General features: G+C 39.9%; 5 protein-coding genes across 20 annotated transcripts; 2 read left to right on the top strand and 3 right to left on the bottom strand.

The window, feature by feature from the left end:
* The first annotated feature begins 18834 nt into the window (after positions 1 to 18834).
* rbl2 (retinoblastoma-like 2 (p130)) lies at positions 18835 to 131802 on the top strand. 3 transcript variants are annotated; one of them, XM_087995902.1, is made up of 19 exons: positions 18835 to 18931; positions 50527 to 50655; positions 81467 to 81627; positions 82568 to 82632; positions 83444 to 83630; positions 91925 to 92091; positions 96488 to 96600; positions 99763 to 99866; positions 101822 to 101959; positions 102750 to 102914; positions 110952 to 111063; positions 111532 to 111798; positions 112345 to 112604; positions 112878 to 113054; positions 114025 to 114096; positions 125507 to 125609; positions 126887 to 127101; positions 129259 to 129423; positions 130497 to 131802. In XM_087995902.1, the coding sequence occupies exons 1-19, from the start codon at positions 18850 to 18852 to the stop codon at positions 130665 to 130667; spliced, it is 2853 nt and encodes a 950-aa protein (XP_087852028.1). In that variant the 5' UTR covers positions 18835 to 18849; the 3' UTR covers positions 130668 to 131802. The 3 variants fall into 3 exon arrangements, with proteins under 3 accessions (XP_087852028.1, XP_087852029.1, XP_087852030.1); XM_087995903.1 differs by lacking the exon at positions 18835 to 18931 and adding an exon at positions 24380 to 24955; XM_087995904.1 differs by lacking the exon at positions 18835 to 18931 and adding an exon at positions 38861 to 39117.
* A 5551-nt stretch (positions 131803 to 137353) lies between these two features.
* aktip (akt interacting protein) lies at positions 137354 to 181802 on the bottom strand. Of its 3 annotated transcripts, none has more exons than XM_043706982.2 (10): positions 181744 to 181802; positions 157794 to 157901; positions 156818 to 157026; positions 156271 to 156335; positions 156082 to 156182; positions 154312 to 154400; positions 153136 to 153234; positions 141617 to 141724; positions 139490 to 139550; positions 137354 to 138365 (listed from the first exon to the last, which is right to left on the bottom strand). In XM_043706982.2, exons 2-10 carry the CDS (start codon positions 157833 to 157835, stop codon positions 138255 to 138257), a joined length of 885 nt encoding a protein of 294 aa, XP_043562917.1. In that variant the 5' UTR covers positions 157836 to 157901; positions 181744 to 181802; the 3' UTR covers positions 137354 to 138254. The 3 variants fall into 3 exon arrangements, with proteins under 3 accessions (XP_043562917.1, XP_043562918.1, XP_043562919.1); XM_043706983.2 differs by having other exon boundaries at positions 181757 to 181777; XM_043706984.2 differs by lacking the exon at positions 181744 to 181802 and adding an exon at positions 175209 to 175323.
* A 62306-nt stretch (positions 181803 to 244108) lies between these two features.
* rpgrip1l (RPGRIP1 like) lies at positions 244109 to 469918 on the bottom strand. 5 transcript variants are annotated; one of them, XM_043706986.2, is made up of 27 exons: positions 469885 to 469918; positions 437113 to 437200; positions 431757 to 431901; positions 424943 to 425241; positions 416518 to 416623; positions 408058 to 408201; positions 398619 to 398724; positions 397504 to 397650; positions 396805 to 396878; positions 388117 to 388256; positions 382362 to 382468; positions 382050 to 382100; positions 372638 to 372817; positions 362087 to 362204; positions 358626 to 359078; positions 352989 to 353140; positions 347250 to 347598; positions 344655 to 344860; positions 343064 to 343138; positions 337810 to 337911; positions 322630 to 322768; positions 319866 to 319945; positions 288660 to 288846; positions 279679 to 279763; positions 270322 to 270455; positions 266250 to 266294; positions 244109 to 244653 (listed from the first exon to the last, which is right to left on the bottom strand). In XM_043706986.2, exons 1-27 carry the CDS (start codon positions 469903 to 469905, stop codon positions 244556 to 244558), a joined length of 3831 nt encoding a protein of 1276 aa, XP_043562921.2. In that variant the 5' UTR covers positions 469906 to 469918; the 3' UTR covers positions 244109 to 244555. The 5 variants fall into 5 exon arrangements, with proteins under 5 accessions (XP_043562921.2, XP_043562922.2, XP_087852034.1 ...); XM_043706987.2 differs by having other exon boundaries at positions 469848 to 469907; XM_087995908.1 differs by lacking the exon at positions 469885 to 469918 and adding an exon at positions 466406 to 466538.
* A 492-nt stretch (positions 469919 to 470410) lies between these two features.
* On the top strand, positions 470411 to 891254 carry fto (FTO alpha-ketoglutarate dependent dioxygenase). Of its 8 annotated transcripts, none has more exons than XM_043706995.2 (11): positions 470413 to 470526; positions 560563 to 560640; positions 566431 to 567076; positions 568545 to 568694; positions 585450 to 585529; positions 596386 to 596529; positions 619259 to 619378; positions 647425 to 647549; positions 759684 to 759739; positions 869296 to 869441; positions 891121 to 891254. In XM_043706995.2, the coding sequence occupies exons 1-10, from the start codon at positions 470485 to 470487 to the stop codon at positions 869418 to 869420; spliced, it is 1566 nt and encodes a 521-aa protein (XP_043562930.2). In that variant the 5' UTR covers positions 470413 to 470484; the 3' UTR covers positions 869421 to 869441; positions 891121 to 891254. The 8 variants fall into 8 exon arrangements, 7 of the variants coding, with proteins under 7 accessions (XP_087852038.1, XP_087852037.1, XP_087852036.1 ...); XM_043706999.2 differs by having other exon boundaries at positions 470449 to 470521; XM_087995912.1 differs by lacking the exon at positions 596386 to 596529 and having other exon boundaries at positions 470411 to 470526.
* A 110232-nt stretch (positions 891255 to 1001486) lies between these two features.
* Positions 1001487 to 1005889, bottom strand: irx3a (iroquois homeobox 3a). The gene is made up of 4 exons (XM_043707003.2): positions 1004470 to 1005889; positions 1002854 to 1003886; positions 1002102 to 1002168; positions 1001487 to 1001885 (listed from the first exon to the last, which is right to left on the bottom strand). The coding sequence occupies exons 1-4, from the start codon at positions 1004680 to 1004682 to the stop codon at positions 1001831 to 1001833; spliced, it is 1368 nt and encodes a 455-aa protein (XP_043562938.2). The 5' UTR covers positions 1004683 to 1005889; the 3' UTR covers positions 1001487 to 1001830.
* Positions 1005890 to 1015000: the final 9111 nt, after the last annotated feature.

Consider the following 1015000-nt stretch of genomic DNA (forward strand, 5'->3'; position numbering starts at 1 on the left):
AATGCAAGCTAATTTTCTTTGTTGCTCTTCCTCCTTTACACCGTCAACCCACAAAAAAAGAAAGAAACTATTCCTGTGCAGCTGTAATTACAAAATGCTTTTCAAAGAAATTGTGCATCAATAGTAAGTGATTTCATCAAAGCAAATGAAATGCTGTAATTTTATAGCTGGTCTTCTCCACCTATAACAGATACATGTTTTTGTGACTTTATTTTGAAGTGTTTGAATTGCTTCTATCAGAGTTAGTATAAAAATGATGGATCCATATCAATAGTCAGTGTTAGCATCATACACAGTCTTGCAGCACAGGATAGCTTCTCAGTAATTGACTTTAACTTGTTTTACTTGTCTGAAATTTGACAACCAAAAAAGCAAGGATTTGGTTGCCGATACCTGTGCATATTATAATCTAGTGCATAGATGTTTGAAAACAAAAACTTAGTGACCTTCCCAGTGAAGGTAGTGCAAGCGGAAAGGTTCACCCCATTATTTGTTCTCTGCTCAACTCCTACTAGTGATGTAGTGGAAAGAGATTCATCTAATCTATGATGTAACTGATTGGTGACTTAGTTCTTATTGAAGGCAGAACTATGCAATCTACAATAAACATGTGAAGAGTGAGGTCTGGGATCATTGAAACATTAGACTCCCTACAGTGTGGAAGCAGGCCATTCAGCCCATCAAATTCACACAGACACTCCAAAAGAGCACGCCTCCTAGACCTACCCCTCTCCACATCCCTGTAACCCTGCATTTCCCATGGCTAACCCATCTAGCCTGCACATCCCTGGATGCTATGAGCAATCCACCTAGTCTGCATATCTTTTGGATTGAGGGAGGAAATGGGGGCACCTAGAAAAGCCCATACAGACACTGGGAGAATGTGCAAACTCCACACAGACAGTCACCCAAGGGTGGAATTGAGACCCGGTCCCTGAGCTATGAGGCAGCAGTGCTAATCACTGAGCCACCCTGCTGTACATATATAAATAAATGAGCATTACTATACTGTAGGAGTTGAAGAGCCTAACTTGGAGATAAGGAGCAAGCAGCCTCTGGGACAGGAAATGTGCAGTCACCCACAGCCCAAGATACTCCAGACTGTTATCTCAATGTGCAGGTGACCGTATTGGTTGAAAGCACATGAGAAAGTACCAGTTGTATAACTGTAATGTGACTCAAACTAAAATTCACAAACTGCAGTGATGCAGCAAGGTAGGTGTTAATCTTTTTTAAATATATTTTTATAGAAAAATGGATTTTTGACATTACTACAAATGCAAAACAATATAATTCAAAAAAGTACAAAGAACTAAAAAAACCTGCACTCATGCACAAATATATATATATATATATATAATATTTGTTTTATATATAGATTTTATTTATATATCTCTAATAACTAACCACTAACTAATAAATAACAATGATAACATGGCTCAGTGAGTCAAAACACTAGCTCTGAACTATCGAGAGCGTTAATTTACACACATTCATATGTTCGCAGTTCGCCCTCTGGATATTAGACTCGTAAAACACAATCGTTACAGCTATATAAAAGCCCTTATTAGTGCCCCAGACAGACCTGTGTCCTGATGGTCCAAAAAGGGCAGCCATGTCTTATAAACATTCTCGGTTGTATGGTGCACCATACTTATAAGAAAATCCAAAGAGATATGTTCCGTAACAATCTTATGCCACCCTGACAACCTAACAGCATATTCTTCGATGCGCAAAAGAAAGGATGTTGAAAGCTTTATCTTATGTTCATCTACGGGGCATACACTGGGCAGGCCAAGAAGAGGAGAAATCGGGTCTATCTTCACACTTATTCCCAAGACCCTCTCAGCACTCCAGTATTTTCGAGCAGGACCAGAGGCAATGCGTGAGAGTGCCTGTACTCACTTTGTTCTTGGGACATGTTTAAGATATACCTGGTTAAAGGTTTGATCTAGGCCAAGTGGACCCTGTCGAGAATCTTCAACAGTAAAGCATGGGTCCTATTGCAAATCAAGATCTTGCTCACATTTTTGTATCTTTCCATGTCTCTGAGGAGATCGCAACACCCAACTCTCTCTCCCACATCCTGCAACGCTGTTTGATCTCATCTGCGGGGTGAGCGGCCCCCATCCACACGCGCCCACCACCACCATCTCCACACACACTGGTGATAAAGCATGCTGACAGAAAGTGTGTTCTTAGCACTGACCCTTCTCTATGTCGGATCCATAGGGATTGGTTAAAAGTGTAGTCCTTTTTTTTTTTGAATGAAATCTGTAATTTGAAAAAAAACGAAAGGGGTCCCTGCTAGATAGCTCATACGTCCAAGCTAACTGGTCAAAGGACACCATTGTATCCCCCTTAAATAAAATCATTCATGCAAAACACACACCTAGCTGCCCAACGTTTAAATCCTTAGTCCATCGAGCCTGGCTGAAAACCCACCATACCAACTATAGGTGTGAAAAAAGATGGTTTGGCAATATTTGCTTTGCTGCATTGCCCTCCATACTTTAACAGTATTGATAAATATTGGGTTGTGGTAAAATTCCTTAACTGTTGTTATTTTGTCCAGAAATTGCAAACTAATAAGGGGGCACCTTGACTGAGAGGTTTCAATATCTAACTATATTGAAAGAGTGTCCCCAAAGCCCAATCACTCACATAAGATAGAAACAAACTTAGTTTTTTTTTTAATGTCCAGGAGATGCACACACCACATTTCCCCCCCCCCCCCCCCACATTAAAATATTCATTTTTATGAGGGATGTCCGACCTAACGAAGATACCAGAAGGGTCTCCCATCTTTTAAAGGTCTTGTTTGATTTTTGTCAAATAAATGAACAAAATTAGCTTTAAACAACCGATCGAAAACTGGAGTAATGAATATACCCAAATACAGGAAGCCCTGCTGTGACCACTTAAAAGGGAATCAAGATTCACCCTCAAAACGTAGTGCTTTCATAAGACCACCCATAGGCACAGCCTGTGATTATGCAAAACTGATCTTGTAACCCTTAAAGGTGCCGAGTGAATTTGTACATTGTATCAAACGAGGCACTGAAACTGCTGGGTTTGACAAAAAGATGAGACATCGTCCGCGCACAATGAAATCTTATGTGATTTTGACCCACTTTTAGAACCGATTATACTAGGATCACTACGAATGGCCTCTGCCAGCAGCTCTGTCACCAATGTAAAAGTAGTGGTGAAAGGGGACAGCCCTGTTAATTGCCCCTAAAAATATTGAAATTGCTTGATCGCACAACATTGGTGAGAACCGTGGCGAGAGGTCACGAGAGAGAACTTTTACCTATCTTATAAAGGCTTTGCCCAAGCCAAACCATTCTACAATACAAAGAAAGTCTGGCCACTCAACCCGATCAAATGCCTTTTCTGCATCTACAGAGATCACCAGTTCCTGTACAGACTGTTGTTGACATACCTAAGTTATGTGAAGCAATCTCCTAACATTATTGGAAGATCTGCGGCCCTTCATAAAAACCCATCTGATCATCTTTAATAATTGAGGGCAACACAGTTTCCAGCCTTAATGCCAGAGTCTAAGGACGGATTTTAAAATCAACATTAAAAAGTGAAATGGGCCTATAGGAACCACAATCCTCCAGGGGCTTCCTTTTCTTAAGAATAAGAGAGATATTCGCCTCTCTTAGAGATGGTGGGAGACGATCATGACTGTATTAGTCACTCAACATGTTGAGCATTGGGCCTGACAATGTGCTTATAAATTCCTTAAAATTCAGTGGGGAGTCCATCAGGACCAGGCACCTTTCCGCTCTGAAGCTGCTTCACAGCCTCCTGCACCTCTTGCTCTGACAGGGAGACATTGAGAAAAGACTCTTGTTCAGTGGTTATACCCGAAAGCTCCAGATTCTTGAAAAAAGACTCCAACCTAGCCAGTCCACCCTCAAAACCTTCAGACTGGCATAATTCAGAGTAAGGTCTCTGAAATGCCGCATTAAGCTTTTTAAAATCACAGGTTAGGTTTCCAGCACCTTCCCTGATCGATGTAATGGTTTGAGGGCACTTTTTTTTTTCTGGGCAAGATACGCTAAATACATGCCTGGTTTGTCACCAATGCTCAAACAGCCTTTGCTTTGCAAAAGTAAGCTCCTTCTTTGTCTGCATGAGCATGGAATTCAATGTAGACCGCAGCGCTGTAATCCTTTGTAGCTTAGCCACGGTGGGCCTGTCAAAGTAAGCCTTCTTGGCTGCCTTCAACCGTGCTCTAAGGAGACGTTGTTTCTCGCCCTTCTGCCACTTCCTACTGACGGAATAGGAGACAATTAAACCTCTTGCATAAGCTTTAGCAGTTTCCAAAGGACAGACGGACTACTAGCCGAACCTGAGTTGTGTCTAAAAACGCTCTGAATTCATTAGAGAAATACTCCACTAACTTATTATCCTTGAGGATAAAGGGATCCATTCGCCAGTGTTTCGGACCTGCTACAGTGTCCTTAATCTTAACCAACAAGTTCACTGGCGCGTGATCGGAGATGGCAATATTACCAATCGTGCCAAGTCCAAGGATGCCACGGGGGTCAAAAGAAAAATCGATCCTAGTGTGGCACCTGTGCGGATTGGGAGAAAATATAAAATCCTTATCTGTAGGGTGGAGATCCCTCCAGACGTCCACCGACTCTAACTCCACACGCAAATTCACTAATTGCTTAGTTTGTAAAGAAGTTATCGGGGTTGGGGGGGGCTATTGGGCATTCTGTTTACGCGAGATCCATAAGACCATTAAGATCTTCCCCCTATGATGATATGCTGAGATTCAAGGCTAATCAATTTAGAGAACACATCTACCAGAAATTTGAGGGAATGGGTTGGGGGAACAGTAGACATTTAAATCCCATATTCTTCCCCATTTATCAAGGCTTTAAGGATTACGAACCTCCCCTGTGTGTCTTTAACACACTGTAATAACTTAAATGGGAGATTCCTCCTAAACAATATGGCCAATTCCCTACTCCTAATATTAAAATATGAAAAGTAAACCTGATCAAAGCCATTCTGCTGCAATTCCATATGTTCCCTATCATCCAACTGGGTCTCCTGCAATAAAGCAATATCCACCTTTTCCTTTTTAAGACTCGAGAGTACCTTTTTCCTCTTAATTGGTGAGTGACTCCCCTTGATGTTCCAGGTACACTCTTTAAAAGAGTTATTAGCCACACCTTTCTGCAGTAACATTTACACTCCAGATAGGAAGAACTTGAATTACAAATCACTGAGCCTTAATAAAAGAAAATCCACAGAACATAAGAACTATACAAGCTAGAGTTGACAAACCTAGTCAATGATCAAAGACTACAGAGTAACTTCGATTATCCGAATATCAATTATCCAAATTTTGGATAATCCGAAGAAGATCTCCGGGTCCTGATAGCAACATTATATCAAAGGGGTGTTTCAACACTGATCGTGTCTTTTGTTTACAATGATCAAAAATGAACTCGGTTAACTGAAATGCTGCTGAGAACAGTCCTCGCATCAATAGGACATCTCCAAATGACTGACCACCTACCCTCTCTTTCTTCCCGCATTCTCCCTGGAGTTCTACACTGGGTGTACACTAAACCACCTTCCCCAGATAATCTCTCCAACATTGTCCCTACAGGGCAAATGTGGAACTTGTCAAAAGGTTACAGTAAAACATTGTGTGTGTGTGTGTTATTTGAGACTCACTGCCACCACTTTTTTTTCCCCCCTTGTCCCCCCCCCCCAAAAGAAAACGACAGCAGCAGACTTGCTGTTGGCATCCAGTCTGGCTGCTGGGGGGAGGGAGGTGCGTGGAGTGGTGGACGGGGATGGGCTTGGAAAGAGCTGGGGGTGGGGGCAGACGGAGGGGTGGGGGCTCGCATACAGAGTGCTGCTGCCTAGTCTCCTGAACAGGGGAGCGGACTTAGCAAGGGCTTGCTGTGTCAATCCCATTGAACTGATTGAGGTGGGGGGGGGGTCCTTCAGCAATACTGCAGGTCCCTTACACACAAGTGTGTGTCTGCTCAGAAACCAACCCTGAGATAGAGGGAGGGAGCAAGGCAGACAAAGCGAGAGAAAAAAGAAATTTCAGAAAACTGAGCCCCAGAGGAGAGGCATTGAAGCAATTAATTGAATAATCAATTATCCGAATGAAATAGTGCCCACCCTTCTCATTCAGATAATCGAGGTTCCTCTGTCTCTACAACAAAAACCAAAACAAAACCATATATAAAGCACCAATAGCACAAGATAGGGGAGTTCAACCTGCACACCCCAAAACCCAACTTCTTGCCCTGCTGCCAATACAGCAACCATGGCATTTAAATGCCTGAACCAGTCTGAAACTGCCCGTAAATAGCGTCTAGCCATCCCAACTATTTTCTCTCTTGGCTAGAGCCGCACGGCAAACACAAGCAACCATAAAAATACAAGAAAGAATAACAATGTGAAGAAAGAATTTAATAATGAATAGTAAGTAAGTACCCCACCCATCCCCTGATAAAGCTTAACTTCAATTCCTGAGCATCATTTAACCCAAATTATTGCCAAAAAGAAAAGGGAAAAGAAAAGCCAACATGACTTCCTTTTCTAAAAGAAAGACTTATTCAAATAACGTTATTCTCTGTACATATTAAATCATTCAGACTAAGTTAGCTTGTCCACAAAATCTCTTGTCTTCTCTGATGAGTCAAAGAAGTGTACAAATCCATTGAAGGTAATCCGAAGCACCGCTGGGTATCTTAGAGAGTACTGGATCCCAAGTCCTCTCAGTATTTCCTTAATGCCATAATCAGATTTCCTCTTCCAGATCACCACTGCTGAGAAGTCCTGGAAAAATATGATCCCAGAGCCCTTGTACACGAAGGCCGTTGGATCCTTCCCCTGGATTCTGGAAGCTTCCATGATTCTCTGCTTGTCTCTATAATTGTCGAACCGCACCAGGATAGGGCGAGGATGTTGGTCCAGACCCCGCCTCCATGCCATGACCCAGTGAGCCCTCTCAATCTTCAGTCTTCCCATTCCAGACTCCAAGCTAAGGAACTTCGGCAGCCAATCCTCAATAAATTCCACTAGTCGCTCACCTTCCTTTCCCTCCAGCAAACCAATGATCTGAATACTTTTCCTCCTGCCGCTGTTAGTGAGATCATCAACTTGGTCAAGCAAATTACGGACCTGCGTCTTCATGGCCTGGATCCTAACCTTGAAGGAATTGGTCTCCGCTTCCACCACTGTGACCCTGTGTTTGACCTTGTCTGACCTTTTCCCGAGGTCTCCCAGCTGCAGCACGATTGAGATCGGGCCAGCTTCTCTTCAATTTGCTTCCCGGGCATCTCGCGAGATTTCGTGAGCTCCGATACCAGGGTCTGGTAAGAAATAGAGCCCGAGGAGTCTGCAGCTTCAGGCCTCGGGTGAGCCTGCTGCCTTCTTCGGTATCCCTGGACAGCGGAAATGCAGGTCAGTGCCGCCTTCGACCTTTCTAGGACTCTACAACCTTTTCAGAGTCCTAGAATACAGCAACGACCTGGGTAAGGTGGGTTAGGGCTTTGTCTGCCCGTGATACAGTGTGGAACTCTGCAAAGCAATCTTCCCATATTGGATCCCCTGTTAATCTTCTTTTGAGCGAAAAAAACCCATCATATTGATCAGGACCTACACAGTAATTGATTTTTATTGTCATATGTTCCAAGGTTCAGTGAAAAGCTTTGTTTATGGGCAGTACAAGCAGATCATAGCAAGGATGTATAGATCAAAAAGATTGAGACATTTACACTGCACAGGGTGTCCGCTAGGCGAGAACAGCATTATTTCAGGCTAGAGAGTCAACTCATTAGTCCAATAACAGCCAGGAAGAAGCTGTTCCTGAACTTGCTCGTGCATTCAGGCTTCTGTAATTGGTAGGGCCCTGGGAAGTGTTGTCAAACAGAGAGATCTAGGTGTTCAGGTAGATAATTCATTGAAAGTTTCATCAAAGGTAAACAGAGTGATAAAGAAGATTTTTGGAACCCTTGCCTTCATTGCTCAGACCACTGAGTTGGGATGTCATGTGCAGTTATCCAGGATGTTGGTGAGGCCACTTTTGGAGTACTGTGTGGATAAGGTGAAAAGGTCACTTTTCTTTTTCTCTCGGGTAGGGGGGTTCAAAACTAGAGGGTATTATTATGAGGTGAGAGGAGAAAGGTTTAAAAGGAACCTGAGGGGCAACTTTTACACACAAAGTAGTTCGTATGTGGAATGAGCTGCAAGTGGAAATAGTAGATGAAGGTACAATTATGACATTTAAAAGACATCTGGATAGGTGCGTGAAAAGGAAAGATTTAATACAATGTGGGCCAAGTGCAGACAAATGGGACTAATTTAGCTTGGGAAACTTGGTCAATATAGACAAGTTGAAACAAAGGGGCTGTCCTGGTACTGTATGACTCTATCTGTTCTCTTGCCAATTAGATAAGTGTAGCTGTGACTGAGAAAGCACGTTGATAAAGCTGTTACACGGACTTTCTCAGATAGCAGATGCTCGATTTACTGCAATTCCTTAAGGTACATTGATGCAATGCCCACAATATGTAGCGCCATGTGAACGAAGAGCGAGTTGAATTGTGCCCTTTTACCAACCAGGTTGAGAACAGCCACATAGCTCTACACAGGAAGAGGTGTTCAACTCCTTCCAAAGGTACCAATTCATGCTGCACAGTAGATGTTAGCGAGTTACCCATTATTACAAATAACATTTAAGAAACTGATGTTAAGAAAGTGGTGTGCTGGAAATTCTGGGAAGCATCAAGATACATAAGTCCCCAGGGCCAGACCAGATATATCCAAGGTTACTAGGGGAACCAAGGAATGAGATTGTTGTGCCCCTGGCGATATTTTTTGCATCCTCATCCTCCACGGGATTAGTACCGGATGATTGGAGGGAGGCAAATGTTGTTCCTCTGTTCAAGAAAGGGAATAGGGAAATACCCCAGTCAGTCTTACATCTGTGGTAAGCAAGGTACTGGAAAGGATTCTGAGAGATTGTTTTTCCAAATAGTCATAAATCCTTAGTTCAATTAAAGATAGTCAACATGGCTTTGTGAGGGCAGGTCATGCCTCATAAGCCTTATTGAATTCTTTGAGGATGTGATGAGACAAGTTGACAAAGATCAAGCAGTGGATGTGGTGTATATAGATTTCAGTAAAGTAGATTAGATTAGATTAGATTCCCTACAGTGTGGAAACAGGCCCTTTTGCCCAACCAGTCCACACCACTCCTCCGAAGAGTAACCCACCCAGACCCATTTCCTTCTGACTAATGCATCTAACACTTCGGGCAATTTAGCATAGCCAATTCACCTGGCCTGCACATCTTTGGACTGTGGGGGGGAAACTGGAGCACCCGGAGGAAACCCACGCAGACACGGGGAGAATGTGCAAACTCCACACAGACAGTCGTCCAAGGCTGGAATGGAACCTGGGACCCTGGTGCTGTGAGGCAGCAGTGCTGACCACTGAGGCACCGTGAGGCTAAGGTTCCCACAGTAAGCTCATTCAGAAAGTTAGGAGGTATGGGATACAGGGAAATTTGGCTGTCTGATACAGAATTGGCTAGCCGAAAGAAGACAGCGAGTGGCAGTGGTTGGAAAGCATTCTGCCTGGTGGTCGGTGACCAGTGGTGGCCTGTAGGGATCTGTTTTTGGCTTCTGCTGTTTGTAGCTTTTATAAATGACTTGGATGAAGAAGTGGAAGGTTGGGTTAGTAAGTTTACCAATGGCACAAAGATCGGTGGTGTTGTATATAGTGTCGAGGGCTGTTGCAGGCTACAACAAGATATTGACAGGATGCAGAGCTGGGCTGAGAAATGGCAGATGGAGTTCAACCTGGATAAATGCGAAGTGGTTCATTGGAAGGTCGAATTTGAATGCTGAATGCAGGGTTAAAGACAGGATTCTTGGCTGTTTGAAGGAACAGGGGGATGTTGGAGTCCACGTACATAGATCCCTCAAAGTTGCCACCCAAGTTAATAGGGTTGTTAAGAAGACGTATGATATTTTGGCTTAAGAGCTACAAGGTTTTCCTGCAGCACAATAAAACCCTGGTTAGACCACACTTGGAATATTGTGTTCAGTTCTGGTCGCCTCATTATAGGAAGAATGTAGATGCTTTAGAATGTAGAATGTGGGTGCAGTGGAGTTTATCAGGATGCTACCTGGATTAGAGGGCTTCCCTTATGAAGAGAGATTGAGTGAGCTAGGGCTTTTCACATTGGAGAAGGAAGAGATGTGACTTGATAGAGGTGAACAAGGTAATGTGAAGCATGGATAGAGTAGATAGCCAGAGACTTTTCCCCAGGGCAGAAATGGCTGTCATGAAGGGTCATAATTTTCAGGTGATTGGAGGAAGGTATAGAGGAGATGTCAGAAGTAGGTTCTTTACGCAGAGGGTGGTGGGTGCATGAAATGCACTGCCAGCAGTGGTAGTAGAGCCAGAGACAAGCACATGGTAAATTGAGGGGTGTGTAGGTTAGGTTGTTTTTAGATTCGGATAAATGCGCAACACAGCATTGTGGGCCGAAGGATCTGTACTGTGCTGTACTGTTCTATGACACTCCACTTTAAAATAGCACTTTGCGCTTAGTTTTCCAAATATCATTTAAAATTTCACACGTTAATCACATATTAATGTGGTTCCCTGCCTGTTTAGTGCTCAGGTCCTAAACTGTTCTATGTTTACTAGAAATGATCCCAATGTAAACCAAATGGTTTTTCTAATTCGGAAGATTCCAAAAGCAAACTCAACAATATTTTTTTGAAATTCTAAAAGCATGTGAAGATGAGATATTAGTTCAAAGGTTTACTGAGCATTTAGATCCAACTGAAAGAAATTAAAAAACTTTCATTCTTGGGTCATGAACAGCAACGTCAACAGGATATAGTAAAAATGATAGCAAGAGAAACTGGTAACTGGGTAACGATAGGTAGTTAGCTTGATAAATTATTGAATATTATACGGAGAAGATTTAAAAATATTGTACTTGATCCACACAAGCTATTCCTGTTTACACATATATGAAGGAAATATGGTGGATCTGACTTGTATGGGTTTTCAAAAAACCTTCCAGGGTCCGCATGGGCAACCATAAGAGATCTGTGGGGCTGGGGTGACAAATTGTATTGAAATCGTGAGAAGGAAGGACACAGTAGGATTTAATGGCAGTTACGTAGTTGCTAGCCCAGGTCCCACATTGTTCTGACCAAGGGATGGCTCTTGACCCTGTGAACAATCAGTGATACGTCTTACGGTCTTATACGCAGAGTCCTAGTAGATATTTGAGGCTGAAATCGACAGATAATCATTAGGAGAAGCACGGGTTATGGGGTAAAGGAACAAATATGAATGTGAGGAACATTGGATCAGCCATGATCTTATTGAATAGTGGATCAGGCTAAAGGGGATGAATAGCCTATTGTTCCTATTTCTAATGATCTTATAAGATATTGGAATGATTGAAGAAGTGACAAGTGAAATTTAATATCAGCTAGTACAAAGTGACGTATTTACTTTAATTATATATTGAGAGATATTAAATGATGTGGTAAAGGAACTTGGAGGTTAATGTTTAAAAGCAGCATCTTGAATGGAGATAAATATAAAAAGCCTATAAATTGAGTGAACTCATGCCGCAAGAGGAAAACCACAGTGAAAACATGATGTGGGCATGGCTAAGGAATGGGAAATTCTGTTGTCGAGTTGGATGACTATTCTGGATACAAAGCGAACAGATTTACAAGGAGGCATTCTCTCCATCTGGGAAGAGGATGAGAACAGCTGTCTATCCTGACATTGGTGAAGCTCTGCTAATATGGTTCAAGGCAACTCCAGCAGAGAATGTTCCCGTCTCTGAACAATCCTGCTGGAAAGGGGAATCGCCCTGCAAAGATGGCTGAACCAATTCAGGACAAGGCACAGCATTCTCTTCCATACAGATAGTGTGACTGCAGCAGTTATGCCAAGCAACAACAGATAATTTGACTGCTAATTATTTTAGTCCACATCCTGAATGAATGTGTACTGAACCATGTTTATCACAGACAAAAGTAGGCAGTTATTCTGTTTTACGAGATTGCTGTTTACCTGTTCCACCTTTTAACATTAACGGTGGAGAGTGAAGTAGGAAGTGTCATTGCTATGAACTGCAGCAACATGGATGGCACCCAGAAGTTGTTGCTTCTTGTGATGAGGAAGCTTAAGAAGTTATGTTGTGCGAATGTTGTGACACTACACTTAGTGTGAGGCTACCAAAATTACCTGAATGATCTCCAGCATTTTAAAGAGCAGAAGAGGAAAGTGAATAAAATGTATCAACAGAAATGATAATTAACAAAGAACTCCCTCGTGTACCCCAGCAATGTTCTTGGCTCCCAACACCATGACCAAACTTCCAGCAAATGGACCAGGAGATGAGTAGGAATCTAAAAACAAACTACTCACGTCAGCTGATCTCTCCAGTCAGAAAAGCCATTGATTAAGAAGCTTGAACACTACCAACTGTTCTAGAAGCCAACCTCATAATGGAGGTGGTCTGGAAGATTTGTGATGGAAGCCATGCCAGGTTCCAGTGGGCTACGAAAGGCAGATGGGGTTCTGAGAAGGAGACGGTTCAGGCCAACTACCTGATAACGAGCTTCTTTTTACTTACCTGTGGGATGCCAGCACAGAAATTTCAGCAGAGACAAATTTGGAAATCTATTCCGAGGTGGACAGTGCTGTATGCTCTATGATGAAACTGATAGATGAGGCAGTCGTAGTTGTAGAACATTATTTAACCAAGGAAGCTGATGGCCCTGAAGAGTTCGATGATTTCTTGCTCACACACTTGCCTGTATCTTTACTAAAGCCACGAAGGATGTGGAGTTGATCTGGGATTTCACACTGAAGCACAAAACCATGGAAAACATGTTTAATGTGTCACTGACCTAGTTGACTGTATCACATGCTTCCAAAGACAATACAAAGCAGTAAAAAATTAGAGCTTCTCTATTCCTAACTCCCAATGGAGAAAGTGAGGCGTGCAGATGCTGGAGATCAGATTCAAAACGTGTGGTGCTGGAAAAACACAGCAGGTCAGGCAACATCTGAGGAGCAGGAGAGCCCTTTGTGATGAAGGGCTTATGATGAAGGGAAACGTCTACTCTCCTGCTCCTCGGATGCTGCCGAACTGCTGTGTTTTTCCAGTGCCACACTTGTTGACTCCCAATGCCTTATACTATGCAAGTCAGGTCATTGTAAGATAGACATGTTTCATATTTAGTGTATCACTGTTCCATTTTCTTTGGTCTTCGAGTATGTTTGTAGGCAAATTGAGTTACGTTGGGATCTCCTTGGCTATCTTGAAGCTTCAGTTGACACAAAGTTGTGCATGAACCCCCTGCGATTTGACTATATTCTCTCAAAGGAGAAACACAGGGCAAGCAAATCTAGAGCTTCCTTTGGATGTAAAGTTTAAATTAAGAAGGAAAACCCTGACATATAGTAAATGCCAGGAGGATAACAGATTTTAAGAATCAGGTTGTATATCTAAAGTTCAGAGGGGAATTGGCAGGGGGTGGGGGGGAAGGATGAGAAGCGAATCGCTAGATTGAGAAGATACTAACAGCTAATAGGGAATCAGATCTTGTATATGGATGGTAAAAAGAGAAGTAGGATCGATGAGGAACCAAAGGGGTGATTACACAATGAGGTAGGCATGATTTGTCTTTACCAAGAACAATGCTGTACATACCATCGTGAGTGTTGAAGGAGGTGGCTATGGTGATCATTTTTGTATAGGTGATTATCTTCCAAAATGCTACAGATTATAAAATGATTCCTGCAGATTGGATGATAGCAAATGTCACCCTGCTATTTTACAAGGGAGCAAGAGAAAAGACTGAGCACTCAGACCTGTTAGTAGGAAATTGCTAAAACCCATTATAAAGGATGGACTTAAATAGACACCTAATCAGTAATGACCTGACTTGCAAATTAATGCTATGCCCAATGAGCAATTGTGTTTGATTTGTTGGCATTTTTTTCAAGATATTACATTCAACATTGATACTGGAGAGCTGATTGGCATTGGATACTTGTGATTTTCAGAAGGCTCTTGGTAAAATTCCCCGCAGAATATTAGTTAGAAAACACGTGGGAAGGGAAGTAACGTTTTGGCATGGATTAATGATTGGCTAACAGATAGAAAACTGAGTAGGATTAAATGGGCCACTCTTGAGTTGGCAGGCCTATGAGGCACCGCAAGGATCAGTACTTGGGGCCTCCCATCGTCCACAATAATTTGGAGTTAGGGACAAAGTAGAATATTTCCACACTTGTGGCTGATATGAAGCTAAGTGGGAATGTGTGCTATGAGGAAGATGTAAAGTGAGTTCAGGATATTTTGGACAGGCTTGTGCATGAGCAAGAAAATGGCAGATGGAATATAATGTGAGAAAATGTAAAGTTATCCACTTTGAAACAGATGTGCAGAATATTTCTTCAAGGTATGAGGTGGAAAATCCAGATATAGATGTATTTAGAGGGCTACAAAGATAGGACTGGAGAATAGAACTAGCAGGGTAGCTCTTTATGGGAGTCTGTACAGAGACAATGGGTCCAATAGCCTCCTGTCCTGTAAATTCAATGATTCTTGTTATAATAGAGGTGTGGGGCACAAAAGGAGGGAAGATGATCTGTTAAATTTGTAGAAAGCACTGGTTCAGCTGTGACTGTAATATTTATCCAGTTTTGAACAGAATCTTCAGGAACAATGTGAGGAAGAGGGCACGCAAAGAATTGACAGGAATGGCTGCAGGAACAAAGAGCTTCAATTACTGTATTTTGTTTCAGAGAAGAAACAGTTGAGAGAAGAGATTTGTATACAATGTTATGAAGGGTTTGGATAGAGAAGAGAGGGTGAAACTGATCCCATTAGTACAAGATTGAAAGTCAGAGGGAAACGGATTTAAGGAAATTTAAGCAAAGAAAGAACGGTGGCGTGAGGAAAACCATATTCCCACAGTGAGTATTTGGGCTCTGGAATGCTGTGCCTGAGAGTGTGGTGGAAGCAGCTGCGTTCAAGCGGGACCTGGATTGTTATCTGAAAGGGCAGATCGTGCAGGGATAGAGATGCTGGCAGGGGAATAGCAAGTGGTGACTTTGCTCCTTCAAAGAACCGGTGCAGACAAAGCGGACTGAGTAACCGGCTTCTGTCCCCTAATCATTCTGTGAAACTGATGGATTTCCTACATTGAGACACTGTCGCACCTAATTTCCTGTAAAACACATTGGGACGTCCTGAGGTTTTGAAAGACAATGCAAGTCTTCACTTTTTCCTCACGTTGTGTATCGTAATGTGCTGATAGCTTTTCCAGTAAAAACAGACTTCTCTGTTGGTCACAAAATGAAAGTACCAAGAGCACTGTTGCATTGTTACAAGCTGCAAAGGATCAGGGGGAGAAAAAAAAAAACTGCCAGGTAAGTATCTGGAGAGATAAGGCAAACAGTGTAGATTTTGAACAGATCTGGCAATTTAAAATGGGTGTCTAGACTGTGCAATGGGGTATCAGCAGCAGAAGAATTGTTTCAACTTTAATAATGTGTAACCTCCTGGTTCAGTTTACCCCATTACAACCAAGCTAGGGATGAACCTTGGTTCAACAAAGTGTGCAGGAGGGTATGCCAGGAGCAGCACTGGGCATACCTAAAAATGAGGTGTTGATACAGGACTACTGGCAAACACCAGAAGCAGCATACAAGAGATGGGGCTCTAAGCCTACATCCTGTCACATCCAGTTGTGAATGGTGATGGATATTAAAAAATTAGTAGGATCAGGAGGCTCTACAAATATTATCATCCCCAATGAAAGGGGAACCTAGCACAATACTGCAAAAAATGAGCCTGAAGAATTTTCAATCAGCCAGAATTGTCAAATGGGTAATCCAATTCCTGCTCCTCTTGAGGAGCATCATCTTCAGCCAATCCAAATCATTCCATGTGATATCCGCAGAAGAGCATCTAACACCTCAAGCCTGGTCCACCATTCAGTATGACCACAGCTGACCACCTCCGTTTTTATGGTCCCCTAAGGCCAAAGGCATTGGAGAAAAGGTAGACCATTTTCGCTCCTCCAGTCTGCTTAGCCATTCATTGAGATCATGGCTGATCTTGTCCCTCAGCCTTTGATTCCCTTAATGATTAAAAATCTATCTGCTTCAGCCTTGAACATACTTAATGATCCAGCCTTGACAGCTCCCAGCAATACAGAATTTCACAGATTCACTAGCCTTTGAAAGAAGAAATTCCTCCTCATAGAATAGAAGAACCTTTTATTTCACTGTACTTCCACACATGTGATAAAGTGTACGACATTGCCCCATATGGCGCCATTTTAAGTGCAACGTACCAAGGCACAGATCTTAGATACAAAATATAGAAATAAAAGGGAAAAAGACAGGAGAAAAAAAGTTACATTACTTACAGTTGTTAATAGTATAGATTAGAAAAATGAGTAAGTTAAAAAGATAATATAGTCTTTCAGTAGGTCAGCGCAGGAGCTTCCACACATGGTGTGCCTGGGCTTGCCAGCTGCTGACTGCCCACATTGGTCCCCAGTCTGACAACCATCACTCTGCTTGGGGCCCCCAGCCCGCTCTGCTTCATGTTGCCAGCTCGCTGTACCTTAGGAGAGCACCCCAAGAGGGGGACAAAGGGGAAATAAGTGAAGAAAACTAGAAATAAACAGAGCGGAGGAGCTCCTACTCTGCTGCCATCTTGGCAGTCGTCTCCATCTTAAACATGCCCCTTTACTCTAGATATGCTATGTAGTACCACAAGGGGAAACCACTTTCTGCCTCTATCCTGTCAAGCCCCCTATGAATCCTGTATGTTTTTATAAGGGCGCCTGTCATTTTTCTATATCGAACCTTATTAATTCCCTGAGATCAAAATCTATGCATCTCAGCCTTGGATATATTCGACAACATGTAATCCAGTACAGAATTCTTAAGAATCAGTGTTTTGAGTAAATAAATTGCTTCTCATCGCTGTCCTAAATGAGTGATCCTTATCCTGTGACCACAGGTTTTTGATTTGTTAGCCAGGGGAAACTTACTGTGTGACAACACTGTCAATCTTCTTCAGAATCTGATTTGTTTTAATGAGATCACGGATCATTCTTCTAAACTGCAAGGACATAGGCGCATATTTGTTCAGCATTATGCCTAGGGCAGTCCTCTCGTCCTCGGAACCTTTTGATGCACTATCTTCAGTGGAAGTTCATTTTTTTTTAAAATATGGAAACCAGAACTGTGCACAACACGCTAGGTGTCGTCTCTCCAAAGCCTACAAGATTTTTTTTGCAAGTTTCTTATTCTTGCATTTCCTTGCAACGAAGGCCGATGTGCACTTTGCCTTCCTGCATGCTTGCTGTACCTGAATGCTAACTTTGTGTTCCTTGTTTGAGCACACGCCAGTCTCTGAGCATCAGCATTTTAAAAAAAAAATCACACTTTAATCATTTGATACAAGAGCATGTTTCCTAATTTTGTTCAGTGTGGATAAACGGTCAGTGATAGTTGGTTAATTTGTTCCAACTTTGCTACTTATTCTTTCTGTATTGATACCTCTTTTAATTGGACAGTACAGGAGACATCCACTAAGGTCGCTTTAATGTTATCGAATGTAGGTTCTGGCAGAAGTGGCCCTGTTATTGAGAAGATGGCAATGAATAAAACCCTGTTCATAACAAAGGCAAAGGAAACTCAACAATTTAATTACTAATGTTTCTGTCTGTGTCCAATATAGACTCCTGTTCCTGTGATGCTCACCAATCATGGAAGATCTCCTCCTCTGCCAGCAGATTCCATGTTCTATCACTTGTCCCAAACAATCCTTGATCCCACTCTGCTTTGTTATGCCTTGCTGCCTTTTTATTCCTCTTGACTTTTACTTTCTTCTGTTATTCACCTCCATTCGTCTCTGACCGTTCCACTCTGCATTCGCACTCTGTCAGTCCCTTTTTCTGATTCTTGCTGCTAGGATGGTTTTTACCACCCCACAGAATTCATGTTTGGACTGTACTGAGAAATTGCTGTCAGTTCTTACATTAGCCAAGTGCTTTGGTGTTGTTTGGACGATGTATTATTAATTCATGGAAAGCTGAGTAATTCTAATTTCTGCAAGGAGCTGTACTACAGATTGCTGCAACATTTCTGATCACTGCTGTTAGAAATTAATAGTAATCAAATGCAGTCAACCTCAAAATCATCAGTGAACTTGTTGGGTTCAATTTTAAACTCACGTAAAGCCCATTTGCTTTGAGATTAAATCAGGCCCAACTGTTGTCTTAGAAGTATAAGGGATCAATTCTTCCTTGGCTTTTCAAAAGTACAGTGGTTTTCAAAGGGTCAAGAACAGTTGTTATATTAATTTTAAGTCTCACAAACCTATGAAGCCAACAACTCCTAAGTTATGAAAATACTTTATCTGTGGATAAGCAGACATGAGTGGAAAATACTTAACATATAGGTAGACATTTTTTTGAATTGAACGATATGTCCATAGTCACAAATATTTGTGACAAATAACCAGTTTGATGACTTTGACCAGTTTTTATGTCTGTGTTGCCAGGAAAGGACTTTTTGTTCTTCTGTCCATTTCACGCTGAATTTAAGAAAACTTGTAAATATTTATGGTGAAATGAACAAATTATTGGATTTAAACAAAAATCAATCAAAAAAGCAATTTTCTAAAATGATCTGCTCAAAGAATGCTGGTCACTGCTGTGCGTTCTTTTGATGCATAGTAAATTATATAACAAGTACTGATTTTAAATGTTCTTTCTCAACAGACGACAGCCTTGTACAGTTTCTGAAGTGTTCAACTTCTGCTGGGTGCTGTTTGTTCAGACCAAAGGTAAGTAGGCAAATCATTGTGAGTATCTAGTGCAAAAATAATTCAGAATAATTTAGAAACAAATGGTAAAACATTTTCTTATAATTATTGTGTAAATAATTCAAAGCATGTTAACTTGGATATCTTAAAGCCATGGTTTCAAAGATAGTTCATGAGCTTTGTAATACATCAGGTGTGCTTCAATATGTAACTTTTTTTATTTCATGTCAGGATTTGCAAACAGATGTTTATTGAATTTGAAAGCTGCTATATGGTTGTTTTGCTGACATATCTTCAAAATATTGACCTTTCTCAATAGTCAGGTTACGTGCTGAATCTACAGTTTCTTAAATTCCAACAATTATTTTAAGCTATTGTAATCTCTTCCGTTTGATTTTCATATTACAATTGTTCTTAATTTAAAACACACCATCAAACGTTGTTTCCATTGCATATAGTGTGTTGATCCAGCAAATTTTATGTGGTGGCTTGTTTTTGATTTGATTTATTATTGTTATATGTACCTTGCTCGTGAAAAGTTTTTTGCTTTGCCTGCAATACAGGCAGATCATACGATACAAAGTGTATTGGTGTAATAAAATGGAGTGAAGAATACAATGTTACGGCTGCAGAGAAGGCGCACAAAGAGCGAGATCAACATAAAGTTTGAGTGATCCATTCTGAAGTCTAAATACAGCAAGGAAGAAGCTGTTTGGGCTGCCTGTGGTTACTGTTTTCATTACTAACTTTAGTTCTGTGGCTTTTTGCTGCCCATTGGATTTGTTTTGGCTACAATATAACAATCAAACTACATATCCTTGCCATAGTTCCCAAAATTATATTAAGCTTTTGCATCACACTAAAGCCTTTATGGGATTTAATCCAATTAAACCTCTCCATCTGATTTTCTTTCCAGTCTTTCCTTAATAAAGCACCTGTCACGAACACATGAATGCTTCTAAGATGGCTGTAGTCAGTATTGTGGTAAAGGAAACAAGGCAGTAAATTTGTGTACTGAAAAATCCCACAAAAACGGCAATGTGATGATAATCAGTTCTGTTCTTGAGAAATAAATGTTGGTCAGGACGTTGAGAGAAATTCTTTTTATTTTTCTTCAAACTAGATATTTTCCATACACCTGAGAAGCACTCCCATTTAACATCTCATTCAAAAGACCACTCCTCTGACAGTGCAGAGCTCCCTCAATGTTATTGTGGTGTATAAGCCTACTTTTGTCCTCAAATCTCTGGAATAAGACTTCAACCCTGACAGTGGCAAGAGTGATAAGTCACATAGTGCTGACATTGTACTTCAGGACATTATCTACATTTATGCTTAGGAAGGGATTGCTGACACTAATGGTTCATGTAGATGTTCTCCCATGACCATCTATGTTTGGTTCTGCCAGTGTGCACCTCCACTCCATACCTGTTGAAATAAATTTAATTGCCCATTCACTAATCAGTATGCCTTAGAATCTTGCTATATGTAAGCCCCCCCCCCCCCTCCCATTTTCTCACATTAAAGCAATCACTGTATTTTGAAATAATTCGTTGCACGTGAAGTTTTGTGCCTTATTTCTGAGGGAAGGGATAAACTGGTACCAAAAGATGAGCCTTTTTTGTAATTATTTCACAAAAGATCTTTCCAAACATCTTGCTAAATCTGATCAGACTGTAAAACTGAAATTGTGACTTCATTGTGAATAACGTTGAAAATTGAAAAGACTCCATCATCATAGTTGGTGGGTGGCATAGTGGTTAGCACTGCTGCCTCACAGCGCCAGAGACCCAGGTTCAATTCCCGCCTCAGGCGACTGTGTGGAGTTTGCACATTCTCCCCGTGTCTGCGTAGGTTTCCTCCAGGTGCTCCGGTTTCCTCCCACAGTCCAAAAATGTGCAGGTTAGGTGAATTGGCCATGCTAAATTGCCCGCAGTGTTAGGTGAAGGGGTAAATGGAGGGGAATGGATCTGGATGGGTTGCGCTTTGGCGGGTTGGTGTGGACTTGTTGGGTCGATGGGCCTGTTTCCACGTTGTAAGTAATCCAATCTAGTTTCCATGTTTAAGCATGTCCTATTTCTGACTTGTGGAAAAAAAATCGTTTTGTTTGTGAACCATCTGCCTCACATTACTGAGGTGATGAAACCTGTATCTCGTGTTGAAAATGACAGTAACAGGATTTGGATATAGTCTATTTGGTTTTACTAAAGAAAAAATAAATAAGTGAGATATTTTTCTGAACCCTTTTCAGGTAGATTTTACATGGCTGAAATCTGGGGACTAATTTGAAACCTAAATGGTGTATGTTTCTTTAAGTTACATTTTTCTCTTTTCTACTATAACTGTGATACTCTTTGTTTAAAATATTTTTTGTACTGAACTGTACTAACTATTTTTGATAATCAAATGAGCTGGTTATGGATTCAATTAAAGGGATGTTTGGGTACATTTTAAACCACTGATTTAAAAAGCTGCTGGTTTTGATGCTAAATTGTGCAATTAATGTTTCACATACTCTTATCTCTCACTAAAGCAATCCAAGCTCACTCATTTATATTTTGCAATGGCAGTTGCTCAGTTTATTTATAAGAAAACATAAAGCCGGTTTTGGAATTTAATTTGCTACTGCAGTTATTGTCAGTCATTTCCTAACTGCACAGAAATGTGTAATGTGTAGTGGAGTGTGAAGGTCACACACACCACCTCTCATTACCAACTGCAATAAACAAGAACCCCTTCCTGCTTCCAATACTGCTTGTGGACATTTTGTGGACATCACTGTTAGTGATCCTAGTTCATTTCTCTCCTTTATCAATCGACGCCCTCCCCATGAATATCACTGTTTGGAAGATCTTTTTGTCTTAATCAGAATTTGAGACAAACACATAACAATAAAATCTGAAGTTTTTATGCCAAAGTTAGCTTCTGAAATTGCTAAATATTGTTAAAGGATAAATTGCATTTTCCAGGTTGACACAATTCGTTGGTGCTTCAGTGTACCGTACCCAGATAAATAGGAAATAAGATGATGTGCATGGTGAGTTCCTAGTATACTCCATGTGCTGAGCTGAGGCCTGGTTTCCATAATGACAGAAAAGGAAAACTGTTACACTAGCTTCATCAACCTGACTGCCTCCCTTCTAGTGGGAGGTCTACTGTCAGAGAAAGTTTGCAGCGTAGAAAGGCTCCAGATGAAAAGGACAAAGTGAATGACTATCAATTGCAGAGGGATGTGGGTCATATTTTTGGCTGTGACTGAGCGTGAGTGAATGAAAATTTGGCTTTTTTATTTATAAAAGTAACACTTTTTCTAGTTTTGAACTAACTGGTAACTAACTATAATTGCCTGAAAATTGGACAATTGTAAAATTCCAGATTATGTATGCGGCCATTTTGTCAGTGTGTCAAAACCTGATGTGCAACATTATTGGCTACAGACAATACTTCGGGCAATATCCTTTGCTACAAGTGCTCATGGGTACTAACTGAAGGCAGTTTTCTCACCTTTTCTGTTTCAGTCCATCTGCTCAGCGTCAGACAAATTTTGTCTGGTGACCTTGTTACTAAAACATTTTAGGATATTATTAACTATCCCTTCATGTCCAGCATCAATAATGTTTACATATATTGGCAAGGCTGTCAGGGTTGAGTGGGGTTTGCATCAGTTTTCATCTTTATTTCAGTTTGTTGGTATTCTGTGATTAGTTTTCCAGGAGCAATGATGATGGTCACTCCAGGTCATTGTGTCCACTCAATAACTTGCTTGATGTTACTGTTTTTCTTGGCCCTGTCAATAGTATATTTTGCCAGTCCCTTTCTGTGACACTTGTTCTGAACTTCTGTGATATCCTGATCACAAAGTTGATTGTTTACTCCTGTCCTGCATTTCCTCCACGTCTTCCCTCTCTTGCTTCTGCTTCTGCTTCTCTTTCTTCTTGTCATCAGGTACACAGGGAGAAGCTGACAAAGGCTGAGTCCTCCTCATAGTGACATTGTGTTCTGCTGTATCCTGCACAACAAATAGTGTGCTGCACTCTGAACAGTAACAGGAAAGCTTCTCCAGAGTGGTCCAGGTGGTGGAAGTGTTGGCAGGCACCTCTGGGTCTGCTTGATGGCCTTTTTATATGTGAGTTGTGCACTGAATCATGAGCCACGTGATCGATGGTTAGCTCTGGTCACTAAGCAGCACACCTCTGATTTCTCATGGCTGAAAATCTGTTAGTAATATGGACTATTACAGAGTGAAGGCATCATGATCCCTGCTAGAATGCTAGACATTGATCTGCATGATGTGCTATCCATGGTCTCATACCAGTTGGACATTAAGGGAATCGAGCAGTCTGCAATTGCTCCCAAACCCACAAAGTAATGCGTGTAATCAGTATTACCCTGCACCTTGGGGAAGCCATCGTGATGCAATCTTTATCCCTTGTTTTGCATATTCTCTTATTCAGCAGTCTATGTTGAACTAAGAGAGTTTGGAAACATTGCTTGCTCCATCCTGCCAAGTCACAATGGTCATTTGGCAGTGGCAAAACTATCTCCTACTGCTTCTGAAGCTGCATGTCTTTCTGAAACAAGTGGCAGATCACAGTGAGCGAGTCCTGACAGAAACAGAGACACCGACCAGCTTTGACAAAGGGTCAGTTAGACTCGAAACATCAGCTCTTTTCTCTCCCTACAGATGCTGCCAGACCTGCTGAGATTTTCCAGCATTTTTTCTCTTTGGGTACACCAACCACAATGTTTCTTGCTGAGATGGAGATGAGAAAATCACTCCCTCGAGACTCTGGGGCTAACATTGGGGAAATAGGTGGTCATTGGTATGCCTGGGTTGCACTGTTAGAAAGAATTGAGCAGGCTTGATTTGGCTAGCTGGTCTTTTCCTGTTCTAAGTTTATAAATGCTCAATAGGAATAAAGGGGCAACGTACAATATGAAAATACATTGCTTTCATTTATACCATTTGGCATGAAGCAAGCAGGCTTCAGGAGGCTCTTATTCCCTTGCACCACCTGTAATAAATGCACTTCCTAATTACAATGAATCAATATATTGTTCTAGAATGGATCTTAAATGTGATTTTACAAGGTTGTTTGTCAATCTGATCCTGGATTAGGTACTTGGCATTTCTAGTATCTTTCTGAGAGGGGGTCGTTTAGCTCAGTTGGCCAGTTTATGATGCCAACAGCATGGATTCAGTTCCTGAACCAGTTGAGGTTACCATGAAGGACTCATCTTCTCAACACCTACCCCTTGCCTGGGGTGTGGTGATCCTCCGGTTAAACTACTACCAATCATCTCTCTCTAATGACAAAGAATGCAAAGTTCCTATGGGACAATGATGACTTCATTTTTACTTTCCCAAAGATTGTAGAACATTTTTATTAAGAGGATGTTTAACAAGAAGGAATACATTTTGCACAATCACAGCAATAAATCAACCATACATCATTGTACACTTGGTTATTACGCGTATCAGTGAGGCGTTGTGCTGCTGAGATGTTGGTACCTTATTCAGAATAATCCATCTGGTTTCTCTGTAATGAACTCTTCTGGAAAATTGTTTGCCATCTGATCAGCATGGTTACAGAGATCAGAATGTCACTGTTTTGTTGACTTTGGATCGGGAATTTGCTTTTGGCTGAATACACAGCTAAAGACTTAATTGTACGATGACCTTTCAATACCGTTTGCCAGGTAATTTGCTTCAGCCTTCGCAGATTCCAGCTGGGACTCTCTGAGCATAAGCAATGTTTGGTCATGCTGGAACTTGGATGGAGTCAGCAGTGATGGCTAATTGTATTTACAGAGATTTGTTTCAACTTGTGCAGACCTGTTCGTTTCTGCCACAGGGTTCAACCCAGTTGTAGTCGGCGCTGAAAGCTTGAGCTACTCTTTTTAGCTTTTTCCACTTCACAGTTGATTCACTAATGCTCTTCCAGTATCTGGCCTCAAAGAAAGGTTCAAGCTGTAAACCTGAGTTCATTACTTTTAATATTCTGCAGGGGATGCAAACAGCTCTGACTGCTCTTCATTGCTGAGGTAAGGAAACTGTATTTTCAGGCTTGCAGAAAGCATCGTTCACCAAACCACCTTGAACATAACTCAACTATTAGCAATGAAACGGATGAGCAGCGGTTGCTTAATATCGCTTTTATAATGCTAATGATTCAAATACTTTTGAAAGAATCCTATGCATTTTGAGGAATTTGAAGAGAATGTTGTTCTTTTCATGCTTGGGCTTGCAAAGTAAAATCTTGCTATGTAGAAAGTCTTTTTTTTTGCAACTTTGGTTTTGCAATGAGTAGATTTGATGGGAGCTTTTAGTAGACTCATTGCTTCATGTATATAATTTGTTGGAGGTGAAGCAGGTACAGTTAACTGTAATAAAGGGAAATAAATGAGAATTAAATTTTCTTGCTGCAACTAAAGAGAATAAATCAAGTAGTAAGTAACATCTTTGAAAATAATTTGCCTGGGGAATCATTTGGGGGAAATAGAACTCTAATGCTGGAATTCCTATTGATTTAAACAGGAAATTGAATGTAAATGATGTCTATTCATTTTTGATTTTTATGAAAACCACAAGATAGTGCCAAGGCTTTAGATTAAACATTTGTACATTATCATAAAATTCAATGTTTGGCTCTGCAGAACAACAGCTGTGAAAACATTCACCTCAAAACTTTGTTTTTTCAATCTCCAATAGCTCGACCTGAACTTCAGCTGGAACTGTACTAATTTTCTCTAAGACCTGAAAACTTGTCGAGGAAGAGAATAAACTCCTATTTATTTATTTATATTTTTTTTTGTTGTAAAAAGGATTGCAACGTGAAAGTGATTCACTATCTTTAATGCAAACTATTTTGGTTCAGGAGTTGAGAAATGTTAAATTGGTGAAAGGTTGTTGTTGGATTGCTTGACAAAGTCATGGACAAAAGAGCTGAATGTTCAATACATGAACTCAGAGCGACTGTGTATGGCATCAAGGAGGCATAACAAAGAAAGTCATTGGGAGGCTTGGAGAAGCACTCCACTGGTTGGAGTTGTACTGAGCATAAACAAAGATGGCAGTGGTTATTGGAATTTTACACAAGGACATTGTTAGAGAAATACCCCCGTCTAGTGTCCAAGACCGAAACACTATATCAATCGCTTCCTTAATGATCCTCCCTCCGTTGTGAGGTCAGAACTGAAGATATTTTTTGATAATATTGACTACCATTTGCAACTTGCCCAATCTGGAGGCAGTCCGTTTCCATTTGCAGCAAGACCTGGACAATACTCAGGCTTGGACTGATAAGTAGGAAGTTACATTCATACTGCAATGCCTGGCAATGATCAATTCCAACAAGACAGAATCTAACCATCTCCCCTTGAAATTCCATGGCATTACCAATACTGAATTGTTTATTATACATATTCTAGGGTTTCTATTGATCAGAAACTGAACTGGACCAGCCTTATAAACATTGTGACGACATAAGCAGGTCAGAGGCTAGGAGTTGTGCAGTCAGTAACTCCCCAATGTCCACCATCTATAAGATACAGGTCAGGAATGTTTTGGAATACTCACCATTTGCCTGGATGATTGCAACTCCCACAACACTCAAGAAATTTGATGCCATCCAAGAAGAAATGACCTGATTATTTGATTGACTCGCCATCCATAATTTTAAATATTCCCTCCCTCCACCATGGCAAAGTTGAGGACCAACTTTTAAGATGCATTTCAGCAACTGACCAGAGCTTATTTGGCATCATCTTTCAAACCCAACCTCCATGACCGAGCAGGACATGAGCAGCAAATACGTTGGAAACACTATCCTTCATAAGATCCCCCATAAGCCACACATCATCCTAACTTGGAACCAGATCATCATTTCTTTAAGGTCATTGGGTTAAAACCCTGGAACTCTCTTCTTAACAGCTTGAGGGTTAATCTGTGACCACCATTGAGTACAGCAGTAGAAGAAGGCAGTTCTGCCATTTTCTCGAACAGTACAAGATACGCGACAATGCTGGCCTAGCCAGTGATGTCTACATCATGTAAAATAATTAAAAAATAAGACTGAAGTCTATCTAATGCAACTAATGAAGTTGGGGACTAATGATAGCAAGGAGTCACACATGACAACTCAGGGACCCATACATTCTTCTCTCCTTTTTGAGAATACGGGTTGCTTACTTTAACATTGTCACAGCATCACATATCCTGGATAGGCACATGCTGGGAAACACTCAGTGACACAAGTTCCACCTTAAGTATGTCTTTTAAATTTGCTGATTCAGCGCTCTTCAATAAATAGCTCAATACATACTAGTAAAATAAATTCTCCAACCAGATAGAAATGAATTAAAGAAAGAGTGTTCTCCACATTGAAAGCACTTCTCCAGTAATTTAAAGGATAATTGTAGAATCTAATTCACCTTTTTACTTGTTTCTCTGCCAATTTTAATGGCATGTTTCCTCCCTGCTGTCTCGAGTGTATCAGCTGCACTTGAGTGGGCAGCCACACGACTTCAATCCAATATCATTTGGAATTAGCACTTAGTAAGTTTCTTCTGTAAATAAGCAACCATATGAAATTAATTAATGAACTATTTAACAAATCGTGTACTTAAAAATTGATACTTTGAATACAAACTGAAAGAATGAAGAATTTTGTCGAATATGTGAATGGGGTGCAGAAATAAATTTCCTGATTGGTTTCCCTCCTAAATCTCTCAGCTCTGACATCTCCTTACAACCTGCCTAAGGGTGGGAATAGAGTGCAGTGGAGGCTTTGAAATCATTTCAATAGTTATATCCCTTGAAGTAGGGTTTATCATGCTCATAATTCCTTGATACATGAATGTTTTCCCTGTAAGCTGACAGACTTAATGCCGGTATATGGAGTAAATCATTTACCACTGAGAGCATTGTAAGCTACTTTGTGTAATTAATGACATGTTCCTGACTGCTGCATTATTAACCATAAAATAAATTAACCCACACTTGGGGGTATTGCATGGCTAACTGAAATATCTGAATTCCACTCAAACCATCAAGTGATGACCTTCAAGACCAAATCAAACTAGTCTTTGGTAGATATTTAAGTACACAGAACTAAAGGTGATACTTAAATATGTACACAAAATGCTTTTTACGTTTGCCATTTGATAGAGAACCTGTTGGCTGATGGAAATTTCTCTCAAGAGAAAGTGAGGACTGCAAATGCTGGAGATCAGAGTCAAGAGTGGGGTACTGGAACAGCACAGCAGGTCAGGCAGCATCCGAGGAGCAGGAGAATCGACATTTCTGGCAAGAGCCTATCATCAGTAATGAGGCTTATGAGCCAAGGGGATGGAGAGATAAATGAGAGGGAGGTTGGGGCTTGGGGGAAAGGTAGCTGAGAGTGCGATAGGTAGACAGAGATGGGGGCAATGGTGATAGATTGGAGAGGAGGTTGGAGCGGATAGGTGGGAAAGAAGATGGACAGGTCATGGGGGCGAACTGGGATAAGGTGGGGGGAGGGGAAATGAGGAAATTGGTGAAATCCACATTAATGCCATGTGGTTGGAGGGTCCCAATCTTTCAAAATTAGACTCTGGCACTCACCTGTGGAAATTAAAATCTTTTATATCTGTCTTTGTTATAATAGATTTCTGAAGTGTGCTGGACTGTGTGTAGAAGCTGCAGAAATAGGCCAGATAGCCCACTGAGTCTGCTCCATTGTTCGATTATGGCTGACACGTTTCCCATTCCCATTCTCCTGCATTTTCCCTGTAACCTTTGATCCCATTACCAAACAAGAACCCATCTCTTTCTGTCTTAAATAAACTCAGTGACTTGGCCACCACAGTCTTCTGTGGTAAAGAGTTCCACAGATTTACCACTGTCTAGCTGAAAGTTTTCCTCATCTCAGATTTGAAGTGTCAACCTTTTAATCTGATGCTGTACCCTTTTGGTCCTAATCGCTCCTGCTAGTGGAGGCATCTTCTCCACACCCACTATATATGCATCTCCATTTCAGTAAGATCCCGCATTGTTCTTCTGAACTCCATTGAGCCCTTCATCTCCAGGTTAAAAATCACACAACACCAGGTGATAGTCCAACAAGTTTATTTGGAAGCACTAGCTTTCAGAGCGCTGCTCTTTCATCAGGTGGTTGTAGAGTATAAGATCGTAAGACACAGAATTTATAGCAAAGGTTTACAGTGTGATGTAACTGAAATTATATATTGAAAAAGACCTGGATTGTTTTTTAAGTCTCTCATCTTTGAGAATGACCATGTTGGTTTCAGTTCTTTCGTATGTAAATCCCAGAACTTCTTTAAAAGTTACATTCTCAAGTGAACTTTAACAATTGGTGTCATGTCGGCCCAGATAATGCATTGAAGGTGTGAGGTGCCCTGTGTGAGACTGTCTGTGCCACAATGGTCAGACCGATTCTAATCTAAGAAATGGATTTACAGAATCTTGCATGGCTTCATGCAATTTTTGAGCAAGATAAAATGAAATTCTGCAAATACAAGTTCACTGCACAAACTTATGTGTGTGTGTGTGTGTGTCGGGGTTGGGGAGGGTGGTGTTGCGAGTGTCTGTGAAGTGCATGACCCCACACTTCCCCACCTTGTATTCCATTTGCCAATTCTTTGCCTACTCTCTGAGCCTGTTCAAGTCCTCTTCTGCAGCCTCTAACCTCCTCAACGCTACCTGTCCCTCCATCTATCTTTGTGTTAACTACAAACTTGACAACAATGCTCTCCATTCCTTCGTCCAGATTATTAATGTATGATGTGAATAGTTGTGGTCCCAACACTGACCCCTGCGGAACTTCCTTAGTCACCAGTTACTATCCTGTAAAAACCCACTTTATCCCCACTCTCTACCTTCTGTCAGTCAGCCAATCCTCTATCTATCCCTGTGCCTTGCCCAACACCATTACTTAATTTAATAGCCCTCTGAGCAGCACCTTGTCAAAGAACTTCTAGAAATCCAAATTGATCACGCTCATAGGCTCTTCTTCGTCTAATTTGCTTGTTACATTCTCAAAGAATTCTAATAGATTTGTTGAAGCTGTTCTGACTCCACCCTATTTTAACCCTGCACTTCCAAGTACTCTGCAATCTCATCCTTAATAATGTACTCTCAAATCTTATCAGTGACTGAGGTCAGGCTAACCAGCCTATAGTTTCCTGTCTTTTGCCTCCCTCCCTTATTAAACAGAAATGTTACATTAGCAATTTCCCAGTCATCTGGGACCCTCCCTGAATCCAGTGATTCCTGAAAGATTACCACCAATGCCTCTACAATCTCCTCAGCTGTCTCCTTCAGAACTCCAGTGTGTTGTCCACCCAGTTTGGGTGATGTATCCGCCTCAGATTTTTCAGCTTCCCCAGAACCTTCCCCTCAGTGATAGCCACTGTGGAGAAAGTGAGGACTGCAGATGCTGGAGATCCGAGCTGAAAAATGTGTTGCAGGAAAAGCGCAGCAGGTCAGGCAGCATCCAAGGAGCAGGAGAATCGACGTTTCTGGCATAAGCTCTTCTTCAGATGTTCACCAGGAAGTTCTGGTGTTTTGCACTATGACGAATATGCAAAATATCTATTCAGTTCCCCTGCTGTTCCTTTGTTTCCTATTTTTATTATTACTACTTCAGCCTCGTTTTCCACAGTCCAATGTCCACTCTCATCTCTCTGAAGAAGGGCTTATGCCCGAAACGTCGATTCACCTGCTCCTTGGATGCTGCCTGACCTGCTGCGCTTTTCCAGCAACACCTTTTTCAGCTCTGATAGCCACTGTACTCACCTCTGCCTCCTGACTCTCTTGAAGTTCTGGTATTTTGCACTATGACGAATATGCAAAATATCTATTCAGTTCCCCTGCCGTTCCTTTGTTTATTATTATTATTATTATTTTTATTATTATTATTACTCCAACCTCGTTTTCCACAGTCCAATGTCCACTCTAATCTCTCTCTCTCTAACCTTAACTTTTTCTTACATATATAATATATATCCCGATTATATAATATCTTGCAAAACTCTTGCAATTTTATTTTACTATCTAGCTTACCCTCCTATTTCATCTTCTCCTCCCCATGCCACTTACTTTCTTTAGTTGACCTCTGCTAGTTTCTAAAGGTTTCTCAATCCTCTGTCTTCTGACTAATTTTCACCATAGCGAATGCTTTTTTTTGCTTCCCTGGTCAGCTCTGTTTGCCTCATCTCCAACTCCCCCCGGATGTTTCTTGTTCATTGGGATTAATTTCTCTTGAATTACCCTCCGAAGCCCCTGCAATTGCCATCCACTGACGTTGCTTCCGGTCAACTCTGGCCAACTATTCCCCTCAAGATTTTGGAATTCCCTTCACTCATTACATCGGATTCAGTCTTCCTCCTCTCAAATTGCAGGATGGAATCTATGATATTATGGTCACTGCCCCCTAGCGATTCCTTCACCTTCAGCTCCCTAATCAATTCTGCCTCATTACACACTACCAAATCCAGAAACGCCTGTTCCACAGTGGGCTGTACCACAAACTGGTCCAAAACACCATCTTGTAGACATTCCACAAATTCCTTTTCTTGGGATCCACTCCCAACCTGATTTCCCTATTCCACCTGAATATTGAAGTCCCCCATGATTATAGTGCCTTTCTTACATGCCTTTTCTATCTCCTAATTTATTTTCTTTCCACGTGCTGACTACTACCAAAAGGCCTGTACATAACTCCCATTGTTTTTTTTTTCCCCTTTGTGAATCCTCAACTCTATCTACATGAAGATTTTAAGCATTATGGCCCTATACTGAGGAACCTTGATTATCCGAGTGAGATCCGAGGCACTATTTCATTTGGATAATTGATTATTCAGTTAATTGATTTCCTCTGGGTCTCCGCTTTCTGTGAAGTCTGCTCCCCATTCAGGAGACTAGGCAGCAGCACACCGCCTACGAGCCTCCTCCCCCAACCCTGCACCCCTGTCAACCCCCACCCACCGTCCAACCCCCGTCCGCCACCACTGGGGCGGCCAGACTAGATACCAACAGTAAGACTGCTGCTGCCTTTGTGGGGTAAGTCTCCAAATAGCGCACGCACACGCGTACACACTCACAACTTTATACTGCAACGTTTTGACAGGTTCCACCTTTGCCCTGTACAGGACATTGCTGGAGAGATTACGTGGGGAAGGGGAGGGAGGGGGAGGGGTTTAGGGTTTAGAATTCAGGGTTCACCCCTACGTAGAACTCCAGGGAAAGTGGTGGGGCAGAGAGGGTAGGAGGTCAGTCAATTAGCGACGGTGCCTGGACTGCCAAGGATTGTGCTCGGCAGCATTTCAGTGAGCTAAGTTCATTTTTAATCATTGTACCTGTAAACAATGATGCGATCAGCGTTGAAACAGCTCTTTGACGTAATATTTCTATCGGAACCTTGAGATCCCCTTCGGATAATCCAATATTCAGATTATCCCCTACAGATAATCGAGGTTCCTCTGTATTCCTTCTTTCAATCAATTAAATTTCATTTCTTATTAACAAGCCAACTTGCTCCCTCTGCCCATCTGCCTCACCTTTCTTAAGGATCGATATCTTTTGAAGGATAATTTCCAGTCTGAACCCACTATATGTGATGCTCACAACATCATACCCATCTGTTTCAAACTCTGCTACAAGCTCATTTACTTCATTTTGTATACTGCGCTCATTTACATATTAAAGTACAGCACACTTGGGACTGAGTTGACCTACACCCCCCCCCCCCACCCACCTTCCCTTCTCATAGTTGACCCTTATCTGCTATGCCTGAAGTTAGATTCCTTACCTCTTTCATTCTGTCTGTCCGAATTATTTATTCTGCAACCTTAATAAAACCTCCCTGAGCCCTTTTCCCTTTGAACGTTTTCTGTAATGTTCCATGCAACTGCCCCCACCCCCATTATTTAGTTTAAAGCCCTATCCATAGACCCGGGTATGCAATTTACCAGGACCCTGGTTCCACCACGACTCTGGTGCAGCCCATCCCATGGGAACAGCTCCCTCCTTCCCCAGTGCTGGTCCAAATGTCCCATGAATTTGAACCCATTTCTCCCACACTAATCTTTAAGTCACATGTTTTCCTTTTCAATCTTGTTGACCATGTGCCAATTAGTTCATGGCTCAGGTAGAAATCTGGAAATAATTACCTCCTTGGTTTTGCTTTTTAATATAGCCCCTAGCTGCTTACATTCCCTTAGCAGAACCTCTTTGCTCTTTTTACCTATACCATTGGTACCTGTGTGGACCACGACATCAGGAAATTGCCCCTCCCACTCAGAGTTCCTCTGCAGCCCAGATGAACCTGGGCACTAAGCAGGCAACACAGCCTTTTGGCCAGAGGGAGCCATTTATTCCCCTGACTATATTCACCATAATTATGACTACATTTCCCTTTTCTGTCCGCTCACCAAGGTGTTATAGACAGTTTACTCATCCTCCCTATAACCCCACTCTTATCTGCACGGGAGCAAGAATCTCCAATCTGTTGGATAGCTTGAGGGCTGAGGCTCCTTCAGCACTACTTCTTGGGACCCTCTACCTGCCTCACTTGGAGTCACACCCTCTTGTCCCTGACCAAATTTGAGGTAGTTACTCTAAAGGATATGACAACTTCCTAAAACATATCATCCAGGTAACTCTTTTTTTCCACCCCCCCCCCCCCCCCCCCCCCCGGTCCCCAATTAAATAGCACATGGTCCTGCCATTTTGTACCTTTACTTTCGAAGCACTGCTAAGTTTCCTGAATTAACATCACTGGTTGTCACAATCAGTTTTTCTTTTTGAACCATTGCACAGTTTACCGATGAGCTCAGTATGTTTGGTGCGAGCTCAGTGTGCTTGGTGCAACCTTTAGGAATTGTAGTTCATTGTTTAAATTCAGAAATGAATATGTTGTTTCAATTGGTAGTTTTGCTTAATTATTGAATGGTACAGTTCTTTGGCTGCTAGGTTCAGTGGTTCAAACTGGAAAGCAAGACAAACTATATATGCCTGGAGGGAGCAGGTTGTCTTTAACTACCATCCCATTGTGAGTCATTTATATGTAATTCCAATCTTTAATCCTGTGGTTGTTGGTGATCATCGGTGTTCTAATTTTATACCTTTTATTAGAAAGCAAGCAGCCTCTGGTTTCTATGTTACTTGTAAAATCTCAAAGAAAAAAGGTGCCTTCCTTCTATCTAATGAACAAACTAAATAGATATAAAACAGACCTTGAGGCAATCAACTCCCTTTACCTTCGATCATCTATTTTAAACATTGCTGGTATGGATTTCAACCCATAGCAATTTTCTTTTTGACCACATGCACCCTACCACCCTGCTCACAGAGGCAAATTTAGAGCAAACTGTGTCATTGGAGAAGCAGGGAGTAGAACAATCCTTAATTTATGGTATTTTCCAGTAATATTGCCATTCTATCAAGTGCTTGACCAATAACTTTGTATAGAAGTGAAACTGCAAACACAGAAATGATTCACTAAGTCATTTTCAAAGACCGCAGCATTCATTCACTGTATTATATTCTGTTTATGGTGAAGGCGACCGTGTGCATCATCTATATGCTTCTGGTGGGTATGTAACTGAGTGCCAAGGCCTGGATGGCTCTTCTGGAAATAGGACAAGAGATGGCAGATAACTGAGGTTTAGATTTGAGATTTCCTCCCCTTGTGCCTTCCCTCTGCCTCTGACATGCACTTGCTTTGAAAAAGCCATACCCTTTTTAATTTGTGTCAGGTACAGCAATGCCACGTGAGATTCCCCCAGTTTTGGATCAATAATTCCGAAGTGATACTTTCAGATTTGTCTTTTATTGCCTTCTCTGACAGCCATGAGAGCACATCCCTGAGTCAACTCTCTGCAGAAGATTTGTTTTGGCAAGCGAGTATCTGGCATTCTGGCCACCTGACTATTCAAGTTGTGACTGTCATGGTATGGTGTGAATGCTTGGCATGTCAGCTCATGTGGACACCTCAGTGTCTGGTGTTTTGCATTCATCACCTGATCTTCAGAAGCTTCTGAAGGCAAACTGAGTGAGTGTAGTTAAGTTTCTTGGCGTGAGGCCAGAAAACTGTCTCCTGTGTACTGCAGCTTGGGTGGGACTATTGTGCTGATGCTGTCCCTTTTAACAAGGTTATTTTGCCCTTGGCACTTATTTTGAGAGAGAGAAATCGTAAAGGCTGAACTGGCTACTTTAACAATGGCTAACAGATACTGTCTAAGTCAACAATCAGAGGTGGCCTTTAGGGTTTTTTTAAAACAGTTATACAATGAAAGGTGAGTGGTCAGTTCTCCCAGTTCGGGGATTTTTCTAGTTTGATTTAGTTTTAGCAGGGGACCCCAAGAAGCTACTGGGAAAAAATGAGGTTCCATGTTTCGGCCAATGATCACTGGCTGATCCTCTCTCCAATCTCTCTCTCTTGTAAGAACCTGTGTTTGTTGTTACCTTCTCGCAAAGGGGTATGTTTATGGGATGTTGCAGGAAATTGGAACAGTTCTTTGTTAAGTTGCAGGGGGTATTGTGTCAGTAGGAAATTGTTCTAAATTCTATTTTCTTTTGCTTGTGTTTCATTCGGTAGTCTATAAATATATTCTGTTTTGTTTGAAACTGAGTGGTTTGACCAGCTGCATCATTCCTGGAATATCCACCTTACAGCTAGAAAAGTCCGGGTCTGGGTTACCTTCTTGAAATGTTTTGAGGGAGTCTGGCCTGGTCCATGCCACTATTGTTTGATAGAATTTCAGTTTCATAGGTCTGTTTCTGTCACTTTTGTTTCCACACTGATGTTCAAAGTTTATTGAAGACTACATTTTGCTTTGGTAATCTTGCATGTGTCTAATTGTCCATGTAGACAGACAGTTTAAGACAGCATGTTGCAGAGAGAAGCGAAATTGTCCACTGCTGGCTATTTTTGGCCATGGACTGAAGACTTGGACTCGACAGGACCTTTCTGGAGCATTGCTTCAAGCTTTCTTGATGTTGATCATGAGGCTAAAGTGGTTGCATGCATCGGAGAACAACTCCATGCTACATTGCATGTCCAACTCTGCATCAGCAGCTGGTACAAAGTTATTGGTAACAAAATCTTGCAATATGCCTTTTGGCGAACTTGATTTTAATTTAGTTCGAGTTGTCTCAGATTGAGCAGCTTCTCATTCACGTGGAATTGGTAATCTTGGTATGGCAAGCATCAGAGGGTATGACTGAGAATGGGCCAGAATACTCAGTCTTCAGGAAACTGTTGAACTACTGTGATGAATTTCTCAGGGCAACCAGACTTGCCATTGCCTTCCAAAGGCTCTCCTGACTGGTCAGAGAAACAAATATGGCATGGAGGTCCGTGTTCTGTTCTTGGCATCAGGTGAAGGGTCACTGGACTCGCAACTCTGCCTTCTCCCCACAGATGCCACCAGGCCTGCTGTGTTTCTGCAGCAAGTTCTGTTTTTGACCCAGGAGTATAGGTTGTCAGGACCTGATTTCCATCAGTATTATAATGTCAGCTTTTCAATGTTAGCCCCATCATTTATTACCACAAAGCAAGCTAAGCACTAATCCCGGAGTAACAAAGGGACCATACCACACCAGCAGACCTTTGAATGTAGCCAATGTACTTTGTTTTGAATTTAGGACCTCGTCTGTTTCTTTGAGGGTATCCCTGTTTTTAAAATGTCTCTCTGAAAGCTTTACTGAAATAATTAACATGCTGTTTGGCAAACTATATCCGTAGGTCAGAACTTTCATGAGAGTTTGTGAAGTGCATGCAGAGGTCAAACATAGAAAATCTTGGGTAGGATGTTGTGATTTCCTGTTGTGTTCAGTGGTGGCAGAACTTCACATTGTTAATGGTAATTATCCTTTGGGCTCATAATGGTTTCCTTTCTAATCTGGAGCAATGTCCTCTGGCTTTGTGCAGGACACATTATTCCATTCATCTCAGAAATTTGTGATTGTTTTTACGAAACTTAACTGTTTTTGTCCCTGTTTTGATTTATGGATGTAGCATTACCAGCAATACCATCATTTATTGTCCATTAATTGCCATTCCGAGGTTATTTCAGAGGGCAGTTAAAAGTCAACCACACTGCTGTAGATCTGACGTTACATGCAGGCCAGATTGAGTCAGAATGGAAGGTATCTTTCCTTAAGGGACAAAGGAGTCTTAGTCTTTTTTTTTAACAACAATCTGGTAGTTTCATGGTCATTACTAATGAGTCTAATATTTCATTGAAGATTTATTAATTATTTGGATTTGCCTTCACTGTTTTGGTGAGATTGCCTAGAGTATTAAGCCAGGGCATTGTGGCTGCATTATCGTTATGTTACCACCTCTACTGCATCTTTTTTAATCTTTTCAGTTGTATCTCTATTTTAAGTTTTTAGTCCATGAAGTCTCATAATTCTTTATAAAGTCACCATAATATTTCTTTGAATTTGTAGGGCAGAGTGTTGCTGGAAAGGAGCCTCTCACAGTATGCTTAGGCTACACTTGAGTCATTGCCTTTCACTTCAAAAATAGTTATGCCATAAATCGCTGGAAATGTAGATATTTCTTATCAACCTGTTCAGACTTGATAATATACACTTTTAGAGCAAGTGGGAATTTAACCCAGGCCTCCTGACACAAAGATAGGGATGCTACCACTATGCTGCAAGAACCTAGTGCTGGAAATAGAAGCTGATAATGGTGTGATGGGAGCACCTTTCCATCCAAATTGTTGGTGTATTCATCTGTTCCTCAGCCAGTGACATTTTAAACAAACACAGAAAATCCTGGAGAAACTCAGTTCTGAAGAAGTGTCATCCTGTACCTGAATTGTAACTCTGTTTCCTCTCCACAGATGCTGTGAGACCTGCTGAGCTTCTGCAGCACTGTGTGCGTTTATTTTGGGTTTCCAGCATCCGCAGTATTTTTCTTTTATTTCAGTAACATTTTTGAGGTTTGAGGAAAACCAAATAAAGGGATCGGCTGAGAAGAAAGAGAATTCTAAATGTGTACACAAAGGGGGAAACAGAATCAGTTTGGAGAAAGAGGAAACCCAATAAGGCACCAGGGAAAAGTAAGAAAAGCATCTAACAAAACTGACATTAATAAAATTTCGAAGTACGATTTAGCATTTGAAGAAATATTTAATTTCTAGACCAGAGAGGTTGATTGGTCTTGAATTAACCATCAGCCTAATTCTAAAAATGTCCTTCTGTTAATCACCAAACCTAACTACTGTAGGATTTTTGTTTGGCAATTAATTTAAAATAAACTCAATACTTTTTTAAAAAAAAAGACTACGGGCAAGATGCTGTTTGTTGAAAGCAAACAGTGAAGCAGCATAAATTGACCAATAAATCCCAGAAATTTGCAACTCATGGTGTGACTTTTTAATCCCGTACAATGCTTCAACAATGTCTAACCATGCAGACAGCACATTTTGTTTGTTTTTGCCACGTCATTGCGGGTGTGATAATCGAGATTGATTTGTCCCAATTGTACCACAATGTAGACAGGAAAGCAGATTTTCATTCCTTGTCACCAAGTTTATGAGAAAAGATGAGGGACGAACTTACTTTTTGTCGTATTCTCAGTATGTTTCATTTTATTTGTTTGAGCAATCCCAATTACTGCCAAGTAGGAATTCCTTAGGTTGCTAACACACCATGTGTTCTCCTAATTGTACTTTTTTACAACTTCTTTTTATTGGGTAAGAATTAGTGAATAATTAATTAAACTACTTTTTTGATGTCTGTACTGGTTGGGGGTGAAGCGCTGGACTGTTCTTTTCAGCTCTTATTGACGTAAGTTGTTGTCAACTGCAATCATTTCTGACATTTGTTGTTGATTAATGTTAGAGAGTCAGCAGAGGACTAGTGGCAATTTGTGCAGGCTTTTAAATTTATTTCTTGCTTCAGTAAAAATGTTAAGCATGATCAGTAGTTGCATTCTCTTGACCTTTTTTTAGACTATTTCCCAGTGATGATTTGACAATGAGGTCTGCGTTACGTGTGGTAGTATGAATAGTTTCCTGTTTCTATTCCACCGGCCTTTTCTGAATCTTATCATCTAACAACACCACGTACTCAACAAGTCCAGACTTGTCTGCAGGATTCTCTCTGTAACTTGAAGCCTGCTGGTTATAACTTGATTTTTATTGAAATCGGCACTGTACCACAGCTAGATCTTTCAAAGTCATGTGTAAGTATATTTGGTAGTTCATTTTGCAATACTTTTAGCCTTTGTGGATTTCTGCCCCCAAAATAGCTGCTGAGAAATGGATGTTGATATGTTACTAATGGTATTTAGTTGTCGATGCAATGGTAGCTGTGGATTTCCTCTATGTTAGACCATAATACCATGAGATATAGGAGCGGAATTAGGCTATTCACAATGCATTGAGTCAGCTCTGCCATTCAATTGTGGTTGATATGTTTCCAACCCATTCTCCTGACTTCTCCATGTAACCCTTGATCGACCTATCTAATCTATCACTATCTTAAAGGCACTTAATGACTTGGCCTCATCAGCCTACTCTGGCAAAGAGTTCCACAGATTCACCACTCTCTGGCTGAAGGAACTCCTTCTCTTCTCAGTTCTAAAAAGTCATCTCTTCACTCAGAGGCTGTGCCCTCCGGTTCTAATCTTTCCTACTAGTGGAAGCATCTTACCCACATTCACTCCATTCAGGCCTCTTGGTATTCTCTAAGTTTCAATTGGATACCCTCTCATCCTTCTAAACTTAGAGTACAAAAAAAAGGACAGTACTCAACCTCTCCTCCTATAACAATCCATTCATCCCTGGGATCATTCTTGTAAATCTCCTGTGGACACCCTCCAAGGCCGGCCACATTCATCCTTCGATGCAGGGCCCAAAACTGCTCAGAATATTCCAAATACAGTCTGACCAAAGCCTTATGCAGCCTCAGCACTACAACCCTGCTCTTGTATTCTAGCCCTTTCAAAATGAATGCTAATGTTGCATTTGTCTTCCTAACTGCCAACTGAATCTGCATACTGTGTCAATTCCCAATGAGGAAAATGGTGACAAAGTGCTGAGGGAACTCAGCAAGGTTTGCAACAGTAAGGCCTCTTCTGGAATACTGTGTCCTGTAGGAAGGTTATTGTTAAACTACAGAGGGTTCAGAAAAGACTTACAAGGATGTTGCTGGGAATGGAAGGTTTGAGTTGTAAAAATAGGCTGGGGCGTCTTTCACTGGAGAGCAAGAGGTTGAGAGGTGACTTTATTAAAATCAAGAGGGGTTTGGGTACGGTGAATGGCAGGTGTCTTTTTTCCTTAGGTGGGATATTTCCAGATTGCGGGCACATTTTTAAGACAAGAGGCGAAAGACTTAAAAAGGGCATGATGGGCAACGTTTTTACGCAGTGGTTCATATGTGGACTGAAATTGCCAGAGGAAATGGTGAAGCAGGTACAATTATAATATTTAAGAGACACTTAAATGCACAGGAATAAGAAGAGTTTAGACTGATATGTGTCAAGCGCAGGCAGGAGAGACTAGTTTAGTTTGGGATTATGGTTGATATGGACTGATTGGACCACAGTGTCTGCTTCCATGCTGTATGACTTCATCTGTGAAGATGGAGATAAAGTTAAAGCTTTGAGTCTGATACAGCTCTTTGGAACTATTAGATGAGGTTTTATGGACTCATTTCTGTTGTTACTACTGGTGCTGCTGCAGTGGTCCAATGTAGGAATATTCTTTGCTTGGTCATTCTCACATTTTATCAATGGTGTATCTAAATGGAGGAATGGACCAAGAAATCAGGTGGTGGAATTTGCATCTGAAATCTATTGTCATGGATTGGAGGGTCTAAGTGGTCCTGGATTTGGATTTTCAGAATGTGCTTGATAAGATGTTAAACATTCAACTCCTTTAGAGAAGAGCTCATGATGGTGCCAGTAGTAAAATAGCATGGATACATGATTGTCTTCTACTCGTCAACCAGAGTGTTGGGGTAAGGGACATTATTAGTCTGGCTAGCTGAAACTAGCAGATTCCCACGAAGATCAATGATGGTCCGCAATTAGTTGAAATGTAGATTAATGACTTGGATGAGGAAAGTGAATGTACTCTAGCCAGGTTTGTGGATGAGACAAAAATAGGTGTGAAGGCAATTGGTGAGGATGATCAAGTCGGCAGAGAGATAGACACAGGTTAGATAAGTGAGCAAAATGAAATAGCAGACGAAATATAAAGTGGGGAAATGGGAAGTTATATACTTTTGGCAGGGGGCATAAAGAGGCTGAATATTATTTAAATGGAGAAAGACTGCAGAAAACTAAGAACAGCAGGATTTAGGTATCTTCATGCATGGATCACAAAGAAAATTAGCCAGGTTTAATGGGTAATAGGCAAGATAAATGGAATGCCAGCCTTTATTTCAATTGGAATGAAGTTGGGAGGTTTTGCTAAAATTATAAAAGGCATAAATCCGAGCACATCTGGAATACTGTGGACTGTTATAGGCTCCTTTATCTAAGGAAAGATATACTGGCATTGGAGCAGCTGATAGAAAGCTCACTGGGCTGATACCAGGAGTGGAGGGCCTGTAAAATACGGAGAGGTTGAGTTGATTGAGCCTGTACTAATTGGAATATTGAAAAGAGAGAGGCAATATTTATTGAAAGGTGTATGATTCTTGGAAGAATTGTCAGGGTGGGCATGAAGGTTGTTTTGCCTTGTGTGAGAGCCTGGTAGCAGAGGGCATAATCTTAAACTAAGGGATAGCACATTTAAAACAGATGATGATTTATCTTCTGAGGGTGGTGAATCCATGGAATTCTTTGCTGCAGAAGGCTGTTGAGACAGGGTCATTAAGTATATTCAAGTATTAAGTAGACATTTTTAATCACATAATGAATTGAGGGGGTGGGGGAAAAGGCACTGAAGATTATCAGATAATTCATTGGTAAAGCAAATGCAGTGAGCTGAAAGGCTTCCCTCTGCTCCTGATTCTTTTATAAGAACAACAGCCTTCTTATATTCTGCATTTGTCAGGCAGCCAATGGGAACTTAGAAAATAATTTCTTGAATTCTTGTGATGGGTTGTGATCATATCACTGTAGTTTAATATTACTTATAGATGTGGCCAAGTGATGTTTTAGAAGGCTAGTTTTTGTTTTTGTATAACAAATTAGTTCATTCAGAAGATTTCTTCTTTAATATGTATTGGTAGAACCAGTATTATTATCCTAAGTTATAATATCAGGAACATTTGAATAAGTGATGTGTGTGTTGCTTCAAGGCTATAAAATCTCATTGCTGTTCCAGATGCAAAGGCACATATGGAGCTCAGTCAAAAGACATTCTTGTTGCAGTAAGTTGTGTTCATGGAGAATGTATTTTTCTCTCTCTTTCTTATTGTGCGATATACACTCAATAATAGGGACCTGGCGAGTGTTGTCAAACAAAGATACCTTGGAGTGCAGCTTCATATTTCCTTGAAAGTGCAGTCGCAGGTAGACAAAGTAATGAAGATGATGTTTGATAGGCTTGTCTGTATTGGTCAGTGCATTGAGCATAAGAGTTGGGAGGTCACATTGTGGCTGTACACGATGTTGGTAAGGCCACTCCCGGAATGCTGTGTTTAATTCTGGTCTCCCTGCTATAAGAAAGATGTTGTGAAACTTGAAAGGGTTCAGAAAAGACTTAAAAGGATGTTGCCAGGGTTGGAGGATTTAAGCTACAGGGAGAGGCTGAACTGGCTGGGGCTGTTTTCCCTGGAAAGTTGGAGGCTGAGGGGTGACCTTCATGGGGGGGCATGGGTAGGGTAAATAGTAAAAAATCTTTTCCCCAGGGTAGGGAGTCCAAAAATAGAGGGCGTAGATTTAAAGTGAGAGGAGAAAGATGTAAAAGGGACCTAAGGGGCAACCTTTTCGCATAAAGGGTAATGTGTGTATGGAATGAGCTGCCAAAAGAAGTGGTGGAGGCTGGTACAGTTACAACATTTAAAAGGTATCTGGATGGGGATATGAAGAGGGATATGGGGCAAATGCTGGCAAATGGGATTAGATTTATATAGGCTATATGGTCAGCATGGATGAGTTGGACTGAGGGGTCCAACATTTTTCCTTGCCACACTCAGTTTTTTTTAAAATGTTTTTTCTCTTTGGCTACTAGAATTTGCATGTGGAACAATCTATTTTATTGATTTTACATTTGCCAAGGGTGTGTTTATGGAATGTTACTATATTGGAACAGTTAATTAGTAATAATTACTGTATCTATTGTTTTGTTAAGCATTTCAATTGTTGCATCTAAGCCATTTTAATTTTTTTCTTGTATTTTAACAATAGTGTATGAATATATTATGTTTTGCTTAACTTCTTTGTGTAGTATGACCAAGCAAATTGCATCTGTAACACAACCCCTTACATTTACCTATAAAATGTTAGGGCCTAGACCCTAACTTCTGAATATTTTGAGGAGGGGTTGGTCCATAACAATTATTTTCTTCAAAAGTGTGATAATATTGAACATAATTGTTGAGATGTGCCAGGAAAATATGACAGGAATACGAACTGGAGAAATCAATTTTATAATGAAAATGGCTAACTTGCTGTGCTGTTCCTGTTGATGATTTTGTAAGAACAATATAGGTGAAGTAAATATTATTTGTGAAACTGAAGAATTACTTGGGTGATGGCTTTGGAATGTGGGACTGGTGGAAAGGAAGCCAAAAGTCTGTCAATGGTGGAGTGGTGCCTCAGGGTTTACAATTATTTTTGAGGTAATTTAAGGATCAGTGAGCCAAGGAGATGCCAAGAATAAAAAAAAGGTTGTTTCAGTCTTTCACCCTTTTGACTTGGAGAGCAGCTTAACATAAAACCCAAACTGCAGGACCTCCTTTGGGCCATTAGGCACTTCCCAACATGTTTTCACCATTCATCCGCCTCTCTCAAAATATATGTAACACTTCTGAACCATCTGTCATCCCCATAATATTTTTATCCATCATCAGCAATGCTTAACCCTCAAAGCTCCTATGTTTAAGCACTAAGTGTTGATATTTGTTAATTTTACACAGACATCATTAAAATCATAAATTTATTTCCACAAACAATGGAAGAGCAATCAAAAGTACTTTGTTCAGTTTTCAGGTTGAATATGTTTGGGTCCCCACATTTTTTTTAGATTAGATTAGATTACATTACAGTGTGGAAACAGGCCCTTCGGCCCAACAAGTCCACACCAACCCGCCGAAGCGAAACCCACCCATACCCCTACATTTACCCCTTACCTAACACTACGGGCAATTTAGTATGGCCAATTCACCTGACCCTGCACATCTTTGGATGGTGGGAGGAAACCGGAGCACCCGGAGGAAACCCACGCAGACACGGGGAGAACGTGCAAACTCCACACAGTCAGTCGCCTGAGGCGGGAATTGAACCCGGATCTCTGGCGCTGTGAAGCAGCAGTGCTAACCACTGTGCCACCGTGCCGCCCACAAAATATATGTAAAAATATATATATATTGGTTTGCTGATTTTTTTTTTTCACAGAACAAAGGGTGCAAAAGCTGATTAGACCTTAATGTGAATGTACCGACTTATGCTGCAGTATAATTTTGCGCTTGTTGCTTCCAGTGTGAGCTAAGCAAATTTTGTGATCCTTGCTCACATTACAAAATGAACTGTTGAGAGACTCTGCATGAGAAAAGCAGGAAGCAAATCATGAAGTTAATCAAGAGTTAAAGAGAGCAAAGTGAAGATCCGTGATGTCACACATACCACTTCACATGGCTGAATTGACTTGTTATATGGTAGCTTCAAAAAAAAACTTCATTGCACTTAGGTTGGTTGAAAAATATAGCACTCACCAAACAGTTTCTTTCCCTGTACTGAAGTAAGAGCCAGCAATGGAAGGCATTAGTCAGCATCATCTAGAAGTAGCAAGTGAGGTGAGGAACTGAGACAGGTAGTTAGCATTACTAGAGAAGGGAGCAGTCTGCGAACTTCTGAACAGTGCAAGAAGGAAGTTAAAGAACAGTACAACACCAGAACAGGCCCTTCGGCCCACCACACCTGTGTCAACACACTACCCCTTTCTGCACTGGGAACCACCTCCTGCAGTTAAAGGAATAAGTTAACTCAGTAGAAAAGTTTTTAACGAGGTAAAAACAATGACTGCAGATGCTGGAAACCAGATTCTGGATTAGTGGTGCTGGAAGAGCACAGCAGTTCAGGCAGCGTCCAAGGAGCTTCGAAATCGACGTTTCGGGCAAAATCCCTTCATCAGGAATAAAGCTTTATTCCTGGTGAAGGGCTTTTGCCCGAAACGTTGATTTCGAAGCTCCTTCGATGCTGCCTGAACTGCTGTGCTCTTCCAGCACCACTAATCCAGAAAAGTTTTTAGTTTGTTTAGTTTCCAAGCCAGGAATGCTTGGTTAGATATCTGCAGTTTGTTAGAAGCTGAGGAAATTTTCAGCTCTCAGTTTTGTGAGTATTCATGTAAGACATCAAATCAGTTCAGAGGAAACCAAATGGAAAGAATCAGTCAAGTACAACTAAAACATTTATAGGGAGCAATAATTTCTCTGGTTTTGAATCTCTCTAATACTGTTAGGAAAGAAACAACCATTGCTTTGCTGTGTTTTTAACTGTATTCTATGTCTGGTATGCTAATCAAGATGTGCCTTTATTTGTTTTAATCTTTTGTGTAATAAAGTTCTGTTCTATTTAAGAAAGTCTGCAGTATTGTGTGATTGTTTCAGTGACTCAGCATCATGTCAACTAATTTCAAAACAAAACCTATCATTCCGGATCTCATTCTGGGATCTAACTTTTCCAGTAGTACCATCAGTGGGATCATTACAATGGCAACATGTAAAATGGATGCTATGAAAATGTGCAAAAGGGACGACAACTTTTGTATGAAATATGGGATGGTTTGATAAATTTTGTTAGTATATTTGTTTTGTGTTGATTTTATTTTAGCACTGTTGTCACCTCAGAATGTTCAGTAAACTAAGGAAGTGAAGGTCTGGTGCTATAGGTGATGGGAATTTGGATTGAATCCATTGGTACAATGATCAAATTCACTCAACACCGGTAGCTTAGCCAGAAGTGAATTGTTATGATTGCCTCCTCTTGATTTAATATCATTCATCCCTTCCTCCACTGATTACTATGGTGGAATCACCACATGGCCTCTGGTGAGCTGTGTAATAGAATAGGGTGATGAGTGTGGTAAGGCCCATCCTGATGTTGAGACCATCTCATATCATCCTCGATGCTTTTTAGAAGCGACATGGTGAGATTCTCACTCGACAGCAGTAAGACACTGGGAATTAAAGATTATTAATGGCAGAAGCCGCCTCGTTAATCTTTAGACTTCCACCTTAACAGACATGCGACACAAACTAAATGTCGGGAAACTTGACGAGGAAAGCAGTGCATATACCTGGTAATGTTAGCTCACCACGTTATCCAACCTACCTTCCATGTTGGAATTTAGTCACCAATCCTTCAGGTTCTGCACCACGGGCTCAGCCCTGTTCACCCCATGGGCATGGATGTCGGCTTCCGGCATTTGCTAGCCCCTCTGAGCCCTCATGGCATAGCTCCCATTCATATACTGTATGCTTCTACACTTTAATGCTGCGCAGGTAACTATTATTGAAATACAACTGCAAGGACACTGTGTGGCCAGGGATATGCATCCGCTTGACAGGACCAGACTGTATCTCTGGGCACTTTGCTCGCTATGACAGTATGCTTTGACTCTACCCAGATGCTCGCTGCAGTGTCTTGCCTTTTTGCACTTTGCCCCCTCAACCAAGAATACCATGTTCATATCACCATTGTCTTGCTATGCTGTTTAGCACAGAAAGCAAGTCATCAAGCTTGTCATGGCTATCATCAGACCTTCGCTCAAGATGGCCCAGCACAATAAGTGGAAGGCAGTTTCTCAAGTCAGATCAAGCCCTGTCAGCCTGTCTTGACTCTTTCTGCCCTAATGTGCTTTGTTTACTCTTTAATGAGAGAGAAGTAGATAGAGTTTGTCCTGGTGCTTAGGGACTTTTCAAGATGATGGATGGGATGTGAGTGAATTCTGGGATATCTGCTAAGTAGCAAATTGGTTTTGGGAATGGTGTGCGCGAAAGATGAATGGAAATGGGATGAGAGAGACTCCAGCAGACATCATAGGCCACTAATGGGCCGGGTATGGTAAGATGTGGTGAGAAATCTGGTACACCTCGCAGTGACAAACCCTTCAAAACCACCAACACAACTCAAACTTAGCTTAAAGTAAACCTAAACCCATATTACCAAATGGCAAAGACTGTTCCTTCATGATGGTGAGGTTCTACACCAGGCAGCAACCACATGCACTGTCCAGTACAACAGTGTTCCTCCAAGGTAGTCCAAGGAGCTGAAATGTTTTCCAAGGACACCAGTAGTTGGTTTGATCATGTTTTGTGTGGCAATATGGCTTTCATTATCTGTGCACAGGATATGCATCAGAGTCATGAGCCATGTAAGTCAATGGATAGACTTGTCACCCAGTAGCCATCTCCGCATTTCTCATAGTGATGCTTAAATAGATGGTACTGGGACAAACTAAAGGTATCGTGACTTTTGTAAGGATACTGGGCATTTTAGTCTAATTTTTAAAATTTTATGTCCCCTTGTATCTAATTGTTCATGGAAAATTGTCCATCACTGACACCACAGTCCTGAACTAATTACCCCCTAATCCCAGTTTCAATGTTGACAGCCCTACCTTGTCTTGCTGTTCCCTATCTAGTTTTAGCAGAGTGGAAATTTTTCACCTCTATGTAGGTAATGGCTGGTTTTATGTCAAATGCACTGTTCCAGGGTTGGTGCCAGTATATTGTGGGAATGCTTGTGGTCTTGAGAAAAACATTTTCACTCTGCAGTCTTTATGGATGGTTTAGTTTTCTCCATTCTGCAGTGGAATTTTTAATCTGTTCAGATTCAGTAAATAGTGTATAAAAGGCACATGCTTGGTACAATCTAAATGTGAACATACATAATTTATTCAGTGCATTTGTCGAAACTCTCCAATCACTCAAACAGCTGCTGTCTCTTTTAGGAAGTTTGCTCATGAGTGAGTAAAATTCGGTAGATGAGTTGCGTTGAGTGTTTTATCTGTTAAATGATGTTTTGTGTAGCAGGAAGGTTTCAAATTTTATATTTTATAAAACCAAACATTAAAAATAAAGGTATCCCATGTCATTGTTTGCAGTAAGACATAGGATATCCAGTTGCATGCCTCTAACCAAGCCACATATACTGAGGTAGATGTTTGTGTGTTCACTATCTGTTAGTGTCATTAGTTACTATTTTAATAGTCTAATATTTGAGCCAATGTGTATTTATCAGCTGAACTGTACTGGCACCGATTTTGAATTAATCTGGGGTCTGGTCTACTGTTGTGTGGCCTGTGCTCTTTTAAGACATGGTATTGTGGTCTAAGACTTTTGCACATCTACTCCCTATAGAAGGTAAGGATCAGGTAAAGAAATCTAGATAGCTAAATCAGCTTGTAAACTCAAGTCCTTCAGGAGTACTTTGTAACAGGAATAGATTTCAAGGTCAAGAAACTGACTAGTTTTCTCTTCTTTTGTTTTCTGGTTGTAACAATGGGCAGCATCTCAAATATAAGCAACACATATAAGATACAAACCTGAGAGATAGCTTAGTTCAATGTGTTATATGTTAAGGGTTCTCATGCAAATCGTGATATGCTAAATACCCTTTATATACAGGTTAAAAGAAATTTGTTACACATCAGTAACCATTTTGGAAAATCTTTTCTTTCTTCTACTTTTACTTTGAGTGCAGTTTTTAACTTGGCTCATCAAAGCTCCATGCCCATATATACGCGCTCATACATGAGCTCATTGTGTAGAATGCAAAATAGTTTTACTCAAGTCAATGTTGATGTGTCCCCATCCCATAATTTCTGCTCCAGTAGTTGGCTGAGTCACAATAAGACACAAGTATGGCTAAGGGCCATTTACTCACCATTTTTCTCCTCCCTTTTTGTGGTGAGTTCTTGTGCCATATTTCTTTCTGTTCACGATAAGCACACAATCCTGCCACCTCGACGCATGATCCAATGCAGTATTTACATTTCTGCAATGGAAAAATGCTGCAAGAGAAATAGACAAAGTCTTTTTCCTGGGATCGGGGAGTCCAGAACTAGAGGGCATAGGTTTAGGGTGAGACGGGAAAGATATATAAAAGAGACCTAAGGGGCATCTTTTTCACACAGAGGGTGGTACGTGTATGGAATGAGCTGCCAGAGGAAGTGGTGGAGGCTGGTACAATTGCAACATTTAAGAGGCATTTGGATGGGTATATGAATAGGAAGGGTTTGGAGGGATATGGGCCGGGTGCTGGCAGGTGAGACTAGATTGGGTTGGGATATCTGGTCAGTGTGGACAGGTTGGACCGAAGGGTCTGTTTCCATGCTGTACATCTCTATGACTCTATGACACTAAATGAATTGGATTCATTTATTTGTCAAAGGAGATTGAATTGGCAGTTGGAGGGGCTGAGGAGCATAGTGTGTTTTCTGGCCATAGCATTCTGTCATTAGAGTGAATTCATTAGGAATATGAAGGAAAAAAATAGCAAGGAAAAGTCATCAGGTTTCTTCAGTTAGTAAATGGACAGCCAAGTCTCAAACTGAATCAAAGTGTTTGGGAAGGTTGTGCTGCAAAAAATTGTTGCGGTAATGACAAACATTTAACAACCCTTTTCAATCGCTACTGAATGGCATCTCATGACTGCTAGGAAGGGACATAAGATGTGGACAAGAGTGGCTATGGCAATTGATATCTTCCCACCATCAGACATGAACATAATTGCCAGCAAGCATTGTCAAATGAGTAAAGAATGGCCACAATGTGAATGAAGAAGTCAATTATTTGTGGAAGTGTTGCCAGCAAGTAGTACGAGAGAGGTGAGCAACAATTAACCCGGCAACAAAACATCCATATTTCAGAAGGACAATGAGCCATTTGTTTCAGTTGAAACATTAGTTCACAGATGGTGGAACTTGATAAGTGTCTTTGTTACCGTGGTGATATTCAAGATAATGTCATTGCAATTCGGAGATGTATCAATGTTTAAAAGATTTACTTTTCTCTTTGGGGGCCGAATAATGTTATCAGTGTTGCTGTCTATTTTACCCTCAGTCAGAAAGCTGAAGCTGTTGTCACACTTGCTCCAGTCCCATTGCTGGGTATTATTTAAAAGTGAAATTGCACTTGTTGAGAAATGTTAAATTTGACCATAGCCAGCCAGAATTGGGAATTACAAAACTCAAAACCTTCTGCCCATGAAGTCATTACTATCACGATGGGGATACTGAGATTCATCATCTATTGCGTAAATGTATTTAGTTTGCCTAAAGGTTATTTTCTAATCCAGAAATATAGAATAGTTTGTCTGAATCTTCAAATAAGAAATTACATGATTTAATAGTTCATGAAAGCATTCACACAGCAAAAAAGCTAACAAGTTTGGTACAGATTTATAAAGACCCAATAATGTAGATAGTTGTGCTTATAATGGGTGTTAACAGGTTTTGTTTTTTTCTTTCAATAGGAAATTTCCCTATGATCAGTGATGATCTTGTTAACTCCTATCATCTTCTGCTTTGTGCACTTGATCTGGTATATGGGAGTGCACTATTCTGTGCTCATCGTAAAGACTTACTGAATCCCAGTTTCAAAGGTGAGTCCTTTCAGATGCTACGATCTTCAAGTCAATTAATAATTTGAGCCAAAAAATGAAGATTCTTATGCATAGAGTCCTTTTCTTAAGATTACAATATTACTTCTTTGGGAAATCTATATACAATGTAACTATAGTCTCTCAAAAAGTGTATGCACAGTTTGGTTCTGTAGCATCAGGGGATTTGATGTTTTAGGAAGAGCAAGTTTAAAGAAACGACGGGGGGAGGCTGGCCACTCCCAATCACTTCAAGTAGGCTCTGTGCCGACCATGTGTTTTAAAGGGTGATGACATGGGGATCCTGTTCTAGTGCAGGAAACATACAGTCTGAGATCAGTGAGTAGATAACCTTGATTTAATGCTTAGCTTGCCAATTGGGACCCTGCAGGACCAGTTGAAATTCTTTTAACTTGATGGGGGAATGGTTTATCCACCTGCTGTTAAATTTCTGAATTGAGGTTAATTGTGTAAACAAGAAACAACAGTCTTGATTCCTGAGATAGCCCATTCAGTCCTCTTTCACCCATTTAAAATAACTCCCACTTATGAATGCTCATAAGTTGACTGTGTTGTACCAGTTAGAAATTACTGCTTGCCTTCAGAATCTGTGTGTGCTCCACCAACATCTGAGTGGCACCATGAACTTAATAGCACTGCTGATCTAATTAGTAGGCAAGTGAATGAAGGTACTGAGCATGGTCTGCAGACATCTATAACTCTATGACTCTGACCTCCCTTCCTTTTTTTTGTGAAGTTGGTATAAGGGACTAGTATAAATGGAAATGTTATTTCAGATATCCAAATATTCCACATTGAGCTGTATAGTAATGTAGCTTCATGTGCCCCAGATAAGCACTCAGCAAGTGAAATCCCTGCCTATCCAGAAGGATGTTCTGATATACTGACATGTGCAATCAGTTGCACCTAGAAGCATGCTGGCATTTAGTAAAAGTTTCCTTTACTGGAAAGATGATGTGGCAGATCCTCTTGAAGATGTTGAACAGTGTGACTGACACAAATAATGCAGTTGTCATATACTTTACACATTGGTGGACAGCTGACTGACTGACTGGCTGGTGTTTCACACAGCTACTGAGCGTATTGGATTGAAGATAACTGTGGAGAGGTGCTTTGTTTTAGGTGGAGCTTGGCTCCAGGTGTGATGCAAGCTGTACCTTTAACTCCATGTGAGAAGAGCTTCTGATATGTTGTCTGTTGGAGTGTTTGGGAGAGAAACTGTGTTCTGGGGGCCAGATTTTTGCAGAATCACAAAATCTCCATGAACCTTTAAAATAATGGTTAGGAATTTCTTCCACCATTTGACAGCTGCCATCTTAATCAGCAGGCGAAAGGTGGCAGAGTTTGATTCCCATGTGAAGGAATCTAACAGTTAACAGCAACTTGACCCTATGTCCACCTTAATAAGGGCCTTCACCTCTAGTATGGGAGTCACAACTCTGTAAGGTAGGTGTGAATGCTCATTGAAGGGTACATGCGATCTGTAGAACTGTCATGATGTGAAGGTATTTAAATCCCACCCTTTTCTTCAAATAAAAATAAGCTTGCTCTGGACAATAAGAGTTGGAATCTGTTTCTCTTTTGGGCAGTAATTATTCCAATACTAATATGTGGATGCTTTCCATGACCTATAATTGTCTCAATAGAAGTGTCCCAAGTTCATGGTTTGATTTGACAGTTATGAATACAAGTCTGTTTGGTTTTATAAGGAATTAGGATTTTAAAGGATTTGAAAGTTCCGACTGATCTTTTCATGAATGTGAGTTTTTATTGCTGTAAAGCCTGCAATAGATATTTAGATTTTGACATCATGTCAGCATGGCTTGTGATATCCAACCATGGTTGACGCTGGGTGAGTTGGTGTAGAGCCAAGGATGAGTAACAGGTTGGCATCAAGTTATCATGGAGAATGAAGGTAGCATGGGAATAGGTGGGAGGGATGAGGGATAGAGTGCCTAAAATTTAACAAAGTGACCGCGACAAAGTTCCAGTCAACCAGAGCAGGTTTCTAAACATCCTGCCTGTGCATTCAGCAACCCTTATGGCTGATTCTGCGGGCCTTGAATCTGTCCTACAGCCTCCGACAGGAAACCAAACAAAAGAAGGACACTGTCTCTGAGTCAGGAAAGTCAGGCAGTGAAGCAGGTAAAATAAAACAGACAAAAACATTTCAACTAATCTGCAAAGCCTAGAATCTCTAAACTGATAATTCAACTATTTACATTCCATTACCTACACTTCATGAATGATCCAGAGACTGATCTCACTTCTCATCTTTGGCCCACAATGTTGTGCAGACCTGTGGAACCAATCTGAAACCCATCTAACCTACACTATTCCATTCTTGTCTCTATGTCTATCCACTGACCATTTAAATGTCCATAAAGTTAGTGAGTCAACAACTGTTGCAGGCAGTGCGTTCCACGCCCCTAGTTCTCTCTGAGTAAAGAAACTACCTCTGACATCTGTCCTATATCTACCACCCTCAATTTGAAGCTATGCCCCCTCATGCTAGCTATCACTATTCTTGGAAAAAGGCTGTCACTGTCCACAAGATCTAACCCTCTGATTATCTTATGTCTCAATTAAGTCACCACTCAACCTTCTTCTCTCTAACGAAAACAGCCTCAATTCCCTTGACCTTTCCTTGTAAGACTTTCCCTCCATTCTAGGCAACGTCCTAGTAAATCTCCTATGAATTCTTTCCAAAGCCTCCACATTCTTCCTATAATGTGGTGACCAGAATTGCACACAGTACTCCAAGTGCAGCCACACTAGAGTTTTATACAGCTGCAGCAGGACCTCATGCTTCCAACACTCAATTCCTCTACTAATAAAAGCTAACACACCATATGCCTTCTTAACAACCCTATCAATCTGGTTGGCAAGTTTGAGGGATCTGTGTACGTGGACACTGACATCTCTCTGCTCATCTACATTACCAAGAATCTTACCCTTCGCCCAATACTCTGCATTCCTGTTGCTCCTTCCAAAGTGAATCACCTCCTCATACTTTTCTGCATTAAACTTCATTTGCCATCTCTCAGCCCAGCTCTGCAGCTTATCCATGTCCCTGTGTAACCTGCAACATCCTTCAGCACTATCCACAACTGTAGTGACCTTAGTGTCATCTGCAGATTTACTAACACATCCTTCTATGCCCTCATCCAGGTCATTTATAAAAATGACCAACAGCAGTGGACCCAAAACAGATCCTTGCGTTGCACCACTAGTAACTGAACTCCAGGATGAGCATTTCCCATCAACTACCACCCTCTGCTTTCTTTCAGCGAGCCAATTTCTGATCCAAACAGCTAAATCACCCTCAATCCCATGCCACTGTATTTTGTGCAGTAGCGTCCCATGCGAACCTTATAAAACGCCTTCCTGAAATCCATATACACCACATCAATCACTTTACCCTCATTCACCTGTTTGGTCACCTTCTCAAAGAACTCAGTAAGGTTTGTGAGGCATAACCTACCCTTCACAAAACCATGTTGACTATCTCTAATCAACTTATTCCTCTCTGGATGATTATAAATCCTATCTCTTATATCCCTTTCCAACACTTTACCCACAACCCAAGTGAGGCTCACTGGTCTATAATTACCAGGGTTGTCTCTACCCGCCTTGAACAAGGAAACAACATTTGCTATCCTCCAATCTTCTGGTACTATTCCTGTAGACAAGGATGACATAAAAATCAAAGCCAAAGGCTTGGCAATCTCCTGAGTTGAAAAATGTGGTGCTGGAAAAACACAGCAGGCCAGGCAGCATCTGAGGAGCAGGAGAATCAACGTTTCGGGCATAAGCACTTCTTCAGGAATGAGGCTGGTGTGCCAAGCGGGCTGAGATAAAAGGTAGGGGGGAGGAAATTTGGGGGAGGGGAGCTGGGAATACGATAGGTGGAAGGAGGTGAGGGTGATAGGCCGGAGAGGTCGGGAAGAAGATTGCAGGTCAAGAGGATGGTGCTGAATCCGAGGGTTGGAACTGAGATGAGGTGGGGGGAGGGGAAATGAGGAAGCTGGAGAAATCCACATTCATCCCGTGTGGTTGGAGGGTTCCTAGGTGGAAGATGAGGCGCTCTTCCTCCAGGCATCGTGTGGCCAGGGTCTGGCGATGGAGGAGGCCAAGGACCTGCATGTCATTGGCGGAGTGGGACGGGGAGCTAAAGTGTTCAGCCACGGGGCGGTTGGGTTGGTTGATGCGGGTGTCCCAGAGGTGTTCCCTGAAACGTTCCGTAAGTATGCGGCCTATCTCCCCAATGTAGAGGAGACCTCACTCTTAACAACTTCTCTTTCCAATCCTCCCACTTCCTCCAAACCAAAGGAGTAGCCATGGGCACCCACATGGGCCCCAGCTATGCCTGCCTCTTCGTCGGATATGTGGAACAGTCCATCTTCCACAGCTACACTGGCACCACCCCCCCACCTTTTCTTCCGCTACATCGATGATTGTATTGGAGCTACCTCATGCTCCCACGAGGAGGTTGAACAGTTCATCCACTTTACTACCACCTTCCACCCCGACCTCAAATTTACCTGGACCATCTCAGACTCCTCTCTCCCCTTCTTAGACCTCTCCATTTCTATCTCGGGCGACTGACTCAACACAGACATTTACTACAAACCGACCGACTCCCACAGCTACCTAGATTACACCTCCTCCCACCCTGCTCCCAGTAAAAATGCCATCCCATATTCCCAATTCCTTTGCCTCCGCCGCATCTGCTCCCAGGAGGACCAATTCCACTACCGAACGACTCAAATGGCCTCCTTCTTCAAAGACCGCAATTTCCCTTCCGGCGTGGTCGACGATGCTCTCCACCGCATCTCCTCCACTTCCCGCACCTCCGCCCTTGAACCCCGCCCCTCCAATCGCCACCAGGACAGAACCCCACTGGTCCTCACCTTCTACCCCACCAACCACCGGATACATCGTATCATCGTCCATCATTTCCGCCACCTCCAGACAGACCCCACCACCAGGGATATATTTCCCTCTCCACCCCTATCAGCATTCAGGAGAGACCACTCCCTCCGCGACTCCCTCGTCAGGTCCACACCCCCCACCAACCCAATCTCCACTCCCGGTACCTTCCCCTGCAACCGCAAGAAGTGCAAACCTCCCCCCTCACCTCCCTCCAAGGCCCCAATAGATCCTTCTATATCCGTCGCAAATTCACCTGCACCTCCACACACATCATTTACTGTATCTGCTGCACCCGATGTGGTCCCCTCTACATTGGGGAGACAGGCCGCCTACTTGCGGAACGTTTCAGAGAACACCTCTGGGACACCCGCACCAACCAACTCAACCGCCCCGTGGCTGAAAACTTTAACTCCCCCTCCCACTCCGCCAATGACATGCAGGTCCTTGGCCTCCTCCATCGCCAGACCCTGGCCACACGACGCCTGGAGGAAGAGCGCCTCATCTTCTGCCTAGGAACCCTCCAACCACATGGGATGAATGTAGATTTCTCCAGCTTCCTTATTTCCTCTCCCCCCACCTTATCTCAGTCCCAACCCTCGGATTCAGCACCGCGCTCTTGACCTGCAATCTTCTTCCCGACCTGTCCACCCCCACCCCCTCTCTGGCCTATCACCCTCACCCTCACCTTCACCTATCTTATTCCCAGTGCCCCTCCCCCAAATTTCCTCCCCCCTACCTTTTATCTCAGCCCGCTTGGCACACCAGCCTCATTCCTGAAGAAGGGCTTATGCCCGAAACGTCGATTCTCCTGCTCCTCAGATGCTGCCTGGCCTGCTGTGTTTTTCCAGCACCACATTTTTCAACTCTGGTACTCCAACATCTGCAGTCCTCACTTTCTCCTAGCTTGGCAATCTCCTCCCTGGCTTCCCAGAGAATCCTAGCCTAAATCCCATCCAGCCCAGGGGATATATCTATTTTCACACTTTCCAGAATTTCTAACACCTCAATCCCATCTAGTCTTGTAGCCTGTTTCTCAGTATTCTCCTTGACAACATTGTCTTTTTCCAGTGTGAATACTGACAAAAAATATTCATTTAGCGCTGTCCCTATATCCTCTGACTCTGCACAACTTCCCGCTACTGTCCTTGATTGGCCTGAATCTTACTCTAATCATTCTTTTATCCCTATATACCTGTAGAAAGCTTTAGGGTTTTCCCTGTTCATATCCACCAATAACTTCTCATGTCCCCTCCCCCCTCTTCTTAGCTCTCTCTTTAGGTCTTTACTGGCTAGTTTGTAACTCTCAATCACCCTAACTGAGCCTTCACATTCTCATCCTAGCATAAGCCTTCTTCTTCCTCTTGACAAGAGATTCAACTTCCTTAGTAAACCACGGCTCCTGCGCTCGACAGCTTCCTCCCTGTCTGATAGTAGCTGTTCCTTGAATAAGTTCCACATTTCTAGTGTGCCCATCTCCTGTAGTTTCCTTCCCCATTCTGTGCATCCTAAATCTCGTCTAATCGCATCGTAATTGCCTTGCCCCAGCTATAACTCTTGCCCTTTCCATCACTAAACATAACTGAAAGGTGGTCACGATAACCAAAGTGTTCACTTACTTCCAAATCTAACACCTGCCCGGGTTCATTACCCAGTACCAAATCTAATGTGGCCTCACCCCTTGTTAGCCTGTCTACATACTGTGTCAGAAAATCCTCCTGCATACAATGGACAAAAACTGACCCATCTAAAGTACTTGAAGTATAGTATTCCCAGTCAATATTTAGGAAGTTGAAGTACCCCATAAACAACTACCCTGCCACACTCACTCCTATTGAGAATCATCTTTGCTATCCTTTTCTCTAAATCTCTGAAACTGTTCGGAGGCCTATAGATAACTGTTCGGAGGCCCAAAAGGGTGACCTCTCCTTTCCTGTTTCTACTCTCATACTACCTTGGTGGATGAGGTAGAGACCCTAATCTATGTATGTGTTGAGTTATTATTTCCTCTTTTATTTAGAACGAATAAGCTCTCTTTCAAGAACTCAACAAGGTAAAATTGGCTCCTTTTTTTAAGCATCAATTTATTTGGTTTGGGGGGAAAGGTATTCTCAAGGAGAGGATCCTATTTTAATTAATCTTGTTGTGACCAGTCAACCAAGGGGTCAAGTAGCTAAAGAAAGGGAGCTAGTTCATCCCTCCCCACAGAGGAGTTTGGCAATCTGGATATTCCATCTGGGATTGTAGAAAATTGGGGAGTTTCACCCTAGGTGTGGTCGTAACAACTCCATTTGTGCAGTATGCCATCGTCTGGTTTTCCATTCAGTCTGCGGCACTTCCTACTATCTGCATTGCGTTTTATCTGCCAGTGTCCGGGTCATTCACAAATATGGGTGCACTGCTTTGAAAGTTGTGCTTTTTAGCGGTTTTTTTTTAGTTTTTGTTTCAATGCTGTTTTATTTCTGGGTTCCATTTCCTTTTTGAAAGTTATGGACTCCAGTTTAAAGGAGTTTTAAAGCACTTCTGGGTTTGCACATACATCGGAGCCCAGCATTGGCACAATTTTGTCGTATTGAGGGAACATTGCTTGCAGGTATAATGAGTCTTTGACTGTGAATTTTCATTTAGAGATTCTTTGAGTTGGTTTTTCCACACCACAGGTGCAGTCGAGAGCAGGAGCTGATTTTGCTGCTGGGCTGCTGCTTTTACTGCACAAAGGTGAGGAGTGATTTTAGAGTCTGTTGGAGAGGCAGAGAACAATTTTAAAATTCCTTATTTGAGATTTGTGCTGCGGTCCCTTTTCAACATGAGCCTTAAACGCCCAGAAAATGGGAGCAGTGAGACTGCTGCTGCAAGGAGATCAAGAAAAACCATTTGCCTTGCAGTAAAACAATGTTTTAAGGTGGCTGTAAGTGAGAGCGAGTTGGGGGGGGGGGGGAGAGAGAGCAATCAAAGGGGTAGCCCTTAACACTGGTGAGAACTATCCGTGATGCTGCAGCAAAACGTCAGTCGACCTGGAGCCAACATCGGGGGGAGCGTAGGAGAACTCTTGGCCACCTGGATCAAAACCAGAACCAGTGGCTGATGTCTCTTATTTTGACAGCGATTCAAGAAAACGTGAGAAGCCTGTCTCAGCACATACAGAATGACTAGGGTAGGAGTTCACAGTCAGAATTTTCTTGCTAGTGGTAGGTGATTCTACTATTTTCCTGAAGCACAACATAAGAATGTCTGTCTGGTGAGCCAGCTACTGTTGATACAGGAGGTGCTGATGAATTCCCTACCCACTTGGAGAGGCATTGAACTTGGTGAAACATGTTTCTAGTGTTCGTGGGAATGGGGTGATTTTGGAGATGCGAAGGCACTTTTTGCAAGAGGAGAAGACAGTGCCAGGATTCAAAGCTGACTAGATCACCTGGCTATTTTGCTTGGTGGGAATGCTGCAAGAGATTTTAAGCCCATGGTTTTAGTGGTGTGCCAGTCCAAGACACCATGTGCATTGGGGAGGGTTATTCCAAGGAGCATTTGTGTGTTACTTAGCACCAGAAAAAAGCCTGAATGGTAGGAGCACTCTTTCACTAATGGTTCTCTCTATATGCCATCCCTGCCCAGAGGGCATTTAGTGCCAGAGCACATATTGCCATTGCAATTGTGGTTTCATTGGATAATTGTCCATTTGCCTCGATGAATGCTCTGAAAATATGAAAGTGCTTTTCCTACCACCCAACATAAAGTTGTCGATACAGCTCATGGATCAGGGTGTAGTAGCAACATTCAGGGCCTCATCTATAGCTTCTCCCAACTCATCAATACAATAGATGGTGAGAATGTGCCTATCAGGCAAGTTATTTCAACCTAGTTACAAACTTTCCAAGGGTGTCAGTAATACCTCTGATGCTTGGGATGAAGTTATGACAATGTGTCTGAACAGCATGTGGCAGCAGTGGTGGCCCGAGTGTGTCTGTGGCTGAGAAGAATCGTGTACTACTCTCCTGAAGGTCCATGTAAAGTTTTGTCCTTTTGAGAGGCAGGCTGGCTTTGTTAAAGTGGATGATGCTGACGTGGAATTGCTTACATCCTATGGGAAAGAATTGTCTAATGATGACTATAATACTGAGACAGACAGTCAACAAACTAATGAGATACTGCACCCACTCAAGTGTTGTCAAGGAAACATCTGGCAAGAATTTTTCAATTTCTGGATGAGGTAATGGGAAATCCTTTATTAATTAGGATGATCCAAACAGAGTGGAGTGTCAGATTGTTCAATGATGCTATTAGCTGTTACGGGACATGTACTAGGAAAAGTAAAAGTGAACTGTTCATCAGTCCTTGGATACATTTTTCAAAGCTATTGGTAATCCTGACCCCTCCTCTCTCAAACTTCACCAGAACCTTACATGCCTTCAATTCAAAACCAACAGTGTTTTCAAAAGGTTCTCAAATTCCAATGGCAAGAAACATGGTGGAATAGTATGGGCATCCCCAAGCCAAAATATCCAGCATTGAGTGATTTGGAGAGCTTCAAAGTCAGTTCCACTCGAATGCCTTGTGAATGTCCTCAGGTAATTCTGAAGATATTAAACACCCCAGCAACCCTTTAAGACCAACCAAAATGCAAGAAGGTTCATTTCAAAGAGCACCAACAAAAAAAAACATTGCCTTCCAAGCCACATCTGTCTACTGATTGCGTAATAAGTCCATTGCGCATTTCCACATCCACAAGCCAGAGCAAAACAAATCCTTCTCAAACAGGTGATTTTGTTTCCGAGAGACTAAGGAGAGTTGTCTAATTTGGGTTTACCCTTGTTATTTTTGATGATTTTTGTTTTTATTTTGTAAGTTATGTTAGCTTAAAAATAGCTCACCACTGCAGGACTGTATTTCACATTCTATATTGGCTTGCCTGGGTAATAATTGTACTTTGGAACCTAACTCCGTCTTTAAGATTATGAAATGTGGTCACCCAAAGTAAACAAAGTGTTTTTACTTGGAGTTGTGACTTTCAGGAATGCAACCCTGACTTTAACTGAGGATACCCTCTGTTCAACCCTTTTGTGCTTTTTAAAAATTTGCATATTTAATTCTAGCTCTTACCTCCTAATATGAAATCATCCATACGTTTAACTAGTTTATCTGTTTTTCCGTAATTTCCTGCTTGGATCTTTCCAAACAGGTTTCCACTTCGCCCATAGCACTGAAATAACCTGAATTAGGTTCAGAAATGTCATCCTGTGAACGTTTGACTTCGTTTAATCCAAATTCAGTCTCACTTCAGCTTTTGATATGTTTGCCACATCCGTTATTATGGCTTGGACATTTTCACCAATAGCTTCTGTTCCTGTCCAACTTTGTACTTAAGAGGTCCTTCATCTCTCTCTCTCCACTTGGCACCTCCTCTTCCTGATCCATATAAGGCCCTAGTCTTCCTTTCACCTTCTCCAAACATTAATTCAACCATCTGCTGAAATCAACAATGGGTTTCATTGGGTGTTCATTTGGAGGCTGTCTTACATAAAGTTGCTCCATCTTGTCCTTGATGTCAAGGATAAGTTCTGGATCTGCATATGATGCTGGCAGATCCTTTGGAAAAGTATCATCTCTTAGTGCAGTACTTTTCTCTCCATTAACTTCAGTGCATCAAAACTCTGTTTTCCCTTCCTTATTCTGCCACATGCCATGTTGATTCTGTTCTTGTTGATCTGAATTGATTTTCAGTGTTGTGTTAGATTTCTTTCAGGATCTTTTTCCCTGCATATCTCTGTAAACCACAATTACTCTTCTCCTCTGTTTCTGTGACTTGAGTCTACACATCATCACACACTCTCCCCAGTATAGGTTCCTGTGACTTTTGTTGCTTAGACCTCCTCCTTTTATTGTGATGCTTTAAACCACAAATTCTGCCAATACTTTGGTTTTACTCCAGGGTTGGTTCGCTCAGTTGGCTGGATGGCTGGTTTGCAGTGCAGAGTGATGCCAACAGTGCAGGTTCAATTCCCGTACTGGCTGAGGTTACGGTGAAAGACCATCCTTTTCAATTTCTCCCTTTTACTAAGACACGGTTATGCTCCACTTAAATCACCACCAGTTGTCTCTCTCTAATGAGAGAGCAGTCCTCTCAGACTATGACAGCTTTACCGTTTACAATTTTTATTATGGCTCAACACCCACATTTTCCTTGCAATTCTACGTAGTATTTTTTGGACAATTTATCTACTTTCAAGACAGGAAGTAATGCAAGTTTTTGAAATTTGTGTAGGTCATTTATGTACATTAGAAACAATTGTAGTCCCTGAGGGACTCCAGTCAGTACTTTCCATACCCCCCCCCCCAATTCGGAAATAACTGCTGTAAACAGTGCTTATCATTTCATGAACTTGAATCAGTTTGCTATCTATTTCCTGGGTTTATTGTAAACCTTCACAGATTTATCATGCATCATTTTACAATCAATGTTCTTTGTTTTGAGGTGGGCATTAACTCACGGGTCATGGAAATGTTGAACAGGCAATTTGACACCAACCTTCCTGCACTGTTTTCTAAATGGCTGTTTTAGGTGGGATGAAAATTCAGCTTCCCATGCGACTGTGGTAATGGACCTGTTGATTGATTGTAGCACTAGGGACCAGACCATTTTAGGACCCTTCTCAGGTGTGATCTAATTCACTACTGTCCATTCAGAAACGATATCAGTTTAAAGCCACTTCAACACACCACTGTGTTCCCTGGCCAATATCTCTGTCTCAGGCTTGCTGTAGTGCTCCAGTGCAGCTCAGTGCAAACTGAAAGAACGTCACTTCATTTTCCACTTGGGAACTCTACACCCTTCTGGACTCCATAATGAGTTCAACAATTTTAGGGCTTGAGACACCTTCTCCCACATCCTTACCCCAACCCCCCAACACCAGGCCTTGTTATCACATGGTCTGCTATTACACATAATGCATTGTTAGCCAGTAATTGTCCTCATTAGTAGCCATTCTTTCTCCTGGGTGACAGTAATCCATTCCTCCTTCAGTCCAAATGTTCTGCTGACTCTTTGGGCTCTATCTCTTCCTATTGTTTACTCCTTGCCCCATCTCCCAACTCTATTTCTGGCATTAAAAAAATCTTTTCCTAGCTACCATCAGTTTGGAGGAATGGTCACGACTCGAAACGTTAACTCTGATTCTCTCCATAGATGCTGCCAGATGTGCTGAGCTTTTCCAGCAATTTCTGTTTTGCTTCTGATTTCCAGCATCCGCAGTTCTTTCAGTTTTCGTGTCAGTATAAATATTGTACGCAGCCGGAAAAGATTGTCCTATCAATGCTCCAACCTGTTGAACTAAGCTATCCTAGGCTGATGATATCTCTGCATCAAGAACGTGTGATAATTGTTTTGAATTTCCACATGTGTTTTCTGATAATATTTCAACAGTGCATCTGGTAAAATGCTTTTAGTCATTTATATTGTTTTTTTAAGGACTTCTTTTGATCCGTTATCTCAGTTGTGCAAGAAGCTCAGGAGATGCTTGTCAGGGTTAATTTTTTTCATTTATTTTATTCTCCAAGTCTGTCTCAAAGCATGCTGAATGTGAGAAGAAACCCATAATGATTGCTTTTACACTTGCCAAACAATGCATCTTCCATTAAAACTAATCCATCCAGGCTGATTATTGAATTGTCTCCTAAAACTGCATGTCTGAAAAGAATGGCCTGTTGCCTAAGTGGAATGTTATTTATGGTAACTTCAGCAGGGAATTACAGAAACTCCGCATTTCACATTGACCTGCATAACATTATTTCATTTTAACATTGAGTGTTCTTTGGGGCTTCTGTTTCTTCATTTTGCATCACCACTTTTGTTTTAGCATTGTTTGTGAGCATTGTAGGCAACTGTCCCCATCACAAATCAGTAGCTAGTACTGTCCTGTCTGCATCCCAGACACTGTTTTATTCTGGCCCAAGATAATGGATCTTGCCTCCAACATGGCCTTGCTGTCTCAACCTTGTCGCAGCTTACTCCCCTAGATCTTGTTTCCCGGGTTCTCCCCCATTGGGCCTTGCTGTCTGTGTTGGCCACCCCACTTCCAGCACCTCACGAATTATGCAACCTGCCCCCCAAAAATATCCCAGGCCGCCTCCTGCCAGTATTGCCTTGCCCCAGGCTGTATTTCTCTTTTAGGCTCTATGTCTGATCTTCCCTTCACTATTAGCTATGCTGTAATGACAACCACCTGATGAAGGAGCAGCGCTCCGAAAGCTAGTGCTTCCAATTAAACCTGTTGGACTATAACCTGAGGTTGTGTGATTTTTAACTTTGTTCATCCCAGTCCAACACTGGCATCTCCAAATCAAAACTAATGATAGATGTTCATGTTGGTACTGCAGCTGCACAGACCAAACTCTGCCACTGGAGGGACCATGATCATTCTGAGAGTATCATTGAATTTTATTTTTCTTCCTTGTCAATTTATTGAACAGTTATTTCATTTGCCAGGTAAGAACTTGAAGGACAAGTGGTGCTACATTTCACTTTAAAGTACAGGTATAATATTTTAGTTTATATTTCTTTGCTAAGGAAGGGGCTACAAACCAAACTCTGATTTTAACATTCATTTCTATGGAAATCGATGCTTAACTTAAAGTCTTTTCATTTAAAGATGTGAGTCTTTCAGGAATGCAGCACCAAATGTTTAGGTGAGGAACCCTATGTGACCTTTCTACAATTCAGTGTCCATGTTGAGATGTGGTATTAACATAAATTGGTCAGTTCTGTGCAAAATCTGTGTCCGTGTGTGATTAATATTGAACTTCTAAATTCAATACTTCTGCAATCTGTGACCTAATAGCTCTCAATTGTTTTTCATCGGAACATTTAGACTATTGGTGCAATTTTAGTGCATGATTTCTGCATGCATGGTACCAAGGAGTTTTAATTAATTTATGTTCTGTGAACTTTTGTTTTTACTGATATAGACCAGATGTCCAACACTGCAAGGTGGGGTATTGCTGGTTACCCTCAAATTAACCCCAGTTTGATGGCTGCCCCTCCTGTGGCACATTATTCAGTCATTTGCCATGATGCTGCAATCCTTTGAGAAGTGCAGCAAATCAAACAAGTTACCCACCCTCCAGGTTAGCAAAGTTAGATCACATGAGATTCAGACCTTGTCAAATGGATGCAATATTGGCTTGACGGTAGGAGACAGAGGGTGGTGAGGGAGGTTTGTTTTTCAGACTGGAGGCCCGTTACTAGCAGTGTTCCACAAGGATCAGTACTAGATCCACTTTTATTTGTCATTTACATAAATGATTTGAATGACATATGGACGGCATGGTTAGTAAGTTTGTGGATGACACCAAAATTGGTGGTATAGTGGACAGTGAGGAAGGTTATCTAAGATTACAAAGAGATCTTGATCAGTTGGGTCAGTGGGCTGAGGAGTGGCAGATGGACTTTAAATTAGATAAATGTGAGGTATTACATTTTGGTAAAAACAAACAAGGGCAGGACTTGTACAATTAAAGGTAAGGTCTTGGACAGGGAGACCTGGGGGTTCAGGTACGTTATTCTTTTGAAATTTGCATCACATGTAGGCAAGGTGGTTAAGAAGCTGTTTAGCTTTGCCTTCATTGCTCACACCATTTGAATTATAGGAGTTGGGACGTCATGTTGAGGTTGTACGGGACATTTGTGAGGCCTCTTCAGAGTATTGTGCCCAGTTCTGGTTTCCCTGTTGTAGGAAAGAGACTATTACGTTGGAGAGGGTTCATAAAAGATTCACCAGGATGTTGCTGGGAATGGAGGGTTTGATTTCTAAGGAAAGGCTGGATAGGTTGGGACTTTCACTGGAGTGTAGAAGGTTGAGGAGTGACCTTTATAGAAAGTTATAAAATCGTGAAGGGCATAGATAAGGTGAATGGCAGGTGGCTTTTCCCTAGAGTGGGGAGATTTGAAGACCGGGGACATATTTTTAAGGTGTGAGGAGAAAAATTTTAAAAAAGACATGAGGAGCAACTTTTTCTTTTACACAGACTGGTGCATGTGTGCAGTGAACTTCTAGAGAAAGTGGTAGATGCCGGTACAATTACAACAATTAAAAGACAATTGGATAAGTACATGAATAGGAAATGTTTGGAGAGACATGGGCCAAATGCAGGCAGGTGGGGCTCGTTTAGTTTGGGATTACAGTCAGCATGGACTGATTGGGCCAAAAGGTCTTTATGACTCTATGACACTCAACACCACTTGAAATTATACAGACTGGCAACACATGCATATCTTTCAACATTGCACTTTGAAAACGAAATTGAGTTCACAGGTAGCTACAGATACCTCTTGGAAAAACCTGATACGAGACTTTCATTTTCTGCAAACCCCAAACCACATCTATACAAATCTTTTAAAATGTGCATAATTGACTCAGTGAAAATTAAAATTCTCCCTTGTGCAACTGTTTACCCAGAAGAGGTGAGGGAACACCTAATGAATCAACATAAAAGAAATATAATAAATATGCATTCTATACTATACAGTTTATCATCAACCATATGAAAAGAAAAATAGGGGATTTGTAATGTCAATAGAATCATATCCCAGTGTGAGTTATCAGCTATAGAAATGGGAGAGAATTGACAATGTTTCCAGTACCATAGAAAACCAAAATCATGGTGTGCAGGATAGAGAGGCTGTTGCTAACTGAACTTGAAAGTTGAATGTATTTCTCCTGATATAAAAAGGGCCAAACATATGGTGTTCAGGAAATGAGTTAGGGCTGTAAGCAATAAAATTCAATCCTATCCTCACCCACTGCACGCACTCCCCAGCAGGATAGCAATCTGAAGCACCATCTCTGTTTGACTTGCTCTTCCTTAGCCCTGAGACACTGCGTTGGTGAAAGTGCCCCTACTACATTCCCACTCAAGTCAGTAAATACACTGCAGGTCATTTAGCTCAATGTGGATCAGGCGTTAAAATTGGGATTTCCCTTATCAATGTGCACTCATCTACTGGGCCTATTGGCAGCGTCCATTGTTTTTCTGAAACTCATGCTCAACAGGGCAGGAATCCAACCATCTGTTTCCACATTGGTTGGGAACATTGTGCTTGAGAAAGAATATTTTATTTTCTGGCCTGCACTTCACTACTGGGTCAGATTTCGTTACCCTTGCTTGGAGTAACTCCCCTTGGAGTGTGTCTAGATTTTGCCAAGGGATTTCAATTTTTCAATATTGTCAAAAGGCAAATAATCACCGCTCTTGTGGTAACTTTATAAAACTGATTTATAAATGTGTTATACTTTCATTAGGCAGAATCTTATCTCCACTGTGCCGAATGAAATACATAATTCTGTTATATTTTACAAGATTTAAATTGCATTCACTCTACAATTCTTTGTACCTGGTCCATGCTGCTATTGTTATTCAGATCGACAGAGGAGAAATTTGAGAGTGCATAAAGACTCTCCAAAGGCATGTCCACCATCTACAAGGCATAAGTCAGGCACAGTGACAGAATGCTATCCGCTTGCCTGGTTGAGTGCAGCTCCAAGAACATGTGAAGTATAGGCCCATCCAGGACAGAACAGACACTTGAGTGGCAACACATCCACAAACTTTCCTTCCCTGCACCACTAGTGCTCAGCAGTAGCAGTGTATACCATCTTCAAGATGCGCTGCAGAAATCCACCAAGGCTCCTACAGACAGCACCCTTCCAAATCTATGACTGCCATCATCTAGAATGGCAAGCCAGCAAATACAGGGGAACGCCATCAATTTCAAGACTCACTTCCTCCAAGTAAATTTTTGAAAATGTTGCTGTTCCTTCAGTATCATTGGGTCAGAATACTGGAATTCCAACCTTAATGGGATGTGGGTCAATTTATAGCACATGGACAGCAGCAGTTCAAGAAAGCAACTCACCATCACCTTCTCAAGCAACAAGGGATGGGCAATAAATCCTGGCTCAGCCAGTGAGACTCGCATCTCTTGAAACAACTGTTTTGAAAAAAAAACCTCTCAAATCCTGCTTAACTTGGGGAAGTGAGTTTGTGTCATTGCATTTCCACAATGCATTCATTAGCAGAAGAGTGAAGCTTGGAGTTAAGGTTCTCAACTCTTCTGGTTTTTGCAAGAGTCTGCTGTTATCAACACTTTCTATCGTAAGATCTGCCTTTTGCAACACAGGGGGAATGTTTATTTGGAATTGAGTCATCACTTGCTGTAAATTCTTTCATTTAGATTAAGAACTCCTGCAGTTGTCAAATTATCTTCCGACATGCAGGCTTAGATAACCTTCAACTCCTTCTAATCTAACATTGACAAGTTTGAAACCATTGCCTTTGAATTGTGTACTGTATTCACTGACCTATCACATTTCTGTGTGATAAAGATTGCCCATTCCCACCTCGGAGATTTCTTTCCTCCAGTGTTACTTCAACCATCATGCTGCTGAAATTAATGCAGGGCTGTTTCAGTGAAGGCTAGCCACCCCAAAGGTCTGCGACAGGTTGCCGTCTTTAATGTTTTGAGTTCTTCTTGTTAATTATTGTTTGAAGGAGCTTGGCTGATTTGAAGCAACTAACTGGTTGTGCTGTGTGCGTGTGTCTGGAGAATCCCGCTGTGTGGTCTGACTGCTGTACCACTCTGAATGCTAATGGTGACGGCAGTGATATTTCATTTTATCCTCTGAGCCAAGCTTCACTCTGGTTCATGAGCAATATTAGGAAATGGCTGTAATTTTCAATGGATAATATTGACCCTTTAACTCAATAGCTTTTAAAGAGCTTTTTCTTTTAGAAAGCATACTGTCATACTTATGACAACTGGTATAGGATAATCCCAGATATTGAAATTGGTTTCATAAACTCAATGAATTCGCAGTTGAATGCACATTATGTCATCAGTGATTTTCCATTAAGTATGACGGGCTAAAAGCCATTACCATGCATGGCAGTGTGCAAGCTTTTAAAAGATATGATGTTGCAGTTTCATGTTGCATGTTGCAGTTGTATAGGACTCTGGTGCGGCCACATCTGGAGTATTGTGTGCAGTTTTGGTCGCCATACTATAGGAAGGATGTGGAGGCACTGGAACGGGTGCAGAGGAGGTTTACCAGGATGTTGCCTGGTATGGTAGAAAGATCGTATGAGGAAAGGCTGAGGCATTTGGGGTTGTTTTCATTGGAGAAAAGAAGGTTTAGGGGTGACTTGATAGAGGTGTATAAGATGATTAGGGGTTTAGATAGGGTCGACAGTGAGAATCTTTTTCCACGTATGGAGTCAGCTATTACAAGGGGGCATAGCTTTAAATTAAGGGGGGGTAGGTATAGGACAGATGTTAGGGGTAGGTTCTTTACTCAGCGAGTCGTGAGTTCATGGAATGCCCTGCCAGTAGCAGTGGTGGACTCTCCCTCATTATGGGCATTTAAGCGGGCATTGGATAGGCATATGGAGGATAGTGGGCTAGTGTAGGTTAGGTGGGCTTGGATCGGCGCAACATCGAGGGCCGAAGGGCCTGTACTGCGCTGTATTCTTCTATGTTCTATATGTTCTATGTTCTATGTTCTATGATAAAATCAAAAATAAACATTTAGGGGCAAAACTAGGGAAAGTCTTGTGACAGCAGCAGAGATAGGAGAAAGAGGTGATCCATCATTAGTTACTTAAATCAAAACCGTGGTAAGAGTAGTTTAAAAAGATTCTACCAGATAGAGAAATTGCTAAAAGATACATCTTGTGAACACAAAACCAGGGGTTAAAAAATGTTTTAGTTCTGAAATCACAGACACTTTTAATTCTCCATTTGAACGAATGCCTCAAATAAGGGAAATTAAAGTTTTTTTCTTTAGGATTTTTTAAGGACATAAGGGGTTACACATGGCTTACTTTATTCCTTCATGATAATGATGAGGAAAATGATTCCACTGCTACATACCCAGCAAGCATTCTGGAAGAGAATGGCTGTATAAACCTTTTCATCCTGTTGTGTTTTTAAAGTGTATAACAAAAAAGGCACTGTCTCTATTCATTTTCAATTTTGGAGAAACTGACATGACCGATGGTAATATTTCCTGATGCATTCCAAAAGCTGCTGTGCAATGATACCTCCTACAGAGTTACATTTTGCGATGAATGGTCTTCCTTCTCTATTCCAGAGTAGAAAAGAGAACAACTTCTTATGACCATCAGCTCAGACTGTGTTACACAATAGGTAGTGTTCATGTTCCCTGCAAAGGTGAGCTAGGAAGTTGCAGGGAGCCATATAATTGGGTGGCCATGTGTTGGGTGGAGATCCTAAAGTGTTCCTGACTTCCCCTGATTAAGTTCAGGGCAAGAAAGCTTGAGAAAATCTGTCCCACCCAATAGACCATTGAGGTCCTTAAGTGGACATTTAAGGGTGTGATCCTATTGCCACTGGTTCTCCAGCAGTGGATAGATGGCACATCATGGGCAAAGTGCCAGGTAAGCTGTGGTCAGTGTGTCTGTGGACTACAGTTTTGAGGTCATCCCTTCTATTTGGGCAGCCCATGCTCAACAATGATGGCAAGGACAGATAGCAGGAAGGCACTCACCTGCCCCTTTTAAACTGACTTCCCTTACTACAGCTTCCTGGTGATCCCACCTCACCTACATTTCTTCCAGCAATGATCTTCAGCCTGGACCTACTGCAGTACCAGCTGTAGCCAGTGCTCTTTGTGGCACTGTTGACCTCTTGAAGCAGGATATCAGCTCTGTGGGCCTATCACCAACCTGATAAATGCCTGATTGCTGTTGAACTCAGCTGTAAGGACAGGAAGTGTGGTGGTGGCGGGTGGTTTGAACAGCCATTGAGAGATTGATGTTGACTCTCAAGCCGATGGTTGGGCTCACTGCCACAATCATTAAATTCTACTTAATGTTTCTGTATTGAAAATGAGGAAGCAGGTAAGAGTCCTTCAAGTTGCATTATATACGTTTATAAAGTGGTATGCTTTAGAGACATCTGCTTTCAAACAAATATCAGTCCTGTCCTTAAACAATGAAGAGAATAAATCTGATATTGAGAAGATGTCGAGAGTGTGGTGCTGGAAAAGCACAGCAGGTCAGGCAGCATCCGAGAGGCAGGAGAGTCGACATTTTGGGCATAAGTCCTTCAACAGGAAGGGCTCTTTTCCTGATGAAGGGCTTCTGCTCAAAGTCGATTCTCTTGCTCCTCAGATCCTGCTTGACCTGCTGTGCTTTTCAAGCACCACACTCCTGAATCTGATCGCCAGCATCTGCAGTCCTCACTTTCTCCTCCCTAATATTGAGAAGCTGTCTGAATTGGATTTTGACAACTATATGATGCATGCAGCATTTAAAGCAAATTAGAAAATATTATTTCTAAGGAGGAAAGGAAGATGGATTTTTTCAGACTATGTGAATACAGCCCAATATTTAAACCTGCAGCCTTTGCACGTTCAATCCCAGTGTCAAAATGCAAGCTCCATTAGGAGTTTCAAGTTTGAAGCAAAGAAAGAAAGCCGTTATGTGAAAGTCTTGTGAAAGCTGTATGTAAAAGTGCTGCTGAAACCAAATGTACTATGCATTTTTATGCATGTCAAAACATTTTCCAGGTTGTTGAAGTTAGTAAGGAACCACCAGGTTTTAGAAGAAAGAAATACTCTCTGTAGTTCAATATCTTTGTTCTACTGTTTAATTAGTATTTATAAGATGTGGCAACGGTACTGGCAAACCTAGACGAAGGTGATCTCATTCACCAAAGTTAAATCAATCATGGTTAATGAAACGAGTTGAAGATTGCATTGGGTTAAAGGAAGTAGATTTTACTATGGGGTTCCAGAAGATTCAGTGCTAGGTCCACAACGGTTCACAATCTATAAATTATTTGAATGTTGGGATCAACCACAATATTTCCATATTAGCTGATGATACCAAACAGTGTGGGAATGTAAATTTATGAGGAGGTTTCAAAAGGACATGGATGGGCTAAATGAATAGGCTGGGACATGGTGGATGGAATATAATGAAGATAAGGGTGATCTTTTTCACTTTTGTAGAAAGGTAGAATATGTTTTAAACGGTGTGAGGTTTGACATTATCTTTTGACTATTTCTCTTTACCAAATATAAAAGTTGTGAAAATGGGTGAGGGAAAAAGCTGTTTAGTGGATAGTCAAGCATCATCCAATTGGGTACTGAGTGATTTTGCTTTCCAGTGGGCATAGCAGTGTGTCACAAGGATGGGTGTTTTTATTGTTTGCTGACTGAAGCTTGAGTACATATCACATGCTGTGAATATCACATGCTGGGAATCAACTTGATCTCAGTTGGTAACCCTATTTGATGCTTTAGGCATTAGGTGAAAGCCTCCTCTTCATCCTGAATGAGTAATCCGTCTAGATGTCCATTCCCCATTAGAATGGTCTAAAGGCTCTCCATGCCTTTCTTGAAAGGAAGTCTCGATCCACCACCACCTTCCTTTGCCTGGTTGAACATGTTTTCATTTTGGACAGCTTTTTCTTTTAACTTCTCTCAATTTCTCCAAATCAGAGGTGTGACCATGGGTACTCAAAAAGTCCTAGCTATGCCAGTCTATTTTATGTATGTGGAGCTTTCTTTGTTCCAAATCTACTCAAACCCCATTCTTAACTTTCTCTGATACATCGACATGCTTCTTGCTGTCTCCCTCTCTCTCTCTGTCTGTCTCTCTCTCTCTCTCTTCAGAATTGGAAAAATTAATCAATTTGCTTCCAATTTTAACCTTCCTTCACCTTTCACCTGGTCCATCTCTGACTCTTTCCTTCTCTTCCTTTTCTGCTCTGTTGCCATTTCAAAGGATAGGCTGCCCATTGATAGCCATTACAAGCCCACCAACTCCCACAATTACCTCAACCATGCTTCTTCACACCTTGCTTCCTGCAAGGATTGCACTCCCATCTCCCACTTTCTCCATCTGTTGTCTGTTCCGATGATGCCACCTTCCATTGGGGTACCTCAAACAGGACCATTTTCCTCAACTGATGATTTCCCCCACCCTGCCTCCCAATTGTGTTTTACAGGACCCTCAGCCTCCAACCCACTGCTCACAGTTCTGTGCTAATCCATTCCCATCCTTCCCAGAAGAGTGATAGTGTTCCACTTGTCCTCACTTGCCATCCTTCTCTTCACATTCAAAGGATTATCCACTATTTCCAGCAGGATGCCTCCACAAAATGCATCTTCCTGTCCCCTCCACTTATTGGCATACTACAGGGACGTTCCCCTGCGTGACACCCCAGGCTCCCTTTATCACTATCACTTCTTTACTGTCCGGTGGCACCTTCCCATACACTCACAGGAAATGTGTAACACTTGACCATTCATCTCCTCCCTCTTCACTGTCCAAAGCTTTAAACCCACATTCCAAGGAAAGCAGAACTTCTTTCAGTCCTGTCTTTTGTATTGTGTGGACCTGATTGGGCTGAATGGCCTGCTTCCACACTGCAGGGATTCTATGACCTTCTATTCAATGCTCAAAATGCAATCCTCTCTGCATTGGCAAAACCAAATGCAGACTGGGTGACCGTTTTGTGGAACATCTCCACTCTGTCTTTAAACAAGCCTGATCTCTCAGTTGCTTGCTCTTTCAATAAATCACCTTGCTGTCGGGCTAACATTTCTGTCCTGAGCCTGCTACAATGTTCTGAGAAAACAAAACACAAGCTTGAGAAGCAACGCCTCATTTTCTGCTGAGGCACTTTTACGGGTTCAAGAACCCAATATTCAATTCCACTTCAGAACCTAACCTCATGACATCAATCCTCCATTCTTCTTACATTCTCTCTGTCTCCCTCTCTGTCTCTGTCTCCCTCTCTGTCTCTGTCTCCCTCTCTGTCTCTGTCTCCCTCTCTGTCTCTGTCTCCCTGTCTGTCTCTGTCTCCCTGTCTGTCTCTCACACTCTCTCACACTCTCTCACACTCTCTCACACTCTCTCACACTCTCTCACACACACACACACACAAGATTCCCTCCCCACCCCACAACCACACACGCGGGATTGTCTTGGTTACTTGGCTTTAAACTGTAAATGTCTTCATTTACACCCATTTTACATCTGTCTTTCTCTTTCACCCCATTAACAATTTGTCACTTGCACTAAGCCGACACACCATCTCTCCTTCTTGGCCTCGGTCAAAAGTATTACAAAAAAAACCACCATTTTTCAACCCTTTTCAGTTTGAAAAGACAGATTGGACTTGAAATTTGAACAATTTTTTCTCTGTCCAGCTGCTGCCAAGTCTGCTGCATTTCTCCAGCATTTTATGCTTGTTTTAGATTTTCAGATTTGTTGTATATTTCTTGTATGTGATTGGGGATTGCTCTCACCTTGTAGCCCTGTCTGTTCTGCTTCAAATATTCATCCAACTTTACCTTTAAAAGACAAAATGGAATATACCTTGAGTACTTCATCTGACAAAATTCTTAGCTCCAAGGAGCATCAGTGTTAAGACATTTCTCCTAACCTCTCTTCCTACTGCCTCAGTAAGAAATTTGAATTGACTGAGAGGAAATGACCTATTAAAGTAGTTAATTAATAATATTGAAAGCCACTATTAAGTTTACTCTTACCATAATTTTGCTGTTAGGATGTAGGAACCTATCAATAGGAGTAGGTTATTCAACAAATTCAGCATGCTCTGCCATTCAGTCTAATTGTGACTGATCACACCTTCACTGTCCTTTTTTCGCAAACTATCTCCCATCCTTTTGCGTCATTGATATTTAGAAATTTGTATGCTCTATTTTAACCATTCGTAATGAGTGGGTTTTCCACAGCATTCCAGCAGTAGAGAATTCCAAAGATTCAAAACCCTCGAGTAAAAAAGAATTCTCCTGAACTCTGTGCTCTGGATTTCCCCTTACTTTGAGATTATGTCCCTTGATTTTTACACCCCTCGATCAAGGGAAACATTTTACCTGCATCTACAAAATATATTCCTTTTAAGTATTTTGTAGGTTTCAGCGCAATCATTTCTCTGAGCGGAGTAGTCCCAGTATCCCCAGTCTCTCCCATAATGATAGTTTCCCACCTCTGGCATCATCACAATATTTGTTACTTAATTGAAGCTGTGCCGCATACTAATCTCATGCTGATTGATCAAACAATTCTGCAGTTGCTTCTATTTTCATTTTCATGTGTGCTACAAGAACAGACACAATGAAATGAATTATGTTCACTAGAAAATGCAAGCTCCAATGAATGTTTCCAGTGTAGCAGGATACCATAAGTTGTTTAGCCTCTTCATAATCCAAAGATAAACACTTTAAAAAACTGAGTCTCAAAGCAGGATGGCGTGACAGTATGATAAACTGGTTAGTTATAAATCTTACTTGAACCACAGAGTGGCAGGCAGCCAGTGCAACAGTCAGTTCTCTTGAGTTTGTATGGAAGAAATCTGTGGACTGACCTGATAAAGGCATGTGCAAATAATTAGTGTGCAATAAATCTCCATTGAGTCAGCAGTGTAAATTTTAGCTGTTTTCAACTGATCCCTAACTGTTAGCAGAGCATTACGATTTAAAGTTTCAGAATGATCTCCGAGTAGTTCCAAAATGCCTCCAGTTTGAACACGAAGAAGTATTCTCTGTTGTGTGCTGCTTCTTTCAATCTTCATTCAGAAGATTGTGAGGTCAGTAGAATGTGCAGTTTGTAAGTTTGCTGTTTGTTTGTTATACTGGTTTTCAGCTAAAGTTTTAGTTTTATTGAACCTTTGCATGATGTTTTATCAAGGACATTTTGTCAATAGAAAATGTTGGACATTTGTAACAAAAGTGTATTTTCTGACATTTGACATTTAAGGTGGCAAAATTTGGCTCTGTTGGTGATCAGATGTTCGTTGATACAAGTGGCCATTTAGATATTAAAATAGCATGTGAAACACATGCGTAAACCTCTGGTGCGAGATGTGCTATTAAACATTTTGATGCAAGTATTAGCGTGCATGAGCACATGGAGTGTCCTATGGAAGGATGCAAAATAAGCAGATTGTGATGTCAATCCGCATGTAGCTCCAGCTAATCTCTAAAACATAGGCAACTGAATGTGTCTTGAGCAGGTGAAGGGTCTCCCCAGCTGTTTAAAGGAATCAACAACTGCCTTCAGGTTAGCTGCTGACTGATTTCTACTGGCTGGTGTTGCAGATATAGAAGTGTTTAATGATTTTTAGACTTATGGGAATCTTCAGGTAGTGGCGTGGCATTGCCCTGTCTTCAAGGATTCTGCAATGATCCTGGTACCAGACCTGAGCCCAGGTAGATTGCATCTCCTTTCAACTACTATATAAAAGTAACATTGTCAAAGTCAACACAGAGCAGAAAAAGCTGTGCTAGAGAACCTCCGAGAGAAGAGTTTTTAGCAGGAAACACTTCTGTCCCAGACTGTTCACAGGATCAATCTCAGACTGCAACAATGTGCCAGGTGTCTCTGTCTTGTTAAGGCTATCCTGTTAGGCAAGGATGGTACTCCCAGTGGTTGTAAGAGTGACTGTGTGATCAAGAGCTTGTATACATTTGTTCCTTAAATCCGGAGTTATTTTTAACTTCTCCCAGTTTACTGTTATATAAGGGAGGTCACTGATGCTATCTCTGTATTCCATGAGATCCGGTTATATTTCATTTCCCAAAAACTTGGCATCACAATAGCAGCAAAATGGTGTAGATAGTGGAAATCTGAAACAAACACACAGAACACTAAAGAAACTCATCTACAGAGAAAGAAACAGAGTTAATGTTTTGAGTCTGGTCTGACTCCTTTTCAGAACTGCCATGCTATCACAAGGATCACAGGCTGCCCCAGTTGTAGATGGTGCAACTGGTTGTTCATACATTGTTTTACAGGTGCCACAGCTATCTATATCCAATACCTTTCTCAGAACCTGTCTGGAGAGTCTCCTGGTCATCTGTGCTTGGTGCAGTTCTCGTCCCCTTTTCACCAGGGAGTCGGATGCAGCATCATAGAGCATTGGGGTATCACCTCTTCCCCTACTGTATCATATTTCAGTCCTCTAATGTGTTCATGATCCTTTTATTAAGCAGTTTGAGCAACTGCTCCAAGCTGAGTGTACCTGGCCTTTAATTAGCACAGGCCAGTTTTAACTGGTGTTAGCCCTACACTAACTTGAGGCCCCTGCTGGGGTAGGCAGCTGTTCAATGGTGAATTTCCGATTGGCTGCATGCAGCAATCATGTAAATGAGCAAGGTCGGTGTGGTCCAGACATCAGAAACATTGGTTGTGAGTCAGATGAGCATTGGGGTCTCCAGCCCTGTTTTCAGTCACTCACTTGTACAATGGACTATCTAACTTCTTTTAAATTTTCCTAAAATGTTACAAACCAAATTGTCCATGCATTGCTTTCCATATTCTAATTATATGTTCTGCTTTACATATTTATAGATTGTCATGTTTTAATTTTTCTAATAAACTTTTCTCATTGGATTCCTTTCTTTATAACCCAGTATTTCCATATTTAGGGTTCTGAATTGAATAGAATGGAAACAGGGCATTTGGCCCAACAAGTCCACACCGACCCTCAGAGGAGGAGTAACCCAACCAGACTCATTCACCTACCCTCTTACTGTACATTTACCCCTGACTAATACACCTAACCTACACATCCCTGAACACTATGGGCAATTCAACATGGCCAGTTCACCTAACCTGCACATCTTTGGACAGTGGGAGGAAACCAGAGCACCTGGAGGAAACCCACACAGACACGGGGGGAATGTGCAGACTCCACACAGACAGTCACCCGAGGCTGGACTCGAACTCAGGTCCCTGGCGCTGTGAGGCAGCAGTGCTAACCACTGATCCACTGTGCCATGGTTATCAGGAATAGTGTTCCCTGCCATCTTTGCTCTGACTGTATGCTAGGAGATATCTGAGAGCATCTTTAAGTGACCGACCATTTCATTCTGACATCCTGATCTTTCTTTGACACTTATCCTGGGCCCAATTTATTGACTTGTTCTTGGATTGCATCAGGACAAAGTAGGATTCCAAAATCGCATCTGTAGTTTCTCCAGCAGCCACCAAATGGACTTGTGAAATGGGGTCCATCTCGCAGCAAGAAGTGAAGCTAAAAGGGACAATTTAACTAAGGCTAATCTTCACTTGGCTCATTTTTGAAAGAAACTTACCAGCTTCAAACTCTAGTTCCTGGAATATCAGGTTGTTTCTCTTCAACTCTGGTCTCTCCAAATGATCTAACCTTCAGGCTAAGCGATAACAATGACTTCAGTGGTGGTCTTTATTGTAATATTAAGCCATAGTGGAAATTAGTTAAAAATGACATAAATTGCTGTGAACACCTATTAGCCGCTGTTAAATGCAGCATGTTTTTTTTTTAAAATGTCTTCTTAAAATTGTGATATTATAATTAGGACTACCTTTGTGGTTTTCCAAATGTCATATTGCTATATTTTAGTGGGAATGTTATGATAAATTAAAATTATTGCTGATTCAATTTTCCTTGCTCCCCTCAAACCACCTAGCCTTTAAAATCCAAATCCTCCTTCTCCCTCTTTGGTAGCTGTCTTTAGCATTTTGACCAAACATTTGATCACTGCTCCTAATACTCTATTCTTTTGACTACCATTTCCCACACGCTTTTTGAAACGCCTTGAGATATGTTTTGTAAAATACATAAATGTCTGTTATTTGGTTTGTATTTAATTTTATGCTTTTGTTCTATTTGCAGTTTTTAAAGAGAGACTTTTCATGATTAGTTAGTTTTGGAATAAAACAGCAGCTGCACACTCAGTTCTGTGCATTTCTCTCATTTTCTTTTGAATAAGAGTTGATAATAATGTAAAAACAAAGTTTCCAATATTTAGACAAATCAAGTGGAGGTAACATTGATTAATTAAAGCATTTATGTCGGATATGAATTATTCATATTACTGCCTTTTTAATTTCATTATTGGAAACAGAACAAAATATAATCTTGAGACATTGGGTCAGATTTTCTCTTACCTATGCCGAGCTATATAAGATTTTATCATGTACATAACCCTACGAGATCCTATCTATGCAATTTTTTCCATTTGCTATGCCAATCTAATTCAGTCCAGTCCAGTTTAGGAACAGAAGATCAAACTCAGCGTCATTAGGTAGAGAAATGTTCGGAAGTTTCCATTTATGGCACCCTGCAAAGAAGCAGCATCAGATTCATTTAAATTATTTTAAATTCGGTTTATGCAGAAAAGGTGCATTCAACAATTTCTAAACTCCGTTTACTACAGGTGTCAACTCGGCTTATTTGATACCATTTAGAATACCGTCTGGTTCCATTATGGTCATGGAATACTACCTAGGTTATTTTATTGCAGTACAGAGGGATGGCTGCTGTCAGAGATGCTGCTGGTCAGCTTATATTTAGTTAGCACCTCATCATATCCTGAAGTTATTGGTAAAGTGCAGTCATTATTTTTGTCAAAGGAAAACATGGCATTAGTGGATTGATTTCAGTGGAGAAAAGTATGGAGGGGTATGTAAAATGGAGCAGCTGGTTTGCTATCATTGATTTTTCACTGCAACCCTCGACCAATTTACCCAAGCTGTCTTTCAGGCGAGATGTTAAACTGGGACCTTAATTTTCACTTATTTACACAGCACAGAAACATACCCTTCGGTCTCCCTCTAAACCCTTCCTTTTCATGTACCCATCCGGTTGCCTTCTAAATGTTGTAATTATACTGAATCATACCAACACTTCCTCTGGTAGCTTATTCCATACACTCCCCACCCTCTGCATGAAAAAAAATTGCCCCTCAGGTGCCTTTTAAATCTTTCCCTTCTCATCTGTGACCTCTAGTTTTGGACTCCCCCACCCTGTGAAAAGACCTTGGATATTCACCCTATCCATGTCCCCTTTGCAGGTCAGATGCACAGAGACCAGACATTTCCTACCTCAGCAAACTAGTCCAGGATTACAATGATTAGGAAAATTGGATTTTCATTCTCTGGTGGGTTTCCTGGCCGGTGAGCTGGGCAACCTTAAAGTGAGAGCTTAGTTTGTTGGCTATGGATGCAGACTGGGTGCAAGATCTGTGTCTGTGCACCAGTATTATGTGGAAGATCAATCAAGAACTAATAAAACCAAAAACAACCTTTCAGTCCTTGTCTCTCATTTCTTACCATCCCTTATGTCCTCCCCATAATATCTCCCACCTATCATGCAACCCCATGTCCTAGCCTCTATGCCACCTAATGCCCTGCACAAAACTCTCAGTGCATCCCCACATAGTCCATGCCATCCTATACCTACCCCAGGTCCTTTATAGCCCTTATGCCAATAAACGCTAACTTATGCCCTTACTTAACATCCTTCATGCCTTTGCCTACCATGGCAACTCATTTAGTATCCACCATAGGCAGACCTCAGGATCTATGCAAAAATGTGAAAAAGTACATTCTATTGAATAAATTTAAATGTATTGTAAACTTCAATGCATTGAAAAAGTCTCTGATTCATAAAAACTCTACTACATTTCATAAACTTGATAAACTTTTCAATAGGCATTAGCACCTTATAATGTCCTCAGATCAGTGGATTATTATCAAAGAGAAATATTTGCAATTTCATAAGTAAACACAGCAGGCAATTTGCACATTGCAAGGTCCCAAAAACAGCAAGTGGGCAACACAAAAATCTGTTTTTGTTGGATTGAAGACCGAATATTGTCCAGGGTACAAAAGAAATTACTGTTTTTCATATGGTATCATGGGACCATCCATATCCATCTGAGCTGTTAGACAGCTATATTGGCCTGGATTTTCACCAGGATGGTGTAGAGCCTCCCCATTGTGGTGAGAAGGGTGGAAGCTAAAATTCAGAAATCCTCCTCAAACACAGCTCTTCCATTTCTACAGGACAGGAGTGGAATTGGGCCAGGTTTTCCACATCTGTTTTTTGCTTCAGAGTCCAAAACCATTGTAGCTGTCAATCAAACAATGAAATGGAAGACACCCAGCTGGAGTAATGGATCTTTATGAAATCAGTTATGGAATTCCTCAGACTAATAATATCAGACAGATTGAATTAGAAAGCAATTTTGAACTCTCCAGACTTGTTTAAAGGTTAAAAAGCTTGGAGCTTTAAATGTCTTGACAGGTCCTTTTGGCTGCTTGAAGTTCTTTGGACAACATTGACAGCTTGGCATTTCCAATGAGCTTGTTCACTTTTAGACACCTTCATGCCCACTTTTAGCAATCGTAAAGGATACCTAGTCCCGTGTCTGTAAAAGGTACCCGATTCACCCACCTGCACAACAGGGTAGCTGATCCTAGATCCAGCGTGCACATTCTGAGTTTCAAGTAACAGAAATGCTAAAATCCCATTTCATTTTAAGCAGCTGATAAGTGAAGAAGCAGCTGCTTTTGTAACAAACACTTGGCCTGATTCCACTCCTATCCCTTGAAAATAGAAGAGCTGTGTGTGGGGAGGATTCCTGAATTTTGGCCACTTCTACCCTCACCATGATGGGGAGGTCTCCATCATTCTGGTAGAAATATGGGGCAATACATCTGCCTACCAGTTCAAGTGGAAGGAACTGTTATACCATGTGAAAAAGAGTACATTCTTTTCGTGCCCTGAACATTATTCTTCTTTCAATCCACTACAAACCTGTTTGCTGTTTGTGGGACCTAGCAGACTGCAGATTGGCTGCTGTGATTACCTACGAAATTGCAAATATTATTTTCTGTTAGTAATCCACTGATTTGAAGACATGATGTGGTGCTAATTGAATGCAAGCTCTCTTTTTATGAGGGCCAACATTATGGAAAAAAAAGTATAGGTTTTACTGATGGTGATTTATGGTGTAATCTAACAGTTGCACTGTTCTATTTATTCTAGGTTTACCAGAAGATTTCCACAACAAAGATTACAAACCACCTTCAGAGCCTCCATGTATTATTGACAAGTTATGTTCCGTACATGACGGATTGGAATTGGAGGCAAAGGGTATTAAAGAACATTACTGGAAGCCGTACATCAGGAAACTTTTTGAGAGAAAGGTTTGACAAGTGAATTGCATTCTTCAGAGAACTAGCACTTATACATCATAGTGTTTATCCTTTATATTAAATTCAGACTACAATCTGTAAACCAGCATGCTGAGGTCAGAATTCACATAGCTGCTACTACTGCACTGCCAACCTTTTGTGTTGCATGTATTGACGCCAGAACTGGTGTTAATGCAGATATGTCATGGTACTGAGTGTGGGAAGCTATTCTTATTGTGTTCACTGCCGGTATAAAGTACTGCAGAATCTAGTGTGAAATTGTTTGATGCAGAGTAAAACTTGATGTACTGTACCAACAGTGCTACTCCATTTCAACTTCAAATATGAACCCTGTGCTGTGCCATTAAAACACTTGTTTGTTTAATGCAGCAACCTTGCCACTCTGGAACTGGTTAGTTCTAAATCAGAGGTAGCAATTAGTTTTCTGTGCATAAGATATGGAACAAGGATTACCTAATTACTGAAACTATAGAGGTCTTACAGAGAGTAGGCCAGAGACTCTTATTATAGGCTGTATTTGAACAGATGCAAGAGATAGTAAAATAAAACAAAGAACCACAGATGCTGGAAATCTGCAACAAAAACACAAATTGCTGGAGAATCTCAGAAGATGTGGGAGCATCTAATCTAATCTGTGGAGAGAAAGTTGAGTTAACATTCAGAGCCCTGAAGAAGGGTCACTGGACTCCTTACTAACTCTGCTTTCTCTCTATAGATATTGCCAGACTTGCTGAGTTTCTCCAGCAGTTTCTGTTTTATCAGAGAGAAGGTAGGTTAATGCCAACCCCACTTCATCGATCATTTGTCAAATTTCACACTCTAGAAGAAATCCTAATTACCCAATTCAGAATGGGCAACTTGTAAGATTATGAATTATTTAACATTTCTTGACATATGTTTCTGAAAATTGTGCATTTCTGATTGATCATAGATCCTAAAGGGAAAAGCAGAAACTCTAACTGGCTTTCTGGACCCTGGGAACTTTACGGAAAGTGTGTAAGTCATGAAGATATTCCATCTCTCAGGCTTCAAAGAATTTCTTTCCCATTTAAATTCAAAGGATTTATTATGTGAGAAGCAGGAAACCCTACTGGTTTGGAGTTGGGACTCCATGAAGTTTCTGATGAACAAAATTTCCAAATTCTTTTGATTACACCTTCACTTGGAATTGCAAATCAGACTTAACAGCTACGAAAGTTGATACAGCTGAAAAATTGACACACAGATCATGATTCTGAATAATCCATAGTTTTAAAAATATTCGTACTTAGGCTGTGTTGCTGGTAAACGCTAAAATACTGAAAGCATTTTTGGGTAGCAACACACTTTTGGACAGCAGTTGTAAGATTAAGTATATGCAACAATATTAAAACACTTTGCAAAGTGCTTTGTCATCATCACCTTGTCATTTGCTTATTGAAGAACACTTTATGCTTCATTTGGGTGTAGGTTGAGGGAAAGGTTTATTGAGCTTTTTATGATTTTTGGAAAATCTGCTAGTCATAATTTTGAGGAGCTCTAGTTTAATATCCCAGAGTCTTGGCCAACATTTATCCCTCGACCAACATCACTAAAATACGTTATCTGATCAATTATCATATTGCTGAATGTCGAACCTCATTGTGCACAAATAGTTGGTGTTTCTTTATATTTAAATTTTTGATTGCACTTGGAATATACTTCTTTGTGTGAGGCACTTTGTGACACCTTGAGGGCATGAAAGTATCTGTAACAATGAAAAATATCTGAATAATGAATGTCTGCATATGTTAGAGTATCTTGTTATCTTTTCTTTCTTTTGTTACAGAAAAGCTATTAACAAGGCCTATGAAGAATATGTGTTAACTGTGGGAAACATTGATGAAAGGATTTTTTTGGGAGACGATGCAAATGAAGAGATAGGAACCCCAAACAGGTTTCTGAGCAACATGTCAAATGCAGAAACCACTGAAAGGATGCAAGTGGAGCACAGTCTTCAACAACATTTTGACAATGTAGGTATTGAGCTTTCTAGTTGAATGTTGTCACATTGGAAACATATAGTTAATGATTTTGGAAAATGAAATTGGATGGCATCCACTGGTATTCTCCAGTGTTGACATTTCCGGACTTTGCAGGGTCAGTTGAAGGACATCTCATGTGTATGAAACAAATGGATCCCCCATTATGACAGGCACATCTTGTGTGCCCAGGATTTGGACCAGAACCTAATAAAGTCTCCTTCATTGTAAGAAGGAGATGGATGTTTGTTTTTATTAAAAAAAACAATCCTTGATGGTCCAAGTTTCTTAATTGTTCATGTCTGAATTCTGCTATTCTGGTGATTACTGCACTAACTTACTCAGCATACCGACTTCTAATTTTATGCTGGGCTCCTTGTGAAAGCAGGCACCCTCCGAATAGGGAGTCCAGCTTCCGGCTCTGTTCTCTCTGACATTGGTTGCCTGTTAGGCACAGGATTTCCTCACTAAGGCTGGGAGTGGCAGTAATTGTGCCCCAGACCCCTCTCAGAATTCTCTTGAATACTGCAGCAATAGTTGTGAATGTGCAACAGCACTGTTTCATTCCGTGTAGTCTATGTATTTGAATTATTTGATTTGAGCTACTTTAGTTTGAATGTACTATTTTAATTACTTTCATTATCTGAGGTCAAAGGACCAAACAAACTCCTTTTAGGTTGAAATTATGCTGTACACTATCAATGAGACACTTCAGTGTGCACTATGAAAATATAAGATGAGCCAGAATTATATAATGAAACGTGATTGAAAGGATACACGTTTATTGATTGGTGGCTGAGTATCTCAATCATGAAAATAGGTCCCTGTGTCTGGACTACATTAGTTGGCGACAATTGCATGGCGAGACATTAGCAACTTTTATGTATTCAGATGAAATTCCATTCTGTACATATTAATGTGAATTGTTATAAGCCATATAAATTAACTTAATTTAAGTAGCAGGCAAATGCATTTAATCTAACTTAATACATTTTCTATTCTATTTATATAAATCATTTTTGAAGATCAAGATTCTGAAAAACCTAGCAATGGCTTTTAATTATTTGAGATCATTATGCATTTTACACTTTCTGTATGGGAAACTGAAGCATTTGGTGGGCGGCACGGTGGCACAGTGGTTAGCACTACTGCCTCTCAGCGCCAGAGACCCGGGTTCATTTCCCGCCTCAGGCGACTGACTGTGTGGAGTTTGCACGTTCTCCCCGTGTCTGCGTGGGTTTCCAGCGGGTGCTCCGGTTTCCTCCCACAGTCCAAAGATGTGCAGGGTCAGGTGAATTGGCCATACTACATTGCCCGTAGTGTTAGGTAAGGGGTAAATGTGGGGGTATGGGTGGGTTTCGCTTCGGCGGGTCGGTGTGGACGTGTTGGGCCGAAGGGCCTGTTTCCACACTGTAATGTAATCTAATCTAATTTATAAAAAGAATAAATTCCTGCTGAGAGTTCTTGGCAGCAGCTGGCACACACATCATGAAGTTACATATCCTTGCCTTGGATTTCCTGTCAAAAATGAGAAGCTTGAATTTCAATGGCATTCAGTTTGACGCAGCATGACCAGACTGTCGAGAAAGAACATAGGTACATAAGAAATTGAACCAGATATAGATGGTACAATACTTCATCTCTTCAATTAAGTCTTAGTAAAATTTGTAACTCTTGAGGCCTCGGCACTGACCCTTATGGCACTCCATTTGCCAATTGGAAAGTGCTCTGCTTATTCTTAATCTCTGCCTCCTGTCAGTTATTGTACGGAGGTGCTGGCATTGCACTGGGGTGGACAAAGTCAGAAGTCACACGACACCAGATTATAGTCTAACAGGTTTATTTGAAGTCACTAGCTTTCGGAGCGCTGCTCCTTCATCAGGTGAAGTGCTAACAAAGGAGCAGTGCTCTGAAAACTTGTGATTTCAAATAAACCTGTTGGACCATTACCTGGTGACTTTTGATCCTGTCAGTTAGACAGTTCTCTGCCTGTTTTAATGTACACCTTCAACTTCCTGAACCTTTATCTTCAGAGATTTTATGTGGTTCCTTATTAAAGGCTTTTAGAAATATTGGTATAATACATCTACTGATACTCCTTTATCTAATTAGCCAGTTACATCCTCAAAAAAAACTGATAAATTTGTCAAATGCAATTTCTCTTCCATAAAACCATGTTGACTTTATCTGACCATGCAAAGTTTTCTAAGTGCACAGTTAAGATTTCCATAATAATAGATTCCAGCATTTTCTTGACAACTTGTGTCTGGCTGATTGGTCTATGTTGTCTTTGTCTTTCCATTCTCGAATACCAGTGTTACATTTCCTAACTTTCAATGCTGCTGGGACTGTTCTTGACTTGAGGTCATTTTGGGAGATTATTACAACACATTTACTATTTCTCCTATCTGGAACCCTGGGATATAGTCGTCACATCTTGGAAACATTTTGGACTTTATTCCCTTTAGTTGCTAAAAAGAAATTCTGCCAATATTGATTATCATAAGCTCTCACTATTATTAACTCTTGGTTGTTCGCTATTCCTAGTATGTAATGTGTGTCTTCAACTGTGAAAATCAATACAATATTTGTACAATGTCTCTACCATTTTCTCGGCTCTGATGACTTCTCCCATTTGTGTCTCTAATAAATCAACAATTAGCTATTCTGCTTTTTATATACTTCCATAAGCTCTTACAATCTGCTTTTATATTTTTGGATACTTTATTCCCATATTCTATTTTTCCCCTTTGTATAAACATTTTGGTGACCCTTTGCTGGTATCTAGAACACTGACAATCACCAAGTTTATAAGTATTCTTTCCAACATTCTAAACTGCATTTTTAAATTTAATACTATTTTTAACTTTCTTAGCAGGCCACAGATAACTATTTCTTGCTGAGTTTTTGATTTTAGTGGAGTGTAATTTGTTGAACATTTTAAAATTGTTTATTTAAATGTTACCCCATTATTTATTTATCACCATACCTTCAGTCTGTTGTAATGATGCTGAGACTATAAACATGATAAAAGGAAATTTAGACTCCCAGTTATTCACTGAAAGAAATACACTACATGGTTTTATGTTTTAAATAAAAGTATTTTACGCTGCGAAAATTAAACAAAGCAATTTTGTAAGCCCTCATTCTTTAAACCTGAAAATATTGACAGACCACTTTCCATTAATTTTGAATTCCACCCAACAGTTCCCATATCTTTACAGAATCTTGAAGGTTCTTTCATTTCTTCTGGACCAAAGCAAAATGTGCCATATCTTTCAAGAAATCACTTTGACCCTCCTCCCTTTTCCAGTCTTCTACAGCTACCTCTCTCTGAGGATTACACCTCTGAACTTTTACACTACATTTGCCAGGCAGATCCGACAATTTGAATTCATCATGACTTTGGACTTCTCATGCCAAGCAAGGGCCCCCACACACGATTTCTACTTAGTGACTCTAACTAAGGACCATTGCTGGCTTCTGATAACCTCTATGCACCTGGTTGTGGCTGCTGGCAGATACATGGCTGCCAAGCTAAGTGTATCTATGTGAAAGCAGACAGACAAACCTAAAGCAAAAAACTGCAGCATGTCTCTGTGACAGAGTGGCACACCTGGGTTAATCCACTTAAAGATTCATCCAGCACCCACAATTCCCAAACTGGTGCTATGATTTGAAACAGCAATGGATAGTTTAAGAACTTGCCTTATTTCTCAGATGTTTTTCAATCTTCCTTTGATCTAAATGAATATATGAATAATTCATACAACACCAAGCCATTCAGATATGCTATCTTTTGGTTCACACCTAGATAGAGTCATAGAGATGTACAGCATGGAAACAGACCCTTCGGTCTAACCCGTCTATGCCGACCAGATATCCCAACCCAATCTAGTCCCACCTGCCAGCACCCGGCCCATATCCTTCCAAACCCTTCCTATTCATATACCCATCCAAAACCTCTTAAATGTTGCAATTGTACCAGCCTCTACCAAATCCTCTGGTAGCTCATTCCATATGTACCACCCTCTGCATGAAAAAGTTGCCCCTTAGGTCTCTTTTATGTGTTTTCCCTCTCACCCTAAACCTATGCCCTCTAATTCTGGACTCCCTCACCCCAGGGAAAAGACTTTGTCTATTTATCCTATCCATGCCCCTCATAATTTTGTAAACCTCTATAAGGTCACCCCTCAGCCTCTGACGCTCCAGGGAAAACAGCCCCAGCCTGTTCAGCCTCTCCCTATAGCTCAAATCCTCCAACCCTGGCAACATCCTTGTAAATCTTTTCTGAACCCTTTCAAGTTTCACAATATCTTTCCGATGGGAAGGAGACCAGAATTGCATGCAATATTCCAACAGTAGCCTAACCAATGTCCTGTACAGCTGCAACATGACCTCCCAACTCCTGTACTCAATACTCTGACCAATAAAGGAAAGCAGACTAAACGCCTTCTTCACTATCCTATCTACCTGTGACTCCACTTTCAAGGAGCTATGAACCTGCACTCCAAGGTCTCTTTGTTCAGCAACACTCCCTAGGACCTTACCATTAAGTGTATACGTCCTGTTAAGATTTGCTTTCCCAAAATGCAGCACCTGGCATTTATCTGAATTAAACTCCATCTGCCACTTCTCAGCCCATTGGCCCAGCTGGTTCAGATTCTGTTGTAATCTGAGGTAACCTTCTTCACTGTCTACTACACCTCCAATTTTGGTGTCATCTGCAAACTTACTAGCTGTACTTCTTACGCTCGCATCCAAATCATTTATGTAAATGACAAAAAGTAGAGGACCCAGCACCAATCCTTGTGGCACTCCACTGGTCACAGGCCTCCAGTCTGAAAAACAGCCCTCCACCACCACCCTCTCTCTTCTACCTTTGAGCCAGTTCTGTATCCAAATGGCTAGTTCTCCCTGTATTCCATGGGCACTACCTGCTTTCAAACTTAATACGGAATTCAGTTGTCTTATGAGCTCTTCTTCTCAGTGAGTCTTTCACTTTGAGATTACTAATCTGCTCTGCCTTCTTACTCAGTACTGGCTCTAAAGTAGCTTTATCTCTAGTTGATTCCCCATTATTTCAGGAAACTACGTGAAAGCATCAATAGACTTATTCTTTAGACCACCTCTGCCAGTTTGATTGGTCCAATATATATGACGATTGAAGTCCTTACAATTTTTAACGAAAGTGTTATTGTTACAACCTGAAGTCACTTTGTGCGTAATGCTCTGCCCTACAACATAACTACAGTTAAGGGACCCGTAAAATACTTTCACTGGCATTTTCTAAACTTTGTTGTTGCTAATTTCTGTTTACATGGAATCGATTTCTGATTTTTATATTTTTGCTGCGTTCCTTTCTCACTACTGTCTTTGTTATTCTTCATTATTAGAGTTTCTCCAGTGATGGTAAACACTATTTCCTCCGTTCAGGGTGAGAACATGTAGCTATGCTTGGTCAGTGATGGCCAGGTGCTGTTGCCTGTATTTGTATCCTGCAAGAGAGAGGGAAGTGAAACAAAAACAGAAATTGCTGGTGAAACTCAGCAAGTCTGGCAGCATCTGTGGAAAGAAAGCAGAGTTAATGTTTTAAATCTGGTGACTCTTCATCCAATTCTGGTGAAACCATGTGTCTCAGACAAACACAAATGCAGGAAGTGTCAGCTGCTGCATAAGCTTGAGCTCCAAGTTTTGGAACTAGAGCAGTGGCTGGAGTCACTGTTATGTACTGTGAGGCCATGGACTATGTGGATAGCACCTATGGGGAGGTAGTCACTCCTCAATTTAGAAGGGTGCAGGCAGAGAGGTAATGGGTGATTATCAGGCAGTCTAAGAAAACCAGGTAGGGTAATGCAGGATCTCCCCCACCACCTCTTTTAAACTATTGCGCTTGCTATAATTGGAATTGATTTTGGAAATTGGTGAGGGTGATGGTTCCTCTGGCTAGTGGAGCCAGAGTCAAGCCCATAGGTGGCTCAGTTGTACAGGGGAGGAGGAAGAAGAAAGGAAGAAAGAAAGAGCAATAATTATAGCAGATTTCATAGTCAGGAAATCAGATGGGTGTTTTTGTGGCAATAAACTCCAGGATGGTGCAATGCCTCCCTGGTGCCAGAGTCATGATGTCACAGAATACATCTTTCTGGTACAGGGGAGTCAGCCAGAAACCATGGTCCCATTGGTAACAACGACATTGGGAGGAAGAGTTATAAGGTTCTGAAGACTTACTTCAGGGAATTATGAAGGCAACTAAAAAGCAGTACCTCAAGAGTAATCTCATGATTACTTCCAGGATCACGTGCCAGTGAACACAAGAAGGATTAATCGACTAAATATATGGTTGTAGAGCTGGTGTAGGAGGGAGGGCATCAGATTTCTGAGAAACTGGGACTGGTTCTGGGGCAGGTGAGACTCCTCCAAGCTGGATGTGTTTCACCTTAATTGGAATGGACTGATATCCTTTCAGTGAGATCTGCTAATGCTGTTGGGGTGGATTTAAACAAGATTGTCAGGAAGATGGGAACCTGTGGCGAAACCCAAGTTGGAAGAAAGTAAAGTTAAGAATAGAATGTCAAAAAGATACTAGCGAGACTAGAAGCCAAGAGAAACAAAGTTGAGCATCGAGAAAGCTTTGAAAGCAGAATGATGTTAAAAAGACAAAGTTAGATTAGATTACATTACATTACATTACAGTGTGGAAACAGGCCCTTCGGCCCAATAAGTCCACACCGACCCGCCGAAGCGCAACCCACCCATACCCCTACATTTACCCCTTACCTAACACTACGGGCAATTTAGCGTGGCCAATTCACCTAACCTGCACATTTTTGGACTGTGGGAGGAAACCAGAGCACCCGGAGGAAACCCATGCAGACACGGGGAGAACGTACAAACTCCACACAGTCAGTCGCCTGAGGCGGGAATTGAACCCAGGTCTCAGGCGCTGTGAGGCAGCAGTGCTAACCACTGTGCCGCCCGTAAGTGTGCACTACCTGAACACACACAGTATTCAAAACTAGGGAGATGATCTGAAGACACAGACAGGTACACAGCCATGATCTAATTGTTATCTCAGAAGAATAGACATGTGATGACCAGGACTGGGAAATGAATATTTAAAGATATTAACATTTAGGAAGACTAGACAGGAGGAAATGGAGGTGAATTTGCACTAATGGTGGGATGTGAGGGAGTATTTTGGATCAGAAGAACAATGTGGAATCTGTTTGGGTGGAATTAAGAAACAGCAAGAGGCATTAGATATTGGTTGGGGTTATTTATAGGTCACCAAATAGTATTTCTAGTGTGGGGCATGGTATTAATCAGGAATTGAGGGAAACATGTCACATGGGCAACACAGTTATCCAGGGTGACTTCAATTTGCGTGTGTATTGGGTGAAATCAATTGAACACAAAAGCTATGGATGGGTTTCTGGAGTGACTTAGAAATGACTTTCTAGAGCATTTTATGAAGGAGACAAATCGAGGACAGGCTAATTTAGATCTAGTATTATGTGATGAAAAAGACCTAATTAGCAATTCTGACCACAATAATAATGTTACATTATGTTTGAAAATTAGGTAATTAATTCTGAAAGAATTAAATTTGAGTAAGGAGTTTATGATGATATGGGGCCAAAACTGAAGTGGTTTGGGCAAGTGCATTAAAAGGTATCAAGTACATAGGAAATGGATAGCCTATAAGAAGTATCACGTGACTTGCAGCAACTATACATTCCTTCAACATCCGAAAACTCAAAAAGGATCGGTCAACTATGGCTGACAAAGGAACTTCAGGATTGTACAGGATTAAAAGAAAAAAGACCTATGAAATTACTAGAAATAGCAGTAATTCTAAAAGTTGGGAAGTTTCGAAAATACAGCAAAGGAGGGCTGAGAAATGAATAAAGAAAGTGAGAATAGAATATGAATAAAATTTAGCCACAAAACACAAAAATGGACTATTAAAGCTTCTACAGATAAAATGAATGTAGATCCATTGCAGGCAGTGTCAGAATAATTTATAATGGAGAATAACGAAATGGCAAAGAAGCTAAATATTATCTCTGTGTCTGTTTTCACTGAGGAAGGCACCAGAAAACTCCCAGAACTAGAGATCAAAGTGGCATGGGAAAGTGAGGAGTTGAGGGAACTTACCATCAATTAGAATATAGTACTGGAGAAATTAAAGGGAGATTAATTTTCAATCTCTTGAGTTTGGAACAAGCTTGAAATAAATTACATTGAAAGATTGTGAATATCTTAATATTATTAATATTCTTCACCAGTCCAAGGCACTCTCAGTTTCAACACCACTTACTGGTCGCAAGTACATGAAGGAAGGCAACCTCTGTGTGACACCGGTATCCTCTGCAACACAGTGTGTCAACCGTCTTCATGCTATACTAACCGGGCTGAAAAATACCCCAAGTGAGAAATTATTACAGATTTTCAGGTAAGCTATATATGTTGAGGTGGGGGTTGTATTCTTAAGGTAGCAATTAGAGTGATATCCCCAAGTAATAGCCTTATTATTAAATGTTTACTTAAAATGTTTACAATTTGGTGGTGGGGTTTCTGTAATTGCTGCTGAAGAAATCGCCACAAAGCCCACCCACAATGCAATGGGTGTCTGTTTAACAGGACATTTAGCAGCTCAGCATGCCCCCATCTGGGGAGGGTGTCCTGCCTCTGTGAGCTCTCTAGTCCCAGCAGTGCCACCTGGAGCAGTGAACACTGCTGGGACTGCATTCAGTCCCAAAGGAGAAGATGACAGGTAAACTTGGGGAGAGATGGGGTGGGTTGGGGTGCGGGGGGGTGGGTTTCTCAGTAGAGCCAAGAGAAGGGGCTCTGGGGTCAGGAGGACAAAGATTGCAGAATCTGGTTTAACAACCTAAGCCTGATGGGAGAGGAAACCTGGGCAGGAGGCCTCTGATCCGGGGTAGAAAAGGGCCCTGGAAGGAGACATTTACCAACATCCCTCGTGAGATGAAGTCACTTTATTTGACAAAGGAGCAGCACTCCAAAAGCTGGTGATTTCACATAGGCCTGTTGGACCATAACCTGATGTTGTGTGACTTCTGACTTTGTCCATATCAGTCCAACATTGGCATCTCCACATCATGGCTACCATTGAATAAGTGAAGGCTCTTTGGTTATTGCCAGAACACCATCTAACATTGTGGCCAATCTATGTGCTAAATTCAGTTGAGATGAGTGGAATCTTACAGGGATCTGAATGATATAGGCTATGGCGAGATTTGTGGTGCAATTGAAAGGGAAGTCCACGGAGGACCATCTTGAAGTCAGGAGTATTTATCTCCATATTTTATGCTTTTTGCTGAATGATGTGGCAAGTTTTAACTAGGCTGTGGTGAGCTGCCAATTAAGGAGGATTATCTTTACATGCCTGTGGCACAGTGAGGTTGTGCTTCCACACCAAACATTTACATCAAGGTGTCAGTGTTGGGGGCTTCAGGAGGCAGCCATGCAGATGCTTGCTCTGAAGCCTCTGTACTCTTTTCCTCAGGTGGCTTCGGGGGGAGCCAGATATTTCTCCTGAGGGTCGTGGTGATGCTGAATGTACCTCCAAGGCACGAGAAAGACAGCATCATGACCAGTGGTTAGACATGGTGTGGATTAGAGTGGTGCTGGAAAAGCACAGCAGTTCAGGCAGCATCCGAGGAGCAGGAAAATCAACGTTTCGGGCAAAAGCCCTTCATCAGGAATGCAGGCAGAGTGCCTGAAGGGTGGAGAGATAAATGAGAGGAGGGTGGGGGTGGGGAGAAAGTAGCATAGAGTACAATAGGTGAATGGGGGTGGGGATGAAAGTGATAGGTCAGGGAGCAGGGTGGGGGAAGGTAGCAAAGAGTACAATGGGTGGATGTGGGTCGGATGAAGGTGATAGGTCAGAGAGGAGGGTGGAGTGGATAGGTGGAAAGGAAGATAGGCAGGGAGAACAAGTCATGGGGACAGTGCTGAGCTGGAAGTTTGGAACGGGGGTGAGGTGGGGGAAGGGGAAATGAGGAAACTGTTGAAGTCCACATTGATGCCCTGGGGTTGAAGTGTTCCGAGGCGGAAGATGAGGCGTTCTTCCTCCAGGCGTCAGGTGGTGAGGGAGCGGCGGTGAAGGAGGCCCAGGATCTCCATGTCCTCGGCTGAGTGGGAAGGAGAGTTGAAATGTTGGGCCACAGAGCGGTGTGGTTGATTGGTGTAAGTGTCCCAGAGATGTTCCCTAAAGCGCTCTGCTAGGAGGCGTCCAGTCTCCCATTGTAGAGGATACCGCATCGGTAGCAACGGATATAATAAATGATATTGGTGGATGTGCGTGTAAAACTTTGATGAATGTGGAAAGCTCCTTTGGGGCCTTGGATGGAGTTGAGGGAGGTGGTGTGCAATGAACGAGAGTGGGAGTGGGGTTAATGGGAGAGTGGCAAAGGAATTCATTGTTTGGTGGGACATGGCTGACTCTGCTCCCCCATAGCAGCAGGTCCTTTTTCCCCAGTGAGGGCAAGGATTCTCTCCGAGGAGGGGGAGAAGGGCCAAGTGTCAGGCAGTGCCCTCCCCCCCCACCCACCCATAGGCCATCACTCTGCTTTGTTATGTATGGACAGTCGCCCATGTACTGACAGAAAAGCGGGGGGTTGGGAAATGAGTGAGATAACAGTAGACAGCATAGCTGTTAGTGCTGGTGCACGGGAGGGGAGATATTGAGGTGTTCCAAGGGATTAAGGAAGTAGCAGGCAGGTATGGAATGTGAGCATTGTCGCAGAAAACAAAAATAGAAACTGTTGGAGAACCTCAGCACGTCTGGCAGCATCTGTGGAGAGAAAGCAGATTAACGTTTTGGATCCAGTGACCGTTCAGAATTTTTCCAGAACTGGGTCACTGGACCCGAAACATTAACTCTGCTCTGTCTCCATGGACGCTGCCCGAGCTGCTGAGTTTCTCCAGTAATTTCTGTTTTTGTCTCAGACCTCCATCATCCACAGGTCTTTGTTTCTTCGTTAGTTATTCTTGGCTTTTGTTTTAGTGTTGTGAGAGGTTGGGGAGTTATGAGAGTGAGTGTGAGAAGGTATTGCAGACAATAGTGAGAGTGGCAGAGCCTCTGCCTTGGAGGGAGATGGATGATGGATGCATTAGCAGAGATAGAGTGAGTGTGAGGTGGCAGAGAGCGGAGTGTAGCGTTTACCCTGGCAGCACAGAGAAGGGCATTAACCATGTTTTTACACCTTGTTTTGCTGGTTAGTGCTTGCACTCTGGGGATGGCACTGATCCAGTTGGCAACCTTGGAGCAGGGTGCCAGGGTCTGGTGGCAGACCCTCCTCTGCCAGTCCCCTGGGAAGAGGATTCCTCTCCTTTGCAATACCCCTTATACCACTGCCTCCAGGTCCCTGTTGGAGAATCATGGTGCCATCTTACCCTGCTCCGATGCCAGTGCTCATCAGGTACACCGTGACCTGTTAAAGATGGCACAGACACAAAGGATGCCAGTCTTTCTGCAGATATCTGCTGACCTGTGAGTTATTCTAGGAAAGGTACATGGTAAGATGGGGTGGAAAGTGGATGGATGTGACAGATGCCATTGGGGTGAGGTAGGTAATTAAAACACAGATTTGTTCAGATACGGTGAGAGAACTTGCTGGATGTTACGGCAAAACCTTGGGTGGATGCTGGGAAATTGTTTCCGTCAGGCAGTGATACTAGGACTCATGGGCACAGCCTTAGAATTAGAGTGGGTCAATTTAGAATGGAAATAAACAGACATTTCTTCAGCCAGAGAGTGATGGGCCTGTGGGATTCACTGCCACGGAGCGCAGTGGAGGCTGGGACATGAAATGTCTTCAAGGCAGTTATTGATAAATTCTTAATCTCGCAAGGAATTAAGGATATGGGGAGAGTGTGGGTAAATGGCATTAAAATGCCCATCAGCCATGATTGAATTGTAGAGTGGACTCAATGGGTCGAATGGCCTTACTTCCACTCCTATTTCTTATGGTCTTATGATCTTAAGAAAGTGGGAATAAGGATGGAATTAAATGTTGCTTAGGGGCCAAATCCAGAAACAAATCTTGAGATATATTCTTAATGAAAACTATTAAAGAGCAGTGAACCAGTCAAAAATACAGGACATTATAGAGATTCTTAATAATTATTTATCAAAGACTAAATAATATTTGCAACTGATATAATATTTCAGAAGAAATTGGAGAGTAACCGCTTTTCCAGAAAGTGAGAGCAGATCCTTGACATTATAGTGACATTATGGACTGGTCTGAACACAAAAATGAAGCAATCATCGGTCAAGACAATGTGTGCAGTATATATCACATAAAACAATTTTTGCTAATTTTGATTTTGGACAACAGTGTATGATGGAGGACAGCAAATTGACAAAATGTTTGAGTCAGGTTTGAAAGTAGATACTGGAGAATTACTAAAATCAGCACCAGTAAAAGTTGTCGCAGACATGTCTGTCAGAATTTCCCAGAGAAACACAACATGGTGTGAAATTAAGGGAATGGCATGATGAAAAATTGACATAATTGACACTGCTCCATTTTACACTGTCATTAAGTTATATGACCTGGTGATTGGTTTTTTTTCTTTTACTTCTTGCACACTTGTAATTTTAAGACACAAGTGAGGTGATCGTTTTAAGTAAAATAGAGAAGATCTCTATTCTACTTCACAATTAACAGCCTGCTAACAAAGCTGCAGATTCCCTGCAATTTAGTTCACATGTAATTTATTATGCTGAAAAATTCCTGACACAGGAATCCAACCCTGGAAAAATCAGTTTTTATTCACAGTTGTTAAGATGCATAACAAACTGTTTACCTTTCTGTCAGGTCTTGCTCCAGAGATCCCACGCAGTCTGTCCTTAATAGAGTCAAAGAGATGGGTGAAATATTTTGTCATCATTACACACAGTCTACCAAGGATCACTCTGGCTTCTCAATAGGTTAGTGCAAATGATGTTAAACACAATTAAGACTATTAGTTACTGAGAAAATCACTACTGGAGTGTAAGAGGAATAATGGCTGCATGATTATCCGTGGTCAATGATGGAGTTACCAATGACAAGAAAGTTAATTATCCCAGTCACATAAACCCAAGAGCTGATCAGAGGCTGAGTACCATATGATGAATAACTCACCTTTGATTTCCAAAATTCTCCTACTACTCCAGAAGTGCAAGCTGAGTGTAAGGAATGACTCTCCACTTGCCCAGATGAGTCCAGGTTTAGCAACACTCAAGGTGCTTGACACCACGCAGGACAAAATGGTTCATTTGATTGGCATACCATTCAGACCTTTAAATATTTGCTACTTGCACCACTGACTCACAGTGGCAGAGTATACTGACTACAAAATGCACCTGCAACAATTTGTCAAGCCACCTTCAGCAACACCTTCCAAACCCAGAATCTTTACCACGAGAAGAGCTAACGCAGGGCAATGTCACCAACTGCAAATTTCCCTGAAAGTTGCACACTATTCTATCTTAGATATTTTTAAAATTCTTTCACTGAGTGTTTCCCATCCCTAATTGCCATTGAGAAGGTAATAATAAGCGGTCTTCCTGAACTGGTGCCGTCCATGTGGTGTAGGTACCACCCACTGTGCTGTTAGGAAGGGAGCTCCAGGATTTTGATCCAGCAACTTTGATAAAGCAGTGATGTAGTTCCAAGTTGAGATGATGTGTGGCTCAGAACAGAACTTAGAGGTGACGGTGTTCGCTTTGATATCATGAATTGTATCATGTTTCTGTTTTGTTGCTGAGTCAAAATTCTAGAACTCCTTTCCCAACTGCACTACATGAACTGCAGTACATCCATCAGATGTTGGGCAACAAATTATGGCCTTTTCAGCAATGCTTACTACCCTGGATATGCAAAAGAGCTATTATTCTTTTGTGTATTATATTATGTTATATTGCTATGAAGGACTCTCCTTTACAATCTCTCCCCTCTCCTGAGGCATGGTGATCTTCAGGTTAAATCACCACCAGTTGCCCCTGTCCAGTGAGTCCTATAGGCCATGGCGCGTTTACCTTTACCTGTGTATTAATGATGCATTTTTCCACACAAAAATGAACATGAAGTTTGTATTTGAGAAAGTAATACTGGAGACATGACTGGAAGAGGTTCTTGTCAGAACCTGTTTGAAAATTCCATTTGTCATGAAGGTGATGATTCTTGTCTGACCTCCCAACTCCTGTACTCCATACTCTGATCAATAAAAGAAAGCATACCAAACACCTTCTTGTTGGGCCGAAGGGTCTGTTTCCACACTGTAAGTAATTTAATCTAATCTAATTTTCACTATCCTATCTACCTGCAACTCCACTTTCAAGGAGCTATGAACCTGCACTCCAAGCTTTCTTTGTTCAGCAATGCTCCCTAGACCTTACCATTCAGTGTATGTGACCTGCTAAGATTTGCTTTCCCAAAATGCACCTTGCATTTATCTAAATTAAAGCCCATCTGCCACTTCTCAGCCCATTGGCCCATCTGATCAAGATTCTTTTGTAATTTGAGGTAACCTTCTTTGCTGTTCACTACACCTCCAATTTTGGTGACATCTGCAAACTAAGTAACTATACCTCTTATGCTCACTTCCAAATCATTTATATAAATGATGAAAAATAGTGGACCCAACACCAATCGTTGTGGCACTCCACTGGTCACAGGCCTCCAGTCTGAAAAACAACCCTCCACCATCACCCTCTGTCTTCTACCTTTTGAGCCAGTTCTGTATCCAAATGGCTGGTTCTCCCTGTATTCCATGAGGTCTAACCTTGCTAAACAGTCTCCCATGGGGAACCTTGTCGAACACCTTACTGAAGGTGTTCATATAGATCACGTCTACCGCTCTGCCCTCATCAATCCTTTCAAAAATCTCAATCAAGTTTGAGAGACATAATTTCCCATGCACAAAGCCATGTTGACTATCCCTAATCAGTCCTTGCCTTTCCAAATAAATGTATATCATGTCCCTCAGGATTCTCTCCAACAACTTGCCCACCACAGACATCAGGCTCACTGATCTATACACAGGCCTTCAGTCCAAAAAAACAACTCTCCATCATCACCCTCTGTCTCCTACTGCCAAGCCAATTTTGTATCTAATTAGCAACCTCTGAATCCCTTGTGATGTGGCTTTACTAATCAGTGTACCATGTGGAACCTTGTCAAAGGTTTTACTAATGTCCATTAGACTATCTATCATTCCGCCCTCATCATTGCTTTTGGTTTTGTCTACAATAAACTCAGTCAAGTTTGTGAGACATGATTACTCACATACAAAGCCATGCTGACTATCCTTAATCAATCCTTGCCTCTCTAAATACATGTCAATCCTATCTCTCAGAATCTCCTACAACAACTTACCCACCAATGATGTCAGACTCACCAGTCTATAGTTCCCAGGCTTCTCTTTACAACCTTGCTTAAATAAAGGCACAACTTTAGCCACCTTCCAGTCCTCTGATACCTCACTTGTGGCTGTACATGATACAAATATATCTGGTAGGGGCCCCACAATTTCTTCCCTAACTTCCCACAATGCCCTGAGATACACTTGATCACCTCCTGGAGATTTATCCATCTTTGTTTTTTAAGAGCTCCAGCACCGTCTCTACTGTAATGTGGACTGTTTTTAAGACATCAGTGTTTATTTCCCTGAACTTCCTAGCCTCCATGTCTTTCTGCACAGTAAAAACTGACGCAAAACATTTGTTTAGTATCTCTCCCACCTCTTGTGGTTCCACACATCGATCATCTTGTTGATCTTTAAGGGGTCCTATTTTCTCCCTAGTTGCTTTTTTGCTCTTAATGTACTTGGATCTTCAGATTCTCCTAAACTTTATCTGCCAAGGCTATCTCATTGTCCCTTTTTACTCTCCTGTTTTCTCTTTTAAGAATGCTCCCACACCCTTTATATTCTTCAAGAGATTCACTTGATCCCAGTTGTCTATACATAATATATTGACTCCTTCTTATTCCTGATCTCTGGTTGTAAATTGTTTCTTTGAAAGCATGTAATGAATAATGCTTTTGTTGTGAAAAGTGTGCCTGCTAATATGGTTGGTTTTTAATGCTTTATTTCCCATGGCCGACAGACAGTACTATCAGGCGCCTTCGACTTGCAGAAGTTCTTTACTATAAAGTCCTGGAGACAGTTATTGAGCAAGAAAAGAGGAGGTTAGGAGATATAGATCTGACTGTAAGTACAAATTAAAATGTTTTAAAAAACATAAAACTTAGAAGTTGTGGATTGTAATGTTGACAGTAACTTTTAATGCACGAACGTAACAGAAGAGTAACTCTAGTTTGAGCTTTTGTATTAACTGTGTAATATTTGTATTAACTCAGCACTAGCAATATGTCAAAGGTAAAACGTTTTCTATCTGTATTTTTTTCATGTATTATCCCTTGTTGCTCACAGTACTTGTAATATTACACATGAATCTTTAATTGCTGGTGGCTGGTTTCATAATTCTCTTAGATTGTTGTCAAGGACTTTGATTTTAAAAGTTGTGGCTATGGAGGAATGAATTCCTTTGAGCTATGCTTGTTGTTTGATGCCATCAGTTCTCCACCAATCCTTCAGTGTAGTTGTTTGCATTACTACCTGATGACTTTCCTGGAACTGGGGGGAATATAGTCAGAGATACAACATGAAAGTTTGGTAGTGTTTAAAGTTTAGAAAGTTTAATAGGTTCCTTTGTGTTAAAAATAGCCTTAGTGAAATGGTAAGGCTCCCAATAAACAGCCCATTGCACTGGATTTGAAATATATTGAATGTCGGATGGACAAACATGGATTAAGGAAAGTTAGCATATATTTATTAAAGGCAAATTATGTTTAACTTGACTGTGTTTTTGATGAGGTATTACACATGGTTGATGAGGATGACATAGTTGATGTGGTATATGTAAACTTTCATTTAGCTTGTGAGAAAAGTTGTAGTCCATGGAATAAAAGTCAAAAAGATGGAATGGATACAAATTAGACCAAGTGATGGGAAGCAGAGTAGTGGTAAATAGTTATTTTTCAGACTGGGGCAAGATATACAGTGATGTTCTCCAGGGGTTGATTTTGGGACCAATGTTTTTCTTGATCTGTATGAATAACCTAGACTGGTGTACAGGGTGTAATTTCAAAATGTAGGGACATGAATAAACTGGTAGAATGGGCAATCACATGATGTATAATGAAGTGAAATGTAAAGAGTTACATTTCTACAAGAAGAATGAGGAGGAAATATAAAATTTTAAAGGGGTACAGGAACAGAGGCCTGGGGTTTTGTATGCACTAATTCTTAGATGGTGGTCGGGCAAGTTAAAAAATGATTAATAAAGCATACATTATGCTGGGCTTGATAAATACGATACAGAGGGTAAAAGAAAGGAACCTTTATTATCTGGGTCAGTGTGGTGTATTGTCCAATTGTGGACACCTGGCTTTAGTGAGCATGGGCAGTCATTATAGAGGGTGCAGAAGAGATACACAACAAGGTTTTCCAGGGATTCAGTTATCTCTTTATCTCTTTAAATTGGAGAAGCTGGAATTGTTCTCCTTAGAGAAGAGGAAGTTAAGAGGTGGAAGTGTTCAAAATAATGAAGAGTCTAAACAGTGGAGATGGGGAGAAATTGTTTCCATTACTGGGACAGGAGAGAGCCAGAGGTTTGGATTTAAGGCAAAAGAACAGCATCAATTTAAGGAAAAGTGCCTTTTTCAAAGTGAGTGGTTAGGATGTCCTCACTACTAGTGGGTGGAGGCATATGGAATCAGTTGGGAGTTGGATAAGCACCTGAAGAAAGAAATGAAGGAATGTAAGAAAGAGCAGGGGAGCGCTAGGTGAGTGGCTCTTGCACAGAATCTGCACGAAAAGCTGAATGGCATTTAAGCTATGCTATAACTATTCTACAATCCTATTTTACTTCACATTTTAAGCGGTTTTGATATTTTTTTGTCACAATTGATTTTGTCCCTGTGAAAATAATGTGAACGACATGTGAACAAATGGCCATGGGAAATAAAGCATTAGCATGTGTTGTCACGATGGCCAGTTAGAACTGCAGATTAGCAAATTTATTAGATATTGTTTTATGATAAAGGATCAATTAATCAAATGAATGCTTGAAGCTTTTATTTTGTATTCTGTTTCCTATGTAGGGTATATTGGAACAAGATATATTTCACCGATCTCTTCTGGCTTGCTGCCTTGAAATAGTTATCTTTTCTTATAAACCTCCAGGGGACTATTCATGGATCATTGACATCTATGACCTTCCACCCTATCACTTTTACAAGGTAAACAATGCACAGCATACTAATTCACCTTCTATGAGCCCTTTTAAATTATTACTCTAAAATGATGCCTCACAGGGTTATCTTCTCCATGAGTAGTTGCTTGAAGAAAGATTCTGACTTTATTTTGCTGGTAATTACTTTGAATTGTTATTATTATCATTGACATTGTAGTCTTATTTCACATTTGCGGTCATCAGTTTTTAAAAATGTTTCAGCATTTTCAATGAGAAAACCTTATTTTCCTTCAGTGCCCCCCCCCCCCAACAATAAGCAAAGACTTGTCATCATATCAGTGGCTGAGCCTCAAATCACTGAGAATTCAGTGATCCTGCTGCAGATGTTGACTACTTCCCAGTAAAATGAGTGCAGGTTTGTTTCTACCTAAAGGCATGGACCTTAATAATTTTGTTTAAATCAAATCCAGGCTATATTTTTCAAACAAACTGTTCAGGAGAGATCCATTGTTTTCCAATTGGTCTGTGAATAAATTTGACAGACTGTTTCCCAATCTGGAAGTGCACTGCAATGACATTTTTTAAACTCTAAATCAATCCATATGCTGATCCCTAATGTAAACCTGTTCAGTGCAATGCAAAATGAGGCACCAATCTGAAATTGTTCCTGGTTGTCAGAAAGCACTATCTGAAATTATTCCACCTTGGGGGAAAAGAGCTTTGTCATTAAATTCTGGTATGTTAAGGTGGTGGCAGCAACTGGAAATTCTTTTGATGGATTTTATATACAGTATATTTTGAAATGAGATTTCTAAAGTTGATTGCCTCCTTTGCAGGTGATAGAAGTACTTATAAGAGCAGAGGATGGTCTCTTCAGGGAGGTAGTGAAACACCTAAATCATATTGAGGAAACAATTCTGGAAAATATGGCATGGAAACAAGAATCACCCCTTTGGGATGGAATTAAAGATGCAGAAAACAAGGTTCCAACATGTGAGGAGGCAAGTGTCCATCTTAAATTGATTGTTCAATTTTTTCATTTACATTAGTTACATCGTAAACTATCACCATCATTCTGATTTTTGGAGGAAATAAATTCTATTTATAAAGGATAAAGAAGGAAGTTAACATGGTGACTTGGTGGTGGATAAAAACACATTCAGTAGTGCTTCTGGATATATACATTTTTAAAACTCACAAGGAAATGGCTCTTGTCATGCAGTGGTAGTATCCCTACCTCTGAGCTAGGATGCTTGGGTTCAAGTCCTACCTGCTCCAGTGTGTAATAAATTGTTTGAACAAGTTGATTAGAAAATATATTAGAAAACTCAAGAGGTCTGCAGTGCATTTACCTACGCCTCAAAAAGTCATTTTGATTTAGCCCCCTTTGTGTTCCCTCGTTTTGGTTTTTTAGTTGTTGATTTTTAGTTGATGTCACCTTATTCTAGTGTATGTTATTTGTTTTTTTGCAGTTTGGTTTATTTAAAATAGAGCTGAAATCTTGGTGTACACGTTTCCTTTCTCCCATCATATTCTGATTTAGCTCCCTTCAGTTCTCCCGTTTTGGTTTTGGGTTTTCATTACGCTGCCTCTGGTTCTTGTTTTTAGATTTTTGTTTTATTTGAGTTCAGAAAAGAGCTGAGATCTTCCCTAGTGGCGTACTGATCCAAAGGGGATAAGTTTATCCTAAACTATAGATTTACAGTAAAGTCGCTAATAAATCTCTGATATGTTTTTGCTTCCTAATGCAACATACAGATTTCAGGATTTGGAATTCTGCTGGTCTCGGCTTGTGCTGAGATGGTGACCGGTAGTATGCTGTGAAATATGGTCAGGTCCTCACATCGAGGACTGAGTCTTGAATGAGGAAATCCTCAAAGTGCTCCTTCCCACAAGTTGTCACTGTCTTGTGCCACTCTGCTGTTGCCTCTCAATGAGGTCGGTCCTTAGATTCCTGGGCCGTAGGTAGTCTGGACTGCAGTGAAGAATCCACATATGCCACAGTTGTCAGCAACTCGCTGCATCTTCTGTGCTGTTTCTGCTAATCATCTGTTCTTCAGATCACTTTTTTTGTTGGATCTTGGCTTTCACTTGTCTGCAGCCCTGCTCTCTTTCTCTTAAGTTTTGGTGCTATTTACCCCAACAAATAAATGAGCAAGGGATAGTTATAGGTAACATTCATTCTCTAATGTATCTTTCCACTCTAGAACAGGGCATCTCATACTTGGTAATGAATAATATTAATACAGAATCATAGAATCATCTTGACGTAGAAGGCTATGCAGCCTATCATCTGAACCGGCTGTCTGAGCATTTTGACTTAGTGCCAAGCCCTTGCCTTTTCCCCATAGCCCCAATTGTCAAGTTCAGGAACACCGTCTGCTTGCAGTTTAATAGCTCCTAGATCTCCTCGTCATTCTTTGAAAATAACCTTATCATTGTCATAGGAGAGAAAGCTAAGAGTCCAGAAACAAATTTTGTTAATTAACACATAAAAGAGCAAAAAGAGAAACTTGGCCCTCCTTGTCAGAGTGAACTTAAGCCTCTTAAGGTGGCAATTGAAAGGTCCAGGTGCCCAGGTGTTTGATGGGTGTGGGTCATATGAGCTGAACAGCTATCTCTTTACCACATGGTTATTTCTGAACCTAAGTCTCCCTGGAGAGGGAGAATGCTATGACCACCAGAATACTTAAGGCCTTTTGCCATTGGTGAGTGCCTCAGGGTTTAAAGTGCATTGTCAAGCCCCAAAACAATATTTTAAGAGGTGATCAGTTTCTTTTCCTAAATTTTATTTTTTGTTACAATATCCTGAAAGAGCCTCTTCAAGGGGTTGATTTGCTTATTTGTTCATCTGTTGAGTTCATTTATCGAAATGGTATAAAGAGAGACTTCTGGATGTTGGCTAGGGATGAAGTTGACTTATGTAACATTGCATTCTGTAAATAAATCTAGTGTGAAGTAAGAGACTCGCACCTGGTTTCCTCCTTCACTATCTGGTTTTAGAAGGAGTTAACAAATTGGACTTAAGCTCTGTACCTCTGTGCAACGTGGCCAACATTATTTTAACATAGAACATAGAACATAGAACATAGAAGAATACAGCGCAGTACAGGCCCTTTGGCCCTCGATGTTGCGCCGATCCAAGCCCACCTAACCTATACTAACCCACTATCCTCCATATACCTATCCAATGCCCGCTTAAATGCCCATAAAGAGGGAGAGTCCACCACTGCTACTGGCAGGGCATTCCATGAACTTACGACTCGCTGAGTGAAGAACCTACCCCTAACTTCAGTCCTATATCTACCCCCCCTTAATTTAAAGCTATGCCCCCTTGTAATACCCGACACCATACGCGGGAAAAGGTTCACACTGTCAACCCTATCTAATCCCCTAATCATCTTGTACACCTCAATCAAGTCACCCCTAAACCTTCTTTTCTCTAATGAAAACAGCCCCAAGTGTCTCAGTCTTTCCTCATACGATCTTCCTTCCATACCAGGCAACATCCTGGTAAACCTCCTCTGCACCCGTTCCAGTGCCTCCACATCCTTCCTATAGTATGGCGACCAAAACTGCACACAATATTCCAGATGCGGCCGCACCAGAGTCTTATACAACTGCATCATGACCTCAGGACTCCGGAACTCAATTCCTCTACCAATAAAAGCCAGTACGCCATATGCCTTCCTCACCGCACTATTTACCTGGGTGGCAACTTTCAGAGATCTGTGTACATGGACACCAAGATCCCTCTGCTCATCCACACTACCAAGTATCCGACCATTAGCCCAGTACCCCATCTTTTTGTTATTCTTCCCAAAGTGAATCACCTCACACTTAGCTACATTGAATTCCATTTGCCACCTTTCTGCCCAGCTCTGCAACTTCTCTATATCCTGCTGTAACCTGCCACATCCTTCCTCACTGTCAACAACTCCTCCGACTTTCGTATCATCCGCAAACTTGCTCACCCAACCTTCTAACCCCTCTTCCAGGTCATTTATAAAAATGACAAACAGCAATGGTCCCAAAACAGATCCTTGCGGAACACCGCTAGTGACGGAACTCCATGAAGAAACTTTGCCATCGACTACTACCCTCTGTCTTCTTCCATCCAGCCAATTCCTAATCCAAACCTCCAACTCACCCTCAATGCCATATCTCCGTATTTTCTGCAGTAGCCTACCATGGGGAACTTTATCAAACGCCTTACTAAAATCCATATATACCACATCTACCGTTTTTCCCACATCAACCTCCTTCGTCACCTTTTCAAAGAATTCAATAAGGTTTGTGAGGCACGACCTGCCCTTCACAAAACCATGCTGACTATCCTTGATCACATTATTCCTATCCAGATGTGCATAAATCCTATCCCTTACAATTCTCTCTAAGACTTTGCCCACAACAGATGTGAGACTCACCGGCCTATAGTTACTAGGGTTATCCCTACTCCCCTTTTTGAACAAGGGAACCACATTTGCTATCCTCCAGTCTTTTGGCACTACTCCTGTAGACAAAGAGGACATAAAAATCAAGGCCAATGGCTCTGCAATCTCCTCCCTTGCTTCCCAGAGAATCCTAGGATAAATGCCATCAGGCCCAGGGGACTTATCTATTTTCACCTTTTCCAGGATTTCCAACACCTCTTCTCTACATACCTCAAAGCCATCCATTCTACTTATTTGTGACTCAGTATTCACATCGACGACAATGCCCTGTTCCTGAGTAAATACTGAAGAAAAGTATTCATTCAGTGTCTCCCCAATCTCTTCCGCCTCCACACGCAACTTCCCACTACTATCCTTGACTGGACCTATTCCTACCCTAGTCATTCTTTTATTCCTAACATACCTATAGAAAGCCTTAGGGTTTTCCCTAATCCTACCGACTAAGGACCTTTCATGTCCCCTCCTTGCTGCTCTTAGCTCTCTCTTCAGGTCCTTCCTGGCTACCCTATAACTCTCAATCGCCCCAATTGAACCTTCACGTCTCATCTTGAGATAGGCCGCCCTCTTCCATTTAACAAGGGATTCCAATTCCTTATTAAACCACGGCTCCCTCGCACGACCCTTTCCTCCCTGCCTGACAGGTACAAATTTTGCTAAATTTTCCCGAAACAGTAAATGAGCAAGGCATAGGTATAGGGTAACATTCGGTCTCCAAAGTATCTTTCCATTCTAGAACAGGGTACATGGTACTTGGCAATGAATAAACTGTCTTGATATAGAAGGCCATTCAGCCTATCATATCAAACTAGCTCTCTGAGCATTTTGACTTAATGCCAAGCTCCTGCCTTTTCCCCATAGCCCTGTCGTTTCTGTTTAAATAATCATCCAATGTCTTCTTGAATGCCTAAGTTGAATTTGCCTTTGCCTCGTTTTGAGACAGTATATTCCAAACCCAGACCATACACTCTGTGAAAAGGATTTTTCTCACCTCACATTTGCAAAGTACTTTAAAACCATGCCTTCCGTTTCTTGTTCCTTTTACAAGTAAATACAGTTTCTCCATATCTAGACCCCTGGTGATTTTGAAACACCTTTCAAATCTCTCCTCAGTATTCTCCTGTATATACACACAGAAATGAGTGCTCCTGCACTTACTTTAGAACAGTGCCCTTCAATTTTTACTGTGTTCTTTGTATTAAAATATAATACATCTTCCTTCTCTGCATTGAACTTCTCCTACCACCTATCCACTCACCACCAATTTGTCAATGTCTTTATGAAGTTCTACACTGGTAGTTATCACCATTTTAAGCACAATGACCTCTGTGACTGCATATTATCTGCCTGTCTTGAAGTTTGGGTTAAGTCTGCTGGTTACATATAGTCTGTCAAATAGTTATTTGTGTAATGGATGCAATACTTGGATTTGATTATCTTCATTTGAAACAATCCTGACTCTCAGATGTATGTGGAGCCAAAGTAAGCTTCCACTTTAAAAACACAGGATTGGGTAGTTTTATTTGTTTGCGAGGCCCCAGTTATTGCTGTCCCTTGACCTGACTTTCAGCTCAATATCATTTTGCATTATAATTATCTCTATACCAACTCCACTACTCTGTGAATCAAATACCTGATAGACTTTGGTACCCAACTTGAAGGAATGGATTTGAGATATATGTGATGATCTGTTCCACCACATTTAATTCCTGAAATCGCCTGCTGAATTCATCAGTTAACTTCCTCAGCTATGCACAGAAGTTTCCTGGGTGGGACCAATTTTCTTTGTCTTTGATTTTTTTTCTCCAGACAGTGTTGTGGTGTTTTATTTTCAATTGGGAGGACCACAGACCCAGCATGACCACCAAACTTACCTTGACCTGCAATGATTGTCCATTTGGACCAGATTGAAACCTGATAAAACAAGCTAGCAAAACCTATTAAGAGCATGCACTTTTCCCTTGCTGCTCTGCTTCTGGAAGTGGAATTCACACAGATGTGTGATGATTGATGTATTGCAAAGAGGCAACATGGATGTGTGATGAGATGAACTGTCAGAGACTCGATGATCAACCAGTCGATCACAATTTACATGTTGGAGACTGTGATTCTCTTCTCTCTTCACAGTTTATAGTTCTGTGCCATCTGCAAGCTTTGAACGTGTTCTTTGCATGCAAGATCTGCATAATTTATATATTTTCAAGAGAAAGAAGGGTTCTTTGCTTCAAACTTCAACTTCAGCTTCAAAGAAAAATCTACAGGAAAAGATGATGTCATGTATCACCGTTTATTATAGATACAAGTTACTTGTACAAAATCAGGACAAATGAAAAAGTAGTGAACACAAATGAATACATTAAGTAGGTTTTATTTTGTTAACATCACATCAACCCCTGGGGACCTCCACTAAAAACCTTATCCCAGTCCTAAAACTACCTATTCCCATACCGCTTCCTATTCTTCAGCCAATTTTATGTTCATGTAGCTACCGTCTCTTTTGTTCCATGACATATCACTTTCCCACAGGTCTATTGCATGTCATGGTATTGAACACCCTTTGGGAGTCCATGCACAACACAATAGTCTTGCCCTTGTCACAACTAGGAGGCCTTATACACTTATTGGTAAGGTCCGAGGGAGTGTGGCTGAACAAAGCGACCTTGGAGTGCAGGTTCATGGCTCCTTGAAAATAGAATTGCAGGTAGATAGGCCAGTGAAGAAGGTGTTTGGTATGCTTTCCTTTATTGGTCAGAGTATTAAGTACAGGAGTTGGGAGTTCATGTTGCGGCTGTACTTTTGGAATACTGCGTGCAATTCTGGTCTCCTTCCTACCGGAAGAATGTTGTGAAACTTGAAAGGGTTCAGAAAAGATTTACAAGGATGTTGTCAGGGTTGGAGGATTTGAGCTATAGGGAGAGGCTGAACAGGCTTGGGTTGTTTTCCCTCAGGCGTCGGAGGCTGAGGGGTGACCTTATAGAGGTTTACAAAATCATATGGGGCATTGATAGAATAAATAGACAAAGTCTTTTCCCTGGGGTGGGGGAGTCCAGAACTAGAGGGCATGGGATTAGGGTGAGAGGGGAAAGATATAAAAGGGACCTAAGGGGCAGAGGGTGGTGCGTGTATGGGATGAGCTGCCAGAGGAAGTGATGGAAGCTTGTACAATTGCAACGTTTAATAGGCATCTGGATGTGTGTATGAATAGGAAGGGTTTGGAGGGATATGGGCCGGGTGCTGGCAGGTGGAACTAGATTGGGTTGGGATATCTGGCCGGCATGGATGGGTTGGACCAAAGGGTCTGTTTCTGTGCTGTACATCTCTATGACTCTATCTCTCTGTTACCTCTGGAAAATGCCAGCAAGTTAGTTAGAACATTCTTTTCCCTTAACAAAACTGCACCATCTCTTAAGCTACATTTTTCCATGTAACTATTAATTTATCCCAAAAACCTTTTCCAGAGGTTTTCCACTTCTGAAGTTAAATTGACTGATCTGTAATTGCTGGTCCAATTTTTACAACCTTCCTTGAACAAGACCCACAATGTTTGCAATTGTCCAGACTTCCAGCACCTACTCTGAACCTAAAACTGGTTAAAAGATTATTGCTATGAAAGAACCTGAAGATTGCCAAGCAGAACTTACAGTGCCTTTCCCACAATGTGAATTCTGCAGACATTGGTACAGATATTGTACAGCCTAACCAGCAGTCTTTATAAAGACCGGATACAAACCACACTGAAAGTGCAGCTAGAGATGTTATGATTAGATTAGATTAGATTAGATTAGATTACTTACAGTGTGGAAACAGGCCCTTCGGCCCAACAAGTCCACACCGACCCGCCGAAGCGTAACCCACCCATACCCCTACATTTACCCCTTTACCTAACACTACGGGCAATTTAGCATGGCCAATTCACCTGACTTGCACATCTTTGGACTGTGGGAGGAAACCGGAGCCCCCGGAGGAAACCCACGCAGACACTGGGAGAACGTGCAAACTCCACACAGTCAGTCGCCTGAGTCGGGAATTGAACCCGGGTCTCTGGCGCTGCGAGGCAGCAGTGCTAACCACTGTGCCACCGTGCCGCTGTTTATTTTTCTGGGATGTTTGCATCCCAGTAAATTGAAAAAAGCATAGCAGAAATTTACTGAAGTCTGGGAACACTTAATTTTTTAACACAATGAGCTGGAGGTAGCTTCACTAGACTTTAATTTTAAATGATTAATGTCTTTAAAACAATATGGCAGTTAGATTCCACTAATGTTCATTACAGTTAATTGAAGTCCAGAAATGTATCCTTCCTTTATTGCTGTACGGATGTTTGGCATTCCTCTGTTAACTGATGGGTTAATAACCTTTTTCAAAATAATCATCTTAGAATTAAATATGGGAATGTTTAAGACAGTTAGAGCTTTACACAATAGTTCAGCAGAAAAAGAGGATGAAGTGCAATGTAATGTATTCTTTTCGCAAATAATTTAATACTTCTTCTGACTAACAGAAAATAATTAGAAGTAACTGGGTAAAGTTTGAAGTAGTGACATTTTGGAACTATAGAATCAATTTAGAATTTGTACATTCTTCCAGGTGATGCCACCACATTACTTTGAAAATCTGGAAAACACAGGAAGCAGTGAGATGTATTCTCCCATTACCCCTACACGACTTAAGGAGGTTCACCCTGAGAGTGGCAAGAAAGGTATGATGAATTCACACCCCATTCCCTTAGCTCTATTGCTGCACAGCATCCTGCCCAGGAAGCGCATTTTAGGAATTTGGGTGTTAACACTGCCACCCTTCAATCCTAATTGATACATTAATTGCATTTTCTGTTGCCCCTGCATACTGAGTGCTAAAGACTTACAATTTACAGCTGCTTGGTTCCCTGACATTGGTCCTTCGTCTTAGTTTAATAGGCAGGTGTGTCAAATGATGCAATTCTGAGCCAGAGAAACCCCCATTAAGATGTGAGGGTGTAGTGTTTTCTGAATTGTGTGATTTTGGGCAAGAGGGTTTACAATTACAGTTTCCAAAATACTAACATGAAAATCCTAATCTTTTTCTCAGAAAAGGTTTCTCTTTATAAAACCACTAGATTGCTGTCAGAAGAAACTCTTCTGTTTTCTCAACAATTATTACTCGGGTGTTTCCCTGCTGTTCTTTCTAGAAACCATTGCATCGCCCACCACATTGCATGATCGATACAGCTCTCCAACAGCAAGTAATGCAAGGAGGAGACTCTTCATGGACAGTGACAACAGTCCTGACCCTTCAAGCAACTCCCTCAGAAATTCCCAGCAACAAACTGTACCAGTCCAGAATGTGGCTAGTGAGACTGTTTCTATTGCACATGTCCCTGGTCAGACTTTAGTAACCATGGCAACTGCGACTGTTACAGCTACCAATGGACAAACTGTTACTATACCAGTTCAAGGTAAATGATTTTTACATAAAATTGTATTATTTCTTCCTGTCTTCCCTACTTTTATGATGAATATTTAACCTTGACCCCAGGACTATAGGTAATTTAATAAGTGGATCTTACAGGATTTTCAAATATGAATCTTTTTACCTTCACTATTATGAACTAAGGATAGGATGAGATTTCCAGGAAATAGTTGGTGTTTATTTAGGTTTTAAAACCAGGACAAAATGATTACTAGCTCAGAAAATTCAATTGGGAACCATATTTGGAATATTTGAAATTTTCTTTATGTACATTCTATTACATTTCAATTGAAGTGTTCCAATTGCAGGAAAAAAATGTTTATTTGGATTTAAGTTGGAAATTCTGGGCTAACAAAGAGCAAATCATCCTTTCTGCTCTTTCAGCTAGTTTGCTAAGTCCCGATCTCAAATAGCTAAGGTCATTTCTGAGGCTCTTTACTGTGATTAATTGCTTAACAATAATACGTCAATGTTAAAAGGCACTTGTTTCTTGCTTTGTTTTCAGCAAACTGCTTTTTTTTTTAATTCAAAGGTATCGCAAATGAAAATGGAGGAATTACTTTCATCCCAGTTCAACTCAGTGTTACAGGACAGGCCCAGTCTGTGACAAACTCCATTCAACCCCTTACTGCTCAGACTCTTGCCAGTAGTCACCAGTTACCCGGAACTACAGTGCAGATTGCTGGACAGGTATCAATGCAGCAATCCCCAGGACAGAGACAAAATCAATGCCAAATAGCAATGAGCAGCAAACCCAAAAAGACCGGCTCAGTAGCTCTGTTCTTTAGAAAGGTATGTTTCTTTATAGTTATGAGAGTGAATGTTTCAAACAGCAATCAGGTTTTGTACTGTGCTTTTTCTCTTCAGATGAGCAACATTTGTCACAAATTAAATGGTAAATTATCCTGAATTAAAATTGGACAACAGCTATTTGTCATAGGTGCAGGTCATTAGTGTAGTCTGGGGAGGCGGAGGCTAGATATAGTGTGATGTTGTTGAGGGAGGGAATTTGATACTATTTTCATAATATCTCAGATTATTCTGTTTCTGCTGTTGTTAAACTAGGTTTATCATTTGGCAAGTATTCGTCTGCGTGATCTCTGTGCAAAACTGGATATTACTGATGATTTGAGGAGGAAAATCTGGACATGTTTTGAATATTCTTTGGTCAACTGCACTGATCTGATGGTTGATAGGCACTTAGATCAGCTGCTGATGTGTGCTGTTTACATAATGTCCAAGGTAAAATCTGCATTGAATGTGACACAATGAAAAGTTAGAATAAATAGCATACATGGAGATTTATGTTTTAAGGTTCCTTTATTAATTAAAAAATCTTTAAACATGTTATTTTAATGACCTATTATCTATATGTTTTCAATAAAGGATGTAATATTTCTGAAAAACATTCTACAACATCCTATAATCGTTGCATTTCTGATATAGCAAGAGTATGCTATTTTTTTAAACATTGTTAACTAACTTTACAACTGCAATATGAAGCCTGCTTCAACTGATCTATTGATCCTCTCTCCAACACATGGGCCTACTGTCCTTGTATGAGACAAAAATGTAGTTACTAACCTTGTAGACTCTGTTGAGTACGTATGCCCTAATCCCTCCAATTTAGCATTGAAATAAGATGGTGTCACAAAATATGACAAAGTCCAAGCTTCAAGTCTGTTCAAACATACATACCTTCCTGCCAATATTTGTGATTTTAAAAAAAATTCCATAAACAATCAGGGCCTGAGGCAAGTGCCAAACATTCAGTATATATTGCTCTTTAATATGAAAGTTAAGAGTTTTACATAATCCAACTATCATTCATGCACTCTTAAGTAAAGAGATACACTCTGAGCAGAAATCAAAACGTGGCCTAACAAGTCAGTTTTGTTTGAGGGTTATACACTAAGGTACAATGCATCCAAATGGCTTTAATGTTTTTTCCATTGCATTTTCATCCTTCTGCCCAAACACATTTCAGTAATATTAATAGCTCTTTTCCCAAATTACTGAACCTTATTTGCAGGTTCTCTGCAATTGCTCAGCATGGTGGCAGGAGTTAAGTTTTGACTTTGTAAAGAGGGGTCTTGGCAAATTGTCAACCAGTTTTCCATCTCTACTTCTATTTCCGTTGATTTTCATATGTTAGAAAAACAGTAATGTGCACTGTGCTTTGAGTCAATATAAAACAACACTTTATTTTTAGGTAACAAAAGAGGATAGATCCTTCCAGAACATTATGCGTAGCTATCGAACACAACCGCAGGCCAGCAGCAATGTAAGTATTGTTATTAAAGTTTTGGGATACATTATAGGAGTAATTTGAGAAGTTATGGTGGGCGGCACGTTGGCACAGTGGTTAGCACTGCTACCTCACAGCGCCAGAGACCCGGGTTCAATTCCTGCCTCAGGCAACTGTCTGTGTGGAGTTTGCACATTCTCCCCGTGTGCTCCTCTGTTTCCACAATCCAAAAATGTGCAGGTTAGGTGAATTGGCTATGCTAAATTGCTCGTAGTATTAGGTGAAGGGGTAAATGTAGGGGATTGGGTCTGGGTGGGTTGCTCTTCAGAGGGTTGGTGTGGACTTGTTGGGCCGAAGGGCCTGTTTCCACACTGTAAATAATCTCATCTCATCTAATCTGTGTTAAGTATAGCACACATGAAAGGATAAAGATGACTTTGAACCAATGATCACCACATGGATATTGTTCTTTGTGTTATTTCTGGATATGCTGCATGCTGAAATGATTGTGAAGCTCAGTCTACAGTTCCATTACCTTTTGTATCATGCAGCTGTTGCGAACAAGATGAAACTAGTTTGGCTTAGTTTAGCAATTCCCATCTTCTGTTTCATTGAACCATTGGGTGTTTATTTAACTTGTGTTGGTTATTCCTGGGAATTCTTGAGTAATCTGTGTCTATTGAGAAAACCTAGAAGAAGGTTGTGGAAGCAGGACCATCTCTGGACGGTCACTAAACTTTTAATGTTAATGAAACAAACCTGTGTGGTCTTTACTAATGGTGAAAATCTCATGGATGATTAATGACTACAAGCAGCGCTCTGCATAAAGATTTACATATTACAAATGATGCTCTAAACATTACTGTGCTGACAATGGAATGTTTAACAGTGAGTGGACAAACCTGTTTACATTATGTTAAAGGCAGATGCCACTGCTGAACAGTGTCACAGCGACATGAATTTCTGAAACAACCATCTCTTTCAGAATGACTTAATCCATACTCAAAATAAACAAATGTGGATCCATAGATGTTATAAAATCTTCGTTTTAAACAAACTCTCTCAAGCTGATGCCTCTAAATCAGCGTGATAACTCTTTCTTACAAAACTGTTTCCAACTTGCATGAGCTATTCCACATGGTCAGTATCACACTGCTTCTGTCACTTTTCAACATTCACACTCCCTAACTGGAAATCAGCAAATGTCAGTGCACAGTCTGCATTGTTTGCAGGCAAGGAAATGACATTTAGCCAGGGGCATCACTGGTCAGGAAGAAGTATTTGGGGCAAATGTGTGTGTGTGTGTGTGTGTGTGTGGCGGGGCGGGTTATGGCTGGGGGCGGGGGGTCGGGGGTCAGGGGTCAATCAGCTTAATTGTTATCCAGGAGTAGCACTAGGTTTTTGATTGTTTCCTAGGAAATTCACATTGCTAGGACTGGAGGGTTTGAGTTATAGGATCAGGCTAATTCTATAAATTTAGTAGCCAGTGGGAAATGGATCCAATCTAACCAGGAGTTGGCAGTTAATGTCTTCATTGAGATTAAGTTTTGTTTGGATATGTTTATAATTCTTTTAAGCGTTAATTTTTTTTCTGATTATTAACCCATAACATGATGCTTGCAGGATTTAAAAAAACACATTAGAGAGAGGCAGTAAAGTCAAATTCAATCAGGAATAGTAGTTCAAAGCAGGAAGTTTTAATTAATTAAAATCAATTAAATTTAATTACTCACCTGTAATGCAATTTACTCAGTTTCTGGTTCCATTGACTTCAAAAAACTGAATATCATGCCAAGTGTATAATTGGTGTACAGAGTGATATCACTCAGAGGCATTTCTATCCCTATAACTCTTCAGAGGAACCCCAGCCTTTACCAAGTAAAAAAAACACACACCAGGTTATAGTCCAACAGGTTTATTCAAAAGTACTAGCTTTTGGAGCACTGCTGTTTCATCAGGTAGTGATACAGCAAAGGTTTTGGACTCCAACACTCTGGGGAAAAAACCTTGGCTGTTCATCCTACCCATGCCCGTCACCATTTTGAAAACCTCTCTCCAAGGTCACCCCTCAGCTTCCGATGCTCCAGAGAAAACAGCCTCAATCTATTCAGAATCAAATCCTCCAGTCTCAGTAACAACCTTCTAAATTCTTGGGATGGCACAATGGCTCAGTGGTTACCACTGCTACCTCACAGCACCAGGGTCCCAGCTTCGATTCGAGCCTCGGGTGACTGTCTGTGTGGAGTTTGCTCATTCTCCCAGTGTCTGCGTGGGTTTCCTCCAGGTACTCTGGTTTGCTCCCACAGTCACAAACATGTGCAGGTCAGGTGAATTGGCCATGCTAAATTGCCCATAGTGTTGGTATTAGTCAGAGGGAAATGGGTCTGGGTGGGTTACTCTTCGGAGGGTCGGTGTGGACTGGTTGGGCTGAAGGGCCAGTTTCCACACTGTAGGGAATCTAATCTAATCTTCCTTGCCTTAGTGTGACAAACCTGTCCAGCCATATCAGCAAGTGCTCCCTAAACAACCTCCATATTTCTATCGTGCATTTTCCTGAGAACATCTGTTCCCAATTTAGGCACCCCAGTTCCTACCTAATAGCATTTTAATTCTCCCTCCCCCAATTAAATCCTTTCCTATATTGTCTGCTCCTATCCCTCTCCATGAGTATAGTAAAGGTCAGGGAATTGTAATCACTATCACTGCTATGCTCTCCCACTGAGAGATTGGACATGGTTCGTTGCCAAGCATCAGATCCAATGTAGCCTGCCCTCTAGTCAGCTTATCTACATATTGAGTCAGGAACCCTTCCTGGACACAACTGACAAAAGCTGCTCCATCCAAACTATTTAAACTAAGGCAGTTCCAGTCAATATTAGGGAAGCTAAAGTCACCCATGACAACAACCCTGTTACTTCTGCACCTTTCCAAAATCTGCCTCCCAATCTGCTCCTCCATTTCTCTGTTGCTATTGGGGGGTCTGGGCTGATAAGTGTCAGATGGAGTTCAACCTGTAAAAGTGTGAAGTGATTCATTTTGCAAGGTCAAATTTGAATGTAGAATACAGGGTTAAAGGCAGGATTCTTGGTAGTGTGGAGGAACAGAGGGATCTTTGGGTCCATGTCCAGAGATCCCTCAAAGCTGCCATCCAAGTTGATAGAGTTGTTAAGAAGGCGTATGGTGTGTTGGCTTTCATTAGCTAGGGAATTGAGTTTAAGTGCCGTGAGGTTATGCTGCAGCTCTGTTGAGCCCTAGTTAGACCATACTTGGAGTGTTGTGTTCAAGTCTGTTCGACTCATTAGAGGAAGGATGTGGAAGCTTTAGGGAGGGTGCAAAAGAGGTTTACCAGGTTGCTGTCTAGACTGGAGGGTATATCTTAAGAAGAGTGGTTGAAAGAGCTAGGGCTTTTCGCATTGGAGTGAAGAAGGATGAAAGGTGACTTGATAGAGGTGTATAAGATGATGAGAGGTATAGATAGATAGATAGCCAGAGACTTTTTCCCATGGTGGAAATGGCTATCACGAGGATGATTGAAGAAAGATTTTGGGGTGATGTCAGAGGTAGGTTGCTTGGAATGCACTGCCAGCATTGGTAGTCGAGTCAAAGATACATTAGGGACATTTAAGCGGCTCTTGGATAGGCAAATGGAAGATGGAGAAAGTGAGGACTGCAGATGCTGGAGATCAGAGCTGAAAATGTGTTGCTGGAAAAGCGCAGCAGGTCAGGCAGCATCCAAGGAGCAGGAGAATCGACGTTTCGGGCATGAACCCTTCTTCAGGAATGAGGAAAGTGTGCCAAGCAGGCTAAGATAAAAGGGCTTGGGGGAGGGGCGTTGGAAATGTGATAGGTGGAAGGAGGTTAAGGTGAGGGTGATAGGCTGGAGTGGGGGTGGGGCAGAGAGATCAGGAAGAAGATTGCAGGTTAGGAAGGCGGTGCTGAGTTCGAGGGTTGGGACTGAGACAAGGTGGGGAGAGGGGAAGTGAGGAAACTGGAGAAATCTGAGTTCATTCCTTGTAGTTGGAGGGTTCCTAGGCAGAAGATGAGGCGCTCTTCCTCCAGCCGTCGTGTTGCTATGGTTTGGCGATTGTGGAGTCCAAGGACCTGCATGTCCTTGGTGGAGTGGGAGGGGGAGTTGAAGTGTTGAGCCACGGGGTGATTGGGTTGGTTGGTCTGGGTGTCCCAGAGGTGTTCTCTGAAACGTTCCGCAAGTAGGCGGCCTGTCTCCCCAATATAGAGGAGGCCACATCGGGTGCAGCGGATGCAGTAAATGATGTGTGTGGAGGTGCAGGTGAATTTGTGGCAGATATGGAAGGATCCCTTGGGGCCTTGGAGGGAAGTAAGGGGGGAGGTGTGGGCGCAAGTTTTGCATTTCTTGCGGTTGCAGGGGAAGGTGCCGGGAGTGGAGGTTGGGTTGGTGGGGGGTGTGGACCTGACTAGGGAGTCACGGAGGGAGTGGAATGAATGGTATGTCGGTTAGTTTGATCTTCAAGTAGGATAAGAAGTCGGCACAACATTGAGAGCCAAAGGGCCTGTACTGTTCTATGTTCTAATTATAAGTATACAATTACACTTCGCGACAATACTTGGTGAGATGCGAGGAGGGTAATTTGTCTGCAGTGATCTACTACTTATATGGATGAATTCATAATTAACTTTTTTGCTCTTTTCAAAATTGAAAGATACACAGTATTCTATTTCCTTAGGGTTATATTGCTTTGTAGTCAGTATGACTTATAAAATTTAGTATCTGTTGTGAGTTAATTTGAACAATGCATTGCACAAATCTTTGGGTGCTACATAGTCAGTCAACACTTCAAAATGAGGTCCATAAACTGATTTCTAATAGGAAATACATGAAACCTCACCTTGTTCAAGAGATTTATGTGCCAGATCTCGTAAGCACCAACAAGATGCAATGCAAAACGATTATGATGTAGCTCAGTCAACTCCACAGCTAAATACAATATTAAAAGTGCTAGTGCCAACACTACTAAGAGGGATCATGATCTGCTTAAAGGGTTTTACTGCATTAGTTCCCCTGGCTGTTGAAACATTTGTATGTGTTTCTTGCGCATTAAGTAATATGTTGAATTGTCTTTTTTTATTCATTCATGGGACTTAGGCATTGCTTGCTAAGCCAGCTTCTGTTACCCATCCCTAATTGCCATGGAGAAGATGATGTTGAACTGTCCTCTTGAACCTGTACAGCCCTGGAGTGTGCACTTATGCACCAAGTGGTTCCAGGATTTTGATCCAGCCACAGTGGAGGAATAGCAATGTGGTTCCAAGTCAGGATGGTGAGTGGCTTGGATAGGAACTTGCAGGTCATGATATTCCTATTTGTCTTCAGTTTTTGTCCTTCTACTTGGTAGCGGTTGTGGATATGGAAGGTGCTGTCAAAGGAGGCTTGGTGAGTTAGCGCAGTACATCTTGTGAATGGTAAACACTGCCCCCTATGTGTCAGTGGTGAAGGGAGTGAATGTTGAAGGTGGTGGTTGGGCTCCTTTTTGTCCAGGATGGTGTGAAGCTTCATGAATGTTGTTGGAGCTGCATTCATCCAGGTAATGAAGAGTATCCCATTACATTCTGGCTTGCATCTTGTAGATGGTGAACAGGAGTGAGTTACTCACCACAGAACTCTCAGCCTCTGACCTGGTGTTGTAGACACAATATTTATTTGGTTAGTCCAGTTCAGGTTCTGGTCAATGGTAACTACCAGGTCCTTGATGGTGGTGGATTTGATGGTGATAATTCTATTGAACATCAACAGGAAATTCTCATCTGTTGCAGATGGTTATTACTCAGCCCTTTGTGTAGCATGAATATTATTTGTCATTTAGCATATTGTTGTCCAGATCTTCCTCCATCAGGTCTGCTTCAGAATCGCAGGAGTCACAAATGGTATTGAGCATTGTGCAATCAATGAACAATCCCACTTCTGACTTTATGATGGAGAAATCATTCATGAAGCAGCTGAAGATAGTTGAGTTTAGCATATGATCCTGAGGAACTCCTTCAGAGATGTCTTGGGGTGGAGATGTTTGACGTCCATCCACCACAGCCACCTTCCTTTCTGCCAGGTATGTCTCCAACATACACTGCAGTTTTGCAAGGAATCCCTGGTACTACACTCTGGAGTTAAGCTCTTTTGTCTGTGTTTGAACCACGTGATCTCAGAAACTGGCCTTGATGGAACCCAAACTGAGGGTCAGTGAGCAGGTACTTGAAAGTATTGTCGACAACCCTTTCCATATTACTGATAATGAAGTTTACACTGATAGCACGGTAATTGGTCAGCTTGGTTTTGACCTGCTTGCTTGTTGTGCATAGGACATAGTGCAAGAAAGACCTACCATCCCACCAGTCTCCACATTGTGTATTGTCCTTACACACTTCGGCCAACTCCAATTAGACCCCACTGCCAAGAACATCTTCCCCTCCCCATCCTTCTCTGCCTTTCCCAATCCTTGGTTTGTGCCATTCTCCCCACCGGTAGCTTTCCCCGGCACTGTAAAATAATCAAAAGCTGCTGCATACCACCCCTCCCCTCCAGTGAGGGCCCCAAACAATCCTGCCTCTCCTCCAACTTAGCTCATTGTATCCAGTGCTCCTGATGTGATCTTCTCTACACCGGGGAGACCAAATGTAAATTCAGGGCACGTTTCGGCGAGCATCTCAGCCAGACCCACAGGGGCTGACCTGACCTCCCAGTCGCCACTCATTTTAATTCCCCTTCCCTCTCCCTTTCCGACATGACCATCCTTGAATCAAACTGCAAATTGGAGGAACACCTCATCTCCTGCCTGGGTAGCCTATAGCCTAGAGGACTCAACATTGAGTTCTCCAATTTCAATTAACCTCCCTTCTCATGCCCAGACTCCCTTCCCAGCCCCTCCCTCTCCCTTCCATTCCTCTGAATCTGGTTGGTAGGTGGAAGGGTCATTCCTCCCATTGACCAACAAGGTCATACCCTCTACCCGTGTTCACCTATCCCTACCTCTCCTCTTTTTCCCCCCACCCAATCCTGAAGGAGGGTTACACTTGAAACATTGACTTCTCCTCCACGTGCTGCTGCCTGACTTGCTGTGTTCTTCCAGCCTTCTGTTTGTCTACATAGGACATAGTTTTAATGTAGAACATTGCCCAGCTAAGTATTGTAGATACTGGATAGCTAAAATAAAAGCTGGAAGTGAGAAACATCTACAGATGCTACCAGTCCTGTTGAGTTTCTCCAGCAGTTTGGTTATCTACCCAACAATGTGGAACGTTGAAATTAAAAGTGTTGCAGCTTGGCAAAGGGTATGGCCTAATTCTCTAACAGATGACTTCAGGACTGATTTCACAATATTTTTAAGGCCTTAGCAGTACCTAGTGCCTTCAGCCACCTATAGATATCATTTCAAGTGAATTGAATTGGTTGATGAATGGCATATGATACTGGGGACCTCAGGAGGTGGCCAAGATGGATCATCCACTTGACTGTTCTGGCTGAAGATAGATCCAGACCTTTATCACTATTGCTCTCAGCTCCCCCTTCATTGAAGTTAAGATATTTGTAGTGCCTTCACAGCTATTAGTTTTTCTTTAAATTATCCACCACTATTTACAATTGTATGTCATAGAACTGTACATTTAGAACTAATCATTTGTGTAGAGAATGTTTAGACCTGTCTATTGCAGGGTGTTCGGTGTGTAAGTAGTCCTGTGTTGTAGCTGCACCAGCTTCACGCCTCATTTTTAGGTATGCCTGCTCCTGTCATCCCCTCCAGCCAACTAGTTTTGAAGTAATTCTAGCAGGGCTTTATCTGAGAATTGAATTCAATTGGGACAAAAAAAGAAGACACAAAGCAAGACAATTTTCTCAGTGGTTGGCTAAAGCTGCCAAGGATTTTAAAAGACTAATATATTCCAAGGGCCTTATATTAATTTTCCTTGCCCTGAACAAGCTCTGAAAATTTTTCCCAGAGCATGGAATTGTAATCCAAGTTACTTTCTTCACTGTCCACTACAATGGAATCTTGATCAGACAGCCCCATGGCCTCAGGAGTGGCAAATAGAGTTTAATTCAGATAACGGTGAGGTGCTGCATTTTGGGAAAGCAAATCTTAACAGGACTTGTACACTTAATGGTAAGGTCCTTGGCCTTGTTGCTGAACAAAGAGAGCTTGGAGTGCAAGTTCATTACCCCTCAGCCTCTGACACTCCGGGGAAACCTTAGAGGCTTACAAAAACATGAGGGGCATGGATAGGATAAATAGACAAAGTATTTTCCCTGGGGTTGTGGAGTCCAGAACTAGAGGGCATAGGTTTAGGGTGAGGGGGGTAAGATATAAAAAAAGAGATCAAAGGGGTAACTTGTTCACAGAGAATGGTATGTGTATGGAATGAGCTGCCAGAGGAAGTGGTGGAGGCTAGTACAATTGCAACATTTAAAAGGTATCTAGATGGATATATGATTAGGAAGGGTTTGGAGGGATATGGGCCAGGTGCTGGCAGGTGGGACTAGATTGGGTTGGGTATAGGTCAGCATGGACGAGTTGGACTGAAGGGTCTGTTTCCATGCTGTACGTCTGACTATGAGCATGCTTGTACCTTAAACAGATTTATTTTGTACTCTGCTAAAATTGATTCAATCTAAAAATTATTTGAAGGTTCATAAATTATGTTCCTCATATTTAAATGCAATGCCCCACACCTCTCATTGCTATTTTCTAGGATTACAAGTAATGCATTCATTGAATTACTGTTCTTGCTGACACAAACATCCCTTGGCAAGTTGCAACAAGAGTACCTTCCCCTAATTCAATTTTTGATTAATTTCCAGAATAGACACTAGAGAAATAAGTCTCCTTTTGAAGTTAGCTAAATTACTCTAAAGCACTGGTCCCAGGTCAGTGTGACACAACCAGAGTGTGATACTGTACTGTTCATGCAGAGGCTTGTGGGGATTACATTAAATTATCAGTCTGACTGGTGAGCTCCAACACTGAAAAACTCAATAAGAAAGTCTTTAAAAAAAGGGGGAGGGAGAAATCAAGAGGGAAAACAAAATTAAAAGATGTGGATTTTATTTTTTAAAATCCAACCTGATTATTTGTACTAGGTTATAATCTTGACCAATAAGATTAAATCAGCATAAAATTGTGTTTGTTGAATTGAATTAGATTCCAATCTCTTGCTTTGCTACTTCAGGTAAAACCATGGATGTTTTAAACTTAAATTTGATTGAAAATAATGATTTACCAGTTGCACTGCAATTCTGCTATTTAACTGTAGAAGTATTAAGTCAATTTTTTTTCGTGAAAGTCACTATTAATGCAATCCTGAACTAGTAACTTCAGAAACAATGTTCTAAATCATGTTTAATGAATCTTATAAAATAAGCCTTGTGAAAATGCTTGTATATTTTGAAAGGACAGCAAGATACTTTATACATCATGAATTTGAGCCTTTGGGGGAATTATTTCAGTTCATATGGTGAACTGAAGGTTTCACATTTCTGGAAACAGTTTATTTTGGCTCTTTTATTTCTTATAACAAGCACAAAAGACTGACACCTGGGAAAATAATATTTAAAATCACTGGCAGTACATTTACATTCTTTCCATGTTAGTTCATGTGTTCTAGATGTAGCTGAAACAGATTAAGCATAAACTATAAATTGATAGATACTGCTTACAAACATACAATGACTTTTATAATAACCAACAAGGTTATTTTTAAATGCAATTGATGCTACATGGTATAATTTGTCAAGGTGTTATTAAAAACTTAAGCATTTCTTGCATTTTTAAATACACATGAACCTGTACCACAAACTTCAGCTGAGAAGCTAGGAAGTTTGACACACCTTTGCTAGTGATACTATATATGGCATCAGGGACTACATGAAAATGGACCCAAATTTAAACTTTGGTTTGCTGATCGGCCTTCACAGAAAAACTCCATGTCCAATCTATGGGCTGTTCACTTAGAAAAATACAGAAATCTAACTCCCAGCCCAAGTCAGTTAGTTTATAATTAAAGCATCAACATTGCATTAGTAATTATCATTAAACCAGACAATGCATAAATGCACTGTATGTACAGCAAAGCAAATCTGATCACTAGCCTGTATTAAGTCAAGTGATTTCAGTTGGGACACAATTAGTTTTATTGGCTCAGTATCTTCTCAAAACAACAAAAGGGAAAACAATCTAGGATTCCAAACCTGATCTCTATCTATTTATCCCTGTGGGGAATATGCATGCATGAACATTGAATGAGAACAGAATTAGCCTCAGCTGTGCTCTTCCTTCCAGCTAACCAGCATTAAGGTCTAAAAGAAAACAGCCATTTCAGTGAAGCATTGGGACACTGCTCATACCTGTGAAACAGTAGCCATTTATAAACAATTGCCTATTGGAGTGTAGAAATAGGGAGCAATTTATCTTCTACTCAAAAGTAAAGAGATTCACTTTGATGGATCATGATTTACATTAATGACCAACTTCCTAACACAACATTATTGAAGAGAGACTATAAGTGGGATAAGCCTTGGGTCTGACTAGTATGCAGGGGTCAGGAACATTTGATTTTAGATTAAAATAGCTCACCATTATGCTTTAATGGATGAAGACCATTTCCTGACAGCTATTGTACCTTATTTGTGACATCTGCAAGATAGTTGTGTAACATTTTTTCATACTTTTTACTAAGATGTCATAATCAGCCACATCTTTAACTAAGACTCTACTGCCAATATTTAAGACTTAAGATTAAGAAAAGCAGAAAATATGCCAGATCTATTTACTTTTCTTCAGCAATCTGTTATTTTACCTTCCGCGCCAGTGTGTTTTGCTTTTATGGAACTAGTTTAATTATGACCAAATAAAAAAAGAACAGGAATTAACAAATTCATGTTCCATGCTCTTTAACAGCTTGTCAATTATTGCAGTGTAATGACAAATGGAGAAATTCCTAGTTGTGGAACTTAAAGAATGAACAAGACAATATATTGCATCTTTTGTTTTGAAGTCTGGTATTAAGAGAACAGGATAAAGACTGGAGTAATTGCAGTTTAAATTGGAACAGTGAAGTTTGAAGGGCACTGACCATGCTGATCCTGATGTTAAAAGCTACACAATATACATGGAAAATAAAAGCATTTTCTTGCAAGAGGAATCAGAGGTGTTAGAACAGTAGTCAGACCTTCTAGGTACAGTACAAAGGGAATTGTTTGTCATCATATGCAGTGATGCTTCATATTTGATTGAAATCACCTTCCTTACCACTAAATCCTACCCATCTAGCCATTGGTGAATAACCAAAGCCTTTCAAGGGTGAAAATAATGTTCACTTTTACATTACTGCAATCCAAAATGTAATAAACTGGTTTTTGTGTTAAGTTGTTGCACGTAACAACACACAGTAAGCCTTTAAACAGGTTATAAAATTGTGCCTGTAGATTTACAGAAGTGTGCTGCTAAAAGCTCGAAGACGACGGACCTCAGGTAGCAGTGACAGTAGTGGTCGCCAGGGCTCGCCAACTGAGACTAGCAGAGACAGGAGTAAGTATTTCAAACATGTGTCCTTATCATAAGTACGATTGTTTCTACATTGGGGCACATATGGTTTCAGAATTTTTTATTTTAAACTTGCTATAAACCAAGACAGGGTTTATATAAATATGCCCATTTAAATATTGTTCTGCCTTTGGTGCAGATCTGTACACATGTTCTGAAAACTTTAGGGTATCATGGTTTGGAAATCACTGGTTTGCTGTCTCCTGGGATACATTTTAGTTAGTCACAACGTGAAGAGTAGAATTCAGAACCTGCACTTGTAATCATACGAAGTTAGCTGAAATTAGTTTCAGGAATGAGCTTACATAGTTTTGTTTAAAAGACATGAACTGATGTAGCTTCCAAGAACCTTGATTAACAAAGTCATTCGAAGTATTAGCCCCAGTTGCAGTTGATTCATTTCATCAGTATCCTGTATATTGCACAGGAGGTATTCCCCGATTGTCATTTGAGTACATATTATCTCTCACACACACACACACAAGACTGGAGAAAATTAAGCAATTTTCCATTTGAGCTCAAATTTATCATCCTTCCCACTGCCTCAAATCATTTCTTTCACCTATTCCTGCACAATGTTTTTTCTAAACTCTCCATTCTTGAAGGCAGCGGGCTAAGTGTCAATTTTGAGTTAAGTTTCATTGAAAAGGTTCTTTGCAAATTTGTTTTTTCTCCTGTATATACCCTGCCCCCATGGTGCCCTTCACCTATTCTAGCCCTGTTCTACCATTCACTATACCTGGAACGACTTGACTGGTTGAATATCCCAAAATGGAATGATATTCCCATTGGCTGAAGGCTGTTGTGAACCTGGACAAGCATTGCCAGGCTGGAACTGCCTCCTACTGTTTCCTGACATTTGCTGCATTACCACTAACCCCGAATCCCTCTGAAATCAGCAACATGCCATATCATAGTCAGAACCTCACCTTGATACCCAGCATATTTAAAATGATACAGCCAGTTGTTCCTGACATCAATTTAATCTTGCTGGCCTCATGTAATTTTGCATATTCATTATAGCCAATGCCATACAGGCCCTGAAAAGATAGTACGCAACATTTTCTGCCTGAAGATGCAGATACCATTCGCATTATACCCCAATGAAAGCACATTTTTCTCTTTCCACAAAATCCTCTTTTCCCTCATCTAGTATCTCTCCCCCTCCCCCCATCATGCTACTGATATTAGTACCATGTAACTAGTGTGTTTTGAAAGTTAAAATTTCTTTGGTCATTTTTGTTGCAAATTGTTTTATACAGCTAGCAGAGACTCTAGCCCAAACATGAGGTCTAGCAGTACACTTCCTGTGCCTCAACCTAGCAGTGCACCACCTACACCAACGCGACTAGCTGGAGCAAACAGTGATATGGAAGAGGAGGAGAGGGGTGATCTCATTCAATTCTACAATAATATCTACATCAGAAGAGTCAAAGCATTTGCATTGAAATATTCCTCATCAAATATAGAGAATGGGGTAAGATGTAGCTTGTACAAGTGGAGGTTTTAACTTAAAATGGTGTGGTATTGTACTTTTTTGTACAATTATGACAGCAGTTTTATTTCTGAGTTGAAAGTTTGTCCATTCAAATTCCAACCCAAGGAATGATCACAAAAATCCAGGTGGACATTCCATTCCAGAATGAAGGTGCACTATGAGAAAGTGAGGACTGCAGATGCTGGAGATCGGAGTTGAAAAGTGTGGTGCTGGAAAAGTGCAGCAGGTCAGGCAGCATCCGAGGAGCAGGAGAATGTAGGTTAAGATCAACTAGGAGAAAGTGAGGACTGCAGATGCTGGAGTTTTTGTTGCGAGGACTGCAGATTCCTGAAGGGCTTATGCCCAAAACGTCGATTCTCCTGCTCCTCAGATGCTGCCTGGCCTGCTGCACTTTTCCAGCACCACACTTTTCAACTCTGAAGGTGCACTGTGTCTTTCTTAGAAATGTTAAATTAAAGCTTGGTCTGCATGAGCAGGTGAATGTGGAGGAAAATACTATTCTTGATTGAAGAAAAATACCAGCCAAATAGCTAGCATAAGAAAAAAGCTAACTGTCCTACGACTCAATAGCATTTGTTTCACAAATGTACAATTCCACACCCATTCAAATGTAATGATAATAATATGTACCTAACTTGATGCAGAGCTGTGGGAAGCATTCACATTTCTGAAACTAATAGAGGAGTTTCAGGTGCTGGGTTCTTTATTCCAAGTTAGATCCTTATGTAAACTTTTTGGCACTACTGTGACATTTTTTTCCATGCTCATACTAGGCAGCAGATCAAGAACAGCAATAACGTATCACAATTTATCCTGTGTTTGGCAACTTGTACATTCCTGTATTTGGTTAAATTGTATGGTGTAGTTCTCAGATTGTACCAGCAGAGAGCATTGAAACATGTATAATTCGTGGTAGGAAATGTTATAAAAACACATGTGCTAAATGGAATCTTAACAGAACCAAAACTTTCACTTTGTACCAATGATGTCTTCCTCCAGATTTTGAGCACTTAAATGATATCCATGGGGTAGATAAGTAGATGATCTCACTAACAGATGTGACATTACAGATTCTTCTCTTGTCCCAACCAAAAAAAAAGCCCAATTACAGAAAAATACTCCAACTGTACCAATGTGAACTCATTTCATCAAGTGTCTTCATAACATTTTATAGACTATGGATAACAAAGAGACACCGCTTTAGATAGTTCTGCTGTTTTGGAATGGAATTTTTTTTCTTTGAGACCCAGCCCCAGTTTAGAAGTCAGCTGAGGATGTCTGAATAGTCTGAAAGTTTCCTTAGTAACCAATCTACAATTTGGAGTCAAACCCAGATTTCTGAATTAAGTCATGAACATTTCAACCATTACTTTGGATTCTCCACAGCATGCATTTTGTTTAAAAATAGTATAGTCATACTCTTAAAAGCCTAATTTGTATCCACTTAAATATTTAAAGTTCCTACAGTTTATAAATAAACTGATTTTTGTTTTAATGCCTACATATTTAGTATTGCTTACAATGTGCATTTACATGTTTTGCAAATGTAAAACATCATTTTGAAGTGGTTCCATTACTGCATTTCTGGCTAATTAGTAGCCATATTAATTAAAACAAGTGCCACAAACAAATTTATCAACATTGTTCAAAGACCACAAATTATTTTAGATAAATTTGTCTACTTGAGAAGGATACGAATTAAAATAATCTGTGAATAATAGTTTGTGTTTATACAGGTGGGCACATTACAACATTTGTTTGCAGCAGTTATAGTTCAGAATTTAGTTAATTAAAATTTACCTTGATGTGGCTCGCTGAACAGAGTATTAGATGTAGTCATTACGCAGAGTAGACCTCACAAAGTTTGATCCTCCTCAAACTGTAGATGTTTTGGAAGTGACAGAGGAGACAACTGGAATTTCCATTATATCACTGAATTATTGCAGATATCCAATTCCAGTTGCACATTTTCTGAAAACTACTCATAACATGATAGCATTATTGCTGTTGTTTCATAGTAATTAAGTTGAAGGAAAAGTTACAAATGGTGTGAAATCAAGGATACCAAATATTTAAGTATTTAGAGGGTGATAAAGGAAAAACAAAACTAATGTAATTATGTGCTTGTTTGTATAGAATGAAGCTCCAACTTTATCACCCTTCCCATCTGTAAGGACAGGATCACCACGCAGAGTCTTACTATCTCAGCATCACTCCATTTATATATCACCTCACAAGAACGGAGGTTCACTCTCACCAAGAGAAAAAATGTTTTACTGTTTTAGCAAAAGTCCATCAAAGGTAAGCTACAGTAATGAACTTTCCATATTACACTTACATTGTGTGTTATAATATTTGTTACAATCCTTTAGTTTGCGATCACAAATGTTAGAGTTTATTTCATGAAAGAATGTAAGCAAGGTCTTAAATTGGTAGTATGCAAATAGACATACGAAACACATTCTGGTTCTAGCATGCAACATGGCTTAAACTAGCACAAATTAAACTTCCCTAGAAATCCTAAAAAGGTGCACTTGAAGATTTAGCACTCTAGTAGATACAACTCTCCTCACGACACACCTACCTCCAGTGAAGGCATGAAATGGATAAAAGCAAATTACTGCGGATGCTGGAATCTGAAACCAAAAGAGAAAATGCTGGAAAATCTCAACAGGTCTGGCAGCATCTGTAAGGAGAGAAAAGAGCTGATGTTTCGAGTCTAACTGACCCTTTATCAAAGGCATGAAGTGGATTGTTTGACATTTCTTGAGCCACCCTGAATGGTTGAGTAAGAGGGCACTCAGGCTCTTGGACACAACACTGGGAAAATCCTAGGTGGAGGTGACCAAGGGAAGAAGTGTCAAGAAGACTCCAGCTTGTCCTATAGAAGCTGGCACAGCTCTACCAAGCCACAACGCCTAACTGTGAAGGATTCTCAGAGTGTGCTAGAGAACTTCACTATTGTAACAGTTATTCTAAATATCTTGGCAAAAACGACCCAGAAAGTTCCCCAGTGCTTCAGAAGTCTTCTTCAAACTTCGAGTAGCAAAATGAATTTAAAATGTAAACAAAAACACAGGTGCCAAATGCTTTTATCAACAGAAGTTGGTTAAGTAGACTTAAATATCAAAGTTCGAAACAAGTAATCCTTGGGCACATTTTAGAAATAAGTTGGTCTTGCAATAGCTATTGGAATAATTACTTTGGCCCAATAAATCTGTGCCATTGTTTAGTTACTTACACTCAGTAATTATTCCCTCCATTAATAGTTTATAGCAAATATCTTGACACTTAGAAAATTTGGCTCATCTAAGAAAAAAAAACTATTTATTGCACCCTAAAAATAATGTTCTTTAAATTCTGTTTATCTTCAGAGACTGAGAGACATCAACAGCATGATTAAGTCTGGTGAATCACCAACCAAGAAGCGTGGCTTATCATTGGATGACAGCAATGAATTGCCAGCTAAGCGGATTTGTCAGGAAAACCACACTGCATTGTATAGGCGTTTGCAGGATGTAGCCAATGACAGAGGATCTCACTGATCCAGTGTGAGGTGTCAACCTCAGTTGCTGTGAATAGTTTCCTTTCCTTAATCTTAACCTGGAAAGCAAACCACAAAAAGATTACAGCTGAGCTTAAAGCTTTGTGAAGGTTATACAGGCAATGAACACAGCATAGGAAATCACAAATTGCAAGTGACCAAGATTTTGATCCTTTGAACACACCAATCTCTTGCTTTGACAAGCTATTTGTGCTTTTTTTAAAAAAAAGATCTGACATTTGAAGGCAGAGTGAATTTTTAGGTTGAGAAAGATTGCTGAAGCATTAAAAATGTTTCCAATTGATTTAAAAGCTTTTAAAGCAGGTTTTGGACAGCATACACATCATACCAAATTTAATTATAGCATTAACTTTCATGTTGAAAATTAAATTTTAACTGGGTATTTGAAAACAAACTATAAAAATCTGTCAAATCAAAAAAAATGTTCCAGTGTTGTACTTTTGTTACACTGGAAGAAACTCTTGGAGGTAAATTTTCATCTCCACACAGCATTCCAAAACAAGGCCATGTATTATGTATACACATAGATGGTGCACTAATGTATAGTTATGATTACTATTATGGTGTGCACAGAATTGGCAGCTATCTTGCATACAATTAGTCTGGAAGATTAGTATATGTAGGAGTAGTATGTTATTGATGCACTAAGTGCTGAAAGATCCTTACAGCAAATACATAAGATGTATAGTGAACATTAAGCAGTAGACTAAATATTCAAGGGAATATCCTTATAGCTACATGGCATTTTATCATATTGTAAAAAAGGTCCTAGTCATTCCTTATGAATCAGTGTACTTTCATCAATTGAATATCGAAGTAAATAGAAGCAAGACTTCAGTAGAGCAGAAGGAATTATTCTAACTTAATAGGATACATTGTGATGTTTTCATCTTCATCAAATGGGTTGAATATAAACCAAGTGAATATAATCATTTGGAAATAGGAACAGTGTGTAGGTTTAAACACCATTGGTTCTCTTCAACAGTGCCAATCCACAGATCAGGACTTCAATTCAAAACTATACAAGAGAATATAAACTGTCGAAAAATTCTAAATTTGCATTAGACCCAGATAGTGACATGCATAACTTGTAATTCAATAAAGAATAAAATCTGGATATCCAGACTTGGTTTTAATTTCAGCAATTAATAAAACACTGGTTTGTCAGTTATGGTTTATAAAAGTGATCAAATTGATTTAAAAAATTTCTCCATCCTCAGAGAATCCTTTACCTATTTTGCCTTGCACATGAGAAAATGTAGCTTGCTGACTGTAGCGATGTGACAATGCGGAAGCTCAAAATTCCAAAATTTTACATGAAAAGCTCCACGAGTTATTCTCCACTTCAGCAAATGTGTTGACACATTTACTGCAGTCTCATGAATCATAGCTGCTCTGAAATTGCCCGGGCTAGTCCACTAGCCAAAATATACCATCACTAGCTCCAGCCCAGCAGTTGTAGACTTGCACATGGGATGTCCAGGGTCACCTAGCCCATTGCTTAGCTGAAGCAGTCATATACAGCAGGATGTTCACCTCACCCTTAGTTTGTCTGGCCTCAATCACTCCCGTGAACATGAACTAGACTTGAACCATTTACAAACCGTAAAAGACATGAGTAGCCGAGAATATGTTTCAGTATACCTCTAAACCTGTCTTTCTCCAGTCGTTTAGATGGGAATTCAACTATATCTCCTCTGGTCCCACTCTGGTTACTATCCAATACACATTCATTATGTTGGGCAGAATAAACAAGTTTCTCAAGTTCAGTCATAGCAGTCAGCAGTCCCATCGGCACAAACAATCCCTCAAACATGGTCACATTCATAACAATTACTCTGTTCACCACGTGGAGGCAGTTTCTGACAACTAATTTTTATCCATCATTATTGTGGTTCTGTTTGCCAAGCTGGGATTTTGTGTTGCAGACATCTCACCCCCTGTCTAGGTGACATCCTCAGTGCTTGGGAGCCTCCTGTGAAGCACTTCTGTGATCTTTGCTCTAGCATTTGTAGTGGTTTGAATCTGCCGCTTCCGATTGTCAGTTGCAGTGGTCGGTATATTGGGTCCAGGTCGATGTGGTTATTGATTGAATCTGTGGATGAGTGCCATGCCTCTAGGAATTCCCTGGCTGTTCTGTTTGGCTTGTCCTATAATAGTGTTGTCCCAGTCAAATTCATGTTGCTTGTCATCTGCGTGTGTGGCTACTAAGGCCTCATAACAGCACACAAACCAACAGCCACACTCAGACAACTCACCAGAACAAAGGACCCAATACCCAGCATGAGCAAAACCAATGTAGTGTACAAAATCCCATGCAAGGACTGCACAAAACACTATATAGGACAAACAGGAAGACAGCTAACAATCCGCATCCATGGACACCAACTAGCCACAAAACGACACAACCAGCTATCCTTAGTAGCCACACATGCAGATGACAAGCAATATGAATTCGACTGGGACAACACTACTATTATAGGACAAGCCAAACAGAACAGCCAGGGAATTCCTAGAGGCATGGCACTCATCCACAGATTCAATCAATAAGCACATCGACCTGGACCCAATATACCGACCACTGCAGCGGACTGCTGGAACTGACAACCGGAAGCGGCAGATTCAAACCACTACAAATGCCGGAGGAAAGATCACAGAAACGCTTCACAGGAGGCTCCCAAGCACTGAGGATGTCACCTAGACAGGGGACGAAACGTCTACAACACAAATTCCCAGCTCGGCGAACAGAACCACAACAACGAGCACCCGAGCTACCATCATGCAAGTGAACACGACAGAATCTGCAGATAGTAGTGTAATAATTTGATGGCTACCAACTATTCAAAGTGTCATGCACATTTTTCCCCAACAAGAATTCCACAGAATTCAGAGAGAGAACAAGCACAATTACAGTGCAACCAGAAAGTCCACTCACCAAACCAGTAGGTATTAATATGCCCATGCATTTTGAAATTACATCAGGTGTACTATTAAGAAAAATAAACAGTTCAGGCAGTTGAATAAATATTGACGATGTGCAAACAAACCAATGATGCCCACTGCTATCAGCAGATCAAAAAACTGGAAGTAGAAATATCTGGGTTCAGATTGGAAACATTTTAGCACTAAATTTTTAAAGCACGCCTAATTGACAAAAGCTGTTGAAAACAACACTAATCAGCAAACTAAAAAAAGTAGAATTTAGGTACAGGCATAGTTTACCAATGTTTCAACCAACTACAGGCTACAATCCAGCTGTTCAGCCCTAATAGCACAAGATGAGGAAAAATCATATACAATAACAGGAAATCAAATCAAATATTTAATATCTGATTGAAATATCTGATTGAAATATCTGACAGCCAGTCCATCATAGATTAACGCAAACCAGATGTGAAGCAATAATTACCATGCTGGAATTTCTGATTTCCTTCCATTACTTCAGAATGAACAACACAAATAATGAAAGCATGGACTTTAGTTTCCACAGCCATGATGGTGGGAAACCAGGAAGCCATAAGTAAAATTGTATCAAAGATCTTTTAATGTTTGAAACATGTTTAAGTATGAATCTGCCTCTAATGTAAACTACGTTTCACAGCCAAAACATTTTTAAATAAAATGAGGTTGAGCAAGCCTCTTTGTTAAAAAGTTTGGTTTTACTGACTGCAGCTATACATCCTATTCCCAGATCTTTGCCTGTAATACTTCAGTTTTGTTGCTAGGAAATTCACAAAAATAAATTCTCTTTTCCATAAGAAGTTGACAATTCAAAATGTTCAACCAATGCTCAACCTAATACAAATTTTATTTATTTAGTGTGGAAGTAGTGGGACAGGGGAGCAAAGTTGGGGAGGGACTCATGTTCACAGTCATACATACAATGACCCTTCCAAATATACAGCTTTTTGATTAAAGAACTAATTTTGGGCTTGGGTGACTCAACGGAGTGTTCCTATCTCTGCATCAGGAGGTCCTCATTCCAAGGCTCACCTGCCCCAGATATAATGTCACATGTCTGAACAGCTTGTAGATTTTTTAAAATTCAAATCACAATCACAACACTGCATAAACAATTGAGACAACCATTAATACACACAATGCAACCTCACAATCACAAATGAAAGTGTTTTGCCACACTTAACATTCTGTAAATTTGGTGTTCAAATTAATGCAAAAATTAAAAATTTTTATTGATGTGGTTACATATTCAATGTGAATGCGAGAAACCATTTTCAAGTTGTAAAAAGAATTCAGCATCGCATTTTACAAAATTGCAAGGAGTGTTTAAAAAATTAGGATGCATAATCTCTTCAGTTAATTGTACTACAAATGATTAATTGAACCCAAAAATATGGGAATTACTGCAATATGGCTGGTTACCATTTAGATAGGTATCCATCAAACCTCTAAAACTTGCTTCAAAAATTAAATACCTACTGCAGCTTAATTTATGCTCATTATAACTGATTCACTTTAAATGTCTACTTGTCATTGTGTTGTACCACTTTGTAAAGGTGAAAACTTGAAATATGAAATTTGATTTCTAAAAATATATTTTGTGTCAGTGCTCATTTAGTTTGTCAAAAAAGTTTTTTTAAAAAAAGTGTTAGGATTAATCGAAAACTATACATTGAGTCAAAATGGCTACAGTTTACAAGTTATGCATTTCTGAAACATGAAGACCATTTCTGCATCTCAGTTTGTGCATCACAAAAATTCATTTTAGTATTTCATGTGACAATTACAAAATTGCTCAATTAAGAAAACATTTCCAGTTATAATTATGAATGAAAACAGTATTAAAGTGTACAATTAAACTTCGATGCAGGTTTGGAAAAAGTGAATAAAATTGCAGAAGTAACTGATCAAATTTATTAAAATGGTATTAAATTGAGTAAATAATAGTTGATGCAAAATTTCAAAAAGCTAGAAGTAGCAGCAGCTAATCAGCAGAAGGGAAAATATTTTGGGCGTAGGACAAGTCGATAATTTATGAAGCCTAGGGTGCAGAGTGAGTTTTAATCTTCAGATAAAAAAAACTCACCTGCTGAGCTGCTAAACATTTAAAAAAAAACAGAGCTTTATGCAATAAAGTAGAAAAAGAACATTGCATTTGCCATGACTAATTTAAATCTAAATTTTGCTTCGCTGGAAACAGGGCAATGCTGAGCAGCATTTCAGAGAAAGGAAATTACCTATTGAAAATGTAAGAGCACAAGAAGTTAAGGAAAAATTCTGGATTTGGAATTAGAGGTTTTAAGCCTATATTCACTATGCATTTTTGTTCACTGTAGAGATCGGAATAGTTACCTGTAGGCTTAGCAAGGTGCAGTTTCCTTATTGGACAGGCAGTCTTTTCCCTATGCATCCTGACAAACGATTGAAAAAATAGAAAGTGCATTGCTGCACAACTGAATCTTGCTGTTTTAACCACATTATGATCCTGCTACAGGTTGCAAATTTAAGGCAAAAAGGAAATAATGCTGCTGTTTTGAGATTTTTATAAAATACAGATGCAAATGCTTATGAGTCATGTGTTAGCAACATTAGCTCTGATGAAAGATTGATTTTACGTAAAAAGTTGTCAAGAATTAGTTCTGGGTCAAAAACTTGCATAAATATTTTGTGGAATTTGGCCTTCATTGAGTGATCTCAAAACTTTTGCCATCTGGTTTTGTTTTATCAGAATCACTTTGAGAGACTGCCAGAGTAACCCATCTCTGGGCATTTGCACATGGGATTATATAATAGTCCAATCGCTTCTGATAAAATGGAGTATAAATGAAGTTAATACAATCAGAGCAAAAGACGATTCCAGCAATAAAGGCTACAAGAGACTAAAAGAAAGGCAAGAGTAAAGTGGAGGTAGCAAAGTCAGAAATTGTAGCAGGGTCTGGTGAGGAGTAGGGGAGAAAAAAAACAAAACAAAACGAAGACGACACAAACAAGTAAACAGTGGTTTAACCTCATGAGAATATTACCATCTTATTTTTAAAAGATAAGGGCATTCCACAGACAAACCTACGTTACTAATTTTGCACAAGTGGAGCATCAGTGTTGGTTTTTGAAAGAAGCTACCAGCCATCAGAGATGGCAGCAGTGGGGAGGGTAAGGGTGACTTCACTCACCAAGAGTTGGGCCAAGGATGGGGAGAAAGCAAGCCTTCAACAAAAGCTAAAAATACTTTAAATTAACACAAATCAAGAACTTACTTGAAGAGCTCACTTACCTGAGAAACAAAAATGAAAAGATTGTTTTGGAGCTGAAGCCAATGCACCGGAGGAGTTAGCACACACACAACTACAGCAATCAGCATACAGGTAGGTCTTCTATAACAGTGGTTGCATTCTTGTGCAACCCCACATTATAGAAAACTCATGTTTTAGAAACAGTACTTAATGTCAGCGATGTAATTGCGTTACAGCCAATGCATATGTTAAAAGTTCGCATGTTAGAAATTGTCCCCAGTTCATCAATTGCGAATTCACATTAATGAAATGCGCGTTTTGTACAGAATGGCCTGTACTACAAAACAAAACACTGGAACAATCTTCATAATAGGATTATCAATGTGTTCAAGACCAAAGGGCTTCGTAGGTTCTTTTAACAATGTGACATGACATATCAAAAATATGCACAGACAAATGGCAAAAACATTGTTGGTACAATTTTAGCTTGTCTTTATTTTAAGGGTTAAGCCTTTATGACATCACTTGCTAGGACAGCAGCTATTTCCCCTCACAATTCATCCCAATTTTGGTATCCAATGTGACAAAGCAGCATTTTATGCATTACCTGCTGTTGTACTGCACAATTATAAAACATGAAAATGTTTTAACATTGGAAGAGAAGACTTCTTTGAATTACTTTATACATTCATACAGTATATAAAGACTGAAGTTACAAAACTTGGGGCTCACTGTACCAAGTTGGTTACTTTGGCACAGATCAGCCTGTCCAAAATGTATGCCAGCAGACTAATATTACTTTTAGCACAATTTTCACCTCAAAAGTGCTAATTGTAAGGTCAAACAAGCTATTTACAAAATTTATACACCAACATATTTACAATAGAAAACTCAAATGACTTATGAAAGCTGCTAAATAGTCATACACAATGTAAAATAGTTTTGAATGAATCACTGAATGCCTAAACTCACCTGAATCCCTACAGACCAGCCCAAAACACGAAAACATTTCTACACCATAATATTACAAAATGGTGTCACATTTATGACATACCATTCAATTCAGTTAACCACCCCAACATAATTGATAATAGTTGTATTGCCAAGATTGCCTAGGTTGTATAGACAGAGGTCTTCAAAATGCAAGTTTTATAAACCTGGAATTAAAAGTTGAATTTGAACACTAGATTAAAATGTTGTAATCTACACAAAAGAACCCGATCTTTCAGCAGTTCTAACTTTATATATAACTTTGTTTTTACATTCACTGCTAAAATAAAGTCCAACATGTGCACCAACAGGAAACTTGTTATATTCCAATTGACCTGATCTGTGATTCAGTTAGAAAGTGCCTTGTGTGGTATTGATAGGGCATCTTAGGTTTGCATGGTGTTGTTTTCATCTTTGCTGAAAGGTTGTGTGGAACCAGGCTTTACCCAGGAAAGGCCAGCCATATGCACACTTTTGTTCTGATCATCAGGTTTCCTCTAGACAAAACAAAAATTAAAATTTATTAGAATTTGCATATAAAAAATGTACAAAGTAGTAATTTGTGAGGTACAATACTGCAAAACACAAAGTTTGAAAGTCACCCTTCATGCAACAGAAATGTTCTGAAGCACTTATGACTGTACACAAGAAGTTTGGAAAAAATTGAAAAAGATAAAATCAGTTGGAGTAAACCCTAAATTGGGAGAAATAAACTATAGTCGGCCTGAAAGAGAAGATACTGATGCATGCAATATCAGTAACTTGTATTTGTTTAGCATTTCAGAAATCTGAAGTGTCACAAGAAAATTATAAAGCAAATTTTGTGAAGGAAATAAGTGAACAGGTGGCTATATTTGATGAGGTAGACTTTAACAAAGGTCTCAAAGCTGAAAGATATATAGAAACTTTAGGAGGGAAATTCAAGAGTTGAGATCTAGACATAAGAACAGTTGAGGGTCACAGTACGTTCATTGCTTTGGCCAGGAACTAAGCATCTTGAAAAAAGGGAGGAATAAGTCCATGAAGTTAAGATTTGTTTCCACCTGTGCTGTCAATACACCCTCTGATAGACAAGGTGGGTGAAGTTATAATATCAAAATTGCTGCTTCCCTGGTTAAAAAAATAACAAAGGATGCAGAATGTTCAGCAGGACAAGGAAGTAACCCAGAGGTTACAGGACAAAAAGTATTAGGTACTCAACAGAGAAGGGCAGATCACAGATTTTCAGATCTATGGTAGCCAATGTGGTGGAAAAATCTTTAGGAACAGTCAAGGAAAATAAAAACAAGAACTTGGAGCAATGAGACCAGCTGACTTTCATGCTCAGCTAACAGAGTTTGTGCAGAAGGTTAGCTTTTTGTTTTGACTTCCAGTTATGAAATACTCAAGCTCAAAACATCAAAAAAATGCTACAGACAGTTAACCAGTCAGCTTCCCATTGAATAACATCAAGTTAAATACACAAGACTCTAAGATCAGAAGAGTCTGACTTGAAGGTCTGTTCAAGTTACTTGCCATGGGAAAATGGTAAACCTGGCTTTAAAAAAAGTGATAGCTAGGCATGTAGTGGAGAGAAAAAAGATTTTTCATCACTGTTGCAAAAAAAATTAAACAAATTTACCTTTGGAGTCAACATCTTCTCTCTGGCTTCTTCATGTATTGCTGGATTCCATGGTGAAAAGCTTTGGAAGAAAAACCAGTACATTTCCATGAGAAGATACAATCCAGTTTATCTACCATTTATACAAGAGTTAGAATTTCAATTTTGAATTCATGGAGTAGGTTTTTACACAACATCCTTGAAAAGTTGTCGTGAGCACCCATGTTTCAATACCCTGATTTGTGGCTGCACCTTCAGTTCCTGAGACCCCAAGCTCTCTAAATGCCTTACAAAAATCATTTGTCCTTCAAGACACTGCTGGAAAGAAAAACAAAGTTTGTCCAAGTTTCATGTCATCTGACCTAATGTTATACAGTTTGATTTCACACTTTGCTTTATTATGCTGTTATGAAATGTCTTTGCACATTTCATAGTGTTAAAAGGCACCATATAAATAACTTGTTTCAATTCATGCATGGAATGTAAGAATTACTGACAAAGCTAGCATTTAATAGTCACTCAAGGCCCACAAGAGGGTGGTGGTGAGCCACATTTTTGAAACAAGTTGTCATCAAGTACGTACACTAAGTTAAGTTGGCTAACTGCAAAGGGAATGACAATATGCTTTAGTCAGGACAGTGTGTAAACACTGCTGAGTGAGGTCCATTTGCTGCCTGTCATTCTACAGGTGGTAGACATTAAGTGTTGTGTTTGGAAAGCTTGTCACAGGTGAGTTGTGGAGCACAGCTTGCAGATGGGTCATAGTGGTGGCATGAACACATGATAGTGAATGAATTTCAAGGCAATAAATGGCATGGCAGATTAACAAAATAGCTTCACCCTGGATGGAATTAGGCTATTTTGTTTTTAACTACAATTATCTAGGCAAGTGAACCACATTCAATCATACTCCCAATTTGCCGCTTTATAAATAGTGGAAGAGTTTTGGGGAGTCAGGAGAGCTGCTCACCAGTGTTCCCTGTCCTGATTCTGTAGCCAGTGTACACATAGCTGGTTCAGTTAATTTTCTGGTCAATGAACAAAAGGATACTTAAAAGTTGGGGGGGCTTCACAGAGGGCATGTTTAGTATCAAGAGGTGACAGTCGTCTCTGCTTCGAAATGGTCACTGCATAGCACAAATGATCAGCCCAAGTCAGAGTCAGATGTACAGCATGGAAACAAACCCTTCGGTCCAACCTGCCCATGCCGACCAGATATCCCAACGCAATCTAGTCCCACCTGCCGGCACCTGGTCCATATCCCTCCAAACCCTTCCTATTCACATACCTATGAAATGTTTTCCTTGTCTTGCTACACGTGGGCATATAACTCAAGAGTTACAACTGTGACTGAACACAACTCATGAGCTAACATGCCCATTCCTGATCACGTGCATTAAAAAGAGATTAATCATCAAATGAAGCAGTTGAATATGGTTGGGCCAAGGACATTGTCCTCAGGAGCTCCTGCAGCACTCGAGATATTTTAGCTGCTCAAAGCCAAAACCAATCCACCCTCCTTTGTGCTCGGTATGTCTACAGTTATTGGAAACTGTTGCTAGATTCTTAGCCTACAATTTTCTAGGGCTCCAGAATGCCATACTCCTGTCAGTCAAAGACTATTCTTGATGTCAAGAGCAGTCACTCGACCCTGGAATTTGGCTGTGTCAGTTTGGACTAAGCCAGTAATTAGATCTGGAGCCAAGTGGAGCTGGTATTTACCAAACATTTAGGTGTCAGGATTATTTAATAAGTGATTTGAAAACCTAGTTCATTAATTTTTTTTATTAATTATGTTTAAAACTTCACTCTAAATGGCAATTTCCCCACTGTTTGCCTTAAAGAAAAATTAAAATCTTGTTATAGGTTTACGCAGCTGTTTTAAACTTAAAATGGAATAGAGTGTGCAAAAAACAAATTTTTGCAGTAATGAAATACTAAGCCAAGTAACAAGCTTCTGACTATACTTTAATGCTAGAACAGAATACTATTCAAGCAAAATCCCAAAATCCCTCCATTTAAACAGGTAAAGTAGTTCCAAATATTATAATTATGAAGCCAGAAGCCAAACCACTAAATGTTTTGAAAAGCAGTTGACATAAAACATCTTGTTATGGTGTTATCCCAAAGAAGCTCAGTGCATCTTACCTAATTGCATAAGGGTCATCCATTTTAGGTTGATCGAAAAGTCGACTGTTGCATAGTTTAACGCTATCAACTACTTTGCTTTTGAACAAGTGAATATCTTTTTCATATCTGGAAATAAATTTATTTAAAGTTCAGTTTGGCAGTGGTTTTGCTCAAAAAACCCCACAAGATGAAGTAGCAAGACATTCAGCCTATTGAGCTGAAAGTGTTGCTGGAAAAGCGCAGCAGGTCAGGCAGCATCCAGGGAACAGGAGAATCGACATTTCGGGCATAAGCCCTTCTTCGATTCTCCTGTTCCCTGGATGCTGCCTGACCTGCTGCGCTTTTCCAGCAACACATTTTCAGCTCTGATCTCCAGCATCTGCAGACCTCACTTTCTCCATTCAGCCTATTGAGTCTATTTCTCCATTCAATGAGATCCTGGCTGATTGGATAATACTCAACACCTCAAGCTTTTGCTCCTGTAACATTGTTAATGTACGATTAAAAATCTACCACAGCCTAGACTATACTTTAGCCAGCCTCAACAGCCCTCTGCAGAAGAGGATTCCACACATTCATTACTATCAAAATAAATTCCTCATCAGTCTTAAACAGGTGACTTTATTGCTGGAACAGCACAGCAGGTCAGGCAGCATCCAGGGAACAGGAGATTCGACGTTTCGGGCACAGGCCCTTCTTCAGGAATGAGCAGAGAGTGTTCAGCAGGAGAAGATAAAAGGTAGGGAGGAGGGACTTGGAGGAGGGGCGTTGGAAATGTGATAGGTGGAAAGAGGTCAAGGTGAGGGTGATAGGTCGGAGTAGGATGGAGGCGGAGAGGTCAAGAAGACGACTGCAGGTCAGGAAGGCGGTGCCGGGCTGGAGGGATCCGGCTGAGACAAGGTGGGGGGGAGGGGGGGGGATGAAGAAACTGGTGAAGTCCAAGTTCATCCCCTGCGGTTGGAGGGTTCCCAGTCGGAAGATAAGACGCTGCTCCTCCGACCGTCGGGTTGTTGTGGTTTGGCGGTGGATGAGTCCAATGACCTGCATATCCTCGGTGGAGTGGGAGGGGGAGTTGAAATGCTGTGCTACAGGTTGGTTGGGTTGGTTCGTCCGGGTGGCCCAGAGGTGCTCTCTGAATCGCTCCGCAAGTAGGCGGCCTGTTTCCCCAATATAGAGGAGGCCACACGGCTGCAGCAGATGCAGTAGATGATGTGGGTGGAGGTGCAGGTGAATCTGTGGCGGATATGGAAGTTTCCTTTGGGGCCTTGGAGAGAAGTGAGGGGGGAGGTGTGGGCGCAAGTGTTGCACCTCCTGCGGTTGCAAGGGAAGGTGCCGGGAGTGGAGGTTGGGTCGGTGGGGGGTGTGGATCTGACAAGGGAGTCGCGGAGGGAGTGGTCTCTACGGAAAGCTGATAGGGGAGGGGAGGGAAATATATCCTTGGTGCTGGGGTCTGTTTGGAGGTGGCGGAAGTGACGGCGGATGATGCGCTGTACATGGAGATTGGTGGGGTGGTAGGTGAGGACCAGTGGGGTTCTGTCCTGGTGGCGGTTGGAGGGGCGGGGCTCAAGGGCGGAGGAGCGGGAAGTGGAGGAGATGCGGTGGAGGGCACCGTCGACCACGTCGGGGGGGAAATTGCGGTCCTTGAAGAAGGAGGCCATCTGTGTTGTACGTATTTTGAACTGGTCCTCCTGGGAGCAGATGCGGCGGAGACGAAGGAATTGGGAGAATGGGATGGCGTTTTTACAGGGGGCAGGATGGGAGGAGGTGTAGTCCAGGTAGCTGTGGGAGTCGGTTGGTTTGTAGTAGATGTCCGTGTTGATTCGGTCGCCTGAGATAGAAACAGAAAGGTCTTCCGACCAACACAATTTGGACCCACCCAGGACTACCAGTACCTGCAACAAATCCGCAGCCTCCAGCAACGGACCTCCCTCCGGATCCTCCACTCCACGCTTGCAGCCATGCGCCGGTACCTACATTCCCTGCAACTCGACCTACCCCAGCTCAGGACAACTCTCACAGACCTGTAAAGGACCTCTACTGTTCTTCATTTACAGAAGAATCCATAGACTGAACAAACAGTTCTTTCTAGCCATATCGGAAATTAAAGGAAGTACCAAAAACATTCATGCACTTACCCCCAAACTCCGGATTCCTCAACCGTTCCAGAAACTTCCATCGGCCTCCGAAACCAGTCCGGCGCCATTACACACGCGGCCGCTACAGCGCCCGCGGCAATAGCCGCAGACGCCGCCGATGACGTCACTTCCGCCCCCACCGACCTCGCAACCTTCATGATCGCGGCCCAAACAACCGCCTCCGGGATCGCCGCACAGACAACCTGCTCTGCGATCGTCATGAAGACAATCACCAACAGATTGGCGACCTCCGCGGCTATGGGGAAGAACTCTGTCTGCGTGGTCGCCGCAGCTACTTCCGTCCCCAGTGACGTCAGCAACCTACATTTGGACCACATCGCCGCATGTGTCTCCGCCCCCCCGCCGCGTTCCGTCACCACGCCTAACCCCGCCCCCCCGCCGCGTTCCGTCACCACGCCTAACCCCGCCCCCCCGCCGCGTTCCGTCACCGCGCCTAACCCCGCCCCCACGCCGCGTTCCGTCACCGCGCCTAACCCCGCCCCCCCGCCGGTCTCCATCACCATGTCCAACTCCGCCCCCACGCCGACCTCTGTCCCCGCCCCCATGCCTAACCCCGCCCCCGCATCCAGCTCCAGTTCCACACCAGGTCCTAGCTCCCCGCCCTGCCGTGTGTTCACCATCCCTCCAGACTTGCCCCTCTCTGAGGATGAAAGATCAGTCCTCAGCAGAGGTCTCACCTTCGTTCCCACACGTTCTCGGGTCAATGAATTCAATACACGGAGTGACACCGAACAATTCTTCCGCCGCCTTCGCCTCAGTGCCTTCTTCTTCAATCAAGACTCTCGCCCACCCTCTGACGACCCCTTCTCCCACCTCCAACACACCCCGTCCACCTGGACACCCCGTGCTGGCCTCCTACCTGCCCTCGACCTCTTCATAGCAAACTGCCGCCGCGATATTAACCGCTACCTGAACTCCCCCACCCCTCCCACCCACTCCAACCTCTCACCCTCGGAACGCGCAGCCCTCCACTCCCTCCGTTCCAACCCCAACCTCACCATCAAACCAGCTGACAAGGGAGGCGCAGTAGTAGTTTGGCGCACTGACCTTTACACCGCTGAGGCCAAACGCCAGCTCGCAGATACCTCCTCCTACCGTCCCCTTGACCATGACCCCACCCCCCACCACCAAACCATCATCTCCCAGACCATCCATAACCTCATCACCTCAGGGGACCTCCCATCCACCGCCACCAACCTCATAGTCCCACAACCCCGCACCGCCCGTTTCTACCTCCTGCCCAAAATCCACAAACCTGACTGCCCCGGACGACCCATCGTCTCAGCCTGCTCCTGCCCAACCGAACTCATCTCGGCATACCTCGACACGGTCCTGTCCCCATTAGTCCAAGAACTCCCCATATACTTTCGTGACACCACCCACGCCCTCCACCTCCTCCAGGATTTCCGCTTCCCCGGTCCCCAACGCCTCATCTTCACCATGGACATCCAGTCCCTGTACACCTCCATCCCCCATCACGAAGGACTCAAAGCACTCCGCTTCTTCCTTTCCCGCCATACCACCCAGTACCCTTCCACCGACACCCTCCTTCGACTGACCGAACTGGTCCTCACCCTGAACAACTTTTCTTTCCAATCCTCCCACTTTCTCCAAACAAAAGGAGTAGCCATGGGCACCCGCATGGGCCCCAGCTATGCCTGCCTCTTCGTAGGGTATGTGGAACAATCCATCTTCCGCAACTACACTGGCCCCACCCCCCATCTTTTCCTTCGCTACATTGATGACTGTATCGGCGCTACCTCGTGCTCCCACGAGGAGGTTGAACAGTTCATCCACTACACTAACACCTTCCACCCCGACCTCAAATTCACCTGGACAGAGTCTCGGACTCCTCCCTCCCCTTCCTAGACCTTTCTGTTTCTATCTCAGGCGACCGAATCAACACGGACATCTACTACAAACCAACCGACTCCCACAGCTACCTGGACTACACCTCCTCCCATCCTGCCCCCTGTAAAAACGCCATCCCATTCTCCCAATTCCTTCGTCTCCGCCGCATCTGCTCCCAGGAGGACCAGTTCAAAATACGTACAACACAGATGGCCTCCTTCTTCAAGGACCGCAATTTCCCCCCCGACGTGGTCGACGGTGCCCTCCACCGCATCTCCTCCACTTCCCGCTCCTCCGCCCTTGAGCCCCGCCCCTCCAACCGCCACCAGGACAGAACCCCACTGGTCCTCACCTACCACCCCACCAATCTCCATGTACAGCGCATCATCCGCCGTCACTTCCGCCACCTCCAAACAGACCCCAGCACCAAGGATATATTTCCCTCCCCTCCCCTATCAGCTTTCCGTAGAGACCACTCCCTCCGCGACTCCCTTGTCAGATCCACACCCCCCACCGACCCAACCTCCACTCCCGGCACCTTCCCTTGCAACCGCAGGAGGTGCAACACTTGCGCCCACACCTCCCCCCTCACTTCTCTCCAAGGCCCCAAAGGAAACTTCCATATCCGCCACAGATTCACCTGCACCTCCACCCACATCATCTACTGCATCCGCTGCAGCCGGTGTGGCCTCCTCTATATTGGGGAAACAGGCCGACTACTTGCGGAGTGATTCAGAGAGCACCTCTGTGCCACCCGGACGAACCAACCCAACCAACCTGTAGCACAGCATTTCAACTCCCCCTCCCACTCCACCGAGGATATGCAGGTCATTGGACTCATCCACCGCCAAACCACAACAACGCGACGGTCAGAGGAGCAGCGTCTTATCTTCCGACTGGGAACCCTCCAACCACAGGGGATGAACTTGGACTTCACCAGTTTCTTCATCCCCCCTCCCCCCACCTTGTCTCAGCCGGATCCCTCCAGCCCGGCACCGCCTTCCTGACCTGCAGTCTTCTTCTTGACCTCTCCGCCTCCATCCTACTCCGACCCATCACCCTCACCTTGACCTCTTTCCACCTATCACATTTCCAACGCCCCTCCTCCAAGTCCCTCCTCCCTACCTTTTATCTTCTCCTGCTGAACACTCTCTGCTCATTCCTGAAGAAGGGCCTGTGCCCGAAACGTCGAATCTCCTGTTCCCTGGATGCTGCCTGACCTGCTGTGCTGTTCCAGCAATAAAGTTTCAACTTTGATCTCCAGCATCTGCAGACCTCACTTTCTCCTTAACAGGTGACCCCTTCCTCAAAACTATGCTCACTGGTCCTACACTCCCCACAAAGGGAGAACAATCACTCATCAGGTTCCCTAAGAATCTTGAAACGTTTCAATATGATCACACTATCACTTTCTGAACTTCAATAAAGTACAGCCCAATCTATTCAATCTCTCCTCATAAGAGGAGTTCATTTTTTCTGGCTACCTTCAATGCCAATACACGTTTTCTTAGAAAAGGGGACCAAAGGTGGTCACAGCATTCTAGGTGTGGTTTAACTAATATCTTTTATATATAGTTTTAAAAAGATTCCTATTTTTTAATACTTTAGTCCCTTCAAAATAAAGGCCAACATTCCACATCTCTTCCTTATTACCTATTAAACCTGTTGGTAGGCTAGTTTTAAGAGAGAGAATAATACATAAGTATCCCCAAATCCTTGTGCTGCAGCTTTTTGCAAAACTCACTGCACTTTCAAGAATCGAGAAATACAGAAAAGTTGGTAGTGTCTACCTTTGACCGTTACTTTTTCATGCTCACAATAGATTTCCCAGCTTTAAAAGAATCTTCTGAGCCTTACTTAGATAAAGATAAAAATATTCTGCATTCAACTAACAACCTGACTCAAGTGAAATTGCACTTTCCATGGAACTCAATATAAACAGTGCATCCCCATTTACCAACTTGCTGGCATAGTAGCTCCCAACTTCTAAGAAGTTGCATTATATCATAACATCCCAAGAAAATTAAGTCAACATCCATAGTGGAGGCAAATTTTGGTAGTTTTAAGATTAAATTTGTTAATTTCATGCCTAGGGTTTATTCAACAATGTTGTGAAATTAAGTATTCATAATAATTAGCAATATTTTTCTAACTTACTACTTTTGAAAAGTACAGTCCAAATACCTGACACTACAGAAATTGTTATGCAAGCTTCATTTCAAACAATGAAATTATTCTTAAATATAGCTGCTAAAGTAGTTACACAGGGAGGAATTTTTCCATCAGAGATGACATGAATGATGGTGAGGATGCTTTAGATTAAAAAAAAGCCAGAGTTCTCAGTTCTTAGATGCAATAAGCATATATTGTCACTGCATTATGTGCCCAACCTGCCACTTTCACCTTTCCTTTCCACAAAGGAAAAGTCAATGGCACAAAAACTTGACTCGCAACAAACAGCAGGTACCTGGCAACTTAGCCATTCTGCAAGAGAATGAGATGTGTTGGCCATCTATCTTCTCTTAGAATAATTTTTTCTGAACAAGGTGACTTCAGAGTCAACAAGCAGATTCCTCCTGGATTCTTCAAATACATAACAATATTAAACCACCAGCAGCATGCCAATGTGTTTGGTCTCAGCCCAACTTGGAAGTGACTTCAAGGTTGAAAATGTGTTGCTGGAAAAGCGCAGGTGGTCAGGCAGCATCCAAGGAACAGAAGAATCGACATTTCGGGCATAAGCCCTTCTTCAGAATTCCTGAAGGGCTTATGCCCGAAACGTCGATTCTCCTGTTCCTTGGATGCTGCCTGACCTGCTGCACTTTTCCAGCAACACATTTTCAACTCTGATCTCCAGCATCTGCAGTCCTCACTTTCTCCTCAGTGACTTCAAGGTGTCTGCTTTGGAGGGGAGGCGCCCCAATAGGACTTGCATGCTCCACTAGCTCCGAAAACTTGCACTTCCAAATAAACCTGTTGGACTATAATCTGGGAGTTGCGATTTTTAACTTGGTCCACGCCAGTCCAACACCAGCACCTCCGAGGAAGTCACAACGACTGATCTGCAGTTTCACACCATTACCTTTTCCTTCATGACTGTCCTTTACCCTCTTTTCTATTTATCTAGATGCTGCCCTTGACATGAAATCCAGCTTTATCTCACCATCACTCCTCTCAAATTTTTCACTGTTTGACTTGTCAGACCCTGTTGATGTCCAACTTGATTTACCAAGTTTTCTTACAACTACATATTGACAAGACCAAAGCAATGGACTTCAGTCCCCACTACGGACCTTATTCTTTAGTTACCGGAGCAGCAGGGCAGCTAGCACTACTGTCTCAGTCCCAGGGACACTGGTTCGATTCCACCTTCAGGCAACCAAGCAAACTCTCATACTGAATCTCTCAAAGTCTGTGGGGGCCTCCTCCAGGTGCTTTGATTTCCTCCCAAAGATGGGCAAATTGGCCATACTAAATTGTTGTGTCCATGGACATGTAGGTTAGGTGGGCTAGCATGAGAAATGCAGCGATATGGTGAGATGCTCTTCAGCAGAGTGGTGAGGACTCGATGGGGCCAAATGGCCTGTTTCCACGTTGTTGGGATTCCATCATAGTCAGACAAACTTGCATACCTACACAGGATAATAAATGCTTGCATGCAGCCAGGCATAGTGTGTGTCATACTGCCTTTTAATACCAGGTTAGAAATAGGCCACCACTGGTTCTTTTTGTACAGAAGCAAGGCATCCAACAGTGGTGAAAAGTACCCAGGAGCAAAGTGTATTGGAAGGACAGACATATCACTATTTGGCACAGAGCCATGTTAACAGAGGTACAGCATATGCAGTTTTTTGCAACAAACACATTGCACATGCTAAGACTAAATGCCAGTGTGAGAAAGCCAAAGGGAAGGACTGTTATGGACCAGAAAGTGGACTCCAGTTAGTCCTGCAGTACTGTCACACAGCCAGTTATGGGGCTAGTCAGATTAGTCCAGAGGGCTGGCCACAGTTAATTCTGCAGACCAAATGCAATCAGTCTGGAAATTACATGCAGGTCAGTCAAGGTGCTGTTAAGAAATCCATCTGGGATGAAGGGGTGCAGCTAATGGGAGTTTGACTACCCTGACAAGTTAGTTCATAGATGTGGGCCACAGTTAAGGGGATTGGTCACTAATGATTAGTGAGGGGTGTGAGAAGTGGAAAACAAATCAAATCAGACAGATCAACTCAGGGAAGGCACTTCAACATACTAGGTCACAGAACAGTGATAGTAATCACTGGCAAATTACAAATCCTATGAATGGGGCCTTAGTAAGTGGGAAGGGACAGCAAACTCAGTGGGGTTTGAGCAGACCTGTATTATACATGGGTGAGTTGGGGCCAGCAAGGGTGCAAGAACTTCCAGAGTAATAGTGTGACAAGGACGGCAACCATCACTAGCATCTACCTGATCATGTGGAAAAAAACTTCCCTGGTATGCCCTGCACACAAAAACCAAGACAAATCCAACATAGGGTAGTAATTGGCTCAGTGATGGAAGGTGTCATGAACAATGTTGTTATCAAGCAGTACTTGCTTAGCAATAACCTGCTCACTAATGCGGAGTTTGGGTTCAGCCAGGGCTATTCTCACATCCTGGCCTCAGAGCCTTCGTTCAATCTTGGACGGAACAGCTGAATTTCAGGAGGTGGAGTGAATAGAGATGCATTTGTCTTAAACAAAAAGAGAAATTGCTGGCAAATTTAGTGTTCTTACAGATACTGCCAGAACCATGTTTCAAGTCCAGTCACTGATATCAGCTATATTTAACCAGTCACCTCCCCCTTCACCCCACAGCAATCCAAGTCATACTGGGGTGGGGGCGGGACACTCTAACATTATTGGGCTCAATGTCAGGTTCCAGAGGCTGAAGGCCCTCAAGTGGAAAAAGGAGATGCTGTTCTTTGAGCTAACTGGAACACTGCAGTACAAATAATGACGTAGGAACAGTGGTGTGTTGAAGTGGCAGTTGGCTGAAAACTCTTGGTCATTTTTACAGACAAAGCATAGTCGTCTGTAAAGTGGTAAGCCAGTGTTAAGTCTCTCTAATGTAAAGGAGACTATACGGGATAGCAAATGAAGCATTGATAAATCGCTGCTTCACCTGGAAGATTTGACTGGGGCCTTATTTGGCAATGAGGGAGGAAGTAATCACACAGGTTACACTTTCTGCAATTAAGTGGGAAGGTGCTTGGGGATGGAGAAGTGCACCACGGTGTCTCAGAAGGAATGGTCCCTACAGAATGCCAAAGAAGAAGAAGGGAATGAGTCTGGTTGTGGCATCCCAATAGAGGCAACAGAAATTGCATCTTAGTCCTTTGACAGCTGTTAGGGTGGCAAATGAGGACCACGAGACTATATTGTTCTTGCGGGAAGGAAAAAGGGCAAGGGCAGAAAGTGAGCCAAACATGGCTAAAGGGGCCTGTCAACCACTGTAGCAGGGAATCCTCAGTTGATGAGATGGATATTTTTGAGGCGCTGCTGCAGAAGATGGCATCACCAGACCAGATGTAAAACTGCCCAGTTTCTTCATTGCCATTGCAGGAAGCAGGGAGAGAGAATTTGTAGTCAAGTTAACCATAGAGCCAATGGATTTATGGTGTATAATCAGTGGCTTGCTTATCCCCAGAAATGGAAACCGATGTGGGGGAAGGGAAGAGCTGGAGATGGGTGAATGTGAGGGCAGGGTGGAAATTGGAAGTGAACTGGAAAAACATACCCTATTTCAGATTGAGGGGAAGCAGTATTGATGATGTAATTATTGTAGAGGAGAAAGAGGCCCCAAGTAAGATTGGAACAAAAAAAAAATTAGTGTTTCATGTACTCCACAAAGAGACAGGATTAACTGGGGCCCATGCAGGCACTTACTTTTGACCTGAAGAAAGTGAAAAGAGTTAAAAAGAATTCTTCGAAGTAAGGATGAGCTTCAACAGGTGGAGAAGTGGTGTTGAAGGACAGGGTCAGCTCAGGCTTTTTTAAAAAAGCAAGGAAGCAGAGAGCCTCGAGACTATCCTCATATCAGAGTGCCCACCTCCCCAAAGTTATTCTTGAAGGAAGTTGTGAGAGGCCTCCCCCATATGCAGGGTGCTACGGATTATACAAATGTTTATACAGCTCCCTACCACCAGCCAAGGACATTTGAGAACAGGAAAAGGAGTCCACTCTCAAATGTTCAAATAATCTGTGACCAAAGTCACATTTGGGGATCAGCATCAGATATACTGGAGGTGTCATAACTCATTTGTACTGCAGCACTCACAGGTGTCAGTTTCTGTCCAAGGTCTTCTGCCCCCACACGGATATTTGCTGGGAGAAGTTTCCTTTTCAAACTTGACATCCTTGAGATGCATGAAGATGATCCTCATCGCATCCAGGTCATACTACATCAGGTTCTTTAGCAAAGCGAATAGTACAGCAGACATAATATTGCAACTGAAAAATATATTAGAATGATGGCTTATTTCCCACAATGTAGCATCTGTGCCACATGTGTGCCTTAGGTACACTTTATCCTCTCCCACCTAGGTGCAACCCAATTTCCAGAGTTCGATGATGGGATCTGGACCTACTTAGACAAAAGACTTGGTGGCTATCCCAGCTGCCTTTCAGCCTAGAAAGCCCAGGCTTGCCCTCCAAGGTCACCCTCCATGGTTTGAACTGCTGCAGGCTTCATGCTCATATGTGGATGCCCAAGGTTAGTCACTCTCGCTCCCTATGGGTGCCTGTCATCATCACCATCCTCATCCTGCTTCTGAGAGGGAGGGGCACCAGGATCGAGATCAAAAAGTCCCTCACTCCTCCTTACGGATGCTAAACCAGGAATAAAGCGATGGCATTGAGGTTCAACTGTCAAATCTTTTCCTGGAGACGGCAAGATACTTGTATGGCAGAGCCACCACAGTACTAAATATTGTAGGCTTCTACCATCTTTCATTCTAATCGGAGTACATCTGCCACACCTTTCCAATGTTACTCTGCCTATCTCTGCAGGATGAGCATATCACTTATGGCTGAGAACAGAGGCACATCTTCTGCAATGAACTGATCAGGTGCTTGGTCTTCAGCAATCCTGAATTCCAGAGACCTCCGGTGTTTCTTTCTTCATTGGCTGTGGAGACCGGTCAATGGTATACACACCAGATTACGTACCCAAGTCTAACAGAGAATTGAACCTCGGTTGAATTCTACACTGTGGAGGTGGCAGGTGAATGCTTTGTCAGTGCACCCTAAAAAGATTGGTTGGTTTCCTCAAAAAAAAAAATGCAACTGACAGCAGTTCAGATTTTTCTCACCTCACAACATGCCTAAAATCAGCTGTATAGATAGCGTGATGAGGGGTCAGATAATTCACCCTGGGCCACATTGGAAGTGACAAAAATGAAACTTGCTCACCACCATTCTTTCAACTTCAAATGAAAAAAGCCCAGCTATAAACAAACATTCTTTTAGAAGATCCTAGATAACGTTTGAAGTTCTTTTTGTTACTCACAGTACTGCAGCTTCAGGGTTCAAGGGATTAACTGTATCAATCTTGTAAAACACTCGACGAGCATACATCAGTACCTGCCAGATGTGATTATGATTCCGTCTATGGGAAGAACAGTATCATAGTAAGAAAGCATTAAGACAGATGATTTGTGCAGTCACCAAGTTCTTTACATTTGCCGCTAAAACGATTTTCTCCTAGATTCCTTCAGGTATTTTCATGCATACATGTTGCATAGCATTGCAAGTGTATAACTTAGATTGATCTACTTGTGGGAGTGATAAGAAATTACATAGTTTTTTTAAAATGAAAAAATCTACAGCGAACTTCAAGATTTGCACGAAATAGAAACAAACATATGGCCCTGCAAATGAAGCCAATCTCTAGTCAGTGTGACAGACTTAAAAGAAATCAGTACACAATGCTAAAATTTCTTTTTAAAATTTGCTTTGTGGATGTAGGTTTGCTCGCTGAGCTGGGAAGTTCATTTCCAGACGTTTCAACACTGTACTAGGTAACATCTTTAGTGAGCCTCAGGTGAAGCAGTTTACATGATTCCTGCTTTCTGTTTATATGTTTAGGTTTCTTTGGGTTGGTGATGTTATTGGTGCACCACAGGGAATAACATCAACCCAAAGAAACCCAAACATATAAAGAGAAAGCAAGAATCATGTACACTGCTTCGCCTGAGGCCCACTGAAGATTGGCAAACCAAAAACTATCCCATTTTAGTTTAACAATAAAAAGATTAGTCAGCATCTCAAACCAATTATAAAGTTTAACTTTTACTTATACCTCACCTTTAAATGGAAAAAAAAAACAAAGTACCAAGGTACTTCACAGGAGCATCATAAAGCAAAATTTAATACTAATCTATAGCAGGCTATAGAAGGCTAACACCCAAAATCTTGGTCATTGATTCACTTCTACGGAGCAGAAGCAAGTCAAAAGTCAGAGCTGTAAAATGTCAAAATTAAATAAGCACATCTGGTAGGATTGAGGAATGGAGGGAGATTACACAGATGTTGGAGCAGCATGGGAAGTCCGGAATGTATTAGATTAGTCAAGTCTAGAGATGAAGGCATGGAGGGTTTTTAAGCATAGCCAAGCAATGTTAGAAGGTGGAGGTATACAATCTTCGTGATGGTTGTGGTACTCAGATGCTCATCTCAGACTAACCTCCACTTTGTGAATGCTCTTTTTACATCCAATTCTCCTGTTGTTGGATCTACTAGTGGGTGGAAGACTGGCATATCAAACATCAAGCGCTAAAAGAATGCAAAATAAAAGGTAAACATCCAAATTAGTCATTTCATTGTTTCAAACTCCTTCTGCCAAGTTAGTGGCTCTTCTGCTTGGAAGTTTTTCCTCCCCCCAACATTTAAGTTTCACATTGCAGTTACTGATTTGAGACTGATAAGTGTTAAAACTCTCAAAACCTAAGAGTTAGAACAATAATAAAATAATGAAAATTAGTGATGTTAACTTGGCTCAGGTCGGCAGAAGTGGTGTATATTTAATGCTTGTGAATATATTGAATGTTTCGATTCTGCACTGGCTGCTGCAATCAGATAGCCACCTGTTTTTTTTGGTTGCACCCGAGTGTGTTTCACTGTTTGAATTCAGACTGGATTTATTGTTACACCAATAGTTTTCACATTTTAAAAAATCATACGGAATAGTTGGTTTCAGCAGACAACCTTTGAACTCTATGTTTTTAAAAAATCTGCATTCTTCCCTTTATGTACCAGAATGCCAAAAAATTTTAAAACCCAGTTGAGATGTTAATTGAAATTTCTTGTCAATTACAGACGCTATAGTTTCCACTATAGTAGCCAAGATCATTTGCAACATTTTGATCAAACACACATTTAAACTTTTAGATGCGACATTGACTCCTCGACAATATCAATACACCACAAAGCTGGGAGCATAAAATTACTTCATCATGGAGGATTGTATTCACATGGCTCTGCACAAGGTGCCATACAGCGCATTCAACATGAAGCTCAAATATGAAAAGGTTCCCAGATAGTACAACTGAAAAGCAGTCACTTTAAGCTTAAACTGTTTTGAGATCAGACCCAAACAGCATAGCCAATCACTCAAATTGCATATATTTCAGAACACAGCAGACAGTCCTCTGCAGATACTAAGATAGCTTTAACTTCATAAGGTGGAATTGAAGTAGCATCAACATGATTTGAAATCAGTACGAACCAACTGGACTTTGGCATAATGCACTCTAAGCCCTGAAGCAGAAAGTATTTCACTTACCAGCTTTTCGCTGCCTCCCTTATTACATAAGCCATTGTAGAAAGGACTCCAAGGCAGTAGTAATTAGACTCTAGACTAGTTGGATAGGACCAAAAACAGATTTCTCTCCACAAATGCTGACAGACTTGCTGAGCTTTTCCAGCAATTGTGTTTTTGTTTCTGATTTACAGCATCCACAGTTCTTTCAGTTTTTAATTTGGCTGGATAGGACAACTAGTTTTCTTGGTTTAGAGTAGCAGCAAACCAAGATCAACATGACCACATTACAACTAACACAAGACTACTCTGGTTAAGACGAGACTGCACCTTATGCACTGGAAAGATGAGACAAGACTTCATCCCAAGAACTTCAAGGGGAAGGGGCAAGGAGAGAAACAAACAACAAAATTGGATGAGGAGGAAGAATCGACTTTATTCCTGAATAGCTGCAGTCTTAGTTTTGAAATTGGTATAGTGTACTTAGACAAGTTAACCTCCTTACTTTAGCTGACCCTGAAGAGCGAATTAAAACAAAGTCAGCTGACCAGTGTACTTTTCAAATAAAGCCATTTCAAAAATAACACTGCATTGTAACCTACTGCATAAATTGCTCTTGGGCTTCCAGTGCACCTGTTGTGGGTCTAATGTGAAAAATACGTTGAGAAAATGAAGTGGAAAAAATTCATTACTTACAGGACAGTCACCATCTGGGTAGTTGTCAGGGATATAAATAGTAAACTTAAATACGCCATCCTGATATAAGCCATGTCTTATAAAGATCACCCCAAACCACACTGAAAACAGATGCGAAATAATTAGTTTCACAAAATTGCAAAGCAAAATACATAAGAAACAAAACCAATAACAGATTATGCGACTCACTTAAAGCAGATCCATAGGAGGGTTGTACATAGACTCCAGGCAGTTTCTGCTTTACCACCAAGGTACTGTAATTTCAAGCACAAATTACTTTCATTATCAAAATCAAAAGAAACTCCATTAACCCCCAAAATTCTCATTAAGTAAATCTTCAACTCTAATGCACCAATTATACAGCTTATTGTAACCCACGTTCAGGTTTTCCTTGAAAAGTTGGGATTTCAGGGCTACTCTGAAGATTTGGCCAAGGCTTAGAACTCTGTTTAAATGGACCATGAATAAATTTGCTATGAGTCAATACACAACTTTCTCAACTGAATCTTTGCTAGCTCATTTCAAATGGGAGTATCAGATTAAAAACTCCACAGATTTCCCTCCACAGATGCTGCCAGTTTTGAAGTTCTCCAGCACTTTGTTTTTGGTTTCAGGTCTCCAATATCTGCAGTTTTTTTTTTAAATCTTGTAAAGCTGGACACAGTATACTATCATACAATAATGCACTCCTCTGCACACTAGGAAGCACAAAGAAGATATAAGAGGTGCTACTTACAATTCAGCAAGAAGAGAATATTCTAGATAAAAGGGACCATAGGAAGCATGCGTCCCATTCGTTGACTGCGTAGATGTGACAGGAGAAATGGGTTTCGTCACAGGAACAGCATTTTTTGGTATAGAAGGCAACTGTTTCTTAGCTGAAGAAGAACGTGGAGGGCTGGTCTTCTGTTCTCCAGACAAACCTCTTTCTTCACTGTCTGATTTCTGTACATCAATCATGAAAAAGGCAGATTTTAAAATTCAGTGCTCTACATCACTCACAGGTGTTAATGTAAAAATAATGCTACATAATATTCATGCATAATATTGTAAATAAAACTAGCTTTGCAGATTGGACAAACATTACAGAGCATTCACTTTAGAATGCCTCATCATCACTCATCTGAGCATTGAGCAGGAAATAAGCATATTCCTGGAGGTCAGCAGGAATGGAATAACCCTCATCTTTTTTCATTTAACTAGTAGCAAAACATGGAAATCTCAAAGCAGGCCATCATTAAAAAACTTTAATGGCAAAGTTAGGTGCCCTTCATACATTAACCCGACTAACCAAAAATGTACTTATCATTCAGTACACCTGTTCAAATCTGAAAGACCAGTTTTCATAGCAGGGAAGAGAAATGAAATTAGATGAATTTTAGTCAGGTCATACAGCACTGGATGTGATCACTGTGCAGTTGTCAGTGACTTACTACCAGTGTCCTGCAAATTACTGCAACTCTAGGTCTAAAAATATCATCCATTGCTAATGGTTAATTTCAGAAAGAGTACTTTATTTACAATTCAGCTTCAATATCTAGTAAAATGGATAAATAATTAAGCTTTAAATGCAGAATACTTTGCACAAGATAAGTTTTTAACTGATATTTTTAACACTTAGCCTGATTTTGTGCATGCCTTACTTTCATCCAACACCTGTCGTTTTGGAGCACCATTTTATTCCACCATTTTTGTGACAAATATTCTATTACCTTTCGAGCAGAACTTGTAGACATGCTCCAGAAAGGGTTCATTACTTGTACCAGCTTCACAACCAAGTCAACTGTAACCCTACTCGAACCTTTTGTCCACTTTATATTCTGGAAAAGATTTTAAAACATTAAGTTGATAAAACATCGGTACCTCGGGCAAGAATTTCAGGATACAGTTGTTTCTCCACACAGCAGATAAGTCTAGGAATCCGTAAAGAAGCTGCTTTGGAATGGTTCTTGTGGAGGTGGACAGAACTCATTCCTGGTAACCATTACATTTCACTAAGGTAGCATTGAAAACCAAGCCTTGCTATTCCCAGTTGTCAGAACAGTGAAAGACTCAAACGTAGGCAGAATTCCTCAATTTATGTGTCTTTTAGAACAATATTGACAAGAGAGGTTGGTTTGGGCTTTGATGGTCAACTATTTACACATATAGACTAGAGCTAATGGGAAGAAATCATGAATCAATGGCATACAACTCTACAGAAAAACTTCTAGCCCTTTAAATTCCATTATAGAGGCACATACAGATCAAACAAACATGATGTTAGAGGGAGAGAGAAAGACAAGGAAAACAATTTTTGGGTTCCTGTTCACAAGCCAAGACCTGCAGAGGTGATTTTTGTCCTGATCAGAACAGATTCGCTGTATTCCTTTAGGAACTTTCATTGGTTTATAGGAGGTACAGGCGACTGGTTCACCGTGAGTCAGACAACTTTTTAGACATCACAGCAATTGGAGAAAAAAAGTTTCTCCAAATTTAGAGGCTTTTAGCACAGTGAACAGAGTTCTTAAACTTAGAGATGTACAGCATGGAAATAGATCCTTCAATCCAACTTGTCCATGCTGACCAGATATCTTAAATAAATCTAGTCCCATTTGCCAGTACTTGGCCCATTTTTCTCTAAGGAGAAAGTGAGGTCTGCAGATGCTGGAGATCAGAGCTGAAAATGTGTTGCTGGAAAAGCGCAGGTCAGGCAGCATCCAGGGAACAGGAGAATCGACGTTTCGGGCATAAGCCCTTCTTCAGGAATTCCTGAAGAAGGGCTTATGCCCAAAACGTCGATTCTCCTGTTCCCTGGATGCTGCCTGACCTGCTGCGCTTTTCCAGCAACACATTTTCAGCCCATTTTTCTCTAAACCCTTCCTATTCATACTCCCATCCAGATGCCTTTTAAATGCTGTAATTGTACCAGCCTCCACCACTTCCTCTGGCAGCTCATTCAATACACTTACCAGCCTCTGCGTGAAAAAGTTGCCCCTTAGGACATTTTTAAATCTTGCCTCTCATCCCTTAAACCTATTCCCTCTAGTTTTGGGCTCCCCCAACCCTTGGAAAATGTTGTCTATTTACCCTATCCATGCCCCTCATGATTTTATAAACCTCTATAAAAGGTCACCCCTCAGCCTCTGGTGCTCTAGGGAAAACAGCCCCAGCCAATCAGCCTCTCCCTATAGCTCAAACCCTCCAACCCTGGCAACATCCTTGAAAAAGTTCAGAAAAGATTTACAAAGGATCACCACATCCTCCCTATAGCAGGGAGACCAGAATTCCACACAATAGGCAGCCAGGCAGGTTCACTTCTCAGCTGAAAATGTGTTGCTGGAAAAGCGCAGCAGGTCAGGCAGCATCCAGGAAACAGGAGAATCGACGTTTCGGGCATAAGCCCTTCTTCAGGAATTCCTGAAGAAGGGCTTATGCCCGAAACGTCGATTCTCCTGTTCCCTGGATGCTGCCTGACCTGCTGCGCTTTTCCAGCAACACATTTTCAGCTCTGATCTCCAGCATCTGCAGACCTCACTTTCTCCTCAAAGGTTCACTTCTCAGTTTGTTTCACTTCCCACGTGGTCACCGATTTGTCTCTTCATCCTTTTTAAAAAACCGTTTTGCTCTCTTTTCCTTCTAAAGTGCCAAAACAATGCAACAGCTTATAAATGCAGTAATTACTGTTCCTAGAATTCAAGGAAATCAGTTTCAACACTGAAAATACCTTAAAGAAAACAGTTCGAAGAGTTAACAAGGTTTTCCTGTCCTCCATCTTGGACAGAAATCTGATGGCTTTTCCCCAGCTTGTTTACAAGCCCAAGCTGTTCAGCTATCTGGGAACAATCACATGGTTGCTGGCAAGCAGAAGGCCTTTGTCAACAATACCTGGACCACAACCATGTGGAGTGCCTACTAGGATCGTCAGGCCACCTGTTTTCAAAAACGTGCAGTAATCCTTCAGTAAACGTTGGCTTAGAACACAGTTCTTTTCCCATTTCAGTCCACAATTAAAATTACAGAAACATGAGAGACATGGTCCTTACAACTTATGAAATTGTTCATCTAAATCAGTAGTAACATTTAAATCATGGTAGTAGTTTTATGGCATGTTAAATTCAAATTTTTAAACTGTGTAAGGTGGACATTAAATAACTAATTCTAAATATTTCAGAATCTATAGAACATCATTTTCTGGCTATTAAACATTACAAGTTACATCACTTGCGCTCTCAAGAGGCTTCATCTGAATTAGGAAAATCTTTTCTCTTCGAAGGACAGCTGCAATTAGATACAATGCATCTGTAAATTTTCTTCCTAACTCAATTCCTTTAAAAAGGATTTCCTTCCAGACGAACTGTAATTGGGTAGCAAAGTGAGGAGGCAAAGATCAAAGAATACTTGCATAGAGTAAGCATTCTATTGCTGCTATAGTCAGTCAACCACCAGGATCAGAGTCTCTTTCATAATGGCTAGCCATTTTTCATGCTGGAAACACCCTTTACATCTTGAGCAACATGTCAACATGCATTGCATGGTTTTTAAGTTGTTTACGAGTTGCCTTGGAAAGTCATGTACTAACAGTTACAAACAAATATGAATCAGTTTGCAGAAGGTTTGCAAGGTCACACAGAATTAGGACCAGGTAATGTTACATTGGTATTGGTAGAGCTAAATATTGGTCAGGACACTTCCACCAGAGGAAATATCTATTCCCTGTTCGACAGAAGGGCAGTCCGGAACCCTAAAGTTGCATCTTGAAAATGGCACCTCTGAATGCAGTATCTCCTCAGTACAATATTGAAGTATCAGCCTAGGTTGTGCTCAAAAATTTGGAATGGGGCTTAAACCCACAACTCCGGTCAAAGTGCTACTATTGGATCAAGATCAACACAGCTGCTCAAATGAGAACACTGAAAATATTCATGATTAGGAATTGAACTTAGTGCCTTAGAGGAGAAAAAAACAACTTTGGTGGCAGTAGTTAATAGAATTGATCTATCAAATCAGATGCACACACTGAAAACTATTGTGCTGGATCACAATGTTGTCATAGTGGCTCAAAATATATTTTTACAAATGAAAGAACACATCAGGAAATTAACATGACACATAAATAAACAATATTGCATTAGAGTCCTTCCTTAGGCCATACTAGTCTTTAAAAACCCAATCGGATTTGATCTCCAAAGCTAAGCAGACTGAGGCATGGTTAGTACTTGGATGGGAGACCACCTGGCTATAATCAAGTGCAGTAGCTTTCTGGAGCCCTCTTGTGGGTAGCATTCCTACCCTTGAACTATGAGGCTTAGGTTTAAATCCTACCTCCTCCAGAAGTGTGTAATGACATCTTTAAACACGTTGATAGGGGAAAAAAAAAGGTTAAAATTGAAAAAACTGAGTTGTGAAGTCACTATACAGCCATTATGTCTGGTCAGGCTGATTTGCTGCTCCTCCCTGGAAGTGTTGTCAACTTCAAAAACTCTTACTCAGGAAGCAAATACTTTTGACAACTTCTGGCAGTTAGAAATATTCTCTCAGCCACACAGAATTTGCCAAAAATGTCTGGTAGCCTATTAAATATCTCATTTAATTTTGTATCCAGCAAGCATTTTTAAACAACTTTTTTTAAAACTTTAGGGTTTCAAATTTTATGACCAAAATAATTTTTAAAAACTTCCTTTCGTACAGTTTATGCTCATTTTCAAGTTTAAGTGCTACTGATCAGACTAAACAGGGGGAGGAGGGCAATGAGGAAACTGATGAAATCCACATTAATCCCATGGGGTCAATGGCTGGAGGAAGAACGCCTCATCTTCCACCTTGGGACCCTGTAACCTCACGGGATTAATGTGGATTTCTCCAAAACTACGTTTAAGATGCAAGGGGAAAGGTTTAATGAGACCAGAGGGGTGGCATTTTCATGCAGAAGGCTGATACAGTTACAACATTTAAAAGACATCTGGATAGGTATATGAATAGGAAGGGTTGAGGGGGATATGGGCCAAATGTTGGCAAATGGGACTAGATTTAAGATATCTGGTCGGCATGGACGAGTTAGACTGAAGGGTCTGTTTCCATGCCATACAGCTGTATGAGCTCTTAAATAATGCAAACTCAGCACTATTTTATTACACACCTGCAAGTATTCCACAATCTCATCCTTAACATTGGACTCTCAAATCTTACCAACACCAAGATCGAGGTCAGGCTAACACACCCCTAATTTCCCATCTTGTGGGGCCCTTCCTGTCCCCAGTGATTCCTGAAAGATCAGCACCAATGCTTCCACAATCTCCCCAGCCACCTCCTTTCATCCAGTCTGCATGACCTATCCATCTTCAGACCTTTTCAGCCTCCCAGCACCTTTTTTAAAAAAGTGATGGCCACTACACTTACCTCTGCCCAATTCAAGTTCTGGTTGTTACTGGTGTCTTCCACCATGAAGACTGATGCAGAATACCTTCTGCTGCACTTTTTACATTCTCCATTATTACTTCTCCAGCCTCACTTTCCAACTGTCAAATTTCCCAATCCTTGCTTCTAATCTTTTAGATGACAACTCTCTTGCAATTTTTAAGAAAAATATGACTAGCTAGATTACTCTTTCTCCTCCCCCCCCCCCCTTTGCTTTTGTCCTCTGCTGGTTTCTTTTTTAAAAGATTTCAAATACAGTTTCTTTTTGGTTTTGTACAATCCCTGATTTCCATCAGCCAAACATACTAAGGATTATCCTTAAGTATGTTTGTCCTTCCTTGGGATGCATTTCTGCAGTGCCTCCCTGGTTACCTCCAAAAATTCCCGCCTTTCCTGTGAGGCTCTCCTTCCAGTGAACATTGGACAGCTCCAGCTTCATGTCTTTGCAGCTACCTTTACTTAACGTTAATAGTTACATCCGATTCCAGCCTCTTCCTCTCAAACTGTTGGGTGAATTCTATGACGTGGTGGTCATTGCGCCCCCCCCCCCCCAGGGTTCCTTCACTTCAGCTGCCTAATCAAGTCTGCCACATTATATATCAATTCAAGAACTGGTTATTTCCCAGTGGGGTCTATCACAAGCTGCTCCAATAAAATAAAACAGACATTCCACATATTCCTTTCCTTGGGATCTACTGCCAACTTGATTTTACTACTGTACAAGCATATTGAAGTCCCCATCATTATTGTAATAGAAAATGCATGCAAGACAGACACTATCATACAATTTGTTTTCTGTCCCACATTCTGATTATTGCTCGGGGGCCTGTACATAATTCTTATCAGGGTGTTTCCCCTCCCCCACCCCCTTAACTCTGCCCACACAGATTCTATGCCTTCTGACTCTAGAAGTGAGTAAGAAATGAAATTAAACTGGTTTTAACAAAAGGAAGAAATCCCCCATGCCCATATACCGGTCTTTAGATATTTACTTCCCAGCTGCATTGGAACCTGCAAATTTCAACCTCCACTACAAACTCATTACATTTTCTTGTATACTGTACACATTTAGGCACAACTCCGTTAGTCATACGATTCTTACAATGGAGAGGCTTGATAGGCCACAGAGGGCAGTCAATGTTTACCCACATTGCTGAGTTGGGAGTTCACATGTAGGCCAGACCAAGGATAGAAGTTTTTTTTTTCAAAAATAGTCATCTTTTTCATGGTCATTAAATTTGTCAAATTCAGTAGGATTTAAACCTGGGTTTCAGGGTTAATAGTCTAGCAATAAAAGCACTAGGCCATCAACTCACTGAATTTGTTGCATATTTATCCCACACCATCTTCCGTTTTCATGGCCATTCAAAAACAAGTTCCCTAGCAAGTCCTACTTGCTACTAGAAACAGTTGCCTTTTATTTACGCTATCAATAGTTCACAATCTTGCACATTTAGCTAATCGCTTTGTACTTTATCATTTTTTTCAAAGCTAAATTATCACCAAATCATTGGAGTCTTTTTATTGACGTAAATCCGATTCTCAAACTCTACTTGCCAATGTAGCTTTCCATCCAGTTGAAGTGTAGTTATTTTGTGCTCTACATATCTCTGCCCAGTGCTTACGAATTAAACAGTTGCTAACGTTTGTCCATTAACATGGCTCATATTTCTTCATATTTAACTGACCTTTGCCTTTTTCCAGTTCAACAGCTTTATCTTTACTTGTTAAGTCACTATCAAATTGTGATAAGTTGTGCCCGGGTGTTACAATCCCATAGAGATTGAATTTTTCCATTTGACTATTAACAAATACTGGAGTAGTTTACTGAAAAAAAAATGAAGCTGCAGTATTGCACAGTTTCAAATATATAAATTAAGGCAAACACTACTCAAACCAAAGTCTTAGGTTATGACAAACATTACAACAAAAAGAACAAACAAAATCTCATTCTCCAGACTAAAATTTTCTATTGAACCTCCCTTTTATGACTTCTTGCAGGAAGTCTTTGATGACATTGAAGGTTGAAGGTTAAAAGCTTCCTACACAGCTCCCTTGAAAAGTCTGAGACTTTTCAACTCCAGTCATGCTTCACTCGCAATTCCTTTGCGGAGAATTTAAACAAAACGTAGAACAGTCCCGGTTTCTAATATCGCCAGGCAAATTCTCTTTCACTGCCTTCTCAACTCAGGGCTTAAAATACGAATTGGTAGCTTCCAACTTTAAGTTCAAAACCTTTTGCTTTTTCAAAAACTTATTACTTGTCTGCAAGAAAAAAAACTCCATGCAAAAATAATTAGCACCCTGCAATCCATTTGCAACAGAAATTCACATTTCACTTCAAAACTGAATCTTTGATTGAGACTAATGAATTTTTCTTTAAGCACGTTATTAAACTTCCTGCAGATTTGCAGGTTCTACCAAGACACATTTTACAAATTGCTTTTTGTACAGAAATTACATGCAGAATTTAAAAATTTTTATTGAGATAAGTATTAACGGAGATTCTATTGTGTTTCAGGCAAAAGCCCGACAGTCCAGATAAAGGGCTTTTTCCTGAAACGTCGATTTTCCTACTCCTTGGATGCTGCCTGACCTGCTGTGCTTTTCTAGTACCACACTCACGACTGATCTCCAGCATCTGCAGTCCTCCTCACTTTCGCCTAGAGATTCTATCACATGGTCAGGAATGGGTCATCTATTGATTAAGTTTTCTCCTCCTAATTCTGATCTCAACAACTAAATATTAGGTCATCCCAGAACTATTACTATTTGATACTCAAAGGATTTCTGAAATCAAGCATTTTAAATTACTCTACCCATACAAGTGTTACCTTGCTGAAACTAAAGCTATTAACATCAACCATGAAACTTGATGATTATGACATGGGACTAGTACATTCCTTTACGAAAAGCTTTTGCATGTTTAAATTTATCCTAATTTAAGCAGGATCAAGAAGCCCTACATTACTGGTCAGTGAGTTTTATGCCTTTGATGCACAGGACCTTAAAAAAATACATACCTAACAATTTTGAAACATACTTTACAAGCTATATCTCAAGACTTCCTGAAAGTGAACACATTTCTGCTGGAACAGCAATGTTGTGAATAGCTGCAAGCTGATGCACCTAAACTAAATCTCAAACATTTGAGAAGTAGGAAGAGTAGTAGCTTAAGTCCCTCAAAGATTGATTTTTAAGGATATTATTCTCAACATACCTTTCAAGTAAACATTAAGCAGAGAAGTGTGATAAATCATTATTCTCGCATTCAATGTCTCAAAGGATAACACTCAAAAACAGCTAACTTTGTTTTAATTGGCACCTTATCAACCGGGACTCTTTATAAACTAGCAAAGATTACATGCCTCAAATACTGCGATCTACCACAATGTCAGAATATTTATGCTATAAATTAATTATAACTGATGTTTATACCGCCTTCCTTAAGTTGCTATTACTGTGTATTTTTACATGGATTTTAGGTAGAGTGTGAATGTTTAAGGGATGTTGATGTCTTGAAGTTTTGCTCGGTAAGAGTTTATTGTAGTTAGGACCATAAGACATGGGAGCGGAAGTAAAGCCATTTGGCCCATTGAATGGTGTAGTGGACTCAATCATAGCTGATGGGCATTTCAATGTCACACACCCATACTCTCTGTAGCCCTTAATTCCTTGTGAGATCAAGAATTTATCAATCGCTGACTTGAAGACATTTAAAGTCCCAACCTCCACTGCACTCTGTGGCAATGAATTTCACAGGCCCACCATTCTCTGGCTGAAGAAATGTCTCCTCATTTCTGCTCTAAATTGACCCCCTCTAATTCTCAGGCTGTGCCCATGGGTCTTAGTATCCCCGCCTCATGGAAACAAATTCCCAGCGTCCACCCTTTCTAAGCCCAAGTTTCTGTTAGAACTCCCCTCAACCTTCTAAACTCTAATGAATACAATCCCAGGATCCTCAGCCATTCATCGTATGTTATGCATACCTCTAAACTATTCATCTCAAAAACCCACCGTAATTCAGCCTGCAAAATCCACTTCCATTTTCAACTTACGCATTCTTTAACTTATCGATCCTGGTCTCTGAACTCTCCAAATGAAAACCCCATCCTTTACAGTAAAATAGCCCTAATCCAAAGTCACAAACATTAAAAACGAAATACCAAAGAACTGTAGATGCTGGAAATCACAGCCATTCTGAAGAACTGCCACTGAACCAGAAACATTAACTCAGCTTTCTCTCTCCAGATGCTGCCAGATCAGAGTATCTCCAGCTACTTTGTGGCACAAGCAACATTCTCTATTCTGCACTCATTAACACTAGGCATTATCTTCTTTCAGTCTTCCTATTCTCCCTGTAATCTTTGATATAGTCAGTAATACAATCCACCTAGGCACGAACAAAATTTTTTTCCTACTTACATTTAAACTATCTTGCTGTTCCTTCACTGGTGACAGAGGGTTTCCAGTATTTTTAATCTAACTATTCTGTGGGTGTAACCACATCAGATGCAGTTCAAGGCAGCAACACACCACCACCTTCAGGACAATGACAGATGATAAATAATGTATTCCATACCTGTGACATCAACACCCCAAAAAAGAAATACAAAAAGGAAAGCACAAGAGGAACAATTGATATAAATATCTCAACTGGGAAGAGCAAAGTAAAAAAGATTGGGCAACACTTTGGCTAGGTTTAACATTCCTCCTGAAAAGAACGAACGAACGAACGAACATGGTTTCCTATGGTAAGGCCATTCAACCCACAAGCCTGCCCATCATTCTAGAAGATGATGAATGATCTGCCCTCGACCTCAACTCCCCGTAGCCCTTAACTCTTAAAAGTCAATATCCTCTTTAAAAACTTCAATTGATCTCGTACAATTTTCTGCAAGACAATTCCAGACAGTCACCACTCAGAAGAGATTCCTATGCATTTCAGTCACAGAATAAGGAGACTGTCAATTAAAACTATGGCTCCTAGTTCGAAATTCTCCTACAAGTTGAAATATTTCAACGTCTACCTGTTCAAGTTCCCTCAGTCTTGCATGTTTCAGTAAGATCACCCCTTACTCTCCATAAGGAAGACCAGACTTTAGAAGGACTCTATCAATTTATTTGTTTTCTTATCAAGATTCTCAAGAATAGACTGACAGAATTGGAGACCCATAATAGTGAATACTTACTTTGTCAGAAAAGGAGTAGCCAGTCATTAATTATTATCCCTTACAGCCAACTTATGCATTCCAGATGCCGCATGCTGTTCCAAATCCATGTACAGCCACGTTAAGATTTTGTATTTGCTAAATAAATAGCAGCTAATACCAAAAACACTAAACTACTGTTAACTTACTTGTAAATTATGTGAATTAGCATTTTAAATTGTTAACCTCCCACGATATGCACACGCAATAGTTGAAATTGAATTGAGAAAACAATACACTTCCCAGTATCAGCAGCAATTATCTGGCAACAAACATGCCTGGTATAAAATGAACTAGAACAAATTCTTAATCAAAAAGCAACTTATAAAACTGACATTCAGGTAGTGAATGCTATAATTGCGGTTTTAGTGACTTCGACAAAAACCACATCTTATAATTGATGTATAGATTTATCAAAACTACACATTTTTGAAGAAAAACAACAAATATCAAGCGCAGAAAATAGAAAGACTATTTTCAGCTCACTGTCACAAATGTGAGAAAAAGTATATAATCATTGCTGAAACTGGTTAAAAATAATACATTGTAAGTGGGGTAGGGAACAGGAAAAGTACTGGGAATATGTGCATTTTCAAATTAAAACACTGAACTAGAGTATAAGCATTGTTGGAACAAGACAAGACATGCAGTTGCCCCAGCAACAGGACGGTTATCTACAGTGCACAATACTGCAAGCATAATCCCAAAGTTAAAGGACCAGTTATACAATAATATAGCCTCAAATATGAGCTATCAGCAAACCATTCCAGACATGCCCAAAAAAAAAAACAGCTGGGACCAAACTAAGTGCTGAAATTTGATCTAAGTCTTAAATATTACAAGATTTACAACTCAATTATTTATATGGTCAGATATCGTTCACCACTGGTGAATGTTCCTGTATTATATTTGTTATGGAACATCAGTGGAGATCCTGTATAATCCAAAAAAAAAACTTTGCTTGCCTGAAGGTTTAACAGTGGTTTAAACAGTTAATAGGGAGAAGCAGGCTCCAAAACATTCCCATAATTTGAAGTCATGGGAAACTAATACTGTATTCTTGCCTATCCAAAAAATAAACTATTTTAAGAACACTTGTTCAAAGAGCATCACACCAACAGATCCACTGACAAATTCCTCCTTATTTAAGGATCTAAAGTTTCTAAAAGCAACTTTTTTCTCCATGGTTGACATGAAAAATTTAACCTACAAAAACAGAATATTTAACTTTTTATTGAATGAGATTGCTGAAGTTCAGTGCAACTTTACAATTTAAAGCACTCAAGTTTAATTTCAAAAATAGAACTAATTCACAAGATTTAACAGTCGAGAGCTGGAAGAAGTCAAAAAAGCATAAAGAGAAATCGGCAGGACCAGAGGACAACACCAGCTAGCCATCATAAATCATAAGTGATTAGGAGTTTGACAAAAGATTGTGAACAGGCCTGCGAAAAAAATGACATTAAGAGTCAACATGACAATTGAAGTGTACTAATTAGTTCAGTTACCTGTGTGCACTCAGATCAAGTAGTATCCACCATTGCTGTGGGAACTAGATGTGTGCAATATTAACTACCCAATTTGAGATATGGTGCATGTTAAGACTTTTTACTTTTACATTCTGACAATACAGATAATATGGTCCTCTAAATTCTAGTAGCAGTAATCTATAGAACCCAGAATATTAGCTTTACAGTGAAACAGAAAAAAATCAGGAGATAATGAGATATGTAACAAAGGCACTACATTAACTACAGGTGGCATTAATCTTAGTGTGGATTGTGATAGCTTATTTGGCAGAGGAAACTGTGGGGAAGAATTTGGACTGTATTCGTTGACCATTTCAAAGAGCAGCAAGTTGTGGATTCAACCAGGTACCAGCCTATTTTGATTTGGTGATATGTAATGAGTCAGGTTTAATAGATGAAAGCAGAGTAAAAGCAGCCAGAGGAAACGCTGACCATAATATTCAGTTCAAGGGGAAAGAACTTGGGTCAGCAAAGCTTGCTGCTATGTTTAAGTAAGGGCAATTACAAAGAAATGAGGACAGAGTTGCCTCAAGTGGACTAGGAAAGGAGTTTAGCAAACACATTTGAGCAATAATGGCAAATGTTTAAGAAAACAGTTAATAGCGCACAGTAAAGATTTTAAACGGTGAGGAATGAGGATTCTAGGAAGGGATAAGCCAACCACAGAAGTTAATGACAGCATCAAATTCAAAAGATTAAAAAAAAACAAATGTGGCAAAGATTAGTGTCAAGCCAGATGATTGGGAAAGCTTTAAAAACCAAAAGATGAGCAAATATAATAAAGAGTGAGAGGATAAACTAAAGGGTAAACTTAGAAGTAAAGTCAAGACAGACATCAAAAGCTTCTTTAAAAAATATACAAAAATGCAGAGACGCCAAAAATTGAACACTGACCCTTTAAAAGGTGGCGGCAGGGGAAAACCACAAGATCCAGGAAATGGCAGAGGAATTGAGTAAACACTTTGCAGTAGAGGGCATGAATAACATCCCAAAGTTACTAAACAACCAAGGCTTAAAAGAAAGAGAAACTTTAGTAAATATCGGAAAAGAGGTGCTTAAGGAAACTAATGGGGCTAAAGACCAATAGGGCCCCTGGACCTGGAGGAATGCATCCTAGAATATGGAAAGGAAGCAGCTACAAAGGCAAAGGCAGTGGATGCACTGGTAGCAATCTTTCAACTATCCTTAGATTCTGTAAAAGTCCCTGAGGACTAAAATTGTCAATATGACACCTTTTATTTAACAAAGGGAAACAGACAAAAAAAAAGTAAGTTAGGTTTAACACGTTGTTGGGAAAATGTTAGATTCTATTATACAGAATGTAATAGCCAAGCATTTAAAAATATGTATGATCAGGCAGAGTGAGCAGGGCTTCTTCAAGGGGAAATCATGTTGAAGATATTTACTCGAATTCTGTGTGGTGCTAACAAGCAGAATAAATAAAAAGGGAATATAACAGTCAGACAGTCTGCAGTCCAAATTGTCCACACCAACCAGATATCCCAATCTGACAGTTCCATTTGCCAGCCTATTCATATATCCATTAAAGTACTGCAATTGTACCAGTCGCCACCACTTCCTCTGGCAGCTCATTCTATACACGCATCACACTGAAAAAGTTGCCTCTCAGGTCACTTAAATCTTTCCCCTCTTACCTTGAACCTATGACAAGTTTTGGACTCCAACACCCTAGGAAAAAACCTTGGCTGTGCATCCTACCCATGCCCCTCACGATTTTGTAAACCTTTCTCCAAGGTCACCCCTCAGCCTCCGATGCTCCAGAGAAAACAGCCTCAGTATATTCAGAATCAACTCCTCCAGTCTCAGTAACAACCTTCTAAATCCTTGGGGTGGCACGGTGGCTCAGTGGTTACCACTGCTGCCTCACAGCACCAGGGTCCCAGGTTCGATTCCAGCCTCTGGCGACTGAGTGTGGAGTTTGCACATTCTCCCAGTGTCTACATGCTCAGTTTTCCTCCCACAGTCCAAAGATGTGCAGGTCAGGTGAATTGGCCATGCTAAATTGCCCATAGTGTTAGGTGCATTAGTTGGAGAGAAATGGGTCTGGGTGGGTTACACTTTGGAGGGTTGGTGTAGACTGGTCGGGCCAAATGGCCCGTTTCCAAACTGTAGGGAATCTAAACTAAAAAAAAAATCTTTTCTGAACCCTTTTTAAGCATCCTTCCTGTGGAAGGGTGACCAGAATTGAACACAATTCTAAAAGTGGCCTCACCAATGTCCTGTACAAACACAACATGGCCTCAATTCCTATACTCAACGCACTGACCAAAAAAGGCAAGCATAGCAGTGCCACCTTCACTATTCTGTCTGCCTGAGACTCCACTAGGTCTCTTTGTGCAGCAACACTCCCCAGGGCTCTATTAACTGTAGAAGTCCTGCCCAGGTTTGCCTTGCCGAAATGCAACACCTCACATTTATCCAAATTAAATTCCATCTGCCACTCCACAGCCCAAAAGCCCAGGAAAAGGTGAGGACTGTAGATGCTGGAGATCAGTGTCTAAAAGTGTGGTGCTGGAAAAGTACAGCAGGTCAGGCAGCATCAGAGGAACAGCAGTTGATGTTACAAGCATCAGTTCATCATCAGCAATGTGCCCACCCACCCCCCTCCCAACCCAACCCAGAGAGATAAATGGAGGGAGGTGGGGCTGAGGGAGGACAAAGGTACCTAGAAATGCAATAGGTAGATGAAGGTGGAGGGGTGGGGAGAAGAGGAGGAATGATGGCGATTCTAGATTAGAGTGATGCTGGAAAAGCACAGCAGGTCAGGCAACATCCAAGGAACAGGAAAATCAACGTTTCGGGTAAAAGCCCTTCATCAGGAATTCCTGATGACGGGCTTTTGCCCGAAACATCGATTTTTCTGCTCCTCGGATGCTTCCTGACCTGCTGCGCTTTTCCAGCATCACTCTAATCTAGACTCTGGTTTCCAGCATCTGCAGTCCTTATTTTTACCTGGATGATAGTGATTGGTCAGAGCAGAGGGTGGAATGGATAGGTGGGAAGGAAGATGGATGTGTAGGACAGTTCAAGATGGGGAGATGAGGAAACTGGTGAAAATTGACTGATGCTGTGTGATTGGAGAGTCCCAAGGCAGAAGAGGTGGCGTTCTCCCTCCAGTCATCAGGTGGCTAGGAATTGACAGTGGTGGAGGCCCAGGATTTGCATTTTGTCGGCAGAGTGGGAGGGGGAGTTGAAGCTGTCAGCCACAGGGCATTGGGGTTGTTTAGCAAGTGTGTTCCACAGAGATGTTCTCTGAAACGTTCTGCAAGTTGGCATCCTGTCTCTCCAACATAGAGGAGACCACAACAAGAGCAATGGACAGTCAATGAGGTGTTTGGATGTGCAGGAAAATCTTGCCAAATGGGGAAGGATCCTTTGGGGCCTTGGGTGGAGGTGACAGGCTGGTGCAAATTTACACCTCTTGCGGTGGGAAGGGAAGGTGCCGAGAACGCTGGGCAAGTTAGTAAGGGGCGGAGTGAATCTAATGAGACTGTCATGGAGGGAATGGTCTCTGCAGAATGCCGAAAGTGGTGGGAAGGGAAATATATCTCGTTGTGGGATCCAACTGTAGGTGGCGGAAATGGCAGAGGATGATGCATTGTATCCGGAGATTGGTGAGGTGGAAGATGAGGGCCGGGGGGGTTCCCTCCTTGTTGCAGTTGGAGGGCTGGGGTTCAAAGTGTGGAAAGTGGAGGAGATGCATTAGAGGGCATTGTTGACCACACAGGAGGGGAAATTGCAGTCCTTGAAGTAGGAGGCCATCTGGAATGTTCTGGAGTGGAATTGATCCTCCCGGGAGCAGAGGCATTTGGAGTAAGGGATAGCATTCTTAACAGGAGTGGGGGGAGGGGGGAGAGAAGAGAGGAGAAAGTGGTGGGGGGGGTGGAAGGAGGTTTGGTCCAGGTAGCTGTGGGAGTCGGTGGGTTTGAAATAGGTGGTTGTGTTGAGTCGGTCACCAGAAATGGAGATGGAGAGATCCACAAAGGGGAGGGAGGTGGTGTCCAAGATGGTTCAGGTGAACTTGGTCAGGGTGGAAGGTGCTCGCGAAGTTGATGAACTGTTCAACCTCCTTGTGAGAGCACGAGGGGCTGCCAATACAGTCATCGATATAACGAAGGAAAAAAAAAAACGGTGAGGAATGGTGTCAGTGTAATTGCTGAAGATGGACTGTTCCATGTACCCAAAGAGACAGGCATAGCTGGAGCTATTGGGGTGCCAATGGCTATCATTTTGGTCTGAAATAAGTCAGAGGATTCAAAAGAGAAATTGAGGGTGTGGCCTCCTCCACCACCAAGTTCTAGCCACTCCATGCCTGGATGAAGAACACCTCATCTTCCACCTTGGGACCCTCCAACCATATGGAATCAGTGTCGATTTCATCAGTTTCCACACCTCCCCTCCCCCCCACCTTAATCAGAGATCCAACCCTCCTACTTGGCATCGCCCTCGTGAACTGCCCATCTTCCTTCCCACCTATCTGCTCCAACCAATCACCATCACCTTCATCCTCCTACATATTCATCACATTTCTAGCTACTATTCCCTGACCCCCATCCCCTCTCCCATTTATCTCTCAGCCCCCTTAGGCTCCCCCTACATTTATGATGAAGAGCTTATGTTTAAAATGTTAACTCTCCTGCTCCTCGGATGCTGCCTGACCGGCTGTGCTTTTCCAGCGCCACGTTTTGACACAGCCCACTGGCCAATCTGATCAAGGTCCTGTTGTACTCAGATAATCTTCCCTGTCCATTACAGCTCCTAGTTGGATTTTTAGAGGAAGGTGTTTGATAAGGTACCACATGTTAGGTTACATAATACAAAGTTTAAAAACCATGATGTTAGCGGTTTTATGTTAGCATGGATACAGGATTAGTTAATTAATAGACAGACAGTTAGGACAAGGTGGTCGTTTTCAGGATAGCAATCTGTAACTAGTGGAGTGCCACAGGGATCAGTGTTGGGACCACAATTTATAACATACTTAAAGTCAGATGTACAGGACAGAAACAAACCCTTCAGTCCAACTCATCCATGCCCAACAGATATCCTAAATTAATCCTGTCCCCTTTGCCAGCATTTGGCCTGTATCCCTCTAAACCCTTCCTATTCATATACCCATCTAGATGCCTTTTAAATGCTGTAATTGTACCAGCCCCCACTTCCTCTGGCAGCTCAGTCCATACATGCATCACCTTTTGCATGAAAATATTGCCCCTTGGGTCTCTTTTAAACCATTCCTCTCTCACCTTCAACCTATTCCCTCTAGTTCTTGTCTCCCCCACCCCAGAGAAAGACCTTATCTATTTACCCTACCCATGACCTTCATGATTTTATAAACCTCTAAAGGTCACTCCTCAGCCACCAATACTCCAGGGAAAACAATCCTAGCCTATTCAGCCTCTCCCTACAACTCAAATCCTCCAACCCTGGCAACATCCTTGTTAATCTTTTCTGAACCCTTTCAAGTTTCATAACATCTTTCCTCTAGGAGGGAGGCCAGATTTGCACACAATATTCCAAAAAAGTGGTCTAACCAATATCCAGTACAGCTGCAACAAGACCTCAACTCCCTTACTCACTGCTCTGACCAATAAAGGAAAGCATACCAAACAAACACCACCTTCACTATCCTTTACATTTTACAAAATTCTCAATGCACGAAATCTAAATTGGTTAAAACCTTACTATTCACATATTGTCCTCAAAGTTTTGCATATTCGTTACTTTGAACTATTATAACATTCAGTAGTTCTCTTCCCAAAACATTGAATTCAAAACCTTGGACCTATTTAACAGTGTTTCCATGACTGAATCCTATTCTATTCTGTACCTTCATCCAGCCTTCTATTCAATGCCTTAATCAACATTATTCCAACTCCAGTCTATCCTTTTGCTGGAATTTGTCATGGCAGTGGATCTTTGGGCTGTCTATGCCCTATTAAAAGGTGTATTCTGCTTCATTTGAACTAACCTGTTAAAGCTTGATAGGTTGTGAGCCATCGTGGACAGATCCATCACTACATGTGTAAAGGGCACATATCAGAAGTTGTGAAGTCCTGTCCTTCCCTAATTGAGGAAAATCCAATCTGAGGTGGAGGTGAAAAAAAGTCTATTTTATTCTTCCCATTTGGAGCCTTAGATATCCTCTTGCAAAGCAATGAGAAAGAGTAAGGGTATGAGCAGGTATGGCAAGAGTTAAGCTCTATCTGGAAAACAGAGGTTCAGCAGGAAGTGGGGATGGGGTTGGGGGGGTTGCAGTTCGAAAATGGGCAGACAACAGGACAGCATGGAGCTGCCACTGATGGGCCCCAGAAGACACTGCTTTTTCTAGTTAGGTGTGGCAGTCAGGATAAGATTTCTAGCTTTGGGTAAGTGTAAACTTGAGAATTTCAAGTATGGGTGTTTGAATGTATAATTCCCTGAAAATGTGTAATACAAAATCAATAAAAGTGAAAATATGGCAACAGCATCTAGATTTTACAAACGGAACTTTGAGTATGAGAATAAGTAGTGATTAAAACTTTACAATACACACTTTTTGATGATTTAGAGAAACATGTTTATCATTCCATTTGACTCTTAGCTGCAAGGAAATTTTTAGTATTGTTTTTAAAATTGCGGACTGAAATGAGAAAAAAATGGTTTTAAATCCTTAATTAGGCTGAGCTAGAACAGCATTGAGAAGACAGCACATATTTTGAAAAGTACCCATGACAAGCATCATAAAAACTATTTTTAAGAATGACAGATCAACTGAGGTATACAAGATGCTAAAGGGATTTGACAAGGTAGGTGCGCAGATTATGTTTCTGCTGTTCTGAAGGGTCACTGGACATAATTTACTCTTCTGCCAGACCCATCGAGTTCTTTCTAGCAATTTTTTTTCTGATTTCTAACATCTACAGTTTTTTTTAAATTTGAGATATATTTGTCTTGTGGGGCAATCTAGAACAAGTGGTAATAGTTTTAGGACTAATGACTTGGATGAGAAGAGTAAATGCACTCTAGTCCAGTTTGCAGATAACAAAGATAGGTGGGAAGACAAGCAGTGAGGATGAGATAAAGCAAGTGAACAAAAACCTAGCAGATAGAATATAATGTAGGAAAATGTGAGGTTGTGCACTTCGGCAAAAGAGGGGAATTAAATGGAGAAAGTTTGCTGACAGCTGCAGAAGAAGCATGAATCACAAAGTTACAGTTCTCAATGTTCACAACACTAATTTGTGTATACTGCCATCAAAAACAATTCACTTTTGTAGGATTATAAAGTACCCCAAATTTATTCATTATGCACATATGCCATTTCATTTAGCATAAATCATTCTTAGTTATCTGCTGCACACGTGAAACATGCGCTGCTGCTCCTGCTTGCAGCTATCCCATCAGGAGATTTACTGTCATGGTATGCCACAACATCAGTATAATGTACTGGAATTAGATAATCTTGACCCATTCAAAAAGCTTTAAATTACAGGCACTTTTACATCTGTCATTCTGCTGGCAGGATATGGTCGTTGTTTTTAAAACAATGCAAGCATGTTAAGCTGCCAAATGAGCATCATTCTTCCACACAATTTCAGAAGCAGCAACGACTGGCATTCTTGCAGAAATTTACATCACAATCCAGATTAGTTAACAGAATCTGAAAAGTAACTTCATTGTATACAGAAACAAAAGGTTACAGTGGCTAATCAGTATGTAGAAAACACAAGTATAACTATGCTACATTATTAATTATTGAAATGTGGTTTCAGTGCCACAACTAAAAAGACTTTTTCAGAAAACATGCACATCACTCCCACTAAACAGACTCTCACTATGTAAATCTGGAATCTGAAAATTTAGCAGTTGAGAATAAGCTAACAACAAAGTTATATTCCACACAAAAATGCATCAAAAAATCCTTATGTCTATATTGACAACTACAATACTAATTCCAATGAAATGTTGCTTTAAGAAAAACAAAAAGACAGTAGTGTTTTTCTTTCATAGGGTAGATGAAAAAACCCATGGAGGTATTAAAAAAGTGAAGGGGTCTTTCTAGTATGTTGGCCAATATCAATCCCCTCAAACCGACAAACAGATCTGATTACCTACTTTGTATTAGATTGCTTTTTATTATAATTTCAATGTGCAGATTATCTAGTATGTTTCTTCACACCAGTTACTGTACTTCTAAAACTTTTGGTAGTACAGCAGTTCAGGAAAACCCAAGGTTGAGAAAATCTCCACAAATTAAAAACCTTCTCTCAACTCAATCACTGATAGCCTGTGTCACACAAATTCAGCAATTCACTACCGACATCTCTCCACTTCTGCCAAGGTTCACTTTAAAACCAACCGTTTAAATCACACACCATTTGGCAGGTTTTTAATAAAGGTAATTCCATAACTATATATTCTGCATGCACAAGCATAAAGATACTTAGGCTCCAGTGTTTGGAGTGTCCAGCATGTGAAAAGTTCAGAGAGGACAAAATTCCAAGAAACGTGTCCAAGAGAACTTTTCAAGCCAGTATAAAAGGTCTTAGACATTTTCTAATCTATTCTGCTCAGTGATGTTCTTACACTTACAGAATGGGTGGGTTTTCAACCCAGGCTTCCTGGCTCAGAGGTAGGGACATCACCAGTACACCACAAGAACACTTACATAGGAAGTCCTATAGGAGAGGGGCATTGCTATCACAGACATGACTGAGGGAGGGACATGGAAGTTCAATATTCCAGGATACACAGCCTTTCAGAAAGATTGGGGTGGATGGCTAAAGAGAAGTGGCCATGTCATAATAGTGATCAAGTAGTCAATTACCACTGAGAAAGGATGATATCTTGGGTTCCTTGAATGAGGCTATATGGGTAGAAATTTAAAAAGGGGGCAATCACTTTGGTTGGAGGGTTTAAGAGTACACCACAGCAGTCAGACCGAGATAGACACACAGGCAAATCTCAGAAGGGTATTAATAGTATGGGACTATTAATATTAACTGGGATAGACAATTATGAAAGGCTTAGAAGCTGCAGTTCTTAAATTGTATCGAGGAGAGCTTTTTAAGCCAACACCAAGTTCCACAAGAAAGGGAGTGCTGCTGGATCTAACTTTACGGAAAAAAGCCAGGCAAGTATTAGAATTTGCAGTGGGGAGCATGTCAGTAAAAGGAGGACCATAACTCACTGAGATTGAAGGGTAATTTTGGATAAGGAAAAAGATGGGCCTGACGAAAATTGAGAAGGCCTATTTTAATAAGGTGATCTGCTCAAAATGGACTTGCAACAGCTACTTGCAGGAAAATCCACAGAGTACTGGGAAATATTCAAAATGGCAATAGCGAGTGTGCCGGGCCAAACATTCCTATAAATGCAAAAGGGTGTGACTGACGGGTACAAAAGAACTCTGGACGTCAAGGAACTTAAGGATTTTACAAAAAAGGAAAGCTTACAGTAGATGCAGAAGGCTAAAAACAGCAGATGCCCTAGAATAAGGAAAATGTGAAGGGTTGCTAAGAAACGAAAGTGGCAAAAGGACATGAGGAAACACTGGCTGGTAACAATAAGGAAAATCCAAAAGGAGTTTTATTAGTATATTAGGAGTGAGAGAAAAACCAACGAAAAAGGCCATTATGAGCTAAAAAGATAACCTGTGTGCAGAGCCACAAGACTGATAAGGTTTAAAATAAGTAATGCAAATCTAAGTCTGTATTCACAATAAAAGGAAGGACGATGTAAGCATAGAAATCAAGGCAGAGGATTGCGATATAGTTGATCAAAAGTTAGCATTTGAGGGGAAAGTGGTATTATTGGATTGAAAGTGGATAAATATCCAGACATGAGATTATATCCAAGACTTCAGTGGCAGGCAAGGCATGAGACAGCAGGGCTCTGACAACTTTCAAATCCTCTCTGGTCACAGGAGAGGTGCCAGAGGACAGCTAATATAGTATCATTAGTCAAGAAGTGTGGTCAGGCCAGTGAGTGTAACAGCAATGATAGGGAAACAATGGGAAAACACTGAGGGACTGAATTAATCTCCACTTGGAAAAGCACTGTTAATCTAGAGTAGTATGGCTTTTTAAGGGAGGAGATTTGATTGAATTTTGAGTTAATGCAGGAGACAGACTTCAGGAAAGCTTTTAACCAGTGGGACATGCAAGACCTTGTCAAAAAACTAAGAGCCCATTGGATCCAAACCAGTTTAGTGTCAGGAAGCAGAAGGTAATGGTCACTTTGTGATTAGAAACCAGCATCCAGGTGTGTACCACAGGGCTCTCTGCAGGGTCCCTAACTGTTTGTTGATTACATTAAAGATCTAGACATGACTGTCAGAAGTATGATCATTAAGTTCATAGATGACATGAAAATTGGTGAGGTAAAGAAGAGGAAAGCTTTTATAGAAAAAACAATAATGCAGATGGACTGAACAGGTTAGTGTAGTGTAAGGTAGTACATTCTGGGCAGACTGACAAGGCAAGGGAATATACATTAAATGGTAGGATCCTTGGAAATAGGATAAGATGTACCCAAATGATAGATTCTCTAAGGTAGCAGGACAAGCAGATGAGATCGTTAAGGGGCTGTGGCATACTTGCCTTTATTAGTGAGGGCACTGAACACAACAGCAAGGTGCTTATGACAAAGCCGCATATAGTGTTATTTTTTGGACAGAGTTCCAGATACACTCCAGCCTTTGGGTGAAATAGTTCTTCCTCAAATCCCACTAATACACCATCTTGTCTTAAAACTACAGTACCTCACATTTGACACCTCAATGCAGAGGGTTTCTTCTGATGTACCCTGTCCATGCCCCTCAATTATTGCACCTCCATCAGAATCCCCTTACACCACTCTTCTCCTCACCCCCCCCCATCCCTAATCCCTCACCTTTCTCTTTCCTAAGGGAAAAAAAAAGTTTATCCAGTGTCACTTCATAAAAGAATAGCTCCAGTCAACGCAACAACTTGGTGAATTTCATCTCACCTGAAAGTGCAATTATTTTCTTGCTTTAGTGGGACAACCAGAACTGCACAGTTCTCCAGCTGTAGCATACTAACAAAAGATTGTAGGAGACAGAAACCCTGAAGACGTAACTACTTAGATAGGCACTTGAAACACTATAGCACATAAGGCTACAGGCCAAATGCTAGAAAGTGATTGGAATAGATGGACATTTGTTGGCCAACACAGACCAACTGGCCAATGGACCACCTCCTCTACTGTAAAACAATATGACACTATATGCAAGTAAGTGACAACCACTTTTTAAACAATCAAAAAGATCTAACCAATAAGTCAGAATACACAATATTCAAGTTGAAGGAAACAGCAAATTATCTTTGCATCAATTGATATGAATGAAAACCTTCAACTGATGGAATAAATAGCCACTACTATTCTAAAATTCTAACCTGGGTTATAAATTCCAACCTACACCCACATTGGGAGGTATTTGGTACAGACTGCAACCTAATTCACAATACACACAATTTCAAAAATACACAAGATTACAAAACTATTTACAAGCTCGAACCACTTAGAAATGATCACATCATTCGTAAACCTGAGTAGAAAGACAGATCCAAAATAAAAGGGTAATAGGTTTCACAAATTAGACCGAAGAACAATTTGAGAAGGCACCCACCAACAGAGACAGAGCACTGAGGTATAAAGAAACAACACTCCATATAGGACTGAAGCTTCTATAACCATGTCGCAAGTACACACACAGGTACAGAATTTCACAAACCCCATATTTTCATGATTTTTCAGAAATCATACAAACCAGATATCAACCACTTCAAGGAGTGAATAACCCAGCGACAGAGGTCAACAATTCCACTTCATAAAAACCTCATTAAGCTGTTAAATAAGTCTTTACAAAGCTAGATATCAGATTTTGTTTGACACTACAGTGCACACACACACGGAAGTTTCCAGCAACGTGAAAGGCGGTGATTAAATGCAAGTTGCTATTGCTGTCATGCTCAGGTTTTAAAGCCCTGAGGGGGCTCGGGCACGGGGAGAATTGTGCTCGGTTGGAGATAGATGTGGGGAATGGGACAGCACTAGGTGAAGGCCCTGGTCATGGCTCGGCTTTGGGGGGAGTGGGAGAGGGGGGAGGGAGTGGAGGGGAGAGGGGGGAGGGGGGGGGAGAGGGGGGAGGGGGGGGGGGGGGGGAGAGTGGGGAGGAGTCGGCTCGGTCGCTCCTCACCCCCCGGGCCCGGTAACACTGCGCAAGCGCACTGAAATAGCTCGCGCAGAGCCACAGCCACGGCCCACTGCCATTGGCCAGCGGAACACGGACGCCGATAATAGACCGCCGGCCGATTCGCTCAGCTTGCTGTCACTCAAAAGGAGAGCGAAGAGTAACCCGCCCACCCTGGGGGAACAACACCAGCAACACGGTCAAATCACCGGCCGCCGCCGAGCCACAACACCACGGCTGAAGCGAACATTAAAATCTCAGGCACATCACACGTCCGCCCAAATCCTCAAAACACTCCGCACTTTCCTACCAGGTTGCCTCACCCAGCCGCCAATCCACGACCATCCTCCACAGATTAAAGACTCCCGGACCGGAAGAACCGCTCCCTTCCGGTTACCATCACCGCTCCCCACGCATTTGGGATTCCCATTGGTCCGGCCGCGCAGAGAGGGGCGCTGGCATTGGTGAATGACCGTGTCAATCATGAGCATCTCTGGGACGGGTTGTTGCGTTCGGATGGATCACGTGACCTACCGGTTGTCACGGACGCCATTTTTAATTTCCGATAAACAATGAGAGCTCCACCTGGCGGTGCTTAAAATAACTACACTGCAGGATTGTGATCATCCCACTGGCAATCCCACCAAAGTCTTCAAGTCATAGAGTCATACATAGATTTATACAGCGTAGAAACAGATCCTTGGGTCCAACTCGTCCACGCAAAACAAGCTGGTCCCACTTGCCTGTGTTTGGCCCATATCCCTCCAAACCTTTCCTATTGTACTTATCCAAATGTTTTTTTAAATATTGTAACTGTACTTACACCCATCACTTCCTCTAGCAGTTCATTCCACCCATGAGCCACTCTCTGTGTAAAAAAAGTGGTCTCTTACATTTTTTCTAAAGTTTTCTCCTCTCACCTGAAAAATATGCCTCTTAGTTTTGAACTCAAGAGCTGTCCAAGACAAGTATTGAAAAACTAAGCACCGATGTATAAATCTCCATTCTCAAATGCAAGCTGGATCTCCCAAATGCATTAAAGACCAAAGTCCAAATATGAGAAGATCATTAAAACCACAGATAAATGAGATTCCCACACTGGTTAGGCTTAGGCCAAGCTTGGCACCACCCTCCTCACAGGTCAGTTCTACATTCACTGCAGTTGAGAATTATGCAAAATCATCTTGAAGCAGAATTAGGTCATTTCACCCGTCGAGTCTACTCAACCATTCAATCATGGCTGATAGTTTCTCAGCCCCATTCTACTGCTTTCTCCACATAACCCTTGCACCCCTCGCTAATCAAGAAAGTATTTCTGTCTTAAAGACACCCAATAACTTGGCTTCCACAGCCTTTTTCCACTCTCGTCTTCTGTCCAAGTCCTTCTGCAGCCTCCCTATTTCCTCTCCCTCCACATTGTGTCATCTGCAAACTTAGCAACAATGCCTTCAGTTCCTTTGGTAATGCATGATGTGAATACTGACATTGACCCCAAGGAACTCCACTAGTCATTGGCTGCTATCCTGAAAAAGACCCCTTTATCCCAACGTTCTGCTTTTTGCTAGTCAGCCAATCCTCTATCCATGCCAGTGCCTTACCTCTAAGACCATGGGTTCTTATTTAGCAGTCGTCTGTGCAGTATCTTGTCAAAGATCTTCTGGATATCCAAATGCATCATATCCACTGGCTCTCCATATAGCCATTGCATACTGCCTGGCTTTGTGTCAGCACTAGTCAGAAAAGCAATTATAGCAGTATTATGTTCCTTTACACTCTGGCAAAGGAGGCAATGTTTGATAAAGGCAAGGCAGTGACTTTCTGAGCATCTAGATATGGGCAAAGCAATTGGGTGCTAAGAGAAAAGTGTCCCTGAGATGCAGCTTGGTTCATTCCATGCAATAGATTACCATCCCTGCATGCATGGTGTGCTGGAGAGTTGGAGAGGAGAGGACTTAGATGCTGATAGGGTGTTTTTCTTTCTTGTGCAAACCTAGAATTAGAGGGCACAAGGGGCCTCCTTTTTAAGATGGGATGACAACAAATTCCTTCTCTCAGAGAATCGTTAGCATTTGAAATTATCTTCTGCAGAAAATAGCAGAAACTGTGTCATTGAATATTTTTAAGGCAGAGTTAGGTGGTTCCGAAAAAGGTCACTGCGACTCAAAACATTAACCCTGTTTTCTCCCCTCAGATTCTGCCAGACCAGCTTACTTTTTCTACCAGTTTCTGTTTTTGTTTCAGATCTCCAGCATCCGCAATTTTTTGATATATGACATTGGTTGAAGTTTACTCTAACAGTGCAAATCAGATTTCGGTATCATGACCAGCAAATATTTTAAGTCTACGATTGTAGCCAGCTCTATCTACTGGAACCAGCTGTCATTCAAGTAGTATCTAGCTTCCAGAACTTGACGCAGAAGAGCTCTGTCACAGACACCAGGCTTCCTCCCCCCCAATCCCCCAGAACACTTTGCATTCAGGGACAGATACCTATTTCATGCAATGTACCAGGCCGCATCTCAAAGATTCCCACTTGTTCTCTTAGTGCTCAGTTACTTTTCTCATGATGTGGAGGAGCCAGTGTTGGACTGGGGTGGACAAAGTCAAAAATCACATGACACTGGGTTATAGTCCAACAGGTTTATTTGAAACCGCAACCTTTTGGAGACCCCACTCCTTCCTCAGGCAGGTAGTGAGAGAGAATACATTGGACACAATTGGTAGTAAAAGATCAAAGGGTCAAACAATTTATGCAAATGTATTGAACAAACCTAGATGACTATTAAGACTTTAATCAGTTAGAAAGGAGGTGCAGATTTTGATTGATTAATATGTAGATCCCTGCCCCAAAATAACTTCAGGTTTTATCAGAATACATGTAAAGGTGACACCTAAAGTCAGACAATGCATTTCAGGTATGAGGCCATGTTTCAAGTCTGTTTGTTTCTCATCCTGGAGCCGGACTGGTCTTATTTCCAATGTAGGAATTTATTAAATGCCATATTGACTGACTATCTACAGACTTAAAAATCAAAACTTTGTCCACCCCAGTCCAACACAGGCACCTTCACATCATGTCTACAGATTGTGTGCTTTTTGAACAACATAGAATGCGTCTGCAAAGTCAAATCTGTAAATGTAAATTCACCCCATAGATTTATAAGTGTGCATGTGTGCGCATGTGTGAGAGTGAGGGAGAGACTGTGCGTGCGCACACCCACATGCCCTTGAGAGAGAGAGTGTGTGTGTGTATGTGTGTGTGGTCAGATTCCCCCTTTATCCTTCCAAACTCCATCAAGTATGTCTCCAGGGTCCCCAACCTGTCCTCGCATGACAAACCCTTCATCCACGGGATCATTTTCATAAATCTCCTCTGGACTCCCTCCAATGTCAGAATATCCTTTCTTTGATACAAGTTCCAAACTTGCTCACAATATTCCAAATGTGGTCTGACCAGAGCCTGGGACAGCCTCAGCAGTACATCCCTACTCTTGTATTTTAGCCCTCTAAAAATGAATATAACATTGCAGTTGGCTTCTTTATGCTTAATTGAACTTGCAAGTTAACCTTAAGAGAATCCTGAACTAGGATTCCTAATTTCCTTTGTGCTTCAGAATTCTGAAACCTTTCCCCATGTCTCTATTCTTCCGACCAAAGTGTACAACCTCACATTTTCCCACATTGTTTTCCATATGCCACTTCTTTGCCTACTCACCTAGCCTGTCCAAGTCCTTCTGCAGTCTTCACACTTCTTCAACAACATTTGTCCCTCCACCTATTTTTGTGTCATCTGAAAACTTAGCAACAATGCCGTAAGTTCCTTCCTGCATGTTCATCTGATGTGCCTTTTGCCTGGAAGGTGCACTCTCAGATCAATGGGTTGGGTGGGGAATTGAAGAGGTGCAATGCCAATGAAGGGGATGTTGATATTTGGGGGTTCACCTTCATGGCAAAGTGGAGCCTGGAATTCACAAACGAAAGAATGGCTGATGGTACCATCCATCATCATGTAAACCTCAAGTGTGCAATGGAAATGAAAATGCCTTCAACCGCACCCAGAGTGGGTAGGTAAGTGTTGCAATTTGTAATGGAGGAGTCTGCAAATTATAGCTACATGGGCCGTACTTAAGGGCAAAATCTGTAAACACAGACCTGGACAATGAGGGTGAAACACAGATGCAAGCTTATCATTCCTTGAGCACTAACCTACTGTGGGCAGACCTGCTCCTTCACCCAAACACTTCTGACCGGTTCAGGTAGGCTAATAGCTGAACCTTACTAATACCTATAATGCAACACCGATTTCTGTGTATATGGAGAGATGGAGTTGAATTGCTAAAGCTACAGTCACCTGTGATTTCACCCATTGTCTGCACATGGTGCAGCTGCTCACTTCACACCTTGTTCATGGGTTAAAGTTTAGAGATAAGGATCAATCCCTTCATGGTTTGCCATTCTGGCTACATGGACATTTGCACAGATTGTTGTGAAATGGTGATATTTACATACAGGCATGATAAACAGATATCACCCATTAAACCAATGTGCCCTCAGAGGTTTTGTTCTTTCTTTCCCTCCCACTACATCTCAGTGCAGTCCCATGATCCATTGCTGGCGTGGAGGGTGCCTGACCATTAGAGGAGCCTGTCAGCCTTGGAGGTTTGATTCAGTATCTCTTGGGTGTTTTGTCTCCAGGGGTCATGCTGATGTGTCCAGAGGCAGGTTCTTCTCCTCTGCAGGAATTCCCACAAGACTTTGTGCCAGGAAGGGTGGAGCTGGAAGATTTGGCTACCTTCATTGTCTCCTGAAAGATTAATGGGTCACAATTGCCAGGGGGCCTGTTTGTGGTTCATTTTCTGGATGTGTGAGTACCGGCCCAGACTTGTGTCCTATGAGGACGAGATCCCTACAGTGAAGTTAAGGCTCCCATCGCCCTGTCACCCTGGATTTGAGGGCTAATAGTAAGGGCAATGATATTCAGCAGAACCTGGGACCATTGGGCTTTTTTTTTTCACGGTACCCAGCAACCTATATATGGATGCAAATAGATGAACATATGCCAGAGGCAGCAGGATCCCATGGCTTTCCTGCATTCCTGCTGTCATTGCACTATGATAGCCCTTGCCTCCCCACAAGTCAGCCTCTGCTTCTGCGCCGGTTTGTGCATTTGTATGAAATCTTGAATTGCCAAGACCACGGATTCCTCTTCTGATTGTGGTTGAGCAGATATCTGGTCTTCAGCAACCCTTGAATCAAATCGTCAATCCCAATCAATTAATCGTAGAGTCAATTATGGCATATAAGGAGGCCAATTGGCCCATTGAGACCGCACGGGCTTCTGTTGCACAATCTATTCAGTCTACAAATTAAAGTAAATGAGCTTGTAGCGCAGACTGAGATTGGCAGGTACGATGTGAGTATTACAAAGACATGGCTGCAAGGGGATCAAGGCTGGGAACTAAATATCTGAGGAAACATGTCCTTTTGAGGGGATAGGCACATGAGTAGAGGGGGAAGATTTACCCTGTTAGTCAGAACTATTTTAATTTGCTATTTTAATTTGCCTGTAGTTATTGGAAATGTTCTTGCACAATTCCTTTAACTAATAGGTCACAATTGTCATTCTCAACACAGCCCCTGTATCTTTGTGTCAACCCTCACTGGAGTAGCTCACTGGAAATCAAGTCTGCTCTTCCTGGATCCTCACAAAAAATAAGGATTTTCTCAAATACACAGAATTCCACAATTCACCTATCTTTCAGGCCCAGGGTTGACAGAAAGCATAATCCAAGTTTCTGTACTTAACAAAAAAACACCATTTATTCCAAATATTTGGACTTTAGCTAAAATTATGAAGTGGTGCATGGAATTACTAAATAAAACTCTAATCCCCTTATAAGCTCCACCCTACGTATGAAAACCATCCCTAATACAAGTGGGGAAGAAACAGAGTGTTACGGAGAGAGGGAAAATCACAGGCTCAATTGGTCAGTGGTTAGAGCACTGATCATGTAACTCATAGGTTGTGTGTTCAAATCTCACTGGGGCTGTTGCCAACCTCCAATCAGTTTAAATATGTTGATGTTGTTAAGTGCTTGGGAATTGATATCTCAAACAACAGGATCATTACCATGAAGGAACAGACACCTATCATTTAAGAGTGCCATGGTGGCTCAGTGGTTAACACTGCTGCCTCACAGTGCTAGGGACCTGGGTTTAATTCCAGCCGCGGTCCACTGTCTGTGTGGAGTTTGCACATTCTCCCCGTGTCCAATGATGTGCAGATGAGGTGAATTACCCGTAGTATTAGATGCATTAGTCAGTGGTATTACAGGGTAGGGGAATGGGTCTGGGTGGGTTACTTTTCAGAGGGTCAGTGTGGACTTGTTGGGCTGAATGGCCTGTTTCCACAGTGTAGGGAATCTAATCTAATCTAGAAAAATAGTTCAGTGGTCTGTGTTCGCAAAATCTGCTGAAATGGTTCTTGCAATTCTTGGTCTTCCTTTTCCTGATACTTCCACTAGTTTGAAAGAGGCACAGGATGGCTGATTAATTTTAAAAGGTCTTTGACGTCTTAATTAAAAATCACTGCAACTACTGGAGAGGAAATAAATTGGATTTGTTCAGGCTTATAGTGGCTTTTACTGCAGGGGACAGAGACAGCATTGGTTTGAAGGCTTCTCTGCATCTTATTCCACAGTCCCAACTTCTTCAGCTACCCGAGAACCAATTAGGTAGGCCACATCACAAACAGAAGGCTATTGTCATGATAACTGGTCACGAGCAAACAGTCAAATCAGCTACTTTTACTAATCTAAGCTTCATCTTTATCCAACATTTCAACTTCGATCTGCCTGCAAATGCACTTTTACAACTGTTCAAACTATTCTAGCCTTACCCTACTTTGAACAATACAGGTAGTTTTTTTTATAATGTGATGATTGAGTTCTTGTTTGAGCAGCTATGCAAACAGTGCTTCCAATGAGTGTTAGGTTAGGTTACTTGTTTTCATAGCATTCAGTAGTCTTAAAGCAATCCTTGATTTTAAAACATTTTAAAACTTCAGTCCATGATTAAATATATGAACTTTTCATAGGTAGATTCTAATATTATAACAAGTCCTTCTACTTTGTTACCTCATTTCCTTTAGCAATTGGGATACATAGCCAGCCTTTCTGGAACATTCTATTTCCCAATTTTCATTCCATCTATTACTTTTACCATTTCTGCTTCTACTGATGATTTTACATCGTTATTTTCTTTAGTAATCACTGATGTAATGTTCTGATCAGTATTCTAGCCTTACCCTACTTTGAACAATACAGGTAGTTTTTTTATAATGTGATGATTGAGTTCTTGTGCTACCCTGCAATATAGAAAAATCACATTTTAGAAACAGTGCTTAAAGTGTTGGTGGCGTAATCGTGTTACAGCTATCTCATGTTTTAAACATTTGGGCTTTAGAAACAGTACCCCCAATTCATCAATCATGTTACAGCAAATCCACATTAATGAAACGCATGCTATAACAGAAGGACCTGTATATTGCCCTCCTTGTCCCTCGAAGGATTAATTGTTTCCTACTATCCATTTAACATCAACATGCCATTAGAAAATCTTCAGCTTTCTTTTCATATTAACTGCCATTGTATACTCTTATTCTATTTTTGGCGGTATATTTTTCTCTCAACTTGTTGCATTTGACTTGGTTTTTGCTTGACAAATTCACTTGACATGTATCTTCTGTATTTCATTATATTCTCCAACTTCCTTATCATTTAAGGAGTCTTGGCTATGTTTCCCCACCTTGTGCCTGTTGTACCCAGCCTGCCTACAGCATCTACTCCTTAAAGGTCACCCATTATTCCATTACAGTTGTCCTCTGTCAATTTTTGGTTCCAATTAGATCACTTCTCATCCCATTGAAATTTGCTCTTCCAATTTAGACATTCTGCTTTTGATTGTTCCTTGGTTTTCTCCCTTACTGGTTTAAAGCTTATATCATGATCATTGTTACCAACTGTTCTCTCACAGGCACTTAGTCTATTTGACCCACTTCATTCCCCAGTCTAGATCTAGCAACATCTCTTTTCCAGCATACTGAAAACACAATGGTCAAGGTGGTTCTCCTGATAGCGAGTTTTAAGATTTGTAGTTCAGGTTTAGGTTCTGGATGTAGGTTTGCTCGCTAAGCAGGAAGGTTTGTTTTCAGACGTTTCGTCACCATATTAGGTAACATCTTCAGTGAGCCTCCAGATGAAGCCGGCTTCTGAAGATGTTACCTAGTATGGTGACGAAATGTCTGAAAATGAACCTGGTAAAAACAATGACTGCAGATGCTGGAAACCAGATTCTGGGTTAGTGGTGCTGGAAGAGCACAGCAATTCAGGCAGCATCCAAGGAACAGCGAAATCTGCCAGCTCCGCGAGCAAACCTACATCTAGTGGTTCTCCTGAGCTTAGTTCATAGTCCTTTCCCTTTAGCTCAACACTAAGGGACCAGTGGTTCTAAAGCTGTAAATGGTTTTTAAATAATGTGCACAAACATCATTGATGTCTTCTTTGACATGAAGAGCCACAGAGATGAGATGCTGTAGCACCTACTGATGATCTGCTGTTATCACGCAGTGACACTTACAATATTTCCTGTAACATAAGGACACGATATTTGTCATGTCATAATTACAGCACATCTACACGTATTCATTACAATCTCAGGCACTTGTGTGTTTGGGCTCAATTTAACGCATGTCATGCTGCAAGAGTACAGTGCCCAATGAAATGAAGACTACAAGCTTTATACTATTAGGTTATATGCCATGATGTGTGATGACATCATTAATATGTCCCTTAGAGGTATATTTGATATGAGACAGAACACTATTGTTACTATTATTTATGCAGCTAGCCACTTTTAGAGAGATTGTTAGTTGCAGCAAAACGCTGCGCAGACTTTTTAATGAGTGATTGGAGCCAAATTAATTCATAATCAGAGACTTAATCATCCTTGATCAGCTCTTGCTAATATACAACTCCCAAAATAAACCTGTATATTGAAGATGCTTGTGACACAGTAATCACATCTCTATCTCTGGGCCAGAAGGTCCAGTTTGAAGTTCCATCTACCCAGAGATGTGAAATAGCATATCAGAACAGGTTGATTAAAGTCAATAAAATGCCTTTATCAAGATGGCTTTTGTGCTAAACTGAGGCTACCAGACATTATGATTCAGGATGTCACTTTAGAGACTCTTTAGAATCTCAATAAAGAACTAGCATTATGCATTTTAACTCAAGGCCAGTTTGCAATGTATGTGTTTGATGAAGTTCATCCAAGGCATTTACAAGAGCTTAGGATCCTCAGTTAAATGCCATCAGATGACTTCCCATGGAAAGTTGATGGGAAGCAAAATATATTTGGTTGATTTGTACATCACCTGCCAAAACATGAAAGATGTGAATGACTGACAAGCTTTCACACAAATTTCTCCACATATGGCTATTGGGATGCTAAATCACAGGAGAAGTGAGTTATATATTCCACATGAGGTGTAGCAGAAAATTCCTGTTCTCCTCCTGAACCCATAAGGAAAGTGAAAGCAAGCTTAAAGTGTACTGTTTGGGGGGCTCAGCTCCTCTGATCTTTCATTCTCACTGGATTGACCCAATGAAACTTACCATCTCCCACTCAGGCCTGATACAAATAACAGTTGAGTCCTGAAGATGGCCAAATTGCTTTGGGTATGCATCTTCTCTGACCTCAACAACAGGTGGCAGGGTCAGCTCCATGCAGAGAAGGGATGTGACAATTTTAATCATTCATCAGCCCAGTTTGTAGATTCAACAGAGTAACTTGATTCGCTCTCCAGGCAAATATATGAAACACAGTCTCATCATGAAAGCATGATTTTTAAGTTATCTAACTTTCATCCAAGAAAGGAACCAGTTGGCTTTTTGATCTCGGGATAAGTTTCTTGTTTAATGGTGTGTAATGTGAGAGGTGTCGGGTTCATAATTCTGAACTAGATCACATTTGGTGTCACTTGTTTGTTTAGAAGAATGAGGTCACCTTTTGAAACATCTAAGATAATCAGGAGCTTGACAGGGTTGTTGCTGAAAGATTGTTTCCCCTTGTTGGAGAGTCCAGAACCAGAGTACATAAATTCAGAATGAAGATGGAAAGGAAGGTGAGCTTCTTCACTCAATTTGTGGAATTCTTTACCACGGAGGACCGGTGAGGCTTGATCATTGAGTGTATTCAAGGCTGAGATAAACAGCTTTTTTTTTTATCAATAAGGGAATTAAAAGTTATGGGGTAAAGGCAGGAAAGTGGAGTTGAGGATTGTTGGATCACTCATGATCTCACTGAATGGCACAGCATACTGCTCCTATGTCTTATTGTCTTAACCTTGTTTAGTGCTTTTTAAATAAAATGGAAAGTGCTCTGCTGACAGCAAAGCCAACGAGACAGAAACAAGACAAAGCTGGGGGAGGGTGGGGAATGTAAGAAAATTAATTCAGAGATTTTGTAAGCACTGAGGTTTTCTAGAACATTTTTGTACATCCTTTTTGGCTGGGTCGGTTTTTCCTGTTGAATGGTCTCGACCCCAATTTGGTTTGATAAGGTGTCATTTTTAATTGGGATGCTGCATTGCTGTAGCAGCCTATCAGAATTCATTTCTTAACAACATGGCTATAATTTTTGGTCAACTCTATAAAATCTATTGGCAAGAGAAAAAAATACATTGCAGAACATTATTTCATCTTGCATTTTGTTTAGGAATATAAAGATTGCGATAAGCTGTTTCTGTAATTCATATCAGTTCCTTGATTAATAAGAAAATAAGAAGTAGGAGCAGGAGTGGGCCATCTGGCCCTCAAGCCTGCTCCACCATTCAATAAGATCATGCCCACATGTCTGTCCTTGGCATGCTGCAGTGTTCCAGTGAAACACAGTGTGAACTGGAGGAACAACATGTCATCCTCAGACTAGACACTTTATAGTGGACTTAATATTAAGTTCAACACCTTTAAATAGTAAATAATTCCCATTTCTTCCCTTCCTTTTAGCTTGTTATCATGTCCTTTGTCCCCTCCCCCAAACCCAGTGTCTGTCCTTTCAAATCTGGCAGGAGACACATGATTGTTCTGCCATTCCCACATTTTGATCACTTAATCTGAACTGTCAACATCTTTTCTCCATCAGCACCCTACACCCACTGCTGCACCACCCCCCCCCCCCCCCCCCCCCCCCGAAACTATAGCATTAATGCTGTCCCCTCCACATTTCACTTTAGCTCTGAGAAGATGGATGCTGTCGGACCTGCTGTGATCCCCAGCATTTGTTGTTTTCAGTACAGATTCCAGCATCTGCAGTAATTTGTTCCTACTGGCAAGAGGGAGAAATTGGTATCAAATCTGACAGCACTGGTAGAGCCCACTCAGCGCATTGTCACTGAACTAGTCTCTGAAAAAGCTTTTGGAAATCTAGATACACCACATCTACTGGATCCCTGATATCCACCCTGCTCATAATGTCTTCCTAGCATTCCAGTAGATTAGTTAAGCATGATCTGCCCTTTATGAACCCATCCAGCATCTGTCCAACCGGACAAATTTCTAACTAGATGTCTTGCTATTTCTTCCTTGATAATAGACTCAAGCATTTTCCCCACTACAGAAGTTAAGCTAACTGGTCAAGAATTTCCCAATTTTTGTCGACCTCCTTTTTTAAACAGTGGCATCACATTTGTGATAAGTTGGATCTTTGTTAATATCACAAATAAAATAGTTTTCCAGAAAAGAAACAAAAACAAAATAATACTTTATCACAACACAAGTGGCAATGCAACAAAATTATCGAAAATTACAAGACTTTGAAAAATGAGCTCTTAATTTTAAGAGGAGCTGAGCTTTCATCCATCTGTTGAGGTGGATCTGAGTACAGACCCTACAGACTGCTGTTTTAATTGATTGTTTGTCTCATTCTATCTTGTTATTTTTTTCAAAAATGTTAATGGACTAACTATGGTAGAAAAGCTGTTATAAATCCAAACTAATGAGCAGCACAGATTTACCCTCAGCAGCTGTCTCATCTGTATTTCCATATTCTGTCATGCTTTTTATATCCTTGCCCACTGCTGCCATCACATGTGACTGTCTGTGACTTTATCTCTGAGACGACTGTTTTTGTTCCATGCTCCTACTCATTGTAGACATTGGTTTATTGGTTAGATCAGGAACAATTGCAAGATAATGATTATTGTACACCAATCTGACAAAGTACTCCCACTGGAGATAACTGTAATGCAACATTACTTTATATAATTCGACTTCCTTGAAAAACTTTCACCTTGGATTTAAATTTCCATTTATTTAAAGCAGCAGTAAAAATTTGCATACCAGATCCAAATTGATTTGCTGTTGACACTTTTGAATAAGACTAAAAACAAGTCAATTCAAACCATGCTAATAAGTAATAACGAAGTTGGACTGTATGAGGAAAAGGCAAAATTTATTGAAAATATAATGTTAATTTTAGGTATATAAGTGACTGGGAGAATCAGAGGTAAAAAGCAATTCTTCATATAGCAATAGTCTCTTTTCATCCCCTTGGGCAACTGCCTGACTTGCACCTCAGTACAGCAATTATGTGATATAATGACTGCAATGCAAATAAGTGATGAGATTTTATTAAACCAAATGAGCAAATCAGCTACACATTATTGCAATTTGATTGACAGTGACAAGTGTTGAGGAGTCACAGATGTAAATGTGATAGACCAGTACTCCAAGGAAGACTCTTGATAATGTTATTGCTGATAAAGTTACTCGGCAAATCTCTGTGCGAAAATAAAAGGGATGATGATGCATATTAATTCACATCGTTAACAAACTGGCAAAATGTCAGAGAAATGTTTCAATCTGCTATTTATTTTCAGACCTTATGATCATTATTTCTTCTGATCTTTGCAATTGTATATCACTTATTTCAGTGCCACAATGACATTGCAGATACATAGATAATAAAACTCATAGACAGCACTTCATAACATATTTGATTGCCTTCTCTTGCAGACTCTTAATACACTTCTTTGTAAATAGTAACAGATAAAGGGATAGGTGCTGCATGTACTATTAATACATGGTATTTAAAAAATAAAGCTGCTGAATGTTTAAAATAATTTCATTGTTTGTTCAATAGATTCTGATCTATGACATTTCAAGTTGTTCATTTTATCCAGGACTTGAAAGAATATTTTGTTGCTTATATTATTTCAGAACTGGATATCATCAGGAAATTTTGTTTTCTCAAAGTCACTTGTACATTGGGCAGTATTCAAGAAATTTCTGACACATTCTTTCCTCAAATTTCATTCCTGGATGTTGACATGTATGAGGAAACGGGTTAATTTTTTTTCACGTTTTGTGAGCCAAGCAAAAGAACAAATGGGCTCAGTTTGTCTGAATGTGGCTGTGAGGTGCGGGTGAGGTTTGCTGCAGCATAATGTAGGCCCATTCATGCACCTTGCTTTATGGTCTGGTCAGTGCTACCTAATATCTAATACATATTGAAGGCCTTCTGCAAACTTTTAAAAAAAATTCCTTCATTCCTGGTTTGCCCTTGAGAAGGTGGTTGTGAGCTGCCTTCTTGAACTGCTACTGCCCATATGCTGTAGGGTAGACCCTAAATGCCATGAAGGAGGGAATTCCAGGATTTTGATCCAACAGTGTTTAAGGAATAGAGATATATTTCCAAGTAAAGATGGTGAGTGGCTTGGAGGGGAAATTGTGGGTGGTAGTGCTCCCATGTATTACCAGCCTTTGTCCATCTAGATGGAAATGATAATGGGTTTAGAAGGAGCCTTTATGAATTATCATGATTTTGAGTGTGATTTCTGATTACTTAAATATTGTCGCACATAAATGTTAGAGAATTTCTTCTGCCAGTATAATTTTTTAAATGATTGAAGTAGTAGATTACATGACTAATGTAGGTAAAAATAATACACTCTGATCAATATGAAAATATGGTCCCTCAGCTACACTATTGGAAATAATACATTAAGATGCAAATAAACTTTGTTATTCTTACCAAAATCTGATAAATTATTAAAAGTTATATACTGCAACCTCTCCGATATGGAAATCTATTGTTCAAAAACATCAGTTGTCTGGAAATCTTTTGAGCATACCTAAGTGTTATTTTATACTATACTTTGGGAGCAGAAACATGGAAGTTACAGTATTTGAATGAATAAATAAAGTATATATTCCTACTTCAGAATATTTTGTTGTTGTCTTACATTTCAGGCAAATATTTGCATCTAAAATATTTTTAATAATTAATTATATTTTAAATTTTTGAATAATTGTAATAATTTGTTTCCCAATTCATACAATTTGATCAGGTATTCTGACCATTCAATAATCTAAAATGTTCCAAAATCCAAAAGATGGCTTGGTCCCAAACATTACAGGCTGGAGATATTAAGATGTTTGTGTATTATAACATTATTTTGCAATATCTCCCATGGTGGGTTTAAAGTGGTTTCTTAATATGCAAGCACTTTTTTTATTATTGTAACTTCCAGAAAGCATTTCACTTTAGTTCCTGATTTTTATTGCTGGTTTAGGTGCGCAGAGACAGGAAAAAAATCTCTGCTCTGAAAACTCGATCTTTAAACATTGACCCTCTGCACTTTGAACTTTTGGAGTGGTGTTTGGTGAGGGTGGCACAGCTTAAATGAGTAGTTTGGCCAGGAGGCTCTGGATGACCCTAATAGGGTGCCAGTTATAACAACATTCCCAGAGTGGACTGCCTGTTTTGGGACTTTAGCACAGTGTCCAAAGTTTCAAAATAAAAATGAAAACATAAAACACCAATCCTTCATTTCCCCTCAACTACACACACTTCCTGTGCCCCATCCTAGCCACCCTATTCCATTCTACCTCTCCCCATAACTCCTCATATTCTCTATGCCACCCTATGTGAATGTATCCTTTGTCCACGGTATCTCATACCTTCTGTACTACACAATGCCTATTTAGAGATCCATTTTTGTCCTCATAGGCCTATGCCACCCTATTTCATTGACCAATTCCTTGCATCCTTGTTGTCCCTGTGCCATCTACTCATTCCTCATAGTGCCTAACATCCCCCATGCCACTATAGAACATGGAACATAGAAAAGTACAGCACAGAACAGGCCCTTAGGCCCACGATATTGTGCTGAGGTTTAATCCCAATGTAAAATATAATAACTTAACCTGCGCACTCAACTCACTACTATCCATGTGCACGTTCAGCAGTCACTTAAATGTCCCCAATGACTCTGCTGGCAACGCATTCCATGCATTCACAACTCTCTGCATAAAGAACCTACTTCTGACATCTCCTTTATTCCTTCCTCCTAATATCTTCAAACTATTCGTACCATTCAATCCTGCCCTGGCTATTGACAATCTATTCCATCCATTATCTTGTATACCTCAATCAGGTCTCCTCTCTTCCTCCTTCTCTCCAGAGATAAAACTCCGATCTTATTCAACCTCTCTTCATAAGGTAAGCCCTCAGTCCAGGCAGCATCCTGGTCAACTTTCTTTGCACCCTCTTGAAAGCCTCTGTATCTTTCCTATAGTAGGGCAATCAGAACTGGACACAATATTCCAAGTGTGGTCTCACCAGGGACTTGTAGAGCTGTAGCAAAACCTCGCGGCTCTTAAACTCAACCCCGCCGTTAATGAAAGCCAAAATGCCATATGCTTTCTTAACAACCCTATCCACTTGGGTGGCAACTTTGAGGGATCTATGTACTTACACACCCAGATTCCTCTGTTCCTCCACACTGCCAAGAATCCTGTCTTTAATCCTATATTCAGCATTCAAGTTTGACCTTCCAAAATGCATCACCACATTTATCCAGGTTGAACTCCATCTGCCATTTCTCAGCCCAGCTCTGCATCCTGTCTGTGTCGCACTGCAGCCTGCAGTAGCCCACTATACAATCAACCTGTGTGTCATCTGCAAATTTACTAATCCACCCCTCAACCTCCTCATCCATCATTTATAAAGGCTACAAACAGCAGAAGCTCAAGAACAAAGCCCTGCGGAACCCCATTCAACGCTGACCTCCAGGCAGAATAGTTTCCATCTATAACCACTCTCTGCCTTCTGTCAGCCAGCCAATTCTGAATCCAGATAGCCAAATCTTCCTGTATCCCATACTTCCTGACTTTATGAATGAGCCTACCATGGGGAACCTTATCAAATGTCTTGCTGAAGTCCATATATACCACATCCAATGCTCGACCTTTGTCGACCTGTCTTGACACCTCCTCAAAGAACTCAGTAAGATTTGTGAGGCATGACTATCCCCTCACAAAGCCATGCTGACTGCCTTTAATCACACTATGCTTTCCTTCAGAATTCTTTCCAAAACTTTGCTGACCACAGACATAAGACTGACTGGTCTGTAATTGTCAGGGATTTCCCTATTACCCTTCTTGAAAAGAAGAACAACATTCGCCATCCTCCAATCCTCCGGTACGACTCCCAAGGAGAGTGAGGAGGCAAATATCCTCGCCAGCAGCTTAGCAACCTCCTTTCTTGCTTCCCGGAGCAGCCAAGGATAAATCTGGCCTGGCCCTGGGGACCTATCAAGCTTAATGTTTTCCAAACCTTCCAGCACATCAACTTCATCAATCTTGATCTGGTCAAGACTGTAGCCCAGCTCCTCAAAGTTTTCACTCACAACAAGTTCCCTTTCCTTGGTGAAAACCGAAGCAGAAAACTCATTTTGCGTTTCCCCTATCTGCTCAGACTCCATGCACAAGTTCCCTCCATATCCCTGATTGGCCTTATCTTATCCCTGATCATTCTGTTATTCTTCATGTATGAATAAATTGCCTTTGGGTTCTCCCTAATCCTTCTTGCCAAATCTTTTTTGTGCCCCCTCCTGGCTCTCCTCAGTTCTTTTCTGAGCTCTTTTCTAGCAAGCCTGTAATCCTCTACAGCTGTGTTAGATCCTTGCTTCCTCCACCTTATGTATGCTGCCTTCTTCCTTTTGATGAGAAGCTCCTCTGTTCTTATCATCCAAGGTTCCTTAATGTTACCCCTTCTTATCTGTCTCGGAGGAACAAATGCGTGCATCACTCGCAACTCCTGCCAGATAGCGTCATAATTTCTTTTTCCCCAGTTAAGTATCTTCCTTCAGTAACTGCTCCTTTCACTCTCCAAGGCAATGCTAAATGTGAGTTTGTGATCACTGTCACCAAGTTGTGATCACTGTCACCAAGGTGCTCTCCCATTGCGAGATCTGACACCTGTCCTGGCTCGTTGCCGAGCACCAAATCCAAAATGGCCTCTCCCTTCGTCAGTCTGTCTACATACTGAGTAAGGAAACCCTCCTGAACACACCTGACAAAAACGGCTCCATCCAAACCATCTGCACTTAGGAGGTTCCAGTTGATATTGGGAAAGTTGAAATTACCCATAACAACGACCCTGCTTTTTTCTGCATTTTTCAGAATCTGCCTGCCTATGAGTTCTCCGATCTCTCTACTGCTATTAGGTGGTCTGTAGAAAACCCCCAATGCTGTGGCTGTTCCCTTGCTGTTCCTAACTTCCATCCATACTGACATCAGTAGACAAACCTTCCTCAACAACCTTCATTTCTGTAGCTGTGATGCACTCTCTGATTAGCAATGCTACACTCCCTTCTCTTTTTCCACCCTCCCTGTTCTTTTTAAACATTCTAAACCCTGGAACATCAAGATACCAATACTGCCCCTGTGAAACTCAAGTCTCCGTTATGACCACAACATCATAGTCCGAAGTACTGATCCATGCTCTAAGTTCGTCACTCTTATTTCAGACACCCCTTGCATTAAAGCAGACACACCTTAACCAATCCCTTTGTTTCATCGCGTGCGAAACCTTCCTGATAGATTCAATACATCCTGTCTCTGCCCCATCTACAACTGTTGAGGATGGTTTCGATCCATCGACCTCTGGGTTATGGGCCCAGCACGCTCCCGCTGCACCACTCTGCTGACGCAGCAACCATCTACAACTGTCCCCGTCTCAGACATGTGGCTCTGATTCCCAGCTCCCTGCCTAACTAGTTTAAACCCTCCCGAATCACACGAGCAAATCTCCCACCCAGGACATTTGTGCCCCTCCAGTTCAGGTGTAACCCATCCTTCATGTACAGGTCCCACCTTTCCCAGAAGGTATCCCAATGGTCTAGGTATCTGAAGCCCTCCATCCTGCACCTGCCTCGCAGCCACATGTTAAGCTGCATTCGCTGACTGTTCCTCATCTCACTGTCTCGTAGCACTGGTAGCAAACCTGAGATCACTACTCTACTCGTCCTGCTCTTCAGCTTCCAACCTAACTCTCTGTAGTCACTTTTCAGATCCTCAATCCTTTTCCTGGCTATATATTCCCCTAATAATCTCCATTGTTCTTCATGACTTCTATGCCAATTCATACTTCCCTACCCATCAACCAATACCCTTGCCAACTCAGCTAGTATCCTAGTATTTTTCATGAGCAAAGCTCAGGCAAAATGCTGAAGTGTCTACTGATGATCACATTATTGGAAAAAAAGGAATTTCTTCAATTAATCCCTTATGGAAACAAACAATGACATACTTAATCCATAAGGAAGTATTTCGGTTCAATAACCAATTGAAGCTGGCCAACAAAATGCTCACTTAACAGGCATCTCATTGTGATAATGATAGTTTGGGAAACCAGTCATGCAGTACAAACCCTATAATGTCTTATGTGAACAGAAGCCCTGAAATACCTATCACTTCAAAGCAATGCCCCACATTTTCTGCACAGTTCCTTGACAGCAGTGGTTGATGATGGTATAGTGGTAATTTGCTAGACTGGTAATGCAGAGACTGAAGCTAAGATCTGGGCAAATGTTCAAATCTAACTGTGGCAGCTTGTTGAATTACAATTCAAACAATAAATCTGGAATTGAAGACTACACTCATTGACAGTAGCCATTATACTAAAATCCATCAGAATAAAAGCCCATCTGGTTCTCTCATGCCCTGAAGGAAAGAAATCTGCTATCCTTATCTGGTCTGGCTTCCTTGTGACTGTAGACCAACAGCAATGTAATTGATTCATATCTACCTCGAAAAATGGCTCAGTTCTCGGAAAATTAGAGATTGGGAACAAATGTCAGCTTTTGGTGTTTTCAATGGGTTCATGCACCCTTCATGGGTTAGCATGTCTTTTTACAATCCAAACCATGCCTTACCCTACTCCAGACAAGAGGCAAAAGGGGTGATAAATAGAACATTCCTGCAGCCTTCACCCCTCACTCCCCCTCACTTCCTCTCAACCTTCACACTCCCCTCATTCTCCTTATCCCCACGTACTCCTCATGCCCTATTCATAGTAATAGCTGCAACCTAATGCCCTCTACCCATTCCCAAGGCCTCTCATGCACACATATTAACTCTGTGCCTCCTTACATCCACATTCCCTCCGCCCACAAAGCTAACTCATTGAGTATTCCCAATCTACCATGAACATAAGAGAAAAAAATATTATTACACTCTATACTCCATTGACAAAAAACACCCTCATTCTTACAAATATATTTTGATGCTTCTTGACAATTCTTGGCAAGTTGGATAGTTCTGTTTATACACAATTTTGTCCACAGTTAACTGTCCCAAAGAGCAAATAACCAATCCCAAAGGATCTCTGATCCTCACCCCGAAAGAATACCTGACTTTCCTCAACAAAGGACCCCTTTAACCCATCACTGAGGTGTCATGGGACCATAGCCACAGAGATATCTTAGCTCTCCAAAGGAGTACCTGGGTGACCCAAAAGAAATACATTGAGTTCAGACCTGTCATTTACCTGGAAAAATCTTCACATCTTGGATTCCAAAAACCAGGGGCTCCAATATTCAATTTCAGTGGTAGCAACTGGTCATTTAAATAAATAATCTGTTGTCACTGGAGCACATGAGCTATGGCCCATTCCCAATCCTGGCCCTGTACAAATTAGAAATGCCAAGTGTTTGAGCAGAACATGAGATGACCAATTTCTTCTGGAGTTTTCACCACAACAGGGAAAATTACAGTCTGCCTGTAGAGCTACAACTACTTGGCTAGCAAGGGCATTGGAGACATCATGGTCGGCTGTGAGCGTATAGTTCCATAGCAGCAGGGAATGAAGACAGCAGCACATATAATGCATTTCTTTCTCATACACAATATTTGCTCACACCAGTTTGAAAAAAACCCAATACTCAGGAGAAATTTCCAAGCAAAACTCCAGGCCCTGAAAAGGATGACATATCCTGGAAGGGAGCATTTCTTTCAAACACCATACTGACCAATTTTTATTGGACATTATTGGAACCAATTTTGCTTTATCAAAGCTATTTTATTGCCTTATTTAGCTGTTTTCTCATCACTAGAATTGTTCTTTTTACCTAAAAATCTGAGAGAAGTGGAATTATTCAGATAAATGTCAAATGAAGAAATTATTTCACACATTTATGGGAGCTATTCAAGATTACTTAGCATGGAACAAATGAGCTGGAAACAAATGAAAATGAAACACTAACACACAACAGAAACTGGTCAAAAATAATAATCCTTTATTTTGGATGATGAGCTCCCTATTATGCACTCCACCCTATTTTAATTTTTATTGGGCAGAAGGTAAAATAGGCACTGACCCTTTACATCTGTTTTGCATTCCCGCAAAAACTGGAATTTGCCTCCACAACGCTTCCAGCAATATCAATTTTATGCAGTGTGGCGCTACAGCTGAGCACTAGCTACAAGATTTCTAATTATATATCTGCACATAGCATCAAGGATTGTAACAAAGAGGCTTATTTTGTCATTTACTATGTTACTATTTTACTTATCGTCACAAAATTATTTTCAGCAATGCGTGTTCCTTCATAAATGTCCTTGAGTAAAATCACATACTGTACCAAGATAAGGAAAAGACAAACAGATTGTGTTATGAGACCATAAATCATTGATTCATAACAGAATAAGTAAAAGAAAAAAACTAACAGGATAGCATAATTCTTCCTCCTGTGTATCCATTTTTATCCTCACTACTTCAGCTTTTACTGTCCCACTTGGCAAAACACTCCAAGCATGCATCCCTCTTTGAGCTCAGTGCTGCTGTGCAAATAATAACTTATAAATGATTAATAGTCAATGTTTAATAGATGTACATGCAATATTTAAAAATCTTAATTGAGACCATAATCCATTTAAAATAAATAGGTCAACATTGCTGCTAAAGTAGTGGTTTCAGAAAAATAAAAATCCATAAGATTTCATATTGCATTTTCGAGGCTTTGGGTGAAAAAGTTATTTATGTTTATTTTAGAAAGTGATGTTCCCGAATATCAATCAGATTTCCTTCGAACCAGGACAGGACGAGCTTCTTGAACCTTTCCTCATAATTCATTCACTTTATAATTGCAATCAGCCTGGTGGCTTTTACTGTACTGTTATCAATGCCTGTGGCGAAGTAGACAGAGTTCGACATGTAACATTGAGGTCTGACTACTACATTGTAAAGCCTCCATATAACTTTGCGAGGTGTGTACTGTGTATTTTGTTTATTTCTCACCATTCTAGTTTCCTTTATAATTGTGTTACCTTCTTGTCTGCTCATTGAAAATTAGTTTCCTATTTTTAAAATTACAGTTTGCTATGCCAATTTGAATCCAGCTATTGCCTACCTTGCTTTATACCTTCAGTAATGAATAATAGTTTGGATATGTTTGTATCATATTTAAATTGCCATATGATCAATTGCAGTATCAATCTAAATTTAAAGGCAAATTCTCATTTGCCACTGCAATACATACTGAAACAAAGGCTGAGTAATGGTGACAGTAAGATTGTCAGTACTCATCATCGTTACTCCACTGAAACTGACAACAAGTTGCAGTGAATTTGCACATATGCAGAATAACATGGAAATCCAGCAGTAGCTGTCAGTGATTCTAGACCTCACTGGACAATATGCTGTTAGAACATAGATAAGTACAGCACAGAACAAGCCCTTAGGCCCACGATGTTGTGCTGAGGTTTAATCCTAATGTAAAATATAATAACTTAACCTACGCACCCCTCAGCTCACTGCTATCCATGTACATGTCCAGCAGTCGCTTAAATGTCCCCAATGACTCTGCTTTCAACACCACAGCTGGCAACGCATTCCATGCATTCACAACTTTCTGCATAAAAACGAACCTACTCTAACGTCTCCTCTATACTTTTCTCCTAATATCTTAAAACTATGACTCCTCATACCAATCAATCCTACCCTGGGGAAAAGTCTGTTGAGGCATCTCCAGACTTCAAATAGTAGAAAATCTTAAGACTCGATGAGAAGACCCATTCTTGAGCTGCTGGCCTTGCTACAAAGGCCTATGAGAAAGAGACACCATGTTGTATGAGAAAATTTGTAATAATTCCGTAACTTCATAATTGCTGTGAAACATACTCACTGGCCCTGAAAAGCTAATTTAATGTTTGGGAATGTTGCATTTGTCTATAATGATGGATTCCACATATCTTTTAATACAAGTGGATGGCATGGTGGCACAGTGGTTAGCACTGCTGCCTCACAGCACCACAGACCCAGGTTCAATTCCCGCCTCAGGCGATTGTCCGTGTGGAGTTTGCACATTCTCCCTATGTCTGCGTGGGTATCCTCTGGCTGCTCTGGTTTCCTCCCACAGTCCAAAAATGTGCAGGTTAGGTGAATTGGCCATGCTAAATTGCCCGTAGCGTTAGGTGTAGGGGAATGGGTTTGGGTGGGTTGCGCTTTGGCGGGTTGGTGTGGACTTGTTGGGCCGAAGGGCCTGTTTCCACACTGTAAGTAATCTAAAAAAAGTGCATTTCTTTTAATTTGTCTACCTTTAATCCTAATCCAATTTTAATCACTTATTTAGCTATCTCAAAGAGCTTTTAACTTCATAGTTTGTTATCTGTGAGGATACCTGAATATAATTGGCTACTTACCCGCTTGTTAATGTCATTGCTGCTGCACACCTTTTGACATGATGCCACATTTAAAGGGAGAATGTGAGACTTTTGTGAACAGCCTTCATCAAGGTCAATGAGTGCTGCTTCACTTCTTCTGCAAAATCCAGCCAAATACTAGATATTTGAACAAACCTGATGGATGTTGAAAATAACAATACAATAAATTATTTCATTTTCACTGTAAACTGGGAGATGCAATCTTTCCCCATGGCTGGAAATTTCTCAACCTCCTAACAATGTTGGTAATGGCAAGATAGTTGGGAAAATACAGCAAAAATGAAAAAGATGAGATTCTCAGCATTGAAAACAGAAAACTCTATTTTCCAGTTTCGGTTTTCAATGGTTGAATGAGAAGCTCTCCAGTGAGTGGCAAGGGGCCTATGTTTAAGCATTAACACCTCATTATTTCCTCATTTATATGCAGGTTGATATTTTCCCAGGCAATTGTTAGATATGAGATGGCCTCAAATCCTGACTTGGAAAGTCAGAGCAGTCACCTGCAATGTGCCAACATCTCCCATAGGAATTCATGCCCACAACTTGGTGTGTACCATGAGCAGCAACTCCCGACACCATCCATTCACAGAGACTGGCATTGGCACATCTCAGACTCATTTATAATACCATTCACCATTTCCAGCCTATACCTTGGCGCTCACTGACAATTTATATTGTAATGCTGCTGCCAGGGCATTTTGCATAGAGGGACAGGGACCCATCTCATACACCTGAGCAGGGTGCATCTCAGGGCTCTGAGCTTGCTTTCTTAGCATAGGATCATAGATTCAGTTAAAAATCACACAACACCAGGTTATATTCCAACAGGTTTAATTGGAAGCACACTAGCTTTCGGAGCATCGCTCCTTCATCAGGTGGTAGTGGAGGGCTCAATCCTAACACACAGAATTTATAGCGAAAATATATCGATCATAGATTCACACAGCACAAAAACAGACCTTTCGGTCTAACCCGTAGTGTCAATTAGACAACCCAATCTGACCTAGTCCTATTTGCCAGCATTTGGCCCATCTTCCTCTAAACCCTTCCTATTCATATATCTATCCAGCTGTCTTTCAAATTTTGCAACTGTACCCACCACCACCATTTCCTCTGGCTGCTCATTCCATACATGCACCACCCACTCAATGAAAAGGTTACCCTTTAGGTAACTTGTTAAAATCTTTTCCACTCTTACTTTAAACCACTGTCCTCTAGTTTTAGCCTCCCCTACCTTGGGAAAAAGACCTTGGTTATTCATCCTGTCTATACCCCTCACATTTTATAAACCTCTATAATGTCACCCCTCAGTCTCTGACACTCTAGAGAAAATAGCCCCAGCCTATTCAACCTCTCCCTGTAGCTCAAACCCTCCAGGCCCGGCACCATTCTTGTAAAGCTTTTCTGCACCCTCTCAAGTCGAACAACATCCTTCCTATAGAAGGGCAAATACAGTCTTTGCACCTACTTGGATGTTCACAGCTTCTCTGCTTTGCCTTACATTTTTGTGTGTTGTTGTTTCATTCAAAACTTATAACCTTGCAGTACTTCTGTCTTGCCTTGCTCTTTAATGCAGATAGAAAGTCAGGCAGCTTGCTGTGTTTGTCTGCAATGAACAGCTAGTGAGACAGTTGAGGGCACCATGCTACATCTATGTTGCATCAGCAGCATATACCAGCTGTGAACACAACAATATACAGCATACGCTTCAATGAACTGTGCGCACCTGAAAAGGGGAGCAGTCCTTAGGCCAGTTAAGGGGAGTCTCAGACATTCAAGGGGTTCTGTCACAGTCAGTCAAGGGCAGAGCTGGATTTGGTCCAGGGACTTGGACACAATCAGTTGCCCACTTGAATTGATCAGGGTTAGGGGCTTTGCCTCATTGCAATCTGGGGAGTTGAGCACAATCAGTCCTGCAGGTTGAGTCCCACCAGTCCATGGATTGATGGTAAGAGGCGGTCCTTCCAAGTTGGGAGGGGGGAGGGGAATTGGAGGTAGCATGCTGGGATGTAGAGAGGACAATAATTGTGACTGGGGGAACTGTAGACTTAATGGTGAAAAATAATAGGGCTTGGGAGTCTATGTGATACTGAGAGAGATGGAGAAGTGGGTCGGAATTCATTGATGGGATAAACATGTAAATGCGCAGCAGGTCAGGCAGCATTCAAGGAGCAGCAGAATTGACGTTTCGGGCATAAGCCCTTCTTTAGGAAGCCCCCTTTTCAGGCTTATGCCCGAAACATCGATTCTCCTGCTCCTTGGATGCTGCCTGACCTGCTGCGCTTTTCCAGCAACACATTTTTCAGCTCTGACCTCCAGCATCTGCAGTCCTCACTTTCTCCTAAACATGTAAATGTTTAGCATAATTAAAATGTAGGGCTGGGGTCCAGGGGTAAATTCTGCAAGGGGAAGCAGCCCTCATTTGTTTCCAAATGCAAGTACAGTTTATAGCTTTGTTCTTTCATCACTTTCCCTCTTGTTTAATACAAGACAACTACCAGAAGACTTCACAACATCTGAGGCTCCTACAGTCAGCACAATCTATTATGGTGGGCATTAGGGAAAGAGCAGCATGTCATCACATAGGGTTTTATATCATTTCCCAATGAAAATACATTTTACAAACTTGAAATTCAATTTACATTGAGGTGTCGCCTATCTCTCATCAGAAGGTTTTCTTTTTCCTTTCTCACCCTCAATTGCTTGGTGCTGTTCCAGGGTCCAGCTAGTGTGGAGCCTGTTGGCTCTAGTGTTTGGAGCAACCTGACATTTTACCCTGTCTGCCTTTGCCCACTCACCTAATATGTCTATATTGGCCAGCAACCTCATCATAAAGACAGGGAATTAAGATTTTTTGTTAAATGGAGAACATCCAGGGAACATGTTCTAGCACACGTGGCACAAAAGGCTAGGATGCAGGAACAGAAAATTAAGACAGCCAAGAGAATACTATCCTTTCTTACAAGAGGAATTGAACATACAGAGCATCGGTGAGGCCATATCTCGAATACTGTGGGCAGTTTTGATAACCTTCTTTACTGTAGAATGTAATTAAATTGGAGGCAGGTCAGAGGGCAAGTACTCGCCTAACTTCTGAATGAATAAAATAAAAACTGAAAAAACTGCAGATGCTGGAAATCAGAAACAAAAACAGAAATTGCTGGAAAAGTTCAGCATGTCAGGCAGCACCTGTGGAGAGAAATCAGAGTTAACATTTCAGGTCCAGAGACCCTTCCTCTGAACTGATGGTAGCTAGGAAAATGTTTTTTATTCAGAAGATAGGGTGGGGGAAGGGGTAAGGAGTAAACAATAGGTGGAGATACAGTCCAAAGAGAGAGAAGAACATTTGGACAGACATAGGACTAGATAACGATCAGGCTAGGGGGGTGAACAGCTATTAATGGGGACTATTAATGGCTAACAATGGGTTGTGTGCAAAAGCTTGGGAACTCTACTGCCTTCTGGACTCAGTATTGAGTTCAACAACTTTACGGTTTTAAAAATGAGGTAATGAGAGTCCAGAGACAATATATTCCTGTTAGGTTGAAAGGAAAGGTTGGTAGGTGCAGGGAAAGCTGTATGACGAGAGAAATTGGTTGAGAAAAAGAAGGAAGTGTATGTCAAGTATGGATAGGAGAGATCAAATGAATCTTGAGAAGAGTATAAAAGCAATAGGAGTATACTAGGAGATGGAAATCAGGAGGGCAAAAAGGGGACATGAGATAGCTTTGGCAAATAGGGTTAAGGAGAATCTAAAGGGATTTTATAAATACATTACCAACAAAAGGGTAACTTGGGAGAGAATAGGGCCCCTCCACTTGCAGAAAGTGTGTCCAGTTGCAGCTCTTGTTCGACCTCATGACGGCTCTGGAGCTGTGGGTGGATTCAGTTTGGAGCATACGCAATGGTGAGGGGGTCGTGGTTAGCACGTTTAGTGAATTAGTCACACCGCAGATTAGGATTGCTGAGGGAGAAAGGGCATGGGTGACCAACAGGCAGAGAAAGAGCAGAAAGGCAGTAGAGGTAGCCCCTGCAGTCATCTCCCTCCAAAACAGGTATACCATTTTGGATACTGTTGGAGGAGATGGCTCACCAGGGGAAGGCAGATTCATGACACCGTAGCTGGCTCTGCTGTACAGAAGGGCAGGAAAAAGAGTGGAAGGGCTATAATCATAGGGGATTCAATTGGCAGGGGAGTAGATAGGCGGTTCTGTGGTCATACATGAGATTCCCGAATGTTATGTTGTCTCCAAAGTGCATGGGTCAGAGATGTCTTGAACATTCTCAAGGGAGAGGGTGAACAGCTAGTTGTCGTGGTGCATGTAGGCACAAACAATATAGGTTAAAAAAAAATGGTATGAAGTTCTACAAGCAAGATTTAGTGAGTTAGGAGCCAAGTTAAAAAGTATGACCTCAGAGGTCGTAATCACAGGAATGCTACCAGTGCCACACGCTAGTCAGAGTAGGAATGATATAATAAGCATGTGACTTGAGAGATGGTGCAGGAGGGAGGGGTTCAGATGTTTGGGACATTGGGACTGGTTCTGGGGGAGGTGGGACTATTACAAAATCGACAGTCTCCACCTGGGCTGGACGGGAACCAATGACCTTGGGGATGCTTTTGCTAACGCTGTTTAGTGAGGGTTTAAACGAATATAACAGGGGGTTGGGAACCAAAGGAGGTTAGAGGACAGTAAGGAAGCAGTCACAAAAGCCTGTAAGGAACTAGATAATGAAGTCAGTGTGACTAAGGGGAAGACGAGGCAGGGAGCAGATGATGAATACAAAGGGACTAGTGGTCTGACGAGCATTTATTTTTAATGCAACTAGTAGGTAAGATGGATGAACTTCGGGCTTGTTGTTATGAGCATGATGTTATTGTTATTACTGAGACTTGGTTGAGGGAAGGGCATGATTGGCGACTAGACATCCCAGGATATCGATGCTTCAGGTGGGATAGAGAGGGAGGTAAAAGGGGTAGAGGAGCTGCATTACTATACAAAGAAAATATCATAGCTGTGCTGAAAGAGGGCATTATGGAAGACACGAGCAGTGAGGCAATATAGGCAGAGCTCAGAAATAGGCAGGGTGTGGTAACAATATTGGGGCTGTACTATAGGCCTCCCAACACCGAACGTGAGATAGAAGTGCAAATATGTAAACAGATCATGGAAAGATGTAGGAGCAACAGGATAGTGGCGATGTGAGATTTTAAGTTTCTTAACGTTGACTGGGATTCACTTAGTGTTAGAGGTCTAGATGGAGCAGGATTTGTAAGGAGCACCCAGGAGGGTTTTCTCGAGCAGTATGCAAAAAGTCCAACTCGGGAAGAGGCCATACTGGACCTGGTGTTGGGGAATGAGCCCGGCCAGGTGGTTGATGTTTCAGTAGGGAATTACTTTGGGAATAGTGATCACAATTCCATAAGTTTTAGAATACTCATGGACAAAGATGAGAGTGGTCCTAAAGGAAGAGTGCAAAATTTGGGGAAGGCCAACTATAGCAGGAGCTGGGAAATGTAGATTGGGAGCGGCTGTTTGAAGATAAATCCACATTCGATATGTGAGAGGCCTTTAAAGAGAAGTTGATTAGAATTCAGGAGAGCTATGTTCCTGTGAAAATGAGGGAACGAAATGGGAACCATGGATGACAGGTGAAACAGTGAGAATATCTAAGAGGAAAAAGCATGCATACATAAGGTCTAGGCTACTGAAGACAGAGAAAGCTTAGGAAGAATATCGAGAATGTGAAATGAGGAATTATGAGGGCTAAAAGGGGTCATGAGATATCTTTAGCAAACAGGGTTAAGGAAAATTCCAAAGTCTTTTTTTCATATATAAGGAGCAAAGGGAAACTAGAGAAAAGGTTGACTCACTCAAGGACAAAGGAGGCAAGTTATGTGTAGAGTCAGAGAAAATGGGTGAGATTCTTAACAAGTACTTTGCATCGGTATTCACCGAGGAGAGGGACATGATGGATGTTGAGGTTAGGGATAGATGTTTGAGTACTGTAGGTCAAGTCGGCATATGGAGGGAGGACATTTTGGGTATTCTAAAATGCATTCTGGTAGACAAGTCCCTAGGTCCAGATGGGATCTACCCCAGGTTACTGAGGGAAGCAAGAGAGGAAATAGCTGGGGCTTTAATAGATATCTTTGCAGTATCCTTGAACGCGGGTGAGGTCCCGGAGGACTGGAGAATTGCTAATGTTGTCCCCTTGTTTAAAAAGGCTGACAGGGATACTCCAGATAATTATAGACTGGTGAGCCAACGTCAGTGGTCGGGAAGCTGCTGGAGAAGATACTGAGGGATAGGATTTATTCCCATTTGGAAGAAAGTGGGCTTATCAGTAATGGGCAGCATGGTTTTGTGCAGGGAAGGTCATGTCTTATAAACCTAATAGAATTCTTTGAGGAAGTGACAAAGTTGATTGATGGGGGAAGGGCTGTAGATATCATATATATGGACTTTAGTAAGACATTTGATAAGGTTCCCCCTGGTAGGCTGATGGAGAAGGTGAAGACACATGTGTTCCAGGGTGTTCTAGCTAGATGGAGAGAGAACTGGCTAGGCAACAGGAGACAGAGAGTAGTGGAAGGGAGTTTCTCAAAGTGGAGACTTGTGACCATTGGTGTTCCACAGGGATCCGTGCTGGGACCACTGTTATTTGGAGGAAGGTATCGGTTGCCTAATTAGCAAGTTTGCAGATGACACTAAGATTGGTGTAGTAGTAGATAGTGAAGGGACTGTCTGAGAATACAGCATGATATAGGTAGATTGATGGGCAGAGAAATGGCAGATGGAGTTCAATCCAGGCAAATTGAGAGAATGCATTTTGCAAGATCCAATTCAAAAGTGAACTATACAGTAAATGGAAAAGTCCTGGGGAAAATTGACGAGCAGAGAGAGATTTGGGTGATCAGGTCCATTGTTCCCTGAAGGTGGCAACACAGGTCAATAAAGTGGTTAAGAAGGCATATGGCATGCTTTCCTTCATTGGACGGGATATTGAGTACAAGAGTTGGCAGGTCATGTTACAGTTATATTGAACTTTGGTATGGCCACATTTGAAATACTGCATACAGTTCTGAAATGCCACATTACCCAAAGGATGTGGATGCTTTGGAGAAGGTGCAGAGGAGGTTCACCAGGATGTTGCCTGGTATGGAGGGCGCTACCTATGAGGAGAGGTTGAGTAGATCAGAATTATTTTCATCAGAAAGACGAAGGTTGAGGGGGGACCTGATTGAGGTCTACAAAATCATGACAGGTATAGACAGGGTGGATAGCAAGAAGCTTTGTCCCAAAGTGCGGAACTCAATTACTAGGGTCCTGAGTTCAAAGTGAGTGGGGAAAGGTTTAGAGGAGATATGCGTGGAAAGTTCTTTACGCAGAGATTGCTGGGGGCCTGGAATGCGTTGCCTTTGGAGGTGGTAGAGGTGGGAATGATAGCACCATTTAAGATGCATCGACGGATACATGAATGGGCAGGGAGCAAAGAGATGCAGATCTTTCAAAAATAGGTGGCAGTATAGATAGAGGATCTGTGTTGGTTCAGGCATAGAGGGCTAAAGGGCCTGTTCCTGTGCTGTAATTTTTTTGTCCTTTGTTCTAAGATCAGCAAGGCAGCCTTTGTGTGGAGCTGCAGGAGATGGGGGGCGGGGGTTACTAAACGAGTATTTTACATCAGCATTTACTATGGAGAAGGACATGGAAGATATAGACTGTAGGGAAACAGATGGCGACATTTTGAAAACTGTCCATATTACAGAGGAGGAGGTGCAGTATGTTTTGAAAATGCATAAAAGTGATAAAACCCCAGGACCTGATCAGGTGTACCCTAGAACTCTGTGGGAAGCTAGGGAAGTGATTGCTGGGCCCCTTGCTGAGATATTTTTATCATCGGTAGTCACAGGTGAGGTACCGGAAGACTGGAAGTTGGCAAACGTGGTGCCACTATTTAAGAAGGGTAGTAAGGAGAAGCCAGGGAACTATAGACCTGTGAGCCTGACCTCAGTGGTGGGCAAGTTGTTGGAGGGAATTCTGAGGGACTGAATGCACATGTATTTGGAAAGGCAAGGACTGATTAGGAATAGTCAGCATGGCTTTGTGTGGGATATCATATCTCATGAACTTGATTGAGTTTTTTGAAGAAGTAACAAACAGGATTGATGAGGGCAGAGTGGTGGATGTGATCTATATGGACTTCAGTAAGGTGTTTGACAAGGTTCCCCATGGGAGACTGGTTAGCAAGATTAGATCTCATGGAATACAGGGAGAACTAGCCACTTGGATACAGAACTGGTTCAAAGGTAGAAGACAGAGGGTGGTGGTGGAGGGTTGCTTTTCAGACTGGAGGCCTGTGACCAGTGGTGTGCCACAAGGATTGATGCTGGGTCCACTGTTTTTCGTCATTTATATAAATGATTTGGATGTGAACATAGGAGGTATCGTTAGTAAATTTGCAGATGACACCAAATTGGAGGTGTAGTGGACAGTGAATTAGGTTACCTCAGAGTACAATGGGATCTTGATCAGATGGGCCAATGTGCTGAGGAATGGCAGATGGTGTTTAATTTAGATAAATGTGAGGTGCTGCACTTTGGGAAAGCAAATCTTAGCAGGGGAATGTTGCTGAACAAAGGAACCTGGGAGTGGAGGTTCATAGCTCCTTGAAAGTAAAGTCGCAGGTAAGTAGGATAATGAAGAAGGTGTTCGGTATGCTTTCCTTTATTGGTCAGAACATTGAGTATTGGAATTAGGCAGTCATGTTGCGGCCGTATAGGACATTGGTTGGTTTGCTTTTGGAATATTGCGTGCAATTCTGGTCTCCTTCCTACTGGAAGGATGTTGTGAAACTTGAAAGGGATCAGAAAAGATTTACAAGGATGTTGCCAGGGTTCTACATTAGATTATTTACGGAGTGGAAATAGGCTCTTCGGCCCAACAAGTCCACACCAACCCTCCAAAGAGCATCCCACCCAGACCCATTTCCCTACACCTAAAACTATGGGCAATTTAGCATGGCCAATTCACCTAACCTGCACATTTTTGGACTGTGGGAGGAAACCTGAGCACCCGGAGGAAACCCACGCAGATACGGGGAGCATGTGCAAACTCCACACAGACAGTAGCCTGAGGCAGGAATTGATCCCAGGTCTCTGGCGCTGTGAGGCAGTAGTGCTAACCACTGTGCCACCGTGTCACCTCGTGGTCGGAGTGTATTCCTTTAACCCAGGACTTAAGCTTCTCCTCCCACTCCCCTTCTGCCACACCTACCCATGGATTTTTTACGGGCACCCAGGTACTTATCTGTGTTACCTGGGGGTATGTAGGCTATGGACTCATCCCGCAGCTTCCAGTTTGTGAAGTGATTGTATAAGAAGATTTTCCTTTTAAACGTGAAGTGGAATCCTTTGTCTTCACTATGTTAATACTGAGGCCTGTATGGTCACAGTACGCCTGGAGCAGCTTCAGATTCCTAGCCACACCAGTGTGTGAGTCGCTTAGAAGGGCAATGTCATCCGCGAAGGCCAAAGTAGAGCAGTTGACTCTTCTGCCGCCTGGGGCATGGATACCCCTGAGTTAGCCCTCTCCAGAGAGCATACCAATGGATCCAAAGCGATGTTAAATAATATTGGCGAGAGTGGGTCGCCTTGCTTTACGCCCCTCTCTATGTTTATTGGGGTGGTTAAGTTTCCGTTCCCTTCCACCACTGTTGTGTTGCCAGTATAGAGGTCTTCGATGAGACTCACAAAGGCTTTGGGTAGTTTCACTCTTTGCAAGGATTTGACCAATAGCTTGTGCCCAACCGAGTCGAACGCTTTTACCAGATCGACAAAGACAACTGCGAGGTCCTTGCGGTTATATTTTGCTCCCTTAATGATGTTTTCAAGGATGACAATGTTTTCATTCATCCAGGAGTGGCTGCTAGGAACCCCTTTTGCCTGGGGTTTATTTCAACTGTTTCACTCAGGCATTTTGCCATTATTTTCATGAACAGTCGCAGCAGCATTGGACCGATAGTTATTGGTCGGCAGTTGTCAAAACTTTTCAAGTGGTCCTTATCCTCGCACTTAGGAATCAGGACCGTTCGACTCTTTTTAGTGAATCAGGTATCATGCTTGACTTTAGCCATAGGGAGAAGAGGCGGGGTAGACCAGTTTCCTCTTGCTCATGGATTGTTCTTATGTCCTGCAGTTTTAGGCCGTCTGGTCCAGTGGCACTGGTTGGAGGGTTTGAATTATAGGGAGAGGCTAAATAGGCTGGGGCTGTTTTTCCTGGAGCGCGGAGGTTGAGGGGTGACCTTATAGAGATTTATAAAATCATGAGGAGCATGGATAGGATAAATAGACAAGGTTTTTTCTCTGGGGTGGAGGAGTCTAGAGGGCATAGGTTCAGGGTGAGAGGGGAAAGATATAAAAGGGACCTAAGGAGCAAATGTTTCATGCAGAGGGTGGTGCGTGTATGGAATGAGCTGCCAGAGGAAGTGGTGGAGCTGGTACAATTACAGCAGTTAAAAAGCATCTGGTTGGGTATATGAATAGGAAGGGTTTAGAGGGATATGGGCCAAGTGCTGGCAATGGGACTAGATTAGGTTAGGATATCTGGTGGGCCTGAAGGGACTGTTTCCATGCTGCACATCTTTATGATTCTATGATTTGAGCTTCTCCCATGTCCTTACCACAACTCCCGCATACCAGGCCTTGTTACCACATGGTCTGCTATTACTTTACTCTGCTGAGATTTTCCAGGAATTCTGTTTTTGAATCTGGAATGAACAAGTTGACTTATAATGAAAGGTTAGACAGTCTGGACTAGTATCCACTAGAATTTAGAAGAATTCAGGGTGCCTTGATTTAAGTGTATAAGAAACTGAATGGAACGTGACTGAATCCAGAACAAGGGGCTCTGCTTGAAAAGATAATGGTTAGCTTTTTTGAACAGAGATTAAGAGATTTTTTTTCTCTTTCAGCGGGTTTTATGACTTTGGAAGTCTCTGCCTCAGAAGACGGTAGAGGCAGGGTCATTATATAATTTAAAGAAGGAGTTACACAGATTCTTTTCAGGTAAGGGAATCAAAGATTATTGGCAGTAGATGGAAAGTTGAAACATTAATAGATCAGCTATGAATTTATTGAATGGCAGTTCAGGCTCAAGAAGCCGTCTGGCCTATTCCAGCTCCTAATTTGTATGTTCGCATTTATATGTTTACAAATTCAATTATGTTTAAACTATAATACAGTAGAATTACTTTGCTAGCATCTATTTCACTGAAAGAAAATATTTTGCATATTTTGTGACAAATGGTTCAGAGTAGCTTCATTATCCATTAAAATTATATTGATATTAATTTCTGTGAAGCTCAGAGAATAATTACCTTGTACAGATCTGAATTCAGTAACTTGTTTCTTCATACGTGGTATAATAGACAAATCTTGAAGACCGGATATTGACTATAAGAAAGAAAAAATAGGCAGCAAGATGTTTTCATTAAGTTAGTAGGGTTGAACTCACTTCCTGGTATTTGTTATTTAAACTGGAGTTAGTAAGATACATGTAGATGTAATTTTAAAACCACCTGAGGCTATGTATGATGTTCTTGCCAATATAAATGGCACTGTGTGAATAGAATTACTATATCTCCCTATTAGATTTAACTTCAGGCTTTGTATCTATATTAGTCTAGTTCCAAATGGGTTTGATATCTGATGTCATTTTTTGAAGCAAATACAAGGTCTTTTTCCCCTAAAATAGTAAATGCCAAATTGGAACATAAAAATTGAATTTTAGGGCAATTTTAGTAAGAATGATTTTTAAAAATCCTTTGGTATGTAGCAACCACACCCTCTCTTGTTTTCATTCTCTGTCTGAAATGTTATTGAATCTCATAGCAGTAGACAGACAGGAGATTTAACTTGTTGTAATGGTAGTCCACTTGAATTACAATCTCCTGAATTTAGCCTTGGTCTTTGGAGACTGGCTCAGATTCAGGAATCCTTCATAAATTTTGGCAAACTCAATTCGGTGCAAAGGAGAAGTAATTTCTGAATTATACATTGCAAGCCAACACAGGCCTGTAGGCCATATTCTTTCAAAGCATATGGGAAATATCAGAAGTAAGGAAACGACTATAAGCAGGTAAGGCAAATAAGTCAGAATTGAAATGCTGACCAGATGAACTACTAGAAATCATTCAAAACTTCTGCACTGACTTCCTATTAAGACTTTACTTAACGTTATTGTCCATACAGAAATTCATCTAAGAGACATGGCTCATTTGTTAAAAATTTACATCTAAGTAAATAATAACAATACAGAAAAAAATTAGTATTATAAGGGAACTGTAATTAAAATTATTCCAGTGTAATTAGAAGAAACAGTCTGTGACTCCATGGAGTATATATCCCTGTTTATCTATCAACTCCTAGAACATAGAACAGGACAGCACAGGTACAGGCCCTTTGGCCCACAATGTTCTGCCGACCAAGACTCCAAATTAAATGAATCCCTTCTGCCTGCCCTTGGTCCATATCCAAGACTAGAGTGGTGCTGGAAAAGCACAGCAGGTCAGGTAAGCATCCGAGGAGCAGGAAAATGGATGTTTTGGGCAAAAGCCCTTCGTCAGGAATCAAGCATCCAGCATCTTCAGTCCTCACTTTCGCCTTGGTCCATATCTGTCCATTCCTTGCATATTCATGTGCTTATCTGAAAGTTCCTTCAACGCCCCTTTTGTATCTGCTTCCACCACCACCCCAGGCACCGTGTTCCAGACTCCTACCACACTCTGTGTAAAACACTTGTCCCTCACATCGCCTTTGAATTTTTCCCCTCTCACTTTAAATGCATGCCCGCTAGTATTAGACAGTTTAACTGAAAACAACAAATGCTGGAGATCACAACGGATCGGTCAGCATCCTGAAGAGAGAGCAAGGTAACGTTTTGAGTCTAGATGACTTGCTGTAATGAAGAGTCATCTCGACTGGAAATGTCCGCATGCTCTCTCTCCATGGATGCTGTCAGATCTGCTGTCATCTCCAACATTTGTTGTTTTCAGTAGTGATTCCAGCATCTGCATTAATTTGCTCCTACATTAGACATTTCAACTCTGGGAACAAGTTTCTGACCGTCAGCCCTGTCTATACATCTCATAATTTTATAGACATCTATCAAGTCTCCTCTCAAGCTCTGCCGTTCCAGTGAAAACAGCCCAAGTTTTTCTAGCCTCTTTTGTTAAAGTTTCTGATGGAAAAAGACACTAATGAGTTCTGGAGTCAATGAAATACATCCCTTTCTCTGAGCACATCCAATTGTAACACTGACACAGGGAGTGATCTTCACTGCTTGTAACATTCTGCTTTTACCAAACTTCTTTGTCAAAGAGGATCAGCTCATTAAATATGCTTCCCACTTAGTTTAATAATCTTTGTATCCTTGAGACTATTTCCTAAAACAGCTGGACTTGACAAGACTTCCTAAAATGAAATCACTCTCAACTACAAAGGAGTTTCATAATTGTAAACTTAACTTGAAAAGCTTTTAATTTCTGAGATACCATTACCATCAATGAACTTTGGTGACTACATCCATTCCTTGTTCTCTTCATTTCAACCTGTCATCCACTTGGAATATCTTTAAAGATTAACTATTGAAGTGTCCACAGCATGAACCTTCACAGGAATTATATAATTAACTAGCTTTTCCCTAAATTCTAAATTTCATTTTGTATTCATACTGTTTAAGAGGAATGATATCACACTCTTTTACCAGCTTCCCCACTGAGGTACTGTACTTTATTATTCTTGACCCACAACTACCTTATCATCAGTATCATTATCATCACCAACAGCAGATGTAAGATTTTCACATTGTCATTCTTTGCCCTACAATTATTCACACAGTGGACAGAAAATTAAGCTGACAGTATACATCCTGATTGGTTCTGATGCTTGTTAACACACGTTTTGAATAAATGTTGGAAACTCACATCCTTTGGATTCTATTGTGAAGGGCATCACTGATCCAAAATTGGAGAAAAGGCTTAACAGCAAGGTTTACCAATCCCAAATATTAAGTGTTATTTCCGAATGAGGTGTCCTATCATTCACCCTTAATCCTGGACATTGCTGTGTGCCTGCTACCCCAGGGTGGAAACTTAGTATACCTTGAGCAAGCATTTTGGTTTTTGTCACAATAATACATAATTTATGTAATTAAATGTTATATTTTTCACTTCCCCCTTAAATTGTGTACACTCATCGTCCATTCCGATATGTACATTGTGGTAGCACTCTCCCCTCAGGTCGATCTTGTGAATTCAAACCCCATGATAGTATTGCAGCAGATAATCTCAGTAGAAGATTCAGTGCAGCGCTGAAGGATATTGCATTGTCAGATACACAACCTTTGGAATGAAATCTTAAATTGAGGAGCCACCTGTATTTTCAAGTGAACATGAAATGGTACTATTTGACAAAAATCAAAAGAATTTTTGCAGCAACTGGGTCAAGTTTTATCAACGAACCAACACCACCAAAATGGATGGTGTGGCAATTTTTGTGCACAAATTGGTTACCTTATTTTCTATAGAGTAAATAAGACGCAGTATCAAAAAGAATTAATTGGCTGTGAAACACCATCTATACTTAATGCAGCCTCAGAAAGGCAGGCCACATAACAAAAGACCCTTCTTGCCTTTTTACAATCTCTTCAAACCTCTTCTATTGGATAGAAGATACAAAAGCTTAAACACATGGACCAACAGATTCAAGAACAGCTTCTTACCCGCTGTTATTAGACTTCTGAATGGCACTTTCAAATTTCAAATTTAATGTCAGCCTCGCTCTTTGTACATCTTCTTTGCAGCCGTAACATTGTATTCCTTGCTCTGTTCTATTACCCTATGTACATTGTATGGTATGATCTTCCCGCACTTCATGCAAAACAAAACTCTTCACTGTACATAAGTACATGTGACAATAATAAAGCAAATCAAAAAGGCAATTTTGGACATTGAGGACATGACAAGTTACATATAAATAGAAATGAGTTATAGATGAGCCATGATTCAATAGCCATGCTAATATCAGAAGGGTCAAAAAGTGGGGCACTGGAAAAGCACAGCAGGTCAGGTAGCATCCGAGGAGTAGGAGAGTTAATGTTTCAGGAATAAAATCTTCATCAAGAATGTCAAACGTTGACTCTCCTGCTCATCAGATGCTGTCTGACCTGCTGTGCTTTTTTGACTCTGACTCTCCATCATCTGCAATCCTCACTTTCTCCTAATAGGAGAAGGTGCAGACTGGCCTATCTTTGTTCTTATGTCCCAGGTTACCAGGTATGGTGGCACAGTGGTTATCTTCATGGATTAGTAATCCAGCAACCTGAATTTATAATCTAAAGACACGAGTTCAAACTCCATCTTGCAAATTTAAATACAGTTCAATACATTAATCTGGAATAAAAAGACAGCACCAATAATACTGACCATGAATACTGGATTGCTGTAAAATCACAAATGGCTGACTTGAGAAGGATTTACCCAAACTACAGCAATGTGTCTTATCCAGAATAGCCAAACAAGCCATTCAGTTACTACCAGCATTTTCTCCAGGATTGGAGGGTCAGAGATGAGAAGTAAATGTTGCTTTTCCAACTTTCATCCATATACCACAAATGAATAAGTAAACTCATTGTTATGCTTGTCAGTCATATTGACTTTGAGTGCAGCTGCAACAATACTCAAAAAGATTTATGTGATAGTATCCAGCTCAGAACAGTTCACATGATCAGCTCTCAGTCGCTTGATAAAAACAAACCACTAGTGCACTATGACATGAGTGTTTATTACCCACGGGCTGCACAGTGCCAGCTTACCAAACGTTCTTGACACTAGGTCTGTTTCTGGGGTCACTTCCTAAACTTGTTTTTGTTCATTCACAGCATGGTAGTGGTGTCATTGGTTGGACCACTACTGCCTGTCGCGAATTGCTCTTGAGAAGGTGGTAGTGATCAGCCTTCTTGAATCGCTGTAGTCCATCTGACGTAGATCCACCCATAAAGCTGGGAGGGACCAATTCTAGGATTTTGACCCAGTGACAGCAAAGAATCAGTAGCATGTTTCCAAGTCAAAAAGTCATAGAGTCGTAGAGATGTACAGCATGGAAACAGACCCTTCAGTCCAACCCGTCCATGCCAACCGGATATCCCAACCCAATCTAGTCCCTGCCAGCACCCAGCCCATATACCTCCAAACCCTTCCTATTCATATACCCATCCAAATGCCTTTTAAATGTTGCAATTGTACCAGCCTCCACCACATCCTCTGGCAGCTCATTCCATACATGTACCACGCTCTGTGTGAAAAAGTTGCCCCGTAGGTCTCTTTTATATCTTTCCTCTCTCACCCTAAACCTATGCCCTCTAGTTCTGGACTCCCCAACCCCAGGGAAAAGACTTTGTCTATTTATCCTATCCATACCCCTCATAATTTTGTAAACCTCTATAAAGCACTAATACAGATTGTAGCATCAATAAACAAAGGCACAAAACAAATCACAGCCATGTCAAATTTGTTTGCTCTGGTTTGTTCCCTCATGGAGAACCTGCATGTTGCCACATATCTGCTGCCCTTGTCATTTTAGATGGTAGCGGTTGCAGATTTGGAATATGCTGTTGAAAAAGCCTCAGTGGGTTGTTCCAGTGCATCTTGTGGATTTTAGATACTACTGCTACTGTGCATTGGTGGTGAAGAGAGTGAATGTGGCTGTGTGCCAATCAAGCAGGTTGCTTTGTTCTGAATGGTATTGGGCATATTAGCTGGTTTTAGAGCTACATTCATCCTAGCAAGTGCAGAATATTCTCTCACACTCCTGACTTGTGCTTTGTTGATAGTGGTCAGGCTTTGAGGAGTCAGAAGTTGAGTTGCTCACCACAGAATTCCCAGCCTTTGGCCTGGTCTTGTAGCTTGATATGGACCAGACCAAATCCCCATAAAATATACTAAGATAGCCCCGACTCCAACCTTTTCTTATTTTAAAGGTTAGTGTAAGGCATTGAGTTCCACATGCAAATCAATTGGTCAAACTACTCAAGTTTCAGCAAAACATACTTTATTTTTACACCACAGTTAAAATACAGACAAAATAAAAATAAAAGAAAAAAATTGGCTTAACTGTAATTCTATTGAAATGCTTAACAAAATTATTTATATATATATATAAATATATATTAAGTATTACTAATTAACTGTTCCAATATATTAACATCCCATAAACACACCCTTGGCAAAGGTAAACTCAGCAAATTAGATTGTCTCACATTCAAGTCATGAAGAGAACCCCAGCCTTTTACCTGTAACAGAGCGAGGAATAAGAGTTTCCACGTTCGACCTCAAGACCTCAGCAATTAAGCAAGGAAGGTAACGATAATATAAGAGCAAAATCTAAGACATGTAATATTGCAAAGATCAGTGGCAGGCTGATGATTTGGAAATTTTTTAAGACCAATAAACGTTACTAAAAAAGTAATAAAACGATCAAAGATTGATTATGGAAGAAGACTGATTATGGAAGAAGAAGATATAAAAACAGATAGCAAGAGCTTCCCTAGCTATATAAAAAGTAAGAGAATAGTTAAATGGAATGTTGGTCCTTCAGAGGTTGAGACTGGAGAATCAAATAGTGGGGAACACAGAAATGACAGGGACACTAAATCAATTTGCCTCAGTTTTCACTGTGGAGGTCACTGAAACTATATCAATGTTTAATGTCCATTGTTATTGCTGGAAAAATTGTTGGAGAAATTGTTGAAATCCATTACTATAGAGTCATAGTGTCATAGGGATGTACAGCGCAGAAACAGACCCCTTAGTCCAACTTGTCCATGCTGACCAGATATTCTAAATAAACCTAGTCCTGTTTGCCAGCATTCAGTCCCTATCCTTCTAAACCCTTCCTATTCATGTACCTATCCAGATGCTTTGTAAATTTTGTAATTGTACCAGACTCCACCACTTTCTCTGGCAGATTGTTCCATACATGCACCACCTTCTGCATGAAAAGTTGCCCCTCAGGTTCCTTTTAAATTGTTCCCCTCTAACCTTAAGTCTATGTCCTCTAGTTTTGGACTCCCCTAAAAATGACCTTGGCTATTCACCCTATAAGGTCACCCCTCAACCTCTAATGTTCCAGGGAAAGTAACTCCAGTCTATTAAGCCTCTTTTTATAGCTCAACCCTTCAACCCTGGCAACATCCTTGGAGATTTTTTCTGCACCCTTTCAAGTTTAACAACATCTTTCCTATAGCAGGGAGACCAGAATTGAATGCAGTATTCCAAAAGTGGCCTAACCAACGTCCTCTACACTCAAGGGGATCCAACCATTAAGTGTATTAAGGAAGTAGGAAAAGCCATTTGGAAAGTCAAAATGCAATCCATTAGAGTCAGCATATTTTTGTGAAGGGTAAATAAAGTTTGACTAAATTCTACAATCCTTTGAAAGTATAACAAGTTAACTGGATAGTGGGACTCCTGTAGATGTGGTATATCTGGACTTTCAGAAAATATTTGATAATGTGCTGCACAAAAGATCCATACACAAAGTGAGATCATACGGGGTTAAGAGCAATATATTAGCTTAGATAGAGGATTGGCTAATCAAAAGAAAGCAGAGAGTCAGGATAATGAGTCTTTATGGTTGCCAAGCTGTCACTAGGGGTTGCTACAGGTTTGCCTCAGGCCTTAAGTATTTACAGTCTATATGTATGACTTGGATAGAATGAACTATAGCCAAACATTTAGGTGACAATAAGATAGGTGGGTGAATTGCATTGAGGAAATAAGGAATTTACAAGTGGAAATGGACAGGTTAGATGGGTGGGCCAAAATTGCCAGATGGAGTTTAGTATGGATAAGTATGAGGTTGGTCAGAACCTCATATTATCTAAGTAGAGAAAATGTTCAAAATGTTTTGTCTCGAGGGATCTGGATGTCCTCATGCATGAGTTACAGAAAGTTGATGTGTAGGTACAACAGGTCATAATGAGGACAAATAGAAATTTGGCATTTATTGTGAAAGGAGTAGAGAATAAAGTCAGGGAAGTTTTGTTGTAATTGTACAGGCATTAGTGAGACTGCAATTGAAGTCCTGAGTGCAGTTTCGGTTCCCTTACTTGAGGAAGGATGTAATTGCATTGGAGGTAGTTCAAAGAAATTTCACTAGATTAATTCCGGAGATGAAAGGCTTGTATTTTGAGAAGAAATCGAACAGTTTAACCTGTACTTGGAGTTGAGAAGAATGAGAGGAAATGTAATTGAGGTATATATGATGCTGAAGGGGATTGATAAAGTAGACATAAAACAGATGTTTCACTTTGTGAAGTGATCTGGAATGAGAGGTCATAGTTTTAGGATAAAGAGTGGCAGACTTAAAACAGAAATGTGGAAGAATTACTTCTCTCAAAGGCTCCTGAATCTGTGCAATTCACTACGCCAGAGTGCAGTGAATGCCAGGACACTGAATAAAGTTGAGAAGATAGACAGATTTTGAATTAGTAATGGTTTAAAGGTTTATGGGGAGTGGGCACAAAAGTGGAGTTGATGTCAGGATGGGATCAGCCATGGTCATATTAAATAGCGGAGTGAATTCGAGGAGCTAATAGTTCATTTCAGTCCCTCGATATTATGTCTCCACCAAATGATGGCTTTTTCAGAGGTGCCTACTTATATTAATAATTTTTTTAAGACACTCTAGTAACTCCATAACTCTAGTGATTGGAACCAGGTGGATTGCTTTGACTATGAGATCCTTTATTGGATTGTTAACCTAGGCCAATTAGGAAGCCCTGGCTGACCAATATAAATAAGGGATTTAGAATCTCCTCAGTTCAGGGACTGACTCCAAGCTGGCTGGCTATAGTCACTGTACTGTGCACAAGTAAATAAAGAGTGACTTGGTGATGGAATACCGGCCTCTGTGCAGTTAGTACAGTGTCTATCATTGAGCAGGAAATTGTCAGCAATATCATCGGTACACCATCACTTCCAAAGCTCTCTTCAAGCTTCAATCATTCTGATTTAGGCATGGATTACTGTTTTTTTACATTTATCTTGGACTAAAATCTTTGGCTTTTTTTAACCTAACATCATTTTGAGAGCACATTAATACAAGTGGTGCAGCAATTTAAGGAGAAGGCTCAACATCATATTCTCAGGGATAGCCATTAAATATAGCCTAGACATAGTACCCCCTCACCACCCTTCCCCACCACCCTCACCACCCATCCAACGAAAAAAGAAAACGCGTTCTCAACCTTTCTGCAGTTCTATTCACAGGGTCAGATTTGAGCTCTAATTAACTTGATTTGAATTAGCTTTTCCAGTGAGTTGGGGATGTTTGTAATTACAGGCAGCTGCAATCAGCAAACCTTTGGCAGCATTAGCCTGCATTCTTATGCTGAGGTAGAAGAGTTAGGTTACTCCTGTATACATAAGCCAAAACCACAAATAATATACTGTAATAATAGTTTGTTATTTCATATTATGTCTAATTGTTCTGAAAACAATAAAAAACACAGGAAATAATTATTGAAATGTCAGTTAGTTATATTGATGATATTTATTTATATTTTCTTCAATTTGCAGTATCACTTCCTCAATTTCAGCCAAGAGAATAATGAGCAGTTGACCATCTTATTTTCCCTGATTCCAGCAATGCGGTTGCATTGTCAGCCCATAGAAGGTGCTGAAATGCAACCCAAATTCAAAAATGCACAGAGTCTCCTATTGCAGATCCAACACTGTGAAAGCTTCTGTCTTTTCTTATAAAAAAATCAAAAGGGTGAAAATCGTGGAAGTGGTAAAAGGTGCAAATGGTAAAAATAAGGGTACGTGATCAAATAAATATCCGCAGGAGTGACTCATGTGAGAGTTTAAACCACATGCACTAATTTTGTCAGCAAATTATATACACAGAAGAGGATGATCTCCCTGTATATATTCACCTCAAAACCATCTACTGTCATTTAGTGCAGAACTTTTTGGTCTCTCTTTCATTGCAATTCTACTTTGTCAGAATAGGACAGCATGGTGGCTCAGTGGTTAAATCTGCTGCCTCACAGTGCCAGGGACTTGGGTTTGATTCAGCTTCAGATGACTGTGTGCAGTTCCGCTGGGTGCTCCAGTTTCTTTCTGCAGTCCAAAGATGTGCAGCTTAGGTGGATTGGCCATGCTAAGTTGTCCCATAGTATTGTAGGATGTGTAGACTGGTGGATTAGCAACGTGGGATTATAGGGATAGGATGAGCGTCTGGGTGAGATGCTCTTCAGAGCGTCAGTGCAGACTTGATGGGTCTCTTTCAGCACTATAGGGATTCTATGAGATACCTTAATGTTGTTCCTAGCTTTTTGTCCAGCAATTACAAAGAATTGTTGGACTTCACCAGAATGGTAAGAATATTGTTTTGCTCCTGTGCTCCATCGGGACCATTGGTGCTTGTGTCTCGTTGCTGGTTTATTTTCCTCCTGCTGACTTGGGTTACTCTGATTGATGATGCCCACTCCCCTCTCCACGCAACATTCCTGCTTGTCCAAGAGTTTCCACTCATATTGCAATTTTGTAGATACACAATAAAAAGTAAACAAGATGTAAGGCTTGCACAATGATCAGAAAATACTCGTTCCCTGTTCTTTTCATCTTACTACTTTACCACTCAACACAAGAAAAGTTAGAGTGCAATAACATAAAACAAAGAACTGCAGATGTTGGAAATCTGAAACAAAAACTGAAATTGCTGGAGAAACTTAGCAGAACTGGCAGCATCTGTGGAGAGAGAAACAGAGTTAACATTTCGCACCAGTGACACTTCTTACATTGAGAGAATCTGATTACGAGATTCTGTGCCCAAACACACTCATTTCTTTATCTGTTAAACAAGTATGCAACTTTGCACATCTGGACTCCCAATTAGCCAGATGTGACCAATGGTTAAAATATTGAACAGCACAGATTCAGTGTTGCCTGGATGATTTCTACAAAAATAGTTGAAGCAAATGTTAGCAAAAAAGCATGAAAAAGGCAATGTTTTCTCGCTAAAGTCTATGAATAAGACATGACTGAGGTCTTTCAGAACTGCAAAAAAGTGAATATTTTACCTCAGGTTTTAGTGACTTTAGTTGACAGGAAGATATCAGTATTGCAGTGATCAGAGTTAGAATGTCTCTCTGAGATCATGCATGTGACAGGCATTGGAGGACACATCATGAAGGAACAGGGAATTGTAGTTTGGACATGCAGCAGGACTGGAAGTACTTAACTGTGTTTGCTATTCCAGGTAGGAATTGAAATTCCACAATGCAGGCATGTTGCGGGGAGAGCTCAAAAGAGGAGAATTGGACTTATGGGGCAAGATGGAACTTAGGTGCATTGCTAGAATCACAATGGTCTGTAGTGAAGTTAAGTACCGTTCTGAAGCTATGTTGACAACAGGGCATTTTGCTTTCCTTTAGAAAGGTTTATGTTCTGTTCAATAATGAGAAATTGCAGAATATGGTGGCAGTGAATGAAATTTGTTAACTTGTGGACATGATATACAAGCTCAATATGTGTTCCCAAACCATTTACCTATTGTGCTTGCTGCTGTTTGTGGATGTGCCCGACAATATGAGCGCGTGTCACAGGTTAAGGTGTAGCAATGTACCTGCATCGTCACCTCAGCAGCTGCAGGAGACACAGAGAGTGAGCTACCTGTATTGACAACAAACCCAAATGGACTTCCATCAATGGCAGTAATGACCTATGCTTCCTGTTGTAACGGTGCCCTGACAAGTACCTATCTATAATTGGGAGAAAGTGAGGACTGCAGATGCTGGAGATCAGAGTCGAGAGTGTGGTGCTGAAAAAGCACAGCAGATCACGCAGCATCCAAGGAGCAGGAGAATTGACGTTTCAGGCATTCAGATTCCTAATGAAGGGCTTATGTCTGAAATGTCAATTCTCCTGCTCCTCAGATGCTGCCTGACCAGCTGTCCTATCTATAAGTGACAGCTGAAATGAGTCCCAACTGCTGCTGTCCTATTGCTGCTGTCCTATTGCTGCTGTCCTATTGCTGCTGTGGAAGCAAATCTCCTCACCATGAAAAATAATTTGAGTAGAGAACAAATGTGTTCACACTGGCAATTGGCTGCATATTGAACATTTACATTCAAAATGTCCATAGTATTAGTGGAAACATTCTTAAGAAATGCTCCTAATCATTTTCCACAACAGAAATTCTTTTTGACTCTGTGTAAATTGAGTGTTTAATTGGGGTCAGTTCTGATTTCTGGGCTGAGGCCCATTATGAACTAAGTTTAGAAAAATTAAAGTAATTTTAAATAGCACTAAGAAAATTCAATTAGATTGAAGACATTCTCATTCCATCAGTTTGGCTTGGTCTCAAAACCTAGCCAATGGGCTGCTGTTCAACTACATTGAATTTTTCCGTCCTTTAAAGGAAGCATATGTAACTATATTCTAGTTATAAATAACAATATAATTTTCTTTTGTTTCCTTTAACCGTGTGCCTCCCTTCCATTGTAAGTCATTCCTGGACCATCCCTCCCTTCAACGGTCTAGCTGTCTGTGCAGTGGCATTCACTTGGAGCTACATGTGATGGCCAGGGACCTTCATGTCTGTTCCCTCTCTGCCTGTAGCAAAATTATTGTTTCTATTCAGTTTGTTTACTGGCAGCAAATTTCAGATTAATTTCATTATACTTTACTGAAACTTGTTAAAGCATCAGTTTCCACGCCATTCTGTCTCACATTAACAGTTTGGAACTGTGCTTACAATGGTGTTATGAGATAAATATTTAATGTAACTTGCATCTGGTAGGCTAGTAACGTAAGAATCTCTCAGTAACTTTGTTACACAACTCAACACTTCAAAAGAGTTGCAAACTTGTTAGTTTTGGGAGAAACATCTTTCTGACTGATTAGTTAAGATAAGTGACAAATTTGACAGTACAGAAGTATGCAGAGATTAGATGAGTATGTTATTTTCAAAAATTATTTCTTGCAGAATGATCGGATTGCAATTGTACCTGTAGCAACAGCATGTAGCCAGCTAATACCCATTGTGATATGTTAGCGCCCTCATTTGAATCAGTAAATGAAAAATAACACTGAAAATAAATCCATATTCATTTATATATGAATGATTTTTTATAAGTTCTGGTAAATTTTCTAAAATATTTTGTTATCAGAGAAGTAAAATGTGAATATTTCACACATATTCTTTGTTGACCTCCTCTGAAATTGCATTATTTAATTTCAGTCATAACCTATATAATTTACACAATAAATAACTAGTGTGGGCAAGTGCAAAGCCTTTGATACTCGAGGGTTTAAATTATAGAATTTAAAAAAATAAATTATTGAATTTAGCTATTCACAATCAGTCTAGTTATGAAACATGGCTAGCAGGATTGCCCATTTTAATATAAATGACAACAGCCTCCAAATGTTTCAAAGTTGGCAGTTATTAGTGCTATGGACAAGTAAGGTACATGTTATTTCATTTGAATAACAGCTTGAAGCTACAGCCTGAGCTTTGCTGTATATTAGTCAGTAATGTTCACATTTAATAACATGAGAACTAATAAAAGAAAAGCATACGGACTAATTCAAATTTACCTCATGAATATAGGGGTCATCACTTTTAATGAGGAAACTAGACAGGTTTGTCACTTTATAGTGCTTGGGTTGCAGGAAAAAAGGGAGAAAGCTTTTGCTGATGATCAACTTATGGTGCAATGTTTACTCAAGTAGTCAAAAAACTATGAGTTAAAGTCCTGTTGTATGATGGATATAGGTAATGTTAATCAGGCTGGTGGCAGGACTTCACAATTGGCTCTATTGACATTTGGGAGAAAATCAGTTGGCTTTCCACTCCTTGGTTGTCAGTTAGTTGACAAATAGCCATTTGGTTGATTGGGTTAGCAATGCTCAGAGTTTAAATTCTAACATGCTGAGTAGCCAATCAAGTGAGATTCCAGAGGAATTTATGGGACCACAGTTCAGCAAGTCAAATGTCTTTCTGGTGGGAAACATGAAGAAAAGAACAGTTGAGGGAAAAGGTGAAACAAAAATTAGCTCATCAAATAAGTTCAAATTATTAAAATAAATAATGAGTAAAAGTTATCATTCACATTTCATGAAAGCAGTATCTCCTACCACTGAGCAGATCAAACCACTCATTAACCCGCTGTGTTACTGATAATAATGCTGATAATCGATCATAATTACATTCAAAACCAAACCGAAGTCAGTGGTGCTTTTTGTTCACACTTTCTTCACACATAATTCGAGTACTTTAATTATCCTGATAAAACTTTCCATCAATCATTCCTTGCTATGTATTTCTAAAGATAAATATGCTGTTACAATTTTTACACATTCATCCATGACTGCATTTTAAAGTTTCCAATGAATTTCAAGAATAAAGAAAACTAGTGCTAAGTTGAAATTACTGGCGGGTATGCTGAGTCAAACACGATTGGTAGTGAATTGGTAGCATGTTTCACATCTCTCCCCATTTTATTTTTTGTTGGCTGAGTTTTTGGGCTCAGAGCTGATGTGTTTGCAGTGTCCAGCTTCAGACTCGAGAGGGCGCTATGACACTAGTAACTGATTCCATCATCGAGGACAATTTTTCAAATTTGAAACCGAGATAATAATGTCCATATGAGGAGCTATGATGAAGATAGCATGTACTTGGCTGCTATAATCAATATGTTCAAAATTGAATGCACTCACAAAATAATGTTTGACTCAGACTAATCAGACTTGTATTAATTATTACTAGTTACATCAAAGGCTACTCGATGAAGATGGGGAAGGTCTGGTTAGACTAGCTTGTCTTTTGGGACATGAAATTTACGATTGTTTCAATATCGCAAACTTTATACTGATACATGAAAATAGTAGAATCACAGATAGCAACTTAATAAGAAACATATTTGAAATAGTACCCTAGGCAGTCCCAATGTTATGGGAATCTGTGGATGTTGACGAATGCTCATTTGCAGTGATTGCATTTTGTTCTCAACTCCTTATACATTCATTTATGATGCAAATGTTTGATGTTAATCATTCTATTTATCAAAAAGAAGCTGTACTGAAATGATCTGGACTGCATTATGTTACAGTTTTTAGTTTGTGCGAAGGACATCTGTGGACGTTCAGAGGTGATTTACTGCACATTTCACAAGTCAAAGAGACTGTCAATCCCTGTTTATTAGGGTTGTGGTGAGGGAAGCAATTTTCTCAGCAAGATGGTTTCATGCAGTTTCAGCAAATGCAGATGAATCTTTCAGCAAAATTTTGAAACCATCAAAATGTCTTTGAACTACGCTACTTAAAAAGGTGCTGAGGTTGGTCTATGATGTAATTTTGCTGTTTTTAAAATTTCATTTGGATCTAAAATACTTTACCAAATAAAGTTAGCAAAGATCATACTAACGTAATTATTAACAGGAAGCAAATACTTCTTCGGTTCTCTGAGCAGATGTTATACAATAGCCTTACTCACATTAACACTGTAAATGGTGATGATGATGTATTACAATTGTTCATATTAGGAAAGAGATTGTACTCCATAATCGATTTCTTGAAAGCTGGGGCACACTCTTGATTTATGTATCTACTAGAAGGTACATTCAAAGTAAGCCAGACTTGGGTTAGAGTTATTGGAATAAATGTGGCCCGTAATTAATTGCTGAGGTTTCCATTTCGTGTGCCGGCCTTTTTGATCAGAAACATACCATGAAACGGTCAGAGAAATCCGCCATTCTACATTTGAACACTTACTCTAGTTCATAGATTTTTTCCCCTCGGTAAATACAGCAACTGAACAACCTCCATAATAATTTGTGGAAATTGTTTAATACAAGTTTAAATGACATGCATTTTCTTAGCTCGAAATAATAATTGCTATCATCTTGCTGTCTTTGTAAATGTGAAATCAACCAGAATGAGCTAACTTTGCTGTGGGAAAAAATAGCATTTGACAGCTTTCTCCAGTTTGTGCAGCCAAGTGAATGAGAAGTCCTTCGGGAATTCAAAATCAAAGACATCCTTTTAGCTGAACTGTTAAATTAAATGAAAGCACTAGAAAGCAATTTACCAGCTTTTGAGACTCAATGTACAAATGTTTATCACCGAAATTGAGATCCTGCACCATTTAGTCTTTTTGATGCCACTGGGACTATTGCAGTTGTGAAATTGGCAGCTTATTTTACTGTATACGATGCCTTAAAAATTAGTATTGCATGGTCAGAACCAGAAAGAGTAAACAAACTAAAATGACAAGAACACATTGCTTCTTGAGAAGCTGCCACAAACAGCAGAAATGTTAACATTTGCAGATTGGACGGCTGTTTCGCGTTTGAAACTGCAATAGCTTTGGGGAAGATTCTTATACAGCAGGGGGCAGTATTGTTGCATCCTGTCTTCTCATCCTGAACAGATTCCTGTCTTGGAAACTCATGAGGCGGTGAGATTGCTTCCTTGTGCAAACAAATCATATTATTCTAATTTTAGTGTGGTTACTTACCAACCAATGATTCAAGTGTGTCATTGAACATACATTATCGTAGCTTGTAGCGCCATCTGCTGCACATTCAAGTGAGGAATGTTAGAATTTTGGATTGGACTTTCAACAAAGCATCAATTTACAAAGGATTTGGCAAGGTTCCAAAAGATTGGGTGCTGCATTGGTTGAGTTTAGGTTTGTCAAAAATCAAGCTGGTGATTTTTGATTTTTCAACATCAAATCTGTGCTATCAAATCGAATCTGGAGTCTTTGGCAAAGTATCAGACTTAGCGAATGCATAGTGGTAACTGTATTATGGGGAGAAGAACAAAAGAGGACAGTAGTGCCACAGAAACTAACACTGGCATATGGACAGTATAGGAATTGGGAGAATATAGTAGACAATGCCACAATCTGGGTTTATAGGAATGAACTATTTCCTCCCTATTTGCTGTACACAGTCAGTGTTAGAGAATTTATATCATGGAGGTTAGATGTTTGGCTGATGGAAGATCGAGTCACACCACACTGCACATAAGGAACTCATGGTGGAGTGGTTCTATTGCCAAACATTTGATATGAGTTTTATTTTCTCTCTGACACTTTCTAAGTAACACAGGAGAGCTAGGCAAACACTAAGTGCATCTTCTGCTAACACGTACTTCAAATGCTAAAAGGAAACTAGAAGAACTTGAACTTATCAGGACAAGAACCAGACGTGACGAAAGAGATATCATTTAATACAGATGAGAAGAGGGTGCTTTGGTTGGGCCATAACTGGTATGGAGGTACAACAAGGACAATGTACTGTGAACCTTAACTCTGAGACTAGGTTCTGATTGTTGCCATGGGAATGCAGCTATGTTTGACTGCCTCCATGACCCCATTTTTTAAAAAAAGGTGCAATGTATTTACAAATATCTTTTGCTTACATAAAAGAGGAGCCTGTTATTTATGTACCTAGCTTCTAGCACATACAAAGGCATCACACTGCCGTCCCAGATGATGATCTTAAATGGATTTTGAGTGTAATGTGTGGTGCAGTCCAGATTATTTAATAAATGATTCCCAACAGCAGAATCACATCTAATGGTGGCTATACTTTTCTGAGGCTTGGAAGCATGAGCTGGTTGAGCATGTGTGGGCTGTTGCTAGCTGCAAATGGGCAATGAAACATTTTGTTTGATACAGTTCACCAATCTTTGAGAAGTACAACATATATACCTGGAATGACACTAGCACTGAAACCCGTACATGATGTTACTGACTTGTGGGGTAGGCACAGGGTTAAAAATTGTGGTGCTGGAAAAGTACAGCAAGTCAGGCAGCATCCAAGGAGCAGGAGAAGCGATGTTTCGGGCACAAATCTTTCATCAGGATGAAGGGTTTGTGCCCAAAACGTTGATTTTCCTGCTCCTCAGATGCTACCTGACCTGCTGAGCTTTTCCAGTGTCACACTTTTTGACTCTGATCTTCAGCATCTGCAGGCCTCACTTGCTCCTGCTGGAGAAAACCACTTGTGTTGTCCAACAGCGTGAGACAGTAAGCTTCACCTGTTCTTCCAATCTTTGAGACACCTTTCCCTTCCAGGTTAATCTAAAGGAGATTGGGCACTGTTCAATGCTTAAAGTGATAGATGTAGGGCACTATCATGAGTTTTCATGATATATGAAAAATAATTTGATGAGTGTATCTGTTATCACACAGGATAGTTTTAGATATGCCCTGTTTCAGTGTCAATCTTCAGAAGGTGGCTAGTACCCTATTTGTAAGATTGCCAATAAGATTGATCTTGTAGCATATAGGGTTGTAGGAATCCCAATGTGGAAATTGACAGTGAATGTAGGCTTTTGATACCTAAGAATCTATTTTCCAACTTCTCAACTATTATAACAAGGAAAGGGAGCTCAATTGTTTCATTTAAACAATAAATTTCAGTACAGAATAGTTATTCAGCTAAATTCTTTGATACATCTGCGATTCAAATATTGCAAACATGCCACCTACATATCAGAAATTTGCAAGGATTGGGAGATTAATGGTCTTTCCTTTGAAGATGCACCTCCTAGTAGCCAACAGAGATATTAGAAAGAGTTGCACCTGAAAGGGATCCCGTGGCAATGGCATGTATGTGAACATGTAGGAGCCGAACTCTGCTGCAGCCCCATGGCTACATCCTACCCAGTCAGAATCTACCTGCCTGATCTGAGAATTAAGATTGACAGATAACTGTTCTTGCTGTATTTCCATGTCAAAGAGGCCTCTTCTCATTCTGTATAAAATGGTGTCTTTTTTCCAATGTTCCTTGCATGCTAGTTCTGATGAATGTGAAATTTAAAGCTTCAATTTCTAATCTTCTTTCAGCAGTGTTTAAGTTCAGTACTACCCAAATAATAAAGGAAGTAATTGTCAGCCTGGCAGCAAGTTGGAGAGATTTAATATCGTTCAGGCTTCATGTTGGTTAAAAATGGCAAATTATTTTTTCAACATTGATGTGTAACCCAGTTTGGAAGCTACCTTTAAATTTTCCCCATATAAATTAATGGTAATTGCTTCTTCGCTTTACGCCATTTCAGCTCCTGAGCGGTTTCATAGGAATGTCTACTTTCAGACTGCAAGGGGACACCTTTACTTATACGTGGATCAAGCTGGGTGGGTTAAATGATACATGGCCACATTTGATAAAATGCTTTCCTTCTCTGTAAAACCACATGGAAATAAACAAATCTCATCCCAGAGACAGACAGCTCAGCCACTCAAAATTTGCAACCCTTTCATTAGGGATTAAGTGTTCATATGCTTGAAATAATAAATTACCCCTGCAGATTCATTTTCTATCCAACATGAAATTATTGAGTATTTTTTGCAGTTAAGAAAGTAAAAGCATAAAGAAAATTGATTTATTAATAGCAGTCTTTCTAAAGTTTGCTAATAACTTCCCTGTCAGTGGTGAATTCCTTTGTGAGCACTGAAATCTAACATTTTCCAGATTTTATAGCTTTTGATAGAAGCCACCAAATATGTCCCTTAAGAACATGCTAAATGGTGGAAAATTCCATTTAGCAATGCTGTGTAATCTGATCAGAAGGGTCATGGCATGGCATGGGATGAAAAACAAAGCAAAACAACATGTTCATTGAACAAGTGCTGTACATAGGAATTAGGAACGTGAATACACAATTCAGCCCTTCGAGTCCATTCTACCATTTTCTGCCTGCTCCCCATAGCCCTTTATCCTATTCTCCATCAGAAACACATCTATTTCTTCCTTGAATCTGTTGATTGATTCTGCCTCCACTGCACTCTGGGGCAGTGTGTTCCACAGATTCGCAACCTTCATACACCTTACACCAAAAAATATAAACCACAGAATTTTTATGGTGCAGAAGCAGGCTGTTCAGCCCATTATGCCTGTACTAGTTCTGATACCTAGTACTAATCTCCTGCCTTTTCCCATATCCCTGCACACCATTTCTATCCAAATAATCATCCAATGCCCTCTTGAATGCCTCAATTAAACCTACCTCCACCACATTTCCAGACAACGCATTCTATTTCCTAACTACTCACTGTGTGAAGAAGTTTCTTTTTCTCACATCATCCTTCTTTAAAAATCTTGCTTCCCTTTTGTCTCCTCCCAATGTTCTCATGCCCCTCTTGAATCTAGTTTTACTTTGCTAAAGTGTCAGGAATCCTAATGAGGACAGTCCTCCCACCTCATCTAAATGGCTTCTTCTTTCATCAGTGGACCAGGATGGTGAATGTCAACCCATGGTGTGCATCAGATATTCCTATCCAACTACAACATCCACAAATGTATAATTCTAGCAGAAAGCTAGGTAGTGATTGGGGAGTGGGTTCTCAGATCCACTCAAGCAAGACTGACTAAATCAGCTCAAACTACATATGAAATGCAGGCTTTCTTGATTGGTATAACTTAACTGTTCACTGCATTAGCTCTGGTGAGAACTCAGCTTGTGATCGCAATGTTAGTGAAACAGGAGAGGCAATTTTCCAAGTCTGCTAATAGCCTTTCTAGTGAGAACATGAATTGTGAACATGAATTGTGACCTTGAGTAGGTGATCCTCAGAATTTTCCATCCAAAACAATGATCAGGTAGAAAATCATGGGACAAACACAGAATGCTGGAAAACTGAACAGATCTGGCAGCATCTGTTAATAGTGAAACAGAGTTAAACACTTTGAGTCATGTAAGACTTGTCCTCAGAACTGGCAGTTTTGCTGACCTGCTGGGTTTCTCCAGTGTTCTCTCTTTTTTTTTAAAAAGATTTTTGCTTCCGCAGTATTTTGCTTTTACAGTAGAACCTTGATTATCCGGACGCGATGGGGGCGGGAGAATTTTGTTTGGATAATTGATCTGATAATCGATCTGATTGTAAACAAGAGATAATTTATGAGTGCCAGTTATCTGAACATTTCTTAGTTATCCGAACATTTCTTGGTTGTCTGGCAATGCACGCCATAATGCCATTTAACCGATAACTGATCTATCATAAACAAGCAGTAATTTGAGTGCCGGTTATTGAACATTTCTTGGTTATCCAGCAATACATGCCATAATGCTGTTTAACCTATAACTGAATGCTAAGTTGCCTAAGTTTTTACAGGACCTTGAGCTTTTGTTTGGATAATCCAGAATTCGGTTAATTGATGTTTGGATAATCGAGGTTGTACTGTTTTAGAAAGCACACTCTAAATTACAATGTATTTCTGCCATGTAAGGTCCTGTAGTGGAGTTATGAATACTTCAACATATCCCAATTATGCTTGACACAATCAAAAACTCCTCTTAATATTTTATTCTCAAGTGTTTTGTTAACATGCTTTACTTCTCTGTTTCTTTCTCTGTTTAGTTCCTTCTTTCTTACTGCACTATACACCTTCACATATACAGTCACATATAGAGATATGAGGCTGGAGTGGGCTATGTAATTGGGAGGGGCAAAGCTGTATAACTTCAGCAGAGGTTGTGCATCCCATTCCTGCTGCTGGTGGGAAAACTCATCCTCTTCAAATAACAGCCTGGTTTGGCTGCAGGGAGTTGTTTGCTGGCTGGTTAGGATCATTATCGAACAACTTAAAATCATTATCCTCATCATACCAGAGTTTAGTGGTGGCTCAAGGATTTTCCTGAATGCAAAAGGATTTCTTATCTCTCCTGAAGGCAGCCCAGCATTACCTTCCAAGATACTTAGTGCTCTATCTCAGAACCTAACATCAGGAAAGTGTGTGTCTGCTCAGATCCAAACCCTTAGATCCTCCAAGCGAGTGTGCTTGCATCCTATCCATTTCTATTTACTCTGACCTGCCCCGCTCACCTCATGATATTACCAGCAGCGGCCACTGATCCTGGTGGCACTGTTTGTAATAAAGATCTCTCGTTTTCTGCCATTGTGATCCTGAATCCCAGGAAAGGCCTGGCCCTGCCTCATGAAGTTTGGTCAGGCCTCACCCACTGAAGTAACATGGGCAATCAATGAGTGCAATCCACACCAGTTTAATTAAAGCCAGTTCACACACACACACAGCTATCTTTATAGACCAAGATTGTGTCAATAGTATGACATGACCAAACTATGCATCACTTACTTTCCTTATGCTTTTATAATTAAGATTCCAAATGACAATGATGTGTATGCAAAACATTTTTCATTTAGAAGCTTTTCATTGATGGAGCACACTAGGTCACCATGCTGCAGCTACAGGCAACTTACTAAAGAGTCTCCTGGACAAAACAATGTGGTTCTGCATTACGACCACAACTTTTCTGCTCAGTGCCAGTGCCATTAAGATAAGACTTGACAGTGTAAATTGGTGTTCTTCAGAATTAAATTTCAATTCTAATTATTCAACAATGAATTAGTTTCACTTCGTTAATGTGCATCATTGGTATTTATCGAATCAAACATAGCCGGGGACTTAAATGTATTGTTACCCCTCCTTATGGTTATAAGGTCTTATGACCTTATACTCCACAACAACCTGATGAAGCAGGCTAGTGCTTCCAAATAAACTTGTTGAACTATAACCTGGAGTTGTGTGATTTTTAACTTTCAACAAAATGGATGTATCTTGCCCTCTCTTCAATGCATTGTAATTAAAATTTTTAGAGAAAACTCAGCAGGGTTAATTGCACTGTTGCAAGTCAACTCAAAGCCTTGTAAGGACTTTTCCAGCTAACACCCTTAGATGGACACACAGTCAGACAGTCACTGACCTTCAGGACCTTAATTTTTTTTCCCTTGTCCCACTATCCTCACTAAACCTTCCACCACATCCAGGATGCCAGAGCCTTCCAGTTTCAATACTCCATGACTCCACACCTGCCTCTGTCCTCCCTGGGTCCCTCTTCCAATCCTCCAATTCCCTGACCCCACACCAAAATTTCACTGAGTCAACCTTGCCAATCTCAAGCATCCATGCAAGAGTGCATTCATCTGCTCCTCTCCCTTGTGCTGTAAAGCTAACAGCTTGTCCTATTCACAACTGCACAAAGCTGACAAATGCATGCCAAATTTACATGATTGTGAATCCAGTGCCATGAGATTCCTGTGACTTTGTTTTGAAGGTAGGATGAAAACTGTTTAATTCATGTTAATGAGAATGTATTGCATGTCAATGTATTACAAATATGAACAGGCTGTCATAAGGCTTGGTATGATACAAAATATGTCACTGACTATGTTGCTACATCACAAACGTTTGGAAAATTGTACCATATCTAATTAACACACCCCACATGCCACATTTTCTACTTTAGTGGGCTCCAAAAAATCTCCTCCATAATTCCTTGGCCTATAAATTAGGGGATAAGATTCCAGATCACCAACCAAGGGATTTTTGATAGTCAGTAATAGATGTGAAAGTGAGGTTCATGCTCACATTCAAACTTCATCACTTTACTGTGGGGATTGTAGCTAGCCACAAGTTTGATACTTGCCCTGATTACACATTCAAGAACAATATGGTTTCTTTCCCCAATGAAGAATTGCCCAGAATTCCCCTGTAATCTGTAAACAAGGTCTTCCTACAACACGGTAAAGCATAAGCGTACAATTTAATTGCATATGCCTTGCAGCAACAGGTATTTTATTGTTGCGAAAGAAATTTCCTGTTTGCCCTTAAGTTCAACTAAATTCTGCATTGGTCAGCCAATATTAATGAAATTGTTATTGTTAGTAAAAACAAACAGTTTCAGCATGCACCCTTAAACAATTTTGCTGTCTTATTCAAACTCTGTTCCACATCATGAGATCTGGGTGGTGTGACTTTCACCTCACCTATATGGGTCAGATGTTATGATTTCATTTTGTTTATTCTCCAATCATCCAGGGCTACTGATGCCAGAAAATACCCACAGGCCTCACAGGTTGTTGATGAAAAGCTCACACTGCTCTATTTTGGTTCCAAATCTTTCTTTGGCTAATGGTGTCATGTACAAATTTCTAGACCCTTTGACAAAGCTTTTAGTGCCTTTTACAACAATACATTTCATGTCATATATATTTAAAAATACATAATTAAGATAAAATATTACACTTTTCAGATTTTGGAATAGGTTGTCATAGTTGTGGTCAAATGTAAAGTTGTGGGTCACATTTCTCCTAATTCTGTATTAAATGGTGCCATATAATATGCCAGTGCCAGTGATGCCTGTTGCATTGTACCACGGAATAACCAGTGAAGGCTGACAATGCAAGCATATAAGGCACATGCAACAGGACCTTCCGGTTCTTCGCTAAAGGACCACATATTGAAGGGAATGTTACAGCTTTGAATTAATTGTTAAAAACCTTGGAGGTCTGTGTACAATTATTTATAATAGCATTGCTCTGTTGGATAAAAGAAAATCTGACAATAATAATAAATGGTCTTTTTGATCTCATCAATTAGAATGAAAGTGGAGCTTTCCTTTAAAGTGACTGACTTCCTGTTAGTACTTAGAAGTTTTTTGGATTGTATTGCTGATTTCCTTCCAATCTTCCTATGTAACAGTTTTGGGTATGTGTTAGTCAAATAATTCTTAAATGATAACAATCTGGTCATTTCTTTCGGCATTTGGAATAATTGAGGATTTTATTTTTGAGTTCTGGTGGTATAAACATATGCTCACCAACTCCCTTAATGTTGGTTGTCTGCATTCAAAGGAATACCACTTGTCTTGAGTATTATTACATGAGGAAATAATTTTCCTTGCAATGGGGGGTCCAATTTAACTGAGATGCTCACTCCTCTTCCAAATCCACAAGAATTTCAATCTGATAATTGTCTGTGTATTTGCATTCAGTTTTGTGGAGACACAGTGGTACGTATCAACAGAATCAATTGAACTAATGCTCCCGGTAGCAATATAAGCACCTGATTTCCGTTGCCAATGTAATAGATTTATGAAATGCTAGTGGTATCATTTCATTGTTTAACTGTTTCCTTACTTTTGGAAATGGTGGGCTACACTTTATGGAGGTGCAGAGGTCCATGGCCATTGCTGAATGCTCTTCAGGGCTTTGGGGGAATGTCAAATGTACCTCACTCGTCATTGGGACATGAAGCTACATCTCCTCCCTATTAGAGATACCACCCATTCCACTACAGCCACTGACCAATCAGAGAACTGTCAGCAGAGCAGTGTCACCAACCTCACTTCTAATGTTTTCTCACTGCTGGAGTTGCACTTAAAGAATGAGATTGCACCAAAGGCCAATCATTGGCATAAAGGATTGATATCAATGAGTATTATGTACAGCACAACTTTTAAAAACATGATGGCAACAAAGTCCAGTAAGTGGGTTCTCGGGGCACTGGGGCCAGTTGCATGATTGGTGAAGGCAGGAGGTGCCATTGCTATTGGGGGAGGGGGTAGCCAATAGCACCCAGAAGTCACCTTTAGACTGAAGAGTACCTAAAATGGAAGGCCCTCCATCCCCTCTGAAGGCCATCTATAGTCTGTCAAGGGGAGAGCATGGAAGCAATGTCAAGGTCCCATTTCTGAGTGCTGTCCTAGACGATTGATGCAATTGCATAAATGTGCATATTGAGGAGGGGCAGGATGTGGCTTGAGTGCAAAGGTCCATTCTAATCACTTATAATACAAACTCATGCATGAAGGATAGCTGATTGAACATATCATCAATTAGCTTTTCAGAAGAAATGTGTAAAAGAGAAAAAGTACTCAAAATAGTTCACTGGATTGAAGAAGAGTTTCCTTTCGACGGGGATGACTACCATTCACATAAAATACTTGTACCCATAAGTTAGCTCTTCTGTTATTGTGAAATACTGCCTAATGAAAGAATCAGTTCTAACTGGCAATACTCAGGTGACATCTTTCCACACTAACTTTATTTGCAGAGTCTGAGATATTCATCACTATCTCTGTAAATAATAGTGTAAAAACAGTTGGTATTTCTTTTAAAAAGAGCAAATATTGATGAGTATTATTCAGATTGTAAATGGACTGCAGTGGTTGAAGAAGGCAACTCATCACCACTTTCTCAAGGGCAACTCGGGATGGGTAAGAAACGCTGACCCAGATGGTTATGCCCACATTTAGCAAGTGAATACAAAATTACAACTTTTAAAAACATATTTCATCATCTCACTTGTAATCATTTCTTTCGTAGAGGCCTCACACTTTGTGCAGGAATGTAGCACAACATTGGTTACTGTATTTTATAGTCGTACTATGCAAAGTTACAATGTTTCTGATTAGATTGGGCAAACGTACTTTAATCAATCATTTACACTTTTAAAATTATTCAATTTCAAAATATTTTATTATAATTCCAGAAATTCTTTGTGATGCATACGAAAGGTTGTGATAGTGCATGGTGGGACTTTACGATACTTTATTTATCTGATTTTCTGGAGAAGCAGAGAGTTAGAATGGGTAGCTTTTTTTATAATTTTGCAATCTTTCACTATATATTTTCCCGAGGCCATCTCCATCTTTGTCTACCTCAGTTGGATAAAATCTGACAGACAGGCATTGGACTTTTCCACAACCAGCTAAGCAAAGTCTGCTCTGAGTTCTGACAACAAAAATTGCAGTAACTGCAAGGTAGAATTATAGAATTCCTATCTTTAGCCTATCAAGTCCATGCTGATTCTCTAAGGAGCATCCCACTCAGCTCTCCCTACCCAATTCCCATAATTCCACATTTCCAATGGCCAATTCACCTAACCTACACATCTCTGGACGCTATGGGCAATTTAGCGTGACCAGTCCACCCAACCTGCACATCTTTGGACTTTGGGAGGAAACCTGAGCACCCAGAGGGAAACCATGCAGACACTGAAAGATTGTGCAAACTCCACACAGACAGCTGCCAGAGGGTGGAATTGAACCTGGGGCCTTGGCACTGTGAGGTAGTAGTGTTAACCAGTGAGCCACTGTGCCACCCATTGGCAGATAATGATGGTTGCTGAAAATGTGTTGCTGGAAAAGCGCAGCAGGTCAGGCAGCATCCAAGGAGCAGGAGAATCGGCGTTTCGGGCATGAGCCCTTGACGTTTCGGGCATGAGCCTTTCAAGGGCTCATGCCCGAAACGCCGATTCTCCTGCTCCTTGGATGCTGCCTGACCTGCTGCGCTTTTCCAAAAACACATTTTCAGCTCTGATCTCGAGCATCTGCAGTCCTCACTTTCTCCTAGAAGATAATGATGGTTGCTTACCAAGAAAACTCATCATATACAAAACTTGAAAATTATCTATTAGGGTAATGTATTGTACAATAGTCCATTCTAAAACAGAAAATGCTGAAAATAATCAACGGGTCAAGGAAATCTGTGGAGAGAAAGACTAACACTAGTCTGACGCATCAACTGCATCTCTCTACAGATCCCCTCTGTACCATTGAAAATTTCTTGCATTTCTGCTTTCATTCCAGATTTCCAGCATCTACAGTATTTTGCTTTTGTTTTAATTGTTCAGTGGGCATGGTGTTGTTAGCTTACTGATGTATGTGGTTAAATATTAGAGCTGTGTATTTGTACATTGCTGGTTAACAGTCTTTCCACCTTACTTAAAACTTTCAAAGCAACAAACCAAAAATAAAGATAATTCACTGCAATGTAAGGATTACAGATGCCTGCGGTCAGGGGTTATTCCAATGGCATCATTTTGTACGTCAACAAATTAATATTGCATGGATGTTATTTCAAAGGCTCACAAAGATAGTAATCCATTATTGAGACCACTAAAGCAGATGGTTCAAACTTCATGCAGATACCCATTCATGCTTTTACGTATTATATCTACTTTAGTGTTGAATTGTAATAAGTTGTTTTATAATCAGTTCCATCTTTTTCCATTAGCAGACTTCAATGTTCTCAAATCTGTGGAGAGAACTCATTTTCCAGAGTTTTTGTCATACAATAAGTAAATGCCTATTTTGTTAAATTAAGTGACTCATAATCATTGAAGCAAAAATTAGGAAGATTTTAATAAATTGCATTCCTCTTTCTCAATTTAAGTACACTTACAAGAAAGAAGAATCTCTTTTCAAATACAAAAAAGTACCCCTTAGGCGTTTTAGAACCATCTCCTCTAAAAAGCATGCAAATTTGCCTCCAGCATTCCTCATTTTGGCTCTCTTCGAAATCTCACCTTCATGCATAAATATCAATTGTCTTCAATCGACTTCACTTTTTAAGTCTTTTTCCATTAATATTTTTAACTAGTATAAGTATTCCAAGCTTACTTGGTGCAAAATACAAGTCATTTCAATTTATATGAATCTAATAGACCTTGACCTGCTATAAATATCCACATATAAGGATGATTCTTTAAGCATATATAAAATGCTCTCAGTAAAAGGCATTGATAGGTGCCTACAACTATTTCTTATATTTAATTTATAAGCTGTGCGTGCATCAAAGGAAAGCTGAACTGAGATTTAATGTGCATAAAATAGGTATTAGCATTTTAAAGAGGCAGATTAACACATTAATCCAGGCTTTGGTATGCAATTTTCATATTCTGCCACAACTAAAAACTTCACAGTGTGAAACTCTTAATGAACCTAATTGTTGGGTTTTATTTTTACTTAGTTAAGTGATAATGGGCAATATAAAAACTTTATTTCTGATTATTATTCAAAGGCTTACAAGCGAATGGTATGCTTAAAAATACTTTATTAAAAATTTAATATCCATCTCACATACATATGTAGAAAAAAAGTTCAAAAATGCAAATGATGAAGATCATTCAATCACACAGTTATTAATTATTAACAAAGCCCTGTGTAAGGTTGAGTGTTCAACTATATTAAATAAAAATCAGAGAAACAAATTCCATGGAATGAATAAAGAACAAAGAAAACAGAAGATGAAAGTGAAGAAAATCAAATAACCATTGTTGATCTTAATTATGGTGCTCAGATATGGAAATAAACATATTTCAGTGTCTTACAAGAAAACATTATCCATATCAAAACATCTAGTCCTGCGTGTTTTTCCAATTGCCTTTATTTGTTCTCTTCATAGACTGAAAGCAGTGCCTCCAATGCCTCCACCGTCACTTTTAATTTCCCAATCACCAATGTGCTGTCCTGTGAATCAACAACTGCAAAGAAACCAAAATGTCATGTCCTAAATGATTCATTGGTTAGTTTTAAATAAGATTGCAAGACATTAACTGTGTAGCAGTTTGCAGAACGTTCACTCAGCTGATACTTAAGATTTGGGTGGGGGCCGTGGGCGTTATGAAGAAAGATTGGACAGGGTGGGCTAATATCCATTGGAGTTGCAAAAATTGAAAACTGTTCTCACTGAAATGCATGAGATCCTGAGGGGACTTGACAGAGTGGATGTTGGGGGATTGTTTCCCCTTGTGGGAGTAGAACTAGGAAACACAGTTTAAAATTAAGGCATTTCCCATTTGAGGTGGAGAAAAAGTAAATTTCTTTTCTCTCAGGAAGTGTCATGAGTCTTTAGAACTCTTTTCCCCAGAGAATAGTGGAAGCATGACTGATTTTTAAGGCAGAAGTTGATAGATTCTTGACTAACAGGGTTAGAAAGATATTGGGGTAAGTAGGAGAATGGAGATCAGGACACTAGCAGATCAGTCATTATCTTATAAAATGGTGGGACAGGCTTGAGTGGCCTAATCCTGCTCCTAATTCATATGTTTCTACTTACACACATATTCAAAAACTAATTGTTGTAATTTCTATGTACACCTTTTTTTTTGGTAAGTTAGTTTGGTGCTCAGTAGTATGGAGGATGCAACAAGAATTCATTGATTATATTTGTACTTCTATCAGCATGAAGAGCATCAGTTAGTCTCAGAAAACATGTCTCTACTCTCTCAATCAATATCCTAACAAACACGGCAATCTAAAGAGACAAACTAAATATGTATACATAACAGTTGACAAAAGAATATAAGGCAAATTCTTTGAATACTATATGGCACCAGTGTTCAAAGAGTTACCTATTAATTTCACCATTTTTCTTATTATTCTGTTTTTATTTCTCTTCACTGCGTCTTTCTGCAACTATAGTTTGGAAGAGGCATAAACAGTGGCACTCTGAATGTTGGTGAATAGGGAAGAAATGCACTTACTGTATATAGTGCATTTTACATCTCTCGGATATCCCAAAGCAATTCACAACCAGTGAAGTACCTATTGAGATGTAGTCCCTGTTGTTATGTGGAAAATGTAGCAGTCAATTGATTAATAACAAAGTCCCATAAACATCAATGAGATAAATGACCAGAAAATTTGATTTTGATTGAGGAATACATTTTGTACTTGATTACTATGCAAATTGAGAAGGATATCTACAAAACGATAGAACTATAGCAGATCTGCTTGAGTAACTAAATAAAGTGAATGCTAAATAGAACAAAGTGGGATTTTGATGAGATCAAGAACTAAGTCTAGAGGGGCAAGTTGCTCAGTAACTTAAACCAGTCATTTTCGAAATGACAGTCAGTGACTATTCAAATGCCACAGGGATTAGTACATGGTTCCCAGCTATTCACAATATACATTGACAATTTAGATGAGGGAGCTAAATGTAATATCTTCAAGTCTACTGATGACACAAAACTGTATCGGAGGATGAAATGTGAAGAGAATGTAGAGATGCTTCAGTGTCATTTGGCAAGTTGGATGAGTGGGCAAATACAAGGCACATCAAGTATAATGTGGATAAACATGAGGTTATCCACCCACTTTGGCAGCAAAAACAGGAAGGTAGATTATTATCTGAATGGCAATAGATTGAGAAAGGGGAGGTACAATGGGACCTGGATGGTCTTGTACACCAGTCACTGAAAGTAAGCACACAGGTGGAGCAGGCAGTGAAAAAGGAAAATGATGTGTTGGCTCTCATCGAGGGAGGATTTGAGTACAGGAGCAAGGATGTCTTGCTGCAATTGTACAAGGCCTTTGTGAGACCACTACTGGAGTACTGTGTACAGTTTCGGTCTCCTTATCTGTGGAAGGATATTCCAGTATGAAGGAAGTGCAATGAAGATTTACCAGACTGGTTTTTGGGATGGCAGGATTAATGAATGAAGAGAGACTGATCAATTCGGACTGTATTCACTGGAGTTTATAAGAATGAAGGGAAATCTTACAGAAACTATCGACCATAAAAAAAAACAGGAATAGGCCATTCAGCCCTTTGAACCTGCTCTGCTATTCATGGCTGATCCAACATTCCTCACATTCACCTTCCTGCACTTTCCCTTAACCCTTGATTCCCCTACTGATCAAGAATCTATTTATCTCAGCCTTGAATATACATAAGGAGTCTGCCCCCACAGCATTCCGTAGTCAGGAGTACCAAAGACATAACACCCTCTGTGAGAAGAAATTCCTCCTCATTTCAGTCTTAAATTGGCACTCCTATATTCTGAAACTAAGCCTTTTGGTCCTAGATTTTCCCATGAGGGGAAACATCCTCTCAGCATTGACTGTGGCAAGCCCCTTAAGAATCCCTTAAGAAATTGTCAATGAAATCACTTCACATTCTTCTAAACTCCAATGAGAAAAATCCCAACCTGTTTATTCTTTGCTCATATGACAATTCCTCCATACTAGGTATTTTCCTAGTGAACCTTCTATGAACTGCCTTCAATGAAATAATATCTTTCCTTAAATGAGGGGACCAAAAGTGCTCACAGTACTCCAGGTGTGCTCTTACCAGCACCTTATACAGTTGCAGTAAGACTTCCCCATCTTATATTCCAAACCGCTTTAAATAAGAGTCAACAATCCATTAACCTTCCTGATTAACTGTTGCATCTGTGTGCTAGCTTTGTATGTCTTGTGTACATGTTCCACAAGTCCCTTTGTATTGCAGCTTTCCATAATTTCTCTCCATTTATAGAATATTCTGCGCTTTTCTTCGCATTTTCCAATATTATACTTCATTTGCTAATTTTTTGCCACTTACTTAATCTAACAATATTGTTTTGTAAACTGCTTGTATTCCTCTCACGATCTGCCTTTCCATCTATTTTAGTGTCACCTGCAAATGTGTCTACAGCACATTATCTTCCATCCTCCAAGTTATTAACATATATTGTAAACAGCTGTAGTCCCAGCACTGATCCCTGTGAAATCCCACTGGGTCATGGTTCATCAACATGAAAAAAAACACTTATCTCCACTCACCGTTTCTTTCCCCTGAACTCATTTTCTATATATACCAACGTATTATGTCCAACACCAGTACTCTTAACTTATGATATAACCTTTTGTGAGATATCTTGTCAAACACTTTCTGGAAGTCCCAAAACATCACATCCAGTGAGTCTCCTCTATCCACTCTGGTTGGGATTTCCTTAAAAAACTCTAATAAATTAGTTAGATATGATTTCTTTTGATGAAGCCATGCTGACTGCTTGATCAGGTTATGATTTTCCAAATGTTCTGCTATTACTTCTTTTTTAAAAAAAGTAAACATTATTTTAACCAGCTCCTTATGAATTGCCACTTCTGATAAACCAGCAAAAATTATACACCTGAAATACTGGACATTTACTGTATTATCACAATCACTGAGATGTCCAAGTAGAAGGTATGAGTAAGAAAACTCTCTGCCAGACAGTTTTATTTAAGGCAAAGTTGCATTAAGACAAAATATAAGAATAATGTGTATACCCCTTGCGTATTTTGTTACTATTACTTAGTGTGCGATTTTACATTGATTATGTGGACCACTTGATCAACCATTACACTCCAGGTCCCATAGGTGCCGGTTAATAAAATGTTTGCTGTAATTGATTTCAATGCTTTCCCAACAATATATTTTAGCTTACTTGGCCTATAGTTACCTGCTTTTTGTTGCCCTCTTTCTTTGAGCATGAGTGTTACATTAGCAATTTTCCAATCCTCTGGTACTTTTTTGGAAAATTACAACCAATGCATCCATTATCTTTGTAGCTACCTCTTTTTGGACCCTAGGATATAAGCCATCAGGGCAAGGGGACTTATCATCCTTTAGCCCCATTAATTTATCTGATACTGTTTCTCTGCTGATGGTCCTTAATTTCTCCCTCTTATTTTTTAATATTAATGGAATGTTCATAGTATCTTCCACCATAAAGACTTGCGTTTAACTCCTCTGCCATTTCCCTGTTCCTCAAAACTATCTCTCCAGATTAATCTTCTAAGGGGCCTATGTCCACTGTGCCTTTTCTATTTTATAATGTAAAGAAGCTCTTATTGTCAGTTTTTTTTTATATTCCTTGCCAGTTTGCTCTCGCAGTTTATAGAGTCATAAAGATGCCCAGCACAGAAACAGACCCTTTGGTCCAACTCGTCCATATCCTAAACTAATCCTGTCCCCTTTGCCAGCACTTGACCCATATCTCTCTAAACCCTTCCTATTCATTTACTGATCCAAATGCCTTTTAAATGCTCTAACTGTATGAGCCTTGACCACTTCCTCTGGCAGCTCATTCCACACACGCACCACCCCCTGTGTGGAAATGTTGCCCCTTAGGTCACTTTTATATCTTTTCCCTCTCATCCTAAACCTATGCCCTCTAGTTCTGAACTCCCCCATCCAGGGAAAAGACATACTTCTCTGATTAGATTAATTACCTACAGCATGGAAACAGGTCCTTCAGTTCAACAAGTCCACACTGACCTTCCGAAAAGTAACCCACTCACACTCAGTCCCCTACCCTCTGTTTACCCCTGAAAAATGGACCTAATACTATGGGCAATTTAGCATGGCCAATTCAGGAACTGCACATCTTTGGATTGTGGGAGGAAACCGGAGGAAAACCACGCAGACAGGGGGAGAATGTGCAAACTCCACACAGACAGTTGCCCGAGGCAGCAATTAAACCCGGGTCTCTGGCACAGTGAGGCAACAGTGCTAACCACGGAGCCACCATGCCGCCCGTGCCAACATTGTCTATCTATCCTATCCATGCCCCTCATGATTTTATAAACCTCTACAAGGTCACCCCTCAGCCTCTGATGCTCCAGGAAAAACAGCCCCAGCCTGTACAGCCTCTCCAAATACCTCACATCCTCTAACCCTGGCAACATTCTTGTAGATTTTTTCTAAACCCTTTCAAGTTTGACAACATCCTTCCGATAGGAAGGAGACCAGAACTGTAAGCAATATTCCAAATGTAGCCTAACCAATGTCCTGTACAACATGACCTCTCAACTCTTGTACGCAATGCTCTGACCAATAAAAGAAAGCATACCAAATGCCTTCTTCACTGTCCTATCTACTGCATGCCAAGGTCTCTTTGATCAGCAACAGTCCCCAGGACCTTATCATTAAGTGTATAAGTCCTACTCTGATTTGCTTGTCCAAACTGCAGCACCTCACATTTATCTAAATTAAACTTCATCTGCCACTCCTCAGCCCATTGACCCATCTGATCAAGATCCCATTGTACTCTGAGGTCACCTTTTTCGCTGTCCAATACACCTCCAATTTTGGTGTCACTTCAAACTTACTAACTCTACCTCTTATGGTCACATCCAAATCATTTATGTAAATGACAAAAAGTAGAGGACCCAGCACCAATCCTTGTAGCACTCCACTGGTCACAGGTCTCCAGTCTGAAAAACAATACTCCACTATCACACTCTGTCTTCTTTCTTTGAGCCAGTTCTGTATCCAATTGGCTAGTTGTCCCTGTATTCTGTGAGACCTAACCTTGCTAACCAGTCTCCCATGGGGAACCTTGTTGAATGCCTTACTGAAGTCCATATAGATCACATCTACTACTCTGCCCTCATCAATCCTCTTTGTTACTTCTTCAAAAAACTCAATCAAGTTTGTGAGACATGATTTCCCAAGCACAAAGCCATGTTGACTATCCCTAATCATTCCTTGCCTTTCCAAATACATGTACATCCTGTCCCTCAGGATTCCCTCCAACAACTTGCCCACCACCAACATCAGGCTCACTGGTCTATAGTTCCCTGGTTTGTCCTTACTACCCTTCTTAAACAATGGCATTCTGAATTTATCCCAGTCTTTAGGGTTGCCACTGACTTTGGCCTTCTTATATACTTTTTCTTTCAACTAATACTTTCCTTCACTTTCTTAGCCATGGTTGGTTTATCCTTTTCTGTACCTTTTTTCCTTACTGGAATGTATTTTGCTGAGAGCATTGAATTACTTTCTTGAATGCCTGCCATTGCTTGCTTACTGTTATTACTGCAACCCAGTTTAACCTATAAACTTCTATTCTGTCCACCCAGTTTAACCTATAAACTTCTACCAGGATTAGACAGGGTAAATGTAGGAAGGAATATAAAAACAGGGATCACTGTCTAAGGATATGGGCTAGGCCATTTAGAACTGAGATCAGGAGATTTTGGGGTGGAATGGTGGCTCAGTGGTTAGCACTGCTGCCTCATAGCGCCAGGGACCCGGGTTCGATTCCAGCCTCTGGTGACTATGTGGAGTTTGCACTTTCCCTCCGTATCTGTGTGGGTTTCCTCTGGGTGCTCTGGTTCCCTCCCACGATCCAAAAATGTGGGGATTGGGTGAATTGGCCATGCTTTTGCCCATAATGTTCAGGGATGTGAAGATTAGATGCATTAGTCAGGGGTGATAATAGGGTAGAGGAATGGGTCTGGGTAGGTTACTCTTCGGAGGGTCGATGTGGACTTGTTGGGCCGAAGAGCCTATTTCCACACTGTAAGGACTCCATGAAATGTTTTCATCCGGAGTGGTGAGGCAGTGGAATTCTTTGCCACACAAAGTGATTAATGGTGAAATACGATGTTTTTCAGAGGAGTTAGACATAGCTCTTAGGGCGTATTGGATTAAATGGCTTGGGGAGAAAGCAGGAACAGGGTATTAAGTTGGATGATCAGCCCCGATCATATTGAATGACTGAATGACCTACTCCTGCTGCTATTTTCTATGTTTCTATGTAAGTGGCAATAATAAAAAGTTAATATCCAAATAATGAGAGTATTTCATTAGATAAAAAGAGATTAATTTTAAATTTACTAAACTTATTGTTCCTTGAAAATGGAGTCACAGTAGATAGGGTTATGAAAGGTTTTGGTACACTTGCCTTCATCGTTTTGAACATTGAGTATAGGAATTGGGACATTGTGTTGCAGCTGTGCAGGACATTGGTGAGACCATTTTTAGAATACAGTATACAATTCTGGTCACCCTTCTATTGGAAGGATGTTGTTAAACTTGAGAGGGTGCAGAAAAGATTTACAAGGGTGTTGCTAGGACTGGAGGGTTTGAGTTACAGGAAGAGGCTGGATAGGCTGCAGTTTTTTCCCTGGAGCATCAGAGACTGAGAAGTAACCTTATAGAAGTTTATTAAATCCTGAGGGGTATGGATAGGTAAATAGACATGGTCTTTTTCCTAGGATGGGATGTCCTAAAATGGAGAGCATAGGTTTAAGGTAAGAAGGGAAGGATTTTGAAAGGATCTGAGGGTTAACTTTTTTACGCAGTATGGTGCGTAGATGCCAGGGGAAGCATTGGAGGCAGGTACAAGTACAGCATTTAAAAGGATGGTTACACAAATAGGAAAGGTTTAGAGGGATAAGGGCCAAATGCTGACAAATGGGAACTAGGTCAGATTGGGATGTCTGGTCGGCGCAGATGAGTTGGACTGAAGAGTCTGTTTCGTGCTGTATGATTCCATATGACATTCATTATTTAAGGGGTTTGAATTATCCAAGACAAAAATCTGATATACATAAATATCAAATAAATATTAGGGGATATTAAAATAAGTAATCAAAAAAAGACTAATCAGTTACAAATTAGGCTGAAAGTAAGCTAAATCATTGGCTAAATCTATATCTTAAATAATTCTATTACAACAAGAATGAACTTAGCATAAGTAAATGCAACATCTTCGATTTATATACTGTAATAATATGTCCAAGACATATCACAGAACCATTACAATTCAAAGTATAGATAGAACATTGCATTACTGTGCAAAGAGGCATTAATAGTTTACATGAGTAGGCAAAACCACAGTAGATAAATGTCAACATTGGTAAGTGTAAGATAATCTATTTTGGACTAAAAACTGATAGGTATGTATTATTTGCATGGCAAAAAGATGGCAACATCAGGGATCCTAATGAGAAAACTTACCACTCAGAATGTTTTGGGAGTCCAGAACTCACACCCGAAAGGGGTTGAGACAGAAACTCTAATAATATTTAAGCAGTATTTAGATATTCACTTATGTTGCTGTAGTCTCCAGGGCTATGGATGTTGAAAATTGGTTAGTGCTGTCAGATCGTTGTTTGTCCAGCATGGACACGATGGGTCAAATGGTCTCCTTCCTTGCTGTAAATGTCTAAGCATCTGAGGATCCAAAAAGATTTAGGATCCATGTACACAGATCATCAAATTGCAGTAGCTGCAAGAAGTAATCAAAAACACTGGTGAAATGTTCGACTTTTAACTAGATAATTAGAATAAAAAAGTGAAGATATGTTTTCTGGAGCCTCAACAAGGTCGAATCTGGACTAATGTGTAGAATTCTGGCTACTGTTCTTCAGTAAAGATACACTGGCTTTGGAAAGTGTGTGATGCAGAATCACTACAGCATTACCAGAATTCAAAGAGATAAATTAGAATGAGAACACACACGTTTGGTCTATATTCCATTAAGGGATGATTTGACTGAGGTTTTTAAGCATTTTGAAAGGAATTGATAGAAACGTCATGAGCTGGAGGGTAAGTCTGGGAGCAGGGGATGTAATTTAAAAAGCAGGGCCATGCCATTCAGGAGCAAAGTTAGGAGGAAACATTTTTCAAAGAATGGAAACTTCTCTCAGTAGAAGCTGCAGATTACACTTAAAATGATCAATTGGAATGTTGAGATCGATAGATTTTTGTGAGCCAAGGATATCTAAAGATTTGGAGCCAAGACAGGTGCATGGAGTTGGAATACAAGTCAGCTTTAATCTCAGTGAATGGCTAAAAGAGCTTATCAGGCTGAATGGTTTACTTCTGTTGCTAAATTTTTTGTTTATTCTTTGAAATGGTGCTATGGGATTTTTTTTATGTTCACTTGAGCGGGCAAGAATGTTCATTTTAACATACCATTTGAAAGATGGCACCTGCAATAGTATAGCACTTCCTCAATACTAAAGTATCAACCGAGATGATGGTTGGAGCCCATTGCTTTATGCCTTGGCTGAAGCATTGGTTGGAAGATCAAAATATGTGCACTGATGTCCTCATGCTTATTAATTACATGTGAAAAATTTAAAACATGGTTTATAGCTGCTTCAACCCTCAACTGTGACACTTTATCCCTGTTCAAACCAGATAGTCACACTAAATGAGATGTGCCTTTGAAATGAAGTACAATCACCTATGAAAAATCAGCTGGTAGAAACAGCTGAACTATTGGTGAGGAATGACACCAATAGGTCTCTTGACAGGTACCCAGTCAGTTTTACATTCAGTTGCCAGTGTTCTACCACTGACTCAGCAATCCAGCAAACCACTGGCTTTATCTGGAGTGAAGAACATTGCTGCTGGGAATGGATGATGAATGCATGCCTGCCACACTCTTGTCTGAGAGATTTGGCAATGTTGTCTGATCAATCCTTGTTGAGCAATGTAGAGGAAACTGAACATCACTGATGATATTGCAGCCTCAATGACAAAAAACAAATCATGAACCTTAATCAAAAAAATACAAGGTCTGCATTTTGGACAGAGTTTTAATCTGTTTCACAAATATATTTGGCTGCCTTAGCAATGGGTGGGAAAGAAACAGTCAACCTGTAGTTTATTGGCCCAACCACTTATTTACAGAAGGAACCCTTACTACAAATTATGTTATTACTGTATAACATATATTTCCATGCTCTTAGTCTAATTGTGAAAGTAACCTATATGGATTGCAACCTAAAGCATTTTAATTATATTAAAAGCCTTTAACAAATAATATAAATGCAATCATGGTTGTGATGTGCGTGTACATCACATTATGTCGGATAGTTTGAATGTTACTACCCTCTCACTCACTGCCTCCCAAGTTGATGAATAGTACCAGATGTGGACAAATGCCCATAGAATCCATATATTTCCTCTGAAAACAATGTGAATTACAATTATGACTTCAAAACAAGAAAACACATTTATTTATTATTATTTATTATTATTATTATTATTATTATTATTATCAAGCAATGCTTATGACTTCTGTCCTTGGATAAAATAATTCCTGGGCACATAGATGTAGAAAACTAATCTTTAATAAACAGCAGAATTGAGATCTGGATTTATCTTCAAAATATGCCCTTAAGTGGGGGAAAATAAGTATTAAAAAAATGCTCTTGTTCTCCGCCATTTCTATAAGCACATTTCTATAATTTAACCACCCTTTTGTTTTGCCCTGCAATTATTTTGTCCTCCTCCTGGATCTTCATTCCAAGCAGTGTGTCCACTTGTCACATCCATCAACAAATATGTACCAATATAGAACCTAGGATTGGAACTCCAATTTCCATGCATTCTCCATGTATCCAAATAATTGCAAAATAACCAGATCTCTGTGACTTCTGTTTTCCTGCTTGATTTGCATGTATATGTTGATTGTCGCTTTGGATCTTCTCTCCCGCTGTCAATATTCCTCGTATTTCTAACCTCAGATGTGTTCTGTCCACCCAAATCTAACTCCATTTCAGTAGCCCTCCTCAATTGGCCTGTTCTCCTGTGCCATTTCCAGGAGTGACTCCCTCTTCAAGTAACTTACAAACTGCTTACCTCTCTTGGTATCCTCCAATTAGGTACAAGTTGCTGCCTTCAATTAGCACCATCCTACTTTCATTTCAATCTTTCTGTGCAGTATCCTTGTTGAGTGCTAGTCTTACCAACCTCCTCCCTGTCCAATTCAATCCTTCCCAAGATGAGCTTGTGAACTCTGTCAGTGAATCAATTAGAATCAATATAGTCTGGATATCTCTCCAAAATACTGGTTCACTTGTGATCAAAGCCCGTGCCATCCATGAGAACATTCTATGATTTAGATTTCTAATTATACCTCATTCTCTCTACATGCAAGACCAAGGCTGTGTTACCTTCACTTAATTTTTCCTTTATAAAAGCCCCCCCACTGACACTTCTAGACACCTCTTTGATCTTGCAATTTAAATGACCTTTTTAATCCCATTGCATTAATCGCAGGTAAAATTCTTTCTAATTTTAGGAGATTAGGGAAAAGGGATTCTTTCTGATTCTCACTAAATTCTCTAATCACATCCTTGTATTACTCCAAACCTATACCCTCCTCCCATTCTTACTTTTCTTCCTTGAAAAACATCTTCTAATCCACTTACCACTGCACTTTCTATGACTTGGCTATGGTTTTGAGCTCTCAGTTATTAAATTAAGGTAAGGTAAGTAAGAAGTCTTGGGTAGATTCACTATTACATATCCTTCTTATTGGTATTAGTTTCAGGTAGTGATACAAAGTGGGAAAGGATGCCCACAGAAAGTCTTCAGTAAAGACAGTCTCAATCTTGATAAACAGAAATTGCTGGAGAAACTTAGCAGGTCTGGCAGTATCTGTAGAGAGAAAGCAGAGTTAACATTGCAGGTCCAGTGTGCCTTCTTCAGAATGCAGATTCTCCACAGATACTGCCAGACCTACCGAGTTTCTCTAGAATTTTGGTTTTGTTTCTGAGCTCCAGCATCTGCAATTCTTCAGTATTTTTGTTGTCAAGATTTGCTTGAGAGAGTGCATCAACATCAGACACACTGTTTTCACACAAATGTGAAAATTTACAGTGTAGAACTCTTTTACAATTTTGCAACACAAAGTACTTCTCAAACAGAAAATGCTGTTAGTTTTGTGCACTCCACTGTTACTCCAAATAGAATAAACATTTATCTAGGATAAAACACTCAATATCGTGTCCAATTCTTCACTTGAAACAAAATAAGAAATTTCAATTAATTCCTCAGCATCAATGTCTAAAAATTACATTGAGTTAACCTGGTTTCAAGGAAACATTGGATGAGAGTCATTGCATTCTTTCTGTGATCCTAACTCCAATGAATACTCTAATCATCCTGCTTCAACAAAGTGATCCTCAAGGCATTAGCTAGAAACATTTTCCCACACATTAGCTTTCAGATTTATTCTCCTACTTTTATCAACCAGTTACAAATATTGTCACAGTTGCTTCACTAATACCTACTTTTTCAGATGGGAAGAGAAACCTGATCGCTTCAAGTAGCTGATCAGTATCCATGTTAAGCACTAGCACTTCAGTGGGAAATCTATTGCAACAGACTCAAAATCTATTTTTGGAGGCTCACTTTCTATCTGTTGTTCAAAGCACTATGTGACAAAATATCTGAAACAACAGCAACTGCCTTACCATTTTATTTCATCGAAATCATCAAATCTTTCTGCTCAAACTGAATTAAGTATAAGTGCAATAATCAGTTTGAGAAATCTGAATCACAATTACTTCAGGTTCCAGTTCCAAGTTTGATGATTCTAATTGAATGTAGCTTTCTGGCTTTTCAAATTCAATACAGTTCCTACTTCCTCAATTGAATGTAGGCCTTGATCCTCTTCATCAAAACCATCAGGGAATTTTGCCACGTCAAAGTCCACATTAGCACTCTGGGAAACACTATTAAATCCCGACTATTGCCTGACAGATCTACACCGGATTCTGGATTCTGCATTCTTCCAACTGTAAGAAAAAGGCTGCCTTGTATCTCCTCCTCATTGGGCAATGTTGCTGTACTATGAGCGATCTAGACATAGAGACTATTAAAAGATGTTCAAAGATATTATATTAAGTTAATTACACAAAGTTTGCCTGTATTTCCCTGTTCTTCTCACTTTGAACAAAATTACTACTTCCTGAGCACAGCAATCAAGCTGTAAACTTAAGAACATCAATGAATCTGCTGTTCAACACCGAATAGTTGTTTCTTGTTCTTTGAACTAAGCAGACTTTAATTGTCCATCATTTATATGACAGGGTTTTGCATTCCACAAGCCCTGATTGGAGCTTTATATCCAAGACTTCTATTTCTTGCTTCGCAAACAAAACAATGATTTTTTGATCACAATTATAGATTTCCTCTGAGTTGAAGAATATCTCCTTTGCATCAACCAAAACTTTCAATGATCATGACTGAATTTTACATTATAATCCCCTTTGGACAAAGCAGCAATTGTCCTCAAATGAATAGCTTCTGGAAATCAGGTCATCATATTCATAGTTGTGAAGATGTAGTGGAGTCCTGCTTTCATTACTCGTAATGGTCCGACACAATCTACTAACATTCGACATAACAGATCTTCAAGAACTGGTATGAGTATTAAAGATGCTAGTTTGATTGCATGTTGAGGTTTTCCCACAGAGCTACACTCCATCTTTATGAAATCATGACCAGGTAAAATGTCTGTTTATCAATGCTCGAGTTCTTTGTATTCCTACATGTCCTTCCATAGGATAGAATAAAACTCGACAACTCCTTCAACCTCAGCCTCAGTGTAAGCTGTCTGCATTAACTTAGTTCTGGATCTCCCTTCTCAGCCTCACTTAATGAAGATGTTCTCATCCTTAAAGAAGGTTTCAGTTCCTCGAACTTTTGATTACAGAATACAGTTGATTCTGATATAACGTAATAGTTCTGTTCTCGTGCAATCTCACATTATAAGAAAATCTCGCAATTTCTGTGCCATTTAAACTATTGACGCCAGAATCACGTTATAGCCAATACAGGTAAGGAAAGTTCATGTTCTGTAAATAACGTGTAAATTCTTCAATCATGTTACAGCCAATTCCATTGAAGAAACATGCATTATAGCAGAAGCAACTGTACTGTAATCTCTGGCATAGGACTTTGTTTAGCTGTTGCTTTGGATGGAAAATAAATATAAAAACATAGAAAAATACCCTGAAACTATTCTTGCAAGTGTTCCATTTCTTTAGTCCCAAATAGATTTTCTGATTATAGGCAAAGCTGTAACTTTCACTCCTGCTAAATCATCCTCCAGGAGCAAATCAACTTCATCCACAGATAATTTCTTAACTAGCCTGACTACTCTTAGTCCAGACAACCAGTCACACTCCAATTGGGCTTCATTAAATGGAACTAGGATATGCCTCCCACCACCACCACCCCACCCCACCCCCCGATTTACTAACACTTCAACTTTCACTTCACTCTCTGGAGGAAGAACTATATCCTTCTCCAGCAAAAGTGTTTAATTATCTCCACTGTGCCCCTTTAATGGCATCATTTAAAAAAAAATTCTTCCCTTATGACAAAAACCTTCTCTCATGTATCTCTCATGTACCTTATTCACCTCACCTGCATTCACAGTAGTGCTTACCTCTGGTTTTGAATTATTTAATAGAATTAACTCAAATGAGTACAGTGAAAAGTTTCCAAGTCACCACTTATGGTGCCATCTTATCAGTACAAGTTCTTAGGAAAAAATTAGAAAAATAAAGAAATAAAAAGCCCGGCATTACAGATTGTAGGACTAAATTGAAAAAATGAGAAATAAAAAGTTCAGAACAACGTCCTTCCAGCCAAGTACACACTGACACCTAGCTGCCAGTCCAATTGGATCTTGACTCCAGACTACTTCACCTTAAGGCCAAAGTCCAATTTGAGATCATGCTGGATTCAAAGACTACCACCTACCATGTGAATAAGGTCCTAAGTTCTATAATTCCCTTAGTGGAACTCAGAGTGCCTTCTTTTTCTCCTTTAAGACACTGTTTAAATCTGCTCTAACATCTTCATATGTGGTATGGTGTCAGATAAATCTTTTCTGAAGCACTTTAGGATTTTCTACCACATTAAGTGTGCTATGTAAGTAAATGCCATTTTTCTTGTTATCATTAATGAGATGTGAAGACTCAGGGCGATTGAGAGTTACAAGGTATCCAGGAAAGACCTAAAAAGCGAGCTAAGATGAGTGAAATGGGGACATGAGAAGTTGTTGGCGAATAGGATCAGGGAAAACTCTAAAGCTTTCTATAGGTATATAAGGGATAAAAGAATGATGAGAGTAAGATTAGGGCCAATCAAGGACAGTAGTGGGAAGTTGTGAGTGGAGTCAGAGGAGATAGGGGAAGCACTAAATTAATATTTCTCGTCAGTATTCACACTGAAAAAAGACAATTTTGTTGAGGAGAATACTGAGAAAGAGGCTTTTAGACTAGATGGGATTGAGGTTCACAAGGAGGAGATGTTAGAAATTCTGCAAAGTGTGAAAATAGATAAATTCCCTGGGCCAAATGGGATTTATCCTAGGATTCTCTGGGAAGCCTTTGGCTTTGATCTTTATGTCATCATTGGTGACAGGAATAGTACCAGAAGGCTGGAGGATAGCAAATCTTGTCCCCTTGTTCAAGAGGAGTAGAGACAACCCTGGTAATTAATGATTAGTAAGCCTTACTTCGGTTGGAAAAGGTTATAAGAGATAGGATTTATAATCATTTCGATAGGAATAAGTTGATTAGGGATAGTCAGCAAGGTTTTGTGAAGGGTAGGTCGTGCCTCACAAATCTTATTGACTTCTTTGAGAAGGTGACCAAACAGGTGGATGAGGGTAAAGCTGTTGATGTGCTGTATATGGATTTCAGTAAGGCGTTTGATAAGATTCCCCTTGATAGGCTACTGCACAAAATACGGAGGGATGGAATTGAGACTGATTTAGTGGTTTGGATCAGAAATTGACTGTGTGAAAGAAGAAGGTGGTTGATGGGAAATGTTCATCTGGAGTTCAGTTACTAGTGGTGTACCGCAAGGATCTGTTTTTGGGTCCACTGCTGTTTGCCATTTCTATAAACAACCTGGATGAGGTGTAGAAGGATGGGTTAGTAAATTTACAGATGACACTAAGGTCGCTACAGTTGTGGATAGTGCTGAAGGATGTTGTAGGTTACAGAGAGACATAGATAAGCTGCAGAGCTGTGCCGAAACGTGTCAAATGGAGTTTAATGCAGAAAAGTGTGAGGCGGTGATTCACTTTGGTAGGAGTAACAGGAATGCAGAGCACTGGGTGAATGGTAAGATTCTTGGTAGTGTAGATAAGCAGCGAGATCGTGATGTCCATGTACATAAATCCCTCAAAGTTACCACCCAGATTGATAGGGTTGTTAAGAAGGCATACGGTGTGTTAGCTTTTATTAGTAGAGGGATCAAGTTTTGGAACCATGAGGTCATGCTGCAGCTGTACAAAACTCTGGTGTGGCCGTACTTTGAGTATTACGTGCAGTTCTGGTCACCACATTATAGGATGGATGCGGAAGCTTTGGAAAGGGTTCAGAGGAGATTCACTAGGATGTTGCCTGATATGGGGGAAGGTCTTACAAGGAAAGGTTGAGGGACTTGAGGCTGTTTTCGTCAGAGAGAAGGTTGAGAGTTGATTTAATTGAGACATATAAGATAATCAGAGGGTTAGATCAGGTGGAAAGTGAGAGCCTTTTTGCTAGGATGGTGATGGCTAGCGGGATGATAGATATAGGGCAGATGTCAGAGTTAGTTTCTTTATTCAGAGAGTAGCAAAGCTGTTGATGTGCTGTATCTGGAACGCACTGCTTGCAACAGTTGTAGACTTGCCAACTTTACAGGCATTTAAATGGTCATTGGATAGGCATAGGATGAGAATGGAGTAGTGTAGGTTTCAGCTTGGTTTCACAGGATAATGCAACATTGAGGGCCGAAGTGCCTTTACTGTGCTGTAATGTTCTATTACAAAGTTGCATGCAATCTTGGATAAAACAGAACAATTGTCGTTGTTTCACACTACAAACTCGGCATCCAGGCCACCAATTCCATACCACATAATAATTGTCACAGACTAAATCACTGTTCTCAACTTCTTCATAAGCTCAGCCGAGAGGGTGGAGAGATAAATGGGTGAGGAATGGGGCTGGGGGAAAGATAGATGAGAGTGTGACAGGTAGGTGGAGGTGGGGGTAATGATGATAGATCAGAGAGGAGGGTGGAGCGGATAGGTGGGAAGAGAATGGACAAATGGGACAGATCATGAGGGCGGTGCTGACTTGGAAGGCTGGAACTGGGATAAGGTGGGGGAAGGGAAATGAGGAAACTGGTGAAGTCCACATTGATACTGTGTGGTTGGTGGGCAAGGTGGAAGATTTTTCCTCTAGGCTGTAGGCAGGTTAGCCACTTTTCTCTCAGACATAGAGATGTACAGCACGGAAACACACCCTTCGGTCCAACCCGTTCATGCCGACCCGGTATCCCAACCCAATCTAGTCCCACCTGCCAGCACCCAGCCCATATTCTTCCAAACCCTTCCTATTCATATAACCATCCAGATGTCTTTTAAATGTTGCAATTATACCAGCCTCCACCACTTCCTCTAGCAGCTCATTCCATACACACACCACCCTCTGTGTGAAAAAGTTGGCCCTTAGGTCTCTTTTATATCTTTTCCCTCTCACCCTAAACCGATATCCTCTAGTTCTGGATTTCCCACCCCAGGGAAAAGACCTTGTCTATTTACCCTATCCATGCCCCTCATGATTTTATAAACCTACAAGGTCACCCTTCAGCCTCCAATGCTCCAGGGAAAACAACCTCAGCCTATTTACCCTCTCCCTATAGCTCAAATCCTCCAACCCTGGCAACATCCTTGTAAATCTTTTCTGATCCCTTTCAAGTTTCACAACATCTTTCCTATCGGAAGGAGACCAGAACTGCATGCAATATTCTAAAAGTGGCCTAACAAATGTCCTATACAGCCACAACATGACCTCCCAACTCCTGTACTCAATACTCTGACCAATAAAGGAAAACATACCAAATGTCGTCTTCACTATCCTATCTACTTTCAAGGAGCTATGAACCTGCACTCCCAGGTCTCATTGTTCAGCAACACTCCCAAGGACCTTACCATTAAGTGTATAAGTCCTGCTAAGATTTGCATTTCCAAAATGCAGCACCTAACATTTATCTAAATTAAACTCCATCTGCCATTTCTTAACCAATTGGCCCATCTGATCAAGATCCCATTGTAATCTGAGGTAACCTTCTTCGATGTCCACCACATCTCCAATTTTGGGTCATATGCAAACTTACTAATGATGCCTCCTATGTTCATGTCCAAATCATTTATATAAGTGATGAAAAGTAGTGGACCCAACACCGATCCTTGCGGCACTCCACTGGTCATAGGCCAGTCTGAAAAACAGCCCTCCACGACCACCCTCTCTTCTACCTTCAAGCCAATTATGTATCCAAATGGCTAGTTCTCCCTGTATTCCATGAGATGTAACATTGCTAACCAGTTTCCCATGGGGAACCTTGTCGAAAGCCTTACTGAAGTCCATACAGATCACGTCTACTGCGCTGGCCTCATCAATCCTCTTTGTTACTTCTTCAAAAAACTCAATCGAGTTTCTGAGACATGATTTCCCATGCACAAAACCATGTTGACTATTCCTAATCAGTCCTTGCCTTTCCTAATACATGTAAATCCTATCTCTCCGGATTCCCTCCAACAACCTGCCCACCACAAATGTCAGGCTCACTTGTCTATAGTTCCCTGGCTTTTCCTTACCACCTTTCTTAAATAGTGATACCATGTTACCCAACTCCCAGTCTTCCGGCACATCACCTGTGACTATTGATGATACAAATATCTCAGCAAGGGGCCAGGCAATCATTTCTCTAGCTTTCCACAGAGTTCTAGGAGATACCTGATCAGGTCCTGGGGATTTATCCACTTTTATGTGTTTCAAGACATCGAGTACTTCCTCCCTGTAATATGGACATTTACATACTTAACAAATTCTTCTCCATCTAAACCCATAACATTATGGCAGTCCCAGTCTATGTTTGGAAAGTTAAAATCCCCTACTATAATAATCCTATTATTCTTACAGATAATTGAAATCTCCTTATAAATTTGTTTTTCAATTTTCTGCTGACTATTAGGGGATCTATAATAGAATCCCAATAAGGTCATCATCCCTTTCTTATTTCTCAGTTCCACCCAAATAACTTGCCTGGATGTATTTCTGGGAATATCCTCCCTATGTACAACTGTAATGTTATCCCTTATCAAAAATGACATTCCCCCTCCTCTCTTGCCTCTGTTTCTATCCTTCCTGTGGCATTTGTATCCTGGAACATTAAGCTGTCAGTCCTGTCTATCCCTGAGCTATGTTTCTGTAATTGCCATGATATCTCAGTCCCACGTTCAAAACCATGTCCTGAGTTCATCTGCCTTCCCTGTTAGGCCTCTTGCGTTGAAGTAAATGCAGTTTAATTTATCAGTCCTACCTTGTTCTCTTCTTTGTCCCTGCCTACCCTGACTGCTTGACTTGCTTCTTTTCTCAACTGTACCACTCTCAAATTTCCTTACTATCTCCCTCGGTCCCACCACCCCCTACCTTACTAGCTTAAATCCTCCCAAGCAGCTCTAGCAAATCTCTCTGCCAGTATATTAGTCTCCTTCCAATTCAGGTACAATCCATCCTTCTTGTACAGGTCAAGTCTACCCTAGAAGAGATTTCAGTGATCCAAAAATGTGAATCCCATACACCAGCTCCTCAGCCACACATTAATCTGCTCTATCTTCCTACCCTGACTAGCTCGTAGCACCGGGAGTAATCTAGATATTTCTACTCTTGAGGACCTCCTTTTTAAATTCCTGCCTAACTTTCTATATTCTCCCTTCAGAATCTCATCTTTTTCCCTTCCTATGTCATTGGTTCCAATGTGTACAATGACCTCCTGCTGGTCCCTCTCCCCTTTGAGAACATTCTGCACCATCTCTGAGACATTCTTGATCCTGGCACCAGGGAGGCAATATACCATTCAGATTTTTCACTGCTGGCCGCAGAAACATCAGTCTGTGCCTCTGACTAGACAGTCCCCTAACACAATCATTGGTTTGGAGGAAAACATAGCTGGTCTAATTAGTTTGCAGATGATACAAAGACTGACAGTGTTGCAGATAGTGAGGAGGATTGTCAGAGGATACAGCTGGATATAGATCAGATGAAGGCATGGGCAGAAAAATGGCAGATGGAGTTTAATCCGGACAAATGTGAGGTGATGGAAACAGGGGAAATTACACAGTGAATGGCAGAACCCTTAAGAGAATTGATATGTATAGGGATCTGGGTGTGCAGGTCCACAGATTACTGAAGGTGGCAGAGCAGGTAGATAAGGTAGTAAAAAAAAGGCCTATGGCATGCTTGCCTTCATTGAAAGGGGCATTGAGTATAAGGATAGACAAGTTAGGCAGCAGTTTTATAGAACTTTAGTAAGGCCACACTTGGAATATTTTGTACAGTTCTGATCACCAGATTACCAAAAGGATGTGGATACTTTGCAGAGGGCAAAGAAAAGATTTATCTGGATGCTCCAAGGTATGGTGGATTTTAGCAATGAAAAAATGTTGGATAGACTAGGTTTGTTTTCACTGGAATGCAGGAGGTTGAGGGGCAACCTGATCAAAGTTTAAAAGATTGTGAATGACATAGACAGAGTGGAAAGTATGTGGCTTTTTTGAAGAACAGAGGGGCCCCTAGGCTCAGAGGGCCAAAGGGCCTGTTTGTGTGCTGTAGTGTTCTTTCTTTTTTCTTCTTAAACAGACAATGCTGGAATTGCATAATATGGCTTGCATTAAATGCAGTTTGGGTTGACTAATATCCCGTAACCTTTGCTCCATATAAAAATCAGATATAATCAACAATTAGAGAAAACCCAAAAAACATAGAAAATCTGTGAAGAGCAAAACAGAGTTCAAGTTTCAGATCAATAATCTGTCATCACATCTCGAAAAAAAACTTCGGGACAACTTTACTGCAAGTGAAATGGGGAGGGTGGAATAAACAAGGGAAGGTGAGTATAAGGGTGGAAGACAGGTGAATTTAAATGACGAAAATGTTCATGGTGCTCCACCAAAAAGAATCAAGAATGCAACAATTTTAAAATGTATGGGTCTGGGGAGGGGTGAATGGCAGAATCATTAAAAGCAATCATTCAAAAGTCAAATAAAGAGGAAAACAACAGAGGGAAACTAAAGCCAGCAAAGAAAGAAAAAAAAAGGTGGAGGTTCTGATCAGAAATTGTCAATGCTAAAACAAAAGATGAAAGGTTGTTTCCTGAGCTGATGTTGCGCTTCACCGGTACACTGCAGGAGGCTGAAGACAAGAAGGGAGCAAACAGCAGAATTTATCTGTACCTAGAAGCTTGGGATCACGTTTCCTTTTAAGATTGATTCATGTAATATGGACATTGCTGGCTAAGTCAGCATTTATTGCCTAGACAGCAGTCAACAATCAACCACATAGCTGTTGGTCTGGAGTCACATGGAGGCCAGACCAGATAAAGACAGTTGGTTACGGGAAGAAAACCGGGACATTGGTGAAGCAGATGGGCTTTCCCTAGCAATCAACAGTTTCAAAGACATGCAGATTTTTATTGAATTTAAGTTTCACCACCTTCCAGGACTCAAATCCAGTCCCCCAGACCAATACCTGGGTTTTGGATTAATAATGTAGTGATCGTACCACGAGGGCGTTGCCTTCCTTTCTGTCACTTGCAGACAGAATTGAGATGTTCGGTAAATTGATTACCCCTTCTACATTTGGTCTCCCCCGGTGTAAAGGAGGCTGCATAATGAGCAGAAAGTACAGTAAACTAAAATGAAAATCAAGTAAACCAATGTTTCACCTGGAAAGTGTATTTGGGTCCTGGATGGTACACTTATAAGCGATGCTGTGAGAAAGAAAAACAGTAAATTAGAAGTGAATCAGAGAAAAGATGGGATCTTTATAATGCTGAAATGAGAAGGAAGGGGAAGGTGTATGATGCTGCAGGTGGCAGAAATGATGGAATAATCCAATGAATACAGAAGTTGATAAAATGAAAAGTAAGGACAAAGGGAACTATTCATTGTTATGAGAGAGAGAAAGGAAGGGGTAAGAGTGGATGCATGTAAAATTGAACAAATATGGTCAAGTGCCCTGTCAATCCAAGGTTGGAGGGGGAGCAGTAATACTTAACAGAAGAGAAATAAAGATATCTTGAAATTGCTAATATGCAAGGTTACACCATGCAGATGGGATGGAGAAGGAGAAACTGGATGATTGGAATAGAAGCAGAGGGTGAGCTACTGTAGTAAAGGTAGCCATGGATGTTGGTGAACTCATACGGAACATTGATGAATAGGCAATCCCAAAAATAGAGACAGGGAAATCTAGAAAACAAAGAGTTAGAGACAGATCACATGAAGGTGAGAGGAGAAAGAAAACTGGAAGCAGAATTGCTGAAATTTTTTAGTGCAGTTAAAATTAGTAGACGTCAACATAGCTGAAAATGTAGAGATGAGGCCATAGTAGAAATGGAGCAAAGAATGGTCCATACATTCCACAAAAAGAGACATAGTTGGGACTCTTGTAGACTCCCAGAACACCTATTATTTGGAAGAAGTGAGCAGAGTAAAAGAGAATTAGCTCAATATGAAAAGAAGTTCGGCCAGGCAGAAGTGGATGAAAACTGGTAGGGCCTATGTGATCTTCATGGATGCCTAATCTCACCACTTTACTACCTCCACCATAAAATCTAAGGGTTTTCCACCTCTTCTTCAAAGGGAATGTGACTTGGGTCAGCAGGTCAGGTATATATTTTCAATAGAAAATACTTTGCACTTTCCCCTTAGTTAAAATAACTTTGTCTTAGTAGAAGAAATTATGTCTTTGTCTTCAGCTCGCTGACATCAACTGTACCAACCCTCAAGCTGCTTAGGGTTTGCTCAACTTGTGACAGAGATAGAGTCTGCTAGAGAGTAGCTCCACAAATCAGCATCCTTCTTGGTTCCAGATTCTGATCTGGAGGTGCCATAGTTCAGAAGTCTTTTTTCTGAATTCTGTTCCAGTTTCCAGAGATGGCAGGAATGCTGGAAGTGTGATGTGGGAAAATGTAAATTTATCCTCACAGGCTGCTGAAGTAACCCCCACAACTACGTCAACCTGTAGAGACAGTGCTAGTTGGTTCCTTTGCTATGGTTAGACATATATTGTTAGAAGTATACCTGCTGACAAGGAAAACGTATCTTTCAGTGAATGACTTTGGCTTCTGATATTCTAGGAGAGAGGTCTGACGATAGTGTCAAAAGCACAGCACCAGCGAGATGTGAGAGATCAGAGGAGAGCTGGAAGTCTAGCATCTTGGATTGGAAGGTCTAAGCTCAACCTTACTCGCCCACTGTAAATTAAGGCCCTTAAATGGCCAATTAGTGACCATTTAAGGGCCTCATCATTTCTAGGCTGTAATTAATTTAGGTTTGGACAGTTTACCTAAATGGTTAACCAGCACTAACAGTCTGACAATTTCGGGGATGGTCTCTTAATTTGCAGTCATTTGTGCATGATTGAGGGATTAGACCAAAGACAGCAGTGTGGCTGCTGACAGCCATTCTCAGACCTTGCTTCTGACCCATATAGTTCCCTGTTTCATCACAAAAGCACCAAATAGCAATGTATTTCAAATGGGTGATCCTTTGTCCTGAGAATCTGGAAAATATTGTTACGACAGCTGCTTGTACCTCTGCCATGGCACTGCTGAGTTTTGGAGCTGAAAATGGTAAGATTCTGGCCTCGGATTTTCTTGAGATTTGGATGAAGTTGACTCTTGTTTGACAGCATAAAGGGTCAAAGACATTACACGGTTAATTTTGTTCAGTCAGAGACTCACTCTACAAGTTATTTCTTTTCAAAGACAAAAAAATGTAACAGCTCATATACATTGCAGAAAGATCTCAGGGAGGAGATGTGTGTGAGAAAAAGCATGCTTCAAAGAGTCAAGAGAGCTATGCAGCTACTTCATCAATGCCTTTACACGATTATTTGTGGGACTGCTAAATTTGTGGTGATCCAAGTGACCTACCTTAACTTTAGTGTCACAGGTTAATTTGTCATGGGTGTTATTCAGGGATATATTTGTCATGCCATTGTCAAATGTTACTGGTATACTGGAAAATTCATTCAGTTTAGCATTAAACAGCATTTTGAAGCAAAGCCATTTTTATCATGTTGGATTTCCCAAAATATAGGATACTGCATTTTGACAGTTGGTTGGCAACATCCATAATGTTCAGGGATGAGTAGGTTAGGTATATTAGTGAGGGGTAAGTGAAGAGTAGTGGGATGGGGGAGTGGATCTGGGTGGGTTGCTCTTATGAGGGTCAGTGTGGACTTGTTGGGCCGAAGGGTCTGTTTCCACACTGTAGGGAATCTATGATTCTATGCTAGCTCCTGTAGTTGACACATTCAACTGTTTTACATAAAAATTGCCAGGGTTGGAGGGTTTGAGCTTTTGGGAGAGGGTGAATAGACTGGGGCTGTTTTCCCTGGAGCATTGGAAGCTGAGGGGTAACCTTATAGAGGTTTATAAAATCATGAGGGGCATGGATAGGGTAAATAGACAAGTTTGTTTCAAAAGGGACCTAAGGGGCAACTTTTTCATGCAGAAAGTGGTGTGTCTATGGAATGAGTTGCCAGAGGAAGTTTGCAGTCTGGTACAATTACAACATTTAAAAGATATCTGGACAGGTATATGAATAGGAAGTGTTTAGAGGGATATGGACCAAGTGCTGGCAAATGGGACTAGATTAGGTTAAGATATTTGGTCGCCATGGACGAGTTGGACCGAAGAGTCTGTTTTCATGCTGTACATCTCTGTGACTCGAAGAGATGCCACTTGCTTTTTCAAGATATGACAAATGTCAACATCAATTTTGCATTTCCTAAAGGTTGTCATGATGTGTCCACCCTGAGAATTATAATCTCCCTGAGTTTTTCAAGCCAGAGTTGACTTGTACAAGTTTCTACAAAAGTTGTCAAACAGAGTATTTTAAGTTATCTTTAATTACAAAGATTTCAAAAGTAAACATAATGTGGAATGCACCTTTGGACACAATGCTGATGTAAGCATGTTAGGTCACAATGTTTATGATTGTATGATTCACCCCTTTTATTAATTTATAAACAAGGTGCAAAATCAATCTGACTTATATCAGTAACTATCTTTTCACAGATGAGAAATATTAATAATTTAGTATGAACCAGCACTAAAGCTTCCACTCAGATGCTGCAAGTTAAGTTGATAATATTCTAAAATCAGGCCATTTTAACAAAACAGGAAATGAATAGAATAACAGGGTGATTGACAAGGTTATAACACTTTGAGGAAGTTCTGATGGTATCATAATATAAAGCAGAATACCAAAAGTATTTATGAATGAAATGAAATTTAATTATTTAAAATCATTTACACACTTTCCATGGCCTATTAATGCTGATATAGCTTAAGATTTTAAGGAGAAATTATACTATATGGTATAGATTCTCCTAGAAAGAGAGGTTTATAATTCATGACATAAAAGTGAATAAGAGCACTCTTGCAATTAAATAATGCATAGAAAGGAAAGGCAAATTAGCAATCATTTTTGCAGTGTACTCTTCAGAGATCTGGGCACTATGTGAAATAGTGTGGAGAACACTGATGTCATCTTTTCTAAACCATTTGAGTAGTAACACCAATATTAACTAGTAATGTATATGTCATGGTGCCAGCCATTTTTGATGTAAAATCATGTGTAGTTTTGGTAGACTAATTAAAACATTTGAAATCAATTATAACAAAGTACAAACAACATTTCAAAGATCTACAGAACAGATAAAAAGAAACAACAGCTGAAGCTCTGTAGCTTTAACTCTTAATCTCAAATTTTCAGTGTACTTACTGTCAATGTCCTGTTCAATAATGTCTTCTTTCTTTTGGAAAAGCTCTCTCAGATTAACATATGCAACGCCAACATCTTCACACTCCAAGTCTTGCTCATCTTCGGGTGGATCACTGACTATTGTAAATTTTACACTAGGGAAAAAAATAGAAGCAAAGATTTCAAGAAATGTCCCAATGGAGGAAGTGGAAACCTGACTTTTATGTGAAGTTCTGATCTCCACACAATAAATGCTTCAAAAGACATGCCTTCTAAATTTTTTTGTTGGTTGTTTTGATTCCAGTTGCTGTTATTATTTGACAGCTCAAATCCCAGAATGAAATCTGCTTTATAGATCATATTTGGTTTTATTTTTATTTAATAAAATGGCCTTTCATTGAAACACAAGCTGGCAAGTCTATAGATTTGGTTTTAACAATATAATAAAATTATGATATAAGAGAAAAGATAAAATGGAATAAACCAAGCTATTTACATACATCACAATTTGAAAGATTTGGAAACACGCAATATAAATACAATCTCACCTATCCCACACTGTCACTTCACAGAACTCAAACACCAGAGAGAAATCCCTTTTCTATCACATCTATAGGTTTGACTTAACTGTTTTTTTCAATTCCCTGGCTATCATCCCTGTAATAATATCTCTTTAACATATGAATATAATACACACTGAACTCTTTGTAGTTTGGCATACTCACAACAGAATTCACATTATTGAGTTTCTTTTTGATTTGTTAAGTTCCACTGAACCTTGCTTTTAAAGTTCCTCAGAGAAGGGTGGCAACACTAACATCTTGTCCCCAGGAATAGCCTTTCTTATCTGTCTTTTTATCTGCTTTAGTTTTAATTGTTTATAGAAAACTCACATGTTTTGATCAGTTTTTATCTGAAATTTGAAATATAGGTTAGAGGCATCAACTTTGAGCTTGGTTTTGCCAATTTTCCTTGAATTACCTCATTCCCATATATTTGTTCATAAGGAGTAAATCCTGTGGACTCATTATGAGTGTCCCTAGTGGCAAAAAGTAGCAAAGGAATTCCCTTATCCCAATTATTAAATGGTTCTTGACAATAGCTCTAATTATGGTCTTTCTAATGCACCTTGAAATGGTGTGGACTCGACGGGAAAAATGGCCTGCTTCCACACTGTATAGATTCTATGAAATTGTGGTTGATAAACAAAAGGTGTAAATTACCTTATTCTCCAAATAATGATCATTTTATTGAATATTTGTAATGTAAAATTTGAACCTTGATTTCATTGTACTCCTCCATATAATTCATATCTTGTAAAAAAAACTAGTACCTTTGCAGTAATTTTTCCTAAAGGCCCTGTTTCAGGAAATCTCATGGAAACATTTTCAATTGTTAAATTAATTCTGCTTCCGATTCATGGCTTTCGATTGGGATCCTATTCAGTTTTACTGCCCTACTTCAAAAGCTGCTATCAAATTAATAATATAGGTTTAATTGAGGGTTGGGGTTTCATTGGTACCTGATATGAATGGCACATCTGGCAAAATACGAGCACATCTCAATGCAATCCTGGCCAATAAACATGTTTTAATAATCTATACTGGATTTTCTTAATACCTAACTGACCTGCCATTAGAATTTCATGACAATTGTAATGACACTCAGGTGGGTCTAGCATCTGATGGACCACTGTCCATTCTTCACTGGCTGGTATTTGAGGTCATGATTTGGAGATGCCGGTGTTGGACTAGGGTGTACAAAGTTTAAAAACCACTCAACACCAGGTTATAGTCCAACAGGTTTAAGCGGAAACACTAGCTTTCAGAGTGCTGCTCCTTCATTAGGTGATTGTGGATACTAGTGTTAGTGGGTCACAATCACTAGTATTCTTACATAGAGTTGAGAAAGGACACCACTTTGACTGGGACAACACATCCATCATAGGACAAGCCAAACAGAGACTCGCATGAGAATTCCTAGAAGCATGGCATTCCAACTGGAACTCTATCAACAAACACATCGATTTGGATCCCATCTTTCACTGTCTGAGAAAAAGAACACAAAATGACATCATCAACACCGGAAATGGCATCACTACAGGAAATGACATCGCCAACCCAAGGAAACCTAAACATGTACTGTAAATAGAAAGTGGGCCATAAAACCAATGCTTCACCGGAGGCTCACTGATGATGTTACCTGGTATGGTGATGAAACGTCTGAAAACAAAGCTTCCAGTTCAGCGAGCAAACTTACATCCAAAACCTCAACCTGAGCTACAAGTCTTCTCCAAACTCAATTCTCTCTACTGTCATTTACATTTAAAAAATCTAATAACTGAATTTCTAAATTATCTCCTTGCTTCATAAACTCCTTAACCTCCTCTGTAATTCTATGCACCAAAGATCTAGTCACAACACAGTCAGGAAACAATCCAAGATGTTCCTCCTTAACATTTCAGTTTCCTCGACCTCCATTGGTTGTCCTACCACCCTTGGTCATATCCTAAAGTAAAATTAATTCCTTTTATAGGAATTTGTTTGACTACTCCCAATACAATTTCTCCATTTACCAATGATTTGGAAGTGCCGGTGTTGGACCGGGGCGGACAAAGTTAAAAATCACTCAACACCAGGTTGTAGTCCAACAGGTTTATTTGGAATCACTAGCTTTTGAAGCACTGCTTCTTCATCAGGTGTTGCTGATTATAACTTGGTGTTGTGTGATTTTTTAACTTTGTCCATTTATCAAATCACTCTTTAATCCAATTCTGTAGAATGAAACTATAACCTCCATGTATACCTCCAATAATTTCTCCTTCACTAACCCCCGAGAAGATAAATAATATAATAGCCAGCATCACTGACTTTTATTGATTATATCCTTAATTCAAAACATACAGAAATAATTCCCCGTTTGTGATAAAATAATTAAACTCTCCTTGTCAATGTTTAAAATATAATCTTCATGACACTCCTGAGACATCTCTCCATTCGGTCTTCATTCTTAGGAAATATGCTCTCTTTAAATTACCACTACAGTTTTAATACCCACTTCCTTTCCTAATGAGCCTTTTCTGAAGGTTCCTTAGACATTCTGACTTAATAGTGGTCCCGGTTTATGAGTTATAGGGAGAAGCTGAGAATTGGAGGCTGCGGGGTGACCATATTGAGGTTTATAAAATCATGAGGGACATCGATGGGCCGGATAGTCAAGATCTTTTTCCTAGGGTAGGGGAGTCCAAAACTAGAGGCCTTAGGTTTAAGATAAGAGGGGAAAGAGTTAAAAAGGAACTGAGGGGTAACTTTTTCATACAGAGGGTGGTGCTTGTATGGAACAAACTGCCAGAGTAAGTGGTGGAGGTGGGTACAATTTTAACGTTTAAAAATTATCTGGATGGATAAATAGGAAGGATTTTGAGGGAAGTGGGCTAAATTCTGGCAAATAGGATTAGGTCAAATTGCGATGTCTAGTCAGCATGGACGGGTTGGACCTGAGGATTAGTTTCTGTGTTGTATGACTCTGACTTACAAATATGCATAATTATGAACAAGATCCCACATTAATATTAATTTTAAAGATTCAATATGTGATTATTCATTCATATATATATGAATAGCTATTTTATATTGTACTGTATTTTGTTCTGACATGCGTACAAATTGATTACAGATCATTTTCAGAAATGGAACCCATTCGTAACCTGGGGACTGCCCCAGAGCCTTATACAGCCCTAGCCATACATTTCTGCTCTTGTATTCTAACCCTCTTAAAATGAATACTAATATTGTATTTGCCTTCCTGGCTGCCAACTGAACCTGTTAATCTTATAAGAATCCTGAACAAGAACTCCCAAGTCCCGTTGTTCTTCAGATTACTGAAGCCATTTCCCATTTTGAAAATAGTCCACACCTCACAATTTCTCACATTGTATTCCATCTGCCATTTCTTTGCTCTCTCCTAGCCTGCCCAAGTCCTTCTGCAGCCTCCCTGCTTCCTCTGCACCACCTGCCCCTCCACCTCTGTGACATCTGAAATTTTAGCAACAATGCCCTGAGTTTCTTTGTCCAGATCATTAATGTACAATGTGAACAGTTGTAGTCCCAAAACGGACCCCTGCGGAACTCCACTAGTCACTGGCTGCCATTCTAAAAGACCCATTTATCCTCACTCTCTGCCATCTGCCAGCCAGCCAGTCCTACTTCTATGCCAGTACATTATCCCTAAGTTGTCATGTTATTTAGCAGCCTCCCGTATGGCACCTTGTCAAATACCTTCTGGAAACCGAAATACATCACATATACTGGCTCTCCTTTGTTTAACTTGCTTATTACCTCCTCAAAGAATTTTAACATATTTATTAGGCATGACCTCCTCTTGATGAAACCATGCTGACCCAGCCTTATTTTACCATGCAGTCCTGAAAAACAGACTCTAAAGTCTTAGCAACCACTGATATCAGTCGAATTCATGTTGCTTGTCGTCTGCGTGTGTGGCTACTAAGGATAGCTGGTTATGGCGTTTTGTGGCTAGTTGATGTTCATGGATGCGGATCGTTAGCTGTCTTCCTGTTTGTCCTTTATAGTGTTTTGTGCAGTCCTTGCATGGGATTTTGTACACTACATTAGTTTTGCTGGGTATCGGGTCCTTTGTTCTGGTGAGTTGTTGTCTGAGGGTGGCAGTTGGTTTGTGTGCTCTTATAAGTCCTAGTGGTCGCAGTAGTCTGGCTGTCAGTTCTGAAATGCTCCTGATGTATGGTAGTGTGGCTAGTCCTTTGGGTTGTTCATGTCCTCGTTCCGTTGTCTTTCCCTTAGGCATCTGTTGATGAAATTGCGAGGGTATCCGTTTTTGGCGAATACCTTGTATACACGCAGACAACAAGCAACATGAATTCGACTGTGACAACACTACCATTATAGGGCAAGCCAAACAATGAACAGCCAGGGAATTCCTAGAAGCATGGCACTCATCCACAAACTCCATCAACAAACACATCGACCTGGACCCAATATACCGGCCACTACAGCGGACAGCTGAAACTGACAACCGGAAGCGGCAGGGACAGGCCACTATAAATGCCGGAGGAAACACCACAGAAGCGCTTCACAGGAGGCTCCCAAGCACTGAGGATGTCACCTAGACAGGGGACGAAATGTTTGCAACAAAAATTTCCAGCTCGGCGAACAGAACCACAACTACATGTGTCCCTGAACTCTCTTCCACTATGAAGACTGATGCAAAGTACCTATTCAATTCCTCCGCCAATTCTTTATTCCTCATTATTACTTCTCCAGCAGTCCATTGTCCACTTTTGCCTTTCTCTTAACATTTCTGGGATATTAGCACCAGTACTGGGAAGGAGGGAGCTGTTCTGATTAGACAAGCTCCACCTGAATTGTGCTGGGACCAGAGTCCTGCGAATCACGTAAGTAGGGCTGTGAATAGGCCTTTAAACTGAATTCTTGCAATATTCTTTTATATTACTCGCTAGTTTACCCTCATATTTTATCTTCTCCTCCGTGTTTGCTTTTTTAAAAAAAATGTTATCCTCTGCCTTCTCGGTAATCTTCACTACACTCAATACTTTTTCTTTTACTTTTGTGCTGCGCCATGACTTCCCTTGTCAACTATGGTTGTCTCATTGTCTCCTTGGCATATTTCTTCTTGCTTGGGATGAATTTCTGCTGTGCCTTCTGAATTACTCTAGAAACTCTTGCCAAAATTGCTCCACTGATGGGCTTCCATCTCATGTCTTTCCAGCTACCTTTACTCAATTGTAGAAATGCTACATCTGTTTTCAGCTTCTTCCTCTCAAACTGCAGTGTGAATTCTGTCATATTATAGCCACACTGCCCTAGGGGTTCCTTCACCTTAAATTCTATTGCTTGTTCTGGAAACTTTAATTATTTCTTTTCAGCCCTCCCCATGTTTAATTTTTGTTTCAATATTTTCCACACAATTGAACCCACATTCCCCGACAATTTAGTGTAAAGGCCTATTCACAACCCGACTTACATTATTCGCCAGGACTCTGGTCCCTGCACGATTCAGGTGGAGCTTGTCTGATCAGAACAGCTCCCTCCTTCCCAGTACTGGTGCTAATGTCCCATGAATTGGAACCTGTGGCTCAGGTAGTAATCCAGAGATTACCACCTTTATGGTTCTGCTTTATAATTTAGCCCCAGGTTGCTCATACTCCCTCAGCAGAACCTCTCTCCTCTTTCTGACTATATCGTTGGTATCTATGTGGACCATGATAGTTGGATCTCTCCCCTTGCACTCCAAATTCCTCTGCAGCCCAGAAGCAAGACACCAGGGAGACAACACAGCTTTCAGAACTCTCCATCCTGGCCACAGAGAACAGTGTCTATAGAACATGAAGAATATAAAAGAGAAGATACCAAACTATTTACATTTAACACATTTTGAATGTTTTAGAAATATAGGATAAAAATACAATCCCCATCTATCTCAACACCATCACTTTACATCACCATCAATTTGCTTCTCCACCACATCAATAGGTTTAAATTCACCCCTTCTTTCAATTCCTAGTCTTTAAAGTGTGATAGCCTCTTCCTTGATTATTGCCACGACTGAGCTTCGACTTATTCTGCTTTGAATAATCTCTTCAGAGTTCGAACTAAACATTTCTGTTCTGAAACTTTCAAACTAAAATATTTACAGATATTCAATGTCTAATTTTTCTGAACTATCTCCTTTCTCTAGGAGAAACTGTTTCATATATCTCACATCAAGCAAGATTTGTGGAAACTGAAAAACAAAAGCTTTTTAAGTTTTGGGTTTTTCCTGAGGCAAAAGAAAATCCTGATTCTTCTAAGTGAAGGTAAGTTAACGCTATCAATGTATATTTTGTCTGCTGATAAAACTCTCTGAAACAAAACATTCCCATGACCAAAACAGGGACTCTCTTTGTTATACTGGTTTAAAGTAAAATAATGGCGCCGGAAATATTGATACATGAATCATTAAACCACTTCACACTGATGGACCAAAACCCATCTGCTACTAATTCAAAATCCAGACTCTAAAATTAATGACATTGACATTTATATATAAGTTACACACCTTATATCATATAGATTCTAAACAAACTTGTCACATCATGTAACAAAGGTAATCTAAGGGGTGGAAGCATTTGGCCTCTCATGCACCATTTGGTGGCTTGGAGTCAACTGTCAGATGGAGTGGGAGCATTTCCACCTTTATCTGTGACAGGAAAGCACACAGACAGTCTTATTAGTCTATCAAATGAGGCCTTTAAATCGGCAATTACAGTAGTCCCCCTTTATACCCGCGGGGGATACGTTCCAAGACCTACCAAGGAAACCCTAAACCATGGATGGGAGCAAACCCATTCATTTAAATGGGAAATTTACCTTCCTGGCAGACCCCTTGTCCCTGGTTCTGGAAGCTTCCCAATAATATGTTTGGGCCACGGTAAATGATTCCACGGAAAATGAGTCCGCGGATATGGGGGTCGCCCTGTACTGCATACTTAAGGGCCTTACCCATTATTGTTGGTGTTAATCCACTGCAGGCAGGGAACTCACCCTACAGGGAGACTGGCAAATAAACATGGCTTATTTACTTGGGGATCCCCATTCTAAGTGATTAAAGACTTAACAGTAATCTAGGTTTGTTCAATACATTGCATAAGTTGTACGACACTTTGATCTTTTACTATAAACTCTGTGTCCTATGATCCTGCCCACTAGCTACCTGATGAAGAAGCAGCGCTCCAAAAGCTTGTACTTTCAAATAACCTGTTGGACTATAACCTGGTGTTGTGTGATTTTTAACTACTTCCTTCATGGCACTGCTGTTTTATATATCTGCTGTTCTCAGATTAGCCAGCAGCTGTTGGTGCTTGGATCTTTTAGCCCCAAGGTCCTTGATCCTCAGGAAAAGTCTATCACTGGTGTGTCAGGTACATGAATCGCACGAGATGGGGTGTGCCTTTCTGAAAAAGGTAACACAGGATACTCATCAGCTCTCTAGCCTTTGGTCAAGATGCTCATCACCTTCTGTTCATGTTTATTCACTCATGGGATGTGAGCATTGCTGGCGGGGCCAGCATTTAATATCTATGTGTAATGGTCCTTGAGAAGGTGGCAATGAGCTGCCTTCTTGGATTGCTGCAATCCACATGCTGTGAGCTGATCTACGATGCCAGTTGGGGGGGAATTCCAAGATTTTTATCCAGAGGAAATGAAGGAACGGTTATATATTTCCAAGTCAGGATGGTGAGTGGCTTGGAGGGGATCTTGCTTGGCTTTTGAAGGTACTAAGGACCTTTTGTGAATTTTTGCAGTGTATCTTGTAGATAGTATACACTGCAGCTTCTGAGTGGTGGTGGTGGAGGGGGTGGAAGTTTGTGGATATGATGACATTCAAATGCTTTGTCCTGGACAGTGTCAAGCTTCTTAAATATTGTTGAAGCTGCACCCATCCAGGTAAGTGGGGAGTATTCCATCACACTCCTGACATGTGCCTTGTAGATATGGACTGGCTTTGGGGAGTCAGGAAGTGAGTTACTCATCGCAGTTTTCCTCACCTCTGACCAGCTGTTATAGTCACTGTGTTTAAATGGTGTGTTCAGTTGAGTTTCTGGACAAAGGTAATCCTAAGGATATTGATAATGGGGGATTCATTGATGGTAATATCATTGAATATCAAGAAGTGGTAGTTAGATTGCCTCTTATTGGAGATGATCATAGCCTGGCATTTGTTCAAATGTTATGTGCCACTTGTCAGCCCAAACTTGGACATTGTCCAGGTCTTGTGTACCTGAACATGGACAACTTCAGTATTTGAGGAGTTGCAAAAGGAATATTATGCAAATATCGACAAACATACCAACTTTTGACTTTATGATGGAGGGAAGGTTATTGATGAGGCAGCTGAAGATGGTTGGCCCTAGGACACTACCCTGAGGAACTTCTGCAGAGATGTCCTGGGAGGTGAAATGACTGATCTCCAAAATCACAACCATCTTCCTATGTACCAGGCATGATATGTGCACCTGATATGTGCAATGACTTTAGCAGCTATTTATCTGTCTAGAACAGCAGCTAGAGGTAAGAAAATGGACTCAATAAAAAAGTTAAAGTTTTGTGAATATTTATTGTATGGAATATAAATAGAAACAGGGAGTGATTCATTTGATGCAAGTCATTTTATTTTTTACTTTAATTCCTTGAAAAGAATTGTATTTATTTAAATTGTTCAGAACAATGAATAGTGTGCATCATTCAGTATTAAATAATATAAAGCACTTTCAGATGATGCATGGCAAATATTGATACTTACATCCAGAAGTCATTGGTATCATAAACTACCATCAATATTTACCTCTCGAGGTTTAACTCCAATCCCTGGAGTACTGACCAAAGGAACTGCCTCCTTTGCTGGTTATTTTCTTGATCCACATAGATCACTGCCAAGAAAACATATGCACAGTTATTTGATGCAAACTGAAATCAACACTTACATTCCATAGAATACAGACAGTAGTGGTGGAAGAGTGGTCTTTGAAATGGAGATCAGTAACTAGTATTTTTCTACAAGGATCAGTGCTGGGATCTTTGTAATATATTCAGATAATTCTTCGATAACGCAATGGTTGCGTTCCTGTGCAACCCTGCATTATAGAAAAATTGCGTTTTAGAAAGAGCACTTAAAGTGTTGGTGATGTAATTGCGTTACAGCCAACACATTTTAAAATTTTGCACTTTAGAAACAGTGTCCACAATTCGTTAATTGCGTTACAGTGAATTCGGGTTAACAAAATGTGCGCTATACCAGAACGACCTATATAAATGATCTGGAGAAAAATGTAGGTATTCTGATTAGTAAGGTTGCAGATGACACCAAAATTAGTGGAGTTGCACTAATGAGGAGGATTGTCAAAGGAAACAATGGGATATAGATATATTGCAGATTTGGGCAGAGAAATGGCAGATGGAATTTAATCTGGACAAATGCAAGGTAATGCATTTTGGAAGATCAAATTTGGGTGCGAATTATACAATAAATGGCAAATCCCTTTGGAGCACTGATATACAGAGGGATCTCGGCATACAGGTCCACAGATCCCTGAAAGTGGCAACACAGGTTAATAAGGTGGTCAAGAAGCCATATAGAACACATGCCTCTTTCGGCAAGGGCTTCAAATATAAAAGTTGGCAAGTTATGTTACAGCCCTACAAAACATGAGTTAGGCCTTATTTGGAAGACTACGTGCAGTTCTGGTTGCCACCTTACAGAAGTACACAGACGTTTTGGAGACAGTGCAGAGAAGATTTACCAGTATGTTAAAGGAGGGTTTTACTTATGAGGAGAGGTTTGATAAACAAGGATTGTTTTCACTGGAAAGAGATTGAGGGATGACCTGATAGAGGTCTACAAAATTATGAGAGGCACATGGTGTATAATAAGTGGCTGTTTTCCCAGGGTGGTAAGGTCAACCATAAGAGGGCACAGGTTCAACATGAGAGGGGGAGAGTTTAGGGGAAAAGTGGAGAGAAAATTTTTCACACAGAGGATGGTGGGTACCTGCAACACATTGGAGGAGGTTGTGGAATCCGGCAGATTAGCAACGTTTAAGGCGTATCTTGACAGAATTATAAATGGGAAGCGAGCAGAAGGATAGTGTAGTGAGTGGAACCAGGTGATCTTATTGACTATGAGATCCTTGAATGGGGTTGTTAACCTGGACCAATCGGGAGCCCTGGCTGACAGATATAAACAGGGGATTAAGAGAATCCCATGAATTCAGGGACTGATTCCAAGCTGGCTGGTCACAGCCAGTGTAAAGTGTATATGTAAATAAAGGGTGACTAGGTGACAGGATACTGGCCTCTGCGCAGTTATTTCAGATAGAAACCTTGCATGGAAAAGAAGTAGCAGGTCTAAATAAGGACTATGAATTGGTGCAGACTTAGTGAGTTGATGGCCAGTTCCTGTGCTTTATTGTCTTGTATTTAGGAAAATATAAAAGCAGGTCTCAATTTCTTTGCCATTCCCTACCTAGCAAGAGATAGCAAGCTGAAAAGGTATAGTCATATTAAATGTGGGATCACATGTCACATTGGTGGCAGTTTTATATGCACGCTGTCAAAAAATGATACAGGCAATGTTTGACTGTGCCACATAACTGTCACTTTCTGTTAATGGCACTGGCAGCGTCAAATGGAAAAGCAGGCACCATTTATTGCTGTATATTTAACTGGATTTACTGCATGTTCTTTCACCCATGGAACTGGTGATAATGATAATATATGGCAGTGTAGCTGTCCTTCCTGACATTGCAAGTAATTTAATCCTCCACATCTGCCACAACTCTGCTTTGACAGAGGTGTAGCATTATGCACTAACTAAAGCTTACAGCGTGGCATTTTGTCAGAACTAGGAACAATTCAGTACTGCAGTATTAACCAGTATTGCCACAAACTCATTGGTGTGCTTCTTATTTAATTTCCAATTACTACAAGGTTATTTGACAAAAAAAAAGTTAAATGTGGGACACCCTTCTAAATATAGTATTCGTGCAAAAGAATCAGAATAAAACTAGACCTTTTGTTTTAAGGAATATCACAAAGTTCAGTTAATTCTGTTGGGCAAATATGCTTTATGACTTGCTGTCATCATAATTTAGTTACATTATTTTAGAATAATGTTGACAATCATCAATTATTAGAAGCAGGACTGCATTTCCTTACATGCCAAGAGGATGTTGACAGTATAATTGGCCTTAGTTCCAATATGTGTCTTTGGTAGGTAAAGATGGTGAATCACAGGGAAAGGTATACATGCCATTATTTGTAGTGATTTTTTTTGGTTTTCTAAATGTTCTCAGTAGGAAACTTTATGATAACGATTTTCTTTGATAAAATACACCACAAAGACTATGGGATAAAAAAATGCCATGTCTGTTTAGGTTTTTTTAGAAAGAATCCAATCAAAATTTTCTAGAATACTTAGTCTGGAGTTTATGAGCCAGATTTCAGTACCATCTACAACCAAAAAAGTTTGTTATGTTAAAAATGATCCTACATGTTGCAGAAAAAAAAACCTGATAGCTGAACATTTACAATTTTAGCTATATCTTATATCAGAAATTTGTATTCTAAAAAAAAAAGGTAGAGTTTGCATTTGTAATAGTTACATTGCTCAACGTGGCCAATATCTAAATAGTATCACCACTCCTTGGGGTTGGTCATTGTAGGTAGAAATCCTGATGAGCATAATAATCACACAAATGATTCCTCCACTTATTTTACATTTTTGTACGCATTGTTTTCATGTGAACATAACCGAGTTATTTTAACTTCACAAATTTGACTGTTTGCCGTACATTGCAAATTGAGATACTACCTTAAGAAATGTATATATAAAACACAAAATGCATTACTGTCTCCTGTTGCCCAAGTATACTGGGATAACTTCCATGCTAATTTTCCTTCCCTATGGTGGTATCTACCTACTATCTAATTTTGAACATAAGGGTGAAAATGGCACCAAGTTTATAGTTACTGTTATGCCTATTTGTGCATTTAATAGATACATTCAACATTCTATAGTGAAGATGACTTTGGGTGAGTCAAATAAAAGGCTTGTACATGAGTACAGATGCCCTCCCATCAGCAACCTAAAAGTTTCAATTCAAATGCACAACTACATACATTTCTCTCTTCACATAGGCATGTGATTGATTGCCTTCCTCCTTCCACTGTGGCACAGTCCTGAGGCTTGATACTGCTATTAATCACTGGCCTCCCATTTTACAGTTCACAGGGGCTGGAAATATAACTGGGGCTCTGCAAAATTTCTGTGGTAGAAAGCAGGCCCCATATTCCAGACAGAAATGTCTTCAAACTGAAAGTCTGGGCCAAGGTGTCCCAAAAAGGCTAAGCTTTATATAGAAGGAAAAACTAACAAAATCTGCAAGTGATGCATGTTGGTCTGACCTAACTTGTATACCTCAAAATGGAGCTCCAGGCCAGTTTCAAACAATACTGGTTCTCCCTCTGGGTTTGAAAACTCAGAAAACTTTGTTTCCATGATCAAGGCATTTATAGAGGTCTCCTAAAACTGTACACAAGGAGACGAAGGTGATAACTTGGACTGAAGAAATGGTGACTATTTTCTTTGGTGATGAGGACTGTTAAAGCTCTTAGTCCAAGAGTAGGTGCTGGAAAAGCACAGCCAGTCAGGCAGCATCTGAGGAGCAAGAGAATTGACATTTCAGGCAGAAGCCCTTCATCAGGAATGCTTAGCCTTTAGAGGTCTTAAGTAATATTTGTGCAACACATTTATACTTGTGGGGGAAAATGGGCCATAACAAGGGCTATAAGAGTACATGGGCTGAACATGCACCAGAAGTATACAGAGGAGGTGAATCATGTAGTGTCCAACGCTGTCTGGATCATTGTTCTGGCAGTATTTGTCACAGCATGTGTCAACATTTGTAGCGTTGTACAGCAAAACCACCAGCCATCCAATATCAGAGTCCTGAATTGGAAACTCAGAATACCGTCATGCAAGTTCAGACTGCTGCTATCAGGGCTGTAGATAACAGTGTGCAAAAAAGGCATGCAGATATGAAAGCAGCCCAGCACCCTATCCTCCAGCAGCTTCAGGCACTCAAAACTACAAAGGCTACAGGTGCTGACAACATTCTAGTAATAGTACTAGCAATTTATATTCCAAAGCAAGTTGTGTTCTTAGACCAGCTGTTCCAGTGCAGCATACTGACACCTACTTAGCAGTGTGGAAAATTACCCAAGTATGCCGACTTCACAAAAAACAAGACTACAACATAATAAATTACTGTTACATCAGTCTACCCTCAATCACAAATATGAGACCATGGGATATAAAATCAGAATTAGGCTATTCGGCCAATCATGGTTGATATATTTCTCAACTCCATCCTCCTGCCTTCTCCTGGTAACGCTTGATCCCCTCACTAATCAAGAACCTGTCTATCAATGTCTTAAATACACCCAATGACTTGTCTTGCACAGCCTTCTGTGGCAATGAGTTTCAATGTTTAAGTGCCTTGTGGCAGAACATATTCCTCCTCATCTCAGCTCTAAAGATTTTTTCTTATACTCAGAGGCTAACCCTCAGGTCTTAGTCTCTCCTACTGGTGGAAACATTTTTCAAACACCCACACTATCAGTGCATCTCAGTATTATCTAAGTTTCAATGAGATCTCCTCTCATCCTTCTAAAATCCATCCTGTCCAGAGTCCTCGACTATTCCTTATATGACAAGCTCTTCATCCCAGGATCGTTCTTGTAATCATCCTTTGGACCCTATTCAATACCATTATATTCTTCCTGAGATATGGGGTCTAATACAGCTTCCAATATTCCAGACCAGAGCTTTATACAGCCTCAGCAGTACACCTCTGCTCTTGAGTTCTAGCCTTGCCTTCCTAACTGCCAACTGAATCTGCATGTAAACCTTAAAAGAATTGTGACTGGGACTCCTGTGTTCCTATGTACTTTAGATTTCTGAAGCTTTTCCAAATTTAGAAAATAATCAACACCTCTATTCTACCCACGAAAGTGCGTGGCCTCACATTTTTCTGCATTGTATTACATCGCCAATACTCTTTTCACTCTCCTAGTCTGTCCTAACCCCACTCATTCAGGTTGCTTCTATTGTTTCAACATTAAAAAAAACCTAGGCTTCACAAATTGTTTATTTTACGAGCTTTGAAGCAGACATCTTAGTACCTCTGTCTCAACTTTTCTTCATTTTAAAAAAAGGGATAAAATATACACCTTAAAGCCAAAGTATCATCACAATAATACCTGAGATAGTGTATGTTTTATTAACTTTCCACTCAACCTGTCCTGCTGTCTTCAAGGACTCACATATATACACACCCAGGTCCTTCCGCTCTTGCACTTGACCGTTATTTTATTATTTGTACATTATGTTACTATGCTCATTTATCTCCCATGATCAGTTAAACTAGCATTCGCCTATAAAAAGAGAAATTGATGCACCAAATCATAGTGCAGATCTGGCAGTTAGTGACACAAGCTTTTTGGAAATACTTGTTCGTTGCTATCGTGAAATCTGTTGCTAGAAGGACAGAGTGAGGCAATATACTCAGGCTTAAATTTAAGCCTGCATTAAAAGAAATGAAATTTCATGTTTTAATGTACCAAAATGTTTGATTTCAGACTGTATTTGGGGCAACTTCAGAAAAGTTAAACACTTCAGTTCTTCAGGAACTCATCCTCAGACTATGTCTGTATGAAAACTTGTATGTTTGGAACCTGTTTTGCTTTGGTGAGTTGGCTAGGAAGGTAACAAGTTTATAGAAGAATGTGCATGCTCAAGAAAAATTGGGTTACATATCGCCATTCACTACTTCCTGTCAATACAGTTTGCAGAGTTATGCTCTTAGTGTACCTTGGCAGATAGGGCAAGAAACTCAACTGTTGCTTTTGAGCTTAGTACAGTTATGAATCAGATAATCTAAGGGTGAATGACATCATGATAAAACTCATCCTCTGCAACCTCGGTCATCCTTTACATGATTGTGCCCAGAACTGCACAGATGATGGTTAAATCAGTTCAACAAATTTATCAGCTATAGAAAATGCATCTTATATTCCAAACCTCAACATACAATAGGAGGCACAAGTTCATAATACTTTTTTGGCTTTTAGTACTCTTTAAATCACAGCTTTGTCTGGAAAATGTCCCTTGTGTACAGATATTCAAATGCAGCTGAGTGCGTGATGAATTCAAATGTAACAAAATATGATTTATCGTCTGGTGTAAAAACTCTCCTAACCTGTCTGTGTTACCAGCCATTATGATCTGTTGTAATATCACTTCTGTGTTTGTGCAAAATTGGCGCAAATACAACAAAATTAACAATCTAACTCTGTAGCACTCATTGGAATATGAAATGAGTCTACAATCACTCCAAAAATTGGCACCACGGCTAGCATAACTTAAATCTAGTGTAAAGCTCCTGTTTGAAAGTGTACACCATAAACAAATCAAATCCATTTCATTTTATGTGATTTACCTGTCGGGTCTTTGAAAACCACACCCGGATCTTCTAGTCAGTATGCACTTCCACTGCCTGTGAAAACTTTAATGAGCAGATATTTTTCTGATTTTTTAAACAGGATCTCTAATGCTGGCTGCAACGCAGGTGTCCCCATGGAAGAGTGATTATTGTGGGAGAAAATGGACAAAGAACTACTATTTTTGGTACACATTTGAAGATTTCAAGACTTTCAGTCGGTTACTGAGTGGATCAGCGATGAGTTTGAGACTGGGTAGGTGAGTGAGTTGGTGGCTGTGTGTGTATGTATGTATGTATAGTGGGGTGGTGGGTGGATGAATGGGTGTGTGTAGGCGGATGATTGAGTGAATGGGTAGCTGGGTGATTGATTGGATTCTCAGGTGGAGATAGACATTTTGAGGAGTAGTCAGTGCAGGGTGTAGTTGGGCGAGTTGGGGGCTAATGTGTTGTTGAAGTGGATAGTTATGTGGGAGGATAGCTAGATGGAGGAGTAATTGGGTGCATAGTCGTGTGGTAATTGTGAGGTGGTACTTGACGGGAAGGGATGGTCAGGCTTCAGGTTGGGGTGGTTCGTTAATTTGATGCCGAATAGGTTAGTGGAGGGGCTGAAGACTGGGGGAGATTGATTGTGGTCCTCAGTTCAGTTATTTGAGCTAATCACTGAGCTACGTCAGGTATTAACCAGCCTATTCTCCGAGTATCATTTGGCTAAGTCCTGCTTATGTCCCAAACCTCTGACACTGTGCTCAGTTTAGAAACATTTGCAAGGCATCCTTGCCAGTGAAAATGAATTTATCGGAATTTAAACTTGTGTACACTGCAGGACTTCAATGAGGGTTCTAACTTGCATCACCCAATTCAAGTCCAGATTTTCATGATGTGGATACCATAAGATTTGGGCGATTATCAGGGAAATTCTTTGGAACTGCTCCCACTCTGCCATGAGCAGAGTTTCCACCACATTTTCAGCAATATAATGTTATGGAGTGAGAGCATCTTTAAGTAATTTGCTGAGCACTGAAACTCTTTTAGTCAGGCAACTTATTTCTGCTTTAGATGTGTAAACGTATGCAATGCAGAACCTCATTCTGACTGAACTCTCTCTTAAAAATGAGCACACTGCAGCAAAGTTTGGACTGCAATGCATATATCAGAATCTTATGTACCAATCCAGGGTGTAGCACAATGCAGTCTGACAAGATTTAATCTGAGGCATCTCAATACATTAAACAAGCACAAACAAAAAACTAAAAAATTAATTGAAGTATCTTGAACTGTAAAAGATCTGAAGTTTGTCAGAATAGAATATTTAACAACTTTAATTGTAGGCAACTTGTCCGAGGTGTAAACTTGTTAAAAGACTTTTCTCGGTACATTATGCCCAAGTAAGTTAAAACCAACTTATTTCTTCAAGTTCACGTGTTAATTAGTTCCATTAATCAGTAATGGAAATCTGTTTTCACATTAAAAATAAATTATTTTAGTACATAATTTTTTTTTTGGTTCATCCTTATTATGACTGTCTAAAAATGTGGGTGAAAGTGAGGACAGAAGATGCTGGAGATCAGAGTCAAAATTACTGTGGTGTTGGAAAAGCACAGTAGGTCAGGCAGCAGCCGAGGAGCAGGAAAATCGACGTTTTGGGCAAAAACCCTTAATCAGGAATGATGAAGGGCAAAAGCGTTGATTTTCCTGCTCTTTGGATGCTGCCTAACCTGCTGTGCTTTTCCAGTCCCACTCTAGTCTTGTCTAAAAATGTGAACTACTGAGGCAATTTCCTATTGTAGTTTAATGTTATTCAATCAATATAATGAATGAACTACAAAGATGATCAAAAATGTGCTTAATGATGAGTATAATTTGGTTTACTGATTCATGTTGTTAAAAGAATGTGGAGCAGTTCCAAATAATTATATAACATTTCAACAATCATTTTAAAAAGCTTTTTCAGACCACTCATAAAAGGTGCTTGCTGTAAAGGAATAATTTAATAGAATTAATGAGAGTGAAAAGATTGCGGGATCTATCATTTACCAAAGCTTAAATCCAGTGCTGATATTTTCGATTTACAAGGTTTTTAAAAAATTCTGTTAAATATCATGGAAATTTAAAAACTGTACAATTTTATTCCCAACAGGTAGCTAAATGAAACAGTTTTAAACTGGAAGTTAATATTCGCTTCCGTCATAAATGGTTCATATGCAAGCCTTAGAGACATCACATTCAGATACCCCATGTAACCTATTTCAACTTCTAATGTCATTACCATTGCTGTGATTGTAATAGATCCATTGTCCATTGTATGGCTTTGGAAGAGACATTGGCGTTTCCTCAGCTGGCAAATTGTAGAACCTGTATTCAACAAACAATCGTTGAATAGTTTCATCGTTCAGGATTTGAGTATCTTCGTTCAGAGTGAGAGATACAATCTCAATCCGGATCTTTTCTGACGGCTGTAAGTTTTTAAAACATAAAAGATGAAGTAAGTTACAAAGTTATCGAAATTTCAGTGAGTGGATGTCTCATCCTGTAAAATGACTTGAGGCATTCTAGTGAAAAGTTAATTTTCTACTTATTACCTTTAGGACCCATGAAATGTACATTAAACCAAGAATCTTCTTCGTTCATTATGTATTTTCAGGTACTTTTACAGCAAACCTAAATCTGAATATTTCAAGAAGTCTGTTTTATTATTCAGTAGATTCATGGAAATTTTACAAAGATGACAAGAAAATTACGCACTATTCTGTCTCTGTTAATACAGGTACAAGGCTTCATCTGGAAATATTACTAGGATTAGCATGACATGATGAAATATTTAGTGGATTTTTTTTTTCTTTAAACCTAATAAATCAAATGACTGCCAAGTGTCATTAAAGTGATGGCCTTTGAGTTGAATAAGCTTTTCATATTCAAATTAGAAATAAAAAAAGACATAGAAGCAATGAAAGGTTTAGCAAATAACCCAAATAATCCAGAGCTCAGCTACTAAGAATGATAGTGGTGTTAAATTTTATCCTAATAACATATTTATACATAGTAATCCATTTAGCCACTAGGTTAGTCTGACATGACAATTTGTTGGCAAGAAAAATAAGAACAAGTGTAAAAAAGAACTATCATTATTTTGACCATCCAAAGCCAGTGGAGTACTTTTCAAGTGTAACCTCTTAAGATTTAAGGAAATAAAGAAACTAAAATACACAGAGGATCCGTAAACAGCAAGTAGGTAAACTACTAGATAGTCTGTTTTTGTAATGCTGGAGGAGGGACAAATACGGGTCAGACTATCAAGAGAAGTGCCTTGCTTTTCTTTGAATAATAACATGGAAATGATTATATAAACTGGAATGGGATGATGGGGTTGAGCTTTAATTTCTTCTCCAAAAGCTGGCATCTCTGACAGTGACCAATCTTTCGGCACCTCACGTATGTGTTAGCATGCCATTCTACAATTTGTAATTTGAACCCACAAATGACAGGTTCAAACAAGAGAACTGTGTTGAGACTGACATCAAAAAAACCTAACAAAAAGAAGTGGAAGATAATTCAGCACAATAAAAATATTACTATAATTCAACTTATAAATATCTATGACAACTTTTTAGAATATTCTGTTGATTTTTACACTTAATGAAGTATGTGCCTAACAAATGCAGAAATCCATGGCAATGCAAATGAATCTCCAAACCAGGATTCAGCACACAAAATTTGTTAAGTTTCTCATTGCAAATATGATCAGATTCATCTATTTGCATATTGGTTTCTAGTGTATTCACCAACTGTGTGGAATGAACCCCAGCCATCAGTATCAGATGTATACTATTTTAGCCCTCTTTATTAAGCTAAGCTGTTTGATCCATTACCAACAGTATCCTGAAGGGTCTTGTGGTCACTGGCTGAAGAAGCCCTTGGTTCAAGACCCACCTGTTCCAGAGGTGTGTCACAAAATATCTAAACAAATTGACTAAAAATATTAAGTGTCCTGCTGTACTCTGGACATGCCTAACACAGACATTCAGGCTGTGGTGGTAACTGATTCATAGCACTGCAAAAAACTCAAAACACAGAAATAGGTCATGAGCACAAGCAGTGCTCAATGGTATTTACCCTCTTTGTGCAATGTAGTTCCAATTGGATTTATCTCGCCTGTTCATATATCCATTCAACCCCTTTTCTTTATGCAGGTGTCCAATCTAAATTTGAATGCTGACATAATTTCTGCCTTAAAGAGCAACTTTTGAAGTGAATTCCACAGCCTCACAATTCATTGTGTAAAACTGTTTCTCTTTATATCACAAATCTTTGGTTTAATATTGTACCTATGGCCTGTCATTCTAGATGCATCACCTATTTGAGCCAGAAATTGTGTTGCACCACTTGTAAAGCCTCTACGCGAATCCCAAAATTGAACATAGGTCAGGTACAGGGAAATACAGCACTGTTAGATACACAACAGCACTTACACTGGAGTGTCAGCAAAGATAATACTGAAGCATTTGCATTCTTTCAGAAGACATAAGTCGATGATTATCTTGACGTCCACTTGCGGTTCACAACTATATTCTTGCCAGTTCAGTTCACTCCACTTGATATTAATAAGCAAATGAACACTGGTTCTCTGGAACTAGATGTGGCCATAGCCAAACTTTTAAAGTTGAGTTACAACACTGGCACCCACTTAAAATGTGGAAAATTACTTGGGTCCTTAAAAAGCCAATTACTACTCGTCAGCGTTCAAGGGAAAGACAAATGACATAGTGGTATTATCAGTGGACTTGCATCCGAGGCCTCATCTGGTTCACTTATGGTTCTTTAGGGAGGAAATCTGACAACTTTACCCGGTATTGGACTCCAGGTTCACAGCAACGTTCGAAACTCAACCTCTCACAAGGGTTCAAGAGTGTGGTGCTGAAAAGCACAGCTGGTCAGGTAGCATCCGAGGAGCAAGAGATTCGATGTTTCGAGCATAATCCCTTCAGCAGGAATGAGCTCATATTGATTCTCCTGCTCCTCGGATGCTGCCTGACTGGCTTTACTTTTCCAGCGCCACACTCTTCGACTCTGTTCTCCAGCATCTGCAGTCCTCACTTTCTCCTTCTCAAAAGGAACGTTGATTCAATTTTTAAAAAAGTCTACTCTGAGTTATCAGCAAAGTGACAAAGTGCTGTTAACTGCACTATCAAGCAGCGATTACTTATCAACCACATATTCAGTCTGGAATACACCAGGGCCATTCAGCTCCAGAATGTCCAAACTGATCCAAACAAGAACAAATGAGCTGAATTAGTGAAGTGACATGAAAGAGAGAGACCCAACAGCAAGGCAACATTTGATTGAGTGTTGCATCAAGGATCTCCGAAAGATGTAAATAAGAATCAGGCAGAAAACTCGCCACTTGTTGAAGTCAAACCAAACAGAAAGGCAGTTATAGTTACTGGAGATCAATCATCTCAGACCCATGACAAGTTGCTGAGGGCAGTGTCCTCAGCTCAACCATCTTCAGTTGTGTCAATAATAACTTCTCCAACATGAGGTCAAAATTGAGGATGTTCCTGCTTCCTGCACTTTTTAAAGCACCGTTTGGAGGAGACCCTTCAGTTCATTATGCCCATGCTGACTCTCTGTAGGAGCAAATCACCTTTACTGTAAACTTTTCAAATCTTTTTCTTTATAGGGAATAGTTGAATTTCCTTTTGAATGCCATGATGGGACCAGCCGTCATAACACTCTCCGGCAATGCATCCACAGCTTAATACCTTGCTGTGAAGTAAAGGTTTTCCTTGTGTCAGCTCATTCATTATCTTGCCAATTATCTTAAACCCACTAGCTCTCTATCCTTCCACTATAGCAACAGTTTCTTCTATCTGATCTACAGAATTCCCATCATGATTTTGAATACCTCAATCAAATCTTCTCTTAACATTTCTTCTCCAAGTCTCAGTTTCTCTTATCCATCTATATAGCTTAATAATATCCTCATCAGTAGAACCACTGTAGAAAGGTGTAGTCTGCACTCATTTTAATGAATATTAATGTTTTATTCATGTAACTATTTACAAGGCATGGGAAGACGCCACTTCCTGATGGAATTCCAGAAAGGTCCTTCTCTATAACTGGGGTCTGTGCCTGCAAGGGTACAGAAACATGTCTTCTCCTGCCACATGAGGGGATAAAGTTCCGGAACAGAATCTATAAGACTTTCCTGCTTTGTACTGTAGATGGCACACCGGATGGCCAAGTGGGTGATTTCTCCATCTGTTTCTAAGCCTTTCCTTGTGCTCATTCTCTTTCTGTTGCTTCTCTTTGATAATCTGGTGTGATAATGTCTTGCTTCTCTTTGATAATCTGGTGTGAACTGAGTTGAAGAGTTTTGATCTCTCTATCAACAGTGACCTTTTTAAACTGGCAAGCATCACTCACGCATTGCAGGTGAAAGTTTGTCTCAATGAACAAATCACAGCATTTATTTAGTTTTGGTCTTATGACAGAGAGACATTTTTGCTCCAATGTATGTATCTCTGATGTGTCAGTTGGTTAAAAATGCTGCTGGGCTGTAGAGGATTTCTAAAACCTGCTATAGGCTATTGTTCTTTAGCTTCCAAGGCTGGGTTGTATTAATATAGTTTAGATAATAGTTTAGATTTTAGTTGAGCAGTCTCTGTAGTTAATAAGGTTTCTGCAATTCTTGTTTAACTTTGATCCATTTGAGTTCTTTTCCATTTTCAACCTTAATCTTCACCAGTCTTCTATTTCTCAAGAAACTCTGTGGTTTGGTTGTTGTTGTTTTCTCCTAAGAGAAATTTTCAGTGCTTCCCTAAGTTGCTGATAGGTTTCAGCAGTAGACTGTTGATGGCTTTACTGTACAGTAACAATTTTTGAACTTTCAACATGAGCATAATCCGATCTGGGTTGAAATCTCCCTTTTATGTTGGAATGCCTTTTCTGAGTTACTGAGTCAAACTATTACATCTCCTAAGGACAATGTCTCTTCGTTCTTTATAACATCTACCTCTTAGGTAGCTGCAGACTGAGTGGTTCATTTTTAAATCTCCGTTTCGGGCTTTTACTGCTCCTCAGATGCTGCCTGAACTGCTGTGCTTTTCCAGCACCTCTAATCCAGAATCTGGTTTCCAGCATCTGCAGTCATTGTTTTTACCATTTTAAAATCTGTCTTGCTGTGAATTGAAACTTCAGCAAACAACTGGGTATTAATGACTGGGCATATCTGATGCTAATGTGAGTTTTCCCACCATACATGGTGGAACAGTAATGGCTGGAGATGCACCCTCTACTTTTAATGAGTTCTATTTTTCCGATTTCTTAATTGCTCTCAGATTAATAAAGTGGACCAAGTCAAAGTCAGTGGGCTGACTCCAGGTTAGTCCTCTATACCATCAGATATCCAGGTTACAGAGGAGGAAGTGCTGGATGCCTTGAAACGGTTAAAGGTGGATAAATCCCCAGGACCTGATCAGGTGTACCCGAGAACTCTGTGGGAAGCTAGAGAAGTGATTGCTGGGCCTCTTGCTGAGATATTTGTATCATCGATAGTCACAGTTGAGGTGCCGGAAGACTGGAGGTTGGCAAACGTGGTGCCACTGTTTAAGAAGGGCGGTAAAGACAAGCCAGGAAACTATAGACCGGTGAGCCTGACCTCGGTGGTGAGCAAGTTGTTGGAGGGAATCCTGACGGACAGGATGTACATGTATTTGGAAAGGCAAGGACGGATTCGGGATAGTCAACATGGCTTTGTGCATGGGAAATCATGTCTCACAAACTTGATTGAGTTTTTTGAAGAAGTAACAAAGAAGATTGATGAGGGCAGAGCAGTAGATGTGATCTATATGGACTTTAGTAAGGCGTTGGATAAGGTTCCCCATGAGAGACTGATTAGCAAGGTTAGATCTCATGGAATACAGGGAGAACTAGCCATTTGGATACAGAACTGGCTCAAAGGTAGAAGACAGAGGGTGGTGGTGTTTTTCAGACTGTGACCAGTGGAGTGCCACAAGGATCGGTGCTGGGCCCTCAACTTTTTGTCATTTACATAAATGATTTGGATGTGAGCATAAGAGGTACAGCTAGTAAGTTTGCAGATGACACCAAAATTGGAGGTGTAGTGGACAGCGAAGAGGGTTACCTCAGATTACAACAGGATCTGGACCAGATGGGCCAATGGGCTGAGAAGTGGCAGATGGAGTTTAATTCAGATAAATGAGTGGTGCTGCATTTTGGGAAAGCAAATCTTAGCAGGACTTATACACTTAATGGTAAGGTCCTCAGGAGTGTTGCTGAACAAAGAGACCTTGGAGTGCAGGTTCATAGCTCCTTGAAAGTGGAGTCGCAGGTAGATATGATAGTGAAAAAGGCGTTTGGTATGCTTTCCTTTATTGGTCAGAGTATTGAGTACAGGAGTTGGGAGGTCATGTTGCGGCTGTACAGGACATTGCTTAGGTCACTGTTGGAATATTGCATGCAGTTTTGGTCTCCTTCCTATCGGAAAGATGTTGTGAAACTTGAAAGGGTTCAGAAAAGATTTACAAAGATGGTGCCAGAGTTGGAGGGTCTGAGCTACAAGGAGAGGCTGAACAGGCTGGGGCTGTTTTCCCTGGAGCATCGGAGGCTGAGGGGTGACCTTATAGATGTTTACAAAATTATGAGGGGCATAGATAGGATAAATAGACAAAGTATTTTCCCTGGGGTTGGGGAGTCCAGAACTAGAGGACATAGGTTTAGGGTGAGAGGGGAAAGATATAAAAGAGACCTAAAAAGCAACCTTTTCACACAGAGGGTGGTACGTGTATGGAATGAGCTGCCAGAAGATGTGGTGGAGGTTGGTACAATTGCAACATTTAAGAGGCATTTAGATGGGTATATGAATAGGAAGGGTTTGGAGTGATATGGGCCGGGTGCTGGCAAGTGGGACTAGATTGGGTTGGGATATCTGGTCGGGTTGGACAGAAGGGTCTGTTTCCATGCTGTACATCTCTATGACTCTATGAGAAGTCTGTTATGCTTGTGAATTTCAACCTGTCTGGTGAACTGCACTGCTACATAAGGTCTTCTTTAAACTAAAATGTCTGAAAGGGCTTTGGAACGTATCACATATATTTCTTCTTTCAAGTTTTATTTTGGTAATTGTCCACCAGATAGTATGAACCATTTATAAAGCTGACAATGGTTTCCCTGTACTGGTCACTCTTTGCTTAGTTTGTAAGATGTTTTATTTTAAACGGAAATAAGAGTTGAAAACTTTAATTATCTTTTCAAATGTTGCAGTTTCCTTCTCTGTAGTTCGTCTGGCAACAATTGCATATCACAATGCACTGGCCTGCCCTTTGTTGGGTTTTTCATTGAGGCTTGAAGCTGTTCGATATCTGCGAGCTGCTGGTGCCATTATACCCATTGGTTAAGGTTTCTCTGCATTTTCTACAGAGTCTATCCTTGGAATATTTCTTATGTGGGTGATGGCAACCAAACTACTCCTTTTTATTCTTGTACATTTTTAGCTTTAGCTCTCTGCAGTCTCTCGTGGGGTGGGGGTGGGGATCTCTTTTGTAGTGTTCTGCCTTTCCATATATTTTTTGTCAACAGAAATTCACTACTCACTGTAAATTATTCTTTCATTTCTCATTGCTTCTATTTGCTGTGTTCTCCTTTACTGTATTATTCCTGGCCACAGCAATCACTGCCCCTTTACCCCCATTATCATTCCCCTTCACAGTACTTGAAACACTATTCTCCCCATCACCACAAATAATGACAAGTGTCACCTGACCCACAGATTGGCCAAGTTTCATGAAACCAGCATGGATTAAACAAGAGCTACTTGGAGCAGAAATTAACACTTTCTCCAAGGGCGACAAATGAGTCAGCCAGTCTCTAAAGGAAGTGTTAAAAGGTATTTGTCTTCTATTTGATTTACATTATTATGAAAATATCCACATGTTGATATAAATATTATTAGCAAATATCAAGCCTGAAAATATTTGGGTCATTAGTATTTACATCTGGAAGAGCATTGGTCCTAATATTGACCTCTGGAGAATTCCTGCAAAACACAAAGCATAACAGGACAAGTTGATAAATTGGTTCAACACACATACAGGATTCTTGTTTTTATTAGCCAAGTCACAGGCTTTAAAAGGTTATGCTGAAATTATTTAAAATGTTGGTTCGGCACAACTGGAGTCTTGTGCGCAGTTCTGGAATCCACATTCTGAGAAGGATGTGATAGCACGAGAGACAGAGCAGAGGAGATTTACCAGATGTTGCCAGGACTGGAGAGCTTCAGTTATGAAGAGAGAGACTGGGGTTGACTTCCTTGAAACAGAGAAGATTGAGAGAGGTCTTGATTGAGAAATATAAAATTATGGGGGACATTGATCAGGTAGCCAGGAAGAAACTTTTCCCCTTGATGGAGGGATCAATGACGGGGCACATAGATTTATGATAAGGAATTAGAAGGTGTCAAGAAATGTGAGGAAAATGTTTTTCATCCAGAGGGTGGTGGCAATTTGGAACTCACTGCTTATAAAGGTGGCAGAGGCAGAAACCCCGATAATATTTAAGACATATTTAGATGCAGACTTGCAATGCCATGGCATACAAGGCTATGAGCCAAGTGCTGGAAAATGGGATTAGAACAGTTAGATGGTTGTTTTGGCCGTTGTGGATGCGATGGACCAAAGAGCCTTTCTCTGTGTGGTAGATCTCTATGATCCATTAATCACTACTCTGTTTTCTGTCACTCAGCTAATTTCACATCCATGTTGCTACTGTCTCTTTTATCCCATGAGCTCTAATATTTTTCATAGATCTGTTGTTTTAGATTAGATTACATTACAGTGTGGAAACAGGCCCTTCGGCCCAACAAGTCCACACCGACCTGCCGAAGCGCAACCCACCCATACCCTCTACATTTACCCCTTACCTAACACTACGGGCAATTTAGCATGGCCAATTCACCTGACCTGCACATCTTTGGACTGTGGGAGGAAACCGGAGCACCCGGAGGAAACCCACGCAGACACGGGGAGAACATACAAACTCCACACAGTCAGTCGCCTGAGGCGGGAATTGAACCCGGGTCTCTGGCGCTGTGAGGCAGCAGTGCTAACCACTGTGCAACCGTGCCGCCCACTACCTTGTGTGGCAGGTCATCAGGTTTTGGAAGTCCATGTACGTTATGTCAATATGAAACAAAGAACTGAGGATGCTGGAAATCTGAGAAACAAAACAGAAATTACTTGAGAACTCATCAGGTCTGGCAGCATCTGTGTAAAGAAGAATGAACTTTTCTGAAGAAAGGTCGCTGGACTGGAAATGTTAACTCTGCTTTCTCGACACAGATGCTGCCAGACCTATGGAGTTTCTTCAGAAATTTATACATTGTATCAATGGCATTCTCAACCAAGTTATCTTAACACAAGGTGCCCCTACCAAATCCCTGCTGACTTTGTTTAATGAACTCACATTGTCCCAAGTGACTATTAATTTTGATCCAAATTTTGATCTAAATGATCATTTCTAAAAATTCCCCACCATTCAGGTAAAGGAAACTGACCTGCAGTTCCTGCACACCTTTTTTTTAAAATAAGAGTATAACATGTGCAATCCTTTGGCACTAGCCCTGTATCTAAAGAGTATTATGAAAAATTATGGTCAATGTCCCTTCAAGGCAAGACATGGGTCTACAAGCTCACAGGTAGATGCTAAGTGAGTGATTGCTAACAGAGCAAGTGAGAAGCCCTGAAATGCAGCTTGGTCCAACGCGTGAGCCGGATGCCTCATATGCACAAAGTATCCCTGTTGCAACATTTCCATGGTACTTGCCAGTATATCCAGCAAATCAAGTCTGTGCTTCCTAAAGAGCCTACAAATGGATTGGAGAGGTGGAGCAATTAACAAAAGTCAGATCCTAATGTATGTGGACAAGGGGTATATGTAGCTGGTGGCCGTGGGCCATGGTGAACAGCTGCTTTTTGGTGTTGAGCAACATGGAGGCTGGTTTGTTTAGTACAATAGGAAGTTGAATATTAATGACATGAGCTTTTTCTTTTAATATTTGTTCACAGGATGATCACAAAATGAGGGCATTGCTATAATTTATTTCCCATCCCTAACTTGCCCATGTAGCAGTTAAGAGTCAACCACATTGCTGTGGGCCTGGAGTCACTTTTAGACCATACCAGGAAAGGATGACACTTTCCTAAAAAACATCAGTGAAAGAGATGGGTTTTTCTGACAGTTGACAATAGATTCATAGTCATCATTAGATTCTTAATTTCAAATTTTTATCTTATACAAATTCCACCATCTGCTGTGGCAGGATTCGAACCTGGATCCCCAGAACATGACCTAGATCTCTGGATTAACTAGTGATAATAGCACTAGGCCATTACCTTCCCAAGCTGTGGCATTAATAAGGCTTTTAACAAGCTTTGTGAGAAACTCATCTCGCCACTTGGCAAATGTATGAAAAGTGCAGTAAGTTGCTTTTGGTTTCAAGATTGGCCTTATTGGACTTTTCATCCAATATTGGCATAAATCCCACTGCAGCCCATATTGCTGAGGTCTATATAAGATTGCATCCATTGTGCTTTTGCAGAAATGATAAACTGAAGGCCCAAAAACCAACTCAGATGGCTAAAGGTACAACAAAATTTAAAGAAAGCAAGAAAAATTTCCACAGCATCCTGACCAATATGGAAAATAAATGAATTGGTCATTATCACATTTTTTTTGTAGAACCTGTCTCTTTGCAATTGCTGCTGAATTTTCTGCATTTAAACAGTGATTACATGTCAAAAGTACTTCACTGTCAGTGGCAGGCATAGATATCACAAGCTCCATTGATGCTCAAGGCCTAGGCTCCTGTCCGCAATCCCAGCCTCCAATCTTAGCACAGCAAGCCCCTGTACAACTGTGCCTAAGTTATTGGGCCCTGATGTACTCACTTCTGTTCTGGGCCCTGATGACCAGAAAATACTGCAAGATGTCCTGAGGTCATGAAGAGCACAAAATAAATACAAATTTTAAAAACTGTATATATTACACAGACAAACATAGCCAATTCTGCACATTAAGCCTGCTGCATCATTGCCCTACTGAGCAATTAAATCTATTGGTTAATAATCATAGAGGCAATGGTCCATTCCCCCCACCACTCCCAACACCTCCGCACACCCCATTGCACCTTCCCCTGCAATCACAGAAGGTATAATGCCTGCCCATTTACTTCCTCCTTCCTGACTACCCCAGACACACCTTCCAGGTGAAGCAGCAATTTGCCTGCACTTCATTCAATCTAGTTTACTACATTTGCTGCTCACAATGTGGTCTCCTCCACACTGGGGGAGGAATCGCAGATTGGGTGATTGCTTTGCAGAACACCTATATTCTGTCTGCAAAAGTGATCCTGAACTACCAGTTGCCTGCTACTTCAATATACCACTGTGTTACCTGGCCAACATTTCTGTCTTGGGCCTGCTGCAGTGCTCCAGAAGGACATTTTCTGCTTGAGAATCCCTCAGGGCTCCATATTCAGTTCAATAATTTCAGGGCATGAACACTTCCTTCCATGTCCTTTACAAGCTCTCAGTCCCCTGGTCCTGTCATCAGATGGGCTTACTTTTATCACATCCAACCCTTTTTCACCCATTAATGGTCCTTATTATCAGTTTTTCTTTCTCTTCAGCTCACCATTACTCATCCCTGTGTCTGTCCAAATGCTGTTGTCTTTCGCTCTCTCTCTCTCTCTCTGGGCTTCATCTGTGCCTATCGTTTGCTTCTTTAGTTGCACCCCGCCCCCTGTATCCAACATATGCACCACATTCTTCTGGCTACAGTCATTTCTGAAGAAGTGTCACTGCACCCAAAATATTGTCTATTTTATTTCTACAGATGCTGCCAGGCCTGCTGAATTTCTCCAGCAATTTCTGTTTTCGTTTTAGTTCGTAAGTAATGATCATCAAGTCAATTAAATATCATTAGTAGTTCTTTGATCAAACTCACTAATAGATAACAATTCATTGATTAAATCAGCATTGCCAAGTTAGATAAACAGTAAGTGGCATGCATCAGGCAAGCTATTATCATACAGAAGAAAATATAGTGGTCACAGATTTAACCAAATCTAATTTAAAGCAAGATTCCTTGCTGGTACCAATCAGACAGAAAAGAATGAAACCACATGATTATAGTTTTACAAAATCAAAGGGCTGTAATTTCTGACACATAATGTTGTGATTTACAATGTCAACTTTTTTTTCTCAAAATCAAAAAGCAGTTCCCTATAAAATGGCCCCTACAGAAAACTTGATGGATGTTTTCAATAAATTCAGAAAGAAATATTTGGGTTTCGTGAAAGCAAAGCAGCATTGATGGCAATCTATCAAACATTCATGTTTATTCAAAACAATAAATTCAATCTTGCTGAATAAGTTTCTTGACGCCTGATGATAATTACTCAGGTGAAATATGCCATTGAACTTACATAAAAAGTAAATACCTTATATTCTTCTGCTTATTTGGCAAAATAAAATCAATTGTGAGTTCCAAATCAATAATTTGTGATAAAGATGATTTGATTTGAAACAATTTTAATTATTTCTTTGTTGAAATGGGTTTAAATAAGAAGAATTTGTTGTAATGTCCAAGATAATGTATAGGATATTGGTAAGGTCCCTTTTAGAATACAGCACAAAATTCTGGTCATCCTTCTACAGGAAGGGTGTTGTTAAACTTAAGAGGGTGCAGAAACAATTCACAAGGATGTTGCCTGGATTGAACGGTTTCAGTTGTAAGGAGAAGCTGAATAGGGTTGGGCTTTTTGCCCTGGAGTGTGGGAGGCTGAGACCTTATAGAGGTTTATAAAATCTTGGGGCTTGGATAAGGTGACTAGCCAAAATGTGAGAGGAGTAGGGTTTAAAAAGGACACGAGAGGTAACATTTTCATGCAGAGGGTGGTGCGTATGTGGAATAAGCTGCCAGAGGGACTGGTGGAGGCAGGTACAATAACAACATTTAAAAGGCATCTGGATGGGTTTGTGAATAGGAAGGGCCGAGAGGGATATGGACCAAATGCTGGCAAATGGAACTAGGTCAGACTGAGATGTCTGATCAGCATGGTCGAATTGGACCTAGGAATCTGTTTCCTTGCTGTATGAGCCTGTGACTCTCAGTCAATCCACCGTCATGTTGTTAAACTAATTTAAATTTGGGAGTTTAGTGTAAATAAAACTTTATTAATGATAAACTACTACATTGCAAGTCTGTCACCCGAATGGTGCTATTTTGATAGACTTACCTACTCCTCCCTTTTGCCACTGACCTTCCCTCTTCAGACAACTTTCTTTTTCATTGAAACTTCTGGTTGCTGACAACTGTCCCTACCATCAACTGTCCTAGTCACTATTGATTTACCTTTTTGTCAACCTGCCCTTGTGCCATATCTTCAGATTGCAGCCCACCTCTGTGACTCGAAGCTGCTCTTGCCTCTTGCTTCTCATTGTGCAATCCTTGCAGACGGCAAAGGTTTGGGAGATGAAAGTTGCAAATGTGAAAGGCAGCAGGAGGTGGCTTTGGCAAAAAGTTCAATGAGAGAGATGGTCAGTTAGCATGACTGGCACTGAATAATATGGTTGGTGAGTGAGAGAGAGGGAAAACTAGAGGTTTGGGATTCTTCAGAGTGTGGAGAAATAGGAAAAGCTGGGTATTGGTTGATGGACATTTGCTCATCAGGCTGCCAGTAGCATCTTTTCTGGGGTCTGTGGCATCCCTTCTTTATGGCCATTCAGGCCAGGGTTCAGTAGCGCTACTCCTTGTGCCTTATTGCTGGCTGACAAGATCTCGGTAGTGGCTGGACCTGTTGGATTTTCATTCTCTTCTCTGCAGTATTGGCCAGTAGCACATTGTTCTGATGGTGGATCATGGTTGGCAGTGCAGGGGAGCTGTTGAATGTTGTCCAAGTTAGCAGAGGCAGGGACAGAAAAGGGAGGGTGATGACTGCTATCATCCGGACGAGGTTCTGTGGGTCAGTTATATTCTTCAGCTGACTGTGGGCCACAGCTTGCACAGGGTCTCCACAGTTCCATCTGCTGTCTTTAGGGGGGGATCAGATCTACTGAGATAAATCATGACTGTGACCCTGTGGACCAGGAGATGAGGAAAGACGGTAGGGCGCTGCCAATTCCGTTGCGCACAGCACCCCCTGAATCAGGGAAGTGGGGAGAGAGACAGCCAGGTTCTATTATTGCTGATGTCTTGTGAACAGGAGGGTGCCTGGGGTGAGGCTCAGTCATGGTAAAAACAATGACTGCAGATGCTGGAAACCAGATTCTGGATCAATGGTGCTGGAAGAGCACAGCAGTTCAGGCAGCATCCGAGGAGCTTCAGCAAAATCGACGTTTCGGGCAAAAGCCCTTCATCAGGAATAAAGGCAGAGAGCCTGAAGCATGGAGAGATAAGCTAGGGGAGGGTGGGGGTGGGGAGAGAGTAGCATAGAGTACAATGGGTGAGTGGGGGAGGAGATGAAGGTGATAGGTCAGGGAGGAGAGGGTGGAGTGGATAGGTGGAAAAGGAGCTAGGCAGGTTGGACAAGTCCGGACAAGTCAAGGGGACTGGAAGTTTGAAACTAGGATGAAGTGGGGGAAGGGGAAATGAGGAAGCTGTTGAAGTCCACAATGATGCCCTGGGGTTGAAGTGTTCCGAGGCGGAAGATGAGGCGTTCTTCCTCCAGGCGTCTGGCGGTGAGGGAGCGGTGGTGAAGGAGGCCCAGGACCTCCATGTCCTCAACAGAGTGGGAGGAGGAGTTGAAATGTGGGGCCACGGGGCGGTTTGGTTGATTGGTGCGGGTGTCTCGGAGATTGGTGCGGGTGACAATCAACCAAACTGTCCAGACTTGTTCGACCTGCCTAGCTCCTTTTCCACTTATCCACTCCACCCTCTCCTCCCTGACCTATCACCTTCATCTCCTCCCCGCTCACCCATTGTACTCTATGCTACTCTCTCCCCACCCCCACCCTCCCCTAGCTTATCTCTCCATGCTTCAGGCTCTCTGCCTTTATTCCTGATGAAGGGCTTTTGCCCGAAACGTCGATTTTGCTGAAGCTCCTCGGATGCTGCCTGAACTGCTGTGCTCTTCCAGCACCATTGATCAGTCATGTCTGGGCAGATTCCAGGGTGATTCTGACCATTTGGAGTGATAGTGGGCTATTAGGGAGATGCTGTCTAGTAGTAGCTGGCTGGGGCAAGTGACAGTTCCAGCAGATGGCATAGGCCTATTGGTAGGGGCTCCCTGATACAGACCTTGGACCACAGTTCTAAATTGAGAGAGGTCACAATTTGAAAGGCTGGAATGCCTTTGAATCTGTATCTGAAAGGAAGAGATTGTGCCATTGTGTCTACCATCATAATCAATATTAGGACATATCACATGACACTCAATGAATTTTCTCTCCTCAGAACTACCGACTTTCCTCATCTCCTGGTCCACAGGGTCATAGTCATGATTTATCTCAGTAGATCTGCTCCCCCCTCGAGACAGCAGATGAAACTGTGGAGTCCCTGTGCAAGCTGTGGCCCACAGTCAACAGAACAATATATTGTGGGCAGCATGATAGCTCAGAGGTTAGCACTACTGCCTCACAGCACCAGGGTCCCAGGTTCAATTCTACCCTTGGGTGACTGTTGGTGTAGTATTTGCACATTCTCCCAGTGTCTGCATGGGTTTCCTCCCACATTCCAAAGATGTGCAGGTCAGGTGAATTGGCCATGCTAAATTGTCCATTATGTTCGATGCATTAGTCAGAGGGGGGTGGGTTACTCTTCAGAGGGTCAGTGTTGCCCTTTGAGCCGAAGGGCCTGTTTCCACACTGTAGGGAATCTAATCTTAAAATAGTATTAAAGTGAAAGAATGATGAATAGGGCAACATTAAATGCCTATAGGGAGAAATAAAACTGATTTGCCCAAAGCTGTTGCATGTTTTAGGATTACACTTTTCAGGAATGCATCTAGAATGTTACAGGAGGGCTTACTGTGTCGGAATAGCTGAAGGGTAAGTTGAAAAGAAGCACAAAAGTAATAATCTTTGGATTACTGTCTGAGCCATTAAAAAAAAACTGTCACAGGGTACATAAGACCAGAAAATTTACCAGATTGAACAAACATAGCATACAAACCTTGAGGGTTTGGATGAAGAAAGATTTAAAAATCCAAAGATAAAAGAGATAGGCAGGTGGGACTAGTTTAGTTTGGGATTATATTCGGCATGGACTAGTTGGACTGAAGGGTCTGTTTCTGTACTGTATGACTCTATGAAGCATGTTGATATGGGTAAAGGCAAACAGTGGAATGAGAATGGATGGACAGTGAAATGATACCAGTGCATCAGACAGAAAAGTCCATGCTGAAAAAAAAACATTAAAGTCACTTCATCTGAATATGCAGAGGAATCAAGGTGAATTAGTTGCATGAAAAGGTAAAAACAGTTTTGATCTAATCATTATTACAGAGACATATGGTGGAATCTTGCCAGCATCTGAACAATGAAAGTATTGGCGAATCAGTTGGGAAAATATGGTGAGACATGTAGAACTGAGGTTCTTGCCTTTTTTGAGGAAAAAAAAGTTCAATTGTCCACCAAGTTTTGAAGAGTGAGAAAAATTGCACTTTTAAGCAGCGAGGGGCCTATTTACATTTGCATGCATTAGTATTCATTATTATTTTATCTCACTTCATTGATTTGCAGTTTCCTATTTTCCCACACAGCAGATATAGTGGCTATTGGCACTGTCTGGACCGTGACAATCAGGGTGGGTACCTGGCAGCCCTAACGCGCCATTTGTTCATCCACACCTGTGAAAAGCTTCTCCTCCAATCAAGATTCAATCTTTCTCCAACTCCATCCTCACAACTTCCCTCTCTTCCACTCTTGCTCCTCCTCCAAGCACACAGTGTTAGCTGGGACAAGGATGGTGGTGGGAATGGTGAGCAGAGTCCGAGTGTCAGCTGACCAGCTGTAGTGTAGGCTGGTAGGACCATAGGTGCTTTGTATCATCTAAGTTTATCCATACTGACCAAGTTTGTTGGAGGTTATAATTACTATCATGATTCAACATGCTGAGAGGAAAGGGCATACAGTAGAACTTTCTGTTAAGGGAAGGAAATCAGGATAGCTGAAGCCTAAATATTTTTTATACATACACATAATACAGAAAGATGCTACATTTAATTTTGACAGAAGTTTTCAGAAAACAAATTATATTTTTCCACATATAATTATTCCTGGAAAATAAGCATTAATAATTCATCTGTTTATACAAGGTATGCATTTAATGCTTGCAGTGAATATGTAACAAAATATGGAACATGGGAGATTTATTTGTAAAAAAATGAACAACACTTATAGATTCTAAGTTAAAAGATTTAATAATGATGTACGATGTGGATGCGCAATCTTACCAAAAAGAAAACTCCCCCTCCTGATAAAACCAAGTACGTAGCTAATTATGTAAGTACATCATTTAATAGTAGACAATAGAAAAGTAGCCTCTAAAAATCTAAAAGCAGTCCTCAAGATAAACTCAAGAGGAATCTTCACGAAAATAATTTCCATCCCTGACCTGACCTCCCCCGAAGATGTCCTGGGATCATACCAAATAGGCACCCTGCCTTCCCAAAGAACTCTGCAATATTTACCAGGTTGAAACTGCAAAACCTGTGTTTCCTACTTCTTGTTCATGCTAATCAGAGTTAACTGGAGGTAGCTACTGCTTTATATAGAAAGTTGCCTCTGTGACGTATGGATGTGTGATTTGGAACCTGTCTCCATATTCTCCCCCACTGAGAAAATTATAGGTGCTTTTTTGGGGTTGGGACTTCCAAATTTTGACCTCTGCCATCATCTTCACAACAATGTTACAAAAAGTCAGGTGAGGATTTGGAAGAGGAAACTCAGAAGCCTGGATTTTTGTATATGCCATGGAGATTTCACTCATCAACTGGAAGTTAGCTTAATGATAGGCTTCCAATTGGGCAGAAAGCACAATTGTGCAGTCTGACTTCAATTCCAGAGCTTCAAATGGAGTACTGGTGGTGGTGTACAGCTGTGATTCCCAGCACTGGGAATTTTGTATGGGGGGGGGTATATCTTGGATTCATTGTTGGGGGAATGTGGTGATGTAGTAAGATACAATTCTGTTCCTCTTGACTCACAAGCATCAGGGGAAAGGCACAACTTAGTGCAAATCTGTCATCACCTTATTGAATTGCCAGATTTCTTGACGGCTGGGAAACTCAGTTGCCCACAGTAAAACCTACAACACATTCTTACAAACATCTTGGGACTTGTATCAAAATTGAGACAGAATCACAGAATCAGAATTTGGGCTCGAAAGAGATTGACCAGGATGTTGCCGGGAATTGAATGTTTGAGTTATAAGGAGAGGCTGCATAGGCTGGGACTTCTTTCACTGGAGCTTAGGAAGTTGAGAAATGCCCTTATAGAGATTCATAAAATAATGAAGGGGGTAGATAAAGTGAATGGCAAGTATCTTTTCACTAGGATTGAGGATTTCAAATCTCGAGGGTATATTTCTAAGGTGAGACAAGAAATATTTAAAATGATATTAGAGGCAATGTTTTTATACAGAGAGTGGTTTGTGTGTGGAATGAACCTCCGGAGGAAGTGGTGGATGTGGGTATGGTTACAACTTTTAAGAGACATTTAGATCAGTAGATGAAAAATAAATATTTGGAGGGATATAGGCCAAGTGCAGGCAGGAGGGACTAATTTAGTTCGGGATTATGGTCAGCATGGAATGGTTGGACTGAAGGGTCTAATTCCGTGCTGTATGACTCTATAACTGTTAAAGTGCATAAAGAGGCCACTCAGCCCATCGAGTCTGCACTGATTCTCTATCCCACCAAGATCCTCTAGATGAAAGGTTTCGCCTCAAAGAGTTGGAAGAGGTGGCTAGAAAGACAGTGAATGCATTGGTCTTTATCTTTTAAAATTTTACAGATTATGGAAAGGGTCCTGAGGACTGCAATGTAGCAAATATAACCCAATGATTTAAGAAGTGAAGAAAAGGGAGAATGATGATCTGCAGACTAATGATTGATTCCACTAGTGGGGAAACATTAACATCTATTGTAAAGGATGTTACAACTGGACATGTAGAACAGAATGGAGTGGGTCAACAGGGATTTATAAAAGGGAAATATGTTTCACAAATTTCAAGTTTTTTGAGGACATTACTTGTAGCATCCTCAAAGGGGAACCAAAGGATGCGATGTATTTGGATTTTCAGAAGGCTTTTCATAAGGATGTCAGTAGTAAAATCAGAGCATACGGGATGGAGAGGCGGGGTACATATTTGTATGGATTGAGAATTGCTTCAAGACACAAATTAGACATAATTGGAGCATTCTCAAGATGACAGGCTGTTATTAATGGATTACCAGAAGGGCCAGTGCTAGGTCCAAAGCCCTACATAAATTGTTTGGATGCAGGACCCATTGTGATATTTCTAAATTTGCTGATGCTAACTAACTGCATGGGAACATAGTTGAGTAGGACTCAAGGAGACTTTAAGAGGACTTGCAAAGCCTAATTAAATGGGCTAGAATGGCATATTGAATACAAGTGCAAAGTTACTCATTCTGCCATGAGAAAAAAGAATATTTTTTAAATGGTGAGAGTTTGGAAAATCTGAATGACTATAGGGATCTTGGATCCTTGTCCGTGAGTTATCAAAAGTAAGGCATGCAGGTGCAGCAAGCAAATAGGAAGTCAAGTGGAATGTTGGCCTTTATTGTGTTGCAGTTGTACAGAGCTTTGCTGAGATTTCACCAGGAGTAGAGTGTACAGTTTTGGTCCTCTCAATTGCTCTGGAAAAGATGATGGCAAGCTAGCTGCTTGAACTGCTGCAGTCTTTTGGGGTGCTGTTAGGAGTTTGAGGATTTTGCCCCAATGATAGTGAAGAAATGGTGATAAGGTTCCAAGCCAAAAATGTGCATGGCTTGGAGGGGAAAATGAAGATGATGGTGCTCCCAAGCATCTATTGCTGCTGCCCTTCTAGGTGGTAGAGATTATGGAATTGGACGGCATTGTCAGAGGATCCTTGGTGCCTCTTTTAGTTGGTAGACAGCTTTGCCACGGTGTTTGGTGGTTAAGGGACTGAATATTGAAGATGGTGGATAGGATGGTTTGTCCTGGATGATGCCAAGCTTTGGGTGTTGTTGCAACTGCACTAAACCTGGCATGTGGAGAGCATTTCATCACATTCCTGATTTGTGCCTAACAATTGGAAGTCAGATTTTGAGAAGTCAGAGGTGAGTTATACACTGCAGAATTCCTATCCTCTTTGCCACAGCTCCTTATTGTATTCACAGTTAAATGGCGCCTTAATGTTACAGGCAGTCATTCTCATCTCATCTCAAGAGTTAGCCATATTTGCACTGAGGCTGCAATGAGGTCCTGGCACTCAGTGCCTCTGGCAGGACCTAAACTGAGTACCAGTGAGCAGCATATTCCTTGTTGGCAAACCTTTAAATTATTTTGCTGATGATTGAGAATAATCTTACAGGACGGTGATTGGCTGGATTGGATTTATCCTGTTTTTTGTACACAGGACAGAATAGCCATTTTCAGATGAATACAAGTGTTGTAACTGTATTCAAACAGCCTGGCTAAAGGTTCTGGAACATAAGTGATCATCTGAATGCCGAATGATGTCATGACCCATTACCTTTGCCGTATCCAGTGTTTTCAGCTGTTTCTTGATATCACATGGAGTGAATCAACTTGGTTGAAGACTGGCATCTGTGATATTGATGACCTCAGTCAGTTGTCAGTATTGTAAATCAATAGTAGATGTGTTTAATTTATATCGTATATCTATCTCCAGTGTCTGAAAATACTTATGAGCATCTCATATAAATACAGTGCGCAATGTAACTGACATCCACTGTTTGATCTGTCTAAGGCACAAATCACACTAACTGCTCTGATAAATCTGAAAAGCAGCAAGTAGTAATAAACTGTAGTTGCATCCACAGTATTAAATCATTATGATAACAATTACAATTTCAGAGAAAATCATTTCAGTTTTATTCAATGTAATTTTATTCAGCATTTTTTAAATGATAAATCATTAATCATGGATCAGAAAGCTCCACAGGGTCAGGAAGGAGAGATGACATCCAAAGTAAGATACAGCTTGAGTATATATTTTGAGAAATTTGGAGGCAATGGGAGGGATTCAGTGTAAGGAGGAAGTAGTGCACTTTGCTTGCTATTTTGTGGCTCATAGTTGTGAGGTTTGTTTTAATAAGATAAATCGAACCCTCGGAACAACACAAAAAAGTGATGTCAGAAGTAAACTGTAAGTTGCTGATTGCTACTAATTTGACTATCATTTATAGGTTTGAAGGTAAATAGGGGAAATATTTACAGGCTACAAACTAAAATACCAGTATGAGTAGTTGGAAATACATGGTAAAATTGGGCAGAGTCAGCATAGCTTCATCAAGGGGAAGTAATACCTGAAAATCTTTTAAAATTCTTTGAGCAGATAATGAGAAAGTTAGACAAAACAGAACCAGTGGTCATGATGTATTTAGATTTCCAAAAGGCCTTTGACAAGGCTAGGAGAGTGGGCAAAGAAGTGGCAGATGGAGCACAATGTGGCAAATTGCGAGGTTATGGATTTTGGTAGGAGGAATAGAGATGTAGACTATTTTCTAAACAGGGAAAAGCTTTGGAAATCTAAAGTGTAAAGGGACTTGAGAGTCCTAGTCAAGGATACTCTGTAGGTTAACATGCAAGTTCAGTTGGCAGATAGGAAAGGGAGATAGAATACAAGAGCAGGAATATACGCTGAGGCTGTATAAAGCTCTGATTAGACTGCATCTGAAATTTTGCAAGTAGTTTTGTGCCCTGTATCTAAGGAAAGATGTGCTAGCATTGGATGGGGTCAGAAGAGGTTTACAAGAATGATCCCAGGGATTAAGGGCTTATAATAGGAGGAGCATTTGAGCACTCCGGGTCTGTACTCGATGGAGCTTAAAAGGACAGTGTTGGGTGTGAACAGGGAAGGGGAATTCTGATTGAAACTTACAGAATACTGAGAGGTCTGGAGAGAGTGGACGTGGAGAAGATATTTCCACTAGTAGATAGGCTAGGGTCCAAGAGCACTGCTTCAGAATGAAGGGATGACCCTGTAAAACTGAGATGAGGAGGAATTTCTTCAGAGTGTGGTTAACCTATGGAACTCATCACTGCAGAGGTTTGAGGAGAGCGAGTCACTGAGTGTATTTGAGAGCGCGAGTCACTGACTGTATTTGAGACAGCGATAGATAGGTTCTTGATTATTAAGGGGATCAGAGATTATAAGAAGAAGGCAGGAAATAGGGTTGAGAAACATATCAACCATGATCAAATGGCAGAGCAGACTCAATAGGCTAAATGACCTAATTCTGCTCTTATATCTTATGTTCTTATCTCATGAACTTCTTACAGAATCACAGAATTGTTATGGTGCAAAAAGATATTCATTGTGTTTACATTGGCTCTCTGGATGAGCATTATTACTTAATACCATTCTGCTGCCTTTTCTCCATAACCCTGAATATTGTTTTATTTAAATTATTATCAGATGCTCTCTGAAATAGCTCAATAGAACCTCCCTCCACCACATTTCCATCACTGTAATCCAGATCCTAATCACTCGCTGTGTGAAAAAGATATTTTCTCAGTTCATATTTGCTTCTTTTGAAAATCAGCTTACATTTACGACCTATCATTCTCAATCCTTTCATGGGAGGGAATAATTTCTTCCTATCTACCCTATCCCGTCCCCTCATGATTTAGAACGCTCTTAGCCTTTTCCCTCCATGGAGAACAGTTCCAACTCTCCCAATCTGTCCTTGTAACTGAAATTTCTAATTCTTGGAACCATTTTCGTAAACCTCTTCTGCACTTTCTCCAATGTGTTCACATCCTTTCTAAAGTGCGGTGCCCAGAACTGCACACAACACTCTCAGTGAGACCTAACTCATGTCTTATACAAGTCCAGCATTATCTGCTTACCTCTGTACTCAATGCTCTTAACTAAGAAAGGTGGGAGAGAGAAAGCAGGAAATTATAGACCAGTTAGTCTGACCTCAGTGGTGGGAAAGATGCTGGAGTCTATTATAAAGGATGAAATTACCACACATCTGGATAGTAGTAACAGGATGGGTCAGAGTCAGCATGGATTTATGAAGGGGAAATCATGCTTGACTAATCTTCTGGAATTTTTTGAGGATGTAACTCTGAAGATGGACGAGGGAGATCCAGTAGATGTAGTGTACCTGGACTTTCAGAAAGCTTTTGATAAAGTCCCACATAGGAGATTAGTGAGCAAAATTAGCGTGCATGGTATTGGGAGCAAATTACTAACTTGGATTGAAAGTTGGTTGGCTGATAGGAAACAAAGAGTAGTGATAACCAGCTCCATTTCAGAAGGACAGGCAGTGACCAGTGGGATACCGCAGGGATCAGTGCTGGGATTGCAGCTTTTTACAATATATGTTAATGATATAGAAGATAGTATTAGTAATAACATTAGCAAATTTGCTGATGATACTAAGCTGGGTGGCAGGGTGAAATGTGAGGAGGATGTTAGGAGATTACAGGGTGACCTGGACAGATTAGGTGAGTGGTCAGATGCATGGCAGATGCAGTTTAATGTGGATAAATGTATGGTTATCCACTTTGGTGGCAAGAACAGGAAGGCAGATTACAACCTAAATGAAATCAATTTAGATAAAGGGGCAGTACAAAGAGATCTGGGTGTTTTGTACACCAGTCAATGAAGGTAAGCATGCAGGTACAGCAGGTAGTGAAAAAGGCTAATAGTATGTTGGTCTTCATAACAAGAGGGATTGAGTATAGAAGCAAAGAGGTTCTTCTGCAGCTGTACAGGGCCCTGGTGAGACCACACCTCGAGTACTGTGTGCAGTTCTGGTCTCCAAATTTGAGGAAAGACATTCTGGCTATTGAGGGAGTGCAGCGTAGGTTTGCGAGGTCAATTCCTGGAATGGCGGGATTACCTTACACTGAAAGACTGAAACGACTGGGCTTGTATACCCTTGAGTTTAGAAGACTGAAAGGGGATCTGATTGAGACATAAGATTATTAAAGGATTGGACACTCTGGAGGCAGGAAACATGTTTCCGCTGATGGGTGAGTCCCGAACCAGAAGACACAGCTTAAAAATACGGGGAAGACCATTTAGGACAGAGATGAGGAGAAACGTCTTCACCCAGAGAGTGGTGGCTGTGTGGAATGTTCTGCCTCAGAGGGCAGTGGAGGCCCAGTCTCTGGATTCATTTAAGAAAGAGTTGGATAGAGTTCTCAAGGATAGTGGAATCAAGGGTTATGGAGATAAGGCAGGAACAGGATACTGATTAAGGATGATCAGCCATGATCATATTGAATGGTGGTGCAGGCTCGAAGGGCAGAATGGCCTACTCCTGCACCTATTGTCTAATAGGTTCAGGATACTGTATGCTATTTTAAACTGCTCACGCTATCTCTAGAGTGACTATCTCTTGTTTGGGTTTGTTTCCGAGGAATCGACGACTGTGTTTATTGGGTACCCGGTTTTCCTGAAAATATTGCACAAATAGTTTTCTTCTGATTTTTGTAGTTCTTGGATGCTGTAGTGTGATGTAGCTTGTTGAAATAATGTTAACAAAAACAGGTACCCAATAAACATAACCCACCGATTCCTCAGAAACAAACCCAAACAAGTGGACAAAACATAACCAAAAACTATCGCTACATCAAAGACGTATCAGAAATGACTTCCAGGCTACTCAGATTCCTTGGCATCATGGTAGCCCACAAAACTACCAACACATTTAAACAGCGAATAAAGAACTTAAAGGATCCATTAGATACCACCAGCAAAACTAATATTATTTACAAGATACCATGCAAGAACTGTAAAAAACACTACATTGGACAAACTAGCAGGAAACTTGCCACCAGGACACATGGACACCAAATGGCCACCAAAAGACATGACCACTCACACTAGTTTTCATTTATACAGACAAAGGAGGACACCACTTTAATTGGGACAACACACGCATCCTAGGACAGGCGAAACAAAGACACGCACGAGAATTCTTCGAGGTATGGCATTCTAACCAGAACTCCATCAATCAATATATCGACTTAGATCGATCTACCTTTCCTTGAAAAAAAAGAACCAGAAATGACATCACCCACCTTAAGAAACCAAGACCTATAAATAGAGAGGCGGGACATATTACCAGTGCTTCACCAGAGACTGTCACTGATGATGTTACCTAGTATGGTGATGAAATGTCTGAAAACAAACCTTCAAGCTCAGTGAGCTAACTTACAGGCTTATCATCAACTTGAGCTACAAATCTTCTCAAAAATCACGAAGGCAGTATATAAACTTAATGCTTTCTTCTGTCTCATTTTTGGATTAAAAATTTCTAGTAAAATATCAGCGAGCCCATTAACAATAGAAACTTCCTAAGTAAATATGTCACACCATAATTACACAAACATAACACCAGGTGGCTGTGGAGTAATTTCTGAACTGGTTTTCATAGAGTCATATATCACAGAAACAGACCCTTCAATCCAATTCATCTATGCCGACCAGACATCCCAATTTGACCTAATCCCATTTGCCTGCACTTGGCCCATATCCCTCTAAACCTTTCCCATTCATATACTCATCCAGATGCCTTTTAAATGTTGTAATTGTACTAGCCTCCACCACTTCCTCTGGCAGCTCATTCCATACAAGCACCACCCTCTGTGTGAAAATGTTACCCCTCAGGTTCTTTTAAAATCTTTCCCCTCTCACTTTAAGCCTATGCCCTTTAGTTTTGAACTCCCCCACCCTATGAAAAAGAGCTTGGCTATTCACCCTATCCATGCCTCTCATGATTTTATAAACCTCTTTAAGGCCACCCCTCAGCCTCTGACATTCCAGGGAAACAGTCCCACAGCCTAAAAAGCCTCTCCTGTAACACAAGCCCTTCAGTCCTGGCAATATCCTTGTAAATCTCTTTTGTACACTCTCAAGTTTAACAACAGCCTTTCCACAGAAGACCGACCAGAACTGTGCACAGTATTCGAAAAGTGGCCTCAGTTTCACTTGTGACAGCATCTTTCATTTTAAGGAAACTATCAAAATGGTATATATTGTATTTTACAGCAGACCTTTTAACTTCATTTTATTTGTAGCTTTTCAACCATAAAATATTAATTTTAATTTATTAAATTCTTCATTAGAATTTTTATTTTCAAAATCATTTCATTTTGATGGCTCTCAAATTCCACTGCTCATCTCTATGGCCTTCTCTCTCTCTATTTGTTAAGTGGTGCCCTCAAAATTAAACAAAATTCACTTTTCCTTAGCACTTAAATGTCATTTTAAGTAGCTACGACAACTGAAACATTTTCTGATTTTACTTATACTCCTTTTCGTTTGCTTTCTGAGAATCTCCTTAGACTTCATGTTTTCACTTTTGGCCTCATTCAGCAATCATATTTGCTAAGTGTCATTTTTACTGATTGGTGTTCCACATTGGTTCTCAAAAACTGGGAGGCAGAATTTCTACTAGTTTGATTCCTGACAATTGAAAGACTGAAGGGAGCTGACTATTTCATACAGTACAAAAGAAAGCTGTCATTATGCTGGAAGAACGAGTTATCCCTAGATTGTAAGCACAAAAATGCATCCATAAATAGCTGTATAAATCTTGGCACTTTAAGTGCAAACTATGTCCGCAAGGTGCTGACAAGAGCACAACATCAAAGAGACAAGTTTGAATTGGACCTCAACTAATATGCTTATTTTAACTATCCTTCAGGGAATGTTTGCTGGACTCAGCTAAGCTGTTAAGGGATAAAGAATGCTTGATGAAGAAAAAGAAGTTGGAATACTTCCCCTTGAGTGGCATGCAAGCTCAATTCATAAGGAATCAAAGTTGGATTCTATAAAGAGTTATGTAAGCCTCACTGTCCATTTTTATAGAAAAATCTAGAAAGAGGCTGATTGTTGTGTGCTAGGAAAATATACTTTCTGTCTCAGTTAACCAAATATGCAAGAAATCATATGCAAATTGTAATTTTTAAATTGTGTTATCTTTCTGCAACAATACACAGGCCTATGGAACTCTTTTTAAAAGTTAGCAATAGAATGTCTATTGTGGCATAAATACCTGGGGTTTAGTGGCATTAATTGCTTCCTGAAGTGTCTGAACAAGTTACTTTTATGGGAGCTGACTCTCACTGTTTAATTTAAATCTACTTGAATATAAGCACAGGCACAATGTAAAATGAAATCCACCTGCAACGTGGACCAGCTAATGGTCTCTTTCACATTTGTATACTTTCAACCTTTATGGCAATGGAATCAACTAATAATAAACGGCACAAAGTTTAGTTTGAGATTTCAAGTTGCATTATAGTGAAACATTTAACAACAGATGAGATTGGGTTCATTTTATTCAATCAGCACAACTTATATTTACATAATAATGCAAAATAATTTAGATCAATCCCACTGAATAGAATAAACAATGCAATGCTGGAGAAACTCAGTGCATCTGGTAACATGTATCAAGAAAGAAAAACAAGAGTTAACATTTTGAATCCAATATAACTCTTCTTCAGTACGGATGAGATGGGTGGAATGTGATGATATTTATATTTTCGAAAAAGATGGGGAGAAACAAGTGGAAAAGAAGTGAAGGTCAGGGAAGGTCAGATGGCGAGAGTTCTCTACAACCATTAACACATTCTTCTGATTTTTTTGTTCTGTGATACCTATGGCCTCTATTTTCTATCAGTTCCTGATTTTCCCTTCTGTTCCATTTTCTCCTTTTCACTTTTTTCTAACATAAAACACCTCACTTTTCCATCTCTCTCTTCAGTTCCTAGCAAGAGTCATATTGGACTTGAATAGTTAACTCTATTTGTGTCTTCAAATATACTGTCAGATCTGCAGAATTTCTCCAGACCTTCTTGTTTTCATTGTAGATTTCTATCATTTGCACTATGTTGCTATTGTCCTACTAAGGTAGAGTTCTTTTTTTGCCATGACTTAAACAGAATGGTCCCTCGAAATCCTGGACAGAATCATTGCTCCTCCAGTTATGTCTTCCAAGAGGGCCTGGGCAAAATCTCATTTCCAAAGATTCAACTCAGATTTTGATCTCTGTTTTGATCTCTGTTATTGATCTCTAACATTATACAAGGCTGCCCCTTAGTTTAGAAATTATTGAGATCAGATGGGAATTCACATCAGTTTGGGAAGTTACAAAGCTAAACCCAGAAAGGGTGAGAAGGAAGATGTAGATCAGATAAAGAACTACCAAGTTGCTTCTTTATGAATATCAAAGATGCCAAAGCAGAAATTTCAGTAGCCCAGTAAATATTCAGTCTTTGTATGACGTACAGCAAATTTATCTCATTCACAAAAGAAGTAAGATCCATTCAGTAGATAATAATGCTCATTTGATTGCAAGCTTTTGAAAATGTTAACTCGGTCATTGTTCAACACTAAAATTCAGCGTTGCCTTAGAAGGAAGGAACACTAATTTTACAATGCAGGAATGTGTTGCATTATTTTTACACATTGAATGTACATCAAAATAAAATAAATTTTGAAAGAAATAAAGGTTGCTTTTTACCAGCTGTAAAACTGGCAAAACCTCACAATTGAAAGCTATGGAGGATTATCACTTTAGATATTATGATTAGATAATAGCACAATGTTGAATTAGAAATAAAATTTGTTAGCTTTTTCAAAGAAGTTCATATTTTATGATTATTGAAATCAAACAGTGTTTCCTATAAATATATTTTCTCACCATATCATTACAAAATCATTAATACATTGTTCATTACTTCAATTTGAAAATGTGGTGATCAGGCATAAGTGTAGAGGCTTTTAAGTATTGCCAACAGAATTCAAATGTCTGTTTTTATATCTAATTCTGGGCTCTGCGCACAGCTTTTAATCAATGTATTATACATCGAATTGATAATCTTAACTCCTAATTATTCAAATACATTAAATATTCATAGATAACAGAACAAATTTTTACATTTTCTTGACTTTCTTCTCCACTAATTATTATGCCTGGAAGCTTTTCAGAGGAGAAGCAGCCATCAGCTTGACTGAACTTGACAAGCTGGCACGGCCCAATTACACTGCTGCTCCAAAGAGCTTTGATGTAGTGGAAACGAAAAGAGATAGGGGCAAATTGTACAGCACATTATGTTAATGACTTGATTTAATACAAGCACTAAACTTTATGTAGACTGTTAAGGAAGATGCTAACACTAATTACGCCACTTTGGTGAGGAAAGGAGGGGACAAGCATTTCATTCTGACAAAGTGCAGCTCATAAATGTTGTAAATGAAATGAAGTAATCTGTGTTTAATTATACATCACAGGCAGCAAAAAAGAGACAGGACCTACAGTAAAGCATGGTCTAGAAGACCTGTTGGATTTATTTTTCGATTAAAATATCCAAAAAAATTGCTTTGAAGTGTGGTATACTATTGGTATAATATTGCAATTGGTAAGCCACTTTAATTACAGCACTTGACATGAAAACATACATGCATTTGAAACACAATTCAGTACGTACTGTGAATTACTAATTAATTGCAGATCTGCTGAGTTATTGTTTAATTACATCTGCTGGGTTCGCCACCTTAAGCATTCTGGAAATTTATATTTTTCATTATCTTACAGTCAACAGGAGAACATGGTTTTTAATCCTATAATTACACTTACTATCTGGCAGTATTTCGACTTGCAGTCTTCCACCCTCAAGTTCACAAATGAGTCTGTTAAAGGTAGTTAGTTTTTCTTACGATATTACATCTTTAGCGTTTGTCTCAGTTCTATACACATTAAAATTGCTGAGTGAACTTAAAGTCAAGTTAAATAAGTGTTACTTACCATTCCTAAAATAAAAATTACACATATGTAATTTTCTATCATATTACAGATGGATTAAGACTTTGGAATTGCAAGCATATTTCAGATTCCTATTCAACATAATATGCAATGTGGGTACTTTGCTAAGAAGTTAGTCTTTCGTCACTTTAAAATGTCATAAATTTTGATTCTTTAGTGCACTGAACATGTAATTAAATATTCTATGGATTCTTCTAGTTAAAAAGGCATCTGTGCCACTATTTGAAATTGGTGGTGACATTTTTACACCCCTCTGGAGACAACGAAGTAGACTGACAGCCAATCACCCATGGGCAATTGCTTAGTGTAGCTGGTCACATAATGAGATGTCAGACTTAGTTTATTTAAGGACTGGATGGGGATTGAAAGCCAATCAGGAATGGTTATTGACTAATGTAGCGGTTATATTACTTAATGCTAGAAATGCAGAACATGCAAGAGAAGAGAACATCGAAAAAGATTCATGCAAATGACCTTCTGCACTTAGCCTTGATAAATGAATCAATCAGATGTTTGCAATAAAGACAACAAGCTGAGGTAGAGATATCCTCCATAACTGGTAGCTCTCAACAAACCATTAATATATACAGAAAGTATTAGAAGTTATCTTTTGAAAAAACCTTTTCAATGATACTTCTCCAATTCAGGTTTGAAATGTAGCACTTCTGAGGTAAAATATTCCTTTCAGCTTTCATCTAGTACAGACCTGCAAGGCTGTAGAGAGAAGCTTATATACATTATCAACTGGACTGTAAGAAAATTTAGTCGGAATTTGCCTACTTTACAAAATGAAAATCTCAAATTTAAACTTAAAATTTTCTTTGAAAAATGTAAACACTCATTTAGTTAATCTTCCAAAATAAGCCAGCATATCTAAAAGAATTAAACCACGTTTACACAAGCAACAACACAGTGAGAACTAAAAATATTCAGATTTTGTGTTGATAGCTGTGATTGGTAAATGACAGGCTTCAGTTTCTCCATTAGTATTAATTCAACTTCTTGATTTAACACAGATCGATGAAGCTCAGAAATGTCACTGCAAAATTAGGTGTATAAAATGTTTTGAGATTGCATAATAATTGCAAGACTGGGTAGGAGTTCCCTTCCACTTGGAAAGCAGGTACCAAATGTTGAACAAAAGGAGTATGCTAACAATGGATACACAGCCATTTGAATCAACTTTGCTGATTCTGTTTGCCTTGCATCTTCTTTCTCATTTTTTTCCCCTTCCATCTCTCATTTTATGTCATTCCACTTTTGTTCCTTTTCTCCACTAACTGTATCCCTTGATCAGCAATAAAGGTTAATAATCTGGTGTTAAAAGAATAATACTCTCTCTGTCCTAAACATTATATTGCCTTGCATTAAAACTGTTTTCTATAGATCACATAATCAAATTTCAAACATTTAACGGAATAGACTAACCTGCTTTATGTGTGTTGACAGCCGGCCTGGGACAATACAATCATCACTGTCTGTTATTGATTCCTCAACATCATCATCAACTGGGAAAGAAATAAATTCAATGCTAAAAACAATAGACTAATATTCTTTTACAAATTTATAGTTGGAACATATGGCCACACAATATTGTGATAAAAATGATGAAGTAATCAAATAACTTCATAAAAGTTGTGATAAACATTAATAGTTGTAGGTCTATGACTGTATATTTAAAGAAAATAATTTAGTTACATGGATGACTGCTAAGTATCTCAGTAAATTACATTAAACTTACAAATTATTTGTTTAGGTCTTGCATATTGTCCTACAATATGTGCCCAAGATTAGAGCTTTATCAGATACCAGCTTTCATTTCATCTTATGATACGACTGCACAGAGGTAAAAACAATAACCAATAGATATGAAGTACAGACTGAAACACAGTCATAGTAAGCTATTACTTTACCTGCTTTTGAGGCAACTAAATTAACATGAAATAATAAAACTGTTCCATAACTAAGAAAATAAATATAGTACTATTGATAACAATTCTCACTCTAGCAGAACAGAAATAATGCTGAACATCACTGGAGAAATAGAGAATCAATTGAAAGGTTCTGAAGAAAATCAGTCTAGTTTCTATCTAAGCTTTACAGTAGCCTTTTTTTTCAGTCACTGCAAAGGACCCTCCATTGAAAAAGTCAATAGACCATAGTACCTGGCAGAATGAATAGTCTGTTTATATATGTGCCATTTTCACATCAGAATTTTAAAAATTCTTCATCATTCACAAAATACAGCCAAAACAATCAGCATGTCGACCATCTTTAATTGCTGGAAATTTGATTCCAACGAGTGGCTTGCATGGTCACTTTTAACAGTTAACATTGATATGGGACTAAAGTCAGTTTTTGGCGACAATGGTTCAAAATGGCAAGTTTTGCTTCCTTGAAGGATGAGGGAGGGTATAAAATTATGAGAAAGCAGCAATCATTTGCTCAAAAACGTTCTTCCGTTACAACAAATTATTACTTGTACAAGGTTTTGCTGCATCTGGTTTAGCATGCTATCATTATTTACCTGGCATCAAAGTTTCTTTGGGCAAAAAGTCTTTATTTTCTTTGTCTGTCCACATACTATTGATGTTTTAAGTTGACAAGACACCAGGATTGGATGAGATGCACCCAAGGATATTGAAGGAAGTGAGAGTGGAAATTTCAGGGGCACTGGCCACAATCTTTCAGTCTTCCCTCGAGTTCGGGGAGGTGCCAGAGGTCTGGAGAATTGCAAACATTATAGCCTTCTTCCAGAAAGTTTGTAAGGACAAGCCCATCAACTACAGACCGTTCAGTTTAAGTGGTTCGTGAGCTTCCAGAAACAATGATTTGAGATACAATAAATTGTAATATGGAATAAGCTGAGTTGATTAGGAAAAGCCATTTCTAAAAAAGAAATCATGTTAACGAACCTGCTGGAAATTTTTGAAGAGATAACAAAAGCCTTGATATGGGTAATGTTATCGATGTGGTGTTCCTGAACTTTGAGATGATATGCTGCCACATAGCAGACTTGAGGAAAGTTATAGATCATGGAATAAAAGAGTCAATAACAATGTGGATACAAAATTGGCTGAGTGATTGGAAATGGACACTAATGGTCAATGGATATTTTTCAGGCTGGAGGAAAGTTTGTAGTAGAGTTACCCAGGCATTGGTATTGGGAGTCTTGCTTTCCCTGATATACATATTAATGATCTTGATCTTGGTGTATAGGGGAAAATTTCAAAGTTTTCAGATGATACAAAACTTGGTTCAATTGTCAACTGTGAGGAGGACAGTGTAGAACTCTATAAATATACAGGCAAGTTGATGGAGTGTGCACACAGATGGCAGATGTATTTCAATGTAGGGAAGTGATTTTGGTAGAAAGAACATTGAAAGGCAAGATAAAAAAGTGTCTCAATTCTAAGGGAGTGCAGAAGTAGTAGGAGCTGGGTATATATGTGCACAGATCATTGAAAATGGCAGGAGAGGGAGAGAGAGGATAAGTGAAGCTTTCAGCATGCTTGCCTTAATTAATAGGGTCACTGAGTACAAGAGAAAACAGGTGCTGTTGAACTTATGTAAGACATTTGTTTGACCTCAGCTGGAGTACTGTGTACTATTCTGGGCAGTAAATCATAGAAAGCATATGAATGCATTGGAGAGGGTGCAGAAGCAGATTATAAGAATAGTTCCATGATGAAAAACTTCAGGATAGATTGAAGAACTTAGGACTGTTTGCTGTGGAGAGAAGAAAGCTGAGAAGAGATGTGACAGAGGCTTTCAAAATTATGAGTGGGCTGGACAGAGTAGATAGGGAGAAACTGTTCCTGCTTGTAAAAGGGATAACAAAAAAATAGAGGGCACCAATTTAAAGTGATCTGCAAAAAAAACCCAAGGATGAATTGAGTAAAAACATTTTCATTCAATGAGTAATTGGAATATGAAATGCACTGCTGGTGGTCTGGTGGAGGCAGGTTCAATTGAGGCATTCAAGAAAACATTGGATGATTATTTGGATAAAAATAATGTGCAAGGGTATGGGTGATAAGGCAGGAGATTAGCACAAGGTAATGCTCTTTATTTAATGAGCTCATGCAGGCACGATGAACTGAATATCCTCCTTCTGTGACATAACATTTCCGTAATTCTTCTATGATACAATGCACTTACGAGACAACACCAATAAATTAAAGATACCAACCTTGGCCAGGCTCTGTATCATCTAGTTTTTCAGTTATTCCAGAAATAGTGGAAGTCAGCTCTGCAGAGAAATCTGAGCTCTCCTCATCATTCTCCAATCCCTGTGCATTTTCCAACTCTGCGTCTGTGACAATCTGTGTCTTTAAAACATTATTTAATACTTATTTTAGAATAATATGTAGCTAACACCACTAAATGTGTACAGTGTTTGCAAAATTCAAGATAAAATTGTATACCAATTTGAAATGCAACATAGAACTTGATCATTACTTAGTTGATACAATGGGCAGCACGGTGCCTCAGTGATTAGCACTGCTGCCTCACAGCACCAGGGTCCCAGGTTCGATTCCAGCCTCGGGTGACTATCTGTGTGGAATTTGCGCATTCTTCCTGTGTCTGTGTGTGTTTCCTCCCAAAGTCCAAAGATGTGCAGATCAGGTAAATTGGCCATGCTAAATAGTGTTAGGTGCATTAGTCAGAGGGAAATGGGTCCGGGTGGGTTATTCTTCGGAGGAGCGGTGTGGACTGGTTGGGCCGAAGGGCCTGTTTCCACACTGTAGGGAATCGAATAAGATGGAATTTTCCACTCCTCAGTGTGGCAGGGGTAATGGAGAGAATGAAAAATGAATCAGAATCTCAACGTTGATTAAAACGTTTTTTGATTTTTCCTTTAAACTTTTACTGGCAAATTCAGAATCTCAGAAACTGAGTAGCAATATCTTATTTCCAAACATTTGCACCTAAGTTTTGGCGTAATTTGTATCATTTCTATGTCACTTCCACTTTTCTCCTTTCTTGTAATGGCAAACTACCAACCTTATCACATCATGATAACTATTCTTGGACCAACTCAGGGAACATTTTGGCCCTTCAACACATTAGAGCTCAGCAACATCTATGCCTTGCATGCTTCTAACAAGTTGTTTTGCATGCAAGGGTCATACACACATCTCATGCATCTACACAGGATTTATCTTAGGTCTCTTAGCTTGCCTCTTTAACAGGTGATTCATTTTTCTCCTACATGGAGGCTGTCAATCTCTGTGGTTTGCATTGCTTTTTCGTGCAGAGGGAGAGGCAGGCAACTTGTCATGGTGGGGAATGCGAACAGTCAAAAAGGTGGACATATTGCTGTATGGCATTGTTCAATGTCAACATTATGCCTGAAGCATATGCCAGCAGCTGAGACAGTAAGTACACTGTATGTGTTTCAGGTCTCGTCTGAACGTCAAAGGTGAACAGTCGTCAGAGAGGGCAATGGGATTAGTCAGGGGGTACTATCACCATAAATCAGCAGATTTCAATCCAGGGTTTTGACAACTGTCAGTGAGGCGCTTGTCCTCCCAGTGTCTGGGGGATCTACGTCTTTGCAGTGCAGGAATTAGACCACAGTTTGTCAAGCGAGTCAAATGCAAGCAATTGAGAATTACAGGTAGGCTAATCGAGGTTTTGTGGAGATGTTAATCTGGGAACTCGACGGTGGTTCTTTGGTGCTGTTTTGCAAAGCCAACCCTGTGGGTATGCTTGATAGTCTGAGGACTATTGGAGATTTGCAGGGGGGGGGGGGGGGTGGAATGCTTTCTGTAGCTCTTCTTGGTGACTATTATACCATGTGTGGGAGTTTCCATTGCACATCTTCCCCACCTTCAATGACAGTACATTCCTTTTAAAAGCTCATGCACAGAATGAACCTATCATCATGGATTCCATACTCTCATTAACAGTATGGTTATAAGTGTGGTATCAGGCCAGGTCTGAGCACAATCTCTGCACATTGTATTTAGTCTCAGCGTTGTCCACAAGTGCAATGTGTTGGCTGCAGTCATCAATGTCAAAGGTCCCTGATGCCCGAGTCTGTTGCTGTTAAAGATGAGCAATATTTATACCTTCTTTTATCATTGGGATGTCTGAAGAGGTTGACCATCTATCAAATGTGCATACATTCACCGGGTCCAATGCCAAAAATGACACAAGAGTAGATGATTTAAGTGTTCAAGTGAGAATATATTTACAAAAGTGCAAAATCATTGACAATTATTTCAACTGTGTCACCTCTGTGCCCTCAGCATAATTTTGTTTCCTCCCTCTCTCTCAATGTCTAAAGATAGTCCTGATGCCTGCAGGTGGGATAGGAAACCTTGCTTTATATTTGGCCCTTTTGGCCTGGAAGACTTCAGCAGTTGTCCTTAGAGGCATTTGGTCCTAGAGGACAGAGATGTACTGAGAATGGCTTGCCCAGAAGCAGGCTTACCGTCTTTGACTTGGACTTCTGCAGGCTTTGGCAGTACAGGCAGTGGGGAAACGGAGATGTTGGACACCTTTGGGGTCCTGAAAAGAAACCTCTGAGGACATCTGCTTGGCTGCTCCTCCCTGTAGGTGTTACCTGGCACCATCTGGTCTATCTGAGAAGAACAGCAACTGCAGTGAGGACAAGGGCCTTTTCCCCTCTCTTACCATTGATGCAGAGCACATATGGCTAGAGCAATGGAGTGCAGGTCCATGTATATATTCAACCAACACTGATTGAACCTTGGTTTCCATGGCAGTTGTCAATCTCTCCATAGAGAGAGATAGGTGCCTGCATTCTGGAGCCAGAACAATATGAAAACATTGTTGAATTCTTCAGTGCTTTGACCAAGTTTATGTCCGTTCACTTGACAAAGTCATTAGTGACTAAGACCACAGGATTGTTTTGTGCCTGCGGCTAAGCTGTTGTCTGGTCTCCAGTAGTTTTCTGAGTGCCAGAGACTTTGGCATTTCTTTCTCAGCCAACTGTAAAGATGTAGCAGAGATGTACTCATCAGATTGCACTCCTGAGTCTAATCTTGATCATGTACCCAACACGGTGGATGTCTTTGCACTCATGGAAATTGAAGGTATAATTCTTGCCAGTGCATCCTCTTAGGTTGAGTGGCTTCGTCACCAAAAAGGTAGAAAAGAGGGTCTTTGGTGCTGTCTTCTTCCTGGCAGAAGTTGCTGGCTAATACTAGTGCCTTAAAAGTAGAGGTGAGGTAATTTGTTGATTAAGGTGAATCAACTCTTAGGCAGATTAAGAATGAATTAGCACTGGTATTAATGGGAGAACAGCCAACACAGCACAACAAAGCTTCCTGGTTTGGTTGACCATTAAGCTCTCCTGTCCACACATAAGCAGTCCTGCTCTTCTCTGGTCAAACTCAAAAGGATTTAGAAACTGGATGTCCATCTGTTCCTCACTTATCTTGACCTGCTTGGTCCCATTGTGGGCCAGGCTTTCCTGCAATGAGATAAAAGAAGGATTGAGTGAGATGAAAGTGGATGAAAGATTGGTTAGTGGTGATACAAGAGCTGGAGAGGGGGTGAGACGTCCCCATGAGGTGAGTAGAAATACAGAAGGTAGAAAGACATTGTAATTTTGGTGGATGAGGTGGTTGGGTGTCATTGCATGGGCAGGGTATATGCAATAGTGAGAGACTGTAACAATAGTGAGAGCCATGGTAAAATGAGAATATAATGGCAGAGTTAAAGTGGATGGTGGCCCTGAGTGTGAGGTACTGGAAAGATGATGTTGGTACTTAACTTTGTAGCACACAGATAATCATTGATCGTCTGCCTGTGCTGCTGAATGCCCTGTTTAACCTGAGATACTGCACTGACTGAGACTGCTACCTGTGACCTGGCTGGCAATGTCTGGTGACATGGTCTCCTTTGGTGGCCTTCAGGAAGAAGGACACTTCTCCTCTTGAGCACCTTATCAACAAGCACTTCTTGGGCACCTGTCTGCAAAGACGACAGCGGGCTTGGCTTTCTTGCCATGTCATTGGGCTGGAAATGGTGCAGGATCATAGTATCAGAGCCTAGCTTGGAGTTTCTGAGATGGTGTATAATGGGCTTTAAATATGGCACCAATGGTATGAATACAAGAAGGCATTAACACTGGCGTGCACTTCCACCTCTCATGCCACGTAATTCCAGAAGGGCACCTAACAGCCCAGTTGAATAAATAATGAGAGGAAGAATGGAAGATTGCATGAAAAATGTCACTCTGGTCCATGGTTAACTGGTACAGTTGATTCTGCTATAACACATGTTTCTTCAACATGAATTGGCTTTAATGCGATGGAAGAATTTAGACCGTTATTTTTGGAATGCAAACTTTCCTTATCTGTATTGGCTATAATGTGATTCATGTTCCATTAGTTTAAATGATGTGGCTATTGCGCAATTTTCTTATAATGTGAGAGCGCAGGAGAACTGAACTATCACATTATATCAGAACCAACTGTTCAATGTATTTCACTCAAAACACAAACTGAAAATGGGAATATTCTACTCTTGTATTTTCTGCAATAAAACCTACATAAAGGCAACACCATATTAAATGTCCTACTTGTGAGAAAAAGTAATATTTCTGTCATTAAAAAATTAAGTTTTGAAATTACTTTCTCCGTGGATGCTATGGTACAGAAGTATCAGGGTGGCTTTGTACATGAATCACAAAAAATTAGCATGCAGATGCAGAACATTATTAGGAAAGCAAGTCAGGAAGGCCTGTTAAATGATGCAGAATATTGGCAATTCAGCTCTTCAAAGATTGTATGCAGGTTTGGTCTCCTTACTTGCGTTGGATTGGGTTTACTGAAGATTTTTAAAAATTCATTAAGGATATGTGGGTTGCACTGGCTGGGTCAGCATTTATTGCCCATCCCTCACTGCCCTTGATAATGTATTGGTGAACTGCTATTGTGAACTAATGCAATTCATGATGCTGATTCCTGGGATGAAAGTTATTGCCATATGTAAGAACTGTGTCTTTTTTGTGTGTTTTTAAAAACTGGAGACTGAAATGAGAAAGAACTGTTTAAAAATCAGACTTTGAAAGAGTGGCTGGAGGTTTGCAAGCAACTAACCTGATATTCATGGTAGACATTGTAAACAACTGTTTGATCAGGCTGTCATTGAAGTCTGAGTTGCAAACGAAGAGGAACTAAATGGTTCTCTATTTAGATGCAGCTGGGAAGTAACAAGAGGTTGGTTGGCCTGTGGACTAGTGACAGTTATCAATGACAGAGACCTTTTGCTTGCCAACAAGTGTGTGATTGGTTCTTAGGTGAATAAGCAGCTTGTAGCAGAAAAAATGTTAGAGACAGAGAGGAAAAATACAACAAGACCTTGATCAGATATGCCAATGGGCTGAGGAGTGGCAGATGGAGTTAAATTTAGATAAAGGCGAGGTGCTGCATTTTGGAAAAGGAAAGCTTAACAGGACTTATACACTTAATAGTAAAGTCCGAGGGAGTATTGCTGAACAAAGAGACCTTGGAATGCAGGTTCATAGCTCCTTGAAAGTAGAGTCGCAGGTAGATAAGATAGTGAAGAAGACGTTTGGTATGCTTTCCTTTATTGGTCAGAGTATTCAATACAGGAGTTGGGAGGTCATGTTGCGGCTGTACAGGACATTGGTTAGGCCACTTTTAGAATATTGCATGCAATTTTGGTCTCCTTCCCATTGGAAGGATGTTGTGAAACTTGAAAGGGTTCAGAAAAAATTTACAAGGATGTTGCCAGGGTTGGAGGATTTAAGCTATAGGGAGAGGGTGAATAGGCTAGGGCTGTTTACCCTGGACCATTGGAGGCTGAGGGGTGACTTTATAGAGGTTTATAAAATCATGAGGGGCATGGATAGGATAAACAGACAAGGTCTTTTCCCCGGGATGGGGGAGACCATAATTAGAGGGCATTGGTTTAAGGTGAGAGGGGAAAGACATGAAAGAGATCTAAGGGACAACCTTTTCACACAGAGAGTGGTGTGTGTCTGGAATGAACTGCCAGAGGAAGTGGTGGAGACTAGTACAATTGCAATATTTAACAGGCATCTGGATGGGTATATGAATAGGAAGGGTTTGGAGGGATATGGGCCGGGTGCTGGCAGCTGCGACTAGATTGGGTTGGAATATCTGGTCAGCATGGACGAGTTGGGCTGAAGGGTCCGTTTCTATGCTGTACATCTCTGATTCTACAGTCTTATACCAGCCCAGAACCTGCCTGTTCTCTGCAGCCAAAAACTGAGTTTAAATTTGAAGAAAGCAGTAACTTTCCCTGCAGCAGTTGTTGCAATTGTGACTTTTGAATTGATAAATCTGAGGCATGTTTGAAGTGAATCAGTCACTCTGTGCCTCTTACAAATGAATGGAAGCATCCAGAGAAAATCATCTGAAAAACTAGGGGTCTTGCTAGCTGAGGAAGGACCATCTCAACGTTGGAACAGTGAAGCAAAGACCATTGAAATGAATTTCCAGTTCTTCTACCTTGGCCAGTAATTTATTTCACAATGTGTTTGCCTGTGTATGTATGGGGAAGTTTACAAGGAGATTAATGTTTTAGTTAGTTTACATCTGCTTACCTGTGGCTATAGTCTAATTACTAATTCTTGATTAGTGTAGACATCTGGTCCCTGCTTTCTATCAATCTTAGTCTGAAAATCTACATTGGGATACTGGATGTAAAACAATTGTTTTAACATTTAGTTTGACTTGAGGAATAGCAGGGTCCAATTTACAGCACATTTCCTCAATGTGTGGTATAGTGGACAGTGAAGAAGGCTATCTAGTAACGTATTCAGGCAAAAAGAAAAAGGTGGTGTTGTGGCATTGCTGGTTAAAGAGAATTAGCACAATAGTGACAAAAGGATATTAGCTCTGACAACGTGAGTCTGTAACGGTTCAGTTGAGAAATACCAAGGGGCAAAAAGCATTAGTTGGTGTCATATAAATGTCCCCAAACTGCAGTGGTGGTGTTAGGAATGGCACTGTATTGAAAATTAGAGACGCATGTGATAAGGGAATATCAGTGACCATGAGTGATTTTGATAGATTGGGGAGAGTTACTGAAAGGGATGACAATGGATAGGCAATGGCAAACATTCAAGGAATGCATGGAGAACTGCAACAATTTTTATTCCTGTCCAGCACAGAAGCAAAATAGAAAGAAGGCCAATCCATGGATTACAAAGGAAATTAGAGACAATAACCAGTCCAAGGTAGAAGCATACAAATTGGCCCAGAAAAATAATAGGATTGGGAGCAGCTTAGAATTCATAAAAGAAGGATGAAGGGATTGATTAAGAAGGGGAAAATACAGTACGAAAGTAAGCTTGCAGGGAACATAAAGACTGACACTAAGAATTTCTATAAGTACATGAAGAGAAAGAGATTAGTGAAGACAAACGTAGGTCCCCTACATACGGAAACAGGGAACGTATAATAGGGGACAAAGAAATGGCTGAGCAACTGAATACATACTTTGGTTCTGTCTTCATAAAACAGAACACAAATTGGACACCAGAAATGTTGCAGAACACAAGATTTAGTGAGAGGGAAGAACTGAGGGGGATCAATATTAGTAGAGAAAAGGTGCTGGGAAAATTGAAGGGACTGAAGGTGGATAAATCTACCTGATAATTTACATCCCACAGTACTTAAGGAACTGGCTCTAGAAATAGTGGATGTATTGATCGTCATCTTCCAGGATTTATAGACTCTGGTAGAGTTCCTGCAGATTGGAGGGTAGCTAATATTACTCCAATATATGAAAAGGGAGGTAGATAGAAACAAAGGAATTATAGACCAGTAAGCCTAACATCGTAGTGGGGAAAATTCTCAAATTTGTTATCAAGAATTTCATAGCAGAGCATTTAGAGAGCACAGCTTTTGGAAGAATCAGACAGAGTCAGCACGGATTTATGAAGGGAAAATCATGCTTGACAAATCTGTTGGAATTCTATGAAGATGTAACTAGTAGAGTTGACAAGAGGGAAACAGTGAATATGGTATATTTGGACTTTCAGAAAACATTTACAAAGTCCCGCATAAGAGATTATTGTGCAAGATTAAAGCACATGGGATTGGCGGTAACTGTTCTGAGATGGATAGAAAACTGGCTTGCAGAGACGAAACAAAGACTCGGAACTAATGGGTCCTTTTCAAATTGGCAGGCAGTAATTAGTGGGGTACCACAGGAATCAGTGCTAGGACGCAGCTATTCACAATATATATGAATGATTTGGATGAGCGAACAAAATGTACCATCTCAAAGTTTGCAGATGATAGTAAGTGGGGTGAGAGGGTGAACTGTGACAAAGATGTAGAGATGCTTCAGCATTATCTGGACAGGCTGGGTGAGTGGGCAAATCATGACAGATGCAGTATAATTTGGATAAATGCAAGATTATTCAATTTGGAAGCAAAAATAAGAAGGTAGATTACTACCTGAATGGCTATAAATTGGGAGAGGGGAACATGCAATGGGACCTGGGTGTCCTTGTGCACCAGTTGCTCAAGATAAGCATGTAGGCAATAAGGAAGGCAAGTGGTATGTTGGCCTTCATTGTGAGAGCTTTCAAGTACAAGAGCAGGGGTGTGTTGTTGCAGTTATGCAGGGCCTTGGTGAGGCCACACCTAGAATACTGTATTCAGTTTTGGTCTCCTTTTCTAAGGAATGATGCTCTTGCTGTCGAGGGAGTGCAGTGAAGGTTTACCAGGCTGATTCTGGGGATGATGGGACTATCGTATGAGGAAAGACTGACTAGGTTAGGATTGTTTTCATTGGAATTCAGACGAGTGAGGGAGATTTCACTGAGACTTGTAAAATTCTGACAGGACGAGACAGGGTAGATGCAGGGAGTATGTTCCCGATGGTTGGTATGTTCAGAAACAGTCTGAGGATTCGGGGTGGACCATTTAGAACAGAGATGTGGAGACATTTCTTCAGCCAAAGAGTGGTGAGCCTGTGGAATTCATTATCACAGGCAGCAGTTGATGCCAAAACATTGAATGTATTCAAGAGGTGGCTAGCTAAAGCACTTGGGGTGAATGGGATCAAAGATCATGGGGAGAAAATAGAATTAGGCTATTGAGTTGGACGATCAGCCATGATCATGATGAATGGTGGACCAGGCTCGGAGGGCCTCCTCCTGTTCCTATCTTTTATGTTTCTATCTAAAAGAATAAAGAAATCTTGATCAATTGGGCTGAAGAGTGGCAGATGGAGTTTAATTTGGATAACTGCAAGGTATTGCATATTCTTAAAACAAACAAGGGCAAGACTTAAACAATTAAACGTGGGACCTTGGTAGTGTTGGAGAACAGAGAGACCTGGGTGTTCAGATATATGTTTGCATCACATATAGATAGGTGGTGAGGAAGGTGTTTGGGAGGCTTGTCTTCATTATTCAGACCTTTGAGTACAGGAATTGGTACGTTATGTTGAGGTTGTACAAGACATTGGTGAGACCTCTTCTGGAGTACTGTGTCCAGTTTTGGTCACCCTGTTATAGGAAGGATGTTATAAGCTGGAGTGGATTCAGAAGAGATTTACCAAGATGTTTCTGGGAATGGAGGATTTGAGATTTAAGGAGAGGTTGGGACTTTTTTTATTGGAGTGTAGGAGGTTGAGGGGCTACCTTTTTTACACAGAGGGTGATTAGCATGTAGAATGAACTTCCAGAAGAAGTTGTGGATGTGGGTAAAGTTACAATGTTTGAAAGACATTTAGATAAGTACATTAATAAGAAATGTTTGGAGGGATATGGGGTCAAGGATAGGCAGGTGGGACTAGTTTAGTTTGGGATTATGGTCGGCATGGATGAGTTGGACCAAAGAGTCTATTTCTGTGCTTTATGACTGTATGTCACTGAGTTGTAACACATGAGAAAAGGTTGAGGTTAGCTCAGTACTATTTGGAGTTTAGATAAATGAGTGATGCTTCTACTGAAACACATAAGACTCTGAGAAGCCTTGACAGGGTACATGATGAGAGAATCCTTCCCCTCAAGGGGAATCTGGAACTAGAAGGCACAATTTAAAAACATAGAGTCATCCATTTAAGACTGGGATGCAAATATTTCTTTTTCTGAGAGGTTCTTTAGTCTATGGAATTCTTTTCTACAGAGAGCACTGGGAGAGCGGGTCATTGATTATATTCAATGTTGATTTCAACAGATTTTTGATCAACAAGAGAATCAAGGGTTAGGTTGGGGAGGGGGATAGGTGGCAGAAGGAAGGAAAGAGGAATTAAGGCACTATCAGCTGTGATCTGACTGTATGGTATAATAGACTTCAGGGACTGAAATAGCCAATTCCTTTCCTTTTTTATGTTTCTTCTCCAAGTCCAAGTCTCCTTATTTAGAAACCAATAACCTTCTACCCCAAACTCTGCTATATTGAGAGAGGCAAAGGCATACTGAAAATAGGAGTTAAGGAAACTACATGGTGGCGATTAGTTTATTGTATAATATAGCATCTCGTGTTTTACTTTATGCAGATAGATTGGAATGTACACTTTCAGCTTTTTTCTATTTTGTGTTTACAGTAGTATAGAACTATTGGTGAATGGGGAAAAGTGCTGAAATTACTGACACATTTCATTACTTATTTGATCACAAAGCACCTCTCATCCTATTTTTGTACCTCCCCTTTCTGCTGCATTTCTTTTTTTTCTACATCCTTGTTCACCTCCTCTTCAGACTCAAACCTCATAATAGTTAAGCAGTGCAGTATGCAGTATACCACCATAAATTTTGATTGCAGCTTAGCTGGGTATATGAAGGAATCTGAACATTCCGGGCAATGGAATCTTTTCTTCAAAATGCAGATGTTGTGCTCTATACTCTGCTTTGTGGCAACATGGCTTTAATTGTATGCCTACTGTGAACATGGGCATGGGTTCTGCACCACAATCACGATCTATATGATCAGTAGGTAACCACTACTGTTCAGCCTTCGATTTGCTGTGGTAGATGAAATACAGATAGAACAAAGAACTGGCACAGATCTAAGGAATCATTACTACTGGTAGGATGTAGACATTAGGGACAATGCACTACTTGTAATGACACACCAGTTTCAATTTGAAGCTGTAAGATTCCCTTTAGTGCAAGAAGGTTACAGAATTCACCTAAGGCACTACCAATGTGTATAAAGTCATTGTGCATAATAAAGAAGCCAATTGACATAAACTCTCATGCTGGGCCTGCTTGTCTCTGATAAGAGAAAATCAAAAGAGACACCCAATTACCTTTCTTGATCAGCACTATGCTGCAAACTATGAGATACTGCTTATGCTTTCAGCAGTAAACTGGAGGAAGCCAGATATACAGAGGTTAGAGCCATAGTCACTTTGACAGCCACGGCGTGTAGCATTGAGGTTGTGGTTGCAGTTGTAGCTGTAGCAGTGCTGTCTTAAGAAGAGGTAGATCTTGGGCCAGAATCTTAGGGAGGTGATAGGGATCTTGGCCACTGGTTGGAGATCACTTGCTGTATTTTCTAGGGAAGACTACTACACAAGTGCCACGAATGTACTGAGCAGACCAGTATCAGGCCACCTACCAGGATCAAGAAGCCAATCAGAGGCCTGTAGCTCTACTGAACAGTAGCACAACTGAGTAGATGGCGCCTGCTACTGATACAATACCCACCTGAGGCCTTGGATTGTTGCTAGATCTCTGGCCAGAGATGGTGTGGTAGGGGAAGATGGTGAGCAACAAGGAAGAAGTAGCTCTTAGTAGGCCTCCCAACTTCCTGATGCCAGATCCCTTAGTTAGATACTGAAGCTTTTGAAGAGGAGTTTCACATGGGATCCTGAAAACAACATTGTATGTATCTTGTTCCCTGTATGGTGGGCACCCACCTCCTCTGCAAACTCCTGGGTTAATACCAGTGATGGTGGGATGAGGCCCTTAATGGCATTAATTGCTGAAACTGAGTTTTCTTGCCAACCAATCAGCATGCTTTTACCATGCAGTATAAATTGTTGCTCCCTTTGAGATTTGGGATTCTTGCATCTGTCCTGATGAGTACATGATGAAAAACATCAATGTGTCTCATATTACTTTAACACTCAAGCCTAGAACTACTAAGTAATTATTAGACAAATTGTTCTTAATTCTACCAGAAACAAAATACTATCAATGCTAGAAATCTGAAATATAAAACCAAAAGTACCCAAAGACCCTCAGCAGACAAGTCAACATTTAAACAAAAAGACAATTGTAATTGTTAATCCTGCACTTCTTTTTTCAATTGAATAGCCAGCTCTTAATACTATTCTAATGAAGTAGCACTGAAATTATGAAAATGACTATATGACCATATCACAGCATCATACTGTGCAGAAGATGTTCATTTGGACAATCATTTCTGTGATCACTAGATATCAAGATATGGTCATCAGATACAATGAAAGAAATCTGTTGTAATGAACAGGATTGTGGCTCTCTTCTTATGTTATTCACTCAATGTTAAACAGTTTTAGATAAAGTCCAAGCAGAATTTTCTAATTAGAGTTAATTAGAACCACAAACCATAAATCTCAAGCATTTGAAAGCTCCTTCAGCATTATAAATCTGTTCAGAAAGGTAATGATACATCTCAGTGGCAAGGTGAGGCTTGAACCTGAATTTTCTGACCCAGAGATAGATGCATTAACACTGCACGATGGAGTCTACATATTTGAGTATTCTTTAGGAAAAGAGATAAACCAATTTGATCTGAATTATAAAACAAACAAACAGCTCAATTTAGCACCATAACTAAAAAAAACTGGGGGATCAAATTAAAATAAGTGCATCCCCACTGTGCCTAATGGCCTATGAAATCTCTGGACACCCTCGAGCCCTCTTCAAGGACACCCAGGTAAAATGTAACCCCGAAAGAGGGAAGGCAATCAGGAATTATGACTCCCTCCACAGCTCATTGTTTAGACTGATGAGTGCCTATTATGACCAGGCACAGACCAATGCAGAGATCCTACAACTTGCCTGCACCCCTCTGCATAGACCGCTCAAAGATAAGGTGTGTTTAGGTGAAGTGCAACGTAAAATTCAACAAACCACTCCTTAAATGAAAAAAAGGTACAATCTCCTGCAATCAATGTTTACATGGTCCATGGACTCTGTAGAATAGCAGTTGGCCTATTGGGAGTCCAAATACATTTGAATACAATTAACTAACTAGCTCACAATACCTGCCTGCCTTGGTATCTTTATCTTCTAGGTATTTAGCATCCTATTAATATCTTTGGATATTAACATTTTAGTGAAACACTACTATGCTGTTACCACTCTGTGCGTAGAAATTTTTGATTCCATTCATTGGTTATGACAGTATTTTGGAAAATGCTATTCTAAAAGTCTCAGTTGCAGGGAATTTGCTTGGCATTATAAATATGCTGTTGACTTCAATGCTTGGGCTTGAAGTACTGGCTGTGATCTGTACTCTGATTTCAGTTGTTTCTGAATACTGAGAAAAGATTTCTTGGCTGAGACCATTTACATGGACTTAGGTCCATATGAAAATAGCTACAATATGGAGAAAAACTCTCTAGAGGCAAGAAATTGGACCATGTGTCCCTGTTCCCAAATACAAACTTGTGCAATTTTGTGGGTCTGTGTTCAGTGGTCTACTTCATTGACACAATATTCAAGCCTGCAAGGAAGAGAACCGAAAAGACATTTGTCCCTTGAAATTGCTAATGAGGGTCTTCATGCTGAGCAAGAACCCCAGCCACTGAAAACTAAGCAGGTTTTCCAAAAGTCCTTGAAGGAACATTAGGAGTTGACAATGAAAAGGAATATTTCTTCTGTTTAACTTATCTCCATTTTGAAACAGTAGAACACCATAAGATTAAGAAGCAGAAGTAGGCCAATCATTTCAAGAGCGTAATATCCTTTGAGGAGAAAAAGTTGTTTAAGAAACTAGGAGTTTTCAGCCATGGTAATTTCTCATCTTTAGGAGAGACGTCAAAACGGACCATTTAAGACCATGAGACCATAAGACATAGGAGCAGAAGTAGGCTATTCTGCACATAGAGTTCACTCTATTATTCAATGAGAACATGGCTGATCTAATTATCTTCATCTTCTTTTCCACCCAAAGCCCTTGATTCCCTTACTAATCAAAAATTGTCTATCTCAGCTTTGAATATACTTAATAACCCATCTTCTACAGCCCTCCACAGTAAAGAACTCCACACATTCATCATCCTCAGAGGAAAAAAAATCCTTATCTTTGTCTTAAATGGGTGACTCTTTACTTGGGAGATTATGCCTTCTGGTTCTAGACTCTCCGACAAGGGGGAACTATCTCTCCACATCCACCCTGTCAAGTCCCATAACAAATTTATATACATCAATATGTCTCCATTGTTCTTCTAAATGCCAATGAGTACAAATCTAATCAACCTTTCCTCATAATTCCTCCAAACTCAGGATCAATAGTGAACCTTATCTGGACTGCCTCTTTCTTTCCTTAGATTAGGCATCAAAATTCTTCACAATGTTCCAGTTGTAGTCTGACTAGTACCTTGCATAATTACAGGAAAACCTCCCTATTTTTACACTTCATTCCTTTCGAAATAAAGCCTATAGTCAAGAAGCAGTACTGTTAATGCTGACTCCTTAGGGGCTGCTGTCAGCCAACATTATCCAAAATACTCCGAATCCAGGTCTTCTCCACTTCCTTCCCAGAACCATCTTTTCAAGGTTTGCTGTCAGGAATGTGACCAACTCAAATAAGTTAGGAGTCAAGCAGCTATGGCTGCCTTTTGGCATCTGCAGCACACCAGAACTTTGCTGACAAAGCCCAAGTTACAAATTGGACATGTTCTGAGGCAAGTCACCTCTTTTAAGTTTCAAAAGTGGCCTGAACCAATTTGTAGTCTTTGTTTATTTTCTGAAGATATACGCTTGTTGGTACAAACAATTCATGAAGATTCTCCACTATGTAACTAAAAATGAACAGAAACAAAATCTCATGTCTTGAAATCAGAATGTAAGAAAATGGCCAAAAGTGACAACTTGAGCTTTGGGACATGCAGGACTAACTTCATTTTAAACTTTATACATATTTCTTTAAGTAAGGCTTTGTAAAGCTGTTAATGTATTCTTCTTTTCTGGTTATCATCTGCAGAATGAAAAAAAAAATCTGCCAAGGCACTATTTCTTTTCTATTGCAATCATTTTTCAGCACAATGAACACAGCCCATCAATACCATCCATCAGGCCAAGTTTGACAACAATGGTCAGACAAGGAAGGAACTGGTTCACATTTAATACAAAAGAAAGTTACCCTAATGATTTAACTCTTTAAAACAGGCTATAAAAATGTATAGAACTCCACCAAGTCAGAATAAGATGTTTTTCACATACCTGATTAATTGGTTCCGGCTCTGTTGTAGCAATTTTTACCTCATTTGTTTTGCTTGTAACATCAGCAGTATGGACGTCAGAATGTTTTGTTCCTTTAGTTAGCTTCAAATTGATAAAACACAAATGAGTTAGATACACAACCAACAATCACTGACGTAATTAGTAACCTTTTTTAAACAATTATGTTAAATTATTGCAAGTTGTTGACTTCAGTTGCAAGGTATGAAAGTAAGGCAGTGGAGTTCTACTGAATAAAACGATGCAAATGACAGAAAATTGAAATGAAAGCAAGTCCTTCAATGTCAAAAGAGAAGTTAGCACTATGGATAGTAAATGTGAAAAGTAAAGGATGGAAAAATCCCTTAACCCACCTTATCCCCTAGCATTGCAACTCACTCATCTGAGCATACACGTAAAATTCAACTTCCTATTGAGTTTGCTTTAACTCGCTTACCTTGTCAATAATTTCAAGAGCACACTACCGTTTGAGGAAAAAAATAACCTTCCACATTCAAGTCTAAATTATTTATATAACCACAAACAGCAAGGGTCGTGACACTGACAACACAGCGGAACCCCACTAGACACAGGCTTCAAGTCACAAAAACACTGCTCTGCTTCCAATCACTCAGCTAATTCTGTATTTAATTTACCAAATTTCTTTAGATCCTATGAGCTGTTACCCTTGTTATCAGTCACCCATGTGGGATCTTATCAAAAACCTTGCTGAAGTCCAAGCAGACCACATCAAATGCATTGCCAGCATCGACAGACCTTGTCACCCCTTCAAGAAATTCAGCCAAGTAGGTTAGACATGCCCACCTCTTGATTAATCCTTGCCTCTCCAAGTGCAGGTTAATTCTGTCCCTCAGAATTGCTTCCAACAATTTCCCACTGCCAAGGTTAGACTGACTGACCTGTAGTTTCCTGATGTATCTCTTGCCACCTTCTTGAATAATGGTAACACATTGGCTGTTTTCCAGTCCTTTGGCACCTCTGCTGTGGCCAGGGAAGAACTGAAAATTATTGTCAATACACCTACTATTTCATCCTTTACCTCACTCAACAGCCCTGGAATATATTTCATCTGGTGGAGGTTTACCCACTTTTAAGCCTGCCATACCATTCAGAACCTCCTGTCTATGCTAACGTCTTTAAGTATACTACAGTTCTTCACCCTGATTTCTATAACCACATTGTGTCAATGTTCACTAGTGAGAGAGACAAAGTATTCATTTAGAACCCTACCTATGTTCTCTGGCTCCATGTACAAATTAGCATTTAGTATTAATCTGCATGTCTGACCAATTTGATTGAGTTTTTCAAAGAGGTAATCAGGTGTATGGGTGAGGGCAAGGCATTCAACATAGTCTACTTGGACTTCACCAATGCTTTCAATAAGGTCTTTAATGGCCCTACTCTTTCCCTAGTTAACTTTTATCCTTAATGCTGAGTTTCCTTGTAAAATAACTTAGGATTTCTTTTATTTTACTTGCCATTATTTTTTCCTGCCCCATTTCTGCTTTTCTGATTTTCTTTTTAATCTTCCCCTTGCACATTCTGCACTTCTCTAGGGCTTCTGCTGTTTTAAGCCCTGGGTGTCTGCCATAAGTATTTCTTTTTTGCTTTATCTAATACCGTGTATCCCTTGATATCTAAGGTTTGCGGAATTTGTTGATCGTACTTTTTGGATTTATTGGAACATGTTGGCCCCATATTCTCCCCAATTCCTTCTGGAATGCATCCCACTGCCCTGACATAAATTTACTTAAAAATATTTGCTTTTAGTCCACTCCGGCCAAAACATACCTGATCTTCTTAAAATTGACCTTCCTCCAGTTTAGAAGTTGGATTTCAGATCCATCCTCGTCTTTTTCTATAACAACCTTGAATCTATTTGAGCTATGATCACTATCTACAAAATGTTACCTCACTGATATTTCAACTACGTGTCTGGTCCCATTACTTAAAATTAAGATGAGGACCACTCTCCCCCTCTCTCTCTCATAGGGCCTTCTACATACTGTCTTCAAAAAATCTCCTGGATGCATTTTAAGAATTCTGCTCCCTCTAAACACTATCATTACCCCAGTTAATGTTGGGGAAGTTGAAATCCCCTACTATCACTACCCTATTACTATCACTACCCTATTTCTCTTAAATTTGTCAACATATCTGTTCTTCTATTTCTTTTGGACCATTAGTGGACCTATAGTACACTCCTAGCAATATGATTTCTCCTTGTTGCTTTTTAAGTTCTACCTATTTGCCTTCATTTGAGGAGCCTTCTAAGATGCCATCCCACCTACTGCTGTAATTGATTTCCTGATCAAAACTGTCACACCCCTTCCTCTTTTACCTCCTTCCCTGTCTCAGTTGAAGACCCTATATCTGAGAATATTAAGCTGCCAGTTCTGCCCCTCCCTCAATCATGTTTCCGTGATAGCATTGACATCATATCTGCATGTTTTAATGAGCTGCATAAGTTTGTATTACATTTATATAAAATCCTGTTGCTGCTCCTGATGTGCTTTGCTGCTGACCTCAATAGATCAGGTTTAATTCCTTGGTTTGGTGATAATGGCAGAGTACAAAATATGCCAGGTCGTGAGATTACAGATTGATCATGGTTGAATACAATTCTGGTGCTGATTTTCTACAGTGCAACATAGATACCCTGTTTAGACATGCTGGATCTGTTCTGAAGCTAATGCAATTAGACAATGGATGGGGGTTTTCAACATGATGACAGGCTTTGAAGTGGTCATTTCTACTAACACTGCCAAGGATAGATGTACTGTGAAAGGTGGGTTTTCAAATTCAAGGCCTATTAAGGTTTTTTCTTTCTCTTTGTTTTTTCACCACCTACTGCAGGTTCAGTCTAGCCGTTGTGTCCTTTAGTCTCAGTCAATTTGATCTGTACTAGTACTACTGAGGCATGCTTGCACTAATATATTAATGGGGGGGGGGGGGGGGGGGTTGGAGGAGAATGGGATATCGGAATTTACAGGGGATTTCTTTGTCTGTTTCTGATTTGATACTAATAAGGTTCTTGAGGTCTGAAATCAATATTAATTGACTCTCAGGGCTAATCCCTGAGATTTGCTACTACTGGTGGGATTGTCCTGCTACTGGGAAAAAACATACCGATGGATGATGATGGAAAAATCTGTGATATTGATTGTAAGGATTGGTTTAGTCTGACTTTGTTGGGCTGTTGCTTGAAACAAATAGAAATCATAAAATTGAAATACAAATAGAAAGTGCTGGAAATATTCAACATGTCCATTCACCATTTTGAAAGGACAAAAGACAGATTCATATTTCTTCAATCTTTCTTCAATAGTCAAAAGCAAAAGGTAAGCCAGATGTTTTTGATGGGTATGAAGGCATCAAGACGAGATATGGACCTCACACGATGGGAAGGGAAAGCTTGAAGAGTGTGAAATATTTTAAACAAGAAACATGTTTTCAAGCCCATATGTGTTCCTGCCACCATTTTCACAGCAATCTAATGTACTGCTGCGGAGAGACAAACAACTGATTAGAATATTTAAATTAGGCTTATACTGTGCAATCAGAGATCTTCTCAGAGCTAGGTAAACACAGCCATAAAAGGAGGTGGGAGATGCCGACACAGTAAAATATGAATACTTAGAGCATTTCCCATGGCGCCCCTGGATTCTCAACGTAACATTTTGGGCAGCATGATGGCACAGTGATTAGCAATGCTGCCTCACAGCGCCAGGGACCCGGGTTTGATTCCCACATTGGGCAACTGTCTGTGTGGAGTTTGCACATTCTCCCCGTGACTGCGTGGGTTTCCTCTGAGTGCTCCAGTTTCCTCCCACAGTCCAAAGATGTGCAGGTCAGGTGAATTGGTCATGCTAAATTTCCCATAGTGGTAGGTGCATTAGTCGGGGTGAATATAGGGTAGGTAAATGGGTTTCGGTGGGTTACTCTTCGGAGGATCGGTATGGACTTGTTGGGCCGAAGGGCATTTCCATACTGTAGGGAATCTAATCATAATCAAATCTAATCATTTTGCCTCCCTTTGCTTATTGCAGCCCGTGTCAACACTTTTCCAATATAAATGTACCTAACTGCCCCAAATCAGGGCACAACCTTGGAAATGTGGCGAGACATTTGAGACCTCCATGGTACTTTGCTAGATATTACAGCTATTGTGTGGAATGGTCAAACAAATATTTTGGAAATCTCAAAACAAAGAGGAGTAAGTGATATATCCCAGTTAACCAATTAAAAATTATACAAAGATCAATGGAACAAGGAAATACATGAGAAATAATATAAGAAAAATTCAGAAATAACTGCAACGGAAAAAAATTTAAAATAAAAAGAGAAATGCTGCAAGTTTACGCAGGTCACCAGTAACCGAGAGAGGGAAAAACATACCAGCATCCCAATTCAGGTCCCTCACATCCTCGCACACTCCCAAACCAATGAAGTGCCTAACTTTGCAGAACCAATCAAGTCTGACCAAAACTGTTAGCCCAGAACTAAAGAGCTTTAATTAACAAGTCTCAATTGATACCAAAGATTAGAAAAACGTTTTCTCACAAAGTACATGCAAAACACGCTCTCAGGAAATGTACTTCATTAAATTCTTCAAAAGGAGGTGGATAAATATCTGGTTGCAGGCAGGATTGGCAGCAAGAGATAGGTCAATGCTAAGAAGATAAAATACTTAATGGAAAGTAAAAACAAAGGTTTATGTATTTCTCGGATGCCAAGCGTTATTGGCGAGTAGAAGCTTAAAACTCGAAAGTAGAAATGTGACATTTGTTTCACATTCCTAGAGGTTCAGACAGAATTCATGCAGGCAGAATTTCTCGGGAAATTAAATCACTCTGGGTGACTGTAAATACTTAGAGGAAAGAATCTGTAGGATGAAAAGACCTTTCCTAATTGTATTTGCAATTGTTTTTTGATATTCCATTTTCAAGCTTTGAATAAATTAATTTATAATTCCTCATATTTTGTCTGCCATTAGCTTAGTGAAAATGGCGTCTCATGATTGAAATGCATTACACAGCATGATTTTCATGTTGTTGCATGGTAGACAGAAATTAAAATCGCCATAGAAAGTTAAGATGTCTTTCTGAGTTCAGGTTCCATTTTAACATCGTGTCAGTGCTAGTTATGACTACTGAACCTTGTTAGAATTCCACATTACAGTAGATATTTGATAGTCCACTGCAGCAAAAAATGGCCAGTAATATAATTCACTTACGACACTCTCAGAAGAATCCATATCTGCCCACGATACTCTTCTTTCTTCACGATTAGATATTTGCTTTTTCGGTTTCTGCACCAAACAACAAATTCCATGGAATCTTTAAAGATTTTGATGTTTATTCTTACATTACTAAGAATTTATCAATTATTCACTTTAATAGTTTCCCCTTGTTAGTGCCCAAGCATATACTTTCGGTCGTCAAGATTAGAGTAGTGCTGGAAAAGCAGAGCAGGTCAGGCAGCATCCGAGGAGCAGGAAAATCGATGTTTCGGGCAAAAGCCCTTCATCAGGAATGAGGCCGGGAGCTTTGAAGGTGGAGAGATAAATGGGAGGGAGGTGGGGTGGGGCTGGGGAGAAGGTAGCTGCAAGTGCAATAGGTGGATGGAGGTGGGGGTAAAGGTGATAGGTTGGAGAGGAGGGTGAAGCAGGTAGGTGGGAAGGAAGATTGACAGGTGGACAAGTCATGAGGACGGTGCTAAGCTGGATGTTTGGAATTGCGGTAAGGTAGGGGGAGGGGAAATATGGAAACTGATAAAGTCCACATTAATGCCAAGGGGTTGAAGGGTCCCGAGGCAGAAAGTGAAGCATTCTTCCTCCAGGCGTCGGTTGGTGAGGGAGTGGCGATGGAGGAGGCCAGAGACCTGCATGTCCTCAGCAGAGTGGGAGATGGAGTTGAAATGTTTGGCCACGGGGTGATGGGGTTGATTGGTGCGGGTGTCCCAGAGATGTTTTCTGAAGCACTCTGCGAGAAGGCATCCAGTCTCCTCTCTACATTGATGCCATGACCTGTCCCACCTGTCAATCTTCCTTCCCACCTATCCACTCCACCCTCCTCTCCATCCACCTATTGCACTCTCAGCTATTTTCTCCCCATCCCACCCCCTCCCATTTATCGCTCCAAGCCTCATTCCTGATGATGAGCTTTTGCCTGAAACTATTTTCCTGCTCCTCAGATGCTACCTGATTTGCTGTGTATTTCCAGCACCACTCTAATCTCGATTCTAATCTCCAGCATCTGCAAGACCCACATCCGCCTATATACTTTATGTATCCAGGGGTTACGGTAAACATACTACTTTCTTAACTATTGACTAATTTTCAAAAAAATCATGAAAGCAATTCAATGAAAACTGTCCATTTGATTTTCCCTTTCCCACAAGAGATGATATCCTTGCTTCACATCTTTGTAGTAGTGCAGATAAATAAAGGACTGAGTGGATTGGTAAAATGGATCTTATTTTATACCACTTCCTGATCTTAGCTGCCAATGCTCCAATGTTCTACATCATTGCACCTATCCATCTTCATCCATTTTAAACACAAGAATAAATTTTCTAATTGTTCCTGTTGTGCATTTTTACCCATTGAGAAGTCATGTGTGTGCAACAATAATTTTTCGTCCATTCATTTTAATGGCTTTCTACAGCTAATGAAGCAGATATTTTCCCTTACATAATTCTTCTGTCAGAGAAACAATATCAAGAATAAATTAAGCATGTTACAACTCATGGAAGTATTATCAACTTTGATAAACGGAGAAAATCAAGCAATATTTTAAATCATTCAATTGAATAAAATTAGTTACCAAAACTGGATCCTCAGATACTGTAGGTGAAGATTTGTTGAATTCCTCTTTTACTGGCAACTTTTCTCGTTCTTCCTTTGGGATTACCTCACGTTGATCAACTCTCATTATGGATTCATTTGATGGCAAGTATGAAGCCATCCATTTTATTTCAACATTTATTGTGCCATTGACTAGTCCTTCAAAATTCATGAGTTCAAATGTTCCTGGAAATAAATGAATTAAGATGCATAATAGGACACTTTTAATCATAGGAAAGTAGAACATAGGAGACGATCATCCAACCAGTTAAGCTGCTCCACTATTCCATATCATGGCCTATCATCGAATTCAATACCAATTTGCTATGCTATCTTGATATATTTTGAGGTCATCGGTATCTACAAATCTCACAAACACTGTCTTGATCCTATTCAATTACTGAGTTTTCATTGCTCTCTGGGATACAGAATTCCAAAGACTCACTACCTTCAGACTGAAGATCTCAGTTCTAAACAGCTTGCTCATTATTCGGAGTCTGTTCCTCTGGTTCTTGATGCCTCAGCCTGGGGAAATATATTTACTACAACTACCCTATCTAGCCTTTAAGAGCTTTGTAAGTTTCAATGAGATCACCTCTCACTCTTCTAAACACTTCAGAATATAGCCCCACTCTGTTCCAGAGGACAGTTGTGCCATTTTACAAAATAATCTGTTGAACTTCTGCTGTACTTCCCCTCTGAAAAGTACATACCTTCCCAGGCGAGGGAACAAAATTGAACATAATGCTCCTATCAAGGTTCTATGCAGTTAAATTAAGACATTTTTACTCCTCTGCTCAAATTCTCTTAAAAGACCGCATACCATTTGCCTTGATAATTGCTTGCTGCACTTGTACATTAGCTTTCAGTGAACTATGAACACAGATATTCAGGTTATTTTGGACAGTAACACTTCACAATCTCACTATTTACAAGTACTCTGCACCTTCACTCCTCCTGCCAAACCTCATTTATCCACACATTATATTCCATCTGCCATGCTGTTGTCAATTAACTTGACCTGCCTGAATCTCCTCAAAGCCTCTTTTCAGCATTTTCACAACACATCTAGTTTTTTTTGTCATCTGCAAATTGAAATGTTACATTTGGTTTGCACATCAAAATCATGGAAATAGATTGTGGACAGTTAGGTCCAAGCACTGATCTTTCCAATACCAGTTATAGCTGCTAACTGAGAATGACCCATTTATTCTTACTGTTTTGTTTCCGTTAATGAATTTTCAATCTGTGTCAGCCTTTTAGGTTGAATACATCCATTGATTCCCCCCTCTCTGCTAGAAACAAGCTAACAGAACTTGAATGGGTTTCTCAAACAGTAAGTCTCTTTCATAAAACCACAATATCTCTGCTCAATCATACCATTGTTTTCCAATTATCCAGTTATTACATCTTATATAATAGATTTTAATATTTTCCCCCAATGATGTCAAGCTAACAGGTTTAGAACTTCCTGTATTCTCCTTCTCTCCTTTCTTAAAAAGTGGGGTTACATTTACAACATTGTAAACTGTAGGGACTGTTCAGAATCTGTAGCATTTTGAAAGATGACCACCAATGCATTCATCATCTCCAAAGCCACCGGATGATTAGGATTTCTTAATTTTTAATCCCATTAATTCTTCAATACTACTTTTTTATTAGCATTAATTTCTTTCTGTTCCTCATTCTTACTCATTCCTTGGATCGTTAATATCTCTGGGAGACTTATTGTATCTTTTTCCATAAAAACAACAAAAATTAATTTAGCTTCTTCAACACCTCCTTACTTCCATTATAAATTTTCCAGTTTCATCCAGCCTCCAATGGACCAACCAAGTTATCAAACATCTTTGATAATCTTTTCCTTTCTATATTCTTATAGAAGCTATTGCAGCCCATTTTTATGTTTCCTGCTAATTTACATTCATATTTTTTTGTCTCCTTCCTTAGGAGTATCTTGGTCCTTCTTTGCTGAATTCTAAAATTCATGATTACAGTACTACTTACTTTGGCAACATTACAAACCTCCTCCTTTGATCTAATATAATCTTCTACTCCCTTTGTTGACTCACTTTCCTGTTGGCTTTTAATGCCTTAAAGGTCTGTTTGTTTAAAACCATGTAATAATTCTTTAAATACAAGCCATTACCATTTACAATGATAGAAAGGCAATGTATTTTCTCAATTCGCCACGACCAACTTGTCATTCATGCCTTCATAGTGTCCTTTAATTAGACTTATGACAGCTTCAGATTGAACAGCATGGCTTACAAATTTGATGGAAAATTCCTGCACATTTTGGTCACTCTTCCTTAAAGTTTGTATGATACCATGACTACTAATTATCCCCTTCTCATTGCATAATACCAGATCTAAAACAAAGAGGATATAAGAGAGAGGACCAAGTTAATCCTTTCAATTAAAGGGCACTAAAGCCAAATAGACCAGGTATCTTGATTATAGTTACCATCTGCTGGGTCAGGGCAGCTTTTATAGGGACTGTGGGATCTCAGATGGCTACGATTAACACAAAAAAGATTACATATCAAGAATAGCAAAGTATTTATATTATTACCTATGATATACTTGTTGTGAGCTAATGAAATAAGGGGAACTTTCGCTTTTCCTAGGTAAAAAGTATCATCAGGTTCTGCATCATCAAACACATAAACAGTTAATGATTCTGACTTTAAATATCGATCAAGTTCTGTATTAATTGGTACTGGAAATTTCATGTGATCATCAAACTGTGGGTTGTTGCTGTTTGGAATAATGGCTGTATCATGATCTGCAAAATCAAAGAACTTGTAGACAGCATAAGGATTTGGCTGGTGATTCTTCCTTCTGGCTTGCAGATTGTCACAGGATTTTATAATAATATGAAGTTCATTCAGATTACCATCTGTCAGAGCTGTAGTGTGTGCCTAAGGGTTCATAGAGAGAAAAAGACATTTTAATCAAAGGCTACTTCAGGTTTGCAAGCAGCTATATGCTTAAAGAAGTAGGCAGCATTTTTAACTCAACCCACTCACTTTGGAACTGATGAGATCAAGTACAATGCTGGCCTTTGACTATGCCTGATTTTATTCTCCACTTAAATTAGTGGAAAATCATCTTGGATACGGTGTAAAATCAAGGCTCCATCTAACCCCATGAGTGTCCCATTGTCAGGTTACTTTAAAATTGCCTTACCTTTGTTGTCATGTTAATATTTGCCCAATAGAACAGAAACATTCATGATAGAAGTGGGAAGGATAAAAAAAAAACATATATCAACGTAACTTAATACAGCAAATTATAATTCTCTAGGTCAGGGCTTCCTTAAGTGTGGGTTGCAGTATGAAATTTTGGGGTAGCAATGTCTGACACCATAACTGTAGCTGTGGAGAAGAATCTCCATTCTGGTACCAGTTCTGAGGCTCCATGATGTATGCACTGATTGTATATTTTTGCCAAACAGCTTGTGGGAGGGGAGTGACTAAGATTCCTCCAGGGAACGTCATTGCGAATTCTGACTGGACGAACAATAAATGGGAAATGTTGGACATTGAGCAGTTGGAGGTTTGTGATGATATTTTGGCCAGGAAGTCGATTCTGTGTACATTAAACTCATTAATTCCTCATGTACATGGTGGCCTCCAATTTATATCCGAAGAGACTGAGTGATTTGACAAATAATTGTAGGTCAGGCCATTGGTAATTTATTTTAACAGAATTTCCATCTCCTGCAGCAAGATTCCTGATTTTTTTGCAATGCTAACAAGTAGGTAGGAACACGCTTGTAAACACAAGAGCACTATTCTTTACTTCCACAGCAGCTTACATTAAATTTGTCAAACCTTCTAATAACTGATCAGTGACTGTACAGAAAATAAATGCTTACTGTATGTAAGCTTAAAATCAACTGGTGTATTCATATACATCATTACAGTGGATTGGACAGAGCTTGGAGTAATTTTCCTGTCTCACCAAAGTTCTTACATGAATACTGTCTACATGATGTTAATAGAGCAGTGGGAAATTGGGAACAATTCTCCCTTTGACACTTCTATGTGTCTTAGAAAGAAAGAAGGAACAATTTGTATTTATACAGCATCTTTAAAACAGCAAAGAAGTAATGTCTAGTTAATCTCTTCCTTTGATATTGTCAGAAAATACTGAAACTCCATTGATTGTCTTTGCTATTATAGTTTCATTCCATGGAAAATATTGATTATTCCTGCTGCAGTAGTAGATGACATTTGTAAAACTCAGCAGCAGAGCTATCCATGTTATGTAAATCTACAAAAAAATCTGCAATATTTTTGGCTCATGCAACCAGAGCCTGAAGGTGCGAGTACAATTAAGTAGAGAAATGGGGCAGCACAATGGCTCAGTGCTTAGCACTGTTGCTCACAGCGTCAGGGTCCCAGGCTCAATTCCACCCTCAGGCGACTGTCTATGTGCAGTTTGCACATTTTTCCTGTGTCTGTGTGGTTTTCCTCTGGGTGCTCCGGTTTCCTCCCATAGTCCAAAGATGTGCAGATTGTGTGGATTGACCATGCTACATTGCATCCAGGGATTTTCAGGCTAGGTAGATTAGTCATGGGAAGTGCAGGGTTAGAGGGGTTGGGTATCTGGGTTGGATGTTCTTCAGAAGGTTAGTGTAGACTTGAGTTAAATGCCTGCTTCCATATGGTAGGGATTCTCTGATTCTACCAAACTGGAATCCTTGGCTCATGAACTTAAATAAATGGAATGCTAGCAGTAGTTAACCTGTTTGTTGGCAGATCAGCTAAAGTTGGCTGTAAAATTATATACATGCAAGATATTTTTAATCAAGGTGTTATGACACATATCTGGAGGTGGGATTTGAACTTTTGACTTTCTGGTCCAGAACTGTGCCAAATTAGACCTAAGCTATTTAAAGATAGCTTGCACCTCTTCTCGGGAGAATCAATTTGAGTAATCACCTCCACCCAAAGTCCTAATACAGAATCTCAGGTTGTGAGTGCAGATGCTCAAGCAAGTCCAAAATATCTAGAGCCAACTCCAGTGTTCAGTAGACAGAGTACTGATGTGCCGAATCCACATTTCTGTGACCAGGAAACGCTAGCAAAGGAGACCATAGCCATGGAAATAGAAATGGCAGCAATGCAGCAGGAAGGTTAATAACATTACACAAAGAGAGAATAGCTAGTGCATCTCCAAAAGTAAATTTAAAATGTTTTAAAATACTGCAACTGCAGTTGAAACTAGCCCAAAATGGTTAACCAGGCTCTTAACTTAATGAAGTAGAGTCTCCCTTGAAATAGTAATACCTGTCACATTAAGATCTGAAGAGCTGATGAACCAGGCACTGTCATTATTCAATTTTCCACATACAATTGTATTCAGTGCATAAATCCTCACTATTGTATTTTGATCAATAAGGTTGACAGGAGTAAAAGATGACTAAAAAGCACCTACACCTATATAGTGACCAATGCACTTCTGGTTCACCATGGTCAAATGTGCTTTTGCAAAAAATTGATTTGTTGAGACCAGAAGAAAGATGAACAAAGCGAAGGCTAATTTCATACCGGATGGACATTTTTTTAGGTGCAGTCAGTTGTACATTGAAAACTTGGCTCTCAGGAGAATCCTAGTTAAAACCATCAAGCTGTGTCCATCGTTAGGATTGCAATGCTTAATCCAAACTCACTATGCTATTACTGTTTATGCAGGTATTCTGAGTTCTTCCTTTGTTGGTTAAGACATTAATTCATATTTCTTGATTACCACAAGAAGGGTGTTGAGTTAATCACTCGACAACAAACACACCTGGATGTGTTAGTTTTCTATCAGCAAGATTAGGAATTGATTCATGTAAACATAGTCAGGTTAGTCCAACAAAGAAAACAATTGTTATATTGGCCACGTTAATGATTAGAAAGCTAACTATACTTGTTAGCTGCTTCAAAACTCAAAGTTTTAACTCATAATGGAAGCCTGGTGCACAGTAATCCTTGTGAACATAGAGTTTGACCATCCTGACTTTACAGTCTTGTGAGCAGATAGTAGCAGCGTAGTTCTTTATTTCATCACCGTGAAAATTAATACTGCATCACTGCATGTAGGATAAATGTGGTATTAATATATTTATGTCTGAATCTAATCTAACTCCACATTTTGTACAGATTAAATGCCGAAGTGTGCTTCTTTCTGAGGTTTGTGTTTCAAAGTTTTGGTGGGTCTATATAGGGGTCCTGAGCCTGTCCATGTCATCAGTGTATCTGCTCAGCGACAAATAGTGGGCAGGCTTACAAGATTGCAGGCTCAGTCATAGGGACTGCAGTGGCCCCCTACGGGACAGGTAAGCACTGCTGAAGCAAGCATGTGAGCAGAAGAGTTCTTCAGTATGGAGACGCCTTTGGCTGCCTGCATAGAAACTATCATATACAGATGCATGAAGCCAATAAGGCCATTGAGGTTGATGAAAACACCTCCACGAGCTTACTCTTGGATGGGCCTGCAGTTTTGCACACCTCAGATCCAGTCATTGAGCTGTGCAGCCTCTCCTTCACCTTAGTTGAGCTGATGATCTCCAAACATTGTTTGGTTCCATTCAGGAATCAGTAGTATATCAATGTCAACACGAAATTACTCTTAAGCCATGTCTTAATTGGATTAATTTATTATCCTCCTCTGTGAACGAGGTAGCCAACCAAGCTTCCAGTGCATCCCTGAGGAATTCCCCCAGAGTTTGCAAAGTATTAACAAGCAGCTTCCAGTTACTTTCTCGTACCTTTGTCACTTTTGGGCTGGGAAAATTCAGTCCTTGTAGTCGGAGTTGACTTTGACTAACATCGAATTTGACATTTTCAGTGATGCTGCAAATTGCATTGAAATGCTTGAATAAGAGTTCTTCTGTGATCACAGTGGCATAACTGGTGTAAGATGACATTAGTTCAATTTAAAACCAAAAATTTGGAAATGCCTGTGTCTAATTTTAGGTGATACTGCATTGGCCCTGAACAGATACACAATTTGGCAACTGGGACATTTTCTTAAAAAATGAAATGGTCACATCAAGTTCCTATGTGCTAACACTCAAGGATCAATAAGTCATGCGGTAGTGAGGAAGTTGTAGTGGTGGCAGTGGGATAGTAGAAATTTGCAGTGTCAGTTGGCAAGGATGAAACATTTGTGACATTTCATAGAAGCAGCTTGGATTCTGCCTCAGTTTCCACCAGGCCTTATTTACGTTGGGTTGAGGGGAAGAGGGAAGTAGGTTAGAGATGTGACACTCACATGTGGGAAACCTGAACTCTGTGCTGAGTTCATAAAGCTCTCACTTTTGCTGGAGCAAGGGTCCATTGGGTATGAGTCTTTAGTGAAGTCATAGATGCTCCTGAAGGGCAGATACGGTCTATTGAGCTGTCAAGCTATCAAATTAGTGACATCCTAAACCCTTAAAAATAGAAAAGGTGCGTGCCAATACCTGAAAATTGAAAAATGTTTGTTTTAGTAATTTCAATAGTCCTGAGAGTTATCATTATACCAGTATTAATACTTCTGTGCTTTCTACAACATTTAAACATCAGATTGGGAGCCTTAGAGTTCACAGTTTTCTTGACAGCTAAAAGAGTTGGTAAATGATGAGGTGTAGTTCTGAATACAAATATTCGATTAAGTACTTGAAAGGATTTAAATGTCTTGAATGGACTTTCAAGAATTGTAAAATCTATAATAGATTTTAGAATGTTATTTTATTTCATCTCAGTATGACTCCTGATGTCTGCCTATGGTGGATACTGGGTGAAATAACATGGAAGATGTAAGGGCAAAGGGTGGTTGGGAAGGAAAGCTCTGCATTGGCATGAGTTCTCATGTATAGATGGGGTATGAAAGGTCAAGATTAAAGGGTCAAAGGCCAAGATAAAATCAATTAGAATCAAAATGTTCAAGATATGACTGCCTTCAATTTTGCAACTTACCAAGACAGAGCATTTTCCATTTTAAATCTATTATAAAGCCACATGAAATGAAGACACAAACTTGTGGCTTTAACATATATACTTTCAAAGAGCCATATGTCTAAGCAGGAGATAATTGAAGTTCAGTTAAATTCTTCTGCATTATTTACAACAGCTAATTATTGACCAGGCACGTGTTCGGGCAGCTACAGCTACCATAAAATTAAGTCTGTATTTTTTGACCAATGTAATAGGATTAAAAATCTCTGCATTCATTTATAAAAGCTCTATTATGACAAATATTTTTCAAAACATTCTTAAATGTCAAACTGAATAACTGTTAATGCAGTTAAAACGTATAAAGACAAAAAGTTCACCTGTTGCATTTGATCATCTGAATGATGATGGGAAGCTATATATCCTAGTGCTTTTGTTCGTTCTTTGTAAAGCCGAATAGCCTGAGCCATTGGCACACGTAGACGAAACCAATACTCGATTGTTCCATAATTTTCAGAATCTTGTCTGCCACCTACATTCAAATGGAGACTGGGTTTAAGACAGTCAGAGCAATTATGAAACATTAAACTGCATTTCATACTGAAGGAAGTTACGAACATGATAAATGCAATATTGCCTATATATATATATAGAGACAAAATAGTTGCTGTACTTTTAATAGTATAAGTCCCTGGATTTTGATTTCCTGATCTCCATGATGTTTTGGAATTAATAATATTAATCCTGGACAATCAGTAATCTGCACAATATCCTTTTAATTATGAATACAAATTGTAGATAAGAAACAAATTGTGTTGATTGATAGTACAAACACACTTATTGTAATTTATGATTTATTACACATTTGAGGCAGAATTTCCATTAAAAATATCAAATAATTTTCCATTGCTCCTGATAACATTTGCAGATGAATTATAAAAGATATCCAGAACAATCAGGCATAAGAAAAGAAGTGTTCCATGTTCAAAACACTGACTTATGTTAACAGATGTTGCCTTTACCTGTTGAGTGTCTTCAGTGTTTCCTGTTTTGTCACAAAACAAAGATAATTCTGAACCTAATAAGCCTGTTTTAACTTAAAAAAACAGTTTCAAATACATGGTTCTAATGAAAATTTAGAAACCTTAAACTTGAACTGTTCTTTTTGCTGTCACACTGCATTTTCTATTCACATTTCAGATTTCCAGCATCTTAAGTGTTTTACTTTCATATGAAAAAATACTTTGAACATGTTTACAACATTGTAACCAAATATTTTTTCTCTAATGCTTTCTTTATACATTATCTGAGGAACTGAATTTTTCTGTTGCTTGGTTAATGGAAGTAGTAATTTAAATTGTGTTTAAACCTGTTGCTAAGTGAACTAAGCAGAATGCTGGCCTCATAGAAACCTCAATTAAGACATTTGCCAAAGAGATTTTTCAATACAGCAGCTATTGAATAAAAGATTCAACTCCTTGTTGGAAGAAAGACTACTTTAGGAGGTTTGGACAGTCTCTGGCCAATCCCTGTAGGCAAATACTTGCAGCACAAAATTGGAATAACAACAAATTAGCAAATTGTGCGCTTATAGATGTCATAGATGGCAGATGTAGGAAATGGAAAATATCACAATAGTGTCATAGCAAGCACTTTTTAAATTAAACCGTTGAAACTGAAGGATTTACTAAAAGCCACGTCTTAAAACAAACCTACAGTGTCTTGGCAAGCAAAGATCCTCTTTCATTTTACATCAGTTATTCTACCTTTCTCATCAATATGACTTTGTCCTCCCATGTATTTGAAACTGTTACCTTTCTTTAACCACAAGAAACTTAATAACTTAAAAAGTGCCTTTTTGTGACAAAAACAGGAAACATGAGAGACACATCAGGCAGCATATATCGAAACAAGTCAAGGTTTCAAACATGGAATTCTATGTAGTGTCCTTGCTGGATGACAAAATCTTAAGCATTGCTCTAATGGATTTCCAAGAAACTTTGGAGCATGAAATGTAATTTTCTAGGTACTAAAGGAAAGCATTAGTACTGTGTGTTTTTCCATGTATATAACAGAAAGGTTGTTTGAGATCCAGCTCCCCCTCACAGAAATATGTCTGACAAAGAAACTCTTAATGGGTTGTGAAAAGAAATTGCAAACATTGTCTAATTATTGATTGACCAATATGAAAGCAAAATATCTTTTATAAGCAACAATATTTTACATAAAACATTGAAAAAATCAGTAATTTTCTCTTATAACCATGACATACAAAGTAAACAATACTGAAAGTCAGTGGCTTCCTCCAATTCAAGCATGACATCTGCTCAGGGTCATGAATTTCTGCCGAGCAGTCTTGATGTGACTGATCAGGCTGATTCTAGGTCCACAGTTCTTTGGGTCATTACCGCAGAACATTCAATTAGATAGTGGGATCTGGAATATAGGAATTGTTTGCTTTTCTTTCTTTATCTGCCACTGACCTGCCTCATCTTTAAGACCGTTGGACTCAAAGCATAATGTAACTTGAGGTTGTTGCCATTTTGAATTATCGGTGGCATGCTTCTCCCTGTCAGTGATGCCAATGCTCTCAAGCTTCAGAGTGTCTTTGATGGAATTTATTGTTGTTCTCCCCTTGAATGCTGGCAAATCGCCAGTTCAGGAAACTGGACTAAGAAGGGAAGACGCTTTATTGCCTGTCCAAAAATAGTGTCCAATCCAGCATAGTTCATTTTCAAGAGTTTCAAGCTTGTGGAGCTTGCTTCAAGAAAGACACTAGCATTTGTTCAATGATTCTCCCATAAAATCTAGAACATGAGGCAAAGCATTGTTAATGGAATATCTATAAGGCTCTTCTGTATTGTTGACATACAATTCAGATCCCACAGCAGTACAGGAATGTGGAGTGACAACTGCTCTGTACACGAAGGATTTTGTCAACTTGTGAAGGTCTTGTTAACAAACACTTGCTGTCAGAATTTGTCCTAGGTTGATTTGGTGCAGCTGATCCAATGCGGGATCTCCTAGTCAGTCAATCTTGAGAAGGTGATGCTAGGGTTTGGGAAATGCTGCCCTTCAATATATATGGACGGTAGAATATTTCACTGAGAAGGTCTCTGTTGATAGACAAGCTTTGTTTTAATAATAGTCAATGCTCAGCTGATTCTTGCATGCAAATGTTAAGAAACCAAGAGTATCTTGTAAATCTATTGAAGAATGGGCAACTATAGCCATTTACAATCTGCATATCATATATAGACATCATGATCAGTTTAGCTTCGGCACCGAGGTGGCTGAGATTGAAGAGTTTACCATCTAGACTGTATTTTTCATCTGTTTGATTGCTTGTTGTAGCTCTCCCATTGATGGGGTGACCCCATGAATTCTCTCACAGGGTACTTGGGTACTGCCTGGAAAATATCAGCTGACACTGTGAATTCACAATTAGTTGGAAATATATTTTCTGGTGTTGATGGACAGTACTACCTAAAGAAGAAAGGCACCATTCTGTGAATGAAGGAGATTTTACCCATTTGGCTCTGGTTCAGAAATGACTGGTGGTTTCAGAAAAGCTTTGCATATCATGATGGTTAACATACTGTTGGATATCTTAGGCTTTATTTTTCGACTATAATTGTCTTTTATCTTCAAGATTTAGCTGTGGGCATTACCTAGAGCTTTTGGAATGCAACCTTCTTTGCTTCTGTCAAGCAATAAATACTGCTCATTTTTGTTTCAGGAGGTCACTTATTTCTGCATCATTTTCGTCAAAGTGGTCTTGGTGATGATGCACTGAAGACAGGAATCCAGCACAACTGATTTTATTTGATCCAACTGATCTGAAACTGAGTTGGATGTGTGAACATTTTCTACATTAGTTGTGAACTGTACTTGGAATCCCTCTCTTTGTTGGGCCGCTTTAGCGCTGAGATATTGATCTTCACCCTTTGAGACTTTTGGATTTTATAACGTCTTGATGTTAGGTCGATATTGATTATCAACAGAATAATGTGATACTCTGTTCAACAAGAATCTGTCCTCTGCATGGATGTAGTGATACAGGCATCACTTAAAGAAGCTCTAAGAATATCTAGTTTATGATTAACCAATATGTAGACATAACCAAACCATGCTTTACCCAAGATCTTGAAAAACTCAGTAACTTATTCTATAACAACATACACATTAAACAAATTGCAAGTAAAACAAGTAGGTGTACAAAAATAAACCAGTAATGCTTTTGGCAACACACACCTCCAAATACATTGAATGATTCATTGTGACTAATCTAATTACCCACAATTATCAGACATTAATGAAACTTAAAAACTGAACTCACAAAAGCATAAAACACTCTGAAAAGGAAAGTGGTTGCTAAAATGCTCTCCACTTATACATTAAACTGCAAATAACAATGTATGTTGAGTCTATGGAAGTAATCCTGAAATGCTGGGTTGAATTTCTCCAGCCCTGTGTAGACTGGTTGGTGGAGGTGCTTGGTGTGGGAAATGGCTTAGAGAGGTGGAGGCGCTGCATGCAGCTCCCTAATAAATTCTTGTCTCCAGGGAAATTTTTCAGTAAAAGTCAAAACCCCACTTTAGTGCCCAATTAAGGACCATTTCATGATAGAGAAGCCAGATATTTTAAAAAGGTGCTGCAAAGAGAGAGTTAATATTTGATGATTTAGAACCAAAATGATTCCAATGTATTGCTGTCGCAAAGATTGCTTCCATCTGCTGTGACAGAATACCAAACATGTTTTCTGTATATAATACCAGTTATATTAAATCCATAATGCTAATTAGGTTTATATAGAAACGTCCAAACATCTACTGATAAACAAGTTGTTTTATGCAACTTGGAACAATCATACAAAAATTTTGAGCTATAACTGCCAAAATTATAAAAAGACCTACAACTGCTTATTATTTCCCAGTGGTTAAAAAACGAGGGACCAGAAACAGAATAGAAGAACAGAAAACACATGGTCTATCTCTGTTTCTCTTTGGCAGTGAAATGACTTTTCCTTTTACAATATGAGCTCTATTTTGTTGATCTAAAACATATTAATCTTCTCCTGTAATATATTTTGGCATTTCACACAAATGCAGAAAGTAATTTTAAATCAGACTCATAATGCTCAACTTTTTTAAAGGAATGTCTTATTTCACTGTAAATTAAACTAATGCTAACAAGTCTTTGTTAACGCCATCTGCATATCATTTATTAAAAAAATGCATTTTACCAAAAATAAATCTTCATTTTCAGATGTGTAGTAAGTTTTCCATTTTAGAGTTTGACACTGGTTATCAGATTGATAAAGTATAATGAAAGTGTCACATGCCATATAAACTCAAAGATACGTATTTTTAATGGTTCTTTGTTGCGTAAAGAAAACATAAAATGCAACCTAGTAACTTTCTTGAGTACAACATGAATTACATGAAGTAGATGCATGGACAAATCAAAACATGCATATTTTAAAAGAGGCCTATTGCTTGCTTGAAGAATAGTTATAAAGTTTCTTTAAAATTCTGCTGAAAAACTGTTATGGAATTTATTTAATAATTAACATGGTAAATTAGTACTTGTGGTTGAAACAAAGAAGAGCAGCATAACTTCAATTCCCATAACCACTTATTCCTCCTCCTATTCCACGAGAACATTGAACATAATTTCCAACAGGAAAGAAGTACATTCAAATCAGTATGACCTGTGCCATCATGTAAAATCACATCTCCATATTTCCATAACCAAAAATCTTGTAACCACTTCAATAAATTCTTGCTAATATTAGCAAAAAAAACTGAAAGCTGTAGCATACGTGGGATTGTTGAGTTTAATTCATAACAGTACTACACCCAATAATGGCTTAGGCTGCAACTAAGATGCAATATTTGTACAATGCAATTAGTATGGCCTGCACACAAATTTTGAGTGTATTACTTTAATTCAATAAAATTTGTAGACTTATCATAAACAAATAAGATAATCTGTTAGTTGTGCATTTTACTTACCAACCAAAAATGCGGTGCCAAAAATTCTGCCATTCTTTTCGAGGATTTCATGCATTCTCAACTGGCATGTTGCAATTGTTTCATAGTCTGTGCCATATGCAAGTTGTACCTCTAGTTTTACTGTGTTTTTCTGTAAATACTGTAGGAAGACATCGTCCACTCGGACAACGTACTGAGATGTGAAGTCAAATACTGGCTGTAGTCCATGTATTACAGGGGTGGACTGGAGTTCATAGTCATAGAAAGCATAGGTACAGAAAATAGCAGGTTCTTGCTCTCCAAAAGCCTTAATAGCTTCAGAAGAGAAGATCACTTTGCTGATATGGATCTCAAATAAATTTTCTCCACGCTCTAAATGGACAGTTTCATCAATTTCATCAACTTCATCATCGGTTGTTATTTCTGTTTTGAATTTGAATTGTTTGGTGCCATAGGCTATGTCTTTGAGTTGGGCTGAAATAGATGAAAACAGATGCGATTTTTCCATATTTTTACGAAAGTAATAGAGGACAAGATTTTCTCTATGTGGAAAACAGATGGTCCAGAATATAAACATCATTGTTATCAGTTTTTTTTAGCAAGTTCTTCAGTACAGAAGATTGAAAATAGTCCTGAATATTCCTAGAATATGAGCTACTCAGCATGCAGGGATTACAGCTTGACATTTATTTTGGGATAAATCAAATGAAACACTGCATACCAAAGGTCTTTTTAACACACAGTAAGGACATCTTAATTAAAACTTCCAACAGGAAATTACTATGATGCTGGTCTGCTGCTGCTGATACTGCTTTTAAAAAGGTAGTTAACCCATAGTATACACAAAATGGTGTGGGTATCAAAATAGACAAAAAAGGATTTCATCACAAAAACTCTTTCAAGACATTCAAAAAACAATGTTCAATAAATATATTAAAAGTATAGTACTTAAATGCAACCTGGTGTCACAGAGCTGTAATATTCTTTTTCCACATTGGGGAAGGTACTCTTGTTTTGTTATTGCTCGCAAAATTGTAAGTAGGTTTTTTTATACATGCCTTTATTGCTTTATAAAACAAATTATGCTGAGGAAATCTTCCTTCACAGTGAATTCCAAAATTTGACTGGTCTGAGAAAAGATAGATGCAGAGCAGAAACAAAACATCTTTTTCTTGCAAAGAAGAGTAGTTATTGGGTAACTTATGTTGGGTAACAGAGTGATTAACCTACTGTTGGCTGAAGGTTTCTTATTTATCTCACAGCGAGATAATAGCTAAAAGTTGTGGTGAATAACAAATTCATGTGTAGTAACTTAATCAACCACTGCAAAGAAAACAACTCCTGCAAGTTATTCCTACAATGCTTTCATAAGCATTACTTTGACAGTTCTTGCAAATGGCTTTCATACTTTTGTTTAGCACCTGTTTTCATAAGTAGCAAATTTAAAGAGTAATGAATTACCAATCCAATTATTTACTCAGAAATCCAGTGTAATTATGAAAATGAGATGTCTAAATAAGGCTAATAATTATGCATAAGGTTTTAAAACTAAATAAAGGAAAATAAAATGTGTTTTTTAATGCAAGGCTACGCAATTGCATTGTGCCTATTTTTCTCCATTGGTGTAGACTATTTCATCCCCATTTGCTCCATTCTTCTTGCCCTTGGTGATATTTTCTGGTCTGGGCTCTGACAATTCAGTTAAAGTTTAGAAATAAAAGAATAGGAAGTCCTGCAGAGTGTGTTACATGGTAAACCAATTTTCAGAGTGCTGCAACTATTTACTTTATATTGTGATTTGATGGCTTATATTATTTGAAAGTAAATTTTATAATTTGCGCAAGAGCATTCAATATATTCAACAGCAGATAGTCTGCAGTGAAAGTGTACAAATAACTGTAAGTGTGATGTCACACTTAACTTTGATGTACATGACACAGAATATCTGACTCTTAGCTATTGCCTAGAGAGAGATACTTGTTCCCATTTCTACATGGATCCCACAACTGCAGCAGAGAAGAGACTCTGGCTTTTGGATCCTGATTATTCAGATTTTATTTATAAGCAGTGTTTTTGCTTGTAAATGGAGTTTATTTACCGTGATATTTATTTTAATTGACAGGGAGAGATTTTCGGGGCTCCTGTATGGGAAAAGTGGGATGATAGCTGGCTGAACACATGTTTACAGCTTTGCACTTGGCAAATACCCCTGGCTGGGAGGCCAGGTACCGAGTTTGGTTATGTGGTAAACTCTATGAAAGCTGCATTAATTATACTGTCAAGATACATATGTGAAAGTCATTGATTAATTACCAAGGCCATTTATAAAGAGGGCAGACAGAAGGACATTGGTGGGGCTCTCTTGTGGCACAGTGGTAGTGTCCCTACCCATGGACGAGGAGGCCAGGGTTCAAGTTCCATTTGCTCCAGTGGCGTGTAATTTCATCTCTGATTCGAAAAATAGGTGAAATAGGTTTTTAAAAAATTGAGAAGGACAATGGTAGTGCCCCTATCTCTGAACCAGGAGGACAGGGCAGAAGTCGCACCTGCTCAGCATACATCATAACATCTCTGAACAGATCATTAGAAAATATCTACAAACGAAAGTCTGCAAGTGACTGTTTGTAGTGAATCATTTCAAGTTTTTTTTAGGATTGTTGTGGTGCAGTGGTAATGTCCCTATCTCTGAGGAGATCCGGGTTCAGGTCTCAGCTGCTCTAGAGTGCATAATAATGTTTTTGAAAAGGCTATTGAGAAAATACCTACATTCTGTAAATAAACCAATAACCAATAAAAGGATTTAAATCTGGTTTCATATCACAGACCTGGCTTGGGAGCATCAAGCTTTTTATTGATGTGAATCGCAGTCTAATGGCATGCATACGACCCTGATTCCCATTTTCGGGCTCAAGCAGCCAAAGCATGTTCAGCTGATGGTCTAACTCAAAAGGATTATCGCTTATTTATTTTCTATACGGGCAGAAGAAGCAGAAGTGCTATTCTAGGCTGCACATAATCAATCATGGATGTTGCTTCACTGGACCTCCCCACTTTTGTGAAGGACACCTTTCCTCCATTCAGGCTGTCCGCTGTTCCAGCAGCATGGTATAGATGGGGCTGTTCCAATATGATTGTTTTCAATCAGGAGCCTGATGGTCATTTATTAATCACAACTGGTCCTCTGAAAATTGCAGAATCAAGGTAACTGTTCCATACTTTCTCACATTTTTTTCTTTAGCAATATACAGAACTCAATGATATACTTTACAGAAACTGCGTTGATTATCGATTGAAATGTGCCAAATACTACACAATGATTTATTTTAAATGAACTAACGATACTAGCACAGAATCTGTACAGTTTTACAGTTCATCCAGGGGGCAGGGAACATAGCTATACCTTACCTAAACAAAATGGTTATATTTAGAATCAAACATAATTTTATACACAAGGCTGCTTTCAAAAAGTTGTTTGTTCATACCTTCAAGTTTTCTGATTCGATCGGCCCTAATGTCAAGCAGCTGTGCATATTGTTCCAGTTTAATCTCATATTCTCGGTTATTATCTTCCATCTTCCGTGTCACAGTATCAACTTCAGTCTAAAATTGAAACAATAGGCCAATATGTAAAATACTACATACTCTCTTAACGTATTCGTGAAATGTATGGTCAAGATATTACTCAAAAAATAAATTATGCTTAAAGATACTACTTTGCAGCAGCCTCTGGCACAATTCTAGTTCCAAACATTCACAAGAGACATACGGAGCATAAAATTTGAACAGAGTTAACTTTCATCGTGATTATCTATGTATTTACATTTCTTTGATTTTTGAGAGCATTTAATTCAAAATTATTGTCAACAGTATTGTCATGATTGTACAGCACAGGTTTTCAATTTTGAGCAGGTTAGCGTGAGTGGGGAAATCTCCTGGCACACTGTACTTACTTCAGGAGAAACTATCCCAGGACGCAGCTGTTTGTTGCAGAGGTGAGGGCACGGGTACAAGTACAAGATGGAATTGGGCTTCTTCATCCCTGGGTGCATATTACAGGCAACCAAAAGGTCGATCAGGTGCTGAGCCAAGCTGTTTAAATGGTGTGCCCCAGTTCCTTGTAAATTTGTCCCAGTTGTTTGTTTATTTGTTAGGCCATCCAGCCATACCCCAACTATGCCAATCCATTCCACATGCCAACATATGCCACGCAATGGCCCTCATACTTTAAAAGCCAACTCATAGTCCCCATCACCTCCCCATGGGCATTCATCTCCTCTTATGCTAACTCATGCCCTCCATATATCCCAAATGGACAGATATACCCACCATGTCAACTCATTCCCACAGGCTCTAATACCCTCAAGACAATTAATTCCAATACATGCCAATTCACCTACTATCTTGTTTTCCTCTTATTCTTGCCATTCCAACTCACCTAGATCCATACTGGCACAACTCAAAACTCAAAGGCCAAGTTGAGATGAAATAAAATAAAGTTCTAAATATCTAAATATCTATTACAGCCTTCACTATATTAAAAAAAAACTTGCATTCATGAATGCTGATTCAAAAATTCTAAATCCCCACAAATACTTAATGGCTTATTAAAACAACAAATTTCTATTTATAACTCCACATCAAAAACAGCTAGTTCTTTAATAATCTTGTTTAGCTGTCAATCAAACTGTGAATTTAAGACCCCACTCCCAAGAATGACAGGTTAAAAGCAGCCAAGCGAAATAATGATAACCCTTTAAGCTAATGTCAACAAACCACTATTGTAATTGCTGGACCGGGTATTTTTCAATCTCTTACACAAGTGAAGTGATTGTTTTGTTTTTAAATGGTTGGGGATTTAAGGGTCTTCAGAGCTTGACTGTCTTGAAGATCTTTTCAACCCTTCAACATCACTTACATCTATTCTAAATATTTATAACTCCCACACTGCATGTTAAAAGCCTTGTTACAATGAAAATAAGAGTCTATTTAAACTCAAAACTATGTTCAAATGGCCCTTTTGGGTTTTGAATTCCTGTATGTATCATTCCTGCCTTGCCCCTTTTTATTTACTGGTGAAAATGGGACCTATCAGAAATGGGGGGTGGGATTTTAGATTAGATTCCCTTAAGACTCTTTGGCCCAACAAGTCAACACCAACCCTCCAAAGAGTAACCCAGATCCATTTCTCGACCCTATATTTACCCCTGACTAATGCACCTAACACTATGGGCAATTTAGCATGGCCAATTCACCTGACCTGCACATCTTTAGATTGTAGGAGGAAACCAGAGTCCCCGATGGAAATTCACACAGACACGGGGAGAATGTGCAAACTCTACACAGTCACCTGAGGTGGGAATTGAACCTAGGTCCTTGGTGCTGTAAGGCAGCAGTGCTAACCACTGAGCCACCGTGCTGAAAATAAGAAGTTTGAACTCTTTGATAGCCATTTTGGCAGGTCCAGTGTATCACCTCAATGTTGCAAAAATTCAATCATAAACCTTTCAATCTCAACTACAGCTGCAAGTGAATTTGATATTTTTTCCCCATGATAAAATTTATAAATTATGGTATTAAGCCAAATCACTGCCAGTAATTCAGTTAATTGCTGAGTTAATGTTAGCTCTGACATAAGAAATAGAATCAATTAGTTAGAATCATAACAGTTTGGAAGGAGACCATTTGGCCCATCAATTCCATACAATCCTTCGAACAACACCCCATCCATATCCATCTCCTCTGGACCAATATCCCTGCATTTCACATGGCTAAATCTACCTAGTCTGCACATCCCTGGACATAATGGGCAATTTACAAGATACAAAACATCACAACATATGATAAATTTGAGCAACAGTTAAATTGATTGCCTTATTTAATTTGAAATGTATTTCTTATTCCTTTAGAGTGTACATCTTCCTCTTCATTAGAATTATTACATAAAGGACTGAATCCCTGAGTTTCAGTATTCCTATGAACAAACATCGTTCATATTCAGCAAGAACCCCATTAAATTAGCTGTTTTCATGATGATGTGTGAATTCAGTTATCTTATCTCTTAGATACACCATATTTAATATTGTGCATCACTGATGGGATTCTGTAGAGAGAAAATTGAACTCAAAAATAAATTACGTTTTATCATAAGAAAAGTTACAACTGAAGATGGTTTTCATTCCCTTTCACATGGTTTATAGATCAGGTTGACTGCAGAAAGTCAAAAGAGATGATTAATATGCCTAGTTTCTAATATCCACACCTATATAATCTGTCCAAAATCTCTTAAGAAAAATAAATCCAAATTCATTACAAACAATTTTCACATAATTAAATTATATTTTTTGCTATATAGCAATTTTATATGGTATCCAGTGTAATAACAAAAAAGTGGGTTTTCATTATTAAAGCAACAGCTGCAACTTGTAATTTACTGTTGCATTCAATTCTCATTTCACCAGGAAAAATTACCATTCTTTCTCTTAATTGCTTTCTTAAAAATGTTCTGGTTCAGAACACAAGTTATAGCTGCACTATAAATTACACAAAAACTAACACCTGAATATGTCCATTTTGTAGCTATTAGCAATAGTCAGATCTATTTTCCATTCATCTGTAAATGTAGAAAATCAGCAGCATTTTTAAGGCATTTTAATATATTCTGAATTACCACTTTTAAATGGTAATTGCTTCCACATTCACCACAATATGTGGCAGTTACACTTCTCAAGCTCTTCTCCTACCCACAATTTATTATATCAGCCACTGAGAAAATATAGACTGCGCTGATGGAAAATTGATTTGTTTTGTAACTAACCTCAGGCATTTGTTCTTTGTTTCCCCAATTCGTCATTGAGAGGTGTAAAACAGAATTTTCTTTACTTTCTGTCAAAACTTATTATAATGTTTGAGTGCAATGACATGAAAAATATTCTATTCTAACTAAAAAAAAGAAACAAATCCACATTGAAGCTCTGTGAATCGTGTGATGCTTGTATTCTGCAATTACATAATTCAGCATTTGCAAAATGTCCAATTTAAAGAAATAGAGTTCAATCTGGATAAATGTGAGGTATAGAATTTTGGTACAACAAATAAGGGTAGATCTTATACAATTAATGGTAGACCCTTGGGTAGTCTTGAAGAACAGAGACCTAGGAATGCAGGTACATAATGTTTGAAGTTTGTGTCACGTACAGACAGGTTGGTTAAAAAGGCATTTGGCACGTTGCATTTGTTGCTCAGTCCTTTGAGTATGGGAATTGGGGAGCCATGTTGGGGTTATACAGGACATTGGTGATGCCTCTTCTGGAATACTATGTCCAGTTCTGGCTGCCCAGTTATAGGAAGGATATTATTAAGTTAGAGAGGTATTTCAGAAGAGACTTACCAGGATGTTCCCGGGTATGGAATATTTGATTTATAAAGAAGGACTAAATAGAGTGGGATTTTTTTCACTGGAGCATAGGAGATTGAGAGGCGATTTGATAGAATTTTATAAAATAATGACTCAGATAGATGGAGTTAATGGTAGTTGTCTTTCCCCTTGGATGGGGGATTTCAAGACTAGGGGGCATATTTTTAAAGGTGAGAGGAAAGAGATTTATAAAAGACATAAGAGGCAAATTCTTTTACACAGAGGGTGGCTTGCATGCGGAATGTACTTCCTGAAAAAATGATGGATGTGGGTACAATTTCAACATTTAAAAGACATTTGGATAGGTAAGATTTGGAGGGATATGGGCCAGGAGCAGGCAGATGGGACTAGTTTAGTTTGGAATTATGTTCAGCATGGACTGGTTGGACCAAAGGGTCTGTTTCCATGCTATGTGACTGTATGACTCTAAATCCAAAAACACAGTGTAATTCATGTGGATCCTAATAGTAGGCCTTATTTTCATCATCTTGGCAACTAAAGGACAGAAAAGCTCAGCAGTGATCAGTAATGGTGGATTGTTGGAAAGATGAGAAACAACGTTGACCTTCTGGCAATCAGGCAGTTTTCTGCTAGAATTAGGAACCAGGAGGAGGATATCCCAGCCATCACACTTGGTGCTGGGGAACATCTCCTGGACTCTGAGGGAAGACTGCCCACAGGAAGGGTTGTGCTGTTTGTCAGAGAAATGACAGCAATGAGGAGTGGTGGGTTTGCAGGGACAGGAGAGGCGAGGAGTTTAGAAGTAAGGGAATGTAGTGATTGTAACGAGCTTAGTCAGGCAGATCTTGTAGAAGGAGTTCCCTAATGGCAGCTGTTAATCTGGTCCAATCAGGGAGCCATGGCTGACAGATAAGGAATGTCAGACACCCTGTTCACTCTGAGTGCTGGTTTTGAGGGAGCTGGATCATCAGCAAGGACTTTCCACATGTAAATAAAGGGTGACTTGGTGACAGGATACAGGCCTCTATGGAGTTATTTCAGGGCAGGAAGCTGACTTAGTGGCCAGCCTCCTGCCCATGTCCAGTCCCTCAATCATGCCCAGAATGAGAAAATCCACTCCTTTCCTTCAAGCCCCTCACTCTTACCCTACCACAAAGTGACAGCCTGCTTACATTGGATAACTAATTAGCTAGGCTCCCTAATTCTCTTCTCTGCTTGGAACTGAAAAACATTGTAGCCCAGGCAGGAAGAAGCTCTTGAGTGGTCATTAATTGACCACTCAAGGGCCTTAACTGGCAGGGAAGCATGAAGGTGGGTGCCTGGATCAATCTGTCCAACACTTAGTTATGGTAATGGCAGAAATGTGATAGGGTTCTGTTCCTCCATTGCTTAACTGCCCACCTCCAGGCCTGGAAGAGACCACCCAACATTTTAGATTGAGATGAATTTTCATCAGAATTGAAGAAAGAAAGAAATGTAGAAAATGCAAGAATTTTTAAGATAGTGGATGAGGGTAGGGGCATGAATAACAAAAGGGAATGTCTATCATAGGGAAGAGGGCTGGAGAACTTAAATAATTGAAGATTTAATGATGCAATAAATAAAAGTGTTTCAAGATGAGGCATGAATGGCTGTACAGTAACCCATCTGAATGCAACATAAAAGGATGAAGGAAGAAACAGGTCAAAACCAACCCACCAAAACTAAACGATGATACATACAAAATGGTGGAGGTAGAAGTTATAATCTTAGGTTTCTGAACTTCAAAGTGTAGGGCAAAAACTCAAAAAATTAAATGTTGTTCCTTAAGCTTATGTTGACCTTCACTGGAACACTGTAGCAGGTCAAGAAGAGAAAGGCCAACATGGAAGCAAGGTGGAGAATTAAAATGTTAAGTGATTCAAAGCTCGGGGTCATGCTTGTGGATGGAATGGGAGGCTTGGGGTTTTCCTAAGTGGTCACCAAGTCGCATTTGGTCTCTTTAACACAGAGACATAAAGGAAGGTGTGCCAAAGAAATTAGGAGTTCATGTTGTCTGTTAGCATCATGCTAAAACAGTATCCACAATTTCTGTGGACAGCACCAGACTTAGCCATGTTTGACTGTACTAACTCATCATCACAGGGTCCGGAATGGCAGAGGAGCAGATTAAGAGTTGTTTCATGTGCTTCAAAGACACCAATTTCTACCATAAAATACAAACATATACAGGGATATTAACAATCAGTTGTATTCTGAAGCTGATTGGCCCTTATTTCAGATAAATGATAGTGTGGCCTTTGCTTTGAAATACCAAAGAATAAGCTGCTCAAAGTGTCATGTCTCAGATGTTGTATAAGGTAGTTGAAAGGGCAAACTGAAGTCATGAGATAAACTCCATCCATCAGGAAATAAAGATTTCAGTGAGGAGCTAACCAATGTTCCACTTTGGCTCCAGCTAAGTGCTAACTTCTTGGAGTTAACAGCAATGAGGCTTCACTGTTAAATATAATGGAGGACTTAAAAAGGAGTCTCAGGTAACTCAGATGTAATGTAAATCACTATGAATAACTCTGTAATTAATCCATTCTATTTATCAAGACTGCATCTTCTGTCAAAGTCTTTACATGTGGACATGTTTCCTCACTTGATATCAGTAACTTAGAGTAATACTAGTAATATAGATTGGTGTCAATGAATCTACACGGGATATAGCCATAACAAATACCATGTTGCCAGAGATGGTATCTGAAAATTTACCATTAAGCAGCAGCACCTCATCTTACATGACATCAGCAAAGATGCCTGGTGTTAGGCTGGAGACTCACACATGCGCAAAAGAGTTTCAACTTGCCTTACAAATTGGCAAACCCTTGATTCTTCTGTCTTGGTAAAGGTAATTGTTGGTTCAGATGGACTTTCATGTTTTTCAGAAGCTTGCTAAGTTTTTATCCCTTATATATGGCACTTACCTTCAATTACCTACCCTTCTAAATTGAGTCGGACAGAATAATTCTCCTCAATGTGTTATCGTCCAGTATTTGAGTTTGCACCTGGAGTTGTAAATAATTATGCAGGGGAAAATGATGACAGTGTTCCTGCAGCCCAGCTATTATCACAAGTGAATTCATTTCACAAAAAACTGCAGCTGGCCTGCAATTGAGTTCCCTATGAGAATAGCAATCAAGCAAATTGAACAATCTTCTCCAGGACCAAAGAAAGCTGCATGTAGACTATTTAACTATTTAAATCTATGAATTTAACATCAAATAGATTTTTTGCTTAAAACATAAATACCTTGAAACATTACTCAAGAAATACAGCATTAATGTTGTGCTCCTTGAAGCAACCCAGATAACATGCATTTCCTAGTTAAACACAAGAGGACATATTACAGGTTTTGGCTTAATTACTAGTAAGAGCCAACCCAAGAATGATCTAGCATGTTATTTCAACAGGCTTGCACAAAGCTCAAGCACATCAATATTGCAGGAATACCTCCTACAGCATAACAGTTAGAAGAGCTAACTAGCCTCAAAGATTATAAACTAATAGCTATGTAGTGACCTGACGTATTGCTCCCTCCTGGTCAACAACTATCTATCCATCGCTAAGACCACATTATGTGCAACTATGAATGTGTCAACTGTAATGTAGAAGCAATTGTGCAATGGGTTTTATGAGAGACTAAAATGTCTTGTTTTTGATGCATGGATCATAGTAAATTCTATTTTAGATTAGATCAGATTACTTACAGTGTGGAAACAGGCCCTTAGGCCCAACAAGATCACACCAACCCTCCGAAGAGCAACCCACCCAGACCCATTACACCTAACACTACGGGCAATTTAGCATGGCCAATTCACCTAACCTGCATATTTTTGGAATGTGGGAGGAAACCGGAGCACCCAGAGGAAACCCACGCAGACATGGGGAGAATGTGCAAACCCCACACAGACAGTTGCCTGAGGCGGGAATTGAACCCGGGTCTCTGGCGCTGTGAGGCAGCAGTGCTAACCACTGTGCCACCCTGCTGCCCAAAACAAGCAATCCCCAGAAATGGCAGCGGTGAGATTTATCAGAATGTAACTCAAACCTACTTTTCTCAACTATCTAAACAAGGCAAAAGAAACTGAATCATTGTCTCCAGAGACATTCTTGCTGTCTCGTGTTCTCATCCCCTGGCATCAAAATTCTTGTCAATATAAGAACACCAAGACTAGGATGGAATTTGTTATGATGATACAAAATATAGACAATTGATATTTGAATTCCTCCAGGAAACATAGTACCTGAGACATTCATAAGCTGAAACTACTTTAAAAAGAAACAGTACACAGACTTCAAAATGGTCAATGGAATCTCCTTATGATGCAGGTTGATAAAGTCATAAAATCAATGTGTATTATGCCAAAGACAGTCAGAGTTGAAATGAACAATTTACCTAAGAGCAATGAAACAAATCAGCTCATGCATCACCCACTTGCCAACCAGAGGTGTGGAAGGGTCCTCACCCCCTATTTGATTATCATCATTATGTGAATTTTCATACGTCGGAGATGAAGCTTCCCGTACTGTACAATTATCAAGCTTGAAAAGCATAACTTCAGCAGATGGAAACTACAAGTAGGCCACTGCTTCAAGGGGTCTCTCTTTGATAGAAGAGAGGAGATGGATTTTATGATGCAGAATTGAACACTAGCAGAAAAGGCTCTAATGGAAGCACCTGGTGACAACATTTACTGAAAAGAAACATCAGGAAACCAATAACTTAAAGGATAACTGCAATATTTGCTATAGCTGATGGTTCATGAAAACAATTATGGTCTCAAAGCACACTAAGGACTCTATATATTCTTTAATGTTCTTTTTGTATTGCACACAATGTCCTTTTAACTTTGTATCTATGTGGGTGTGTATAATGACCAAGTGAATGCATTAAGGCTGCGTACTTGATGTTGCATGTTTATAATTTGCTTGGGTTAGCAAGTGATAAACTTGTTGTTTTTTTCAAACTCATGAAAACCTTCTAATTTGTTCCTCATTGCTTTGGTACAGCTCTGCTGCTAACTACATTTTTATTGGAGAAAGGTACAGTATAGTCTTTTGCTTAAAATCTTTGTTGCCAACCAACCGAGAAGATTGAAAGGTAAAGGGAGCCAGTTCATTTCTTCTCACATTGTTGTGATAAATCTTATAAAAGCAGAATGGGAAATCTCCCAAAGGTCAATTGATACCAATATCAGGAGGACTGCATCAACACCTAATGCATTCAACTTAATGAACTCAACTCAATATCCAGATTTTCTGGAATTACTAAAGCTGCTACAAAAAACAGTAAAACCCAGGGTTTTAAAAAGAAATATATTTCATATTTGACAGACGACAGTTCATGGGCATACAGTAAAGGTTAATTGATTATTTCTATGTCTGGAAAAAGAGAAGTCAAAGAGAGACCAGATAAGGCGAGAGAAGTTTGGAGTTTGGAAACAAGTCAATTAAATTTTCTATTTCACAGTGAGAGCAATAGTTGCACTGATACATCATTAATGTACCAGAAAAAGAGACAAGGGAGCAATCTCAAGTAGTACTGAAATAATGAATATTCAACAAATCCCACCAACTTTGCCAGCTTCAGCTTCACAGTGTCCTAGGCTTAACCATCTTCTGTAGGATCAGAAATCACACAAGACAAAGTTATAATCCAACAGGATTATTTGAGATTACAAGCTTTCAGAGCACTGCTCCTTTACCAGCAACTTCATAAATGATCTTCCTTCCATCAGAAGGTCAGAAGTAGGGAGGCTCACTGATGCTTGCACAATGTTCTGCACCTTTTGCAACTCCTCAGACACTAAAGCAGTCAGTCCATGTCCAATAACAGCAAGACCAAGATATCATCTACAGGATTAACACTGGTCAGAAACTGAACTGGAACATCCAAATAAATACTGTAGCTACGTGAACAGGTCAGATGCTGGAAATTCTGTAGTCTTCTAATTTTCAAAATCTGTCCACCATATATAAGGCAGAAGTCAGGAATATGATGGAATACTATGTAAGGTTAGTATGAAGAGAGTGCGAACAATCAAAATATCAGCAAATGTTCCTTTTCCCAAAAGGAAATTTTATAAATTTATGAACAAGATAAATTGCACTGGGAGAATATGCCGTCAGGTGAATCTCAGTGTAAATCACAAACAATCACTGTCCTCTTCTTTGGTCCATAAAATCACACATCCTAGAAATTCCTGTCCTTAGTTATTAACTCTTTTCTTTCTCCAGTTTCTGTGTCAACTTCCACTTTGATCTTGTCACATTAGCCATGACAACATTTTCTTTGCCACTAAACTGCTGACCACCCAACTTCGACTCATTTCCATGCTGACATTGTAATTAGCTTCATCTCTTCAGCCACTTTTCAAAATAAACATCAGAATCCCCTTCCCAACAAGCAACCTCAATCCCTCTGTCTTTCTAACCTACTTTATTCCAATCTGCTTTAATTCTTCAAATTCCTTCAGTCAATTTATAAACCATCCATCTCACCCACTACTCCCTATTTGACTATTTCTAACCAGGTTCAGCTCATTCTAACAATATTATTCCCCATAGTTCATACTATTGAAACAGTAATGTTTTTGAATATGTGTTGCATCACTGAAATATAGACAGTTACCTGATAATCTTTATTGATTTTGTACTGCATTAGTAACATATTTCTTGTCTTTTCAAGTTCTTGAACAGTCTCTGCATGTGTTGCCTGAAGCTCTCGCACAGAGTATTCCAAATCTTTCTTAATGTCATCCTCCACTTTCTCCAGGAATTCAATATGTCCATTTTTCTCGTGTTTACGAACCTACAATAAATGTAAAAAACACATGACTGGTCGATTCGCACCTTCTCTTCTAGCTTTTTCTCCTCAATACAGACACAAAACTCTATGGTATGGCCAACTAATTGCAAAATGCATAATGTGCAAACGATTAGTACCAGATGTGTTAATTTTTATATAATTTTGGTCTTCATGCCTGAACAAAAAATATAACTTCCCCAAGTTTTGTCTAAGTATTTTTGCATCATCACCGGGTTATAATCCTGTCCTGTCCTTCAAACTCATTTAATATCATGATAAGATGATGATCATCCAATTAAATCACTTCAACTCCAATATTAATGGTAAAGTCACCATCGTCCTACTGGTCCATAGGGCTGCTCTCTCATTAGAAAGACACAACTGGTAGTGATTTAACCTGAGGGTCATTATGCCTCAGGTGAGAAGGTGGGACCTTCATGGTGATCTCAGCTGGTATGGGAATTGAACTTGCACAGTTGGTGTCACTCTGCATGACAAACCAGCTGTCCAATCAACTGAGCTAACCAATCCCCATCCAATATTAAAGGGACATTGTGAGATTTGACAGATTTGCTACACAGTAGAATTACCACCTCTTGAAGGACAATTTAGAGGACATGATGGTGTGACGATACTATGGCTTAAAAAGGTGTATTTTGTCCCTTTTTTTGAAGAGAAGTTTTAAGACAGAGATACCAAATTGTCTCTTCAAAGCCAATAAAATAAACTGCTTGTGAGACCCTGGGATTTTCTTTTAAGTTAGAACAATCAAAGCAGCGTGATTGTGGGAAGTCAGGCTCCTACTCAACCATTGTTTTAGTTTAGTTTTCAGTTGTTGGGTTTTGAAGTTGTTTGTGGAAACTGCCATACCTTTCCCTCTGCCAGAATTTTCTCTTGCTGTTCCTTTCTCCTGGACTGGAGAAACATCACATGTGAGACAACCTACTTGGCCTTTGCTAAGAGTGGGTTTATGGAATGTTATTATATTGGAACAGTTGCTGTTTAGTAGTTAAATCACCTAATTTTCTGTTAAGTATTCGAACAGAGCTAAAGTTACACCAATTCTTCTTTCTTTTGTATTTTAACTGGATGTAAGTATAAAGTGTGTTTCACTTAAAATTGAGGAGTATGACCATTCATATTACATCTGGAATGCAGCATCTTGCAACTGCCTTTTAATGCATGTTAATCATTGATATATTTGAAGGGGCAAAAATAGAAATTGCTGGAAAAACTTAGTAGGTCTGACAACGTCTGTGGAGAGAAATTAGATCTGACATTTTGGATCCAGTGACCCCTTTGCCATTGGAGATAGGGCTTCCCAGGTGGCTAGTGACAAAATAAAATACCAGGTAGCATCAGAGCATACAAACTCATGCAAGTTGGCTTGATGCCAACAAGTGAAGTATAATGCATATAACATTCCCTTAAAATATTCTTATCTGAACAGTTTTAATTCATATTTTTAATCTCCAACAGAGGATTCCTGGACCATATCCCACCAGATATGGTCCAGGAAAGTAATGACCCTTCAGGGGAAATCATTCGCTTTCAGGGTGCACCATCACAGGCTTCCTGTGATCAAAACACCAGAAAAACTATTCAAAAAAAGCAGTAGAATTTGTCAAAGGGATGCTTGTATTTTTTTTTGTGTTGGGGAAATGGTGGCCAGGCAAAATAGAGGGACTTTTGCAATGTGGTTGGAGATGGGTGAATTGTTGGAAACTAAGAGAATGTCACAATAATGAGGAAATCTTGCGCAACATGTGTAGTAAGTACATCACATTGTATCTCCTCCTCATATTGTTTGAAGAGGCTGTGCCTTTTCCTCTTACACACCCAAAGCTTATTCCTTTTCAGTGCTGTGCAGAGCGCAGAACAAAAGAACCATTCTGGAGACTCTAGCTGGTGCATATTGCAGGTGCCACCAAATTCGTTCAGGCCTCTGAAGCATATTTTAATGTACTACTGGCTTATTCAAAGATATATACAGTTGTCACATAGTTTGCATTGTATTGCTGTTGAGCCTCATTGATGACATCTAAGGAACTCAACCAATCATATTTTAAGTGGGTATTTCTTGTGTCTGAGCAGCCAACTAACCTGCTGAACAAATCTGCAGCAAAAGTAGAGAAACGTGCCAACATTCTGGAGCAGTTATTATTGTATACTTTAATTATCCAAACATAAACTGGGATACCGGCGGTGTAAAGGATAGCGAGGCACGTGTTCCTTGATGTTGCTCAGGAGAGTTTCCTACAGCAGTGTGTCCAATCGAACATGAGACAACACTGTTGGATCTGTTTTTTGGAAACAAGATGGATGAAGTCGATCAAGTGACCATGGATGTATATTTAGAAGACAGTGACCATTGAATCATAATGTTCAAGATGATGGTGGAGAAAGACAATGGTCAATCCAAACTAAGAAAAATTAATTGACAGTCAACTTCAATAAGGTAAGAATGGAGGAGGGAGGTGGGCAGGACAGGCTGAGCAAAAACTGTAAATAAGTAATGGATCACCTTTAGAGGTGATGAGTTGGGTAAAGATATATTCCCTCAAAAAAGAAAACTAAACAAATCCAGAGCACTCTGAATGACAAAGGAGATAAAAATTAAGATAAAGGAGAAAGAGCATTCTAATGACAGGTGCCATGTAGAAAATACAATTGAGAGCTAAGACGAATGTAGAAGGAAGGGTTAAAAAAACCATGAAAAACACATAAGGCGGAATTATAAGAAAAGCCTGGCAGCCAACATGAAGGAGAATCCCAAAGTCTTTCACAAGCATAAAAATAGTAAAAAAGGGGCTAGAAGAAGTAGTAGCCCATGAGGCATCAAAAGGCGATTTATACCTGGAGGCAGAAACATGGCTGATGTATTAGATGAATATACTGCATCTATCTCTGATGGCAGAGGCAGAAACCCAGTCATTAGAAGGCTTCAAAATTGACAACATTAGATGGATTGTTGGTACTTAAAGTTGACAAGGCTCCAAAATTGGTTGAGATGCATCCAAAGATACTGAAAAACGTGAGAGCAAAATTTGCATAGCCATAACCTTTCAGTTTTCCTTAGACTTATGGAAGGAGCAGAAAACTGGAAAATTGCAAATATCTTGCCTTTGTTCAAAAAAGCAAACACAATAAGCCTAGTAATTACAAACCAATCAGTTCAACCAGTGGTGGGGAAGCTTCCAAAAATGACTATTAATATTTATTAATGTTCAAGCTGGTGGCAGACTAGCAGGGCTGAGCCTGGGGCTCGTCCACTTCCACCTGCTTTCTTTCTCCTTTTGTCTTTTTTTCTTTTTGCTTTTGCTCTTTTTCTTTTCTTTAAAGCCTGGAGAAAGGCAGGTGAAGGAGGAAGCCGGCGGCAGAAGTGGCAACAATGCCAGGACCAGTTGAACATGGTTCCACTTCAGCCTCCAGTCTGCCGGCAAGCAAGAAGCAGGTCCTGGGCTGACTCCCTTGGCCTGGACTCACAGGCTGACCTAAGGTTCCAGGTCTACAGCTAGGCTCGGGTGCCTGAAGGAGCAAAAGCATTGGCAAAAGGGATGGTGGAGTATCCCGATGACCAATGACATAGCAGCAGTGTATGGAAGAACATTGGATGGGAGACAGAAAGTACAGAACTCAACCACCCCCAGGCCCGTGGCTCCAGCTCAGACACGACAGTCACAATTGTGATGGTGTCAGAGGCATGTAACAGAGACCCCAGTGCCTGTTACAGAGAGTCAGGCAGCCGTTTCAGAGACTCCAACTGATGTCAAGCAGTGACCAGAGGACCAGTAGAGGAGGAACAAGAAGGAAAGATGAACTTTATTGCAACAAAGTCTTGCAATATATTCAGTGTTTCAAATGGCAGAGTGTGGCGACACTTCAGATATAATATGGAAGCAAAAACTCTTTTCGTTGTATTTTTATGTACATGTGACAATAAATCTAAATCTTATTCTGCACAGAATTAGTAGTCACTTGGAAAAAGGTAAGTTGATTAGGACCAGCAAGCATGAATTTCTTGAAAGAAAATAATATTTAGCAAACTTGCTGGAGTTTTTTGAAGACATAACGAAGAAACTTAATGAAAGAAATTCAATATGGTGCTAAACAGCTTGAGAAAAGATATAACACATGGAATAAAAGGGACAGCAGCAATCGGATACAAAAATTGGCTGGGTGAAAGGAAACAAAAAGTTATAGTCAACGGATATTTATTGGAGTGGAAGAATATTTGCAATCAAGTTCCCAAGGGCTTGGTGAAGAGATCTTTGCTTTTCCTGATAAACATTAAAAATCTACATCTTGGGGTGCTGGGCAGAATTTCAAATATTGCAGATAATATGCAACTTAGAAATATTATTAATTGTGATGAGATCAGAGTAGAACTTCAAAAGAACTTAGACAAGTTGGTGGGATGAGCAGATGGGTGAAGGTTCAATGAGGTTTAATGCAGAGAAGTGTGAAGAAGTCAGAGGAATGTGGATAGACAAACATAAAGTAAGAGATACAATGTAAAGGGGTTGTAGGTGCTAAGGGACCTGAGTTCATATGTGCACAGAACATTAAAAGGTGTCAGGATGGGGAGACAGCAGTTAATAAAGCATACAATATTATTAATAGGGGCATAATTATTAATAGGGGCATAATACAAGAGCAAAGAGGAGATCCTAAACATGATCACCTGTAGTATTGTGCACAATTCTGAGCACCATATTTCAGAAAGAAGTGAACCCAATAGGGAGTGCGCATTAGAAATTTCCAAGAATGATTAGATTAGATTAGATTACATTACAGCGTGGAAACAGGCCCTTCGGCCCAACAAGTCCACACCGACCCGCCGAAGCACAACCCACCCATGCCCCTACATTTACCCCTTACCTCACACTACGGGCAATTTAGCATGGCCAATTCACCTGACCTGCACATCTTTGGACTGTGGGAGGAAACCGGAGTACCCGGAGGAAACCCACGCAGACACGGGGAGAACGTGCAAACTCCACACAGTCAGTCGCCTGAGGCGGGAATTGAACCCGGGTCTCAGGCGCTGTGAGGCAGCAGTGCTAACCACTGTGCCACCGTGCCGCCCACAATGGTTCCAGAGATGAGAAGCTTCAGATATGAGGATAGATTGCAAAGATGGGACTACTCTCCTTGGAAAGAAGGAGGATAAGAGGTAATCTGACAGCCGTTTTTAAAATAATGAGGCGACTAGATAAAGTAGCTAGGGAGATTCTATTCATGCTTGTAAAATGACCAAAAATAAGAGGGCACAGATTTGAAGTGATTTGTAAAAGAAGCAAAAAAATGATGAGTATGCACTGCTGTAATACAGAAAACCCAACTTGCCTGCGCATCCCTGAACACTATGACACAATTTAGCACGGTCAACCCACCTAAATTGTGCATCTTTGGACTATGGGAGGAAACTGGAGCACAGAGTGGAAACCCAAGCCAACACGCAGAGAATATGCAAACCCCCTGCAGACAGTCAGCTAAGGCTGGAATTGAACCTGGGTCCTTGGCGCTGTGAGACAGCAGTGTTAACACTGTGCCACCATGCTACCCTAACAGATTCTTACCCAAACCATTCCAGAAAAACAGTCCCAGCTGAAGTCTTCTGCACATCAATTACAGTCATAGTGGCCACAGGGATGGTGCCACCAATCCTAATAGGTGTGATTGGGGCCGACTGGCATGAGTACCCCCATGACTGGGGTAAAGTACTAGATTTTATTCTGTTCTATACCAGTGACTCACTTAATAAGTCCATCAGTTTTACTCCATTTGAATTAGCTCAGGGGCACCAAGTACAAGAGTCTCTGAAACTAATCAAGGGCAGGATTTTAGAACAGAAGGAAGAAATCTCTGTGTGAAATCATATAATAAAGTTCCAAAAATGATTTTCAAAGCACGTGAAGAGACTCAAGATCACTTGAAAATCTCCCAGATAGCAATGAAAAAACATGTAGAAAAGCATGCCAGGGCCTGAACCTTTCAGCTAGGAGATTATATGTTTGTGGTCCTGCCCATATCAGGCAAAACCAGTAAAACAATAATGGAAATTGTTGGAGAAACTCAACAGGTCTGGTGACATCTGTGGAGAGAAAGCAGAATTAATGTTTCGGGCCCAGTGACCCTTCTTCAGAACACCAGAAAAAGCCTGGTTCAGTGGCCTCTATAGAGTAGACAAGAAACTTGGAGAAGTGCATTATCTGACTGAAACCTCAGATCAGGGCAAAAAACAAAGGCTACATCATGTCAACATGACAAAGCAATACAAGTGCTGAGAAGGGTCAAACAGGTAAAGGTCGATTGCTATTGATTTAAAGGATGAGGGTAACAACGGAGATAAATTGAAGAGGGACATGAGTGAGGTTCACACTGAATCCTCTACTACCTGGCTAATCAATCAGGAATATTAATGAATTTATACACCTAATTTGCCCATTAGACGCAGAGCAGCAAGCAGACTTAACAAGACTGCTCACTGCAAGGATTTATGCAGAGGTAAATCAGCATGCATGATTCTAGCTCTACACAATGGGGATATGGAAGAGGTCATCCACTGGCTAGGCCAAGAGAAGCTGGGTCAAGTTCAGGAGAATAACTACAGGCTGGACAATAACTAATCAAACCAAGTAGGAGCCGCTGGAGCTCCATAACTCTGCTTACGTCCAAGCTGAACAACTCCTCAAAGCTCTGCATTGACTACCAAAAGGTTAATAAAGTGACCAGAACCAACCCCTGCCAATACTATGCCTGGGTGAAGTAGCCTACTTTACTGTTGAGCCATGCTATTCAGGCCCTAAAATACCCTAGCCAACTCTCAAAGGCCAATGTACCAGACAGTGGTAGCCTTATTTAATGGCATAATGTGCCTAGAATGCTTCTTCCAGAAAGTAAAGTCAGCTAACCTAGTGGTCAATTTCACAAATAACAAGTTCACTATGGCCCAAGTGGCCTATCTAGGACACTGTGGGTCAAGGACAAGTACTGCCTAGGTCATAAATGTATAAGGAAGCACAAGTCCTCATTCCCACAACAAAATGTGAAATCATGAGGTTTTTAGGGATGTGTGGGTTCTGCTGAACGTTTATCCCAAACTCCAGCACAGTAGGTGTGCCACAAACACATCTATGACAGAGAAAAGCCAAAGTAATATGAACAGAGAAATGTTATTTAACAGCTTTTGAAAAGCTAAAGGTAATTTAATATGTGAGACTATGTTTGTATCTCCACACTTTAACTAAACATTTAAAGTCGTTATTGATGTGAATGACACTGGGGTGGAGCTGTCCTCCTTCAGGAAGATGAATCTCAGATAGACAAACCTATTGACTAATTCTCCAAACAGCTAAACAAGCATTAGAAATCATCTCTGTACCTGTCCAACTATTTTTATTGACTTATCTACTTATTGATAAATCTCTCTGCTCCAGTGCATCCTTTAGAAAAGTATCCTTGTGCCAAAGTGCACCACCTCACAGTTTTCCATACTGAACTTCATCTGCCACCCTTCCTCCCACTCCACCATCATTTCAATGTCATTTTAAAATTCTACACTGCCGTCATCAAGTTGACAATTATCCCAAGTTTTGTGCGGCCTGTAATCTTTGAAACTGTCTCCTACACAACAAGATCTAGGTCATGTATTTAAAAAAAGTCAAGTACACAAAGGGTCTCAACACCAAATTCTCGGGTACCCCACTACAAACTTTTTTCCAGCCTGAAAAATACACCAACTATTAATCTCTGTGTACAATCCCTCAAGCAACTTTACATCCACATTGCTACTTTCCCTTTTACTCCATGATAACATAAGTCTGTTGTGTAGCTTTATATTGAACACTTTTTGGAAATCCACAGAAACCACATTTACTGGCTTCTCCTCATCAGCTCTCTCTGTTATCTCTTCAAAAAACTCCAGCAAGTTCATTAAATCCATCCTGACTCTTCTGAATTCACAATCATTTTTCCTTAATTCATATAGTTCTATCTGAATAATGTTTCTGAAAGTTTCTCCACCACTAAAGTTAAACTGACCAATTAAACTGTTGGTGCTGAAAAATGTGTTGCTGGAAAAGCGCAGCAGGTCAGGCAGCATCCAGGGAGCAGGAGAATCGACGTTTCGGGCATAAGCCCTTCTTCAGAAAGCCCTTCATTCCTGAAGAAGGGCTTATGCCCGAAACGTCGATTCTCCTGCTCCTCGGATGCTGCCTGACCTGCTGCGCTTTTCCAGCAACACATTTTTCAGCTCTGATCTCCAGCATCTGCAGTCCTCACTTTCTCTTAGTTAAACTGTTGGGCCTGTCTAGCTGATAATGTGTGTTTAATTTATGTTGAATCTGGCTGTCAGAGTTTAGGCAAAGTTCGCACTTGGATTTTGCTTTGCTTGCAAAATACTCGTTTTAACCTATGGAACCCTGTTGTTTCATTTAGTCAGTAACCTGAATTTCAGTTTTTTAAATGAAGGTCTTTAGTGAGATCATACAGATTTAAATTTTTGTGATGGTTTTTGAACCTCTGTACCCAGAACATTTGCCTGAGCCTCAGTGACAATTCCATTGTGCTACTGTCTCCCCAGACTTGTAAAAGTTAGCTCAACACAATTTCTGTGAATGAAACACAAGGAGGTATCGAATGAGGTGTCAGTAACTATTGCCATATTTGCCCATCAATTGTGTCTTCATCTTCATTTCATTGTCAAATTCCAGACAGCACAACAAACCTATGGATTCACAACCAAACAGTAAAATCAAGCCTACATTTCTTGAAAAAAACTAATTAACATACTAAAATTGACCAGACCAGACTTGCTTTTTCTTGAAAGCAGACGAACACATTTGTATTAATTGCAGAAAGGGGCAGGAGGGAATTGGCTTCCTTATGTATTGTCAATTTCTACTATTTTAACTTTGCAGATCAATGTGTTCAGACCATTAAAATTTGATCCAAACCCTGAAAAAAAAAATCTATACATAGACTAATTAAACTATGTTGTGAAGATAAAATATTAACAAAATAAATAAACTTCATATTACTCTTCTGACTTTGTACTCCTGGCTCTTTCAGACATTTTCCTATGTTTAAGCTACATTAGCCACTTGAAGGCTCACCGATGAATTCATCTTTTAAAATGCAAGTCACTCCAATCAGGGCATATGAGGGTCAGATTGTTATTAGTTCACAGAGTAGACACAAATTAGAAGAGGGATCAACTTCTTTGCATTACCTTTATGAGCATCAGTGCTTCGCTCAGTTCAGTCACATCAATATCACTCTCCTGAAATTAAAATGGTCAATAAAGAGCATTATTAAATGGAAATGAATAATACAGGGATAACTGAAAATGACATACTAGATTCTCACCAAATATGACATTTGGCTTGAATATCATGAATAAATAAACCAGTGCATTCTACATTCTTTTTCCCAAGACTTGATGAAGCAGAAAGCTGGTATATTTACGCCATGCATAAAACATTTCATGCATTCCATTGTCACATTCTGGCAGATATAAATGCAATTCAGGTAAGTATCTTACTTTGGTGAAGAACTTCATGCGCTCTTTCAGTTCATCCAGCTGTTGCTTGTGTTCAAGATAGTGCAGCTGAAGCTCTTTGTTCTCCTGGGAGAGTCGTTCATTTTTTTCTGATGTTTGTTATACAATAAATGGAAATAATAGAGAAACAAAATCAGGCGACAATGTCTTAAAACAAGAATGTAACAATGGATGTATCTAATACCAGTGTATTCAAAAGAAGAATGCAAGGAATCCAGATTTTGTCCGGAAGAGCTGAACATTTTATGTTTTCTATCATTTCATTTAAAATCCTGTGAGAAAAATTCCTATAAGTTTATGTAACAGAACAGTAAAAATGCTGTTCAGAAGATTTACAAATGTGTTACAAATAGTAAAAAAAACAATAAATTTACAGTAATTTGCCATTTGTTAAGATGAGTTGTTTCCTACATTACAATGGAGACTAGCATCACAAACATTTCATTGATATAAAGCACTTGAAGACATTCAGAGGACATGAAATCTGCAATATAAATGCAAGTCTGTCTGTGTGAGTAATTGGAAATTTCCTATATATTGCAAATGACAACTGGAATCTTATGATTGAGGAGTATTTATCCTTAAGGTTTAAACATACTTCAATGGCTGGTCATGAAAATTGTTTGAAAGGGTGTGAAATTACAATATAGTCATCTTGATTTACTGTCTTAGAGGCAAAAAGAACTGCAGATGTTGGAAGCCAAAGTAGACAAGCAGGAAGCTGGAAGAACACAGCAAGGCAAGTAGCAACAAGAGGTGGAAAAATCAACATTTCGGTTGTAACCCCTCTAACCTGAAACGATGACTTCTCCATGTCCTGATGCTGCCTAGCTTGCTGTGTTCTTCCAGTCTCCGGCTTTGCTTACCATCTATCTAAAGTGAAATTATTGTTACAAAACCAATACTCATAATCAGCAAGTTCATATTAATATTTTAGGAGCATGTTTTAGTTTGACAAGGTTATATTTTTAAGCATTATGGAGTTAAAATGTTAGACTTCAGAAATCTCAAATAGGGTTCCACCTGTATTTAGAGGTCAGAATTAGGATGGTGAAAGCCTGAAAAACATCAGGTTGTCCTCAGTTAGTTAGGGAACTGCAGACAACAAGTCTGAGAAGAACTCCCCTGACTTCATTAGGTATTTAAAATACTCATACAAAACTTTGGGTCAAAAGATGGGATTTTGAAGCCACAGGTTAAAGAGACATTTCAATTAACGTCAGTTACCACGAATATGAGTAATTCAGGTGGAGCCTTGGTTGGAACTCTGGGAAGATGTCTGTGGGATTTGTCCAGAAATGTTTTGAGTTTGATCTAAAAGCACCTATGTTGAGTTCAGAGAAAGAAAGAGTCTGCAAAGATTTGAAAAGCAGCCCTGATACATGTGCTATCAAAATCAAGTGTATTTCTGAGTTGATGGAACTAAGAAGTTAGCCCATGAAGCGTAGTGAAGCCTACATTCAACTGAGAAGTCCACAGGCTTTGAAGAAATGTTGGAAGGATCCAAATGAAATTGCATACTTTAGAGAATAGTTCGAACATTGAAAAGAAATTGAAACAAATTCTTAAGAGCTTTGGAACTTTGATATTGTGAAAGGCTTGATAACCAGCCAAAGCCTTTGTGGTGGGAAGTCAGAAAGAAATGCCTTGCAATATACAGGATAGCATTCACTTAAAGGAATGTTTAGTTAGTCATGTTTGTTTTATTTGTTTCTTCTACAGTAAAATTTAATTGTTTTGAACAGTGAAATCATTGTGGTGTAATTGCTTTCAGTTGATCAGTGAGTATTTAAATTTCTCTTTAAACATTAATGACCTCTGTGGGAATTATAATAAAAACGTCTTGTATGATATAAGAAATAAATTAAAATATTATTTTGCAAAGTAGCAGATGTTATTTTAAATATAAAAAAATGTATGGCACATTCATCCCACAGATCTCGTCTAACTTTCCTTCTTATGGATATCATACACTCATCAGTATTGTTTTCAGTATATTCATTGGAGCTTTCCATAGACGTACAAAACAAGTGATACTGGATTGGATGCTCCTCATACAATTCTCCAATCAGCTGTAAGCAATTGGAGAGGAATTTAAGATGTGCTGTATGAGTGGCTGATCTAATATTGCCAATTTTACAGGCATGTTGAAGTCTAAACTCTCCTCTACTGCGTAGTATAGTCAAATTTGAGCAATGTGACCTGTGAAAACAGCAACATATAATCGAGGCACCAAAGTATTTGTTTGGCATGAATTTAAAACTAAACATATTAATTGATTCCATATGGATAGTGGCTTGGCTCCCTTGATTTTGGTTTACTAATCAAGGCCACGCTGATGTGGGATCAATGTAATCCTAACAGATGAGCAAGTTAAAAGTAGTGTTTTCCAACATTTTGATTACTAACTGCATGAAAGCAAGGAAAATAATGCTTTATGTAAAACTGAACCCATATTATTCCAAACATCACTATCTGATACTTCAGCAAACATTTTTAGATACGTGACAAACATTTCCAGGTATCATTTTGGAGTTTTGATTTTAGAGTGGCGGCATGTGGGTGTTTGTTGGTTTTGTTAAGGGTTTTCTTTGTAAAATAAACAAAATCAGTGAAACTTTCCAGAATAATGATCTGAGCCAATATGTGTCAGAGAGCAGGTAACTCCATTCATAGTTTCGGAGAAGCTCTGGAGTGTTATTGGAATAAGATGTTTTTACTATGAGGCTAACAACAAATCCAGTAAACATGCAATATCATTAATTCGGTTCAGAAGCAAGTATTTTTCAGTTCAATTATAAAACACCAGAGCAGTGGTTAGAAGCAAGCATAGTTTCTCTTCTGGAGTTGAGTTTTGTCACAGCAGTTATCGAACCATAAAGATGTACAACATGGAAACAGATCCTGTAGTCCAACTCATCTATGCTGACCAGATATCCTAATTAATTCACTCCCATTTGCCAGGACTTGGCCCCTATCCCTCTAAACTCTTCCCATTCATATACCCATCCAAATGTCTAAGTTACCTCAGTGGAAAGGTACCTTGTGAACTCCCAAAGTTTGGTGGAAATCTGCAGGTTATTAGAAGCTGAGAAGATTTAAGCTCTCCGTATGTGAGTATTGATGTGGGAAAATTGCATAGTTCACAAGAAATAAACTGGGGAAAAATAGTGTAATAGAAATTAAAAATTTGATAGAGAATCAATTTCTCGAGAAAGTAATCTCTGTAAATTGATGGTGAGAGGAAGTAGGTTGAAAGCTCTGTTTTAAGATTTTTCGAAACTGTATTCTATATCTAGATAGCTTGTTTTTGTTTTGTTTTTGTCTTTCTATAATCAACCACTGTTGTTAAAGAAACTCAGTAGCCTTGCTTAACTGTGTTTCAGCGATTGACGATTATTTTAACTAAACTAAAAAAGAAAATATGGTCTATCATCACAACAATTTGGGACTAGCCTCACCATATCAATTGCAGCTCACCACCATTTTCTCAAAGGCAATTAGAGTTAAGCTGTTTTACCCAGCAATGCCCACTTCCCATTAATGAGTAACAAAATTTCAAATTAGTTTCAAGATTAATGCATATTGCAAATTGTCAATAAAGGATAGATTAGAAATTAGACCTTCTTGCATCCATTTTACATGTGAAAATTGGGAACAACAGGATTCAATTTTAGATTGTCATTTACTTCCCCTCAAAGAAACTTGAAAAACATCCAAATCAATATTGAGTTATGTCATTTTTCAAGAATCCCTGATAAATACCTGATAAGGCATGTTAAGTCCCTTACATATGTACATAAATAACAGGTCATTTAATTTCTGCCTCTACAAGTAACTAACAAGTACTACATTGGAGAAATTATACATAAATTTACAATGGTATTTAAATATCATTTTAAAAGTCTGTTGAATATGTTTTAAGTAATTTTGAATTAGAATTTGAACTAGCACATTTTTTGTCAGTTAATATATTGTTCCTTTTGTCATTTAAAATGCTCATTTAATTAATCATTAAATATTTGTCAATATAAAAATCTACAGCAATTGCTGTTACTTTGGTCATAAAATTATCATTCCTAACTTGTAGAATTTCTGTGTAGTCTGCATTTTAGTTTTTTACCCACTTCCTTAACAGACCTTTTTATTTAAAGAATAATACATCATAATTGTTCTGTAGCGACACTACAATTAAAAACATGATACAACTGCAGGGTATTATTTTGCTTACAGTGTAATTCTGGAAAATTCTAACATCTTACAGATGCTCATTTCTTAACCCTTTTTAGTCCATTCTATTAAATATAACATTTTGAAACCACAAGCATTTTGCATTGTAATGACCATCAAGAAGAAACTGTCTCTTTGGGACATGTTATATGAAAATGTATAGTATTTGAGAGGAAAAGACCATGGCTAATGTTACTTCATCTAATACGTATCTCAACTGTATATTAGTACTTTTTAGATGTTAAATAGTTTTTCATATCTTGTGACTTATTTATCTTGTGTGCGAACTGATGCTCATCTTGGAAGCTGAAAAACCAACAAAGATTCACTCTGTTTGTCTGTTTGCAATTGAATTTCAACCACTCCAATATTTTCAACTTAATAAGAGGCATAACTGGGAAATGATGAATGCATAAAAAAACACAATTTTGAAGCATTTGTCTACAATTATTCAAAAGATTACACATGTAATACATTTCAAAACCACAGGACCACATCTCATAATTCAAAGTATTTCCAATTTAAAATCAGCAAATTTGCCATTAAACAATTTTATCACAAGTATCTGAAGCTCCTTAACTATCAATAAAAATATGGTTCTGCATAAGGGTTGTGAAGTACTGACAATTAGAAACTGAGATGAAAATTAAAATGGTGTGTAATTATAATCAGAATGAATTTGTAAATTACAAAATAAACAGAAAATTAAGTCAGGAGAGTTTCCAGTTTTGATTGTCATACTTGCTGAATAATTCTGTGCAAATCTCAGCTAACACATCCTGCCCATGCTCATAGGTGAAAGCCAGAATCACAGGTTCATAGATTTGTACAGTAACGAAACAGACTCTGGTCCAACTCATCCATGCCGATCAGGTATCTTAAATTAATTTAGTTCCATTCAGATTCTTATTTGTAATACATTGGACAAGAGCAGCAATTGCCCAGTGGGAGCCCTATATCAAAATTTGTTCAGAAATTCCTACATTTTAATGGACAATAATACTGAATGCTACCTCACTGTTCCTGTGTCAAATCCATACACTCCTCATCGTGAAAAGGCATGATCATAATAAGTCATACAAAAATACTTCACAAAATAATCTACCATTTAGTGGATCTGCTCAGGATCTGTGGTGGACTTGGAACACTGCATTTGCATTGGTTGGATGGTCCCAACATTGCTCCTACACAGGGAGGGTATAGGGCCTTACCCTGAACTAATCATTACCTTTAAAATTGGATGGCAGATTTAAAAAAGGTTAAGACACTCAAATTTGTATCTCTTCGTTGTTGTAGAAATTTTAAGTTTCTTCTTGTAATGGATTGCAGACTATAATTCCATAGTGTACCACCCGCTCACATATAATTTGCATTACTGCTTCAATTGAAATTATTTACGATGCCAAGCAGATGTAAGCAAAAAAACTCCTGAAATTTAATCACCATTGTGGTATGTATTCATGAATGCAGATTTTGTAGGCTTCATTTACTTTACAAGCAAAGATACCTCTTTCCAGTTTTATTTTGTCCAAGATGTCATTTTTGTCAGCCAGGTCAGATTTTAGTGCGGTCTCGAGCTGTGCAATCTGTAGTTTCAGCTGCTGTTCCTTCAACTTCCACTCTTGTTCATGGGTCATGTCAAAAGCACTGTAACCAAACATGTGGCATGTGAAGAACTATTGGAAGTAATCCTCCACAGAGAATAATAATTAAAACAAAAAAGCCTTAGTGGCACAGAGACTGCTGTCATCATGTCTCAGGAATTAAGCAAACATATGCTGGTCTGCTGCTGTTGAAACCAAGGCGCCTTGCTCAGGCTGCGGTTAAATCACATGAAAGAGTTTGTGGGATGAGCAAAGGCACTGGCCTTAATTTAGAGATCCATGGCCAAAAAAACCTGGCATCACTTGGATCTGCGGGACAAGGAAAGGAATTCATCTATGTACACCAGGGGAATACATAGATCAAAATTATCAAGCAACAGAGGAGGCACAAAACTTTCCATAAAAAAATGCCAATATTCCCTCAATTTAAATGACTTTAAATGACATCTAATCTCTTTTCAGGGGTGTGTAGCAGTCGCATTATTAAAAAAAAATGCCTGGTTGCAACGAAATGAAACCACAAGTCACTAATGTTGTTACATTTTAAACACTGTGACCACAGAATGACTATTGTGCATTTATAATGCAGCCATTATGAACAATGGCAGAAATGAAGAGGTATAGTTTAGAGGATGCTGTTTTATAGCATGCAATTAGAAAGCAAAATGAGCTTGTACACAGGAGTAAAACAGGTAATTAGAAATCATCAAAAGAGGGTAGAAGTACAAATTATATACATTTTTGCAAAGGAGTTACCTTAATAAGTAAGAATGGTTAATTAAAATAACAGCTTAGTAAAATACCCTTCTCTTGCATCAGCCGATAACTTGAATGAGAGAAAAAAGTTATACAATTTAATCGAGTTTAGGGAAACCAATTAAGAACATTCAAAAGTAAATAATGAGCTGTACATAAACTGCAGTTTGGCAAAAACAACAAAAGAAGATTTTGAGAAACACAGAGGCAACATAAATTATCACAAAAAAAAATCAGTTTCTAAAAGCAATATTTTATGGATAAGGATTTTCATAGTGTCACTAAATTCAACTGACAAAAAGCAAGTAAGTCATTTTGTTTTAAAGTTAAAAGAAATACTGCACTCTATTTAAGAAAGATACATAGTTTAAACGTACACTTGCAAACAAGGTTTTTGAGCAACTATTCCATTTATATGGTGTTCGGTTACAGTGAACTTCAGCCTTTAACAAAAATTGGAATTCAAAAGATGTACCATTATTGTTTTCTCTTTTACAGTTTGGATAATCGTTGCTGTGTTGTGCTGTATAGCTGTAGTTACCTTTGATATAAGATGTGTAGTTTATATGTATTATTATTTATTTTTGAGTTTAGATTTTCTTTGGTAGTATGGGCTTTGGTAGTTATGAAATAGGATACCTTAGTATAGAGGGGTTTAGTTTGAAAAATCAAGGCCAGAAGTGTTGAGTTAAAAACCTGAATATTTTATTTGAAGCCAGAAAGTTTGATCTCTGTTGTGTAAATAATCAAGGAAAAGATGATGAAGCTCTTAAGACAGAACCTGTTAAGTCAAACCTATGGATGTATTAGAAACGTTCACTCTCTGTCTGCTAGTTGAGTACTGTACAGCGATAGTGTTAGGATAGATGAAATGTGTCAGTGAAAGACCACAACATTAAATTAAAAAATATCTGTTAAGCTAGATTTCAGTCTGGAATCTGACTTGTCCAGTCGACGGTGTGATCATAATATTATCACAGAATTCGGACAGAGAACATTACACATTTGTCATTTTCTGTCAAGAATGAACAGTTTGCTAAATAAGGTGCCTTATAACGAATGAGGTAAAGAAAGGTAATGATATTTCCCTAATGGTATGTGCAATTACATTGTGAAATATATCTTGTGTACACAAACTCGAGTGATATGTGGTTCAGAGTAAACAAAATGGCTTTGGTATAAACAGAAGATCGAATTTGCCATTTTAAAGTAGAAGTAAATTGCCTTTTAACTAAAAGAGCTCAGTTTGCTTTGACACTTCCATGAAACAGACCTTTTTTTAAAAAGTGCAAAGTTAATGTATATGTGTTAAGATCTTTCAACTGTAGAAATCTTTACACTTAGCACTAAATGGGTGTAATAAAAGGCAGCAAGAATTTTCTAAATTATCTAGAAACTTTTCACTGAGTACATGTAAGGTAGATTTTCAAATGCATTTAGAAGTATCTACATGAGGTCAAAAATGAACACATTTCTCACTTAGTTTTTATTGGTGTTTTACAGTGACTTCATGTTTATGTGTTAGAGCAGTCAAATGCAAGTTTTAGTCTTGATTTGAATTTGTCTCATATCAGGTTTTGTATTTTTGTATCTAGACAGCCAGATATCACTAAGACAAATAACTTCCATGGTCAATCTTGCAGCACACCTCCTGCACAGTAATCATTCAGCATTATTGAGGGTTGCTGTGAAGAATCCCATAACTCAAACTTTACCACCTTCATATTTTGGAAGAGAAAGTGTTGTCAAAGATAGAATTCAAGGAAAAACTGGGAGGATATCAACAGGAAAAGAATAACACAAGATTAAGAATAATTCATTAAGTCGGATTCTGCAATTCTATTAGATTATGGCACATACGTACCTTGCAACTCCACATCCTCATCTTTTATCCATATCCTTTTATGTTCTTAAGTATGAAAAAAATTGCTAATGTTAGTTTGTTTTACCATCCTCCCTCAACTGATGAATCAGTAGTCTTCCATGTTGAACAACACTTGGAGGAAGCACCGAGGGTAACAGGGCAGAGAATATACTCTGGGTGGGAGATTTCAATGCCCTCTGCCAAGAGTAGTTGGTAGTTGCAGTACGGATTGAGCTGGTTGGGCCCTAAATGACATAGCTGCTAGACTAGGTGTGCAGTAGGTCATCAGGGAACAGCAAGAGGGAAAAACATACTCGATCTTATCCTTAAAAATCTGCTGTCTGCAGATCCAAATGTCCACGACAGCACTAATAAGACTGGCTACTGCACAATCCTTGTGGAGAAAAAGTTCTGCTTTCACATTGAGAATACCTTCCATTGTGTTGTGTGGCACTATCACCATGCTAAACGGGACAGACTTCGACTCGATCTAACAACTCGAGACTGCGCATTCACAAAGCACTGTGGACCATCAATAGTAGCAAAATTGTATTCTGGCATAATCTGCAACCTCATGGCCTGGCATATCCCTCATTCAACTAATGCCATCAAGCCAGAAGATCAACTCTGATTCAGTGGAGAGTACAGGAGGGCATAACCAAGACTGAGGTATCAATCTGATGAAACTACCAAACAGGTAGCTTCCATGCCAAACAGCATAAGCAGCAAAGGATAGATAGAGCTCAGCAATCCCACAACCAATGGATCAGATTTAAGCTCTACAGTACTGCCACATCCAGTCATGAATGGTTATGGACAATTAAACAATTCACTGGAGGAACATGCTCCACAAATATCCCATCCTCAATTATGGATGAGCCAACACATCAGTTCAAAAAATAAGGCTGAAGCGGTTTCAGCAATCTTCAGCCAGAAATGCCAACTGGATGATCCATCTCCACCTTCTCCACTTGGCATCACAGAGACCAGTCTCCAATTCAAATCAATGATATCAAGAAATGGTTGGAGGCACTATATACTGCAAAGACTATGGACATTGGAACATTCTGGCAATAGGACTGATGACCTGTACTCCAGAACTTCTAGCTTCCCTAGCGAAGCTCTTCCAGTAGTGCCCCATCAGTTTACTCTCAATCATCAGCAAAGTGACAGAAGATGTCATCAACAGCACCAGCTCAGCAATAACCTGCTCAGTGATGGCCAGTTGTGTTCTGCTCTGGCAGTCAGCGTTTGACCCTATTACAGCTTTGGTTCAAACAAGGATCAAGGAACTGAATTCCAGAGGTGAAGTAAGAGTGAAAGCCCTTGATATTAAGGCCAAATTCAACAGACTGTGGCATTGAGGAAACTGAGCAAAATTGGAATCAATGGGTATCTAGGGTCAAACGCTTCGCTGGTTGGAATAATACCTAGCACACAGGAAGATAGCTGTGGTTGTTGGAGGGGAGGTCAGTCATCTCAGCAGGAGTTTCTCAGGGTAGTGTTTTAGGCCCAACCATCTTCATATGCTTCATCAATGATCTTTCCTCCGTTATAAGGTCAGAAGTGGGTATTTTCACCATGATTGCGCAATGTTCATTCACAACTTCTCAGATATTGAAACAATCCATGTTCAAATTCAATATTTAGATTTGGGCTAACAAGTAGCAGGTAACATTTGCACTACACAAATGCCAGGCAATGACCATCTCCAATAGGAGACAATTGCCACCCCTTGACATTCAATGGTATTGCTGTAACTGAGTACCCCACAATCAACATCCTTGGGATTACCACTGACCTGAAACTCAACTGGATTCAACATATAAACATAGTGGCTACAAGACAGGTCAGAGGCTAGGAATACTGCGGCAAGGAACTCACCTACGGAATCCCCAAAGCCTGTCCACCATGTACAAGGCGCAAGTCAGGAGTACAACTGAATATTCCCCATTTGCCTGGATGGGTGCAGCCCCAACAACACTCAAGAAGCTTGACAACATCCAGGACAAAGCAGCCTGCTTGATTGGCCCCACATCCACAAACTTCCACTCCCTCCATCGACTTCCACCAACACTCAGTAGAAGCAAAGTCTACTACCTGTAAGATGCACTGCAGAAATTCACCAAAGGTCCTTTAGCAGTATCTTCCAAACCCATGACCACTTCCATTTGAAGGACAAGAGCAGCAGATGCATGGGAACACCACCATCTGAAAGTACCTCTGCAAGCCACCAACTATCCTGACTTGGAAATACATCGCAGTTCCTTCTTCAAGGTCCTGCAACACCCTCCCTAGAGGCATTGCAGATCAACGTACAGCACATGGACTGCAGCATTCGAGTAGGCAGCTCATCACCATCTTCTCAAGGGGCAATAAATGTTGGTCAGCCAGCTATGCCCCCCATCCACAAGTGACTAATTTAAAAATAAACTTAAAATATAATTTAGAAAGCTTCAATTGGCCAATATCTAAAGATACTTAAACAGAATGTTCGAGATTTATGTTGCACTTTATGTGAAAAAATACCTCTTAATTTCACTATTAAATGGCTGAATTCTAACTTTAAATTTGTATCCCTTGCTCTATATTCCATAACCAAAGAAACAGAAAATCTATCAAATCCTTTAATTATTTGATTAAACCAATTAGATGATGACTAGAAGTTGAGGAAATTAAAACCATAGATGGAATCTTCCCAACCCATGTAGGAAATGGCAAGGCAGTTGGTAAAATACGGCAAGAGCAGACAAATGAGATAGAGTCATAGAGTCACAGAGACGTACAGCATGGAAACAGACCCTTCGGTCCAAACCGTCCATGCTGACCAGATATCCCAATCCAATCTAGTCCCACCTGTCAGCACCTGGCCTATATCCCTCCAAGTCCTTCCTATTCATATACCCATCCAAATGCCTCTTAAAATGTTGCAAATGTACCAGCCTCCAGCACATCCTCTGGCAGCTCATTCCATACACGTGCCACCCTCTGTGTGAGATGCTCAATATTGACAAAAATATCTGATTTCTAGTCAAGGTTTAAACCGAAAGACAAAACTCTTGTGAGTGAGTGGTGAGAGGTTACATTATATGCATTAATATCACATTTTCAATTCTCTCCTCATGTATGTTCTCCCATTCAGCAAAGAGAAGCGAGACAGCAACAGTTACTAATGTACAAGTCTGAGCAGGTATCTCACTGCTTGAATATTCCAGACTTCACCTGGAAATCTCTCAGTATGCTCCATTAGCAACGACTGTCTACATTCTTCATCCATGAAGTTTTGCAGTAGACATGCACCAATGTCACCAGCGTATCTCTGAATTACATTGAATACAGTTTTCCACTTCTGTATTGCACTTTGGAGCGCCACGTGCATTGAAATTCCACTGCAAAGCCACTTTGAGTGCAGGGACAGCCATTCTCCCAGATCGCAGAAGGGCTCATTTCAAGGTTAACAGAGCAAGCTAAGAACAAGAGGCAAAGACTTAATTGTTGAAAAGACTGGGGCCATTTTCCCTGGAGCATTGGAACCTGAGGGATAATCTTATAGAAATTTATAAAATCATGAGGGGCATGGATAGGGTGAGTAGCAATGGTAGTCTCTCACAAAGCTGATGGTGAAAACTGAACATGTATTTACAAATGTGATCATGTATTTACAATGAAATTTCACTTATACCATTTACGTGCCCCTTTTCCTTTTCCTCCCACTACATCTGGTTGCAGTCCTGGGGTCGACAGCTGGCGTGGAGGGGGCTTGCCCTATAGTGAAGCCTGCTGACTTTGGAGTTTTGATGGGTGACGCTGGGGGCATTTGTGACTAGAAGGCACAGACATGCTAAGCATCCTGCCCTGATGGAGACTTAGCCTCCTCGACCTGAAATCCCACAGTGCTGGGGAATTGCAGCTAGAATTCCTATGAATCAATGACTCTGAACTCCAGATTGTATGCCATTTCAACAAGCCATCTTGCTCTTATGCTAACATTTCTGTCCTGGGCATGCTGCAATGTTTCAATGAAGCGCAACTCAAGCTCAAGGAAAAACATCTCATTTAACGCTCAGGACTTTACAGTTTCAAGATCTCAGTATTGAATTCAATAACTTCAGAAACTGATCGCATTATGTTTGCTATCCATTTTTCTTACATTCGCCCCATCTAGATAGCTTTGTTTTCTTTGTGTCCTGTGTGTTTTGCTTTCAGTAGAAAGGATTTATTATCTCCCTTTTACACTGAAATGTACACTGATTTTGCAACTCTTTTTCTCTTTCTCCACCATTAACAACGCTTTGTCTTTTGCATTGAGCTTCAACCTCTGTACACAAAGTCCTGTACCCAACACCTTTTTGTTCTAGAGAAGTTGTACTAGACTTGAAATATTAATTTTGTTTCTCTCTCTCCACAGATGTTGCCAGATTGGCTGAAGTTTTACAGAATTCTGAGTTTGTTTTAAATTTCTAGCATCTGCAGTATTTTGTCTTTATTCAAATTATGGGGAGATGGTTGCGCGGGGTAATGTCAGGGGAATAATAATTCAGAGGCCCAGACTTATGGTTCATATTTCACCATTGCAGCTTGTGGAATGAACATCAATTATTTGTAAATGATCTGGAACTGAAAGCTAGTCTCAATAAAGAAATTATCTGTAATGAAACAATCACTGATAGCCAGAAAATCCATTTGGCTCACTAACAAACTTTAGAGAAGGAAAATTGTAATCCTTACCTGAACTAGCTCACATGAGATTCTGGAGCCACAGCAATGTAGTTGACTTTTAACTGTTTTTAAGGATTGGCAACAAATATTGGCATTATCAGCATTTCATCCCATGTAAAAAATTCCATGCTGAAAATTTCATGATTATCAAGGAGTTCAATAGTTAGTATTTTTTTAATTTTGCAAGGTATAATGCTTAAGTAAGATTACATGCAGAAAAAATGAATAGAAAATTAAGATATCTTAAAGTTGCATGGAGGTTAACCAATCTCGGAGTTGGAAATACTCAGCAGGTCCGCACCACCTTTGGAGAAAGAAACTAAGGTCACAGACCTGAAATATTGATATGGTGTTGAGAACAGTTATGAGATGTTTCAAAATGTCAGATGGGAACAGATCTAGAGGTTCTGGCTCCTATTTTTGGCACAAATCATTTTCGTGGGTAGGGAAAGGGGTAATGGTCAAGAAGCACACATAAGGGTAACCAGAATTGTGTTGAGTCAATTGGATTCAGTGCACAAGCCAAGAAAGATCAAAGGGGTGAAGGCATTTGAGGCATGAAGGTGAAAGGGTCTAATATTGAACAAAACAGCTGGAATTAATTCCCAGAGATTTAATGCAGGCATTTTAACAAGTTGCCTCAGCCTTGGCAGGAGAAAGTGAGGACTGCAGATGCTGGAGATCAGAGCTTAAAAATGTGTTGCTGGAAAAGCGCAGCAGGTCAGGCAGCATCAAAGGAGAAGGAGAATCGACGTTTCGGGCATAAGCCCTTTTTCAGGAATTATTCCTGAATATATGCCCAAAAAGTTGATTCTCCTTTTCCTTTGATGCTGCCTGACCTGCTGCGCTTTTCCAGCAACACATTTTTAAGTTCAGCCTTGGCAGCCCTTGAACGATTTCTGGAATCAATGGGACCAACAACATGTGATTTCTCAGAGAATGAAAATGGTGAATTTAAAGGAATTGTTCCTCTAAGGTCAGTGCCCAAAGGCAAGAAATTTCCTAATTACTGCTTCCTGCCTCTTACATGAAAGTTAGCTCACTAACTCCTTTTCCCTTCTGACAGGTACTGCAAAACATCCTGATTGTTCTGTTTTCATCTCAGCTTCCCAGTATCTGCAGTGTTTTCTTCCTGTCATGACTGTACTGGACAATCAATGGACTCTAAGAGAATCTGTTTAAAAGATCACAAACCATGTTCATAAAAATAAGATAAATCATATCAAAGAAAACTGAAATTGTATAGTAGTACCTGTTGTATAATTTGTCATAATTTTCCCTCAAAAGATCTCTTTCCTTTAGTAAGTCGCTGACTCTCTCTTGTAACTAGTCAAATAAAAACGTTACAAATTACAAAGCAGCACAACGTTACCTCGAAAACAAAATGAAATAAAATCTATTTATTTATTTATTATTGGTGTACATTAGGATTTCTCACTTTAAAGCTTGTAATTAATTTGTAGAACTGCACAATCATAATTTTGTAGCATGATCTATCTTTAATGATATTAGTTTATAATAGATCTCCAACTAAGTCACTTCCAGTAACTTGAAAATTGCATGAGGCACGTTTTAATATGTTGGCCCTACTGTTTCTGAAAAAGTTATATTAAAACTGAAAATGACAATGAAGTGATTCTGCATTGGGTACAACAGATTAAATCATTGGCATTTCAAGATAGTACACCAAAGTGACTCAAGGAACTATGTCACATACCACATTCTGATTTATAAAGTATCGTATAAAGTGGGAATTAGAAGGTGTACTTCATATACCTCGTTTTGGATTATGGTTACAAACCACTCTGTTTTAATTCTTGTGGTTTAGTATGTTGCTCGATTCCAAAAGGTGAATTACACTCTTCCAATATACATTTCAATACTTATTATTTCATATAATGTTCACTATCTTCTGTTATTTATTACTAATGCTGATTGTAAAGAATCCTACCTCTACAGTTGTTTGTTGAGAAAATGAAGTTGAGTGGAGCTGATTTTCAAGAAAAAGGCACTTAGAACGTTCTTCTTTCAGCTGTGCATTCAGTTCATCAACTTTACTCATTAAAGCATTGTGACTGGCTTTCATGGTTTTCTGGTTCTGTAAGACAATACATTCTGAATAACAGTAGACTCATTACATATTACATTACATATTATGTAGAGTCACTGCACAAACTTAGTCTGTCAACATGCACAGTTCACTTGGCAATTAATGAAGTTTGATATTATACATGCAGTTAATTCCTTTTTCCATTTGTGGCAAAAATGATACACTTTTCTCCATAACATTGTTTTGTTTTTTGGCATGGTCTGCTGAAACAAAAGACAATACATTTGACTCTATGATAAGACCCATCCTGTTAATGTTTCACAAGCTATGTCAAGAAATTGAACGCTAGCCGTGTACAAGAACTGAGCTAAATAAGTCATTTAAAACAAGGTTTGCAAGTTAGGTAATTTAGTACGGGATGACAGCAAATCATTTTCAATGTAATCTAACATTGGGTAAGGGAAAAAAATGAGATAGTCAATTGTTTAGCAGAAATTGGGTTAAGGGAGCAGGTGGACAATTCCTGGAATAAATGAATTAAAAGAGGGTATTAAGTAAAATATATACAATTTTGCTGAGCCAAAAAACCAAATGTCAGTTAATCGGTTGTAAATCACTTCCTCACCTGTAAACCTCTAATTTATGAAATAAACTATCACATTACCATTTATGAAGTAAAGTAGCACACACTGAAAGCATTAAGGACAGATAATCTTCTAACGTAACAGTGGTGCAAGTTCTCCGATGTGTTTGATACAGAGAAAACAGGCAGATTAACTAATCAGCATGGGTACTGTAGGTAGATACCAATGAGGAAAAGTAGTCAGACGGGTTTTAAGCATTTTCTTATTCCTTCTACATTTGCTTATTATTTATTTTACCACAGCACCTTCACAATGCATTTTCTGTGAGTTTTCAAAGCCTTTACTTTTTTTACTTAATTATATACATGTAGTTGCATCAGACACATTGTGTCTTGGGAATAGCGGTGTTGCTTTTAACTATAGAACTCTTACCTCCTGTATTTGCAAATATTTTCCCTCCAAGACAGTAAGTGCAGCTCCTTTCTCCACAAGCTGTTTCTGTAGCTTTATCATCTCCACATTGTCTTTGATTGCTGTCCTATAAAGATAAAAAGTGTTGCACTACATCATGGACAATACTGAACTGAGAATAGACTTTTTTTTGGTATAAACAGATTATATCACAATTTCTTTCCTACCAGCCCTCTGAGGAGTTAAACACACTGTTAACCTTTATTTATCTGAAATTACAACTGCCAAGAAAATAAGTCTGATAAGCAAACATGAAAAATATGTGAATAGAAAGATACATGTTCCAAACCTTAGAAGGATGGACATTTTTAACTGTAGCACTGAGGAGAGAATTGGTGCATTGAATGACTTTCCTCATTTTACATAATATCGCTTTGTTATATGCAATGTCCATACCACAAATGTTGTTTAAAACTAGATATTTGTCAGTAGCATGCTGTTATGGCAGTATGTAATACTTTAACTAGCTGTATCAAAGTGCATCATCAAACTAAACCAAATGGTTTACAGAAAAATGGAAATATTTGTAAGATTTTACTCCAATCCTATGTATTTCAGGAAGCCTGAAAGTTAAATGTAAGTGTAATTGCCTGTACGTCTAGTGTTTCTTTAGGTTGCACTTTTAAGAGTAATGATTTGATTCTTTTATGTAAAGTACATAAACAGGCAAAAAAGAATGTGTGGAGGCAGGAGAATTTAGTAGTGAGTAGAGTTTAGCACATTTTCATTTCACGTCCAGGACATGGCTTGGATTCAATTCAGGCTGATAAGACAAACATTTTTTTTGACAGCTGTAAGGGTCCCATGTGAAATGCAGTTCCAGACTGGTTCTTGCTACTGAATAGACACAGGATAAAACTATCTGTAAATTTACTACCTTAATCAGAGAACCCATAAGAAAAATGCTGGTTACCGTGGAAATGTCCTGCTGAAGTAGTAGGCAATGTTTGTGGTTGAAGTTGACTTCTGTTAGGAGTACAGGAAGGAAAAGTTTTGCTCTACATCAGGCTTATGACATGCCTCTATGTGATTTCTTCTCCTTGGCATTAATTTAAAAAAAAAATCACAAAAGGTGCATCATGCCCCAAAGCAGACAATCTCACCTAGAGAAGAAAATCCTATTACCCAAAATATGGAACCTAATAGAATAGAGCTGTTATCTCCAAAAATGTTAAATATTTTATGAAATGTTTCTTTCGTTGTGTAACACAGAAATGAAAAATGAATTTTAGACAGCATATAATGGGCAGAATACTTGTATTTGCCTTGAGGCAGATTTGTTGTGCGTTATAAGAATATTGTATAAAATATACTCTACCAAATACTATTCAGTTTCTGTGCAATATATTAACTGGTTTGGTCAGGTTATTATTGGAAATTTGAACTGTGCTTCTTCAATATGTTTTCAATATTCCTCACAAATCAATCAAAAAAAAGTTGACCATTCTGATCAGATAGTCATGCTATCCAGTTTTGTTTGAAATTACAATTGTCTTTGAATAATTCAAACAAAAAATAACACAACTTGTTTTGGGTTTTTAAATACAACATTTGGGCAGCACAGTACCAGGGACCCAGGTTCAATTCCAGCCTCGGGTGGAGTTTGCATATTTTCTCTGTGTCTGCGTGAGTTTCCTCTGGGTGCTCCGGTTTCCTCCCAGAATCCAAAGATGTGCAGGTCAGTTGAATTGGCCATGCTAAAATTGCCCATAGTATTCAGGGATGTGTGGGTTAGGTGCGGCACAGTGGCTCGTGGGCGGCACGGTGGCACAGTGGTTAGCACTGCTGCCTCACAGCGCCTGAGACCCGGGTTCAATTCCCGCCTCAGGCGACTGACTGTGTGGAGTTTGCACGTTCTCCCCGTGCCTGCGTGGGTTTCCTCCGGGTGCTCCGGTTTCCTCCCACAGTCCAAAAAAGATGTGCAGGGTCAGGTGAATTGGCCATGCTAAATTGCCCGTAGTGTTAGGTAAGGGGTAAATGTAGGGGTATGGGTGGGTTTCGCTTCGGCGGGTCAGTGTGGACTTGTTGGGCCGAAGGGCCTGTTTCCACACTGTAATGTAATCTAATCTAAAAAAAAATCTAATTAGTCAGAGGTAAATGTAGAATATTACGGTCTGGGTGAGTTACTCTTTGGAGGGTTGGTGTGGTCTTGTTGGGCCAAATGACCTGTTTCCTCACACTGTGAGCGTTCTATGATAAATATATGGGATAGGGAAATACTGGAACATGCTTCCAAGTTTTTCAAGTTTTTTCTCTTACCAAATTCATTACATATTTTATATATATTCTTTGAAAAAAATGATTTCAAAACTGCAACAGAAATATATATTAAACAAAAAGGAAAACACACCTGCAAACCACCTGAAAATGCAAGGTTTCACTGTTAATAATCTGAAATGCAACAATGCCTCAGGTTTTTCCGGATTTTCCAAAGGCAAACAGTCATTATTCCAGCATAGATCAGAGGCGCACATGAGAACCTTGTGGAAGCTCCATTATTACAGACTCCGAAGGAATTGCCTAGGAAATTTAATATTTTGCTGGAAAATTTCTCTATCCCTGGAATTCTCAGAAAGTCTCCTCTTAAATTGGGAAATTCAGAGGGTCCTGATATAATTAAGTAAATAGTCACACGTGAAATCTTAGACTATTAGGTACACAGTCTAACTCCAGAGTAACAATTGATCAGACCCTCCACTTACTTTACACACACCAACTACACTCCCTCAGACTCTAACCAGAACATACCTGCCCCATTCTACCCCCGATCTCCACTTACTCCACTGCTGAATCCAACCTGACCATTCCCCACTCTTGCTCTGCAAAAGGACAGCACCAGACTAAGTGGTCTTCTTTTGCTCTTAATTGTTGTGTTCATACAAAATCCACTGTTCAGGTATAGATGCACAAATGCTGACCAGAAGCAATTCTGGCAACCTCATTAACAGAAAATATAATTATTTCTCCATGGTTAGTGTTTTATTGACAGTCATCTATGAATGACTGATGCCACTTATGGGATTGGTGGTGATATTTTGCTGGAACTATTTATTGCACATAACTAATTTGTAAATAGCTACATTAAAAACTTAGTATTCATAAAATGAGAATTGACAATATTTTGTTCCAAACATTAAAATGCAAAGAAACCTCACAGGTGACAAATTTATATATATCTAGTTGTGTAAGAAGCAGTAACCACTGTATTCTTTGAAATTCAGTTTAGCAAATTTCTGGAACTGAACTCAGAGATTTGTATTGTGGACTGACATAGAAAGAAAGAATGCATCTACTTTGTGCACTTATACTTACAGGATCAATGCATTTGCAAAAGAATATATATATCTGAATAAACATATCTAATATATATGTCAGAGACAAAAATAAATTTCTGGTTAAGTAAGTTGCTAGCACAAGAACCACAAGGCCATAAATGTGTTCTAAAACTTGCCTAAGAGGAGGAAATGAAAAACGTGCGGAACACATGACTGCAGAATGTTTTTCACTGAGAGCTTATATGGCACCAGAACAAAACAGTATTCCTGTACAGATTTCTAGATTGTTTACATGTAGTAAACAAATAAAAACGATCTGCAAATCCCAACTTAATTGCTGTGGTTATCTGGTAAAACATAGTTGCCCAGAAATTCCGGTGGGAAGATAGTTGTTACAGCAGTGTAGACTGGAGTTGTGTGACAGGATCATGAAGAAATTTTGACATAGCTGACTCTGATGGAATTGCCTGGGAAACTAAACATTCCATTGAGCAATTCCGCTATCTGTGGAACCCTCCAAAATGCCCCTCTAAATCAGATTATTCAAAGAGTTCCAAGCTCATTTAAGTGTATTAATTACCCAAGAAATATTCGAAGATTATAAACCTACTCTAACTCCTGAAGAAATCTTAAACTGAAACTAACCACTTGCATCTGCCAAAACACCACTCCATGGCATATCTGACATCCTAACCATCTGCCTCACCAACATCGACCAATTTGATTAACTGAAACAGCAATTACCTTACAACACTGCTTCATAGTGACTTTAAAGTTTGTATAACTAAAGGCAAACTAAAGTAGACAGGTAAGCATACAAAGCAAACTTACTAAATTCAAAAGGACTTTGAAGATTTTACCCTTCGATATCATGTTAAAAATTTACAGAAATGACAAATTATCATTTCTTAGGAATGAGCACTTCAGTTATCAACTTTGGCGAGCACATTTACAAGGGTGTTGCCAGGGTTGGAGAATTTGAGCTGTAGGGAGAGGCTGAACAGGCTGGGGCTGTTTTCCCTGGAGCGTCGGTGGCTGAGGGGTGACCTTATAGAGGTTTACAAAATTATGAGGGGCATGGATAGGGTAAATATGCAAAGTCTTTTCCCTGGGGTTGGGAGGCCATAACTAGAGGACATAGGTTTAGGGTGAGAGGGGAAAGATATAAAAGAGACCTGAGGGGCAGCTTTTTCACACAGAGGGTGGTATGGGTATGGAATGAGCTGCCAGAGGAAGTGGTGGAGGCTGGTACAATTGCAACATTTAAGAGGCATTTGGATGGGTATATGAATAGGAAGGGTTTGGAGGGATATGGGCCGGGTGCTGGCAGGTGGGACTAGATTGGGTTAGGTTATCTGGTCGGCATGGATGGTTTGGACCGAAGGGTCTGTTTCCATGCTGTACATCTCTATGACTCTATGATACTTAAATGATGGACTTTGGATGCCAAATTTAGAATTGAGCAAGTGCAGAAAATACATTTGAAGCATATGAAATAAATTATACAAGGTACAGCAACAAACAAAAATTGCATTTATTGCAGTGCTTTACAATAGTGAAATGTCTCAGAGTCCCTCACAAGTGCACTACCAATCAAAAGTTTGCACCAAGCACATGAAGAAATATTCAGTAAGATGTCAGAGTTTGGTTTTGAGGAGCATCTTAAAGGAATGAGTTGTGGACAGGCAGAGGAATTTTGGGAGAAAATTCCAGAATTTAGCTTGTAGCCAGTTGAGAATACTAGTGAGTTTTGAGAAGCTTTGTAGCTCAGGTTGAGGTTCTGGATGTAAGTTTGCTTACTGAGGTGGAAGGTTAAGTTTTAAATGTTTCATCACCATACTAGGTAACATCATCAGTGACCCTCTGGTGAAGCACAGTTGTTAGCAACCCACTTTCATTTGTGTTTCGGTTTCTTTGGTTGGTGATGTCATTTCCCATGGTGATGTCATTTCCTGTTCTTTTTCTCAGAGGGTGGTAAATGGAATCCAAGTCGATGTGTTTGTTGATAGAGTTCTGGTTGGAATGCCATGCTTTTAGGAATTCTCGTGAGTGTTTCTATTTGGCTTGTCCTAGGATGGATGTGTTGCCCCAGTCGAAGCAGTGTCCTTCCTCATCTGTATGTAAGGATACTAGTGAGAGGGGGTCATGTCTTTTTGTCAAGATTAGAATGGTGCTGGAAATGCACAGCAGGTCAGGCAGCATCTGAGGAGCAGGAACATCAATGTTTCGGGCAGGAGCCCTTCATCAGGAATGAGCAGCTCATTCTGATGAAGGGCTCCTGCCTAAAACATCGATTTTCCTGCTCCTCTGATGCTGCCTGATCTGCTGTGCATTTCCAGTATCACTCTAATCTTGACTCTAATCTCCAGCATCTGCAGTCCTCACCTTCGTCTTTGTCATGTCTTTTTGTGGCTAGTTGATGTTCATGTATCCTGGTGGCTAGTTTTCTGCCTGTTTGTCCAATGTAGTGTTTGTTACAGTTATTGCAAGGTATTTTGTAAATGACATTAGTTTTGCTTGTTGACTGCTATACTTTCAAGTTTATTAGCTGCTGTTTTAGTGTGTTGGTGGGTTTGTGGGCTACCATGATGCCAAGAGGTTTGAGTAGTCTGGCAGTCATTTCCGACATGTCCTTGATGTAGGGGAGAGTGGCTACGGTTTCTGGACACGTTTTGTCTGTTTGTTTGGGTTTGTTGCTGAGAAAACAGTGGACTGTGTTCATTGGGTACCTGTTCTTTTTGAATACGCTGTATAGGTGATTTTCCTCTGCTCTTTGTAGTTCCTCTGTGCTACAGAGTGTGGTGGCTTATTGAAATAATGTTCTAATGCAGTTTGTGGTGTTGGGATGATTGTTTCTGAAGTTCAATATTGGTCCGTATGTGTTGTTTTCCTGTGGATGCTGGTTTGAAGTTCTCTATTGGCTGTTCACTCTACTGTGACATCTTGAGATGTTGAGAATATGGCCAGGATGACAGACTAAGTAAAATTGGGGATCCACAGGAAGATCAAAATAGTGAAGGACAGAAACTCAGAAGGCTGTGGGATTGGAGGATGTCATAGGAGATACTATGAATATGCAAGAAATAAATACACATAAGTTAAATGCATGTAGATGTTACATGTATATATAAACATAGGGCTATATATTCAATATTGCTGTGCTTGGTTTATGACAGCTGCAAGAGTGAATTTAGAAGAATGCCAGTTTATGCCTGACTTACATGGATATCAAGGATATTTTTGAAATGATGGCCCTGCACCATTAAGATTAGTCAGCATTTTACCTGTCTAGTTTATTGTCCATGGTGACTGAAAATTGAAGGGACGAGACTGGTGAACTGAATCAGGAACAATTTGATCATTTGAATTTGGTGCAATAACACTGGATCATTTCTGTGTAGGAATCCAGTGTCCTGACATTGGGATACTTGAATTTAGGCATTTTTTGTTTATTTGTATATTAACACAATTAAAATAATTTGACAAAGCCTGAAATCTCTCAAAAAATACACAGTCCTCCTCATCATGGCACTTAAGCATCTCTTAGATGATTCCAGTGTAGTGTACCTCCTGTACCACTGAAAGTCTATTCCAGTCGTAATCACTTTTTGGATCACAAACTCCTGCTCAATCGCAAAGTTAACATTTGCCACATAACTTGTCCTAAAGTCAGACTGTACTCTGAAGTCGTGTATTAGATTCACTTTTTCTATATTTGTTACATATTTCCATGTTTAAAATGCTATTTAACTTATTAATTCAAATTGATAATCTATTCCAGCTTGTGGTATCGGAAGCCTTAAATAAGGTTTAAGAATCTTTGTATACAAATGAAGAGAAACGTGAACAATTTTTTTTCATAATTCATACTTGTGAAGTAAGCATTGCTAGCACACTGGCATTTTTGAAATGAGTCGTTTGCTGGGCCATTTGAAAAGTCAATTAAGATTCCCGATTGGAGTCACCTATAGACGAGACTGGATAGTTCAATAGATTTCTTCCCAGAGAACATGAACCAAATAGGTTGCTAGCAATAATTCAGTTATTTTGTGATTATTACTGAGGCTTGCAAAAGAGTATGTTACATTGTTTTCACTCTTGTAAAAGAATAATAGCTGAAACCATAGTTATGATTCCTTAATGCTGTTGTATAAGACTCTGGTGCGGCCGCATCTGGAGTATTGTGTGCAGTTTTGGTCGCCTTACTATAGGAAGGATGTGGAGGCACTGGAACGGGTGCAGAGGAGGTTTACCAGGATGTTGCCTGGTATGGTAGAAAGATCGTATGAGGAAAGGCTGAGGCACTTGGGGTTGTTTTCATTGGAGAAAAGAAGATTTAGGGGTGACTTGATAGAGGTGTACAAGATGATTAGGGGTTTAGATAGGGTCAACAGTGAGAATCTTTTTCCACGTATGGAGTCAGCTATTACAAGGGGGCATAGCTTTAAATTAAGGGGGGGGTAGGTATAGGACAGATGTTAGGGGTAGGTTCTTTACTCAGCGAGTCGTGAGTTCATGGAATGCCCTGCCAGTAGCAGTGGTGGACTTTCCCTCATTATGGGCATTTCAGCGGGCATTGGATAGGCATATGGAGGATAGTGGGCTAGTGTAGGTTAGGTGGGCTTGGATCGGCGCAACATCGAGGGCTGAAGGGCCTGTACTGCGCTGTATTCTTCTATGTTCTATGTATCATATATATTGGATATTGAAGTAACTTTTGATCTTACCACTTTATTAGCATTAGTTGCATTTCACCTGGTTCTGGGTGACTTAGAGCTTACAGTAGTCATATGCAGAGACTATCAGTTTGCATTTGTGGTGTTAAATGCAGAAGTTCAGAAGTTTCTGTCAGTCATCCTACCTTTTTCTGTAGTATGCATTGTTGAACACCCAGTAGATTGCAATCAGTTCAAAAACCCTGAACTAACCAGAACATGTACTTTCAGAATATTAGTCTTGCTGCTGAATAAGATGTAACTGAGCATTTAAAAACCCGCTAAGTTCATAATTAGTACTGAATAGCCTCTCATGTCCCAAAAAATTACATGGTTTTTATGGAATCACAACTTTCCATACTTGTTAAAAATGTCTTTTAAATGATTTTTTTTTCCAGTTTATACTATTTAAGTTTGGAGTCATATAAAGATGTACAGCATGAAACAGACCCTTCGGTCCAACTTGTTCATGCCAAGCAGATACCCTAAATTGATTTAGTCCCATTTGCTAGCACTTGGCCCATATCCCTCTAAAGTCTTCTTATTCATATGCCCATCCAGATGCCTTCTAAATGTTGTAATTGTATTATCCTTGACCACTTCCTCTGGCAGTTTATTCCATACGTGCACCACCCAGTGTGTGAAAAACCTGCCCCTCGGGACTCTTCTAAATCTTTCCTCTCTCACCTTAAACTTACGCCCTCTAGTTTTGGACTCCCCTTCTCTGGGGAGAAGATCTTGACTATTCACTCTATCCATGCTCCTCATGATTTTATAAATCTCTGTAAGGTCACCCCTCAGCCCCTGACACTCCAGGGAAAATAGCCCCAGCCTATTCAGCCGCTCCAACAGGCCAACCCTCCAACCTTGGCAACATCCTTGTAAATCTTTTCTGAACCCTTTCAAGTTTCACATTATTTTTCCGTTGGTAAGGAGACCAGAATTGAATGCAGTATTCCAAAGGTGGCCTAACCAATGTACTGTACAGCCACAACACGACCGCCCAACTCCTATACTCAGTACACTGACCAATAAAGGTAATACCAAACCCTTCTTCATTTCTACTTTAATCCTATGGAAATTACCCAGCCATTTATTTTGCTCTCTTACTTGAATAGATTAAGGATTTTACTGCTTGGTTTGTTGTCTGTAACAATTTCTTTATGCTGATTGCCCTAAGATGAGATGACAGTTGCAAGATACCTTCGCTTAGTACTCAATTAATATTTAGATAGGGGAAATCCAATGGAAAGGAATTGTTAGATCTTTATGATCAGCTTTGTACAAAGTTAGCAGTGAGCACTATCATCTGGCTGTTCATGACAAAATCTGAGCCAATGTCCGACTGACAGAATTACAGAATTAAAGTTTAACTGTCTTAAAAACTGAGAAAAAGCAGTTTCTTCTTACCTCTGTCCCGATGCCTGATCCTCTCTGAGATGCAGAAGGGACTCCTCATATTCTTTATCCTTCTTCCTAATCTGTTCTCTCAATATCTCAATAGACTGTTCCATCTCTTCCATCTGCACCTTCTGGGATTCAATGCAATTCTCCCTAAATATCATACCAGTGAACCACGAATTAATTAATTCATTAAGCAATCAGTAGACAACTGATTCTGATTGGTTACCTTATCATATGTCTTATGACTATACTGCAATTGTGTTAACATTTTCAAAATAAAATGAAAGATGCCAAGTATGTTATTCAGAAGTAAACAATTTGAAAAATGATATAAAAGGACACTGAAATAAATATTGGGGGCAATATCTCAGGGTTATTGGTCATTAATTATAATGCTCATGTTTTTGAACGATCACAAAATCACAGTTGATACTCAGGATAATTGGAGGCCTTCTACTTTCTTTTAAAATTACATATCTAGTGGTGATATCTAGTTCTCATGTGAAAATCGTCAAGACTTCTGCCAAAATGTTGTTGGTGACTGGAGGAGTTCTGCAGGGGTCAGTGTTGGGTCACATCTATTCACATTACACATTAACAATCTGGACGAAGGAATTGAGGGTGTTGTTGCTAGGTTTGCAGATTGCATAAAGATATGTGGAGCAAACACACTGAACAAGTTGTAAAAGAAAGACTTAAATATCATAACTGAGTGCCAATGGTTTTTCCTTTGCCTGTCCTTTAAACTCTGGACAAAACAGCATAAGGTTTTTTTCATCATCCTTTCATGGTCAACACAGTACAGTGAAGAAACTTAGAAAGTTTACTTTAGAAACACCTTGACCAGCTTGTAGTTTTAATTCATACATGGATTTTAAACTTTCTGATGCAAACACATGTAGTGTTGAGGAAGTGGGAAGACTGCAGAAGGATGTGGTCATGCTAGGCGAGTGGGCAAAGAAGTCGCAGATGGAATACAATCTGGCAAAGTGTGCGGTCATGCACTTTGGTGGAAGAAGAGATGCATAGACTATTTTTAAACAGGAAAATGCTTCAAAATCCAAAGCACAAAGGGACTTGGGAGCTGCTGTTCAGGATTCTCATACTGTTAACACGCAGGTTCAGTTGGCGGTTAGGAAGACAAATGTAATGCTTGCATTCATTTCAAGATTTCCTGAAGAAGGGCTTATGCCCGAAACGTCGATTCTCCTGTTCCTTCAATGCTGCCTGACCTGCTGCGCTTTTCCAGCAACACATTTTTCAGCTTCATTTCAAGAGGACTAGAATACAAGAGGAGAAATATATTGCTGAGGTTGGATAAGACTGTGGTCAGACCGTGCTTGGAATATTGTCAGCAGTGTTGGGTCCCTTATCTGAAGAAGGATATATTGTCAGAGGAGGTTTACAAGTACGATCCTGGGGATGAAGGGCTTGTCATATGAGGAACGATTGATGACTCTGAGTCTGTACTTGATTTAGTTTAGAAGGATGAAGGAGTATCTGATTGAAGTTTACAGAAAACTGACAGGCCTGAATAGAGTGGATGTGGAAAAGATCTTTCAACTAGCTGGAGGGACCAGGAACCGAGAGCATAGCCACAGAGTGAAGGGACGACCTTATAGAACTAAGATGAGGAGGAATTTCTTCAGACTGAAGGTAGTTAATGTGTGAAACTCATTACCACAGTGAATGACCATCATAGGCTGTACTTAACATAGCGATAAGTTCATGATTGATAAGGGAATTAAGGATTATGGGGAGAAGGCAGTACAATGGAGTTAAGAAACATATCAGTGATGATCAAATGGGTTTAATTCTGCTCCTAAATCTTATGGTCTTATGATCTAATTGATGTCTAACTTACATTATCGAGTATTGCATTAACAAAGCTATAAAAGCTCAACTTAAACAAAAGCAAACACACTGAACAAGTTGTAAAAGAACATCATAACTGAGTGCCAATGGTTTTTCCTTTGCCTGTCCTTTAAACTCTGGACAAAACAGCATAAAGTTTTTTTTCATCATCCTTTCATGGTCAACGCAGTAGTGAAGAAACTTAGAAAGTTTACTTTAGAAACACCTGACCAGCTTGTAGTTTTAATTCATACATGGATTTTAAACTTTCTGATGCAAATACAAACCAATACTCTGGCGGTCTCTCGTCCTTCACTCACGGAGGCATAGTAATCAGGCTATACAATACAGATACTTGATCATAGGGTTTTCATCGATATTGATTCAAAAACTAAAGTCCACATAGATGATCCAAACTAATGATCAGAGGATTGGGAATTTTTTTAGGAACCAGTAGTAGATGACATGAAGGTAATAAAGAGGGAGAATTTTGTTTTTTTAATTCATTCATAGGATGAGGGCATCACTGGCTCGGCAGCATTCACTGCCCACCCTAATTGACCAGAGGGCAGTTTAGAGTCAACCACATTTCTGTGGGCCTGGAGTCACACGTAGGCCAGACTAGGTAAGGATGACAGTTTCCTTCCCTAAAGGATATTAGTGAACTAGACTTGTTTTTTGACAGTCAATTGATTGTGAAAGTAAATTGGTAAAACATATAAAAACTATCAGCAAGTGATGCTTTGGATATACAAAAACAAAAGTTGCTAAAGGAAGTCTGGGACCCCTGTAGGATGCAGAGTTGGTAATAGGGGGCAGAGACGTGGCTGTAACTTAAATCAATATTTTACATGCTTTCCATCCTGAAAACATCCTAAAATAAAAGTTAAACAAGATAATAATTGGAGGGAAGCTCTTATAAATGTCTCTATCATGAAGAACAAAGTTTTTGACAAACTAATGGGTCTAAACACAGACAAGTGGTCAGGACCTGATGGCCTGCAATCAAGAGTTTTGAAGTGGGAAGTGACTATGAGATAATTGGAGGCATTGACTGAAATATTCCAGAATACTGGATTTCTGGAGTGTTCCAGCAGATTGGCAAACTGCTAACATGCTAATGTGTTCATTATGGGAGGATCCACTGCATTTTTTCCAAGCTCCTGAGTAGTTGCTCCTGAGAGGCCCTATTCTCTCCTTAGTTACCCTTTTGTCTTTAATGTATTTGTAAAAACCCTTTGGATTCTCCTTAATTCTATTTGCCAAAGCTATCTCATGTCCCCTTTTTGCCCTCCTGATTTCACTCTTAAGTATATTTCTACAGCCTTTATACTCTTCTGAGGATTCACTCGATCTATCCTGTCTATACCCGAGATATGCTTCCTTCTCTTTCTTAACCAAATCCTCAATTTCTTTAGTCATCCAGCATTCCCTATACCTACCAGCCTTTTCTTTCACCCTGACAGGAATATACTTTCTCTGGATTCTCGTTATCTCATTTCTGGAGGCTTCCATTTTCTAGCCGTCCCTTTACCTGCGAACATCTGCGCCCAATCAGCTTTTGAAAGTTCTTGCCTAATGCCGTCAAAATTGGCCTTTCTCCAATTTAAAACTTCAACTTTTAGATTTGCTCTATCCTTTTCCATCACTATTTTAAAACAAATAGAATTATGGTGGCTGGCCCCAAAGTGCTCCCCCACTGACACCTCAGTCACCTACCTTGCCTTATTTCCCAAGAGTAGGTCAAGTTTTGCACCTTCTCTTGTAGGTACATCCACATACTGAATCAGAAAATTGTCTTGTACATGCTTAACAAATTCCGCTCCATCTAAACCCTTAACACTATGGCAGTCCCAGTCTATGTTTGGAAAGTTAAAAACCCCTACCATAACTACCCTATTATTCTAACAGATAACTGAGATCTCCTTACAAATTTGTTTCTCAATTTCCCTCTGAAAAATAGGGGGTCTATAATACAATCCCAATAAGGTGATCATCCCTTTCTTATTTCTCAGTTCCACCCAAATAACTTCCCTGAATGTGTTTCCAGGAATATCCTCCCCCAATACAGCTGTAATGCTATCCCTTATCAAAAACGCCACTCGCCCTCCTCTCTTGCTTCCCTTTCTGTCGTTCCTGTAGCATTTGTATCCTGGAACATTAAACTGCCAGTCCTGTCCATCCCTGAGCTATGTTTCTGTAATTGCTATGATATCTCAGTCACACGTTCCTAACAATGCCCTGAGTTCATCTGCCTTCCCTGTTGGGCCCCTTGCATTGAAATAAATGCAGTTTAATTTACCAGTCCTACCTTGTTCTCTGCTTTATCCCTGCCTGCCCTGACTGTTTTACTTGCTTCTGTTCTCAACTGTACCAGTCTCAGATTGATCTCTTTCCTCACTATCTCCCTGGGTTCCCCCCACACCCCCACCCTTACTAATTTAAATTCTCCTTAGCAGCTCTAGCAAATCTCCCTGCCAGTATATTAGTCCCCTTCCAATTTAGGTGCAGTCCTTCTTGTACTGGTCACTTATTTCCAGAATTCTTCCCTTGCTTTCTAGGATTCACCCAGATTTGGAGATTTATGTAGCTTCAAGATTTTCCCTCTGCAACTTCCCATTTCATTATGTTCTTTAATCTAATATTTAACATTCTTCCTCTTTTCTAGAATGTCTGCATTATTCTTCCCCATTGTGAATAAAGAGACAAGATACTCATGAAGAACTCACCCACAATATTTTTGCATCAAAGCATAAGTGCCATTTACAGCTCTGAAAAATTCAACCATTTCCTTAGTCATCCTCTTGCTGTTAATGAAGTGATAAAACAGTTTGGGATTGTGCTGGCCAACATTTCCTCAAATTTGCTCTGTTTTCCTAATTTCCTTTTTCATTTCACTATTATACTTTAAGAAGTTTAGAGTATAAAAATTATTACTTTTTTGAAACTGTCATTAGCTCTACTTTTCTGCTTTATCTTAGCCTGTATACTTCTGGATAACCAAGAAACCTAGATTTGGCATTGGTATTCTTAATATCATGGCTACACTGTGCTTATAAAGTCTAACTTTGTATGCCTCCATGACTTGTCACAGACTTCCTTTCAAGTAGTGTAATTAGTCCTCCTTAGCCACCATCTTTCAGCTTTGTAAAGTTTGCCCTCCTCCGATTTAAGAAATTTTATTCCCCCATTCTATCTTTAATCCTTTTAATAAAGATGTAAAATCTAACTGTATCATGATCACTATTTCGAAAATGGTCACCTGCTGCTAATCCATGCAGCTGCCCAGCCTCATTTCCAGATGTAAATCAGGAATTGTGCTTTCTCTCACTGGATTTGATACATGCTGGTGAGGAAACATTCTCTTGATTGCAGTTCAAGAGCTTTGTGCCTTCCATGCCTTTCATAGTATTCGCATCGCAAATGATATTTGGTGGTTGAAGTCCCCAACTATTATTGCTCTATCCTTTGCGCACTCAGAAATTTGCCCACATATTTGCATCCACCCCGTCTCTTTTTGGAGGATCAATAGTACATGCCTAGAAGTTTGATTACTGCTCTTATTTGTTTCAGTGTTCAACCTATATGGCCTCATTTGAAATTTATTTCAGTGTAACATCCCTTCTCACAGTTGTGATTGATGCTTTAAGCAATAATGCTACACTCCTACTCTTTTTAATCACCTTCTCTATCCTGCTTGAAAATGCTGTATCCAGGGATGTTGAGCTGCCATCATTGCCTATCTATAAGTCAAGTTTCTGTTAAGCCATATCATGCTGCAATGAGTCTTCTGTCTCCTCACTATATCCCTTGAATTTACATATACACCTTTAAATATTGCCAATTTTCAGTGTTATACATTTGTTAACCTCTGCTTCTTATATTTGCAGAGTTATGTAGTAAGTTTCTACCTCCAGTTTAATGCTCTGAATTTATCCACAAGTTCCCATCCTTCTGCTAATCTAGTTTAAATCCTTGCACTGGCAAAGCTCCCTGCAAGAATATTTATCTTGGCTCTGGTGTAGACCATTGAACTTGTACAAATCCCATCTTCCCCACAATCAATCCAAATGCCCCAGAAATCTGATGACTGTCCTCCTCCACCAGCTTTCCAGCCATGTGTTCAGTCACTCAATTCTCTATTTCTATGCTCACTGGTAAGTGGGACCTGAGGCTACTGCTTTTAAGAATAAAGGGAAAATACAATGGATGGTGGAAACCTGAAACAAACACAGAGAATACTGGAGTAACACAGTGGAATTGGCAGCATCTGTGGATTGAGAAAAGCAGTTAACATTTTGAGTCCAGTACACTCTTCTTCAGAATTGCTTTCATAATCCTGCCATTCAATCTCCTACCTCGCTGCAATCAAGACCTCATCATTATTCCCACAAAATTATTTATATTAAAGTATCACCCTTCCCCATAGAATGTCCTGTAACCACTCAATAATATTTTTTACCTTTGCACCAAGGAGGCAACATCTCAGAATCAGGTTGATGGTCACAGAAACACTGGTCTGATCACCTGCTAGTGAAATTTCCAATCACTATTGCTCTTCCATTCTTCTTTCTACTTTCCCTGTACAGTTGAACTGCCTATGAGGCTACAGACTTGGTTCTGGATGCAATGCCCCTGAGGAACCATCACCCTTGCCAAATCCAAAATCAAATACTGATTGGCAAGCATGTTGGACTCATGTAACTTCTGCTGGCTTGGTTTTCTTAGACTGCCAGGTGGTCATCCATTCCCTTGCTGCCTGAATGTTACTGACCTACTTCCTGACATTTTATCCATGCAGTCCTCTGCCAAATAGAAGCACAACAGTGACACCAGCCACCACTCAAGTTACGAAACCTGAAGCGTAAGCTCATGCAGCGGGTGACATTTCCTGCCAACGTGTTCATCTGAGACAAATGGTGTATCCATGTCTTCACACATACTGCAGGACACACATTCCACTCTGATCTGTCATCCCATAACTTTAAAAACCATTTTTTTTGCTATCTTCATTGTAATAGATGACCAGTGCGCACCCATCAGCTTTTTCCCTTGTCCTGAAGTAAAAGCCAACTAATGTATACTGACAACAGAAGGAAAAATAAAGGAGCAACACTGTCTTTCCTTTACCAAACTTTGTATTCAGCAAACTCCCATTTCATGTTCTATAAAACCAAAGCAGCACTCAGTGCAGACAACGCAGCACTGAGAGGTGTCTTTTATGTCCCAAAAACAATTGACTCAAGCTTAAAAAAAACTGAGTAAACTATCGACTAATTAAATTGTTACAGCTCCTCTCAGAGCATGTAAACCCCTGAAGAAAGGCTGCAATAAACACAACTTCTCTTCACCTAAAGTATGATGTTTAGTTAACTGCCAAAGGAAAAGCTAGACTTCAGAAAAAAAAACAAAATCTCTCTTAGAACTCTCTTATTCACTAGATTGAAGATACCCTCTACCATATTCTATGGCACCCAATCATACTAAATTTGATAGATTTTGAACAGATTTAGAATCTCAACATTAAGTGTTTATGAGGTGCTGTGGGCCATCAGCACAAAATCACAATGCAAAAAATCATGGAATGTCCTATGTTCCACCATTACCATCAAGTCAGAGGATCAACCATGTTTCAATGTAGATTACAGGAAGGAACACCAGGAACAACACAACACACACCTAAAAATGAAGTGTCAACATGTTAAGCTATAAAACAGGATCACCCGTGTGCCAAACAACATTAGCATCAAGAGATGGATAGGTACGTGTGCTTCCACAACCAATGGATCAGATCTAAGGTCTGCAGTCCTACCATAAGCAAAATGGCATGGGGTAGCATGGTGGCTCAGCTGGCAGCGCTTCCACCCTTCGGAGACTATGTGGGGTTTGCACATTCTCCCATGTCTACGTGGATTTCCTGCGAGTGCTCTGGTTTCCTCCTACAGGCCATGTGGATCATGCAGGGTAACAGGGAATGCTAGGGGGTATGGATCTGGGTGGGATGCTCTTTGGAGGGTCATTGTGGACCTGATGGGCCGACTGGCCTGCTTCCACTCTGTAGCAATTCTATGATTCTATGATCAGCAGTTGTTAATTGTGGTAGATAATTAAACAACTCACTGGAGAAGACTTCACAAATATCCCAATATGTAATGATAGGGCAGCCCAGCACTTAAGGAGAAAAGATAAATCTGAAGCATTTGCAACAATCTTCAGCCAGAAATGTTCAGCTGATGATCCATCTTGGCCAAATGCAGAGGTCCCTAAAAATATTTTTTCCAAGCTGTGTGCTCCACATGACACACACTCTGATGGTCTCCACATGGCGATCATGTTGCTGAATCGTTTGCAGCATTGACATCTGATTTGGGAAGCTGTGCAAACTAAGAAAATAGTAGTAGGAATGTTGGTCTCTCACATCTTAAACACCAGTCTTTGGCCAATTCAATTTACTTCACTCGGGACACAAAGGAAATGGTGTGGGAGAAGGAAGAGAAGCCATTGCAAGTGATATTCTGAACTTAATGAGATAGATGAACAAGGAACCAAGTGAAAGCAGTTCCACCCATTCGGATGACAATGGAGGGATGTAGTAAAGTAAGAATATCTTACAGATTTCGCACTTCAGCCCTGGCATCTTCAAGCAAGCTATGTCCGTATCGAGGAAACATAGGGTGGGTAGATCTTGTTGTCAACTCTGGATCTTGAGCTCTAATTCCTAAACAAATCATATGTAAAGATTAAAATGATACCATGTATACTAAACAAAAAAAGTAAGCAAAACATTAGTCAGTTAGCTTACACTTGTTTCAATCAAACAATCGCAAGTTGATAACATGAATAGCAAAAAATAGTAAAGTGCTTTGTTGGAGTTGAGATGCTCAGTTTTAAATGGAAAACAATGCTGAAATTGGTCTGTAGCAATTTAGTTCTTGATGAAAGGTCAAACACTCAGCAAAAAAAGAAAAAGTACTGTAATATATTGTCACTTTTTGACAATTTTTCCACATATTTGGAAACAGTTCAATTGCAGTGTACAGTTCTAAAACAAATATTTCACACAAGTTCTGAAAAGACATTGAGGTGAAGAGTGACTAAAACGTAAAATGGATTAAAGTATTGAAATTGTTTCTTCAAAGATTGCATACTGCACACCAATAAATTCAGCATATCAGCTGAAGGTTGATAGAATCAGCAGAAATGGGAAGTAGAAAACTGCAAAACTAAGATCACGTGGCAACAATGGAGAAACAAGTATGATGGGAACTAATAGTATGACAAATATCTGATCCCATAATGCATGCATTAGAAATAAAAATGTCAAATTAATGGTAAAATGGCAATTCTATTAGAGATATCAATTAGTCACAGAGGGTCACAGAATCAAAGGGTTGTTCTGAAGTTAAAAGGCAATAATTTGAAATTTCTGTTTGGAATTTCCTGGGTATGTCAGACTGCCATGAAGACAATTTACAAAAACGTGTTCTTTTATATGGGGTTTCTGTGTGTGTTTTTCTCCAGAAAATAAGAAGCTTAGCTTGATGAAGTCAGAAAGTTTGAGGCAGACTGATGGAAGCAAACAAGTTGGTGGGACTCAGCCTTGGGTCCAGAATGCAAAGAATAAGAATTTGCCAAAAGCTGTGGAATAGCAGTGGACCTGGAGAACAAAATTAGCAGAAACCAACATTTGTTCTAATTTTCTGTTGAAATTATTCTGCAGGAATTGTGAGTGAAACACACATTTCAGCTGAAAAGTCCTGAGATTTTAGAAGGCAGTTGTGGAAAAATGTGGCATTGGGCCTAGGAAAGTCGAGAATCTTCAGAAACCTTGTAAGTGGCCAAGACTGTCGGGGGAGTCATAGTAGAGGTGCAGTTGAGTATTTCAGTCTAAAATGTGTGTTGTGCATTATTGTGCTTTTTGATGTAAAGAATAAATAATTCCCTAAGGCAATGTTTAATTCATGCTTGCTTTACTTAATTCTTGTGCAGTAAAATTTATTTGCTCAAAATCATGCTCAAAACAATTTTATTGTCTAAAATTTTCAACAAATAACCAGGATTCAAACTTCTCTCTGGAAATTGTAGGATCTAATTAGAGTTAGAGCAAACTCGTGTGAAAAAGTCCTGGCGGGGAAGCAAAAATGTAGGAAACAGAAGCAGTTAAAACTTCAGGTTTAGTTCCGAAGAGAGGTTTACAAAATCATAAAGGGCATGGATTGGACAAATCGAAAAAGTATTTTCCCTGGGGTGGGGTGGGGGGGAATCCAGAACTAGAGGGCATAGGTTTAAGGTGAGAGGGGAAAAGATATAAAAGGGGCCCAAGGGGCAATGCTTTCACGCAGAGGGTTGTGCATGTATGGATTGAGCTGCCAGAGGAAGTCGTGGAGGCTAGTACAACTGCAGCATTTAAAAGGCATCTGGATGGGTGTATGAATAGGAAGGGTTTAGAGAGATATGGGCCAAATACTGGCATATGGGACTAGATTAGGTTAGGATATCTGGTTGGTATGGACGAATTGGACCAAAGGGTCTGTTTCTATGCTGTACATCTCTATGACTCTTAGAGTCAGTTCAGACTTGAAATGATAACTGTTTTTCTCTCCACCAATGCTGCCAGATCTGCTGAGTTTCTCCAGCATTTTCTGGGTTTGTTTCTGATTTCCAACATCTGAGGTGTTTTATTTTCTATTTTATTCAGGAAGTTAAATTTGAACAGAGCATATAGAAAACAAAAAAACAAGGTTGGGAATCAACACTGTTATTTGCACATGTGGCTTTCAGCTTGTGGCTTGAACCTGTCAGCCAGGCTCAGTAGTTAACTGCAATTCTGGCAATTGCTAAACAGCTGAAGAAACTGGAGTGATAATACGTACTAAACAGTTGAGGAAAAAGTTTCAAAGTAGTGTTTAACAAAAGGTACTGTCTGCCTTGGAGTCATTTTGAATAAGAAATCCTTGTACCTTTTTGGAATTGCTCGAGAGTTGGGGAGCCAATACTTGTCACTGTTTTCTACAGGGCAAAGCCGTACTTTCCTTTCTCATATACTGTAAGTTGTGATCATTCAAAATTTTTATGCGTTAGCCCAGATGAATTCAAGATGAAAAGCTTTGCTCCCTTTTCAAATAATATTTCCTTACTGTTGATTCTTTGCAAAACATTTAGCTAAAACAGTTAGTGCTGATTTTATGGAATAAGCAGGATAAGTGAATACGTCTGATTTCAGGGTTAAATGGCCAATACCATTCAGAATGACCCAGGGTAATAAAAAACACACTTGTAGGCCCTCCATTTAGAGGCAGGGCAATGCGTAGAAGAGGTATATTCAGTAATTTATTATTCCTATTGATGATGCTATGTTATCAACGGGCAGAGGTTTCTAATTCCCAAAACTCACTCCTGTCAAGACCCACCCACTTATTTGTTTCCAATTAGAATAAGTTTAAGTGCACTCGGCCAAATTGGCAAGTCCTCCTTAAATATACAGATTGAGTGCTGATTTAATCATTACCTTCACAGCATTCACAGCTGGGAATTCAAATTGAGCTCATGGATACCTAATATACAAGCTCCACTAAACAATTGCTGAAGCATTCCACAATAATGAACTATTTTTAGACCATTGACTTTAGTAAATACTAAAACCAGTTTTCTTTCAACACCTTTTTTTAAAAAGAAACTACTCATTTTGAGCCTACAATCTTAGTGTCTTGTTGGTTTACCCATGTAAACGTGATTTCATTATTTTTCATCTACAGATTTTGACCTTCATGCTTGTGGAATGCTGCTGGCTCTGAAGCAACATTAAAATGTATTGTACTTCCCGTCCAGCTGGTGCATTGTGTTGCAGTTTAGTCCACCTGATTTGGCATGCTAACATTAGACAGCAATTATATCTTGAATGAGTATCAAAAAGGTGATTGTGAAAAATAATAATTATTTTCTTTATCCACCTAATATCTTAAATTCTGATTGTAGCAAGTCATTTTTTTAAAATTCTGTAAACTACACGAGTAACTAAATTCCTTTTTGCTTCCTGGCAAAAATTAAAGTGTTTACAACAGACAATAATAAAGGGACAGCAAAACTGCTATTTGCAGATTTGGAAGAACTTGCATAACGTTAACACAATACATTAGCAAAACAACAGTGGACGTTTACTTTTCATTGCAATCCAATGAAGTGCTAAAAGCTATATTGGAGAGGTTAACACCTTATTATGAAATTCCTGAGAACTTCAGAAATTTGCCCGTCCATGCCACTATCTTTATGGGCGGCACAGTGGCACAGTGGTTAACACTGCTGCCTCACAGCACCAAAGACTCGGGTTCAATTCCCGCCTCAGGCGACTGACTGTGTGGAGTTTGCACGTTCTTCCTGTGTCTGCGTGGGTTTCCTCCGGGTGCTCCGGTTTCCTCCCACAATCACAAAGATGTGCAGGCCAGGTGAATTGGCCATGCTAAATTGTCCGTAGTATTAGGTAAGGGGTAAATGTAGGGGTATGGGTGGGTTGCGCTTCGGTGGGGCAGTGTGGACTTGTTGGGCCGAAGGGCCTGTTTCCACACTGTAATGTTATCTAATCTATCTTTGTTGATTATATTACTCCATGACAGAACACGTGGACAAAAATAGAAATGGCTGGAAAAGCTCAGCAGGTCAGGCAGAAATCAGAGTTAATGTTTCAGGTCAGTGATCCTTCCTCAGAAACAAATGCAGTTTTATTTTGTGTAACTACCTTGCTTCTCCAAGTGCACAACGTGACTTTCAAAAAAAAACTAAGTTGCTTGTGGAGTTTCCCAAACAAATTCCAAAGGAATTAAATAAAGTCACAGAATCATACAGAGCAGAAACCAACTGTTTGGTCTAATTCGTCCACATTGACCAGACATCCCAATCTGACCTTGTCCCATTTGTCAATTTGGCCCATATCCCTCAAAACCATTCCTATTAATTTACCCATCCAGATAGATTCAAAAAACCTAAACTAAATGATCTCAGATGAATGCTGATAACCACGATTGTTCAAATTGTTAAAATTATAGCTTATCTTGGATTAAATAATACAGATAACAAAGGATTATTGTATTTTGGGGTCCAGTGCATTTTTATTGCATATTATCAGTTACAAGTTCAGTTTTGTTATTATTCTGTAAATCCATTAACCATCAAGATTGTTGCATCGTGATTCGCTTGACCTCTTCTACCAGTTATTACACTGATAGGTCACAAAATATTTCAGTGACATAATCAAAGTAGGAATGTCTAGCTTTTTTTTGTAATTGTCCAAGATTTTGCAGGTTCCCATTAAAATTATTGCCATGAAGAAATTCTATGAATGAAAATGCATCTGAATGTATTGCAATAGACTCAGGGTGTAATTGGCACATTAAATAAAAATTAGATATTTCACTAAAGACTTTTGAGGCAAATCTTCCAATGGTCAGACAATCATTATTCCAGCATTGGTGGGAGTTGTGCATGGAGACCATATGGAATACCCATTGTAGAAGACACCAAAGGACTTGTCTGGGAAACTGAAGATTCCATTGGGCAATTCCTCGGTCTGGAACCTTCTGAAACACTCAATTTAAATTTGAGATTATGGAAGATTCCAATGGCAACATGTATGTAGTTACTCAGAAAAAAACTTAGAATAGATTAGATTCCTTACAGTATGGAAACAGCCCATTTGGCCCCACACTGACCTTCTAAAGAGCAACCCACCCAAAACCATTCCCCTGCCCAATATTTACCCCTAACGCACCTAACACTGAACAATTTAGCATGACCAATTCACCTGACCTGCACATCTTTGAATTGTGGGAGGAAACCGGAGTACCTGGAGGAAACCCACGCAGACGCGGGGAGAATGTGCAAGCTCCACACAGACAGTCGCCTGAGGTGGGAACTGAACCCTGCTCCTGGGCGCTGTGAGGCAGCAGTGCTGCAGTTTGAATACAAAATACATTATCTAACTACTGAGTAACTATTCAAGTGACCCATACTTACTTCAAAACCTCCCTCTACCATTTAGACCCCACTTGACACCCATGTGACCCAAACCACTTCACTTGCTCTGGACCCAATTGCTTCTACCCCTGTTTCAGATCCAAAACCCCTTCAGCCGCACCAGATCTGAACCACCTTCCTCCAATTTGGACGAGATCACCTCTTCACCTGATTCAGACCTGCTTCACACTTCCCTTAACACCCCACTTCCATGCTCTGAAGCCAATTAGCTTCTGCCATCCATGGGATCTGACACTTCTTCCTTCACTGCCATTCAAAACCCCAACACCCATCCTATCGTGGATAAGTGTGTGGTCATGCATTTGGGTCAAAAAAAAAGGAAGATAACCTATTATCTTAATGGGGAAGAAACTGCAGGGTGCACTGGTGCAGAGGGATCTAGGTATACTCGTTTGTGAGACATAGAAAACTAGCATGCAGGTACAGAAGATAATAAAGAAAGTGAATGGAATGTTGGCTTTTATAGCTAAAGGAATAGAATATAAAGGTAAGGAAGTATTGTTGCAACTATACAAGGTATTGGTGAGACTGCACCTGGCATCTTGTGCACAGTTTTGGTCCCCTTATTTGAGGAAATATATAGTGGTATTGGAGGCAGTTCAGAGGAGGTTCATTAGAGATGAGGGGTTTGTCGTATGAAGAGAGATTAAACAGGTTAGGCCAATTCCCTCTGGAATTTAGAAGAAGGAGGGGAGATAAATTGAGGTATTCAAGATGTGCTTAATTTAGATAAATGCGAGATGCTGCATTTTGGAAAGGGCAGGACTTATACACTGAATGGTAAGGTCCTGGGGAGTATTGCTGAACAAAGAGACCTTGAAGTGCAAGTTCATAGTTCCTTGAAAGTGGAGTCTTAGGAAGATAGGATAGTGAAGAAGGCACTTAGTATGCTTACCTTTATTGGTCAGAGCACTGACTATAGAAGTTGGGAGGTCATGCTGTGGCTGTACAGGACATTGGTTAGGAAACTTTTGGAATATTGTGTGAAATTCTGGTCTCCTTCCTATAGGAAGGATGCTGTGAAACTTGAAAAGGTTCAGAAAAGATTTACAAGGATGTTGCCAAGGTTGGAGAATTTCAGCTACAGGGAGAGGCTGAACAGGCTGGGGCTGTTTTCCCTGGAACATCAGAGGCTGAGGGGTGACCTTATAGAGGTTTATAAAATCATGAGGAGCATGGATAGGGTAAACAGACAAGATCTTTTCCCTGTGTTGGGGAACTCCAGAACTAGAGGGCATAGGTTTAGGGTGAGAGGGGAAAGACTTAAAAGAGTGGTGCATGGATAGAATGAGCTGTCAGATGACATGGTGGAGGCTGGTACAATTACATTTAAAAAGGCATCTGGATGGTTTTATGAAAAGGAAGTGTTTGGAGGAATATGGGCCAACTGCTGGCAAATGGGACTAGATTAATTTAGGATATCTGATTGGACCAAAGGGTCTGTTTCAATGTTGTACGTCTCTATGACTCTATGATAAAAGGTGTGGATAAAGTAGAGGTGTGGAGTGGATAGTTCCTCTTGTGGAGAATTCTAGGATGAGAGGTTATAGTTTTACGATAAGGGGTAGCAAATTTAAAACACAGTTGAGGAGAAACCACTTCTCCCAAAAGGGTCGTGAATCTATGGAATTCACTACACCAAAGTTCAGTGGACACTGGGTCAGCAAGTACATTTAAGGAGGATTTTGACGGATTTTTAATTGGTAATAGGTTGGAGGGATATGGAGAGAAGGCAGGAAAACGGGGGTGAGGAGCATATCAGCCATGATCGAATGGCGGAGCAGACTCGATGGGTCGAATGGCCTAATTCTGCTTCTATATCTTTTGAACTTATGAACCAACTCAACACTAACCCTCCTCAGCCTCCATCAGATCTGATTTTTCCCACCCAATCTGATTTACCTGAGATACTGCATCATTCACCTGTCTCCTTGTCAATGTGTACCCTATCCACTTGGAATCCTACCATGTATCCAGCTGGGACCCCACCCATCTGGCTAGCTACCTACCTGGCATATGAAACCCCTATCCTTCCTGCACTCTAACCTCACATTTACCTTATACACTTACCATGTACAGCAGTGTCAAAACGGGCGTCTGTGATTCTGGAAATTTAAATTCCAGAGCGGGGCAGTTCCCTTCTGTGAAAATGCAGGTGTGTGTGTGTGCGTGCGCGCGCGCGCGTTGGAGGGGGGGGGGGTGTCTTCCCCCAACAGTTCTGCCCTACAAAAGAACAGTCAGAATGGAAGCGCTTGTCCACATTTCTGAAGGAAGCTGATTGTAATTACCTGTCAGAAATGGAGAACTCTCCTCTTTCGTAACAATCAAGGGACAGCATGCAATCGTTCTATGATTGCTATGCCTTGGAAAATCTGCTCTCGGTCGGCACAGAAAAAGAAATTTATTTTGACGGACAAGAGAGACCATCAGAGAATGATTCTTTTTGTGCAATTCCCTGACAGGAGACAAAAATTTTTGACTGTGAACTATCAGGAATATATAGTTTAAGCAATTGTGGTATAAATATTGGTCATTCATCCCTAGTCAGTCCCTCTGTAATGTCCAGGAATTTATTAGGTAGCCATAGAGGAAGTAAATGGTGGGAAACATGAAACGTCAACCACTTAAATGTTCAACAGCAATCACAGTAGAGTTGGATAGAAAAGGTAAAATAAATAAGCATTAGATCTTATTAAAATAATATAATTGAACAGTAAGAAAAACATTTCAAAGAATCACAGTTTTGATTAAACATTGAAATTAATCCTTATAATCTGAACATATAAACAATGACTAGCACTAGAGACATATTAATAAATGGGCTACAATTCATTCTTAATTATAAACAAAAATATACGTAATTATTAACTGTGGGTTATTGTAAGTTTAATGTGCATCTTTGATTTAAAAATGTTATGAATGAAATCTTTAGGTAAAAATAATTCAAAGCACTACAGGATATGGTACAGTTGGAAATCTGAAAACGTACATACTTCCAGCTGTCTGGTACCTTTTTTAAGATTTCCTTGTGTAAAGGCAACTTCATGAACTTTTCTGAGGCCAGTATTTACGCGTGATTGTACATAACTGTATGGTGTGTTTCTACGGCCTTGCAGTTGTATCTGCTGTTTAGTCGCTACCAGTCGATTCTTCAGCCCATCATTCTGCTTCTCCAATTCACAAACTCTTTCCTGCAGTTCCTCAATCATCTCTTCCATTTCAATGTCCCTGCCTATCCGCTTGGTGCCGCCACTCTCCATCTCAGACCTCTTCTTATCATTAACAAGCCTAATTAGCTTAGTAGCCATCCTGACGGAACAGGAAAAGAATATGAAAAGTCAGCGAAACTATTTTGTTGAAAAGGGCATAAACACTGCTAAAGACTCTAGCTTGGAACGTGAATAATACATTTCAGATTTTGAAATAACTATTACTGCCTGTGAAGAATTCTTTGAAGTTAATCAAAACCACAGAAGAGCAATCTGTTGTGTAACACTGACAAATAGCAGTTTCCTAAGGCTTATCATTCTAGCTTGCTGCACAGGCAACACATACTTACTCCATATGTTTGATGAATAACAAATCAAAGGAAGTCATATATGGAGCACACCATAAGTTCCTAAGAATAGTTCCAAGGAGTGGGTGTAGGAGGAATGTAAGGTTTTAATCTCATACCTTAACATTGTGTTTGCTCCTTTTACTGTACCACATACAGTGTAAAGAATTTGAAATTTTAAAAGCTCGCAAGCTGTAAAGTTTAGGTGGTCCTTATAAAACCAATTCAATATGGAACACATTATTAATTATAAGCTCCTAACTTTAGATTTGCTTTGCAACCTTAAATGAAACAATTGAAGAAATGGATTTGAACAAATAATGACTTTCAGACACAGTTTGATTTTAAACTCAAGACAGGCCATCCTGGTTTTCATCTTTTTTTTCCAAATACTCTCAGAATTTAATGTTGGCATTTGATCAACTGTACCTTTGATTCCATCCAGTTTTGATGTGAAATACTAACTGGGAACAAAAGTCTATCAAAGGGCACATGCGAGTGATGTAATAATAGAGTAACAGAAAACATACATATCAGTGAATGTAAAACACTTGGCACACAAAGAAAGGAAAGGTGGCTTTGATGAATAGGACAAGTTGCAGACCTTACAAAATTGGTCACACATCTCTAACACCAGGATTTTGTGCCTGGTTAATAGCAAGCTTTGATTTTTGCACTGAGCTTGTCACATGTATAAAGCAATGTATCCGTTTATTTGTTTAAGGTAGGTGATTTGCTATGATGTGGTATATGTCAAGTGCTGAATTTAAGTGGGAAACAGTGAAACCAAATATATTTATATACATCAGAGGAGATGGAAGGAAAACATATGTTGCATTACCTCTAAACATCAACTATGTTTGAAACAAAAATAATTAAACACATCCTCTTTGTTGAAAGACTTTTTTTTCCTGAAGATAGTCAGGAAATTTGGAGATGCAAAGAACTTCAGCATAAATTCTTGGGTCTTGGAAATAGTAGTTTACAGGATTAAGCAAAACTTATTGAACTTTTTATTAGCGTTTAACCCCTTGCACACTCAACGTGGTTCACAGCTGTTAAACACCCCAACAAATAATGTTTTTAATTGTAAGGACATTTAGTAAAGACACAACAACTTTGTTAAAACAATGTTATTGTTGACATTAAGCATGATATGCCTTTACATCTAATTTACCTCTGCAATATTGTTCATGACAGAGTATTAAGATGCTTAGAGTTCAAATGAAATGACATCAGAGCAGTGATTTAAATATGAAATAATATGCTTTTAACAGCAGTCTTGTATATATTTTATCTCCTTCCATTGTTTAAGCCGAGTACAAACAGCAAGATGAGGTTGAATTTGACTGACCCCAAGGAGGAGGAGTTGAAGATATGTTGAAACAACTCCCAGACTCTGTTCCACCATCAGGGCAATTGCTGACAGGGAGACCAGAAGAGGACAGACTGCTCTACCCCAAGATGATCAATGTTCATAAATAAAAGCTCAATTAGAGTCCATCTATTTTTTCGTTGGGTGTTTTGCCAACACTGGGGCAATCTCCAGCTTGTGAGGAGGATATGAGCTAAATGAAGATGGTGTTGCAGAGATAGCCTGTGGAAAGCTGCAGATAGGGCAGGTAACACCACAGTTCTAGATTTCCCAGGAGGAATTCCCCCGCCCCTGCCAGAACCTGGCCCTATATTTTGTTCTTACAAAAAGTTCATTCCTTTTACTTGCCTCAGCACTGGCCAATGCTTCTGGCAATGGTGTTGAAGCTGCTGGATTTCCAGACCTTTGATTAGGCTAGCAGCTCTCTGGAGCAGACTGCTGTCCTGAATTGGATGGTTGTCATCCATTAAATTTAGAGTGAAGTCCTGTTGTCCACCATGTGTATTGGTGATAAGCACTTCCTTCTGATGTCAAGCCATTACTCAGTTGGTCTACTTAGGCTGTGGTGTGCAAGATTAACCAGTTGAAGACAGAGATTTGGAGCATTAACTTCTGCGTGGATTGTTCCCTAATCTCTAGCCATATATTTGGCAGAGGATTGGTGGAAACTATGAGAAAGCGCACAACTGGTGTTCACATTATTTTGCCACGGTTTCCACTGCTGTTTTCTCAAAATTATTGAGAGAGATTGGGAAACACCTCAGTAAATACTGCCCCATTGTGGTAAAAAGGGTGAAGTTTAACTATACTTCTGGGTATGTCTTGGACATTAACATTGCATTGCAAATGTTAGCCCAGGGATTTACTAATGCTGAGGAAGACTCTTCAGGAACTGGAATGGACACTCTGAGCTTAACAGTACTGCAGTGGAACTGCTGAATTTTGGCTTATCTGGCTCTTTAATCTGGTACAACTGTGCATGATATATCCTTGGTTAGGCAGGACTGTGAAAGTCAAACTCAAGATCACTAAAAAAAATTATAGCGGTGCTCAACAGTGTTTGGAGAGGCAAAGGATAATTCTGGCAAAATTGGTAGAGGATCCCCTGTCGAGCAGCACTGGATTATTATTTTCTGAAGTGTCACTATTAACACTGAATTTAGACATTTCTGACTGGTTCTTAACACATCTTTGTGTGTCTTTATTGGTGTTACTATGGGATGGATTGTATGGAGGTACATATATTCCTCATTCTCCCAGTCCCTGGTCAGCCAGCCCAGCTACCAGCAGTGATATTAAGCTGGTGGTAATTCTAATTTAGATAGAGTGGGACTTTTACCACTATTTAGGTGGAAATCGCACCATAGAGAACTGTTAGCCAATCTGATTAGTGAACAGTTCCAGACATAGTCCCAGCTGCACCAGAATTAAGTAGTGACCACTGCTGGGACTACATAGATTGCGGATTTCAGACAAGTCTGGGGATTTAGGATGGGCCAGCTTAACAGACCCCAGCAGGGGAAGTGTCCTAACTTGGAGGGGCGGCTGTCTTCAATGAGTGTAGGGATCCCTATTGCTCAGCCCACAGGATGTACATTGTCTCCCTGCCCATACAGTAAAAGCTGCCAGGCCATTTGTCTTGCCTTTACCTTCCTTGCCACATATAATATTGTAGCGAAGGTAGAATGAGGCTCTTAATTTCCATTTGAGGAATTCGATAGGACTGAGTATGGGTGAGCCAGGCTACTGACACCTTCGCCATTCAACATAATATGGGAGACATTACTGGCTGAGCAGGAAGGTGGTGACTAGGCCATCTGTTTTATTTTCAAGCCCCCACCTTCAAATATGCAGATGGAGGGCCATAAAATCCAGCCCCATTGCTTCTAATTCGCACACATACACAGCTGTTAAGAACATTTTGAAAATGTTGATTATCGCCTCTGTTTTGCATATGGTAATCAGTTTGGGAAAGTCACTTTATTTGCCCTCTATTTCTATTCAAAACCTTACTCTGTGCCTCACAGATGTTACTGATTAAGCTGGTAATGCTATTTAATGTTGGCATAAAAGGTAATAATCAGGTAAAAATTAGAGACTTTCTCTTTGTAACTAATTAGAGATTAACATTTTTAAAAGAACACAAGTAGCAATGATTTGATAATTAGAGGCAATTTGCTTCAAAATTCAAATGATTTGTTTTTATTTGATAAATCAAAGAGTCATGCAGCTTTGAAACAGGCTGTCCGGCCCACCATGTTTATACTGACCATCAACCACCAAACTACACTAATCCCATTTACCTGCACTTGGTCCATAGCCTATTATTCCCTGGCATTTTAAGTACCCATACTATCATACTTGCCTCTATTTAGAATCACTATTTATGAGACACCCAACCAGCTTCAACCCGGTCTATAAATGAACTTAATTTCTCAAATTTGGATGAGGAAAGATTTCTGCATCTCACAGTTTAATGAGAACAGAAGAACTTAAGAAATAGTTGCAGGAGTTAGCCATTTAATCACTCAAGCTTTTTCTGCCATTCGGTAAGGTAGCAGCTGATATGATCGTGGCATTTCCTCTTCTTTCTTTCCTTTTCTCAGAATTGAACATATGCAGTGACTCAACCCACCACTGCTCTCTGTGGAAGAGATTTCCAAAGACTAATCATTCTCTGAAAAAAGAAGTTCCTACTCATCTTCATCTTTAGAGGGAAACATTTATTTTTAAACTGTGTCTCTGAGTGCCAGATACCTTACAAGGGGAAGCTTTCTTTTTTCACAAGCCTTCTGAATTTTAAACGTTTCAATAAGAGGACCTCTCGTTCTCCTAAACTCTGATGAATAAAAGCATAACCAGTTTAACCTATTAGTCATCCTACTGAACCTTTCCTGAACTAACCACCAATGCAAACATATCTCTCCTTTAGTAAAGAGACCTAAACTGTACATAATACTTCAGGTGTACAGTTGTAGCAAGACTTCCCGATCTTTGTATTCCATCTCATTTGCCATAAAGGCCAGTGTACCATTTGCCTTTCTAAGATCATGCTCAGTTAGCTTTTCTATGATTAATGGATAAGGCCATGTAGATTCTTTTGGACCAAAAATTCTGCAGTTTCTCTGTTTGAATAATATTCACCCTTTCTATTTTCTGTACTAAAGTGGGTAGCATCATATTTTCATGTATTACACTCTATATTGTTCTGTCCTTTTTCATTAGCTTTCTGAATTTCCTCTCAAATAACATGTATCCTACTTTAAAGATCTCCCTGTAATCCAACACCACCTCCACTGCTCTCTGTGCATGATAAGTCCAAAGACTAGCCACCTTCAGGGTAAAAAATCCTCCTAATCTTTGTCCTAAATAAGAAGCCCCTTATTTTAATGCTATGCCTCCTGGCTCTAGATTCCCCATCAGATGAAGCATTCGCTCAGAAGGACACTGGTTTTAACAGTGATCACCCCCGTGGTACAGTCTCCTCTTTCCCCAATGGTCTTAGTTGTACATCATGGACTGAAAGCCATTTCTCCCACATCTACCTTTCAGCCATGCATTTACCTCTCTTATTTTATATCTGTCTGCTTGTGGCTAGGTCAGTCATGGTTCTGCTTTTTAATTTCATCCCTAATGAGCTTTCTTGAATGGTTATTTTTATTCACTGTATTTGGATATGTTTTGACACACCTCTGCACAGCTATTAAACCTGGATCTTGTGGCCACTACTGTGCCAAAAGCATTCTTTTCTCTAGTTTACAAAACTCAAAGTAAAATTTATACAGGTGTGCATTAAGCAGACTGTCCTTATTTGATTTTATAAAAGCACATCGGTTGTCTGTTTTGAATAAAAATTTTGTATTGCTGGGAACTGTAAATATTCCAGAAGCCTGACTATCAAATGACACAAATGTATCCTCAGGAAATGGACTATATTTGATCAAGCCAATTATTTTGAATTAAACTAGAAATGTCACAAGTCGAAGCAAGTCCAATTTTCAGTTAGATTGTGGCCTTCAAAATGTTCCTTTAATTAAAAAAAGGCAAATGTGGCGAGGTTTCATCACGTGTAAACTTTTTTTTTAGATTTTTCAACATTTTTATTTTCTGTCAATAACTGTTCTGTTTAAATGTTTCCAAGTGGTTCTGATGTACAGTTGGAGTGTCCAGATATGGGAGTTTCATTTTATTGAATAAGGCTGGCTCAGGAGAGTCCCAATGTTCTTCCTGAATTCTGGTCATTTTGGTGACGCATGTAGTACTCTTTTGTTCATACACAGCACACAATTAATGACTTTGCTTGTTTTAAGTACATTGGAGGTATAGCCAGTTTGGTTACCACTACATGTTTTCATAGGCAATTGAACTCAAAGCCAGAAAGGTTCAATGTTCAATTTACATTATGAGCACAGTATGCTGAGCTCAACTGGAGTTGCAATTTGAGGATTGTCAAAGTCCTGGTGCTCCTGGATTAGGGAGGGGGGAAAAAAAATAAAAATCAACTAGAGTTCCTTTGCATTTGCAAGCAGTGATTTTTACTGACAAATATGCATATTAGGTGAGGACCAGAATGTATCAGCTATGATCAAATAACTTGTCAGCAATCACTAAGGAAGCATGCAGAAAATCTCAACATGAAAGAGATGTTCATTGATTACCAGCTCTCACAGAACATAACCTGTGTATTTGTTTTTGAGGAAACAAAAATGGGAGAGGGCGAGATGCATGACAACAAAAGAAAAAAGTTTTTAGATGATGAATGTCTTCAATTAACTTCTTAAAAATTAAACACATTAACCAACAACAATAAGACATCTAAGTATTTGTTAAATAGCAGATAACAGAGAAAACAACATTTGACTATTACAGAATGAAATTAACAGGAATTCAAACCTTTTAATTTTATCTTCTTGTTTTCGTGCATGTTGTTTGAGTAAAAGGTTTTCATCATGTAGCCGAAGAAAGCGATCTTCCAGCTCTTCACGGCAAATACGAGACACGGCTTGACGAGCTCTAGTATTCTGTGCACCAGATGATTCTGTGATTACAAAGCAATACATTCAGTCACATACTATAATTATATGGTTACTAAATGTTGTACAGTAGGACAATTATCTATTGTTAATGCTCAATTTCAATATTAACCGCAATATGTTCTGACTGAGTTTCCCAAGACAGTGCGTTCCTGACTTGAGTTCTGCTTTTTCTGTGGTGATATATTCTGTTATTCCAATTTAATAGAATAATACAAGGAAAAATACAAAAACGTTTTCCAATCAATTGGCACAATATTTATCATAATAGTTCCTCAGGGTGATGTCCTGGGCCCAACCATCTTCAGCTGCTTCATTAATAACCTTCCCTCCATCATAAGGTCAGAAGTGGGGTATTTGCTGATGAATGGCTCAAGGTTCAGCACCATTTGTGATCCCTTAATACTGGAGCTGTCAATGTTCAAATGCAGCAAGAGCTGGACAATATCCAGGTTTGGGATGACAAGTGGACAGTAATATTCACACCAAAAGTACTAGCAGTGACCATCACCAGCAAAAGAAAATCTGTCCCATTGCCCCTTGACATTCAATGGCATGATGAAACCAGGCTGAAAGGCAACCCACTTATGATCCCCACTTTCATGTGAATTTCACTCAGGCTAACTCGATGTTTGCCCACCAGAAACGAACAAAAGTCAGCATTAGTTAAATCCAACCACTCAGCTCAGCCTACTGCCTCATCCACCTCCCTGGTGTCCAGAACTTTGGATCGGCTTCTTAACCAAAAAGGCAAAAAAAAAAAAAAATTGATCAGGTAGCTCTGCTGCTGGGCTCTTTTTTGTTGGCCGTTATTATTTATTTATTTATTTATTTAAATTATCGCACATTGCTCTGAAATTGCTTTATCTGAAATTCGTGTTTATTGTTGTCTCATAGCTCAGCTTTCTGAAATTTAATCACTGAATGCTTGAATAAGAAAAAAATTGACTTGTGGCCACTCCATGCAAAAAGGTCAGACAACCCGGATTTCAATTCCTCTCCAGTATTTTCCTTCCTTTTCCCACTAAGTTAATGCCATACCTAGTCCTAGAAATTGTTCCTTTACTCTAAGAATTAGGATGAGTGTCCCTTCAGAGTATTTGAGAAGATTTGTAGCTCAGGTTGTGGATGAGGTTGTTAACTTGCTCACTGAGCTGGTAAGTTTGTTTCATCACCATACTCGGTAACATCATCAGTGCACCTCCTTTATATTGATAACACCTTAAATTACCTCAGGGCAGTGACTTGAAAGAAATTCTGGGATTTGCATATTCATCAATCGCAACCTGCACCTCCATTCCAACTGATTAAAGATTTAAGAGCCATATTAGATATATTCAATTTGTTCGCATGAGTTTTATGACCCTTTGATCTTTTCCTTATAAATTCTGTGTCTCTCACTAACACTCTGGGAAGGAGCAATGCTCTGAAAGCTAGTGTTTTCAAATAAACCTGTTGGACTATAACCTGGTGTTGTGCGACTTTTGACCTTGTCCAACCCAGTCCAACACAGGCACCTCCACATCATGATATACATACGTATAGAATTAATTAATTAATCCTATAGTTAATGTTCACTGGATTTTACAGTCTCAAACCTCCAATCCCTTGCTGGGCTTCCATAAAATATTACATGATGGTTAGATGAGCAAACCAACATCATACCATCTGCCTCCAATGCTACAGTAGGTGAGTGAGTGCCAAAGTCAGAAGTCCACATGCCTATTGAAAAAAAAGAGGTAGTGAGGTGTTAAAGTTTTTTTTGTGGCCCACAAAATGTATTTGCTGCATGGAAAAACAATGAAAGCAAGATATATCAGAAAAAGAGAAAGTGGCATGAGAGCAAATGAAAAAGTCTGCAAATGGAACAATGGCTGCTTGTGGCAAGGTCGATTGCTAAAGACAGCAGCATTTGGCTTTTTAGTAGAAATTATTTGTTCAGTGTTTGTAGGCTAACAGGTCAATGAACAGAGTGACAGGGAAGGAGAATTGGTTCAATTGGTTGCTGTATGTAACTTCTAGTTCACGGCACCTGCCAGATTTCTGCACAGATGCTCGAAAGAGCAGAGCCTGTCTTCACAATGTCTGATGGCCAGATGATGTTTGAATCAACATGTTGAAATGGCATGAGCAGAAGTGACTGATCTGCACATTTCCCCAGTGCACCAGAAACCATAAGAACTACCCAAATGACACAAGTGGAATTGTTTAAAAACAAAACCCATTTGCAATTCTCCTTTCAAAAAACAACTTATTTTCTTACAACTATATTAACATCAATGGAACAGGCTATTAAAGAGTCAATAAGAGACTTAAAACACTTCACACTAATTAATCTTTTGCAAACAAACATTGAAACAAACACTGCAAAGGGGAAAAGACCATGTTTAGAGTTGTGTGTAGGAATCCTCGCAGTACTCAGGATGTGGGGGAAAAACAAATTGGAAGATAGAAAGGGACTATTACAATAATCATGGAGGACTTCAATAAGCAGGTGGACTGGGGAAATCAGGTTGCTAGTGGATGTCAAAAAAAGGAAAAGATCTACAAGATGGTTTTTTTTGGACCAGCTTGTGGTAGAGCCCACTAGGGAACAGGAAATTCTGGATTTGGTGATACGTAATGAGGCAGCCTTGAATAGGGAGCTTAAGTGAGGGAACACTGAGGGGGTAGTAACCATAATATGATAGAATTCACCCTACAGTTTCAGAGGGAGAAATGGAAATCAGCTGTAACAATATTGAGTAAAGGTAACAACAAAGCCATGAAGACATAGCTGGCCAGAGTTGATTAGAAGTGGAGCCTCGTAGGGAAGACGGTGGAGTAGCAATGGCAGGAATATCTGGGGGTAATTTGGGACGCACAGCAGAAATTCATCCAAAGGAAGAAGCAGCATATAAAGGGGAGGATGTGGCAACCATGGGTGACAAGGAATGTGAGGGATAGCATAAAAGCAAATGAAAAAGCATACAATGTGGTAAAGATTAGTGGAAAGCCAGAGGATTGAGAAGCTTTGAAAAACCAACAGAGGATAAACTAAAAAAAACAATAAGATGAAATATGATAGTAAGCTAGCTCGTGATATAAAAGAAGATTGCAAGAGGTTCTTTTTTAGATATCTAAGTAAAAGAGAGGCAAGAATGGATACTGGACCACTAGAAAATCAGGCTGCAGAAGTAGTAAAGGGGGAAGAAAGAAATTATGGAGGAACTGAATAGGTACTTTTGATCAGTTGTCACAGTAGAAGACACCTGCAACATATTAGAACTTCAAGAGAATTAGGGGGCAGAGGTGAGTATAGTGGCCATCACTAAGGAGAAGGTGCTGGGGAAGCTGAAAAGTCTGAGGAGGATAAATGACCTAGATGGATGAACTACACCAGAGAGTTTTGAAGGAGATATCTGAATTGATTGTAGAGGCATTGTGGTGATCTTTCCAGAATCACTGGAGACTGGGAGGGTTGCAGAGGACTGGAAAGTGGCTAATGTAATTCTAGGTTTAAGAAGAGAGGGGATAGAAGACAGGAAACTATTGGCCCATTATCTTGACCTCAGTCATTAGTAAGATATTACAGTCCATTTCAAATAATTTGTGGAGTACTTGGTAGTGCATGGCAAAATAGGGCAGAGACAGCATGACTTCGTCAAAGGGAGGTCTTGTCTGACAAATCTGTTAGAATTCTTTGAGGAGATAATGAGCAAGTTAGACAAGGGAGAGCCAGCGGGTGTAAAATGAAGAGGAATTTCTTCAGCCAGAGGATGGTGACTCTGTGGAATTCATTGTGCAGAAGACTGTGGAAGCCAAGTCATTGAGTGTATTGAAGACAGAGATAGGTTCTTGATTAGTAAGGGTCAAAGGTTATGGGAGAAGGCAGGAGAATTGGGTTGAGAACCATATCAGCCATGGTGGAGCAGATGTGATGGGCTGAACAGCCTAATTCTGATATGTCTTATGAGACACTAGTAAAATAGATAATTAAAAAGATAACTCATTTTATCACCATAAAGATGTCAATCAAGCAAAGTCAACAGTTCTCTCCAGCTCACAAAAACAGAAAGTGCTGGAGAAACTCAGCAGGTCTGGCAGCATTTATGGAGAGAAAGCAGAGTGAACATTTTGGGTCCAGTGACCCTTCTTCAAAACTGCCAATTAACATCAATTCATTACTACAACATACTTTGACCTGCTAGATACTGCTAGACCTACTGAGTTTCTCTAGCAATTTTTCTCAGTGTTCCAGGAAGTTCTTTCCAGAAGTCCAAACAAATTCCCATTCAGGTTATCCTTTTATGAACACTTGAGTGGCCATGAAAATTGGGACTTGGTTATTAGCCTCAACAGATTTGCTCAAGAGATTTGAAGTTTTGATAAAGGGAAGTATGTAAATATGGTGAAGATTTCTCTTTATCCACGTGTACTTTAGGCACATTTCATTAATCTTCAACCATACAATCCTTCTGCATCTAGCTTAAAAATGTACACAGCCTGATTTCCCATCCGCATCAAATATGACAACTTCTTTCCTCTTTTCGCATACACGTTATGGAAACAAAGTCTCTCTTCAAGCTGCGGTTTAATTATGAACCTCCCCAAAAGTTGAAATTCTGTAGTTAAACTACATGTTCTTTCACACTTCCTTCCCTCAATGCAGCTCAATATCCATTTAGTAATTCTTGTCTGACATTATTAATGTTCATGTCATAAACAATCACAAGCAAGCTACACAATTTAGTTGGTATCATATGCTTAACATAGATAACATATAAGACCAAACAACAGGTTTCAAAAATACATTGACTTAACATACTGACTCCACTGTTGCTTTAGGCAACTCATTGTGAATAAGAATTCAAAAATAACTTGATCCCATGTGGAATCATTTTAAGTGAACGTCATCTTAACATTTTTCATATAAAAATTCCTGAACAGAAAAGGGAAGAAAGGAAATGTAAGTTTTAAAATAGTGGTCAAAATGACTTCTGTTTATGGTAACAGGATGTTATGGAGACAGCGAATCATGAAACAAGACTCAATCACTACTTGCATAAGGCATGTGAAGGGCACAATTAGTACCAGCTGATGTGCAGTAGTGGCTTTAATCAGTAAGCCCTGACCATTTGGATCAATGATACCATAAAAGGAAAAGATTATGAAGTAAAACTAATGGATCCACTGATCAAAGTATGTTGTAGTAATGACAAGCAGGTGCCTCCAACCTTGCAAACCACCAATTCCAGCCAGGTTCATGCCGACATCCTTCACAGGGAGGTCTCCTGCTGTCTCATCAGATAGGCCCGACATTGTCTGTGAAAGAAAGAGAACAAATTACATTTGAGTGGTTTTTAAATCCACACCTTGTACCTTAACATTTTAGGATTTTATCACTAAGCAGCTGGGGTCATCTGACTTTTATGGCTTTTCCTGCAATTCAGTGTTTTGAAGCTAAGGTTGTTAAAGTAATCAAAACATATTGTGAATATTAAGAGTGGTGATAAAAAAAATTTAGTTTAATCCTTACATTGTCTAAAACCTTTCATCTGCGACGCAGATAAGTTATGATACAAAGCTCACAGCCACTTTGTTCTGCTTTATGAAATAACTAACTCCAGCTTTAAAGCCTTTACCACCTGTTGTACATCTGGACACTTACTCTCAAGTAAATTTGTTAAATATTTGCCAACCCAGGTGTTTCTTCCTTTACAAGATGTTTTACCTCATGCTGAAGCCCCTGCAAAGTCAAAAATATGTACCCACTGTTGAAATCTACGCAGTAATTGGCAACTGTAATTAGAGATTACAATAATATACAAGCATTGTTTCCAAGCAAAGCTATGTTCAAACATTAGTTCACATAGCTCACAACAATAACACATTTTAACAACTGAAGCAGTTAATTTATCACATAATCTTATTTAGTAGAGCTGGTGGGTGACATAATATTATTAGTGGCAATGGATTTTTGTGGTAACAGAAACATTTTAGTTTCTTGATACTTTCCAGATCAACACTGTTAAGTAGAACAATTAACATAGATGGAGCTACAAAGGATCAGAAAGTGAGCTGAGTATTAGCAGACCTTTCAAAAATATACCAGCTTACCACCTCAATACGACATATTACAACAGTAAAGAATGCCTTTGCTGGATCTTAATTGATATATCTAAAAATATGCCAGACATCGTCCATTTTAGCATTTAGCTGTTTCTTAAAAGGTTCTTAAGGTTCCTTTGTCATTCTTTCTGGAAGCTACTCCATATACTTAAGGCTCAACAAAAACTTTCTGGTTGCAGTTCAAATTTTACCTTTTGATAGCTTGATAGCTTGAATGGCATTTATCCTAGGATTCTCTGGGAAGCAAGGGAGGAGATTGCAGAGCCATTGGCCTTGATTTTTATGTCCTTGTTGTCTACAGGAGTAGTGCCAGAAGATTGGAGGCTAGCAAATGTGGTTCCCTTGTTCAAGAAGGGGAGTAGGGATAACCCTGGTAACTATAGGCCGGTGAGTCTCACTTCTGTTGTGGGCAAAATCTTAGAGAGAATTGTAAGGGATAGGATTTATGAACATCTGGATAGGAATAATGTGATCAAGGATAGTCAGCATGGTTTTGTGAAGGGCAGGTCGTGCCTCACAAACCTTGTTGAATTCTTTGAGAAGGTGACTAAGGAGGTGGACGAGGGGAAAGCAGTAGATGTGGTGTATATGGATTTTAGTAAGGCGTTTGATAAGGTTCCCCATGGTAGACTACTGCAAAAAATACGGAGGTATGGCATTGAGGGTGAGTTGGAGGTTTGGATTAGGAGTTGGCTGGCTGGAAGAAGACAGAGGGTAGTAGTTGATGGCAAAGGTTCATCTTGGAGTGCCGTCACTAGCGGTGTTCCGCAAGGATCTGTTTTGGGACCATTGCTGTTTGTCATTTTTATAAATGACCTGGAGGAGGGGTTAGAAGGTTGGGTGAGCAAGTTTGCAGATGATACGAAAGTCGGAGGAGTTGTAGACAGTGAGGAAGGATGTGGCAGGTTACAGCGGGATATAGATAAGCTGCAGAACTGGGCAGAAAGGTGGCAAATGGAGTTCAATGTAGCTAAGTGTGAGGTGATTCACTTTGGTAAGAGTAATAAAAAGATGGGGTACTGGGCTAACGGTCGGATACATGGTAGTGTGGATGAGCAGAGGGATCTTGGTGTCCATGTACACAAATCTTTGAAAGTTGCCACCCAAGTAAATAGTGCGGTGAAGAAGGCATATGGCGTACTGGCTTTTATTGGTAGAGGAATTGAGTTCCGGAGTACTGAGGTCATGTTGCAGTTGTATAAGACTCTGGTGCGGCCGCATCTGGAGTATTGTGTGCAGTTTTGGTCGCCATACTATAGGAAGGATGTGGAGGCACTGGAACGGGTGCAGAGGAGGTTTACCAGGATGTTGCCTGGTATGGTAGGAAGATCGTATGAGGAAAGGCTGAGGCACTTGGGGTTGTTTTCATTGGAGAAAAGAAGGTTTAGGGGTGACTTGATAGAGGTGTATAAGATGATTAGGGGTTTAGATAGGGTAGACAGTGAGAATCTTTTTCCACGTATGGAGTCAGCTATTACAAGGGGGCATAGCTTTAAATTAAGGGGGGGGGGGGGGGTGGGGTAGGTATAGGACAGATGTTAGGGGTAGGTTCTTTACTCAGCGAGTCGTGAGTTCATGGAATGCCCTGCCAGTAGCAGTGGTGGACTCTCCCTCATTATGGGCATTTAAGCGGGCATTGGATAGGCATATGGAGGATAGTGGGCTAGTGTAGGTTAGGTGGGCTTGGATCGGCGCAACATTGAGGGCCGAAGGGCCTGTACTGCGCTGTAATCTTCTATGTTCTATGTTCTATGTAATCTCATGATACAGTTTAAAAATAATTACAAGAAGGACGGTTTGCATCTAAATTGGAAGGGAACTAATACACTGGCAGGGAGATTTGCTAGAGCTGCTCAGGAGGATTTAAACTAGTAAGGTGGGATCCAGGGAGATAGTGAGGAAGAAGATCAATCTGAGAAAAGAAGTGAGCCAGTCAGGGCAGGCAGGGATAAAGCAGAGAACAAGGTAGGACTGATAAATTAAACTGCATTTATTTCAATGCAAGGGGCCTCACAGGGAAGGCAGATGAACTCAGGGCATGGTTAGGAACATTTGACTGGGATATCATAGCAATTACAGAAATATGGCTCAGGGATGGACAGGACTGGCAGCTTATTGTTCCAGGATACAAATGCTACAGGAACGACAGAAAGGGAGGCAAGAGAGGAGGGGGGGAGTGGTGTTTTTGATAAGGGATAGCATTACAGCTATGCTGACAGAGGATATTCCCAGAAATACATCCAGGGAAGTTATTGGTTGGAACTGAGAAATAAGAAAGGGATGATCACCTTACTGGAATAGTATTATAGACCCCCTAATTGTCAGAGGGAAATTGAGAAACAAATTTGTAAGGAGATCTCAGTTATCTGTAAGAATAGCAGGGTGGTTATGAAAGGGGATTTTAACATTCCAAACATAGACTGGGACTGCCATAGTGTTAAGGATTTAGATGGAGAGAAATTTGTTAAGCACGTACAAGAAAATTTTTTGATTCACGAGAGAAGGTGCAAAACTTGACCTACTCTTGAGAAATAAGGCAGGGCAGGTGACTGAGGTGTCAGTGGGGGAGCAATTTGGAGCCAGAGACCAAGAACAAAGAACAAAAAAAAACAAATAAAATTTAACAGCCTAGGAACAGGCCCTTCGGCCCTCCAACCTGAGCCGATCCAAATCTACTGTCTAAACCTGTCGCCCACTTCATAAGCATCTGTATCCCTCTGCTACCCACCTACTCATGCATCTGTCCAGATGCATCTTAAATGAATCTACCGTGCCTGCTTCTACCACCGCTGCTGGCAGCGCGTTCCAGACACCCACCACCCTCTGTGTAAAGTACTTGCCGTGTGTATTCCCCTCAAACTTTTCACCTCTCACCTTGAAAGTTTGACCTCTCGTTATTGAATCCTTCACCCTGGGAAAAAACTTACCTCTATCTACCCTGTCTATACCCTACATGAATCTGTAAACCTCAATCAGGTCTCCCCTCAGTCTCCTTTTTCCTAATAAAAACAAACCTAACCCACTCAACCGCTCTTCACAGCGAGTGCCTTCCATACCAGGCAACATCCTCCTAAACCTTCTCTGCACTCTCTCCAAAGCGTCCACATCCTTTTGGTAATGTGGCGACCAGAACTGTACACAGTATTTTAAATGTGGCCGAACCAATGTCTTGTACAATTTTAACACGACCTGCCAGCTCTTATACTCAATACCCGTCCGATGAAGGTAAGCACGGTGGCACAGTGGTTAGCACTGCTGCCTCACAGCGCCAGAGACCCGGGTTCAATTCCCGCCTCAGGCGACTGTCTGTGTGGAGTTTGCACGTTCTCCTCGTGTCTGCGAGGGTTTCCTCCGGGTGCTCCGGTTTCCTCCCACAGTCCAAAGATGTGCAGGTCAGGTGAATTGGCCATGCTAAATTGCCCGTAGTGTTAGGTAAGGGGTACATGTAGGTGTATGGGTGGGTTGCGCTTCAGCGGGGCGGTGTGGACTTGTTGGGCCGAAGGGCCTGTTTCCACACTGTAAGTAATCTAATCCAAACCATATGCCTCTTGACCACTCTATCCACCTGTGCAGCAACCTTCAGGGTACAATGGACCTGCACTCCCAGATCTCTCTGCTCATCAACTTTTCCCAAGGCTCTTTCATTCATTGTATAATTCGCTCCAGAATTAGATTTGCCTAAATGCATCACCTCACATTTGTCTGGACCGATCTCCATCTGTCACTATTCCACCCAACTCTCCAGTCTATGTCCTCCTGTATTCTTTGACAGTCCCTTATGCTTTCTGCTACTCCACCAATCTTCGTGTCATCTGCAAACTTGCTGATCATACCAACAGTGCCCTCTTCCAGATCATTTATGTAAATCACAAACAGTGGCCCCAGCGCTGATCCCTGTGGAACACCACTGGTCACCTTTCTTCATTTCGAGAAACTCCCTTCAGCTACTACTCTCTGTCTCCTGTTGCTCAACCACTTCTTTATCCACCTAGCTAGAACACCCTGCACACCACGTGACTTCACTTTCTCTATTAGTTTACCCTGGGGAACCTTACCAAACACCTTACTAAAGTTCATGTATATGATATCAACAGCCCTTCTTTCATCTATCAACTTGGTCACTTCCTCAAAAGAACTCTATTAAGTTGGTAAGGCATGATCTCCATTCCACAAAACCATGTTGCCTATCACTGATAAGCCCATTCTTTTCTAAATATAAACAGATCCTATCCCCCAGTACCTTCTCCAGCAACGTTCCCACCACTGACGTCAGGCTCACTGGTCTGTAGTTACCCAGAATATCCCCACTACCCTTCTTGTACAGGGGGACAACAGGAGTATCTTTCCAGTCCTCCGGCACCTCACCTGTTTAAGAATGCCACAAAGATATCTGTCAGGGCCCCAGCTATTTCCTCTCTCACCTCCCTAAGCAACCTGGGATAGATCCCATCCGGTCCTGGAGATTTGTCCACCTTAATAACCTCTAGCCTACCCAACACATCTTGCCTACTTATGTCAATGTAATCCAGACTACTCAAATTCTACCTCTAATCTCGACATGAACACTGAGGCAAAGTAATAATTCAGAATCTCACCCATTCTCTCAGGTTCGACACACAGCCTTCCTCTATTGTCCTTTAGTAGACCAATCCTTTCTCTAGTTACTTTCTTGCTTCTTATATAAAAATAAAGTGCTTTGGGATTCTCCTTAATTCTGTTCACTAAAGCTACTTCATGACCCCTTTTGGCCCACTTGATTCCTTGTTCAAGACTTGTCCTACTCTTCCGATATTCCTCCAGGGCCCATTCTGTTCTTAGCTGCCTGGACCTCATTTACACTTCCCTTTTCCTCTTGGCTAGTTGTACGATTTCTCCTGTCATCCATGGTTCATGAATCTCGCCTTTCCTATCCTTTGCCTTCAATGGGACATGCCTATTCTGCACTATCTTTGAAAGCCTCCCACATATCAAAATTGGACTTCCCTTCAAATAGCTGTGTCCAATCCACACTTCCCAGTTCCTGCCTAATTTTGATATAATTGGCCTTGGCCCAGTTTAGTACTCTTCCCTTAGGACCACTCTCTTCTTTGTCCACGCGTATTCTAAAACTTACAGAATTGTGGTCACTGTTCCCAAAGAAATCCCCCACTACATCTTCTACCACTTGGCCTGGCTCATTCCCCAATACCAAGTCCAATATGGCCCCTTCCCTCGTCGGACTATTGACATACTGCTCTAGAAAACTCTCTGGACGCGTCTTACAAATTTGACCCCATCCAGACCCCTGACGCGAAGTGTATCCCAGTCAATGTTGGGAAAATTAAAATCTCCCCTACCACTACCCTATTGCCTCTACGTCTTTCCATAATCTGTTTACCTGTTTGTTCTTCTACCTCATGCTCACTGTTGGGAGGCCCGTAATACAGCCCGAACAATGTAACTGCACTCTTCTTATTTCTCAGCTCCACCCATAATGCCTCACTACCCAAGCCCTCCATAGTGTCCTCCTTTAGCACAGCTGTGATATCGTCCCTGACCAGTAATGCAACTCCACCCCCACTTTTACTTCCCTCCCTGTGTCTATATCCTGGAACATTTAGTTGCCAATCATGCCCTCCCTTCAAACAAGTCTCTGTGATTGCAATAACATCACACTCCCAGGCACCAATCCAAGCCTTAAGTCCATCTGCCTTACACACTACACTCCTTGCATTAAAGTAGATGCACTTCAGGCCACCAGTTCTTTTGCGCTCATCTGCTCTCTGCCTACTCTTGCCCTTATTAATGCTATCTTCATGATTCTTACCATCTCCAGTTTCCACCTCGCTGTCTACTCGTCTTCTCTTCTGGTTCCCAGCCGCCTGCCACATTAGTTTAAAACCTCCCCAACAGCAGTAGCAAAAACTCCCCCAAGGACATTGGTTCCAGTATGGTTCAGATGTAGACTGTCCATTTTGTAATAGTCCTACCTTCCCCAGAACTGGTCCCAATGTCCAACAAATCCGAATCCCTCCCTCCTATACCATCCATCAAGCCACGTGTTCATCCTGCCTATTTTTTCATTTCTACCCTGGCTAGCACGTGGCACTGGTAGTAATCCCGAGATCACTACCTTTGAGGTTCTCCTCTTTAACTTCTCTCCTAGCTCCCTGAATTCTTCTTTCAGGGCCTCATCTTGTTTTTTACTTATATCGTTGGTGGTGAAATGCACAAAGACAACTGGCTATTCACCCTCCCCTTTAGAATGCTCTGCAGTTAATCGGTGACATCCCTGACCCGAGCACCTGGGAGGCAACATACCATCCGGGAGTCCTGTTTTTGGCTACAGAACCGCCTATCTACTCCCCTCACAATAGAATCCCCTATGACTATGGCCCTACGAGTCTTTTTCCTGCCCTTCTGAACAGCAGTGCCCGCCACAGTGCCATGATCTTGACAACTGCTGCCCTCTCCTGGTAAGTCATCACCCCCAACAGTATCCAAAACGATATACCTGTTTTGGAGGGAGTTGACCGCAGGGGACACCTGCACTGCCTTCATACTCTTTTTATGCCTTTTGGTCACCCACTCATTGTCTCCCTCAGCAATTCTAACCTGCGGTGTGAACAGTTCACTCAATGTGCTATCCATGACATCCTCAGCATCGCGGATGCTCCACAGTGAGTCCATCCGCAGCTCCAGAGCAGTCATGCGGTCAAACAAGATCTGCAACTGGACACACTTCTTGCAAGTGTAAAAGTCAGGAATGTCAACCACGTTCCTGAGCTCCCATATCAAGCAAGAGGCACATGCCACGGGTCTGAGGTCCCCTGCCATTGTAAGCTTAGCTTTATATCAACTAGATTAGAATGGTACTAGAAATGCACAGCAGGTCAGGCAGCATCCGAGGAGCAGGAAATTGACGTTTCGGGCAAAAGCCCTTCATCATATCAACTAACTAAAATCAAACAATGCATTTAAATATATGAAAAAGAAAGAAAAAGAAAAAATAAAAGCCTTAACTTACAGAGTCTTTTTCTTCTGGTTAGAAGAGGGTTTGACCATTATTCTATTATTATTAAATAGTGATGGAAAAGGATAGACCAGATCTAAAAGCTGAAGTTCTAAATTGGAGAAAGGCCAATTTTGACGGTATTAGGCAAGAACTTTCAAAAGCTGATTGGGCGCAGATGTTTGCAGTTTAAGGGACAGCTGGAAAATGGGAAGCCTCCAAAAATGAGATAACGAGAGTCCAGAGAAAGTATATTCCTATTAGGGTGAAAGGGAAAGCTGATAGGTATAGGGAATGCTGGATGACTAAAGAAATTGAGGGTTTGGTTAAGAAAAAGAAGGAAGCATATGTCAGGTATAGACAGGATAGATCGAGTGAATCCTTAGAAGAGTATAAAGGCAGCAGGAATATACTTAAGAGTGAAATCAGGAGGGCAAAAAGGGAACATGAAATAGAATTAAGGTGAATCAAAAGGGTTTTTACAAATACATTAAGGACAAAAGGATAACTAAAGATAGAATAGGGCCCCTCAAAGGTCAGCGAGGCGGCCTTTGTGTGCAGATGCAGGAGATGGGGGGAGATACTAAACGAGTATTTTGCATCAGTATTTACTGTGGAAAAGGACATGCAAGATATAGAATGTAGGGAAATAGAAATCTTGAAAAATGTCCATATTAAAGAGGAAGAAATGCTGGATGTCTTGAAATGCATAAAAGAGGATAAATCCCCAGGACCTGATTAGTTGTACCCTAGAACTCGTGGGGAGCTAGATTGCTGAGCCTCTTGCTGAGATATTTGTATCATCGATAGTCACAGGTGAGGTGCTGGAAGACTGGAAGTTGGAAACGTGGTGCCACTGTTTAAGAAAGGTGGTAAGGACAAGCCAGGGAACTATAGACTAGTGAGCCTGACGTCAGTGGTGGGCATGTTGTCGGAGGGAATCCTGAGGGACAGGATGTACACATTACTTGGAAAGGCAAGGACTGATTAGGTATAGTCAACATGGCTTTGTGCGCGGGAAATCATGTCTCACAAACGTGATTGAGTTTTTTGAAGAAGTAACAAAGAGGATTGAGGAGGTGATCTACATGGACTTCAGTAAGGCTTTCGACAAGGTTCCCCATGGGAGACTGATTAGCAAGGTTCGATCTCACGGAACACAGGGAGAGCTAGCCATTTGGATACAGAACTGGCTTAAAGGTAGACGACAGAGGGTGGTGGATTTTCAAAATTTTCAGCACATCCTCCTTTTTAACATCAACCTGTTCAAACACATCAGTCCTCAGAAATGTCAAGGCCCCTCTCAGTAGTGAAATCTAAAACAAAGTATTCATTAAGGACCTCCCCTATCACCTCCGACACCAGGTGCAAGTTGCTTCCGCTATCCCTGATCAGCCCTGTCCTTACTCCGGCCAACCTCTTGCTTCACATGCAAGTGTAGAATGTCTTAGGGTTTTCCTTAATCCTACCTGCAAAAGCTTTTTCATACCTCCTTCTATCTCTCCCAAGTCCATTCTTCAGTTCCTTCCTGGTTATGTTTTAACCCTCTAGAGCCCTGTCTGATCCTTGCTTCCTCAACCTTAAGTAAGCTTCCTTCTTCCTCTTGACTTGATGTTCCACACCCCGGTCACCCAAGGTTCTTTCAACCTACCATCCCTTCCTTGCCTCAGTGCAGGACAGGTTTGTCACACTATCAGCAAGTGCTCCCTTAACAACCTCCACATTTCTATTGTGCATTTCCCAATTAAGGCTCCCCCAATTAAATACTTTCCCATACTGTCTGCTGCTATCCCTTTCCATAAGCATAGTAAAGGTCAGGAAGTTGTGATCACTACCACCAAAATGCTCTCCCACCAAGAGATCTGACACTAGGCATGGTTCGTTGCCAAGCACCAAACCCAATATGGCCTCCCCTCTAGTCAGCCTACCGACATATTGAGTCAGGTACCCTTCCTGGACACACCTGACAAAAACTGCTCCATCCAAACTGTTTGAACTAAGGAGGTTCCAATCAATATTAGGAAAATTAAAGTCACCCATGACAACAACTTTTGCACCTTTCCAAAATCTGCATCCCAATTTTCTATTCCAGGCCTCTGTTGCTATTGTGGGGTATGTAGAAAACTACCAATAAAGTGACTACTCCTTTCCTGTTTCAGACTTCCATGCATACTGACACTGTAGACAAACCCTCCTCCACGACCTCCCTTTCTGCAGCTGTGATACTATCCCTAATTAGCAATGCCACCCCTCCACCTCTTTTATCTCCCCTCCCCTATTCCTTTTGAAACATCTAAACCCCTCGAGCTGTTCAGGGAGAGGTAGGCAACACGGAGTGCAGTGCTTTATTTCCCCTTCCAAATCTATTTTGATTTAATCACTACCCTTCACTTTTTTGATCACGCAGCATTGCCCTTTGATGAGAAGGGTATTGCTTGTCACTGGTCACTTGGGTGTTTCCTTTCTTCCTGGTGGCGGAAGTTGAATACAAGTATATGAAACACCTAAATCCTGGAACATTCAACAATCATTCCTGCCCTTGCAATATCTAAGTTTCCGTGATGGCCACAACATCAAAATTTCAAGTACTGAACCATGCTCTAAGTTGATCGTCCTTATTCTTGATACTTCTTGCACAAAAGTAGACACTCTTCAACTCATCACACTGACTGCACCTTTGCTCTATCAAGTGCCTATCTCTCCTCACAGACTCTTTGCTCACTGTATCTTGCTGTTCACTACACACTCCATCATCTGATTCATAGCTCCGGTTCCCACCCAACTGCCAATCTACTTTTAAATCCTCCCGAAGAGCTCTAGCAAACCTCCCATCCAAGATATTGGTGCCCCTCCAGTTCAAGTGCAACCTGTCCTTCTTGTACAGGTTTCACCTTCCCCAGAAGGTATCACAACAATCCACATATCTCAAGCCCTCCACCCTACACCAGCCCTGTAGCAATGTGTTCACCTGCACTTGCTCTCTATTCCTAGCCTCACCAGCACGTGGCACGGTATCCATCCTGAGGTTACTACTCTGCTTGTCCTGCCTTCTAGCTTCTATCCTAACACCCTATATTCTTTCTTCAGGTCCTCATCCCTTTCTCTACCTATGTCATTGGTACCGACGTGTACCGACACTTCTGGCTGCCCTCCATTGCAACATTAAGGCAATACCTATGCCCTCCTGCAGCAAGTTACTAGCAGCTCATGCCCTATTGTCTGGTAGTGGTATGTGATTAAGGGGACTCTAAACCCTTTTCTCTGTAACTTCACTCACCGTACTTACTTCTTTACTAACGTCTCTACTGATTGGCTTGCCTCGTACTTGACCACAGGTCACAAACCCCAAATCTTACTGGCAAACAAACCAAAGGAATAAAAGTCTCTACCTTTTTTATGTCACAGCTGGTTCGTTTACTGACAAGGCGCGGTCCCAAGACCCGTGCTTCAAGCCAAAGGGTTAGCAATCTCAGGGGGAACTTCAAGAATTGTCGAAAGTGTGCCCAACCAAAAATAAACATTGAAGAGTTCCTACAAAAGTTAGAAAGCTTGCGTAAATATTACAACCCAAATTGTGAAGATATTGAATTGATGATAGACGCTTTTTTGGAGACAGGTTAAGGGTAAAAGTAACTGGCTGTAGGGTCCCTGTAATGAGGAACGTTTAACACAATTGTGGGAAGATCTGAAGAAAGTTTTGGGTGAGAGCTACCCAAAAAGTGTATATTAGGGAAAGACTCATGGAACTATGCAACAGACAAATGAAGATGTGGGTGACTATGTTCAGCGGCTGCGCGTAGCCTTTGAGCAATATTTGGTTACTGAGTGAGAAGTGGGGACACCTGCCCTGGTAAGTATTATTGTAAACAGGCTGCAATCATGTATGAAGCAAATGTTTTGCACCCTGTTGGATGGGAAGCTATAGCTAATTTGAATGAAATCTCAAGTATTTTGCAATGCTGTCGGCACCAGTTCGAGCATCAGCAACAAAAGGATAAGGAGTGGTCTGATTGCAACCTTCTTGCTGGGGCCACTAAACAGTCCCATGACCACCCAAGGAATCATTGAGGTCGGGAACGAGGGTGGGTAGACCCAGCCCACGGGATGGAAATTGCTTTGTATGTGGCCAACCTGGCCACTGGGCAAGGTATTGCCCAAATGGCTCAGAGGGGAATGTTGTCCCTGTTACTATCACCAACCCTTTTCCCCATCCTCACTAGCTACAATAGCAACCATAAAAGGTGCCATTCCCAGATAAAAGATATATTGTCACCCTTTCAACTCATTCAATGTGAATCATTACAAACCAAGGAGCCATTTGTTTCTGTCACTGTTAAGGGAAAACCTCTGACTTTCTTGGTAGATATTCTACTCTGAAAATCATGGATTGCCCTTCTCTGTGTCGTACAGTTACGACTGTAGGGCTCCAGGACAGCCATTGACCTACCCATGTCAGAGGATGTGATGTGTAAGCATACAGGGCTGGACTGGGGAACACCAATTTTTGATTGCAGATAATGTTCCTTGCAATCTCCTGGGACGAGATCTGCTCTACAAACTAGAATGATCCATTGTTTGCACATCAACGGGCATGGAGTTGCAGGTTCCATTGCAACGTTACAGTAATGCCTATTTCTTTCTACAGTAAGTTACTAGTGGTTCATGCCCCATTGTCTGGTGGTATGTGATTAATAAGACCTTCCCTCCGTCGATTCTCCAGGCACGCCTATGACTGTTGGATCTCCCTCAGATCTGGTCTCACTTGCAGTTAAACATTCTGGACACTTCCACATGGCACTGCCACTTCCACTGTACTGCGTATTATGATAGTTCAGGTGGTAACCGGGAATATGAGGCAAGGACCACTGACAAGAATCTTTCTTTATGACTTTTCCCTTTTTTTATGTCTGAAAGGAAGGTATTGCCTTCTGCGTCTTTCTGCCTCCCAATGCCCAGTCTCTGTACATCCAGTCTCTTTCAACACCGCTCCACTATACTCTTAACGTCGCACTCTGATTCGAGGTAAAGGATCGGGGCCCCATGATTTACACGTTACAATCACAGCCACCCTGCAGACTGCAGACTGATGACAGCATAGTAGATACTCTCATTGAACATTTGCTTCAATTGACACTTGTACCCGCTAATAAGCACAGTATGACACTCAGATTTGAATGCCACATCATCTAAAGTGCTCCCAGCACCACCTTTCTTCTAATCTCTGGCCCAGTTCCCCAGTATCCTACGGGCAACCTGCCCCAACGAGGTAGGGCGCATCTTATTGGTTGAGCTCTTTAAGGTTAAAATCGACCCCGCCAAGCCACACCCTCGAAGGCCCTAATATCCACTCAGTCGGGAAGCTGAGGTAGGGATCGGCCCCATTACTGACCTCCTCCAGCAAGATGTCATTATCCTTACAGTCAGATTGTGCAATACACTCAACTTGCTAGTGAAGAAACCCAGCATTTCGTCCAAACATTTAGGGCAATGAATTCCTCTGTCATCCCTGCTTTCCCAGTGGTCCCAAAACCAGCCACGATTCTCAGATGTATTCCACCTGACTCGAAATACTATATGGTTGTGCACCTCTATGGGACAATATTCTTTACTCCAATCCACCAGGACTCGCAATACCTCTTCACCTTCACCAATCAAGGCAAGGAATACACTTGGACATGCTTTCCCCATGGCTGAAATGGAGAGTCCCATCATCCTTTCACGTGTCCTGAAGCAGGACCTTGGTGATATCAGTTTTACCTGTGGCTCTACCCTTATCCAGTATGTGGATAACCTCTTCCTTGTCCCTCTTAATCACCAGGCTTCTGAAATTGCCAACCTCACCCTCCTGATGTCATTGGCTGACAAGGGTTATAAAACATCTAAAGAAAACCTACAATTCTGTAAAACCATAGTCACCTACCTTGGCCATGTATTGGACAGAAACAAACGACTGCTGTCCTTTAGATTAGATTAGATTACTTACAGTGTGGAAACAGGCCCTTTGGCCCAACAAGTCCACACCGACCTGCCGAAGCACAACCCACCCAGACCATTCCCCTACATTTACCCCTTCACCTAACACTACGGGCAATGTCAGTGCATTGAAGCCATCCTCAAGATTCCCAAACCCACCACCAAAAGAGACCCAGTACACTTTTTAGAAATGACAGGTTACTGCCAACAGTGGACTCCTGGGCATGCTGAGCTGAGCCGAACTCTACAAGACTTATTCGACCATTCTGCCCTGGACCAATTATATGGACTTTGGCAGTGGAGTCAGCATTTGACTGTCTTAAATCCACCCTCACCAGCACACCTACATAGAGTTTACCAAGACCTTCCATCTGTTTGCCTTCAAGTCGAAAGGATTCTCTCAGGCAGTCCTGACTCAGTTACATTGCAACAGATACCACACCGTTGACTATTATAGCACTCAGCTGGATCTGATATCCAGAGGACTTCCTGCCTGCCTGGGAGCAGTGGCGGCACCCTATCATGGGTCATGTCATCCCAATCCATCACTCTGGGCCAGAAGGTCACTCTACATGTTCCACATGTTGTGGACTCACTACTTACCTCCTTAGCAACTCAACATCTCACTGTAGCCCAAACTACCCGCGCACTAGTCGGATACCTCTATCATTAGTAAGTGCTGCACCATTTTAAAACCAGCAACTCTTCTGCCCACTGAAGATGATGGGGACTTGCATGACTAAAGTGGCCATCCAAGCAACTATCCGTCAGAGGTCAACTTTGCAGGATTACCTGCTCTTCGATCCGGACATCATATTACATGGACAGCTTCTGCATGACTTCTCCCACAGTGGGTTTGCAATCTGGCTATGCTACCTGTACACAGATTGTCGAATCTTCCCTCCCTGTACATGTTAGGCTCAAGAGGCAGACCTCTTTGCCCTCACTCATGCATGTATCCTCGCTAGATGTCAGATGGCCACCATTTTTATGGTTTCCCGCTATGCCTTCGGGGTGGTGCATGGCTTTGGTAAACTTTGGAAAGCTGAGGGATCCTTCACCTCTTGGGGACCTCCCGTTAAACATGGGCCACTTATTTAGAACCTCTTGAAGACCGTACAACTTCCAACGGCTCTGGCTATTGTTAAATGCTTGGCTCACATTAATTCCACTGACAATATCTCCTTAGGAAATTCTCACTCTGATCTTGGAGCCAATGTAGCAGCCGCAGGACATTCTGGCATTGTGGTACACCTATGCCTTGCCCAGCAGCCCCTGATAGTTCCACCCTTTCCCTTGCAGATATTTACACCCTTCAGTCAGAACCTAGCACTACTGAACAATCTGCATGGCAAGTTGCAGGATGTCTCCAATGGCCAGACGGCTTATGTGTCTCTCATGATTGCCACGTGGTGGCACCCTCTGCCTTGTTACCCTGCTTGTTTGCACGTGTGACCATTTTAGGTATGTGGGCAAAGGGGGGGGGGGGGGGGGATGATAGTACTATACAGCAATCCTGGCATGGTTTCGCAATGATACCTGAAACGATAAGTGCGTGGTATTTCAAAAATATAATATGAGGAAAACTCTGCGAGTCAAGCCTGCTTCACAGTCCCAAACTTGCAAATGGACTTTATTCAAATGCTTAAATGCATGGGCTTTAATTACGTGTTAGCTATTCTAGATGTATTTTCCAGCGAGTGGAAGCTTACCCTATCTGGAAAAATGACACTACAATGGTAGCTAAGATCACACGGTGAGACTTAGCACCCTGTTTTGCAGTGCCAGAACAAATATCAAGTGACAATGGTCCACATTTTACCGGATAGGTGGTTAAGGAACTGCTCAAAAGGACTACAGAGCAATCACCACCCGTCACGCCTCTACTACACCCCAGTCAACTGGAGTAGTGCAATGGAATATTAAAGAACAAAATAGCAAAGCTAAGTGCAAAAACTGGCGTAAAATGCCCAGAAGCACTACCTTTCACACTTCTGTTAATGACATCAAGTCCTAACAGGGTAACGGGACTGTCCTCTCACTAGATGATAATGGGTAGACTGATTGAAACTGCCAATAAATGCTCCTCTTACCAGTAAGCCAATGACATCTATAGCATGGATGAAACTTTGTTAAACTACTACATAACATTAACCAAATCTTTTAAAGTTTTCACAGATTATTGAAGCCCAACAAGAAGTCACAAAAGAAGGCTGTCACATATACCAACCTGTGAACTGTGTTTGTGAACTCATTCTGCCGAAACAACTGTTTGGAGTCCAGGTGGGAAGGGCCATTCCAAATACGATTGGTGACCCACATGGCGGTGAAGATAGAAGGAAAGCCCACATGGATCCATCATCACACGTTAAGCCAGCACTGAGATCATCCCCAGAAGGGCTAGGCAAAATGAGCAGTGCACACAGACTGTCACACTTCCACTATATCTCTCATTAAAAGAACCATGATCTCTGATTTACCATAAAGGTGCTGTTATTTTTGGGACTTATAACCACACTGATTCACCTTGTGGGGAAAGGACTGATTGTAAGGCATCAATACCTTTTTGTATATGTCCTATATGTATGCTAGTCATACTTACCAGCTCCACTTGCTGGGTTTACTCACATGTTTCCATATATTCAAAAGGCAGCATTCCCCTCAGACCCATTGCTTTCAATGTATCTGAAGTGGCAGAATGGGTCACTTGCCAGAATGAATCTCTGATGACTGGGGTTTGCAGGGCTGTCATATCTTCTGCAGAGAGAGGGATTTTTTTTTCTAATCTCATGGCTTTACATATACATATATAACGCCACACTACCACCTAACAATGTTAGTGCTTTTTTTTTCCCAGCACCCATATCGTGTGTGCGCAAATTAGGACACAGTGAAGAAATGAGTGGAGAAATCTTTATTTATATTCCACCACCAGGGAGAAAGGAAACACACGAGTGGCCAGTGACAAGCCGTGCCTTTCTCATCAAAGGGCAATGCTGCGTGATCAAAAAAGGTGAAGGGGGTGGCAGGGGAGTAAATTAAAATAGAACTGAAGGGGGAAATAAAACACTCCATACCCCGTGGTGCCCAACTCTCCCTGAAAACTTCGAGGGTGTTGGTGGAGAGAGGGATATATTGGGTAGACATTAATCATGCCCAAAATAATTGGCATTCAGTCTTTAAGAATTGGTATCAACTCAAGTTTGATACCTTTCATACACACCATTTGCCACCATCACCAATACATCAAACGGTGGGAAAACCAGCAGGCTCTATTTGCCTCATTAGATCTGATCCTAGGGGTTGATCTGCAGGTCACAGCAATTGTACTCAATATTTTAAAGTCATGCCTTACCCTTGGCCTCCACCTAAACTTACTTCCATCCTCATGTCATCAGGAACGTTTGACCATGTCTGGTTTTCTAACTATATTACTCCGTTTGTCCCATACAATGGCATGTATTTTGTTTGTGGACACATGACTGGTTGCCCCCCTTATGGGCAGGTTCTTGTTACCGTGCTTTTGTAGAGCCATTCGTGCATCACTTTTATAACTTCTCTGAAATTCAGTCCACAGTTCACAAACTACTACAGAAGGCAATTACAGAATCAGAACTATTCTTTGCTAACTTGCTTCCCCCATACAGTACAGCCAAGTTAGCTAGAGAATCTATCAATATGGCAGCTATCCTAGAACAGATATCCAATGAGACTTCTCAGGCCCTTGGTGAGATTAATGATGAAATGGTTGCTATACATGCCACCACTATGCAGAATCACATAGCTCTGGACTGGATCTTAGCCGAGAAAGGTGGCACTTGTGCTCTCAACAGGTCAGGAATCCCCGATAACTCAGAGAAAATCACCAACTTGGCTAACCATATAAATCACATGATACCAGGTTATAGTACAAGTTTATTTGGAAGTACTAGTTTTCGAAGCGCTGCTTCTTCAATAGATAACTGTGGAACAATATCATCAGACAGAATTTATAGCAAAAATGTTTGCTTCAGACTCTCCAGGCAAGGGCTCTCTGACCCTGCTGCTTGGGTCTGCTTGCATGCAAGCAATAAAAGATGCCTCACGGCGCCAGGGACCCGGGTTCGATTCCCGCCTCGGGTGACTGTCTGTGTGGAGCTTGCACATTCTCCCAGTGTCTGCGTGGGTTTCCTCCGGGTACTCTGGTTTCTTCCCACAATCCAAAGATGTGCAGGTCAAGTGAATTGGCCATGCTAAATTGCCCCTAGTGTTAGGTGCATTAGTAAATGTAGGGTAGGGGAATGTGCCTGGGTGGGTTAGTCTTTGGAGGGTCGGTGTGGACTTGTTGAGCCGAAGGGCCTGTTTCCACACGTAGGTAATCTAACCTAATCTAATCAAACAGGGTGACCAGAACTGGGCACAGTACTCCAGAAGAGGCCTCACCAACATCCGTATAATCTCAACATAATGTCCCAACTCCTGTACTCAAAAGGTCTGAGCAATGAAGGCAAGCATGCTAAATGCCTTCTTAACCACCCTATTTATATGCGATGCAAATTTCAAAGAGTTATGATCCTGATCCCTGAGGTCTCTCTGTTTTACAACTACCCAAGGCCCTACTTTTGTTTGTGTAAGTCTCACCTTTGTTTTAGAAAAATGTAATACCTTGCATTTATCCAAACTAAACTCCACCTGCCACTCTTCAGCCCATTGACCCAATTGATCAAGCTATCTTTGTAATTTTAGATAATCTTTGTCACTGTCCAATATACCAACAATCTTGGGGTGTCATCAAAGTTACTAATCATGCTGTCTATATTCTCATCTAAATCATTTATAAAATGATCTCTGTGGAACACCACTGCTCACAAGCATCCAGTCAGAAAAACAACTCTCCACCATCACACTGTCTCCTACTTTAAACCAATTTTGTATGAAAATGGCAAACTTATCATGAATTCCACGTGATCTCATTTTACAAATTAGTTTGCCATACAGAACCTTGTCAAAGGCTTTACAAAAGTCCAAGTAAACAATGTTTAGTTTATTAGTTTTACTAGTTTTCATTAGTTTTCTCAAGGATGTAAATAGTAGTTAAGATTAAAAAAGGAGATAGCTCACAGATATAGTATACCTGGATTCTTAAAAGATTTGTTAAGTTCCCATATTTGGAAACAAAACCCAAGATATGAACTCATGGATGGAGGATAGATATGTTAAGTTCTTTTTCCAAGGTTTCACACACAAGATGCAGTCTGTGCACATCAACTTCTGCAAACAGCTAAAGTTTTTTAAAGCCTGTACAAGCTAGGTGACTTCTTTGACACTCTTCGCAGGCATGTGAAGTCGATTCAAAGAGACCCTGAACACAGAAAACACATCCCCTTTATACAGGTCAGTTGGTAATGCTTACACGTACTCTAGCCACTTCACACCGCCCCCCCCCCCCCACCCTCAGGGTGAAGACATCTCCACACATCCACCAATCCCCAGCTCCCTGTTCAGGTCCACCAGCTGCCTGGATTGCAGGGATATGCTTGCAAGACCTCTAGACATCTTGTCCACTTCGGGGTCAATAGGTCAGTTAAAGTCTCCCCTCATAATTGTATGATGCACCCCAAGGGACATCAATCCTGGAAAGCACATCTGTTAAAAATTTGAGGGGGTGTGCCAGGGGACAATATACATTCAAGATCCCATACACCTCTCCATGTATTAAAGCTTTAAGAATTATAAACCGCCCATATTCGTCCTTAATTTGGTCTAACAGTTAAAATGGGAGATTCTTCTGAGTGAGTATAGCAACTCCTCTACTTTTTGAATTTAAGGATGAGAAAAACACCCGGCTGAACCCTCCTTGCTGTAACTTTAAGTGCTCCTTATCAGTTAGATGTGTTTCTTGAAGCAAGGCTACATCGATCCTTTCTTTTCTAAGGTTTGAAAGTAGATTTCTTCTTTTAATTGGTGAATGACTCCCCTTAACATTCCAGGTGCATCATTTAAATGAACAGTTAGCTGCAGCCGTCCAAAACGGTCCGTGACCTTGCAGGAGGAAAAACCCCATTCATAGCGTGCCGAGTCAAAACAGTAAACAGTTCATATAAACTTGAAAATACAACTATCAAAACTACCACATCAAAACTTCTAACAACTGAGTATAGTGGATTCTTTCTTGATGATATGTTTTTGGAGATAAGTCACTTGATTAAACTTAAAATATAAGTCATAGCTATTAATTTAATCTGGGGCAGTGTTTGTAGAGGAATAAGACGGTGTTATTTTCTGGGTAGATTGTGAAGGAGCAAAAATGGTCTTTGCAGTGATATGTACTTCTTGTCAGATGTGGGTGTTTAAAGAGAGTTTAAGGGTTACTGCGGATTATATCTGTCATAAACGCTGTTGGACGCGAATCTTATCAGATCGAGTGGATCCGTTGGAGAGACAGATAGAAGTGTTGAGGAATTTGCAACAGCAACAGTATGTGACGGATGGCAGTTATAGGAAGGGGGGAATGACTCAGATACAGTCACATAGATGGGTTAACTCCAGGAAGGGTAAGTGCAGGAGTCTTTTGTGGATATACCCTTTCAACAGGTATGCTGTTTTGGAAAATTTAGGGGATGATGGATTCTCAGGGGAACGTAGCACGAACAGCCAAGTTTCTGGTATTGAGACTGGCTCTAATGCAATGAGGGGTACGTCGGCTTCCAAGAGATCAATTGTGTTAGGGGATTCTGTAGTCAGAGGTACAGACAGACATTTCTGTGGCCAGCAGAGAAAAAGCAGAATGGTGTGTTGTTTCCCTGGTGCCAGGTTCAAGGATGTCTCAGAGAGGGTTCAGAATGTTCTCACTGGGGAAAGGGGCCAGCAGGAGGTCATTGTCCACATTGGAAGGGAAAAGGTTGAGACTCTGAAGGGAGATTTTAGAGAGTTAGGCAGAAATTTAAAAAGAAAGTCCTCAAGGGTAGTAATATCTGGATTACTCCCAGTGCTATGAGCTATTGGGGGCGGGAATAGGAGGATAGAGCAGATGAATGCATGGCTGAGGAGCAGGTGTACGGGAGAAGGATTCACATTTTTGGATCATTGGAATATCTTTTAGGGTAGAAGTGACCTGTACAAGAAGGACGGATTGCACCTAAATTGGAATGGGACTAATGGCAGGGAAATTTGCTAGAACTGCTTGGGAGGATTTAAACTAGCAAGGTGGCGGGGTGGGACCCAGGAATATAGTGAGGAAAGAGATCGATCTGAGACAGGTACAGCTGAGAACAGAAGTGAGTCAAACAGTCAGGGCAGGCAGAGACAAGGTAGGACTAATAAATTAAACTGCATTTATTTCAGTGCAAGGAGCCTAACAGGGAAGGCAGATGAACTCAGGGTACAGTTAGGAACATGGGACTGGGATATCATAGCAATTACGGAAACATGGCTCAGGGATGGGCAGGACTGGCAACTTAATGTTCTAGGATACAAATGCTACAGGAAGGATAGAAAGGAAGGCAAGAGAGGAGAGGGAGTGGCATTTTTGATAAGGGATGGCATTACAGCTGTGCTTAGGGAGGATATTCCCGGAAATACATTCAGGGAAGTTATTTTGGGTGGAACTGAGAAATAAGAAAGGGATGATCACCTTAGTGGGATTGTATTATAACCTATCACATTTCCAACTCCCCTCCTCCAAGTCCCTCCTCCCTACCTTTTATCTTCTCCTGCTGAACACTCTCTGCTCATTCCTGAAGAAGGGCCTGTGCCCGAAACGTCGAATCTCCTGTTCCCTGGATGCTGCCTGACCTGCTGTGCTGTTCCAGCAATAAAGTTTCAACTTTGATCTCCAGCATCTGCAGACCTCACTTTCTCCTTGTATTATAGACCCCCCAGTAGTCAGAGGGAAACTGAGAAACAAACTTGTAAGGAGATCTCAGCTAACTGTAAGAATAATAGGGTAGTTATGGTAGAGGATTTTAACTTTCCAAACATCAACTGGGACTGCCATAATGTTAAAGGTTTAGATGGAGAGGAATTTCTGAAGTGTGTACAAAACAATTTTCTGATTCAGTATGTGGATGTATCTACTGGAGAAGGTGCAAAACTTGACCTACTCTTGGGAAATAAGGCAGGGCAGGTGACTGAGGTGTCAGTGGGGGAGCACTTTGGGGCTAGCGACCATAATTTTATTTGTTTTAAAATAGGTGATGGAAAAGGGTAGACCAGATCTAAAAGTTGAAGTTCTAAATTGGAGAAAAAGGCCAATTTTGACGGTATTAGGCAAGAACTTTCGAAAGCTGATTGGAGGCAGATGTTCACAGGTAAAGGGACGACTGGAAAATGGGAAGCGTTCGGAAATGAGATAACAAGAATCTAGAGAAAGTATATTCCTGTCAGGGTGAAAGGGAAGGCTGGTAACTATAGGGAATGCTGGATGACTGAAGAAATTGAACGGTTTGGTTAAGAAAAAGAAGGAAGCATATGTCAGGTATAGACAGGATAGATTGAGTGAATAGTATAGTGTAGAAGAGTATAAAGAAAGTAGGAGTATCCTTAAGAGGGAAATCAGGAGGGCAAAACGGGGACATGAGATAGCTTTGGCAAATAGAATTAAGGAGAATCCAAAGGGTTTTTACAAATATATTAAGGACAAAAGGGTAACTAGGGAGAGAATAGGGTCCCTCAGAAATCAGCAAGGCAGCCTTTGTGTGGAGCCACAGAAAATGGGGGAGATACTAAATGAATATTTTGCATCAGTATTTACTGTGGAAAAGGATATGGAAGATATAGACTGTAGGGAAATAGATGGTGACATCTTGCAAAATGTCCAGATTACAGAGGAGGAAGTGCTGGATGTCTTGAAACGGTTAAAGGTGGATAAATCCCCAGGATCTGATCAGGTGTACCCAAGAACTCTGTGGGAAGCTAGAGAAGTGATTGCTGGGCCTCTGGCTGAGATATTTGTATCATCGATAGTCACAGGTGAGGTGCCAGAAGACTGGAGGTTGGCAAATGTGGTGCCACTGTTTAAGAAGGGCGGTAAAGACAAGCCAGGGAATTATAGTCTGGTGAGCCTGACCTCGGTGGTGGGCAAGTTGTTGGAGAAATCCTGAGGGACAGGATGTATATGTATTTGGAAAGGCAAGGACTGATTCAGGATAGTCAACGTGTGGGAAATCATGTCTCACAAACTTGATTGAGTTTTTTGAAGAAGTAACAAAGAAGATTGACGAGGGCAGAGCAGTAGATGTGAACTATATGGATTTCAGTAAGGCATTCGACAAGGTTCCCCATGGGAGACTGATTAGCAAGATTAGATCTCATGGAATACAGGGAGAACTAGCCATTTGGATACAGAACTGGCTCAAAGATAGAAGACAGAGGGTGGTGGTGGAGGGTTGTTTGTCAGACTGGAGGCCTGTGACCAGTGGAGTGCCACAAGGATCAGTGCTGGGCCCTCTACTTTTTGTCATTTACACAAATGATTTGGATGTGAGCATAAGAGGTACAGTTAGTAAGTTTGCAGATGACACCAAAATTGAAGGCGTAGTGGACAGTGAAGAGGGTTACCTCAGATTACAACAGGATCTGGACCAGATGGGCCAATGGGCTGAGAAGTGGCAGATGGAGTTTAATTCAGATAAATGCGAGGTGCTGCATTTTGGGAAAGCAAATCTTAGCAGGACTTATACACTTAATGGTAAGGTCCTATGGAGTGTTGCTGAACAAAGTGACCTTGGAGTGCAGGTTCATAGCTCCTTGAAAGTGGAGTCGCAGGTAGATAGGATAGTGAAGAAGGCATTTGGTATGCTTTCCTTTATTGGTCAGAGTATTGAGTACAGGAGTTGGGAGGTCATGTACAGAACATTGGTTAGGCCACTGTTGGAATATTGCGTGCAATTCTGGTCTCCTTCCTATTGGAAAAATATTAAGAAACTTGAAAGGGTTCAGAAAAGATTTACAAGGATGTTGCCAGGGTTGGAGGATCTGAGCTACAGGGAGAGGCTGAACAGGCTGGGGCTGTTTTCCCTGAAGTGTCGGAGGCTGAGGGGAGACCTTATAGAGGTTTACAAAATTATGAGGGGCATGGATAAGAAAAATCGACAAAGTCTTTTCCCTGGGGTCAGGGAGTCCAGAACTAGAGGGCATAGGTTTAGGGTGAGAGACCTAAGGGGCAACTTTTTCACACAGAGGGTGGTAGGTGTATGGAATGAGCTGCCAGAGGATGTGGTGGAGGCTGTACAATTGCAACATTTAAGAGACATTTGGATGGGTATATGAATAGAAAGGGTTTGGAGGGATATGGGCCGGGTGCTGCCAGGTGGGACTAGATTGGGTTGGGATATCTGCTCCGCATGGACAGGTTGGACCGAAGGGCCTGTTTCCATGCTGTACATCTCTATGACTGTATAACTACTTCTACAATGAACCAATATATAACATAAATAAGAGACTTTCCCCCTTGCCCACAGGTGGGGCTTATTTTTACACACTAACCCCTCCATGGCTTCTTCTAGCTGAAGCCACATCCCAAACCCAGGCAAAACAAAGTTTAAAAAAATTACACTCATCTTACAACAAGAAAATTAGAAGTTGCCATTCAATCCATCCCATCCATACTTTGACACTAGGCAATCCTGGTAAAAAATTAAAACCCCTGCCTCCCCCAACCCCCACCACCCCCATCCCGTACTAAAGAGAGAAACAAAAAGGAAATGATAGAAAAACAAAGGATAATGGGAGGGGAGGATGAAAGGAGAAGAGAGAGAAAAAATGGGAACCCTACATATTAAAACCAAGTGAACCAGGCAAACTACAGAGAAAACAAAGCGAACACTATTGTCAGTATTATTTGAACCAGCCAGTCTATTTTAAGGTGTCCAGGAAGTCCTTTGCCTTTTCCGGTGAGTCAAAATTAAAAACGGACCCTCTTAGGCTGAAACACAATATTGCCGGATATCTTCCGGAGTGCTTAATATTGAAGTCCCTCAGCTTTCTTTTACCTTATCAAAGGCCTTCTTCTTGCGGACCACAGCCGCAGAAAAGTCTTGGAAAAACATAATTCGTGATCCTTTGTATATCAGAGCCTGTGGGTCCTTCCCCAGTGCTCCCGAAGTTTCCAGCACCATTTGTTTATCTCTATAGTACCAGAGTTGCACTAGGACCGGGCAGGGGTGCTGGTCCAATCCGGGCATGTGCATTGCGACCCGGCAGGCTCACTCGACCTGCACCTGGCCCGCTCCGACTTCCAGCTTCAAAAACTGCAGGAGCCATTGCTCCAAGAAGTTGACGAACTGGCCTTCTTCCCATTCCAGCAGCCGACTAGCAGATGTTCTTCTGACGGCCTCGATTTTCAAGGTCGTCAACCTGCTCTACTAAGGCCTGTACCTGTTGTTTCAGGGTCAGGACCCGACCCGCTGAGGATTCTGCCGCAGTTTCAGAAGCCGCGCTCCACTGTTCCACCTGCATGACATGCTGCCTGAGACGGTGGATTTCATGATTATGCTTCTGTAGCATGGCTGAGATTGATTCCAGCACGGGTCCAGTCTCCTCCATCGATCTTCTCTCAGAGTTTCACGAATTCTGAGACCAGGCTCAACTCCACAGGCAAGTCCCCTGGAGTATTCACAGAGCTGAACGCTGCGGCCGCAGGCATATCCGTTGCTGCAGAGGAATGCCCTGCTGGTTACAATTCTTGTAATCCTTTTCCCTTAGTCATTTTTCCTACTCACTTAAAACTAACATACAGCAATTCTGGGGATTAAAAGCTATCAATTTTTACCACAATAGGTAAGGAAGGGAGGGTGAATGCATCACCTTCTTTGGGTTCTGGTGCAGAGCTCAGCAGGGCAGATCTCTCAAGACACAGAATTTATAGCAAAAGATTCTATTAAATGGCGCACGATGCTGAGGAACGTTATAGTTCAATCTTATTTGTATTTCTTATATTCCTCTTAATAATATAAGAAGAGTTATAATGGACAATATGTCCAGAATTGAGGTAGCCCTGATAAAATTTCAGATATGAACTTGTTTATAATTGACCTAATCATATTATTATTTCACTCCAGATGCTGTAAATTGGAAACAAAAAACAGAATTTGCTGGAAAAGCTCAGCAGGTCTGGCAGCATCAGTTGTGAGGAAGGGTCACTGGATCTGAAATGTTAACTCTGATTTCTTTTCACAGATGTTGCCAGACCTGCTGAGCTTTTCCAGCAACTTCTATTTTTGTAACCATTTCATTTCTTGTTTCTACAGTCCAAATTCAAATCTACTCGTTGAGGTTTCCCAAATGGGGTCGAGACACAAAACTCTGGGGTCACCAAGCTCTGAAGCAGCAATGACAGTTGTGGAGATCAGATTGATCCCTGACAGCTGTGTGGCACCTTTGAAATGCTTACTTAGTGGAGGCATTTATTGAAGGGCATGGCTTAATTGATTATTCAATGGTGCCAGATTCCTGCTGTGCAACAGCCTTTATGGGAAGATTCCATGTTTTTTCATTAACCACCGTATTGGGGCGGGGAGGGAGGATGTGAGACGGTAGGGAGGGGAATGTGGTGAAGGGAAGAAGGTATGGGGTTGATAGTGAAGGAGGGAAGTATGAAGGTAGTGAAGAAGGGAGAAATGAGGGCTGGGAAGAGAAGGACAGATGTGAAGATGGTGAAGGGAGGGATAATTTGATGCCAGGGAGAGATTAGAGCAGTGATAAAGGAAGGGAGATATGAGATGATGGTGAACAAAGGGATGGATAGGACTGGTGATGAAGGGGAAGAGAGAGATAGGGAGATGGTAAAGGGAGGGAGAGTTGGGGTGGTGGTGAATGAAAGGAGAGATCGAAGGGGGATACAGGGGCACTGCATCCTCACCTCTGCAACTCAATCTCCGACACTGCCAAATTTTTTAGCCGGGGTCACACAAAATCTGAAGCATGAAAATGCATGACACCAGGAAGATTCTGGGAAGAATTGGTATAAATCAAAAGAAAGTGAAAACACAAAATTAAATTCTACATATATGCAAACAAAGTATCTTACAGTTACCATTGGATCACTATCACAATTACCAAAAAAAAATCAAAAAGAAAGTAACTACATTAATCGTATTAAAAGATTTCTTGTTTGTGTCTGGTATTTTTGAGAAATACATGACTGCAGTGAATCTATTAAAGACAGCATCTCAAAGTGCCGATGTCAAAATTTTTCAAAATAATTTTACTTTTTTGTACAAAGTTTTTGTACTAAGTTCTTTATGTAATTGTACTTACACGTTAAAAGTTTTATATCAGTTCTGAAGAAGGATTACTGGACTCAAAACGTTAACTTTCAAGAGATGCTGCCAGACCCAATGAGTTTTTCCAGCAATTTCTGTTTTCGTGTGTTTCTGATCTCCAGCATCCATTGTTTTGTTTTGTTTTCTTGTAATTATACATTGACTTTTTTAATCAACCTAGACTCCTTTTCTTTCAGCTTGGCATTACATTCTACTGCAACATTTTTATATTTTCTTGTTCAAATTGAGAGACTTAGTAACATAACTTAAAATTCCCCGTGATAAAACAAGAACACTTTTTTCTGGTAATGGAAATGACAACCAACAATGGATTGAAAAACATGATTTTCAGTTACAAGGTAATAATAAATGTTGTTCTGCAAAATTATTGGTATTAAAGATACACCCTGCACCATGTGGACAAAGTACCATGATAAGAAAGCACAAAAGCAAAACACAAAAATATAACTTCAACAATTATGTGTCCCCGCTGTGAATTTAAAATTGAATGTACTCAATAAATACCAAACTACAGGGTGTTGCTTGAAAAATAAGACCACGTTCAAGATTGTGGACGTTACAAATGTGCAATTCTGCCAGGAAACCTGGGGATTAAGAGTTATATCATGAAATGTTACTCTCGAACTTGCTGATCACCGTTTATCATGACTATTCTGTAAGTAGAGGAAATTCATATATACATTGCACCTTTTTTGGTTGGTAAATAAAGGGTCATGGACACTGCCACTCTTTGCAGTATTCTGAGAACTAAGATTTACTGTCAACTGTTCCTGCTACACCTCCATGAAAAAGATCACTCAACCAAACAGTACTTTCTTCTCATGCTTTATGAATTGGTGTCCCTTTTTTCAATTCTGCTCCTTGCATCCTAGTTCTGATTAGTGCAAGATGAAAAGGTTCAACTTCTTGCCTCATTTTAGCAGAACCCAAATTCTATACCATACTACCAATTATTCCAGATTTATCAATTCAAGATAAATTCTACTAGTTTTTCTTGTGGGAGTTAAATACATGTGCCTGGAGCATTAGGTAGGCCTCCAGATTACTAATTTAGTGGCATTACCACGAAATCAGATCTGAATGGAGGCAGGTGCCCAAAACAAATAGTGCCAAAATCTCACATTATAGCTTCCTGTCAATATTCATGATATTGGAAAACTTGATAAGAGTGGGGAAACAGTGGACCTGCAAAGGCACCCACATATAGTTAAGATCAATCAAGATTGTTAAAGGGCTTGTTCTCAGTCCAACAATTTACTTGTTCCAAATTATCACAGAGGCGAACAGGATTTAGGATCTGTTTCCTCATACCAGCCACATATGTTGATGAACCAGGATAGGTGCATGAAACAAAGAAAGCTTTTGCAGGAACAATCAATAATCTGATTAGAGCTCAAAGGCTTTGGATATCAGAAAGCCAATGGAGAAGACAAAGAAGGCATCCCTGCACTTTTCCAAGGCTGCACTCAACATCAGATTCAGGAGTGAAGCAATAATGATGTTCAGACAGCACATGTTTTCACTATCATCACTGGATTCACAAAAGTACAGCTGGATTATTGTTAACTGTCCCCATGTTGTCATCACAGCACCCATGGAACAACCATGACTACTTATTGACAAGAAGGCCTACCACCCCCAGAATATTAGCTGGTTTGCATTCACTATGTCTGTCAGGGAAGAACATCTGATTTTCATTCCTGGTCTGGCCAACATGAGAACCCAGACCCATAGCGATATGACTGACTCTATGTTCTGAAATGGCCTAGCAAGCCATTTAGTTCAACATGCAGCAAATGTTGTCCATGTCAACAATGCCCAGAACCCATGAAAGAAGTAAATAAAAGCAGGAACTTTATGTTGGTGTACAGTTTCTTGATAGCTCCCATGATTGGTCCATTCTCACCAATCTAATCTACAGCACCTATTCAAACCCACCTCCAATGCCCATTGCCCCACCCGCTCCAGAGGGGAGAAGGCTATGCTTTGCACAGGGTTTCTCATCCCTTTCTGTAGAAATAAACAATGACTCCATAGAATTATGATGAGAACCAAGTGTGCACCAGAACACTCATTCAGCAGGCCATTTGCTCAAGATGCACTTTCACTGTCATGTTTGTTCCAGTGACACGCTGCAATATAGAGTTCAAAAACATCTCAAATGGTCTTCACCTGTTCTGTCTTTTTTACAAAATGGAGTGCATCTTGAAGAAGCAGGAACTATGGAAGGGCAGTTTGTTTGTTTGTAGAATCTTCAGATTGTTAGACTTGTAGGAGTCTCCTGGCTGCCAGAATTGAAAAGGAATTGGAGTCCACAAAACTGTAAAAAGTCATTGAAAAAATAAAAACAGTGATATGTATTTCACTGGGTTTGAGGGACTGTAAAAAATGATGTTGGGGAGAAAGGTTGTATTGCTGCAGTGCTCCACTGAGGCTCAGCACAAGGTGGAAAAACAGTATTTCATTTTCTGCTTAGCAACCCTGCAGCTTTCAGAACTCAATATTAAGTTGTATAACTTTAGGGTCTGAACATCTTCCATGCCGTTTACACATCTCCATATCTGTCACATTGGCTGCTTTGAGCACAGCCAAACCATTTTTGTATACTTATGTTCTCTATTCACAGTTTGTCTTTCTCCCTGCCTTATCATAATCCTTTTGTCTATCTAATTGCCTTACTCTGCCCCTGGGTTCTGTTTCCATCCATTACTTACTCCTTTACATCTCCCTCACCCCTGCTTTTTTTTTAAAGCTACTACTAGTTCTGAAGATGGGCCAATGGATCTGAAATGTTCAATCCACTTTCTTTTCACAGATGCTGCCAGACATGCTGAGCTTCTCTTGCAAGTTGTTAGTGTTTCAGATTTCCAGCATCTGCAATTCTTTGTTTGATATGATTGCTTTTTTATTGCTGATTGTGGTCAGACCTTTCAAAATTGCCATTTATATATAACCCTTCTGTCATAGAGTCATAGAGATGTACACACAGAAACAGACCCTTTAGTCCAACCTGTCCATGCTGACCAGATATCCCAACCTAATCTAGTCCCAACTGCCAGCACCCGGCCCATATTCCTCCAAACCCTTCCTATTCATATACCCTTCCAAATGTTGCAATTGTACTAGCCTCCACCACTTCCTCTGGCAGTTCATTCCATACACGTACCAAAGCACTCCATAGGTCTCTTTGTTTAGCAATGCTCCCCAAGACCTTACCATTAAGTGTATAAGCCCTGCTAAGATTTGCTTTTCCAAAATACAGCACCTTGTATTTATCTGAATTAAACTCCATCTGCCACTTCTCAGCCCATTGGCCCATCTGATCAAGATCGCGCTGTAATCTGAGTGTGTGATACATTCCTAATAATGAGTTCCTTTGTTAAAGAAAATTGACATGGTCGAGGGAACATGTTCAATGACTGACCCCTGCGTTTATTAAACTTCAAAGTTAAAGCTATAAAGCCAGATTTGCCAGATGGTCTAATGTGTCCAGTACACCCATGAGTCTAAACGTGTGGTGCTGAAAACACACAGCTGGTCAGGAAGCATCCAAGGAGCAACAGAGTCAACATTTTGAGCATAAGCCCTTTATCGGGAATGTGGGGAGGGCCCAAGGGGGCTGAGAGATAAATAGGATGTAGGTTGGGGGTAGATAGCTAGGAATACGATAGGTAGATGAAGATAGACAGTGATGGTGATAGGTCGGAGTGTTGCATGGAGCAGATAGGTGTATGGAAAAATGGACAGGTATGACAGGTCAAGAGGGTGGTGCCGAGTTGCAGTGTTGGATCTGGGATAAGATAAGGGAGGGAGATGAGGAAACCAGTGAAATTGCCATTGCTTCCATGTGGTTGGAGGGTCTCAAGGCAGAAGATGCCATGTTCTTCCTCCAGTCGTCAGTTGGCTAGGATTTGATGGTGGAGGAGGTGCAGGACTTGCATGTCCTTGGTGGAGTGGGAAGGGGAGTTGAAGTGTTCAGTCACAGGGCGGTAGGATTATTTAGTGAATGTGTCCCAGCGATGTTCTCTGAAACGTTCTGCAAGTTGGCACCTTATCTCCCCAATGTAGAGGAGACCACATCGGCAGCAATGGGCACAGTAGCTGAGGTGGTGTTTGGAGGTGCAGGAAAATCTCTGCCGGATGTGGAAGGATCCTTTGGGACCTTGGATGAGGTGAGAGGGAGAGGTGTGGGCACAGGTTTTACAGGGCACACCTCTTGCAGTGGCAAGGGAAGGTGCCGGGAGTGGAGAGGGTGGACCTAATGAGGGAATCACAGAAAAATGGTCTTTGTGGAATGCTGAAAGAGATGGGGAGGGAAATATCTCCCTGGTGGTGGGGTCTGACTGTAGGTGATGGAAATGGTGGAGGATGACACATTGTATCCTGAGGTTGGTGGGGTGGAAGGAGCTAGTGTGGGCTTGAGTTGGGAGTGGGGACGACGACTGTCTCTGGAGTGGGTGTGGTCATAGTATTGTGGGGGTTGTCACCAAAGGAAGTGACGGTCCGTATGACTTCAGCAGTGTCTGCGTGTTCGTCGGCAGTGTTCTGGTAAGTGACGCCGGTGGGGGGAGAAGTGGATGAGGTGGTGGCAACCACGGGGGCAGAAGTGACGTGACGGGTCATTTTGTGGTGTTTTCAGTGGCGGTTCTGGCAGTGATCGTAACTGAGGAAAAGGTGGGGAATGGTGCTGGTGTTACTGCAGAAAATGACTGTATCGGCACCACCTCCCACATGCCCCTTCCCTTGCAACTGCAAAAGGTGTAAAACCTGTGCCCACACCCCCCCCCCCTCACCTTCATCCAAGGCTCCAAAGGATCCTTCTACATCAGGCAGAGATTTTCCTGCACCTCGAAACACCTCATCTACTGTGTCCATTGTTCTCGATGTGGTCTCCTCTACATTGGGGAGACAGGACGCTAACTTGCAGAAAGTTTCAGAGAACATCTCTGGGACACATGCACTAAACAACCATACCACCCTGTGGCCCAGCACTTCAACTCCCCCTCCCACTCTTCCAAGGACTTGCAAGTCCTCGGCCTCCTCCACCACCAAATCCTAGCCACCCAACACCTGGAGGAAGAACACCCCATCCTCAGCCTTGGGACCCTCCAATCACAAGGAGTCAACGTCGATCTCATCAGTTTCCTTATCTCCCCTCCCCCAAACTTATCCTAGTTAAATCACTCCAACTTGGCATTGCCCTCTTGGTCTGATCTACCTATCCGCTCCAGCCTCCACCTTAATCTGCTTATCGTATTTGTTACTACCTTTCCCCACAGCCCGACCGCTCCCTCCCACCACGAACTCCCTCTTATTTATCTCTCAGCTGCCCTCCATTCGTGATGAAGAACTTATGCTCGAAACGTCGACTCCACTGCTCCTCGGATGCTGCCAGACCAGCTGTGCTTTTCCAGCGCCACGCTTTTAGACTCTGATCTTCAATATCTGCAGTCCTCACTCTCTTCCAGTACACTCAAACTGGGGACGAGTGTGAAAAATTGAATTTAAATGCGTATGCTCTTTAAACTGTGCATACAGGTCAACCAATCGTTTAATCTCAGTGATGGTACTTCAACCCCTGTTGTAGGTAGTAAACAAAGGCTATGAAACTTACCAAATACAATTGACAAGCAATTTACGGATTCATTTACCTCAACGACAGTTGCTAGCATACGTCCATTTCCGGTTCCGTTCCGACGGCGGCGACTTTCGAGCGTGAGGCATGCTGGTTCTTGTAGTCCCCGGATCGTCCTCAAATTGAATGGTATTGATGGGACTACAATTCCCAGAGGTCTACGCGGGACGAACCGGATACCATCGTTAGATGATCTTGATCCGATTGGATACATTCAATGTCAGTCAAGCTGACATTGAATGTATCCGGATGATTGGTTTGATCCTACGAGAAACTCTGGCTCGGGATTGGTGAGGAGTGACGTCAGTCAGGCCCACGGGGCAGTATATTTGCCTGTTCGGAAATGTGTGCGCGTGTTGGTTAAGTGGGAGTAAAGATGTTGGTTAGTTTGCTTGACAGGACATGCAGCCCGAGGCAAGAGCCTGTGGAGTGCGCCGTGTTGGCGCTCGACGGGGGACAGGGACGGGTGATAGTTAGCTCTTCTCCCGCGCGGGGGGGGGGGGGAGGGAGGGCAAGAGAGAGCGAGCAGGTAGAAAGGGTGCATGACTCGCGGTGTATGTTGGGATGTTAATGGTGAGCGTGTTGAAACTGACCGCGGACAGGATACGGGTCGAGGATGAAAAGGTTCAGTAAATACGACACAGCGAAAGAGAGTAAGGTACAGCTCGAGCATTTAGAACTCTGTCAGGGTCAGTGTGTGTGTGTTGGATGTGTTTGGAGTTGGAAGCAAGTCTGTCGGCAAATAAACTGTTCCTAATTACAGGGGGTTGCCATGATTTGGAGGTGCACACGCCTCATTTAGGCCTTGAGCCCTGTTTGTGCACTGTAGGTTACTATTTGCAGTATGAGTTTAGTAGCTTCTGTCACAGAATTAAAAAAACCCACCTGGACTGTCCTGCTCGAATGTCTCTTCATATTTGTTAATGTTTTGAGGAAAAAAAAAGAATGAGTTAATCACACAACTCTTCGTGAAAATGCGTTGCTAAACCGTACTGTCATTCCAAACAACTTGAGCACGAGGACCATAATCGTGCACATGCATAATATTGACAGAAAAATCATCCATCACTAGTCGTTAGCTTTCTGCCTGTGCCAAAATTCTGACTTTGTGAATACCAAAGTCTGGTGATTTGTTAATTATTTTTATCTTAGTTAATTCTTGTAGAACCATCATACTCGTCAGTTGAGCTAAAAGGAAAATACTGTTGGTGGAAAATTAGAAAACAAAATATTGGAAGTATTCTTTTCAGGCCCCTAGTATCTGAGGAGCAACAAAGTTACTGAAATGCTTCTCTCTCATAGTTGCTGCTAAAAGTATGCTTCTGTTGTTTTTCCCACTCATAGTGGGGCAGTTACATAACCTAAAGTACATGGTGTAAATTCTGAATATAATACCTGATTAATAATGACTTGCAAACTATTTGAGCTTTCTTGCAATTTGTGAAGGCTTTTGAGAAGGTACTGAATTAAATCACAAGCTTGAATACATAGAAGCAGGAGTCAGCCCTTTTTACCAGCATCACCATTGAATAAGATCATGACTGACCCCACTTTCTTGTTTGTACTAAATCTTTTTCCTAACTACAGGTTATAACATTTCTATAAGATGCTCCTGAAATATCTAATCTCCTGGTCACATAGTTCTCATCAGATTGAAGACTGTTTGATGCATTATGAAGTTGCAATTACGTTCATTTCAATTGTATTGTGGGTGGAATTATAGCTCTTGTAAGTGGGCCTTTAGATGTTGAGATTTCTGTGATGAGCTGTAGCAATACTTCCCAAACTTTTTTTTCTATGATGACCCCATTTTGAGGCTTAAAAATTGTCATGTTCCCCTGGTAAAAGATGGGTGAAAATGAAGACCTGTGAAAATGGACAGAGGGGAGTTGGCCATTGGATTACTACGGAGCTCGCAACCCCAGAAGGTCAGCTTGTGATTCCCAGTTGGGGTCTTGGTCCCTACTTTGGAAGTCCTGTACCAGAATTCTTATTTGGGGTCTTTTGCATTGATTGTAAGTGAAACTTTTAAAAGGTTGAATAGAATCATGGATTAATACAGCACGGACACAGACCCTTGGAAAAAAAAATGTAAATACTGTCTATGGAATCAATGTATGGTTTAAAATTTTTATATAAATGGAATATTGATTAAATTAAAGGAATGACATTTTAAAGTAATGTTTATGATATGGGTAAAATTGTCCTCAATGCTGGATTACCAAAATTAACTACTCATCGACAAAATATATCAATAACCATTTTTCGTGCAGCAGAAAATTTGTAATTATTCCTGATGTCCTTGATGATCAAAGTACACCTTAACTGACACTGGTATCTCTACAAAATTTCAAGATTTGTTCAATATTGAAATGACAGCGGCTACAGCCACACAAAATCATCAGCATTTTTCTGTGATCAATGACTTTTTTGAGACAATATCTCTAATCTTGCATTCCTTTCAAGTGGCATATCAAGTATAATCTTTGGTCACCAGGGAGGTGAAAGTGAGGGATACCATTCGATCCATTGAAATACACCATACAGTTTATACCATCACAGCCTGAAGTATTTATTGAATAATTTGTGTTTTCTCCACCACCAACCTAGATATATGTTTAATTCACATATCATTTTAATCACTAGCATTTGAAGAGGTTCTTGATATAAATCTTAGATTTTATTCATTTAAATCTATCCCTTTGCTAACGCTAAATGATAGTACACAATGTAAATTTTATGGACCATGTATGTCATATTTCAGAGGTTATTTTGAAGTTGCTTTGTAACTAAAAAGCTGAACATTCTTCATTCTTTGTCATAATCCCCAGTTTTCAATAGGCATTCAAAAGAATGGGCACATGGGTGGCAGGTAAAGTTCAATTTGGAGAAATGTGAAGTGGTATCTTTTGACTGGGCAAACTGAAAGACCTTTATAAAGTAAGGAGTACAGTTCTAAATAGGGTGCAAGAGCAGAACAACCTGGGTGTGTATGTGTGCATAAGTCACTCGAGGTGGCAGGACATGTGGGGGAGTGGTTAATTACAAATACAATATTTTTGGCTCTATTAATAGGGGCATAGAATACAAGAGGAAGGAGATTAAGCTGAACTCGTCTAAGTGACTACCTGGACCTCAAATGTTCTTAACCTTTTAGGAGAAGTCTTCTCCAAGGACAAATTTAATAGATTTTTAAAATCATGAGATTGTTGGAAAAGGTTGGTGAGGTGGAACAGTTCATCTTAGAATAGGACTTGTAGTGAGAGGGCACAAATTTAAAAGCGATCTGCAGAAAAAACAAATGTGAATTACGAAAATTCATTTTCACAAGTAATTAGGGTGGTGTTTCAGTCAGGGCATTAAAGAAAGCATTATATTATTTAGATAATATTTGTACTGTACAGGGAAAAGGCATAATGCTCATTTGGGAAGTGGACCTGATGGGTCAAATAGTCACCTTCTGCACTGTGACAATTCTGTGATTCTAATATTCAGCATCAGTGTCATGACACTTTCTTGAGTATGAATATCTCTTGTCTCAACGACCAGAATTCTTCAGTGTTTAATGTTGTTGTGTTCTGCTGTTCTGTTATAAAATTCTGAACTCAACTTTTGTTTTTCAGCAGTGCTTTAATTAGACACTGTGTTCAACCCCGAGCCTTTCCTTGATTTCAGCACTGTTAATCTCATTTGTGAGTTCCTCATGTTGTCGTTGTTTTTATCCTACATCTAGTATTTTGAATATGTAAGTTAAGGAACAACATATGCAAATTGAATCTCATGTTCTTAAAATAATAACAAACTTTCAAAGTGCAATGATAATTCTAAAATCCTTTAAACAGAAAAATAATTTGAAAAACTCTTTCGAAATTTGCAGATGACATGAAACCTTTAAATGTGGTAAAGGATATCAATAGATTAAGTGAGTGGGCAAAGATGTGGCAATGGAGTATAAAATGTCAAAATGTGAACTTTTCAGGAAACTTCGAAAAGCATATTGTCTAAATGGCGTGAGATGCAGAGGGATTTGGATATTCTAATGTGTGAATTGCAAAAGGCTTGTACATCTGCACAGAAAATAGTTAGGATTGTCAATAGAATGTCATTTACTGTGAGTGGAATTGTGTACAATTAGGAAGATTATGTTTCACTTATTTAGGGCACTAGTGAGACAGTATTTAGAGAACTGAGCACTTTGTTGGTCATCTTATTTAAGGAAGTCTATAAATGTATTGACAGTTCAGGGAAGGTTTACCAGACTAGTACCTGGACTGGATGGCTTTCCTTACAGGGAAGGGTTGGACAGACTCAGCCTGAATTTGCTTAAAATTAGAAGAGTAAGAGGTAACTTGATTGAAATATATACATTCGTGAGTGCTCTTGAGGTTAGATGTGGAAAGGATATTTCATTTTATGGCAGAATCAGAATCAGGGTTCACTGTTTAAAAATTAGATTGCTCATTTAAAACATTATGCAAAGTATGTTTTCTGAGGGTTGAGTGTCTTTGGAGTACTCTTGCCGAAAATGCAGAAGAAGCAGTCTTCTGTTATTTTTAAGGTAGAGGTAGATAGATTCTTTTTAAGCAAGGAGGTGAAAGGCTATTAGAGGTAGGCATGATCTAATTGAAGGCAGAAAAAAAGGTTGAGGGGCTGATTTGCCTACTTCTCTTAATTCATATGCTTGTAGAAAATAGAAACTTCCCAATGGCCAAACGATAAATTACGAGAGGACTCAGACTTAAGTTAAAGAAGCAGAAATAAAAGGCTGAAATTTTGTAAGTCCACTAGATTTGGAATTTAATATCTGATTAGCTGAATCAGTAGTAATCTTCAAAAGCGATTTGGATAAAGAAAATGAAATTGCAGTTCTTTTTTGGGAATGAATTGCTCTTTTAAAGGGCAGACAGAGTTGATGGACTAAACCATTGTTCTACATTCATAATTGGCAAAACCACACTTTTGTTCTTCTGAGAAATTGTTATTGGGTTTCAAACTGTTGTAATTGAGTTTTACGCATGGAAAGAAGTTCTTTGGCCCATATGCCCACAATGGTCATCAAAAATTCATGTATTCTTATCCCCTTTTCTGGGGGTCCTATGGTTCTTGTAGTCATTGCTCCCACCAGAATGTTAATTCTAAGGTGTTGAGTCAGCTCTGATAAAGAAAGAAAGATGGTTTTCCAGTAACAAAGCTTTGAGTTGGAGGTGATAGTATTCCCATAATGTAGTTGCACATTTTTGTGGTAATGCTGATGGGGCTGGGTGGTAGCATTGAAATAAGCTTGATAGATTTCTACAGTGCTCCATCTAAGTAGTATATTGTGCAGCCATAACAGCACAAGTGGTAAATATTTAAAGCAGAGACAGTAATCTCTGAAATTCATATACCCCAGAATGAATTAAGCACTTATTTAGGTAGATGCAAATACATCATGAATACGAAAGACGGGGTGAGGGGGAGTGAGGAGACACATTATGGATCTGGCACGAATGACGGTATTATCCTTGCTTTGTTAATAATTATACAACTGGTTAAGCTTCTGGTGTGGTGGTTCACAGTTTTGTTGTGTTGTTGAATGTCAAAGGGATGGGATCCACAACAATGTGGTTGATTTTTTTTATTGTCCTCTGGGAAATTAAGGATGAGAAATAAATGCTGGCTGAATCGACATCTCTCAAATAAATTTTTAAGGATCAATTAATGTCTGGTTTTGTTGATTTTTATTAAAGCTGGCACTACTTGCTTGATTTTCAGAGGAATATTAGAATTTCCTAATAGCTTTGAAGGTCTGAAGTAATTACCAGCTTTTCCTGGAAATGTACCATTTAAGAAAGAATTGAATGTTACAGGAGGGGATTCCAGAATGCTCTGAATCGATGAATTCATTTATGTTGTATGATCTTCCTTATCTATAATCATCATATGCCTTAGACATGTAGGATGCTCATTAAACCAGTTTTATAGAATCATAGAATCCATACTGTGTGGAAAGAAGCCATTTGGCTCGTCGAGTCTGTCTGAAGAGCATCCCACCCACCACCACCACCACCAACCTATCCCCGTAACCCTGCATTTATAATAGTTAACCCACCTAACCTGCACATCTCTGGACATTACAGGGCAATTTAGCATAGCCTATCCACCTAACCTGCACATGTTTGGATTATGTGGAGGAACTGGAATACCTGGTGGAAACCCATGCAGACACAGGGAGAACATGCAAACTTTACGCAGACAGTCACCCAATGGTGGAATCAAACCTGGGTCCCTTGCTATGTGAGGTAGCAGTGCTAACCACTGAGCCAACGCACCATCCAAAAAGTTCTTGAAGTTTTGTTCACAATATTTTCATTTTTAAACTTTACCTTTCAAGTTGCACAATGCAAAATTGAACTTTTATTCATATTGTATATGATACAAATGTCTGTCTTGAGATGCTAGATCTGAGCTAAGAGATGAAATGTGTATGAATATAGGTAAAGGTGTTCTTAAGTTATTGAGTGCCTTGCTTGGTTATAGTGGTTGTTAGGCTAGATGAGTCTTTAGATGAATTCCTTTATTGGTCAGAACATTGTGTATAGGAATTTCGAGGTCATGTTGCAGCTGTAGAGGACATTGGTTAGGCCACTTTTGGAATATTACGTGCAATTTTGGTCTCCCTCCTATAGGAAAGATGTTGTGAAACTTGAAAGGGTCCAGAAAAGATTTACAAGGATGTTGCCAGGGTTTGAGCTATAGGGAGAGGCTGAACAGGCTGGAACTGTTTTTCCTGGAGTGTCGGATGCTGAGGGGTGATCTTCTAGAGGTTATAAAATCATGAGGAGCATAGATAGAGTAAATAGACAGGTTTTTTTTTCTCTGGCTTGGGGGAGTCCAGAACTAGAGGGCATGGGTTGAGGGTGAAAGGGGAAAGATCTAAAGGAGACTTAAGGGGCAACTTTTTCCACGCAGAGGGTGGTACATATATGGAATGAGCTGTTGAGGAAGTGTAGAGGCTGGTATAATTCTAACATTTATAAGGCATCTGGATGGGTATATGAATAGGAAGGGTTTAGGGGGATATGGGCCAAGTGCTGGCAAAGGGGACAGGATTAGTTTAGGATTTCTCGTTGACATGGACGAGTTGGACCAAGGGTCTGTTTCCGTGCTATACATCTATGACTGAAGAGCCCAGTTTTGGTTCCATAAGTGTTTCTGAGGTGGAGGCACTTTGCTATGTGATGAAATGGATTTTGCAACACCAAGATGGACTCCTCCTCCTTCCTGTACTGATATTCCACTTTTCAGTCGAGGTACTGAGTAGTCTATGCATTGATGGTGCAGGAAGTGCACTGTCAAATAATCGATGGCTTTTTCAGTCAGTTGTGATGGTACCTATGCTTCATGGCGACCTTGAGAATATCCTCCTTTTTATCAAAGGAAAAATTATAAGGTCAGAAAACATGCATCCTCCATTTAATCAGTGAAACCTCTCCTAGCAACCCAAATTTACATCTGTGGTAAGAGGTTTACTGAGGAGTTTCTTGAAGCATTTATTATTAATACTATGTTGAGGGTTTTTGGGTGTGGATATTTTGGCCCTTTTGGGAGGTTTTGATGCTGTGAGGATTACTGAGGTAGTTTAGTACTTATGTGGATTTTATGGAGGAAGTTAAATTACTGGCGTTGATGAGGAGCTTTAGGTTATCAAGTTGGGGCATCCTTTTGAGGGCATTTGTGGCTAAGCAGCATTTCACTGATAGAGGTTAGGGAAAGGTACTTGCTCGTGTGCAAAGGGCCACAGAACAACACACTTGGAGGATGCAATCACAGACTATATTTGTGAGGTCACTTACATCTTCTATAGGCTTGGAAAGAGCACTGAAAATCATGCACAGTAAGGTTTTACAGTGAGGAGTTGGTTGACACTTACTTGAGTAGTCAGTACCAAAAATAGAGGACTTCATATCCCTACAGTTACACAGTTAATATCACATGTGCCAAAGCACCAACTTCATCTGACAGCCAGCATGTCAGACAAAGCATTTCTGTGACCCCCTTGATGATATCCTGTGGAACATTCCAAATTGCAAGAGGATATGCACTTTGCATGACTTCACTGCACATTAATTCAGTGCAATGTACCTCAGTATAGTACTGTACAGTTTCCATGCAGATCTACTGTGAATGTGATCTCTATAAGTCAGGGAAAAGAAAAAAAAATGTAGGAAAGTATATACCTCTCTATTGCATAAATTTCCACAAAGTGTCAATATTGTAAGCAGAGCATGACCATACAAGGCTTTGGAAAGAATGGGCTGTCCACGAAAGCCTTCCAGTCTCATTTGCCCCTTCCATTGACTGCTGTACAGTTTATTGGCTTCACTGCCAAATTTTCAGAGTGATAAATTGAATGAATGCAACACGGTTGTGCTCTAGATCCTATTCAGGCATCCTCATTTCTGTGTTCCTGATTTTTCCTCCCCTGCTGATAAAGGTTATTCTATATAGCAAGTTCAACAGGGCATCCCAAAGTGGGGTCCCAAGTTCTAAGGTGCCTGCTGTGGAGCTCTAACAAAGTTGTAATAGCTGTGCTGTTTTAAATACATTACCCACCTTTTACGACCCTCGCCAATCCATGTCCTGATTTTTCACTGAGGGTTCATAACAATTTTCATTCCTTGAAAATTCAGTCACAGTGGAAAAAAACATTTGGGCAACCAGTGTCCATGTTGGTTAATAAAGATCTGATTACACTCATCCCATTTTCCAACTCTTGGCTCATAGCCCTGGAGACTATGATAATGCAAATGAATATTTAAATACTCCTTAAATATTATGAGACTTTCTGGCTCAACCATCCTTTTTTTGGCAGAGAATTCCAGACTCAAGGCCATACATTTTGTAAAAATATTCTCAGTGATCCTGTAACCTTCTATTTCATTTTAAATCTGTGCTCCCTCTGCTAATGAAAAAGTACCTTTCTATCCACCCTATCTAAGCCCCTCATTATCTTATACACCTCCATCAGGTACCCTCTAAATGTTCACTGCTCCAAGAAAAACAACAGCAGCATATCCAATCTTTCCTCATAGTTCAGATCCTCAGCCCAGGCAGCAACATAGTAAATCTCCTCTGCATCTTCTGTAATGCAGTCCTATAATGTAACGACTGCCCATAGTTCTACAGTTGTGACCTTACCATCCGGTTTATACATTTCCAGCATAACTGCCTCCAATGGTTTTGAATACTATGGCTTGGCTAATAAAGGCAATTATCCCATATGCAACCTTAAGGGATCTGTGTATATGCACACCATGGTCCCTCTAATCTTCATTAGTTTCCAGGGTCCTACCATTGCATCCTACCAGGGTGCAATCCCTTGTCATGTTAGCCCTCCCAATTGCATTAATTCACACTGTTCCAAGTTGAATGTCATTTTCAATACTCTGCCCATCTAATCAGTCAAGTGATTTGCTCCTGATGTTTACAGCTATCCTCTTTACTATTTACCACCTCAGATATTTTTGTGTTACTTGCAAACTTAATCATACCCCCTATACTTAAATCATAATGTTTCATGTACACCACCATAGTATGGGCCTTGCCAGTGAGCTTGTGGAACCTCACTAAAAACAGACTTCCAGTCACCGGAACATTGTACTACCGCCACCCCCACCCATCATCTTTTGCTTTCTGCCTCAGTCAATTTTTCTGTCCAATGGATCCCAAAGATTCTTACTTTCTTTACCAAACTGCCATGAGGGACCTTGCCAAAATCCATGTAGACCACATCAAATGCATTACCCTCATAAACACTCCTGGTTTTGTTTTCCAAAACTGATCGCCTGATTAATTTGTTTCCCTCTAAGCACAAAAAAAAATTTTGAATTAATTGCTTGAACATGTGACACAGCTCTGGGGCTGGTGAGATGTGAACCCAGACCTTCTATCCCAGAGGCAGGGACGTTATGATTGTACTACAAGAGCAGTTATGTTCTGTGCCTTAGCATTTTCCAATAACCTGTCAACCACTGAGGTTAGACTGACTAGCCTCTAATTTCTTGGTCTATTCCTTTGTCTTAAATAATTGGACATTCGTAGTTAGCTGAAACCTCACTTGTGGCCTGAGAGGATTTGAAGATTAATGCCAAGGCCCCTGATATCTCCCCTATTGCCTCCCTCAAAAGCCTGGGATACATCTAAACCAGACCTGTGGATTTACCCACTTTTAAGGTTGTTAAACTGACTATTGGTGCTCCTTCTGTTGACTTATACTAATATTTCATAGTCTTCCACCCTGATGTCTATACCTGTATCATCCTTTTCCATTGTGAAGATTCTCAAGATATTCATAAAAGATGATGCCCACATCTTCTGAGTCTACACATACCTTACCTCTATGGCTCCCAATGGATCTCTTTACCATTACTTTCTGTGGATATGCCCTTTTTACACTTTTCCTTTATTCTACCTACCAATACTTTATCATTATCTGAGCTTTCTGATATGCTTTTTAAGTTCCGCCTTGCTCTTCTCCAGGAGCTCTGCCATATTACATCATCATTACAGATAGGAACAGGTTTAGGCCATTCAGTCCTTTGAATCTGCTTTGCCATTCAGAATGATCATGAATGCTCTTCTACCTCAATGCCGTACTCTCGGTTTCTCCCTATACACTTTGCCTTTAAAAGCCATCTCTCAAGTTTCTTTTTTTCTTCTTAATCAATCCTAACCCTTATATCCCTTCGCATCCAATTTTCTCTGGTCTTGATCCCAACCTTTCCCCATTTGCTCGTTGTATGCATCCTATTGCTCTAATAGTTTCTTTCTATAAGCAATTGCTCCCAGTCCACTTGACCAAATCATATCTTATTAAAGTTTGTCTTTCCACAATTCAGAACTTTTATTCCCAGTCCATTCATTTCTACAACTATTCTAAATCTAACCCAGTAATGATCACTATTTCCAAAATACAACCATGCTGATATGCTGGAGAAAGTGAGGTCTGCAGATGCTGGAGATCAGAGCTGAAAATGTGTTGCTGGAAAAGCGCAGCAGGTCAGGCAGCATCCAGGGAACAGGAAAATCGACGTTTCGGGCATAAGCCCTTCTTCAGGAATTCCTGAAGAAGGGCTTATGCCCGAAACGTCGATTCTCCTGTTCCCTGGATGCTGCCTGACCTGCTGCACTTTTCCAGCAACACATTTTCATGCTGATATGCTGTCCATCTGCTTGGGCTAATTTTCAAATGTTAGGTCCAGAACTGCTCCCTCTATTTTTGGGCTTTCTGTGTATTAGTTAAAAAGATTATGCTGGATGTAACTTAAGAAAATTTATCCCCAGTTAATATTTGGAAAGTTAAAAACTGTGCAATAAGTTTTCTTATTCTTACACTTTTCTGAAGAAGGCTTTCCTTTATTGGTCAGAGTATTGAGTACAGGAGTTGGGAGGTCATGTTGCGGCTGTACAGGACATTGGTTAGGCCACTGTTGGAATATTGGGTGCAATTCTGGTCTCCTTCCTATCGGAAAGATGTTGTGAAACTTGAAAGGGTTCAGAAAAGATTTACAAGGATGTTGCCAGGGTTGGAGGATCTGAGCTACAGGGAGAGTCTAAACAGGCTGGGGCTGTTTTCCCTGGAGCATCGGAGGCTGAGGGGTGACCTTATAGAGGTTTACAGAATTATGAGGGGCAAAGTCTTTTCCCTGGGGTCGAGGAGTCCAGAACTAGAGGGCATAGGTTTAGGGAAAGATATAAAAGAGACCTAAGGGGCAACTTCTTCACGCAGAGGGTGGTACATGTATGGAATGAACTGCCAGAGGATGTGGTGGAAACTGGTACAATTGCAACATTTAAGAGGCATTTGGATGGGTATATAAATAGGAAGGGTTTGGAGGGATATGGGCCGGGTGCTGGCAGGTGGGACTAGATTGGGTTGGGATATCTGGTCGGCATGGACAGGTTGGACCGAAGGGTCTGTTTCCATGCTGTACATCTCTATGACTCTAAATGTTTGATCTTCTATCTTGCCCTAAATATTTGGAGCCAGTAGTACACATGCAACAGCCTGTTTGCATTTTGGTTTTTGCTTCTACCCGTATGGTCTGCCTTAATGATTCATTCAAGACATCATCCGTCCTTACTAGTACAATTGATTACTTGATCAATGTTGTGACCCTGGTCCTCTTCTATCCCCTTTTGTCTCTTGCCTCAATACTCTATAACCTAGTACATTAAGATGCTAATCCTGCCTATCTTTCTGTTGACTTCGTTGTAATATTAAAGTTAAAAATCACCCGTCAGGTTACAGTCCAACAGGTTTATTTGGAAGCTCCAGATTTCAGAGTGCTGCTCCGTCATGAGGTGGTATGAAGGAGCAGCGCTCTGAAAGCTAGTTCTTCCAGATAAACCTGTTGGACTATAACCTGGTGTTGTGATTTTTAACTTTGCATACCCAAGTCCAAGTCCGCACCTCCAAATCATTGTTAGAATATACTCCTGAGTGCCGATTTCTGCCCACAGCTCCATTTTATTCCTCGGGCTCCTTGCAGTAAAATATATTCCATTTAGCTATGCTAAACTCACTCCTTTCTAATCGAACCTTTGTGTCCTCTGCTTTCCAGACTCACTTGTGTTTTAACTTCAAATTCCATCTCGGCTTCTCTTCCCTTTGACCTCCTTGTCAGAATCTCATCATCCTACCAACGTAATTTAAATCCACCCCAACAGCTTACCTCCCATTCCTCTTCAGATGTAACCCGTTTCATTTCCCTTGAAATGATCTTAATGGCCCAGGAATCCAAAGCCTTCTTTCCTGCCTCATCTATCCAGCTATCCTTATGAACTCTGCTATGTGGCATTAGAAGTATACTTGAGACTACTACTTTTGAAGTAATGCTTTTCAATTTTCAACCTACTTTCTATAACATTCCTGCTTGCAGGATCTCATTTTTCTTCTTTTCATTGGTTCCAACGTGGACTATGACCTTTGCTATTCACCCTTTTCTTTCAGAATGCCATGCAGCCATTCCATGACATCCTTGATGCTAGCACCTGGAAAACAAAATAGCCCCCTAGAGTTATGACTACTACTGCAGAAATGCCTGTTTACTCCCTTTATTAACAAATTCCTTGCTGCTGTTGCCTTTCCACACTTGTTTCTCTGTCCCTGAGCTGCTGGACCACCTAAATTGCCTCATATGGCTTTGGCTGGCCTTAACAGCGGAACCTTCACTATTGTTGTTTTCCAGATGGAAAAATGGTTTGTAAGTGAGTTGCACTTGGGGGGATATCTTCACTGAGTGCTTGTTCTCCTTGGGTCTGTCAGACACCCATTTTTTTCTCTGCTTACATTTCATTAAGCTGCTGGAGGAAAATAAGGTGAAAGGAGAAAGATTTAAATAAGACATGAGGGATAATTGTTTTCTACACAGAGCATGGAATGAGCTTCTAGAAGAAGTGGTGGATGTTGTTACAGTTACAACTTCTAAAAGATATTTTGATAAGTACGTGAGTAAGAAATGTTTGAAGGGATATGGGCGAAGCGCAGGCAGGTGGGACTATTTTAGTTTGGAATTATGGTCGACACGGATTGGTTGGACTGAAGGGTCTGTTTCTATCCTGTATAACTCTGTGACTTGATGACTGTATAACATATCCTGAAACATGCTATCCACAATCCTGTCAGCTTCATGAATGACTTGTAGTGTCCTCAACTGCTGCTAAGCTTTGAAATCCTCCAGCTGGAGGAACCTCCTGCACATTTAATGCACTGGGAGTGTCTAGGATTTACATATGGTGCAGGATAAACAAAGCGTGGGGCAGAGCTCCCCAAATATTTCGTAACTGAAAAAAAAGGACCCTTGTTTTTATTTTACCCTGACTCCTTATTACGTTAGGCAAACAAACTGAATACTTAACTCGAGCAAGTGAAAACATTTAGTTTTGAAATTCTAAAACATTAATTATCTGGATAAAACTTTTAAGCTGCACCTGTGGCCTAAACTTATGTCAGTATCCAGTCAGTACTCACCATTTGTCACTTGCGAAGGCACAAGTCGATTTTGTTGAAGTAACTTTGCCCACTGTTTCTTGGACTTCGTTGCTCTCGCTGCTCCCTTTTTACCTTGTTGCTGCAGATCCTCAGTCCTATACAAGACTATTCCAGAAATTCTGGGAACTCTCCACTCTCATTCTGTTTGATCTTGCTGCCATAGAATCCCTGCAGTGGAGATAGAGGTTATTCAGCCTATTGAGTCCACACCAGTGCTGCGAAGAGCATTCCACCGAAACCTAGCCCCACCCCCCCCGGACCCTTATAACCCTCGATTTCTAATGGCTAATCTGTGTAGTCTGCACTTCTCTGGATCTTATGGGCAATTTAGCATGGCCAAACCACCTAATCTGCACACGTTTGGCCTGTGGGAGGAAATCGGAGAGAATGTGCAAACTCCACATAGTCGCCCGAGGCTGGAATCGAACCTGGGCCTGGCATTGTGAAGCAGCAGTGCTAACCACAGCTGTAGTGCGCCCGTCTCCTCAGTCTGCTGCTGATGCTGTGCTCTTTGCCACACCAAAGTTCAGGTGCAAAGTCATAAGACAGTTTCTCACATGTATATGACCCTGACTATAAATGGCTGTGCTGGTCATGGGACAATGTTACACTCACCCTGTAAATCCTTTATCTTGGGTCCACAGTGTAGAACTTGATACATGTAGGCAAAATTGCTACCTTTTTTGTCAGACTTATGAAACATGCTACACCATTAAGCAGACCCTTAAGACAAAACTGGTTTTAAAGCATGCATTCTCAACACATCGTTTGTATGGCTGTGAAGCATGGATGACTTGTAATTCTCAAGAAAAGGAATTCAAGGTTGACAGGAGCCTTAGCCGTATCCAACATATTTCCTGAAGTTCTGCCCTCATGTCTTCCCCTCCCTCCCAGAAAAATAGGTTCTCCCTTGTCCTCACTTTCTACCTAACCAGCCTACACATACAAAGGATCATCCTCTGGCATATCTACTATCTTCAGTAGAATGCTATCATCAAACACATGTTCCTCTTTCCTCCATTGTCAGCATTCCTCAGGGACTGCTCCTCCCTGGGCCATTCTTCCATCATTCCTAACACTGCCTCATCCCTCCCGTAGTATCTTCTCTTGCATCACGGCAAAGGTAACACTTGTTCTTTTACCTCCTCCCTCCTTACTACCTAAGTACCCAAGTGTACATTCCAGGTGAAGCTGTGGATACTTGTGTCTCTTTCAATTTAGTATACTGTATTTGCTGCTCATAGTGCAGTCTCCTTTACATTGGTGAGGCCAAACACGAACCCAGTGATTGCTTTGTGGAGCATGTCTGTTCTGTCCATAAGCATGACTCAGACTTTCCTGTTGCTTGCCACGTCAATATACCATCTTGTTCCCATGGTAACATTTCCATCTTAGACCAGTTGCAGTGAAGCTCAGCACAAGCTGGATGAACAGTACCTTGTTTTCCACTTTAGCACTTTATAGCCTTCAGGACTCAGCATTGAGTTCAGCAACTTCAGAGCATGAACATTCTCTTTCATTTTGATTAGGTGCCCTTGTGTGTTATTTGAATCGGTTTGCTCTCACCAGAGTTGATCTTTTTTCTACCATTCACACTTTTATTACCATTAGCATGCCCTTTGCGTTTTTCTCTGGGCACCCTCACAATCTGTTTCATTCACTTCAACTTCTTTGTCAACAGCATAAAATCATAATTTTTTAGAGCCATTCAGTTCTGAAGAAGTCATTGGATCCATTTCCCTCTCCACAGATGCTATCAGACCTGCTGAGTCCTCCAGCACTTTCTCTTCCTATTCAACAAGTTCCATTTTTACTTTCTGATACAATACAAAATCAATTATGTGATGGCACCTTCAAAGGCAGAGTTCCCAAATTGGTTAACTCTGAACAAATTAAGGTAGCTTGATTGGTCAAGTATTTTTGTAGGGTAAAAGACAGTCACACAGTCCAGGACTTTGTATATGTGAGATATCTGGAGTCAGAAAATCAAGACACTCAAAGCACTACTTCTCGGATGCTTGCAAAGCATGGCATAAAGCCTTAAACATCAATTATGGGAGTAACTGGCTGATGATACAGGAAAATGGTGACACCTTTGCAAGCACCACCACAATGACCACAGTAGCTACCTCAGTTTGGCAACAGACACCAATACTGAAAACAACAGGGCATAGTGTGATCTTGTAACTCCAGTGTGGTACATTTGGCAGGACGTGCCTCTTGAGAATTGGCTTCTTTGGTCTTCGGTTGAATCTGAAATGAATTCTTTGCTGTATGTCCATCACCTTCTGTAGCTGGAAGAATGTCAATAAGATAAGAAATAAAAATAAAGTAAAAGTATACTGCCCATCTAGCCCTTATCAGACCTCATTTCTCTTTACTCCCTCTTGTCATAGGTGCTAAAAAATAGAGTCTGTTTTACAGGAGTGAATAATTAGCATAGGCCTTTCAAAACAGAGGAGATTTCATTGGCTTCAGCGTTCAGTTGGTGCTTTTTGGAAAAATGAACAAACTTTGTCTGAAAGACTACCTTGACTGATCTCTCTATTCTCCCTACCAATCCTGTGCTCTCACCCTTTTTCTCCTCTGTTAAATACACTTTAATCTAAACTCAATAGAAGACATGTTTGCCTACTTAACATAGTGCCACTGACAGAAGGTATTTACAATGAGTTTTTAATTAAATATTTACCTTCATCAAATGTAATAATAATTGGATTAGTATTGCAGGTAAGATAAATATGTTTGAATCCTTCCTTGTTTTCATAACTTTTATAATATTCTTTTATCAATTTTGATTTGGAGCTCTGAACTGTGAACGGTGTACTAAAGATGACTTTTGGGCTGGGTGTAACAGCTTGTGTTAAAAGGAAAACAGAACAAACAAGATTTTGCTTATTTGTAGGCCAGGACTAGAAGTTAATTGAGATAGGTCCCTGATCAAAAGGTTCTGCAGACACTTTGTCACCAGGGAACAGCCTTACGTTTAAACAGATAGCTAATGTCTGTTATTAACAAGGTCAGTAGCTGGGAATTATCTCCAGCAAGTCTGGGAAAGATATAATACTCAAACAGATGGCAGATGTTGAATGGTAACTGGGACCTCCTGGAGGAGACGATCAGTTTGTCAGGGAGTGGTCAATGTTTGAAATGAGTTTTAAAACTGTTTTTTGTGAGTAAAGTTGGTACTAAGGCGTGAAAGTTTGAAAGCTACTGGCCTAATTGCCTAATTTTAGCAGCTTGGGGAAGCCTAGAAAATAGAAAACTAAGTCATAAGTCTTATTGATTTTTATGAGTGAACTAAAAAAGTGACCCTAATCAACATCTTTAGAAAGTCAACCAATAAGTTATGTATGTCTGTGGAATAACACATGAGAAAACACATAAATAAATCTGATCAGTTTTGTTATTTTCTTTCATTTATCCCATAATTCTGTCTGTTTGTTTGTCTGTCTGTCTTTTGCATGAATGGGTCTCAATAATGAGTCCACGATGTTTGAAGTAGTATATTGACATGGATAGAGAATTACCTCATGGGCCAGAAATATCAAGTGATACAAGGATTTCTTTTTCAGGTTGGCAAACCATGACCCAGTGGGGTTCCGTAGGGATCAGTTTTGGGACCACAACTGTTTGCAGAAGGAAGAAGGAAGTGAATGTACTGTAGCCGAATTTGCAGACAACACAACACTAGGTAGAAAGTCAGGTTGTGAGAGGTATAGAAGTAGTTTACAGAGAGATATTGATTAAGTAAGTGGGCAAAAAGTTGGCAATGGAGTATAATGTGGGAAAATGAGAAGTTCTTTATTTGAGAGGGAGAATGAAAGATGGAATATTATTAAATGAAGAGAAATTACAGAAAGTTGCAACCAAAGTAGTTTGGGATACTTGTGCAGGAAACACAGAATGTTAGCACATAGCTGCAGCAGGTAATCAAGAAGGCTAAGGTCATGTTGGTTCTATTTCCGAGGCATTGGAGTACAAGAGTGGGGAAGTCTTACTGCAATGGTACAAGATTCTGGTGAGATCACAAGTGGAGTAATGTGTGCAGTTTTGGTCCACTCATTTAAGGAAATATATCATTTCATTGAAGGTGGTTTGAGTGAGACCATATATGGTCCTGTGAGCAGTTCTGGTCCCCTATTTCAGGAAAGATATCATTTCATTGGAGGCAATTCAGATAAGGTTCACCAGGCTGATACCTGGTATGGAGGGATAGTCTTTTGAGCAAGGGCTAAACAGGTTGGGATTTTAAAAGAATGTGAGTTGATCCCATTGAAATATATAGGATTCTGAAGGGGTTTGACAGGGTAATTCTGAGAGGATGTTTTCCATCATAGAGCAGTCTAGGACCAGAGGGCATTGTTTCAGAATAAAGGGATTCCAATTTAAGACTGAGATGAGGAGGAATTTCTTCACTTAGAAGGTTGTGAGTCTTTGGAATTTCTTGCCACAGAGTGATGTGGGGCCAGAGCTCTTGTGTATTTTTACAGCTGAGACAGATAAGTTTATGATCAGTGGAGAATCAGAGCTCATGGAAAAGGACAGGAAATGGATTTGGATCAGCCATGATGCTGTTGAATGGCAGAGCAGGCTCAAGGGGTGGAATGGCCTACCAGTGTTCCTATTTCTTATGGTCTTGTCGAGTAACAAAGGTTTTTGGGTTGTAGCATGCATTAATTAGCTTATTTTATTGTTTAATTTTGCTCTACTAAAGCTATTGTGTTGCTAATTTTGTTTTTGTTTAGGCTACAACCTGGGAGAATTGATTATTCACCATGTCCAAAGGGATTGGTTATTGAAAAAGTCTAATTAGGAACCAATTTTGAGGGTCTTTGAAGGTCTTAATTTTATTGTGTTGTGAATACAGAGGCAGGCTGATTTGGTTTGGCTGTCTGTCTCTGTAATAACAGCACCAATGCTAACTTACATCTATTATCCTATGATATCCTATTACAGAATAAAAATTAATGTTTGTTCACACCCTAATCTGTTCCTTTTCTCCATTTTTTTTGTATTTTCTTTTTGTCTTTTACATTTTACAGTTTGCATTACTAATTGGAGCATTGTAATGAAGTCAATTGAAAATATGCCAAAGAAGCCACAGTATCAAACTATGATCTAAGCAGATTTCATTTTTTGGGAGGCATTGTGGCTTCTATGCAAAATAACATGAATCTTGAATTTCTGTAGATTCTTTTTTAGAAGCTGCAGCTTCATCAACAATTTATCAGTAAAGGTATTGGCATCCATCTGAAACAATAAATTATCATTAACATGTCAAGTTGTCACTGAAAGAAGTGAAATAAACATATAAGCATCTTGGATAAATCTGCCATAAGAATAAATTCATGCATTTTGTATCATATTTCCACAATCTTGACAAACACGGGTGATTGATTCCTTACTTTGTCATTTGGAATGTATGAGGAATAGAGTACTTGACTTAATGACATTGGATTTTGTGACACTCCCAAGTTTTTCTGTCAGCTGATCATTAAGACTTTTTTTTGTGAATTACCGTGCTTCATGCATAATTTACAAGTTCCTTCAATCTTAACACTGCAACATTTGGAATCCCAGATCTAGAATTTATGTGCCACGTAATTTGTATTCAACGGAAATATGCAGTATTAACTACTACAATCAGTCCAGAGTGGAGTTGCACAACATATGTTCTGTCCAAATGACTTTATTTCGGGTCTTGGCCAAACATTGAACAACAAAGGTTGAACTAAAGATAAAATACCCAACTGGGTTTGTGCATCGTAATGGCAAATGTCCCAAACAGCTGCACTGTTTAGTTTGTAAATAGGTTGCATTTACATCAGACTGCTTCTGATAACTGATTGATCACACTTACCTTTCTTATATAAAGAAATGCAATCAGTGCAGATGAAATTGAAATTTGTCAGAGATACAGTGATTGTTTAAGACTCTTTATGAAATCATAAAAATAGGATGCAACATTAAAGAAAAAGTCACAAATAAAACCAACATCGGACCCTGTTAAATCATCTGCCCCTGACTCCTAATTGGAGGAGTTAAACAAAAAAAGAAAAGAACCTCAAAATATAGGATTGTCTAGATTTCTAATGCGGACATCATGCTATGCAGTCGCACACAGATCTATATAAGGCAGTTTCTCTGAAGTCAGAGCAAAGTTCCCTCAAATGTTGCACAGAGCTAAGCAACAATGCTACCTTAAAAATGTATGGCCATGTGACAATCTTGATGAGATTTTGCAATGCATCAAATAGGATGTGCACAGCAAAGGAAAATTAAAAGACTCATTGGACATGGAGATAATGCAGGAAAACTGTATTGAAGTAGATGATTACCAACGATCTAATTGAAGGAAGGAACGGGTTTGCTAGGCTAAATAGTCTGTTCCTGCTCCTAAAACTCTACGGTTGATTAGCGAGATTTGTAGCTCAGGTTGAGGTTCTGGATGTAGGTTTCCTCACTGAGCTGGAAGGTTCATTTCCAGATGTTTTGTCACCCTACTAGGTAACATCTTCTGTGGGCCTCTGGGCAAAGCACTGTTGCTAATTCCTGCTTTCTATTTATATGTTTGGGTTTCTTTGGGTTGGTGATGTCATTTCCTGTGGTGATGTCACTTCCTGTTCTTTTTCTCATGGAGTAGTAGATGGGGTCCAACTTGATGTGTTTGTTGATAGAGTTCTGGTTGGAATGCCATGCTTTGAGGAATTCTCATGCCTGTCTCTGTTTGGCTTGTCCTAGAATGGATGTGTTGTCCCAGTTGAAATGGTGTCCTTCCTCCTCTGGATGTAAGGATACTAGTGAGAGAGGGTCATGTCGTTTTGTGGCTAGTTAATGTTCATGTATCCTGGTTGCTAGTCTTCTGCCTGTTTGTCCAATGGTAGTGTTTGTTACAGTCTTTGCAAGGTATTTTGTAAATAACATTAGTGTTGCTTGTTGTCTGTATAGGGTCTCTCAAGTTCATTAGTTGCTGTTTTAGTGTGTTGGTGGGCTACCAGGATACCAAGGGGTCTGAGTAGTCTGGCAGTCATTTCTGAGATATCTCTGACGTAGGGGTGAGTGGCTAGGGTTTCTGGATGTGTTTTGTCTGCTTGTTTGGAATTGTTGCTGAGAAATCTGCGGACTGTGTTCATTGGGTACCCGTTCTTTTTGAACACACTGTATAGGTGATTCTCCTCTGCTCTGCGTAGTTCCACTGTGCTGCAGTGTGTGGTGGCTCATTGGAATAATGTTCGGATGCAGCTTCGTTTGTGGATGTTGGGATGATTGCTTCTGTCGTTCAATATTTGGTCTGTATGTATTGTTTTCCTGTAGATGCTGGTTTGAAGTTCCCCATTGGCTGTTCGCTGTACTGTGACATCTAGGAATGGCAGTTTATTGTTGTTTTCCTCCTCTTTAGTGAATTTTATGCCAGTAAGGGTCTTGAAGGTTTCTTCTTTTTTGTTTTGTTTGGTGATGACAAAGATGTCATCCACGTAGCGGACCCAATTTTTGGGTTGGATTGTTGGCAGAGCTGTTTGTTCAAGTCTCTGCATTACTGCCTCTGCTAAGAAGCCAGATCTGTTTTTTCGAGTCTTTGCATTACTGCCTCTGCTAAGAACCCTGATATATTTGAGTTCTCTGCAGATTTCTCACACCTTGTGGTTTGCTCTTTTTTCTTTGATTGTTCATAGGTGATTCCTATTTTCAATTTCAAGTTGTGTAATATCTCTGTATAAGTAATTTAGACAAAACTGGCTCTTGGTCTATTTCCAGTCTGTATCACCAAAGAATTTGAGTCGGAAGTGTGAACTACAAAAGTAGTGGACAATTTGCTTCCAAGATCTTTTATTTGTGGAATAGAAAACTCAGCTATGGTAATCTGCTGCCATCCAGTCAATAGAGCAGTTGAGCATTTTAATAGACTTGTATATTCTTGTATATACTTTCATGTATGTTGCAGGTTGAAGACTGAAGTGATTTGTTTTTGCAATTTGTATAGTGGATTTAGATTTTAAAATTAATTCCTTAACCCCCAGATTTCAGATTTCATTCTTTGTGTTTGCAATGATAAATACAAATTTAACCAATGATGTCTGTGTGCTATTGTGTCGATAGATTGCAGAATGAAACAAATGATCATCTTTTGTTTGTGAATTAGCATTCCCTTGTGTTTTCTTTTTCTTAAATACATATTCAAAAAAGGAAATTTAAAATTGACCTGATATTTTAACTTTAAAAATCTGCTCAACGGAGAAAATGTGGAAAAGGTACTTATACATTTTTTGAGGGAATCAAAATTCGGGGCTATAAATATTTTATTATCACTAATAAATTCAATCAGGAATTCTGGAAATATGATTTCACTGTGATAGTCATGGGAATGCCATACATGCATTTATTGAAAATTTAAATGAGTACATGAGGATAAAGGAGTCAAATGGTATTTTGATAGGGTGAGATGAAGTGAGCTTGGAGAAGGCTTGTATCAGTATAAACAATGTCATAGAGCTATTCAACTGAATGGCTTTTTTCTAGACTGTAAATTCTATTTAACCTTTTCTGGATTGTTTTCTGATGCATGATCTATATTCAAAGTTGTAATTTATTTTATTTTTTGATTTTTGACAGACATTCTGCATTTTTGTTTTAATCCATGGTACCAACTTAAACAAGAGAATCAAATTGATGTGTTAGTTGTTTTAAAATTAGTTGTAATGTTTGCAGTTGCACTTTTATACTACTTGACCATGACACTGATGCAGAAGCAATAAATAATAATCTTGGAACAGCCATAAAGCAATGATAAATTGTAGATATTTTTAATCTAAGAATAATTTGTACAGTTTGTCTTGTGACATTATTTGTTCTCTTCATATTAAGAAGTATATATTATGATGAGATGAAGGATTTTGAAACTAAATATGTATAATCTCTGAATCTGTTTCACACATCTCTTACAGGCATTTATTTCAGTTTAAATAAAGGAAGCAATCCAGCATCGGAACACAATTTTGTTTTGCAACATTTTCAGTCTGCTTTACGTCTTATTCAACTCAATTGGAAAATGTGGTCAATTTTTTCAATTAGTGAGACTTTATTTTTCAGTCTTTGTTAAGATGCTTTTTAAAATTTTAAGTTAAGTTAACAATTCAACTGGACTTGAATTTGCTGTATTGTCCGGTAACAGTCAGTTGTTTATCTTACACTAGTGGTGACACCCTGATATTGTCAAAACAACTGGCCATTGCAAGAACCAGCGTGCTGCATTGTCTAACATATGCAGTACTGTCTCAATTTGTTATTATAAGCACCAGTCTGCATTTCAGAGTTTGTGATAATCTAACTAAGAAATTATGATCTCAGCCTATGACTTGACAGTACATCCTCTGCTGAATGAGATATTCTGTTCTGTTGAAAGCATGGTATACTGGTGTGCATTGCATCATGTGGTGGAATGATAGGACATAAGCTCCCAAATCAGCCGTGTCAAGACGAACAGAAAAGTTTAAGTGTAGATTGAGTACACTAAAGAGATTGAGGATCAATTAGCATCTCCTAAGGTAGAGTGACAGGAGGACCAGTTTGGGTTTGTACTTGTGATATCTTTCACCATTCCTTGATTCTCATTGGGCGAAGCTCATTTCTGAAGAATATCTTTGATCTAGCACTTGAGGACTGCTGGGGTGTCTGAACCTAGAAGTGAGCACAAGCAGGAGGGAAAAGAAAAGCAGGAGCAATTAGCCAGAATACAGTGTATAATGTTACTATGTGTATTTTTATTGCATTCATTTATGAGTAAAATGTTGAACTCCAGTTTCTGTACATTATGTGAGCCCAAATAATACCTGCTACAATTATTACAATGTGATAATAACTGTCTTCTTGCATATTAACTTAAAGCATCATACTAAAAAAATTGCAAGGTGGTTCATGAAAGATAATAACAGACAGCAAGCGATAGGGAACAAATTAGGAAAGGTGACCAAAAATGTTGAAAAGGTAGATTTTAAAGAGGGAGTTCAAGGCAATGGTGAGAATATCAAAAACTATTTCAATATAAACTGTTACATTACAAAACAATTGTCATACTTGCATTGTATACCTGTGACATTGTTATCCTCAACAGTATTTCTACACTTAGTTATAGCTTGATGGTAATTCTTGTAATGTCCATTTGAATTACAGTAAAATGCAAAGTTTAAATATGAAATCTCAATTCAGTTTGTTGTGCCATGTTCATATTAAAAAAACTTGTTTAATTGTGTTTTCAGTTCAGAAATGTAATTTAATATTCTGAGGTTATGTACAAGCTTTAAATAAGAAATTATCATGGATTTGCTAAATATGTTTTTGTTTTAATGATGAAAATATGCAGCTACAACATACTGGTAAAGACTTGCAAAAGAAATTAAAACAAACCATCTTAAAGTACAATCTTTATTAACTAATTATATCCAATTTTCAGTTTGAAAGTTGTACATTCTACTGATTAAGTTTTATAAAATAAGATTAAAAACTGTTATGTCAACAATATGAACATTCCTATATCAAGATGTGCACGTTTAGCTGTTGCCAGTAGGTAGCAATTTGCTAATCACAGTTGGCTATCATATCTTGACTTTGTACTCTGGAGCATCTTGAACGGGGGCCAAACTTCTTTGGCTCCATGGCTGCATGGATTTATGTTGCCTCCCAGCCCTGTCTATTCCCCTTGTAAAATTTTACCCTTTTGCATTTAATATTTTTTAAGTTTTTAGTTTTTCTTCAAAACAAACTCTGCTGCTAATCTATTCTAGTAGTCACCCAGTTCCTGCAAATACTAACATTTTTGAAATGTACACACCTGTATATCATTACAACTGTTCTTCCTTCCAGAAATCTCCCAGTTTTAAAATTAAAAAAAAAGTTTTTAAAATTCTTCAAACACAACCATTCCTCCTTTTCTTGCTTTTGGATGTCCTCCCGCTAACATGTCCACCCGCTAACATAGAAACTCCACTGGATACTTCACTGGAATGCAACTTCTTCTTCACTGCTCCATTTTACCTCAGCTTTATCTTAAAGTTTGCAGCTCTGCCATCAAAATCATTTTATTTTGTTTAAATTCTGTAAAGCTAAACCGGTTATGTCCAATTGCTATTTTCAGAAATAATCACTATAGTTTTCTTTAAATATATTGTCCTGTTCCCGATTATGCCACAACTCAGTTTTAAAAGTGGCAAATTCCTCCTTTCCTTCTATTATGTGACTCTACCTTTTCATACCATCTTCCTCCAGCTGTTTCCCTTTTCCTGTTCTGCCTGCTGTTTTAAATGTTCGTACTCCTGCTTGCTTAATAGTCCATGCACCCTTATTCCAAATTAAGTCATCTAATCACCTGAATACCTATTCCACAATTTACTTTCTCTCCTTTTTTCTTTCATTGCTCTTCCACCCTACACTTTCCCTGATGGTTCTGCTCGACCTTCGTCTTTTTCACTTTTATTCATTTGCTCCTATCAATTCATAAGAACGTGAAAAATGGGAGCTGAGTGGTCCATTTAACATGTTGAGCCAGCTGCACATTCAATAAGATCATAGCTGATTTGGTCATGTCCGGAATTTTATTCTCATGACTGTCCCCCATAACCATTGATTCCCTGTGGTTCAAATATCTCTCATGACCTTAGAGCTTAAGATTGCTGGTTAACTTATAAAACACAATTTAACAAAAGTAATAACGCTTATTACATGGTACTAACATGCCTAGTTCCCCAATTCAACTGCTGGGCAAGTCCCCAAATGTTTAGTGCAGATTCCCCACTCTATCCTGATTGGACTAGCAGGTCACATGACTCCTTCCTCAGCATTTGTCTTTAAAAGAACCATCTACTACACAGTCAAACTCAACTTAGAATATATTCCATATCCCAACTACCACTTCTTTCTAGGGTCGACAATTCCAAAATTTAGCAAACTTCTACGAGAAGGAATTCTCCTCAACTAAACTGTGTACTTTCAAATTGTGCCCTGCCTTGCTCTCCATTCCCTTGTGAACATACCTTGCAATAAAAGTTGTTGTTCTATTTTCCTTCCCAATTACAGTGGTGCCTGCATGCATAATCCATAACAAAGTCTCCTCTGACTTAGTTAAAAATCACACAACACCAGGTTATAGTCCAACAGGTTTAATTGGAAGCACATTACCTTTCGGAGTGACGCTCCTTCATCAGGTGATTGCGGAGGGCTCGATCGTAACACAGAATTTATAGCAAAAATTTGCAGTGTGATCTATTGATAGTCCTCTGATTTAATTCAACATGGATTAAGGATATTCCTCAAATTCTGAAAATATGCGTAAGGAAAGGTAGTATTCTCTTGGTAAAAGAAAATCAGCAGTGAAGTTTGATCTTATAAATAAAAGAGAACAAAGTAATGTAGAAGATTGTGTGGGACTTGAACCTATTATAACTTATTCATTAAGGAAAGAGGAGTGTAATGTTGTCTTATGGTCATTCAGGTATGCTTCTTAAATAAAGCGAATTAGGCAAGTTTCCTATATTAGCTATTTTCTTGGTAAATATAGTACAGGAGGAAATGTGACCAGTTCTGATTCAGTAATTTACATTCCTATCTACTACTATTTTAAATTTGATAATATGCCCTTGCGCTGAAGCCCTCATTACTCCTATTGTTGAAGACTTAACTGTATTTCCACACTTTTAATGACATCTTAGATCTTCATCTTCATTTTCATTAGTCTTGTTACGGAAGGAGCCATAAAGTATAAACCTCCCTAAAACCTATATCCGGATTAGCAGCACATTGCAGGGAAAAAGGAGGAATAAAACTTGTCCCTAAGGTGCAACATAAAAATTGCTTTAATAAATAACTTAATCTCTGTACTATAGAGCTTTTGTCTAATGCTCTTTACTTACCATTTAATGACCATATGCAAGTGATTTTATGTAAAGTGCTAGAATCGCTAATGTTTGTGTCCGGCAAACAAATGTTAAAATCTGCTACTTTTCAAAGTCAAACTTTCATTTGATGTTTGCACAGGATCAAAACACATTGTTTGATCAACATTTTGGCGAGCTCATCTGTTCCAGATCTATGTTACAGGATATGAATTACCATTTGAAACAACAGGTACCAGGTAGCTGCATGTTTTACAGTAAAATTATTTAACCATATTTTTCAGTTACAAATGTGTTTGGAAAATGTAAGCCGGCAGCAGAGCTTGCCTTTATGTGACTTCCCATGGATACTGGAAACCATGTGAACATAGATTTGTGCAGGCCCCAATGACTTCCAAATGTTTATTTCCTAAGGCTCCAGTCTGTTGTAGTCTTGGTTGCTTAATCAGAGGCTATGCAGACACCAGAGTAGCATTTTTCTTTCACTGCATTTTTTGGAATTATATAATGATTTCAGAGACTGACAGTTTTAATTGTGCAGTTTGATTTATTAATTAGTTCTTTTCCCTGCTGAATAAACAGGGACTCCATAGGTTAACACACCACATAAATGTCAAAAACAATACAGATATTTATAGATTTCACTCAAGCAGCTTTCACTGCAGTCACTATGGTTTATTTTTGCCGTTAGATTTAGTTTTCTCATTATCTTTTTGTTTTGCTGGTTACAGTCTGCTTAGCTGTATATGTACAACCTTTTTTGGTTCATTGCTGTACACTTAATGATATCCAGAGCTACTTTGTGATCTCTGATCAGGGAATCGTGGTTCAAGATTGTTTGTCCCTTCTCCTCAACATTCACTATCATGTAGTACTTCATATCACTATCCGTTTCGCCTAGCTTAGAAGTCAGTTCAACATCATTGGACACCATAGCCTCTATAAGCTACACCTAAATCAAAAGCTTCTGATTGTGGCTTGAGATATTTTGAGGTCTTGGATTCTACAATTTTTAGCTCTAAAATTGAGCTCTTTTCGAAATCCCACAGCACCTGCTTGCATTTCTATAACAATGGAAAAAATTACACACACAGTTTGACACTGAGGCTCATACAGAAGTATTAACGTACATGACCAAAAGCCTGATTAAGGAGGTAGATTTTCAGGAATGTCTTAAAGAAGGAAATTGGAGGAGTTTTTTGGATATGAATGGAAGTTCCAGAGATGAAGACATGACTGGTTTGATAGTGGAGGGATTAAGTTTGTGGTTACTCAAGAGGCCAAAAGTGGAGGAATACAAATACCTTGTGCTGTCGTGGAATGGAAGGGGTTACAGAGATAGGAAGAGGGTTTTTTGAAAGCTTTTGAGACAATTGAAACCGTTTAATAAGTGCTCTTGTATGATGGTACATCAGTTAGTGCTGGATGATGGGTATATAGGATATACAAATTAAGACAAAGTGTTATGACTTAACTGGGAATAATGCACCAATAATCATACTTTTGCTTTCCATTAACTGTCACAAAATGTCTAAAATTCCAAATAGACCATCAAACTAACCAATTTGTCTGACTGACTGGTGGTATGCAGGAAAAAAGAAATTCACACCAGATTTAATAATTAATAGAAAATAACTCATTCTCACACACTTAACTTGAACAAATGGCAGAAAGAAAGCATTTTGAATCATTTAAATATGACTCAAACCATACCTTTCAAATACCCAAAGTGCACACACTAACTTATGAAACCAAACAAAAAACTCTTCAACAGTTATTGTGTGTGGAGAAAATCTATTCTCAGGGAACAGAGTTCTGAAGGTCAAAAGTACAGAAAATCCAGATCACAAGGGTGGATTAAATTGTTTTTATACTTCCTTTTGATTTTTAGCACATGATGACATGCTGTGTTCTGTAAACCGATGGTGATTCTTTACTTCAATAGACTGACTTTCATGGTGGAGCTCTCTATAATCTCTTGCAGTCTTGGACTCAGCAGTTGCCATACCAAGGTGTGAAGTATCCAGATAGGATGCTTTCTATAGTATATCTATAAAAATTGGTAAGAGTCATTGTAGACATGCAAAATTCCTTCTGAGGAAGTAGAGGCATTAGTGTGCTTTCTTGACTATAGCATTGATGTGGGTGGACTGGGATAAACTGTTGGTGATACTTACCGCGAGGACCAGCATCATTGGCACAGATAAAGGTGCGTCCTCCAATCTGCCTCCTGAAGACGAAGACCAGCTCCTTCATTTTGCTGATGTTGAGGGAGAGTTTGTTATCTTTGCACTATGCCATTAAGCTATCTATCTCCTTCTTGAAGAAGAACGGTACAGGATCTGAGGAGAGGGAACCATTAAGATTATTATTCAACAAGGAAAATTGGGTGATCAGCATTTTGGTGGTAATTAGGATGATGTAGCAAGTGGCAGATCTCCTGGAGGAGGTACTGATCCAAATGGCCTTCTACTGTGCTGTTTTCTTCTAATTCTGTGAATCCATAGAGCAGGTAAGGGGGGAGATGAGAGAATTTAGACCATTTGTAAGTTTAGCGTTAGGGCAAGAGTGAGTGACCTCTTATTTGCAACTGAGTCATTAAGTTGTGAATTTTAATAAATAGGAAAACAAAACTGGTGGAACCACCCAGCAGTTCAATCAGTATTAATAAGAAAAGGCGGGATAGCCTCTGAGATATAACCTTTTCTCTAATCCCTGTTCTAATGAAATACTAATTTGTTTATTCTTTGGTGCATATTTCCAGCATATTCTGTTTTTACTGTTCTTTTATTTGATATTTGCAGTTTTGTTTAAAAATCCCATTAAGCATTATTTTATGTGATGGTACTAGTAACTGTGAAAATAAAAACAAATGTGACATTACATTGATCCTTCTTTTCATCTGGACTATCACAATTTCTTTTATCCAGTTATAAAGTCAGGGGAACAACGAAATTGTGTTATAAACAGAACAAATTACTGAGACTGTGCTGAAGTCAATTAGTACTCAAAATATCTAAATTTCAGTCTTATTTAAACTAACTGTAACACTCTGCCAAGATGTAGTATTGGACCCTGGGTCAGACCTACATTCCGAATTGTGTTTGCCTGCAAAAATTTGAAACCTGAAATGAGATGAGTCTTAATCACTAACCAAATAAATTCAGAACAAAGACTGAAATTGCTGGAGAAATACAGCAGATCTGGAAGCATCTGTGAAAAGAAAGCAGAGTTAATGTTTTTGGTCCAATGACCCATGAGAATTTTAGAACTCTCAACAGATATGCCTATCTCTTTGTGGGCGACGTGGAACATTCTATTCCAGCCCTCTACCCACAACTCTTTCTCTGATATGTTGATGATATAATGGGTGCTACTTCCATGGCTGAATATCCATTATAAACCCACCGACTCCCACAGCTACCAGGACTTTACATCCTTGCATTCTGCTTCCTGTAAAGACTCCATTCCATTCTCTCAGTTTCTTTGTCTCCGTTACATTTGTTCTGACAAGGCCTGTGTCAACAAGGGAGCCTCCAAAATGTCTACCTTCTTTCTCAACAGAATTCCATAGCACCGTTGGCGACAGGGCCCTCAAATGAGTCTGACCCATCTCCCGCGCTTCCGCCCTCACCCCATCTCCTCCCTCCCGCAATAGTGATAGGGTTCCCCTTCTTCTTACCTACCATCTGACCAGCATTCACATCCAGAGGATCATCAGCTGCCATTTCTGCCACTTCCAGTGAGATCCTGTAGAAGGGCTTATGTCCGAAACGCCGTTTCTCCCACTCCTCGGATGCCGCCTGACCTGCTGTGCTTTTCCAGTGCCACACTCTTCAACTCTGATCTCCAGCATCAGCAGCTCTCGCTTTCTTCTAGATCTCACCACCAGTCACACATTCCCCTCCCCTCCCGAGTCCGCCTTCCACAGGGACTGATTCCACCGGGACACCCTGGTCGACTCTTCTTTCACTCCCAGCAACCCCCATAGCCCCATGGTGCCTTACCTTACAACTGCTGAAGTTGCAACACCTGCCCCTATACCTCCTCCCTCCTCCGTAAACAGGAGCCCAAACATACCTTCTAGATGAAGCAGCACTTTACCTGTACTTCCCACAATCTAATCTACTACATTTGCTGTTCACAATGTGATCTCCTCTACACTGGGGAAACAAAGCATAGACTGGGTGACCACTTCGCAGAACATCTACGTTCTGCCCACAAAATAGATTCTGAGGCTTCCAGTTGCCTGCCACTTTAACATGCAACCATGCTTTGACCAATATCTCTGTCTCAGGCTTGCTGCAGTGTTCCAGTGAAGCTCAATACAAGTTGGTCTTCCAACCACACCTCATTTTCTGCTTGGACCCTGCAGCCCTCTGGCCTCAATATTGAGCTCAATAATTTAAGGGCCTGTACTCTCCTATATCCTCGCCTCCTACCTCACGTGCCAAGCTTGGTAATCACACAGCTTGCTATTACAAACTACCTACTGTTAGCTATTCCATGAGCTACTCCATTAGCTACTCCATGATCAGCTGTTCACCCTCCTAGCCAGGTCTTTATCGATTCCTTTGTTCAACTGTCCTTCTCTCTCTTAGGGCTCTATCCCCACCTATCGTTATCCCCTGTCCCACTCTATCTTTTGCATATGAACCAGCATTTTTCTAACTAACATGAGTTCTGAGGAAGAGTCACCAGATCCAAAACATTAACTCTGATTTCTCATCACAGATGTTGCCAGACCTGCTGAGCTTTTCCAGTCATTTCTGTTTATGTTCCAGATTTTCAGCCTCTGCAGTTCTTTGTTTATTTTGTTCTAGATTCAAAAGAAATCTGGTAGCTGAAAAGTTTGCATCCATAAGATGCTGTATGCCAGCACCTGCAGAACTGTATTGAACCATAAACTATAAGCTCTCAGTTCCACATGTTCTTCACTCTAGTATTATCTTTAAGCCAGTGTAGGAGAACAAACCAAAAAATGAGATTCCAATCTGCTGAAGCTCCAACACGGTGTGAAGTCAGTGGATGCAACATGCTATGAACAGGACTAAGGGATCCCATAAGCTGTGCAGTTTTACCATGTTCAGTTGTGAATGCTGGTGGTCAATTAAACAACTAGAGAAAAGAGGAGGAGGTTTCATTCTTAATGATGGGGAAATCAGTGCAAGAGATCAGATTGAGAATTTGCAACCATCTTCAGCCCATAAGTGCTGAATGAATAATCACTGTTAGTATCCTTCTGTGGTTTCCTCCATATGATATCAATAAATAGCTGAAAGCAGTAAACACAGCAAAGGCTTTGGATCCAACGACATCCTTGCAGTAGGACTTCTGCTGGCTGCGCTCCTAGCCAAGGTATTCCAGGACACTTACAACACTGGCAATTACCCAACTAGTGGAAAATTTCTCCGTTATGTCCTGCTTATAAAAAGTAAAACAAATCCAATGCAGCGAATTATTGTCCGATCAGTTCTCACTCGGTCATCAGTATCAATTGTCACTCATTCATCAATGGAAAGTGTCGTAGACAGTACTATCACGTGACACTTACATAGCAATTGCTGCTTTGACGTCAAGGACAGACACTGTCACCTCATCTCTGGAATTAAACACTTTTGACCAAGGCTATGATGAGTTGCAAGCCTAAGTGATCCAAGCAAAATTCAAATGGAGTAGCAGCTGCTGTCAAGGAGGGAAAGACCACCATCTAAGGTCTTTTGGCCAAAGTACAATGGTGGTCTGTTCAGTTATCAGACCCTTTCGGTGCCTCAAATTTATGTAAGAGTATCTTACAAAAGTAAGAAATGCCTTTGGGTTTGTTGGAACTGTCAGGGAAGTCAAATTCCAGTATTTGGTCGTTTCTCCATATGCAAAGACTGTACAGAACCAAACTGTTTTAGTGACAATATATGTAGATAAAAGTTTTTTTTATGACTAAAGTATATTTTTGAACTAAAATAGTTTGAATGGGAGGTTATTAGTAATTGCCACTTAATGGCATTAACAATGATACCTTCTACCACTTTATTAATGATTCTTTGTTTCTGTTGAAGGCATTTTTTAATTTGATTTATTATTGTCACATGTACCTAGGTACAGTGAAAAGCTTTGTTTTGCATGCAGTGCAGGCAGATCATACCGTACAACATGTATTAGGGTAATAGAACAGAGCAAAGAATACAACATTACAGAAGCAGAGACGGTGCTCAAAAGAGTGAGATCAAAATCAAATTTGAAATTTGAGGGATCCATTCAGAAGGATGGGAAGATGGAGGAAGAAGCTGTTCTTGAATCTGTTGGTATGTGTGCTTAAGCTTTTGTATCTTCTGCCCAGCAGAAGAGGTTTGAAGAGATTATAACTGGGGTGGGAGGGGGTCTTTGATTATGTTGGCTGCCTTCCCGAGGCAGCAAGAAGTATAGATGGAGTCAATGGATGGAAGGTTGGCTTGTGTATTGGACTGGGCTGTGTTCACAACTCTCTGTAGTTTCTTACAGTCCTGGGCAGAGCAGCTGCCATACCAAAGATTGATTCATCTGGACAGAATGTTTTCTATGGTGCATCTATAAAAAGTGGCAAGAGTCTTTATGAACGTGCCTAATTTCCATAGCCTCCTGAGGAAGTAGAGGCATTTGTTGTACTTTTTTAACTGTAGCTTCAATGTGGGTGGACCAGGACAGATTGTTGGTGATCATCACTCATTGAAAATGATGTCCTTGACTATCTTCACCTTGTTTCCTGAAGTCAATGGCCAGCTCTTTCATTTTGCTGATACTGAGGGAGAGATTTCTATCTTTACACCATGCCACCAAGCACTGTCTTTCCTGTATGCTGTCTCACCATTGTTTGAGATCCAGCCTATAATGGTGGTGTCATTAGCAAACTTGTTGATGCGGTTAAGACAGAATTTGGCAACACAGTCATGAGTGTATAGGGTGTACAGTATGGAGCCTTGTGGGGTGGGGATTACCGGTGGAGGTAGTGTTGTTGTCTATTCTCATTGATTGTGATCTGTGGGACAGGAAGGTGATTCAAATAAATATACGGCATGGAAACAGACCCTTCGATCCAACTTGTCCATGCCGACCAGATATCCCAACCCAACCTAGTCCCACCTGATAGCACCCAGCCCATATCCCTCCAAACTCTTCCTATTCATAAACCCATTCAGATATCTTTTAAATGTTGCAAACGTACTAGCCTCCACCACTTCCTCTGGCAGCTCATTCCATACATGTAGCACCTTCCATATGAAAAGGTTGCCCCTTAGGTCTCTTTCATATCTTTTCCCTCTCACCCTAAACCTAGGCCCTCTAGTTCTGGACTCCTCCACCCCAAGGAAAAGACATTGTCTATTTATCCTATCCATGCCCCTCATAAATTTATAAACCTCTATAAGATCACCCCTCTGACGCTCCAGGGAAAACAGCCCCAGCCTATTCAACCTGTCCCTACAGCTCAAATACCCCAACCCTGGTAACATCCTCATAAATCTTTTCTGAACCCTTTCAAGTTTCACAACATCTTTACGATAGGAAGGAGACCAGAACTGCATGCAATATTCCAACAGTGGCCTAACCAGTGTCCTGTACAGCAGCAACATGACCTCCCAACTTCTGTACTCAATACTCTGATCAATAAAGAAAAGCATACTAAATGCCTTCACTATTGTCTACGAGTGACTTCACTTTCAAGGAGCTATGAACCTGCACTCCAAGGTCTCTTTGTTCAGCACTTAATGGGACCTTACCATTAAGTGTCTAAGTCCTGCTAAGATTTGCTTTCCCAAAATGAGGCACCTCGCATTTATCTAAATTAAACTCCATCTGCCACTTCTCAGCCCATTGGCCCATCTGATCAAGATCACATTATAATCTGTGGTAACCTTCTTCACTGTCCACTACACCTCCAATTTTGGTGTCATCTGCAAATGTGCTAACTATACTTCTTATGTTCATATCAGTTCCAATTGCAGAGGATGGAATTTGGAGATTAGTTTGGTTGGAATTCTGATATTGAAGGCAGAGCTATAGTCAAGAAGTGGGAGCCTGACATGGGTATCCTTGTTATCCGGATGGTCCAGGAATGAGTGTAAAGCCAGAGTGATGGCATCTGCAATGGACTTGTTGCAAAAGTAAGCAAATTACAAGGGATCAAGGCAGGCTGGGAGGCTAAAGTTGATGTGAACCATGACTAACTTCTTGAAACACTTCATAATTATGGAAGTCAGAGCCAATGGGCGATGGTCACTGGGGCATGCTGCATGAGTTTTCTTTGGCATTGGGATGATGCTGATTTTCTTGAAGCAGGTGAAAACGTCAGTTTGTAGAAGGAGAGGTTAAAGATATCAGCAAATACTCCCACCATCTGGTCCGCACAGGATCTGAGTGCGCAGCCGGGTTTTCATCTGGGCCAGTAGCTTCTTGTGGATTCACCCTCAAAAAGGCCGATCTGACGTCTGCAGCGGTGACTGAGGGAACAGGTGCATCTGAGACTGTTTGGGCAAGTGATTCGCACTGTGGATAAATTTTCAATTACTGGGACCTGTTCTGATTCAGACCCACTTTGCACAATAAGGAGTGTCTTTGCTGCACAGACAGAACTTTGGCTTCTTGTGATCAGTCCATTGTTCATTTCTGAAAGTTGTCTACCAATCCTCTCTGGTGGATAGCACTAAGTGCAGTTTAAATTTGTGGTGAAACAGACACACCCTATCGATGATGCAGCAGTTAATGAAAGAGGAACAGGTGCAGGTACAATGGCAGATGATTATTTGTGTAGGATCAGAAATAATATTCCAAATTAATTCTGCAGGCAAGTGAATTAACTGACTTAAAATTTATTACGAGATATGAACTATGACAAAAAATTATACTTTGCAGTGTTTATTCACCTCTCATTGTATATTATCCAGATCATTGTATATAATCCAGGACTAATAGGTGTAGAATTTGCTTTTGCTTGCTGATAAACCTCACGTTTGATTATTTTTATCCCGTCTTGAACATAACATTTGAATTGTTCAGTGTTAAATGGAAATGTATCGAAATATAATACAGTCATCCTTTCAGTCTTGAAATCCATTGGTCTGAAATGTCAATTGTCTAGAAATTGTTTGAGCAGTCTCAATCGATTCTCAACACCATTTTGGTGCAGCACTCTTCAAGCAGAAACATGGAAGATGCAGTATTTGCATGAACAATTTTTTTCATTACTGTTGAACAATGTTTTACTTTTAGTAAATATGTCTGCGGTACTTTTCAGCTCTCTCACTTCTGGTTAGGCATTCTATGAACATGTCGTTCTCTAACGCAGGAAATTCTGAAATCCAGAAATGTTTTTGGCCCAAGTATTCTGGACTGGAAAGATTACAGGGTCGTTTAAAAAAAAAATTATTCTGGATTATAGATGACCAGGAAATTTATATTTGAATGTCATCCAACCATACACTAGTGTTTTTCAAACTGCTTATTGTGGGGACTGTTGTGCAACCATCAGCACACCTGCTAAAGATTTTGTTTTCTTTCCAAATCAAAGTGTTATGTTTGATATTAGTTTACAACAGCAGAAATGTTTTGCCAGTGCTATGTTGTACAGAAATATAATGACAGACACACAGAATTCTGATGAATCTGTGAACACACCAATGGTATGTTTGTAAGCCCTTTAGAATTGGGGGAACCCCTTAGAAAACCTGTGATCCACATTTTTAAAAATCTTTTCTGTTTCATGGCTAAAGTGCATTTTTCTTTCTCATCTCTTATTATTGCCACACCTCTGGATCATTCAGAGTAACAATGGTTTGGCATTGATCATTCTTACATAGGAATGGTTTCTTGACTTTGTAGAATCCTTGTCATCCTAAACTAGTTTCATTTGGGAAAAGTATATCTGGAAAATTAAGTGAGAACTGGATATATTGTACTTTGTCAATGTTTAATTTCTTTGCACTTTCGTTCCAACTGGCAGCTAGTATTGGAACATTATTTAATATTGGATTGTTAAGTAAACCTTCTGAGGACATTTTTTTCAACTAGGTCTGATTGAGCACAGTATTTTCGAAACTAATAAATAGACTAATGCACTCAGAAGGAAATAAATTATAACACCAGACTTTTTCAATCATGATTATTTGCTTTTATTAAGCAATATACTAAATCTAAGGATACATGAGACCGGATTTTTTTCACCAAAGTAATTGATCTGTACTTACGATTGCGCTTTACTATGAGCAACCAAAAGTAATTTGCCATGACAATGGAAATGAATTTTGTAAATAACATATTAAAAGGGTTAAATTTGATGTTTTGTGTCCTTGTCCATTATAACAGAACAAACTACTGTTTGATTAAGTATCACTTCAACAAACATTTTAATGTGTTCCCTCACATATTCATAGGATTGCTGCAAAACTGTTGGTTATATGCAAAATTTGAAAGGGGAGGTCCTCTTTCAAGTAGCTGATTTGTAATATTAAAGGATAGTAATTTACAAGTAAAATATTCTGGAAGTTTTCACAAAATGTTAGAACTTATAGATTGTAATGTGGGCACGTAGTCGTAGGACTCCTTGGCCTAAATAAGTGTTCAGCAAAATCAGCACGACACATATGCCAACAGCAGTAGGTGCAGTTCAACCACAATATTGGCAGTAGTCAATATAAATGAACAATAATTGAACAAAAGTAGTGACTGCCCATATTCAGCAGTTTAAATTGCAAGAATCAATATGCAGGGACCATGAAAATACAGGTAAAACTCTAGTCAAGTTTGAGTTAGTTCCTTGTTGCTAAGATTTCTTTGGCCCATAATTTCAATATTAAAACAAAAATGGACACAACAAATGAAGTACAGTAGAACCAAACCACATACTTCATGACCCTGGTTGGGCTGGGGAGGGGGTGTGATAGGGGATACATGAATACAACGTATTGATCCAATCATTAAGTTATTAATACTTGTAAAATGACGTTTTTTAAAATAGAAAATCCCATCTGTGGAAATGCTGAGCCTTTCACTGACATGAATATTTGCCTGAGGTTATTCCTAAGTGATAATTCATTATTCCTGTTTCACTATGTTGAATAGCCAATACGTTTTGTTAAGTTGCAACCCTTGGTTATCTTTCTACTCTAAACAACTTTTCACAATCAAATAATGACAAACACACTGCTGTCTGATGCCAGTCATTAAATAGAGATCTAATTTAGTTAAGGACAATGTAATCATTGCCTTGCTTCTCTGTGAATCTTAATATTGCAGTATAAAGATTCAAAATAAAAAAAATCCTTTTATATTAATATTTTAAAATGTCAGATTTGTTACAAAATGCTGCACATCCAGTTATCACTTCCAATTTATTTACCAGTACCAGCAGACTGACTGACTGTGTCCATCACAAATACTATGCTCACCTGCGGTAGTAACAACACGACCATTCTATGGCAATGTTGACCTTTATAGCCTAACCTAGTCATTTATTTTACATTGTGAAGTTTCCCCAACTCTGCAGTTATCACCTCTGCCCTTAGCTAATCAAATAGCTTACCTTGAGGGAAACATTTATCTTGCACTTTCATTATCACCATTTTTGTAGCAGTAAAGAGATATATTTTATGTCTAGGGACGGCTGCAGCACTGAAACTAGGTATTGATCTGGTATATTTGGTAATTCCTTTCCACCTTGCCATCAATATCAAGAATCCTTCAGTATCTGTCTGTACCATGGTTGACCCCGCAAATAGCTCTTTATATTCCCATTGGGTTCATTTGGTATTAGCGTATTCTATGATTAAAAATTTAATTAATGCTCCGTTATTACTTTACAGCTGTGGAGTTTAAAAAGCTTTGAATTTTCCACAATTATTAAAAGGATTGGGCTTTTAAATGTGGAAACTATTGTTTCTTCTTCATGTTTCATTTTTTAATCTAAAACTTGCTTTAAAATTCTGCTGTTACATACAATAGACAGGGTCTGTGCTTAGCATATATTTGATTTAAAATAGAAAAATAAGTCAAGTTTCAGCAAGACAGCAGAAGAGTCAAGATGTCAGTTTTGTGTTTCATGAATTGGCAACGGTCTCATTTAGGACTTTCAGATGTGTCTTCCCAGACAGGATGTGAGCACTTTGCATGTTCTGTAGAAGACAACCACTCCTCACTGCCTCACAGTATGCACTGGTGCATGACAGTTGCCCTTTACCGCTGTCTTTTATTGTACTTGCCCTTTGACCTCTCACTCAGCCATTGCAACAGTAACCACAGACCAAGATGTTTGTGAATGACTGGCATCAGACAGCAGTGTGCTTGTCATTATTTGGTTGTGAAAAGTTGTTTAGCATTAGACGCCATCAAGGCTAAAACCTTTGTGCATAATTTCGAAGATTCAGTATCCAACCCTGTCAAGGATGAGATCAGACAGTAGATTTTAAAGAGAGACTGGCACTGGTTGCATTTTTCCCATCACCTTATAGGAGGACATTTATTAAATTTATTCTGACCTATATTGTGGTGTGCAATTCAGATGTGGCTGATGGGCAAAGTCTGACTTCTTGTCTCTTATGGAACAAATAATACACACCTCCATTAAAATTTGGTCAGTTAAGGATTTTATTGTTGCCCACAGGTTTTATCTGCTATCATGAGTCAGAACAAGCTGCAAAATAGTAGGTCTACTATAGTTAAAAGTTTTCTAGAAGAATGAAATGTTGATTTTTGAATTGATAGTGTAATATTGGCAAAGAACATATTTTTTTCAAATAATGCTGTTTGGTTTTTAGAGTATCCTACAAGTTAATCTAGCATTTAAATTAGTTTACAAGTAAACACAAACTATCCTTTAAATTTTCTCAAATACATTCTAAATAGCAATAGTAATTACTGTTACTTTTACAGCTAATATTTAAATGGTGACGATGTTCAATTGGTGCATTTTTGCATACTTAGCATGGACAGTTGCCTATATTGGGAAAATAGCACAAATCATTTGCCATTACCCCTTACATCAAGTTCAAAAGCTCCACTTATAACACAAGTGCACTTTGTCATTTCACTTTCCTTTTTGCCCTGCCACTTTGGTTCTTTTTGATTGCAAACAAAAACATTATTTACGTGAATTTCCATGCAGTGAAATAACTCTTCTGAAGCAGAACTTTAATGGTCGTCTTTATCATGCAGTTCCTATTGTTGTATATTTAAAGCCAGGAGTGGGGAAATTTAAGTTGGAAAGCAAGCAGAAATTCTCAATTAACAAATCCCTGGCAAATTAAAATAGTAATGATATTGAATTTCCTATTCATTTTTATAGCAACATTTAAGAGGACTGGGTATTAACTTTAACATAATTAACGTCTTTTCCCAGAGCCATTGCAGTGACTTGCACAGCTACTTCCTGCCTTCCAATTACTTGTATTATCCACTGCTTGCAATAGCATTTGCATAAATATTAACACATTTGTATGTGGTTGAAATTGTACTAGCAATATATTGAATACAGAAATTAAAATCTTCAACTTATGATCTGACTTGCTTTTTCTCCATGTTAAATCATAGAATCATAGAGACACACAGCATGGAAACAGACCCTTCGGTCCAACCCGTCCATGCCAACCAGATATCCCAACCCAATCTAGTCCCACTTGTCAGCACCCAGCCCATATCCCTCCAAACCCTTCCTATTCGTATACCCATTCAAATGCCTCTTAAATGTTGTACTAGCCTCCACCACATCCTCTGGCAGCTCATTTCATACCCTTTGCGTGAAAAGGTTGCCCCTTAGGTCTCTTTTATATCTTTCCCTTCTCACCCTAAACCTATGCCCTCTAGTTCTGGACTCCCCAATCCCAGGGAAAAGTCTTTGCCTATTTATCCTATCCATGCCCCTCATAATTTTGTAAACCTCCATAAGGTCATCCCTCAGTCTCCGATGCTCCAGGGAAAACAGCCCCAGTCTGTTCAGCCTCTCCCTGTAGCTCAGATCCTCCAACCCTGGCAACATTCTTGTAAATCTTTTCTGAACCCTTTCAAGTTTCACAACATCTTTCCAATAGGAAGGAGACCAGAATTGCACCCAATATTCCAACAGTGGCCTAACCAATGTCCTGTACAGCCGCAACATGACTTCCCAACTCCTGTACTCAATACTCTGACCAATAAAGGAAAGCATACTAAACGCCTTCTTCACTATCCTATCTACCTGCAACTCCACTTTCAAAGAGCTATGAACCTGCACTCCAAGGTCTCTTTGTTCAGCAACATTCCCTAGGACCTTACCATTAAGTGTATAAGTCCTGCTAAGATTTGCTTTCCCAAAATGCAGCACCTCGCATTTATCTAAATTAAACTCCATCTGCCACTTCTCAGCCCATTGGCCCATCTAGTCCAGATCCTGTTGTAATCTGAGGTAACCCTCTTCGCTGTCCACTACACCTCCAATTTTGGTGTCATCTGCAAACTTACTAACTGTACCTCTTATGCTCGCATCCAAATCATTTATGTAAATGACAAACAGTAGAGGGCCCAGCACCGATCCTTGTGGCACTCCACTGGTCACAGGCCTCCAGTCTGAAAAACAACCCTCCACAACCACCCTCTGTCTTCTACCTTTTGAGCCAGTTCTGTATCCAAATGGCTAGATCTCCCTGTATTCCATGAGATCTAACCTTGTTAATCAGTGTCACCTGGGGAACCTTACCGAACGCCTTAATGAAGTCCATATAGATCACATCTACTGCTCTGCCCCCTTCAATCTTCTTTGTTACTTCTTCAAAAAACTCATTCAGGTTTGTGAGACACGATTTCCCACGCACAAAACCATGTTGACTATCCTGAATCAGTCCTTGCCTTTCCAAATACATGTACATCCTGTCCCTCAGGATTCCCTCCAACAACTTGCCCACCACCGAGGTCAGGCTCCCCGGTCTATAGTTCCCTGAATTTTGAAAAAAATGTGGTTTGTACATCATTAGATCCCACTAAAGCTTGTTAGAAATATTCAATAATAAAACGTCTATATTATCATGGCACTTAGATGGTTAGGGAGGAAATTTTTCACCTCCTTCTTGTAGCACAGTATCAAATGTAAAGACAGTTAACAAATATATATGTCAAACTTGACAATAATTCTAGGGAATGGGGTCAACAGTCCATCTTATTATCAGATATATATATTTTTTAAAAATTAAGTTTCATTTTCCTTTTTAATCATTTCCTTTGAATTGTCTATATTATATGTTTCCAGTTCCACCAGAGAATTCTATGTTATAAACCTTTATTTGTTAAGGGTGAATTGAGGAGTGTAAAGAGGGGGGGGATGAGAAAATGCTAGTGGGCAATATTAAGGAGAATCCCAAGATATCCTGCAAGTTTATCAACGGGAAGAAAATAACCAAGGGAAGAGTAGAGCATATTAGGGACCAAGGGGACTATTTGTGCGTGAAGCTGGGGGACATTGGTTTTGTATTCAAAATGTATTTCAGGTTTGTGTTTACTCGAGAGAAGGAGAATGCAAGCACGGAATTGGAGAAGAGGGACCACACAGTTCTTTAGCAGATTGATATAAGAACGTGGGAGTATTGGAGAATTTGGTGAATTTAAAAATGGGCAAAACTCCAGGTCCAGATGAGTTGTATCCTAGACTGCTGTGGGAGACGAGGGAGGAAATTATGGAGGTTCTGATCCAACATGTTAATCATCTCTTGCCACTGGGAAATGCCAGAGAGCTATAAGGCAGTTAATGTGGTTCCACTTCATGGATGATAGCAGTAGAACAGGAACTATAGATCATTGGGTTTAACATCAATGGGAGGGAAATTACTGTAAAAAATAACAAAGGAGAAAATTAATCACCATTCAGAGAGGCATGGTTTGATCAGGGATAATCGTCATGGTTTTGTCAGAGGGAGATTGTGCCAAACAAATCTGGGGGAATTATTTGAGGAGGTGACAAAGTGTTTGGATGAGCGTAGGGCAACTGTACTTTATATAGACTTCAGCAAGGCTTTGACAAAGTCACACACGGGAGACTGATAAAGAAGGTTAAAATCTCAGTGGATCCAGATTAATTTGGCAAGTTGGATCCAAAATAAATTTAGTGACAGGAGACAGAAAGTGGTGGTAGAAATCTGTTTAGAAATTGGAGCCCAGTGTGTAGGGATCAGTGCTGGCTTCCTTATTGTTTGTGACATTAATGAATGATATAGGTGAGAATGTGGGGATGAAGGATAAGTAAATTTATGGATGGTTGACAGTGAGCAGAAAGGTGTAAGATTACAGGAGGTTATAAAGGTCTTGGTTAAATGGGTGGATCAGTGGCAGATGGAATTTCATCCTGATAAATGTCAGATGATGCCCTTTAGAAGAAGGAAGAAGAGAAAGGAATGTTCAATGAATGGCAGGACACTATAAATTTAAGAGGAACAGAGGAATCTTGGGGTGCTTGTCCACAGATCCTGAATGTAGCAGGCCAGTTTAATATGATAGTTAATGGCAAGTGTCCTGTATGCCTCCTTATCAGTTGTGACATAGATTATAAGAGCAAGAGGTCATTTTGGAGATGTACAGAAATTTGGTGAGGTCACAGCTGGTGTATTGTGTCTGGCTCTGGTCACCGCCCTATAGGATGAATGTAATTGCATTGGAGGACATATAGGGGAGATTCACAAGGATGTTGCTGGGATGGAGTATTTCAGCTATAAAGAAAAGCTGGATAGGCTCAGGTTGTTCTCTTTGGAATAGAGAAAGTTGCTGGGGGACCTGATAGAGGTGTATAAGATTGAAGGGCTTGAACAGGGTGAATAGAAATCAGTTGCTCCCTTTAGTCAAAGGGTCAATAGCGATGGAGCATAACTTTAATTGAAAAGGCAAGACGTTTATAGGGGATTTGAGGAAAAATGTTTTTACTTAGAGGGTGGTGGGGGCCTGGAATACACTGGAGGGTATGTTTGAAATGGGAAACCTCAACCTTTTAAAAAGTACCTCGCTGAGGTATCATAACATTTGACACTATTAGGCTAGTGTAGATAGTAGTAAATTTTTGGTGGTACAGATCTGATTGGCCGAAGGGCCTCTTCTGCACTGTAAGATTCTATGAATGTTGATCTCAATTCCCAACATAAAACATCAATGATTCTGATAGATTTCACCCTGTATGGGCTGCTCTTAAAAGCTTGGAATTGCTTAGATCTTGTCAGTTCTTACTTAGCTGTAATATTGGTTTTGGTGGGAAAGCTATGGGATGAGTGTTTGATATTTTGAGATATCTGTATTATTTGGATGAATGGTTGTGAAGTGAAGATTTTCAAAAAAAAAATTCTTCTAAATTGAGTCCTTGCTTGTATTACCTGAGGAAGGCCTTTGTCTGCCGAGTAGCTGGATAGTTTGTAGTTAACTTAGGAATCAAACCGGAAAATACTTGTTGCTTTGTTTTGTTTTCATATTTCATGTGCTTCTCTGGGAGACAGTAGAATAAACATTTAATTAGACCAATTTTGATTAAAGACTGCCAAACCAATTTATTTAACAGCAACAGATGAGGCCTAGTGGTATTATTGTTGAACTGTCAACCCAGAGATCCAGATCATGTCTGGCGACCCAAATTCAAATCCTGTCACGGCAGATGGTGGAGTTTGAATTCAATAAAAAATCTCGAATTCCGAGTCTAATGGTGAACGTGAATCCATTGGCGATTGTCAGAAAACCATCTGGTTCACTCATGTCCTTTAGTGAAGGAAACGGCCATTCTTACCTGGTCTGGCCTATATGTGACTCCAAACCCACAACAATGTGGTTGACTCTTAACTGTCCTGTGGGCATTTAGGGACAGGCAATAAATGCTGCCTGGTCAGCGGTACCCTCATCTCGTGAATGAGTAAAGAAAATTAATAACTGTGTTGATGCAAATGGCATTTTGGGAGTTACAGAAAATACAGAATAGAAAAGTAGTACACTTGTTTGCTGTGTTAAACTGCAATACAAATGGAAGCTTGAAAAATAACTTTTATATGTGGGTTTGTTGTTAGATGCTCAGCATAGCTTTACCTATCCATTTCTTCCTGTGCAAAAAAATACTGAGAAGGTATGTCCAAAAATATCTGCTGTTCAGGGAGATCTTGACGAACCTGTGACCTAACCAGATAGAACAGAATTTGTCCTATGTTCTTTAATGCCTTTGGTTAACAAAAATCTACCAATTTCGGATATAAAACTAAGAATTGATCTCAAATCAATTGCAGTTTGTGGAAGAATGTTTGAAATTTCTGCCACTGTTTGTGTATAGGAACATTTCTTAGTTTCCCTCCAGAGGGATTTGGCTTTAACTTTTAAACTCTGTGATGCTTAGTGCTAGATTCCCCATTCAACTGAAAGGTTTTGACTACGTAATCCTTTAGTTCCGCTTTTTCAGCAAATATGACCTAGTCTATGTATCCTCGTAATCTAACCCTTGGAGCCCAGGTATCATTCTGGAAATATTACGTTGCTGTTTCCAAGGCCAAAGCAACCTTTCTAACATGTGTACTTGGAACTCCTTACAGTTTTCCAGGTCTGGTTTTCTTTGTACTGTAATCATCAAGAAATAAAGTTTAATATTTAGCCTGTTTGATTTTTTTTTGTACCTGTTTATGACAGTGATGATTTGTGTACCAGATCTCCCAGGTTTCTTTGAATATTTCTAGCTTCTCATGATTTATAAAGTATTCTCTTATAGCTTTTTTATCTATGTGTCATTGGAAAACCTGAAAATATTGCTAACCATCTCGTGACCTAATTCATGAAGAAAAACAAATATTTGAGCCCTAAGCACGCATTCTTGCTGGACATCACTGGTCACATCTGCCAATTAGAGCCATCCTAAGTCTTGTTGGAGGATAAGATGCTGTTTGCAAAATTAGGTTGATTCTTACTGATCAGCTAAATATTTTCAAGGTTTTCAAAAACTCTAATTATAGACTGTAGCAATTTCCTTCCAACAGATGTTAGTCTAACTGTGCCGTGGTTGCCTGGTTTTTCTCCGTAGCCATTCTTAGATAGCAGAGTAAGATGCTTTAGATTAGATTACTTATAGATTAGATTACCTACAGTGTGGAAACAGGCCCTTCGGCCCAACAAGTCCACACCGACCCGCCAAAGCACAACCCACCCATTCCCCTACATTTAACCCTTCACCTAAAACTACGGGCAATTTAGCATGGCCAATTCATCTGACCTGCACATCTTTGGACTGTGGGAGGAAACCGGAGCACCTGAAGGAAACCCACGCAGACAAGGGGAGAATGTGCAAACTCCGCACAGTCAGTCGCCTGAGTCGGGAATTGAACCCAGGTCTCTGGCACTGTGAGGCAGCAGTGCTAACCACTGTGCCACCGTGCCGCCAAACATTCCAATTTTAAAATAACAGTTAAAGAATCAAGACAAACTTGAAAAGTTATATTTAGGACATCTGCACTTTTGTCATCGTAAACTTTTAAAACGCTGTGGTGGAGACTGTCTTGTCCAAGGGATATGGTGTTTGTTAGTATCATTATTTACTTCATTACTAATATTTTGCATGTGCTAATTTTGGTGAGTGCCATCATTGATTCAGTGTTAATTTCCTGGGGATATCAGAAACCCCATCAATTTCACTACTGTAAACACTACCACAGAGTAATCACAGAACCACAACATTTTCGCAACACAGAAGTTGGCTTTCCACTCTCCTAATTTCTTCCAAAACTGTACATATTCTTCTTTTTCAGATAGCAATCTAATTCTCTATTGAATGGTTTGATTGATCCTGGTATTTTGAAAAAAATTTCATCATGTTGCCATTGTTTCTTTGGCAGTTTCCTTAAATCTGCCATCTTGTTCTCAAACTTAACAATCATAATATTCCCTATCATGCTTAGTTTTGTTATAACATTATAGGAGGTTTTGGTGTTGATTTTTGTATTGCTTATGAATTTTGTTTTAGGCTCCCTTAACACTTTGTCATGCTTTTCTTGTTATTGTATTTCTCATGTATTAAGAATTGTAACTTTGTTTTGCTTTTCTTATGCTTTTTTGTTTAGTTTGTTTTTAAATTACTCTTTCATGGTGTTTACTTTTGCAGAGTAGAAGTCTTGCTGCAATTTTTTGAACACCCCCCACTAATCATTTGTTCATTTATATGAAATCAGATTTGCCCAGTTTATATCAGGCAGTCTCTATCTCATTGAATTGACATTAGTCAATTTATTTTACCTAAATCTAGAACTCAGATGTTTTGCATTTCTCCTTTTCAAACTCCATGTGAACTTGATCATGTGATTACTGCAATTAATAAATATTCATGCACTGTTATGCTGTTAACTGTATCTAGCTCATTACTCATTACTAAACCTCTTATAGCAAGTCCCTGTGTTGGTTCTACTATATATTCAGAAAACTGTCCCAAATGCACTCAAGAAATTCGCTACCTTTCTGGCATGAGCTGGTTTGCTTGTCCCAATCCATAAGAAAGTTAAAGGCCACATTAAAGCTACTGTACCTTTGCTTAATGAGCTTATGATTATAATACTTAATCTCTGTATTTATACATTCTATCACTTCACAGTTAGTACTACTGCCGCGGGTGCTCCAGTTTCCTCCCACAGTCCAAAGATATTCAAGTTGGGTGGATTGGCTATGCTGAATTGCCTATAGCTCCAGAGATATGCAGGCTAGGTGATTAGCTATGGGAATTACAGGATTACAAGGATATAGTAGGGGGTTTGGTCTGGTTGGAATGCTCTTCAGAGGGTCAGTGTGGACTTGATGTTTTGAATGACCTGCTTCCACACTCTAGGGATTCTATGACTCAGGATGATGAGTGACAATGAGATAGCATTAATTAATTGTCTTGTAAAAGTGCTCCAGGTAACAGTGGGGAAGGCATTAAACAGGAAATTAAGCACTTGCAATAAAGGTGCAGCTATGATTATGGGTAACTTTAATTTGCATATAGCTGGAGAAAACAAATCAGCAACAGTGTCCTAGAAGTGGAATTCCTGGTGTGTATGCAAGATGGTTGAGGAACCAACTAGAGAACAGGTCATCTTACACTTGTTATTCTGTAATGAACAAGGAATAATTGGCAATCTAGTTGTGTGATGCCTTTTTGGGAAAGAGTGAACATAATATGGTAAAATTCTTCATGAAGAATGAGATTGACATAATTGATTCTGAGACTAACATCCTGAATGTAAATGAAGGCACCTACAATGGTATGAGGTGTGGAATGTTACTGAATGGATGACGATGTTAGTCAGTGGGAAATATTTAAAGAGAGCATGGATGAATCTCAACAATTGTTCATTCTTGTCTGGCACACAATTAAATGGGAAAGGTGGCTCCACTAAGACCAAAAATAGAAATTAGGGATAGTATAATATCCAAGGAAGGGGCATAAAATTGGCCAAAAAAGCAGAACACCTGAGGTTTGGGAACAGCTCAGATTTCAGTAAAGGAAGTCAAAAGGATTGATTAAGAGAAGGAAAACGGAGTATGAAAGCATGCTTGCGGGGTACACACAAACCGATTATCAAAGCTTCTACAGGAATGTGAAGAGAAAAAGATGAATGATGACAAGCTCAGGGCTCTTACAATCAGAAACAGAAACTTATAATGGAGAACAAAAATACGGAAAATCAAATAAGTATGTATTTCGGATTTGGCTTCACAAAGGAGGACACAGATGTCCCAAAAATGTTGGCGAACACAGGGTCTAGTGAGACACAGGAAATGAAGGAAATCAGTATGAGTATGGAAATGGTATTGGAGAAATTGATGCGATTAAAGGCCGATAAATCCCCAGGGCTCATTAATAATTTACATGCCAGAGTACATAAGGACGTGGCCTTAGAAATAGCGGATGCATTGGTGGCCATCTTTCGAGATTCTATAAGCTCTGAAACAGTTCCTTTGGATATGGATGGTAGCTAAAATACGACAATTTTTTAAAAAAAGAGTTAGAGAAATAACAGAGAAATTGTAGACTGGTTAGCCTGACATCAGTAGTTGGGAAAATTCTAGAGTCTTTTGTAAAAGAGTTAATGGCAAAGCACTTGGCAAACAGTGACAGGATTGAATAGAGTAAACCTGGGTTTATGAAAAAGAAATCATGCTTGACAAATTAATTGGAATTTTTTGAGGATATAACTAGTGAACTTGAACGAGTGGGATGTGGTTCTCAGAAGGCTTTTGATAAGGCCCTATATCAAAGATTAGTATCTATAATTAAAGCTCATAGGATTGGGCTAGCATACTAACATGGAAAGAGAACTGATTGGGAGACAGGAAACAAAGAATAGGAGTAAAAGTGCCTTTTTCTGAGAGGCAGATAATGACTAGTGGGGTACTGCTGGGATCAGTGCTTGAACCTCAGCAGTTAAATATGTAATCCAATGATTTAGATGAAGGAACAAAATGTAATATCTCCAGGTTTGCAGACAACACAAAGCTGCATGGTTGTTTCAGTGTGATTTAGACAAAATGTGAGTGAGCAAATGCATGGAGTTATGAATTATAATGTGAATAAATGTGAGGTTATCCGCTTGGGTAAATGGATAGGGAGTAGGAAAATAAGGAAGCAGATTATTATCTGAATGACAATAGATTAAGAAAGGGAGAGTTCTAAGAGACGTGGGTGTCTCTTAGGACACTAGTCACCAAAAGTAAGCAGGAGTTGGGATGTCTTGCTGTAATTAATAGTACAGGACCTTGTGAGATCACACCTGTGTGCAGCTTTGGCCTCCTGATCTGAGAAAGGATGTTCTGGCTATGGATGGCGACTATGGTTTAACAGACTGATTACTGATATGGTAGGACTGACATATGAAGACAGGCTTGATCAGTAAAGACTATATCTACAGACGTTTAGAAGAATGAGGGGGGATCTCATAGAAATACATGAAATTCTAACAGGAGTAGACAGACTAAACGCAGGAAGAATATTTGTGTTGACCCGGAAGTGCAGAGCCAGAGGTTATAGTCTAAGGATACTGGGTAGACCATTTAGGACTGAGATAAGGTGTAATCTCTTCATCGCCCAGTGGTAAGCTAGTGGACTTCTCTGCCAGAGAAAGTGGTTCAGACCAAAACATTGAATTTTTTTAAGAAGGAGTCCGTTCTTAGAGCTAGTTTATGGGAGAAAGCAGGAGCAGGGTACTGAGCTGGATGATCAGCCATGATTATTGAGAATGGTGGAACAAGGTCAAAGGGCCAAATGGCCTAGTCCTGCTTCTATTTTCCATGTTTCTATGAAAACAGGGCTAGCTAAAGTAAATTGACAGATAAGAAAAATTCCAAGGCATTGACCTATCATCTGTGGTTGCCAATAGTACCCAACTTGGGGGAAAAAAAAGTATGTAGTTGCGTAACGATGGTTATCAGTTCAGAAGATTAGATACAACATTAAAGAAAGCAAAAATGACAAAAAAGATTAATAAGGAAGGAGAAAGTAGTGTGAGAGAATGTGGTTTATGGAAACAGTAACAGCTTTCATAGGTATTTTTAAAAAGAAACAAATTAACAAAGTGAGCCTTGGACTTTAGAAAGTGAGTCTAGATATTTAATAATGGAAGTAAGGAGATGGCAGATTAATTGAACGTGTATTTTGCATCGGTTTTCAAGTAACTTCCCAGAAATAGTTAAAAAGCAGAAAGGGAGGGAGAAATCTGAGAATTTTACAATGACCAGGGAAGTGGTAGAAAGTAAATTGTTGGAAGGTACAAGCTGACAATTCCCTGGAACCTGTTGGACTTTATCCTTGGGTCTTAAAAAAAAGTGGTTTTAATTTTCCAAACTTTCGTTGATTTGGCAAAGGTTCCATTAGATTGGAAAAGAGTGAATGTAATTTAGACAAAAGTTAATATAATTCAAAAATGAAAGGAATCAGAAAGCAGGACTGCAGACTAATTAGCTTGACATTTGTCATAAAAAAAGTTAGATGTTATTATTAAAGATGTTACAGTCAGGCATTTAAAGAAGCTCAAGGTAACAATGCATAGTTTTGTGAAAGGAAAATCATGTTTAACAAACTTATTGAACTTCTTTTAAGAAGGGACATGCTATAGATAAATAAAGTCTGCTGGATACACTGAACTTGGACTTTCAGAAGGAATTTGATGTGGTACTACATCAAAGGTCATTGTGGAAAATAAATAGTTGAGATATTAACATTGATATATATTAACCTGCTACAGGTTCATATGTTTATATATTCATTTAAGTATGATAACAGCTGTAGTTCCATTGCATGCACTCTTGCCTCTGGAAAAGCAGCTCATGGGTTCAAGTACCACCCAGTAGCCTTGTGCACACAATCTAGGCTTGACACTTAAACACATTTCTGAAGAAGTACAGAATTGTCAGAACTCCCGGGGGGAAATAAAAGAGCACATGGCACTTTCAGAGAAGAGGAATAAATTGTCTATGGTGTTCAAGCCAGCCTTTATTCTTTAAGCGATGTCACTAAAAGCAGTTTTTCAGGTTATTATCATGTTGTGTTATGGAACCGTACTGTGCATATATTGGCTGCTACATTCCCTACACAAAAAACGATTCTGCAAGCTACAAGGGGTCCCAGAAGTACAAACATCCAATTTGTAAACGATTATACTTAGGAATGTGATCCCAAACAGTGATGGTTAAAGATCCAATGTATGACCATTTCCTGCACTTTATGTATTTATATATGAAAATATGATTGGTCTTTCCTATTGTTGCATGCCTGTCTTGCTGGAAGTGAGTGTCGAAACTTGGAAGTTAGATTCAGCAGCTTAGGTGGTTTCTCCAGTTGCATATTCTAGGGGTTGTATCACGGGTGGACTGAGCAGAACAGGTCTTGAGAGTGAGGGAAAGTTCTTTTGTTTTGCTTTTACATCATTGCACGTTGATAGCCTGGTTAAGATGCTTTTCCTCTGTCTCCCTGATGAACAGCAGGATCTCATTCAAGATGTCCATATCATAGTGTTCAGGTAAGTTTCCTGAGACCTTGGCATAAATCTTTTGTGCACTTCAAACAGCTGCTTTTGAAACTGTCAAATCACCATTTCATCTTGGGTATTGGGTTACTGCTAGGTTTAATACAGTAAACCCATTCCTTATATTTTGATTGAGGTAATTAACTTCCTCAGCCATTGGTTTGATTGACTCTCATTCTTTGTGTTCTTTTTGATGAGGTAGAAAGATCTGTTCATATCTCCAGGAAAATCATTGTCAATGAGTTCATGTTTATCCTTGGAAATGTTCACTGAACGTGAAAAGGCTGCTTGTGATTCTTGCTGAGACAAGTACAGTTTGGTTCCAACAGCTGAATCCTTAAGGTAAGTCATGTGACTTCAGGGAGGCATTTTGTAAAACGGCGTGTTTGTTTTAAAGTTAATAAAGTGTAGAGATGGAAAAAGCACAGCAACTCAAGGAGCAACAGAGGACTCGATGTTTCACATCAGGACCTTTATTCAGGAAAGACCGATTTAACTTTCTTTACAAAATATGTAATATTTTAACTACATTTGTGGCAATAAAAATACCATCATGTTCCATATAAATGCTTATGGATTAATTCTTGCCTTTTGTGTTTATGTTCTTGGTGTCTTGCTTATTTTTCTGCTGTGATACTACTATCAGCACTCCTCTAGAAAGTCCTTTACATGACTTTTCTGTTAATCTGTGACTATCTACACAAGTGGGTTTTAGTCAGATTCCATTTTCCCATCTCACATTCGAAATAAAGATGTACAAGGTGGAGTGGTTTACTATAATAAAGTAATCTCAGAAATGTCAAAATTTTAAAGATGAGCAGGTTTGAATACCATTGATTAGGTTGGGACTGTCTGGATGTAGGTTTCTTGTCACTGAAGTCCTAACTGTCTAAGCAGGCAGTAGTGATTTTCAACATTGATGTTCTTTCACTGTTATTATTCTTGTGTTGGTTTTGTTAGGGAAAAGCTAACTGTTACTGTCTGAAGCAAGTGTTGCTCTAAATGAAAATTGAGTGAGAAAGTAGTTGCTATAGTTCATCTTTTTTTCCAGATGCTGTATTCAATAATGTTACTGTAATGATTTAAAATATTTAATATTTTATCAAAATCAAGCAGTGAAAAATTCTAATGGTTCAGTAAAGAAGCATTGTAATTTATTTATCTTGCTGTTGCTTTTTTCTGTTTGATCATGTTGGCAGTTCAGCGCTCTGTCAGACAAATAGCACTTTGTATGGACAGCATGAGACAGGTGTATGAGAATGTAGAGTACTAATAGACATACTCACATAATTTTCTGCAGAGTTCTCTGACAGGTATTATCTTTTGTTCTTTGTCTCAACCTACAAACTGCCATGGATTTGTGGCATCTTTTGTCAGAGATCAAACAAACTAATGACATTTGATTACATTGTACAGGTTGTTTACAGTTGCATTCTGAAGAATTCCAAGACAAGGCAGGATAGTTCATCTGAAGTAATTAAATTTGCACCTGGGATACCAAACCTGGTGCAGTGGATTTTGGGTAACCGTTGCCTTAAGCAGTATTTACTAGGTATTTTGTCTGGTACAACATGATAGAGGTTTGCGTATTGGTTAGGAATGTTATTACTAGCTGCCAGTCAGGCTCATCAGCTGCTCTATGTAGGTAAGTACAATAGACTATCAGTATGAAAGAAAAAGTGTCAAGCTTTATTTCAGTAGCACACAGAGCACCCAAGTACGTGTATAAATGTTAGATTAGTTTCTAGCTAAACTATATTTGTTTATGTGGATTTATTTTCAAGTGCCTCAATAATGTCAAAATGATGTTATTATCTATCAGCTGTAGGTATTATGATGATTTGTGGCTCCACGGCGCTAAAGTTGACCTGTCCCAATTGGCAGTCATGCTGTATTACATAGGTTAGATGAAGTAATTATTTTTACCGTACTGACTACAAGCAAGATTAATAGTTTCTGAAAACACTTTAATGGAAGTCTGACCCATCTGGCTGTAGTATTACTCCTTATTTGCCAAAGCCTCATCTTGCTCACCTTTGGGCTATAACATAGTGTAATTTATGTCTGTTTTGCCATCTGAGAGGTTAAAGGTCAGTTTTAATGAGCTAGGTAAGGTTTTGCTTTAGATTGAAGAGCATACTGCCAGAAAAGAGCAGTCTGCAAAAAATGCAAGAGATAGTTTAAAAACAACACTTTTTTTTTGTTTGGGGAGCAGAGAGTAGTAACTGTAATTTGAGATAAAAATCTAGTTTCAGCAAACTGACCAATCAGAGATTTTGATAGTTAACACTTTTGTATTTCTCAGTATTGTTCATTGCACCAACCTTCTCACAATAGTGATTTGCATTTTAAAAAAAAAGTTTCGTCATTGTGTCGTTTAGCTTCCTGATATGTATTTCTTTCCACTTTAATTTGCACTTCAGATGGTGGTATTTATACAAACCAACAGTTCATTCAGCTGGAAAAGGTAACAACTCACTTTCCACTTCATCTGACACAACTCAAGTTCTCTTGGATGCGCTCTGGTTGTTGTTTAACTTTATCAAAGTTCTGGTTGAATGATGCTCTGTTGAAGAAAACTACTTTGGGCTTTAAACATTGAGTACTGGTAAAATGTGAATTTCAATACAGTATATTATAGTCATAAAACTGTGCTGCTGAGGTGACGACAGTAATGATCTTGTTAAGTGTTTCTAAACAAAAAGGAGTCTATATCATTACTCTGGTTACCAAATCTGGATATATAGTTTTCAAACATAGCAGTAACTTAAACTACATACCAAATATAATACAGAAATCAGCTAATATAAATATCCACTGTAACAAAACTGATGTCTATATTTGACCATGTACTTTAAAACAGATCATTTGGGGGTAGGTATTGACTGAATTATGGCATCCAGTTTATCCCCAGAGATGCATATGTTTAACATAGTTGCACCCTAGAAAAGTTTTAATTTGTTTGCTAGGAACTCTATAGTTTCCAACATGTGTTTCGTAATGTTCAAAGGTAAAAGGAATAATTGAGTGTGTATTGCTATCCATGTAAGTGATATTCAGTAATGCAGGCTTTCAGACAAGATGTCATGTGTAGAATAAATCCAAATATGAGTTTTATTTTCAATTTTAAATGGGAAATATTTTTAATGGACTGTAGGAGGGTGAAACTGCATCAAAATATTTATTAAAATAAGGCAGTTTATTTTATAATTGCATTCAAATATGTACAATATTGATCAAAAGGCAGTAGTGTTGCAAAACCCAGGTGCCATCTTTACTTTTGGGTATATAGATTGTTAAAACTCAGGCATTTTTTTAGATCGTTTTGCTAGCCCAGGCTCAGTGTGGGCCAGGCATCAAAGAAAATAATCATAGTGTAATAATGTGCAAGGAAAAACATTTTCTATTGGACTCTGTGTACAAGCTCTATAACTGTTTGCAGAACTTTAAACATTGAATGATGAGATATAAACAGTCAGATGTGCTCTAAACAGGAACAGATGAATTGGGTTGAGAGAAAAATGAGCACAGATGGTGCTGAAAGGTCGTAAAATTAATTGCTATAGAAAAGACCGGTGTACTCTTTTGTTAATAAACTATAACTTTTAACTTTCCACGATTAAATCATACTTATAAGACACACTTATGTTATGCAAACATTTGGCCTGGATTTTGTGGTCGGTGATGAAATTATGTCACTTGCTGCTGAATTTGAAGAAAATGGCCATCAAAGATCTTAGTGATCCCTATGGATTACACCTTGAAGTCAGAGATCTCCTGGCATCTAGTATTTGCAATATTAACAAGGAGGGTATCAGCCAATCGTCACACTTAAGAATCATCAAACATCAGACTAGGATGTAAAATGCATTAATTGTTACTCATGTATTTAAACATTTTATAGAGATCAAAATAAAGATTGGGACTTAACTATTAAAGCTGATGTATCATAAGCTTTAATAAATATATTTTTATTGCAATATTTTATTTCATTGTGTAATTTTTTTTGTTACACTTTATCAACAAGTTGGACGTTTTAGATGGATAATTAAAGGTAATGTTAGAGTGTATAACGGGAAATTCTCTTTAATTAATTTATTCCAGAAGATTTCCATCTGTGAGAACCTTAACACCTTGTGAAGGAACCGAATTTCCCTATTTAACAATTCATGTGCAAATTTTAGAATCTCCTGTCAATTTTAGAGCACGTTGACAACAAATAAGGATAGTTTTGCAGTCACAGCAATTATAACAGTTGCAAAGTCTGTGCTATTATCTTCCCATTGCTTAATTTCTTTTATTCCATAAAGAAAAAAATGTTAAGAATTCTTCAAGACTTTAACAATGAGAGGCACTGGTTTTAACAATGATTTTAGACAATTATCTGACAACATTGCAATGGATTTGTGTTAACTTTCCATCATTTGAGGTGAGAGAAATGTGGATTGAAATTAAACATTTTTTTCCTATTATGTATTTAAAATTCAATGAAAACAATTTCATATCAAATGAGAAATAGAGTAACACTTCCTTAACGCTTGTCCAAAATCGAAGTTTGACCTTAGTTTCATATATCCCCTTCTTATTCTGGTGTCATCCATGATTGGACTGCTCAGTGTCAAATTCTGAGCAATTTTCTGCTTTGGCATCAAGTACAGGAGGTCAACTTCTGAAAGCCATGTAAGACATGCACTTTTCAAGGGGAGTAAGTACTTTTACTCCAATAGCTTGAACTGGATCCAAAGCAGAAAATATTTTAAGACCAATATTTATTGTAGAGAATCCCAAAAGTAGGCTGATGAGGGAAATGAAATGTCAGATGTCAGTGTATGATTCTCTGAGTCTGAAATTTTGTATTTCCCTCACTCCTTTCTGATGCTCCTTCAGCTCTCTTAGTCTGCTATTTTGTGACTTTCCCCCAATTTTCTTTGATAGCCCTCTGCCAATTTTCAGAAGTCTCCCCAAAACCTATGTGACCATAATTTCTCACCGTCTCAAATGTTATTCTACAAAGCTCACTAATTATTTCTCTAACTTTTATTAAACACTTGGGACACTTCCAATATTACAACAGGTTTTCTCCTCATTGCTGCTTTGTTAACAGTGAAAAGCCCAAACATGAATTAAACTTCATTCACAGGGTTGTAAGATTTTGCTGTTTCCTGATTAGACTTGCTGTCAGTGTAATATGTACAGAACCCAGGGAACAGATAATCCAGTCGGTATGAATTTCATTTATAAACTCAGGGGCTCCCATTAAAATGAATTTATGTGCGTCACTAGAGGGCACTGGAACATCATGGCTTAGTGTCATGCTTTCCACATTTAGTCAGCTTATTGAGTTCTGGACATCAAGGATTGTGTTTTATTAGTGAGGGCAAAGTATAATTTATTCGTCTCCATCCAAGGCTGCCATTAAATGCCCAGAACATGCCCTTCTCACAGTTATGCCCTGTTAACTAAACTGATTTGGTGTAATAATTAGCTGGATTCAACGCGAACAGTGCTAGTAAGCAACACCTGAAATTTTCCTGTTGTTTTGAGTACGTGACAGAGTGTACATTCTGTGAAATAAATTAAGGAGGTCAGAAACCTGCACCTTATGTCTACAACACTATTTTCTGCATCATTGTTTTAAGAGAAATATATTAACTTTCTTTTATATCTGTGTTAAGATTCCACAGCTTCAGTCTGTGTGGACTGTAATTCATGTTCAAAGACAGTGTCATGTTAATCTTTCATCATTGACGGTGGTTTGAAAGGTAAAATTTAACCTGAAATATAACACCTATTTTACTTTACTTTAAAGTTTCTTTCCATCCTGTAGATGCAGATAATTGGCAGTGCACCGTTTACTGAGGAACAGTCAATTTACATATATAAATAATTTTCCCTGCAAGAAGAACTTCCCAGTTCACACACTTCATATGACAGCTACTACAATTAGCACTTTTTGGGTTGTTACCCTGCTTTTCTTTTATTTAGTATCTACCTTTCTATTTAATTTTAATTTTAAAATTTACACAAAATGTATTATCCTTGTCCAACTTGAGGAATGGCTAAATAACTTCATGTACTCTACCACAGATTTTGGACAATAATTGTCTTTCACCTGTCTTCCAATTCATGTTGTACCTTTTCATTTAGATTAAAAGAATAAATTGAAATTTGATATTAAAAAAATTATAATGTCAACAACATTATTATATAGCAAGACTAAGTGGGATTGCATTGAGTGGCAGTACAAACATGCCAGAATCTGCACAGTGATCAAAATTTAATGCTTACCCCCCCCCCCCCCCCCCCCCCCCCCCCGCAACAAATTGATCCTCACTTTACCTTGTAAAATGGGCACAGTTATTTGCTCTTAAAACCAATAGTCTTTGACACTACCTCTGGAAGAATCATGTATTGTTGTAAGCTTGTCTCTAAATGTCACTTGATGCAGTTTGCACAGAATGTTTTCCATGGGTTAGTATTTTTCACTCTGAGTCAAGACTTTAGGAAACACAAATTACCATCTACAATGAGTGACAGACAAAGTCTGTGATAATTAAAGTTAGTTGTACAGTTTTAACTTCCCACCATATTTTCAAACATTATTTTGATGTATTTTATCATTAGCAACTGAATTTGACTTTGTTTTTAAATTACATTGCAGTCCTCTTGTAACATTATTGAACCAGATGCTGGCAAGCTCACTTATTTACTTGAATGATATTAAACATAGATCATTAAGCTCTTAATTTATAAAAATACAATGAGAATGCAATGAATTTATTTTGCGCAGTAGTCATTCTAAGCTTTTACAATAAGGATACAGTTATGCACCATTAGATTATCTATGTTTCTGTATTTTGTGATATAAACATGTGAGAACTCAATGTACATTCTAAGTAGGTGCAGGCAAGTTTTGTCATTCATGTTGTAGGTATGTTGTTTTGAAATATTTTTCAACCATGATCATTTGTATGTTTACAGTATCCATTGCAAATGTTAACAATTTGATGTCAAATGGAACATTAATTTGGTCATTGCTGAATGTGGTTTGTGAAGCTTTCATCCTTTATTCCCATTGTTTCACTAATAACGAATTGTCTTTGAAATTGTAATTTCAGTTGCTGTCTGAATAATTAGAAAAAATAATGAAATTTCCCTGTACACAGCTCAAATGGGAATTAAACATATCCCCATGCTTTTCTAATTTTTTTTAAATGAGAAATTGGCTTGGTGTTTTGAGGTTAGTCATTTTCCTAGTACAGGAAATGCACCTGCTTCCAACATTTACAGAAGGCGCAAGGCTTCTGTTAAGAAAAGCAGTGCACCTGCTATAAGAGGATGCACAAATGTGAAGGGAACTTGAAAATAGATTACCCTGTCATGATACTCAGAACAATGCCATGGTTTTATTGATAGAGTCTGTTGGGGTGAGGCTCAGGGGCATACTACCTGCAAAAAGAGGTCTCATAAAAATTATCTTTCATTTCAACTTCCTATTATCATTACTTAAAGTGTTAAATCACGTGTGACAAATCTAACACTGAACTAGCTAAGAAGATTGTCAGGACTGTTTCATTAACCTGCAGCAAGGTAAATGAATGGTGTTCCCTAAGGTTAAAACAACAATTAGGAGATCTTTAACATAAAGAGTCTCAGAGTCGGGTTGATGGAACTAGAAACATTTTTCATATTAAACTAAATTGTTTTTAATATAGATGGACTTTTATTCCACTTATACTGGTTAAACATGATTTTCGTATGTATGACAGGTCTGTGTAGGAACCAAAACTGAAGCTTCTGATAAATGGTGGGGGGGCTTGGGGGCTGCAAAGCCTGTTTGACTTGGAGCACAGAGTCTACGTAACTGCAATGCAGGAAATAATATGAAGTGTTGTTTTCTTAGCTTACTGTTGATCTCTTGTTTGATTGAATGATATAAAGATGACCAGTGTGACCCGACTGCACCTACTTCCTTGAGCTGAATGACTCTGAAGATTGTAACTCAAAGGTTTGCAACCTCTGAGACCCTGAGGCTGTGGTAAATTTGTTCAAGTGTCTTCGATCAGTTTAAAGCCCATTGTAGGATTCTCTATCCTTTTCCTTTTCATAACAAATCTAGATGCACAATGAAACGTTCATGTGCGATACATATATTGACTTCATGCATGGACCATCTAATTCTCGAGTCATTACAGAAGTACAGCACGGAAATAGAATTTTCGTCCACATGTCCATGCCAACCAGATATCCTAACCTAATCCAGTCCCATTTGCCAGCATTTGGCCCATATCCCTTTAAACCCTTTCTATTCATATACCCAGCCAGATGTCTTTTAAATGCTGCAATTGTACCAGCCTCCACGACTTCCTCTGGAAGCTCATTCCATGCACACACCACCCTTTGCGTGAAAAAGTTGCCCTTTTATATCTTTCCCCTCTCACCCTAAACCAATGCCCTCTAGTTCTGGACTTCCCCCATCCTAGGGAAAAGACTTTGTCTATTTATCCTATCCATGCCCCTCTTGATTTTATAAACCTCTATAAGGTCACCTGTCAGCCTCTGATGCTCCAGGGAAAACAGCCCCAGCCTATTCAGCTTCTCCCAAAAGCTCAAATCCTCCAACCCTGGCAACCCTTGTAAATCTTTTCTGAACTCTTTCAATTTCACAATATCCTTCCAATAGGAAGGAGACTAGAATTGCACACAATATTCCAAAAGTGGCCTAACCAATGTCCTTGTACAGCCGTAACATGACCTCCCAACTCCTATACGCAATACTCTGACCAATAAAGGAAAGCATACTGAACACCTTTACTATCTGTCTACCTGTGACTCTACTTTCAAAGAACTATGAACTCCAAGGTCTCAGCAACACTCCTGAGGACCTTACCATTAAGTGTATAAGTTCTGCTCTGATTTGCTTTTCCAAAATGCAGCACCTCTCATTTATCAAAATTAAGTTCCATCTGCCACTCTTCAGCCCATTGACCCATCTGACCAAGATCCTCTTGTACTCTGAGGTAACCTTCTTCACTGTCGACTACACTTCCAATTTTGGTGTCATCTGCAAACTTGCTAACATTCAAATCATTTATATACATGACAAAACGTAGAGGACCCAACACCGATCCTTGTGGCACTCCACTGGTCACAGGCCTCCAGTCTGAAAAACAAGCCTCAACCACCACCCTCTGTCTTCGACCTTTGAGCCAATTCTGTATCCAAATGGCTAGTTCTCCCTTTATTCTGTGAGATCTAACCTTGCTAACCAATCTCCAATGGGTAACCTTATTGAACGCCTTACTGAAGTCCATGTAGATCATGTCCACCACTCTGCCCTCATCAATCCTCTTTGTTACTTCTTCAAAAAACTCAATCAAGTTCATGAGACATGATTTCCCATGCACAAAGCCATGCTCCTATCCCGAATCAGTCCTTGCCTTTCCAAATACATGTAACTCCTGTCTCTCAGGATTCCCTGATATCAGGCTCACTGGTCGATAGTTCCCTGGCTGTTCTGCTGAATGCTTACTTCCAAAACTTTGTGCTTTTCACCTTCTGGGGAAACTTCATGCTGTCACTTCAATCTGCTGCTGCATGAGCAGTTTTAAACAAAAAGATGTTTTGTGCTGATATTCAAAAATAAAAGCAATATAGCCAAATGCCAGGTTGCTGTAGCAAACATGTCATTCCCTGGAACCTACTCCAAGTTATATTTGCCATGTTCTACTTCTGTGATTTTTCTGGGTTTTCCTTTTTATATAAATACTAGAACATCAATTTGAGCAGTGCAGTACTGTGTACATGAAACCAAAACCAGAAATTATCAATAGCACATATGTATTTCAGGACAAAAGTGAAACAGAGATTGAAGTTTTTTCTCACCAAAAATAACTGTACTGGCATTATGTCTGTATTGTGGTTTGGTTTAGTTTTAGTTTCTATTTGGATGAATCTTCAGGTAACTTGTGACCTATTGCGCATATATGGTTATTGTACCTAAGAGTGTCTATCATCTGACTCTAGTAGGTTTCTACAATATTTCTTTTATTTGGACTATTATGCGTATCTACTGTGAGGTGTACATCTGCTCCCAGAATAGGTTGTTCCTTCTATCCTGTCAGAGGGTAGCACATGACTGTTGATGTCCCTGTTACATATCTCATTACTCCCCAATCCCTTGGTAATCCGACATCAATTTGCTGAAAATAAGTCTACCAGAAGGAAGTATTGTACTTTGTCAAAAAAGGAAAATTTGTAAATTTTGTAGGCAGTGCGGTTATTATTGAATCTAGTTGTCTAATTTTAGAATAACAGTGATGCATAGTTTAGGTATAACATAGAGCTGAATCTTACTTTCTTTGATTAAACTGGAATTGTGTTAATATTTTTGGAGGGCTTTTCTCTGCGAGGCCTAATAGGATTTCTTGCGCTATCTTACCAATCTCATCTCGCCAATCTGATCTCATTAATTATGTACCACGCTCCTATGGTATTCCAGTTTATGCCCCAATTTACCATATACTTGAACAACTTGCACTCAGTGGATATTTGCTGAAACACCAGCATCCCTTACATCCACACCATCTTTAAAAGATGGTGAGCATGAGGATAAGCACTGGAATTTCAGTAAATGATAGAGTTTTAAAATGCCCGTGAAGGGAACAATAGCACAGTGATTCACTGACCTGGAGGTCCTGCTGGAGGGGTGATCCAGAGGATGGGCGCCTTCATCCTTGAGGATTGACAGAGGAGGTTGGGTTGAGTGCTTTAATCTTGATGGGCCAGATAGGTGAGAGGCAAGTTGATCCACCTTGTCTTCAGCTTTCAAGGGTTGGAGGGGAATAGGCAGGAGGGATAATTCCCAGCTATCTCTGCAATTCCCTAAGTGGAAAGGGGCAGAGGGGCCTGTATACAGTTCCATGTCTGGCTGAATATGTCATGGCATCACCCAACTCCTAATGAAGATGTAGCATTTGGACTGGAGTCTCTGCCTGCAGCTGAGCAAATGCTTGTTCTCCACATCCTGTGAGTGCTAGTTGCCTCAGCAGTTTCTTCCTTAGCCAACTGTGGAGCTGTCACATTGAAGTGCTCCTCAGAGTATTGTCCCAAACTCTCCATGCCTAGGGTTGCCTCAAGATGTCAGTATCTGGGCTTGTGGGAAGTGCAGGAGGCAGCCTTGTCAATGCTTTCTCTGAGGCCACAGTACTCATGTCTGCAGAGGTCCAGGAGAGAGTTTCTGGGGGAGCTGGTTGATCCTCCACAGAGAATGTGAGCAAATTAGCGAAACTGCAAGACAAAAGATAGAGAAGAAATTGGTTAGATGTGGTGTGCAATTGGATTGTCACTGGAATTAATGCGAGAGTTGCTGTAGATTGAAGAGTTATAGAGTCATAGAGAAGTACAGCATGGAAACAGACCCTTCGGTCCAACTTGTCCACACCAACCAGATATCCCAACTTAATCTAGTCCCACCTGCCAGCACCCGGCCTGTATCCCTCCAAACCCTTCCTATTCATATACCCATTCAGATGCCTTTTAAATGTTGCAATTGTACTAGCCTCCACCACTTCCTCTGGCAGCTCATTCCATATACGTGCCACCCTCTGCACGAAAAAGTTGCCCCTTAGGTCTCTTTATATCTTTCCCCTCTCACCCTAAACCCTCTAGTTCTGGACTCCCCACCCCAGGGAAAAGACTTTGTCTATTTATCCTATCCATGCTCCTCATGATTTTATAAACTTCTGTTCACCCCTCAGCCTCCAACGCTCCAGGGAAAACAGCCTTGTACTTGTTTGGTCAGGCATGGATGTTTCAGCATTGGCTCAGGAGTGGTCACAGTGTTAGAACATAGAACAGTACAGCACTGGAATGAGCCCTTCTGCCCACAATGTTGTGCTGCACATGATGCCAAAGTCCCTTCTGGGTGCTCTTGGTTCATGTCCTATCCATCCTTGCATATTCATTTGCTTTTCTAAAAGTCTTTTAAACATCCCTATCGCATCTGCCTCCACCACCACCCCGGCAGCACGTTCCAGACTTCTGCCACTCTGTGTAAAAAATCTTGCCCCTTACATCTCCTTTGAACTTTCCGCCTCTCACCATAAATGCAGTATTAGACATTTCAGTTCTGGGAAAAATATTCTGCCTTTCCTAATTTTATAGATTTCTATCAAGTCTCCCCTCAGCCTCCAACGCCCCAGAGAAAACAACCCGAGTTTTTTTATCCTCTCCTTACAGCTCATACCCTCTAATCCATGCAGCATCCTAGTGAATCTCTACTGCACCCTGTCCAAAGCCTGCACATCCTTCCTGTAATGTGGTGACCAGAATTGAACGCAATAGTGTGGCCTAACCAAAGTCTTATAAAACTGCAACACGATATCTTGACCCTTGTACTCGATTCCTCAACCAATTAAGGCAAGCATGCCATTCACTTCTTTACTGCTCTACTTTTGTGGCAACTTTCAAGGAGCTATGGATTGAACCCCAACATCCCTCTGTACATAAAATGCTGTTCAGGGTCCTGCCATTAACTTTTCCTGAACATTTGATCTCTCAAGTACAGCACCTCACTCTTAGCCGGATTAAACTTCATCTGCCCTTTCTCTACCCATATCTGCAACTGATCTATATCCTGCTGTATCTTTTGACACCTTCTACACTACCTTCCATCAATCTTTGTATCATCTGCAAATGTACGAACCTACCCACCTACAATTTTATCCAAGTCACTTATATGTATCACAAACAGCAGAGGTACCAGTACGAATCCCTGTGGAACATAACTAATCATGGACTTCCAGCCAGAAAAACACTGTTCCACCATTACCCTGTGCCTTCTATTGGCAAGCCAATTCGAATTCCAAGAGGCCAAGTCTTCTAGAAAGGTCAGGATTCTTTTCATAGGGGTGAGAATATGAAAGTCGGGCAACCCTCCGCCCAAATGGCCTCTCTCTGCCACGTTATAGGCTGTGTCCTCGTATAATAAGAGAAAGGGGGGAATGAGTGAGATTTCTGTAAATGGCGTAGTTCATGCTAATGTATGAGGGGGAAAGTTGTGAAGAGGCAGCACAGAGGGCATGCAAAGTTATTAGTGTGGGAGCCTTTCAGGAGTGGCGAGGGAAAGACAACAAGTGAGAGAAGGTTTTGCATGCAATATTAACTGTGGAAAACTCTGATCTTTGGTGGGAGATGAGTTCAGGAGCACATATGGAATAAGTGTGAGGTGGCAGAGAACAGTGTGGCATTTACTCTGACAGAGTGGAGAAGTTCTTTGACCTTTTTGCTTTGCTCGCTGTTCCTCCGCATCCTGGAGATGCCTCAGACCCAGATGGAAACATCAGACCAGGCTGCAGTGAGTTTTGGAATTGTCTAGTTTGGTCAGGACCAGGAAGGTACAATTGCTTGAATGATGGACCCTCAGTTCCTATAATTGCCCAATAGGTTTTAGACCTCTTTCAGCATATATGGGTGAGAGAGAGCCTGCAAGATGGATGAGCAGGCTGACTAGAGCAAGGTGGTAGTGGCAGACATTCACGTGGGCAGAGTAAGGGAGAAAGTTGTAGTAATAGGGGACAACATAATCAGGAAGATAAGCACATTCTGTGGGCTGAGAGTAAGTGGCCAAAAGCCTACATTATCTGCTACTGCCGGGTTTGGGACATCTTTTCTGGGCTGGGGAGGAACTTGAAGTGTGAGGGTGGATCCAGTTGTGGTCCACATTGTTACCAACAACATAGAAGAATTGTGAAAGAGATTCTGCTTAGTGATTGGTAGCATCTAGGGCCTAAATTAGAAAGCAGAACTTCAGTGGTAGTATTCTTTGAATTATATCTGTAACAATCAAATGCAAGTTCAACCTACATATAGATTAGGCAAAATAGTTTAGAAAATGGAAAATTAGTTCATGGAATGTAATTGGAGTAGTATATCCTATATTCCCCTTATCTCAGTCCAGCTTCCTCATTTCCCCTCCCCCCACCTTATCTCAGTCCCAACCCCCGGATTCAGCACCGCCCTCTTGACCTGCAATCTTCTTCCCGACCTCTCCGCCCCACCTCCTCTGCGGCCTATCACCCTCACCCTCATCACCTTCCACCTATCGTATTCCCAGCACCCCTCCCCCCTACATTTAATCTCAGCCTGCTTGGCATACCAGCCTTATTCCTGAAGAAGGGCTTATGCCTGAAACGTCGATTCTCCTGCTCCTCGGATGCTGCCTGGCCTGCTGTGTTTTTCTAGCACCACACTTTTCAGCTCTAGTATATCCTAGAGTCAACCAAGCTATTGTGGTCATAGTATTGGGACAGAAATAATCAGTAAAGTCCTGTTAAGTAGCCTCGAGGTGACCAGGATTACAAGATGAAAGGATTTCACATTCAATTTGAATAGGAAAATGGAATTAAGATTAATGTTTTAAACTCGAATAAAGGTAATTTTGGTGGTATGTAGCCAGAGATAGCTAAAGTGAACTTGTAAAATAGGTTTAAAAAGTAGGACAATAAAGATGCGGTAGCAGTTGTTTATGAAAATATTTAATAACTTTTGATAATGATTTATCCTAGCATTCATGGCTAAATCCAGAAGTTAAGGATGATATCAGATTTTAAGAACTAGCAAATAAAAATAAAACTGAAGAATGTAGAGCATGAGAGAAAGATGGTTAGTGATATAAAAGTAGATAGTAAGAGCTTCCACAAGGATTTAAATAAGAAAAGTGTGACTGAGGCTCATGTGGATCCTCTAGAGAACCGGTCTGAGGAATTGATAACGGAAAACAAGAAAATAGCAGAGGCAATGGGCAGGTATCTTGAGTCGGTCTTCACTGTAGAAGTCTTAGAAATCTTCCCAAGGATATTTCGAAAATCAACAGATGAATAGGAGGAAGAATTAAAATAATCAGATCATCAATAAAAATAAACTGGCAAACTATTTGACCTAAAGGCTGATTAGTGCCCAGGACAAGATGATCTGCATATGTCTAAAAAGAAGTGGCTGCAAACTGATGCATCAGTTATATTCTTCCAAAAAAACTTTGACTCTGGAAGTGTTCCAGCAGATTGAAAAGCAATAATTGTAACATCATTAATTAAGAAAGGAGGGAGACAAAGGAGAATATAGGCCAGTTAGCTTAATATTTGCTAATATTAGGACATTGAATCCATTATTGAGGACATTGTACAGGATATCTTTAAAAAATCAGGATGAGATTAGGCAGAGTTAACATGGATTTTTGAAAGGGAATTATATTTAGTTAATTCATTAGAATTCTTCAAGTAAATAATAAGCAAGGTTGATGAAGAGGAATTGGTAGTTGTATGTTTGTATTTTCATAAAACATTCAATAACATACCACATCTAAGGTTGCAATACAGGGCACATGATGTGGCGATAACGTATTAGGATGAAGGACTAGTTAGCTAACAGAAAGCAAAGTGTATGGTTTGTCAAGTTTGTAGTTTCAAGTTTATAACTTTTGGAAGATCAGTGCTGGGGCCGCAACTGTTTACAATCTATATTAGTTATCTGGATGAAGAGAAATCTACAGGAGCTTAATTTGCTGATAATTGCAAGATAGGTAGGGAGAGTATGTGGTCCAAAGGAGATAAAGAGCCTGCAAAGTGATAAATGTAAAGTTAGTAGGCAGAAACTTTATAGATGGGTAAAATATAGAATATGTGAATGGAAGAATAAAAAGAAGCATACTGTTTAAATGGTGAGAGTTAGTACTTTATGGTACTGAGGGGTCTTGATGCCCTAGTACATGAATTGCAAAATTTTATGTAGATACAGCTAGTGGTTAGGATAGCAAATACAACATCGGTGTTTATTACAAGGGACATGAAGCGTAAAAGTTGGGAAGTTTGACTACAGATGGACAAGGTGTTGGTGAGACAATGTTGGGAGAATTACGTATATGTTTGGTTTACTTATTTGAAAATTATTAGAACTGTATGAGAAAGAATTAGAAAGGTTCACTTGACTCATTCCTGTGATAAATAACCTATTTATAAAGACTGATTGATTGTGTTTCTGCCCATTGGAATTTAGTAGAATGAGAAACGATTGTATTGCAACATATAGATTTCTGAAGAGACTTGATAGGATGTTTCTGCTTGTTGAAGAGACGATAAGTAAATAACAGTTTAAGAGTGAGTTTTCCCTTTTAATACAGAGATGAAAAGTTTTTTTTCCCTCAGAGGGTCATAAGAATGTGGAATTGGTCCACAGCAAATTTTATTTCCAAACCCCATTGAGAGCAAGCCCATCTTGTCTCTGCTATCTCTTGCTGTCAATCCTAGCCTTTTGTTTATATCTCATCCCATGTTTGTCACCTCAAAGATCATCTACATTCTTGTTTTCTAGTTTCTTTTTGCCAAAGTCTACTGCCTGTCTTTGATCTGTCAGTTGTCGTTTTTCAGTCATAGGCTTAAGGAAAGTGACTCAGGAAATCAATGTGTATAAGGTCCAGTGAGACAATCCAACATGTACAGAAGTGGAAAAGGTAGGCATTACTAAAATAGAAGAAAGACAAGAGCCAAAAACAAGCTGAATATTGAGAATTGGCTGGTTTATGAGAGCCTAACACAAAAAGAGAAAAAGCCGGAATTATCTTTAACTTAAATTAAAGGTAAAACCTTTAAACACAGACCGCAATTACATGAGTTTTGTTTTGATCAGTGAGAAACAGGACATCAGCTAGTCAAATTAACTGAAAAATTAAATAATGTTTGTTACATTTCAAATATACTAAATCTGAAGTTATTGGTGGTAAATTAATCTTACATCTTATTACTGCTGCAGATGCAATTTAGAATATTTGCAAAGTTGTTATGTGAGGTTCGTGCTCTTGTTCTTTGCCATATTGACTTCCATGATAAGAAAAATATATGTTGGTCTCTGAAGCTGTGAACTATTACTTATTTACTCTGTTGCCCATCTGGTATAGCTTGACTTTACATTTTCTTTGTGGAATTTGCGAGCAGCTTGATGTATTTGACATCTGCATGACCGCTTCCTTGTATGTAAGAGGTGCAGTGTGCTGCAGCAACCCAGCTGTGTATATTTGTCTGTGCATCAAACTGAAGAGCAGCACTTAGCTATGACTGACGATCAAATGTGAGCAAGTTCGAAGACTCAAATGCAACTCAATATGATGTACTTTAGTTTGGGTTAGTTATTTTTCAAAGGCAGGATATATTTCTCATTTCCTAGGTTTCCTTAGAATGCGTACTTTATTTTTGTGCTCCAGTGAGCTAATGTTGTGGATTCTGGAGGAACCAAACAACTTGGGACAGCAGCTTTCTGATTCCTTCATTTAATTGCAAATGTGCAGATGGCACATGATTTTTTGATTCTTGTTATTCCATTAATAACCTAAATACATGATTCATCTTGAGAACTTAATTTTTCATGTGTATATATGTTTGAGAGAGTGACTATTTCTTGCTATATTTATACTTTGGGTGTTAATGTAAATAAACATTTATCTTATGATTTAAATTTACCAGAAAGCATGCCTCAATTATGGTTAAATCACAACACTAAAACATTATTTTTTTATATACTCCGTCTAAAATACACATTGCTGTTGGTAACCAAGAGGTGAGCAGCAAGGAGAAAAGTTATCCCATCATCTCTCTCCAGTTTATAACACTCTAGTACTGATCCTATGGCACTCCACTGGAGACATCCTACCAATTTGTCCATTTTATCCCTACCACCTGCTTTCTGTCCATGAATCAATCCTCTATCCAGGAGCTCTTATCTTTTTGGGATCTTTTGTGTGGTACCAAATTGAATTCCTTTTAACATTGCAAATATACTTCACATAGTGACCTCCTTCATGCACCATACGTGTTACATCCTCAGAACATCTGATAGATTTGTCAAAAAGGATTTTACCTTTGTAAAACTATATTGACTGGTCTCACTCATCCTTAATAAATGGATTCTAGCTGTTGGAGTGTGAAACTAGGCTCAAATCCTTTTCTTGTTTGTTTGTTTATTTATTTACAGAATGCAGCATTACATGTGCCTGCTGCCTATTTACTCACCTAGTGTCTCAGCAGTCGTCGTCAGTTGTAAATACTGTGATGAAATCCATGTTCCATACGTCCAGTTGTACCAGGGAAACCAGTATTCTCTGAAAATGTAACGTTCAGTTGTTAGAAGTTGGGAAATTTTGGCAAGGAAGCTGGAGGGTGCACCTGCCATATTCAGTTTGCCACTTGTTCCGAAAGATCCCCTTGTCGGACATCAGGCACCAGTATCTGAGGACATGCTCTATGGGCACTGGCCATATTCTCTCAGTCTACACAGTCATTGCCATCTGACATGCCAGTTTTTAAGAACTCTTACAGAAAATCTCTGATTCAGGCAAAGCTTACTTTTGCACTTCAGTGTTGTTTTACCGGCTGGACCAGCAACTATCATTGTAATACTGAAGGTTGGACAATATGCGCCCAGGGACACATACCTACTGAGGGACTGGACCAGACTGCGTCTGTAGGCTTTTTGCTTTCTGTCATGATGCTCATTCATTCTGACACTATCTGGATGCTGACAGCATCCCTGCTTTTAGTTGCCTTGCCTTTTTGCACCTTGTCTCCTCAACCAGGTTCATATTACTGCTGTCTTGTGATGCCATTCAGTGCAGACTCAAGCCAAGAAGCTTGTCATCATTAGCAGAGTAGACAAGTCAAAGATAGTGTTCTGTCAGGGGGTCCTGGCACCGTAAGTCAAGAGCATCCTCTCATACCTGTCCAGGTCCTGCCAGAGGCAGTCAAAGTCAGAACATTCTCCTCATAAGGGCTCATGAGCTAAATCACTGACTGACAGAATACAGCCATCTTAACTCTTTCTCCCCTCTTGCGGTTTGTTTTTTTCATGAAATGAGAGAGAAGTGTGTATTAAAGGAAGTGAAAATGAGTGGCACAATTTTGGTGCTGGTGGGAAAGTGTCCCAGGTGACTGAGTAGGCAGCGCAGAGGACATGCAGGATTTGTGGGGTTGGGGGTGGTTGATTGTGAGTGGAGATGATATTGCAGGTAATCGTGAAAATGAACCATGATGGGAATACAGTAGCAGTAATAGAATGAGGGCAAAGTATCAGTGAGAAGGTGGTAACACATCACCTGGTGGAGTAGAGAAGGTCGCTGGGCATTCCTTCAAATGATTGAGTGCATTTTAACCCAGGTGTTAACCAGGCAAGCCTGCCTTGGTTTTATGGGTTCCAATGCTGGTCCTGGGGGAAGAGGAAGTTTTGTGATGTCACTACACCATCCAGTAGGTCCTAGGGCGACAATTTTTACCATCTGGCATTGCTTGTCTGGGTGCACAATGGTTTTTAAATATGGCACAGATGCAAGAGATATGGTGAATTCTGAGGTATCTGCTGAGCAGTGAGTTGTCCCTGGAATGATCTTTGGTCTGATGGGAAGGAAATTGGACATGAGACATCCTCCAAAAAACTCAACACAGCTCAGACTTAACCAAAAAAGCATAAAATTCAGAAGGAGATAGAAAGTGGACTCCATATTAAGAATGCTGACCTTTAGCCATAGGAAGGAAACTGAACTGCAGGGCACTCAGTATGTTAAGTCCCAATAACAGTTAGGATATCTCAGTTTTGTTAGAACTCAGGCAAGTTATATAGGAGTTTGAATACAGTTGGATTTTATTGCCAGGGCTTAAAAAAATATCCTGGAGGTTGTGGTGGCCCATAAGAAACTGTGTGCCATTAATAGATCAGTAAAACTGAGAATGGGATTTGGGAGTGAAAAGCATTTGCTTGATGCACCTGAGTAAGACTAAAACTCGGAAAGCAGAAGGGCAGTTAGAGATTGGTGAAACTGTCAGCAAACAGCTGGAATTATGCTTGTGAATAAGTACTGGAGTGCAATTTTCAGAGTCCATGGAAGTATGGACCCAGGAAAGCGGTGTGATTGAGCAGAACAGGAGCAGTCATTGATGCAGTTTATGACCAAACAACTCTTGAGAGGGAGTTTGAATACCACGTCAGCACAAATGATGAATTATAATCTCTTGTGAAGTTTCATGAGATTTGATGACCCATTGTGACATTATAATCTGGCAGAAAGTTATTTATACATCTGTGGAATCTATCTTGATTACATTTGCTATCCTTTGTGTGCTGTGTAGAATGTTCAATCATGATATGACACCAATGATAACCATATGTTAATTCTGGGTATTAGACCGGAATTGTTCATGTCTTGTAGATTCTAATACTGTTTCATTGTTTAATTAAGTATTGTTGTTTGTTGAAAATTAAGTCCCCTGAATCTCATCTTTAGTCTACTTAAGAAAAAGGTTACTGGTTCCTAACCAAACAACATAATTTGGTGGTCTGGGATCATAACATTACTTATAAGTAGTCCCTTTCAGCTGTTTATCTTAGCAGAATTAAAATGCCATTAACAATACTAGCCTTTAAAATGCACTGTCTTCCTAGAATATATAGCAAACTTTGTTTCAATCAGCACCTTATGAACCAATACTCTTGATAATCTGGCAAAAATATTTACCTCAAATACCTGAACTTTATTATATTATTGTGATCTCTACAATTTCCAAGTAGTCAGTTGAGAGTGCAAGTAAGAAGGCTGTTTGCCAATAAATTTTTATTTAAGACAAAGTTACGTTATTATTCGGGTGATTTCTTAGAATCATAGAATCCCTACAGTGTGAAAACAGGCCATTGGCATGACAACTCCACACGAACCCTCCAAAGAGTATCCCACCCAGACCCATTCCCCTACCCAATTGCTCTATATTTTCCCGACTAATGCACCTAACCGATACATCCTTGAACACTATGGGCAATTTAGTATGGAGAAAGTGAGGACTGCAGATGCTGGGGATCAGAGCTTAAAAATTTGTTGCTGGAAAAGCGCAGCAGGTCAGGCAGCATCAAAGGAGAAGGAGAATCGACATTTCGGGCATAAGCATTCCTGAAGAAGGGCTTATGCCCGAAACGTCGATTCTCCTTCTCCTTTGATGCTGCCTGACCTGCTGTGCTTTTCCAGCAACACAATTTTAAGCAATTTAGTATGGCCAATCCACCTAATCTGTACATCTTTGCACTGTGGGAGGAAGCCATAGTACCCAGAGGAAACCCACGCAGATGTGTGGAGAATGTGCAAACTCCACACAGACAGTTGCCTGAGGCTGGAATCGAACCTGGGTCCTTGTCACTGTGAGGCAACTTTGCTAACTTCTGAGCCACTATGTAATAAAAAACACAGTGATGTGTATAACTTCTGTTTTATGTTTCTGTTGCCTCGTGTGTGTTTTTACATGGATTATGTGGACTTCTTGATCAACTGAAATATTTGATCAGCTGGTATACTCCTGATCCCATAGGTGCTGGTTAATAAAAAGTTTGCTATAGTTTCCAGCACTTCCATAATGGCTGATGCCAAACTACATCATGTCTGATATAGTTCCCCTGTTTACTCACTCCATCTTGTACAACAGTATTTCATTTGGTAACTTCCAATCAACTCTAATGTTCCAGAATCCAGGAATTTTGGAAAATCATATCTCATGCACCCACTTTCTCCGCAGGTTATCTCTTTTAAGATTTTTAGGAGATAGGTCATCAGTTCTGAGAGACTTGTTGGATTTTAATCTCAGTATTTTCTCTCTGATACGAATAATTTAATTTCTTCATTTTTATTGACCCCTACATTGCCCCGCTATTTCTCGTGTGTTTTCTATTGCAAAGATGAATGCAAACTACGTGTTTAATTTTTCTGCCATACCCTCATTTCCCATAATTTTTTCTGTCTCTGCCTCCAATTGACCAACATTTACTTTAGTTACTGTCTTCCTTTATATACACTTGGAAAAAGTTTTACGATTTTTATATTCACATTGTTAATTTAGTCGCATTTTAAATGTTTCCTTTTTTAAATCAACTTTTTGGTGTCCTTTTCCAGGTTTCTAGTGTACTGTCATTATATTTTTTATATTCATTCACAGTTAATGACATCATTGACTAGGCCAGCATTTATTTTCTATCCCAGAGGGTAGTTGAGTCTACCACATTGCTGTGGGTCTGGAGTCACACCTCGTCCAGACCAGTTGAGGATAGCAGTTTCCTGCCCTGAAGGATACTATTGAATGAGTTGGATTTTTCTGACAGTTGACAATGGATTCATGGTCATCATTAGAATCTTAATTCCAGATTTATTTTTGTTATTGAATTCAAATTCCTCCATCTGCTGTGGCAAATTTGAACATTGGTACCCACTACATTACCTGCGTCACTGGATTAACAGTCCAGTGATATTACCACTAGGCCAGAACCCCCCCATTTGCCAGAACCTTGCTCATTTACTTCACCTATCTATCTCTGTGGTTAGCCTCATTATATCCACTTCACAACTTACTTTCTCATCTATCTTTTTTGCATCAGCAAATTTAGCAATCATAACTTTTCTCTCTTAACCTACTTGTCAAATCTTGAGGCCCCAGCAGTGATCATGGTGGTTCACCGCTCATTACATCTTGCTAGCCAAAAAAATGACTCATTTATGTCTACAGTTTCCTATTAGCTATCCAATGTTCTCTCCATACCAATATGTTACCCTCCATTTTCTTCAATACCTTCATGGCAACCTATTAAATATGTTCTGAATATCTAAGTACAGTACTTTCTCCTTTTTTACACTATGATAAAAGGGAAGTTATAATGGAGAACAAAAATATGACAGATGAATTATGTACATATTATGAATTGGCCTTTGCAAAGGAGGACACAAATAATGTCCAAAAAATGTTGGAGGACTTAGGGCTCAGTGAGAGGGAAGAACGAAGGAAATTATTATTTGTAGGAAAATGGTGTTAGAGAAATTCATAGGATTAAAGGCTGAGAGATCCCCAGGGCCCAGTAATCTACATCCTAGAGGACGTAAGGAAGTGACCCTAGAAATAGTTGATGGTATCAACACAGTTCCTGTGGGTTATAAGTTAGCCAATGTAACTCCACTATTTGAAAAAAAGGATGTAGAGAGAAAACAAGGAATTATAGAGAGGTGGCCTGACTTAGGCAGTGGTGGAAAGGCGAGAGTCTATTATAGAAGATTTACAGACAAAATACGTGGAAAACAGTGACAGGATAGGACAGAATCAGCAAGAATTTGTGAAAGGGCAATCATCCCTGATAAATCTACTCGAATTCTAAGATGTAACTGATAAAGTTGGTAAAGGGGAATCGGTGGATATTAGTTCGGAGCACTGTATCTACACTCATCCCACTTTCCAGCACTTTGAATGTAATGAAATTTCAAATGCTCAGCCACATACTTTTGAAAGGTTGTGAGGTTTCCTGCTTCTACTGCCCTCCCAGGTAATGCATTCCAAATTCCTACCACTCTCTAGGTGAAAAATGTTTTCTTGAAATCCTTTATTGACCTCCTGCCTTTTACCTCAAATCTATGCCCCAGTGCAATTGACCCTTCAACTAAGGGGAGCAACTGCTGCTTATTCATCTTGTCCATGCCCCTCATAATCTAATACACATCAGTGAGGGCCCCTTGGTCTTCTCTGTTTGAAAGAAAACAACCAGAGCCTTTACAGCCTCTCTTCACTAAAATGCTCTAACCCAGGCAACATCCTGATGAATCTCCTCGGCACTCCCTCCAGTGCAATCACTTTCTTCCTATAGTGAGGTGACCAGAATCTCTCACAGTACACTATCTGAGGTCTAACCAAAGTTTTGTGCAGCTCCAACATAATCTCCCTGCTCTTATAATCAGTGCCTGAACTGATAAATGCAAGTATTGCGTATGCCTTCTCAACTAACCTGTCCTGCTGTCTTCAGTGATCTATGGACAAGCATCCCAAGTTCCTCTGAACTTCCTAGTTCTCTGCTGTTCATCAAATATTCCTTTGCCTTGTTAATTCTTCCAAAGTATTCAAGGTTTAAAGATTAAACTCCATCTGCCATTTTACCAACCCATTCTGAATCTTCCTGTAACTGCATGCTTCTTTCTCACTCTTAACTATTGGACAATCTATGTGTCATCAGCAAACTAATATCATCGCCTGCCCCCAACATCTCAAATATATTTCTTATATGTATCACAAACAATAAAGGACCCAACACTGATCCCTGTAGTATGCTGCTGCACACGGTTTCCAGTCATACTAACAGTCTTCTGTTGCCTACCAATTTTAGATCCATCGTGCCAAGTTACTCTGGATCCCATGTGCTTTGGCCTTCTTTATTCGTCTCTCATATGGAACCTTGTCAAATGCTTGGCTAAAATTCAGAGACATTTTAGCAACTGCACTATCCTCATCTACACACCTGATCACCTATTTGGAAATTTTAATAAAATTTATTAGCCCTAACCTTCTTTGATAAAGCCATGCAGACGATCCTTGATCAAACTTGCCTCTTCCAGTGGAGATTAACCCTCTCCTTCAGAATTTTCTTCAATAGTTTCCCTACTGCTGATGTGAGAGTCACTGGTCTGTAATTCTCTGGTTCATTTCTACCTCCCTACTTGAAAAGTCGAACTATGTTAGCTGTCCTCCAGTCCTCTGGCATCTCTCATGTGAAAGTAAAAATTTGGATTGGAGCCCCTGCAATTTCCTCAGTGGCCTCCCATAGCAGTGTGGGATACAAATCATTTTGGACCTGGATTTATCCACTTTTAATCCTGTCAAAACCTCTAAAAGCTTCTCACTCTCTGTCAATCTTCTGAAGTACCTTACAGCCCCTGTCCCTTCACTTGCAGCCGCCTCCTCCTGAGTGAAGACAGAAGTGAATTACTCATTATACACCCTAACAGTGTCCTCTGGCTCTGCACAAAGATTGCCCTTTTTGTCCCAGTAGGGCTGTTTCCCCTTAATATTCTTATAGAATATCTTGACATTCTCCTTAGCTTTAGCCACCTTTGTTTTTCTCATGACCTCTCTGCTTTCTGAAGTGTTTTCTTAACATGCCTCCTGCATTTTCTATATTCCACTGGGCCTCCATTTATTTGCTCCCTTTGCACCTGCTAAAAGCCTCTCTTTTTTTAACTTCTTATCGAGTCCTGAATATTCTTAGATATCCAAAGTTCTATGGGCTGGTTATTCTGTATATTGCCCTAAAAGAAACATGTTGGGCCTGTAGTCTGCCTATTTCCATTTTGGATGTAGTTTACTTGGACTTTCAAAAGGTTTTTAATAAGGTCCCTCATAACAGATTAGTACATAAAGTTAAAGAGCATGGGATTAGGGATAGTGTACTGAAATGGACAAAGCACTGGTTGGTGGACAGAAACAAATAGTAGCAATAAACAAGTCTTCCTCTGAGTAGCAGGAGGTGACTGGTGGAGTACGGCAGGGAACAGTGATTGGACCCCAGCTCTTCACAATATATATTAATGATTCGATTGTATCTCCAGGTTTGCAGATAAGACAGAGCTGGTGGGAGAATGATCTGTAAGGAGGTTCCAAAGATGCTTCAGTGTTATTTGAACAAGTTGAGTGAGTGGGCAAATGCATGGTCGAAGAAGTGTAATCTGGGTAAATGTGAGGTTATCACTTTGGGAGCAGAAATAGGAAACCAAAACACACATCTGAATGGAGATGGATGAGGAAATAGTTTGGGGGAGATGTTATGAAATCTGATGTCCTTGTACACTAGTTGCTGAAAATAAGCATGCAGCAGAAAATGAAGAAGACAAATGGTAGTTGGACTACATAGCAGGAGGATTTGAATACTGGAATGTCTTGCTACATTTGTACAGGGGATTGTTGAGATCACGTCTAAAGGTTAATGTGCTATATTGGTCTGAGGATGAATGATCCGGCTATGGAGGATGTGCAACGAAGGTTTACTGGACTGATTCCTGGGATGGTAGGACTGATGCATGAAGAGAGACCAGATCAGTTAGGACAATATTCACTAGAGGTTAGAAGAATGAGGGGGGCTCTCAATAGGACTAGACAGGGTAAATGCAGGAAGGGTTGTTCCTAATGACTGGGGAGTCCAGAATCAGGGGTCACAGTCTAAAGATACAAGCTAGGCCACTTTTTAAAAATTCACTCGTGGGATGTGGGTGTCACTTCCTGGCCAGATGTTTTTGCCCTTCCCTAGAACTTAGGACTGAGGTGAAGAGAAATTTCTTCATACAGAGTGTGGTGAGCCATGATGACTTCAATAATAGATTTTAACATCTTCTGAATGACAGCTTTCTGTCTTGTCCTTCCTTGAATAGATGAGTTACATTCAGTATTTTCCAAACTAATGGAACCTAAATCTTGAGAGTTCCAGGAAATTAAGGCCAGAACATAGCAGCTATCACATTTACTATTTCTTTTAAGTTCATCAGAATCTATGGACCTGATCATCTATAAGTCCAAAATTTTGCTCAATACTACTTCCCAAGTGATTTTAATTTCATTGAGTTCCTCTCATGAGTTCATCTTCCTTATTGTGGATGGTAACAGGAATAGTCCATTCATTTTATTGAACCTGCCATATCATTTGAGATCAAGTCTGATCATCTCCTCCGATCCAAATTTTCAATGCATTTTTTTCACACTACCTCCATATCCCTTAATCTCATTAGTCTCCAAAGACCAATTGATTTCAGTCTTGAACTTGATGAGTGATTTTGCATCTACAATAGTCTGGGATAGAGGATTCCAATGATTCACAACCATTGGAGTGAAAAAAAACCTCTCCTTTATTTCAGTCTTAACTGGCTTGCCCCATTCCTTGAGATTGTCTTCTGTTTCTGAAGTCACCCTAGAGGAAGTATCCTATTATTGCCCTGGAAGGATTTTGTAATAAGGTGTCTTCTCAGCCTTCTAAACTCAAGAGAATAGTGATCCTGTTTTCTTAGTCTCTCTTGTAAGACAATTGTACCATCCCAGGGATTAATTTGTCACACATCTGTTGCACTCCCTCAAAAGATGAGGAGACCAAACTCTCTGCATAGTACTCCAGGTGAACTTTAACCAAAGACTCTACAACTGCAGCAAGATATCTTTCGTTCTGTACTCAAATCCCCTTTGAAATGATTGCCAACGTAGCATTTGCCTTTCTAATTGCTTGCTATACCTGCATTCCAGCTTTTTGTCAGGAAAGGACACCTCCCAACCTCTTAGTATTTTAGAAATATTCTGCCTTTTTTTTCCGATCAAAGTGAATAACTTCACATTTATTGAATTATATTCAATATTCAGCCTATCCAAGTCATATTATAACCTCCTCGCACCCTTCTCACAAGTTAGATTCATATCTAGTTTGGTGTCATCAGCAAATTTGTAAGTCTTGCAATTAGTTCCCCATTCCAAATCAATTGTATAGATTTGTCGTATAGACTTAGTAGGTGAATGGCCTTTTCTATACTGTATGATTCTATGATTGTGAACAACTATCAACTTAGCAGTGACCAATGGTAACTGGCTGCAATCATGAGAATTATCATTTATTTCTATTGTGTGTTTTCTAACTTTAAATCAATTCTTCGTACCTACTAGTATATTCTGCCCAATTCCATGCATTCCATTTTCATTTACAAAGCTCTTGTGTGGGGATCTTAAAGAAAGTCTTTTGAAAATCCTAATATATCAAATCCACTGATTCTCTTTTGCCAATGCTACATGTAAGATCATCAAAAAGCTCCCAACATGTTTGTCAAACATGATTTCCCTTTCATAAATCCATGTTGACTCTGCTGAATTTTGCCTTTTTCTCCTAAATAGTTATTACATGTTTTAATATAGGCTAAGGGCATGAAAAGAAATCTGAAAGAAAATTATTGTTGTATTTATATTCTGTTTCTTTTAAAAATGGACAATCTTGAAGGTCTCATAAAATGGCCAAGTCTGATTACATCATATTTCTCGAAGCTTCAGGACTCTGCATTATATTGACATTCCAACAAAGCTGACACAAAGAATATGGTGAAGAACCATCTGTTTCTAGCCAATTCTGGACAAAGGAAAGCATCATGACTGATTATGATAAAATGGGTGTGATTGCTCTTTCAACTACCTCATCACTTTCTTGGAACTTCATGATCCTATTGAATGGCAGACCAGGCTTCAGAGGCCAAAGGTCCTACGCTTGTTCCTAATTGTTATCGTCTTACGTAGCATAACTCTGGGGATGTAAAACTAAACTGTTTAATAATCTTCTGATAAGCCCATTGAGATGAAGTTTCTGCCTTTGTCACATTACTGATGGATCAGTCTCTGAATTTTTCATGAAGAGTGGATTGTTGAATGTTATGGCCATTGCAGTAGAGGTTACTGGTAGCTTTATAATTGTCAGATGAACAATTGGCTTCACGATCCATAGTTTTACAGATTGATTAAGATTATATTGTTCTGATTCCTTTTGACCATGAATAAATTGCAGTATTCATGATGGGAGAGAGTCCTTTCGTCATCTTGTTTCCTTTGTCTGGTTTGCAATACTTGGAGTGAGAGAGGGTTTTCATTGACATGCAGTACAGGGATGACTGGAGAATGGTTCTTCAACTGTAACCTTCACAGTTAATTCTCAAACTGAGGCTGGTGTCCACAAGAATGTTCAGTGTTACTAGCACACTCTAATAAAGTTCAAAGTGGCTTTTTAACTGCTGTTCTTTTGTATCTTCAAAGGGAAAAACATAAAATATATTTGCAGTTGGACACATAATCTATGGGGGTGGCTTGCTGTTGAGCAGGAAGTTGTCAACTTATCATTGTTTTGTTTAATCATAAAAGATCATTCTAGTCTGTTTTGACTCTGCATCCACAAGTGTGACACTCCATGGCTGTCCCTCCTGGTCAGCCACTTCATTCACATCCATAGCCATTTTTGGATGTATCAATCCTGTTATACTAAACATGTTTTGGGATTACAAGTTAAAAATGTCCACAGTACTTCGTAGTTTTGACACATGGTCATAACACCTATCCAGTCTTCCTTTATTTCCTGAGTGCATGTTGTGCGTGTATATAGAATAATGAAACAATTCACCTGAGTTCTGATGGTCTTGTAAATGAACTCAGTCTTTGATTTTATCTTTAAAGAATTTACCATAGCTTTTCACTTTTCAAACAATTGGAATCTGAAAACCAGGAAATTCAGCCTCCTCACTAAGGGATAAATAGTAGAAAGGAAGGGTTGTAAGACAATCAGTGCTTTGTTATGTTGGGTTTAAGAATAGAAAAGCAATTGTGATTTACATTCAGCCGCATTCCCTCTTTGTTTGTGACAATAAATTCTAACATTTTTCCGACTACGCTCATCAAGCTAACAGGTTTATGGTTCTCTGCTCGCCCTCTTCCTCTCTGAAATTGTTGGGTTACACTTGTTACCTTCCAGTCAGAGGGAACCTTTTCAGAAACTACAGTATTACAAAATATAACCACCCATGCATCTCTGTTGCTACTTCAACATTCATGGATGAAGCTTATATGGTCTGGGTGTTTTATCAACCCTGCATTCAGCTAATGTTTCAAGTGATACCTCTTTACTAATACTGATATCTTTTAGCTGTTTAATTACGAAAATCCTTTGATTATCTAGCATTTGTTCCATGTAATGTGAATCAAACATACACATGTAACACTTGTTATATTTAATTATTGTTACATTTCTGGGTGTTCATTATAGGAAAGATATGGAAGCATTGGAGAAAGTGATTAACAAGAATGGTTCCAGGGTTGAGAAATTTCAATGATGAGGATAGATCAAAGAAGTTGAGACTGTTCTTCTTGGAGCAAAGAAGGCTAAGTGGTGATGTATTAGAGGTTTGCAGAATCAGTGGGCTTAATAGAGTATATAGGAAGAAACTGTTCCCGCTTGTAAAATGATCAAAAACCAGATGGTACAGATTTAAAGTGATTTGCAAAAGGAGCAAGTGTGATGTGGGGGAAATAAATGGTTTCACACAGTGAATGGAATGCAGAGCCTGGGAGTTTGGTAGAGGCAAGTTGAATTAAGGCATTCAAAAAGGCATTAGATGTTTATTTAAGTAGAAGTATTGCCAGTAATAATACAAGTTTGAACAGCCAATGTAAACATAATGGGCTGAAGAGCCTCTTGCACTCCAACACTTCTCTACATGGACCTCACTACATGAATCCTAGTATCCAAGGGTCCAAACACACCTTCCAGGTAAAGCAGTGCTTTACCTGAACTTCATGCAATCTCGTCTACTACATTCACTGCTCACAATTTGGTCTCCATTTGGGAAATGAAGCATAGACTGGGTGATCGCTTTGCGGAACACCTATGTTCTATTTGCAAAAAAGACCCTGAACTTCCAGTTGCCTGTCACTTCAACACATCACCCTATTCCCTGGCCAGTGTGTCTGCTGCAGGCTTGCCGCAGTGCCCCAGTAAAGCTCAGTGCAGTGGAAGAACAGTGCCTCATTTTCTGCTTGGGTCCTTGCAGTCTTCTGGACTTTATTCAGTTCAATAACTTTAGGGCTTGAGCTCTCCTGTGTCCTTACCCCAACCTCCACACATTAGGCCTTGTTATCACAAAATCTGTTATGACACACAACTCATTGTTAGCCAATAACTGTCCCCATAAATAGCTATTCATCCTTCTAACTAGATCATTATCTACTCCAACTGTTCTTCTCTCTCTTTGGGATCTATCCACACCTATTGTTTACTCCTTACCCTCTCCCTATCTTCTGCATACTAATATTTTCCTAGTTACTATCAGTTCTGACGAAGGGTCTCTGGATGTTAACTCTGATCTCTCACCAGAGATGCTGCCAGACCAGCTGAGCTTTTCCAGCAATTTCTGTTTTTGTTTGTGCTTAATTTATGAAGAATGATTGAACCCATTAAAGTTTAAAAGAATGACAAGTTAACATATAAAATAGGAGCAGAAGTAGACCATTTGGTTCCTTGAGCCTGTTCTACTATTCGGTTCGATCATAGCCAATCTGTTTGCGTTTAGAATTTCACATTACTATTATTTTGCAGTTCCCTGTCTAGCAAGAATTTGGACACTTTCATCTTAAATTCAATGACCCCCACCTCCACCATCTTCTGAGGCAGAGAGTGTCAAAGTTGTACAAATCTTAAAGAAAAAAGATCATCTCATCTCTGTTCTGAAAAGATAACTTCAGTTCAAGCCCTAAAGTTATTGAACTGAATAAAGTCCAGAAGACTGCAAGGACCCAACTGCCCCCTAACTTTTTTATTCTACCTGCCAAAATGAGCAACTTTACATTTTCCCACATTATTACTCCCAACTGCCAGATTTTGCCCACTTACTCAGCCTATCTACTGTATATCCACTTGACACATCCCTGTCTTTTTAACAAATACTTTCCTACCTATCTGGGTGCTATCTGAAGACATAGCCACCATGCCTTCACTCTCCTCATCTAAATTTTTGATTGACTCTTAAAATTACATTTACCTTTTTTATTTGAGGCACCATTTGCTTGTTAATTCATGTGTAATTTGTAATAGTTCTGATTTATGTTAAAGTAAAAGCCATAAAAAGTAAAATCTTGTTGGTAATTTCTACATCTGGGGCTCATTCAATAAATTTGGTTACATTGGTTTACAGTCCTCCCCCCAGAGGGTTATAACGAAACTATAGTTCAATGGTCGCAGTGCAGCTTAATAATCTGATTGTTTTTACATTATCAGTTTAACACCACATTCGGTGTATATATTTATATGTCCCCTCTTGACGTTTATTTTATCTCATAAAGTGATTAGGACTTCATTGTCAACATCCTTATTACTACTTATTTCCTGAACTGTCTTCAAAATAATTAAGGAGGAATTTTAACTTTTGGATGGAAAGCCAGTCGGTCATCTGGGCTGCCCAGCTGTAATCTACAATTAAATGCCTGATCCAATTTAACAGCCAAACATCATTAACATTTTTCCAGCTAGTTGTCTGCTCAAAACAGGTGTCAGACATTCAATTCAGATTTTATGAGGTAAAAGGATTTTATTCAAAACGATATGAATAAACTTTAGTAAAAACCTTCTTTGAAAAAGCAGCCAACCTCATTTGTAGTGAGAATGATAAAATGAGGTATTGTGGCACTTTTATGACCTTAAGAAAATTTGTTGGCTTAAACTGTGGATGGATTTCTTTCAAAGATTAGGAAATAACCAAAACTGAATATATTTTAATTCAAATACTCAGCTGTTGTTTCTCAAAGTTGTATTTAAAACGTGCAGAATTAAGACTGACAATATACAAGTCCATTCACGCCATTGTTTTAGCGCAACAATGTAGGTCAATAGAGAATTTAAGCAGCACCAAATAAAAGTCAGCAAAGAATATGATCTAACTACCCTAGTACTGCTTTTGTATGAAAATGAGGCGATAAGCTCTACATCCTAAGGAATAAATACAAGTGTAATTTATGATTGAATTATTGTCAATAATCTGCTGTGTGCAGTGGAAAAATCTATCCCTGTGAGAGCTATTTGCATTTTTTAATGCATATTTATACTTTAGAAATAAAAACCTCCAACTCTGATGCGCATTCCATTGTGGTGGAGTGATTATTGTGCAATATTTGATGTCTATTTGTATATTAAATGATTGCAAAAAATACTCCATTCAATTTTTAAAATTTTTAATGAATGTTAATGGATTATGATCAAAGTAAATATGTGTTTTCTGGATTCCATGTAGTATGTAGACACCAAAATGCTGAAGAGCTAACATCAATCCAAAGGTCTCTTTTTCCATGGTAGAGTATTTCTTCTGATATTGGTTTATATTCTTAGGTATCCTACTGGCTTCTCTATTCCTGACTTTTATTATCCTATACAAGACAGGACGCATTCCCAAATTGCTAGCATCAATTGCCATTTTGAAATATCTGGAAAATCAGGGTGGCCAACACAAGGTCATTTATTAAAATAGCCTTCACTTTCTCAAATGCTTCTTGGCCATATGCTGACAATACCACTTTTGCTTGTTTCTTTAACCAGTTATTAAAGGTACTCTATCCTAATAAAATTAAACAGAAATTTCCAGTAAAATCCACACATTCCAAAACCCTCATATTTTCTCACTTAATTTTAGGACACAGAGAATTATATTAAGGCCTTCATTTTCACTATTCTTGCCCAACAGCATGGCCAAAGTAATTCATCCTTGCTTTCACAATTTCGCTTATGGCAAAATTTATCACTAGAGCAGTTAAATGTAATTGATTAAACAGGGTTTTGACCTGTCTTACAAGCTCTTTCCAAGGACTACTATAAACTACAGCATCATCTAAATACACTTGGCAGTTATGAACCTCGGCTACAAATTGAGTCATAAGCCTCTGGAATGTAGCTGGGACACTCTTTAATCCAAGTGGCATCACCAATTTGATGTAACAAAAGCAGAAATTTCTTTAACCATTGATGTTAATGGCACTTGCCAATATCCCTTCAACAGATCAATCTTAAAAAGAATGAGACATTGCCAACTCTATCAATGCAGTTGCTGACTGTGGAATTGGGTACACATCTGTTTGCAAACTGCTTTCACCTTTCGATAAGGTAAGGTGGTGGCACAGTGGTTAGCACTGCTGCCTCACAGCGCCGGAGACCCGGGTTCAATTCCCGCCTCAGGCGACTGACTGTGTGGAGTTTGCACGTTCTCCCTGTGTCTGCGTGAGTTTCCTCCGGGTGCTCCGGTTTCCTCCCAGATTCCAAAGATGTGCAGGTCAGGTGAATTGGCCATGCTAAATTGCCCGTAGTGTTAGGTAAAGGGGTAAATGTAGGGGTATGGGTGGGTTGCGCTTCGGCGGGTCGGTGTGGACTTGTTGGGCCGAAGGGCCTGTTTCCACACTGTAATGTAATCTAATCTAATCATAATCTCTAAACCATCTAAATGATCCATCTGGTTTAGGAACCAACACTTGGTGAACTCCAGTTGCTTTCAATCAAGTAGTTTATCAGCGTACATTGAATGTATTTCCACCTGAGCTTGTTTTTCTGGGCTTAGTTGATAAGGATGTTGTTTTATCGTCTTGACTCTCCTATGTGCAAATCATGTCTAGCCAATGTAGTACATCCAGGCGGTATCTCTATAGATGACCTCATACTCTCTCAGTAGTCTGATTTTTCAGTTGTTCTTCTTTAAATATGAAAAAAAAATTGTCTAACTCTCTAATTATTTCCATGTTATAGGAGGTGCACTTTCATTATCTCTGTCATTTTCCACTACTCTTACCACCTTGACACTTGTTCCTCCTTATCCTCTTCCCTGCGATAATATCTTTGAAGTACATTTATATTATATAATTGATTCGTCTTCCTAAGATGATCAATATTTATTAGATAAGTCACTTTACTAACCCTCCCAGATACTACATGTACATGACTGTAATGTTCCAGGATGCAAATGCTACATGAAGGATAGAAAGGGAGGCAAGAGAGGAGGGGGAGTGGCGTTTTTGATAAGGGATAGCATTACAGCTGTACTGAGGGAGGATATTCCTGGAAATACATCCAGGGAAGTTATTTGGATGGAATTGAGAAATAAGAAAGGGATGATCACCTTATTGGGATTGTGATATAGACCTCCTAATAGTCAGGGGAAATTGAGAAACAAATTTGTAAGGAGATCTCCACTATCTGTAAGAATAATAGGGTGGTTATGGTAGGGGATTTTAACTTTACAAACATAGACTGGGACTGCCATAGTGTTAAGGGTTTAGATGGAGCGGAATTTGTTAAGTGTGTACAAGAACATTTTCTGATTCAGAATGTGGATGTACCTACTAGAGAAGGTGCAAAACTTGACCTACTCTTGGGAAATAAGGCAGGGCAGGCGACTGAGGTGTCAGTGGGGGATCACTTTGGGGCCAGCGACCATAATTCTATTAGTTTTAAAATAGTGATAGAAAAGGATAGACCAGATCTAAAAGTTGAAGTTTTAAATTGGAGAAAGGCCAATTTTGACAGTATTGGGCAAGAACTTTCAAAAGCTGATTGGAGGCAAATATTCGCAGGTAAAGGGATGGCTGGAAAATGGGAAGCCTTCAGAAATGAGATAACGAGAATCCAGAGAAAGTATATTCCTGTTAGGGTGAAAGGAAAGGCTGGTAGGTATAGGGAATGCTGGATGACTAAAGAAATTGAGGGTTTAGTTAAGAAAAAGAAGGAAGCAAATCTCCGGTATAGACAGGATAGATCAAGTGAATCCTTTGAACAGTATAAAGGCAGTAGGAGTATACATAAAAGGGAAATCAGGAGGGCAAAAAGGAGACATGAGATAGCTTTGGCAAATAGAGTTAAGAAGAATCCAAAAGGTTTTTACAAATACATTAAGGACAAAAGTGTAACTAGGGAGAGAATTGGGTCCCTCAAAGATTAGCAAGGCAGCCTTTGTGTGGAGCCGCAGAAAATGGGGGAGATACTAAACGAGTATTTTGCATCAGTACTTACTGTGGAAAAGGATATGGAAGATATAGAATGCAGCGAAATAGATGGGGCATCTTGAAAAATGTCCATATTAGAGAGGAGGAAGTGCTGAATGTCTTGAAACGCATAAAGCTGGATAAATCCCCAGGACCTGATCAGGGTGTACCCTAGAGCTCTGTGGAAGCTAGAGAAGTGATTGCTGGCCTCTTGCTGAGATATTTGTATCATCGTTAGTCACAGGTGAGGGTTGCTTTTCAGACTGGAGACCTGTGACCAGTGGAGTGTCACAAGGATTGGTACTTGGTCCTCTACTTTTCATCATTTATGTAAATGATTTGGATGTGAGCATAAGAGGTAGAGTTAGTAAGTTTGTAGATGACACCAAAATTGGCGGTATAGTCGACAGCGAAGAAGGTTACCTCAGATTACAACAGGATCTTGATCAGATGACCCAGTGGACTGAGAATTGGCAGATGGAGTTTAATTTAGATAAATGCGAGGTGCTGCATTTTTGGGAAAACTAATCTTAGCAGGACTTATACAGTTAATGGTAAGGTCCAAGGGAGTGTTGCTGATCAAAGAGACTTTGGAGTGCAAGTTCAAAGCACATTGAAAGTGGAGTCTCAGATAAATAGGATAGTGAAGAAGGCGTTTCATATGCTTTCCTTCATTGGTCAGAGTATTGAGTATAGGAGTTGGGAGGTCATGTTGCAGCTGTACAGGATATTGGTTAGGCCACTGTTGGAATATTGCATGCAATTCTGGTCTCCTTCCTATCGGAAAGATGTTGTGAAACTTGAAAGGGTTCAGAAAAGACTTACGTGGATGTTGCCAGGGTTGGAGGATTTGAGCTATAGGGAGAGGCTGAACAGGCTGAAGCTTTTTTCCCTGGAGTGTCGGAGGCTGTAGGGTGACCTTATAGAGATTTACAAAATTATGAGGGGCATGGATAGGATAAATAGGCAAAGTCTTTTCCCTGGCTTGGGGGAGTCCAGAACTGGAGGGCATAGGTTTACTGTGAGAGGGGAAAGATATAAAAGAGACCTAAGGAGCAACGTTTTCACGCAGAGGATGGTACGTATATGGACTGAGCTGCCAGAGGAAGTGGTGGAGGCTGGTACAATTGCAACATTTAAAAGGCATTTGGATGGGTATATGCATAGGAAGGGTTTGGAGGGATATGGGTTGGGTGCTGGCAGGTGGGACTAGATTGGGTTGGGATAACGGCTCGGCATGGACGGGTTGCACCGAAGGGTCTGTTTTCGTGCTGTACATCTCTACGACTTTATGACTTTATGACTGAATTTAACTTTGAGGTTCACCTTGTAAAGCTAACAATATCAATTCTTCATCTCTCACTTGTAACACTCTAGTTGCTGAATGTTTATATGCCTATTCTCTCATTTCCATTTTCAAATTTAACTCCAGTTTACCTGCCAAATCAATCAAATTTTGTTTTGAAATTTCCTTTAAGACTGTCAGTGATGACTTTGCCATTTACAGGAAATCCTTTGTTGTTTCTACTGCCATGTGTTAAACATAGTACAGAATGTGGTGTTTTCCTTTGCTGTATTGTTTATCAATACCACATCCAAATCCTTGCCAGCTCTGTTTACAATACGTTTCCGTGATTTTAAAAAAGATCATGCGAGGACATATTTTCTGTTTTGAAAAGCTTGGGGCTGAAATAAGGAAGAGTTGTTTTAAAAAAATGTTTGAAAGTGTGGCTTCAGTTTTGAAGCCAAGCATCATGTAAACAGCTGTTGAAGAAGTAGCAATTGAAGTTCAAGTTACAGAACATTTAGAGCTGAGGTGGGTGTACTGATGTACCTTTTGTTGGCAACAAGAAGTTGATTGGTCTATGGACAAGTGACTGGTCATCAGAGACTTTTTTGATGGCCAACAATTGTGTGATGAGATCTCCGATAACTCAATAGCTTGGAGCTAGTAAAAAAGTTACAGGGAGAACGTGTTCAGTTCGTCCCCAAGTCAGCAGCCTGTTATCTGCACTTAAAACTCATATAAACATGTAGAAAACCAATTTACCTTTCCTCTAACAGTTATCGTGTGTGGTGACTTTTAACTGATAAATCAGGCTATATAAGAGAACCAGCCATTTTGTGTCTGCCACCATCTAATGGAAGCAACCGAAGGAAGATGACTAAAGCAATGCACTGGCCAGTAGAAGAGTCATAAAAGCCACCTCAACCACAATACGTAGGGACAAGTATTATTCAACTAGCTTTGCTATCCATAATATATTAAAACCTGTTTCTTTGGCTGTTTGCATGTAAGAGCAGAGTTTATAAAAGGATTAGAGTTTTAATTAGTAACATTATATGCTGATAGTTTATAATCATTTACCTGTTGCTATAATCGAATGAATGGAAATGAATAGTAACTCTTGTTCAGTACAAAAACTTGATTGCTGCTTTCTGTCAACCTAGATATGTGTGTCAGGTAATATGAGAAACTCTACATTTTTAATAACATTTTTATCTTTTGCAACAATTCTGATCCTGCATATATTCATTTAATTGGCACTACACTTGAACACAAATTACTAGATAAAATGTAATCATGCAAATAATTTAAGAATGCAATACTTGGAAAGTTAACTTTTGAAGAATACAAGGACAAACGTGGAAAGTTCAAAATCAGATGTTATTTATTATCACTAATAGACTCTCATATTGCTTTGGGTATGAAATACTGATTTTATTGTGAATATTGATGCCTCCCTCTGAAAACAATTGCTACCTTTGTTCCAAAACTTAGATCTAAAATGGTCATCCTATTTAATCTGTGATATCAGCATATAACTACTGTGATATAAAGAACACAATGAAACCTTTCATGCAATTATCACAATACAATGCCAATAACACAATAATGTTAATAATGTTTCCCTTCTAAAATTGTTTGACAGTGTGTTGTGATAAAGTTACTTTTGGAAGTGCTGTTGAGGCTGTTATAAGGGTTGTGTAGTGTGCATATTTTAAGAGTTGTTAATTTGCTTGACTGTGATTCCATCGTCACATTTTTAAGTGATAAAAATAACAAAAGTTCTTTATTGATTTTCTTCAGAAATTATTCTAAGACCATGGTCCCTGAATTGATATTCTCCTGTTGTTTGGTGCAAAAAAAATAAAAATTGAAAAATCTCTCCAATAATCCATGCTTTTAAATTAACAATATAAGGAGGTTTTAAAGGTCTGAAGATTTGTCATAATTAATGCTGCTTCATATTATCATAAATAGTTAGAAGTTTTGCAAAAGATCACTTGTAAAACATAATTTTAAATGATAATGGGAGGAAATATTGGCTGCTTAATGTTAAAAAATGATAATGCTTTGTGTCCTTTTTGTTTGAAACTAATTTCTTCTATGGTGTACTTTTCGAACAGAGACAGAAGCTGCTAAAGGAAATTGAAGACCGAAAGCTTCCATATTTAACACCTAAACATGTGGAGTTTGAACAACTGGTAAACCTGTTTTAAATGCTCATTGGTTCTGAAGCCTTGAAAGTCCGTTTAATTACTGCAAATAATTCCATCATTCCTAATAATCATACCGAGATAAAATACAAATTTGTGACTTCAAAAATCACTTCCATTTTTAATTCTAGCAAATTTAATATAATCATGAATGAAGATATGAAGTGTCCTAAATCTACAGTCTATGGGTTCTGATAGGATTTTTGCAACACAACCATAATGTTGCGAAATGAAATTCAAGGCTGAAGGGTAACCTTATAGAGGTTTACAAAATTATGAGGGGCATGGATAGGATAAATAGACAAAGTCTTTTCCCTGGGGTCAGGGAGTCCAGAACTAGAGGGCATAGGTATAGGGTGATGGGGAAAGATATAAAAGAGACCTAAGGGGCAAAGGGTGGTACGTGTATGGAATGAGCTGCCAGAGGAAGTGTTGGAGGCTGGTACAATTGCAACATTTAAGAGACATTTGGATGGGTATATGAATAGGAAGGGTTTGGAGGGATATGGGCTAGGTGCTGGCAGGTGGGACTAGTTTGGGTTGGGATATCTGGTCGGCATGGACGCGTTGGACCGAAGGGTCTGTTTCCATGCTGTACATCTCTATGATTCTAAGTCTTACTATTGCAAACACCTGCCTCCTCACCACTGTCCTGTGAGTTTATTTTCAGGACTGCTGGTTATTCTGGCTTGCACACCCCATTGGAATTTGTTTTATTCAAGTCTTGATGCAAGATGCAGCATCCACTATAGCTTGCCTCCAGTAATCTGTGACACCTGTCATCTAGTAATAACTAGATCAACCACTTTTTTCCTGCCCTTTGAGAATAGATCTCTCTCGTTATTTGGCCCTGATTTAGTTGCCAAAATATTGACATTTTAATTTCGAGATGTCAGTTTTAAGAGTTCTTATTGTTTTCAGTGTACTATGAACTGCATTGCTTTTAGCTTCACAGGTATACATTCACTTGTTTAATTATTGCTACATTGTGTCAATAGATGTAAGATATATTAGTACAATTTATTACTCATAATTTTTCTGTGCTGTAACCCTCTGTTATTACACAGAGATGTAATAATGATATGGTAGCAAGTATCTCCTCTATACTTTTGCTGCCAATCTGAAATGTTGCCATTGGGATTTTACTCATCTCCAGTCATTGAACTGGAGTATCAGTCTTGGATCAGTGATTGTGTGCTTTTTTCTGAGTCCAGGTTCAAGTCTTATTCCAGGACTTGAAAACCAAAATCTAACCTGACACTTACGTATAGTACTGAAGAAGAGTGGCTCTGTCAGATGTGTCATGTTTCAGATGATGTTAAACCAAGATCCTGTTTGACCTCTTAGGAATAAATGAAAAATTCTGTGACTATTCTGAAGAAGTGCACTGTCTTGGCTATTTTTATTTCTCAATCAGCATCACAAAAATCACATTACCCAGTTAACATTGCTTTGTGGGACCTTTCTGTGAATAAATTGGCTGCCACATTATTTTCTTCATGGGGGGGTGGGTGGTATTGCTGGTTGGGTCAATATTTATTGGCTATTCCTTACTTTCCATGAGCTGAGTGGATTATTAGGACTTTTTGGATGATGGTGAAAAGTCAATAGACAATAGGTGCAGAAGTAGGCCATTCTGCCCTTCGAGCTAACACCACCATTCATTATGATCATGGCTGATCATCCTCAATCAGTATCATGTTCCTGCCTTTTCCCCATAACTCTTGATTCCACTATCCTTAAGAGCTCTATCCAACTCTTTCTTGAAAGTATCCAGAGACTTGGCCTCCACAGCCTTCTGGGGCAGAGCATTCCATACACACACCACTCTCTAGGTGAAGTAGTTTCTCCTCAATTCTGTTCTAAGTGGCCTACCCCTTATTTTTAAACTGTGTCCTCTGGTTCAGGACTCCCCCATCAGCGGAAAGATGCTTCCTCCTCCAGAGTGTCCAATCCTTTAATAATTTTATACGTCTCAATCAGATCCCCCATCAGCCTTCTAAACTCAAGGGTATACAAGCCCAGTCGCTTCAATCTTTCAGTGTAAGATAGTCTCCCCATTCCGGGAATTGACCTCGTGAACCTACGCTGCACTCCCTCAATAGCCAGAATGTCTTTCCTCAAATTTGGAGACCAAAACTGCGCACAATATTCCAGGTGCGGTCTCACCAGGTCCCTGTGCAGCTGCAGAAGGACCTCTTTGCTTCTATACTCAATTCCTCTTGTTATGAAGGCCAGCATGCTATTAGCTTTCTTCACTGCCTGCTGTACCTACATGTTTGCTTTCATTGATGACTGATGTACAAGAACACCGAGATCTCATTGCACTGCCTCTTTACCTAACTTGACTCCATTTAGGTTGTAATCTGCCTTCCTGTTCTTGCCACCAAAATGGATAACCACACATTTATCCACATTAAACTGCATCTGCCATGCATCCGTCCACTCACCTAGCCTGTCCATGTCACCCTGTATTCCCCTAAATCCTCCTCACATTTCACCCTGCCACCCAGCTTTGTGTCATCAGCAAATTTGCTAATATTACTTTTAATACCTTCATCTATATCATAGAACATAGAACAATACAGCGCAGAACAGGCCCTTCAGCCCTCGATGTTGCGCCGACCTGTGAGTTATTCTCATTAATGTACATTGTAAAAAGCTGTGCTCGCAGCACTGATCCCTGCGGCACATTCCGAAAGGGAGCCGTTTATCACTACTTTGTTTCCTGTCAGCTAACCAATTTTCAATCCATGTCAGTATTTTGTCCCCATTTACCATGTGCCCTAATTTTGCTCACGAACCTCCTATGTGGGACTTTATCAAAGGCTTTCTGAAAGTCTAGGTATGCTACATCCACTGGATCTCCCTTGTCCATCTTCAGAGTTACATCCTTGAAAAATTCCAGAAGGTGAGTCAAGCATGATTTCCTCTTCATAACTCCATGCTGACTCTGACCTATCCCGTTACTGCTATCCAGATGTGTCGTAATTTTGTCCTTTATAATTGACTCCAGCATTTTTCCCACCACTGAGGTCAGACTAACTGGTCTGTAATTCTCTGTTTTCTCTCTCCCTCCTTTCTAAAACAGTGGGACAACATTAGCCACCCTCCAATCCACAGGAACTGATCCTGAATCTATAGAACATTGGAAAATGATCACCAATGCATCCATGATTTCTAGAGCCACCTCCTTCAGTACCCTGGGATGTAGACCATCAGGTCCCGGGGACTTATCAGCCTTCTGACCTAACAGTCTCTTCAACACCAATTCCTGGCAAATATGAATTCCCTTTTGTTCAGGTCCTTCAGCTTCTATTACATCTGAGAGATTGCTCGTGTCTTCCCCAGTGAAGACCGATCTAAGGTACCAATTCGACTCTTCTGCCATTTCTTTGTTCCCCGTAATTAATTCACCCGTTTCTGTCTTCAAGGGCCTAATTTTAGTCTTAACCCTTTTCTTTCCCTTTTGACAAACCTAAAAAAGCCATTACTATCCTCCTTTATATTTTTGGCCAGTTTACCTTATTTTTTCTTTGCGTATTTCCTTTTCAATTATCTTATGACGTTCTTTAAAAGCTTCCCAGTCCTCCGATTTCCCACTCATCTTTGCTATCTTATACTTTTTCCCTTTTGTCTTTATGTGGTCCTTAACTTCCCTCATCAGCCACGGCCACTCCTGCCTCCCCGAAGGATCTTTCTTCCTTTTTGGAATGAACTGATCCTGCATCTTCTGCATTATACCCAGAAATACCTGCCATTGTTGTTCCACTGCCATCCCTGCTAGGGTATTGCACCATTGAATTTTGGCCAGCTCCTCCCTCGTAGCTTCATAGTTCCCCTTATTCAACTGAAATATTGTCATTTCCGATTCTACCTTCTCCCTTTCAAACTGCAGTTTAAAGCATTGTATTGTGGTCACTACTTCCTAATGGCTCCTTTAGTTCGAGGTCCCTGATCAAATCCAGTTCATTGCACAACACCAGACCCAGAATTGCTTTCTCCCTGGTAGGCTCCAGCACAAGCTGTTCTAAGAATCCACCTCAGAGACACTCCAGAAACTCCCTTTCTTGGGGTCCAGTACCATCCTGATTCTCCCAGTCTACCTGCTTGTTGAAATCCCCCATAACAACTGCAGTAATGTCTTTGCGACAGGCCAATTTCAGCTCCTTATTCAACTTACACACTACATCCAGGCTACTATTTTGGGGGCCTGTAGATAACTCCCATTAGGGTCTTTCTACCCTTAGAATTTCTCAGCTCTATCCATACTGACGCTACATCCCCTGATTCTGGGTTCCCCCACGCAAGGGACTGAATATCATTTCTTACCAACAGGGTCACCCCACCCACTCTGCCAGTCAGTCTGTCCTTACGATAGTACGTATAGCCTTGAATATTCATTTCCCAGGCCCTGTCCACTTGAAGCCATGTCTCAGTTATCCCCACAACATTGTAACTGCCAATTTCCAAATGAGCCTCAAGCCCATCCACCTTATTTCTAATGCTTTGTGCATTCATATATAATATTTTTAATTTGTTACTCCCCGCACCCTTCCTATCAATCCCTATTTCACTTGGCCTTATGGCATGATCCTTTTTTTGAGTTTCTGCCCCATTGATTCCGTTGTCTGTCTTAACTTCTCTTGTTCTAACTTTTCCTTTAACTTCCTTCTTAAACTTCCAGTTCGTCCCCCCCCCCCCGCTATTTAGTTTAAACGCAGCTGTGTTGCAGTGTCAAACCTACCTGCCAGAATGCTGGTCCCCCACCTATTAAAGTGCAACTCGTCCCTCTTGTATAATTTATCCTTACAGCGAAACACACCCCAGTGATCCAAGAATTTAAATCCTTGCTTCCTGCACCAGTTCTTCAGCCACACATTCAAGTCCATTATCTCCCTGTTCCTGTCCTCTCCAGCCCGAGGAACTGGAAGCAAACCGGAGATAACTACCTTGGAAGACCTGCTTTCCAGCTGCCTTCCGAGTTCTCCGAAGCCCCGCTGTAGAATGTCCCTCCTCTTCTTCCTGACGTCATTTGTGCCGATGTGCACCACCACGTCTGGCTCTTCACCTTCGCCCTTGAGGATTTCCTGCACTCTGTGTGCGATGTCCTTAATCCTGGCACCAGGAAGGCAACACACCATCCTCAAATCCCGCCGCAGAAACCCCTTTCAGTCTCTCTCACTATGGAGTCCCCTATTACCATGGCTCTGCAAGTCAACTGCATTGCTATGCATCTGGATTTAGACGTCGACCAAACAAGATAAGAGTGGCATATTTGCTTTGAAATAGGATATTAGTGAACCAGACGGGAATTTATGATCAGCAAGAGTGGTTACATATTTGCCATTCGGCTAACTTTTAATTCCATATTTTTATTGAATTTGAATTTCACTATCTCCCACAATGGAATTTGAACCCATATTCCCTGAACATTAGACTGGGACTTGTCCAGTGACATTACAGCTGCTTCCCATTAAATTCCTACATTACAACAGTGAAAACACTCCTAAAATATTTAATTCATTGTAAAGTGCCTATGAGATGAAAAGCACTATGTAAATGCAATTATATTCTATTTACAATGCTTTACACATTTCATACTGCTTAATAATAATTATACCATGTTATTAAATATTTATCCATGTGTTACATAGGTCATAGACCACTAAATCTTATAATTTTGATATTTCGAGTAGCCTGCACTGTACTGAATAGATTTTAGAAGTTATGCATTAAATATAAAAATGTTCAGAAAATCTTTTCTGCTCTGTTTAGTCAAACGCCAAATATTCCAAATTATACTTGCAACGGGCCAGCTGTGTACCTCAGGAAATTCACCAAAACGTCCAACAGGGACTGACAATGCTTCAAGACTGTAAGTGTTTTTCTCAAGATCTTGTTCAAATAAAAGGCAAAGATGTGCTTACACCAGTATGTCGACTACTCATAGGAGATCCTGGCTGCACATATCGTTACTTGGATACAAGACTATTTACAATACCTTGGCCTTCTCATGGTGTTGAGGTGACGTACAACAGTGATGAAATAGGTAAAGCCTGCCAAGCTATTAAAGATCTTAATGAATACTTACATGTGGAAGCAATGAAAATTTTGTTGGATCGTTGTTCAGCTGATGTTGAAGAAATTGGATTTGAGGCGAAGACAGCAACTTCCACAGTGGTTAAGAACTCGGGATATATGGAAGATAGAACTTATCACAATAAACAAAGCAACAACAGAACTATGTTAAAGGATAGAACCTCTTTTAATGTGGCCCTATTGAACTACATGGATCCTTCAAGAATGAAATTTCTGAAAGAGGAACCATACTTTGGAATGGGAAAGATGGCTGTGAGTTGGCATTATGATGAAAACCTGGTGGAAAGGTCAACAGTTGCTGTGTATAACTACAGCTGTGATGGTGAGTATGGAAAAGAGTGGAGTATTACAGGGTTACTACTTGCTGTTTTAATGTTTCCACCCCCTGAAGCTTTCTTCACACATTGAGGCTGCACACCTGCAAACTTGTACACCAATTTAGATTTACTGTTTGCTAATTGTTTTAGAGCACTGTAGAAATGTTATATCGACACGTGTGGGCATTCATGTTTCTGTATTTTACGGAATCCATTTTGTTTATATAAGTTGCCCTGGACTTTTTTTGGCTTGCAATGCTTGTGTGTATTGTAATTAACTAACTGGTAGGATGCCAAGGATATAAAACCTGCAACAAAAAAAGTTCATTGCAGAATCCCTCAGGTGCACATTTCCACTCACATAAATGCTTTTATTGTCATTGACATCATCGTCTCTATTGGAGTGATTTGTCAAAAATCAACTCGCTGTTGCCGCATGCTGATTTTACTACCATATACTTTGCTTTCAAGACACTACTGGGGTTAGCTTTGAACAGAAGTACTTCATTCAGTTTCTGTTGTTGTTTGTAATGTATTTTCTCTGGTTTCTTTAATAGCGTTGTATTGTGTTAAAGACGTGCATTAATCAAAAGAATTTGCTTTTTGTTTTACATTATCTTCAACTTAAGTGATCTTAATAATCAAACTCATTTGTTACCAGTGATAATCAGCACATTTAAATGTCTAACCTACATGTCCTGCTTGAACTTTAGGTTTTGGCAATAAGCCATCTTTTTAAAACTCAAAAAAAAAGTCATTTTAATGTGCACATTCCAAATGATTTAGTAGGAAACCCCAGGAAACTTTGATTGAAATTACTTCTTTTGATTGTAGTTCTACATTTTATTGGTGACATTGGGAACAGTGTTGCAGTTTGATAATGTCTGCCAAAAGTTGAGGAAATTCTGTCAAACAGGCATTCAGTTAGCCCATAAAGGTGTTTTGCTATATTTATTAAGCTCCATTATGTTAAAATCCCTTCAAAGTAATGCTGTTTCCTGAATTTTGAAAGTACTACTGTGAAATTTAACTGCCAATTCATATGAGTAAATTTTTTAAACAATATCCCTGTCAGGGACTGGGTATTGATTTTATTTCCCCCTTAGAATCTTCAGTAGGTCTTATTTTCTCATTTGTGTACTCTGATCGAACAGCCTGAAATGGAGTATCCAAGACAGTTGGGGCTTTTCATTACATTTCCTTTTCTTTCCACATTTTCAGCACAATTGAAGTCACTTGACTGATTACTGTGCATCTGTGTCAGACAGTTGGACATACTGATGAGGGGTTTCTGCAATGCATGAAATCCCTCATCACTTAAGAACTGACTGTGTATGATAAATTCATTAGTCCATTTTATATTATCTTCTGAATATGGGAGTTGTCTCTCAGGAAAACAGATTTATTATAATAAAATTTACTGTGATTATGACAAATCACTTTTACCGAACCCCTACTCTTTTTCCTTTATAGATTTAATACCTACTGTAGATGAAAGCAACAAGACGTCAATAAAGGACAGAGATCCGGCACTTTGGCATGTCGGCATAAAAGTTGCCTGGGACATTGCTACACCAGGATTGGCATTGCCTCTAGAATCTGGAGACTGTTACTTTATGCTTGGTAATTTTTGTTTCACACTCTAATTATTCAGTTTCCAATGAGGCATTATGGAACGGTGCACATCAGGAAATCCAAATAGTATTTTGTATATAGTATCTAGGCATTCAAATAATATTTTTATCTGAAAGTTTCTGGAAATGCTGTTACAATGTGTCCAATGAATTTAATTTTGCAGGTTACTACTATCTTCCAAACCCTTGATGTGAGGGAAATTCTTTGGTTATAATGAGTTTAAACATTTAGCAGGATTGTACATTTTTAAAACATTGTTTTGATCTCCACTGAATTAAATTTTCTTCATAAAGTAAGGTCAGGTCCTTTTATTAAGAAGTACACACTTGCCTGGTTAAATGTCTTCAGTAAATTAACTAAATGTTAGTTCCTTGGAAACTAACATTGTTAAACAGCAGCCAAGTTGACATGAGACAGTTTGATATGTGTATCCCCATAAAGTGCGTGCGTGTGTGTGTGTACGTACTTGGGATATGAGACAAAATAAAATTGTCCTGCTGTGCCACACTATAGATAGAATTCTTGCTTTGAAACCAGTGTAATTTGAACTTTATGGTTTTAGAAGAAGGAAACAGTTTCACTTAATTAACAATAAAATATTGGTCTGCAGAGGAAGTGTGCACTGGGCCTTGCTGTCTCAGATGCAGGTTCCAGGGTGTCTGATACATTAGTTGTTCTGTGAAAGTCATAAATTTATGCACACGCTAAGAAGGTGTATGAAAGGCTTAATGCTTACTGTGCCCAGAAGTCTAGTTAAATAAAGTTGTTTCTGTTTCAGTACTAAAGAATGTGAATCCTGCCCTTTCATAAATATTTCGGACAATGATGCTTCATCTATACTCTCCCATACTGACATTTAGTCCTTTAAAAAGGCAACCAAGGTAAAGAGGTTTCGGAGTGATAATGGACTGATGACTATATGCTTACCCTGAGTATGACCCTTTGTGGTGACATTAATACTACCAGATATCAAGCACAAGTCAGGTTTCTAGTTAAGTCCTTTTTAATGAATTGAGAAACTTATCACTCTGAATTGATTTTGCTTATTTCTTTATTTTTAAAAAAATTATTGCTGTTTGTCCTCATATTTTACAAAGAAAATTAACACAGTGGAATTAAACAATGAAATCTTGTTTATAAACTACAGTTATAGGAAAATGTAGTTCTCATTAGATTGGAACTTCAATACATTTTTTAAAAAGTAAAATTTAGAACAAAACAAGTAAAATCATATTCTTCTTTAGTTTATGTTTTCCTACAAAGTTTCATTATCTAGAGGCTGTGCAGATAATCTGCCAGTCTTTAACTAATCAAGGTGTTCTTTACCAAACAGGACAGATATCATTTTCTTCACATTTTGAGGCCAGACTTTGATATTTATATGATATGTGGGGAGAAGAAACTTAAAAAACCCAGCATTTTCAGAAGGGAAACCCAAAAAGATTCAGTTTGTTATGCTGAAAGTTTTAAGCGTTCTCAATAAGTTTTCCACCTACCAGCCAGCCAGATTGGGTGGTAAGGTTGTGGAGGAGCAGGTGTCATGTATGTGGGAAATTCCAGTATTAGTGGTTGAGGGAGTTGGGAATGTTTAAAGGTTGTAGAGTGGTGAGAAATTACATAATGAGGATGAGGTTATGTGTTGGCATTTAGTCATTGTAGGGTTCAAATGTAGGGTCTATGAATAAAATGAGGTGAAAAGGGAACAAGGAAACACTTGAGCTTCTCAGCCTCTCAAGAGCAATAAAGATATTTAGCTCATAGGTTTTGTGTCTTTTTGTGTTGCCAAAATTTTGAGCCCCAGAAAATGATTACATAAATTAATGCAGTTAAAATGGAGGCAAGCAGCCTCTTCAAGAGATTTTACCAATTAACATTTATTAAGAGTGGATTGTTTGACCTCCTAAGATTTGCCTTCATTAAAAGAGGGAGACTTGGGTTGATGTTGAATTTCAGAATTTTAAACACCCCTTTGCCATACATCCCTACAGGTTAATGTTCCCTCCTTTGGCTCTGTCCATCACTTATTTTGCTCAATTGTTCAAGATCAGGAATTTGATGTATGAGAACATATCACATAGAGTCATAGAGATGTACAGCATGGAAACAGACCCTTCGGTCCAACCCGTCCACGCCGACCAGATATCTCAACCCAACCTAGTCCCACCTGCCAGCACCTGGCCCATATCCCTCCAAACCCTTCCTATTCATATACCTGTCCAAATGCCTCCACCACTTCCTCTGGCAGCTCATTACACACACGTACTACCCTCTGTGTGAAAACGTTGCCCCGTAGGTCTCTTTTATATCTTTCCCCTCTCACCCTAAACCTATGCCCTCTAGTTCTGGACTCCCCGACCCCAGGAAAAAGACTTTGCCTATTTATCCTATCCATGCCCCTCATAATTTTATAAACCTCCATAAGGCCATCCCTCAGCCTTCGACACTGAAGGGAAAACAGCCCCAGCCTGTTTAGCCTCTCCCTATAGCTCAAATCCTCCAACCCTGGCAAAATCCTTGTACATCTTTTCTGAAACTTTTCAAGTTTCACAACATCTTTCCAATAGGAAGGAGACCAGAATTGCATGCAATATTCCAACAGTGACCTAACCAATGTCCTTTACAGCCGCAACATGACCTCCCAACTCCTGTACTCAATACTCTGACCAATAAAGGAAAGCATATGAAACACCTTCTTCACTATCCTATCTACCTGCAACTTCATTTTCAAGGAGCTATGAACCTGCACTCCCAAGGTCTCTTTGTTCTGCAGCAATCCCTAGGACCTTACCATTAAGTGTATAATCCTGCTAAGATTTGCTTTCCCAAAATGCAGCACCTCGCATTTATCTAAATTAAATTCCATCTGCCACTTCTCAGCCCATTGGCCCATCTGGTCAAGATCCTGTTGTAATCTGAGATAACCCTCTTCGCTGTCCACTACACCTCCAATTTTGGTGTCATCTGCAAACTTATTAACTGTACCTCTTATGCACGTGTGAGGAAATTTGCACATCTATCTTATTTTCACCATACTATCCACAAACTCTAGATATTTCAAATCTATTTTGCATCTCACTGCTGACAACATTAATTTATTAAGTTAAATATGTAAATTGAAAATACTAATGAAAATTGAAGAGAGACTAAATTTTAACACTGTCAGCTTCTTTGCTTTGGATTTCTTCAAGTTGGGGGTGAATTAAAATGCCATTTGATAGAACCATTTAAATAAACATTTCGAATATTGATAAATTGATACAAAGTGACAGATGAACAAGTTTACTGGGCAAATATGAGTGATTTCAAGACTGGAGGCATATTTTTAAGGTGAAAGGAGAAAGAGATTTAAAGATAAATGATAGACAATTTTTTTACACAGAGTGGTTTGCGCGAGGAATGAACTTCCTGAGAAAGTGGTGGATGTGGGCACAATTACAACATTTAAAAGATACCTAGATAAGTACATGAGTAGGAAGGGTTTGGAGAGATATGGATCAGGAGCAGGCAGGTGGAACTAGTTTAATTTGAGATTATGTTTGGCATGGACTGGTTGGGTAGAAGGGTTTATTTCCATGCTGTATGACTCTAAGTTTGGTTCAGTTAAACAATCTACTTTTAAATCAATCAACTATGGATAGAACTTTATGCAGTTAACATGAAACTCTTGTCAAATGTTTAGTTTTAAGCAATGCACCATGTTTAACTACTTAAATTGCTATAATTGATTTTTATACTGCATTCCACACTCTTGCATTCTGCACTTTAAATTGTTGTTTTACTGGAGAATAGTTGTAACGCCTGAAAACTGTGTGTGTTTTTAATAGATTCAAATTATGCATTTTTGCTTAACTTGTAACATCTGCCAAAAAAAATTCTTTCTCAAAGCTGAGCCCATAAAACCATTGTTGTTTACAGCAGAAGGAAGCATTCTTCCCATCTTGTCTGTCTCATCGATTTACTATGGTAATAGAAAGTGAATCATTTCTCTGCTGTATTCTTATGGTTTTGTACCTTCCTTTTCTTCAAATCTTTGATCATCATTGCCTGAAAAGACTCAACTACCCTCTTTGCTATTTCAAATATGCAACACAGCAGTGTGTTGACATGAGGACTTTAAAGGATGCCTGCAGCATGGGTGCCTTATAGTTGATGTCACATGACTACAGCGGACTAGAAGTGATACATTTCTATACAGTAGTACAGAAAAAAAGCCATTTGGCCCATTTGAGTCAACATTGACTCTCCAAAGAGCATACAGCCCCCCACCCTATCCCCATAACCCTGCATTTGCTATGGTTAATCCACATAATCTGCGCATCTTTGCATTGTAGAAGGAAACTGGGGCACCCAAGAAACTCTCAAAGACACCAGAAGAATGTGCAAACACCACACAATCTACCTAGGCTGGAATCGAATCCAGGTCTCCGGCACTGTGAGGCAGCTTTGCTAACCACTGAGCCACCATGCCACCCTATAGGACAGATATTTGTACATGATTGCCTTTCAATCAAACATATCCTTTTGGTACAAAAATGAGAGAAAAAGGCATGCATTATCATGTACATTTTTAGTTACCCAAGTTTCCATCTTTGTATGAGTACTGTTCTCAAGTTTTTGTGGTTCATTAATTCTATTGATCTCTCTGTATACATTGCGCAAACAGTCCTTACATGATGCTGCTTATTTATTGATATTCTTGTGTGTTGTTGAGGTTGGCTGTTTATCTGGGTGATGTTGGTTCATCAAACAGTATTCCTGCATCATTTGTTGTTGTTCTTCTGTCGTTGTGTTGCAGTGGAACTCTGGGTCTGATAGTTGATGCGTGTTCCGTGTTTGTGCTGCGTTCACTTTTTACTGATCAGCTACCTACAGACAAGGAATGGCTCCTACAGTTGGATGCATGTGTTTGTGGTTGGGATGTTATATTAGGTCATTTATTTTCACTGTGCATGATTGAAGTAATAATTGCTTTATCTGGATCCTAAGTTGCTGTATGAGCATGCTTTTGTTCAGGTTGTGAATGTTTGTACGTTAACTGGCTCTCAAATTCCTGATGGTGCGCTTATGCTCAAAACGTCAACTCTGTTGCTCCTCGGATGCTGCCTGATCAGCTGTGTTTTTCCAGCACCACACTTTTTGACTCTGATGTCCAGCATCTGCAGTCCTCACTTTCTCCTGACTCTCAAATACTCAACTCTGACAGTTGTTTAGCAGTCTTGTCAAAATGAATTTTGGTTTTCTGCACTTTCACCTTGATTTTTCACTTACTTCTGTCTTCAATAGCCCTTTTGCTATTGAAAGTGTAGTTCGTGTGTGTTGTGGCATTAGTCTTTGTGCTGGACTACGTTTCAATGCCTTCTCCATTCAATGGTTGCCTTATATATATCTGAATGGGATTTGCTTGAATCCCTCATGATTCCTTTGGCAATTTTCACTGCCATCTCAGCCTTTTCATTTGGGACTATAATGTGGAAATTATGTGTGATGTTAAATTTCTCAATCTTTTGTAAAGCGACTGAATTCTTCACAAGTGAACTGAAGGCTGTTATTACCCACAACAATGTTGGGAATCACTTAGCAGTTGAAGTGTGCTTCCAAGCAATCCATGATTTTGTTGTTCATGTTGGGCCAGCGGAGCATGTGTCATGCTTCCTCCAATTTGATTCAATTTCTTGATGGCTTGCATGAATGTGATTTAGCGTCTCACCCCTCAACTCCTTTTGGATAAATGTTTATGTCTGTCGTATAAAATGCTAGCTTGTGCTGTCAATTCAGACCTATATGCCCAGTATGTTCTTATTGCAACAGTGCCCTGATAGTCTATGGCTGTCCTTTTATCACTACTTCTTGTAAAAGTTGGAGATTTGCATCTTGTTATAATTACTTCAGTCAACCTGTTGAGACAGATATCCAGAGCAGGTGGAATTTGAAACTGGATCTTCGGGTCAAGAGGCAGGGATGCGAACACTGTGTGACAAGACTATAAAATGACTATTTTTAATTAATGTGTTCAGATACATTATGACACACATCTGTGGCATGGAGAAGGTGAGGACTGCAGGTGCTGGAGATCAGAGTCTATAAGTGTGGTGCTGGAAAAGCACAGCAGGCCAGGCAGCAGGAGATTCAATGTTTCGGGCATAAGCCCTTCATCTGGAATAAAGGCATGTAGGACTTGAAGATAGACCTTCTGACTCAGAGGTAATGGCATTACTATTGAGCCACAAAACCCTTATGTTGAGTTGGGTAGTTTGCTTGATTATAACAAGGCACTTGTCTGTCACATTCAGTGCATATGCTAGGTTAATGACTTCCAGAGCATGGCAAGCTGCTGCTTCACATTATATCTGGAAGATTTCACACTCTGTGGTGGTATCCTCCACTTTCTTCATCAAGAGACTAGAAATCTTGGAGTTAATAGCAGCTTGAGGAAAATGTTTTGAAGTGGTCAGACTCAACTGTCACTATGTCTCTTCCAAATTGATACTGATAAAAATGTTCATAGGCACTGTTTGTGTCAGCACCCTGGATGTGAATGTAATCAGTTGACCTTGTCGCATTAGAATTGCTCCAAGTACTGCCTGCTGGTGTCATACTGCTGGGTGCATTCATTATTTATGTTGCAGCATTTCAGCACTGACGTTGGTGTCACTAGCTGCTTGATTTTAGTGAATGCTGCTTCTTGTTTTGTGCCCCAATCCCACGGCACATTCTTGGTAATGAGGTTTTACACTCTGCCAACAAATTGTGCAAGAATTTTGCCAAATATTTGATGAATCCAACAAATCGGTTGGATTTGTTTTCACATTTGCTGGTCACTATATCATTGCTACATCTCTCTTTTTTTTGGGAACAGGGTGAAGACCTTTTGCAGTCAGTTTGTGGCCTATGTACATTTTTAAATTTGGGCATTTAAATTTTTTTTTGTTCAACTTTAGATTCACCCAACCACCTCTGCTAAGCGGTTGCATTAAATTTTGATCTATCTCAGAAATTGCTTCTTCCATTTTGGTTCTTAGTGTATAGACTAGCTGATCACCCTTTTTAGCTTCTACTCCAGGAAGATCACCAACTGTCCCATGTTGTCTGCATTGATATTCTTCCAGAGCAGTGGAAATGCCAAATGGCATGCGCAGCCATGCATATCTCCGAAAGAGAGAGAGAGTATTTGAAGATTGTCATTAAAGGTTGCCAAGCTCCAAGCAAACATATAGACCTTCCTTCCCTTCCAGGATTTAGCTGGTGCCACAAGCTACCCTGTGAAGTGGTTACCAAATGCACCCTGTCCCACAATGTGTGTGCTTAATAAACAGACCTGTATATCCAAATAAAAAAAATTATTTTGAGTCATAAAAAGACTAATGGAGCTTATGGTTTTAAAATGCTGGTATAAACAGAAATATATGTAACAGAAAGATAACGGATTATAGTTTGAAATAGCAGAGTATTTAACAGCATCCCCAATTAGTCTGCTTGCGTGTTTATTTTACATTTTTATGCAGCCAGCTGTCAAAGGCTCAAGATGATATCAGAGCAGTATTTGAAACAGGGAATCCAAAATCCAAATGAATAAGATTTCCAACTATGTATATCTCCTTAAACACTCATTGAAAAAGTGTAAAATTAGTAGCAAATAATGGAGAAGAAATTGTAAATTAGAGTGGTAAATTTAATATTAGATCAGATACCGAAGGTGAAAAGTGGGGGTTAGTTTATTGAATTCAGAGACAGAGTTGAGACAAGCTAAAGGTTTAAAAAAAACTTGCATTTAAAAAATCTCCAACAAACTTCGTTACCTCCTGTTCTGAAGAATGGCCACTGGATTCAAAACATTAACTCTGCTTTCTCTCCACAGATGCTGCTAGATCAGCTGGAAACTGGCACCCCTAGTCTGTCACCAGAACTAGCCTTGAGGCAGCTGTTCTACTCCCAAATGTTTCTGGGGAGCTGGCGGCTCACTGTAAAATTCTAGTATGCCTTAACATAAGAGGCCTATAATTATTTGAATGAGATTCTGCCTGCTTGTGGGCACATAGCCCTAATGCACCCTAAATGAACTCCCACACGCTACTTCCCATAATTTGGAGATGCCGGTGTTGGACTGGGGTGTACAAAGTTAAAAATCACACAACACCAGGTTATAGTCCAACAGGTGTAATTGGAAGCACACTAGCTTTCGGAGTGTCGCTTCTTCATCAGCTGATAGTGGAGGGCTAAATCCTAACACACAGAATTTATAGCAGAAATTTACCGTGTGATGTAACTGAAATTATACATTGAAAAATTGACTTAACAGACAATCAATTTTTCAATGTATAATTCCAGTTACATCACACTGTAAATTTCTGCTATAAATTCTGTGTGTTAGGATTGAGCCCTCCACTATCACCTGATGAAGGAGCGACGCTCCGAAAGCTAGTGTGCTTCCAATTAAACCTGTTGGACTATAACTTGGTGTTGTGATTTTTAATTTTGTACTTCCCATAAGGCACTGAACAGAAATTTAAATGTGCTAATATGCAAAGTATAGGCATATTGAGTTGGGTGGACAGACTAACAATTAATAGACAGGGCATAGACATTTGGGATAAACATAGCTTTTTCAAGTTGATTACCTGTAACTTGTAGCATACATTTAAGTTGATGTGATAAGTTTCAGTGTGTATCAATAAAATGGGGTTAGAAATTTAGTTGCTTGTTTTGAACCAGTGCAGACTTTTTTGTGCTGCAAACCTCTATGACTCTCTGCTGCATTTTAAATTATGACCATTATGAACATAATTTCTCCTCCCATCATTTATAATCAGGCTGTTGGACAAAAGTTGAAGTTGCAACCTACAAGTGGACATGAAAAAAACAGACATGCAAGCATACAGACGCCAGGATGCTGGCTGGCACTGTGAATTTTCTTGTTGCACTTCCTCCATGCATGACCTCATCTGTGTCAAAAAAGTTCTGTCCTTTGTGTCTACCTGACTTCAAGAGCTTGGACAGGGTGCGATGTCTGAGGGACGTGTTCTTTGGAGATTAGCCAGTTGTCAGTTTCAGGTTCTGAATTACATATATTTTTAACGTTGTGCTACAGAAGACTTCTTTATTTTCCATGTTCACTTGGAGATTGCAACTTTAACTTGCCCAACAGCCTGATTATAAATAAAGCAAGGAGGAATTTTGGTCCTAATGATCATAATTCACGATGCAGCATAGAATCATAGAGGTTTACAACACAGAAAAGTTGGCGCCAGTCAAAAACAAGCATGTAAATTTCTAACCCCATTTTATTAACACACATTGTAAATAGTTGAGGCTTATCACATCATCTTAATGATACTCTACAAGTGACAGATTATCAATTTGAAAAAGCTGTGTTTATCCTAACTGTCTGTTTTCTGTCTCCCAATTGTTTGTCTGTCCGCGCAACTCTTGCATTTTAGCAAGCTATAATTTCTGTTCAATGTCTTGTGGGGAATAAAATGGATGGAAATCCACATAGCCTTCTAGATCATGCCACTGACTGTTCTCTTTCCTATTTCATCCTTATTGGCTCTTCGGTGAGGTCATAGCTCTTGGTACCAAAGGGAAGGGAAAGGGGAAATACATAATTCTGAAGGAGTATTGCATGTATTGAATATTTTGGGAAAGTATAACAAGATGAAATTTCTTCAGGAGATCCTTCGTCTTGGAGACTCCAGAGGTATTATGTTTTGCATAAATTACCAAATTTGTGAACCAAAAAGCAAACTTTCAATTTCTCACCTTCTGGTCACCAGTTGGTGCCAAGGAACAGAAGTGCAAATGTAAGGAGGCCCTGGTTATCAAAACCAGAATCTAATCTGGTATCATTTGCTTGATGTTTAGGTGGGAAGTGTGCTTGACAGGCATTTTACAAAAGAAGGGTCATTGGCCTTGATTTTCTGGGGAACCACAATCACAATCAGATTGTCACTATTTTTTTTTATTCGTATTAAGCTCTGCATTTCTAGTTAGATATTCTGATCCCGCTCCTTCAGAAAGGTGGAGTCTGCCTGCCTTGCAGGATAATTAAAGGAAGTTAAGCATGCCCCCTTTTTGGAATATCAATGCTGTGTGTGCTGATATTTAAATGTTCAGCAGCATCAAGTCACTTTTGACACCTGCTATGAAAGAGTAAGTATGTACATATATACCAAAATGCCAGGGTAAGGTGCCATGTGATAGGGTTCCAGGTAAGTGACAGAGTGTTTAGGATAGGTCATGAGCAAGGCTGTGTGTGTCGGAGCTGTAAGCAGGAAAAGGGGCTGTCAGGGCCGGCAGTATTGGGCCGGATGGGGAGTTGGAATTCTGTTGGGTTGATGGGGTACAGGGATCTAATCGGGTGAGGGAATGCTGTAGTTCTTGGGGTGGCAGGTGTACTTGTCAATTGTGCGGGTCAGTTGTAGAGTCAACCTTACAGTTATCCAGGAGTTCGACCAAGTTTTTAATTATCTAATTATTCCTCCGTAACTATCTACCCTTTCAAATTATCCACTGGAAAGGCAATGGAGTTGTCGAACAGAATCTTGAATTTTCTAAGGAATTCTTATGAACTTTGTTGTATCTGGGATTCCACACATGGTCTTGATAACAACTTTAGTCTGTCTTGCTCCAACAGCTATCCAGCCATCAAAATTTTCAAACTGTTATTTACTTAAGGAACCTGATCATCTGTTAGCACTTGATATTCAGGATAAGTATCATTCTGCCAAAGAAAGTAACACAGGCCAAGAGGATTATTTTATACTTGTAAATTTCTTTCTCTATCATGTGAACTCATGTTTATTTTCTAGCACTAAATGGGTAAATGTTTTGTTTCATTCTGTCTTTAAACTTTTATTTATTGTTAAGCCGCAGTAAAAAAGCAGTGATATCTACAGAGAAAACAAAACACTGATTCTAAAATACTTTCAACACCAATTCACAATTGGGTGTTTACCAAAAAAATTGATTGCTGGTCATTTTCGCAAAACAGCAGCTCATTCTCAACATGTAGCTATGTGCCATATTAAACCATTGTGTCAAAACCTTTCACTACATTTTCATGGGCAGGTGCTTCGTCATGTCAATTATTCTGTCTTCAGTTGTTTGCTGACATCATCTCTTAAAGACAACAGTTTCCTGGGGTCAGTAATCAGGAAAACTCTTTTCAAACCTATAAGGGATCTTCACAGTTGGAAATAGTGAAACATATTTTTAAACAAATGTCAACTCTAATCAATCACAATTTATGTTTCAGTTTAAAAGGGTAGTATACCAACACATTTATGTAAACGTGTATTTATGTTTGTAATAAGAATAGACAATTGGGGATTGTAATTTAAGGAGATGAGCAAACATTGAGTTTTAACAACTAATTAACCCAACTTGCGGTATTTACAGAATGGCAATTACTAAAACCTCACATCATAAATCAACTTGTGAAAAACTTAATTTCTCTTATAATTCAAAATAAAGATAACTTTTTAAAAAAAACCTATAATAATTACTTCAAAAACATTACATTTATTGTCATAATTCATCGTTAAAGCCTAGAAAATGTTTTATTAGTCCTTAACAATTTATACTCATAATACTTCGCGATGCAAGATGAAATAAATCTCACATCAGATTTTGGGCTCATTTCAAGCTACTTTTAATGGTATCCCAAACATATTTTTATTTCTTGATCAAAGTAATAAACAAATAGAGAAAAGAAATGATATAAAAACTTTTGCTTTGATGAGGAAGTACATCAGACAATATCCTACTTGAGCATAGGAGACAGTTGTCTCTCTGTGTTATCAAAATGAACCACTAAAACCAGGATTAAACAGTAATTTATACAATGTTAGTGTGTGGTAACCCACTTGACTATCTTAGTAGTACATTTGTTAATTTCAGATCTGGCTTTAACCATTTCTGGTGCACATTCTAACTTTTACATCGCCTGACTTAGACATGTTTATTGGTTCATCAATCTTTTCCACCAAGTTTACATGTCGTTAAGGTTGATTTTTCTACAATTTTATTTACAAACTGGAAATTGATAGGGGAGACAAAGTGTGAGCTCCTCATCACCTAAATATATCATGCATCAGTCTGTTCTCCGTGTGAAGTTGTGAAATTGGATGTAATTAATTAGATTGTCAATAGTATAAAAATAACCAAGATGAGAGTATTTCAGAACTGTAATGCAGTGCTGTATATAAGTCTTTGTGTAGGCATATTTAATCAGTGAAGAAACCCGGAAGACTTTTTTATTCTTTCATGGTTGGTGAAGAAACAGTAAGAACAATAAGAAACAACAAGAAACTTTCAGAATCAGGACTGAATGTACTAATGGATTCCTTCATTCTCTTTCTAGACATTCATATACATATTCATATATATGGTTATGGTAGCCTTGAGTGGAGAAAATACACAACATAATTTTCAGTACTCTTAGTGTCATAACCAAGGCCAGAATTTGTTATCGATCCCTTTTTTGACCTTGAGAAGATGGTGGTGAACAGTTGTTTTGAATTGCTGCAGTTCATTTGTTGCAAGTATGCTTACATAGTCAGGAAGAGAGTTTCAGGATTTTCACCCAGAACAGTGAAGAAACGGCCATACACTTCCAAGGGTGGGTGGTGAGTGACTTGGAGACAGACATGAAGGTGATGGGGTTCTCAAACGTTTGATCTTCTTGTTCATCTGAGTGATAGAGATCATGGGTTTGAAGATACTGTTGAAGGAGCCTTGATAAATCACTGCAATTTGTTTTGTATGGAATGAACTGTCAGAGGAAATAGTAGATACAAGTACAGTTACAACATTCAAAAGACGTGAATAGGAAAGGTTTAGGGGGTTAGGGGCCAAATGCAGGCAAATAGAATTAGTTTAGCTTGGGAATTCTGGTTGTCGTGGACAAGTTGGAGCGAAGGTTCTGCTTCCATGCTGTATGAATCTATGACTTTATGATGGCGGGATTGAATGTTTAAAGTGCTTCTGATCAAACAGACTGCTTTGTCCTGTTGAGCATCTTGAATTGGCATCATACTCATCTAGGAAATGGAGAATGATCAGATTACTTAGTGTGGAAACAGGCCCTTCGGCCCAACAAGTCCACACCGACCCTCCTGAGTAACCCACCCAGACCCATTCCCCTACATTTACCCCTTCACCTAACACTATGGGCAATTTAGCATGGCCAATTCACCTAACCTGCACATTTTTGGACTGTGGGAGGAAACCGGAGCACCCGGAGGAAACCCACGCAGACACGGGGAGAATGTTCAAACTCCACACAGACAATTGCCTGAGGCGGGAATTGAACCCAGGTCTCTGGCGCTGTGAGGCAGCAGTGCTAGCCACCGTGCCGCCCATAATGTTCCATTATGTTCCTGACTTGTGCCTTATAGATTATAGACAGGCTTTGTGGAGTCAGGAGATGAGTTACTCATCGCAAGATTTCTGAACTCCAGCCTGCTCTTAAAGACAGAGTATTTATATGGCCATTCAAGTAATGTTTATGGTGATATGTGATGATGTTGGAAAATTCAGAGATGGTAATGCCTTTGAATGTCAAGTGAAAATAGGCTGATTCTCACTTCTATCTATCATCCTTGCCTGGCAGTAATGTGATGCAAATGTTATCAGCCCATGTCTGAATGTTATTTCGGTCTTACTGTTTCAATATCTGAATGGTCACAAATATTACCAAACACTATCTGTCAGCAAGTTTCCCACTCCCAACCTTCTAATAAAGGATGTAAGGACTACATATATCTTTATTTGGATATATGAATTGGAAGATGGAAATTTGGATACTGCTGTGTTGCAGAGAATGAACTTTTTTTATAACTCGAAAGAAAGCTAGAACTGTGCGAAGCTCACTTATTGGTTACACGAGGTCATGCAATGTTTGGACAACCCGAATTTGATACTTATATAAGACAAACTGGCATCAAAATGGCACCAAGAGAGATCTCTATTTTGTCTCTTTGTCTTTCTTTTTCTGAGGATGGCAGAAAAACAGCGCTCAAGACTCCAAAAAGCAGAAATGCATATCCAACTTGGCTACCAAATTGAAGACTGCTGTAGTTGATAATAACTTAATATTGTCATCGGAAACCAAAAGTACTAAGTTTACCTCATTCTATACTTGTGGTGTGGACTCTTAATCCACAGATTTTGTTCCTGTTTGCCTAATTTTCCACCTATGATCCTTCTACAGATCGGCCTCTCTCTTGTCCATCCTATTTATGAATGAGTGTGCGTGTGTGTTGGGATTTTAAAGGTATCTAGTTTAAGCTTGCACAATAATAATTATAATCTGTGATTTTGCTTGTTGAAGGATAGGGTTTTCATAATAAATATGTTTTGGTTTCTTGCACATTTATGAGACCTGGTGTAGGTTTCTTTTACCTTAGTAGTCAAAGTCAGTAAGGTAATCATCCTAATGATTCATTTGGTCATTTAAACAATTGTGACAACTCGTGAAATAGTCAGGCTTGATTACCAATGCACACTTATGATCAGGGTTGTGACGAGGGAAGATTTTGATAAACCTGTGCAAGATGGTGGGGCCTCAGACACAAACTTGAGCAGGTCAAGCAGAGATGCCCTGGAGTTGTGATGACTGACCTCCACCAATCACAATGTCTTCATTTGTGCCAGATATGATTCACACCAGTGAAGAGATTTCTTCCTGATTCCTAGGACATCAGTTTTCTAAGTGTTATTACGTAATTAGGATGAGTATGCTGATAAGCATGCCCCACTTTTGTATAATCTGTCCTAAAATGTTTAAAACCACAATTCGATAACCAGGATAATTAATTTGCCTGATGAATGATATTCAGGACAAAAGCATTTCAGTCAAGAGTTTGTCCAGAACAGAAAAAAAATCTATATATTGTAACACACTTGATTTTAACAAAGAATGCTCAAAAATGACAGAGTGTTTAATCTGCTACTATGGAACTTAAGCTCAAAACCTCAACTATGTGCATAGACACTCACAATTAGGACAGACCAAAGACACAAATAGATATTATGGGTAAGACAGGATATAGGCAGGGTAAACAAATTTACAAAGATCATAAATTCAGATTTCAAGGGTGGGTTAAATTGTCTCATAATTCTTTTGATTTTGAGTCTTAGCACTGATGACCTGCTACTGTCAGTAGGATGACGCATGCTATTTGATTTGATAGTTGATCACGTGGATTTAAATTTATTTTAAGTTTTCTTGGCTTCTCTGTCTTTTCCCCACATGGAGAGAGGTGTGAGGAATGGATGTTTTCAGTCTGTGAGCTCTTGCGTTGGCACTTGCAGCTTGTAACATTCTGTAGCTCAGCCAATCAAAGTTGCAGAATTTCCTAACATAAAAAGATGTCTATGATGCTCAGTCTCAAATTTCTCCCTCACCGTTTGAAGAAGTAGTATTGTAATGCAGAGCTCAAAAATATGCAGGATTTGATTTTAAAGTCACAAAACTATGTAACAGACTAACTTCTATTTCAATTTATGGTCCCCAAACAAAATGTGAGGTCTCTTACATAGGGATCCTTGTGGCTATACTTGGTCAAATGCTGATATGATTGAAAATACCTGTAGTTTCTGCAATTTTATGATAATTGATGAAACCCATTGTGTCTACATTGTCATGATCCCAGTTGATGTTGTTATTGATTAAGTCAGATCCCAGACTGAAATCTCTTTAGATAGATTTTTTTGGCTTTAACTCAGTGGTCTTACACTTAGACACAAGTACACAATATTGCCGGTTTAGTTTTAACAGTAAAACTGGATATTATTACACAATCAAGATAAAGTAGAATTAATTAAACTATTTTTACATATAACACATTTAAGGATTTTAAAAAAAAAACAGTTATAATGCAATTCCATTAATGCCAACAGCATCCCATTACAGTACTCAAAGATGAAAAATAAATCTCTTCTCAGTCCCACATACAGTTTGACCTTGCTGTGGCTTCAATTCCCAGTTGAATTTGATGACCTCTTGGCTCTGAACTTGCACTTTTCCAGTTTCAAATAACCCCTTCAGAGTTTTAACCAAACACTTTTGGTTTGGAATTTTTAAAAAACTAAACTCCTTACACTAAGATACCTTAACTTTAACAATTCCAAAGCAACTTGTCCCTTTCTCAGGAGCAACTGTTTTACACATCCAGCTTCCTCTAAGAACCCTGCGAAACTGTCCAACTGAAATTAATAAAAAGCTCTTTCTTTCTCGAAGCTATGGGTTTTTCCCCCTCAGCCCAGAATCTTCTTTTTGTAAACTTTATGCACTATATTGTTTACTTTATTTACTTGTAAATTTTATTCTCATCGTGGAAACAAATTCCTATTAGCCACCAAAACTCTCTTCTCAGATTGCTTTTAAAAGATTTTCAAGTTAATCATTAAAATAGAAATCCACATCATATTAGTTTGAAGTTCAAAATAGATTTTATATATATACCTAACAGCACACACAAGCATCTGTTGCATTTTTTATGCATTTGTTTTTATATGCCTCTCCAATAATAATTCTGCTTCTAGTTTTCTATTGATTTTCTCTATCACTGATCCGACAGGTTCTGATGTATAATTTATATTTCTTTTTATGAATCTAGAAGTGTGACTTTCATGATTTATTGGTGATCTATGCACTGTAATTTTCTAACTTCAAATATTAACTTTCATTATAATATTTTTTATATGGACTGAATGTGACTGTGCCTCATAATCTGTTCTTAGATGATTTTAATATGACCCATCAACATTGTGTGCTGTCTGGAATTCAGCCTCGCTTCAGTTCTACTCACAGAGTGGCAGAGGTAAGATTGGATGACAAAGCATTCTAGGTTTAGTTTTGTTCTTTTAATAAAATGATTTTTTTTATTGTTAAGCTGCTGTGCCATTCGTAGATTAAATTTTCTGTTTGGTGTTTGAAATACTGAAGTATTTTTATTCCTCTGTGACCTAATACAATAGGAGACTGAAAACTGAATCAAAAATTATTTTGATGCTTTACTTTGTTCAATATTAAATCGAAAGATTTAATATATTATAAATATTTCACTGAACAAGTTGCACATTAAAACAGAAGTTTTTGTGAAATCTTCCAATGTTGCTTTATCTTGTGCTTTAAGCCAGTACTGCTGCCTTCACATTGACTCACAAGTCGTGAGTGTATCTTGCTGTTGGTGTCTGCACATACTGTCGCTGAGGCTGCTTACTCCTCATCTCTATGTGAGGCTTTTCAATTCCTTCTGCACTGTAACAAACCTTTATTTACATCTGTACATAATAGATTATCAAATACAACTCTCGAGATGTAGTGTATAAGATCTCTCTGTTTACCTGCTTATTCTAGAATAGTGTCGAATTACTGCTGTCTGAGTCATGTGATCACTTACATCACAACATGCTGGAGAAACTCTGCAAGGCTATCAGCATCTATGGAGAGAGAAACAGTTAATGTTCTGAGCCCAGTATAACTCTTCTTCAGGCCAGAGTCATCCTGAACTAAAGCACTAACTCTGTTTCTCTCTCTACAGTTGCTGCCAGATCTGCTGAGTTTCTTCAGTATTTTTTTTTTCAGATTTCCAGCATCTACCGTATTTTGTTTTTATTTGATCACTTACTTAATCATGGTTCATCTGAATTTCATTTAACCCCAGACCTATTCTACATTGTTTTAAAACCATGCAAAGTAAAGGTGGAAAATAGAGGTAAATCTAAGACTCATAATTTTTTTTGCATGTATAATAAGCAATTCCTTTAAATATATGGCAATTTATGTTACCTTCTTTTGCTCTGTGACAGCAAGAACTAGTGTTAGATTTTGACGATGGTGATTTTTGGTCCCAATGTTTGGGACACTCAAGTAATGTCATAAGTCTGAGGCCTAAACCATCTTGTTAGCCAGGCTGAATGCAGGGAGTTCTCCTGTATTCCTAATATAGTAGTTGTATTTCTGTGCAGCACTGTGTTATAGGAGATCGCACAATATAAATAATGGGGCCTATGGGAAAATCAGGGTTAGGGGTGAACCGCCAAAACATCAGTGAAAGTCAAAACAAAAATAATAGTTAGCCGAACACCATGAATAGCATAGGCTAAGTAAATCTTTAAATAATTTATTTTAATGAAATAATACAGTGAACTTAACACTTTAATATTAAAATCACTGACTACAGCACTGTTCCTTCCACGAAGTTCTCCACCAGAAATTGCATGAGCCGACTGACCAAGTGATGCTAACGCGGAAGTGCAGTCCTCCTTAAGATTTTCCCCTGATTTGAAATAAAGTTCCTTGTAAACGTAGACTACAATTCCCAGTTTCAAGCTACTTTTCAAGGCTTGCAGAGCTGATTGCATTCCTGTTTTAGGTGAACACACTGAATTTGCATTTTGCATCATGAAGCTGTATTTTGCTGTTCAAGTAGTGTTGGGGTTGGAATCGCGTAACAGTGAACAGGAGTTCGCTCTATATAAAAAAAAGTCCGTAATTCACTAATTGCATTACAGCCAAATCACATTTAATAAACACATGTTATAGGAAGAATGACCTATATAAAATTCATTGATTGGCTGTCCATGCATTTCTGGCAGAGGCGAACAGCCCATTCAATTAGAAACCAAGATTACAAATGGGCATGATATCTATATAAATCGTCTTAAAGAGAAGTAAAGTTTTACTTGATGCAAGTTCCCATCGAACTTGTGCTGCAAAAAACTGAGCACCATTATTTAGTGGATTCGTGTTGGATTGCCTTCCTGAATAGAGGAAGACTTCACCCCACTAATAGTCGGGCAGTACTATTTTAAGCAGGTGAGGAGGGATGAGGTAGGAATTGTCCCACTCCTCATTTGACTGTAGCAGGTTTATACTTTAAAATTTATTGTGGTTGTGCTCAGCCAATATCCCACAGAAGGACGAAGTAACTTACAAGGAACTCTGTTTTTTTCCCACCAAAGAAAGACTAGGTCATGCAAAACCATTCATACAGTTCATACAGATAGATTCATCTGGGCCCACATATCTGCAAGTACAATTGATAAAGTAAGAAACTTGTCTTATAGGATTTACAGTTCATGTAGCTTAATAAAAAGGTTAGCTGTTCCTTACCTGGTCTGGATGTAGTGAGTCAGGATTGTGACATTTTAGTCATTCTCCTGGATGAAGTTGTATGGAGCAGAATTGCATATTTAAAAGATCTGTTTGCAGCGGTTTTCTCTTAGGGATGATCACTTTTGCAGAACTGGGCACACCACTTCCAGAGAGAGAGAGAGAGAGATAAGCGACAGTTTCTCAGTGTGCCTTCAATACTGCATTGTCTCTGTCTCTTCCTGCTTGGTAAAGCCCTTGAAGTACTCTGCTCATTTGTATATACCAGATATATTAGCTCATAACTACAGCAGTTACTGCTTCAAAACAAGTAATTGCATTTTGATGTCCCATCTCAGATGCATATAGCAAGTTTCAGGGCAGTATGATTCAGTAGGTGATGAGATAGTTCACACTTCTCAGGGATTTCATCTCATGTGGTATAATGTGAAATTGTGTACTTAGCCTGTCTGACCATTGTCTATATAGGGTGTCAGTTTTTTTTTTTTGCAAATCCAGTAAGGAGGACGAAAATTAGAAATTCTGTCTTTTAAAGAAAAACATATCCTCATAACAGTACTTTGGCAAATTCTGGTAGCATCATAGTTCAAAAGTGTAATTTAGAATATTTTAGAACAGACACTCCAGAGTTTGGTTATTAAACTCTTGAGTTTGGTTATTTACAGTTCAAAACACTGAATTTTTTTAGAATTCAAATTCAATCAAACTCTTGTCAGACATAAATTAAGATATTTAGCATCATTTACAAGCTGAGTTGTATTGAATGATTAACCTCATTTGAAGAAATATTTAAAATCAAAATACATTCAACTCCTGGTCCACCTTGAGCTGACTAATCTGAGGTGTGTTGATAATAGGAGAGAATAATTAGTGGAAAAGTTCGAGAGTGACTGTACTTGATATCAAAGCAGCATGTGATTGAGTAAAGGAGCTTTCGCAATCAGAAGTCACTGGAACTCTGGGAAAACTCTTCACTAGTTGGAACCATTCCGCACACAGAAGGAGATATGATTGTTGTTATTTGAGGTCAATCATATCAATCCAGAGACACGTTTCAGTTGGTCCTAGAATGATATACTATGACAGCTATCTTCAACTGCTTCTTCACTGACTTTCTGTCCACCAACTGGAGTACTGGGAATCTCTTTGAGGAGAAAGTGAGGACTGCAGATGCTGGAGATCAGAGCTGAAAATGTGTTGCTGGAAAAGCGCAGCAGGTCAGGCAGCATCCATGGAACGGGAGAATCGACGTTTCGGGCATAAAGGGCTTATGCCCGAAACATCGATTCTCCTGTTCCCTGGATGCTGCCTGACCTGCTGCGCTTTTCCAGCAACACATTTTCAGCTACTGGGAATCTCTGCTGACTATGTGTAATGGTCAGTACCACTCCTCAGAGTCTGAAGCATGCAGTGTCCAAATGCAGCGAGACCTGGATAACCTTCAACATTGGATGGATAAGTGGCAAATAACATTTGTGTCACACAAGTGTCAAGCACTGACCATCTCCAACAAGCGAAAATCTAGCCATCTCCCTGTGACATTCAATAGCATTACTATTGCTGATTCCCCTTCTATCAACATATTGTGCAGATCATTGCCACAGCAGGCTGTGGAGGCCATATTTTTGAGTGCATTTATAACTGCTGCATAACCTATTGTGGTTATATGGTTACCTTTGACCAGAAACTCAATAGGACCAGCCATATGAATACAGTGGCTACAAGAGCAGGACAGAGGCTGGAGATTCTGGAACAAACAACTTATGCCCTGACTCCACAAAACCTGTCCAGCATCAACAAGGCACAAGCCAGGAGCATGATGAAATAGTCTCTGCTTGCCTGAACTAACACTTCTCCAAGTGCACTGAAAAAGACTCGATACCATTCACTTGTTTGGCACTCCAATTAAATATTATATTTTAAATATCCGCTGCTTCCACCAGCAATGCACAATGGCAGCAGTGTGTACTATCTATAAGGGGCACAACAACAATCCACTAAAGTTCCTTCAATAGCACCTTCTAAACCACAAACTCTTTCAGCCAGCAAGGCAAAGACAACTCATGCATTGGAGCCCCATCATTTGCAAGATCCTATTCAAGCCACATGCTGTCCTTTCTGATCATTGTTCCTTTACTATCATTGGATCAGTATCCTGGAATGCACTTCCCAGTAGTATTGAGGATGTACCATTGCCATTTGCATTTTGGAAGTTCAAGAAGCTGGTTCACTGCAACCTTCTCAAGGTCAATTAATGACGGGCAATAAATGCTTCCCCAGCCGGTTACACCCCATCTCATAATCATAAGGAAAATAATTAATTTTAAAAGTTGTAGAGTGACTCGGCTTATTTATTGGATTTTTTTTAGGTTTATAAAATTCGGGGCTAAAGAATTGAAAGTAAAATACAGGAGTGAATTATAAATGATTTTCACTTTGACAAAATATGTTTCTGCTTAACTCTTTATTTACTCTTTACTCTTTGATAACTTAACGTTTTTTTAAATGATGTTGGTTTAGGAATTTATTTTGGCCAGAGCTCTAGGAGATCTCCCCTGTTCCTCTTTGAATTGTGCTGTATAATCTTCTGAATCCACCCAAGAGGGCAGGCAATCTATCTGAAATGTAGCAATCCCTCAATACACTGCTGGAGTGTAGGCCAAAGTTTGTGCTCCAATTTCTGAGTGGAAGTCAAAAGAAAGAGTTTTGTGAACTTGGACACATTTGTTGAATTGAAGCACCAGATAATTAAAAATATAATTTCAGATTTACAAATTACTGTAAAAAATGATATTTTGTGATAAAACAAAGAACTGCAGATGCTGGAGGACTGTAACCAACAAAATAGAAATTGAAGATACTCAGTAGGTCTGGCAGCATTTGTGATGAGGAAGCATACATTTTTGAAGATGAAATACTTAATTTCCACATTTTCTCCACAATAAATTTTTGAATCATGGCTTGGATCTCACATGGTTTAGATTTGGTGTATTTGGAATGTTGTTTGCATTTCTACCAAGTGAAATTAGTCATCAAAAGGAAGCTGAATAGTCTCACATTCGTTTTCAGCATGATCTCAAACCAGATTGTCAAATTGTAGTCTTTGACATTCTAAATATGTGGCATACGGTCCATGTAAAATCATAATTATGTGCTATATGCTATTTATGTTTTCGTCTTTGTCAGCACTTAAACTCTCTCTTTGGGCTTCTTTCTGCCCTGAAAGCTGATCCTACAGATTTCAGTTGGCACACTTCCTTCTATAAGTGAAAGGACAGAAATCTGGAATTATGATTTTTCCAATGATTGTTATCAAAAACTTTCATGATAGCAACAGAAAGCAAGAACTGATCCTGTCAATTCAATTTGTTTTGATTATGCAGGACTGCTATTTATTGGCCTTGCTGTAGTTTGACACTCATTTCCCAGTTCAGACAGCTGACTTGAAATTGATGAAAATCATTTGGGAGTTGCCGTTCCACTCTGAGCTGCTTTATGAACTTGTACTACTTTCCCACATGGTAGGCAGACAATCAGATTTTAAAATAATTGCAAGTACTTGCATGTGACTTGAAATTATTCTCAATTTGAGAATGAACACTAAACATTTCAGCAAAATCTTGAAATGTTAGTAGCACTGGCAAGGTTGGATGTGTTGCACATCTTAAGTTGCCTTGAGAAGATGGTGGTCTGCTATGTTCTTTCTGGTGACAGTGATCCCAAAGTGTTATTGAGGTAAGGACTTCGAAGACATTGGCTCAATGACGATTAAGGAGTAGAGATATCTACCTAACACAGCATGTGACACGGAGGCAATTGTGTTTCCACAGATTTTCTTGTCTTATCATTCTTAATGATGCACTTTGCAGGTGAAGAAGATTCTGTCTGACCTCGATAAGTTGATAAGTGCAACTTTTGACATATATGCAACCACAATGCACCATAGATGGAGATTTGGACATTGAGTCCAGTGGCTGCGCTTCCAATGAAGTGCTCTGTTCTTTTTATTGTTATCAAACTTTTTTTCCGATTCCTTGATGTTTTAGTGAGATAACTGCTACTTTACCATTGAGAACAATTGCTCTCATCTTTCCTCTGCATGTAAACTCTTGTATCCATATCTTAAGCAAAACTAGAATGAGTTCATTGTGTCATTTTTATAAGGACCTAATTGAGCATTGGAGAACGAAGGTTGCTTGATTGTTCCGTCGATGACTCGCTTCATGACTTTCCTGATGATTGTGAGGACATATGAAAGGGAGCATGAATCGGCCATTCAGCCCCCACAGTATGATCCAACATTTGAAGAAAAATTGCTGATCTGATTAAAACTTCAAAACCACATTCTCACCTGCTACTAGTAATCTTTCTCTCCCTTGTTTGTAAGAAATCTATCCTTTTCTGCCTCACAAATATTCAAAGACCCTGCTCTCACTGTATGTTCAGCAAGAGTTCCACAAGATCAAAAGATCATCTCTGTTTAAGTGAAAAGCCCCTTATTTTGAAACAGTGCCTCATCATTCGCGACTCTTCCATAAGAGTAAATATCTTCCCCAATCTCCCTTGTTAAGATCTCTTTGAATGTTTTATGCGTCAATCAAATCACTGCTTACTCTTCTAAACTCCAGCAGGTACAAACTTAACCTTTTCTGATAAGACAACTTGCCTATATCAGGTTTTAGTTGGATAAACCTTCCCTGAACTGCTTTTAATGTATTTACATCCTTGGTACTGTACAGATTACTCCAAATGTGATCTCACTGGTGCCTTGTATAGCTAAAGTATAATGTCTCTAGTTTTGTATTCAATTTATTTTGCAGTAAGTAAATAAAGGCAGGTGCTGGTGCAGTGTTGGCTAGATCTTTTTTTATATATTGATTTTATGGATAGAATACCCCTTGTCCAAGTAGTTGTCATTAGCATAGTTGTATTGGACCTGCTCAACTCGAAATTAGGTAGTTCCGGTGTACAAGTCTTCAGCAACTAATCTAGAAATTTGTTCAAACCCTAATTAGAACAAATGCACTCAGCGGTTCTTTAATTTCATTGACAATAAAATGAATAGACCATGGAAAGAGGCATAGCAGAATTGCCCATCTTGTACCACTAGCTTGGAAACACCTGCATCGTATCTCTTGTATTTGTTATGGGCAACCAGATTGAAGGTAGTAATGTCATTCAACCTCCATCCTGAATTTTACCTGTTATCTACTGCCATCCTTAAATGGAATATAGTAGGATCACTAACATTTTGGTTGTGGGACTGTTTAAAAGATATAGCTTGCTGCTTTTGGTGTTTTGCATGTAGAGAAGGTCTGTTTAGTAACTTCACGGGATTCATTCTGCACTCTAAGATATGCCTTTCTACATTCTGTGGTGAACCATGGTTGGTCTGCTGACTTGGTGATACTTTAAGAATGAAGGATGTCCAGAGCCATGAAACTCCATAATTGAAGATGGCTTTATTGTGGAAATAACCTACATGTGTTGTCATGTATAGGTATGCCTTCAATAAGAATTTGTTCAGGGTGAGATCAAGCAAGTTACATACTCATCAAGGCTATCAGTTACATAACCCTGACTTCCAGATGTCAGTGAGGAGAAGTTTGCAAGATTAACCAGGCTAACATAGCTTAAGTTCTAGTTAAACCAGGATTGTCCCTACATGACTTTTAAAATACTTTTACACATAGTAATGATTATTTCATGTCACTTCAAAAAGCATTATGAATCAGCTATATAGTCTGAGACTAGAGTTCCCAAGGACAGTTTGTATGTTTCCTAATTATTTTTCTGGTGCCCAGCTCACTTACGATCAGATTTACTGATTGAAGTTTCACAACTTGTAATGCTTTGAACTGAATTCGCAATCTTTGAGTTGCTAATCTGACACCATAGCTACTGGGCTGTTGATATAACTATTTATCTATTTAATACATTTGTCAACTGGAATCTTCATTCCAGATTGAGATTCACCACATTTTTGTGTGAACTTTAACTGAAGGGGACTTGAATGTTCGTATTTATGCTGACGGTGTTGGACTTTTATACTCAAATAAAACCTTGAGAATGACTTGGTTTGCATTTTTACACTGTAATTAATTTGCTGAGGAAGGATATCATGCTGTTTTGATAGGCCATTTTGGTAATGTCTGGGTGACTTGTCATGAACTCTGGAAATCATAATTTAGAGCCTATTTCTTTTGAATTAAAAAAAATCTTTTCCAGCTATCAGAGCTTTGATATGAGAAGCTGCAACACAGATCTTGAAGGACCCCCTTTCCCTATAAGCAGCACAAGTTAAAACACAAAAATCAATAATGCTATGCGCAATATACTTAATTATAGTAACTATTAAACAATATCTGTGATAGTTATACTATTTCAGATGATGTTGCATTCATAAATATTTGTGCCATTGTAAGAGTCACCAACTTCCGAGATTATATGTCAGCCTTCTAAACACTTGTCATAGAATGTTACACTGCAAAAGAGGCCATTTAACTCATTTCACTTGCACTAGCTTCCTTTAAAGTGATGTCTTTGTGGTGAACTTTACATGCCCTTTCCAAACACCATTTTGTTTATTTTTTTGTCAAATATTTAGCTACTTCTCTTTTAAATGCAGTAATGGATTTGCATCTTTCATTGCCTCAAGGAAGGCACACCACAGCTGTTCATTATAGGCCTGAGCTTCCACGTCCACATTCTATTAATTGTAAGGACCATTTACTTACAGGTGTATATCATGGATAGCAATTTAACACAGAACTGCAAGTTTTGGGTTTAATTCACAAAGAACGCAAACATATCTGGAAATTGGCTCCAGTTTGCCAACTTCTGGCTGTAACTCATGTGGGGCAGGTAAACAGTCTGTTGCTAGAAGGCACTTCAGGAATAGAAATATTTTTTAAAAGATGAAAGTTAAGTCATGATAGGAAAATGGGGTGAGGTGTCTGGATACCTTGCTAAATAAATTGATTTTAATAAGGCTCAAAGGTATGAAGAGAAGAGAAGTGGAGGACTGTAGGGAGACCATTCCAGAAACCAGGACCAAAGGGTTGCAGTCTCTTGACTGTTGGAGCAAAGGGAAGAGCATGTAGAAAAGACCAAAGTCTGAAAATGAGGGTATGTAAAATTGCAGAGATTAGGTGAGTTAAAGGTCTGAAGGGCTTTGTAGCAGAGTTTGTTGATTTAAAATTAATTGTGTTATAATACAGGGTATTTATTTCACTGCAGTAAATTATAAAGTTTATAGGATTTGGAGTTCATATGGGAAGGAGTGTGAAGAGCATTGGAGGTACCAAATTTAAAGGTGATATTAGAGATGAATGATGTTACAAAAAACGGAATTTAAGGAAGTATTTTCCATGTTGGGTAGAATCTGTTCAAATTTGACTCTGCATCATACAGAATGCCAAGAATTTGTATGGTTTTAATTTCTGAGAGAATGGTCAGCAAGGTAGACATAAGTCGTGACAAGGTAAGAAATTATGTCAGAGGCTGAAGATGATTGTCTTAGTTCAGTTAGAGAAAATTTGAATCCATGTATGATTTAATATCATGTATACCAGTGGGAAATATCTCATAACATACTAGTTATATATTTAGCCTGATACAGCAGTGGATGAACTGAAATGTTTGTAACATAAAGTATTAGCAGTATTTCAGTCTGAATTATTAAAAAGTTTATGATTAAATAGAACAAATTTGTGCATACCACAATACCTAAGTGATGAAAACAATGCCAGAGTCAATATGGTGCTGGAGCAAATTACTGCAGATGCTGGGGTCTGTACTGGAAGCAATAAGTGCTGGAAATCACTGCGGCTCAGGCAGTGTCCATGGAGAGAGAGCAAGCTAACGTTTTGAGTCTAGATGACTGTTCATCAGAGCTGGTGATGAAGGCTGAGGAGGTCAAGTTGTTGAGAGTATATTTAAGACAAAGATAGGCATGTCCTTGATTAGTAAGGGGATCAAGAGTTATGGGGAGAAGGCAAGAGAATGGGGGTTGAGAAACATTTCATCCATAATTGAATGGCAGAGCAGATTCGATGGGCCAAATGGTCAAATTCTGTTCCTACATCTTAGGGTTTATGGTCGCCTTCCAAATATTATTTTATGCTAGGACTGTTCCTCTGACACAAGGACAATCTTCTATCTTTATAGACGATATAGTCTTAAAATATTTTCTTTCGTGTGGATTAATCTCTGATGAAGAGTCATCTGGACCCGAAACGTTAGCTGCTCTCTCTCCGCAGATGCTGCCCTACCAGCTATGATTTCCAGCATTTTTTTGTTTTCAATATGGTGACATTATTCATGAGAAGATTTCATGGCTTTTAAGTTTTAATTCTCCCCTGGTTTAGGATTTTTCTAGATAATATGTTATGCATATGTGGAAGTAACTTCTTTTGCACCAACGATGATTCGACAATATTATCCATTTGAAATCTAGAGAAAAAAATGACAATGAAAACTGAATACGGTGTTTATTCTCCGAAATTAGATTGTATGTGGCTACCTAAATGCTACATAATCAAACTATGTATTTTACAGTGTTCAAGTGGTACGTTGGATTATATTTTTGGGCGCTGTGATGTAGCTATGAAGAACCTGCGAAAGGATCCATTATCAGGCATTTCCTCCCTGGTTTCTTTGGAGCTTGTTTATCTGAGACAAACAGAAGAGATTCATAATGAGGTAAAAGCAGTTCACTGCATGTTGGCTTTATCTTTCCATGGTCAATCATATTAATTATTGATTGCCCCAGAAAGAAGCAAAATTTAATTTTTTTGAATTAACTGTACTAAGATGTTTGTCAAATTGCTGTATCTCTAAGTCCAGATAACCCACAAGAAAGAAAATATTTTTAAGACTATATGATATGATTGTCTTTGTGTCAGATGTACATCCATAGCATAAAATGATATTTGGAGGATTTCACTGTAGACTATAAGATACAGGAATAGAATTAGGCTCTGCTATTCGATCATGGCTGATAATCTTTCTCAACCTATCTCCTGCCTTCTCCCTGTAACTCTTGATCTCCTTACTAATCAAAAACCTGCCTTTCTCTGTCATAAATACACTCAATGACTTGGCCTCCTCAATCTTCTGGAACAACAAATTCCACAGATTCATCACCTAGCTTAAGAAACTCCTCCTCACCTCAGTTCTAAAGGGTTGTCCCTTCACTCTCAAGCTGTGTCCTCAGGTCCTAGTCTCTCATTCTAGGATTGATACACCTTCTCCATTTCCACTTGATCCAGGCCTCTCAGTATGTTATAAATGTTAATGAGATTCCCCCCCTCCCCCCTTCCTTCTAAACTCCACCCAGAGTCTTCAACTGCTCCTCATATGACATGCCTTTCATCTCCAGGACCATTCTTGTAAACTTCCTCTGGACGCCCTCCAATGCCAGCTCATCCTTCCTTTCATTCAGGGCCCAAAATTGCTCACGATATTCCAAATGCGGTCTGAGCAGAGCATTATACTGGCTCAGCAGTACGCCTCTGCTCTGATATTCCAGTCTTGTATTTTTGTACTGTGAGCAGATTAGGAAGAATATACTGGTCTTGGAGAAAATACAACATGCGTTTACAAGAATGATACCAGAACTTAGGGGTTAAGGTATGAGGAACCATTATACAAATTAGGCTATTTTTCTCTAGAATTTAGAAGGTTAAAGGGTGATCTGATTGAAGTCTCCAAGATGTTAACAAGAAAAGACAGGATAAAGATAAATTTTTGCCACTAGTTGGTGATTCTAGATCAAGGGAGCATAGTCTAAAACTTAGGGCCAGATTGTTCAGAGAGCACTTCTGCACGTAAATGGTGGTAGAGGTCTAGAACTCTTTTCCAAAAACGCTTGTTGATGCTAAATCATTTACTAATTTTAGATCTAAGATAGATTTTTTTTTGAAGTGAAGGTATTAAGGGATATGGGTCAAAGGCAGATATATGGAGTTAGGCCACAAATCAGTCATGATCTCATTGAGTGTTAGAACAGGTTCGAGGGACTGAAGGACCTACTACTCTCCCTATGTTCCTCCAAAACAATGACAGGGTAATATTAGTTAAAATGTTGTCCTGTGTAAGAAGCTAAAGGTGTTACAAATGCATAGTTACATTTAGAAACAAGAGTCCTAATTTAAAGAGGGTGGAAGCACAGTATGTTGAGGCCACTTCATGTAGCAAATAGTCTGTTGATGCCATAGCTTCAGGCATTGGAGATGTTAGCTTGCAGATCTAATGTAAATAATTTATTGCTAGAAATGGAAATGGAATAGGACAATCCTTGGCATGGGGTATGTACTGAACATCCAGAAGGAAATAAAAGCAAAACTTCACACGAGCTTCAGTTAAAACTGTATTTGACTCCAAATATTGACATAGATCATGATTAATTATAATTGTGCAGGGTGACTCCTAATTTTCAGAATATAATTGCAAGTTAAAATGGTAGCCATTTTAAACAGTTCAATAATGCTACATACTAAGTTCCCAAACTCAATTTCGACATCTCTACATTCACCTGGTGCGCAGGGTTAAAATTAGGATTAGTACATTTTAAATACTGCCTGCCAAGATAATTAAGCTAAAGCTTTCTGCCTGTGGAAGTGTTTCAATAAATGCAGATACATTTCACTGCCTACCCTTTTTTAATCTCTTTGCTATAAAAGCTCTTCTATTGCTATTGAGATTTCTGATGCTAGTGTAAAACCTAATGAAAATGTAGTATAATAATTATTGCTGGGAATATGGATATTACGATGTAATTCTCGTATTACACCACTGATTTGTGATGACCATTTGTCTATACTGTATGTCAAAGTCACTTTGAGTATAGTGTCCATTGTGACATTAAACCTTCTCTGATGGAGTCAAGGGTAATCTCTACAGAATACCATAGCTGAGTAAAAGATTTTTTCTTATTTGTTGGATTTATTGCAGCACTGTGTATTTTCAGTGCACTACGTTGTTTCAAGGTCTGGAAAATTGTGGAGGAACAGAAAAAGTCTTATGTGAAGAGAGCAAGAGCCAATGTCATTGTTGCTTGCAATTAAATAGTAGAAGTCTTCGAATAAGCTAGTAATTGTCACAGATAAGTCACAACATGATAACAATGAACTACCCTGGTGACTGACATCTCCTCTGAGGATAATTTTTTCACTATGCCTTAGCCACAACTATGATAAAATGACAGTATTTTTGAACAACCGTGAAACCAAATAATATTGCTGTCTCAAGTGTTCAAGTCTGAACTGTCACATTTATGGCTGTTCAAATCATGAGCTTTTTATATATTGCTCTCTTTAACTTGAATTGAAGTTGGCCCTTGGACAGTGGTTAGAAATATGACAGAGTGCAGACTCGCACTGAAAGGTCACCAGTTATTTCTGCATTGTTGGAAATGACAGATTGGGCTGTTTGCTGTAGGTTACCCATGAGAGTCACATTTTTGATTCTTGATTTATTGATTTTTGGTGGCTAACTAGGCATTGTTTTAGGTATTTTTTTCTAGACTTTAACAGTTTGTCCTGCTGATGGGCTTTGCACAGAAAACTCTTAGTCTATGTGAGTGAGCATTGAAATGCAGCAAACTGAATCAATTACCTGGCTAGCCTTGAGATACTTGCAGCAAGGCATACTAACACACTATTACAGAATATATTAAGTTATCCGTGCAGCTAGCGGGTGATTATGTGGTCAGTAATAAGTCACACAAAAATATATGATCTGGCAGGCTTGATTGATTGAAGGACCTCTGAGCCAGCTGGACCATGCTTTCTGGTCCTAGCCAACTTACTGCTCTGGGGTATAGCTAAGAGCATGCTAGGTATTGATTTGTTAGTCAGCAGATACCACCTTGTGGTCCTCTGAAAATTGATTGCATGGCTCACAGACTAAACTCAATGTAGCAAAAGCTCAGCTGCTTAAGATGAAAGGGGTTAGTGTAGTTTGACTCTGGGGTCTGTGTTAAGAATATTGGTGTGCAAACAGTCACAGCAAGGGTAATGTATGATTCAGCATGTCAGAATAGAATGCTGATGCAGTTGATAGTTTGCCAGGTACAAAGAAAATTAAATATGGATTACCTGAACAGGTGGCCTTCATTCACTGCCTTGTATGTAATTTACTCAGCGTGTCGTGCACACTAAATGACAGGGACTATTGTAGCTAACCTTCGAAACAGTCCAGTTGAACAACCTGAGCTTCTGTCTTTAATCAGTGATTACTTCTGTTCTGCATGTTGTTGGTGGTGTTTAGAAAATTAGGTTGGTGTTTACATTTCATGTTGAGAACTCTAGTTGGGTGAGTGATGTTTACAATGTATCTGTGTACATCTTCAATAGTAACCATGTCTGTTTGCAGGCTGGCATTTGTAATCTAAAATGCGACACAATCATGTAGCAAGTGAACACTCTTTGACAACTGCAAACTGATACTAAAATAGATGAGTCAAATAAGTTCAACGATCTGTATTTCAGCCATTAGCCTTTCAAGTGTTTTTGGAGCATTTCTTGTAGACACTGGTTAACTTCAATATACATTATGATGACAGATAAAAGTTCAAATGCTTAGTTACTGCCACTAAACTGATATATATCAGTATACATAGAGTCTAATTCTTTTACTCTGAAGTTACCAACTTCAACCATTTGTTTTAAAGGTAGATATGTATAGCATTAGCCTTTAGATTGTCGACAGAATGTTTCTACTGTGATAACAGAACTGATAGAAAGCTATGTGACCCAAAACAAAGGTGCAGCAAACGTGAATTCTTCTACATTGACCATATCTCATGACATTCCTTGTTGAGGAATACCTTAAGTGGCAAATAGATAAATCCTCTCATGCCTTTAAAGAATTTGGTTTGTGAATCAGCATCAGGAAAATATGGTATCACGCTACTGCTATCTGTCAGCATTGACGATATGATATTGAAGATTATCAATATATCCATATGTTTAGTCTGTAATCACCAGCAATCTGATACTTGAAACTGAAATCACCATGCTCATTGCTGAAGCATAGTTGTTATGTCCAAGCTGAGAAAGAAGTTGAAACTGCATTAACTTGACTGGAAACTCTAAACTGTGACGCATGCAAGCTTGTATCTTCAGTGCATTCTCAACAGTGGTAAAATAGTTGGGTGAAAGGCTGAACGTTTTCCACCTTTATTGTCTCAGATGATCCTTGTCATGTATTGGCAGTAGTTGTCACTGACATAAAGATCCTTGAGTGTGCTAATTTGCTTAGCATATAATCATTGCTCAGGCAAGGTCTCCACTGGTGTGGCTATGTCCTTCAGATGGATGATGTTCTTATACCCAGAAACCTTCTGCACAGTAATCATGACCCACTGGTCAAGACTTCCACTGCAAGGACAAATGCAAGTAAGGTGTGGCAGATGTTGACATTGACAGTTAGGAGATAATCACTGTCAGTCACAACCATTGGAAGGCTAACTGTTCGGTAGGGCTTAGAGTCATAGAGATGTACAGCATGGAAACAGACCTTTCGATCCAACCCGTCCATGCCGATCAGATATCCCAACCCAATCTAGTCACACCTGCCAGCACCTGGCCATATCCCTCCAAACCCTTCTTATTCATATACTCAACCAAATGCCTCTTAAATGTTACAATTGGACCAGCTCCCACCACTTCCTCTAGCAGCCCATTCTGTACACCTACCACCCTCTGTGTAAAAAGTTGCCCCTTAGGTCTCTCTCATATCTTTCCCCTCTCACCCTAAACCTATGCCCTCTAGGTCTGGACTCCCTGACCCCAGGGAAAAGACTTTGTCTATTTACCCTATCCATGCCCCTCATAATTTTGTAAACCTCTATAAGGTCGCCCCTCAGCCTCCGACACTCCACGGAAATCAGCCTCAGCCTGTTCAGCCTCTCACTATAGCTCAAATCCTCCAACCTTGGCAACATTCTTCTAAATCTTTTCTGAACCCTTTCAAGTTTTGCAACATCTTTCCGATAGGAAAGAGACCAGAATTGCACGCAATATTCCAACAGTGGCCTAACCAATGTCCTGTACAGCCGCAACATGACTTCCCAACTCCTGTACTCAATACTCTGACCAATAAAAGAAAGCATACCAAAAGCCGCCTTCATTATCCTATCTACCTGCAACTCCACTTTCAAGGAGCTATGAATCTGCACTCCAAGGTCTCTTTGTTCAGCAACACTCCCCAAGACCTTACCATTAAGTGTATAAGTCCTGCTAATAAGCTGGCTGAGAAGAGACCCCAATGAAAGTGGTCAACAAATCATACACCTTTCCACTGTTTCTCTGCAGTAAATGCAAAAGGACAGCTATGTAATCAGAGGGCTCCTAAATTTCATCTGGCGATACTTCGTACACAGCTAACCACCTCACCATAAACCATCATGTTACTAGATGCTAGGCTTGCCACCCTGTATTTTTAAAAATATGTTGGAACTTATTCTAATTCCTGAATTCTAATGGTAGAATTGTCAGCTTGTTGGCTGTCTTTTGATATAAGTACAACATTTTTTCAGGGTTGTGGGTTTCTGCCATGGGTCTTCATCTGACTGAATAGCCCAATTCCCAATCCATTGATCATTAGATTTTTGGGCAGATATCCCTTGAAATAGTATGAGCCAGAGCACAGGATTTGTGTCTTTTTCTTTGTTGCCACTATTCTGCCTGTTTAATGTGGTGTTTAGACTTTAAGCTGCGGCCTATTGGTCAAATTGTCATCGTTTTGACTGATTTGTTGCTAGTTCTGTCCTATCATTAGTGAAGAAATTTGCACTTCATTGAGAGCTTCACAGTGTCTTTAAAACCCATTTTTTTGTGCTGCCTTGTAGCACTGGCTTTTTGTTATCTTAAGAGAACAGGCCAAGCTTGGGGGAGATATTTTCGGCCATCTAATCACAGTGTCTAGTCTATATTGTAGCCAATTTTAAAGATTTTTACTTGAATGCTTGTGTAGATTTTTTTCAAGCAGGACACTCGTGCTCATTTGACAGTTGAATTTGGAGGATGTGGGAAAGGCAGTGCTGATGGATTTGTTGTCACATGTACTGAGATACAGTGAAAAGTATTGTTTTACATGATAACCAAGCAAATCATAACCACATGTAAGTACATTAGAGTAATAGAACACAATGTAGAATATTGTGTTATAGCCACAGGAAGAGCAGAGAAAGATCAACTTTATTATATGAGAGACAAAAAGAGAAATTGCTGGAAAAGCCTAGCAGGTCAGGCAGCATCTGTGTAAAGAAAGCAGAGTTAATGTTTTGGGTCAAGTGGCCCTTCCTCAGAACATAATACGTGAGACGTCCACTCACTAGTCTGATAACAGCAAGGAAGAAGCTGTTTTTGAATCTGTTGATGCATGTTTTCAAACTTTTATATCTTCTGCCTTATGGAAGACAGTGGAATAGAGCATAACTGGAGTGGGAGGGGTCTTTGATTATGTTGGCTGCTTTCCTGAGGCAGCAGAAAATATAAATGGAGTCAATAGAAGGCAGAAGATCAAATGGGTTGTATTCACAACTCTGTAATTTCTTGTGGTCTATACCAAGCAGTTGCTATATCAAGTTGTGATGTATCTGGATAGGATGCTTTCTATGGTGCATCTATAAAAATTAGTAAGAGTCATTGTGGACATGGTGAATTTTCGTAGCCTTCTGTGGAAGTAGAGGTGTTGGTGTGCTTTTTTAACTGTAGCATCCACCTGGATGGAGTAGGACATATTGGATTCTGAGTGGTTGTAAAACCAATTTACTTAATCAGATCAAAAAAGAAATTGTAAATGAGGAATAATTAATGTACAAGTCATTATCACAAATGGAGTACAATTGTTAATGCAAATCTACATAAATGTAGTGTATATCGTAAAAATAAAGTAAACAGCCCACAAAGCAGATTACAATAATAATATAATTGGACATAACCTTTTGTAACCTTCATCCAAATACTTTCTGATGGGTCTGGAACATTCTTTTTGTGTTACAGTCTGCTACAGAAATGATAATCTCCAAGAGAAACTCTTAGACAATAGAATTGCCGATTCCACACATTTTACAAGAAAGTGTGGTAATAACTTTCTATTTAAACCGTGCAATGGTTGCCTATACTGCATGTCTTTGTCTTAATAATACCTGCAGCCCTCTGTAGAGAAGATGCAGTGGACTAAATGGCTTGTTTCTGCTCCCACGTCTTATGCTCTCTCTCTCTTTCTCTTTCTCCCAAAACATCTCCCCACCCACCAAAGGGCAGTTGGTTACGTATGATTTTGAATCAACAGGAAGTTAAAGGCTAGTGTTGTTCTATACAACATCAACAGAATGAACACCGAGAAATGGATCAAATAAAATGAGCCACAAAAATTTTGAATAAAGGTACAAAATTTAACAAGCATGCTGCAAGTATGAGAATCAAACCAAAATAACTTCATTATAAGCCAAAAAGGTAATATTGGATAACAGAAACACATTATAAAATGAAATAAATGAGCATAACAAAACATTCTTAACCTATTATTCGCAAGTACCACATTTTGACTCAAAGGTGTTTGTAGAAAAGAATTGTTTATCTGCTGAAATATTAGCCAAATGAGCAAAAGGGAGAAAGGAGTGAAACTCTTAAAGTGCTGGCTGAGTACTTGGGCCTGAGTCCACTATTGGAACAGGTAGATGAGGAATTTAAACTGGAAACTGCTAAGCATCTCATAACTCAACTCGAGCTGGAATAACCTAAAATATGCTAGAATTTAGAGACAGAAAAGAAGATGGTTTTCCAGTTCAGAAATTGGAAGTGGAGTTACAGTGTCAAAGAATGGAAGCTGCTCAGGGAAACACACCCCTCCTCCCAGCAATAGTCCAAATTTCTCTGCCCAGATCAAAGCTTTGAGGCCCTTAAGTACACTCGGTTTATACCAAGATGTGAAGAAATATTCTACAAATGCATTCGAAACGAAATGTGAATATTTCTAATGTTTGAGCAAGAAAGTTTTGTTACAGTACTTTATTTTGTTTTACAAATTATTTCAGCATCCAATGTTTCTGTTTTGGTTTCCAGTAAGTTAATTTTGGCTTATTTCTTATACTTAGACTTTTATCAATTTTGGTTCCTTTGGGCCAGATTTATTTGTTAGAAGCCCTTCTTGACTACATTTAAAAAGTTAACAGGATGGTTACAATGGCCATACAAAAATTTGGACCCTCATGGTCCAGGATCAGCTAACCAGGAAGGCTCAAGCAGTCTATTCACTGCTGATCACAAAATGTCCGTTGATTATGAATGGTCAAAGTTCCCTACTTTAGTGGATATGATTCATTCAAATGCAATTCTGCAGACCCAATCTGACCTCACCTAGTCTCCCTTCCCATGTTGCTGGACATGCCACCCTTATCCATCCCAGACTGAACTTTTCTAACTCCCTCCACCCTACCTTAAACATTGCATCACTTACCTGGTTCCCTTGTCACCTTGTATCCTTGCACCCACCCTCTTCCCACTTGGTGCTCTACTCATTTGGCATTCTGCTTACCTGGCACCCTACCCCCTAACCAGCTGGTATTCTGCTTTCCTGGCACCTACTTAACTACCCCCTCTCTATCTCAAATCTGATGGCCTGGCAGCCTAACTCCTACCCAGCTAGCACCCTATGTACCTGGCTTCCTACTTATCAGACACCATATGCCCCTATCCATCCAGCATTCTACCTTCTCAGCATCTTAACTTCACACTTAGGCTATACATTTAGCATTTGATACTAACTGTCAAAGTGGCTGACTGGACCTTTAAATTTCAGAATCTGTGGAAGCTGGGAAGAGCTGGATAAAAAGGGAGCCATATTCATTGAGATAATGGCTGATCTAATAACTCCTTTCAATTTGATATCATCCTTAAACGCTATGGTTGGTTTATCCCTTTCATGGAATCCTTCTTCCTCATTGGGATATACCCTTTCTCTGAGTTATGACTATTTTCTTAAATGTCTGCGATTGTTCATCAATTATCCTTTCTGCTAACATCTTTCCCACTCCACTCTAGCCAACTCTGCCCTCATTCCTCTATAGCTACCCTTATTTAAGGTTAGCACAGTTGCTTCCTAATTAGGTTTATCGCACACAAACTGGATGCTAAATTTGTCCACTTTATGGTCAGCATTTCCTGAATATTTAGTTCCCAGCTTTGATCTCCTTGTAAGTATATCTCTGTGATGACTAAAAGATTATATTTATTAACTTTTATTTGTGCCATCAGTTTATTTCTTTTGTTCTGAATACTCCATGCTTTAGAAAAGAGGCATTAATTTTCCCTTTTTATCATAGCTCCAATCCTTTTTGCTCTATTTACTACTTTTTGTTTAATGTTTGTGTATTCCATCCCTTTCTGTCCCTGGGTGTAATTTTCCCAATAGCTGCTCTGCAGCTTCTCTTGCTTTGTCAGCCTATGTATCACCTATCCAGAAACCTCCACCTCCTAATTTATTTGAAGCCCCTGTACAGTCCTATCTATTTGATTTGCTAGGATACTGATCCCAATTTGGTTTTAGTGAAGCCCACCCTGGTTGGAACAACATCCTTCTACCTCAGTACTGCCAAGGTAATCTTTGAACTGAAGCCTATTCCTCCCATACCAGCCATTCAACCACTCCTTCAACTCATTGACATGATTTACCTTAAGTGGATGATTTTTCTCCACTTCCTGCAGGTATCCCCAGCATCACAGATACCAGCCTTCAGCTCATTCAAATCATTCCACATGAATTGGGTGACACGGTGGTTCAGTGATTAGCTGGGTGCTCTGGTTTTCTCCCACAGTGGAGAAAGTGAGGACTGCAGATGCGAGAGATCAGAGTGGAGAGTGTGATGCTGGAAAAGCACAGCAGGTCCTGATAAAAGGCTTATGCCAGAAACGTTGATTCTCCTGCTCCTCAGATGCTGTCTGACCTACTGTGTTTTTACAGCACCACACTTTCGACTCTTTTCTCCCACAGTCAAAAGATCTACAGTTTAGGTGCATTGACCATGCAAAATTGCCTGTAGTGTCCAGGGATGCTCAGGCTAGGTGGATTAGCTATGGTAAATGCGGGGTTACGGGGATAGGGTGGGGGACTGGGTCTGGGTAGAATATTCTTCAGACAGTTGATGCAGAGTCGATGGGCCAAATGGCCTCTTACTGCACTGCAGGGATTCTCTGATTCTAAATCAAGCAACTACTGGAGTCATTTCTTACTGAAAAGTCTATTGTTATGGACTAGGCCAGACCACTCAGAACATTCTTAAGCAGGCAGCCCAGCCTATAATTTTACAATTTGTTTCAGTAAGTGTACAGTGAAAATTACCCAGAGTGAGTTAGTTAGGTTGACTACCAGGTTTTAAAACGGACAAAAACTTATTCACAAGATTACCCAATGAAACACAAGGAACAGAATAAAGAACCTCTACAGAACTTAGTCTATCCAACTAGACTTAATTATGATGTTCCGAATGTACACAGTGGTCCCAATAAGCAGAACCTCTTGAAAAACAATGTAAAAAAAATGGAACAGGTGCTTACGGGTTGAAATTAGAAGGGCAGAAAGAGAGAGAGTCTGTTCACACAGTCGACTGCTGAACTCCCAACCAGTTCTGGACTGAACTAAACTGCTCAGCTAGAAAGCTGACCACTCCCCTTTCATTCAACAGGTCATTTCTAAAACATGATCACTTTGGCCTGAAGTCTCATCTGTTTATATATAAACAAAAGGCCTCTCAAAATCCTTTTCATCTCTGTACCAAACCAGTCTGATCAGAGCCGAGCCTGGTTTATTACCCCTCTGGAAAAAATCAAGGACAGAGTATCCTTGAACCAAGGGACAACTTTTAGAACAAAAAGGACTACCTTTGTGACACTATTGCTCCAACAACATTCCTGCAATAATACTAAGACTTGTGCCCCAGAATGTGGCTCACCTCTAACCAAGCTGTACCAATACATCTACGACACTGATATCTACCTGATAGTGTGGAAAATTGCCCATCTCTGTTCTGTACACAAGAAAGAGGACAAATTCAACTACTGCTCCATTAGTCTACTCTTGATCATCAGGAAAGTGATCAAGCAGCACTTGCCTCATGTAACCTGTTCACTGACACTGGTTTGGGTTCCACCAGTGCCACTTATCACCTGATCTATTACTGTTTCAGATCAAGCATGGATAAGAGCTGAATTTTAGAAGTGATGTGAGGTTGACTGACCTTGATATCACGACCGCATTTGATCGAGTATGGCATCAAGGAGCCCTCGTAAAGCTAGAGTCAATGTGAATCATGGAAAAATGCTTTGTTGGTTGATGTTATATATGTCACAAAGGAAAATAGTTGTGATTGTTGGAGGTCAGTCATTTCAATTCCAGAAAATTACTACAGGGCATAATTTTTCAGGGCAGTGTCCTAAGCCTAACTACCTTTAAAGTTTGTGAGAAGATTTGTAGCTCGGGTGCTCATTGTTGTGGTTCTGTTCGCCGAGCTGGGAATTTGTGTTGCAGATGTTTCGTCCCCTGTCTCGGTAACGTGACCATACATCAAGAACATTTCTGAACTGACAGCCAGACTACTACGACCACTAGGACTCATAACAGCACACAAACCAATAGCCACTCTCAGACAACAATTCACCAGGACAAAGAACCCGATACCCAGCATGAGCAAAACTAATGTAGTGTACAAAATCCCATGCAAGGACTGCGCAAAACACTACATAGGACAAACAGGAAGACAAATAGCGATCTGTATCCATGAACACCAACTAGCCACGAAATGACACGACCAGCTATCGTTAGTAGCCACACACACAGATGACAAGCAACATGTGTTCTGACTGGGACAACACTACTATTATAGGACAAGCCAAACAGAGAGCAGCCAGGGAATTCCTAGAGGCATGGCATTCATCCACAGATTCTATCAACAAACACATCGATCTGGACTCAATATACCAGCCACTGCAGCGGACAGCTGGAACTGACAACCGGAAGCGGCAGAGACAAACCACTATAAATGCCGGAGGAAACAACACAGAAGCGCTTCACAGGAGGCTCCCCTAGGTTGTCACCTAGACAAGCGACGAAACGTCTGCAACACACATTCCCAGCTCGGCGAACAGAACCACAACAACTACCTTTAGTTTTTTCGTCAATGACCTTCCCTGTACCATATGGTTCGCAGTGGGAGTGTTCACTAACGAATGCACCATTCGTGACTCTTCAGATGCTGAAACTGTCTGCATGTCCAAATGCAGCAAGACCTGGACAATATTTAGGCTTGGGCTGACAAGTGGCAAGTGACACTTAAGCCACACAACTGCCAGGCAATGGCAAACTCCAACAGGAGAGAATCTAACCCTCCTTCCTTGGCATCCAATGGCTTTACCATCATGAATCTCCCACGATTAACATCCTAAGGTTACTATTGATCAGAAACTGAATTCAGATTGTTCTAACACGCGTTTCGTTAACACCAAATTTGCTGTAATGTGATTGACGAATTGGGGACATGGTTTCTACAGCATGAACATTTAAAGTGTGTATTGGCTGTAACACGATTACAGTGCCAACACTTGAAGTGCTGTTTCTTTAGTGCCATTTTTCTATAACGTAGGATTTCACTAGAGTGCAACCATTGTGTTATAGAAGAACTGACTGTATGATTAGTCATACAATACTGTGGTTCAAGAGCAGATCATAGACTAGGAATCTTGCAGCGGGTAAATCATCTCCTGACTCCTCAAAGCCTGTCCACAATGCAAAGCACAGTCAGGAATATGATAGAACACTCCCCACTTGCCTGGATCAGGAAAGCTCTGTTTTATAGCTCACTTGATAATCACCAAATCAAAAGACATGCATTCGCTCGACAAGTGATGCTCAATAACAACAGTATATGCCTTCTGTAAGATGTACTATAGAAATTCAGCAAGGCTTCTTAGATAACATCATCCAAATTCATGACCTCTACCATTTTGAAGTTCAAGTGCAGGAGGTACAAGTGAACACCATCACCAGCAAATTCCCCTCCAAGCTACTCGTTATCCAGACTTGGAGCTATATCACCATTACTTTGATGTCAATTTGTCATGATCTTGGAACACCCTCTCAAATGACAGTGTTGGTCTTCTTAACAAAAATGGACTGTAGCAGTTTAAGAAGGCAGCTCACTATCATCATCTGTAGGATAACTGGTGATGGGGAATAAATACTGGCAGCTAGCGATCCCCAAATCCCATGAATGAATTCAAGAAAACAGTTTTGGCTGTTGCTCAGATAGTAATCCTGAGGTTATTATCTTGGCGGTTCTGTTATTTTATTTTGCTCCTAACTGTTCAAAATCTTTCAATCGGGCTTACTTTCCAATTTTGCTAATCTCATTGATAGCATCATAGATGGTGACAAGTGGATTCCAATGATTAAGACTGTGTGTCATGAAGTATTCCCCCTCACTCCCCTAACCCCTCTTCCCCGCCCTGCCATCTAATGTGTGAAATAGCACTAGTTTTAGTTTTTATCTTTCAAAAAAATGAATTCAGAATCAGTTTATGAGCAGGTGGTGAGAGTAGGGAAGGGAGATGTGTTTTAAAACTCACAATCTGTCGGGTTTGAAATACAGTTCTGGTCACATGTTACAGGAAGGACACAATTGCTCTGGAGAATGTACAGAGGAGACTAATAAGAATGTTACCAAGGCTTGGAACATTGCAGCTATCAGGAAATATTGGATTGACTAGGCTTATGTTCCATTTAATTATGGTGGCTGAAGGTTGACTTAATGGAGATGTACAATATTAGGGACGTTGAAAGAGTACACAGGAAGGCCTGTTTCCCATTGCGGAGGGGTCAATTACCAGGGGCTCAGTTTTAATGTGATAGTCAGAAGGATTTTCGGAGACAGAATAATTTTTTTCTACCCAAGGAGTGACGGGTGTCTGAGATTTGCTACCTGATTTGATGGAAGAATCAAAACCTCTAAACTTGGTTAAAAAATAACCTGAATCTAAAAATGAATTGTTATCAGCTACAAGGTACAGCTACCAGGTACTCGTACATGGAATTATAATAGACAGCTAGCTTTTTTTTTTATTAATGGGTGCAGTCACAATAGGCTGAATGGTCTGCTTCTGTGCTGTAGACTTTTCTATGGTTCTATGGAGGACAGCTCAGAGCAAGTTGGATCATCATGAAGATGTTTGGAACTTAAGAACATTTTCCAAGTTTCAACTCATTGGGTGTTTGCTGGAAAAGTTAGTTACAGTTTAGATGTCATAGCTTGCAGATTACTGAGAAGATAGCCAAAGTAAATGACAGTTTGACAAATCTGTGTTCTAATTAAAGTAAAATACTAACTACTACTTTGACTTTATGGAAGGCAGATGAGGCCTAGTCTCCGTTTGAATTTTGTGAGGGATACTACAATGGGTTTCTTGCAGTGACTTATTGTAAACAAAAGCCAAACAGGTTAGCTTGGAAATACAGGAAAAGTATACAGAATAAGGGACTGAGTCATCCACAATTAAGAGATGGTAGAATAAAGTTTACCTTTGAGAATATCTGCAGCTGGGGAGAACTCTCCAGAGGGCTGTAGCATACTTATAGGTGGTCGTATAGATGTAATAACTATGAAAATTAATGTGTCTTACAAGAGTATTTGATGGGGCTGAGGGAATAAGAGGTAAACGGAATGCATAAACTTAATAATAGCACACAGTGTTATAAATTATATTGCTAATAATCCTTGTTGTGTTTAAGTCCTTCTTATGGACCAGTCCAAATCCCTTCAAAATATATTAAGAAGATAGAGTAGACCTTAACTTTCACTTATTTTAAAGATAAGTGTAAAGCATTGCATTCTAGATGGAATTTGATTGATCAAACTACACAACTTACAGCAAAACACACATTAGTTTTACACTTGTTAAAATACAGTCAAAATAAAAAGAAAATAACAGAATTGGCTTAAGTGTAACTCTGTCAAAATGCTTAACAAAATTATATATATCAATTGCTATTAATTAACTACTGATGTTCCAATATAGTAACATCCCATAAACACACCCTTGGAAAAGAGAAATTCAGGAAAATAGATTGTCTCACCTGCAATTCTAGCTTTAGAAAGAGAACTCCAGCTTTTAGCTGTAACAGAGAGAGAAATAAGAGAGTCAATATCCAGTTTCAAGACCCGAGCAACTGCAGAAAGCTACAACTAAAATCCTGGTTCTGTGGGAGCTTGACCCTATCCATTTTGGCTGCTTCAATTGTTCCAATTTGTAAAAAAACAAATCCCAAGGGCTCACAAGCTGTTTACTTTATTGGCTTTTAGCTGAGTGCTCATCACCTCTGACTCGACCTTTCTTCGTAAAAACACAGAGCTCAAAATATACCACTTAAAGCCATGGTATCGTCATATCCTTTATATACAATTCCATTTGTAATTTGTTAAGAAAATGCAAAATCTTGTGGTGCATTCCATGCTTTTAAAGCAGAAAATTTGGATTTCTTGCTAACTGAATTGTAACAGTTTGGATTCCTTCACTTCCTTTGGGGAAATGCCATTGAGCCTCTTGGTACTAGAAGCATAATTGAAATCAGTGCTTCAGTTGGTGGTGAATGACAGACACAATCTTTGTTTTGATGGCTTCATATTGATATAGGCACTGCTGGTTGCCTGACCTTTATGCAACATGCTTTTATTTTACGATGATAATGCAGTTTCTGCAGGTGTGCCTTCCACATATTGTAGAGTCATCATAGCTTCTAATATTCTAAACTTAATTGCAGTATTTAAAGAAAGTTGTGATGATGTATAAGGAAAGATGATTTTGTTTTGATATAATTGATCCATAATACTGATGCATAGTCCATATAACTAATGTTTTGTAACATTAAGTCTGATAATCTTTGTAATGGCAAATATCATATGAATTTTAAAAATGTTAAGATTGTGACGGTATCCATCAGTGCTAGTTTAGTTGGAAGTGTTCCAACTGGAATTTAGTGTAAAATATTCACTTTTACGGTAAAGTTATTTTCAGTGTATTATAAAAGGCAATTCGGACAGGCACCTTCTATAACAAAACCATTTTGTTAACTTAATTCCCACGACATTGACATCATGAAACAAAATGTCTAATTTCAAAATTATGTTTTACATTTATGTTCTGTACTCAGGAAAATGATGATGGAAAATCAAGTGTACCTAATCTATAGATTTGCAGGAGAAGTTTGTTAATCCAAATTGATTTCAGTCCTACTCTGTTAACAGGCTGCCTCCATTTCCTAAAACCACCAGACCCCTAGTTTAAACTTAATTCCAAAGTTCAGTGAAATAAACCCTGGGTGTGTCCAGATGAACTTTTCCATCAATCTAACAATGTCCTATGAAATAAAAAGCTAGTTCTGCGGTAATCTTCAACCAAGTCACTATTAGCCTGCTGCCAACCATATTTTTTGCAGCTGTGTTGTTAAACTGCTCCTGCTTCCAAACTGTTTCTGCAAATAACCTAATGCCACTCTCAAGTATAAACAGATTTCAACCAGTTTGATGTCTTTACCACAGAAATTAATTATTCTGTGCCAGATTGTACAGCTCCTCCAAACACTGCTGCTGTAATGTTTGTATACTGGATTATTTTTAATGCAAAATTTAGTTGTAGTAAAATTTAGTACAGTTTAGTTGGAGTACAATTCTGCTGCTGCTGATGGTCCAAGATCCTTTATGGGTGCCCAGTCTTGATCTGTTTGAAGTCTGTCCCATTTAGAATGATGATTAGATTAGATTACATTAGATTACATTACAGTGTGGAAACAGGCCCTTCGGCCCAACAAGTCCACACCGACCCGCCGAAGCGCAGCCCACCCATACCCCTACATATTACCATTACCTAACACTACTGCCAATTTAGCATAGCCAATTCACCTGACCTGCACATCTTTGGACTATGGGAGGAAACCAGAGCACCCAGAGGAAACCCACGCAGACACAGGAAGAATGTGCAAACTCCACACAGTCAATCGCCTGAGGCGGGAATTGAACCCGGGTCTCTGGCGCTGTGAGGCAGCAGTGCTAACCACTGTGCCACCGTGCCGCCCACATGATAGTGCCAGACACACATTCAAAGGTATTTCCAATGTGAAGACGAGACTCTGTCTCTGCAAGGAGTACGTGGTGGCCACTCTTACCGATACTATCAGGACTGATGCACCTGTATCATGCAGATTGTTGAGGATGACTCTTAGCACCTACTGTAGATCCAGTCTATCAGCTATGCCCTGTAGGATTTGACTAGCTTGGTCAGTAGTGGTACTGCCCAGCCACTCTTGGTGATGAAATTGAGTCCCCATCCAGAGTACATTCTTCGCTCTTGCCAACCTTAGTGCTTCCTGTAAGTGGTGTTCATCATGAAGGAGGACTGATTCATCAGTTGATAGGAGACAGTATGTGGTAGTCAGCAGGAGGTTAGTTTGCCCATGTTTAATCTGATGCCAAAAGACTTCATGAGGTCTAGATCAACAGTAAGGACTTCTAGGGTAATTCCCTTCCGACTGGGTACCAATTCTTATAAGACTATTGGATGAAGTCCATCTGGACCAGGAAACTTTCAGCCTTTGGCTCTAATAACCTTTGCTGTACCCTTTCCTTGCTGTTTGATTTGTTTTAAGTTTCTTCCTCCTTTTTGTCTTGGTTTACAATTAGTTCTCGAATGTCTTCTGTAGTGAAGACTGACACAAAATATCAGTTCAATTCCTCCTTCATTTGTTTACTCTCCATTATTAATTGTGCATTCATATCTTTGAGAGAACCAACATTCACTACAGCTTCTCTTATCCTTTTTAAGTGCTCATGGAAACTCCAACTAATAATTTTTACATTTCTAATTAGATTACGCTCAACTTCTAAGTTTTCTCTAGTTAGTTTTTTTAATCCAACAATTCATAATGTGATTCCACAACAGTGCAACAATTCACCGTCCAAGATCAAATCTTCTACAAACAGGCCACCATAGGTCAGAAAGAGCCAAGGTGACTGGTGTGCTGCCTGACATTTGGACCTTAACCTGTTTTGAAGAGCGAATCTTGACCCTGACTACCCTGTGAGGTTGCCTGACAGTACCCTAGCCTCTTGACTGCCCTTGACGTATTGTGCTGGGATTCCATATCTCCCTTGTCCTGACCAAAGCTTTTTGACAGTTATGATAAATTTTGTGGATTTATCTCTGTGCTAAACAGCAACGCAAGGTAAAAGTATTGTGGCCCTAATACCTCTGGTTGGGGAGGAAGAAGAGGAAAGTGGCTGCAAGGCAAGCTCATGCAGGGATGCTCTGAGTATTTAAGATAGGCTCATAGTGAGGAAGCATTCACAAGGCAAGTGAAAATGCCAATACATGCACCTTGGTTCACTCTGTAAGGAATGTGCCTATCTCTTTGTGTGTAATGTCTTTGAGGCAAAATTTCAATGCTAATTGCTAGTGCACCTTGAAGTACAGCTTTAAAGTGCAGAAATAGGTCAGAGAGGTACCATGAAGGTCCCCAGAGGCTGACAGTTGACAGATGCCAGAATTCATGAATGGGGTGATTGCAGACAGTGCCCTGGTACATGCCCTGAGGTGTTGTGTAACCAAGATGAATATATAAGGAGCGAGTTGGAGTTGCTAGGTATTCTGGCTTTTTTGTTGAAGGTTCTCGCTATCTAGAATTCTGTAGCTGTTCAGATTATAGGAGACTACATATTAATGAGGCGAGATGTGCAGTTAATGAGACTAACAATAAGCAATAATCTCTGTTCATATGCATCTCATTTTTACCAAGTGAGAGTATCAGCTGAATGCCTGGAACTCTGCTGGAAAACGCCGTTAGTGAAGATAGGCTTCACTTGACTGTTGATGATTCTTCAAGATTTATCACCATAGCCCACATAATTCAGGGCCCTTCAAGATTCCATCTTATGAGGTTTGATGGCTGCTCTATTCAGTTACATCATTAAAATTCTCCATACATATTAGATTTTTCTTATGAAATATTTGACATTCTACTCGGGCACACAGAGTAGTGAAGTCATGAAGGGTATACTCTTCTACGTTTCTATCTAAATTCTACTGCTCTTCCAAAAACCATGCTCCCATAATGACAGCAGAAGCAGGGTATTAGTAGAAAAGGTAGGTAATGTTGCAGTGTTACAGTAAACTATACTGCTCCTCTGACCACTGTGCTTGCATCATGTTATTTTGTACTGAGTTTTCTTTATGCAATATTTAGCACTGTCAAAGAATCACCATGATCGGAAATAAATGACATATGTAAAATATATTTTACAACAAATCTAAATGAGCATAACAACACTGCAGTTCAGTTACCTTCATTTTCTTGGATTAGAGCATTATTTCGATATCATAAAAGTTGCATAGAACTGGAAATAGATCCCAAATTGTTGCAAGTTCAAGCTGTATGAAACATTGCAGCTGTTCTAGCAAAACTTTGAATATTTTTACATTTCTTTAAAATTTAAAGTGATGAGCTATGACTAGCAATTTAATCATATCAGCATCTGCTTCATTGTAAACTCCTCTCTCTCCAAACTTGATCATCAGTAAGGTGATGGAAGTGGTGGTCAACTGTGCTAAGAAGCAGCATTTGCTTTGAGGGAACCTGCTCCACTTTGGATTCACCATGGCCACTCAGCTAAAAACCACATTGCAATCTTGGTTCAAATAGGGAAAAAAGGCTAACCATGAGCAAAAGGCGATACTGACTGCTGTGGATGTCAAGGCCACATTTGACTGAGTAGGCATCAAGAAGTCCTACCAAAACTGGGTGCAATGGGAATTAGGGGTAAATCTCTCCACTGGAGTCACACGTGGCACAAAAGGAGATGGTTCATCTCTTCACCATCTTCAGCTGCTTCATCAATAGCCTTCCATCCATAATCAGGACAAAATTGTGGATGTTACACAAACCTTCTCAGAATTACAAAACTTTCAAGTTTTGTATCATCTGCAAACTTGGAAATTATTCCTTGCACACTAAGATCTAGACCATTAATATCGATCAGGAAATGTAAGTGTCCTAAAATACATTCCTGGAGAGCTCTACTACAAACCTTCCTCTGACCTGAAAAGGATCTATTAACCATTACTTCTAATTATCCCTATCCATCAGCTAATTTTGTATCCCTGTTGCTACTGTCCCTTTCACTCCATGAACTATAACTTTTCTGAAGTCTGTTATTTTAATTTTAGTCAGCAAGCAGAGAATATCTTGCCAGTGAAATTCCCGTTTCTAATATAATAATATACTTTTATTTGAATTGCTTGAAGCTCTATTTATTGTGATTTCATTAGTCATTGTTTTGTCCTTCTATCCCAGAAGGCCCTGTGAACTCCTGTTCTCTGCAATCAGTCAAAACACAGTGGAGCTTTCAGGCATCTGCATGATACAATAAGCGAAGGTAGCCTACGTCTTGGCCTGCATAGCCAGTTCTCATCCCACTGATAATTGTAGATCATCATGTGTAAACATCTTTAGAGACTGAGGTTTCCGGTTTTGAGACTAATGTTTGACTGTGTTGGCTGCACATTGATCAATCTTTAAATCTTGATTACTTTCTGCTAACGTATTAACTATAACTCGGTATTGTTTTGTCAGGTATAGAATTATTGAATACTTTTACTATATTGAATATTACACAAAACTGGGAAAAACAGAGTAATATAATGTAAATTCCATGTTTCTGTAGTCAGATTTTCACAGGTAATAATTCCCAAAATACAATGCGATATAGAAAAGATTAGATGTTCACACCAACTTCATCTCCAAAAGCTCATCTTCACCACCACCTTCACCCACCCAATCTTCCATCGTGCAGAACCGCAAATGTCATTGCCAGTATTTTCCTTTGACTCATGCATGGATCTGAAGTGACCATCGAATGCCTGCCATAGCAATTTTTTTCTTCTAGTAATATTGATAGTTTGATTGCATAAGATTTATAAAATACAGGTTAATAAGAAGCTATTGTCTTGTGAATTTTTTTGTTCATTAACTGCAGAAAAAGAAGGCACATTTTGTGGTTTCCAATTTCATTTCTTTGTTTGAATATATTCTTAATGTAAACTCAAACAATGCAGTGGACAGGACAGATAGCATTAAATGCCTGCACGTTTGATATATTCAAGGGCTGTGTGTAATATACAGCAATGAATAGTTTGTCTTGAAGACCAGATTCATGCTTCTGATTTTTTTTTTTGTTCTGAAACTATTCAGAAATTAGCAATCATTTCAATTTATTTCTGTTGTTTGAATGTCCTCTGTGGAAATCAAATAGAGAATAATGCTCATAACATTCAGTAAACACACAAAGAAATTATCTATTCAATTTCTTCAGTAGCTACTGTATGATATTTTCAGTCTCTATATTCCAAAGCAATCAGATATTTTAGTTTATTTTCTAAACTTGTAACTGCAGGCTCACATGGACAAAATTTAATCATTTGTGACATTTTGGTTTCGAGATATGTAATCAGCAAAACCATGAATTCATGTATTATATAGTAGGAAAAAACCCCATGAAATACAGTGTAGATATTACATATTCACATAAATTTGTTGTCCAGAACTGATCTTATTTTGTATTTGATGAACACAGTTATACTAGACATTTATATGGGCTCCTGTGAATAGCGGTAGTGTTCCTGCCCGCTCCAGTAGCATTCCTGTGCAGGTTGATTAGAAAATAGCTACATCAGGCATTCATGAGGGTCAGTTGGAACTATAACCATGATGGAACAAAGGAACAGGAGTCCCTTGAGCCTATTTTGCATTCAGTTTGATCATGTCTGATCGGTTCCTCAAATCCATTTACTCACCATTGATATATACCCACTGATACCCTTTTCTAAAAAAAAAGCGAGAGTTAATCACACAAGCCAGATTTTAGCAAAATGATCAACGATTGGAGATGACTTGCCCACAGGCTTGGATCTCAAGAATAATGATATCAGCTTTAAGATCTTAAATTACAACAGAAAAATGCTTGAAATGCACTTGTGTCTTTCAGCATTTGTGAAGATGAAAACAGTTGGTTTATGCTTCAGGTTTGGACCCTTTCTCAGATTACCTCAGGAGTCTCAATCTAGAAATGTTAATCTGTGTTCTTCTTCGCAGATACTGATGGGCCTGATTTTAGTTCGATGTTACAATATTTCCAACGTATTCTGAGTATTGTAGTCTTTGCTATGTAGGACATTGAGGTGTAGGCTATTGACACTAATGTTGAGAGAAATATGCAAATTTGTTTATTGTTAATGGATAATATTCATTTTTACTAAAATAAGCAAATACTGTACATAACAGTGCCCAAATGATAAGATATCTCAGCTTTCTATATTTCTTGCTATAGGTTGAATTTGAGTGGTTGCGACAATTCTGGTTTCAAGGGAAACGTTCAGCAAAGGCAAGCAACTGGTGGTTTGGACCAATGATTCTGCTGGAGAACTCTTGGAGAGAGATGGAGCAAATGGTATGTAAATTATTGTATTTTACTGATCCAGCATTGAGCTATGGATAATGAATGTTAGTTAGGAAATATACTCCCTCCTGTATTAATTTATTCAAACTAAATGTCCAGTCTGTGGTTCAGACTAATGACAGACAGCTATAGTTTCTTTCTTTGGTTAAAACTATGAAAATGCACTGCACGTGGAATTAAATATAAAAATGGAAGAATAAAGTCATTCTAGAACCCTATTAAATGCAATTGATACAAAGCCATATGACTCTATTTTGAAATAGAGTGGTGTCATAAACATTCTTTGGATGGCGCTTGGATAAGAACTTGGATTAAAAAAATGTCTCAGATGAAGCCAATTTATGATCCTAATTTAACTTGCACAACATTCTGTTAATCCATTACTCATGTTGTCAAAGACTCATATTGACTTCTAGTTACTCAACAGCTCAATTTTTAAGGCTTCTCCCCCATCACTTTAAACTTACTACAGTCCTATAATCTCTAAGCTATATATGCTTCAAGAATTGTGGCGCCTCAAGCATTCCTAATTTTAATCTATTCATGATTGGTAACTGTTCCTCCAGCTACCAAGACCTGGAATTCTTCCCCTTGCCAACCCCACCTCACTCCTGTACCTTCCTATCTTGCTTTTTATCATTAAGACATTCATTAAAATTTAGCTTTTAGTCCAAATTTAGTTTCATACAACTTCTGTGAAGTCCCTGTATTGAGAGCACTGTGCACATGCAAGTGTTTAATTCATTAAGTCAGAACTTAATGTCCCAATGACCTTGTCCCCCCAAAATCATCATTTGGAAGTAATCAACAAACCTTGGTACCACAAGATGATACTCGAGTAGGTTTTTCTGAATGTGGCTTCACGCATGTGGCTAGTCATTTTGAATTCTTAAGTCACCTGCAGTGGCCAGTGTAGTTTAAGAATTAAAACAGCAGAGGGTACTATTGCATCAGCAGTATACTGAAGCCGCAATGGCCAGAAAACAAGAAAGCAATCAACAGCGTTTAACAGGACAATGTAACTTATCATTGGAAAATAGCCTCACTTTCATTTGCACATGGATGTCCATTTACTGTGATCCTAAATTTTGCAATAAATCAAATGATTAAATTGACTGACAAAAGTAGATCTTGTTTAAAAAAAGAAATTTATAGAGATTTGGATGTGCATTTTGGCTCGATTCAGTCACAAGTATGTCCATTGGTTTCTGGGAAACTAGTAACATAAATAATCTAGCTCCAAAAATGATCATAAATGGCTCTATTCAGGTTTAATGGGGATTGCACATTTAATTCTTAGGAATTTAACTAATTCAAGATTGTTAAAATTTTAATTTCAACGGTAATAGGCTAGTATTTAAAATGATTGAAAAAGAAATACTTGAGAAAAATAGATAGCTGCTGCAATCAATGTTTATATCCATATATTACTGTGTGCTAGGGTAGTCTGTATATTATTGTGCTTCACTGTGAATCATGATACATTTATAATTTATTTTAACATTTTTGGAAACTTGTAATTAATTTCAAAATATTTTATCGATATCTTCTCTAATCTGCTGGCAAGTAAATCATTCTGATTTTTGACACACACATCGTGTTGTCAAGAACTGATTTGTCGGGGTGGCATTATAATTTGGAGCACCACAATATGATGGATAGAATAGAATTTCAGGTCCCACACAGACTCGTTTTAGTTGCACTGCTGTGGAGAAGCGCTTGAGAACTCCTTCAAAAAAAAGGAGTAACTAATCGCAAAAACGCAAAGAGAGAGAATGTGTATCATTCCTGGGCTGATGCGACATTCTTTCACTTAGCCAGCTCAAAACCAAAGATTTGGCCAGTAGCCTGACTGTCATCTTAGCTACAGAAAGTGTTTAGCCATTGGGACCAGAGCAAGGGAAGAATGAGAGCGGAATTAAAGGGCAACAACCATATACACCCTACAATAAAGCAGGTTAATGTTTTCGTCACTTTTAAGTTTATGAAGCCTTTATTTAATATACACAGAATTGTCTACAGCAATTCTGTGCAACCAGACATGAGTCTAATGTTGATATTTTAATTTCTATTTGTACTCATTTTCTTTGTGATTACTGAAATTTTGGTTCACATTGCATAAGCAAAAGTCTTGCACACAATATAATTTGATCTAAAGCACTTATTTTGTTTGATTTGTATTAATTAATAGTATTTTCATCACTAATATTGTATTACTGTCAGATATAAAAACAAAATCATATTTCTTTTCCAAGTCTTCATGTCATTTGCTGTATTTTTCTAAACACAGTTTATTCAGCCCTTACTTGGAGTTCATGACTGATTATAAAGATGAACATAGAGTCATAAAGATGAACTGTATGGAAACAGACCCTTTGGTCCAACTCATCCATGCTGACCAGATATCCTAAATAAACCTAGTCACATTTGTCAACGTTTGGCCCATATTCCTCTAAACTCTTTCTATTCATATACCCATCCAGATGCCTTCTAAATGTAATTGTACCAACCTCCACAACTTCCTTTGGCAGCTCATTCCATACATGCACCCCTCTCACTCTAAACCGATGCTATCTAGTTCTGAACTCCCTTACCCAGGGAGAAGACCTTGTCTATTTACACTATTCATGCCCCTCGTGAATTTATAAACCTCTATAAGGTCACCTCTCAACATCCAACACTCCAGAGAAAACAGCCCCAGCTTATTCAGCCTCTCCCCCCAACCCTGGCAACATCCTTGTAAATCTTCACTGAACCCTTTTAAGTTTCACAACATCCTTCCAAAAGCAGGGAGATCACATTTCAATGAACAATTGTTTCAAACGGATCAGCTTTTTTTTCTGGGATGCATATATATTTCCTGTAAAATTAGGTAACAGAATCGTAAAAGAATGATGCAAGTGAAACAGTGTTTAGTGATACTGTCAAAATACATTCACATAAGCAATATTGTTATAGGATATGTAATGCACACCATGTTACGTGACTTTACAAATTATGAAGTCGATTATCCTTGCTGAAAAGAATCACTACATAATCCTTCTGTTCAAATTTATGCCAAATTTAATTCTTAAAAATCAAAGCTATCAAGAATCATTAACCTAACTTGCTTTTCTTTTTTTAAACTAACTTTCATGGTACTCTTGTTTACAATGATGACATAACTGGTTTGAAGAGTCTCTAAGTAATCGACAGTGTTGAGGGAGTTAGCTGTAATGTTGTAAAGGGTACCCATGTCCTTGGACTTCCTACTCACACTGTCAGTCTGAGTATTTCCTCCCAAACCTTGTGGTGTGATAAGAAACATTTTGTAAAGAAAAATATTCTTTTTAAAAAATAAAGGGAGAAGCGATTGCAGAGGTAACCAGAGTTATCTGTTTTAAATAAGATATACCATTTATGACACTGATTCTTTAAAGAATATCCATGTCCACATCGGTTGGTGTAATGATTGTATTAACTGCTGTGTACTTACATTTGCTGCCACACTTGATAGTTTACCTTGTATGCCATGAGAATTGTGGACATGCTCTCAAACAACCATTGAGATGACATGTGAGCTTTAAGTGACACATTTGTGCAAAGGTACAGTGCCCGTGCAGAGCTTTATATTGGGTTTGGCACTCTCACAAGCATTTGGTGCTTTCAAACACATTCATTAGAAGAAGCCATTATGCTAATTCAGCGAGCTGCTGTATGATAACCACATGCTGCTTTACATGCTTTTCTTCTTTCTATGCTACAGGAAAGGTTTAAAAGTTCACCATCTCTTTTGTTGACCTACATTTGCTGAATTTTTAAAGCCATCATCAATCAAATTTATACACCCGTGTTTCACATGTCGCAGTCGCCTTACAATTTTTGTGCCGTATTGTAGATTGCTTTAGTAAAGTCAGTTTTGCAGAATGAAGCCTTCTTATTATCATACCCAACAGTACAATGATGGCAGCTGGTCTTTGCCAACCAGCACGTATAATATTAAACAGCTGTAGCTGAACAGGTTTATGTATATTTAAAAGTGAAAGAGAAAAATGAATGGATTTGCTCAGAAATTAGATAAGGAAAGCTCTAAAAATATTGGAAATCAGGTGAGTATGAAGAAGTACTGCTCCTACTATGATTTAATGTGTTTTGATATTAATATATAATCTAATATCAGATTTATTGTGGTTCGTTGGGGCACTTTTAACCAAGTCAATACTTCACTAAAACTGATCATATTATGACATAAAGCGGGATCAGTTGTGCACAAATGAATAGAAAATATTCAAAATCCTTTGTTAATAAAGGGACTAATATACTAAAAGATTGGATAATGAACAGGTTTCAATGTGTCTAAACAGTTGCCATTTTATTTCTATATGAAAACATGCTTTTCTGCACTGTACAATTTATAAAAATTTCAGATTCCTTCAGGAGGGAGAAATAATTTTTTTGAGGAATGCTGGGAAAGAAATGGCCCAGTACCCCAGGTTTACCAATCCTACACAATGTCTCATGTTTATCCTTTTAATTCTGAGTTTTCTTGACATTTTGCTGAACACAAACCTGTTTTCTATTGCTTAGCATCTTGAAGAATTGTATTTGATGAATTATAGTACCAAGTATCAATAAGAATTTCAACAGTATTTTGTAAGTGAACTTTACAAATAGGACGAGCCTGATAATGGTGCAGAAATGCTACATAGTCTTCCTGGGTTAATGACAGTTTCTGAATTTCATTGGTCAATCTTGACTGCTTTTCAGAATACCATGATATTATTTTAAATAATGTGAAAACCATTTTTTTTACCAACAATACCCCTTCCCTAAAGTTAATTTTATTTCTACAGAAATACATTCTTCGATTTGCCTCATCATTTCTGTGCAGTTGAAGAAAGAATATCAAATAAATTTCACTATGTATTTTGACTACTGTTTTTGACAAGTTTTTTTTACATTACCTTAAATCACTTTCAAAAAGGATTTAGAATGAACATTTAAATTTGAAAGGAAAATATAAATGCAGAAAACAAACAAAAAATTGAGAGCAGCTATTTTCTGGGCCCAACATTAGGAGCCTTTATTTCAAAGCTTATCAAGTCAAGATGTGCATGATACATTATGAGACTCAATGTAAAAGGAAATTTCTGAAGCAATAACAATGAAAGCAGTTCTTCAATAATGTTTAGATTTCACTAACATTTTTAAACTTTCTTTTTAATAAATGTTTTAATTTAAAATATAAAATTGTCATTGCATTGATGGTATTTTGGACAGATTTCATTGTTATCAGTATGTATATATTCAAATCAACTTAACTCAAAAAATGCAGCAGAATGGTTATAGTGAGAAAAACCCTGTGCTTTGAAGATAGGTTTCAACTATTTGTTTGGGTGAAAATTATCATTAAATTTCTAATTTCAAGGTGCCATGGTTCTTGAAAGCACAAGTCAAGAGTAGATCTTTTATATTTACCATATTCTAATGGCACTATTTATTCCTGGCATTTTATCTCCCTGTGGACAGTTTCCCCCCACAGTTTTCACTGTTGTGATGTAAATGTTGAACCTTCCATTAAAATGACATCCAGATAAAGCATCAAGCATTTTTGCAAAATATTACCCTATGAAATGATGAGCTATTAGATGAATGCTGCATTTATTGAAAGATGAAGGTTAAGTAAATGTTTGTGTTTCATAAAAGGCATCTGAGATTGAAGCATTATCAGGTGTGAGATTAAGATAGCAGTCAACACCGTTCAAAGATACAGTTACTTTTCAAAAGAACCTATACAAGCTTTGCTTTCTGAGTAAAAGAGGTAACATAAAAAGCCAAGAATCTCTTGTGAGATGATTGAGACTTGCTATTGCTGTTCCTAGATGCATTGGATAGCAGCCTGTCTCCCAGGGTCTGAAATCATGCAATCCTGAAGGCAACTAAAATTCGTATCAGCTTCAAAATGTATAAAATCCACAGAGCCTAAAAACAACTTCTGTGTCTGTTTAAAAAAATGAAATCCAATTTAAATATTTTTGATTGTAATGAGCAAAAGCTTGTTTACTAAAAAAATTAATTTTTACCATCTTTAAATATTTAGTGTTGAAATGCATTTGCCTATTCCACCACTTTGTCCTGAAGACCTGTTAACACTTGTCCACAGAAGAAAAAGTTTTGATTTTCAGTTCCATTTTTCATATGTATGACATAATAAATATGGGTATATTTAGTTTAATTTACATTGAGATTTTTGATGAATACAAGTTACTTCTTCATTGTTATTGGTCTTCTTTGCAGTCAAATAAAAATTAGCAGAGCTTCTGTGCATTGTTTCTCGGTTCAGTCAGGAAGATGCAATTTATGGAAATGAATAAAGAAGGCGAGATGTGGAAATATCATTTCAAACACATCTCTATTAATAAAAATATGAAAGTAAATACTTGTCTCCTTAAACTATTGTAGTCTGCAATTTTGGATCTCCACACAGGGGTGTTGAGTACTTGTCCACTGAGAATGGATTGATGACAATATCTGTAAAGACATCAGAGTAAACTATTGCATGCAGCTGACTTCTATTGTTTAATTTTCTGGTTAATAGCCATATTGTGAGGTCACAAAGAATATGGAGTCAAAACTATAATGGTTAACTGTTATGACTCAGAGATACATTGCATGCCAAATTAGATTGACAAATCATTACCAAAAATAATGTCATTTAAAATGTTTGCATTGACATTGAGCTTGATGGGAATGTACTGATTAAAATGGTTCAGCCCTTATATATCTGGCAGCATTTCATGGTTGAGGGTGTATTAATATCCAGCTTAGCTACTGTTGGCACTTTGGATAGGTCCCAGGGAAGAATATGAGATTGACCAGGTTTTCCCACTGTGCCAGAAATGTTGGGTAGACACAAAGCAGTACTCTTGTACTAGTGGAAAAACTGATATGGGTTTTCTTGTTGCCATTTAAGTTTTGGCACTAATACTTTTCTGTGTAAGCCCTTTCCTGATATGTTGAAAAGAAAATATTCTTTTGTATTTTTAAAGGATTTTCAAACTGTCTAATAATTAGCTTTAAATGAAAAGGTAAATTGTACTCTGTCTAAATAGAAACAGTAATGTCGTCTTTATCTGTATTAAATTAAAAAGATTTTGTGTGAGGTTTTGAAAAGTACAAATCCCTCTAATAGTGTAATCACTGAACACAAGAAAAGGTAACAGTGAGATCAGAATCACAGCCAACTTTCAAGCCAATTTTTTTCTTATCATGAGCAAGGATGCAGTGTGCCCCGTGCTTTTCTGATGATGAGCCTAGTTTAAAAAAGACTGCTAGAGATGCGGATAAGCAAACCAAACGCTTGAAACAGGAAATGTCATGCAGGGAAGACATTGTTGTAGATGACTACCTCAGAGCTTGATGCTTATCATGTTGCAAGAATGGACGCGAAGGAAAGATGGAGAGGTAGTCAATGAAATATTGCTTCAGGTGAAGCGCTTTGGCCTTTCTACTTGACCTATTGGTCCATAAACACACACTGTCTAATGCATCTTTTTCAGACTTTGTACTTATATTAACCTTTCTAGAGGCACACATATTCTGTGAGTAAAAAAAGGAAATGGCTGTTGCAAAATATAACACCTTTACCAATGATGCTGATATAAACTTAATTATCACATAGAATAAATTGATTTCATCTATTAACATAATACAGGTTTTCAACTGGCTACCCAGTCACAAATTTGATGCTGTAGATCAGCTGTTAAAACCAAAACTGTGGTTGTAAAAATAGTACTGTAGACTAGAGGTTCCCAACTTTTTCAGAATCAAGGCACACTTCAATGAAGTAAAATTCCATGGTACACTCATTTTTTTCAGTTGAATTGATTATTCATAAATGTCACATTTACTTGCATTTTAATATGCCATAATAGAAATGGAGACCCCCAAGTGATTGTTGAGGCTTCCCTGCTGCTGCTTCACAATGTGGAGTTGACTGTCAGTGTCATGGAATCACTGCAAAACTGGCACTGTGGGATCGACTGTGAACCTGACACTGTGTATTGACTGTAAAACACATGCTGTGGATTGACTGTCAAACACATGCTATGGATTGACTGTAAAGCTGGTGCTGTGGGTCTGGTTGTAAAATAGGTTCTTCGGCTTGAGTGTAAAACTGGTGCTGTCGATTCATCATAAAAGCAGAACTGTAGATCCATTGTAAAACCAGCATTGTGGATCTGATGTAAAACCAATATTGTGGATCCATTATAAAACCAGCATAATGGATCCACTGTAAAACCACCATTTTAGATCAACTGTAGAACCAGCACGGTGGATTAATTGTAAATCCAGCACTTTAGATTGACTATAAAACCAGTTCTATGGATCTAGTGTAAAACTAGCACTATAGATCAACTATAAAACTAGTTTTGTAAAGACTGACTAGAAACAAACCAATGCTGTGGATTGGCTCTAAAACTGGTGTTCTGGATCAACATCCTAATCTAGAAATAGTCTGGTTTTCAAATGATGGAACAGTGAAAACCAACTGTTTTCTATAATGACCCCATGGCATCATTTTTATGCTTGGGTGGGATTTTGAAAATCTGTCCTCCGTATGCCTCCAACATATTCCACAATTTCTTTTTTGTTTCTGTTTTTCTTTGAATCACATTTTAAGAACTAGTGGAGGAAAGCAGTAGCACTGACTCTGTGAGGGACAGAGTTAGGATACTTAGTTAAAATGACAAGATTCCTTTAGCTCCTACGATTACTTACTATCCACTAATACCAATGTATTGGTGTTTGACAGTTGGATTTTGTATGGCTTGTGAGATAGTTGTCATAATTGTGCCATTAACATAAACAAATGTTTATTTAACAAAAAGGACCCAACAAGACTGAAATGATCATATGTTCTTTAATGTGGAGTTAAATGGGGAATCTAAAAGTTGCAATCAGTGATTTTGTTCTTCAGCACAGGGTTGGCTGTTGAAGTTCCTGCAGGTTGCAATTGATTAGAAATCATTTAGCACACAATAACTTCCGATGTTATGGTGTTTGTCATACTATAAAGATCCTTTTATAGAAGTTATTCCTTGTTGAATCAAATATATCTGGGCTTTTAAGAGCATGTTTCCGTGAGAAGGCAAGACTCTATGAAGAGGGTCGACCATCCATGGCTAAAGAAGGAAGCTGAATATATAATAAAATTGGTGATTTGGTGAAAAGTAGTGGCAGATAAGAAATTGGAGTAAAATTCAAAAGCAGCAAAAAAAACTAAAAACAATTAAAAAAAAAGAAAAATTAGATTATGAGGGCAAAGGAATAGTAAGAATTTCTATATATATTTAAAAAGGAAGTGATAAGTGATGTGAACATTGGTTATTTTCATCTATTTCATTGTTAAGGATATACATAACACCCCAACAATAATTGTTAATAAGAGATGGAGGAACTTAAAACTCTGTGGAAAAGAATACTGAGAAAATTATTGGAACTAAAACTTTGCAAGTCCCCACATCTTGATGGATTTCATCCTTAGGGTTTAAAAGAAGTGGCTGCTGTAATAATAGGTGCATTGGTTTTGCTTTTCCCATGTACTTCAGGTTTTGGAAAGGTCCCATTAGGTTGAAACATAGCAAATGTAACTTCCGTATTCAAGGGCTAAGAGTGAAAGCAGGAAACTACAGGCAGTTAGCTTAACATCTGTCTTAAGGAAATTTGAGTCTAGAAGAATCGGAGGCATATGCTGTGAGGATGTTTCCACTTATTAGAGAGACTAGAACGGAAGACTGAATTTTCCCATTTTTTGGCGGTTTCTTAGTGAGATTTGCCATGGCCTAAACTGGCTTTTCTCACTCAATCACTGGCTCATTAATTATGCAACTGGTCTTTCTGGCACTCGTAACGTCGCTCAAAAGCTCTCACCCTCTTCATCCTTCCAAGCTACTAGCTTGTCCTATCTTCTACGCTTCCTACTGGCTCACTGGGATACATTATCTCCTCTCCTGCTCATGCGCTTGCCACTAACTACACTTTGATCTGTCATACTCAGTTCCTCCTTCGGTCTCATTGGACGAAAAATTGGCCCCTGCCTGGATGGGTGTATGCACAGTACTCTGACTGGCTTATCTGTGATCTCCGGAGAGGTTGCACTTGACCTGAAGGACTGACTGTGGCTTGCTCCCCAGACTGAGATTAGGCAAGTCCCTTGATTGATTGACTGAAGGCCCAGAATAGCTGCTGCCAGGTTACCACACTGATCTTCATTCAAAACTGGCCCCATTTGGTTCTAAGGAAAATAGGAAGAATGTGAGCTGCAAAGAAATAGGGTGATAATAATGAGGTACAAATCGCATGGAAGCTAAGTAATTTCTGCTCATTCATAAGGGTCGGAGCTTTCTATTTAAACCCTACATGGAAATTAGGAATTTTTTTTCTTAACATGAAATATCAGTTTTTTCCAATATTGGTGTGTGTTCTCAACTTTCTTGCTTTTGTCTGCTGTTCAAGACAATGGATAATTCTGCACAAAGGGATCTCCCATTTAAGACAAATGAGAAACTTTCCATGAGGTCATGATACTGTGGAATTCTCTTCCTCAGGGAACAACAGAGACAGGTGAATTGAATATTTTTAATTGTTGACTAACAATGGAGTCAAGGGTGTAGAGTTAGGCAGGAAAGTAAAGTTCAGACTGCAGTCAGATCACTCATGTTTTTATCAAATGACAAAATGATCTTGAGTGAATGTACACCTTTTGGTCCTAATTCATATGTTTCTGTGTGTATATATGTAATTACTGTTTCACAATTTCCCTGGTCTTGAGGACAAATACTGACCTAAAACCACTGCCATGATCACCTGATAATAGATTGACGCAAGTCCAAGAGACCTGTGAATCATAGAATCCCTCGCAGTGGAGAAAGAAGCCATTTAACCCATTGAGTCAACCAACCCTCTGAAGAGCATCCCATCTAGAACCGCCTCAACACTCTATCCCTTTAACCAAACATTTACCATGTCTAATTTACCTAGCCTGCAAATCCTTGGACACATGGGGCAATTTTCCAAGGCCAATCCACCTAACCTGCACATATTTGAATTGTGGGAGAAAACGGGACCACTAGGAGGAAACCCACGTGGACAAGGGGACAATGCACAAACTCCACACAGTCACCCGAGGCTGGAATCAAACATGGGTTCCTAGTGCTGTGATGCAGCAGTGCTAACCACTGAGCCAACTTGAGCAGGTTATTTCTGTGTTGGTGCTGCTTGATGGCATTGTTGATAACCCTTTCCATCACTTGACTGATAATTGAGAGTAGACTGAAGGCAGTATTTGACCATTTGGACTTGTCCTGCATTTTGTGTACAGGACATATCCTGGGCAACTTTCCACAAGGTTGGGTGGATGCCCAGTGTTGTAGCTGGACTAGAATAGCTTGGCTCGAGGTAAGCCACATTCTGAGCACATCTCTCAAGTACTATCGTCGGAATAGCCTTTGAAGTATCCAGTGCCTTCAGCTGTTTCTTGATATCATATGGAGTGATTCAAATTACCTGGAGACTGGCGTCTATGACACTGGGGAGGTCCAAAGGAGGCTGAGATGCATCATCCAGTCGGCGCTTCTGGCCAAAGATTCTGTATACTGGGATTCAATGTGACTAAGCCTCCCTGTTTGGGGCAATTAGCATTTAGACAATTGCTTGCATTGCTGATAACTGACTGTTTATAGCACATTTCAGAATGTAAGTGGAACGTCATGAAGACATCTTACAGGATAAGTGTAACCAGTAATTATATTATAATCTTTTTTGGAATCCTTTTTATTTCTGTGACAAATTATAACACACTTTTTAGCATTCCTGACCCATCAAGAGGTACATGAAGTGTACACGTCTGGCTTGTTTTTGGTGGCTGAAAATTTTCTGGAAGGCTACTGTAGCAGCCAACATGACTCTTTTTGCTGTTTAATGTCTTTTTAAAACAGTCAATAAATAAATGCCTCGGTATACATTAACATAGGTTTTTACACTAATGTGTGACAATAGCATTAAGGGTGGTCACTGTCTACTCAGGCTCCTTAGTACCAAGTTCCTGTACGATTGAAATAAGACTTCACTACTCCTGAACTTAAATCCTGCTACAATAAATTCTAAAATTACATTATATTTCCTAATACTTGCTGCACCTGCCTGTTAGTTGTCAGTGACTTATTGACAAGGGCATCCAAATGCCTTTGCTCATCTACACATTCCAACCTCTCACTATTTAAGAAATACTTTGCACATTTGTTCTTCTACTAAAGTGGATAAACTCACATTTATACTCCCAACTGCCATGTTCTTGCCCAATCATGAAGCCTGTTCACATCCTCTTAGAAATATTTTATTGTATCTTCCTTATAATACAGTTTCCTGCCCAGCTTTGTACCACTGCAAATTTGGAAGTATTATATTTGGTTTCCTACCAAATCATTGAGGTATACAATATATTGTGAACAACTGGAGCCCAAGTATTTGTTCTTGCTGTGACCAACTAAACCCAAATTGCTAACGTAAGAATGGCCCCTTTCTTTTTGTACAGAAACAAATTGCTGGAGGTCTGGCAGCATCCATGGAGAGAAATCGGGGTTGATGTTTCGGGTTCAGTGACCCTCTCTCAGAACTAATGTAGCGAGGAAAGAGTTTGACATTTTTTGTACTGTCTGTTTTCTGTTTCTTAATCAATTATTAATCTACATCAATACATTGTCTCCTATACCATATGCTTTAATCTTGCTAACCAACATTCATGGGGGGCCTTTCCAGGAACTGTACAGAAATCCAAATATTGTACATCCATCAGCTCCCCCTCATCAATTTTGTTAGTAACGTCCTCAAAAAGCTTCAACATCATCAAACATGATTCTCCATTTGCAAATCCATGCTACCCAGTCAGACCATTTTTATCCAAGTGTCCATTTATTACATCCTTTATGACAGAATCTAGGATTTTTCCTCCTACTGATGTAAGGCTGTCAGTTGTATCACTGTTGCTTTTCCCCTTTCTTAAATAGTGGACTGATTTTTGTAAGCTTCCTCTCTGCTGCTCAGGATTCTGTGGAAATGTGAAAGATGATACCAATGCATGGTTACCTCTTTTGCCACCTCCCTTAACACACTAGGATGTAATTATCCAGCCTCAGTGACTGATTAGCTTACTGGCCCATTAATTTATCCAGAACTACCTTCATAATATTAATTTCCTTCGACTTTTCATTTTCCTTTGTGTCACAATACTAGTCCTTTTTTTTTCTCAAAGCTGTTCCTTGGCTCAAGGATACTCTGTCCTTGATTTTTTTTCAGAGGGGTCATAAACCAGGCTGGGCTCCGATCAGACTGGTTTGGTACAGAGATGAAAAGGATTTTGAGAGGCTTTTTGTTTATATGTAAACAGATGAGACTTGAGACCAAAGTGATCATGTTTAGAAGCGACCTGTAGAATGAAAGGGGAGTGGTCAGCTTTCTAGCCGAGCAGTTTCGTTCAGTCCAGAACTGGTTGGGAGTTCAGCAGTGGACTGTGTGAACAGGCTGTCTCTTTCTGCCCTTCTAACTTTAACCCGTAAGCATCTGTTCCATTTTTTACACTGTTTTTCAAGAGGGTCTGCTTATTGGGACTGTTGTGTATATTCGGAACATCATAATTAAGTCTAGATGGATAGACTAAGTTCTGTGGGGGTTCTTTATTCTGTTCCTTGTGTTTCATTGGGTAATCTTGTGAATAAGTTTTTGTCTGTTTTAAAACCTGGTAGTCAACCTAACTACCTCACTCTGGGTAATTAGTTGGGAGTTCAACAGTAAGCTGCATGGAAACTCTCTCTCCTACCCTTCTAACTTCAACCTGTCAGCATCTGACCCTTTTTTATATTGTGTTTTAAAGAGGTTTGCTTATTGGGGCTGTTGTGTATATTTGGAACCGCACACTTAAGTCTAGTTTGGATAGACTGAGTTCTGTAGGGCTTCTTTACTCTGTTCTTCGTGTTTCATTGTGTAATTTTGTGAATTTGTTTTTGTCTGTTTTAAACCTGGTAGTCAACCACGCTAACGTAATCCGGGTAATTTTCACTGTACACTTACTGAAACAAATTGCAAAGTTATGGTGTGAGCTGCCTGCTTAAGAATGTTTTGAGTGGTTTGACCTAGTGCATAACATTAGTTACTTGGATCTCGAATTCTTGGAAATTTCCTATTCTTTCTCAGAAAAGACTGAAACAAAGTAATCATTTAGCTTCTCTGCCATTTCTTTATTCTCTGTTGTGTAATTTCCTGCCTCTGCTTTTAATAGATGCACTTCCACTTTTGCAAGACATTTTCTTTGTATTTACCTGTAGAAGCTTTCATGGTCATTTTTATGTTTCTACTAGATTACATTTATAATCTATTCTTTCTTAGCAGTTTCATGATCCTCCTTTGCTGTATTCTAAAACTTCCCAAACCTTATATTCTGTCCATTGTCTAAGTCTTTTCTTTCAATCTTAAACAATCTTTATGTTCCCTAGTCAACCGCGGTTGACTAACTTGTTAAAATTTTTACAACTTGAAGGAATGTACAGTTCCAGTGAGATATGCAATTATTCTTTAAATAGGCAATGGACAATCTTTAATGTGATCACTCATCCATAAAGGTTATTTTAAGAACAATATTATTAATCCATCATTTTTCGTTATTGATTTCAAAATAGCCTGTCCTCCAGCCAGTTCTTCAACTTGTTGCTGTAAAGAAAAATTCTAGGTCACTCCAGAAATATGTTTTCACAGCCTTAATGCTCAATTGATTTACTCACAATATTTGTAGATTGAAGTCATCCACGATTACTGTGTTTCTCTCATTGCCTGAGTTATACCATGTCCTATACTATCATTAACATTTTGGTTAGAGTTTTTTTTGACCAACAATGTCTGCTTTCCCTTGCTGTTTCTCAGTTCCACTCAAATAGATTCCACATATTGTTCTTCAGTCTGAGATTCTCCCTTGCTAATGTATTGGTCCCTTCTCGTGATATCTATGCAAATGCACCACATTTTCCTTTTCATCTGGTCTTCCTAATCTTGAAATAGTCCCAGTCCTGATTACAATGTACCACGTTCCTGTAATAGCAATTACATTTGTAACCATTCACCTCTATTTGTGCCTACAGATCATCTATTTTGTTGTGTGATGATTCTGTCACTCTGAAAAGGTTTTCTTGAAGAGAGGTCGTAAAGGCAGAGGTATCGAGGAGTCCAGTTTAACAATAGGAGAGTGGCCAGTTCTCCCAGTTCAGATTTTTTCTAGTTTGTTGTAGCTGTAACAGTCACAAGATATATGAATCCAGGGGAGTTAGAAGTTTCAGTAAAGAATTCCTCTGACCTTTTTAGTTAATTAGTAGTCGTTAATCTATTGAGTCGGTTAAGGTGTCCCATAGTTAAGTTATTCTAAATTCCACTTTCTTTTGTTTGTGTTTCACCTTAAATAAATTCTGTTTTGCTTACAGCCGAGTGGGTTGACCAGTTGGACCAAACTTGAACACCCACTTCACATTTGTCTTTAAAATAAGAAAAAAATAGGATGTGAGCTGTCTTCTTAAAATATTTTGAGAGGGTCTAACCTGGTCCATAACAGTTGCGAATGCTGAGTGCATTCAGGTAGAATGCCCTTGACTGTCTTTTTGTTAAAGCTGTAAAAGAGAAACAACATTGAGGGGATTGCAGGTTTTAAAGCAAGGCAGGTGAAATAGATACGTGCAAGTAATAACTAGGTAAAATATACACATAAAATGTACATATACAATAATAATTGGGAACGAAATTAAGAGAAAATCCAGCCAGGAAAGGCGAGAGGAATTAAAATCTTCTCTATCTCCTGACTAGGTATAAAATTGAACTCCCACTGGTCTCAGGTGGATAATTGTATCCCCCCAAACCATCCCACTCTGACTTGACACTCTTATACCTTAGCTTCCCCTATCTCTCTGACCCTCACAGAAGCAATAGCCCCTGACCTGATCTGTGTATCCACCCACTACCCCAGAAAACCACCTCATCTGTGATTCTCCCACCAACCCACTGGATCTGACGTGAGAATTCCCTTTTGGCCAAACCAATCCCATGAGAACGGAAATGCCCCCAGACATGCCCTGATTTGGCACTGTGACAGACACATGTATATACATGCATGCACATACGTTCACTGACTCTGTCCCCACCAACTCTCTTCCATCTTGGCCTTAGTTGACTCCATTTGCTACAATAAGCACTTAACCACTTTGCTGTCAGTTCCAAACCCTCCAACCTTCTAATCTACACCACGCATTGGTGTTCCTCACCTACTTACCAACTTTACACCACCTATCTGCCAAAGTATCCCCCATTTACCCAAATGACCATCTTCCCCTTCACACACCTTACATACTTATGATCTGACACCAGCTGGTAAAGTGAGTTAAGGACATTGAAATTAGAGAAAACAGCACTTACTGTTGAAAAAGGTTTCAGCACCAATCTGCCTCGCTTCTGGTTGTGAGAACTCCTGGACCTGTCTACACTACTACACTGGGGAGTCTCCTGGTTTGGACGTTTACCCCAAAATATATTCTTAAGTACGCTGTTTCTTATTTGATATGGGTGAGAAATTGGATTCCAACCCAGATCTTAAGATTCAGGTCCTGGTCTCTGCTGTATGCCAAAACTGAGATTACATTGTGTTTAGAAATTGGATTTTATAACTTAGCGGCACAAGCTATCAGTGCTCCAATGTGTTACACTACCTCTCAAATGTTTTCTCTTTCAACTTCAGGTCAGTTTTTTAAATTTATTTTCAGAACTTTTGGATACAGTGCAGCCAGATTTATTATGAATTCACACAATATAAAATATAAAATAACATAACATAAACCGTGATAATTATTATTTAAATAGCGTGTATTGGGAGCATTGAAAGTGCCACATCGTAAAGCACTTACAGCCAAAGTGAACCCTGGACATGCAAAACCACAAATTATACATTCCCAAAATTGTAGTTCTTTTCCGATTTAAAAAAAAAATGTGCAGAACCTAGTTTCACTTTTATTTGTGTCCTGCACATGGTGCAAAATTAATTTCATCTTCATTTGTTATCCTGAAAATACCAAGGATTAATTAAGGTAATCCAGTATTACATGGAAGTTAACTCAAGGGGTATGGTATAGTGTGCCTCTCGGTGAGTAGTTTACACATGCCTCCTATTCGGTTTAATTTTCTCCAACAAATTTGGCATTTCAGCTGCCTGAAGACATTTGTGCTTCTTTTCCACAACATTGTCTTCAATAATTTTTATTGCTTAATTCTTTCAATTTCTTCGAAGAGCATGATCAGTCTCTTGTTCAGTTCAGAGCAAATTTTATACTTTAAAGTTTGCATTGCTTTTTTTTTGTATTTTTGGGATTTGATAGTAGGCTGGTATGAAGATTGTGTTACATGGAATTCATGCTGAGTTGGTAATTTGGTAATATAAAATTAGCTTGGCTATAAAAGATGTAGGGTAGTTATGGAGGAGTGTTTTTCTTACTGAAGATCCATGACCACTGGTGTTCTGCTCCTGGGACCAGATGGGACATCTGATGTTGATAATGTTTATAAACAATTTGGATAAAAATTTAGATGGTCTGACCAGTAAGTTGGCAGATGACATAAAAATTGGTGAAGTTGTGAATAAGGAGGAAAATGGACAAAGAACACAGCAGAATATACAGAGGAATCTCAATTATCTGGCTTTCGCTTATACAAATATCTGATTATCCGGCAAGATCGCAAGGTCCCAATGATTGGCTAAACAATGTTATCTGGCATTTGATTATCCAAAATTCGATGAACCAAATGAAATTCTCCCTGCCCGTGTCCTTCGGACAATCAAGGTTCCTCTTTAGATCATTTGGAAATTTAGGCGGAGAAAAGCAGATGGTGTTTAATCCAGACAGTTGTGAGGGAATGTGTTTTGGGAGGCTAGTTGCAAGTGGAAAGTATATAGTAAATGGCAGGGCTCTTAGGAGCAGTTATGCAGGTCCCTTATACAGATGGATCTTGGGATACAAGTCCATACCTCCCGGGAAGTGGCAATATGTGTGGATAAGGTAGTAAAGAAAGTTTACGCAAGCTTGCTTTTGTTGTTTCTGTGTTGAGTATAAAGGTTGGCCAGTCATGTTGCAACTGTATAAAACATTAGTTAGGCCACATTTGGAATATTACATGCACTTCTGATTGCCACACTATGGAAAGGATGTTGTGGCTTTGGAATGCATGCAAAAGAGGTTTACCAGGATGTTGCATGGATTGGAGTGTATTGGCTATAAGGAGAGATTGGACAAACTTGATTGTTTTCACTAGAGCATCAGAGGCTGAGGGCGACCTGGTGGAAGTATTAAAAATTTATGAGAAGCATGTATAGAGTGGATAGTCTGAATCCTTTTCCCTGTGTGGAAATGTCACATACTAGGAGGCATAGGTTTAAAGTGAGAGGGAGAAAGTTTAAAGAAATGTGCAAGGCGAGTATTTTATGCAGAGGGTTTTCAATGCCTGGAATGTACTGCCATTGGTGGTAGTAGAAGCAGATATGTTAGCAACATTTAAGGGGCATTTAGATAGACACAAACAGACAGGGAATAGGAGGATATGGATCATGTGCAGGCTGGTGGAATTAGTTTAGAATGGCATCATGGTCAGCATAGACATGGTGGGCCAAAGGGCCTGTTCCTGTGCTGTGGTGTTCTATGTTGACAGACATCACTTCCATGTCATAGAGTTTCACTCAGTTTTATTTAATTTGTTCTTCCTCCAAGCACTTCAACGTTTTCAACAGCTTGCGTCAGTTATCTTATAAGTGTTGTATAAGCTTCTTAAATAGTTAATGTTTGACAATGCTGATCTTCACCCAGTCTGAGTATGTCACACAACCCTCTAGGTGGAGAATCAGTTGGAGTCTGGCACAGTGTCCTGATGGGGACACGCATGTCTTCTATATCTCTTGCTTGTATTTTTTTAGTAAACCCCAGTTAATGTAATCTGTATATGATTGCTAAGACATCATAATTCCTCAAGAGAAACTATTGAATAGCCCATTAGTCGATAGCAAGTAGGAATGGTGATAGCACCCGAACCCAGCAACAAACCTCCAGTGTTTGATAGTCAGACATCATACTGGAGTACTCATGGTATCAGCAGTCTCTACACTGCTGTAAGTACTATAATAAATACATGCTTCTGGGATCATGTGAATGATCATTTCAAGTCTACAAAGCTGTAAATATTCACAAACCTTACCAGATCTCTCTTAGTGAGGTGTGTTACAGTTCTTTTCCTCTCCCCTTTTTCTTTTTTCTTATTAACTTCCACTGAAAGGACAGGTGGAGCTGAAACTCAAGCCAACTGTATTACATGTATCATGGATTGTTTTTACCAGGCCTCTTAAAACCTGGTTCTGTATGTTATTTGTGGAGAAAATTGCATGATTTTGGAAATATAAAATTTGTGTTGGTTTTGCATGACAAGTATTTTTTTGCCTCCAGTTTATCTAATATTTGACATTTCTATTGTTGCTACTACATATTTTCCTAATTTGTGTTGCTTAGATCTTAAGTTGCATTTGTAATTCTTTTGTGAACTGCCACAAATGGACCATTCTTTGAGGTCACATCTACAGTCACACTACATGGTTACAAGTTAAATTGCTTCCTTTTGTTTTTGCTAATGTCTACAGGAGTTGTATGTGGAGAAGATGCAAGAGGCCTCTAAGCTAAATAACTTATTGTCGAAGTGTCACAATGGAAGCACATTATTTGTGTCTCCATAGCACAGTTGTTTAGCTTTAGCTTTGTGCATCCAACCACAAACTGGTTTTATTCATTTAACAGTGAGTATTTTTGGGGGAGTTTTGCCCCTTTGACCTTTGGTGCTTGCACTGACCCCTGCATATCCCATTAGAAATTCTCTCTCTCTTTTGCACTTTTTTGCAATCTTTTGAATGATCTCTAACCTCGTTCCTCTGGCTATTCGTGTTTCAGTTGTTGAAAAAAAGTTTGATTATTATTTTACTCGCTCTTTGCACTTAATAAACATATGCCAAATATTATTATAGGACTATATATATATTAAAAGTAATTAAAATAATAGTAGTGGCACAGTTGTCTTTGCCAGCAAACTACTTTTCCTTTTTAAGTGACATTCGGTTTCAGCAATGTACTTGTGGAATGTACCCTCCATCACAATGAAATGCATTTGCTTGTGTGCTTTTGTAGCTTGATTCTGTCCTGTAGTTCTGAATCATTATTGAAGCATGTAGCAGACGGACTTCTTCAGCATTCATTAAAGACCATAAGTGCTTGCTGTAACTTGTGTTTGGATCTGACGAAAAGAGAAGAGAATTAAATACAAAAGACTGAAATACAACAAAGACTTCCTTTCTGCCTCAGTACTTCTGCAAAAACATATGTTCAGCAGTGCAGGCAACTGTTGGGTTAAGGACACACTAAGGAAAAGAATACAAAGGACAGTCTCTGCTCCTGCATTCACAATGGTTTGAAGCATATTCACTTGTTCGGACTAGACAGTCAGCTGGTTCCTTTTGCAAGTGTAATTTCTTTCGTTCCTCTTCAAAAGCATTTTTTTGCTAATGTTTTACACTTCTTATAATCTGTCATGTATGGAAATCCTACTTCTGTCCTGATATAATTGATGTCATGCAAAAGATGTAGCCTGTTCCGAGGTAAATCACCCATGCTTTTGAGGGTGCCAAGCCACTTTTGTAAGTTTAAGAAGCCGAGTGGGCAAGCAATCCTGGCATCATAAGGTACAATTTTTAAAATTGAAGAGTTGAGTTAATGCAGAAAAATTGAATAATTTTAGACTGATTATATTGTTTCTAGGTCATTCTTAAGGCTGTCTTCTTTGTAATTGATTGAAGCATTGAAATAACCACACCATATTTATGAACCTGCGGAATAAAATATCTGCTCAGAACAACGTAAAAACAGAGTTAAGTTTGCTCAATGCAAAAATGCTGAAACAAAATTTTCAAGCTCATTAAAAATAAGAGTTTGGGACTGTACCCCCTGCTTCTCCATGCCACTTCAGACTTCCACATTGTACGCAAGACTGTTGTCTACATTCCTGTGAGCTAAAAAGTTAGCAAGTTTGGTGAAAGTGCATAAGCTTTGACAACCAAATGATGAAGAATTGTTCAAAATGTAGTATAAACTCTGACAAACCACTTCTGAATGTATTAATTAGGACTTAACAGAATTAAATATAATATGACAAATGAAAATTGAAACTTTGCCTTTAAGTCGGAAACATTTTCAATCATTCCTTTTTAAAGTAATATCCGTTTTACAATATCCTTGGTTGTTTATGTGTAGCATCTATTCATGCCTACTTTAAAAATAAATTAATTGGAAGTATCGTCGTCAAATTAATCTGGCTAAACACTGAAATATTTTAGATTTTTATCAATGCCTCCCATTAACCCACACTGATGAAATGTGATTTGCAGAATGGAGTTGACCATTCTCTTGAAGGAGTGCTGATAAACTAACCTACTTTAAAGTTAAAGTTGTTGAAAATTATATTAAGATTTGAACCAATACCGTTGTTCAAATAAACTTAAGTTTATTCAGTGAATATCTAAGTCAAACAGACCACAAGAGTCTCAGATATAGTCTTGAGTCCATGCTGATAATTTTCCTACGATGGGGTGGTATTCAAAGTGCTACCCAGTGAGTGTACATCTTGTTGATGTGCACTGTCAATTTGTTCGTGTGAGTAATGTCTATTTGTGTAAGCAATCAGAGGGAGTGGCTAACACCCTTGAAAAAGTTATTGAATTGAAAGTTATCATATTCCCAAAGGATCATAGGCGGCTCTCTTTTAGAGAGAAATGACTGATGGTGGATTTAACCTGAAGGTCACCAAGCCTCAGACAAGGAATGACACTGGAAGGTGGGAACTTCATGGTGACCTCAGCCGATACAGGGATTATATACTTACTGTCGGTGTAAGGAATCAATTGTTTTATGGAATGAAGGAAAGAGAAAAATTGGCCTGAGCAAAAGTGAAGTTAACTGCTAAAAAGAAGGAATTACTCCTTCCTTTTCAAAGCATTAAATAAAAACTGTCAACACTTGGCAAGAATCCAATCCCTCTATGATCCTCGATAGATTACACAAGGGTCGCTAACTTAATTTGCTGGTCTTACTTGAAAGGGGTCCAATCTTTATCCAACATTCATAAAATCAGATGGGTACATTTAACAGATGCTGAACTCTTTTGAAGAGAGGTCAGTTGCTCTCTAACCCAAACTTAAAGTAAACCACTGTAGGGTCTTAACAGCTGCTGCCAAAAGGAGTAGCAGTCTCCCTTGACTCTGGTAACAGCCAGCATATATCTGAGGATACTGCTTCTGCATTATTAGAAATAAAGAAGTGACTGGATGAAAGACTAGAACTAGATTGACACCAACATTAGATCCTTTTACAGAGGACCAATGCAACTTGGTCAAATGATCAGAAGTTCAAGATCTCCTAATAAAGTGAGGAGGGGAGAAAAATGGAGTGCATCTAGGCACTGAAGTTAAAATGGAGAAATGGAATACCTTTAAACTTTAGAGTAGAAGAATATACTAGGAGACAAATGTGAAAGTACTTCTGTTTTGGGAATAATGATTTACATTTAATTTATTAAATAATTTATATTCAAAGTGAAGTTGGTGGGCAAAGAAGCAAGCTGCTTTAATCAACCCATCTGATAGCTGGGACTCAGTGATAATACCAAGTTAGCTGCAAAAACTCAATTAAAGAAGAACAGCCTAAAACAAAAGAATAACTATTTCAACTCTTAAAAATTTATCATATTGTCACTGCTGTTTCCCTATAGCTTCATACGCCTAATACATTCCCAGTAGAGACACCAGAGTAACAATAGTAGTTTGCTGAATAACATAAATATAAGGTATTTATAAAAAGGAGTTTAATAATGTGGGAAACTGAGAAATATGGAGAAGAACAAAAAAAATGTTGCTTGATATGTGACAGACCAGTCAGATAATTTCTACAGCAGTGAACACACCAGACAACAAATCCCATTTCCTGACTTTAAAAAAAGGAATTATTTCATCAGTAGTAATTCTGCATTTTGCATGAAATATTTAAGATATTTCAGAAAGCCAAACAGCTATGCATGCCAGTTGTTTCACTAAACACATACCAAACCCAAATAGCCAGATGAGAACAAAACACTGGACTTGTACATCCAAATGTTAGGGACCAAATGATATACAGAAATATGAATTATTTGATGTTTCCTGTGTTCCATACGGTCATTCAAGTCTTTGGCAATTAATCACATTACAGAATCAGAGAATAATCCCAAATGCATTGGTGTCAGTGTTGAGCTGTAACTGTGCCAGTTGAGATACAGGGCTTGTAGGCATACAACATTGGAACAATGCACTGATGACTCTAAAGCCTAAGGAATTGGCCTTTGTAACAAACTCTTCCTAGTGTAGTTTTTCTTCCTGAAAGAAGCATTATTTTCTCCTCATGTCAAAAGCAGACAAATTACTGAGTGCAGCTTGAAATTCTTTTTTTCTCACGGTGTCCAGTTGTAAACAAAGCACATTACCTAAGCGGTTAATATTTAAGCCATAACCTGTCAACATTGCCTCTAAGCTATGTCATAACAATGAACTTTTCATTACACTATCACTGGAACCAAGTCTTGATGATAAGCTGGCTTTAAGACTTCTAAGCGACTGGCTCCAGGACTTTTGTGCCACCAACATATCTGGACTGTTGTCCCTTGTCTACAGAAAAGAAGAGGAGAAAATATAGAGTAGTATTAATAATTTCCACTTTTTTGTTGAATGTTTACTGTAGTAAAAATATGCTGGTTGATAACAAATAAAATGTAAAATAATCTTAGGCAGCATTTTGATCCAAACAGAAAATGTAATTTAGAGTCATGGTTTTACAACATGGAAAACGACCTTCAGCCTATGGTGTCTGCACCAGTCATCAAGCATCTATCTATTCTAATCCCATTTTTCAGGCACTTGGCCTGTCGACTTGTATGCCATAGCATTTCAATTGTTCATTAAGTTCTTCTTAAATGCCTTGAGATTTCCCACCTGTACCTCCATTTTAAGCCAGTGAATTTCAAATACCTACCACCCTCTGGGTAAAAAAAATTCTCAAATCTCCTGTAAATGTTTTGCTCCTTACCTTGAAATGGTGTTCCCTGGTTATTGACCCCTATACTAAGGGAAGAGTTTTATTCCTTACCTATACTACCTATGCCCATCATAACTTTGTACCACTCTGTCAGGTCCACCCAGCCTTCTCTGTTCGAACTTGTCTCCTCAAGACCTCCATGAATCTTCTGTTTGTAAAATTGGGGTTGTAGTATTGTCCGAAGCTGTATTTTCTTACTCTTTTGCCCTTTCTTTAGAATTGACTTAAATCAAAAAGGCCAAAAAAGTGCATCAAATGTGATTAACCTGCATCCATTATCCAGTAGCAAAACATCCATGCTGCCTGTTCATGTACATGTACATGTTCATAACATGCAGCCAGTATAACAGAAGCTTTTGAGTGGCTACATGCTTGAGGAAGGGTGGTAAATTCATGAGGTTAGCACCACTTTAAAAATTGTCTGCTCTGTTTAAAGTTGACTCATACTTCTTTAAAAGATAGTTATGTTCTAGCTGGAGTAGATATAAGAACTGTTTGTAGTAGAGAGTTTGAATAAGAAAGAAACTGAAAAATGTTGCAATAAGACAGAGAGAGAGTGCCAAGGTTTTCTGGTGTTGCACTGGAGACCTTGGTGAAGGAGGGTCAAATGTGATGCAAGGAACCAGCAGACACCCCCTGCCCTCCCATCCAATATCCTCCAATAAACACCCACATACAAATCAAAGGGCAGTGGAAATTGATAGCTGTTGAAATCAATACCAGGAGTCTTGTCCTGAGGACCTTGATGCAGTCTTGAAATAAATTCAATGCCTTCACCAAGTAGCCAAATAGGTTATTTGAAGATGTAATACATATCTCATGAATTAAAAATGTCATTGCTCCACACAGCCACAACTAATCTGTCAACAATTTACCCATCATGACTGAAACCTTGCATTCAGCTGCAACATAAGAACGAGGAGCAGGAGTATGCCATCTGGTCCTTTGAGCCCACTCCGCCATTCAATATGATCATGGCTGATCCTTTTGTGGCCTCAGCTCCACTTACCCGCCCTCTCACCATATGCCTTAATTCATTTACTGTTCAAAAAAAATTCTATCTTAGCTTTAAAAACATTCAATGTTGAAGCCTCAACTACTTCACTGGGCAGGGAATTCCATAGATTCACAACCCTCTAGGTGAAGAAGCTCTTTCTCAATTCGGTCCTAAATTTGCTCCCTGTAACTTTGAGGCTATGCCCTTTTGTCCCAGCTTTACCGACCAGTGGAAACATCCTCTCCATTTCTATCCTCTTTCTTCTATATTCCAATGAATATAATCCCAGGCTACTCAGTCAGCCCTCTCAATAGTGGAATCAACATAGTGAACCTCCTCTGCACCCCTCTAGTGCCAGTACATCCTTTCTCAAGTAAGGTGTGGCCTCACTAGCACCCTATACAGCTGCAACATAACCTGCCTACTTTAAACTCAATCCTTTTAGCAATGAAGGACAAAATTCCATTTGCCGCCTTAATTATCTATTGCATCTGCAGACCAACCTTCTGTGATTCATGCACAAGGACACCCAGGTCCCTCTGCACAGCAGAATGCTGCAATTTTTACCATTCAAATAAGTGTAGTAGAGTCTCCTTTCCAGGGTAGAAACATCAATTAATTGGAGACATAGATTTAAGGTAAAAAGAGATATGATTAAAGAAATGTGAGAGGCAAGTCTTTTACAGAGGTCTGGTAAGTGCCTGGAATGTGCTGCCAGAGGAGGTGGTGGAGTCGAATACATTAGCAACATTTAAGAGGCATCTTCATAGTTATAGGAGTAGACAGGGAATAGAGCGATACCGACTGCGTAGAGGCGAAACATTTTTCGTTTGGAACAATGTGTCAGCACAGTCTTGATGGGCTAAAGGGCCTGTTCCTGTACTATATTAAATACTGCTGTCCTTAGTGGTATTGCAAATAAATCCTATTCCAGCCTGGAAGGAGCCAATTTATGGGCATTTTCACTTGCACAGCTGTTGATGATTCCATCCTCACCCTGCTCTGAGGCAAAGTTCTGTGAACATCTCCTTAGTGAAGTGGACACATCTAATGCACTAACAAAAACAGAAATTGCTGGAGAAACCCAGCAGGTCTGATCGCATCTGTGAAGAGAAAAGAAATAACATTTTAAGCCCAATTAACCCCTTTTTTTTTGTTTTACTTTAGCATCTAATGTACTGTTCTTTGCTGAAGATGAGATAGAAAAATTGCTCCCTGAATATCCTGGGAAGATAACTGAAGACCATTTTCCTTTTGGTGATCCTGCCTTCTTTATCAGTTTGTGCCTCTCTCTGTTAGCTTTGATTTATTCTCCCTACATACAGGCCAGTGGGAATATTGACTAATGCACCAATGACTGACAGGAAGTAATATGAGTAGATTCCTTGAATTATAACCTTTACTTTGAATTGAAATGCAGGGGAAGTAGTGTGATACAAAGTGAAGTATAAATCTCCAAATACTTCTTCTCACTCAACTGGAGCTAGTAGAAAGCAATCAACAACTAACTGGAAAATAGTTTGTCTTTAAAAAGCATTGGTAGATGGGCTGGTGAGGAGGAATCAATGTCCTTCCCACTGCTTCATATATTCAACTCCATCCAGACCAAAAATGGCACCACTGTTGCCTAATCACTGTTACACACAGACTGACATTATGATCTGCTATTCCTGGCACACAGCATGCTTGTGCTGACATTAATAACCTGATCAAAATGCTGCTAAGAATGCAATCAACAGGTACCATTTTGGACTTATAGTGACACTCAGTATGGAAAATATAGACACTCTGCCAATGTGCGCTTTTAGATTTTCTAACACAACGGACATACATTCATTTCAAGGGATTGACTTGCGAGTGGCTAATGTGGGTCTTTCAAGATATTATGTGGTTGTACAAACTGGAGGGAGCATTGCACTGCGCAACTGAATTTTGCACAGTGAGATTACATTTTGGACAAACTGCATACCTCCACCTATTCTTCCTGTAGGCCAGTGTTCACTTATGTCTGTGTGGTATTTGGAACTGAAGAGGTCATCCTGATGCTTGTTTGGTGATTTCAGGAAATAGAGGAAAGAAATTTTCATCAGCCTGTAAACATTTGTGTTGTTCAAGTCTTCTGCTAACAGAAGGATGAGATAAGACCGGCAATCAGTCTGCCCAAACTGTTTGTTTGTTCTCCTGACCTGTAGCCTCAAACATACTGTCAGCTGCAGTCAGAGCAATGCAAGTTTTAAATGTGAAAGCTTCATTCAGCAACAGATGAACGAGGGGCCTCCAGACAATTATCTATCATTAACCTTCATTAAACTAATAAAGAAAAAGACAGACAATCTTAGAGAGAAAATTGTTGGTGTGGCTTAAAACAGCAAGCACCAATAGTAATTGTTGATTCCGTTGTTTTAGGTGAGATGTGCAATTGAGATGTAAAGAATGGTTTTGTTTTTCTGTATCTATCTATTCTGATAACATCTTTGTTCAGGGTTTCCAAATTACCTGAACCTTTTGACCCTTAACTTTGCTGTGTTGGCCAACTTGCAGCCATGTATTTAAAAATGAAAAGGTTCACCCCGAGTGCACCATCCAAATTGATTTACTGGAAATAAATATATTATCCATTTTGATCATCATTAACTTCATTTGCTTTATTGATCTGTCTGTAGTAGAGGAGAGTAATAAAGATGATATTGATTTTTTTTTGTTCCTGGCTTTATTTGCCAGTGGACAATTTTATTAATTTTTAGTTTTATTGCCAGCTCTTTTTAATTTTTTTTTAGACGAAGATTTTGCTGTCTGAAATCAATAAGGCAGAATGGCCTGTAGAAAGAAAACACCAAGTTGTACGCTGTCTTTTACCATTTCTTGAGGAGCGCCAGGAACTGAGAAAGAGCTGGATGGCAAGGTAAGGCATCTGTTTAGAGTCATCAGATATTTATAGTAACCACTGATCCTGGTAGTGTATATTTTAACTACAGCAACAACTTCTGATTGAAAATAATCAATAAAGACAATAAATGTTGAAATAAGTCGACAATTTTATTGACTTTGTTTTGTGGGAGGGTTTTTTGCTGCAGGGATTAAAGAAACTAGCTACAGATGTTGCTGACCCTTATTTACACTGGACATTTCAATCAAAGGAGGGAGCCATTGCTGAAGAAATGAAGAATAATCATTAATAAAATGCTGAAGTGCATATGAAGGCTTAGCAGTACCAGGCAGAATATAGGTTTTAAAGCTAATGCTGAAGAAAAATGTCTGAAGTGTGGCTTTACTAATTGTCATGATACTTTGCTGGAAAGTTTGCCTTGAGGGTGATATACCTATGACCTCTTTTTGTTTGATGTTTTCCTTACCCAGTGACCCATCTTGAACATGTGATGCATGAGAGTAGCACCAAGAGATTGTTACCATACACCTAAATACACCTCATTGAAACTTTAGGTTGACTGATAGTTATGATGCTGAGGCAGCCTCTGTCATTTGAACTAAGCACTAACAATACTGTCAACTGCCCAATGTTGAAAGCAATAAAACATTCTTACATGCAGCTGCAACAGAGATCATGCCATGGTATATATTGTCATTATGTGGAAGGCTATGTGCCAAAGGAGGAAATAAGAAGCATTTGTGTTTTTCTAAAAAAAAACAGGCAGTTGTATTTCCCTAATTTACTTTCACTGGTGAAGGGAATCAGCTGGATTTGATAAGGGTAACCCTCAACTTCCAGTTTCCTGAATGTATTGAAGTGACTACTTCATACGGGGTAAAGACCGCAGTTTGTTTGCCAGAACATAGCTTCTGATGGGCAATCTGTTATTGCTGTTCAAGAGGTGCTCAGGCCATTTGAAGTGAACATTCTTGACCTTTTCTGAGAAAAGGTCATTACATGGTCAATAAAATGAGAGGTGTTATGGATGGCAAGCAAACATTAAAACTGCCAGCTGTGAGATTTTAGAACACATTTGTCTGTCTGTTTTTGTGTCCGAACTGCTGTAGACTGGTAAGGTCAGAATACAGTAATGAAAATTATTTACAGATTACACTGAGGCTTTACCACATTAACACAATAAACATGCTGAATGCTTATTGAGGCAGGATGCATTGGACTTGATAAATGGACTGTAAAGTTGCCCATCTGGCTTCTAGGCTGTCTTTTTAGGGGAGGACAGATTCAGAAAAAAAGGCATGGTGGATGTAGATCTACTGACCCATAATGAATCAAAAGTATAGATTAAGAAGCAAAAGTGCAAGGAAAAGGGGCCAGTCTAGTAGGGGATGAATATATGATGAATGAGAGAGGGAGGTTCACATTGTGATGAATAGGAGGAGATTGATTGTTGGAAGGCAGACCATGCTCAAACTGGGAGCACAGCCTTGAAATGCTGAGAATGAAACTTAGTTCTAAATGAAGATGTTGGACTTTTAGTTGTGCTTGATGTTCAGCTGCCCACGAAGCCCTGTGACCCGAGTGCATTTTAAGTTATACTGAGGCTCTTTTGTTTGGTGTGACCCTTCATTCTTCCCTATCTCCGTCCTTCACCTGTGTCATTTTCGTCTGTTAGTTTTGAAACAAATCGGGGCTATACTGAATAGCTGTGAGCTCTCTTAGAAACAATAGAAACTCTGTTTGATTAAATGCTACATTTTAACAGCCACCAGTTATTGTTTGATCCTTCCAGAACATTTTCCCCTCAATGCCTCTCCCTTTTTTGAAACCTATGCTTACTCTTTTCAAGGATAAATAGGATACTTTTTTTTTTACATCATTCACTGCGATGGGTGTTATTTTTGTGAAGGACATTGCAATGGATGTTTTAGAATTAAGCAGTAAGATTATTTTAGAATGCACTGGAGAAAGCAAAAATTTCGGGAAATCGGCAGGCTACAGAAAATGAAGGCCTGGGATTCAGAAAGCTGGGACTTTATAGTAAAGAATTAGGAGTGTTAACGTAGAGGTGAAAAGAGCTTCTGTCTGCTTTGCTAAAATTAATTGTGCAGAGAAGCCTAATGAAAGCAGCTTAGAAAAAGAACAGTTGTTCCTCGTTCATTACTAATGAGATTTTTCATTAAGTTAAATTGCTATTGGCTCACTGAAAGGCAGAGTGAGGCTCTAAACCCTGAATGGACAAGTCTAGCTGGCTTACAAAGCACCTAAGGAGCCACATACAGGTATTTGGAAATAACGGCGGGCTTGTCGACAGATGTTCAGGAGATCGTGTTGGTTAGACTCATATTTCTCTTCCAGGCAATATATGCTATGTACGTCAGTCCAGGTGCAAGGTAGCCTTGCCAATAAAATGTCTCCTCCCAGCTCAGAGGCTCGTCCCCACATCAGGGTGCGGAGGTTGGGGGGGCTATAATTAACACTCGGAAGGTTCAAGCTTTACTAGAGTGACGTGTGCTGTAATGATGGTGTTAGCTTCCTTAATTTCCCAGTTTCATCATCAATTATACCATGTGTTTCAGCCAGTTGGTGCTACCCTCCCATTGTTAATTATAACCTACAAGACTGTTACAGTTAATTTTATGGCAAGCATATTGTCTCTTCAAGGCTCCCGAGCAGCTCATAAATTATCTTGAAGGTGAAATGTAACTTGGGGAAATAGTTATGAAAATTCCATCCATCTCGCTTAGGAGGCGCAGCTGCTACTGTCAGCTGCATTGCCACTGCATTGTGAAGGAATTATGGTGGGTCAGGCCTAGGAGGCTGGGCCCAGGCTGTCACCACAGAGGAAGCCTGTCCTGGCCCTGTCAGACAAGCACCTTCTGCCTATCCCCTGTGGCCTCTCCTTTCAAGCAGTAAAAGGCAGGCTGTGCAGGTGTATGGTCCCAGAGCTGTCTGTGTTCGTTATTTAACAGGAACCTTCTTTAGGTAGGCAGGTACGAAGACCTTCTTCTCCACTGCTGTCATGATGAGGACTGGTATTACTGAGGTTAAGGTACACAACTTGTTATACAGCATTATGTTTCCTCACCCCCAACTTCTCCAAGTCAAAACAGATAAAGGATCCTGTTTTAAATCTTGACAGTAAAATAATGCCAACTATTTTTTGTGCGGAGATGCTTTCTCTTGATTTATAATCATCCATACATTTTTTAAAATTTTACTTTTGTTGTTTTTTGTTCTCTAACTGAGTTGTGATTTTACAGGCATGGTACATTTGGGTGCTTTAACAGTTTGTGTTCTAGCAAGACAGCCTCTCTACATTATCTGTTTGTTACAGACCTCTTCAGGGAAGAATGTGTGAATCCCAGGACACGCATGCACAGAAATATTTCAGTAGTCGGAAATTTAAATGTTTAGAATAACTAGAGAAACACCTTTACTCTCTGAATGTTGGAATATTGTCTGTGTTCAAATCGCCATTTGTCCTATAAATCCCCTAAACATCTTGCAAACCAGGTTTGATGCAGTGCAAGATTCATATTCCATACATTGTTAAACTGAAACAAACTGAAAACACAGTTTCCAGATAGACTTAATGACATTTTATTCCTGAGAGAAAGTGGTGTTTGATTTCAGATTTACTTTGCCAATTTAGTATTGTTGCAAAATAGAGATTAAACTGATAGTGTTAAATGCATTCCCGCATAAACCTTACCTGCAAGCTCAGATTCTGACTGTTAATGGGTTATTCGGATGTGAGGAAGCACCACAAGTAGAGCTTGATTCTGCCCTCTCTTTGCCCATTATTTGCATGCACGTTTTTTCTAGTAAAGGGGTTATGATATTCTGGTTGTGTTTAAAAACTCCAAACATATGATTAATTTGAACAGTACTGCTAATATGTCTAATGGCAACCCCTTATAGAGCTTTACAAAATTATGAGGGGCATGGATAGGGTAAGTAGGCAAGTCTTTTCCCTGGGGTCGGGGAGTCCAGAACTAGGGGGCATAGTTTAGGGTGAGAGGGGAAAGATATAAAAGAGACCTACGAGGCAACGTTTTCACACAGAGGGTGGTACATGTATGGAATGAGCTGTCAGAGGAAGTGGTGGAGTTTGGTACAATTGCAACATTTAAAAGTCGTTTGGATGGGTATCTGAATAGGAAGGGTTTGGAAGGATATGCTCCAGGTGCTGGCAGGTGGGACTAGATTGGGTTGGGATATCTGATCGGCATGGACGGGTTGGACCGAAGGGTTTATTTCCATGCTGTACATCTCTATGACTCTAATTGAGATTGATTATTTTAAATTATTTCTGACCTTTAAAGCTCAAAATCCAGCTCATTTCTGCCTCATAATGCTGCACTTGAACATGTGCAGCCTTGAGTTAGAAATTCCAGATAAATGTGCAAGGAACACGTTATCTCCATAACTTCCATTTTTCCTCAGCATGAGTATTCCTTTGTTAACAGGTAGAAAACAGTTCACTATCTTTTCTAGCTTACCTTTCCTTGCATGTTGAAACTGCGCTCTATCTTTCTCTTCTTTGCAGCCTTTCTATTCCCTGAAGTCTATGTTTCAATCTCCCACTCTCTTTAAATTCATCTTTCTCCCAACCTTGCAGTCTTCCTCTCACTCTTCACCCATGCAGTCTCATCTCTCTCTACCCATTGCACTTTCTCTCTCTTGTATCTCTCTTTGCAGGCATCATCTACTCCACCCTCCCTTGCAGCCTTCTTCTATCCACTCCAACCTCTTCCCCACTCCTTCTTGCACCTTGTTGTACCATTCTTCACTGCCCCTTTGTAGCCTCCATCTCGCACTCTCTTCTGCCCATGACATCTGCAGGCCTTCTGTCCATCTTCTGCCTCATTCAGCCTCCCCCTCTATCTGCTTTCTGTCTGTCCCCCCCCCCACACTCTCCTTCTTTTGATCTTCATCTTCATCAATCTCTACAGCCTCTCTCTTCCCAGCATGATGCCCAAAAAGTCAATTTTCCTGCTCCTTGAATGCTACCTGACCTGCTCTGCTTTTCTAGCACCACTCTAATCTTCAGCATCTGCAGTCCTCACTTTCGCCCACCAGCTTCAGTCTATCCACTTCTCCCTCTCCCCCTTATCCCGACAGTTCCCCTCTCTCTGCTCCATTTACAGTCAACCCTCCTTCTCTTCCATCCATACCTTGCAGCTTCCCTTTCTTTCTCTTTTCCTCTAAGCCCTGTGGCTTGCCTCTCTCCTTCTGACTCCTGAAGTCTGACACCGTTCCCTAGCTCTGTAGCTTCCCTTGTCCTGGTGCAGCATTCATCTCTCTTCCCTGCAAAAGCTTCCTTTCTCTGTTCATTTTCTCCCACCCAACAGCTGCAGTCTCCCACAAACTATCTATCTATTTGTCTGTCTGTCTCTCTCTCTCTCTCTCTCTCTCTCTCTCTCTCTCTCTCTCTCTCTCATTCTGTCCCTCACTCTCCTGCCTGGCCTGGTGACACACACTTCTCCATGTCTGACCTCTTGCGTCCCACAACTCCTCCTCACCACCATGTACTTTCTTGCTTCTCCCATCAGAGGCTGGTGCTTTCCCACATTACTCAACGAATCAGCAGTAAACATGAAGAGAATTAGTGTGTGATTACTGAAGTAACTCCTCAGAGATTTCCTCCATTCAACTTATTGTGAGTCTGTGCTTGAATTTTCCTGGGTATTTTATTGGCATATGTGTCCTCCATCCCATGCTTTGAGTGTTGTTACGTTGCTTTATACTGGAGCTATGTAACACCAGTTAAGACCATAAGACATAGGAGCGGAATTAAGGCCATTTGGCCCATCGAGTCCACTTACCCACATTCTCCCCGTAGCCCTTAATTCCTTGTGACATCAAGAATGTATCGGTTTCTGCCTTGAAGACATTTAGCGTCCCAGCCTCCACTGCACTCTGCGGCAATGAATTCCACAGGCCCACCATTCTCTGGCTGAAGAAATGTCTCTGCATTTCTATTCTGAATTTACCCCCTCGAATTCTAAGGCTGTGTCCACGGGTCCCAGTCTCCTCGCCTAACGGAAACAATTTCCTAGCGTTCACCCTCTCCAAGCCATGTATTATCTTGTAAGTTTCTATTAGATCTCCCCTTAATCTTCTAAACTCCAATGGATACAATCCCAGGACCCTCAGCCGTTCCTCATATGTTAGACCTACCACTCCAGGGATCATCCGTGTGAATCTCCGCTGGACACGCTTCAGTGCCAGTATATCCTTCCTGAGGTGTGGGGTCCAAAACTGGACACAATACTCCAAATGGGGCCTAATCAGAGTTTTATAAAGTCTCAGTAGCACAACGGTGCTTTTATATTCCAACCCTCTTGAGATAATTGACAACATTGCATTCGCTTTTTTAATCACGGACTCAACCTGCATGTTTACCTTTAGAGAATCCTCAACTAGCACTCCCAGATCCCTCTGTACTTTGGCTTTACGAATTTTCTCACCGTTTAGAAAGTAGTCCATGCTTGTATTCTATTTTCCAAAGTGCAAGACCTCGCATTTGCTCACATTGAATTCCATCAGCCATTTCCTGGACCACTCTTCCAAACTGTCGAGATCATTCTGCAGCCTCCCCACTTCCTCAGTACTACCTGCCTGTCCACATAACTTTGTATCATCGGCAAACTTCGCTAGAATGCCCCCAGCCCCTTCATCCAGATCATTAATATATAATGTGAACAGCTGCGGCCCCAACACTGAACCCTGCGGGACACCGCTTGTCACCGGCTGCCATTCCGAAAAAGAACCTTTTATCTCAACTCTCTGCCTACTGTCAGACAGCCAACCCTCAATCCATACCAGTAGCTCACCTCGAACACCATGGGCCCTCACCTTGCTCAGCCTCCCATGTGGCACCTTATCAAAGGCCTTTTGAAAGTCTAGGTAGACCACATCCACTGGGTTTCCCCAGTCTAACCTACTTGTCACCTCTTCAAAGAACTCCAACAGGTTTGTCAGGCACGACCTCCCCTTACTAAATCCATGTTGACTTATTCTAATCCGACCCTGCTCTTCCAAGAATTTAGAAACCTCATCCTTAATGATGGATTCTAGAATTTTACCAACAACTGAGGTTAGGCTAATTGGCCTATAATTTTTCATCTTTTGCCTTGATCCTTTCTTGAACAAGGGGGTTACAACAGCGATCTTCCAATCATCCGGGACTTTCCCTGATTCCAGTGACTTTTGAAAGATCTCAACCAACGCCTCCTCTATTTCCTCAGCCACCTCCCTCAGAACTCTAGGATGTAGCCCATCGGGGCCTGGAGATTTATCAATTTTAAGACCTTTTAGCTTTTCTAGCACTTTCTCTTTTGTAATGGCAACCATACTCAACTCAGCCCCCTGACTTCCTTTAATTGTTGGGATATTACTCATGTCTTCCACTGTGAAGACTGATGCAAAGTACTTATTAAGTTCTCTTGCTATTTCCTTATCTCCTATCACTAGGCTTCCAGCATCATTTTGAAGTGGCCAAATGTCTACTCTTGCCTGTCTTTTGTTTCTTATGTATTGAAAGAAACTTTTACTATCATTTCTAATATTACTGGCTAGCCTACCTTCATATTTGATCCTCTCCTTCCTTATTTCTCTCTTTGTTATCCTCTGTTTGTTTTTGTAGCCTTCCCAATCATCTGATTTCCCAGTGCTCTTGGCCACTTTATAGGATCTCTCTTTTTCTTTGATAGATTTCCTGACTTTGTCAGCCATAACTGTCTGATCCCTCCCCGGATAATCTTTCTCTTCTTGGGGATGAACCTCTGTACAGTGTCCTCAATTTTACCCACAAACTCCTGCCATTTTTGCTCAACTGTCTTCCCCGCTAGGCTCTGCTTCCAGTCTATTTTCGTCAGTTCCTCTCTCATGCCCTCATAATTACCTTTATTTAACTGTAACACCATTACATCCGATTTTGCCTTCTCTCTTTCAAACTGCAGACCGAGCTCTACCGTATTATGATCGCTGCTTCCTAAGTGTTCCCTTTAAGATTTTTTATAAAGTCTAGTTCATTACATAGCACTAGGTCCAGAATAGCCTGCTCCCTTGTGGGCTCCATGACAAGCTGTTCCAAAAAGCCATCCTGTAAGCATTCCATGAATTCCTTTTCTTTGGATCCACTGGCAACATTATTTACCCAGTCCACCTGCATATTGAAGTCTCCCATGATCACCGTGACCTTGCCTTTCTGACATGCCTTCTCTATTTCCCGGTACATGTTGCGCCCCTGGTCCTGACCACTGTTAGGAGGTCTGTACATAACTCCCATTATGGTTTTTTTGTCTTTGTGGTTCCTCAATTCCACCCACACAGACTTCACATCATCCGACGCTATGTCATTCAGTGCCATAGATTTAATTTTGTTCTTAACTAACAAGGCAACCCCGCCCCCTCTGCCCACCTCCCTGTCTTTTCGATAAGTTGAAAACCCTTGGATGTTTAACTGCCAGTCCTGACCCCCCTGTAACCACATCTCTGTGATGCTTACCACATCATAATCATTCACGATGATTTGTGCCATTAGTTCGTCTGCTTTGTTACAAATGCTACGAGCTTTCAGGTAAAGTGCTTTAATGTTAACTTTCTTATCATTAGAGATATTGGAAGTCATAAGATGTCCTAAGTTATCCTTCCTTTTTGCTGCATTCCCAGCCTGTCTCAAGTTTAAATCTGCCTGCACATATGCTATCTTGCCGCTTATCTTTCCATTTAACTCCATACTCCCTGCCGCTTTCACTTTCCCTTCCCCCCCCCCCAACTCAGAAGTTTAAAGTCCTACTGACCACCCTATTTATCCTCTTCGCTAGAACATTGGTACCTGATCGGTTCAGGTGGAGACCGTCCCAACGGTACAGATCCCCCCCGGTTCCAAAACTGATGCCAATGCCCCATGAAGTGGAATCCCTCTTTCCCACACCAATCCCTTAGCCACGTGTTTATTTCCCTAATTTTCTTATCCCTATGCCAATTGGCATGTGGCTCGGGCAGTAATCCGGAGATTATGACCCTTGAGGACCTGGACTTCAATTTCCTTCCTAGTGCTTAATAATCCCCAAACAGGTCCTCCACCCTAGCTTTGCCTATGTTGTTAGTCCCAACGTGGACCACAACAACTGGATCCTCCCCTTCCCGCTCCAATATCCTTTCAGAGAAGTTGTACTTCTCTTTCCTGTGACCTGCAGTGCTGAATTAGTAAATTACCATGGTAGTGTTAGTAGGCATTCTGCAATTGCTTTCAGTGCCTCTGTGTGAGGGAGTGAAGAAGATGAACAACCTTCCCTAGAAGTGCACCTAATAGTGATAGGTGACATTGGGAATTTCCTGACAATAGTCAATGTTGAGTGTTTTTTACACTTGAATTCTATCAGAATTGAGGGAGATTTAGTGGGGTGTAAGTTATGCCTCAAACAGGAGTTATAACTGAAACGTTGACCCCTACTGGAAGGATATATGTGATAACATGACCACTAAAGCATACCACTGGAAATTATTATTTGGGATGATTTCAGACAAGTCAGTAAATACTGTATCAGGTATTCCTAATGGAAGTGAGGCAACATAATCAGAACTAATTATTGGGTTATCCCAATCTTTTAAGAATCACACTTAGAATGCTTATATCTAAATCTAGTAGTTAAAATGAAATCAGGATGGCATGCATAGAACAGAAATAGAACTTCTAAGGATGACTAACTGTGTAATTAAATGTGATTTAGCAATCAGTACCAATAAGGACCCGGATGAAAATAAAATTATTGTACAGATGGGGTGTGGTAGAGCCTCAGGAGTGGATAAAGAGCATGGCTAACAATGTAATTAGAGGCAGCCATAGTTATTAAAATAGACTAAGACAGGTAACAGCATCACCTCTGAAGCAATCCAGAATAAGGGTTGGTACCATTACTATTACTGTTCCAATGTACCTATTGATTTGAATGGAAATACTAGATTTTTTTCAAAGTTAAAACTCACTAAGCAGAAAATAATCTGGGGCTTACTGCTGAAAATATTCCAGTTGAGGGAGAACTTAACTTTTAAAACTAATACATATATTGAAGTTAAACAGTATGTATATGTTTAAAAATGGATGTAACCCTGTGGACAAAGTTTGGTGCTTTGTACAGCAAAATATGAATAAGAAAGAAAATTGGATGAAAAGAAGAAAATGGAAAAGAGAACTCTTGGTAAAGCACCAGTCAGTTCCTACAGTGCATGCACAGTTACGCAAAAACATGTAAGATTAAAATTATTTAGAACACAAATATATCAGCCATGCACAACAAGGAATGAAGAATAGAGGACGATTCACTCTAGGCTTCTTCTTCTTCTAACTATATAATTTAAGAAAGGAACAACCTATATGGATTAGAGCTGAAAGACTCTGGCAAAATGAATAAAATGGATACCGTAATTTTCTGTATGCTGTTTATTTAGTTAGTCAGAAGATTATCTGACAAGTACCATGTGAAATACTTCTATTTAAGCTAACAACTATATGAATCCAAGGTATGAAAGTTGGCTACACAATAGAAAATATTCCAGGGAGACTGGGGGGAATGAGGATGGAGTTTCTCAAAATATCTGCTTTTGGAGCTATATCATTTTTCATGGTTTAAATCCACCAACTTGGAAAATATTTAGTAAAAATTAAAGATAAAGCCAACATTTGTAGTAATTAGTTTACTCAGAAAATGTCAAATGTTGAAAATACATTTACCAGAGATGATCATAATGACAAAACGTTAGAGACCTTCACAGGTAAGTCTGATATGTAGGAAGAACTTTCAGGTTTGTGGGACAGTTCATGACGAGCTGCATGGACTTCTATTATGTTCAGCATTTCTTATATTCTAATGATGCATGTTTACTTGAGCAATGAATTTCCCAGGTGGACAGCTACTTGGGGTAGACTGTCGAGTGAAATTAAAGGGGATTATGTTACAAATCTGTGTGCTGATGAGGAACTTTGCTATCACATCACACATATTATAAATGTACAGATTTGTAGTTCATACTTTCATGTAATAATTGGGAAAATATAGGCAGCAATTGGCCACATTTCCAGTGTACCTGATTTAAAATGTGTGCAAAGAATCATAAAATGAAACTCTCAAAATGATTTGAGGATTAAAGAGAGAATGTATCCTACCATATCAATTTTGCTTATGTTCTAGTGCCACTAAATTATGTTACCACCCTGCCCACTTAGCTAAGTTTTAGTCAAAGGTACCAATAAAGAAAAGTAATTTGGAAAAAAGAAGCAATGTTTATAGCACAAAACCTGTTTAATTCATGTTGATGTATGAATTAATCAAAAAAAGCAAATTAACTGATTCAAAGATCAACATTAATGTGTGCTAAAACCCACTTTCCTAAATAGAATGTCATGGATCAAAAGCAGCACTCTCTGTGCGTTCTTAAATGCATACTTCGCAGCATTGAAAGAAAAATTTAAAATTGTTGTCTATACTCTCAGATGTAATAAGTGCTCCAGAGTGTTCTATCTGGAATAGAACCTGGTGCAGATTAACGCATTAACCTGTACTTGTTCCTTACTTATCTCTCTATGCCCTATTCCACCACTACAAAAGCAAGCCAGAACTAAAGTAGACACTTTGCCAATCCCAAAGACCTAGAATGAAAAAGTACATTTCCTTTAGAAAAGACAAAGAATGTGAGGTGCTATTTTAATGCTGAAGTGCTGCAGTGTAACAAAACTCCAGCGTTTGGAGATTTGTGAAACTTTGTGTTTTCCTTAAACTATTTGGAAGCCCACTTTTTATTGTCTAACCTGATGTAATAACATTGATGCTGCCTGTTTTACTAGAGTTAAATAATTTCAAAGGAGTCTTAATATTTGTGCAGCCTTCCTTTCTCAATTTTTTTGAACATGGTGGGCTAAGCAAGTTAATTTATTGTCTAATAAATGTGCAGTTGTACCCTCCATTTACATTACAGAACACAGTCTCAGAATAAGGCTGGCCATTTGGGATTAAAATCAGGAGGATATTCTTTACACACAGTGTGGCAAACCTTTGCAATTCTTTGTTCCAGAAGGCTCGAGGGAATCATTTGTTGATTATGTTCAGTACTGAGTTCGATAAATTTGTACATAGTAGAAACATCAAGGGTTGTAGTGATAGTGCAAAAAAATGGTGGTGATGTAGATGATCAGCCCTGAACTCAGTGAACAGTGGAGTAGACTCAAACTGAATGACCTATTACTGATCCTGTTTCTTATGTTCTTATATTATGTTCCTATTATTATCTCAATAACATCCCATTGCTGCTCAGTTGTAACTGGAGTGTGCTGTTTTATATGTGTTTCTATCTGACTGAAGCAATGATTTCAACTTTTTTAAACAATATAGTACGTGTATGCAGTTGAAGATGTTTGAAAGCAGTCGTGTTCGCTGGAATATTTGAAAGAAAGAACTCCCTAATGTTGCAAGAGTACTTATTTAAAATACTTAAGCTATAAAAAGGGTGCATTTTTATTTTCAATTTCCTCTTCTGTTCACAAACACTACTTAATGATTGTAACTCAGATGATTACGTGTTCCCAGACCATTGTTAATATAACTTTTCAAATGTAATATGTCACCTATTTTCCTGTACTGTCTGATTTGATATTATTCTCACAGCTGGATTATAACATTGTAGGCTAGGGCTCCGCATTCATGTTGAAGTTTAAGCACTCACATGCAAGGCTGAAGGCATTTTTGTAACTGGAGTTGATGCTTTTTGAATATCTTGCTATATTCTGATATGGTTTTGTTGAATCAGGTGGACATTAAAGATTCAGTGAAACTGTTGGAAGAGTGCTGGAAGTTCTCCTAATCCAGGTCGGGCTAATATTCTTTTTCAAACAACATGACTTAAAAACAGTTTGACTGGCTAGTTATTCATCTCATTGTTTCTTTGTGGGATATATATCAATACCTTAAAAAAAAAACCTTCACTGTAATGCATATCGTAAAATGAGTGTTCATTATACACAACTATTTTTGTAAGTACAATTTTGATTGAGTTGCAACACTTTTTTAATGGTTCCAGTATATGTACAATTAATAGAGGTTTTAAATCTTAAGTATTGGAACCCAATGAACATGTTCATAAATTAGAATGTGGGACACATTTTATAAACATGCAAATTAAAAACAGGAGCCAGAACAAGCCATTTAGCTCTTTAAGACCCCACTGACATTCAGTAAGATCATTTCTGGCCTGTGTGTTTTGAGTGTCACAATCCCACCTACCCAGAGAACTTTTGATTCTCTTCCCTGACACAAATCTATTTGCCTCTGCTTTAAATTTATTCAGTAACATCATCCTTCTGAGGCACAACTGTCCGGGAGAGAAAGAAATTCTCCTTATCTCTGTCCTAAAAGGCTGACCCACAAGAGGAAACATCCTTTCCGCTTCAGCTTCTTGAGATCATTCAGGATCTTATACACTTTCATCATATCACCCTTGCACTTTAAGCTCCAATAGGAACAAGCCTGGTTGATCCAACCTTTCCTCATAAGGCAACCCCCTGACTCCCTGTCTGGAAACAAGCTAGTAAATCTACATTGGACTACATGAAGCAAACATCCTTAGTTTTATATTCAATTCCTCTTGTAATAAAGGATAACATTTCATTACTATTCTTAGTTACTTGCTGTACCTGCATAGTAACTTTTGTGGCTCATGAACTAGAAAACCTAAACATCTAGATCCTTCTGCACCTTGAAATTCTGCTGTAGTTCTCGGTTAAAATAATACTTTTTTTTTTAAAGCTTCCCACAGAAGTGAACAACTTCGCATTTTCTATTTTATGCATCACATGCCTGATTTTTACCCACTCTCCACTTAACTGTAATCTGTCTGCAATCTCCATATGTCCTCTTCAGAAACTCCTTTTCTGCCTATCTTTGTGTCATCTACAAATCTAGCTGTCATGCCTCCTTTCCCCTCATATAAGTCAAGGATAGAAGTTGTGATAAGCTTAGGCCTCAGCACAGACTCCTGTTGGATTCCATTCATTATTCCTGCCAAACAGACAATCCAATTTCTGCATACTCTGTATTTTCTGCCAGTCAACCAATTTTATCCGTACTAATATTTATTCTGCTAAACCAAGAACTTCTAGTTTGCATAATAGATCTTTACATGGCACCTTTTTATCAAAGACTAAAGCCAAAGCAGATCTACTGAACCATTGGAAGTACATGACTTAGAATTTTGAAATACGTATTTTATTCTGTTCTGAGTAATTGCACCTTATACACTGTAAACAGTATAGTAAGTAACTGAGGCTAGTTTAGATTTCATCATTTATATAATTAGCATTGATGAAAAGAGAACTTCTGGCTTCGATTCAATCCTGTACTGGTCAGAAACAATGAGGAGACCTTTAACTTCACATTCTGTCATTAAGAAATCTGTCTCCTCTTTAGGCTGAGGCAGACTGGCATTTCTGACAGAACGTGTAAACAGATGCGAGCATTGTTACTAATGACAGGTGATTATAAGTGGCATGGGTGCCAGGGTAATTAAACCATTCCTTGACAGCAACATTTGGTGCACTGGTATTCCTGCATTAGAATAATTGTTGCAGCACATTTTCACCTGCTAGGCCACAGCTTCGAACATCATTAATTTTGTACTGGAACATGGTGCCTGGAGAAATGGACTCAGGCTCATTTTCTGCAACATTATATGCTGGGTACGCAGAGTTCTTCAGAGTCTTGTGGCAGCAGCAGTTCTGTCAATGTTTTGTGACAAGAAGCATTTTGCAGTAATGACAGACAATAGCTATGACTGACAGAATCTCTGAGTGAATTGAGCAGGTTCAATTATGAGAGAAAGAAGGTTACCTGGGATAAAACCAAATGGTCCAATTGTGCTTGGTTCTGACCCTTTGACTTCAAATCATGCTGCAGCGAAGCAAGTAGGTGATACCTTTACCAGCTCTAAGTCATACTGATAAAGCTTTTAGATTTTCATGTTTGAAAAAATCCAACTGTGACATGTTTCTAAAGTGAAACACGACAGTAAAACAAAGACAATGGTACCTCTTTTCTTACAGACAGAAATTAGAGCATTGTCATTTTGGTTAGTAATTTATCTGGGACAAAGTTTCTAGAAATCAATATAAGATAAATGATTGTTCCCTGAACTTTGCTCAGCTCCTCACCCCTCTTGCTGTGATGCTTATATTGCTGCTATTCACCTGTAGCCGACCTGATGCCAGTGTAAATGGGAGAAGTTGCTGTCAAGACAATATTCTTCGGCTGCCATTCAGTGTCAAGTGCACTTTTGCACTAGTTTTGATCCTGATGCCTGAAGCTTTAGATAAAGTTATACCAAGGAACTTAATTAAACTGTCTCTGTCTGCCTTCAATTGGCTGCCTTTATGATATCTCACTAAGATATTTCCAAATACTGAAGCTAGTTGCAGCATGTCTCTGGCAGGAAGGTAAAATGAAAAAAAAAATGTTTTGATGTGTTGGCAATTTTTCTAGCATGATACAGAAATACACTTGCACTTGTTCTTATACTTTTAGATTTATAAGTTTTCAGCTTACTGATTATTTCATACTGAGTCATAGAACATTACAGCGCAGTACAGGCCCTTCGGCCCTCAATGTTGCACCACCCTGTCGTGCTAATCTGAAGCCCATCCCACCTACACTATTCCATGTACGTCCATAAGCCTGTCCAATGACGACTTAAATGCACTTAAACTTGGCGAATCTACTACCGTTGCAGGCAAAGCATTCCATACCCTTACTACTCTCTGAGTAAAGAGTGGTAATAGAGATAAGAGGAAAAATCTCCATAAAACAACTATCTGTTATATCCATTATAAATGTAATGCATATTGTAAAAATGTAAATAAAACTATCCCATCAATTTCTGCTTAAACTTGGGATCTGTTTAACAGACCTATTTGAAGTATTCAAAGATCTATTTCTATATTCTTACAATCTGAGAGTTTCAGTTCATATTCAATGTATTTTCCCATGGAAAAAATGTTAGAACTTCTCAAAGGCAGCGTAGCAATGAGATGTGCTATTGTATCAGTGTACTGCATCACAAAATGTTACAATGCGTAATCCTCTATGGAATATGTTTGTGATCTAAGCTATACTCAGGAAAGACTCAGAATTAAGGCCATGCAATTTTCTGTAGGTAGCAGCTATCTTCCTATCTACTTAGTCAGGACGTTATACATGTTAAAAGAGGTTTAAAACATCCATTTATTTATGTTTTCTTCTATTGGCTTTCGTAGCTTACAGTTTCTTTTCAGAAAGTGCTGTCTTCAAATCAGTTTTTGCAACAACCTGCTGAGAATTTTCTTTCTACCTTTTGCCTTTTGCTGATTAAGATCAAGATGAACCCTGTCAAACCAATTTGATTGGTTACACGCAAACATAACTGTTTCTCAAAATCTACTGAAATCAATTTACTATTATCAGACAGCAACATGTAAAGGTCAAATTGCCACAGTCCTAGTGGGCCATAGGGCTGCTCTCTCACTAGAGACAGACGACTAGTGGTGGTTTAACCTGAGGTTCAACGCACCTATGCATTGCAAACCAGCCAACTGAGCGAACCAAACCCTGCAGTAACATGAAGGTACATCACATGCGCAGTTAAAGGGAAAGGCAAAATGTGTTGTCAGTGATTCTTTGCTTCCCCACAAAGTACACTTCACTGTGATTGGTCGCTTAACAATATCTCTGGATGCCTAGACATCAAAAAGGGAAGTCTACATCACAAATACCACTAGATTTTTGTGGACAATATCACTTGACTATTAACTGAAATTCATTGTTGGTTTATCATACCATATCAAATCAGGAAGGTGGTAGTGCTTAACTGGATTCTTAACTTAGAGACTCAGGCTAAAGCACTGGGAACATGGGTTTTATTTCCTACATGGTAACAATTAGAAATTTAAGTTGAATTAATGTCTATAATTCAATTAATTAATTAACAACATTCAATTAATTAATAATTCAGAAATTTTAAGCAACCTTAAGTAATGGTGATGATGAAGCTACTGTCAATTATTGTAAAAACTGGTTCTGGTTCACTAAGTTCTTCTGAGGAAGAAAAATTGCCGTCTTTTCCTGCTCTGGCCAATGTGTGTCTCCAGGCCCAAAGCATTGTCCTATGAAATGGCCTACAGAAAAGTCAAGAATTTAAAAAAATGGATGGACAACCTTGCATCAACCTAGGCACCAGAAACAACAACAACACACCCAGTGCTGTTGATCCTGCAAAGTTCTGTTTGGGAATATCAGTGGGCTTAGTCCAATTCAACTCACTTTGCATGATATAAAGAAATGACTGAGGGTGCTAGATACTACAAAGGCTGTGGGTCCCAATGTAATCTCAAAATAGTGCTGAAGACTTGTCCTCTACAGCTAGCTGTGCACGTAGTCAAGCTATAACAGTACAGCACTGAAAATGTGTTGCTGGAAAAGCGCAGCAGGTCAGGCAGCATTGAAGGAGCAGGAGAATCAACAGTTCGGGCATGAGCCCTTCTTCAGGCTCATGCCCGAAATGTCGATTCTCCTGCTACTTGAATGCTGCCTGACCTGCTGCGCTTTTCCAGCAACACATTTTCAGCTCTGATCTCCAGCATCTGCAGTCCTCACTTTCTCCCAGAAGGTTTATAACAGTACAGCTACAACACTGATATTGACCTAACTGTAAAATATTGTCAACGTATCTTCTGTATGCAAAAAGCAGGACACATCCAAAATGGTCAATTACTGTTTGATCAGTCTACTCTCAATCATCAGTAAAGTGATGGAAGATGTAATCAACAGTGTTATTACATTTATTCGGTAGTATTTAAAATGAGAGTGCCACCACCCTGCAAATTCCACTCTAAGCTACGCACTATTTTAACTAGAAACTAAATTGCCGTTTCTTAATGTCACTGGATTAAAGTCCTAGCACTTTCTCCCTAACAGCACTGCTGATGTATTTGCACCAAATGGACTACAGTGGTTCCAGAAGACAGCTCACTGCCATCTTTTCTAGGGCAATGACTGTACTATGCATAAGCAACATGAGCACTTTTTTCCACAACAGGATACTATCATCAAGCCAAAAAGACATTCTGAAAAGCACAAAATGAATATTGTGGAATATGAATTTCAATGATAGTGTGATGCCAGGTATGTAAGCTGTATGTTCCAACCACTGGTGTATCACATCAAATAGCACAGCAGTTTGGCTATTCATAAAAGTAAGTACATTGACTGTACTCAACCAGACATATTTGCAAAACTAGAGTCTAAATTTAAATGTGCTTTTGCAGCTGGACAACACTTGCAAAGCAACCACAATTCTGTTAACAACCAAGTTAAGATTATGTATTCTAGGTGGCTATTATGCATTCTAGAAAACAAAGCTTAGGGTTATCCATTCTGCACCCCATCTTTACTATGTACCTGCTGTATTCATGTGCATAGGACCTAAAGTTACTTTGTTGAGAGAAGATGAGAGTGTAAGTGAGGAGACAGGTTTGCAATTGTGTGAGAGCAGAAGGGCGTGGCTGGAGATATTTGGAGGGGTAAGATGCCAGGTGGTTGAGAGGTTAGGGTGGCAGGTTATTTAGAAAGTGGGATGTGGGAGATGTAGAATGCCAGGAGGTAAGTTCTAAGCTGTCAGGTACGTGGGTGAGAGCTTGATAGGTTCAGTGGAGTGTAGAGGTGGGTGGAGTTGGATTGGTGGTGGGGGTTGTCGGGAGGGAAGGGGAGGGTTTGCAGAAGGGACAGGGTGGAAGGAGCCCTTGGTGGAAAGATGGGGGATGACCTTGGGTGTCTAAGTGTATGTTGTCAGTGAAGTGCTGGTTGAGTGTGCATGAGGTCTAGGGACGGTGGGGATGGCTGTACCAATGTGAGGGCATCAGTGGTAAATTGAGGGGTTAGTTTATTAGTTAACAAGGAATTAGGGCAGGTTTTAATCTCTCTAATGTTTCCTACCTATATATTAAGTCATATGAGTTGGTATCGTCCAATGTGTCTGATTCTAACTCATAGTTAGGAACATTTTTGGAAGACTCCAGGCAGTGGGCTTGAAGTTCGATCTTTCTGGAGCCAGGGAGCCAGCAGCATTGGCTGCGTTGTCTTGTAGCACAACACAATGTGGTTTTGCTTTAATTGAGGAATATTGTGGAATTATTAAATTTTTGAAGGGTTGAGTTCTATAATCTTATACAACTTTATGAATAGCATAAACCAGTACTCTTCATAATTATATTTGCTTAACTATTACATTTAATATTTGGTTAATATTGCCCTCTTTTGTAGAGTCCAAAGAAACGATCTGGGAGACTTTCTGGGTTGGTGTTTGGCAGGTGAAAGATTATATATACTGCATCTGGAGAAGTTAAATATTATAAAAAAAATGCTTTGAGACTCAATGGAAAATAAATGCAGATGAAATTAGGAAAGGTTTATGAATCATAGGCAGAAGGAAGAAATTAGATGTTACTTTAGTGGAACACAGGAAGTGTCAGCATGTTTTTTCTGCTTCTTAAATCCTATATAGCAAACTTTGTTTTAACTGGTATCTTATAAACTGGCACTCTTGATAAACAGGTAAAAATTATGTACCTCAAATGCCACAAAGTTTATTCTATTATTGCCATCTCCACGATGTCCACGTAGTTGGTTAAAGATGCAAGTGAGAAGCTGGAAGTTTTATTTAAGGCAAAGTTGCATTATTATTTAAGTTATTTATGCTGTAAATAAAGTATAATAATGATGTGTCTACCTTCTGCATTGCATTTCTATTATTTAATATGTGTTTTTACATTGATTATGTAAACCTCTTGATCAACCAATGCTCCTGGTCTTATATGTGTCAGTTAATAGAAAGTGTGCTGTACTAATGCTTTCTATGAAACTCATTAGTATTTGCTTCAAGCTACTAAATGCACACTTTTAAACTTCAGTCATTTAGTTCTACTAATGTATAATGTTTTCAACTCTTTCCTTTTCTTTTCTGTCAGTGTGTTGATAGCCCTTTCAGGTTTTTTTTCTAATCTGTCCTGACATAGTTTATCATTCACATGAGAATTGATGAACACCTTGAACATTAAGGAGTCTTGTAGTTTGAATACAAACCCAATGCACTTAAGTAGCCAGGTCAGCTCAGCAAAACTTTTTGAAGGTCATTATTGCATTGTTGTCATTAACTTTATAAAAGAAATCAAGTTCGAGCTGCAATTTACGTGAATCAGCAAATTCAATAAATACTTGAAGCTTCAGAGTACCTTTTGATTACAAGTGAACTACTGCTTGTGTTGTTTACCTGTGAAAATTTTGATTGCTATTTTATGTTAGTAGTTTATTTCCCATCTTCAGCTAGGCTAATCCATTCACACATGGAAGATACATGTTAGATTCCTAAAGGACTGACTTGCTGAGACGTTCAACTGGAAGTCACTTATGTCATGTGAGGGGATCCCTTCTTGTAAGATTCAGTAGCAAATTCTACACCACCAATACCAGCCCTGCTACAACCCGAGCAACTCTTTCCTCCCACCCCCCCCCCCCGAAAAAAACATGCACACACTTCATTGTAACAATGAAAAGGTCTTTTGTGCTGTTCCTACAATAAGATAGACATCAAATCATATCTAGGATAATACAATATTATGTGGTAAAATAATTAAATAATGTGAAATGGTATAGAAGCTCTGTGGTACAGCGCTCAATATTTCATATGCCGTGTTGTGAGTTTTCTGAGTTGCATTATGTATTATCATTGGTTTATGGTATTTCAATTGACATTTGCCTCATAACAGAATAAGAAGTATCTGTGATAATTTGTTTTCATACTGTTTATCCTTTCCAGTTAGTAACTCATGACTATTTTATTCATATCTTGTTCTGACCCTGATCTAAAGCATCGCAAACTTAATACAAGAGAATTATTTAAAAAACGCTATTTAAACTGCTGATCCTGTGAGCACTGTAGTGACTCGTATGAAACACAGAGCTGAGGTGACAGGTAAAGCTATTCATTGGATACATGTATACAGTAACTCAGAAGTTAGAACCTAAGACGTTGATTTCCAAGTGGAAATAGACAGAGCAGAAACTTTCTCCAAATCCTTTACTACATAAAACATGAATGGTTGACATTTATGACCTGAATGCAATTACTGACCTGAATGCAATTACTAACCTGACTGCATGTAGATGCATGCCTTGGGACCTATCTCTTTCCTTAATTCTTCATCTAATGTTTACCCAGGAACAAGAGCCCACCATGTCCAAACTCAAATTCTACAAATTTATCAACACCCATTTGGAGCAAAAATGCAAATGTTTAGCACTGCTAGCTTCTTGGCCTTCTTATTATGCATTACTTGTATAATTCTCCACTTTTTTCCGTTCAAGTGAACAAAAAGTCTGAATGAAATTTCTAATAATTTGAACAGCCTCTAATTTACCAGTCAAAGCAATACTATTTGACATATATATTCAGAATGTTTGGCTGAAATATTCTTGGGAATGTAGAAGAGATCATGACACTCAAAGATGATCAGGGAGTAAGCATTTTTCAATCAATGTGCATCCATGTTATGACACACATCTGACACATCTAAGACCCCAAATTGTAGGTTTCTGGTTATTTTCAATAAACCTGTTTGGGCATGTTATGATACACCTTCAAAGCTGCTGTGACCTGAACCCAGACCTTCTGGCCCACAGATAGGGACACTACCATTTCATGAAACTTTATTGCTGGAACAGCACAGCAGGTCAGGCAGCATCCAGGGAACAGGAGATTCGACGTTTCGGGCACCGGCCCTTCTTCAGGAGAAGGGCCGGTGCCCGAAACGTCGAATCTCCTGTTCCCTGGATGCTGCCTGACCTGCTGTGCTGTTCCAGCAATAAAGTTTCAACTTTGATCTCCAGCATCTGCAGATCTCACTTTCTCCACACTACCATTTCATGACAAGAGTTCTTAGGATTGGGGAGTATGCATATTGTTTAGACCAACATTTCCCCTCTAACAACACCAACTGCAATAGACCTAGTGATTATTGATCACATTGCTGATGGTCGGGTATTTTAGTGTGCAACTAGGCTGCTACTTTTGCTGTATCTCAACAGTGGTTATGAATTAAATGTATTTAATTGGCTAGTGGCAATTTGCTTTGTCCTGAGATTCTGAGCTGTACGTTTTTTTCTTTTTCTATGATAGTCTAACTTATTGAGGATTACACTGTGGATTTTTGTGACAGAACAACAGATAGTAGGTCTGATAGTATAACCGTAATCTCCTCAAGAAATTCAAAGGATAACATGCACCATGGGAGCTGGGCTTTCAAATAAGATCCCAGTCTTGAACTTAAGCTGTGTACTATTTTATAACCTAACACTGTGAAATTGCACTGTGATCTTCTTTCACTTTGGGTAATTTATTTTCATGTGCGGCTATCATGTCAGACAAAACTAGGTAGGATGCTACTTCATATTGTTGATTTGTGCTGCTATTCATGATAAAGGATTAAAGCTTGGCATAATAATCACATACTCAGCTAGCAATAATCACCAGTTGATTACTGGAAACTAATGGGATTGGCATTTGTACTGAAAAGTCATGCTTTTTACAAGTTCATGAAAGGAATATTAAAAGTGATTATTCTGTAGGACATAATATGCAATTTCACATTGATTTTAAGAATGTGAGTGCATTTTCATTTTTTTCTTATTGTCTTTCTTCTGAAGGTGTTAGTTCACACAGAGTGTGCAAATCTATTGATGCCACTCACACTGCAATACCTCACAACTTTGTTTCATGTGTGAGTGTCATAGGTCTGTTTGACAATGGGAGCAATCACAATTGAGCGTGTTTCTGATCGACCCCCATTCTACATGCTTGTTTTTTGCCAGCGCACCCGCCCGCCCCTACACCAACACATACAGCAAAGATTAGCTCTCTGAGCAGTCAAATATACTTAAATTGATGGTTTCCTTGTCTGTAACACATCACACCACTCAGTGCTCAGCCTCCGACCTCTCCCAAGTAAGAGGGGAACTCTAATGGTAATTACAGAATGGTAGTAATAAATTCAACAGTTAGAGATTGCTATCTTTATATTGAGCATGATTCTTGACACTAATTCATTTTCAAATTTTTCACATTGCATAATTTATTACAATTCTGGATCCAAAATGTCACTCTATTAATTTTAGCTCCCTTTTTCTATCAGAATATTGTTCACTGTATCAGCTATATGGTAGACTGCAATAAACAGATTGTATTGAATGCTAATTTTTGTTTTATTGCTAGACACTTTGGCCTCCCTTAAATTTCTGAGAGAGTCAAATGCATGAAATGAGATCCTTTATGAACTATTTAACTTTGATGTTTAGCAGTTCAATCAAAATAGTTTTAATGGTGTCCATTGATCTGTCAGTCATAGTGAGATAAGACTGCATGGAGGGAGGTTATTGTTGAGCTTATATGAAGTTCTTAAGATTGTTATGTTTTTGGAATATCCCTTTGACATAGGTTCAAGTGGAAAGAGAGAGTGGTCAATGTAACCTTTTGGAAATTTTGCCTAAATGGATGGTTTGGTTGTTGAAGATTCCAGGAGGTTGGGACGGTGAGCATTTTGTACTGGGAAGAAGAAGCCATTAATTCATACCTGTAAATGCACTTGCTGATCCAAAGCTAGGCATGTCGAGATCTCCCAATCCTGTCCCCATCAGTTCACGCTGATTGTTGTGAGGCTTGTGTTATGTGAGTGGGGGTGTTGAATTCCTCTAGATAGATGTCTTGAATGGGACATCTTTTAATGTAGGAATGCTGTTCAGCATCAACCAATGCACAACCCTTGACAGAAGAAAGATCCAGTGCCAGTGGCAAAGAAACCTTGATGACTGGGGTCCTCCCTACTGCTGAAAACGTCATCCACCATCAAACTGTTGACATTGTATGGATATTTTCCACCTGATTTGCCATTGAGGACTTGTTTTGGATTGCATTTTGTCTTGATCCTCCCCTTCAAATTTACCATCATAGGTGGCCCTCCCAGAGTTGAGAACTCCTGATAGCATTGCACCCAGGATCAATGAAACACTCAAACCTCTGCATTTCAGCAAGTTAACAATCCACAGAAAGCCAGTAATATTTACAATTAAGAGAAAGTATAGCCATGGAGAGGGTTTTTCTGATGGTTTATTGATTAAGTGGGGACTTTTTTTGTAGTTTCGAGTCTAAGTTACCTCTCAATAGTGCTTAGACAAGATAGCTTTTAATTTTTTTGCTACAATGAAAGTCTAAAAATTGAAAATTTGGTTTGTGACCCTTCCAAGTAGGCACAGGAAAATCAAATATTTTTCTAAAAGTTATTGGTTTCAATGGGGATCTTAACCTTATGTACATCAAGGTTAATGAGGCTTTAAAATAAGAAAGCTATTAGTTGTTGATGTTAAAGCCTCAGCCTTTCTATCTTGAAGCAATGTGAGACCATAAGACTTAGGAGCAGAAATTTGGCCATTCGGCCCATTGAGTCTGCTCCACCATTCAGTCATGGCTGATACATTTTCTCAAACCCATTCTCCTGATTTCTCCCCATAACCTTTGATCCTGTTGACAATCAAGAATTCATCTACCTCTATCTTAAATATACTCAATCACCTGGCCTCCACAGCCTTCTGTGGTAATGAAGTCAAGCATTATTAGTGTTTTATCCCGTTGGTAAAAGGTTAGTGCTGCCAATACATTAATGAAATCTGTCAGTGGCTGCTGAAGAATTTGTTGCTAACATCAATAAAGTTATAACTTCACTGGCCTAGGAATATTTTGACAGATATTATCTTATTGTAAAAACGGCTGACATTTCCAAGATATTAAATATCAAACTGTTAAATTATCTCCTTTCCTTGAACTTGCATTGATTTTTTTCAAACATTACTTGGTATCATTTGAAATAAACATACTACTGTATCACACTGACCTATTGGATGTCCAATTTATGGGGGAATTTTGAAATTACTGCCATTTGGACTAACCACTCAAAGTCCATACAATCCCTTTGCACAGACACGAGCGCAGATGTGTTCGTATCAGAATTGTATTGTCAAACCTTTATGATATGAGTTTCACATGTTTAGCAACAACTGTATGCTTTATATTTACTGTCCGATTTCATACTCTTTAACATTCATGTTCAACTTGTGTGATTTCTAACTATGTTCAAGTCAGACAGCTGAGTGAATTTAGAGATGGAAAATATATTTTCAGGAGATAAGGATCATGCCCATGTTTCAAAATTATAAATTGTAAGGATTAATATTATTGTATGTTATTTTACTGCCAGATTGTTTTTAATATTAGGATTTCCGAATTTGGTTACGATCCTTAGAACTAATTATGAAAGGACATTGGAGGTGTGCATTCCACTGACTGACTCATTCTGAGTTCATTTTACACTTCTTTTAACCTGAATCTCAGGAGAAAGGTAAGAAGTAAGAATGTAACTCTACAGAACTGCTCCCTTTAAGGTTCTAAATGTCAACAGCATGATGTAAATAGCCAATTGCTGATCTCAGAAATTCACTGTTGTTCAGTTTCTTCATTTTCAATGTGAATGATATTTATGATGTAAAATTAAACAGATATTTAAAATACAAGTTAGTTTGCTAAAGATTTTGTAGGCATAACTAAAATATCAAATCATAGAATCCTTTCAGTGCGGATAGAGGCCATTCACCCCCATCCAATCTGCACAAACCCTCTGAACAGCATTCCACCCAGAACCTGCGTCCTCCCATCCCCTTGAATCTGCATTTACCATGACTAATCCAATGAACCTAGCACATCCCTCGACACTATAGGGCAATTTAGCATGGCCATTCCACCTAACCTGCACATTTTTGGACCATGGGCGGAAATTACAGTACCCAGAGGAAACACATGCAGACACAGTGAGAATGTGCAAAGTCTACAAAGACAGTGAATTGAACCTGGGTCTCTGGCGTTGTGAGGCAGTAGTGCTATCTGCCCTGCCACCATGCTTCCTGTAAAGGTTTGGAATGACAAACTAGCAGCACATGCAGTAGTAGTGGTATTTGAACCCACACCTCCATAGACACTAGAGCCTAAAGCCTAAATCCAATGACTTAGACCCTTCAACCATGCTACTGTAAAGTGGTGATTTCTATATCGAAAATTATTTTTCTTAACTTCATAATGTAGATAATTATAATAATGTTTGTAATTAAATGTATAAAACAAATTAGAACAGTAGTTTGTAAGATTATTGTCCTATGTTTTACAGAGAGAGATAGACTGTCAAATCCTCTTAAGGATAACAGACCATAGAGTTAGGATCAAAGTAATTGGGAAACCTGGGACTTGTTCCTTACTTCCTAATATCATGAATTTTTTTACATCATAGATTCTGATTAGGAATGTTAGACTTCAGATTTCTAACAGAGTAAACTGTGAGATGTGTTCAAATCTGGTGTCAACCATCCTCATACCAAGCAAATCCAAAGGGAAAGATTTACCAACTGAAAGATGAATTTTAATGCTTTTCAACCTCACTACGTCCTGAGTTGATCAAAGTAGAAGATTGACAGTATCTGTTGAAAATTATTCATGACTGGACTCCCTGCCCTCCAGGCTAATGAATACAACAGACAAGCAACATCGTGAGCCTCCTACTTGTGGCAAATGCAGCCTCCTGCATTTAGAAACAAACTGTCTTTTTCAAATGTTTTCAATATCACACCATTCATTATAAAGACATTCCTCTTTGACAATCACGATCAATCAGAATCAGAACTTCCAACAAAGGACAGGGAAAGCATCCTTTGTGAAACATGTTCTTCTTAAATTTGTATTTTTTTCTAATCAACCTGTTTGGAGATGCTGTTACACACTTCTGGAGCAGATTGACTTGAACCCAGATCTCCTGGCTCAGAGATGGACACACCAGCACTGTGTCATGAGACTCCTAACTATAAAAGTTCAAGGATCTTTAGAAGCCTCCAGGAGGTCAGCATTTACTTGTATTGTAAGAATAACAATTATTTTGTAACAACACTGGTGCTCAACATTTTCAGTTATAACAGGGATTTGTTAAATATTCAACTGTTTCAATTGGATTTACCCCTGTTTGGTAGTACAGTATTTTAGTATTTTGGGATGTATACGAATTCTCCATGTGAACTGCTTTGATCTAAGTTAATTGTCAAGGAAGTGTGCCACTCTCTAAAACGAAAAGTAGGTAATCAATCCATGCACTTATAAACTACTTTTAGACGGGGGAGCATAGATCAGAAGCTAATAGATAAGATGTTGTCTGTCCTCTGACTCATGAAAGCTAAAGGGAAAGAATAGTAACTACTATTTGTGAGGTAGCACAGGGAATTTGTTGAAATGTTTCGACACTTGCATTTATACTCCTTTGTGAAATCTTGAAAATTTGTCAATCTTTGGTACTAGTGTAAAAGAGAGTTGAAAGCACCCTGCATGAACTTTACACCACTGAACATGAACTTAGATGACAAGCTGGATGGGTTGAATGACCTTTTCTCATTTGCTCTTTCTGATGTTCTTATTTAGTATTAACATATTTGTTGTGAACAAGACATCCAATCTTAAATACTGCGCAGTTGCAATGGTATCTCTGCTACAAAAGGGGTATATTTTATTTATATGACAATGTACATAATTGTGAGGCTTCTTCAATTATTACTTTTAATTTATTAGTATTTATATCAATGTATTTTGCTGTGCAATATTAATATGTTTATGTCCTTAGTATTTTGTCAATTTTTATATATTAGGATAATGTAATAATAATGCATCTACACTTAGAATAGTCCCTTTTTATATATGTTTTTGGAAACTGCAAGTTGGGTGTTAAGTATTCTTTGGTAAGAAGGTGTTCAGAAAAGAAAGGAAAGGAGGGGTGCAGTATTGGTTAAGGACAGTAATGCAGTACTGGAGAAAGAGTTTGGTTAGAGCTAAGGAACAAAAAGAGTACAATCACACAGCCCAGTATGACCTATAGATAATCAACTAGTGGGACGAATGTAGGGAAATAAATCTGCAGGAAAATTATAGAGTAGTTATAATGCAGGACTTCCACTAAATAGACTGGGATACTGACAGCGTAAGAGGCAACAAGGGGGAAGCAATCCTAGATTTTGTTCAGGTGAATTTCCTGCAGTGTTGTGTGTCCAATCAAACAAGGAAAGATGCACTGTTGGAAGTGATTCTTGGAAATGAATTGGACCACGTGAATCAGTTTCTAGATTAGAGTGGTGCTGAAAAAGCACAACAGTTCAGGCAGCATCTGAGGAGCAGGAAAATCGACGTTTCAGGCAAAAGCCCTTCATCAGGAATAGAAGCAGAGTGCCTGCAGCATCTGCAGTCCTTGTTTTTACCGCGTGAATCAGTTGTCAATGGGAGGGCATTTAGAAGACAGCGATCCTTGTATTCTAAGGTTTAAGATGATGGTAGCTAATGACAATGGTGAGTACAGAGTAAGGATAATCAATTGTTGAGAGTTGACTTCAATGGGGCAAGAACAGAACTAGGGAGGACAGACAGGAGTGAAAGGTTGGTGAGAAAGTCTGCAACTAAGCAATGGGTTACCTTAAAAGAGGAGACAGTTCAGGTACAGTCGATGTATATTCCCTCAAAATGGAAAGTTAAGACAACCAAATCCAGAACACTCTGAATGGCAAAGGAAATAGAAATTAAGATCAAGAAGAAAAGGTGTTCTTATGCTGGGTGTCAAGTAGAAACTCCAAGCAAGAACCAAGAGGAATAGAGAATGTTCAATGGCAGGTGAAAAAGGCATATTAGAGAAGCAAAGAGGAAAATCCCAAAGCTTTCCATAACCAAAGAAATAATAAAAGAATGGTAAAGGGAGGAGTAGGGCCAATTTATAACCAAAAAGGGGATTTACATATGCAGGCTGCGGGCATAGTTGAGGAAATAAATGAATGATTTGCACCTGTCTTTACTAAGGAAGGAGATCCTGTCAGGACATGGCGAAAGTGGAGGAAACTCTGCCATTTAATGGATGGAAGAAGTGTTGAATAGGTAGTCAGTACTTAAAGTTGACAGGTGTTATGATCAGGCTAGACACCCTCAAAACAATTCAAGAAAGTAGCCCAGACCCTAACTTTGCTAGTTGTTTCAATTAGGTGTAATGTATTTATTCCAGGAGAGATACAGCTGGTCAAACTACTTAGTTTTTAACAAAACAAAATTTATTTACAGCATTAACGGATGAAACACAAACAAAAGAGAACAGAAAACCAAATAACTTTACCTATCTGAAAACTTAGCTTAATGATGCTGTTCCAAATATTTGCAACAATCCCCGTAAACATCCCTAGGCTCAAAAGGTAAAATCAAACACAGGGTCTTCTAGGAGAGGTGTCAGAGAGAGAGAGGTGGATCAGCACAGACCTGCTTCTTTGAGTCCAGCAGCTTCAAAACTACTTGACTACTTTCAGTGAATAGCCAGACTGCCAAAAACCAAATCAGAGAAAAGCTGAGCTGGAGAAGTGGCCACTCCCCTTTCATTGTACAAATGTCTTGTTTTTAAACTTGAAAGCCTTTTGACTAAGGCAGTATCTGTTAGCTATAATCAAATTGGCCCTAAAATACATCCAAGGCCAGACCTTTGATTTTACGACCTCCTGACAAAGAAAACAAGGATAACATAACCTTGTTAGAGGAGCGTCATCATCATACCTCCCTCTTAAAAGATCAATATCCAAAGGTGGCTTCATTTTAAAAGCCCTTAATCTTATACTGTTAGTACTCTACAGCACCCACATACATTATATTGAAAATAATCATGCAAACATGCACTACTACATTTTGTTTCAGTCTGTTTTCCTCCTGCGACCAAACAACTCCATTTCTCATGCAAGTCTCAACAATGCATCGGCAGTCACATTTTCTCATCCTGCCACATGCATAATTTTCAAATTGAGTGGCTGTAATAACAAGCTCCATCTAAACAGTGTGGCATTTTTGTCCTTAGATTTCTCTGCAACTTCAATGGGTTATGTACAGTGTATATGATTGTCCCAGATATGTTACTGGTTGCATAAAGATTGAAATATTGTAATGCCAACACTAAGCTCAAAGCCGCCATCTCAACTGTCAAATATTTCTGCTGACGAATGTTCAGTTTACTGGAGAAATATCTGATAGGTCTTCCTACCTTCTTCTTGTCTTTCTACAAGAACACAGCACTGACACCCATATCACTTGCATTGATAGCAACCTTGAATGGCTTTGCATAATTAGGTGTGGCTAATGCCAGGGCAGTGGTTAACACTGCTTTCAGACTGTCAATTGCATTCTGACTGTCCACTGAAACTTCTTGCCTTTCTTTAGGACTACAGTGAGTAGAGCAGCCTCGCTGCTATAATTTGGTAAGATAAATTGCATTCAATCCCAGGAATCATAGTACTGCTCTTTTTATCAGTGTAATGGGAAACTCCCCAATTACATTTGTTTTGTATCCCATAGGGCCATTTGTCCATTCCAATAACATGGCCCAGGAAGGTGATTTGGCTTTGGCAAATTCACTTTTAGCCAGGTTTATCACCAAGCCTGCCTTGTGAAATCAATCGAACAAGTCTGATAAATGTTGCAAATGTTCCTTCCATGTATGACTAAAAATCACCAGGTCATCAATATATACTAGACAGTTGGGTACTCCAGCAATGACTTTATTGGTTAGTCTCTGAAATGTGGCTGATGCATTTTTCATGCCAAATGGCATGACTTTAAACTGATACAGTCCATTTGGCATTATGAAAGCCAAAATTGCCTTTACTCTTTCTGACCTGTCAATATCCTCTGAGCAATTTCAACAGAAATATAAGTTGCTTGTCCCACCTTTTCAACACAGTCTTCCAAATGTGAATCAGATATGCATCTGTGTTTGTATCTGCTTTGACTTTGTGATAGTCCACATATAACCACTGGCTACCATCTAGTTTTGGCACCATTACTATGAGTGAGCTCCAGTCACTATAACTCGTCTTGGAGCATGCCTTCAATCTTCTTTTGAACCTGTGCCAACTTTAGAGGGTTATGCCTATCAGGATGTTGCTGAATCGGAACAGCATCTCCTATATCTACATCATGCACAATTAGGTGAGTAGTTCCCAGCTTATTTCTATGTATCTCCCTATGTGATAGTAAGAATTCTTTCAGGTCATTTCAATTTTCCTCTGGAAGATAACTCAATAATTTATCCAAATTTTTGACAGCTTCCTCATTGTCCAATTTAATTTTAAGGAATGTCCAATTCAGAATCCTCTGAACCTGGTTCTTCCCTCTTTGCTGTAACCAGAACACTGTCTCCTTTGGCTTTCCTTCCCTGTCAAAATACCTTTTGAGCATTTTCACGTGATGCATTCTGTGAGATTTCTTTCTGGCTAGAGTCCTTAACAAATAGTTCACCTCACTCAATTTCCTTTTGACTTGATAAGGTCCACTAAACCTTACTTTTAAAGATTCACCTATCCTTGGAAGTAACACTAACACCTTATCCCCGATAGCAGAATTGCGAGTTTTTGATTTCTTGTCTGCTTCCTGTTTTATTGTATGCTGTGATACTTTTAAACACTGTCTAGCCAACTTCCCTGCTCTATTTAATCGTTCCCTAAAACTTGACACATAGTCCAAATATGTGGTCTCTGAATTATGACTTACCAATTTCTCCTTAATCAATTTTAGTGGGCCCCTTACTTCATTCCCAAAAACTAATTCGAATGGACTGAATTTGGTCAATTCATTTGCTGCCTCTCTGATCGCAACAAGCACAAACGGAATTCCCTTATCCCAATCATCTGGGTAGTCATGATTATAAGACCTGAACATGGTCTTTAATGTCTGATGCCACCTTTCTAGCGCTCCCTGTGATTCTGAATGGTACTCTGTAGATTTGAATTGTTTTATTCCTAAGCTGTCTGTAACTTGCTTGAATAATTTTGTTGTAAAGTTTGACCCTTGATCTGATTGTATCTCTGAGTAGTCCATATATAGTCAAAAAATTTGAGTAATTCCTCTACAATCCTTTTAGCTGTGATAATGTGTAATGGAACGGCCTCTGGAAATCTAGTTGACACATCCATTATTGTTAACATATATTGACTCCCACATCTTTTTTGGTAGGGGTCCTACACAATCAACTAAGAATCTTGTAAAATGTTCCTCAAATGCAGGAATAGGTATTAAAGGTGTGGATTTAGTTACTGCCTTTGGTTTTACAACTACCTGACATATATGACAAATCTGGCAAAATTCATTGACATCCTTGTGCAGTCCAAACCAGTAAAATATTTTTGTATTTTAGCTTGAGTTTTTCTCATTCCTAAATGACCCCCTAGTGGTAGCTCATGTGCCATCTGCAACACATCCTTTGCAGGCAAGGTAACTTGATGAATTTCTGCCAATTTCCCATCTGCCTGAATATGTGATGGTCTCTATTACCTCATTAAGACATCATTTTTAAGATAATAACATTAAGGGATGCTTTCAGATTATTTTTTCGTGTATGCCTTTGATACAATTGCTTTAAATTTTCATCATTCTGATGTAACTCAGTTAATTTATCTGAGCTAAAGATGTCTGCTTTGTTACCTATCTGGTCCTAGCTGCTGTCCACCATCCGATCAAACAGGTCTCTGCTCATTCTCCTTCAACTTTCTTACCTATACTCTTTGATCTCTCCTGTTTCAACTGGTGACTTTGTCATCTCGTTACCATACAGTTAGGAAAAATCCCAGGATATGTTACCTGCAATAGTTCAGTTGCCTGGGTTTCAACTGGCTTTTCAACCACAGTATGCAGCATTCTTACCTGTGAACCAGCTATATCATTAGCAAGGATAAATTGTGTTCCTGGAGCTGAGAATTTGTCCAGTACTCCTACCACGACTTCTCCACTCTTCAATGGACATTCTTAACCTCACTCTACATAATTGAGCGCTTCTTGTCTCACCATGAATTCCCATTACTAGCACCTTTTCTGGAAATAGTCCTTCAGAGGTACATATCTCCTCATCTTTCAACATCACAGATCAAGAAGATCCAGTATCTCTTAATATTGTAACCTCTTTACTTGTTGCTCCTGGCCTATGCGAGTAAACTTTACGTTTGCAGGTATATGGTTTAAAAAGGTCTGGCACTTCCTCCTTAACCAACCCTCGACCAGCTTGTAGATTTGGATGCAGCTTTCTAGCTTCTACTGTGCTTTCCATTATCACTGTAACAAAATTCATTGCCTTATCTTGTTTTCCTACACCTGGCTTCCCAGTGCTTTTCCTAACTCACCAACACTGATTTCATATGTCCTACTTTATTGCAGTGAAAACACCAGAGCTTTTTAACTGCTCTTTTCCTTTCAAGGGTTTCCTTTTTACCCTGTGGTAAGTTATCCTTAAGATCTTCACCGAGATCTACCTTTCCCTTTCCATGCAAGGATTTCTGTTTTCTCTAATTTCTATCCCTCACGGATTGAAATTGATTTTGGAAGCCAAACTTTGATTTATGGACCAACTCATAATCATCAGCCATTTCAGCTGCTAATCTTGCCACTTTAACTCTCTGCTCTTCCACATGAGTTCATCCTACTTCAGAAAATGGATTTTTGAACTCCTTAAGTGCCAATTTCTGAAATTCAAACTCCCTCTCTTTCTTTATTTCTTCCTTCCTTCCTTCTCTCTCCTTTTCTCTCCCTCTCTCGCTTTCTCTCCTCTCTCTGTTCTCTCTCTCTTTCTCTCTTTCTTCTCTCTCTTCCTTTTTGTTCTGCTGAAGCCGTTCATTCTTTTTCTTTTTGCTCTGCTAAAGTGATTCATTCTTGTTCTCATTCCTCTGCTTTTAATTGTAATTCAAACTGTTTCATTTCTGGTGTTCTTTCCTTGTCTTTTGCCTCTAACTCAAGCTGTTTAATTTTCAATTGAATTTTAGCCATCTCTAAAGATTCTGATTAGCATTTCCATCAAATTTAAATGCTGAGCTGTTGCTGTAATTATCTCTCCTTTCCTCACAGAAGGAGGCAACTCTAACCCCAACTTGCCTGCTAATTCCAGCACCTTGGCCTTAATCACCTTTTGTAAAACACCCAAGGTCACTTCTTGTACTCCCAGAAAACTCTTGGTGACTGAAAGAGCCATTTCTATCCCAAGTACTGTTTAAACCAACCAAATTCAATACCCAGAACAAATGATACTAACACCTATCACTTTGAGTCCAACAACCTCAATGTCAATTTGGAATAATTCCTGCATAGAGCCCCCAATCTGGTCAGACACCCTCAAAACAATTCAAGAAAGTAGCCCAGACCCTAACCTAGTTGTTTTAAGCAGGTGTAACGTGGATATTGCAGCTGGTCAAACTACTTAGTTTTAAACAAAACAAAATTTATTTACAAGATTATTGAATGAAACACAAGCAAAAGAGAACAGAGTACCGAATAACTTATTGAAAACCCAACAGGTTATCCCAACTTAAAGATGCTGTTCCAAATACTTGCAACAATCCCCGTAAACACCCCTAGACACGAAAGGTAAAATCAAACACAGGGTGTTACAGGAGAGGTGGATCAGCACGGACCTGCATATTTGAGTCCAGCAGCTTCAAAACTACCTGACTACTTTCAGTGAATAGCCAGACTGCCAAAAACCAAATCAGAGAAAAGCTGAGCTGGGAGAAGTGGCCACTCCCCTTTCATTGTACAAATGTTTTTTTTTAAACGTGAAAGCCTTTTGACTAATGCAGTATCTGTTAGTTATAATCAAATTGGCCCTAAAATACATCCGTGGCCAGACTTGTCGGAACCTGTGTGTTTTGACCTCCTGAAAAAGAAAACAAAGACAACATAACCTTGTTAAAGGAGCAACATTATCACACAACACATCTAAACCAGATCTGATGCATTCAAGGATTTTGAAGGAAAGAAGAGTGGACTTTGCAAGGATACTGGCTATAATGTTTTAGTCATCTCTCAACTCAGAGGAGGTGCAGAAGATTGGAAACGTTATGCCTCAGTTCAAAAGGTTGAAGGATAAGCCCAGTCAATATAACTTGAGGGTGGCACAATGGCGACATGGTTTGCACTACTACCTCACAGCACCAGGATCTGGGTTCAATTCCAGCCTTGGTGACTGACTGTGTGGAGTTCACACATTCTCCCCATGTCTTCCCGGGTTTCTTCCAGCTGCTCCAGCTTTCTCCCACAGTCCAAAGATATGCAGATGAGGTGGATTGACCATTCTTAATTGTCCATAGAGCCCAGGGATGTGTAGGTCATGTTGTTTAACCATGGAGAAGTCAGGGTTACAGGGATGGGATTTGACTGGGTGGAATTCTCTTCAGCGGGTCAGTGTGCACCTGATGGGCCAAATGGCCTGCTTTCACACTGTAGGGATTCTGTGATTTAGAATTTCAGTGGTGGAAGAGCTTCTTGAAACATTTATTATGCATAAAATTAGTAGTCCTGCGGTAAAAGCTGGGCTGATGAGGAAGAGCCATAATGGATTTCTAAAGAAGAAATAATATTTAATGAACTTGCTGACGTTTTTTGAAGAGCTAATGGAAAGGTTGATAAAGCTGATGCTGTTGATGTAATGTAAGTGGACTTCCAGAAGTGATTGATACAGTGACGAACAATAAACAAACTTTATAGCTCAGGGAATAGAATAGACAGTAGCAATGTGGATACAAAATTGGCTGAGTGATAGGAAATGGAGAATAATGGTTAATAGATTTTTTTGGGCTGGCAGAAGATTTGTAGTGGACTTCCCCAAAGTTTGGTATTTTCCTGATATATATTAATGATCTTCATCTTGATGTTCAGGGGACAATGTCACAGTTTGCAAATTATATGTAGCTTAGAAGCATTGTATATTGTTAGGAATACAGTGTAGAATTTCAAAAAGACATCGATAAGTTAGTAGAATGGATAGATGGATGGCCAATGAACTTTAATATGGAGAAATCTGAGGTGATGCTCAAACCGAAAATACAAAATCCGAGGCATAATTCTAAAGATGCAGGAGCAGAGGAAACTTGATTGTAATATGCATAGATCACTGAAGGTGGCGCAATGGATGGATAGAGCAGTTAATAAAGCATACAGTGTTATGTTAGAGCCCTGGTCTCTCTGGAAAAGGAGCACGTGGTGTCCAGCGACACCCTGGAGTTGTTCAGGGAGAGGTGGGCGCCACAGGGAGTGGAGTGCATTATTTCCCCCTCCAACTCTATTTTGATTTGATCCCTGCCTTCCCCTTTACTGTTTGATCACACAGCATTACCCTTTGATGTGAAGGGCACTGCTTGTCACAGGATACTCGGGTGTTTCCTTTCTTCCTGGTGGTGGAAATTTGAATAAAGATTCATGCACCTTGTGTCTCTCACACCTGCGCACACACCACATGGGTGCTGGGAAAAAAATAAGCACTACCGCAGTTAGGCGGTAGTGTGGGGTAAAGGAAAAGAATTTTTTTTAAAAAGCAGATGGGGGAAGTGAGAGGGGACGGTGTTGGACAGAGTCGGGAGGGGGGAGGTGGGGGATGGGGGAAGTGAGAGGGGACGGTGTTGGAGGCAGGTCTCACATGCTGTGTGCTGCTGCAGTCTCCTGAATAGGCAGCCGCCTTTAAAACTCCGAGCCCCAGAGGAAAGGCGTTTAATTGATTTTCCGAATAATCAATTATCCAAATGAAATAGTGCCCACCCGTCACGTTTGGCTAATCGAGTTTCCACTGTACATTAGAAAGAGTTCAGAGGAGATTCCCAAGAAAGATTCCAAGGATAAGCAATTTAAGTTATAAGGATAGACTGGCAAGGTTGTGTCTGTTATGGTCAAAAGAAAAAGCCTAAATGGAGATTTAGTAGAAATGTTCAAAATCAAGAAGCTAGTGAGCATGGATGGGAGAAACAGTTCTCGCTCATAAAAGGATGAAGGACAAGAGGGGACAGATTTAGAGTGATTCACAAAAGAAATATGTGAATTGCAAAAGCTTTTTGGTACAATGAGCAGCTCAGGTCAATGAATGCTTGCCTGTAATCTTGATGGAAGCAGGTTCAACTGAGAGATTCAAGAAGGCCTTTGATGATTATTTGAATACAAACAATGTGCAAGGGTATAGGGAAAAGACAGGAGACTGGCTGTGTCATTGATGCTTATTTGGAGAGCTAGTGCAGAAACAATGGGCTGAAATCATAGAATCCCTACAGTGTGTAAACAGGCCCTTCTGTCCAATAAGTCCACACCAATCCTCCAAAGGGTAAGACACCAAGACCCATTCCCCAACCCAATTATCTGATATTTATCCCTGAACACTATGGGCAATTTAGTATGGCCAATTCACCTAAATTGCGCATCTTTGGATTGACTTTGGAGAAGAATTCCTTCTGCACCATAACACTTTTCTGATTCATTGCCTGACTTCTGTTCATCAGTCTACACAGCAAGGTGATTTAAGATAACATAACAACCTCCACTGCTGCGAGCACAATATAATAGTGTCTTAGCATGATCTGTTGTTGCCATAATGCACATAATAGGTTTTGGTTGGTTATATAGTGAACAATGTTTATAAAAATATAAGTTGAATTTGAATAGACTTCTTTTTTAAAACCATGGATTAAAAATGGCAAAAGTTACTACTTTAACAAAGGTGCTGTGGGAGAAGTTTTTGAAAACAATTGCCAGAACTCATAATGTACAGACTATTTCTCAGAAAGGTCATCGCAGGTTCATCTGATCCTATTCTCATTTTGTATGTGTGCTTATGCTTATGGATATAGACCTTTCCAACAAGTCCACAAAATAGCATTTGCAAACAGTTTCTGGGATTTTTACCTGGGGTTGATATTACCAACTGCAGCAGCATGTAACATGCAAATTGAGGATCTTTCGATTGTTTGTGTTGAGACTTCCTAACTAAATTTACTCAGCATTTGAGGAGTGTTCAAGAAATTTTGATGAGTCTGTAAAACTTAGCCATTGACCGAAAAAAGGAGATTAAAATGAGAAACATGATAGTCCGTAACACTCAGCACAAATAGGTCAGGACATAAAAAGTAAGTGGCAAAATCATTTAAGAGCGGCATGTAAAATGAGTAAGTGAGTTCTGATACCAAGGATAAAGCATACCAAGGAAGTTTCAAGAAGATTGATAATGTTTTCATCCAGCTTAAGAATTAGAGAAGCAGCTAGAGCCAAAAATGTGCACAGTCATCATCTAATCAAGCTTGGTGATCGACTTTCAGATTTACCCCTTCACAAAAAAAATATCAGAAGTGGCTGAAGGCTCTCCAGTATTGACATATGTCTACAGGCTGGATGTATTGCTTTGGGACTACCCCAGGGTATCACTGTTGTAGTGAAATTTAAGGTTTAGATTTAATTCCCTACAGTGTGGAAACAGGCCATTCGGCCCAACAAATCCACATCGACCCTCAAAGAGTAACCCATCCAAGACCCATTCCCCCCAACTAATGCACGTAACACTGTGGGCAATTTAGCATAGCCAATCCACCTGACCTGCACATCTTTGGATTGTGCAAGTAAACCGGAGCACCTGGAGGCAATCCACGCAGACACGGGCAGAATGTGCAAACTCCACACAGACAGTCACGAGGCAGGAATTGAACCCGGGTCCCTGGTGCTGTGAGGCAGCAGTGCTAATCACTGAGCCACTGTGGTCGCCCCTCAGCATGCAATCAATTGAGGGCACCAGCTTCTACAGAAACCTAATCACATAGATTCTGTGATTTTTTTTGCACGATTGGTGACATAATATGTCTCAATCTTTTTGGATGTCAACTACAGAAATTAGATCAAGAAGATATCCAAGATATTGTTGAATAGGTAGAATTTAGTGGTAATGGCCTTTAATAGCAATGTTTCCTATGGTCAAGAGGAAACAGTGGCCAATAGCTCCAAAGAAGCTCAACCAAATTTGGCCAGAACAGAAGAGTGACCAAATTAAGCTATGCCCTCCTTCACCAGTACTTTATCGAAGGATGGCAAGATCAAAAGTCCAGCGAGTTGTCGAGAGCACATTCTTTGAGCACTGACAGCATTACATAATCGTGGATGGTTTACTATTGTATGACAAAAGACTTTATTTTCAAATTTCACTTCAGAAACATGTATTTGAAAGAAAGTAGCAAGGACACTTATGGATTGCAGATGTTACAGTCCTAACTCAGTCAGCAGTATGGTGGCCAAAGATCTCAAAAAAGATTGAATATCCCATATCTAAATGTGAAGTCTGGAATTATAAAAAATTGACAAGTCTGGAAAATGCTCCTGTTATCACCGAAGGCAAATCAAAAGCAAAAACTCAGTGAAATGTACAAGAGGAAGCAAATACTAGAATGCATGAGAACACAACTCAATTGAGACCATTCAGGAATCGTCACTGGTCATTTTCAGATGACAGTAAAGCCAATGCCAGTGACAAAAATGGTTAAGTAACATCTTTAAGTAACATGGCTGATAGTCTGTAAAAGTTTACTTCACCAAACAACTACAATGGGCAACTGAGCATGTTCAGCCTGATCAACAACTCTAGGATGATCTGAATATGAATTCACGTGAGCTAAACCAATGTCTGCTGATTGAGGACACAGCTTAAAAATGTGTTGCTGGAAAAGCGCAGCAGGTTAGGCAGCATCAAAGGAGCAGGAGAATCGACATTTCGGGCATAAGAAGGGCTTATGCCCGAAACGTCGATTCTCCTGCTCCTTTGATGCTGCCTGACCTGCTGTGCTTTTCCAGCAACACATTTTTAAGCTCTGATCTCCAGCATCTGCAGTCCTCACTTTCTCCTGATTAAGGACACAGTCAAGAAGAAGAACCTGCCTTGTAAAAACATCCAAAATACTGAAAAATAAGGCTACCTTTATTATTAGAAAGCAATTGCTTGATCCAGAAATTCAGCAAGAAACTAATTATGCCACAGACAAGCTGTTTTCCAGGATGCACATTCACAAGATTGAAGCAATCCCAGGTGATCATTTGGGGCAACTATCTTGAGTTAGCTGAGAGGAGTTTCTCTGTGAAGGAAATTTATGAAATTAAATTCCTTCAGTTTGGGTAATGAATCACAACCATTTTTATAAAGAAATACTTTCTTCAGAACAGATTTTACAAGAGATAAAGTGTTCTCTTGTAAAATGATCAACAGAGAAATGATCCACAGAACAGAATCCAGATCTACAGTCTTGAAACAAGCGACCTACTGTTCCTCCAAGTCTGAGAAAAGTGTTTTCTGAGAGAAGTGAGAAACGTCCGGAACCTGCATTTATAAAATCAGAGACATGAAGGAGACTAGGTGGTAATAACTGTAATGTAGTTACATGAATTATTGTATAATGGATTTACTATGGAGAAAAAGGCTTTAGAGAAGATGTTGACTTTCAATGTAATAAAACGTCCCAAGGCACTTCAGAGGAACATTATAAAAGACAGTATGACACCAAGCCACATAAGGAGACATTAAGTTAGATGACCCAAAAAACTTGTCAAAAGGTAGGCCTCAGAGAATATCTTAAAAGAAAAAAATAAGGTAGCGAGGCTGAGATGTGCAGGGAGAGTATGTTAGAGGTATAGAGACAATGTAGCTGAAAGTATGGCTATCAAAGTACCAAGTAAATAAGTGCCAAGCAAGCCAGCTAAGTGCCTTAAGGTGCATCCTGTGTAAATACATGAGACGCATATATGTCCCAGCAGGCAAAGCAATAGCCAGAACCATGCAAGTTATTAAGTTTCCCTGAGTTCCGTAGTGAAGCCCAGAAAGGCTAATGTGGTATATGCATTGGTCCAAAAGTAAGCGTGATGATATGGTAACTGTAGTTTTACAATGTCCACTTGTGCAGATAAGGTGTGGAAGAGGACAGTGTTCACAGAGCATGCAGAGACACTGTAGTGAAGTTGTACTTGTCTGAAGGCCCAGAGAAGCAGGTGGCATGTTGTTGCCACAGGTAACTACTGTGACTTTCTTATCAGGAATTGGCACTGCCTAGATTCTCGTGGAAGGGGAGGAAAACTGAGAGAAGTAACTATTGCAGGCAGTGCAGACCTGCATGTCAAAGTCTCCCTGTATGTGGATGATTTCATCATTTTGAGCTCGGATCTGCTGTCATTGCACAGACTCATGAGCATCTGTGACCAGTTTGAACTGGCCCCACAAGGCAAGAGTGATGCCATGTTCTTTGGCAACTGGGCTGACTGAGCCTTTATCCCCTTCACCGTCAGGACAGATTATCTGAAGGTACTGGATATATGGTTCAGAGGGGCCAGGGCGTATGCAAAAACTTGGAGCATATAGCCAAGGTGAGCCAGAAACTGGGATTATGGGAGGACCACTCTCTCCATTGCCAGTAAAAAAAAATTCTGGTCATCAGGAATGAGGTAATATTGGTGTTGCTGGCCTACTGCCCAATCCTGAGCCACTATAGTCACCCAAACCATTTTCCACTTCATCTGATGGTCAAAGATGGACCATGTCTGCAGGGGTAAAATGTACAAAACTCTGGATTGGGAGGATGTACCCTACACCACCCTCGATGGCCATCTTTGTATGTGGCTGCGTCAGACACCAAGTGTCACTATGTACTGAGGTTCGACCTGTCCCTGGTGTTGTGAAGGATACGTTTGGCCTTGGTATTGTGCATGCTTCAAGTTTTGGACCGTTCGTATCACCAGTCCGTTGTGGAAAATTTTTTAGAGAAATATCTTTGACCACAAGTTCATCAGGAAGTGGTCAGCACATAGTGTCCTCGAGATCCTGCAAATAAATGAGAGGGTGAATACAGTTATGTGGTTCTCTGAGCAGACTGTCAAAGTCATTTTCCAGAATGCTTTATCACCAGAACATTTTAACAAGCATCATGACATCGCTTGGTGTGGTGGAAAGAAAACCAGTGCCCATCAAATCCTTCATGCCCACCTGGTCTCTGTGTGCCACCATATGCTGCCCTTAGAGTGGCTGTGCTGGTGATGAGACTGTCACACATCTGCTGGAATGTGCCTTCACAATGAAGGTCTGAAGGGAGCTGCAGTGATTCTTGTTGAAGTTTGCCTCAAGCAGCTCCATGATGCAGAACTCTGTGCTCTAAGGTCTGCTTCCTGGACACACTAGGGTCAACATTGACTGCACCTGGAAGACTATCAACTTGAAGGTTATGGCTAAGGATGTGTTTAAGTGGTGTACCTGGAATATTAAGGGGAGTCACGCACCAGTCAAGAGGAAGAAGGTACTTTCCAGTCTGAAAAAGGTGAGGGTGGATGTTGCCTTATTACAAGAAACACACCTAGATGATGCGGAGCATTTGAAACTGCAACAGAATGGGTATGACCAGGTTTATTTTTCATCCTTCAATACAAGGACTAGGGGGTGGCCATTTTAGTTGGAAAGAATCTCCCATTTAAGTTGTTAGAGTGTATTAAAGATACACATGGGAGATTTCTAATGCTTAAAGTTCTGATACATGGGGAAGAATATGGGATCTTAAATGTTTACTGTCCCCCGGCTCACCCCCTTAAGTTCTTGATAAACACATTTTCTAAACGGAAAGTTAACCTTGCATCTCAACATATTATCGTAGGGGCGATTTCAGTTGTCTAATAGATCCTACAGTGGACAGATTGCCCAAAGGCCCTCTGATATCTTCTTCATGATCTAAGCAATTAAGAGATTTGTATGCTGAACTGGGATTGGTAGATGTTTGGAGGCACCTTCACACTACTGGTAGGGACTTCACGTTCTTCTCTAATCCACATAAATATCATAGCAAGATTGATCTTTTTCTGACCTCCGCAGCGCATCTGGGCTTGGTGGTGTCACGTACAATTGGCAATACCACTACTTCTGATCACGCCCCAGTGTATTCATTGGTCAAGAGTAAGGATACTAAAGTAGGCTTGAGGCATTGGCGACTGGACCCCTTCGTCCTCCAGGATAGCAAGATTACGGAATTCTTTTCTACTGAATTCAGGGCTTTTTTAGACATTAATTCAGGTCTGGCCAGTAATCCATTCATTCTCTGGGAAACTACTAAAGCCTATGCTGGGAGTTATTTCCTATTCAGCCAGTAAGAAACGGCAGATGGGTGAGCAGCAATGTTCGCTCGAGACACGTCTGAAAGCAACTGAAAGGGCATACTTTGACAGGGCCTCACTAGCTAAACTGCAGAGAATCACAGCTATTCGGACTACATTAATTCCCTGCTCACATGGACAGCCAAGAGAGAGCTTACATTTGCAAGTCAAAGGCCATTTGAGCATGGGGATAAGCTAGACAAGTACTTAGCATACCTCGCCAGGAACAGGAGTGCTCCCCAAGCCATGACCTGGACACTGGAAATTTAACCCATGATTCTAAAAGGATTAATGCAGTATTTTGAAAATTTTACTCTGAACTATACCAATCTGAAAGTTGTGAGGATGGGTGGGCTATGAATTTGGACCTTTCAGGAGTGCCCCTGAGCAAGAGTCTCTCCTCCATGCCCCGTTGTCAGAGCAATAGGTGCAGGAGGCTGTGGGGTGCCTGGTCCTGATGGGCTCCCCAATGAGTTCTCTAAGGAATTTATAAGTATGTTGTTAGGACTGATGCTTAGTATGTTTAATGACTCACACAGTTGTGGCCTCCTCCCACCATCTCTAAGAGAGGCAAACATCTCTCTCATCCTTAAAAAAGGAAAGGCCCCATTTCACTTCTGAATGTCAACTTCAAAACTCTACCTAAGACTTTGGTCCTAAAGCTAGAAACTGCCCTCCATCACTAAAGAGGACCAGGTAGTGTTCATAAAAGGTTGCAGATCAACAAATAATGTTAGGAAGTTACTTAATATGATCCAAGTATGTCTACAGCGATCAGTACAAGGATTAGTGATTTCTTTAGACGCAAAAAAGGCATTTGACCGGATTGAGTGGCCATATCTTTTTTATACTTTAAGGGGGTTTGGCTTGGGCGAGGCCTTCATCAGATGAGTAGCAATTTGCCATGGTCTTGTCGCGGTCCTCACCAATGGTGTGTGGTCAAGCAATTTCCATACTTATAGGTGCAGTCAACAGGGCTGTCCCTCATCATCATTGCTTTTTAAATTGGTGATCGAACTGCTGACAGAGGCAATACATAAGGATCCCAATAGATCCGCTTTGAAAGTGGGGACAAAGATTGCATTGTATGTGGATGATGTTCTTGTCTTCTTATCAAACCCAACGGTTTCAGTGCCTCATCTGATGCAATGCATCAATTTATTTGGTGGTTTTTCGGGTTACAAGATCAACTCTGCGAAATCAGAGGCCATGCCCATGGGTGGTCTCCCGAGAATGCCTGATCCTCAGGGCGAATCTCAGTTTCCCTTTAGATGGTCGCAAGAGGGCTTTCTCTACTTAGGTATATTTAATAGTCCCATCTTTGATCAATTATTTAAAAGTAATTTTGTCCATTTATTCGACAGAATCAAACAGGACCTTCCTAGATGGGAGGCACTTCCGATCTCTTGGTTAAGTCGGATAAGCCTCATTAAAATGAACACTCTGCCCTGCCTACTGAATCCTATGTGAATGCTTCCTCAGCTTTTGACTAAGCAAACATTTAGAAGACTGAACGGCTGGTTCATTTCCTTTATCTGGTATCGCAAGCGACCCCTAATTAAACTGACTAAACTGCAGTTACTTACAGGCTGGGAGGAGTGGGCCTCCCAGATATCAAAAACTATCAGTTAAGCTCACTGCTACCTTATGCGAATGACTGGGCCCGGGGACCCTCACTCACTTTGGTTGGACATCAAAGCATCTCAGGCAAGGTTGCCTCTTATTAGCCTGCTGTTCTTAGACAAAATGAGAACAGTTAAGGAATATTGCCATAGCCCAATAGTCATTAATATTGTCAAGGCGTGGAGGGCAATGCGTCAGAGTGAGGGCAATATTGCCAAAACATAATTTTTACACCCATTGTTGGTATGCAGGTTTTTCAACCAGGGATGATGGACTTGGGGTTTAAATCATGGGCAGCTAGGGGTGTGTCTTATCTGGGTGTTTTATTCAAAGGGGACATACTGATGTCCTTTGACCAGCTGGCTTGGAAATATGAGTTGCCTAGTAGGGATCTCTTCTGTTTTTCCCAAATTAGAAATTTCATACAAAAAGAGACCACGCTTCCAACTGACTCTTATAGGTCCAACATGGAGAAGAGGGTGCTGGGTGCTGAGGGTACACCTTCTGTTAGCAATGTTCATCACCTATTGGGAGAAAGTCCCTCGGACGAGACTGAACAGCTCTGTAAGGCATGGGAGATGCAGCTGGACGTTGAGATCTCTTCTGAAGTATGGGAGCATATCTAGGAAAATGGAAGAAGGATCTCAATTTGCCAGAGAACCCTTGCCTTAAAAATGAAGATTCTCCACAGGGTCTACTTGTCTCCAGACCGCCTCACAAAATTTAATGTGGGAGCATCTCCAATGTTTCCTAAATGCAAATGAGCATGGGCACGCTTACCCATTGTCTCTGGTCCTGCCACAGACTGCGGGCATACTGGAACGCTGTGTAGATAAAATAGAGAAGGTCTTGGGGACAGAGGTGGAGATGGACCAGGTATCTCTTCTTGGCCTTATAAATTCACTTTCATTAGATGCACACAAAAAAAGGCTTTTGAATATCCTCACTTTTTGTGCACGTAAGAATATCTTGTTAGCGTGTGTGTCTGATAATCCCCCGAGGTTGTTGGGCTGGCGTCAGCTAGTCATGGAGCACATCACCTTAGACTTTCTTACGAGTATGGTGTGCCATAAAACTGAGAATTTTTATAAGACGTGGTGGTCCTTTTTGGACTACCTGGGCACTGATTTGTCCGCCATACTAATAAGAGCCTTTATAAAGCCATAGCAAATCTGTTTAATGAATCTGGTACCCAGAGAGGAGGAACTACAAACATATGAGTATGTATCAATTTATGCGCTCGATGGTCAAGGTCTATTGCTTTGTTTCGTTGAGCTGTGTTATTATTACTACTGTTATGATTTTCCTTTTCTTTAGTTAGTTATTAGTTCTTATTTATCTGTGTAATTACTGGGTTTATTTTAACATTGGTTTGAATTGTTTGGTTTTGTATATGTTGTAATATTTTTAAAAAATTATCTTCCTTTTGTTTTCAATAAAAAATGTATTTTAACAAATAACAGAGACCAGTATGCTTGCCATCAGTTCAATCCTCTGGTATTCAGGATCTTTTGCAAGTATTGTGAGAACATTACTGTATTTCCACAGTTCAGATTCTTAGACAGTTCTAATGTTAGTGTTCAACATTAATTTAATGCTATTTTAGCATTACTAGTATCCCCTTAGTAACCCACACCACTCAAACGTAACTTAAACAATCCATTATTATATTGCAATCTAGGATGTGAACATCTTTTTCATATTCCACATTGAGTTTAGTACTGTGAATTATTACAATGAAATAACTGAATGGTACAATCTAAATAAAACCTGTTATTGTTAAATCTTTCCATGTGGTACATATTTTTGAAGTTTATATCTTTTTCTCTTTCAATGGACTGTACATTTCAGTTGAACTGAATGCATTAATTTACTACCTTGCAGTTTTAGTTAAAATTACCTTCCCTTGCCTTCCCTTTGGACCTCCATATACTTCTAAGTTCTGTAACCTTCTATTCTCCCAAGGCTGCCTTGGAGTACCTCCAGTTTGTAATATCCATACATGCAAGTCTTACACTTAATGTACTAGTGCCAAAGCAAAATGGGCAGTTATTTTGATCTTGATAACCTGAGCTTTTTTTTTCAAGAGCATCTAGTGACTGCAAACCACTCCCAAATACAAAGAAATGCCTCAGAAATTGACCCATTACTGATGTTTGGATATACTTGTTTAAATCACTTCTCCACAGGAAGAAATGAATAGTAGCTTTTACAGGATAGATTAAACATTGATCCACCCAGGTAGCAAAGTTTCCGATGATTTGGACCTGAGGTTGTCTGGGTGCAATGCCACAGGAAATCATTTCGGATACGTAAATGGCAGGAAAAGCAATGACAACATTCATTTACATGATAGCTTTAATGTAGTAAAATGTCTCAAGACTCTAAACTCCCCAGAATTTCAGATAATGGTAAATTTGGTAGCAACTATTCTAGATCATTTTGAAATTTTTTGGGAAAACTGGCCCAGTTAATGACGAATACAATCTAATGCGGATAATCATAAGATATTCAGATTTGAAAAAATTCTCATGTTAAATGTCTCCCAGGATAACACATTTCAAATATCTAGTAATATATCCAGTTCTGGTCGCCCAGTTATAGGAAGGTTTGAGTTATAAGGAAAGACTGGATAGGCTGGGACTTTTTCCACTGAAACGGAGAAAGTTGAGAGACACATTGATGGAAGTTTATTAAATAATGAGAGGTATAGATGGAATAAATGGTAGTTGTTTTTTTCCCTAGAATAAGGGATTACATTTTTGAGGGGGCACATTTTTAAAGTGAGAGGAGAGATTTTAAAAAGACATGAGAGACAATCTTTTTACATAGAGGATGGTTTGTGTGTGGAATGAACTTCCTGAGGAAGTGGTGGATGCGGGTGCGATTACAACGTTTAAAAGACATTTGGTTAGATACATGAATAGGAAAGGTTTGGAGGGATATGGGCCAGGAGTGGGCAGGTGGGACTCATTTAGTTTGGTGTTCTGTTTGGCATGGACTGATTGGGCCAAAGGGTCTGTTTTTGTGCTGTTTGATTCTATGACTAAGGAATTCATATCGAGTGCAAGTTGATGAAAAACTCTGTCATGTGCTGATAGGAAAGTGATTTGGGCTCATTGAAATCAATAGGTCGTTTCCTTGTTTTACAATGTAGAAAAAGGATTCAAGGTGCAAGATTCAATTGGTAAAGATCAAGAGAAGTGATATTATTGTCTAAGTCACTGGTTTGACTCCATCAATTTTGTAGTGTTACTAGTCAGCAAACCATAGGAAAAAATTACAGACATTGACACAGTACAAACAACACAACTAACGGATAATATCAGATCTTGAGCACTCAGTTATGAATAAAGGTTAAGGGAGTTAAGCTGTTTTTTCTTGTTGAAGAGGACCTAGAAAAATGAAGGTTATCTGGCAAAGATTTAAAGCTTAAATACTTTTGGATAAGGTTTACGAAGTGCAGAACATAAATATAATTGTAATTTCAAGGTAAACAGAAATACAGGATATTTAAAATATGTTATCCTGCGAAACATTTAACATGAGGAATAAATATATTCAATAAATAATTAGATGCATTTTTGGCTAAATATAGGGATGTGCTGTGAAAGCAAAAATATGGTAATGAAACATATTCAAAACAGGAAATTCATTGGATAATTTTGTGCTTCCAAAATTCCTACATTTCCTCCCAGATAAATCAGATCCAATGGATGTATTTTACTAAGAGACTCTAGTGCAAAATATAATTTTATTGATTTATTACTTGTTAAAGGTGTGGGTTGCAGTAGTGCTCAGCTTGTAGAAATGAAAAAAGATGGTAAACCTCTGCTCCTATTGCAAATACTCCCTGAGGGGACCCAGCAGACCTTGTCCTGTCTCTCAAACGCTGGCAGCTGTTTAATAGACTTACTGTTTAGAAAAAGGCTGTGTGAGACACAGGGATGTGATAATGCCTTTGTCACCTGCTGGTGTGAGTGAGATGCCTTGAATAATTTTGGCCTGCTCTTTCAACGAGTTTGGCAAGTCACACAGGGTCAGGTGGTGCAGCTTCCTTTGAAGTGCCAAACACAACTGAGCTTGCTTAATGGCTACTTGAGTCTCCTAGGAAGTTGGAGCACCCAGTCCTTGTGATTGTTTAGTCTAGAAAACCATCTTTTGGCACCATTCGTTGTGTAAAGAGTAGTATATTTATGATATTACAGTAACATGATATGCATTGGGTCATTTTTTTTGTCTACTTCAGATACAACAACTACATCTGTTTATGTAGCTCCTTTAAAGTAATACAATTTTCCCAGGCTCTTCACAGGAACATTAGAAACAAAACATGGTACCAAACCATCTTGCGTGATATTAGACATATGATATTAAGAAATAGGAACAGGAATAAGAAATTGGACCCCTTGAACCTGATCTGCCATTCAACATGATCATGGCTAATCCAACATAGCTCATGTCCACCTTCCTGCATTTTCCTCATAACCTTTGATTCCCTATTTGAGTCTACCTCTTTCAGCCTTAAAAATATGCAAAGACTCCAACCTCACAGCTCTCTGAAGCTAGGTGTTCCAAAGACTTTCAACCCTCTGACAGAAAGAAAATCCTCCTCATCTCAGTCTTAAATTGGCACCCTTTGTTAGGGCTTGTGACCACAAGTTAGTCAAAGAAGTAGGTTTTGGAGAGTATCTTAAAAGAAAGGTGGAAACAAAAGTGGAGCACTTTCAGTGTCAGACTAGAATTTACACAAAGCTCTTCTGGACAAGTATTTGTGTGATTTCTGTAGACATGATATATCTTGATTCAGCTAGGTTTTGACAGTGGTGCACTGTGATTTTCACATCATATTTACTCTGATTTTGATATAAATTGGTTCAAAGATCCCAAAGGATTCAATATTTTATGTTGATTTGATCAGTAATGTTCATCTTCAAGTGAACATAATTTATCAGGGAGGTAAATGAATGATCCCTTAAAATATGCATTCTTATTAATACAGGGCCTATTAAATAGCTACTATAATAAATTACGTATTTTATTTGGGTTTGGTGACTTCTCTCCTAAGAAAAGGAAAGCTATTTAACTCACTTGGCTAAGGGATTCCCTTTATATAACAGCTGAACTCTTCAATATGAACCTAGAATGGAAAACTAATCTAATTGCCATCCTGATTATTATTGCCTTCCAACTCTAACAACACCCAATTGTCTAGTTTTAATGTTCACACTTTGCAGTGAAGGAGATTCAATTCAGCAGTAAGTACATTCCTTGGCTGCTTCTAGGTCTATTACAAATAATTATGGCACACACAGGATCTCATCATTAAGATGAAGATTAAACTTTGGCTTCACAGCCCTAAGGTAAAATTTCCTTATGACATGCAATATATTCAAAAATAGTGCCAGTAATAAAGAAAGAGATTGCTCTGGCTTTCCAGGAGCAAATAAATCATCAGCTGTTTGAGGGGTGCAAGGTTTAATAAAGTCTTCATTTCACCATAGAAAGCAGAAGAGCTAAATTATGATTAAAAGCAGATTACAGAAATATCATTTCTAATGTGTATTATATAATTAGAATTAGTATGTACATTTATTAATAATTTAACATTGTTAGTGGTCTAGCTGCCATGACATGGCAGTTGTAATGCAGATTATTTTCATTGCATGTTTCTGTTTGAATAACATAGGTTTAGTGTTTAATATTGAGTAAAACATATGTTGTGTATCTGATTGAAGTACCATAAGTCCATCAATTTTACCAAATGTATTATCTTTTCTCATTTTCTTCCCAACTGCGGTTATAATGTTAATACATAATCCTTTTTTCACTAGAGAGGTAGTCAACAGACTCTTCATCACACTTTGCACCATGACTTAGCCCACTCAAACGTGTTCATTATAGACTGAGATGGATAAAATCTTATTCTCCACCATAAGTAGAATGCTCTACCTAACTTGACAGAACAGTCCCTCCTGGGAGCTTAGTTAATAGTCAATAATGTTTAACCTATTCAAAGAACAATGATGAAGAGTTCAAGCAATTGGACTTAATCTTGCAACCATATGTATGAGACAGAACTAACACAACCACATCAGAGAACACACACTACTACAAGGTCATTGGAGTACCACATTATTTAAATACATCTTATTAAAATTAGGGATTTTAACTCTCTTTGCAGTTGGTTTAATGTTTCATCTTTGTAGCAAAGTGCTTTCCTGTAAAATCACAAGATGTAATTTTACAACCCATGAGCCTTTCCTCATTGATTTTCTTTCCAATAAATTTCAAATTCTGTCCTTGCTATGCATTGGACTAGAATGCGTATAGGCCTTTGAGAATTAAATAACTCTGGTATCCTGACAAATGGTCCTGAATACATATGATAACATTTGCAGATGCAGACTGTGGCATGCTGTTAGTCTGTAATTATAATGGTCTGAGCAGTTTGGTGCTTCTCTTGCCACCTTTATAAATAGGCATACTGGTTTATACTTGAGAAGAATAGTGTTTTGTAAGATGCTTTGCGTATAAATTTATTTTTAAAATTTTAGTCTGGCCGGTTTATCTTGTTCTACATCATGTCAGTTTTGAAGGAATCTGGGTGAGGATGTTTCTCATACAGCTGATTGCTGTTTACCCCCTCACTTATTTTCCTCTGCTCATTGTGAAACCTTTTTTCTGTTGAGTGGGAGTCAGTTAACACACCATATTGCTGGTGAAGGTGCGTCGTTTGTTGCCTGTTCTTGCAAAGCTGGGCAGTCAGCTGGGATGTAATTAAGACTCTGAGAACAGGCTGTCTTCTCCACAGGAAGAGCATGTTAGATGTTGTTGGGATTCAGTGCTGTCAGTTAGTCTGAAGCTGGGGGCTTTGTGCTCAGGACAGTTATATGCTCTGATTCCATTTACTTTCCCTTTCCACATCCAGCAATACACGGTTTGTATCTAACTGCATTTTCAAAACTGATGGTGACAGCTACAAGGTATTGCTTTGGAATTAGCATTTTAAAAGTACATATTTTGGTAAATTTTTAAATAGAAATTTCTGCTGTAAATTATGTATATACACAGGAGCCAGAGTCCATCTGTGTTCCTTGCTAAATCCCCAAACTTTTTGTCAACACTATGCTTTTTATATTAAAAAGGCAAATAGACTAAATGCACTAAAACAGTTTTAATTTTTAACATTTTTTGCTGTACTATGGGAATCGGTAATTGACAGTTGTAACTGACATTTGAATAATTGAATTAATATATGGGGAGGCCTTCCTGAATGTTGTATCTTAATGATATATCTACACATACTAAGAATTCTTTCTGAGAGGAAAGGAATTATTAAATTAATTAAATTTTACTCCTTGATATGGAAAGTGCAGCCTAGATGTCCTCTGCAAAACACATTGGTTATTCCAACTCTAGTTAGAAAAATAATCAGAAGTTGAAAGAGTTCATTTTTAATTTTAGAGATGACCAGCCTGTACTGGAAGGTTCTTAACTAGGTTTGTTGAAGTGTGCATCTTAAAAGGGAAAAAAAGCTCATTATAAAGTTTACAATATTTCCATTGGGTATATTTCTGACTAAAATTCCATCCCTTGACGGAAACAGGGGGGCAGACTACTCTGCTCTTTTGAGTAGCATGAGCAGTGGCAAAAATGGAAAAATCAAATTCTCAACAAGAAAAAATTTCTAATTTTCTCCATAAGATTTACTTGGTGAGTTCCGATGAACCGAAACAACATTATTTCTGTACATTTGTAGCTTACTGTTAGCGGGGCGGCACGGTGGCTCAGTGATTAGCACTGCTGCTTCACCAGGGTCCCAGGTTCAATTTCAGCCTCTGGCGACTGACTGTGTGGAGTTTGCACATTCTCCCTGTGTCTGCGTGGGTTTCCTCCAGTTGCTCCGATTTCCTTCCACAGTCTGAAGATGTGCAGGTCAGGTGAATTGGCCATGCTAAATTGCCCATAGTGTTAGGTGCATTAGTCAGAAGGAAATGGGTCTGGGTGGGTTACTCTTCGGAGGGTCAATGTGGACTGGTTAGGCCAAATGGCCTGTTTCCACACTGTAGGGAACCTAATCTAAACCCATCTCATTTCTTTGCATCTCTCAATTCTGCCCTCCTTCCCTGAGAAACTTGATGGTGTCAACTCCCCGCATGAAAGTCAGAGTGGTTATTGGTGACAGGAGCATCTGTGGGGTTTCGGACAACTGCTTCTTCACTGCCATTTCCCTGTGCAGTCCATGAACGCTATCCCCTTCAATCTTTCATCCATTGCCGAATTACCAGCCTCACTACATCATTATGGCTGCTTTTGGATCAATTCATGCAATACTTCAGCCCTTCCAGACTTCACTTTGGAGCATATGGACCCTTGTGGCTTGCATGCGCCTGCCAAGTCATTTTGTAAGCAGGGAATAAAATGCACTTCATACATTGACACGCATCTTATAGTTCTTAGCTTACCTTCTTAGTGCTGACTCACTTTACACTTTATGTGGAGGCTGCAGGCCTTCTGGTTTACTTTGCTTTTTAGTGCAAAGATTCTTCAGCCCTAACTTCCAGGCTATCACTCTCTCTGGTTTGCACTGCTTTTTAATAGACATGGAGAGGCAGCATAGCAGCAAACTACTGAACAGTCAATGGGACAGATTTGTTGCAGTATGGCTTCATAGTGCATAAATGTCACACTTGCAGCAAGTGCCAGCAGCTTAGGCAGCAAGCATAATCTATGTACTTCAATTAAATGGCCACGTGTGAATGTCAAAGCACATCAATCCTTCATGGAGTCAGGGGACTAAGGTTGGTCAGAGGATGCTGCCACAATCAGTCAAGAGCTCTCCTGATTTCAATCTGGGCAGTGTCCCTGGTCAGTAGAGCACTAGAGTCTAGGCATCAGAGTCCTACCAGAGTCCATGCATCAGTGTCCTTGCAGTCTGGGGATTGGCTGTAGTCAGTGCAACTCAGATCAGTGCAATCATAGAATCCCTACAGTGTGGAAGCATCAAGTCCACACGGACCCTCCAAAGAAAATCCCACCCAGACCCACCCCACCTAACCTATCCCTGTAACCCTGAAATTACAACAGCCAATCCACCAAGCCTGGACACTATGGGCTACTTAGCATAGCCAATCCACCTAATCTGCACATCTTTGGACTGTGGGAGGAAACTGGAGCACTTGGAGGAAACCCACACAGATGCGGGGAGAATGTGCAAACTCCACACAGTCAGTCGCCTGAGGCTGGAATCGAATCTGGGTCTGTGGCACTGTGAGCCAGCATTGCTAAACAATGAGCTACTGTGCCACACTGAGAACCCGTCTGGGAATTACAGGCAGATCTGTAGTGATTGTAATGCGGTCAACCAGGTGAATCTCAGAATGAGTTCCCTGACTGGGGCTGTTAATCTGGTCCAGTCAGGGAGCTCTGGATGCCAGATAAGAACAAGAATGTAAGACATCCTCTCACTCTGAGACCTGACTCTGAGGGAGCTGGATCAATGTGTGGTGCTCTGGAGACATTTGTCAGGGGCTGGGCTGTTCACATGATCCCAAAGTCATTGGGATAGCAATACCAAAGGGAGGATAAACGATGGTGGGAATCATTGTTCATCTCAGGACAAAACCTGAAACTCATCACAGTGGCAAAACATTGAAAACCTGCCACCCTCGCTCCAAACTAAACTACTCAATTATGAGGCAAAAATGGCTGTTACCACATGCCGAGTGAATAGAGTAAGTTTTTTGTTTTTCTATTTTGGGCCATCATCACTGAAATATGTCATCTTCTGAAGGAATTGGTGATCAACCCATCCTAGGACTGGTCACTATCCCTGAATTTTTATGCCAGTAGCTTTCTTCAAGGAGCAACATCTCCTAAACCTCCGCATATAAATGCATCTGTGATTTCAGATGTCATTTTCAACAGATTATATGTATCCTTTCCGCGTTTGGGAAGGAGACAGCCTCAGTGCAGCTCTAAAGTTCCAGTCAACAATTTGATGATTCAAGGATCCCTGATGTGTCTGAAGCTGTCTTCAGTCAGGAAGTCAGTTACTTGTGAGAAACGAGTAATGCTTGGCCATTACAACTTCTTTCAACCTGGGGATGTTTGAAGATGTCTACTGATTTGTCACATGGATATAACTTTACCAGGTCCATCAGTGACAAAGACTTTAGAGCAGGCATTTCAAGAGTGTGTGAACATATATACAAAAGTGCAAGATCATTTAAATCAAGTGTCACCTGTAGGACTTATATGACCTTGGTAAGATATTTTCTTCTTTTCTCTCTTGCTACACTGAAGTGCAGTCCACACCTAAGGTGGAGGGAGCCTGCTTCCTAGTTGGCCTGGAAGACATGTCATTTCAGCATAGAGGGCACAAGTCTGCTGAGCATGTCCTGCCCAGATGTAGGCAGGGCTGGGTACCTCTGGAGTTTCCTGAGAATAAGCTTCTAGGGAGCCTGTATGTGGTTCCTCCTCCCTATGAGTACCTCCAGGCATCACCATTTCCCTGAGAAAGAGGGACACCTGAAATGAGGCCAAGGTCCATCATCATCTTCTCATCTTGCCATTGACAATGAGCACCATTGAGGCTAGAGTGATGGAGTTCAGGTTTGGGCACATATCCAGTAGACACTGAGTGTGCTGGACCTAGGTTTCCGTGGCAGTAGCCTGCATGGAGGCAGCCAGGAATGTGCATGCCAGAGCCAACAAAAATTGATAATGTTGGTAAACTCCTTCATCCTTGAATAAATTTCCTGACTTCTTCTGACAAACCTGTCTGATGTCCCTGAGAGAGACTGTACATTTTGACAAAGTCATTAATAGAAAAGTTCAGCACAGAACAGGCCCTTCGGCCCATGATGTTGTGGCGAGGATCATTCCTAATCTAAAACAAAATAACCTAACCTACGCACCCCTCAATTAACTGCTGTCCATGTGCATGTCTAGCAGTCGCTTAAGTGTCCCTAATGACTCTGCTTCTACCACCACCGCTGGCAACGCATTCCATGCATTCACAACTCTCTGCGTAAAGAACCTACCTCTGACATCTCCTCTATACCTTCCTCCTAATATCTTCAAACTATGACCCCTTGTGCCAGTCAATCCTGCCTTGGGGAAAAGGCTCTGGCTATTGACTCTATTCATGCCTCTCATTACCTTTACACCTCGATCAGTTCACCTCTCTTCCTCTTTCTCTCCAGAGAGAAAAGTCCGAGCTTAGTCAGCCTCTCTTCGTAAGACAAGCCCTCCAGTCCAGGCAGCAGCCTGGTAAACCTTTCCACCCTCTCCAAAGCCTCTATATCTTTCCTATAATAGAGCAACCAGAACTGGACACAGGATTTCAAGTGTGGTCTCACCAGGGTTTTATAGAGCTGTAGCAAAACTCGCATCTCTTAAACTCTATCCTCCCATTAATGAAAGCCAGAGCACCATATGCTTTCTTAACAACCCTATCCACTTGGGTGGCAACTTTGAGGAATCTATGCAATTGAACACTTAAGACCCTTCTGTTCCTCCACTGCCAAGAATCCTGTCTTTAATCCTATATTCAGCATTCAAGTTCGACCTTCCAAAATGCATCACTTCGCATTTATCCAGGTTGAACTCCATCTGCCATCTCTCAGCCCAGCTCTGCATCCTGTCTATGTTGCGTGGCAGCCTGCAATAGCCCTCAATACTATCAATGGCACCTCCAACCTTTGTAGCATCGGCAAATTTATTAACCCATTCCTCAACGTCCTCATCCAAGTCATTTATAAAAACTATTAAGAGCAGAGACCCAAGAACAGAGCCCTGAAGGACACTACACACTACTGACCTCCAGGCAGAATAGTTTCCATCTACAACCACTCTCTGCCTTCAGTCAGCCAACCAATTCTGAATCCAGACAGCCAAATCTCCCTGTATCCCATACCTCCTGACTTTATGAATGAGCCTACCATGGGGTACCTGATCAGATGCCTTGCTGAAGTCCATTTACACCACATCCACAGCTCAACCTTCATATACCTGTCTTGTCACCTCAAAGAACTCAATAAGATTTGTGAGGCAAGACCTGCCCTCACAAAGCCATGCTGACTGCTTTTAATCACACTATGTTTTTCGAAATAATCATAAATCCTATCCCTCAGAATTCCTTCCAAAACCTTGCTGACCACAGACATAAGACTGACTGGTCTGTAATTGCCAGGGATTTCCCTATTCCCCTTCTTGTAAAGAGGAACAACATTTGCCTCCCTCCAATCCTCGGGTACGACTCCTGTGGAGTGTGAGGAAGCAAAGATTTTCATCAGTGGCTTAGCAACCTCCTTTCTCGCTTCACCGAGCAACCTAGGATAAATCTGGTTTGCCCAGGGGATTTATCAATGTTAACGTTTGCCAAAATTTCGAGCACATCAAATTCATCAATCTTATCTGTTCAAGACTTTCCCAAACTCCTCAAAGTTCTCATTCACAACAAGGACCTTTCCTTAGTGAAAACCGAAGCAAAAAACTCATTTAGGGCTTCCCCTATCTGCTCAGACTCCACACGCAAGTTCCCTACATTATCCCTGACCGGCCCTACCTTCTCCCTGATTATTCTTTTATTCCTCATGAATAAGTAAAATGCCTTTGGGTTCTTCCTAATCCTTCCTGCCAAGCCTTTTTTGTGCCCCCTCCTGGCTCTCCTCAGTCCATTTCTGAACTCCTTTCTAGTAAGCCTGTAAACGTTCTAAACCCTGGAACATCTAGCACCCATTCCTGCCTCTATGAAACCCACATCTCCATTATGGCCACAACATCATAGTCCCAAGTATAGTCTATGCTCTAAATTCATCACTCTTATTTCTGACACTCCTTGCGTTAAAGCAGACACACTTTAACCAATCCCTTTATTTCATCACGTGAAAAATCTTCCCAATAGATTCAGTACATCCTGTCACTGCCATCTACAACTACCCATGTCTCAGATATGTAGCTCTGGTTCCCACCCCCTTGCCAAACTGGTTTAGACCCTCCCGAACAACATGAACAAATCTCCCACCCAGGACATTTGTGTCCCTCCAGTTCGGGTGCAACGCTTCCTTCATGTACAGGTCCCACCTTCCCCAGAAGGCATCCCAATGGTCTTAAGTATCTGAAGCCCTCCCTCCTGCACCAGCCTCGCAGCCACGTGTTAAGCTGCACTCGCTGACTGTTCCTCACCTCACTATCTCATGGCACCAGTAGCAAACCAGAGATCACTACTCTACTCGTCCTGCTCTTCAGCTTCCAACCTTGCTCTCTGTAGTCACTTTTCAGATCTTCAGTCCTTTTCCTGGCTATATCATTGGTGCCAATATGTACCACGATTTCTAGCTGCTTACCCTCCCCATTCAGAATCGTGTAAACCCGATCGGCAACATCCCGGATCCTGGCACCGAGGCAACATACCTCCTGACCACAAAATTTCCTGTTAATCCATCTGACTATTGAGTCCCCTACCATTGGCACCTTTCTATTCTCCTCCCTTCCCTTCTGAGCCTCAGTGCCAGAGACCTGCCAACTATGGCTATCCTCTGGCAGGTCGTCCCCACCAGCAGTATCCAAAACGGTTTCATCCCCCTGACTGTAACTCAACTGTCCTTATCCTCTGTCTGAGGAGTGACCACCTCCTTGTACATCCTCTCAATTTCTCTCTCAGCCTCCCAGATATTCCACAGTTCATCCAGCTCCAGTTCCTAACTTGGTTTTCGAGGAGCTAGAATTGGGTGCACTTCCTGTAGATGTGGTCAGCAGACACATGTGTCGTGTCTCTCTTACCCACTTAAAAACTTCCTGGCAGCCCTTGTTTCTCTCTGCCCTCTCTCCTCGCTTCTCTGTTCAAAATGGAGGCCGAGACTGTGGGATTTCTGTCTGGGACTGTGCAGGTGGTGGTCTCCAGCAGTCTTCTGATTGCCAGTGTCCTGGGGTGTTTCTGCATCAACCAGTTGCAGAGATGTGTCAGTAATGTGCTCCCTACATTGTGCCACTTGACTCACAATCCAAAACCCAAGCAAATAAAGACATATGGTTCACTAATGCTCTTTAAAGAAGAAAATCTGCCATCTTATCTGGTCAGGCCTACATGTGACTTCATACCTACAGCAATGTGGTTGACTCTTAACTGCCTTCTGGGAATTCAAGGTGAGAAATGAATGCTGACCTAACCAGTGGAGCCCATATCCTGTGAATGAACTTTTATAAAAGAACTCCAGAGATAGGGAGAGGTGTTGGTAGTAATGCAGGGACAGGAGAGATGGTAAGATGTCCGAAGTGATTGAGAGGGAAGCACAGAGGACAGGAAGGGTTACTAATTTGGGTAGATGAACTGAGAGATTTGTGCAATGGCAGAGAGCACCGAAGGTCGTTAACCTTTTTTGGCACTGCTAAGCAATCCATTTGACTCTGAACATCACAACGACTTGGGCAGTTATTTTCATCCAGGCCAACTGCATCTGGTGGTGTGGCCTCCTTTGCTGGTCAGCAGCAACAAACACTGCCACTTTCAGTGGCCCTATCCACTAGCACTTTAGATTACATTACAGCGTGAAACAGGCCCTTCGGCCCAACAAGTCCACACCGACCTGCCGAAGCGCAACCCTCCCATGCCCCTACATTTACCCCTTACCTAACACTACGGGCAATTTAGCATGGCCAATTCACCTGACCTGCACATCTTTTGGACTGTGGGAGGAAACCAGACCACCCGGAGGAAACCCACGCAGACACAGGGAGAACGTGCAAACTCCACACAGTCAGTCGCCTGAGGTGGGAATTGAACCCAGGTCTCTGGCGCTGTGAGGCAGCAGTGCTAACCACTATACCACCGTGCCGCCCACAGGGTCTTCCAGGTCCCTGTTTGCAAAATGTTTGCTAGCTTTCATTTCTGAGCCAATTGCTTGGTTAGAACAGTGGAGTATGAAAGGGACTTCTAGTATGTATCATTCGAAGTGCTGTGGAGCTGGGATTTAAATATGGCACCAGTGGTGTGTCCATTGCAAAGCTCCAGCATCAGTGAATGCTTTTATCTCTCCTGTATATAATCCCACAAGCCGAGTACCACAGAAACAACTTGTATGATTATTGAGCTGAAGAACAGAAGCTGCATGAGAAAGGTCAACATGGCCATTGCAGACCACTCACCTTGAATCTCTCTGAGGAAAGCACTTTGCCAAAAACGGTAAAATTCAGCCTGGTGAGAAATGGCACCGTTGGTAGATTTACTGGAGTCCATTTTACTTTCTGGTTCGCCATCCACTGAAACTAACTGGTCACTTGTCTGCATCATAAGTGAATAAGATGGAGCTATTTTGAGGCCTGGGCCTCATTTAAGTCGTAGTACTGAACTTACTGGTCCAGCATCCTAACATGGTTTGGCCAGGCATAATATTACACAGTCCAATGTCAATAAGTCATAAACTTCCTACAGTGTGGGAAGGGGCCGTTCAGCCAATTGAGTCTGCACAACCTTCCAAAGAGCATCCCACCCAGTCCCACCCCATCCTACCCCTATAACCACGCATTTAGCATGGCTAAACCACATAGCCAGCACTTTCTTGGACACTATGGACAATTTAGCATAGTCAATTCACCTAACCTGCACATCTTTGGACTGTGGGAGAAACCAAGTCACCCAGCGGAAATTTCCGCAGACACGGTGAGAACATGCAAAATCCACACTGACAATCACCCAAGGCTGGAATCTGACCTGAGTCCCTGGCACTGTAAGGCAGCAGAGTTAACCACTGAACTACCATGCCACCTTATGTCAACTGTTCATTGGTGAAGTAAGAACTGGTGAGAATGGGGCACTAGGTAACCACAACTTAGAGTGATGTGTTGGTATATGCTGGATTTGGGTCATCACAATGAAGCAGTGCAGAGGCTACCGCATGTGCTGCTGAGTATCAAAATGGACCATGTAAATGGTAGACCTCACTGCTCTGAGATTTCTTTCCACTTGGTATAAAGTTAGTAGTGAAAAAATACTTTCCCTTCAACGCCACCCACCGCCCTGCATATACTGCCCATGTCCCATTTCATTTGTTTTCTTCACGTGTTCATAAAATATGGATGTTACTGCAAGGCTTGTATTAAATGCCCATGAACTGAGTGATTTTCCAGATCATTTCAGTAGGCAATTAAGCATCAACCACATAGCCATGGGTCTGGGATTACATTAGCCAGATCTGATAAGAAAGGGAAACTTTCTTCTCGAAAGGACAACAGAACTGGATGGATTTTTATGACAATCAAAGTTATATATAAGGTCCTCATTACTGAGTCTAACTTGATATTCATTGAATGTAAATTCAATCAGTTGCCATGATGAAATTGAACTCATGTCCCCAGATCTTTAGTCTGTTTTTTTAGGAGCAGAAGACTGAAGTGGTGTCAATGAGGAAGACATCCCTTGAGGCTATCGAAAACATGAATTTAAGGAACCCATGTTCAGCAGTAATAGTGAGCTGAGTTAGCAGCTTGTTTAAAGTTCTTGTGAAGAGGCATTAGTGAAAGAGGCTAGTGTCGACTGAATGTACAGAGCTCTGCTAAAAAGGAAATTGATTACATCGTGCTAGCTGAACAAGGAACTTCAGCGTGGAGATAGAGGTGACCCTCCAATGTGGTTTCAGTATCTCTGATATTACTGTTGGGGTAGAAGAGTTGACTCCTTCATTCTGACATTTGTAATTAGGTCTTTCCAGTCATTATGGTGTAATGTAATATTGTTTTATTTTACTTGTTTGCGCAATGAATGTTTAGGTTCCTTAATTAAAAGTACATTGGCTGCCCTTTGTGAATTATAGGATAGTGAAACGTTTAGGATGCTTTCCTGTATTGGTCGAAGTGATGAGTACAGGAGTTGGGAGGTCATGTTGCGGCTGTACAGGACATTGGTTAGGCCACTGTTGGAATATTGCATGCAATTCTGGTCTTCCTAACGGAAAGGTGTGAAACTTGAAAGGGTTCAGAAAAGATTTACAAGAATGTTGCCAGGGTTGGAGGGTTTGAGCTATAGGGAGAGGCTGAACAGGCTGGGGCTGTTTTCCCTGGAGCATCAGAGGCTGAGGAGTGACCTTATAGAGGTTTACAAAATTATGAGGGGCATGAATAGGGTAAATAGGCAAAGTCTTTTCCCTGGGGTCGGGGAGTCCAGAACTAGAGGGCATAGGTTTAGGGTGAGAGGGGAAAGATCTAAAAGGGACTACGTGACAACTTTTTTCACACAGAGGGTGGTACGTGTATGGAATGAGCTGCTAGAGGAAGTGGTGGAGGCTGGTACAATCACAACATTTAAAAGGCATTTGGATGGGTATATGAATAGGAAGGGTTTGGAGGGATATGGGCGGGTGCTAGCAGGTGGGACTAGATTGGGTTGGGATATCTGGTCGGCATGGACAGGTTGGACCGAAGGATCTGTACATCTCTATGACTCTATAACTCAACAGTAAGCAAAAATTAAAAATATAAAACTTTGGGTCTGTCAAGATCGCTTCACTGCCCACTCTCTTCAGAATCCAGGCTTCTGGCACTGCCATTGCTAAGGTGAAGAACTGTGCAAAGATCTTCTCCAATATTTAGGAGTAGGTAAGCCTGCTAATCTCAATGTGAGGCTTTAGTATCGATTTGCCAGATTAGAATTGTCCGCTCACTATCAGGCATAGGTTTTGATTTACAAAGGAAAAAAAAAACATATTTATTAATGTCTATTGATTTCAAAATGGATTTTCATAAAAATAAGTTATAACAAACCTATCTCTTGACTGCTGGAGTTGATTACTACTGGCAGTCCCTGTAAGCAGCATTACATCAGCATCAGATTAACCCCTTTGAAAGGAATCACTCACATACTACAATCAATATCACTTTCAGACCATGTTTATTTGCAGCAAATATTCTAAAAAAAGTCTCTGCAGGAAGTATTTTGTTTGAGGTCACTCGTACACAGAATCGTACAGCTGGAGTATGCCATTGTAAGCAGCAATGAGTGTGATATATGAGCAGAAACAATTACTACAATAAAATTCATTTCAAAAAATGCATGGCAGCAGAGAAGACAATCAACCAATGAAAACATAATTGGTTGAAATTAACATTTTTGTTTGGTCTTGCATTTTAACCACGATTATATTCTTAAAGATGAATCTGAATTTTAGGGATGTAGGAGGCGCTGGGCAGGCCAGCACTTATTGACCATTTTGAATCACACCTGAGAAAACAATGAAGTCCTGAGACCTGAGAAGGCCTTCTCCTGCTACACTCCATGAGAGGTAGGTACATCCACAGTGCTGTCAGAAAGGAGTTTCAAGATTTTGATGCAAGGTTAGTGAAGGAATGGTAATACTGTTCCAACTTAGGATGGTGTGTAGTGTAGGGGGGAATTCTTAGGTGGTGGTGGTGGGCCCTTGTGTTTGCTCTTGTCATTCTCTAGGTGGTATATTGCATTAGTTTTTATTGTTAACGCATATAAAAGCACATAAGGTTAGATCTCATTGATTACAAGAAGAACTAGCCATTTGGATACAGAACTGGCTCAAAGGTGCCTGACAGAGGATGGTGGTGGAGGGTTGTTTTTCAGACTGGAGGTCTGTGGCCAGTGGAGTGCCACAAGGATTGGTGCTGGGACCACTGCTTTTCATCATTTATATAAATGATTTCGATGTGAGCATAAGAGATATAGTTAGTAAGTTTGCAGATGACACCAAAGTTGGAGGTGTAGTGGACAGCAAAGAAGGTTGCCTCAGATTACAACAGGATCTTGGTCAGATGAGCCAGTGGGCTGAGGAGTGGCAGATGGAGTTTAATTTAGATAAATGTGAGGTGCTGCATTTTGGAAAACTAAATTAGAGCAGGGCCTATGCACTGAATGGAAAGGTTGTGGTGGTGGAGGGGGTAGCAGTGTTGCTGAACAAAGAGACCTTGGAGTGCAAGTTCATAGCTCCTTGAAAGTAGAGTCACAGGCAGATGGGATAGTGTAGACGGCATTTGGTATGCTTTCCTTTATTGGTCAGAGTATTGAGTACAGGAGTTGGGAGGTCATGTTGCGGCTGTACAGGACATTGGTTAGGCCACTGTTGGAATATTGCATGCAATTCTGGTCTCCTTCCTATCGGAAAGTTGTTGGGAAACTTGTAAGGGTTCAGAAAAGATTTACAAGAATGTTGCCAGGGTTAGAAGGTTTGAGCTACAGGGAGCTGCTGAACAGGCTGGGGCTGTTTTCCCTGGAGCATCGGAGGCTGAGGAGTGACCCTATAGAGGTTTATAAAATGATGAGGGGCATGGATAGGGTAAATAGATAAAATCTTTTCCCTGGAGTAGAGAAGTCCAGTACAAGAGGGAATAGGTTTAGGGTGACAGGAGAAAGATATAAAAGGGACCTAAGAGATAACGTTTTCATTCAGAGGGTATGTCGTGTATGGAATGAGCTGCCAGAGGAAATGGTGGAAGGTCGTACAATTGCAACATTTAAAAGGCTTCTGGATAGGTATATGAATAGGAAGTGTTTGTAGGGATATGGGCTAAATGCTGGCAAATGGGACTGGAGTAGATTGAGATTTCTGGTCAGTATGGATGAGTTGGACCGAAGGATCAGTTTCCGTGCTGTATATTTCTATGACTATATATAATTGTAGTGAATAGTGTTAGTATCAATTCCTATTCTACTACACTGTCACTAGACTTCATCGATTGCTAGTTTCATCGATTGCTATTGGTGTAGTAAGTGCACACACCCCGTGAAGTATACGAGTGTCTCTCACTGAGGGTTGTCACTTTATACTAACTGGCTCAGCCAGCAGGGGGACTCAAGCACAGTGCATGTCTGCACACTCTGTACCTTGGCATATGAGAAGTTTATTACTAACTTCTCTGTATCCAGTCATCAGATTCTTGATTAGCTGAACTTTGAACCTGAAGCAATATTTACAAGTGCTCTTTGCACATAATCTCTGTGTAAACAGCAAAGTTGTACCTGAAATATTTGCTGTGCCTGGTGAATATTTCTATTTCTAAAGCGTTCATGTACTGATCTAAACCACACAGTGTGAGGGTGTGTTTCTTCTTTGACCTACTGGATCGTGTTGAAGCTATTGAATAAAAACTTAATACCTTAAAATACTTCTGTCTCCCTTTGCTGTATTTACAGCGTGATATTCGGGTTTTAAAAAACAGCAAAGAGGAAAACAAAAATACAGAGGTTGGTCATGCAAAAGCAAATACACAAATGCTGGAGATCTGTAACAAAATCATAAAGTACAGGTAATACTCCGGCAGCATCTGTGGAAAGAGAAAACAAGGAATTGATTCAGTTTAGTAAAATTTGATCGTAATTGGGAAAAGTTAAAACGTAACAGGTTTTAAGCAACTAAAACTGGGAGGGGTTGAAAAGGAGCAAGCTTCAGGTCTATGAAAGCAAGAGTGATTACTGACACTTCTGATATGCTTTCCTTTTTCATCAATCAACTGCCATGATAGCTGACAGAGCTCTTGATTGTGTCTATCCCATTTCTGCAATACTGCTATCTCACTTCCCCTCCCTCCCCAGAACTTTAGCCTCACTATCCACCCCACTAACCTCCATTTTCAATAGATCATGCCATTTTTAGTGTGATGCCATCATTAAACACAACATTCTTCTCCTCTCCCCTCCCCCTTTAGCATTCTGAAAGGATTGTTTCCCTCCATGGTTCACTGCTTCATCACCCCCAATGTCTCCATAGTTTCTGATCACACTGTTCCATGTAGGTGGATGACTTAGGATACCTGCATTTTTATCTCCCCTCTCCTCACAATCCAAATGAAACAGTAATTTACATGTACTTCTTTCATTTTAGTCTACTGCATTCACTAGCACAATGTGGACTTCCTAACTTGAGAAATTCAAATATGGATTTAGTGACCACTTTGTGGAACATCTATGTTTAATCTTCATGATCCCAAGCTTCCAGTGTCTATCATTACCTTGCTTTCATGATGTCCTGAACTCTCTACAAACTTGAGGAACTCAAGCACTTTATCTTTCAGTTAGAGACCCTGCAGTCTCTGGATTCAATTTTAATTTCAAAATTTCATAATCTCTGCCTCCATTTTGTTCCCCTTTGCCTTTGCAGGTGTCATCTTTCTCTTGTTATTCCTTTAATTTTGGTTTTAAATAGCAACTGTTCAGCATTCTGTCATTCATATCTGTTCCAGACAAATCTTTTTGTTTCTTTACTTGTCTGATTAATGCTTCCTTTGGCTCTGTACTAATAACTGTTTTCTCAGTCACTGTCCCCTGTCTTCCATCCCATTACATTTGTCCTTTTGTTCTTTTCGCAGCATCCCCACCAAAAAAGAGATGGTGGCAGCATATCTACCCATATGGATGTTACCCCATTGTTACAAAGACAATATTTCTAGAATGTTTGTTTTTGGGATTGTCTCTGTACTGTAAGATAAATGGGATGAATTAAGGGCATAATGGCTCCTTTGGTTAAAGGAGATTCGGATTGTCTGACTAGGAAAAAGATAGTGGATGTTCACTCCTATAGCCAACAGCAAGAGTAGTTGTGCTGACTGTGGGTAAACTGTTATTCTTGAAGTTTCATAGGAGGATTTTTGAAATGTCAGATTTAAAAATGGCTATACTTTAGGCTGCCAATTAATTTTAAGGTAGAATGGAATTGTGAGGAGAGGTCTGGAACATAGCTAGTTAAAATTTCTACATGTGATTCACACTGTGATGGGGATGACCTTTGGGAAGAAAAATGTCTAGAATGCCATTGTATTATTATTGGGTTAATACATCTTTCTAAGCTTTCTAAGATACCCTTGAAATTCCCAGACACAAGTCAGTGTGCAGCATTTAAAAAACTGACAACAGGACTCAGCTGGATTTGGACACGAAAGCAGAGAAAATGCTGTTCATCTCGCAGAATGCATGTGGAAGCTTCTGCTCAGATTGAAGATACTGTATTTATGAGAATTTAACGAATTCAAAGCCAAAGGTTCATTTGACTTGAGCTAGAAGAAGGAATGGTGAGGTAAAAACAATGACTGCAGATGCTGGAAACCAGATTCTGGATCAGTGGTGCTGGAAGAGCACAGCAATTCAGGCAGCATCCGAGGACAGGCAAAATTGACGTTTCGGGCAAAAGCCCTTCATCAAGAATAAAGGCAGAGAGCCTGAAGCGTGGAGAGATAAGCTAGAGGAGGGTGGGGGGTGGGGATAGAGTAGCATAGAGTACAATAGGTCAGTGGGGGCGGAGATGAGGTGATAGGTCAGGGAGGAGAGGGTGGAGTGGATAGGTGGAGCTGGGCAGGTCGGACAAGTCCGGACAAGTCAAGGGGACAGTGTTGCTGGAGGTTAGAAACTAGGATGAGGTGGGGGAAGGGGAAATGAGGAAGCTGTTGAAGTCCACATTGATGCCCTGGGGTTGAAGTGTTCCGAGGCGGAAGATGAGGCGTTCTTCTTCCATGCGTCTGGTGGTGAGGGAGCGGCGGTGGAGGAGGCCCAGCACCTCCATATCCTCAGCAGAGTGGGAGGAGGAGTTGAAATGTTGGGCCACGGGACGGTTGGTTGATTGGTGCGGGTGTCTCGGAGATGTTCCCTAAAGCGCTCTGCTAGGAGGCGCCCAGTCTCCCCAATGTAGAGGAGACCGCATCGAGAGCAACAGATACAATAAATGATATTAGTGGATTTGCAGGTAAAACTTTGATGAATGTGGAAGGCTCCTTTAGGGCCTTGGATGGAGGTGAGGGAGGAGGTGTGGGTACAGGTTTTTCCGTTCCTGCGGTGGCAGGGGAAAGGGCCAGGATTGGAGGGTGGGTCGTAGGGGGGCGTGGACCTGACCAGGTAGTCACGGAGGGAATGGTCTTTGTGGAAGGCGGAGAGGGGTGGGGAGGGAAATATATCCCTGGTGGTGGGGTCTGTTTGGAGGTGGCGGAAATTTCAGCAGATGATTTGGTTTATGCGAAGGTTGTTAGGGTGGAAGGTGAGCACCAGGGGCGTTCTGTCCTTGTTGCGGTTGGAGGGGTTGGGTCTGAGGGCGGAGGTGTGGGATGTGGACGAGATGCGTTGGAGGGCATCTTTAACCACGTGGGAAGGGAAATTGCAGTCTCTAAAGAAGGAGGCCATCTGGTGTGTTCTATGGTGGAACTGGTCCTCCTGGGAGCAGATACAGCGGAGGCGGAGGAATTGGGAATACGGGATGGCATTTTTGCAAGAGGTAGGGTGGGAAGAGGTGTAATCCAGGTAGCTGTGGGAGTCGGTGGGTTTGTAGAAAATGTCAGTGTCAAGTCGGTCGTCACTGATGGAGATGGAGAGGTCCAGGAAGGGGAGGGAGGTGTCAGAGATGGTCCAGGTAAATTTAAGGTCAGGGTGGAATGTGTTGGTGAAGTTGATGAATTGCTCAACCTCCTCGCGGGAGCACGAGGTGGCGCCAATGCAGTCATCAATGTAGCGGAGGAAGAGGTGGGGAGTGGTGCCGGTGTAATTACGGAAGATCAACTGCTCTACGTAGCCAACAAAGAGACAGGCATAGCTGGGACCCATACGTGTGCCCATGGCTACCCCTTTGGTCTGGAGGAAGTGGGAGGATTCAAAGGAGAAATAGTTAAGGGTGAGGACCAGTTCGGCCAAACGAATAAGAGTGTCGGTGGAGGGGTACTGTTGGGAACGTCTGGAGAGGAAAAAACGGAAGGCTTGGAGGCCCTGGTCATGGCGGATGGAGGTGTAGAGGGATTGGATATCCATGGTGAAGATGAGGCGTTGGAGGCCGGGGAAACGGAAGTCTTGGAGGAGGTGGAGGGCGTGGGTGGTGTCTCGAACATATGTGGGGAGTTCCTGGACTAGGGGGGGATAGGACAGTATCGAGGTAGGTAGAGATGAGTTCAGTGGGGCAGGAGCATGCTGAGACAATGGGTCGGCCAGGGTGGTCAGGCTTGTGGATCTTGGGAAGGAGGTAGAACCGGGCAGTGCGGGGTTCCCGGACTATGAGGTTGGAAGCTGTGGGTGGGAGATCTCCTGAGGTGATGAGGTTCTGTATGGTCTGGGAGATGATGGTTTGGTGATGGAGGGTGGGGTCATGGTCAAGGGGGCGGTAGGAAGAGGTGATTTTTCCTCTCCAGATGTTCCCAACAGTACCCCTCCATCGACACTCTCATTCGTTTGGCCAAACTGGTCCTCATCCTTAACAATTTCTCCTTTGAATCCTCCCACTTCCTCCAGATCAAAGGGGTAGCCATGGGCACACGTATGGGCCACAGCTATGCCTGTCTCTTTTTTGGCTAAGTAGAGCAGTTGATCTTCCGTAATTACACCAGCACCACTCCCCACCTCTTCCTCTGCTACATTGATGACTGCATTGGCGCCACTTCGTGCTCCCGCGAGGAGGATGAGCAATTCATCAACTTCACCAACACATTCCACCCTGACCTTAAATTTACCTGGACCATCTCTGACATCTCCCTCCCCTTCCTGGACCTCTCCATCTCCATCAGTGACGACCGACTTGACACTGACAGTTTCTACAAACCCACCGACTCCCACAGCTACCTGGATTACACCTCTTCCCACCCTACCTCTTGCAAAAATGCCATCCCGTATTCCCAATTCCTCCGCCTCCGCCGTATCTGCTCCCAGGAGGACCAGTTCCACCATAGAACACACCAGATGGCCTCCTTCTTTAGAGATCGCAATTTCCCTTCCCACGTGGTTAAAGATGCCCTCCAACGCATCTCGTCCACATCCCACACCTCCGCCCTCAGACCCAACCCCTCCAACCGCAACAAGGACAGAACGCCCCTGGTGCTCACCTTCCACCCTACCAACCTTCGCATAAACCAAATCATCCGCCGACATTTCCACCACCTCCAAACAGACCCCACCACCAGGGATATATTTCCCTCCCCACCCCTCTCCGCCTTCCGCAAAGACCGTTCCCTCCGTGACTACCTGGTCAGGTCCACGCCCCCCTACGACCCACCCTCCCATCCTGGCACTTTCCCATGCCACCACAGGAACTGTAAAACCTGTGCCCACACCTCCTCCCTCACCTCCATCCAAGGCTCTAAAGGAGCCTTCCACATTCATCAAAGTTTTACCTGCAAATCCACTAATATCATTTATTGTATCCGTTGCTCTCGATGCGGTCTCCTCTACATTGGGGAGACTGGGCGCCTCCTAGCAGAGCGCTTTAGGGAACATCTCCGAGACACCTGCACCAATCAACCAAACCGCCCCGTGTCCCAACATTTCAACTCCCCCTCCCACTCTGCCGAGGACACGGAGGTCCTGGGCCTCATTCACCGCCGCTCCCTCACCACCAGACGCATGGAAGAAGAACGCCTCATCTTCCGCCTCGGAACACTTCAACCCCAGGGCATCAATGTGGGCTTCAACAGCTTCCTCATTTCCCCTTCCCCCACCTCATCCTAGTTTCTAACCTCCAGCAACACTGTCCCCTTGACTTGTCCGGACTTGTCCGACCTGCCCAGTTCCTTTTCCACCTATCCACTCCACCCTCTCCTCCCTGACCTATCACCTTCATCTCCTCCCCCACTGACCTATTGTACTCTATGCTACTCTATCCCCACCCCCACTCTCCTCTAGCTTATCTCTCCACCTTCAGGCTCTCTGCCTTTATTCCTGATGAAGGGCTTTTGCCCGAAACGTCGATTTTGCCTGTCCTCGGATGCTGCCTGAATTGCTGTGCTCTTCCAGCACCACTGATCCAGAACCTAGAAGAAGGAATCTCCAGTGTAACCCACATAGTGAAAGTCAATTACAAGCTTAAACGTTAACCTGACCACAGAACATAGGAACAAGAGTAAACCATTTAGCTCCTTGAGCCTGTTCCACTAGTCAATGAGATCATGGCTGATCTGTGGCCTAGCTCCATATATCTGCCTTTGGCCTGTATTCCTTAACACCTTTGCTTAATAAAACATTATCTATCTCAGATTTAAAACTAACAAGTGATGCTGCATCTGATGCTGTCTGTGGAAGAGAGTTCCAAACATCTACCACTTTTTGTGGATAGAAGAAATTCCTAGTATCTCTCCTGCGCAATCTGACCATAATTCTCAGACTACACCCCAAAAAAAAGGAAAAAGAAGCAAGCCACAGTGTGCAGAGAATAATTTTGGACTAATTCTGAGAAAATTAATTGACTACTCAAGAGACAGTGTAAAGTACAATCCTGGTGGGGAATCTTTGGTCAGGCTAAGAAGTTAAAAGGAGATTTTCCTTTCTGTAGTTTAGAGTATAAGTGGCTTGCAAAATAATGTTTAGTCCAGCTTTCTTTTAGTTTGCTTGTGGCAGTAAAAATTTGAAATCCTGTTGTATGATACTTTCAATCAGTACCTGGAAATTCAAATATCTTTTTAAAAGTTATTGGGCTGTGTGGAGATCAAAGATGGTGGCTGCACATGTATCCTCCTGCACATTGTTTCCTATAAATATGGCAGTTATTAACCTTGGAAGCTGCTCCTCTGTTTGGTGCAAAGAGCGCAACAGATTCTCAGTTTTGGGTTTTATGTAAGATGATTATGATGCCTACTTGTTCGACCATCAGTCCCCTTTATTCTACCTTGGGGAGAGATTGTGAGAGAAGCAGGGCAAGGACAGGTCAGATGCCACTTGCACCTTGGTACTAATACAATCTTGGAGGAGGAGGAAGTGCTCTTGACTTCATCCCCTATTTCTGCAATCCGCAGCCATCATGACCAATGTATGGGAAGTATTGCTGTACATCCAGTCTGCATTCCTGCTTAACAAACATCAAAAGCCATCATGCAAATTTCCAAACATAAGTGCTCAATCATAGAAACATAGAAAATACGAGCAGGAGTAGGCCATTCAGCCCTTCAAACCTGCTGCGCCATTTAATATGATCGTGGCTGATCATCCAACTCAGTACCCTGTTCCTGCTTTCTCCTCATACACTTTTGAACCCTTTAGCCCTAAGGACTATATCTAACTCATTTATGAAAACATTCAATATTTTGGCCTCACCCACTTTTTGTGCAAAAAATTCCACAAGCTTACTACTTTCCAGATGAAGAAATTTCTCTTCAGTTCAGTCCTAAATGGCTTAGCCCATGTCCTTAGCCTTTGACCCCTGATTCTGGAGACTGCAACCAGTGTGTTTTTTGCATCTTTGATTTAATTCAATAATTCATGGAGGAAAATACTACTTGCCAATTGGTTGCTTGTAGAATTACTGACATGATTTTCCAAGAAACAATCAAAATGGACAGCCAGCAAACCTGCCTAAAACAGAAGGACCCTGATTTGTCTGTGCATTGAAGACCTGTGCCAGCAGGATACTCCATTTGCAGTTTACCTTCATTAAGCTTCCAAAAAGGCAAGTTGACTTGTGAGCAGTCAGAAAAATCATTAAATTGCCTTCCAGTAATTCAACAATCTGCCTTCTTGACGCCCAGCTTTCCTATGGGATCACCCAAACTACATCCCCAATCTACACTGTCTAATACTTTGATTGTCCATACTGGCTGGGCTCTGTGCCAGGTTTGCCAAGTTTTTGTCTCTGTCCAATTATTTAGCTGTTCCCTTTCTGATGATTTTGAATGGAGGTCTAACCAATCAAAATAAATGTGTAGCAATTATAAGATCAACGTTCCAGGACCACTGGACCTTGTGAATGATTGGAAAGCTGTTTTGGCAAGTTTTTTAGGAAACAATGAACAAACTTGTTGTGCTATTTAAGCTTCAAACTGATGGGTTGCTTGCAAATTACTACATTCTTCCTTTTTTAAATGTTAGCAAAGGCTGAACTGCCATTTTAATATGAGCTAACAAAATCAAAATTCAATTGCCACTTAATTTTATCAGAAGTACATGCAGATGTTTAAGCATGCACACTCAGCATTTTTCTCTGCTCATTTATTTATATTTAGATTGCTTTCCTGTAGTGTTGCATACCGAAACACTACAGGAAACCCGAACGAGGTTGGGGTCAGAGACCAAAAAGTGAATGAAACAGGGACACAGATTTACTTCATACTTATTTTAAAGAGTATACATTGTGTATTTTTTATATTTTCCTTTTTACTTCCTGGGAATTGCTGAGAAAAAAATACATTTTGTCAAAGCGTTTCATCTCGCACTTATCAGGATATTTTATGAGAACACAAATTAAATGGGAAAACCAAGACTTATACTGCATGAAAAGATAGTGCTGATTGATGTCGATTGACAGTTAACAGCCAGGTTTTTAAAAATTTTAAACCAACCAGGTGGGCTCTAATTGGTATAGGTGTTACCATGGAGAATGCATCTATTAATGCTGATTGACAGTTAACAACCAGGTTTTGTTCAATTTTAAACGCCACTGATGCTAGCTCCCCACATTAATAAAACCAATTCACATCCAATTATCCTTTAACTATTATATCCATGACCCGATGAGCTCTGGTGGCACAGTGGTGGTGTCTCTACCTCTGGGCCAGAAGGTTCAAGTTCAAGACACACCTGTTCCAAAGATGTATTAAACCATGTCTGAACAGTTTGATTGCAAATATCTATATCGATAACCTGTTCCATTAGTTTTCTGGCATTCCTTCAAATTATATTAGATATTAACACTGTGGATTGAAATATAACAAATAAATAAAATACATTGAACATATTAACTTATTAGTCAATAATCATTGCAGATTCATTGCACACCAGACAGATTCTGGAATATTGTTTGTACTACTTTTCCTGTTTTCATGTTAGTATTTTCACAAAGTTGTATTCTGTTACAAAAGTGGACATAGGAGTTTATAATGGAAAATCTTAGAGGAAAAAAACACTGCACTAGAATTTAAGATGTAAAGGACATTTTCACCCAAAACCTTTAATTCCATTAGAGGCAAATAAAATTAAGGAGAATCCAAAGAGCTTTTACAAATGCATAAAGGACAAAAGGTTAACTAGGGACAGAATAGGGCCCCTCAAAGATCAGCAAGGTGGCCTTTGTGTGGAGCCGTAGAAAATGGGGGAGATACTAAATGAGTATTTTGCATCAATATTTACTGTGGAAAAGGATATGGAAGATATAGACTGTAGGGAAATAGGTGGTGACATCTTGCAAAATGTCCATATTACAGAGGAGGAAGTGCTGGATGTCTTGAGATGCATAAAAGTGGATAAATCCCCAGGACCTGATCAGGAGTACCCAAGAACTCTGTGGGAAGCTCGAGAAGTGATTGCTGGGCCTCTTGCTGAGATATTTGTATCATCGATAGTCACAGGTGAGGTGTAGGAAGACTGGAGGTTGGCTAACGTGGTGCCACTGTTTAAGAAGGGTGGTAAGGACAAACCAGGGCACTATAGACCAGTGAGCCTGACGTTGGTGGTGGGCAAGTTGTTGGAGGGAATCCTGAGGGACAGCGTGTACAAGTATCTGGAAAGACAAAGACTGATTAGGGATAGTCAATATGGTTTTGTACATGGGAACTCATGTCTCACAAATTTGATTGAGTTTTTTGAAGAAGTAACAAAGAGGATTGATGAGGGCAAAGCGGTAGATGTGATCTATATGGACTTCAGTAAGGCATTCGACAAGGTTCCCCATGGGAGACCGATTAGCAAGGTTAGATCTCACGGAATACAGGGAGAACTAGCCATTTGGCTACAGAACTGGCTCAAAGGTAGAAGACAAAGGGTGGTGGGGGAGAGTTGTTTTTCAGACTGCAGGCCTGTGACCAGTGGAGTGCCACAAGGATCGTGCTGGGCCCTCTACTTTTTGTCATTTACATAAATGATTTGGATGCGAGCATATGAAATACAGTCAGTAAGTTTGCAGATGACATCAAAATTAGAGGTGTAGTGGACAGCAAAGAGGGTTACCTCAGATTACAACAGGATCTTGACCAGATGGGCCAATGGGCGGAGATGTGGCAGATGCAGTTTAATTCAGATAAATGCGAGGTGCTGCATTTTGGGAAAGCAAATCTTAGCAGGACTTCGACACTTAATGGTAAGGTCCTAGGGAGTGTTACTGAACAAAGAGACCTTGGAGTGCAGGTTCATAGCTCCTTGAAAGTGGAGTCACAGGTAGATAGGATAGTGAAGAAGGTGTTTGGTCTGCTTTCTTTTATTGGTCAGAGTATTGAGTACAGGAGTTGGGAGGTCATATTGCAGCTGTACGGGACATTGGTTCGGCCACTGTTGGAATATTGCGTGCAATTCTGGTCTCCTTCCTATTGGAAAGATGTTGTGAAACTTGAAAGGGTTCAGAAAAGATTTACTAGGATGTTGCCAGGGTTGGAGGATTTGAGCTATAGGGAGAGGCTGAACAGGCTGGGCTATTTTTCTTGTAGCATCGGAGGCTGAGGGGTGACCTTATAGAGGTTTACAAAATAATGAGGTGCATGGATAGCATAAATAGGCAAGATGTTTTCCCTGGGATCGGGGAGTCCAGAACTAGAGGGCATAGGTTTAGGGTGAGAGGGGAAAGATATAAAAGAGACTACAGGGCAATTTTTCACACAGCGAGTGGTACACGTATGGAATGAGCTGCCAGAGGAAGTGGTGGAGGCTGGTACAATTGCAACATTTAAGAGACCTTTGGATGGGTATATGAATAGGAAGGGTTTGGAGGGATATGGCCCGTGTGCTGGCAGGTGGGACTAGATTGGGTTGGGATATCTGGTTGGCATGGGCGGGTTGGACCAAAGGGTCTGTTTCCATGCTGTACATCTCTATGACGCTATGACTCTATGACTCATTACTTTCAAACTAACTTATTACAGTTTGTTGTATGATTTGATGTCAAGGCTACCTTCAACAGTTCTCTTTGCTTAATAAATTTTATTTCAAATTAAATTTTATTGATGACAGTTTGCTTGCTATCTGATTAATTATTTGTAAGTTTTAATTTTCTAATATTTAAATAAATTATATGACTACACTTTAGAAGGTTACACCAGAGCTTTAGTCCAAAAAAGATAATGGATAAATCTTGCACCTTTACAGTTTAATCACTGGCAGTTATTCCCTGAAAACACATGAGGGCAGCAGGGAAATGGTACAGAGTAAATGCCAGTACAAATCATATTGTATCATTCATTTTTAAGCTAAAGGTATACAGCAATCAGGAAAGGTACATTTGAACAGAAGCTTGTACAATAATTTCCTGGCTCAGGTGGGCTTTTAAGGCCTCTCTGTTTAAAAACAGCATTTACTCTTCATATATTGTATACAGCTCGAGGTATTCTCAGATGTTCCTTTTTTTTCTACGGATAACTTTTCAAATTCAAGATTTTCTCTTTTTACTTGTGCAAAAAGATCAAGGCTGCCCATGTTTAATTAAATATGGTTTTAGCTGCCACAGTTCCATCAGGAGTAAAAGCTAGCCTTAAGTTTCTTGTAGGCTGTTTAATTGATATATTTCTAAGTGAAATTCATCTTGTGTTCTTAACTGTACAATGTTTTATACTGTTTTTCAAGATTTAATCTTGACAAATAAAACCAGAACCTTTTACAGTGGTCTCATTTGCTGAGAATCACAGAGCATTGTGGGAAATTAATGACATCAGATCACCTAACACATTGTTGAGATCAGTCACAGTGGTTCTATATATGAGCCAAAATGCCAGCTGTGTAAAATGCTTTATCCTGACATACAGGGAAATGAAGTGCTGGAACTAGTTTCAACACCCTGAATATCAAGAGTGTTGCTGGAAAACAAATTGTGTGCATTAGTTTCCTTTTGATACTACCCTATTATCTCTAGTAGTACTCATTCAATTTTGACTCAAGCATGCATACAGTAAAGTTAGTCTCTGCAGGAGTTTATTTAAATAAAAAAATTGTATTCAGTAAACATCACCATGATTTTTTTTATTGAACATGCAATTGGGAGTGAACCAAATTCTCCATTGTGCTTTGGTAACAGTACCAATGGCATGTCAACTCCATTGAATTCAGCATAGAAAAGCTCTGTTTCAACTTAATGAAGGTTTCATTACTGTTTTGCGATCACCTTTTTAGTTTGGAATTTCTCAAAACTTCCCACCTGTTTATGATTGAATATTTCCTCCATTCTGTCATTCGTTTTTATCTTCACTCATTTAGCAGAGTGAGGTTGAAAGAGGAAGATATGCCATGAGGACGAAGGACTTGCCACTATAAAGTGTGTCCTTCAGATTTTACCTGTCCAGATATACACCATTTCATGCATGATGTACTGCTGCCAACATTCTATTCTAATTAAATTTTGGTTGGCGTGAAGATCATTGCTGTAACTATGGATAACTTTCTGTGCTTGCTGACCTACATTGACTCAAAGTCCAGAAAATTTCCTTCCCGCTTAGTTCCATCCTCTTTGTGAACTTTATAAAACACAAAACAAAGTTACTTCTATGTAATGATAGCACCATCTGGTTCTTTTTCTCTCTGACAAACCTGGAATAACACAAGCCACGATACACAGGATGCTTTGCATTTTGGAAAAAAAAAGTCACTGTGAGTTGTACCTTTGTTCAGCTTTTTGAGGTTTGATATCTGGCTTTTTCTTTCAATGATTTAGTATAATTCAAAGAAAATAAAATTCTCAACATAGACTTGAATCTACTAAAGCAACTTGTAGATGCATTGCATGTGCTGACATAAATTTTAGTGTACACAGTTCTGGTCAGAAATGCCAAACTTGAGCCTTAAGACCATAATTGTCAAGATTAGAGTGGTGCTGGAAAAGTGGTGCTTCATCAGGAAGGACTTTTGCCCGAAACATCGTTTTTCCTGCTCCTCAGATGCTGCCTGACCTGCTGTGCTTTTCCAGCACACTCTAATCTTGACTCTGATCTCCAGCATCTGCACTCCTCACTTCTGCCATAAGATTATAAGACATAGGAGCAAAGATTAGGCCATTCAGCCCATTGTGACTGTTCCAGCATTCAGTCATGGCTGAGAGGTTTTTCAACCCCATTTTCCCACTTTCTCTCTGTAACCTTTGAACCCTTTGGCAATCAAGAACTTCTCCATCTCTATTTTAAATATACTCAATGACCTGAACTCCACAGCCTTCTGTAGCGATGAATTCCACAGATTCACCATTCTCTGGGTGAAAAAGTTTCTCCTTATGTCTATTCTAAAAGGTCTGATGGGATATTAAAGGAAGTTGCTGCAGATATTGGATTCCCTGATAGCAATCCTTCAGGAATCTTTAGATTTTGAAAAAGTTCCAGAGGATTGAAAAACAGCCAAAGTAACACCTTAATATAGAAAGGGAAGGAGACCACAAAAGGGTATGTATAGGCTGGTTAGCTTAACATCTGTTACAAAGAAAATGTTAGACTCTATTATAAAGGATCTAATAGAAAAGCATTTAGAAATATGTAATATGACCAAGCAGAGTTATCAGACTTCACGAAGGAAAAATCATGCCTTGCAAATTTACTATAATTCTTTGAGGAGCTAATATGCAGGATAGATAAAAGGGAAACAGTGGATTTTTTTTTTGGATTTTCAGAAGGCATTTATTAAGTTACCAACATTAGGCTACTAATAAAACAAGAGCCCATGGTGTAGGATGTAGTATATTTGCACAGACAGAAAATTGGCTAACTAACAGAAGTTGGGATGAAGGTGCGTATTTTCAGGATGACAACATGTAACTAGTGGAATGCCACAGGGATTGGTGTTGGGGCCACAATTGTTTGCAATGTATATTAATGATCTGGGGGAGGAAGGTGAATGTCCTTAAAGTCAAATTTATGGATAACACAAAAATTGATGGAAAGCCAAGTGGTAAGGAATGTCACAAAGAGTCTGCAGAGGGATATCAGTGGGTTAAGTGAATGGGCAAAAATTTGATAGATAGAATATAGTAGGAAAATGTGAGGTTTTGCACCTTGGTAGGAAGAATAGAGAAGCTGAATATTATTTTAATGGAGAAAGATTACAGAAAGTTACAGAATAAATTTTTCTTTTTCAGGTAATGGTCCAGTTATCTTTTGATAGCCTAATTGACTTTGTCCTCAAAACACTATTGCTCAATAGTTTCCAGATCCCAAGCACATGCTTGTGAAAAAGTGTTTCCTCATCTCACTGTTGCTTCTTTTGCCAATTGCTGTAATATATACCCACTTTTTCTTGACCCTTCCACCAAAGGTGACAGTTTCTCTCTTCCTATTCTGTGCAAACCTGTCATGATTTTCAATACCTTCATCAAATCACTCTTCTGTCTTTTTTCTGCAAGTGTATTACTTCTATTGTCTTGGAAAATCCACATAAAGCACTTCTATCCAGTGACTGAAGCATCTAAATGGAACATATGACAGTCCGAGATCATTGAAAAGGAGTGGCAATGTCTAGGTGCTTTTGACCTCAGTCACCATGCGCCAATTCATCAGTGTAAGATGCTGGAATCAGGACTTCTAAGTACTGCATTTCAAGCTTTCTGATCATGTGTAATATGCAATAGGACTGCTTTATATAATTGCGTAGCCCATATCAGTATATTTTGTCATATCAGAAAATGTTCATTTTAAAGAGCAATGTGTCCCTTCCTTATTTTTCAACTGACTATGTAAATATCTGAATTTTTAAAAATATATTTTGATGTCCCTAATAATTTGAGATACAGTGCTGAAGCTTACTTAGATTATCCCTAAATTCAGCATCGTCCAGATCATTTTTGTAGCACAGTAGGCTTTGTTGTACGAGCCAGGGTGAAGCAGGAAGGGGGGGCCATATGGGGATAGTCCTCTGTGCCCATTGGAGATGTTGGCTACCAAGGTCATACTGCAGCTCCAGCCAATGCCACAGACTCAACGAAGCCTGGTTTCCACAATCACCTGTTTGGGGACTGGTTGTAATCCAAGCAATGACCACCATTCAAGCCTGCACTTGCAACCGCTGACACCCTAGGGCTGCCAGTCAATATTGTGGGCAGCTCGTTGAGGTGGTTCCTCATCCACAACTGGATTCGGAGATCTCATCCTGAGCCAATTACTCCCTGAATGTAAAATTTGCGTGGGCAGCCTTTTCTTCATTGTAAACTTCACAACTGACTTCTTAATCAGGGATTTGGGGAACACAGGCCCCTAAAATTCAGCAAAATATTTCAATACACTATGTCCAGAATGTTCTGTTTTTATTTTAAACTGTTTCACAGCCAATCTTGAGCCACTCCTCACAAAATGTAATTATACGCATGCTTTCTGGATAGTAATAGGTGAGAATTGTAGCTGATTTTTCCTATGCATAGATGGAAGGTTGAACAAAAGAAGGAATCAGCAAAAGAAGGACAGACCAGAGAATGAAACCAGGACGTAAAGCATAGTTCCACGGCAGGCAGTGTACTTATCAACTGAATTCCAAGTAAATTGTTTGGAATGAGATTATTTGAAAATGGGACATGGCAGGAGAGAGACCAAGTTCAGTGCCCACTCTGGTAGGGGTTCTGATCTCCGTTTGTTGCTGCGTAGTTGTGGTCTGTGGAAGCCAGGTGGCTCACTACAGAGGAAACTGAGAGTTAATCCATACTTCAGCCAATTGGTTGGCCCAGTGCAGCCCAGCTGGTTTTGACAGCAGATTGGCCACAGGGTGGAGATAGTCTGTGGAGTAGTTTAATCCTTAACAAATTATTCTGTTTCAGTGGGGATTGCTACAGAGGAAGAGGGTACTTTAAATTTCCAATTATATTAAGTGAGCTTTTCATATTACACTTCTCCAGAGCTAACTAACCATCTCTTGATATCCTACTCAATAGGGATTACTGCTAAATGTCTACTTGCCACATGATATTACAGCATTCATTAATGAGTCATATTATTTAATAAAACAGGAAAAAGTAATGAAACCACTGTTTCAAATTCACTACTGACTTTTACAGTCAAGCAATGAGGTTTCTATAGTGTTCCATACAGCAAGATATCATAAAACTGTTGACTGTATTAAATTTGCAGAAGTAACCAGAAAAGATAAACCATTCTGGTCATGATACTGTTCCTGTGTGAAACATATCTCATATTACAGCATTCTTTATTTAACAGGATTTATCAAAATAACATTAAATCTGTGAATGACCAATATGTTGTCCTATTTTGGTCTGAAATTTGGTAAATCATCTGTTTTAAATTCCTGCTATTTCAAATGATTCTAATGTGTTAAAACAAAACCAAGTTATTTTAAAATTATTATAAGACCTGTCTTTTTTTCCTTTTTGTGTCATTTTGTGAAAAGCTAGGACTCATTTTATTGGAGCTCCTTTCTCGGTATTGCTTTTCACCCTTCAATTCATTCCTATGAAGGTTATAACCAACAGAGATTTAGTATTTGCAAGATTTTTGATGTCTGGATTGCTGACATTCTGTGCCTGTATTTGCATGAGTCAAGAGTGTGTTGCTGGAAAAGCACAGAAGGTCAGGCAGCATCCGAAGCGCAGGAGAATCGACGTTTCAGGCCAGAGCCCTTCATCTGGGCTGACCTGAAACGTTGATTCTCCTGCTCCTCAGATGTTGCCTGTCCTGCTGTGCTTTTCCAGCAACACACTCTTGACTCTGATCTCCAGCATTTGCAGACATCACTTTCTCCCTATATTTGCATGAGTACTTTGTAATCTTGATTTCAAAGCCTTTATAAACAGTCACCAATACCAACAAAGTCAGTTGATAATAGTAAGATCTATAAGTGCAAGTGTCACACAAATACTAAGAATTGGCAAACACTGGCTGGTCTTGAAATTGTAACTGTGAAACACTAAAGTTGGAAACTTATAGGGGCCTGAATGATGAGGGATATGGTGAGAAATATTGCAGAATCACATGAGAAGTCCAGCAATGCCTTTCTTGACATCAAGAACAACTTGGTTCACAAAGTGCCAATTCAGGAAGATTATTGCTTGTTTAAGACCTTATTAACTGCCGATCTCACCTCATTAAATATGCTTCTTTCTACCATACTACCGTCGATGAGGAAACTAGATGCTGAGAATTACCAACATTGAAGTCAAAATGGAAATATTCTGAAGAACTTCCATGTTGGCCACCAGGCACCAACATCTTGGGGCATGCTCCATGGATGCTGTCACATGTACCCCATGCTCCAAGATGAAGGCATCCAACATATGCCAACCTCTGAGAACTTCCATGGCACATCTCTGATCCACTCTCAGAAACAATTCTGCGTATCAGTGATGGTGCAGCAGCAACTATCATGTTAATACTGCAGCAAAGATGCTTTGTGTTCAGGTACATGTACCCAGCACATAGACTGGACCAGGCTGCATCCCTGCTCACTCTGTTGGCGCTTACTCACTTGGAGCTTACCTGAATGGTGTTTGTATCCCTGCCTTGCATTGCCTTGTATTTTTGTACCTTGCCTCAGCCTGAGATACAAATCTGATATTATTGCTGCCATGCTGTTTTGCATAGTTACAAAGCTGGGAAATTTGTCATAGTTGTCAGCAGTCCTCAGTCAATTCAATAGAGATAGCCTTAGTTCATGGGATCTCTGCCCAAAAAGTCAAGGGAAGCCTCTGTTACCAGCTCAAGGGCTTGGACACAGTCAGCCACTTGGAGTAGTCAGAGTCAGGATCCTCTCCTCACAAGGGACAAAGAGCAAATGTTAGGCAGACAACCATCCATTTTGACTCGTCTTTTGTCCTATTGTAGGGATTTATTCTCTTGGAGTGAGACAGAATCAAGTATTAAGAGAGATGAACGTGGATGTCATGGATGTTACTGTTGTTGAAAGTGGTGAGGTGTCCCAAGCGAGGTCATACAGGGGAATGATGTTGGGGTTATGGGTGAAACAGAGTGAGAAAAGATTACATGTAACAGTGAGAGTGGTGAAACAAGTATCATACAGAACAGAAAAGGCCCATTGAGTCTGTTTCAGCCTCTATACATGAATCTCACTTTCCAGCACTTGGCCCATAGCCTTGAATGTTATGACATTTCAAGTACCCATCCACATACGTTTTAAAGATTTTGAGGTTTCCTGCTTCCACAACTCCCTCAGGCAGTGCATACCAGATTTCCACCTCCCTCTCAGTGAACAAATCTTTCCTCAAGTCTTCTCTAAACCTCCTGCCCTTCACTGTAAAATTATGCCCCTCATTATTGGCCTTTTAACCAAGGGAAACAGCTGCTTCCCATCCACATGATATAGGCCCCTCATAACTTTAAACATTCCCAATCAGATCTCTCTTCAGCATTTTCTGCTCTGAAGAAAAGTAATAATAATGGCAAGAGTCCCACATACCTTCTTATTCACCCTATTAACTTATCTTGTCACCCTTCAGGGATCTGTGGGCAAGCAACCCAAGATACTTCTGTTCCTCTGAGCTCCTAGATTTGTGCCATTTAATGAGTACTCCCATGCTTTGTGACTTATTCTAAAGTGCATCACCTCACATCTCTCAGATTTATATTCCATCTGTTACTGTTATACTCATCTGACTTAACCATGGATATTCTCTTACAACTGTAGAGCTTCTTCCAAACCATCTGACCAATCTTTGTATCATCCACAAACTTACTTATCAGCCCTCCTGTACATATATCAAACTAAAAGGACCTAGTACTGACCCCATGGTATGCAATGGACACTGGCTGCCAGTCACCCAAAAAGACTTCGAGCATCACCTGCTGCCTCCAACCATTAAGCTAATTTTGGATCCATCTTGTCAAGTTACCCTGGATTCCATGCATTTTTATCTTCTTTATCAGTCTCCTATGTGGGACCTTGTGAAAGCTTTTCTGAAATCTGTTTAAACTGTACCAATTGTACTACCCTCATCTGTGCGTCTGATTATCTCATTAAAAAATTCAATCAAATTTGTTAGCCATGACCTCCCTCTGACAAAACCATGCTGACTATCTTTGATCAAACCTTAACTCTGCAAGTTGAGATTAATTCTCTCCTTCAGAATTTTCTCCAATAGTTTCCCCAGCACAGATGTGAGATTTACTAGTCTGTAATTCCCTGGTTTCTCCCTTCTGCTGTTCTTGAAAAGTGGAACCACATTAGCTGTGCTCCAGTCCTTTGGCACCTTCCCCGTGGCCAGAGAGGAATTAAAAATACAGGTCAAGGTCACTTTAAATTTCTTCCCACACCTCCTACAGCAGTATGGGATACAACTCATCTGGGCCCTGGGGTATGTCCACTTTTCAGCCTGTCAAAACCTCCAATTCTTCATCACTTCCTGCGTCAATCTGATCAAGAAATTCCCAGTCCCTCTCCCCAAATTCCGTACCTACATCATCCACCTCCTGAGTGAAGTACTTGTTTTCATACCTGAACTGTGAGTTCAGGCTCCACACACAGATTGGCCCCTTGGTCCCTAATGGCTCCTACTCTTTCCCTTTTTATCCTCTTCCCCTTAAGATACTTACAGAATATCTTGACATTCTCCCCAATTTTACCTACCAGTGTTTTCTCATGTCTCCTCTTTGCTCTCCTAATTCGCTTTCTTAAGTAGCCCCCTACACTTTCTGTACTCCACTAGGGCCTCCATTGAGTTATTTATTTTGGATGTGCTAAAATACTTTCTTTTCCTTCTTACCCAGTCCTGAATATTCCTAGACATATGGGTTTGCTGTACCTCCATGTCAATGTAAATGCATGATTTGGGCAATTTTAGATATATAATCCAAACTACAGAAGTAACAAATGTAACAGATTTAAGAGGTATGTAACAGCCTGAAGTCTAGCTTTCAAATTAACTTCCCTGTTCCACAGGGGATATTTCCCTACAATGGCATGACTCTGATCAGGAATTCATGAGGTAAACTGGAAGTTTCACCAGTTTCTTCTATTGCAAATTAAGTGTATGGAAACTAAGCAATCAGGTTGCTGATAACCAATCTTATTTTTAATGTCTGTACTCAATGTCTATTACTAAATGTAGCCCTTGTTGAAAATTGTTTGTGCATATACTTGGCTTTTTGCTTGTTTGTAAAGAAAACCTCTTCCTGATATCTGGATTATTTCTTCAAATGCACTATATTGGATTGATGGCGTTTTCTGGTAAATGTAGTCTCATGTTAATCATTCATACAAAAGTTTCTATATTATGACAACATTCATAAAAAAGGGAAAATTCTATATTAAAGTTTCAGTGTAATAATTGGGAAAAATGAAAGCAAAACCTACATACTGACGCTGAAACAATTATATTAAATGCAGTTTGGCCTATTTATCCTAACAGATATTAGACTCGCTACTTTCACTGAGTTATAGAGTCCTGCAGCACGGAGACAGGCCGTTTGGTCCAAACTAGTCCATGCCGACCAAAATGTCCACCTACGCTATCACCATTTCCCTGCTCTTGGCCCGTATCTTTCTAAACCTTTCCAATCCATGTATTCGTCTAAGTGCCTTTTAAATGTTGTTAATGTACCTGCCTCAACAACTTCCGTTGGCAGCTCATTCCATATTTGTACCATCTTCAGTGTGAAAAAAAGTTGCCCCTCAGGTTCCCTTTTCTTCTTTCCCCTCTAACCTTAAAACTTAAATGCTCTCTGGTACCTGATTCCCCACCTTGGGGAAAAGACTGAGTGCATTCACCCTATCCATGTCTCTCATGAACTTATACACTTCTAGAAGGTCCCCCTTCAGTCTCCTATGCTCTAAAGCAAAAGGTCCCAGCTTGTCCAACCTCTCCCTATAACTCAGACTGTTCAGTACTGGCAACATCCTTGTAAATTTCTTCTGCACTCCTTCCAGTTTATTAACATCCTTCCTGTAGCAAAGTGACCAAAACTGAACACAATATTTGAAGTGGCCTCACCAACGTCCTGTACAACTTCAACTTAACTTTTGAACTTCAATACTTAATGTCCTGAACTGATGAAGGCCAGTGTGCCAAAAGTCATCTTCACTGTCCTGTCTACCTGTGACTCCACTTTCAGAGAACCATGCACCTGAACTCCAAGGTCCTTCTATTCCACTACACTCCTTAAGGCCCTACCATTCACCATGAAACTCCGACCTTGGTTTGACTTTCCAAAATGCATGGTCTCACACTTATCTATATTTACCTCAATTTGCTGTTTCTCGGCCCTTTCCCCAGCTGGTCAAGGTCCTGCTGCAATTTCTGACAACCTTCCTTACTGTCCACAGTACCGCCTATTGTAGTGTTATCTGCAAACTTACTCATCGTGCTTTGTACATTCTCATTTAAATCATTGATATAGATAACAAACAGCAATGGGCCCAGCACCGACCCCTGAGCCGACTATTCACAAGCCTCCAGTCCGACAAGCATCCTTCCACTATTAGCCTCTGCTTCCTACCATCGAGCCAGTTGTGTATCCAATTTGCCAGTTTGCCCTGGATTCCATGTGGTCTAACCTTCCAGAGCAGCCTATCAAAAGGCTTTACTGAAATTATATAGACTATGTCCACAACTCTGCCCTCATCAACCTTCCTGGTCACTTTATCAAAGAATTCTGACAAATTTGTGAGGCATGATCTCTCGTGCACAAAGCCATATTGACTATTCCTGATCAAATTCTGTCTTTCCAAATGCATCTATATCTTATCTCAGAATCTTCTCAAGTAACTTACTCACCACAGATGTTAGGCTTACTGGTCTATAGTTCCTAGATTTTTCTTCACAGCACATCTTGAATAAGGGCACAATATGCATTCCCCTCCAGTCTTCCAGGACCTCATCCAGGGCTAACGATGATGCAAAACTATCAGCCAGGACCACCACAATTTCTTCTCTAGCCTATAGCAGTGTTCTTTGATATATCTGGGTAGGACCAGGAGATTTATCCACCTTTTACATTCTAATGCATCTAACACTTCCTCTACTGAGATATAGATTGTCCCCAGGATATGACCACTAACTTCCTCAAGTTGTCAAGTCTTCATGTCTTTCTCCACGGTAAACACAGAGGAGCAATATTCATTGAGGATCTCGCCCATCTCCTGCAGTTCTACACATTCGTGTCCACTTTGATCCTTGAGGTGTCCTATTCTCTCTCTGGTTATTCTTTTTCCTTTAATATACTTAAAGAATCTCTCTGGATACCCTAATCTTCTCAGCCAAGCCAACATCTGCCCCCTTTCGCCCTCCTGATTTCCTTCTTCAGTAAACTCCTGTATTCCCTATATACCTCCAGGGATTCCTTTGACCCCAGCTGCCGATACCTGAGCCATGCCTCCTTCTTTTTACTGGTCAAAGCCTCAATATCTCTTGTCATCCAGGGTTCCCTATTCCTGCCAACCTAGCCCTTCATCCTCACAGGAACATATAGACTTGAACTCTAGCTATCTCACATTTTAAAGGCCTCCCATTTCCTCAAGGTCCCTTTGCCTGCAAACAAACTGCTCTAATCAACCCCTGCAAGGTCCTGTCTAATTCCATCAAAATTCACCTTGCGCCAATTTAGCACTCAAGCCTGTGGACCAGTTTTGTCCCTCTCCATAATTATCTTAAAACTATAGTCACTGGTCCCAAAGTGCACTCCCACTTTCAACTCAGTCACCTATCCTGCCCTGTTTCCCAAGAGCAGATCGGGTTTTGCCCCTTCCCAAGTTGGACCATCTATAGACCGCTCGAGGAAACTTTCCTGAATGCACTTAACAAATTCCACCCCATCTAAGCCCTTAATGCAATGGCAGTCCCAGTCTATGTTAGGAAAATTAAAATCCCCTACAATGGCAACCCTATTGCTACTGCAAGTCTCCCCAATCTCTTTGCATATTTATTCCCTAATTCCCATTGACTATTTGGGGGCCTACATTACAACCCCAATAATGTCACCATCCCCTCCTTATTTCTTAGCTCCACCCACACAGCCACACTGGATGATTGCTGTTTGAAGGATATCCCACTTCAAGATGAGCATTTGAATAATCTGCTGCCATTCTTTCATTATGCTATGTTCGTACTTGTGTCTACAAGTAACAAATTTCATAGTTTCATACTTTACTTTGATTGTCATTTATAATTTATTTAAATATAGTATTGTACATTTATATTCACAAAGCATTGGTTTGTTTTCAATTTCACTGATCAATGTGTGGAACAATTGGATGACAAATTAATACTTTTAAAACCAAATCTAGGTTGTAGAAAAAAGTATGTCTTTGTTTTGAATCTATGAGGATATATTGTCTTCTCATACAACTTTTGGTACTAGAGTACTAATAACAGTCTGTTGCATGTTTACGCACACTTTTGCAAGTGCACGGCAGACTATATGAGATATAGCTATCCATTAGTGAAACTGCACATTGAGTAGTATTGTCATGGTGTTTTACACGTTTTGTGAGAGTGCTTGATGCATTTCAAGCTTCAATGTAACGCTGAATAATTGGAAGCTAAATTCAGTAACTATTGCAACCAGGCACAGGGATTGTGATGTGCAGTTAACTCATGCCCATACATTGAAACTCAGGTACTACACCAAATTCCTGCTGCCTGATAATAAACATGCTAATTCTGCATGTCTCAGCAAGGATCTCAATGTCAAATGAACACTGCTTAAAGCTCGCTTGCAGTTCTCAAAGTCAGCTAGCAATTCTTTTAAGCAGAGATATAATGTGGTCAGAGCAGTTGCTGGAAATCATTCTACAACCAATTCTGATCTGAAAAAAGAGAATGGCCTAACACGGCAGACAGCAATATCCAAGGTTTCTGGCTGCTACTTTAGAGACCTAGGTGGAGGAAGTGCAATGGAGAAGAGATAAATTGTATTTTGATTTGGACTGGAGGACCTCTAGATACATATGCTCAAAAGGCAATTGGGGGAGATGTCTATCAGGATTGTGACGGGAGTCAAATCCTAAAGACCTGGATGCGATGCTGTTAGAAATTCAATTACCACATAGAAAATACAATACAGAAATATACCATTCTGTCTAACAAATCATGCTGACACTTCAACTCCATTCAAACCTCCTCCTTTCTTTCCAAATTTAAATCTCCCATTGTGAACCTCTCTTTCCTTCTTCATATGTATGTCTACCTTCCTCTTAAATATATCTATACTGTTTGCTTCAAAAAGACCCTGTGGTTGTCAATTCCACAGCCTGCCTACTATTTGGGTAAAGAAGTTTCTTCTGAATTCTTATTGAATTTTTTTGTTATCTGTTATATTTTGATGGACTGTAGTTGTGCTCTTTATTGAAGTGGAAACATTTTCTTTGTATTTACTGATTAAAAGCCTTTCATAATTTTAAAGACTTCTATTAGGTACTCACAAGAGCAGCCGAGGTCAACGAATGAACTTTCAAATGTTATATCCTACCAATTACACCACTAGTTTCAGACAATTGTTAATTTATTACACCTCCATCATTCACCTATATTTATGAATCAGGGCACCTTTATCTTGCCTAACTCTTTTCACAGCTGCCAGCCTGACACAGTTTTCACATGCTGCCAGTTATTCAACTATAAGTCACATAGATTGCATGATAGTAACTGATATAATTCATTCTCTCTTACATACCAGGGTTTCAAGCAACAAGATGCAGAAGGCCCTAACCAGAGGGCAGCAGAAACTCCTGCCTGCTCTGATACCTATGGTTGAGTCAATACTTGTCAATAATTTGTCATCCTTTGCTGAGACTGTGACTAGGAGAGGCACATAATCCATTGAAAATGACAAAGCTTTCATATCTAATCCTCCTCCTTACATCCTATTTTCACCTCTTCCCACTCTATACTCCAGCCTACAATCTGTATATATTGTAATTATGCATCTCTGGTCTTGTCTGCCCTACATCCTTGCATCACAACCTGACCCTTGTACATTTCCCTTTTTAGATGCCACATAAATGCACTCTAATAAAAAAAATAATGGAACAACAAGAAAAGAGTAATGATGAACACATCATGTCACTTGTCTTCACGCTCACATCTACCAGCTCAGGTGCTGACAGTGTGAGTGATTTATAGCACAGCATATGATTATAAAGAAACACTGATTACAAATGGCCTGCAGTTGGGACCAGGGAGAAGGATAAAGCAAGTTCCAATTTGCTGGATTTGAGCACCTCACAATGTTTTGGTGCAAAAGACTTGAGAATGCCCTTTGAAGCATCTTATATAAGAATACAGACAGAAATTTGCAATAAAATGCTTGATTGCATTGGAAACCTGCCAGAGAGCCTATGGTCAACATCAAGGAACATGCAGGAATCCTGAATCAAATTGGTACAATGTTTGGATCTGAACATTTTGATAATAGAAAGGACAGCAACAGAGTTACAGATCCAAGCATGATGCAGCTTCTAATGGTCATGGGAGAGATAATGGTGCAGTAGTAATGTCATTGGTCTAGTACTTCAGAAACTAATGCTCTGTGGAAAAGGTTTAAAATCCCACCAGGACGTTCATCTAATAAATCTGGAATTGAAACCTGGTGCTGGTGTCTGAGAAGCTATAATTGATTATTGTAAAAATCTGTATGATTCATGAATGTCCCTTAGGAAATAAAATGATGTGCAGGTTAGGTGAATTGGCCATGCTAAATTTCTTATAGTATTCACAGATGTGTAGGTTAGGGGCATTAGTCAGGAAATGTAGAGTAATAGAGTTGGGGAATGGGTTTGGATGGGATACTCTTCAGAGGGTTGATGTGGACTTGTTGGCCAAATGGCCTGTTTCCACATTGTAGGGATTCTATGAATCTGTGAAATCTGCTGTCCTTACCTGGTTTGACCTAGATGTGAATTCAGACCCACTGCTATGACTTTTAACTGTTCTCTGTAAAGATCAAGCAACTTGCTTTGATTAAAGGCAATTAAAGATGGGCAAAAAAATATTGGTTGTGTCACAGATGGCCACATTGCTTGAAGTAAAAATATCTCAGCTTGTATTTGCAGTGCATGGCAGCTTCCACATTGGAAGCTCAGACTGAAATCATATGTGGCTGTCTTGCTGCCAGGGAAGTGTAAATTATTGCCATCATGATTGTACATTACTGCATGCAAGAGGGGCTTGAGAGTGTCACATCAATCCAGCAATCTTCCCCCTAACAGATTATTAGGATTGTTGGGGCACTACCCTGGGAAATGATAGTGGCTCCATGGAAAATTAATTTGCCATTCTCTCTCTGTTCTGTCAAGGGATCACCAGACCTGAAATGTTCTGTTTTCTTTCCATGGATGCTGCCAGCATTGCTGCGTTTCTCCAGCACTTCCTGCTTTTGCTTCAGATGTCCAGCATCTGCAGCTCTTTATTTTTATTTACCTTATCTTCTGTTGTTTGGGTTGCTTCCACTCACCATCATCACCAGTTGTTGGCAGTCATATATATCACAAGCTTCAGTACTCTATGTTTCCTCATGGGCCAGGTTTCACCCTCCAAATTAATCCATTGTCCAGTTATCAATCTGGACAGAAAACTATCTATTACTAATATTATAGATAGCTGGGATAAACTCTTTGTCTTCTTTCACCGACTTGGGAGTGGTCTTGGTTATTGTGTGGCATCAGTATTTAATCAAACTGGTAGTGCTTATCCATGTGATTCTTCATAGCTTATCAAAAATGTATGCAAGTATAAACAGTTTCAACACAACCTTCCAGATAGAAACAAGCCTGAGGCTTTAACCATAGACATTTTACATATGAAAATTGAGCTGCTTTGAACTTCAACTTTTCAGATAAATATTTGGTATGCTTCCTGAAGGATCACCTGTAGGCTTTTCTTTTCCAAATCCCTAATCTCTTTGATTAACTGCCAGGACAAGTACATTACGTTGGCAAACTCAGGTCTGTAATTCTTCTTTAATTCCAAACTGAAATTGAACTCCCTATATCTCAGTAAGCAAATCCTTACAATATTAATACTTAATATAATTCGTAACTGGTATTGCTCAACATTGCTTATATATCTTTATATATCAAGAGATTGGAAAACCTTGAAGAGTTAAATTCATATTCAACCATCTTTTCAAAATTAAACTTTTAAGACGGCAAGTTCTTAAAACCCCATATCAGTTAATTTGAGAGATCTATTATTGCTATATATTAAGATTTTTAGAAAAGTCTCACCCAAGTGCAAATGAATCGGCTGACTCAGAGAGGAACCCAACACTTCCAGAAACACCAAATGTTTAGAGCATGGAAGGACGGCAATCTGTGTTAGCTTTCTGTCAGAACAATTTATCAAATGCTCCTCCAACAGTTTCTCTGCATAGTCATGCACTTTCTTCCCTTCCAGATAATAATCCAATTCCCTTTTGAATGCCTTATTGAACCTACCTTCACCACACACTTAGGTCGGCATTTCAATTCCTAATTATTTTATGATTGAAAATGTTTTCTTCCTCATGTTGTCATTCATCCTTTTCGATAGTTTCCTTAAACCTGTGGCCTTTGTTTCTTGATCCAAGTTCCCAAGTTTTGCATCACTCACAAATTTGAAATTACGTACTGTACACGAAATGTAGGTCATTAATATATATAACGAAGAGCATGTGTCCAGCAAAAACAATGGAGACTGTCAGTTTAGCATGATTTATGAGCTAAGAAATAGTAAATTATTTGATCTTTTCCTGAAGAAGAGCACCTTATTTCAGATAAATGCAAAATTTAATTTCACATACCAGAGCACAGGCTTGAAGTTTCCTTGCATGCTAGAACAGCTTCTGGATGGACCAATTCTCAGTGTTATAAATGAACAGTTGTAATTTCATATCCATATGTTGTTATGTTTTCATATCCCAAGAAAAGTTTTGTTTTACATTGGGATTGAAAATTATTGACCATTTGAATTAGTTCTAAAGTGAGATTGAAGGCTTTCAAAACCAATCAGTTCATTGAAGGGCAGATAGAGATTAAAGATAGTTAAATAATTATGTCAATTGAGGCAATCCAAAACAAAGAAACTCCTTCCTCCCAACCCACTGTGCTTACTGCATATTTAACCTCAAAAAACCATGCTGATTTCACAAATAGTGGGCTGCTTCTTCCTTGTGAATATCAAGTGCTCAGCTGATTTATATATTGTCTGTACACATTATAAAGCATTTTGATTCACAAAATAGCATTAGTGTTCTTGGGATTGTACTTTCAATAAAAAGAACTTCACACAATTTTTTTAAGTCCCTGCAAATAATTTCAAGTTTTAATTAAAATATCTAATAGTTCTAGAATAAGTTACTTCTGGCTGGAAATACATGAAAACACTTCAAATAGTGCAATAAAGAGAAACAATCTTGAGAAAGAGGACATGCCCCCAGACCTGACTAGAATATAAATCTAATTGTTTCAATATTCATTGCTCCGTTAGCAATTTTAAGATCACGCAGGGTGTTTATGATTATTTTCTCATGCAACAAGAGTGACCAAACACAGGTATATTTTGTATTTTAAGTTACCACACTGTGTCACACTGTACTGTCAGAACAACTCTGTATATTGGTTTTTCCTCTTCTTGGTGAACAAAATCCTCATGTGACTTTTGCTCTATTGAAAGCCTGCAGAGTTCACTGAAATTTTGCCCCATGTTCAGGACCACCACTGTGGGAGAGGATAGAATTAGCTGCTGCAGCTTGAAGGCACAGGCAGACTGCAAGGGAAAAAAAAATAAAATTAATGCTCCTGATGAACTATGCACAAGCCAGCAAAACAATTTGCTCTCTGATTTTCTTTCTGTAGCTGCAAATCCAGCTTGAATCATTTACACATTTGCCAATTTTGCATTAAATTAATAGATGCTGAGTACAAAAAGATACTGGAGCTAAAGTGGAGACAGAAAGCAGAAAAGTTTGAAAATACTTCTTTGGGAATTAACTGAGACCTTCTTCAATTAAAGCGCGTGATGTGTTTGACATGAATGAAATAGAGCAGTAGGCTTCATTCTTTCCATTTTTTTGAAAGATAAAAGTGAAGCAATAAATATATTTCAGTGATAAAATAAGACCATGCTGACGACTTACATCAATTTTGTACAATCCTAACGTGTGTAGGTGACAACATTTAACACAAATTTGAAGTTCGAATGCAGTTCAAAAACATTAGGAAATAAATTCACTTGCTTCCATTTATTACAAAATCCTGCCCTGTGGAATTTTTTTTCCTGATAATTGCTACCAGGCAATTGTTAGAAACAATAACTTGTCAGTTACTATTAAATAACTGAAGGATTTTAGTTGGGCCATGTGCTCCACATACATTGGAATGCCTACATGGTTCAGCTTCCTTTGGCATCTGCTCACAAGAGCACCATTTATTAGCCTCTTTGAGCACCACATGCATTCAAGCACTTATTACTGGTAAAGTTGAAAGCAATAAAGGTAGCTGTTTTTTTTTACTTTCAACAAGCTTTAGATCAGTAATTTGTTGCAGAGTACTTAGAGAACACAAGTATGCACAGTCACTTTTTCCAGCTTTACATTCTGGCTGAAAATTTGATTTTTGTCTTTCATCCTGCAGCACATCTTTAAGAAGTTAAATTATATTTTTATACTCAAAAGCAATAACAGCAACATATTGCAGTTGTTGTGGATATGTTCGCTGAGCTCTGAATTTGGTTTGCAGACATTTTGTCCCTTTTCTAGGAGATGTCCTCAGTGCTGTGGAGCCTCCTGTGAAATGTTGCTGCATTGTGTTGATTGGAACTTACTTCATTTCATTCCCACTGCTTCTGGTTGCCAATTCCAGTTGCAATGGGCAACTGGAAGCATCAGGAATGAAACAAAATAAATTCCAACTGACACAGGACAGCAGTGCTTCACAGGAGACTCCACAGCACTGAGGATGTCACTTAGAAAGGGGACAAAATGTCTGCAAATCGAAATCCCAGCTCGGCAAACATACCCACAACAACTGCAACCAGCACCTGAGTTACAAATCTTTATACAAACATTGAGCAACATATTGGATTGATATGATAACTTTACCATTTAAGAGAAGTACAAATGTGCCTCAAATAGAGAGCAGCCAAATGCATTGCCAAAAGATTAAGTCTGAGAAGGGCTTTGGAAGTGGGTATAGAAAGATGCAAGGATTCAAGGAAAGTACTGTAGACAATGAAGGTGGACAATAAATAAAGATGAAGGAAAGGGACTAGACAAAAGGTTGAATTCAGAAGAACACAGTTCAGTGCATCGAACATGACGCTGATGATAACTACAGTACATGGATAAAAGGATCACTGAGGTACCCATGCATAAAAAGAAATGACTTTGAATGCAATGTGTTGGAAATAAAAAATATATGTATTTAGTATACAGGTAATTGAGATGGTAGGAGAACAGGACAGTGTTGAATCTGAAATGAGATGGAATTTTGAACAACTCTCATTTCTGGAGAGTGAGGAATGGAAAGCTGATGAAGAGAAAGGTAGAGTCGTGGAGCCTGCAGGTGAGTAGAATTTGGTCAATAAATTGAATTGCTTAATGTGGTGAACACGGATTTTTCCAGGTAAATTAGGACAAATGATTAACAGGCAAACCTTAAAAGGCCAATAGTTACCCTTTAAAGATGAAATGATTCAGGAACAGTCAAGTTTCATGCCCTCGAAGGAAAAAGTTAGAGCAAACAAAGTAAGAGTTTCCTGGGTAATACTATAAATGTGAGCCAAGCTGAATATGGAAAGTTCAGTAGAGAAGTGAGAAAAGTAAATAAGAATGAGAAGTAACTTATAGCTAACATAAATGGGGATCCAAACGTTTTATATGACATTGACTTATAAAAGGATGGGAGGGCTGATAAAGAAACATAAAGGCAGTTTATGGATGGAATTAGAGCGCATTGTTGAGATACTAAATGAATATTTTGCACCTTTCTTTACCAAGGAAGAAGATGTTACCAAAGTCATAGTGAAAGATGATACACTTGAAACCCTGGGCTAAGCATTGATAAAGAGTAGGTATTAGATAGGCTGGCTGTACTTAAAAGTAGTCAGGGTATCTGGTTCAGAGGAGCTGCAACCAGACATACTTAGGGAAGTAAATGTGGAAATTGCAGAAATACTGGCAATAATTTTCCAATTGTTTTTAAATTCAGGATGCTTCCAGAGAAGCTTGCAAAAGTTACATTCTCAAAAAGAGGTGTAAGGATAAGGTAAGCAGCTATAGACTAGTAGATTGAAACTTAGTGGCAAGAAAGCTTTGAGAAACAAACATGCAAGGCAGTATCAACAATTGCTTTAATAAATGTATATTAATTAAAGAAAGCCAGTAGATGTTTGTTAAAGGCTTATTGAACATAACAAACTTGAGTATTTTGAGGAGGTAACAGAGCCTGATGAGGGTAATATAGTTCCTGTGATATACACGAACTGCTAAAAGGCACTTGAAATCCCATGGAATAAAAGGGACAGTGGAAAGAGAGTTACTAAATGGGCCACATAATAAGAAACAAAGAGCAGTGTTGAATAGCTGTTTTCATGGACTGGGAGAAGATGTATCGTGCAGTTCCCCAACAGTCAATATTAGGACCACTGCTTTTCCTGATATAACTTAATCACCATTACTTGGATGTGCATGGCATGGTTTGAAATTTGCAGATGATATAAAACTTAGAAATGTTGTGGTTGAATTTGAGGACCCAGTCATGTCAGTGGCATGGATCAGCACATGACTGAAAGTTAAGTATTTGGAGAGGAAAAATGATCAGAGGCAACACAAAATAAAGGAAACAATTCTAAATAGAATATGGATGCAGAGGAACCTGGTGTTGGATGGCACAAAGTAATGGGAGTGACAGGGCAGGTTTACAAAGTGATGAGTAACACATAAAAGATTCTGATGTTTATAAATAGAGACATAGAGTACAAAAACAAGGAATTTATTGTGAACATTCAACAACAACCAGAATATTGTGTCCAATTCTAGGCATCAGACTTTTAAAAGAATATCAAGACATTAAACGTGAACTACTTGTGAGAACGATTCCATGTTTGAGGGACTTTATAGTCGTTTGGTGAATCTGGAACTGTTCTTCAGAGGTGTTCAAAATCATGAGGTGTCTGAAGACATGAAATAGAAACCGTTCCTATTCACAGAGGGTTGAAAAGAAGAGGACTACAGAACATAAATTTAAGATGAATGGCCAAAAATCCAATGACAACATAATTAGTATCTGGAATCCGGCAGGGAGCTGGAACTAGCTGAGATACTCTTGCAGAGAGATGGCATTGACACAAAAGGCCAAATATATTCCTTCTGTTCGGTAATCATTCTATGATTCCCTGATTCTGTGGTGGGAAATAAATGGATGGCATTCATCTTCAGATGTTAAATTGAAAAAGGTTTTTGACCTCAATAACTACAGAAGAACTTGGCCACTGTTTCCATTTAAACTATGACTTTAATTATCAGCAGCACTCCTATTGGCAACTACGAAGTATTAAATCATTTTAACATTGTGGGTAAACTTGCAATGTTATTTCTTCAATATATTTCTTTGCTACTTATCTACTGGTATAGTTATCAAAGTGGGTTAGACTAGTTGGCTGGAGAATGGGCTCACAAAACTGCTGATATTTTCAATCAATTGATATGTTTCCATGTTAATCTGTTTTAACCTTCAACCATAGCTGTAGTCCTTTTCCTTCTCCAGTTTACTTGGCCTGGCATCAAATTTTGACATTATAGATACCAGTGGCTCACCCAATTTACCATTCTTTACATCTGAGCTTAAGAAATTGGTTTATTTGAGCATGGCGCTTGCTAGTACAATCGTTTGTTATTTACCTGACTTCCAGAAACTTTACAGGAGGAATCACTGAAAACAACCAGAAACAGGAACCTCATTGACAATTTCCCCAATTTTAGCCAAAGTACTCTGAAGTATTTGGTGATGCCTTCATTGCTACTCTGCCAAAAATATTTCAGCACATTCCAGTAAAATCTCCTGGTGTCCTTCTTAAACAGGATGAGTCAGTCGTGCATTAATTTTCCAAATTAAGAAAAGCTTCCCATTGCAGTTTTAACCAGTGATTTAAATCTCCTATTTTTGATTGCAGATGCCGGTGTTGGACTGGGCTATACAAAGTTAAAAATCACAACAACACCAGGTTACAGTCCAACAGGTTTATTTGGAAGCATTAACTTTCGGACCGCTGTTCTTTCATCAGGTGGTTGTGGAGTATAAGATCAAAAGACACAGAATTTATAGCAAAACGTTACAGTGTGGTGTGATGTAAGTGAAATTATATGTTGAAAAAGACCTGGATTGTTTGTTAAGTCTCTCATCTTTTAGAATGACCATGTTGGTTTCAGTTCTTTAGTATGTAAATTGCAGAACTTTTTTAAAAGATACATTCTCAAGTGAACTTTAACAATTGGTGTCATGTCGTCCCAGATAATGCATTTAAGGTGTGAGCTGCCCTGTGTGAGACTGTCTGTGCCACAATGGTCAGACTGATTCTAATCTAAAAAACGGATTTGCCAAATATTACATGGATTCATGCAGTTTTTGAGCAAAATAAAATGTAATTCTGCAAGTACAAATTCACCCCACAAAATTGCGCGGGTGTGCGCACACACACACGTGTGGTGGTGTGGGCGAGTTGGGGTGCGGGGAGGGCTATGTGTGTATGTGTGTGAGTGTAAAGGATTATAGGTCTGTGAGAGGGTGCATGTGAGTGTGGGAATGTATGTGTGAGCGTATGAGAGATGGTCTATGTGTGTGTGTGTAGTGGAATCACCTGTAGTGTGACATGAACCCAAAGTCCTGATTAGGGCCATTCCCATGGGTACCGAACTTGGCTATCTGCCTCTGCTCAGCCACTTCAGTGGTCAGGGACGTTCGACCTTAGACCTTCAGGTGACTGTCCTCCAAGGCAGACTTCGGAACACATGACAACGAAAAGTAGCTGAGCAGAGGCTGATAGCCAGATTCGGTGCCCATGAGGATGGCCTCAACCAGGACTTTGGGTTCGTGTCACACTACAGGTGATCCCACTGCACACAAACACACACACACACACACACACCTACAGACCCATATACTCGCAGACCCTCTCTCATATGCTCACACATAAACTCCCACACTCTCATATGCACCCTCTTACAGACTTATACCCCTTTACACCCACACTCGCACACATACACGCACACACTCTCACAGACACTCATAAACACACAACCCGGTGGCTCAGTAGTTAGCGCTGCTGCCTCATAGCACCAGGGACCCAGGTTCGATTCCAGTCTCGGACGACTGTGTGGAGTTTGCATGTTTTCCCCTTGTCTGCATGGGTTTCCTCTGGGTGCTCCGGTTTCCTCCCACAGTCCAAAGATGTGCAGGTTAGGTGAATTGGCCATGCTAAATTGCCCATAGTGTTGGGTGCATTAGTTAGAGGGAAATGGGTCTGGGTGGGTTACTCTTTGGAGGGTCGGTATGGACTTGTTGGGCCGAAAGACCTGTTTCCACACTGTAGGGAATCTAATCTAATCTAATTACGTGCGCACACACACATATAAGTTTGTGAGGTGAATTTGTACTTGCAGAATTGCAATTTTTGAGCAAAATAAAATGTATGAATCCATGTAAGATTCTGTAAATCTGTTTTTTAGATTAGAATCAGTCTGAACATTGTGGCACAGACAGTCTCACAAAGGGCAGCTCACACCTTAAATGCATTATCAGGGCCGACATGACACCAATTATTAAAGTTCACTTGAGAATGTATCTTTTAGAAAAGTTCTGCAATTTACATACGAAAGAACTGAAACCAACATGGTCATTCTAAAAGATGAGAGACTTAACAAACAATCCAGGTCTTTTTCAATATATAATTTCAGTTACATCACACTGTAAACTTTTGCTATAAAACCTGTGTCTTACGATCTTATTCTCCACAACCACCTGATGAAGGAGCAACGATCCGAAAGCTAGTGCTTCCAAATAAACCTGGTGTTGTGTGATTTTTAACTTTGTAGATTCTCTACTGGCTTTATTCAGTTCCATCCTTAGAAAAGGTAAGCCTTGGAGCTGTATGACTTTTAATCACTGTTCTAAAATAAAAGAACCAATTCACACAATTACCTCCAGAAAATGACAACAAGGACAGACTGCTACTGACCTTGCTAGCAGACTGCTACTTAAGGTTATGCAGATATAAAATCATAAAACCCTGCAGCAAAAAAGGCCAATAAACCAGGCATTCCTGTGTCAGCTCTTTGAAAACTCTATGCAATTTAATCCCATAACTTTACTTTTTCTCTATAACCTAACAAAGTAGTACTCTTAAAGCCCAATTGGCCTTTGAAAGTTCACTTGGTATTGTTAAACTGAAAATGAAACTTAAAGTAACAATTCTATTCTTAATTTTTAACCTTATTCATTTCTGCAGTTTTTATAAAAGAGTTATGTAGCCACTTAACCAAGCGAAAATTCTGAGTCTCCCCTTGGCTACACTTTAACCTTCATGTGGATGGCAGCTATCTGTCTACCAAATTCTAAGCAGAGAACTTTGTAACATTTGAATTAAAATATTGAAGCACTCTATATATAAAAAAAAATCAAAGCTACACATTATTTATCAGTTCTGTCAGAATGAAAACTAATATTTATTTCTACGTGATTGGCTGAGACGGACTGAAAAAAACACTTTCCTGATGAATTACAGTTAGATGGCACTTAGTGCTTGGTGCTTCCTATCATGACATTTAAGTGAAATAAGGAATAGCATGAGATTACTTTTCAATGAAAAACAACGTTATCATTCGTTCATGGCACAGATTATTGTTCTATTCATATTGTACATTTTGTAAGAGCCCCAAACTGATAATCAAAGTCATTCAAATTCTACCTTGACAGCTAGATTATTGAAATTCAATTAATTCGATAAATCTGAAATTTGAAAAAATGGTACGGTCTGTAATGGTGACTATGAAAGCATGCAATACTATCTCTTTCACTAATGTTTCTTAGGGAAGCAAATCTGCAGACTCTATCCAGTTTGATCCATACATGACTTGAGAACCACAGTAACATGGTTGACTTCCCTCCTATCTGAAAGTGTGAAGCAAGCTGCATAGTTTAATAGTAATAGACAATAAATGTTGGACTTGACATGCTATGGTGTTACTGAGTTTGAAAAAACTCTCCACATGACGTTCAATGCTAACACCTTGTTATCACTAGCACATCTGAAAGACATAAAGTTTTACTCTGTGTTTGGCTCAGAAATTATGTGTTGCACATTGATTTGCAAAGGCTTTCATTATTGCATCTTAATTTTATAGTTAACTATAGTTATACCATAAAATTCTAACTAAATCCATACCTTCAACACCTTTTGGTACTTAAAAAAAAATTTAGTATTTAAAATCAAAGAATATGAAAGTGCTATCAAGGAAATCAGATCCTAAATAAAAGTTCTAGTGGCTGGATTGTGCAGTCAAAGGCAACAACCAAGTGACTGATTTTGATCTTGAGAAAAGCTGTCTACAAACATTTAGTTGACTAATACGTATGGACTTCCTCTATATTAGTGTGACATTGAAGTAGGGTCCATTTGTGACTTCCACCAACAACATAGGAAGCAAGCAATCAGGTTGAGGAATTCTCACAATTCGCAAAATAGAATGCAGGGGATTTTATCATTGTACAGAAAGTGAAGTAAAGATTAGGATATATATGTGAATGTAAGGTAGAAAAACTAAGAAAAATGTTAAAAAAACTAAGAAGGAAATTATTTTCGCAATTTTAACCAATAGTGTAATATTAAAATGTTAACTGCAGGAATGAGAGTCCTCACTTATAAAATTAGATTTTTGGATGCTGAGAGGTTATCCAAGAGTAATTCTGACATACAATTTCACTAGATCTCTGTTTCTTATAATTGAACAAGGCTTCATATTTTCATAGTTTTTACAGGAAGAATAGTGCATAGAAAGTCGAAGTTTGTGTCAAAGCATCTGCACTGTGTGGAGGAGCAGGGTGTCATTCAGAGGAATTTCTCCATTTCCATGTTAGCTGGCAATGTGCAGAAGTCAGAAAACTGATGTCAGGAAAGATAGTGAATGTTAAGAGTTTTGCTTTCATTGCAACCACAAATTCTGAGCCATTAAGTTGTTTCTCTTTTATTTATTCATATGATGTGGTCACTGTTGCCTTGATAAGTTTTTATTTCCCATCCCTCATTGCCCAGGGGGCAGTTTGGAGCCAACTATAAGGCTGTGGGTCTGGGGTCACATTGAATCCAAACCCAGATCCTCAGAACATTACCCTAGCTCTCTGGTTTAATAGTCCAATGGTAATACCTCTAAGCCATCACCTCCCTGTTAATATTGAAATTGTTTGAAAGTCCTGTTTACAATATATCTTATGCTTCAATGAGATTTACCTTGACAAGACGTTTATTGCCATGCTGGTCTAAAATTTCTACTGAAATAAGTTGTTGAAGGAAGTTGACCAAAATTGACCAAATGAGCACCAAAAAAACACAATTAATTTCAAGCACAAATTGCTTCCATTTATTAGTATTGCCTAAGTTTTTCATAATTTTTCATGTTAATTTTAAAAGAATGTTCAGTTAGATGATCAGTCTGCTCATAAAACTGGTAGTTCCCCAACTGAATTTGTGCATTTTTGACTAATTGTACTCTTTTACAGGTCTTCAAATAAGCTGTTACATGCTAGGATGTTACATGCTTTAATGTTTTAAAAATAATTTTTAGCTGTTGAAATCAGTTTGCTAGCAGTTGATTAACTAGAGGAGAAAGTGAGGTCTGCAGATGCTGGAGATCAGAGCTGGAAATGTGTTGCTGGAAAAGCGCAGCAGGTCAGGCAGCATCCAGGGAACAGGAGAATCGACGTTTCGGGCATAAGCCCTTCTTCAGGATTAACTAGATACTCATTAAAAATTTTAATGCAGACTTTTTTAAAAAAATGTTTCGAAATAAGGCCTGATTGAACTGGTTCATCAAATATTTTATATTTGGCCATATGCAAATATGTTTGAATGGAAACTTGAGCAAAATAAATTCCAAACTCTCACACAATTTGCACCCCGAACATTGGTCACATCCAAAGCAGAAACTCTTGGTTGCTAGGTTTGAGTTGCTTTGTTTCCTGTCAATACAATATTGGTTGTATGTTGATGTAGCCTGTGTACATATGATACTTCCTCCAAAAAGCACCCCCTTCAACATGAACACTCAGTGGTAACAGTATATATCATCTACAAAATGCACTGCAATAACTCATCGAGGCTCTAAGATAAGCAGTTTCCAAATTCATGACCTCTAATGAAGTAGAAAGAAAAGAACAACAAAAACATTGGAGCACCACCACCTGCAAGTTTACCTCCAAGCCACATACAATTCATCTTTCAATGTCACTTGGTCAATCCTAGTACTCCCTCCCTAAAGTGTTTTGGGTTTACCTACACTATATAGGTTGCAGTAGTTCACCATCATCTTCTCAAGGGCAATTAGAGATGTGCAATAAACTATGGCTTAGCCACATCGCATGAATGAATGTTAAAACATTGATGTTGTCTAATTCCTGGACACTTCACTCACATTTTAAACTTCAGGGAAAGTTAAACAAAGGCACTGTTAGGGATGACCTCAAGCTGAATATACAGTTCTAAAATATATTTAAAATTAAACAGGAAGCTCTCAGTTTGCGAGTGTTAAATTGTATCAAAAACTTCATTACAAATACTTCGAAAAGTGATCATAAGGAAATTAAACCTTTATTATTTCAAATGATAGCCTTAGTTGATGATTGGCAAAAAGTCTAATAATTTACTGTATATAGAGCACTTTAAATGAAAGCTGAAACAAAGAAGTAGTTTCTGGTTAAATTGATTCTGAATACAAAATGTCACTTATAATTGAGCTAAATTGAGTTTGTCACATCTGTAAGATGCAGTGTTACATATAGGACACAGCCCTCAAGTCTTGTTGTTAAATCCAAGTTCCACAGACTTGCCTGTTGACCTTCCAATTACTCCATTTGGAACTGCAGTGATGGTGCAATAAATGTGGCAACTGGTCCCTCTTCTGCCATATCGTAATTTAGAGCTGTTAGTTTATAAGGTGAAAGTACAGACAGAGTGTTCATTACTGCAGGGCTGACGGGTTGTCAATAGCACTGCTTTTTAGTTTGTTCTAGTCAGCATTTGCTGAACGTTTTGTTGGACCATTGGGAAATGTATACAACAAGATTATACATCTGAATACCGCAAGACCACATGAAGAAAAAACATGAAATGATAAATTTCTCACTGGCTGCTACGTCACACAATATTTTGTATTATTACATTCCTGAGTTAATTGTAATAAATTGTAAGCAAAGATTTACCCTCTGATGCATCAATTGGCAATCCATTAAAAAGAGATTCTTTAATAGGAAGAAAATACCGGTGTTCTCAGTGTGCTAAGATCAGCTTTGCAATTGTAGCTGCTGTGGAAACTTAGTTTGCATTTATAAGGAGACTCTCGCATGAAGTAAAGTAGTGGAGCAGGAGATGGCCTTGAGAAAATTGCCAGTGATAATGTATTTTATGATGCAATAATTGTACAGGGCAACAATAGGAAAGAGGCTAATAGTGATATTTTAGGAATCCAGATTTTTCTGGATTATTCTGTCACAATTATCTCTAAACTATTTGGCCCTGCCAGTTTGCTTATTCCTACCATCCAATTATTAAATATTAACTAAAGATGTGAGGTTTGACTTTTCCTGTTCGATATTTGAAAATGCTTAATCACTTGCAGTGGCTCAATTTATTCTGTGATGCTGATTTTCCTTCCAAGCCACCCACAGAGGCCGTAGAGTGTAACAAAATGAGACACATAAGCAGTTGATTTACAAATGTATGTTGCTTTCAATCCCTTAAAATACAGACAAATGGCATAATGATTAAGATGGAGTGGAAATAATGCAAGAATAAAACACAGTGGGCTGAATTCAAGGATTTTTCTGGGAGGACAAAAGTGGTGGGTGGAGTGATTCAGTTATGCTCGAGCCAAAACTTGCAAAGATGGATTTAGATTGAAAAACTAAGACAACAGTATGATAGAGACAGGTTGGCCTCACAATATCCCACAGGTGATTTCCTCTTATATACAGTTGATTGCCATGAGCACTCATTATCTTAAGACCTACGTTCAAGATTAAGTCAGTGGCACGTGGGAACCTTGTATTGTCTGGTTCACAAGTATATAAAAGTGATGTGTAAGTGCAGTCTGCCATATGCAGTTGCATCTGAGGCATTTAAACTTTGTGGCACAAGGGAGAGAAGCAATGAAATGTCAGCTTGGATGAAAGGCCAGAAAGAGTGAGTCAATGATGAGATGGGTTGGGATGTTGGCTTGAGGGTAGAGAGCTGGAAGAGGGATTCAAGGGAGGAAGAGGATGGGGATGGAAGGGCCTAGAATCTCCGGTGGTGGGGACAATTAGTGAAGAAAATCGAATGAGAAATCTAGAAGGCAGGATCAATGTTGTCTTAAGATGCATCATTTGGACAATATGCAGTGTGCTGGCTGGCAGAGGAAATAGTCACAGAATTGTGAAAATCTCATGTAGCTTTGACTTCCACAAGATGAGTCATGAAAACTCCTTTGAAAATGAGCATAGAATTGCGTATTTTAATTCTTTGCTTATTGTCACAGAGTTATTGGATGTTTAGAGAATGGAAATCTTGCACTTCACATGTGTAACTGGCTGTTCACGTTCATAGTATCATGAGTGCATTTACCTACCTCGTTCAGTCTTGGGAAAGGAGCAATGCCTCAAAGCTCATTGTCCTGGCTGCTAGAATGTAGTGAACCTGATGAACTCATTGGCACAAAGCTGATTCATTATTGACCTTCTTCAGAATTCCTTCCCTGGAAAGCTATCCCCTTACTATCTGCCTCCTCTGGCACTGCCCTCCTGCTGGCCTTGTGGCTTCAGTGTTAACCAATGATAGCACCCATTCCCCTCCCTCGCTCTCCCCACCCTTTGTTTTCTTTCTTTGTCACATCCTCTCCTCTTTGCTCCAAAGATTGTGTGAATATTATGAAACTCCCATTCCACCAAGTGATATGCAAAAAAGGCAAACAGTGACATGAGGACCTGTGTGCGCGTGTAAGTTTTATACATACAGCGGCTGGGCAGTGAAATTTTCAATGTCTCCAACTGTTCACAATCAAAATTCCACCCCTCCCATTTGGATCTGTATTCGAGGCAGCTGCAAGTAAGGTTTTGGACATCGTCAGTAACAGTGAGCAAGTCACCCTTTAAGTAAAAACTATGACCCTTTACCCTCTTCTGTCAACTTCACATTGTCCCATCTCCCTTCATCCTCACTACATCATTGTGCACACTCTCTTTGTAAATATTGAACCTTCCTCCATCATCCATTGTGGAAGTGGACAGGCTATCCTTCCTTCCTGAATTGACCTCTATCCCTGTTGAGATTCCTCCTCTAATCTGGAGATGCTTTATGCATCATTCTCAGATCCCATATCCTGCCCTGCGAGATGTTCAAGCATTCCAACATCGGACTGGACCTTCATCCAGCAGTTCGTGTCCTTCCCTAGTTGCCCTTGAGAAGGTGGTGGTGAAGTTACCTTCTTGAACTGCAGTAATCAGTGTAGTATAGTTAGACCCACAATGTTGTTAGAGAGGGAATTCCAGGATTTTGCCCCAGCAACAGTAAAGGAACGGAGGTATATTTTCAAGTCAGGATGGTGAGTGATTTGGAGGGATACTTGCTTGGTAGTGTTCCCATGCATTCTCTGCTCTTTTCCTTCGAGATGGAAGTGGTTATCGGCTTGAAAGTGCTCTCTAAGGATCTTGGGCAGATTTCTGCAGTGTATCTTGTGTACACTGCTGCTACTGAGTGTCAGTGGTGGAGGGAGTGAATGCTTGTGGATGTGGTGTCAATCAAGTGGGCTGGTTTCTTCGAGGTGGTGTCAAGCTTGAATGTTGTTGAGGCTGCATTCATTCAGGCAAGTGGGAAGTATTCCTGTACATTCACTTCCACACCAAATATAAGTCATTATGTTAGCAAGCTGTGTTAACTTTTTTTAATATTTAACTTTTTAGAGCAAATCCTGATTGATCATTTTATACTCAAAATACTTAATCCATATAATCTATACCTTTTGTGCATTAGATTGCGATTAGAAATTCTGATCTAAATTAATGCTATATTTAGGTAGGACGTGAAACTAATCAAACAATATTGTTTATTGATTTCCATTTTGAAATATTAAATTAACTCTGCATAGCCAGGTTCAATAAATCATGACAGATTTTATCTATCTTTTCTGTGTATATACATATGAATTGTTAAATAACTTAGAACTTTGATTTTGTTTTTTTAAGAGGATACCAAGCTGATGATGATGATTTGCAATGTATTCTGGTGGAAATTTTACTAGTAATTACATAGCATTACTTGCATTTGTGTCTCACTAAATGCTGTCAAACCATTTTAAAATGTTCCAAACAGTGACTTTCTTTAAAATACAAGGACTTATTATGTATAAATTAAAATGAAGATAACTGTGGAACTTCTGTTTTAAGTAGTTCTGGCTAAAAATGATAGCTCCTCTTTTTGGCACCATTCTGATGGTCAGAATTTTTCTATCTGGATGTCAGCAAGCACAGACATTTGGCTGCTATGCTAGTTCCTGTGCTGCATTTCACCACTAGGCCATTTTCCTAGATGCAGTTGGTAGGAGGCATGGGAATGAAGGTGCTCAGGTGGCAAGTAAACAATTCAACTAGTTAAGCATCTGTTAAGACTGACAATGCTATTGTTGGAAGCCAACTGGAATTTTGAAGTCAGTCCTTCAGGCTGGTTGGAGGAAGTCTCTCAATGGTTGGTCTGCATATTGTCTTAAACCTTGTTTATATTCAGCTACATATACATGCTGCCCTTTTCTGTGACTCTTCCTCAAAACCCAATATACATTGTGCTCACGGTCTTTTAAAATTCAAATGTATTAGTCTCCATCTATGGCTGCCTTTCCATCCCTCAGTTTTTAAAAGGCAGCCTACTGCTTCTTTCAAGGCTTTCAGCCATCCATATATGTGAACTCACTAAATGTCCTTAGTTGGGAACCCCTGTACTCCGACCACTTATTGGCCACAATAGGAAAACCACTGATGGGTGACTGTCCATCATAACTAATATGTTGTGCTACTCCTGAAAGCAAGAAACAAGATGGGTGGGGTGGAATTGCTGGATAGTGCTAAAATTCAAGTTCCTGGACAGCAGGAAATTCTTTAACTTTTAAGAGTGGACAGGGCTACACAATAGCAAGTGTTGTGAAGTGTTGTTGCATATATTTGTATGTCAGTACTATATGAAGGACCAGCATGCCACACTTAAGTTTCCTTCCTAATTAATTTCTCAATAAGTGAGCTACACATATCTTCAGAGTCACAACCGCTAAGAAGAGGCGTGCACCAGGCAAGATACAAAATTTGGAGTTTGACGTGTGTAGCTACTGCTTTGCCCTCTTTAGGAAGTGTTCATCTGTGTCATGCCATGATTGACTTTGGTATAGCAGGGATAGTCAACATGGCTTTGTGCATGGGAAATCATGTCTCACAAATTTGATTGAGTTTTTTGAAGAAGTAACAAAGAGGATTGATGAGGGCAGAACGGTAGATGTGATCTATATGGACTTCAGTAAGGCGTTTGACAAGGTTCCCCATGGGAGACTGGTTAGCAAGGTTAGATATTATGGAATACAGGGAGAACTAGCCATTTGAATACAGAATTGGCTGAAAGGTAGAAGACAGAGGGTGGTGGTGGAGGGTTGTTTTTCAGACTGGAGGCCTGTGATCAGTGGAGTGCCACAAGGATCGGTGCTGGGTCCACTACTTTTCATCATTTATATAAATGATTTGGATGTGAGCATAAGAGGTACAGTTAGTAAGTTTGCAGATGACACCAAAATTGGAGGTGTAGTGGACAGCGAAGAAGGATACCACAGGTTACAAAAGGATCTTGACCAGATGGGCCAATTGGCTGAGAAGTGGCAGATGGAGTTTAATTCAGATAAATACGAGGTGCTGCATTTTGGGAAAGCAAATCTTAGCAGGACTTATACACTTAATGGTAAGATCCTGGAGAGTATTACTGAACAACGAGACCTTGGAGTGCAGGTTCATAGCTCCTTGAAAGTGGAGTCACAGGTAGATAGGATAGTGAAGAAGGCGTTTGGTATGCTTTATTTTATTGGTCAGAGTATTGAGTACAGGAGTTGGGAGGTCATGTTGTGGCTGTACAGGACATTGGTTAGGCCATTGTTGGAATATTGCGTGCAATTCTGGTCTCCTTCCTGTTGGAAAGATGTTGCGAAACTTGAAAGGGTTCAGAAAAGATTTACAAGGATGTTGCCAGGGTTGGAGGATTTGAGTTATAGGGAGAGGCTAGATAGGCTGGGGCTGTCTTCCCTGGAGCGTCGGAGGCTGAGGGGGTGACCTTATAGAGGTTTCCAAAATTATGAGTGGCATGGATAGGATGAAAAGACAAAGTCTTCTCCCTGAGGTCGGGGAGTCCAGAACTAGAGGGCATAGGTTTAGGGTAAGAGGGAAAAGATATAAAAAGGACTTAAGGGCCAACTTTTTCACGCAGAGGGTGGTACGTGTATGGAATGAGCTGCCAGAGGAAGTGATAGAGGCTGGTACAATTGCAACATTTAAAAGGCATTTGGATGGGTATATGAATAGGAAGGGTTTGGAGTGATATGGGCTGGGTGCTGGTAGGTGGGACTAGATTGTGTTGGGATGTCTGGTCGGCATGGCCAGGTTGGAACGAAGGGTCTGTTTCCATGCTGTCCATCTCCATGACTCTATGGTAGGTGGTAGTCTGTATTGCACAGGGCACAGGGGAGGCTAAACTGTAGTAGGCATACCTGACCGGGTGCTCCAGTTTCCTCCCACAGTCCAAAAATGTGCAGGTTAGGTGAATTGGCCATGCTAAATTGCCGTATTAATTAGCACTGCTGCCTCACAGCGCCAGAGACCCGGGTTCAATATCCATCTCAGGCGACTGACTGTGTGGAATTTGCACATTCTCCCCGTGTCTGCGTGGCCTGATAATCAAGATGCCAGAGGAATTAAGGAAGTAGCTTTCAAGTAGGTGAAAAGTGAGTGAGCTTAAGAGAGCAAGCTAAGAACCTTGAGATGCAATTTGTTCCAGTTCATAAGATTGTGTCTGTTCCTGCCCGCAACGCATCCTGTCAGCAGCACTGTTATGAAAGGTGTTGGTGTGCTCCAAAGTTCCATGTTAAAGCAGTGAACTGTATTACATTTGAGTTGGAGATGAGCCATAATAATATGGTATGGCTGGTGTATGTCCTATGCCAATACCCTGAAAAGAATGATTCACCGGTTGCTACCAATGGAGTGTCTGTTGAGATGTTGGAGATTGCTGACCAAGCTGAAGGCCCAGACGAGGAAGAACTGAGTTGCAGTCATTTCAGAATTTCATGTCAAGAATTGTCACCCTGTCTAGTTTCCTTCCACTCCAAGAATCACAAGGTAATATTTCTATTCTTGTCATATTTTACCAGTTGACTCGCCATTGCTCATGACATTCAGTGGCTTTGAAAATTCCACTCCATGTTTTTATTCAAGTGATTTCTAAATAAATTGTCATGTGCCCCACATACAGTCTTCTGTACACAAATTCTAAAGTTAATCTGCTGGAACCTGTGCATTCTAGAGACTGTATAATTTATTTCTCTGTATTTTTGATGCAGACTGAAATGTGAGAGGGTTTATTTTAAAAAAAGCAAGGATTGTGGAAGGATTTGCCTAACATTTTAAAGAAAGTAACCAAAATTACTTGTATGTGGTGTTTACCTGCTGCTTTGTTCAACTAGTGGAGGACGTTGACTGCAGATAGGCTGGCATCAGGATTTATACAATGTGAAATTCAGCTAGCAACATGTAGCTGATTGAAAACTGAAAGAACTGCAGAAACTGGAAATCAGATTCAAAAGCAGAAATTGCTGGAAATGCTCAGTAGGTCTGGCACTATCTGTCAAGAGAAATCCGAGTTAATATTTCAGGTCCAGTGACCCTTCCTAAGAACTGATTAGCTTTTCCAGTAATTTCTGTTTTTGTAGCTGATTGATTTGTGCAGTGATGACTAGTTGTTGATGACAAAAGCCATCAATTTGCAGCAAGAATGTGATTGGCTCCTGGTAGCTAAACAGTTTGTGGTGAAGAACCATATTACCAGAAGCCTTCAGACCTCCAGAAAGATAAGTGGTGTGTCTCTCCTTGCAACATAAAATACCTGAAGCGAGTCAGTTATTTTCTCCCACCTGTTGTTGGAAAGTGTTGTTTTTAACCAATACTCACATACAATTTATTAGGAATATAATAGTTATAATTTAGAAATATGTATAATTTGCAAACCAGTCACTCCGCTTCCTGAAAGAAAGTGAAAAGTGTCTGGAGAAGAGAGATTGAAGAATGACAAGTCCTAGCTTCTCAGTGAACTTTGTGGACAGGGATAATTGAACTGCCTTCCCAATTTTTCCCTCCATCCAGAAGACGAGTGTAACTTTGCATGTTTGTGTAGGAGCAGTTTTACAAGGGGTTTAGATTTTTAACTCGTGGAGTTATGTGACAACTGTGGTTAGTTAGAATTTATTTATTAGTAATAAACAGTCATTCTTGCTAAGTACAAAAACCTGGCCCATGTTTTCTATTAACCCAGGTCTACAAAGATAGGTAATTGGAGGCTTTGTATACTTTGATAAAATCTTTAACTTTTGAGATGACACTAGGAAGAGTAGGGCTTGATTTCTAGCACGGTATCCCAGTTAGGTGTGACAGCATAATGGTATACAAACTGTATAGTGAGCACAAATCTATTTAATCAGATTAACTAATTGAATTGTTTTCAAAAGGCAAGTCGAATTTGAATTAAAATACTTGTTTTTCCTAACTGTGGCTTCCAATAGAAAACTGATTTGGATTTCCAGAGGAGGTGGTATGTGGTAACTAATCATGAAGCATCATTGCTTTACTTACATATGTTACATAAAGCAATAAAATATATTTAGGAAAAGATATTTGATGGTGGATGTGTCATAATTCATATTGTGATAACATTTGCTGTACTTCATTGCTGGGATCAATACAAATCATTGCAGTAATCATATATTGATGTTTCTAGAATATACTCCATTTAAAACATTTTATCCCCATGACTAGAAGCCACAGAGGCCATGAAAGGAGTTAGTCAGCTCCTTGACCTTAGCAGCAGTACTGAATCGATTATGGCTGCAAAAGTAAGTCATGGAAAGGTTAACACTTGTTGGTCAAAAATGCAATTACAATACATTAGTGTTTTTGTAAAGTATTAAGGTTACAATAAGTTAATTAGCAGCAGTTTCTCATCCTGAGCTTTTTTGAAGAAAAAGGGTTTCATTGATTCCCATATAAATTTTGCAAATACTTAGTACTGTTTGATAATCTTTCCCATTTTCTCACAGACTGGAAGTAATTAAGCTGTCATATTATAACCACAAAGAGGGAGTGGACTGTATATGTGAGTACGTTAGTTGCTGCAACCTTTTAAGATATCAGCTAGTGAAAAGGCTTGAATATAAACCTAATTTTACATGCCTTGTTGAGCTTGCAATTGGTGTTGGCCCAAAACCTGACAACCATCTAATGTTAACTAAGAGTTGAAACTTAAATACATCTTCGTCTTACACAGTTACTGTAAAAAGACTTAGTAAAAGTTTGACAATTTTGAATTCACCAAGATTTAATAGATAGTAAAATTAATTTTTTTAATCTTAATTCCTTTCATGCAGTCTGTTTCAGACCACTTTGGCAAGACAGTCCCATCGTAGTTCTTTTGAAACTATTATCTCTGTTTATTTTATACAAATTTGAAATCAAATGGCTTTATTATCTATTTGTATGTCATCATAGGCTTCTCACAGTTAAATGGATTTGATAAAATAGGAGGTGAATGTGGATGATTAATTTCAAATGCAACACTGCTTGATACTTTTTATTTTACCGGCAGTACTCGTCGTCTTTTTGCTTCAGGCAAGTAACTGCATCTTATCTGTCAGCAACACTCATGTGAATTAATCATAATTCAATAGGCTACCTGATCAAGATGCAAGATGCATGTTTGATAGAACAATCAGATTTGTCTAATCTATCATTAGTTGACAGCTGCTAGAAGCTGAACACTAACTTGGCTTAACACCTGTTTTTGATCAGTTTGCTGCAGCCTTACTATTAGAGTACCATCCTTGATTACAGCATGAGATTCAAAAGCATCTACATATTGATGTTCAACAAAGAACAATCGCTTGTTTCAGTTTAACACCAAAGTGTAGTCATCTCTGTTGTTATATGTGAAAGCAATTTTCAGAGACCAGTTGTAACATAGTCATCTTTGTAATTTCCCCAAATAAAAGAGATAAATAAAATTGTCTGACAAATTTGAGAAGATGATTTATGTGAACAGATGTAGTAATTGCTTTGGGCTGGAAGGGTCACTAGGATAGAAGGGAGATAAAATAGGAAAAAAACATAATAAATTACATGAGAGGCTGTGTAAAATCTAGTCATACCTACTGGCACGCACATTAGTCCTTTCTCTTTTTAAAAAAAGGGAGCCCAGTTACACAATCTTAGTGCTATTTACAGTACTGCTTGCAGCAGTTAGCTCAAAGTGATGTCATAAATGAAAACTTTCACAGGATATTGACATATTTTTCTTGTTAAGTAATGTTTTTCAGGAAGAGATACAAGATACAATAATGACTCCTTTGACTCCCAGTAAAGCTAGAGACACTTCAGTCAACAAAACCATAGCATAAGGGGAGAGGGGAGAAACACCTGATGTTTTATGACAGGTAACACTTGACGTCTATTTAAGAAAACCTCCGCTTCCTCTGTGACTATACAAGTGAAAAATGTGGGCTAAGAATATAACACATTAAAAATTAAAAAGACAGCCTGGTGACATTGTGGATTATTAGATTGACCTGCTGCACCACAGAGATCAGAACCAGAGTCCCACATGATGTGTTTCCTGATCTCAGCTAAACTCCTGTGCTAACTGGAGGCAAAGGGGGACAGAATTGGTTTAGGAGAACCAGCTCACTATATATATATCTCTTAAAATTCCAAATTTGTTCAATTACTTGTTAAATTACTTCTAGCAAAAGTAATGGGAAAAAAAGGCTCATTTTTGACCCTGGAGATAGGAATTATAAAGTTACCAGTGAAACTAACCTAGAAATGAAAATACTTTGAAAAAGGAAAGGTTAGTTTTTAATAAACTTGCCCAAACAGCTCTCTGCCTTTTGCAAGTCTTTTTATTTGTGTTTTTATGATTGACACTAGAGGAGTGCACATCATTCTCGTCCCACTACTTCATATATCACAACATAAAGGTTACATTTCGAGTCACCAAGATGACCAATGAAATATCTTACCTACAACAGGTTTCAAACAAAAACATATCAAGCAGAGTTCTCAATAAACACAGTTATGGATTTATAATCAAAACTCTTTCAATAAAGATGCAACAATTGGTTAATATGCACAGTCAGTAATATAGAATTATGAATATATTTCAATTTAACTATCCATAAGGCACACTCTTCAGAAAACGAGGAGGTAAAGAAACAAATTTATCAGCAGAGATTAGGTTTCTGAAACAAAACAAAAAACTTTGGCCAATGGATTATTCTTGAAGGCAAAATGGGAAAGCGTAAGATGCCGATTGCTGTGATGAACTGGCATGTGTGAGCGAGTGACTAATCATGCGTAGTTATCTCTGAAATCTTGCAGATACAACCTGCTCGGGAAATATAATCTTGAGATGTTCTTTTAATCACTCTTTGTTTCAGAAAAGCGTAAAATTTTCACCCTGAACTGATGTAAAAGTGTTTTGTTTTTCAGAAATGGGAGAAATCAGCTGGGCAGCTTACGGATAGCACACTTTTCTCCAATAGAATCAGATAAAACAAAGAACCTCTTCCCACTGACTGGCTTGAAGAGGCTCTTTGTCCCCTAAAGCTGCTCCCTAAAGCAAGTCCCCTAAAGCTGCTTTATTGAAGTCTTTATTTGCCCACTTTACTCCCCACCCAGTAGGCTTTGCAGAAAAGTTACCACCTGTCATGCATTTTTCAGAAACTTTGTTAAAAAGAAGTAGCCCAAGAAATAGTGGTTGCATTGGTGATCATCTTTCAAGACTCTGAAACAGTTCCTAAAGGTTGCTGATGTAACCCAGCATTTCAAAAAAGAGGTAGTGAGAAAACAGGGAACTGTAGATCAGTTAACCTACATCAGTAGTGGGGAGAATGCTTGCGTCCATATAAAAGATTTAAGGCACCTAGAAAAAAGTAACATGATCAGACAGAGTCAGCATGGATTTATGAAAGGGAAATCATACTTGACATATCTACTGTAATCTTTCAAAGATATATCTGGTTGAGTTGATAAAGTGGACCCAGTGTTTCAGCAAGCTTTCATGAAGGTCCCACATAAGAGATTAGCATGTAAAATTAAAGCACATGAGACTCAGGTAATATACTAACATGGATAGAGTACTGTTGGCAGATAAGAAACGAGCAGTAAGAATAAACTAGTCTTTTTCCCAGTGGCAGGGAATCAGTGGGGATCAGTGCTTGAAACCCTGCTATTTCGAATATCCATATTGACAACTTATCTAAGGGTAATAAATACAATTATCTCTAAGTTAGTAGGTGACACAAAGTTGTATGGAGGGGTGATCTGTGAAGAGGATGCAGAGATATTGATTTGGATAAGTAGAATGAGTGGGCAAATGCATGGCAAATGAAGTATAATGTGAATAAATGTGAGGTTATCTTTTTTGGTAGCAAAAACAGGAAGACATTTTATTATCTGAATGGTGATTGGTGAGGGAAGGGCAGAAAACAATGGAACCTGCATGTCCTTATACACCAAACACTGAAAGAAAGTAAGTTTGCAGCAGGTGATAAAGAAGCCAAATGTATGTTGACCTTCATAAGCGATTTAAGTGCAAGCATAGGAATGTTTTGCTGCACTTGTACAGAACCATGGTGAAACCACAACTGGAGTATTGTGTGTAATTTTGGACTCTTTATCTGAGGAAGGATGTTGTAGCTATGAAGGGAGAGCAACAGAGGTTTACTAGACTGCTTCTTGGGATAGCAGGACTGTTTGAAGAGAGATTGATTTTTAGGTGTATATTCACTGGTGTTTAAAAGAATGAGTGGGGATCTCATGGAAATCTACAAAATTGTAACAGGACTAGACTGCATAAATGCAGGAAAGGTGTTCTTGATGACTGAGGAGTACAAACCAGGGGACAAAATCTGAGGATATGAATGAGGTAGGCCACTTTGGACTAAAATGAGGAGAAATTTCTTCAACCAGAGAGTGGTGATCCAAAACATTGAACGCTGCCAAGAAGGAGTTAGATATAGTTCTTACGGCTAAAGGGATCAAAGGGTATGAGAAGAAAGAGGGAACAGGATGATCAGCCACAATCATATTGAATAGTGAAGCAGGCTAAAAGCGCTGTATGATTTGTCCCTGCTCCTATTTGTTATCTTTCTGTGTTTTTAAAAAAATCTCTAATGTCTACAATGAAATATCAATTATCTCTTTTCAAGAAACCACTCCAGAAATGTCCACAAAAATTGAAATACATTCCTTTTCTCATTGTACACTCTTAACTTCTTTATACTGTATTGAGTCTTTTAATTATATTTGGATAAATATAGTCAGCGTGTTTGCAGAATAAGAACAGAATACGTACATTTTATCTGGCCTTAATTATATCTCTGCCGTATTAAGTAACTTAAATGTTTTTTCCAAAACATTGTAAAAACCAAAGTTCCATTACAACATTATTAAAGTAATAGCCAATAGCTGTAATATTGGATTCTGTGCCAATTTTGACACCTGAGTTCACAAATGTAATAAATTGGTCATTTTTATAAGCACAAGGTGGGTTTCCTCAAGAGTGAAATGATTATTCTTGACTAGCACTTTTTCTGCATCATCTGTTTGCCCCCTTTCAAAATGTACCCCTGAGAAGAGCTGTGATATCAGAAATTGCAGAGGGGTTTATAATGCATTTCCTGGCATTGCCATTCAAGGACAAGTAATGGAGCTGACCAGCCTTGATTTAGGTGGTGGGCGAGTGCAGCAAAATTAGAACAAGTGGCAAAAGTAGATTTTTAGTAGCATGTTACATTTCAAGCATTGCATTGAAATATTTCAGGCTTTTAATCACTTTTGTGCTGATATGTCATTCCCCTTTCAGAACTAAGTGTTAACATTTTTGCAGAGTCACATCAACACTACTTCATGTTTGTGTAATCTTTAAAAGGAAATCTGATACCAATAATGTTAATCTGAGCTTCTTTGGCCACATTTGCAGAGTCTTTTTTTAAAAAAAGAATGGGCTCACAGTTAAGGATTTGTGAGAGATGAACAAACTGTTATGACTTTTTGTGCACTTATCTTTATGATATGGGTGTGTCGCTAACACCTGGGTAATGCCTCTGGCAAGGCATGCACTAATTTGAAGACGACAGTGTGTGCTTTTTCATGATCTGTGTTTGTTACAAATCTTCCACTGCTTTTAGCCTGCTCTTGTAATGTTTATCTTGGTGATACATGCACATTTGTAGTATCATGTCAAGTCAATTTTTGATAAGTATGTTGTTCTGTGATATATTGCCATGCATTAGTTTTTAGGCACAATAATGCTGAAAACTCTTAAGGCTATAAAATACATAGAGATTGGTTGTCTTTATTTAATACAAACCTGCAATAATTGTAGGAATGCACTTGAACAGATAGATAATTAATTTCTGAAAAAATGTCAATTAAATTTAAATCCTACAAACTGGGGATTGAAGACAATGTGTAAATCTTTGTATCATGGTTCATGCAATCATTCATTTAGGAGATCAGTCTAAGAAAACACTTAGTGAAAACATTCATTTCACGCAAAACTGATTATACTTATAAAGACCGTTATTGTCTCTAAGATAAATGTGGCCGTGAATTAACTGACTAAATAAATAATTACTTCATGTACATACATATCAATCCTGAGATGTAGTTTTAAATAACCAGGGCTGGTACTTTATGTAGCAAAAAAACTATTTGCTTTGTCAATGAACCTATTTTTAATGGCTAAAAATGGAGACTTATGAGGGAATCTGCAAGTCAGTTAAAGTGTTTGATATTGAACTACATAGTTGTTCCTAAGTGTGTAAGTTTGCTCGTTGAGCTTGAAGGTTTGTTTTCAGATGTTTCATCACCATACTAGGTAACATCATCAGTGAGAGTCTCTGGTGAAGCGCTGGTGGTAATCACTTATTTATAGGTCTTGGTTTCTTAAGGTGGATGATGTCATTTCCATGTTCTTTTTTACAAGGGAAGGTAGATAGGATCTAAGTTGATATTTATTGATGGAGTTCTGGTTAGAATGCCATGCCTCTAAGAATTCTCGTGTGTGTCTTTGTTTTGCCTGTGTGTTGTCCCAGTCAAAGTGGTGTCCTTCTTTGGCTGTATGTATTGAAACTAGTGAGAGTGGGTCATGTCTTTTGGTGGCCAGTTGGTGTTCATGTATCCTGGTGGCAAGTTTTCCTGCTAGTTTGTCCAATGTAGTTTTTTTTATAGTTCTTGAATGGTATCTTGTAAATGACACTAGTTTTGCTGGTAGTAACGAATGGATCCTTTCGATTCATTAGTCATTGTTTAAGTATGTTGGTAGGTTTGTGGGCTACCATGATGCCAAGGGATCTGAGTAGTCTGGAAGTCATTTCTGATAACACTTACTCAAAAAATTCAATTAGATTTGTGAGACAAGACCTCCCTTACACAAAGCCATTTGGACTATTCCCAATAGGTCTATACATTTCCAAATGTGAGTGAATCCCTTCCTTAAGAATCTTCTCCAATAATTTCCCTACCACTGATGTAAGGCTTACCAGCTTGTAATTTACTGAATTATTCCTATTGCCCTTTTTAAACAAAGGAAGAACTTTGGCTATTCTCCAGTTTTCTGGGACCTTGCCTCCAGCTAAAGAGGATACAAAGATCTAAATCAAGACTGCAGCAATTTCCTCCCTTGCATCCCTCAGTATCCTGGGATAGATCCCATCAGGCGCATTTGCACTAATGTTTTTGAAGAACCAACATCACCTCCTACTTAATATTGACATACACTAGAATATCAACATGTCCCTGTAATCTTACTACCAACCATGCCCTCCTCCTTTGTGAATACTGATGCAAAGTACTCTTTGAGGATCTCATCCACTTTCTCTGGCTCCACACATAAATTCCCTCCTTTGTTCTTGAATGGATCCACCCTCTTGGTCCTAAACATATATATAAAATACCTTGGAATTCTCCTCACTCAGACTTGCCAAGGATATTTCATGGCCTCTTTTCACCCTCATATTTCCTTGTTTATGTTCTCTCCTTTATATTCCTCAAGGGCCTTATCTGATTTCAGTTTCCTAAACCTTACGTATGTTTCCTTTTTCTAAATTCTATACTACCAAGCATTTATTCCAGAATTATCAATTGACCAGTTTAGTGGGATTTGAACATGGTCCCTGGATCATAAGATAGAGGAGCAGAATTGGGCCATTTGGCCCATCTAGTCTGCACCACCATTCGATCGTAGAACATTGGTTGGGCCTCTACATTGTCTAAGACAAGCCAGGAAATGGGAATCCTGTGCCAACTCCAGATAGCTCCTTACTGAAACTGTCAGACATCTGCTTAAATGCATTCAGCTTTAAGTAACCTCTTCAAAGTTTTATCACAATACTTGCGGTCTGTGAGTAATACTAACTCCTCACCTATGTTCCCTGTAATCTTTCCAGCTTCATGGGCCTCCGAAGTCAGTCAGTGACATAACTATAGTTGCTATATTCATCTGCTGTGCCAGTTGTACTGCGCGAGGTCGGTGTGTGGCAGCAATTTCTGGAATCAGCATGTTGACCCTGATCACTATGCACAATACCTTGGAGCAGCTATGTGCACATGCAATTTTTAGAGGAAATTGTTGTTCCCTCTAAAGAAATCTATTTCACTCTATATCCTTCCCTTTACAGGAGCACAGGTCTGTACAGCCATCCTATTCCAAAGACTTCAGGGAACTGCTTCACCCAAATTGAGAACTGAAGCCCAGAAGTCTCTCTCGGTCTAAGCTGTGGGTGTTTTCCTTAAGCTTAGAAAAAACTCAATTCAAGAAGCTTGTAACAATTTGTGAGGCCCTATTATTTACCTTGCTGGGTCACAAAACAATCTAAAATTAACAAAAGTCCACGGTGGTGCATACAAACCCATTCACTCTAAAGCCAGGGCTCATAAACTATTTTAAAATAAGCCTACCGCAACAGAATTACTTACAAGTTAATTATTATCTCCAGACAAATAGAAGTCCCACCTGGTTAAAATCTCGATCCAGAAAAGCAAATTTACAATAATTAACGTTTTAAAAATATAAATCCCACTTTTACATCTCACAAAACAAGAAATTTTGCAGAGAAATGTTTATTCTACTATATTAGGTTCTGTCAGGTAATTCTGTGTGATGGTTTAAGTTCTTTTTAGTTAGCACTACAGCGTAGTCAACTAAGAGTTTTGGTGAGGAAGTGAGGTAAGGTAACTAAAAGCACCTGTTGAAAATACAAGCTTGTGGTCAACTTAAAGTATGTTAAAAATAATCCACACAAGTATCTGACTTTATCCTATCAATTCCTGAAAGCACTGACTTATAGAAGCATTATTCAATTGCCGCAGTGGCATCTATTTCCTTGCCTGAACATAGCAACTATAGTATATCGGTGATTGAACTTGGAAAACCTAAAGTCCAGGAAAATTTTGTTACTGTTTATATACATGTTTTCCAGAAAACATGAAAGACTAGTGCCTGAATTTTCATCTCCCACTGCAATTTTGATTGGTTGTAGGCAGAAGTTAAATTATTTAAAGGAATTTGTTGAAGAAATAACATGGGCTGAACATAAAGGGGAGCCTGCTAATATACTGTACTTGGACTTTCAGAAGTCCTAGTCAACAATGTACCATTTAAAAAGTCACTGTGCAAAATAAGCTAATGGTGTACGTGGTAAGATATTATGATCATGAATTGAAGATAGGCTGGTTGGCATAAAACGGAGTATGTGTTAAATACTCAATATTTTATAAATTAAATGAGTGACTTGGATGAGGAGAATGAACGTGTATAGCTAAATTTGCAGATGACACAAAGATGAGTAGGAAAGTATGTTGTGTAAATAACACAAGGAGGGTATAGACAGATCCGGAAAGTTTCAGTGAGTTGGTTAGAAAGAAAAATCTGGAAGATGAAGTGAAATGTGGGAAAATGTTAAGTTGATCACTTTAGAAGGAGAAATAAAAAAGCAGACTGTAATTTAAACAGAGTGAAACTGCAGAATTTGGAGTTGCAGAGGGATCCAGGTGTTCTCGTGCATTAGCCACAAAAACATTAGTGTGCAGACAAGGCAAGTGATTAAAAAGACTAATTGTATGGTATCCTTTATTACAAGCAGAATTGAACATAAAATGGTAAGGTGTTACAGTAGTTCCCAGATGAGGTTCTCAGTTTATTCTGATTCCAGATTGAGTTCTCCAAATCTGTAAGCTCCCAGGTGAAGAAGGATGACCTGGCTCCCTTTCTTTATTCATTTACCATTCAGTTGGTTATACCAAAGGAAAAGATTTCCTTGTGGATGTCTTTCTTCCAGACCAAATTACTTTACGAATGTAGGTTTGCTCGCTGAGCTGGAAGGTTCAATTTCAGACATTTCGTCACCATACTAGGTAACATCATCAGTGGAGCATCCGGATTAAGCACCAGTGGCATGGCCCGCTTTCTATTTATGTGTTTAGGTTTCCTTGGGTTGGCGATGTCATTTCCTGCAGTGATGTCATTTCCTGTTCTTTTTCTCAGGGGGTGGTAAATGGGATCCAAGTCAATATGTTTATTGGTAGAGTTCCGGTTAGAATGCCATGCTCCTAGGAATTCTCATGCGTGTCTCTGGTTGGCTTGTCCTAGGATGGATGTGACAAAGTGGTGTCCTTTCTCATCTGTATATAAGGGTACTAGTGAGAGTGGGTCATGTCTTTTTGTGGCTCGTTGATGTTCATGTATTCTGGTGGCTAGTTTTCTGCCTGTTTATTTAATGTAGTGTTTGTTACAGTTCTTGCAAGGTATTTTGTAGATGACATTAGTTTTGCTTATAAAGGGTCTTTCAAGTTCATTAGTTGCTGTTTTAGTCTGTTGGCAGATTTGTGGGCTACCATGATGCCAAGAGGTCTGAGTAGTCTGGCAGTCATCTCCAAGATGTGTTTCATGTAGGGGAGAGTGGCAAGGGTTTCTGGACGTGTTTGTCTGCTTTCTTGGGTTTGTTGCTGCGAAATTGGCTGACTACGTTCATTGGGTACCCATAAAGGTGATTTTCCTCTGCTCTTTGTAGTTCCTCTGTGCTGTAGTGTGTGGTGGCTTGTTGAAATAATGTTATAATGCAGCTTCATTTGTGGGTGTTGGGATGATTGCTTCTATAGTTCAGTATTTGGTCCGTTTGTGTTGTTTTCCAATAGACGCTGGTTTAAAGGTCCCTAATGGCTGTTCACTCTCCTGCGACATCTAGGAATGGCAGTTTGTTGTTGTTTTCCTCCTCTTTAGTGAATTTTATGCCAGTAAGGGTATTATTGATGGTCTTGAAGGTTTCCTCTAATTTGTTTCTTTTAGTGATGACAAAGGTGTCATCCACGTAGCGGACCCAATGTTTGGGTTGGATGGTTGGCAGAGCTATTTGTTCGAGTCTCTGCGTAACTGCCTCTGCTAAGAACCCTGATATCGGAGATCCCATAGGTATTCTGTTGGCTTGTCTGTAGGTTTTGTTGTTGAAGATGAGGTGGATGGCAAGGTGTACGTCCACTAGCTTGACAACATTGTCCTTGCTGACCTTGGTGGTGTTTGGTGTATGTGTCTTTGGGTCTTCTAATAATGTAGTCAGTGTTTCTTTGGCCAGGTTGATGTTGATGGATCTGAGCAGGGCAGTTACCTCAAAGGAGACTATTATTTCATCCTCTTCCACCTTGGTGCCTTTGGTCTTCAGGAATTCTTGGGTGGAGTGGATGGAGTGCTGTGAGTCTTCTACTAAGTGTTTTAGTCTTTGGTGTAGCTCCTTGGTCAATATGTAAGTTGATGTTCCAGGTAGCAAGACTTTGGGTCTGAGGGGGGCTCCTGGTTTGTGAATTTTGGGTAATCCGTAGATGCATGGTGTGTTGGATCTGTCTGATTTCATTTTTTGGAAGTTGGTCTTATTTATTTCTCCAGATTTCTGAACTTCTTTGAGTAGGGCTGTGATTCAGCTCTCTCGTTGTGGGATCGGGTCTATCGCCACTACATACAGATGAGGAAGGACACCACTTCGACTGGGACAACATATCCATCCTAGGACAAGCCCAACAGGGACACACACAAGAATTCCTAAAAGTATGTAATTCCAACCGGAATTCTATCAATAAGCATACAGTCATCGAGTTGTACAGCAAGGAAACAGACCGTTCGGTCCAACCTGTCCATGCCGACTAGATATCCCAACCCAATCTAGTCCCACCTGCCAGCACCTGACCTGTTTCCCTCCAAACCCTTCCTCTTCATATACCTATCCAAATGCCTTTTAAATATGCAATTGTACTAGCCTCCACCACTTCCTCTGGCAGCTCATTCCATACATGTACCACTGTGAGTGAAAAAGTTGCCCCTTAGGTCTCTTTTATATCTTCCCCCTCTCACCTTAAATCTATGCCCTCTAGTTCTGGACTCCCCCACCTCTGGGAAAAGACTTTGTCTATTTATCCTATCCATGCTCCTCATGATTTTATAAACCTGTATTAAGGTCACCCCTCAGCCTCCGACACTCCAGGGAAAACAGCCCCAGCCTGTTCAACCTCTCCCTATAGCTCAAATCCTCCAACTATGGTAACATTCTTATGCATATTTACTGAACCGTTTCAAGTTTCACAGATCCCATTTACCAACCCCTGAGAAAAAGAACAAGAAATGACATCACCATGGGAAATGAAATCACCACAGGAAATGACATCACCAACCCAAGGAAACCTAAACACATATATAGAATGTGGGCCATGCGACCGGTGCTTCATCCAGAGGCTCACTGATGATATTACCTAGTATGGTGACAAGAAATCTGAAAATGAACCTTCCAGCTCAGCTAACTAACCTACATCAAGAACCACAACCTGAGCTACAAATCTTCTCAAATTAATTTATGATTTAAAATAAGCCAATTTAACCATTTGGTTCAGTTAACCAAAGAGCTTATTAATTACGAAACATGAAAATAAACAATAACAATAATAGCTGGTATATTAGAAAATTCTGTAATGGTAACAATATTCAGTTGATTAGTTTGGTGATAGCACATTTGTCTCTGAGTCAGAAGGTTGTGGCTTGAGCTCATAGTCTAAACTGGAACTCTTAAACTGTAAGTCTGGAATGTCAGAAATACCATTCTTCAAAATAGGTAACAAACCTATTACCTTAATGTGGAGAGACTTTGGGGTGCTCCCGTGCAAAGGGATCTAGATGTACTTATTCATGAGTCACAGAAAACTAGCATGCAGTACCACAGAAAATAAAGGAAGTGAATGGAATGTTGTCTTTTATAGCTAAAGGAATAGAATATAAATTTTACGAAATATTGTTGCAACTATACAAGGTATTGATGAGACTGCACCTGGAGTATTGTGCACAGGTTTGGTTCCCATATTTGAAGAAAGACGTAGTGGCATTGGAGGCAGTTCAGAGTAGGTTCATTAAATTGATCCCAGAGATGAGGGGTTTGTCATGTGAAGCAAGACTGAATAATTTCGGCCTTTACACTCTGGAATTTAGAAGAATGAGGGGAGATCAAATTGAGGTATTCAAGTTGATAAAAGATGCGGATAAAATAGACGTGGAGCGGATGCTTCCACTTGTGGGGCATACTAGAACGAGAGGTCATAGTCTTAGGATAAGGAGTAGCAAGTTTAAAACAGAATTGAGGAGAAACTACTTCTCCCAAAGGGTTGTGAATCTGTGGAATTTGCTACCCCAAGTGTGGTGGATGCTGGGACAGTGAGTAAATTTAAGGAGGAGTTAGACAGATTTTTAATTGGTAATGGGTTGAAGGGATATGGAGAAAAGGCAGGAAAATGGGGGTGAGGAGCATGTCAGCCGTTATCGAATGGTAGAGCAGATTCAATGGGCGGAATGGCCTAATTCTGCTCCTATATCTTGTGAACATATGAACTTATAAACCAAGTTCCTGTATGTCTGGAATTCCCCAATCATGTAATAACATCACATTCATTCTTTTGTTCCTGCAGTTAGCTCCTGTGAACATGCACTGTTATGCAGGCAAACACAAGTAGTCTGCGATATTTTGATATAAGCAAACAATGAAATATAAATGCAACTATTTTCATTTTTGTAATTATAATAGAGGAAATATTCCACGACAGCAGTTTCCATTGTGCTTCATGGTTATATTATCTGACGTGCTGATAAATGTAGTCAAGTCAAAACAACAATTGGCATGAATTGAAATCTGTAAGATTTGAACTGATGCAGCATGACACAATCAGACAGGACATATTCTTAGTGTCTCACCCTTATTCCAGTTGTCTTGTGTCTCTTTTGCTCATGTTATGAAGTGAATAATGAATCCAACATTACTTTGTAAACAACTCACTTAGATGCCAGGACTAATATGTTTTAAAAATGGATTTGAACATTTGTGACAATTAATGGTGGAATTGATGCCCACAAAAAAAATACAGAATAAATGTTTTAACTGTTGCACAGCTTGTACAGGTTAGGAATTAATTTACTGGATTAATTTTTTTTATAGCAAAGTAGAACCATAACCATTCTAGCTTAGACAATGTGCATGCTTCTGGAAGCAGTCCTCCACACAAGTGTTCTTTGATGAATATATAGATGGTTTATTTAGTGCTTGGGAATTTGAATTGATTAATACAGTAATATATTTTATTTAAGTTCTGTTTATCTGTTCTCTGTCGAACGCTATGTTCTAACTCTTATGTCAGCACTCTAAACCTGTAGAAAATGGGATTTGTTTAAAGTGGTTTTTGAGGTAAAATATTTAGAACATCATTGTTGATGTATGGCAATACAGCTTTACTGTTTGGCATCATTTCTTATCCTGTTTAAATGATTACTGACACTGTGGTGATACATTAATATAAATCTGTAATGTGCACTGATGACAAACTACACGGTTGGAAGACCATGTAATCTCTCTGCAATTAATTAAAGTGTTTGCAGGTTTTTCACAAGCCAGATGCCACTGCATTACTGAAATAATGCTGCTGTCACTGTCAAAAAATGAACACCAGGAACAACTAAAATGCTTAAATACCAAAAGTCCTTTGAGGATTTCTTCTACGTTATTTAATCAGAAAACTTGCATTTGACTCAAAGCTGCAACATCACAAAATTGCATCATTGATTTATCATTTGATTATGAACAATAATGTAGATTTTTAAAGAATGTCATGAATCAGATTAACTCAATGGACCTTACAGATATTAAATGACCCTTTAAAAATAAAAGCAAGCCAATGTACCTGTTCTGATGAGGTAAAACAGTTGGGCAATGTGCTGTGTTTAAATACGATTTATAAAAATGAGTATCAACTAGTATATAGTGTTATTGTCTTGAAAGTCTGGAACTTAACTGAACACATTTATCAATAGTGCACTTGCCAGAACAGCACTTGTTACTAACTTTTCATATTGTTTGTATGGGCCGATATTTCAACTGTTGATTATATGTTCTCAAATTAACTTTCACTATTGGCTCTTCTGTACCAGCTTTCTCACCAGAGCATATCATCCCATTGTTTCGGAAGCTAAAGACAGACTGTTTTTATTTAGTTTGCCTGTTGGTTGCTTGTGCTAATAAGAGATGAGTATGGAGTTTGAGTGGACACATAATTTTGTGCTGCTAATCAATTGTCAGGTTGATTGGGGCAGGATTGGAGTTGGAACAGCTACATGTCTGCAAACTCGTAGCCAAATGGCACAAGTATAAGACCAATTATCAGCAGTCAACTGAAAATTTCCATGATGAAGTCTCAACAGCTGTGACCATTTGTTATTTTAGACTTTTCAAAGTTGCAGGTAGGTGTCCTTACCTACAACAAATAGGCCCCAGTTTAAGGAGACAATTAGTTGGGAAGTGGGTCTTGTGATTATTAATTGATCAACCAGGGAAGATCAAAAACGAAAACAAAATTGCTGGAAATACTCAGCAGGTTGGGCAGCACCTGTGGGGGATAAAAAACAGTATTAATGTTTTGGGTCCAGTGACCTTTTTCAGAGCAGAATGCTGTGATACTGCTCCTGACACACTGCAGAATTGGAACTGACATTTGGCCCTGACCCAAAATCCAAAATTCTGCCCAATGTGTCTGAAGTTGTTATTTATGTGATGTTCGTAGTGCTCCTTCAGGATGCATATTTGATATCTGCAATTCACTGACAGGTTTCCTTTGAAATCAGGGCCTCAAAATCAGGTTAGCTTCTTTGTTACTAAAGCAAGGAGGTAGCAGCTGTGCTCCACTGATTGACTGCTCATTTTTAACTCTAGTTCAAATCTAGATTTGCCATTCAGGTCAGGATTGTACCTTTTGCAGAAAATATGGGCTCATGTTTTATAATATGAGGCCACTTACCAAATAATGTACACTATTTTATGAAGTTATAAAGCGGAGAGTACAATTTTGTGGACTTCCTGAAGGGAGAAAGGACCAGTTGGTCTGTGTTAAGCTAGCTGAACTAACTTGAGGGCTTTTGGAAATGCTGTAATTGTCTCACTGCCTGTAGTATCTAGGTATAAGAGAGTGAACCTCAAGAGTGACCTGATGGATGGCAATTGATGGATCATGACTACAAATAAATGTGTTCGTAAAACACCATCTCTTGCCAATGAAGATGAGGATTGAAGAGTATGGAAGAGAGAATCATGGTTTTTTAAGATTAAGTAAAATAAAGGTCAGAAATTACATCAGAATGATTATAATAACAACATATTTAGGTAGAGTCTTTTAATTTAGGAAATCATCTTCAGGAGCATATTCAATTGTAAATTAACATCAAGCCATAAGATCTTGGAGGAATAGTGACCAAAAACTTGGTCAATGAGGTAGGTTTAAGAATGGTCTTAAAAAATGTGAAAGAGGTTTCAGGAGGGAATTCAAGGACTTTCAGAATAAGGCAACTAAATGCATTGAACCATGGGGGAGCTGTTAGGGGTTAGGAGTCGATGTATGAAGTTCTGGCAATAGGGATTCTGAGTTTGATTGGAAGGTTTTGCTTTAGTCATAAGTCTATGAAAGTAATGTGTCACTAACTGTAGATTGCTTTCCAAATATTTGTATCAAGATATTTCAAAAAGCAATTTTACAAATATTAGAGTTCCAGGATTGCTTCATTTACCTCCATTCAACTTATAAAATGAACCTACTTCTGTTTCCTTAGGGTGGGAGAAATAGATTTAATTTTGTGATCAATATTGGTATCAATAATATTACTTAAAAGCAGTTTATGCTTTTACCTAACCAGGACGGACATTTTCTAAAGACATTAAATGTGCTATCCAATAAGAATTATTTAACTGATCATTTCACTCTAAAACAAATTATGTAATTCAATCTTATTTTGATGAGTTGCACAACCAGAATATATTTATTGATTTTTCTTTGCACACATGTACATTCACAAGTAATAATGTATAGTTTCACTGAAATAATGTTATGGAATGTTGGAAATACTCAAAATCCATAACAAGAGAAACAGAGTGATGGGAGCAAAAAACTATGTGGGTAATGAGTGGTGGATGCCTTATCACATTCCTGCAACTGATGGCTCACTTTTGAGAAAGGTCCTTTTGATTGCACACCTGTGGCCTGTAGAGAGTACCCCAGCAGTGTATTACTCCCCTTGGAAAGAGCCCACACACCCTCACAAACTATCCCCAGCCATACCCCTTTCTGGCTCCTGCCTTCTGCCGAAATGACCTATCCAAGACCAAACACTCACTTTCTCATGTTCTTAGCATCTTGGTTAGCTGTAGTCCCAGCAGCAGCCACTCTTTTGGGGCGATGTGATTGAAGAATTGCCAGCTCTCTAACTGGCTGACAGCTGATGTGATGGAACTTAAAGAGACTGAAGTCAGCAGTTCATCGCCTAATGCTCATACCAGACAGTTGAGACTCTGAGAACAGCTGAGGCAGGGTTATCTCTCACTTTCAGGCCAGTGGATGAATCACTCCATAAAATCCTGACCAATGTTTCACATCTGTGACTTTTCAAAGACCTGAAATGTTGACTTGGTTTTACTCTGCACAGCTACTGCCTAACCTGCTCAATATTTCCATCAATTTCTGTTTATTTGTCAGATTTTGCCCGTTTGGATTTTTTTCACAGGACCATTTCAATCTTTTCTATTACTCTTTCACAATAGGAGAAGCTACCCGTGATACCATTCACACTTTTTCTCTCACCCCTTCACCATACACACACAACCACCACGAATACCACCTTATTGCAATTGGCCTGAAAAGAGCTGAGATTGTTGTGCAAGCAAGAAACTAAATCATCTAATTATCAGTCATCCAAATCTACAAAAATATTTGCGGAAAAAGCATAGCTCAGTGAGATCACACAAAATAAAGTAAGTGAAAAAATGATCATGCTATACTTCTAATTCCTAATTTGGTTTCCTAACTGTTAGTAAGCTAATTGAGATCTATTGATTTAAAGTCTGTGGTCATGAGTACATGTTTCTTCAAAAAGATGTTTTTATACTTTGAGACTTATTAGCCATGACAGTCACTAGCTCCATCCCTTAAAGCAGCATTATGGCCAGCCTAAATATAAAGCATTCCCACATCAATGGGCTGTACAGCAGTATCAACTGCAGTTAACAACTTATTGTATTTACAGATCACAGACCTTAGATAAACATATTCTTTAGCTTCATATTGTGTAAATGTTCTTGGATCCAGCCCTGGTTGCTGCATAGTTACCCTTATGACATGATTTTAACTAACATCTTAGATCTGATACCTACTAACCACTTGTCATGACAGTCAGGTCTGTGAAATGCCAGAAGTCATTAAATGGAGAGAGCTGAGGAATTCATTTAATTTTGTAGTTCAACGTTCTGCACCTAAGGCAATCACTGCAACTGACATCAAGCAAACCACACAACAGGATCTTGGACTGTGAGCAGCGATATGGTATTTACAGATGTCAGCAGTTGAAAGCCACCCATGGCATATGTTGCTGTTTTGTACACTAACATATCTGTCATTGAGTTTGATTGCATTCTAAGCAGTGAGGACATAGTCATCCTAGCAGAGTTACAAGATTCGGTGATACCTTTCTCCCATGTTGGTTATCAAGACTTACCCTCTGATTCCAGGTGTAATTTTCATAGAAAATTCCTCATGTCTGAATCCCATACGGGAAATAAATAGAGATACAGAGATGTACAGCATGGAAATAGACCCTTCGATCCAACTCATCCATACTGACCTGATATCCTAAACTAATCTAGTCCCATTGGCCAGCACTTGGCTCATATCCCTCTAAACCCTTCCTATTCATATACCCATCCAGATGTCTTTTAAATGTTGTAACTGTACCAACCTCTATCACTTCATCTATCAGCTCATTCCATACTCACACCACCCACTGTGTGAAAATGTTGCCCCTTAGGTCCCTTTTAAGTCTTTGCCTCCCACCCTAAACCTATGCCCTCTAGTTCTGGACTCTCCCATCCCGGGGAAAATACCTTATCTATTTACCCTAATGGTCTGTCAACTGAGCCTTACAAACCAAGAAACTCTGCCTCCTGGAAGAACGGGGAAGCCCAAAGATAAGAATAGATAAGTTCCTCCAGAAGACACCCATCATGTTGACTTGAAGTTGTATCAGAAGAAAGTGAGGACTGCAGATTCTGGAGATCAGAGTCAAAAAGTGTGGCGCTAGAAAAGCACAGCAGGTCAGGCAGCATCCAAGGAGCAGGAGAGTCGACGTTTCAGGAACAAGCCCTTCAACAGGAATGTGGGCTGTATCAGTTTCGTTGCTGTCTCTGGGTCAAACTGTGGAATTCCCTTCCAAACAGCAAGGTGCTATTTGTACAGCAGCTGGACTACAGCAGTTCAATACGACTTGTTGCTGCATGTTCGCCATCTTGAAGGCAATGAGGAATGAACAATAAATGCTGACCCTGCAATGCTCAGATTAGAGAAATGAATTAAGAAAAACAGGACTGGAGTAGGTGTCCAAGTTCATGGTGATTTCCTATGCCTCCGTATAATAGCCACCATGAGAATACATTGCCTCTAAGAATCTAGAGTCCATCTTAGGAGGAGAAGAAATAAGAAGAAAAAACAGAGTGGATGCATCCTAGGTCACTCCACTATCACATTGTTATCATATCACTAATTTATCATTTCCACACCTCTGTCTTAAATCTGATAAAATGACATGCACAATATCAAACTACCATCCATAGAAGAAGAATAAAAGGTTTATCTTAAATAAAGATTGAATGCAATAGAAAACTAATTGCCTGTATTTTCTATTGGTAATAACAAAACTGTCCATATGTACCATCATTACTCTGCTGAAATTGACTGCAACCTCAAGTGTCTGCATATAAGAGTTAGGAGCAGAAGTAGACTATTTGGTCTTTTGAACTATGGGCAGGATTTTTCCTTCCTTGAGGTGGCAGGACAAGGGGTGGGAAGTGAAGATAATAGGACAGTTGACACCAGAGAGATCCTGGTCCCTTCTCTCCCTTCAGTTATCACAATTTGAGGAAAGGAGCAATCAGCTTGGATTTTGAGTCTCTGCAAGCAAGAAAATGAGCTGTTTTCCGAGCAATAAAATGATGGTGGCATACCTGTTGTGTCGGGGAGGAGTATCCATTTTCACCAAATTGGGAGTATGGGTGGCATATAGTGATATGGCAGCTTAAAGCGAACATGTGCTCTTGCCTCTAAGACCCCTGCCCATGGCTCCCATCCTACAGAGAAAGAATACTTAGCTTGCTGTACAGCCTCGTCCTCCATTGACCCTCTGATTGGCTGGCAGCTTCGGGCAGAGCGGAACTTATCTTGTGAGGTATCTGATAGGTCAAAAAGCCCAGTGGTCACCACTTAAGCGTCTGATCCTTTATTTCTTGATGGGGAGATGGATTAATGGCTGATAAAGAGGGCAAAACCTGACCCTTAGTACAGAAAAAGAACTAATCCAGCATTGTGTGTGAGAGTACTCCAATGTGAATAACTCCTTATTCACTGACCATCACTGCTTCTTCACCCCAAGGCATCATTTCAGTTTGGACCAGATTTAAGCTGACATTTCTCGTACTGAGTCTCCAATACTGATGATAAGGAAATTTAAGGTAAGCAGAAGTTGCTTAGAAATCTAGGTCTTCACTGTCAGTGGTTTGGTAGTCAAACATACAGAAATCACTTGTGCTAAATAATACGGAGATACCTAGTTTATGGATATTCCTTATTTGGTTTTCATTTATAGTTTATCTGTACTGTAGGCAGTAATGGCAAGCAATGAAACATAATCATCTAGTATCAAGACCCTGGTAAGTGCCTCTACGAAGAAGCAAATGGCTGTTCGGTCAGTGGAAAATATTCACTTTGAAATTTGTTTTTGCTGTGTAGATAAAGAGATAAGAAACAAATTGCTGCTGGGGACAAGATATTGAAGGCACATTCTCTTTACTCACTATAGTTGTTTAGAGTTTGGAGTTTCCTGTTAAGCAGGATTTCATATTTTCAAAGGAGGTTTTAAATGGCCCAATTGTGTATGTCTTCTGCCTGAGTAAGATAATCTTCAGACTTAATTGTGCATGTAGGATAATGCTCTTCCCTCCATCTACACCATTCCCCCTCAAAACACAAACACCTAAACCCCATACGTTCTTTAGTGAATACAACAACATAAAGCTCAGAATGGTTCTGCAGTCAAAATAAACTATTAACCACACTGCACTATTATACCAAAGCGACAAAACCTCAGACTTCAGTGCACAAAGTGGTCCCTCGCCTACATCAGTCACATAAAGCTCCAGGCACTAATAGTTGTTGGAGTCTCTCATTTAAGTAAGTAGATTTCTGTTTCACGGGATGAAGTATTTTGGTGTACAAATATTTTATAGGCCTCTTTCTGTGATATGTTTTTTTGTAGTCAAAACAGCTATTAATGGTGATTTTTAAACAAAAAACTGTAAATCTTAAACAGAAAATGCTAGAAATGGACAGCAAGTTAGTCACAGAGAAAATAAATAGATTAATGTTTCAGATTAGGTAATACTAAGGAAGGTTCCCATCAGAAATCTGACTAAATAATTTTCTCTTCTGAATATTGATGACTTCTTTTTACTCCTGCTTTTTAAAAATGTAACATTTGAGGTTAACTAAGACTTTGTACTGATACAGCTGTTTTAAGTGAAATGAAATATTTTGAGCATAATACAGGAATTTACATGCATTACACTGTGACATCTGTAATGTGACAAACTTTGTTTTAAAACGCATTTATATCAGCAATATGCTTATTATTGAAAATGTTTGAAGTACCAACCTTGCATGCATGCAAGGTCAGTTTGATATTTTTATGTTTTTAATCAAATGAAAGTTCCTCCTGTTTAAAATAGATTTCATGGAAATTAGAGAACTTAGTTTTTCTTCTGCAATGGGAAATTATCAAATGCACAAATCATCAGTTAAAATTCATAAGTAATATTAATGATCTACATGAGTTATTTTGCCAAGAAAGCATTGGTACACTGCACAATTAAACCTTCACTGTTTCCTTGCAATTTGCAATGGGTGGCATTGTCTGGTTTATCTGTAATTCATACTGCACACAAGACAAATGGTTTTGATTTTAGAATATTTTCCACCTAGCAGATCCGGGTGTCTTGCTTGCTGAATGAACCAAATTGGTAGAGGCTAAACTAATATTTTTTATAACCTAAGCTTGACAGTACAGATGATAAAAGATATTTCACTTTTTTATGCATACCAAAATATGAGAAATCGTGCTTTGCGGATATTTGCTCAGAGCAAGTGCAAATTTAGGTCATAAGATTGCTCAAGGTCAAGACAGCTGTGAGCAGGAAATACTATCCACCTAGTAACTGAGTGAAAAATGATCCAAATATTCCACTCATCTACACTGCATTAAGAAGCCATTGCTTTCCCACAATCGCTTTACGCTATTTCAATATGAAACAGTGCAGTTTTTAGCTCAAGTCGCGTTATGATTGACAATTACTGCTGCATAATTCACAGGCCCTTCTCTGTCTGACTATTGCTCCTCTTGGTGACATTTTTTGGGAAAACATTTGATAAATGTGATATATATCAACCTGTTTTGAACATTATTTAGGCATAATCTAGTTTGCTTTGCTAAGCATATATTTATCATTAGAATATTGACTTGCAAAGGTCATGGCACCCATCATTTCCCCTCTGGTATTGTCCTTACTAAATATGACACCAAACTATAAATACTAAATCATACACAATGTTGATCTGGTGTTCCAATGGGGCGCATCACTAGTAATAACATTACATTACTCTGGATTGTGCAGTAGTTGCTGTTTCAGCCTTAATTAGATTTGTTGTCAACATTTCTTCATCACCAGCATCATTTTGTTGTATGTGTGTGTCTGTGTGTCAATTGTTCCTCTTCAGATTTATTATTGCCCTCATCATTATCATCTATCTGTCAGCTTTGGTGGTGCTCACATTGACAGTCATAAAGTTAATTACGAGACTAATGAGCGCAGGGCTTGGGTGGGCAGTGCACTCTGGGTAATCTTTAGTGTTAAATAAGCGCCCCATTAGGCTGTCGCCCTGTGCTGTTTTATATTCTACCCAATGTAGTTGTGAAGCCCCTTTCCCTTGCCTCGACTCCTCTATGCTTTCTATTTATCATTATCTGCCACTTTGCTAAATAATTCCCTACCCTGACATAAATCATGCATAAAAATACTCCAGCGCAGAGAAAATTTCACTTCAGTGCTGCAATGATGAGATAACCATTTTCATCTGTTGTTGAAGCATTGAGATTTATTGGCCTTTGATGTGCTACAAACCAGGCATCACTCTTTGCTAAACAGACTCTGGGTTGCATTCATTCTTATTGCATTTAACGATGCAAAATGGAGTGCTTTTCCCTTGTGGGCCTTGTCCCAGCCAAGGTGGGGCTACTAGCGTCAATGTCATTACTTTATATTAGATAAAAAGGCCACATAAAAGGCATGCAGTGATTTCAATGATTTTTTATTTCTGTTTAGCGGCGTTGACAGAATGTCATACTGGAATGACTGCTAAAGCCATTTTTTCTGTCCTGCCTTGGCAGTTCTGTCCCTTGAGGGCAGTTCCATTGTACTATAATATTAATTCTGCTAACTTTCAGACTTCATTGCTGACAACAGGCCTTTTGGCATTCACAGCCTATTACATTAAACTTCCCATCAAACCGTGTCAGCTTCAGAGGCCAGTGAAGCTCAGGAAAGTCTTGATATTCCACTACTTGACACCAGTGGCAGGTGTTTTTTTTTTCAAATTGCTCTCAGGTTTGTTTTCTTGGTACCAGGAAACTGAGGTTAAATCCCTCCTGTGAATCAGGCATGATTACCAGGGAATAATAACACCTACGAACACACACTGGTTTACAGATAGAACGTGTCATCATGACTCCGTCTGTACCCAGTCTGTGGATAGAGAATCATCTTTGGCATGTGAGAGATTGTTTTGTCATCCTGACAATAAACATTGTACATCAGGGTCCTGACGTCCAGGACAAATCCACAAAGACAGATAACTGAGTGTGTAAGTGGCAAGGGACCATGCAGAATGGTACCCAGTCACCTGTACTGACAGAAACTATTAGAGACTCAGTTAAAGCATGAAGACGTTGCAAAGATGGATGTATGGAATGGGAGGGGTTAAAGAGGAAACCAGAAATGACTGGTGGAGCAGTGATTTCCATCAGTAATGACTGATCATGCTAGGTGACCCATCCTATTATTGCTTCCCATCCTGCAGTTCCGGGGGCACTGTGTGTCTTGCTGAGCAGCTCTCTGTAGTACTCAAAAGGTAAAGCATACTGTTTAGAAAGCAGCTGCAATGGGATTGGAGCTGTACACTAAATCTGAAGTCTCTCAGAGGCCATTGATTTATTTTTGGGTAAATCTTTATGATTGGGTAAAGTGAGTAGCATTTAAGGTTTCACTAATATTCTTATCCATTCTCATTCCTTATCCTGTTGTATAAAGCCTATAAAATCAGCCACTTTTTCCTCTCTTTAGCCATATGGAAATATGGAAATGAATGCAATAAAAATATACATTGCTCAGGGAAATTTTGGCAACAGTTTTATCTCAGTTGTGATATTTGTCCTAAAGTATACATCTACTAAAGAATGAATTACAAAATAATTAAAATCTGCTCTGCAGTTGCCATGAATGGATAAGGCTGCTATTTCATTGTTTCTTCTCTAGGGCCTCCATGCAATACAACCCAAGCCCTGGTGTATGTTAGAGGAACATCATTTAGTTTGTGATTTTAGACTTTAAAAACATACACATTTCTTGGAATATTCCCCATTGACTGTGAAAGGGAGAAAATTTTAGTCAATCAGTTTTTCAGGCTAATGTAAGAAAAGTGTACAGAATATTAAAAATATGGTTTAAAATTGCTTGAAGTAAAAGTGGCTCGGGATCCCTAAATTACAGCATAAATCCATCTATATGTAAATTATCTACAAATATAGATCCAGGTATGTGAGTAAACTAAGAGTTAAATTGTAAAAAAAATTGCGTACCAATACCAACCTAATAAAACACTGCCTACCTACCCTTATGCGTTAAGTAGTATGCGCCATTGCACATAAAAGAAAAAGAATGCCTAAAGAAGCAATGAATTCAGTAGTTAGCCTGTCTTTTCTTTATGTTTATAACAAGGTAAATAGCTTTTGAAGATACTAAGCTTTCTTTTGTAGTTTGAGCAGTGTGGTAGTTTTTCAGCAGTCATAGAGCTTCTGATTTGTTAGAAATCAGGTGATGCATGTTGACTAATCCTTGATTGAGAAAACTAATTTAAGTAGGAGAAACACTTTCATATGTCTTTTCGTTATGTTCATTTACAGTTTATTTGTTCAAATTGAAAAAGGTTTAATTTCTGTGTAGGCTGCTTAATTTTTATGTTGCTTATACATCTTTGACAAATGTGTGTGCACTTATAAATGCCTTGAGCAATGTTAACCATCCAAGAAAAATACTGCAGCTGTGTGGGAGGTAGCCTTGCAATTTAAAAGAAATCTGACTAAAGAAATATTAAACTAATTTAAGCAGACTGTTGCTCCATGCTGCAAAGCACCGTTGTAAATTATCATTTACATATTAGCAAAGTCTGAAGCAATAGCGTTGGAATTTTCTTATGATAGAGGTTAAATAAGGCAGTACTATATGGTCATATGTGTTATGCTTTAGTTGAAAAGAAAAAGAAAAGCCACCTGCCTTGGACAGTGTGCTGCCACATCACAATCTCTGTCAATCTTGCATACATTTTATATGCAAGTGATATGTTGACATTCAACCCCTATCAGAGCCTTGTAGGCATAAAAAAAATCAAATTGACTTAAATGTCCCTAGAAAGTAGTTGTATCAAATGCTGCTTAGCATTATGTCTGAATCTTGATGAGGCTTTATTTACTGTTGAAATTTTTGCTCCATTTAGCTCTCACTGGTCTTCTTAACCACCTGTGATGCATCTATTTTAGTGGTTTGTTTGACTGCTGAATAATTTACTCAAGACTCCTTTTCATTGTAATCACACTGACATAGGCACTGAGAAACAGATTTTGGTGAAGAAGGAATCCTGAAATTGAGTTTTGTGTATAATTTCTCCATGGCTAACTTGAAAGTCAGCTGTGGTCAGTTGAGCTGATGATTATTACAATTTTGATGTTTTAGTTTTATGCTGTCAGCCCTCTGAGAACGAACAAATTGTGTGCATACATGTAGCAGGCAATTTTGAACATTGATTTTTGAAGGTTCATTAGATAAATGCTGACATCACAGATTGATGTCTCTTTAAACTAGTGCCTGGTGCAGAACCATCAAGGGGAATCAAAAATATTGACTTAACATGTTTGTGCAGACCATCCACAGGAGAATTCCTCTGCATTAATGGGATCCATCAATTTAGATGTTCTTTAATTATTCTAGTTATACACTTCTCAGTTGGAAAGAGGCTATGTCAGCTGAGCTATTCCTGTTCAAGGGACTCAGTTTCTTCTACAGAGAGGAAAAAAGCGGATGCAGGCTCTTGCATCTATTTTTCATCACCATATTTTACCCTGCTGTTCAGTAATTAAAATTTTTTAGTATGAACTAATTTGCCTGTATGATTCAGGTGGAAATTGACAGGGGACTGATTAATGGGCAGGTTTTGAGGCCTATGAGCTATTTTGGCTGCTTAGCAAAATGTTTGCCAGCAAAATAACATTGATGGTTTTGTTCCTGTTTAACCCTTCACCCTGATGCCATCAATAGATTGAATACATCATTTGTTTCTGCAAGTGTTTCTTTAATTAAGATCTCCTAAAAATCTTTGCTATCGATTCATTCCATTAACTTATTGATTAACCGTGCTGGATCATGTACTTGCTCTTTAGTAGAAGGCAGCATTTTGAGCCTTCTGTCATTATACACAGACGTGAACATTGAACAAAGGTCTGCCTCCATGACTGTCAATGTGCTGGGATTTTCAATGAGTTGGCTGACTTCTTTGCTCTGTATTTTAGTACTCCAAGCCAGCAGAATGATTTTAAAAGGCAAAATGAAGTGTGAATAAAATGATCTCTGTAGTAATCACTTCCTTCTAATACTCTTGAACATCATTTTTATTGTAATTGTCAGAAGCATAACAGTTTTATTAGCGAATGATTGTTAAGATGTGCCCACAGACCACTAGAGCTATTAAAATCACAAAATCACAGTCGCGAGTTTGTTGGACACAAAATTAAATCCCAATGGTCACATTTATTGAACAGGACTTCAGTGAAGTCCTGTCCATGCTGTTTAAAACTTGTGCTGGTTTAAATATTGAGAAAAAAAATACATTTCCCTGTTTGGTTAAAATCTCAAAATCCTAAAGATATAACATGAACAAATTCTGCTGCTAAGAGCTTGGTTATGTTAATAATCTTGAATACATTTCTGCAAGAATGATTACAATGAAAGATATATTCTACTTAGTAGCATGTTTCACTAACAATGAATTATTGTTCTGGGCATAATGATTGTTGCTTTGATGATTCATTTTGGTGAACCATTATGTGACAGAAACCAAACTTGAAATTTGTATTAAACTTTGAGAGATACGTGAAGAGTTATTTGAAAGCACAGTTTCTAACCTGTTTCTCTGTAAATTATAAAACATTTCTATGCATTAAATATGTTATATAAGTGCAAGTTTAATTAGCAGTTTTAGTTAGAGTAATTCTTAAGAATCACTTGAAGTGGAACTGAGCAGTTTAACATATCTAGGTTTTTACCCCTCTAGCTAATGTTTCCTAATCAGGAATATTCATATTTATTTCCAAGTAAAAATTGAAACATCTGAAATGCAAAGTAACATTATTTTAATTTCACCTTTTTTTAATTAAGTGATGTTTATATTTAGTGCAGATCAAAACAAAAATACTCAGTCAAATTATCCATAAATGGATAAAAGTAAGCAACAGCCATATCCTGATTGTTTCAGGTTCCTGCACACCTTGACTTTCTGTCAGGCGTAACCCCGAAAAGACAATTGGGCACGTAAGAGTATTATTTTACAAGAAAAAATGTTCCATTGACATCAAGGAAACACGAAAGAATGAACTCAAATTTATATTATACCTTTTGTGACCTTGTGAAATCCCAAAGTGGTTTACAGCCAATGAAATACATATGATATGTAGTCACTGTCGTAATGTAGGAGATCGTGGAATACTTTAGTGTTCCATGTTTCTGTCTCTTGTAAGGTTAAACATTGGCCAGAACTACCTCCTGTTGCTGTACCTAGAAACTGACATAAATGGAGGAATATAGGCATAGTCATGCAGCACAAGTTATTTGCTAAAGCACAGCATAACAGACTTATTCAGAAGGTAGAAGCAAATGGAATTAAGGGATAGTGGTAATTTGGATACTTAATTGGATACTAACAGATATTAAAGTGCCATGTAAATTAATGTTTTTCTGATGAGATTTAAGGCAGGTGCTGTGATATGTTGGGGTGGACAGTTGTTTTTGGGAATAGGTTTGAACACAACAGGCAGAATGTGGTCTTAAAATTCTCTAATTCTATAAGCTTATTTCACATGCCATTATTAGTTTTCCATCTTCTATTCGTAGTGCTGTTTTGTGCCTATTACGTTGTTTTGTTCACAGAGGTTACATTGAATAAATACTAAAAGTTGAATCAGCGTGATATGAGGTTAAGATGAAATATTGTCTGGTTGTGAGAGTGAGACAGAACCTAGATAAGGATGTTCTGATAGGGATGGCATCAAAATTGGTGGTATGGTGGACAGTGATGAAGATTATCAAAGATTACAAAAAGATCTTGATCAATTTAGTCAATTGGCTGAGGAGTGGCAGATGGAGTTGAATTTGGATAAACGCAAAGTATTGCGTTTTGGTAAAACAATCAAGAGCAGGGCTTATACAGTTAATGACAGGGGCCTGGGGGTAGTGTTGTAGAATAGAGAAACTTAGGGGTTTAAGTACATAATTCTGTGAAATTTGTGTCACATGTAGACAAAGTAGTTAAGAAGGCATTTAGCACACTTGCCTTTATTGCTCAGACCTTTGAGTATAGGAGTCGAGATGTCACAGTGATATTGTACAGGGTGTTGGTGAGGCCTCATCTGGTGCACTGTGTGCAGTTCTAGTCATCCTGCAATAGGAAAGATAATGTTAAATTGGAGAGGATTCAGAAAAGATTTACCAGGATATTTACCAGGAATAGAGTTATAAAGTTATAAAGATAGGCTGAGACATTTTTGACTGGAATGTAGTAGATTAAGGGGTGACTTTATAGAGGTTTGTAAGATCATGAGGGGCATAGTTAAGGTGACTATCAACAGTCTTTTCACTAGGGTGGGAGAGTTCAAAACTAAGGGGCATATTTTTAAGGTGAGAGGAGAAAGATTTAAAAAGGATGTGAAGGGCAACTCTTTTACACCATGAGCTGATCATATGTGGAATGAACTGCCAGAGGAAGTGGTGGATGCAGGTACAGTTACATTTAAAAAATATTTAGAAAAGTACATAAGTAGGAAAGATTTGGAGGTATATAGGCCAGTTTAGTTTTTTTTCTGTTTTTTTCTAGTGTGCAGGTGTGAGACACAGTGAGAGACACAAGGTGTACGAATCTTTATTCAATTTCCACCATCAGGAATAGGCCAGTTTTGTGACTGGAACCATATGGATCTCATTGACTGAGATCCTTGATTGGGGTTATTAAATTGGGCCAATTAGGGAGCCCTGGGTGATAGATATTAGCAGGAGATTTAGACAGAGCATTAAAAGCAAAAAAAGGAAAAAAAAAGATAAAACAGGAATTTTCATTGCCCAAAAAAAGAAAAAAACCCAGGAGATTTCACACAGCACTGCCCTTTGATGTGAAGGGCAGTGTTTGTCACTGGCCACCTGGGTGTTTGCCTAATTTGAGTGTATGTGCAAGGACTCTCCTTGAAGGCGACTATCCCTAGACCAGCTGCCCAAAAAAAAAAAATTAGCAGGAGATTAGAGGTGGGATCTGCAGGGAGTGGAGTGTATTATTTCCCCCTCCAACTCTATTTTGATTTAATCCCTGCCCTCCCCCTCACTGTTTTTGATCACACAGCACTGCCCTTTGATGTGAAGGGCAGTGTTTGTCACTGGCCACCCGGGCGTTTTCCTATCTTCCTGGTGGTGGAAATTGAATGAAGATTCGTGCACTTTGTGTCTTTCACTGTGTCTCACACCTGCACACACACACCATGGGTGCTGGGGAAAAAATAAGCACTACCGCACTTAGGTGGTAGTGTGGGGGTTAAAGGGGAAAAAAAGAAAAAAGAAAAGAAAGAAAAAAAAAATAACCAGGGGAAAAAAAAGAAAAAAAAAAATTAGCAGGAGATTAGAGGTGGGATCTGCAGGGAGTGGAGTGTATTATTTCCCCCTCCAACTCTATTTTGATTTAATCCCTGCCCTCCCCTTCACTGTTTTGATCACACAGCGTTGCCCTTTGATGTGAAAGGCACTGCTTGTCACTGGCCACTCGGATGTTTCCTTTCTTCCTGGTGGTTGAAACTGAATAAAGATTCGTGCACTTTGTGTCTTCAACTGTGTCTCACACCTGCACACACACACCATGGGTGCTGGGGAAAAATAAGCACTACTGCAGTTAGGCAGTAGTGTGGGGGTTTAAAAAAACAAACAAACAGGAGTGTCAGGGGTTCTGTTCACTCTGAGAAAAAAAATAGAAATCTCAGAGATTCTGGAAAAAAAAATAAACGAGTGTCAGAGGTACTGTTCACTCTGACACTGGCTCTAAAGAAAAAAAGTAAACAGGAGATTAGAGGTGGGATCCGCAGGGAGTGGAGTGTATTATTTCCCCCTCCAACTCTATTTTGATTTAATCCCTGCCCTCCCCTTCACTGTTTGATCACACAGCATTACCCTTTGATGTGAAGGGCACTGCTTGTCACTGGCCACTCGGGTGTTTCCTTTCTTCCTGGTGGTGGAAACTGAATAAAGATTTGTATACCTTATGTCTTTTATTGTGTCTCACACTTGCACACACACGACATGGGTGCTGGGGAAAATAAGCACTACTGCAATTAGGCAGTAGCGTGGGGGTGGAAACAAAAATAAACAGGACCATCAGAAAAAACAAACAGGCATGTCAGAAATCCTACTTACCCAGAGTTGGCTCTGAGGAAAAAGATATATAAACAGGAGATTTGATTTAATCTCTGTCCTCCCCTTCACTGTTTGATCATGCAGCATTGCCCTTTGATGTGAAGGGCACTGCTTGTCACTGGCCACTGGGTGTTTCTTTTCTTCCTGGTGGTGGAAATTAAATAAAGATTTGTACACCTTGTGTCTTTCAAAAAAGAAAGAAAAATAAAGAGTGTCAGACATCCTGTTCAATCTGAGAGCTGGATCTGAGGACACCAGCTCAGTGCCGAGGACTATGCATGTGTAAATAAAAAGTAATTTGGTTATGAGAGAAAAAAATAATCAGGAGATTCAAAATCTCCTCACTTCAGGGACTGACTCCGAGCTGGCTGACCACAGCCAGAATACTGTGCACTTGGTGACAGGACACCGGCCTCTGTGCAGTTATTTCACGCAAGCAAGTGAGACTAGTTTGGTTTGGGAACATGGTCAACATGAGCTAGTTGGACAAAGGGTTTGTTTCCATGCTGTGTGACACCATAACCCTATGCTTCTCTGTCATATCGATCTCTTCAGACACATGCTTTTGTTGTGCATTGTACACTGCTCCCCTCCTAATCTTTACTGCAGAATGACAAGGCTATTAAGTTTTATTTCTCCTATTTTTAACAAACATTTACCGCTTGGTCTATCAAGAAATTAAAGTGAGTCCAGACATAATCATAGTTTAATTTCACAATGGACAGATTTCAGGGGGTACTGAAAGGAGCAGCTGAGTTTTAAATTGTTTGTCTTACCAACTTCTTATCTTTTCATTGGCCAAAGCACTTCATGTTTCATTGAGGGTGTTCTACTCAACTTTGATCTTCCACTTCAACTACTCAGAACAGCAAATTAAGAAAACTGAATGTATTCATTTATTGTAACTGCAGCACACACAGATCTGGACTGTATCCATAAAAATTGTTGCTTTTCTACTTACCTTATGTGCTCAGCTAACTGACACCACCTAGGAGAAAGTGAGGACTGCAGATGCTGGAGATCAGAGTCAAAAAGAGTGGCACTGGAAAAGCACAGCTGGTCAGGCAGCATTCGAAGAGAATGAGGCTGGGAGCCTCCTGGGTGGAGAGATAAATGGGAGGTGTTGGGGCTGGGGGGAAGGTAGCTAAGAGTGCAATAGGTGGATGGAGGTGGGGATGAAGGTGATGGGTCAGAGAGGAGAGTGGAGCGGATAAGTGCGAAGGAAGATTGGTAGGTAGGACAGGTCATGGGGATGGTGCTGAACTGGCAGGTTGGAACTGGGGTAAGGTGGGAGGAGGGGAAATGAGGAAACTGGTGAAGCCCACATTGATGCCCTGGGATTGAAGTGTTCCGAGGCGGAAGATGAGGCGTTCTTCCTCGGGCGGTGAGAGAGTGGCGATGGAGGAGGCCCAGGACCTGCATGTCTTCGGAAGAGTGGGAGGGGGAGTTGAAATGTTTGGCCACAGGGCGGTGGGGTTGATTGGTGCAAGTGTCCCGGAAATGTTCCTAAAGCACTTTAGGAAACATCTCCTGGACAGCCTGTTGCACTCTTAGCACAACCTGTTGCACTCTTAGCTACCTTCCCTCTAGCACCACTCCTGTCCCATTTATCTCTCCACCCCAGAGGCTCCCAGCCTCATTCCTGATGAAGGACTTTTGCCTGAAACATCAATTTTCCTGCTCCTCAGATGTTGCCTGACCTGCTGTGCTTTTCCAGCATAACTCTAATCTTGACTATGATCTCCAGTATCTGCAGTCCGCACTTCTGCCTAGCATCTGATGAGAGTTGATGTTTCATGAGAAGGGGGTGGGCAAGAAGGCTGAGATATAAATAGGAAGGGGGTGTGGCTGGAGTAAGGTAACTACAAATGCAATAGGTAGATTAAGGCGGTGTGATCGTGATAGATCAGAGCAGATAGGTGGGAAGGAAGATGGACAATTAGAACAGTTTAAGCAGGTGGTGCTGAGTTGGATGTGGGATAAGGTGGGGGGGAGGGCAGTTGAGGAAACTGGTGAAATCAACATTGAATCTATGTGATTGGAGGGTCCCAGGGCAGAAGATGAGGTGTTCTTCCTCCTGTCGTCGGGTGGCTAGGATTTGGCAGTGAAGGATGCCCAGGGCTTGCATGTCCCAGATGGTCTCCCACTTCAAGGACCACAATTGTCCCTCCCAAATCATCAACAATGCATTCCAGTGCATCTCTTCCTCGTCCCGCACCTCCAACCTTGAAGCCCACCCCTCCAACTGCAAGAAGGATAGAACCATTCCTGCTCCTCACCTTCCAATTCATCAATCTCCAGATAGAACTCATCATCCTTCGCCATTTCCCCACCTGCAGTCAGACGCCACCACCAGAGATATATTTCCATCCCCACCCCTTTCAGCATTCCGCAGAGACCATTCCCCCTGCGACTCCCTCATTACGTCCACGTCCCCCACAACCCACCCTCTACTCCCAGCATCTTCCCTTGCCACCATAAGAGATGTAAATCTGCTCCCATACCTCCCCCTTCACTCCATCCAAGGCCCCAAGGGATCCTTCCATATCCAACAGAGATTTTCCTGCACATCCAAACACCTCATCTAATGTGTCTGTTGCCCTCAATGTGGTCTCCTCTACATTGGGGAGACAGGACGACAACTTGCAGAACATTTTAGAGAACATCATCAGGACACATGCACTAAACAACTCCACCACTCTTTGGCCGATCACTTCAACTCCCCCTCCCACTCTGCCAAGGACATGCAAGTCCTGGGTCTCTTCCACCGCCAAATCCTAGGCACCCGATGACTAGAGGAAGAACACCTCATCTTCTGCCTTGAGACCCTTCAACCACATGGAATCAATGTCGATTTCACCAGTTTCCTCATCTCCTCTCCCCCCACCTTATCCCAGATCCAACACAGCAATGTCCTCTTGAACTGTCCTACCTGTCCATCTTCCTTTCCACTTATCTGCTTCACCCTCCACTCCAACCTATCACCATCACCCTGTTATGACATGGATAAACTCTTCTGCTAATTTAAACTAGACACACAGAAAAACTCACATAGCCTTGTAATCTGTAAAATTATGAGTGACAAAGAACTACCAAATCCCACTATTTAAATAAAAAAATTAACAATTTATTCTTTACCTCCAACAATAAAAAAAATTAAATAACAACTATCTACTCTGTAAACCTCCTTTGCCCTAACTATTTATGTATCGCCCACTCTACAACAATGTACTGATCTGATAAAACCCTCAATTAAGTTTAAAAAAATCAAATTTCAAAACCAGCCAGCTGTCAGTCTTCCCTTTGTATTTTCCTCTGTAAATTTTCCTGAGTTGTTTCTTTGATCGTCTGCTGCACAGCTTTTATATGAAAAGCTACCTTTCAGAGGGAGGATCCACAGGCAGTATGGTGCTCTTTGCCGTTCTGGCTAACTATTCAAAATGCCTGATGTTATACCTCAAAACATTAAATTGTCTCATTGGTTTGATGTTGTTAAAACGTTAAAATTCAAATTTGATTGGATTTTGGTATCTTGGGGCATAACTTAAACTGATTGGCCAAATTTGAATTTGTTGTGTAACATAGCAACTCAGCCCCAGCTATTTGTTTCACAACTAAATGTTACATTTTAAAAATTTTTCAACACACTGGTGCTTACGTCTTTGCCAGCTTTCACAGAGTCTTAAATGTACAGTATACACCTACAATTTCATAACAACCCCTACCTTTATCTACCTATCACAATCCTAGCTACCTTCCCCCCAAACTCCTCCCCACCACCACCACCATTTAGCTCTCAGTCCCCTTGGCACACTTGCCCACATTCCTGATGAAGAGCTTATGCTCGAAATGTCGACCCTGCTGCTTCTCGGATGCTGCCTGACCGGCTATGCTTTTCCAGCACCACTTTTTGACTCCAGTTAGCAGCACCTAGTTTGTTTTCAGACTGAAGCAAATAATAAAGAAACTGCTAAAAAGGTTGCAGAATCTGAAGAATGAATATCAGAAGTAAGGAAATGATGCAGTAATAATATAACTACTGTATGTTTTTATTTCTACAATTAATGTCAAGAACAAAGCTCAGATTTACACCTGATATTCTAGTGCTGGAAACCATACTGAAGTTATACCACTGATTTCCTTTAATAAATAGCCCATCTTTTACGAAAGAAGTAATCTTTTCCTAGTCTTTTTGATGTTGCCGACAGGAGATTTGAATTGCATTGTTCCAGTCTAGTTCAATGAAGATCTGCTTTAGAGACTTAAAATGAGCGGTTTTACTCTAGCACTTTAAAAGAAAAAGTTCAACCATTCGCAACCTCAGAAAAAAGGATGCTTCAAATTTGAACTATTGTTATGCAAATAACAATAAGTTTATTCCTTACTAGAAATAAAGTGCAACATCAATATTGGTTTATGTTCTGATTGGAGAGTACAATGTGTAGTATTCTGAGGAACAGGATTTATGTGCAAAGGCAAGGTCTGATGAGGGACAGTCAACATGGCATTCTGTGTGAGAAATCATGTCTTGCTCACCTTTTTGAAGAAGTGACAAAGAAGATTGACAAAAGAAGAATGGTAGACGTTGTCTATCTGGATTTCAGCAAGGCATTCAACAAGATTCCATGTGGTAGACTTGTTAGCAAAGTTTGATCACATCGAATCCAGGGGGAGCTATCCAATTAGAAACAAAATTGGCTTAAAGGTAGGAGACAGAGGGTGATAATGGAGGATCGTTTTTTGGACTGGAGCCCTGTAACCTGTGGTGTGCGTCAAGGTTTGGTGCTGGATCCATTGTTTTTTGTCATTTATATAACTGATTTGGATTGATTGTAGGAGGTATGCTTAGTAAGTTTGCAGATGACACCAAAATAGGTGGGGTAGTGGATAGTGAAGAAGGTTACGTCAGAGTACAACAGGACCTTGATCAGATAGGCCAATGGACCAGTAGTTTGAGTTGCAGATGGAGTTTAATTTAGATAAATACAAGATGTTGCATTTTGGTAAGGCAAATCATGGCAGGACTTATGCACTTAATAAGAACAAAGAAGAAACAAACTGACAGCACAGGAACAGGCCCTTCAGCCCTCCAAGCCTGCATTGATCCAGATCCTGTTTCTAAACCTGTTGCCTATTTTCTAAGGGTCTGTATCTTTTTGCTTCCTGCCCATTCATGTATCTGTCTAGGGCCCTGGGGAGTGTTTTCAAACAAAGAGACCTGGGGGTGCAGATGCATAGTTCCTTGGAAGTGGAGTTGCAGGTAGGCAGGATGGTGAAGAAGGCATTTGGCACACTTGCCTTCATTGGACAGTACATTGAGTATAGGAGTTGGGATGTCATGTCGTGGCCGTACAGGACATTGGTGAGGCCATTTTTAGAATACTGCATTCAATTCTTGTTTCCCTGTTATGGAAAAGATGTTATTAAATGTAAAAAGATTCATAAAAAATTTACGAGGATGTCGCCGGGATTGGAGGGTTTGAGTTATAGGGCGAGGCTGAAGAGGCCGGGGCTTTGTTCCTTGGAATGTCAGAGGCTGAGGTTTATGGAGGTTTCTCCCAAGGATTTTTTCCCCAGGTGGGAGAATCCAAAATTGGAGGGCATAGGTTTAAGTTGAGAGTGAGATGATTTAAAAGGGACCCAGGGCGCAACTTTATCACACAGGAGGTGGTTTGTGTATGGAAGGGGCTGCCAGAGGAAGTGATGGAAGTGGCTACAGTTATGACATTTAAAAGGCGTCTGGGTGTATTCGTGAATAGGAAGAAATTAGAGGGCTATGTGCCCAAGACTGGCAAATGGGACTAAATTGGTTTAGGATATCTGATCAGCATGGATGAGTTGGACCGAAACCTGACAGTTAATTATACATGGACAACTACTTTTTCTAGTTGTCTAGTTACGAAACTATACTGGTGACTGACCCTCAATTGCCTCCAAGAACTTACATTTGAAATCTTAACAGAATAATCTTAACAGGGAAACATTTTCAGGATATTACTGGGAAGTGCTTGGCCCAGTTTTGCTTGTGGAAATCCACTGTTTTGAGTATTGTAACTCATCTTGCTTCCTGGTGATTAATATTAGATTTATATTGTAATAGATACATCTTTGTAAGGAAGGAGGTCCACCAAAATGTCTTATGAAATGGATGATATGCAACATAACAATACCTGGACATAAACATGTTAGTTTTGATATGGTGACTACTGTGTAAAAGCAAACTTGGTAGTTTGTAAGTTTTAATGATTGTTTACTATGCTATATATTGTGTAATATGAGAACTTGTGTCACCAAGATCGAGAGTTCTACTGTTATTTTAAATATGCATTTGGTAAATAAAGCATACTTGTGCAAAACATTGGCATGCCAGACTCTCAAACAGAAGACTTAGTGAGTGTCAACCCAAAACTACTCTGGGGTCCCTCAGCAAATCTGTTTCTGAGGTATTTTTCTCTAGGCATTCCCTGGATATACCTGCCCAATTTCCTGTGAATAATGCATGAAATAAGAAAGGTTGAAAGTAGCTTTACAGGAATTTTTACCAACTCTCTGAGTATTACTCCTTGCCATCCAAAAGAAAATTGTTAGGGTAGTGATTTACAATTTAATAGCATAAATAGAACTTGTTTCCATGCAATTAATATTAGAACTGTTTGGTTTTCATTAATAAATTGGGTTTGACTTAATAAGTTAAACAATTGCCAGAAACATTTAAATTTGTTTAAAAATGGCAAGAAGCTAACATTAAAATAGCTAGAAGAATGATATTTTCTGCTCCTCACTAAGTTTAAACTGGTTGACAAAGAAATTGATATCAGTATTTTGCAATCAGGGTTAGTGCAACACTCAACTGTAATCACTCGCTTCCATTCTGAATCAACATTACCATGTGAGTGTATACATATATGTGTGCATCATATAACTAAGTTAGAGAATGCTGAGTCCCTAATATTACTTTATGACACATTGGGTATTTGTTCTGGTGCAAGAATCCACAGAATCGATTAGAATGCAGGGAAAAAAATTGAGTATATGGAGCTAAAGCAGACATGTTTAACTCCTAGGCCTCAGTACTGCAAACTCTTGCCTGAAGCCAGCAGGAAGTGCTAAGAGGTGGACAAGGAAACTCACAGTCACCAGGCTGCAACCAGGGACCCACGGGTCGATCATGGGCCAGACCCTAAGCCCAAAGTGAAAATACTGTTCATGCCTCAATGACATAATCAGGTTTCAGCTTCAATATTTAAGTTAAATATTTTAAATTCTGCAGTAGCAAGCCTTCCTGTGTCCATTTTCAGCAACACCTGTATGTTAAGGTGTTATGGGCAAGAAATGCCGAAGAGGTTAAATACTGCCGTGTAAATCAAAGCTCATAATGCATGACATAATATTGCATTTGTAGACTTTATCATCAAGAACACGAGAGCTCTCTGCTAGGAAATTGCAAACGCTATTTTCCCAGGTTGGTATTTTCATCGTCTTATCATTCACTGATTCCTGTTTCCACAGATGGTTTTGAGCAGAAAACCATCCTCACTATTTGAGAACTGAAAGTAGACTTTTCCATTTCTTGAACAGTTCCACCTGGTCAATAAAGTTTCTTGGTGTGTAAAGCATAAAAAAAAAATTAGAGAGATAGGAAGGTGACTTTCTGATTGTCAATGTCCAGCTCATGGTCCTCTCCCTTTTTTCATCACTGGATGTTTAAGAGGTATGGTTGGATGTGGAATGGAAGCGAGGCAAAATTATTAACAGAACAGAAGAGCTGCCTATTGCATAAACATGATTTTTTATGAGCAAATAAACTTTTGAGGTGCAGCTGTACCCTTCCCCCGTGGGCATAGCTGATTATAGGATCAGACATGATGTGCGAAGGAGCTGTCATCTATAGACTGAAGGTTACCATGCCTTCAGAAAGTAACCATCCTTCACTTACTCCTTGATGCAGTGTGCAGCATCAAAATTCCATGCTTTGAACATCTGTTGTTGAACACTTAATTAAGACATGTCTTTAACGATCAGTTATGCAAACTGTGAAAGAATGTAAATTCTGGATTGAGATTCGATTTCAGCTCAGAGTTGTGGTGCACTGGAAGTTCTATTACTTATCATCTTCTCAGAGCTCATTGCTGCTGTCTACCAGCCAGAATGTTATAAGCTGTACTGACACGACCATGAATCTATTCAGCAAAGTGCCAAATTTGCCTTGGGGTGTTTGAGTCATTGCGTGCTTATACAAGAACAATTTGAGGATGATATTGCTTGTAAGGTAGACCACAATACTCCAACAGCATTATTACAGAACAGCTCATGCTTTCACTAGCCACAAACCATTGCTAAAGTAGTGTGTGTGTTGCATGCACACTGAATTGCCACAACTATAGTAACAGAAAACATGCCATAATCAATATGAACTTGACTAACTCCATATCTAAATTTATTTTATATGAGGTAGTTTATTTTATTAAATGCATCTAATTTTAGCTCCATCTGGTTTGCAATTGTAGGGTATGTTTTATGGATGTGCCTAATCCAAAGAATTGTTCGAACTGCCTTCGTCCAAGTAAATCCAGTGAACCTAATACTAATCTGGATACTGAGATAACAGAAAACAGTTGCACAATATTTTGTTCTCAGCTTTTACGATCATTCTTTGAAAAGTTTAAATGCATGCATCAGTTATCAAATCATATCAATTGTCAAATAATGAATGACCCAGTTTTTAATTGAAAAGCAAATATCTATATTTCTGATGATTTTAAACATTTCTGTCACAATTCGTTCAAAGTAACCAAATGAGCTGACTTAGTTTCTGAGGCGGTTCTGTGACAGGCTGCAAACACAAGATTAAATCTTTTATTTTTGATGCACCTTTGCATTTTCCACCTTCAGTAGTGACTTAACTGTTTTATTCATTTACAGTGTTTTATGAGGTGAATTTAAGTAAATTGTACATTGACTACTACCTTTTACAGTTAACTTCTAAAACAACAGGAGAAAAGCTCAATGTTTTTTGGAGCATTAAATTGACTCAGTTGAAATTTATCAGCCTGTCTTCCAAGACTGCCAGGTGAATGTCAAACAGCATGAAAGTTAATTCAGTGCAGGTAAGTCAAATCGCTGTGAGCAAGGATTGTACATGAAGAACCCATTTGTATCCCACCGAGTCTCTACAATGTCAAGTACAGTGCACAGATTTACACTGGCCTGAACTATGGTAATGATGGGATAGCTACAGCCGGATGGCTGTATTATGACTTAAATCACTGTTTCTGGTGCCTTTGAGACTATGGCTATGGCTCCGGCTTTTCCTGGGTCACAGGTTGCAACCAAGGGTACATTATTTTGACCGAGGGAGGTAAAAGGCAGTTGAGTGGAAGAGATGGCGAAGAAAGTCAGGTGCCCCTTGGGTCTGTCAAAAAGGCAGTGGAATAAAAGTAACATGTTGGTAAAGGCCCTGTGGATCTTACCTTGTGTTTTACTTAAGACCGGCTACAGTGCTTTTAGTCAATGGTATTGATTAGTTGATCTGATAAGTTGGCAGGTTCCCTGATGTGTTAAATTTCCTTTTTTCACATGGCTTTAAGTGTGGAAGGAGTGTGAGCAGCAAGAGCATCAGGTCTCAGTGGACTCGGACTCTCCGGCTGTCTGTGATCAGATTGTGCAGAGCACGCCAATTCTAATCACTTACACACCAATTATTTTAAATTCTAAAATGTCTGAGAGTATTTCCAAGATGTAGATTAGTGCCAAAGAAATGTTTTCTCTGTTGAAAGTAAATCTCTAATGGTAAACAAAATGGCTTCATTCCTAAAGTGCTGGTGTTGCTTTAATCTTAATGACATGTCTTCTGTCCTTAAAACACACACAGACTAATTGCAGTGCAGACAGGACAAATCTTTGTAATCCTTGCTGTCATTTCAACTAAGTCCAAACCCATTTATACTAACCTTTGCTGACAGAGTCACATGATGTACATAATTTCTAGTAATTTACCAGCAGTAGCTCTAACCTTTCCTCATCAAATATTCATAAAGGCATGATTCTCAATGATTTTCTGTCTCTTTCTATATTTACAGCTTGTTGTCTTCTTCCTTCTACTGTAATTTGGACACATTGGAGTCAGGTGGAATTAAACTGAACTTGGTTGAGTATCTGTGCTAGGCAGGAGCTACAATAATGAGAAACTTTAAAAAATATTTTAAATGTGTAGAGTGCCCTTTCTATATCAGGTTTTCTTTTTATATTTTCTATTATATATTCAATATATTTAAAATCATGTTATCTTAAACCATACTTGCTTAGTACTTTCCAGTGGTAAGATCAGAAGCTAGAAAGAAAGATAAGAAAATATTTAGACAGAACACTTCCTGATGCTGCTTTGCTCAACCAGTATTTACTGAAATATATACATTGTTTAAGACATTGTGTAAAGTGATCTGTCCTAGATTGGAATCAGAAAAACAGTAAAGGCAAAGGCTGTGTGCCACAATGTACATGTTAATGCCAGCTCCTTTACTCACATTTTCTTTGTATCCTATATCCTATAGTATTTTTATTCTCCATCTTTAATGCCCTTGTCCCCAGTAAAACTGTTAACTATGCAACACTTCTTTTGGACCTCAAATTCATCACCTCAAATCTAAGGCCAACAGTCCTGTGTATTCCTGACATATGCCTTCCATCACCACCAGACGTCATCAAGGTCAACAGTCCTGATGATTTGGCAGAATTGTTTTATGGCGTAGGATCATACCATTGACAAAAAACGATGATCATTTTTTTAATGCTACCAATCATTTCCCTGGTCCATCTACATTTATCTCGCACAACAGTGCGTGGTGTTCGTGGACTTCCATATCATCAAGACAGAGACTATTCATTCAATTACGTGTGCTTCAACCTTTCCTGCTCTAAACAAACCTTTATTTTTAAGCAAGTTACAGCATTTCTATCAAATGCCATATTCAGATGGATAAGTTTTGTTGCTTGGTCAGCTGTACTGCCAGATTTAAGACCAATCACCAGAGGTACCTCCCCATTCTGGAGACTGCAATGAGTCAGGCATTCCACCATTTTGTTGTGTTTTGAGAAGACTGCATCTCGCTTTCTGCACTGTTTATTCTCCATTATATAATTTGTCTCCTGTCACCTCCCTGTTCTTTTCCAGTATATTTGCCAACATGATTCTCTTTCTGTTCCATTGTCTTTCATAGTATCCTTCAGTGTGGAAACATGCAATTCGGCCCAACAAGTCTACACCTACCCTCTGAGGAGTATCCCACCCAGACCCATTCCTTTACCCTACTACTTTATGTTTTCCCTAACGCACTTAACTCACACATCCCTAATCACTATGGCAATTTAGCGTGGACAGTATTACCTAACTCGCACCTCCTTGGACTGTGGGAGGAAACCAGAGCACCTGGAGGAAACCCACGCAAACACAGGAAGAATGTGCAAACTCCATGCAGACAATCGCCCAAGGCTGGAATCGAACCCGAGTGCCTGGGGCTGTGAGGCAACAGTGCTAACCACTGGGCCACTGTGCCAACTTTGAAACTGAAACTTCCCTTCCTTGACCTACGCTAGCTGACACTGTAATTGATTTCCTCTCTTCACACACTTTTCCCCTTCCTTTCCAAGTCACTTTCACCAACCCTTCCTCAAAATACTAACTTCAAACATCTGTCTTCTCCAATGACTGTCCTGTGAAAAGAAATCCTTTGACCTGGTGTCATCTCCTGAATTGATGCCCACCTCTGCCTATTAGAATTTCTGCAAAAAGATTTCTGTCCCTTACATAGCACCAAAATGAATTTAAAACTAAGAATAAGCTTGATGCATTAACCCTTCTTGACCTACCTTCAGTCTTTTACACAGTTGACCATTTCATCCTATGTTGTGCAACTCAGTAAGACTGCCCTTACTTAGTGTTATTCTTATCTGCTAATCGTAAAGAGAACGTTTCTATTAATCGCTTTCCCAAGGACTTATCATCAGCTCAATCTTTTCCTCATGCTTTTTCCCCTTTATAATAGAGCTATAGAAGATAATTGACTTAAGAACCAAGCAAGGATGACAGGTTTTTGTACAGTACTAATTAGATTGCCCGAAAAAGTGGTGGATGTGCATTCAATAGTAACTTTCAAAAGGGAAATGGATTATTTCCCAAGAGCTACAATTTGCAAGGGAGTGGAGAAAGAAGTGAGAATAATTATATTGTTCTTTCAAGGAGTGGGCGGAGACATGATTGGCCAATTGACTGCCTTCTGTTTTGTATAATTCTGTATTTCTAAGTTCACAGGACATGAAATCAGCTTCCACATTCACACTGATGACACTGAGTTAAACCAACCTGTTGTTTCTTTTAACTCACCCCATTCCTATCTCTGCTAGAATTTTGTTTGACATCCAGCCTTAGGTGAGGCATAACTTGTAAATTTCCTATCTGAAGTTATTGTCTTCAGTCATCAGCAATAACTCAATAGCTTACCATTGAGTGTATCCCCTTTTCTAGCCACTATCTTGGGCTGAAAAGGCTGCTTTTAATCGTCATTTCCTGATGTAATCTACAACTCCAAGCTGAAGTCTTAGTCGGGTGTCCTCCAGATCATGAAGACTGGTTACTTCCATGGCTGCATTGTTGCCTGACTCCACACTTATCTCAGCCTAACTGCCACTGAAACTCTCAAAGTGTTCAGAGAGCTAGTACACACATAATTGACCAAGTGGCCTCCTTCTGCATCGTAACAATTCATTAATTTTGTGCATGCCTTTTTTACATCCAGCCTCAATTATTCCAGTCCTGGCCTCTTATTCTCTACTGTCCATACTCGGTTCATCCAGAACACAGTTGCTTATATCCAACTCCCACTTGCCTATCCCCAAATGATGCCCTAAAATCTCATTAAATTTGTCATGGCTTCTACCGTCTCGATACTCATCTCCAACCAATTGCTTTCCTCCTCCTAATCTGGTCCCACATGGCCCCCTTTACTTAAGGTAGCTTGTGCAACTTGCCCTCCAGTTTATTTCTATTCCATCACATACTATCAGCAGTCCTGGCAAAAAGAGTTCCAGGAATTTAACAAAGGACTTATGTGGTGTGGCTGAAAGGGGAGCTCACAGGTGTTGTTCCCACATGCCAGCTGCCGTTATAGTTTCAAGTAGTAAAAGTTGAGATTTTTTAAAGTGCTGTCAAACCAACCTTGATAACTTGCTGCACTGCATCTTGTAGATGGTATACACTGCGACCACATTGTGTCACTGGTTTTAACAGACTCATGGACTCCACAAAGAAAGACCTACTCAGTCAGTGCCTCACAACCAAGAAACAATAGGTGTAGGACTAGGCCATTCAGCCCTTCGAGCCAGCAACACTATTCATTATAATCATGGCTGATCATTCACAAGCAGTATCCTGTTCACGACTTATTCCCCAGATCCCTTGATTCCACTATCTTTAAGAGCTCTATTCATTTCTTTCTTGAAAGTATCCAGACACATGGCCTCCACTGCCTTCTGGGGCAGAGCATTCATTATATCCACCACTCTCTGGGTGAAGAAGTTTCTCCTCAACTCTGTTCTAAATGGCCTACCCCTTATTTTTAATCTGTGTCCTCTGGTTCTGGACTCACCCATCAGCAGAAACATACTTCTTGCCTCCAGAGTGTCCAATCCTTTAATAATCTTATACATCTCAATCAGTTCCCCTCTCATCCTTCTCAACTCAAGTGTATACAAGCCCAGTCGCTCCAATCTTTCAGCATATGATAGTCCCGCCATTCCGGGAATTGACCTTGTGAACCTACACTGCACTCCCTCAATAGCCAGAATGTCCTTCCTCAAATTTGGAGACCAAAACAGCACACAATACTCCAGGTGCAGTCTCACCAACTGCAGAAGGACCTCGTTGCTCCTATACTCAATTCCTCTTGTTCTGAAGGCCAGCATGCCATTAGCTTTCTTCACTGCCTGCTGTACCTGCATGCTTGCTTTCATTGACTGATGTACAAGAACACCTAGATCTCATTGTACTTCCCCTTTACCTAACTTGACTCCATATAGATAGTAATCTGCCTTCCTGTTCTTGCCACCAAAGTGGATAACGACACATTTATCCACATTAACTGCATCTGACAAGCATCCATCCACTCACCAAGCCTGTCCAAGTCACCCTGTATTCTCATAACATTGTTCTTACATTTCACCCTGCCACCCAGCTTTGTGTCATCAGCAAATTTGTTAATATTACTTTTAATGCCACCATCTATATCATTAATGTATATTGTAAACAGCTGCCATCCCAGCACCAAACCTTGCGGTACCTCACTGGTCACCGCCTGCCATTCCAAAACGGAGCCGTTTATCACTACTCTTTGCGTCCTGTCTGCCAGCCAATTTTCAATCCAAGTCAGTATTTTGCCCCCAATACCATGTGCCCTAGTTTTGCTCACTAATCTCCTATGTGGGACTTTATCAAAGACTTTCTGAAAGTCCAGGTACACTATATCCACTGGCTCTTCCTTGTCCATCTTCATAGTTACATCCCCCAAAAATTCCAGAAGATTAGTCAAGCATGATTTCCCTTTTGTAAATCCACGCTGACTCTGACTTATCCTGTTATTGCTATCCAAATGAGTTGAAATTTCATCTTTTATAATTGACTCTAACATTTTCCCACGACTGATGTCAGGCTAACCGGTCTATAATTCCCTGTTTTCTCTCTCCCTCCTTTCTTGAAAGGTGGGACAACATTAGCCACCCTCCAATCTGCAGGAATTGATCCTGAATCGATAGAACATTGGAAAATGATTACCAATGTGTCCATGATTTCTAGAGCCACCTCCTTCAGTACCCTGGGATGCAGACCATCAGGTCCCGGGGACTTATCAGCCTTCAGACCTAATAGTCTATCTGACACTACTTCATGCCTAATATGAATTCCCTTCAGTTCATCCATTACCCTAGGTCCTTCAGCCACTATTACGTCTGGGAGATTGCTTGTGTCTTCCCCAGCGAAGACAGATCCAAAGTACCTATTCAACTTTCTGCCATTTCCTTGTTCCCCATGATAAATTCACCCATTTGTTTTCAAGGGCCTAATTTTAGTCTTTATATTTTTGGCCAGTTTGCCTTCGTACCTCATTTTTGTCTCTGCGTACTGCCATTTTAGTTATCCTGTGTTGCTCTTTAAAAGTTTCCCAGTCTTCTGGCTTCCCACTCATTTTTGCTACGTTATACTTCTTCTCTTTTATCTTTATACAGTCCTCGACTTCCCTGATCAGCCACAGCCACCCTTTCATCTCCTTAGGATCTTTCTTGCATTTTGGAATGAACTGATGCTGCACCTTCTGCATTATATCCAGAAATACCTGCCATTGTTGTTCCACTGCCATCCCTGCTAAGGTATTGCACCATTGAACTTTGGCCAGCTCCTCCCTCATAGCTCCATAGTTCCCTTTGTTCAACTGCAATACTGATACTTCCGATTCTCCCTTCTCCCTCTCAAATTGCAGATTAAAACTCATCATATTATGGTCACTACCTCCTAATGGCTCCTTTACTTCGAGATCCCTGATCAAATCCGGTTCGTTTCATAACACCAGATCCAGAATTGCCTTCTCCCTGGCAGGTTCCAGTCCAAGCTGTTCTAAGAATCCATCCCGGAGGCACTATCTTCTCTCTCAGGTAGCTACCTGACAAAGGATCGTGCTCCGAAAGCTTGTACATCCGAATAAACCTGTTGGACTATAACCTAGTGTCCTGTGACACCTGGACAGTCTCAGATTCCTCCCTCCCCTTCCTCGACCTTTCTATTTCTATCTCAGGTGACCGAATCAACACGGACATCTACTACAAACCGACCGACTCCCACAGCTACCTGGACTACAACTCCTCCCATCCTGCCCCCTGTAAAAACGCCATCCCATTCTCCCAATTCCTTCAACTCCGCCGCATCTGCTCCCAGGAGGACCAGTTCCAAAAACGCACAACCCAGATGGCCTCCTTCTTCAAGGACCGCAATTTCCCCCCCGACGTGGTCGACGATGCCCTCCACCGCATCTCTTCCACTTCCCGCTCCTCCGCCCTTGAACCCCGCCCCTCCAACCGCCACCAGGACAGAACCCCACTGGTCCTCACCTACCACCCCACCAATCTCCAGGTACAGGGCATCATCCACCGTCATTTCCGCTACCTCCAAACGGACCCCACCACCAAGGATATATTTCCCTCCCCTCCCCTATCAGCATTCCGTAAAGACCACTCCCTCCGTGACTCCCTCGTCAGATCCACACCCCCCACCAACCCAACCTCCACTCCCGGCACCTTCCCCTGCAACCGCAGGAGGTGCAAGACTTGCGCCCACACCTCCCCCCTCACCTCCCTCCAAGGCCCCAAAGGAAACTTCCATATCCGCCACAGATTCACCTGCACCTCCACACATATCATCTATTGCATCCTCTGCACCCGATGTGGCCTCCTCTATATTGGGGAGACAGGCCAGCTACTTGCGGAGCGTTTCAGAGAACACCTCTGGGACACCCGGACCAACCAACCCAACCACCCTGTAGCTCAACATTTCAATTCCCCCTCCCACTCCACCAAGGATATGCAGGTCTTTGGACTCCTCCATCGTCAGACCACAACAAAACGACGGTTGGAGGAAGAACGCCTCATCTTCCGGCTTGGAACCCTCCAACCACAAGGGATGAACTTGGATTTCACCAGTTTCCTCATTTCCCCTCCCCCCACCCTGTCTCAGTCAAATCCATCAAATTCAGCACCGCCTTCCTAACCTGAGATCTTCTTCCCGACCTCTCCGCCCCCACCCCAGTCTGACCTATCACCCTCACCTTGACCTCTTTCCACCTATCACATTTCCAACGCCCCTCCCCCAAGTCCCTCCTCCCTACCTTTTATCTTAGCCTGCTGGACAAACTTTCCCCATTCCTGAAGAAGGGCTTATGCCCGAAACGTCGATTCTCCTGTTCCCTGGATGCTGCCTGACCTGCTGCGCTTTTCCAGCAACACATTTCCAGTCCTGTGATTTTTAACTTTGTCCACCCAGTACAATACCAGCACCTCCACATCACATCTTCTCTCTGACTTCAAACAATAGTCCAGAGATTATGCTGCCCTGTTGACTATTCATCATCTTGTTGGAGTGCTAGGGTTCTAATTGCCTGTCAAATGACATTTTTGTTCAATTCAACAAGAACTTTTCATTACCTGACATTCTGTTGACAATGTTAGAGTTCTACTTGAACTCAGAATGTCTTCTCCATGAAATCAGATGCTCTCTTTCCTTCGAGTTTTGAGAACTTACATCATTATTACATCATGATCTCTTAAACTCATACTGTTAAACCATTATCCCATATATTCCACCTTCAGTTCAGCCAGTTTTTCTGAACCAATTCCTTTTATAGTTATCCCATTATCAGCCTATACTAAATTCACTTACATTATAATTTTAAATGGATTGTAAATGTTTAATATTTGCATTTTGTTCATCTATCACAATTAACACAACCCTCCATATCTGCAATGTTATTCGCTCTCTAACTATCCCTTTACTTTTCAATGCTTTACAATATGCTTTCTCTTTCGTGCTATCTGCTAATTTATGATTTCTTAAGTGTGCTGTAACCACTCATGTAGTGTTGGCTACTTATATCTCCTCCATTTCTTTCATCCCCACCATTGGTGAACTTGCCTTCATTCATTGAGACCCTAGAGTTTTGATTTCACTTACAAAACCTCAACGAACTTTCTTTAAGACTCTTCTTAAAATATATCTCTTTAATGTAGCTTTAGCTATTCCTTTTAATACTTCTTTGGCTTATTTTGTACATAATTAATTTCATAATTGAAAACTTCCTACTCCTAATGTCTTTATCTATTTTATTACATTTTTCTAACCAATTAAAATGATCCAGAATCCTTTTTTATCCTTAAGAATTCTGATTTTTGGCAGTCCAGTATCCCATTCTCCGTATGAATATCGGTTCTCCTTTTCTGTTCTTCTATTGAATTGGATCTGAGCTGTGACACTATTTCCTAATATTCGCCCTATTCTCACAATGTTCAATTATTCAACATAAAATGGGACAATATTTGGAAAGGGTCAGGAATCAAACTTCAAGCACGCTGGATAAAGGGATGACAATGAGAAGAGGGCTGGTAAATACAGGACTGAAGGTGTTGTATGTGAATGCACACAATATAGGAAATAAGGTAAATGAATTTGTGGCACAGATTGAAATTGACAAGTATGATATGGTGAGCATCACAGAGACATGGCTGCAAGGGGACCAGGACTGGGAGCTAAATATCAAAGGATATACATCCTATTGAAAAGACAGGCAAGTGGGCAGAGTTGCCTTATTAGTAAGAAATTAAATTAAGCCAATAGGAAGAAACAATGTAGGTTGAGACGCTGTTGAATCTGTTTGGGTAGAATTGAGGAATTACAAAGGTGAAAAGAAAAACTATAATAGGAGTTATGTACAAGCCTCCAAACAGTAGTCAGGATGTGGGGCACCAGATACCTCTGGAGACAGAAAAGGTGTGTAAGGATAGCAGGTTTACAGTGATCTTGGGGGATTTCAATATGCAGATGGACTAGGAAAATTAGGTTGGTAGTGGATGGCAAGAAAATAAATTTGTTGCATGTCTATGAGATGGTGTTTTGGAGCAGATTGTGGTGGAGCCCACTAGGGAGCAGGGCAATTCTAGATTTAGAGATGTTCAGTGAAGTAGACTTGATAAGGGAACTGAAGGTGAAGGAATCCTTGGGAGGCAATTACCATAATATGATAGAATTTATCCTGTAATTTGAGAGGGAGAAGCTGGAATCGGATGTAATGGTATTACAGTTGAATAAAAGCAACTACAGAGTCATGAGGAAGGAGCTACCAGAATTGACTGATGGAGGAGCCCAGCAGGAAAGACAGTGGAACAGCAATGACAGTAATTTCTGAGAGTAATTTGGGAGACACAGCAAAAATTCATCCCGAGGAAAAGGAAGCTTACTAAAGGGAGGATGAGGCAACCGTGGCCGACAAGGGAAGTCAGGGACAGCATAAAAGCAAAAGAGAAAGCATATAATGTAGAGAAGGACAATAGGAAGCCAGAAGTTTGGAAAGCCTACAAAGACCAACAGAGGACAACTAAAAAAGAAATAAGGAGGGAGATAATTAAATATGAGGGTAAGCTAGCCAGTAAAATAAAAAAAGATTGCAAGAGTTTCTTTAGATATATAAAGGGCAAAAGAGAGGCAAAAGTAGACTTTGTTATGCTGAATAAGACACTGGAGAAGTAATAATGGGGCACAAAGAAATGACGGAAGAAGTGAACAAATACTTTGCATCAGTCTTCACGATGGAAGATACAAGTAACCTCCCAAAAATTCAAGAGAGTTGAGGGGCAGATGTGAGTATGGTGGGCATCACCAAGGAGAAGGTTTTAGAAAAACTGTAAGGTCTGAAGGTGGATAAAACACCTGGACCACATGGACTACACCCCAGAATTCTGAATGAGATAGCTGAAGAGGTAGCAGAGGTGTTAGTGGTGATCTTTCATGAATCACTGGATTCAGGGAGGGTGCCAGAGGACTGGAAAATCACTAACATGACACCTGTTTAAAAAGGGAGTAAGGCAAAAACCAGAAAATTACAGGTCGATTAGCCTAACCTTGGCCGTTGGTAAGATTTTGGAGTCAATTGTGAAGGATGAGATTTCTGAATACTTTAAAGTGCATAGTAAAATAGGGCAAACTAGGTATGGTTTCATCAAGGGGAAGACATGCCCGACAAATCTATTAGAATTCTTTGTGGTGGTAACAAGCAGACTAGACAAAGGATGTTGTCTACTTAGACTTCCAGTAGGCGTTTGACAAAGTGCCGTACAGAAGGATTCTGAGTAAGATAAAAACCCATGGTGTTAGAGACAAGGTACTAGCATGGATAGAAGATTGGCTGTCTGGCAGAAGGCAGAGAGTGGGGATTAAAGGGTCCTTTTCAAGTTGGCAGCCAGTGACTAGTGGTGTTCCACAAGGGTCAGTGTTGGACCACAACGTTTCACTGTATACATTAATGAGCTTAGAAAATCTACTTTCAATTAAAAACTAGTGGTCAAAATGATGCACTATTTATTTTTGCCAATTAGTTATTAAAGGCAAAAGTTAAATAACAATGAAAATGCAACACTTCCTAAGTGTACCTTGTGATTCATGATTTTGATGGTCTTGATATTTAATACTGGTTGATATTTATGTCTACAGCAAATATTAGATTACTTTGACAATGTCAGAAGGGAGAAACCAGAGTTTAACTGCTAAATTTAAGTGACCGCATGCCTCAAAGGAGATATTGTTAAAAGTTACAGTTGATGATGTATTCTTGGGGCTACCCTTAAATATGACACCTGTTGCTAATTTTACGTGTTAAGTAAATTTTACGGTTCTGCTATATCACTTGAAGGAGTGAGGGTGACTAGATTCTTCACTGTACCTGTTTGCTCAAATCCAGAGAAGTATAAATTGGTAAATGGTTGAATAAAGCATATTTAGAGTCAGTTCAACAGTGATCAATTGAAATAAAAAAAATTCATCCAGCACACGTTTATTCTTTGGAGAATTCAATAACATTTATAAGATTAGATTGTGAAAAATGTTTTAGTAAACTGATTTATAGATAATAAACTAAGGCAGGTGCCTTTGCCTAGGGTACAGTCTTGTCAGTTTGTTCTACTTTTCATTGCGAGACAAGATGAACTTGTGCTCATTTATTAACTTCCAGCACAAAGCGTGTGCAAGATTAGATAGGACTGAATTTACCATTGTGGATCTTCGGGTTAAAAGGCCTTGATATGGAACATCAAAATATAATACTTCATAGCTCCAGCATGTCTCATTTTTTCAAAAACCACAACGAGCTACATTGCAGATGTAGCTCAGATTTTTAATGAATAAAATTTTATTTCATTTTCTACATTGAGCTATATATACAAAAGGAAACATTAACCTATGTAAACATAAGTTGCTGTTCAGCCCAGTTATTTATAAAGCATTTTGTTGCAAATAATATTTTGTACAATTTAGAAAATGGAGGAAAGTATTCTGGTCTGAGTAGGGTTTCTTTATGTCAAATTCTATCTGTTGGAAGTGAAGTTTCCTTGTGGATAAGAAGAATGGATGTAGATGTGAAACAATCCATCAAAGTTCCTAAAGCCTGACTCTAATTAGGGTGAGCTAGTTTTATAATCCATTTACTTTGTGATTCCTAATTTCCCCTGATAAGAGGCACAGTGCTCAAGAAATGAATGTCAGCTATTCAACAGATGAATAATGATTTTGTTTTGAAGAATGTAAATAAAATTGCAGGGTCCATGACCAGAGAAAGGCCCAGCAGTGCAGGAAGAAGGTTAATTACCTTCTCAGCTACTCTTTTCTCTCTGCTACCTCACATTCACTCTAACTCCACCACTGCACCTTCCTCCCCCAAGGTTGACAGTCTACTACTCCCATTGTTTTACAGCAGCTCTTCCCCTCAATCACTCTCACCCATCCAATTCCTCCAAGCTACTAACTCTTCCTCTCAGTGCTTACTAATCACTCACTCAGGACACTTCATCACTGTAGCTATGGCAGCCATTTTAATCGCACTCAATCCTTGCCTCATTCCAGTAGAGAAGATAAGGATGGAGCCCAAAATTCATCTGCTGACCCGCTATGAAAAGAGAATCCTTGCATTAATGGGAGAGGACCATGATGGCTCTTGGCAATGCAACGACCTGCATGACTTGGCAACCAATAAGATTCATTATCAAGTGCTGCTCTCCCATTTCTACCAATGTAAATATATTCTTATCATGCCCAATCTTCTGCCCCTTTTCCAGAACTTGTTCCTTCTCATCTTCAACAGAAACAAGTGGCATCTACACAGCCTCCACTATGAACAGCTTGGTGACTCTAGCCAACACCACCAAGAAGACACACTTCCCTCAGAGGAAGCACTGGCAAGGCTGTCTCCTGTATCCTCCGCCAGAGCTGTCAGATACTAATACCTTGGTCAGGAGCAAATCCAATGAGCACACTACTGATGTTTCACTAAAGATGGTTGAGGAAAGAAAGTTTCCCAGGATACTGGGATTGGAGCACTGCTAGAGACTCAGCCCCATGCAGGAGAGGACCTTACGGTGTCAACCATCAATAATTTGTTAAAATGCACAAACTGATACAAGAGTAGCAGGCAGGTTTATCAAACACACCCAAGAAACGGAATCAAAGTTTGAGAGAATCCACCAGTGGCATCTGTATAGTGCTAGCTCTGGCTTGTAGCTGGCTGTTTCCATGGACCGGTTAATAACCACCATGGAGAACCAAGACCAACAGAGTGCTCATTGGCTACTGGATATACATGCAGATCTGCACTCCATCACTTTAGCTTTGCATGGTAAACATTAACAGAAAGATGACAGGGAGACAAGGGACCTTGACTTCAGTCGCATTTCCAGCATCCATACATTAACATGATGATTTCACCCAATTTCATTCCATTGAAAGAAGTTGCCAAAGACATCCTGAATGGTTTAGTGTAGCTAACTTTCCTACACTGTAAGATTGTGAAGGTGGTATTCCTTCTGATCAATGTCTTCACTTAGCTACTTGGAGAAATGCCATGGTTTCCACCAATCTTCATCACCTATCAAATAGTCTTTCTCTCTCTCTCTCTTCCAGTTGTTCAATTATCTGGTGCGTAATGTACGATATTGCTATGAACATTCAGCTCTGAGGATGCTTCAGCTCTTTGAGGAGACATCTTGTGGCCCTCGATAGAGCGAGTGGAAGTGGGCATTGCTTTGTATATAACCTGGACCTCATGATATGGCACACTCTCTGCTACATGCTCATAGCGCCCTGCTCTTGGAATGCTCCAGCAGATGACATAGTTTTCTTATGGTTTTCTGGGACATCCTCATTTGGTAAGCCAGTGCATGTCACTCATCTGGAGGAAATTTCATTGAAGAAGAAAAACCGTGAACCACTTATATTTTATCTGCATCATGAGGGGCCCTTTTGCTTGAAACTTTGTATTTGACAGCTGCTAATCACCTCCTGGAGGTTGTTACTGGCCTCTGGCTTTCAGACACAAGTTCCTCGTCAATTTCTGTGGCCAGTCATACAGGGGCGGTAACAGAGATGACAACAGCTTCCGTACTTGGATCCAGTGAGTCTGTGTGCAGAATATCAGAAACAAAGCAGCTCCTTGTTAATGTGCCACAGCACATACAAATAACATTTACCTGCCAGCCTCCATAAATTGGGACAAGGAGGTCTATGACAATGAGTGTTAATGGCTGCCTCTGCATTTATTGTTTACATTAATGATTCAAACGTATGCTGCATAAGCCATGACATGCACATACAATAAGAGACTGTAAAGTGTATGAGCAATGATACCTTCCCCCCCTCGCCCACATGACGCAAGAAAGCCAGCATTGTATGTAAGAAAATCATGTGAAAATTTGTGAGGAAGCCAGCTATGGTACTTCGTGGAGCCTATGAGGCCATAGAAGATGTTTGTGTATTGTGGAACATAGGTGAAATTTTATGGCTTGTTTGTCATAGAATCGAAGAATCCCTGCAGTGTTAATAGAGACCATTTGGCTCATCAAGTCTGCATAGCCTTTGAAAGGCATCCCACAGTATTCCCGTAGCTCGACTTTTACCATACTTAACCCATCTAGCTTGTACAATCCTGAACACTGAGGAACAATTTAGTCAATCCAATTAACTTGCACATTGTTGGACTTCTGCTTCACAACAATTACCACAATTAATTTAGTAATTATTAATTTGGTGGTCAGATTTGCTTGTAGCCAAGATTTTTATTTGACATAGTTGGTCACTACTTAAGGTACATGTAGAAGTCTGATATGTTTAAACCTATAATAGTAAGAGTAAGTGCAATATTACTGCAATTCCCTCTTGAAGATGCTCACATCACCCGTAAGTAAAGTCCGCTTACTCTGACCGAAAGTCTCACTTACTCCCCTTCCCAGTCTGCATGTGGTGGCAACCATTTTTTGTTTCCTTTGCACTAATCCTCACCCTGGCCTCTGAGCCAGTTGGCCCTGGTTCAAGTTCTCGATTAGTGGTGCTGGAAAAGCACAGCAGTTCAGGCAGCAACCAAGGAGCAGTAAAATCGACGTGACTTTTCGGGCAAAAGCCCTTCATCAGGAATGGTTCAAGTTCCAACTGCTTCAGACATATATCATAACATTTCTGAGAGGCTGATTAGAAATATTTATGAGAGAGAAAAAATGGACTGTTGTGGTACAATACAGGAATCCTTACCTCTGAAACAGGAGGTCAAGTCCTACCTGGCCATGAAAATAAACAAAAATACCCTGAGTGGTTTCTCTCAAACTGCAGGACTATCCCCTTCTCCAACACTGCAATATGTCAGTGAGTTCCAAAGTGCAGTATTGAAGTGGTGAAGTGCAGTATTGAAATGTATCATAAGTGAGTGCAAAGTTTACCATGATAATTTGATGAGGCTGGTGTTTTTCCAAAACCAACATCTGTCGACAGAGGATACAGGTGGAATGTGCCCTACAATGTTGGGGAACGCTAGTCAAGCTGGTTAGTTATTTATATAATTTTCCTACGAATGAAACCCAGATGGGAATCCCATTTTACTCCTTAAAATTTCTCACCTATAAAACCTGATTCAGTGGATTTTATTCCTGCGCTGTTTACGAGTATTGTGCAGTTAAAATTATGAGGGAACAGCGGCTGACCTTTGGAAACTTGTAGAGATGTGTATGGTCCCATCTTTGAGCATTGGTCTATCCTCAACTATTTGCTCGCATCTCGGTGAATTGTGGACTTGATGGGGAGGGAGAAGGTTAGCTAATAATCTGTGACTGCTCAGAAATAAAATGAATTTGTGGAGTAGTGTACATTTTATTACTTTAATCCTTGCATTAAATTATTTGATTTTGAAAACCAATTTTGCTGTTGAGAAGTACATTCACAGAAACCTGAAATAACACAACAATAGTTTGGAACTATTACACCTAATGTTTTACATCATAATCTTATTGTCTTTTTTCATATTTTGAATATGGATACAAGTTTATCTCAGACAGTTTAAGAGTAAGAGTAGATTGCAGGGAACGACTAACCCATTGAGTACCTTTGATTCAGCCAGTCTTTATAACATGTAGTAGATGCTTTCTATTGATAAGTAACCTGGGAACATCCTCATTGTATTTATTCTTAATTTTTTATCTTTTTAATTATGCAGGCAAGTTCTTGCTTGTTATGTGATTAATTCAGGTGGCATCTGACATTTGTACTTTTCCTTTCAGAAGAATAAATAGTGAATATGCACATAGGAATATCATCCTGCCTGGGGCAAAATGCATTTTCCCCCCGGACTGTCACATTCCCATTGTTAATCAATAGATGCCCATACAGAGGAAATATCATAACTCAAATTTACCCCCATATGCACAAAACTTAGACCATGTTGGATTTTACCAGTAGGATAAAGATGTAAAGTCAAGAGGATGTGTCGGTGTATTAAGATATAAAATCCGGAAATACTGTAAGGAAATACGGAAGGAAACTGTAATTAGTGGTAAATGAGTTAGCAAAGCCTCAAGTCAGTCAAGTTTTTTAATGCAAATGAGATAATGCGTGTTAAAGTATGTAATCCGCAAACCTCTAGTTTTTAAACTGTCTTGTTCTATTTTAGTCTTATACTTTTATTCATATGATTGTGCTCTAAGCCAGATAACAGTCCTTTAAATTGAAACCATGCTTGGTTTTCTTTAAACATTTGTTGATGCCCTGTTTTTGTCCACCTGTAAAATGAAGCATACAGATTTCATCATATGTATTTTGTAATGTAGGAATTGATGCACCATTCTCTGCTGTGGTAAATCTGCATGCTGAAGAAGGAACACAGTTACAATTTATTCTCTAGAAATAAAATAGGAAGACCAATATTCATGGGGAGAAAGTGAGGTCTGCAGATGCTGGAGATCAAAGTTGAAACTTTATTGCTGGAACAGCACAGCAGGTCAGGCAGCATCCAGGGAACAGGAGATTCGACGTTTCGGGCATAAGCCCTTCTTCAGGAACTGTGTGTGTGTGCCAAACATCTGGCAACGGATCAGTGGTGATCTGCATGTATTCACATATATTCAAAATATTTCCCAGTAAAGGAATGGTGTGTGCGTTAATGTCCTTGCTTCATTACTTTGGTCGAAAATCTTCCTGGTCCAGAATGAGCCCACTCTGCATCATCGCAGTGACCAGTGTTTCAGAAGCTGCCTAGATTCGTTTATCCACTCACTCAAATCTGTCTTTCACCTTCAGATTTGTAGCTTAATTGTCCAATCAAGGACCAGGCATTGGATGGATATATTATTGAGCTTAAACTAAATGGCTTTTTAAATGGTTTCTTTATGTTTTCAAACATATGTACATAGCAGATTGTGTCCCTTCAGTTCAATATTGATTCTTGTTTCTTTCATCGGTTCCAGAGAAACCCAGTTGGTATTATCCACCAGGTAACAAAATACATGATCGTAAATGGATATGTTTGATTCCCTTGCATTCTCACTTGCCCCCATGTAATTGATGACGTTGAAATGTGAGTGTCAGCAATGGCTCGTTGTGAACAGATCTCATCTTTGGTGAAAAATGTCCACTTTAAATTTTCAACTGAGGTCTGGATTGTCAAAGTGTCATTGACAATGAAGTGGTGAGAGAGTACAGTGTTGAAACTTTATTGCTGGAACAGCACAGCAGGTCAGGCAGCATCCAGGGAACAGGAGATTCAATATTCATGCTAACTTCGTTGCTGGATGAAAATGAAAAGGAGTATTCACTGAATATAAATCTTTCCCATTTCTACTAAGTCTTATGATCTTTTTTACAGTTTGTTTCCTTGCACAGTTTACTGATCAGATCATAGGACAGAAATAAATATCTAAGCAGCAAGTATGCAGCGTGTCTTGCATTTATATCATGCCTTTAATGTAATAAAACATCCAAAGGCACCTCCCAGGACAATGATAAAACAAAATATGTCACTGAAGGAGACAGAAGGAAGAATGTGGACCGATAGTCAAACTCTTGGTCAAACAGGCACATTTTAAGAATTATCTGAAAAGAAGAAAGTAAAGTAGAGAGGCAGGGGGATTTACATAAGGAATTGCAAAGCATTGAAGGTATGGCCATCAACTGTGAAGCAATTAAAATCAGGGATGCTGAAGAAGCCTTTACTAAAGGAGCACAGATTTCTCGAAGTCTTATGGAACAAGAAGAGGTGTAAAAGATAGAGAGAGGTGAAGTATGAAAGTCTTTATAAACAAATATGACATATGAATGTACTGGGCTGCATATACATATGTGCACACCCAAACATAAACCATTTTCAAGCACTGTGAGGCAGTGACTAAGTTGCTGAGCTTTTCTATAGTGTATTGAAAATGTAATTAGTTAGCATCCTGTCCAACTCTCTAAACAACTGAAAAAAGGCATTAAAATTCAACAAATTAGTCCCAGGAATCATGGCTAAGTATCATTTTCAAGGCAAGCATTATTAGAGGATGAGGAATAATTGCATGAAACAAGGGGAGGGAAGGAAAGAGAGATAGGAAAGTAGAAGACATGGAGAGGGAGGTGTGGGGATGACAACAGTGAGAAGTAAATAGTAAACAGGAGATCACACAAGTGAGGAATGAGAGAAATGGAGACTTTCAAGGAGGGATAAAGATCAGAAAGCTGAGATCAGGAAATTTCAAGGAACTCAACCTACTTTGCTAGAAAAGTGATTGAATTGAAGCTGTAAGGAATATCCTGGCCTATGTTAACAGAGGGGGAAGCAAGTTGAGAGGGATGCAACTTCTTGGTTGGTTGGGGCAGGGGTCAGGGGGCAAGTGAAAGCATTTCCGTGAGGATAGAAGAGAAAGAATTTAAATAAGTTGCTAAGGGAGAGAGACAAATAATTTCACAAGGTGAGTCTCACTAGTTGTGTTGGGAGAGAGTTTGGTCAAATTTGATTAGGTGATGGATCATTTTATGGAATTCTTTTGGCCAAGTATAAGGCTCAGTATAAGAGTACTACAATTGTGACTTGAACATAAGGACTAGATGGTACTGAGTGAAGTGACCTTCATCTTTAATTTTCAGTACTCTTTCCACGTTTTTGTGTGAAAGGAAGACCAGGATGATCCCTTCCAAAGTGTGGGGCCTATAATTTTTAAATCCACCTCCCATCCTGAGTAACAAAAACAATGGAATAGTCTTGACACATTGCAAATTAAAGGTGGACATATACAGTGACATAAACAGATCAGCAAATAATCACATATTGTTTATTTCATTTTAGATTCGAAAATTTTTGAAGGTGTCAGCATACTGAGGTTTTCATACAAACTGTAGCTTGCAGGTATATGAGTATGGGTATGCCATAAGAGACAATGAAAGAGGCACACAGTTATGCCAGGGTTTGGCAAGGGTCAGCAGTAAATGTGGATTAGATAAAAGGCAGAAATTTGTGGCATGTGTATTTGGATATCTAAGTAGTAAGTAATACTGTTGGATAGCCTCACTGTAGCTGCTTTATTAAGAGTATAATTTTCTAGTGCATCTATTCTGTAGTTATGTGGACAAGTACAGAATGTTAACCTGTGCATGACCTCCTGCCAAGTTTGCATGCTGCTATTCTCTGGACCTGACACCCTGGACTGTAAAACAAGGCAACCCTCTCCAATACCTACCCTAAATCAACATCAACCCATGTCCATACATCAGACAGGAGGTTTTGATGCTTCATTGCTTATTTTGTGTCCCTTTCTGTCTTTGCAAAAACTGAAAAACACATTTAATGAATTTGCAGCTTTAGAGAAGACAAATTTTGTTTCGTATGAAGTTTTTGCATCCTGCATTCCCTTTAAATTTTAATTCTATGGGCTCATAAGGATGATTTTTCTGCTAACCCGTTCAACAAGCTGTCAATGCTAGGTTCAGTGATATCGGGGCAGAGCTCACTGTATGTTGGTAATGTGATAGATAATTACTCAATATTGGTATTTCACGAAGCACCAAAAACATTTTCTGCTAAGGGAAGCGTAAAGTTTTTGAAATTAACAATTGGCCTTATTAATTTATTTAATAAGTGGATTTCCAAGTTCTTAGTCACATTAGCAGAAAGATGAGGAGTTCCTCAAATAATGCAGTTAGGGGTATTAAAATGTCCTCCACATTTCCAAACAAAAGTATAAGATTAAATAAAATTAGGAATCCTCAATGATCTATTGTTTTAGCTGGTATAATCTCTCAGATGAAAACAGCATACGATTTTTGTGCATGTAGTTAGACAGTGATTGATGATTTGAATCTTATGAAAAAAAGCAAGGTAAAGGAGTGTAGACTTCAGGAGTGGAGTCTGGGTGATCCCTTTGCATTATGCTGCAACTAAATGAACAATGAGGTCGGCATTTTCCTAAAATCTAATTGCTTGCGTATCATCTCTGTTGATGGTGATCAGTGAGTGACTTGCTGGAACATAAACAGTAGATGTGAAAATAAATGGGCAGGAGAAATCACAACTTAAAATAATATCATCTTTTGTCATCAAGGTATTATAGATTCTAAGTGAAGATTTGCTTAAACAAAACAAACTTTAAGTGTTTGATTATCTAAAAAAGAGAGTTGATTAAGGTAATGTATTTGACGTAATGTATATGCACATCCAAAAGTCATTTGAAAAATTGCCACATAATAGGCTCTCCGTCAATGCTGAAGCCCATGGAATAAAAGGAACAGTGGTAGAATTGATCTGTAAAGAGTCGTGACAGACCTGTCAATCAAAATGGCCTTCTTCAGTGCTATAACCATTCTGTGATTCAGTGAACAATTCTTGCATGTTTAGAATCTATTCTTATTTGACCCTAAGTCAATTCAATTTGTCATTTATTTTAAACCGACTGTTTGGGTGGCAGAACCGTAAGCCTTGATGAATACTTAAGAGTCCCTAGCGATGAAGGGTGAAGAAGGCAGAAGCTTTGCTAGATGCCGATTGGCTTTGTAGTGAAAAGTGTCATTCTTTCATCTCAGTTTCTTAAATTGGCAGAGAGCAGAAAAAATGGAATGTCACTGTCCACCAGCTTCTACACCAGGGTGTTACTTCACTTAATAAAAACCGAAAGAACTGCGAATGCTGTAAATCAAAAACAAAATAAGAAATTGTTGGAAAAGCTCTGCAGGGCTGGCAGCAGCTTTGGAGAGAAATCAAAGTTAACGTCTCGGGTCAAGTGACTCTTCCTCAGAATTGGCAGAAGGGTCACTGGACTCGAAACATTAACTTTGATTTCTCTCCAAAGCTGCTGCCAGATCTGCTGAGCTTTTCCAGCAATTTCTGCGTTTGTGTTACTTTACTTGTTTTGGTGCAGGAGATATAGCAGTCTTTCTTGTGTTGTTTTCCAGCGAATGACAAATAATTGTTCTAAATCTGTGTGAGGCGAGTCTCCCTTGGATCACCACCAAAATGATTTAATTTGTGAAAAATAGAATACACCAATCAAAAGATCTGTGATAGTGTCCAATATCTTTGTCATGGTTTGAGTTCAGTTGTATAATATTTGTGCAAGTGAGTTGGTTAAAAGGAGCCAAATATTTTTTGTGGTCTGTGCTACTAACAAGACAGCAATGCAAACAATGTGGTGTTAGTTTTACCAGAGATCAACCTTCTGAGCTGGGTTTCCAATAGACCTCGAGGAGAAAGTGAGGTCTGCAGATGCTGGAGATCAAAGTTGAAACTTTATTGCTGGAACAGCACAGCAGGTCAGGCAGCATCCAGGGAACAGGAGATTCGATGTTTCGGGCACAGGCCCTTCTTCAGGCCCTCCTGAAGAAGGGCCTGTGCCCGAAACATCGAATCTCCTGTTCCCTGGATGCTGCCTGACCTGCTGTGCTGTTCCAGCAATAAAGTTTCAACTTCCAATAGACCTCGCAAAGATAAAAATAAATAGTTGCCTCCAACAATCCTGAATACACCTGATATGGCCAGGTTGTAATAGATGATTTCAAAAAGACAGTAGATATAGTTTTTCAATATAAATGTATTATGGTGCCATATTCATTTTTTAAAAAGTGATTTTTTTTGTTGAAAGGAAATTATGTAATCTTTACATCCTGGTTCCTTAGCCTTGTAAGAAAAGTTTTACTGTACAGTGTGGGTTTGCTTACATGAAGTGATTTTTGATAAGCTGAGTTGCCCTGAAGAAATTATTTCTATGTGCTGAACCTCTAGTCACTTGAAAGTAAGTTTTATAAATCACATTTGAAGCGATTGTTTTGCAATATTGCTTTTTCCCATGATTGTGTAAGATGAAATGTTCTGACCTTTTATCAGTAACATAGTAATTAAACTACAGTGTGCAGAAGAACCACGTGGCTGCAAGTCATGTTTAATGTTTCTAATCAGTTATCATTACCATACAAACCTTATTGTCATTTACCTTGTTAACACTTAGAATAGTTAAGAAATTGTGTGTAGAGGTCAGATTTTCTGTTTATGAGGTGATGGGTCTAATTGTATTAAGGTTATTGTTCATCTTTTTACTTCATTGCTGCCAAGGATACTGGAGCTGGTTCTTTGTTGTATATCTCAAATTTCATCTTGATCTGTCTAGTATCTATCCATTATTAACACCACAAAATAAATGCTTAGAACAGTAAAAATACTTTGCTTTTCCTGGACTATTCACAGAGAGTCATAGAGATGTACAGCACGGAAATGGACCCATCAGTCCAATTCATCTATGCAGACTAGATATCCTAAATTAATCTAGTCCCATTTGCCAGTACTTGGCCCACATCCCTCTAAACCCTTCCTATTCACATACCCATCCAGATGCCTTTTAAATGTTGCATTGTACCAGCCTCCACCACTTCCTTTGACAGCTCATTCCATACACGCACCACCTTTGTGTGAAATGTTGCCCGTTAGATTCCATATGGTTCCATATTTTACAAAGTAAATTGCACTACAGGCCAGGTTACTCAGTTAATATTTTTCCCTTTTTTGATCCGGGCACTATGGGCAATTTAGCTTGGCCAATCTACCTAACCTGCACATCTTTGGACTGGGAAGAAACTGGAAGAAATTGTGGAAAGAAACAGCTCTCTGAATTTTATAGTGAGGAAGACTTTGCAGGGTTGACAGGGCAATTTTGCAGTTTTGTTTCTGATGTGTAGGTGGAACTCTCCTTTTTGAGTCTTTGGAGTGATTGACACAACTGAGCGGCTTGCGAGGTTAGTTCAGAGGGCAATTAAATGTCAACCACATTGATGTGGCTCTGGAGTCACATGTTGGCCAGACCAGGTAAGGATGACAGATTTCTTTCTCTGAAGAACATTAGTGAGCCAGGTGGATGTTTTCCTGATAATTGACAATGGTTTCATGGTCATCAGTAGATTTTTAATTGCAGATATCTTTTATTGAATTCAGATTCCACCACCTACCACGGCAAGATTCAAACCCAGTTTCCTGGAAGATTAGCTGAATTTCTGGATTAATAGTTTAGGGATAATACCACTAGGCCTTCCCAGTACAACAGTGCAAATGATGAGGCTGAAGCATTTGCAACCATCATCAGCAAGAAGTGTCATCTGAATGATCTGTTTTGGCCTTCCCTTGAGATTGCCAGCATCACCTATTTCAGTACTCAGCCTATTAAATTCACACTGCATGAAATCAAAGGATCTTGAAGGCACTGGATCCTCCAAAATGGCCCCTGACAACATTGCAATAATAGTGCTTTGCCAGAACTAGCCAGCCCCAAGGCCAAGTTAATTCAGTACAGTTAAGCATTGGCATCTGTTTGACAAAAAGCAAGACAAATCTAATCAAGCAAATTACCGACCCAAAGTCTAACTCTCAATCAACAACAAAGTGATGGAATCAGTTATTAACTGTACAATCAAACAACACTTATTCAGCAGTAATCTGCTCACTAACCCTCAGTTTGTGTTCTGCTAGATCCACTCAGCTCCTAAACTCATAATAGTCTTGAAGTCCATATAAACAAAAGAGTTGAACTTAAGAGGTGAGTTACGAATGACTGTTCTTGATATGGAGGCAACAGTTGACTGACATATCAAGCACCCGAAAGACGTCAATCGAAATCAGAGGGAAAACACTCCACTCCAACTAGATGTTAGAAAGATCAAAGCTTTTCTTTGGCTCCTGCTTCAAACTTGGTACTTGCCTCCCACTCTATCCTCTCCTTTGCCCTCAGTCTCAGGACTAATAACATTGTTATGACCTTGACGTACTATTTGACTGGATCTAAGTTCCTAATCCCTTATCTTCTCCATCACAAAGAATGCCTAATGCCATCTCTGTAACATTTTGCACTTTGTCTGTGTCTCAGTCTGTCTGGTATAGGAATCCTCAATGTGCACCTTCATCGGCAGTGTTCACTGTTCCAATGCTTTCCTGGCCTATCTCCTATCATCCGATAGTCATAAACCTTAAGTGCACACAAAATTCTGGTATTCTAAATCATTATCATCCAATGAATTCAGCTCCTCAATGTTTTTGACTTCTGCCCCAAATTTTTGATTTCTTTGGTTGGCTTTTTACTCTTTTTGGACTGTAGGTGTTCAGGTGACTAAGCTAGTTTCCATTTACTCAGCTTCTGTTTTTTTGTCCTATTACTCCTGTCCTTTGCCTTACATCAACATCTGCTTTGTATTTTTTAATTTCTCCAATTTTCTGTCACAGACATTCCCTTTTGTTCTTTCACCAGTTCCCATTTCCCTGCTTCATTTATTACCTTAAACTTGTTGCATTTTTTTTCAGTTCTAATGAAAGATCATTTATTGAAAATGTTAACTGTTGATTTTACCGTAGCCACAGCAAGACCTGAATCTTTCCATTATTTTCTATTTTACTTGTAACCTGTGTTAATTAGAGAGTTTTGTAATGCTTCAAATCAAAAATGCTGATTATACTTAAAACCCTTCAAAGCCTTGCACCTCATTATCTCTAACAGTCTCCAGTTCATCGATCTCTTCCCTGAGTTCTCTATTTCTCTGACTCTAGAACATAGAACATTACAGTGCAGTACAAGCTCTTCGGCCCTCGATGTTCGCCGACCTGTGAAACCGATCTGAAGTCTAGTTAGAGATGACCTTGGTTCAGGAGATCAATTTGGGTGACAATAAACAATAATAGGGGAAAGAGATCACTAATGGAACTAGTTTACAGACCCAACATCCTATCAGTGACTACAATGTGCGACAAAGTATACCGGAAGAAATGTCCCATGCTTGTGATAAGGGGATATTAAAGTCATGGTGACTTTAAATGCTACAAATAAACTGGAAAAAAATAGATTGACAGCCATACCTGGATGAAGAATTTAAAGAATACTTTTGAAATAGTTAATCAGAGTAGTATGTTATGGAACTGAGCGCAGACTTGATATTGTGCAATGTGGCAAGATGAATTATTGATTGATAAGATATTCCAATGTAGTAATGACCACAATCTGATTGAATTTTGCATCCACTTTGCAAAGGAAAAGATTGGATCTATTACTAGTGTTTTCAACTTACATATGGGCATCTATGTAATATGAATGTTGAGCTAGCTGAAGTAAACTGGCATACTAGACTCAGGGATAGATCAATAGAGACAATGGGGGCAGCAAGATGGCTCAGTGGTTAGCACTGTTGCCTCACAGTACCAGGGACACGAGTTCGATTCCAGCCTCAGCCGACTGTCTGAGTGGAGTTTGCACATTCTCCCTGTGTCTGTGTGGGTTTCCTCCAGGTGCTCTGGTTCCTCCCACAATCCAAAGATGTGCAGGTCAGGTGAATTGGCCATGCTAAATTGCCCACAGTGTTCAAGGATGTGTAGGTTTGGTGCATTAGTCAGAGAAAATACAGAGTAATACGGTAGGAGAATGGGTCTGAGTGGGATACTCTTGGGAGGGTCAGTGTGGGGCCAAATAGCCCGTATCCACACTGTAGGGATTCTATTGTATTCTATTCTATTCTATTCTATTCTATTCTATTCTACAATGCCAGACTTCAACGGGATATTTCATTATACTATTATAAAGAAACGTTTTTAAGTTGCAGATCCATCATCTATGCTAAACTAAAGAAGTTAGTGAATACATTAGATTTAAGGAAAAGATATGTAAAGTGCAAAAATTAATGACAGTTCAGATGATTGGTCAGAATTATAAAAACTGTTAATTGGAGGTTAACCAGAAGGAAGGATTTAGAATATGAGAGGAAGCTAGCTAGGAATGTAAAAACAGATAGCAAGAATTTCTGAAAATACTTATGGAAAATAAAGGAGTAAGTGAATATTAATATTCTAGCCAGTGAGAATGGAGTTTATAGTGATAATAAGGAAATGGCAGATGAACAAATATTTTGCTAGTCTTCTCAATAGAGAATGCAAAAAAAAACCCTGTAATACCTAGAAATTAGGAGTTGGAGCAGAGAGAGGAATTTAGTAAAATTAGAATCACAAGGGAGGTGGTACGAGACAAACTGATGCAGCTGTGGGGTGACAAATCTCTAGGTTCGTGTGAACTTCATCCTGGGTTCTTAAAAGAGTTTGATAATGAGGTTGTTGTAATTTTCCAAAAATCCCTATATTCAGGAAAGGTTCCATTGGACTGTAAACTAGCAAATGTAACCCGTCTAATCAAGAATGGAGGGGGGCAGGAAATAGAAAACAGTAGACCAGTTAGCTTGATGTCTGTCATGGGGAAGGTGTTAGAATTGTTCATTAAGGTGATTGTAGCTGCATGCTTAGAAAAGCTCAAGGAAATTGGGAAGAATCAAAATAATTTTATCAAAGGAAAATCATGAGCCTAGGAGGTTGAGAAGTGACGTTATAGAAGTTTATAAAATCATGAGGGTTAATGGTAGGTGTCTTTTACTTCAAAAGGGGGATTTCAAGACCAGGGGACACATTTTTAAAGTGAGAGGAGAGAGAATTTAAAAAGACATGAGGGGGATTTCTTTTTTACTCAGAAGGTGGTTTGCATGTGGAATGAACGTCCTGAGGAAGTGGTGGATATGGATACAATTACAATATTTAAAAGACACTTGAATAAGTACATGAATAGGAAAGGTTTGAAGAGATATGGGCCAGAAGCACATAGGTGAGACTAGTTTAGTTTGGGATTATTTTTGGCATGGGTCTAATTCCATGCTGTGTGCTTCTATGACTCTGTTTAACTAATTTATTGCATTGATTTGAAAAAATAACATGCACTGTGGATTAAGGGGAGCCCTGTAGACACACTATACTTGGATTTCAAGAAGGCATTTGATAAGGTGCCGCATCAAATGTTGTTGCAGAAACTAAACACTCATATTAGCAGAGATAGAAGATTAACTATCTGGCAGAAAACAGAGTGTGCATAAATGTGTCTTTGATTCACAGGATGTGACAAGTGAAATCCTGCAGTGTTTTGTCATAGGACCTTACTCTTGTAGAAATTACATCAATGATGTCGTTGAAAAGTCACACAATACTAGGTAATAGTCCCACAGGTTTATTTGGAAGTATAAGCTTTCAGAGCGCTGCTCCTTCGTCAGGTAGCTAGTGAAGGAGCAGCGCTGTGAAAGCTTGTACTTCCAAATAAACCTGTTGGACTATAACCTGGCATTGTCATTTTTAACTTTGTCCACCCCAGTTCAACACCAGCATTGCCACATCATCAATGATATAGGTGAGGAGAATGGTAGCTAAGTTTGCATACAACATTAAGCTCGGAGAGTATGTTGCGAAGAAGACTAAGAAAGTTGCAGATGGATATAGATGGTTGAGAATCTGGGCAAAAATCTGGCAGCTGGAATATACTGTGGGAAAATATTAAGTGTGCATTGTGGCATTAACAACTAAAAATTAGAATATTACTAAATGGAGAAAAAACTACATAATTTTGAGGTGCAGAAAGATTTAGATTTTCTGAAACATGAATCCCACAACATTGCTGTGCAGGTACAGCTCATAATTAAAAAGGTGACTGGAATGCTATTCTTTATTATGGAAGGAATTGAACATAAAAGAAAGAAAATTTTGTTTCAGTTATACACAGTATTGGTGAGACTACAGCTTTACTACTGTGTGTAGTTTTAGTCTCCTAATGTATGAAAGGATGGAACTGCATTCAAAGTAGTTCAGAAGAGATCCATAGATGATACCTGAAATGAGGGGGTTGTCTCCAGAAGACAAGTTTGGGCTTGTTTCCACTGGAATTTAAAGGAGTGAGAGGTGTCTTTCTTTAGTGTATAAGATCCTGAATGGCTTTGACAAAGTGGACATGCAAAGGGTATTTCCTCTTGTGGGTCTGTTCAGAACTATGAGGCAGTGATTTGAAATTATTGGTCACCCTTGCAGGACAGAGATAAGGGTTGTGTGACTTTGGAATATTCTTCTTCAAAAGTTGGTGAAGAGGATGTCATTAAATATTTTAAAGACAAAGGTGGATAAATTCTTGTTAGGCAAGAAATCAAATGTTATCAGAGGTAGATGAGAATATGGAATTGAATCACAAACAGATTAGCCATGGTTTCATTGAATAATGCAGGAGTCTTGAGAGGCTGACTGGTCTAATTCTGTTCCTCTTTGGTGCGTTTTATGTTCTGTGGATGGTAAATTATCAATAAAAGTAAAACTTCCAAATTATGGGTTTACAACCCTGTTAAGAGCTACAGTGAATATATTGAGACAGAAAATATACAGAAACTAGAAATGTAATTTACTGTTCAAAGTTTTTAATCATGTAACTTGTTTAAATAGAATTCCTTACTTGTTTTGTTTTGCGAACCTTCCTCAAATCTGCATCTTAATTGCAAACATTGTACCTAAGTGATGACAAATCTACTTTTTAAGCTAATAATTTTCCAGCAGTAGACAAATTTTGATTTGAACTGTGTGCTCAGTGTTATTCTGTAACCTGATTTGACTTTGCCACTTCCAAGCTGAACCAACAATCTCATGCGCTGAGTGCAGTATTTATCCCAAGTTTGCTATGTACATAATCCATCAAAAGGCAACTTGGCGTAACATTATATGACCCAGAAGATTGTTTTTAAAGGCCCTAGCAGTATTCTTTGCAATGAAGCACTGTTAACGGAGGAAGTGTGAACAGGAGCTTTGTGGTCTGCCAAAGGAGCTTAACATTCATAGGTGCACTTTGCAAGGTCGAAAGGTTTTTGCAGGAGACCAAGTTGTTTCTTTGCTTTCGCAAAACAGCAAGCTCTGTTTGTTTCCCTTGTGACCTTGGCTCCTTAATGTATTTTTAGTGACTAGGTTTCTCCATTAATAGTTGTATGTGTGGGAGTTGAAAAGGTGACTTGCAGTGTAACTAGTTTTCCCATGCTCTTATACAGTGACATTTTGAATGAATAGGTGTTGTCCTTTTATTTCTGTATGACCTTCTCTTGAACAGCTGTTGCTACCAAACTTAGAAATCTTGATATTCAGGCATTGAAAAAGTGAAACATTGAGGCTGAAACAAAGCTGAAAGAGACAATGTAGATTACTCGTCATGGTCCATACAATAATATGATGAGAAAGTGTGCCCCAAATTTCTATTTAAATTAATTAAATAATTGACGTAACTATTTGGGATAAAAAGCAATTTTATACTTAGCAGTAAATAGAGTAGGGAATATGAACTTTCAATAAATTCCCTTACAGTAAAGCATCCTATGTAACATTCAGACTATGTACCTTTTTTTTAAATCAAAACTACTGACTGAACATTTTAAACTATTTTTAAAATGACAGATTTAAGTGACTCTTAACCTTACATGAAAAGCAAGTCAACTATATTTTACATTTACGCAAACATTGTGCAGAATCTTCTCGGCCTCCTCAGTGACGTGTGCAATGGCAAATCCATTGAAAAAATATAGCGAGAATGGAAAAGTTTGACTTTTTGATGTCCAGAAATAAAGTCCAATTTTGCACCCAAGATTTTAACGACAAGATGAGAATCTCACTAATGAGTAAAGGAAGGTCTATTTGAATGCATTAACATCTCATTGTTACCATATCTCACCTGATTTATATGCAACTCGTCATTCTCCCAGGTGGTGAAACTAGACAGCAACAATTCCTGACATGAATGTCTGAGTGGGTACTGGAGGCTATACTTTGTCACTTACACCTTTGGTCATTCACCTTAGTGTCCCCATTATGTCAAGGCTCCATGGGCAACAACCACCTGCATTTTTTATCCATGAAGGTTGGTGTTAAGCAAGCACCACATCATCATGGCACATTCTGGACTCGACTATATTTCACCACTTTAATACTAAACATTGGAGCTCACCGACACATATTATTGCAATGATGCTGCAGGGAAAGACCTACATCTCATTCATTGGAGCAGTGTGCATCTCAGGGCTCTTAGTTTACTTTCTCATGTCATACACCTTCAATGATTATAATGGGGGAGCAATGCAGCAGATTACAATGAACCTTACTTGGTCGCTGGAACATGGTGGACTGGCATCACCACATGAGCAGTCTTTATCCATTCCTGTGAGCTCAATGAACTTTTCCTCTTAGGGGCTGTGGAAATGGATGTTAGGCATCCCACTATCCATCTTGGTTCCTCAATCCTATTGTGGGCCATTCTCTCCTTGAATGAGAGAAAGAGAGGGATTGAGTGAGGAGAAAGTGGCTGGCTCAGCTGTTAGTGCTGGTACAGGTGGAGGAAACATGGTGAGGTATCCCAAGTGAGTGAGTAGATTACACAGGGAACAGACGTTAGTCGTTTGGGAGATGGGGCGGATGAAGACCACTGACGAAAGATGCTGTGTGCAATGAGAAAGTGGCAGACCTTGAGCCTTTGTGGGAGATGTGAGGATCAGTAGATTTAGAGTGAGAAAAGACATTGCCACATATACTTGTGGAGTGCAGAGGTCATTAGCCCTCTTCCCATATTGCTGGGTGTTTCTCTGGACTTTGGACACTATACTGACACGAGCAGCAACTTTAGACCAGGCTAGCTGGCCTCCTTTGTTGATCTCTAAGAAAGTGGATAGTCCTCTTCTCCAGCACCCCATCTACCAGCACCTTCATGTTCCTGTTAGCAAATTGGAATGCCAACCTGCCTCAGTTGGCCATCTCCACAGAACGTTCTTCCCCCATGGTAACTCTAAGTGGCAATTTCTAGCTTGCAGTTTTTGAACTGTTGCTCAGCTGAAATTTAAATATGGTATTGGCAGCAGAAAGTCCTGAAGGTCCAGGCAGTGAGGAGTGCTTCTGCTTTTGTTCAGTGCATGAAAGTATAGGTGTAGCACCAAAAAGGTGTGATGCAAGCATAATGATGTGAGCAATGGAGCTTTGTGTGAGTTTAGTCATTGGAGCGTCTGGAGAGAAAGTCTCCATGAAACTCCCCAACACTTAGCCGATTTTTGGCAAAATTCAGCCTATTATTTTCTGTTCAGTTAAAATGTTGAATTGTATTTTTCAAGCCAAACTATTTTCTGATCAGAATTATTTAATAAATATGATTTTAGGCTATATGAAATAAATTCTTTGAGGTTCATTAACTTTTTCAGAGAGTATTTGATATAGGCCATTTGAAAATGAATTATATTTGGTCTTGCGCCCTGATTAAAAAAAACGTCCATCAAATGGCCAAACGCAAGAAATTTTGATTTGTTCTACTCAATGCAAGGAGGCTAATGCAGATTAAATCAAGCTCGTACCGAATTGGTAACTTGGATATTGCTGAATATTTAAATAGATTGACAAATAAATGGATTTATTAGAGTTTACTTTCACTCTAAAAACAACATTAAATTTCATCTGAAATGAGCTGAGGAGTAGTACTTGGCTCAAAGCCAGGGCAGTTTTCAGTGTGAACCAAGGTATATCAATAAGTGAAGGTTTCAAAAGAAAAGCACTCTTAGAGGACTGAACAAATGACTATGATAAATGAAGTTTATTAAGGACTATGCATCCTCCCTGCCCACTTTCTCCAGACTTCCGATCTAAACTTAATCCTGTGAAATTTGACCCCATTCAAACTATTTGAACTCAATGAAACACATTTAGGACTTTGTAAGTGCCCATTTTTAATCAAACAATGAGGAAGTCTCCAGACCTGTAGAACCTTTGTCAGGCCCTATCTGGGATTTTGCATTGTATTCTGGATACTGTCTATGACAAAGGGTATAATGACCTTGGAGGGGATGTATTTTCATGCACATGACAACAGGAATAAAATAATTTACTTTTGAGAATAGGTAAATACGTTGAGGCACAGATAAACCATGATACAATGAAATGGAGGAATTGTCTCAAAATGCCCCGTTCCCTTCTTGTAATGGATTTTTGTTTTTTAAAGTACAGCCGGACTATTATGATATGGCCTTCTCAATGTACTTCTATTTGACATGCAAGTCAACTTCTATAGGCAAATCCATGCTTCCTATAATGTAAAACTTAGTAATCTTGGATAAATTGCCATTGGCGAACAATGAGCCTGTTTATTTGTCACTTCAGAGAATAATTAATATCAGTTACACCAGACAGTTTTATAGTCGACTAATCTACCAAACAAGCTTATTCAAGGATTAAGTCATTTATAGCACCAAGAAGTAATATTGAGTTAGTCTAAATAGCATAGTAGTACCTTTGAAGCAGTTCACAAAAGGACTAAACAGAAATGCGATGAGTTGAATTTCCTTCTGGTGGTTTCCTTGGCAGATTTGTCAAACACTTTTGAGAGAAGAAATAACCATTTGACCTGATCCCTACTAATTACAGTATTTCTTGAAATTATATTGAGATCCTTATTGACGGAGTTACATCTTGATTCCACACTAATTGGAACTAGGTGAAAACTGTAACTAATTGGTTAACTAAAAATATTAGATTCTTAACAGCTATTAATTCTTTTAGAAATATAGCTTCACTTCTGTGATGGCAATCTCTGCAGCATGGGAATTTCATGAAAACAATAAACATTAAATCATACAGCACACAATAGTATGCCTTTTGGAGGAGGGGAGGGTGTATGTGCTTGCATGCGTATGTGTGTCGAGAGTGTAGTGCTGGAAAAGCACAGCAGGTCAGGCAGCATCCAAACAGCAGGAGAATCGACGTTTCAGGCATAAGCCTTTCATCAGGAATGAGGCTTGTGGGTCGGGGCTGAGAGATAAATGGGAGGCGATAGGGTATGGGAAGGTAGCTGGGAAAGCGATAGGTGGATGAAGGTGAGGGAGAAGGTGATAGGTCATAGGGGGGCGCTGCCGAGTTGAAGGCTTGGATCTGGGATAATGTGGAGTGAGGGGAAATGAAGAAGCTGTTGAAATCCACATTTATCTCGTGTGGTTGCAGGGTCCCAAAGTGGAATATGAGGCGTTCCTCCTCCAGGGGTTGGGTTGTAATGTTTTGGCGGTGGAGGCGGCCCAGAACCTGTATGTTCTTGACGGAGTGGGAGGGTGATTTGAAGTGTTCGGCCACTGGGCAGTGGAGTTGGTGTGTGCGAGTGTCTCAGAGATGTTCTCTGAAACGATATGCAAAAAGGTGTCCTGTCTCCCCAATGTAGAGGAGACCACACCCGGTGCAACGGATGCAGTAGATGACATTAGTCGAGGTACAGGTAAATTTCTGACGGATGTGGATGGGCTGGTGGGGGTGTGGATCTGACAAGGGAGTCGCGGAGGGAATGGTCTTTTCGGAATGCCGATAGGGTTGGGGAGGAAAGTACTACCAGCCCACAACCCACTCCTGACACCTTTCCCTGCCACTGCGGGAAGTGTAAAACCTGCGCCCATACCACTCCCCTCATCTCCATCCGAGGCCCCAAGGGATCCTTCCACATCTGTCAGAAAGTTACCTCTACTAATGTCATCTACTGCATCTCGTGCACCTGGTGTGGTCTCCTCTACATCAGGGAGACAGGACACTTTATAGAGTCATAGAGATGTACAGCATGGAAACAGACCCTTCGGTCCAACCCGTCCATGCTGACCAGATATACCAACCCAATCTAGTCCCACCTGTCAGCACCCGGCCCATATCCCTCCAAACCCTTCCTATTCATATACCCATCTAAATGCCTCTTAAATGTTGCAATTGTACCAGCCTCCACCACATCCTCTGGCAGCTCATTCCATTGACGTACCACCCTCTGCGTGAAAAAGTTGCCTCTTAGGTCTCTTTTATATCTTTCCCCTCTCACCCTAAACCTATGCCCTCTAGTTCTGGACTCTCCGACCCCAGGGAAAAGACTTTGTCTATTTATCCTATCCATGCCCCTCATAATTTTTAGTTTCCCACAGAGTTCTCGGGTACACCTGATTAGGTCCTGGGAATTTATCCATCTTTAACCATTTCAAGACATCCAGCACTTCCTCCTATGTAATCTGCACATTTTGCAAGATGTCACCATCTATTTCCCTCCAGTCTATATCGTCCATATCCTTTTCCACAGTAAATATTGATGCAAAATATTCGTTTAGTATCTCCCCCATTTTCTGTGGCTCCACACAAAGGCCGCCTTGCTGATCTTTGAGGGACCCTATTCTCTCCCTAGTTACCCTTTTGTCCTTAATATATTTCTTGAGGATCATTTCAGAAAACATCTCTGGGACACCCGCACCCACCATCATCACCACCCAGTGACCGAATACTTCAACTCCCCCTCCCACTCCCACTCCGTCAAGGCCATGCAGGTCCTGGGCCACCTCCACCACCAAACCGTTACCACCCGACGCCTGGAGGAGGAATGCCTTATATTCCACCTTGGGACCATGCAATCACATGGGATAAATGTGGATTTCAACAACATCCCATTTCCTCTCCCCTCACATTATCCCAGTGTCAAGTCGCCACCTCGGCACCGCCCTCCAGACCCGTCCGTCACACCCCCCCTCTGACCTATCAACTTCTCTCTCACCTTCATCCACCTATTGCTTTCTCAGCTACCTTCCCCCATACCCCACCCCCTCCCATTTATTTCTCAGCCCCCACCCACAAATCTCATTCCTGATGAAGGGTTTATGCCCGAAACATCGATTCTCCTGCTAATCGGATGCTTCCTGATCTTGACTTTGATCTCCAGTCAGGACTCTCTGTGGGTGTGAGTGTGTGTAGGTGTGTGTTAGTTAGTTAGGTAATTAGTTACTGGGTGGAAGGTGAGGGTGTCTGTAGTTCCATATTGCTTTCACTATGGTAGTGTCACAACCAGAGTTGCCAACTAATCAGCACCCTTTTCTCCTGTAGAGTAAATTGTGATAATTTGAAATTTGACATTCTCGTGTCTGCCCTTATGAGTGCAAAGTGAAAAACTTCAATGACATATCCTTCTTTTCAGCGTTATTCAACAGTACAAGGATTTATGCACTTAATGGTAAGGTCCGAGGGAGTGTTGATAAACAAAGAGACCTTGGAGTGCAGCTTCATAGCTCCTTGAAGGTGGAGTCACAAGTAGATAGGATAGTGAAGAAGGCATTCAGTAAGCTTTCCTTTATTGGTCAGAGCATTGAGCATAGGAGTTGGGAGGTCATGTTGCGGCTGTACAGAACATTGGTTAGGCCATATTTGAAATATTACATGCAATTCTGGCCTCCTTCATAATGGAGGGATGTTGTGAAACTTGAAAGGTTTCAGAAAAGATTTACAAGGATGATGCCAGGGTTGGAGGATTCGAGCTGTAGGGAGAGGCTGAATAGACTGGGGCTGTTTTTCCTGGAGCATCTGAGGCTGAGGGGTGACCTTAAAATCATGAGGGGCATATAGGATAAATAGACAAAGTCTTTTACCTGGGATGGGGGAGTCTGGAACTAGAGGGCATAGGTTTAGGGTGAGAAGGGAAAGATATAAAAGAGACCTAAGGGGCAACTTTTTCACGCAGAGGGGTGTGTAAATATAGAATGAACTGCCAGGGGAAGTGGTGGAGGCTGGTACAATTGCAGAAATTAGAAGGCATCTGGATGGGTATATGAATAGGAAGGGTTTGGAGCGATATGGGCCAAGTACTAGCAAATGAGACTAGATTAGGTTGGGATATCTGGTCGGCATGGACGGGTTGGACCGAAGGATCTGTTTCCATGCTGTACATCTCTATGACTCTAATTAATTCCAAATAGCAGTTAAGTATTTGTTTGTAGTAAAGGTAAACATATGCTTAATATCAGTAAACACATTCGAAGAATTGGTGCTGCAAGAATTTAAGTATATCTTCATATCGCAATTGTATATGATCAGGATATAGCTAAATTTTACAGTTTGTATTCAACATGTATGTTTGTTTCTAGTGTCAAGATTATCTTTTTGTAATGTGAGTATGAAATCATCCAACTTTTTACGGGAATTTTCAAAACTCAGATTAATTGACTTTGTGAATAAACTGAAGGCTGGCAGGAGGAGGAAAGCAGAGATGATCAAGGTGCTGCATGACCCTTAAGTTGAGAGAAAGTACAGAGGAGACCAAGTATTCCACGTAGTGAAACAACAGAATCGGATTATATTTGGTTATGGTTAAAGCAGATTGAGCATGGGGAGAGAAAGGGAAAAACTGGAGTTTGAATGCCAAAGTGAAGAAAAAGACAAAAAGCAGTAAAAACATGAAACTAGAATTGAAAATATTGTAAATCAACAAAACTAGAATTAGGCAACAGGAAACTGATTTGAATAAAACCAAAAACTGCAGATGCTGGAAATCTTAAGCAAAAACAGAACTTGCTGGAGAAACTCGACAAGTCTGGCTACATCTGTGGAGAGAAAGCAGAATCAACATTTTGGGTCCAATGACCCTTCATCGGAACTAGTAGTAACTAGGAAACGGTAGAATGTATGCTGAAGACAGGGGGTGAGTTGAGAGAGTGAGAAGATAGTGGAGGCAGAGCCCAGAGGGAGAGAACAACAGTTAGGCAAACAAAGGGATGGATAATGGTATGCTCGAGAGAAAGAAAAGCCAATTATGAGGACCATAAGTGGGTGAAATGGGTTGTCTTAGCTGAAAGCAGCCCATGTGATCATGAGACCTGTTGTATGGGAGATGGGAAAGAATATGAAAAACGATGCTCAGATTCCTGAAGTTTGCAGTCAGAAAATGAGATCCTGTTCAAAACACCACTATTATTCGAGAACTTGATTTTCAACGTACTACCCCAATGACTGGTAACAAATGTCACATTTGAACTTGAGGCAATGAACATAGTGCTCAAACTAGATTGGTAAATAATATCATAGTTATACTGTTAAGGGAAATGGCTGCCTAAAAACTAAAACGGAAAGCAAGAAAGTGAAGAATGGAGGAATTCTGATTTTCACATAATGTATTAATATTTCTAAAGTGAAGATGTCTTATTCTCTCCTTAGTTTCTCTGTGTTATCCACAGTCAGGTTGACTCTTGTACCTCAGATTAATAGGTGGAGTTAGTATTTCCACATGACACTTAAGCTATTAGGAAACAAGCAAGAATGGCTTATGTGAGACTGATTTTCAAACATTGCAGTAGAATGGCTGACATCAGAAGACAGTGAAAAACCTTGTGATGACAGCGACTTACTCATTTTTGGTATGGCTTTAATAATGCACATGATTTTTTTGGGAATTTGGCAAAAGGTTTTTTTAAAATTCACTCATGATTTGTGGCACTCACTGCTGCACCTGCATTTATTGCCTGCCCCTAGTTGCCCTTCAGAAGGTGATGGTGAGCTGCTTTCTTCAACCATTGCAGTCCATGTGGTGAGGGTTGATGACGATGTCCATAGGAAAGGAATTCCAGGATTTTGACACAGCGACTGTGCAGGAAGGGCGATAAATTTCCAAGTCAGGATGGTGAGTGGCTTGGAGGGGAATTTTCAGATGGTGGTGCTCCCATGTATTTGCTGCTCTTGATCTTTGAGGTGAAAGTACTTGTGGGTTTGGAACATGCTGTCTAAGGATCTTTGGTGAATTTCTGTAATTCATCTTGTAGATAGTACACACGTTTGACTGAGCATTGGTGTGGAGGGAGTGGATGCTTCTGGATGTGGTGCCAATCAAGCAGGCTACCTTGTCCTGGATGGTGTTAAGCTTCTAGAGTGTTGTTGGAGTTGGACCCATCCAGGCAAATCAGGAGTATTCCACTCCTGACTTGTACAGGCTTTGGGGAGATGAGTTACTCGCCACAGTATTCCTAGCCTCCGACCTGCTGTTGGGACACAGAACATTACAGCGCAGTATAGGTCCTTCAGCTCTTGATGTTGCATCAATCTGTGGAACCAATCTGAAGCCTATCTATTCTACACTATTCCATTTTCATCCATATGTTTATCCAATGACCATTTAAATGCCCTTAAAGTTAGCAAGTATACTACTTTTGCAGGCAGTGTGTTCCATGCCCCTACTACTCTCTGAGTAAAGAAACTGCCTCTGACATCTGAACTATATCTATCACCTCTCAATTTAAAGCTGTGGCCCCTCGTCCTAGCCATCACCATCCGAGGAAAAAGGCTCTCATTGTCCATCCTATCCAACCCTCTGATTATCTTATATGTCTCAATTAAGTCACCTCTCAGCCTCCTTCTCTCTAATGAAAACAGTCTCAAATTCCTGAGCCTGTCCTCATAAGACCTTCTGCCCATACCAGGCAACATCCTAGTAAATCTCCTCTGAACCCTTTCCGAAGCTTTCACATCCTTCCTACAATGCGGTGACCAGACCAGTATGCAAGACTCCACGTGCGTCCACACCAGAGTTTTGTACAGTTGCAGCATGACCTCGTTGCTCTGAAACTCAATCCCTCTACCAATAAAAGCTAACACACTGTATGCCTTCTTAACAATCCTATCAACCTGGGTGGCAATTTTCAGGGATCTATGTACATGGACACAGAGCTCTCTCTGCTCATCTACCAAGAATCTTACCATTAGTCCAGTACTCTTTATTCATGTTGCTTCTTCTAAAGTGAACCACCTTGCACTTTTCTGCATTAAACCCCATTTGCTACCTCTCAGCTCAGCTCTGCAGCTTATCTATGTCCTTCTGTAACCTGCAACATCCTTCAGCACTATCCACAACTCCACCAACCTTAGGTCATCCGCAAATTTACCAACACATCCTTTTGTGCCCTCATCTAGGTCATCTATAAAAATGGCAAACAGCAGTGGCCCCAAAACAGATCTTTGTGGTACACTGCTAGTAACTGAACTCCAGGATGAACATTTCCCATCTTCTTTCAGATAGCCAATTTCTGATCAAAACCACTAAATCACCCTCAATCACATGCCTCCATATTTTGTGCAATAGTCTACCATGGGGAACCTTATCAAACGCCTTACTGAAATTCAGATACACCACACCAACCGCTTTACCTTTATCCATCTATTTGGTCACCATCTCAAAGAATTCAATAAGGTTTGTGAGGCAAGACCTACCCTTCACAAAACTGTGTTGACTATCTCTAATCAACTTATTCCTCTCTATAAATCCTATCCCTTAAAATCTTTTCCTGCACTTTAACCGAAGGAAGGTTTATTGCTCTATAATTACCAGGGTTGTCTCGACTCCCCTTCTTGAACAAGGGGACAACATTTTCTATCCTCCAGTCTTCTGGCACTATTCCTGTAGACAATGACAACATAAAAATCAAAGCCAAAGGCTCTGTAATCTCCTCCCTGGCTTCCCAGAGAATCCTAGTATAAATCCCTTCTGGCCCAGCAGACTTATCTATTTTGAAACTTTTCAGAATTGCTAAAACCTCCTCCTTGTGAACCTCAATCCTGTCTCGTCGAGGAGCCTGTATCTCAGTATGCGTGTCGATCACACTATCTTTTCCCAGTGTGAATACTGATGAATAATATTCATTAAGTGCTTCCCCAATCTCCTCGGACTTCACGCACAACTTCTCCCTACTATCCTTGATTGGCCCTAATCTTTCCCTCGTCATTTTTTTTATTCCTGATACACTCATAGAAAGCTTTAGGGTTTTCCTTGATCCTATCTGCCGATGACTTCTCATGGCCTCTCCTGGCTCTTCTTAGCTCTCTATTTAGGTCTTTCCTGGCTCAAGTGCCCTAACTGAGCCTTCACGTCTCATCCTAACATAAGCCTTCTTCTTCCTCTTGACAAGTGATCCTCTTTAGTAAACCATGGCTCCCTCACTCAACCACTTCCTCCCTGCGTGACAGGCACATACATATCAAGGAAACGGCGTAGCTGTTCTTTGAATAATCTCCACATTTCAATTGTGCCCATCCCCTGCAGTTTCTTTCCCCATCCTATGCATCCTAAATCTTGCCTAATTGCATCATAATTGCCTTTCCCCCAGCAGTAACTCTTGCCCTGCATTATATACCTATCCCTTTCCATCACTAAAGTAAACAAAACCAAACTGTGGTCACTATAACCAAAGTGCTCACCTACCTCCAAATCTAACACCTGGCCAGGTTCATTACCCAGTACCAAATCCAATGTGGCCTCACCCCTTGTTAATTTGTCTACAGACTGTGTCAGGAAACCATCCTGCACACATTGGACAAAAGCTGACCCATCCAAAGTACTCAAACTATAGTATTTCCAGTCAGAATTTGGAAAGTTAAAGTCCCCAATAACAACTACCCTGTTACTCTTGCTCCTATCCTTTCCTCTACATCTCTGGAACTATGAGGAGGCCTATAGAAAACTCCCAATAGGGTGACCTCTCCTTTCCTGTTTCTAACCACTGTTAGAAGTAGTCACTTTGTTTATGTGGCAAGTCCAGTTGAGTTTCTGGTCAATGGTAACCCCAAGAATGTTGATGGTTGATGCTCCAGTGATGGCAATAACACTGAATGTCAAGGGCAGTGGTTAGATTGTCTGTCTGTTTTCCTTTGTCATTTCCAAGAAAATTGTTGGTGTGGCCTGTGGCAGCTCACAACATGGAAATTTTTGAAATGCAACTGTAATTCTGAAATTATGTCATATTTATCCTGTCTCTCTTCTCACTTTGTGTCAGTGAAATGCTGAATTTGATCTTGGGCATAGTGCACAACATGCAAATTGACAGCCCATTTCACTCCTTGTATGATTTTTTTTCTACTGACTGCAAATTGAAAGAAAACTGGACTAAGTACAGAACATCCAACTTATTCACTGCTGTTATATGATAATCAAATAAACAGTGTTTCTTATCTTATTGTATGGTGGATCCTCATCACAGCCACCTTGGCGAAAGAAGAGTCAGGTGGATTTGAGATGCAGCCTGCTCCAATCTACCAGCTAGTTGCCTGTCCCTGTGTACAAAACTCCTTGTTGCAGCCTTTCAATGCCAGGTGCCGGTGCATCCTGCAATGAAAGTCTGCATTCCCTGCTGCCTGTTAGTGAATCGGAGAAGTGCTGGCACTGCCGGGTGCCAGTGTGCATTGACAAGGTATTTGTGCAGCCTGTGAATCTTACCCTCAGCTGCAGTTTGATTGAATGCAACATGGAGATTATTCGGAACGGGCAGCAGGTTGAATCTGCCATTTACCTACCCTGATTTTCACCTCAGGCTTTCTCAACATGTAACTTGTTTTGCTAAGAGAGAAAGCTGAATATCAATACAGAGATTGGCCCTTTATTGACAGCTTGCTGTGCTGCTTGTGGAAAACACAAAAAGTGACACCAGATGCTGCTGTTAACTAGATGGGTCTTGCTGCACTTTTGACTGATTCTTCTTCATCTCTTGCCATATTTCCCCATTGCTCAGACCCCTAGAAGATTCATCCATAGTTCTGAACATTCTGAAGATGTAAAATTGTGATGCAAAGGCACATTTATTAATTATTCAAGCAGAACGTCCCTCAAAAACTTTACATACTTGTTTGTCTTCGAAACATTTTATTATTTTACAAAATATTACAGCAGTGTAATTCTGTTTTCTCTCACTGATCTTGTTGCAAATATGTTACAATCCTGTACCTGCCAAGTTAATTAGGTATGTTAAGATTTAGTAGAGATGTCTGGCAATCAGCCATGCAAGCGATTATTTTGAACAGCGACTGTATTTCAAAAGTATTTTCAAAAGCTATAAAGCACTTTGGATCATGCTTAGACTATAAGAGATGCTGTATAATTACAATTTCTTTCTTAGCCATGTATTGTCCTGTATGACATGAGAATTAGCTGGAGTTGAGAGCACATTGGTCATCCAATTTTCTTTCTGTGAAAAGGATTCAACTTTACCTTCAACTCAACTTTACCTTCAACTTTACCTTCAAGACATCACAATAAGCTCACAAACTAATTCACCTTGGGCACACCATGTGATAGCTAAAGTGTACAGCTGATCAATGGTGATACATGAATGATGGCTGCATCAAAATTGGGCTGAGTTATGGGCCAGAACTTTACTGTTATGGTGTGTGTTTCAAATGTGGACCCACTGCCTGTAGTGAATGAAGAGCATGACTATGGCCACCATTTTATAGTGTCAGCCAAATAAGAGATCACTGTTCCATTAAAGATGTTGGCTTTCCTCTTCAAGACTCTGACTCAATCAGAAGATAAAAACAATGACTGCAGATGCTGGAAACCAGATGAAACCACCTGGAAACCGAAGCTTTTCGGATGCTGCCTGAATTGCTGTGCTCTTCCAGCACCACTGATCCAGAATCAATCAGAAGATAGATAGTTTTGTACCCCTGGTGAGATTGCAAAGAGAAGGACAAGATGCTTGCATGATGAGATGCCATTAAAGTCCCAGAAAACAAAGTAATGTACCAGAGACTACCAAGCAGGCTGCAGCAATAGGAGGGCTATGTCCGCCAGCAATAATGCCTGGTTCACAGGTTTTATAGTTACCAGATTGCCATCAGTAGGCCACTGTATGAGCCATGTAATTTTCGGAAAGGAAATCCCTTTGCACTGCACCACCAACCCATCTTTTTATTCACTATTGAGATGTTGGCATTGTTGGCTCGGGTGTCATTTACTGCCCATACCTAATTGTCCTGGAGGAAGTATTAGAGAGCTGTCTTCTTAAACTTCTGCATCCATTTGGTGCAGGTACACCCACAACATTTAAGAAGGAATTCCAGGATTTCAATCCAGTGACAGTGAAGGAATATTGATATAATTTTAACTCAGATTAGTGTGAGAGTTGGTGGGGAACTTTCAGACTGTGGACTTCCCATGCATCCACTGCCCTTGTCTTTTATGAGGCATAGATCATGATTTTGGAAGATGTTTTCGAAGGAGTCTTGATGAGTTGTTGCAATGCACCTTGTAAATAGTACACAATACTGAGCTCGTATGTCATTGGTGAGGGGAGTGAATATTGAAAGTGGTGGATGGTGTGCCAATCATACATACGGATTTGCCCTTGATAGTCTTGACCTTCTTGACTGTTGTTGGAGCTGCATGTATCCAAGCAAGTGGAGAGTATTCCATCACACACCTGAACTGTGCTTGTAGGTAATGTTTATTGGGGATGTAGGCTGTGAGTTACTTGACACAGAATTCCTACTCCTTGATCTGCTCTTGTACCATAGTGTTCCTATGGCTAGTCCACTTTAGTTTCTGGTCGATGGTAATCCACAAGGTATTGATAGTGGGGGATTCAGTGATGGTAGTGCCATTGAATGACAAGGGACAATGGTTAGGTTCTGATTGTCATTGTCTGGCACTTGTGCGGAGCAAATGTCTCTTGCCACTCATCAACCTAAACTTGGACATTATAACAAACATAACTGTTGCCCATTTGATGAACTGCTAGTGTTGCAATTCATTACTTCCAAACAAATTTCAAAGTAAGGAGTCAAATTAGCAGAATTGGAAAAGGTCAGTTATTATCCTGCGTTAAAAATTTTATCTTTTTTTGTTTTGTATTTTTGATTGTGGACTGAAATGGGAAAAAGATTGTTTTAAGAAAAAAAGGTTGTGGAAAAGATTACTGCAACTTTTTAAAAGCAAGTTACATGACACTCATTGTAAGAGTTTTTTTACACAGCTCTTTGTTCAAACAATACGAGAGGTTTACTGCAAAACAACTGGAGCTTGGGAGTGTGTACTATAAAGGATTCGATCAGCAACAACTAATTGATTGATCTGTGAGCTGGTGACCAATTATCAATGACGAAGGCCTTCTGCATGCCAACAACTATGTGGATGTCTTCCATGTAGCTGAACAGCTTGTGGTCATGAATGATTATTGAGAAACCATTGGATCTCCAAAAAGGAAGGAGTTGCCTTTACTTTGCCTTAGTCATAAAGAAAGCCAGTTTATTTTTACTCACAGTTTGCTGTAGGCTTTGGCTTTTGATCATGAAGTCAGAGATCTTGTAACTTGTGAACCTGGTGTTCTCTGCCTCCTACAAGGAAGTGAAAGTACCTGAAGTGAAAGTACCTGAAGAAAAAGAAGGATTAGCGGCCTGACAAAAGAATCATCTCAGCTAAGCCTGCTGATAGGGACTGTTGAACTGTGTTCCCAGCTTTAGTCTCATTTCATAATACCAACATCTTTTTTAGTCTGTTTGTGTCTATGCGTAGGAAAAGTTCTGTAAGGGACAGAGTTCATAGCTGTTTACCTGTTCTTTATTTGTAATAAAGTCATTCTTCTTAAGGAAAGAGACCCATTTCATGCTTTCCGACAATCTGGTCAAAAAGACAGACAAATTAGGGATTTTTATAATATCTTTAACATTTGTGACATCTCTGGGAATAATGGGATTTGATTTCAAGTGCACTCCCTCAGTGAGGCATAATACCTCCAATTGACACTTTTCATTGGAGCTTTGATGCGCAGTCTAATTTCAATGCCTCACCATACTTGAGGCAGTTCGGTCATTATATTCACCACGTGATACAAAGTAAATGCAAAGAATGGACCAAATTTTCCAACAATCTCAAAATACTGAATTGTGATTCAGAGACAGGACTGAAGGTGAACAACAGTGTATTTCACTGCGACAACAGCTTTGTCAAAGAACATTTTTTTGGAGGAACAACTAAGTACTGTATAGCATCGAGGCACAGTAATTAAAATGTCACTGCATTTTCACTTCCTTCAATGGGGCCACTTTGACACACAACTTAACATAGCGTGGCTATATTTATTTTAATATTGAGGATCAGTTTTCCTGCAGGACTTTCTTAATTCTGATGCATTGTGTCAGATTTGGAATTGCATCCTCAATCCATCATTTTAATTATTCACTCCCTCCACCACTTGCGTAAAGTGGCAGCAGTGTGTATCTTCTATGAGATATGTTACACCAACGTGCAAAGCTTCCTTCAATAGCACCTTCCAAAATTGTGACCTGCACCACCTAGAAGGACAGGGAAGTAGATACATTAATACACATTCAGTACCACTGACCATCCTGACTTGGAATTCTTTCACTGTTCCATCACCAGTCATTAGGTCAAATACCTAGACGTCCCTTGCTAACAAAACGATATGGCTCTGCAGCACATGGATTGAAGCAAATCAGGAAAGAGAAGGGACGTTGAAATGAAAACAGTAATCTTGTAAGGGAGGCAGTTGAAAGCCCATATTGATACAAAAACTGTCTTATTGCTCTCATTAAGACTTAAAGACTAATATAAGTAATAATAAGACAAAGGTAGAAAGAGAGGGACAATGCAAGGTCCTTATTGGAATAATATTTTTGGTCGAGTGAAAAACAAGAATAAGCAAGAGAAACACAAAAACAGAACAAGGAGTTGGCAACATAAAATGATGGCCAAAGTATTGGTGCACCAAGGTCAAGTACAATCCTATGAGGGACAAAAATGAAAGCTAAAAACAATAATATGGGGGAAAAAAGACTGAGGAAGAATGATTTAAGATAGAAACTGTAAGAAAAATGTGGAAATGATGGCAAAGCAATGGGAATGATGGCAAAGCAATGGAAACTGTAAGCAGGTCAGTGAGAGTAAAATAAGTAAGACAACTACTTTAGAGCACTGTTTCAATGATATTCAGTGACCTTTAGATGATATCATATGTTAACTAAAAACTTTGAACTAAAATTATGCTAATAGAATAAAATTTATGGACAACTGCTGCGCATGTGTAAAAATTTTCACAAGAGATTGGGTAGTTCATATGTTGTAATACATATCACTTGGTTATAACTTATTGTATCACAGTGGAATTCATTCCAATCTGTGTATCACAATTTTCACTGTCCGTTCCCAGTAATCTAGCCAAGTTATGTAGTTTAAAATAATATTTAACAAGAATTGTATTCTTTGATATTAAGTAACATATGTTTATAATTAATGACTATTTGAATACTGTTACAAAATATTATGAATACAATGGAAAGGAATTTACTTTAAACGTGTTAGCTTTTGTAAATTGTTTGAAGAAACAATATAGCCATTATCTAACACTAAAGACAGATTAATGTGCACCTCTTTGAAATTTTAGATCTTTTGTGTTTAGCTTTCTGCTCTTGTCCCATCATAAAGCAGGGTAACTAAAGCCTATGTACCCTAAAGCTATTGCTACAGCTTGTATCTAGGTGTTTCCAGACATAATCCACATAATGAGCAAACCTGTTTGACCTTCATATTGTTGCCTTTTGGTCAGGTGGGAACTCAGTAAGTTTCAGGTGACCCTATCATGTGACTTGAGTCAAAGGTCAGATGCCACTTACTGTTCAGCTGTCATTTTGTCCCATATATCACCTCAGTCATGTTACTGACAGTGAGACAAATAGGCCTGGGTATAAAATGTTTTCAACATATTACCTGCCAACCAAAAACCTTAATTGCTGATCGTAAATTTTCATGTGTTAAATGCTGCCTTGGTCCAGACAAGTGCCTTTAGCAAGGAAGGTTTTAAAATTGTATGTTACCTCATTTGTTTTTCATAAATAGTTTCATGTGGACATGCAGCCAAGTTAACAAAACAATGGACACCCCATTGTATCTTTATCAATCTGTTTAGGATCTTTATTTCCTAAATGTATCCAATTATACTCGTAATCTGCATTTTTAAATCACAGCACGTGCATATGAGATTTTAATCACCTGTGGTTATTTAAATTTTTGGATTTATACTATAGCTGCGGAATTGATTCCAGCTTGTTAGTACTTGATTTGTACTCTCTGACTCCAAGTGGACATTTTAGGATACTGCTTCACTTAACCATGTGCATAAGGGTTTTCAATAACCATTTTCTGAGGCCATAGTTGAAAAAATTTCATCTTGTTTATATCGATATAAAGATTCCCTGACTATGTCTAAGCTGGATCTAATATTGAATTGGAATCGAATCATATCCGATGAAAACCTCAAATGGTATACATCATCCAGGCGTTCCTACATTGCTTCCTACTGGGGTCAGATCACAAACTGGTGGTGGGGTTATGCTGCTATTTCAACTCTTCTGTGCAACAGAAAATACTATGCTATGACTTGCAGGTAGCAGTATTGCAAAATAAAGAGTTCTTTCTCACCTTGCTTGATACCAGTCTGCACAGCTAGTAAACTTCCCACATTTTGTCAGCTTCAGCCTCCATATGTAAAATACCCACAGAGGCTGGATGAAATTCTTAAAGGTCACTAAATAGCTGTCCTATGTCATTCTCATCCTGCAGTACTTCAGACCTTGGATCAGTGGGTTGATAGGCAAAAGGAAGACCACTCACTTAGTTTTATGTGACTCTTGCATTAAAACTTACCAGCAGCCCAAAGTGTCAGTCATAATACAATTGTCCAGCACTGCAGCTTGCCAACATACTGACATTGCCCTTGAATACATATAGCTTTGGCATCCCTTGGTACCTACAAATTGAGATACATGTATCATTTGCCAGGTATATTGACAGATGGCATGCAATATCACAATGTACCAAAATAAGACAGCAAAGGCTCTGCCTATCTTTGTCTAAATTCTCTGAGGACAAATGTGAATGGGCTTAGAATACTTTGTTTAGCTTTGATTCTTCCTGCTGAAATGAGAGATGTGACAATTGTCTCAAACACAATTAGCACTTGCTTTCCTAAGTTCCATGTTTGGTTTTCTTCGTAAACTTCAAATGCATGAATGTTACCCAATATGCTATCTGGAATTATTAGCAATTCATTGTTTTATTTGCATTTCTCTATTCCTAGTTTTTTGTAATGAATTGCTTTTAAGAGGATTTAACTTCTGAAACCAAATCATAATTTACTTCTGAAAGGCTATGAATACAACAATGTCCTCGTTGCCCCTTATCTCTGAGCACTGAATGGCAAAAACAGCAAGGAACTTCAGGCAATGGTATCCTTCATTCAATCTTCCCAGAAAGAGTATTAGTCCTTATTCAGTAACATAATTCACGGATTAGCTTTCATCTGTTCACAGACAACGCCCAGCTTTTTTACACCACACTTCTCCCAATTATTGATAAATTATCTGCTGAGCTGATATTCAGTACTGAATGTATAGAAATTCCCCCCAACTAACTATTGTGAGGACTTAAGCTATTGTTTTCAGTCTCCCTTCCTTACTCCATTTCTATCCCTGGCAAGTGTCAGACCAAACCAGTCTGTTCACAACCTCCATGTCATATTTAATCCTGAGATAAGCTTCTGACCGTTCCTAAGATCACCTATTTCCATGTCTTTAATATTATCAACTTAGCCATTTACACAGTTCATCTACTGCTAAACTCTTCACATGCTTTTGTTACCCCTAAGCTTGACCATTCCTACACATGCCTGACTGGTATTCCATATTCTATCTTCCATAATCTTGAAATGGTCCAAAATTCTACTGCTTTTGCTATAACTCACACTAAGTCCAATTCACTTGTCATCCCTGTATTTTAACTTGCATTAATTCCTGATCAAGCAACTTAACTGATTTTAAAACTCTCAATCTTTTCTTCCATTCCTTTCATGGCTTCACTTCTGTGATCTACTGCAACCCATAGCTGTCTCAGAAAATTATGCTCATCAACTCCTAGTTTCTTGAATATCCTAATTATAATTGCTCCACTGTTTACTTTCATTTCCTTTGGCCCTAACTTCCAAGAATTTCTTCCTTGCATTTAACGTTCTCAGTAGTTCACCTTCCTCCCTTTAAGACTTTACTGAAAATCTACTTGTTTTACCAAACTTTGGTCTTCTGAGCCAATACTTCATAATGTGGTCTGATATTACATTTTGTTATATAATGTGCCTGTGAATAACCTTGGGGTGTTTTATCTTTTTAAAGGCACTATATTAATTGTCTGGACCAGATCAGACCCCCACAAAATATAGGAAGGAGTTAGCCTAGACCTTAACTTTTATATTTATTTCAAAACAAGTGTAAGCTGCTATGGTCCAGATGTAATTCAATTGGTCTAGCACTGGGCTTTAAGCAAAACACACTTTATTCTTACAACACAGTTAAAATACAAACAAAAAGGAGAACTAGCATAACTTTAACCATATTGAAACACTTAGCAAAATAATATATGATTTAACGAGTAATCATCAACTATTCAAATATAGGCATAAACAAACCTTTGACAAGGTAATTTAGCAAAACAATTTTATTCTCACATGCTGTCTTTCTCTAATCCAGCTGAAAGAACACTGGAAAAAAAATCTGCCTCTTTTATTTATAAGAGGAAGAACTTTAAGTCTTCACTGCAGCAGAGAGAGAAAGAACCCTGCCTATTAACTACAGCAGCAAGCTAACTTCAAATCAAACTGAAAGCAAAACATAAAATCTCTTGGTTTTGTGTGAGCCTGACTCCACCCACTCATGACACTTTAGATAGTCATTCTTATAGCCTCTCTTCAGCTCTAAAAGAGGATATAGTGGAACTTAGACCTTAGATGACAGCAGTCTGAGCTTACACCAGGAGTTCAAAAACTGTCAGCCCAGTGTTTGCTCAACTGACCACATGCTGCATGATTGACTGCATTGTCTTTGCATTGCTCTGGATTAACCTACAAAAATTGAAGCTTATGTAGCTTGTCTTGTGCAATTGTTATAATGTGGATGTTCTGTACCTTTACAAGAGTCAAAAGCAACCGATCTACTTGACAGAACCAAGTGTTCTGAAAAGAAATATAATGTAACATTTGGTCAAACAACTCAATTAGCTGATTGCCTAGAAATGTCAAAACCAATTTGAATTAGGCCAATCAGTTTAAATTATACCCTGAAAAACACCAAACCCCAATCCAGTTTGAACTTAGTATATTGACAATCTTAAAAGCCAATGACACAATCTGATGCTTTGAGAGTATAAGACCAGGGAAAATTGAACAGTTGAGAGGAGAACTGACCGAGCCCCAACATGTAAAAAGACTGCCTGAAAAAATAGCGCTCTCAAAAGATACCTTTATTGATCAGTAACCTGTGAAGCAGAAATCCCTAAGAAGAAGAAAAGAAGACTGGAATTCAGAGAAAACGAAAGCTTCCTGGTTTTGAGATAAGAAGTTTTGTTTTGTAAATCGGAATTGGGAGTTTTATCAGACTAGTATTATAGACATGATTTGGAGATGCTGGTGTTGGACTGGGGTGTACAAAGTTAAAAATCACACAACATGATGTTATAGTCCAACAGGTTCAATTGGAAGCACTAGCTTTCGGAGCACTACTCATTCATCAGATGGTTGTGGAGTACACAATTGTAAAACACAGCATTTATAGCAAAAGTTTATAGTGTGATGTAACTGAAATTATACATTGAAAAATACCTTGATTGTCACTCTACAGATGAGAGATTTAATAAAAAATCAAGGTATTTTTCAATGTATAATTTGAGTTACATCACGCTGTAAACCTTTGTTATAAATTCTGTGTCTTACAATTGTGTCCACCACAACCACCTGATGAAGGAGCAGCGCTTTGAAAGCTAGTGCCTCCAATTAAACCTGTTGGACTACAACCTGGTATTGTGTGATTTTTAACTTAGTATTATAGAAGGGAAGGTAACAGATAGATTAGAGTAAGGAAGTGTAAATAGTTGTTAGTTAATTATTCTTTGTTATACTTTAAGAAATAAAGTTGTTAACGTTTACCTTAAATAGTTCTTGGTCACTCGAATTTTTATAGAATACTGCACGGGACAAATCTTTTCTGTGTTGCTGGTTTTAAATTAAGCAGGAGAGTTTACCCTGTGTCGTAACACACCCATCAAAGTACTTTTGTAAATTGTGTCTTGAAAGTCATTGGGCAGTATCTTATAAGGGTTTGTGCGATGTGAGTGGTGGTGAGATTTGTGGCAGAATTGTGTAAGATATCTGGTGAGGCCCATCTCGATGTTGGTTGTTACTTGCTGTGTCTTTTAGGCATTTCTTAAGCACTTCTGGAGCAGCAAGTTGTCAATTGAAGAGTTTCAAGGCTTGTTAGATGCCTTGTTGACAGCATAACTTGCTCCATTTAATATTCAGGTTTCTACCTTACTACTGTAGCCAGCCAAGTTAGATGTCAAGTGAACTCACCATGGAAACAAAAAAAAAGAGTACCTGGTGGATTCAGCTCACCCCTTGATCCAATTACCTCCATGTTGCCTATGGTAAAACGGAACAGATCAGAACATGATCCATGGACATCCCGCACCCATAGACATTGATATCTGGTATCTGCCAACCCCTTTCAACCATCATGGCATGTCTCTATTAAACTGGCAGTGCCCTCTGGAAACATAAGCCTGCATTGCAGGAGCACCAGTATCTAGCATTGAAAGTGCTTTAGAACCACTTTGAGCAAAGGGACACACACCAGCTCATGGATTGGATCTGTTTGCATCTCAAGACAGTTTACTCGTTCGTTTAGCACTTGCCGACTTAGCACCTACCTGAATCCTCACGGCATCCACATTGCACAGTCACACCTCCTCGCTTACCCTTAATCAAGGGACATTGTATTGCTGTACACCAGTCTGCTACATTAATCTCACACCTGCTCCATGTACCAGCAACATATGCAGCAACAACACGGCATGTGTGGCAAACAGGCAACCATGTCTCAAAGACTTAAGTGAGTAGAACTCACTGAAAAATGATGGTTATATAGTCATATAGTTTGGAAACAGATGGCAACTGCCAGTAGGGCTCCTGGCACTGTAAGTCAAATACAGTCTCCAATATCAGTCCAGTGAATTGGCCATGGTCAGGATTCTATTTGGGATGACTCCTGTCAGTGAGTCTATGACTCTGCAGTCTGTGGAGTGAGTTAGGGTCAACTCTGTGGCTCCATAGCAGCTAGTGTGGGGAGTAGGATTGACGGCAGTTGGAAAAATGTACATCCACTAGGAGTTTTGGCGCTTCTTGTCAGGGAGCTGTCCATTTAGTTCACTCAAGGGGATGGGCCACAGTCAGTCTGTTGGGTCCATCCACAGAAACTAAGGGGAAGGGGCAGGGGTGGGGGAAGTGTAAGGCAGCCATTACTTAAGAGACACAAGAGAAAGAGTGAGGGCATCGTAGCTAATGACTTGATGTTGACAGTGGGATTACTGTGAGTGTTGCAGTGGATTGAAGAGTGCTACTTGTGGGCTTTAATGATGTGGGAGACTGAGGGTGGGTAAGAGCGAATGAAGGAAAATGCTGTACTCAATATTGAGGTAGGCATAGCATGAGCCTTGGTGAGATGTGGGTACAGGAGTCAAGATAGAATGAGTGCGAGGTATCTGAGAGAACAGTGTGGCACTTACTCTGGTACAACTGAGCAGGTCATTTGACCTTCTTTCAACACTGCTGGCCGTACCTCCGCACCCTGAAGATCGCACTGACTCAGGTGACAATTTCAGACCAAGCTGCCATGGTCTGGTGTTGTGGTCTCCTCTGCTGGTCCTATGGGGAGAGGACTCAAACTCTTTGCACCCCCATTCTCTGGGAACTCCAGGTGGCTGTTGGAGAATAACAGTGCCATCTTCACCATCTCTGTCATGCTGGTGATGACCAGGACCATACATTTAAGGAAAGGGACAGGTGGTTTTGAGAGGATGTGAGGAAAAACCTCTTTACCCAGAGGACGGTCAAAACCTGGAACCCACTGCTTGTAAGTGTGATATTAGCAGAAACTGTCATAATATTTAAGAATTATTTAGCTGTGCTCTTGAGCTGCCAAGGCATACAAGGCTATGGGCCAAGACCTGGAAATAGGGATTAGAAGAGTTAAGTGCTTGTTTTAGACCAACACAGACTTGCTGGACCAAAGGGCCGTTTTCTGCACTGCAGACCTCCATGACTCTATGCTCATATTCTATCTGTCAACAAGCACAGCAGCTTCAGAATGTTGTCCAGGTGCACAATTGCCTTTTAAAGATAGCATGGACGCAAGGGATACCAGTCTTTTGACAGATATCCAGTGAGTGATTTGTTTCGGGAATGGCACATGGTAAGATGGGGCCAGAATTGGACATGAAGGACACCGTAGGGGAGAGACGAATAATTAATGTGACAAATTTGATAACTTTTGGCAAGAAAACTGGCTAGCATTTGCAATTAAAAAAACCCTCCAAACTTCTTGGTATAAGTCAGACTTAGCCAGAAAAAGTGTAGAATTTAGCCCATTGCCTATGCACTCCAACAAGCTGGCTCCTGGACCATCATATTTCTCTGTTCTTTCTGTCATATTTCATGAATCTCCCACTGTAGACGCTTCGACATGACTCTATAAAGTATGCAAATGCCAGTTTCTGAATCTGTGTCTCAACAGTATGGTTGCAGTCAAGAAGGCTGCCAAGAACTGTCATCCAAGAGCACCTTCTATTTCTACTTGAGCTAGCATTGAGGGAGTTGGATAAAGGTGAACAGTTACTGATTAATGTGAGCAGAGAGAGAATAGATGTGAGCTCAAGGCAGGACCAATTTGTCATGCAGTGTGCACTGGAGAGGTAGTTCAGTGCTGTCCAAACAATTTGTGGAGCATGGCCCATTGGGTTGACCAGTCACAACATTCTGAACATCTCCTGAAGGTAATATATTCATTTCAGCCTCTTTCAATAAGAACTGTATGTGGATAAATGGGTGTCTTCCTCCTGTTTGTTTATGACTTAATTTAGAATTAGTTACTGTTGTAACTAATGTGGTAAATGAAATAGAAATTACCACATGGTACCATGACATTCAGTTCAACTCATCTGTGTTGGTGTTTATACTTCAAATGACTATGAGCACTAACCATGTGGTCATCAAATTCCCATATCTGTTTATTTCATCTGCAGCCCTTCCTTTAGCCATCTAACCTGTTCTTAATTTGGACATAGTTGCTGCTTAAATCACTAACTTCATTAGTGCATTTGTCAATCTCACAACACACTGTGTAAACAAATTTCCAGGTTTCTACTGCTCAAACGTGGAAACTGTTTCTATCTATCCTGTCCCATTGTTTCAATATTTTAAATACCTCCATAAGAGCACTTGTGACCTTCCTTTCCAAATAGTAAGCACAGGTGGGCTTTTCATGCAATACTTATGCTCTTATTAGTGTAAATTTGGCATGAATCCACATACTGAAAACTGGGGATTTAGGTGATTTTCCTGCACTGAATCAGACCCAAGTAAATGTTGTAGTTGTGGAGAAAATCCACTGTACACTGAACTCATCCAGTTTACATATTTGTATTAGTCTGCTTACTTCCACAAGATTGTGAGAAAGAGATAGAAGAACTGTCATTTATGAATGTTAAGTCAAGTGGATTAAAAAATTACAGAAGAAAACATTGGGCAAAAAATGAGAAAAGAAAGCGCCTTTTCAAGGGAAAGTTAAAAATAGTTAGACTTATTTAGCAATAGTTCCTCTTGTCCAAAGTAGGATAGCGGGCAGTAAATTCTGCCCCTAGCCACAGTTTAGATTAGATTATAGTGTGGAAACAGGCCCTTCGGCCCAACAAGTCCACACCGACCCGCCGAAGCGAAACCCACCCATACCCCTACATTTACCCCTTATCTAACACTACGGGCAATTTAGTATGGCCAATTCACCTGACCTGCACATCTTTGGACTGTGGGAGGAAACCGGAGCACCCGGAGGAAACCCACGCAGACACGGGGAGAATGTGCAAACTCCACACAGTCAGTCGCCTGAGTCGGGAAATGAACCCGGGTCTCTGGCGCTGTGAGGCAGCAGTGCTAACCACTGTGCCACCGTGCCAGATAGTAACTGAATCTTGAAGGTCATCCTTCAAGGTACTTTGATAGACTTTACTTGGCTGAACCAGCTTATTTTTCTATCCAGTAGTATTGATTATATTGCCATTCCTTTAGGGTGCATATATGGGAGGTGAAATACATATCCAATACATTTCAGTCATCTGTCTATCATAATGCCTCACAGGGCCTGAGACCACTCCTCTGTAAGACCTCTTTGTTGGTGATGTTATCTCTCTATGTAATGTCCAGGATCTTATCAAGGCAGTGCCACTAAAAGGCAGGCAGCTTATATGACACATTGATAATTCTCTTCCATGTCTCACTGGCATATGATGTGATTAGTACTACTATGCTCATTTGAAATCGCAGCTTCATCGTTGATGTTAATGTTGTTGGATATCAAGACCACGTGAAGCTGTTGCAAAGACCAGTAATGCTTTGCCACTTCTTGCATGGACATCAATCTCCACATTACTCTCTCTGGAGATATTGTTTTCTACAAAGGGGAAATAGAAACACTAGCAAATTGAAATGACTGCTAGACGCTGAACAAGATCAAGTGGAAACTGACTTGCACAAGAAGCAACACCACTGTTCTAATCACAGGCTAGAATGGCAGGACAGTACTGACAAATGAGAAACAGGAGTTGAGGTGTTTGTAATATTTTCAAGAGATCCTCCAGTAACCCAACCCAGCTGCTTGTTTGAGTTTGATTACAGAACTGCACTCAGCAGTTGAATGTCACCCTGGCAGAAATTATCAGGTCAGAGGTCCAAAGGATCTGAAGAATAAGACGACAAGTGGGATTGACAAAATATCAGCAAAGCCATTGAAACATGGCTAGAACATCATCAAAATAAAGCCCATTCAGCAAGATCTGGACTATGAAATATATCCTGGGTGTTGGGAGTCTTCAGCATGGTACTCAGCAGAAGTGAACAGTACCCTTAGTGGTGTACAAGTAGGTCTCCAGGATGACAGTCCATGCAAAATGATATTTATACTCAGAAACATCACAGAGCAAACCCCACCATACAAAGAAGCATGTGTTATCAACTTCACTGATTTCAGGACAAAGTTTGATAGCAGCCATTGGCAATTACTCTGATGTACCACTAATAATATGAAATCCAGCAAGGGTATATTAACATCTTCAAAGCTTTATACCACAGGTCCAGCTGCTGAATCAAGACCAGCACAGACGCCACATACTCCTTAAGCATCATCACAGGAGTACAGCAAAGCTGCATACTCTTTATATTCCTTTTTCTCATGGCTATTGATTTCACCTTGAGGAAAGTGATAATCGATGCAGAATTTGATATCCTGAGGCAACATCACCAGTTGATAGACCTTGATTTTGCATACAACATTGCCTTACTGGTTGAAGAATTATATGTGCTCCAAGACATGACCACTAGCCTTAAAAGTAGAGATGCTAAGGTTAGTCTACACATCAGCTACAAGAGGTCAAGGTGATGACAACTGAGTGACAACAAGACCCTCCCATCACCATTGACAACAGTTAAAAATTAGGAACTGGGAAATCATATTGCAAGAGAAAAAAGAATCATGAATTGAAGAGTAATGAAAAAGTAGGACACTAATTAATCTGCAGTTCTGTTCTCTCTTACACTTTATTGGAAGCAGCAACCTGGTCTTGTAGTTTTGCTAGATTGGATAAAGGACCAAATGGATAAGACAGTAAGACCACAAGAAAGAGGAACCATTCAGCGCCTTGAGCCTGCTCCGCCATTTAATAGGAACATGGGTAAACTGACATTCCTTTGTCCACTTTCTTGCCCTTTCCCCATAACCTTTGATTCACTGAGTCAAGAATCTATGTCAGCCTTAAATTGATTGATTTATTGTTGTCGCATGTAGTGAGATACAGTGAAAAGTGTTGTTTTGCATGCTGTACAGGCAGATCATACCATACAAAGTGCATCAGGGCAGCAGAACAGTGCAGAATACAATGTTACAGCTGCAGAAAAGGTGCAGAGAGAGAGAAATTAGAATTAGCAAATGAGAGTCATAGATGTTTGTGAGAAGATTTGTAGCTCGGGTGCTCGTTGTTGTGGTTCTGTTCGCCAAGCTGGGGATTTGTGTTGCAGATGTTTCATCCCCTGTCTAGGTGACATCCTCAGTGCTTGGGAGCCTCCTGTGAAGCGCTTCTGTGATCTTTCCTCCGGCATTTGTAGTGGTTTGAATCTGCCGCTTCCGGTTGTCAGTTCCAGCTGTCCGTTTGCAGTGGCCGGTATATTGGGTCCAGATCAATGTGCTTATCGATTGAATATGGATGAGTGCCATGCCTCTAGGAATTCCCTGGCTGTTCTCTGTTTGGCATGTCCTATAATAGTAGTGTTGTCCCAGTCGAATTCATGTTGCTTGTCATCTGCGTGTGTGGCTACTAAGGACAGCTGGTTGTGTCGTTTCGTGGCTAGTTGGTGTTCAGAGTGAGTGGCTTTTCTGTATACCTTTGTGGTGAATTCTCCGTTAGGTGTTCTCTGTACCATCACGTCTAGGAATGGGAGTTGGTTGTCCTTTTCTTCCTCTCTAGTGAATCGGATTCCTGTGAGTGTGGCGTTGATGATCCGGTATGTGTTCTCTATTTCTGTGTTTTTAATGATTACAAAGGTGTCATCCACATATCTGACCCAGAGTTTGGGTTGAATTTGCGGTAAGACTGTTTGTTCTAATCTTTGCATTACCGCTTCTGCTATGAGTCCAGAGATGGTTGAGCCCATGGGTGTGCCGTTGATTTGTTCATATATAAACATATATAAACATAAACATACAAAAAGGTATACAGAAAAGCCACTCACACAGACCAAGTCCTGAACTATGAAAGCAACCACCCCAACACACACAAAAGAAGTTGCATCTAGACACTATTCAAAAGAGCCACAACACACTGCAGTACACCAGAACTGCAAAAAGAGGAAGAAGAACACCTATACAATGTATTCGCCAAAAACGGATACCCGCGCAATTTCATCAACAGGTGCCTAAGGGAAAGACAACGGAACAAGGACATGCCACAACCCAAAGGACTAGCCACACTACCATACATCAAGACCATTTCCGAACTGACAGCCAGACTACTGCGACCACTAGGACTCATAACAGCACACAAACCAACAGCCACTCTCAGACAACAACTCACCAGAACGAAGGACCCGATACCCAGCATGAGCAAAACCAATGTAGTGTACAAAATCCCATGCAAGGACTGCACAAAACACTTCATAGGGCAAACAGGAAGACAGCTAACGATCCGCATCCATGAACACCAACTAGCCACGAAACGACACAACCAGCTATCCTTAGTAGCCACACACGCAGATGACAAGCAACATGAATTCGATGGGACAACACTACTATTATAGGACAAGCCAAACAGAGAACAACCATGGAATTCCTAGAGGCATGGCACTCATCCACAGATTCAATCAATAAGCACATCGATCTGGACCCAATATACCGGCCACTGCAACGGACAGCTGGAACTGACAACCGGAAGCGGCAGATTCAAACCACTACAAATGCCGGAGGAAAGATCACAGAAGCGCTTCACAGGAGGCTCCCAAGCACTGAGGATGTCACCTAGACAGGGGACGAAACGTCTGCAACACAAATTCCCTGCTCGGCGAACAGAACCACAACAGAGAGTCATAGAAATGTACATCATGGAAATAGACCCTTTGGGCCAACTCATCCATGTCAACCAAATATCCTAAATTAATCTTGTTCCATTTGACCTTATAGAGGTTTATAAAATCATGAGGGGCATGGATAGGTAAACAGACAAGGTATTTTCCCTGGGTTGGGAGAGTCCAGAACTAGAGGCCATTGTTTTAGGGTGGGAGGGGAAAGATTAAAAGGGACCTAAGTGGCACAAAGGGTGGTGCGTGTATGGAATGAGCTGCCAGAGGAAATGCTGGAGGCTGGTACAATTACAACATTTAAAAAGCATCTGGGTACATGGATAGGAAGGATTCAGAGGGATGGCAGATGCTGGCAGGACCATTCAAAAGTCTGATAACAGCGGGGAAGAAACTGCTCTTGAACTTATAAAATTTTGAATACACAAAGGAATATCTTCTGCCCAACAGAAGAGGGTAGAAAAAACTGTAACTAAGGTGGGAAGGATCTTTGATTATGTTGGCCGCTTCGCTGAGATTGCTGTTTTGTGTGATGGACAGGGCTATGTTCACGACACTGTAGTTTCTAGCAGTCATGGGAAGAGCAGTTGCCATATCACATTATGATGCATCAAGACAGGATGCTTTCTACAGTGGAACAATAAAAAATGGACATGCCAAATTTCCTTAGCCTCCTGAGAAAGTAGGGATGCTGTTGTGCTTTCTTGACTGTCATGTCAATGTGGGTGGTCCAGAACAGATTGTTGGTGGTTGGTGGTTGTCATTCCCAGAAACCTGATGCTTTCAACCATTTTCACCTCAGACAGGGCCGTGTCCTCCACTCTGCTTCCTGAAGTCAAGGACTAGCTCCTTCATTTTGCTGAAGTTGATGGAGAAATGATTTTCTTTATGCCATGCTGCTAAGCACTCAATCTCTTTCCTGTATTCTGCCTTTGTTGTTTGAGATCCAACCAACAATGGTCGTGTCATCAACAAACTTGTAAATGGAGTTGGAGTGGAATTTGGCCACACAGTCGTGATTTTATAAGGAGTATAGTACAGAGCTGAGTATGCAGCATTGCTGGGCACCTATAAAGGTTGTGCCCCCACATTCTGTGGCAAGGAGTTCCAAAACTCTCCACCCACTGAGAGAAGAAATTCCTCCTCATCTCAGTCTTAAATTGGCAACCTTTTGATTTGAGACTATGACCTCTGGTCTTCGACTCTCCCATAAGAGGAAATATCTTATCAGCATTTACCCTGTCAAACCCCTTAAGAATCCTATATGTTTCCAGAAGATTATTTTTCATTCTCTTTCCCTGTTTCACCTTTGCTCATTAAACAAACTGTCCAAACCAGGGATCATCCTTTTGAACCTTGCCTAAATTGCCTCCAATGAAATATCTTTCCTTAAATAAAGGGACCAAAACTTTTTGTTATTTACATGAATGATTTGGATGTGAGTATAAGAGGTACAGTTAGTAAGTTTGCAGATGACATCAAAATTGGAGGTATAGTGGGTAGTGGACAGCGAAGAAGATTACCTCAGATTACAACAGGATCTTGATCAGATGAGCCAATGAGCCGAGAAGTGGCAGATGGAGTTTAATTTGGATAAATGCAAGGTCCTGCATTTTGGGAAAGCAAATCTTAGCAGAATTTATACACTTAATGGTAAGGTCCTAGAGAGTGTTGCTGAACAAAGAGACCTTGGAGTGCAGGTTCATAGCTCCTTGAAAGTGGAGTCGAAGGTAGATAGGATAGTGAAGAAGGCGTTTGGTATGCTTTCTTTTATTGGTCAGAGTATTGAGTACAGGAGTTGAGAGGTCATGTTGCGGCTGTACAGGACATTGGTTAGGCCACTGTTGGAATATTGCGGGTAATTCTGGTCTCCTTCCTATCGGGAAGATATTGCAAAACTTGAAAAGGTTCAGAAAAGATTTACAAGGATGTTGCCAGGGTTGGAGGATTTGAGCTTTAGGGAGAGGCTGAACAGGCTGCGGCTGTTTTCCCTGGAGCATCGGAGGCTGAGGGGTGACCTTATAGAGGTTTACAAAATTATGAGGGGCATGGATAGGATAAATAAACAAAGTCTTTTCTCTATGGTCAGGGAGTCCAGAACTAGAGGGCATAGGTTTCGGGTGATATAAAAGGGACCTGAGGGGCAACTTTTTCATGCAGAGGGTGGTACGTGTATGGAATGAGCTACCAGAGGAAGTGGTGGAGGCTGGTACAATTGCAACATTTAAGAGGCATTTGGATGGGTATATGAATAGGAAGGGTTTGGAGGGATATGGCCCAGGTGCTGGCAGGTGGGATTAATTGGGTTGGGATATCTGGTCGGCATGGACGAATTGGACTGAAGGGTCTGTTTCCATGCTGTACATCTCTCTTTTTATTGTACTCCAGATGTGGTCTTACTAACACCTTGTAGAGTTACAGTAAGACTTCCTTCCTCTTTACTCCAACCCCCTTGAGATAAATGCCAGCATTCCATCAACCTTCCTGCCTACCTATTGCACCTGCATGCTAGCTTTATCTGTTTCATGCACAAGTACTGCCAAATCCCTTTGTATTGCAGCTTTCTGCAGTTTCTCACCATTTAAGTAATATTTTGTTCTTTAACTCTCCCTTCCAAACATCACATTTTCCCATATTATACTGTTTATGCCAACTTTCACTAGATCCACAATAGCCTGCTCCATGATTGGCTGTCTTACATTATTGTGTGGAAAACTATTCCTAATGCACACTATGAATTTGTTGTCATAACTATCCTTAAATTTGATTAATCCAATCAACATCAAGATTAGAGTCATCTGTAATTATTGTTCTATTTTTTTTTACATGCTCCTGTTAATTGTTAATTGATAGCCCAGCCCGGAGTCACAACTGTTTGGGGGCCTGTACCCTACTCCAACTAATGTCTTCTTTCCCTTGCTATTTTTCACCTCTACCCACATGGACTATACATTATCTGAGCCTAGATCATCTCTCTCAGCTGTGTTCATTTCATTTCTTATTAACATTGCTACCCTAAGACATTTTCCATCCTTTCTGTCTCTCTGAAAGCCAAATATCCTTGAATATTAAGTTTCTAGTTTTGATCTCCTTGTAACCATGTTTCCATCACGGCTATGAGATTCAATTAATTTACCTCGATTTGCACCATCAATTCATCTAATATATTCTGATGCTTCATGCGTTAAGAGATAAAAGCTTTAAGTTTGCCCTATTATTGAGTTTCCCTACACTGTTATGATTCCTTAGTTCAATAGGACGTCCACACATTTTGTCCCTTTTGCTAACAATCAAACCATCACCTGTAATCTGCAATCCTGACTCTTCTTTAATTTTGATTTTCTAACTTTCCCTGCAACTGAACCCACCCCTCAACTATTTAGTTGAAAGCCCTATCTATAGCCCTAGAGATTCATCACGACTTTAGTCCCAGCATGATCCAGATGGAGCCATCCCATCGAACAGCTCTCTCCTTTCCCAGTAGTGATGCCAATGTCTCATGAATTTGTCTCACATCAATCTTTGTGCACATATCTCTTTCATTTTATTGAGTCTGTGCCAATACCTTATGGATCAAGTAGTAATCTGGAAATTATTACCTTTTCAGTTCCATTTTTTAATTTAGCCCCGACCTGCTCATATTCCTTTAGCAAAACCGTCTTCCTCTTTCTATCTATATTGTTGGTGCATGCGTGGACTGACATAAACTGGATTTTTCCCCTCCCACTCCAAGTTCCTGTCTAGCCCAGATGAGATCCTGAGCCTAAGCGCACAGCCTTTGGGACTCTTTATCTTGGCTATTGGAAAAGTGTGTATTCTCTGACTCTACTATTCCCAATTACAATCACTTTTCTCTTTTCATTACCTCTGGAATAGCTCCCTGTACCATGGTGCAATAGTCAGTTTGCTCGTCCTCCTACAGTCCCTGGTTTCGTCCACAGAGGGACCATGAATCTCAAATCTGTTAGACGTGCTCAAGGGCTGAGTGTCCTTCAGCATACCTGCTGTATCTCTACCTGCCTCACTCATAGTCGCACCCTCCTATGCCTGACCACTGACTGAATTCAAGGTAGTTAATCTAAAGGGTGTGATTGCCTCCTCATACACAGCATCCAGGTAACTCTCCTCTTCCCTGATGTGTCATAGTGTTCAAAACTCAGGCTCCAGCTCACCAATTCTAAGCCAGAGTTTCTCAAGCAACCTACATTTTCTACAGGTGTTGTCTCTGTGAACCACAATAGAGTCCACCAGCAACACACCACCTGGCCTTGCATCTCTATCTTATTTATTTAGTTTTAAATTTGTTTTATTTTTGATTTACTACTGGTCTTTTAGTTAGTAATCTGTAATATTTCACCTATTTATCTTCAATCTGAAAGTAACCTATAAATTAGCAAATTAGTCAAATTAGCAGCTTTTACCAACCAACACCTTTATGTTTTTTCTGTGATCTCACTCTTTGTTTTGTGCTGGGCCCTCAATCCTGGGCTTCAATTTAGCCTGTTAAAAAAACATCCTTACAATCTATGGGTCAAAAGGAAAGCAAAAGGTACATCTTCCCTCTGCATCAAGTTTCTACACTGTCTCCAAATTCTTTAAACTGTATACTCACTCAGGCTGTGTCTCACTCTAGATGTGAACTCTCCTTACTGACTGCAAGGTTTCATCAATGCTGTAAAAATAAAGTATTTTGTAGCAACTATAAGATGCATTTCTATCTGTGCCCTCTTGGACATATTATTTTTGTTCCATTTAGGTGGTTAACTTTTGACTCCTACTAAGTTTGCATTTTGCAAAGGATAAGAGAAGAGCACACATTATAGTCCATGTGTATTGCACATATTTGTACATTAGATAGTATATCTGAATAATCCATTCTATTTATATCAATTAAGTGTGCAGCAATTAATGCATTTTTTTGGGAAAGGCAGACCATATGATTTACAAATTGTAACATTGTTTTCCACATGAGTACTGGCAGTAAATGGAAGAATATGTAGATCCATTCTGATGGATCCTTGGTGCTTGAATCTGATCACTTTGCGGTAGTCCATGATTATCAAATTATGCTGAACTGATTATCACACCAGGATAAAAAATTTAAATATCACATCTTTGAGCACATGAAAATAACCTATCAATCAAATGAAATATCTACAAGGTTAGATTTACATCCCTATAACATGTGTTTTTAGGCCACTGCTTTGGCACTGTTTTAAGATTTCAAGCATTGTAAGGTATTAGTGTTAACCTTTAGTGCCTTACTTTTAAATTATTTTTCTATCTCTTTTTGGTTTAAAAATAATGTGGAGTAATAAATGATACTTTACAAAAAAAACCAGGAGAAATCTGTTTCTTTCCATAATTAACAGCTGCTAACAAAATCACATTCTCAGAAATTGCACATGGTAAATGTGCACATTCCTGCAACTTCATTAGTATGTCATTAATTGTGGAATGAACAGGCATTGTCCAATTTTTCATTAAAAGAAGAATTTCACCCCTAAGTACCACATGAACAGTGAGCACTCGTAACCCCATTAGGGACTAACTTGCAGGATTTATTGACCCTGACAGTACAAATGAACTGGAATAACATGCACACCATTACAAATACAAGATTACTGAAGTAACCTTGGTTAGCATTTCTATCTTGGCTAATATTAGTTCAATTCTTTCACATGGCTGAGTTAAGAAATTCCTACTGGCCAAGTAATTCCTAGTGCTCCTAACTATTTAAACTATTATTTAAAGTCAACAGCAATCAAAGGAAAAGAAAAACAGAAGAAAGTTAAAGTTGATCAAAAGTTGTAAATGTTTGATTTTATGAAGCAGTGGCAAGTGCAAATCTCTTAAAATGATTGGTGTGTGTGTTTGAGAGGACTTGTTTTTTCCTAAGCCAGTAATTAACTGCTTATGAAATATCTTGCCACATTGAGGATAGATGACCTTATACAAATCTATAATTGCCATTCCATCTTGCTCCTTAGTGTTTCTTTTGTTAGCTAGGTTATAAATATTGTCCTGCTAAATCATACCATGGTGACTATCATGCAGATCACACCATTGCAAATGCCAGTCTGCCTCTTGTGGTTGGTAGAGACTTAACCTGAAGCAATTTGTTCATCAACTGGGCAGACACTGCATTTAAAGTGTCAGTGTAATCTCATGCAGTCAATTTAATGGTGTCAAAGACTTTGCTGAGACGGACTAAGAGCATGTTTCTATATTCAGATGCTGCACCATGTTCTGCTGACACAGGGAATAATGCACGGCTGATGTTCTAGTTCTTTATTCTATAAATGTAACAATGAGATCATATTCATCTTATTAAGGAATGTCAATGTCACTTCCAAACATATATAAGCAAAGTTGCATACAACCCCCCACCAACCTCTTATTCTGCTAGCCTTTCAATATGCAATCGGTTTACCTCAATCCGCTTAATCTTTATCCTTCCTTGAATCTTGGCTAGATCTCTTTGATATTTAGCTATTAGTACTCAAGTAATATCACAGAATCATTATAACACAGAAGGAGACTTTTTGATCCATGCGCCTGCACCAGTTTTCCAAATGGGAATTATTTCCTCTATCTTATCTCCATAATCTTCTATTCCTTTTCAAATAACAAACTAACTCCTTTTTGAATACATTGATTGATCTTGCCTCCCCATTTTTCTAGCTGAATTCGCAGCTATTAGATCCTAGCTGCTCCATGGAAAAGCTTTTCCTCATATCACCCTTCCTTCTTCGCCAATTATTTTAAATCTATGTCTTCTTGTTCTTGATCCTTTAAGTGGAAAAGTTGCTTCCTAACTACACTATCCAGGACACTTATGATTTTGAATACCTTGATCATATCTCCTCTCAACCTTCACTTTTCCAAGGAAAACAGTCCTAACTTCTCAACCGTTCCTCATCCCTGGAACCATTTCTGTGTCCCCTCCAATTCCTTCACATTCTTCCTAAAGTATGGCACCCCGAACTAAATGCAGTCCTCCAGCTGAGGCTGAACAAGTGTCACATACAAGTTCAACATAATCTCTTTGCTCTTGTATTCTGTGCCCTTCCTTATATAGCTTAGGATACTGTTTGCTTTATGAATTGTTCTCTCAACCCATCCTGTCAGCTTTAATGTTCTGTGCACGCATACATTTAGGTAACCTCCACAGCACCCACTTTAGATAGGTACTGTGTATTTTGTATTGTTGCTCCATGTTCTTTCTACCAAAATGAATCACCTCAACTTTCTCTGCAACAGACTTCATTTCATATCTGTCCGATCATTCAACCACTTGTCTGTGTTCTTTTGAAGTGCTACACTACCGTCCTCACGGTTTTAAATGCTTCCAAGTTCCATATCATCCATAACTTTTGAAATTATATTCTATATACCAAGGTCTAGTTTATTAATATATAACCAGGAAAAACAAAGGTTGCAAACTAATCCCTGGCCATTTCAAACTTTTCTCCATCCCCGAGAACATCCATTAACTACTACTCTCTGTCTCATGTCACCCCTCACCGCAACTAGAGTTAACTGACTGACTGCTGGGCTTATCTTTACACTCTGTTTTGAGCAAGAGTGTAATGTTTGCAATTCTGCAGTGTGGCATCACACCTGAATCCAAGGAAAGTTGAAATGTTATGGCTGCTATCTGCAATTTCTACTCTCATTGCCCACAGTACCCTTGGATGTATCTCAGAGTCCAGTACCTTATAAATTTTAGTTACAAACAAGCTATCCAATTCCTCTCCCTCACCAAGTGTAAATACTTCTAGTGATTGAATTAAGTTTTCTTTCTTCATGGCTTGGGCAGTAGATTCTAATCATTTAATACCAAAACTGCACCCTTTGCCTCGTTGGGAGGGCTCCCATTTATCTCTCCACCCTGGAGGCTTCCAGCCTCATTCCTGATGAAGGGCTTTTGCCCAAAACGTCGATTTTCCTGCTCCTCAGATGTTGCCTGACAAGCTGAGCTTTTCCAGCACCACTCTAATCTTGCCTCTGATCTCCAGCATCTGCAGTCCTCACTTCTGCCTGGAATCTTGTAGGCGTCTGTACAATGTCGGCTATGCACAAACATAAAAATTCCAGCAAGGCCTATTTCAGTATTGGGAATAACTCATTGCATTTTTCATGGGTTTGCTGAGTTCACTAGGCAGCACAGAGTTGCCTATTGAGGGCGCTTTAGTGCATTAATGTCTTATTAACACAGCAACTCACCTCTTTAATATTCAGCTTCCTATCTTACCAAATTTGCCAAACAAGCTAAGTGTTAAGAATTTTCAACATGTAACTCAGAGCAGGTACCTGGTGACTTCCGCTCACTCCAAGTGACCTCCATATTAGACATCAGCCACAAACATATCAGGATACACTCCAAGGGCACTGGCTACACACACCCCACATCCCTGGGCATTGATATCTGACATGTGCCAATCACTTAAAAACTGTCATGATACATCTTTGAACTACATACAGGAAGTTTCTGTACATCAAGCTGCATCAGCAACTATCATGGTAATGAATTGCAAGGTTGATATATGCTCAGGGACAATATACCCAGCTGATGGACTGAACCAGCGTTATCTCAAACCTGTTCACATGCCCTTATAGTGCTACTCATTCTGAGCCTACTTGAATCTGCATTACCTCTTTGTCCTTTCCCCCTCAGTCAGAGATATCAGGCTTATAGTTCTGCTTTATTGCCATCCTTTAGTGAAGACACAAAGCCAGGACATATGTCATGGTTTTTAGCAGTCCTCACTCAAGTTAAGGGAGATGGCCTTTGTCCAGGGGGTCCTGGCACAGCAAGTCAAGAGACTCCTCCATTACCAGACCATCTTGGACATGGCCAGTCCGCCATTTGGGGCAATCAGAGTCAATATGCTCCCAAAATAAGGGATGAAGAATCAAATGTCATGCAGCCCATCACACACCTTTCTATCATGACTCTTTCTGTCATATTGTGAGCTGCTTTTCTCCTGGAATGAGAAAGAAGCATGTATTAAGGGAGATAAAAGTAGTTGGCACAGCTGTAACCTAATACTGGTGAAGTGAAGAGAGTCATTGACCTTCTACCTACAGGGCTATGTATTTTTCAGAACAATTATGATTGCTTTAACATGGGTGGCAACTTTGGACCAGGTTGGCATGATCTGGTGTTAGGCCCCCTCTGCTGGTCCTGGGGAAAGAGAACATCCCACCAATGCATCACCCCAATCAGCAGAACCTGCAGGTCCCTGCCTGCAAAGTGGGGCAGAGGTGGGATGTTCTCTTTCCTAAGGACCAGCAGAGTGGGCCTGACACCAGATCATGCCAATCTGGGCAATTAGAGATAGGCAAGAAATGCTGCTCTCATCCCATGAATGAATAAAAAAAATTGAATGTTACTGCAACTATTCAGTTGTGTTATGTTTTATTTGTAAAACTGTTCAAAGTTTCACCCAGCTCCATTAGCTGTATCTCTAAAGTGAATATTCAAATAGTACTTAATACTCATCAGGCATCTCTTTTTCTCACAGAAACTGCTAAATAACTTTGTAAGAAGGAAGGGTGCAACTAATTTGGTAAAAAAAAAATCTTAACTTGGAGAATTTATATTGAGTGAATCCAACTTTGTAATAATTTTGAACCATAGCCCAACTGGAAAAGATAGCAGTTTTAAAAGTCAGTCAAATGGTTTTACTGTGATAGGCTGTTGACCTTGACAACTAAGCACAATATTGAAGTAATTTGGTACGGTATGATGATAAGCTGAAAGACATTTTATCTACTGACTTTTACATTGACCTTCTTTTAGCTGCTCAGAAACTGTTACCACATCTTAACAAAACTAGGTAATTACGGTTTTATAAGTTTTGTAACTAACCCTTTAACCATGTTTAACTAACCCTTTAACAATGTTTTAACCTTGAGTTTTTTTAAATGCCAAAAGTTGGTAAAAAGTTCCACTTTTATGCAGAGACAATGAAGTTTTCTAATTGCAATTTTGCTTATCCATTCACCCAGTCATTTATAGTAACTGAGCTGTCCTAACTTTTGCTCCCTTAATTCTTGTTTTAAATAAATAATGAGAACATTTAAGCACATTGCTGTTTTCAGGGCCCTGAGGTCAGATAATCTTATTATTTATGAAGTGATGTGCTACATAATAGTGCTTAGTGCATGTTAACAGATGCTATTATCCTGAAATGATGTACGCTACTGAAGATATATTGGTATGCTATATGTTAATACTGTCCTCACCATGTAATGTTCTGTCTGCCTCAATACTGTAAATGTATGTGAAGCAATTAGAGATGTTTTGACTGTCTAGTCACTTTAATGTACATAAAGTATTAAACATGCATGTATTTGTAATAGTTATATTAGTAACTCCTTTTTATAATTTGTCTGTTTTAAAACTCAGTTATTCATGATAGTTCAAATATTTATTAATTCATATTTGTGTGTTAATTTTTTTCAAAGACATTTAGTTGTCATAAATGAGTAAGGGATATGAGATTTAATTCATGATGTTCAATAGACTGAAGTAAATTGGCTTCTAATCTCTGATGCTGTGGAGATTATGGTACTACAGCTGGGGCTTTCAGTATCGCAATTGGTGATTAAAAGAAATGCACCACATCTTTGGCATTCTAATGAGCAAGCTTTGAAGATCTGTGTTATAATAGGCTTTCATCTTAGATTATCAAGTCACAAAGTACATTTTTAAGCTGTACTGTTTTCAACATTACTTTTAACAAATATGACATGTTAACATAGATCTAGTATATTTCATGTAAGACAAATGTTTTACAATTGAATAATGATTCAATTTTTCTGTCTGATTAAGAAATTTACTGAAGAGCCACATAAAGTAAAAGTAACAACTTAAAATGCTTCCTACTCCCCAACTTAATGAAACCAATGTGAAAATTACACTTATGAAACAATATAAGCCATGTCTGCTTCAGGGGATTGTGGAACAGTGCATTCTTTGTTTTCCAGCAACATGCATAATGTGCATTAACAGTTGGAAAATATTGATAATTATTTCAAAACTAACTTAAGAGTTTGTTACCATAAAGGTGAAGAAACTTTCTTTTTGACTTTAACTCCGGTCCCTATATAATTTGTTTTAATTTGGTTATACTGATGAAATTGCTTTACCTTTATACTTTTGACAGACTTGTATTTTTGTTCCAGGTGTCAGTCCAGACTTGCCAACAGCCTACCAGTTGATGAGCAGCCAGAATGTCGTCCTTACTGGGGCAACGAAGACCTTGATATGCCTCTATCCTTTGACTTGGAAGAAAATATTTCATTTTTGAGGAATCAACTCATGTCTGCAGGTAAACACGAGGATATAAAATTTCCAGTAACAAGCTGGATCATACATTTCCTTCCTATTTTCTGACCATATTTCCTTGGTACTGCTGTGCTCATTATGCACGATATTTCTTTGTTGCAGTTAACCCAAGTAAATAATAAAAAGAACTATTTGCCCCTTCTCCCCCTCTTGCAGTAAGAGTTAGGAGAGAGAAAATGATCATCTGATCATACCTATTATATTCTGAAAACTTTTGGAAACTTATTAATTATGTTCTCAGTTGTGATATTGATTGTTGGAAATGGCTCGGTCTTGCAATCCAGGGTGGCTCAGTGGTTAGCACTGCTGCCTCACAGTGCCAGGAACCCAGGCTTGATTCCAGCCTCATGCAACTCTCAGTGTGTAAATTTCACATTCACTCAGTGTCTCTGTGGGTTTCCTCTGGGTGCTCTGATTTTCCTCCCACGGACCAAAGATATGCAGGTGGTTAGGCCATGCTAAATTGCCCTAAGTGTCCAAGGATGTTCAAGCTAGGGAAACATTGGGTTACAGGGATAAGGTAGGGAGGTAGATCTGGGTGGGCTGCTCTTCGGATGGTCACTGTGGGCTTGATGGTCTGAATGGCCAATTCCACACTCTCAGGATTCTATGATTCTTTCTAACTTTCTGTGATTCTATGAATTCAGTTGACCTTTTGAATGTCACAACCATTTGGCATAACTTGAACCTGTTTATCTGGCTTGTTGCTGAGTTTTGAGTGTAGTTGTTCAAATTTTATATTTGTCAGTGGATGGAGCAAACAACAATTTTTGTTACTTTAATGAAGACTTGAACTTGTGACCTAATTCAGGCAAGCTGTGCTCATATTTGCTTAAATTCTTATATTAAGGGGATATGAGCATTTTTGGCAAGCTTAGTGTTTATTTATAATCTTTAATTGCCCTCGAGAGGGTGTCAGTAAGCTGCCGTCTTGAACACTGCTGTTTATGTGAGCATAGGTACTCCTGCAATGATCATAGGGAAGGAGTTTTGACCCAGTGATGAAGAAATCAAGGTTAGGTTGTGACTTGGAGGGAAACCTGGAGATGTTGAAGTGTTATTATGTTCCTGCTGCCTTTGTACTTTTTGGGAGTAGAACTGCAAGTTTGGAAGGTGCTTTTGAAAGAGCCTTGACAACTTTTTGAGGTACATCTTGTAGATAGCATACCTAGCAATCAATTTTAGGAGAGTCACTAATACTAATTTTAAAAGTGCCTAAAAATGAAAAAGAATGAAATGTAACTGGTATTTTCTGAAAGGCCTCAGCTAGTTAATATAATCAGACTATTGCTTTTCTTGGCATATAAATTTGAAGTTTTACAAAACTTGACAGAATAGTAAATCATGAGCAGGATTGTAACATATTTCAGGAGGATACAGAATCTGTTGAAATGGGCAGAAAAATGGCAAATGCAGTTGAATCTCGCTAACTATGAAGTGATGGACTTTCAGAAGAAAATATGGATTGAAGTATAATTCAAATGGAGTGTATTTTGAGTAACATATAAGAGCAGAAGAACCTGAGTGCATATTCACAAATATTAAAGTTGGCAGGCAAATTGATATGGCTTTTAAATAGGGTAAATGAATGCAGATACAAAGAGCCCACAGCTAAACATTTACAAATCATAGGTTAGCACTAATTTTCAGGGTTATAGGTTAAAATGTTAGTGCAGAATTAAGTTGGATAACTCTTTCAAGTAGCCAACACTGACATAACAGATCAAATGGCTTAATTCTGTGTTGCATTATTCTATGACTATCTTCACAGATTAATATTAGATATATGTACACGGAGTGTGCTGGAATAATGCCCTTCAGTGCAACTCTTCCACTTCCTGCACCTCTGCCGTTGAACCTCACCCCTCAAACCGCAACAAGGATAAGACAACTCCCCCGCCCCGTTCCTCACCTTCCACTCCACTAACATTCAGATACAGCACATTATCCTTTGCCATTTCTGCCAGCTACAATCAGACCCCACTGCCAGAGATATATTTCCATCCCTACCTCTATTTGCATTCTGCAGAGACCAATCCCTCCGTGCCTCCCTCGTTAGTTTCATATCTCCCACCAACCCACCCTCCAGTCCCGACATTTTCCCTTGTTGCTGCAAGAGGTGTAGAACCTGTGTCCACATTTCTCCCCCTCATCTCTGTTCAAGGCCCCAAAGGATTTTTTTTCACATCCCAGCAGAGATTTTCCTGCACATCCAAACACCTCATCTACTGTATCTATAGCTCTTGATGTGGTCTCCTCTATACTGGGAAGACAGAATGCCAACTCGTAGAATGCATCAGGGAACATCTCTGGGACACACGCACCAAACAACCCCATTGCCTTGTGGCCAACTGCTTCAACTCCCCCTCCCACTCTGCCATGGACATGCAAGTCCTGGTCCACCTCTGTCACCAAATCCAAGCCACCCGATGACTGGACGAAGGTTGCTGAGAGATAAATAGGAAGATTGGAATATGGGGGGGAAGATTTCTTGGAAGGTGATAGGTAGATGCAGGTGGAGGTTGGTCAGAGGGGAGGGTGGAGCGGATAGGTGGGAAGGAAGATGGACAGGTGGGACAGTTCAAGAGGTCAGTGCGGAGTTGGAGGGTGGGATCTGGGTTAAGTTGGGGGAGGTGAAATAAGGAAACTGGCAATGTCAACGTTGATGCCACACTGTAGAAAGGTCTTTGATGGAGGGGAAACTGAGGACTGCAGATGCTGGAGATCAGAGCTGAAAATGTGTTGCTGGAAAAGCGCAGCAGGTCAGGCAGCATCCAAGGAGCAGGAGAATCGACATTTCGGGCATGAGCCCTTCTTCAGGAATGAGGAAAGTGTGCCAAGCAGGCTAAGATAAAAGGTAGGGAGGGGGGACTTGGGGGAGGGGCATTGGAAATGCGTTAGGTGGAAGGAAGTTAAGGTGAGGGTGATAAGGTGAGGGTGATAGGCCGGAGTGGGGATGGGGCGGAGAGGTCAGGAAGAAGATTGCAGGTTAGGAAGGTGGTGCTGAGTTCGAGGGTTGGGACTGAGACAAGGTGGGGGGAGGGGAAATGAGGATACTGGAGAAGTCTAAGTTCATCCCTTGTGGTTGAAGGGTTCCTAGGCGGAAGATGAGGCGCTCTTCCTCCAGCCGTTGTGTTGCTATGGTCTGGCGATGGAGGAGTCCAAGGACCTGCATGTCCTTGGTGGAGTGGGAGGGAGAGTTGAAGTGTTGAGCCACGGGGTGGTTGGGTTAGTTGGTCCGGGTGTTCCAGAGGTGTTCTCTGAAACGTTCCGCAAATAGGTGGCCTGTCTCTCCAATATAGAGGAGGCCACATCGAGTGCAGCGGATGCAGTAAATGATGTGTGTGAGGTGCAGGTGAATTTGTGGTGGATATGGAAGGATTCCTTGGGGCTTTGGAGAGAAGTAAGGGGGGGGGGGGGGGGGGGAGTGTGGGCGCTAGTTTTGCATTTTTTGCGGTTGCAGGGGAAGGTGCCGGGAGTGGAGGTTGGGTTGGTGGGGGGGTGTGGACCTGACGAGGGAGTCATGGAGGGAGTGGTCGTTTTGGAACGCTGGTAGGGGAGGGGAGGGAAATATATCCCTGGTGGTGGGGTCCGTTTGGAGGTGGCAGAAATGACGACGGATGATCCGATGTATCTGGAGGTTGGTGGGGTGGTAGGTGAGGACCAGTGGGGTTCTGTCCTGGTGGCGAGTGGAGGGGCGGGGGTCAAGGGCAGAGGAGCGGGAAGTGGAGGAGATGCGGTGGAGTTTCAAAGGCAGAGAAGCGAGAAGTGCTCCACCGCATCTCCTCCACTTCCCGCTCCTTCGCCCTTGAGCCCCGCCCCTACAATTGCCACCAGGACAGAACCCCACTGGTCCTCACCTACCACCCCACCAACCTCCATATACATTGTATCATCTGTCGTCATTTCCGCTGATTTCTTAGCAGCAAACCCAAACAAGCAGACAAAACATGTCCAGAAACCCTAGCCACTCTCCCCTGCATCAAAGACATCTTGGAAATGACTGCCAGACTACTCTGACCCCTTTGGCATCATGGTAGCCCACAAACCCACCAACACACTAAAACAGCAGCTAATGAACTTGAAAGACCCTATACAGACAATGAGCAAACTAATGTCATTTACAAAAATACCGTGCAAGGATTGTAAGAAACACTACATTGGACAAACAGGCAGAAAACTAGCCACCAGGATACATGAACACCAACTAGCCACAAAAAGACATGACCCTCTCTTACGAGTATCCTCACATACGGACGAGGAAGGATACCACTTCGACTGGAACAACACATCCATCCTAGGACAAGCCAAACAAGGACATGCACGAGAATTCTTAGAAGCATGGCATTCCAGCCGGAACTCTTATCAACAAACACATTGAGTTAGACCCCATCTACCACCCCCTGAGAAAAGGAACTGGAAGTGACTTTACCATAAGAAATAAGATCACCACAGGAAATGACATCACCAACCCAAAGAAATCCAAACATATAAATAGAAAACAGGAATTTTCAACATTGCTTCGCCTGAGGCCCACTGAAGATGTTACCTAGTAGGGTAACGAAACGTCTGGAGTTGAACCTTGCAGCTCAGCGAGCAAACCTGCATCCAAAACCTCAACCTGAGCTACAAATCTTCTCAAAACTCGCTAAGATGGTGTAGCATTTAATGTAGTTAAGAAGCCTGTTTATTTAACAAAACCCACCCATCATAAACAATCTGTCCTTGAAACCCAAATGAAACTTGGCTTAGGAACAGCTAGAAAAAATACGCAGCAAAACACTTGTTTACAATCTAACAAATATGTTAACCCTTTGAGCTCTTTGAGTCTTTGCAAATTGCTGTATAGAAAATTTTAACAGTGATATTAAACTAGGAAATTTGAAAATAAATCGAGTAAAATTGGGTAACATGTAAATGGTTTAATTTCCCAGACGCAAGGAACATATTTTGGCTTTAACCTTTCTAAAAATGCTGCTTGCAAAAGTAAGCTGTAAAATTACTATAACAATAAATCAGAATAAAGAACTTATCTCAAGCAACATATTATTAATGACATCTGTTTCATTAACATGAAGGATAAATGCAAAACGTCTTATATGAAACATAGATCATATATATGTGGATATAAAACAAAAGCAACCTGCCTGTTCTCGTACTTCAGACCGATTAAATATATCTTTATTTGTCAGCTTAATATTTGGAGCACTCTTATCTTTCCTTTAATCAAGCTTTGGAAACATCCTATCAATTACTGAATATCCTGGTAATTTCTTATCTGTGAATAGTCGCAGGACTAGTGTCATGTTTTTCTGTGGTGTTATGAGGGTTAACTTCTCTTTGTCTGTATGCACTGATACAAATCCAAGATCAGACAGAGTTGGGAAATGGTTCAAATTATATCTTAATATCGAAGGACAAAACTGTTTTAAAAATGGTTTTGGACATGCCTTTGCTTACTTTTAGTTTTCATCAAGCCAAAATGAATGAGTTGAAGTTGTCTACATTTTTGACAAGCTGCATTGATTACAGTAGATACAGATCTATTTGCCTGTCTGCACTTGCAGTCAGCCGATATACATCAGTTTAATGTAAATTGTCTTTTTGTGCCAAATCCTGTGCAGTTTTGTGGTATTAAAATACAAGTTTTCATTAGTTTTCTTACTTTAATCTTCTTCCTACTATTTTTGTACCTCCCATACATGTTAGTACCAATGAAAATTCTTACATTCACATATATTCTCCTGAGGAAACAGGTTGGTTTGAACGGTAGGTTTCATCCCAAGTATTTACGGTGATGTCGTGTTGATATGTTGAAGGTGCATACTTAATGAAGGAAATGCTCATACCTGATATTTCATCATGACCTAAAAATAATGAAACAATTTAAATCAACTAGAAGAAATATTTCTATTCAAAGACACATTGTTAAGAATAATTTAATCTTCCCTTTCTCAATCGTATGAGACTAAAGTCCATGCTCTTTGCTCTGTTCTCTATCACCTTTTTTTTCACTTTATAATATTGAGCTTCAGGTTGGATTTGCTGAAGCATATGAAGTGGTAGTGATAACCACACCCAATGTTTCTCGTGCTTTCCATCAATCATTTATTTGTGTGATTTCTGTCAAATGTTCCAGTGGAGGGTGAAGTACCAGAAATATAAACTGTATTTGAACACTGAAGCTAAGCTGACGGATGCTTGGTTGGAGAAGAAATTGTCCAAAACAAATAAAGATGAAAATGATAAGACCACTTTCAGCTCTTCTGTTCTAATGGCTTATACTCCACACCATTAAAAGAAAGAAAGACAAACTTGTAGTTTGCTCCAACTTAAACACTTCCCAAAGATTTGCATCTATATTATAATCCAAACAGCCACACATGAGACTTCACACTAAATCTTATCTAAATATCACCACACTTTATATCAGTGCTTGGCTGTGCTATTTGCTAGGGGATTAGAATCCTACTTAAGAGATACCCAATGCATTTGAAACACTTTGAAACATATTTTCACTCAACTGTTGATGTAAAAAAGACAGCCTAATGAGCACTGCAACACTAGTCCAAGTATGTACATGTGCACTTTATATTAAGCTAGATGTTTGAAACATTTCAACTACACAACAAAAATGTTTCTGATCCATTACTCTCTAATTCACTCAGGACTCCAAGGTTTGTTGCATTTTAGTGCTATTTAACTTCCTAAGGAGACAGAATGTGGACAGCAATTGTCATTCTGAACTCCATGATTTAACTCTCATAGTCCACATAAGCTTAGATGCCCTTTAATAAGCCATTATTTATATTGTAAACATTTATCTAGAGCACATTATTATCGACCAGATCAAACCCCCTCAAAGTATATTAAGAAGATTGCCTAGACCCTAACTTTTTCTTATGTTCATGGCAATTTCCAGACGTTGTGTTCCAGTTGCAATTTGTGTGGTCAAACTACTAGTCTTGAAGCAAACACACTTTATTCATACACTCTAGTTAAAATACAACAAAAAAAAAGAAGAAATTGGAATAACCTAACTCTATTGAAAAACTTAACAGAATAATAGATTATTTAACTACTAAACAGTGACTGTTCAAATATAGTAACAACCCATAAACACACCCTTGGCAAAGGAAATTCAGTAAAATAGATTGTCTCACTGGCAATTCTCCAATCCAGGAGGAAAAACATCAAGAGAAAACTCAGAGAGCGTAGCAGGGAGAGATGCACTGCAGCTTCCAAACCTAGCTTTAAGACCCCAGCAACTGCTACTGAAAAACTAAAATTAAAAATCCTAACTCTGGAGGAGCTTGACCCTACCCATTCAGACTATTTTCATTAGACAAAAATTGCAATGGCCTCTTAAACTGTTCACTTAATTGGATTCAAGTAGATATGCTCTTCATCTGTGTCTTAAAACTTCTCTTCAAAAAAATGTGAGAAAAAATACACCTCTTAAAGCCATAGTGTCCTCACAATATCTAATTCAAAGGCACATTGGGATAGGGTATAGGCTCCAGTGTTGTGTAGGAAACCTAGAAATATGTTCAGCATGTCTTGTCAATAGCATTTAACTGAGCCAGCTCTTTTTCATTTTACTTATGGTTGATGTTAAATGTGTGATAGTAGTACAGTGTGAACCTCAACTCCAATCTTTTAATAAGTAAGTCTGAAGATTGGTTAAGTTCAGAATTGGAGATACGGTAATGGGTTTCATGCTGAAAGACTGAATCCCGTTTCAATGACAACATCCTTGATGTGCTGCTGCTGGAGCTGTGAGGAACTGGAAAGAGATACTTATCCTATAAAGACTTTTTGTTTGTTTTTTTGATTGTTGAATAAAAATGAGAAAAAGATGTTTCTTTAAACCAAGGAGACTATGTAAGATGATGTTTGTAGCTTTAACAACAAGTAGATGGTACGCATTGTGAGTTGTTTCTACACTATTGGCTTATTCAAGCAGTGAAGGAGTATTCCAGACTAATGGCTTTGCCTGTGTAGGTTCAGGGCAGTTTTGCCCAGAGATGCCTTTAAATGACTTTTCCATCAAGATTGATTTTTGTGGGCTCAGCATAGCAACAATCATTTGATTGGTTCCTGTGAAAATACAGCCTTGGGTATGGACAATAAAGCAGAAACGTATAGTCTGCAAAGAGAAAGCATGTACTTTTTTCTCTCTGTTTACTGTATGGAGAAGTAACAGAAAATCCAGAGAAGGTAGCTACTCTCCATCACCTTTCTCTGTAAGCTGTTCTCTCTGGAAATCCCCCTTGTTGAATGGAAAAGGAGAATAACCACATTCAGAGGAACAAGGGTGACTCTCCAACAGTGAATGAAAAGATGAACGATAATTGTATCCATAAGCTCTCATCACAAAGATTTGGAAAGCATCAGAAGAAAGTCGAAAGAAAGCAACTCATTGACATCTGTAATCTGAATTGGTGCCAGAACTGTGTTCATTTGCTTTTTTTTGTTCCTTCTCCACCCATAATGTCTGTGTCTTGTCTTGTCTGTGTCTTGTCTTGCCTCCTTGTGTATCTGCTTGTATGTGTGGGAGTTTTAAAAATGGGTATAGTTTACTTTATAGACTTAAAAGTTAGCCATTTATATTCCTTTTCTTTGCTATTGGTTAAAACAGTTTAATTGCAAAACATAGTTATTTTCTTGTTAATAAAATAAAACCTGATGTGTATATTCTTTTAACTCAGATTAGACAGTTAGGTAAATTGAGTTGTGCCTGTTCCTAATTGGGAGGAAAAAGCCTAATCCTGCAACAATCTGAGGCTGAAGGTGTCTGAGGACATCAACAACAGTTTGGGAAAGGTGAGCACAACTACATAGTTAGCTACGTACTGCTGTGAAAAGTCCCCTATTTCTCACCTGTTGTCTGCCTCTCCTCTCAGTCAACGCCTGGACTGTCTCATATTTTGATGCTACTCATGTAGGCAGAGCAGTAATTGGTGAAGTCCTCACATGGTCCAAAGTCAGAGCATTTCAACTGAGAACATCTCAGCACTCAGAGCAGGAATCGGTGCAGGGATCTCTGCATCTTATGAAGCCACAAAAGTGTCATCATGTAGGAGTGATAGGAAAAGATAAAACTTTGTAGCTTCACAAGCCAATGCATACGGGTTTATGAGAAAACCCTTTAAAAAAAAAACAAATTTGATTTGTTTGCACCTTTGCTTATCTTTCCCGTTATTGGCTACCAGGCCGTTGAAATGCATCTGCAGCACACCGATGACTTGTTTGAACATACACTAAATAGTCAAATAACATTGATAGTAGTCCTCTGGAGTTTTGTTGTCTTTTCTTTCAGATACCATTAGCCACCATTAAATTGCAGTATCACTTCTCTTCCAGCAGCCACCTCTTGTTTCACTTCTTTAAGGAACTTGGAAAACTACAAGATGAAAGCATCATGACAGCTCCTCATAATCATGTGTACATCAGCAGAAGTACTTTTGGTGGTTGCACAGATTGCAATGTGTGTGCAGTCGTCAACATTTTGGATCTATGAGAAGCCAACTAGAGATGCACACCCATGTGCACACTAACTCTGACTAACATTATCACTGACAATATTTGCATAATTGCCAGTTGTGGAAAAAAACACCAATAAGATTGCTATGAAATTCTTGCCCATAGACTGGGAGACCCCTGGACCAATTTCCATCCTTCATGTTTCTGTCACTGATGTATCATTCTGATCATTTAAAGCACAACGACTGTGCCTTCTGTCCATGCACTGCTACAGAAATATCTAAATGAATTTCCATACAGTAATATCTCCAATAAAGATTTTCATTAAACAGTTAATTATACAAAAACATAAAAGCATAATAACTAGAAAGAGGAGTAGACAATTAACCTCCTCGAGCCTTGAAAATATGATCATGGTTGGTCTCATCTCAGCCTCAACTCTACTTTCCTGTCCACTCTCCATAATTCTTCAATCCATTACAAATTAAAAAACAGTCCAGCTCCTTCTCAAATTTATTCAGTGTCCCAGCATCCAATGCACTCTGGGGTGGTGAATTGCACAGCTTCACAACCATTTAAGAGAAGTATTTCTTCTATATTTCTGCTTTAAATCTGTTACCCCTTGTCCTAAAGCTGTGACTTCTCATTATGGATTGCCCCACAAAGGGAAACCTTGGCTCTACGTCTACTTTGTCAATCCCCTTTAATATCTTGTATAGTTGTAATTATCTTGAGTTAGATCTCTTTTTCTTCTCCTAAAGTCTGGAGATTATTAAATTAAACTGCTCAACTCTCTTCATAAGACAAACCTCTCATTTCTGGAATCAATCTAGTGAACATCCTCTGAATTGCCTCTAGTGCAACTACATCTCTCCTTAAGTAAAGGGACCGAAACTCTTTGCAATACTCAGGGGCAGTCTCACTAATACCTTGTATTAACGCCTTGGGAAAAAAAACACTCAAGAATTTACAAAGTTTTATTTCTTTATCTAGTTTAAATCCTTTTTACACAACATTCTGTTTTTGCACAATGCTTTTTTGGAAAGAGAAAAGCATTGCAATGGTACTCCTGCCAATTGGATGGTGATGGTATAATTTATTAAATGTGTGATTTACACTTACAGCATTGTTCTCATAAAATATTGGAAGCCATAGTTTGTAAGCATCTACTATATGTGATTTTCTTTTAATATAGGATTTCAGAGATATTTAAAAACCAAGTACCAACTGAAATGAATGACTAGTTAGCAGTTTTACAATTCCGAACACATCTTGTAGCTTTATGAGCACTCAAAATCCTCTTAAAGCATGTCCAGCTTAAAGAGCTATTGCTTGGCTGAGCTTGCTGTATAGGAACAAAATCAACCCTTCGCATCTCTGTTTATTGCTTGACCCCAAAGTCCAATCCAAGGCTGCCTGAAATAAACTCGCTTTATCAGCCAAAGACTCCACCTTACATCTTCTATACTTAGTGAAGACAGGTTTGTGTTGTGTGTCAGGGTGGGGGGGGGGGTGGTGAGATGAGTTGTCAGGTCGAATCTTCAGATATTATCGACAAATATGACAGGTAATTTGTTCTGATGACAAGCTATAGTGCCATTGTAAAACATGGCACCTGAGAAGTATGCAGATATGTGGAAATCAGAGGCTATTGCTGCCCTTTGTTTATACCTTTTTTTTAAAACATGGCTTTCAGGTGTGTTTGTGTCTGTGAAAATGTGTTATGGTCGCTTTCAATTTAGAGTTTAGGAAACGCCATACCCTCAGGGCATCCTGCTTTGACATCATAAGCTTTGTGTCCAGTAGCAGACTTGATTGAAAAAGCTTGCTACTTGTGGGCTAGATAAAATCACTCAGATTTGGCTATTACAGTTACTATTCAACTGCATCACTTAGCCAACACACAGGTAAAGTTACTTTCTGCTCAATATAAACTATTGTAATTCTGCATTTTTAAAAAATATTTGCATTTAACAGAAATGCTTTCTTATAGAATTAATGATTTCCTAGAATATGTGATTACCTTGTGAACAGGTTTGCTGTTGAGTCAGTGAAGGAGCCGTCTGTGAGGGTCTGACTGGGAAAAGAGGCCAAAGACAAAGAATGAGTAATTGCAGGATTTTTTACAGCAAAGGAAGCCAAAGGTGCCTTGGGAATAGTCCAGTCTAGTGGAGGCTTTTCCAGTGAGGTAAAATAAAGGGGAAGGCCTGGGGTGGCAATCACTAAAGTGCCAGCAACATGAATATTGTATTGATGTTCAAGGGCCAGAAGGTCAGTTAGAGGAACATAGCAACGAGAATAAAGGGTGAACAGGCAGTACTCCAGTTATCTCCAATTGATCAAACTCCAGTATTGCAGAATGTCTTCAGGGACATGGTGACACCATCTGCAACATGATTACTGGGGAGATATATTCCAGTGGTGTGGCTGGCCATCCAGTGGTCCGAGGAGATTTACCAGGATGCTGCCTGGACTGGAGGGCATGTCTTATGAAAAAAGGTTGAGGGAGCTAAGGCTTTTCTCATTGGAGCGAAGAAGGGTGAGAGGCAGCTTGATAAGAGGTGTACAAGATACTGAGAGGCGTAGATTGAGTGAAGAGTCAGAGACTTTTTCCCAGAGCAGAAATGGCTATCATGAGGGGCCATAATTTTAAGTGATTGTAGGAAGGTTTAGGGGAATGTTAAAGGTTGGTTCTTTACACAGAGAGTGATGGGCGCGTGGAATGCATGCCAGCCGTGGTAATAGAGTCAGATACATTAGGGATATTAAAACGACTCTTGGATATGCACATGGATGATAGTAAAATAAAGGGTATGTAGGTTAGCTTGATCTTAGAGTAGGATAAAAGGTCAGCACACAACCAAGGGCTGAAGGATCTGTACTGTGCTGTACTGTTTTATGTTCGATGTTCAGTGTCCTTTGCAGCATTTCACAATCTTCAACCCACTTCTATATCAAACTAGTGATGAATAAACTTTTCAGGAGAGTGGGCACCTTCATAAAATGCACTATTGACAATGGGAGCTAATCCAAGTGAAAGGCTTTAGGGCTATTTTAGGTTTTTGCAAAATATAAAGGACCATTGACTGTACATACATGCCAATTAAAGCAGTGAGGGAGCCAGCCATGAGTTTTTGTTAACAAGCAAGTTTTCACTATTTGAACATCCAGACGTTCTGTGATTAGTGCATACTGCAGCTATGTGCGTGGCATCATGTGAGTATTCTCAGGCACGCCCAGTTGCAATATCTGTTCTAGCCCTATCTCATCTGGATTACTGATTCATATAGGAGACAAGGACTATCCATTAAGGAAATAGCTCATGGTCCATCAAACATTCACACTGTCAAGTGGAGGAGATATATAATGCCTGACGTACTTCCACCTGGGAAACCATAGTGAGAACCTAAGTCTGCTCAAGATTTAGTAGTCTTGACAGATCTACTGGTTCTTTTCAGTATGTACATGGTCCTGCATCTTTGATCATTGACATACAGTATGCACTGCACAGCATTAGCAGGAGGGAGGAGAAAAGAACTTATGGATGCTGACATGAAGGAGTTCATATATCTTGAAATGATGATTCAAGCAGTGACCCAGAGAAGGAGCATGAGGTTGCATGTGACCATGATGGCCATCAGAGACTGGGTACTATTGAAATGAGGTGCCTGGCTTACAAGACTTTGCAACTGTGGCTTTACAAACTTCGACCAAACAGTAGTCTGGAGGTGCCATCTGACTTCTGCCCAACTCAATGAAGCATACATTTAAGACATCTGTAAGGCTCAATGCCATACGCATGTCTTAGAAGAGCCTCTGATTTGTTCAAGTGTCATGGAATTGCAGTCTCTTTTGATGTAAGATAGTCTGCAGTTCAAACATAAACATTCAAAAATCCTAGTATGCATTAAATGTTTAATGAATAGAAGGTGAACAAAATAACATTTCACATTACAAATGTAGCAATCTTTTATGATAGCCTGACAATGATTTTGTCTTTTAACAGGTACTATTCTATAGTTTTCCTTCTTACTGCCAGCTGGAGGCAGACTGTTAACCCTGGTATTCCATTGGTCCTGGTGTTCTTGGTGTGTATTGTCATTTGCCAGAAGACATGAAAGTCCTGGCATTGTGAGGGACTTCTGCCCTATGGCAGGACTTTCTCTGTTATCACAGCTTCCTGAGAAGGACATTAGAGGCACTGTTACAATCAGGAGCTTAGATACATAGAAACTAGGAGTAGGAGGAGGACATACAGTCCTTCAAGCATGCTGCCCCATTCAATAAGATCATGCCTGAATGCTATGATTCCACTTTCTGTACATATCTTTGATATCTTTAAAATGTAAAAATATTTCAGTCTCTTTCTTGAATATACTCAGTGATCTGACCTCTACGTCTTTCTGCAGTAGTGAATTCTACAGGTTAACCATCCTCTGAGTCAAGAAACGTTGCCTCATCTAAATCCGAAATGGTCAACTCCATATCCTGAGATTGTGACACTGGTGCTAAACTCCCCAACCAGGGAAGACATCCTCTCTTCATCTAGTCTTTCTCACCTTGTTAGTATTTTAGACATTTCAGTTAGATCTCTTCTCATTCTTCTACACTCTAGTGAACAGAACTTCCAATCAATCCAATCTCTCCTTATACAATAATCCTGTAATCTTCAGTATCATCTGGTAAACCTTTACTGCACTCTCTCAATGGCAAGTATATCCTCTCGTAGGTAGGGAGACCAAAAAAACTGTACACAATGCCCAGGTATGATCTTACCAAGGCTCTGTATAACTGCAGTAAGACATCCCTGCTTCTGAACTGAAATTCTCTACAATGAAAGCCAACATGCAATTTGCCTTTCAATTACTTGCTGCACCTGCATGTTTATTGTCACTGACTATTGTACAAAGGCACATTTGAACATCCACATTTCCCAATATATTACAATTTAAATAACATTTTTCTGTTTTTTACACTGAAATATATAACTTCACATTTATCCACATTACACTGTATCTGCCGTATGTTTGCCCACACATTCAGCTTGTCAAGATTACCATGAGAAGATCATCCAAATGCATGCAGCAGTTGTTCATCCAGATAATCTGTCCAAATACCGACCCCCGCCCCCTTAGTGGAGTTGAATGAAGGCTTGGTAAGGACAACAAATGCCTTCTCCACTTCTTAGAGTGGCAATGCCTGCCTACGGTAACTGGTAGTGTATGGTAGTATATGGCAATACAGGTTAGATTAGATTAGATTAGATTAGATTACTTACAGTGTGGAAACAGGCCCTTCGGCCCAACAAGTCCACACCGATCCGCCAAAGCACAACCCACCCAGACCCATTCCCCTACATTTACCTCTTCATCTAACACTATGGGCAGTTTAGCATGGCCAATTCACCTAACCTGCACATTTTTGGATTGTGGGTCTGAAGGAATATCCAGGAAGTCTCCTGCAACTGATGGATCCAATTCTCCATTAGAGATGAATTTGTAAAATATTACTGTTTGTTCAAAACAGTGGAATCTTGTGGCTTTATTCTTTTAGCAAGGCCCTGGATCTCACCTTTTGTCAATTTTAGAAAGAAAGGGTATTGGTCCCTAACCAAATTGTAACATGACCTGATCTGGGATATTTATATAAAGCATGTGGTCTGGTTTGGTACCATCACAGTTACCTGTAAAAATTTACACAGTTGTAATATCAGAGCTTGTACTTCATTAAATTACCTACCAGTAAATTGTAAGTAATAATCACTTGACACAATCCTTGCTTTGTGGTTGGTTGATTCCACTGGACAGGGTGTGGCAAATCAGGTAAGATGAAGCTGTAAATCATTGGCATTCATCACTTTTCTTGGTCTGATCAGCATTTTGATTTGGTTTTTGTTTAAAACCTTCCTGCATGTCAATTAATTAATATGCGTTTTCTACTGGGTGGTTCTGCAATTTAAATTGCAATCACATGCCTTTTTTTATGCTGAAATCTTTGTAAATTCTTCCGGGAACAACACTACAGCAGCCATTGACAATGACAACTTTATGCTGGAGGGGCTTTAATGATTTTGAATAGACATGTCTATTCTCACACAGCCTTTTAAAATTAGTGTTTTCTCTCAAGACTTCTTTCATGAATGGCAAAACATCTCAAGAAGAAGTAGCAAAGCTGTATCTCTAAATGGCTGTGCATCTAGTGTGTTTATAAATTAATCCCTTGCTTACAAGTGAGACAGGCATTTAAATACATAATTAGTGCTACAAACTATGGTAATTAACTTATTAAAGAAGATCAGCTAATGGCTTGCATGGTTGTTTCAGCTGCCCACTATTATTGTTGAAGATGTAGCTAAATATTATATCACTGCTAGGTGCTATTGCAAGGCAGATCTTCAATATTTATCCAGTTTATACTCTCCAGCAATTTCCTTGGCCTTTGAATTGATAAGTTTATTAATTTTTATGAAGGCTGAACACACTCTGATGCCTAATGCAGAATGCTGCAAACCAGAGAAGGTCACAGGCTTAAAGCTGGTGAATATGCCAAGCAATATTACAATAGCAACAGTAAATTAGGAAGGCAATCAAAGGCAATTACCCGTGATGAAAACTGTGTGCCTATTCAAATGCTGAAGTTAATTAAAGATCCCTTTTTCTCCCACAACAAATGGAGAAGGGGGATAGATCAGAATTATGGGCTGTGTCTAAGTTCATTACTGTGTTGAAGTGATATATTTCAGAAGGACTGGACTAGGGAAATTTGCATTTGAAATAAAATGTTTTATTTTCTAGGAAATCCCTCACACCTAAGTCCGGTTTGGAGATTACTGGATTAGTAAAATAACTCGCCTGCAAATCACAAGCCTCTGAAACTGAATGGGTCATGTTTTCCTGTATCAACATATTCTACTCTGTAGTTTTATTCATGTCTACGTAGTTTCATTATACAAGGAAATTACAGCAGAGAGACAAAATGTAAAATTCAAACTTCAGATTCATAGAATAGGTTTTAATCAAAAGGAATTGGCACCAGCATTTTTATTTCATGCTACATCTTGCTGACAATCACACATAATTCAATCATCCGAATCTCATCTAAAATGGATGAAAGGGTGCTTAATATAGCTGGCCCCTGCACGCACCAAAGTCAGCAAAGGCCACTTGTTTCAACAAGCAAACATGTGAGCAGAGCTTTAATTTCTCATCATTGAGGACAGGCCTGCCATTTTGATTTAACAACATAATTTAAAATCTTAATCAGTGCTGCACAAAAGAAAATGAGACCTTTTACATATTGTTACAGGTTCTGAGGCTATCGGACTCGATGAATTTTGAAACAGTTGGTGCTAAAAGGAAAGGCGAGAGGGTATTGAAATATCTTTCTTATCACAGCCTCTTAGCATTAAAATGTGACAGATTCATCAAAGGTTTTCTTCACCTTATCTGTAGTTGTCTGAAGGATATCACCACTGTGGAGATCTTGGAAGTACTTCTGTGCAGCATAAGTGATATTTTGATTGACACATCTTCAAATAAGGCTCTGAATAGCTTTCCATATTGGCCTCAAAATAATTCAGATGTCAAATTACATCCAGCAGACTCTCTGACTCCACTACGGATGTGAATACATTTTTTAAATATTTGGGGAAAATATTGAATTTTTGCATCGGGTCAAGGTTCATATATTTTACTAATAAAAGAGGTCACCAAGATGTTTGCTGATGAAAGACTGCAATGACTTTTGCTGTTTAGAATCATATGGGATGTCTTAGCAAAATAGACCCTCGTTGGGCTGACCTTTGTGTTGGTTTCAAATCAGGCTGTCCTGCAGTTCTTGACATCTTCATATTTTGTTACTGCTTGTCAGATTTACGTTAGCTTTCAGCAGGAAAACAATTGAAACCTTTTCACACTGTCCGTGCTGTTAGCTAGTTTTGCCAGGTGCAGTTTAGTTTAACCTCCAGCACTACTTGTTCATTCTGACGATCGAAGGAAGGTGATCACTGATCCTGGTAAGGATAGAGGTATAGTCTACAGGGTGTACATTTTGCTTGGATTGTATTCTTTCTATGTCTGGTTTCAATATGTATTAGTTACAATTGTTAATATGTAATTGGAACTTCTGGATTTGTAAAATCGTATTTAGTTTGGGTTTCATATGATGTAGTTATGCATGGTCCTTAAATAATTTGCAGTAAACAACTTACTTATGACTGAATTAAATGTCTGCAATGGCTTGACTTGTTCCAATAAGCAAACATGTCAGCATTGTTTTAATTTCTTATTATTGAGCCATTGAGCCAAATAATCATTCCATTTAAAACAAACTGAAAATGTTGAATGTCTGAAACAAACAGAAAATATTGGAAACAGCTGGTCATTCAGCAGCTGTGGAGAAAACAGGTAGATTAACGTTTCAAGTATGCGTGATATCTCTGTAGGCTTGAAATGTTAACTCACTTGTTCTTACAATAGATACTGACTGACCTGCCGTGTTTTTTAAGCCATCATTCAGTCAGATTTAAAATGGGTACACATCATTCCACGTTCTGACAGAGGTGCTGGGTTTATGTTGAGGTTCAGCAATGTTGAATTCAAATAGCACTTTCTCGCAATCACAACATCATAGTCATATTTGCATTATCTAAAGCATTAAATCACTTGATATTATAAATAAGGAAGTCACTGAATTAGCTGCAACAGCAATTTTCGTGCTTTAATTGACCTCATTGTCAATTGTGGTTAACAGCATATGCTATTTATAATCATAACCTATTAGACTAAGAAAATTAGCAAGATTCCTGTTCTGGTCAAAATTAGATGGGAGTACCTAGAGGGAATATGCAGGTAGATGTTGGTAAGGACAGGATTTAGTACTGTTATGACTGAACATTTTGCCAGCCCTTACTATTAAAGCCCATTCATTGGCAATTGTTTTTGGTTGAAATACTGGAAAGCAACTGCTACCATTTAAATGCCCTTTTAAATTTAGAGTAGGGGTTTCCCTATTGGTTGTGTGATACAGTTCTTCTATAACACAATGGTTGCATTCTTGTGCAATCCCATGTTGTAAAAACATCACACTTTAGAAACAGCGTTTAAAGTGTTACATCAAATTTGTGTTGACGAAACGTGCATTATAGCAGAACGACCTGTATAAGAACACCATACAGTCTAATAGCAGGCTCTGCAGCTCAGACAATTCTGGGTTCTTGTCCCACTCCATTGTTAATTAGTGATAATAGGTAGGACAGCTGTTGAGGACTATCAGACAGTTTTCTGGGATTGGGAAGCAGAAAACAGTAGAGTTATGTCTTGAATCACTGTTACTCATTGATTAAGAGTATGTCTGTTGGCTAATGGCACAATGGTGTTTGCCTAGGACACTGTCTGCAGTTGAGTATAGTCATGCAAACTGATACTGAAAGAATAGGCAGATGAGCAAGCTACTCTACCTGTAGAGCAACCACAGCAAAGGGCAATACAAAGGGAAGGTTAGTAATTCCAAACCCACTGTGTTCATTTTTATTTAAAAAATGTCATTGTACAGCAAACAGAAATGATGGGTTATAACTAGTGGAATCAGTTTGATGCCAAAATCAGTGAAGTAATATCACCAAAGGGATGTCCTGGTATTCTTTGTTAGCTTAAAAATAATGCCATTTTTTTTCCTTGACACCAATGTTCTGTTAACAAATTTAATAGAAACAGCAATAAAGGTGTTTTGGCTGATAAGTATTGATACTTAGATTCAAGGTTGCCTCCATAATTAAGTACATCTTGAGCTGAACTCTGAATTCACAATTGCACTGAATTAACCTTGAATTATCCATTTTTATTCAGTATGAATATTCAGTATCAAGTAATATTTGACATTTTAGCTAAAAAAAATGGGCTCAGTAATGTTTAAAAGAAATAGAAGAGTTTAAAAATAATACAGGATCATCCAGTTTCACCTCCACTCAGCATTTAACGACCTTTCACTCTCTTCCCGCTAATAAACCAGGAAACAATGACATTGGCCAAAGGCTTATCAAAACAAATATGTTTAAATAATTTGTCATAATATTTTCTGGTTGAATTGGTACAATATGACTTTTGACCTCTAGATATCTTTAGTAGAATTTGTTATGATGTAGTACTTAGTAAATGTACTGGTGGCAGCTTGCAGCAGAACATCAATAACTGCATTGACCTTTTTTTATTATATTGACAGGCTGTCCAGTTTGAATGTGTTGGATTCTTCATGTTGTGGTTAATTGCTTCCCCAAACGCACTGAGACGTGTAGCAAATTGTGGGGAGTTGTGTGGGATGCTTGGGGATGACGGGGGTTTGAAATAATATAGAATAAATTTGTTAATTATAACTGTTAAGTAACAAGTCTCTTGCTAGTTATCAAGTGATGTTCGAAACACCATCTCAATACCAAAGATGCATTGGTTATGAAGGTTTTTATAACTGATAACATCAATGCACATAAATACTTTTTAATGGCAATTTTATAATTACTGTTCCTGTGCTTACTGAATAATTGCTGCTTGTTTAAGTATATAGTGGAACTTAACAGTAATTTCCTAAGTGTTGCTCTTCATATAAAAATAAAGCTCTCATTGATGGTTCCATGCTGCATGCTTAAATAACGCTATTCTATTTGCACTTTTAATCAAACTGAAGTGCCATACCATAGTTTAGTAATAATTAACTTCAGTTGGTTTGCTGAAGTACATTGCGACAAAATAATCTGAGAAATTGTGTCATGTATTATCCTCAAATATGAACTTAATTTTATTTTAACATTTCTCAATGTTAAAGTTTGGAAGTGCTGGACTCAGTGCATTGTCAGATAACTCATTTCAAAATGATTTGGATTGGATTAGCTTTGATGGACCACAACCAGACACTAGTGGATTATATTTGTGCTTCTACCTGTAAACTAGAAATAACAAACTCCGTCTTTAAAAACTCCATAAGCAGCAATGTATTCGAAATAGATGTTTGCATATTTCACGTCACTCTATGTATCAACTACCTGTAATAATCTAATTTGACAGCAAGTAAGTGCATGAAAATAATTAAGCTTATTTTATGCCTCAGTTTTTTTGGGGCAATTGTTTTTTATGTCAAATTATTTTCTTATTGCTAATTTTCAAAATATTGTACTGAAGATTAAAATTTCATTTTGCTATTGTCTTCTTTTTAATGCTACTAAATAGGACTGGAAAGTTATTTAAAGACTATTAAATTTTGGCCAGTCTTGAACATTGAATCTGTTGGATCCTACTGGTCATTTTGCATTCAAGATCACAGGTTTATTTATTTTGCTGTATTAAAATTTAATCAGTATTATAGGAACAGAGTGTATATATCTGCTTCTGCACACATCTTGAGCAATATTGTGAAATATTCTAGAAGTTACCAATTTGATGTAAAGTCTGGACTGTTGTAAAGCGTCATAAAGACAAGGTGTTTTTTGAGCAAACTTTATTTTTATGTTTGTTGGAGATATTAATAGAAGGAATTAAAGATATGTTTGGGCAAGATGTTATATGTATCTGAGAGTTAATGAGATGTTAAAAAGATGTCAATTATTTGTAATAGAAAGATTTGTGAAATACACTAATGGAATATAATATGCTATGGACGCAGCCATTTTATGCAATTGTAGCAATGTTGTGGGTCCTGGATACATCTATTTGACTGTCAGTTTCAAAAGAAATGAATAGAGTAGGTCAAATTTTGATCATGAATTCTTGCTCAAAATTTAGTTTTTTTTATAATTCCTACACATCTCGTATATATAGCAAAAATGTTAGGTCAATACCTTATGTACTCTATCAGTATACTTTATCAGTGAGACATGGTTAACATACCTGCTATGATGCTTGCGTTAAGGGTACATTGCACCTGTTCAAATGGGATTTGATGGAAAAAAAAGTATGAAGTACCTTGACCACACTTTTTTCTGTTTTAAGATGGGATACAAATACAAGTTTTTGTTGTGTAAACATTGCTGTTCCAGTGATCTGGTTAAAAGTGATAATTAATCGATGAAAGTTTGGACAACTTTGGAAGATATGTTGCTGTGTCCCTTTTTTCTTCCTAGGAGGTTTTCCAACATGAATGAGGTATGACTATGAATTATTCCTCATTATGTGTCTCTGGATTTGTTACAGATGGAGACATTAAGAGCTGATTTCCAAACGTCTTTCAGATTCCTTGGCTGAGATAATCCAGTCTATCCAGATTTCTACTTGCTGCTTCAAGTCAACATTTTCATTCTAATAAAAGTTGGATACAAAGAGGCAAATTGTCTGTTTGGTTATTGGTTAAAAATAGATTTTAAAAATTAAACTTAGGCGAACTCAACATTTGTTTTATTCTGAACCAACTGATGAACCTATATGTCCAGGATGAGCCAAGGACAAATGTAACTGGATGGATTTCTAAATTTGGTTAAACAATTGAAATCAGTTACACTCCAAGGTCCAATAATTTATTAATGCCTTTCTGGACTATGAGTGGAAGGCGGATTAGGAAGTCCCTGAAATAAATGCTTTGGTGGATTTGAATAAGAAAAGATCCAGCCAGGGACAATGTGTTAAATCTATAAGAACATAGATGTAGGAGTAGAAGTAGGTCATTTGTCCCATTGATTCTGCTCTGCAATTCACTGAGATCATGGCTAATGTGATAATCCTCAACTCTATTTTCCTGCCTTATCCCTGTAACCCTTGATTCCCTTACTGATTAAAAATCTGTCTGTCTCAGCCTTGAATATGCTTAACAACCCAGCCTTGACGGTGATCTATTTTAAATAATTTCACAGATTCACAGCCCTCTAAGAGAAATATATCGACCTTATTGTAATCTGAAATGGGCGAACCGTCACTCTGAGATGATGCCCTCTGGTCTTAGATCTCCCAGAAAGGGGATGCAACATTCTGCATCTGCCCTTTCAACCATCATTAGAAGCTTATATTTTTCTTATCACTCTTCTAAACTCCAGTGAGTACAAGCCCAACCTACTCAATCTTTCCTCAAAAGAAAATCCCTCCATTCCCAGAATCAATTTAGTGAAACTTCTCTGGGCTGCCTTCATTGCCAATATATCTCTGCTTAAATAAGTGGACGAAAACTGGTCATTGCATTCTAGGTCTGAATAGTGCCTTGTATAATTTTAGCAAGACTTCTCTATTTTTATACTCTATTCTGGCCAACTGTTCATTTGCCTTTTCTGTTACAAACTTATGGAACTTGCTTGCTAGCTTTCTGATTCATTCACAAGGACCCCTAAATCCATCTGTGCTGGAGCTTTCTGCAATCTTTCCCTATTTAAATAATATTCAGGTCTTCTACTATTCCTGCCAATGTGTATAATTTCATATTTCTCCACGTTATATCCTATTAGCCAAGATTTTGCCCACTTACTTATCGCTCTGTAGACTCTTTGTGTCACTCTCATGACTTGCCTTCCCACCTATTTTTGTGTCATCCACAAACTGGATAATAGTATCTTCACTACTAACATCCAAGTCATTAATATATCTTCGAGGAGAAAGTGAGGACTGCAGATGCTGGAGATCAGAGCTGAAAATGTGTTGCTGGAAAAGCGCAGCAGGTCAGGCAGCATCCAAGGAACAGGAGAATCGACGTTTCGGGCATAAGCCCTTCTTCAGGAATGAGGAAAGTGTGTCCAGCAGGCTAAGATAAAAGGTAGGGAGGAGGGACTTGGGGGAGGGGCATTGGAAATGCGATAGGTGGAAGGAGGTCAAGGTGAGGGTGATAGGCCGGAGTGGGGTGGGGGCGGAGAGGTCAGGAAGAAGATTGCAGGTTAGGAAGGCGGTGCTGAGTTCGAGGGATTTGACTGAGACAAGGTGGGGGGAGGGGAAATGAGGAAACTGGAGAAATCGGAGTTCATCCCTTGTGGTTGGAGGGTTCCTAGGTGAAAGATGAGGCGCTCTTCCTCCAACCGTCGTGTTGCTATGGTCTGGCGATGGAGGAGTCCAAGGACCTGCATGTCCTTGGTGGAGTGGGAGGGGGAGTTGAAGTGTTGAGCCACGGGGTGATTGGGTTGGTCCGGGTGTCCCAGAGGTGTTCTCTGAAACGTTCCGCAAGTAGGCGGCCTGTCTCCCCAATATAGAGGAGGCCACATCGGGTGCAGCGGATGCAATAAATGATGTGTGTGGAGGTGAGGGTGAATTTGTGGTGGATATGGAAGTATCCCTTGGGGCCTTGGAGGGAAGTAAGGGGGGAGGTGTGGGCGCAAGTTTTGCATTTCTTGCAGTTGCAGGGGAAGGTGCTGGGAGTGGAGGTTGGGTTGGTGGGAAATAACTATCACCACTGCACTAATCTCTGTGGCACTCCATAGATTTCTATCCTGAAAATGCTCCCCTTATCCCAACTCTCAGTCCTCTATTAGTTAGCTACTTCTCAGTTCACGCTAATAAACTACCTCCAACATTCTGGGCTCTTTTCTCGTTAAGTAGCTTTATCTGCAGTACCTTATCAAATGCTTTTTGAAAATCCAAACATATTGCATGTTTATTTCCCGCTACCCCCTTTAGCCCCGTGATTATTTAGTATTTTTGGAATGCTATTAATGACCTCTACCTGAAGACTGATTCAATTCTTTTGCTATTTCCTGGTTCCCAATTATTATTTTCATAGTATTGTTCTCCGAGAGGTCTTTGTTCACTTTGGCCCCTCTGTTCCTTTTTATACATTCAAAGAAGGTCTTATTGTCTTTTTATATTACTTGCTGGTTTACCCTCATAATGTATTTACTCCATCTTTATTATTATTTCTGGTCATCTTTTGTTGGCTTTTAAAACTTAACCAATCATCTGATTTACCACAAATCTTTGCCATATTGTATATTTTTCTTTCAATTTAGTACTGACCTTACAATCACTCCTAAGAAGGAAGGAATTTATGTTTGTACAACGATGTTCATTATAAAGCCAGAAGTGCTTTTGCCTGACAAGGAAGAGAACACAAGACAATTTTTTTTGGTGGGAAACCACATTGCCAAACCTCAGGTATGTCTCCAAGAAACATGATGTTGATTAAGTGGGGAGGCAATGGCCTAGTGGCATTATCACTGGGACTGTTAATCTGGAGGCCCAGGTAATGTTCTGAGGACCCAGGTTCATATCCAAGCACAGCAAATGGTATTATTGAATTCAATAAAATCTGGAATTAAGAATTTAAGGATGGACATGAATCCATTGTTGATTGTTGGAAAACACATCTAGTTCACTAGTGTCCTTTAAGGAAGGAAACTGATATCCTTACCTGCTCTGGCCTACATGTGACACCAGACCTACGGCAATGTGGTTCACTCTAACTTCCCTCTGGGCAATTAGGGATGGGCAATAAATGCTGCCTTAGCCATCAATGCTCTCATCCAGTGAATGAATTTTAAAAAAGGTGCTCTATCCAGTACCTGAGTATCAAGTGGATGTAGAGATGTGATTCTTTGGCTGAATTTGGAGAAGGGATGTAATAACTTCAACATAAAGCAAAATATGTAAAGCACAATAAATTCTGACTTTATGAAATACTGTATATACTCGAGTATATTTTTGACTACTTTTTAAAGTTAAATTTATGGGGTCGACATGGATACTACTTTTGAGGGACTGAAATTCATGTCCGTCAAAATTCATATCGTATCATTAGCAGAAGCCCAATTGATCTCAAAACGAATAAAGAAAAATAAACAATGAATTACAGTAATTCTGAAAATCCAGCATGGAACACAACAGCCAGTGGACTGGAAGACTGGGAGCAGAATGGAACAACCGGCACACTGGAAAGCTGGAGTCGGATGTGACGGCCAGCACACTGACTCATAAACATTGATCTGTTCTCTGTAATGAGCTAGGGTTGACTTTTACGGGAGATGTGGAAAATTCCAGATTATTTGGCCAAAAATAGGGGCTTGACATTTACATGAGATTAACTATTACTTGAGTATATATGGTAATTTATAATGTCTGACTTTATTCTGGCACAATAGATAGCAATAGAAAGAATAGATTTCCTCTATGCAAAGCGTAGCAAAACTCCAAACATTTTCATAGGAACACATTTACGAGTAAGGTCAGAACATGTGGAGTCAAGGAACAAGTAAGAGGATGGATGACAAACCAGTTGCAAAACAGAAAACAAAGAGCAAAGGTGAAGGGTTATTATTCAGCTTGATGAATGGTGGGAAACGATATTCCAGAGGAATCAATTCTGGAGTGTACTGTTGTTCATCATTAACATAAATGATTTTAGACTCAGGAATCAAAAGTATAATATCAACATTTTCAGAAGACATTAAGAGATATTAAAACAGAATTCAAGAAAGTGTGAATTAATCAAGCTTTCCAGAAGCCCTGCTAACACAAATATTTTGGTGCGTACCTCTATCAGCTTTTACCATTACACCAATCAAAGCCATTACTTGAGCCATTTTCAATCATATTGAGTGTGACTTCGTAAACTGGCAAGGAAGAACCCATGCTACCTTGGTTCCCCAACGTCGACTGCAGTACATTTGCGTCTGAATATTTACCATGTGCAAAATCCACTCTATAATATTCTCTAGCATACAGAGCCATTATCTGAGTTAATGACTGAAAATTCAGGCCAATTAGGTTCTTTTTCCTCAGAATGGGTTCTTACCAAGTCCTTCAGCAGAGGAACCAATACAGTGGTAATGACATTCAACTGGTAATCTGGATACATAAATTGAAATCTCATACCCTGGCAGCTGAAGTAATTTAAATTCAGTTATACAATTTGATCTAATTTTTCTGGAAGGAAAATCTGCCATCCTTACTCAGTCTGGTCAACGTGTGACTTCAGGCCCACTGCAATGTGGTTGACTCCTACTTGTCCTGCTAAACCGCCTAGAAAAACACTCATTGTATCAAATTGCAACAGCCAATGTGATGCAAATTAAAACCAAATGGATTACCCGACATTGACTTAGGTTCTGGAAAGCAAAGAGTTTGCAAAGCCTACGCAGCTCTGCAAAGTCTTTTCCACTGACATCTGTGAACTAGTGCCAAAATTGGGGTAGTTGACATAATTGAATTTTAATGCCATTGTTGCAAATTAACTGAGAAGAGTGCACCAATTATAGAACTACACTATTCCACAATTTATATAAATGTGTAAATACCCAATTAGACCAGCAAGATGGCCAATTTGGCTAACTGACTGCTATTCAGGACAAAGTCATTCACACCAGGTTTCATCCATAACAGAAATTAACTGTTCATTGTAACATGCTTGAACAAGTAGCAAGGAAAAGAAAAGATTACTAATCTAGTACTATGTGACTTAAACTACACAACTGTAGGCCCCTAATACAGTCATTCACAAATGAAACAAACAAAAGACAGCTGGTCTGACATATATTATCAATGGAAAAATACAAACCGGAAAAATGCAATTCAGAAGTCCAGTTCCTAATGTCAGGAACAGTACTGAGCTTATTCAAAAAAGAAATAACAATCTAGTGAAGTGTTAACATTCAATAGAGGAAGTAACATTGACAGATCTAAGCAATCTTACAACCGTTGGCTCAGAGAAACATTCTGTTGTCCTACCATTTATAATTATGAATGGTGGCAAACAATTTAATTGTAACCAGACAAGGAGGCTCCAAAAAACATCCTGGTGCTCAATGATTAGGAAGCCCAGCATTTTGTAGCAAAAGACAAGCCTGAAGCAGTTGCAACCACTTTCAATCAATAATTCAACTGGATGACTCATCTCATTCTCCTCTGTATTTCCCATCAACGACACCAGTGTTCAGGCAATACAATTTACAGTACATGAAAGAAGGAAATAGCTAAAAGTATAGCACACAGATAAGTCTATGGATTCTGACAACGTTCCAGTTGTGGTACTGAGGACTTGTGCTCCTAAACTAACGGTGCACTAAGCCACACTGTTCCAATGTAGCTACAATACTGGCATTCATCCAGCACTGGGAAAAATAGTCGAGGTATATGTTGTCCACAAAAACAAATCCTCTATGATCAATTATTACAATATCAATCTAATTTCAATCATCAGTGAAGTGATGAAACGTGTCACTAATAGTGCTCTCAAACAGCACCCATACAACAAACGATCGAAGGTTCGTTTGTAGTTTATAATCTGTAGCATATACATCATTGGGATCACAAATGAGTGTGAAGTCAGATTTCAGTAAGTGCATGACGCAGAAACATTTTGTCATTCTGAAAGATCCAGCATTGCAAATATCCATTTATTCACTAATAATTGCACCAGTATTTCTCAGCACCATATCCTCCATCAGACAGGAGATTAATGGGCTGTGTTTGTCCTCACCAGCTCTCAGCAGCTGCTTCATGTCATGTGCCACCTTGTCCTGCAAAGGAGAGGGAGAGGTGACGGGCCATGTATTGCAATGTATCTGGCTGATGTTCCTTTCATACCTGTGGAAGACAAACCTTGCAACACTGAGTCAAGAGTGTGGTGCTGGAAAAGCTCAGCAGGTCAGGCAGCATCCGAGGAGCAGGAGAATCGATGTTTCAGGCAAAAGCCCTTCATCGGGAATGAGGCTGGGAGCCTCGTGGGTGGAGAGATAAATGGGAGGGGTGGGGGGGACGTTGCGGTAGGGCTGGGGGAAGATAGCTGGGAGTACAATCGGTGGATGGAGGTGGGGGTAAAGGTGTGACCTGCTGTGTTTTTCCAGCATCACACTCTCGACTCTAATCTCCAGCATCTGCAGTACTCACTTTCGCCTAGTTGATTGCAACGCTGAGTATCGGGAGGACATCTTCACCCATAGTTGGTGAATTTATAATCTTAAATGTTATATAAGTTACATATCCCTGTCTCCAGAGAGAATAGCACCCAAAGAAATTAGATGAAAGAATGGGTCAACAAACTTTTAACACTATTCCCAAACATGCCCCTTAATGGAGTTGTGACATTGTTTCTATAAAGCCAGTACACATTTGATTTGAAAGTATTCAAGAATAAAATACAGCTCAGAAGTTTTGTTGAAATTCTGCCACCAATCTCTCATGATTTATTTTTTAAAAATACACCTTCCTTTTGTGATAATGATATAATTTGCATTCTCCTGGCAGTTCCTAAACAATTTCCTGCAGAGTTTCCAACATATATGCATAGAAGTATACAAACATGCAAATTAAGTGCAGGTGTAGGCCATTTTGCCCCTTGAGCCCTCCCTGCCATTTAATAAAACCAGGGTTGATCTCACTGTAAGCTGAACCCTACATTCATGCCCATCCCCATTAAGCTTTCACCACCTTGCTTACCAAGAATCTGTCCTCCACTGCCTTAAAAATATTCCAAGACTCTGCCTTTTGAAGAAGATTTCCAAAGAGAAAAGTAACTCTCCTAATCTCTGTTTGATGAGGATGATAAGGGTGATTCTTATTTTCAAACATTCATTTGTGAATGAAAGCTCAACAGCTAATATTTTTAAATGGTTCTACCTAGTAGACTGCCAGCAGAGGAATCCAATCTGCTAAATTTCCTGAAGACTCAAACAGCAAATGACATTAGTTAAGTTGTCTCATGCCTTCTTGGGGTGTCATTTTTAGTTCTGGAAACACAAAGCAGCTGTTTATTACTGGGAAGAAGTTCTCATTTTTGTTTTGCAGGGAGAGATGTTATTTGTGGCCTGAACAATTTATTTGATTGGTTGTATATTGTGCACTCATTAACCGACCCCTGGCTTTCAGTGCACTGATCTCTTTTTGAATTTCATCTCTTCTGTGCTTTTCTATACTGTACACCTATCTGAGTACAGCATCGGGAATGGTTTCTAACTTACATTAAAAATGTTTTTTGAGCAAATAATATGGTATGCGGCCATGTAGATCTGTTCTCAGATTGGGTATGCATGGTTGATACTTTAAACCTTCAGTTTCTTTACCTGAAAGCTTGTGACTAGCTGAGGAAGTTATATCTGGAGCTGCTTAGAAAAAGTCGATGTTCCCTTTTACATGTTAAGATTTTTTGTGGGATCAGGGGAAGTATTCATGCTCCATCATCTTCCAGCTTCATGTCAGCCCTTACCTGTGCTCTCTTGATCACATCCCGTCACCTGCGTTTCAACTCCTGTCACACCAAACCTTTTCTGTTGATTGGTCCCATGCAAAAGCTTGCCAATTTGTATTTCATATGTGTGGAATGAAACGCCAGAGGAACTAGTGGATACAGGTACAGTTGAAACATTTAAAAGACATTTAGATAAATACATGAAAGGAAAGGTTTGAAGGGATTTAGGCCAAACGCAGGCAAGTGGGGCTAGTTTGGGTACATGGTTGGCATGAACTAGTTGGAACGACGGGTCAGATTCCATGCTGTATGACTCTATGACTGCCTTCATTAAGTCTGGGGTAAAGAAAGGCAAGGACCCCAGTAAACTATTTCTGCTCCCCCACACCTCGCCCCCCCCCCCCCCCCCCCCGGCCCCACTCCCCATCAAAAAAAGTCTGTAAACAATAATTAAGGTCTGCGTTTGGTTCTATACTGATTTTTATGCATGCACCAATGTGGAGTGAGAATTGTGTCTTTGTGTGTCAGAAGATTCCAACTCAAACTTCACTGTATAGACTTGAGCACACTATTTATGCTCACAGGTCTGTGCTGCACCATGGTAGCTGTTGTCTTTCAGGTTCAACTTTAAACTAATACCCCAGTAAATTGTTTTCATGGCATTGCTTGAACAAGAGCAGAGGAGTTTCTTTTAGCTAGTGATTACCTTTACGTGTATCTCTGTGCCAGCCTTGGCCAACCGATCAGCAGCTTGTTCTCATGCTGTATAAACTGCATATGATTTGGAGGTGCTGGTGTTGGCCTGAGGTGGACAAAGTTAAAAATCACATAACACCAGGTTTATTTGAAGCACTAGCTTTCGGAGCGCCGCTCCTTCATCAGGTGGCTATGGAAGTTAAGATCGTTATATCCATTAAACATAGATTTGGCAGTTCAATGGAATCTTGATAGGAAATAATTTTCAAAATAAATATTTTGAGCTATTTTTCTCCTCTTATCCTCTCCATCCCTTCCTTTTCAAGTTTATTTCATGCATCCTAATGACAGTTAGTGCAAGATGAAAAGCTTCGACATCTTGTCTCGTTTTGCAATGTTAAGTTCTATGCTTCCAAGCGATTACTTATAACATTAATCATATGGTCAATTATCTCGTTACTAGATCTGGCAGTGTTCAGATTATTTGCACTACTGCTATGCATTACAATTGTCACTATGTCACTGGTGTTTCATTGGACATTAGCCATTATAGGGTCTTGAGGTTGTAATAAGCTTTATATGAATGAAAGCTCTTTAAGATTTAGGAGCATGAGTATTTTGCATTTGCTCATGCTTTCCAAGTCCTTTTTTGAACCAATATCTTCCTTATTATATCATGAATATCCTTGGATATTTGGCAGACATGGAGAAAAGGTTTGGAAAGTATCGGCTGAATACCATACATAGTTCTGAACAAGATGGAAATTTGGGGAATTAATTGTTCAAATCAAGAACAGGAATGGCACTGGCTGGCTATGACAATGCCAAGAAAAACAATGAGAAGAATGTCAAGAGGAAGAGATCAGACAAAGAAAAGAAAATGTTGGTTGAAGAAAGTTATAGCCTACAGAGAATCCCAAGCACAATGATCTACTAAGAAATGCAGGAATATAACAATCTTACTGATAGTTGTAAATTAGACTTTGGTAAACTATTAGTTCTGGCTGAGTCTGCTTACATTTATTCAAGGTAAATTTGTGAAATTCTCAAAATGCTTTTGACCACTATTATTGCCTATGAAAATCTATAAATAGAAAAATAAATGTAAAATTGAATATATTAAGGAATGGCTAACCAGTTCAAGTTATAAAGCATGCAAGACAGAATTCTGGAGAAGCTGCTTTTATATGTATGATAACTTGAGATGGTCATAGCTTAAGGTATTCAGTCAAATCATATTTTTATTCTAGTTTTTTTATATAAAGAAGCATGTTATTTCCACAAAACATACAGTTAGCATTTCAGAGAAAACTTGATAATATGAAATTATCTTCAAAATAAACATTTTCAGCTATTCTTCTCCTACTTTAGTCCTGCCCATCCCATTTTCTGACTGACAGGGTGGAAAAACAACATGGCAGTTTTATCAAGATCTGTTGCAATAAAAGATAAAAGCGTGAAGGATGTTTGAACTGCAGAAAACCATTGCTGAAGAGTCAGGGCAAAGTATCTGTGTTAATGGAACTGAATGCTTGCTGTTTGTCTGTGACTAATCACCACATTATAAGAGTGTGGACATGGTTTTTTGATTAAATAATAGGTGACACTCAAAGTTTTGGGTGCTTCTTGCCATTTAATAGATATTTCTAATTAATCTCTTCAGGTAGATGTTTTTCTAATCAAGCTGCTCAAAGATGTTATTACATACTTCTGGAGCAGGTGGGATTTGAATCCAAGTCATCTGACCCAGGAGTGGGAGCACCACCACTGAATCACAAGAGCCCTCACGCAGTTTGACATGATGTGGTGCTACTGTATCTTTTCCACCATTCCCACTGCCTGTCAACTAACAAGTGATCACATTCAATGCGGTGAAAGTTGGGGTAGGGGGCTGGTTTAATGTCTCTGCCAGCCAGAAGCTGATTTAAAATTAAACACAGTATGAATAACTTCATTAAAGTACACTCCAACCTTCAAACTCACAGAATGAATTCACTGATAAGTTGTTGGCCAGCCTGTAAGGTTTTTATCATGGAGAAGGGGAAAGAGGAGAATTATTTGTGAATTAATTTCAGCAACAATGTTCTGCCAGGTTTTGCTTTTTGTTCCCAAGACACTGTGTTGAAAGTCTTGTTCAATAACTGATAAACATTCAAGAATTTGATTTTTCCAGCACACTCATTCTACATTCCGTTCAATGCACTTTAAACTATAGACTAAATAAGACCAAAGAATTGGTTACAATTTGTAATGATGTACATTATAAATAAAGCTTTCAGCAAATAATTAAATCAAAAAGGGTCTTGGAGCTCCCAATCACAATGGATCTAGAGAAATTTTGCATGATAAGAGTAAATTGTGTTGGTCTTTTACTTACTAATACTCAGCACCACCAGAAAAAGGGGACAGGTATAGAAATGTTTTAAAAAGTAGAAGTGTTGAAAAAAAGGAAGATAGTGAGAATGAAAAAATGTTAAAACTCAAGCCCTAGGAGAGGGAAGTTTGCTCAGAGATGAGTGAGGATTAGATATAGCCTTCAACCACTTAAGGCACTACAAAAATTGTAAGTAAACTCAGCACAAAAGACAAATCACTGAACTGCACTGTCAGCTTTTGCCCCTTCACAATCAGGAGCACCTTGACCATGTACCATTATCAAAGTAGTGTTTGTAATAGTTTCAATGGATTCCTATTGATGAGGTTTTATGTATGTTCCATATCAGCAAATTATACAGCTTTAATAAATATAAACTTGTGTCAAATTCCACAAAACATCAAGGAATATCTATACAAGAATAACATTACAGAGACTGTGAGCAAGGTTAAGGTGTTAGTGTTCGAGTACTGTTTTTTAGAACAAGTATTAAGATATGCAAATTTAACAACATTTTAGCAAATAGCTTCTTGTAAATGCTCATTGATACAAATAAATGGTCAATTTTGTTTACTTAGAATATTTCTCCCATTTACATTTAAAATCCTTTCAGCCCATTGACAGATGTGCAGGTGTTTTATTAAAATGTATGTATTGGAGTGTGTGCACATACCTGAGAATGGAGAATCATTCCAATCAAGTTGCAAAGAAAAATATATGTTGCTATTTTCTCCCTTAGCCTACAGCTAAGGGTCAAAGTGTGATTGTCCTGTAATAGAACCTGAATAATCTATTTATTACTTACATTTACCATTGTAAAGTTGCTTTGTCAATTGTAATAATGCAGTTGCAGACTATGGCAAGTGAGCTTCTCCCAATTTGGCACAGTCTGTTATAAAAATAAAAAGAACTTATAGTTACCAACTGGCTTCAGGCAATGCTAAAGGTAAATACTATTAATAATATAGAGATTTTGTCTAAGTGCTCACTTCCGGTCTGTTGCATTTCAAGCATCGTACATTAGCAATTTCTGAATCACATCTTAAAAAGTCATAAACAAATAAAAGATATAAGTTGCCATGTGCAGAAAATCCTCGAGTAACATAAACTGCTAGAGACACAATGGCTAGATTTTACTGTCGGCTTCAGATCATTGATCTCAGGACCAAACAGAAATCTTCAGCCTACACTCGCTGGCAGCAAGTCAGGGAGAGAAGACTTCCCTAAGGCAGCCCTCTAATTGACTGCATCTGCACTCTCTGGCCTATTAAGGATGTCAGGTGGCTTCCAAACACTCCTGGCCCTTTCGGGAGCTGGCAGCTCTGGTGGGCTCTGCTGAGGCAGGTCAGAGCCTAGAAGGTCACCTCACCAAAAGGCATCTCTGGGAAAGCTTTCCAGCAGAGGGAACGCTTTGGGGAGCTGTATTGATATGGCTTCCCCTTCCCTTTAACACACACCCTCCCATTTCACAGCACTATCCAATCACTCCACCCACCTCCAAGCCCCTCATCACAGAATTAGGAAAATTCAATTGAATGTTTGCAGGTTTTTTTCAGGTATCAACTTAAATCTATTTGGGTAATAGCAAGCATACAATTGTTCCATGCAATTGGCAGCATAATAGAAAATAATCTGTTTTTCATTAAAAAGGATCCTTGACATTGTTATGAGTGGGATTAGTTTTACTAGTACAGCTGAAAATGTATTAACAAAGTTGTTCTATTCTCCAATCAGTGCAAAAACACTGCTTAAGATTGCTTAAAACACTGAACTAATTCATTCCCTTATTTTACTGGCATACACTGGTCAGTTTCTCAGTAAATTAAGAAAAATTGTATTTAAAAATGTGCCTACCTATTACACTGCACCAAGAAAATGAACCAATCTAAAAAGTCCTTACTTAACCAGTGCAAACTTGTAATTTTGAAGTGGAAGCATAGACAGTTTTGTTGATGGGATTTGATCTGGGACAATTTAGACCTTTAACCTGCATTCAAGATCACCAAATACACAAAGGTCGGTGATTTAGCATTTCACTCTCCCACATTTTAAAGTCCCCTGATCTTTTGCACTGGTTCACATGCTCTATGCAAACTTAAAGGAAATTTGTACTACTGAAGATATATAAACAGCTAATAATTTACAAATAAGCAATCATTCTTCAGTTATACTCTGCAACTAACTTGATCTTTCTGACCAGGATACACAAAGTTTCACCTCAACATCAAAATACAGGGTTGAGTTTTCACATTAGGTCACACATCTCCTATCACAAGCTCTCTGGAAAATTGGTTGGTACCTTGCCATTACCGTGTACAGAGCTAAAAACAGCCACTATTTCTCCTGGGCTTCTACAAATTGTCCAATTATGGCAGAATATCAAGTTGATAGGGTTGTTACTATAAAGTCAATTATCAAATCTGTGTTTGTACATCTGTTCTAGGTGAAAATGGATAAATTGGTCCTGCATTAATCTTCACCGAAATTCTAGCCATTGATTAATACAAGGGAGAAAGTAAAAAAAGAATGTGTTGATAGGGCGAGATGAAGTAAGGTGGAAAGAAGCACTTGTGGAGACACTGTGGGCTGGATAGCAAGTTTTCTGTTATCACATACATAATTTTTATGTTTCTTAGCTCTGGTGAGTATGTTTTGTATCCAAGTGATGTGTTTTTTCATACCCACTGAATTTGGATCCCAAATTAAATATTTTCAAGAGCAAGCTTTTTGTGAATAATATTATACAAATAAGGTTATTTATTCTTACACAATTACCCTGAACTTAACGCAACATCTCACTTGCCTCACATTTACAAGGATTAGATACAGGTGAACACAATGTACTATTGTAGATTATAATTATCTCAGAAGGAATACAGGGTAATAAATAACAGGGGTTAATTAAAATTAAAGATATTTCAAGATACAAGAGCTTTTGTGGCACAGTGGTAGCATCCCAGTCTCTGGGCCAGGAGACCTGGGATCAAGATCTGCTTCAGAGGTATTTTATAATATCTCTGAGCAGGTTAATTAGAATATATATGCACTTATCTCAGGGGATTCTTGTGGTGTAGTATTAGTGTTCCTACCTCTGAACCAGGAAGCCTGTATCCAAGTTCCACCTTCTCTAGAGGTATGTAATAACATCGCTGAGCAACTCATTTAAAAAAATATCTATACTTATCTCACTATAACTTTTATGGTGCAATGGTAGTGTCTCTATCTCTGGGCCAGGAGATTTGTGTTTGAACCCTACCTACCCCAGAGATATGTAAGAAACATCTCTGAGTATGTGGGTTAGGGGAAAAAACTTACATCAGTAGGGCTCTTGTAATGCTGTGGTAATATCCCTATTTCTAAGCTTAAAGAGTTAGATTCAATCCATCTTGTCCCAGTTGTATTGCAGCAAGCCTGAATAGTGTAATTGAAAATATTTATCTCAGTTTGTTTTGTGGCAAGCCTGTACTTTCTTAGATGGCTTTGATGCTTTAGTATGAAGCGAGGGTCCTATAAAGTGGAGAAATCTCAACAAGCTGTAAGGTTTCTTTTAGTCAGATTTCTCAAATGTTGGTTTTCAGGTGAACTTGAATTTGGAACAGATTGTGGGAATCCTTCTCTCTATTGAGGGCTCCCATTTTCAAGATATTGTCGATTACCTTGGCTGATTGGTAACTTGCAGCTAGTTCATAGTCTAGATCTGTTTGTTCAATGATTTTCTGATGGAATGCTCTGCAAACAGTTTCTTGCTGATTTTAAAAGCAGTCAACAAAGTTTCTCCTTGATTATGTGAATTATTCACAAGTTCAAGATCTTTTCCTAATGAAGGGATTGCAGTGTCCTGTGTTTTGTTTTAACACCTTGAAGGTTTAGAGGCAAACGGTATCTTTATTTTTGAATGACTCATTCAACTCTGGATTCATCTCAGTAAAGAGCATTGGAACACCAGAACATTAGAACTAGGAGCAGGAGTGGGCAGTTCAGTCTCTTGAGTCTGTTCAATCTTTAAATACGATCATGGCTAATCTCGGCCCGTTTCAACTCCACTTTTCTGCTCAGTCTCAATAATCCTTCAGCCCGATTCAAAAATCTGTCAATCTCCTCAAAATCACTCAATCTCCCAGCATCTACCACACTCTGGGGTAGTGAATTCCAACCCTTGATTCACAACACTTTGAAAGAATAAATTATCTTCTGATTTGGAGATGTCGGTGTTGGACTGGGGTGTATGAAGTTAAAAATCACACAATACCAGGTTATGGTCCAACAGGTTTAATTGGAAGCACTAGCTTTCGGAGCGACGGTCCTTCATCAGGTGGTTGTCACCTTCTTTATCTTCATCTCTTCATCTCTTGATATTTATCTTCATCTCTTGATATTATTGCATTCCACACTGCATAATCATGTAGTCTTGTTGTCTTTTTGCTTGTGGAAAGCAAGTCTTGGACTAAGGGCCTTTTATTCAAGCTTGGGGCTGGAAACAATTTTTAACTGTACAAGAGAAAAGGTTATGCAATATTTTAGAATGAAATGTTTTGCGTTTTCCATTTATCTTCATCTCTGTTTTAAATCTGTGGCTCCTTAACTTGAACCTATGACCTCTCATTCTAGCTTGCCCCACATGAGGAAATATCCTGTCCACATTTACTTTGCTAATCCCCTTCAGCATCTTATGTTCCTCAACTAGATCTTCTGCCATTCTTCTAAACTCCAGAGAGTATCGGCCTAAATTCTTCATAAGACAAACCCATCCCCTCATCTCTGGAATCAATCTTGGGACTTTCTCTGAATTGCCTGCATTGCAGCTACATCACTCCTCAATAAGGGGACCCAAATTGCACGCAATATTCCAGGAGGAGGCTCACTAGTGTCTTGAAAAATTGCATCAACACTTTCCAACTTTTATATTAGTGTACTGATCAGTCTGGAATGTTCCTTTTGTTCCCTCTTATGATAAGGGATTCGATCCACAAAAAAAATGTCATTTGAGCCTTGTGGAGCCATCTTTTGCAGCCTTTTATATCCAGTTTGAAATACAAAGTATTGACAGAAAGTTTATAATATACTGGGGAATGACACTCTACAATGAAATTCTATGTAACTGTTTACTTTGATGATGTCAATTTTTGTTCTTTTCCAGTAACCTATCTTCTGACCCAGTCACAATTCTCTCTTCCAACATATATGAGCTAAAGATAAAGCTGACTACTGCCTGCTTCATATGCAGGTACAAGGGAGGCAAGTTTTGAAAAATTCAACCTAGAGTTCAATTTCAATGCAGTAGCACATTATAGCATTGTTTTGGAGTCGAGAGTATTATTGCATTCCACACTGCATAATGGTGTAGTCTTGTTGTCTTTTTGCTTGTGGAAAGCAAGTCTTGGACTAAGGGCCTTTTATTCAAGCTTGGGGCTGGAAACAAATTTTAACTGTACAAGAGAAAAGGTTATGCAATATTTTAGAATGAAATGTTTTGCGTTTTCCATAATGGCATTCACTTTTTTTCCTTGAAAACAGGTGGATCAGGCTTTACAGAATTCAGGATAGGTAAATCTGGTGAGAGCTTTTCCTTTAGGTTTGTTTTAATTTGTTCAAGTTTTACAGTCTTCATACAATAATAGCTGTTCCCCTATGCTGCCTATGGAGGTGTATTGTCACGCTAAATATTTTATGTATTATGCACAGACCAACAAATCCTTGATTGTAAGCATATTAAAGGTTAATTTAAGGCTTAATTTGATCATAAATGTATGTTTTTTTAATGACAACTGGAATCTGAATGTGAGCTTCATTGACAAGCCTTAAAAGGTTCAAGTAATTTCTTTTCTCTCATCTGGCATTTGTCTGTGCAATTGTAGCTTCTGTTTTTACATTATTCCTCCTGTTTCTTCACAAGAAGTTCAGGGCTAATGTATCTGCTGAACGAAAAGCTTGCTTGATACCACAAGTGACTGCTTTGCTCCTGACCTTGAACTGGCAAGTAAATTGTTTGACTGCAAATATATTCCAAAACCAGGTTGCAAGTGGTCCCTGTTCACCTGAAGCTTTTGCCGATTCTTGGTTGCAAACTGCATCTTTCAAATACACACTTCTTTCAGTAACGCAAATGCTCACTTGTTAAGACATAAAATGTGAAAATAAGCTATTTCTATCCTTTGATATGCTTGTTTAAGACTGCTGATAGATTCAATTGAGTATTAAATATTTATTGCGTTAAAACTACAAACTACTAGATGTAGCATATATGTTTTTGCTGTAATTTTAAAAGTTAACATTTCACATGCAATTTAGAAATTAGTAGTTATTCTTTGCAGAATAAAGTATTATATTGTGAACATGGTATTGGGAATATTGGCAATGTGCCAGCTTCGGTCTTTCACTACAATACTAGACTTTACGTCCATGTTTTGTGATGGTTATTTTTCATTATATAGCAAAGTGACTTTGATCTAATTCCTGTATGATATCAATTTTTTTCAACTTTCATTTCCAATCTGAGATTGAAAATTGCTTGTGAAGATTTTTTTTTGAGGCAAATGGCCTATATGCTGGCCTGGATATTTGACTCTACTGTTTTGACATCCCTAGGTATTTGTACATTTGTTTCCCACTGTGTTCTGCCACAATAATTGGAAGCCTGGAGGATGATAGCAGAAAAATGGTAACACTGACTATTGCAACAACCCAACAGAATGAGATTTTATTTTGTAAACTCCAGGTACTATACAAAAATACATTGTGCAATGCATGTTATAATGCTCCGATTTTTATAAAACAACACGTTCCTGTGACTCATTATTCGTTTTTCTTCATATTTATACCATAATTATTGTGCTGCTGTGTGGTTTAACTTTGTATCTTTGCTACAGTTATGGTGTTAATGAGGTGTGTATTTGGTGTCACAGTTCATCTGGATTCCAAAACAAAGAGGGTCGTGAGAGTTCTTGGAGGGGGTTATTCTGTTATGTGTTATAGTCAATATGTCAGTATAAAATACCTTTAAGAGGCATGCTTATATTATCCTCATATGACCAGAGAATATAAGGGTCTGATTCTTTCATCTTATCTCAGATCACCTGAAGCATGACACTCTCTTCGTAGCGTACTCCCCTGTTGTATCTTAATAGCTTAATTGTAACCCAACTACTTATGTGCCTGAGAAAAGCAATATCTGTACATAAAGGTTGGTTGTGATAAATGTCTGGTGGATTCTTCACATCTAATTTTTATTATTGCAGAGGATAAGTAATACCACTTCATGTAAAATATACCTGTGGTAGTTTCACTCCACTCTCCTTTGGACTAAGTACAGGCCTTAACGCTATAGTAGGCTGGACATCGGCTTCAAAGCTACATCAACCAAACTTGTCAAGTGTGACTGCATCACTGGTATTGTTGGACGTGTTTTGCATGATAGAGATTTTTGTGCAATTTACAATTTCCAATCCGTTATCACCCAGTCTGTTTTTTAAAATCATTTTGACTATAGTCTTTCAGGTTCCTTATAAATCACTATCAGATTTCCCACAAAATAAATTTCTTTGTCCATGCAATGATCCTCAGTTGGACAGCTTGCTACTATATCGATGGATTCCATAAATATTAATGTTTGGTCAATCCATTGACAAGCACAATTGGAGACACTCACGCATCCAGTGTTACAATTTTCTCTCTTCCTCCGATTGCTATTGACTAACTCGCATTTTATACACAAATTAACAATGCATTTGAAAGGTTCAGATCTTCAAGGGATAAGTATTTGGCATAAAGCTTTCTCTATGTATTTGCAAATGCAACATATATTGGAAATAACCCTATTGTTTGTGTAATGCCTAAAAGCAGTTCTCATGCTCATCCTGTTTCATAAAACAAAATCACAAATCATCAATTTATTTAGATATACAGGCAACATCCCTTTCACTGCAGCGTGTTTTTTTTTAAATTGAGTTGAAAAAGGTAATCCCATCTCGGCTTTTTCACATACTTCAACAAATGTAAGAACAAAGTTCCATTGTTGAATGCATAAAAATCGCAGAAGAGTTCAGCTGAAAGAATAATCATTTGCAATAGCAAAAGCAAGATGACTATTCTTCTAACAGTTTGGATTATAGTGAGGAATATTCGATTCTGTATGTCATGCTTTATGTAACTAAACATATTCTGGAGACTTTGATTACAAAGACATGTCAGGGATAGCAAGTGCAGTGGATACTGTCGGCATAGTTCTGTTTCATCTTTAAAGCCTCTGAGCTGTAAATCATAGAGTTGAAGATACAGCATTATTGAGGTTTATGAATTGATACAATTTTTAAAAATAGCAGCTGCTCTGCTGCAGGGATAGTTGACATAAAACTTTTACAATAGCTGAATATTTAAACGTTGAGGAATAATGGGAGGAGAAAAAATCAGCAGTGTCAATCTTAGCCTGCAGGCTCTCTTGACTAACTCAGTGCTACTGTAATTATTTCAATTCTGGCTTTCTGTACAGTTCATTTGGAATGAAAAATATACAGACATGACAGGTTTATCAGTGCTGTCAATTAATAGTTCACAGCATAGGTGCATCACAGAAAGAAAAAGTTCAATTTTCAATTCATGCATTTCTCCTTAACAACCAAAGAAAGCAACTTTTTGGGAATTGATTCCTCTAGAAAGTGTTTTGGAAATAGCAACATGGGTGTACTGCACCACAAAAGCTACAAGATATGTTTCACTACAAAAATAGTTCTGAAATATAAAAGAATGCCCAGACATCCGATTGTCCACTCTGCACTTAATGAAGCCATTGATTTTATCTTTTTTTTTCACTCTGAGGTTGACCTATAGCTCGAATGTATAGTGATGAGATATGATGAAGCTGGATTGAGACCACTTGTCAGAGATCAAGTTAGATCAGAGAAATAAGTAATTAGTGTCTGCTTTCAACAATAGTATTCCATGGCAAAAGACCAGCTGATTGCCTTTCTCCTTTGATAGAGTCCATCTAAACGTGCAGAGAACTTTCTCTAAATCTCTGCACTCTAATAAAATACTGCTTGCTCTACAACAAACTCTCTCCTGTAGCAGCTTGAATAGCTTATTCCATGACTACATGATGGTCATTCAGACAGACTGTGATTGCAATCGACTTGTCTAATTGCATGGAAGTGGTTTCTGAAAACAATAACACACTTCTGATACATGTGTATGGAAGTACACAGTGACCCAAATGGAAAATTTGAGGCCATCTCAGGTGCTGGGTGCAGTATAGTCTCATTGCCTCTGAGTGTCTCTGCAGCTCACACCCTCATATCCTGAGTGAGCCACACCTCCCTGTTGATAGGTGCTTCTCACTCTTTCCTGGCAGATTCTGAAATGACGTTTCTAAGCCATCGTGATTCCAAATTCCAATTTTTAATTATGTTTTCTGATATATCTGTTTTTCTAGGTTTTCTTCAACCTATAATGTTCCACTACTGGTTATGCATAGGTGAAGTCGTCATATTCCTGCTTTCTCTGAGAACAACGGCTGGAGGTGAGTTTAACCTGAGGATCACCATACCTCAGGTGAGGGGTTGGATTATGAAGTGGGACCTTCACAGTTGACCTCAGCAAGTCTGGGAATTGAACCTGCACTGTTAGCTTCACTCAGCATTGCAAACTTGCCATCAGCTAACTAAATTAACCAACCCCTTTGGCTATGCATATTGTTACTTTCACAGTGCTGTGTGTAGACAACAATACATTTTAAATAAAGATTTCTTCTGCTAATGTACTGCTTCAAATGATGAGTGAAGCCTATTTCTGCGACACATCAGTAGAGTATGTTGTGCTACAGAATGATAGTAACATTTAGAACACAAGTAGGCCATTCAGTCTCTCAAAGCTGTTCTGCCATTCATTTTGATCATGGCTAATCTAACTGCTTCAAATCCCTTTACTTGTCTTTGTCCTATATCCTTCAGTACTGCTACCAAATAAAATTCTGTCTCAGTCTTGAAAGTACCAATTGTCTCAGTATCCACAAGTATTTTGGAGGCAGGTCAGAGCTCCAAATATATTTTATTCCAATGGATAAAATTATCCTTGGTGGAACAGTTATTGCTTGTAATAACCTATGCCTGAGTTCCTGATTTCAACTTGGAGTGGGCCTCACTGAGGTGAAGGTTTCTGTATACCCATAACTGACAAAAATATGTGGCGATATGAAATGTATCTGCTCTATTCTCAAATAATATCTATGGCATAAATACAGGATAACTCAGTCGCTTAGTTAATTTGTGTGAGAAATACATAACTTATAAGTATGAAAGAGCAGGGGAGTGACTTCTGAAGGTTTTGCTTAACCGCTGAGAGGACCAATGTAATCATTCATTCACAGCAAGCCATTAATGGCTATTTTTGTAATTTTTTAACATAAATTTGAAATGATAGCTTTATATCCTAAGAGAGATTTATATTCAAGAGGTTCAACTTAATAGTTCTACAGTTGTGAGGCAATATTGTTAAACTGTTCAGGAGCTCAATGGTTACTGAAACCTTCACAATGTCTGAGATTGGGGCTCTGAGGCTTTAAAGTGCCATAGCTTGCGGGGCCTCCATAGACTGCCTGTGCCCACAATCAGGAGCTGCTTATAAATCAAAGAGTAAGCAGACATTATGTCGCACTATTCCTGAAACTCCCTTTTCACATTTGGAGAGCAATCAGTCTTTCATTCCTATCCAGTGTGCACATTTAAAGTGCCAAACCAACGGGTTGTTTATAACTTAGATCCTTGTCTTCTCCCTAGTAATTAAAGTGACAGAGTTTCAATGTGGAAGAGAAGTACCTGGCCCCTGACTGAATTATTATGCTCACACAATAATTAAATTGAATAAATAAATCACTGTAATGTTGTAGGGAGTGGAAGATGCACGTTCTAAAAATTCCTACTGTATTCTGATAACAAGCTGGGGAGTGTTGATGCTCAGGGACAGATTATTTTCCATGCTGAACATCCAGTTCCAGTCTTGAGTACTGCCAAAGCAACTAAACACAGCCAATTGCCGGTAATATTTTCTCTACTTTGTACAAAGATATGTCTTGTATCAGCTTCAAAAGAACTTCCCAGCAATACGCTTGTGAATTTTTTAACTTTGGGAATCAGCCTTCTCATGCCCTCAGAAACTGCACCAACTTGTGCATTTTCACAAGAGAATTTAAATTGTTGAAATTTATTTCATATATGTTTCTGATGGCTGGGAAATAGAGAAGGAATGTTACTTTACCAATCTGGGAACAATTAATTTGACATCCCAACAGTGTAAGGATAGTATACTAACCCAGAGTTCCACCTTGTCATTGTGAATGTATGTCAAACTTCTTTAGCAAATAGTTATTTTATTTTAAGTAAGGTCTATATTTAGGAGCACCCACTGCATCTCAGTATAACCATTGGTAGAAGATAACCTGGTTATCCATCGGTCCAAAATATAATGGGGATAACTGCACCTGAAATTCCCCACATATCACTTCCTAGCTAATTCCAGCACGGCCATTTCATGACAGGTGTATTGTACTGCCTGGACATTGAACATTAAGGGTATGTCAGTATGACTACCCAGGGTGGAAGTTGCAGGTTCAATCTCCCACTTGAAGTCTCTCTCAAAACCACTGACCTGTCAGAAGATTTTAAACGCTGGCGAATGTTTCTTGTAAAAAAAAGACAAGGCATTTTGGAGAGTTAGATGGGGTCTCAAAGCAGCCCAGCAATCTGTGATCCAGCTATCTACTAGGGTTGCTGAATTTCTGTTCCCAAATCATCCTCCTCCCCCATCCTGGGAGTGACATTAGCTCCATGCATTAGCAACCTGCTGTTCTCTCTTAGCATTCATACTTCCATCACTACCACTCTGTAAGTGCCTTTACTGTTGCCTATCTGCCAGTCAGCACAGACTGCTGCTTCCCCGGTGGTACTGTGCAAAGCGAAAGTACAGGCCAGTGATTATATCTGAGAACTCTGACAATATCAAGATTTCTCAATGTTACAGCACTGCTTTCTCTTTCACCTTAATTACAAAGTTAGGAGATCTAGTCTCTGTATCATGCTCTATCTGAGTTGCTTTGAGTGTCAGATTGAATGATAATGCTCCTTCCTCTTGATTTCTTCCTCCTCGAGGATTTCAGTCTCCCCACATCACCATCTGGCCAGGTAGCAGTTCTTAGGTATTTGAAACCACAAAGACACAAAGATCAGTTTGGATTGACCAAAGTGGGTAAAGTAGGAGTTTATATCATTTGCATCTTTGTAAATCATTACTGATTGTGGGTTAAGAGGAAGTGGAGTGTAAAGTGGTACATTAGACAGGGATGTGCCATTATCATGGATGGTTTCAGCCACTCTGCTGGCCATGGACACTGTAATTATTCCTATCTCCTGTGTATGCTCCCTCCCCACTCCCCATTCCCTACTCCCCAAGCAGTTTACTGTTGCTACCATCTATTATGGGGCAAATTATCCTGCTAAAGAGGATAAAGTTGTCATTGAGTATAGTACAATATGTTTGAGTAATATGCCTGCCTGAATTAAATAACTAGCAATGTAAGAAAGTTGAGAGATATGAGTGTCCATCTTCCAGCAGTGCTAAGTGTCAGCGTGAGGTAAAGCATATGCATATAAGGCATACCTCAGAGTTGATTGAATTATATGAACATAGAAAATAGGGTAGGCCATTTGGCTCATTTAGCCTGCTCTGCCATTTGACATGACCATAGATGATCTTTTATCTCATTGTCATACTCCTTGTCTGTCCCCTTAACCCATGACACTTTTAGCTTCTAGAAACCTACTTATTTCTTTCTTCCATCTCCAAAGATTTCTATGGTACAGAATTCCACAAGTTCACCATGCTCTGAGTGAAGAAATCTCTCCTCACCTCAGTCCGAAATGGTGTACTGCATATCCTGAGGTTGTGAAACCTTGTTCTGGATCTGCCAGCCAGAACAAACATCATCCTTGTATCCAGTCTGTCCAGCCCAGTCAGAATTTTACATGTTTCAATGAGATCCCCTGTTATTCTTCTAAACTTCAGTGAATACAGGCCTGATCCATCCAATCTGTCCAAACACAGCAAACCTACCATCCAGGAATCAATCTGGTGAAACTTCACTGCACTCCGTCTATAGCAAATATATCAGTTTGTTTTTTAAGTAAGGAAACAAAAACTGGAAATAATATTACAGATGTGGTCTCACCAAGACGCTGTACAGCTTCAATAAGACGTCCTTTTTCCTATACTCAAACCCTCTTGTACTGAATGCTAATGTGCCATTTGCCTTCCTAACTACTTGCTGCACCTGTATGCTTGTACAGGGACCCTTCTGCCTCTTTATATATCATCCTTTCCTAACCTATCACCATTTAAATAATACACTGCCATTTTGTTTTTCCTACCAAACTGGACAACTTTACATTTATCCACATTATATTGCACCTGCCACTCATTTGCCCATTCACTCAACTTGTCTAACTCACTCTGAAGCCTCTTTATATCCTCCTCATCACTCACATTCCCACCTAATTTGATGTCAAACTTAGACAAATTATGAACATGTTTGCCGTTAACAAATTCTTTCTAGCTTTCCTTAAGTAATCCACAATTGTCCAAGTCATTATTGTTTTTGTCCCAGATTATTATTTCTAACAGCTTCCCCCCTACTTTTTTTTTAATCAACCTATTCGGGCATGGTTTGAAACACAACCAGAACAGGAAGAATTCGAACCTGGATATTTGGTCCAGAGAGAGGAACACTAACACTGTGACACAAATGCCCAAAATCAAGAAGATCTATTGGTAGGCAAGTACCAGGACTGTGGTGAAGGGTGCAATGTGATACAGTTGGTCCAACATGGGCACGGTGGCACAGTGGTTAGCACTGCTGCCTCACAGTGCTAGAGACTGGGTTCAATTCCTGCCTCAGGCGACTGACTGTGTGGAGTTTGCACATTCTCCCCGTGTCTGCGGGGGTTTCCTCCGGGTGCTCCGGTTTCCTCCCACAGTTCAAAAATGTGCAGGTTAGGTGAATTGGCCATGCTAAATTGCCCATAGTGTTAGGCGAAGGGGCAAATGTAGGGGAATGGGCCTGGGTGGGTTGCACTTCGGCGGGTCGGTGTGGACTTGTTGGGCCGAAGGGCCTGTTTCCACGCTGTAAGTAATCTAATCTAATCTAATATGGATTTAACCACTCTTGTGAGACTATTAAAGTAATTGCAACACTGCACTCAGGTACTTTGGGCGAGACTTCTGGCAAGACAACAGCTACCTGCACCCACTTCCTTCTCAGCACTTGTCTGGAAGCCCTCTTGAGGGAAGGGAACGTCTCTCTCTCTCCAACTTGTATGTCATGACATCTAGGAATCGTAGGACATGCTGTCTGATCTATACCCCTTTTCTGTAGTTTCCACATTTTCTCTAGCTGTTCCTGTCCCTAGAATGAACCGTGCCTTTAAGAGATGCAGACTGGCTTTAAACAGTGCAAGCAAGATTTAAATGGTGCTAGCCTCAAACAAACTCTAGTCCCTGGTTTCCAGCATCTGCAGTCTTTGTTTTTACCTTTTTAACTCTAGTCCCTGCTGAGGCATGCAGCCACTCAACAGAGCATTCAGCAATCTTTATAGTTAACAGGCAGTGTGAACTTTTCTGTCTGTATGGCATTGAATAGGCATCAGTTAATTCCACATTGCAATCTGTGTGTCTGATTTTAGGCTCTATTCAATTTTGTCCCTTTTGTGTTTATATATCTTGGTGTGCTGTATATGCTAACTCTATTGAACAGTATTATAAATCTGTTACTACTTTGAAATAGAGCTCCATAAATTCTTTATTTGAAGTACATTCAGTGATCTGTGCTTAAAATGTATAGCCTTAGGCTGTACGTTGCAATTGAGATCCATGGAGACACTGATCTCTTCTTTAACATTGCTCAAACTGCACTTGCTCAGGTGTGACCCTTGTATTACTACTGCATTTGTAATTATGCATAATATGAATGAGAGCACAACATACAAGCAAACCTGTCCATTTGCACAATGAGGGATATTTACTCCTCTCAGCTTGTGTTCTGACCCCTAGGAAACCCCTAAAGCATGCTGGTATCAGGTTAGAGGATCTATTCACTCACTAAGAAGCATACCCAAACATCAATGTACAAATATTTCCTCTACTTTCAACTAATGAAAGAATAAACTAAATGTATAAACTATTTCTACAGTAGGTTCCTGAAAACTGAAAAGGGAAGCCTGGAGAGGATATAAAGAGAAGAAAGTATCATTCTATGCTTTGAGTGAGTTACAATCATTATTTGCCTATTCTTCCTGTCTTCCTGTTATGAGGCTGCAGAGGTAGCTGTTCGGCATATCCAAGCAAGATAGATTGCAAATGACATTATAATAAGAAAAGGCTTTGTAGGATCCCTTTTGCTTGTCTATTGATTTATACCTTGGTTGGAATCTTATATAGACCTGAATGATATGGGCTATGGTTTGAAGTCTAAAACAATTGAGTGAGAAGTCCAACAAGGTCCATCCTGACATCAGAAGCAACTAGCTGCATTTTCTAACAGACTTTCCAACGTTCAGGTGCGATTTTTTCACTCTGCAGCATTGAAATGCCTATTAAAGAGGATTATTGATTATTGTCAAACTAATTAACTGCAGGCCTCTCCTCATTAATATGCAACTTCCAATTCTGCCACAGACAGACAAACTAGAAGCTGAAAAATGTTGACATGCAAATACCTAGTGACTCCAACTCATTGTTTGTTCCAAAGGACATCTGTTCTGGATTCCAGATACCACATCTCACCAGGGCACACTCCATGGGCAGCAACTGCATGAACCTCATGTCACAGACCTTGGCATTGGACACTTGCCAGGCTTTCTGGCTCACCATGGTCACTTAGCAGAAACTTCTACACTTTAAAGCTACAACTTTGGATGCACCAACAGCTAACTTTGCAATGTTGCTGCAAGGACCCTTTTCACACAGGGACAAGGACCCAACTTTATGACTTGATCACTTGGTCACAGCACTTGCTCACTTTAAGCCAACTGGATGCTCACAGCTTCTCTGCCTTGTGTTGCCTTTTTCCATGGTCAGCCAGAACTATCAGGCTCACAGTACATCTGTTGCTTAGTGCAGACACAAAGCCAGAAAGCTTGGTCATGGCTGTCAGCAGTCATCAGTCAAGTCAAGGAAGATAGCCTTCAGTAAGAGGTTTCTGCCACAGTAAGACAAGTGCAGCCTCTGATACCAGTTCAGGGGATTGGATTTGGCCACTTTGGGGTGGTCAGAGTCAGGATCCTCTTACCGTAAATGGTGAGGAGCCAAATGTCAAGCAGCCCACCCGCCCCCCGTCATGGCTCTTTCTGCCCTATTACACGCTATTTCTCCTGTAAACAGAGAAATGGTTAATAAGGGAGATGAAAGTAAGTGGCTCAGCTGTTAGTACTGGTTTGGGTGGAGGAAAGGTGGTGAATTATCCTGAGCATATGAGTAAGCATCACAGAGGGCACGTAGGGTTAGTGCTGTGGGCTTAGAGGTGGGTGACAGCAAGTGAGGAAAGATGTTACAGGCAACAGTAAGAGTAGTAGAGCTTGTGTCTTGGTGGGAGGTACAGAGATAGCGGGAGTGTGACATAACAGAGAGAAGATGGTGGCACATACCCTGACGGATCCTTCGTCACCTTCTTCCCATCCTGCTGGGCATTTGTCCAGATGCTGAGCCCACACTGACCCTGGTAGCAATCTCAGACTAGGCTGGAAGGATTTGATGTTGTGGCCTCTGGTGGTCATGAAAGGAGAGGACTGCTGTTCCTTGCATCATCCACGCACAAGGACCTCCAGGTGCTGATTTGCAAAGCAGGGCACCAATTTCCCCTGATCTGCCATGTCCAGGGCATATGCCACAAACCATGCAGGGCAGCTCCTATCTGACTGTGCTTGATTGGGTACACAATGGCTTTTAAAGATGGCACCATTGACAGAGATGCCAGTCTATTCTGATATATCTGGGCAGTGGTGAGTTCTTCTAGCCAAGCTGAGTAATAGAATTGGGCCAGCATCAAATGAAAGGGGCAAGGTTAGTGGATGGATTTTGGATTTCAGCACAAGAAAACCCATTATGCCCCATGGAGAGAAACCCTCCGCCAAAGGACATAGGACTTAGCCCATTAGTCTTTCAGTGATCCTACAGACAAAACTGGAATTTCTGAACAGGAAAGGAAGTGAAAATTGATCTATTTCAATTTAATGCTCATTAAAAAAATCACCTTTCTGTCATAGCTTTTGATTCTAATTCTTGAGGTTACTCAGGTTATAAAGTTTCAGTTTATAGTTGGCAACACAATCTACGACACTGTAACAGTGGGCTGGGGCTTATTGGATATCTTTTTCAAAGAGTGGTCATAGATACAATGGGCCAAATGGCCTCTCTTTGCTTTGTAGGATCTGTAAACCATTGCTAAATGTGAATGGTAGCCTGAGGCAAAATGTTCTGGGCTTCACCACTATTAGATATTCCGACGAGGCTGCTTTTTTTAAGCTTTTAATAAAGTGGCCACAGCAGGTTTACACATTGACCTTCCTGGTGGGAGTTGACAGTGAAATTTCTTACTGAGCTCATTTTCCTCCATGCTATATCCATTGGGAAGGTTATTCAAATTATTTATTCCTTCTGAACATAGTGGGGGTTCCAGATGCAATGTTATATACAATTATAGGCATATGCAGACTGATGGAATTTTGGTTCAAATATTGCAGCGTTAATTAAGAAAAGATTTCAAAAATACATTAGTCATTTGAGATATCTGAAATCTCGATTATGCTGATATCAGATGGCATTACCAAGGCAGCACTTAAAACTTTTGAGTTTTACAAATTTATGGCAACACATTGTTTCTGTAACTCTTGGAAACCTACTTTCACTGTTTATTTTTGCATGGTGACACAGAACTTCGGGGAACATAGCTGGAAAGCATCACAACCAATCACAAAATATCAAATATTGTAAAGATTCCATGTAGAACAGTAATATGCAAATTACCACAGGAAAGAAAATTGCACTATTGTGCTCATGCCACAGTTATTCTGACATTTTCTTGGCTACTTTGGAACTATTTGTCCTTTTTTATAGACTCAAGATACTACTTTGAGTCTTGTTGGCTCAAAGTAATTTTGCCATTTAGCTATTTTTTAAAAATCAACCTGTCAGAGATGTTATTACACATCTGTGGAGCAGGTGGGATTTGACCCCAGGCTTTATGGATCAGAGATAGTAACACTACCACTGTACCACAAGAGACCCCTGATGAAGAAACAGTGTGCCATGTATAGCTTACTGGTTCCCTTTCTTATGGGACGTGGTCAACAAATTTCTTCGGAGTTATGATTTTCAAATTTCCATGTTTTGTTGCAACCTTGACTAGCCCAACAAATGCATCACAACTTAGAACCATTGTGGCTTGTATAGTTCTATTAGATTTGGAAGCACATTTAGTAACTGAACTGCTTGGGAAGCTAATTTCCACCCTGCACGTCATCATTGCAGAGGGAAATTGCTAATGTTTACAACACGCTGTCCAGGGGTTCTTTTTTAGAGTTAGGTATCAATAATCTACAGAAAGCAGATGCCGAATCTTCTGCTGAGATTTTATTTTCACATGTTGGGACCCGCAGTAAGCGATCTCTCACCATCGACTACCTTAATGGGATGGTGAATGGGTTCCTGAAGTTGTGGAGACAATAGTATGCTGGCTGGCAGTACAACCAGGAAACATGCATGCTGCTGAAGTAAGTGAGGTGTCTTGAGATGAAGTTGCCCTTGGAAGCATGAATATAATGCTGAAACAAATCAGGGCATCAAAGGAAAGGAAATGATGCAGCCTTTGATCTCCACAGTTCCATCATTGAAACATAGCTCCATCAACCTTTAATCTCATCTAGGGAATGAAAATTAGGAAAAATTGTGATCTGTCATCAAATGATTATTAGGAGCCACTTTACCTTTGAGTGACCAAAATAAACCGCACCCTTGGAACAACTCTGCCTTGATGGATAGACTTAGTATTTAATTTTAGTAAGCTGTCTGTAAGATTGAGACAAAGCTTATTATTGGATTTGCCACTTTATCGGAGGGAAAGAGTCCAACTTTACCCTTTTTAAAGTTGCTTTTCAAATATATGATGTCCATTTACACTACAAAAATCCTGTCAAATTGTCTATTGCCGTGAACCTTATTTTAATTGACAGTTTATTAAGATATCCCTCTTACATAGAAGTAGTAACATAGACATAGGACATTCAGCCCACCTGGTCTGTGAGTGTGTACCCTCCAGGCTAGCAAATATTGCTTTTGATTATTTTATACATACATAAATAACCTAAATTAGAATTTCCAGATCAAGGTTTCTTCACAGAATATCTTCTTCACCAAGTAGCGATGAGCTGAAATGTGTGCATGAGAAGCATTCTGTTGTGCGTAATTTCATCAGTGCACGTTTCCACACAAGTAGGACCCAAGTTCTGAAAATTAAACTTCATATTATTTTGAAGGAGATTTTGAAACTAAAACAACCCACTCAAATTTGTGTCCTCCTCTACTAATTTTATTTGAGAAAATCACTTTTTTCTCAATTAAGCTAAGTTCAAAAACTCAGGACTACATGTGAGACTTCTCCACGGAAGTTTAGTAGTAGATGGGCATTTATTCAGTTAGGAGGGTTGTAGATAGTAACCTTCCCAAGAGCACAGCTTTAGAGTTAAGGGAAAACCTTTTAGAATGGAGATAAAGAGAAACTTCTTCAGAGACAGTGTGGTGAGTCAATGAAATTCACTGCCACAGAAGGCTGTGGAGGCCAGGTCATTGAATATATTTAAGATGGAGATAGATAGGTTCTTAATTGTCAAAGGGATCAAGGGTTATAGGGAGAAAGTGGGAAAATAGGGTTGAGAAATTTATCAGTCATGATCGAATGGTGCAGAATCGATGGGCTGAATGGCCTAATTTCTCCTATATTTATGGTTTTATCATCTTATTTCCATCCAAATTAAGTCATATCAACACACAGATCCAGAGTAGTTGGCACGTCTAACCTACTCTGTTTTCAGTAAGATAGCCACTCATCTGGTTACTCCATATTTCACCTTCTCCAATAACCTTTCAACTCTTTGCTTATTAAGAATCTACCTACCACCATTGTAAAAACATTCAAAAATTCTTCTTTCACTGCCTTCTGCAGAAGAGAATACCCAAACACTCTCAACTCCTCTGAGAGAAAGGTTTCTCCTTATTTCTGTCCATGGCTGTAAGGCTGGTGGACAGTTTTCCTTCCCAATTGTTAATTGGCCAACTAATGCTCATATAATAGCCTTATTCTTCCACTATTTATATTAATCATGCAAGGATGTTTGCAGCCTCCTAAGGGGTTACATCATTCAAAGGCACTCACTGCCTGATCAAGGGTCCAAGCAACAGGTACCCAGACTTCTGCCTGTGCATAGATATCTCCCCAATCACTTAGCCCTAACCACAAGCCCAAAACAGATACCTCCTGCCCCACCTGGACTTGCTGATGTGGAGCCAATTGACTGACTGTGGTATGTGGCCCACTCCCTTGGAGTGGAGAGGCATTAACCCCCTGAACACAAACACTCCAACTAGACACCTGATCGTGGCTAATTCTCTAGACTAGTATGAGAGGCTGACCTCACTTTAATGTATCTCCATAGACTTCAATGAGGACTACTCTCTGGATATATATACTGCGCAGGTAGTGTGTTTGCCACGTAAGCTGTCAGAACTTGGTGCAGGTGTTGGACTGATGTAGCACACTGCTGTAAGGAAAGATGTGTGCTTCCTAGCCTGAGGACTGCTGCCAGCAACACAAGCTATCTGGTTATGTGACTGTGCTAATTGGCACGACATGGCAAGGCAGCGATGCCATGACCATGCAAGTGGGTGCAAAGTCAGCAACCTCTAAGTGAGATGCCCTTCACTTGCAGCCCTGTAAACATGTGCTTCTTAAACATCATAGAGATGAAAAGGTGCTTATGTGGTGTCACAGGGACCCCAACAATTTTACTGGAATTCCGCTGCAGAAAATTAGCAGTGATTCTGTGGAGCACAGACCTCTCAGGAAGCAGGCATTTATCCTCCCATCACTGTCACTCAGCCAATGCTCTTGCCATTGCCTGCCAGTTAGCTCAGGCTGCTGCCAACTGTGCTGAGATGATGCAGCCTGCAGCTGAACTGCTTGGCCCAAAGCTACCCAAGTTGTATTTTCAAGCCACCTATAATCTCCTCCGTTTAAAATTAGCACCCTTCCACCAACTATCTTACAACCATTGGGTGTCCCTCCATTGGAACAAGGGGAGTAGCAAAGGCAAACTGAAGATAGGGAGAGCATCAGTGAATATGACATGCCAGATACTCATTGGTGCTTCATACAATGTTATGAGCTTCCAAGAATTGTGCAAATGAAGTCTTTAAAGGTAAGGTCGAGGCTATTTGATGAAAATGTACACATCACAAGAGAACAAATGAAGCTAAGAGCTCAAGCAATGGGAAAAATGAAAATTTTTCATTCCACATAAGAGATGTTTAGTAAAAACCACTCATCTCAGTTGAAGCAAGTCTAAAGTTTGGACTTGTAACCCTACATATGCCCAGTAGAGATCTGTAGCATTTCATATGCCACTAAACCATTGACTACTGAATAAATTCCTAAAAGATTATGAAGCTGTTCTTACAGCTTTTGAATGTCTTCTTGATTAACATGATGTCAAGGTAGATGATTGTATGAGCTGGATCCTCTGGCATTGCATTCAAGTTCAGCTTTGTTGACTTTCAAACTGCTACCTAGAGTGGTTAAATGAAAATTTTCACAGCCCAACAATCTTCATGCATATAGATTTCAGAAACTTCTACCATATGTTGCTTGTGCCATGTGTGATATATGATCTCAGGTTCTTGTACATATTGTGGCATCCAGCTTTTACGTTTATGCTATCCCACCCTCTGCTCATCTTAAGATCTGAAGGTTATTGTCACTCTCTTTTCTGACTTCTCAGCTGCCTTTCATCATGGAAACAAACAAAAGTCAGTTTTCAAATTCTGTCTGTCAGGAGCTGTTGTAGAATGAAGGAAAAGCTCCAAATTGCTTAGTGTGCACTACAGTCTGTTTAGTATTGCTGAGTTCTGGAGGTTCTGTTTAATCTTCAGGTCATGCTATTGTTTTTGTTGGATCACTCTGGCAGCACCACATCCAGTTCTACTTACTGTTTCAAATAATGTACTGAATGGCTGCCACAAACTCAAGGGAAAGCAAGTTGCAGCAGAGGTAGAGGCTGTTATTATGCCTAGCATTCTGATTAATTTCTGCAAAAGTCTCAATTTCATTCAAATAAGACACAAACTATCAGTTGAAAATACAAATGACCCAATATCCAAGGTCAACAAAACTGTGCTAATTCTAGTCTAGCCCATTTTGATCAGTCTCTGCATATTTATTTCATTAATTACCTTTAAAGCATCCAGGTCTCTTAATGATATGCATGTGAGATGTTGTCATGTTCTGCAGTATCTGCTCATACCTCGGCTGATGTTCCTTCTCCAGAGCCTGCTATTTCTATGGGAGTGCTTCAAATGCTTGTCTTTTAGATTTTCTTCTTGTTACATTCTTTACTTTTCTTGTCAGACTTCTTCTGTTTTTTTGTGATGCTTGACTCTTCAGTTGTAACTTGCTTATGATTAGCTGCTGGCTCTAGAAGAAATAATTTCTTGACCTTCTCATTTTTGTTCCTGATTGTCCTGTTTGTGCTGGAACAGGACAGCAGGCGGACAAAATTAAACTCCTAGAACAAACCTGTGGCACTAATATTTTGTTTGTGTAGGACGAGGAGGAGCATTCATGTCTCCTGGTCCCATATCAATGTTTCTCTTTGCTTCGTGCCCTTGGTGCCATCTTTCTCATGCCCATCTTCTCTTAACTGGTCACTGACTTGGTTCTGCACACAAGCTGCTAGATTTCCCGCCCTTCTTCTTTCCTCTCTTCTCCACCCCCACCAATGTCAGGCCAATCCCCAATTTATCCAAACAAAACCATATGAAAATTCTTTGATCCTCTTGCTCATGTCATCAAGCAGATGTTCTATTTGTCTTTGAGCACTGTCTGCCTGATGTCTGATAGTTATGGCAATCAACCCTGGGATGACTGTGAAAATCTGCAAGCTTTTTTGGTTAGTCGAAAGAAAACCTGTGGGCTGCTATATGAACACCCTCTTTTTAATGGTCTGTGTTGGTGGTATTTCAGTGGAATCCAAAGCAAACAATGTTTTCCTCTTAAAGTGCTGCAATCTACTCAATTGTATAGAATTCTTAAGTAATTAAAAGCATCCTAACTAAGCTTAACAATGTAAGAATCAGAAATTAATATCTTAAAAGACATTTGCTTGGAGAAAACCAAGTTTTAATGCACAGAATTTTACAATAATAAATATTGCCATTCTAAAGCAGCCTGCAACTTTTTTCAATAAATATGGATGTTGGTTCCTTTGCGTTGCTTTATTCTTCCATGAAGACACTGTGTCAATGTCTTTAAAAGAATATGTTGATGTGTTGCTATGACAGCTGAGCAAACCATTTTGTGAAAATATAATCTTAATCTGCAGGCATCTTAAGAGTTATTCACTAGCTGTTAACAGCAAGTGCTTTTACCTACAAATCAAGCTGTTATTTATCAGGCAATACATAACCTTGTCTACACACAATTGCTGATGTGCGTTATCTCTGGTGTACTGTTGGATTGCTCATTTTTCATGTTCACCATGAAAAATACTGCAAGCATTTACCAACGTTAATAGGTTGCTTTATAGTGTATCGTCTGATAATAGTACTTCAAACACTCCATATCAAAATGGTTCTTTTGTGTTGCTTCATGGAATACGTCACCTTTAGAAAATGATTTTCCTAAACTGTATAGATTTTTAAAATGGCACATTAAGCTATATATTTGTGTATCATGTGGCATCCTGAAAACAGTGCCCCTCTGTTTGCTACAGCACACCTCTCCAGCTGATACTGTGTTTTATTTTTCAATTCATTGCTGTAATATAGACATGTCACTGGCATCTATTGCCCATCTTCAGTTGTTCTTGAGTAAGTAGCCATATTATTGGACTCTGCAGTCTGTGAGGTGAATATATTCCTGCATTGCTTTTAAGGAGGGACATTCAGAAATTTCATTCAATGACAATGAAGGAAGAGTAATTAGTCTAAATGATGTGTAGTTGGAGGAAGTTTGGAGGTGATAGTGTTCACTTGCACCTGCTGCCTTTTTACTTCTAGGTGGTGGGGCATATGAATTTGGGAGGACTTCTCTAAGGCTATTTTCCATTGCGCTTTGCCAACTTATTCTTGGCCTTCCACTCCTCTTTTCATTTGACAGCTATTCCATAGTTGGCACCATTATCCAAACTTTCTGTGCATGACCCAACCAACTGAAGCCTATTATCAGTTGCCTTGCTTTTCCTCTATCTGACTCCAAACTGTTAACAGATAACATATAACATGAATGATAACATTTAAATTTTCATATGTCAGAACACCTTTGTCATTTCTTAAATATCTCCATAAATAAACCAGACTGGATAGCCTTGAATCACTTGCTGTTGGATAATTAATCATATCACATGGCCAAGAATAGCATTTGTATATACACAGTTCAGGTAAAAATAACAGCCTCTGTCATAATTCAGTCAGTAAATAATAATTTTTTATAATATGACAGTTAGCCTTGTGTATAAGAAGGGATCCAATTTTGGTCCCGCTTTCCTTCAGGGTCACAGTGAGTAATTAAAAGTTGTCCTAAAGAACCTGGGCTACATATGGCTGAAGTAAACCAAAAAATATGCCCTAATACTATCCAGTGTCTCAATCTTGCAAATTGTACAAGTGTTTGTTCAGACATATGGAGGCTTGTTTCAATTCTCATACAGTTGAATAGTTTTCATGTGATGGATGCTCAGTTTGATAGGGCACCTTGAGGGTTGTTGACACCAAAGATTGTGTTCTGGAGAAAGTCACGGGAAGATGAGTAATTTTTCAACCAATAGAAAGGATTCTGCTGTCATGTGATTTTTATTCCACCGATGCCGCCTCTCTCCACTGGTTAAATGTTATTCCAATTTCTGGAAAATGGAAATATATCCCAGTGGTTCTTTAGGCACATCTAATACAAATAAAAAATATATTCCCCTTGTTATAAAAATCAGGCATCTCTGATTTGGCAAAAATGAAGTTCTCAGACTATGCAGTAAAACGGAAGAGCCTCAGTGTATATAAAATTACTATTTTTATTAAACATTTTATGACACCATTAACTTAAATCTTTAAAATATTAATTTATCAAGATTTATGATATTACTTTGAAATTGGTGAACTTTGAATGCAGCAAATTTTAACAACACGTCTGGCAATTTTTAAAATTATAATAATCCCATCTCCATTAAATGGATATTTTATGTATCTCAAAGTGTATGCGATTATATTACCAAGAGAAATTATATTAAACAATGTAAGTTTAATTTTTTTCTGAAACAAAAATTCCATAGCTAATCTATGTTGTAACAGATCACCTCCAGCCTATTTCACAGAGTATGAATGCATTATGAAAACTGATCTCTGTGGCATCATCTCTGCTTTACTAGAGCATAACAAAGCCGAGATACAACAAAGACATTCAGGTGTACTTTATTAGTATTCAAAATTCAGTTTATTAAACTTACCCTAAAAGCCCAAGAGAACGCTGCTTATACATCCCAGTGCACCACCAACATACTTGTATTTGTTTATAATATAGATACAAATATATTTTTAATTTAACCAATAAGTTTTTTGAATTTAAGGCAATAAAAGCTTTTTTTTTACTTGGGGAGATTTAAAATTCATGTGTTCATGGTTGTCAGAAATGTTCTCCTGTGGATTACACATAATCACTTTCATCAGACATATGTGTTTGAAAATGGCTGTTCAAGGCCCAGAATCTGTCTTGAATCTAAATATTTTTCAGGCCACTAAACTCAGTGTAATCTCTTTGGAAATGTTAGAATTCTAATGACACGTTAGTTCTGAATTCCTAATTAATGAAAAAGAATTGCTACATTTGTGGGCTTTAAGAAAACAATATTATGGCTGTGAGAGGATTAGAGGAAGATGTTAATATTTCTTGTTTTTCTGGTCTGCAACAAAAGCTCTGAGGTGTATGTATGTCACTGTTTGACTCTCGCAGAGGTGAATTCTTTGGGCACTTTTCATTAATGCAGGACTGTTGACATTCAGGAGTACAATACATTGCACGGATAGTTCCGCTCATATATGATGACATGAAAAAAGCTCTATAAGATATATTTCAGCCAAAAACTTCAGTTCTTAGTTGCACAAGGAAAAAAAATCCATCAGATGGATGTTTGTAAAGTTGTTCACAGAAATTAAGATAATTCTTACCTTTAATTTCATGATAAACAATTAATGTCTACTATTTCAAAAGCACTTCAATAGCTGGAAAACATTGTGGGGTATCCAGTGGTTGTGAAAAACATGATAGAGAAGCAAGTCTTTTTTTTATTTTACATTGCAAGGGTTGATTATTTGGGAAGTTTATACTGAGCAGATGTGCTTATTAATTTTGCCACCATGTACATTTTGCGACTCTATGGACACTGAAAATTCCTCCATTTCCTCACCAGACTGACAACCTTTATATAAGTGTTAACATGGACTGTCAGCAAGCTATTCAGCTGTGAAGAGACATCACAACCAAGGCTAATCCTCTTCTCACCTGCCATTCAAAAACATGCACATTCCACAAGCAATCTGTAGTTAGCAATCAAGGATTGAATCTCTGGCTAAGAGACACACAGAGGATATATGTAATGGCTATCAGCAAGCTGGCCATGGTTAGGTAACTTAAAATCAACCAAGAATTTAATATTCATAAGGATTTGAAAACCTGCTTTATATGGCTTAGCAAATACCATTTGGAAAATTTCCCAAAGTCACCATCACAGGAAACCCTTTGCGTTTTTTGAGCTAATTATCTTTATCATCTCTAATTGTTCCAATTAAAGAAGTACAACATTAACTTTGACTCAGCTGTAATTCCCCTAGGGCTCCCTTTAGTTGCTCAGTGGGTTTATCCAGTGATTAGCTGAGAGTACAGAGAAGAGGGTTCCAACTTCAATCCCCAATATATGCTAATTTAATGAATTTAGCTGGATTGTATATCAATGCATTGTGTTAAACTAGTTACTGTTCTTATCTTGAACCATTGATCTTTTTCCTAATTCCACAGGGTTAATTTTCACTTTGGGCAGAAGTGGAAAGTTGAGGATTAGCCTTTCATCACACATTCTGCCCAAATTCCCTTTCCAATAAGATCAATGAGGAATGAATGAACTATCCAAACATAAAATATCAGAAAATCTGTCCATATGCAAAGTCAGCCTCATTGTTTTTAAATATTGAGTCTGCATAAAATGAAGTTCAAACGTGATGCTCCCCATAGTCAAACATACATACAAATAATTGCAAGATTTAAGAAGTATTTAGATGAGCACTTGAAAAGCAATAGGATACAAGGCTACAGGCCAAAGTGTTAGAAAACGGGATTAGAATCGATAGATGCTTGATGACCAACACAGACCTGATGGTAAAAACTCAATGACTCTAATTCGAAAGTGATGTGGAATCATACCACAGCAAGTAGTTAAAAGATAAAATTGCTAGTACAATTTGATAAATTTGTAGTTTCTCACGTGGTTATTTTTTGATTTCAATAAATAACCAAACTTTCAATAATATTGAATTCTAAATTTAAGATCATGAAGATATTCTAACCTCCTTCTGTTAATCATGAACATCCTGAAAATAGTGAGTGCCACTCATTCAGTTTAAACGTCATGCTATATTATAGAAGATATTGGTATAGCAATTCACATTGAAGTATTTGCAATCGATTGCAAATACTTCATATCTAATGGGCTTGCACTTGTTCTAAAAATTATTTTATGTACCAGTACATAACTAAAAGTTTCAATCTCATAAACAAACATTTCAGCTTTTTCCTGGAGCTATCCAACACAGCTAGTCAGTTTCCGTAAGACAGCAGAAATTGCTGAAATTTGAATGTGAAAATGATTAGGATCAGGAAAAACTCAGGATTAAATTATATTTAGGAGCATGAGCCTTGAAATTGCTCTAATCAACATTATCTTAATGTTCATAGTGAATGCCTATCTCTGTTATTGTAACAGAGGCATAAGTTCATTTATTTTAAATAAGTTAAAGTTTCTTTAAATAACAATCTAACAAAACTTCTCACAGTAATTTCTGGATTAACACCTTTTGATGTATAACATTTGCTTTTGTTACTCTTTGAGAAGAGTAATGGAAGTGGTGAAATATAGCATTTTTCTTCTTCCTATGCAGTATCATTATTAAATAGTCCTAGATTTGGAATAGCAAAGGTCAGTTGCTTCCCCAGCTATTGCAGACGATGTACCTGAATACTTCAAAGGTGCAGCCTTGTGTGTACTGTACTTTATCCTGTCAATGAGAATGCCAGATCATGGCCTTTTTTCTTGTTGTAGACTTGTGATCACTGGAAACTGGGTAGATGCTGCTCAAGCTCATTTCTCTTAAGACCCCTGATAATAATATGAGAAAAGAAAGAAATCAAAAATAACTTTGAGTCTATCTGGAGTGCATTGAATCCATCCCAGAAGTGGACATGGGAGTTGCTTTGAATTTTATTGCCTTTTTGTTACACCAGAGGTTTTCTTTATAGCTCTATTGTTCTGTGGAATTTTGGCCTCCAAATGAAAAAAGGTCCTGATGAAAGTACCCATTTAGAATTTGTTCAAATCTGTCAACATGTTTCCACAGAGTACAAACAGTGCTCTTAAAACAAACCCTCCACCTCCTGTAAAAGTGTACAAGAAATAGTTGGCAGCTTTGTAAACACCAAACTGTGTGCTCAAATCTCACTGCAGAAAATATCCAAATGCTCTGTGAGCAACAATTATGCTTGTAACTAATGGGAGAAATCAAATGAGATAGAATCATAGAGATGTACAGCATGGAAACAGACCCTTCAGTCCAACCTGTCCATGCCTGCCAGATATCCCAACCCAATCTAGTCCCACCTGTCAGCACCCGGGCCATATCCGTCCAAACCCTTCCTATTCATATACCCATCCAAATGCCTCTTAAATGTTGCAATTGTACCAGCCTCCTCCACTTCCTCTGGCAGCTCATTCCATACACGCACCACCCTCTGTGTGAAAACGTTGACCCTTAGGTCTCTTTTATATCTTTCCCCTCTCACCTTAAAGCTATGCCCTCTAGGTCTGGACTCCACAACCCCAGGGAAAATACTTTGTCTATTTATCCTATCTATGCCCCTCATAATTTTGTAAACCTCTATAAGGTCACCCCTCAGCCTCCTACACTCCAGGGAAAACAGCCCCAGCCTGTTCAGCCTCTCCCTGTAGCTCAGATCCTCCAACCCTGGCAACATCCTAGTAAATCTTTTCTGAACCCTTTCATGTTTCACAACATCTTTCTGATAGGAAGGAGACCAGAATTGCATACAATATTCCAACAGTGGCCTAACCAATGTCCTGTAAAGCTGCAACATGACCTCCCAACTCCTGTACTCAATACTCTGACCAATAAAGGAAAGCATACTAAACGCCTTCTTCACTATCCTATCTACCTGCGACTTCACTTTCAACGAGCTATGAACCTGCACTCCAAGGTCTCTTTGTTCAGCAACACTCCCTAGGACCTTACCATTAAGTGTATAAGTCCTGCTAAGATTTGCTTTCCCAAAATGCTGCACCTCGCATTTATGTGAATTAAACTCCATCTACCACTTCTCAGCCCATTGGCCCATCTGGTCCAGATCCTTTTGTAATCTGAGGTAACCCTCTTCACTGTCCACTACACCTCCAATTTTGGTGTCATCTGCAAACTTACTAACTGCACCTCTTATGCTCACATCCAAATCATTTATGTAAATGACAAAAAATAGAGGGCCCAGCACCGATCCTTGTGGCACTCCACTGGTCACAGACCTCCAGTCTGAAAAACAACCCTCCACCACCACCCTCTGTCTTCTACCTTTGAGCCAGTTTTGTATCCAAATGGCTAGTTCTCCCTGTATTCCATGAGATCTAACCTTGCTAATCAGTCTCCCATGGGGAACCTTGTCGAACGTCTTACTGAAGTCCATATTGATCACATCTACTGCCCTGCCCTCATCAATCTTCTTTGTTACTGCTTCAAAAAACTCAATCAAGTTTGTGAGACATGATTTCCCATGCACAAAGCCATGTTGACTATCCCGAATCAGTCCTTGCCTTTCCAAATACATGTACCCTCTGTCCTTCAGGATTCCCTCCAACAACTTGCCCACCACCGAGTCAGGCTCACCAGTCTATAGTTCCCTGATTTGTCTTTACCGCCCTTCTTAAACAGTGGCACCACGTTTGCCAACCTCCAGTCTTCCGGCACCTCACCTGTGACTATCGATGATACAAATATCTTAGCAAGAGGCCCAGCAATCACTTCTCTAGCTTCCCACAGAGTTCTCGGGTACACCTGATCAGGTCCTGAGGATTTATCCACCTTTAACCTTTTCAAGGCATCCAGCACTTCCTCCTCTGTAATCTGGACATTTTGCAAGATGTCACCATCTATTTCCCTACAGTCTATATCTTCCATATCCTTTTCCACAGTAAATACTGATACAAAATATTCATTTAGTATCTCCCCCATTTTCTGTGGCTCCATACAAAGGCCGCCTTGCTGATCTTTGAGGGGCCCTGTTCTCTCCCTAGTTACCCCTTTGTCCTCAAGATATTTGTAAAAACTCTTTGGATTCTCCTTAATTGTATTTGCCAACGCTATCTCATGTCCCCGTTTTGCCCTCCTGATTTCCCTCTTAAGTATACTCCTACTTTCTTTATATTCTTCTAAGGATTCACTCGATCTATCCTGTCTACACCTGACATATGCTTCCTTCTTTTTTTAAGGATCTGGAATACTTTTAGCTTTTCCTGTAGTGCTGCATTTATCTAAACATCTTACATGCACCACATTATACATATTTGAAAAGTAGAGATAATGTTTATTCAGTCATTCAAAAAACTTTTATCTCTGTGATATATTCTTTCATGTTGTTTATATTTTTACCTCTATTGTTCTTTCTTTAGAACATAGAACATAGAACAATACAGCACAAAACAGGCCCTTCGGCCCATGATGTTGTGCCGAACATTTGTCCTATCTTAAGCACCTATCCATGTACCTATCCAATTGCCGCTTAAAGATCACCAATGATTCTGACTCTGGCACTCCCACAGGCAGTGCATTCCATGCCCCCATCACTCTCTGGGTAAAGAACCTACCCCTGACATCCCCCCTATACCTTCCACCCTTCACCTTAAATTTATGTCCCCTTGTAACACTCTGTTGTACCCGGGGAAAAAGTCTCTGACTGTCTACTCTATCTATTCCCCTGATCATCTTATAAACTCTATCAAGTCACCCCTCATCCTTCGCCGTTCCAATGATAAAAGGCCTAGCACTCTCAACCTATCCTCGTACAACCTATTCTCCATTCCAGGCAACATCCTGGTAAATCTTCTCTGCACCCTCTCCAAAGCTTCCACATCTTTCCTAAAATGAGGCAACCAGAACTGCACACAGTACTCCAAATGTGGCCTTACCAAGGTCCTGTACAGCTGCAACATCACCTCACGACTTTTGAATTCAATCCCTCTGCTAATGAATGCTAATACACCATAGGCCTTCTTACAAGCTCTATCCACCTGAGTGGCAACTTTCAAAGATCTATGAACATAGACCCCAAGATCCCTCTGCTCCTCCACCTTACTAAGAACCCTACCGTTAACCCTGTATTCCGCATTCTTATTTCTCCTTCCAAAATGGACAACCTCACGCTTGACAGGGTTGAACTCCATCTGCCACTCCTCAGCCCAGCTCTGCATTATATCTAAGTCCCTTTGCAGCCGACAACAGCTCTCCTCACTATCCACTACTCCACCAATCTTCGTATCATCTGCAAATTTACTGACCCACCCTTCGACTCCCTCTTCCAAGTCATTAATAAAAATTACAACCAGCAGAGGACCCAGAACTGATCCCTGCAGAACTCCACTTGTAATTGAGCTCCAGGCTGAATATTTACCATCTACCACCACTCTCTGACTTCAACCGGTTAGCCAGTTCTCTATCCAACTGGCCAAATTTCCCACTATCCCATGCCTCCTGACTTTCCGCCTAAGCCTACCATGGGGAACCTTATCAAATGCCTTACTAAAATCCAAGTACACTACATCCACTGCTCTATCCTCATTCACATGCTTGATCACCTCCTCAAAGAATTCAATAAGACTTGTAAGGCAAGACATATCCCTCACAAATCCATGCTGGCTGTCCCTAATTAAGCAGTTTCTTTCCAGATACTCATAAATCCTATCCCTCAGTACCCTTTCCATTACTTTGCCTACCACCGAAGTAAGACTAACTGGCCTGTAATTTCCGGGGTTATCCCTATTCCCTTTTTTGAACAGGGACACAACATTCGCCACTCTCCAGTCCCCTGGTACCACCCCCCGTTGACAGTGAAGACGAAAAGATCATTGCCAATGGCTCTGCAATTTCCTCTCTTGCTTCCCACATAATCCTAGGATATATCCCGTCAGGCCCGGGGGACTTCTATCATCAAGTTTTTCAAAATGCCCAACACATCTTCCTTCCTAACAAGTGTCTCCTCTAGCTTACCAGTCCATTTCATACTCTCCTCTTCAACAATACGGTCCCTCTCATTTGTAAATACTGAAGAAAAGTATTCATTCAAGACCTCTCCTATCTCTTCCGACTCAATACATCGTCTCCCACTACTGTCCTTGATCGGACCTACCCTCGTTCTCGTCATTCTAATGTTTCTCACATACGCATAAAAGGCCTTGGGGTTATCCTTGATCCTACCCGCCAAAGATTTTTCATGCCCTCTCTTAGCTCTCCTAATCCCTTTCTTCAGCTCCCTCCTGGCTATCCTGTATCCTTCCAACGCTCCAACCTTATGTAAGCCACCTTCTTCCTCTTCACTAGACATTCAACCTCCCTCATCAACCAAGGTTCCCTCACACGACTATCTCTTTCCTGCCTGACAGGTACATACATATCAAGGACACGTCGTATCTGTTCCTTGCAAAAGTTCCACATTTCAACGACATCCTTCCCTGACAGCCTATGCTCCCAACTTATGCTCCTCAGATCCTGTCTTGCAGCATCGTATTTACCCTTCCCACAATTGTAAAACCTACCCTGTTGCATGCGCCTATCTCTCTCCATAACCAAGGTGAAAGTCACAGAATTGTGGTCACCATCACCAAAATGCTCACCCACTAACAAGCCCATCACTTGTCCTGGTTCGTTACCGAGTACCAAATCCAATATGGCCTCCCCTCTGGTCGGACAATCTACATACTGTGTTAGAAAAGCTTCCTGGACACATTGCACAAACACTGCCCCTTGCAATCTACTTGATCTAAAGAGCTTCCAATCAATATTTGGAAAGTTGAAATCGCCCATGACTACTACCCTGTGGCTTCTGCACCTTTCCAAAATCTGTTTCCCAATCTGTTTCTCTACATCTCTGCTGCTATTGGGGGGCCTATAGGTGTTTACCTAGGTGTATAGGTTACTGCTCCTTTCCTATCTCTGACTTCAGCCCATACTACCTCCAAAGGCAGATCCCCCTCGAACTGCCTTTCTGCAGCCATTATACCATTTCTAATTAACAACGTCACCCCCCCCTCCTTTTTTACCATCCTCCCTAATCTTACTGAAACATCTGTAACCAGGAACCTCCAACAACCATTCCTGTCCCTCTTCTATCCACGTTTCTGTGATGGCCACAACATCGTAGTCCCAAGTAACAATCCACGCCTTAAGTTCACCTACCTTATTTCTGATACTCCTTGTGTTGAAGTATACACACTTGAACCCATCTCTGTCCGCAAGTATTCCCTGTCAGTGCTACCTTCTCCACAGCCTCCCTACATTCTTGGACATCCTGAAAAACAGCTAACCTACTTGCTGGACTACAAGTCCGGATCCCATCCCCCTGCCAAATTAGTTTAAACCCCCCCGAAGAGTGCTAGCAAACCTACCTCCCAGGATATTGGTGCCCTTCTGGTTCAGGTCCCACCTTCCCCAGAATGCAGTCCAATTGTCCAAATACCTGAAGCCCTCCCTCCTATACCATCCTTGCAGCCACATTTCTCAGTGCAATGAGTTGGTGTCAAATTATTGTCAGACCTAACACAGAAAATGCTGGAGAAACTCAGCAGGTCCGTCAAAATCAGTGCAGATAGAAACCGAGATGTCATTTCAACTCTGGTATGAATCTTCTTTAGAACGTTTTTAGAGATCCTGTGACTGTCCTGAACACTTCTTTATTCCTGGTCTGAAGAAGGGTTACACCTGAAATGTTGACTTCTCCACCTCCTGATGCTGCTTGGCTTGCTGTGTTTTTTCTGCTTGTCTACCTTATGTGATGGGAGCTTTGCTATTGGAGTTTCTCCAATTTGTGCAAGTTGTAGATACATTTGATTCTAGGCTGGCTTCTCTTTAAGTTTCCACAGTTTAAATCCCCGAATGATAGTTTGAAGACTGGCCTTTTGCTTGTTCTGAAGGAGAGTCAAATAAGTTTCGAGATGGTTGATACTGAGCCACAGGGCTCAGGAACATTCCAGATTTGATTACAAATACAGGTGGGATAATGCCAATTGGCCTCAGTGTTCCCAGAGATAGCTAATACTTTAGTCTATTCTTACCCTAATTATTTTCCAGTAGAAAATGCACGTGGGTAGACATCTGATGGGAGTGGGATCAGTGTTGATTGCAATGACCAACATTCATGAAATATCCATGGAGCCAGGAATCATCATCTTCCATGAAAGAAAGGACTAACATTAAGATGAGAAATGCAGAAGTAAAACATTGTAAAATGGAAATTATCTCATCAAAAGGTGGGCCCATCAGACACTCAATTTAGGAATTCTAATTCAAAGAGAAATGCACAATCTTTGTTATTCATTCTTTCTTAGCCTAATTAACAAATCAGTTCCCAATATTCTGAAAAGATTTGGATGAACAGTGAAAATTAATAAATTGGTTTTATTTTGTTTTCTAGTAGATATAATTGCATTCAGCAGTGGCTCACTTGGTAGTACTCTTACCTTTCTGTTCAAATCCCACTCCTGGGCCGGAGTGTAAAAAAAACTGACACTCCACTGCAGTATTGAGGAGCTGCTACTCTGTCAGAAGTGTTGATAAACTAAAGCTCTGTTTGCCCTATTGAGCGAATATAAATTATATCATGGTGATATTTTGGAGAAGAGCAGGGATATTATCCTTGATGTACTGACCAATATTTATCCATGAACATAACCCCCACACAAAAAAAGCTGACTGGACAACACCAAAATTGGTGGTACAGTGGACAGTGAAGGTTACCTAAGGTTCATCAATTGGGTCAATGGTCTGAGGAGTGGCAGATAGAGTTTAATTTGGAGAAATGTGAGATATTGCATTTTGGTAAAAACAAACAAGAGCAGGACTTACACAATTAATGATAGTGGTAGTGTTGTAGAGCATAGAGAGCTAGGGGTTCAGGGACATAATTTTTTTAAATTTGTGTCATAGGTAGACAAGGTGATTAAGAAGGTGTTTAGCATGCCTGCCTTCATTGTTCAGACCTTTGAGTATAAGAGTTGGAAAGTCATGTTGCGTTTGTATAGAACGTTGGTGAGGCCTGTTCTGGAGCACTGTATGCAGTTCTAGTTACCCTGGTATAGGAAGGATATTATTAAACTGGAAAGGGTTCAGAAAAGGATGTTGCCAGGATTGGAGGGTTTGAGTTATAAAAATAGGCTGCGACCTTTTTCACTGGAGTGTAGAAGGTTGAATGGTGACCCTATAGCAGTTTATAAACTCATGAGGGGCATAAATAAAGTGAATAGCAAAGGTCTTTTCCCTTGGGTTGGGGAATTCAAAACTAGGGGGCATAAATTCAATGTTGAGAGGAGAAAGATTTAATAAGGATATGAGGGGCAACTTTAAACACAGAGAATGGATAGTGTGTGGAATGAACTGTCAGAGGAAGTGGTGGATGCAGATACAGTTACAATGTTTAAAAGATATTTGCATAAATACAGGTATAGGAAAGTTGTGGAGGGATATGCGTCAAATGTAGGTGGATGGAACCAGTTTAGTTTGGGAACATGGTTGGTGTGGACTAGTTGGACTGAATGGTGGAGAACTCTATGACCCCAAGGAAATAAAAACTAAGAGGTTATAAAACAGTAGTCATACCATAGCAGGAATTTGGCATGCAGTTCTGATCATAACACTAAAGGAAAGACATATTTGTAGCAGAGAGGATACAGAAGAGATTTATGAGTGTGTTTCTAGAATGAAGAATTTTAGTTATTAGGAAAGATTGTAGAGGTTAGGGCTTTTATGTTTGAATGAGACTAGATTTATTTAGGATATCTGGTCGGCATGGACAAGTTGGACCAAAGGGTCTGTTTTCATGCTGTATGACTCTATGACTGTAAGAGAAGAGGTGGAGGGGAAACCTATGAGGTAGGTATAATAACATTATGAGGTGTCCAGGTAGAGTTGACTGGAAGGCCCTATTCCCTTTGGTTGAGGTGTCCATACCCAGGGGATGTAGATTCAGGGTAAACAATAGGAGATTTAGAAGGAATTCAATGAGAAATATTTCACCTAGAGGATGACATCAATCTGAAACTTGCTATCTAAAACGGTGGTAGAGGCAGAAATCCTCAAACGTTTGAAATGTGTTTGGGTATGCACTTGAAGTGCCATAAAATAAAAGACTATGGACTAGATTTTGTTGAGGCTGGATGGTTACTTTACAACTAGAGTGGAAATGATGGGCCGAATGGTTTCCTTTTGAGCTGTAACTTTTTATGATGTTGATGTTTATCAGGATTTGCTGTGTGAAATTGCTCGCCACAGTTTCTACATTACAAAGTGACTTCACTTCAAAAGTACTTCGTTTCATGTATAGTGCATTGAGAAGCCCAGTGGTCATGAAAACGCTTTTTAAATGCATCTCTTTCTTTCGCGTTCCTTTACTTTGGCCTCTGGTATATATCCTTGTTCCTATTTCCAATCAAGTGGAGAGCATGACAGAAATCATTAACTAAAATCAAGGATGAAGAAACCAATAAACTTCCCTAGGGATAATAAAAAAAACAGAAGCTCCTTATGTCCAAAGCATTTTGGAGCCTCATTTCTACTTAATCTCTATTTTCTATCAGTTCCAACAACCCTTTGTGTTGTTGTAACCTCTCACCAACCCTAATTTCAAACTACATTTACATTGGATTAGTGATTTCTACAGGTTGTCTGCATAGAATGTCTTATTGAGCAGTCCCTGACTACAGCATAAAATGAGAGAGATGATTCAAAAAGCAGCCTGACGAAAAGGATTTGGCCTAATTTAACCTTCTGTTGCTCTTAGTTGATTAGATGAAGATGGTGTGATCAGCATTGTTGAAATTCAGCATCTTTCCCCTATATGTCATTTAATTAGGAAGTGCTTGTCACTGCTCTGACTGCAAACTGCACGTACTCCCATGCTTGCTTGCTTTTGTGAAACACCTGAGACATCAGAAAACATTGCTGAGAATTGCAGCAGGATATTTTTGCTATTTTATGGGTCCATGCGAATGTTTTAATAAAAAGCAGATCACGGCAAATACAAACATTACAAACTCTTCGACATTGCTCACTCAGCCCCTGTGACCTAATGTTCATGTGATGATGAAGCATGACTGAGCTTGGGGTATGAGGAGTGGAAGGCACCTCCTAGTTAGCATGGAAGTACTGCGGAAGCTCCAAAGCCCCAGCCAGTGTTGTAACCACTGTAATCTGTTTCACATCTGTGTCTAGCAGCAGAAAGGAGAGAGGTGAAGTGGATCAAACTGCAGGAGGGTGGCAATGGTAAGGAAGCTAAAGATATTTTCTCCACTCTGCATAAGACCACCTGTCCAACCTTGACAGATTGCTACATGGGGAACCACACAAGATTAAATCAAATGCATGCGGTATTCTTTGTCAAAATACAGTGCGTTCCTGTGAAGTCTGTGACTAATTTTCCACAATGTTTTTACAGTTAACAGCATGCACTTAAAAGGAGTCCATAAAAATGATGTTGCACCAAAATGCAAATAAGTCTGCAGAAAATACATGCACAGTTGAATTTATTTTCCAAGTGAGAAATAGTTTACTGTTGTTTCATTTTAATTTAAATTTTCTGGGTAATAGACAGATAGGGGGATATGGAGTTTAAAGCAATGCAATTAAAATTAAAAGCAACTTCTCCTGGAAAGATACAAGAGATCAGACAACATGCGTAAAGGGTAAAGACACATTACAGCATTTTGGATGCATACCTTTCATCATGCTGAAGGATACAGTGCTGAAAGTTCATAAACTGAATCCCTTTCAGCTACTGACTGATCTAAAATGTATTGGCAGCATTTCAACTTTTATTTCAGATTTTCAGCTTAGCATCTCTTCTTGTTATAGTACCCTTATTATTAACAGTTACTAGTTAATCAAGTAACTTCAAATGATGAGGTGGATAGTGAAACCAATTTGGTCTGGCCACAATTGGTCTATTGGCTTTTTTTTGTGCTTAATTTAAGAACAATGTTAATGTTTTGGTGGGTTACAGAAGAGACTTAAGGCTAGCAACGATGTGAGATTTTGCTTATAAGAGGCCAAAGAAACTGGGGGCTAAATTTTCCCAAAGGTCAGCTAGATGTCAACTTTGCTGAGTTTGGCAGATGATTTCTCTCCATGAGTTCTAGCAAGTTACATCTCATGCAATGTTACATTGTTCACCTCATTGTGTATGCACTATGCCACTTATCTACAGTACATTCACCAACGCCAAATGTACTTGACCCTGCACAGACCTTCTGGGATTCCAGCCACAGGCACCATATTTAAAACAAACACAGAAATTGCTGGAAAAGCTCAGCAGGTCTGGCAGCATCTGTGGAGAGAAATCAGAGTTAACATTCTGGGTCCAGTGACCCTTCCTCAGTTCCGTTTTTGTTTCTGATTTCCAGCATCCACAGTTCTTTCAGTTTGAATTCACTATATTTAAAGCCCAGCTGTGGGTTAAGTCATAGATAACCTTTGAACACACGGAGTGAATGGAAAAGAAAAGCTTCTGAGGGCACATAGATGGCAAAGGTGACCCTTCATTGCAAATAGTATCTCACCTTTGTGAAGGTATTGCCACTTTACATCGTCACGTGTCTGATCGACTGTCATTGTAACTGCTGCACCAAAAATAAAGCTACACAGGTTAACACCATATCATGATAGAATCGTGTATAGGGGAATGTAACTCTTTCCCTAACCCGCCTAACATGATGTTTTGTCATTGTTCAATGTGGGAGCATTCCATGTTTGAAAGCCGACAAATGATTGAAAATCTTAACTTGTATTCAACAATAGGCTAAGGAAAGAAAAAACAAACAAAAACTGCTGTTTGCTTCTGGGAGCAAATAGGGACTACTTCCCTTTTGGGTAACAACAAATTTACAGACACCTCTATAAGAAACGGGTGTCAATTAAATCCTGTCTGGTTTATTGTGCCTGGTGCTGAACTGTTTTATTATACTGAAGGTGATGCTCCTCATGCTGTATGCCCTCATCATCCTCTTGGAAAACTGTTGCCACTCTCTCAGTTCTTCGGAGTCCATCACCTCTCCTCTTTGTCTGCTCCATCTATGGAGTTAGATTACCTGGCACTGGACCATATTGCAAGGGCCCCCAAATTGGCCCAAGCAACAGAATTTCATTTTCCGGTGGCCTGACATCTCTTTCAGGTGACCCTGGTGGAAGAAAGGGATGTATTGTATCTTTATTCAGCCTCAGTCAGAGGGTGTGTAATGGAATCATCAGCCAAGATTGCAGAAGATAACCCCTGTCTCTCAGTGACCGTTCTTGGAAGGCATCTGGCCCTTGAAACAACATGAGAGTTCTCAAGGATATAAATATCATGGCAACTTCCAGGGTACATGGCACAGACTTCTTAGATATGGTACCGATGATCACAGATAACTTAAACATTTACTGAATAGATTCCTCTTCTGTTGATGAAATCTTCCCTGTTACAATATTGAACTCTCTTGTCACAATGTTTACCATGTCCTGCACCAGGAGAAGTGAGCTAGGTTAGTAAAGGCTCCTGTCTGTTCTGCGGCACTGACCTCCTCACAGGGAAATGAGATGAAGCTATGTGATCTGGCACCAACTGTGTCGGCAACAGCCATGATACATTTGTGGGTTGAGAATTGGGAGATCCGGATACAGGACTCTACAGGATCCTTGGAAACGACCGGTTGCATAGAAGTTGAGTGCAGCCATCAACTTGAAAACTGCCAGAATAGGATGGCCATCCCACCCTCAGGTCACAGGTATTGCTGCAGAAGTTCACATAGTTCTCAGTGTTGGAGTCTGGGACATCCACATTGTGGCAACACTGCGTCTCACTCCTCTGGAGGAATTGGCATTGAAGATGATAGACTCTGACTGTCCAGTACCACCACCTCATCCTAATGGGATCTTCTGCTGCAGCATCATCATGTGGAGGCCGTTCCGCAGCCACTGGAAGTTGCTGCAGATCCTGGTTTGTAATACATTTGTTCCTCAATTTGTTCTGCACCTTTATCACAACAGAACAACAATGATGATAATCCCTGCTGTGGCTGGCTCCATTGGTCACAGTTCCAATGAATCTATGGGGGTACATTAGCAACAGAACAGGTTTTTGTAATTTGAACAGTTAAGAGTTCACATCACACACAAAGGATACTTTATCATCATTGATATAATGGGGCCTGAAGGAGTGTGACAAGATGGATATGGAATGACTTTACAGGAACCTTTAACAAAGTGGACCTTTTTCAATGTCTACATCACAGTACATGCAGTAAATACAGCTGTTGCACCATAATTACTGAAACTGTGCCCCACCCTTACTCTGCCCCACCACTGAAGAAATGCAGCATTGCATACAAGAGCATGGTGGCAAATACAGTTCACCGTATGTGCTTCATATGCAGGGTACCATGATTACAGACATCTTTAGACTGTATTGTGTCACTGCCTACTGAATGCAACCGAAGGGCCTCGCATCGTTCACAAGTACAGATGTGTTCGGATTGAGAGTGGTGCCAGCCATTTTCCATTTGCATTTGTGACTCGACTAAAAATGGAAGATAATAGGTTGTGTTTCACAGAGTGAGTCACTGACTCAGTCCAGGCCTTGACATGATCCCCCCTTACAAGCCTTCATGTTCCTTCCTTCCTTGCGCACCCTCTCAACTCCATCAGTTCTGAGCTTTCACACAATTGTTCCATTAATGTCTTTACCTCCCAATGTTAGCTGGGCCTCAGCCCTATGATGTAGCTATGCCAACCTTCATTATTCACTGTCACCCCCCCCCCCCCGCATCAAAGCCAGTGTGGTGGTGACTGTCGATGAGACTTATGCAGTAAACCATGTCCTCTAATGCACTATCATCTCCAACCTTTATAACCCCTATCACAATTATTATCACCTCTGCCTTCCAACATGCTGCCTGCAATCTCCACTACTGACCATCCCAACTTCCCTAACACAGTGGTGGCCCTTTGGTAACCTGCCTTGCCTTTCAGTGACTAGACCCCACAGGACTGACTATGGCCAATCCTCCTTCCAACGAAAGCAGGATGTTGTTGGGCTGGTCCATATCCAGTGCCAACCTTGAGGATGGGGAGCTTCCCACGGACAATACCCTGAGACATTGGGAGCAGGTGGCCAAGGTGGAGCATGGAAGAGGAAGTAACAAGTTGAAAACATGAGTACCCACTCTGACATTCACATTGGGAATTGTCACCTTTTAGTTTCTCTCTGCTATACGGGAGAATAGCAAACTGGATATAAATGAGGTGTGCACAGGATAACAATGAGGATTAATGCGTAAACAGGTTCTTGCTGCTCAATGATAAGCCTCTCATTTCACCAATCAAGCCTTGGGTGGAAAATCAAACTTTTGTTTCCTCAAAATTGACCGTCTAATTTTTCCAACTTCGCCATGTTTTCCCAATTGACTTACCGTTGCCCACCTTGTTCAGGAGCTGGGAAAATTCAGCCCTGAACCCCTTTGATTAGTATAATGAAGGTGGAGGAGATGCAAAAATGGTCTTCAAAATAGTGAGAGGTTTTGATAAGCTTTGATAAAGGAAGTAATGAATATCTAACTCTGTGAGTCAGTAACTGGAGACTGGGCTCCTCCCTCTGTCTAAAATTTTCTTATGTATAAAAGATCTCTGATCTTCTCCCAGTCTGACCTCTCACACATTCCTGTTTTCCTTACAATCCCATTGTTCCCTTTACTCTTGTCTCAGTTTTGAAATTTAAAAATCTTGGCATAATAAAAAGGATGCTATGCAAATTCAATCCATATCTGTTTATTTGAAATTCAGCTGCCTTAGCTGTATGGTTTGGAGTCCCTTCATAAACCTATTCCAATTTTCCTCCCCTCATTTTAAGAGGCTTGTTCAAACATTTCTTGACTAAGCTTTGATCACCTGTCCTAACAATTCCATATAAGACTCACTGTCAAATATTGTCAGATAAAGCCTTTCCTCTTAATCTTCATTATTCTCATGAGAGAAGACTAGGGTGGAATTTTTTTGAGTGATGTGGGCAATGGTGAAAGATTTGAGAAAATACAGTGCAAATGAAAAAAAAAAGAAACACCTTGAAACATTTTACAACATTAAAGGCACTATAAAAATGTAGGTTATTGTTGTAGAGCCAGAAATATAATATCATCATTCAGAATAAAGGAAGGTATTGGAAGAACATTTCACTTTGCAGAATGTTTTTAGGATCTGGAATGCCCTACTGGGGAAAACAATGAAAGCAGATCCATATTTGAAAAGGAAGAATCTCAGACCGGTATGAGAAACAGACACGAATATAAGAGTAAATATTCAGAACACTGGCACAGGTGGGATAGGCTGAAATGGCTTCCTTCTGAGCTGTAACACTATGATTTTATAAAAACACAAATGTTCAGGGTTGTAGAGATATAAATAGACTTGGCTGAATTGAAATACATTTTGATGCATTTATGCAGAGCTCCTGGTCGGGAGAAACCACTAAAGCTGAGGAATAAGGGTAGCTTCATCTTTAAAGAGAGACCTGGAGATTTTCAAATAAGCAGATATGGGTTGAATCCAAAAGGTACCTCCTTTAATATGCTAAGCTTTACAGATTTAAAAATAAAATCAGTCTAAAGAGGACAAGGCTTGTATCACGATAATGAGATGCCATCTGTACAATCCACAGAAATTAGTTTGTATTACTCAAAATTCTAAATGCTTAAAGAAAGCACAGAGATCATTTCGAGTAGGTGACAGTATTAACACTGTCTGTTGGGTACAATCATTTTTCAATTTTCAATCCAGGCCCTTGTAAATCAGCCAGGAATAGCCTTTGCCTCATGCAAGATTGTTCCTGGTGTTTGCTATTGTTATGTACCTGACTGGTGAATTTTCCAAAAATGAGTGACTTTCTTTTTCAATTTTCATTCAGTGACTAGTGTACAACAAGAGCTGTGCTAAGAAGTAATGTGAGTTTGTAATCCTGACTCTGGCTCCAAAACGTAGTATGGAGTCTACTGTGAGGTTGGCTTTCCTGTCTGGATGGAGAATACGAGAGAAGGGAGGCAAGATAACCTACAAGCTGTTCAACTGGTCTAGTCTTTGCCATTGCTTGTAGTTGTTGAGATTGCACTCTTGGAAAAGCCCATGAAAGCACAATCTCATCTTATTTATTGAGGATTGGAGAGGGAGAAAGCTAATTCTTGCTTCAGGAAAATATTCAAAATATTTAAATTCTGATACTCAGGTAGACAGACCTTGCTGACAGATACTTTGAATGTATTAATACCATATTGCAAATATTTTGTTTTAGACTGCTGATGTAAATTCAAGCTAAGGTATTTTTTAAAAAAGACAAAATTATGCCCGTGAGGCATAAGATTTATAGAACATAGAACATAGAACATTTAACATAGAATGTTACAGCACAACACAGGCCCTCGATGTTGTGCTGACCTGAGAAATTAATCTGATGCAATCTAACCTACACCATTCCATTATTATCCTTATGTATATCCCTGGCATGCTGGCACAGTGGTTAGCATTGCTGCCTCATAATGCCAGGATCCCAGGTTTGATTCCAGCCTTGGGCAGCTATCTGTGTGGAGTTTGCACATTCTCCTTGTGTCTGTGTGCGTTTCTTCCCACAGTCCAAAGTTGTGTAGGTCAGGTGAATTGGCCATGTTAAATTGCCCATAGTGTTAGCTGCATTAGTTAGAGGGAAATGGGTCTGGGTGGGTTACTCTTCAGAGGGTTGGTGTGGACTGGTTGGGCTGAAGGGCCTGTTTCCTCACTGTAGGGAATCTAATCTTAATGTCAGCAAGTCTACTATTGTTTCTTCTGGAAGGCCCAGAATAACTTCCTTTATATTTGCTGTCTTGCTGCTTGATGCAGCCTCACAAACAAGATAAGGAATGAGTCCGGCACGTGCAATTATAGTCAATTATGATTTGAGAAAATAATCATTTGATGAATTTTCTTCAGTTGAGTGGTTAATTTGAATGTTTTCAGACAGATGTGTGAAGGTTGATATTCCAAACAATTCATTGCATTTAATGAAAAGAACTATTGTATTCCACTTTTGATTATGTGCACATGCCACCTTCTCACGCAGCTTGGCAGTAGAACGCAATAAAGCAGGAAAACTTATTTTTAAAAATTGCTTTCGGCTGACCAAAATGTTTGAAACATCTTTCCTGCATTTGAAAAATGATTTTCATTTTTATTTCATATTTTAAAAGAAAAGAAAATCAGGAATGCCCTCTGGACAGCCCTTTCTCTACAGGAGCTTCACACATAACAACAGAATTTAGAAAATGAGGCTTCTAGATTCAGAAATTATCAAAGGAAGGTGATACCAATGTGCATTGCAAATATACTTAGACTCTTTTTTTCAATCCCAGTGGTTCTTTTCACTTTTGAGTTTCAGCATTCACATTCTTTTCATAGCCCAAGAAGTTTTTTTATTATTTTAAATATGTTGTGCATGAATTAATATCAATGGCCAATAATGGTGCTCTGTGGCTGTTGTTTTTTATTGCCATGTTTGCTTACTAAGCCCCCATTAAGAAGCAGGAAGCACAAATACATTTTCAGCTGCATGTTTGTGGTCCAGTATATTAGGAAAATAGAGAAAATAAATATGAACATTTGAACCAGCCTTAAGACTCTCAGCTTTTGCCAAAAGCACTCCAAAAAAAAAAGGATTTGCTATGAGGTATTCAGTAAAACAATATGTGATCACCTGCTCCAATGAGTTTTTGAAATGTACTTACCTGTAAGTAAAGAGCTGGGAAGAACAGAAGGTGCCCATGCCCCCAGCTGCCTCATTTTCCACTATGGCCCACATCTGATCATTACTGCATTTTTGACCCAGTCTCTGATCCCTCCCCCTGGCCTCCTATCTCATGAGTGCCACTTGTCTGAGGGCCACTGTAATGCTAACAGCGACCTAATCTTGTCAAGTTTGTTGGTTGACTGTTTACTTGCAACAGAGTGGCTACATCTCTGAGGTTAACCCACTCAGACACTCTCTAATGACAGAGGAAAGCACTGGATTGTAAGTCTTTCCATAACTGACCTCTCTACCTGCAAGAAGATTAACTCATCCAGAACAATGCAAGTCTATGTGCATGAAAATAATGGCTGTGTGCCTGCTTGACAGTGTGGAAATTCCTGTCCTAAATTTGGGTCAAACTTTATTATGAACCTGATACTACTAATACATTCTCAATCACTTTAATCACTATGGATGACTGTAGTGATTTAATTGCCACCTTGCTCCAAGCAGCCAGCAGCTGTTCTTCAACTACAAGGTGGTCAACAGCCCCAAGTAATGTCATTTTGGGGTACCATCTTTCAGCAGAACCCCTGAAAAAGCTGTTAGCGTGCTGCATTTTGTTCCAATTCCCAGCCAAGTTTTGTACAGGAAACTTATGTAGAGTTTGCAATATTGAAACTGGTCATTTGGCTTAACCATTTGCCAGAGCTTTGCATGAGTTTTCTCTCACTCCAATTTAACTCTATTGGCAAATCCTTCCGTTCTTACCTCCCTTGTTTACTTATCTAATGTCCCCCTTATATACAATGGCTCTTTATAGTAGCAAGTTCTACATGCTAAGTACTGCAGGGGTTCTCCAGAATGCCTACTTGATCCATTAAAGACTATCACATCACTCAACTTATCTCAGCTCATCTGCTGCTAAAGTCTATACCTTTGTTACCTCTGAACTTAACTAAATCAATGCACTCCTGGCTAGTCTCCCACATTCCACCTTCCACAAACTTGAGGTCATCCAAAAATCTGCTGCCCATATCATAATCTGCAAGAAATGGATTCCCTTATCATTGCTTTCCTCACTGATCAGTTAAGCAAGGTCTTGCTTTAAAATTATCATGTTTTCAAAGCTGTCTATGGCCTTGGCCCTCCTCATTTCTGTAATCTCCCCCACCCCACTACCCTCTGAGATATCTGTGCTGCTCTAATTCTGGCCTCTTGTGAATTCCCACATGTAATTGATATACCACAGGAAACTGTGACTTTAGTTGCTAAGGCCCCAAGCTCTCAAATTACTTCCCTAAGCTACGCTGCCTCTATAACTCGCTGTCCTGCTTTCAGGCACTTTACTAAAGCTATCTCTTTCATCAACCTTTTGGTCATGTGACCTAAAATCTCCTTACATGGCTCAATGTGATGCTTTGTTCATAACTCTGAATTTCAATAGAACATGAAACTATATCTAACTTATCAAGTCCTACATTTCTTTAAGGACCAAAACTAGATCACCCTTTAGCTTTCTCTTTTCTGGAATCATAGAGTCATAGAGATGTACAGCGCAGAAACAGACCCTTCAGTCCAACTTGTCCATGCTGACCAGATATCCTACCACAATTTAGTCCCACCTGCCAGCACCCGGCCCATATCCCTCCAAACCTTTCCTATTCATATACCCATTCAATGCCTTTTAAATGTTGCAATTGTACCAGCCTCCACCACTTCCTCTGGCAGCTCATTCCATACATGTACCACTCTCTGTGTGAATAAATTGCTCCTCGTTTCTCTTTTATACCTTCCCCCTCTCACCCTAAACCTATGCCCTCTAGTTCTGGACTCCCCCATTCCAGGGAAAAGAGAAGAGACCTGGCTTTTTCAATTTTTCCTAACCCCTCACTGCAGGCATATCCTTGTAAATATTCTCTCTACCTTTCCAGCACCTTTCCATTTATTTAATATGCAACGACACATTAGGAAGGAAGTGAAGGAATTAGAGGTGAAGAAAAGATTCATGAGAATGGGTCCAGGGTTGAGGGAATTCAGTTACATGAATAGTTTGGAGCAGCTGGAAATTTCTCCTTTAAGAGAATGTTGAGAGGAAATTCAGTAGAGGTGTTCAAGATCAAAAGGGGTCGGTACAGTGTAGATAGGAAGAAACTATGCCCTTGATAGAGGATCAAGAATAAGAGGATACCAATCAAAAGTCAACAACAAAAGAATCAAACCAAGCAAGTGGTTAATTTTTGGAATGTAGTACTTGATCATGAAATGGAGGCAGATTCAATCTTGGCTTTCAAGATTATCTAAATAGAGCTAAAAGGAAAGGCAGGAAGTTGAACTAGCTGAGTTCCTCTCTGAAACCACATCTGTGCTGTAACCATCTTACAATTTTATGCTTCTATGAAAACCAGAACCATGCAGATTATTCCAGGTTTGGTGTAATCAAATTCTTTTTCTTCACCAGCAGTCTATTCAAATCAGGGCGAGAGACTCCCATTGGGAAATGTAATTGGCCCAATCCTCAGTGCTGCAGGCTGATACTTTGGGTCAGCTTCCTTGTCATTTTAACAAATGTTGGAAAATGAAAGACCATAATTTTGTTTTACAGGTGGAATCCCCACTGCTGTTAGGTAGTTAGTTTAGTTAAGCCATTTATTAATGTTATAAATTTGTCATGTTTTATACATGCTATAGGTCTTCTGCAAAATACACCAATGATAAAAGTCACAGCTGTGATTTATCACTGATAATTTGATATTGAAAGAAACACACTAGTAGCATTGTGAAGGGTTTTTTTAAACTCCGAATTGTAAACCAACACTTTGGAAAACACACTGCTGGTGGCAGGGGTAGTAATGTCTGCTTACTTTCTCCCTAATTGCTTGAGAAGGAGATACTGCCAGTTTATACATACACTGAGTTTTGATCCAGAAGGCCTTTTGATGTGATGATAGCTGTAATTTAAAAAAACACAGTTACCATATTTTCTTTGGTACTTGATAGTCTTTGATGCACTAAACATAAATAATCCAAAAATAGCTGTTTCAATGCCTTAATATACTATTAGAGGATCTGTCTTTAATTGCCATCATATGTAACAAATATTGTGATATGACATGGGTAATAACTATGCTTAAAATAGATTAAACTGAAGTCAATGTGACTACTATTAGAGTTTCCAAGCAGGGAGGTAATTGTCTTATGAGATCAGGAAAATGCAGTTAGCTGTGCAGATTATTGGCCATTATAATGGGAGCTATGTATAAGAATGGAGCTTGTTTCAACTTTGGCCTCACGTGCCATGCAACGGCACAGCTATTAACTATATGTGGGGAATTTTAAGGCCCAAAGATGAGTAGCTTTGCACAGCTGGGACTTAATTTTTTTTAAGATCTTGAACTCAAATCCAAACTTCTTAATTTTGAATTGAACAGGCTCAGAATGGGAGGGTGGGTAACAAGATACTTTAATAGGCTGGCATGCATTAGATTCTAGCTTCATTTTAACTTTCAGCCTGACTGGATAGGTTTCATACCTGTGGAAACTCAACAGCTCAACAGGAGCATAGTTGGAAGAAAGAGCTATGAAAGAGGTAAGTACTTTGACAGCACTGATTGTGGGCCAAGAGAAGCAGGAATGCTGCCCTTCAGTCCTTCAAGCTGATCTGCTGACCTTCGCACAGTTAGCCACTGGATCTGACTCTACTATTTATCCCCACAATATCACTGACCCCATCTCTGAGCTCCGATAGGGATCCTCTATGATCACTGATTACCCCTTATGATCAAACCCCCCATGTTATCACTGACCACTCTTGATTATTTCAGAAATTTTTTCTTTCGTGATGTCAATGAACAACACACTAACGTCAACTCCCCAAAAGCAGAACACCTTCCACAAATGTGCAATCCTGCCCCATAATTTGACCTCCATCAATATTAGCAAACCTTGCTGCATCCCCACGATTCACTCTCACTTCCCCCCTCACTTATTATTATTGATTCTTCTACTGTAAATTGTATTCCCATGATATTAGCAACCGCCCAAAATTGGAAGCCTCCAAGATCACTGAATTACACTTCCCACCAATTAACTTTGGACCAAAAGCCCCCCCCACCCCCGGCAAAACTATGATTAACCTCACAACACTGCAAATAATTTGTTACTCAACTCTTCAACCCTCGCCATCTCTACCACAACAGTGCAAACTCACAGGATTGAATCTTATACTTTTTGGCTAAGCGGATGATACATCAACTTTTTTGGAGGGTTTTTGATTGTAAGGCCTAGCGTTCTTTCATACTGTATCTTACAAAATTTTCCTAATTAACTATCTACAGTGCCCGTACAACATCCTTTCATCCTGTTCTAGCCTCTACTTACCACAGGCCATTCCAGGAATAATGTGTCACTCACTAGATATCATGGAAATGACAAGCATCCCTGGCACAAGGGCCATATTTAAAAGCCTCTTGTGTGCATGTTCAAGTACTATCAATCCAGAGCTGCTCTGCACAGTTTCTGAATTTGTTCCAGGCATGACAGACAAGAGGAAATTGACATCCTTCTTTTTGGGAAGGCACCTGGAGCTCCTGCTTTATGGGTAAGTGCTCGGGCGAGATGTCCTCATTCTCCAAGACCAGCAGTGCAGGCCATAACACCAGGCCATGCCAACCCTGTCTGAGGTTGACACCTGGCTTAGGGCAGCCTCAGGCATGTGGTGGAATGACTGACACTGAGCAGAAGCTCAATGTCCTTCTGCACTCTGCCAGCCAGGGTAAGTGCCATAACCTTCTCTCCAATACCTCTCACTCTGTTACTATATCCATCCCCCAACAAAGGCTCATGCTCTACCCCTCTCTCTATTGCCTGCAACATCTTCCCTCACTAACTGTCACCACTCCAAACCATATACCACTAGCCTTCCACTGCCCTGCTCCAACTCAGGACACTTTTTCAAAACTAACAGTTGTGTTACCCACTTTTATTTCCCATAAAACCTGCCTCACCCTCATTCCAGGAAGAAAACAGCCCCCATTAGGCCAGAAAGAGCCCACACAGGAGGTGGGCTGTTCCACATTTGTCTCCTCATTCCATTTGTGATGAGCACCACAAACGGTTGTCTGTGTCCAAGCCCCCAGACAAGTATCAGAGGCTGCCCTTGCCTTACAGTGCCAGCACCTCCTGGACAAAAGCCACCTCCCTTGATTTGACTGAGGCTTGCTGGCAACCAGGACAAGCTTCTTGGCTTTGTATCTGCATTAAATGGTAAAACAAAACCAAAGATAATGTGAGCCTAGTATGTCTGGCTGAAAGGGCAAAGTGCACAAAGACAAGACAATGTAAGAATACTGTCATCATCCAGGTGGGGTCAGAGTGACTGGCTATGACAACAAGCAAAGAGCCTGGAGACTCAGACTGGTCCAGTCCGTGAGCTGTGTGTGTGTCCCTGAGCGCACAGTATCCTTGCTGCATTATTAAAATGAAACTGGCCGATGCAGCACTGAAGTGCAGAAGTGTATTATAAGTGTATTAGAGATGTGCCATGAGGATTCTTAGCAGTTGACAAATGTCTGATGTCAATTTTATTGAGCGTGAGGTGTGTGTGTGTTGACATTTTCCATGAGTGTGTACTGAAAGGTTGGAACCCAGTGGCATCCAACAAGGAAGCATTTTCCAGTGCGAGCAGCAGCGAAGGTAAGACCGTTTGGTTTTAAAAGTGCTTACCGGTAGCGGGCAGCGGTGTATTTTTTTCTCTTTCACTCTCTCTTCACAGAAAGAGCGGGAGCACCAGGGGGAAGTGACGATGACCAGAGGGGCAGCCGGGAAGGAAAGCGGTGAGTATTTATACTCACCCTTCGAAGCCGTCGGTCATTTCCAGTGCGAGCAGCAGCGAAGGTAAGACCGTTTGGTTTTAAAAGTACTTACCGGTAGCGGGCAGCGTTGTTTTTTTTTTCTCTTTCACTCTCTCTTCACAGAAAGAGCGGGAGCACCAGGGGGAAGTGACGACGACCAGAGGGGCAGCCGGGAAGGAAAGCGGTGAGTATTTATACTCACCCTTCGAAGCCGTCGGTCATTTCCAGTGCGAGCAGCAGCGAAGGTAAGACCGTTTGGTTTTAAAAGTACTTACCGGTAGCGGGCAGCGTTGTTTTTTTTTTCTCTTTCACTCTCTCTTCACAGAAAGAGCGGGAGCACCAGGGGGAAGTGACGACGACCAGAGGGGCAGCCAAGACCCGGAAGCAATTAGTGTAAGCTTACCTGGGTAGGTTTTTTCCCCCTTTAAAAGCGCGAAGGAGAGGGAACTGGAGCTGGAGTTGGATGAACTTCGGATCATTCGGGAGGCAGAGGGGGTCATAGATCAGAGTTATAGGGAAGTAGTAACTCCAAAGATGGCAGATAGATGGGTGACAGTGAGGGGGACTGGGAGGAAGCAGCCAGTGCAGGGACCCCCTGCGGCCGTTCCTCTCAAGAACAAGTATACCGTTTTGGATACTTGTGGGGGGGATGACTTACCAGGGGTAAGTAACGGGGCTCAGGTCTCTGGCACGGAGCATGTCCCCGTTACTCAGAAGGGAAGGGTGAAGAAGAGCAGAGCAGTAGTAATTGGGGACTCGATAGTTCGGGGCACAGATAGGCGGTTTTGTGGGAACGAGAGAGACTCACGTTTGGTATGTTGCCTCCCAGGTGCAAGGGTACGTGATGTCTCTGATCGTGTTTTCCGGGTCCTGGAGGGGGAGGGGGAGCAGCCCGAAGTCATGGTCCATATTGGCACCAACGACATAGGTAGGAGGAGTGCCGAGGATGTTAGACAGGCTTTCAGGGAGCTAGGTTGGAAGCTCAGAGTTAGAACGAACAGAGTTGTTGTCTCTGGTTTGTTACCCGTGCCACGTGATAGAGATTCGAGGAATAGGGAAAGAGAACACTTAAATGCGTGGCTACAGGGATGGTGCAGGAGGGAGGGATTCTGGTTTTTGGATAACTGGGGTTCTTTCTGGGGATGGTGGGACCTCTATAAACAGGATGGTCTACACCTGAACCTGAGGGGCACCAGTATCCTTGGGGGGAGGTTTGCTAGTGCTCTTGGTGGGGGTTTAAACTAACTCTGCAGGGGCATGGGAACCCAGATTGTAGCTTCAGGGTGCAGGGCCTGGAGTGCAGGGAGGTTAGGAACATGGCATCAATTTCAAAGGAGGGTGCCTGTAAACAGGAAAGTGGCTTGAAGTGTGTATACTTCAATGCAAGAAGTATACGAAATAAGGTAGGTGAACTTGCAGCGTGGGTTGGTACTTGGGACTTCGATGTTGTGGCTATTACGGAGACATGGCTAGAACAGGGACAGGATTGGCTGTTGCAGGTTCCAGGATTTAAATGTTTTAGTAGGGTCAGAGGTGGGGATAAAAGAGGGGGAGGTGTGGCATTGCTTGTCAAAGATAGTATTACAGTGGTGGAAAGGACGATGGATGAAGACTTGCCATCTGAGGTAGTTTGGGCTGAGGTTAGGAATAGGAAAGGTGAGGTCACCCTGTTAGGAGTCTTTTACAGGCCTCCTAATAGTCCTAGAATCATTGAAGAAAGGATAGGGAAGGTGATTCAGGAGATGAGTGACAGTAATAGGGTGGTTGTTATGGGGGACTTTAACTTTCCTGATATTGATTGGGAAAGCTATAGCTCAAGTTCGTTAGATGGGTCAGTGTTTGTTCAATGTGTGCAGGAGAGTTTCCTGACACAATATGTAGACAGGCCAACAAGAGGTGAGGCCATACTGGATTTGGTTCTGGGTAACGAACCAGGCCAGGTGTTAGAATTAGAGGTAGGTGAGCACTTTGGGGATAGTGACCATAATTCGGTGGTTTTTACTCTTGTGATGGAGAGGGATAAGTGTGTACTACAGGGCAAGAGTTATAGCTGGGGTCAGGGAAATTATGATGCGGTGAGGCATGACTTAGGATGTGTGGCTTGGAAAAGTAGACTCCAAGGCAAGAGTGTAAATGATATGTGGAGCTTGTTCAAGGAGCAACTATTGAGTGTCCTTGATAATTATGTACCTGTCAGGCAGGGAGGAAAGGGTTGTGCGAGGGAGCCGTGGTTTAATAAGGAATTGGAATCCCTTGTTAAATGGAAGAGGGCGGCCTATCTCAAGATGAGACGTGAAGGTTCAATTGGGGCGATTGAGAGTTATAGGGTAGCCAGGAAGGACCTGAAGAGAGAGCTAAGAGCAGCAAGGAGGGGACATGAAAGGTCCTTAGTCGGTAGGATTAGGGAAAACCCTAAGGCTTTCTATAGGTATGTTAGGAATAAAAGAATGACTAGGGTAGGAATAGGTCCAGTCAAGGATAGTAGTGGGAAGTTGCGTGTGGAGGCGGAAGAGATTGGGGAGACACTGAATGAATACTTTTCTTCAGTATTTACTCAGGAACAGGGCATTGTCGTCGATGTGAATACTGAGTCACAAATAAGTAGAATGGATGTCTTTGAGGTATGTAGAGAAGAGGTGTTGGAAATCCTGGAAAAGGTGAAAATAGATAAGTCCCCTGGGCCTGATGGCATTTATCCTAGGATTCTCTGGGAAGCAAGGGAGGAGATTGCAGAGCCATTGGCCTTGATTTTTATGTCCTCTTTGTCTACAGGAGTAGTGCCAGAAGACTGGAGGATAGCAAATGTGGTTCCCTTGTTCAAAAAGGGGAGTAGGGATAACCCTAGTAACTATAGGCCGGTGAGTCTCACTTCTGTTGTGGGCAAAGTCTTAGAGAGAATTGTAAGGGATAGGATTTATGCACATCTGGATAGGAATAATGTGATCAAGGATAGTCAGCATGGTTTTGTGAAGGGCAGGTTGTGCCTCACAAACCTTATTGAATTCTTTGAAAAGGTGACAAAGGAGGTTGATGAGGGGAAAGCGGTAGATGTGGTATATATGGATTTTAGTAAGGCGTTTGATAAGGTTCCCCATGGTAGGCTACTTCAAAAAATACGGAGGTATGGCATTGAGGGTGAGTTGGAGGTTTGGATTAGGAATTGGCTGGATGGAAGAAGACAGAGGGTAGTAGTTGATGGTAAAGGTTCATCTTGGAGTGCAGTTACTAGCGGTGTTCCGCAAGGATCTGTTTTGGGACCATTGCTGTTTGTCATTTTTATAAATGACCTGGAAGAGGGGTTAGAAGGTTGGGTGAGTAAGTTTGCGGATGATACGAAAGTCGGAGGAGTTGTAGACAGTGAGGAAGGATGTGGCAGGTTACAGCGGGATATAGATAAGCTGCAGAACTGGGCAGAAAGGTGGCAAATGGAATTCAATGTAGCTAAGTGTGAGGTGATTCACTTTGGGAAGAATAACAAAAAGATGGGGTACTGGGCTAATGGTCGGATACTTGGTAGTGTGGATGAGCAGAGGGATCTTGGTGTCCATGTACACAGATCTCTGAAAGTTGCCACCCAGGTAAATAGTGCGGTGAGGAAGGCATATGGCGTACTGGCTTTTATTGGTAGAGGAATTGAGTTCCGGAGTCCTGAGGTCATGATGCAGTTGTATAAGACTCTGGTGCGGCCGCATCTGGAATATTGTGTGCAGTTTTGGTCGCCATACTATAGGAAGGATGTGGAGGCACTGGAACGGGTGCAGAGGAGGTTTACCAGGATGTTGCCTGGTATGGAAGGAAGATCGTATGAGGAAAGACTGAGACACTTGGGGCTGTTTTCATTAGAGAAAAGAAGGTTTAGGGGTGACTTGATTGAGGTGTACAAGATGATTAGGGGGTTAGATAGGGTTGACAGTGTGAACCTTTTCCCGCGTATGGAGTCGGGTATTGCAAGGGGGCATAGCTTTAAATTAAGGGGGGGTAGATATAGGACTGAAGTTAGGGGTAGGTTCTTCACTCAGCGAGTCGTAAGTTCATGGAATGCCCTGCCAGTAGCAGTGGTGGACTCTCCCTCTTTATGGGCATTTAAGCGGGCATTGGATAGGTATATGGAGGATAGTGGGTTAGTATAGGTTAGGTGGGCTTGGATCGGCGCAACATCGAGGGCCAAAGGGCCTGTACTGCTCTGTATTCTTCTATGTTCTATGTTCTTCAGAACAAGTGGTGAGCTGAAGTCACCCATTCTGATTTCCATGTCAAGAATTCTCAATGTCTAGCTTGTGCAGCATGTTTGGTAAGATGAATGGTAGTGAATATTAATTGAAGAGAGTTTGTTATTAATAAGAAGTTTATCCAACTATAATTCTCCCTTAATTGGCAATTGGCTGCTGCCTAGAAAGAAAATTGTGTTGTCACTCGGCAAATGTATTAAAGGTGCAGCAATCTGCTTCTAATATTGAGGTATGCCTCATCTGACTTTTGTACAAATCTCACTGTAGCACATCTCACCCAATAAGATTTTGCCCAAAGTTACCTCTGAAAGTGCCTCTGCTGCAGTCTTCCCTGCCAAAGCACTTTAAAACCCACAGTTTTCAGATCCGACAAAACCCCTCTCCACAATTGAAAATCCTACACTAGTAAACACAGGCAGCCCATGTCTCCTTAATATTTGAATAACATGGAATTTGAATAGCTTTCCTTGCTTTATATTTAGGAACAAGTGTTTTCAGTGGTTCTTCTCCATTCAAAAATGCTGCTGAAGTTTAATTTTATCCTTTGCTGTCAACCCCTTGCTGCTCTTTCAAACGCGAGTTATAAGATTGAGACATACAGTTGAGGAATCCAGGGACATTTGATCTGAATTCAAAACATGCAGACTTTCACAATATCTCCTGGAAAACTATTTAAAATACAATTTGATGCTGTTTCTAGTGCAAAACAAAAAGTAATAGTGACAAATCTCAGTCTGTTTTGGCAAGGTTCTCCTTTCACATGACTATTTCTTTACTTTGCCTTTCAATCATTGCAGAGAAATGTCAGTTTGAACTGTTTAAAAACAAGCAGCAAATTACAAAAGCATTGCATAGCCCTGCTGCAGAATAATTGCTGTGCACAGTGGAAATGTACAAATGCCTCACATGGTTGCAACATTATTTTCCACAATTTTGCTCTCAGCCTAGAGATAGCTAGAGTAACCCGCAATTTGCTTCCTAAACTTTAACATATCAAGTAGAGGAGAAAATATGTCCCCTTAGTTCACGTGGTGAGGCGAGATTCTGTACTACAATGATAAATTATGTACAAAGATGGGAAAGTTCAGACCTGTTGATTCTTTGCCTTCTGCTTGTCAGATGTATGGCACAGAGAGTAAAGTATTCATCCTGCTAAATTTGTAGCACTGACAAATATGTTGGCATGGCAGGTACTTATGGCATCAAACCTGATGAATTTGCCAAACATATTGCATGCCTGGCAGTCATCAGCAATCTTAAATCACTAGGGCCTGTTCATAGGAAAGATGACATGTACTAACACATAGCTTACATGAACCTGTTCTGAGATGTCACTCAGCCAGTGCTGTTTTTCTTGCTTCCTTCTCAACCTTCAAATGTTATATTTTAACATACACTTATTAAAACTTTTTTTGTTGGCTAAGTGACTGCTAGAGTGACTCCTCAAAACCTTCATGAAATGACTGCCTACTTGCCGAGAAAATATTGAAACTGCAAAAGAAGCTTTGCTTTGTCAGGAGGAAGAAAATAAAGAGAAATCGGCTGAGCTTCAAAGGGCACATTTCCATAATTGCCCTGTAACTTTGGAAAAATAAATCTGAAGGGCTGAGAAAAGCACAATCTCTCAGATGAGTGCACTACAAAAGCCAAAGAGGTACCCAGTCCCATTTGTTACTGTTCCAATTCAGTGAGAGAATCCTGCTCCCTTCCCTCAGCAACAAAAGCCACAAAATCACTGTCCTGTTCTCTTAAAGGAGCTCGGAGAGAAGAATAGAATCTTATCCATCCTTTGTCTCAGTCTGAGCACCAACTACTCCTGGAAAGTTGTACTGCAGGTCCTCTGTGCTCAGAATTGCTGGATATCCCTTCTTTTGACACTGACATTTTTGTTCACAACAAGACGAGCTTTTGTGGTGATATTCAGAAAGAACAATCAAGAGAGCCTAATAAACGGATTAGAAGGGCAGACAAAGTACTGCGGTGGTTTCAAAGCTAGACCAACAACACAATAGAGATGACATTTGTTCATTTTGAGGCTCTAGCAAGCACTGGGTGAATGTGCTGTTCGTGATGGTGCCAGTAAACAATGGGTGAAGTTGGAAAGAGGTTGAAAAACACCAGACGTCAGTCTTTGTTTCTTTGAGTATGGATAAGGCATTTGCAGCAAAGTATTGGAAACTGCAGTATTTTATTTACTCTAGAATTTTCCCTTATTTGAATTATTGCTGATTGCTTCTTCTTCTTTTAAGCCTTGTGAGAAGATAAACATACAGTTCATCACACAATATGAAGAATATATCTTTCAACTTAGTTGTCCCATCATTATTTATTTCTATAAGAAAACATAAGGATGCTGTTTAAAATTATTTTCCTCATTGGTGAGCCTTGCAGAACAATAGCAAAAAGCAATAAAAGCACAAAATGGATTGAGTGACAATGGAACCTGAGCTGTAGCTTTTGGATTTAGGCTTTGCTTCATTGCTTCTCAATCTTATTCTCCAGTGTCTCAGCAAAGGGATTGTCTCACAGTATTTAACATTGCTGGGAGCAACGGAATAAAGTCAAGTCAGTGTTGGTTATTGCTCATTAGCCACAAGGACATACTTTTGTGTATGAATAAATGAATGACACCATGTCCTGATGGAAATAGTCCTCATGCAGCTCTAAGCAAAATGCCATCTAGCATTTCCAATTACTTAATACTAGTGAATCCTATTTTATGCAAATGTGAATTTAAGTCCATGGTTTGTTTTTATTCCTTATGGACAATGTTTAACAAATTTGCTTAATTTCTTGTTTGATGTTATGACATTTTTATTAAAAGTCATGTCTGAATTTTGTATTGTTTTTAAATCTTGTCAGCTGATTCTTGAAAACAGGACTAAATTGTAATCAGTTTTTTTCCATTGGATAATGATGTAAAGAAAATGAAGACTTGTACTTATATAGCACTTTGCATGACGTTAGGACACCCCAAAACTCTTTATATCCAATGAAGTACTTCTGAAGTGTAGTCACTGCTGTGGTGTAAGAAATGTGCCAATAGCTTGTACATAGCAAGTTTCCACAAATATCAGTGTGATAAGGCCAATCAGTGAGATTGGGTGGCACAGTGGCTCAGTGGTTAGCACTGCTGCCTTACAGCACCAGGGTCCCAAGTTTGATTCCAACCTTGGGTGACTGTCTGTGTAGAGTTTGCACATTCTCCCCGTATCTGTGTAGGTTTCCTCCGGGTGCTTCAGTCTCCTCCTACGGTCACAAAGGTGTGCAGGTCAGGTGAATTGGCCACGCTAAATTGCCCATAGTGTTAGGTGCATTAGTCAGAGGGAAATGGGTCTGGGTGGGTTACTGTTTGGAGGGTGAGTGTGGACTTGTTGGGCCGAAGGGCCTGTTTCCAAACTTTAGGGAATCTAATCTAATCTGTTTTTGTAATGTTGATTGAAGGATACATATTAACCAGTGCACCAGGTATAACTGCCCTGCTCATTGACATAGTGTTCTGGGACTTTTTCCACTCATTTTGTGTTGGCAGATGAACTTCAGTTTAAACTGTTCAAACAAAAGGTGGTACTTTTGTACAGGGTTACATGGATAGGGTGGGGCAGTGACTTTGACTGAGATGCTCTTCAGAGGGTTGGTGCTGACTTGAAAGGCCGAATGGCCTCTTTCTGCACTGTACAGATTCTATGAGTCTACTGCTGACCATGCAGCATTCCTTCACAGCTGTTCAGAAATGTCAATTTTAATTTTTGTGATCAAGTCCTAAAGTGGGACTTGAACCAACAAATTTCTTACTGAAGTGTTACACTGCTATCAATTGAACCATGTCTGAATTGCAAAAGTGATCCCAATTTTGGCTACAATTTTTATATTGTGCGATAATTCTCATTTGTAAAAATTGTGTAGAAAGCCTGTGCAGAAGCCTATGAAAAATATATCCTGACTGAAATATGCTACCTGAAAGTCTGAGTATTCATCACTGCCAATTTTAATGTAATAATCACATGGTAGTAATTATAATATCTGTCAGAAAGCAATAGAAAAAAGCTTTAGAAGAGTAAGCATTGTCTGGATCTGGATCACACCTGAACGTGTATAGTTACTGAACATGACACATCATCAACTTAGTAATCTACAAGTCATTCTGATACTCAAAACCATGATCAAACTTCTAGCACTCATACTCAAACTATAATCATAACAGTCAAGTACATAGACTTCCCATTCACAAAAATATTATTTTGATCCAACCATCTGCACCATAATTATTGCAATTAAATATAATTATATTAGATTCATATGTAAATTTGATTTAAACAACTTATTGCTCATTTTTAAAGTGTTTCCTAATTTATATTATATCATTTACCAATAATTGCTGTATTTCCTGAAAATAATGCTGTTTTAGTAATCAGAAATAAAATGTACATTTTATTACATGCACTTGTACAGCATCAAAACCCCAACTTGCCTCATTTATGCAATTTTGAGTCTATAATATCACTCTTTATTTCTGTTTAGGTTGCCTGGTCACCTGTCCAATCAACTTGCCTCATTTTATCAAAAACAAATGTGTTTATTTAAAAAAAAAGTCCTATGTATGCTATTTTAAGACCATAAGACACAGGAGTAGAAGTAAGGCCATTCGGCCCATCGAGTCCACTCGCCATTTAATCATGGCTGGTGGGCATTTCAACTCCACTTACCCGCGCTCTCCCCGTAGTCCTTAATTCCTTGCGAGATCGAGAATTTATCAATCTCTGCCTTGAAGACATTTAATGTCCCAGCCTCCACTGCGTTCCATGGTAATGAATTCTACAGGCCCACCACTCTCTAGCTGAAGAAATGTCTCCTCTTTTCCATTCTAAATTGATCCCCTCTCATTGTAAGGCTGCGCCCACAGGTCCTAGTCTCCCTGCCTAATGGAAACAAATTTCCAGCATCCATTCTTTCTAAGCCATGTATTATCTAGTAAGTTTCTATTAGATCTCCCCTCAACCTTCTAAACTCAAATGAATACAATCCCAGCATCCTCAGCTGTTCGTCGTACGTTAGGCCTACCATTCCAGGGATCATCCATATGAATCTCCGCTGGACATGCTCCAGTGCCAGTATGTCCTTCCTGAGGCATGGGGCCCAAAATTGGACACAGTGTTCTAAATGAGGCCTAACTAGAGCTTTATAAAGTCTCAGAAGCATATCGCTGCTTTTATATTCCAACCCTCTTGAGACAAATGACAACGCTACATTTGCTTTCTTAACCACGGACTCAACCTGCAATTCAATCTTTAGAGAATCCTGGATGAGCACTCCCAGATCCTTTATACTTTGGCTTTATGAATTTTCTCAAAGTTTAGAAAATAATCCATGCTTGTACTCTTTTTTTCCAAAGTGCAAGACCTCACATTTGCTCATATTGACTTTCATCAGCCTTTCATGGACCACTCTCCTAAACTGTCTAAATCTTTCTGCAGCCTCCCCACCTCCTCAGTACTACCTGCCTGTCTGCCTAACTTTGTATCATCGGCAAACTTCACCAGAATATCTCCAGTCTGTTCATCCAGATTGTTAGTATATAAAGAGAACAGCTGCGGCCCCAACACTGAACCCTGCGGGACACCACTTGTCACCAGCTGCCATTTCGCAAAAGAACCCTTTACCTCAACTCTCTGCCTTCTGTCAGACAGCCAATCCTCAATCCATGCCAGTAGCTCACCTCAAACACAATGGTCCCTACTTTACTCAGCAGCCTCCTGTAAGGCATCTTATCAAAGGCCATTTGGAAGTCTAGATAGATAACATTCACTGGGTTTCCCTGGTTTAACCTACTTGTTACCTCTTCAAAGAATTCTAACAGGTTTTTCAGGCATGACAAACCTTACTAAATCCATGCTGACTTGTTCTAATCTGACCCTGCGCATCCAAGAATTTAAAAATCTCATCCTCAATGATGGATTCTAGAATTTTACCTACAACCGAGGTTAGGCTAATCAGCCAATAATTTTCCATCTTTTGTCTTGATCCTTTCTTGAATAAAGGGGTTACAACAGCGACTTTCCAATCATCTGGGACTTGCCCTGACTCCAGTGATTTTTTAAATATCACAACCAATGCCTCACTATTTCCTCAATCACTTCCCTCAGAACTCTAGGATGTAGCCCATCGGGGCCAGGAGATTTATCAACTTTAGACCTTTTAGCTTTTGTAGCACTTTCTCTTTTGTAATAGCTACCATACTCAACTCTGCCCCTGACTTTCCTTAATTGTTGGGATATTACTCATGTCTTCCACTGTGAAGACTGACACAAAGTACTTATTAAGTTCTTCAGCTATTTCCTTATCTCAAGCCTTCCAGCATCAATTTGGGGCAGCCCAATTTCTACTTTTGCCTCTCGTTTGTTTCTTACATATTGAAAGAAACTTTTAGTATCATTTCTAATATTACTGGCTAACTTACCTTCATATTTGATCCTCTCCTTCCTTATTTCTCTCTTTATTATCCTCTGTTTGTTTTTGTAGTCTTCCCAATCTTCTGATTTCCCAGTGCTCTTGGCCACATTATAGGCTCTCTCTTTTTCTTTGATATATTTTGTTAAGAATGTAATTTAGTTGAGAGTTCAGAAACAAATAGCTCTACAAAATCACATGGCTCCCCAACTGAGATGGAATTTAATTATGTATGATTAGTAAATGTGTACTTCCATGACCTAGTCCTGTCTGTGCTCATGACAACAGATAGGAGCCCTGAAATACTTGTGTGCATACTGAATTTTTAATTTGCGTGTGTGTGTGTTTTTTTAATAGGACTATTGTAACCAAAAGTTAACTGCAGCTGTAAAGTCAGTGATTATCCAAGAGAGTCCTGTGTGGAGACATGGAATGTCACACCTATAGAGAGTCAGGGAAACATCAACAAAAGACTGAAAAGGAGATAATGAGTGGCTAACTAAACCTCCTCAACCCACTCAATAGGAAGCCATCTCCTGCAGAAATATTTGAATTTCACCCTTACAGGGATATAAGAATGAGGGGTTAGAATCGAGTGTCAACTCAGGTCAAAGTGTGTTAGTGGCCTGACATGCAAGTGTCTGGCTGAGTGTGCTGTGAAGGTGACAGGTTGACAGCACCCTTACAATGTAGGTAAAGAAAAGAATCACTCTCCCACTCTGAATGATGACACCCAGCCACCACTGAAAGGATTCAAGACAAAATAATTCAATCAATCTGCCAAGCCAGGAATCTCAAAATCAACTGTTCAGTAACTGATGCAAACACTGTTGGTACCATCCACTATAACAGCCTCAATGATTTACTTTCTGCTTTTCATGAACAACATGACTGCTGTATATCTTTTTGACTGACTTTTATTTTTAAGGCTCATTTCTTATTCCTAATTGCATGTAAGTGTGATACATTAGAATTTCTTCTCATGTTTAGTAACTAATAAACTCACTCTCATATTAACTAAAGAAAGATTATCAGATGTAGAAACAGGAGTAGTTCATTTCACCCAATAAGTCTGCTCTGTCATTCAACAAGATCATGGAAGAGATGATAATCCTCAACTCCACTTTCCTGCATGTTCCCATAACCCTAGATTTCCTTACATTTAGCAAATTTTGAGAAGATTTGTAGCTCAGGTTGAGGTTCTGGATATAGGTTTGCTCGCTGAGCTGGTAGGTCCATTTTTAGATGTTTTGTCACCATACTAGGTAACATCTTCAGTGAGCCTCTGGATGAAGCACTGCTGATGTTTCCTTCTTTGTATTTATATTTTTGGGTTTCTTTGGGTTGGTGATGTCATTTCCTATGGTGATGTCTTTTCCTGTTCTTTTTCTCAGGGTGTGGTAAATGGAGTCCAAGTCAATGTGTTTGTTGATAGAACTCCGGTTGGAATGCCATGCTTCTAGGAATTCTAATACACTGCAGCACAGAGGAACAATGCAGAGCAGAGGAAAATCACCTATACAGTGTATTAAAAAAGAATGGGTACCCAATGAACACAGTCCGCTGATTTCTCAGCAACAAACCCAAACAAGCAGACAAAACACATCCAGAAACCCTAGCCCCTCTGCCCTACATCAAAGACATCTCAGAAATGTCTGTCAGACTACTCAGATCCTTTGGCATCACGATAGCCCACAAACCCACCAACACCAATGGCAGCTAATGAACTTGAAAGACCCTATACAGACAACAAGCAAAACTAAGGTCATTTACAAAATACTGCAAGAACTGTAACAAACACTACATTGGACAAACAGGCAGAAAACCAGCCAACAAGATACATGAACACCAATTAGCTACAAAACAACATGACCCTCTCTCCCTAGTATCCTTACATACTGATAAGGAAGGACACCACTTTGGGACAACACATCCATCCTAGGACACACCAAACAGAGACACGCACGAGATTCCCTAGAAGCATGGCATTCCAACCGGAACTCTATCAACAAACATATTGACTTGGACCCCATTCACCACCCCTGAGAAAAAGAACAGGAAATGACATCACCATAGGAAATGACATCACCAACCAAAAGAATCCCAAACGTATAAATAGAAAACAAGAAACATCAGCAGTGCTTCTTCCGAAGGCTCACTGAAGATGTTACCTAGTATGGTGACAAAATGTCTGAAAATGAAACTTCCAGCTCAGCGAGCAGGCCTACATCCATTATTAAACATCTGTCTACCTCAGTCTTGACTATACTTAATGACCCAACCTCTCCAGCCCTCAATGGTAAAAAATTCCATAAATTAACTACACTCTGAGAGAAGAAATAGGTGACCCTCCACTCTGAGATTATGTCCACTTGTCAAAGGCCCTCCCACAAGAAAAACAACCTCTTGGCATCTACCTTGTCAAGCCCAAACAAGTTGATATGCTTCCTAAGATTGCATCTCATTCTTCTAAATTCAAAACAGTACAGGCCCAACTCTTCCTATAAGAAAGTCCCTTAATACCCAGCATCAACAGTGTGAATCTTCTAGCCTTTTCAAATTGGCTTCATTTAGGCCTGGGAGCAAGGTATCCACAAGGGAGGAATCTTTAATAAATCAACCAACTTGAGGGAGCAGGTGAATAAATAAATGGAGCCAGTTCATCCCTTTTCACATGGAGTGCAATAATTTGGGGTATCCAACCTGGAGCCATAACAAATTGGGGATCTTTGCCCGAGGACTGGTCATAACACACACATAGCATGTGAAAAATTGTTTCGATAAAAATCACTGGCTTCATACTATTAGAATCATAGAATCCCTATGGAATGGAAGCAGGCCATTCAGCCCATCAAATGCACACTGACCCTTTGGCGAGCATCCCATCCAATCCCTCTAACCCTGCATTTTCCATAGCCAATCCACACAACCTGCACATCTTTGGACTGTGGGACAAACCAGAGCACCTGGAGGAAACTCATGCAGATGTGGGGAGAATGTGTAAACTCCAAACAGTAACCCAAGGGTAGAATGACACCTGGGTCCCTGGCACTGTGAGGAAGCAATGCTAACCACTGTGCCACCCAAATTATGGTGTCACATCAAACAATGCAGACCAAATGGTTACTTGGTTCAATAACTCTGTGTAATGTGAATATGATTGAGGTGAGGCATTAATTATTAACTATTTACCTTTGTTGATTTTCCTCAGAAGCAGATATTTGAGTAGATCAGCTTAGTGAACAGGGCAAAAGTAAGGACCGCAGATGCTGGAGATCAGAGTCAAGATTAGAGTAGTGCTGGAAAAGCACAGCAGGTCAGGCAGCATCCGAGGAGCAGGAAAATCGACATTCCAGGCAGAAACCCTTCATCAGGAATGAGGCAAGTAGAGAGAGGAGGAGAACTTCTTCAAGGTAGGCATCCTTGCAAAAGGATTTGCAGTAAGGTTAAAATCAACTAGGCGAAAGTGAGGACTGCAGATACTGGAGATCAGAATCAAGTTTAGAGTGGTACTGGAAAAACACAGCAGGTCAGGCAGCATCCGAAAGCAGGAAAATCGACGTTTCAGGCAGGAGCCCTTCATCAGGAATGAGGCCTCATGTTGAAGGGCTCCTGCCTGAAATGTTGTTTTTCCTGTTCCTCGGATGCTGCCTGACCTGCTGTGCTTTTCCAGCACCACTCTAATCTTGACAGTTTAGTGAACAGTAATTCATAATATATTGTCATTTTACTATAAACTGAAAAATTATTATGTACAATTATGAAAGCTGGTCTACATGTTTGTTTGTTAACTGTTGCAATATGTTTCTGGTGCTTTGACCAAAAGCCTGCAATGGCAGGCTAAGTATTTGCAAAGGCTTTGCAGATGGAGTATAATGTGGAAAAATATGTCCACTTTGGTAGGAAGAATGTAAAAGCAAAATGTTATGTGAATGGAAAGACACAGCAGAATGGTGAGTCACAAAGGCATCTAGGTGTCCTCGCACATGAATCAAAAAAATCAGGCTGGGTAAATAATTAGGAAGGCAAATAAGATTTATTGCAAAGGGAATGGAGTATAAAAGTTTGAAAGTCTTGCTACAACGGTTCAGGATGTTGATGAGAGTTCTTGGTTAAGGAATGATATACTTGCATAGTAGGCAATTCAGATATCTTCACTAAGTTATTCCTTTCTCAGCATGACTCTATAATTGCCAATGGCTCAGACTTAACCTGCATGGATTTCAACTTAAGTTTCACCCTTTGTGTTTCGAATCCGTCCAGGATTACAAGTATCTCCAGGACATACCACTTTCCTTGGGCTACTATTTCCGTGCTTCTTACGATCCACGACCAATGCTATGCGCTGTCATATGTGCAGACTCAACTCCACTCTGCAAAAACATTGATTTGCCCTGTCTCAAAGCTGTGCCATTTCCCAGTTTCACTTCATCCTTCATTTCGTCCATCGCCTCAATAAAATACTTTTTCTTTCAGACATCAAGACGCACAAGCTCCAACAAATTCTGGACTCCAACATCTGTCGTGCTCCACCTTTTCCTTTCCACCTATCGAACTTCATCCCCTCCCGTCAATCAGTGCCAATCCCTTACAATCTTTTAATGCCATCCCTTTCTGTCCTCCAGAGGTTACTCTGCCAGTCCCAGCCCAAATCATGTTTTCACCATACCTCCTCACCTTCCTCTCTCTGAGGCTGAAGGTACTGTCCTCGGCAAAGGACTCACTTTGCACCCCTACACTCCACCTTTATGAATTTAGGGGCTGGCCACGATGTTGTTCAGCCGCCTCCGCAATCACTTCTTCAGGCAGGATGCCCCCTCCCATTCTATTGACCCCTTCACCCACCTCCAGTATTACCCCCCACTTGGACTCCTTCTCCTGGCATCTCCCCTGCCCTCAATCACTTTATTGAAAACTGCCATATGACACTGGCCATTTCAATATCTCTGCTCCTCTCACTTATTCTAACCTAACCCCTTTTGAAATTGCCACACTTCACGCTCTCAGGTCCAACCCTAACTTTGTTATCAAACCCGCTGACAAAGATGGCGCTGTTGTAGTCTGCTGCACTGATCTTTACTTTGAGGAGGCTCAATGCCAACTCTTTGACAATTTTTCGTACCTCCTCCTGAACCATGATCCCACTTCCATACATCAAGCCATTGTTACCAGGATCTCTGGAGATCCCCTCACTGCCTCCAAACTTATTGTCTCCCAACACTGGACAGTCCACTTCTACCTCTTTCCCAAAATCCACAAATCAGACTGCTCCTGTAGGCCCCTCGTATCAGCCTGTTCCTGCCTCAATTAGCTCATTTTCTCCTATCTTGACTCCATCTTCTCTCCACTTGTCCAGCCCCTGTTCACCTACATCGGCAATTCTTCGAATTCCCTCCACCACATTGACAATTTCCAGTTCCCTGACCCTGACTGCCTTCTGTTCACCATGGATGTCCAAACCCTCTATACCTCCACTCCCCACCAGGATGGTCTGAGAGCTCTTGGCTTCTTCCTCAACCAGATGCCCTGGACAATCCCCATCCACCACCATTCTCCTCCATCTTGTTCTCTCACTGAACAGTTTCTCCTTTAATTGATCTCACTTCTGCCAGGTCAAAGGATATCTATGGGCACCTGCTTAAGTCCCAGTTATCCTGCCTCTTTATGGAGTACGTGGAACAATCCTACACAGACTCCTTCCTACAACTCTTTTAAGTACATCAATGATTATTTCAGTGCACTTCCTGTTGGACCTTGAAAAATCTGTTCAATTTTAACCCCTCTATAATTTACACACCATCCATTTCTGACACTTCCCTTCTTTTTCCTTGACCTCTCCATCTCCATTTCAGGGGATAAACTGTCCACTGCCGCCTCCTCCAAAGACACTGACTCCAGTAGCTACCTTTACTACAGTTCGTCACACCCATGTCCTACAAGGTCTCCCAGTCCCTTTGCCTATGTCGCATCTGTTCACAACAGCACTGCTCACACGGCTTCCTTCTTCCTTATCCGTAGTTTCCCACTCACTGTGGTTGACAAGGCCCTCAACCACATCTGACCTATCACCTGCGATCCCCCCCTTGCCCTTCCCATCACTCACAACAGTGTGATTGAGTTCCCCTTTGTCCTCACTTTTTATCCCACCAGCCTCCACATTCAAAAGATCATTCTCAGCCATTTCAGACAACTCCAGCAGAACGCCACCACCAAACACATCTTCGCCTCATTCCTGCTGTCTACATTTTGCAGAGACCATTCTGTCTGGGACACCCTTTTCCATTCCTCGACCACCAACATCAACCCCTTTCCCATAGCACCTTCCCATGTAACCGCAGAAGGTGCAACACCTGCTCCTTCAGCCTCTCCCTCCATCCAAGGACCTAAACAGTCTTTCCGGGTACAGCAGCATTTCACCTGCACCTTCTCCATTCTTGTATATTGTATTCACTGCACACAATGTGGCCTACTCTACATTGAAGAAACCACACACAGACTGAGTGACCACTTTTTGGAACACTTCAATTCCGAGTGTAAGCATGACCCTTGCTCTCCCATGGCTGGTCATCTTAACACAGTGTCCTGCTCACATGTCCACTTGTTTGTCCTTGGCAGGCTGCAATGCGCCAGCGAATCACAGTGCAAACTGGGGGAGGAGCAACATCTCATCTTCAAACTAGGCAGTTTACAACCTTCTGGGCTCAATATTGAGATCAACATCTTCAAATTGTAAGTCTTCAAATTATCAACTGGCAGTTAGACACACCGTTGTTCTGCCATTCTTGTGTTCCAGTCACTTAGTCTGAACTATCAACATCATTTCTCCCCCAGCACACCACACCTTCCCTCCACCTCAACTACTGCATAATTGCTGCCCCCTCCACACTCCACATCAGCTCTGATGAAGAGTCATCAAGACTCGAAACATTAGCTTGGTCTTTCTCCATGGATGCTGCCTGATCCACTGTGACCTCCAGCGTTTGTTGTTTTGGTTCAGATTCCAGCACCTGCAGTATTTTGCTCCTACCTGGAATAAAAGGGTTGTCTTTTGAGGAAAGGTTAAGTAAGTTGGGGATATAAATTGGATTTTAGAAGAATGTCAGTTGACCTTATTGAAACACATAATATCCTGGAGAGATTTGATTGGGTGGAGACTGAGAGGACTGAACACAGATGTCTTGGACACAGATAACAGCTTGGTGAATGCTTTCTCTGGGTCAGAAGGAATGCGTTGCAAAATGATTAATAGAGATCAATAATCTTTTATGTCCTACAAGGCTAAGCATCACACTCACAGGGTCACCACTGACTCCAAGTCTGCCAATGCACACAAACCTCACTAATGTCGTGGACTACCAACCTTGCTAGTGCAGCTAGCATCTCCATTCAATGGCTGTCACCCACTTCATCCTGAAAAACAACAAGCGCTTCCTGCCCTCTGGCTAAAAACAAATATGCAATCCACACACACTGGCAGACTTCAACTAATGAGTGAGCACTAACAAACGAAGCAAAGAGCCATAAAATGTGTCATGTGTAGACGTGTGATATGTTATCTGTCCCTGTGCACAAAGTGCCCTGGCATGGAACATAAAAGTCAAGCTATCCCTGAGCTCCAAATCGAGGTTTTGAAGGATTGAAGTGCATTTAAGTTGGTCTGAGATGAGTCCGGATGATGTGGTCAAGTTGGTGGTGCTGATTTCAGTGGACAAAGGATTGAGGAAAATGCTGTCCATGGAGCATTGAGGAATGTGTTGGTGAAGAGACATTAAATTGGAAACCAAGAGAAGCAAACAGCAAGCCGCACCTGCCATTTAACCGCTCTGACTTTCAAGTCAGGAGTTGTCACTGTTTAGTTTCTCAGGAGAGTAGGGAAGAATTGCAAGGGCACATAAATATGGCAAATTGGGGTATTGATGATATGTAAATACATGGGAACAAGGTAATCACTGCTTATCAGTGAGATTCTGATCTCATCCTTGAAACCTCAAGGGTAAAATTGGCATTTGTTTGGCATTGAGAATCAGTGTTTTTGTTCTTTGAGTATATTCCCATATTTCTGGCTATTGTCTACCTCTCTCAAGGCATTGGAAAGTACTGCTCATAAGCTAATTCATTAATTTAAATATCATGAAGATGTACAAGGGTTATATATAAATGGAAGTTCATCTTTCCCCTTAACCACAGTGAACCGTTCATGGATAGTTCAAGTATTAAAGATGTAGACAGGATTTGCTGGGGCCATAGCAAAAATAGTGATCTGCTAAAGAAATATTTATAAAGACAATGATTAAAATAGTGTTTCTCAAACTATTTTCCAATATGCATATTTTAGCAGTTAAAAATTAACATGATCCCAATAGCCAGCAAAGTCAAAACAGTGTAAAGCATTGAGTATACATTCAGTATATAATTATATACATTCAGTATATAATTAGAAAATGTGCCTATTATGGATCAACATAGAGTGAGACATCATATAAATATGAAAATCTGTACATTTAAAGTACTTTGTAAAAATATTATTTTATGTGCTCATATATATTTCAGCCAAGCTCTCCATGTTCCCTGGTAAGAAAAGACTCAGTGAAAGCCCTCTCCTCTGCATCCACAATAATCAATCCTTTCCACACGTTATACGAAATCATTAGTTCTCCATTGCCTGACACACTCAATATCAGCTGACTTCCCATTTCCACCACAAACTCAATAACCTGCCCCTTCCTCCTCCTGAGTCTGCTACTGGGCCTGGCCAAACTGGCCATAAACAGGTCCAGGCAGCGGGCCATGATGGGGTCATTAGGGCAGACTGCCTGCCCCTCTTCCGCGGTTATGTTAGAGCCCGGGTGTCTCTGGAGAAGGAGCACGCGGTGGCCACCAACACCCTGGAGTTGTTCAGGGAGAGGTGGGCGCCGGGGGGAATGGAGTGCATTATTTCCCCCTCCAACTCTATTTTGATTTAGTCCCTGCCCTCCCCTTCACTGTTTGGTCACACAGCATTGCCCTTCGAAGTGAGGGGCACTGCTTGTCACTGGACACTTGGGTGTTTTCCTATCTTCCTGGTGGTGGAAATTGAATAAAGATTCGTGCACTTTGTGTCTTTCACTGTGTCTCACACGTATACACAAAAAAAAAGAAAAAAAAAGAAAAAAATAAAAACAAAAAAAAGAAAAAGACAAAACAAAATTACCTGCCCCTTCCTCCTCGTGGGTCTGCTCCTGTGCCTGGCCAAACTGGCCATAAACAGGTCCAGGCAGCGGGCCGTGATGGGGTCATTAGGGCAGACTGCTTGCCCCTCTTCCGCGGTTATGTTAGAGCCCAGGTGTCTCTGAAGAAGGAGCATGCGGTGGCCACCAACACCCTGGAGTTGTTCAGGGAGAGGCAGGTGCTGCAGGGAGTGGAGTGCATTATTTCCTCCTCCAACTCTATTTTGATTTAATCCCTGCCCTCCCCTTCACTGTTTGATCACACAGCATCGCCCTTTGATGTGAAGGGCATCGCTTGTCACTGGCCACTCGGGTGTTTCCTTTCTTCCTGGTGGTGGAAACTGAATAAAGATTCGTGCACCTTGTGTTTTTCACTGTGTCTCACACCTGCACGGGTGCTGGGGAAAAAATAAACACTACTGCAGTAGTATGGGGGTTAAAAAAAAAACAGGAGTGTCAGACATCCTGTCTTCTCTGAGAAAAAAGAAAGAAGAAAAAAAAGAAAAAAACTTGCCCCTTTTCCTCCACTGTCACTGCCATCACCAACCCTTTTTCAGTCTATCTGTCAGTTCCTGTACAATAGACAGAAATGTGCATGGAATTTTCCCTCCTTGGTGTGGCGAGAGTCATGGTGAATATGGGGACAAAATAGGGGGAAAATAAAAAAATCAGATTCTTGGCATCAAGAACATTGTCCTAACTTCCCCTCAAGCCTCAAATGCCAACTTCAGAATTTCACTTTGAGTGGTGCCTATCTTATTTCCATGCATTTATATCATTATGTCATTAAAGTCCTAACTCACTTTCCTAATACCTCATTTCCAATTCTCCTCTCCTCCACTGAGAAAATAGCCATACAAATTCCTGACAATCAGAGCAGGTACCTAGTGGCTGTAGCTCACTGAATGCCTGCCCTGGCCATCATCCAACTGCTTCTTCTGCATAATGTACCTCCATCGTCCATGGCCACCATCATCCTCAATCTTTCATCCATGCAAACCACCAGCCTCAACATGTCATCATGTCTATTCTCAGAGTGACTCAGACTTCAATATTTTACTTTGGTGTTGATGGACCCCTATGACTTGCATCCTACTTTAATGATGCTTTGCACATAGTTGAGAGTGTGGTGTTGGGAAAGCACAACAGGTCAGGCAGCATCCGAGGAGCAGGAGAATCGACGTTTCGGGCATAAGCCCATCATCAGGAATGCCCCTCATTCCTGATACAGGGCTTATGCTTGGAACGTCGATTATCCTGCTCCTCAGATGCTGCCTGACCTGTTGTGCTTTTCCAGCACCACTCTCTTGACTCTGATCTCCAGCATCTGCAGTCCTCACTTTCTCCTGCTTTGCAAATACAGACAGTCACGCTCTCATGCATTTGCACAGGATTCTTTTGCACTGACATGGATACACACCTCTTATGGTGCTTTAGGTCACTTTCATAATGCTCCCTCATTTCAGCTCTTACTTAGAGGCTGCCAGTCTCTGTCTGCTTCATATTGCTTTTTTAGAGCGCGCTGAATTTACAACTGAGTTACAGGCTACCAGCCTCTTTGGTTTAGCTTACTTTTTAACTCCATCACAGACAGACAGCAAGTAGCTTGAGACAATTAAAAGCCCATCTATCCATCAGACATGGGGTGGACATATCACTACATGGCATTGTGCCACACCAACATGAGAGCTAGAGCACAAGCCAGACGTTTATGCAGTAAACACAATGTACAGGCATCAAGCAAATATAATGTGTTAAAGTTAATGGGAAAAAATCCAATATTTGAAGTTGGCACTGACTTTTCCTGCTTAGCCACACAACTTCCCTGCACACTGAACTACACATACTGGCCTCTGCCTGTATCAAGTCACTACACAAACATCTCAGACTTGCTCAGCTCTCACTGCTAAAGTGGTTTCTGAGATTAAAGGGCTCTTTGGGCTAAGGGTCCCACCTTGCTGTTCAACTGTATTGGTCTATTGGATCCAGGGGTCTCCTGCCAGCACTTATGAAATGGGTCAATTTCCCCAACAGCTAACTTTTCTGGCTTGGTGGAGGGATTGCTCACAATCTCAAAAGCTATTAATGCAACCCCTTTTGGGGCTGTGAATCACAGTTTGGAAACCCCTGGAATAAGGCTGCAGAAAACTCCATCTGACCCAATACACTTACTGGCTCACATTTTGCAATTTTAGTGCTGACAAAATGGAGTGTCTTCTGTATCAATATTCTGTGGAACTTGCAGCATTTTCTGGCAGTCGTACATGTGCAGTTACCTGTAGAAACCTGGAAATTGGTTGAGAGGAATACCCTGCTACCCCACTGGATGCAATTTTGGAGTATTGATAGATGCAGTAAACATAGAAATACATGACTTGACATGAACTTCAGCTTGTTATGCACTATTTTTGCTGTAATCTGTTGAAATTGCCATGTCTTATTGTATAAGATGTAGTTACATTTTAAACTGTGTAGGAAGTCACAATCTCTCCTTGGTCCTGAAAATCTAATGTTCCAATCAGACATGATAATGGGGATTATCTATAAAAAAAATTATAGATTTTAAAAATAATAAGCTATTATTATTTTGATAATAAATAAAATATAATATCTATGTGTCTGTCCCAATATTTCTTTCCCTTCTTGAAAAATGAGTACAAAATAAATGTTAATCATTACATTCAGCTTCCTGGTTTGCTGTTTGTGAGAATTCTTCTGTCTGGGAGGTTCTTCAGTTTGCTTGATGCTTTCACTGTTCTTGAGGCGAGAGATTCAATGTAGCTGGGACCAGAATAAAATTGGCAATGGAATTGGGGACATTGACAAAATGGAGCTTGCTAGATCTTTGTGGGCAGATTCAAGGACGGCAGCAGACACTGATCCTTGTCCAGTGACTGCAAAATCCAAACCTATATGAATGATTGAGTTAATTGCTGCTGTGCCCTCATCGCTACCAGCAGTCCACAACACTGTGATATATGGGTAGATGAAGAGAAGCAGACTGGAATACCAAAGACTGGGACATTTTGAAACTTGGGAGTTGTTACTTTTTGAAAAAATTGTACAACACCCTCAACACATGAGGCAAAGGAACTTGACATCTCAAACAATAAAAGTTGAAAACTGAAACCGTGCAATTTCTTGAAGAGTTTTTTTTCAAAACTTGTGATATACAGTAATTGCCGACAAAATCAACAGTAAGAAATGTCTCTTTCTAAACTTTTGTACAATTTTATCCAGGACAAATGTTTTGAAAACATTTAAATTAGTTTTAGATTATCAACTTCACTTGTGTATTACCCAAATTGAAAACCAAATTGCACATCCAATTTTGTTCTTTCTTTACTGATCCTATGGATGTTCAAATTATTGAAATGCAGAGACACTTGATGTCACAAAAGTGCCTTGACACTGCTGTCTTTTTCTGTATTAATTGTCATGAAAAGACAGCATCGAGAGCATGAAGTAGGTGTTTATCCCTTGAAAAGGATTTCTTCCTGATGTTATAGACCCTATCTGGCTTGGCAGCAGAGTTACTCAGCCTGACAAAATCAACACCTCCACTAATTAACTGCCAACAAAGCTCCAATGTTAGGAAAGCAAAAGACATTTCACAGAATAAATTACAGCTGCAAACATTTTTTATCAAACTTGCTGCCCAGCAATTTTTCTTCTTAAAATTTTTAGTTTTCTTGGCCAATTTCCCATTTGGCTGACTGCTCTGATCTTGTGCCATGTTGTGAGTGATGCATGAAGGGGTTGACATTACCAACTAATGCCATGTGCAACAATATCTCCAAACAGAAAATATTCTGTTGCACAACGAAAAGAATGAATTTCAGAGTAACTGGCTGCCAAATTAGCTGCTTGCACAAACAGATAATCATAATAACAAAACATTCAATTGGTAGTTTATTATATTTTTATGACAATCTCATACATGCTTTTGAAGTCTGGGTCTCAGCTTAGGAATAAATGAACAAAAAAACTTGCATTTATATATCACTTTTAACAAAAGTAATTTACAACAGAAGAAGTATTCTTGAAATATCATTACTGATGTGATAGAACTAATTTTTCACACAGCAATGTATCACAAACGGTAATGAAATAAATGTTTGTAAATGTTAGTCGAAGGATGAATGTTGGCAAATTGAAGACATCAGGAAAACCCTTTTACTTACTAAAATAGGGTGAGGGAATCTCTCAAGTCCACCTGAAAGTGAATCCAGGGCCTTGATGTAACATTTCATTGGAAAGATGATATCCCCAACAATGCAGTGATTCCTCAAGACTACACTGCAATGTTATATTACGTGAATGTTATATCAAGTTTCTGGAATGTAAGTTGAATCCACACCATCCCATTCAATAGAGAAATAGCTGCAATTAATGCTTTGCTGATATTAAGGTAAGTTAGTCTATCTTATTCCCCACTCCTAACTCCTTCAGCACCTCTCTGCTCAGCACACAAATTGGAGCTTTTATGATATAAATTTTGTGCATATTTCACACTTGCAGGTTCACTCACCCAAACCAAAACAAAGACAGATAACACAGCACCAGTGATTATAGCAATAATTACTTTAGCTCCTGATGTCAAGTCTTGCCACAGTCTTTCAATGTTTCATAAAATACATCAAAGAAATGTAATTTGGAACCATGATTTTACAAAATATCTCACAGCATGATCATAATTAATAAGCCACAATTGATGAGTCATAAGTGGGTATATCTGTTGTAATGAGTGGGAGATTATTGTAAACCATATCCCTATAATTTACAGCAGTTTTTCTGGAACCTCAAACACAGCTGTTAATAGATAAACTACAGCAATTATGACATATTTTTCAAAGATAGCTATTTTTCATAAATTTATCTTTTTGGGGTATTAGACTTTCGTCAAAAAAATTCTAAAATTTTAAAATCATATCTTAACCCTTGTCTCACAGAATGAACAAGATCAACAAAATCACTTTCAACACCACTAAGTTATCACTTCCTAATGGAACTTGTTTATTCTCATATTTGTTTTGTTCTGAGCTATAGTTGGGTATTCTATGTAACTCACTTCCTGAGTTCCCAAAGCCTGTCCACGATCTGCAAGGCTCTATTCAGGAGTATGGTAGAATGCTCTCCATTTGCTAGCTCTAACATCATTCAAAAACCTTAACACCATTCAAGACAAAGCAGACTGCTTGTCTGGCAGCTCATCCATGATCATAACTATTCACTTCCTCTAACAATGCCATACATTCGTAATATTGCATAGCATCTATAAGATACACTGCTGCAATTTGCAAATTTTTTTTGGCAACACCTTCCAAACCTGTGGCTCTTACCACCTATAAGAATAGGGGCAACATGGGCAACATATCACTACACACAAGTTCTCCTCCAAGTCACACACCATCCTGACTTGGAACTTGATTTGTCATCAGGTAAAAATGCTGGAATTCCTTCCATAACTGCAGTACATGTATTTACACCATACATTCTGCAATGGATCAAAACGTGCTTCACCGTCACCACCAGGAATGGACAATAAACACTAACTTTGCAAGTGACACTCAAAATCCATGAATGAATAAAACAGAGTCCTGCTTTACAATCATCAGTCCTTCAGCAAAGCTTCTAATTTGAAAAAAAGAATTTGCGGCATTTTAAAGATTAAAAATTGATGGCGTTTTATACTTACAAGATACAGAATTGTAATCTGGATTTCATGCAGAGGTAAATTATTTTTAGCAGATTTGACAGAAAATGAACTAATCTGTAAACTACAGTGCAATAGTTTCTTAAAACCAAGACAAACATTATGTGGGAGCTGACACCTAAATACTTCTTGGAAAGCCTAGCCTACAGAAGTTAATAGATACCTTGCCTTATTCACAGCTTTTAACACTGAGACTAGTAAAGAGACTGTAGCTTTTTTTGTCATAGAATCGAATCATAGAATCCCGACAATGCAGAGAGGCCATTCGGCCCATTGAGTCTGCCCCGACCCTCCAAGAGCATCCCTTTCAAACCAGGTCCTGGCAATGTGAGGCAGCAGTGCTAAGCTCTATGCCCCGAGCTGTCTCTTTATTATGTATCTAGAAGTTATTAATAAGTAATTACTACATCAACTAAAGATAAGAGCATACAAAGACAATTTTACATTACAAAGATCCGCGGAGACCAAATGTAAAAGGATACCCGCAAATGTGTATGCACTGTTGGAAACCAATTGTTTTCTTGATGTGGATCTATGTTATGCATGTATGAATTACACACTGCTAATTTGGGCTTGATGTCACAGGACTTCCAGGACTGATCCTTGCGAATGAAGATAGGGCAAAGAGAGATGGTTCATGGAAGAAAAATATCTTTTATTTGTCATCACTATGGTTAATACATGGAAGAAAAGTAAAACGTGCATGGCAAAGCAGCACTGGTTCTCTGTATCTGTAAACTTCTGTCATAAAGAAAAGCTAGATTTGAGTTTTCTTTAGAATTCTAGACATTGGATTTTTTTTGTTTTAGCAAGAATGATCATCATAATTGAAATAACTTCACAGAGGCTGATATCCCATCACCATTTACATGTGCATAGTACTTAACACTGGTCCAGTTTCCTCAGAGCCAGCTTTCAGAGTGAACATAACCTCTGACACTCCTGCTTATATCTGTCAGCTAGGGCTCCCTGATTGGACCAGGTTAAGAGCACCAGTCAGGGAATTTATATTCTACGAGGTCCTTCTGGCTGACCTTGTTACAATCATTACATCCGTACCCCTCTAAATGTGTGGACGTAGGCCTGTTCTTTCTCTTGTAGCCTCTCCTGACGCATTTTTGCACCGGTCCGATTCCTCTGGCTCAGCTCTGGATACATGTACAGACCATAGGCCGCCTCTTGCTACAGAGCATCTCAGATGAAATTCATCCTTTTCTTCAGGTGGTGAAGGCATCAAGGCTGCAACATTCACTGTGCCCACCTTAGACTGTGGGGCTTCTTCAACACTAGGTGGATGGGAGAGAACCCAGGGGTTCTGACAGCCTTTCTGGCTATTCAAAGGGGTTGGGTGTGTTTTGCCCCTGCCCCATTTGTGAGCTTTGCAGCTTTTATGTGGTGCACACGCTTGTTCAGGACTGCTTCACCTACTCGAACTTTGTACGTCACAAGACCTGACTTCATGTCGACCATGCCTCTTACCCATTTCTGTGATTTCGGTATCAAATTTGTCCTCTGAAGTAAAGTGTCTCTCTCGCTTAGAAGATTCTTGTGTCTGGTATTGGCATTCCTGATGCTGTTTCACCCTCGCCTCAGGTCTAGGAAGATCAGATTTAACCTGGTATGGAGTCTTCTCCCCATTAGCAACTCTGCTGGAGCTATCCCTGCTATTGCATGAAGGATGGTCCGATAATCAAATAGAAACCGGGACAGTTTGGTATCGAGTGACGCTATAGGCTGCTTCTTTAAGCCTGTCTTCAAAGTTTGGACTGATCTTTCCACCAGACTATTGGAAGATGGATGGCATGGCGCTGTCCTTATATGCCAAATGCCATTCAACTTTAGAAAGTACTTTAATTCCCTGCTGATAAATGATAGCCTGTTACATGTGACCAACACTTCCAGGGGTTTGTGTATTAGCTCGCAGCTTTTCGATTATTGTCCCTGTGTTTGACAAATGAACTCTATGCATGTCCAACTACTTTGAGTGGACATCCACAATAACCAAGAACAATGAACCCATGAACACGCTGGCATCTCAACAGAGCCAGGATTTACCGGCCATTCCCACAAATGTGGGAGAGCTGCTTCAGTGAATCTTTGTACTTGTTGGCACTCTAGGCACTGTCTCACCAATGCCATTATGGTCTGCATACAATGCTGGCCACCAGACATAACTTCTCACCAGCATCATCATTTTGGATGGCCCTGGTGGTGTTCAGTCAGTATCTAGTGGCAACCGTTGCTCGGGAAAATAACTCTTGCTCTTTATAATAATATGCCTTCCTCTATGGTGATCTGATCTCGCTGCATCCAGAAAGGTTTCAGTCCCAGTTGTGGCCACTTGCTTCCGCCATCACCCACCAGCTGTTTTAGTTTTGCCTGGACTGATCTGTTTGCATCGGCAGTCTGATATTGTCAGAGGTGACTGGAAGGGAGTCCAGAACGGAAACCAGAACAGACTTTTCCTGTAGAGGCACCATTGGGGTGTATCTGCCAGCAGGTGGTGGCTCATGGCATCCATGTTTGCTACATGGCCTTCCAATGTGTAATTGTAAGCACTTAAAATGAGAGCCTACTGCTGAAGATGACCTGAAACTATGGTTGGCCTGGTCTTGTTCTCTTTGAGTAGCCTTACCATGGGTTTGTGATCTATTGATATTTCAAATTTACATCTGTAAAGGTATTGGTGGAACTTTCTTACACCAAAGATGACTGCTAAATCTTCCTTCTCTATCTGGGTATATTTGCGCTCTGCATCAGCTAAAGTCCAGGAAGCATATGCCATTCAGCATTTATCTCCATTTGGGAGCCAACACTACCCTGGGTGCTGTAAGGGGAGACATTGCATGTCAGCACCAGATCTCACCTGGATCATAGTGTGCCAACACCTCAAATGATGATAGCTGCTTCTTCACTTCCCCGAAGGCTACATCTTGGCTATGAGACCATTTTTCAATAGTTGATGTGAGGGTGCCAGGATGGAGGCCAGGTTACATACGAACTTTCTGTAAGAATTCACCAACCCAAGGAAAGATCTAAGATCCAGTGAGGATATGGGAACCGACCTTTGATTGTCCTCATTTTATCTTCCAATGGGTGTAACCCAGATGTCAACTCTGTAGCCCAAGAATGTCACTTGAGGTGCCTACAACACACATTTTTCCCTTCTAAGGCATACCCACATCTTGGAAAAGCACCGAAAGACAATGTTCAAGTTCTCTAAGAGCTCTTTATTGATTTTCCCTGTCATTAGCACGCCATCCAGCTAAATGATGACCTGAGGTAGACCTTGTAAAATGGTCTCCGTCATCCATTAATAGCACAGGCTGATGATACCCCAAATGGCAGTTTCGTATATTGGTACAAACTCTTATATGCATTAATTATAGCATATTTCTGGGAATCATTAGCTAACCGCAATTGCAGGTACACATGGCTCATGTCCAGCTTCGTGAAGAACAGTGCCACCCTGGAGCTTTGTGTATAAATCCTCTATGTGAGGGATTGGGTGTTTATCAAGCTGCTACAAAATGGTTTACCATTTCTTTAAAATCCCCGTTGGACTTCACAATTGGTACGACCGGTGCTATCCATTCCGCAAACTGGACTGGTTTGGTAATTCCTTCATTTTCCCACCTCTTAGCTTCTGTCTCTCCTTTTGCATGCAAGGCAAGCAACACTGGGCTGGCCTTGCAAAATCATGGAATTGCTTCCTGGTCAACATGCAAGGAAACCTTGGCTAGTTTGATAGTCCCTATATCTTCCTGAAAAACTTCCTTGTATTTTATTAGCCATCAAGCAGCCATTTTCTAATCGAAAAATGTGGACTCAAATCAAGGTGAATCTTTCTCAAATGATTTATTCCCATCAGACTTGAGCCCAAGCCTTTTATTAAAATCAGTGATAACTAAACCAGCTGCTTCTCATACAAGACTGAAACCAAAGTTGCACTCTTAATCTGGAACAGTTCCCCAGTATAGGTTCTCCATCTAGGCAAGGTTTTCCATAAAATTAAGGGTTGGAGTCCAGAGTGAATGTTGTTAAAGACTAGTTCTGCAATCACTGATACAGCTGTGCCTGTGTCCACCTCCATTAGAAGCAAATGACCATTTAACTAGATGTTTATTTTGATTGGTTCTGATTTGGGTGTGGCTAAGCAATTTAATTGTTCCAAGCCAGATGTAGGTGGGCTTTCCAGGATGTGCCCTCTCCTGGATATCAACCTGTGAGTTCTCTTACTCAATTCTGGCCTGTGGGACTCTTTTGCTGTCTCCAGTCTGCATACCAGCAGCAACTATAATCCCTTGCCAGCCCTGATCCTAAATAAATGTTAATCACTTGGCGGAGACTTGGCTTTGTTTTGGGGTTTTGCTGTGGGCTGATCCAGAGTCCCTCTGTTGAGGATATGTCCTAAGTGAGGTTGTGAAATTGCCTTCACTCAAGTGGTGTGCCCCAAGCTCAGTTGGATTGGCGAAGGCATCCATTTCCATCAGCACACCCTGTAACTCATTTGCTCCATTTGATGCATTTTCTAATGACAAAACTGGTTGTAGTACCTGTCTGAAGTCCAGTTGGGCTTCAGCTAGTAAGCACTTTTGCATAGCTACATCATTAATCCCAAATACCAAATGGCATCTCATTAAGGGTTAAACCAAAGATACATGCCTCTGCCAAACTTCTTAACCTCGTCAAAAATCCCAACATGGATTTCCCTGGTGCTTCACTGGAGGCTCACTGTTGATGTTACCGAGTATGGTGATGAAATGTCTGAAAGTGAATTTTTTAGTTCAGTGAGCAAACTTACATAGAGAACCTCAAACTGAGCTACAAATCTTCTCAAAACTCGTTAATTTGTTAACTAAATCCGTCAACTCTTAAAAGGTTTTAGAATCTGGTGCCTCAGGAAATGTTAAGCTTTTAATGACCAAAAAAGCTGCAGGTCCACAAGCTGTCAGGAGAATTACTCATTGCTTTTCATCTTCCCCAATGTCATTTGCCCAGAGAAAATAACACATTCTTTCCACAGACTGGGCCTAGTCTTCAATGGCAGTAAAAGCATAATTGCTTACCCTACAGCAAGCAAATTTCTTCAGGAGCATATTTCTTTCTCTTGTTACCACCGAAATAACTCCAAGGAAGCTGGTATCCCATTACCAATTCACTCTTTATTTACTTGTGTATAATACTTCACATTGGTCCAACTTCCTTCGAGCCAGCTCTCAGAGTGCATAGGATGTCTGACACTCCTATTTATATCTATCAGCGGGACTCCCTGATTGGAGCAGGTTAACAGCCCCAATCATGGATCTCATATTCTATAAGGTCCGCCTGGCTGATCTCATTAGAATCGCTGCAATAACAACAATTTGCATTTAAATAGGTCCATTTAACACAAGAAAATGTCTCATATATTTTCACCGGACATTAGAAAATAATGATTAGCACTGAGTCACATACAACAATATTAGGGGGGATAATCAAAAGTGTGGTTGAAGGGAAGGTGTTAAAAAGTGTTCAGCAGAAGAAAATAGAAGGAGGGAGGTGGGGATATCGAGCAGAAGGAATTCTATGTCTATATATACAGCTGCCAGTGATGGATTGATTCAAATCAGAAGCATTGGAGTAAAAATATGTAGGAGGGTCTTTGAGTCATAGTGGCATGGGAACAAGTCATTCAGTCCATTGACTATGTGCTGGCTCGCTGTAGAGAAATCCAGTCAGTTCTGTTCCCTTGCTCCATCTTTGTAATCTTGCATGTAACCCTGTAACTACCCATCCAATTTCCATTTGAAGTCATTCATAGTGTCTGCTTTCACCACACTCAAAGACTGTGAGTTCCTGAACATTACCATAATTGCTGTAGGTGATATAGGGATCGGATGAACTGAGTCCACAGAGGAATTTAAAAACATGTATAAGAATGTTTAAAGTTGAGATATTGCTTAATAGAAAGCAAATATAGACCCGCATTTATAGAAGTGATGGCTGAATTAGAATTGATATGAATTAAGACAAGGCAGCCCAGAATTTTGGATGACTTCAAGTTTACAGAGGTGAGAATGTGGGGGAAAGTCATGGATGAAGGGTTTATCAGCAGATGTGGCAAGCTGGACTGGCAAAAGAAGATGTTACAGTGGTGAAAACAGGCTGGTGTAAAAAGTTGTTGCTCATCTCAGGGGGACCAATATTCTTGCAGACAGGTTTGCTAGAGCTGTTGAGGATGTTTTAAATTGGGTTGGCAAGGGGGTGGGAATCAGAGCGTCAGGTCAGAAGATGCAACAGTTGGCGTAATGGTAGATGCAACAAGCAGAGAGACTGTGAGGAAGGGTGGACTAAAATGGCAAGAGGATGGAAGTCCAGGCAGAAAGGCAGAAGGAAGCAATGCAGAGACCAGAGCAAAAGTAAGGAAAAAAAACATTGGGTGACAGAATCATATGCAAAATGTGGGGAGATTGTTAGATTCTCAAGGGACAGTGAGTTTGGGCACTTTATCTGAATGCCTGTAGTATTTGAAACAACGTCGATGAACTTGTTGTGCAAATCAGTACAAAGGGTTATGATTTAGTTGCCATTACAAAAACGTGGTTGCAGGGTGGTGATGACTGGGAATTAAATATCCAAGGGTATCAGGTAATTAGGAAAGATAAGCAGGAAGGTAAGGAAGGTGGGGTCACACTCTTATTTAAGGATGAGATTAGAGCAACAGGAAGAGACAATATAGGATCTAAGGAGCAAAATCTTGAATACATTTGGGTGGAGATCAGGAATAGTAAAGGGAAGAAGTCACTGATGGGAGTAGTCTATAGGGCTGCAGTGGCACAGGCAATCAATCAAGAAATATCTGAGGCACGTAAGAATGGATGGCAGTAGTCATGGGGGACTTCAACATGCACATTAATTGGCCGAATTAAGTTGGCAAAGGCAGTCTTGAAGAAGAGTTCATGGGTCATCTGTGATAATTTTCTTGAACAGCATGTTACTGAATCTGTAAGGGAGCATGCAATCTTAGATCTGGTGCTGTGTAATGAGACAGGTAAAATTAATGATTTCGTAGTCAAGGATCCTTTTGGAAAGAGTGATCGGAGTATGATTAACTTTTAGATATAAATGGAGGATGATATAGCATCATCTAAAACCAGGGTGTGATGCTTAAACAAGGGAAGCGATAGTGGGAATTCACTAAATTAGACTGAGAACACAAGTTATATGGTGGAACAGTCGAGGAACAGTGGAGGACTTTCAAAGAGATTTTTCACAATGCTCAAGGAAATTATATTCTGGTCAAAAGCAGGGAAAGCAAAAATAGATAGCCAAGGATATAAAGGAAGGCATCCAATTAAAAGCTCAGGCTTACAAAATAGCCAAGAGTAGTGGGAAACAGGAAGACTGGGAAAACTTTAAAATTAACAAAGAACCATGAAGCAAGCAATAAAGAAAGCAAAGATAGATTATGAATGCAAACTAGCCCAGAATATAAAAACAGTAGGAAAAGTTTTGTAAATATATAAAACGGAAAAGGGTGGCTAAATTGGACATTGGCCCCTTGCGGAATGAGAAAGGAGAATTAATAATGGGTAATGCTGAAATGGCCAAGGCCTTGTACAGTGGAAGATGTGTCGAACATGCCAAAGAATGATGTTAAGTATATGATGGGAGGTGAGGATCTCAATTTAATTGTTATCACCAAAGGGATAGTGTTAAGCAAGCTTAAGGAGCTAAAGGTAGATTAGTCCCTGGGTCCTGATGGAGTGTATCTCACTGTGCTAAAAGAAATGGTGGCAGTTATAGTAGATGCGTTAGTGGTAATTTACCAAAACTCACTGGACTCTAGGCAGGTCCTAGTGGACTGGAAGACAGTGAATGTCATGCAATTGTTTAAAAAGGGTGTAGGCAAAAGGCATGTAACTATAGGCCAGTTAGCTTAACATCTGTGGTTGGGAAAATGCTGGAGGCTATCATTAAGTTCCATCAGGCAGACGCAGTATGGATTCAGGAAGGAAAGGTCATGTTTGACAAACTTACTGGAGTTCTTTGAGGATGTAACAAGCGCGGTAGATGGAGGGGAACAGGTGGATGTTGCATCCTTGGATTTCCAGAAGGCATTCGATAAGGTGCCACAAAAAAGACTCATCCATAAGATAAGAATGCATGCAGTTGCGGGGAATATACTAGCATAGAGAGAGGACTGGTTAACCAATAGAAAGCAGAGGATAATGGGTGTTTCTCTGGTTGGAGATCAGTGTAATGGGGTGCCGCAACGGTCGGTGTTGGGCCTGTAACTGTTCACAAAGTAAAGAATGATTTTGAAGAGGAGACCTGGGCTAGGGTGTGGCAGATGGAGTACAGTGTTGGTAAGTGTGAGATTATCCACTTTGGAAGTAAAAATAATCGGTCTTCATATTATTTAAACACTGAAAAATTGCAGCAGCATGCTTTTGTGCAGAGGAGTGCTCGTACATGAATCGCTCAAAGTTGATTTGAGGGTGCGACAGGTAATCAGGAATGCAAACAGAGTATTGGCTTTCATTGCTAGAGGGATTGAATTTAAGGGCAGGGAGGTTGTACTGCAATTGTACAAGATGTTGATGAGGCTGCACCTGGAGTATTGTGTGCAGTTCTGGTCTCCTTATTTGAGGAAAGATATACTGGCTTTGGAGGTGGTGCAGAAGAGGTTCACCATGTTGATTCCAGAGATGAGAGGGTTACTCTATGATGTGAGGTTCAGCCGCCTGGGACTGTATTCTCTAGAATTCAGAAGAATGAGAGGAGATCTTACAGAAACATATTAAATTATGTAAGGGATATATAAGATAGAGGCAGGCAAGTGTTTCCACTGGTGGGTGAGGCTAGGACTAGGGTCAAGGCCTCAAGATTAGGGGGAGACAATTTAGGACAGAGATGAGGAGGAATGGATTTTCCCAGAGAGTAGTGAATTTATGGAATTCTCTGCCTAAGGAAGCAGTAGAGGCAGCTTCGTTAAACAATTTCAAGACCCAGTTGAATGGGTTTTTGCATGGTAGGGGAATTAAGGGTTTTGGGGATAATGCAGGTAGGAGAAGCTGAGACGGTGGATGGATTAGCCATGATCTTAATGAATGGCAAAGCAGGCTCAATGGGCCAAATGGCCAACTCGTGTTTCTATTATTATGGATCTATGAGACTATGAAATAAGGCACTAAGATTACAAACAGCTAGATTGAGCTTCAGCTTCCAGGGAAAGGGACCAATCAGTAGCAAAGAAATGAATTTAATGATGGGAACAAAATACATTCGCTTTAGTCTTCCAAATATTTAGTGATTAGCTATGTTGGCACTTTCTCATTGTAAATGTACAAACAGATCATAGGCCACTTTTCTGCATTTATTTTTCTTGCTAACTTTCTCCCACTCATAGAGTCATAGAGATGTACAGCTAGAAACAGACCCTTCCGTCCAACCCGGCCACGCCGACCAGATATCCCAACCCAATCTAGTCCCACCTGCCAGCACCCAGCCCATTCCCCTCCAAACCCTCCCTATTCACATACCCATCCAAATGTCTCTTAAATGTTGCAATTGTACTAGCCTCCACCACTTCGTCTGGCAGCTCATTCCATACACGCACCACCCTCTGCGTGAAAACGTTGCCCCTTAGGTCTCTTTTATATCTTTCTCCTCTCACCCTAAACCTATGCCCTCTAGTCTGGACTCCCCGATCCCAGGGAAAAGACTTTGCCTATTTATCCTATCCATGCCCCTCATAATTTTGTAAACCTCTATAAGGTCACCCCTCAGCCTCCGATGCTCCAGGGAAAACAGCCCCAGCCTGTTCAGCTTCTCCCTAAAGCTAAAATCCTCCAACCCTGGCAACATCCTTGTAAATCTTTTCTGAAACCTTTCAAGTTTCACAACATCTTTCTGATAGGAAGGAGACCAGAATTGCATACAATATTCCAACAGTGGCCTAACCAATGTCCTGTACGGCCACAACATGACCTCCCAACTCCTGTACTCAATACTCTGACCAATAAAAGAAAGCATACCAAACGCCTTCTTCACTATCCTATCTACCTGCGACTCCACTTTCAAGGAGCTATGAACCTGCACTCCAAGGTCTCTTTGTTCAGCAACACTCCCTAGGACCTTACCATTAAGTGTATAAGTCCTGCTAAGATTTGCTTTCCCAAAATGCAGCACCTCGCATTTATCTGAATTAAACACCACCTGCCACTTCTCGGCCAATTGGCCTATCTGATCAAGATCCTGTTCTAATCTGAGGTAACCTTCTTTGCTGTCCATTACACCTCCAATTTTGGTGTCATCTGCAAACTTACTAACTGTACCTCTTATGCTCGCATCCAAATCATTTATGTAAATGACAAAAAGTAGAGAACCCAGCACCGATCCTTGTGGCACTCCACTGGTCACAGGCCTTCAGTCGAAAAACAACCCTCCACCACCACCCTCTGTCTTCTACCTTTCAGCCAGTTCTGTATCCAAATGGATACTTCTCCCTGTATTCCATGAGATCTAACCTTGCTAATCAGTCTCCCATGGGAACCTTGTTGAACGCCTTACTGAAGTCCATATAGATCTGCCCTCATCAATCTTCTGTGTTACTTCTTCAAAAAACTCAATCAAGTTTGTGAGACATGTTTTCCCATGCTCAAAGCCATGTTGACTATCCCTAATCAGTCCTTGCCTTTCCAAATACATGTACATCCTGTCCCTCAGTATTCGCTTCACCAACTTGCCCACCACTGAGGTCAAGCTCACCAGACTATAGTTCCCTGGATTGTCTTTACCGCTCTTCTTAAACAGTAGCACCACATTTGCCAACCTCCAGTCTTACAGCACCTCACCTGTGACTATCGATGATACAAATATCTTAGCAAGAGGCCCAGCAATCACTTCTGTGGCTTCCCACAGAGTTCTCGGGTACTCCTGATCACATCCTGGGGATTTATCCACCTTTGCCCATTTCAAGACATCTAGCACTTCCTTCTCCATAAGCTGGACATTTTGCAAGATATCACCATCTCTTTTCCTACAGTCTATATCTTCCACATCCTTTTCCACAGTGAATACTGATGCAAAATATTCATTTAGTATCTCCCCCATTTTCTGTGACTCCACACAAAGGCTGCCTTGCTGATCTTTGAGGGGCTGTATTCTCTCCCTAGATACCCTTTTGTCCTTAATATATTTGTAGAAACCCTTTGGATTCTCCTTAATATTATTTGCCAAAGCTATCTCACGTCGCCTTTTTACCCTCCTGATTTCCCCCTTAACTATACTCCTACTTCCTTTATACTCTTCTAAGGATTCACTCGATCTATCATGTCTATACTGATATACAGACAGGTATAGACAGGATAGGTCCTGACAATGCTTCCTTCTTTTTCTTAACCAAAACCTCAATTTCTTTAGTCATCCAGCATTCCCTATGCCTACCAGCCTTTCCTTTCACCCTGACAGGAATGTACTTTCTCTGGATTCTTGTTATCTCATTTCAGAAGGCTTCCCATTTTCCAGCCGTCCCTTTACCTACGAACATCTGCCTCCAATCAGCTTTCGAAAGTTCTTGCCTAATAGCGTCAAAATTGGCCTTTCTCCAATTTAGAACTTCAACTTTGAGATCTGGTCTATCCTTTTCCATCACTATTTAAAAATGAATAGAATTATGGTCACTGGCCCTAAAGTGCTCTCCCACTGACACCTCAGTCACCTGCCCTGCCTTATTTCCCAAGAGTAGGTTAAGTTTTGCACCTTCTCTAGTAGGTACATCCACACACTGAATCAGAAAATTGTCTTGCACACACTTAAGAAATTCCTCTCCATCTAAACCTTTAACACTATGGCAGTCCCAGTTGATGTTTGGAAAGTTAAAATCCCCTACCATACTACCCTAATATTCATACAGATAGCTGAGATCTCCTTACAAGTTTGTTTCTCAATTTCCCTCTGATTATTAGGGGTCTATAATACAATCCCAATAAGGTGATCAAGCCTTTCTTATTTCTCAGTTCCACCCAAATAACTTCCCTGGATGTATATCCTCCCTCAGCACAGCTGTAATGCTATCCCTTATCAAAAACATCACTCCCCCTCCTCTCTTGCCTCCCTTTCTATCCTTCCTGTAGCATTTGTATCCTGGAACATTAAGCTGCCAGTCCTGCCCATCCCTGAGCCATATTTCTGTAATTGCTATGATATCCCAGTCCCATGTTCCTAACCATGCCCTGCGTTCATATGCCTTCCCTGTTAGGCCCCTTGCATTGAAATACATGCAGTTTAATTTATTAGTCCTACCTTGTCCCTGCCTGCCCTGACTGTTTGACTCACTTCTGTTCTCAGCTGTACCCGTCTCTGATCGATCTCTTTCCTCACTATCTCCCTGGGTCCCACCCCCCCCCCCCCCACCTTACTAATTTAAATCCTCCTGAGCAGCTCTAGCAAATTTTCCTGCGAGTATATTGGTCCCCTTCCATTTTAGGTGCAATCCGTCCTTCTTGTACAGGTCACTTCTTCCCCAAAAGAGATTCCAATGATCCAAAAATGTGAATCCTTCTCCCATACACCATATCCTCATCCATGCATTTATCCGCTCTATCCTCCTATTCCTGCCCTCACTAGCTCGTGGCACTGGGAGTAATCCAGATATTACTACCCTTGAGGACCTCCTTTTTTAAATTTCTGCCTAACTCTCTGTAATCTCCCTTCAGAATCTCAGCCTTTTCCCTTCCTATATCGTTGGTTCCAATGTGGACAATGACCTCTTGCTGGCCCCTCTCCCCCGTGAGAATATTCTGCACCCTCTCTGAGACATCCTTAATCCTGTCACCTGGGAAACAACACACCATTCTGCTTTTTCTCTGCTGGCCACAGAAACGTCTGTCTTTTCCTCTGACTACAGAATCCCCAACACAATTGATTTCTTGGAAGCCGACGTACCCCTTGTTGCATTAGAGCCAGTCTTGGCTATTCGTGCTGCATTCCCATGAGAATCCGTCACCCCCTACATTTTCCAAAACAGCATATCTGTTTCAAATGGGTATATCCACAAAAGACTCCTGCCCTAGGTGCCTACCTCTCTTAACCTTCCTGGAGTTAACCCATCAATGTGACTTTCCCCCCTTCCTATAACTGCCATCCATCACGTACTGTTGCTGTTGCAAATTCCTCATCGCTTCTATCTGTCTCTCCAACCGATCCATTCGATCTGATAAGATTCTCATCCAACAGCATTTATGGCAGATATAATCCGCAATAACCCTTAAACTCTTTTTAAACTTCCACATCTGACAAGAAGTACATATCACTGCAAAGGCCATTTTTGCTCCTTCACAATCTACAGACCCAGAAAATAACATTGTCTTATTCCTCTACAAAACACTGCACCAGGTTAAATTAATAGTTATGGCTTATATTTTAAGTTTAATCAAGAGACTTATCTCCAAAAACATATAATCGAGAAAGAACCCACTGTACTCACTAATGCAGCCTTTCTATTGGACAGACTTGAAACAACGATTAACTTATCTGATTCTGTGTTGTGAACTTCGCCCAACAGGTTCCTCCAAGATTAGTTGTGAAATTCACTGTTTGTTAATTTTCCCAGATGCACTCCAATGTCCAGCGATACATGAATTCAAAAACAGCAAAGGCAGTAACTGTGCAGGTTCTCTCTCTCTCTCTCTCTCCTGCACTGTCCTCACCATGTGCTTCCTTTGTCTGTTCTTCTCCGTTTTAAAACTGCTATTGTTTTGACTTTTCTTTCCAAAGGTCCAAAACAATGCAACAGCATATACAACAGTAATTGCTGCTCCTGGAATTCGACGAAATCACCTCCAGCACCTAAAATACCTCAAAAAAAGGAGCAGCTGTTACAGCCAGAAATTTTTCCCGTCCTCCATCTTGGATTACCCAGAATCCTTGTCCTCTTCTGAGTTATCCACTTGACATTGGAATATTGTTCTGTAGGCATGTGATGCTTTCCTAGATTGCCCCTCTCATGTCTTGTCCTTTTCTTCAGGAGCATGAATCTTTTAAATTTGTTTTACATGCTTACATATAAGAGATAACTTAAAAGAGTTGATTTTTGTATGGCTGTGTGGGAATTTTGAGTTTGCTACAAACTGAACAAGTGTGCACTTTACAGGGAACATTGTACTATATCGGACTATAGCATCATTGTAGCCTCGTCTGATCCAATTTAGTTTTCACCACCATTCATTTGCATTCAATTTTGGCAGGATGTGGATCAAGTACTTTGAAATCAACCAACAGTTAGGACAACTGAGTTGCCAAGTTAGATAAACCATGAATCAATTTTTGTTTTGGTTAATTTAATCACTTGATAAATCTGACCAGCTCTCAGTGGAGCCCAAAAGACTTTCTGTCTAAGTGAGAAACTTTGCATTTAAGAATAATTTTGAACAATAGAAATAAAGTGTGGAATTTGTACAAGTACAGGCCTTTCCACTTGATAATATACATTAAATTAAATGGAATAACTAGTGCCATGTCTTGTATCTTTGAACAGCTTTTATGATAATAAATGATGCAATTCAATCTTGATTGTCTTGAATAGAAAAGTCAGGCCTTATTGCTGTCCTATTGTATTTAGAGCACATGCCTTTGCCTGCAGGAGCAATGTCGTTTATATATTCCAGAAAGGGTACAACAAGTGTATTGAATTTACACTGAGAGTAAGCAGTAACTTGATACTTCTGATTATTCAGAATAAGCTGGTTGGGCCAAATTGCCATTTTTTGATCACTGTTGAGTTATTCTTAACTGACAAACAATGAAGTTAACCATGAATTGTTGAGGGAATGCTTAAAGCCAGAGTAACTCCTTAACCTTTGAATTGTTACTTTCTGGTCTATTTAACTTGTAAGGTATATAGAATTTTGACGCATTTTTCATATTGTGCTTAGAAAGCCTTCTTGTCATTGCCATGTTATCAGATGATGTGTCTGGTTTTTGTTTAAAGAACTCAAAGCTGGGTTGCTATGTACAGGATGTGTGGGATGTCTTTATACAAATAAAAGAACATTGTAACAGCAAACAAGCATTGTAATGTCAAAAAAGGTAGAAGCTTCACTCCACTATAGATATCAGTGATACAAAAATCTGAATAGCAGATCTTGTTGACACAGTATTCACACACATGAAACGTATACTGTCATCTTGCACCTTATGCTTGGAAAGGTCTGGATGGGATGCATTGTTTGTGAAGCAACTTCTAACTGTTTTTTATTGCAATGCGACAGTCCAAACAATAACACATTGAATACCAGTGTGATTAAATAAACCTAATATTTGTGGCTGGTGAGCTGCCAGTGTGAAGCTGCCAGAATGAAAAGACTCTGAGGGTATAATCATGAATATCTACATGTTTTATCATGTACTCCAATTCTGGAGCACTATGAGACTCCCCAATAAATGTGTAGCACTATATTAATTCTGCCATCAGTAGTCCTGCTAAGTTTATTAAAGGAATATCCATAAACTATATTAGTATGAATATGACAATATTAGCATTATATATCAAGGGGCAGCCAAGTTTTAGTGATACAATTTCAGGAACACTTTTTACAATGGAATTCAACTTGCAGACCAAGGTAACCATATTAACTGCAGAGTATTCTGCATATTATGTACTCAGTGATTTTGTTCATTTTTTTCTTATAAATCATTGTGCCATTTCATCCAAATACTCCACCCAATTGTTCAACGAATGACATTGTACTTCTTCACAAACATGTCAGTCTTTATTGTGCTAGCACAAGCTTCCTAAAGACATAGCCTTTGTGCCTTTGGACCACAACTGAAATTTCACCAGCATTTAGTGGCTTTGAAAAATGCCTTTGACTATTTGACAAAGCACAACTAAAGTGCAAAATCTCAATTTATGTTAACATAGAAAGCAACTACGCCAATCGAAAGCCTATCCAATATTTATTTACCAACAAATATTTCAGTGAGAGCGCAAAGTCTCATCAATTCTCAATCTCATGATCTTCCACATGAGCAATAATATTCAATGGAATACAACTGCTAACCAATCAAACACCAAAGTTTGATCACATACCTTGAACCCAAAGCGAAAATATTAATTATTGAATGCATAGCTCTTTCTAATTGAGCACCTTGAAATTCTGTTTTTGGAACAATGCTCTGAAAGCTTGTGATAACAAATAAACCTGTTTGGAGTATAACCTGGTGTCATCTGACTTCTGACCCTGTTTTTGGGGCTTTAGAAGTAGACATTTATGATGACCTGTTGCTTTCAATTGCTAAAGACTTAGCTTTCAGGAAGCTAAATGATAAGTACAAGTGACTTACAAGATCACTTGTCTTGCTAACTAACTATATACAATGCTTATAAAGAACTGCCCTGCATATTTTCATTATTACAATGTGTGTGTGTGTGTGTGCATGAGGGCCACCTGTTGGTTTGACCAGAAAGAAGCAACTTACAATTATCTAGCACCTTACACAACCTTAGTATGCCTCAAAGTGTTTTACAGTCTTTTTTTTGTGTTAACTTTCACAGCGACAGAAACATGGCAGCCAATGCAGACAGCAAAATCCAGCAACTGTTAGCTAGATAACTTGACCATCTATTTTATACACTGAATGTTGGTCAGAACATTGCAAGAACTCAGTTGCTCTTCATCAAAGAATGCTGTGTGATCTTTACATATACCTGAAAAGACTGATAAGCCAGAGTTTAGAGTGTCATTTGACAATGCAGCACTCTTCAATGATACACTGAGTGTCAGGCCTAGATTATATGGTCAAAAGTTCTCGAGTAGAGCTTGAACCAATGACTTTCTGATCCTGAGGTAAGAGTGCCACAACAGTGCCAAGACTGAAACTTACTGGATAGTCTGATTTTTTAATATATTCAGAAATTTCTAAACTCGTAAGTCATCAAAACATTTATTTATGTGTGACATATTTTGAATCATAAATCAATACACATTTTCAACTGCAGCAAAGGAATCACACAGTTAAAGCCAATCATGCCATCTTACTAGGCTTCAACAACCCCCTGAAAACTGATGTTGCATTCCTTTGAGTCAATGTACTTAATCTTTGACAACGTGTCTTCAGCTTTGATGAAGTTTGGGAAGGTGAGTGAAGTTCACAAGAAGTCATCAGCAAACAACTTGTAAATAAGCTAACACGGAGGATCCCTGGCTTTGAACTTGTTTGAAGCAACATTAAACTATACCCGCATAAATCTTGACAGATGTGAAAACCTAAAGCACAAATGGAAAATTAAAACCAATGTTCACCCAGAAGAGACCATGGACCACACAAGGGCACAATGCCTAGTGTTCACAATTATGAAGGAGTCGTTACAGTAATACACTCCATTGCTCCTAACTCAATTATCTAGTTTAGCAACCTGAAGTATAATTATAATTGTAGTCCTACATCTGCAATAACCATGAGAGAGATTATAGGGTTATCATTTCGTTGAGGGTTCAACTAAATTCAACTTGGGAATGAAGTCTGAGCATTTTATTTTAATCAATCCAGCTTAGCCATTATGATTCAGAAGCTGCTGTGAAATATTATCTTTAACAAGCACAAATCTTATCCACTGAAGACTCAAATAATTTACAGCACCATTCCGTTCTCACACGAATTTAACTTAACTTTGCGCTCTCTAGCCTACAAAATCAGACTTGCATCACAGTCGCTTCTTGTTTTGCTTTTGGATCCCGAAAAAGTAGCGATCGAAAGTGAACTTATTCGCAAACTCTTGTAGACTTGCATACAACCACCTGATGAAGGAGCAGCGCTCGGAAAGCTAGTGCTTCTAAATAAACTTGTTAGACTATAACCTAGTGTTGTGTCATTATTTTCAGTTTGTGCACCCCAGTCCAACACAGGCATCTCCAAATCATACTTTTTCCTCTTTTTTTAGGATAGTGCTCTCATCTCCAACCAATCAGAGACCCAAACTGGGGCAGAGACGGGTTAGTCGTTCGTCCGGGTAACACACACTGTGCAGCCTGCAATTGGTTCCACTGCCTCCGAAACACAGACATCTAACTTCTGGAGGGAGAGGCAGCGAAATCTTATATTACCGAATGCTCCCAATAAGCAAAAGACATAAATAACATCTGAAAAATACATATACTTGGAAGAAACAAGATTCTACTGACATTCCGAAACGTTTACTCCCCTTTATAGATTGATGCCAAACAATTGGTCATGACATCCCCCAAATACGACAAACATGACGCACAGAACCTCTGGGCATGGGCCTTCTAAGCTGATCTCAGTATAAAACAGTGGCTAAGAGGCCTGGCAGCTTATGGCTCCTAGGAGTACATCCCAGTCCGAGTATTCCAACCAAGCCAGAAACCTATTAACATACTTTTTTTAAAAAAAAACCACCAGATTTTAAATTATTTCCATCAGCAACTCCACTCCCGTCTGACTTGCCAAGGCGATACATACAAGATGTAACTGTGACTTGCGCTGAACTAACAGAACTGGTGCAAACGTCTGCAATACGTTTAGCATTCAAGAATGTAAAAACAAATCTACCCAGGGCTGCTGTATGCGACCTGAAGAGATGATCTAGATTTTCCTGGTTAACTGGGGGACCCTCAGATGTAAGGTTCCGGTGGCCCAGAAGGTGTGTAGTTACTTGGAGCATAGCAGCTGGCACATCTGCCAGTTAGTCTCAATTTCCCCCATTACCCTGAAACACATGTACTGCTGTGCCGCCTGGAGAATTTCACATTTTATAAAAGAAATATATAATCTCTACGATGATCGAGTTTTTTTTCTCGGCAAAACTGCGACTCGCAGTAAATATCAGGTGACTTTCAATCTGTAACGTTCGAGGTACTTAAACATTAAAAGACAATGTTTTTAATCACTCGCAAGATTTCATCCAAAGTAAAAAGTGGCCGGTATTAAAACATTGTTTTTAAAAGTTACTGGAAAGCTCAGGCTGTCTCAGGAACACCGTGTTCAAAAAGCTTAAGGCGCTAAGTTGTCTAACTTTGGCGAAATACAACATTTTGAAATGATATGGCAGTCGAATCTTTCCAGGTTGGTGTTTTAAGTTCGAGGGTCATGCTGCAAAGTTTGAACTGTTTAACTACTCAGCAACTAGTAAGTTTGAACAAGTTCGACTGGTGTCCAGTGTTAAAGTTATGACGGCTAAAGTCCTTTTGATTCCGACCTGCTCTTGCAATCCGTGTATTTTTATTAAATACTTTATCATTTATGAATATGCGTCATGACCACTTTTGAACGGAGTAGTGGACAGACAATTGATTAGACAGGAAAGGGGCTTACTGAAAGAAAGGGATGGGGAGGGGAGATGGGGAAAGTCTGAAATAGAACGGTGCCATTAGAACTTAGGAGAGAATTATCATGCTCAGAAATGCGATGCATCGGCAGGACAACAGAAACACTAAATGCCTGAGTCCAATCTAGCTAAGATTAAGCTTCCTTATAACCACTTCCTTGATTTACAAACAGTTCCTCAATATATTCTGCAACGTCTTTAATGAAAGAAATGAAACAACGGTAATGCAAATTGTGATTTCCCTGATGTATAACGGTTCATTCGCCTGTAAGGAGTTGTGTTCTCGAAAGGGAACTTGTGAGCAGTTAGCCGGTAAAGAAAACAGAAAGTGCAAATACAACACAGAATGTGACACGAGTGATGCCGCAAGACTGTGAAACTTTCTGTCCTGCTTAGAGGTGTTTCAAGAGACAAAGCCACGAGCCATTGTCAACCCCTATAACCTCATCTGGCAAACTGTCCAAAAACTCAAGTTCTATTCATATATTTACATTATTTAACCTGTCCTAAAGTACGACGCAGAAAATAAAACAGAAGTATCAATGTGGTTTGAGCTAACCAAGGGAAGCTGTCAGTAGCCTGACTGCATGTTGTTGGAAACCCTTAGCAGAGACAGATTCAGCATTTAATATTGTCCTGTTGACTGAGCTGTGCAATCACAGAACAGTAATGAAAGGGAGTGGGAACTTGGCCAAACAGCTAAACCTTTATTTTCCAAATAGTTTAATTAAAACAGCATTGCAAAACTCTGAACTAATTTTGTACCCCCAAAAATGATTTGAATAAATGTCGAAATCGCAACTATCACAAGATGCGGGATAATTGAAACAAAGCTAAAATGTAGTTCGCCTGCACCACTTAGTTAACCAACTGCAGAAATTAAAGAGGGGCAAAATAGCAATGGTTCTTGATCCAGTGACTGTTGATTTTCAAAGCCTCAATGTCGCTGCAGGCGGAAAAGGCGTACTTGATCACACTTTTAAGTCAAACGATCATTTTTCACTCCCAAACAAAACCGTAAAACTCTTATACGATCCAACAAAGAAATTTCATTTTTTACCTGTTTTTATTTTGATGGTTTTCTATTTTACCTTCAGCTGCTCTGAACCTAATCGATTGCACTTCAGCAATTTCACATTATTATGTCGTGAATGAATGCGATGCCGAAAGACTTTATTGAATAAGCTTTAATCATGCAAGCTGTGGAATGCTCCTTAAGATCCGCCCAGTGAAGAGTTTAGTCGTTAAATGATATGGGGGGGGGGGGGGGGGTGGTTGGAATCAATGCTTCCACGCCCCAAGACCCCCTCCCCGCCAAACCACCATCCGCCTCATCTGAAGGACTGGGGTATCCCTGTTGTTGTTTAACATGACACTTAACGATACAGTATTTCTGACTCTAGAGTCATCAGGTTATTATTTGACGAGAGAATACTTAACGAAATTCATTAGGTTGATGACAGTGGGACTTATTTGCAACCACAACGAAAGACCAGAAATATTTCAAAGGATCTGGCAACAACTTCGAATAAATATGTAAAAAGAGCTTTTAGCATCATTTATTATTGATGATGGATTCCTTCTAAAGGAAGCGACCTGCATCGGTTTTTATTTTCTCTTGAAAATGGGTCTTGGAGCAATTATGTTGACGCCATAATTCAATCGGAAGCCTTTCTTTTATAAAAACGAACACTTCATCGAACACACTGAACAGTTCGCTTTCAATAAATGGTTTTCACAACAATTACAGAATATCAGTAAGGGGCTCTTGGAAAGATTCTGTACATTTCATTCGTGAAAATGTTTCCTCTCCTGTGAGTAACTATGGGAGGGAAGACGCTGGCTTACTCGCAAAGAAAACACTCGCCAACTTCCGTACAAAGTTGGAAATCGATTAAAGCTTGACTTGGAACCTTTCATAATTCAAAGCTAGGGTTTGCAAAACACCGAGAAAAATTACAGTTTTGGTCGAATCCCACAGCTCGAAAATAAGCCGTAAAGTGAATGAAAGTTAATATAGTTTTCGCACAGACCATCAAATTTTACAAAATGAACGGTTTGAACGTAGCAGGAGTAAATTAGACAGCTGCGTTTTACGACTCTTTCTCCCCATGATGTACCACATTAATCTGTGTTGCTTCCTTCTGGTTATTACTGCGGCATTTCAGAATGTCTGCCTGTAGGAGGCGCTCTTAGCCCGACTCTTCCCTTCCCCCATTCAATCCAAACTCCAACACATCAGTGTTGGGCCTTCGGGGGTCTGGTATTATTCAAGTCATTTAGTCATTATACTGTATAAGAGTCTCAAACATCTACAATCATCCCGCATTAAAATATTGTCGTGGTTTGAACTACTTTTAACGATAACGTCAAATATCTTGCAACGAGTGAAGCAGTGACTAAAACCTACACCACAGTGACCCCCAAAACATTGCTTTACAGATATCGTACCAAATCAAAAGCCGAAACTGTACCTGGGTGCAATATTTTGGCATCCTTTATAATATTTGAAAATTAAGTCTGGCGGTTTAATTTTAACACCGCTTGGACACTTGGGACTACTATAAGTATTGGCTGTGAAAAACAAAGATTATTTTTGATGACAGAAGGTTGACGCTTAAAAAACGAAACCAGCATGTTTCATTTTTAAGAAAAGGACAGCACATAGAACCGTAGGTTTAAACAAAGTGACGAGGGTTGTATCAAATGTCATTTGATTTGATAGAATTCCTTTTTCAAAAAGATATTTGAAAGTTTTGAGTTAAGCCGCTGACAATCTTCCTTTGGCTGGGATCAATAGATATTTTAAAAGTACTCGGAGTCGAACGGTAGATACATTTTGAGAAATTTTGGGATGATGGAATTGTCAATTCATAATCATCAAACTCACTAGGTTTGGTGAACAGAGCGTTGAACTGTTCTGTGGGGATGGTAACAACACTGGCAGCTTTCAAAATACAAAGACGGAGATAAAGTCGTAACTGTTCATTTATTAGCCAAAAATATATACTTTCTTGTACAATTTCGTTCACACGTATGTACATTTTTTTGTTTGCAGTATATACAAAACATCTCGAACACCAGGTGATAACTAATTCTCACTGGACTTACAAAAAAAAACTGGGTTCACTTTTATCTCACAAATGCAACTAATTGATACACGCCTTGTCGGCGCGTAATACATTACCGGTTTAGTTTAGTACACATACATGCTTACAGGTTAAACTATACAGGGAAAAAATATTTTTACATACCATTTAACAAGAAAATGGTTACAAAATAAAGTTTCTTTTAAAAAAAAATGCCATAATTGACTATGCGGATGAAAGCGCCGACAAAACCATGGCTGCATCGAGTTGGTTCTGGGGTCTGAAACGAATAAAATTATTGTGGATCAGTGTTTGATTCTTTTCCAACATAACGTTTGACATCCACATTTTGTATAAGATGTTGTGTTTTCAGTTTTAAATGTTGGTCAACTACGGTGAAGAGTACACAAAAACCTGCACGCCTGTTACTGCAAAGACCTCCAGTCTGGTGTAAAATGGTGGGAAGATGCGGACAAAAACGAAACATGTTTCTTACCGTCTCGGAACTGGTTGGAAAGCTGTCTTTACTATTTTTTTCTCTACTTCCAAGGCACTGCTTCGATCTGTAAATAATAACGAGTTCTGATAATTGGTATTGTTCGCCTTTATGGAGGCCACTTTTACTCAGATTCAGACGCTGAAATTCAACTTTGCAATGGAATCGTTACCAATTAGACCAGTTAAAGGATAAAGTGATATGAATGCAATACAGGGTAAGTGTTATCTTATCTTATTACACAGATCCCTTTTTTCCCATCTAATACTTACTGGAAAAAGTTATTGTAATCAAATTATAAATTATATTTTCAACTGGTGCTGAAGATCAGTTTATAATAAATGCAATTTTGACCATCAAAAAATCATTATCCCATTACTTTGATTGCACCTTGGAGTAGCTCTCTACCTTGGATTTGGTTACAATTGGGTAGCGTTTCTTTTCGCGATCAGGATGTGAAAATCTCTCAGGATCGATTGAAAAAGATGAAGAAGTGGGCTTTGTGTAGAAATTAACCAGCAAATATAATTAATTCGCAATCGTTGGGATACCTTTGGAGCTCATCGCTGAGTTAATCATTCCTTTTAACTTTGAACTTTACTGTTTTTTTTTAAAAAAAGGCCCAACTGTTAAGGCTGCTAATTCGGCATTATTCAAGTGTTATTTTTTTTAATGGAGTCCCTTTGCAAATTGTGTAAGGTGTTCTCAGAGTCTGGTTGGAGCATGTTTCATAGGATTTGAGTTCAATGTACCTGTTACCGTGGGTTCTGCAGACTGCGCCCGCTCCTCGCCTCCCCTGACTGTACAAAATGCGGGGACGCCGGCAGTCGGAGCAGCTTGGCCTGTACTAAGTCCAAGGAAATGATTAGAATTAATTAAAGCCAGCGGGTGGTGAGAATAGGTTCGGTTTGTCCAGTTCTGAAATTTGCCTATGGGGCAGGCGAAAAGTCTGTGCTGGCCCAGGAGAGAGGAGGCAGCGGCGGCGGCAGCAGCGGCAGCAGCAGCAGGGCCCGCGGGAGGGTTACTGATCTGGGGAGACTTGCGAGGATTGTCCGGCGTGGTGGCCGTCTCAGCCAGAGACCAGATCTTAGGTTTCTGGTTGACCGACAGGCTGTTGTCGGGCGCAGGCGACCCGGGGCTTTTCCTCTCGCTGCTGGTTTTGGTGGGGTCGCCGCTGGCCTGCCCGGGGATCTGCGGAGACAGCTCCCCCGGTTTGTCTTCGCTCACTCGGCTGTCTTCCACCACCGATTTCAGGAAGCCGGCCTCCGGGCCGTTCAAGTCGTCGAAAGTGTCCGAGATTTCCGAGTCGCTTCTGCCGTCCAGTTTGAAGTCTGGGTCTTGCCCGTCTTCGTCCTCCTTGCTCTCGATATTCTCCGTGTCAATATTCTCTAAATCGATCTCCTCGTCCTCCTCCTTTTTCTCCCCTTCCAGGTCTGGCTCGCTCCCGTACGAATTGCCCTCCTCGTCCGTCCTGTTCCTCGGAGTCCAAGTCATTTTGTTCTCCTTCTTCAGCCTCCGCCTGGCGTTGGCGAACCACGTCGACACTTGAGTCAGGGTCATTTTGGTGATAATGGCCAGCATGATCTTCTCTCCTTTGGTGGGGTACGGGTTTTTGCGGTGCTCATTCAGCCAAGCTTTCAAAGTGCTGGTACTTTCCCTGGTGGCGTTCTTCGGCCTGGACGGGTCCCCGAACTGGTACTGACCGTAAGGGTAATAGGCGGCGTGGTGGTGTGGGAATGCGGGGTGCTGTACTCCCGGACTCTCCTTCAATTCATACTGGGCACTCTAAACAGGAAAGGGGGTGGGGATGTGGGGGAGAGCAGAGGAAGAGCGAAAGTACTCGTTTAGAACCCAAAATAAGATCATATACAGGAATGATTTCAAATACATTCTGAAGCCACGAAATGCCTGTGTTAAAGTAAGTTGGGCCAGAGGAAAGTTTGTGGAGTGAAACCACGCAAGAAGCCGAACAAAAAATGGGGCTTCCATCCCCGCCCCCCCCCCCCCTTCCACACACACATATGGTAAAAAAAACACCCCCAAATCTACAAGTGAAATTGACAAGGTAGCAGCAGTGAAACTGACAAACGCGACGCAGAAACTGACGGGAAAGTTTTCGGGAGAAAAGTCAGCAGTGAAAAGAAAAGCGGTTGAAATAAATTATTTCTTTCCTTTTTAATGTTTTTTTTCAAAAAAAAACCCCTCTTGTCCCACACTGTTTCTGGCCCCGCGTGCTGCTTTGTTCATCGCTTGCAAACTTTTTTTTGAGGGGGGGGGGAGGGCGGTGGAGGTTGATGGAAGTTGTATAGAAATGATTTACCGGCGATCAGGGGACTGGGAGAGAGCAAACTGACGTAAATGTTCTTACCAGTTGAGGAAACAAGGGCAGATCGGCTGCATAAGGCAAGAAGGCGCCGTATCCTTGAGCGGCGTAAGGGGAGCCATACATGGTGAGGACAGTGGAAGCTGCTCCGGACGCCGTGAGATCGCTCCCAGCCCTGGAAGATGATAGACCCTGGCGATCGGGGTAAAGTGGCCTAGCCGCAGCAATGTACTGATATCCCAGTTGTGGGAAAGACATGGCCAGTGGCTAGTGCGGGGAGAAATCGCGGTGCAGAAAGAGCCGGAGTAGCCACCTTTAACGCTACAGACTCAGCTGGAAGTATACGTTTCCACATGCAGACACACTGTAACCGATCCGATCGCTCTCTCAAGTTGCTATTGATCTGAGGGTGCCCAGGTCAGGTCCTAACAGATTCGTAGAGATTATTCGGAGTTGATGGCCTGATTGACATTTCTGACATGAGCTAAGCCCCTCCTATTTCTTCAGGGTCCGCCGCAGCTTTTACTCAAATCTCTGCCTTTGTCACAGAGCGTGTCTTTTTCCAAATCTATTTACTGACGTCGCGATCTTTTATTTCAGTTGCTTTCAAGTCGCAGTTTGCGATCGCCAATCAGTACCAGTTCTCCGGCAAAAAAAAAACACGCCCGCCCCAAATGTTTTAAAGAAGAACATTCGCCTCCCACTTTTTTTTTGCCACGGGGGTTTCTTTTAAAAGCTGCGCATTTGTAGAACTATAATTGGCACCAAAAGCAAACAAGAGAAAGAAAACCGACCTCAGTAAGACAAAACGGAATCTGAACAAGTTGAGATCGCTTTGATGTAGTTTTTTTTTACAGCTCGCTTGACAAAACTTTATTCTCGCTAACCTATTGTTTTAACTTTGCTAAACAGATGCTTAGTTTTTGGTGACGTCGACACCGAATGCATATACATCGGCTTTCATTCTGCTACCTGCCCTATTAAAGAAAGTTCGCTTGGCATCCCCAATGCGTTAGTTTGTTTGATTTAAAATGAGCTGGTGTTTCCTCTGCGGAGGCTGAGAGTGGGCAGCGGCAGTTCAGGATCCAGTTAATTCTTTGTTAATAATGGACTTCAAACGGTTATAGAGTCACCACTTCACATCAAAGCGGACTAGAGCTAATTTCAAACACATAAAGAAATCCGGCGCAAATCCAGGAGTTGCCCTTCCCGTGGTTACATGGTACAGAAGTGGTGTGAATTGCACAAACGCCAGCACCTTCATACCAAACTCATTATCACTTTCTGTCCCGTCCCTAAACTGTAATTAGCAAATTTATGACCGCATGTTGTTTATTCCCTGCTCCTTGCTACGCTGTGGTGTTCTGAAACGATAGGTCTGCATGATAAAGCAAGGCACGAGATTGTAATAAATGCGGATTAGCGCGAAGCAAGTCCCTGGATTGAAATTCTCCGAATCAATATATTAAATCTGTATGTACCACATCTAATCGCTTTATGGCTCATCATTCTGGTATTTGATGTTAGATAATCGCCCACCCATTGTTTGGAGAATAGAGTAAAATTTGAGATTGTGTTTTTTTCTGGCCTTGTTAAGTGACGGTCGGTGATAAACTCGTCTATTGAACTGAGTGCAAATACAAATTAGAAATCGAATTATTGACTGCCTTTGGAGAAAGGTGTTGGGGATCAGACTTGTTTTTGTTCTTTAATTGGTTCGAGGAGTTAAACAGAGAGAATACAAAACGTAACTCAGTGATCTGCACTCATAAGTTTTTAAATACCAGCCCAGTGCTCACGATGATGCGATAGTGAATTGGCCGCGATGCAGCCCACTCTAAATCCCTAGTGCCGCAGAGTTTCCAAATTCTTAGATTAAACTCAACTCATTCTTTTTATCAGGACAGGTTTCGATGCAGGGGAGGGTTCTGGAAGCTTCGGGATCTTTTAAGGACAAAGACCCATCGATATCTTTGGTTATAGACCGGCGTGGGAGCACGTTGGAAAACTGCGTGCTCTTTAAGTTTGAGTGCACAGGAATTGAGGTGGAATCAACCTCAGTCCAGTTTGTGAGCGGAGTATTGGCAGAGATGATGGAGGTGGATGGGGAGTGGGGGGGGGGGGGTGGTGTGGCAGCGGGGGCGTGTGCGCGGGCAGGATTATTAGCTTATTAATTACCTCAAATACATTGCCGTGTGTCATGTCGACAGAATTCTAATCATCTTGAAAAATTCAATATTGCCGTCCCGCGCCTTTAGACAGAGGGGTGGTTCAGGAAATTCAGGAAATTCTTCACTCGTAAATATTGGGCAAAAAGGGAGCGTTCAGATTAGCGCGAAGTAGGACAAAGAATAGAAATCGGTCCATAAAAGGCAGGAGAAAGTAGTGATGGAGAGTAAAGTGTCAAGAAAATGGAAAGGCAGCACCGAACGCATCCTTTGAAACATGAAAAAAAGATTAAACACGCTGAAAGGAAAGAAGGTAGAGATGATGAAAGGACAGGCGGGAAAGTAAGAATGAAAAGCCAAGAACACAGGGTGAAAAATATGATAATCTAAAGCAAATAGAACTAGAGAAGCAGACTAAGGACAAGAAATAAACAGACTGAAAGACCGAGATTAAAGAGAACAGATCACAAGGATAGAGTGGAAAAGGAGAGAAAAGGAGTACATGGAGGGGAGCGCTTAAAAGTGAATTCAAACAAATGTATAAATCAGTGAACAGAAGTCCGGAGCATTAAATCTAGGAAACTAGCGGGATAGAAAGGTGAGAGAATGCGATATGAGCGAAGACAGTGAACAAAAAGCAGCAAAAAAGGCGAAAAGAGCAAATGTTGGAACTCAGGTGATGCAACTCGCAGGATCAGTAAGAATTGGGGGTCACGGCACCGAGCTTTTGGACGCTGTCTTTCTATAGATTCTGTATTGTAATGCTAATGTGATTTGGCCCGTGTCACTGAGCGTACTTCATATCGTGCTATCAGTAATTTAGATGTTTATTACTTACTACAAGACACGTGGATTGTGACTGGTTTAAATGTGCTTAGTAAGAAACGTGTTTCCTCATCATTGACGTCTACAACAGCACCAACGCTCTAATAATCAATTAATTTAATGAGTAACTTTACCGACTGAAGTACACACTGTACAGAAATCAATTAGTCAAGTGAATAAACCAGCCTCTTGATTTTAGGGGACATACGGTACTGAATATATTGTTGTCATTAACCCTTTGAGGTCCTAGGACCTCAGATTACTGTGCTTTTCAAAACCTTGTCGTTTGAAAAAAAATATTTGTGCAAAGAATAATGACAATTGTTAAGTAATAAAGCATTAAGTACTTTTTCTTAAAAAAAAAACCCAAAACGGTAATACTTCAGTTAATTTGGCACAATACCTTTGGTACCAGTCCACATGCTTAGCAAGAAATTGTTGTATACTTTGGTCAATCATCTAATAGGAAGGCTATTACGCTATTAGGGTCAATGTTTGCTTCGGGGCAAAAGCTTCATGTTGGGATTTCATTACAGAGGAGCCATCAAACTATAAACACCTTTATTTATTATTTCATGTACATTTGTAAAATTGGCTTCTGAACAGTACCGAACGCAAGTTAAAAGGTCAGGCGGACCTGGTTTGCGCTCTAAAACGGCCAAGTAGATGAAGCTGTCTCAACCAGCGGACCTGCCTGGGACAGTTTCCCGCTCGGAGGCACTCGGAGCCCGGCCATGACACGTGCCGCATCTCCGGGCGGTGTCAGGACCCGCTGGCCGGCTGCTGATTTATTACTCCTCTTTAACAATCGTTACTCCTTTTACACTTTTAAACCTCTTCAGGGAATGGGGAAAAAAGTCGTGGTTAAAGTGAGCGCAGTAAAATCTTCCATAATCTGAAACCGATCCTTTTTTTTGTAAAACAAAGTTAGACCAATGCTTGTCCCTGTCTGAGACTTCCGCAGTGAACTGTAAATAGATTTTAATGACCGCAAAGCATGATTGAGTTTTATTTTCCCATTTAAAAATATTTATATTTCTCTAATGTTGAACACCACGGTGGAAAATCCCACAGGAATATGCATTACATATATGTAATAGATCCGTCACATTCAAATCCGTGGCGAGATTTATCTTTCCAGATATTTAGTTTAGGATTGGTTTATAACACCTATATCGTTCTTACAATATAACTTAAACCTGACGCTTTCTTAGCAAATAACTGAAACCAGTGTTGGCCGTTACAATTGCAGCTTTGTCTGAGTGTCAAAAAAAACATACTTGTTGGCGGCTAGTTTTAATCTGAACCATGTAGGATGTTTTTTTGAAGACGAAACTCTAAAAAGCTGTTGGAACGCTACTGCGAGACAATTGTTGAAATCGCTCATCAAGAAACATACTCAATTTACAATAATGTTGGAATGCAAGTTCAGCCAAACGAGAATCTGTGGGAACTGCCGAGGTGAAAAATGTTAGAGAGAAAAATAAAGAGCGGGAGAGATCAAAGTGTTGAAAAAGCACAGCCAACACTCTTCCAATTACACGTTTGGAGCTTTTCCGTAATTCCGGGGCGACAGATAACAAGTTGCACATTCCTTATCGCGTATGGAATCAATCTTTTGCAGTTCTCTGATCAAATCTGTTAATTGCACCGACATTTGATTTGAAAAGAAAACAGAATTAATGACCCTCAATGTTTGGAGCACGCATTGGGTTGAAAATCGGGGACTCGGTTACTTTTTTTTTAACTACTTCAAAACATGAACTTTTATTTGCAAATTCTTGGAGGGAGACGTTAATAAAATCGGGGCGTTTGGGAAGCCCGGGGTGTCTCCTAAGACTCTACATCTTAAGTTTCATTGCAGCCAAGGGACAGCGTGTTAGTGTCAAGGGATTTCAAATTAGATACTGCTGTTCCTTCCCCATTGCCCAGAGTTCAAAATAAGACTCAGCCTTTCAACGTTTCGAACAAACAGGAAAATGGAGATTGGCAACCGGAGAGCTCAAATAATGTAATTACTTCGCTTTTCTGAATAAAAACTAGTTATGTCCTGGCAGCAAGATCTCCTCAAATAGGTTGCACCTAACGAGCCGTTGTTTTATCTCTTGTATTTAGCTACTGTAAAGTAAATATTATACATTTAGTGGCAGTAATGAGTGTTTATAATTAGTTATACAACTATATACAATATTGATGAGTACAATGGGATTGCTGTGATGTCGCCAAGATAAGTTGATGAATTATAGAAACTTAGACACTTCTCCATCATATGGATTTCTAGGTGGGAGCAGTTACTGTTTCTCTTGGCTTATTCTGCGAAGGGAGGAAAATTAGCGCCCCAGGAGAATGTGTCCACCTGAGGTGAAAATGCAGAAATTCTAGTTTAATACGTGCGAAACGGGTTAATGGGAACACGCTGACAAACAGCTCAGTTTTCTTTCGTAGCATGGTCTCTGGCCTCATGCGGCGCTATCGAATGGGAAGCCTCAGTATCAGGCACCTGTGAGCGACTTTACACCAGCAAGCAAGGATTAGGAATGGGCAAACACAGCATCTACATTCCTGTTAGATCTCCGCAGAGTCCCCTTCAACACACACAGATTTCGTCTTATTTTAAATGTGGATGGCGCGTTGCAGGATAACTCTCACGCAGATATGTAATGTTATTTCGAAGTTATGATCTTATGTACCGTTAGACTTTGAAAGGAAATAACGATGACTCCCTGTAATACTAGATTCGATGTAAGATGAGCAACATTGCAATCAAGAAGGCAGAGATTTCTGAAACAAAATGACCAGCTAGCAGTTACAAACCACAAACATCATATCTCCATGGCATAATGGTGACAGATTGCCTTTGATTGATCCGATGTTGTTTTGTTCACTAAATGCTGTGGGTTTCCTGGCGTAAGCCACTATTTTGCACAGCCAGCTTGTCTAAAACACAACGCGGAATTACAAGGCAAACACGACTCCTAGTCATTAGATTGTAGGAAGGATGGAAACTGAGCACGGACTGGGAAGGGGAAACAACTGCGAGGTGAACGTTAAAAGGAACACATAAATAATGGTCCTGTGGTTAAATTCTGGAGTTTGTGTAGTAATTGATTAGGGAGGTCAGGGCTCCTGGTGGAGGCAGCCGGCTGCTGTTAGTGGCTTCGCTGCCGACGAGTCTTCAGTAAATATTGTGCTGTCGATCCTGTGGGGGCTTCCATGTGTTTTATTAGAGGCTTTCCGTCTGATTATTTGAATGCTATTTACACTGAACCTTTACTCACTGAAATCGGGCCCGAACTGAGTGGGCATCTCAATGCAAAATGATCGCCTGGAGAATACTTCTCTCTCGCATACTCGCGGGCTCTCTGGCTAGACAAATGCCACGGGGACGTGTTAATTAATCAATCCAAACAGAGCCAAACCCTGACAAACAGCCCTCTCTCTCTCTTGCTCTGATTTGCTTTTTTTTCCCCCAAACAGAATTGATCTAAAAAAAGGAACTTGGCACAAACATATTAAAACAAAGAAGTTTGTGAACATTCTTCGAATACAAAATGATTTCGAACCTACTATCTTTCTCCTTCTACTTGGAGACCGTGATTTCAAACTGAAAGTTATATTTGCGACTCCCACATGTCCACCCATTTACCATCAAACCTGCTCCCATCTCCTATTGACAATATCAACTTTGCAAATATATATACTGTAATTAACTTTTACCTGGTTGTATTGCATAATATTTAGTGCTAACTGTTGTAATTGGTCTAATCTACAAACGGAGATACTGTACACGATCACCGATAGATGGATGGATGTAGAGAGTTATTGATCGATTTAACTAAAACCTTCCAGTAGGTTGAAATCTATTTTGAAATGGGACTTTATTCTGCTGATTTGGGCGGTTTCGTGGTGCGAACCCATAAAGTACGTAAATTCATTGACTGTGCAGGTTTTGTTTTGTTTTCTTGGAGTCTTAACACTCTTTACAAAGTCTTATATCAGTAACAAATAACCATTGATTTCTCGTAAAGTCAGTTTTGAATTGGAATGAGTAACTCCGGGCAGTGCTATCACTGTATTACATGGAAATGTCCCAGGTAACAAGATGAACATTGATTCAGCATTATGTTTGATCAATAATGAAATAAGTAACTTCAGGGCCAAATTAAAATGCAAACTGGCTTAACACTGGCAATTTCTGGGCTAAGTGACAACGGTTTATTCAGTTGGGAAAATACCATATTTGTGCAATGGCTGCCTCCTTTATTCTACAAATTTAATGAGTCCTGACAGAGATCAGCTATAATCTAGAACAACGATTCTTTATCGTGGTACTGTTTCGATACCTGGGAGTCGTCAAACTATACTTGGATTAGTTGGATGCCGGATTCCTTTGCCGGATTTTACATATATCATTGCTGAGTTTATAGAGGTCTTTAAAATCCTAGGAGTTAACAATATTAAAAGGGAAAAGTGATTTCACTGAAAAGAAAGTAATGTGACTCGACTCCTTCCAGTGACGGCCTTTGACCCAATTTATCTCCCTTTTCTACATGGCTAGTTTTTACAGCCCTCAGTATCATTATTGAAGTCATCACATGAATTGATTTCCAATGGCACTTCTTGCCTCCATTCTCAGAGCAGACACCTAGACAAGCGTTTCTTTTTTCGTTATGATCCCTTTATTAGCCACAGCTCTTAGGAGTGGGCTGCCAGAACGAGAGAGTTCCTGAGTCCAGTGAGAGAGAGAGAGAGTGAATGTGTGTGTGTGTGAGAGAGAGAAACGAAGAGTGTGTGAGAGACAGAGAGAGATAATGAGAGAGAGAGAGAGAGTGGGGATGGGGGTGGGGGTGAAACAAATAGACCGTTTGAGGACAGACACAAAGAAAACACCGGCAGAAGGAGACCAGAGAAACATTAGGGGGAAGGTGAGCTGGTACGCAAGAAAGAAACATAAAGAAAAAGAACGAGTGAAACTGAAAAAGGGGATGAAGAAATAGGCAAAGTTAAGAATAGCTAACAGAAAATCACGATATCAAGTGAGGTCAAGGGCGTGTAAAATGTGGATTTGGATGCAAAAGATGGGCCGAATTAAGGAGAGAACGCTGAACAGTGGGGGTTGCGGAATGAATATTTACAAGAGAATGCATGGGTTTGGAGGACCAGGTGAGAAAAGGACCTTTCTCCATTGTGAATGGCATTTGAAATATTCTAGAATTATAACACGAATCAAATAAAACCTAGTAGATTCATTTCTGTTGTGATACAGGCATCACTTAACCTTTGACTCTTCCAGAACTGAATATTCCTTGCAGTGTCTCATTTGCTAGACTTCATAGGGTCAACACAGTCACCAGTAATATCTAAATGTAGGGAGTGCCTTCCAGACTTAGGGTGGTTACCGTTGGTCTATTAATGATTATTTGTCTTTGTTATATATATTATTCATTAGATTCAAAGCAAATATTTGATTTTTTGGATGGAGTTGGATACAAGAAAACCTTTCTGTGAAAAACTAGAATATTCTGTGATACAATTTGAACAACTTACTGTTGATTGATTGAACTTACATGCAACATCATTGGACTGTCCACTTTTTACCCCAATAAACTGTCCACTTTCAATTCTTTAACTTTTAGGCATGTTTATTGATGCATTTTGACATTTGTGTAAATCCATAAAGATTATGATTGCAATGAAACATCAACCAGTTTCATTGAAGCAAACTGATCTCTGAAACTATTTTGATTTCTATGATTCTATATTTCTGTTTTTCAGAAGCATGTTCAGATATTCAGTTTGTGGAGATCTCACAAGTTACATCTGCAGTACAGGGATGCTTCATATATTCATAAATGTGCACACATACGTACAGTCTGCATTGGCACAACCAAACATTTGCCAGCCTACAGGGATGTCTATATTCAAGTACAGGTACACAAACATATGCTAGGAGAAAGTGAGGACTGCAGATGCTGGAGAAGGGCTCAGCCCGAAACGTCGATTCTCCTGCTCCTTGGATGCTGCCTGACATGCTGCGCTTTTCCAGCAACACATTTTCAACACAAACATTCATAACATAAAGGCAAACATGAATGCAAGACCTACAGTGCATAGGTGCAAGCTTTAGGGTTTATGATGGTGGTTGTCCATACTTCAAACCCTGTTGTTCCATGATTTCTTGTTAAACTGCCCATTACAAATCTATAATTGGGAAATTCCTTGTCTAGAAACTGGAAATCTAAGTCAATCCAATTTTGGAACAATGCATATCTTCATTTCTTCCCCTCTATTTCAAAACATTGTGCACCCCCTCATTCTCCCTATTGTATTTGTATATTTGCTTTGTTAAATGAAAGTTTAATTCTGAAGCTTCACTGAAAGAGTGTTTCTGGAATTAAGCTTAGTGATAAGCTTGCAGTAAAGAGTAAATTTGATGTAAATCAAGCCTCTAACCAGGCAAGTCCCCAAATGATGGACAACATAGTCTAGGGCAATAAAAGTAGATTCTTTTCAAGCTCAATGAGAACAAATCTGTTTGGGAAAGTAGGTTTCAATTATAAGCCAAATATTTATATAACTCCAACTAATTTAAATGCACACAAAAAAGTTATATACCTCTATATCAAACAGAATAGAATGAACCATGTGATTACCTTTTGACACTTATCCCTCACCTATTCTGGCTATCAAAATAAAATTAATTGCTGATTCTTGCAATTTAAGCAACCATTTTATGATACATTTATGTATTTTATATATATATTTTTCACATTTAAGAGGCAAATAATAAATGATAAAGAAAGTAGTGAATATTGTATCTCCTACATATAAGTACATATTACACCATCATTGATAACCACAATGGGTTGCATTCCACTGAACTCTCTTCAAATCTGGCCTTATATGTATAAGAAAATCTCAACATTTTTGCAAAAAAAATCAGATGTGCTATTGTGGCTTTAATAGTATAACTGCTGGCATGTGAATTATATTAGACTTATAAAATGATTCAGTAAAATGAATATAATTTTCAGTCTCTGCTCTCATTTTCATTGCTGCAAAGGGAGAAAGTTAACTCTATTATGCAGAAACCAATGTCCATTATTTGGTCAATGTTGAGATTACTATAGACTTAATTGTTAGTTAGCACTGGACAAATTCATTTACTTGATTGTTGCACAAAAATCCCTGCCGACAAATGTGAATATATGGACAGTGGACAGGGAAACCACTGGATTCAGTTGAGTTTACCTTTATGGTCAAATAGGTAAAAACAAGGACTGCAGATGCTGGAAACCAAAGTCTAGATCAGAATGGTGCTGGAAAAGCACAGCAGGTCAGGCAGCAACCCAGGAGCAGGAAAATCGACGTTTTGAGCAAAAGCACTTCATCAGGTCAAATAGCCCAATGACACCTATTATGTTAGACCAATATCTATAGAATTACTACTTGAGTGGTGAACCAGAGGGTAGTCAGCATCTGGCAAACTGTACTCCAGTCCTCAGTAAAGAACAGGGTAAAACTTAGAGAAATAAAGATCTGTGATTTTTTAGTGAGGGTCATAATTGACTATTGGTTATATA

Source organism: Chiloscyllium plagiosum, unplaced genomic scaffold, assembly GCF_037043375.1.
Source record: "Chiloscyllium plagiosum isolate Xiang-an unplaced genomic scaffold, Cpla_swu_hap1 HiC_scaffold_17, whole genome shotgun sequence".
NCBI lineage: Eukaryota > Metazoa > Chordata > Chondrichthyes > Orectolobiformes > Hemiscylliidae > Chiloscyllium > Chiloscyllium plagiosum.

Excerpts from the sequence above, each read along its gene's own strand:
- rbl2 (XM_087995902.1), top strand. The coding sequence starts at position 18,850 with ATGTTCTTTCTCAACAGACGACAGCCTTGTACAGTTTCTGAAGTGTTC. Across the intron at positions 111,064-111,531 it reads CCCTGAGAGTGGCAAGAAAG|AAACCATTGCATCGCCCACC; the intron begins GTATGATGAATT and ends TGTTCTTTCTAG. Across the intron at positions 125,610-126,886 it reads TGAGACTAGCAGAGACAGGA|CTAGCAGAGACTCTAGCCCA; the intron begins GTAAGTATTTCA and ends TGTTTTATACAG.
- aktip (XM_043706982.2), bottom strand. The coding sequence starts at position 157,835 with ATGAACCCTTTCTGGAGCATGTCTACAAGTTCTGCTCGAAAG. Across the intron at positions 157,027-157,793 it reads CTACAAGTTCTGCTCGAAAG|AAATCAGACAGTGAAGAAAG; the intron begins GTAATAGAATAT and ends ATTGATGTACAG. Across the intron at positions 141,725-153,135 it reads AACCCTGAAGCTGCAGTACT|ATATGAAAAAGATATTCACT; the intron begins GTGAGTAACAAA and ends ATTTATTTCCAG.
- rpgrip1l (XM_087995906.1), bottom strand. The coding sequence starts at position 462,139 with ATGCACATGCCCGGATTGGACCAGCACCCCTGCCCGGTCCTAGTGCAA. Across the intron at positions 359,079-362,086 it reads TCGAATCAGAAAACTTGAAG|CCCAACTCAAAGACATAGCC; the intron begins GTATGAACAAAC and ends CATCTATTTCAG. Across the intron at positions 344,861-347,249 it reads TCACAACAAGTATATCATAG|GAACATTTGAACTCATGAAT; the intron begins GTAATAATATAA and ends ATTTATTTCCAG.
- fto (XM_043706995.2), top strand. The coding sequence starts at position 470,485 with ATGAAAAGGTTCAGTAAATACGACACAGCGAAAGAGAGTAAG. Across the intron at positions 596,530-619,258 it reads CAGAAGAGATTCATAATGAG|GTTGAATTTGAGTGGTTGCG; the intron begins GTAAAAGCAGTT and ends TTCTTGCTATAG. Across the intron at positions 759,740-869,295 it reads AGAGGGAGTGGACTGTATAT|GTGTCAGTCCAGACTTGCCA; the intron begins GTGAGTACGTTA and ends TTTTTGTTCCAG.
- irx3a (XM_043707003.2), bottom strand. The coding sequence starts at position 1,004,682 with ATGTCTTTCCCACAACTGGGATATCAGTACATTGCTGCGGCTAGGCCA. Across the intron at positions 1,002,169-1,002,853 it reads TGCAGAACCCACGGTAACAG|ATCGAAGCAGTGCCTTGGAA; the intron begins GTACATTGAACT and ends TATTATTTACAG. Across the intron at positions 1,001,886-1,002,101 it reads TTCCAACCAGTTCCGAGACG|ACCCCAGAACCAACTCGATG; the intron begins GTAAGAAACATG and ends TATTCGTTTCAG.